General features: G+C 34.5%; 7 protein-coding genes and 10 long non-coding RNA genes across 25 annotated transcripts; 7 read left to right on the top strand and 10 right to left on the bottom strand.

Annotated features, from left to right (window-relative positions):
• Nucleotides 1-16,849: 16,849 nt before the first annotated feature.
• On the bottom strand, nucleotides 16,850-22,952 carry LOC126734026 (uncharacterized). The gene is made up of 6 exons (XR_007659930.1): nucleotides 18,346-22,952; nucleotides 18,159-18,286; nucleotides 17,739-17,961; nucleotides 17,498-17,680; nucleotides 17,230-17,445; nucleotides 16,850-17,163 (listed from the first exon to the last, which is right to left on the bottom strand). It is a non-coding gene; the product is annotated as an uncharacterized LOC126734026 (long non-coding RNA).
• Nucleotides 22,953-29,452: 6,500 nt separating this feature from the next.
• On the bottom strand, nucleotides 29,453-140,891 carry LOC126734022 (vang-like protein 2). The gene is made up of 2 exons (XM_050437532.1): nucleotides 140,762-140,891; nucleotides 29,453-55,933 (listed from the first exon to the last, which is right to left on the bottom strand). Exons 1-2 carry the CDS (start codon nucleotides 140,887-140,889, stop codon nucleotides 54,391-54,393), a joined length of 1,671 nt encoding a protein of 556 aa, XP_050293489.1. The 5' UTR covers nucleotides 140,890-140,891; the 3' UTR covers nucleotides 29,453-54,390.
• Nucleotides 60,275-140,909, bottom strand: LOC126734024 (guanine nucleotide-binding protein G(q) subunit alpha). Of its 2 annotated transcripts, none has more exons than XM_050437535.1 (2): nucleotides 140,762-140,909; nucleotides 60,275-66,346 (listed from the first exon to the last, which is right to left on the bottom strand). In XM_050437535.1, the coding sequence occupies exon 2, from the start codon at nucleotides 66,247-66,249 to the stop codon at nucleotides 65,179-65,181; it is 1,071 nt and encodes a 356-aa protein (XP_050293492.1). In that variant the 5' UTR covers nucleotides 66,250-66,346; nucleotides 140,762-140,909; the 3' UTR covers nucleotides 60,275-65,178. The 2 variants fall into 2 exon arrangements, with proteins under 2 accessions (XP_050293492.1, XP_050293493.1); XM_050437536.1 differs by lacking the exon at nucleotides 140,762-140,909 and adding an exon at nucleotides 67,960-67,981.
• LOC126734025 (uncharacterized) lies at nucleotides 91,270-97,777 on the top strand. Of its 3 annotated transcripts, none has more exons than XR_007659929.1 (4): nucleotides 91,270-92,850; nucleotides 92,905-93,110; nucleotides 93,176-93,386; nucleotides 97,473-97,777. It is a non-coding gene; the product is annotated as an uncharacterized LOC126734025 (long non-coding RNA). The 3 variants fall into 3 exon arrangements; XR_007659928.1 differs by lacking the exon at nucleotides 97,473-97,777 and adding an exon at nucleotides 93,387-93,558 and having other exon boundaries at nucleotides 91,275-92,850; nucleotides 92,900-93,110; nucleotides 93,176-93,321; XR_007659927.1 differs by lacking the exon at nucleotides 97,473-97,777 and adding an exon at nucleotides 93,387-93,558 and having other exon boundaries at nucleotides 91,282-92,850; nucleotides 93,176-93,321.
• Nucleotides 121,466-132,485, bottom strand: LOC126734023 (uncharacterized). Its single transcript, XM_050437534.1, has 2 exons — nucleotides 131,528-132,485; nucleotides 121,466-131,463 (listed from the first exon to the last, which is right to left on the bottom strand). Exon 2 carries the CDS (start codon nucleotides 131,372-131,374, stop codon nucleotides 130,220-130,222), a length of 1,155 nt encoding a protein of 384 aa, XP_050293491.1. The 5' UTR covers nucleotides 131,375-131,463; nucleotides 131,528-132,485; the 3' UTR covers nucleotides 121,466-130,219.
• Nucleotides 140,910-157,392: 16,483 nt separating the features above from the next.
• On the bottom strand, nucleotides 157,393-161,556 carry LOC126734663 (uncharacterized). The gene is made up of 3 exons (XM_050438364.1): nucleotides 161,469-161,556; nucleotides 157,448-158,040; nucleotides 157,393-157,401 (listed from the first exon to the last, which is right to left on the bottom strand). Exons 1-3 carry the CDS (start codon nucleotides 161,554-161,556, stop codon nucleotides 157,393-157,395), a joined length of 690 nt encoding a protein of 229 aa, XP_050294321.1.
• A 54,801-nt stretch (nucleotides 161,557-216,357) lies between these two features.
• Nucleotides 216,358-656,151, bottom strand: LOC126734717 (rootletin). 3 transcript variants are annotated; one of them, XM_050438438.1, is made up of 32 exons: nucleotides 656,008-656,151; nucleotides 507,495-507,575; nucleotides 496,880-497,086; nucleotides 488,658-488,878; nucleotides 486,410-486,595; nucleotides 484,273-484,462; nucleotides 484,051-484,203; nucleotides 474,708-474,895; nucleotides 435,159-435,273; nucleotides 428,644-428,899; nucleotides 419,677-419,824; nucleotides 419,350-419,611; nucleotides 408,557-408,724; nucleotides 408,298-408,492; nucleotides 407,979-408,173; nucleotides 407,561-407,918; nucleotides 376,336-376,499; nucleotides 356,744-356,939; nucleotides 354,556-354,741; nucleotides 342,687-342,931; nucleotides 337,311-337,526; nucleotides 328,471-328,672; nucleotides 328,145-328,245; nucleotides 310,558-310,842; nucleotides 310,321-310,500; nucleotides 290,693-290,905; nucleotides 283,709-283,893; nucleotides 261,223-261,349; nucleotides 258,984-259,197; nucleotides 243,461-243,636; nucleotides 229,525-229,708; nucleotides 216,358-217,124 (listed from the first exon to the last, which is right to left on the bottom strand). In XM_050438438.1, the coding sequence occupies exons 2-32, from the start codon at nucleotides 507,540-507,542 to the stop codon at nucleotides 217,015-217,017; spliced, it is 5,874 nt and encodes a 1,957-aa protein (XP_050294395.1). In that variant the 5' UTR covers nucleotides 507,543-507,575; nucleotides 656,008-656,151; the 3' UTR covers nucleotides 216,358-217,014. The 3 variants fall into 3 exon arrangements, with proteins under 3 accessions (XP_050294395.1, XP_050294394.1, XP_050294396.1); XM_050438437.1 differs by lacking the exon at nucleotides 656,008-656,151 and adding an exon at nucleotides 548,444-548,591; XM_050438439.1 differs by lacking the exon at nucleotides 656,008-656,151 and adding an exon at nucleotides 503,133-503,265 and having other exon boundaries at nucleotides 507,495-507,558.
• On the bottom strand, nucleotides 227,787-229,000 carry LOC126734728 (uncharacterized). The gene is made up of 2 exons (XR_007660158.1): nucleotides 228,905-229,000; nucleotides 227,787-228,846 (listed from the first exon to the last, which is right to left on the bottom strand). It is a non-coding gene; the product is annotated as an uncharacterized LOC126734728 (long non-coding RNA).
• On the top strand, nucleotides 501,460-508,264 carry LOC126734724 (uncharacterized). Its single transcript, XR_007660154.1, has 2 exons — nucleotides 501,460-501,665; nucleotides 508,072-508,264. It is a non-coding gene; the product is annotated as an uncharacterized LOC126734724 (long non-coding RNA).
• Nucleotides 617,949-620,320, bottom strand: LOC126734720 (uncharacterized). The gene has a single exon (XM_050438445.1). The coding sequence runs from the start codon at nucleotides 620,133-620,135 to the stop codon at nucleotides 618,429-618,431; it is 1,707 nt and encodes a 568-aa protein (XP_050294402.1). The 5' UTR covers nucleotides 620,136-620,320; the 3' UTR covers nucleotides 617,949-618,428.
• On the top strand, nucleotides 637,061-638,551 carry LOC126734723 (uncharacterized). The gene is made up of 2 exons (XR_007660153.1): nucleotides 637,061-637,564; nucleotides 637,624-638,551. It is a non-coding gene; the product is annotated as an uncharacterized LOC126734723 (long non-coding RNA).
• LOC126734719 (TELO2-interacting protein 1 homolog) lies at nucleotides 655,789-817,512 on the top strand. 3 transcript variants are annotated; one of them, XM_050438444.1, is made up of 16 exons: nucleotides 655,789-655,969; nucleotides 656,035-656,157; nucleotides 656,332-656,542; nucleotides 685,169-685,308; nucleotides 692,656-692,833; nucleotides 692,895-693,072; nucleotides 708,160-708,476; nucleotides 727,484-727,689; nucleotides 727,831-728,013; nucleotides 740,900-741,103; nucleotides 741,195-741,443; nucleotides 741,666-741,904; nucleotides 767,228-767,531; nucleotides 781,012-781,327; nucleotides 795,678-795,906; nucleotides 817,234-817,512. In XM_050438444.1, the coding sequence occupies exons 3-16, from the start codon at nucleotides 656,358-656,360 to the stop codon at nucleotides 817,381-817,383; spliced, it is 3,078 nt and encodes a 1,025-aa protein (XP_050294401.1). In that variant the 5' UTR covers nucleotides 655,789-655,969; nucleotides 656,035-656,157; nucleotides 656,332-656,357; the 3' UTR covers nucleotides 817,384-817,512. The 3 variants fall into 3 exon arrangements, with proteins under 3 accessions (XP_050294401.1, XP_050294399.1, XP_050294398.1); XM_050438442.1 differs by lacking the exon at nucleotides 656,035-656,157; XM_050438441.1 differs by lacking the exons at nucleotides 655,789-655,969; nucleotides 656,035-656,157 and having other exon boundaries at nucleotides 656,181-656,542.
• Nucleotides 686,616-687,479, bottom strand: LOC126734727 (uncharacterized). Its single transcript, XR_007660157.1, has 2 exons — nucleotides 687,180-687,479; nucleotides 686,616-687,117 (listed from the first exon to the last, which is right to left on the bottom strand). It is a non-coding gene; the product is annotated as an uncharacterized LOC126734727 (long non-coding RNA).
• Nucleotides 817,513-837,148: 19,636 nt separating the features above from the next.
• On the top strand, nucleotides 837,149-838,441 carry LOC126734726 (uncharacterized). Its single transcript, XR_007660156.1, has 3 exons — nucleotides 837,149-837,254; nucleotides 838,116-838,277; nucleotides 838,336-838,441. It is a non-coding gene; the product is annotated as an uncharacterized LOC126734726 (long non-coding RNA).
• Nucleotides 838,442-856,593: 18,152 nt separating this feature from the next.
• Nucleotides 856,594-858,659, bottom strand: LOC126734725 (uncharacterized). Its single transcript, XR_007660155.1, has 2 exons — nucleotides 857,498-858,659; nucleotides 856,594-856,690 (listed from the first exon to the last, which is right to left on the bottom strand). It is a non-coding gene; the product is annotated as an uncharacterized LOC126734725 (long non-coding RNA).
• Nucleotides 857,179-879,330, top strand: LOC126734722 (uncharacterized). 2 transcript variants are annotated; one of them, XR_007660152.1, is made up of 3 exons: nucleotides 857,179-857,348; nucleotides 875,629-875,797; nucleotides 878,996-879,330. It is a non-coding gene; the product is annotated as an uncharacterized LOC126734722 (long non-coding RNA). The 2 variants fall into 2 exon arrangements; XR_007660151.1 differs by lacking the exon at nucleotides 857,179-857,348 and having other exon boundaries at nucleotides 875,503-875,797.
• Nucleotides 868,333-869,194, top strand: LOC126734721 (uncharacterized). Its single transcript, XR_007660150.1, has 3 exons — nucleotides 868,333-868,742; nucleotides 868,802-868,978; nucleotides 869,141-869,194. It is a non-coding gene; the product is annotated as an uncharacterized LOC126734721 (long non-coding RNA).
• Nucleotides 879,331-1,144,015: the final 264,685 nt, after the last annotated feature.

Below are 1,144,015 nucleotides of genomic sequence, written 5' to 3'. Positions count from 1 at the left end.
AAAAAATATGTTTCCAGAAATACATCCTGTCCTGCCAAATTGACAATTATTTTGGCTTACATACCCAAAAAGAAAACAAGATCCAAATCCCCAGATGTTTTGGCAAAAGATTGGCCCTGTATAATACAATTTTCTGGAGAACATAATCACACTATTCTTAGCGCTGCTGCACTCATCCGACGTCGTATAGGTGAAAGCACTAAACAAGAAATATTGCAATATTTTGAAAGGGGCCACTCAGTATCTTCGGCATACCACAGTTTTTGTTTCAAAAAAAATGGAGGAATGGGAAGATGAATACAATACGTTATCGGCCGATCGTTATTATTTTCCAAATAAAACAGACTTTCAAAACTTATGGGTAAAGCATTTTAAAGAGAATTACGGTGAGAGAACAGGTTCTGATATGTTTAAAAAATTAGAAGAAAATCTAACAAACAATAAAGTGTCATACAAAATATGTCACATCGACGATCATTATGTTGATATATCTTTATGCACTTCTATAATAAAACGGGCTGCAACTTTATTAATTCAAGCATCGGAAATTCTTTTTGTAGATGCATCAAGCAATTGTGATGTTCAAAATCACAAGATATATTTTTTCGCAACACAATCTGCTATTGGTGGCATTCCATTGGGGTGTATAATTTCAACAAGTCAAAAGGAGGAATTGTTCGACTTGGCAGTTAGGAACTTATTAGATGTTCATTTAGAGAATGTCTCCCCGAAAATTATTCTTACAGATGATGACATGACTGAGAGAAAGGTTCTTCAAAAGCACTGGCCCGAATCCAAAATGCTTCTCTGTACTTTTCACGTCTTAAAAGCCGTTTGGAAGTGGCTTAACATTGCGCGTAATAATATACCAAAAGACGAAAGACCATATCATTATAAGCTATTCAAAAATGTCCTATATGCTCAAACTAAGGAAAAACTTGACTTAAATATTGAAGCTTTGCAGTCCAAAAATAAATTCGAGAATTATAAGAAATATTTAGATAAAAAAATTAAGAACATACAGTCATGGGCTTTGTATTATAAAAAAAATCTTTTAACCAGAGGTTGCGATACAAACAATACTGTAGAAATAATGTTTTGTTTATTTAAGGACATCCCTCTAGAACGAACAAAAGCATATAATCTATCCCAGCTAACTGATTTTGTTACATCTAACTTCGAAAGTTACTACAAACAAAGAATTTTGGATGTATGTTTTAATAAAGTTACAAAAAATACTATTAACCGACTGTCTACAAATGCGAAAGATGTTTCGTTTAGCATATTAAAGACATGGAGTTTTCTGTTCTTGATAGTAAAATGGAAGATAAATATTTTGTGGATTTAAGTATTGGTGTTTGTAGTTGCCCTATAGGAACCTCCGGAAAAGTTTGCAAACATCAATCATGTATTATGTTAAATAATGGGGAACACAACAACAGTTTTAACACTTTAACAAACAAAAATAGAACTTTATTTTTCAAAATCGCTACTGGATTGGAACCTCCAGAAGAACTTTTAATGCCATTAAAGGCAGTTATTGAAACAGTAAATCACGGAAAGTCTATAATTCACCCTACAAAGGATTTATGTAACAGTCAAGCATCCACTTCGAAAAAAACTAACGATGAAGTTTTGGATTGTACCACCATTCGCGGAGCTTCCGATATTTTTAACGACATCTCAGCAACAGAAACCTTATGGGAAGATTTTATGAGAAATCTTAATGAGAAAGTGGTTACAGGATTAAGAGATGATCCGCTTGGGTTTTCACCAGCAATTCAGACTTGTATAACGTCCTTCCAAAAAAACATAAATTCTAGTTCCAGTTTAATAAGTAGCCTTTATACCTTATTTAAATCAAATGATTCTGAACGTCGCACCACTAAACGAAGTTTTACAAACACAATTAGGAAAGGTAAAAAGATAGGAGTTCAGCCAACATCAATTGCAAGGTAAAAAACTCTCATAACTGGACGAAGAAAAGTACAAGCAGGTCGACATACAACAAGCTTAGTTAAGAAAAAACAAAAAGCTGTGTATTCATTATCAGAATGCGTGGAAAAAAACATAAGTTAGACATAAAAACATAGTTTTATTAAATAGTAATAATAAACACGGTGTCGATTAAATAATAACATATTTGATATTTTTTTTACCTAATATTTAATTTAAAAAACCTGACTGTAATAATCCTATCTACACAAATTATGCAGGATTTTGATCTTTTTATTTACAAAATATTCGGCATGCGATATCGCAAATGTACTGCGACCACGGACGTTATTTATAAAATTTTATTCGGCTTAACTCGAATTGCGATACGCTACCTTAAATATGAAAATGCGTCCGAGGGACTTGTCATTTCTGTGTTTCAGGGCATGTGTAAGTTCATTCATGGTAATAGGGATGTTGTATGTAAAGGAATTGTTTGGTAAAAGATTGAATTGGCAAAATGTTCTACATAGATCTGTGACATTTGTTGTTTGTCTGTAATCCAGGAGTTATTTTCTATAAGGCCAGGAATATTTCGAGTTGGTATTCTTTTGAGTCTACGCATTTTATCCTATATCTCCTTGGTTGTAGTATTAGAATTAATTGAAGAGGTAAATTCATTCCATGAGTCTAATTTGGCTTTGCTTATGATTTTTCTGGATTTTGCTCTTAGTTTTTTTTAATTTATAAAATTTTTAGTTGTGGAGTAACGTTTAAATAGATTGAGTGCTTTTTTCCTTTCTGAGACTGCTGTTTTGCATTCTAAGTTCCTCCATGGAACTGAGGGTTTTTTTGTAAATGGATGAGTGGGAGGTGTATTTTTAATGTATGTTTCTAGAATGAAATTGGTTATTTTTTTTTATAGCTGTATCTATGTCGAGGTTTTCAATATCTGGTGGCGTAAATTCGTAATTGATATCGACATTTGCATCACTGGAAAAATGATCTTCATAAAAGATGATGTAAAAGTATTGCCTAAAGTAACATCTGATGGCAGCAAGTCAACGCTTACCTGATTTAGATCATTATTAATTGATAAATCATTATCAATTATTTGCAAGTCAGGTTTACTTGAGCAAGAAGGTTTTATTTCTACTTCATGAGGCGTAGCTTCTTGACTAGAGGGTTGAGAATCATCTAGAGCTTTTGGTGCTTCTATCACAGGATTTTTCGTAATACTATTGCGGTTTTTTGGACTTTGTTTTTCAATATTCTCTTGCAGAAGTTGTATTTCATTTAGAATTACATCAGGGTTAATTCCATAAGATTGTAAATTTTCTTTAATTGTTAGAATTACTTTTTTTGCTGATGATAAGTCTCTTTGTGAGATCCTTCTCTCACTTGATCACCTTTGCCTGGGTTATTTGGTTGTTGAAAGAACTTCAGCTATATCCTTGACACATTTTTATCTTAGAAACAGCTACTCTTATTCATAAATGTCCTAAACCTCCCTATAACACTGGTCATATGACTCACCAGGTTAACGATTTTCCCTTACCAATCCCTACATCCTCCCTCACCAAGAACTCACTTATATACCTTAGCAAAAAAATTTACAACCATGTTCCTCTATGTATCAGACAAATTTTAGAAGTTAAGAGATTCAAAAAGGAATTAAAATCACTTTTATTATCCAGGGCATATTATAGCCTTGACGATTTTTTTAATGATACCTTTTAACCTGCGCTCTGACATCATTTTAGTGTTTTAGTTTTGTTTCCTGTTAAATAATTTAATTTATTTCTTCTAAATTCTGTTTTATTGACAGCTTTACTTATTTTTTAATGAAATTTATCAAAAAGATGCTTTTTTTTTCTCAATATGTTTTGTTATGATTAATTTTGGTAATGTGTGTAAATTTTATGGTAAAGTGTTTTAGATGTTATGTTTGAAATTTAAAGTGAATTTGGAATTTTTTAGTTTTTAGGATGCTTGTACACAAGATTTTGTTGTCTTACGTAATATAGCACATTTTCTTTCTTTCTTTGTATAATCAACAGAATCAGCATCTAATGGAAACAACCCACATTTCCGAAACCCATTTTTGATACTGGAATTCTTCTACATTGTTCAACATTTATTTTACTTATTTTCTTACTCGATAGCAATCACAACATAAATACATAAGGGAAAAAGAAAAAAAATCTCAGTATGGACATTTATTCAATTATTTATTTTGTTTCAAATATTATAGGTTTTAGGTACCAAAGACTAGAAAATTCTGTAAAATACTATATAATAGCTTTGTAGGTAAAATGTATATGTGTATATAGTATATGAATCTTTTTTTTTTTTTTTTCCTCTTTTTCTCATTTTTATTGTCTGGTTTTTGATTTTTGTTATGTAGTTTTGGGTAAACTTATTTAAAATGTTAAATATAGTGAACTAATTTATATAACGGCTAGTCTGCTAAGGGTAACAACATTGATATATTAGAATTTTTGAATTGTCTCTACCATAGCACATACAGATACTCTGGTATCTAGGTGCTTTATATTCTTAGAATTGTAATATTTTATATTGAAGTTGAATATATTGAATTGAATATTGAATACTTTATTGAAAATACTGCAGAAATTTATTTTGCTTACCGGACAATTAATATTCTCTGGTCTACTTTGCCAGTTGTGAACCGTTTTTTTTCAATCGGTTTTCATTGGTTTGAACAAACTTACATATATGGGTTGTCTTGGGGGGTAGCGCATATAAAATAACTTAGTTTTCATCACACCATTTACTTAGCGACATAGTCATGTGCAATTTATGCCCATCAATAAAAAAAATTAGTGGTTTAGGAATATTGTTTTCCAATGTCCATTTCTAAAAATCATTCACGATGTATTCAAAAAAAACATCTGAAGTCATCCATCCTTTCTCAGATTCCCCTAACCCCATCCTTGTGGCATATTTTCAAGACTGAAGTTTGCCCAATTTGTTTTTTATGGTTGTATTTAATAGTATTGATAGGAGCATAACTCCAATTTAAAATGCTGAGTAAAGTGGAAAAGTAATCGCTATTATGGTTGTCATCCAGGACTCTCCATTCATATTTTGTGGAGAGATTAAAGCTACAAATAGTTTGATGTAGGCTAGAAAAGGATGAATTGCTAGAAGAGATAAAGGTTGGAGATCCATCATTGTATAAAAATAGTTGTTCATTCTCTTAGATATTTTCAATCATTTTTCCACGGGCATCGGTGTGATTTGATCCCCAGATAGAATTGTGGGCATTAAGGTCCCCTACTAGAATAAAGGGTGTAGGAAGTTGTTCTAATAACTTATTTATGTCTGCTTGTGAGACTTTTTGTGATGATGTATAAACTACATATAGTAGTTTTAGTATGTATGTATGTTGATATAACTATAGCTTCTAAGGTAGTGCCTATATTTCTTCTTACTTGGGGAAAGTTTTCTCTAATTAGTAGAGCTACTCCTCCAGATACTCTATCGCATTCTATACGGTCTAATCTTTCTATATTGTAGCCTAATAGTCTAAATTTATGAGTTTCTTGGAGATTCGTTTCTTGTAAGGATAAAACTTGAGGCTGGTGACTTTTTATTAGAAGTTTCAATTCTTCCTTATGAGTGTTAATACTATTTATATTCCAATGTATAATACTATTTTGCATTGATACGTTATTTGGATTTACGATGGTGTTTTTCTTTGGTTTTTGAAGAGGTAGTACTCTCTGTAGAGAGTGAGGAAGAGGAGTTTTGCCTTTTTTTGTTTGGGATGGGATTAGTTGATTTTTTTTCGTTATGTGGTATTTTTGTTGTTGTTTTCTTGTAGTTTGATTTGAATGGTGTTGTAAGTGTTCTTGTGTGAAAGTTTTGGAGTTTAAAGGAAGGGGAGTGTTTAATGTGAGGGGAGGTATTTTTGAAGAGTTAGTGGTTTGAGAGAGTAGAGGAATGGAGCAATTTATGGTGGCATGCGGTTAAGAGAGGTGGAGATAAGAGAGTGGGGGAGGGATCATTTCGAAAGTGTTGATTTTATTCTGTTTTCTGGCTTTGAACAATTTTAAAAAAGGAGCCTGTAAAAGTTGGATTTTGTGCATCGTATTTTTTCCTAGCTTCAAAAAAGGAGATTTTTTCCGTTACCCTAATTGTTTGTATGCCTTGTTCTTTTTTGTAAATTTTACAGCCCTTCTATCTAGAAGAATTCTGTTCTTCGCAGTTTATAGAGATAGATGGGGGATTACATGGATGTATTTCTTTTCTGCATCTGGGACAAATTTCTTTGATTATAAACTTTTCTGATCTATGACCAAATTTCTGACATTTAAAGCATTTTAAACACTGACATAATAGAATAGACCAACGTCGCGCGACGACATCGATGCCATTGCAGTGCGAGAGAGAGAGAGCATGTAAAGGATGGAGCTAATTTGAGCAAATTTTTATTCCTCCTTATTATTGCTCCCCATAGACATTCAGAAAATAAAAGAAATTTAAAAAGTGATATAAGAAGATGACCAATAATGATGAAAATGTAATCAAAAATTATTTGTTAAGAAGATAAAGATGTGTTAGATTTAATTTATTCGTAATAATTATTTGCATCAATATTTTATGACGAATTACGCTCCTTGTTGATTTTTGCTGTGATTTCAGGGGCGGTAAGAAGTCTATTGCGTTTGCTTGTAATAACAATATTTAATCCTCTTGATCGAGGTTTGTTGGTAATAGTCCCTTCTCTGGAGGTCCGGTAGCCCAAGAAGAATAATTTAGTGGTGCCGCAGGTGTTGTTCTCATAGGTCCAGTAATTCCCAAGCAGACCAGTCTTTGCAATCTAGTCAGCTTTTGGGCGTTGATACCTTCAATACGACTGGCCACCATACCACGGATCCGTATGAGATCCTCGGTCGTATGTCTGCAATATAAAGCCACTGGAGAACGTGGGGACCTCTTTTAGACTCCATCTTATAATAATAATACATTTAACAAACCCTGCAAATTACAGTATTTGCCTGAAGAAACGAAGATTAGCTAAAAGCTACTCTTTATCTCTTAACCTATCCAGTTAAAAAAAAAATAAACTAAAATTAATACTACTTTAAAGTAAAACATATGTTCCATCAGCTAAGTAACAATTAAATAAATTAACCAAGAACAACCAATCATTGCTGTTCCAAGAATAGATCCTTATAGAATCTTCGATAAAAATAAATGGTAAAATGAAAATTTGGCCTGAAATGATTAAATAGAATGACAACTTCATCGGTGAAAGAACGTTCAAACATTGATGTAGTATGACGTGGCATTGAAAGTATATTATACGTTATATTACGACAATGAACCTCAGTTCTGTAAATCATCTTTTCACACAAAGACACAGGTGTGCGTGTTTTAAATAGGCGATATAAAAATACTAATAAATACAACTTAAATATATTCACAATTTTTAGCCATTTAAGTTGTAGTATAGCTTGTGATACATGGTCGTATTTCCTAAGATTATTAATAAAACGACAACATGTGTTTTGAATACGCTGCAAGCGATTTTGCGTTATTCTATCTAGACATGGGTAATACACAATTATACAATAATTAATGATAGACATAACCAAGGATTCAGAAAGCTTTTTTCTTGTTTTGTAATTTAAATTTTTTTCTTTTATTTGCATAAAGCATTCGCAAGCGTAAATAACATTTTTGTAATAACATATTGCAGTGATCCCTAAATCTGAGAGATGTGTCAACAATGAGACCCAAAATTTTTAGGTGATTTGAAAAAGTGAGAGTAGTATTATTAAGTGTATTTTCTATGTTATGCCGTTGATTGCGACCCGTAAACAATAGAACTTTAGTTTTAATAGGGTTAATCTGCAAATTATGTTCACTGGAGAAATTCATTATCTGCTCCAAATCAAAATTAATGGAGTCTGCTGCAAGCTGAACATTATGTGGATTAAATAGGTGAAGAACCTGAGTATCGTCCGCATACAGGTAGACGTCCGAGTTTAAGGCTACGTTAGGTAGGTCAGAGGTATAGATTAGGAACAAAAGTGGCCCCAATATAGATCCCTGCGGTATCCCGGAAACTATTACTTTTGAGCAATTATGCCAATGTTATAACCTCAGATATTAGTCCGATTGAGTATTATTCTGATGAAAATGATCTACTGAACTTCATTCATATAAACATTCGCAGCGCTGGTAGAAACTTTGAAGAGTTTTTGGTATTTGTTGAAAGCCTGGGTTGCACCTTTGATATCATTTTATTAACCGAAACTTGGAAAATTACCTGCTTGGATATTTTTAAAATTTTAAATTATGAGGTATTTTATTCTGAAGGAAGGTTTAATCAAAACGATGGAGTGCTTGTCTATGTCAGAAAGGGTATATTGGTGGAAAATGTTGTTAATATCAAATATAATGAAGTAACCTTTACACATCTTAATTTTAAATTTAAGGAAAACAAATATCAAATATTTGCTCTATATAAATCACCTGCATCGGATACCACTGCTTTTTTAAATGACCTAAACCATTTATTATTGCAATACAAAAATAATGAAGCCATTTGTATTTTTGGGGGAGATATAAACTTAAATTTGCTTAGCGAAAATGTAACAATAAATAACTATAAAAATATTTTAACTGAAAATGGTTTTCTTAGTTATATAAATAGACCTACTAGAGTAACATCAGATTGTGAATCCTGTATTGACCACTTTTTTATCTACTGTCCCAACAAAATAAAAAATAAATTGACCTTTTTACCATTTATACTAAAGAGTGATGTAACGGATCATTTTCCTATTGCACTGAAACTACAAAAAATTGATAACAATTCAAAAAAATCATGCGATAAAACTTTTGTTATATCTATAGACTATAATAAATTAAATAAAACTCTGGAAGAGGCAAACTGGGAAGTTGTTTACGATAAAGACCAAAGCGAGGAGACATATGAACTTTTTCAAAATATAATAAAAAATGCTATACAATTGGCAAGTACAAAGGTAAATTTTACATCAAAAAATAAAAAACTAAAACCCTGGATCACATCTGGTTTAATTAATTCCATCCGACACCGAGACAAATTAAAAATATCTTATCTAAAAAATAAAAATAATATAACTCTGTTGAATGAGTATAAGAGTTACCGTAATATTTTAAATATGCTAATAAAACAAACAAAAAACTCGTACTTTCAAAAAAAGTTTAATGAAACTAAACAAAATCCTAAAAAAATGTGGAAAATTATAAATGAGGAACTGAATACTAATCAAAATATGAATAAAAACAAAATATCACTTAGATGTGAAAATAACACGATTCAATCTGATAAAAAAGATGTAGCAAATATTTTTAATACATTTTTTATAAACGTAGGAAAAACAATGTCAAGTAAATTAAATTGTAATAAAAAAAATAAGTTTTCCCGCTTAAATTGTACCACTATGTTTTTAACGCCTATTACTGAGGATGAAGTTCTAAAAAATATAAATGCTCTAAAAAACTATTCTGCACCGGGGTTAGATGGATTAAAGAGTACCTTACTTAAGCAAATACGGAATAATATTGCAAAACCCTTGACCCATGTTTTTAATTGTATTATTTTAACAGGAATAATTCCGAATGAATTGAAGAAGTCAGTGGTTGTTCCGATATATAAGGGAAATGACGTGTGTTCTCCAGGCAACTATCGCCCAATATCACTTATTAGTAATATAGCAAAAATACTTGAAGCTTGTATACGCATTAGGTTTTCAAAACACTTACAGAAAAACAACATTTTATCTCCCAATCAATATGGTTTTAGAGAGGGTAAGTCAACTGAAGAGGCACTATTTGAGGTAACAAATCATATTTGTAAAACTATTGAAAAAAATCAAAAACCGTTAGCTATATTTTTAGATTTGGCTAAAGCCTTCGACTCGGTATCACACGATATTCTACTTGATAAATTAGACGACTACGGGATAAGGGGATTAAGCTGGACTCTTATAAAAAATTATCTTACTGAAAGAAAGCAATGTGTTAGGGTGGAGGATGAGTATAGTGTTTTTGAAACAATAAATTGTGGTGTTCCACAAGGTACTGTACTGGGGCCTCTTCTATTCACCCTCTACATCAATGAACTTCTTTTTCTTAGTACATCTGGAAAACTTGTATCATACGCGGACGACACTGTTTTGTTGGTAAAGGGTGATAACTGGGCGAATGCTGTGGAGAGAGCAACTTCAGATTTTGCAATGGTTCGTCGGTGGCTGGAAGAAAATCGTTTAGCAGTAAATATTGAAAAAACAAAATTTATGAGTTTTAGCATTCTCGATAACCATCAAATTAATACAGATGTACTAAAAATACACACATATCAGTGCATATTAAAGGAGAAGCCATGTGCTTGCATGGAAACCTTAAGTAGGACTCCATGTATAAAGTATTTGGGTATTTTTATCGATCAAAATATTAAATGGGAAAAACATATAGAAAGTATTAATATAAAAATTCGTAAACTAATTTTTAAATTTTATCATCTTAGAAATTGTATGCCTCTCCACATTTTAAAAATGTTATATACATCCTTGGCTGAATCAGTCATTAGATATGGAATATCAATATGGGGAGGATCATTTGCCAGTACCATAAATATTTTAAACATTACTCAAAAATACCTTTTACGAGTAATTTTAAGAAAACATCCCAGATACTCCTCAAACCGTTTATACCAAGAAGCGCGCGTTTTTACAATACAGCAAATGTATGCTAAGTCAGTGCTAATGTTTGTCTATAAATATCCTGATTTGCGGCGACCGATAGAGAACTTGGGTTGCTATACTAGAAGCCAAGCAGTGCATTCTGTTAGTGTGCCTTTTCTGACAAGAGCGACTACTCAAAGGTTTTTAACATACCTTGGCCCAAAATTTTTTAACCTTCTTCCAAGTAGTATTAGAGAAGTTCGAAATATTCATATGTTTAGTAGAGAAATAAATAGGTTGCTTCATGAAAACTTTGAAGTTTTTGCTACGGTGTTGCGTAGATAATTATTTGTTTGCAAATTAAATATAGGGTATATGCAGCTTTATCAGTATATTTGTGGTTAAGGTCTGTTATTCTGACTAGGGCGATTTAAATCATTAGTTCATTTAATCATTATTTTGGTTTATTCTTTGGTTTTAATATAGTTAGTATATAGTATAATATAGTATATAGTATATTGGTATATTTGGTATATAGTATATAACTTCAAGTGAATTGTGAATTATATATATTATCTTCTTAATTACTTTTGTTTTGTACACACACAGATTCTAATCTAGGTGTACATCTATTTATACTTTTGTGAGTTTTGTAAAATTATTGTAAATTATTGTAAATAAATTTGATTTGATTTGATTTGATTTGATTCAGAATATTCATTTTGTACCCGTACTCGCTGCGACTGTCTCCATAAATACGATTTAAAAAACGATAAGACGGAGTCATCACAACCAAAATAAGACAACTTGGCAACGAGCAAGTCATGATCAATCAAGTCAAATGCCTTTGAATAATCCAGTGCAACCAAAATCACAGCCAACTTTTTGTCTAAGGCTGTAATGATATTATCTGTAATATTTAGAAGAGCACTAGTAGTGCTATGACCTTTTCTAAATCCGGATTATTGAGCTGGCAGAATATTAGTCTCACAAAGGTGATCCATTAGTTGACTATGTACTATTCTTTCCAAGATTTTAGAGACAAGAGGCAAGAGACTTATGGGCCGTAGGTCTTGAACATTTTTGGGATTAGGAACTTTGGAAACTGGGCAGACTATAGATTCGCGCCATGGTCTACGAAAATAACCAGTTTCCAGGCAAGTGTTTACAATGTGAGTAATATGATTAATAAGATGTGGCAAGCATAGACGCAACATATGAAGAGAAATTCCATCATTTCCAGCTGCATTGGATTTAATATCATCAATGACTTTAGAAACAGTAATCTGGTCCACCAGGGCAAAATTAAAGGTGTGATCTGCGCAAAACTTATGGTTCTGGTAATAGTTAATTTTGTTAAGACAAGCATTTGACTTATTGAAAATGCTTATGAAATAGTCATTAATTGTATTGGGCTGACCTAGCCCAATTGGTAAACCTCTCCAAAGTCCCTTACCAGATTTGACAGCTTCCAACTGGTGTAGATATGCCGCTTTTTCACGCCTGATGGATGCAAGGGCAAAATTACGTCTATCCTTAAATATTAAATAAAATTACGTAAAGACTCCAATTTTCAGGTGTTTTACATTGTTTATATTTCGTAAGTGCTCTATCCCTTTCATTAAGAATTAATTTTAAGTTATCTGTTAGCCATGGGGCTGGCTTCTTACTAACTCTAATTTGTTTAAGTGGGGCATGTATGTTAAATAAGAAAGTTATGTTATTTTGCAAGAATAAAACCTTTTCGTTTATATCTTTAATGTAAAATAAGTGGTCCCAAGCAATATTTTGCAAATCAGTTTCGAAATTAATTAAATTAAATATGAATTTGATTTAAAACAACGGAGACTAATAATTTTTTGCTTCGGTTTTTCCATTTATATATCTAAAGTACAGAATGACATATAGTTATGGTCACTTATATTTGAAATTATCGTGACATGTAGCTGATGAGTTAGTTATACGTGTAGGCTCATTTATAAGTTGATTGAATCCGTGAGCATCTAGAACATTGAATAATGAATTTGGCTTAAGCATGTCAATATTAAAGTCACCCATTATAATTGAAAAGTCATAAAAAGTAAGCAAATTAGGAATGTATTCATCAAAAAATTCAAGAATGTTAGTAACCCTTGTGTGAGGAGGACGATAAATCATAATCAATGCTACACTAGAGATATTTAGTTTTAGTTTTAGAAAAATAAACTCAAAACTTACATCGATCTCGATGTTGACAATCTCACAGGGAATGACGGACCTCACATAAACCCCCACACTACCACCTCTCCTGTTAACTCTATCTTTCCTATAAAATGAATAGACGGGTAAAGATACATTATTGGATGAGATAGCTGGATTTAACCAAGTCTCTGATACTCCTATAATATCATATACATCAGTTACTAAGTTATTAAGCTCTGCAATGCTAGGCAAAATAGATCTAACATTTGTATTGGCAATATTTAACAAAGAAGGCGCATTTTGAACCATTTAAGAAAAAATAAACAGAAATCAACAGTTATAATTAGTTTTAGATCTTAGTTTCGAAAGATAACCTACATATACCGGACAATTCTTGTTATAAGCATAATGATCGATTGGTGATTTATGCCTATTTTGCTTGTTTAGTCTAACACAATTTATACAACTCTTCTCACTGGACTTACACTCTTTCAGATTATGGTCCTTACTACATTTGGGACAGATATCCTTGCGCTCCCTACAGTCCCTACTTGTGTGGCCGTATCCACAGCAACGGTAGCACTTAATAACACGTAAATAGTCCTCAATTTTATATTTCCTCCATCCAATAAAAATAAATTCCTTTTTGAGAAGCATTTCCCGAACCGTAGGGGAGACTTCAATTACCAAGTCATATATGTTATTCGAGTGCTTTAGCTTGGTAATAAACCTGATTTTAGAGGAAACAGCCTCCAAGTTATCATTTAAAACAGTGATGTTATTGATTATCTGCTCAGGTGTTTCCAATCTCTCCAATCGCACATCCCTTACAAGTAACCTTGGATTGTATTTTAGAGCTTCATCAATTTTGTATTTGTCGCCTACTGTAGCACTTAGAGAGGTTTTTAAAGCCTGTAACGATTTATCATCCTGACAATGGACAGCAACACCCCCACGTATTTTCCTGGTGTTATTAATACAAGCCTTTATATCCCCTGGATTGATTGAATGTGCTATTTCAGCCAAGATATTGTCTTGACCGTTTCCGCGATTGTTTTTGATAAGAAGAACAGAACTCGATTTTAATACATTACTATATGAGTTAGTAGCTGCTGTAGAGATATAGTTACTACTATTTGGAGGTGAGACGTCCCTTGATTTGGAATCATGTAAATTATGAGAATTAAGCACTGTTTTTTGCAACTCTATAGTATATTCAGAGCTTATAAGCAACTTTTTGGTTAATTCAAGTTCTCTCTTCAGACAATCCACCTCCTTTGCTAGCAAGACATTATCACAGCTGGTGGCGGTTAAATTAAGAATGTACTTTTTGTTACAATCATCACATAACCAGTGCAAGTTAGGACAATCAACGATTATTTTAAGCCATGAATCTCTAATAGCCACGCAAGAAGCATGAAATGTCAGCAAGCAGCCACTGCACCTAACAGACTTATTTACAACAATGAAATTGTCCTTGCATTCACCACATGTATCTACTGTGATATCAGAATATTCTCATCCCCAAATTACCATGCTATCAAATACCAACAGACTCCAATTACGATGCAAAGATTGCGTCAGGAATATCTGCACAATCCGGCAGCAGGGACAAGACCAAGACAACACCAGAGTTACTGCCCCACTTGAGCATTGATATTTTACTATCTCTCAGCGTAGCAGGAACGTTGAATAAAAACAATCTTAGGTTAGGTTAGGCCAGTAAAATGCTTACCAGATTAATGTTGTTTTTAGGTTCCGAATGCCAAAATTCGCTGTTTTATAAGCGGATACTAGAAAACCATTAAAGATTAGTCACTCAGCAGATGTAACATACTTTGATTGCACTTAAAAACTTATAATTTTACGAAAATCAACGGAGATCAAAACAGATCGATATATTTGATACAGTGTTGTCGATATTTCGAGTACTGTTCGCCGTAATTGCCATATTAGGGCTGTTGCCTTATTTACTGCCTGCTCTACGTGAGATTTAGACGTGAGCTTGCTGTCTAATGTAACTCCCAAGTATTTGACTTGCTGCCTCAAAGTTAGGCAAGTCTAATACATAATGGGAGGTTTAAAGCCTGTCAAATTCCGCTTCTTAAAGAAGTAAAGAGAATGAGCTTGGTCTTTTCTGGATTGACCGGCAGCCCTATCTCTCGACACCACTGTTCCACTATACTTATACCGCACGCGACTTGCATCCTCTCACAGACTGTGTTCACGAATTTACCCGTGACCATCACTAGTCCGTCGTCCGCGTATGCCTGTGCATAGAATCCTTCAAGTTCTAGCTTCCTGAGGAGACTGTCCATCACCAGGCACCAAAGGTGTGGCAAAGGTAACTGCCTTGCGGGCTGCCGCCCTTCACCCTGGTCTCGACACGACAGTCTCCTAGTGTAGCACTGATCTTCCGGTCTTGCAGCGCCGATTTGACCGACCTGACCAGATGAGCCGGAGTGCCTCTGGTCAGGAGGTCTTGGCTAATAGTATCTGTTTTTTCCTTATCAAATGCTCTTTCCACGTCAAAGAAAAGTGCAAGTGTCATTTCCTTGTTCTCAATGGCTTTTTCAGATTTGCTCGCTACAGAGTGCCGTTTCCGTCGACTTCCCTTTCATGTAGGCATGCGGATTCCTATGTAGTGGCGATTCTATTAGAATCTCCTCTGTTATATACCTGTCTATAAGCCTTTCTATAGTTTTTAGTAGAAATGAAGTCAGGCTTATTGCCCTAAAGGACTTTGGTTAACGGTAGTCTTTCTTGTCCGGTTTTGCGAAAAACATTACATTTGCCGCCCTCTATGTTAGTGGACTACACCCCATTGCAATGCTGGCCTCAAAAACTTTCTTTTAGTATGGCAGTGTAATTTCGAGATCTACTTGCAAAATAATTGCGGTATGATTGCATCAGGTCGCGCAGCCTACTACTAAACTCACCCACTGCTAAAGCTATGGCTTCGTTTGTTACTATGTTTCTGGCGAGGTTCCAGTCCGGCTCCGGATCTGGTTCCTCGCCCCAAGGTGCAGCGTTTCCTTTTCCAGGAAAGTGAGTTTTTTAAAAAGACGCCCGATGGTCTCTTCTTTATTTGAGGTCCATAGTTCACCTTTCTTCAGGCATCCTATCACGGTTTTCCTGTCAGAGCCTAGTAGCTTCAGAAGACGAGCTGTGTTTGAGAGAGATTCCATCTCTCCACAGAACTTGCGCCAGCAGTCTCTTTTACATCGTCGGACTTCGTTTTTGAATTTCCTTCTATCTGTTAAGTATAAATCCCAGTTCTCTTGAGTTTCCCCCTTGAGAAAAAGGAAGGTGGTGCAACCTTCTTACGTCTTTTTTGAGACTGTCCAAAGTGTCATTCCACCAGGACAATCTCTTGTTGCCAACTCTCCTGGGAGGTCATATTGCCTCGTAAGAACTGATGATTATACTGTTTAGCCGTACTACCTTTGTATCTAGTTCCTCTTTGGAGGATATCACTCCACCTAGAGTACCCATGGACTGAACAAAGCCCTCTTTAAATTTGGTCCAGTTTGGAGCTCGTTTTCCTTTATCCGAACCGATTTCGAATCGGATCATTCTATGGTCGGACATCGTTATGTCCTATGATACCCTCCAGTTTTTAACCCTATCCGCAAATGACCGTGTTACCAGCGTTATGTCGATAAACTCTTGTCTAATTCGATTGACAAAAGTCGGTTCCGCTTTTACGTTTGTTACCTCAAGGTTTTCCGATACTACATATTCTAAAAATGCCGTAGCCCTCGCGTTGGTGTCTGTACTTCCCCATACAATGCTGTGCGCGTTTGCGTCCTAAAGGCGTAAATTAAAAATAATCTCGGTGCCAAAGCAGAACCTTAAGCCACGCCTATTGTTATTTTTAATTGTTTTTTAATGTTTAAATATGACAAAATTAAATCATGGTCACCCCACCTTCATTTAGCACCTCAACTCTTGAGACTAGATGATGATTGTTTGTTATAAAGTAATCCAATACTGTGAATGAGTCTTGTGATGGTCATGAGTGGGTTGGTTGACTAATTGATCCTAAAGTCCGAGCTCCTCAAAAAAAACTGAATAAAAAAACTTTGATTTGTACTCATTTACTTTAAGAAGATCCACATTGTAATCAATTACGCAAAAAGATACTGTTGAACGTCGGTAATAAATGCAATTGTTGTTCGTGTAAAACCTCCAATACCCGAAAATGGTTTATTCGCAATGAGTGCGCTACAGCTCGGGTACTTATGGAAGGAGATTCGTTAATTTGCGTTAAAATTTTCTCTTCTATGCCTGGTACATGCACTGATGTGCGTGGTCTTTCACCCACATTATGAGACTTCTGCAAATTAAATGTTTCGCTGTAAAAAACAATCCGGATAAATAACATTTTATTAACAAATCTTACCCGTAATGATCCGGACTTGGTAAGCGCCGCTGGTGAAAGCGTTCTTGGTAAATCCGCAACGCGCATCTTCCCTTACCATCAGCAGCGCCATAAGCCAGTTGTAGGTCTGCTAATTCAGCGAATGTCAAATTTTCCATTTTAACTTGTGTTAACAGAGTAAAAACTTTAATATTGCTAGTCGATTAAATCCTATAGTTCGTCCAATTGAAGTTCCTTCTGGAATTTTTAATCGAAGATTTGGACAAAAAAGAATAAAGCCAACACTTACCGACCATTTTCTTTTCTGTATTGAAATTGTAATTGATGTTGTTCTGTATGGCTAGTTCGTAAGCAAGAATTCTTCATTCAGATAAAGTAAATACGAATAGTCTGCTTTCCATTTATAAGATATGCAAAACTAGCCCATCCTCTTGGGCAGCGCTAAACGCATCAGCCTTGTATCGACCCAGACCTAAAATTATTTTTACTCAAAATAAGAAAAACATAAATAAATGAAAGGTAATTCCTACCGTTCTTACTAGTTTCTTTAACAAAGTTATCTGTTATTTCTCACTTTTGTCATACGATTTTCTAAGGTGGATTGCGGAACATTAAAGCTTTGATTGGCTTTTTTGTATCCTACCCTATGTTCCAGCACTTTAACTATTGCATTTTGCATGCTTTCTTGATCCCATGACTGACAAGTAGTTTTTATTTTATGCATCTTTGTATAATGCGACATGTTGTAGTTAACTAAAAGCAAAAGAACCGCTGCAGAAACTGGAATGATAAAATCGGATACCCGGTTTTGTAAATATTATTTAATCTCTTTGGTTATCATATAATATTCAAAATTGTTGAACAAATTAATTTAGTTTATTAGGTTACATGTTTTAAATTTTGAAATGATCATTAGTTATTCAGAAGAGGAAAAAACACTATAAGCTTACCTTAAAAATCGAGTTTGCAACCCCAAAAAACCGACGAGGTCTTACTGATCTGGCACAGATTCCTCAAATGATGCAGTAATGAATACACGCGACTGTTGGCAGTTTAGGAACACTAATTTTAACATTGTCTAATAAATGGCAGCAGACAGTTAGCAAAATTAAGGGGTATCCGATTTTATCAACCTACCAAGTTTTGTCAAACAATCATCCACTGCGAGTGAGTCCACAAAGCTCTCAATAAAGATCCTAATCGGGAAGTAGCCAAGCAACGCAGAGAGGATGGCATATTTAGTTCCAACTTCCAAGAAAGTACGGAGTTGCACGGTTTTCTGATTCCACTTCTACTACTTACCCTCGGATGCGGATTGGCAGTTCTTGCATCGCATTTTACGTCAGAACTACTCCAAGGATGCTATCGCACCCTAGTGGAAGCTTCTTCCAACAACAGAGGGTGGGAGTCTTTGTTGTTGGATCAAGAGGCACAACCACAGCAGGGAAATCGGAACGCCAATTCCCTTGCCAAGAGGTCCGCTGTTCTTCAATCCAGTGCCGGAGTCTTGAAGGCGACATTCGACTCCTGTTATTCTAAACAGGAGCAAGGCAGAACAAGGAGCTGGCAAAAATAGTTGTAGCCTACGAGAAAGTTAAATGGACGATAGACACCTTCAAACCATTTAAGTCTCCCGGAATAGATGGTATTATACCCAGCATGCTACAGCAGTACAAAGAACTACTGCTGCCCGCGTTATGAAAAACAATACCGGCCAGGCTAGCCACGTCATATACAAGAGAGTTGGACGGAAGCGAAAGTAGTATTCCTACCAAAAGTGGGACGCGAAACCTGAATCCTTCCGACCGATCTGCATTACATCATTTCTCCTGAAACCAGAGGAAAAGCTTATAGAAAGGTATATTAGGGACGATGTACTAGTGCTAGCCCTCGACATCGACACCAATATGCCTACTAAGACACCAATATGCCTACAGGTAAATCTTCTAAATCATGCGATCCACGAAATAACTCAGAGGGTGGAGTAATGTTTCAACAGCAAATAAATCACCCTAGGAACCTTCTTAGACGTTGAAAGAGCCGTTGATAGCATGTCATGACACAATCAACCATGTCATAGCTGGACGAGATATACATCCTATGCTAGGTGGCTGGGTCAACCAAATCTAAAATGTGAAGGTGACAGCGAATCTCAACAGCACCAAGATAAAACAAAAAGGCTTCATCCAGTTTCTCAAGGAGACCAGGTACAACATAAACAAAAGAAGAAAAATAACCAAGAGTGAGACCGTGACTTGGTCGTTTTTCTTCGTTTCTTTATGTTGTACCTGGTCTCTTTGAGAAATTGGATGAAGCCTTTTTGTTGGAAAATGCTAATCAGGCAAAGCTCATCCGACACTACCAGAAGAACCTTTTTACACGGAGAAATATGTTGCTAAAAGTTTGGTTCCTTCAACGATGCCTTCTTTTTAATTTAACACCGAAATTTATACACCTAAGATGCAAAACAAGAAATAAATCTGCTAACACCGCCTTGTATGTTGCTAGAAACACATGGCTGCGTGAAGAAGTTAAATGCCACTACAAAACCTTAAACAAGGCGATTTATCTGGCGTGAAGTTTACACAATATGAAGAAAGGTTGCTTAATTTAAACTTGAAATATAATTTCTCCAAAAAGGTGAATTTGCGCACACGAGAGATGTTAGCTGTAGAGGCTGAAAACATACTACAGACATACACGATAAAATATTTTGAGAGCCAAAATAATAAGTTTTTTAAATTTTAAGAATTTTAATAGTAGTGCGTTAAATTTCCATCATGAACATCTGCTTTCTTTAAAAAACAAAATTCGGGATAATGATTTAACCCTTTCGAAAGCAGACAAGGATAATTGTCTGGTCATAATGAGAAGAGTCGACTATGTTGAGAAAGTTATGAATTTCCTAGACTCGGACGATTTTATAAGTTTAACCCATTTTGCCCCAGTGATGCATTTACGCAACACCAAATTTTTTTTTTGTCGCAGCTAATTATTTTCTGTTTGAATTATCTAATTTATTTTAAGAGAACTACAATGCAACTTTAAGAAAAACTTGGAAATGTTTGTTCTTTTACCAAATCAATGTATGCAAGACGAATTGTAGTAAAAAATTTTCTTTTTTTCTCGCTGTATATTAAATTCTAAAAAAAATTGTTTCGGGTTTCTTTTTTTAAAGCAAACACTGTTTTCTTCAAATATGAACATAAATCCTTACAGTACATATGTTATTACCAATCAGTTATCTTTTTTGGCGATAAAAAAAATGCAACAAAATCTGCTGTTGCGAAAACGCATCACTGGTATAAACCATAAATTAACATGTGACTTTTTCACGTCTGAGCCTGTCAAGAAAGGAATAATAGTCGGGAACTAAAGTGCTTAGATTTGCAGTCTAGCGAAAGAATTTGTGTTTTACGGTTCGTGTCGTCGTGAAACAGGTTTAAAATGGCTTATAGGCGGTTTCTTACTCAAAAAGAATTAGTAGAAGCTATGGAGGAGATTGTTTTAGAACAAGAGAAGGTAAGTTATAAACTTAGTGATATTTATTTATTATGTTCCACAAAATTTAAATTTGTTTTATACATTCGATTGTTCCTGTCAAAAATTGTTTTAGGGTATATCGATGGGGTTTTTTATCCCACCAGACCCTGATGTCCTTACCGACGAAGAGACCTTTGATGATGAGGCCAATTTATGCGAAGTAGGGGAGCCGAAAGATATAGCAGGGACATTTGAGTTACAGGGTCCCTCAGACAAGGATTTTCAGGCTAAAGCTGAGACAGTGGGCAGTGACAAAAGGTCTGAGAAGGATCTGCCAAATTCGCCAGGTACTTCAAACTCGCCGGACTTTCAACAGAATTTGATTGACGATTCGTCCGACGATGAAACGCTTGGTGCCTTCTGTTTTTGAAGGTGGTAGAAGGTTTTTCGCTTGGTGCCTTATTTCGGTAGGCACTCTTGTAAGATGTTTTTGAAGAGCAAGCCCGTTCGATTTGGGTTTAAAATTTGGTGCCTTTGTTCACCTGGGGGGTATCTTTTTTATTCTTTGCCATATGCACGACAGGACCCCAATAAATAGTACTCTTCACTTGGACTTGGTGGCGATGTTGTTCTAAGTCTGCTGTCGGTAGTAGAAAAGCCTATAAACCACCAAATATTTTTTGATAACTTTTTTTCCTCATTTAAATTATTTGTACACTTGAAAAATAATGGCTTTTTTGCTACTGGTACCATCAGGGACAACAGAAATAACAAATGTCCAGTTGAAGATCCTAAGTCGATAGGAAAGAAGGACCTTGGGACCTACTCAGCGGCATATGACAAATTATCAAACGTCTCAATAGTTCGTTGGAACGACAATTCGGTGGTGACTGTTGCTAGTAATACTTTTGGCGTTGAACCTATTAGTCGTGTGAAAAGATTTGATAGGAAAAAAAGAGTTGATAAGTCTGTTCCTCAACCCAATGTTATATCTCAATATAACAAGTATATGGCGGGAGTGGATTTGCACGATAATGGCATCGCCAATTATAGGTGTAATGTACTGGGAAAAAAGTGGTGGTGGCCTATATTCATCAATGCCATTGACAGCCTAACTGTCAATGCATGGAATTTTATAACATTTTCAATGATACATCAATGTCGCAACTTGATTTCAAATCCTATATAGCACTTCGTCTTATAAAAACAGAGAAAATCACGGTAATTAGAAATCTTGCAACAGGAATCAACGAATTACGTTTCGACAATATAGGCCATGTGCTGACCCATAGTCCTGACAAGGCACGAAGGAGGTGTCGAATATGTCACAGTCAAACTGTATACATGTGCCAAAAGTAGTGTTGTAAAAATCCGGATTAATTCAATATCCGGACAGCATTGATTCGGATGAATTGAAAATTCGGTTTTTTCATCCGGATGAATTCATCCGCTCGATGTCTCGCCCGTTCGGCAAATTATGCCATGTTTCGGGCTCGATGCTCGACCGTCCGATAAACGTTTTTTATAGCTGTTTTTCGAATATAAGGTATGCATTATGCAACCCATTAGACATTTCGTTTTTACGCATTTCTACATGATGTTAAAACTAAAATAGTTAATTATGTATGTAATAAATCAAGTGTATTTTAAACGATGCAAAATATCACTACAAAAATGCTTTATTTACAAAAAAGTTTGGGCGTTCTCATATTGTCTCTTATGTTTCTAAATGAGTACAATAAGGATAAATAAAGCAATAGGTTTACACAAGGTGACGCGACGATATTGCCGATTGCCGGGTTATTTGTCCGGACGATTTAATTCGGATTCTCTTAGCCGGTGGAACGTGGAACTTCGTGTCACTTCGCGCAAGCTTTTATTTCATTGTCGGTCGAACGAACGGGCGGCGTGTATCCGGACGATTTAGATATCCGGATTGATTCGGAATAATTTGATATTCGGATTGAACGGACGATTAATCCGGACTCTTCGCATCACTAGCCAAAAGTGTCAAGCGCACCTACATACTACTTGCTTTGCTGAGTATCATTAAACCCTGAGTATTATTAAACCCCTTTTATCTATGCTGAGTATCACACGGCGCCATAAAACGTAGTACCAAATATTATATCGTATCGTCCCACTGATGCGTTTTCGCAATATTATGAAATGTAAAATATGTTTTGTTCTACACTTTTTTTGTGAAATATTTGTATATTTTTAATACAATCAGTTAATACTAGACTATTTGTAGTTGATTTTTTTTTACCAATAAATTTTTTTTAATGCAAATAGAATAATAGTTTTGATTAATTATCCCAGTGATGCGTTTTCGCAACAGAATTTTTTTCAAAAATATTGAAAAAAAATATTTTTTTGTTTCGAAATATTGTTTTTAGGGGTAAATAAATAAAAAATTTCTATATAAGTGTTAAATTTTCTTATTATTTTTACCCTTGGGCATAAATGGGTTAAACAAAGACCTTACCAAGTCTTTCTTTGACAGGTGCCACTTAAATTTAGAATTTTTTCAGACCAAGAAAGACAGACTGTACCCCACGAATCCCCGAACCCCAATCCTTTACGGCCTTACCAAAAAAAAAAAACCAAACTCTCCTATAAGACCTGTTGTTTCCTTTATTAATTCCCCCTGTTATAATTTATCAGCTTGGTTGAATTATGTTCTAAGAGAGGTCACTGACTTTAATAGTGAATGCTCTACTAAAAATTCTATAGAACGAACCAATTTTCTAAGAACAGTTAAGATTCAGCCAAGCTCTAAATTAATTTCCTTGGATATGAAAAACCTGTTCCCCATCATTCCACCTGATGACTGGCTTCAGTTGGTTAGAGGGTGGTTGCTAAAAACCTCTTTGACTCGCCTCATTATTGATGATATTTTGGGCCTACTCAGATTAGTTTTAGATCAGAATTTTTTCCTTTTTAATAACAAAATTTTCAAGCAAGTTATCGGTCTAGCAATGGGTTCTTGTCTTTACCCATTTTTGAGTGAGGTTTTCATGCACAACCTAGAGAAGAAAATTGTTAAGGGTCCTTTTGGCCAGTTTTTAAGAGTCTATAGGAGGTACGTAGATAACATTTTGGAATGGTAGCGATCAACAAATGACAGACTTTCTTCTTTTTGTCAATTCTTTCCATTCTAATATCTCCTTTACTATAGAGGAGGAAAGAGACAAGCAGCTGCCTTTTTTAGATATTCTAGTTACCAGAAATAAGACTGTTTTATGCTTCAAATTTTTACGTAAGCCCACCACTACGGACAATATTATTCAGTACTCGTCAAACTCTTCATACTCACACGAGTTTGCTGCATTCAACTCACTTCTCTATACTTTTTAATATTCCATTATCAAAGGAATCTTTCGACAAAGAACTAAACATTATTAGGCACATTGCTTTAATAATGGGCCGCAGTAACCAACTCTATTTTAAATTCTTAAATAAACATACATTGACTTTTAATCTAATTCACAAAGAAAGTACTAAACAGATTTTTAGAGGCATGACATTTGTTGGTACTATATCACTACATTTGGCAAAATTTTTTTATCACATTAATCTTTCAATTGCCTTTAAAACAGCCAATAACGTGAAAAAACATTTGATTAGTGTTATAGATAAAAAGGGCCCTCTCTTAAAGTCGGAAGTATACTCCCTAAAGTGCGATGACTGTAGCGGTGTGTACATCAGTCAATCTAGTAGAAAAATGTCTACCCGTATAAAAGAACAAATTGCTTCGGTTAAAAAATACAAGCACACCGAAACAAACTCAGCCTTCGCCAACCACTTGTTATCTTCCCTAGCCGAAGTCCTTCATGTTTGTCCCGAAAGCAAAAAACTCGACCTTTTAGAAAGAATGGAGCTCTTGTTATAGCTAAAAAGAGCCTGATTCTTGTGTGCGTAAACGATGTCTTTAATTTTGAACCTCACTTCATTTTCAATAACCTTGTGAAATAAAGTATTTCAACCCTTCTCGAATTTATTTCAAACACCACCTCACATAAGTTGTTACGTATCTGAACTAAAATTATATCTGAGTAACAAGGATTAGCAGACCTGTTGGTAGCGAGTATTTCTCACACGCTAGGGGTCCTTTTTATTTTCATTTTAACGGCATGTTTTTGTATAGTTTAGACTTGATGATGCTCTAATAGAGCGAAACACGTGTCGTCGATAATAAATGTTTGTGAGACCGTGACTTGGTTGTTTTTCTTCGTTTATTTACCAAAATAAAAGCCACGGTCTGCAGGGAAACACCCGAGAGCGAAGTACTCTCACCGCTGCTGTAGAACCTTGTATCGGACAGTCTGCTGACACGACTGGAGGGACAGTATATCTTCGCAGTGGCATACGCAGACGACATCGTTCTACTAGCATAAGGGGGAAGCAGGCTCACATATTTGAAAAAAAAGCAAAGAGCTCTGATAACTAAAGGTAAACCCTGCAAAAAACCACCCTAATTGCTTTCATAAAAAGAAGGAAAATAGAGCCTATAAGGAGGGCCGCCAAGAGAAAAACCGGGCCCGGTCTAAAAATTTACGGGCCCCTATCATACGTAACATCAGCATTCAAAAAAGTGTGAAGATTGACATTTTTTCAATCCATCGGTAAAGCAAGTCATCATTAAAAAAAAAACAATAAAAATCACCTCAAATTTCCCCTCTAAAAACGCAGGGCCCGGGGAAAAACCCCCATTCTTCCCCCGCTTTCGGCGGGCCTGCCCATAAAAGACCTACTAGTAGTTGCCTTTGGCGGATATCTGCGACTCGACGATGAGGTCAAATATCTAGGAATGATTCTGGATAAAAAAATCAGTTACAAGAAGCATATAATAAATAATACAAATAAGGCCACGAAAACTCTTATGTACTGTAAGAGAATGTTTGGCATGAGGCCTCTCACCAAAAATTATACACTGGGTGTATACAACAAAGGTGCTCACACAGCCAAACAAACCCTTTGTAATTAAGGAGGGAAAGGGACCATTGAGCACAGAAGATAAAACCTGCAAAAGGGATATCAGACACTGGTAGGAACTTGGGTACTACTTGGAACAACTGCCAAAGCTAGAACTCTCCAAACAACTTCTGGGCAGCCCGCCCTTTAGGAAGGGTAAAAACATACTGGGCCTCCAGGCAGCAACTGCAAAAGGTACTAGGGCTGCTCACAGGCAATGCACTCTGCAGGAAACTCCTACATAGACTTGGGAAAGTAGATAAGCCGCTATGTAGAAGTTGTGAGGAAGATGAAGGAACTACTCTTCACATTCTATGATTCTGCCAAGCATTCCACCAGACCAAGGCGATAGTCTTGCGCGAAGCCCAATCTTCTCCAGATAAGAACTACTTGACTTTCTAGAAGCAAGAGAAATTAACATGTGAGAGTAAATCCATGGGTCAGAATAGAACTGCAACAGAGTTATTTGCGATTTCCCTGCTCTCTCGTCAATACACAGCAGAATTCTCGGAGCATCCCACCCATCCGTTGGAGAGAAGTCCTTGGGTGACGTTGTCGCTCACGCTCTTGTAGATTCGTTGGGCTGGATGACGAGCTGAGGGAGAGGTCTCCTGCTCTTACAAGCGCACAATGGGCCTAAGTCCAGTGGTGTTCGCATTACCCTCTGCAGTTACAAATGTAGTTCTTTGTGTTTTTTAATAGACATATTGCTTATGTAAGTATTTTAAAAATATGGCATTGGACTTGTGCAATCTACTCTCCAGTATGGTAAAATCTTTTAGAGCTCAGCACAAGTCAATAGTCTTTCTAATTTAAAAAAAGACTACGATGTTTGGACGATATAAGGCCAATTATATACACCTTGTCCATTAGATATCGCGGTGCTCGATTGCGGCTATACCGTGAAACGGAAAAAAACTTTAATAGTGGAAATGTTAATTGAGTTAGAGAGACCACTTTTTAAAATTAGTTTGGTTGATACAGCTTTTTTTAAATGGAACTACCTAAATTTTTTTTCCTGAAATGGGAGTCTCATTTGACTTTTTCTTTAACCCTAAAATTGTTTTGCTCTAAAATGCGACATTGCCTAGTTATTAATATTTTAAAGAAAATTTCACGAAAATCTTAGTTTCACTAAAATATTAATATTTACCACCGACGTTGTTTATCTTTTTGAAAACTCTATGCAGAGTCCTTGGCTAAGTTCATTTTATCTTATGAAATTCCAAAATTTATTTATTTTTATACAGGGTGATCAAAATCGTTACTCAAATAATGAGTTTGATTTTTGATTTTCAATTAAATTTTGCGCTATTTTTTAAATGGAACACCCTATATCTAGTAACGCATTTTAATAGAGCATTCTTTTATCTTCAATTTGATACCAACAAGTTTCCGTTTATCTCTCACCGTTTTCTTAAAATTTGTTCTTAAAGGAAGAGTGACACTTATTTTTCATAGGCATTACGACACTTACGATGGAAAACAATTAATAGATAATTTATGGAATCAGATCTCTGTTCAATTCTATTTCGAACACTTTTTAGTAAGAAAAAAAGTAAATAGTTAGTAATAACCATAATAAAATAATAGTAGTTAGAGACAAATAATATTAACCCCTGATGCTATCTCATTTAAAAATAAGAAATTTTGTCTTACAAGTAAAAAGTTGGCCATAATTAATTTATTCTTTATTGTGTGACGTCAAATATAATCTTTACTTATTAGTCATGTTAAGTAGATTTGTGTCACAATGAATTACTCTCAGCGATAATAAGTAAATTATTTACGTTATCGGTGAACGCCTTGGAAAGTTTTTTTTGGCTTCAAGAATTTATTAGAAAAAATTTCCTAATAATTTCCAACATCCTGTACAAAAGCAAACTAGAACGAAAACGGTTTTAAATGAAGAAAACCAATTGGTAATCACCATGTCGGTTGTTGCAACACTGGAATTTAGTTTGTAGAGAACGAATAAGTAAGAACTTTGAAATATCGAAATCGTCCGTGGGAAAATATCCCAAGAAAAACAAATATGATCCCTATCATGCACAGCTACATTAAGGCACAAAATAAAGCAGCAGATTTTTTTTAAATGTATGCCCTTCACTAATGAATGTACGTTCCACAGAAATGATTTTGTGAATCTCCATCGAGTTTTTATGAATAATTTTCAACAATGATGGAGCATCAATGTTTGGGGGTGCAATATTACATGATTTTGTTATTGTTCCATCCTTTTTGAAAATCGTTTAACAGGAAAAGTTTTTCTAAGTTTCTTAAGAGAGAATTTTCCCCGCACTTCCCGACTTTCTAAGGCATCAGTTGAAGGGTGCACAAGCTCACATTTGTACTGATCTCAGGGAACATATCACACACCAATTTGGTAATAGATGGATTGGAAGGCTAGGTTAGGTATTCAAATTAATTTTTGTATACATATTTATTAAACTTTCTACTGGATAGGCCCCACTGAATGGCCTCCTATGTCACCGGAATTAATGCTTATGGAGTTCTTCTTGTGGGGAACTCTGTAAATCTAGGCAAGATATGGTGGAGCGCATACAAGAGTCTTTCAGACGTCTACTACGCTTCGTGCAGTTAAAAAAATTTCGCAAGGCTGATTTGTGTTTAGAGCAAAACTTATTTATAATGTTTTTGATGAATCCTTGATGTAACTGAAATTAATGGCGGTGATATTAATCTTTCTTGTGGGATTTTCCAACCGACCTATTTGTAAGTCATTTTTTGTCTTACTGTAATTTTCGGATTTTCTCCAACCGACTTGGTGAATGCCAATTTGATTTCTTCATTTAAAACTGTTTCTGTTCTAGTTTGTTTTTTGTACTCAACACTTACAGTATACTTTAATAATTCTTAAGTAAAATTAAACGTTGTAGTGCCTATAAAAAAATAAGTGTCACTCTTCCTTTAAGAATAAATTTTGAGAAAACGGTTAGAAATAAACGCAGACTTGTTGGTATCAAACTGAAGATGAAAGAATGCTCTATCAAAATGCGTTACTAGATATAGAGTGTTCCAATTAAAAAAATAGCGCAAAATTTAATTGAAAATATTTTCGTGAAAATTTATTTAAATTGTTAATAACTAGGCAACGTCGCATTTTAGGGCAAAATAATTTGAGGGTTAAAGAGAGAGTCAAGTGAGACTCCTATTTCAGAAAAAAAAAAATAGGTAGTTTCATTAAAATCCTATTAAAGTTTTTTTCTGTTTCACGGTTTAGCCGCAATCGAGAACCGCGATATTAAATGGACACCCTGTATATTATGTAGAGATTTTAAAATTTATAACTTCTCATCCCAAAAAGAGGGGCCCAGAATCTAGTTGCTACCTTACTGTGGAGTATTTGTAAGTCAGAATTCACCTTCATGCATTGGGATATGGTGTTTAAACCGAATGAACTTCATTAACAGGGCCACATTAAATCTCCACTGTATATCATTGTAATAATATATTATTTCTGAACATATTAATAATTATTATTAATATATTCATTACACCAATCATATAAATTGCTGTAGTTTAATACTGTAATTTAATTAAGATTTTTGACTTTGACAGTTTTGTGATGGCGTTTATCGAAATACGCATCATATTTTTTATGATTCATAAGTCGACTTATAGTAGCTAAGCTATAGCAATTGGTAGTAAATTTGTTTATTTTATAGGACTGCAACAAAATTTATCTCTCATGAAAAGTAGCCCTTTAAATCAGGATGGAAGACCGGATATTCAATGGATCAAATAAAAAAGACTACAAAGAGATATTTTATAATTTTATTTGCACAAAAAAATCAGGATTTGCTAAATGAGCTTGCTAAAAGTAAAAACGATATTAAATTTGCTAACTAATATGCTTCAATTAAAAAATTCCACATAATGGTCAACTGGCATAAATACAGGGATATTGTAATAGACTAATTGTTCTAAAGGCTGTATATGCATTGTGCACGATCAATTATTTGAGATCAGCATTTAAAATTATTGGAACTTTTTACTATCGCTTAAGAAAAACAATGGAATTGAGTTAAAAAGGATTGGCAACAAACAAATTTGAGGCAAGAGGATGAAAATTTAGTGGTCATGGTTACCTTAGATATAAAATATAATTCAATAATTTACAAACAAAAGGAATGTCATTTTTGTTTAATTAATGCAGACAAGACTTAAAAATGATTTTATCATTATTTCCTAATGATTATTGCATTAGTTTCTAATTTAACGAATACAAGTTTAATAGTACAAAACTTACTTATTTTATTTATTAATACAAGGTTATACAAAAACAACGCTTAATTTTGGGCTAGTCGAAAAAGATCATTTGAAGGGTACTGTAAACATTCTTTTCATTATTTCAGACTGAAATCTACCATGTAGAAATTAAAAATTGTAGATAACAAATTTAAATCCCATGTAAGTACGTAAGATATTTTCGCGTAGGCTATGTTATCGTTTAAAGTTTACTAATAAAAAAATTTATACGCTGTAAAATGTTGTGAGAATTAATTAGCAAAAACGCCAATACGAGTCTTTAACAATTTAAATGCTTTAATTTAAACCAGTAAAATAATGGATTTTTTGTTCATTTTTAGTATCCTAGACATGTAATTCTTTTTGCCGACCCATGATTAAGTACCAGGCCGATCTGATCAATCACCTCGAAAGTACAGTGAAACTTCCCAAAATCTAATATTTTATGTAAAAAAATAATTTTTTTGGTCCAGTTCATGTAAAATTTTCTAACTCTAACTCGAAAGCCTACAGGATGAGAAAACAATTATAATTTTTTCACATTCTAAGAAAATGGGTGTAGTGGGAGTAATGCGAATAGCACTATCGTATTCAACAGGCGACTGAATCGGTACGTGCTGAATCCGAGAACGCATGATTCTTCTTCCCAGACTTTATTTTTCCAAGGCTACTGTTCAGGCCGCAATTGCAAATTACTGGATTATTCATTACTGTAAATTCGAAACGCTACACAGTCATGTTATTAATTGTTTGCCTCAGATCTTCAAATCTCGCTGGACTATAAACTAAACAATATTTCAGCAGGATGGAGCCACCTGCCATACTTTCATCGAGAGTACTAAGTGTTAAGAGAAATCTTCCGTACAATTGATTTCTCGCAGAGCCGATATTTGTTTGCCAGCGAGAACAATTATGGCGACTTCTGGACCTGATTCTAGACAATTTTTTTATGGGATTTATAGTTAAAAGTAATAATCCTGCAACTATACGTCAACTCAAAGAAAATATTCGACAAGAAATAGAACTAATACTCTAAAAAATACTCACCAATGTATTGGGGTATGGATTTGATTTTTAACATATAAATTCCCATATACAGGTCTGACTCAGATCTTGGGTGCGTGTATTAATTTTAAATAAAAATTCACAAGGTAAAACGTTCACAAAAAAAAACAATCGCGTTTCCGAAAAGAAGCAAGAAAGAAGTGCCGGGAATATAATCAAATCGTTCAGGCGTTTTACTAGAGTCCCATAATGTCATACGATGTAAAGGATACTTCAGATTTTTTTGTTGCACTACAACGCCACTGTCGCTATCGTGAATCTAAAAAAAATCTTGTCAGCTACAGAAAAGGTCCCAAATAGTTCTTTAACTTTTATCACAAATTACTCTAATTCTCATGCGAAAGTTCTGATTCAATATGTATTTCAATTCTCTGTCGCGTCCACACTATAACAATTTTATTATTTCTATAATTTGAAGTTTTACACACGTTAAATTAATTAAGTTATATATAAAAAGAATATATAGATACTTATTAACACTAAAATGAAACTCCCAATATAAAACTAAAATTTTTATAAAATGTATGCAACGCATGTTTTAAATACACACTAAAATGATATAAAAAATACGATTAAGGAATTCAGAATAAGAATTTGATCAACAGACTTTTTTTTATACAGGGTGTTGCATCGCCAGGCGGGACATAGGAAATTCCATGTAATTTTTAATAGGGCCAAATATGTCTTTTTTTATTGCCTAGTATTCACAGGTATGCCAGCCAAAATTTTTTACCTTGATTGGTGATGAACATCACATAATTTGTCGTAATAAGTTCACTGCATTAAAATTCTACATTAAAAAAATCTAAAAATACTCAGCTACGAGTTACACTACTGAAGAAAAAGTACTAACCCCTTACCGCATAGTGGGTCATATATGGCACAATTACTGTTCCTAAGCCACACCCTTATAAACCAAACCTCAATCCAAAGTATTTATGCATGATAATGTTCATATACTTAATTATAGCACAAAATTCATATTCAACCGTTCATGTGACGCCATCTCAATACAGCAAGTTGAAGTTTTATGAAATTTTGCAAATGGCCGTTTTATTGCCAGGTGCTTCTAAGCATAGTGAAATTTGATCTTCGATCATCGGAGTTTCTATTGAATAATTTCATTCAAAAAAAATATCCACATAAAGGTGAGGCCTTCAAGAAAGTGACCCTATGAGTATTCTTAAGTATTTCCTTATATTTTGTTTATGCCATATAAGGTAAATGTACCTATCTTCGGCACTTATTACAAATTATCCCCTTTAATATTGGTTATGTGCCTTATAGTGCATTTAGGTCGATTTTACGTTGAATTATTAACTTACCATGGGAAGTGATTGATCTTTAAATGCAGTATAAAACAAAGAAATTCCACACCAATTTTCGGCACTCTATATTTTGTACTAGAGTTAGCCTTATTTGACGCATAATATATCTGCCGATAATACATACACTATTATATAAGTTATATTATATTATTATAAGTGCCGATAATTGGATACGTTTGTTTTAGATCCGAATTACTTTAATAACAATGGAAAAGAAAAAACGAATTTAATATTCTACCGAAGCTATAAAGAATGCTGTTGGCGCCATTCAGGCAGGAATGCCTTTTAAAACAGCTAGCAAGTTATATCGGGTACCAAGATCGACCCTTCAGGACAAAGTAAAAGGTAGAACGAATTTAGATAAGAAATGTGGACCAGGAACTATACTAACAAGTGATGAAGAAAACTTACTGGTAGCATGATTATTCCGGATAGCAGCTTGTGGATTTCCAGCAACAAAAACGCATTTGTTAGATAGTGTTCAACTATTACTCAAAGAACTGAATAGGCCTAATAATTTCACAGACGGTAGGCCTGGACGGAAATGGTATGAACTATTTCTAAAGAGGCATCCAGAACTGGCAGCAAGAATTTCCCAAAACCTCACTTCTGCTAGAAACATTCTAACAGAAAATCGCATTCCTCAGTGGTTCATAGAAGTACGGGCCTACTTACAAGACACAAAAAACCTTAACATTACCTATGACCCCAGCCGTGTGTTCAGTTGTGATGAAACGGCTTTCTTCCTCACTCCGAAGGGAGACAAAGTTTTAGTTCGAAAGGGGGATAGAACAGTTTACTCATTTATAAACAATAATGACAAAGAATGCTTGACGACTTTGGTGACATGTAGTGCCTCTGATCAAATTTTATCGCTAATGATCGTTTACAACTACAAAAGAATTCCCAAATCAGTTGTCGAAAAAGTTCCAAAACATTGGGGTATCGGCAAGTCGGAAAATGGGTGAATGACTGGTGAAAGCTTTTTTGAGTATCGCCAATATATTTCACCCTTGGTTAGTTGCTCAGAAAGTCCAGTTTCCCGTTATATTATTCTTGGATGGACACACATCTCACCTGACGATGTCCCTTAGCGAATTTTGCAGTAAAAATAATATCATCCTAATAGCTCTTTGTCTCAACGCAACACATATTTTGCAGCCACTCGACGTGGCTGTGCTCCGACCGTTGAAACTTGAGTGGAAAAAGAGCGTACACCGATGGAGAATGGAAAACCAAGGCCAAAAGATTACCAAAGACTTATTTGCGCCTATTTTGGAATCTACTTTTCAAAAAATGACCAATATCCCAGATATAATTAAAAACGGGTTTCGAACCTGCGGGCTTGTTCCCTTCAATGTTGAGAATATAAAACTTTCCAAATATTTCAAAACGGAAACCGGAGCACAAAATCATCGAGAAAACCCTGAACAGCCTACAAAATCACAAGCAGCTTTAAGAAGCGTGGAACAATATATTCCACCAGAGACCCTTAGATTATTTCAGCTTTCCGGGCCAGTCTGGGCAGGACCAATAGAACATACTAGCCTGTTTCACTCTGGATGAAAATGAAGACCGAAGGAGCCAATAAACATACCAATGCAATAGTAAAGTTTGTTGATGAAGCACAAGGTGAAAATGAACTCCAAGAAGACTTTGCCGCGGGTGATTCTTCTACAGAGGCAGAATTTTACAACAAAATGGATGTTACAGGTGTCAATGAAAATGACAAATTAATGAATGACGAGTCACAAGTGGATAATCAACTTCAAGAAGACACTGAAATTGATGTTACAGAAATAATTGACTGTACAAATTCATCTCTTCCAGTAGGTGTTGCTGAAGATATTTCCATCATAATTGAATAGCCTAGACGAAAAAGGGCCCATCTGTGCAGTTTGTCGAAAACCCGTTTTTTATGAATTCTGATTCCTTGTCAAAGTTGGCATATACCGAGTAGAAGAAAGGCCCACTAAACGTACTCTAAAACGGATTGAATCAGCTGTTTTTCTCTGCTGAGAAGAATAAGGGCCCATCTGCTACATTTGGGCCTTTCTTTCGCCAAGTTAAATACCCATAATTTGTGTTGATATTTGTAAACATAACCTTCAAATCATAATAATAACAATAAAATATCAGTGTGGTTTTTGGATTTTTGTTTCTTGATTCATATAATCATGGATGTCTTAGAAAATGAGGAAGCAAGTGTTATAAAATTGAAAAGAAAGAGGAAAATTGAAGAGTGGAAAAGTGTCAAAAATAAAAAGTTAAAGGCAAAAGGGGAGGAGTAAATTGGTAAATCAGGAAGAAAAGCTGCTAGACAAACAGGTCAAAAATGCAGGTAAGTTAGGATTGTAAAGAATGTTGTATATAGTTTAAAATATATCTTATTTTTGTGTAGATGTAAACGAAAATGTCTTACATCATTATCAAAAGAAGAGATGGCTCGTATATTGAAAAATTTTAATGAGATTGGAGATCACGGGGCCCGGAATGTTCACTTACAACCTCTTATCACAGTATCGTCAGTAAACCTAAAAAGAAAGGGAGTGTTCAAGAAGAAGTTTAATTTTTCGTATAAAGTGCATATCGGTGAAAGGGTGTTATCTGTATGTCGTGAAGGCTTTGCCAGTTTGCATGGAATTGGAGTCAAGAGGGTGCGAAATATTGGAGCAGGCAAGACTTTAGCCGCTGTGCCAACCGATAATCGTGGCAAGCACACTAACCGAAAAAACAAATTATCTGGTATTGTTGTTCAAAATATTGATGCACATATACAAAGTTTTCCATATTATATTGTGCACTATGGACCAAGCGGTGAGCGAAGAAGGTATCTGTCACCACAGCTGAGTGTTTTGAAAATGTATGAAATGTTTCTGGAAAAACATTACCCAGAAGTCCTACTCGACGCCAAACAAAATGATCTGAATTTCCAAAAATTGAAATGTGAAGTGAAATATTCTTTTTATCTACAGTATTTTCGTGACAACTACAACTACACGTTTGGTCGCCCTCGTTCAGATGTTTGTACTACGTGTTCAGAAATAGAGGCCAAAATTTCCCGCGAAAAAAATGGCGCATTAAGAAGAGGTTATGAAATAGATCTTAAGTTACATAAGAAAAAAGCAAAGCTATTTTACACAAAGATGCAAGAATTTTTGATGAAAGCTAAAGAAAATGAAGATACAGAAGTTCTCTGCTTCGACTTTAAACAAAATATTCCCTGTCCACATATGTGTACTAGTGATGTCTTTTATAAAAGACAACTTTGGTTGTACTGTATGTCCATTTACTCTGGCAAAAAAGCAAAGAGCATTATGTATACTTGGCCTGAAAATATTGCAAAGCGGGGCTGTAACGAAGTTCTCTCTGTACTTAACCATTACGTAGAAGCATTCCTACCTAGCACTGTTAAAAAGTTATATATATTTACTGACGGTTGCAGGGGCCAGAATCATAACCAAAACATGCTAAAATTTTGGCAGTCATTGGTACTTAATGAAAGTTTAAAAATTTTCAGCATTTTTTTCCACAACGGGGTCACAGTTTCCTGCCTTGTGACAGGCATTTTGCTGTTATAGAAAAAATGCAAAGAAAAAGGGAAGTAGTTGAATCGCCTTCAAATTGGAACAGCATCATAAGTACCAAATTTACCGTTGTTGAGCTTAAAAGCAATATGGTAAAGGACTTTGTAGCCGGATTGTCTGAACCGTTTTTTAAAAAAACCTTCACCACAAATAAGTTAAAGTTTCAAATAACCAAATACAAGTTCTTTGACTTTAAAGCTGAATCAAAGTACTTCATGTTTGGCAGCTTTTCTTTGAATGGTGTGTGTCCCGATGTATTTCGTCTTCTGAAACCTGGCGTTGAACGTGTCCCTATACCCGAAAAGCTTGCTTATTCTGGTGATATACCAATAAATGCCCTAAAACTACAAAACATCAAGGAGCTTTGCAAGTTTTTGAAAGATGAAAATGCTATCGCATTTTATGATACCTTGTCAGGTGCTACATGTACACACGAGGATGATCGGGAAGACCCTTAGCTCATGGAAAACATATTTCTGTATAAAAAAACGTAATTAGATTTTCAAATAAATATTTTTCATTTCCTGTTTTTCATTTTATTTTCTAGTAGTTCTTTTGTAATCTTCAATAGATTATCACTTGGAAGAAAAAGGGCCCATTTTTAGAATTTTTGTAACCCTGTATATCCTGTAGACATATATTTTCAGAAAAAAATTTGGTGTAAAAACATTTTGAAATATGTCACAAATACATAGGTCAATTTCATATATTACATTTTTACTTTCTTTATCCGAAATACAATTTTTTGCATTTCCTGAAAAATCCACTTTTTCAAAGATGGGCCCTTTTTCATCTAGGTCATTCAATTGCAAATACTTTCGATGAATCTCAACATGACGTACATGTAGAAAACTCTTGGCATAATATTTCTTCTCCTGTAAAACAAAACTTTCAACAAATTGGCTCTGATCAAATTACGACAATGCCCAGCAATAAAACAGATTCTATAAGTGAGAAAAACTCGAACTTAGAAACAAAAATGTCGCCTTTGCAACAAAATGTTGCTTTAGATGAATCTGTTCCGACTCCATTCAAAAAATTTTTATTTTGGCCTACACCTAAGGAAAACAGTGCTAAGCCTAAACCAGTTAAGGATAGGATACCTGCTCTAGCAACTTCATCTCAGTGGCAACAATATTATCAAAAAAAAAAGAAGAAAATAAGAAACAAGAAGAACAGCTAAAGCTAGAAAGAAAGATAAAGCGTAGCCAAAAGAAAGAAGTGGGAAACGAAAAGAAGAAGGTTAAGACTAAGACTGCTGTTCCACAAAAGGTTTCAAGAAGAATTTCTAACCGAAGACAAATAAAGTACAAAATGTTAAGAGGGACCTGTTTTCTACAAAAGAAAATATTGCAGTCAATGGGCATTTAACCACTGAAGCTTCAACATCTAAACCTTTAGAAGAATCTTGGTATTGTACATTGTGCGATACTGACGAACAGCTCGACATGCGTCTGTGTACTTTCTGTCTGAAATACTACCATAAGGCTTGTCTTGGTTTAACAGAGAGTGATAAAGACGAACTTCAGTGTCCCTTTTGTCAGTGATCAGAAATTAATCGATACCTATGTTTAATAAATTTTTGGCAATTAAATAAATGGTGCTTTTATTTTAATTTTAGCTTTAATATTTAATATAATTATTAATATAATATTTGAAAATGAACTCTTAACAAATTTCGTTTTCTACCTACATAATATTATTTATTGACTACTTAGCTACCTAAGTAGTAATATTCTATGCCGATAAAAGGATCTTATATATGCCGAAAACTAGAGCATGCTTTTATTTAGGTGTGCCAATAATCTGGGCAGAGGAGGCTTCTTATTTATTTCCTTTTGTGAGTAGCATATGTTAATTTTAGGTTAAAATAAACAGTCCGTCTAAAATATGACACATTTTACTAGCCAAATAAATACTCAGAATATAGGTTGGGCAAATATTGTATTTACTAAATGAATTAAAATGATGCCCAAAGGCATTGCAAAAGCTAAAGGTGCCGATAATAGGAACGTTTACCTTATATGCCACAATATGTAGTTTTGTGCAAAACTGTCATGGACATAAATGACACAACATGCTTTCTGAACAAGGTATTATTTTATTTTTTCTGGTATTTTAGAAAAATGGATCCGAAAAACTTCTATGGCTCAAAAACACTTGTGGTTATGGATATACCTGATAGTAGTGAAGGCGAAGGATATCAGATGATGATATTCCTCCTATTATATTAGCCCCAGAGTCAGACGCTGAAGACGATACAATAGAAAATAATGAATCAAAAATAATTATCCCAGAAACAGATTCAGACAGCGAAGATGATATTTCCTTTAACGAATTACGGCGTAGTCTAATAGAGTAAAGAATAGAGGTAAAAATCATCCAACCTGCGCCGTCATTTGGTAACATGAGATAAAGATATAAAATTTCTCAGTTCTACTAACATGCCACCTGAATTGCAGCAAGCAGATTCCCCTTACGCATTTTTCAAATTTTTTCGAACAGATGAAATCATCAATATATAGTTTATCAAATTATATTATATTCAGTAGAAAAAAGACCTCAAAAACCTTTAGATCTTACTGAAAATGAGCTAGAACAGTTCATAGGAACCTGTATTTATATGTCAATAGTGCAATTGCCAAATGCTAGGAGTTAATGGAACTCCAGCCTGAGTCACCAATTCATATCAGATGTTATGTCGTGTAACAGAAGGGAGGAAATAAAACGTTTTTTACATTTCGCGAACAATAACGATGCTATTGCTGCCTGTAATCCTGGTCATGATAAACTTTTCAAAATCCGACCGCTTCTAAGGACTTTTTAGCTATAGATGAGCAGATGATTCCTACAAAAGTGCGTTCGTCCATAAAACAATATAATCCGCAAAACCCCCACAAATGGGGACATAAGGCGTTTGTTCTTAGTGGAGTCAGCGGATTTTTCTACGATTATGAAATTTTTGCTGGAAGTCAAACCAATATTTTACCCGATGGTTTTCCTGATCTGGGGATGAGTTCAAACGTGGTTCTGCGGCTAACACAAACAGTACCCAGACATATAAATCATAAGATATTTTTCGATAATTGGTTCAATAGCGTTACATTGCAAATTTATCTTACGAAACAGGGTCTAATACCACTAGGAATAGTTAGAATAAATAGAGTGCCAAAGAATAATATGCCAAAAGAGTCTGAATTAAAAAAGAACGGCCGAGGAGCTATGGTAGAGAAAGTTGCCACAATTGATGGTACCAAAATATCTCTTGTTGCATGGTATGACAACAAATTAGTCAACCTTTTATCAACATATGCTGGAAGTATGCCAACAGTCAAGGTGAAACAATTTTCAAATGTCCAAGAGCCGTAACGATCTACAATCAGTATATGGGAGGTGTCGACCTCCTGGATTCGATGTTAATATACTATAGGATCAAATTCAGATCCAAGAAATGGTACATGAGTATGTTCTTTCATAATATTGATCTAATGACTGTCAATGCATGGATTCTTTGGAGAAGAGGTTGCAATGAGCATAATTTAGCTCTGGCAGATTTCAAAATGGAAGTTGCAGAGTGTTTGTGCAAAGTTAATAAAGCCGGTTCTACTAGAAAGCGAGGTCGTCCAAGGGGAGCTATAAAAAATTTGCAAAATAAGAAAAGATGGGATCCAGCAACCGATTTTCCAATGCAAGATGTTAGAACAGATAGATATGATCATCTTCCATTATGGTGTAATGAAAGGCAAAGATGCAAATATCCCTGTGGCGCAAAAAGCTTCATAAAATGCGAGAAATGTAATGTTTTTCTCTGTTTAAACAAAGATAGGAACTGTTTTTATAAGTTTCACACTGAATAAATTTAACTATAAAATAATAAAGGTATTTTTTATAGTTTTAAATGTTGTTTTAATGCATAATGTGCCATATATGAACCACAAAAAAATAAGAAAAAATAGAAAAAACAAAGAAGGAATTTTTTAAATATTTTTGACGTAATCTTGAGGTCAAGTTTGTACTAGTACATTTTTTTTAATAAAAAACAAAATGGTTAAAATAGTATTACCAAGGCAATAGTTACCGAGAAATTTCAGACTTGTTTGTAGCTTGTTTTCCAAATAGGCCGATACCAGGAAAATTAACAGTTATGAAAATGATAGACTTGCAGGTTTTTTTACATGTGGAAGACAATGAAGGAAAAATTAGTACATATCTAAAATTATTAATCTAAAAAATTAAAATATTGTTAAATAAAATTTATTAATAAATCTAGTTAATTTAAGAAATTTTAATATTGTATTGTTTAATCTATAATTTGTTATATTATATGAAATTTTAGAGTTGATGTTAAGTAGCTGACCTTAAAGTCGTGATCCAGAGTGACCCCGCAGAAACCTGTATTCTGTATCTACAGACTCTACTTGCCTCAACTTCCTCAATATAAAAACTATTTTAAGTGTTTTATCTGCATTTATCAGAATCTTGTTAGTGCAAAAACAGCTCTCTACACTCTTTGCTCGTTTTAGAAGTTTGCAGAGAGAAGACTTTGCTTCTTTAGAAGTCCCTCCAAAGAAGCATCCAAAGTATCAGCTCAGATGGACATCGTAGTGTTATTTGCAAGGATTTCAAAGACTGTTTCGTACTAACAACCCTGAAAAGCTCCAAAAATAACGCAAACCAAAATCCCAAGAACAGTAGTTCGATTCTTACGAAAACTACATTAACACTAGAAGTGAACTTTCAGTTTCAATGAAAGTTCAGAGAACACTCTCACTGGACAAACTCAAAAAATCCAAAATCTGTTTATCTAGCCACTTTTCTAGGATTGACACGATTATTAATAAAGATATAGGCCGGCAGGTCTCAGGCTTATTAGTCTTCTTTCTTAAACAAAGGAACACTAAGTGCCTTCTTCAAAATGAAAAGAAAACATATTTTTCTTGTGATTGAACAATTTCATTTGTGATGGATTTTAATATTTTTACGTTAAGATCAAAAATAACCCTACTATTCTTGTTTTCAAAAGTTCATTTTAACTCATTCCTATGATAGTCATGTTCATTTTCACATTTTCCTTTCACTTCTTCCAGAAAATTAAGATGCTCTCGCATAGTCTTATACAGGGTCCACCAAAGAACCTGGCGTTTTTATAATGAATAGTACAAAGTTGTTTTATGATATAGAATATTGGTAGACGATCATTTCAGCAATCATGGAGCCGTGGACGAGTCAACATCGCGCATTCGTTGTCGAGGCGTATTTTAAAAGTCACGATTCGGTAGTCAGTACACAACGTCTATTTTGAGTGCTTTTCAATATTGAGTGTTACGCTATGGGTTCAACATTTTTGTCGTTCGGTTTGTAGTTCGGACTCCAGCAAATATAGAGAGGGTGCGAACAGCGGTTCAGCAAAATCCTCATCGAAAGTTTCATAGGCGACAAGCGATTGCTTTAAGACTTTTTAAAACAGTACGGTGTATTTTGCATTAGGATTTACATTTCACCTTACAAATTAGCAAATATTTAAGAAGTGACAGCTAAAGACTTTTTAAACCGTTTGAATGGTTGCAAACTTGGCTTAATTATGTTCGACGAGGCGCATTTCGAGTTATCAGCATACGTAAATAAGCAGAATTTTTGATACTGGTGTTCAGAATCCTAATGAACTCCACCAACGATCTTCATAGTCGCAAGGTTACTGTTTGGTGCGGAGTGTCGCGATTCGGTATAACTGGCAACAATTTTTTTGAGGACGACGCAGGCAATCCCGTCATGGTCAATTCGCAACGTTATGTGGAAATGTTGAACACGAGCCTCATTGGCTCGACTGTTTTCGAAAACAGTCATTTCGCGGAATGAAGATGTTCCTTGGCCGGGAGGTCTCCCGATCTCACGGCTTGTGACTATTGGCAATGGGTTATCTTAAGAATAAGGTGTATTTAACGAGATCAAGGACCATTAAAGAGTTGAAAGAAAACAGTTGCAATGAAATTAGCACAATTCTGCTGGGTATGCTAAAGCGCATAATGGTCTATTTGCCAAACAGTTTGGAACAATGTGTCCACAGTAAAGGACGTTATTAAAGCTAAATTATTTTCCATAAATAAAATGTCATGCAATACTTTCGATTACTTCTAAGTGAAAAAAAGGATGTTGAAAGATATATTTCTAGTCACAGATTAAAACTGCTTTGGCGCACCCTGTATAAACGCAGCAGTGATCCAAGCATCATTGTTATATTGACCTGATTACAATCTGTTTTATTCTATTTTGTTTTACAGCTATTAAGGAGAGTACCTGAATACTAGGACTTATAAAGATATATATTCCAAGCTGACCCCCTATCTAGTTGCAGTCCAAAAGTGTACATCGAAGTCTCTTGCAACCACACGTTTGGAAACATGTCTGGAAACGCTCAGTCTATTAAATACTACATCCTCTGCAGATAAAAAGGTGTCAAAACTTCCTGAGGGAGATCTGTAAATAGTCAAGATATAGAGATCACATTTTTCAATAAAAACTTTAGAATATTCAAAAGCCATTTCAATGCTAAATTAAAATTGGAATTAATTTATAAGGAATATTGGTTTTTAACAAACATAGCTCTACCTCAGCTTGTGTCTTTCTTTCTAGAAGAAGGGCATTAATGTAAATCCTTCTATATGTACGTTAACCAATATTTTTGTCATTGACAAAGGCTTCCTCAGAGTTCTTTATTCTTACTGGACTTTTGGTTTGACATTCTGATTTCTTGCAAAAAGGAAAATAATCACTATACCTCTAGGCCAAAAATCTGGCACCATGTAGAGATTTTTTCTATTATAAGATACCAGAGCATCCCAAATAAAATCAATTAGTCAACATGCATGCCTTTTTTCCCGGGCCAAAATACTTGTCAACCATGCAGTTTATCTGAGAACACGAGGATCTCGGCATCCGAGAGACTTGAGGTCTCAAAAATCGAGTGGTCTTTTTGTCAGACTTTCGCACCTGTTAGAACAATTTGTGATTTAATAGTAGATTCCGTATATAAAGAAAAATGCTTCAATTTAAGGTAAAAAAAATATTTAAAAAAAACATTAATGTAGGTCTAGTTTTTTAAACTAAAATTTCAGGTGACTTCATTCATAGTGTTTCTTCATTACCTAAATTTAAATAATAATTAGTAAATTTGTATTATTCTATATTTCGAATTTTATTTGCTAACCCTTAGAAATTCGTTTCAGGGAAGTTTCACTGTACTAATGAATTTATGTGCGTCAGACTGTATGAAAATGATTGTTGAAGTGTTACCTATACATAAATATATGTATATGTCTTAAAAGTCTTGTTTTAAAAATAGTATATTCGCCTATATTCGTACGTGTATTTGTGCTTGGTTACCTTATAAACTAACTACATAAATTTATTTAAAAATGTAGTATTATATTAATTTATGTACAACTTCACAAACACTTTTATTTTGTAGTAAAAACTCACTATATCGACTTAAATATTATAAATAGTAGCACTATATTAAGTAGTATTACAGTTTTAGAAAGCTATTTTTGTAAAATTACAAAAATATTGCTTTTATTAATTAAAAAAATATATTATAGAATACCATTACAAATAAACAAATAAAAATAACAGATCAAGATATCTAGAAAATAAGATAGTACTTACTGAAAAATATCACAATAAATTGATTTGAATAAAAATAAATACCGCCAACGGCAAAAGTTAAAATACTAAGTACTGCAGTTTCTATTAATGCTAAAGGCTAATTGTCAGTCCCCATGTCTTTAAAAACACTAACTCTATATACCGTATTTACCTTTTAATATGCGAGTATTTACTTTACTTTTTTTTTCATGTGGCTAACTTTCTACTTTTTAGATCCTATAAGAAAAACCTGTTACGTTAAAACCATTTTATCCTAGGATGTCCTGAATAACTGGAATGAGTGATAAAATCCCGACACAAATACTATTTCACTATCTTACATAGTAAAACTTACATGCCTCTTACTGAGGTAAAATTAATACCAGAATAGGGTAAAGATATATTAAAAATTATACAGGAAAATATGCATGTCTTCCTATCTAATTTTTATAGTTCCGTTAACCACAAAGTCAGGGAATTCCATTTTTCTAATTGTAAATTAACACACTTTAAGGGAGTTAAGTAACACTTTATTCGAAAATTTACTTTACACCATAGCGACACTGAGGATTTGAACACGTGAAGACAAGTTCGGCAAGAAGACTATTTTTTGAGTTTCAATATTATAGGTTCAGAATATTTCCACTGTACAAGAGAAACTTGTCAATAAAAATGCCAATTTGCTTGCATCTATATTAATAATAGTTTCATAGGCATAACTAGGGACTATATATAATTTTTAGATCTCATGTTTATCCTCATAGCTTTTCTTTGAGTAACAAAAATCTTGTAGGGCAGATTTGGTGAAATTCGTTCAAATGAAAACTGATTAAACGCACACAATATCACTATTTTTTGGTATAAACCCTATTTTCGAACTAGATTTCCAACACCAAATGACACGCATATGGGAATTGTGCTTAGGATGGCGTACCGGATAAAGATGACACCTTTTAAATATTCGTGCCACAAGCCGTAAAACGTCATCTACACCTCTCCCAGATGGCGTTATCGCTCAAAATTTCTATCACCGCCAGCTCGCGTTTTTTGGCTGTTGTGTGGAAAGTGTTTGCGCCGAACAATTTGCATCAGGTAAGTTTTTTCTTGTGTTTCAAGTTATTTGACATGAGCTGTGATTATTGTACTTTATAAATACTGAACATAACCATAAAGTTTGAAGGCCGCAAAGGCTATTAATATTTTGTAGCTCGAAGGGTAAGATGACATAGTAACGTCACCTGAAGTCGACGTCATCTTACCCAGCTGTTCTTTACGATGATATTTGAAAATCCTAATTATTTTTCATGATGCCTATCCATGAAAGTCTATGCGTCATTGTTGGTCAAAGCAAAATATGGCGAAGGCCATTGAAAGCGTCAAAGAAAACAAGATGGGGTGGCTAAAGGCCTCTAAGGCATTCAACGTGCCGCAGGTCACAGTTTGTCGTCACTTCACGAATATTCCTGTAAATCTCGGTCGTTTCAAGACTACTTTTAATGTAGCCATAGAAAAACAATTAGTGGAGCATATACTTTTTTGAACAGAGATTCAAAAAAGTATATTTTGAACAGAAATGGATCTTTGGATATCTTTGATCTATGGATGTCTTTGGATTTATCACCACTGATATTAGAAAATTGCCATATCAATTTGTCATCAAATTGTGATTAGCTGATAGATTTGACGAAGATGATTTGACTTTAAATAAGCCCCAAGTGATGAAGTTCTTCGATCTTTTAGGACGGTTAATAACTGATAATGATATTACACCGAAAAAAATTTACAACATGGACGAAACGAGCCTTAACATCGCCCAAAATCCACCGAAAATATTTGCACAAAAGGAAAAAAAACAAGTTGGTGCTTTCACAATTGCGGAACTAGGCCTGCATATCGCTGTATGTGCCAATGCTGCTGGAAATTTTGTTCCACCTGCCATGATTATCCCAAGAAAGAACTATAAACCCGAATACTTTGATGCTGCACTGCCAGGAACTTTGCAGCTATCTACGATAATGGTTACGTGGTTGGATGGATCATAATCCTCGTTACGATGAATCCTATACGGGTTCAGCGTGATTGCCAAGTCATTACTAGATCCACTATCACCCAGGAGAGGCTAAATTATATTTCTCCACTTCCGAAAACGGGACGAGCAAGAAGCACGAAGAGAAAAATAACCGGCTCTCATATTCTGACAAATTCTTCTTATATGGACGAGGTTAAAGCCCGGGCCCCAAACAAACAAGAGAAAGAAACTCGCAAGAGCGTTAAAGTTCAAGATCAGGCAAAGCGAACAATCGTTCAGAATGATTCCGATTCCAAGGAAGGTTTTACATAGGACGCTGATAATGCTACGAATTATATAGTAAATCGAAATCAGGAGAGCGTTGAGAATGTTGCCAAGAATGTAAGCAATGGTGCCATAATCTTTGTGCTGGCGTTTCATCAATAGCTAAGATGTTCAACTGTGGATCTGTCAACTTAAACTGTTGTGTGTCATCTTATCCACCATGCATATGATGATGTTTTCGTTTTGTTTCCAGTCATTGAATTTTCTTTAGGATCAGGATTCTTTTTGTTAGTCGTTAAATAAACGTTTTCAAAACCTACAGTTAGATTAAATTGCAATTAGATTTAATATGCTAGCTTAGGATTTTCAAATATTTGCCTTAAAACAAAAATGTCATCTAAAGCACAATTCCCCTCTAGGGTGTCCTGCGAGGTAAGGGACAAAATTTATCTGCGAATTTTTTTCGAGTCGAATGTCCTATAAATCCATTCTTTGAATATATCCCGTTGATTGTTAACAGAATTCATTATTAATCTCTGCCGAACAACGTCTAAAAACAACACCAACACAAAGTAGTCGTAATTTCGACAATTTTATAAGACGCGGCATATAATGAATGGGTGACTCATTTAGACCTTTTATTTCATATATTTTTTTCTTCGCATTCCTCGTGACTGGTGTCATATTGTCATCCTTCAGTATTGGTTGACAATTTTTCATGAAACGACTTACACCGCAACATCATCTCCAAACTGCGCAGCTTTATTACGAAAATCAGCGTTCTGTGAGAAATGTTTTTCGTGCACCATCGACCTTTCCAGACCACTATTGCGAATACCATCCGCAAATTCGAGAGTCAGTATACGTTACTTGATGACAGGCGACCGAAAAAATTACATCCAGTTCGTAATGAGGAAAATATTGCGGCTGTAGCGGACTGTGTGACTGAAGACCGTCAGCAATCAATTAGCCGCCGATCTCAACATTTGTGCCTATCGTATACAACAAACACCAGCTCGTTCAAGAATTAACCCTCAAGTACTATGCGTGGGTCCTAGGAACCCATGTAAATAAGTTTTCATGCAGATTTTGGCAACGCCGCGCGCCACTGGCGTTTCCGCTTGTGTAATCTCCAGTAACATTAAACACTTCTCAGTCGTGAATCTGTTGTTAAAGTGGACGTATCGAATTTCGAGTTATTAGTGTCGACGGGTCTGTGGGACCCACGCATAGTAATTACTTTACAATTTCTGGTTTGGTAAGTTTTAATTTTTTTTGTTTTTTGTTTAATTTTTATGTTTTTTTTTTTTTAATTTTAGAAAGAAATATGGCTTTAAAAAATAATGCTTTGACTGATAAAGACATAGAAGACTTATTTGAAGATGAAAATTTTTGGAATGACCAAGACATTACAACCCAAGCTGCACTGCTTCCATCAGAGTTCAATGATATTGTAGTTTCAAATGATCAAAGTGATCAAGAGGAAGAAGATAATGAGGTTTTAAGCGATCATGACACAGAAAGTGAATTTTCATGGAGCTCCGGAGACGACTCAGACTTCGACCAGGATGAAGAAAAATATTGAAGTCCCTCCAAGTATATCCACATCGGAAAAAGAGAAGAGATCGGGCTCATGGCATGGAAAAGATAAGACGATTTGGTCAAAACAAGAGCCTACAAGAAGCAGAACAACATCGGAAAATATAATAAAAATATTACCTGGATTGGCTGGAGAGGCAAGGCAAAATCCACAAAAAAATGTTTTGGAAGCATGGAATTTGCTTTTCACAGACAATATGATTCAAAAAATTATTGAATTTACCAATCAAAAAATAAAAATCATGGCTGCCAACTATACTGTTTCTGCAAAAAATCGTCTATCCTTTTTATCTACCACAACTAGCGAAGAAATTAGGGCTTTTATTGGTTTGTTGTATTTACAGGGGATCTTCAAATCAAATAAAAAAAAACTTACGATCTATGTGGGCAACAGATGGCACCGGTAGAGATATTTTTAATTGCACTATGACTCTTGCACGCTTTAATTTTTTACTATCCACTCTACGTTTTGATGATGAAACCACAAGGGCTGAAAGGCGAGCTATGACAAAATTAGCGCCTATTAAAGATCTTTTTGAAGAGTTTGTCGAAAGATCGAAAACAAACTACATACTAGGTGAATTCTTGACTGTGGACGAAATGCTTGTGGCATTTAGAGGTAGATGTGGCTTTCGCATGTATATGCCAAATAAGCCAGCAAAATATGGCATTAAATTACAAATTCTGGCTGATAGTAAAACACATTATATGTGGAATGCTGAAGTATATCTTGGTAGAGATAATGGGCCCGTGCAAAAATCTGTTTTTTTGCAGCCAACTCAAGTAGTCCTTCGTCTAATTACTTCTTTGCCTAAAAAATCAAACCGAAATATCACTGGTGATAATTGGTACTCTTCGTAGAATTGGTCAATGAACTCCTAAAGAATAACTTAACTTACGTCGGCACAATGAAAAAAAAAAAAGAGACAAATACCACCTGAATTTCAAGCAATTCGAAGCCGACCTGAATCGTCAAGCCTCTTTGGATTCCAGAGCAAAACTACCTTGGTAAGTCATGTGCCTAAAAAGGGGAAATCTGTGATTCTAATATCTAGCATGCATCATGACGCAAAAATTGATAAAAGCACTCTCAAACCTGATATAATTTTGTTTTATAATGATACAAAATCTGGAGTAGACGCCTTGGATCAAAAATGTGTTCATTTTTCAACCTCCCGCAGAACAAGACGCTGGCCAATGGTACTATTTTTTCAAATGCTTAACATAGCTGGTGTAAATTCTCGGGTACTTTACCAATGTTCTCCCAAGGGAATTGAAATTGAAAGGTATTCCTTTTTGAAGAAACTTGGAATGGCACTTTGCAAGGACTATATGGAAATCCGTATGAACAACCAACATATTCGCCGACAGCTACGTGAATCGATTGTGCTGAGACTTAGAACGTCGTTAACTGTTTATCCAACCCCTATACCAGAGCAATCAAGGTCCAAAAGAAAAAGATGCGCCTTTTGTCCCCCAAAGAAGGATAGAAAAACAAGTGCTTTTTGCAAAAAGTGCAATAAACCCATATGCTTTTCTTGTTGCAATATTTTGTGTGAACCATGTTTAAATAAATAAATTTTGCACTAATTGTTAAAATATCTATATGAATAAACTATTTTGACATTAAAAACATTTTTTTTTTATTTAAAAAGTGGTTTCATTTTCAAGTTAAAAAAATGGGTCACTGGGACCCACGCATAGTAAATATGTGTTTTATTTGGGGCATAGTACTTAAGGGTTTAAGTCAGTCTACGCTTTAATTTTAGTCAATGGGCTTTGGAACACCTCAATGAAAATCTGCTGTTTTCACGTCGAATTTTGTTTAGTGATGAAGCACATTTTTGGCTGAATGGATATGTCAATAAATAAAATTACCGTATTTGGGCTGATGAGCAACCCGAAGATATTCTCTAACTACCGTTGCAGCCACAGAAATGCACTGTTGTGGTTTATAGGCCGGTGGAATCATCGGAACCTATTTTTTTTTTTAAATGAGGCCGGACCGTCAATGGCGAGCGTTATCGCACCATGATAACAGACTTTTTGTTGCCTGTAATTTCAGCAGCCCGGAATGTCGGCGAAATTTGGTTTCAGCAAGATGGAGCTACGGCCCACGACAGAATGGCTTTGTTGTTGTTCTTCTGTTCAATTGAACTGCTACGAGCCAATTTGCGAGCACGATTTGGAGATTCAGGAAAACCGTCAGGTATGTACCCTATTCCCCGAATCGACACTTTTACTATATTAAATTATCAATCACAATCTAAACTGTTCAATGCACGATGTCGCCCTCACGATGCATCCGGCATCATCCGGCCTGGTTACCGGCGTGAATAGGATCAGCTACCACCGGCAAGGGGTAGGAAGGGGTCAAGAAAAGGAAACCGAAGGATAGGATAAGACGAGAACAACCATGTGTTGACTGGGTGAAGGATGACGCGGAAGTCATTACAGAATAGCTTTATTGAGAAATCATTTTGGCGAACAGATAATTTCGCGTTTCGGACCTGTCAACTAGTCGCGTAGATCGTGTTATATCACACCCTTAGATTTTTTTCTCTGGTATTGTTAAATAAAAGTTCTTTGTCGATAAGCCAGCCACGATTCAAGACCTAAAAGCCAACATTACTGGAGTAATTCGGCAGACACCGGTAACAATGCTAGAGGGAGTGCTCGAAAACTGGACCTACCGAATCGACCACGTACGGCGTAACCAGCATTTAAATAAAATTATTCTCAACAAATAAATGTCAAAAATTCTTCTTTCAACTTATAATAAAAATTCTGCCATCCAATTCCTTTTTATGGATTTTATTTAGAATGAAAAAAAAAGGTTTAAATGAATCACCCATTATAAACTGAGAGAACGTGGCCGCCGGAAAGCCGTGCCGTAATTGCCCTTATAGAATCGGGATGGAATTGACAATGTTTAATGAATATTAGAAATAATTAAAGAAAAATAAATTGGTGCGTAAAACACTCTTTGGAAGAGCCGGGCGTTCCGGGCGTTCTGAAAAAGGAAATGCCGCAGTATGCTTTTTAAAATTTGCGGTTTAACGAGAATCTGCCCTTACCAGGGGAGCATCGGTATCAGCTTTAGAGCCTAGGTAGTAGAAATCTTTTGGAATTTTTCAAAGACAATTGAATGCTCAATGATTCATTAGCAAAGTTGCGGTGCAGTTTGTTATACCGTATAGTTAAGGACCGGATAATGTTAGATTTCAACAAGATAACGCCTAGCCCTATACATCAGCAATTACATTATAGTTTCTTTGCTTTGAGTGTTAGAATGCTTCCAAAATATGCAATGAAGTTACAATAGCTGCGTGATGCTCTACATGTTTCCTGGGATTACTCAAATATTCATATGTAAACCAGTATTTGGAAAGAACCCTTTTGCAGATATGCCCAGAAAAATAGTAAAATGTCTTGGAGCATCTTTGCCCAAAAAAGTTACATCATTCCCTCATTCTATTAAGTAATAATGGGATCAGTATTCTAGATGCATACCTTCGCCGATAATCTTTCAGTATAATCGGAAATTGTTATAGGATTAATAAACGCCTCTCAAAGTGGCGGATAGAGGAATTCTTCTTAGATACGTAGTACCGCAGAAATCAAATAGCCGGAACGAACCAAAACTGGCACAGGACACGTCGGATCTCCAGATCAAGAGCGATACTCCATAGCGTCTGATCTCCAGGTTAGAAGCGGCTGAAAATTTCAATTTTCCAACTAGTCTGGCCAGCGCGGAAGACTTAAGGCTAAATTATCCTCCTATGGCAAATTACAAAAAAAAAACGGAACGGGTGGATAAACAAAAATCTCACATCTCAAAAGGTCAGCCTCTTGGAATCTGGAGGGGGCAAAAATTCGTTAGCATGAAAACCCCTTTCTTTAAATCTGTAAATTGACTTTATAATAACGAATACAGAGTAAAGGGTTTTCCATTTTTAATCGATGTTTGAAAACAGCGCATAACCAAGGCAAGAATGATACAGCCGTTAAATTTCGGCAGAGTATTCAGTTAGTAGCGACATTTTACATTATGGAACATTTTACTATGGCACGATTGAACAACGCGTAGAAGTTGTTAAAACTTATTATCAAAATCAGTGTTCAGTTCTGTTCTGTTCTGCTTCCAACTTTGCACTGCGTTTAATTTATGGTATTCACGATCGTCCTGCAGAGTCAACAATTCTTACAGTCATCTAATAACGAAATTCGAAAAAACCGGATCGGTGGTAGACCAAGCAATACATAATCGGAACACAAGACCACTAGAAAATATTTGGATCTTCACCCGTACAAAGTGCAATTGACTCAAGAACTGAAACCCAATGACCACAGACAATTCCACATATTTGCTGACTGTATTCTAGCGCAGTTAAACGCGGATCCTGCATTTGGGCAAAAAAATCATCTTTTCTGACGAGTGACCCATTTTGGTTAACTGGTTTTGTTAATAAGCAAAATTGTCGGATATTGGACGATGAAAACCCACGGGACATTCATCAGGTTCCATTGCACTCTATCCCGTGCGCCTTTTTGGCCCGGCGGAATAATCAGTCCTTATTTTTTTGAAAACGCAGAAGAGGTCGAACTTACTGTAAACGGTGATCGATATCGGTGCCTGATAATAACTAATTTTTTTTTTACCAAAATTGGATGGGATGAATCTGCAAAACAGGTGGTTTCAACAGGATGGCGCTACGTGCCATACTGCACGCGAGATAATAAATTTAGTACGTGAAATATTCGGATGATTCCGTTATATCGCGAGGTGCCGAAATCAACTGGCCACCTAGGTCCTGAGATTTAACTCGCTTGGATTTCTTTTTGTGGGGCTAGGTCAAATCTTGAGTATATGCCGAAAAACCTCAGCAGTCATTTGGCTAATATAATTTTTAAAACTTAATGTCATCAAATATGCTTTAAAATAAAAAGAAAGGCATTGTAAAGTCCAGTACAACGATATATTAGAATGGTCACCCGTCAAAACACCAGCATTTTACTTCTCAAACAATGTAAATAGAAGGTGGATGACATTGTTTGGCAGGTGGAATGCTGGTGTTTTGACGGGTGACCATTCTAATATATCGTTGCACTGGACTTTAATATCATTTTCATAATTTGTTTTATTTTCATTCAAAGATAGAGCGCTGAAAATGGAAAACCCTTTACATAATAACCGCTGTTTCAGCATTAAATAGACTCAATACAGGCAGTGACCATACAGTGGTAAGAGCAAAAATCGAAATTACCTTGGAACGGAAAGAAAAAAAAATTCTGGAACTTTAACAAAATGTTGACACTTATCAAAGGAAAATTACAAGCAAAATCAAGGGAAAAACCAAATCAATAGAAGTGACCCCAGTTATCGAAACTTAACATAAAAGTTAAAAGGAAGGAGTATAAAAAGAGACCTAAGGGATCACAACAACATAATATTACTCCGTAATAGAAAACAATAAAAATATAAGAGTAAGCATCAATTTATCAAATCAAAAAGAAAGACAGCGACGTAAAATATTAAAGTGACGAAATAGTCAAAAAACATGGTAAAATGCCCAAGTCATCTTGTTACACAAAAAGGGAGAAAAATTAAATCTCAGCAACTTTCGCCCAATAAACTTATTGCCCCATCTATTTAAAAAACATATACAAGGAGGCGATCATCACAGTTAAAGTGCAAGAAGATGTAACAACCAATCGAATAGCAATTAACAAAGGCGTCCCAAAAGGAGACATATCCCTTAAGTTATTTACTTTTGAATTGGAGGACGTATTCAGAGGACTAGATTGGGACAAAAAGGGCCTGCGCGTGGACGATAGCTATCTGAACAATTTACATTTCGCCGACGACATAGTTTTAATCAGCAGTACAAAGGAAGAACTAATCGAAATGTCGTCAGACTTAATAAGAAAGTCGGAAAAAACATCGGTAAAACCAAACATGAGATCCCTACGATGGACACTTAAAAGGACAACAAATAGAGAAAGTCAACAAATAAACGGGTTAAAGAAAATCAAACAGCCAAAATACCAAGGCGTATATCTGTAGTTTTTTTTACTGTATTATGAAATATTTCGGAGAAAATGTCCTTTTAGGTTTTTAAATACCCCTTTTGTAACACTGTATACAAGATAGTACAATAGTAATTTGCTGTGAGTTTACACTATATGGTAGTTTAGATCAAGTAAGAAAAAGCTTGTTCGAATTTACAGGGGTTTGACATACAACTAGTGAAATACAACATAATTACTAAAAAACCGTTTCTTGAAAATTTGATACGCATTAGCTACTCTAAAATGTATATTCTTAGACGTGCCTAAAAACACTATATTGTACTCCTTGACCAAAGTTCAAAATAAGCTATTTGAAACAAGTTTGGATCATAGGTCATATCTATACTTTTTATACTGCGTCAAACGCCATTAATCAATTTACTACCTACACAGCTACCAATTTTCTGGTTTCTTATTAATACCTTATTCTTAGTGCTATCGAGTATGTACGTACCAAGACCTATTTTTCTTACCATTAAGATATGACTCTGATATAGATATGATATATTCATATCTACCGTTCTATGAAACCAAACTTCCAGTATAATAATATGATACATATAAAATTAAAAATATATATCTAGAATCTACAATTAAACAAGATAATAAACTCATAATCTCACTGGGAACTATACAACTTAAACTAAATTAAACCTCAGTTAATAAAAATAAGAAATTATCGAATTTTCCATATTTCTTTCCAGGCACATACGATATCTTTAATATTGCATACTGCAGCATATTTAGTTGACCTAATTACAAATATTTTAAAATAATCAGAATCAGTTCAACCAGATTCCCTGCAGAGCCCGAGAAACGCGATATGTGAAAATTAAATCAGTCGGTCAAGGGATGTATACAAAGGTCATACAGATGTCTCCGAGTTCAACCTCAATACAAACTTATTACTCTTTGGATCGACAACTTCTTCCGTGATATTAAAATGAGGCAACTTTTTAATGACACATAATAAGGACACATCGTTTTGACGGAGTTGAAATAGAACACCGTCAGCTATGGGTCTTGTAAGCAGCTCTTCACAAATCAAAGCCCATGTCTGAACAGCTTTTTGTTCCTTGTCGTTTTGAAGCACTGGGTCGCTGACTAAAAATGGTTCCAAAAAGGCTTTAGGTGTTAAATCGTTGCTTAAACATGTGGCCAAATGAGTTAAAATTGAATCGACTGAATGGCGTGGCTGTTGTCTAGTAATGCGCAAATATTTTTGCAAGGCTCTTGCCATAGATGGGAAAATTGCTTGAGCTGCTTCGTGAGGATCCATAGGTATTGAAGAAATCTGATCATGGTGGAGTCTCTTGATGTGCGTAAAAGCTTCTTCCGCAGCGGTAACCAAACGTGCTCTCCGCTTCTTAACTCGTCGTTCGTATTCATGCTCTTCATAAAATCTTTCATTATGGCTAGAATCTCTTCTTCGAGCATGCGCTGCAAGCATAGCGCGCGATTGCGACTGCTGAATTTGTGTATTATTCGTACCATCTACATCGTAAAATTTAAAGCTTGTCGATGTTTTACGAGATTTTGACACGGGGATCCGTTCCAAGTAGGGGTTGTAGATGGGAAATTCTGTATAATACTTCTCGAGTACCCAAACAGCGGCTCTTTGAATGCTAAGTTGTCCTATTCCGTATGCTTTGCTTGCTCCATCTGGACTGCGAACTACTTTAATATAGTAGAACGGTTGTAGATGCCGTATTTCTACTAACACAACCGCCAAGTAATGTATGAATAGTAACGTATCTGTTAAATTTGACGCGTACGCTACAAGAGCCTTGTAATCGACAGTTTCCTCGGGAGTAGTAGCAGCTCTAGCGGTCTCAGTAACTTGCACGATATAAAATAGCCAATAGGCAAATAAACAGATAAGGACAAATAGCATAACTCCAGCTCGAAAGAGGAAAAATCTTGGTAAAGTCGCTTGGGGTTTTCTAAGGAATACGGCCCAAGCACCTATAGCCAAAATAATCAACTTAAATGCTAAAGAAACTAGCTGACCTTTGCATTCAGCACCACAAGCAAGTAAGCGGTCTCCTTCTGCTAGACCTAAACGATTTGACAGAGCAGGAAAGAAACCCAGCTTGGGAAAAACCACCATACCCAGAGGACTTAAAAAAGCCACAGTAGAAAGAATGTACATTATTAAAGCACCCACATAGCGTTGACACATGAATCCTATCCCTGTATCTGGCTCCCCGGGCCAATTGCTTACATCTTCCGTAGACTGGGATTGTTCTGATGTATTTCCTGTTATTGCAGTTGTATTTTCTCCCCAGTTATCATCCTGCGGTAGGATCTGTACCTCGATAACTTCCTGACCGTCTCTATTGTCAGGTGTTAAAGTGACTGCTGTCTGAAATGGAGCCATGTCTTCGTTCTTTCGCGATTTACTGCTTCTGCAACAAAAAGGGTTCGCATATAGGTAGTTACAAATAAATTTTATTTGCTTTGTCAGCTTGCCACTTTCAATAATTTTATCACCATCACATCATACAACTAGGGTTACTGGGACAGGGATGCATTTGGAAAAATTATTACTCCCTTCAAATTCCATTAGCCTGGTGGGCACCTTCATGTGAATAGGGAAAACAGGAATTAACTACCAAAAATGCATATTAGACTACAATGAATAGAAAGAACAAATTAATAAAGGATTGCTCTGTCAGAGAAGGGTTAATGAAAATATTAATAAACGAGTCCTAAAATGCCTTAACCTTTAAATATCAGTGATAGTTAGAAAAACTAAAGAAAGTTAAGAAGAAGACTAAAATAATAAAACTCTAATATGTAGATAATATAATGTGCATATTTGTATAAATACCGCTTAGTGCGTTATCTTATCGGTAATCCGTTAACCCACAAACTCGCCAATAACCAGATAGTATATTAAAAAAATATTCTTTGAAATACAAAATTATTTTCAATGTATCTTACGTCGTTATGACAAAACACTTGAGTTATGTCCAGAGAAATATGGATGAGTAACTTTAGAATACCTTCATATAGTATAGGCAACATACAGGGTGTTCATTTGAAAACTTCCCACCACAGATTAGATAATAGCTTGTTTAAAAGGTTTTTCGAAGTCTTTTATTTTGAAGTTTGATTTTTTAAATCGGTTGATTCGTTTTCGAGAAAATTAGACATCAATCCGCTTGTCACTGAATCCATTGAAAACCAAATCGATGATGATGGAAACCCTATACTTGGTGAGGCTGAAATATATTTCCAGCAAGACAGCGCTCCTCCACACTATGTTCTTCCCGTTCGGCAATGGCTAGACGACGAGTTTCCAGATAAATGGATAGGGCAAAGCGGGCCTATAGAATGGCCTGCTAGATCTCCTGATATAACGCCGTTAGACTTTTTTCTATGGGGTCATTTGAAATCTATTGTGTTTACTCCCCAACCTGAACGTTTGGATCAACTTCGTCAACGCATCATCGACAGCTGCGATGATATCCCACATGTTTTTGAAAATGTCCGTCAGGAATTTGAACATCGCCTATATCATTGTTTGGCCAAAAACGGGCAACATTTTGAACACTTATTGAATATCCCTTGCCATTTAAAATTTTTAAAATTACTTCACCCTCTGCCCCCAGAGTAAGTAATTTTAGGCTAGAAAGTTGTCCCCCTTGACAAACCTTTTGACGTATTTCGGCGTTTTTTTTTTAAACAGTGGTTTTCGATAAATCCGTGGTGGGAAGTTTTCAAATGAACACCCTGTATATAGCAATATAGTAGGCACATACTATATTACCTGCAACTATATTAACTACAAACTGACAATTACTATTAAAACCAATATTATCTACTTCCAATTTCTCTTTAAAAAATTTAAGGAAACACAAGTCTGTTACCTTTTTTTTAATATTAGGTTCTGGTAGGTAAGTTTGGTATGGTATGGTAGGTATTAAGTTCCTCATGTTACACTAATATGAAGCTTTTTATTCAAATATGTAAAGAAACTATCATTAGTATATTAATTTTTGCTTATAAACAATATATATGTGATAGAACATTGAATAGACTTAAGGTTTTGTTGTTATAAAAAAATATATTGTGCCAAGCACTAAAAATATCACGTATAGTGCTCCTGTTTTGTCTAAATTACCACCATACGGTAAGGTAGCATATAAAGATTGAAATAAATAAATAAATGCATTTATCGGATACGGGTCACCAAAAAAATAGAGTTTAAAAAGAAGGAACTTTTAAAATTAAAGTAAACTGAAATTTTTAAAAGTTTGGTCACATGCCAACGTTAAACCCACGTCTCAATTTCTACATATATGGTTCATCGCATAGGTTCATTATCGCTAATATAGGTTTCGTCCAACTGTATTAAAATTTCTAGTACGTGAAGCATAAGTAGATCCAATGCTTAATTTTATCATTGTCTTTACTTGACTTCACATACTGCGAATTTTAACCCACATGGAGAAAACCTACGTTAGAAATAAGTACCTTATTCGAACTAGGATCGATGCTACAGCAGGGTGACTGAAAACTTAAAGAGATTTTGCAGTAACGGCGATTGAGGGAACCACATGATTTCCGTTGATTAACTAGAATTCTATGGCAGGGTTTCAATAGCTTAGGTCGTTAAGCGAAGTACCGGTACAAATATAAAATACAGTAGTATTATTAGGAAAATCATTGAGGAAAATAATATACTCCTTACAATTTCTTCCCACAAGCGAATTACTTTGATATAATTTGTTTGAGACGCGTCCAAGGACTTAGTGTATGGTCTGGGTATCAGCCGAGCGTCAGCGTCTATTTGAAATAAGTTTATATTTCTGCCGCGTTCCCTCTATGAAAACAGTCAAGGCAGAAAACTGGGAATTCTGCTATTTCATGCTTCTTTTATTTAGACACAGACAGCTGCATCATAGTTCTGATATTGAGCATTGTTTCATATAGCGTCGAGTTGTTTAAAATGTCCTTGACCTTTCGTAAACCTCGTTTAAATAAGTTTTTACTGAATACATATCGTGTGAAACATGATTGTAAATTAAAATAAGCCTGTCTCGACTCATGCGAAAGTCATCTGAAACTCACTTGGAGGCCATAGAAAAAACGCTAAGTTGAACGCAGCACGCTCCCCAAAATGCATTTTACTTAACATTATTACTTTTACATTATAAGTAAGTTTCCAGTTTTAGTCTGTACTCCTAAACTAAAACATTATTAAACAATCATTTGTATATCACAAACATTTCTATTAAGATATATTTTGCCCACTATTTACAGCATTTTACTTGTACTTGATCAGAAAAAGCAATTTTTCCTAAGCCTTTTCTTTTGTAGTGGCAATAAAATAGATCCTGATGCATATGGATGTTTAGCAGCAAGTTTAATGCGTCTTGATATTATGACATTACTAATACTTTTTCTTCTGGAGCGAAAGCAAATTTCGACTCCGCCAATTGATTTCTATTAAAGTATAGAAATTGTCATTAAATAGTATATGACTAACCGAGGGAGGAAAAACGGAAGGATGCTCAAGATTGCATGTAACTTGGCATTTCATGGCAAAGGCAAGTGTATGTACGATGGTGGGGTGGAAAGTTTCCAGCCTAACCTGAAGATAATTGTTTGCTTGTATTCTGTAATACGATATCTCACTAGATTGTATATAATTTATCAAGTCGATTGTTCTGTTAATATACTTTTGAGAGTGGAATAAGACATTTCAATTGTTTACGTGAAAATAGACAAATCAGGGAAGTGCATGGTCATTAAATACTTAAAAAGCCATGACTCTTTCAGCCGGATTCCCACTGAAAAAATGTTCCCCATCATATAAGACGGTTAAAGAGTGGATTTTTGAATTTAAGAAAGGTTGTACAAGAGCTTCCAACGAACCACGTTCAGAACGTCCTGTTGAAGTCAGGACTCCCGTTAGGCCGACCGTGTTTTGGAATGCGAAAGGAATTAACTTCATTGATTTTCTGGAAAAGGGTGATTCACTGGTGGCTTTGAAGTACGAAGGCAAAAATAAACAACTTCACCAGTTATGGTGAGGTTATTATGCATTGTTAAATGCACCTGCCCATTGATCTCTCGCTTCGATGGCTAAAATCAACAAATTAAAGTTCGAACAGCTCAACCAGCTTATTTGCCAAATTTAGCCTCCAGTGACTACCATTATTTTGTAATCTTAAAACGGGCAACGGGGGAATCATCAATGCTAAAATGAGTACTTTGCGGAACTTAACTAATCGAATTATAAAAATGGTATTGAGGAGATTATGTTAATAAATAAAGTAAAAATAAAATTTTTGTTGTTTTTCTTTATCAGGCCTAAATTTTTCTGCCTACCCTCATATTCTTGTATTTACCAACAAAAAATATGGCGTATTAGTTTTTCAAAACAGCTCAAAAAGCCCAGATTCTTCATGTAAAGTATATTTTTCATATAACAAATTCTTGTTAGAAAGAAATGACAATTGATCATACTCACACAATGTTTGCATGCTTTGTATCGGGCTTTTGCCCTGTAAGTACCTCATTTTCCTTATCAACTTGTATGTATTTTCAAACTCATCATTTGATGAATAAAAAAAGTATTTATATATGTATATACCTTTACTAGAATATAATAGTAACCGTAGGTTTTAGACTTAAAATGCACTTACTAAAACAACACCAGTGGTCTGCACTTTCATTATTATTTTTTACCGTTAGTCTTACAAGCTAGACTACAAACTAAAATAAAAATCACAAAGTGAAGATTAGACATAATGTATTGTCTTTAGTACAAACGTTTACATGTTCATAAAATTCTGATTTTTTGGAATTCTCTATGATTACTTACAAGACGTACAGACTTGGGGTTATGAAGAATAGAAAAAGCCTTAGTTCATCTATGTTACGATAAATATGAATTGTGCCTGTGGTTATTCAAGTAGTTAAATGGGTCACATTCAAAAAACCAACCCACACAAATGTTTTACCTCTAAAAGAAAATTTTGCAAAATTTATAAAAATTATTATTCCTACTATAACAATATTAGTATGGGTAATAAATTCAACATAAACATAAACCATTGGAACGTGTATCGTTAATTCCATGGAAAATAAAATTCCTGACAAAAACCTGATTATGAAAAATAGGTTGGGGTAAATAGTTCAATAACATTAAACGGGAAACTTGTGTGAGTCAAGTGTTTTATTAGAAGAAGACACGTTAGCAAAATTAAAAGCAGTCATTTGCGCTAGCTGAAACAGCACAACAAATTGTTTCACAAACATATTCACCATAATAAATACGTGAATATAAAATCTTATTAGAGCTTAATAAAAATACAAAGAATACTTAATTTTTAAAGCTCTAAAGAACTTAGTGCTAGTAGGCCGGGGTAGGTAGGAATAAAGTGAAGCTATGAATGACAGAAATGTTTTGGAGAATTTAATACTCATTTACGGACAATAAAACAGTTTTTCTTCCAGCCATTGTTAAAAATAACTTGCAAATAATTACAAGAAAGGCAAGATATGGCTCTTAGATGTGTTAAAATCAAGAAATTTAATAGGATATAACAGGATATATTCAAATATTAGATTTTTCAGTAATTCTAAAAAATAATAGATAAGGGTAATTCTCATGAAATGTTGTAATGTAAGTTCATACCATAATACTTTTTAAAAAGAGACCTTTTTTGCAGTTTATTTCAATAAGGAATGAACTAGTGTTATACAGGGTGTCTCATACGAAATTTAAGATTTGAAATTATTCTGACGTCGGGACTGCGCTAACGAGATGGTTTAGATAGATAGCGCCTACATGCGGATTTTGGTTACGATGATACCGTTGCCAGCAGGGCAACGGGCGTGTATGCTTAAATTGTTCTTTAGGTCGAACGTTTCTTACACCCTGGTACGCCAACGTTTTTGTGCATATTTCAAGATACCGTTGGCAGCATTAATGAACTGTTGGATGAATAGATTTCGAGCAACAGCTTCTACCATAAATCACTAACTAGCAGGTAAACCCAGAACGCCAGCCAATATTGACAGTGTACGGCGTGCCGTTCTGTGGTGTTCGCCTAACGTGGACGTCTGGTCTGCACAACTAGGGCTATTCTAACGAAGTTCTTCTCCTCCCTGGCGTTTGTACTCCAATGGCGGTTTTCCTTTCCTCTTCTTTTGTTTTAAAACTCCTTTTCTTTGTCTGCTCCCTTCCAAATCGCCACGTGGAGATCTTTCCAGGAGACTTTCTATTTCTTTATACTGTGTCCTCACGCCCTCGCTATGTAGGGTGATGTGAGGCTCTTCTGTTTCGGGGCAGAGTTGTATTGAAGTTTCCTCTGCATACTGCTACTGAGGTCTCTTTCAGCTCCAAATTCTTAAGATTTCAGACAAACTTCACTAAGTAAATATGACCGCCAAGAGCTGAAGAACTCTGGAATAATAGGAATCTTCGCTTACAGGACCTAGTTCCGGTTGCAGCAACGACTTTTCCGACTGGCTAGTGGAATTCGATTTCCACAGTCGGGGTTTCAACGCCTTTTCCCGCCAAAAGGGAGCTACCCAAGCCGCGATGCGAATACCACGACTATTAAAACCGACTTTCAAAAAAATTGATACGGCGTGCTGTAAATCGTCATTCCACGCGGTCGGTTCATAAACATGTGCAATCATAGCAATTGATGCGCTAGTGTTCACGAATATTGCAGAAGGAATTACACTTTCACCCCTATAAGCTTCAACTTTGTCAATTTCTGAAACCGGGAGACCATTTAAAATGAAAAGCTTTGGCCGAGACAATGATGAACAATTTTTGGAATGAAGGTGGTATCGAAAGTACTATTTTTAGTGATGAGGCATAGTTCCATATTAAAGGATATGTGGACAAACACAATTGCCGATATTGGGCCCAAAATAATCCGTTAAAAAAAAATCAGTGAAAATTACACTCCAAAAAAGCGACCGTATGATGTGCCATGTCCGTCTTGGGGATAATTGAGTCATAGTTGTTTGAAGATGGTACAGGTCGTACGGTTACTGTGAACAGCCTCGTTATTATACGCCAATCGTTATTTCAGTTCCCTGGCTATGACGACAACGGTGGATAGTATCAACAAGACGGTGCCACGCCACATACTGCCGCAATATCTGTTTCCTGGCACGATTATTTCCATTAATGAAAATATTCCGTTTTTTCCAGGATCCCAGGCCTGACCAGGCTTGGTTTTTTTTCTATAAGGATATCTGAATAATGTCGTCTATACCTATTTTATAATGTGTAGGATCTTTTCACTCATTTGATACCACTGGGAGAGTCCTACAACTAATATTTTTCAATAATTTTTAGTGTTCTCAAATTCCTCATCCGTCGAAGGGCAATCTGACTACCAGTAGTCTATCTAAAAGATGGGTGTGTGTGGTCGCTATCAAAAGCTTTTTTGAGGTCTGCATGGATTATTCTTTAAAAAGATTATTAGAACAATATGAGAATAAATTGCACTACTTTTGGCATAACTGACAGAACTAGAAATTGATTAAAGATCTGGTAAGAGTGTAGGTCTGTTATTTTTCAGCTGTCAAAAAAGTCTACTAGACACTACAAGAATCTTACTGAACTGAATTTACTTGCTAATACTCGTTTGCAGTTATTGTCAATAATAATGTCCATTTTTTTGTAGCGTCTGTTTTACCTATTCTTTTTTATCTTCCTTTTTTTTCCCTATAATGCTGCAATAATCTTGAGTCTATGATAATAGCGTAAGTCCCCAATACATTTAGGTTAATGGATTTATTTATGTTTAGCCAGAAGCTATTCATCGATATTGATTACCAAACAACATCCAGCAACTGAAAGACAGTATTTCTAATGCTTTACGTAACATACCCGTACAGATGTGATACCCTTTTACGAAGAAAACGGATCAGCAATTAATTTACTTTTATTACGATGTTTTTTTTTAAACAATAAATCTGCATATTTAACTTATCTAGCAAGTATCTTAATATTGATCTAGAATAATTTGAGTATTCATTTTATTCCTTTAAAACCTTAAATCCATTATGAGACACCCTGTAGAGCATTCCAGATTTTTTGCACTAAACATTTAAAAAAATCACATTCGTGATTGTTCACTTCCGTGTTAATTTCAAGTGGAATAAAATTGTTCAGTTTGGTGATTGTCCTAACATTATGCTAGATTCACTAAGAAATTGTTAAGAGTACAAAGAAGTGTATGTCAGTTCAGATGAAGAAGACTTGGTCTAAAAATATTAAATTGGATTTGAGAAACATCCATGTATATGCTAAGAGGCAGCCTGTATCAGAATTTTCATTTAATCAGAAAGATGTTAGCCTAAAGTCTAAGCAAAATAACTTTTTTGTTGTTCAACTTTATACGCTAAAACATATTAAACATTACATAGGCATTGTACAGACAACTGAAATGGATGACTACCCTGATTATTATCTTATTCGCTTTTTTAAAGAAAGCTAATAAGCTATTTGGCTACCCAATGATATTTCTTTAATTTAGAAAGGGGTTATTGTGTTTATACTCTCTTTGACACCTAAAACCTCGTAATTGTAAATTGTCCGTTTTTTATGACAAAAAATAAATACTGCCTTCACTGATTTATAGCAATATTTTTTAACTAAATACAAAAAAACTATAAAGCTCACATTCTCTCTTACTTTGCATAAAACCATAGATACATTTCTTAACACTTGTCGAGAATTACCCTTAAACGTTTAAGAAATACTGATATAAAGGATAGAATTATTAATACTCCAAAACAATGTCAAACATAAAAAGTGTGATTCCAGTACCTACCCTGGACTAAATATCAAGTACAGCACAAAAAGCTATACATCTCATAAGCATATAACACAAATCAATCATGTCATCTTCCAATATGACCCATATTGCATTTTCATATACAGTTGCTATCAAACTTTTTACCGGTCCCTTTTATTTATTATCATCAAGATTTTTATAACATTTACAACATAGAGCACTGGTTGTCTATTTGGTAACTGTTTAGTTCCATATAATTTACTTTTAAGTTCCTAGTTACAGCGGAAATCTATTTTAGTATATATAACACGTAGTATCAAAAAACTATAAGAAAACTCGTGCTTCATGATTACATCAAAAGATAAATTATATAAAACCGTTCCTACTTTTAACTGCAAATAAACTTTACAAAAATAAATGATTAACTGATAATTATTGTATAATATATACACGCAGTAAAGGTAAGATTAAACGTTTTTTTGTGCAAGCCCATCAAGTTTGAGGGTTTTAAAAAAAATTTGTACCTATTCCACTTGCGCGCTAATTTCATCAAAAATGGTATTTTCATAGCAGTAACAATAAATAAAAATGTTTTCCATTTATCAACTCTATGGACCAACATTTATACAGTATTAATATTTTATAGTCAAGCCTTTCGCACAATCAGACTAAAGTTCATAATATTCTATCTGTATAAAAATGGCACATTAAGTGAAGCACACACTTGACACTGATTACATAAAATAAAACAGTTATTTAATTCATCACAATATAAGTTCATTTTTCCTCTGCCAGCCCACAGAATGGTGGGAGAAGGGGGACGTGTATTTAACGGAGCAATCACCTGTCAACTGTTATTTAATAGTAACTTAAACCAGATTATACTCTCGCAAGTTCGACTGTAGGATTGTATCTTTGACAGCTGCAAATACGAACTTTATATTTTCAGTGTCTGTAGCACAAGTAAAATGCGAGTAGATAATCTTTTCACTATCTGGATTCAATTCGACAAACATTCTAAGGATAAACTCTCTAGCTGCTATGGCATCCCTTTGGGCTCCGTCGTATTCGGGAAAATAGTCAACCAGATGAGAATACAAAATTTTCTCTTCTAACAGATCCTTTTTATTTAAAAATAGTATGACAGATGAATGCTGGAACCACGGGTACGTAATAATAGTTTTAAATAATGCCTTCGACTCTTCCATGCGGTTCTCATTTTCAGATTCGAAAAGGATCTGATCGTATTCACTCAAGGCCACCAAGAATATTATGGAGGTGACATTTTCGAAACAGTGAATCCACTTTCTCCTCTCTGATCTCTGGCCCCCGACGTCAACCATTCTAAATATAATGCTGTCTAAATCAAATGGATACTCAATAATTCCCGTGGTAGGAGCTCGAGCCCTCAAAATGTCCTGCTCGGTAGGCAAATAGTCTGGAGCCTTTATCCGATCTATATCACTCAAGTAGTATTTTGCCGAATCAGTTAGCTGATACTCCCTACGCCTGTCGTAGCATTCAAGAATACCGACATCATTCCAAAGATCTTTAATGGCCTCGACATAAGGACTCTCAAAAGTTGTCACAGTCTCATAGTCAATGCTCTTGATTAATTCAGCCTTTTCGCGGTTAGCAGGATCGCCATACTGAATCTTGAGCATGTGCATGGCCTTTATCATGCTTTGCATAGCCATAAATATGTTCTGGTAAACCAATTTGATAAACGACCGTTTATCATCGTCCGAATAACCTGCACCGTGAATAATACGCATCTGCTTTATAAAAGTGGACTTCCCGGACTCACCAGTACCAAGCAGGAGGAGCTTGAGCTCGCGACGTGCGTCCCTTTTGTCTCGGCGCAGCTGCTTTTCAATCTCTGCATTAATACGCTCCTGCTCACGTGCCTCGTCGGATTGAAAACACTGTGGGCACTGCATGGTTAAACGATAATCGACGCCCTCAAAAGAAATCTTCTCTAGTTGGGGAGGCGCTGCTTAGTAGTGCACTTTTGGGACGGTCCAGACGACCTTTTTTCTTGAACAAAAGAGAAGTGTGTGTTAATTATGGATCCACTGGATAGGTGACTGGACAGTTAAAAGTAAAACGGAAAATGAAGAAAGGGCTGATACCTAAATGCATCTGGGAGGTATGAGGGGCGGGGATACAAGTAGCGGCGCCGAAAGCAGTGGCTAATCCAGGACGGTCTGTACATTTCTGGTTGAACATGTGATTGAATTAAAGTTTAACAAAACACAAAGATGTAAAACACAAAAAAAGCATTTAAAGCAAGTTCATGGTGATGGTGATAGTGATAAGATTATTGTGTTATGGAAGTCTAACCAATAAATACTAAAACACTTAACGACGTCTAACAACACGACACTAAAAGTAAATTACAATTTTAAATCATACAACCAAAATTTTACAAATTAACCCATATTTAATAGAAGACATAAAAACCTCAAGGCAAACATACTCATAAGGGATAACAAAAGTAAACACAACTAAAAATATATGTTTTAACGAAATATAATAATTGATGTGGTATTGAACACCAGACTTAAGGTAAAATACAACATAATATTTAAATAAATAGTGTTATGCAGAACTTAGTATTATTCTTATGTAATTTTATTTACCGGTAAAGTTAAGCATAAAAACTTCTAGATGCCACCTGTTTGGTCCATCCATTAATAGTACCAAAAATGTTTGGTCTCTAATAAAGGGTGTTTCAATAAGAACGCAAGATGTAAATTGCGTGTCAACCATGTCACATGGTTATGACGTGACACATCGAAAGTTGACAGATGGAGTTAGAAAAGAGCCAATTTTCAGCGTGGAATTGCTAAGAATCGCGATTACCCTTTTGGTTGACAGCTTTAACAGGTAAGGTAAGAGTATAAGTATAAGGGTATTGAAATGAGGTCAAATTTTTTGTTCCTCCAGAGCTTGTGCCACTCTTTTCTCGTGAATAAACTGTCGTGCCTTAATAATATCTAAAATAAATAATAAATACTGCCCTGTTAATTTGCATGGGTGAAGCTTTTTTCCAGAAATAACTTTAAATTTTCTCTCCTTCAATTTAACTTTTCTTTAGTAAGTAACGTACCTTTATTATTATTTTCATATGCGATAATTAAAAAGAATATAATATATGTATGTGTAACAAATATGACATAACATAAAATTTTGAACCTAGGTACCATCAAGCAAATTGCTTGCCGTTTTCATGTTCTTAAATACTACCTGCTTTTTATTGTATGTTTTTTTTTTAGACTAAGGTTTTTGACAATTTTATACATATAATTGTGTGTATATTTGTATATAAAAATTATTTTATTTATGTATTTCGACCAAATTGTACAATTTGATAATTTGTACAGTATTTTTGTTTTGTTATGTACCTATTTACTTTGTGTCTATTTTGTCTGAGTATTTTTTTTATGTTTATTTGTTTATATTTGTATTTTTTTTTCCTTTAGCTTTGTCGATAAAATGCAAATTTTCTGACAATTAAGCATTTTGATTTGATTTGACTACTTCTTCTTGATAATTTTAAGCTAATTGGTATTTAATAACACATAATTAAAAAAATGATAAAGTTAAAACATAAAGATTTTAAAAAATATCTAAAGGCTGATGATTACCTCGATCTTAGGAATTGTGTGAATGTGGCAGTAAAGGCAGAAAAAAGGCATATTATTAATATGCCTTTCTTCAACACTTGTTAATAATCATTTTCTGGATAGTGTGCCTCAATTACAGATTGATCCAGATAATTTGGATACTTTTCTTAATTCCTCAATCGATGGGGAGCCGTTTCATTTTAAACTAGTCTCTGAAAATGAAGTTTATAAAATCATAAACAGTATTAGAAGTAATGCTATTGGGGTAGATGAGATCTCTATAAAAATGTTAAAAGCTTGCATTTCTATTTGCCTAAAACCTCTAGTGAACATTATTAATAATTCTTTATCTTCTAGGTGTGTTCCTGACATCTGGAAAAAAGCCCTTGTTACTCCAGTACCTAAAGTGAACAATCCAACCAATATTAATGAACTAAGACCAATTAGTATTTTGCCAACTTTATTTAAACTAATTGAGAAAATTGTAAAAGGTCAATGGCTGGATTATTTATTAAGCAGAAACATTATCCCAAAATATCAATCTGGCTTTAGACCAAATTATAGCTGTACAACAACTCTTCTAAAAGTAACAACAGATATTGCTCTATCTCTGGATAATGGACAATGTTGTCCCTCTGTGTTGATAGATATGACAAAAGCCTTTGATACTCTCACTATAGAACTTTTAATGGCAAAACTAAGGCACTACAATATTTAGGCAAATGGGTGGTTTAAAAGCTACCTTCAAAACAGGCAACAGGCAGTAAAGCTGACTAATGACGAGGGTGTGGTAACTTCTGGGCGGAGAAATGTAACTCAGGGAGTCCCGCAAGGGTCGGTGTTGGGACCACTTCTCTTTATAATATTTGTGGCTGACTTAATTCATAAAATAATTTACTGCACGTATCACAAGTATGCAGATGATTGGCAAATTTATCTGCCATCATTAGTTGGTTGCCTACCTGAAGCTTTGGATTTAATTAATGCTGACTTACAGAGGATCTCTGATTGGGCTGACAAACACTCACAGGCAATCCTGTTCTCAAGAAATTAAAGTGCCTTGAATAATGGAGCACCAAGTAAATTAAATATTAATGGTGTTGAATTGGAATGGGTAGATCAAGTAAAAAACCTGGGCCTTTGTATGGATAATCGAATGTCAGTTAATGCGCATGTAAATAAGATCTGTCAACAGTCATATTATAAATTAAAGTCATTATATGAATTTAAGGATATTTTGCCTGCTAGTACAAAAAAATCCTTACAGAGAGTTTAGTGCTTAGTATTGCTGGATACTTAAATATTGTATATCGTCCTTTTTTAACTGAACAAAATAAATATAAAAATTTAAAATTCCTGTGTAAGATTTATTAGAAATTTGCCTCGGAGGGTTCATTGGTTGTGAGTGAGCATGTAAAGCAGGTCTATAGTCTTAATATGGCCCAAAGAAGATTTTTTGGTATAAGCTGCACTGTACATAAATTACTTAATTTTCATGAACCAGAATATCTGTCAGAATTCTTTATTCAAAGGGAAGATACACATAATGTAAATATTCGCTATAAAAGCACACTGGCAATCGTATCGTATTAATATATATTTCTGCCTGTATTTACAATTGCCCACCTGCAGAAATTAAAGATTTAGGCATGGCCTCTTTTAAGTCTAAATTAAAAATTTTTTTGGAGACTGCTGATATTTTAATACGAGTGTAACTTTGATTCTGGTATGGTTCTCTGAATGATTTTTGTTCAAATTTTTATTTCTAAGAAAATTGTACTATGTCCTTTTGTTATTTATTGTGGTGGTTATTAAAACACGCCTAGCGGTACTTTCCACCTTGTATGTATATAGAATAGATGTAATTTATTTGTTGCATACAATAAAGATTATTTTATTTTTATTTTATTTTATTTAATCTTCTATAACCTTCTTCTGGAATGTATAATCGAAAGAGGAACCCAAATCCAAAGCCGGGTAATAATTGGTAAATATCAAAATGACAAACAGCTGATTCATGACGTCACGTTTTCCCTTACTCTGGTTAACCTTTAATTTGATAATGTATCTTATATGATACGCTAAAAATATAAATATAATATTTTCTGCAGGTGATAAAATTAAAGGCCACTACCTAGCGTACTATTCGAATGCACTCTATTTTATTTAGTTTTACTACTAGTTTCGCCCTCTATACAAATTTGATGGAACTACGAAATGTTTACTTAGTCGTGGTGGCTGTGTGCAACATCTGATCGTGTCGCATGGTAATTTTATTATATTTTTGACTAATATGTCTAGGATACTCATGTAAAATGTTATTAGATGTGCATTCTATGTTGTCATATATTTGCCGGGGTAATTTTAGACATAATTTCCAAAAAAGTAGCATTTTTATGTCTCCTATAGTCGAATTCCCAAAAATTGCAGTCATTTTTGTTTAGTCTCCTATTATCCACATTACCAAGGTTATAAAAAAAGGGATCGTGAGTACTATGTATCCTCTTATCGTCATTGCTATTTTTTCAGAAAGGTATATCCAGCTATTTTTTATATATTTTTGGCTGTATAATTTTAAAATCTAAATAAAAAAATTAGTTTTTTCAATTCTAGTCGAATAAAGCTAAATTCTATGATAAAACAACTTTTTTTTCAGAAAATAATTGAAAAAAAATGAATATAAGCCATAAAGATAAGATTACGGCCCTTCTTCCTCCTATTACATCAGATATTGACGATGAGGAAGAAAAAATACTCCACATAAGTAATCAAGATAGATTTTCAGAATCTTAATTTGAACAATTCAGATACCGACATTGCTTCTGAATAGGGTGTTGAACCGAAAACACCCTTTAAACACATTCCAAAAGATGATTCAATACCACAGCAATCATATGTTTTTTAAACCAAATCACATTCAAAGACAAAGGATCAGAAAATAAAAGAAACAGAACAACAAAAAGAAGGAAGAACCAACTGAAAAATAAAAAAACCAAAATCAAGCCAAGGAATGCAAAAAAGCAAACGAACATTACATATACATGGTCAAATGAAGAATTTGGGTATCCAGTTAATATACCTGATATCTTTTCTTCTGATCTTATTCAGCTTATTAAGGAGAATACTAATTGATATTCTTGTCACAAAGTAGGAAAATCTATAAATATTGTTGAAAACGAAATTCGATATTTTATAGCTATACATCTCTTGATAGATGTGGTAGATATGTCATCATATTTAGATTATTGGAACAAAGAATGAAGGTTTAGTGATATTGCAGATGTAACGTCTTTGAAACGGTATCAACAAGTTAGAAGGTACATTCATTTTGTCAATAATAGAGATCAGAATAACGATCCTTTTTTCAAATTTCAAAATTCGACTGTGTGAGGATATGAGGTGTGAGGAAGAACTGTGTGCAAATTGAAAATGAAAAACGTCAAAGCATTGACGAAAATGGTCCTATATAAAAAGGAAAAAAGCAGTGCCAAATGCAATACATAAAATCCAAACCAAAAGAATGGGGATACTAAATATTTGTCGTTAAGTTTTGGTGTTGGATAAATGTGTTTTACATATGTAGCTGGTCTTTGCCAGTCGATGAAAAATCCTGCTTGTACAACTATCTATTTTAATTTTTTTTTTCCGAACTTGAATATAAGAAAGAACACCTTTTACGAAATATTTATGGGATATTTGCGCTAGGAACTATAAAAAGCAACAGGTTACAAAACTGTAATTTGGAAGAGGATAGTGGAAGTGTTGAAACAAATAGGTCGAGGTAATAAGACAATGAAAATAAATTACATGTGTAAAATGGTATGATAACAAACCTGTCACATTAGTTAGTATAGTTGTGTCTACTGACCCAGTCAAAGTGCTAAAAGATACGAAAAATCTCAAAAAGCCAAATTCGATGTTCCCTATCCGAATATCGTGAAACAATCTAATGCTCATGGGGGAAGCGTGGATCTTATGGACATGCTCGATTCTCTATATATGAATCCACTAAAAACACGTTGTTGGTATCTATCAATTTTCTCGCAAATGATAAATATATATGTAAATAATGCATGGCTAATGTATCGACGGGAGAGCGAATTAGATAGACAGTCTTTGAAAGATTTTAGATAATCAGTTGCTCAATCCGCTCAATCCTTGAAGCTCGAAGACAGAGTAATTAGTATAGGGAAAAAACTTAGAATCAAATGTTAATAATGCAGCAAAAATTAAGCGAATGGTAGCTCCTAGACCACCACCTGATGTAGGATCTAATAAAGTGAATCATTTTCCAGTTTATTCAACAAAAGATCGAAGTCGATTGTGCAAGTTCGGAGAAACTCGCTGTGTTCGGTAAAAACTCGTAACTGCTTTTGTGGCTTTCATGGCAATTATGTTTTATATTATTTTGACTGTATCTATAAGTAGGTAGTTTATTTTGTAAGAATGTGTTAGTTTAAGTTGAATATTCATTGAAAATAACAATTTTTGAAATATGTGAGTTTTTAGTTATTTGTAGTGTGTCTTATAAGATACAAAATATATTAGAAATAGATCTGTCGTTAATTCGCTGTGAGTCCTATAAGAAACAGCTCGTTTTTTTGACGTTATATTTAAAAAAATGGTTTGCATAAATTTTAATGTGCTTTAAGAGACTTAAACAAACCAAATATACAACTTTTATAATATTTTTTGTAGTGGATGACCCAAATCGACTATTGCCAAATTAAGGGTTAAAACCAGAATGGCAGAAACGCATTGGTAAATGCCAATTAAGAATCACACTATTCGTAAGGGGCGTCCAATGTTCCGAGTTCCTAATTCATCTAGTGTAAAAAAATCAATCAAAAAATTCGAGTACTACAAGTACTGGTTCAGTTAGTGATTTGAAACACACGATACGAGCTCGGAGAGGACGTTCAGAACAAAACATCACAGCAGTTAGCGAGAGTGTGACAGAAAGTCAATTCCTAATCGGCCACAAGAATTGGACATTTCAACAGTTCTCAATAAAGATTTACAGTTGCATGCCTACAAAATCAAACTGACTTAACAACTTGTGCCAGTCCATGAACAGCGAACAGAATTCACCAATTGGATCCTTGAGCAACCTGCTAATTTTTCAAACGAAATCATTTTCAGCATTTTCACCTCGATGGCTTTGTTAGGCAAAACTGCCGCATTTGGAGCTTAAAAAATCTACAAATGATTCATCAGAAAGCTATGCATCCACAACGTATCACTGTATTCTGTGCATTATGGTCTGGAGGCATAATTCGACCGTCTTTCTTCGAAAACAAAGAAGATAGCGCAATAATGGTGAATGGTAAACGTTATCGTTGAGTACTTAGCAGATCATCTAGCTATAAGGTCTCATGATGCTTTATTGCGAAACATGTAACCTGATTGACACATAAAAAGATATTTTGAGACTGAGACTGAGTTTTTATTTTTTTCTCTAGTTATGTAGGTCTCTTTGAGATAATGGACAAGTTCCTTCAATCAAACGTTATCGTGCTACGATAACACAGTTTCTCGTGCCTCATTTGGAAACAATTGATCTTGATGATAAGTGGTTTCAGCAGCATGGTGCCACATATCATACTGCCCGTGAAACATTAAAGATCTTGCACCAGTTTGCTTCTGATCGTGTTATTGCCAGATTTGGTGACCAGTATTGGCCTCCACGCTCTTGCGATTTAACGCCTTTAGACTTCTGGTTGTGGGGTTATCTGAAGTCATACTTTTATTCCTATAAGCCTGCAACCATCGAAGCATTGAAAGCCGAAATTAGACGCTGTATTAATGAAATGCTGTATACAATACAGCATTTTATTACATCACACCACCACATGTATTCAATAACGTTATTGAAAATTTCGTCAAAGGGGTACCCCTATGCCAACAAAGCCATTTACTTAATATTTGGGTTCAGTACTTTGCTACATATAACGATGTTTTATTGAACACTGAAATCTTGCGCTCTTATTGAAATAATATATAATTCAATTTAAGGCCCACATATGGGAATGAGAAACGATTTTAATCGGTTATTTCTTATTGATATACATAAATATAAAAATGGAACAAAACTGAATATAAAAAATGCACAGCATCTCGCAATATATAAACTAGTCAAATAGAAATAGAGAATACAAAAATCTCAAAACATTCGATTCAAAATAAAAATATGCTTTACAAAGATGCAAAATGTTTTATAAACAAAGCTTTAAGAATCTAAAAACGGTGACATTAAAATATAAAATAAACTATTTGTTCTTGAACACAAGTGGTCAAGTAGATATTTTTGTTTTAGTTAGTCACTTTAGATTCAAAGGTAAGACGCTGATCTTGTAATTATTGTTTTGTTTTTTAGTATCCAGTATTATATTAGTTATGTGTTTTATGAGGATGTTCATCAGTATGATACCAAGCAAAGAAGAAACCAGTTTTCCAAACTACTATTTTCTTGTTTTCTCAAAAGGTGACAGAATGGTCAAAGTTTTTTAATGCCCCTTCCTATTTCTCTGAGAAAGCTACCAAGCAATTTTTTTTTAAATATGTTGTAAGTGTACTAATAAAAAATCCGTTATATACTTAGTTTGGAGGAAGTTTTATTTTAAATATTTGTATTGTCTAAGTTGATATTTCCTTTGTATTTTTGTTTTATAATTGACCTATGTAAACACAATTGTGTATTAACATTAATAACACTATTGACATCACTCAGTTACACTTAAAATTATATACAGAATACTTGATGGAGTATAACCACTGATAATGAAATGTAGACCTTCCCTCACTGACAATAGTGACAATGAAATTATTAATACATAACCTACAAAAATAGCTGACCAGTAGTGAATGAGGATATTGTGGATGTTTCAAGAGAAATTACTAATGGGAACTCTGCAGGTTCGGATGGCATTTCAATTAGAGTTCTAGCTAATTTACCTCAACCTGCTTTATCTGCCCTGGCACATCAGTTTGAAGAGGTGAATTTCCAGACCTGTTAAAACAAGCAGTAGTGAGTCCAATTTTTAAACAAGGGAATGATATTGCAACTATTTATAGACCAATATCTTTGCTACCTTTATTACCTAAAGTTAGAGAAAAAAACTACTTAACAAAAGGATTAATGATTTTTTGCAATCTAATAATGTAATAAATAGATGTCAGTTTAATTTTCAATTTTCAAAAAATACTGATGATGCTCTTTTTCGTATGCCGGAAAGACTCTACTTGAGTCTTAGCAATGGTGAGCGGACTGCAGCGATGTTTTGTAATCTTTCAAAAGCCTTTGATTGTATCTCACACAAAATACTACTGCGGAAATTTGAATTTTATGGCTTCAGGGGCCCATTTTTGTCATTTAGATGTCAGAGGGTTCGTTTTGCTCATTCTGAGTCAGAGGAGATCAGTGTTGCAGCAGGTATGCCTCAGACCTCGTACTGGTCCTACTTTTATTTCTTATGTATGTAAATGCCTTCAGGGTTGAGGTATGGCCAGTATAGATCTGGAGTGGTCTGATTCCCATTATCTCGGCCGAATAATTAGCCTTGATTTGGCCAGGGTTAAAACATGGTGTGACAGTAATTCTTTATCAGTTAATGTTTCAAATGTGATATAAATCATGTCTGCATAGATGACCAGAATATAACAGTGACTGATTTTAATAAATTTTTAGGTTTGGTTATTGAGAATAGGTTAAGGTTTGATAAACACATTAAGCAGCTATGCTCTAGGTTGGCATCAGGCTGCTATACAATCAGAACAGTTGGGAGTAATTTAAATAAGACAGTAGCCAGAGAGGCTTATTATTCACTTATTGACTCACAGATGAGATGTAGTATTTCTTTTTGGGACAATTATTAATATGCGCTATAAATGCTGTACTGATAATAAAGCTTATTTTGAATTTGAATTTAGCCAAGCCTCACAATAAACACTATTCATACTGACAACATTAAGACTGGCTTAACTAATTCATTAATTTTAGTTCATAAATCACTGACATTAAAACAAAATACTTTTATTGGGGCTAATTTGTTTGTTTGATTGATTCTAGGCCTGTCAATACAATATACTGCCGATAACTTTTAAATTTAATTACTATTTAACATTTGTTCTTCACCCCTTGTTTCCTTCTATTGAGCTCCATTACCGCTTTTTCATACAGTCCCTCTGAATCACAGTCAAATCATTTTTTATTTTAAAAACATGATTCATGGGAGTTTTACCTCTAGCTTTCAGTATCTTACCATACATTTAAATTAGGATATGGATTCGGGGGGTATGTTTTATTTACTGGTCCAGGTCTAGACTAACCCACAATGATGCTCGTGTGTCAGCACGGAAACCAGGAGAAGGAAGATATTTGGATCGGATGACTCTCTTATTTATTTATTTATTCATTTATTGTCCAACAGGAAAATCCCAATACAAAAGACAATTATGAGTAATATGGTAACAAAAAATACAACTCAACTAATAAATTTAAACAAACTATGCATATAACAAGAGTAAACCCACCCAAAAGCAATTATGAGTAGTACAATAGAAAGAAAAAACTGACCCTGAAACTGACCCAAAACACCTCCAGCCCACCTAATACTGATCGAATCAAGAATTTTAATGGATTAACTGTAATCAATTGAGAACCAATAATTTATGCTGCAGAAGATAATGCTTACATCACCTTTTGTTTAAAAGCAGTTGTAGAGCCATTAAGAAGGTCAATGTTATTCTCACTATTTAGTGTGTTAAACCATGAACAGGCTCGGTATTAAGGAGCATTTCTGCTTAAGTTGGTATGGGTATTCTCAAGATAAAATTGAACTGGCCTTCTTGTGTGTACAGGAGGTACAAAAAAATTTAATTTACCCAAAAGGTCTGGAGCATCAATTTTATTGCAGCAGAGTTTAAATAGAAAAAGTTGGCTGCTTAGTATGACACAATGTTTAAGGGATAAAAAGTTAAATCTCTGAAGAAGCAAGCTATGATCACAGCCTCTTGGGGGGTAAAAACCATCAGCTTTGAAGCTTAAATACTTTAAAAATTTACGTTGTACATACTCGAGCCTGTCAATATGTACCTCATAGTTAGGGAACCATACTACTGCAGCATAAAGCAATTTAGATTTTATCAAGCTATTATATAAAGCAATAAGGCTTTCTAAATTCAGAAAATCTTTTGTGGACCTAATGATAAAACCAAGAGTTTTTAATGATGATTTTACAACTTCATCTATGTATGTGTTTACTGAATATGAGTCTGTTGTCAATTTCCACCCCCAAGTCCCTGGTAGAGCTAACTCGTTGAAGAACAAAATTACTCAGTTTGCAGTTAAAATTAAATTCATTGTGAAGGTTGGAGATTGACATAATTTTGCACTTTTTAATGTTAAGAGGCAGTTTATTTATTTAGCACCGGGATGAGACTTTTTGCAGTTGAACGCAGTGGTTGTTGTTTTCTATAGTGCAAAATAATTTTAGGTCATCTGCAAATAAAAGACAATCAAATGTTAAACTAGATATGATGTCGTTAACAAAAATTGCAAAAATTAAGGGGGCAAGGTTACTCCCTTGAGGAGCACCACTCAGAGCTGGATATGAATTGGACTTGTATCCACCAAATTCAACATATTGCGATCGATCATTCAAGTAGGAGATAAAGAATTTGAGAAGATCATGATGAAATCCCATCAAAGAAATTTTTTCAATAATCAGACCATGGTCCAATCTGTCAAAAGCCTTCGAAAAATTAGAATAATAAACATCTAGTTGTCTCCTCTTTCCAATAGCCTTGTACGCCTTTTGTAAAAAGCATGTAAGATTAGTTACTGTAGACCTTCTAGAGAAGAAACCATGCTGCTTAATAGATATTTGATTTTTTAATAAGTGAAATAGTTCATTATATATACACAGTTCAAAGACCTTTGAAAAGTTGTTTAAGATGGCCACTGGTCTATAGTTTTCTATATTGTTTGTAGGACCACCCTTGTGTAAAGGAGAGATTCTTGCAATCTTCCAAATGTCCGGAAAAGTACATGATTCATAAAAATATGACAGAGAGGTGTTGCGAAGCATTGTGCGCAATCTCAAAGAATGAAAGAGGGTATCTCATCAAGGCCAGCTGTGTTTCTTCTTCATCTTTTTAAGTGCAATACTCACTTCCTGTTCTGTGAAGGGTTTAATTTTTATGTTTTGATAGGCTGCATTATTAAGATCTTCATATTTTAGGTTTGGGGCAGAGGACATTACATAAACTCCCCGAAAAAAAAAAGCAAAAGCATATAGCAACTATATTTTAAATATCATTGAGCCAGGTATACAAGAAATATTTCTTTTTTGACTAATATATTTCCAAAACTGTTTATGATCATTCTTCAAGGATGACTCAGTTTGTTTTAAGTAGGTTCCATAGGCAGCATCAATCTTACCCTTAATAATCTTCCTATGCTTGGAGCATGCTATATAATCTATATAATTTGACCTTTTTTTTAAATCTCTAATAATTTCCCCTGTATACCAGATAGGATGGCTTGATAGTGATATATTTCTTAAATGGGTCGCACCAATTTAAAAGTGATTCTTTGTGTAAGAGGCCAATAATTAAATTTGCAACACGATAATGCGAGGCCCAACACAGCCATCAGGAATTCATTCAGGCGTAAAATATTCCAGTTTTGGAGTGTCCAGCAAGACCTCTGGAATCACCTTAAATAGATGATATTAAAAAGTTTTAAAATCTATTTATTTTAATTTTATTTGTTAATGGTAATATAGATTATTTAATAGGGCTTTTTTACATTATTCTGAATTTATTTCATTTTGACTAGTTTATATTTGCCATTATAAGGCCTGTAATGATGTTTTTTTCAACACATGCGATAAAAATAAAATGGTGTATTCTTCTGTAACTTCTAAGATACTAAAAGAAAACACACGAGCTGTTTTAAATTATCTTAAGTAGTTAAAAAATATAATATTCACAATATGAATTATAAAGAAAAAGGTTTGTATGCATCTAAGTCTTTTAGTTATTTACATTAATCCTGCTGATTTATAAGCTATAGGGTATCAACTGGACAAAACAATTATTGATTTTTATTATTTTCTTTATATTTTTTTTTCAAATGGGATGTAATCTATGGATCGCTTTTGACACATAATTTTAAACTGATAAGCATAAATTACAGACAACATATCTTAATTTATATGAATTACATGTTGTTAATTTATATGTTGTCTGTAATGTATGTGATCCATATATTATCCAGTTTGCAAAAAAATTCATGTAAATATTAAATATCAAAAAAGGAAAAAATATCAACCAAACACCGACCCAAGCATTCAAGAAAATAGTTGCTTCATAAAAAAACTTTTGAGTTATTGAACAAAAAAACTGTTTCACATATTTAATAGAATTTCATATTTTATTTCATTTCATCTGAAAACAATAGTTTACTTGAAGAATTTTTAAAATACCCAAGAGCAAAACAAGATAACTAAACATTAAGCTCTATCAGTAGCAATAGTCAAAATACTTTAATATACAAATTTCTGTTTGTGGGAGGATCCTCCAGAAATTTCCTAGGAATTTTTAAATACAATCCATACCACAGAGAAACAAACTGTTGGAACTAATATACACATTTCCATGAAATAGCTCAAAAAGTTGTTAAAATTCAAACTTTACCAATTCTTGGGGCATTTATATGTTAATCATGTTATTTTATGTTTTCCTTGGATAAATTGGTAAATTGACAGTTCAGTCTTGGCAATTTATTGTGGGTATAAATAAATTTGTTTCTTAAACCCTGTGATACAAAAAATAACAAATCTCTTAGTGGTATCTAAGTGTGCATACTAAAACAAAATAAAGAAAATATTGTATGTATTAAAAAATGTCTTAAAATAACTTTCACATTACTTTTAACATTGATCTAACTACTTATAGACTGATTTAGTATAATTTCAGTTTTCCACATAATACTGATACAAAAATGACTTAACTTTTCTAAGAATAGTGAAAATGTAGGTAGCGGGATTAGGGCCAACAAATCAAACCTCAAGTTTTTAATTGGCCGACTTTTCGACCATATATATTTTTCGTCTTTATCAAGGCTAAAAATAAATTTCCTTTGATAGTTTCATTAAAAATAAGTTATTTTCATTCTTTTTGCCTTTCTTTCCTTTCTTTAATAAATACATAGTCAGCAAAGACACAAAAAAAAACACAATGAAACAAAAAAATATATAAATAATAATAAATTATCCCACAACACATACCCTTTGTACATTATAAAACACAAATTTTAAAATTTCTGTAGAATAAATTTGAAATATAATTACTGTACCAACATATTTGGGTTGTAAAACTTCAATAATCTGGTCATTATCTATTACTATAGTTGAAAAAAGTGGTCTATTAGCTTCAATCAATGAAAACGCTATTTAATTGGTCTTAAAAAGATTTAACGATGAACTATACATATAGAGCAAATTTTTCATTCAGTCTTTCTAAAAGTACTTCCACTGAAAATTAATGAAGTATCAGCTGAATATGAAATTGCAATTTCATTTATATTTATGTTTAGAATTGAATTAATGTAAATTAATTCACTAATAAGTGTTTTATTGATTTGAAACCTCCGTCTGATATCAGAGTTTTAAAAAATTAATTATTAACATTCCACTAAAGACTTTTGTTCTGGGTTTTTAAGTTCACATTGGATAAAAAAGAGTTTTTATTATATATATTTTCGTTATAATTTAATATTTTAATTAGAAACGTCATCCATTTTTCACTAAGAGACCAAACGAAAACAGAACAAAGGTAAAAACACAAAGTCACGGTCTCATTAAATCCATATAATTTTTTAAAGCTACACGTGTTTCGCTCCTATCGGAGCATCATCAGGCCTAGACCTACACAGATCACATTACAACTTGTTGAGTTGTAATGGAGTTGGAGTTGAGAGCTCCATTTCGTGTCTTTCTGTGTTTATCCAGTTTAGTAGATGTCAGTTGATTAGGATCTGTTTTTATAAAAAAAAAATGTAATTGTTTAGCCCAAAAGCCCAATATAAATAAATTTAAAATATTAAAACAAAAAAGGTAAAAACACAAAGTCACGGTCTCATCAAATCCATATAATTTTTTTTTTTTTAAAGCTACACGTGTTTCGCTCCTATCGGAGCATCATCAGGCCTAGACCTACACAGATCACATTACAACTTGTTGAGTTGTAATGGAGTTGGAGTTGAGAGCTCCATTTCGTGTCTTTCTGTGTTTATCCAGTTTAGTAGATGTCAGTTGATTAGGATCTGTTTTTATAAAAAAAAAAAAGTAATTGTTTAGCCCAAAAGCCCAATATTAATAAATTTAAAATATTAAAACAAAAAAGGTAAAAACACAAAGTCACGGTCTCATCAAATCCATATAATTTTTTTTTTTTTAAAGCTACACGTGTTTCGCTCCTATCGGAGCATCATCAGGCCTAGACCTACACAGATCACATTACAACTTGTTGAGTTGTAATGGAGTTGGAGTTGACAATAATATCCTGATGCTGCACTACAGATATTGTACGGTTGTTGTTATATTACGGCGATTGAGTGGACTGTATTACTTATATAGGCAAGGGTTCATTTTCCGAAATTTAACATTAATTTCCAAAATAAAATTTTCAACCGAACCATACAGCACCAAGATTAAAAATGGCACCTACCTTGATCTCTTGGAGCACTTGGATGGAATAAATGAGTTTCTTCTGGCGGGCCCGCACTTATATTCGGCACAAACACATTAGACTTGGTATTAGTGGTGTGTAATGAAAATTAGATTATATTGTAGAAACTTTTCCCATATTTTTGGGGAAATTATAGAAGCACTTTCCAAAGACCATTCGACGTCGGCGCCAAGCTTGACTTTGTATGGTTAATGTAAATTTGAAATTACGTAGTTAAAAGACGAAAAATAATTCAATATGTTCAAAAGTTGCGTATACATTTTCCGCCCACTAAAACGCATGTTTTAAGAAGAAATACTATTCCTACAGAAATTTCCAAAATTCACAGAAAATAAGTGTGAGAAAAAAATATATACTTGAAAGGAAAAAATGTACTAGCGGAGCAAAAAAAACAAACAAAACTATTCGATTCTCGCAAATGTAATCCTAATTATTTCCCAGTTCCCTTAAGACGCAAACAAGCTTAATTCTGCTACGTACTAATAATGCTATGAACTCCGTATCGGTAGAGGACATATTTAACAACTGGTCTCTTATAGAGCCCATTTGCAGTTTTTACTGTGACAACCCTTACATGGCGGTCTGGGCCAGGGTGTAACATTACAATTCGTCCCAATAACCAATGAATAGGAGAATGATTTTCATTTTTAATTATGACTAACGTATTTAGCTCAATCTTAGTGGTGGGATTAGTCCACTTTGACCTTTGTTGCAAGGTATTAAGATACTCTAATTGCCATCTTTTCCAAAAATCAACATTTAATCTTTATATCAATTGCCAGCGGGACAAAGTATTGAGCTTTAAATGGGACAGATCAGGATCAGGAACCGTATTTAGCGGTTCTAGTGTCAAAAAATGACCAGGAGTAAGTGGGGCTAAATCGTTCGGATCGGAACTTTGTGCCCACATAGGCCTGCTATTCAGCAGAGCTTCAATTTGGGTAAGTAAAGTGTAGAGCTCTTCATAAGTTAAAACTTGGTCTCCTACCACTCGAACTAAGTGCGCCTTGACAGATTTGACGCCAGCCCCTGCTAGACCATTAAGGTGAGGCCCAGCAGGTACATTAAAAAACCACGATATTTTTAAATGCTCCGATGCATGCTTCGAGAGTTCACGAATTTGTTTCTAGGCACCCACATAAGTGGTGGCCGAATCGGAGTAAATATTGAGACAGCTTCCGCGTCTGGATACAAAACGCCGAAAAGCGGCTATGAAACTTTCAGAAGTTAGGTCGGAGACTAGTTCGATGTGAATAGCTCGAGAAACAACACACACTATAATTAAAATATATGCCTTGAATATTTTTGCACCGCGATATTTACCCATTGAGATGTTTAAAGGGCCTGCATAGTCGATGCAAACATGCGAAAAGCACTTAAGTTGCGAGATGCGAAATGACGGTAAGTCTCCCATATACGGGGTATAGGGTTTTGGGTTCACGCGAAAGCATTTTAGGCATTTTGAAAGGACCCTTTGTATCACTCTACGAGCGGAAAGTATCCAAAATTGTTGGCGAACAAAATATAAAACTGTATTTAAACCAGGATGCAAGTTAATTTTGTGTATATGGTCAATAATAAGTTCGGTTAGTCTATTATCTTTTGGCAACAGAAGAGGGTGTTTCACATCATACGGAAGTGATGAATTTCTTAGTCGTCCGCCCACTCTGACAAAACCCTGTTCGTCCAGAAATGGAGCTAGTTTACGAAATGGTTTAGATAAAAGTTCATTTGACCTTATTTGAGCAATTATCTCTGAAAAATAAAATTGCTGAATGTGTTTCACAAGAATTAGCAAAGATTTTTGTAGTTCAAAATTCATTATTGGGCCGACTCGTTTTACATGTTTTGTTTGAGTGTTATTTGAAAATCGAATTAGGTAGGCAATTATCCTTTGAATTTTTGGGAGGAAGGAATAATGGTTCAGAATTTGGTCTAAGACATTTGGTGAAATGGTAGCAGCTAGAGTTTCAACTTTTTGCTCTCGAAAAACATCTTGGCTTTTTATATCGGTATCTGAAACAGTCGACAATGCCCAGTCAGAACGAGGCAAATAAATCCATGGAGGACCTGTAAACCATAGGTGTCTAAACGACATTTTTTAAATATTTTACATTTTTTGGTAGTTTTAAATATTCATACATAATTATATAAAATTGTTTATATTAGCCGGTCAAGGTGTTGGCGATGGATTTTAAGCTCACGTTTGCTATAAGTTCGCAAGGTCGAAATTAGTAAATAGTTAAAATTACAAGCCAGGAGTAACCGCCAAAAAGAGCCGTCTCCATCGTCAAGTCAAGTCAGGAGCAACCGCCAAAAAGGGCCGACTCCATCTTCAAATCAAAGCAGCCAAAGCAGACAAGTCAGTCAAAGCAAAGCAGCCAAAGCAATCAAGCCAATCGAAGCAGTCGAGCCAATCAAAGCAGTGAAGCAGTCGAGCCAATCAAAGCAGTGAAGCAGTCGAGCCAATCAAAGCAGTTAAAGCAGTCAAGCCAGTCAAAGCAGACAAGTCAAGTTAAGACAGTCAAGCCAATCAAAGCAGTCAAGTCAGTCAAAACAGACAAGTCAGTCAAGCCAAAACAGCCGCGCCCATCATCGAGAAAGCAATGGAAGAAACGAATAAAATTGCCCTCCGCCAGCAGGAGCTAGCGGGAGAATTAGAACAACTTCTAACCAATATTAGACAATACAAGCAACGACCCAGACATAAGACCAGAGAGACCGAGATGGTAGAACTCCGACCCTTAAACATTCCTCCAGCAGAAAGCAGAGAGAGCGGGGAATATGTCTAAACGACATTTTTTAAATATTTTACATTTTTTGGTAGTTTTAAATATTCATACATAATTATATAAAATTGTTTATATTAGCCGGTCAAGGTGTTTGCGATGGATTTTAAGCTCACGTTTGCTATAAGTTCGCAAGGTCGAAATTAGTAAATAGTTAAAATTATGATTACGATGCTCACCTTGATTTGTATAATTACCTCGAATTGTTATCTTAAGACTGATATAAATAGTTGTTAATCTTTGTGAATAAACCAGTATTGAATTCTACAATCAAGTGGTTCTCTACTCAACCTATTACGGCCAAGCCACCCTTGCCTGTAAACCTATAGTGAGGCTGCTATAGGGTAATAGGGAATAAAAAAGGTTTAGGGAAAAGCCCTAGATCTTTTCAATAGGGGATGATTTACCAGATTCTCAGGAGTGAGACCTCGGCTGGCACAATCTGCTGGATTTTCTAGTGAAGGTATATAATACCATAAAACTTGTGGAATGGTTTCTTGAATGTGACTCACCCGATTTGCCACGAACGTTTTCCATCGGTGTGGAGAGTCAGCAATCCAACTTAGAACCACCTTTGAATCAGAAAAGGCCAAAACTTCATCAATAATGATTAATGGCGAATAAGTATCGAGAACAAATTTCAATAAATCTGCAAGAAGTGTAGCACCAAGTAACTCCATTCGAGGTATTGAGACGGGTTTTAAGGGTGCCACCTTTCCTTTTGCAATAATAAGTGAAGATTTAATTGCGTCCGGCAACTCAATTCGTAAATATATGGCACATGCATAACCACGCTCAGAAGCGTCACAGAATGCAAAAATTTGACAACGTTGTATATTGGGAGCAAAAACGCATCTCGGAAGAGATAGCTTAGAGAGCTCTGAGAAACTAGATTTAAAATAAAACCACTTCTCACAAATATGTTGAGGAGGCTCTGAATCGCAATCTAACTTTTCCTTCCATAACTCCTGCATAAGAGATTTTGCCTTTAGAGTTACCGGAGATAAAAACCCACATGGGTCCCATATTTTGGCAATCATTGAAAGTATTTTTCGTTTGGTAAATTTACAATTTTCATCAGGGTTGCAACAATATGAAAAAGTATCTGATAAAGGAAACCACTGCAAGCCCAAAATTTTAATACTAGCGGGAGTTTCTTTATCGAAGGATATAGGAATCTGACAGTCTTCTGGAGATAACGTGGAAAGAAGTGCGGGGTCATTGCTTGCCCACTTCCGAAGTTCAAACCCGCCTGATTTTAGCAGTAAGATCAGTTCCTTTTGAAGAGCTAGTGCTGACTCTAAATCGCAACTTCCCGAGCAGATATCATCCATAAAGGAATCTTCCAAAATAACCTGTGCAGCTCTGGGAAACTTATTTTTCTCTTGTACAGCTAATTCCCTTAATGTTCTTATAGCCAAGTATGGACTAGAAGTTACCCCAAAAGTGACTGTATTCAAGCGATATTCCTGAAGACGCTCCTCTGGGCTGAAACGCCATAATAAACGTTGGTAATCTCTATGCTCATGAATTAGATTTATTTGTAAAAACATCTTTTGTATATCACTAATCATTGCGATGGCGTGGAAACGAAATCGCAGTAGAATAGTGACTATGTCAGCACGAAGTTTTGGACCAGGTAGAAGAGTGGAGTTGAGACTGTGGTTTTTTGAATCCTTTGCAGAAGCATTGAACACAACTCTCACCTTGGTAGTGCTGCTGTCTGGTTTAATGACTCCGTGATGGGGAAGATAGCAAACACTCTCTGGCCTGGGTTCAGTGCTTAATACAAGGCTCATATGTTTATTGGAAATATATTCGCGCATGAAATCGGAATAAAGTTTATAAAGTTCAGGATTTTTAAGAAGTCTAGCTTCTAAAGACATAAAACAACGATAAGCCAATGAAAAGGTGTCACCAAATATAGGCGAATTTTGTTTTAACGGTAGATCAACCGTAAAGCGCCCTGTGCAATCACGAGATACTGTGTTTTGATAAATTTCTTCAGCCCGCTTCTCATCAGGAGACAAGAATTTCCTTTGAGGTACGGACTCTAGTTCCCAGAATTTCCGCAAGGTTACATCTAATGGGTTATCAAAGGCAGTAAAGTAGCTTCCGAGTTTCGGAGATGACATTGAAAAAGTCGAATTTTGTTGAATTCTTCCTAATAAGACCCAGCCAAATTCTGTATCTAATGCAACTGGTTGACCTGGATCTCCGTAAATTCGACCCGATTTCAAAACCTGTGCATAGATTTCTGCGCCAAGAAGCTAAGGGGCAAATTTGAAATATGGCTCCAAGTACTGGGATTAATTTGTATAGAGGGCATATTCAAACAAAGGTTTTTCACAACTAACCCATTAAATAAAAATGTAGGTTGTATTTTTCCCACGGGTCGTACAACACAACTGGTTATGCCCTTGGTATAGGAAGAAGACTGATTAACCCCAAAGATTGGAATTGAATAATGTTTACGTGCTAAGCCCAATCTCTGTAAGCAAGATTGACTGATCAAGCAGGCTTCACTTGCAGAGTCCAAAAGTGCTCTGACAGTTTGGAAATTCCCTCTTGAATCTAAGATCTCCACCTTCGCTGTAGACAATAGGACTGTGGACTGAAGTTGAAAAGAATGTTCAGTTGAAAAGGGCGTACAACAATTTAGCCCTGGATTTTCATTTATAAGGTTTTGATGAACGCTAGTGTTCAAGGAAGTGGTAGGATTGGAGGAAACTAAATTAGAGGGATTTTGCTGGTTTGTAGAGGCAATGATGCGCTATTCTGGATTAAATTAGTTTGCAATGAGTGTTGTTGAAGATTTGATGAAGATGTTTGTAACTGTGTGTGAGAACTGATGACGTCACACAGCAGTGTGTGGTGTCGATTACCGCAGGATCGGCAGTTATGAGGGGATAAACAGTCCTTTAGCAGATAATGATTGGTGCGTAAGCAATTGATACAAACATAATTTTGCTTGACGTATGCAAGGCGTTCGAGGATGACTTTTGAAGAAAAATGTTACATTGTGAAAGGGGATGTAGTGAAAAATTACATAGTTTGCAATGTCTTGAATTTAAATTAGTAAATTCAAGACATTGCAATTTGCAACCTACAATCTACAAACCATTGTAGGTTGCGGAGAAAAAGTTTTAAAAGTTTTATTGTTGTTTTTTGTTTGAATTGAAGTATTAGCCATAAAAGAATTTGTGTGAAGGGATTTAGAGCCGCTATTTGAATAATTATTTGGTCTGGTAGTAGCATTAAATCCTGCTCCAGAATTTTTTGAAGATTTGTTTAAATTTAAACTTTGTGTTGGCATTAATTGCATTGATTCCAGGCCTCTGCACTGATTCTCTAGGAATGCTACTAGGTCTGAAAATAAGGGTATTTCCTTCTCAGTATGTTTAATTTCAAAGGCTGATCTGGTAGATATATCAATTTTTTGCAACAATATATTAAACAAGGGAAACGACCAATCAGTAGTATTAAATCCTAGAGCATCTAATGCATCAAGGTTTTCATTAAAAGTGTCCAGAATACATCTTAAATCTTTTGAATTATGGTTTGATTTCATACTTGGAACCTGGTCTATTAAATTCCAATAAGTTGTGGCTAATAATCTTTTATTTTGATACCTTTTTACTGAATTTTGAAAAGCGATTGTATAATTGCTATCGGTTACTGGCAGAGATTTTATAAGATTTAATGGTTCCCCTTGCAACAAAGTTAATAAGTGTCGAAATTTAGATGCATTGGAAATTGAAGTACTGTTATGTACAAGTGATAAGTATAAATCGTAAAATGTGGGCCATTTAAGCATATTTCCATTAAAAATAGGAACATTTGGTTTTGGAATATCTGAGAATTGATTTACATGAGGGGTTACATAATTTGAAGGCCACTGAATACTATTGGGTTCTGGAAAAAGTTGAAAATAAATATCTTTTGAAGCAAAATAAAATTCTTCACATCCCTTTCTAATAGCATCCTCGCGTCCAAATTCCTCATCTGTAGTAGTTAGGCCGATAATTTCATTATGAAGATGCTTAAAATCATTATAACATTCTTCCAATGTCTCATATTTAACTTTAAAAAGCGACTTATGCTCCGATCTCTCCACTGCCTTTTTTGCAAGAGTGTATATTTCGGTAATTCTAGCTATAGCTACTTTTCGTTGTTGACTTAATTTATTCATTGTTAAAAAAAATAAATCTATCCACTGGTTTCTAAGAAAACCAAAATATTAACTATTTTCCTTTTAAATTTTTTCAAAACAAATTATTGATTTAAGTCCAATAACCATTTAAATAAGCAGTTACTTTGTTTTAATTTTTGCAGATATTTAAATGAGAAAATGTTTAAAATATCTGAATTTATTTAAGTATTGTTTTTATTGGCAAAATGAATTAAATTTACCTTTTTCATTCGTTTATTCCTGAATAACCATCAAAACTAAATTGCACTAGTACTACTATAATTACTAACACTGCAATATTCTTAAAGACACAAACCACCCTGTAAATTTGCAAAAAAAGTAGAAATTTCGATATAAATAAGGAAAAAACTACACCGCATTGTTCACGTACCGCACAATAACAATCTTTCGTATTGCTTGTAGTTTTAGAAGAATCTCAACTTAAGAAAAAATTATAAGTAGTTTATTAAAATTTCCCTTTAATATAAATATACGTAAAAATGCAAAAATGAAGAATGTAAACAAGGTTAACAGTCGATGGACTGGTTTATTTTTAAATAGCAATTCGGTGAATCGCTGCGCTCTGATGGATGGCAGGGAATCCTGCGCTGCTGCTAATATGCATGCGCCAAGTAATGTCGCTTATGATTTGCTGAAATACACGGTACTATGGCGGCTGAAAATGGCGAAGAATCGAAGGATTTTATTTTTTAATATAATTTACTATAAATTTTGGAAACTTAAAATTTATTATCCGCGAAGAATGACCAAAAAATGTACGGTTGTTGTTATATTACGGCGATTGAGTGGACTGTATTACTTATATAGCAAGGGTTCATTTTCCTAAATTTAACATTAATTTCCAAAATAAAATTTTCAACCGAACCATACAGCACCAAGATTAAAAATGGCACCTACCTTGATCTCTTGGAGCACTTGGATGGAATAAATGAGTTTCTTCTGGCGGGCCCGCACTTATATTCGGCACAAACACATTAGACTTGGTATTAGTGGTGTGTAATGAAAATTAGATTATATTGTAGAAACTTTTCCCATATTTTTGGGGAAATTATAGAAGCACTTTTTAGACAAAGTCTGGAGCCTCGATCATGGCAACGGCAAAAGCTGAAGTTGCCGGTTTGCTTTTTTGTACGCAAACTCTTGATAGACCATTCGACGTCGGCGCCAAGCTTGACTTTGTATGGTTAATGTAAATTTGAAATTGCGTAGTTAAAAGAAGAAAAATAATTCGATATGTTCAAAAGTTGAGTATACAGATATGAAAAATATAGACAGATTAACCCAGTTTAAGTTCCTTGGATGTTATATCATCGAACATCTAAATCCAGATAGAGAAATAAGGTGTAGAATAGAGGCAGTCTGAACAACATTGTAAAAAAATGAAACCACTATTATGCAATGATAATCTGAACCTAAAATTACTACATATGGTCAGTATTGCTGATCTGGACAATTAAGTCGCTACAGTTATTCGGTTAAATGCGTTCGAATGTTTGTTACACCAACAAAGGCTGAGAATACCCTGGACAAATATGCAGACCAACGAAATGATACTAAATAGGGCCGCTGCAACACGTATGCTACTAAATACTATTAAGATCAGAAAAATTTAATATCTTGGATATGTCTTCAGAGGAGGGTGAAACAGAGCCCTACAACTGATCATGATGAGAAGAGTCGAAAAATTTAGAAAAAATAGGAAAGACGAACATCCTTGAACGGACCAATATACGCCGCCCAGAAGAATTATTCGTATTGGCGCCCGAGAAAAACTTGCTCAAGTAATTGCAACTAAAACACTTCTGTAGATGAACACTACTGAATTGGAGGAAGACCTATCTACAAGTAAGTGTACTAAACACAGCTTTTGTATGATTCACTTCTCGCTTATTTAATGTTAAGTATTACGACATTCTTTCTGCCATAATTTATTAAAAAAGAGTCCAATTGTTACCCAAACACTTCAAGGTTTGTAAGCTTTTTCATAGAGGAGCTTAGATTTGAAAGAAAAGTTTTGTAAAATGGATATTAAATCATCCTTATAAGTTGCTCATTTCATTTATACTACAAATTTTTAAAACTCTAGTTAAACTCTATTATAAGAAATAAATATCTCCATAAATATGTAAATTTTGTTAGCAGGTTTTTTGCTATGTTTAAATGAGTCATTTGGATGAAATTACTTGGACTCCTGGAATTTTAAGTAAAATTTGTATTTATTATTCCTCAATTTTAGCAAAGGAACCAATTTCAAAATTACGTAAGCTAAAGGAAAGTGCATTTATAATGTTAAATGAAGAGAAATGCTTAGCTACTTGTTCAGTTGATTTTCATAATACATGGATTCCTTTGCTAAAGAGAGAAGTAGATCAGGGTATTCTCAAAATTAATTAATGATTTCAAATATTTGATATTCATGTATTTTCTATGATTAATTTACATTAAGATCACACCCCTTTAATTTTAAAAAAGTAACCTTTGAAATTTTTGTTATCCTTCAAAATAGTTTGTCAAACTATTAATAAACCGTCAAATCATATAAAAAAGTATATAAAGTATTTTCGAATTAGGAAGAAATTTTGATGAGACTGCATTGCTGAAAATTTGAAAGATAAGTATATTTTATTTTTAATTTAATTTAATTTTACTTTAATTACCTTGATAACGGTAGTAGATATAACTATCGAAACGTTGGTTCAAATTAGGTATTTTAAAAAAAAGTAGGTCTTCTTGTTGTTTTTTATCGTTTTTTTTTTTTAATTGTAATATTCATAACAAAGTTAGGTAGGATATTGAAAAGAAGAAACGAGCTCAGAGATTAATAGATTGAACCTCAGCTCCTAGGTATATAAAAAATCTATTATACCTCAAGTAAATTATTGTATTTAAAACTTATTGAACTTAAATTAAATTAAGTATATCGAACGGTATCGTTACAGATTTAAGTCCATATTTCTTTTAAATACGTGAATAAGTCTATTTTATTCTTCTTTTCAATTGTTGAGCGTGTGAGATAAAAATTTCTAAATTGATTTTTGCTATAAGTGACGTAATACCCAATATAATAAGTAACTCATTGGAATTTTAGTGGTTTGTAAAAGACCAGTGTGGGGTATCCAATGTACAAATCAATTTGAATGTTTATTTATCTACCAAACATTGTCTAACAAGCTTAATATATAGGTGGATTTCTTGCTAAGTTAGTAGTCTATTTTCTAAATAAAAGCAAAGGTGTTTTCTATTGTGTATAGGAGAAACAAACAAGTTTAAGTCTCCTGAAGGATGAGGTTCATCAATTTTGATAGGTGCAGATAAAAAATTAAATAAAAAAGCTGGCTGCTTAGAATAGCACAATGCCTTAGAGATAAAAAATTAAATCTTTGTAGAAGAAACTTATGGTCCTACCCCCTAGGCGGTATATTCCATGAATTTTGAAGCATAGAATTTTCAAAAAAATGCACTGCATATATTTGAATCTGCCTATATTGACATCAAATTAAATCAAATGCTTTATTGTATATAGAGCTAAAAGCTCTTATTTAAAAAAAACTTTAAAAAATAATAAAAAGTATATTTCTATGTAAATAAAGAATACATTGTTACAAACAGGTAGGTTACAAACTTCTAAAATGTAAATAATTTTCAATAACTTGTAACATTGTAGACATTAAAATACTCATCATAGGTACATAGATAAAAATATGATAACTCTAAACTTAACAGAAATTAAAAATAACAGATACATTAGTGTGAGTCTTAACTATAAAACTTTATTATCAGTATAAAATTAATCTAAGCAGTAGTATGCTTTGGTCAATAAAAATTTGTTGACACTACGTGTAAATTGCCTATTGCTCTCTATATTTTTGCATTCAAGAGGCAAGCAATTATATATTTTTTTACTTTCATATATTATAAAGTACTTTGTAAGAGATGATTTTGGAATGCACAGAAGCAAATTCTCACTATGGTCCTATAAGCATTGTGACCATGATCATAAGGTCCCTTGTATTTCTTGTGGACCAAGTCAACTGTCATCAAAATAAATAAGCAAGTCAAAGTGAGAATGCTCTCCCCAACAAACAGAGGGCGACAATGATCCCTAAAGCCTGCTCCACACAGATATCTCACCTCTTGCTTCTGCTATACAAAAAGGTATTGTAGGAGCTGAAAGCTTCCATAACCTCAAAATTGAATTCCGTAGCGTAGTTGAGACTCCACCAGGGCAAAATAAACATTTTTTGCTGTCGAGTTCACAGTGGATCAATCAAATATGGGTTTCAAATTTCAGTTTTGAGTCAATAAAAATGCCCGAAAACTTAGAGCAGCCTGTTTTACTTATGGATACTCCACTTAGTGCCACGTTTGAAGTATCTCCATTGAATGTTATGAGATTGGTTTAGCTTATATTAATAGTAAGCTTGTTGGCATCACACTATTTTTTTACTGTTTGAATATCTGCATTTATTGTCTGTTCCAGATCTGGGTTGCCTGTTCCCCGCCAAAGTATTGTGGTGTCATCAGCAAATATTGTGAAAGATCCGTTAATGTCGATCAAAGCAAGATCATTAATGTAGATAAGAAAGAGTACTGGGCCAAGCATCGATCCTTGGGGAAAACCACACTGTACGGTTTGAGCTGATGACACAGTACTAACCATCCATACTAACCACCTGTCTCCTATTTGCCAGGTACGACTCAAGCCAAGTCAAAGCACAACCTTTGAACCCATAGCAAGACAGCTTTTGCAGCAGTATTCTGCAATCAACACAATCAAATGCCTTGGAAAAGTCACAGAACACCGCTACCGCAATCTCACCTCTATTTAGACCCAAATAAAGCTCCTCTAGTAAATTGAACACAGCATCTGTAGTATTCTTCTGACTCTAAAATCCAAACTGTTTTTTATTCAATAATTTATATTTTTCGAGGAAAGATGATATCATGTCTTTGAAGTGTCGGAAGTGAGAAAATTGGTCTAAAACAAGACAGATCATTAGAATTCCCACCCTTAAATAGAGGTCTCACCACAGCTGTACCCAAGTTGTTGAAAAAAATTTCCTTCGTCAAAGAAGGTATTTATGAGGTCAGCAAGCTCCTCAAGTGTAGAGTTGGCACAGCTACATGAGCTAGATAATCCATAGGGTCAATATCTGTACATATATTTTTTCCCATTTTTCTGCTATTATACAATAGGAAGTATTAAAGCTGTCAGACTACAGAGAAGTTTGACAATCATTAGCCTTGTGATGTTTTCTCTCAAATCGTTTACTGTATTCCAAACCTCTTGCGATTTGCATGTTGCATTATTAATTTTGGTGATGTAATAATTTTGTTTTGCATTTTTTATAACCTTACAATAGATTGATTTATACTTATTGAAGAAATCTATTACAAATTGGGAGGGAAAGAATTTTCTTATGTTTTTACATCTCAGATTTTTTGAAGAAATCTTGATCCCATTTGTTACCCATGATTTTTTTTCCTTTCCTTTATTGTTCGTAGTGGAAAATGTGTATTGAAAAGAACAATCAATATAAGATTAAATTCGTGCGGATCTGGATGTCCTAATCTTGTCCCAATCTATCTTTAGACAATTATTTCTAAATCTAAACTTGTTTTTCCTATATATACTGCCTTTTCTTTTATTTCTGATAGTACTAGTTTTTAAGTTAATCTCAGCCATAATAATTTTTGATTTAAAAGGCAATAACGAAAGTAAAATATTCAATCTATTAAAAAATTCTGCCACATTATTCTTGGGGAAGGACACCATTTCTGCATGAAGTAATTTAGACTTATTTAGGCTATTATATAAGGTAATAAGACTATCCAACATTTTAAAATTTTTTGTTGACCTGATTATGATAACCAAGAATTTTTGAAGGAAAATTTAACAACTTCATCATTATGTCTTTTGTAATATGAGAGTTTATTGTTAATTATGACCGCTAGATCCCTCATAGAGCTGACATGTTCTAGGGGAATATTACTTAACCCAAATTTTACTTTAGTTCACTGAGAGTACTTATTGTACTTACGAGATTCACATACACTTGCACTTGTTAATATTCTGAGGTATTTTATTTATTGTACACCAGTGTGCTAAAGCATCAATGTCTCTTTGCAGTAGAACACAGTTCTCATTAATTTTTTATTATGTGAAATATTAGTCATCTGCATATAAAAGATATTCAGACATAACAGTACGAGTGGTGACAGTAGTACAGTACAGTTCTATCATTGACAAATATAATAAAGATCAATGATAATAAAAAAGATCAATGGTCAAGATTGCTTCCTGGAGGGGCACCAGTCAGTGTTGGATAACAATTTGACTTAAAGCCATTGAATTCAACAAAGTAGGAACGATCTTAGGAGACAAAGAGTTGTATAAGGCTATAATGGAAACCCCCAGATATAATTTTATGAATGATTCAATGTCCCGAAGATTCATTCCAGTGGCTGGTATATCACTCATATAGGTTACACAAGTCAGTATGAGTTATACTATAAGCAGTCAGAAATTCCACTTTATGTTCAAGTATTAGATAAAAATTTTATTATCTCAATGCTTTTTGAGGAACAGTAAATGCTAATTGGGAAAGAGCTGAACAGGATATAGGATACCATTATATATTTTATATATAAAACAAATGTCAAACATGGTTCTTCATTTGTCCAAGGATAATATTTGAGAATAGTCATGCTTAGTAATGAGATCCAGATTAAAAACAGAATTGAAGCATCTCAAGAATTTGTACACTCTCCAATAATGAATTAAAAACACCATACTGGGGTGCCCAAATAATCAAACCATATTCCAGCTGTGAACGCACCAATCCAACATATAATGATTTTGTTGCTTCCAAAAAGTAAACATGCTATTAGCTTTTAGTGATTGGTCTATATGAAGTTGTTAAATAGAAAAAAAAATTAATAATTATTAATTATTATAATTAATAACAATTTAATACTTTAATTTTACTTTAATACTTTATCCTATTTACCTGGAATAAATGAAATTTGAATGGACAGATGGGTAATAACAGGAAGGAAAAAGGGAGAGTAAAGGTATGGGAAGTGAGGGTTAGAAAATGGGTACAAGGGAACCAATGGAAGGAGGGAGACTTACTATAGACTATAGAGACAGCTCAGGGGATCTTCTCAAAGGGGAGCCGACTAGCACTAACCACTTTGGTAGAATGGCGTGGATTCCACAAGAGTTCAATAAAATATAAGCGCCACCTGTTTTATCCCAGATGGATAAGAAAATCCCGATGACCAAGAAAACAGGAAATTACTAAAAGCACTATACCTATAAACCTGAAAGAAAATCTCACAAGGAAGAACAGACAGGGAAATTTATAAATACCATTAATTATATTGACCCTTAATATTATGTACAAGTGTTATGGTGTAATTAATAAATCAACAATAAAATAAATATTAACCCTTTACTTTGGCTATTAAATTATATGCTATTAAATTACAGCTTCAGTGTGAAAGCACCTTAAAACTCATGGACTCACACCAAAAGTCCCTTGTCTAACTTATCTTTCAAAAATCAAAATACACATAAAAGAAAAGCTTTAGTTAGGTTAGTATTCAGTATAATATACTACAGTAAAGCTAATAAATGTTGATAGGACTTTGGTCTAAAGTTTATAGAAGCAATTTATAAAAGACAAATCAAACAATAACAACCGGCGGTTTATGGTTAAATAAATATGGTACAACTTATACTATACCTCGCATATACGTATATACTCAGTTCCCAACAAAGATTATAGCAACAAGGTGCCTCAAAAATTAAAGTAAACTAGTAAATATATATGCGATAAATTACTCAAATAGTACTAACTATGGCAAAAGTAATGTGTGTGGCCTTTGTTTCACACTTCTAAATGGTTATATTATTCTGTGATACCTGTGGTCCTTGTTCTCACCCTGTTGATGATTAGATGGCCATGGGGCTCATCTGGTGTGTCTCAGGAAGGACAGTGTCTTCGGTGGTAGTTGGACAAAGTGATTCAGCCAGTGCTACACTCTGTGATGGATTTCAGGATATCCAGAAGAAGCTCAAGTGTGTTTGATGGGGCTCAGACCATCAAATCCTTCACAATATCAGTGATGAATTAAACAAATAGATGAGGAAGTCCAAGTGGTAGTGATAAGGGGACAAATAGGAAAAGAAGAAGAAAGAAAACAAAAAGAGAAAAAGAAGGGAAAAAGGCCTAGGTTGGCATGTGGCCTTTCTTTGGAATTTTTATGACAAAATAACACAGGAAACCTTAAAAACTCTCTAGTCTGTTTCTTTAAAACTGCCCTCGGCAAAACTTTAATTTAACTCACAAAAAAAAATCAGACCTAGATAAGGTATTTCCTTTGTAAATCCGCTCAAAGCGAAACCAGCTGAAGTCTTCAACTCTCAGCTGAAAAAATGACCCATTAACCCAAACCTGTCGAAATGGATCCCCTCCAGATTTTACCATGTTTAAGTCATCTGTCAACCTTGGAATCTTACTGAAAATATAGACAATTCCTGCATGAAATAAATAGTACTGTAAGTATGTACTAGCCACAATAAAACTTAAAGAGATCTTGAGAAGAAAATCAATATTTGGGTTTGACAGTTACTTCGTTTACTATTTTATTGAAATGAACATTCACTACACTTTTCCTACAATAAATTATGTGAAAAGAAAGAGCAGCAAATTCTGCTTAACTGACTATTGCAGACCTCACACATAATAAAGTCTCTTTCTAATTTTCAGATCGACATTGGCCAAGGCAACCGAAAGAAATCAGACACCTGTACAACCTCACAATGTAAGATCAAGGTACCAACAATATCAACCTAGTCAAGATTATGCTTTAATATGAACTTGATTTCTAATAAGTAGTTACTGCTATAAAACAAAAATATATCTGTCCATTAATGTCTACATTCCATTCTGATATATTTATACATATATTTGCCATTTAAATACATTTGCAATTAATTGTACAATTATGGTTGATTTTTCTATGGAGACTACCCTTTCTTATAAGCCCAAACCCTGTTTGCTTTCGACTTTCATAACTACTAATTTAAGACTTTGATAAATGAAAGAAGCTTTATTAAATTATATTAAAATATTTCAAATTTGAATACATTGAGTTAATGTGTTATGCTCACAAAAAAAACTGTAACAAAGTGAACTTTAATTTAGAGACAAATAGTAAATCTTGGTTTTTAGCCACTTCATTCAATATTAACTGAATCACTGACCGAACATTTACAGAAAATGAAAAAGAAATAACATGTCATCAAATTCTTAATAAAAAAAATAAAACTAAACAGCATCAGGTCAATCACAAAACAGGTCACAAATATATAACAGTCCTAACACTATTAAATACAAAGAAGTTTACAGAAAGTTTGAATATATTTATGTATGTTATGAAAAATTAAATCCACTGTCTCAAGAATGACAACTTGTGAACTAAGACTATTCCTTGAAAGCCTATGAAATGTTTGCATGAAAACCAAGCACAATTTTTCTGTCATGCCTAGTGTTTACAACATCCCAGGTTTCAAATTGGCAGTTTTCTTTTCTAGAAGATAAGTTTTGGGAAGTAGTACTTAATTATTTTTTAATATTTATTAAAAAATCATTAGAAAATAGCTGAGATTTTAATAAGAATTAGGGTTTATTTAATACAAATAAACTTCAAATAATAGTTATAATTTTATGGCAACTTTTGGATTGAAACAAATAAACCATGAATCAACCAAATTGGAGTCTTATTTGGATAATGTTTTCTTGAATACTGATATAGCTTTCTGTTCTATTAGTGTTATTTGCCATAAAGGGCGAATTGTAGAATGTATTGATAGCCAAAAACAGATTTACTCTAAAATCTAAGGCAGAAGAGGACCCAGGAGTCGAAGAATATCGTTGCTAAAGAATTTGCGACAATAGTATCGTGAGCCTACGACAAGTCTCTTTAGAAAAGCGGTCGACAAAGTACAGACAGCGCTAATGATTGCCAACATTCATAGAGAACAAGGCACTTAAGGAAGAAGAAATATAAGATTTTCATCTTTTTAAAATATTTGTTAAAAATTAAATTGCTTAGTGTTAAAAAATAGAAAAATTCACTGATGTCAAAAAATGCAGGGTAGTCAACAAGTTCTATGCAAAAATATCAATCAAAAGCAGTTTTAACTTTTTTTCATTTATTTAATATTATACAGGATGTGAATTATGACAGCACAGTACAAGGTAAAATTTTTTATTTACTCACATATTTCATGTATCTCAGTCACAAAATGAGTTAACTTAGTCTGAAAAACCTAGCTCTGTAATTTAAATCTACATGGTCTTACAAAAAAAGAGAACATAGAAAATAACACCCCATTTAAGAAAATACTGAATGGCACCAAAAATATGTTAAATAGAAGTTATAAGACGCTTAATTGTTTTGAGTATGTTTCCTCGTTGTTGCAGTGAAAGTAAATTATCACAAAACAACGACAATGGCACCAGACCATACATTAACAAAATCCCAGAATAAATAAATTTAGATATAAAATATTGGTTGTATGCAATGCTTTCTATGGAAATGCATAATTTTACAGTTATCTAAATTGTAAAAATTTATCATAGGTATAAAGTACCAACATGATTGTTAAGAAAAATTTAGTGACATAAAATGATATTAGATTTTTCGCTGTGAAATATTTTTTTGTAATAGATACATACATACATATATAAAAAAAAATTCGTTTAACAAATAGAAGTCCGGACAGATCTATCAAAAAGGATCTGAGGGACTAGGGGGAAAACAAAAACAAAACAAGTGATTAATTTTAGTAAACTTTTAGAGGTTTATTCAGAGATAAATGAAAGGTGAATTTCACAAAAATGTATAGAAACGAAAGATTGAGTAGTTAAGAAGTAATACATGTAGATTGGTGTAACAAAAATGAACAATTGAAAAACCTTAATATAAACACTTGTTGACATTTTATCAAAAATGTTATTTAGCAGTAGCTATGAATTTTAAAAATGTTTTTATGACTTTAGGGTTTGAAACAATTTTACTGTAATTGAAAACATATGAATATTTGTACCTTTTTTTTCCATGTAGGTGTAATTGAGTTTTCTAAGAATGATTATGATAATTGTATGTTTTTCCACTTAGCTAACCTATTAATGTATATAGTTATTACCCAGATTATTACTAATGGTACTTTAAAAATATAAATGTTGCTCTACATTTATAAAAGCGCTTTTTTCTCCAAATTAATTAATTATTGCCATAGACATAGAATACATGGGTATTGATATTGGTATTAATATTTAACAAATAAAGAAAAACAAAAGACAATTTTTTATTTAAAATTATTTCAAATTTTTAGATTCACAGGTCTATCATGCACCTGAGATAGACACTCTAAAGGAATATACATGTATTTGCATTTCTAAAATAGTTAACAATTGCATATTTCATAACCTTACTAGAACTTTTAAAGGCTTCAGAAGCACATTGCAAAATATTAATATTAATGATGTTTGGGAAGGTTCCAGGGCATGAGGCGCTAAGTGAAAACCTAAATATGGAATAACTAATGTATTTTTGACATATCAGTACACACTCATTATTGAGAGAGTTTCCCAAGGAGATAAACCATAGAAGAGGATAGAATAAACTGCAGTAGAATAAAGGATTCACACAATCTCTCTGCTGCAATATGTCAAAAGTGCATCAACACTGGTCTGGTTTGGACATGAAAATGTCTTGTTCTAAATATAATTCTATGCTTTCAGAAAAGGAAATTAAATATAAAATCATTTGTGATTTTTGCGATAATGCTCATTGCTTGGCCTGCGCCAAACTTTCAAGATCTGAAGCACAAGTTACTGAGATGAAGTCTAGAACTGTGCTTTTTGCCTGTGAGTCCTGCCTTCGCAATGTAAAGAAGCAACAAACAGGTTGTGTTTCCAAATTAGTTGAATGGTGCAGAATTTCAACTAAAAAACATATGTGAGACCTTTTGTGAAACCATCTCCAACTCTCTTTCTTCTAAGCTTGATACTCTCAGTCTTCCAATGCAGGATAATGTAAGTCTCATTAATAATCCACATGAAAAAAGGATTTATGAACTCGAAATTAGGAACATACAACTTGAATCTCAGAAATCAAGGTTAGAGAAAAGACTGCAGTAGCTTCTTATATCTGATAGTAAAGCTAAGGAGCCCGTGTCTGTGCAGAATTTTTCACATGCATCACTACAGACTTCTACCCAGGAAACACTCAACAAATACATAAATCTTGCTCAACCTAAAACTAGCATTAAGTTGTTAGCAATGATTCTAACATATGACATGTCAATGTTACGTTAGAATAATTAAATATATAACAATCTCAATAAATGGTGAATCTTAAAAATCGATAGTACCATTCCCTTGCTAAGAGTATGCATAGATGGCATTGGGTACTGGTTATCTAACAATGGTTTTAGGCAACCATATACGCCGCATCTGCGCATGTTTAAGGTCTTTGCTTCTAATGTACTAGATCTATTGTTAAGATAACTATGTATTTTGTTATTTAGATAAGATTTTATTTATTATTAATATTAATTTTGTATTATGTATCATCTGAATTTTATGATCTTATTCTTAAGCATCATGAGTCTTGCAAAGCTCACTTTATTATCCAGAAAATGTTGACTCTTTCATCTTTATTTATACTGGAGACTGTTTGTTTGATGCATAAGAAGTATTCTTTTGGTAACCAATCGGAAAATGTAAATAATACTTGGTCCTCACATAATATAAATTTACCAATCCCTACATCTTTGTTGACCAAAAAATCAATTTTTTACGAAAGTAAAAAAATATTTAATCATCTTCCATGACCTCGTAAGACAGACAGTTTCTTATAAGCTATTTAGGAGACAGATAAGAAACATCTTAGTTATAAAAGACTACTACACTATAGAAGAAAAAAATGTCCCAAGAAGTAGGAACATTTTTAGTTGACTTAGACTTTATTGACTTACTATTGGAGGTTCAGATTTAGTGCAAAAAAAAAAGTTGATTGAAGGTGGTTTTTACAGTATTGCATGATGAATAATTACAATACAGATTTTGACCAATCTGAGTTGAGTTACTACTATTTTATAGGTTTTTATTATGTGATATTTAAATGTTTTATAAATTCTGATATTTTAATTATATTGTTCAATTTATTTTTTATGTGTTCCCATTTGTTTCTTTTATTGTATGTTTGTTTACTCTATTGGAGTCAGCTTTGTTAACAATTTTTTATTTTATGTGAAAATAAAGCATACTTGATTTGATTTTACGATAAGTTATTTTGTAGATTTTGTTATCGTCTGTTTATAGGAACTTACTTGGAATTTTATTAAATTCACCGTTATACTATCGTTAATAATATTATTTGTAATTTTATAAATAACTATATTAAGGTTTTCTCTCTTTAACTTGGCAGAGTGCAGGTTGCCCATGCTTCGGAATATCTCTCTGAACATTTCACTACACGTTTATATTTCAAGTCAGTGGTGCTCATTGCCTGTGACCTTATCGGCCTGCATGTCAATGACGGATTTAAAATATGCTTTAATGTAAAAAAAAATATGCATTGTTGTTAACAAAACCTAAGAAATACAGTTGTAACTAAAATAAAATAAAATAAAGGTGTTACAAAAATTGTTCTATTTAATATATACAACAAAAAATCAAGCTAAAAATAGCCAGTCATAAAAAAACACAAGTAAAACCATCACCAGAGTCAAGGGTCATAAAATATACATTATAAAAATTTTAGTTCCATATAACAATAAAATTATAATGTTATACTAAAAAAATAATACATGAATACATTGAAATAAAGATAATAAAATTAAATTTGAAAGATGTGAATTGCAAAGTTACTTAATAATTTGTATTGAAATACTTCAGAAAAATATTCCGTGACTAAAAAAGCTTTCATAGAGCGTCTAAATTCCAAGCTGTTGTTACTTTGGTGTATGGATAAGGGTAGATGATTGAACATTTTCTTTCCATTATACACCACTGATTTTTTTACTTGTTCAGACCGAGGGATTGGCAATCTGATGTAAGAGGCAGGCCAAGTATTATAACCTATATTCTCTACATTTAGTTCACCCGAGAGTTCACCATTATGTTTTTTAAAAATCAGGCAGACTGTTTCCAAAAAAAAAATACAGCGCAAAGTAAGAAACAAATACCATAACAAAGATGGGATTCATTTAAAGAAAAATATGAAGCTCTAGCCCACAATGCGCACAATGACAAGAAGAGCATAAGAGCCAAAGGAAATTTTATTACATAATGTGCTTATATGATTTTCAAATTTTAACCCAGAATCAATATACAACCCAAGAAATTTGCTCACATTAGCAGACAATACTATATTATTACTTAAACAGACATCATTAATTGCACATATTTGTTTTAGAAATATTAAAGAATAGCTTATAAGCATCACACCATCTTTTTACCTTACATAAATCTGTTCGAATGTTTGTCTCAAGCTGCTCACAATTCTTATTTGTGGTGGTATCATCTGCAAAGATGGTAAAATCCCCATTTATTGAAATATGAGGCAAATCATTAACATAGATTAAGAATAAGAGAGGTCCTAAAACTAATCCTTGAGGGACACCTATGCTAGTCTTTATTTCATTGGATCTTTGACCCTGAAAGTTAATAGTCTGCACTCTTCCCATCAAATATGAGTGGAACCACTCCAAGACCATTTCCCTGAATCTATAAGCCTCCAATTTACACAACAGTATACTGTGGCTGACGCGGTCAAAGGCTTTAGACAAGTCACCGAAAACTCCAAGTCACCGTCCAAGATATAACTTTTCCAAAAAATTGAAAATAGTATCAGTCCTGCTTAGGGATGCCTGAAAGCCAAACTGCTGTACATTTATAAGGTTGTTATACATATTTAAAAATGAAAAGACCCTATTTTTAATAAGTTTTTCCACAATTTTTGACAAAGTTGGTAGAAGAGTTGTTGGTTGAAAGCTTGAAGGATTATTTGCATCTCCCTCTTTGTATAAAGGGATAGCACAAGTTTTTTTTAAACAAGAAGGAAAGGTACCTGTTAAAAATGCCAAAACCTCCAAGGCCGTGTCTGGGAGAGCTAATAGCACTCCTCCCAATACCCAGAAGAATTTTTATTTTTAATTTGTCCAAATAATTTCTGAATTTCTAATGATGAAACCAGAGCAAGAAAGAAAACATCTGAAACAAACAAATGATCCAAGTATTCCCGAAAATCCACATGATCAGTGCAAGCATCATGGCTTGCATCAAGGATTGAAGTGCGAGATGATGAGTTGGTTTTGCCTCTTAATTTGTTGACTATTCTCCAGGACTCCATTGATCTTTTTTTTTTATTTTGATTGCGGGCAGATAGTCAGATCAGATGGAATTACTATATTTTTAATAAGCTTTGATTTCACAACAATCTAGATTCGCCGGACTTATTTAATTATTTTATGATTTTTCAATATCAATATTTGTATTTAATTTCAAATTATTCATTGTCTGGAAGCATCACGCTTAAGTGGGAAGCTTCCGGGCAATCCTTCATTTTTTTTTAATAAAATCTATTTTATTAATTTAAACTGTAAATTTTTGAGTTCTGGTGAACCATAGACTACATTTAGCTTTCTTTCTGATTTGAACAGCCAATCAAGTTGGCTTAAGCCATATTTTGCACCAGCCCATATTTTTGAGCTTCTTTTAAATTAAGAAGGGGTTATCATAGAATTAATAAGAGGCACGGTGAGTACCACAGATAACACTTCAAATTTAATCCTTTCGTTGTTTTTTTAACTTGATTTAACCTTCCTTAAAATTTCTTATGTGTAATGTAAAAACATTTATTGATTCTAAAGCATCAGATAATTTGCATTTTGTTTCAGCTGCTATGTTATGAATGTAACCAAGACTACTATAGAATAAGACACAACACCAAATCACAAGTTTAAAACTATAAATACTATTATTATGGGTTCAGAGGAACGCCCCTTGAGTGGTTTAAATCGTATCTCAGTTACAGAAATCAGCTTGTAAAGGTTGATACGACAAAGTCTTCTTGCAAACCAATAGAATGTGGGGTACCTCAAGGTTCAGTTTTCTTTCTGATCTTTATAAATGACATGGCCAATCTTAACATCAGTGGCAAATTCAAATTCAAATTCAAATTTATTAATCATTTTGGTTATATTATAACAATTTTTAACTTAATTATATTCAATAATAATAGTTAACAGTCATTGTTTTTAACATACACCTAGATGTTGTAACATCTGTTTGTGTATGCTGAGAAATCACAAAATTTTAGTAATAATATAACTAACCATAATCTACAACTAAACAAAAATTCTCCAATAAAATTTCCCTTCCCAAAACTATTTAAAAAAATTAAATTTATCTATATTTGAATAAATAAATTTTCTACAGACCTTACTAAAGTTTTTAATATTATTTATATTTTTTAAGCTGTTTGGTAAGATGTTATAAAATTTCGGGGACAAGTATCCTAAAAATCGTTGCCCTATAGTTTTTTTTATGTTTGGTATTTTTAGGTGTCTGTTTATATTATTTCGGGTTGTGTAGGAATGACTAACATAATTCTTGATTTTTTCTGATTTATGTGTATAAATGCATGTTGACAATATGTAAATTGAGCGTATATTAAAAATTTCTTCAGAATATAATTGTTGTGTAGGAAATCTTTTTTGTTTTTTGTATATAACTTTTAAAATAAAGTTTTGTACTACATTAAGTTGTTTTAAACAATTCTTATATAGACCTCCCCAGACAATCACCCCATACCTTAACAAGGACTCAACCAAGGATTTATAAATTAAAATTAGTAGTTTTTCATTTAAGATATTTCTCAAAATATGAAATCGATAAATAAGTTTACGGATGTTTTGTGTTAATTTTAGAATGTGTTGGTCCCATTTTAAATGTTTATCCACAATGATACCCAGATATTTAGTAAATGAAACTTCCTTGATATCAATTAATTCAAGTTTAATTTGTTGAAAGCTGGGGCGATTAGCAGCTGTTATAGAAAATGCAATATAGTTTGTTTTTTGACTATTGAGACTTAATTTAAAAGAATCCAGCCAGTTCTTGACTGTTGCTAGACCAAGTTCTGCAGTTTTTTTTGTGTCTCCCCAAGAAATTCCGTGAAACACCGCAACCGTGTCATCTGCATATGATATCAGTGACCCGTCATGAATTTTAAGATTGGTAAGAGCATTAATATAAGTTATAAAGAGTATAGGTCCAATAACTGTTCCTTGTGGAATTCCAATTTTTATATAAGATGGTTCACTAATCTCATTATTTATTTTTAAAGACTGTTTTCTGTCCCCCAAGTAACTTTCAAAGACCTTTGACACTGGACCTCTAATACCATAAGATCTTAAAGTATCTAGCAAAAGCTCATGCGGTACAGTGTCAAAGGCCCTTGCTAGGTCCAGAAACACTGCCAAACACTTTCTATCACCATCAAAAGCCTGATTCACTCGCTTTGTTAATTCGCAGACAGCATCGGATGCGCTGAGCCCCCCAATGAAACCAAACTGATTTTGTGTTAATATGTTATTTTTTTGTAAATAGTCAATAAGTCTATCTTTCAAACATTTCTCGAAGAGCTTGGAAAAATGATTGATCACACTTATAGGACGATAGTTACCTATTTCACATTTATCACCTGATTTATATATTGGAGTGATTATTGATACTTTAAATTGAGTAGGTACTGTTACTGTTTTAAATATTAGGTTGATAATGTGAACCAATGGTTCAATAAGGTAAATATGAAATTTTTTTATAAATTTTGAGCTAATAGTATCTATCCCAGGCGCTGAATTGTTTTTTAACGAAAAAATATGTTTAATTATTTCATTCCTATTAGTTGGTTTTACAAACATTGAAGATACACTGTTATGATTAATTTTGAATTGTTTTTTTGGTTTTTTTATTTGGTTTTGCATATTTACTCCTACGTTTATAAAATACTGATTACAAAAGTTTGCCATGTCTTTGTTATTTGAAAATTCTTTGTTATTATTTTTTATTTTTATTATGTCATTTCCTTTAGTAGTAATTTGATTTGTAACCTCATTTATAACCTTATACATTTTGCTCATATTATTCTTAGATTCCTCAATTTTTGTTTTGTAATAGTCATTTTTACATTTATTTATTATTTTACCCAATGAGTTTCTGTATGTTTTATATTGTTGTTCTTTTTCCAAACTATAATTTTTATTCAATTTTCTTTTCATTTTGTCCCTATTTTTTATTGAACATATAATAGCAGCAGTTATCCAAGGTTTTATTTTTTTAATTATTTTTTGTTTTAATATTTTTGTCTCTTCACAGCTTTGTATAATATGTTCGACAACATTATAAAAAATTTTGGTTGCAATTTCGACATCATTAATATTTAAGATAGTGTTTTCCCAATTTTGTTTTATAAGTAAATCTTTTGCCTTCTCATTGTTTAATATTTTTATAGTTTTAATTTTTATATTATTGGAAACATTACCTGCCCGAACCTCGTCTCTAGCAAAATTAAGCAACACAGGATAGTGATCGGTAACGTCAGTTTCCAAAATAAAAGAAAGATGTTTATTTTTGTTTTCCAAAAAATTTTTTTTTTAAGGAAAATGTGGTCAATACAGGTCCTTGATGTTAATGTGACCCGTGTAGGACCAGTTATAAGGGAGTAGAATCCGTAAGACATCAAGAGAGCTAGGTAGTTATTTGTATCAGCTGAATTTTCAGATAGAGTATTTATGTTTATATCTCCCAGAAGTATTTCTGTTTGCTGATTACATTCACGTAATAAATAATTTTCCAGGTCATCGAGAAAAGACGATACTACCGTCGAGGGAGGTCTATATATACACGTTATGCCATATTGTATATCAGTTATAGCTAAAGTTATCCTAATCAAAGTAATTCCCGACCTAATTAGTTTTATATTTTCTACTTTGTTTATGTTTAAATTATTTTTTATATAAACAACCACCCCATCATTCTGGTTACAGTCTCCCCCATTATAATACATTTTAAAGCCCTCTATATTAAATTCATTACCAACCAATTGCCATGTTTCACCCAAAACAATAATGTCGCAGGATATTAAATTATATGTTTGTAGAAAAACTATCATTTGATCAAAGTTTTTTTTTTAAACTTCTTATGTTAAAATGAATGATATTTAAGAGTTTGGAACCTATGTTAATTTTTTTGCTTACATAATCACAGTCCGTACTTTGTTGATCCGCATTATCTAAATCTGTCTTTTTCAAATCTGTCTGCAAAATCTGTCTTTTTGCTGACGCTACTAGCTTTACATGGAGCAATCCGGATGCTAGGGTACTACATGCTACTATTTCTAATGACTTAATTACCATTAAATCGTGGTGCGATTCAAATCTTCTGTGCCTAAATGTCTCAAAAACTAAAGTCTTATCATATAAAACTACTATTCAACCCTTTGTACTTAACAACACCAGTTTGGACGTCGTTGAATCTGTGAAGTTCTTGGGACTTAATGTTGACTACTCCCTAAAATGGGACATGCATATTAATGCCTTATATAAAAAATTAAGTTCAGCATGTTTAGCCTTAAGATGAGTTTTCAGGGAATTAAGTTTTCAAACATCAACAGTTTATTATGCCCTTTTTGAGTCACATCTACGTTACGCCCTTCCATTCTGGGGCATATGCGGTGTGACTCAATTTGAGCGCATCTTTAAAATCCAAAAGAGAGCAGTTCGGTATCTGCTTGGACTTAATAGCAGAGCTCACTGTCAAGAAATCTTTAAAAAATATAAGATACTTACTCTTCCCTCTTTATTCATATTTGAATCTATTTGCTTAGTACGCAAACATAAGTCAGAAATGCCAATAGTCTCTAATTATTCACTTCGCAACGCAGTGCATGATCTTTATCTGCAAACCCCTCGGTCCGAGTTAGTAAAAAAGCTGTATTCTATACAGAGTCAAAAAGATGCATAATCATTTGCCTTTGGAAATTAAATCAATTACTTCTTTTCCTCGATTTCATAATGCTTTGAAGGCATACTTTCTGGAAAAAGCCTTGTACGCAGTGGAGGATTTTTTTCTAGGATTACTTTTTGGGTATCACACACACACTGGCTCTTTTTATATCTTAAAATAGAGAATATATTAGTTTTTTTTTATTAAATAAATTGCACTTTCATTCTGTATTTAATTAATTTACTGTTATTGACTATTGTGTTTATTTTTATTGACATTTTATACATCATGATGTATATTGACCAGGTACATTGTTTTTGTACAGTTTTGCATGTATTTATTTTGTTTGTATATTTATTTTTATTTTTTTATTTTGTCTGTTTTGTTTTTATTAGCTTTGTCTACAAAAATTTTGTAATTTTTTGACAATAAAGCATATGATAAACACTGGACAATTGACTTAAAATCTAGACATTCTCAGAGAATGGCCCTCTGAAGTGAAGAAATGTAATTGTTTTAATTCAACATCATCATCATTAATCACCCTATATTTGTATTTGCCCATTGTTGAACATAGCTTCCCTTGATTACTTTCACATTCTCCTATTTTGCCCCTCCTGGCACCAATTTGTCTGGATCCCTTTAATATCATCGGATCATCTAGTTGGCGTAGTTTCCCTTCTTCTGTATGGGTACTGTATAGACCTCCTCTCTATGATCCTCTTGGTCTATCTGTTATCGCGCATTCTCGCAAAGTGTCGCTAGGATCGCTATTCTTTCTACTGCGTCAATCCCTCTGATTCTTCTACAAAGCTCAGCGTTTGTGATGTGATCTGGGAGGGTCAGTCCCAACATTGACCTTTTCATTGCATGCTCTGCCACTTTGATTTTTTTGATAATGTGAAAGTCTTAGCACTATAAGTTTGGACAAGCAGCACACAGGTTGGAAACCTTTTCCTTCAGACAAATGGGTAAATCTGATTTTAAAATGTGCTTTAAATTCCCAAATGCGGCCCAAGTTAATCCTATGCTTAAGCAGATCAGCAAGTCTGTTTATACAGATTTCATGGCCAAGATACATGTATGAGGTAGTTTCTTTTACTTAAATGCCAGCTATACCGAGTGACACACGAAAAAAGGTCATTAAAAATCATTTTTATACATTTTAGAATAAGGTGTCATAAATGCATTGAAAATCTTAATTTTTTATCAAGTAATCATGGGAAAATAATAATTTACATTTTGTTTTATTACTTAAATCAGTTTTTCAGAAATACAGTCAGCAAACATTTCAAATATTAGTAAACATTAAAATTCTTTCAAAAACTACTGCCAATTTATTTGAATAACAAATAATAATTAAAGTTGACAAGATGTCATTGAAAAATAACTTAAGAATGCGTCAAAATGCAGCCTCCTAATCAAGAAATCAAATCCTTCTATGGTATTTCTATTAATTAAACTCGTTTATTAATTTTTTTAGCTCATAAATGGTAATATTTATTCATTTATTAATTCAAAAAACTTTACAAACACTATATATCGCGTAATAGTAATTACATGTAAACCCTATAACAAGAGAAAAAAAAAGATAAGAAGAAAAAAGTAAAACATGAGTCCTAAACTATGTCCCGATGCTCATGCAACCTCCTAATTTCCTTAATCCTGATATTAAATATATCTACATCTTCAAAGCCATTTCAGACATTGTTACAAATCCTTAACATATTATTGATTGGAGATGTAGTATTAAAATTATTTATATAAAAAAGCTCTTTATTAGTTATTCATAATCTAGTCTTAGGTATCTTAAAAGAAATGTATTCAATTAGATCACAGCTTAAGTATTTAACATTATTTACAATGAAATATATAAAAATGACTGCCCGATTCTGCCTTCCGGTACATAGCATCTGGAAGTCAAACGTTTTTAACATTGCCCTGTATGACACCATATATGGGTATTCTTTGTTCTTTCTGACATACAGAAATCTTAAAAATCTTTTCTGTACCTTCTCAATAATGTCTGAATGTGATGATGCTTCAGGTGACCATATAGTAGAGGCATACTCCATATGTGGCCCAACAAGGGCATTAGAAAGTCTAATGATAGTGCTGCTAAAATTTCTACTGTTTCTTGTTACAAAACCCAAAGAACAGTAAGCCTTATTAACTATTTCACTATATTGACAATTCAATTTCATATTGGTCTGAAAAGTTACTCCCAAATCTCTAATAAAGTTTTTTCTAAGAATTTTGGTACTATCAATATAGTAGTCTTCAAGAAAATAGTTAACTTTACGAGTGAAAGTGACCACAGCACATTTTTGAACATTAAGGGACATATTATTAATCTTGAACCAATCAACCACAGAACATAGGTCATTTTTTAATTTTACAGCATCTTCCTTGACAGCAATAGTTTTAAATAGTTTAAAATCATCAGCATACATCAGACTTACAGATGAGAAGACACAATCAGGCAGGTCATTAATAAAAAGAACAAAAAGCAAGGGACCAAGCTACCCTGGGGAACACCTGAGATTGACATATATTGATCTGATAGACAATTACCAATCTTAACCACTTTATTTCTCCCAGATAAATAAGATTTCATGAAATTACAAGCTTTTTTAGAAAAACCAAAGCCAACCAATTTATTTAAAAGCACACAGTGATCTACCTTGTCAAATGCCTTCTCACAATCGGTATATAGCACATCTAACTGCTCCTTAGACTCAATTGCCTTAGGGATTTGTTCTTAGAGAATACACAGATTTGTCACTGTGGATTTATCATTAACAAAACCATGCTGACACTTGTTGATTTTATGTTTACCATGTTCATGTAAATTATCATAGAGAATATTTTCAAAAATTTTAGATAAACAATTTAAGAGATGAATATAATTTGATATATAATTTTTCTTGTCTTTTTTATGAATTGGTGAGAGCATTGATAACTTCAAAATATCTGGAAAGGATTCCTGTTCAATTGACATGTTGAAAAGATACACTAGGGGTTTTGTTAAAAGCTCAGCACGACCTTTATAGATATAAGAAGGAATTTCATCTGGGCCGGTAGATTTTTTAGGTTTAAGTTTCTTAATAGCATTTATTACATCACTCTCATAATTTTTTTTGAAAACAAAAGTGCCTCATTCTTTATTATTTATGTGATGATCGGAACAGCCAGCTGTGCTATATGCAGACTCAAAATATTGGGCAAAAGCATTTGCAATATCAAGGGGTTTATTGAAATTGATATCATTTAAGGTCATGGCCACTGGTATACCTGCACTCCTAGCTTTAGATTTAAAGAAAGCCCAAAATGCGTTTGGATCAGCAGCTAAATTTTTTCAATTGAAGTTTTGTACAAATTATATTCATATTTTGTTTGATTTTTTATTTCAGCTCTAAGGTGCTGATATTCAACGCATTCTGGGCTCACTTGCTTACTCAACTGACAGTGAAGCTTATTTTGCTTTTTAATTTTATGTTTTAAATCAAGAGAGAACCATATTGGAAATTTCCCTGCAGTGTTGGATTTTATCTTTGTTTTTGGAATTGAAATGTCCAGAAATTGATATATTAGCTTATAAAATGTATTAAACCCCATACAAACATCATAGCATTTAAACACCATAGACCAGTTGCAATCAGAAAGTAATCTATAAAGTGTAAAGAAGTTACCTTTTGCATAGTTATATGTATAAGTCTTCTTATTAATTGTTTTATTTTGTACAATCCTCAGATTAAATTGTAAATTAAGAGCAGGGTGGTAAGCATCTTCAGGTAATAAAGGTCACTTGGTCTCAATACTGTGCATTTTTCTATATTAGTTAGTGAAAGATCTAAAGATCTGTTCATAAAATTAGGAATATTATTTACTTGGCATAGATTATACATATTAATAAATTGCTGCATCAAGACATTTTTATCACAATCTGTATAATTACAATTATTAAAATAAGGCAAATTAACTTCTCCTCCAAAAGGTTAAAATATTTTTCATACATTAAAACAGTGGAATTTGATATAAAATAAACAACAGACAAATAAACAGATATATTTTTAACACTTACTTTAAGTATCAGACAGTCACTATCACAGTCAGCATTTACAATTTCATAAGGCAGTTCCTTCTTGAGTGCAATAAGGACTCCTCCTCCCCTTTGGACAATTCTGTCCTTACAAAGCATTGTATATCTCTCATCTAGGAGCTCTGAGTTAAATATGTTCTCATTTAACCATGTCTCGCCAAATGCAATTACATCATAACATTCCGATAAAGTTGCTGTATATAATGCATTTGTTTTGGTTCTTAATCCGCGTACATTCTGATAGTAGATTGACAACTGCCTTGATGTAGTTAGGATACTTTCAGAGAGTCCTCCTATTGTTCTGGTGGCACCCTCCTCTTGGTGAAAAACCGAGATATGACAGCTCCGTTTGGCCAAACTTCTTTGTTCCAGGCTTTCCGAAAGTCCTCTTGATTGATTAATATGACTTATTTTTTTTCTTATGGGTTATTTATCAACCGATTTAAAAAATTATATCAAAATATGGGGAAAAAGAAACCTCGTTTTAAAAGTGGTTGTTCCCAATAACGTGCTATTTAAAAAAATTAAGTAAATGCCAAAATTAATGGTTTGGTCATTTTAAATAGACGTGTAAAAGAGTTAAATCATAATATGTAACAAAAACTATTTTTCCGTGATTACTTGATTAAAAATTGAAACTGTCAATGCATCCATGGCACCCTATTTTAAAATTAAAAAAAAATGATTTTTTCTATGAGTATAAAACAGAAAGTAGCAAATGCAGTATTCTTATTCTCAGAATATTATTTTTTTATCGAAATACAAAATAATAAACCAAGTCTCCCATTTAAAATAAGAAAGTTAGTCCGATTAAACTGGAAGTGACGGAAAACAACTGAATATGTCAAAAGATGCTCTTATAATAATTCTATTGATATACCAAATTTCATTTATTTATCTTGAGTAGTAAAATAGTTATTAAGTGTTCCCTTTTTCCTGTGTCACCCGGTATATACTGCTTCACCAAGTAAAAGATTAGTTAGAAGTTGGGTTTTTGTCACATTAATTTTTAGTCTGGCCTTAGCATGTTCAGAGCATGGTCAAAGCAATTTGGTATTAGGACTATGTCATCTGCATATCTTAAATGTGTTAGTTCTTCACCGCTTATTTTTAACCAGAGATTTGCCACAATTACAGATTTAAAAATATACTTACTTAAGTACCTATACTTACTTATAAACCTACTTAAGTTCATAAACAGCCTCAGCGAAATAGTACCCCCTTGCCAAACTCTGATGATTTATTTTGAATTTATTTGTTGTCTTCTGCAGTTTTACGTTAGCTGTAGCACTAGTACTAAGGTATGTTGATGGTCTGTTCTACAGTTAAAGAGTCACTTATACAATATAAACATCCGATACTGATTTATAGTATTAAAGGGGTTTTCATAGACCACAAATATCAGGACAAGTGGTTTATTGTATTCAATGGACTTGTTATCAGATTCTTTAGGATGTAACCTGGTCGAAACCCAGTTTGTTTCCTTGACTCCGTAATAAAGGTTTACTTTCGCTTTTAATATATTTGCGATGATTCAAGTGAAAAAGTACACTGATAATTTGTGAGATTGTTTATATCACCTTTTTTAGGTATTAGGGAAATGGTTGCATTATTTTATTGTCGTGGCGTGTGTTTTGCCTTGTGTAAGACTTCTCCAGGAGATTTGTTGCTTTTCATTTCAAAAATTGGCTTGTGCATTTCATAAATTGTGTGTTCTGGGATTTCTTCTGATCCCTTATTTAGATTTTTGGGAGTGGGATCATAGATTCTTGATTTAATTTCTCTTTTATCTGTAGCGTGGAGCTCTTTATAGAATTGCTTTAATACTATATACTAAATACTATTCAGTGACAAAAAAGAAATTCTAAATATAAGTTTTAAATAAAGTTCGAAAAATCTAGTCTTGGAGAATGACCCAACTGCAATCCTACTGAATAGTAATATGGTTATTGAACAATGCAAATTTGACAAACAAGAGATTTTAGGATTCCACTTGTCTAATTCTTGTATCTATTAATAATAAGATTTAATAACACATAAAAACACCACTAAAAAGCTGCACGCACACTGCGATATAAAATAGAATTTACTACTGAGTGAAAATGAAGACTTATGATTTCAAGAGTAAAAATTAAAGGAATAATCAACTGACTATAATTGTAACAAAAACATCACTTAGGTTTACCTGACCAAACTATAAAGAAAGTCTTATAAGAGCTGTTAAAAAATAATATATATAATATACAGATGACAAAAACATTTTTACTTGCAAAACTCAAACAAATTATTTTTTTTTACTAACTTGTTTGGGTTATAACATAAAAAATATGCATAAAATGATAATGTTGATTCTAATTACTCCTACATGATAAGATAGCATCCTTGACTCTTAATTATTTGATAAGTTTCTTAATACTTAATAATGTTGAAATGTACATAAGAAAAAGTTTGGTAATGATTCACACATACAGGATGACAATTTAAAAACTGGAAATGGCCACATATTAGGAATGAAAAACCAAATAAAAAAACGCTGAAAACAGTTTCTATAAAAAAAAGGGCAAACAAAAACAAGCCTACATCTCACCTGTATCTGCAACCCCTTGGACAGGGTGAGATACACCCCTAAAATCTTAAATAAAACGGAGGGTGAGTGATATATCATCTCGAAGGTATTGAAAAACACTTTTCCATAGAAAGTCACATTTCAGAAAATTCTTCTTACCAAGGAAAACAAGAAATAAAAACACTATTTTTAAATTTTCGTTATTATTTAAGTAAATGTCGAAAATATTTCTTTTTTTTTTTTTGAAGACAATAATAAACTCTAGTTTTAAAGTTTTAAATAAATGTTTTTCTGGATATAGCACGACATTTCTGAACTATTCTATGCTGTACTTGCTCTAGTGACTCAGGTTGTGTTTTAAAAATCACAGATTTTAGGTGACCCAACTCAAAGAAGTCAAAAGGTGTTAGGTCGGGGGATCTAGGTGGCCTTTCAATAGAACCTCTTCTTCCAATCCACTGGTTAGGATAATGATCATCCAACCATGGCCTAATGGGAACCAGATTAGAAGGTTTTTATCCTTTATGCAAATTACGCTTTTTTTTAATATCTAGATACATCTAATTTATAGGACGGTTCTTAGCTACATTATGCTATCTGAAGACAGTGAGACAGACTTCACGCCGCTGGGGTCTGTCAGGGCGACTTAATACAATACAAGAGATATTGGCCACAGAAACATAAGAGAATGAGACTTGGAACTAGGATAACTATTCTAATTAGAAATCTAAACTAAATACTCTAAATAAGTCTAACATATCTAAGGAAGGTAATTAGATAATTAAATATTTTTGGATTTTCTAGTTCTAGTGCCAATAAATGCATAATATTAAATGGACTAGCCGCTTGATATTCCACGCGTAAATTAACCACTAGCATCTTGATTTCTTGAGTATATTTTTTACATTAAAAAAAAATGTGATTTAGGTCACCTGTAACATCACAATTTGTGCACAGATCAGTAGGTAATACTTTAGTTTTGTTGAGGTGTGCTGGGTAGCAAGCATGTCCTAATTTCATAAGAATTATAGTTGTTTTAAAACACCGTGGCACGTTTGGTTCGCTATGCCAGTATGCAGAAGGTAGTTTTGGAACTAATTTGCAATAACTTGTTGGAGATTCTTTGTAAATATTTTCCCAAATATCATTCCACTTAACATTTGTATTTTTCCTAATTATTGTGTTTATATCAGTGAGACAAGGAAGATCGGGTATGTAGTCGCCAACGGCAATACTATTTTTGGCTAACAAATCTACCAGCTTTACTAAAAATGTTACTTTTTTTTTTCAAAAAAGGATAAACGACGTATAAGTTTTTTTAATTTCCCATATTATGGGGTTAACTTTATAAGACTAAGCAGACCTCCTTTCAATGCCTTGAAGAACAGACATGAGTCCGATAGTATAACATATTTTTTGTTACTGTCTTAAAAGGCAAGATTAAGTGCCTCTCTAATGGAAATTGCCTCAAGTAAATATGCTACAATTTTTGTCAGATATTGAATGTCTAAGTCAGGGATGTATATTGGTGCTCCATTACCTTCTTCACTCTTTGATGCATCTGTATATATATGTATACTCGTATCATGCTGTGATAATTCTAATTTAAGTATAATTTTATTTAATATGGAGTTATCAGTAAACAAAGGATATTTAACCACACATGTTTCAGCAGCGCTGAAAAAATCAAATTTTGTTAATTCAAAGGGTACAATTAGATCTAACATTGGTTGTATCTCCCAAAAAACTTCACAAAATGGAGGGAAGTTTTTATGTAGCCAATACTTATTTGTTAAATCTTGAATGTTTAATTTGTTTACCTCATATAGAAGATCTGTATTTAAGAATTTGTGTTTAGTAAGGAACTTAGCACTAAGCATGCTTCGGCACAAATAAAGAGGAGGTTCCAATGCTTCAACTAAAAGTGCCCGTATAGGGGTAGAACGCATAGCACCTAAACTAATTCGCAGAGCTTTATATTGTATGATATCTACTTTCTGTAACAAATGTGATCCATAGTCAATAATTGATCTTATGTAACTCTTATAGAAAACTAAGGCTGTTGATACATCACAGCCCCGCCCCACCAAATTTTAGTGACATATCATAGAAAATGTAATCCTCGTTCACATTTAGAAATGATGCTGTTGATTTGACCTCTCCAATTAAGTTTTTTGTCTAAAATTATGCCTAGATATTTTACTGCTTTTACGTAAGGTAATCTACTATCATTTGTTAAGTTAATATAACTTATGTTAGGAGTGTTGTGACATGTAAAGATACATACACTTGATTTTTTAATAGATATTTCAAAACCATTTATGACTGACCAGTTCCTAATAATATTAAACATGTCACACAAACTGTTCAAACATTGGTCATATTTTTTATCAATACTGTATATACAAAAATCATCAGCATACTGTACTAAACTATATTTACATAATAAGGTGTGTAAGTCCCTAGTGTACATGTTAAAGAGAAGAGGGCTTAAAACTGAGCCTTGGGGTAAACCCATATGTACAGATCTAGAGCCAACTATTTCATTCTGAGCATTTCTTATGAAACTTTCTCTTATGCAATATAATAAAATAATAGATTGTGCAATATTTTCTGGTATAAGAAATAATGTTATTAATTTGTGTTTTAGTATAATAATGTCTACAGAGTCATATGCACCCTCTATATCAAAAAACAAGGCAGTTAGATATTCATTTGTTGAGAAACAATTTTGAATATCAGTGGTTATATGTGCTACCTCATCTAGAGAACCAAATCCTTTTTTATATTCATACTTTATTAGGTAAGAATTGTCTATTTTTTAACCAATATTCTAACCAATTTTTAATAAGTCTTTTTAATGTCTTTAAAATACAAGAGAGAAGGGATATTGGCCTATAAGAGCTACCAACATTGGGGTTATTGCCTGGCTTTTGAGTAGGAACAACAATTACCTTTTGAAAATGCTCGATTTCATAGCTATTTAAATAAATATCATTAAGTATGTCTAACATAACTTGTTTTGCATTCTTAGGTAGGTATAAGAGCATTATATATTGAATGTTGTTAATTCCGGGAGCTGTGTTTCGAGTGTTTTTTATCGAACTTTCAAGTTCATTCATGCTAAAAGGTTTGCACAGGAAATAGTTTTTTGGGTACTCAAAATAGGTTTTTTTGCACCTCTCAGCTGACTGTTGAGGAGGTAACTTTGTCAAAAAATTCTTCAAACCATTTATTATCGGTGGATTTTAAATTATGCACATTAGGAGGTGCTCCAACCTGTTGAAATTGTAGTAAGCGTTCTTCTAAAGATAAATTTCCGTGTATGTCCCTCTGATTTTCTAATTCCAGCATTATTAGTGGTTCGTGTGGTTTACACCTCTGTATCATTTCAGCATACATGTTTTCTATGTTTTTTTTTCTGAAATCTAGTGCAACATTGTTTATATTAGTAAAGATTTTAAATTTAAATGTCGCCATTTAAATTTCCTGATGTAAATATTGGGCCGATAATACCACCTCCCAATATACCAGCCCAAACATCGATTTTCTGGGGGTACTAGGTATGCCCCTCTCTAAATACGTGTTAGTTTCTGTGGGACAAGTAATGACAGTTTTGCTTATTAACCTACGAGTACTGTACATACAAGTCAGCTGTATTGTTGAACAACCAATTGTATTGCAAAATTAATAGCTTGTGAATAAAACCATGCCTATAACCTTCAGAGGGTAAAAACTAATAACTGTGCAAATTTGCACGCGATTCTGTATTGTGATTCTTAAGTTTTAGGCGAACATAGCCACAGACACTATATCACATTTACTTTGTTTTATCTATTTTAAATTACTGCCTTATAGTTTATTATCCTTGCTTAGACCAAATAAATCGTTACCGCCTGCAACGCGTGCAGAATACTTGCTGTAGACTTGTATCAGACTCTATATTTCAGTTGAGGTGGTTAAGGTAAGGTAGCGACCTTACCTATTCAGATTCTACTTTTCTTTATTGATTATATGTTAGTCAAAGTCCTGAATCATTTGTTATTAATTGAAAAATTGAGAAATATAGGTTTTTCTGATAGATTGCTAAAATGGTTGCTTAGCTTTCTTAGTGATAGAAAGCAAGTGATTAAACTTGGTAATTTTATATCTAAGGTGATTGAAGTTTGTTCTGGAGTGCCACAAGGCAGACACTGCTCTCCTTTGCTATTTAGTTTGTTTGTTAATGACCTTAGGGATGTCTTGGAGTATTGAGAATTTTTAATGTTTGCTGATGACCTCAAACTTTTCTTGGTTATTATGAATGAACTTGATATCAGCCTCTTACAGAAAGATCTTGATAGCCTTTCTCTGTGGTGCCAAAATAATTTGTTAGATTTGAATATTAATAAATGCTTCCAAATTTCATTTCATAAGAAAAAAAGTAGGATACCATCATTTTACACAATTAACGGCCAGAAACTTCAATTAAAGGATGTTGCTAAGGATTTAGGAATACTGTTTGACACGAAATTAAACTTCTGCAATCATATAGACCAAATAGTAGTAAAAGCTAATAGAATGTTGGGTTTTACGCTTAGAAATTGTAAGGGGTTATTATTGCAAGCTGTCAAATCTGTATATGTGGGATTGGTACGATCCCAGCTTGAGTATGGCTCAATTATCTGGACTCCCCAGTATGTCTATAAGTCATTACTGGAGAGTGTGCAAAACAAATTTTTAAGATATTATAACTACATGTTTAATTTGGATCTTATTGCTAATCATGATTATTCCCAAATATTGAATTATGTTAAAGTTTTGTCTTTGGATAAAAGAAGAACAATGTTTGACATCTGTTTTATCTATAAGTTGTTGAATGGTATTACATCCTGTCCGGATTTACTTTCCCAGGTTAAATTTTCTATTCCTCAGAGAACACTTAGACAAAATAATTTATTTCATATTGGGTTCCATAGAACCAAGTATGGTAAAAACTCTTTTTTGGTGAGATCTCTAGATTTTTTGCATCGGGAGGAGAGGCTAGATGTTTTTAGCAATTCATATGGGTCTTTTAAGGGTAGTTTAATGGAAATTTTGAATACTTAGTATTGTTTAATTAATATTTTTAATTAATATGTTGTTTGATGGGTAAACCAAGTGAGAATTTATGTTTCTAATCTATTAGTTAACACAAAGATATTTTTTTTTTGTTTAGTTACTTTAGAGTCTTTCTTTTTTAGTTAAGTACTTTAACTCTTAATAGTTTAAGCAAGGATTATTAATTATTGACATAACTGTATTTTATAATTTTTTTTTTGTAATGGGGGTTTCCCGTTTAATGAATAAATAAAAAAAAAAAAAAAAAAGTTAATACCAAAAAACCAGGTTCACACTCGAAATATTAGATACAATATCTTGACCATGCCGCAAAATTCCACGGCTCTGTTCGAGCGATCTTTTACTTATAATGCCGTTAAGTTCTTTAATACTTATAAACCAATATTTAATACTTCATTAAATGTGTATAGGAAATATTATAGACTTTTGTTTTTAAATCAATCCAAAATATAGTCTAGTTTTCTGGAAGATAAATGCTTTATATATACTTGTTTCTTTTTTTGTTTTTTTTTTTCGTTTTCTCCATTTAAACTGTGATTGTTAGGAAGGTGAAGAGTTAAAGAGTAGCTTTAAGCTAATCTTCGCCTTCTTTGGCAATGTAGTATTAAGTAATATTGTAAGATTAATATTGCTTTTTTTTATAATAAAGACATATTATTATTATTATTATTATTATTTTTATAAATATCAATATAAATATCGATCACTAAATAGCAGAACAATGCCATTAATGGTAACAAGATTCAGAAAGAATAATTTTTTATTACCCATTCCAAAAACTTCCTTGAGTAAAAGTTCAATCACATATGAAGGAATAAAAATATGTAACCATCTAAATGAAAAATGTAGATAGTGAGAGACTTTTTTAATAAACAGAAAGTATTGTTAAGCAAGATTCTTTATTTTCTTAAAGAATTTTATCATGAAGCATTGTTAATTGCAAGTATTGTAAACCTACAAGAGGGTTTACAATACTTGCAATGCAACTTGGGTTAACTTTATTCTTGTTTGTTTGCTTTTTGTTGTTGTCTCTGCAGCCAACAAATAAAAAGACAGACAAAGATAAAATATTTAGGTGTTACTTTAGATGAAGATCTAGTGTTGCACTATATTGAATAAATTTTTACTAGTAAACTTATAAATTTTGTCAGTTAAGACAATAACCGTAATGACGATCTATGAAGCCTTGGTAGAATCAATTTTAAATTACTGCATAACAAAATGGAGCAGAACCATTCTGAAGCCCTTGTGATTACCCAGAAATACAATATCTTAAAGGTAATTTTTACCAAACCAAAGTTATCTACAGTGCCGGCCAAAAGTAGAGAAACTTTTAATTTATTTTCTAATATAATAATCTATTCAAAATTTTTGTGACACCATGTATTAAAAATGTTTATCTTAGCCTAAGCCATAAATTCATACCAAAACAGTTTGAATATTTATCACAGGAATGTAAATAGTCATCAATGTTTTTTTTACTTGAGGACATAAATAGAGAAACTTTTTGTATTAAATATTTTAAATTAAATAGGTCTCGTTTGAAGCAGTTCGTTTTCGATTGTGAAGAAGCCTATTTAGTATTAAAATGCCTTGAGGTATACATTTATCTGAACAAATAAAAAAACTTATAATTGAGAAGCACAATGCGGGAGTGAAACAAGTAACAATCGCTAGAGCACTTGATCTTCATAAAAGTGTCATTTGTAAACAAATCAAATTGTGGCAAACTAGAGGCACTACTGCCAGCATCTCCAAGCCAGGTAGACCCAAAAAAACAACATCTGCAAATGACAAGCTAATTAGACGATGTTCTAACGATGATAAGAAATCCATTTTTCTCCGCCGAAGATATAAAAAAGGCATATCACAGCATTTCCCTTTCAGGTCGATCTATTCGAAGACGCCATTTATTATATATTATTATGTGACGCCAACTTAAAAGCCAGGAGACCGGTAAAAAAACCTTTCATTTCAACGAAAAATAGACGAATTCGTTTAAGATTGGCAAAAGAACACTTACATTGGACCTATAATCAATGGAAAAACGTTTTATGGTCAGATGAAAGTAAGTTCAATTTATTTGGGTCAGATGGTATGAGATGGGTTAGACGTCCGGAGAATGACAAATTCAACCCAAAGTACACTATTCCCACAATCAAACATGGAGGCGGTAATGTGTTGGTGTGGGAATGTTTTTCCGGGCATGGCGTTGGCCCACTGGTGAGAATAGATGGGATCATGAATAGCCAATATTATCTAAACATCTTAAGGAATACAAGTGTTATGCAATTGTTGAGAGACGTAGGTGTTTAGGACTAAAAGGACAAAAATATTTCATTTAAAACTAGGACAAAAAAATATAAAATCGAGAGCAGGATTTATCACAATAGTTTTAAGGTTAGTTAAGCAAGTTTATTATAATTCGAAAAATAGAACCAACTTTTTTTTGAAACAACAGCGCACACAGGTGTGTTATGAACACCTAGGCGTTAATTTAAGATAGATACAGTGTAATAATATATATATTTTTTTTTGTTCGTACATAATTTTTCTTTTTATAAAATTACTGTAAATAAATGTGGCAGGGAGTCAGGGTGTACTGATCCCTCCAAATAAATAAAAAAAAAAATAAAAAATAAAAATAATATGCTTCCCTACGCCGAGGATAATTTGCCGTTAATTTGGAAATTCCAGCATGATAACGACCCCAAGCACACTTCTAAAATTGTAAAAAATTTCCTAACCTCTCAACAAATTCAAGTTCTGAAGTGGCCAGCTCAAAGTCCAGATTTAAATCCCATCAAGAACTTGTGGGAGCACCTAGACAAAAAGTTCGACAAAAAAATCCGAATAAGTTCCAAAGTAAAGACGAAATTATTCCAAGTCCTAAAAGAAACATGGAGTGAAATTTCCGGAGATATTATACACAATCTTCTTGAATCTATGCCAAGATGGTGTAGTGAAGTTGTGAAGAATAACGGTTATGCCACAAAGTATTAGTGTGCTTTTATCCACATTTTGTATTATAACATAATTATGTCATAAAAATGAAAAGTTTCTCCATTTTTGTCCTTAGAGAAAATAAATTTTGTTTGCATATTTTGTAATAAATTATTTGTTTTCAATTTTTTTTTCTAATTATTTTCGTCACTACTAGATATAACTATAAACATTACTTACAATTACTTCGAATTAGTTTTAATAAAAAAAAAATAAAAATATTAAAAGTTTCTCCACTTTTGGCCGGCACTGTATATAGAGGCTAACTTGTTGAAACTTATTTATTTATTTATACTCTTACAAACACATTTGAAATGTAATTATATGTGGGAGTGCTTACTGGCTTGCAGAAAGAAAAAGGAAAACCAATAATAATGATGAAACTAAACCGACACTAAAACTAACAACATTTAATAAAATACACCTACTTACAATTAAAAATCAAAAACAAAAAGAACAGATTAACAAGTAAATGATTAATCAGATAAGGATACAAAATCAGTCTTAATTTGGCGAATACTAATATTAAAGAGATCTATATCATATTTTTGTATATAATTATTACATTCTTGCATCATTCTATTAAATGGCGAACAACTTGAGGGTGAACACTGGAAAAGATTGTTATTTCTTATTCTCAAATTGATTTTAGGAACAGCAAATGATAGATGATTAATTAAAGAACAGTTCTTATATTTTAAGTTGTTAGTTATGTAGTAAATAAATAAGACATCATTCATATTACGCCTAACACTCAATCGTACCATTTTAAATTCAATTAGCATACTATTATAGGAGATCATATAAGGATATGCATTATGTGTTCTTAAGTACAAGTATCTTAAAAATATATTTTTTTGGACCCTTTCAATCATATTAATATGCACCATTGCTTTAGGTGCCCAGATAACTGAGGCATACTCCAAGATCGGTCTGACCAGTGAGTTGTACAGAATTATTATTAATTTTATTTCTTTAAAATGTTTTGTATTTCTTATTACAAAACCAAGAAGCTTATATGCTTTGTTTACAATAGTTTCATAGTGTTGCTTAAATTTGAGATTTGTTTGAAAACAGACTCCAAGATCCCTAAATTTACTTTTCCTAGTTAAAGATAAATTATCAATTTTGTAATCAAAATTTATAAATTGCATTTTTCTTGTGAAGGTTAGAATTTTACATTTATCTATGTTTAATGACATTTTATTTTCTCTGAACCACTGGGCCACCAAGTTCAAATCAATTTGCAGCTCAAGACAATCAATAAGAGATGTTATGTGCATAAATAATTTAAAATCATCAGCAAACACGAGACATGCTTATACAGTTTGGCAAATCGTTCAGAAAAATTAGAAATAAGAGAGGCCCAAGGTTACTGCCCTGAGGCACCCCAGATGTTACTATATATATATATTTGACAATTTTTTACCAACTTTAACTTGCTGAGGCCTTCCGGTAAGATAAGATACCATAAACCTACATGCTTTCAGCGAGAAACCAAATTTACCCAACTTATTCACCAACAGCACATGGTCAACCCGATCAAAAGCCTTTGCACAATCTGTCAAGACAACATCTAGCTGCTCTTGGCTATCTACTGCATTGGCAGCTGCCTCAGTCAAAGTGCTGAGGTTGGTGACAGTTGAGGCATCTGGTAGAAATCCATGTTGTTGCTGAGAGAATTTATTCATGAAAGAGCTCAAAATATCTTGGTATAAAATGTTTTCAAAAATTTTTGCGAGAGAATTAAGAACGCTAATTGGTCTGTAGTTGTCAACCAAAGAATTATCTCCTGATTTGAGGATTGGAGTAACCAAAGCATATTTAAGCACTTCTGGAAATGTGTTTGTTTTTAGACACAAATTAAAAATGGTTTTTAATGGAGTGCACAAGATATCAGAACAGCTTTATAAACGTATGAGGGGATACTATCATTGCCAGTGACCTTTTTTGATTTTAATCTCTTAATGGCTGCTTGAATTTGCATTTCAGAGATATACTATAGAATCTATAGAATAGATATATCATAGAATACCGAGCAGAAATGTTTGTTCTGCAACCTGAGTTCACACCCCCTTGTAAAGTGTACCAAGTTTATTGAAGCAGAGGTTTCAGTAAGATATTCCTTTGTTAAACAGCAGCATATGTGTTTCAATTGTTTCTCCAGGACTCATAGTGTTCCTAGATGTCTTGGAACCAAGGTTTGTAGTGCCTTGCTTGACAAGTGTGCTTTCCCATGAAGAACCTACTTTGTTTGCTACAGCTGAAATATCAGTGTACAATATTTCTCAAGATTTGTTTCCTTGTCGTGCTATGCTTGACTGTGCTAGTGTGGCTAATTTTGTGACCTTATCTTGTGTACAGCAACTTGCTCTACCCATTACACCTAGCCAAATTCCTATTCAAGGCATAAACAATATGTCTACAGCTTCGTCATTAGGTACAGTTAAGCTAAAGGTTTTGTCCACAACTGGCCCATGTTTGGAATTTGAAGCAATTGTTGTGCATTCCATTTGTGAAAATACCCCAACCTTTCCAATTAATCCCTCCAAGTGGAAACATTTGAGAGGTCTTGAATTAGCCGACAAGAATTTTGCTGTACCCCATGGTATAGATTTGCTCCTAGGTGTTCCTTTGTTTTCTGAGATTATTCTCCCAGGTTTTAGGAAAAGTATCAATGGTAGTCCATGTGCTATTAAAACCATATTTGGATGGATTTTAATAGGTGGCAATAATACTCCCACTAATGAATTTGTGTCATTGTGTACCTATGTGCCAAGTACCATCCCAGTTGAAAGTCCTCTTGATATCAATTTGCATAAATTTTGGGAGCTTGAGGATGTTCCAGATAAGGTTCTCTTGAGTCCTGAGGAACAGAAATGTGAAGATTTCTTTGTTTCCACTTGTTCTCAAAAACCTGATGGACGCTATGTAGTGCGTCTTCCCTTTAAGCAACCAGACATTGACTTGGGTGATACCAGACATCAAGCCTTGAGACGTTTCAATTTGTTGGAGAACAGATTGATTAGAAATCCAAGTCTTCGAAGCTTGTATTACGATTTTATGCAAGATTATTTGGATCAAAACCACATGATACCCTGTACTTCCGCTGACAATCTTTCATATTATTTTCCTCACCATTGTGTTGTCAAAGATGACAGTGGAACTACTAAAATTAGAGTTGTATTTGACGGATCCTCAAAAGGCTCTAATAACCTTAGCTTAAATGATGTTTTATTGCCAGGTCCAAAACTCCAAAACGATATTGTTACCATTTTGTTAACCTTTAGATTTTTCCCCATTGTGTTTAGCACCGATATTCGCCAAATGTATAGAATGATCGGCATCCATGAACAAGATTTAAAATACCAAAAGATTTTATGGAGGTTTGATCCTTCAAACCCTATTCAAGAATATACCTTGTGTACTGTCACTTATGGTCTAAATTGTAGTCCATATTTGGCAATCCGAACCTTACACCAATTAGCCAAGGATTATGGAAAAGAATTCCCCCTTGCTCGTGACATTCTTTTAAAGTCAACTTACGTGGATGATATAATTGGTCTTGGTCATTCAGTTAAAGGAATCTTAGAACTTCAGAAGCAATTAACAGATTTACTCTTTTGCGGTGGGTTTGAGCTTCGAAAGTGGACCTCTAATTGTAAGAAGTTGTTATCCCTAGTGCCTGAATCACATCAACACAATATCTCCTTTAATGACAATGCCAATTGTACCTTAAAAATTCTGGGGTTACAGTGGAACCCAGTGTTAGATGTATTTTCCTATTCGGTAAAACCAATCGCGCGTGAGTGCACCAAAAGAGTTATCTTGTCCGAAATAGCCAAGATTTATGATCCATTAGGGTTTGTAGCTTCAGTTGTATTAGTTGCCAAGTGCCTTATTCAGCGTCTTTGGATTCAAGGCGTTGGATGGGATGAAGTTCCTACTTCAGATGTCATTAGCCAATGGCAAGTGTATGTCTCCCAACTTCCTTTATTATCCTCATTTGCGATTCCACGTCACGTAACTATTTCTGATGCTGTTTGCACTGAATTACATGGTTATTGTGATGCATCTTTGTTAGCCTATGGTGGTGTCTTATACATGAGACAAATTGATTCTGAAGGTAACGTACATGTAAATTTACTATGCGCAAAAAGTAAGGTGTGTCCTTTAAAGGTTCTATCCGTTCCCCGATTGGAGACATGTGCAGCCTTGCTTCTTTCCAATTTGATGCATTTTGTGATTACCAATTCTCCCATTAAATTTGACAGAATCTATGCTTGGTCTGACTCCAGTGTAGCCTTGTATTGGATTAAAAGTCATCCTTCCCGGCTTAAGACTTTCGTAGCCAATCGTGTTCAGCAGATCCAAGATAGAATTCCTCCCAATAGGTGGTTTCACATCAGTGGTGTAGGAAACCCTGCTGATTGCCTTTCTCGTAGTTTGTTGCCCAAGCAATTGCTTGACCATCCGTTATGGTTCAATGGCCCCCCATGGTTAAAGTTGTCTCACGAACTCTGGCCAACCCCTTTAGAGTTCGATCCAAAGGATAATCCGATTGCGCTTCAAGAAGAACGCAAAGTTACTTGTAATTTAACCATACCAGAAAATTCATGTGTTGTAATTAGGCTGCTTGAGCGGTTTTCTTCCTTAAAAACTGTTCAACACATCGTAGCATATTGTATACGGTTCCGGGATAAAGGTCTAAAGAAAAGATCACTTCCCTTATCCCAAAGTTTAAGTGCTGATGAGATATATCAAGCTACTTGTATCATTGTTAAATCTGTCCAAGACAAAGTCTTTGTTGAGGAAATTAAATGCCTAAAAACCAATTTAGCTACCCCTAAACCCTTTAGAAAACTTGCCCCGTTTTTGGACTCCCATGGAGTCGTCAGGGTGGGCGGACGTCTGCGCCATTCTGATTTACCATTTGATGCCAAGCATCCCATGCTTCTTCCCAGAGATCATCGATTGACCTCGTTAATTATTGAAATGTTTCATAAAGATCATGGCCATCCTGGTCCACGTCTTTTACAATATCTTTTAAGACGGCAATTTTGGATCTTATCTATTGGTAGAGCCGTAAATTCTGTCCTATCCCAATGTTTTAGATGTCATAGAGTGAAACCAATTCCGTTTTCCCCCTTCATGAGTGATATACCCAAAGTTCGTATTTCCCAAGTTAAACCATTTTCACAGTGTGGAGTGGATTATATGGGCCCCATACCACTTACCATGTCTAGGCGTAGAGGTGTTCAAAGCCAAAAGGGCTATATATGTCTGTTTGTGTGCATGGTTACCAAAGCCCTACACCTAGAAGTAGCGTCCGATTTGTCCTCTGAATGCTTTTTAGCGGCATTTAGACGCTTTGTTTCACGTCGTGGCAGATGCTCTGATATGTACAGTGACCAAGGCACCAATTTTATAGGTGCTTCCCGAATGCTTTTGTCCTATCTGCAGGGTTCGGCGGAAACGTTGCATATTCAATGGCACTTTAATCCGCCTTCCGCACCACACTTCGGAGGCCTGTGGGAGGCAGGTGTTAAATCGGTTAAAGCGCATCTTGCGAGAGTGATAGGTCAACAAGTATTATCCTTTGAGGAAATGTCCACTGTTTTGGCGCAATGTGAAGCCATTTTGAATTCCAGACCACTCTGTGAGATGAGTTCCAACCCCAATGATTTAGAGTGTCTGACTCCTGGTCATTTCCTGACCATGGAAGCTCTTACCGCCCCTCCTGATGAGGCACTAATCGATATCCCTTTTCATCGACTGAAACGTTGGCAATTGATTCAGCAATTGCACCAAAGCTTCTGGAAACGTTGGTCTTTGGAATACCTAAATCGATTGCAACAACGCAATAAATGGACTCTCCCTGACCGTTGTCCAAAAGTTGGCTCTCTTGTCGTAATCAAAGACAATAACCAACCCCCTCTTAATTGGCTTATTGGTAGGCTGGAAAGGATTTACTCCAGTCCCGATAACGTTCCCAGAGTTGTGCAAATTCGTACAACGAAAGGACTATTGGACCGACCCCTGGATCCTTTGCCATCTCAATAAGTTTGAGACCATTCTTTGTTTATTTTATTATTTCCTTTTTTTTTCCTTTTTTCATTATTTTCTCGGTTGTGTGTTGTTCTACCAATGGATGAAATTATAATTTGAATTAGCTAACCATTTTTATTTTGTTGTTTATTGAGGAGTTTTGCTATGGAAATCCTTATCAGGTGTGATTACACACTTGACCTTTTAAGTTGCCTAAGAGAAAAAAATCTATTTTTTGGTGGGCGGAATGTTTGGAATTGGCAAATTTAAAGGGTATTTGAATGCACCGCCAATTTTGTTAGAAGTATTGATTATTTTAATTGACCAATAACAATCCATATCCGCGTGCATGCGTCAATGATGGCTTGGACAGGTGCACGCTTCCTCCCGCGAGAGACGGGCTTTTTGATCGGTACCATCGTACGATACGCATCGAAACATAGAATAGCGTGTGTGATGAGAAAACTGGCCGGCCAACCATAATCTACAGTTCTACAGTATACCAATTAATCGAGTGTCAGGTAAGTCGTTATTGACGCCGTAAATTTGTAATTGTTTTCTTTTTCTTATTTTCTTTTGCGTGTGAAGTTCACGCTGGTCCTTCAATACCTATTATTTGTCCTTTCCAAAAGGAGCCCCCCAAACAGAGATCTTGGAGAATGAAAAGTTGCCACTAGATTTATCAAAGTTAGGTTTTTCAGACTGTTGAAATACTGAGCTAAAATATAATGCAAATGTGTCAGCTATTTCCTGAGCACCTCTAACAGTACACTCTCCATAGCATACCTCAGCCGGAACACCAGGTCTTGAACGCCCAGACCTGACAAAATCCCAAAAGCTATTTGGGTTAGTTTTGACATTTCTCTCGATATTCTCATGATAAGTTCGAAGCTCATGTGCAGTTTGATATTTCACTGTACTTCTAATTTTGCTATATTCATTCCTAATTTGAAAATTGGCAGTGCCTTTTTTAATTTGTCTATGCAGATGTGTCTTTAACTTAATATTTTTCTTTAGTTTTTGAGAGAAGTATTTTGGAAAACTTTTGAGTTTTCGAGTGCCTATTTTAACTTTTTTTCTGGGTATTGCCAGGTCTAAGCATTCATAAACCTTTTGATAGAACACATGAGTGCACATGTCAACATTGTCAGCCCTTTCAAGTTCTGCCCAATTAAGTTCCCTCAATAATGTATACAACCTATAAAAGTCGCCTATTGAATAGTCATAAATATATTCATAGTTAATGTAATGATGATTTTTTATGTGATTCAAAGATATCGGCAAAACCATACTTAAAGCAGGATGGTATTGATCTTCATCAAGAATTGGATTACCACAGTGTTCTAAATTAGTTAATTGCATATTAGATAGTACAAGATCCAGTTTTCTTTTCATTTTGTTAAAGACATTAATATCCTGGTCTAAATTATAAAAATTTAAAAACTTATTTATCAACTTACTTTTCTCACAGCCTTCTGTTACATAGAATGGTAGGTTAAAATCTCCTAAGATAATTATATTTACATCCTTATCTAAGATACATTCAAAGAGGTTAAAAAGTTGCACATATATATCAACATTTGCATTTGGTGGAATATAGACTGCACATAAATAAAAATATTTCTTTTTAATTGTAATTTTTACCAGTAAGCACTCAAGACTAGAATCCTCAGGGATATTAATGGGGACGAGCTTCATGTCCAAGTTCTTCTTAGCTCCTACAAGAATCCCACCTCCCCTTTGACCATCTTTCCTGTCACTTCTCATTATACTATATCTGTTGTCTAACAGCTCTGCATCATGGAAACCATCTGTGAGCCAGGTTTCGGTTAAAGTGATTATATCATATTCTTCAGCTAAAAAGTTAGTATAGAGTTCACTAACCTTAGTTCTGAGGCCACGAACATTTTGATAGTATACTTGTAAATGTAGAGTGGTAACCTGATGTTTCGTCTGATCTAAGGATCCGCCTGAGTTGGTAACACCCTTTTCTTTACAAAAAACGGCAACACAAAACAACAAAAAGAAGGAAGGCCTGCAGCTCCTCTGGCTTCGTACCAGGGGCTAATCTGGTTACATACAGCGATGAGAATTTTGGGACTGCTTGTATTTGGTTTTGCTCATCATTGCGCCCCACAACAAACCGTCGAGATTTTCGTGGTCGGGATACTTGCCACTCTCCATCTCTGGACTCTTGTCTTCCCAGTTGTTGTAGCTGCTTCATCTTATTGATTGTTTGGGCCTCAATTATGCCTGCATTAACCGATTTGAGGGAGATTATAGGATGATTTGCTTGTTTTAAGCCATTGTTGTTTTCTTTATTTGACGTCAACGCCGATGATGTGACTTGACGATGACTTGATTAAATTTACTGGAAAGCTGTAGTTAGGCTCTTGTGTAAAAACGTGCAATACCTACATTTTATATCTCATTGTCAACAGCTCTGAATGGAAATTTTATTATCCCCAAAATCTCAAAAACTAAATGTCAAAGAACCTATTCCTCAGCAAAAGTCTATGTCCCATTGAACTCCAGAACAAAACATGTAATAAAATTAAACATAAAATTTATAATTGGATATTAGATAGTAATGTTACTTGGTTGGTATAATAAACATATTTTTATTAGGGTACTTTTTTCTTTTTTCTCCTTCAATTATTCTTAAGCTTTTATTTGAGTATTGGTTAATTGTATTAGAAGTAAATTGCAAATGTGTTATAATCTTAAACAATAATTAAATTTTATGAATAAGTGGTGTATCAACTATAATGTATTTTCCCTTTTTTGCATATGCTTGAATATACTCACAGATTTATTTCTATTGTACACCTACTTAACTTTGCATGATATATTTGCATGATATTATTCCGTAGTTGAATAAAATATATTAAAATTTTTTGTTACATTGAAACTTACTAAAATATTGAATGTATTAGAATTTAAAGTTTACTTCTAAATTATTCATATCATGACAGATAATTTAAGGGATAAAACCACTTCAGAATTGTGAAAGATTCAACTTTTATTTTGTTTTTTAATGATACCTTAGGGTCATGAAAACAAGACCAAAATGTTCAAATATCCAAAAAAAATATCAACTTTAATTTTCAATTTTAACGCCTCATCATAATAAATGAATAAGAATGGCAATGTAAAAGAGCATAAGTGTTGCATTTTTTAAATGGAATACTACTATCTACACATTTTTATGCATTTATACTATTTATCAATTTTTGGATTCTATAGTCAATTATAAATTATATATCTTAGTTTTTGAGTTATCACATTATAAAAAAAAATGTTTGCTGTGTTCCATCTTAAATGTATAACCTATGTAGAGTATATACCCAAATGTTTTTATTCCAATAGCAAATTTTAGAAGTACCATTATTTCTTTGTTTTTTAAGGGTTTTCAAAAATATAATAGTCTTCCTCAAGAAATAAAGGAATCACAATCTCTTGATCGGTTTAAAACTGTTCTAAAGAATTATATGAATAATATAAATTATACTCTATTTCAGAAGTGTGTAGAGCAATAAAACCTCATTAGGTATGCAAAAGTGGTACCTGGTGATGCACCAATATTTTATGCCACTACCTTAGTTGGGTATTAGTTTCAATGTAAAATTCTTTCTTTTCGTTGATTGCAGGTAGTGCCACCCGGTTTTGGGTCAATTTATGAGTTTTGCCTATTGTTACCCACTGATAAACAATGAAAACGGTTCGCCAAAGGCGTGCAACTGGGACTTGTTTTTTACCTTATAATTAATGTACTTAAATGCTATTTTATTTTAGAAAGTTACTTTTGTTTAAATGGAATAATATATTTTTTTCACAAATTTATTGAACATAATATGTAGAGTAAAACAGTTGAAAATGTCACTTTTGGATCTGGCACTTTTTGAACAGTGTATAACAATTTTAAATTATAATAGATTGTAGTCTTCTTCGTCATCTGACGAACTGTCATCACCTCTTGACATTATAATTAAAGGATCGACTGTCTGATCGATGAGGTTGTCAAGATCCCACATTTTGTCCTCTTGCTTAATTACATGCTGGACTGCTTTTCGCCAATTCTCTGGTGTCGCTTCCGTAATGGCTTGATCAAACAGTAGCTTAACATCTTTTATTTTAAAAGACGTGTTTTATCTTGCTACAAATCCTTTTACCTGCGCCCATATTAGTTCTATAGGATTTAGTTCGCAATGATATGGCGGTAAGCGCAGTACAGTTATATTATATTTTTCGGCTATATCTTCCACGGCGTATTTCATGAAACGAGTTTTGTGTAAGTTTGCTATTGCCAGCAGTTCTTTTTTTATCAAATTTGCTTCAAACGCAATACCTTTTGCAGTCAGCCAATCGATAATTTCTTGCTTTCTCCAACTTGAAGTTGGCGTCTTCTCTATTCGCCGTGAATATAACCACCACCGAATTAGCCGGAAGAAATTTTATCATTTCACCAAAATAGTCCTCGAAAACGTCTGAGTTCATGTCTTCATGGTAATCTCCTGTGCGAGTCGACTCAAAGGTTAGCAGACCTTCTTTTAAAAATTCCTCTTCGCTTCCAATATGTGTGATTATAAGTCTTTTTCCTTTTCCCGAAGGTACTTTAATACCCGTAGACAGGCCTTCTATGAAAGCTTGGCGAGCACTGGTTATATTTTTGTCTTGCCACATTTTTTGGACTATATAACCTTCGTTAATCCACGTCTCATCAAGATAAAAAACTTTCTTTTGCTCCCTGCGGTACTGCTTGATACTTCTCAAGTATTGTCGTCTCCAACAAACACTTTCGTCGCTCTCCAGTAAAAGTGCTTTGCGGTTATGCTTTTCCCAGGCAAAATCCATATTTTTTAAAGTTTTCTACTTCAACGAAATCATCTCGGCCAAGCTCCATTAAAATTTTGTCTAGGGTGGGTATTTCCTTTTTAAAATAAAAAGAGTGAACTTTTCTTCGAATTATACATTTAGCATTTTCATCAAGGACTTTTGTAGGTCGTCCTGGCTTTTGCTTGGGAGATTCCACTTGACCTGCTACTTTTCTTTCCCGCAACAATTTGAAAATGGTGGACTTTCCAATTCCACTCATTCGAGAACATTTTTCAACAATTTCTTGCACAGTAAAACTAGGGTAATCGTGTTTTATGCAATCATGTACATTTAAAATAATAACTTTTTCACTCAGCGATAGTGGAGAATTTTTAGTACATCTTTTCGTTAGACTGAATACCTCCATTTTTTAAATATTGGGATAATAATATTGTGATTACACTACAGCGTAGCAGTGACTACTAACGTTTAAAATATGATTTAAAAGTATTTATAGTCTGTATATATTACCTGACCCCATTTTTGCATGTTACAAAGCGTTAAAAGATAGGTACCTATACAAAAGGATTAAAAGTATTTATTTAGTATTTAATCTCTTTCAAAATAAAGGCATTTATCCGTGAAAATTAAATTCATAAATATTATAAGTACCTGTGCCTATGAACTACCACGAAATGTAGCCAAACAGAACGGAATTCCCCAGTTTATTGCTCTATACACTTCTGAAATAGAGTATAGTTTGAATAATATAAATTAATTTGGAAATTGGCGAATTAGGGCAATAAACTAATGTGGTTGGTGGAAATTCATTTATTTGTTTGTTTTTCTTTCAAGAGGGTGAAATTGTGCTTATTATTATTTTTTATTTATTTTTTTTTTGTTGTTACGTAGTTAAGTTACTTATTTAGTATAGTTTTGTTTTTATGTATATTACTACATACTAATATGTATACTACTTAATAAAGATATATTTCATTTTCATTTCAATGTAGAACCCTATATCCGTAGGTTCCAACAGTTAGTTATTATATCTTGTAGGTAAGATATGTAGGTATTAAATACATCTATAGGCAAAATTATATTATATTTACACAGGAATATAGTAAATGAAAAAGTAAGTTTACAAACTTGTACAAAAACCTTCTCCTAAATCCTAGAATTTACAAAGTAGTAGTTTTTGGTTACACCTAAAACAAAATGCAGAATCCATTTTGATTATACAAAGGTATTATTTAATAATAATAATAATAATAATAATAATTTCTTTATTGCTTTCAAGATCTAATTTAAATAGACAAAAGCAATGTCACAAAACGAATAAAATTAAAATTTGATAACATCTACACAGTACATACTGCTAATAAAAATAGTAAGAACAAAAAGATAATGTTGGACATAATATTGGGTGCATTACCTTACCACATATATCTCAAGTATGATACATTATGAAAATAAATAAATTAATAAACAAACCCTTAATATTAATCATAATACACATTTAAAATTGTAAATCGAAACTATAGATACACTTGCCCAACAGATATGTTGCAGTGTCTTTCCTAAACTTCATGATATTTTTCTCTTGCCTTAGGGCGAGAGGTAATCTATTATATGTTTTAATAGCAGCAAAGGCAGGAGATCTTTGAAAAAAAAAAGGCAGAGTGATGAGTTGGGACACTCAGTTCAGCTCTCCCCCTTGTCACAATAGACATACCCTCAGCATAATGATCTTCATTAGTTTGAAAAAGATGCAGGTGTTTCTTTGCAAAAATACAAAAATAGCTAACATAAGAATGTACAGAGCTGGAACAGTGAGTAGACCAAGCTTAGTAAAATAAGTCCTACAAGACGTTTGTGGTGTGAGTCTGAGCATGCATCTTATGATCCGTTTTTGTGCTATAAAGACTGACACGGCGTCAGTTGAAGATCCCCAAAACATCACACTATAAGTGATTAGAGATTGGACCGATGCATAGTAAATTTGCTTCAGACAATTTAGGGAAAGCTCTTCTCGTAGACGCCTTATTAACGCGCAGAAACTATTTAGTTTTTTGCCAAGAGTGTCTATGTGTGGGACCCATGTGAGACAGGAGTCAATTTGTATACCAAGGAATTTTAAGGAAGCTACCTCTTGAAAAGACTTTTTTTTAAACTTTACAAGTAGGGAATTTTGAGGTAAAGTTTTGGAGAATGTCACTAGCCCGGTTTTATCAGCATTTAGCTTCAGAGCATGATTGTCACACCACTCCTGCATCCTCTCTACCACCTGAGAAGCTCTGACAGATAGTTCTTCAATCAGATGTTCTGACAAGATTATGGAAGTGTCATCAGCATATTGGTTGATAAAACACCCTGGAAAACACTCACTGAGACCATTTACATATAATATGAATAGTACTGGGCCTAGGATTGAACCCTGAGGCACTCCCTGTACCACCAAGGATGACGCTGAGTAAACATATGTACCATTACCAGAGCCAAGGCAAACTGTTTGTTCCCTCTGATCTAAATAAGAGGCTATAAGTCTGGCACAGTTTCCCTTTAGTCCACAATTTTCAAGGATTGACAGCAGTAGACCATGGTTGATTGTGTCGAATGCTTTCAATAAATCGAAAAAGAGTCTGGCAACTTTTTCTTTTTTGTCAACAAGGATATAAGCTTGTAAACTGCCAACTGGGTTGAATGATTGGGCCTAAAACCAAACTGGCTATCTGAAAGAATAGTTTGCCTTTTTAAAAAGTTCATAATACGGATATAAATGACTCGCTCAAAGATTTTTGATATTGAAGAAAGGAGAGATATTGGTCGATAGTTTTCTACATCCTGCTCATCACCCTTATTTTTAAAAATTGGAAGAACTTTCGCCTTTTTTAGTTTAGATGGAAAGAGTCCCATGTGCAGACAGGCATTTATTATGTGAGCTAGAGGCACATCTATATGGTGACTAACTTTTTTCAGTATGTTTATTGGTATTTCATCAAGACCAGCAGAGTATTTATTTGGCAAGGCTGATAGAATATGCTGAACTTCCTTTGAATCTGTGGGAAAGAGGAAAATAGTGGGAATGTGGCTTCCTTTAGGCAATTGACCAGAAATTGAAGGAGTAAGAGATGAAGCATTAAATTTCTTCAAAAATATGTTGGCTATCTCATCCAAATTTTCAATAATTTCATTATTGCTAGAATTTAGGGTGACAGGTTTAGATGACTTTGACTTATTTGAGCATTGATTGAAAATAGTCCAAGCAGTTTTAGTTTTGTTATTTGAACAGATAATCTTGTTTTCATTTAAAGAAGTTTTATAGTTAGAAATAAATTTTTTATATTCTTTTTTTTCTTTTTTATATTGATTATAAACTGCCTCACTATTTGTTTCCTTGTACCATACATACAGATCTTTAATATGACTAGAATAATTTTTAATTTCAGAGTTTACCCATTTTTTATCAGGATCCTTTATTCTGTGGCTACTTAGAGGAAATGTTACATTAAAATAGTAATAGAAAATATTATAAAAGCAATCATATTTTAGATCGACTTCAGTGCAGTTATATACATCTTCCCAGGATTTATGTGTTAAAAGATCATTAAACTTCTTAATGTTGTTTTCTGTGTATGAACGTTTCTTTATAAATACTGGCTTTTTACTCTCTTTAGGCATTTCTATATGGAGTTTCTAACCATAATGATCTGATATATCTGAGAATAATGTATTACTTGTTACCTGACATTTAGCCAAGTTGCTGAAAATATTATCAATTTGAGAGCCAAATTGTCCTACCACCCTAGTTTTACCCTTTATGTGTGGTGCTAAACCATAGCTAGCTAATAATTGTTTGGTAAGAGAGGAGTTCTGATCGTTTACTAAAAAGTTAATGTTAAAATCTCCACAGACTACCAGATACCTGTTGGCCATGTATATAGAATACACTCTATATATTTGAATACACTCTATTAAATTATAATAGATTTATGTAAATTTATATTGGCACATACAGCTGTTCATTCAGCTAGGTGCTTTACAAAAAATATGTATTTATGGGTATATGTTTCTATGACTGTAATGCTATTTATTGCTAATAAATTTACTATTATTAAAAAAAAATATATTTTATAATCATCAAACAAAAAACTAAAAAGAGAAGAAAAGGCAAGAACTAACATAAAACAAGAATAGAAAAAAATATGACAGATACATATTCAATTTTAGATATCAAAACGAGTTGTTAAAATACTCTTTAATGCTGTAGTAAGCTTTTGGTAAGATAAATTTTTTTAGTTCCATCCTAAACTTTTTAGGGCCAAGAATGACTGACAGTAATCCGATTAAGATACTGCAATGGATCACCGTCACTGGTCAAATTAAAACTTACATATAATAAAACTTTACTCTAACTCAGAATGTATAGATAGTACTAAACTTTTAAATACTGTAATCTCATATAATTTCTGTACTTTTTTATTTTATTTATTTACAGGCTTTATATAAGGGTATTCCGAAAATAATGGGACATAGAACAACAGTAGATTCCTTACATCAAAATAATGTAATTGAGGTCAATTTGCTTTATCCTAACTACTAACTGAAATACAGGATGTCAAAGTATTATTTGATTTATTATTTTTTTCTCATAGGTCCTGAACCAACTGACATACTGACATGAAATTTAAAACAAATGAGTCTTTTAGAAAGAAGAAAAATACGATTTCGTACACAGTTTTCAGTAGAAGGCTCTTGTTGCATTATTTTTTACCTTTTTAGAACCCCTAACTTTTTTGCAGCTCTGTGTATTGGTTTGAAATGTAAGGAAATAATTTGGTAATTAATAATAATAATAATGATATAATAATTATTAATTTTTATTAATAATTGGTTCTGATGAGCCTGTAATTATTAATGCAAGTTTTGGAACCTGATTTATGAATGGGTGTTATTACTGATGTTTTAAATTTGATGGGTATTTTACCAGGTTCTAATATAAGGTTTAGTATATGTTATAGTGGATTAATAATTTCTAAATGTGTCTGTTTAATGATATCAGTTTGAATACCATCATAACCTGGTAAACTATTATTTGTATAATTATGTTGAGATTTGCTATATTAATTCATTTTTTGTTATGGAGTTAAAATAAATTGATTTTGTTACTGGGGCATATAATTCCTGTTCAAATTGTGGTGCTGGAATTGCTGTTTTCATTTCTAAGCCAACATTGATGTAATAGCTATTAGAATAGTTTAATGCTTCAAATGGACTATTAAAATTTGCTCCATAGTTATTTTTATATGAATAAAACCATCTATTTTATTTTTATTGTATGTGGCATCTTTGATTATTTAATACATCTTTCTCATATTACCCTTGTTATTTTCAATTTTGTTCCTATAATATTCATTTTTCTGTTTATGTATGAGTTTGTTTAATTTATTTCTATATTCGCTGTATTCTTTATCTAATTGGGTATCAAATTTTTTCAATAATTTTTTCTTTCTTCCTTACACTGGTTATAAAAAAGAAATAAGTGAAAATTATATTTTAGGCAGTTACCATTCCCTTTAAAAGTATTCTTTAGTGATATGGTGTGTTAAGTGATATGTCAAAACAGAAAGATAAGTGCACTTTTGATAATTTATTAAATAACCATTATGAAAAACAAAATAAAAATGATTACTCAAAAGGTCAAAAAAGTATCCTAGGGATTTTCCAAACAAAATAAATATATATGTGATAAATGAAAGAGAGTTATCAGAGGACAATAAATGGAACTAGATCATATAAGAATATATAAAAACAATTCATGCATATGACTTCTTAAGCCTAATAATGCAGACAAATAATAAAAATAGGAAATAATTGTTTCATTTATCAGGTATCAGTAAATGTTAAGGTGAATTATTTAAAATATACCTCAATAAAATATAAGTTAAATTAAAATTTAATATCTCTTTGAACTTCTCAAATACTATTAAAATGTTAACTTTTTAAATAATGATGAGGTTAAATTTCAGATTACTTTTGACCATCTTTGGTGATTACCTACTGAGATCTGAGACCTTTCATTATAAAAAGTATCAAATATTGGCAGAAATTTTGATATAATTCATTTATTTTTGACAAAGTAAGACCTTTGTAGTGGAAATTCTACAAAACTTATGACTAATGCTTGATAGAGCTTAGTTTACAATAAGTTACAATGTTTTGATTTGGGTGGATCCCTTGGTATCCAAGTTATAAAATATTTTCATATAAAAACCCTGTTTGCCATAACTATGTATGTGTATTCAAGTATACATAAATAATATCTACAGAAATATTTACCTTGTGCTTCGATGGGAGTGTTGTCTGAAGTTATTCCTATCCCTATGACTCCTAGAGCGCCTAGATCTTGAACTATTCTCAGACTTTATAGACTCAGTTTCCATGATACTAACAGTCTCATTACCCATATAATAGCTCCAGGATGGGGATGAACCAATTCGCTCATCGATTATTTCGACCAATTTGTAGAAATACCTGTTTTTTAACAAATTATGGGGAGTTCATTGACTGGCTTGATGAGGTGTTGACGTTATGTAAACATTGCTAAAATTTTCAATGATAAACTGTTTAGTACGACACTTCACTGGCTTCCTCGGTTTTCCCAATATTTTTAACATAAATTTCAATGAAAATAATACAATTTTATGACATTTTCAGTGCAAAATGACGGAAAATTATTCTTCACGTAAAAGTTAACATGGCTACCGAAAAGCGCAGCCGGTTGACAGAGGGATCGATGATGGATGTCACGCTGGGGCTCGCGGCTTTCAGTAAAGATCGACGCGCGCATACGTCAACTGTATGTCAACAACTCCGCCCAATTCGCGAACACTATTGGCCGGAAGATGGCGCTGATGCAAAGAGAAATGGTAAGGTCAGTGCAAGAAGAATATAATATACTTCTACGCCTACAGATGTCTACAGGGCACAGAATAAACGATCTCACAGAAGCGAAGGCTAGCTCTTTTTACCGAACCGGTTTTTCGTTCAGGCTCCTCCCATTTACCCCGATTCTAACGGGTACAACTGTCGTCGCCCACGTGGATCGGGTCATAATTAGTGTATTAGTACGAGCGTTAGTGTGTATATTTGCGATATTTTGTAATTTGCCGTTTTTTATTTTATTTTTGTTAAGTAGGTATTACACATTACCTTGTTTTGGAGTTTAACTCTGTGCTCTGTGACTTTGTTTTTTCTTTCATTTGTGTTGTGCTAAAAACTTAAAAAAAAAACACTAAAATGCCAACTTTTTGTGCGTATAGGGGTTGTTTTGCCAAAAGCGTCGCTGGAAAGAGTTTATTTTCGTTTCCTAGGGATATTAGAAGTGTGGTGAGCAATAACAATAATAAAAGAAAGTAGGTATAGAAAATTTAAATTATTATGTTATATTTATTATTATTATGGTTGTTTAAAAGCTTTGAGAAGTTCAGAATATTCCCTAATTAATTTATCGTGCCATGCAAATAAATACAGAATAAACATTATTTAATTTTTTTTTTGAAACAATTTATTTAACCACAATAATACAATGTATAACGAGTTTTAACAATTTCTCCAATCAGTGTTTGAAAACACTGGCCCCGAGAATAACAAAACAGTAATTAATTATCTATAGTAAACAAATGTTGCAATGTTGCTTATAATTTTTTATACATAAATTAATTAACATTTTTTAAATCTTTTAATTTTTTAACAAAAAATCTATAGTTATTTATATCTTTTATACAATGAGGTAAACTATTAAATGTTTTAATTGCATCTGTAATTGGATTTCTTAAACCTATGTTAGTTCTTGTAGAAACTTGATAAACATTATTTAGTGATCTTGTTTGATGATTATGTACATTATGGTAAAACATAATATTTATGTTACTTTTTTGTCTGTTGTTTATAATTTTATATACAAGTTTACATTGTTCTATCTCCAATATCACTTTTAATTTGTTTAAACTTAAATTTGAATAAATTGTATTAGAACTTGTAAGCCAATCAAAATTAAACAAAATTTTCAAAATTTTATTTTGCAAAATTTGAGCCTTATTAAAATTAACTTCACCGCACATACCCCATACTGGCAAGAGGTACTTAAAATGTGTGAGAAAGAAGGCATTATAAATTTGAAATTTACTTTTTTCAGACAAATAATCTCTACTCCTATATAAGGCAGATAGCATTGGAACTGTTTTATCAAAAATTTTGTTTAAGTGTAGTGACCAATTTAAATTTTCATCTATTTGCAAACCTAAATATTTAATATTCGACACTTTTTCTAATACTACAGTATTAATATTAATATTTAGATTATTGCTGACTGACTTATTTTTTTGTTTGAATATCATGTATTTGGTTTTCTCAATGTTAATTTTTAATTTATTTGAAAACAGCCATTTAAGATAACATTTTAGGTCATTATTAATAAGTTGTGTTAAAGAAGTTTCATCTGTTCCAGCATATACCAGTACAGTGTCATCTGCAAAGGTAAAATATCTTGCTTTTAGCTTGGCTAACTTGAGATTCAGTACATAAAGAATATATAAGAGAGGTCCAAGAACGGATCCCTGTGGTACCCCGTAGGTGTTAGATAACCATTCACTAATAATATTGTCAAGCTTTACGTACTGTTTTCTGTCATACAAATATGTTTTAATTAAGCTGTACAATACATTTTTAAATCCCATTTTAAATAATTTGTCTAAAAGAATGTCTATGCTTACTACATCAAAGGCTTTTTTTAGATCTATGAAGACAGCTATAACTATTTGTTGTTTATCTAATGCCATTGAAATACAGTCTACAAAATCCACAACCGCACCAAGTGTACTACTGTTCTTTATAAAGCCATATTGATATTTATCATTCAATAGATTGCAAGAGTTAATGAAAGATAACATTCTATTTTTTATTATTTTTTCAAGAATCTTGGAGAATACACTAACGACTGAAATGGGCCTGTAATTATTCATATATCTTTTATTACCTGACTTAAAAAGAGGTGTAATTTTACTTATTTTTAACTCTGATGGGAAAATCCCTTTTTGTATAGTTTTATTAATTAACCGTACTAAAACAGGTATCATGTATTCTCCAAGATTATGTATGTCCCTAACCGTAATATCGTCATATCCAGGTGCTGAGTTTATTTTTAGTTCTTTTAAAATTTCTGATATTTCCTCTTTATTAGTTAATGTTATAGAAATAGAACTATCATTGTAAACTTCATCAATAGAAAAAATCTCGTTTGATAGTTGAATCTCCGTTTCCAAATCTTTAACTATTGATTCACCGACCTGAGAAAAATATGTATTTAAATTATTTGCAATGTCAAGCTGAGAATTAATAATGTTATTTTCATTATTAATTCATTAATTATTACTTTAGATTTATTATTTTTTATTAAGCTGTTGATAAATGCCCATTGCTTTTTAACATTATCTCCAGCTAAATTCCATTGGGTTTGAAAATACCTATTTTTTAAAGCACGTATTTTATTATTAATTTTATTTTTTATGTTTTTAAATTCAGAGACAATAGTTAGGTTTTCGGGTTGGTTAATTTTCTTTTTGTATATTTTATCTCTTTTTTTGATAAGCTCAAGAAGTTCAATATTTATCCAGGTGTTATTTTTTCGTATTCTTAATTTTTTTGTATATTGAGATTTATTTTTACATTCATTAATTAAATTAATTAATTCTTGAAAAGTTGTTACGTTAATGCTTAATATTTTTTGTATAAATAAGTTTACAAATTTTTTATAATCTACAGATTTGACTTCATAATCTACTTTTGGTTTATAAAATTGCACAGGTGTTTTAATATCAAGCAATAGAAGTTTGTGATCTGAAATTGCATTTTCTTTAACATTAACTTTACAACTTAAATTACTACTATAATCGCTAAGAACATGGTCTATAAGAGATTTTGATAAACTGGTAACTCTAGTAGCGCATTCCTCATTTATCGAGTTATTAATTTTAAAATTGTTTAATGCTATTAAATCTTTGTACTCTTTGGTTACTTGCGAAACATCAAGCAAATTAATATTCATATCTCCAACAACTAAATGATTTTTAGGGTGAGTACGCATAATAGATTCTAAATATGGGAAAAAATTACCACTATAACAGTGGGTGGTTTATATATAACACTTATTTTTAAGTTTTGTTCCCCTAAGCTAATACATATCCAGTTTATTAACTCACCCTTCCTTGATTTCTCAATTTCACGAAACTTAATAGATTTTTTCACATAAATTGACACACCACCCCCCTACCAGCTCTGCAGGAATGAACAGCATTAAAACCATCCAACTCAAACAGAAATGTTTCACTTTCTTCTAACCATGTTTCAGCTGCCAATAGTACATCCCAATTTTCACTCACAACCAAACACTGCACCAGATCCAGTTTATTTCTTATACTTTGTAAGTTCATGTAAGCAATTTTTAGTTGTTCACGAGGCCTCGCTAGTTTTCCAACTGACTTTTATTATTGATAAGGAGAACTTTTGAACTTTCGTCTTTCCTCAAAAAGATATTACCATCGCCAATCCATAGGAACTTAAAATTTTGATCTTTCTTAAAAGCCTTAGCTGCCATGTATAAATCAAGATTAGTTTTTATAAGTTCATGGTTGAGAAAGATTTTATTATCCGTAGTATATCCCAAATCTGAACTTTTTAGGCCAAATTTCTTTTTTGATTTTAAAATTTTTGTTTTAGTTGATTCATCCTCAAAGATGACTTTAACAGGGTTATTTTTATTCTTATCCCTGCCCAATCTATAAACAGTAAATTTGTTTACGTTTGGGACATCAAGATAATTGGCAATTTTATTTACAATTTCTCGTTCTCTTTGTATGGGATTCCTTGCACCAACAAATTTAAGTTCCTTTTGTTCATTTTTATTTAACTGTTGCTTAATTTGACCAAGTTCATCCTGTAATTCCTTATTTATTTTAAGTTGATCATCATATTTAGTTAATAAAGATCTGTACTCATTTTCCATCTTTTCCAATTTTGCCATAATATCGGCCAGAGTGTAATCCCTCTTTCCACGTAAAGCAGAACCAGGTCCATCTTTGGTGTTACATTTGCCACAGAGCCACTCGTCCTTGGATTTGCTTAATTTGACATAAGTTTTATTTGACATAGACAAGCATTCTCTATGCTTCCATATGTTGCATCTGTCACATAGTAGTGCTTGATGATACTAAATTTGAAAAATCTTTGTAGAACGATTTATAAACAGAACTTGAATTTATTTAATTTAATAAACATATATGTATATACCTAAACCATATGTATCTATGTATGTGTACATACGTGCAGGTACATAACATTGTACATAGATAAAAATATTAAGGTTGATTTAGGTATACAGTATTTTTATGTGATAAAGAATAATGACTTTAATTTTTAATTAACTATCTTTTTATGGACTAGTTTACCCATGCAAGTGCATAATATAGTAGTAGTAAAACCCTTAAAAATCTTATATTTTGTTCCAGACTATCATAATGGGCGGCGACTATACAACGTATAATACCTTTATAACATATGGACATATGTGTGGTACCTACATATGTTTATAATAATACATACATATATATTTTTATATATTAATATATAAAAGCCGATGATACCTACTCTTAAATGTGTTGTGTTTAAAACATACGAGAAAACATACCTGCGTATAAACCTTCCAGCTAAAATTTAATTTAAAAATACCTACCTATGTACATATGTATATGTATATTGTTAACATATTAACATCACACAAATAGCAGACTTTTTCTCAGCTAGTGCCTTACTAAAGGCAAATATTATTTACCATTATCATAAAACAACTAACACAAAAATTCCATTCCAAAACAAATTAAAAGTATACTCACCTACACCTCTATCGTGTATCAAAATTATCAAATAACAATTTTTATAAAAATAATAATTATTATAATTATTCTAAAAAGCAAGGACCAATATAAGCCTTAACAAAAAAAAATCCTATTTGAAATGTAACTAAATTTTGTAGTTTGCTCCCGTATTATATGAATATAACCATTTTGATTTTAAAAATAAAAGCACTTCGTTCGGTGTATGCGTTTACTACAACTTTACGAGATATCTCAGTGTATTTGCGCCGGGTGCATCTGTCAGTTGGGCTTATAAAAAACTGGTTCACGGATATCAAAGGAGCCGACGCAAGCCTTCGCTTCTGTGAGATCGTTTATTCTGTGTACAGGGTGCCTCCGATTAAAGGTCGGGGCACACATATCCGTACCGAGACCGCACCGTGCCCGCAGCGTAGCTCGGCCGTGTCTCGGTGCGTTATCTCCCAAAACACACATCTCCGACACACGGCCGCATCCCGCATCGCATTGGACGGTCACCACGCACTTCAAAGTATTTAGTTTGGATCGAAACTTAATTGGGTTGGTACATTAAATTTATTTCAAAGAAAAATGTACTTGAAATTTGGTAATGATCAACAAATACAGCATTCGCAATATGAGAACAACTAAAAGATTTCTTTAGTTCTGTAGAGGGCAGCGTAGATTGGCAGGAAAATACAGCCCTGGCAATTTAAATAATTTAATTAATGGATCATATTTGCCAGTTTTTTTAGATGTTGCATCTTTTTGGCTAAAATATAGTAAATAAAATCTAGATCGTATCAAATTCATGTTTTTTTACTAGGTATTTGGTTTCTTCGCCGTAAACAAATATTTTCTAAGACGAAAATCCCAAACAACTAATATATAATCTAGTGGTAAAAATATTGGTAATTAAACTTTATAACCTTTTCTTATGTAAATTTAAAAACTTAATAAAAACCTAGTATATTGAGTAATTAGAATTTGCGTATACAACTATCGTTACGAGTTATTTAAGTAAAAATTAAATTAAAATTTTTGAATAAAAACTTGAAGGAGTTTTATTTCGAAAAATTAATTAATATTTTTTTATGCATATAGAAGTACCAACCTTAGTTAATTTTAGTACTAAATAGTACTATATTTCATTGTCTCCGGAATTACGTATATGTTCCAAATTTCACCAAAATCGGACAACTAGAAGTTGGTCAAATTTGAGTTTCAAGATTTGCACCGAACATACATAGTTAGTTACATATGTACATACATACATACATACATACATACATTGCAAGTTAAATAAAAGCTTTTCAAAAAACTGCATGTTTCCTATCCTAAAATATGAATTAGAGCATTTTCTAGGTCGTTTTTTTACACCTGATCTTACACACCACTTCAAATATCAAGCTCAATCTTCGTTTGATTTTTGTAAAATGGGCTGTAATGCATTTTAGAAAAAAGAATCAATTTCACGGTGTATAAAATAATTACAACTGGAACAAATTATAATAGCCGCTTACTAAAACAAATTCGCTCATCTAGACAACCGGATGTTGCCAAAATCTACCTAATATACGACAAATTATTTAACAATTTTTCGAATTAAATTTATTAAAAATATGTTTTATAAATTTGGACCCACTTTTTTTGTTCAATTCCAAAGAAATTTTCTTCCACACTCTGTCTTTATAATCTGTATTCCTATATTTTTCATTTTTTTAATCATACAGTGATAGAAACTTCCTTACTTCCTCTATTAACCTTTCAATTTCCATTTTGAATAGCTAAATTTTATTGCCCGTTCGAGACCGTACAACGCACCGTCACCGTTGAAAATTAAACAAAACTATTCTAGCTCGTTGCGGAGTCGGCGCACGGGCACGGTGCGGTCATGTTAAGACTACTTCATATGATTACGAACGACAATTCACAACCGAGACGGCCGTGCTACGGTGCGGACTCGTTGCGGGCATGTGTGTCCCGACCATAAGTCGGCACTATTGGCAAAGTTTACTGAATAAAATACAAATAAATAATAAAATAAAGTATTTTATTTAGTAAACTTTGCTATTGGTATCTTAGTTAGTATTTAAGATACAGGGTCGGTTAAATTAGCAAACTAACAGGATTTTTTCTGTTGATGAAAATGTTGAAAACAGAAAAGAAATTGAAGATTGCGTTTTTGAAAAACTGTGAAAAATGTAAATACATACTTTTGTTAACCTTCTACTAGTCGCGAAGGGTCCGGTAAAGTTAAAGAAACGTCTAAAATCCGATTTTTTTTTTAATTTTTTGAAATTTTCCACATTCAACATTCTATGTAAGCAGGCCCGGATTTACAAAAAATGCCGCCCTGGGCACTGTGAAAAAGGCCGCCCTTATTTTTGAGGTGATTTTAGCTTGCGAAGTTAGGGTAGGTAAAATCGTATGCTGAGGTTTGTTATTTGTTGCTGGTCAACTGATTTATTTTTACATTTACGTTTATCATAGGCTAACGAGAGAATAGACGCGTAATCTTACCAAGGGACGTGGCGCACGCCGCACTTGGCGCTGTCGTCGGCCGGCCTTATTAAATTGGAAATTTTTAAAATCGCGCCGGTTTGTTTCGACGGAGCGATGAAGCGGGTTGCCGGATTGTGCTAAATTGTGATAATCGGATGTGAATAAGTGGCTCTAGAATTTCTATGTGTGTTTGTTTAATCAGATTAGCCGATATACCATCAAAACCTGGAGAACTTTTATTTTTAAGGTTGTTAATGTGTTTTATTAGTTCATTATGGGTAATAGGTGTCAAATATATAGATTGTGTAATAGGGTTCTCAAGGCTATGTGGGTTGTGAGGTTGTGGGATTTTTTCTGCCATCTGAATACCAATATTTGTATAATATTGATTACAAAAGTCAGCCATTTGATGTTCATCTTGGAAGTTTTCCCCATTTTCATTTTTTATTTTAATGTGAAGTTTTTCTGTCTGTTTTTGATTCGTTGCATCTCTTATTACTTCATACATTTTCTTCATATTATCTTTATTTTTATTAATCTCATTTCTATAATAATTTCTTTTTTGAATTGATATAATTTTATTTAAATGGTTTCTATAATTTTTATATTCATTTTCTAGTTCTACATTATAATTTTTTAATAGTTTTCGTTTTAGTTTGTCCCTATGTTTGATTGAGGCTATTATTGCGGCTATTATTAAGAGTGGCTTTCGGAGCTTTTTATATGCTTTGTATAGATTTCAAAAAAAGTGCTCATTGCTTGGTCAGGATTGTCTATTTCTTTTATTAACGTCCAGTCTTGTTCATTTAACAGTCTTTTAAGATTATGTATGTCTATTGATTTTTTATTAGATTCTGTTTTTTGGGTGACAGCTCGGAAACTTTTATCTTTAAAGGCAACATTTATCATTACTGGAAAATGATCTGTTAGACAGCTATCTAAAACAAATGATTTAAACTCTGCGGAAGAAATATTTTTACATTTTAAGAAAATGTGATCTAAATTAGTTGTGTCTGGTCGTGTAATTGAATTTATATAAGATAAATAGCCCGATTGTGCATTACAGTTGAATACTTAATAACATTATTATCTTCAAGATTTAATAGATCTATATTAACGTCCCCAGTAAATATTTCTAGTTGTTGATTATTGTTATTTAAACTTAAGAATTCTTCCAAATCCTGAATAAAAAGATCTTTTGAAATAGGAGGTGGCTTATACACGGCTGTAACTCCCACAGTAATATCCTTGATATGACATACTACTCTAGCCAAAGTGACTTGAGATTTCGGCAATATTACTGTGGAGAACACCGGGTCCAATTCAGGTTTTATCAGAATTATGATTCCATCATTTTTATTGTATTTGCCTTCATTATAGAATGTTTCATAACCCCTTATATTAAAGTCATCCTTCGAGGATACTTGAAAAGTTTCACTTAATACAATTATGTCTGTAAAGCCTAAATTAAAATTTTCTAACAATAGAATTAAATTGTCGAAATTTTTTCTTACACTTCTAATATTTACATGTACCAAATTAAAAATGCTTGCATTTAGATTTACTTCATTATACAACATACTGCTATCCACCGTCTTAGTTAAGATATTGTCATCTCCATCCATTTTGTTCAGAAGGTCTTCTTGATTAATTACAACCATTATTCTCCATACTCAATCTTTTTCTTTGTGCTTTCAAGAAAATATTTTGTTGATGGACAATTGCTATCTAGGGCTGTATGTTCAACATTGTAGTTTAAATTGTATTTTCTGTTTGCTGAGATGCAGTTATAACATTTGTGTTGAACACTTTTACATGTTTTTGTTTCGTGCTCACCCGCGCAGGTTCCACATGCTGTATTATTATTACAAACATTGCTTTTGTGATTGTATCCTTGGCATTGATAACATCTTGTAAATGGAACATCGTCATACACAGCACAACGATTCCATCCAATACAGGCCATTCCTGAGCCAATAAACTTCCATTAGGCCTCCGGTTCACACTCCAGGAAAATAATTGAGAACTTTTTTTGTTCGTTCCTTTTGATGTAAGTTACTGTAAATTCATCATTTTGCATTATCCAATGGTTTTGACGTCTTATTTTGTCTTCAATGATTTCTGGTGTTCCGTCCCCTGTGTATCCAACAATTTTAACTCGTGGCCTTTTCTTCTTCGGTATGTTAGCCTCCACTGTGTGTCCTAATTTTGTTTGAATTGCTTTTTTCAGTGATCCTATTTCCTCTTTTGTGTTGCATTTAACAATTATATTTCCATTTTTTGTGCTATTAATATTTTTCACTCCTATTTTCAGATTATTAGGATTTATTTTTTCTTGGATTAGTTTTAGCGTTTTTTCAGAGTCTAAACCACTTTTGGATTTCATAATTAATGTAGGAAATTGAGATGGTTTATTTCCCATTATTGTTTGGCCCCTTTTTGCAATATCAGAATAGGTATTTTGTTGTTTCTTGTTAATATTGATTTCTTTTCTAAGTTCAGTTACTTCACTTTTTAGGTTTACTAGTTCATTTTTCATTTCTTTCATCAAATTAAACATTTCTGGAGTTTTTCCTAAAACTTCCTTGCACTTAAAGCATAACAGCACTAAAACTCTTCTTTGCAATGGCATACATTTTATTTCCGATAAGTTCGTACATTTTTTGTGTATTTTTGCCGCACAAAGATCGCAAATATACACTTGATCATTGTCCACTACTTTATCGCAGTTATTGCATATTTCCGTACTCTGATTTCCAACCATATTTATTTGTTTTTTTTGCCTAACCTTGCTAAGTTTTATTATCTATCCATTAAAATCTTGGGCATCCTGCACCAGAATTATGAAATAAACAGTTCCCTAAAGGAACAAGATTAAGGACTATAAATTATAAACCATATTGGCCACTTCCTGCTTCACAAATTTCGGAAATAAAAAACTGGCCTTTTACGTGTGCTTCTACCTGCGACACGGGAACTCGGGAACAAGTCCTCGAAAAATGGATGCAGTCGTAGCCGATCGAGAGTTCTAGCCGTGACACTGGTTTCGAGGCGTCAAAATTGAAGCCGAGATTTGGTGGCGCACGCCGTACAGTGGAACGAAGTGGAGATACCGCGGGACCTAATATTTTACATTTTACAAGATAATATATTTTTTTTATTATTATGTATTTTTAGGTATATGATAAATGTTTTAAATATTTATTATTATTTATTTTATTGGAAAAATATACATATAAAACGGTGTTTCAAATTCGTCTTACAATACTTAAAGTACGAAAATGGATCATTTACCCCAAAGTTGCACATTATTTATTTATAAAAGAATATGCCATATATATATATATTATGTGGTTTTGAAAATTATTGAAAAAAAAAACAAATTTTCAAAAATTTATTCTTGACACTTTTGTGGGTTGGGTTGGGTTCTTGCGTTTTCGTATTAATCTTGGTTGCTATGGGAAAGTTTTTGCATTGCTGTATTACTTTTTCGTAAAAATGCCGAAAACAAAATTAGGTAGGTACCTACGCCAAATTTTGGTTGCTTTTTTAAAAAATCGAAAATTTGAATGATTCCGAAGATAATCAAAAAAAATTAAAAATCCATTTAAATTTTTTCTGAGCTTAAACAGTAGCACAGTAATGAGAAATTCGCACAGCTCTATCTCCCACAAGATACATACATACATATTAATATTATTTTTAATTATTTTAGAGTATTTTCTTTAAATGGTTGGATAAGGTTAAAAACAAGGAATAAATTAATTATTATTCAATAAATGCTATAAATTGGTTTTATTTTATCTAATACATAATGGTATATAAAACCATAACCAAAATATTCTTAATAGTTATGGTAAAATAAAATATGTAAAAAAAGAAAAACAAAACATACATATGGTATATGAAACTAAGCGCATTGGTTACACTGTTAATATTTTAAGTTTTCTACAGCCATTTAGTTTTTATTATTTAACCTATAGTCAATATTTTAATTATTCTTACTCTTATAGCAGATAATTACAAAAATATTTATTAACAACAATCAAAACATTTCTATACTACTTGAACACCATATTTAAGACAATATCTAAACAATAATAAAGACAAGATATATATATTTTATACAAAAATAAATAATGTATTTAAATCCATACTGTCATACCGTTACTTACTTTTAAGTTTTTTTACAGCCCTTTGTTTTTTATTTACCTGACTAGATTAAAAAGTTGAATTTTTACTTTTACAGTAATTATTTAAAAGAATGTTTGCCATATGAACAATACATTGTTTGAATATTTGATTCCTATCATCTCCGCAAGAAAAACAAGAAATTGGAAAAATGGTTTTATATTTTAACATTTCTATGGACAAGCTTTGTAAAATACCCCTTTAAGACTTGAATTTTAAGAAAAGCGATTCGCATGTATCACTAATTAAAATTTTAAATAGTAAAAATATATTGGATATTATTTCTACAATTATGTCTTTTGGCCACTTTAAGCCTCCCCGATCCAATTTATCAATGTAGGAAAAATCTGAACTTTCTGGATAATCAATATCTAATTGATTTTGAAAGCAAATAAATAAAGTGCAATCTTCACACTTTATTTTTTTATTAATACTTCTAGCAATATATCCTGCTATATAAATTAAAACCCGTTTTTTATTTTAATTTATAGTTTCGTCATTTGTCAACAATAAAGCATCAAGAAGAAAATCGTCAAGTTCTGTTAATTCTTTAATATTAAAATTGTCTTGAGTATTAAGATCAAAGTTTTTCAAAGAAAAATCGCCATTGAGTGAAGATTTTAATTTTAAAACGCTTATTAATTTTAATTTTCTCTCGGATTCCAAAACTTGAATTACTGAAATATGGTAATTAGTCCCCGACATTAATCTGTACTGTCCAAATCTACCCTCTAAATCATCGGTTTGAAACTTTTCCAGTAAGACATACTCAAATTTTAAATCGTTTATCAGGTATTTACACATGTCTGACAAGACCTTACAAGTACATATGTGTTAATGAAAAGTGTGTTTAATTTGAAAGTTTTCCATTTCTTGTACTCTCTGGTTTACCCTGAATAGTTAATTCGTTCCATAGTTCTAACCATTTAATCAAATTTCTTAAAAATATAATATTTTTGTCAAATTCTGGATCTCTTATACAATCATAATGCGAGTCTCGAAAACGTATACCTTTAAATTGAGATTTACAATTTACGATTTTCCACCATTTTGAAATTAAATCTAAAAATTTAATGGTTCCACTCACTGTAGTTGGATTGTCTTTATTATATTCTTATAATGCAGCCATATTTTTATTATCAAAAAGCCTGACGCATAAGTTAACATTTTGTCTTTCTATTGACGAAGGATATAACACTTTTCTTGAGAGCGACGGTGCTAATTTAACAACCCGATTTTCTTCATAAGAAAAAATTTTTTTTTAAACTATTTACACATGCCGTTATTTTAGTTATATTGGCAACTTCTGGAAATGTTTGTAAACTTTGCATATCATTGGAAATATCGGGCAAAAAAAAAGTTTGTAGATTATCCTTTTGATTATTCCAATTGTTTCTGATGGATTTTAAAATGTGAACCGTGTCAAAAAAAATAAATACTTTTTGAGAGACATTTGTATAGGGATTTAAAAAATAGGTTTGTATTGTACCACCGCAAAGTAAACTGAACATTTTTTTATTAACCGCATTATTGTCCGAAATAATGGCAATTACATGGTAGTCCATATCTGTCAGAAGTTTTAAAATTTTCTTAGTTAATTCATGTAGAATGTCGCATTTAAGAGTTGAAATAGGAAATAAGCCAACCATATCTTTATGGTCCGAAAATAAAGATGATATCATAAATGCTTGAATTGTCGTTGCTGGTATCATTTTTTTATCATCACCTAAATTTGTATATATAATTGTAAGTATTGTTCGAGGCAAAACTCTCTATTTTCCCACTTTTATATGATATGTCAGACCGAATATAAATTTCGTCTAACATTAAAACGACATATTTTTCTCTGTCAGTTAGGTTCTTTTTTTTCTCTGACAAATATTTAAGATGACATTCATCTACACCTGAACTATTAGACCCTAATTTTAATAATAGTCTTTTTAAATGGCGGGGACTGGGAAGTATTAATGTATTACTATCCCTTAGTAAAAAAAATGCCCCTGGAAAGGTTAAAAAAATAGTGCTGGCCCAAATTAATGTTTCCGGAGAATACACCACTTTACTACTTTTCATTAAGGTTATTTGCTCCCTAACAAACTTCAATTTTCTTATAATATTATGCTCTTTAGAATTTTGTTTTATTAAAATATCTTGTAATATTTTTTCAATGTAAGTAAAATTATCCTCAAATTCATTCTCTGGCAAAACCTGAATAGAAAATTTTTGTACAAAATTTAAAAGATTTAATAAAATAGACCACCTATTACATATTTTCGATTTCCCTAAAATGCTATTTAATTCACTATTGGCTACCTCCCTATCTTTATAAAAAAAAGTAGTTTTAAAATTTTTATTTATTACTACCCCCTTAAGAATAACTGGCAAACTGGTTAAGTCACTTTCAGTAACATAAAAAATATTGATATGATCAGTAGATATTTTAAAATTAAAATAATTGCTAAAATTTTTTTGAACTATATGCAAAATACTACCTGTTAGTTCTTCAAATGTATTTATACAATCTTTTTGTTCCTTATTTTCTTGATTTATCATTTGTGGCTCAAGTTCTAACTCTTGTAAGACCCGTGATTTTTTTTTTGTAGGGGTATGGGTTGTGAATGGCTGATTCTCAAATATTGTAGGGCAGGCATCTTCTGACAGCTTTACTCTTTTTCGAGAAACCTTTAAAATTGTTCCATCCTTCCTAGCCACTATATCCTCACGAATAATGACACGTTCAGAAAAATGTTTTATGCAGATCCTTGATGATTCTTTTATCACTACGTCGTCTCTTTCAATGCATTCTAACCATCTTTTCTTTTGATCCGGGTCATTGGGAAAACGAAAAATGGTAACTCTCTCGGTATCTTTATAATTGCTTTTGCACCCAGGAATGCAGCAAGAGGTAGGCATTATTCTAAATAAATTTAAGATTGTAAAATGTAAGTTAAAAATAAAATTGTTAATTTACCCACCTAATTTAAATACCGAATTTTTATTCTTTTTAAAACTCAAAGCGAGTATCAAAATAGTTTGGTAGTTTAAAATTTTAAATGCGTAAGCTTACTATAAACTACAATAATAACTGCAGTAAAATATTATTTCGAATCAACGTAAAATATGTGCCCCAGCGCGAAAATTTTGCCATCGCGATGCGGTCGTCGCCTCGCATGATTTCGGCTTCTGTTGTGAGGTATCGATGGAAGCGGGGATAAGTGTCCAGGCTAGAACTATCGATCGGCTACGATGCAGTACCGACTAAATAAGTTACGACCCCACCTCTCGCCTGAGCTGTCAATGTCAATCCAATCAGAGAAAACATCAATCAAGACCAACCAGAAGAGTGATGCGTTACAGTAGTAATGTGTCATTGACAGTGTGAATTTAAAGAAATATCGATAAAAGAAGTTGACTGAAATTATTAATATAATTATTGAAATTAATGGAATATCAATGGAGTGAAAATAAAAGTAGAAAAATAAAACGCTACAAAATAAGCCGGTAAACCCCCGAAGAATTTGTGTTCGGCTACAGTACGCAGTAGTAAGGTGGAAAACTATCGATGTGGCCATTTGACAGTTAGTAAATCGCGATTGCGGTTAATAAAAATGCTTTAAAAAAATTGGGTTTATTGTTTGCTAGAAATATAGGAGTATGTAATGATATACACATTTTTTTAAAAATATTACATGAATGTTAGAATCTCCCACGAATATGGTGTTTTTGGTTAAAAATTACCTTTTCCCTTTGAACCTCGAAATTTCCCATGAATCGGGAAATTTCCCATGAGTTGGCAACATTGTGCGCAAGTACTAAATCCAGTGGTTTACATGCTGCAAGTAGCTAAATTTAGCTGCTTGATTTAGTACCCTGCTTTAGCTACTTTACACGTGTAAAGCCCGCATAACGGTAACCAGCAACAAAATGTTCCTCTGTGTTTCTTTGGTGTGGACAAGGCCTTATGAGTTTAACTGTAGGTTTTGTAGTCACCAGACGAGAGATCCTATACTCTTAAACACCAAAATAATACACTTGTTAACGGATAACAATACTTTATTGTACCAATCGTACAAGAAAACAGCTACATAGCTTAGACACGTGGAAGTCAACGACTTTTACAACCAGTCTCTGTCACGACTCAGGTGCAACCTAATCCGCCATAATGGATCGAATCCATCCTGACAATTGACAGCCTCCACTCCACTCTCGGAGTGAGTGAGAGGGCGATACAAGTCCCCACACACTCCCCTCCTAGTGTGAACGTTACAATTCAACAAAGTCACAAACATTATATAATATGCACAGATTAATCAAATTATGCATTAGCAACATTAGAATAACACAAAGTTACAAACACTATAATATGCAAAGATTAATAAAATTATATATTTGAAAATCTCACTTGCTTTTTACGAGCGTAAGTTTTTAAAACCTTTTCAACCATTGGTACTGGCAAATCGCCAGGACCGTCCAAGTCGTGGGTTCCAGCCAAACTGGATGAGGTGACTGGCGAATTGCCAGCACCATTCGAGTCCTGGGTTCCAGCTAGACTCGAAGGGGTGGTTAAAGGAGGGTCGCTGTCAAGTGTATCAGCTATTAAGTCTTCAGACATGAGATATGCCGGCTTAAGTAGCTCAACCGAGACGCTTTTCGTTTTCCCGTTGATATCGATATCAAACACCCTATCGGACAGTCTTTTAACAACCTTGTAAGGTCCGGAATAGGTTCGTTCGAGTGCCTTCGCAACAACATTGCGTAAGAAAATATGGGAGCATTCGTATAAATTTTTAAAAACAAACGCGCGCCTCTTGTGGTGATGTGTGACTGGAACAGGCCTGACGAGTCGCATAAACTCACGAAACTCCTCAATGAATGTGCGAGGATCAGGAGTAAAATCCCCTTCAAGAAAGAATTCGCCAGGCATGCGAAGTGTCGTGCCAAACAAGAATTCGGCAGGCGATGCCTCGGTGTCAGCACGAACATGAGAGCGCAACCCTAAAAGAACCGTGGATAAGGTCCGCGTCCAATTCTTGTCATTGTGACACTTCAAAGCGGCTTTAAGGCAACGATGCCAACGCTCGATCATTCCGTTTGCCGCAGGGTGGTAAGCAGTCGTATGGATGTGTTGAGTGCCAATAAGGCTAAGTAAGGCTTTAAATAAGGTGGCTTCAAACTCAAGACCCTGGTCAGAGGTAATAACTTTGGGAGACCCATAACGAGAGACCCATGTATCATAAAAGGCCCGCGAAACAGTTTGGGCAGATTTATCCGGGATTGGAATGGCCTCTACCCAACGGGAGAACCGATCAATCATTGTCAAAATATAATGGAAGCCGTTGCTTGGAGGCAGAGGGCCCACCAGATCGATATGTACGTGGTCGAAACGACCATCAGGGGTTACAAAATGTTCAGGAATAAATTTGACATGCCTAGAAACCTTGGCATGCTGGCAATCTAAGCAGGTTTTGCACCATAGTGCAACATCACGGTGCAGACCGGGCCAAATGTACTTCATGCGAATTTGCCTGTCAGTTGATTTGGTTCCACAATGGGCAGCGTTATGTATACGATCAAAGATCACGCGCCGTAATGGCAAAGGGATAAAGGGGCGAATGGAGTCGCCAGAGACATCACAATATAAAGATGTCTTGTCAGGACCAAAGTCGAAGGTTTTAAAACAGAAGTCTTTATGGGGTGTCTTAATAAGCTCTGCCAGTTCTTCATCTTTGCTCTGCAAATCAGAAATTTGTTTTAGAGAGATGTCTATGGGTAGAGAGAGAGACTCAATACGTGACAAACAGTCAGCCACCACATTATCTGAACCTTTAATGTATTCAATGCACGTAGTAAATTGGGAAATGTATGAAAGTTGGCGAGATTGCCGGGGAGAAGCTTTGTCTGGACGCTGAAGAAAAGCGTAGATCAAGAGCTTATGGTCGGTCACAACCTTGAACTCCTGACCTTCAAGATAATGCTCAAAGTATTTAATTGCCTCGTAAATGGCTAGCAGTTCTCTATCGTAAGGACTGTATCGAGTCTGCCGAGGGGACAATTTCTGAGAATAGAATGCCAAAGGCTCCCAGGACTGCTTCGTCCCATCAATCGGTTCAGACAGTTGTTCGAGGGAAGCACCAATCGCAATGTCAGAGGCGTCGGATACCACACGGAGTTCCGCACCAGCGCGGGGATGGACTAGTAAGACTGCACTAGCCAGCTCCTGTTTAACTTTTTCAAAAGCTCGTTCAGACTGATCCGTCCAGATGATAGGACTTTGATCATTTTTACGCGAGTCCTTGAAATATGCATTTAAAGGAGCTTGAGAGGAGGCCGCGGTAGGAATATTGCGATGGTAAAAATTTACCATGCCTAAGAAGCGGCGAAGCTGAGAGACCGTAGAAGGCTTGGGGAAACTTAAAATGGCTTCAACCTTAGTAGGAATAGGAGATATACCACGATGGTTAATGCGATAACCCAGAAAGTCAATTTCATTAACGGCAAGAACACATTTGGCGGGATTTAAGCGAAGACCAAATTCTCTAAGTCTTTCGAAGACTGCTCGTAAATGAGTGTGATGGTCTTCAATGGTTTTGGAGAATACCAAAATATCGTCCTGATAAGCAAAGGTAAAATCAAGATTGCTCAAGGCTTGGTTGAGATATCTCTGAAAGGTCTGGCTAGCATTACGCAAGCCGAAAGTCATGAACATGAATTCGAACAAACCGAAGGGAGTTATTACAGCAGTCTTTTCGATGTCCTCAGGATGAACTGGAATCTGCTGATAAGCACGAATAAGATCAAGCTTGCTGAAGATTTTTTTACCATGTAATTCACTGGAGCAGTCATATAAATGGGGAATGGGATATTTATCCAGTTTGGTAACAGCATTCAACGGTCTATAGTCACCACAGACCCGCCACTCGGTGTCACCCTTTTTGACCATATGAATGGGACTTGCCCAAGAGCTAGAAGAGGGTCTACACCTACCAGTGTTTATCCAATGCTGGAACTCCATTTTTGCATACTTAAGCTTATCAGGCGGTAGCCGACGAGCCCGAGCTGACAAGGGAGGTCCTGAGGTAACTATATGATGGAAAACTCTAGGAATTTTTGGAGGAATATTGCAGGAGCTGCCTGTAATTTCTGGGAATTCTGAAAGAATTTTTTTGCACTCACTATCTATCAGCACACAATGTATGGAGTGTACAGGAGCCTCTTTGACAATTCCTTTAGAGCATAGCTCAGTTGAAGTGTCTATTAAACATTTCCTGCGTAGATCAACCGCCAAATTATACTGAAAAAGTAAATCGGCGCCAATAATGGCATATGGAACCTCCGCGATACAAAAGTTCCAGGATATATCGCGCCGCAGCCCCAAATTCAGAGTACGAAGCGCCTCACCATAAGTATTTATGAAGCTATTATTAGCGGCATAAAGTTTTAGCCGAGCCGGTCTGTCGCGAAACCTAGGATCGACTGGCACTAGCGAAATGTCCGCACCGGTATCGACAAGATAAATTTGACCTGTCGTCCTGTCACGGATATGAAGACGTCGAGAAGGTCCAATCACACCTTTACCTACCGCCTCCAAACAGGAAGGTGTAGAACTTAGTTTTTTGGCTTAGCTGAAAATTCCGCGAACATTTTACACCACTCTTTGCACGAAAGAGCGTTATTCGGGTATTTCTGATGCGCATAACATAACTCGGATTTCGCAGAATTACTCCTGCGACCCTGATTGGACCCAGACCGTGACCGACCGCGACTGCGTAAGCGTTTAAATTCCATTTGCATTTGCTTAAATGATTCCATCATGGTGTCAAATTTAGCCTCGAGCTTTTGAAATTCAGAGCGGTCTACTGGCAATGATGGCTCGGGTTTTTTAAACACCCCGAAAGCTTGGGGAAATTCAGCGTTCGAACCCGGTTGACACGAAATTTTGTCGGCGATAGTGGCTAAAGTTTCAAGGTCCTTGTCTGATACAATCGTTAGAATGTCGCGCTGTTGTTGCGAAAGACAATCGAGAAAGATTGTTTTAAGAACTTGATCCGAGAGGTTACTTTCATTCAAATCACGAAGTTGACTCAATACTATAGAAGGTTTGCAATTAACATCGACACGACCCTTTAATAACTTTTTTAAACTGTCCTCCTTAGATAAGGAAAAACGTGAAACAAGCTTGGCTTTTGCTTGTTCGAACGCATCACCCGGAAGCGGACTCGATTTAATAATTGAGCTGATACATTTGAAGGCTTCCGCATCGTCAATAGCCATAACTAAATAATCGAATTTTGTAGGATCTACAGTTATATTGGCACGGCGGAAAGCGGCATCGACCTGAAAAAGCCAGCACTGAATGTCAGAAGTTATAATTTTGGGAATTTTAGGCGAGACAGCGTCGATGCGGCCTTCATTACGGCCATTACCGGCAATAACGTTAGCCAGGGCGTCCCTGACATCACGTAGTTGAGCATTAGTTTGATCTAATTGCACTTGTAGCTCTTCAGCCGACATTATGGCAACAAAATGAATAATATATGTGAAATAAATGAATAAAAAAATAAAAAAGTATGATCGTATTTTAAATTAAAAATAGTTTCCAACACAATATTTAATACAGTAAAAACAGTGACGATAATTAATCAAAAGGGATGATTATCACACATCCATAATAAAAAACTAAATTTAAACGTTTGTACCTTTACGCACTGCACTGAAGTATCATGAAGTATCAAATCAGCTGATCCCTCAATCACAAGTTTGAAGTTTGAAATCAGCTGATCTTGCTGTCAGACGGCGAGATGCAAGAGTCAAGTGGCGAAACGTCGCGCTCCAAAGTACAGCAACCAGCCAAACATCCGGCAACCGGTAAACAGCACCCGTACGAACACTACCAACAAGTGCGGCCAATAGTCGAACTGCAAAAAGCCGGCTGCACACAGCACAATTTCAACCGACAGCAACTGCGTGCCAGAATTCTGCCTAGCAATACGAACAATCACAAAGCCGGACGCACACGATGGCAGATGGGAAAAATTGGCGGTAAGGATACTGAAGACGGCACAATTTTTCAATAAAATTCATTAACAACACAACTGAGCGATCACATCACCGTTCCAGGGTAAAATTACCAAATAGCGTACTAGTTCACTGCTAAATTACAGCACACGCACAACCGTTACTATATGAACGTCGGGGTCACCACTGTAGGTTTTGTAGTCACCAGACGAGAGATCCTATACTCTTAAACACCAAAATAATACACTTGTTAACGGATAACAATACTTTATTGTACCAATCGTACAAGAAAACAGCTACATAGCTTAGACACGTGGAAGTCAACGACTTTTACAACCAGTCTCTGTCACGACTCAGGTGCAACCTAATCCGCCATAATGGATCGAATCCATCCTGACAATTGACAGCCTCCACTCCACTCTCGGAGTGAGTGAGAGGGCGATACAAGTCCCCACATAACAATGTTAGGTGGCGCCACTGTTTTTTACCACTAAGAACTAATGGTAGTGTCAAGTGTCAAATCAATGAGTCGTAAATGAGCAAAAATCATTTGACTTCACCATTCTCTGTTTTTTTGTTACTCTATGATCTGAACTTTGATAATAATTTAGAATAATTGTGTATATTTAATTATTTTGTTATTTACCTGTTCAATAGTATTTTTAGGTAAGTTTTGTATATTTTATTTTATGGGCGTGTTGTATATAAAAATTAAAATTTTTTTCCTAGATAGTTTTTTTCTACAAAATTTATATATTTTATACTATTTCTGAAAAACAGGAAATAAATTTCTAGAAAAGATGTTAACACAGTCTCATTAATAGTTTTACATGTTTTTAAAAGATACGAATTTTTTCACCTCATTTTTATGATCTTTAATGTATGGCTCCCTGTTTTTGTCACATGAAAGGTTTACAGATATTTATAAAAATTTTATTTAAACACATGACCTAATACTGAGCCTGCTCCCAAAATGTCCATGACATCCTTATTCAACACATAGTCTATTTTTTTAGGTATGTAGAATCACTTTCTTTTAAGAAAATGCTTTTAAAAATCTACTACTACTTTTCAAATTCTTCAAATTCTTCCTCATCAAATTCTTCTGTCAAAACTGATCTCCGTAGGGTTTCATGTTGATTTTGTGAGTTGGATTAAGAATTCTTTAACTGGCCGTATTCAAAGGGTCAGGGTAGGTGGACATCTTTCTGATCCTATCAGCGTAACATCAGGTCTCCCTCAGGGAGGGCATACATCACCCTTATTATTTAATTTATATATTAATGATATAATTAACTATTTCCTGTATAGTCAGTGTTTGATGTTTGCAGACGACTTAAAATTTTGGAGGGTGGTTGGTAGTATTGTGGATCAAGAATTACTACAAGCAGATATGGATCGCCTAAATAATTGGTGTGAACAAAACAATCTTCATTTAAATGCTAGGAAATGTTGTGTTATTAGTTTCACTCGCAGGATCAACCGGTTTCAATCCAACTACTTCATTAATAATGAGCCACTGAATTATGTTGCATCTATTAGAAAGAAAGAAAGAAGAAAGAAAATGTGCTATATTACGTAAGACAACAAAATCTTGTGTACAAGCATCCTAAAAACTAAAAAATTCCAAATTCACTTTAAATTTCAAACAAACATAACTTCTAAAACACTTTACATAAAATTTACACACATTACCAAAATTAATCATAACAAAACAGATTGAGAAAAAAAAGCATCTTTTTGATAAATTTCATTAAAAAATAAGTAAAGCTGTCAATAAAACAGAATTTAGAAGAAGTAAATTACATTATTTAACAGGAAACAAAACTAAAACACTAAAATGATGTCAGAGCACAGGTTAAAAGGTATCATTAAAAAAATCGTCAAGGCTATAATATGCCCTGGATAATAAAAGTGATTTTAATTCCTTTTTGAATTAGGGATTTAGGAGTTATTTTTGATGAGAAACTCACATTTATTGATCATATTAATTCAATTTCTATAAAAGCATCAAAATTGCTAAGGTTTGTTATGAGAAACTGTTCATATTTCTCAGTCTCTTCAACAAGAAGGGTTTATTGCTCCCTAGTAAGAACTATATTGGAGTACTGCTCTGTAGTTTGGTCTCCATATCACCAGATTCATATCGATGCTTTAGAAAGAGTTCAACATAAATTCCTGAGATATTGTGCTCATAGAACTTTAACTGTTATTGGGAACCATGACTATTCTTATATTGAAAGTCAATTATCTATTCCGACACTGTCGCAACGCCGTAATATTTCTGGTGCTAGTTTTATATATAAGATCGTTAATAGGCTTATTAATTACCCTGATCTGTTGGGTCGCATATGATTTAATGTTCCTCATCATGGGTTGCGCCATAATGTAACCTTTAACATTCCAATCCACAGAACATCCTATGGAATTAACAATCCTATGGATAGGTATATGAATTTGTTAAACAATTCGAATATTGATGTGTTTAACATAAGTTCCTTAATGCATCTAAAGAGGTCACTTACTTCATAATTGTGCATAAAGTTTTGTATTTACATTCTTGCATATAAATTATTAAGGTTGTTTCTAGTATATGTAGTATAGGTGTTTTTTACTTTAGTATTAATTTTTTAAGTAGGTTTAGATTATGAAAGTTGTTTATGTAAATATTATTGCTTTGTAAAATTTACAGTTAATGGGGTTTTCCCGTATTATGAATAAATAAATAAATAAATTGTAGAATATGAATAAAATCAAGTTAATAAAAAAATAATAAAATAAAGAAGAGCAAAATGTATTTAAACATAAAGAATTGTATAATATGACCTAGTATTGGACATAGAAACACAAAAAATTTGCTAGCACAAACTATTAACCATTAAAAAGGAGTAATTTCATCTAATCTCTCTAATCATTAAAATATTCATCTATGATATAATAAACATTTTCAGACAACCAATCCCCTACTGATTTTCTGAAAGTTTAATTTTTTTTTATGTTTTTAAGTTTACAAACAGCTTATGTATATTAAACTTTGTGTCAAACTCAATCTTATTATCTTGAATAGGTAAAGTAAGATCCACTTCCTATTTCACTATCCACTAGGTAGGATGGTTATGGTTCCTAGTTTCTTAAGGATGTGTATGTGTAACATTTTTATACTTTCTATGTCGACGCCGTCACGACAAAAAGGCATAAGTGCCAACCAGCAAATTTTACAAGAGATCCGAAAAATTAATACTGCTTGTTCTAAATGCTTGGATAAAATGAAGAATTTTATTTAAAAAGTCATTTTAGTTTTCCATTATAATTATTGTTTTGTCGTTTACGCCTTTTCTAATAAAATCTTTTCTATCATTACAGTCTTTACGCCTTTCTAATTGGACTTACGCCTTCTCTAAAAAATGTGTATAGTTTAAAAATGGTAGTTAGACAGTAGATACGCCCTTGCCCATTTTATTAAAAAAATTCATGGCGCTTAGATGAAAATTTAAAAAAATAAAAAACAATAACAAATAATCGTTTTTATTAAAAATATAAAAAAAAAATTACAAATAAGTAACATAAACATTTATAAAACAAAAATAAAATCAAATTCTTTCTAAAAGGAAGTGAAATATCTAAATAGAAAATAGCAAAACATTAAAAAATTATAATTTTTTCATAAAAAAATATTTTATTAAAAAAAAACAAAACATTCTTTGGAAAGAAAACTTTTTCACTTTTAAACTTAAAAAAAGCGAAATAGAAAAAGTATGTAAATCTGAATAAGCTATTAATCTTTGCTGTTATCTTCCATATCGGTTTCAGGTAGCACATCAGGTACTTTGTTATTACAAGTAAGGGAAAAGTATTCGGAATGATAATGCTTTTTAATAGACAATTTTTTACATAAATTTGTCAGATCTTGATATTTTGATTTATTAAGAAAGAAAGAAAGAAAGAAAATGTGCTATATTATGTAAGACAACAAAATCTTGTGTACAAGCATCCTAAAAACTAAAAAATTCCAAATTCACTTTAAATTTCAAACAAACATAACATCTAAAACACTTTACCATAAAATTTACACACATTACCAAAATTAATCATAACAAAACAGATTGAAAAAAAAAAGCATCTTTTTGATAAATTTCATTAAAAAATAAGTAAAGCTGTCAATAAAACAGAATTTAGAAGAAGTAAATTAAATTATTCAACAGGAAACAAAAGTAAAACACTAAAATGATGTCAGAGCACAGATTAACAGGTATCATTAAAAAAATCATCAAGGCTATAATATGCCCTGGATAATAAAAGTGATTTTAATTCCTTTTTGAATCTCTTAACTTCTAAAATTTGTCTGATACATAGAGGAACATGGTTGTAAATTTTTTTGCTAAGGTATATAAGTGAGTTCTTGGTGAGGGAGGATGTAGGGTTTGGTAAGGGAAAGTCGTTAACCTGGCGAGTCATAAGACCAGTGTTAGAGGGAGGTTTAGGACATTTATGAATAAGAGTAGCTGTTTCTAAGATAAAAAGAGAAAAAAGAGTTAGGATTTTTTGAGATATAAAGAGAGGTTTACAAGAATCTCTTAACCCAGAGGAACATAGGTATCTAACTGCCTTTTTTTGAATCACAAAAATTATGTTTAATAATCCCTTGTTGCTTAAACCCCAAAAAGGCAAGCCATAACGAAGGTGGGACTCAATAAGAGAAAAGTACACTGAATGTGCAACTACCCCTCCCAGCTCATGCCCCTCCATTCTTACTGCAAAGCATCCAGTGGATAATTTTGATGCAAGATTTAGGATATGATCTTTGAAGCGAAGGCGACCATCAATGGTAATACCAAGGAACTTACAGCTTTCTTTGTTTTGCAAGGGGGAGTTTTCACTAAACATAAGGCCCTGAACGTCACACTTAAATCCCATAATAAAGGTTTTGCCCACATTAAATACAAGCCTGTTTGCAGCACACCATTCCGATAAAATCTTAAGATCCTTAAAAACCTGGGCTCTAACATTATCAGAATCTCTATGATTCCATAAAATAGTGGTAACATCAGCAAACTGAACCACTTTGCCCTGCAGTTTTAATGAACCCAAATCATTTACATAGAGCAAAAATAATAGTGGTCCTAACACTGAACCCTGAGGTACTCCAGTTTTAAGGGATCTGGAATCGGATAAACATCCAGATACTGTAACTCTTTGGGTACAATTAGATAGATAGGATTCCAGCCATTGCAATGTCACACCTCTAAAGCCATAATTATTGAGCTTAGACAGCAGTATTCCATGATCTACACAATCAAATGCCTTGGATAAATCGCAAAACACTGCCGCCGCGGACTCTCCAGAATTTAAGGACACATAGACACTCTCCAAAAAGCCGAAAACAGCGTCATGAGTCCCTTTTCCCGTTTGAAATCCAAACTGATTTGCAGATAAAATGCAATTATGTTGCAAAAAAGATAAAATTCTGATTTTTGTAAGTTTTTCAACTATCTTGGAGAGGGTAGATAATATAGAAATTGGACGGAAATTACAAGGCTCACTCACATCTCCACCCTTATAAAGAGGGATAACCACTGCCTCCTTCAAACATGCTGGAAAGATGCCATTATGAAAGGAATTGTTTATGGCAGAAGCTAAGGCATTCAATGCTAAGTCAGGCAAAAGGAGTAGTAATTTTGATGATATTCCATCAGCTCCAGCTGATTTATGGTTTTTTAAGCTTTTAATTGCATTTCTAACATCAGTAAGGCTAACAGAATAAAAGAAAAAAGAATTTTGAACTGACACTTGTTGAATATAATGCAAAGGATCAATATTAGTATTCACATCCTTGAGCAATAAATGAGGAATATTACAGTAATAATCATTTAAACTATTTGGTCTTACTTCTGGTTCTGAAACTTTCTTGTGAGAATGCCTGAAGTCATTTATATTTGACCAACATTTTCTCTGCCTATTTGAGGACATATCAAGCGGTCACTATAATATTTAACCTTAGCTTTTATCGTCTTTCTATATAGACTACGATATTTCTGATGATAAAGAATAATGTTTGCATTAGTTGTAAACTTGCACAGCTTAGCCAAAAAACGGAGGTTTTTAGCTGAAGTTCTGAGGCCTGCTGTGACCCATGGTTTTCTATTTTTCATTTTAAGCCTCTTTTTAGGAAAACACTGATTGATCTTGTCACATAGCACATGAAATAACAAAGTAAACGGGTCAGGAGCCATTTCAACTGCATTCCAATTAACCAAAGCTGTAGTAGAAGAAAAAGCATTAAAATTTGCTCTGCTGAAAATTCTTCCCATATAATGAGATGAAGGAAATACAGTTATTTTAATTTCGGTACCATCTGTTGCCTTAATCTTTTTTAAAGAAGTTACTGCTTCCCAATCCAAAAAGTCAGAAAAATTCATTTGAACTACCTCATATGGCTTAGACTGCTTTCTAGCATTCTGCGGGTGCTTGAATGTTCATGGATGCAGTATATTTTTCAATAACGGCGTGAACACTATCTACTGGCATATAGGTATGCCCCGCTACTAAATAAGTTATTGAAATATCGGTTACATGCAGTGAATTTTGTAAAAAGTATGACAACGTATTTAGCGTGAATTTGTTTTTGTTTTGCCCTGGGCAATTATCGCAAAATAAGGACAGTGATTGAAACTTACCACCTCGATCAACTTGAAGTAAGTAGGTGTATAAATTAGTGCAAATCTCATTAACACCGCGCTTTCCTTTTCCCCCATAGGGAACATATTCCGTCTTTTGATTTACTTTCATAAACTGTAAAATTGTAAACGGCATACTTCCTTGAAAAACCGAAAATCATACTTGGGCCATGTGGTGTAGAAAGAACTTTTTGTAGGTCAAACGACACGACAAGAAACCCGTCTTTCGAAGATTTTTCCTGCTCTGCAAGAAAAATCCATTTTGCTTCATATTTTTCTTTGGTGTTTTAAGTAGTCATCTATTACAGAATCCGTTTTTTTCTGACATCTGGAATATTTTTGTATTTTTCACGTTTCAGACACTTATCTTTTTTAGGTCTGTGTATTCCAATATTATATTTTTCTTTAAAAATTTTTCTAAATGCTGAGAGTTTAATTGGTTTATTTCCATGACTCTTTACTACCGATTCGTACATTTTAAACAGATTTTGTACATTTCTAATTTCGCTTGAAAGATACAACCTATTACTTGAGGCATGGCAATAATGTGAGGGTACTCTCAGCAGACTTTTTATAAAATTGTCGAACTCATTTATTTGATCTTCATTCATTTTGTGCTTGGGCGTATGTTTTCCTCTATGGTCCCTATTTTCTTTTAGTTTTCCTTGAATGGAGTTTCTAATTATTTTTTATGTAATGTTTAAAGTGTTAATTACAAACTGTTGACAAACTCGAACTTGCATCCCTTCCTTCATGAAATAATATTGGTATGTAAGGCCCCTCCTTTACGATTCCTTTTTAGTCCTTTTGCGTTTTATTGGTACTACATTAACACATCCATTCAAAAAAATTTTTTTTTCCACTGAACTCTCCATACTTCAATAAAGCGAGAAAAGTTCTAATCTCTCCTCCTCCGTCAAAGCATTGCAGTTGTTTACACATTTTTTATACAAACAGGGATTTGGTAAAATAGACTTGGTCTTTACTGCTTCATTTTTATAATTTAAATGAGATAAACCTGAATTTCGCAGTCTTTTGTTTCTAAGGCACTTACTTTCTGCCTTCTTTTTCTTCCTTGCTATGTGGGCAAAACCTTTATTATGGGATTTAAGTGTGACGTTCAGGGCCTTATGTTTAGTGAAAACTCCCCCTTGCAAAACAAAGAAAGCTGTAAGTTCCTTGGTATTACCATTGATGGTCGCCTTCGCTTCGAAGATCATATCCTAAATCTTGCAGCAAAATTATCCTCTGGATGCTTTGCAGTAAGAATGGCGGGGCATGAGCTGGGAGGGGTAGTTGCACGTTCAGTGTACTTTTCTCTTATTGAGTCCCACCTTCGTTATGGCTTGCCTTTTTGGGGTTTAAGCAACAAGGGATTATTAAATATAATTTTTGTGATTCAAAAAAAGGCAGTTAGATACCTATGTTCCGCTGGGTTAAGAGATTCTTGTAAACCTCTCTTTATATCTCAAAAAATCCTAACTCTTTTTTCTCTTTTTATCTTAGAAACAGCTACTCTTATTCATAAATGTCCAACCTGTGCTTTGACATCATTTTAGTGTTTTAGTTTTGTTTCCTGATAAATAATTTAATTTACTTCTTCTAAATTCTGTTTTATTGACAGCTTTACTTATTTTTTAATGAAATTTATCAAAAAGATGTTTTTTTTTTCTTAATCTGTTTTGTTATGATTAATTTTGGTAATGTGTGTAAATTTTATGGTAAAGTATTTTAGATGTTATGTTTGTTTGACATTTGAAATTTAAAGTGAATTTGGATTTTTTTAGTTTTTAGGATGCTTGTACACAAGATTTTGTTGTCTTACGTAATATAGCACATTTTCTTTCTTTCTTTCTTTCTTTCTTTCTTTCTTTCTTTCTTTCTTTCTTTCTTTCTTTCTTTCTTTCTTTCTTTCTTTCTTTCTTTCTTTCTTTCTTTCTTTCTTTCTTTCTTTCTTTCTTTCTTAAATAATTGCTGCTAGAGGTAGATTCGGCACTAGATTGGTTACTGTCATCAGAAAAAGACATGCTAGTAGAAGATAATACGTCAGAGTCACAAGGACTGTTGTTTTCGGTTGATGGTCCTGCTGCATCCTTTTTTTTTTCTTGATTATTTTCATCTTCCGGTATTTTGTCACTAAATTGCTCTGGATACAACGCATCTTCATCGTTTGAGTCCGAATAGTCTACTAAACGTACACTACTACAAGTTTTAGTCACAGTTTTGTCAGTTTCAAGTAAAACATCAGTCTCACATTTTTCAGTCTTATCGGAAATACATTGTAACGAAGTGAAAGAAATATCTTGATCACCTAAGATATAGTTAACAACATTTACAGGACCTTCTCCTTGTTCCCCAAAGAGAATGTCATGTTGCAAAGCTTCATTAAATATGATAATATTGGTTCTTGTATCATCTAAAGCCTTATTATTTGGTGATTCTGGTGCAATTACTACTTGTTCTTGCGCCATTTTAACCATTTTTCGACTTCGAGACATCTGAAAAAAAAACTTATTATTATAACATAGGGGGGTTATTAGTATTTTTTTTTTTCTTAAATAACACAAAAAAACACTATACTGTATAAAACTCTTTTAAAAAATCTTTTATGACACAAGTGTAACTAAATAAAAATTATTTATTTTTTATAGCTACTTTGTTTTTAAAACAATCAACTGTTTATTATTTAAATTAAGTAGATTTTTTTAATACTTTTAATTATAATTAATAATAATTATTATACACAATAGTACTATTATTTTTTTATTACTAAATTTAATGATTTTACATTTTAGTTTCTTAAGGCGTAAGCGACACATCTTCACTTAATTTTAAAGTTAAATTATGTACTTATTTTTTGCTCAACATTAGCGTGTATTATGTAATTATTAAAATTAATTTTGCATTAATTAAAATAAGCAATAATTTACAACGGAAGTTTAACTTTTGTAGCAGATAGACTAATCTAAACTTTGTGTTACTTGCTTATGGGAGAATGGCGGTTAAGCCTTTTAAAAATTATAGTTTCAAAAGGCGTAACCGCCAAAAACACAATTAAGGGCTTTTTTACCTATATTAAAAACAAATGTTAAAGTTAAATCCAGTCAAAATAAGCCATAAATACTAATTATTTATACTTACCATGGTATAAAATTTGCGCCGGGCGTAAGAGCACCTTTCACTGTGGGAGTTAAACGATCACTAATCAGCATAAAGTGGCACTTACAAATCTTTAGGGTCAAATTAGAGCGAATATAATTTTTTGTCGCTTGCGTTCAATACACCAAAAGATGAGTCGTTTAAAGAGGAATTCGATTCAATTAAAATCTCAATTTTGATTTTTTTGCACTTACGCCTTTTTGTCGTGACGGCGTCGATGTATTAAAGAAACTGGCTCTAAAATAAATAAACAAGTTAATGTCAAAATTTTCTCTTTCATACAAGTATATCACAGATCATTTTTAAATGACAAACATCCAAACAGAACAAAGGTGAGATTCCACCAGTGGACACAGTAAGTTGCTTTTGCCATAGATGTACCGAATTCCCAGTTTTATGGTTTAAAGCATATCCACCCATAGTAATCTTTTTATTTAAATTTAAAGTGTGACTCTTAAACTTTATAATCTCAATTCCTAAAAACTTTGTATTCAGACCATGGGCAATAGAATGTTGATCTATGCAGAGATCGTCAAAAGAAAACCTAAAACTAAGAATTTTGGTCTTATCAACATTAAAGCATAAGAAATTTGCATCACGCCAGATTTTGATCAAATTTAAATCAAAGAAAGAAAGAAAAAAGAAAGAAAATGTGCTATATTACGTAAGACAACAAAATCTTGTGTACAAGCATCCTAAAAACTAAAAAATTCCAAATTCACTTTAAATTTCAAATTTCAAACAAACATAACATCTAAAACACTTTATCGTAAAATTTACACACATTACCAAAATTAATCATAACAAATCAGATTGAGAAAAAAAAGCATCTTTTTGATAAATTTGATTAAAAAATAAGTTGTTGGGGGTAAAATTAGAATAGTGGACTGTATTTTTATAGGTGGAATGAAATATTACGACGGTTAAGACAACCCTATTAAAGTGGTGGCCTACCTTGCTGTCGCTTCTTTTTCTATCCAATTCAAACTGCTTGTCCCACAGGTTCACCTCCGGAGGGTTATTTTGCTTAAAGACGTGCCGGCACTTAATGTCTTTGGAATTCACTCGCGAAAAATATGTGTGTATATTGAGAGCAACCTATTTTGTTCAAGGTTTATGCGCTTCTGTTGACTGCATCAAAATTCGGTGCAGTACTACCTGGTGATGCGTGCGACTCTTCTCGGTCAAAGAATAAGGCTGTCTTACTATGACGCGATAAAAGGCCGCAAAAGTAATTAGAATAAGATTAGAATTTAAAACCAATAAAGCTCATGTTAATTATATTTAAACACAAGACCCAATAAAGAAAAAAATATATATATAAATAAGTAACCATTCCGCTTTGACGGAACATACCGCCCACCTAAAATGTCCCACATTTTAAGTAAAAAAAAAAAGAGCAAAAATAAAAAAAAACATGAATTCTAACGCGAAATATAAATTTTCCGCAGGAAAAACTAATTGTTCGGTAATGAACATAACTTCGAGACAGGACGGCGCAGTATCCCCTTATGCGTTTTTACCGCTACAACACGCGTAATGCCATCCCTGCCTGGAAAACATTCTATTACACGACCCAACAACCACGAAAGGGGTGGAGCATTATCCTCCTTTATTAATACCAACGAATCAACTTCAATGGCTTTACTTGTATCATACCACTTCGACCTTTGATTAAGGGTGTGTAAATATTCATTATGCCACCTCTTCCAAAAATCCTGGTGGATACGTTGAATAAGTTGCCAGCGCGAAAGACGACCCAATTTAATCTCTGTTAGGTCGGATTCAACGAAGGTATTTAAGGGTTCAAAATTCAAAAAATGACTAGGGGTCAAAGGGTTTAAATCATTAGGGTCGCTACTTAATGAACAGAGAGGACGAGAATTTAGGATTGCCTCTATTGAGGTCAAGACAGTATTAAACTCCTCATAGGTGAGGATGTGCGAACCAACTACGCGATGTAGATGGCCCTTTACGGCCTTAATTCCAGCTTCCCAAATTCCACCAAAATTTGGGGCTGAAGGGGGGTTGAAATGCCACACTATGCCTTCGTGGATCGATGCATTACGCATATTTTGCATCAACTCTTTTGACGCACCCACAAAATTCGTCCCACAATCGCTAAACATGTCTGTGACACGACCTCGGCGAGAAACAAAGCGCCTTAATGCGGCCAGAAAGGCATCGCTTGATAGCTCTGTAACCAGTTCCAGGTGAAGAGCCCTTGTGCACAAGCAGACAAAAAGGCAAATATAAGCCTTACAAGTTTTGCTGCCACGATGCTTGCCCATAGTGATTAAGTATGGCCCTCCAAAATCCACACCACTTTTGGTGAAACATTTTACTGGATTTACTCTGAAGGACGGTAAATCACCCATAAGAGGAATTTGTGATGAAGGGTTACACCTAAAGCAACGCATGCAGGAAGACAAAACCTTTTTAATAATTCTTCTTGAAGAAGGAATCCAAAAGCGTTGACTGAGTAGGAATTGGGTAGTTTGTAAACCAGGGTGCATATATTTAATGTGAGTTTGTTCAATGATGAGAGAGGTAATTCGATGATCACTGGGCAATAGACAAGGGTGTTTATGATTATAAGAAAGCGAAGCGTGTTTCAATCGTCCGCCCACCCTGAGGACACCATCCTTATCTAAAAAGGGAGATAGCTTTCGAATATATTTCGGTAATACTCTTAGATTAGGATTGGATTTCGAAAGTTCTGCCATTTCTTGAGCAAATGAAATTTTCTGAACTTCTCGGATTAAAAGTAAGAGAGCTCTATCCAATTCTGCCAATGTTACATGACCTTTATTGTTAAAGAGTTTTGGAGCTTTCACATATGCACAAAAGCGTAAAACATATGCAAAAACACGAATAATTTTGGATAAAGAGGAGAATCTTGAGATAAAATTATTCCATAAGTCAACCACTGGAGTTGAGGCTAATAATACAATCTTCCTTTTTTCAAGGTCCATATTATCGTCAGACGTGTAAGGATCGTTAACCCATTTAGTGAGACAGGATGTTAGAAAACCGGGTCCGGTCCACCATTTTTTGAGGTGAAGTAACTCGGAGGGAAGAAGACCTCTGGTTGCAGAGTCAGCAGGATTATTTTCCGACCTAACATGAGCCCAGCAATCCGCAGATAATTTTTCCTGAATATACGATACGCGGTTACTTACAAAAGTAGTCCATTTATGGGGAGAAGACTTTATCCAGCTTAAAGCTACGGTGGAATCAGTCCATGCAAACAATGACGAAATATTTATAGAATCGGCAAACGCTTCTTTAACTGAAGACATTAAATCTGCCAATAAGACAGCCGAGCACAACTCTAGCCTTGGAATCGAGATTGTCTTAAGAGGAGCTACTCTACTCTTAGAACATAGCAAATACGTCTGAACGTTATCATCATAAGTAATTATGCGAAAATAGACCACAGCTGCATACGCCTTTTCCGAACTATCGCAGAAGCCGTGCATCTCACACAATTTCATCTGGGAAGGGATAATCTTTCGAGGTAATAAAAGGCTCGATAGGGTAGAAATACCTTCTTTAAATAAAGACCAGTATTCTTTAATAGAGTTAGGAGCAGGTTGGTCCCAGTCTAGTCCAGATGACCATAATTGTTGAATAATTATTTTCAAAGAGACAGTAACAGGGGAAAGAAATCCTAAAGGGTCGAAAATACGAGCCAAATCAGATAAAATGTTTCTTTTTGTACATGGTTTTACTATAGATTCTATTTTAAAGACAAAAGAATCACTAAGAGGATTCCATTGCAAACCTAAAATCTTGACTATGGAATCAGTCTCTTTATCAAAGGAAAGGGGGTTTAACTGTGTCAAAGAGGTGTCTAAATGAGATATTAATAAAGGCGTATTACTCGCCCATTTTCGCAATTCAAAGCCACCAAGAGAAAGCAACGAAATTAGTTCTTGCTGAAGGGCAAGAGCTGAGTCGATAGAATCAGTACCGCTAACTACGTCATCCACGAATATTTCATTCTCTAAGATTTCAGATGCCCTAGGAAATTTAAACTTATAATCCCTAGCAAGTTGAGTGGGAGTTCTAATAGCTTGGTATGGTGAAGAAGCTACACCGTAGGTTACGGTATTTAGTTGATAGTCTCTCACAGGATCAGACTTTGAAAACCTCCATAAAATTCTTTGAAAATTTCTACAGGGTTGATCTATGAGAATTTGTCGAAACATCTGCTTAATATCAGCAGTGAATGCAACAGCATGGATGCGAAACTTTAACAGCAAGTGAAATATATCCTGTTGAAGCTTGGGGCCGACTAACAAAGTGTCATTGAGAGAAATATTATTTGCAGCCTTCGCGGAGGCGTCGAAAACAACACGAAGTTTTGTGGTTGAACTTTCCGGACGAAGAATACAGTGATGGGGTATATAATAAGAGTTTTTTATATCTATATTTGAGGGTAGGACTTCCATATGTCCAGTGTCAAGAAAATCCTGCATAAAAGCGCGATATTCATCATGGAGCTCGGGATTAGACTCCAGACGCCGCTCAAGAGAATAAAATCTGCGCAGAGCAATATCTCGAGTATTTTCAAAAACTGGCAGTTCTAAATGTTTGAAAGGAAGTTGAAGAACATATCTCCCTGAGAAATTTCGAGTATGAGTCCTCTGAAAAAACTCCTCTGCAGCAACTTCATCAGGGGAATGAACATGGTAATTAGGGACTTGTTCCAGCTGCCAAAACCTTTTAACAATATCTAGAAGAGTGGAGCTGACAGTAGCGCAAAGGCTATTAGGGGTTGAACGAGAAATAGAGTCCTGGTAAGACACACGACCCATAATTATCCACCCTAGTTGAGTATTTAGAGCAACAGGTTTATTAATCGATTGCGATATTTGACCTTCTTTAACAAGAAAACCAAAAACATCACCTCCAACCAACATGTCAATAGGACCCGAAACATTAAAACTTTCATCTGCCAGCTCGAGATGAGAAAACTGAGTGAAGCAATCTGTGGGTAAATCTGAAGAGGGAAGGTTTTCGCATATTTTTGGAATTATGGCAAAATCTAGAGAAAATTTGGGGTTTGTAAAACCTTTAGGCGTGAAGGTGCATGTGACTTCATGAGAGACATTTGAGACAGTGTCACCTAAACCTTTAACAAACAGGGAAAGAGGTCGTTTGACTAGGCCCAAACGTTTACATAATTTGTTTGTAATAAAATTCACTTGACTTGCGCTGTCCAATAAGATTCGCGCATTGATAAATTGACCCTGGGAATCCAGAACCCGAATCTGTGCCGTGGCCAATAAAACAGAGCTTTCAGTATTTTTGTGTGGTTTGATATTGGTCAAGGCAACAGGTTGAGATCTGTACTCACAGTTTGTAGAAGATTCCTGCTCAACGGCAGGTGGCTGAGAAGCTTCAAAGGAGTCATGGTGCAAAAGGGTATGATGAGGCTTGGAGCATTTTTCGCAGCGGCGACGAGATGAGCAATTAAACGAGTTATGTTTTAAACCTAAGCAATTGGTGCACCATTTATTAGTTTTTGCAATTTTATATCTTTCGTGGGAATTTTTACTTAAGAATTCTGAACATTTATAAATTGAGTGATTATTTTTGTGGCAAAAGTAACATGACGCAGCACTAACAACAAAAGTTCTCTTTGGCATTGCTGTTTGTTTTATATATTTAGAAGTACTAGGCTTTACATCTTTAAAAGAGCTTGAGACGGTATCTAATGCGATACACTGCTTCTTAAGAAAGTCTAATAAAATTTCAAAATGCTTGTGTTTATTTTGAATTTCGTCTAGAGATTTACCACACTCAAGTTCGAACCTCGTGGCTGTGCTTGAATCAAGGCGATCAAATAGCATGTAAAATAAAACGAAATCCCATTGTGAGACAGGGTGACCCATATTTTCAATTGCAGTTAAGTGTTCAGTAAATGTATCTAATAGAGTTTGAAGAGATTTTGCATCATGCTCATCAGAAAGCTTCACAGTCTTTTCAATCTCACGCCAGTGACTAACCGAAATTAATCGATTATTTTCATATCTACCCTTCAATGTATTATAAGCTATGTTATAATTATTATCAGTTAAAGGAGTACACTGAACAATGCTTAGTGGGGGTCCTTCTAAGGAATTTAAAAGATATGTAAATTTTTCTACATTGGAAAGACTTGAATTATTGTGAATAATAGAATCATAGAGGTCAATAAACGTCTTCCAATTTTTTATAGTGCCATTAAATTTTTTAAGTTCCAGCTTAGGTAATTTAACATGACTGGGGGTTGCCCTTTCTGCCCCTTGCTCAGTATTATCAAACAATTTAGCGCAAGTTGCTTGGATTGAATAAAAATTTTCATCAAAATGTTTTCGAATAGCCTGTTGATTCGCCAAATCATCATCATCACCCTGAGCGACAATATTTAAAATGGAGGCGTGATGATTATTGAATTCAGTAACAATCCCTTCAAGGTGTTTGACCCGAATTTTTAACTGTGTATGAAGACGTACATTATTAATGGCATTATCAGCAACTACTTTGATTTCTTCTAAGCGGCTAACAGCACTATCGCGTTGAGCAATAAGGCCTCTTAGCTTTTTATCAGCCATATTAACGTGAGCGAAAGAAGAAGAATTAAATTTGGATTTAAATATTTTAATCCGAGATAAAGCAATACTGAGCAAAAAACAAAGTTTTAGACAAAATGAGAAAGGGGTTTTATTATTTTTCTTATTATGATTAAACAGTAAAAAATGCTTAATGAGGTGAAATTAACCAAGCTACTTATACCTATTGATATAGAGCTATAAACTCAGAGATTCAAAAAAAATGGATTTATTTTTGTATATTTATTTTATACGTTAAGCGTGAAGGGTATAGTTGATTAAATTAGTTATAAAATTGTTCACGCAAGAGCAGAGATATAGAGAGATCAAGAGATATTAAGAGCATTAAAGAGAAGGAGAAATGGATGAGACCATATAAATGAAATAGTTTTGATACACTAAATTGCAACAAATTTCTGAGAAGGTATAGCAAATAGAGAGAAACTGTCACAATATATAATCAAAACAATTGAGGGAGTTATGCGAGATATTATGAGTAATATTACAAATAATACCATATATAAGAAGAGAGAGGCAAATATCGCCTATGAGTATCACAAAGAGAGAAAGAGAGAGAGAGAAGATTTGGCAAACCAGGGGGCTTAATATTTGGGGGTAATAAGATTAATTACCAAATCTTTCACCGAAAAGTCATAAAATATTAATATAAATATAATAAAGGGTGATGTATAACTAACTATAAAGTAAGAGTACTATAAGAGGCAACAATGAAAACCAAATTATAAGTCCGCGCGAAGAGTATGAAAATGAATAAGTAAAGCCAACGAAACCGACTTGATTTCACTCTGTATAAAAATCGTGACACTAGCAATATAAAAGACGGACGATCGACAGCGGCGCTACAGCGGACGTCACCGTGCGTGGTGTACTTGACGCGCAACGCGACGCGAAACGTCGAGACGCTAGATGTGAGGAGAGAGACAGGTAGACGGTATGATCAGATTGACCCGAGAACGGAATTTCTATCTTTTACCAAAAAAAGTTCTAACATGAGGTTTACCGATAAGATAGCAGTTTGACCATGAGTTTTTTATGCATTAGTTATTTATTGACGACACGTTTTGGATGTAATTTTTAGCTAAATATATGCAATAAATCTAAAATCCAAATCCGCGATCGAAGTGACCAAAAATGTTGGGGGTAAAATTAGAATAGTGGACTGTATTTTTATAGGTGGAATGAAATATTACGACGGTTAAGACAACCCTATTAAAGTGGTGGCCTACCTTGCTGTCGCTTCTTTTTCTATCCAATTCAAACTGCTTGTCCCACAGGTTCACCTCCGGAGGGTTATTTTGCTTAAAGACGTGCCGGCACTTAATGTCTTTGGAATTCACTCGCGAAAAATATGTGTGTATATTGAGAGCAACCTATTTTGTTCAAGGTTTATGCGCTTCTGTTGACTGCATCAAAATTCGGTGCAGTACTACCTGGTGATGCGTGCGACTCTTCTCGGTCAAAGAATAAGGCTGTCTTACTATGACGCGATAAAAGGCCGCAAAAGTAATTAGAATAAGATTAGAATTTAAAACCAATAAAGCTCATGTTAATTATATTTAAACACAAGACCCAATAAAGAAAAAAATATATATATAAATAAGTAACCATTCCGCTTTGACGGAACATAAGTAAAGCTGTCAATAAAACAGAATTTAGAGGAAGTAAATTAAATTATTCAATATGAAACAAAACTAAAACACTAAAATGATGTCAGAGCACAGGTTAAAAGGTATCGTTAAAAAAATCGTCAAGGCTATACTATGCCCTGGATAATAAAAGTGATTTTAATTCCTTTTTGAATTTCTTAACTTCTAAAATTTGTCTGATACATAGAGGAACATGGTTGTAAATTTTTTTGCTAAGGTATATAAGTGAGTTCTTGGTGAGGGAGGATGTAGGGATTGGTAAGGGAAAGTCGTTAACCTGGTGATTCATATGACCAGTGTTGGAGGGAGGTTTAGGACATTTATGAATAAGAGTAGCTGTTTCTAAGATAAAAAGAGAAAAAAGAGTTATGCTCTTTTTAAGAGAATAATTAAGAATAATTTTGATGCAAGATTTAGGATATCTTGCATCATCGAAGATCTTCGAAGCGAAGGCGACCATCAATGGTAATACCAAGGAACTTACAGCTTTCTTTGTTTTGCAAGGGGGAGTTTTCACTAAACATAAGGCCCTGAACGTCACACTTAAATCCCATAATAAAGGTTTTTTGGAGCCTGTTTGCAGCACACCACTCCGATAAAATCTTAAGATCCTTAAAAACCTGGGCTCTAACATTATCAAAATCTCTATGATTCCATAAAATGGTGGTATCATCAGCAAACTGAACCACTTTGCCCTGCAGTTTTAATGAACCCAAATCATTTACATAGAGCAAAAATAATAGCGGTCCCAACACTGAACCCTGAGGTACTCCAGTTTTAAGGGATCTGGAATCGGATAAACATCCAGATACTGCAACTCTTTGGGTACGATTAGACAGATAGGATTCCAACCATTGCAATGCCACACCTCTAAAGCCATAATTATTAAGCTTAGACAGCAGTGTTCCATGATCTCCACAATCAAAAGTATTTTATTTTAAAATGCTCTTATCCTTGTGACTTTAAGTGATGGTATTATCATCAGCAAAAATTATAAATTTGCCATTAATATTTAATCCTAACAAGTTTTCAAGATATATTAAAAACAATATTGGGCCCAGAATGGACCCTGCCTCACTCCTATGTTTTACTGGAATTGTTTGTAACTTAACATATATGCAGCAAATATCCAAAAAACGTAACCTATACAAGCAACAATGCACCTAGGTGACTCGAATGTGCCCCAGTTGCTAAAAAAACAAAAAGCCCTAAAAGTGTAACAAGAGATCTTAATTTATAAAAGACCAAGTTCCAAAATAATGTGTACACCCAAAAAAAATAGAAATGCATGTTATTCCCCTAGCAGTGCAGTGCCAAAATATATTTATTAATTTATATATTTATCACAAAAAGTACAAAGTTTACAGAGTCAAAACACTCCAAATAGTACTGTAAAAAAAACATTCATGGCGCATCTTTAATTACAATTATCGCAGAACCAATTATGGTCAGCAAAGCTTTCTTGATTGACTTAAAAAAAATTATAACTCTAACTTTAATAGAATTGATTTATTTGGTGACAGTTTAATTAGTTTTAATTAAAATGTTGTTGATTTTATATACCTTTCGATTTGCTCTTGTGTACTTTGTAAGTTAGTACCATTTAGAATTTTATTTCTGTAGTCAACTTATACAATAAAATAGAAAAAATATGGTAATTAGAACCTTCATCAATCAGAAATTAATAGAAATACCAAAATCAATTGTTCAAAAATGTTTATTGTACTACCTACCAAAATGGACAAATAATAGGATTCCATCAGTGGGTAATTCTCCAAGAAGAGATTTATCTGACCTTTACTTAATTTTTTTTTAATTCTGACGGATCTTTGTCTGAGAAGTGATTTTATTGAACACACTGTCAGTGGTTTTTTCCTGGAGTGGAATCTTTGGAATTCTCCATTTGCAGCAACATGAGCAAGTGTCAAACATGTGATGTGGGAACTACCCAGGAAGAAATACTTTTTATTTCTTTAGGGTAAAGAAAGTATCAGAATGATTGTTTCTATAAGACTATTTTTTATTAAAATCAGTTTATATTGATATATTATCAGTAATCATAACCACTAATAGTTACTTACAAGTGCAGACTAAATATTTTTCATGCTGCATCATATCTTTCTCTTTTTAAAAGAATAAAATATATCCAAATGATGAATTTTTTTCTCAAAACATGCCTGGCTAGGATTTAGAAAAATGTAATACATATAACTGAAAATCTATAAATAAACTTAATAAAATCCAAAACAACTAAAAAATTTATATGTAAACTGTAAATACCTATATACATATGCATGCAAAGAAATCTGAGAAGATTTAGGGAGGGTTCCCTTAAACCTTTTTTATTCCCTATTACCGTATAGCAGTCTCACTATAGGTTTACAGGCAAGGGTGGCTTGGCCGTAATAGGTTGAGTAAAGAACCACTTGATTGTAGAATTCAATACTGATTTATTCACCCAAAACTACAACTATTTATATCAGTCTTAAACTAACAATTTGTGGTAATTTTCAAAACTAAGATGTTTTCTCTTTACAATACTTCCTACATTCCCAATGATGAAACCTTGCAAATTGTTTAAAAAAACTAAACAGTTCGTGATTCAGGTGACAGACCTATGTTTTTATAAACTATACTACGCACCTTGACAGACTAACATAAACAGTTTTATATACTTAAGTAAAAAATAGAATTTTTAAATTAATAAATTTAAAAATTAAAAATGTCGATTAGACAAATCATTGCACATTATTAAATTTTACAACCTTTTAATAATTTTAAAAAGTTTTTATATACTATAAATTCTTTTCCTTTATGATTTTTGACACAGTTTACGCGATCCACTTGAAACAAAAGGACCTTTATACCAAGAGTCAAGTTTTGTTTTGTTTTCTCCAAGTGTCCTGGATTTACATCAAGATTTTGAGATTGCAAATCATACTTAGCCTTATGGTTCTGTTTTATAAAAAATCACTAGCTTTTTGATGTGAAATCTATAATCTAGGCCTAACTATTTGGTAATGAGTGAATATTCTATATCTAATTTTTTCACGATTGTGCATAAAGCAACAAACAAATTATATTTATACAGAATCAAGTTTCTATATTTATAAAGGTTTCATTAAAAATCTCTTGAGTAGGGTATAAATATGGTTTTTTTAAAATAATTTTTAGGATTTTATACTGCGTTATTTGAAGAGTTGTAAAACATACTGCCCCAAATTAATATTCCATATCCTAGGATTGTTTGCAAGCAATTGATAATAAACTTAGGTTTGATAATAGGCAAAAACACAAAATCTACAGCATCACAGAAACATTTAATAAAATGATGAAGGTTACATGTTTCACCTGACTGATGATGTTCTTATCAGACCTATAATAATTAAGATGATATAACCTGAAGAAAAGAAATTCAACAAAAACTTTTGTGTTAGATCAAAAAATGTCTTCCAACACTTCAATTTAACAACTGTTTTTTAAACAAAAAGACGGATTAGTAATGGATTCTTGTTTATCACCATTTCTTAGTGAAGTATTTCTTAGTAACTTATTAACTAACAACCAGAAAGAAAAATAATGAGCAGTAATTTTAAAAATAACATCATCTTTTTAAATGCTATGTGGATGATATCTTTATAATTTGGAATGGAAGTCAAAGTCAAAATATACTTTATTTCCTAAGTTTACAAACTTGTGATAAAAGCTTCCTAATCTTAGAATTCACAATACTAGTAGTTATTTGGTTAAACTTAAAACAGGATACAGAATCCATTTTAATAGTATATAGGAGCATATTTCATATCATCAAAGAAAAAACTAAAAAAAATGAACAGAAAACGCAAGAACTAACATAAAACAAGAATAAAAAAGAAAATCTGATCAACAGATATATAAATAATTTTAAATATTAAAACGAGTCGTTAAAATACTCTTAAATGTTGTAGTAAGCTTTTGGTAAGATTCATTTCTTTGGTTCCGTCCTAAACTTTTTAAGGTTTGTAACAGTCCTAATCGAAAAAGGAACATGATTAAATATTTTACGACTAATAAAGTCAAGTAGAGCTTACAAATTTCCTTAATTATGTCAACTATCTTCACTCCAAAATTGAGTTTACAATCGAACGGGAACAGAACAATGCCTTACCATTCTTAGATTTACTACTTAAAAGGGGAAAAAAATAAGATATCCTTTGAAATATTTCGTAAACAAGCAACAACAGATAATATTATACAATATAATTCAACATCACAACATTAAAAGGCCACTAAAGATAAACTACCCCAGCTATTTTCTCTGAGAGTTTATGAGATTAGGTGTGAAGAGTGCCCTGCAGTTTACGTCGGCCACGGCCAGTCTGGTAGGAAGATTTGTACTAGGACTAGTGAACACAAGGCCCAATATAATAAATTTAAAAATACCGATATGACAGTGACTAGATCAGCTTTTGCTAATCACTTCCTTGACTCCAAATATAATTTTCCCAACAGCCAAAATATAAAACTACTTCATCAGTGTAATAAAAGTTAGAAACTAGACTTGCTGGAGACAATGGAAATTAGTACAGCTTTTAAAAGCCCAGATCTGTCCTGTGTTAATGAAAGGTTTGAATTTGATGGCCACCTAGTTTTTAATAACCTTAAATAATTTTAGACTCTCAAATGACTTGAAATGATTTATAAGGTGATTTGATTGTTCAGTTAAGTTCTGTAAGCTTTGTTTATTTATATGTTAGGTGTTTTGTCTATGTTATGATAAGTTTTTGTTGAATTTCCTTTCTTTGGGTTACATCATCTTTTCAATTATTATAGGTCTGATGATGCTCTAGCCTGACGAATATTTTGAGTATAACTTAGGTTTGAGGCTCACATAGTTGATCTTGCTAGCAAAATATCAGCTAGCTGTTTTGCTGTTACGGCTGTGACTGAGGAGCTTGGTGAAGCTGTGGGCAGATCAGTATATTTTGCTTTTGTTAAGTCCCGAGTAAGTTATGGCATCTGTTTTTGAGGTAATGCCGGTGGGTGCCTTGTTCAGTCTTTTTGTGCTACAAAGGCAAACTGTTATATATGCAAGGTGATTCGTATCGCTCGTTATTTAGGAATGAGAACATCTTTAGTCACTGGTATTTACATAATGGAAGTTAGTAGCTTTTTATTCAAGAACCAACATAGATTTCAATCAAAAACATGTGTCCAAATTTGTACCATTCTAAATGCTTGCTAAATTTTATGTTTAGTGTCCGGAATATTCAGTTGGGTCGGAATATTCTGCGTAATGGAGCAAATATCTCTATGATCTGTCCAACATCCTTCAATAACATATCATTTCAAACCCTTTTCTTCTCTTGCGGCATGTTGCGTTTAAGATTCTGACCCATAGGTTTGTCCCGATGCTTTGAGCAGTCTCATCTTAGTCATTTTCTGGGTATTGTGATATTTTCAGATTTTAACTAGTCTGCAAGGCTTCTTTTGCCATTCTAATCCTTCTCCTGATTTCTGGTTCGGAGCCTCCTTTGTTGATAATTTTTACGACAAGATAAGTGACAGTATCATTGGTTTCTATATCGTGGATGAGTCGTAGTGGCATTGGAATTGTCTGAGGTCTGTCCACAATCAGCAGACAGCATTTGGTCCTGTTTAATCATAGGCCTGATTCCAAATTGGCAACTTCTACTTGTTGAAGTATTTCAAACATTTCCTGTTCGTTTTGTGCCAGAACTATCGTGTCATCCGTATATCGTAGGTTTGATTTTTTTTTCCATCAGTAGTGACTCCACTCTCCCAGTTTTCTAGAGCTTTTTTAATAATTCATTCTCTGTATATGTTGAAGAGAATTGGGAGACAATGCAGAATGGAAGATCATATTGCCTGCCAAATACGAGTTTAAATGTTGTATGATCGTGATAAACTCCTGCAGCGGAACTCTAACACGATAGACAAATAGACAAGAAAAAATATCGAAAGAAAATATCTTTCTACACGCGATTAGCACTCGCTAACTTTTTCTCTATGACATTCGGCATCGTTCGGCTCTATACCCAATCTACAAACATTATGGCCTATTTTAATGGGATTTTTCACAGCCAACAATGTCAATTACTGAAATGTCATTCAACATTATCGATCATTTAAGTTAAATATGCTTTGTTGTTATTTCTGTTTTTATCTGATGTCCACGTTTTACGAAGGGAAAAGATTTCTTATAGTTTTATTATTGGTTTTTGAAGTAGATTTTCTTACAAAGGATATCAATAAGACGGCGAAATTTATTTGTATTAAAATATAAATTTAATATAATATTATTATTAGTTTCTTAGATTCTGGCTTAGAAATGAAAGAAGAATAACAAACAATTGAATTAATAATAGAAAGATTATATATAGAGTATTTTTAAAATTTGTATAGAGTAATAAAACATATTTTATTCCGTTTAGTAGAATCACTGAGAATTTCCCAATTTCGGGGCGTACATCAGTGGCGGCTCGTGACTTTAGGAAGAGGTGAAGCGCAAAACCCAAAATATACCATAAGCAGCAAAAACAAAATTTTATTATGCAAATTCGGTCATATAACGGCAACATTTTATAAAAAAAATTAATAATAATTGTGCTGCATTGACACATGCGGTGGCGGTCGCCGCTGCCTGCTCTTATGAGAATATGTTTAGCGCGCTCGGGTTTCTGAATACTTTTACAAATATATTCTTTATAGGATTACACTAATTTTGATAAATCAGATAAAATAAAGAATTAATTTGTTATAAAATATAAAACAAACTAAATTGTAAACGTAAAGATGTCGATTTTAAAACTCTTCAATTTTTTAAAATTTGTGGTGAAGCGGCGCATCACCCGCGTCCCCTGACGAGCCGCTACTGGCGTACATAAGCGTGGATAAACTATATGTCCTTATAAACTTAATGATCGTTTTAAACCTGAAACAAATTAGTTAACAAGTTAAAAGAATTTGTTGATTTTCAGATCTGTTACAAAAACGTCCCATCCCCATAACAAAGATAAATATATCTTTTTTTCAATATACTAAAAAGAGACGAAAATAATAGCAAGACCATCATACAACCTCTTTCTATTCCGAAGGCTGTCGACGGCAACCCGAACATTACCCGATCGGAATCACTTGCGATCGAGAGTAGGGTTTAGACATTTTTTTCTATAAGAGAAAGAAATTTTCTTTCTATCGAGTTAGAGAGTTCGCTCTTCGCATTTATCTCAGTCGGGCGGAACTAACGGCGAGGGCTTCTTAGAACATTATTTCGGAAGATTCGCTAACCTTCCACCTGTCTTCAGAGATACTGCATGATGTGCCACCGCGATGATTCCTGAATGATGAAGAATAGCTGGTATATTGGCGGCGGTTAAGATCGTTACAATAATGTTCCTCCTCCCTAAGCTCATTTCGTCCGGAAATGATTCCAAATGACGCACCATATGTCGCTATCCGCAGGAGATATTCTTATTAAAATAACAATGAACGCTTTTCTCCAGAGAACGACATTGAAAAGTGTAACAGCACACCAAAACTTGCACGCCTGTAAACCTGAACACCACTTCTAACATGCTGCGATTTGAAAATTGGCGAAATTGCCAGGCATCTTAGGTGGTCAGTAAGCAATTCCTTCTTTAGAGATCTCAAAGCGTCCCAAACATCCCTATAGGTTGGCTTAGTCTCTTCGTCAGTTATTGCCCGACTCTGGGGTTAGACCGACGCAGTTCTTGAATTTGTCCGTCTCCAGAGATCCAAATCCTTAGCCACACAATGTGCCAGAGCCTACTCTGCTGGAGCAATAAATAGATCTTACTACAGAAGCTACATACCGGCTCAGCCACTGTTTTGGCAATTAGAATGATTCTCTGGTTGCATTTGCTTAAAGTAAATTGCTTAAGTGTTACCACATAGCGGCTTTTATCCTGTAAAGGACATCGTTGTTGAATTCCAGACATTTGTATGGCCCATCCCAGGGTATTTGAAGTTTCGCTAACACCTTTACGCTGACACCACTTTCGCTGACCTTTTCTTCTCTTAGGGTCAAAAAACCAAAACCACATCGCCGTTGAATTTTTTGTTGTTTTTTATTGACATCATATGCGACTTTTCCAGCCCTTTGTTACAGTTCAAAATGACTTGTTGAAAAAGTTTTTTTTTTTAAATTGTCGGATCACCGTAAATAAACTGCTTACTTTTATTTATTTTTGAATATGGTTGTAGTACCGCCATCTGTGGGTAGCCCTTGAACTAGTGAATTAAAACCACTTAACAATTTACAGTTCTCTATTTCGGATTCATATCGATCAGCACCAAATAGTAAGAACCTAACATGGATACTTCTACTGCACAATTGTACTGCTTTATGTTTTATTGTACTGGTTCTTCACCCTGTATATTTAATTTCCACGTAGAAAAACTCTAAACCAAATATTAAAATCGACGAGCGGGCATTTTTTTCAGAAAGGGTCCATTTCATTTTTATTGAATTTATCCGCTAGTTTATGGATGACTGTATATTGATTTATGTTATGGTTATTTATATACAGTCTTTTATTTTGACGTTTGATTTTTTTAAACAGGTCGATTCGTTTTAGAGAAAATTAGAAAAATCTTTGTTTATCTTAATTTGTTCAGATAGAAAACAAAAACATGAAAATATCAGTTTTTATTTCAGTAAGTGTTCAAAATGTTGCCCGTTTTTGGCCAAACAATGATATAGCCGATGTTCAAATTCCTGACGGACATTTTCAAAAACATATTGTGGGATATCATGGCAGCTGTCGATGATGCGTTGACGAAGTTCATCCAAACTTTCAGGTTCGGGAGTAAACACAATAGATTTCAAATGACCCCATAGAAAAAAGTCTAACGGCGTTATATCAGGAGATCTAGCAGGTCATTCTATAGGACCCCTTCGCCCTATCCATTTATCTGGAAACTCGTCGTCTAGCCATTGCCGAACGGGAAGAACATAGTGAGGAGGAGCGCCGTCTTGCTGGAAATATATTTCAGCCTCATCAAGTATAGAGTTTCCATCTTCATCGATTTGGTTTTCAATGGATTCAGTGACAAGCGGATTGATGGTATTTTCCAACATATCCAAATAAATGTCTCCATTTAAATTTCCATTACTAAAATAATGGTCCAATCGCTTTATTTCCTAAAATGCCTGCCCATACAATAATTTTTTGAGGGTACTGGGTATGCCCTTTTACAAATGCATGAGGATTTTCATTGCTCCAATATCAATACTCCTGCTCCAATTTATCACTGCTTCAATATACCAGTTATGCCTATTAACAAATCCATTTAGATAAAATGTACATTCATCGCTGAAGCAGATATTCTTTACATGAATAGTATTATCATTAATCGCTTCAGTCATTTTTTCACAAAACTCAACTCGCCTATCGAAATCGTCTTTGGTTAACTCTTGCAAAATTTTCATTTTGAATGGATGAAATTTATAAAGTTTGGTAACTGTGTTGACAGAGCCTAATGAAATACCAGTGGCAGCAACAATTTTGCGTAATGAAGTATTAGGATTTATTCCAAAATGACCCAAAACTTCAACTTGAGTGGCTTCATCCAAAATTCGCCGATGATCACGTTTTTTATTTGCAACAGATCTGGTTTCAGTAAACTTAGGAACAAGGTCCAAAACATACCTATGCGAAGTTATCTTCTCCGGATGTCTGGCGTTAAACGTGACGGCAGTTTGCCGAGCACATTGATTTTGGGCACCATAAATTAGAATAATTTCTACTCTTTCGGATAGTTTATAAACCATTTTGGAAGTAAAATCTTCAATTCAACAAATACATTTTCACTATTCCAAGACTGTCACAAATGTAACTAACGGCAAAATAAATTCTTTATTTTCCTTAGCAACTATAAATAACTAAGCAGATATAACAATAAATACACTTCGCCCAGGATATCTGTGTTGATGAAAAGAATGCGGAAAAAAATTCAGGTTGTTATTTAGTTTTTTCCACGTCTAATCTTCGGAATTGCTGTTTATGTTGGTAGTTTCCGTTTTAAATTATAAACGAATTATAGATTCGGCATACCCTAACGGGCAACATTTTGAACACTTATTGAAATAAAAACTGATATTTTCATGTTTTTGTTTTCTATCTGAACAAATTAAGATAAACAAAGATTTTTCTAATTTTCTCGAAAACGAATCGATCGATTTAAAAAATTAAACGTCAAAATAAAAGACTTCGAAAGACCTTTTAAACAAGCTATTACTCGATACTAGGGTTGCCAAGTTTTCCACAAGCCAAAGGAGGACTTTTCTGGAAAGAGGGGGGGAGGGGGTGTGCATGCCTGCATGGAAGAACGAGAGGTTTTCGTAGGGCGGGAAGCATGATTAAACATAAATTATAGTTCTTATATTGCAATTTGCAAACATAACGTAAATAAATTTTGTAACGCAAATAAATTAATTCTAACGAACAAATAATAAAAATTAACAACACAAAAAAAAAGGAAAATATTATATGCAAACTTAATCTAATAACGCAAAACGAATCAGTCTAAAAGAAGTGCCTATTGTGGCAATACAAATAAAAAACGAAATTTAAGAAAAACTTGACAGAAATTAAACAGATACTGATAAAACGACATACAAAAATTTATATTTCTGCTCAGATTTTGCGGCAGATAATAAAGAATTATTTGATTTTAATTTTTTGTAAAAATTCAACACACTTTTCGGGCTGATTAAAAAAATTATAATTTCGCTTTTAATTAGCTCTTTTGAAGCTTTGTTTCTTTCATCTTGCCACTTCGTGTTCATAACAGAGAAAACCCTTTCGGGAAAAGCGGAACTAGGCATGCTTAAAATATATGATATCACTCTAAAAATATTAATAATATTGGGAATTTCGATTGAATTAAAAATTTTTACATATTTGGCTACCGTATCACAATTTATAAAATTAGGATCTACTGTTTTCAGCCTATCAAAAACTTTTTCAAATACCTGGCACTCGTCAAATAATTTATCACAGTCTAATCCTATTATGTCCTGCAAACGCAACCGCGTAATAACATTAATAATGTCATCATAATTAAAGCATTTTTCACTTAGTGATATTTTGCTGAATAAATGTGAAGTTGAATTTTGGTCCAGTTCACATCTATCTTTACAATATTTTATGGCAATCTCTAGAAATGAAGCAAAATCTGCCTCAATACTTTTCTTTTCGCTTTCAGTTATTTTTTTCAAAAGCTCCATAACCTTAAATCCAAAAAATTTCTTATTGACGACCCTATCAGATAATTTAGTTAAAAATGTCTCTATTATTTGAAAGATGTTTAAAACTGTTGTGTAATTTGATTCTAGTTTTAATACCGTGTCTTGAAAAATTTTTAGAATGTGGGATAAAAAGTTTAAATATATTAAAACCTTGTCTGGAATTTCATTATCAGTAGAGATTAACAAGGCTGATTTAACTACCTTTGGTAAATCTTCTGCCGATAGAAAATAAGATTTTAGAGCATCCCATAACAACACAACTCTATCAATAGCCGGTGCCATTGATAGCCATCGGGTTGTTACATGACGTAAAATTTCTTTTAATTCTGTATCAGTAAAATCGCAAAATTCACTGAATTTATCTCTTCTTTTTGCCGAGTTGGAAAAGTGAGCATACATTTTTAGAATGATATTCTCCACATCTAGATTTAAATTTCCCAAAGATTTTTTTAAACTGTTATGGATTAAATGAGCATGACAGTTAGCTTTAAAAACATTCTTATTTTTGTCACATATTAATTTGTATAAAGAATTGTGTTTTCCATAGTTGGAATTTGTATTATCCGCGTTAAAGGCTGTAATATGGGTAAAATCTAAGTGTAGTTTTTTTAATGAGGTTTCTAGCATTTTAAACATACTCTCGCTACTTTCATCATTACTCTCAACAAAATCTCGAACTACGTTTTGAATACCGCTTTTATCAAAATATTGTATACAAATTGGAAAAAACTTTCTATTTTTTTTATTTGATGCGTCGGTCTGTATAGCAAAAAAAATATCTTGTGACTTTAAATTACAAACAATATTTTCCAAAATAAAAGGTGCTAAAACATTTTGAACTATAGCAGTAGCTTTTGTTCTTCCACAAGATATTTTTTTTGCTATTTTAGAATCTGAAAACGTTTCTGAGTCTAGTTTTAAACCGCAGTCCAATGAATTGTATGACATGCTATGTTTCACACAATGATAAATATTGGCAACTTCTACAGCAATGACTGTTAATTCCTCATCAGTGTTTGATTTAACATAAAAATTTGTTATTGATTTGCTCGTTGAAGCAGCTTCACTTGTTGAACGATGACTGGCAGTTTTTTCGTGGTTAGAAAGAGCTGTATATCCCTTATATTTTACACTAAAATGCGATCTACATATTACACAATATGCCTGAGTTGTTTTTTTTATTTTCTTCTATATTAAAAGGATATTTTTTCACCCAGGAAAACTCTTTAAGCCAGGTGTCATTGAAATAGCTGGAACGCTTCACTTTCTTACTTTTTGGAGTCGAAGTTAATGATTGATCCATAATTCAATATATAGGGCCTGTAGTAGCCCAAATTGCGATAAATCGCTCAATCTGGCCACACTGCTGATAGATATTATTAAAACAGAGACAAGACAACACTAAAATCTAAAATCACCAAAAAAATCAGCCGTACCTACACCGCCGCCGCCGGCGCCGTCTGTTACAAACATAGACGTATAACCAAGGACATATCCTTGTTTATACGTCTATGGTTATTGGTTACAAAATACCGCCGTCCGCCGTACGGTACCTACGCTACAAAAATAAAACAACTATACGGGCGAAGGGCGAGACATCTATCGACTGCTATATGAAATGTTAGCGTAAGAAACTCTTAAATAAAAGAAAATAATAGCGATAAATATAGTAAAATAAAGATAGTCGCTAAATAGCCGCTAAATTGACTTAAAAATTAAAAGCAGGATTTAGTGTAAAAGCAGTTCAAAAGGAGGACATTTGGGTAGAAAAGGAGAAAGGAGAGCTCACAGCAAGAAAGGAGGACTGTCCTCCCGAAAGGAGGACACTTGGCAACCCTACTCGATACCCCTTGCCATTTAAAATTTTTAAGGGGATGACCCTGGGGGGCAGAGGGTAAAAGGGGGTGAAGTAATGTTAGGTTAGAAAGTTGTCCCCCTTGACAAACCTTTTGACGTATTTCGGCGTTTTTTTTTAAACAGTGGTTTTCGATAAATCCGTGGTGGGTTCCGTAAGTTCTCAAATGAACACCCTGTATATATATTTTTTTTGTAACACCTTTCCTTTAGCTTCCTTCCTCTCTTTCCAGCAGATAACTTTTTAATTCATCAGCTTTATAGTAGTATTAATATTCTGATATTAATAGTCCGATTTATTTTAGTTCACTATTATTTATTTTTCACCTTTGTCCTGCTAACTGATGTCCAATTATACCCCAGCGCAATGTCGCGTTTTTACCATTCGTTTAGGTGTGAATTAAAACACTCGATACACAAAAATGTCAGCTGATTAATTACACACGTTAACACTACTATAAATATTTATTTGCACTCTATTTTTTTACTATTATTTATTTCGGTTTAAAAGTCGCGTAATATTCTGACTTAAACTGACCTCTTAGCGGCGAGGGACTTTTATATACTAGCTAGACCATTGTTCCAGGAGATTTGTTAACCTCCCACGTGTCGCCAGAGATGCCGCGGTGTGCACCGAGATGATTTCCTAATGACGGAGAATATCTGATATATTCGCGATTAAGATCGTTACAATAATGTCTTCAAATTGCCTAGAGTGTAACTCCAAGTATTATCATTCTAGATGTTTGTCCAACTTACATTTAGGGAAATGCTGCGGCTTCCGTCTTTGTGTTGTAACATACAAAGCTGAAACTGATTGTTTCTTTATTAAGAACTGATAGGTCGCTGTTAAATGGTCTACTATAAAACATGTTGCTAGGGGACGAGATTTGGGTTTACGTACAAAATGGGCTACATGTTTGGATGTCGCTAAATACGTTTACTATACTATAAACATTTTTCGGTGGTATTTTGGTTGTGTTCTTCGTAGCTTCTGCCAGCTTCTGCTTCTATGCCTTACCACTAATTAAATTCCTAATATTACATGAAGTTTTTATGTTTAGCTGTTATAAATACTTATTGTTGAATAAATATGTCCAACATCAGCTTGTTTTCTATTGCAGATAGTACAGCAAACGGACTAGCTTTATCACTTCCAAAGATACACAAAACATGGCAGCAGAGGCAGCAGAAGACGCGAAGAACGCAGTTACCAGGTTCTTTAACAACGTCGGAAGGTCTGACACCACAAAACACATTTTGATTGGTGCCGCTTCAGGTTTTGCGACCGGATTTCTTTCCATGAAGGCTGGCAAAGCTGTTGCCGTCTCAGTTGGTGGCGGTATTATTTTATTACAACTTGCCAACGACCAAGGCGTTATCAAAATTAACTATAACAAAATGAATCGGAAAATAGATAAAGCTCTCGACAAAGCAGAGGAATTTATATCTGGACGCCAAGCTACATGGATGGATAAAGTAGTCAATTTTACTAAGCGAAATACTCCTTTTACTGTAGGGTTTGTTGGAGGTGTATTAATCGGTGTAGGAGTAGCGTCCTAATTAAAGTCAGGTTTTACGTGTAATGATAGTCGCATATATACGCCAAGCCAAGATGTAGCTAGCTTGAATGTAAAAAAAATGTATATTAATCTTCGAGTCAGTTAACATAAGTATTATTATTATTATTAGTATTACTGTTATCAGTGTTTTATAGATTTGAGTCTTGAGATTTTCAATAACATAAATTAGGAATCAGCTATCATTAATCAACCTATACAAGGTGGTTTAAACGAACTCTCAACTACTATTTTTTGTGCTTAATGCTTTGAAGTTAGTTAAATCAGGGCAAAGATATATGAGATTTTACACTGCAATAGTAAGGAGTTCATTTGAAACCCCCTGTATATATAATTTTTTACTTTAAGAAAATAACAGAATTATAAGAGAAGATATGCGCAAATATCTTATAGAATATAAATAAATCTTATAATCGAATTTATTCTTGAATCTCATGAAAAGCTGTTTATATTAGTGCTGTATTTACATTCAAATGACTTTTTAAAATTATTTATACATGTTTTCAATAAAATTTCACTATAAAGTATCACAGACAGGCACTTGAAATAATGAAATAGGCAAATGCAAATAAGTCGAAATGTTTTATTCTTATGTTGATCTTATTCATATCTATACCCTAGTTTAGTTACAGTTGTAGATAACCAAGCAATAATAGTACCACTTCAATTAAACGCTGTAAATTTACTTCATGTTTGCTTTAAATTATTAAAGTTTGTAGAGCAATTTATCTGTCTCTTTATTTAACGCATTTAAATGCAGCACGCAGCATTTTATCATTTATCGTCCAAAATCTCAGGAATGAATCCATCACACGTGTGAAAAAAATGTATTTTAATAAAGTTGACATTTTTGACACTACTTTTAAAACAAGAAGTTTACATTTTATTGTTGGTCAACTTCAAAGTTGGGCAATAGTATTTGTTTGCTTTGATACTTCAAGGATCTGGGGGGACGTATTTTATTTATTTATCATCGGTAGTACTTTTGCAAGTCAGGGTTCTACAGTTATAACAATTCAAATTCACTATAAAATGAATATCAAAAATTATACTATAAAATGAAAAAATATAAAACAACACTACCATGTAAATTAAAATAACATATCAGTAACCTGCTAACTTACCAATAAAATGATTCATACAAGTCATTTAAAACAGCAATCCAGCAGGATACTATCTCACCGAAGATCAGTAATCGAAGTCCTACCTGTTCTAAGGTAAAGTCATTTGTTCACGAACTCATCTCTTGAGAAAAATGCTTTTTTAATAAGATATTTTTTTACTTTGTTTTTAACACAAAGGGTCGATCTCGAACGGATTTGCAAATATAGTACTCGGACGGTTTCTGAATCGCCCACATAGGGCTGTTAGGAGCTGGAGTGTATCGTAGAGATACCGATCGAGGACAAGCTTCCCGCTTGGAAGATATGTAACGGTGTTTAAAGTATTCGCCCGTCTGGAAGTTCCCTGAAAAAGAGCCCGGAAACTAAAATAATCATTTATTCTGACAGTCAGACTATCTTAAAGGTCATGCAAGAACCCAGGACCACTTCCAAGCCGGTTCAAGAGTGCAGAGATAAGCTGGTAGGAGGAAGACAGTCCGAATATGTTGGGTTTCGGGACGCCGCGAAGTGGAGGGCAATGAACGGGCGAACGAGCCCATGCTGGAATCATCTCTCCCACTGATCAGCCGCAAATCCTACTTTGGGCAAAGTAAAAGACACATTTCCCAGATCCTAGCAAGGGGAAAGACGAGAAAATTGAAGTAGGAACAGCGGTTGCCGACAAGCCAAAGAACTGCTATCAAATCCAACTAAAGCTAGGATAGCGTGGCATATCAGTAACCCACGGTGCACGAAACTGAACGGCAATCCGATAGTCGACCGGGTACAGTTTTTAACACAGGATTGCGTATCTTCCCAAATATTCAATCAACGCTATTATTATTTATATTAGCCGTCATTTATTGCAATATGATAAACATACAAATAATTTTGTTAATATAATTTTTAACATTACAATATACACATAGCCACAAGAGAAAACTCGCGCGTGGAAGAATATACATATAATAGGTATCTATCCCAATGATGAAAGTTTCTCACACTATAATAGAACGCTAACAAACTAACTCTAAAAAATAAACCCAACCAACACCAAAAAACAAATTAAAATCAGGATCAATTTTGACGTATTCTTTTCGTCTAAAAGGGAATATACTTCATTCCTAGTAATTTCATTTGTTAAAAAGAATTGAGTTGCCTTTTTAAAAATAAAAATTTGCTGTGCAGTTCTAATGATATGACCGATTTTTTTATAAACATTAGTGCTTAAATATTCAAAGCATCTTTGTCCAATTGTTTTTGAATTCGGGGCTTCAACACTGCATTTTGTTTATATCTAGTATTCTGATGTTGACTTATACCTCGTAATACATTTTTTCTTTCAAAAATTCGTATAGCCATTGATTTAAAAAATAACAATTTTACATTAAAAACATCCATCTCAGCAAACAAGTCTGAGGGTTAGATCTAAAGCTATCCTTTCTTAAAATAATCTTTAGGAGCCATTTTTGTGTAACTGCTATAAATTTTAAGTGTTACTGTAGGTCTCCTCCACATGCAATAAGACCATAGGTTAAATGTGGCTGAGCTAAAGCATATTTTGCTTATCATAAGTTGTTGCAAATTAAACTCACTACGATAGAATTTAAATAAAGGTAATAAAGACCGAAGCTTTCCATTTACGTACTCTATATGATTCTAATTCATTCAAAAAGGCATCATTTAAGATGACTATCAATAAAAATTCCCAAATATTTTTTAAATTTTGTGCATCCACTTATTTTAATTTCTTGAAAATAATTAGAAAATTCCAGTGTATTGAAGCAAGGTAGATCGCTAGAAAAGCTCCAAAAAGGCTTAAAAAATTTTTTGATAAATTTAATACTCAACAAATAATCATTAAACCAATGAATATATTTTGAGAAAACTTGTTGAATTAGGTTTTTAATTGTTTCCCATGATTCAGCCGTATAGCGAATGCTCATATCGTCAGCGAAGCTAGTCAATTTGGCCCTATTTCCAACTTTGTATAGATCTTTTATAAAAGGTAAAAAACACGAAATCTACAGCATCACAAATACATTTAATAAAATAACGAAGGTTACATGTTTCGCTCGACTAGAGCATCATCAGACCTAAACAATAATTAAAATTATGTAACCCGAAAAAAGGAGAATTCAACAAAAACTTACCATAACATACACAAAACACCTAATATTTAAGTAAACAAAGATTACAATAAAGTGGCACTATCTATGTACAAAGAACTCAACTAAACAATCAAATCCTTTATACATTTTAGAAATCTAACCATCATTTAAGAGTCTAGAACTACTTAAGGTTATTAAAAACTAGGTGGCCATCAAAATCAAACGTTAAAATCAAACGCAGTATAAAAAAGAAAATGAGGGACAACGATATAGTTTTCACAAAAGCCGATAAGGGATCATGCTTACTTGCCTTAAAAAGAGACGATTACATAAATAAAGTAATGGATTTTCTAAACACAGAAGACTTTGAAAAGGTCGACAGAGATCCCACAGGTCCATTCTTTAATAAATTAAAAAAAGTCTTAGACATGACCTTGGTAACCTTAGAATATTTTAATTCCACAAAACAAAAACTATATCCCATGAACCCTAAAACACCTCTAATATATGGGTTGCCAAAAGTCCTTAAAACTAGCATGCCAATTAGACCTGTGGTTTCCTTTGTTGACTCCCCTTGTTACCAGTTATCATCTTGGCTTAACAACGTTCTTAGAAATGTCTCAAACTTCAAAGCGCCATATTCCGTAACTAATTTAGTGAATTTTGCCAAAAGCATTCAGAATGTTCACGTTCCAGATTCAGCCCAGCTTATATCGCTAGACGTGAAAAACTTATTTCCAAGCATTCCACCCGCTGATTGTCTGGTCTTAGTCAAAGATCTTCTCAGGGGGAAACTTGATTCACTTTTGGTGGAAAATCTACTTTTGCTTCTTTCTACTGTGTTAGATCAAATTTTTTTCCAATTTAACAACCGTTTTTTCAAACAAAAAGAAGGACTAGCAATGGGCTCTTGTTTATCGCCATTTCTTAGTGAAGTATTTCTTAGCAACTTAGAAACAAAAATAATGAGCAGTAATTTTAAAAATAACATCATCTTTTATAAACGGTATGTGGATGATATATGTTTGATTTGGAATGGAAGTGAGGTAGAGCTTACAATTTTCCATAATTATGTCAACTCTCTTCACTCTAAAATTGAGTTCACAATCGAACGGGAACAGAACAACACCTTACCATTCTTAGATTTATTACTTAAGAGGGAAAGAAATAAGATATCCTTTGAAATATTTCGTAAACAAGCAACAACAGATAATATTATACAATATAATTCAACATCACCGTCCTCACATAAATTTGCTGCTTTCCATTCTTTATTTTACAGACTTTTTAACATCCCACTTTCTCGTGAAGCTTTTAAAAAAAAATTCCTTACCATTAAACAACTAGCATTCAGTAACTTTTCCCTCTTAAACCTATATATAAAATGTATTTTCAGTATGTGAACAAGTATAAATTATCATTTAATTTTATCAGACAACAAACAAACAAAATCAAAACTTTTAGGTCGTTTACTTATTTTGGACCAATTTCGTCACAATTATCCCGCTTTTTTTCTCCCTTTGGCATAACCCCAGCTTTTAAAACCAATAATACCTTAAATAGACATCTAATTAAAACTAAAGATAAACTACCCCCGCTATCTTCTCCAGGAGTTTATGAGATTAGGTGTAAAGAGTGCCCTGCAGTGTACGTAGGCCAGTCTGGTAGGAAGATTTCTACTAGGATTAGCGAACACAAGGCCCAATACAATAAATTTAAAAATGCCGAAATCACAGTGACCAGATCAGCTTTTGCTAATCACCTTCTCGACTCCAAACATGATTTTCCTGACAGCCAAAATATAAAAATACTGCATCAATGCAACAAAAGTAAAAAACTAGACTTGTTGGAGACAATGGAGATTAGTAAAGCTTTTAAAAGCCCAGATCTGTCCTGTGTTAATGAAAGGTTTGATTTTGATGGCCACCTAGTTTTTAATAACCTCAAGTAGTTCTAGACTCTTAAATGATGGTTAGATTTCTAAAATGTATAAAGGATTTGATTGTTTAGTTGAGTTCTTTGTACATAGATAGTGCCACTTTATTGTAATCTTTGTTTACTTAAATATTAGGTGATGCTGTAGATTTCGTGTTTTTTACCTTTTATAAAAATGTATGACCAGCATCTTTGGGATAATGGATGAGTTTTTCGAGTTTTGTATAGATCGTTTACATACATGTTAAACAAAATTGAACCTAATAGTGTTCCCTAAGGAACACCATGCGCAACTACCACAGGATCACTAAGAGCATCATTAACTTCAACCCATTGTAATCTTTTTTTAAATAACATCATATTAAATTTAAGGAATTATCATAAAAACCTACATTTTGTAATTTTTCCAGGAAAATTTTATGTGATAAAGTGTCGAAAGCCTTAGAGATGTCAACAAACATGCAGATGGTTGGGTTGATTTTATTTACTGAATAATATTTTTGTGACACCAAATCCGCAAAATAGCATTCTCCGTTGATCTCCCCTTTCGAAATCCATATTGGCTATCCGACAAGATGTTATTGCTTTTTATATGATTAGCAATGCGTTCTTTGATTATTTTTTCAAAAACTTTTAACACATTGTTATTTTTTTTTTTAATTTTTAGTCTTAATGTTACTTTTCATTTTTTTTTTTAATTTGTTTATGTAAATTTGTTTCTTGTTTATTTAAATGATAATACAGTTTAATTAATAATTTTATGTCGTACCTTACTTTATTGTTTTTATGTATCCTTTATGATATTAAAAAAATATTTGATTCTATAAATTTGTTCAAATTAAGCTGTTTTTAAAATTTAGATGATGCTCACTTAGATATAACGATCTAATATCCTCAATTACATTTTGCAGATTCAACAAACTAGAGGATTTAGAAATAATGGCAGAAGAGGCCAAAAATGCAATATCGCGCTTTCTAGGAGACATTGGCAAGTCTAATACCACGAAGCAGGTATTAATGGGGGCTGGATCTGGATGGATATCTGGATATCTTACTATGCGCGTCGCAAAAACTACGGCAATCGCAGTAGGAGGAGGTATTATATTACTTCAATTAGCCAACGATAAAGGCTTTGTTAAAGTTAACTGGAAAGCACTCAATAAGAAGTTGGAAAAGGTTGCTGATAAAGTTGAGAAGGAAATAAATTCTCAGGATTTGACTTGGTCAGAAAAAGCGGTGGATTTTCTGAAGAAAAACACACCATTTACATCTGGCTTTGTTGGAGGGTTTTTGATCGGAATGGCTACATAGTTAATGTAATAAACATACCTATTTTATTTTAGTTTTGTAATGTATTTACTTTAGATTATTGTTAATATGAAATAAAAAATATACATTTATTTATTTACATATTTACTATAAATTCAGGATGCATACAGTACAGAAGTACCAATAAAGCATCCACTATGCATATACAGTGTGTCCAAGATAAGGATGTCATGGGGATCTCGGCATCCATAGGAGATATGAGGCTGATTAAATTAGAGAAAAGTTGCGCATTTTAGAGCCTAACAATACGCCGTTTAGAAAGTTTTAAAATGTTCAGTAGTTCCGAAGATATTTGAGAAAAACCGAAATTTGCCGATTTTGTTTTTATTTTTTTCTGGCGTTATTTAAAGAGATATGGAAAAACAAAAGACACTTTCTCATGGCCACTTTTTAAGCTCTAAAAAATAACATTGCGAGATTTTTCGTACGACGTTTCGTTTCGAAGGAACCATCATCAACTTAATTCTTTTATATGGCTCGTAAAAAAAGTACACTCTGTATAAAATAGCATATTTTTTTACGATTACAACGATGTATGACACAATATGTTTCTACAATATTTAAATTGTAAAAAATGATTTTTTATTAAAGTCCGATAGTTTTGATGTAGTAGGCGATGTGAAATAATGACGTTGAGAAAATTTCAAAATTAAATAAAAATTAAATGTCAAAGTAGTTTTTATTATAACCATTATTTTTATTCTTTTTATCTTAAGTGAAGTAAATAGTTTTAATTATTTGATAAATTTAGCTGACATTGTGTTTTTGAACTCTGTTTTTGCGTCTTGTTGCTAGTTTTTTTTGTTACAAAATGGAAGACGCTTTTTTACCTGAGGAAAAGTTTGATATGTTGAAATGTTATATCCTATGCTATAGCAACGCCGTTGAAGCTGGTCGTATGTATTTAAATAACTATCCAGACAGGAAACAACCTAGTACAAAAATTTTCGGACGATTGGTTTTCAATCTTAAGTAGTATGGTGCGTTTAAGATGCCAGTATTGTGAAGAAATAAGCCCTGCAATGAAGAAAAAGAAAATAATGTGGTATTAGCTGTAACTGAAAATCCGGAAATATCTGTTAGAAAAATTGAAAATACCACTGGAATACCAAAATCTACTGCCCATTTCATTTTGAAAAAAACATAAATACTACCCGTTTAAATTCAGAATCTGTCAAGACAGAATATTTTGTGGATGGTACACCAGGAAATGTCAAAAGGATGAAACATTTCCCCCATAGGATTATCTGGTCCTACGAGAGCATGGTTACAAATAATGGAACTTTTAACCGGAAGAACACTATAATTGGTCAAGAGATAATCCCGGAGTACACCGAATGGCTAGACATCAGCACCGTTTCGGTTTTAATATGTGGGTTGGCATTTTTGGAACAGATTTAATAGGCCCCTTTTTTTACAACAATTCCCTTACCTCGGAGCGGTATCGCAACTTATTGGAACGCGATTTGGAAGAATCCTTGGACAACTTACCGCTTGCCAAGGTTAGAAACTGTTGGTTCCATTTAATCGTGCGAGAGTATCTATCGAACAGATTTCCGGAAAAATGGATAGGAACACATTCAACAGTTCCGTGGCCTTCTCGTTCCCCAGACATTTGTAGCAATTAGCAAGTTGTTGGGTTGCTTTGTGTTGTGTAGTAATATTTTCTTATCTGATCCACTGATTTCTAATAATGCGAATTCATTGGATTAGAACTATAAGTATATGCTTGTTTCTTGAAGTTTGAGCTAGATTTATTTTGTAGAGAGAGAAACTTAAAGAGAAGATTTCAGAAAATGTTTGTTCTCTTATAAAATATGTTTGTATGATTAATTACTGATTTTTTTCTGTCTTAGTAAATAAATATTAATTAAGGTTCTGGTGTGTTATTAATTGTGTCTTGGAAATACCAAATAATACTTTGCTCCACCACACCATTATATGTCAATAATAAACATTTAAAATACAATTTTCGTGTTGACCTCCACTTTGCTATATGTTTGTATATCAAATTGTAAAACACAACTCTCTATCTTATCCTACAGAATATTTGACTGCAAGGGCTACTTTAAATAACCTTAACCTTAGAAATGTGGCTTATTTTAATGTTCCGTTTTATCGCACAACAAAATTTGAAAACTGTTTTGCCTACCGTGCGGTGGAATTTCTCAATTCAAATTATTTGCTGGTGGCTGGCTCTGGTCATTATTCTTTTAAAAATCAATATACCAAGTTTTTACAACAGATGATACATTTTTTTCTTGCTCTTCTCAATACTCTACGTCTGGGTTGTGTTAGTAGGCTTAAGTTGTCTGTATATTTATTTTTATTTAACTGTTTGCTTCTTATTATTGTTTTTAACAGTACCATAATTGTATGTATAATGTATGGTGTTATGTGAGATCGTTTTACGCGAATAACCCCTTTTATGTATATGTCGGTAGAATTATATTATTTACTTTGTTTTATTAATTTAACGCATCTAGTTATAAGAAGTTTAAGAATTTTGAATGAGTAATGCATAAATGCCCTTTTTTATGCAAACGTAGTCACAAGCCCGGCATTTTTGACCTGAGAGAAGAACACGACAAGTGTAGTTTAGTTGGTACGGTCGAGGCGTTCGGAGAATGGGCTTGTGAAATCGTTCTGCTCATTACGGATTTGTTTATTAAATTTAATTTGTTCTTTCTTGTGAATTTATTTAATAGAAATAAATCATAATATCTGAAAGTGAAAGTGAGTTTATTCCGACATCAGAAGTGGGATCTAATTCACACCCACAAGACGAAGGACAATGGACTAAAATTTTGGAGGTGCAAAATCGTAATTTACTTGAGTTAATTAAAGCCGTTTAAACACCAGGACCAAGCAATAAAAATGTTACACCTCTTTTCCTCCCTAAGTTTAATCCGGATGACGATACTGATCCCATTTCCTGGTGTTCTACAGTTAAGCTTTGTCTGGCAGATAATCCATTAGAAGGTAGTGCCCTTATAATTGCACTAAGCAAAGCTTTAGAAGGAAGTGCCTCCCAGTGGCTGTCGCAAGTGTGCTTCCCTGGAATAACATGGAACCAATTTAAGGACTTGCTTATTGAACGTTTTCGTGGTGTTGAAAAAACAGCTGGTATGTTAATTAACTTACAGAATGATTCTCCAAAAAACGGCGAATGCCTTAGTACATATGGCAGTAGGCTAATGACATCCATAATGTCAAGGTGGAAACAAATAAACATTGAAGAAATTGCTGTTTCAACTGTTTTAGCTCGTTTAGCAAAGTTTGACAGTAGATTACATCGTTTATCTTTTATCACGAAAATCACAACAAGGGCTGAATTTCAGCAAGAATTAAAGGCCATATCATACAGTAAACGAAAAGTTGAATCTTCTCTTGAGATAACAGAGAAAAAAAAAGATGAAATTTATGACTAGCATCAAATGTAATTTTTGTGGAAAAATGGGACACAAGGCCATTGATTGTCGATTGAAACGGGAAAAGAAGCAGCTATTTTTTAAAGGAAAACGTTCAGTGGTATGTTTTAAATGTGGGGAATACGGGCACTTCGCCTCAGTATGTCTAAAGAACAACGGCGACGACGACGGGACTCGAGAACAAGGATTCCGAAAGGCGAATTAATATGTGTGAGGTTGCGGCTCCATCCGCAGTGCTGATTCAATCCGGTGAGTCATATTCATTTTGTTTTGATTCTGGTGCCAAGTGTTCTTTGATAAAAGAAATTATATCTGTAAAATTTTCTGGGAAACGAATAAATAAACTTGTTGTTTTAAAAGGCGTTGGAAATAGTACGGTAAATTGTACCTTGCAGATATTATCTGAAGTTAAAATAAATAATTATTCGTCGTTGGTGGGCCTTTCTACAATCTTTTGATTTCGATATCCAGTATAGAGAAGGCAAGCGAATGGCCCATGTGGATTTCTTTTCCCGAAATTTATAAACTCCTAAATCAAAAACTTGTCCAAATAAAATAGAAGAAAAGCATGTAAACCTTGCAGAAATTTCTAGCGATTGGCTTCTTGCTGAGCAACGACGTGATGATGAGATCTCTACTATCATGAAAAAACTTCTTGAAAATGAACTTCCAGATGATATCGTTAAAACATATGAGTCACGAGCAGGTACCCTGTATCGAAAATTCCAAAGAAATGGTAGAACTCGGAGCTTACCTGTGGTTCCTCGCGCTTTTAGGTGGTCGATAATAAATCAAGTTCACGAATCTGTTATGCATTTGGGGTATGATAAAACACTGGATAAGCTCTATGATTATTACTGGTTTGAGGGAATGTCAAAATATGTTCGTAAGTTCGTTGATAACTGCATTACTTGTAAATTGTCAAAATCTCATTCAGGTAAAATTCAAGCCGAACTTCATCCTATTCCAAAAATCAGCATACCTTGGCATACCATTCACGTTGATATAAAAGGGAAATTAAGTGGAAAAAGCGACTGCAAGGAGTATATTATAGTTATGATCGATGCTTTTACAAAGTTTGTGTCCTTGTATCGTACTTTTAATATCGATACTATTAGTTGTCTTAAAGCATTGAAATCGATTATTTCATTATTTGGCAATCCATCTCGTTTAATTTGTGATCAAGGAAGGTGCTTTGCAAGTAAAGATTTTCGTGAATTCTGTATGTCACAAAATATAGCTTTACACTTAATAGCTACGGGTTCATGTCGGGCAAATGGTCAAGTTGAACGTGTCATGAGTACTTTGAAAAATATGTTAACCGCAGTAGAAAGTAGCCAAAGATCATGACAAGATGCTATTGGCGAGATCCAGCTGGCATTGAATTGCACGACCAATCGCGTTACTAAGTCTAGTCTATTAGAATTATTAATCAGTAGGGTGGCACGTCCGCTAGGGTTAGTATCTGTTAATAATGATGATGAAGTTATAATAGATATTTAGGGAGCTCGAGACCGTGCTTCGGAAAACATGAAAAAAGTATCAATTTATGATAAGGTTAGATTTGATCATGGAAAGGCTAAAGTAGTTCGTTATAAAATAGGAGATCATGTGCTACTTAAGAATGAAGAGAGACATCAAACAAAATTAGATCCTAAATTTAAAGGTCCATTCGAAATAACAGAAGTTCTTGAGGGTGATCGATACACTTTAAAGTCATTAACTAATAAAAGATCTTATAAGTATTCTCATGATAATTTAAGAAGTATGCCGGGAAGTCAAGTTCCCGTGGAATTAGATATGTGTGATGATATTGAGGATGAGAATAATGAGTTGAAGGGTTCTCCTAGGATAGTTGACGTAAGTGGAAATGTAGAGTAATGGCAGAAGTAAATCAGGGCTAGTGGTTGCACCACATACGTTGTGCTGAAGTCGCAAATGCACACTTGAATGTGTGATCATGGTGCGATGTGCGGTACAAGTTGTGGCGGGGACCTGGTCACCCGATGGTGATAGTGTTGCTCTAGAGCTAAAACGAGCATGTAATCGCTGTGGTATACAGCAAGAGCCTTGTGTATTTTTATAATTTGGGCCTGATAACTTCCTCATACGTCTACTATATAGTTTTATTGTTGATTTCGAGCTATATACTTCTTGACTTCATTATTCGAATGCACCTGTTGATGCTAAAGTTGATGTAATATAACAGAATCTCTTCATTCTAGGATCACCCGAGGACGTGTGTAAGTCAGGATAGCCGTGTCGGTAGAATTATAGTATTTACTTTGTTTTATTAATTTAACGCATCTAGTTATAAGAAGTTTAAGAATTTTGAATGAATTTTTGAAATCCCTTTTTTATGCAAACGTAGTCACAAGCCCGGCATTTTTGACCTGAGAGAAGAACACGACAAGTGTAGTTTAGTTGGTATGGCCGAGCGCGTTCGGAGAATGGGCTTGTGAATTCGTTCTGCTCATTACGGATTTGTTTATTAAATTTAATTTGTTCTTTCTTGTGAATTTATATAATAGAAATAAATCATAATATCTGAAAGTGAAAGTGAGTTTATTCTGACATATATATGCTATATTAATGCACAATAAACTTGATTTTGACTCGTATCATAGGTCTGATGAACTGTGTGTATAATCACTGCATCTGTTTTGGGTTCATTCCCAAGGTTTTGTTGCATATCATGCGACAGTTTTGCTTTCTTGATTGTTTTGTCAAGATGAGAGTTCCAATTAAGCGTCCTATCTAAGGTTATCCCAACATATTTCGCCTCCGTTGCAAATTGGATGATTACACCTCTCAAGATTAGTGATTCTGGTGAATGGCACTATTACTATTTTATGCGGTATAAACATGATACCCAGACGATTTAACTTGGCCCACACAGGGCTGTCAGCAGCTGGAGTGTATCGTCGCGACATCGATCGAAGGTAAGTTTTCTCGCTTGGAAGATTCGACGGTCTTTCAAACGGAAGTGTTCGCAATTGGGCTATAAGAGCAGATTAATAAGCTTCCTCTCATTATTGAAAAGTTAAAAAAAAATTCAATGTCTTTGCTAAAAAATTAAATTAGCTTCGACTATACATGAAATGGTACAATTCTTTCAAACTGTGATTATGTTCGTGATTTGGGTGTCACTATTGACAAGAAGCTTAGTTTTTACAATCATATAAATAACATCATGGTCATCGCTAAAATCTCTTGGTTTTATTATCAGAGCTACATCAGACTTCACTAATATATCAAGTAGAATCATCTTATTTAATTCCTTTCTTCTATTTTTTTCTTGAACATATTTTATTATTACTTATTAGTTATGTTTTTATATATGATAATTATTATATTTCATGATATATGAATTGTTATTACTTATATTTTGATATATTGTCTTAGTGATTAGGATTAGATTCCTGTTAGACAATAAATATATTTGAATTTGAAGTTAAAGAGGGACCGGAAACGGAAATAATCATTTACTCCGACAGCCAGGTTGCGTTAAAACCCATCCAAGCATCCAGGACCAGTTCCAAATTGGTCCAAAAGTGCAGGGATCTACTGGACACGTTGGGTCGGAGAAAGACAGTCTGATTGTATTGGGTTCCGGGACGCGTATTTCCAGAATATACTTAACCACAGCGCTGGACACCATAGCATGCTGCCCCATTGGCCAGACGAAAATATACTCACGCAGAACACCTCCGCCTAAAACATATTTGGCTACAACGCGCCATTGTTGCAAAGGCGCCACTAGTGAAAACCTACTCTAGTAGAACACCTCCGTCAAAAACATATAAGGTGACAACGCGCCGCACGAGGCGCTATATTGGGTTGCTCTAATGTTATGTGAAAATTAGTAGTTAGCGACTTTTCGCGTTTGTGTAGTGCGATAGTGGTCATGGAAAGCCTAAAAGTATTACTCCAAACTCTAGTCGGTGACGCAGGCAATGTGAATATAACAGAATATAATGGAAACAAAAATTATGAAGCTGTGTTGCGTTTAAAACTCGCTAACGAGGAAGATAAGGACTTCAGTCGCCATTGTACTGAATGGATGAAAAAATTTTGTATTGCTACAAAAACTCAGTGGATAGTGAGGAATTCGTGGCCTAACTTGAAGAAGTTAATTTACCGGAAGTTTTATGTTTGCCACCATAGTAATTTCTATAAGGTACTGGAATCTGTTTTTAGTTTTATGTTTTTTATTTAGTTGCATAAGTATTTTTGTAGTTAGTTATCCAATAAATAAATAATAAGATTGTCCTTGTATCTAAACAAACACTTAAATAAGTTTCTTCTTTTTATCATAATTATTAATAGTTAATACATCTATTAAATATGTTTTTATTTTAAAATAATATTCTAATCTTGAGCAGCCCAATTCTAATTCCTGACTATATTATAAATGCAAAAGTAACTCTGTCGTTCTGTCTTTCTCTCTGTTAAATTTTTACGCCTTAGCCGTCGATTTTGATAACATAGACTACTTTTTCATTTACGGAATTTTCTATATATATAATAAAAAAATTATTGCTAGTTTTTGATGTTGTTGATCTTCGGTTTGTTTTTTAAAGTATTTAAACAGTACGGTAAAATTAAATCGATTTTTATATATGTATATTTTAACATATGGGTCAGGAATTTTTTAATGAAAAAGACTAAAAACATACGAAACGTCGGCGAATTTTTAATAGAAAAAAAGAAAGAAAATGTGCTATAGCATCCTAAAAACTAAAAAATGCCAAATTCACTTTAAATTTCAAATTTCAAACAAACATAACATCTAAAACACTTTACCATAAAATTTACACACATTACCAAAATTAATCATAACAAAGCAGATTTAGAAAAAAAAAGCATCTTTTTGATAAATTTTATTAAAAAATAAGTAAAACTGTCAATAAAACAGAATTTAGAAGAAGTAAATTAAATTATTCAACAGGAAACAAAACTAAAACACTAAAATGATGTCAAAGCACAGGTTAAAAGGTATCATTAAAAAAAGGCTATAATATGCCCTGGATAATAAAAGTGATTTTAATTCCTTTTTGAATCTCTTAACTTCTAAAATTTGTCTGATACATGGAGGAACACGGTTGTAAATTTTTTTGCGAAGGTATATAAGTGAGTTCTTGGTGAGGGAGGATGTAGGGATTGGTAAGGGAAAATCGTTAACCTGGCGAGTCATATGACCAGTGTTAGAGGGAGGTTTAGAACATTTATGAATAAGAGTAGCTGTTTCTAAGATAAAAAGAGAAAAAAGAGTTAGGATTTTTTGAGATATAAAGAGAGGTTTACAAAAATCTTTTAACCCAGCGGAACATAGGTATCTAACTGCCTTTTTTTGAATCACAAAAATTATGTTTAATAATCCGTTGTTGCTTAAACCCCAAAAAGGCAAGCCATAACGAAGGTGGGACTCAATAAGAGAAAAGTACACTGGACGTGCAACTACCCCTTCCAGCTCATGCCCCGCCATTCTTACTGCAAAGCATCCAGAGGATAATTTTGATGCAAGATTTATGATATGATCTTCGAAGCGAAGGCGACCATCAATGGTAATACCAAGGAACTTACAGCTTTCTTTGTTTTGCAAGGGGGAGTTTTAACTAAACATAAGGCCCTGAACGTCACACTTAAATCCCATAATAAAGGTTTTGCCCACATTAAATACAAGCCTGTTTGCAGCACACCACTCCGATAAAATCTTAAGATCCTTAAAAACCTGGGCTCTAACATTATCAGAATCTCTATGATTCCATAAAATGGTGGTATCATCAGCAAACTGAACCACTTTGCCCTGCAGTTTTAATGAACCCAAATCATTTACATAGAGCAAAAATAATAGTGGTCCTAACACTGAACCCTGAGGTACTCCAGTTTTAAGGGATCTGGAATCGGATAAACATCCAGATACTGTAACTCTTTGGGTAGGATTAGACAGATAGGATTCCAGCCATTGCAATGCCACACCTCTAAAGCCATAATTATTGAGCTTAGACAGCAGTATTCCATGATCTACACAATCAAATGCCTTGGATAGATCAGAAAACACTGCCGCCGCGGACTCTCCAGAATTCAAGGATACATAGACACTCTCCAAAAAGCCGAAAACAGCGTCATGAGTCCCTTTTCCCGTTTGAAATCCAAACTGATTTGCAGATAAAATGCAATTATGTTGCAAAAAAGATAAAATTCTGATTTTTGCAAGTTTTTCAACTATCTTGGAGAGGGTAGATAATATAGAAATTGGACGGAAATTACAAGGCTCACTCACATCTCCACCCTTATAAAGAGGGATAACCACTGCCTCCTTCAAACATGCTGGAAAGATGCCATTATGAAAGGAATTGTTTATGGCAGAAGCTAAGGCATTCAGTGCTGAGTCAGGCAAAAGGAGTAGTAATTTTGATGATATTCCATCAGCTCCAGCTGATTTATGGTTTTTTAAGCTTTTAATTGCATCTCTAACATCAGTAAGGCTAACAGGATAAAAGAAAAAAGAATTTTGAACTGACACTTGTTGAATATAATGCAAAGAATCAATATTAGTATTCACATCCTTGAGCAATAAATGAGGAATATTACAGTAATAATCATTTAAACTATTTGGTCTTACTTCTGCTTCTGAAACTTTCTTATGAGAATGCCTGAAGTCATTTATAATTGACCAACATTCTCTCTGCCTATTTGAGGACATATTCAAGCGGTCACTATAATATTTAACCTTAGCTGCTTTTATCGTCTTTCTATATAGACTACGATATTTCTGATGATAAAGAATAATGTTTGCATTAGTTGTAAACTTGCACAGCTTAGCCAAATAACGGAGGTTTTTAGCTGAAGTTCTGAGGCCTGCTGTGACCCATGGTTTTCTATTTTTCATTTTAAGCCTCTTTTTAGGAAAACACTGATTGATCTTGTCACATAGCACATGAAATAACAAAGTAAACGGGTCAGGAGCCATTTCAACTGCATTCCAATTAACCAAAGCTGTAGTAGAAGAAAAAGCATTAAAATTTGCTCTGCTGAAAATTCTTCCTATATAATGAGATGAAGGAAATACAGTGTTGCATGGAATCCTAGCGAGAATGGCTTCATGGTCAGAAATACCAGATGAAAGTACTCTACATGACACATCATTTAAATTTGTACACAAATAATCAATAGTAGTTGCAGATGAGGATGTTATACGTGTGGGTGAAAGAACATGCATCTTTAAGTCATAAGATTCCAATATACTTAAAAGGGATGTATGATGTGATGGCAAGCTTACATCAGTGAACTTAATATTAAAGTCACCAGCCAATAAACCTATGGAGTGTAGAGACGATTAGGATAATAGAGAATCAAGTTTGTTCAGGAACATACCAATATCTCCTGTGGGTGGTCTATAAACACAAAGAACATATAAATTAAATCGCTTACAAAAACAAAGGGATAATTCAAAAACCTTCTCCAACAGAAAGCTATCATACTTATTAATTTTACAGAAAAAAGCTTCAATTGTTTGTTTAACTAAAATAGCTGTTCCTCCATGTATGGAGTGTTGCCGACAAAAAATTGATATAGGAATATAATCAGATATTAAGAAACATTCGTTAGGCTTTAACCAGTGCTCAGTTAGTAATACAATATCAGGAAAATCACATGAATCAAGTAAAAGATGAAGCTCGTCCATTTTATTTCTTAGAGACTGTATATTTAAAATAAAACTACTGAAACTTTTCGCATGCTTATTTTCAATGTTATTTATAGAATGTGAGTGAGCTTCATCTTCTGTGTATTTATCTATAAAAAAGAATCCCTATCACAGTCAGTATCTAGAAGTCCAGATTGATTACTTGGTTTTATTGTGGACACATTTTTTGATGAAATGCTACTTTTGAAATGTTTTAAAATATGGGTATACAGTAATGATGCCAAATCTGATCCAAAGTTGCTGGCATGATTAGACTCTAAAATTCTATTTAGATTAATATTATTTGCGTGAAATATTCTATAGAGAGCCTTATTGCTATTATAAATTACATTATGGTTTGGATACATGTAAGGGCTTGTCATCACTAAACTATTGCTGTGTAAATGTATAAATTTTTTTTAAATATCGAATGATGAGCAAATACCATTTAACATTAAAATCAACATATCATTTTCTGTAAATTCCTTAACCATAGATGATGCAGTATAAATCAGTTCATTGTTTGTACTTCCTGGCTTCAGGAAACACTGGACTTTGTAGTTAGCTTCAGACTTCAGACGCAATTTCTTCAGGAACACTCTACTACAGTTTCCACCCACAAAAAGAAGCCTAGGTCGATTATCAACGGGTGAAAACTGGCCTTTTATTTTGTCCGATACCCGCTGACTACTCTATTAATTTTTTAAATTTAATTACAAAATTTCATAACCGTCCAGCTTCCACCCAAAAAAAAATGGTCACGTTATATATGTATACCCACCTACGAACTCTCACGCAGGAGTGATGGCGCGTGCTATTTTCAAGGGTGTCTTATTTTCCATTGTGTATTTTATGTTTTCAGGCATCAAAGGAAAAGAGAAAACGTAAGCTTTGCCGTCAGAAGGGAAATGATTGTAAAGCATCAGTTGACATAAAAATTAAAAAAATTAATAAGGATATTATAAGGAATGACCCTTTCTTAAAAAAAGGTCTTTCAGCTCTTGTATTTGTAAGTAAATCCCTTCATCGTTCATGTCTACTAGTAGTTGACTACCTATATACTGATTATTTGCAGATATCTTTTAAACATAAACATCATATTTACGTCGCAGAAGCTTATAGTTTTCTTAAGATTTCCACAGAACCAAAATCAATGTTTTTTCAATATTTTGATAATGGGCTGGGACCAACAGCGGCGAAGAATATGCATGAAATGAAGCTCCTAAGCATTTACAGTAATTATTCGGATGTAACAAGTCAGAAAACTGTTGAAATATTAGCCGATTGTCAACAAAATCCGAAAGACAAAGAAATTAATTATTTGTATGATGTCTTGAGGTGAGTACCATTCGTGACCACGGCTAAAGGAATAATTTTTTAAATATATAATTTTATTTCTATTTCTAGACGTAAACATTTTGGTAATAGAAAACTAGAAAACATAGTTTCTAAATTGGCGCAGAAACAAAAGGAATATGCCCAAAATGGTTTCGAAGTGTATATTGTTGAAGATCCCTTCGTGGTCTTGATAATATCTCCTATAATGAAAAGAGCGCCTAGTCGATTTTGCGGGAGAGATATGTTTCGTGGATTTCACTGGATCATGTGACCAGACATCGACCGTTGTTACTTTTATTATAGGTGGTAGTAAAGTTGGAGGCATTCCATTAGCATGCTTATTGCATACTTCTCAAACAGAATTGAATTATACATCGTGTTTTCAGCTTCTGAAAAAATTCACTCCAAATGATTTTGGTGGTAATGGCTCGCCTAATATTATTATGACCGATGATTCACATGCCGAGCGAAATGCGCAGGGTGAATGGCGTTTACATTATAGAAAAGCTTTAATTACCAGAGGACATAATACAAATAATTTAGTTGAATCTTCCATAAGAGTTCTAAAAGATATAGTTTTGGAGCGGTGCAAGACATCCAATGCCGTAGCTTTGTTAGAATTCATTATTAACGTTCTTGAAAAGTACCATTTCAGGCGACTAATTGCTTATGCCAATTACCGGCATAATACAAATGAAATATTGCTCAGTGAATTATAGGGAAGAGCTGAAAATTTACTGGTGCAAAAAAAACAATCAAACATACTTAGTTGCTTCATCAGATCCGAAAATGTTCTATACAGTACTTCTGGATTTAGCTCTTTGCGACTGCATAAGCGGTGTAGGAAGAGCCTACTGCAAACATATTTGTGCAGTTGAAAAGCAAATCGGTAAAAACATGTTTACAAGTCCGTCTTTAAGCACTGATGATAGAGCAGACTTGGCCTTCTTAGCAACTGGCGAATTCCACCAACATTTCTTTAAAAGAATGATGACAGAGGCAGAGGAAACAGAAGAAAACATTCCAGCAGCAGTGTTTCCACATTGTTCAGAACAAAAAGTGGGTTGTTCCAAAGAATTAGACGAAAAAAATGATGCTGAAGGTATATACTCAATACAAATATTTTGAATAAAAAATTGAAGTGTACTGCCAAGAAAAGAATATTTTATTTTTCATAGAAAACAATGGGAAGGAGGTGGAATGGAATGGTTGGAGGACTCGTTTTACTTTGGCTGTAGTATTTTTTTTTTGTTATAAAGATATTCATTTCCTTTTTCGTTATTAACAAGCAGTCATTCTTGATCCAAAATATATTTTATCTGTAGGTAGTTATAATTTGTAATGTTAATTTTTAGATCAAAAAATCATAATTTTACAATATGATAGCTGAACATAACCGAATTTTGTTATTAGCTCAAAATGAGAATTGCAGTTTACATCTTTTAAAGAAATACGCAACGCACTTAAATCAGATTCGAACAGGAAGTCAAATGAATAGTTTCCTTATGAGCAGTTACAAAGGACATGGATGAAAAATAAAAGTTCAACCGAGCGCTTTAAGTCGAAGGAGTCAAGGGGTAAAACGAGGTTCGCAAAGGATGCAAAGTGGGCATCCTACAAAGAAAAGGTCACATTCCCTAGCAAGTAATATTAATGAAAATAAGCCAAGTGCAAAAATTCACTAGCAAACAATATATTTCGTTTATAATTTGGAAATGCGATATTTAAAATTTAAAGTTAATATTAATAATGTGCGCATTCCAAATCACTAATTATCTAGCGTTTTATTTATTTTGTTAAAATGGATTGCAGGCGACAGCGTTAAAGTTTCCGTAGATCAATTATTATACAAATACTTTGTGGCGCGCTCGTTGTCGCCGTGTGTGTTTTCGACGGAGGTGTTCTACTCAAGTACCTTTTCGACTAGCGTTATAGGCGTGTATGCTTTCGACGGGGATGTTCTGCGTAAATATATTTTCGCCTAGCCAATGGAGGGCGTCTAGCGTTGTAGTTAAGTATATTTTGGAATTACGCTTCCGGGACACAGCAGATTGAAGCCAGGCATAAATCATGTCTCCCACCAATCATCCCCGAGCCCTACCTTGGACTAAGTAAGTGACACATTTCCCATATCTTGGACCACTGGACATGGAGCCTTAACAGGTCACTGTAGTTCAGACCAGATTCATTATACACTCAGATCACATTACAACTAACAACAAACCTTTGGTTGTTAGTTGTAATGTGATCTGTATAGGTCTAGGCCTGATGATGCTCCGATAGGAGCGAAACACGTGTAGCTTTTAAAAAATTATATGGATTTGATGAGATCGTGACTTTGCGTTCTTACCTTTGTTTTGTTTTCGTTTGGTCTCTTAGAGAAAAATGGATGATACGTTTCTATAATGCAAAGGATGGGCTAAAATCAGGAAGAAAGATTCTTTGGTTTCTGTCCTCCCACCATTACTTTTATTACTAGGCTACGTACTGTCCACCGAAATAATTTCAATTCAAGCTTCGAATTAACAGGAAAATAAAATTACGAATCATACTGTCAAATTATTTTTATTAATCTCAAAAGCATGCTTAAAAAATTGAAAACTGGACGGAATCTACCTTATTTGAATTAAGTACGTTTGTTGTGATATACCCTGAATAAACCTTAATTAATAGCATGGCAAATAACATAACCCTGAATTGGCAAGAATTGAGATGGTTCTTTATAATTTTTTTAAAGAGTAATTCTTTCACACCTTATGAAATTGAAATAATCTGTGATAAAGAAAATACCATAAGATAGAACAAATTGATTTAGTAAATCTATGTGAGTTCTCGTGTTTACTATGCCACTTTTGAAAAAATTACGTATAAATTGACGCGATTTTCTAAAATATGCAGCTAAAAACTAATCGCTACTAGATAAATAAATTAAAACCTATATTACTAACTTTTTATGAGCACAATTTCTCGGTAACCGAAAATATGAAGCAGTGGTATTGTTTATTTTGTAAGTAACCTTTTAGCAAACAAATAGTAAAACTGGAGTATGCCGGGTGTTTAATATATTTTAATTTGTTATCTAATGCACACATTATATTTACTAACTATAATTAACAACGTGAGAAGGTCAGTAAACCTTTAATGGCCGTATTACAATTTTTATATTTTTTAACTCAGAATCTTCGACTCTTTGTAATTTATTTTATTCACAGCCTCTTACTCATTTGCGGTTGTGGAGTCATTGAACGTCTGTAAGTTGAGGCCGAAGGCAAATTGAGGGCTGGCGGGAGGCTTGCTGTAGATGACACTGTGTTATCTGCAAAAAATAGAAAGAAAGGCTTTTTTAAACCAAATATTTCGTAAAGAAAATTGTACTTGATTGCAGAAACAATCATCAACATAAAGATATCGTACGCAAGAATTAAAACATAAGTACAATTTATATTTTTCAAGAAAGTAAGTTAGCACGGAAAGTTAAATGATAAAACGATTATCGGGAAGTATCCCGATGTAGTCACGTAAGACGAAAAGACGAAAAAAACTCTGCTTTTTGGCTTCTTCGGGACAGGGCAACTACAAAACCAAAGGATAACAGAGAAAAAAACATAAGGGATTACGAACAAGAGCAAATAACCAATTTCAGTAAAAATCATCTATGGTCCTTTCTTTACCCGAAAATAATAAACTAGTAACCTTTTCTGAGTTACGACCTATAAGTTTGTTGTCTGCGTGTTAAAGCTAAGATCCTGCTAAATAACTACTTATCTCAGGAATCATTCTCTCTTTAGTTCTACTTAATCAGGCTTTCGTAAAGACTAGGTACAACCTCTATTTTATTACGCGTCCTAGATGATATACCGGGTGGTGCGTCGCCGAGCGGAACATAGGAAATCCCATGTAAATTTTAAGGGGGTCAATTATTGGCTTCCCTATACATTTTACAGAAAAAATGTAAGAAAACTTTTTGAAGAGACCAATCTAGCAAACCCTTGTGCAAAGTTGCAAAAAATTTTAATAAGCGAATCTTGAATTATTCAATTAAATGTAATTGCAAAATTACCAAATTTTCGGTTCAGGTAAAACCAGACACCAGCTACCAGCAAACTATTTGTTCTAAGGCTTTAACAATTATTATTATCGATTATTAAAAAAATATTCAATTTATTTTCCCATTCAGCCTATCTGGTCCATTTCAACTATTAAATCTATTGTTAGTAAATTCGAGTCCAAAGACATTGCAATAAATAATTGTAAATGTTTAACTCAAAAGATCGAAAATAGATCCGAAAAAAGAGAGAACAGAACTCTTAATATTTTACTAAGTGTGGAAAAATAAAATAAAATAACTTTTTTAAAAATAATAGAGAATTACATAAAAACATCAATTAATCAAATGTTTAAACAACCCTCCATTAACAGCTAAACAATATCCTAACCGATCATAAAATTCGTTAGGTACTAAGTTGATTTGGAAAATTTTATTACATTCTAACGAAATAGCGTTTTCTAAGTGGTTTAGATTCTCAAATTTTACACTTTTATAAATGACACGTTTTAATTGACCCCACAAAAAGAAGTCATTCGGTGAAAGATCAGGTGACCTGGCTGGACAAAGTATCCGGTACCGTGGACCAATAATATTGCCGTTAAAAGCATTTTCCAAGCACTCTCTAACCATACGGGCATTATGGGCCGGGCAACCATCCATTTGGTACCAGATCATTTGATCTTCCTGAACAACTTCTTCCAAGGCGGGTCCAATTTGATTTTGAAATAAGTCCAAATAGGTTTCAGCTCTTAGGTTATAGTTCATAAAAAAGGGTCCAATGATATGGTGTCCGATAATTCCCACGAATACATTTGTTTTTTGGGGATATTGTGTCCGAGTATGAACAAAGCGATGTTCATTTTCTTGACTCCAATATCAGCAATTCTGAACATTTAATTCATTGTTGAAGGTAAATGTACATTCATCGATAAAACAAATATTTAAAAAAAAAATCCCATCATTATTTGCTCTTTCCATTATTTTAAAACAAAATGCCATTCTTCGCTCTTCATCTCCTTCCTGCAGCTCTAGATGTTTTTCGAATTTATACGAATAATATTTGTGTTTTTTTAAAGTGCGCAATACCGTTGAATGATGTTTATTTACCTCTTGCCCAAGAACCCTCGTACTAACCATCTTGTTTTCCTCCACACTCAGTAGAATATTAAGATCTCTGTTCTCTCTTTCTTCGGCTCTATTTTCGATATCCTGAGTTGAACATTTACAATTATTTATTACGGTACCTTTGGACTTGAACTTATTGACAATACGTTTAATAGTTAATAGTTTGGTTTTACCTGAACCGAAAATTTGCTAATTTTGCAATCACATTTAATTGAATAATTCAATATTGGCTTATTGAAATTTTTTGCACTTTGCACAAGGGTTTGCCAGATTGGTCTCTTCAAAAAGTTATCTTACATTTTTTCTATAAAATATGCAGGGAAGTCAATAATTGACCTATTGTTTTGTTTCCTATGTTGTTGTATTGTATTGTTTTCCTATGTTCCGCTCGGCAACGCACCACCCGGTATATAAATGAGCTGATAAGGGTAATATTACCTCACAGATTCTGCTTGATTATAGCAAGGCAATCGACAGGACAGATACGAACTTCAATGCACTAAATTAAGTTTTTTTGGAATTTCTTTTTCGCCCGTTCGTGTTTTCAACAGCTATCTATCTCTTGGGTAAAACATAGTTTTTGCGTTTAAAGAGAGAGGATCCCTCTTAAAAGTCTTAGGACGATTGTCAACGATTGTATAATTTAACGATACGCGAATGAAATCCAAATCTATACCAGTTTTTCTAAGAGAAATACGAACGAAGTTATTCTTCGATTTACTAAGTATTTAGAGTCAGTAGGTGAATTTTTTGTATTGGGTTACGACTGAACCCGTCAAATTCAGTCGAATTTTCTCCTGTAGTCCGGATTTTAAGTCGGCATCTGCCTATTCATGTTTCCCAAATTCTAATTTCGATCGGGGGTGAAAGATATACTCGGACTATAGTTAAGAAAGATCTAAACCATGGTTTTCTCACATACTGCATATTGTAATTTTTGTATGATTATTACCAAATTCCTGCCGAGCGCGCACCTCGCAGAAAGGTTCAAATACAATCGCACGATACTGCCGCAGTCAGTCCGTCTACCGACACCAACCAGCGAAGACCCAGGGCCACTCCGACCATTGAAAGCCATTACCGATCCCGGTTTAAAAGTAAGTTTTAAAGTGATGCGGTAAGAATGCGGTTCTCTCGATCCGGCATTTCCTATAATAACCTACCATACAGGGTGACTCTCTTAGTCAAACATTTCCGTCTACACCGCTTTTCATCCTTTACCCTAACCAATACTATTTCCGTTAGACCTGAATTATTATATGGATTATTCCGTACTTGTTAAAAACGTTAACCATATCCGTGCGCGCGCGCCTGATTTTCCGGGTCTGGTTGGAGCTTTCTACCTGGATATCCGAATTTACCGACCGTTTCCGATAAATGGACAACTGGACTCGACAATTCGTATTACCGTCCGACTAAATTCTACACGATCCTTTTCCGACCGATAAATCTATCATAGACACCGCCATGTCTCTGCGTAGTGCATTGCTATTTCGTTGACACACCTCTCGACACTCCTCTTGTTTGTTAGAAAGCAGGTAAGAAAGAATGTTGTAATGCAGATGCAGACCTTTGTAACGAAGACCAATAGACACGCCATATTATTAATTCAACATTGCGAGTTTTATTTCGATGCGCACTGACCCCTGGAGTTACTTTCTCCACTGTCTCAATGCTACCTGTGTGCACGTGGGCCCTCAACCACATAAATCCTGAGGGTGGTGCCCGAGAGACCGTTCTGAAAGTGAAACTGATTGGCTTATTAATCCAGGAAAAAGCGGCACCATCATCATAAGATTGAAAACTCTCGGGGAGCATCAGTTATAGCATGCATAGCGCATGCAGGATCATCCAAAGATGGTGCGTAAAAACGGGCATCTCTGTCTGACAAAACAGACCTTCTACTTTTTACGAAAAGGAGAAATCTTGCAGGACTAAGGTCTCTACTAATAGAAGCCATCAGGCAAGAGGTCAAGTACCTAGGCGTGTACCTGAACAGCAAGCTAACGAGGCAGTCGACAAAGGAATTTCCATCTTGTGGCAACTTCAAGAGTAATTGGGAGAAAGTGAAGTATAAAGCTCAACATCCTGCACTGGCTACATACTGCTGTAATCAGACCTAGAATAGTGTACGACTCGGTGATCTAAAGATTATTAAATGCTCAAAAACTAGCTAGACTGCAAAGGCTGGCTGGTCTCAGCATTACAGGTGCAATGAGAACCATACCAGGTGCAGCGCTTAACATCCTCCTGGGTTCGTCGGACTATTGCTGTGACATTGCTGCCAGACGACATTGTATAGTTAGGAGATTCCTTTAAGGTTGACATAGCAAGCAGGGAAGAATGACTAGAATGACGGGGTTTCAGGGGTTGGCGGAAAGGGACTCTTGGGCCTACCCGCCGGACACTGTCCCCCCACCATTACTACTACTATGTAAATGCAGACCGCAACTTATTTAATAAGAGACATAATTTCTAACCAACAAAATAGAAAAGCACCAGGCGTTGATGGCATAAATAATAAAATGCTTAAAATGCTACCTGATAACATAATATAGGAATTAATGATAACATTCAATCAATGCCTCACTTCCCAATCGCATGGAAAAGGGCTATAGTAAGACTATTACCAAAACCGGGAAAAAACCTTGCAAAACCGGAAAGCTATCATCCCATTAGTCTACCACTATCTATTGGAAAGATATTTGAAAAAGCGGTGCTCAGTAGACTAAAAGAGAAACTAGAAATACTGAAAATAATCCCGGTAGAACAGTGAGGTTTCGTGAAGGGCCTATCGACAGAAATTCAGCTTGCAAGGTTCACTCGGCAAAGCCTAGTGGACTCGTTCAATGCTAAGTATTCAACCGATATGATCACACTCGATATCGAGAAAGCGTTCGATAGGGTGTGGCATGGCGGATTGATTCATTAAATGGCAGTATTCGGTGTGTCTCCTGGTATAATTAAATTCACGCAAAGCTATTTAAAAGATAGAGAATTTACCACGCAAATTAATAATAGTATACTTCCTTATAAATAAATGAGAGCGGGGGCCCTCCAAGGCTCTCACCCACCCTCTTTAATATATACCAGGCTGACATACCGAAGAAGGATCACTACTCCAAATTGGCATTATTCGCCAATGATACCTGTATCTTTGACAGCTGTAAATACCTGGACCAAATAACTGCTTATATACAAAGCCGCATTGATAAATTATCCACTTTGGTCAGGAGATGGAAAATCAAGATCAACGAAAATAAAACTGAGGCAATACTAATAACTAAAAAATGGAACCGTGACATTCCCAACTTGGTGGTGCACAGAGATCCCTTGAAAACGCGAAGTTCGGTACCTAGGTGTTCATTTTGACAACAAAAACACTTTTGTGTATCGTATCAAAAAACAAATTAATCAATGTAACGGTTTAGTTCAAAGCCTCTACCCCTTCGTAAACCGCAAGAGCAAGATGTGCTCGACAATAAACTCCTCTTGTATAGGCAAGTAATCAGACCTAAGCTCTTGTATGAATCTTGTGTTTTTTCCAAAATCCCTGAATCAACAATGAGCTATCTAGAGTCCTTCCAAAACAAGACGCTTAGACTGAGGAATACAGACATAAGGAACTGTAAAACTAACACTGTAAAATCGATACTATAGACGAGTTTATTGTCACCAAACACACTAAATTCAAAGAACGCATCAAAGCACCGAACCAGCCAGAAATTCGCAAATTTCTCCTTAAATGGCGCGAAAACAAGCCCTGGAAGGGAATTTTCCAGCCAACAACAACCATCATTCCATTGCTATAGTGAGGTCGCTCCGCGCCATAAACACTAAACGGGTCAAAAATCAATGTTTCACAATTTACGCTCCGTTTGTAAGTCAACCGTAATAGTTCTCGTTTGCATCGTAGCCCAACCGCTTCTCGGTGGGCCTCATTATCACCGTGCTGAGGGGCGGGGCCTGTCATTAGACTCGTGACCAATACCAGCCCACCTCCTACCTTATAAATATAAGTCAATCCGATTCCCGCTTAGGCGCTTAGTATACAGAGTTCGTCCTCCGTTGTGTGCAGACCACCTGCACTCAACGTTGAAGTGTTCTCTGAACTAGTTCCACGCAGTGCCGTGTGTACTAGTGCAACGATCTATAGTGTTTCCCTGTCTGCTAAGTGAGTCAGTACCATGACTCTCAAGTCGACCTTTCCTTCCTGTACGAAGACTGAGATTTCTCCGAAGGAGGAGAGCACAACCCCCAAGACGAGGCCGAGAGCCAAGACTTGGCCTTACTTCGAACCAAGAGGAATTAACGCAATACTATATAGTCCTCATAAGGAATGCCAAAACGGAGGCATGATGAAGAGATGGACGCTCTCCGTCGGGTGTTCCATAAGACTACCAAGGCACTTAAGAGCCGGATAAAGACTCTTTAGTCCGCCTTGCCCTCCCCTGCCGCTGCGGTACAGGCCAGTCCCATAGTGCAAGCTGCCTCTGGAAGCGCCTGCTGTCGAGTCCATCGAGATAGCCAACCCTCCACCGCTGGAGCCCTGTCTCCTGCCCTAGGACGTCGGCAAGCCCCCAGGACAAACACGACAGATTCCAACCCGTCGTCAGCAGGAGGAAAAGGAAGAAGACATCCGACCCTGAAACGGTACCCAGGAAGACGCCAGCCATTACCCAGCCTCAGCCGGCCAAGCAACCCTCCAAAGCCCAGACTCTCTCCACTTCAAGGGCTGGGTTCAGGAACACTCCTCCAGACCCGAGCCCGTTCCGCCACCACCTAAGGCCAAAATACCCCCGATTATCATCTGGGAGAAGCAGAGATACGAGGAGGTAACTGCTGCCCTAAATGCCAAGGAGTGAACCACGGCCACGTCGTCAACACGCACGATGGCGTCAAAATCAGCCCACAGTCAATCGAAGACTACAGGAAAGCTCAGGACCATCTAGAAAAAACAAAGTGCCATTCCACTTCTTCTCCCTGCCTGAGGGAGGAGATTGTACATCGTCCTTTGAGGACCGCTCGAGCACTGGCCAGCCGAGACCATCCTGGAGGACCTAAAGAAGCTGGGATTCCACCCCCATACAGCAGCCCGGTATTACAACAGAAATAGACAACCAACGCCGCTAGTCCTGGTCCAGTTCCCGAGGGACGAGAAATCGATCTTCTCAATCACGGAGCTGAGAGGCATGAAGATCAGGGTGGAAGCCTAGCGAAACAAGTTCAGAAGAATCCAGTGCCACAGGTGCCCGCTATCTGGACATGCCCAGGCTAGGTGCACGGCGGTACACAAATGCGTGAAGTGTGGCCAACTTCACGTAACTGCCGAGTGCACAAAACCCCGAGACCCGTCAGCCACATGCGCCAACTGTGAAGGGCCGCACACTGCGAACTACCTGGATATGTATAATGGATATGTATATCTTAACCTGAATATGTATATGTTACGGGTAAAGTTAGAATAATGGTTAAACTTAGGTTTACCCGGATAAACTGCACAATACCCAGAAAACATGGGTAAAGTCTGAAATAATATTGAAATTACACATATTTCGGATTTTACCCGGGTAAACCGCGCTTCTATCCGCTTTTGCGTGGGTAAAGTTGGATGTAGGAATTATTATTGCATCATCTTTCACCACATTCAGTTCAGTTCTAAAATGGCAACCGAAGAGAGTGGACGTGCGCGTTTAGCACAGCGTTTTTATGAAGTTTTTAACGAGTTGGTGTCTACGAAAAGTACAAATAGTTTTTATTTTAATAATGAACAATACCAAGAAATGTTAGAATCAGTCAAGTTGGCAAAAAACTCTAAGACTACGCTACAATATCGGCGGTTAAAGAGGTTTGACATATGTTCTGTTAGAGGCGTTGAAAAGCTTATTGCTCGAGTATCGTCAGGTGAATCTAGCATTAAATATTACGTTACAAACGACGAAATGTTTGACATTTTGCATGATGCACATTTAGCTATAGGACATGGCGGTAAGCACCGTATGGAAAGCGAATGTAAAAAAAAGTACAAGAATATAACTCGAGATGTTATTAAGTTATATCTGTGCTTGTGTGAAGGGTGCCAGAAGAAACTGAAATCTACCAAAAAAGGACTTGTGGTTAAACCAATGGTTTTTTCGGAGATGAACAGCCGTTGTCAAGTGGATCTAATTGACATGCAATCCCATCCGGATAGAGAATACAAATTTATTATGGTGTATCAGGACCACTTAACTAAGTTTGTTCAAATACGTCCATTAACGTCAAAAAAGGGCTGAGGAAGTAGCTAAGAGCCTGGTAGACATATTTTGTAATTTCGGCGCCCCATCTATACTACAATCGGACAACGGCCGGGAGTTCGCCAACGCATGTCATTGAAGAGTTATGTACGATGTGGAGTGGCCTTAAAATAGTCCATGGGAAACTACGTCACAGTCAGTCACAAGGCAGCGTGGAAAGAGCAAATCAAGATATACAGAACATGCTTATGACGTGGATGGACGATGAAAACTGCATGCGATGGTCAGAAGGTCTAAGATTTGTTCAGTTAATGAAAAATAGGGCATACCATGATGGGATAAAACAAGCTCCTTATGCCGCCATGTTTGGGCATGATATTAAAGTCGGCCTATCCACATCAGCTTTTCCAAAAGAAGCTATTGAAAATCTACGAACCGAAGAAGAGCTCGAGAAAGTGGTAAGGGAATTTGGTTTAGGTGAACAGCCTCAACAAGAAATAAATATAAACCAGTCTATGGATAGTGACCCAGAACCAGATAATTTGCAAGAAGATATTACTGAAGGTGGCAATACGGAAAATGGCAACAATAATTATACAGAAACTTGAGAAAATCAGAGCAAGTGTGTAGAGTGAGACAATTTAAATAAATCAGGGAATATAAGGTGTGAACTTTGCTTGTACCAAAGGAATATACAGTCAAACAGACTGGACGCAAAAAGAAATTTAGAAAATCAAGCAAAGAAGATGAAAGCTTCATCTAATTCAAAGTTTCCCCCATGTTCTGTTGGAGATCCAGTGAGAGTAAAAATTCCAGACGTTGATCGAGGAAGGGGTGACTTTAGAAACGTTCTCATGACAGTTATCGAGAAAACTGACGACGATTCGTATAAGCTAGCGAACAAGAGAGGAACTATCGAAGAAATGTTTTCCAGGAACCAATTTTCTGTGTGCAGTGAGAAGCTTATTGAGATGGAAAAGAAACCGGAAAAGAAAAATTTAAGACAACTTGCAAACGAACAGTCACTTTTAGGAGGTCAAGGTTATAAACGATGCAACTGTAAAACTAAATGCATGACCAATAAATGTAAATGTAAAGCTATTGGAAATCTTTGTAACTCGAAATGTCACAGCAGCTTGTCTTGTTTGAACAAATAGATTATATTATCTTTTACTTTGTTAGGATACAGTTTTAGTGTAACCTTTGATTTGTAAAATCTGTTTTTTTTATTAAATTAATTTCTCCAAACATTTATGGCGTTATTTTTTAACATTAACCACGCCAAGGCGGATAGAACGCGGTTTACCCGGGTAAAGCCCGAAACGTGTACAATTTTATTAATATTTTGGAATTTACCCATGTTTTCTGGGTATTGCGCAGTTTATCCGGGTAAACCTAAGTTTAACCGTTATTCTATCTTTACCCGTAACATATTTATTAAATAAATGTCAGTTTCAAAGTAAAAAATTCCCGCTTGGTCAATCCTTTCGATCCGAGCCATAAACTTCGATGCACTCTGATGCGACCCAGTAATAAAAAGATAAAAACCAATAAACTAGCAATCAGAAGATCGGCAAGAGCCTCGATGCTAGTCCGGAGAGAAGTCAGTGCAGAGATGAAGTTATTAAATTTTGTACTCTCGGTTTCTACAGCACACGTAGTCTTTCATTCTTTCGTTTACGCATCCAGAAGTCATCTCTAAATGTTTGAGTAGTATAGTACTTATGGTCGTGTATATAACAGTATAACCATAATTAAATTATTTCGACTAGCCAATCAAAATATAATACAATAGTACAGGGTGTCCTATTTTGGGTACTTTTGAGGGATATCTCCGCTCAACTCTCTATCTCTATTTTTAGAGATAAAGAGTTGCGGTTTTCGCGACACTATGCTACTTTTTCGTAAGACTAAATGTGCCGTGAACAAAATTTTCATAGCCCTTTTACTTTTTAAGATACAGGGCATTTTTGCATTGATGCCCCTAATGCAAAATTTTGCATTTTGGGATCCTCCTCGTATCTCCGTTATCTTGTAAAGCTTTATGGTTTTTGTAAAAGTAAAAACTTATTCTTATAGATTTTTTTTTCCGTAGAATCCACTGGTGTAGATATTGTTTTTTTTGATTAATAGTTTTTGAATTATAACCCAAACTTATGTTTTTTTAAACGGAACACCCTGTATATTTATAGTTCATAAAGTTGGCATTTTCTTATCTTTTCAAAAATATATAACAGTATGGACTTTCAAAAATACGCAAATAAATAACATTTTTCTAAATTAAATGCATTTAATAGTAAATAGTAACCAATAATAAATAAATGTAAGCGGATTAATGTAAACCACCAGCAAACCAGTAAACCACCACCAGATCCGAGACCAGGGCCACGTTTCTTGCAAGCTCAGCAAAGCAGAGTTTGCGTCGAGGGGAACACGGGGGCCTGGTACGGCGGGATTTGAGAGTTGTCAGGTTGGCTAATGAATTGCGGGTGTTTTTGGGAACTTTGTTTTATTTAGGGTTAAAGTAGCACTTCCGTTTACATAAATAAAAAGTTAATAACGACGAATGGGGAATAGCATCATTTTTATTTATTTTGTAATAAAAGAACATAAAAAACAAATATATAAATCTAATAAACACTATAAGAAAACAACCATATAACAAAACAACAATGTAACAAAACAAAATTTTTACAAGAGATGTTCAAAATGACCACTCTCTTATCTGATACAAAATTGGCACATCTTTGTAACGCTTTGAATAGCATTCAAAATAATAATTTGTTTCCTTCTCAGATATTGAAATGCTAAATGAATTGCGTCTTGAAGTTCTATTAGATTGTAGTATTGTCTTCTATACACTTGATTTTGTATATATCCCCATAAAAAATTCTAAAATCGAGAGATCGGGGGACCGTGGAGGTTCGTTGCTACCTATCCATCTTTGAGGAGATATTTTTAAGAAATGCCCTTAATAGCCGAAAGCCATGACTTCAGGCACCATGTTGTTGTAAATGGACATCGTTATATTGGGCTAGAGGGATATTTTCCTGAAGTTCTGGAATAACTTCCTCAAGTATGTCTAGGTACCTACATGCTCGAAAACTCCCTGTAAAAATTCGGTATACTATTTATTTTCCCAAAATAAAACACTCCAACTCCGATGCGTCCTTGTTGTGCCCTTTCAAATATTAAATGTCTATTTTCTAATGCCAGTTTAGAGTATTATGTCGGTTAAAAATGCTCGCACTTGAAAAAAAGTATTCAATGGTAGATAACGAGTCTGCCAAATAAGTTTTTTGCATCAATTCGCTGCAAATACTATTGGCAAAATAGAATCCGGCATTCGGCATCGCCACGATGTAAATCTTGAACTATGTTAAATTTGTATAAATAATACTTATATTTTTTTATGTTGTGCGTCAGTTTTTAGCATTCCAATGTCTTTTTCGATTTTTCTACATGAGCTCGAGGGTGTTGCGCGGTTCTATATACCCTAAAACATCTATTTCTTTTTCTTCCCTATTTTTTTTTTATTATATGCTTTAGGACGCACTGGCACAAAAGATCCGTGCTCAAGTAAATTGTCCTTTAAACGAGCAAATATACCAAAAACGGTTGGCTTCTCGCTGGATATATTATAACATTAGAAATTTGTAGGTAGTAATAAAAAGGCTTCTAAGTTACCTATGGAAATAGCGTTCCGAAGCTTGTATAAACATATCATATTTTTCATAATTTTCAAATGCTGCTATTTTTTTGGCAAAATTCACAAATAACAAAAATAAATGGGTTTTGGAGCATAAACTCAATCAAAAACAGAGAAATGTCAATCAAAACCAGATAAGATAGTTGACATTTATTTATTTATTTGTCATTTTTTTGTTTCTTGTTATAAACAGCCATGGCCTCTCCATTAAATTATGCATTTTATCATTTAAATTTAGAAAATTGTTATTTATTTGCGTGTTTTGGAAAATAAGTCCATACTGGGTTCTACGGAAAAAAAATCTATAGGAATGAGTTTTTACTTTTACAAAAACTTTAAAGATAACGGAAATACGAGGGGGGTCCCAAAATGCAAGATTTTCAAAAATGCCCTGTATCTTAAAAACTAAAAGGGCTATGAAAACTTCGTTGCCGGCATCTTTAGTTTTACGAAAACGTAGTAGAAGAGTGTCACGAAAACCAAAACTCTCTATCTCTAAAAATAACGGAGATATCCCGCAAAAGTACCCAAAGTGGGACATCTTGTAAAGTTTTCAAATAGAATAAAAAATTAGTCAGAATATAGTGTGATTTCTTACCTAACTTTCTAGCCTCGTGCTCCAAAAGCAGCGCGTCAATGGCTGGGTCCTGTGAAACAGTGCGCAACGAATCGCCCAATGCTTGGCGAAGCTGCTGCATTTCTCTTCCTGCTTTTGTACTGCGTAGTACATACTGCTGTCTTCGTTTAATTTCCTCATTTAGTTGTTCTCGCAACAATTTAATCTGAAAAATAAGTATTGTTCGAGTTAGTAGTGGAATGTATTTCATTTGGTAGGCAGCATATCTGCTGGATGTGATATTGGCATTTCGAACAACTTTTAGTACAACTTTGGGTTAAGATTTTATGAACTATGTGTGTCATATAAAAAATATCAAATTAGGGCTCCAGGATTTTAAAGTAGGATGCAGTAGAAAAACCAGTGCTGTATAATGAAGACTTCCTTCCTTGTTGTGACTATTTTTCCAGTCTGGGACAGATTCTTAGGTGTATTCCCGGAGTATCACCGATGACTTCCTGTAGACCTTTTTTTTAGGGAATATAGAATTTTGACTATCCCGTATATATTTGAAGTTTGTCAATATGTTTTTAAAAATTTTAATTCCTTCACTGTTAATAGTAGTTTTTAGAATTACCCAACTCATTCAAATGACTTCGTAAAAATGACTTGTCCATGCCTCATAGCAGGCTACTGATTTCTAAAAAAATTGTATTAAGAATAGGTGCAAAACTATACAACAAATTACCGAATGATAAAAAGATTAGCAAAGCCGTTTCGATATTTAAAACAAAGTTAAAGGACTTCCTAGCCAATAAATGTTTTTATGATGTAAATAGCTATGTAGCCGATGAGGCGGTTAAGTATTATAACTCTTTTAACAATGTAATGTCATTTTACTTTTGACTATTTTAACTTTTTTTGTAATTATATAGTATAGGTGGATATTTTTAAATTTTAGTTATCTAGGTAGTTAGCAATATTTTTTTTAGGCCGAGATTATAACATGTAAAACTGTGACGAAATCCATACACTTTGTGTCTATTTTTTTTGTAATTAAAGTTTTGATTTAGATTTTTTTTATTGCCCTAACGGATTTTTGAATGCGCCGGTGCTTGAGCAATTTAAGATCCAACGATTATGCAAAAAAAATCTTTTTGCTTAGTAGAAAGGGTACGGTCTATAGACCATTTTAAGACAAAAAAATATTTGGATGAACCATATTTTACCTTAAAAAACCAAAAAAACTTCTTACTAAATAACTTCACCAATTTTTGAATTGGTATGTAAAAATTCTCCAATATGTCAATTTTGCACGAGGATATGCGGCAGTGTTGCAATACTGTACAAAAGTCCATAAAGTTTAGGTAAAAGTCGGCAGTTATTAACAAAGTTAATGGAAGGAATAAATTTAGGTTTTTACTTGGAATTTCTTGGAAAACTTACAAGTTGTAAGTAAATTTCCTATTGTTCAATGTTTATATTTTAGCATGTAACTATATAATATATATATATATATATATATATATATATATATATATATATATATATTTTTTTAAATTAATTGGTAAGCCTCCCTCATTTGATAATAATATATAAAATTTAAGAGTGTAAGGGCTGGTAAGTGTTTAACCCAACTCAAGCGATCCCATCCAACCCAACCCAACCAATCCCATGCTGTCGCATTCACCTACGGCTCATGAGACAATAATTAAAATATAAGATGGTGACACAAATTATTATAAAGTCCTTGTATAAAAAAATCGACATGGAAATAAAACTGTAAACAAAGTAAACGAACTGACCTTTATGTAATAAGTTAATATATAAGGAATGAAAGCTAAGAAAATAACTTCACAATCCGGCAACGCTGTAGTGATTCGTTTGATTCTCCTGAATAGTTTGTATGTCAAATGTCAATAATTTGACAGTTATTTATAAACGTCAACGTTCCTAAATTAAAGGAGCCAAGGAGGCAATTTGGTAAACAACTTTAAAAAGTTGTGTTTTTTTTTAATCGTTATATTTTTTTATTTACTATACGAATAAAGTAAAAATATTTTCATCAGTCCGCGATAATACTCTAGTATACTTTTAATATTTCTGTCTATAAGTAAATAGAAGCATAGGAAAATCGTGCTCCATATACAACATAAATTTTCGTTTTTTTTGTTAATAAATGGCTCATCCAATTTTTTTTGTCTTAATTTAATGGATTTAAGGTAAGCTTTTTAAACATACCAAAAAAAATCTAAAAATCGTTGTGTCTTAAATTGCTCAATCACTGAATGCACCTTGTGTGCAAGCTTATGCCTATTATCTAGAGCGGAAAAATGCAATGAAGCATGGCCGAACAAATCTTAAACATTAACTGTATAATTGACTATAAGAGATTGGACCTTTATCCCTCTTAAGAATGTTTTTTTTGGTTTTTGAATATTGCTAAACTTTCGTATGCATCTAATCGTTAGCGAGACACGTGTCGAGAGTAAAAATTAAGAGTTTTGGTTAGTGGTAAAACTGTATTTTCTCAGGGCCCTTGACTCTGATAATCTAGTACTTGCTGTATTTTTGAACTTTAAGAAAGCGTTTGAAACCGTGAGTAATTTTAATTACGAAATTAGAACAGTTAGGCCTTGTACATAATGTATTGAAGTGTTTTCAGTCTTACTTAAGTGGTAGAGTTTAGCGTGTCATGTACAAAAATAGTTCATCTGACTGTGTTAACGTAAAGCATGGTGTGCCGCAGGGAATGGTCTTGGGTTCCTTACTATTTTTATTGTATATCAACGATATGGTGGAGATAGTGTGGGGGTGTAATATGGTGTTGTTTACAGACAATACAATGTTGCATGTGGTGAGTAAAGACATTCGTCAACTGCAACAGGTTATGAACGTTGAACTCAATAACTTATTCATCTGGGTTTGTAGTAATATGCTCCCTGATTATATTTGTAATAAGTGTACTTACATAAGTAGATTTTTTGGAGATATGCATAACTATAATACTAGAAATCGTATAGACTTCATACTGGTTGACAGATATAACACAATTAAAACAACGTAATTTACCTGAATTTAGACAGAACTTGGGTGGTAATTCATATTTTAATTTTTACAAAAGATTTTTGAATTTATCTGATGTTTAATTTTCAGCCCATGAAGAAAATATTTTAAGTCATAACTTAAAATTTAATTTTTCGCATAAAGTTGATTTAAAAATTAGAGAAACGCTAGCCGTCGAGGCTGAAAATATCCTACAAACTACAGATATTACCAACAAAAATATCCTTAGAGCAAATATTATTTCTCTCTTAAATTCTAAATTAGACAAAAACAAAACTTTTAATTATAATGGTAAGCACTTAAGATCCTTAAAAACTAAAATTGAACAACATAACTTGATTGTCACTAAGGCCGATAAAGGATCCTGCTTAGTCGTTATGAAACGCACAGATTATGTGAATAGGGTTGTGGATTTTCTTGATACCGATGAGTTTCAACCTTTGACTAGGGATCCCATAACTTCATTTTTTACAAAAATGAAAGGTGTTCTCGATAGATCTTTATTAACCTTGGAGTTTTTTAATATTAGAAAGGAGGCTCTTTATCCTATGAACCCTAGAACTCCTCTCCTTTACGGGCTACCTAAAGTTCATAAAGGACAGCCAATTAGACCGGTGGTATCTTTTGTGGATTCTCCTTGCTATAAACTTTCTTCATGGTTGAATGGGGTTTTGAGAGAGGTAACAGGCTTCCGAACTTGTTTTTCCACTAAGAATTGCGTCGAATTTGCTAATTTTTTAAAAGGCATATATATACCAGACAATGCAATGGTAATTTCCTTAGATGTGAAAAATCTTTTTCCTAGTGTACCACCCACTGACTACATTGAACTAATGGAATCTTTACTAGCAAATTTTAATCTACCCAGGATGATTTCTTCAGACTTAATTTGCCTACTAAAAACTGTTTTAGATCAAAACTTTTTTAAATTCAATGGCAAAATGTATACACAGAAGGGCTTAGCCATGGGATCATGCCTTTCCCCTTTTTTAAGTGAAGTTTTTATGAACAACTTGGAGTGCAAAATTATGAACAGTTCTTTCGCCGATCATATAATAGCGTATAAACGATATGTGGACGACATTTGTATTGTTTGGGGAGGCAATGACGATGAATTGTCCACCTTCTTAAATTTTACAAACAGTCTACATAGTAGAATTTCATTTACCTTAGAAAAGGAGCACAACGAAAGTTTGCCTTTCTTAGACCTCTTGTTAACTAGGAATAATAATAAAATCGAATTCGGTATATACAGGAAACCATCCACAACTGACAACATCATACAATTCACTTCTAACTCACCACATACCCACAAGTTTGCTTCATTTAACTCTTTGTTATATAGGATGTTCACCCTTCCTCTATGCAAGGAATCTTTTTATAAAGAATTTAACATAATAAAGCAGATTGCAGTCAATAATGGTTTTCCACTTTCTACCATAAATAAACTTTTTTTCGCATACATGAATAAATATAAATTCTCCTACCACATCTTACACTCCAATTCTTTAAATCCTAACAAATTCAGATCTTTAACATTTTTTGGTTCAATATCTCTCCAACTTGCAAAACTATTTAAAAATAATCTTAATCTTTCAATAGCTTTTAAAACTGCAAACACTTTGAAAAAGCACTTGATAAACACAAAGGATAAAATGCAGCAAACTTTAAAATCTGGGGTGTATTCTTTGAATTGTGGTGAGTGTTCTGCTGTGTATGTTGGTCAGTCTGGTAGAAGAATTTCCACTAGGGTGAAAGAACATATAAGTCTTTTCAACAATTGTAAGGACACCGATATTAAAGAAACAAAGTCAGCCTTTGCAAATCATCTTTTATCGACTGGTCATAACTTTTCGGTGTCGGATGATGTAACTATATTACATGAGTGTGGAAAAGGTAAAAAACTAGATCTCCTCGAAAAGCTGGAGATTACAAGAGCTAAGAGAAGCCCAATATTAAATTGTGTCAATGATATCTTTAATTTCGAACCTAATCTCATTTTCAATAATCTCCAATAAAAAATGTTAATCTTGTCTCATATAACGTAATTACTCGCATTCTACATCATTACCCCGGTTTGGCGACAAGGTATATGCTTCGGACTTCAGATCCAATGGTCTCTGGTTCGATCCCTGTGTTTTTTGAAAAATTTTTTTTTGTATATTTTTTTCATTTCATAATTGTACTTGTTTTCATTTTTTATAAAATAATATGTAAAAAATTTACTGGATGTGATATTTGGCGTTTTGCAATTCATATTTTAGTCAATAACGATACACGCGATGGTGTAAACTTATTTTATTTTATTTTTATTTATCTTAGTTTGAGTCAGTGTGCAGTTTTTTGTATTTAGATAGGTATGTCTTTTCTGTTAATTAGCGTTCCGTATTATTTAATTTTGTTAATTTTACTTTTTCGCCGCATTAGGGCATCATCAGACATGCCCTAATGCGGCGAAACGCGTAACCTTTAAATAGACGTTTGATTTATGAGACTTGGACTTTGAGTTTACTTTCTCCCCCCCATTTGTTCATATACTTAAGTCTCTTTGAGAATAATGGATGATTATTTTGAATTAGATATAACACAACCCAAATGCATAATTCAGTTCTATACAAAGACTTAATTCTATTTAACAACTTGCCTGTTAACATAAAAAATTGTATCACTGTATAAAGAGGTCTCTTCAGAGAATTTACCATAAATAAGTAATAGTGTGTTATGTGTATGTAACGTTATTTTAAATATGTAGTTTTTTAAGTTTTATTATAGTGTGCATTGTTTCTGCTCCAATAGTACCTTGGTTGTGGGTTTATCAGTTAACTGGGTATTTCTGAGACAACCGGGATACAGGTTACAGCTTTTTGGAACTTCCGAATCGTTTCTAAGTATTTCAGGGAGAGATTGGCCTGGTCGGCAAGGTCAACCAAGCTCCAAATCTGTGTCGTCGACTGTTTGCAACTGACTCGATCAACTTGAGTCGACATTATTTTTAATATTATAAGGCAGGTAACATCAATTAACTGTGCTTTTAATAAGTGAGGCAAGGAACTATTGTTTCGATTAAGTCTAGTGTTAATTTATAATGTAACATGTCAATAACTTATAAATCCATTCCCTTGAGTGTGCATAGATGGCATTGAGTACTGAGCTATTTAACAATGGTTTTAGGCAACCTTCTACGAATAGTGTTTAAGGTGTTTACTTCTATTGTTAAGATAACTATGGATTTTGTTATTTAGATAAGATTTAATTTATCATTTATATTAACAGGTTGATTGCCGTAATGCTGAATAAAACTCAGTCCCTCCGGCCAAATATTTTTTTTCTTTCAAAAGTTAATTGTGGTGTTCTAAAACACTCATGAATATTTTGTTTTACAAAAATAAAATGTAATTAGAAACTTTTTGGTAATTTTTTTATGAGACTCTTCGTATGGTCACGCGGCCTCAACACATAAAACTTAAATCAATGGCCGTGTGCAACAAATGTTGCGTCTCACTTCCACCTGCCCGAGCCTGTCATTTCGTGAAGCAGAGTCGTACGTATTAGGCATCCTTTTTCCTCCGAATGCACAAGTTCGGAATAAAACTTTATAAGCTGTGCATCGAAAAGCGATATACTTACAGTATGTTGATTTATTGTGAGCAAGATCGGGTAGAGGGCCAATCTTCATCACAAAAAGTAGTACCCCCTCTTGCAAATGACTTACTTGATAAAGGACGTATTATTTTTACAGATAATTATTATACAAGTGTGGTTTTAGCAGATGCTCTACTTGCCAAGAACACTCACTCAGTTGGCACTCTTCGATCAAATTGAAAAATGCATCCTAAGCAAATTGTTAACAAAAAGCTCAGGAAAGGAGAAACCTAGGCAGCTAAAAGCACCTCAGGTTTAATTGTCGAAAAGTGGAAGGACCAAAGAGATGCGCTTACCTTATCCACAGAACACACTGATGAGTTAGTAACCATGATAAAGAATTTCGAAAACCTGCTGGGATTGTTGACTACAACAAACATAAAGCCTACATTGATCTTTCGGATCAAATAAAGTCTTTTACCACTTCATTACGCAGAGGGGTGAAGTGGTACCGTAAGCTTGCTATTGAGCTTCTTATTGGCAGTGCTTTGGTAAATGCACATATTTTGCATCAAGAAGTAGTGAATGAAAAACTGTCCATTACAAAGTTCAAGCAGGAGATCGTAAACAGTCTCTTAGATCTTGATATTGAGCAACCCAGGCAAAATGTTGCTTTGGAAGAGCGTCAACCTTAAAACATTGAAAGCCTTTTAACTTTTTAAGGCGTCAACATTCCTTGGAAGATGTTAGTAGCAGACGTCGATGCGCTATTTGTTATCAAAAGCTTCAAAGAGAATCTGGACGCCTTTTTCAGGTACATAACTGTACCAAATAATTTTTAAATGTTTGAATTTGGATGTATTTCATTTATTTTTTATCTTTCTTGCTTTTATCCTGTATTTTAATCAATAAAAATGTTTATTTTCTATATATTTTGATTTTATGAATGACTTATTTTTGAAACCATTAAGATCCACTTTCGAGTCAAATTCAATGCAAATTCAAAAACCAATACTAGTGTCAGCGCCGCGCTCTTTCCGTTCCATATAATTTATATAGGACTGAGACGCTGATCAAGGCTCACACGGCTATAGTACACAATTACCTCTGAGACAAGGGTGACTCTAAATTACAATCGTCGGCTAAACTTGTTTTATTCGATTTGATTTAGGTTTCTTGGTATATATTTGTTATTTTCCCTAATATTTGACAGATGGAAACGTCAATTGTCTTTTCTATTGATAAACAGTAAACACTAAGAATTTTCATTTATTTTGTTAATTTTTTTCGCCTTCGTGTTTTTTTATTTAAATATATGTCTATATTATTTCTTTAAAATAAAAAAATGTCGTTTAAATCTACCACTATCCATTGGAAAATAATAATTCAATTCATGAAAAATCACAAAAACTTGTTGTGTTCATCCACTTTTGGATTTAATATGGCAACATGGGTGCAATCAATAGGACCTATAACACAAGGGAAATTGGATCTCTCTATGAATGTTAATTTATTAATTTCTCCCATCTCTTATGTTTGAAAAATTAATCGGTCAGCAAGGTGATTGTCAATAATTTTAGTAATTTTATGGATTCAACGACTTGCAGTAGTTTCGCTAATTCCAAATTTAAAATCTTGTCCAATGCTTCTTTGGTAATAATCTGTGGCATAAAATCTTGACACTAAAACTGCCCATTCAATGATAACTCTACTTCCTCTGCCTCTATTATTAACAGAAGGTTGGGGAAAATAGGGTCGAATTAAATCTATTAGTTGTTGTGTTTAAGAAAGCTTCTTGATAAACTAATGAAAACTTGGTATGACTTTTGGTAAACAATAAATGAAACAAATATGTTTAAAAAAGGATGCTGTCACATGCACGTATTAAAAAAGGAAGAAGCTATATCGTCTGGTGTATACGATATACCCAAGCGTGTCGTCGACAAATCGTTAAAAAATAGGCAATCCGCAAGACACTCACGACTGAAAATTTTATTTAGAATCAGTCATATCGAGTAATCGTGTCGAATCGTGATTTTAGAATCCCAGCCCTTATTATGGTAACCTTATCGACCGGTATGACATTGACGGCTTACGGGCAGGTAGTCAGATCAGACCACGAACTTAATAAATATGTCTGGACTGCAGCGTCGAATTTTTCTCCGTCTCCATGGTGAATCTGAATCTTGGCACCATGTTGTTCAGGTGGTGTAAGAAGTTTTCTTCCCCTTTATCCCAGATGATAAATGTATCATCAACGTATCGCAGCCACATCTTTGGCTTTTGTCGTGAGGTGCTGATTGCCTGTTCCTCAAACCATTCCATATACAGTGCTTTTCTTTGAAGTCCCCCCCCATTTATTTTTTGAACGGGTCAAAAAAAATTTTTGAAACTTGGCATAAGTAAATTGGTCTATAGATACTATTTTTCACTGTAAACTAGGTAGTTGTAAATTCCAAGATGGCGGCTGGGCGACATCTTGAGAAAAAATTTTAAATAGAAAGGGGGGTCGTGTGGTACCTCATTTTAAAGGTCTCAATGAGTACTTTATAACCCTGAAATATTAGACCCATATCTTAACTCGTTTCAAAATGGCGGCCTAATAAAAAAGTATTTTTTTTTATTTTAACGTTTTACATTTTTATGATTTTTGAATAGGTAAAAATCAGTGTACGAAAATAAATGCGTCACTATTTGACATAAAAATTTTGACATAAAAACGACAGTTCTAAATGTCAAAATAACACATAAGCGCCATCTTGAATAAATGCATTAAATAGAAATCTTGTGTTACCTCATTTAAAAGGTTTTATTGAGTACTTTTAATATTTATTACATGGGCTCGGTGGACTCCGTTTTGACCTGTCTAAAAGTAACAGCCAAAAAAATACATTGTTGCGATTTTATTAACGTTTTTAATAGAATACAATGAAATACTAATTTACAATTAGCAAATAAACAATTTATCAAAAGAAAAACAATATTTAATTTAAAAGATGCTGGAAATGATTTCCTTGTACCTCTTGACACATAAATAACCTATCTGAAAATTCACGTCGAACATTTTCAAATACATCTGCCTCAATATTTTGACAAATGTTAGTGATTCTTTGTCGTAGCTCAAAAATTGAGGCAGGTTCTGTTTCGTATACCTTTTGCTTTAGGTATCCCCACAAAAAAAAGTCTAGCGGCGTTAAATCTGGTGACCGAGCTGGCCATTCAATAGGACCCCGACGACCTATCCAACGACCAAAATAATTATCATTTAAATAATTTCTCACATTCCTGGCAAAATGCGGAGGAGCACCATCTTGTTGAAATGTAATTTCCATGTCAAATTCATGTACATTAGCCTCAACAATTTCTGTTATGAGAGGATCGATAGCATTTTCCAGCATATTTAAGTACAATTCACCTGTTAAATTTTCTTCTAAAAACAGCGGCCCTACGATATGATTCCCTAATATTCCTGCCCATACATTGATTTTTTGCGGATACTGAGATCGGGTTTCACGAAAAATGTGTGGATTCGTATCACTCCAATATCGACAATTTTGTCTGTGGACATTACCATTTAAAAAAAAAGTACATTCGTCGCTAAAACAAATGTTGCGCACGTACGTAGGTTGCCTTTCTACTCTCTCTGCCATAATTTCACAGAATTGCACTCTTCGTTCAGGATCATCTTCAGTCAGTTGATGGACCATTTGGATCTTGTATGGGCGAAACTTATTTTTTTTTTAAACTCTCCATGCCGTCGAAGTTGAAACTTCACAGATATCAGCAACAGTTGGAGTAGAATGTTGGGGATTTTGCTTTTCTTCTGAAATAGACATATGGCCTGGGCGTTTTTTATCCTGGACAGTACCAGTAGTTGTAAATTTATTTACAAGTTCCCTTAAATATTTACGGCAAATAGGACGGAAAACGTTCGTTGAAAACCCTTTCAGTCTCATGAAAATTACGCGTTGCTCCATAAATAAAAATTGCTTCTACTTTTTCCTCCAATGGACGAGAATTAACCATTTTGAAAAAAACAATAAATTCAAACTACCAAACACACTAAACAATATCTAACAATGACCGATACAAGAGTAATTTACCGGTTAAGGAAAAATATCTTAAATTTTTTTTTCGAGTTTTTTTAATAGCTATTTGGTTTTTGGAATGTCTAAATAATGTTCAATAACCTTTAACGTGAAATGTGACATACGAGGGCGGTTCAGTAAGTCTTTAGAAACCAAAAAGTTAATCTTTAAATCCAAAATTCAAAAATTATAAATTATTTGTATATTATTATTAAAAATGTTAATAAAATCGCAACAGTGTATTTTTTTGGCTGTTACTTTTAGACAGGTCAAAACGGAGTCCACCGAGCCCATGTAATAAATATTAAAAGTACTCAATAAAACCTTTTAAATGAGGTAACACAAGATTTCTATTTAATGTATTTATTCAAGATGGCGCTTATGTGTTATTTTGACATTTAGAACTGTCGTTTTTATGTCAAAATAAAATAGTGACGCATTTATTTTCGTACACTGATTTTTACCTATTCAAAAATCATAAAAATGTAAAACGTTAAAATAAAAAAAAATACTTTTTTATTAGGCCGCCATTTTGAAACGAGTTAAGATATGGGTCTAATATTTCAGGGTTATAAAGTACTCATTGAGACCTTTAAAATGAGGTAAGCCATCTTGGAATTTACAACTACCTAGTTTACAGTGAAAAATAGTATCTATAGACCAATTTACTTATGCCAAGTTTCAAAATTTTTTTTTGACCCGTTCAAAAAATAAATGGGGGGGGGGACTTCAAAGAAAAGCACTGTATATGTTGGCTACCACCGGAGACAGCAATGATCCCATAGGCAGACCCTCATCCTGAGCGTAAAACCTATCTTTCACTTGAAAATAGGAATTACGTAGGCAGACCTCCAAAAGTTCCATCACTCCTCCGAACGGAAGCTTGGTTCGAGACGGAAGTGACGTGTCGTTGCTCAGTTTATCCTGGATAATCTTCAGGATAATGAATTTGACGTTTGACCTGTGACTATAGCGGATTGCCTAGTTTTTGGCGATTTATAAACGACGCTTGCATATGCTTCCTCCTTATTTAATACGTGGATAATGTATCACCATCCTTATTTAAACGTATTTAGTTTACTGTTTCTCAAAACCGAATCATTGTGAATTGTCAGCCTGTGTTGTTTATGATAGATAAACTGAGTTGTTTATTTTTACTATATAAACCCTTGCTAATTAAAAACCCTCATAAAATCATCTATATTTTGATTTTTATAGATGGTTTTACCTATTAATGTAAAAATACTGTGCATAGAAGGAAAGTAAAAGTCGTAATAGTAAAAATAGAAAGAAAATAAGTGTTTTTAACTAAATTTGTTGAGTAAATACAAGTAAACATTTAAATGAAGATGATAATTTTTATGGTATTAGGATCGATAAGACTTAAGTTTAAGTTTAGATTAATAAGATTATTAGAATTATAAAACAAATATTCTAAAGTGCATGCATCTATCCCAAGTTAATTGAAACTTTGTCATTTTAGGGGAGGATTACTTACTTTCATAAATTTTAACGAAATTCTTAAAGAAGTACAAGAAAAATTACAGATCTAACGCAAATATCTTAAATTCCTAACTAAATGTAACTTTCTATTTTGTATTTGTAAACATAGCCTCTCAAAAACAAAACTTTGTCGTCGTTTGTTTCCCTACGATTCGTTTTGTTTCCCTACGATTGGCACAACTGAAATTTGTCAGAGTGACCAACATCGAAAGGACACAATCACACAAAATGGCGGCCTCCTAGTAGTGGTCATTTACTTTTCATTGAATTGGCAGTCCAGGTATATTTATAAGTTCGTGGATCAGACGGAATTACTGTAATTTTAATAAGTTTTGGTTTCACAACAATGTAGATTCGCCGGACTTTAGTTAGATATCTCTTTGGTTTTGATAATTTGTGCCATTTAAGAAAAAGACAGTAATTTGATTATTTGGTCATCAGGCTTAGGTGGGCCAAAACTTAATTTTTTTTACATTAAATTTGTTTTATTATTTATTTATATTTGTCATTTTTTGAGTTCCGGTGAATCGACATGTGTCTTTGTTAAAGTCTTTGTCGACTTTGTTAAAGAGACTACGTCTAGCTTTCTTTCTGATCTGAACAGCCGAACGTTCAAGCCATATTTTGTGCCGGCCCATATTTTTGAGCTTCTTTTTAATTAAGAAGGGGTCATCCACAGGCAAATTCATCGGCTGCTATCTATTCTGTAATACTAGTATATATTCTGCAGTAGCTATATACTCAAGCAATATCTATTCTACTATATATTCATGCTATCCTAGGATACCAAGTAGGTTCCAGACCACCAGGAAACGAAGGTACCAAATAAATTGAAATATCTCTTTATTGTTAAGCAAACTTATTTATCCCACTGTCCCTACACACGGGGGTATGTTGGTAGGTCAGTGGATTTATCTTGTAAATCGTGTGTAGCGTCCAATTTACTACCTTTTTAGACCCACACCCTACCAGCCCAATCTTGGTATATAGGGAGCCAACCGTAAACCCCCCAAGCCAACCCGTACAAGCTAGCCAGAGGGCATCAGCGAAGCTGAGTATTTATATGGTGTAACCAAAGGTTACATCATATTGGTCTACCTCTGACATGATATTTCTGGGACCGGGATGCTGTTTCTGGATTACCGAGACCATCCATGGACGAACCGAAGTGTCCTGATAAGGTTATGGCCAACTTTTACTTTGGTTTTTTATTTTTTTGGTTGGGCACGGACTACAGCACTCTAGGTATTTTGAAGCAGGAGTCATCAGATTAATGTGAGCCAGCTTCCTGCTCTTCTATTTGGAGCTACTTTATAGTTAAAATTTTTGTTGCATATATTCTTTTTTTCATTTTGGAATCTTCTTTGTATCCCTCCGCAACGGTGGTAGATTTCCACCCGCACAATCTCTTGGTATTTGTAATTTCTTTTCCACAATCAGCTATAAATATCGCATAAAAGCCCCTGAGACTATGACCACTGAAGATTAGGACGCTTTAGGTAGGCTGCCACTTCAAGAGACATTTTGCAAAGTGAATTGATTCCCACACATTTAGTAGTGCAAATGCCATATTTAAATTGTAGAAAAATCCGGCGAGTAGGTGTTTTTGAAAAAATTCAATTAAATGTATTTTTTTCTAACAAGCATACAATATCTAGCATTGTTCACTTCTTCTGATATCACAAATCAAACCAATCATTCAACCAAATCAAACTAATAGATATTTTCTATAATCTTACCTGGCTTTCAAGCCGAGACACTTGCTGTCTATGGCTCTGCTCCCGAGCCTCCAAAAGTCTTTCTGCTTGCAGTTGGGCAGCTCTGTATCTTTCGAGTTCAGCTCTATCGAATTTGGCATCTAAATTTGGTCTTAGAGTTCGGAGTCGAGCTAATTCCGCCTCTTTATCAGCTAAATCTAGAATTTTAAGTAAAGATTTCATAATATACTACTGGCCTTTAAGTCATAGTTTTAGCGAGTAAGATGTTGTAAGAACCTTTAAGATATTTTATTTTAGCGATCTAGTTCAGCGAGCTTAGCAGTGACATTTAGGACATCGAACACAGCAAAAGTAGTTGTAGGCAGAGCGGACTTTAATAATAATAATAAATGTATTTTATTTACAGATGTAGTTAACAATAATAACATTCTATAATTAAGTACCCGAGAAGCAGGGCGCAGTCTAGCTAAGACAGCTACCCTACTCAAGGGTAATAAACTTAAGCTATAATATATATATATATATATATATATATATATATATATATATATATATAGGGTGACAATTTCAAGAGTAGCCATGGCTTATAATTTTTAAACCGTAAAAGATATAAAAAAATGCTTAAAACCGTTTCTATAGTAACAAGGGGGAACCAAAATGATGAATTTTTTAGGGATATACTATCATCCCAGAGCCACCCCCTTAAAAATTTTAAATTGGAAGGGTAGTCGAGTGATACCTTGTTTGAAAGGTCTATTAATTCCCTATATTTTGCCGTCTTACTCATTAAAATCAATGCAACCATTTCCGAGATATGTATGTCCTTTTAAATGTTAGTCAATTCATTTTACTATCAGAATAAAAATATTTATTCTGATACTAAAATGAATTGTTAAAAGCCAAAACAAAACTCCAATAAATAGTACACTTATACTGAAATTATTGAATTGTCGGAATGGTATTTGGCGATGTAAAAAAAAGGAAAATTTTCGATGCCTGCCATTCTCGAAATATTTGTTGTTTTTTGTTTATTTAAATTTTGCCTTAAAATGTTCAATTTTTCGTTTGGTTAGTAATATCGTGGTTCTTTTTGTGATTTAAAGTTCTCTCACTGCTCTAGTTTTATTTTTACAATGGTTTATACGATCGCCGAAAGAGTTGAAATGATATTTATTTATGGTTCTCAAAATCGCTGTTTTCGTAGAAGTGCCACAATATTTAATGAGAGGCACCCAGACAAGCAGGTTGGGCATTATTACATCCAGAAGTTGGTAAGAAAATTTGAAGAAACTGGGTTTGTAGGTGATATAAAGAAAAATCAGCCAAGAATACTGGATGAAGCAACTCAGATTGAGGTTCTTGGGCATTTTGCTATGGATCCTGGTATGTCGACTCGTCAAGCAGCAGCTGCCACAGGAGTGTCTCGTGAATCAGTACGAAAGATATTAAAAATTAATAAATTCCATCCTTACAAGCTACAGATTGTTCACGAACTTGGTGATGACGATCCAGACAGGCGGATCGAATTTTGTGAATTAATGACCCAAAAAATAATAAATGAGCCACGTTTTATAAAAAACATTTGTTTCAGTGACGAGTGCACTTTTTATTTAAATGGTAACGTTAATAAGCAAAACTGCCGTTTCTGGAGTGATGAGAATCCCCATATTTTTAGGGAAGGGCACACCCAATATCCCCAAAAAATAAATGTGTGGGCCGGAATTCTAGGGAATAATATAATTGGGCCATTGTTTATTGATGATAATCTAAATGGAGAAATTTATGCTGAAATGTTAGAAACAACTGTTGAGCCTTTAGTTGGAATTGGAAAACCAAAGGGATGAAAATGGAGATCTTGTTCTTGATGAAAATTTATTGCATTTTCAACAAGATGGGGCCCCACCACATTATGTATTGCCTGTTAGAGAGTGGCCAGATAATCATTATCCAGACCAATGGATTGGTAGAAGAGGACCTATTGAGTGGCCGCCAAGATCGCCAGATCTCACCCCTCTCGATTTTTTTCTTTGGGGTCACCTAAAATCGGTCGTTTTCAAAACGCAGCCTGCCACCATTGAGGAGCTAAAACAAAGAATTACACAAGAGTGCCGATTATTAACAACTGAAGTTTTTAGAAATGTTCGTCAAGAGTTTGAAAACAGATTATACTTTTGCTTGCAAAATAATGGATGCCACTTTGAGCATTTAATAAAATAATTAAAGTTCAATGCAGATTTTTATTGTTTTAAAAATAGAATAAACGCAATATTGCAGAGTGTTTTCCTAGTTCTTAACCATTTGTACTAATGTTCAAATGTTAAATATTTTATGACATTTTCAAAATATGTTAATTTTATAAGAAATTAAAAAACACTTAAATAACCTTTAATAAAATATTAAAATTGGCATAACTCTAAAATAAATGCATTGATTATTATAAGTAGGGTCGCATAATATAGGGAATTAATAGACCTTTCAAACAAGGTATCACTCGACTACCCTTCCAATTTAAAATTTTTAAGGGGGTGGCTCTGGGGGTTAGGGGGATGATAGTATATCCCTAAAAAATTCATCATTTTGGTTCCCCCTTGTTACTATAGAAACGGTTTTAAGCATTTTTTTATATCTTTTACGGTTTAAAAATTATAAGCCATGGCTACTCTTGAAATTGTCACCCTGTATATATATATATATATATATATATATATATATATATAAAATAGCTAAATATAAAATTTAAAAAATGGCCAAAAATAAAATAAATAATTAAAGGCCGAAATTACGGGTTGAAGGTTAAATGTAAAAGATATTTCTTAAACTTTGATTTAAATGACTTCTGATCTAAAGTTGACAATTCAGTTGTTAGGTTATTGTAGAGTTTAATAGCATTGTATGTAAAAGAACGTTGAAACATTGCAGTCAAATGACGAGGAGGTGTCATCCTCTCAGGAAATCGGATCACTCTTGTGTGAATGTTTGAACGAGGAAAAAAATGTATTCCGTAAAGTGGAGGGAAGGGAGGGGCTTAATACAACTTTAAATAAAAAAGTACCTAAGTGTAACTCTCTGCGCCTGTCCATCCTCAACCAGTTAAGCTCTTTAAATGTGTGTGAAATGTGATCTTATTTTCGTAATCCAAATATTAGCCGTGAGCAAGTATTTTGAACATTCTGAATACGATTTTTATCTGGAATGTCTAAGCAAGGACCATATATAAAATCACAGTAGTTGAAGTTGGACAGGTCTCACAAAACATTTTCCTCAAATGAAAACTAAGAACCTGACGACTATTATATAAAATTTTCAACAATAAAAATGACTTCTGAATTAACAATTTAACATATTCGCGAGACCCAAGCTCAGTATCCAAGACAATGCCTAAATTTTTTGCGCGATCCATCTTGGGAAGAGAAACATCAATAAATAAGATATTTAAATTATTTTTAAGAAAATCTTTATTAGGTCCAAAAATCATAACATTTGATTTAAGAGGGTTAAGTTTTAGATTATGGCAAGAAGTAGCCTGGTTAAGTAAATTCAGGTCCTGGTTTATTAAAGAAGATACATGCAAATAATCCTGACGATTGAAGTGAAGATAAACCTGGGTATCATCGGCAAAAGCTCTCAGTTTCCAGTACTTTAATGATTATGCATAATAATGGTCCCAGGATTGTCCCTTGAGGTACGCCTGAAAAAAATCTAGCTTCTTTGGAAAAAAAATTATTAGAAAATATTTTTTGAAATCTGTTATAAATATATGATTTAATCAACAACACCGAACCATCCAAAAGCCCATAAAATTTCAGTTTCGGTGGTTGATCGTGTCAAAAGCTTTCGAAAAGTCTAACAGAATCAAAGCAGTAGACAACTTTTTATCGATTGACGTTATTATGTCATCAGTAACTCAAATTAGGGCAACATCAGTACTAAAATCCTCTCTAAAGCCACAATGAGTCTCCGGGATAATTTTATTCACACCGCAGTACTTAATCAACTAATTGTACAGAACCCTTTCGAAAACCTTTGACAAAGCCGGTAATATACTAATTATTCTTAGATCACCATAGTTGGATTTTTTACTTTGGGAAGTGGCTTACCTATTGATAATTTCCACTGATTAGGAAAATAATTTTGTTCTATACAACAATTGACTATGTGTGCAATGTAAACATCCAAGAAGGGACTGCAATATTTAAGTAATTTGGCACTAATTCCATCTACCCCCGAAGCATTTGTTTTTGTACCATTTAGTATTTTATTAATTTGAGTAACACTAGGTAAATTAAAATTAAGCTGAGTATTGTCGTTGAAAATATTTTGATTGTAAAAATTAATTTTAGAAGAACAGGCTGACGTATTCTACAAAAATTCACAGAAAAATGAGTTTATATCGTTAGGATTAAGTAAATTATCCGGAATATTCAAATCATTATGTGAACAAACATTAAAAGATTTAAGAGTCCTCCAGGTAGTGATGTAAAAAAACACGTTTTTTTTTAATTAAAAAAAACCGTTAAAAAAAAAACCAATTAAAAACGCGTTTTTTTTGTTTTTTATTGTTTTTTATTAGCTTCCGTTAGTAATATGCAGAGGATTAATATTTTGAAATTGTTTATGGTTAAAAACGCCCATTCCAATATTATTTTGACAAAATATTAAAAAACTAGCAGTTTTACGTAGTTTTTAGCAAAAATTTAAAAATAAAACTTTTACTGCCTTACCAAAAGGGATGTCAATAAAATAAATAATAAAGGTTAAAACCGATTATTTTTTAACTCCGATTATAACCGGTTATTTTTTCACTTTGTTTATAACCGGGTATACGGTTATAGACCCGAGATATCACTATTTCCATTATAATCCATTCAAATCCGACCAATTAAAAAAAAATTGCTAAAAAAAATCGCATTCGCCTCTGTCTGAACGTAACCTTTGGCCATTTCCACCAAACAGATTTTAAGTTTACTTAAAAGTTAAGTATCGAATGCAATGTAAATTTTCTATCTTTAAGCTCGGCTTAGCTTAAGTCACACTTAACTTAAGTATACAATGTGCCTGATGGAAATGGCCATTAATCCACAACAAAAAAGAGCAGAAGAGAAAAAAAAAATCACCATATATATTACCAAGTAAACCATAGAGAAAATAATATTTTTTTAAGAACCGGATATTTGCAATAACCGGTGTTTTATGTCAGTTATAACCGGATAGTTTTATTTCATAATAAAATAACCGGTTACTAAAAAACCGGTGTTTCACCAAAAAATGACATCCCTACTTACTAATTTTTTTTTATTTAACGTTAGCATCATTGCCTTGCCTTCGGGAAATCACCGAAATTTCGCTCGTCATTCGTCGTTCGTCTTCGTTGAAAATTAAAAACCGGGGGAATTACCGATCTGCTTTTGCAGGTGTTCTGGTTTTATTTTGTGATTTACCAGTCTTACTGCAAAACTGTTTGCGTTTCGTGCTTATTTAAGTAAGTCTGATTTAGTAAATAGGTTTACAATCAAAAGCATTTTTCCTGCGTCTTATGTTATTTAATTATTTAATACCTGCTGTATATTGACAAACATTAAATATTTACAATGTCTTCGAGTTCTTCGCGTGATTCCCGGGGAAGGAAAAATTGTAAAGTGTATTCCCTCTTTAAAACGATAAAAACTCAGAGCAAAACTCCTCAAGTAGAGTGCATGTTTTGTGCTCTTCAATTGTCTAAAAATGGGACACGTATGGTAGGGCACATTAAAAAGTGCCAAAAATGCCCAGAAGAAATTAAATTAAAATATGGACTGACTGACGGAAAGCACCAAAAAATTGGACCATTACAAACAATACAAGAAAAAATCGAGGCAAAAGGTATGTATTAGTTACTTAGTTAGTATTAAAACTCTGAAAACTCAAGAAAGAATATAAATTATAATAAAGAAAATATACAGGGTGTCCCGAATTGCATTGAAATAGGCTCACCAACAACAGAGCCTCAAAAATCGTATATATAGCGCATAACCTAAAATTAATGAGTCAACTTGAGGAATCATCCAGTTCAGAGCCTACTGCTGGCTCTAGCTTAACAATCAATCCTGCAGTAGTTTCTGAACCAGAAGCAATGATCATATCCAGTTCTGAGGCAGAAATGGATTCAGAAATAAATAATGAAGAGGGTGAACCTTCAGAGCTTGAAGATATGGATAGCGAATCCAGTGATGATTCATTTAAAGGCTTTGAATAAAAATAAATGTTTTTAATTAATAATAGGTTGTTTTTTTAAATAAATTATTTAAGAAACAAAGAAACTAAATAAGACTAACTTTGATATATAAATATTTGATATTATACCTACCTTTTATAATATTTTTGGCAATAAGTAAACAGTTCCGACATAAAAACCCAGATTTAAAAAAAAAAACAATTAAAACAAAAAAAACCGAAGGCTTCGTTTTTTTTACAATAAAAAACGTTTTTTTTTTTTTAAAAAAACCGTTCTGTTTTTTTTTGGTTACATGACTACCTCCATATAAGGTACCTGCGGCAAATAAAGCCCGGCGGTCAACAAGGCCCACAGACCATATCTTTAATATTTAAAACTATAACCCAAATCTGACAACGTCGAATTACTCCCCTCCTTAGATATACTACATATTACTATAACGAACAGGAATAGTAATATGTGGTATATCTATAGGAAGCAGCACGCAGGAAGTTCTCGCGTGTTTTTTAACACATTTCTTTTCTTCTTTTCATTTTTCGTTTCCCAGCGGGAACGGTGTTAAATTGTCTACGGAGTTGATGTGTCGCGATTGTCCGTTTTATAATTCTCGTGTGCCACATTTTCGTAATTTTTTTTGACTTAACGAACTTTTTGGTTCTACTGTTTGAGTTTCTTACATTCTCTGTTTCACAGAGCATCTTTTGATGTAAAAATCTAGTCAAAAAGGTAAATAAGTTTTTAATTATTTAGATTTTAAATAAAAATTGCCAATTCGGAAATAAAGGCCCACCGAATAAATTGTAGGTCTTATTAAACGACAAGGTTTCTATCTTTAATTTCTCTCCAGAAGGATACCTAAAATGCCAGGAGAAAGAACAAAACGTGCAATATGGACGTCAGAGCAACTTCAGTCTGCCATAAATTGTGGCGTTAACTTTACAGTGTTACTATTTTGCCAAGAGTTTGCAGACGGTAGCTCAGAATTATTGGAGGCTTGGGATTGTTCGAAGGTTCACTTATGACTGGCTATTAAAGTATCTAAACTTGATTATAACTATTAAATAAGAGGGCGCCACTTATTTTTTTTATAAATGAAAGAAAACTAAGAAAAAGATTTGGTATATAGGTTTCAATTAACAATTAAATGACCCTGGATAAAGTAGCTTTAAAGAGGCAAAAAAAAATATCTTAACAATACAACCAAATTATATTTACATCAAAGACATGTATACACCTCATGTTCTAATCTGTTAAATGTTAATAATTTATTATGAATTAAAATATGAATAATGTTGATATGATTAAAATAAGTTTGACAAAAGTAACATTTAAATTATGATTTCGCTATTAGGTAGATTTCAGCACTTGAAAAATAAATTGCAATTATTAAAGTTTTTTTGTATATATTTGTAGTACGCAGGGGAAAGTTCATGAACCTTTTTACCTAAGGCATATCAGCCTTAACCGAGTTATATCTACTTAACTACCAAAAAAGGTACTGAAAAATACTGAACAAAAATCACTAAAATTATAGATAAGAAATTGATGTATTAAATTATGATATTCATTAAATATTTGTAACGTTAAGTTCAAATAAAAGGTATATTAATAAAAATTTAGATAAGTGAGACAAATCTATGGTTAGTAATATTTAAATGAATGGAATAAACTGGCCTGTAAATTCCTCCAAGAAATGAAGGGCTAGCCTTCAAAATCGAGGCTGTGAATGTATGCCATTTGTAGCTCAGCTATCTGGACTGGGAATCTCTAATACTAGCTCTAACTCTAGCTCCAGCTCCACCGCTTTCAGCAATTTCCCGGGGAAATCAAAAGCCTGCAGCCATCAACAATTGAAGAAGAATAAAGAGGAAAACGGAAAAGTAAAACCCTTGCTAAGTTTCATTCTCTATCCATCAAAATCTTGGGCATCCTGCACCAGAATTATGAATTAAACGGTTCCCTAAAGGAACAAGATTAAGGACTATAAATTACAAACCATATTGGCCACTTCCTACTTCACAAACTTCGGAAATAAAAAACTGGCCTTTTACGTGCGCTCCTACCTGCGACACGGGAACAAGTCCTCGAAGGCTCCAAAAATGGACCCAGTACCAACTAAATCAGTAACGACCCCACCTCTCGCCTGAGCTGTCAATATCAGCCAATCAGAGAAAACATTAATTAAGACCAATCAGAAAAGTGACGGACCGTCAACAGAAAGCATGGATAATTAAACCAGGAGAGTGATGCGTTACAGTAGTAATGTGTCATTGACAGTGTGAATTTAAAGAAATATGAATAAAAGAAGTTAACTGAAATTATTAATGTAATTATTGAAATTAATGAAATATCAATGGAGCGTTAGTGAACATAAGGAGTAGAAAAATAAAACGCTACAAAATGCCATACAAACTCAAACCATGTCACAAAGACAAGCCGCAGAACATTACAAAATTCCGAGAAGAATCCTACGGAACCACATACAATCTGGAAACGCTATAAAAAAGATGGGTAGATCTAGCATTTTAACGGCAAATCAGGAAAATCAATTTTCGGAAAGAATCATTCGTTTGTGTGAAATTGGCATGCCTTTAACTCCCCTGTTAGTGAGACGATCGGCTTTTAAATTCTGTGTTGACAATAACATTAAACACCCGTTTCGCACGTCTAAAGGTGTAGCTGGAAAAGTTTGGCTTTACGGGTTCTTGAAGCGCAACCCACATCTTGCTAGACGGAAAGCTCAAAAGCTCAATAAATTCATAGTAAATGATTATTTTGCCAAGCTCTCTGATATTTACAGAGAAATAAATATTCAACAGAATCCCCAAAATCTCTTTAATATGGATGAAAAAGGTTGCAGGTTGACCATCCACCACCAGCAACAAATTATTGCGAACAGAGGTGCCAAGCGCATCCATATCGTAGCACCTGAACATGCCGAGAACGTGACCATTGCAGGATGCTGCAATGCTTTGGGGAATTCCATACCTTCTATGATCATATTTAACCGGCTGTACTTATCTTTGACGGAGCTTCTAGCCACCTAGATATTTCAATCGTTGATGCTGCAGACCAAGTGGGATTTAGACTGTTTTGTTTGCCGTCGAATACCACCCACGAGCTCCAACCGTTGGACAAAGCTGTATATCGCTCGTTCGAGTATAGCTTCTTCGATACTGGGATATGCATCCAGACCGACGTCTTAATAAAAGTCGCTTTGATTATTCAAATTCAAATTCAAATTCAAAAGACTTTTATTACCACTTAAACATTGTACATAGAAAATTACATTTTTTTATTACAAGAATTTACACAATGCTAAGAGTAATGCGGACTGAACTGCGATTATAAAAACAACCGATAACACATACACGAGCTAGCGCGCATGTGCTGCTCAGACCGTTAAAACATACTAACCTAATTACAACTAAAAGAAGAATAAAGACTTTCCCAATTATAATTATTAAGAAAATAAGTCATTAAACCCTAAAAACATATAAAAGCTAAAAACAAAAAAAAATATAGTGTAATAATTTACTATATCATATACATTAATATAGGTACCATCTGTGCAATAGACAGAGAGGAGGAAGGGCGGCAAAAAACACGAGCCGAGGCTGGAAAACCAGGGCAACACGACGCAAAAATGAATAGATATTCCAAAATGAACCATTTAAAATTTTATTTTTATGCCTGCAAGATCAACAAGACCAGTGTTGATTTAAAAAGTAAGAACTCAAAAATAATATGGTTGCAATTAAATAAAAATAATTAAATTATATTTTTAATAAACATTTGGTGGTGTGAATTTGTTAAAATGCCTATGTTAGTTGAGAATTAAGAAGGATTTCTTTAACATATGCAATAAATTTCTTTGGTGAACTATTTTTAATGTAATCCGGTAACTTGTTCCACATATGAATGCCTACATACTGGAATGATTTTTTAAAACCTCATGTTCGATGAAATGGAATTCTAATTAAGTTTGGATTTCTTATATTGTGTATATAATCATGGTGAAAAAATAAGTCTCTTAAATATGGCGGCTGACCTGATTTAATTATTTTGTAAATTAAATTATACATATGACACTTTCTTCTATTTCTCATATTTAATATAAAATGTGAATTTAGATAAGGAGTAATGTGGTCTCTATACGATATATTAAAGGAAAAACGCATACAACTATTTTGCAGTTTCTGCACCGTCCTTGACAGAGATACGGTTAGTGAGTCGCCATACACAATGTCCGCATAATCCACCAAAGACAGTACAAGCGAATTGCAAAGCAAATATTTGGTGTTTGATGGTAACTGATTTTTGTATTGATATAAGTTTTTTAAACGACCGTAAGCAATTTTAATTTTGTTCTTAATGTGGGAGGCAAAGCTGAGATTTGAATCGAATATAACCCCTAGATTACGTTTTTCCGCAACGGTTGGTATAGCTGTTCCATTAATATTAATTTTAAAATTTTCCATGCAATCTAGAAGATGACTTTTATTTTGTGAAAAAAACATTGCACATGACTTTGAAGCATTTAATTTGAGGTTATGGTTTTCAGCAAACAAAGCAATCTGATTTAAGTCGGCGTTAATTTTATTCTGTGCCACCTGAGCATCTGATATTTTAAAAGAATTATAAATTTGGGAGTCGTCAGCAAATTGGTGCAGCTTAGAATTTTCGATGCACTGATTCATATCAGCAACATATAAAGAGAAAAGTAAGGGGCCTAATATGGAACCCTGAGGCACCCCTTTTTTAAATGACAAAAACCTTGAAAATTTAAATTCACCATCATTCACCGTTCGGACACAATGTAACCGATCTTTAAGATAAGAGCTAAAAAAATTTATGGCATTTGCCGAAAAACCATAATAGTGCAGTTTTGCCAAAAGCATTTGGTGATCTATGGTATCAAATGCTTTACTTAGATCTAAAAGAGTTAGGCAAGTTATTTCCTTTGAATCCTCTTTAAACCTAATATCATTAACAATACTGATTATATTTTCTCCACAGTCTTGAGCAAATGTATGACTCCCGAAAATATAGTCAATGGATTTAGAGCCACTAGTACGTTTCCACTGGATCCAAGTGTCATACCTGAATCAGCGTTTGCCCCATCGTTAGCCACTCAACGTCCTCCAGAAAATATTGAACAGCCTCAGCAGGAAATTAACATAATTCCGGAACCAACAAATGTTACCGTTGTGAGCAGTATCAATAATCTGCCACGTGACTAAGACTCAGATGACCCTGAACATCACATGCCTTTATCCACGTTAAAGGAGATGATGAGAAATTCCAAAATAAACAAAACCCCCAAGCTACTACTACCTCTAAGTAACCTCTACTAACACTACCTCTACTCAAAACATGTGACCATCTTAATAAATCTGTTAAAGAATCACTACCAACCCCTGAACTTTTAAAAAGAAAAACTAACATAGCAAGGAAAAAATCACTTAACTATAGAGCACAAGCAATGACTAAAGATCTTTTTGCATCAGTTACCGAACCCACCACGAAACCATCCAAAATATCTGCTTCTAAGGAGCCGATACCGTCATCTTCAAAAGGTATTGGAAGAAGGACTTTAGAAGTAATCCTTCAATTACTCTTCGTTTTGTTTTGTTTTGTTTGACACAAAGACACAAGATAAAATCGACATAAGACAGTGCATAGCCTGCGGGACCTGGTGTCACGAGGCGTGTGTTGGCTTCTCACAAGATGATGATGACGACTTTATCTGCCCAAACTGCTCTTAGATTTTATTGGTCAAATTTGTTTCTTGGTTAGAAATGTATTTTTAACGTTTATATTTTTATTATTTGATGGGCCTTTTTAACCGACATCATTAATTTAATGGGGCCTTCTTTACCGAACATTCGGATAGTAAGGCCCACTTTCATATTTTTTTACAAAGCTTGTCAAAAGCCTAATCAAAACAATACTTTTTAATTAATATATTATTTTGTTAAAAGGGCTTTATATTTTCAATATTTGGATTGTCCTGTTTTTCTTTAAATTTAGCAATATAAAATAACAATACACAATATTAAACAATAAAGCATTTTTTCCTTAACTGGGCCTTATTTGCCGCAGGTACCTTATTAGATAAATATAGTTTTTTCTCCTTCGTAGCATAGACAACGTAAGATTTCGCAACCTTTTATAGTTTCCCAGTCGTGTACATTCCGGGTTCTCTTGAATTCTCGAAACGCAATCTCGAATGAAGATGATTTCGATCGGCGATCACAGTTTAGTGAAATTATGAGTGAACGAATTATTAATGACCCAAATTTTTTGTTTAATACGCGTTTCTCTGATGAAAGCTCTTTTTTCCTGAATGGCTTGGTCAATTGTCATAACTGCCTATATTGGTCCGACAATAATCCTAGAGTGTATCGTGAGGTACACACCCAATACCCATAAAAGTTAAATGTCTGGGCAGGTATCTTTGGTGATAATATAGTTGCTCCATTTTTTTTACCTGGAAATCTGACAGGTGAAATGTACTTAGAGCTATTACAATAGGCCATTGATCCAGCATTGACAGCTATAATTGAAACTCAAAATGACAGATACGATGAGGATAGAATGATGTTTCAGCAGGATGGTGCCCCACCACATTATACGTTATTCGTGCGAGAATATTTGGATCGGACGTTTCCAGGACGATGGATTGGAAGAAGAGGTGCTATTGAATGGCCTCCACGATCGCCAGATTTATCACCTCTAGACTTTTTTCCTTGGGGTCACTTAAAAAGCAAAGTTTATGAGACTGAACCCACTTCGTTAGAAGATTTACAAGGCAGAATTGTAAATGAGTGTCTTCAAATCACGCCTGAAGTATTGCAGAACGTGCGACAACGCTTTGAGCAAAATCTTTTTTATTGTATGGAGAATGGAGGTAGCCATTTTGAACATTTATTATAAGCTAACACTTAAGCAAATTCTTTTTAAATCTATTTTTGCGATAATTTTTTGAATGACTAGACTTAAAGTCAAAATATTCTGTAATATGATAGAGCTGTCTCATAATTTAATAATACTTGATGGCTTTGTCCTACTGCCTGGCATTGTTTTTCTTAAAAGTACCTTTAGTAGTCTATGATAAAGTAAAAATATTGAAAATTACCTTTTAAGGTTTAAATGCGAAAATTTTAAAAAGTACTTACTTAAATTGCGTCAAACCACAAGTACCCTTGTAAAGAGAATTAAAGGACCTTTCCAATGAGGTATCACTCGACCCCCCTTTCCATTTAAGATTTTAGGGGTAGTGCCACCCCCGCTTAGGGGGTTGTAGGTGGGAAAGTGATTTTGTGATTATTAAGTGTCCCCCTCGAAAATAAAATCGACGGGTCCGAGCGTTTTTTTAAAAAGTTAATGGACTGCCTGTAATTGGCTCTGTTTCGTTTTCGATGCGCCACCCGGTAGATCCATCTTAGCTAAGAACTTAAGCCAGGAGGCAGCGCAAGAAGGCTTGAATTTTGCAATTGGCTTAATGCAATGTTCTGTAATGTCTTAATGTAATGCCATATGCAATAAGTCATTTAAAAAAAAAAGACTGAAAGCCGCCTAAAGAGGGCATATATTATTCCGATGCATAAAGGAGGTGAAGAATATTTTCAATTTTCGTCTAATTGCACTACACGTTATCCAAGATAAGAGAAATATCTAAGATCCCATAAATATTGATTAGAAAAAGGCTGCAGAGTACCAAAAACAAATAATGCAGCACTACCGGTTCAGAGAAAAGACTTGAATGGTTTAGATCAAATCTTAATAACAAAAGTCAGCTTTTAGTCGAAGTCCTTAACATACCATGCATAACATACCATGTCCTTAAATCGAACATCTTAACATACCGGAATATTAAGCAAAATAATAAATTGCATAAAAAAACAAAAAAGTTAATCGGAATAATATAGAAGTGAAACATTTTCAGTGCATCAGGTGTTCAAAATAACCATAGTTTTGTGTTAGGCAGAGCACCAGTCGATCCCTGGACCCAAATCCCGTAACATGAGGGGTTGGGTTGGATTGGGCTATGCTGGATTGGGTTGGGATAAATTGCTTTGTGTTAGGACCTCGAGCAGGGGCTTACGGGTTTGCGCCCCTCAATGTGCTCGACATTTACGAGCCCTCTATATACCCTCTATATACGAATAGAATTTCAAAATGTTACAAAAAATATAGAGGCTACGAAACTCTGCATAAAATATGAATGTTTTAACTCTGATTATTAGCTTGTGTACAAATAATGAAACCCGTTCACTATTATAATGTGAAAACACTGCTCTATTTTGGCTAGACCTCTTCCGTGTTTTCTCTTTTTATTTAGGATACACTTTTTAGACGTGTTTGTTTCTTATTACTTACGTTGAGATTTAACATCATAATTCTGTTTATTATAGAAAATATACACAAATTGGCAACTGCGAGTGTATATGTCAAAAGTTTGACAACGGATCTATTAATGGCAACGAGTTTCGATCATCAAATAGACTAGAATAGACACCTATTTCAGCATATTTTAAAGGAAATTAATATTATTATTTAGCGTTCTATGTGAATAATCTTTTCAAAGTACTCTTTCTGCTAAAATTTTAAAATATTGCAAAATCGGAGATAGTTAAATCGGAGATAGATAAGTCGACAAGACCCCACTTAGACTCCAAAATACGAACAAATTAGTACAAAAACTAGGAGAATAATTAACGTATTTACATTTTCATAACCTTCTATTGTCTAATGCTTTTATGAAATCAGTCTCCATAAAGCTAGAATATATAAGGTAATTCAGGACTTCCTTTAAAGTAATGACCATCAAATCTACTTTCCCTGTTATCAATTCGACATCATCAATAAAAGTTCACCTTCGTTTAGGAGCCCTATATGCATAACATCCCCTTGGGCTTCCCATTGCCTTAAAATTCAACAATTCAGCATCTTGTACAACGATGATGAATATGGAAGGTGTCCCCAAAATACATAAAAAGTTATTTAAAAAATATATAACTTAAACAAGGATGTCATTCTTCCCATAATAATTAATAATACTGTTATACCCTTTTATTGCGGGGAGAACGACAACCTTGCGTAACTTATTTAGTTCCATATTAAAAAATATTTTCGCCACTTTGACTGTTATCTTACTATTAATATTTTAAAGGAATATAATTATGGCTTACACCTGATCAGAGTCAGCTGTAAGCCATGACATAACAAGAGTATTGAGAAAATTGACGTAAATCCTAATATTGCTAAGATATGTCTTTAAATAGTATGGTTTATAGACTATGTCATAATTTTGGAAATACAACTTACCTGCTTCTAGTCTAGAAATCTTAATCTTTAACTCTCTGTTTTCGCTTTCGTATTTTTCAACCTCAGGTACTGAAGAATCCGATTCATACTTTTCCACACGATCTACTCGATCATACGATTTTTCCAATCGATCGAAGGCTTTGCTTTTGGTAGAGCCGAAGGGTTTAGCGGTCTGTCGTTCTAAGTTTCTATTTTCTATTTCTAACTGCCGCAACTATAAAAATATAAATAATCCATATAGTAACCTTTAAGATATTAAGCAGGTTTTTTTTAATAGTTAATAAGAAAATTTGTTTTATTTTAGCTTTCTTGACCATAGAGAAATAGAAACGCCATTTTAAAGCAAATCTGATTCCTTTTCAAGAGGTATGTAACAAAATATCCCTTATAGTGATGGAATAGTGATTTTATGTGTAAATATGTATCCCTTAAGATAAAAGTATATCCCTTATAATAAAATACTTTGTTGGATGCTTGATAAAATTAAATCAAATATCTATCATCGTTCAAACCTTTTTAAAAATACGCATAGTTACTGCCCCTTATTTTAAGTTCATGCTGTTCATTCATGCCGATGTCTGGCCAATTCTTTATTATTACAGCCTCTATTGTGGGAGAGTACAGGTAAACAAAAGTTACACTGGATTAGGGGATCTCATAAGGGTTCTCAGAATTAGACCTTTATTGTCGAACAGCATGTAAACTGAAGTTACCTAAGCTAGTATAGTTTAGGTGAAGTTACTTGGTCAAGCTCCAAAATTGAGTATGTACAAAATGCAATCCACATACTACATATGCGTATTAAAATAAACTGCAAAATATTTTATGATATTTAGTGATTGATCCCCGAATATAAGTATAATACAAGTTAATATTTTACTTATATTCGTTTATTTGAAGAAAAATTTAAAATAATAATAATAATAAATCGTATAAAATAATTGCATTTCCTATTTTTGACCGCACGACTCTGGCTAATATTCCCGGCCCGTTCACAATTCAACCCCAACAGCTAAATATCGTAATATATTTTGCAGTTTATTTTAATGCGTATATGTAGTATGTTGCGTGTATTTTGTACATACTCAATTTTGGAGCTTGATCAAGTAAACCATACCTAAACCTAAACTATACCTGATCTGGAGTTTCGGTAGTCTTCTAATTAATTTGTCCAAAGTTTCCTGAGGTATCTTGTGCCACTCTTTACCACCGTGTTTAACTGAGGCGACCGCACAGTTCTCAGCGACCCTTTCATTGGCATAACGGCGAACAAAAACTCGCCTCTTCGTTCCAAAAACCTCGAATTTCGACTCGTCACTCCAGAGAACTTTCTTCCAGTCATCAATGGTCCATTCTTTGTGTGATTGGGCCCACTCAAGTCTTTACTTCTTATTAACATCCTTCAGTAGCGGTTTTGATACAGCTAAACGTCCTTTAAGACCAGCATTATAAAGTCGCCGTTTTACTGTCGAAACACTGACCGCTTTTTTACGCCTTGTTGATTTTTGCTGTGATTTCAGGGGCGGTAAGGCGTCTATTGCGTTTGCTTGTAATTATAATATCTAAATCCTCCTTTGAACTTGTTGCCTTTGGCCTTCCCGATCGAGGTTTGTTGCTAATAGTCCCTTCTCTGATGAATTTCCTAACATTATAATCGACAGTCCGCCTTGGAATTCCCAAATCCGTCGAAATTTGACGGTTAGTCTTTCCAGCCTTACGAAGTCCAATGATAATACCTTTTGTTTCTACCGATAACTCTTTTGTTTTAGCCATTTTAAAACCAGCAAAGAAACGGTGACAATCGTCAATAAGCAAGCGAAATTATTTACCAATGTTACACAAAATCAATTTTTGAAGACTAAACAACTTTAAATATTTCAAATTTCACCGGAAACTAGCTGTAAACAGATTAGTTTTTTAGAAGAAGTGCATATTTTCACTACATTGTTTATAATATATTTGCAAGACTATTTTTAAATACTCAGTGTTTTTCAACGAACCATAGTTGATAGGTATGCTGTTTAAGCATATATGCAATTTACAAAAGAGATACAATCTAAATATAGGTATAAAGATAAGATTTTTGTATCTAATTTAAAATATTAAAAAGACATGGTGGCAAATACTTTTGAGCGGTAGTGTACCTTTTGGACAATGTGTATATTCACATATTTGTTTTTATCCTGGTGTTTCTATTTCGTTAGCCATAATTGTAATATTAAATAATAGGGTCTCTTACCTTATTGGTCATTGATTCCACCTTTGCCTTTAATTCATTTCGTTCCTTTTGTAGTGAATGCATTTGAGTTTTGAGTTCTTCTTCATGATGTGTGGTCATTTGGTTATCTTGGGGCCACTGCGCTAATCTAAAGATTTGTTTGTTAAATATTTCAAAATAGCCTAAATAAAAAAATAAGTGTCCATATTAATTTGTATTCAATTGAAAATATTATATTATATTCATATTAATATTATATTCACTTATTTTAAGGTTTTCTAAATTTGTCAAAATAATTAAAAATTGGAGTTAAATAGACGATTTATTATTAATATCAAAGATAACAAATGTTTTTGTCGAACTATTTAAGCAAATTCGAAGCAAACAGAAGAATTTGCAAGCCTAAATTGATTAAGGAAAATAAATATCTTTTTGTAACACTTAAACTATGTATATTGTATATACTTATTTTGGCATCTACCAAAATAAACAGAATATTCCATTTAAGAGGAAAAACGAAATGTTTCTAGAATTTTCTGTATTTTTAACAAAATTTAATCGATGCATTTTAGCTCGGGGAATTTGAAAATCGTAATAAAAACAAAGGCTTAGGTCATAAATGTTGCGTTTTTTAAATGAAACAGCCTATTTAGTATTACATTTTTGGACTCTACGGTCAATTCCTTAGAACATTGAACATTTCTTGTGGTTTCACGTATTAATTTTAGGGTCTTATGCCGGGTCCTAAACCAAGTCTTGAGTGAGATCTTAGTTTTAAGGGCCATCCCAAGACCATTCCGAGCCATCTCAGGTGTTGTTCCCATTTCCCATCATAAATTAGAGCTTTATCAAGATTTATTGCTTCTTCATGACGTTATTGATTGGACCTTAGTCAGCTGCTGTCCTTGATTTGCACAATGGGTTACCAGGTCAACAAAGATAAAAGAAACGTGTAAAGTCGGGCTCAAACGACTCGTATACTTGACGAATATGCAAATAATTGAATATTTGGCAAGTATACGAGTAAGCAGGTAATTGTAATTCACACGACTTGGTAATTGAAGAAATATCAGAGCCAAGGTTACTCGTCAATTTTCAGTTAAAAGTACAAAACGAGCGGGTTTAATTCGTCTGCAGTCATCATGGAAAGTGATACTGACAAAGTTGTTGCTTGTGCTGCGTATGTGGTAATAAGTGGTGCTTATTTAAAATTACAACAAAAAATAAAACAAAAAAATAAGAGGCGATGGTGGATGGTGTCTTTAAATAAAAGTAGAAACAGGTACAAAAATAACTTACTTCTTTATACTTTAAAATAATGAAACTCTACTGTGTGTTTTTTTAGATACAACGCTTCTGACATTTTGCAAGATTTAATCCGCGAACCTTCTGGACAGTTTGAAAATTTTTGTAGAATGTCCGCAGATGACTTCAACTTTTTTTTGAATAAAATTGGTCCACTGATAGTGAAAAAAGATACGAATATGAGGAAAGCAATCCCCGTCCAAGAAAGATTTGCTGTTGCTCTTAGGTTTCTAGCTTCTGGAGAAAGTTTCAAAAGCCTTTCCTATCTCTTCAAGTTCTCAGCACAAACAGTTTCAACGTGCGTATTTGACGTATGTAATGCTTTGATAACTGTTCTATAGGATGAGATAAAGGTAAGTAATTTTTTTTCGTAATAATTATAAACTATTTTTTTACAAAAAAAATTATATGAATCTTTAATGTCAAACGACAGGGAAAATCTTCACTTTAAATCAAATAAATCACACTGAGTCTGATAAGATTGTGTCGGAGCTGGTAACAACCCTGTTGATTGTGTAGTACACTGTTTTGTTTCTGTATGTATTCCTCCTAGTGGAGATGGCTGAGGATCATGAGACATTGCCGGTGAAATTGGTTGTGAGAATGAAGTTGACTGTAAACCAGAATTCGGTCTGGTCACTGACATAAGCATTTGATCCTGAAGTGGCTGAGAATAGGTGCTTGGTGAAGTATAACTTAGAGGGGATGATTGTGGAGGAGATATCATTTAATGTGACTGTTGACGTAACTGGTTAATCTTGGCCCGAAATAAAATATTGCCAATATCATGCATGATAGTAACGCGTGTAAATTCATCAAAGCCTTCCAACTTCTCAGCTACTAGTTGTCCAAACAGCAGACACTGATTTGGTTTTGACTTCTTAGCATTACTGACATTTTTCATAATTTTGTATGCCTCATCCATACGTTGCTCTACTATATCCAAGGGCCTCTTCTTTGAATTTTTGCCTTTAAATGGTTCCTTGAAGGTTTCCTTCTGCAAAATGGAGCATTTTCTTGAGTTTCTGAATGAACTTGACTTTGTTTATTAGAAGATTCAGCTTCCTCATAATCATTCGTTGAGTTTTCTCCATCTTCAGTAGTAATAACAATCGCCTCTATTTCCTGAAAAAAAATTATATATTTAAAATTGATATGTTTTTTTTTTAAGTTTTACTATTAATGTAAAAATCGCAATTATTAATGTAAACATCGCAAGAATGGAAAGCAATAGCTCTCGAGTTTAATAAAAAATGGAACTTTCCCCACTGCTTGGGCGCCTTGGATGGGAAACATATAGTTATCCAGTCTCCTATGAATAGTGCATCTGAATTTTATAATTATAAACACAATTTTAGTATAGTTTTAATGGCCTTAGTAGATGCTAATTACTGCTTTACATTTGCTAACATCGGGTGCCAAGGACGAATTAGTGACAGCGGTGTTTTCAGAAATACGATTTTATTTAAGAAATAAGATCGGAAATCTAATGATTCCCGAAGATGAGCCACTGCCTATTACAGATATAGTCAAAATCGCTCTTATCGTGCGGGTGTATCGGATTATCAACGACAAACTTTTGTAGTTACGTTTCATTTCAATTTGCGCAACAACGTTTTTTAACTACAACGCGTCAGATAAACGAAACAGATATATGCAGCGTTAATGTATCAAAAGAAGATAAAATGATAAATGTCAGTGGTTCTAAAACAATTACTTTCATAACAAACATGCCTGTCTCGTTTCGATTGACGGATGACATTATTTGTCACAAGATAATTTAAATTTCAAATTATAGAAAAGAAAAAGCCTTTTTGTGGATTTCTAAATCCTCAAGCCAAAAAAATGGTACTTAATATTATTAATTACTTCGAGAACGAAAAAGAAAATAAAGGGTTGCCTAAGAATGTACAAGAAGAAGTAGCTAAAGCGCTTGGAATTAGTTTAAGAATAGTGCAAAAGGTTGTATATGAAAACAAGAACAATCTTATTTACAAGAGGGAAAAAAAGTGTAAAAGGAAGAACCCCCAAAACTGAAGATTTAAGTGAATGTGTAAAAATGGAAGTAAGGGATAGGATTTATGAACTATATAGGCTAAAAACAAATATAACGCTGCCATTTCTGAGGGATGTTTTAAAGCAACGCGGCACTTTGGAAATTGGACTGTCTGCTTTATCAAAATTAATTAAAAGCATAGGTTTTCGCTATAAAAAAGACTGCAATAGAAGATATTTGTGTGAACTACCAAATATTGTGAGCCAACGAATAGGATTTTTAAGACAATATACACAAAATGAAAAATCAAAGTTAAGGAAAGTGGTATTCTTAGATGAAACTTGGATATTTTCAAACGGGAGTGGAATAAAATCTTGGCAAGATGAATCTGTGAAAAGCGTGAAAAGAAAAAAAGGATGTGGTCAGGGAAAACGATTTATTATTTTACATGCCGGGTCTTCAACGGGATTCGTTCCAGGTGCAACTTTAATTTTTTCTTCTAATAAAAACGTATCATCCATTTTTATCTAAGAGACCAAACGAAAACAAAAACAAAAGTAAGGACACAAAGTCACGGTCTCATCCAATCTATATAATTTCTCAAAAAAGCTTAAAAGCTACACGTGTTTCGCTTCTGTCGGAGCATCATCAGGCCTAAAAAATACATTAAGATATTTTTCAAAAAGAACGCTTATAAAACTCATTACCTAGACCTACACAGATCACATTACAACTAACAACAAAAGAAAAGCTAGGTTAAGTTAACAATTCCCACCATAGTTAAAAATGTATGCTTAAAAAATAAAAAAGTAAAAATTTAAAATGTCATCAGTGGGGAACGATCCCGCAACCTTTAGATTCACAGGCGCGCGTCTAACCCATAGGCCACCAAGTAACATGATAAAACATGGGGAACACTCCGAACTATACTATTAAGTGTGAATATAAGTAAACATCTTAACAATAAAAACTAAAAATATCTAAAATCGAAAAAGAAAAGACTTTTTTTTTAAGACAGGTTGTTATAAATGAGGTGAGGTTCAAACGTGAAAATATCGTTCACACACACAAGGACAGGGCTCCTCTTAGCTTTAGTTATTTCCATCTTTTCTAACAAGTCCAGCTTTTTGCCCTTGGAGCACTCATGCAAAACATCCGCTCCCTGAGCCAAAGAAAAACCATGTGAGGAGGCCAATAAATGATTCGCAAACGCCGATTTAGTTTCGATCATGTCAGCATCCCTATACCTGTCCACCAAACTTGTATGTTCCTTTATTCTGGTGGAAATTTTTCTCCCCGATTGCCCTATGTAAATGGCATTACAGTCACTACATCTTAATGAATATACCCCTGATTTTGAAAAGAAATCTGCCTTATCTATTGTACTAACTAGCTGACTTTTTAAACTGTTTGTAGTTTTAAAAGCAATTGTAAGATTTGTAGACTTAAAAAACTTTGCAAGCTGCAAAGAAATATTACCAAAAAAGGACATTGATCTAAAAAGGTGACTATTTTCATTATTAAGATGGATTAAGTTGTAAGTAAGTTTGTATTTATTAAAGAATTTAGAATAAAGGCGATTAATTATATCAAGTGGAAAACCATTGTTAAAAGCAATATGTTTAATTATATTTAGTTCATCAAGAAAAGCTTCTCTAGAAAGGGGGATGTTGAAAAGGCGATAGAAAAGGGAATTAAAAGAGGCAAATTTGTAGGAATAAGGGGAGTTTGAGGAGTATTGGATGACATTATCCGTAGTGGTGGGTTTGCGGTAGATCTGAAATTCAAGTTTGTTGGTATTTTTTGAAATAAGAACATCAAGAAAAGGTAACTTTCCATCTCTTTCTTCTTCAATGGTAAACGAGATATTTGCGTGAAGAGAGTTTATAGAAATGAGGAAATCCGCTAATTCCAGATCATTTCCATTCCATACCACAAAAATATCATCCACGTATCTCCTATATACAGTGAGAAAAGCACCAAACTTTCCATTGACAATCTTTTTCTCCAAATGGTGCATAAAAATCTCACTGAGAAGAGGAGAGAGGCAAGACCCCATTGCTAGTCCAGTAACTTGTCTAAAAAACTTGTTGTTGAAAACGAAAAAATTCTGATCAAGTACTAGCTTAAGGAGTGTTAAAAGATCATCAACAATAAATCTGTCAAGCAGTGACTTAAGCAAAAGGGACCTGACTAGATCAAGGCAATCACCAGGTGGAATGCTTGGAAATAAGTTCTTAACGTCGAGAGAAATTAGTTTTGAACCCTCTGGTATGCAGATATTTTTTAAAAAATTTGTCAACTCTACTGAATTTTTTGTGGAATAAGTACTTCCATATCCATAATCCATAAACCCAATCTCCCTATTAGGCCAGTAGTATCGTTTGTAAACTCACCTTGTTACAACTTGTCAGCCTGGTTAAATACCACACTCAGAGATATAACTGGTTTCAGAAGTACTTATTCCACAAAAAATTCAGTAGAGTTGACAAATTTTTTAAAAAATATCTGCATACCAGAGGGTTCAAAACTAATTTCTCTCGACGTTAAGAACTTATTTCCAAGCATTCCACCTGGTGATTGCCTTGATCTAGTCAGGTCCCTTTTGCTTAAGTCACTGCTTGACAGATTTATTGTTGATGATCTTTTAACACTCCTTAAGCTAGTACTTGATCAGAATTTTTTCGTTTTCAACAACAAGTTTTTTAGACAAGTTACTGGACTAGCAATGGGGTCTTGCCTCTCTCCTCTTCTCAGTGAGATTTTTATGCACCATTTGGAGAAAAAGATTGTCAATGGAAAGTTTGGTGCTTTTCTCACTGTATATAGGAGATACGTGGATGATATTTTTGTGGTATGGAATGGAAATGATCTGGAATTGGCGGATTTCCTCATTTCTATAAACTCTCTTCACGCAAATATCTCGTTTACCATTGAAGAAGAAAGAGATGGAAAGTTACCTTTTCTTGATGTTCTTATTTCAAAAAATACCAACAAACTTGAATTTCAGATCTACCGCAAACCCACCACTACGGATAATGTCATCCAATACTCCTCAAACTCCCCTTATTCCTACAAATTTGCCTCTTTTAATTCCCTTTTCTATCGCCTTTTCAACATCCCCCTTTCTAGAGAAGCTTTTCTTGGTGAACTAAATATAATTAAACATATTGCTTTTAACAATGGTTTTCCACTTGATATAATTAATCGCCTTTATTCTAAATTCTTTAATAAATACAAACTTACTTACAACTTAATCCATCTTAATAATGAAAATAGTCACCTTTTTAGATCAATGTCCTTTTTTGGTAATATTTCTTTGCAGCTTGCAAAGTTTTTTAAGTCTACAAATCTTACAATTGCTTTTAAAACTACAAACAGTTTAAAAAGTCAGCTAGTTAGTACAATAGATAAGGCAGATTTCTTTTCAAAATCAGGGCTATATTCATTAAGATGTAGTGACTGTAATGCCATTTACATAGGGCAATCGGGGAGAAAAATTTCCACCAGAATAAAGGAACATACAAGTTTGGTGGACAGGTATAGGGATGCTGACATGATCGAAACTAAATCGGCGTTTGCGAATCATTTATTGGCCTCCTCACATGGTTTTTCTTTGGCTCAGGGAGCGGATGTTTTGCATGAGTGCTCCAAGGGCAAAAAGCTGGACTTGTTAGAAAAGATGGAAATAACTAAAGCTAAGAGGAGCCCTGTCCTTGTGTGTGTGAACGATATTTTCACGTTTGAACCTCACCTCATTTATAACAACCTGTCTTAAAAAAAAAGTCTTTTCTTTTTCGATTTTAGATATTTTTAGTTTTTATTGTTAAGATGTTTACTTATATTCACACTTAATAGTATAGTTCGGAGTGTTCCCAATGTTTTATCATGTTACTTGGTGGCCTATGGGTTAGACGCGCGCCTGTGAATCTAAAGGTTGCGGGATCGTTCCCCACTGGTGACATTTTAAATTTTTACTTTTTTATTTTTTAAGCATACATTTTTAACTATGGTGGGAATTGTTAACTTAACCTAGCTTTTCTTTTGTTGTTAGTTGTAATGTGATCTGTGTAGGTCTAGGTAATGAGTTTTATAAGCGTTCTTTTTGAAAAATATCTTAATGTATTTTTTAGGCCTGATGATGCTCCGACAGGAGCGAAACACGTGTAGCTTTTAAGCTTTTTTGAGAAATTATATAGATTGGATGAGACCGTGACTTTGTGTCCTTACTTTTGTTTTTGTTTTTCTTCTAAGTCTAATGCGTCGTATCATTCAAGAATTTTAAATAAACAACCAAATGGAAGTTGGAGAAAAAGCGAAATTTATGAATGGTTAGTAAAAGAAAATAAGAATCCCTTGCCATATATGCTAAAATCCGAACTTCTTTCAATTGCAAAATCGCTGAAAAGACCAAAAATATATGCTGTTGACGAAATAGTACGTAAATATGGCCATGAAGTTTTAAGATTGCCACAATACCATTGTCAGTTTAATGCCATTGAGCTTATATGGGCAGGGTCAAAATCTTATTATGAGTTTTCCGACTCTGTTAGTGATAATGATAGTTATAATTAGTTTCTTTTTTTAGTCAAATTTGTTACTTCATTTTTTCACATTCACTTAAATCTTCAGTCTTCGGCTTCTTCCTTTTACACTTTGTTTCCTGCTTGGAAATAAGATTGCTCTTGTTTTCATATACAACCTTTTGCACCATTCTTAAACTAATTCCAAGCGCTGTAGCTACTTCTTCTTGTACATTCTAAGCAATCCCTTATTTTCTCTTTCGTTATTAAAATAATAAGTTTTCTTTTTGCATTTCGTTTTTTATTATTTAGGTGTGATTAAAAAGTACAAAATTTTTTTTTAAACAAAGCTAAGTAAATAAATTAGTGAATGCGCTGGGAGATAAATATGCCCGGCGCATTCTCCATTTTTTTAATAGTTAGTTTCAATCTTTTTGTGTAATGTGTAAATAAATAAATATTCATAAGAAAACGACATTTTAAAGTACTGTCGTAGCTCCCCTCGTATTTATCTTTTTAAACAAAGTTAAATAAATGAATTGGTGAATGCGCTGGGAGATAGAAATGCCCGCCGCATTGACTTTTAACTGATATTAAAGAAAACATAACACAACTTTTTTAATTTTTTGTGCATCAACGTATAGATTGGGTCGAACGCAAATAATAAATCATAAAATTAAAATGTCATTTTAAAAGTGAGATTGTAACATGAACTTGCCTTGAAACAAAGAAAGTAGTTTTTGGTCTCTGACTGCACTGCATCACACACAATACAAATTAATTGTTTGTCATTATACCAAAATGTATAGTTTCCCAATAATTATTACAAAAAAACACAATCACACATAAACAAAGAAGACAAGATCAAATAATCGTTAAAAATTAGACGCTGTGCCCTGAAATCGACAAATTAGTATGGTATGCACATACATAGGGTCATGCTAAATCGTATACTAATTTCTCAAAAATTTAGGTAACAACCATTTTTAAATGAAATATGTACAATTTTAATGAAAGGCTAGGGAGGCATTTTTGCTCTCATAAAAAAATATAAAATGCTTATATTTAGATATTATTGCGTAAAGAAAAATTGTTATTGAGAATTCCGTCTATTTCGAACAATTTTTCAAAAAAGAAAAGTAAATATTATGTCTGGCAACTTAGCAGAATATCGGGGATTCTAGGCATATACCGATGAGGCGTATACCCAACGGGCTTTATACTCATGGGCTTTTTCACGTCATGAAAGGAAATAACCAACGTATGTTTTACATGTCGAATCTCGGATACGTAGTATTCCGCAGACATTTTTACGGCATTAAAGGCATCACGTCAGGTAATAATTATAATCTAAGGTGTATACGCGGCTTTAATATGTCACATGACGGCGTTCAATGTATTGTCAAACTCTCAAGGAAATAACATTTTGGCAGCCACTGATTTTTCAATTTGATTCATATTACGTGGTGACCTTTGAACCCGCACGATAAGAGCGAAGGCGACTATATACCCATTCCATATATATTTGTTGCAGATGATGTGTTTGCATTAGGACCTCATTTAATGAAACCATTTGCAGGAATTTACGAAAAAGGCACCAAAGAAAGGATTTTCAATTATCGTTTGTCGCGAGCTAGGCGAATAGTTGAAAACGTTTTTGGGATAATGGCAGCGATATTTAGAGTTTTTAGAAAATCAATGCAACTCGAACCCGAAAAAGCTTCAAAAATAGTTTTTACTTGTGTTTTGTTAAATATTTTTTTAAGAAGAAGCAGATCCTCCACACACGTATATACTCCACCAGGAACTTTTGATACGGAAAAGGATGGACATACTGTTCCAAGATCATGGAGGCAATACCAAAGGCTGGATTCATCTTTTTTGTCACTTAAAAAAATACCAAGAAAAGCTGGCCGCCAAGCGCAAGACATACGAAATTCATTTTCTGATTATTTTAAGTGTTGGAAAAATACCATGGCAAGACAATTACTTATAAATATAAATAAAAAAATCTACTTACCTCTGTATTTTCTGTAGTCCTAGGCTTATAAATTCCATGTAAAAAACTTTCCATTTTTTCATAGGCAAACCATACTGGCTTAAAAACTTAAGAAGCTCCACTACCCGTTCCTGAAGTAGCTCTTATTTTACTGAATAGGGGCCGAAACGTGGCCATTAGTGAATCTATCTTTTTTTTTTAATCTTTTACTAAACACTCAATACTAATTTTTTCCTCAATTCTTTTCCATGCGTCCTGTACTGCGTTGCGATTTTTATGTTGTGGGTGTTTGGAAGACTATATAACTGGTTCTTGCTCATAAAGATCAAGAAATTCCATTATTACTTCGTTTGGCCACTCCATTACTGAATTCGTATCTATTCGTATCCGCAAAAAGACTAAATAGTAAATAATACCAAAACTAACGTAACCACTTGTCGAAGCGTGCAAAATTATACGGCTTAACAAGCCCGGATTCGTCAAAAGCCGAAAAAATACTAAATAGTAAATAATACCAAAACTAACGTAGCCACTTGTCGAAGCGTGTGAGTGCTTAACTAGTGCGGACTCGTCAAATAAGCAATTAATCGCGTTTCTTTTGACTCGTAGTATTTTTACCGATAGGCAGTGGAAAAAACACGAGTGCCGAATAATTGTCCACGTAAACTACTCACACGACTTGGCAAGTATTCGCAAGTGACAAATAATTGCCAAATACGCGAGTCGTTTGAGCCCAGCTTAAGCAATGATTTAATTTCATGATTTCTGATTTGTTATTGTTATTTTGATTTTGGGACTAGTCATATTGGCTAATTTATACCATTTGATGGCTCCTTAATTTATTAATTATTGTCTAGTGTCTAAAGTTCTTCCTGGTAATTTACATTATAATGTAATTTACATATCTACCTAAATAATAATTTATTCAATACCTTTTAATCTCACTATCCTGATTTTCATACAGTATTATATGTAAGCAACCGCACTGAAAGGTATTTTAATTTTTTATTTAATTTAGTATATGTTGTACAGTGTAATGTGCGGTTACTGACTTTGGCCAAAGCGTAGTTAGATACTATAATATAGTGAGATATTGATTTTTTTAATGCTTTAGAACTTTGGTGCACAAAATTTTGATTTCAGGGATTGTGCTTTTAACAAGAAACTCTTATAATTTTTACAACAACGATTTATTTAAGTGAAAGTTTAAACAATGAACATTGACCAGAAACAGCATATTTTGATAATAAAATGTTAATAATTGAAGCGTATTTTGTGTTTTACTATGTGTTATATTTCTTTACATCCTTTTGTTTATGTGAGAACCAATTCGCCAGTTAAAGGTTCTTACAACTGCACTTTAAATCAACACATTAAACTGGATGGCGCCCACAATTTAAAAGATAAGCATTTCTAGAATAATTCATGCCAACCCACCACGAATTAATGTTCTCCAGACAGATAAGCTGCCGTTAGCATATGTGCCACTTTATTAAAGACTTTCAACATCAGTCAATTTTTATTAAAAAAAAAACCGAAATCTACATAAAAGGTGGTTACAATGGCAACACTTGGAGATATTGTGCTGCTTCAAAAAGTTTGTAGCGGTTCTTGTAATATGCGGACGTGCATCGTCGTGTAAAGTACGAAATTTTCACCAAATTCTGTAGCGCGTAGATGAACAATGAGTTCCAAAATTTGATCCCGATATTCGTTCGCTGTTAAAAACCCTTTAATGGGAAACAGAATAGTCTAAAAGCTTATCGAAACTCCAGCCAAAACCATCAAACCTCTGCCTGATACCTGTCAACTTTTTAAATGTTTGTAAGTGAGACGCGTGTTCAGGTGTTCATTTGTTTGTTTGTAGCCATAAGGTTGATCATGTATAGGTTCTGTTGCTCTTATTGAAACAGTATGTCCTACTCTCACATCATCAGTCACTTAAAAAAAATCTCTGCCACAACCTTCCTATAGTGTAACGTAAATCCCTAGAATTAACAGCTACATTGCAGTTTCTGCGATGTGGCGGACGTTCATACCACCTTGTATCATACCCACAGCTCGTAACTGTGTTTCACAACCAATACGTTGCTTTTGTATATTGACTATGTTGCACGCACATTTAAAACGAATTCTCACTACACCGGCAGCAAACATTATACGTCTTAAAAAAATTTAACCTATTTATTTATTATCAATAAGAATCACTTAATATGATGAATGTGATAGGTTATGTTCAAAGGAATTTATAACAAATAATAAAAACAATTTATATTGAAAACTAATTTTCTTGTCTAAAAATAAAACGGCTTTTTTGCCTTGTCCCGTAGACCATTTTGACAAATCGAATAATTGAATCGCTCGGGGCAACAAGGTACATAAGCCACATTTTCACCTGAAAATAAGCTTTTGGTCAATACAGGTTCCTATATCACGTCCCCACACTATAAAACTGAAATTTTGACTATTTAATAGCTGTGTAAGTGTCCTAGTTTATAAAATTTGCCAAGCGACCAATCTTTAAGAAAGTTATAAACCTCATAAAAACCATCACGGCCGGATTTAACGATAAGTTAATATTATTAGTGGCTTATGCCCTTATTAGCCAATTGCATGGTGGCTTATGCCTTTTTTAAAAATGTTACGTTTTTTTTAATATATTTATGTATCTATACATTTATTTATGCATTTTCAGAGTTATATATTATTGATGTATATAAATTTAACCAAATCTGTTAAAAATAATAAGTTTCAAGGAAAAAATGCGCTTTTAAACTGTAGGTGGCTTGTGTCCTTTCTGCATAAAATTAATTGGATTAATTTTTTGTTCTAGGAGGAGCCGTGCAATCAAGAATTACAATCAAGGGGTACAATCAGAAGTCCAGAAAAAGCAGGCCTTTCTAGGTGGAGTTTGTCAATCCAATGAAAATTGCCGAAAGAAGTACAAATCACATATGAAAAGAAATTAAGGATATTCATATACATCTTCATGAGGAAAGACCGTGGGACCAAGAACTTTGGGAGCCCCATGTTTGTGCCAAAAGAACAGTAGGACTAAATTGGAAGGCAGAGAAGAGTCGATTTTTCATTCATTTTGGAAATTAGGAATTAGGAGATACAATAGAATAAATTATAGAATGGATATAGAATTAATTCCTATGAAAAAGAAAATACATACAAACAGCCCAAATATCTGACGGACGATCTACAGCAAAAGTAGATATACACGGAAAACACAACAACCGTTCTTATAAAATTTCGGAGGAGCGAATTTGGTCTTTGAGCACATAGAGTCTATTCCAAAATATGTGAGCCATTATAACCGAGAAAAGAATCCTGATAAAGTATATCTTAACCATGACATAAATATTTCGATTCTTTACAAAGATTTTTATGTGCCTTGGTGTCAAGAAAAGAAGATAAAACCAGTCAGATATAAAAGGTATATAAAAAGACAGATACAGGCGCATATTTTGCTCAAAGTATATTATTGAATTTAAATTACCCAAAGTAGATACGTGTGCTACGTGTGATGATTTTAATGTCATTGAAGCAAATCAGGCGATTTACCAAGACAAAAAGTTGCAACTTGAACTTCATCAGAAAAGAGCTGCTATAATGCAGGAAGATTTAAAACAGGAAACGGAAAATGCGAAACTAAACGATAACAAGTTAGTCATTTGTTTTGATTTGCAGAAAACTTTACCCACTCCTTTACTTACGGTTGGTCAAACATTTTATTTGCGCAAGGCTTGGATGTATAATCTTGGTGTGCACAAATGTGGTAATGGTCGACAACGATGTATATGTGGATTGAGGACATTGCCAAGCGTGGCAGTGAGGAAGCTGCAAATTGCATTTTAAAACATTTAACATTTCGAGTTATGTGCATGAACCGATTCCAATAAGTGTGCATATAAGCATTTATTCGTAGAATAAGCAGAATAGGCATTTATTATTTTACATTGTTTCTAGGTGGTTTTTAGATTATATAGGATCAGTTCTAGCATAGATTTTGAACGATAATGTTATAATTATTAAGTCTAGTTAAATAAAACTTTTTTTAAAAAGCATACTGCTGGTTTCAGTTTATAATTGGCGCAGCCGGTAGGATTGTGCTACAAGTCTCGCTATCGTGTAACGTTGAGATTTGGTGTATTTTAATACCTTAAGCACAATTGAAGTTTTAGTAAACTTCAAGAAGTCAAACTCAAGCTCCCTGCCGTTTGGTCTCTCTATTATTCAACATTGAGATCAACTGAGTAAGAAGCACAGGAAAAAGAAAGAAACTCCCTGGGATGAAACTCTGGCAGTCATTCAATCTAAGAAGTAGGTCGTTGAACCCTAAGATTTCAAGTAATTTTCCTGCAACCAGTAGGCTGACTTTGTAGAAGAAAAGTTGTGGAAGTTAGTGCAAGTTTTGTGAAGGTGATTTGTGAGAAAATTTGAAATGATGCTAGAATGGTTCGTCATATCCCTTATGTAAGTAATCACTAAAATTGCCATTAATTTAATTTTATTTATGTCTGTTAATCCTGAAAATTTATTTAAAAGTGTTTTATTATCGAATAGGAGAAGACTTAAAAGCTAAGAAAAATAAAAATACTTCCCTTGCACAAAAGCTAGAATCATATAAAGACAGATCTGATTTAAATTTAACCGAATTATTTGCAGATTTTATTCTTGACTCTTCTAACTCTAGTGAGACTAGAGAAAATAATCTTGTTTTAAGTAGTTTATCTTCTATTGAAGAAGAGGAATCTGTAGAACATTTTTCTTTAATACAAAGTTATAAAACCACAAGCGAAATGGACGTTCTGCGATCCTTTGCTAACATTTTACCATTTTTCTCTGGAAATCCAGAACATTTAGAATCTTTTATTTTTTCAATTAACGAATTTCATGAACTTTACTACAATGGAGAAGAAATTCAGAAAAAAATCGTGTTGAATGTTATACGCTCTAAGTTAATTGATAATTCTAGAGATTTTTTGATAAGTAGGCCTGATCTCAAGACATGGGAAGAAATTAAGGTAGCTCTAAGAGAAAAATATGGTGATCCAAAAGGTTATCAAACTTTGCTTTAACAACTTAATTATATTAATAAGGATAGAAACTAACATTTACTAGATTTTGTACAAAGACTTAAACTGTTTGTGCAAAGAATTAACTGTAAGATTCAAAGTCAAAATATTGACAATAATTCTAAGTTAATCCTCTCCACACAAGCCGAAAAAACTGCTGTAATAGTTTTAATGTCCAATGTTCACGAGTTGTTAAAAACGATGTTACTCATTCAAAACCCCGATAATTTAGATGCCGCACTTGTACATGTTACAAACTATAATTTAATCGAATCACAGATTAATTTAAAAAACCAAACTACACATAGACACCAAAACCCACAGCAAAACACGAACTCTTACCACAATCCACATTTTAACCAAAAACACCATAACCATAAGAATCAGCAACATCCACAACAAACTAATTTTAAAAATCAACCCTTTCCGTCTCAACCCGTTAATGTACAGCCTAGACCCCTAAAACAGCATTTTCCGACAAACGCCGAAGTTTTTGGTCAACAAAAAAATGTTTTTGCCCCTCAAAGAGACTTTAATCCAAAGCACTTGCCGAAACCAACCCCAATGTCGGTACAATCTGCAGGACCCTCTCGAATGTATCAACAAGCGCAACAAAGGCCCTATAGAAGTCATTTTCAACCCGCCGGTGCTAGAAACTTTGCTTCCCAAGAACTAAATAATTTAGAATGTAATTATGATCCATCGCAGGTCAATATTTTAATGAATATTATGATGAATCCTTGTCGCATGATTGTGAGCAACAGAAAACGCCCGTCATGCAAGAAGCAAACCTTATTCCCCCTAATTGCACGGGTGGGTCAAATCTTGAAAATTTTCAAGAAATAGCCTCTGTAGACCCATCAACTTAAATAATATTACCCAGAAAGTCGAATTGCCGTATTTCTTTTTGCCAAAAATGCAAATTACTGTTCTGATTGACTCAGGAGCGTCTGAATCAATAATGAACCCCAATGTTGCAAATTTGTACCCTGATTTATTATTTCATGAACCCTTTGAAGTAACCGCGTGCAAAAAGACTTACCGTGAAAATTGCAATATTAACATTCCCCTTTTAAAAGAAATTGGAATTAGTACACCCCTAAAAATGCGTGTTCTTAATTGGCACAACGATTTTGACGCACTAATATCCACTAAAGATTTAAAAAATTTAAATGCCATTTTAGATTATCAAAATAAACGTCTTACGCTTCATAACAACAAGAAAATTCAATTTTCACTTGCGTATAATAAGCCTCTCAGTCAACCAATTGTATTTAAAGACTCTGTTCCAGAAAAAAGCCATGTAATTAGCACTTCTGTTTTATTCCTAATTATTGTAATAGCTATTATAGTTACAACTTATTTGTGACAAAGAAAACATAAGGCGATTCGTCTGAAGACCTTCCAGGACATTCTCAACTAGGACATTGAAGAATCTTAAGGGAGGAGGTGTTATGTGCATGAACCGATTCCAATAAGTGTGAAATCATCGTAGAATAAGCAGAATAGGCATTTATTATTTTACATTATTTCTAGGTGGTTTTTAGATTATATAGGATCAGTTCTAGCATAGATTTTGAACGATAATGTTATAATTATTAAGTTTAGTTAAATAAAACTTTTTTTAAAAAGCATACTGCTGGTTTGAGTTTATAATTCCCGATCCTTTACAGGTCAAGAAGATCTAATAGTATATACAGACAACTATGGAGGACAGAATAAAAATTGGCTACTTATTATGCTATGGCTACCGTTGGTACGAGAAAAAAAACCATAGAACACCGATTTTTGGTATCAGGCCATACATACCTACCATGTGATTGAGATTTCGTTGTAATTAAGAAGCACAAAAAGTATTTAAGGTAGGTTTATTGTCCAGAACATTGGTACAAAGCTATTTCTAGAAGTAGAAAACTCAAATCTTTTAAAGTGAATACTATAACACAGGAAGATTTATTCTCTTTTAAAAATATCCCATTTTCGAAAAAAATTTTAATAGACCATAGAGCCCACATAAAATTTAACCAAATAAGGTGCTTTAATTTTGATTGCAATTTTCCCAATGCTATGTTTATAAAGCATTTACTAAATGAACCACCTTTTCAAACAGTTAATATTGAAAAACGGGGAATATACACCAGCGAAATGATTAATATCACTCAGAATCTACCAAGAAAATATGAGCAACGTCTTAAATTGACCGCAGAAAAAATTGGTGATAGAAAGAAAGAGAAAGAAAGAAATTGTGCTATATTACGTAAGAATAATCTTGTGTACAAGCATCCTACAAGCTAAAAAAAAAACACAAAAATGCAATTTCAAAAATTGACAAAACAATGAACAAAATTAAATAACAGAAGACAAAACTTTTTGAACATACTTGAATTAAAGATAACTGAATAAAACAATCAATTACTGAATAAAGGTAAACTTGTTGACAAAACTAGAGAAGAAAAAGGAAAAAAAACTTTCCAACATGTCCAAGGTTAAAACCTATCATTAAAAAAGTCATTCGGGTTATAACATGCCTTAGCCAATAAAAGCGACTTTAATTCTCTTTTAAATTTCTTAACATCCGATATATGTCTAACACATAAAGGAACATGATTGTAAATTTTTTTACTTATGTAAATTAATGAGTTTTTGGTAAGGGAAGACGTAGGAATAGGTAGGGGAACATCATTTACACGACGAGTCAAATGGCCAGTGTCAGAGGGTAGTTTGGGAATTTTGTGAATAAGAGCAGCTGTTTCTAAGATAAAGAGTGAAAAAAGAGTTAGGATTTTTTCAGAAATGAAGAGGGGTTTGCAAGAATCTCTTAACTTAGCAGAACACAGGTATCTAACTGCTTTTTTTTGAATAACAAAGACAATTTTAAGTAGCCCCTTTTTGGTTAAACCCCAAAAAGGCAAGCCATACCGAATATGAGATTCAATAAGTGAAAAGTACACTGAACGTGCAACCACCCCTCCCAACTCTTGTTTTGCCATTCTTACTGCAAAACATCCAGAAGATAATTTTCCAGCTAAATGTAAAATATAATCTTCAAACCGAAGGCGACCCATCAATGGTAATTCCTAGGAACTTGCAGCACTCTTTATTCTGCAAGAGGGAATTTTCGTCAAACATCAGACCATGAACATCGCACTTAAACCCCATAATAGACGTCTTTCTTACATTAAACACGAGCTTTGTTTAATGTAAGATTTGTAAGTAATTATTATTGTAATGTAAGATTTAATGCCAGGGTGGTGTGCTTCCAACAGGAAGCACACCACCCTGATAAAATCTGAAGGTCTTCAAGGATACAAGTCTTAATATAGTCAGAATTTTTATGGCTCCATAGTATGGTGGTATCATCAGCAAACTGAACCACCTTGCCCTGCAGTTTCAATGAACTCAAGTCATCCACATACAGTAAAAATAACAGTGGTCCCAACACTGAACCCTGGGGAACGTCGCATTTTAGGGATCTAAAAGCAGACAAACACCCAGACACTGTAACCTTCTGAGTGCGGTTTGATAGATAGGACTCAAGCCATCGCAATGCTATGCCCCTAAAACCATATTTATCGAGCTTAGATAACAGTATTCCATGATCCACACAGTCAAATGCTTTGGATAGATCACAAAACACTGCCGTCGATGACTCTCCAGAATTCAAGGACACATAGACGCTCTCCAAAAAGCTAAAAACAGCATCATGAGTCTCTTTACCGGCTTGGAATCCAAACTGATTTGCAGACAAAATGCCATTATGATGTAAAAAGGACAAAATTCTGCTTTTTGCAAGTTTTTCAACTATCTTAGAGAGGGTAGACAAAATAGAAATGGGACGGAAATTACAAGGCTGATCCAAATCTCCACCCTTATGAAGAGGGATAACCACTGCCTCTTTTAAACATGAAGGAAAAATGCCAATATGTAAAGAATTGTTTATGGCAGAAACTAAAGCATTTAAGGCTGAATCAGGCAAAAAGAGTAACAACCTCGAAGATATCCCATCAGCTCCAGATGATTTATGGTTTTTTAGGGGTTTGATTTCATTTTTTACTTTGGTAAGTTCGACAGGATGAAAGAAAAATGAATGCTCAACCGACACTTGTTAAAGATAGTGCAGGGGATCAATGTTACTACGAATGCCCTTGAGCAAGATATTAGGTATATCACAATAATAGTCGTTTAAAATGTCAGGTCTTAACTCCGGTTCAGATACTTTTCTATGGCAATGTCTAAAATCATTAATAATCTACCAACACTCTCTTTGCCCATTTGATGACATATTTAAGCGATCCCTATAATAATTAGATTTTGCTGCTTTAATTGTCTTTCTGTACAGACTACGGTATTTCTGATGATATACAAGGATATTCTCATTTGTGGTATATTTGCACAATTTAGTCAACGGAGGTTTTTAGCTGAAATTCTAAGGCCTCTTGTACTCCATGGTTTTCGTTTCTTAGTTTTAAGCCTCATTTTAGGAAAGCACTGATTGATCTTATCACACAGAACTTGAAAAAATAAAGTAAGTGGGTCAGAAGCCGTTTCAAGTGCATTCCAATTTACCGAAGCTGTAGCAGCAGAAAAAGCATTGAAATTTCTCCTGCTGAAAATTCTTCCCATATAATGAGATGAAGATAATACAGTATTATATGGCATTTTAGCAGGAATAGCTTCATGGTCGGAAATACCAGATGGGAGTACTGTGCATAAAATGTCATCAAAATTTGTACAGAAATAGTCAATTGTAGTTGCAGATGAAGAAGTTATTCGTGTGGGTGAAAGAACGTGCATTTTCAAGTCGTAAGAATTTAAAATACTTAAAAGAGAAGTACGTGGCAAGGTTTCATCAGTGTAGTTGATATTAAAGTCACCAGCCAATATAACCTTAGAGTGTAGGGACAACTGGGATAAAAGAGAATTAAGTTTGTCCAGAAACATAGCAATATCTCCTGTAGGTGGCCTATAAACACAAAGAATATATAAATTAAAATGCTTACAAAAAGAAAGAGAGAATTCAAAAACATTCTCTAACAGAAGATTATCATACTTATCAATATTACAAAAAATCGTTTCAATTGTTTGCCTAGCCAAGATCATGGTTCCTCCATGTATAGATTGTTGACGACAAAAATTTGATATAGAAACATAATCAGATATTAAAAAACATTCACTAGACCTCAACCAGTGCTCAGTCAGAAGTACAATATCAGGAAAATTACATGTGTCCAGCAAAAGATGAAGCTCATCCATCTTGTTTCTTAGGGATTGTATATTAAGAATAAAGATACTTAAGCTTTTCGAAGCTAATTTCAATTTTACTAGTAGAATATGAACATGAATGAGATTCAACCTTCGTGGACATGTCTATAAAAAAAGAAGAATTTAATTCAGGATCAGTAATCAGTTCAGACTCATTAATTTGATGATTCAAAGACAATTTATTTGATAAAATATTAATTTTAAAATATTTGAAAATATGTGTATGTAATAATGATGCCAAGTCTGAACCAAAGTTATTGGCGTGATTAGACTCTAAAATCCCATACAGATTAACATTATTTGCATGAAAAGTACGATAAAGGGCCTTATTACTATTATAGATAACATTATGGTTTAAATAAGTATAAGGGCTTGTCATCACTAAAGTGTTTGTATCAACATGATTTTGAATAAAATTTTTTAAAACATCAGATGAAGAACAAATTCCATTTAACATAACTATTAAAAAATCTTCTTTCGTAAAGTCCTTAACTAAATTTGATGCTGTCCTAATCACTTCACTGCTTGAACTGCCCGGCTTCAGGAAACACTGAACCTTGTAGTAAGCTTCAAACTTTAAACGTAAATGTTTTAGGAACACTCTGCTACAATTTCCACCAACAAAGAGAAGCCGAGGTCGACTATCGTCAGGTGTATTTGTCCTAGTTCAATCTATCCTTCTCTTTCAATTCTGTCAACAAATCATAAATCTTTTCAGTGGCGAAGCGTGAACTTTTTTTTCGGGTAGACAAACAATAAAAATCGTTAATTAGAAAAAAATATGTCTTCAATATTATTCACTTTAATGAAATACAGAATGAAAGCGCATGAAATATTTACTCAAAGAGAAAAATTATGTAGTGATATAAAAAAGAAATAAATAATTACTACTAGCATAAAAAGATAGATAGATAAAAATAAATACTACTTACAAAAAAACACAACTAAAATACAATTGCCAATATCAAACAGTCGTTCATAAATAACAACTAAAAAGCCGTTTCTATACACCCAAAAATAAAAATACTAATTATTAAATTACTATAGCACGCGCCCCCACCAAATGCAGACAAAACTGAAGATGTATTGCGGCTGACCAGATCAAGCGTGTCCATAAACAATAACCCTCAACAGCATAATAAAATAGCTGGTCGACTTCGATAGACAAAAGCTCGAATGTCTTCCCCGCGAATAATTTTTGCATACGTAATAGGCTGAATGCGGCCGGACCTCTGTAGCCTGCTTGATGCGTATTTGGTTCGATATGCTCCAAATTTCGGAAGACAAATATCAATGTGTCTTTCTGGGGCTCGTATACATTAATTGGGTGTCAGCACTGTATTTTTATCTTAATCGGTGCGGCAGGCGGGGTGCGCCTTCGGATTAATCATGTTTAGATACTATATAATAATAGTAAGGATAGCAACTACGTTCTGTGTTATTTTTTTAAAATTTTAATTCAACAATTACATGAAATAATTACGTGATAAATTAATGACAAATAACTGGATAATTTTGGGTAGACAGTGTCTACCTTGTCTACTCGTACGCTTCGCCACTGAATCTTTTGCTCATTAACCTTTCCTTCCTGATCTCTTTCATTAAAATCTTCTTGACATCTTTGTGAGCATAAAATCCTGTAGCCTTAAATACATACCTCCCGTATATTCGCAGTATTACCTAGATATTACTGAAAACATAGGAGATCATGACGTATGAGTAACAAAAAGATGAGAACTAGAAAATATTAATGGAGAACTGGAAGACCTTTTAATAGATGATGAGCTGTTGGACAACTAAGTGTGTTTTCCCTTTCTCATACGAAATATTTCATCTAATACTCTTTTAAAGATTGTTTTTATGTTTTATAATAGTACTTATTAAGAAAAATTATATTCAGTTTTTATTTATATGCATAAAGGTCACAAGCCACATTTTTTTTTAAATATATGTTTTTCCGATTTTTTTTTATCCCAAAATTATCTTACTCTATTATATCTAATTATCTTATTAAGTCCTTATTTTAATCCAAAAAATACCCAATCACTATTATCGAAACGCAATATTTCTGATTTCAGGATTTGACTAAAATATTAAAATTGCATTTTCTTGAAATAGTTTAAATGAGGCATATGCCCCTTGTTGCCCCAAGATCTTCAATTATTAAAAAAATTGTTTATATTGGATATTAAAAAGATTTTATATTCAAAAAAGAATAATCACGTTTGTCTTAAAATTTAACACATTCTTTAAAGCGATCTGCAGACAGGAATATTGTAAATTATTTTTTTCACATATATATATCACAGAAAGCAGAAAAGTAAAAAAAACTGCTTACCTAAGTTGGGATTCTAAGGCAGACTTTTGTACTTCATTATTCGCGAGTTCATTGTTCAACCTGGTCACCTGATCCTGTAGGATCTGGTTATTGCGTCGAAGTTCCGCTAAGTTATTCTGAGTCGTTTCGAGTCTCTCGCTGAGAACGCGTCTTTCATTTTCACAGTTCGCCAAGGCTTTCTGCATCTAAATTGATATAATTATTAGTAAATAACCTAATATATCTATATATATTGTCTATTCTAAAAGAATGGTTAAACAAAAATTCTTCATAAGAAGGTTTGAATTGCGTTTTTAAACCAGCTGATTTCGATATTGCCACCACTATTTTTGTTTCAAGCTTAAAGCAATATCTATCACAATTTTCTTCTGTTATGTATCGGTTCTCAAATTGCTCACAAAGGACATATCAGAGTTAAATATCGTCGGCCTCATATGAAAATTGCGTAAGTCCACTTTTTAACAAAAATTGGGTTTTGCATCAAAAATTGGCCATCTTGTTACGCAGTCCAAACTTCACAAAACTGCAAATAAAGTTTAGCAATTAATCACCAGATGGCGCTACTAACCACGAAATTGAGGGTTGCCTAAATCCGACTTTACTTGTCGCAACGGGAATTTGGCGTAAGTCCCACATATTCTATGCTTTGAACGTGGTGTACCCCTTGTGTGTTACAGTTTTTGCTTTTAAACATTAAAAAAAAGGTGTTTAAATGAAAGAATTGTTATAATTTGCTCTAAAAAAGTCCAGGTAAGTGTCCTTTGATAAAATGATTGTATAGAAAATGTTATAATTTATAAAATACTGATTTTTAATTAGGTGTAGGACTTAGGCAATTTTCATTTTTAATTCGAATTTGAGTTACGCCACTTTCATAGGTAGTTTTTTATGTCTGTAAAATGCTTTTTATAAGAATTAAAAAAAGACCCATTAAATTTATTTAAAAAAGATAAGTCAATCGCGTGTGTCTAAGAGGAACTTTTTGGTTTGGATTGGTGTGTTTAAGAAGGCCAAAAAAAAGTTTAATTCTATGATAGTTTATGAGTCCTAGAAAGTATATTTTATGTTCAAATTTTTATTCTAAATATTTTTAATTATTTTAGAACTAAAATAAATTTTTTAGGTTTTTGCAGAGCCTTTTTAATAGCCTAAAATATTTTACTTACATTAAGAAAGAATTTCGATTTATTCTTAAAACAACAAATTTCTTATGATAAGAAAATAGGTAAAAAATAAAATTCTTTAACTAAGCAAATTACAGTTCTTAATTTAATAAAATCTGTTTTAAATAAAAATAATATATTTTTTTGGTGTTTGGTTTTTAAAATTAAGTTAATTTTTACCATGTAAAGTTATAATACGTGTTAAATCGCAGTATTTTTTTCAGAATGAATAAGAGTTCAAAAAGCTATAAAATACTTTATAAAGCGAGGCTTAAAAGTATGGATGAAATGAGTTGCTCCCCAATGCAACCTAAAAACTGCCCAACGATTAGTGATGTTAATCAACAGTTTCAAAAATCCGAACCAAAAATTATCGTTTTAAGTGACGTTACAATTTCTTCTAATCCTGAGTATTCGGATGCATTAGCACATTTAAAAGAAGAATGTATGTTGGCCCAAAACTTGCTTAATGTATCTACAGAAGAATATTGACTCCAACTTCACCGGCAAGGAGGATTTTGTCAAGAAAATTATATCACTGGATAATACTGATACTTTAGATGCTTTTATTGACTTGGATACCATAAACAACGTCGATATAACTTTCGAAGAGGCTAGTTATACGGGCACAAATCTGACCAATAATAATAATGTTCGATAGTACTATCGACCAAAAAAATCTGTTTTGAAAATATAATAATATAAATTTAAGTGATTTTGACAATATTGACACAGTCGATGATGAGAACAAAGAAAATTCCAGATTAAATAAAGATGAAGACCTAAGTGAAAGGGAGAGTATTGCAGAAAATGGAGACAAAAAGCGTAAGAGGAAGAAAAACAGGTTGAGCGACAGTCAAGGATGGGAGTACCATATTAACAAAAAGAAGAGACAAGAAGGGGATTCGTATATGGGCAGAAAGGATAACAAATTTTCTGTTCAGAGAACTGAAAGAAAATTAAAAATGAGATGTTCATGTAAAGAGGGGTCAAAGAAAATTATTTTTAAATATTATCTCTTAAATGACGAACAAAGACAAAAAATATTTCAAAAATTCTGGAAGTATACATAGGAGAAAAAAATTGTAGTAAATGGAAGAGCGGTCTCTTCAAATATCAAAAGGGCAAGGAACCGAAAAACCGAAGGAGAAAGTAGAAGAAAATGCTCTTATTCTTTCTTTCTTGACATAAAAAAAGAGAGAGTTAGAGTATGCAAAATGATGTTTTGCAACACACTTGGTGTATCCATGAGAACTATTACTCACTGGTTAAATAAAAGCTTTAATTCACTCAAAAATAAAAAATTTAATAGTGTATAAACTGAAACTAAAGACTGCGACCAAAAACACCAAATAAGAAATATTGAGCAAAAAAAATCAGTTAAAGATTTTCTTAATAATTTACCAAAGCTAGAATCTCATTACTGCCGCAAATCGTCTTCAAAGCTATACCTAGAACCCCGCTGGAAAAAAAAATTGAACTCTATAATTTTTATAAAAATGTTTGGTTAACAGATAAAAAAATAGAACCAGTTGGATTAACCCTATTTAAATATATTTTTGAAGAACTAAATTTATCTCTCTTCAGTACCAAAAAGGACGAATGTGATATTTGTGTAGGGCACGGAACACAAAATGTTTCCGATCTACTTCATAAAGCACATATAAAAAAAGGAGGCGGCAAGAAATGAAAAAGAAAAGGACAAGCAGTCGCTCCATGAAGTGTTTACCATGGATCTCCAATCTGTTTTACTATGTCTACAGTCAAATGTGTCTGCCCTTTACTACAAAACTAAATTGATTCTGCACAATTTTATTATTTTTAATCTACATACAAAGGATGGTTACTGTTTTCTGTGGCACGAAGGGGAAGGGGAGTTAAAAGCAAACTGTTTTGCCTCGATTATTTGTACCTTCTTAGATACCATGGTTTTACCAACTATGGATCCAAATACCAAAACTTTTATTCTTTACAGTGACGGTTGTGGTGCACAGAATCGCAATTCCACTTTGTCTAATGCCCTATTAAATTTTTCAATGGAAAAAAAGTATGTGTTATTCAAAAATACTTAGAGAAGGGTCATACACAAATGGAATGCGATTCTATGCATTCTACAATTGAAAGAAAGATTACAGGCAGGGTAATAAACGTACCTGCCGATTATGTAAATTTGATAAAAGTTGCGAGAAAAAACCCAAGACCTTATTATGTTCAATATTTGAATTATGATTATTTTAAAGATTTTTCTGTAATTAACTTTTTTAATTCAATTCGGCCTGGACGTAAAACTAGTGACCCTACTGTACAAGATATTAGAGCTCTAAAATATAATTTAAACGGATCCATTGAATATAAGAATAGGCATTCTGGTGAATTTTAAATCCTTCCAGTCAGATTTAATAAAAAATGCTTGAGTATACCCATGGAAACGCTACCAAAACTCTATCAAGGTAAATTAAAAATTAAAAGGGAAAAGATTGAACACTTTCTATGACAATCTTGAACATGAATCCTAAGGGTTCGTATAACATGTAATGTTACTCTAAGAATGTAAGTACTTAATGTTTTTAATTTTTAATGTTTTTTAAAAGCAATTAATAAACAATAAAATAATAATTAACAATTACAATAGTTGTATTTTTAATATGAAATATGCGTATGTCCAAAATGCGATGAGTTTTTATATGATTCCTGCCTAAGTCCTTGTAACTTGTTTAAATAAAAAAGAAAATTCTTTTTCTGACATTTCCGATATTAGTTTTTATAAAACAAAACATAATTTAAAAGAAGTCTTTGAAGTTACATTACTGTTAGTCAATAACAATTTTTTTCGCCTACTGTAAAATTTACATTTTTGGACGCAAAATTCATATGAGGCCGACGATATAGACTTTTTATAGAATATCAATCATATAGACCTTAAAGTTTTCTTTTTTTGACATATCCTTTAATTAAAGGGATATTATAAGGGATAAAGAGCCTAAAAACCAAAAACAGCTGTGATATGTATGGATTGAATATGAGCCTTCTTAAGATGGTCAAGAATAATATCATAAATCCTCCTACTAATTTAACAAATCAATGCTTTAAGAAAAACGTATTTCCCTCATTTCTTAAAAAGACATTTTAATGCCAATATTTAAAAAAGAGAAAATCGACAACCCAAAGAGCTATATGTCGACCATTAACGCGAAGAGGTATGACTGTATTCTTTGATAGAGTCTCTTCGTGTGATTGGGGTTTTGTGTCGGATGTTGGTGAGTGTATTAGGGAATTTATGGAAAATTTGGAGGAGGCCTAGATTCAGTCCTTTCCAGAAAAAAACATAAAATTAGATCTGATCAAACTTGCGGTATGGCCTGGTTTGATGCTAACCTAAAATCAATGCGGGAACATCTACATCTCTTAAGTGAGGTTTCTCGACAATATAATTCTCCAGCTGCTAACAGAGAACTTAAAAACTTCAGAATAAATTACAGATCAGCCATACCACAAGCAAAGATCAAGGCTAACGATCATTTTAATAATTCATCTGAAAATACATCGAAAGCACTCTAGCAGGTTATTAAATCTAATATGGGCATTTTTAAGTCAAAAGAAAACGTTAATTGTAACATAACTGCCGATGAATTTAACAATTTTTTTTCAAGTATTGCTCGTAACTGCTCTTTTTGTCCTTCAGTGATACAATAAAGACTGCTTCTTCCTCCATTCTCTGGAGAAAAGTCCCTTTTTTGCCATAGTAAGAAAACCCTATTTTTATTAATTAAACAAGTTTACAGTTTTGTTTTTTTCAGCTTACTGCCCCTGTTTGTTCTTCAGCGACTTCTTACTTCTCTTCAATAAAGTATATATAATGTAATGCTTTAGTATCCATATGTTGATGTGCGATATGAAGTTGGAATCCATAGCGGCAACCGAGAAACTGTTTCCTTCCTTAATGGAAGAAACTGCTAAAGAACAAAGGCAAAAAACAGAATTTAGAAAATTGTATTAACTCTTTGGGCCAGATTCAAATGAGTGGTTTAATTTATAAAAGTATTTAGTATCCTCACTGTAGTTTTAGGATCCACTATACTTGTAAATGTAGTGTTTTGTATAAGATTTTTAGTTTTTAGTATAAGCATTTATTTTTGTTAATTTTCATCTAATCTCTCCTAATATGCACAATAACTAAATATGAGGCAAACAAAATAATAAATATTACATTCAGGATGTAAAGTGTGTGTTTTCTTATAAGTAAAACTTGTGTCTTTTACATGCATAAGATATAGACAGCTAGATGATTTGTAATGTAAAAGTTTATTTTAAAAAATATACTTCCACTTTTCTGACTACATAATTACTTTTTATCAAAAGAAGTTGGTACTAAATATAACCAAAAAAAGGAAATGTATAAAATTTGAAGACAAACCAAAACATTTTACACTTTTGTGTCAAAAAGTAAATCTTTAATGCCTTAATCCACAGAATAAATGGGCCTAAGTAATTCGTACCACCTATTCTCTCTCCACCTATCACTTGTTATAAACACCCCACTGATGGCGCTCAAAACTAAACTTATTAAATTAAAATTTTTGGTTAAACTCATTTTACGTACTTAAATCTTATAGTTACATTAAATATTATCTTGCTATCAACTATCTTCAATTTCTAACTTAATAAAACTCAGCCCAAAAATCCCAAATAATAAAGTTTTAAATACACATATATATTAAGGACGGACCTGTGCAACTTTTCACGGTTGAGTGGCTGTGACTGAGGTCAGACGTTTAACAAAATAGTACGTGGGCGCATGTAGTCAAATTTTATTAATCAAATGTATACATTCTTAAAAAAATGCTTAAAACATTTATTTAATTAATGGAATGATTAAATATCGCTTAGAATATTACTTTATGACTCTTTCCACATAAAATTTTGCGATTTAAACATGCATGTCATGTGGCAATACAAGCAACACCGGCACACGGACTATTCGCGGCACATCAAAGATTCTAATAGATCTTTGAACTGAACTATACGCTTGGTTTGTGGCTCTGGTGATGTGTTTACGGGTGTGTAGTAGGGTATATACTATATGTACTATATAGTATCTTTCTAATAAGGGCAACTAGGTAATTATTTTTAATTAAAAATTGCTGAATAAGATTAATATTTTTTTCATGAAATTGTTGGCTTGAGAGAGATATTGCGCGACTTTTTAAGTTTCAAATGATGTTAATTTTTTGTTTGTGTTGACAGTTTGAAAAATAGTTTATGAATCTCTCTGAAAATGTGAGTTTGTAATAGCATTGTTATTATTTATGACTCTAGTGCTTAAAAATGAGATAGAGTGATGATTTTCAAGTTCTATAGTAAACTGTAGTCTTGGATGAAACGAATTAAAGACTTTAAGAATCTCGCCCTCACAACTACAGACAAAGAACTATGACTTCGGTAAGTATTTTTGAAAGTTTTCCTTCCCTCCTAAAAGCTTGAAGAAAAAAAACTCCTTTTTCTTGAAGCTCTATGATATGCATACTGTCATTGTATGTTATCTTATATTTTTTATAATTTTTTAACACGTATTAAAAATGTTCAACGCCATTTTTTTCTATCTCTTTTAGAGCCGTGAAGATGAATAAATACAATTCGAAACGTTGGCGAGAAACAAATAGTTTTTTTTCAACAATTGACCAATACACCCACAAAACACTTCAATACAAAATCTCTGGTCACAAATTCACAAGAATTCAATTTTATGGTCTAAACAAGAAACAATAAAAAAAGATACTGATTTTTGATGTTTTCGATTAAGGCGGGTAATAAACATACATACCTGTTTTAGTCTTTCGGATTCAGTTTGTTGGGAAGATACGGATTCCATTAAATTTCGTTGCAATCTCTGCAGCTCTGATTTTAATTCCGTTTCACTATTCGACGCTTTTTCTAAAGAGCAGTTTAGTTGATCTATTGTTGACTTTAGTGAGACACAGCGTTCTTCTAAACTAGCTACTGCTCTGCTCTGGTGATCACACTTTTCTTGAAGTTTCTTGAAAAAATAATACAAGCATTATTTAAAAGTTATCTGGGATATTGAAGTTCAATGATTTTTTAAAAGATATCTTACAATAGCTTTTTTTACAATTTAGTGTTAACGTTATGCGGAAAGACAGAGACAGAGATTAATTATTATTACTATTATTATTACTACGTATTAACACTATTTTTCTGACTCTATAAATTCTGACAAAACGTCAGAACTTTTAAGCCTTGGATAATATTGAATGCAATTATTTCTTGCCTTTATCACAGTTGTTAAGCTCAGAACAGGTGGAACATCGAATTCCTTTAAGATCGTTGTACCTAACGAATATCTCAGCGTAATTACTAAAGCTGAGAATTGGCCTAAGGAAGTATATGTGAAGAAGTATATATGAAGAAGTGGAGGTATATGCAACATCCATCTCGTCGCTTCTCAAACACAATTCAACAAAAAGATAAAAATTTTCGCCTAACAAGGGGATCCAGAAACCACTCGTAGATTCATCTGAACAGCTACACCTGATTTCCCATCCGGACGCTATAGATTTTTATTATCAAAATGTTCGCGGTTTAAATTCAAAAGTGATTCCGTTTTACAATGAAGTTTGCTTAGCGGAAATGGACATTATCGGCTTGACAGAGACGAATTTACAAAATAATGTCGTGAACTTAGGGCTGGGATTCTAAAATCACGACTCGATCTCGATACGATTACGACTTCGAATTCGATCGCGACTCAGTCGTGACGAGAAGGGTGATTCTAAATTTCAATCGTCGGCTAAACTCGTTTTATTCGATTTGATTTAGGTTTCTTGGTATATATTTGTTATTTTCCCTAATATTTGACAGATGGAAACGTCAATTGTCTCTTCTATTGATAAACACTAAGAATTTTCATTTATTTTGTTAATTTTTTTCGCCTTCGTGTTTTTTTATTTAAATATATGCCTATATTATTTCTTTAAAATAAAAAATTGTCGTTTAAAACCACCACTATCCATTGGAAAATCATAATTGAATTCATGGAAAATCACAAAAACTTGTTGTGTTTATCCACTTTTGGTTTTAATATGGCAACATGTGTGCAATCAATAGGACCTAGAACACCAGGGAAATTGGATCTCTCTATAAATGTTAATTTATTATTTTCTCTAATCTCTTATATTTGAAAAAATGAATGAATCAGTCAGCAAGGTGATTGTCAATAATTTCAGTAATTTTATGGATCCAACTACTTGTAGTAGTTTCGCTAATTTCAAATTTAAAATCTTGTCCAATGCTTCTTTGGTAACAATATGTGGCATAAAATCTTGATATATGTACTAAAAGTGTCCATTCAACTCTACTTCCTGTGCCTCTCTTATTAACTGAAGGTTGTGGAAAATAGGGTCGAATTAAATCTATTAGTTGTTGTGTTTAAGAAAGCTTCTTAATATACTAATGAAAACCTGGTATGACTATTGGTAAACAATAAATGAAACAAATACGTTTAAAAAAGGATGCTGTCACATTATGCAAGTATTAAAAAAGGAAGAAGATATATCGTCTGGTGTATACGATATACCCAAGCGTGTCGTCGACAAATCGTTAAAAACTAGGCAATCCGCAAGACACTCACGACGAAAATTTTATTTAGAATCAGTCATATCGAGTCGAAATCGAATCGTGTCGAATCGTGATTTTAGAATCCCAGCCCTGAACTGTTTCCAAACATTTACGATGTACACCGATGTGACCGAAGTCTAGACAGAACTGGATTGTCGAAGGGTGGAGGTGTACTGTTAGCTGTTAAAGGCGAGTTTAAAATGTTACTTCTAAATTTATCTGATTTACTTCAAATTGTATCATTATTCTATCGAGATTGTAGGTGCGCAATTGTCCTTTGACCATTTTACATGCTTTGTATTTATTTTCTATATACCTCCTGCTAGTAACAAATGGGTTTATGATATGGTGTACGATTACTTTGAAACAATGCAATATTTGTGTGACAAGAAAATAATTATATTGGGTGATTTTAATATCCCCAATTTTCTTAGTCACCACGATGACTCTATTGTGAGATCAACTTTGGCTTTTATGAATATAATGGAATTCGTACAATGTAACGACGTCCTTAACGTCAATGGAAGAATTCTGGATTTATTTATTTATTTATTTACGGAATCCATTTACAAAAGTGTTACATAGCATACCCATACAAACATATACAGGGTGACAATTTCAAGAGTAGCCATGGCTTATAATTTTTAAACCGTAAAAGATATAAAAAAATGCTTAAAACCGTTTCTATAGTAACAAGGGGGAACCAAAATGATGAATTTTTTAGGGATATACTATCATCCCCCTAACCCCCAGAGCCACCCCCTTAAAAATTTTAAATTGGAAGGGTAGTCGAGTGATACCTTGTTTGAAAGGTGTATTAATTCCCTATATTTTGCCGTCTTACTCATTAAAATCAATGCAACCATTTCCGAGATATGTATGTCCTTTTAAATGTTAGTCAATTCATTTTACTATCAGAATAAAAATATTTATTCTGATACTAAAATGAATTGTTAAAAGCCAAAACAAAACTCCAATAAATAGTACACTTATACTGAAATTATTGAATTGTCGGAATGGTATTTGGCGATGTAAAAAAAAGGAAAATTTTCGATGCCTGCCATTCTCGAAATATTTGTTGTTTTTTGTTTATTTAAATTTTGCCTTAAAATGTTCAATTTTTGGTTTGGTTAGTAATATCGTGGTTCTTTTTGTGATTTAAAGTTCTCTCACTTCGGATCGAATTTTGTGAATTAATGACCCAAAAAATAATAAATGAGCCACGTTTTATAAAAAACATTTGTTTCAGTGACGAGTGCACTTTTTATTTAAACCATAATGTTAATAAGCAAAACTGCCGTTACTGGAGTGATGAGAATCCCCATATTTTTAGGGAAGGGCACACCCAATATCCCCAAAAAATAAATGTGTGGGCCGGAATTCTAGGGAATAATATAATTGGGCCATTGTTTATTGATGATAATCTAAATGGAGAAATTTATGCTGAAATGTTAGAAACAACTGTTGAGCCTTTAGTAATAACGGAATTGGAAAACCAAAGGGATGAAAATGGAGATCTTGTTCTTGATGAAAATTTATTGCATTTTCAACAAGATGGGGCCCCACCACATTATGTATTGCCTGTTAGAGAGTGGCTAGATAATCATTATCCAGACCAATGGATTGGTAGAAGAGGACCTATTGAGTGGCCGCCAAGATCGCCAGATCTCACCCCTCTCGATTTTTTTCTTTGGGGTCACCTAAATCGGTCGTTTTCAAAACGCAGCCTGCCACCATTGAGGAGCTAAAACAAAGAATTACACAAGAGTGCCGATTATTAACAACTGAAGTTTTTAGAAATATTCGTCAAGAGTTTGAAAACAGATTGTACTTTTGCTTGCAAAATAATGGAAGCCACTTTGAGCATTTAATAAAATAATTAAAGTTCAATGCAGATTTTTATTGTTTTAAAAATAGAATAAACGCAATATTGCAGAGTGTTTTCCTAGTTCTTAACCATTTGTACTAATGTTCAAATGTTAAATATTTTATGACATTTTCAAAATATGTTAATTTTATAAGAAATTAAAAAACACTTAAATAACCTTTAATAAAATATTAAAATTGGCATAACTCTAAAACAAATGCATTGATTATTATAAGTAGGGTCGCATAATATAGGGAATTAATAGACCTTTCAAACAAGGTATCACTCGACTACCCTTCCAATTTAAAATTTTTAAGGGGGGGCTCTGGGGGTTAGGGGGATGATAGTATATCCCTAAAAAATTCATCATTTTGGTTCCCCCTTGTTACTATAGAAACGGTTTTAAGCATTTTTTTATATCTTTTACGGTTTAAAAATTATAAGCCATGGCTACTCTTGAAATTGTCACCCTGTATATTCAGATACAAAACTATCTATAAATCAATGAAAGGTATAGATGAGTTAATTAATCAAAGCCCCTATGAAAGGATTTAGTGATAACCAATTTGTCTGAGTGTGAAGTTCATTTGAGTAGTTTTTCGTTTGTTGAATGTGATTCTTATCATCCCTCATTAATTATGAATTTTAAGGGTAAATTACCTCAAACTATTAATTTCACCCACAATTTACTGGTACATAATTGTTTCAATTTTAGACGTGCTAATTATCCCATGTTATATAGCTTAATTGAAGCTGCTGACTGGCAGGAGGTGTTTGCCACTTTAGATCCTAATGTATCTTGCGACAGCTTTTACAGTACACTTAATGAAATATTTCATAGAGCAGTTCCGCTTAAAATCGTTAAAAAATATAAATTTTCAGTCTGGCTTAATTCTGATATCATAAAAAATATCAAACTAAAGAATTTAATTCGAAAAAAACTCAAGAAATACAGAACTCATTATTATGAAAGTCAGTTTAAAATAGTTCGAAGCAATATTAAAGAACAAATTAGGATTGCTTTTTTAGAATTTTCTCGAACAGCTGAAAATCGAATTAATGTAGACTCCTCCGATTTTTAGAACTATGTGCAGAATAAGAAAGGAATTTCGCGTATTCCCGGAGTAATGCTGCTTCAGGATCGTACAATAAAAGATCCACAGCAAATTGTTGATGCATTTGGAACTTTCTTTCAAAGCGTATATATTGAGTCGGACCCATCTAGTATTAATGTTGGTATTGAATCGAGCCAGACTATTAACAACTCTCTAAATTGCTCTTATAATTTTTCAGAAGATGAAATTGTCACCGCCTCTCATAAACTAAAAAGTAAGTTGACCTCCGGTACCGATGGAGTACCAAGTCTTGTCGTTAAAGATTGTATTCGCGTTTTGTCAGGGCCTATTGCCCACATATTTAATCTTATCTTGTCTTCAACAGTATTTCCCGATAAATGGTAGACTGCACAAATATCCCCGATACTCAAAAAGGGACCGAAGAACGACATTCAAAATTACAAAGCTATATCGATCTTAGGTAATTTCTCCAAACTTTTTGAAATAGTTCTTTATAATAGAATATATGCCCATGTTAAATTAGACATAGCACCTAATTAATTTGGTTCCATCAAAAATCGCTCCTGTACAGTAAACCTGGCTTGCCTAAATGAGTATTTGTGTCAGCATTTGGATAATAGAAGTCAGGTTGATATAATATACCTTGATTTCTGCAAAGCTTTTGACCAAATTGACCACTTTGTACTTCTTCATAAGCTAACATTTTTTGGTTTTTCTACGGATTTAGTTGCTTTAATAAAATCTTACTTACGAGGTCGTAAACAGTTTGTTGAATATGAAGGCTTTAAGTCTCCTATATATGAAGTGTGCTTCGGGAGTGCCCGCAAGGATCTAATTTGGGCCCGCTTCTCTTTTTATTATTTATAAACGATCTTGCCAAATTACTGTCTTGTCAGAGTTTACTGTTTGCGGATGATATAAAATTGTTCATAAAAATAGATACTGAAGACGATTGCGAATTCCTTCAGGTAAAGCTTAATAAAGTAGAGAACTGGTGCAATGTCAATAGACTATATTTAAATGTTAATAAATGCTCTATTCTTTTATTTTCTAGAAAACTGTTGCTAATCAATTTTGACTATAGAGCAAATAATGTTGTGTTAGCCAGAGTGGATGAGGCGATTGATCTGGGAATTACTTATGATGCGAAATTAAGTTTCGCCAAGCATGTAGCAAAAATAGTTTCTGACTCTGCCAAATGGTTGAATTTTATTTATCGAAACTGTCGGCACTTTGAAAATATTAATACTATAAAACTACTTTTCTTCACTTACATACGCTCAAAAATAGAATACGGATCTGTTATTTGGTACCCAATTTATAGCTACCTGATAAATGATATTAAGCGCATTCAGCGTAAGTTTATGAAGTATCTCTGGTTTAGAGAGGAGGGTGACTTTCCAGTCAGAGGTTTGGATAGTCAATTATACTTAACTAAATTTAATTTTATACCCTTAGCAAAAAGAAGAGAAATTATTGACTGTCCCATCCTTTTAGCTGGTTTAAATTTTCGGGTACCAAGAATAAACTCTAGGCATTTTAGATTATTTTATGTAAATCCCGCTAGGACTAATATTTTGTTTCAATCCCCTATTAATACATATAATGTGTCAGAATTATATTAATAATAATTTAGATGAACGGTTCGATATTTTTGTTGACAGTTTAAGGTCCATTATAGAAGGTATAAAGTAAATAGGTGATGCAGAGTCTTTCTAGTATGTATATAGATAGTCTGCTTAAGTACATAGAATGTTAAGCATTTTGATTTTTCATTTTTATACATATTTTGGTAATTTTTTTTTTATTCTTTCCTGTAATATAGCTTAATTGAAGCTGCTGACTGGCAGGAGGTGTTTGCCTCTTTAGATCCTAATGTATCTTGCGACAGCTTTTACAGTACACTTAATGAAATATTTCATAGAGCAGTTCCGCTTAAAATCGTTAAAAAATATAAATTTTCAGTCTGGCTTAATTCTGATATCATAAAAAATATCAAACTAAAGAATTTAATTCGAAAAAAACTCAAGAAATACAGAACTCATTATTATGAAAGTCAGTTTAAAATAGTTCGAAGCAATATTAAAGAACAAATTAGGATTACTTTTTTAGAATTTTCTCGAACAGCTGAAAATCGAATTAATGTAGACTCCTCCGATTTTTAGAACTATGTGCAGAATGTTTTCTGTAATTGGGTAACAAACCTGTTCGAAATAAATGCCTTTTTTTTATAATTAATTCATCCTCGGAACTATATAAGGAATAGAAAGCTGTAATATTTTTTTAACTAGGTTTTTATCAAAGAATCAACTTCTACAAATCCTACCTTTTTCTGCCAAAATGCTCCTGTCAATAAAAAATGTTAGGTTGATCTCATATATACGAATAACCAGAAGGCTTTTGATGGCGAAAAATACTGCTTAATTTTGAAATTGTTATCAGACCTTGATGTCTCGACATACATTGTTAATTCAATCTTATTTGAAACACAGGTTTCAGTATCTTGAAATTAAGGGATCTAAGTCATTTGTCTTTAAAAGTATCTCACAGCAGGTTTTCCACAATGTTCCAATCTTCGCTGTGTCTTGTTTCAGACAGCCTTCAATGGTATAACGTGCAACATGAAAAATGTAAAAGATCTCTTACTTGCTGACGATTTTAAATGTTTTTTACAGATTGATTTAATTGAAGATTAAGTTTTATCAAATTTTGCAAAATGATTTATGTGAAGTTGCAACATCAACAGATTTAAATTGAATGTTGTTAAGTGTGCGTGTATGTCATATATCATCATATCATGTGGAGTTTTTTTTCCAATTATCTCTTTCTCTCAATTCATAGTGTAACGGTCTTAGCTACCGCGAATATATCTGCTATCCGTCGCCGCGACATCTGTGAAGACACGTGGAAAGTTAACGAATCTTGTGGAATAATTATCTAGCTAGTATACAGTGTGTTCAAGGTAAGGATGTCTATCATGGGAATCTTCTAAAATAAGAGATACGAATATGATTAAATTAGAGAAAAGTTGCGCATTTTCAAGCTTAACAATGTGCCGTTTAGAAAGTTTTAAAATTCCAAGTAGTTCCGGAGATATGACTAAAAAACCGAAATTTGCCGAAATCGTTTTTTTTTTCTGAAGAACACAAGATGCTTTCTCAAGGCCGCCTTTTAAGCTCTACAAAACAGCGTTGAGAGATTTTCCGTACGACGTTTCGTTTCGAAAAAACCATCATCAACTTTACTTTTTTATATGGCGCATAGAAAAAGTATAACCTGTGTTAAGCGTTTTTTATTACGATGTATGACACAATATGATTTTGCAATATTTAAATTGGCAAAAAAAGGTTTTTATTCAATTCCTAATGATTTGGTGTAGTAGGCGGTGAAATGATGGCACTGAGTATGGAGTAGTAGGCTAATATTACTATTGTTTTAAAATATTTAATTAAAATCAGGCTATTGACGATTTAGAAACTTTATTTATATACGTAGATATGCTATATGTTGGTTAATTAAACAAATTAGTTAAAAACTACTTACTAGAAACCCAAAAAAACTAATTCTGAAATAAATAATTTTAAAACTATTCTCCAAACACCGATAACGCCATCTAACTGTCAAAGTTAAAACACTTCTTAACATATCAGGTGTAATACTCTTGAACGTTTCAAAAACTATTTTCCTCATTGTAAACATAGTTTTTGCAATACCCTCAGAGAAAAAATCGAGAGGAGTTATGTCCGATAAACAAGGGGCCCACGAAACTGTTGAATGTATACCTAAACTCTGGAAATCTGTTCGATAGATACTCGCGCACGATTAGGGCATTGTGCGCAGGAGCACCATCCTGTTGAAATCAACAGTTTCTAACCTTTGCAAGCAGTAAGTTATTCGAAGATTCTTTTAAATCGCGTTCCAATAAGTTGCGATAATGCTCCGGAAAAAAAATATTGCAAAAAAGGGTTTTATTAAATCTGTTCCAAAAATGTCCACCCACATACCTAAATGGTAAACGGTACTGATGTCTAGCCATTAGGTTTATTGAGGAATTGTTCCTTGACCAATAATGGATATTTCTCCGGTCTCTAAAATTCCATTATTTGTAACCACACTCTAGTCGTACCAGATAATTTTATGGGGAAATATTTCATCTTCCTGACACTTCCTGGTGTACCATTCATAACATATTCTTCGCCGTTCCTCGTCACCTGGTCTAAGTCCTTAACAGTTTCTGAATTTAAACGGGTGAAATTTCTGTTTCCTCAAAATGAAATGGGCAGTAGATTTCGCTATTCCAGTGGGATTGAAAAATTGATCTAACAGATATTTCCGGATTTTCAGTTTTTTTTTCTTCAATGTAGGGCTTATTATCTCTTGACAATACTGGTTTCTTGAATGCATCGTACTGCTTAAGATTCAAAGCGTATTGTGATTCATCATTATATTTGTAATAAAATATGATATTTACTATAGGTTATACTTTTTTTACGCCCATATAAAACACTAAAATTGATGATGGTTTCTCCGAAATGAAACGTCGAAAAAAAATAAAAACGAAATCAGCATATTTCGGTTTTTAGGCATATCTCCGGAACTACTCCGAATTTAAAAATTTTCTAAACGGCATATTGTTAGGCTTGTTTTCGAAGATACCCATGATAGACATCCTTATCTTGAACACACTGTACAGGGTGTTTCAGAACTATAGGATCAAACTTCTAGGTGTTGTTCAGTGCAACAGTAGAATCCATTTGAGTATAGGAACCCATGTCCGGAAATGTGTCACTACGCCACTACGGCCCTAAGACGCGTTTAAATTTAGAAAAAATATTAATTACCTAAATAGGATCTGATGCATTTATTTTTACCTTTTGTATATGATACCATCACAACAATTGTTCAAAATGTCTTCCTCCAACCTCAATACACCGATTTAAAAGCCGCACATGATTTCGGCGGACTACACTAAAAATTTGATCCTCGTTTTAAATGATTTCAAATGCTGCTGTTATTCGTCCAATTAAGTCTAGCTCTAATTCTACTGGAGTTTCGTAGACTAAAGACATTACATGTCCCCACAAGAAAAAATGAAACGACGTTAAATCTTGTGACCTAGGAGGCTAAGAAACTGCTCCACCTCTGGCAATCCAACAGTGCCCAAACCGCTGAGCCAAATACTCGCGTACTTGTACAGCAAAGTGAGCCGGCGCTCCATCATGCTGAAACCACATTTGCGGTCTAACGTTTAGTGGAACATTTTCAAGGAGTTCTGGGAGAACTTCCTCCAAGAAACGCAGATAAATAGGTCCTGTTAACCGTTCCGGTAGAAGGTATGGCCCAATTAAATAATCATCAACAATGCCTCCCCATACGTTGACAGACCAACGATTCTGATGTTTTTTTGGAAAAATTGCATAAGGCTTTTCTTCGTCCCAAACATGGCTATTCCTGCTATTAAAAATACCGTCTCTTGTGAAAGAGGCTTCATCGGTCCACAAAACATATCGTAAAAATTTGGTTGTGCAATGATGTGATCCAGAAGCCATCGACAAAACTGAACTCTAGGATGATAATCGGCTGCAGTCATACCTTGAACCCGCCAGACAGAAGCGTTACTCGTATTCATATTCTTAGCGAATTCACGTGTGCTATTTGATGGTTCATCGGCAACTTGCTGAAGCACCTCTTCTTCAAATTCGATTGTTCTTACGGTTCGAGCAACACCAGTATCATGTATCTTGGTCCTAAACATGCCTGTCTCAGCGAGCCGCCGATGAACCGCAATAAACTTTTTGTTTGTAGGATGCTGTCGTTCGGGATAACGTTCATGATACAACCGCAATGCTGCTCGTGCATTGCAGTTTGTTGCTCCGTATGCCAAATGCATATCCGCCAATTCCTGATTGGTAAAGTTTTCAATTAGCAATAAATGTTTAAAAATTGTAAGCTATAAAATGTTTAAACATGACATTGAGAATTGACATTGATAAGCGTTGATTTTAAACAATTGTTGTTATGGTATCATGTACAAAAGGTAAAAATAAATGTAGCAGATCCTATTTAGGTAATTAATGTTTTTTATAAATTTTAACGTGTCTTAGGGCCGTAGTGGCGTAGTGACACATTTCCGAACATGGGTTCCTATACTCAAATGGATTCTACTGTTGCACTGAACAACCCCTAGAAGTTTGATCCCATAGTTCTGAAACATCCTGTATAAGGAATCCTCGCCGTTAGAAGGCCAGTTCAAATCGAAATATTGGCGCGTCTTTTAAATCGAAATAAATAGTAATATTTCCTTCTACATCATCCTACTCATTATCATTTGTAGCTCTAGAACCCCTGGTGAGTATTGGCTGACTGCACGATCATTCTCCATCTTACTCTATCTTGCACCAATTCAGAATTGCAACGGTCTTGGTGCTATTGCAACGGTGTTGTCTGCATGGTCTAAAGATTAAAGAATATCGAGGAAGAGAATCACCTTGCTTCAGGCCACCCGATACAAACAAAACACTTTTGCTTTACTTCTGAAGCCGTTGACACATATATTTCATTAGGGTTTGGGAATTCCTATAACGCAATGGTAGTCGTTCATTAGCTAAACTCTTAGAATATTACTATCGTATGCTTGTCTAAAGTGGATCAACAGTTGATGAATTACTCCTCTACATGTGGATAAATCCACACTGCTGGTCCCCCGGTCCTGACTCTACAATGGGTTTAGGGTGTTCCAACAATACGTTTGCAAGGATCTTGTATGCCAGGTTGATTAAGGATATCCCTCTGTAGTTTCTGCATTTTGTTCTTTTTTTATGGATAGGAATGATCTGAATGGCTTTCTGTCCACTCTTATGGTATTTTCTCCTGACTCCATATAAGGGATTCTATGCAGCTTCATATGCAGCGCTTCTTCTCCATACTGAAGCAGCTCTGCTGCTGTTGTCTTTTCCTGGAGCTTTGTTATTTTTGAGCTTTTTGATAAATTTAATAATTTATTCGTATGTAGGTTATTCTACCTGTGGTTCTGCAGTACTCGGTTATAGTTTGTTCATTTTGTTGACTTATGTTTGAAAGCTTGTCAAATTACTGCTTCCACTCATTCACTATTTAATTTTTGTTGGTCGTTATGTTACCATCTTCCCTCTTAAATATGGTTTCCGCTCTAGGCTAGGTCTGAAGCCTTTTACAAAAAAATATAGTGAAAATAAATGTAGTTAGACTTAAGTGATTGTATTTAGTGTATACGTACATAATAACCCCAGTTCACTATTTTGTGCGCCCGTGCGTTTTAATTCACAGCGATATAAACGGTAAAAACGCTACAATAGTTTCAAAGGTCGAGAGTGCCCAGAGAGTTTTAGGGTTTAGCGTTAAGATTAGTCTTAACCTTTTTTGTTCCTTGGTGTTATTCACTTTCTCATTTGGTCTCTTTAACACAATATCTGGGTGACAGTAATTGAATTGTGGCAGAATAACCTTTTCTATTTTGGAAGGCCTAGAAGCCGCTAGCTTTTTGCCGAGGATGGGACGAAGGTTCAGCACTAGCCAGCATATCGAATTATGGCTGTACTGTTACTGTTTGTCATCGGGAATTTCGGCTATAAATGACGATAGACCCATAAACTATTAATTTTTTGGAATTTCCTATATAACGTCTATTGGCTTTTCCAATGAAACAATCTGTATACAGAGCTATTTGGCTAATAAATTTTTATACAGGCTGACCCATCGAAAACAGTTCAGCAAGGTTTGGGGACCTTTTTTAAAAAAATGTAAAAAATGCTCGGATTTTTGATTTTCTTTAATACTTTCAACCCCTTAACATTAATCCCTTGGCAAGGGTTGCAATCACCCTTAAAATCTTAAATGGGAGTGGGGGTCAAGTGATACCGTATTTTAAAGGCCCTTTTATTCTAGTTACAACTGCCAAGTTTGAGATTGCTAACTTGACTTTTCGCTGTATGACAGCTTGCCAAGGATTTTGAAACAATGTCATTGTTTAATACTTTTAGTGCTAGTGTTTACAGGTTCTTGATTTAAAAAAACGAAAACGCTCGCACCCGTCGATTTTTGATTTCAGAAAAACGATTTTCAATCCCTTAGCGGGGGCGATGGATATTTTGGGTGTGTGAGTAAAAAATTGTTTTTGAACTATCAAAAATCAGTCAACAATCTGACTTTATTTTTAGTAAACAAGTTGATGTGAATTAGTTATTTTTGTGCTTTTCTTTCGATTCGACAAAAATGGTTTATTCTATTGCGGAGAGAGTGGAAATTATTGAATTATACTTTATAAACAATCAATGTGCAAGACTAACGGCAACTTTGTTTAATGAGAGACATGCAAATAAACATGCACATCATGGTTACATCCTAGAGTTAGTGGCAAAATTTCGGAAAACTGGTTCGGTGGCAAACAAAAAAGGAATATTAAAAATTCTAGAGAATTCTAAATCATAATAAATGGCACCCATATAAAATTCAACTTCTTCAAGAATTGAGTGAAAATGATAACGACCGCCGTTTACAGTTTTGTGAAATAATGTCCGAACTAATTTCAAATAATCCCAACAATTTTTTAAATTAAGGTAAAATGGAAATCTTGCAGTCTACTTCCACTTATTTATTAAACATTTAGTGATTTAAAATTCCCTACATGTTTCGGACACAGTGGTGTCGATCATCAAGGGATACTAAAAGCAAATAGTTTCGAACAAAAGACAAACAGACACAGAAAAAAACTTAAAAATTTGCAATTGGATATACTCCCAAGGGCTCGATTCCATGTCAAAATTATTTTTAATTTTATTTATTTACATTCTGTTGTTGACAAGGACCGAACAGTATGCTAAAAAATATATATTTTGAACTCAAATGTACGTGACATCTGTGGGAGAAGTTCTAAAAGTAGCATGGTACCTGATGATGTGTTACTACCATTTTTTTGGTGAAAGCATAAGGTTCATAGAGAACATATTAGATAACGCGGTTAACATAATGATTCGCACGTTGTAAAGAACGAAAGCAATGGATTAGTACTATATAAAAGAAATTGTAAAGGGCAAGAACGATGTATAAAGAGACTATGAAGAGTTAAGACACAGTGAGTTGAAAAAGTGAGTTGAAAGAATGATGTACTTGATCATTAACACAGTAATTCTGGTTGTTTTGTGGAGCTTTATTTATTTCGAGTATTTCCAACAGATCAAGTTTATTGCTTTTCCGGCAGAAATGTAAAAGCTTTAAGTCAGTAGCTGGTTTAAAACTGTGGTTGTTAGTATAAACATGTTTTGCAAAGTTCGATTTAATGCTTTTAGGACAAATATTTCGGTTCTTGCTCTTCTCAATATCTCTACAATGTTTATTGATACGTGTAGAAAACCTTCTACCGGTTTGTCCAATGTAAAATGCATTGCAATTCTCACTCGAGCACCCCATCTGATAGACTTATGATTTTTGTTCTGACGGGATTTAGTTGATAACACAAGATCTTAGTGTACGTTTAGTTTTAAAGGTAGTTAGGTGTTAAGTAGGAGTCTATCAGATAGGCTGCTCGAGTGAGAATTGCAAAGCATTTTACATTGGAAACTAAATGTTTAATAAATAAGCGGAGGGAGATTGCATGATTTTCATTTTTCCTTAAACTACGACTCTACTGCAAGTATGGAGTATTTCTTCACAAGCTTTTAAATATTTGCTTCTCAGACGAATGTTCATTTTTTCTGAATGGCACTGTCAATCGTTATAATTGTCGGGTACTAGTCCGACACGAATCCAAGGATCTACCATGAGGTTCATACTCAACACGCTCAAAAATTAAACGTTTGAGTTGGTATTTTTGGTGATCACATAATTGGACCATTTTTCTTACCGGGACATTTAAATGGAGATTATTTGAAGAATGCCGTTAACCCAGCATTGATTGAAATTATGGAAAATGACCAACGCTACCATGAAGGAAATACGATATTTCAGCAAGATGGGGCTCGTTCCCATTATGCATTACCAGTACGGCAGTTTCTGGATGAAACGTTTTCTGGTAAAGGATTGGAAGAAGGGAGTACTAACGAATGGCCCGTGAGATCACCCGATTTATCTCCTCTCGATTTCTTTTTATGGGGACTTCTGAAATCGAAAATTTATGCCACTCAGCCTGAATCGTTAAAAGATTTACGGAGCCGCATCATTCATGAATGCCAACAAATAACACCCGATATTCTTCACAATGTCCGGAAAGCATATTTGTAAACGACGTCCGTGATCGCGATTCGGTTTTCGCCCGAACTTCTTTTGTAAACAGCATATGTTGTCGCAAATCCGTCTCGTAAATAGCATCCGTGATTACAAATTTTAAGGCTCTGGTAAACGGCGGACGATATAGCGAAATTTGTTGATGGGCTGCTCGTAATCTGCATTCAGGATCGCAAAATTTGCAAGTAATGCATTTATATTCGTTATCCTCGCTCCATAAGTACATACATTAAAGGTGTTGTGTCATCGTTTTCAATATTGTAATTTTACAAAAAATAATGAATTTGCCCCAAACTACAAGTATAAATTAATAGATGAAGATGGAAAAAATATTAGAACACCATTCAGTAAAAAGGAAGAAATTAAAGTAAGTTATTAACAAGTTATAATATTTGAGACACACAAAATAGGGTTATGTTTACAAAAATATTAGGATAGGGAAGTACATATGTACGTACTATGGTCGATAGTAAGACACCCCTTTAGACAAATATTATAATTAGACAAAAATTATAATTATCTTGACTTAAAACATTTGTTATTTTAGGTTTTGCAATGTATGATGCATGTACAAAAAGTGATGTTTAAACATTCCTGAGGGGGCTAATTACGCCCATTAGCCCCCTCCCCGTATTTGCCCCCTGTTAAAGAAGTAAATTTATTTTTTGAAATTGTAGGCAAAGTATAGAGATTCGAAAATTAAATAAATTTTAGAAAAAAACTAGCATTGCACAAATTTTGTAAAAAATCAAATGGTGGTATTATTTGTTAAATCGGGGTTGGTTTTTCCATATCTTAGGTATATTTTTCGAAAACACAAGTTCGGAAACTCTTGTTGTAAGTCGTGTTGTAGAGCAAGGGTTTTCAAAAAAATTGGAAAGGGATGACCCGATTGAACTCCTAGAAGGGGTGAAAAAGGTAGTTTTTGCATCTCGAAAACGGTAATATCTAGAGACATATAGTTTTCAGTGTTAGATAGCTAAGGAAAATCTAAAATAATTTGCCAAAAAAATATCATCCCTTAAGCAGGAGAAATGGGTAGTTTCTGTATTTTGAAGACCCTGTACCAAACGACCATTAAACATCAATTATAGTAAAGCAATTTTTATTTAAGACTAGCCTTAGGAAATTTCACATGCTAAGGAATTTAGAAAAAAAATTATCAAAAACATTTTAAAAGCCATTTTTTTCTTGTATTTAAATAAATATTTTTTTACAGAATTGGATGTCAGATTATCAAATACTTACCAAAACGGCTTGGAGCATACAAAAAACCATTCAAAATCCATTAAAGACAGCAAAGAAGAATTTGCTTAAGCGGTATTATTATTGCTGCTTTAACACCTGAGAAACCAAACTCTCCGAAACTGATCGAAAGAAGGCTCATGCATCGCGAAACACAAATTGTCCTGCTAAAATTATTGTTTCTGTTAATCGTGTTCCTCCCCAATATTCTCAAGCAAATCAGCCCAACACCATTGCAGAATCCTGGCCATGTTCAATTGTGTTTACAAATGATCACAATCATACAATTGATAGCGCGGCTGCTTTATCAAAGAGACCTATTGCAAATGAAACCATTCAAGAAATTCTTCAGTATTTTGACAGAGGCCACTCGGTGTCGTCGGCTTACACAGTTTCTGTTTCTCAAAAATGGAAATATTTGGCAATGACTATCACGAAATGATGCCCGACAGGCATTATTTTCCAACGAAAAGTGATTTTTCCAATATATGGAAAAAGTATTTCAAAGAATCATTTGGTGCTCGATCTGGAAAAGACATGCTTGATACGTTGAATAAAAATTTATCCTCTACTGAAACTTTGTTTAAAACCCAAGAAGTTTCACAGCACTACACGGTTTCTCTATGTACACCCATGATGCAAAGAGCAGCCAACTTATTAACTCAAACCTATGAAATATTATTTGTGGATGCCACCGGAAATTGCGATGTGGAAAATCACAAGATATTTTTTTTTGTAACGCAGTCTTCGGTAGGAGGTATTCCGGTTGGGTGTGTCATTACGACTTCTGAAAAAACTGAGGTGTTTGATGTAGCAGTAAAGAATTTAATAGAAATCATGCCAACGGAAATAAGTCCCTCTGTTATTATAACTGACGATGATTTAAAAGAGCGTAAAGTACTTCAGATATATTGGTCAAATGCAACGTTGCTACTCTGCACATTTCATGTGTTAAAATGGGTTTGGAAATGGATTTGTACAGCTAGCAACAACATTACGCTTGAAGATAGGCAAGATGCATACAGATATTTCAGAAATATTTTAATGTCAAATCAAAGCAAGGGTCAAGTTGAATCCAATATCTCAGAATTCTTCGAGAAAACATCCAAGTATCCCAAATATCAAAATTATGTTAAGAAAATACTTGTTAGAAAAGCTACTTGGTGTCTTTTCTATAGAAAAAAGTTTCTTACGCGGGACTCTAATACGAATAATATAGTTGAAGTGATGTTTAGACTGTTTAAGGACATTCCTTTAGAAAGAACCAAGGCTTATAATCTTGTTCAATTAGTAGATTTTATTACAAGCAATTTTAACGCCTATTATAAACAAAGATTATTAGATGTAGTGATGAAAAAGGTAGATATTAGAAAATATTTAGCAAATGATAAGGATGTAAACCCCGACAACATAAATGAATTAAATAATTTCCAGTATTCAATGTTAAGTTCGTCTACCAGTACAGAATATTATGTTGATATGCAAATTTGTATGTGCTCTTGTCCTGAAGGCCATACAGAGAAAATCTGTAAACACCAATCGGCTGTTATTAAAAAATACCACATTACTCCAGCATGCAATACATTATCGGATATTCAAAAAACCATTTTATATAAAATAGCTACTGGAATCAGCCCTCCTGAACAACTACTACAACCATTGCTACTAAAGGACGGGGAAACTTTCAAGAAGGAATAAATGCCTTTATGAACAATTATAATAAGAATATTAAAAGTTCTTCTTCACTTTTAAGTGGTTTACATACTGCCTTTAAATCTGTTAGCACAAAAATAAAACGACTAATTCACACTTCTCGTAAAGGTATAAAAATATCGGTTCAACCGACTGCTATTGTGCGTAGAAAAACAAAATTCACAGGAAGGCGTCGATTCCAGTCAGGAAAAAAATCAAATAGCACTCTTAAACGATACTTGGCTCCTCATAATTTGCAAGAATGCGTTAAAGACAATAAGCCCTTAGGTACAAGAAAAATTGAAAAATAAAACAAATGTTATTATTTTTATGTTATTTAAGCATGTAGTTCTAGTATTGAAAATTATAAATATTATTTCTGTAAAAAAAGTTTTAGCTCCCAATCATGTGATCAGTTTTACAGTAAACTTTAAAAATATATTTTTCTGTAGTTTTGTGTGTAGTTTTTTGCAATTTTTTTAGTTTTGGTTAACGCTATGATTTCTTTGTTCGTATCACCACAAATTGTTCACGAGATATTTCTTTAATACCTATAAAATCTAGAGATATAATGACGCAATACGTTAAACGTGTTCCGTCATGCCATAAAAATGTACTTAACGTATTTATTTATATTTTTTTCTAATTTTTTTTCTATTAAGTATAAACTATCTAATACCTAGGATTCATTTCCTTATTAAATTTACAATAAAAAGGCCAATAATCTATCGAATTTGTTTACTTATAAAACGAATTAATACAAGCTTCGAATTTGCAATCACGAATGCTATATACCAGACGGATTTTGCAATATTGTATGCTATTTACGGAAGAGGACACGCCAGCGTTCGGGCTAAAACCGAATCGCGATCATGGACGTCGTTTACAAATATGCGTCCGGGAACACTTTGAACAGTTACTTACTGTACTATTGTATGGAGGCAAACGGCGAACATTTTCAACATTTAATAAGATAATGCATAACTACTAATTAATAAAATTAAATTAGATTTCGCTGGAACCCGCAGCTCAAATTTAAAAAAAACAAAGCGCTATTGTAAAGAAAATTAAATGCCTTTTCAAAAGATGTATCACAACATAACCCTTCCCACTTAAAAAATAAGGGTGAATGTCGTCGCCCTCACTAAGGGGTTGAGGTTGTGGGGTTAAAAATTTAAACAAAAAATCGTTTTTCTAAAATTAAAAATCGATGGGTCTGTGAAATGAATAAACGTTGCACGCGACCAGATATTTGCAAAAAGATTTTGCATTCATCACGAAACGCTAAAATAAAAATTGCAAATAGAGAAATATGACTTGTCACCTTTGTTTGCATCTTTGTATACACAATTACTTACTTCTATTTCGCGCTTCGTTGAATGAAACCTAGGAAACTGGAACTGTATGTACATATGTAGTCTCTTTGAGAAAACTTTAGCTACGCTATTATTTATATCTTTTCCTTAATAAATTTAGTTTATAATTTTGAGATCAAAAATCATACTTTTGGCTCCTATATCATATTTCTATTAAGATAAAAAATAGGCAAATAAATAATAAAAGTTGAAAAACTCGAGCATTTTTCAAAAATATATAGGGAGCGAAGAAAATTGGAATTTTCTTTCGAAAAAAAACCTTATATGTTTAATTTAGAATATTGAGATTTTTTTTAGCATTTACCTGTATAGTGCCTTCCTTTTCTTGCAACATCATCTGTAATCTTTGTAAATCACCTTCAGCTGACATGCGTTGCAACTCCAATTTTGTGGCTCTGCTTTCTGTTCTGGCTAATTCTTCTTGTAAATTTCGTTTTTCAGCTTCCGATCTATTAAGGACCATTTTAAGTTTTTCGATTTTATCCTAGAAATAAAAATAAATAAATTGAACCTAATACCATAAATATTTAAGTAGACAAACCTCATATTGATGCTTTTGATCACTTTCCCCACTTAAACACAATTCGAGGGACACAACTTTTTCTCTCATTATTTTAACTTCTTCATTTTTCTTGTGTAGAGCTTCGCTCTGCGATTTGAGCTCAACATTTTTTTGGCCGAGTGTTGCCTCTAGGGATCCCTTCTCCTCTTGTAGCGTTCTTAAACTTTGCATTATTTTCGTTATTTTGTGGTCCCCTTTATTTTGGTTATCACTAGCTTCTTGAAGTTGTTTTTTAACTGTTTGAACTTGCGTTTTATAGTCATCCTTAAAGACGAAATATACGTTTATAGATTGAAAAAAATAGGGCGAATGGAAAAGTTTAATATTGTACTCCAAAAAGAAAGGATATACCTAATTATTAATATTTATAAGACGGTCTACCTACACAGGCCGTGTAGGTAAAGCCTGGTTCATAAATACCGTACGGTAAGCAGTAAGAAGTAACACGTATGTCGCAAGGAAAATAAACTACTAATATTCAAATGGAGCTATTCATATTTTGCCGTATGCCGCAAGCCGTAAGAAGTAAGGCAATAAATGGTTATATATAACAAAGAAGTAAGTAATAAATGGTTTAATTTCATTTCTTGCGTCATACTTCTTACGGAATCGTAAGTGATCGCCAATGTTCGCTAATGAAACCAATCAAAAGGGGTAGGCTAGTAGGGATTTCAGAGAGGAAAATATTCAGAAAGAGAGACAGGATGAATTTTGCTACGTTTTTTTACTCCTTACGTTTTTATATTATGAATTCGCACGATCCTTACGACATGTAGCTTACTTCATACTTCTTATGTGTTACTTCTTACAGCATACCGTACGGAATTTATGAACCCACCTTAACTCTTGGAAATTTAGAAATGAAAAATGATTTTTTGTATTTAGTTTCTTCAGTGCCTATTGGCAATGGACACTAAAGTTTTTTTCCTCGTCGTTTGAGCTATAACAATGCTGAGCATTAATCTATATACAGGGTGATTCATTAATATTGCACGAAAATGAAATGCCGGTTTTTTTGGGTTAAATTATGACGAAAAGTTCCTATAAACATATGTCCGAAAGTGCTTCGTTTCCGAGATACAGGGTGTTCAAATTTTCTTAAAAAATCGATTTTTTATTAATATCTAAGAAATGCCTTTGAAAGAAAGAAAGAAAGAAAGAAAATGTGCTATATTACGTAAGAATAATCTTGTGTACAAGCATCCTACAAGCTAAAAAAACAAAACACAAATACAATTTCAAAAATTGACAAAACAATGAACAAAATTAAACACAAGAAGACAAAACTTTTTGAACATACTTAAATTAAAGATAACTAAATAAAACAATCAATTACTAAATAAAGGTAAACTTGTTGACAAAACTAGAAAAGAAAAAAGGAAAAAAAGAAAACTTTCCAACATGTCCAAGGTTAAAACCTATCATTAAAAAAGTCATCCAGGTTATAATATGCCTTAGCCAATAAAAGCGACTTTAATTCTCTCTTAAATTTCTTAACATCTGATATATGTCTAACACACAGAGGAACATGATTGTAAATTTTTTTACTTATGTAAATTAATGAGTTTTTGGTAAGGGAAGACGTAGGAATAGGTAGAAGAACATCATTTACACGACGAGTCAAATGGCCAGTGTCAGAGGGTAGTTTGGGAATTTTGTGAATAAGAGCAGCTGTTTCTAAGATAAAGAGTGAAAAAAGAGTTAGGATTTTTTCAGAAATGAAGAGGGGTTTGCAAGAATCTCTTAACTTAGCAGAACACAGGTATCTAACTGCTTTTTTTTGAATAACAAAGATAATGTTAAGTAGCCCCTTATTGGTTAAACCCCAAAAAGGCAAGCCATACCGAATATGAGATTCAATAAGTGAAAAGTACACTGAACGTGCAACCACCCCTCCCAGCTCTTGTTTTGCCATTCTTACTGCGAAACATCCAGAAGATAATTTCCCAGCTAAATGTAAAATATGATCTTCAAACCGAAGGCTACCATCAATGGTAATTCCTAGGAACTTGCAGCACTCTTTATTCTGCAAGATTTGCTGTTTGCAATGTCATTCACACCATTTCTGGATATCTTAATGATGTTTTTTTTTGACATATGACAGTTGATTTGTTATTCCAGAGACGTGCCCACGGGGTAAGCGGGTTAGGTTTTTTGTACAAAAAATAGCACCTAGTAGATTTTTTGAACCTCCTGTACATTTTTTGGATGACGCAACTAAAGATGGAATTGTTTCAACTCTTGGGTGTTTTTCGTATCTCCCTCCGTTTTCGATAAAAAAATTAGTTTAATGCAAACGTTTGAAAAAACTTGAATAAACATAATAAAATGCCTACTTATCGATTTACAGGGTGAAGAATAGTAAATACGGTAATTTGGAATTTTGACATGACATTAACTGTACTACCTGTTGAAAAATAGTTTTAATTAAACTTAGGTACATTAATTAAATTCTTAGAATAAACATTAGTAAATTGATGAAGGTAATGAAAAGCTATGGACTAAGAAACGTACGCTATAAGAGTTGTTCAAAATGAGTTCCTCCAACTGCAATGCATGCGTCTGTCCTGCGACGCATTGACTGGCGAACACGTTCAAAGATCCCTGGCGTGTTTCGAATAATATCGCAATTTGCAATAATACGATTTCTTAATTCTTCAACATTTTCGATGGGGGTGGTATAAACTAATTGCTTGAGGTGGCCCCAGAGGAAAAAGTCTATTGGATTTAGATCGGGAGATCGCGCAGGCCAGGGTTGTATACCTCCACGACCTATCCAACGATTGGTACATACTCTATCTAAATACTGTCGAGCAATTAAGCTGAAATGCGCCGGAGCGCCATCATGCATGAAAAACATTTGGTACCTTAAGTCAAGCGGGACGTTTTCTAATAGTGTTGGCAACTCCTCTTGAAGAAAACGCCGATACACTTCTCCACTTAACCTTTGTTGCAAAAAGAAAGGACCAATTAAGTGGTCTTCAATGATTCCAACCCAAACATTCAGTGAAAATTGGTGTTGATGGCGACTTTCACTTATTCCATGTGGATTTTCATCTGCCCAAATGTGATTATTATGGAAATTCATTATCGAATTCCTGGAGAAATTAGCTTCGTCCGTGAAAAGTATTTTTGATAAAAAAGGAGGATTTTCTACAATGTTTTGTTGTAACCATCGACAGAAAGCCACTCTATGAGGATAGTCGTCTGGCAAAAGTGCTTGTACCCGCTGGATGTGATACGGGTACAAAAGCTGATTTTTCAGTATTCTAAACACTGTTGGCTGACTAATGTTTAAAGTGGCAGCAATCTGTCTTGTACTCGTTGAAGGATTATCCTCGATTACGTGGAGCACTGCTTCTTCAGCTTCTGCGGTTGCAACTGTGCGGGGTCGTCCATTGTCGACTGTAAGTTTTTTAAAACTTCCACTTTCTCTGAGACGTTGATGGAGGCGAGTAAACATTTGACTATGAGGAAGTACTCGGTTAGGGTATTTGTCCGCGTAAATACGCCTCGCTGCTTGTGAATTACCATTAGCAAGACCATACACAAAGTGCATATCGCACATTTCACTATAAGTGGACTCCATTTTAGACAAAAATGAGGAAATTGTCTACTTGACAGGAAAAAAACAACACCTTATCACTGAGCCACACCTAGTAATGTTAAATGAACTGGTATTTTATTTATTGCATTTTCAAAGCAACGAAAAGAATGCGACAAAAACTAAAACGATAATAGTATTTACTAAATTTTGTTTAATACGTATTTACAATTTCAACATTCCGCAGTATTTTTTAGATCAGCAGTTGTTAATGCTCTACTTGATATTCGACACTATGAATAGGTAAGTATTACATTTTAGGAAGAAAATTATTTCTTTGCTTTCGCGTGATTTAAAAGCATTTACTTGTATTTTTACAGAGGGATGCAAAAAAGCAATTCTTAATTTTTTTATCGAAAACGGAGGGAGATACGAAAAACACCCAAGAGTTGAAACAATTCCATCTTTAGTTGCGTCATCCAAAAAATGTACAGGAGGTTCAAAAAATCTACTAGGTGCTATTTTTTGTACAAAAAACCTAACCCGCTTACCCCGTGGGCACGTCCCTGGAATAACAAATCAACTGTCATATGTCAAAAAGATACATCATTAAGATATCCAGAAATGGTGTGAATGACATTGCAAACAGCAAAGGCATTTCTTAGATATTAATAAAAAATCGATTTTTTAAGAAAATTTGAACACCCTGTATCTCGGAAACGAAGCACTTTCGGACATATGTTTATAGGAACTTTTCGTCATAATTTAACCCAAAAAAACCGGCATTTCATTTTCGTGCAATATTAATGAATCACCCTGTATATAAAAGAGTTTGTCCTGACTGACTGACTCATCATCGCAGAGCCCAAAATACAATAGCTAGAAACGTGAAATTTTGCCAACGGGTTCCTTTTATAATGTAGGCACCGAATAAGAACGGATTTTTCGAAATTCCACCGATAAGGGGTAAAAAATGGGAAAATAGTTACCCGTGACCTCGAGAATTAAGGGGGCGTGGCTTCGGAGTTTGAACGAAGACTGCCTGCACCAACGAGTCGCAGGCATCAACTTAAGAAAAAAAAATTAACTGCAACAATGTTTTTTTATAATGTAGGCCCCGGATACGAACGAACTTTTTGAAATTCCACCGATAAGGGGTGTTAGCGATATGATAAATATCGCATAGCGGCATAAAACTGATTAATAAATACGATTGAAAAAGTACCTCTGTATTATTTATATTTTCGTAGACATAACAACAAGGCGGGTCCATGCGAGACTGATACCCGAGAGGTGACTCGACTCAGTCTTACCGCTCGCTCTGCATCTAACGAATCATTTTTAAGATTATTTGTGTCTTGGTTTTATAATAATTATATTATATTATATTAATCGCGCCCCTTGACCTCAAGAAAAACAGCGTGGCAATTGTGGGTTGCATGTACTATCAATGAGGCGACGCTTCGGATTTTTTTTTGTGTATTGTGGGTTGTATTTACTATTATTGGAGGCCTTCTTCGACTTTTCTTCTATTTTCACGCGAGCAACGCCGCGGGCATTTAGCTATTTTTAACATATTTCTTAATGGAAATCCAACTTTACAAAAAAGAAATAACAGTAAAATTATTATATTTAACAAAAATATTAAAAGCTAACGTGTCTGTTAGATTGGAACACTGCTGACTATATATTGTAACGAAATTCGGGAACACACTTTTATTGTCAACGTCAAAAACACTAACCTAACTCGCCTTGACTGTCGTTTAATTGTTTCCAAGGTAAAAACTGACTAAACAATTAAAACTGAATGATTTGTCACGAAGCGCGTCCTTTTTAAAACCCGATGGAACAGTTTCGAAATATTTAGAATTATCTTCATTGTTTTTGCTCAAAGAGACCAATAATTTTAGGAGAATACTGACAGTCAAAGCAAGCAAGTATACAAATTCCATAAAATTAGAACTACAGGGATTTACAATAATATAACCCAAATAACCTAAATTGGGGACAAAATGGGGCTCTCAAACAAGACGAACTACTTAAAAACTAAACACTATAGATAAAAATAATATACCAAACGAAAGTAGAACCCTAAAGAACCCTACGAATCAACTTCAACTACCGAATACTAATAAAATTGTACAAAAACTAGGAGAATAATCAACGTATTTACATTTTCATAATACTGCTCTCCTCTCAAGTTTGGTCGTCATGGGACCACCTGAGTCATGATAGGGCGCTAGCCGGACGATCTTTACAATTTTCATCTTCGTTGTCGGATGTCGCTGGATACGGTACATCACGTCGTTGATTCTGGTGACCACATTGAATGGACCTTCCCAATCCTTCTGGAGCTTTGGTGACTTGCCCTTCGTCCTCCGTGGATTGAATAACCAGACTTTATCCCCACGATTAAAACCGGTAGAATTTGCCTTTATGTCATAACGTGATTTCATTCTGTTACTTTCTAGATGAAGTTTTTGTCCGTGCTTGTTCGTGAAAAATTTGTAAACGCTCTTGTAAATGGTCGACGTACTCCTCAAGGGTTTCAGACTTATAGGGTCTTCCAGTAATAATGTCCAAAGGTAAACGAAGTTCATCACCGTAGACAACTTTTGCCGGGCTTTTTCCAGTTGACTTGTGGATAGAAGAACGATATGCCAATAGGAATGGTTGTATACAGGTATCCCAGTCGGTTTGCTTAGAGTTTACCACCATCCTCAAATAGATTTCAAATGTGCGGTTAAATCTTTCAACCATTCCATCAGGCTGAGGGTGTAGTGGGGTTGTACGGGTCTTATTGATTCCCAGCAAATGGCACTTACTAAAGTAATCCATAGCAACAAGAGCATATCGATTTCCGGAGCTACTAGTAGGAAAGGGTCCTGCTACGTCTATGGCAATTCGTTCAAAGGGTGCACCAACAAGATACTGCATCATCTTTCCTCTTGTCCGGGTTCTTGGGCCCTTGCTTGACGAACACTGCTCACACTGTCGGCACCAGCGTTCAACATCTTGATGACTGTTCAGCCAGTAAAACCGTTCTCTAACTTTTGCCAAGGTCTTACTAACTCAAAAATGTCCTCCGCTGACACCGCCATGAACAGCTTCAAGAACTTCCGGAATCCGTTTTCGAGGAAGGCCTGTCAGATATGTCTTTTCATTTCCATCTACGCTCTCCCAGATTCTTTTTAACAATCCATCTTTTATATATAACCAATGAATTCCATTGAGACCAATAAGCTTTTAGTTCTGGAGATTTGTCAGAAATATCTTTCCATTCTGGTTTTGCAATTTCTCGAGATTTTAATTCGTAAATAAGACCAAATACTGGGTCATCACACTGATCTTGGATTAAACTAGCTACATCCGATTCTTTAGATCTGTGAAGGCCAATACGATTACAAGTAAATATCTCTGAATGCTGTTTTGATTCCTTTTTGTTAGTTAACCTAACTGTTAGCTGATCTACCTCATGTTAAAATCCCATGGGTCATGACTGAGTGAAACATGCCATAGTAGATTTAGTATTATACTCTGAGGTACGCAGTCATATAGGTTTCTTAGGAAGAATAGACTGCTCCTCAATTTTCCCAATTACCTGTATGAATATCACAAGTGAGTTTTGGATCCAGATATAATCCCAGAAACTTTAACTCAGATGGATTACTAAAATCTTGAGTGGCTCTCATTAAAAGCCACATTTTTTGAGTCTTATTTTTTGGAAACCCTCCCAAACCTCACTATTTGTGTGCGTTCTTTGAGATACGTTTCTGAAGTTGTATACTACTATCTAACAATTATAAAACTTAAGTTTTTTTAAAAGCATATCATGCGAAACACAATCAAAAGCCTTACTCAGGTCATAAAAATGGGCTAGAAGATGCCCATGTTTCTCAAAAGATACATTATGTAACTGTACATCGGGTTTGACAATGGCAGGCCTGTCATCACCACAAAAAACTAAATCCTTCCAGCACTTCACACTACCTACGTCTTTGTTATCAAAATGTACGTGGGCTCCGCACCAAGACTGATAAGCTTTATACAGAGATCTCCGTGTGCGACTTTGACATCATTGCCTTCACCGAAACGTGGCCAGATATTCTCGACCCTGAATTGTGTCCAGAAACATTTAGAGTGTTCAGATCTGACAGACAGCTGGATAAACTGGCCGCTACTCGTGGTGGTGGCTGCTTGGTCGCAGCTTCTCACAACATCCACTTAGAGAGGGTTAACTTGGAAGACATCCTTAACTCCACACCACTTATAGATATTTTAGGTTGTAAGCTCACTTATGGTTATTTTGTATTTTATTTATTTGTAATCTATGTGCCTCCTTGCACAACCGAGAGACACTTTGAGATCTTGTGTGAAACAATTATGTCACTGGATCTGGTCCACACAAAACGCGTTATGATTGTTGGAGATTTTAATGTTCAACCGAAGCTAGCAGTGTCAAGTGCAAGCTTTTGACCAACCTATGCGAGATCATTGGTTTAGCAGTTTAACAATATTCCAAATGTTAATAATAGGCTTCTTGACTTGGTTTTTTCAAATTTCGACGTCAGTGTCATCAAAAGTATATCACCGCTTATTGACGAAGATTTGCATCATCCTGCATTGACAATTTCTTTTAAATCGGCTTCCCCTCATAAATATAATCCTTCTATAAGTTCAAATAATCTACAGCAGTTTAACTTGTAAAAGCAGACTTTCCACTCATGTATAATTTGTTGCTTGATGCAGACTGGTTGTCCGTCTCGCAGTCAACGAAGTTACAAAAGATTTGATTCAGCTTTTGCTGCTTCAGCACCTTTAAAACAACGAAGATTGATTGATGATGATTGATGAAGACGGCGATTTCCAGTATGGTTTTCAAAACAAATTATTTCTAATATCTTTAAGAAGGAAAAAACATATCGTGATTATAGATCCTCTCCAACTGAATTTAATATTTCCAGATACAACAAGCTTCGTCAGACAGTAAAATCTCAAGCCCGTGAGGCCTATAACTCATTTGTGACCCAAGCCGAGGAGAACATTGTTGAACTGATCCCTCATCGTTTTGGTCTTTCGTTAGAGTTAAGAAAGGTCACTCTTCACTTCCGTCTATCATGTGCGATGCCAATGGTAATTCTTTTCAAGGAACAGAAAACATTGTGCCAGCTTTTGCCAAACTTTTTCAGAATGCGTATGAAGATCCAATCAACCTCGCAGAAACCTATCCTCCTTCTAATTCCTCAGACATTCTTCCATCAATTACCACTGAGGAAATTATTGCTGCTAGTCGGAGGCTAAAAAACAAGTTGACAGCCGGTCCAGATGGTGTTCCAAGTTTTGTGGCTAAAGACTGCATGTTTGTCCTTTGTCAGCCTTTATGTCATATTTTTAACTTTATTTTGAAAACTGGCAAATTTCCAGGCGTCTGGAAATGTGCTAAAGTAATACCAATTCACAAAAAAGACGATATAAACAGAATCGACAACTACCGACCTGTCTCCATACTTTGCAATTTTTCCAAAACTTTTGAAACTATTGTTTATAACAGAATTCTTCCCCAAGTTCAATCACTACTCTCTATAGACCAGCACGGTTTTATTCCTAAAAGGTCGTGCATCACTAACCTCTGTAATGTGACTCATTTTATTTCTTCAGCCCTCGATAAAAAAAGTCAGGTTGATGTGGTGTATACTGATTTTAGTAAGGCTTTTGATCAGATAAATCATGGCATTCTGCTGGAAAAATTGAAAAAGCAATTCAACTTCTCAGAAAGGCTTATTTCGTTGCTTTCGTCATACCTTATTGACCGTCTACAGTTTGTTGAGGTGGAAGGTTGCAGATCTAATACCTTTGTTTCAACTTCTGGAGTCCCACAGGGATCCAATCTCGGCCCACTTCTTTTTATCTTTTATATTAATGATCTTATAGAACTGATTTCCTGCCTTAGACTAGCTTATGCTGATAATCTGAAAATATTCTGGTGTATCAATAGTATCTTGGACTGTTTGTTCTTACAGAGTAACTTGGACCTAATTAGGGGGTGGTGCAGTCGAAATCAGTTATGTCTTAATATCTCGAAATGCTTTGTGATTTCCTTTCACCGACCAAGGATCCTGTTTTGTTTAATTACAATATAGACAATCCTCTGTAGAAGTACTTCTATTAAAGATCTAGGGGTTGTATTCGATGATAGGCTCACATTTGTGCCACATATTGAACAGACAGTGACCTCCTCGTTGAAACTTCTGGGTTTTGTCATTCGAAATAGCCGACTCTTTAACAACTCAAACTCAATAAAACTATTGTACTTTTCCTTTGTTAGATCAAGACTGGAATACGGTTCCTTGGTGTGGTGTCCTTTCTATGAATGCCATGTTGGCTACATCAAGAGTGTTCAGAGAAGAGTTTTAAAGTTTCTTATGTTTCGTGAGGATGGAATATATCCTGTTAGGGGACATGATCATTATCTGATGTTAGGTAGATTTAATCTGCAATCTCTGGCCATGAGGAGAACAATTCATTTTGTAACATTCTTATGGAAGTTGGTCAATAATCAAATAAATTCTCCTCCTCTCTTGAACGATATTCTATTTCCTGTACCACGATTTGCTTCTAGAGCAAATATCACTTTTGCTTTAGATCGCGCCAGAACTAACATTAGGTTTCAGGATCCCGTATATCAAATGTGCAGAATTTTTAATTCAGTATCATCAACCTGTGACATATTTGTATGCTCCATAAAGGATCTAGTTTTGTCTCTGACAAACCAACAGTTACCATAATTCCTTTTCTCTTTCTTTTTTCCGTTGTCTCATGCATCCCTTTCTTTGTTCATTCTAATGATAATTTACATCTCCTTTAATTTTGATATATACATGATTTTACTATAGTAATTTAAGTTTTCCTTATTTTTCTTTATTTTCCTTTCTTTTTGTTATTTAATTTATAGTAATTTAATACTTGTTTACACTTTCAAAACATTAATTGTAGATTTTCCTGTAACTGGGCTTTGCCTGTTGGAAATAAACTGCTAAATAAATTATTTCAGAGAGTGCATTAAGAACACCAAGAACAGTGCTCTTCCCCTACTAAAACCCCAAATTAGCTATTAGTAAATAGGTTATTGATTTTAAAAAAGTTAGTCAAAGTTTGTATGCAGTTTTCTATCACTTTTGATAGGATTGGCATTGGATGGACACTGAAATGGGACGGTAGTTTGAAATGACACTTTTGTCTTTTTTTTTAATTGGAGTCATCTACATCTTTCTAAGGGAATTTGGGAATGTATTTTCCCTACAACATAAACCTATCATTGTCTTAAAAATAAATTAATTTTTTTAAGATAAAATGGCAGATTAGGGCCAAAGAATTGTTGATTCTTTCGCGCGAGACTTTTTTAAAATAGAACTAGAACTTTCAGAACACAATGGTTATAGAACCTTTTCTTTTGACATATAAATCTTAAAATGTAACTCAGTTTACCAAAAAGGCTGCCCAGGTGAGACTTATTCTTCTGTTAATTTTAATTCAAATTTATTTGTCTTCAACTTTAACTTCTTTGAATGCTAGTTCTAGTAGAGCCGCATAGGGCATTTCGCGTGCCAAACTGTGATGAAAGCAAACAACCTATATAGGTTAGATGGTATTAAGTTACTGATTACGAAAATCGATATTGCCCCCCCCACCCCCGCGTCAGTCACCCCCAATCCCTCTTTAAAGAGTAAAATTTTTAAATCGCTTTATCTCGAAAACTAATAATGCTAGCGGTCCACTTTTTTTACTGTTATATTCACAAGTACTTGTAGAAAGAAAAAGTCATTAGAAATATTTTCATATCTTAAAAACTAAAGGAGCTATATTCAAATTTGTATGTTTTTTTGTTGAAAACTTTAGTTTTTTTCAAATATTTTTTAACATTTCATCCTACAAAAAAAACTTCAACTATTTTATTATGCAAATTTCTTAAGCTTTTTAGAAAGGTGCATATTGTTTGGATTACGTTAACTCCTCCCCTCAAAAAAAAAATAAAAGCGATCATAAAACCAAAAAAAAATATATTCACATACTATATTTAACAAAATACTTAGTATAATGTACCGACCTTTTTATAGAAATTTTGTTTATTTATTATTTAGGATAGTAAAAATATAATAATTAATACAAATTTTCCCCTCCATCCACGTTTGAGTCACTTCCACTCCCCCCTAAGGGGTAAACTTTTTAAATCTCGGAAACTATTGATGTTAGCGATTTAATTTTTTTGTGGTTGAATTAGAAACCGAGAAACCTAACTCCCCTTTAACCCAAACTAATACCACCTCCCCCCGACTCTTTTTTTTAATTAAAAAAAAAACACATTTATTTATTACTTTAATAAGTACAGATTGGTATAATAAATTGCACATAAAAAACTAAAAATTACTTTACAGGTAAAAAAAAAATTATTCATCATCAGAACTCTCATTTTCAAAAGAGTTGTGGTTCTCACAGAGTTCGTCCACACACATACAACTCTCCGTGCATTGAAGTTTATTTTGAACACCCTTGCACTGTTTTGTGGTGCATCTATTTTTTTTGCAGGCACATGAGATTAAATTTAAAATTTCATTTGGCGCAACATTTGGTAGATCAGAGAGAACTGGTAGAAACACATTCTCTTCTTTTCGCCAGCCATACTCGGTTGGTTCTAATTCTACTTGAGTTTTTTTTATGAGCATTTATCCAAATGACGACAGGCCACCTATTTGAGAGACCACCCTGTACGAGCTAGACATCCGAAGCGCGCGTGGGCTGGGAAACAACGACTCAGCATAGTGTGTTATTGTAATTGCATAGCTAATAAAATGTACTAATAGTTAGTTGTCACGTAGACACCAGAATTATAACATCTAGGCAACTCAATATACCATCTGTTCATTAAAGGCCAACACGGTATTTTTATAAATATCTACAGTTACATTAGAGGTGTTTGTTATGCAAATTATCGTCTTCTTTTCGTCAAAATTGATAATTTTACAAGCTCGATTAAAAAAATAGTTAGTGGACGGTGAAAAAAAATAGTTTCTTGCTAACGCTCTATTGAAATGCACTGAAACTTTTACTGAACTTTTAGGAGGTATTTTAACAAAACAGAGACTGCGTACAACACTATCTTGCGATGGAGTTTCGTAATCTAATTTACCGAATTTAATAATACGCGAGTCTTTTCCTACTTGCAGTTTTATGGATTTTAGAAGAAAATTAATATCAGCTCTAAATTTGTCATTAAAATCATTTCCTAAAATTATTTTTTTTCCAAAATTTTTAACAACGATGAAGTCAAATGACAACTCTACACCATTTAAAGCAAAATTCAACTTAATCCTACCTAAAACCCACAATAAATGTCCACTAGCTGATTTAATTATCACGCTTCCTACCTTTTCTATTTTACAGTGTCTAACCCAAGAGTAATCAATTAAACTTATTCCTGACCCGGTATCTATAATAAATTTTACATTATTTTGACCTATACGTCCGTTAATAATTACTGGCTCTATAAATGTCGTTATGTCAGATACAGTATAAGTACATGATTTTAACTGCCTTTTCTTAAACCTACAATTATTTTTCTTATGGCTATCTAATTTACAGAAATAACAATTCAGCATTAAATTTGATTGAATTTGTTTTGTAGATTGACCGTCGCTTATCGACGGGTATTGCCGTTTTTTGCAAAGCAGTTTTTTGCATAGTGGCCAATTTTTCCACAGCTATAACACCTTATTTTTCCTTCTGGCGTTCGTACCTCTCTTTTAATGCTAGGATTGTTAAATCCGTTATTTCTTGAATTATGATTAAAATAACGTGGATTATTAAAATTTGACTGTTGCCTACCTGATTGTCTTTCCAGTTGCTGGATTCTCTGCACCAGATCATTCATTTGGTGATGGTTTCCTCTAGCTGTTTCAGGGTAAGGTCCTCTGCTAGTACTTGGCATGGCTCCATCAGGGTACGACTCTCCCGCCAAAAACTCGGTAGTTTCTACTTTCTGCAAGTTCCTTCGAAGAGCCTCTACTGTCGGGTTGTCCATTAAATTTACTTTCTGTAGAATTTTCGGTTGCAGACCTCTTATGATGAAACCAACTTGCTCTCGTTCTTCCATACCTGGATCTACATCATGGCACAATTTCAACATCTCATGATAATAGGACCACAGTTCATCGAGATCCTGCTGCTTTCTAGTTAATAGCCGAACATACACCTACTCTTGGTCTTTTGTTTTTGTAAAGTTGGCTCTTAAAGACTCTATTGCTTCGTCGTACGTCTATATCTTCCTCTATCGTTTCAAAGCATTCTAGAGCTGCACCTTCCAAATAGCATGGTAGTTGGAGAAGTTTAGTCTCCTCAGACCAACGGTTTGCTCTTGCGGCTCTATTAAAATTTTTTATAAATGATGCCACGTTCTCACCCTCTTTTCCTGCGAATACTTTTGGATTTACGGAAGTCTAAACTTCCCTTGCGTTTCGGTCTTGGCCTCTGGGATTTTCTTCTACTTGGTCATTATCTTGGTTGTTAGGCATGTTAACTGTATGATTACTTCTAACTGGTAGAAGTGATGAGCGGCGTCTATTGGCTCTAGCGTGACTTCTCAAGAACATTCACTACACTCGCACTACACTTTCTAACCATTAACACGTACTCTACACTTTCTACGACCGACGTTACGTTACGAGTGATCAACCACGCGAACTAGTACTTTAACTGAAGATGTAGATCAGTTTTCGCGGAAGTTACTCTGTACGATAGGATTACGCGGCGCCTCCATCAGTTGTAACACCAGTACTTTCTTTGGGGGTTGTAGCTTGTTATTAATACTACTGTGTTGGGCTTTAATGAACAGATGGTATATTGAGTTGCCTAGATGTTATAATTCTGGTGTCTACGTGACAACTAACTATTAGTACATTTTATTAGCTATGCAATTACAATAACACACTATGCTGAGTCGTTGTTTCCCAGCCCACGCGCACTTCGGATGTCTAGCTCGTACAGGGTGGTCTCTCAAATAGGTGGCCTGTCGTCACAATATGCCTGTAATCGGGCTCTTCGTAAAGCTGACAAGCGAGGGATCGATTAAACGACCGGCGCGTACCGGCAAATTTATGCCGAAGCGATGTGTCGACCGCGCTTTGATGTGAAAAATGTAATGTGTTTCGGAAAAATGAAACTACTATGAGTTATTTGTACGGTGCCTAGATTTTCTAATAATTATTTTTCTTTGATCATATATTTATTATGAAATTAAAAATAGAGACCTGCTCGTATTCGCGAAATACGAGCTTTTTTCTTTGTTCTTATTTGCAAAAAAATTCAAGTTGGGGCTGGGAGTTGGGGGTTGGAGCGAGGGGTGGGGTTAAAAAAGGTTTTTAATTTGTTAGCCATTATATAATTAGGCAGGTATAATATATTGTTTGTGCCACCTTTATGTAACACCCCTTTTACCGACCAACAGCGCGAATTTATATTTTTAAAATTTTTAGGGGAGCAAGTGATTTTACCCCCATTAATACCCTACACCAACAATTTTCTGTGATTTTTCTAAAGCCTTTGATTGTGTTAATCATGACATCTTATTAAAAAAGTTACAATATTACGGGTTCAGAGGAGCGCCTTTTGAATGGTTTAAGTCGTATCTCAGTAACAGAAGTCAAGCTGTGAGAATTGATTCGACTATGTCTTCTTGCAAGCCAATACAAAGTGGAGTGCCTCAAGGTTCCGTACTTGGCCCTATTTTGTTTCTTATCTTCATCAATGACATTGCTAATCTAAATATTAACGGTAAAGTCTGTCTATTTGCTGATGATACTAGTTTTACCTGGAGTGATCCGGATATTTCTAAACTTCATAGAACCGTATCAAGTGACTTAACTACTATCAAATCATGGTGCGACTCTAATCTCCTTTGTCTCAACATTTCCAAAACTAAAATGTTGTCCTATAAAAATACCTTGCAATCTTTTGTACTTGGTAATGCAACAATTGACGAAGTTGATTCTGTAAAGTTTTTAGGGCTAACTATTGACAACTCGTTAAAATGGGACACACATATTGACTTTTTATCAAGAAAATTAAGTTCCGCTTGTTTTGCGTTAAGATCAATTTCTAAGGAGCTTAGCCTGTCTACTTCTAGAACAGTTTTTTTTGCCCTTTTTGAATCGCACCTTCGATACGCTCTTCCATTCTGGGGTACATGTAGTGCAACTCAATTTGACCGTATTTTTAGACTACAAAAGAGAGCTTTACGTTATACATTGAGACTTAAATACAGAAGTCATTGCCAGCATTTCTTCAAAAAATTTCAAATATTAACTTTTCCATCTTTATTCATATTTGAGTCCCTTTGTCTAATACGCAAACACGGTTCAGCATCTGATAGGCCTTCCCATAGTTATCTACTTAGATACACGGAACATGATCTATACCTGCCTACCCCACATTCAGAGTTGGTCAAAAGTTCCATATTATATAATGCAAAAAAAATGCACAATCATGTGCCATTGGAAATTAAATCCATCACATCTTTTTTTGCATTTCGTAAAGCATTAAAAGCATTCTTACTGGAGAGAGCTTTTTACACAGTTAACGATTTTTTTTTTGTAATCATTGATTTGAAATTTCGCACTAGCAGATTATGTATTTTTACTATCTGTACATGTTTAGGTATACTGCTTTTTGTAGCTATTTTAGGATATTTTATAATTTTTTACTTTTTTAAACATTTTTTACATTTTTTTTAACGTAGAGAGAATTTTTAATGATCTTTTTTTTTGACATTGTATACATTAAATTGTATATTTTATAATACTATTTTTGACTACTTACAATTTCTAAATTGTATTAATCTGTATATATTGTAGATAATCTATTCTAATTATTTATTTATATATATTTTTTTTTTTTTTGAATTTTGTTTTGTTTTTCTTTTTTTTAATTGTGTTTTGTTTGCATCTTTGTGTCTTTTTTGTTTTACAGCTTTGTCTACAAATTGTAACAATTTCTTGACAATAAAGCATTGATTGATTGATTGATTGATTGATAAAAATGAAATTTGAAAAAAACTTTTATTTTAACCTTTTTTCCGAGAAGGTCACTTGTTTTCAAAATATTTAGAAAAGAAAAATGTGTAATAAATAATCATACACTATATTTTTATACATCTCATTTAGTTTTCGAGATATTGATTTAGTCAATATAACATTTGTTATGCCCCTCGCAATTGTGAAAATAACAGAGAATTTTTTTATTCTATATCTATTGATATCCGAGATATTAACAATTAAACAAAATACATTTTAGGGGTTGGGGGATGAGAGACGCGGGGGTGGAGGAGGGCAACAATTTTTTTTGTAATCAGTAACTTAATACTAACTAACCTCTATATGTTGTTTGCTTTCATCACCGTTTGGCACGTGAACCACTTTTTTTCGCCCTATGCGGCTCTACTATTCTAGTTCATTTAGCATCTATTTTGTTTTATCGAATTTGTTGGTAATGAATACCATAGACAATGTCTATGGTACAGATGTCTCTGGTAGACAACAGACATTGTCAATAGTCAGTGTGTTCGGTCTTCTAATATTCATCGATGAGGTCCATTTCTGGGTTAATGGGTATTCAACAAACAAAATTGTCGAATTTGCAACGATATCAATTATCAATCCACCACAGATCAAAGAGCGTGTGGAGTCATTGCCGAGATCAAGCAATTTGACCTTAAAGCCAATATATCCCATGTCTTCTACTCAGTGTTATATTATATACATAATCGCATAGATAAGCCTTTTATGTAAAAAAATCAATGATAAGTCACACATTGTTTTATTTAAATTTAAATATAGTAAGCGTTAATGAAAAACCCTTTAAAAATAATTCACGTTTCTTATCCGAGAATGCCAATCATTAACAGTAGAGAATTGAAATAAAACAAACCATAGAATTTCTGATCTGATATTTTAGGAAATATTCATAGATTCTTACCCGCTCTCTTTCAATTTGAGCAACCTGTTGCATCAAGTTCCTTACTCCTTTTCTCACTGCTTCCGGATCTACATCAACGGACCCATCCTTCTCTTCATGACCTAAAATAATGGTATTAGGTATAAAATTAATTGAGCAATTATTGGAGGAAAGTAAAACCAGTTTCCATAAGATGACACAATGGTTCACTGAAAATGCCCTAGTACTGCATACAGAAAAAAACAAATATTATTTAATACAAAAAAAGTGCTGACACTTGAATTTTGATACTGCAAAATGCCTTTAAGTTCTTCAAAATTAAAACACTATATATTTTATAAATTTACCTCTAGCAGGACTCCATCTCCTAGACGGACTTAAGAGTCGATAAGGCAATGAAACTGATCCATCCAATTGAATTCCAGCAATTCGTCGTAAAGTTGATATCACACTGAATAATTTCTGCTCGATTTCCCTCTTTGAGGATTCCAGCTGGGCTAAATGAGTTTCCAAGGCTCGTACTCTGCCTTCTGCGCCTCCAAGTTTAGCCTGTTAAAAAATTCATTAGTAATGCAAAGTTGTGAAATTTGGTGCTCATTAAAACAAATAGTAGAAAAATACAAATACAAAAAAAGAATACTGCCGTCACCGACCTATTAAATAAATTGTTTCCTAATGAATGAATTAAAAATCAAGTACCCGTACGTTGGGCCGGTAGAGACCCCGATCCAAGCACTCTAGATTACTTTCTTTGGGGATTTCTTCAATACAAAAACCGCTTTATTAAGACTTAATAAGAGAGTGACTATCCCCGCAAGGACTATTCAGCGTGCGATCCATAAATCCCACAGACTGACATAAAAATTGATCCAAGCAAATAATTATATATAAAATTTATCATTAATCTCTTTTTATGCTTTTATGTTTTTAATTTTTTCTTTTATTTATTACTTCTTATAGAAAAATCCATTAATATAATTTTTTTAAAGTATGATACATCGTTGCATAAGAGGCTCTTAAAATCCGTAATTAAAAATCCAATTTCAAAAAACAAAGTTAATAATGGCAGCTGAAATACGAAACGTCGGTTCTAAAATCTGACAATACTATTTTGTACAACAAAGAAAGGCGCAATAATATAATGAAGTCGCGAATATTTAGTTTTTACAAAAATCCTCGGAAGTATTCGATTTTTAAATTTCAAAAAGGCATTGTAATGGGCCAATATAGGTATTACCACAGATGTAAATAGCTCCGCAGCGGAGGATCATCGTGCATCGTGCGGAGCTATTTACATCTGTGGTATTACCCATAAATATTTTGTATAAGCCAAACTTTCGCCTAACCAGACCGCACGCCAGTAAACGTAGCCGATCGAGAGTTCTAGCCGTGACACTGGTTTCGTGGCGTCAAAATTGAAGCCGAGATTTGGTGGCGCACGCCGTACAGTGGAACGACTAAGTGGAGATACCGCGGGACCTAATATTTTACATTTTACAAGATAATATATTTTTTTTATTATTACGTATTTTTAGGTATATGATAAATGTTTTAAATATTTTTTATTATTTATTTTATTGGAAAAATATACATCAACGGTGTTTCAAATTCGTCTACCCTCGAAATACGAAATTGGATAATTTACCCCAAAGTTGCACATTAGTTACTTGTAAAAGAATATGCCATATAAAAAAATATATATTATATTTTATGTGGTTTTGAAGATTATTGAAAAAAAAACAAATTTTCAAAAACTTATTCTTGACACTTTTGTGGGTTATCTTAGTTGCTATGGGAAAGTTTTTGCATTGCTGTATTACTTTTTCGTAAAAATGTTAATGCCGAAAACAAAATTAGGTAGGTACCTACGCCAAATTTTTGTTGCTTATTTAAAAAATCGAAAATTTGAATGATTCCGAAGATAATCAAAAAAAAACAAAAAAAAAAATTTAAATCCATTTTAATTTTTTCTGAGCTTAAACAGGAATGCAACAAGAGGTAGGCATTATTCTAAATAAAATTAAGATTGTAAAATGTAAGTTAAAAATAAAATAGTTAATTTACCCACCTAATTTAAATACCGAATTTTTATTCTTTTTAAAACTCAAAGCGAGTATCAAAATAGTTTGGTAGTTTAAAATTTTAAATGCATAATCTTACTATAAACTACAATAATAACTGCAGTAAGATATTATTTCGAATCAACGCAGAATACGTGCCCCAGCGCGGAATTTTTGCCATCGCGATGCGGTCGTCGCCTCGCATGATTTTGGCTTCTGTTGTGAGGTATCGATGGAAGCGGGAATAAGTGTCCAGGCTAGAACCACCGAACAATAACAAGACTAGAAGGTTCACTTAACGCTCCGCCTCTTCTTATGCCTATCTCACTCGAATATCGGACGCTACTCTTTTTAAGTCTCTCGAGGTCGCTCCCGGGCGAAATGCATATACCGGCTGTCTGATATAGCATATTTAAAGTAGTATAACAGTTGTCTCACAGAGTAGTAATCGTATATAATCGTATAGTTTTGACTGATAATTTTTTTAATATTTATATTTTATGCATAATAGAGGGTAATAATACTATTAAAATGAGAGACAATAATAATAATAATAATAATAATAATAATAATAATAATAATAATAATAATAATCAGATCACCCAGATAAGCAATACCCCACGAAAGAACAAATTCAAGATTTTTGGGCCAAACAACTTGCAACTCAAACAACATGCAATATCAACGCAAGCTGGGTTACTGAAGAGAAACAAAATAGTAATAAATATAACCAGATGGAACATCGACCATTCACTATCGAGGAAGTCAACCAGATTATCCAATCACCTGGCCCAGATGGAGTTCATAACTTTTGGCTAAAGAAACTACGGAGTGTGCATCCTAAACTCTCAGAATTAATTAACCACGTTATTCTTAACCCACAGGAAATGCCAGCGTTCCTAACGCAAGGAGTAACCTATCTACTGCCTAAAGATCAGAACAACACACAAGATCCGTCTAAGTACCGACCGGTAACGTGCCTACCTACTTTGTATAAAATTATCACTTCATGTTTAACACAGCGCATTTATCAACACTGTGAGAAAAACAACATCATAGCCGCACAACAAAAAGGATGCGCTAAAGGGTCTATGGGCTGTAAAGAACAACTTATTATCGACTCTGTCATCAACAACCAGGCATATCACAACAAGAGAAATATTTTTACTGCCTACGTCGATTATAAGAAAGCCTTCGACTCAGTACCACACGAATGGCTTATAAACATATTAAAAGTGTATAAAGTTGATGGTAATACTTTGTCTTTTCTAGAGAGCGCTATGACAAGTTTGAGAACAACGATCCAGCTCGAAGTACAGGGTAAAAGCACAGTAAGTACAAACAACATTCCAATTCGAACAGGAATCTTCCAAGGGGACTCACTGAGCCCATTATGGTTCTGCCTTGGTATAAATCCTCTTTCGAACCGTCTTAACTCTACCAACTATGGGTTTAGCATCCGAGATAATAACACCGAGATTGCAAAGTTAAATCACTTACTGTATATGGATGATTTAAAAATAATGGCTGCAACTAGGAACCAACTAAACCAAATGTTGCATATAGTAGAAGAGTTCTCCAATGACATCGGCATGCAATTTGGACTAGATAAATGCCGTACTCTCAATATAATCCGAGGAAAAATTCAGCCAGGAGAATATCAGATGCAGAATGTCCAGACCATCGAGGCCATGGGCGAACACGAAATTTACAAATACTTGGGGATGAAACAATCACAAACGATTGAACAACAAACAATGAAATGCGAACTGACTAACGAGTTTGTGAAAAGGGTAAGACAAGTTTTGAGAACCAATCTCAACAGCAAAAATATGTTTAAGGCACTTAACTCCTACGCATGTTCAGCTCTTAGTTATTCTTTTGGGGTAATTAATTGGAGTAGGACAGACATAGAAAGGCTACAAAGAAAAGTGAGGACCCTACTTACTAAAACGCACAACCACCACCCTCGAAGTGCCACTGAAAGAACAATGCTTCCCCGCCACCTTGGAGGAAGAGGATTAATAGATCTGGGTAAACAACTTGAAAAACAAATCACTAACTTAAAATCCTATTTTTACAGGCAAGGAGAAAATTCCACGCTGCATCGCGCAATAAATCAAATAGACGATTCCACTCCTCTACAACTTAAGAGCGAGGAAGCGCGCAGCTACCATCATACGGACCAGGAAAAACTCCGCATCTGGATGGAGAAGCCCCTTCATGGGCGGCATCCTAATGAGATCAGCCAAAATCATGTCGACACTGCTTCGTCGAACTATTGGTTGGTATCAGGCAAGATGTTTCCAGAAACCGAAGGCTTTCTACTCGCCATCCAAGATCAGGTTATACCAACAAGAAATTATCTCAAGCACATCGTCAGAGATCCGTCTGTACAAAACGACAAATGCCGGTATGGATGCCAAACATCAGAGACAATCCAGCACATAATAGGAGGATGTCAGGCCTTTGCAGCGACAGAATACAAAGAACGGCACGACTCAGCTGGGAAAATTTTACATCAAGAGCTGGCAATGAAGTTGGAACTTATTACAACAGAGAAGGTTCCGTATTATAAATATACTCCAGAACCCGTAGTGGAAAATGACCGATATAAGTTATATTGGGACCGCAGTGTACTTACCGATCAACATGTAAGGCATAATAGACCAGATCTTATTTTAATAGATAAAATTTCCAGGAAAACAACTCTAATTGACGTAGCCATACCGAACAACAATAATCTGCAAGAGAAACACACTGAGAAAATCGCCAAATACAGAGATCTAGAAATTCAAATCGGAAGGCAATGGAGAATGGATAATGTTCAGACCATCCCAATTGTTATATCGACAACGGGTGTAATACCGAAGAGTCTACTGGAATACCTTAAACAACTAAGAACTGGCGAACATCTATATAAGCACATGCAAAAGGCAGTACTACTGGCAACTGCTCGCAGCACCCGGAAATTTCTAGGGGATAACTCTACATTTCAGGTCACTTAAGGACACCGAAAAGGCCCCCACAGACCACAGAGCTTAATCCTTTTGATATCGCAGGTATCTGGGATAAGTAAATGATCCCCCCCCCCCGAGTGCGAGTTAAGGCTCGCACTCCCCTTAGAGGGAGTGCGAGCCTTAACTGGCTGTAAATAATAATAATAATATTTTTTTTCCATATTCATCAGTATAAAAGAAATTGTCAATGATATTTTTAGATGTCAACTTTGGAAGCAGGCTTTGGGATTTGTTAATAATCATAGGTTTACCAATATGACTCCAGAAGAATGTAGTAATAAATTAAGAGTCTGCGAATTACATTTTCCTCAAGAAACCTTAATGCGTAATACCGTAAGAACAAATCTGCTGTTTAACGCTGTCCCGTCAAAAAATGTATGGCAAAATAGCGGAGAAACTAGTAAGTGTGTTCCTTTTTTATACAAATAAATTTACCTTGATTTATTTGATGAATTGTAACAATTTGTTATAAAACATTATTGTTAAGATAAAATAAGAAAATTAATATTGCAGGTGAGGCTAGAAGATTAAAATAAATAAAAGCAACACAAACAAGTGTAGAACAAGTATTATTCAGCAATGAAACAGATTAAGATTACTGTTAATGTCGTTTTTCTTATTTTTTAGTTATATGATTGTATGCATGTAATGTATAATATAATAATTTAGGATATGTTATAATTATGATCTTCAATCAATTAAACAGTTTAAAATATTTTCTTTTTTATTTAAATACCTACAACTAAAACAGAATGGGTCGCAATAATATTATTTACATAGTTTGATTGTTTTGAAACACCCCGGTAAGTGAACCTTTATTTTATTTTGATGGCCAACGCACTGTTAACTGTCTGCATTACCCTTGTACAAGCCGACACAGCTGAACACTTGCGTGGTTTTTTTGCGATCGGCGGCTCGTATTTGAGAGCGCTACTTCAAACACCCGACCGAGAGTGGGACTTCTAGTCTTGTTATTGTTCGGTGCTAGAACTATCGATCGGCTACGCAGTAAAGGCTTCCTAGAAATCCAAAAGTAGCCTGTTGACTCAGTCAGCCAACGCGCAACGGTGATGAACCAGTGGGAGAGAGGCAGTCGAGCTCAAGTAATCGAGGGATGAAGGCCGGTTGGTGTGATTTGAAGTTTTTGGTGGCCGATTGTGTGAGTGTTCACCATCGGCAAATTATTTAAAGTTAAAAGTGAATTCTGATGAAGCAGTGTTCAGTAAGTCTCTGCATATGTTTGGATAATTCCTGTTGTGGAGTGAATAAAGTCGAATAACGGGGAAAGCGCTATTGGAACATTTTTAAAAGGGAGGGTTTTTGAATAGGGACTCTTGTTGGGTTTTATTGGGCGGCTGGAACTAGTTTTTAATGTGAACTGTTGTTGTTATCGGCATATATCTGTAGGTTGGTTTTTGACATCTTTTTTGGGCCCATTGCATGATAAATTTAAAGTTAAATTAACGGTGTTTTATTGAATCGTTTTACACCTTTCTTAGATTTTCCGACCGAACCACAATTAATTAAGTATTTTATTTTATTATTTACACCTGAAATAAAGGTAAGTTTACAGCATTTTAATTAGAACCAAATTGCATAACTTGGCCTCCATTTAACTGGCCTCGAATCTCTTCTAATTTCCGACATCCCAACGATGAAGCTCGAATTTAAGACACCCTGTACAGCTCTAATATTTGAGAGTTGCAATCAAGAATCATTGTTTGTATTCGGCAAAGTAAAAATGACAGAAGTAGGTGAATAGCTGCGCCAGAAACTAATAACTGGTATTTACACCGGAAAGGATCATGAAAAAGGCCAAAAATCGGTTTTGCCAGTGTATATATATTATGCGTGGTGCACACGGATATTATTTTTAGAACCACGTAAGATAAAGTTTAATGCATTCCAAAAAAAAACGATGCATTTCCTCGTAAGCGATAAGAAAGATCAGCTGTCCTGTTTTTTCTTATAAATACGTGAGCGTTTTTAGAGAAACTCTTGAACACGTTGGTAGTCGCTTAATAGTCCTACAAGATAATCTGCTATCGGTACTCGATTTTGTCATGTAGGGAAATTTAAAAAATATTATATGATACGAGACATTATAGATACGGGTTTATCGACGATTTTCTTGCTGCCATAGACAGAGAAATAAGTTTTTAGAAATACCACCGCTAATAACTATAAAAATGCCTTTTTAAACTAAATTATTTTTGTAGCATTTGTCCCGTTCGTTAGGTGTGAGTTAAAACAATCCAAAATAGTCAACTAATTTATTTAGACACTTCACAACGAAAACACGACCACTAAAGATATTTATTTTTACTGTACAAATATTACTTCACTGAATTGACAACTGATTACTATCAGCGATGCAGCTCCTTATATACTCGGCAGAACGCTGTTCCGAAAGTTTCTCACCAACACGAATGTCGTGCTGTGTGCGACTTGTGTCATTCTAGAATGACGGAGAATCAGCTGTTTTCTCGGTGTTTACAATATCGTTACGAGAGAAGGGGCAGTCTTCTCTAAGGTCATTTCGTCTCAAAATGATTCCAAAGATGGTGGATGGGAGCACTCGCCGAGTATTCTGCCGCGTTTGACGAATGAGCAGGAGAATCGCAAAGTATGTTCTTCATTGTTTCGTTTTCGTCGTTCTATGCCCTGCAGTGGCCTCATACTTAGTTCAATTTGAATAAGTGGCCATTTAATTAACAGTGACTAGCTAGGATACCTGTTGTCAGGCGTAGTGTTCTGATAGTCTAGTATTACTTTCGATATAGCCAATTTGTTTCCGATTAGCTAAGAGCCTACTCCGATCTGTTTTTGGTGGAAGCTTCCACAAGGATTTGGTGACATTGCTGTACTAGCGTAAATCTATACAGCGAAAAACTACTAATTTAAAAAACTAACTAATTTAAACATCCTCGCATCTTTAAGAACTTATTTTAAGATTATTTTTATTAAAAACTTAATTTAAAAGAGAACTAATTAAGACTTAAGTTAAAGAGTGGCGAACAATACTTGTTGTTTAATTGTTTTCCCACTTACGCAAGCCCCGGAGCGAATAAATGCAATACGCCGCACGACTCGATCATGGTCTTGGTCTTGCTAGTTTAATGGCTCTGCTACGAGGCAATCTGCCAGCACCATTTAGAGATTCGGAAAAACCGTCGGATATGTACCCTGTTCAGTTTTCTTAAATTTTACAACAGTTTGAATCAAGTAGTTCATTCTTCATTCTATTTCAAATTTTCATTAAAACTTTAAACTTTAACTCAATTTCGCTTGGCTCACTGTGTAGAAACAGTTAGTTAAAGTATTTCTATTCAAATGCACCCAAAAGAATGTTTTGAGGCCTTATAAAAAGGTGCGCGTCTAACATACTGAGCCAGTTCGTTGAAACCCATTATCAGAAGAAGTAAATCGCTAAACCGCATCGCTCACGCATCTAGTACCACCCGATACGATCCCGTGTTTATGGGATAAACCTCATTTCGTACTGAGAAAAAGCTGGCCAGCTAACGCGAGTGAAAAACTGTAATCGAGAGAAAACCAGGTAAGGTCTCACGACAATTAATTGTCAAAAAACAATAAATACAGTCCACTTTTCTCAACAGTGAGCTTCGATACGGTACTTTCTTGACAAAAATAAAAATCAAATAGACATTTTCCGACCGAATCAATAACTTGTACAATTCTGAAATGCACGGTGACGCTTCTCCCACGATGCCTCTGGCATCATCCTGATCGTGAATAGGTTTAGCTAGCACTGACAAGGGGTAGGAAAGAGTCTAGGAAAGGAAAACCAAAGGATAGGAAAGAACAAAGAACAACCATGTGTTCACTGGGCGAAGGATGACGCGGAAGGGGGCTGGGCTATATCTATATTCAATTTGGGTCGGACTGTAGCTAGTAAAAGGACAGTAATAGAAATAAGAAACACTATTTTAACTTGTGACTTAGACTTGTTATTGCAAGTAGGCATTAAGTCCCAATTGTACCGCTAAGAGCAATAATTTTAGAGAATTAATTAAAAAAATATGTGGTATAAAATAAGGGAAATGATTGTAAAAATTATAATGTTTAATTTGAAAATAATTTTACCTTTAGTTCTTGAATTTGTTGTGTAGCATCCACCAAACACACTTCCAAGTTGTGTTTTTGATCTTCCAGTCGTTTCTCTTTTACTCTTGCATCTTCTAGATGAATTAGTAAGTCCTGTTCTCTAGCATGCCATTGTTCTTCTAGTTGTCCACTATGGCAACGCGTTCTATTTAGCTCCTGTCTTGTTTGCTCCAGATTTCTTTCTAACTCTGACATCTGCAAACAATTAGTTTTATCTTATAGAGAAATTTTATTATTTATTTCTGCATTTATAATTTATTAGTAAATTCAAAAAATCTGTCTTATATCTTAGTCTGTCTTATGAAAAGTATAAAAATCTTTTTGTAAAACAATTGGATTTATGAATCAAAAACTCCAAGATCTGATTTATTATTATAAAGACACGAATGTTACAAACGAAGCAAAACTACACTACGTCAATCTTATATATTTGAAAATAAGGAATTTGATTTATAAGAAAAGCTCATATGGTTAACATATAAAATCAGTACATGTACAAATAAACCCAGCTTATAAGTAACTGATTTTATTTTGATAAAATTATTTCTTATGTATCTTAGCTGATCAGTAGTAAATCTACTGATGAGGTACGCAACTTCTTTATAAATATGTCTAGCTGCTATCTTCTCTCGCGATACAATGCTCAACAAGAATCCCGACCATTTATTGAGCCACTTATTTTTGAAGAATTGCTGGTGTTACCCGTAACTCCAAAAACAGATAGCACCAAAAACAGATAGGTGCCACTTTTCTAAATTTAAAAAATTAATCTTGAAAATTTCCAAACCCTAAAAGCAAAGCAACCAGATGAAATTGTATTTTCTATATAAGTTATTCGATCTTCGTACCTTAAATATTTATCGACAATTCTCAACTAAGATGCTACCACTTACAGAAATATCATCCGTGGTAAACCGAAAAAAATTTTTTGATCACCATTTGATCTTCTTGTTTGTTGAGAGTTTCTTTGTTCAGACAATGCTAAAAAAGTAAGATTTTTAAAATTTTAATCCCCCTTCTCTCCAACTCTAAAATTTTTCAATATTCTTTGATGGAATTGTTTGAGGTCTGTTATCTGAAGTTTAAGGTCAAGTTTAGCTCTTAGTTAAGCAACAAAGACAACAAGCATCCATAGAGTCTAATTTTGAAAGAGGGCAAACCCTTTGGCACTCGAGTATCACGAGTAGCCCCAGTGCTACGAAGGTGTCTGTGGATATATGTACTTCGTAAAGTTTTGCAATTTCTAATGTTCGGGAAAAACGCACTTTGGGAGTTGATTCCACAGACTTACACTTCTCTATGAAAAGAAGTCCCGATATAGCGACGTTCTAGGCATCTGCAGATGCACTCGGTATTCATGAGTCGCATCTGCCTGTCGTGTAGATCTTGCATGTATAGCTCTAGGTGGAATGATATGAGCCAGTTCGGAAGAGGATTTTTCGTGATGATATCGATAAAACATATTAAGGTCCGCTACCTTCCTTCTATACGCCAAACTGTCTCCTATAAGACGTATGACCCTCTTCTGGATGGCCATACGTCTTAAATTAACTTTAATGTATTAGTAATTATTATCTAACGACATCTATGGCACTGGGTATCGGTTGATGTTGTCTGGTTAAGCGATTTAAAAGAAGGCATCAATGTACTGTCATTAGCAAAGCTGTAAATTGCATTAGAAGTCTTGTCGAGTAGGTCGTTGATATATAACAGGAAGTGGGTAGGATGCAAAATGCATCCCTGAGAGATAGCAACCATAAGAGGTTTTTATGACAGAGCCATTATACGGGATTCGCCATATTTCTCGATAGCCTCGGTCCAAAAACGCGTAACATAGGCCAACAGATCGCCGGTAGACCTGTTATTTCCAAAACCATACTGACGATCGCTAATAATGTTGATAGACTCCAGGTATTTCAAGATTTGTTGGTTGACAAGTTTCTTCAATACCTTGGCGATTGCCGTGACTAAAGCAATCGGACGGTAATTGATGGGCACCGTCTTCTTCCCTTGTCTGGGTATCGGTTGAATCCGCGCAAGTTTTCAGTATTCAGGGAACAGATCTCTTATGTATGAGCCAGAAAACAGTCTGCACAACGGTGATATTCCATCAGGACCTGTGGCCTCATTAGTGATTAAACCTTTGAAAACTTTTTCAGGATCTCCGTGACGTAAGACTATCTCTGGCAGCGAAGAAGACTTTCTTGGTAAAGTTGGTGGTATTTTACCTTGTGGTACAGTTTAATGCAAACATCTGACCCAGCAAGTCTGCTTTTTCCATTGCGGTCACTGCAAGAGAACAACCTTCCCTAATCAATAGTGGAATTTTTGATTTACAGAAACCTTGCCCAACTGCTTTTGCTACAGGTCGGCACGATTTTGATCCATTTGGACAATTAAGAAGTTTGTTCTTCACTCTCTCATTATATTTTTCTTTGCAGGTATTGATCGTCTGCTTGCACGCATTTCTCAAGGTAACAAAGTTGATATTGTGATAAGCAGCATATTTGTTGTTTGCCTTGGTGCAGCCTTTATCGAACCACAGTTTGTTGTCCGAGGAGGATTTTCAAGGTATTTGGAATATAAGCCGCCGTACCCGCCAATTGGTCCGATCATTGGTCCTGAAACAGACATCATTCCAACGAAAGGAAGAGAGAAACTGTTTTAAATGTCTCCAGTTGGCTGATTTATAATGCCAAACTTCTCGCGGTATGGGTGGATCCTGAATTTTCCTTTCTTGTTCACATGTTGCGGTTATTAATTTGTAATCTGATGTTGATATATGTCTAGTGGTGCATGTACGGTAATATTGTACGAGTCAGGATCCGTTGCGAGAAACAGATTTAGCAGGCTAGCAAAGTCAAGAAGACTCTATCAGGAATTCTGGTTGGCTTCCGTAGAAGCGTTAGTTCGTTCGAATCGCAAAGTCTTCTGCGTGGCACCCCTTATTATCAGTCCTATTAGAATATGTCAACCAATTCATATTGAAGACGTTAAAAGCACCCGCAATATTAATTTGTGCACTTGGATGGTTTGCTTCCAGATCGTCGGTCTTATCAGCAATCTCTCGATTATTATTTTAAAACACATACCATCGAAACCTGGTGGTTCCAGAGTTCCCTCCAAATCAGTCTTCATCTGGATGAACATCTTTATGTTCGAAACGTGTAGGGTATAACAATATATTTATAAATATATTTATAAGTGAACGATGACTTTGAAGTGCGTTTCATTGTCTTACCGTAGAATTCCACTGTAAGAATGGACTATTTCTGCAACATACAAGGTCTGGTAGAAAAGTACAGACAATGACACAATTGTAAGTTGACTGAAAACGCTGCGCTGTCGTCCTTGCTAGAGAAAATGGTCCTACCATCGCTCACTGCTGGTTTCAACATCTTTCGTTAATTACGTGGTTTTTTTCGGCTCGTATTATTGAAGTTGTGTTTTGTTTGTCCGTTACGGAAATTGGAAAAGCGGAATTTCGAGCCATTAAATTTTGTGTTAAGCTTGGAGAATGGTGAGCAATTTAAAAAGTTAAAGCAAGCCTATTTTTTTCTGGCTTAAAACATTTTTAGAAAGTACAAAAAACCTTGAAGATAAACCGCACGAGGAGGCCTTTAACCCCGAAAACCGACAAAAACATCCAAACGCTTGAAGACTTTTGTGAGATCAGACCGCCGTTAAACATTAAGAATGTTGTACAATTAATTTTAAGCAGGTGCAAAAGGTCTGTGCCAAAATAGGGTCGAAAAATCTCACAATTGAGCAGGATAATCGAAAAAATTAATGTCTTGATCTTCTTGATAAAATCATGAATTTCTGAATACCATTGTAGAGAAATGTATGAATATTCCATTATGTTGCACTGCCCTCTTTGTCACAGAATTTTTGACCTCCTGTATTTTTTTCCTAAACTGAAAAAATATTCTAAAAGAACGTCACTTGGGGAGAAAAAAATTGAAAGTATGTGATCTGCCTCCAGTATCCTTATTGCACTAAATGGCTTCTTTTGCACTATAAGAGAGAACCTTTCTTCTAAGATCCATTGCGGTTACTGTCCAATGATTTTTTTGCAAAATACATTCTTCTTGCCTCCAATTAACATAAATGATTAAGCCTGTGTTTCCCCAAATGAAAAACAAAAAAGCAGCAGCATGGGAAGATATGTCTGTCAGGATATTTCAGGAGTTGAATTATTCTGGCCTGAATTCGTTGGCGACTGCCGTGATGAATGTCTGATTTTCTAGTGGGTATGTTGCGGATTTGCTAAAGAGGGCTGTTACTGTTCCGCTGTATAAGGGTGGTGGCGACTGCTGTCCTTTAAACTATAACTTCTTCCCATCCTTGCTAAGATCATAAAAAACTAGTATAAGTTAGGGTCTGTAGTTTTTTGAATAAGCACAGCCTACTGAGTTCTAACCAATTTGGCTTTCGAGACTCTTCTTTTTGGATGGGCTGTATATCAGTCTAAAGTGAGTTTTATAGGGCGGTGTTCGGTGACTTTAAAAAAGAATTTGGCTCTGTCAGTCATAATATAATACTGCTTTAGAAGAGTGAAACATATGGTTTTAGAAGTGTATTAATTAAGTTGGCAAAGATCGTATCTTTTCAAGAGTGTCTCTTTTGCGGGTTGTGTCAGACGGTAAGACTATGGATTGTGGTATTCCAGAAGGGTCAGTACTTAGACCGTTGTTGTTTCTATTGTATTTATTGGTAGTCATTTGACACTCTTTGCTGATGGTACAATAAGAAATAAGTGGCATCATTATTACCCTCAGGCATTGCAAAATAATATCAATGCTGATTTATATGAATAAAGAGTTGATTTTATAGCAGGGTGCTCGTATCTAATGCTAAATTTTGGAAATCACTTTAATGTATTGTCAAACATTATCCCCTGGTTATCATGCTTTGAGGGTTATATCTAACACAAATTGGTGTAGGTTTAGCGAAGTTTGCCTTCAACTCATGTATATCTCTAGACAGAAATAGAAGTGACATAGGAAAGTAAATATTTCGTAGAAAAACCAGAGTTCCATCACTTATTGGTCCATTAATTAATATCCAGCTTTCTAAGCTTCTATTTGAGGCTAACGCTATTCATCTCTCGCTAAAACTAACTCACTTTCTTTGAAATATCAGTGTACAATACATCCCTATCTATTAGACTAAGAAAATACTATCTAAAGTAAACTGATTCTTGGAGGCCAGGAGTAATCCATTGTATAAAATTCTTATACGCCTGAATTGGCATCGAGAAAATGCAATTTTTTCTATTAGACATAAAAATTCAAAAATTTAGTTTTATTTAATTGATTCTTTATAAGAAAAAATAGACTAACAAAATTGTACCTGTTTTCTTAGCTGATGTATTTCTTGGTGAGATCTTTCTCTTTCTTCGACTTCATTTAGCAGTCTGGCCTGAAGCTCTTTCTCCTCTTGCTGTTGTTGACTACCAGCCGTTTGAGCTTTTTGAAGCTCTTCCTGGATGCTCTGCACTTTATGCTGACTTTGCATGTGTTCTTTTTCTATCTCTCGAATTTGAGCTTGAAGGCGGGCACGTTCATGTTCGGTAGCAGATTTTGCTTCTTCCAGGCCTAAAAATAGAAAAATTTATGTTGGAGACAAAGGAGAGAGTATATAAGAAGATGGGGTGAAGGTACGAAACAGTTATCTACCTCAAAAGAAAGAAGCTTAAAGTTTAACAATAAGGTAGTGGATTAATAAGTTCGTTAACTCATAATAACTACTCTTGAAATACACCAACTGTATATGCTAGAAAGAAGCCGCCAACGTGAAAATGTGCCGCATCGCTAAATAAAATTTTCATTGAAGAATCTTTTATTCTTTCGGCAAAAATACAGCACTATTGATGCACCCAAGATTTCCATGTTCAAATCAAATCAAAATCAAAACTTTTATTATCCAAAAAAAAATAGACACAAAGTGTATGGATTTCGTCACAGTTTTACATGTTATATTCTTGGCCCAAAAAAAATATTACTAACAACCTAGATAACTAAAATTCAAAAATATCCACCTACACTATATATTACAAAAAAAGTTAAAATAGTCAAAAGTAAAGTGACCTTACATCGTTAAAAAAGTTATAATACTCTATACACTGCCTAATCAGCTATACTCAGTTATAGATAGCTATCTACATCATAAAAACATTTATTGGCTAGGAATTCCTTTAACTTTCTTTTAAATATCGAAACGGTTTTGCTAATCTTTATATCATTCGGTAATTTGTTGTATAGTTTTGGACCTATTCTTAATACAAATTTTTTAGAAATAAGTAGCCTGCTATGAGGCATGGACAAGTCATTTCTAGAACGAGTTGGGTAATTATGAAAACTACCATTAACAGTAAAGGAATTAAAATTCTTAAAAACATATAAGCAAACTTCAAATATATACACACACGGGACCGTCAAAATTCTATATTCCCTAAAAAGAGGTCTACAGAAAGTCATCGGTGATACTCCGGCAATACACCTAAGAATCTGTTTTTGGCTAATAAACACTCGACGTGCATGTGACGTACAGCCCCAGAGCTGAATACCGTACAAAATTCGTGAGTGCATAATAGCGTGGTATAGACAAATTAGTTGATTAATTTCCATTACCACCCTAAGGTTCCTAATGGCATAACATAAGCTACCGAGCTTCATCGACAACTCAGCACAATGAGATTCCCAAGAAAGTGAATCATCCAATGTTAAGCCAAGAAACCTAACTGATTTTTGGCGTTTCAAACAATCGTTATCGTTGGTTACACATAAATCAATATCACCATTTATCTGACTATGACATGCATGAAAAACCATGTAATTAGTCTTTTTATTGTTCAAGTAAAGTTGATTTAAAATAAACCAATTGCTAAGTTCCTCTAAGGCTTTTCCAGCAGATACGTCAATTGTTTCCATGTTCTGTCTTCGGACCAGCGCAGATGCATCATCAGCATACATGGTGATGATGCATCACATGCACACTATGTGTTATTGCCAGAGGCAAGGGATTAATAAATAAAAGAAACAATACCGGGCCCAATACGGAACCTTGTGAGACCCCAATGTCCACTTTAAGGTTTTCAGACCGCATACTAGATCCGGAGCTATCCTCACTGCTACATATTGTGAGCGATCCGCCAATAGGATTCCATTCTATCCAAGAGCAAAGTGTGATCTACGCAGTCAAACGCCCTGCTAAGATCACAAAATATCCCAACAGGGCGCTCACCCGCCTCAAGAGCCTCAATTACCCTCGACAAAAATGCCAAAACAGCAGACGTCGGGGACTTACCAAATACAAAGCCATGCTGGCCTGTCGAAATAATTTGATTTTTTTTCAAATAAGACATAAGCCGATCGAGCATTGCATATTCAAAAATTTAAAAAAAACAAGAAGTTAAGGCTATGGGTCTGTAATTGTCAGGCATAAGTAAGCAGGTATAACTTTAGATATTTTTAACGAATTTGGAAAAATTCCCTTTTCAAAGGATAAATTTATAAGATCAGTTAATGGTTTAAGGCAAGCCCCAGCAGTATTCTTAAAAATATATAAAGGAATGGCATCAGATCAACTTGACTTTTTGTTTTTAATTTTGGTTTTAATAATATGTAAAATTTCATTTTCATTAAATGGAATAATGCTCATGCTTTGCATGTAAAATAACTGACCTGTTTATGTCTTTAGCCATATTTTTATTCTTAGCAATATTGCTTAGAATGCTTTTTGGTTCTTTTATAAAAAAATCATTACAGTAAGTAGCCACTTCTTTAGGATTATTAATTAAAACTCAATTATCATTAATTTTAATATTAAATACCTTTTTTTTGTTGCCATTTAGCTCCGACACAACAGACCACATGGTTCTACTCGGATTTTCGGAATCAATAATTTTTTGCTGGTAAAATTGTTTTTAACAATTATTTATCAAAGTTTTATGTTGGGCGCTTTCAATTCTGTACACTGCATTGAGCGCCGGAATCGCACGTCGACGCTGATGCAGCTCCTTTACCAGCCTACTAGATTTACGAACTTCGTCAGTTACTACCGGAGCCCGATGGTTTAGTGGGAAGGTTTACGTTAAAATGCCACACATATGATGAATAGAATATGTGAAACTGCAAATTAAAATTACTTTCTCTGTAGACCTCCTGCCAGCTGTAATTCATAAGAGCATGCCTAAAATTGTCCACACTGTTCCGGGTAAAATTTCTGTTGAACATAGTAACCCGTTTAGTGTTGTTTTTAAATAGACCGGTATTAAAAAATGTGGTTTCATGATCTGATATTGTATTACTTTGAACAACCGCATCAGCACAGTCAGACAAATTTGTAAAAATTAAATCCAATACAGTAGCACTTTTAAAGCCAATACGAGTTGGTATATGAAACTGATTTCTTAAATTAAAACTGGCCATTACATAAATAAATTGCTGGTTTTCTAGAGAATTAAGCGAGTTCATGTTAAAATCACCTAAAAATATAATTTCGCGATTTGGTTTAAAATACTTTTCCATCATACAACACAAATTACGAATAAAAATATTAAAATCACCAGTTGGTGCCCTATAACATAAAAAAATAAACAAACACTTATTTGGTGCATAAGGATATGATACCCCATATAATTCGATATCCCTTTCTGAACAAAAATCATCCAATTCAATATTATCACAATTTTCTATCATTATGTGCCCAGATAGCTGCGCTATGAGGTGCCCATGAGTTAGATTATTGCGACAATAGTGTGCACGTAGACAATATCCCTCGATAACCATAAAATTTACATTATATGCCGGCCCACATATTGACCGAAAACTTATGTTGATAGCTCCTAAAATGAATACCATAAGGGTTTTCCTCACTCCACACATGATTATTCTTAGAATTAAAAATGCCTTCTTTTGTAAATAAAGCCTCGTCAGTAAAAAGGACATATTTTGGAAATTGAGGTTCTTCTGTACACCGGTCAAGAAACCACTGGCAAAAATTCACGCGGGGCATAAAATCATTGGGTCCTAATGATTGCATCTTTTGCAGGTGGTAGGGCCGAAGAAGCTGTTCATTAACAACGTTCCATACCCTAACATGATTTACATGCATCGCATCAGCTATTGCTCGAGTACTTACTGATGGGTTATCTTCAAATCGCTGAAGCACTTCTTCCTCAAAATCCGGGATTCGGATGTTCATTTGCGCGCCATTATCTTGACGTTTTATTTTAATGGAGCCAGTCTCCCTGAGCCGTTGATTGACCCTTTCAAAAAGTGTGTGAGCTGGGATTCGCCTTTCGGGAAACCGCTCTTCATATAGTCGAGAAGCAGCTCTACCATTACATCGAACTTCCCCATAAATTAAAAGCATATCGGTGTATTCAGCAAAAGTGTAATCTTCCATTACTTAACCGTAATAAAAAGGGAATTAATATCATGTAAAAAATACTGACAGTGACAAATTTAAAAAATACTGACAGTGGCAATGAATTAGCATTATTATTATTATTAAAATAATTAATTCAGGTGCTGTATCTTAGTTTGGTTTTAGTCAATTTCCACAAAAATGGTGATATTTACCGACTTTTACTAAGAGCACCTTTTTTATGTAAAAAGCATAGGAACATCATAATCTAATGCCCAAACGGTCAGAAATTAAAGTCTTAAAGAAATGGGCCTAAATTTACCAAATACCCCCCTGATTCTGAAGCCCCTGGTAAATTTTTTTTTTATTTAGTAGGTTTAAAAGAATAAACATACTAACAACAATTTACCTCCCAAAATTGGTTGCGGTAGCTAAAGTAGTTCCGGAGCTATTAAAAAAAACTAGTTTTTAAAGGTTATTTTCAAAGAGCTCTAGCTCCCTGAGGAAGCTTTTCCGGACCCATGTTTATATGAATTTTTGTTTTTCTTTTGACGTTTTCTATCTGCCCTAGAAGTTTGTAACATGATCAACGGAACACCCTGTATAAGGAGCCGCGCCGCCGCTGAGAGTCAGTTGACAGTTCAGTATAGTGCAGTTTGCAATATTGGCGCGATATGTAAATCGGATATAAATATAGTAAATGAATAAAGTGAAAATAAATATTTCTAATAGTCATAAGTAATCATGTATAATAATGTAAGTGTGTAAATAAATCAGTTCACTATTTTCGTCTATCGATTATTTTAATTCATACCTAAAGAAGGGTAAAAACGTTACATACAAGAACCACCATCGTCAATGATAATTGGCAGAATGGGGATCTTATAAGAGACTAAGAGGAAGGCTCGATATCCAGATAGTCCTATCCTTGATAAGGAAGAAGCCAACCTAGGAAGAAGTTGCAAAGTATTCTACTAATCTCAAGTCATAATAGGCACAATGGAAATCCCTTATTTTGGAAGATGGACTCTTGAGGCGGAAAATAGTTGACCACGACGGCAAAGAGGAAAGAAGGCAAATCGTTGTGCCTAAATATTGGAATTTGGAGTTGCTAGAGGAAATTTATGTTGTTGTACCAGGAGGATACCTTGAAGTAATAAAGATCCTGGTAAAAGTGACGGAAAGATTTTACTGGGTCAATAGCAAGGTAAGGGACTGATGCATGCTTGCGTTATAGGTGCGGCAAGTAATGGGCCCTTAGAACATAGAATGCCTAGAATAAGCCTACATGTAAACCATATGCAAGGTGTTTCAGTTCAATTTTTCATACAATATACAGTGCACCCGTAAATTAGCGGTTAAATTCAATAAAAATTAAATGAACCGTTTCTGAAAAAATGTCCGAATCCGTCGATTTTAATATTTGGTTAAGGGTTTTTCTACGTGGAAATTAAATATACAGGGTGACTCAAAAAAGATATGACGTCATCAATATGTTTTTTAAATGGAAACCACCATTTTTTAATGCAGAATCAGAAAGAACGCATTTTTTACAAAGGATATGGCACAAATGATTAGTGGTTACATAAGCAATTTTGAATAAAAAATTATGACAAAATGTAAAACTAAAGAAATACCCATCTAAATTAAATGTTGGTATTTTGGTTTTTTAGTGGTTGTCAGTGTCAAAAAGTGAATATATTTTGGGGCAACTATTTGAAGTATTTTTACATTTGCAAGTGGTGTTTATTCTTTTTGAGAGGCGGAAGCAGTGTCATCCTGCGTTTTATTAGTAACTACACTTTATTACCTACTGTTATTGCGTAGCTAGTTTAATCTGTGGTAAGACGCTCTGCTAACAATAAGACGCAACGAATTAAAGGTGTGATGTAATGATTGAATATTTGAAATATTCAATCAACGGTTAATTGATGAACAAATAGCCGTGTTGTTTATCTAAAAGACGTAAAGGCGAGTTAGTCAAGTTTGTTGTCAAGTTGTTAAGAAGTTAAAGTTATTGTATTAAAGACGTGTGTTGGTTCAAGACGTTAAACAATTAAGTTGTAAAGTTCTTATTAGAAGTTCTGTTTTTAGTCAAGTAATATTTAAGACGTATTTGTAACGGGTAACTGTTATTAAGTGCCGAAGTTGTATTGTCGTGAACTGCTATGTTGTTTATGGCACAGCTGTAGAAGTCCATCCATTAATTTGTATTCTATCAAAATTTTTACCATCATATCCGTATATTTATTTCATTATATCTATTCATGTACTCTCAAATATTTTTAAAAAAATTGTGTTTTTATTGTGTTGTTACAGCTAAAAAATGTACTTTTTAAAATTTTCTTTTATTTGCTGACTAATAATATTATATACTTTGGGACTAATTAACAAACTTTTCAGGATAAAAAAATAGTCTTAAGAAAAAGTTAATGAAAAAAAATCAATTTGAAAATGTAGAATACTTAATAAGTTTACAATGCAAGTATACAATGTTGCCACTTTGTGTCTTTTTTCTAGATATTCTTCCATGTGTGTGAAGCTAGAGTCCGAACTAAATCCAGCCACCAAAATCGAGAACGCAGCATATGTCGTTTGCCAACAACTCAATCAAAAATGCTTTATTGTCAAAAAAATTAAAAAAATGTGTAGATAAATCTATACATAAAAAGCAAAACACACAAATATAGAAACCCAAATACAAGTACTAAATACATATATACAAAACTGGGTACAAAAGACATAAATGTACCTGGTCAAATTTCTTATACTAAATGTAAAAAGTAAGAAAATAGGAAAGTAAATTAAAATAGTAACAGGAAAGTAAAATAAAAAAAGTAAAAAAAAGTAACAAAAACAATCAAAAACATTAATACAATGTTTAAAAAGTCATAAAAAATTCATAAAAAATTTTATAGAAATTTAGCAATACAAACTTAATTAATTTAACAAACTTATTTATAGTCCGCGCCCGCTGTTATTTAATCGCTTTAATGCCCGTGTCTAAAGCTTGTGTCTAAATCCCTAAGCCACCTTTCAGCGTGGAATGGTTCTTAGTTGGTTTTACCAATGCGTTTCTGCGATTCTGGTTTTAACCAAAATAGGGGAAAACGTGACGTCACGCATCAGCTGTTTGGCGTTTGGTATTTACCAATTATTACCCAGTTTTGGACCGGGGTTAAACTTTCGGTTATACAGTCCAGAAGAAGGCTATGCTTAGATTGTAAAAAATTGATTGAGAATTGCCATATGATGTGCGCCCTTTATAAATTAAAAAAAATAAATACAAATTAGTTTTAAATGATCAAGAAGAACAAGTAAAAAAAGTTAAATTAAAGGAGAGAAAATTAAAAGTTAAGAGTATACGCAGTCGCTGTCTCAATATATTCATTGCCGTTGCCTCTTTAATGTTGCATGGTAGGTGATTAAATATCTTTATGCCTTAATAGATGATAGATTTCTGCCTCAAGGTAGATGTAGGAATAGGCAGATGCAAGTTGTTTACTTGACGTGTCACGTACCTGGGATTTTCTGCCATGAATTAATGACGATGTTTGAACGAGGTGCTAACCACATCCAGTATATTCGTGACGGTAAGAACACTCTCTTTGATGAAAAGAGGTCTACAAGACTCTCTGCGTTTTGCCCTGGAAATGTACTCGAGAGCCCGTTTTTGCAGAATTAGCATTAACTGGCTAAGATAGTGGCTAGCATTTCCCCAGAAACAAATACCATAGCTATTACGCGACTCAATATTTCTTTCTTTACCGCAAACCAGCCTGAAGACATCGCTTTAGGAAAACCAACAATATGCTCTCCAGAAGCAAGATTCTCATCTATGGTCCATCCAAGGAACCTGCTGGTGCTGTGTTGTTTAATGGTAATCCCCCAAGAGATATTTGTTCAAATTCTCTCACCCTGTATAAATTACTACTCGTTTCCTCTAAATTATAATACTTAGAATTTAATATTTATGGCCCCGCGGCTCTTCACAAATGACATACGTTTAGTCCTATTGGTCGGTTTCGAGGCCGCTCCACCACTTGATCGGCAAGTCTTGGAAAAAAAACACCGAAAATAAGATTGCGTATGTCTCGTCAATTCGGGCAGGGAGTGGCCGTCAAGATTTTAATAGGGCAAGTCACGCGCGCCCTCATCGTTCACCTGCTAAATTGGCACAAGTATGCCTCTAAATCTCCACTTTTTGTGAAAGAATCTTTCTCTAAAAATCTCTCTTTAAGTAAAATAACTCCCAATCGATCTCTAAAACCCTATTTCACTAAATTAAATAAGTAGTGACCTAAAACGTTTATGGATGTAAACTTTAAGAATTTATTTAGTTTAAGAGTATTTGCCCGAGTGTCCGCCGAAGTAAGAGCTGTGTTTTTTTCGGATATTATTATTTCATTAAACTAGTCGAATTTATCAGAACAAATTGTGTATTGTGATTTCTTCCCCATCCTTTAAATCACCGGATAAATTAAAATAAAAACAGAATCAGTCCCTTTGGAAATACATATAAAGTTTTAAATTCTCTATATACAACCTATTATGTTGGGAAAGGACTTAGAGCCCCCGACAATATTCCTCTTCAAGGAGCCTTTAAAGCACAGGAGATTCGAATCAAACCAAATCTTTAGTTGCTGTAAATCTGTTTGCAGAGGCTAGTGTAGAGACTTGCTGTCTAAAATATGCCATAAAATCACGGTGTCATCAACAAATACAGTAACTTTCCCCTAAATGTCAAGGTTTGCTAGATCATTAACATACAGAAGGAAAAGCACTGGACCTAAGACAGATCTCTTTGGGACTCTCCAATTTAAAAAGATACCCTAAAAAAACAGAACCGATAAATACATGCTGACGCCGATTTTTTAAGTAGGAGGCAAACCAAGGTTGCACTATACCCCTGAAGCCATAGAGTTGGAGCTTTCGCCACAGAACCTCAAGACTAACAGAATCAAATGCTTTGGATAAATCGGAAAAGACTGCTGCGGAAACTCCACCACCATTCATTTGGCTATAATGATCGAAAAGTTATAGGATGCTATCTATGTGCTTACCTTTTCTTGGTATCTGAACTGATACATGCTATGAATGCTATTTAGCTTTAAAAAGTTTATCTTGGCTTTTGATCAGCTTTTCCACCAACCTGGACATAGAAAATAAAGAAATGGGTCTAAAATTTGCAGGATCATCAGGATTTCCATTGTAGATAAGGATTAGCTTTGCAGATTTTAGGTAACCTGGCAATATTCCTGATGTCCAAGATGCATCTATTGAGTCGACTAGTGTGACAGGTCAGTTGAGAACAATTTTTGCTGATAGCCCATCTCCCCCAGAAGAATTTTTGTTTCTAATTGAGTATAGAGTTTCTCTTACTTCCGCTATATAAGTTTACAGGAAAAAAAAAGAGTTATTAACATAAGCAGCTCTCAAATAACTAAGTGGGTCTCGTGATGTGTTTAGACTCTTATGAAGATTTTAAGCTATGCTACAAAAGACGGTATTAAGCTGGTCAGGAGATACCTCTGTTCTTACAACTGATTAATAGTTTCCCTTAAGGCTAATGTGGTTGACTATCTTCATACGACCTGAATAATGGGCTTGTTTGGAGAGTCTAATTAGACGTCGGTATAATGAGCGGTAGAAATTAAGATATTGATGAAATTCGGGACATTCGCTATACTTTTTTATTATATGTAGTGAACGCAAATTTTTAGATGACTTTTCCAACCCGTGAGTAAACCATGAGCAGTCGAAGAAGTGCTTTTGGCCTTTTTTTTAAAGATGCCTTTAGTCTTAACGTAACTACTGGATAAGCTACAATAGGTGCACGACTTTGTCATACAAGTTTGATACGAATAGTGGATCGGGCAGTTGAAATAAATTATTCCAGTCCGATATAGTGCATATATCTTGAAACCGTTTGAACTTTACCTTACTGAAAATTCATCCGAAACGTGGTTCTTTTGGACGAATAGTGTTTAATTTTTTTAAAACTGTTATCAGAGTTTATATTTTGTTTTTATAAGAATAAGGCTTTAATTTCATTAGGCAATAAACAGCATGATAAACATTTTGAGATTACGATTTTATGTGGGTTTGTACACTGATTTATGTAAGGCCTGCATCAGAAACGTTTTTTAGAAAACTTTTGCGTAATATTTTGCGAAATTTTATTGTAACTAATACTGGTCCGTCCACATTTAGTTTGTGAACGTCCAAATAGTTTAGATTTTTTCTCTTTATAATATTTATTTGTTTTTCTCTCCAAATTAAAACTACCATTTCATTTTAATTTAATTTTCTCCTTTTATTATAACCAATTTAATTAATATTTTCTAAGTCTTAACAACAATAAATCCGCGCGTGTACGATAGCCTTTAAATTTCCAAATTCCTTTGGTTTGTGCTGAACGGAGACCAGAGAGAAGATTTCCTTGTTAGCACTTCATCATCGCGCATTGATTCCAATGTCGTGATCTATACGTTTATTTCCGCAACTGTTGTCTTAATCTTACCGCATCACAGATCGTGATTTACTTATCAAACCCGCAACCACTCTTAGTGATTAAACCCGAATTAGAAGACCCAAGAAGTCCAGAGCAGGCCTGCTGAAGCCGGATACAGACACCTTAAGGTAAGGATTTTTAAAGTCTGGTTTTTCGACCTTTTCACATTTACTTTTAATTACATAAATACAGTCCACTTTAAAACTTTCACTGAATTGTCTAAATCCACCTTGTGCTTAACTAAAGATATAAGTACTAAAGTACTAAAAAAAAAGTAAACAAAAGAAAAAGTTTGGTTTTCTAACCAGATCAACCAAATACAGTTAGCCCCTCAAAGTCAGACGCTTATTAATATCATACTGAAAAACAACGACGTAGCAGGTGAGTTCGCCTTTAAGCTCCTCTATATGAGTAATGATCGATTGCCTATTCTGTATAGTCAGTTAGCCGCACCCAAAATTTAGCCAGTTGTCAACTAAATTATGTCCACCCACGCGTCTAATCTATTTCTAATTGGTGTGAACTAAGGAGACTAGAGATAAGGAGACTGATCTGTATGATAAACGTGTGTACCCAAAAATGAACGACAACTAGCTTCCGAAAGTTACCACATCGGCGCTGTTAGTCAGAAGTGTTCCTTACTCTGATTAGTGGGACCCACCTTTTGATAATGTTAATGATAATGATATTGAAAATTTTTCGGCATTTTCAAAGTATTTTATACTCCCATCAGGATCAATTACTTTACGATATATCCTGAGAACATCTCTTTTAGGAAAGTGCAATTCGCATATAGGTTTACTTTTTTTAATGTAATTAAATACCTCTCGTCACTTTCAAAATCTATTTTCATCCTGCACAACCGAAAAAAAAACGTAATTTATGCGAAACAGTTTTTGATGTATTATAAAATTTAAAAAATATATGAAGAATTAAAAAAAAATTATAATATACCTATAATATAATAATATACCTATGGAGTCTTAAAAAAGAGGTAAAACCCTTTTTTTCTCTTTTTTTCTTATTTCCCGATCAGAATGAGAGCCGATCGTGCAACAACACGAACGTTACTAACGACTTATTCCCATTGAAAATTAATTTAAAACGATTATTTATAAGAAATTCTCTTTTGAAAACGTCAAACTGACGTGAGTGAAAATAAAAACAACGCGAGGTGGCTACTCTGCGAACCCAGTTATCGTTCAATTTTGTGTACGCGTCACCTCATTTAGGAAGTGCGGAGATCAGCCTCCTTTTATCCAGTCTCCTTGGTGTGAAGTATTTATGATAAATTGATTACATGGTTATTTCAGATATAACAAGATAAAAACTTACTTGATATTTTTTGATAAGCATCTTCTAGTTGCCTAGCTTGCTCCCGTTTTTCGCTTTCAGTCCTCTTAACGTGGTCCCTGAGTTCTTTATTAGTATTGTGATACTTTTCTTTTTCGAAATTGCTGTCTGCAAGTAGTCTTCGAACATCCGTAAGTTCCTTTCTAAGACACTCCGAATTGTTTTCAACTAAAATTGGCCAATAAAGAAAATTAAAGTAGGGTTTGGTATTTATTTATAAAAAATTAATCTTTTCATTTTCGATTTGCGCAGCGGCAAGAAGGCAGAAAGTAAAATTTTCTTCTCCTAAAGCGGAAAACATTTTTTCAGAAAAGATTTTTGTATCTAATTTAAAATATTAAAAAGAATACACGGTGGGTAAATACTTTTGAGCGGTAGTGTAACTCAATCGACCATGCCATAGTTGCACGAGATATACATCTTATGATACGCGGTTCGGTCAATCAAATGCTAAACCATAGGACGGTGATAGCGAGTCTCAACAGCACCACAGTGAAAGCCAAGGTAAGCACGGGAACACCGCAAGAGGGAGTACTCTCACCACTGCTGTGGGACCTTCTATCGGACAGTCTGCTGATACAACTGGAGAGACAGCATATCTTCGGGATACCCAGATGCCATCATTCTCCTAGCAGGGGGAGACAACCAGGCACATGTATTTGAAAAAATGCAAAGAGCTTTGAACGTTGTCGAGCACTGGTGCATGAAAGAACAACTAAAGATAAACCCCCAAAAAGCACCTAATTGCCTTCACAAATAGAAAGAAACTAGAGCCCATAAGAGACTTAGGGCTCTTGGGCAGATAGCTCCGACTCGAAGATACAAGAAGCATGTAATAAATCATACGTAAGAGAATGTTCGGCAGATCTTGACTCTCACCAAAAATGATTTACTGGGTATATATAACAATGGTGAGACGTAAATTACATATGAAGTACCCATATGGTGGCATGCGGCAAAAAAAGAGAACTGTTATTCAGATACTCAAGAAAATACAAAGAATAGCGGGTCTGGATATAACAGGAGCTATGTCAGCGACTTTGACTGTTGCCCTTAAAAATCTGACAGGGCTAAGCCCATTATACCTAAGTAGTACTGGCTGAAGTAACATTAGGAGCAAAAAGCTTACTGTTGAATGGCGCAATAATCCTAATGAAAGTTGGAGGCATACGTTAAGGAGGGAAAGGGATCACTGAGCACAGAAGTTACCTGGCTTAGGCAAGGCGGGGTAGCAGTGGACGTACTAGAAGATAATAAGGCAGACAACTCACGCTGAATCTGGGCCTGCAAGCTATAGACTAACAGACAAAAATAATAGGTATAATCCTATCACAGAATATGGGCAATTATGGCGCTGCAAGAAGGGTAATCTAACTTGCATTGCAGGGGGCCAGCAACAGACTCATAGGCCCAGAACTAACATGCTGTGTTAGTGATAAAACCTGGAAAAGAAATACCAGGTTTGAATAGCTGGGAACAACTTTCAAAGCTGGAACTCTCCAAACAACTTTTCGGCAGCCCGCCCTTCAGAAAGGGTGAGAACATACTAGACCACTTCAGGCAACAACTGCTAAAGGTTGCAGAGTTGCTCACAGGCCATGCACCCTGCAGGAAACACCTGCATAGACTCGGGAAAGTAGCTCAATGCTATGTAGAGGTTGTGTGGAAGAGGAAGAAACACATTCACTCTTTCATTTCACTTCATATTTCACTCCTCACACATTCTATGCCTCTGTGAAGCATTCAACCAGATCAGGGCGACAGTTCTGGACGAAGCCAAACCTTAACCAGAGAGGATAAGAACTACACTACTGGGCAAAATACTGAACATGTGAGAGTAAATCTATGGGGCAGCAGACCGCAGTGCAGGGAACCAACCAGGTACCATCCACCGGGGAAGTTTTAAGGAGTAACCGGTCATGGAGTTCCATACTATCCAAGGGTTCACGAACTACTGGTGTTCATAAAAAAATTTCTTCGCCGACAAAAAGAATAATAATTTACTTTGAGAACTTCATATACATTAGGAAATTTTAATAAATACTTTAAATACGGAAAATATTTTACAAGAGAAATTAGTAGCAAATCCTATCAAATTTTTGAACGAATTGACGGAAGACAATGCTAGTTTAAAAGATAAAAGAAAATAATAAAGTTATTATTATATTACCTTCTTTTAATTTTCTAGTAGTTTCGTGCAATAAATTACTAACACTTTCACTTTTATCTTCAGCTAAATGTAATTGTACTTTTAAGTTTTCAACCTCATTTTGTACGTTGTCTCTCTCAATACGTATTTCATCAATTTTTTGCTGTAGTGCAAGTTTTTCCTCCTCGTTTCGGGTTTTTGATTCTTCTAATTTGGCCTGAAAAAGTAATAATACAGTTCTTAAATTTATTTTTTCGTATTAGTTTTGAACATGTGTCAATAAACAAGTCGGATTACTATTCAGGTTAAATAAAATAGTAACCGTATATTGCGTAATTTCAGTATAAATAAGAACTCTATTCAAAGCTCATTGCCTTTACAATTAAGCGTTGCAATAAGCAACTAAACAAATCAATTAAAATGTATGTACTTATACAAGGTGTCCAACTTAAAATGATCTACGTACATGGGGATATTGAAAGCCGTTAAAAATATAGCATGTAGTGTATATGTTACGGGTAAAGTTAGAATAACGGTTAAACTTAGGTTTACCCGGATAAACTGCACAATACCCAGAAAACATGGGTAAAGTCCAAAATATTAATAAAATTATACACGTTTCGGGCTTTACCCGGGTAAACCGCGTTCTATCTGCCTTGGCGTGGTTAATGTTAAAAAATAACGCCATAAATATTTGGAGAAATTTATTTAATTAAAAAAACAGATTTTACAAATCAAAGGTTACACTAAAACTGTATCCTAACAAAGTAAAAGATAATATAATCTATTTGTTCAAACAAGACAAGCTGCTGTGACATTTCGAGTTACAAAGATTTCCAATAGATTTACATTTATATTTATTGGTCATGCATTTAGTTTTATAGTTGCATCGTTTATAACCTTGACCTCCTAAAAGTGACTGTTCGTTTGCAAGTTGTCTTAAATTTTTCTTTTCCGGTGATACACTTTCCATCTCAATAAGCTTCTCACTGCACACAGAAAATTGGTTCCTGGAAAACCTTTCCTCTTTAGTTCCTCTTTTGTTCGCTAGCTTATACAAATCGTCGTCAGTTTTCTCGATAATTGTCATGAGAATGTTTCTAAAATCACCCCTTCCTCGATCAACGTCTGGAATTTTTACTCTCACTGTATCTCCAACAGAACATGGGGGAAACTTTGAATTAGATAAAGCTTTCATCTTCTTTGCTTGATTTTCTAAATTTCTTTTTGCGTCTAGTCTGTTTGACTGTATATTCCTTTGGTACAAGCAAAGTTCACACCTTATATTCCCTGATGTATTTAACTTGTCACACTCTACACACTTGCTCTGATTTTCTGAAGTTTCTGTATTACTAGCGTTTTCTCGATAATTATTGTTGCCATTTGCCGTACTGCCATCTTCAGTAATATCTTCTTGCAAATTGTCTGGTTCTGGGTCACTATCCATAGACTGGTTTATATTTATTTCTTGTTGAGGCTGTTCACCTAAACCAAATTCCCTTAGCACTTTCTCGAGCTCTTCTTCGGTTCGTAGATTTTCAATAGCTTCTTTTGGAAAAGCTGATGTGGATAGGCCGACTTTAATATCATGCCCAAACATGGCGGCATAAGAAGCTTGTTTTATCCCATCATGGTATGCCCTATTTTTCATTAACTGAACAAATCTTAGACCTTCTGACCATCGCGTGCAGTTTTCATCGTCCATCCACGTCATAAGCATGTTCTGTATATCTTGATTTGCTCTTTCCACGCTGCCTTGTGACTGACTGTGACGTGGTTTCCCATGGACTATTTTAAGGCCACTCCACATCGTACATAACTCTTCAATGACATGGTTGGCGAACTCCCGGCCGTTGTCCGATTGTAGTATACAGGGTGTCCCAGCGAAAACGAAACAGAGCTATTTTCGGTATTTTTTTTTCAAAAATCTCGAACACGTCGATTTTATTTTCGAGGGGGACAACTTTTCCTTACCAAGGCACCCTCATACCAGTAACCCTCTTCGAGGGGGTGGGATCACCCCTAAAATCTTAAATAGAAAGAGGGGTCGTGTGAGACCTTATTTTAAAGGTCTTTTAATTCTGAATATAACTGCCAAATTTGAAGTGGCTAAAATTATTTCTCTGGATAAAACAGCTTGTCAAAATTGCGGAAACAGCGAAAATGAAAAAGGTATTATGGACTGTTTTTTAGGTAATATTTTTAAAAGAACAAGGAAATCCTATTTTCGAAGGGGTCACTTATTAATTAAGAGGCCACCTAATACCTGGAATCCTTTACGAGGGGTTGAAAGCACCCCTTAAATCTTAAACAGAAAGAGGGATCGTGTTATACCTTATGTTGAAAACGTTTTCACTTTAAATTTAAATGGTGACTTTTGATTGACTGATGGATTTCTTCTGGATATGAAAGCCAAATAAAATTCTGGAAAAAATGCTTTAAATAAACCTTTATGCCTGAAACCCTTTCTTACAATTTTTTTTATTGGATCATTAAAACATGATTAAAAATTTATTAGTATTGTTAATATTATTGTTATTACACCTTATCAGCATATCATAAATAAAAACAAAATACCAAATAAAATGCAAGCACAAGTATCTGAAGAATTTATTTAGTTTGCTAAATATCATTGGTACTTTTTTCATAAAGCAGCATTTATTTAAATAGTTTTAAATTATTACCCAGTCTTTTACGTGTTGAAACACTGTTAGCAATGGTTTATTTTACTGCAGAGAGAGTTGAGATGATAGAGTTTTTCTTTCGGCATAACAATTGTGCCAACAGAACGGTACAAGAATTTAATGACCTTCATCCAGAAAAACGAGTCAACAGAAAATACGTTCTAGAAATAGTTGCTAAATTTAGGGAATCTGGCAGTGTCTTAAATAAAAAGCGTGAGGTTCAAAATGCTGTTTTTGTCAATGAAGCAATGCAAATAACTGTCCTAGGTCAACTTTATGCCGAGCCAAGAATAAGTGTCAGAAAATTGGCGACGAGTACAGGAGTAAGCAAAAGTAGTGTTCATAGGATACTAAGCATAATAAATTCTATGCTTACAAAAATCTGGTGCAAGAACTGAATGAGGACGATTTTGACAGACGAGGGCAATTTTGTGAATCGCTTAGTGATATGATAACTGTTAATCCGCGTCTTATTTACAACATTTGCTTTTCAGATGAATGTACTTTTTTTCTAAATGGCAACGTAAATCGTCATAACTGCCGCTACTGGTCAAATGCAAATCCGGGCCAGTTTCGTGAAGTTCATACACAGTTCCCTGAGAAGTTAAATGTTTGGGCGGGAATCTTGGGCGGCTCCATTGTTGGTCCGTTTTTTCTGCCCGGAAATTTGAATGGAGAAATGTACCGAGACTCTCCGTCGTTTTCCAACAAGACGGAGCGCCTCCACATTATGCTGCTGGTGTGAGGCAATATCTTGATGAGATATTTCCTGATCGTTGGATTGGAAGGAGAGGACCTTTTATGGAATGGCCAGCTAGGTCACCCGATTTAACCCCATTAGATTTTTTTTATGGGGGCATTTAAAAACAAAAGTTTACGCTACCCAACCAGACACCCTAGAAGACTTACGCCAGAGAATTATAAATGAGTGTCAGATGATAACACCTGAAGTTCTACAAAACGTCATCGTTTTGAGCAAAACCTGTATTCCTGCATGGAAGTAGGCGGGGCACAATTTGAACATTTAATAAATTGACGTAATTTAAATAAACTTGTTTTATTTAAAAGACACAAAAGGAAAAGGGTAGGTATTTCTTATCTCTCCACTTTTACTGGCAGTAAAGATTGTATTTCTTGCTATTTTTAAATCCACAAGATATCCATCAGTCACTCGGAAGTCACCATTTAAATTCAGAGTAAAAAGGCCTTCAAAATAAGGAATGACACGACCCCTTTTTCTATTTAAGATTTAAGGGGTGCTTTCAACCCCTCGTAAAGGGTTCCAGGCATTAGGGTGGCCTCTTAATTAATAAGTGACCCCTTTGAAATTAGGACTTCCTTATTCTTTTAAAAATATTATCCAAAACAGAGTTCAAAATACCTTTTTCATTTTCGCTGTTTCTACAATTTTGACAAGCTGTCATATCTGGATAAAAAATTTTAGCCACTTCAAATTTGGCAGTTATATTTAGAATTAAAAGACCTTTAAAATAAGGTATCACACGACCCCTCTTTCTATTTAAGATTTTAGGGGTGATCCCACCCCCTCGAAGAGGGTTACTGGTATGAGGGTGCCTTGGTAAGGAAAAGTTGTCCCCCTCGAAAATAAAATCGACGTGTGCGAGATTTTTGTAAAAAAAATTTTTTTTCATACCAAAAATACCTCTGTTTCGTTTTCGCTGGGACACCCTGTAGATGGGGCGCCGAAAATACAAAATATGTCTACCAGGCTCTTAGCTACTTCCTCAGCCCTTTTCGACGTTAATTCTCTATCCGGATGGGATTGCATGTCAATTAGATCCACTTGACAACGGCTGTTCATCTCCGAAAAAACCATTGGTTTAACCACAAGTCCTTTTTTGGCAGATTTCAGTTTCTTTTGGCACCCTTCACACAAGCGCAGATATAACTTAATAATATCTTGAGTTATATTCTTGTACTTTTTTTTTAATTCGCTTTCCATACGGTGCTTACTGCCATGTCCTATAGCTAAATGTGCATCATGCAAAATGTCAAACATTTCGTCGTTTGTAACGTAATATTTAATGCTAGATTCACCTGACGATACACGAGCAATAAGCTTTTCAACTTTCAACGCCTCTAACAGAAAATATGTCAAACCTCTTTAACCGCCGATATTGTAGCGTAGTCTTAGTTTTTAGAGTTTTTTGCCAACTTGACTGATTCTAACATTTCTTGGTATTGTTCATTATTAAAATAAAGACTATTTGCACTTTTCGTAGACACCAACTTGTTAAAAACTTCATAAAAACGCTGTGCTAAACGCGCACGTCCACTCTCTTCGGTTGCCATTTTAGAACTGAACTGAACGTGGTGAAAGATGATGCAATAATAATTCCTACATCCAACTTTACCCACGCAAAAGCGGATACAACGCGGTTTACTCGGGTAAAATCCGAAATATGTCTAATTTCAATATTATTTCGGACTTTACCCATGTTTTCTGGGTATTGTGCAGTTTATTCGGGTAAACCTAAGTTTAACCGTTATTCTAACTTTACCCGTAATATATATAATAAATATAATCAAGTGCCTATAAATAATCAAATAGTCATCTAATTCTCTGAACTCGGACTAGCAACAAATGTACAGGGAAAAAAGAGAAAATTGTGTGTTTAATAAAAGTGCATTTAATAAAATCCTTTATATGTCGTCGTTTATTATAAAAGATATAATGAGGAAATTTTCGGGGTGAGCGTATGAAATACGCGTGAATTTATAAATGAAATAAGAAATGATCTAGACTCACTACGTTGAATTATGTGCGCCATATTGAATTTTTGCATTTTAAAATTTCCCTTTAAAAATGCTCTTCAACCATGTATAACGATGAGTAATTAAAAGGAACAAAATTTAGATTTCATGGTAGTAGGCTTTAATATTTCTATTAATTATTACTTTAAATTGTTATTGATCTTACAACAACGAACAAGTAACATTTTAGGATTAAACGTTATATGATTGGGTCATTTTAACTCGGATTGTTTTAATCTTGGTTATACCTCTTGTTTGCAGTCGTATAATTTAAGTCAAATAACTACTAAACCGACTAGAGGAACACACTACACTAGCAAACCTCTGGGTCCTATTTTTGTGACTTGTTTTGGTGTAGTTATTTTATCGTTAAAATTAATGTTAAAGATACTAAAAATACGAGATTTTAAAAATGTTAATTTACAACATTTTGAATAAGATCTAGAATGTAATGACTGGCACGGCTTTTTGAGAGTAAGATTGTAAGTAACGTAGACAAAAAAAGTGGATTTGTTAAAGAATTTAAGGGAAAGTGATAACGCTTTGCAAAAGTTTAAGAAAAGCTGATTGGAAGTGGACTGGAATAGTACAAACAGCGGCGTAATTTTGCATTAACATGCATAAAAGAGAAAAAAGGCTTTTATGGATAGTTTAGCGGAAAATAACAGTAAGTCTAAAAATCTTTGACGTTCGCTCACTGATTTGAACATAATTCAAAAAACTTACGACATTCCTATAAAACTCTCTGATCCACAAAAAAATAATGATTACTTTGATGCTTTCTTACAAACTATATCTCCCGAATATCAACAACAAATACATTTCTTTAATAACAAATTATATAATTTAAATATTTGCCTAACGCTAAAATTTGCCACCATTGAGTAGATTAGTTCTATAATAAATAAGGAATTTAATTCCAATGCATATGGGCTTGCCTGCATATCTGCCAGAATACTAAAATATGCCAGTCCATTTATTGCTAAGTATAATACACACCTCATTAAATACTGCATAGAGAAGCAATATTTTGTAATTCTATGGCGTATTGCAATTGGAAAACTACTTCCTAAAAAAAAACAAACCCCAAAAAAGTCTCTGATCTTCAAATAATAAATATTTGGCCGAGCCTTTAAAAGTATTTGTAAAATTTGTGTATAGGCAGATATACGAATTTGCATGTAAGCACAAAATAATACCAGATGCCTAAAATGAATTTGAGAAGGACTATTCTAGAGGCACGAGTGACTTAATTGAGGCCTGTGATAGAAGTGAAAATGTGACATTGACTCTTCTTGACTTTTCCAAAACATTTGACACAATTACCCATCGTTTACTGATCTAAGTTAGGATATTATGGCTTTGTAGAATCGTTTGTTAATTTACTCAATTTCTACTGAAAAGAGAGATCGCAGTGTGTCAACAAACAATCAAATTTTGAGAATCTATATCAATATTATTTGGGGTCCGCCAGGGTAGTGTATTGGGCCCTTTACTATTTTTAGTTTACACTTCGAGCATTTTAGAATCGGTGAAAAATTGTAACCTTTAAACTTACGCTGAAGACGCTTAATTATATTTCAATTTCAAATCTGAAGACGTTTTATTAGCAAATAATCTAATTAATGAGGATCTAAAAACTAATTCTAAAACTTAAGGCTTCTAAATCTTCGTTGCTATTGTTTGGGCCAAAAACGGGCATATGGTTTAAAACTGATTTAAGATTTAAAACACATGTTGAAAAAACTACTAGAAAGCGTAGGACTTTATACAGGGTGTTACAAAATTCAGTGCAAATATTTTAATAGCGTATTGTTGGAGTTGAGTTCTTGTGCTAGATTTCTGTTTGACTTGAGGAAACACGATCGTATTAGGGGGAAGATTGGGGAGAAAGGATGTTCAAGGATGAAAGATTGTAGAATTTTTCATAGGAGTAATTTTTTCCACAAAATTATTAACACATACTGATGTAAAACTAAATAGTGCAATTAGTATTTTAGTTCCCGACGAGGAGGGCGATAGTGCTGAGATACAAAATAGCATAAGTTTATTAGTGATAGTGTTTATAGATAATATAATTATATTAATATTGTAAACGAAATTCAGGTACACACTTTTACTGACAAAGTCAAAAACTCTACCCTGACTTGCGTTGATTGTCATTTAATTGTATCGAAGATAAAAGCTGAGTAAGCAATTAAAACTGAATAAAATGTCACGAAACGCGTCCCTTTCAAAACCCTATGGAACAACTTAGAAATGTTTAGCATTTTCTTTAGTGCTTTTGCTGAAAGACTCCAATAACTCCAAGAGAATACTGACAGTAAAAGCAACTTAGAACATTGAAAGGCTAGAATTAGCATTGCCGTGGAACTATGGGCAGTTTGTTTGCTTGCAACATCTCTGATGCAATGATGTCAAATGCTTATGTAGAAATGACAAAAAAACACACTTTATAATAGCTTTGTTCGCGGTGACAGTTCTGAACGCATCCCGGATCAGTCAGGAATTCTTCATCCTTTAAAGATGTGAGCATGCGTGATTCATAACCGGTTCGGAATTTCTATCAGCCGCGAACGATCCACGGACTGCCAATATCTAAAGTTGTTTGAGTTAATATAGCTTAAATTTGTGTTTTGTGTAGAATAGGTTATGTTTAGGAAGGAGTTTTTTTTTTTCTTTAAACAGTAAAGATTTAAAGCTGAGAAATGGCTCAGAAATACTATAATAAATTTTAATGAAGATATTTTTTTTGAGTCTCCTCCTTCCTGTTTTTTATAATATAGGGATGCAGCAAATCGATCTGCCAGTTCACCAGTCAGTGCTAAGCCCATTCGAAAATGTTGGAAATACAGGTTATCATCAAATTGTAGAGCAATGTTTTTCAAATATCCAATATTTTCGGGAACTTCGGTAACTTCTAAGAGGTTCTCCAAGTCCTCATCACTGGAACGTAAATGATCAGACTTGGTAATTTTATTATGGACAACTAATCTAGAACAAAATCAATTTAATTAAAAAAGGAATTGCTACTTAAGCAACAAACTATTCATAAAACAAAAAAAAACAGTAGTGCAAGCAATTATTATTTATATAGGAGCGTCAGCGACTATACCGGGTGGTGCGCCGCCGAGCGGAACATAGGAAATCCCATGTAAATTTTAAGGGGGTCAATTATTGGCTTCCCTGTACATTCTACAGAAAAAATGTAAGATAACTTTTTGAAGAGACCAATCTTGCAAACCCTCGTGCAAAGTTTCAATAATTTTTAATAAACGAATCTTGAATTAGTCAATTAAATGTAATTGCAAAATTAGCAAATTTTCGGTTCAGGTAAAACCAAACGGCCACCAGTAAAATGAATATTGTCACTGACGTGAGGAAAAGTGTCAATAAATCAGTGACAGTCGATATTTGAAAACAAGTATGAATTATTCAATCGACGAAAAAATGAGATAAAAAAAATTATTATAAAGATTAAAAAATTATGTTCATGCTTTTTTTTCATGGTACAGAATTTTGTGAGATTGATAAAACGAAAAAAAAAACATTTCTTGTATTCGGCTGTACGTCAGATTTGACAAAGCCTTATAACAAATTGTTTGCTGGTGGCTGGTGTCTGGTTTTACCTGAACCGAAAATTTGGTAATTTTGCAATTTCATTTAATTGAATAATTCAATAAAATTATATATATAATTTTATCTCTATTTTTTTATGTCACCTGTCAAGGAAAAAAATATTCGTATATATTTTTGAAGTGAAATATATTTTAGAGTCTGATGATGGCAAGAACACTTGCCGAAATGCATCACTCCTGAAATTAGAGGATCAGCGTTTTATTTGTGAAGAAAAGACTTCCCCTACTACCTTTTCAATTTTATATTGACTCCACTTCAGAATGGACTTCTTCCTTAATAAAGAATATTTGTTTTAGCGACAAATAAACATTTTTTTTAAATGTTTTTGTAAATAAACATAACTGTAGAGACTAGAGTGATACTATTATCGGGCTACTATTTATTATTGGTAACCTTAATGGCGAAACTTACTTGAAAATGTTGGAAACTACTATACAACCTAAAATTGTTAAAGAAATAGAAAATCAGTTGGATATTCATGGGGGTAGGAACCTAAACGAAGATTTATTACATTCTCAACAAGATGGAGTGCCATCCCACTATGTTCTTCCTGTGAGGCAATTTTTATATGATGCGTTTCCAGATTAGTGGATTGAGAGAAGAAATCCAATGGAATAGCCGGCGAGATCACCAGATCTAACACCCCTTAATTTTTTATCTGGGGGTCACTTAAAAACTGTTGTGTTTAAAACTCAACCAGCTTCACTCGATGATCTTCGGCAACTGATTATTACAGAATGTGCATCTATTCCAAGAGAAGTGTTTTAAAATGTGAAAATAGATTATACTTTTGTTTAGCCCAAAATGGAATGCACTTTAAGCATCTAATTAAATAAAATCACATTGTGACTTAACAGAGTGACTTACCCTATAACCAAAATATGGTGGTTGTAGTTCCCCTACCTGTATAAAATTTGTACCAAATTGCTCTTTTCAAATTGACACCCTGTATATGGGTCTACCTCAAGGATCAGTATTAAGCCCCTTCCTCTTTAATATGTATACTGCTAATTTACATAATATAAATTCCAATAGTATTACTCAATATGCTGATAATATCTCCATATATAATACTTATAAATAGAAGAATCTGAAAGTCAAAGACAACCAAGATACAGGGTGATAAAGTTAATGTAATTTTCTTGAATTTTTTCTTTGTTTTTAATAAAATTTGGACAATGGTTTTTTTATAAGAGAAATTTTAAAATATGTCATAGAGGGCCTACACCAGTAACATTTTGACTTTTTAGGCTTGACATAATTTATTTTTTTATTTAAAATATGCATTGTGCAACCAGTTTTGTTTAAAAAAGGTATACTTCAAAAATCTCGCTAATCTCATTCACTCTTTTCAAGATATTTAAAGTCTTCAATGCGCTTTTTTATAAGCTTCTGCTGAAAGTAATGGAGCACGAATTTATATTCCTACTTCAGATATTCGATACCAATTTTAAATCAATATACATTGCAGCTTATTTATATCTGAAGCTATTGCTATTAGGAAAGTACTTAATTTTTGTTTAAAATACAAATCCACTAATTTCGTCAATTTGTTAGAGTTTATGTCTGTACTTCAACCAAGTGAGAATAGATACACATGGTCAAATACAGTAAATCCTATAATATGGCAATTAATTAGACTAAATAAACATTTATATAATAAAATACAATTAAACAAAAAAAACATTTATATGGGTTAAGCAGATAGGGTTAAGTGGTAACGAGATCGTAGATACGTTAGCCAAAAATGGAGTTAGTCACGGAAACTCTTAGAGTTCCCGTGACCTTGATCCGGAGAGTCTGACTCTCCTTATGCTAGTGATATTGCCATAACATTAAAAGCACTATAGCTATTAAATGGAATCAATTCTGGGCAAAACTTTATAAGGAATCCCCAACAAATTATTGTAAGTTAATCACAAAGATACTTATATATTTATATTTACGGGAAGTTTTTTATATAATGCAATTAAACTTTACAATTCTATTTCTAACAATTTAAAGGATTTAAACATCGGTCAGTTTAAGAAAAAATGTAAACAATTTATTTTATCAGTAAACAAAAACTTTGTTTTAGTTGAACATGTGCTCAGGGGCAAGGAGGTATTTTGTTTACAAAAATATTTACCGATTCTCTGTTGTCAAGTTTACACATTTTTGAAAGAGAAAATTTTCAGCTATTTTTTGTCACATAACAATGCTAATTTAACTTATTTGTGTTGGATTTTGTATTAAAAAGAAAAGTAGAAATAGATATAACCTATTCTAAGAGCACAAATAATATCTTTAAACAAAAAAAAGAAATTATTAACATGTTTATTCCTAAAACACCTTCTAAAAAACTTGTTATGACAACACCGCAAGCAAAAGCTTCGAGATGCGGGAAATATCATCTTGTCCAACGGCTTTGTGTTTAAATTCGGCATTTGTGAAGTTCTGTGTTTTTTCTTTCGTTTTTGGTTGAAAAAGGAAAAAGGTCTCGTTTAAGCAAGTATATAGATTTCAACTCAATTTTCTTTGTTAGACTGTGGTTTAAGTGTTTTTGTAAAAAAAAGGCGATTTGAGCCGATTTTTCACAAGTAAATACCGATACTGTTATAACATCATATCAAGGGAGACCCGTCATTATAAAGGTAGAATGGGGGATCATAGAAACAAACCTAAATAAAAACGTGAAATGTGTGTTAAATACAAGAATCTTTATATTTTTAAGCTCAGATAATTTTTTTAAATACTTATACAGTGTGGCCCAAATTGGGTGTACATGTATGGGTATCTTGGAAACTATAAGATATGGAAAATTGGTTAAATGGGGAAAGTTGTAGGGCATTTAGTTACCAATTAAGTGCCGCTTTCAGAACGATTTTGTATTTTTCCGATTTTGAAATATTTGGACAAAATCAAAAAATTGCATTTTTGAAAAAAGGCTGTATTTTTTTTATTCAACGTATTTTTAAAATCTGTAAAAACATTATTAGGACAACTTTTTAAGGACAACGCATACTTGAAATCAGTTTTTGTTTTCGACGTTTTGGTTCAGAGAATCCATCCTCAACTTCTTTTTTCTTATGGCGGCCATTTTGTTTTTTTCTAAATAAAAAAGATCTTTTTTTTCCCTTTAAAATGATGTATAACACTTTATGAAAATATTTCATTCTTATGTCAAAAAGTTACAAAGTTCATTTTTCGCGGAGTTGCCCACGAATGCGGAGGCCATGACTACGGAGGCAATTTGTCGTATAAACAATTTTTAATGTTTAATAATTTAGTGTCATTTACTGACAATTCTGCAAAATATTATTTATTTGATTTAACTTTTTATCTTGTTTATTTCATGTTTCTTGTTCTTGTTAGTGTTAAATAGTTTTTTCGTATCTAGTTCTTTTTATTTGTTTTTAGTGAGTTTTGTTTAAAATTGTAATTTGCAAAAATCGCCGATATACCAGTGAAGAAAAATTTGACATATTGGAATGTTATATTACATGTAATAGGAATGCAAATCTTGCAATCGCCAGATATTTGGAACTGTATTCTGAGAGACAACTGCCAGGTCCAAGACTATTTGCTATGCTTGTCATGAACCTTAGAACTCATGGAAGTTTTGAAATACCAACGCCAGAAAATTATCAAAGGGACAATGAAGCGCGATGAAAACATTTTAGACCATTTTAATGCGAACCCGAAAACATTGACTCGAAAAGCTGCAACTTATATGAATATACCAAGGACTACCATTCAAAGAGTCCTTAAAAAAATATCGTCCATAAAAGCCTACTATTGTTCAAGGTTTAAGGGATACAGCCCCAAGACGATTAGAATTTTCAAACTGGTTTGTAAGGCAATGTCAAGAAATACCTAATTTCAGCAGGAAAATTATTTGGACCGACGAGACGTTTTTTGCAACTGCGATATTCAACAGGCATAATCGTAATTTTTGGGCTACTGAAAATCCTCATGAAGTGGCTGAACGTAGGCTACAAGTAAGATTTGGATTTGATGTATGGTGTCGTATGTATGGTAAGGTAATTACCCACTCCACGAAATTATTTTGAAGTAAAATGCTATAATTGTTTTTAGGTAATCACCTTATTGGGCCCTTTATTTATCACCAAATATTGACAGGTCAAAGATATTTAAATCTTTTGGAAGAGCAGATATTACCTGCCGTGAGAGCTATAATACCTGAAGAACAAATACGGAGTGAAGTGTGGTTTCAACAAGACGGGTGTCCCGCACATAATACTCGGGACATTCAAAACTTGTTAACGCAAGCATTTAACAATAAACTTATCGCGAACCGCGGTGCTGTAAATTGGCCAGCTAGGTCTCCAGATATTACACCCTTGGATTTTTATCTTTGGGGATATGTTACAAATGAAGTTTACGAGTTTGAACCTCCTGCGACTCTCGAACAACTAGAGGACAGGATTCAGACTGTCTTAAATAATATAAATAAAGTTAATAATAATGTGTGTACGACAAAATGCCAATAAAAACCATGGCCTACTCAGCGAAAAATAAACTATTTAATTTTTTGACGTAAACATAAAATATTTTCATAAATTGTTATACATCATTTTAAAGGGCAAAAAAGATCTTTTCAATTTAGCAAAAAAACAAAATAACCGCCATAAGAAAAAAAAGAAGTTGAGGATGGAATCTCAGAACCGAAACTTCGAAAACAAAAACTGAATTCAGGTATGCGTTGTCCTTAAAAAGTTGTCCTAATAATGTTTTTACAGATTTGAAAAACACGTTGAAATAAACAAAATACAGCCCTTTTTCAAAAATGCAACTTTTTGATTTTTTCCAAATATTTCAAAATCGGAAAAAGATAAAATCGTTCTGAAAGCGGCACTTAATTGGTAATTAAATGCCCTACAACTTTTTCCATTTAACCAATTTTCTATCTCTTATAGTTTTCAAGATACCCATACGAAAGAAGATTTTTTAATAGTAATGTTAAATGGAATTGGTTCTTCATCTGATGTTTTAAAAAATTTAATTCAAAATCATGTTGATACAAACACTTTAGTGATGACAAGCAAGCCCTTATACTTATTTAAACCATAATGTTATCTATAATAGTAATAAGGCCCTTTATCGTACTTTTCATGCAAATAATATTAATCTGTATGGAATTTTAGAGTCTAATCACGCCAGTAACTTTGGTTCAGACTTGGCATCATTATTACATACACATATTTTTAAACATTTTAAAATTAATATTTCATCGAATAAATTGTCTTTGAATCATCAAATTAATGAGTCTGAACTGATTACTGATCGTGAATTGAATTCTTCTTTTTTATAGACATGTCCACGAAGGTTGAATCTCATTCATGTTCATATTCTACTAGTAAAATTGAAATTAGCTCTTCGAAAAGCTTAAGTATCTTTATTCTTAATATACAATTCCTAAGAAACAAGATGGATGAGCTTCATCTTTTGCTGGACACATGTAATTTTCCCGATATTGTACTTCTGACTGAGCACTGGTTGAGGCCTAGTGAATGTTTTTTAATATCTGATTATGTTCCTATATCAAATTTTTGTCGTCAACAATCTATACATGGAGGAACCATGATCTTGGCTAGGCAAACAATTGAAACGATTTTTTGTAATATTGATAAGTATGATAATCTTCGGTTAGAGAATGTTTTTGAATTCTCTCTTTCTTTTTGTAAGCGTTTTAATTTATATATTCTTTGTGTTTATAGGCTACCTACAGGAGATATTGCTATGCTTCTGGACAAACTTGATTCTCTTTTATCCCAGTTGTCCCTACACTCTAAGGTTATATTGGCTGGTGACTTTAATATCAACTACACTGATGAAACCTTGCCACGTACTTCTCTTCTAAGTATTTTAAATTCTTACGACTTGAAAATGCACGTTCTTTTTCCCACACGAATAACTTCTTCATCTGCAACTACAATTGACTATTTCTGTACAAATTTTGATGACGTTTTATGCACAGTACTCCCATATGGTATTTCCGACCATGAAGCTATTCTTGCTAAAATGCCATATAATACTGTATCATCTTCATCTTATTATATGGGAAGAATTTTCAGCAGGAGAAATTTCAATGCTTTTTCTGCTGCAACAGCTTCGGTAAATTGGAATGCACTTGAAACGGCTTCTGACCCACTTACTTTATTTTTTCAAGTTCTGTGTGATAAGATCAATCAGTGCTTTCCTAAAATGAGGCTTAAAACTAAGAAACGAAAACCATGGGTTACAAGAGGCCTTAGAATTTCAGCTAAAAACCTCCGTTTTTTGACTAAATTGTGCAAATATACCACAAATGAAAATATCCTTGTATATCATAAGAAATACCGTAGTCTGTACAGAAAGACAATTAAAGCAGCAAAATCTAATTATTATAGGGATCGCTTAAATATGTCATCAAATAGGCAAAGAGACTGTTGGTCGATTATTAATGATTTTAGACATTGCCCTAGAAAAGTATCTGAACCGGAGTTAAGACCTGACATTTTAAACGACTATTATTGTGATATACCTAATATCTTGCTCAAGGGCATTCGTAGTAACATTGATCCCCTGCACTATCTTCAACAAGTGTCGGTTGAGCATTCATTTTTCTTTCATCCTGTCGAACTTACCGAAGTAAAAAATGAAATCAAACGCCTAAAAAACCATAAATCATCTGGAGCTGATGGGATATCTTCGAGGTTGTTACTCTTTTTGCCTGTTTCTGCCATAAACAATTCTTTACATATTGGCATTTTTCCTTTATGTTTAAAAGAGGCAGTGGTTATCCCTCTTCATAAGGGTGGAGATTTGGATCAGCCTTGTAATTTCCGTCCCATTTCTATTTTGTCTACCCTGTCTAAGATAGTTGAAAAACTTGCAAAAATCAGAATTTTGTCCTTTTTACATCATAATGGCATTTTGTCTGCAAATCAGTTTCGATTTCAAGCCGGCAAAGGGACTCATGATGCTGGCTTTAGCTTTTTTGAGAGCGTCTATGTGTCCTTGAATTCTGGAGAGTCATCGGCGGCAGTGTTTTGTGATCTATCCAAAGCATTTGACTGTGTGGATCATGGAATACTGTTATCTAAGCTCAATAAAAATGGTTTTAGGGGCGAAGCATTGCGATGGCTTGAGTCCTATCTATCAAATCGTACTCAGAAGGTTACAGTGTCTGGGCGTTTGTCTGCTTCTAGATCCCTAAAATGCGGCGTTCCCCAGGGTTCAGTGTTGGGACCACTGTTATTTTTACTGTATGTGGATGACTTGAGTTCATTGAAACTGCAGGGCAAGGTGGTTCAGTTTGCTGATGATACCACCATACTATGGAGCCATAAAAATTTTGATTATATTAAGACTTGTATCCTTGAGGACCTTCAGATTTTATCAGGGTGGTGTGCTTCCAACAGGCTCGTGTTTAATGTAAGAAAGACGTCTATTATGGGGTTTAAGTGCGATGTTCAGGGTCTGATGTAGGGTCTGACCGTCTGACTATCAAGGTCTGATGAAAATTCCCTCTTTCAGAATAGAGTGCTGCAAGTTCCTAGGAATTACAATTGATGGTCGCCTTCGGTTTGAAGATCATATTTTACATTTAGCTGGGAAATTATCTTCTGGATGTTTTGCAGTAAGAATGGCAAAACAAGAGCTGGGAGGGGTGGTTGCACGTTCAGTGTACTTTTCACTTATTGAATCTCATATATGGCTTGCCTTTTTGGGATTTAACCAATAAGGGGTTACTTAACATTGTCTTTGTTATTCAAAAAAAAGCAGTTATAAGTTATAGATACCTGTGTTCTGCTAAATTAAGAGATTCTTGCAAACCCTTCTTAATTTCTGAAAAAATCCTAACTCTTTTTTCACTCTTTATCTCAGAAACAGCTGCTCTTATTCACAAAATTCCCAAACTACCCTCTGACACTGGCCATTTGACTCGTCGTGTAAATGATGTTCCTCTACCTATTCCTACGTCTTCCCTTACCAAAAACTCATTAATTTACATAAGTAAAAAAATTTACAATCATGTTCCTCTATGTGTTAGACATATATCGGATATTAAGAAATTTAAAAGAGAATTAAAGTCGCTTTTATTGGCTAGTTATAAGGCATATTATAACCTCGATGACTTTTTTAATGATAGGTTTTAACCTTGGACATGTTGAAAAGTTTTTTTTTTCCTTTTTCTTCTCTAGTTTTATGACCAAGTTTACCTTTATTTAGTAATTGATTGTTTTATTTAGTTATCTTTAATTCAAGTATGTTCAAAGAGTTTTGTCTTCTGTTGTTTAATTTTGTTCATTGTTTTGTCAATTTTTGAAATTGTATTTTTGTTTTGTTTTTTTAGCTTGTAGGATGCTTGTACACAAGATTATTCTTACGTAATATAGCACATTTTCTTTCTTTCTTTCTTTCTTTCTTTCTTTCTTGATACCATACACATACACCCAATTTGAGCCACACTGTATATTAATAGGCTACAAAGAATAAAAAAACTCGAGTTTTGTTCATGGTTTTATTAACAGGACTGATTATATGTTTTTGTTGTCTTCGCAGAAAAATGGCTTATTAAATGGTAAAAAATTGCATCTTCAGACATGAATTATTAAGAAATCTATAATATTTATAAAATATTTAATTTCCATAAAAATGATTTTTTTAGATACTCTAAAAAAGTACATTAAAAAACGTATAAAGAGTTCATTAACGGGAATATTGTTTATACTTAAAGCATAATCTATTATTAATAAATATTTATCATATAAATATTTTATGACGATGCCACTGGTAAAGATTCCTTGTGTCGGTGGCATCAACAATGCGATTCAGCGGCGTTGTGATGTTCTTGCACTTTTCTCTAATATACGTTATGTACATTCATTTAACTTTGAATATTGACTTTTTTATATTCGAGTATCTTATCATATTTTATTTAAAAGAATGCTTCATAGTTTATTAAGTCTTATTTTGCCTCTCAAAATAAGTGACAACATTTTATGTTATTATAAAGTGTCTTTTTGTCATTTCTACGCAATCATTTGGCATCATTGCGTCAGAGATGTTACAAGCAAACAAACTGACCATAGTTCCACGGCAAGGCTAGTTCTAGCCTTTCAATGTTTTATCAAAATCATATTATATTTGTATTAAAGTAGTAATGTTATTTTGAAATTTGATTTATTTTAGTTTATTGTAGATAATTTTATTTTGTATACCTTGATTTAATTTTTATTTTAGTTATAAATTATAGTTTTTTGTTTTTATTATTGATTTTTTTGGATCTTATTGGGGCTAGGATCTTTTGTTATTTACTTTTTAGATCTTTTATTATTTATATTTTATGAAAACTAATTCAGATATAGATAGATTTTGTTTTCTTATAATTTAAATATAATTATTTTATAATTTTTTTTAATATAATTTAATTATTATTATTAAAGTAGGTATTTAAATAAGCCACGTTTTCCCGCACGCACAATATACATCGTCTCATCAAAGCTTTACACGATTTTCTGATCCTTTCTGGGGTAATTTAAGCCTGTCTCAGCTCCTGTTCGGTTTCGTATAAACTCCAGTATAGCACATTTTTGACGAAAAATGTAAAAAAATTCAAGCGGTGTTATGTTATAGGATCTCGCAGGCCATCTTAGGAACATCTGGTTCCAGATTGCCTATCTTATATTTCACAATTCTATGGTAATACGTCCATTCTCTGCCAAATGAGCGCCGTCTTGTTCAAAATAAAAGTTTTGCAGGGTAGCTACTGGAACTAAGTGCTTTTGCTACATTAGTTTGTAAGAGGTTCAAATATCTCTCGAAATTTAAGTAAAGTAGGTCTAAAATATATTCAGAAGTTACAGAAGAATCCAAAAATGCAATTGTAACCATCAAAATGACGTCAAGAAGAACCCTATTTTAAGTGGAGAGATAAGCACGCAGACCAGTTTTTATGACTCAAGAATGGTACACTGGGCTGTGAAAAAGGGGGCAAGTAGTCGTATTGCGACATCGAGAGCGGTCGGTTTAACTTGTTTCTTGCGTTTTTTTGTATTAAAACTAAAAACGTCGGTCATTTAAATATATCAACCATATTATTTTTCATAATTCGCTGTTTAATTAGGTCCCGTAGTTTACACAATAATATACAGGAGATTCTATTTAAGAAAAAATATGTTTTCTCTCACATTTTTTGCGACATCCTGTATATTTACATTTGATATGAAAATATGCCCGATAAAAAAATAAAATCGACGTGCCCGAGGATTTTTTTAAGAAAAAATACCCCTGTCTTTTTTTTAAAAATTAATCATTATTAAATCACAATTAAATCACAATCCTGTGTATGAATATCAATGTTCTATACTAAAAATGTTTAAAACTTACCCTATATCCTCTACGCCCAAAATAATAAACAAAGACTACGTTCAACCAGTGATAAAATAATGCTAAGCCAGCAACTTGAATTGTGATCATTTCTATATTCTACACCATGCTCAATGCAACGTCAAATCAGTAAATCACCTTAAACTTGTTCAGATCATCTTTGAGCTGATTTATCAGAACCCGATCCTGATCAATGCGACTGTTTGCATCGCGCTTTAACCGCTCGAATGATTCGCGTTCCTCATCCAGTTCCCGACGAGTCGCTTCCAGTTTATCATGAATCGCCTTCTGATCGTGATGAGCTAGAAAAAAACAATATATTTAGAAAGAGGAGAAAGAGCCCTTGGGCCACAGACCACTTTAATTGACAAGTAGGTACATCGATTATAAAATTTGCAATTTTCAACAAACGTTTCACTGTTTAGTTAGTCTATATTGATTAAACTATACAGTTATGTATATCACTAAAAAACATATAATAGAGTATTAGTCTAAGAACGTTTAATACACTAGAATAAACATTGGTTAACTTGGATTGAGCGCAACATCTACACAGGAGGCAGAGGGGATATTTTGTTGATAAACATGCTTAGTATTCCATGTAATCAGTGATAACTCAATTTTAACAAAAGAAAATAAAGTGATTAAATTATTGTAATTAGCAGAAACTGAATTGCATTCTTTATTATAAAGCAAGAAAAAAGTGATTATAAAGAAGAAAGAGTGAAATTCGCTTAATAACTAAAACTATTTTGTACTATATTTACACTAATCAATAATAATTAATATTTTGAATTTGGATTCTTTAAATTGCCAAATTTCCACACAGAACGGCAACGCTGTAAATTTTGCTTGGAAATATCTAGATCTTAGAACATTGAATGCCTAGAATAAGCGTAGTAGTAGGTAAAATATTTACTCTTTCAAAGTTTAGTTTATTTGCTAACTAATAATATATACTTTAAGAGTAATCAACAAATTATTCAGAATAAAAAAAGATTCTTAACAAAGAAGTTAATAAAAAAAAGAAATTTGGCAACGTAGAATACCTCTATGTTTACAATGCAAGTATCTAAGCTAGCGTCCGATGGATATCCAGCGACCAAAATCTAGAACGCAACATTATGTCGTTCGCCCGCAACCTATTTATAGTCCGCGACCGCTGTTATGTAACTAAATCGAACCTCTAAAAACTAAAGGCTTTTTTGTGAAATCTAATTGAGCTACTCTGCCAAAATTTGTAAAATTTTCTATTATTCGCCTAACAGCATGATAAAGTCGAAATTATACCCATTTATAATGACGTCATTTTTGTTTATCTTTGTTTAGCATATTCCAAACAGCGGCGACAACAGACATTTGAAAAAAATTGGTGTCTGATGATTATTCATCTTTTATATACTAGGTTATGTGAAATATCCGTCACTGTCAATCAAAAATATTGGTTTGTCAACTTGTTCTTGAAAGTTATTTCGAAAAGTGTTAGATAATGCATAAAAAAAGATATAATAGGTATAATGAACAATCGCAATATTGGCTTTTTTTCAACTGGAAAAGGAAAAAGTCCGAAACGGAATTGCACTTCAAATTGAGAATGTGATACAGCGAGCCGCAGATGCAACAAAATTGAGCACAACAACGATCGCAAATATAAAAAAGAATGGGATAAAATCAGATCAGGATTACGCAGCCCGTATATCTTCCAAGCAAAAGACAGCAAAAACCAAAATTACAACATATTTGAAACATAGAATTCGGAACACAATTTATTCTATGTACGCCAGAAAAGAATATGTAATATTGGCAACAATAAGAGAAAAGTTCAGGGAAGAAATTGAATATTTTGAGTTTTCCATTGACTCCTTAAGAAGATGGATCAATAGTATAGGCTTCAAGTGGAAAAAATCAAATAACAGAAAATATTTGATGGACTTGCCAAATATTGTTCATAAAAGAACCAATTTTTGTAAGGGAGTATATCAAAAATAGAAATGTAGGTCCGGAAGGTTTTACTCCAGTTTTCATTGACGAGACGTGGATTTTTAGCAAGGGATCATTTCGTAGTAGCTGGCAAGATGACACCAAGCACACGGGTTCAAGGAAAAACAGTGAAGGTAAAAATTATCTGGTTATCTTTTTAGATTTTTTTTTGAATAAAAACTATTGCCCTTGTAAGGGCCCTCTAACTTCATAATTTCATCTGTTTCATAGTTTCATATAATTTCTCTCTAAGACAATATGAGGGAATTTGACTCCATACACTACTCGTATGTGCATGGAACATTACTTATTAATTATATTAAATATATGTTCTGGAAGAATGATTTCTAAAAGAAGAGAATTGAATTATCTTTTATTTTTAAGGTCATCGTTATATCGTGGTCCACGCCGGAACCAAAGATAGCTTCATCAAGGGTGCAAATTTAATATTCAAGAATGGATTAAAGACGGGAGATTATCATGACAGTATGAACAGAAAAAACTTCGAAAACTGGTTTAAAACTCAGCTGGTTCCAAAACTTCCCCCAAAGTCATTTATAATCATGGACAATGCAAATTACCATTCTGGTTTATTAAAAGAAATCCCGAGAAAATCTTGGACAAAGCAGAGACTGACCGAATGGTTGAAGAAAAAGAATATTGGCTTTCCAAAAAAAAAGCCATGAAAGATAAAATATGGAGTATTGCACGCAGAAACTGCCCTAGTGAAAAAAAGTACTTCCTTGATGAATATGTTAAACCTTTAGGACACAAAATTTTGCGACTGCCACCATATGATTGCCAGTTTAATGCAATTGAAATGGTATGGTCGGAATGTAAACGAAAATATGATCAATATATTTCCAATTTTAAGGGGTCACCTTCAGAAGTTCTGACTATATGGGAAAGGGTAATAAACGAAATTTCTATAGATCATTGGCAAAAATATGTTTTTCATACAGAAAAGATAATTGAAAAGGCTTGGGAGGCAATACAAGTGTGTGATGCCTATGATATTCTGCCACTTGTGATTACGACTGACGAAGACGACGATGACGAAGACAATATCTCTAATTTCAGTTCTGACTCTGACAATACTGACGAAATTTATTAAGCTTTTTTTGTTCTAGCAAATTTTATTTTATGATTGTCGTTTAAGTATTCAATCATATCGTTGCAATTTCATTAACTTGGTAATGCAATATGGCGTGTTTTTTTTGAGTTTGATGATTTATTTTTTGGAATGGTACTTTCATTTTAATGTGTTAACATATTCCTTCAAGCAGCATTTTTTTCATGAACAAGTAAATTAAATTGTCAGTATTTAAATTTTTCCCAGTGAGTTTAAATAATCGTATACCATTATTCACAATTTTTGTAAGCTCGGTTTTGTTACGTTTACTGCTCGTGCCGAATTCTACTTTCAAATATGTTGTAGATTTGGTTTTTGCGGTCTTCTGCTTGGAAAATATATGAGCAGCGTAATCCTGATCTGATTTTATCCCATTCTTCTTTATATTTGTGATCGATGTGCTCAATTTTGTTGCATCTGCGGCTCGCTGTATCACATTCTCAATTTGAAGTGCAATTCCGTTTCGGACTTGTGGTTTATGTCCCATTATTTATGATTAATTATAATAATATTTGTTAATTGTTAAGTTTGTTAATAATACAATGAATACTACAAGATTTTTTTAAATTTTTTGGGAATGAAAGTATATACACGACTATAAAAATATAATAATATGCTGCTAAAATAAATCATTTGGTAATTTCTGAACGTATAAAAATACATAGCAGACTATTAATTTCTGAAGGCGATGGTAAAGTTTCTAACCTAATATTGATTGGCAAAAATATCTACGCCATACGTTTTTTCTCACCTGGATGACGTAACTACAAATGGGTATAATTTCCACTTTAGTTTCTGTTTTTCTGGGAATCTATCGGCAAATAGGTATTTGGCATGTTCTCGATAAGACCTTGTTACATTCTCCATAGATAATAAACAAATTTAGATAACTAAATTTTAAAAAATTTACGAATTTACAAGCAATACTGACATTTCTGTTATAATCCATTATCTTACAGTCGCTTTTAGCGGATACTATGACAACCATCATGGAATAACTAATCAACAATCCTTGAGCCATGTTACTATACGGCTTTTAATATTAGGCCAAATTTAAACTGCCAATATTTCGGAAACTATCAATTTTTGGACTAGATAACCTTATACAGGGTTACTGGTAATTCGATACATTCCTTTGGAGATGTGATAGGGGAGGGGGTAAGAAGTAAATTGAACCCTAATATGTATTATGCAAAAGTTGATAGTTTTCGACATATTTAATTTTTTCTGTTTTTCTTCAAAATGTAGACCTTAGTGGTTTAAAAGGCAGTTTCCAGAAAATCCGCTGTATATTTTTTAAACTTTTTAGGCAAAATACATGCTCAACACAATAGTGTTACGTTTGTAATGGCAAAAGTCCCGCAAATAGTTGTAACCATAGGTAAATTCTCGATGCAAAGTGTAATTTTTTTTTTCTTAAATAAAATACTACACTTTCTAGTGGATATTTTTTGAAAAAAAATTATGCTACATTTTTCAAAATTTACGTAAAACTTTCTTATTATCTAAGCTAACTCATAGGCTATAAATGCTACCAAAAATTTTAACAGAATTTTGTATTTTTATTATTAATAGTAAGAACGCACTTGAAAAAGTGGTATTTACTTCTATGGTATTTAAGTACTATAGCAACAATTTGTTTTTTTTAATTTTATTGTTAAAAATTTGATGTGTAGATAGTCTGACAGCAATAATTGTCGTGGAAAGTAGTTAAATTACGAGTTTCGAGTTTATTTTTCTCGTGTTTTCAAAGAAGGTATTCTATTGGTTTCTGCGCTATGGCCACGTTTACTAACGCTGAATATGCAGATATTATGTTTGTTTATGGGTTTTGCAATGGTAATGCCGCGGAGTCTCGCCGAGAATACCAACGTCGCTTTCCGAACCGCCGCATTCCAAATGTCCGTGTTTTCGCTTCGACCTACCGAGCTATCGCTGAAACTGGATCCGTAAAACCAAGAAGAGGTGACGCTGGCGCTCCTCGCGTATATCGAGCAGAAGATGAGGAGGAAATATTAAGACATTTTGAAGACGATCCAACCACATCCACTAATGCCGTAGCGCAGCAAACAGGATCATCGCAATGGAAAGTTTGGTCCACGATTCGGCAAATGGGAAGCCATCCTTACCATTATACGCCTGTCCAAGGATTGGAAGAAGGGGACCCGATAAGAAGGGTAGAATTCTGCAGATTTATTATAAATTCTGATGCAGACAATAGAACGTTTTTAACCGACATTTTGTGGACGGACGAGTCAAAGTTTAGTCATGAGGGCATTACAAATTTTCATAACCTTCATTTTTGGGCCGAAGAAAATCCCCGTTTAACAAGAGAAACCAGTTTTCAAAGAAAGTTTTCTGTAAATGTGTGGATGGGACTTATTGGCCGGGATGTAATAGGACCACATTTTTTCCCAGACCATTTAAACGGGGATATTTATGAAAATTTTTTACGACATGACCTACAAGATCTTTTTGACGATATTCCTCTCGCCGTTAGAGGACGAATGATATTTCAACATGACGGCTGTCCAGCTCATTTTCGGCGGTCAGTTCGGCAGTTCCTGGATGAACGTTTCCCGAATCGTTGGATTGGTAGGTCAGGTCCAATAGCTTGGCCCGCACGAAGCCCTGACTTAACCCCGCTTGATTATAGCATATGGGGTCAAATGAAAGCACTGGTTTATGCAACCCCAATAATTACCCGAGAAGATCTTATCCAAAGAATAACCAACGCTGCCCAGCAGATCAGGAATACCATAACAACTAGAACAACAAAGACTGAAATGAGAAGGCGCTGCCGAGCCTGTATTCGCAATAGAGGCTCTCATTTTGAACAAGATTTGTGAAGGTAAATACTGATAAATGCGTTACTTTACAATTTATAATAAAAATACAAAACCATGTCACCTAACTTTTAAGCATTTGTATCCTGTGAGCTAGCTTAGGTAATAAGAAAGTTTTACGTAAATTTTGAAGAATGTAGCATAATTTTTTTTTTTTTAAATATCCACTAGAAAGTGTAGTATTTTATTTAAGAAAAAAAAAAACACTTTGCATCGAGAATTTACCTATGGTTACAACTATTTGCGGGACTTTCGCCATTACAAACGTAACACTATTGTGTTGAGCATGTATTTTGCCTAAAAAGTTAAAAAAATATACAGCGGATTTTCTGGAAACTGCCTTTTAAACCACTAAGGTCTACATTTTGAAGAAAAACAGAAAAAATTAAATATGTCGAAAACTATCAACTTTTGCATAATACATATTAGGGTTCAATTTACTTCTTACCCCCTCCCCTATCACATCTCCAAAGGAATGTATCGAATTACCAGTAACCCTGTATAAAGTTAACCTTATTTTTAATTATCTTCATGAAAAAAATATAAAAATAAGGGGTTTCCATTAAAAAAAAAATTACTTTTAATGATTTTTAATGCTAGTTTTTGACCTCCCTGCATCTTTTTTTTGCCAAATATTAAAATAGTCTCTTAAAGTAGCCCTTTCTTTAAAATAAAATCGAAACTAACCAATAAATAAAGGCTACTAAAAGGGAGTAATCGGTAATTATGTTAGGGCTTATAAACATAATTTTTCACATTAAATTAAAAGTATGTCAAAAACGGTTACACTTAGGTATAGGACATTATACACAAAATATACCTAAAATTTCATGTGGAAGCCAAAAATGTAAAAATATACAGGGTGTTCCATTTAAAATAACGAAGTTGACAACTAGTTCCCGTATAACCGGAAACGTCACAACTGTCAAAATATTTTAGTTGTGTAGCCCCTATTGACTGTGCCATGTTGCCAAATTTTCAACATTTTTGAAATATTAGTTTCCCAGATATCGATCGCGTCTATTCGTCGTGAGACACCCTGTATAATCATCGTAACTATAACATAGTTATTTTCTGTAAAGTTTTTAGTATTTATCTACCTTATAATTGGGTCTATTACCTGTAAGGTGGTTTGACGTAAATAAGTATAAATAAAAAATAAATAAATAATCAACATTATACGTCTTCTATTTAAGTGGGATTTTTAAGGTCTAGTGTGCATATCCATGTTTTAATGTTTTAGCGTTTTGACCATTTTTTAAGAAGAAAATCAAGCACTTGTGATAACTTGAAAAAAGAACAGCATAAATATCACATTTGTGGATTAAATGTGTACCTTCTTTACTTATACAGGGTCCTGCATCAGTCTTTCATAAATCCGAAAAAAAGGGTTAACGTTTTCTAATCTTTTATATTTTTTTTTGGGGCGCATGTCATTTTATAAAATATTGTAAAATATACAGGGTGCTTTAAAAAAGGGTGGCGGTATAAGCAGCATTTTTTAAAATGGACTGGCATTTTTTTTTTTTAATTTCTTGGACTCCATTAGGCTACTTAGTATATGCGCTAAATATGGCTACTTTGTCATGCGTAGTTTGACTGTCTGAAAATCTGATGCGGAAAATGGACGGTACCTGTTGGCTAGACTGAGAGACCCCACCATCTTAAAAACTCTTAGGCTCTACTTGGCACACCCCTATGACCAGCCTTCCAACGTCTGTCTCGAAGGCCACACCAAGACCAGTGTCAAGCTAATGCTAGCTTCAGAGGGCCTACCTACTAACTTAGACTCCCTCCGACGCTTGTATATCCCTTTCCACGACGTCTATGGAATTGGTGCAGCCGAAGTGAAAGAAGACCTCTCCGCTTTTGGATCCTTCTTTTCTTCAGAAAAAATTTTAAGGCTTCAAAAAATACGAGAAAGTCAATCTAATTATTTGTCCATTTGGTTCCTCGTCTAGGAACAAATATTTTTAAATAACGTGACGCGACCAGAGGATCAAGCACCCTCTGATAAATCGGATGATAGCAAGCTTAGCGTATCTCTTCTTAACATTCAGTCCTTAAGACACAAAACTAATGAATTATTTCTTTTATTAGAAGAGCTAAATTTTCCAGAAATAGTTGCTGTAACCGAATACTGGCTAAACATTGATGAACCTGTTTTTGTTCAAAATTACACTATAATAGCAAGATTTAATAGAACTAATTTATCTCGTGGGGGCACTATGATTATATCTATAAACAACGATTTTTCACCGGTAACTAAGTTTGATAAATTATTATCAGAAAAAGTATTTGAATTTTCCATAGTTTACTATAATACATACGACCTCTATATTATTTGTGTATATAGAACACCTGACGCTGACTTACAGACTTTCCTTCAAAAACTACTAAGCTTGCTAGAATCCTTGCTCTTAAAAGGTAAATTAATTTTGTGAGGCGACCTTAATATTGATTTTTCCAGTGTGTGTGCTGGTCAAAAATCTCTTCACTCTATTTTGGTCTCAATGCATATTAACTATCCTACCAGAATAACTAGAAATAGTTCTAGTACCATCGACTATGTCGTGTCATCTTTTGCTCCTGAATTCGTAGATTGTACGGTTTTTAATTTCGGATTTTCTGATCATGAAGCTGCATTAACTAAATTTTCCATAAATTCTTAAGGCAAAAAACACGTTACGTAAATTAGGCCTTGTTTTTGGCAAAAATAATTTCTTACTATTCAAGAACTTATGCCAAACGTGAATTTTCTAGTTTTATAAAGTCTTTATCAAGTATTGCAGATAAGTCGTTTCCTCTTAGACCTATCAAAATAAAACATCATAAGACATGGACCACTAAACGTTTACATGTTTCTGCAAAAAACATGCGCTCATTATCACACCTGAAAAAAATTACAGACAGCGTATTTTTTTATAACTATGTCAAGCTTTATAGAAAAATGTACCATAAGACTATAAAAGCTGCAAAAGATATTTATTATAATAAAAGGATGATCGAATCAAGTAATGTTGCCAAAGAAACATGATCTATTGTAAATGAATTAAGAAATAAGACTTCTTCAGCTAGCACTATCCCTACTTCACCTGAGGACCTTAATCACTACTTTGTTAATGTAGCTAAAAATCTAATGGCTACCATAACACTTTCTCACGATCCTCGTTCATATCTCCCAAATGAAAATTTACACAGCTTCTTTTTTACCCCCATTGTATCAACAGAGCTTCAAACTACATTAAATGAAATAAAAAAGAAATCATCATCTGGTACAGATCGGCTCACACTCAAAATGTTTTCCAATCTGCCAAATTGCACCTTAATCCATCTAATAAACTTAATTAACAAGTCATTCCAAAATGGAGTCTTTCCTACCTGCCTTAAGACTGCAATAATTATTCCTTTGCATAAGGGTGGAGATAAACAACAAGCTTCAAACTATCCCCCAACCGCACTCCTTCCCACTTTATCAAAGATCATTGAACGATTGGTTAAAAAAAGGCTCTTATCGTTTCTGTTTAAATATAAAATTCTTATTCCTCACCAATTTGGATTCTTGAGTAACAAGTGCACAAATGATGCTATATTTTCTCTCTTTAATAGGGTTTACACCAGTATAAATAATAATCATTCAACAGCAACAATTTGTTGTGATTTCTCCAAGGCTTTTGATTGTGTAAACCATAACATCTTAATTGACAAATTGAATTACTATGTGTTCAGAGGAACGCCCCTTGAGTGGTTTAAATCGTATCTCAGTTACAGAAATTAACTTGTAAAGGTTGATACGACGAAGTCTTTTTGCAAACCAATAGAATGTGGGGTACCTCAAGGTTCAGTCCTGGGCCCTATTTTATTTCTGATCTTTATAAATGACATGGCCAATCTTAACATCAGTGGCAAAATATGTCTTTTTGCTGACGATACTAGCTTTACATAGAGCAATCCGGATGCTAGGGCACTACATGCTACTATTTCTAATGACTTAATTACCATTAAATCGTACTGCGATTCTAATCTTCTGTGCCTAAATGTCTCAAAAACTAAAGTCTTATCATATAAAACTACTATTCAACCCTTTGTACTTAACAACACCAGTTTGGACGTCGTTGAATCTGTGAAGTTCTTGGGACTTAATGTTGACTACTCCCTAATATGGGACTTGCATATTGGGAGATGCCTTATATAAAAAATTAAGTTCAGCATGTTTTGCCTTAAGATCAGTTTCCAGGGAATTAAGTTTTCAAACATCAAGAATAGTTTATTATGCCCTTTTTGAGTCACATCTACGTTACGCCCTTCCATTTTGGGGCACATGCGGTGTGACTCAATTTGAGCCCATCTTTAAAGTCCAAAAGAGAGCAGTTCGGTATCTGCTTGGACTTAATAGCAGAGCTCACTGTCAAGAAATCTTTAAAAAATATAAGATACTTACTCTTCCCTCTTTATTCATATTTGAATCTATTTGTTTAGTACGCAAACATAAGTCAGAAATGCCAAGTAGGCCGTCTCACAATTATTCACTTCGCAACGCAGTGCATGATCTTTATCTGCAAACCCCTCGGTCCGAGTTAGTAAAAAGCTCTATTCTATACAGAGTCAAAAAGATGCATAATCATTTGCCTTTGGAAATTAAATCAATTACTTCTTTTCCTCGTTTTCATAATGCTTTGAAGGCGTACTTTCTGGAAAAAGCCTTGTACGCAGTGGAGGATTTTTTTCTAGGATAACTTTTTGGGCATCACACACACACTAGCTCTTTTTATATCTTAAAATAGAGAATATATTAGTTTTTTTTTTTAGTAAATAAATTGCACTTTCATTCTGTATTTAATTAATTTACTGTTATTGACTATTGTGTTTATTTTTATTGACATTTTATACATCATGATTTATTTGGTTACATTGTTTTTGTATAGTTTTGCATGTATTTATTTTGTTAGTATATTTATTTTTATTTTTTTTTGTGTGTTTTGTTTTGTTTTGATTTTATGTTTTTTTATTAGCTTTGTCTACAAAATTTTGTAATTTCTTGACAATAAAGCATATGATTGATTGATTGATTGACTGCAAAAATATAAATTTAATGTCAATATTAGGTTAAATTCGGATTCTAGAAGAATGGAGAGTTACTTTGACTTAAGTGGCTTCTTTGTGTCATAGACAGTTCGTAGTTTCCATTCAAATTTTACGAATTTCAAAGCTTCATTTCTCGCTTTTTACACATGGAATACCCTGTATATTTTTTATGCATTTGTTCAATAATTACACATTTTTATTATGTAAACATATTAGCTATCTTTAGTCGTTTTTAAAATATTCATAATAATAATGATAATTATCTGTGGAAATAAAATTCTTAAATAAGAACCAGGAAATCTAAAAAATAGTATTTTTTGTTGCCAAGCAAAATATTGCAACTGTTTTTCTAAATCAATTTTTGACATTTTTGATGACAATAACATTTTTGTTTTGTATCAACTAAATATTCAGTTATTTGAATTTCCGTAACTTTATTTCTAAAGAAAGTTTTGTTCAAAAGAAAAGAATTGTGAAAAGATCTAGGGTGCGTTATCCTGATAGGAGATATCCAGATGAAAAATCTTTTAGAAGGTTATTAGCGAGATTCGTGGACACAGGGAATGTTTGTTACCCAAAGGTAGAAAGAATGAGCGCCATTACTGATCAGGAGCAAGAGTTAGATGTGTTATTAATAGAATCAAAGATCCTTACCTAAGTCAAGCACATATCGGAATCATTTTCATTCATACCATCCATCCATTTTTTGTTAGGGATGTACAAAATCGACTTGAATTTTGTTTTTATAAAATCAACAGCATTTTGTGTTTTTGCCTTTTATAAGAACGTATGACCAGCATCTTTGGGAAAATGAATTTTTCGAGTTGAATTTTGTACTTGAATAGAAATAAATTACAAAACATGCCCATGATTTTTAAATATGTCCTATTTACAGATGAGGTAACATTTCATAAAAACGGATCGGTAAGTAGACATAACTTTAACTATTATTCATCCGAAAATCCCCATTTTATGCGGCAGATCCACTACCAGCATAGGTGGTCATATCGGTCCCTATTTTTTAATGGCTATCATAATGGAGAAATGTACCTTAAATTCTGACAAAATGAACTGTCTAGATTAATATACAGTGCTTTCATTTCAAAACAATCCACCCTTAATAACGTTCTTAAAAAAAAAAAAAAAAAAAAAAAAACACGTCAAATTAGATATACAGGAAGACGTTTAATTATGCATTTGCTGAAATTCTGTCAATCACCTCCTCACCTCCAGCTAACCTCACTTTAATATGTCAAATAAGAACCCTCATCGTGTGATACATCATAGTAGCAGCGTAAAATTCTCTATTCAACGGTACCAAAAAAAAATGAAATCGGTAAATGTGTAAGCAAATAGTTAGCGAAAATGTCTAGAAATAATGAATATTTTATTTACGCCAAACTTTGGTATGTCAAATGGCTATGGCTAATGGCCCATGGTGTGATACATTATTTTAAAGGGCATTTACATCAGCAGTAGACATGGAGCAGAGAAGTAAAAAGAAGTTTTCAGGTATTACTACTGACTAAAGATAGCTAATATGTTTACATAACAAAAAAGGTTCATTCATTAATTCTTCATAAAATGCATAAGAGATATGCAGGGTGATCCATTTGAAAGAAGCGAAAAATGAAGCTTTGAAATTCGTAAAATGTGAATGATAACTACAAACACCCTGTATATGACAGAAAGAAACCATTTAAGTCAAAGTAATCCTCCATTTTTCTAGAATACGAATTTAAGGTAATATTGACATTAAATTAACATTTCTGATGTCAAGATGAAATTAAATAATGTAGTGGTTTTTTTTTAACAGGTATTAGACCTAATTATAAGGTAGATGAATACTAAGAATTCTACAAAAAATAACTATGTTACAGTTACGAAATAAAATAAAATAAAATACAAAATCAAACTAAATACTAAAATAGATAGCGAGATAAATACTAAATATAACTTAAAAAATAACATACTATTTTCACAATAGCAGCTATGTGTTGATTGTAAAGTAAGGAAACAATTTTTTGTATTTTTTTTTCAAATTGCAACCAATTTTTTATTGTATTTTTAGATTGCCCTTATAATTCTAAACATTTTTCATGTAGCATGTGCATACCTAAGTCCAAGCGTTTTGGAGTTATTCTCATTCAAAATTTGAAAATTGAAAAAAGGTCATGAAGAAAAGGAAAAATAAAATAATTTTTAAAACGTTTTATTCTATCGAAAACAAAGCTTCGTAAACTTAAAAATAATTTTATTTTAGCAAATGTTCGAAATGTCCTCCGTTAGTCAACTGACAATAGCCCCATAAACAAGTCTAGTGGTGTTAGATCGGGTGATCTTGGGGGCCCCTCTATAACACCGCTCCTTCCAATTCACCTGTTGGAAAAGTAACGTTCAAATAAGTTCGAATTTCCACAACAAAATGGGGAGAAGCATCTTGTTGGAACCAGATGTCATGGTGTGGCCAATCCAGACGTTCTATCTCGGGAAAGAGGAAATCCAGAGCTGGAACAAGTTCATCTTCTAGAGAAGTCAGGTATCTCTCACCTATTAAATTTTCTTCAAAGAAGAAAGGTCCGATAGTATTGTGACCAACAACGCCGGCCCATACGTTTATTTTTCCATTGAATTGTGCTTGTCCTTCCCTCATCCAGTGTGGATTTACATCGGACCAGTACCGATAGTTCTGGCTGTTTGCGCCACCAAAGCAGAAAGTGGCTTTATCAGAAAAAAGTATATTTTTCACTAAATTTGGATTCTCCAAACACATAATTTGTAAAAGCTCACAAAATTCTGCTCAATCTTGCTGTCGATTGCGATATTAGCTGACGATTAGGGTATTTTTGACTAAATAACTCACAAACGTTTTGATGCGTTCTAACTCGATTACAGTTGCCAATCATCATCAAGATTTCTACGAGCTGTGTCTCAGTGTTAAAAAGAAAAACGAAAATAGACTGAAACACTAATGAAACTTTACCAAAATACGCTCAGAACTGTCAACAATAATAACTATTGACATTAATTATTCTTCTGTTTTCCATGCATAGGTGGTCATTAAATGTTTAGGGTGAAATTATTGGAAGCACTATTATCGGTCTCTATTTTTTAATGGCCATCATAATGGAGAAATGTACCTTAAATTCTTACAAAATAAACTGCAATGAATACTTTTAGTGTGGTACCTACATCATTTTAAAATTCTTACATTTTTTATAATAGATCATCAAAAAAAAAATACAAGCAATTTAGAAGTTAAAATGTGTGGTAACAAACAGTACATTTAGTTCAAGCAAATTATTTATTTTTTTAAGTAAAGAATGTGTACCGTTATTTTCGAGAAAAGTGGATTGGCAGATGTGGTGCAATCGATTGGCCTGCGCGGTCTCCGGACCTAACCCCACTAGACTTTTTTCTTTGGGGCTACTTAAAAAGCAAAGTTTATAAAACCCCACCTGAGAGTATTGAGAATTTAAAAAATTGAATATTTCAAGAATGCAGAGAAATTAGCGGGCAGACCCTTGCCAATGTTCGTAAGGAGTTTGAAAATAGGCTTTTTTATTGTCTTGCTAATAACGCCGCACATTTTGAACATTTAATAAAATAAATTTGTTAAACTAATTAAATTTGTTTTTCTACCCTACCGATTTACACTTTAATTGCTTCTTGGTCAATCAATTTTATTTTTTTTTTACAACCATTGATAGCGTAATGAATGCCCCTTAAAATAATGTATCACACCATGGGGTAGCCTTTTGACGTACCAAAGTTTGGCGTAAATAAAATATTCATTATTTCTAGACATTTTCGCTAACTATTTGCTTACACATTTACCGATTTCATTTTTTTTTTTGGTACCGTTGAATAGAGAATTTTACGCTCCTTACTATGATGTATCACACGATGGGGGTTCCCATTTGACATATTAAAGTGAGGTTAGTTGGAGGTGAGGAGGTGATTGACAGAACTTTAGTAAATGCATAATTAAACGTCCCCCTGTATATCTAATTTGACGTGTTTACTTCTTTTTTTTTTTTTTTTTTTTTTTTTAAGAAAGTTATTAAGGGTGGATTGTTTTGAAATGAAAGCACTGTATAATGTTACTGAATATTTCAATGCGACCTTTGGAGGAAAATGGATTGGAAGGAATGACTTAAGAAGGACTTATTAATTGGCCAACCAGATCGCCTGACTTAACAAAATTAGATTTTTTCTTATGGGGTTTTATAAAAGAAGTTGTTTATAGAAATCCATTTACATCGGAAGAAGACATGGAGCAGAGAATACGAGATGCGTTTGCTCAAGTAACTACACAAATGTTACATGAAGTAAAAAGAAGTTTTGAGGAACGTATTATTTATATTTTGAACAAAACGAAGGAAATATTTAACACTTGACGTGTTAGATCAGGTTATCTTGGGGGCTCCTCAATAACACCGCTCCTTCCAATCCACCTGTTGGGAAAGTAACGTTCAAATAAGTTCGAATTTCCACAACAAAATGGGGAGGAGCACCATCTTGTTGGAACCAGATGTCATGGTGTGGCAAAACCAGACGTTCTATCTCGGGAAAAAGGGTAGCCAGAGCTGGAACAAGTTCCTTTTCTAGAGAAGTCAGGTATCTCTCACCTATTCAATTTTCTTCAATGAAGAAAGGTCCGATGATATTGTCAGCAACAACGCAGGCCCGTACGTTTATTTTTCGATTGAATTGTGTGCTATTTGCGTCACCATTCAAGCAGAAAGTGGCTTCATCAGAAAAAAGTATATTTTTCACTAAATTTGGATTCTCCAATCACAATATTTTGTAAAAGGTCACAAAATTCAAAGCGCCTCTAAAAGTCTCCTTCGAAGAGTTCTGGCTGCATGACGTGCATCTTATAAGGGTGGTATTTATCTGTATGTAGTATTTTAAGAACACTTGTTTTTCCAATATTCATGTCCTTTGCTATCTTCCTAGATGCTACAGGCTGATTATCTTAATCCGCCAATAAAACTTCTAACTGCTTATCTTTATCAACTTGAGGACGACCACATCTAGGAACATCTCTTACATGACAGAATTGACTAAACTACTGCTCAATCTTGCTAACTGTCGATTGCGATACTTGCGGACAATTAGGGTATTTTTGACTAAATAACTCACAAACGTCCTGATGCGTTCTAACTCGATTACAGTTGCCAATCATCATCAAGATTTCTATGAGCTGTGTCTCATAACCAAAATACACTCAGAACTGTCAACGATAATAAATATTGACATTAATTATTCTTTTGTTTCCCATGCATAGGTGGTCATTAAATGTTTAGGGTGGAATTACTGGAAGCACTATTATCGGTCCCTATTTTTTAATGGTCATCTTAATGGAGAAATGTACCTTAAATTCTTACAAAATAAACTGCCTAGATTAATATATAATGTTACTGAACATTTCAATGCGACCTTTGGAGGAAAATGGATTGGAAGGAATGGACTTATTAATTGGCCAACCAGATCGCCTGACCTAACAAAATTAGATTTTTTCTTATGGGGTTTTATAAATGAAGTTGTTTATAGAAATATATTTACATCAGCAGTAGACATGGAGCAGAGAATAGCAGATGTGTTTGCTCAAGTAACTTCACACAAATGATACATGAAGTAAAAAAGAAATATTCCACGAATTAATTTATGTTTTGAACAAAACGAAGGAAATATTGAACACTTGACGTAATAATAATGTAATAAATAATATTTTTAATATGCTTGTTTAATTATTATTGTGAATATTTTAAAAACGAGTAAAGATAGCTAATATGTTTACATAAAAAAAAAATCATTTATTATTTTTTTCATTAAATGCATAAAAAATATGCAGGGTGATCCATTTGAAAGAAGCGAGAAATGAAGCTTTAAAATTCGTAAAATTTACTACGAACATCTTGTATATGACAGAAAGAAACCACTTAAGTCAAAGTAATCCTCCCTTCTTCTAGAATACGAATTTAAGGTAATATTGATATTAAATTAACATTTCTGAAATTGTGAAATGAAATTAAATAATGTAAATTGTTTCTTTTTTTTTATAAAAAAAAAATATTGCAGTCAAACTGCGCATAACAAAGTAGCCATTTTTAGCGTTTTAGCTTAATTAAAAAAAAATGCCGCTTATATCGCCATACTTTCTTGAAGCACCCTGTATATTTCAAAATATTTTCCAGACATGCGCTATCATGTCTCAAAAAAATTTTAAAAGGTTAGAGAGTGTTAACCCTTCTTTTAGGATTTATGGAAGACCGATGCACTGTTGCAGGACCCTGTATAGGCTCTATCTATGCGCGAGGAGGCCTACACCTACAAAGTTGTAAGAAATGTAAATTTCCAGTGTTTTATTTATTACTGAGGAATTTTTAAAATGTTTTCTTTTTCATATATAATTAAAGCCTCCTAGTAAATTAAAAGGCTTATTAAAATGTAATGAATGAATGAATTAATAAATAATAAAATTTAATAAAATGTTAACAAATTTTGAAAGTCTGAATTCCTTAGTATATTTAGTACTTTATTCCTTCCTTATTCCAATAGTTCGAATTAGTAACTCTAAGTAAGAGTATATTATTTTGTCATTTCACATCCACATCTCTTTTATTTTTATATTATTGCAATTTTGTATTGCTGCTGTTATAGTTTTGTGGTGTATTTTGTATTGTCCCTAGTTTGTGTTTAATACCGTTTTATCTACATATATTCCTAGTATTAAGCTTTGATTAAGTGCTCCTAAAATTTATTTTGTTTATCTATCATTATTATTTTACAAGTTTTAGTGAATTGTTGTTACCACATCTTTATGTATTGTAAATAAACATTATTATTATTATTGTTATTATTATTATTATTATAATAAGGCACTATTAAAAATATATAAATAAAAAACAATGGTTTCATTGTCGTTATTACCTAACGAAATCTAGTACTTACACACTCGTAAATCAGCTTATTGGCACTAAACCACAGTGACTATCTTTCTGAAATTATTTTCCGAACAAGTTAAAATTTATGAATTAATTTTGTCATTGCATTTTACGTAAATCAAAAATCATATTTTCCAACATTGTATTAAATTTTTAAAACGACTTAAAAAATTAACTACGCAAAACGTATCACTTGCAGGCATTTGTGACGCAAATCTATAAAAAAAAACGGGATATAATAAGTAAAAAAAAAACTAAACAATGTTTTCGCGTCACTGGAGCAATAAACTATAATAATCTGAACCCGGCGCGCCATGCACAACACACATCTATTGAATTTTTAAACTTGAAACAAGCTGTTAGGCCAATTCATACCCTACCGTTTATTTTGGCAATAAACATAAGCGGTAATAAAAACAAAACAGATCTTATTAAAAAAAAACCCGCTTTTTGTTTTAACCAGAAAAATGTTCTGTTCTCACGGCGCAAATTTAGAAGCAGTCATTTGCCTAATATCAACCGATGATATCACACCGGGTTGAATTCTATTTTAATAAATGAAATCACCGAAACGAGCATAATTATATGTATATTTTTTTAAAATTAATATCGATGCAGGCGATTTACTTAATGTTGGTAAATGTCATGTAAACACTCCTTTTTAAGACAAATGTTTTGCAATTATTTATATATTTGCAGAGTTTTATCGAAATAATTATTATCTGCATAGTGTTTTTAACCTATTAAAAAAAGAAACTTACTATACACTTAATAAATTTAATTTTTCATATTATAACTAAGGATTTCTCACTTTTATTATTACCTCATTTTACAGGGTATCCCAACTAAAACTAGCCACCCCAAATAACTGCCCTCCTACAAAAAAATGCTTGAATCCGTTGATTTTTGTTTTGAGGGAAAGCATTTTGCGCCTATTTTCAGCTTCGCCCCTTCACCCAATAAGCGGGGGTCAGATTCATCCCCAAAATGTTGGGGACTAAATGGAAAGGGGTGTCGACTGATGAAGATCCTAAATGTAAAGGCGTTTGATACTGTTAGGCATAATATTCTTCTAGAAAAGCTCGAAGGTTATGGTATGAGGGTTTGGCTCAAAATTTAATAAGGAATTATCTTGAAAATCGACAGCAATGTGTAAGAATTAGAAATGAGCAAAGTACTTATAAAATATTGCAATATGGTGTACCGTAAGGTACTATTCTCGGACTGCTATTATTTTCTTTATACAGTAAGGATCTCTTATATTTAACAACAAGTAGACTAATTTCGTATGCAGATGACACTCTTCTTGTATATGGCGATTAATGGAGCGACACAGTCGAGCATATTATATGTGAATTCGGAAAAGTACATCAATGGTTGGGAGAGAATAAATTAACAATAGATATAGATAAAACTAAATTTATGTGTTTTAGTATTCTTGAAAATCATCAATATGAAGCCGATGAAATTAAAATGCACACTCTTCCTTGTTTGTTAAACGAATCTTCATGTCAATGCACCCAATATTTGAAAAAAAATTGAAAGTATAAAATATTTAGAAATTATAATGGATTAAAATATGAAATGGAATAAACACATAGAAAGCACAAACACAAAACTGCGAAAATTAATTTATAAACTTTATCATATAATTTAAAATTGCTATACTTTGCGTTGGCGAAATCAATAATTAGATACGGTTTGACAATATGGGGTGAAACTTATTGAATAACTTTAAATATTCTCAATGATACCCAAAAATATCTGTTAAAAGTCACATTTAAAAAAATTTTAGATACTCAACTAAACTCTTGTTCCAGGAAGCTCAAGTGAAGACGCTACAACAATTATATGTTAAGTCAATTCTTTTATTAGTGTACAAACATCCTGGCTTAAGATAACAATATACTACAAAATTATCAAACAAGAAGCACGTCTGCGTAGTCTGTGAAAATCCCTTTTCTGACTAAAACGAGAAATCGAAGATTTGTAACATGTTTTGAATTTTTTTTTATTTTTTTCTAAATTTTACAATATTCTCCCTACAGATATTAGACGCATCCACAACTGAAATCTATTTAATAAAAAAATTTCACTATATTTGAGTCAAAACTTATGTATATAATATGTTTGCTAACATCTTGGACAGGTCATAAAAACGCATTTCAGGTTTATACTAAACAAATTAGGTGTATAAGTCATCAATCGTTAATAAATAATTTTTATTTAGTTGTTAAAATAGAATTAGGAAAATAATATTATAAGTGATGGATAGGTGATTGCTGTAAGGTTCTCTTGTACATACACAGATACCGGGTGGTGCGTCGCCGAGCGGAACATAGGAAAATCCATGTAAATTTTAAGATCAATCATTTGCTTCCCTGTACATTTTATAGAAAAAATGTGAGATAACTTTTTGAAGAGACCAATCTGACAAACCCTTGTGCAAAGTTTCAAAAAATTTTAATACGCGCATCTTGAATTATTCAATTAAATGGGATCGCAAAATTAGCAAATTTTCGGTTCAGGTAAAACCAAACGGGCACCAGTAAAATGAATATTGTCACTGACGTGAGAAAAATTGTGTCAATAAATCAGTGGCAGTCGATATTTAAAAACAAGTATGAATTATTCAATAGAGGAAAAAATAGCCATAATTAGTGGCATTATGCGGGAAACAGTTTTAGAGCAGTATCTGAAATGTTTTCAGTTTATTTCCCCACTAAGCCCATTCCGTCCATTTCAACTATTAAACGTATTGTCAATAAGTTCGAGTCCAAAGGTACCGTAATAAATAATTGTAAATGTTCAACTCAGGATATCGAAAATAGAGCCGAAGAAAGAGAGAACAGAGATCTTAATATTCTACTGAGTGTGCAGGAAAACAAGATGGTTAGTACGAGGGTTCTTGGGCAAGAGGTAAATAAACATCATACAACGGTATTGCGCACTTTAAAAAAACACAAATATTATTCGTATAAATTCGAAAAACATCAAGAGCTGCAGGAAGGAGATGAAGAGCGAAGAATGGCATTTTGTTTTGAAATGATAGAAAGAGCAAATAATGATAGGAATTTTTTAAGAAATATTTGTTTTACCGATGAATGTACATTTACCCTCAACAATGAACCAAATGTTTAGAATTGCCGGTATTGGACCCAAGAAAATGAACATCACTTTGTTCATACTCGGACACAATATACCCAAAAAACTAATGTATTCGTGGGAATTATCGGACACCATATCATTGGACCCTTTTATATGGACAGCTGAAACCTATTTGAACTTATTTTAAAATCAAATTGGACCCGCCTTGGAAGAAGTTGTTCAGGAAGATCAAATGATCTGGTACCAAATGGATGGTTGCCCGGCCCATAATGCCCGTATGGTTAGAGAGTGCTTGGAAAATGCTTTTAACGGCAATATTATTGGTCCACGGTACCGGATACTTTGTCCAGCCAGGTCACCTGATCTTTCACCGAATGACTTCTTTTTGTGGGGTCATTTAAAAAGTGTCATTTATAAAAGTGTAAAATTTGAGAATCTAAACCAGTTACAAAACGCTATTTCGTTGGAATGTAATAAAATTTCCCAATATCAACATAGTAACGTTAGAAATGAAGTTTATGATCGGTTAGGATATTGTTTAGCTGTTAATGGGGGGTTATTTGAACATTTGATTAATTGATGTTTTTATGTAATTCTCTATTATTTTTAAAAAAGTTATTGTATTTTATTTTATTTTTCCACACTTAGTAAAATATTAACCTTCCGGTACTAACGAGGACCTACATAATAACACATACGGACATAAATACTAACGTCGGACTCACACTCCGCATATCTTTTTTTCAGTGAAAAATTATCAAAAATCGTGTATAACTATATTAGTATTGGTGGAAATATATAAATACATCAAATATAAATATATTTACATATTTTGAAGGTAAATTATCGAAATCCAAAGGCCCAGAAAATCTTTAATAAAAAATAATAATTTTTAAATTGTAAGAATCACAGAATCAAAACATATCATTATCAAAAACAAAAACAGAACTTCTAACAAACTTTCAACATAAACAAAAGATGATTACATTTCAAAAAACAAAAAAAAAACTTTTAACCTAAACTCTGACTAAAATAATATCGTCAATCTTCGTCACTTTCACCAGCCATACAGTCACTACACATGTAGTTGGCATGTTCCAAACAAATAGGTTTGTTACAGTATGCACAGCTATATCTCGTTGGTCTATTTTTCTTTCTATCACAATAAAAGCAGTGTCGTTTTATGTTTGCGGCTTCTGGTTTGGGTAACTCTTCCTGCAGTGGTAAATGTAAAATTTCTCTAAGACGAAGTCTAATCGTACGTGGTATCCGATTATTAGTAGCTCTTCGTCGTATGTGTCCGTCTAGTAACTGCATACCAAGATTCTCCAGAAATATTCTTCGAGGTGTATCATCCAATGTTTTGAATTGCTCTTGAAAATAACGAAGGAGTTTATTCCAGCTATATTAAGTTACATAAAAAATATAACCATTGGCCAGCGACGAGTAGCTCTGGCACAATCATAGGCCGCACACATCTTGTCCACTGTATCAACCCCACCTTTGGTTTGATTGTAATCAACTATTATTTATGGTTTTCCAGTTTCTTGGTCTATTTTGTCTTCATTATGGTGCATAGTTGACAACATAAGCACATTTTTATTTTTATTGGCAATATACGATACTATGGTTGCTTTGTCTTGAAATGCAAACATGCTTGTCTGGTTGGGTCGTTTAGCAGGTTGGACAAATTCAAGTGGAAGTTCTCTTTTATTCTTTCTAATAGTACCAAGAATCGTGAGTTTATGATTTGTTGAAAGGGCGTTAGCAACAGCCATGCTGGTAAAGAAATTGTCCATGGTAATGTTTCTGCTGCTTCCTGAGATGGGGTGACAAAGACGGGAAAGGAGGGAGACATTATCAGTTTGAACTTTATAAGGTCCAATCGGTTGTTGCCTAACATAAATTTCCATGTTCGCAGTGTAAAACAATTTTGCGTCCACTAAAGAATATATTTTGATACCATATCGGTTAGGTTTATTGGGCATATATACTGGAAACCTGCATCTCCCTCGGAATGCCACCAACATTTCATCCACTGTTGTGAGCTTGGAAACACAAAAATATTTAGACAAATTAGAATTGAATGAATCAAAGATCTCCCGGATCGGTGCTAATTTGTCATATTTTTGAATCTCTATTCTAGTATTTTTATTATCAAAACGTATATACTGCAACAAAAATCTGAATCTTTCCCGAGACATTGTCAAACGAAATATTTCCATGGATGTTTCATTTGTTCTAAATGAGTCGGAGGCATTTACCCGACTATTTTTTGACATCGAACATATATAAAGCAATCCTATAAGCGCTTTCAACTCAATAATGTCTGTAGGCCTTGCTGATCGGTTGTTTGAATTTAAATTGCACATTCCAATGTAGATATTTGTATTATCAACAATGACTTGCAACATTTTATTTGTGAAAAATAGACTCCAGATCTCTGCGGCAAATTTTAACCCTTTTGCATTTCCCTTTACCTATTATCAGAAAGTTGATAATATTTAGGGCGCTTGTCCGTACCTGAAAATTTTCTGGATGCTTTATCCACTTGGTTTGGCCATCTTTTCTAATGTAATATGCAGCTTTTTCATGCGCCACTTCTTCCATTATTTCATCTGGAAGATATAAGATGTTGTTTGGGTCATCAATATCTTGCTTATCATCCGTGTTATGATCTTGAGTCTCTTCATCATCATCCTGCAAACTCGAGTCGTCATCAAATGGCTCCTCATCGAAGAGTTGGCCAAGATATTGTTGTTCCCTTTCGTAATTCATATTAACCACTGTAATCGAATATTTAGGTTTATTAATTTGCAAAAAGCAGAAATTAATTAACAATTGTTACCTTAAAAAATTAGCATAAACGCTAACGTGCGGAGTGAGAGTCCGCATAAGAGCCTAACTCCAACACGAAGTACCCTACTCTGTTTACCACTTAACACTAAATTGGAGCCCCCAATCGCAACAAGTACTGAGCGATACAGCCGCCTAGTCGGAATTCTTCGGAAAATACCGGTCAATTTTCGGCGTTAGTACCGGAAGGTTAAGAGCACAGATGTAAATAGCTCCGCACGCTTCATGTAAGCCGTATATAAGCCGTATAAAGCTTTATTTAATTTGAGTGCATTAAACTTCTTATCCACTGTTAAGCCTTCAGGTATTTTAATGTAGATGTCTATATTCAGATTTCCATTTAGGAAAGCCGTGGGAATATTAAATTGCATAATATCCCAGTTTTTGCTAAAAGCATATGCCATAAACATCCTTATAGTCTGATATCTAGCAACAGGTGCATAGACATTATAGTGGTATTCTTCCTGATAACTCTTTGCTACTAGACGTGCCTTCTTAAGCCCATTTTGCTTGATTCTGAATATCCAACGTATGTCAATGGCCTTCTTGTCTTCAGGCAGGATTACTGGCTCCCATGTACAATATTCTTCATGTGCATCTAGCTCCTTTTTATAGCCTTGCTCCAACCTTGCCCATTCTTCATGGCTTCCTCGTAATCAGTTGGTTCTTCAGGCAAAAAACAATAATGCGTTAAATATAACTCATAGTCGTCGACTCGTACAGGTGGTTTGGATATTCTCCTACCAGTTGTGACTTCCCCTGGATCATTCTGATCCTCTTTCTCATTTATTTCTTTATTCCCTTCTTCTTCGTGATTATCTTCAACTTCATCTAAACTTTATTTTCCATATGGTCCTTCCAGAGTCTCGTCTACTAGGTTTTCGTTTTTGACCATTCCATATTGATATAAAGTATCATTCTCGTCAAATCTAACATCCGCACGTGCGGAGCTATTTACATCTGTGGTTAAGAGTTCTGTTCTCGCTTTTTTCGGATCTATTTTCGATCTTCTGAGTTAAACATTTACAATTATTTACTGCATTGTCTTTGGAGTCGATGGGAAAATAAATTGAAAATATTTCAGATACTGCTATTGGTTTAATTAAAAGTATGATAAAATTATTTTTTTAATAATCGATAATAATATTTGTTATTGGTTTAACTTCATCGTTATATTAAATAAAAGTTTAGATAAAAAAGTGTTACTTGGCGCTAGTTGTTACGTATGTTCCTATATAATTTTTTAATATAGATTTTCATCTTTTTCGTTAGTAAAAGAACGTGTTTTATTTTCACAAATTTTACTCAATAATCAATAGGTCATGGGCCCAGACTACGTGGAAAGTCTGCAGAATTGAGTGAAATAAGTGTAGGACAATTTTGTGTGGTAAAAAAATTGTGGAAAAGTCCGGTGAAAATAAAGTGTTGAAAAGTGAGGTTACGTATCCGGAAAATTTATTGGAAAATCCCGTGATAATATAATGGCATCATCAGGAGTAGTACCATTCCCACAATTAAGTAGTAGCAACTACAATAGCTGGAGATATAGGCTAGAAATGTTGCTAGATAAGGAAGGAGTTAGGGATGTAATAAAGGCAAGCCAGGAAGATTACAGCAACCTGGATGAAAGTCATAAGGCTAAATTTGACAAGCTAGATACTAAAGCAAAATGCCTCATTGTTCAGTGCATTACTGACAAGCATTTAGAGTATATAAAGAATGCTCAAACTGTATAGGAAATGCTCAATAGTTTACAGAATGTCTTCGAAAGAAAGAGCACTTTTTCGAAGCTCTATATTATGAAAAAGTTACTAAAACTTAGGTGCACATCTGAGGAGTTACAAGAGCATTTCATGTAGGTCGAAACACTGCTCAGAGAGCTGGAGGGAGCCGGAGCAACTCTCGATGAGAGTGATAAGGTATGCTACTTACTTTTAACTATGCCTGATAGGTACGATACCGTCATAACGGCAATTGAAACTGTTAGTACTAATATTTCATTAGAATTTGTGAAGAACAGACTTCTAGATGCTGACTTAAAATTTAAAGACTCAGAGAGGAGTGAATGTCAGCCTAATCACTCTGAGGCAGCCTTTTATGGCAAAAAGTCAACTTCTGTAAAATGTTATGGATGTGGAGGAGACCATTTCTTGAAGGAATGCCCTAAATTTTTACATAAAAGTGCAGCCCCATCAAGAGGACCGTACAGAGGCTACTCGAGGAGAAGTAGGGGGCGAAATTTTAGGGGTGCACCAAGACTTGCTAATTTAAGTAGTGGTGATAATGAGAATGCTCATAGAACTGATGCAATTTCATTTATATCAGAAGTTTTAAGTGCCGGGAACTCAAAAATTAAGTATAGTGACCGAGTTAATGACTATACAGTGAATTTTATTTTAGACAGTGGAGCGACAGATCATTTGGTGACCAGTGATATAGAGAGGTACATGACAGATGTTGTGAAACTAGAAAAGGAGATCAAGATAAGAGTGGTGAATGGAAACTCACTGATTGTTCACAAGCGGGGTAAGCTTTGTCTTGAATATTGTAATAATAAGATTGATTTCTATGCTCTTATTGTACCGAATTTGACATATAATTTACTTAGTGTTAAGAAAATAAATGAAAAAAGGTAATCAGGTAGTATTTGATAAGGAAAAGGCTGTTATAAAAACAAAAGGTGGTACTAATGTTAGGTGTAAGGCAACGGGAAATTTTTATGTGGCTATTTTTAATTTACCCGCGCAAATATGTAATGTTGCAGTTAAAGGTGATATTTGGCATAAAAGGTTAGGACATTTATCTAATGGGTACTTGAGAAACTTGCAGCTTCCAGTACCATCAACAGTATGCAGTCCATGTATGGAGGGTAAAGCAACCAGGCAACCATTTGTAAAGCTGGAACTACCTCGTACAAAACCAATAGAAGAAATTTTTGGTAGTAAAGCATGGGCACTGAAAATGCCAAACTCTGGTGACAAACTGGAACCTAGAGCAATAGCAGTCAGGATGGTAGGATACAGCATGAATGGATATCGATTATGGAATCATCAGACAGATGATATTATAGTTTCGAGGGATGTTAGATTTGACGAGAATGATACTTTATATCAATATGGAATGGTCAAAAACGAAAACCTAGTAGACGAGACTCTGGAAGGACCATATGGAAAATAAAGTTTAGATGAAGTTGAAGATAATCACGAAGAAGAAGGGAATAAAGAAATAAATGAGAAAGAGGATCAGAATGATCCAGGGGAAGTCACAACTGGTAGGAGAATATCCAAACCACCTGTACGAGTCGACGACTATGAGTTATATTTAACGCATTATTGTTTTTTGCCTGAAGAACCAACTGATTACGAGGAAGCCATGAAGAATGGGCAAGGTTGGAGCAAGGCTATAAAAAGGAGCTAGATGCACATGAAGAATATTGTACATGGGAGCCAGTAATCCTGCCTGAAGACAAGAAGGCCATTGACATACGTTGGATATTCAGAATCAAGCAAAATGGGCTTAAGAAGGCACGTCTAGTAGCAAAGAGTTATCAGGAAGAATACCACTATAATGTCTATGCACCTGTTGCTAGATATCAGACTATAAGGATGTTTATGGCATATGCTTTTAGCAAAAACTGGGATATTATGCAATTTAATATTCCCACGGCTTTCCTAAATGGAAATCTGAATATAGACATCTACATTAAAATACCTGAAGGCTTAACAGTGGATAAGAAGTTTAATGCACTCAAATTAAATAAAGCTTTATACGGCTTATATACGGCTTACATGAAGCACCCAGAATGTGGAATGAAAGGTTCAACGAATTTGCAGAAAAACATAAGCTGAAGAGGTCAGGAAATGATTTTTGCACAGGAAATGGAGTATGGCTTTTACTTTGGGTGGATGACATTATTCTTACAGGACCAAAACATATGGAAATTTTGACAGCTTTGGAGAAGGAGTTTAAAGCCAAAAACTTGGGAAAATTAAGTGATTTTCTAGGTATGGAAATTCAAACTTATAAAGATAGAATGGTTATTAATCAAACAACAATGATTAAGAAAATGATTAATAAGTTTAATCTTGAAGATTCCAAACCTGCTTTAACGCCAATGGAAGCAAATTTTCAGATATTACATGATCAAAAAATTAGGAAAAATTTACCCTATAGAGAAATTATAGGATCCTTACTCTATGTAGCTACTATCAGCAGACCTGATATATTATTTTCGGTAGTATATTAGCCGTTATTTAGATAAACCGACGCAACAAGTATGGGTGGCCGCAAAAAGAATTGTGAGATATTTGAAGCAAACAATTAACATGACTCTAATTTACATCAAGAAGTTTTCTGAGGGAACTGAAATTTTGGCGTATACCGATGCCGATTGGGGAGGAGATCAAATAGACCGAAAAAGTGTAAGCGGATGTACAGTGTTTTTTGACGGTAATTTGGTTTCGTGGATCTCAAAGAAACAAAGTGTTGGTGCCCAGTCAAGTTATCAATCTGAGTATATTGCTACTGCTTTAGCAGCTTCTGAAGTACTTTACCTGCAGGGACTGTATGAAGATTTTGAACTTAGTAATTTATCAAGTTCTTTAATGATAGACAATCAAAGTACTCTGAAATCAATCGAAAGTTTTGAAAACAGTAAGAGGTCTAAGCATATTGACATTAAAACTCATTTCATTAAGGATATTGTTGCTAAGGAATTTATTAAAATGTCATATGTTCCAACGAACGAAAATGTAGCGGACATTTTAACTAAGTCTCTTGTTAAAGACAAATTTCAATATTTTAGAAATAATCTAGGTGTAAAAGTGTTTTAGGGATACAATATGTGAGTGTAATTTTTAAGATGCTTAGATACTTAGATGTTAAGACGTTTCTTGTTTATTTTAATCGTTAGCAATTTAAAACTTGCGTAGAAGGTTTAAATTGAAGAGGGGTGTTAAATGATAATACCTATACCAATCTTTAAGTACAGCCCATTACTACTGTTAATTAGGTGCAGCCCATTACTATGTCAATCAGCTGTTTGCGCTCTGTCACAATATGTTATAAATACTAAAAATGTTACAATACAAGTGTTACTTGGCGCTAGTTGTTCCGTATGTTCCTATATAATTTTGTAATATAGATTTTCATCTTTTTCGTTAGTAAAAGAACATGTTTTATTTTCACAAAATTTACTCAATAATCAATAAATGTGTCTTACTTTGAATGTATGGTTGTGAGATTGATAAAACGAAAAAAAAAACATTTCTTGTATTCGGCTGTACGTCAGATTAAAATTTACCTGGAATTTCCTATGTCCGCTCGGCGCGCACCACCCGGTATTTATTTGTTGTAATTCATAAATATTGATTGACTAGTCTCTTAAATTAGATCTATTTCAATGCTCCATCCTATTCAGGCCCTTCGTCCCCATATAAGATACAAGATACAGAACTTTGTATGGCATTTCATTAAAGAATCCATTAGATAGATAGTTATCACTGACCAATAGTTCAAATGTAGATAAATTTACTGTTCCCTTAAAAGAATCTTGAAGAAAATGAGCTTTAGTAGGAAGTGGTGATTTTATGATCAGTATTTTATTATTGTTTTTTATTTGTTTCTTGTTTTTTATTTTACTTATTGTATATTATACTTAAGTATTTATTGTGAATACTGTTAAAACAATTAATGGAATTTTCTCCTATAATAAATAAAAATTTTTGAAATCCCGGAAAACATTTTTCTGGTTAAGACTTCTCGTATATATTACTATAATAATGAAGCATTAAAAAAATTCGCTGGCTTTTGTGACATCGCTCTCTGAAATTTTCTAGCCTCTTTTCAACTGTTTAATTAAAAAAAAACTTTTATGTAGAGCTGATATATTCTTTTGAAAGACCGAGTTATATCCGCGGCATTTTTTGCGCTCTGATTCCTCTTCTTGTATCATCTGCACTCGCCATACAGATTTTCCCAGAATATAAAAACAGGCTGCATTGCCAGGCATCTATAAAGGCATACATAAAATGCATTCCAAGAAAGTATATTTTTTATTACAGATATATGTTTTTTTCGTTTATTTAACTAATATTTCTTTTAGCTAACATATGAAATAAAGTAAAAAAAGATGAACCTTTTTTTCTATTATAATACCATCAATTTTATAAACTGATGATATATCATATTAAAGGCATTATATAATACTAGTATACCTTTTAATAATAATAATAAACCGACATGCCCAATCGTGTGACGTCGGAGTTCTCTAGAGCACTGGTGGAATTTGACGGCACCGGTCCTACCCGTAGGCCGAAACTACCAAAACTCAGAACATTAGGGACTGTCACAATCTAGAAGGACTCCACTCACTTGTGTACTGCGAAGCAACACGTGTTTCGCTAACGATGTTAGCATCTTCGGGAGAAGATTAAAGTTAATTTAAGAAGAAGTTTTAATCTTCTCCCGAAGATGCTAACATCGTTAGCGAAACACGTGTCGAGATTAAAAATAAAGAGTTTTGGTTAACGGTAAAACTGTCTCGTAATTTGTAGAGTGGGGGTCAATATATGGGAAATGGGGAAAGACTCTGTACCAAGAATAATTTATTTCCAACATTTTCGAAATGTTCGCTGTTTACTTCCATGCAGTGATGCAATCGAGTTTCTCGAACCGTCTCGAAATATTTCAGGCGTTAGCTGACGGCATTCAACTACGATTCGTTATCTAATACTCCTCAAGTGATTCTGACTGCGTATTATAAACAACTGATTTTAGGTGTCCTCAGAGAATGAAGTCCAACGGTGTTAAATCAGGTGATCGTGCCGGCCAATCTATTGGGCCTCTCCTTCCATCCATCCACAAGAAAAACTAATTCTAGAAAATCTCGTACAGGAGCGTAGTGAGGAGGTGCTCCGTCTTGTTGAAAGATTAGCAGGTCTTCGACTAAATCCGGGTAGTTTTCTAAAATGTCTGTGATCTGGAGGTTGATGGCATTTTGAAGTAAATTTAATTAAATTTTTTCCATTTAAATTGGCATATATGAATAAAGGTCCAATAATGTGCTTGCCTAGAATTCCCGCCCACCTGTTTAGTTTTAAAGAACGCTGTGTAAGTATTAAATGAGGGCTACTGTGGCTCCAGTACTTGCAGTTGTGACAATTTACTTCTTTATTTAAGCAAAACGTAGTTGTTTTTGAAATATTTTCAATTTTTTTTGAAATATTTTCATAAAATCTACTGTGCGATCAAAGTCATCTTCGTTCATTTCCTGAATGAACTGATATCGAACTGGGTCGAATCTGATGTGATGTTAAAATTCTGTGAACGCTGGTTCGGGATACGATTGAAACTGTAGCTGTTTCTATGAGGGAGTTAATTGGAGTAGTTTCAATATTACTTACCGATTAGTAATGCTTGCTGTTTATCATTTTCTGCCCGCAACATTAACTCTTCATGCTGCTGACAAAGATTATCAATGTGGTTTTGTAGAGCTTCAATCCTTTCGGAGAGTTGCTGGATTTCAGTATTCTTCTCATTTGTCAGTTGCTGCATTGATTGCTGCAACCTTTTCTCTAAAGAAGTTCGAATTTTCTCCCGTTCTTCAGTTAGTTTCTTAACGCTTTCTTCATTTTGTTGTCGGAGCTTGTCTAGATTCTGTTTGAACTCAATTTCTTTATTCCCCGCTTGATGAGCCATGGAGGTTTTTATTTCAGAGCATCTCTTTTCAGATCTTTCTAAATCTTTAGTTAACTTCGAAACCTAACAAATAAAATTAAATATTTTATTTTTAAATGTGAGGTTAATAGTTGAAAAATATACCTGAGATTTTAATTGTTCTTGCTTTACTAGTAATTCCTGTACTTCTTTTTCTAATTGCATTTTTTTATCGTCAGTGGCTTCTAAATTGGTTTGAGTATCAAATAAGACCGCTTCTAGTGCTTCTTTTTCAGAGCGAATTGCAGCCATCAATTCTTGAATTCGCTGAATTTCCTTATCCATTGCATCGATTGTACACTAAAATGAAGGTTACATTTATAAAAATTGACTTTTTAAATTATTTATCAAATTTTATCATTAAATTTATTACGCAATAGAATTCTTTATCTTGAAATATATTTTTGGATATTTATTTCCTTACTTGTTTTTCTTCGCATTCTTTCACAAGATCCTCTAGATTCCGATTGATTCTGGCATTTGTTTCATTGGCCTGTTCTAATTTTTGTCGGCATCGCATTAGCTCTTCATTTAATGCATCTCTTTTTCGTCCCATAACTGTGAGTTGATTGCTAAGATCATTTCTTTCTCTAGCTGCCTGATTAAGCTCCATTTCAACCTAAAAATCATAAACATGAACAGTAATAAATGCATACTCAGACGTCAGGGTTCATGTTACTAACCTTTCCTTTTTCAATTTCTAAGAACTTGCATTTTTCTGAAAGCGAAACTTTGTCTGACTCTAAATCTAGTCTTTGTTGTTCCGCCTGCAGTAGTTCCTTTCGGAGAGATTGAATGTCATTCTGATTATCGCTGCATTGTGCCAGCAAGGAGGCCTTTTCTTCTTCAAACTAAAAAGAAATGTATATAGCATTGTATATAGCATTTGTATTGGAGAAAATAACTACATGATTGTATCTTAGTTTTAATGTCGTGTAGCAAACCCCCTCAGGGGGGCCCCAGAGTCACGGAACACGATACCACCGAGGTACCCCAGTTAAACACACACACACACACGCACATACAGCACACTATAAAGGAATTATTAATAATATTAGGCAAATTCTTCAAAAGCAAAGTAGGTTAGTAAGATGGCTCTATAATATTTTGTTCCAAAAATTTATTGTCTTGTTTGTTTATTTTTTTTTCTGAGTATGCGGAATTCTATAATTTTTAATATACCCGGGTGACCTATCAGTTACTTGGAGTTCTTGTTGATAAAAGTTGTTAACTGTTATTTTATCTGACTTAAAGGCAAAAATATCTGAAAATTCGTTGCATAACTTAATTAATTTTTCTTTGACAAACTAAGGTACATCTTTAACATTAAGCTGCGTCATGAGATTAGAATTTCTATCGTTATATTCTGTATCGACTTTATAGATATTAAATTCTGCTAGGCTTTTCGTTTTTAGCTGAATATTATTAAGAGTAACGTTTTCGCTTGTTGTATTAATAATCTTAACAATAGAGGAATTTTTTGAGACAATAGTTCTCGCAACAAAGATACCAGACCTTAGTTTCGCATTTTCTACTACTGAATTTTCTTTAACAAATTGTAGGCTTTTTATCTTTCGTAGTACCTCACACCTAGCTGGAATAACTATAGAGTCTTCAAAAATACTATTTTGAATCGGTAGAATAATATTATTGTTATTCGGCCTAATAGTCATAGTCCAATCCGAATAGTTTAAATTACATTTGAATTTAGCAATAAAATCTCGACCCAATATTGCATCTGTCGGGATCGAAAATGAGGAATCTACTACGTAAAAAGAATGTTCGACTTTGTGTCCATTAACAGAAATGAGCGTTCTTGCAATACCTAAAGTTGTGATAACTTCATCTGTTACCTATTTAATTTGACTAGGGGTGTGTGAATTTATAATTTTGTTTGGACTAATTGTGTCATTTTTAAATATAGAAATATCTGCACCAGTATCGATCAAAAAAGTATTTTCCTGACCAGTCATTTCTGTAAAAAATACAACAAAGTTACTTATCTGTCATTATTATACTTGTATTATTATTAAAACCGCAATTATTTCTACCGCGTTCATTATTGTACCTATTGAAATGTTGGCTGCGTCGAGTGTTATTGTAATTATTATTATTATTATTGTTATTAGGTCGCCTACGTCTAATATTATAAAAAAATCTATTATTATTTCTAAAATTATTTTGACCTGAATTAACATACAAAATGTTTAAAGTTGAAGCCTGGGCATTATTATTTATATTTATAAATTTATTGACAACCTCCTGTACTGTGGTAAATGTTCCTGCCTCTATAGCTACCCTAGCCCTTTCGGAAATAGCATTTGAGCTAAGGCTCTTACTGTTTGATCAGTAGAATACTTTATTACTTTGCTGCGACATCGGCGGGGACACACTCGCTAATATATGCCGTTTTTAATTTTTCAGCTAGAGATTCAATATCCGAAACATAACTTACAGTATCTCTAGCATGTTGCCAAAAATTTAATAGCTTTGTTGTTAACAGCTGTGAACTCTCTCCTTTAATTTTTGAACGCAAAGTGTTTATAATTTCTGCAAGGGATGCTTCGGTATTATATATTATGCTTTGGTATATTATTAAACCTCGAGCCTTACTTGTAAGTCGTGTTTTAACGTAGGCTACTGCGTTTGCTCCATGATCGCCCGAATTTTCATTAAGTAATGTAAAAGCATCTAAAAATGATTGTAGCCTGTAATGTGAGCCATCAAACCCCTGAGGTACTATTTTCCCAGCTAAATTAAAAAAACTCTAAATTTGATAAAGGCATATTTATTTCCTCTTCGTCGCTCGATGCTATATAATACTCGTCCAAAATTAATGGATCAATTTTTTCTATACAACTTAATGGTATTTTATATGGAATTTTGATATACATTTTATTTATTATAAACATTAATAGTTGGTTGCAATAATTAGTCGACCTAGTATAGCAGCTATTTGCAAAATAAGCTATATCGCGGCTCGTGTCTAATTAGGTACCCGTGACGCTGTTCAATTGCTTTTTGTATGGAAATATTTTTCAATTCATTCAATAAATAGTTTTAGATGGGGAATCTTTTTTGTTTTACTTGCCCTAAATACCCGGCTATTACAACACACACAAATCTCCACACTATGATCGATTACTATATAGCAGCACAGTGAGTGCCAAAGGTATGGTAAAATGAATACCTATTAATCCTTAAGGCTGGTGTGAGCAAGCTCTGCGGAAAGGCGAGTTATGTACAAGGTCAGAAACCAGCCACTTCTGAAAAAATGCAACATTCTGAATCCTACTTTTTCACTTTTTTCAACATACAACTCTTTTTCAATTGTGCAAAAACGACCAGAAAATACTAACAGTACCAATGCACTCCAGACTCTCTAATCCTTTACTAACCTTCAGCCCACCCCAACTATTTCCTGTTCCATTTCTCTACCTTCTTCCCATCCTAATCCCTAAACCCTTAATCCTTCAAAAACTCTTTTCTTCCCCTTAAACACCCCCTCTCTTTAAACCCCAAAATCTCCATACCCAAAAAAAGGAAAAAGGCAGTCAATTTATTCAAACGCTACCCCACCACAGAAAATTTTGTAAACTTAGAGGAAAATCGAAGAAAAATATAAGCAAAGCAAAATTACATTTATAGAGAGAATTTATTTAAAGCCATGTCATTACAAGTTGATATATTTCCTGGTCTAATACAAAACAGCTCTTGGATTACAAATAAACAACAAATGTTTCAGGCCTATGAAGAACATTTTTCCAATATTTATAACCACCACAGTCCTGCAGTCTTCAAATACTCAAGTCACAACATATCAAATAATTCTTTTTCCTACAACCTCGCCATTCTTCTTCTTCTTCTTCTTCTTCAGGTATCTATCCGTTTCGAAAGTTGGCAATTATATATTTTTTTTAACAGCTCTAAATAGTTCTACTGTGCTTTTTCCAAACCAAGTCTGTAGGTTCCGCAACCATGATGTTCTTCTTCCGGGTCCTCTTTTACCCAATACCTTTCCTTGTACTATACCTTGTTTGCAGTAGGGATTTATTATTATACAGGATATTCCGAAACTATTGTGCTAAAATGTAAGAGTAGATAGATCTCGCCAAAACAAACGTTTTTTACTGATAAACCCATAGGTGCATGCGCATGCGTTTAGTGATAATAATAATAATAATAATAAGCCTTTATTTCCAACAGGCAACTTGCCCAATAACAGGAAACAGTTGCAAAACAATGAAAAATATAGTTAAAAAAAACACACACAAACAAACCTAAAAGAATGAAAAGAAAAGAAAAAAAGTAAAGTAAAGTCACAATCTCAAAAGTTATCCAAAAAATTAGAACAAATAACTATTAATATGATATAAAAACCCAATTATAAAAGTTTAACGAGATAATCACATATTCAACAAAATTAAATTAAATTAAATTAACTGCAATATACCCACTAGCTATAACTTAAACACATGGGTCTTAATCCCAAGAGTAATGATCCACCAAGATATCGACAATCACATAAACCGGAGAGAAATTTATATCGCACATGTGACAGATCGGATTAAATATAGCGCATATTGTATATAGTGGCGATTTCAACAGGATGTTGGTATGAGGCCTTGGCAGAAAGAATGTTAGGGGATGTCTAGCATTAAGCCTAGGCACCATGAAACGTACACCAGAAAGAAGTACAGGACTATCAATGAATCCATTCAGTAACCCATGCAGGAATTTTACAGAGAAGATCATTCTTCTGAGATGTAATGGATGTAGATTGAAGCGTTCCAATAGTTGCCGATGATAAAACCCTCTTACCGGATATATGCCATCCTGCCTGAAGGCCAAAAACTTAGCAAATCTACGCTGAACAGATTCAAGGAGACCAACATGATTCTGATAGAGCGGGTTCCATATAATGCAGCCAAACTCCAGTTTTGATCTCACAAAGCAACAGAAAAGCTGTCTTAATGTAGATTCCAAAGTAAAACTCTGAGAACTTCTAATTATGAACCAGCCCTGAGAAGGCTTCTCAGGGCTGACTTGAATATGTTGTTGAAGTGTGGAACAAATGTAAATTCAGAGTCAAAGGTTATACCAAGATCAGTAATTTGCTCTAATCTACTCAAACTAGTATCACTAATAAAGTAACTAAAATTTAAGTGTGTTTTTGATCTAGAGTAACTGACCACACTGCATTTAGCCGCATTCAAGCCTAACCTGTTAACAGCGCACCATACCTCCAATGTATTTAGACAGTTCTGAAGAAAAACACAATCCTCCAAATCATAAACATTTAAATGTAGCTTCAAATCATCGGCAAAAGCCAGCCTATGACAAGTGAGTGACCCAATCAAGTCATTTATAAAAAAACTAAACAGGAGCGGACCCAGGTTCGAGCCCTGTGGCACACCCGACGTTACGTTAAAAAGTTTCGATTTAAAGCCGTCATATTCAACATATTGAGATCTACCAATCAAGTAGGAATGAAATAAATTCAATATTCTCCCTGAAAAACCATACTGAGTTAATTTATGCAGCAAAATATAGTGATCTATCCGATCAAAGGCTTTTTGGAAGTCGATATAAATAACATCGATTTGAGTATTAATATCAAGTGATTCACAGATGTGGCTAGACAGACAAGATAAGTTAGTAACACAAGATCGCCCGCTAAAAAATCCATGCTGGTCTACATAGATGAGTTCTTTTGCGTGACTAAATAGCGACCGATTCAGGATAATTTCGAAAATTTTTGAGAAGTTACAGAGTAGTGAGATTGGCCTGTAGTTCACGATTTGATCAGAATCCCCAGCTTTTAAAATAGGTATTATTTTAGCAGTCTTCCAAATTTCAGGGATTTGTTCTGTTGACAGTATTAACTTGAAAATGTAGGTCAGCGGATCAGCCAGGACACCAATGCAATCTTTAACCAAGAAGCTAGGCACACCGTCTACACCAGATGTTAACTTATTTTTGAGTTTTTATTAGCCAAAATAATCTGGGAAGCATCAACGTTGGAAATGTCAAAGTGGGGCACATTATCAGACGTCGACGAATGGTTAATGAAATTTGATTGTATAAATGCCTCACCAAAGAACAGTGCAAAAGCATCAACTATGTCTTGTGGGTCTTTAATTACCACGTCATCGGGTAGCCTCATCATACCAGGAATCCTGGTGCCAGCCTTCTTAGAACCAATAAAATTCCAAAAGCTAGATGGGTCCAAAGAAATATTCCTTTCGGTGTTTGATATATACAACTTATATTCATTGCGTATTTGTAGTTTGATAAGGCGTCTAAGAGAATGGAATTTATTTTGAAAGAATGGAGAATTGTACATTTTAAAGTCCTTGAAAGCCTTTTCTTTCCTATAAATGTTCTTAATCAATTCTCGAGAATAATAATTTGGAAATCTTCTTTTACGTTGCTGCTTAAGAGGAATGTGTGCGGCAAATATGCCATTCAATATATCATATAGGGCTCCACATGCATCATTAACGTTAGAGGATAAATACACAGTAGACCAGTCAGCTTCAAGGATCGAGTCATAAAGGAGATGGAAGTTGGCCTTTCTAAAGTTAAAAGAATGAGATAGGTTTTTATTAAGCTGAAAATTATGGATACGTTGGCCTGAGACAGTAAAATCAATTTTCAGTGATGCAAATCCTCCAAGACAAAAGGCACGTCACTACGCGAAACAGTACAGGTGAAGTTAGATAAAACAAGATCCAATAGTCTGTTATTATAGTTTAGGCTGTGATTACACTGAACAAGATTAAAAGTGTTAGCAAAATTATTCACAGCAATAGACTTTTGACTAACATGATTACTAAGTAGGTGAGTTAATAGAGAAATGAGACACGTTAAAATCGCCCACTATTATTACATTATGGTAGCTTTGATATTAAAAGTGTAAACTGATCCAGAAATTGTTCGAAAATTACAGATGTGATAGATGGTGGGATGTATAAAACAATCATGTAAAATATATGTAACCTAATAGTAAATGTACAGCCAACAACATCGATAGAGGGCGCAATACTGTTGCAAAAATCAGACAAACTAATTTTTTCAGACACAATGTTTTTAGAAACTCCACAGAGAACTCCGCCACCACGTGTGGCAATAACGGATTCAAATTTTCGGTCCGACCGGTAAACATCATAAATCTTTGGAAATATTTCACCACTAGATATCTCTGGCCTCAACCATGTCTCGGTGATGCATATGGTGTGCAAATCCTGAGCAGCAAGAAAAAAAGTCTCGGTTTTAGTGTTAAGACCACGAACATTTTGATAAAAACAAGTTAAGTGGGCATCACTAGCATGTAAAAATAAAGGCGAATCTAGTTTTTTGCTACAATTCCGGGGGAACCATGATGTATCTTATATAAAGATTATTTTCTTTATATAAGATTCCTCCTCCTATTCCTCCTATTCCTTCCTCTTTGCGTCGCTTCAACTCCGATTTGGCTGCCATAAGCTCATTGCGCTGCCGAGGCGTCATGTCTGTCTCGATAAAAAATTTACCGACAGTTCTTCAAAACAAGCCTAACATCGTCTGTACTACCAAGGATTACCACTTAGGGTGATCCTTGGAACAGCCTGCCGCCCGTTACGATTCGGCTTCCCAAATTTACTACCTATAATAGCGCATTAAGGCCCGCGCAGTGGTATCTAACATCGGACACTTCGTGTTTGTACCGGAAACGGTATTAGTAAATGATATAAAAATACAAGGAATATTTGGGAGAGTTTATTAAAAAAAACATGTTTTAATTTAAAAGATGTTCAAAATTCTGATCAACCACTACAGTGCAAGCATGATAGCGTCGTACCAGTTCCTCCTGTACACGTTGAAAAACTTCTGGAATTTCTTAAATTTCAGCAGCAACTAGAACAATCCTTCCGACTAACTCTTCCGCTATTTGAACCGGCGTGTCGTACACAAGCACTTTCATGGGACCCCATAAAAAGAAATCGCATGCGGTCAGGTCTGGTGAACGTGGAGGCCATGCATTTGGTGCTCTCCTTCCAACCACTCTTCCCTGATGTGTCTGGTTCAGATGTCCTCTTACAAATGTGCTGGGGCTCCGTGGTTTGGTATCGCATGTTTTATTTGACATTCAGAGAAACATTTTCTAAACATTCGGGCAGCGTTTCTTGCAGAAATTTCAAGTAAATTTCTCGATTTAGTAGTGGTGGCAACAGATACGGGCCAACCAGAGTATTATGATCATGTCCTGCCCAAACATTTACGATCAATTTTTATTGAAAACCACGCAGGTGCATATCGTGCGGTTCTTTTTAGCCCAAACGTGGCTGTTGCGGCTGTTGAAAATCCCTTCGCGAGTAAAGGCGGCGGCTTCATCAATGAACATCACTAAAGACGGAAATTCGACGTCGAGTCTCGTTTGTTGTAAGAACGATTGAGCGAATTCTACCCGACATAGATAATCTTCAGACAAAATTGCGTGCACCTTTTGAAAATTAAATGGATGCAGTTGTTGTCCGTATAAAACCTCCCATACCTGGACATGGTTTATTCGCAATAAGTGCGCTACAGCTCTATGGTAGGAGATTCATCAATTTACGCTAAGATTTCCTCTTCCATGCCTGGTTTCCATGTCTTCCCCCCGCATTATGAAGCTTCAGCAAATTAAATGTTTCGTTGCCACAAATAATCCGGATGCATATCACTTTATAACCAAATCTTACCCGGTCTCTCGCAATCTTGAATGCAAACGTGCAAATAGTCACTGACTTGGTAAGCGCCGCTGCGAAAAGCGTTCTTGGTAAATCCACAACGCGCGTCTTTCATTACCATTAGCAGCGCCATAAGCCAGGTGTACGTCTGCTAATTCAGCGAATGTAAAATTCTACATTTTAAAGTTTTAAACGTTCACACTACAATTTATATTAAGTTAGGTTTTACACATTGCCACGACGCGGACGCAATAATAAATGAGTAGCCTACGTAATGCGAGGGTCCGGCACCCGATTATTGGTCTTGAACGTGAAAATCGGTAGAGCTGGGCACTCAATTATCGATATTATTTGTGTATGTACATATTTATGTTAACATTTTTTCTTGTGCGCATACGCCTATGGGATAATAAGTAAAAAACGTTTGTTTTGGCGAGATCTACCCACCCTTATATTTTGGCACAAAAGTTTCGGAACACCCAGTATAGTACTTTATTTCTCATAACATGCCCCATGTTTTCTAGTTTTCTTTATCTAATGGTGTACATGACAATTTTTTTTTTATTCTTCTTAGAACATACTTCTATGTTTGTAATGTGATCTCAAATATTTCCAGATTTTTAGTGGTGTCTTCCGTGAGTATCCAGGATTCTACGCCATACATTAAAACAGAAAAGACAGCATCTTAAGTGCCTTACTTTCGTTTCAAGACATATGTTATGACTTTTAAAGAGGGCACTTATTTTGTAAAATACCATTCTTGCTTTTCCTACACGACATTTTATTTCTTATGCACTGCTCCATTGTTTTTTTATGATGGTTTCAAGGTAGCAATATTATTGAACAGGTTTAATTCGAATTCCGTCGAAATATAGCTGATCTCCATTTATATTTCCTTTACTGATGATCATTTGTTTCGTTTTATTTACGTTAATATTAAGAGCATATTGCCGACCCCGATAGCACCGTGGGCAAAGTGTTCACGTGTAGTCTCAGGTTCGAATCCTGAAATGGCCATGGTTGTTTGTGTTTGTCTTACAAAAAAAAAAACAAAACACTTGTGGTTCGGAACCCTTATTAAACTTTAGGTCCATAATAAACAAATTTAGGTCAATAATAAACAAGATTGGGCGGCCGTCGAAATACGACGCGAGTCCATTGTAATTGAGGAAGAAGAAGAAGATCATATTGTTGACTGTACTACGTGATATGGTTCATAAACCTTTACAGTGCTTCCAAGCTACTTGCTATTACCATGGTATCGTCGGCGTATTGAATATTATTCAGTCTGACTCCGTTCAAAAGGATACCTTCTTCAACTTCATTAAGGGCTTCGTTGAAAATATTTTAGGAACATAAGTTGAATATCAAAAGTGACAGAATGTGTGACTCCGAGTTATGTTTTTATCTGTTCCTTTTGCTCTTCTTCAAGTCTTAAGCATTTTGCCTGATTCCAGTTGAGTTTTAAAATTAATCTGAGATTTAAGATTAATCGTCCAAGCCAGGATATTGGCCATTTTATAAAATTGACTGAAATCAAATGCTTTTTCATAATGGATTAGATATGCGTAAACATCATAGTTGACGTCTCTCCATTTCTGAACTTGAACTCGAAAGAGTGCCTTTCTAGTTTTCGGATATCTGTTCTTAGCACTTGTTTTAAATTCACCCGACGGATCTAGTATAATACATGAACAATAAATGTATATTAGGCTCAGCTTGCCTTAGAACCTAAAACAGACTACCAATAATTAGAAAGAACAAGTAGAAAACTAGGATTGGGATTTTGCGATTTTACCATTACCCGATCGCTAACATTAAAAACTATAGGTTTGATTCATTCGATATATTTTTCCGCGAGATGCTCCTTACGAGAAAACAACCGATTACGGGCGAGCAAGAGGATGGATGACTTCTAGCAAATTCGATGATCTATTATGATTATCGTAAGATGGAAAGAATACAAGATCCTCAACCACCATCTGCTAACACTTCCCAAGTTGAACCAATTTCTAAGTGAATCTTGTCTCATCAATTATAGCGTTATTCATACCATCTTCTGCAAAATCAAGCTTGATATGTTTTTAAAATAATAAGACGGCATTAAAGTCCAAAATCCTTATTATAAGATTTTGTCCTATTTACTTCTGATAAATTCTTCAGAATTATGTTATCCCTCCTTATGAAGCTGGTATAGTTGCCTCCACCAATATTCTATCTTGCGGTTTATTTCCGGTCAAAGGTGCCACTGAAAGGCGCCAGCAGCTTTATGATTAAAGAAACCTGAAAATAAATTATTCGCAAAGGGAACTATAAGAGATCTATCACATTTGGACATACGAGATCCGAGAAGAAATTTTTTTAGTACCACATTCATTTTTGAACATTTTGTTTTTTGCAATAAATCACAAGCAGCCACAATTTCACCAACATGGCGTTGCATCTTCGATTATATCCACCGCCAATATGATGCGCGAGTTTAAGATAAACTAACCTAACCCGACTGTCTTAAAAAGTAAATCCTCATGAACATAAAACCATACAAATACATTATAATTAAACATTTTATTTAGAACTAACTTATTAAGACATGTATGAAACCAGCAGCTGCAGTATCATACTAATGAAAGTTGTCATCTCGGAGGTTGAGTCTATCGTATCTACGTCTGTCGTTTTAGACCTTAACTTTTATTATTGTATCTAAATAACTTAAATTCAAATAAGAAGGGACGTCATAATCAATGCCACAAATAAACTAAACTTACTCGTTTAATGTCGTCTTGAAGTTTCTTTTTATCCATTTCGAGATTGGAAGCTATAGTTTCTTTCTTAACCAAAGAATCTTGAACATTAGAACTCTCTCCTAATATTTTGTCCAATTGGAGTTCGTAATCATTCTTGATTTTCTCTAAATTTGAGATAATGCTCTCAGCTTCTAATTTTTGCTGCTCTAGCATATCGTTAGCCAAGCACATTTTGTGCAGTTCTTCTCTTACGGTTAGCAATTCCTCCCTAATTCTACTACATCTAAAGCAATAAACATAGGTTAAAAATCGGGTTAAAAAAAGTAATATAGTTGCTGATAAACTTACCTATCCTCTTCTCCTCTTAACGTGATTTCTCGTAAATCTGCTTCTTGATTTAATCGATCAACCTCCGATTGCAAAAATATTTTTTCTTGGTATGCGGAGTCTAATTCTTTTTGTAACTTACTATTTACTTTGGCTAATTTTTCATAGTCTGAAAAATTAAATTAAATTAGAAAAAAGTCTAAAAATTATAAATTAGAAATATCATCAAAAACATCCAAACAAAAAGTGGTATCTAACAAGAACTCTTCCTTGCTAGATACTTTTAGAAGCCCTTCATCTTATAACACCATAAGTCGAAATATTTTTTAATTAAGATCAGTCAAAAATGCAGATACTATATTAATATGTAACAAATTTTGAAAAACACGTATAGTACGGGAGACGGTTGCAAAATTTTGTCGAGTCTTACTCTAAACAGCAAACTTGCCTCGTAAAATGTTGTCCAAGGTATAATTAATAAGTAAGATATGAAACTTTGGGGAATTGTTAAGAAAGACTTACTAACATCAAATAACATGGACTTGCCAGTGATAAACAAAACCAGTCAAAAACTTGCCATTGTTTTATGAGACGTGCACATGACTGGCATATTTCCAACTCTCCTTGTCGCATGGATATGACTGATTTCTTCGACTTTAACGTAAATATATTCATGTTCATACTTTAAGCGCGATGATATAATTTCATTTAACATTTAACGTGGCAAGTTTGCTGTTTAGCATCTCGTACGGATCCGTGGGATAGCGTGGCCAGGCGTATTGAAGGTCACCAACGCCCAAAAGCTGACCAGACTGCAAAGTCTACTTGGGAATTACTCTCATAGCTCATAGCTCCAGAGAATAACCCCACAGTTTTCCAAGCGGAGGTGTTTGCTATACTCGAAGTAACAAACAAACGAGAGGCATTGGAAGGTAACGGGGGGATTTGCATCTACTCCGATAGTCAAGCTGCCCTCAAGGTAATTCAGAAACCCAGGGCCAGCTCAGCGCTAGTCCAGGAACGCAGAGACGCATTGGAAAGGCTTGCAGCACACAGGGAAGTGAGACTGAGGTGTGACAAGGTTCCGTTGACCCCTTCGTAGGCCCTGAACCTTGTCTCGGTCTTAGCAAAAAACAAATCTCACAGGCACCTAATAATTGGACCTGATAATTGGAAAAAACAAGAAAGAATTGGAGAAGGACAGAAAGATGTAGACAGGCCAACGAAATGATACCAGACCATTACGGCGACAAAGTGTCAAAGACTTGGTGGGAATCCTTACCGGGCACAACAGTCTAAACAGACATCTACACCTTCTTGGTATAAGAGAAAGCCTACTCTGTCCGAATTGCGGTATAGGGGAGGAAACTTCATACTACATACTAGGTATCTGTGATAGGTGGAGTCGCCTGAGAAGGAAAACTTTCGGAGCAACGACACTCCAACGGGAAGATCTTAAAGATCTGGACTGGGACAACGTGCAAGCCTTTATTAAAAGGACTGGCCGACTCAGTGAAGACCGCGCATTGGGTGTGGTGGAGGTGTAGTGGAGGCGTAGGGGTGGGTGATTCTGGGGTTGGCGAAAAGGGACTGTTCAGGCCTAATTGCCGAGATCTAACTCCCCCACAATTACTACTACTACTATTTGCTGTTTAGCATAAGACTACGTAAAAATCGACTAGTTTTTAACAAATCATATACGTACGCGATGTAATCAAATTTTGCGGCCTTCTCCCGGACTAGTACAGTAAATTTTGGAATTATAAAATTTATTTATTATTTTAATAAGCTAAGAATAAAAATAATGAATAAATTAATTATATAAACGACAACTCGAAAAAGAATTAAATATTTTTTAAGAAGTACGATGGCTCAGGATAGACATAATTCTCTTGCTATACTTTCATTAGAAAAAAGCATGGCATCGGTTGAAAGACTCGACTTTTTCATGCAAAACCAATTTTTACTAACTGTGTTGAAAGCTTTGCTGTAATCCAACATAACCAGCTCTGCTGGCATGTTTTCATCCAAAGATCTGATAATTTCATTTATTACATCACAAACTGCGGTCGCACAGCTACAGTTCGAATGAAAATTATATAGTTTTACAAGAAGTATAGAATTATTTGTCAGAAATAAATTGACTCTAGACACTTTTCAAGAACCTTATATAAAACTGGCAAAATTTATATTTTGGGGAAGTGTATATAATCCGTAGAGTTGTTTACTTTAGTTAACGTTTACTTTTTTTATCATTTTAACTATCATTAGAATTCTTAGCCGATTGCTTATTTAACCTATCTCGGTGGCTAATAGAGTTCTGAAGGAAAGTCTCTGAGTAATCGAAGGTTATAACGTCGTCTTTGACAGTCTTGATAAAAATTTAAAAAAAAAATGGATTGCTGCATACTTATTATTGACTTGTTGACAACCCTATCAAATGTCATTGGTCAATTCGGCTAGTTAAAATAGGGAGCTTCTTTGATAGAAACTTCCCTAATGTCATTTAAACTTTTTGTTCGCCAAAGTTGGTTTAGTCTCATTGCGCTGCAATCTAAATGCAGTACTCAATCAAAGCGTAATAGAGCGATATACGATTTTGCCAGTCAATTTTTAACGATCGAGAATGACAATATAATCCAATTTGAAAGGTACATACATTGGCAAGCAATTTTGAAAGTATTTTTGTGTCTTAAATTACATGGTAGTCTAATTTTTTGGGGCTGGTAAGAGTTTATTTATACAGGGTGTCCGGAAAAAGGAGGCCAATCCGCCGGCCACATATAGGGTGGACCAAAATAATGCGACTTTCGTTATGCCATTTGTTAATTGGGCGCTCGGTATTCAAAATACAGGGCGTCAAAATGAGAAATATAAAATCGTTTTTTTTTTAAATAAGTCGAGTGTTTCATAAGAAATTAAATTAAAATTTGGTACGAGGGGGTTTTTGGAACAAGAAATTGAAATCGGTTCACGGATTTGCTATACCTTGCAGAGGGCGCCACCTGCGGTATATTGCATGTGTTAAAAATACCAAAACTTTTTTGTACCCCTGTATAATAAAGTTCTAGTAAAAAATTCTAATTATCCAATCTTTTCTTGTAAAAAAAGTATTCTTAGTAAATGTCGGCCTGAGAACCCGTTTATTAGATATCTTAATTTTAAAATCTAGATACTTCTTTCTAAACAAATTGGCTGACCTTCCGGATCCAGTAACTTTTTACGTACTCTCAAAGTAACAAATTTAAATCCTTCTGACGCTCTTTACAAGCTTCTCAATTACTCCTAAAATAAATCTACGTTTTTTAATTACATATTTGTATTTGGTGTGTTTTCTTACAACTTATAAAACCATAATGGCTCATAGACCAAGAAATGTACCTTTTTCCGAAATAGCGGATATGTTTTTGATATTAAGAGAAAATATTATTTACCAGATTTATTAATAATTTATCCGAAAATGGCTGGGCTCTTAGCGTTTTAAAAAGACACAAAAAGTTGTTTGGTCAGAGATTGGCTATAAATAATAAAAAGCAGGTGCAACAGTTTTCAGAGAGACATTAAATACTTATTTTATGAATTCAGACTAAAAAAAGATTGTTTAGGTTCTTTGGGTTTTCGATTAGACTCAACGATTTCGAAGGGCCAGCCGGACACAATAAAATGCAGGCTTGACTAATATTTATTTAATTAACGTTTAAGTGCCACATTAAAAAGAAAACAAACTTGACATAATAATTTCTATAAACTAAAAGGTTACGATTATAAATAATATATAAATGTTACATATTTAAAATTGTCTATAAAAATTGTTACAAACGTTATCGTTTATTCTTGATGTAAAAAAACCTCTTTGCCAAAAAATTTAAGCTGAAGATATTATCATAAGGGTGATGAATCATAAGAACTGTGATGAACAGGAGATTTGGATCAGCCTTGTAATTTTCGTCCCATTTCTATTTTGTCTACCCTCTCTAAGATAGTTGAAAAACTTGCAAGAGCAGAACTTTGTCCTTTTTACATCATAATGGCATTTTGTCTGCAAATCAGTTTGGATTTCAAGCCGGTAAAGGGACTCATGATGCTGTTTTTAGCTTTTTGGAGGGCGTCTATATGTCCTTGAATTCTGGAGAGTCATCGGCGGCAGTGTTTTGTGATCTATCCAAAGCATTTGACTGTGTGGATCATGGAATACTGTTATCTAAGCTCGATAAATATGGTTTTAGGGGCGTAGCGTTGCAATGGCTTGAGTCCTATCTATCAAATTGTACTCAGAAGGTTACAGTGTCTGGGCGTTTGTCTGCTTCTAGATACCTAAAATGCGGCGTTCCCCAGGGTTCAGTGTTGGGACCACTGTTATTTTTACTATATGTGGATGACTTGAGTTCATTGAAACTGCAGGGCAAGGTGGTTCAGTTTGCTGATGATACCACCATACTATGGAGCCATAAAAATTCTGATTATATTAAGACTTGTATCCTTGAAGACCTTCAGATTTTATCAGGATGGTGTGCTTCCAACAGGCTCGTGTTTAATGTAAGAAAGACGTTTATAATGGGTTATAAGTGCGATGTTCAGGGTCTGATGTTTGATGAAAATTCCCTCTTGCAGAATAAAGAGTGCTGCAAGTTCCTAGGAATTACCATTGATGGTCGCCTTCGGTTTGAAGATCATATTTTACATTTAGCTGGGAAATTATCTTCTGGATGTTTTGCAGTAAGAATGGCAAAACAAGAGCTGGGAGGGGTGGTTGCACGTTCAGTGTACTTTTCACTTATTGAATTTCATATTCGATATGGCTTGCCTTTTTGGGGTTTAACCAATAAGGGGCTACTTAACATTGTCTTTGTTATTCAAAAAAAAAGCAGTTAGATACATGTGTTCTGCTAAGTTAAGAGATTCTTGCAAACCCCTCTTTATTTCTAAAAAAATCCTATCTCTTTTTTCACTCTTTATCTTAGAAACAGCTGCTCTTATTTACAAAATGCTCAAACTACTCTCTGACACTGGCCATTTGACTCGTCGTGTAAATGATGTTCCCCTACCTATTCCTACGTCTTCCCTTACCAAAAACTCATTAATTTACATAAGTAAAAAAATTTACAATCATGTTCCTCTATGTGTTAGACATATATCGGATGTTAAGAAATTTAAAAGAGAATTAAAAACGCTTTTATTGGCTAAGGCATATTATAACCTGGATGACTTTTTTAATGATAGGTTTTAACCTTGGACATGTTGGAAAGTTTTTTTTTCCTTTTTTCTTCTCTAGTTTTGTCAACAAGTTTACCTTTATTTAGTAATTGATTGTTTTATTTAGTTATCTTTAATTCAAGTATGTTCAAAAAGTTTTTGTCTTCTTGTGTTTAATTTTGTTCATTGTTTTGTCAATTTTTGAAATTGTATTTTTGTTTTGTTTTTTTTTAGCTTGTATGGAATATAGTACATTTTCTTCCTTTCTTTCTTTCTTATTCCTTTGCATATAAGATTCCTTGGATGTAACACTTCTTATGTCAGTGAGTATGTAATAAATAAATATTCGAAAAATAAAAAACATAAAAATTTGTTGCACTAATTACAATTATCATTCTTGTTAGCATGCTGATTATACTTCCAATCTTTGCGTTCAAAAAACTTTACACAATCAATATAAAGGGCATTGGTACCAATCGGATAGCGGGTATTACTGATATTTATTTAGACAGTTCAGAGGTTCTGGCTGTGCCGTATAATCCAAAGACTTCCAATTAAACACAATGTGTTTGATTGGTATTAAGCCAAGTGTCGTCCAAACCGAAATATATGAGATAACCCTGGCGGTAGAACTAATCAGTAGCAACATGCTGATAAAATGGTGATTATCCACACAGACTGTAGGCAGGCAGTTCTTACGCTGTAGAGACCACGGCTCATGTCCGAACTAGTGCAACAATGCAATCGCACCCTCGTGGAAGCTTCTTCTAAGAACAGAGTGACAGCTGGATCAAGGGAAATCGTGCCGCCAACTCTCTTGCTAAGAGAGTTGAGAGTTTGACGAATGAGTTTGACGAATATTAAAGAACTAATAAAATTATACTGTCACACGCTTTTCAAAAAGCGGTGGGATGATACTCAAGGCTGCAATTTGTCGAAGGAACTAATTTGACTAAAGGAAAACTGCATCTTATAACAGGTATCCTTACTGATCACACTTACTGGTCAATTAAATGTTCAAAATGAAACTAAGTAGAACTTGAGTTTGTTAGGAAATACAACCATGAATATGAAATAATAGAGCATATACTTTAAGCCTGCCCTGTTCTCTCATCAATACGAAGCAAAATTCTAGACTATCCCACCCATCTCTTGAAAAAATCCGGGGATTTCCTAGCAACGTTGCCGCTCTCGTTGATTCATTGGACTGGATGACGAGCTGAGAAAAAGGTCTGCTACTCCTTCAACAGAGGTACACAATGAGCCTACTGAGAATTAAGTGTAGTGGTGTTTGCACCATTCTCTGCAGTTGCAGATAAAGGTAGAGAACTTTTAAGCAATAAAACTTATTTAAAAAAATGTTTATATAAGTTTAAAGATCTATTAAAACCGATATTATAATTGGTAACAGTTTACAAAACGGTTTTGTGCTATTTTACTATTATAAGAAAATATCTGTATATAGGCCTCTTCTAGTGTCTGTACAGAACATAAAACTGGCGGCGCTGCATTAAAAAGAGTGTTTTTTTTGTAGTTTTTTTTTACCCTAGAAGCCTTTGGGACCCCGGAGCAAATAGGGGTGGGTGGGGTAAATTAACTATAAAATAGAGTGAAACAGCATCTGTCCTACATACCTAATTACAAAAAGCACCTACAGGCGGTGTTTTTGAATAAAATAAAGGTCACAAAACTCTAAAAAAACAAAATATTCTGTACATTTTTTCAAAACATACAATGCAAAAATTCCATAACAAATGAAACTTGTTTCCTTGTTTACTGCTTATTTACTAACATAGAGCAATGTTGCCATATTGACTTACAACAGATAAGGAAAATACTGAAAATCATTCTTATATGAGAAAAACAGTTAAAGATATCCAGGTTAAATTTGCTTAAATTTTGGATAACTATTTTATTGAAATATACGTACAAGGCCGGTATTAGTTAAATCTCAACGGCCTTTTGCGCCACAATCGGATTATTGGACGCATTGAGCAATGTTTTATCATAAAATATTTTCCAAATTTTTAATTGAGTTTTTTTAACTGAATAGAGAGTTGATCTACCTTATGCCCAACCCAAACTATTACTCGGCAGAAACAACCGCACTCGGTAAAAAATATAAAGAAAAAAAACTGGGAAACGTACCGGTTAGCCAACGCTAAAAAATGAGGCCTTTACAACTGCGCTAGAGAGATTCACATTTATTTTGTGTTGTACCCTATCCATATGCGCAATACAGTGCTGAGAGAACCTTTTTTATGCAAAAGGCATAAGAGCATCATAATCTGATACTCAAATGGGCAGAAATTGAAGTCTTAGAGAAATGGGGTTAAATTTCCCAAATATCCCCCTGGTTTCCATGACCCTGGTTAAAATGATTTTTCTTTAGTAGGTTCAAAAGAATAAACGTACCTACTAACAATAATTTATGTCCCAAAATTGATTGCGGTAGCTAAAATAGTTCCGAAGCTATAAAACGAAAAATAGTTTTTAAAGGTTATCTTCAAGGAGCTTTAGTTCCCTAAGGAAACATTTTCTTTTTTGACTTTTTGTTTCTATCCTAGAAGTTTGTAACATCATCAAAGGAACATCCTGTATATAGATATTATTTTTTAATAAACAAAGAAAACTAACCCATGCATGGCCCAAACCAGCCAAAAAAAAAACATTTTATTAATTGTAATATTATTTTTATTTATTTTATTATACATCCTACCAAATTCAATAAAAAAATTGTGAATATCAGTATCATCAAAATTACTTTTCCTAAATAAAAATTCTGCCAAATATCCATCAAAATGTAATTATTTTCTTCCATATCGTGAATTCCCCCTAAAAAATTCCGCCACATTCGCTCTACATTTTGAGTGTCCACAGTGGAGTCATCAGGATCAATAAAATAATTGAATGATTAATAGTAAAATAGCTGAAATGCTTTCTGGTATAATTTTTCATCCTATTTCCAACAATTTGATATTATGGTAGTGTCAGGCAATACCCATTGTCCAATGACTCCTAATAAGGTTTCGGCAGTCCTATCCTGAACAGTTGGTTTTCCATTCGAAGCCTTCAAAATCCTACTGACCCTCTATCCTTCTTCCTTTATTGCATTTTCTTTTTCCAAATTTTGCTTTATTAATTTCTATAACTCTTCCTGGCCCTTCCAGTTCTGTAGAATTATTGGTGACCCATAATACAAACATCTCTACAAAAGGAACTCCAATCCACATATGTGCGCGAGCTACAAGCAGCTTATAAAACCACGACCCTTTCTTGGTATTCTTTTTTGAAACAAACTCTCGACGATTTTTCTGTAAAGAGTAAGTTGTTGAACAAGTGTAGGTCAAATTATTAATATTTAGGTGTATCCTGTGACCGCAGGTATTTCAGTTGGTAGATCTTATAAACACCATAATTTACTAAAAAATCCACCAGGTTTCGGCGATTGAAACTTATCACTAAAAACTCCCTGATTGTAAAAGTACAACTGTCACAAGTTTTTGTTTGAAAAGTACTCAGCAATTATATATGTCAAGATAGTCTTTCACTATTTTGAGTTGCCTTTTTTATCTAATTTGACAACAGTCAACTCCACGTTTATTGGTAAAAAAGATGAAAACCGTTTTGTAAACAATTACCTTATAGTTAATTTTTAAATATGTGGTTTATAAAATTAACGAAAATACAACTAAATATTTTTTTAATTTAATAAAAGTAGCTCAATCGGCGGTAAAATGTTAATGATTACTCTGTAAATAATTGTATCAGTAAAATATTTTATCAGCAATATACCTTGATTAAGAGAATCCAATAAAGCATTTAGATCAGCCTTGTTACGCTCGAGTTGGCTTTTGTCAGACTTGAGCGATTCAATTGTGTTGAGTAAACTATCTCGTTCTTGGATAAGCTGTGAATTTTGCGTGTGACAAGTGTCAAGTTGTGCCACCAACTCTTTAGTGCGTTTCTCAAACGCTGCCGAGTTGTCTTCACAATTTTCATATTGTTTTCGAACTAACAATAGTTGCTCCTTATTTGCTTGGAGCTTTACCTAAAAATAACAAAGGCATAATAACGAAATAAAATAGTATATATGATTCAAAATGTTTTTAAATTCACAGTAGCTAATATGCACAAGCTTGATAAAAAAGTGCTTCATGTGTTTTATAAAATGCATTATTTGTTTCATTTTGTTTATTTCTGAGTATAGAATCCCCTGGTTTCAAAACCTGACAATTCCAATCAGAGTTAAAATGAAATGCCGACAAATCCAGTTTGGCCAGTCAGAATAACCCAAGAAGGTCAAACCTAAACCCGGCTATTATCTTGACCGTTGATATTTTATTTATAATATTTGAAAGCTAGTACGTCTAAGCAAAACAAACAGCATATTATGTCTGAAAGTTGATGGTTAATTTTTAACTGTCAATAGCGCATTAAATTAATATAATAGACAGTGTTCGAAACCATTAAAAAGTATCACCGGTAACAACTAATTGACATGTATGACATTTGAAGTGTCATTTATCGTATTTCCCTACCGACACCCTCCGCCACGAACTTAAAAATATACCTGGACTGCCAATTCAATGAAATGACCACTACTAGGGGGACGCCATTTTGCGTGATTGTGTCCTTTCGATGTTGGTGACTCTGACAAATTTTAATTGTGCCAACTGTAGGGAAACAAAACAATTAAAGTTTTTGAGAGGTTATGTTTACAAAAATACAAAATAGAAAGTTACATATAGGTAAGAATTTAAGATAGTTGCGTTAGATCTGTATTTTTCTGGTACTTCTTTAAGAATTTCGTTAAAATTTATGAAAGAAAGTAATCCTCACCTAAAATGAGACAAAGTTTCAATCAACTTGGAATTTTTGTTTAGTAGGTTCAAAAGAATAAACGTACCAAAAAAAACTGCGTGCACTTTAAAATCTTTGTTTTATCATTCTGATAATCTTGAATCTTATAAATCCTAATACCATGAAAATCATGATATTCATTTAAATTTTTGCTTGTATTTACTTAACAAATTCAGTTAAAAATACTTTACTATTTTTACTATTACTAAGTATACTTTCCTTAGTTTTCTAAGTTTTACTTTCCTTCCATGTACAGTGTTTCCACATTAATAGGTACAACCATATATTATTATGAGAATCAAAATATAGTTGATTTTATGAGTTTGTAATTATAAAGGGTTTATATAGAAAAAATATATTATTCTGTCAACAACTCAATATATTATTCTATTATAAACAACACAGACGGACAATTCACAATAATTCGGTTTTGAGAAACTGAACCAAATACCTTTAAATAAAGATGGTGATACATTATTCACGTATTAAATAAGGAGAAAGATATATCGCCTGTTCCAGACGATATACCCAAGCGTCGTTTACAAATCGTCAAAAACTAGGCAATCCGCTATACTCACACGTCAAATGTCAACTTCATTACCGTTATTTAATATATTTTTTGTTGGCAACACTAACAATTTTCAGAGTGACCAACATCAAAAGGACACAACCACTATAAAAATGGCGGCCACCATGCAGTGGTCATTTTTGGGTATCGTGGCCATATGCATTAGCAGTCCAGGTATATTTTTAAGTTCGTGCCCTCCGCTATCTTACGGACGATAGGCATAGCCATAAACATAGCGAAACGCATGCGCATTAATGTTGTTCGCATTATGGTCAAATAATAATAATTAATAATGCTAAAAGGAGACTAAATAAGTTTATTTATAAATAAGTTTTTTTGTCTGAAACAGTAAAAAGATATATGTTGATCCAGCAAAATAAAACATCATACACAATAATTGTGATCTGATTCAAGAGCTGCAAAATCCTCAATCATATTGTAACTCTAGGTACTTTCAAATTTTTAAATAAGGCTACCTAACTAAATTAGCTATAATATTGTAGACCAAATATTAATAAAATATCTATAGTTTGTTTAATAACCAATAAAAATGAGGTTAGAAAATGTAAAACGAATTTCTTGCTATCGTTAGGTTAGCGGTAAACATGTCAACTATTTGGAAATCACTTTTTGGGGAGCTGTCAAACAGCGGCTGAGATAACATTTATGTCTATGTTAAGCGTCAAAACATATGCATATTCGAAAACTATCTAATAACAGCACAAAACAGTTAATTCTAATAATAGTGTGTCCTCAAAAGCGGTAAACGGATTTGGCGCGAAAACGCGTATCTCGTATACCAAACGTGTAAAAACGAGAAGTTCAAAAGAATGAGAAGTAAAAAGCATTTTTGTTTCATTTTAATAAAATATTACTCCCGTTTTAATCCCTTTCCTTAATTTTTCGGTATTAACCTAAAGAATTACCTGATTATCCAAGTTATCAGCTTGTTACTTCAAAAAAAATCCTATAGATACAGATGCCTGTTTATGCGTGATGTGAAAGAGTTTCATCGACGTTTTTACATGCATAAAGATAAGGTAGACCAGGATAAGTTTGTTATTAAGGATTGTACGACTCATAATTTAAACGGCAAGGCCGAACAGGAAATCAAAACTACAGAATTTTTTTTCCATAAAGTATAAAATTGGTCTTGCCCACTCAACTAAAATAATTCCTGTTTGCCAAAAAGCCTTTCTTTCTATTCTAAAGATAAAGAAAGTGTGTTAATGCTATTTTATGTAAAAAAAAACAAATGGCTCCCGAGAACAGAGGATCGAAAAACGCCACTATGTACTGCAAGAAAATCATCTATAATGAGATTTATTAAAAAGCATCTAGTCTTTGAAATCTTATTATTTCCAAGATGTGGCAGAACTATTGTAAGAACACAGAAGTTGATGCGTTCGATGATCATAGTTAAAAAAAGTTGTTTGCGTCATGTTTCCAATATCTGTTGCTATAATATTGGCTTTGGTTCTTCTAGAACTGACCTTTATTCGATTACTCTTCAACTAATGGAAAAAATTAAAGCCGAAAAAGATGAAAAACTTAAAGTCACTCTTAGGACTGAGCGCAGGGTTCATAAATTGTGGGCAAAACTTTTTTTTTTATTTACTTAGGGAAGAAAGGCAAGGTCTTAAAATAATATCTTTTGACTGTCAGAAAAACCAGGCAATGCCGAAGATTCCTGATCAGCCGGTCTTTTATAGAAGACAGCTTTATACTTATATTTTGCCGCCGTAACGGTATCTTCTCATTCATCGCTATCTAAGAAAAATGTTTTTTATATACGTGGGCTGAAGACCAACGCCATAAAGGCGCCAACGGAATTTCCAGTGCAGTTTTCCACAAACTTTGCAGGACAATCATGGATGATATAGGTACTGTTCGACTTATTGCAGACGACTGCGCGGGACAAAATAAAAACTGCATAATGATAATGTCATTAAATGGCCTAGCCTCGATGCTCTTCCCAGCATTAGAAAATATGGAACTTATATTTCCCGTGGCTGGACATTTATTCATCCCACCCTATAGGGTCTTCGCTCAAATCGAAAAAGCGATAAAGAAAAAAGAGACCATCGTATCGTCAGATGAGTTTCGCAATATACTTAACGACCCTGGAACTGTTTTTACACTTAGCAAGGATGTCAAAGTATACGATTGGAAAAAAGACTCTCAGCATTCAATTAAACTACCTGCACAATGGCATTTTAAATTTAATATGAGTAAAAGATTTTTACTTAGGAAAGGTAGAAACAAAGTTGTCACAATTCGAAGACAACAATCTTATAGGAGCGATCTCGGTGAATATAAGCTCGTTTTTAAAAAAGGATGGATCGTAAGCAGCTTTATACAGTCTGAAATTCCTGATGGTGTTATCCCAAATAGAGGGAAACTTAACGACGTAAAGGTATTAATAGAAAAGGACTGGCGTGCACTAGAAGATCTGCAGTATAACAGTTAAGTTCTAAACAAATATGGTGAATCCACCCCCGTTGGGAGCGCAGAAGCTGAAAATTTATGTAAACCAGTTAAAGAAATTCCTGATGTAGTGGTCTTATTATTTATTTATTATAAATTTTGAGTATATTTTTGTTTATAATAAAAATAATTTCAAAGTAATACACCATTTTTGTTTTTATTCATTTAAGAGTATTCAAGTCTGAATCAAGACAAATTCTTTAAAGTGAGTTGCAAAAAGCGATAGTTCCATATTTTAATATCAAAGTTCATTATATTTATGTAAATTCCGACTTTACTAATGTACTTTAGAAAGAAGCATTTTTTTATCTTATTAACCTAGCCCTTAATTAATGACTAAAAATGAGTAAATTTAATGACTGGATCATGAACAGTTTTTTGCGTTTTACCAAAATTCGACCTAAGTGGATTTGTTGGGTTTAGAATCTAGGAGATTCAATTTGTGTTTTAAATTTTAAAGGCATAAGCTTTTTAATTACTATAATGATAACATGATTCATGACTAGATTTGCGCAAACAGCGAACTGGCTAGGTTTCCCTTAGCTCCGGCATCTTTTGGAAGTAAATATTATTAAAATACGAAAGAAAACTTAAATCAAAAGAAAATAAAATTAGGTCTGCAAGCAAGAATCCAGGTTAAAATGAAAACTCTAAATCTACAGTATCTGTCTTTAATTTACTTATGGTAACATGTTTTGCCTTAAGAGCATCATAATTGTAAAACAATAATTTTTTCAATCTTATGTTCTTAAAAGGTCCATAAAGACGTTACTCAAAAAGGGAGACTAGCAAGAGCCCATGGCTAAAGTTTAGTTTAACAAAAGATATGTAGACGATGTTTGCATCCTTTGGGATGGAGACGATGAACAGCTGAGAGAGTTTTTAAAATTTGTGAACTGACTACACCATAAAACAGAATTTACACTAGAAGTTGACAACAATCGTCTTCCTTTTTTCAACCTTCTTTTAATAATACAAAATAACAGACTTGTGACAGTGTTTGAAATTTATAGAAAACGATCTTCTACAGTTAACCTAATACAATTTGATTCCAACAGTCCAACTAACCGAAACAACGAGTTTGCCAGCTTTAATTCGCTATTCTACGGGTTAATTAATGTCTCTTTGTCACGAGAAGTATTTAGTAAGAAATTCTCTCAAGTTCATGTCTTACTTTGGCAATATCTCGTCTCGGCTAGCAAGGATGTTTGCGCCGTTAAATGTCATTTGTGCTTTCTCAACCACAAATAATTTGAAAAAGCATTCAGTTAAGATTAAAGACAAATTACGCCCTTTATTATCTTCCGGTTTTACGACATTAAATGTTCGGAATTTTCAGCAGTCTACGTGGGTCAGTCTGGCCAGAAAATTAGGCACAAAATCAAAGAACAAACACCAGTTTTTTAAATAGCTTCATACCGACATAATTATTTTTAAATCGGCTTTTGCCAATCATTTGTTGGCCCAAAAATATTAAGTTCCACCGGAGGATGGCATGAAATTACTAAAGGCATGTGATAAGGGTAAAAAACTTGATCTTTTAGAATCCTTTGAGATAAGCCTAAAGCGCCTTGATTTTACATTGTGTAAATGATCAACAGCCGCATAGCTCGTATTATGGAAAAACGAATGCCATCTATTTTTGTTATTTTAACATAGAACTAATATTCAACCTTAGGTGAGTAATCTGTGGTTCTATCACTATCCATCCAATATATTTATATTTTAATAACTGTTAGTTTTTTGAACATCCGGTAAGAGTTTTTTTAAGCCTCATAATTTGGGGAGAAAAATTAGGTTTTTTGTTATAGGTCTGATGAGCCCTTAAGGCGAAACATGTTACCATAAGTACATTGAAGACATTAATACTGTAGTTTTGGAGTTTTTATTTTAACTTAAATTAAAAATCCAGAACAATAAATGACATTTTTGAAGTAAGCAAGAACTTGTTTGTGAAATGTTTGTGTGATTTGAAATTTTACTTGTTTTGTTATATGACATTATTTTCACATCAAATTGTCACATCAATTTCTAAATTATAAATTCTTTTAGCCCTATGAATATAGAGTAGTCGTCAATTAATAATGTTAATTGTAACCAAAATATGTTCCTATCTTTTAAATTAGCGAGTTTAATTACATTGTTTGACTATGTCTTCAATTAGCACCTTATTCCCTAGTTGTTTTTGATACAATTGAACAAACCCTCGGTTTGTATTGTTTGACTCATTTTGTCTCTTTTTTGGAAGGTACCCCCATAGAATTTGCATTCTCCCATAACCCACGATTTACGAACTTAAATAACATTAAAAAAAATAAAGTAATAAATAGTGAAATCAGTGCAAAAAATGTAGTGACTAGTAGCAACACTAATTATAATATTCTGATAATACCTGTAGTTCATGAATAATTGATTGATATTTGTGTAATGCTGCCTGAACAGCGGAAACAGTACTTTCTGCGAACGCTGCTGGAGCAGCCATTCCTCGCCCTGATCTCCTTGGTGATCTAGTTAAGATTATTATATTAGCCGATAGTATTATACATATGTGGTGTTCCAGGAAATTCATCGATAGATTATAGGAAAAATATGAATAGGAAAATATTCAAAATTTGGCAATAACGAAAATATTTTGATACTTTCAGCATTTCCAGTTATACTATTTTTCAAATTCAAAAGCTTTATTAATAGGCCGAGCTCAGCCATAGGCTGCTTAGGCCCAACCTGAAATTACATAGAATAACACTAAAGGTTAGAGAGAAATTTAAAAAAATAAATAAATATGATATACAAACCTGTAGACGATATACATTAGAAAATTAAAAGTTACATCTTAACTAACTACAAAAATATAACTCAATTCAATATTACACCTAAATTTAAAAAAAAACAACATTTCTATGATAAGTTTTTCTAAATAATCAACGATGAAAGAAAAAAAAAAATGTGGTAGATTTGGGATATAACGATGCTTTTATAAAATATATGATGTTAAGGCAATACTATAAAATACGGAAGCAAAAATTATTATACTGCACTAGGCGTGACAACGTCGCTTTTACGTATCCGAAACGAAAGGAGCGACGTCAATGCTGATCTGAAGACCATGATGTTCGGCCTTGAGCGTTGTGTTTGCTCCGTAGTTTTAACAATAAAGTTAGTGCTCAAATTAATACAGTCCACAATTATTTACACCAGCCCCCAACATGATCCTTCGCCCGGATATTTGGTGAAAAAGATGGCCCATTCATTCGACTAATTGATGAAGTAAGGAGAAGTAATTGAAAACTACACCACAATATTCCAATCGTTTGATTTTCGTTTCGTCGCTGGAGCCGTCTGATCTAAGACTCGTGTCTGATCAGTTTAACGATAAGTAAGACTGTTTTATATTATTTTTCGCTTGTTTATACAAGGTGTTTCAGAACTATGGGATCAAACTTCTGGAGGTTGTTCAGTGCAACAGAAGAATCCATTTAAGTATAGGAACCCATGTCCGGAAATGCGTCACTACGCCACTACGGCCCTAAGACGCGTTAAAATTTATAAAAAACATTAATTACCTAAATAGGATCTGCTGCATTTATTTTTACCTTTTGTCCATGATACTATAACAACAATTGTTTAAAATCAACGCTTATCAATGTCAATTCTCAATGTCATGTTTAAAAATCTTATAGCTTGCAATTTTTAAACTTTTATTGCTAATGGAAAACTTTACCAATCAAGAATTGGCGGATTTGCATTTGGCATACGGAGCAACAAACTGCAATGCACGAGCATCATCGCCGTTGTATCATGAACGTTATCCCGAACGACAGCATCCTGGATACAAAAAGTTTATTGCGGTTCATCGGCGGCTCGCTGAGACAGGCATGTTTAAGACCAAGATGCATGTTACTGGTGTTGCTCGAACCGTAAGAACGGTCGAATTTGAAGAAGAGGTGCTTCAGCGAGTTGCCGATGAACCATCAAATAGCACACGTGACGTCGCTAAGAATATGAATACTAGTAACGCTTCTGTCTGGCGGGTACTACACGAGCAACAACTCTATCCTTACCACTTCCAGAAAGTTCAAGGAATGACTGCAGCCGATTATCATCCTAGAGTTCAATTTTGTCGATGGCTTCTGGATCACATCATTGCACAACCAAATTTTTTACGATATGTTTTGTGGACCGATGAAGTCTCTTTCACAAGAGACGGTATTTTTAATAGTAGGAATAGCCATGTTTGGGACGAAGAAAAGCCTTATGCAATTTTTCCAACAAAACATCAGAATCGTTGGTCTGTCAACGTATGGGCAGGCATTGTTGATGATTATTTAATTGGGCCATACCTTCTACCGGAACGATTAACAGGGCCTATTTATCTGCGTTTCTTGGAGGAAGTTCTCCCAGAACTCCTTGAAAATGTTCCACTAAACGTTAGACAGCAAATGTGGTTTCAGCATGATGGAGCGCCGGCTCACTTTGCTGTACAAGTACGCGAGTATTTGGCTCAGCGGTTTGGGCACCGTTGGATTGCCAGAGGTGGAGCAGTTTCTTGGCCTCCTAGGTCACCCGATTTAACGTCGCTCGATTTTTTCTTGTGGAGACATGTACAGTCTTTAGTCTACGAAACTCCAGTAGAATCAGAGCTAGACTTAATTGGCCGAATAACAGCAGCATTTAAAGTCATTCAAAACGAGGATTAAATTTTTAGTGTAGTCCGTCGAAATCATGTGCGGCGTTTAAATCTATAATTAATTTTTTTTTCTAAATTTAAACGCGTCCTAGGGCCGTAGTGGCATAGTGACACATTTCCGGACATGGGTTCCTATACTCAAATGGATTCTACTGTTGCAATGAACAATCCCTAGAAGTTTGATCCCATAGTTCTGAAACACCCTGTATTTATTTGTGTCAATAAAATGCCTGGATTAGCAAAAAAGAAAATGAAATCTTAGCCAATGATGTTCTGTGCCAATTGCGAGTAAGACTGGGTAAAATTGAGCCACTCTTTAAGGAATTTAATGAGTTGCAATGCCAAATTGAGTTACTGGACACCTCCGATACTGGGGAAAATGAAAGAGAAAATTTTGAAAAAATATATTTCGGTTTAATAGGGGAAGTTAAAAATTGTTTAAATTTTCATGATGATTTGAAAATTCAAGAGGCATCAGTAGTCATCAATAGTAGTAATGCTAGTAGTAGTAATAGGTGTCAGAGGACGAAACAAAATGGAGAATTAAATTATAATCATTCTAATAGTATAACCAAAATGATTTTTTATCCTTGGTAAAACTTCCACCGATTAAAATGCCCACATTCAATGGTAAATATGATCATTGGTTAGAGTTAAGGGATACGTATTCATATAAAAATACTGTGTTTAGATGCGTTGTAGCAGGAAAATTAGCATTAGGTGATAAATACTGGCAGAAAACTATATCCATACTACGAACTAAGAAACCCTTAGAAGATATTTTAACTAAACTACGTTTTGCCTTTAGACAATATGAACTTAATACGGGGTGTGGCAGAAGAATATGATGTTTTTGAAATATTCATAAAATCATTAGTTTTTGCTTTAGGAGAACATTTTTATTGGTAGAGCAACATACACAAAGACAGCATTTGATAATACTCGGATGGATTTTCAGTTGTGGAAAAGAATATCAGGCATATGGTGAACGTTTCCATCGACGCAATTTTTAATGCGTTCGCGGAAACTAGCCTCGACTTTTTGCAATAAATCTCTATTAATTTCACTAATTTCCTGGCAGATAGCATCTTTCAATTCATCTAATGTACGAGAATTATTTCCACAGACGCGAGAGGTACCCCCATAAAAAGAAATCACACATGTCCGGGGACCGAGGAGGCCATAAAACGTCACGGAATCTTGAAATTATATGGTTGGCAAACAAAGGACGAAGAACAGCCATAGATGCTCTGGCGATGTGTGTGGTGGCTCCATCTTGCTGGAACCACAAACGGTCATGGTCAATACGTCTTCTTTCTAACTCGGGGATAAAGAAGGTGGTGACCATATGAACGTAACGTTTAGACGTTACTGAAACGGTAACCCCATTTTCTTCAAAAAAATAGAGACCTATCAAGCCGAATTTGAATTGAATTGAAATACTTTGACACAGATTTACAGAATACTTTAATATTCTGTAAATCTGTGGCTTTGAGTGAAGGCACCGAATGTAATCTGACGCACACCACTCCCTTCTCTAATGGCCAATCACTACCTGTCCTAAAAACGTTCGCTCTTTCTGCCGCACCCTGTATATTTGAAAGTAAAATTTTTAGACTTACGTTACATTTAGAATTATGAAACTGTTTATTTATAGGATGATAAAATGATATAGCTATACAATATTACCGATATTATCCTTTATGTTACGTTTGGAAAGGTAACAGAAACAAGTTTGTACGTTATTAAATTTATTTGCCAATATTAAATAATTACTTTAACTCAAAGATGTTATTGTTCTAGTTGCTCTACTTGAAGGTATCTAGTATAGAGTTATAAGATTATTTTTTGAAAATGTTATTTTTAAGTATTATGTTGAAAGTACTTGGAACTTTCAAGGCGGGCGGGTATATGTTAAGTCAATACTATAAAATACGGAAGCAAAAATTATTATATTATACTGTGCTAGACGTGGCACAATTGTATTCTTTAAAAAGAGCAATTTTTTTTGTAACATTAGTGATCTATACGCGTACAACTGTCTTGCATCAAATACAAAAACTTTCTTCGTATAATAACTCGGTTGAATATAATTTGTTTTTATTAAGTATTATTCCTAAAAATATTTTTTGGATTTTTTCTAATGCAAGCAAGTGCTCCTTATAAATACCTCCCAACCCACAATTTCATACTGTATAAGCGATTCCACCAATGAAAAATATATTATTTTTAAATGTTCAATATTAAGTATTTTTTTAAGACATTTAAACTTATACTGTAAAAATCTAAATTTTTTTTATTAAAATAGAATGTTCCTTCTATTTCATATGACAGTCAATTTCAATACCCAGATATCTGTGGTGTGTGACTTTTGGACAAGTGACTTTTGGATTCAATAGAATCATTTTTATTTTTGTGGTAATATTTAAAGTAATATGTGAGACAACGTTTACTTTATTGCAGCTAGAAGGTAAAAACTTTGTTTTTTCAAAATTTATAGTTTATTAGCCAATTTATAGACATCTCATCTAACCAGAATTTATTTTTTTTAAATCCTGCTCAGCAAAATCCTTGACTTCTAACCAATTGTGTCCAGTTACAAGAACTGCAGTGTCATCTGCGAAAGATGATATATTACTATTTAGATTCAGTTTTAAGACGCCGTTTATGTATATAGTGAATAGCACAGATCTCAAAACGGTTCCTTGGGGAACTCCGTATTCAACCAACAAATCTTCACTAGAGTTTCGATCAATAATAACTCAGCCTATTTGACAGGTACGTTAAATGGCAATGTCTATCTTAAATTTTTGGCCAATCAATTGCCGTTGTTGCTAGAAGTTGTGCCATTGGAATTGCAGTTAGATGGTTACCCCGCACATTTTGCTATTGCTGTGCGAGAATACATTAATGGCCTCCACGATCACCAGATTTAACTTATCCTTATTTTTATTTATGGGGTCGATTAAGAGAACGAAACGGTCATACAAGAGAACGAAACTATTTCCTCGAAAAAATTTTCAAAAAAAAATGTTATTTTTTTTCGCCATTAGCAATGGTTTTATCTTCCGTGGTTTCTGATCTTGGGTGTCTTATGAAGAGCAAAAGTAAATTCTTCAAAGCGATTCCAGTTTGTTCTATAAAGAAGGTGTCGAGTATGGCCAGACCCCATGATTTAGCCATATCATCTATAAGCGCAAATATATAGAAAAGAAAAATGCGCAATATACTTAACCCATAAAATTCTAAAAAGTGTGTAGTGGGCAATGAATAGCTCTGTTTGTCTATTGTTATTCGAAGGTATTTGCCTTTCTTTACCATATTCAAGTTTTGCGAGCCAAATTGAAATTTTATGGGCTTTTTTAAAATGCATTCACATGGTTTGAGTCATACTTGGCTAGTCGGAGATCGACGGTGTACACTTGATAACAAAAACTCTTAATATAGCTAGAAAGGTTACCACAGTGGTCGATTTTGGAAACTTTGCTATTTACATTGTTTACAGCTGACGTGCCTCCATTTCTTTCCGTGTTTTCATTTCTTATCATGTGTATGCGGGAAAAGCAACGAAGTAAGATTACATACTACTACTACTAATCTTAAGTTGATTCTGAAAGGTACATCGATTTCTTCCAAAAACGCCTGCAAAAATCTTTGATTGTTGATCAAGATTTGGAGCTCATATAACTATTGTCCTACATCTACGTTAAAGTACTATTATTTACATGTTCTTATTCATATTAGACATAAATACTAGGCTAAAACTTACTGAATCGTCACTTTTAGACTATTGAGATGTTGTCTTTTGTTTAGTTGGACTGGATAGGCACAGAATTCAGACATTACAGAATTCTTGTTTGCATTATTCGGAGTGTTTGAAGAGAAGAGACCACGTCATTCCTTCATTTCTAGAAAATGAGTGGCTCATATTGGAACAATGAAGAAATATGCATTTTTGAAAAACCCGCATGTACAGGGTGACAAACTAAAAATGCGAGATACTGTATCACGGAATGTACTCATCGCACGGGCTTGCGGTAAAAAATGTCATTACTAGAACGGCCAAAAGAAAAACCTGGAAAATATTTTAAAATTTCTAAAATGACCGCTAGGGGGCGTAGCTGCGATCTTGATCTAAAAAAGTAACGTTTTTGTGAATTTCGATATATTAACCTAACAAGAAAATACTTATTCTTTAAAGTAGAGGACAATCTGAAACTTTTTTGTTCGACAATTTTTGCTGTATTTCTGAAAATAAACTGATGGGGAAAGGTATTGAAAGATTTTAGTCAAAAACACTAATCGACTTTAACACAATTGTATTCTTTAAAAAGAGCCATTCTTGGGGTTTAACTTAGTTTACTTAAGTTTTAGTATTCGAAGTTTTGCTGGTTTTACATGTCGCCGTCAGATCTCGGTATCTTATTCCTAACCTAAAATTTAGGCCAAAGAAAATTTTATACGAATATTTAAATTATTTTTTTCTCGATTTTTCTGTTATATTAATTTGTGGCCCTGAAAAGGAGCGATTTAAAAGAAAAAGGTTTTTAATACCGCCGTATATCTTGACCATTATGTATTACGTTATACATTCTTGAAGTCTGTCATGGGGTAGACAGAACTGCAGCTTCAATTTCGGCTCTGGGTATATTCCTAATTGCATTGCGAATCCGGTTTTTCATATCTTTTTTGGTCGCAGGTTGACTCTGTAACACGATGTCCTTTTGCAGTAGTCCTGTACGCAGATATTAAATAAATCGTAATACAGTTTTTAGGAGTTTTTTAAATTGTTTTTTTTTATGTGCTAAGGATTGTATCTTGTTTCTACCTAATTACCAACTCGGTATTTTGTCCACTCTTTTTTCATAAAATCTGTCTACCAGCCATATAGTGGCTACACCTCCTATCTCCTATATACACATTACACACACACTAAAAACGAAGACAAAAAATTAAACTGGTAAAGGCATAACAGCTTAAACTATTCTGATCGAGGTTAACAATGACCATATGAGGATTAGTAAGTTCATTTAAACACAGCTTTAAACTGCTAGATTTAATGTTGCACTATTTTTTCCCGCCAAAATCGAAGTTACTAGATGCTCATGTTTGTGACCTCTTTAATATATTTTCTCCTTTTTGGTTTCTTGGTTACTTTTGGCTGAAGAAGCAAATAAAGCCACTCTTACTTTTTGTTGTTCTTCACTTTTTTATCTTCGACAGCCTCTCTTTTAGTAAAAAAGAAATTTCCGGAATATTCATATTAGCCTGGACGATCATCAAAGTGAAGCAGAAAAGAAGAAGTTGTTACATAGATAAATGTTTATAGTTTCCTTCCTTTTGTATTGGCTAAGAAAAAACTTGAAGACTTATTTGGAAGGGAAGAAAAATTAAGTAGCCCTTCATTTCTACACAGCATATCTGGCGTATGTACACAATATATAAACCTACATATGCATATATATATATATTTTTTTTAATAAAATCTATTAAAGTAAGTTTTTAGAAATTTAAGAAATCTAGAAATTTAGAAAATTAAGTGTAAGTAATGTGGCTGGCTTTGGGAAGTGGGTATTACGTATTGTGTATCTAACATGTATTTTTTTATTATTATTTTTTTAATAAGACTGTGCCTATATCTTATGATTTTGCGCTAATGCCACATATTCCCTTTCTGTGGGTAAATTTATTTTTTTTTTATATTAAACTATATTTTGAGATAATACTATAATGAGCTTTTTATTCAGCATATCATTTTTTTTTAATTAGTGGATCAACTTCTTTAAAGGCATATTAGTATAAATGCATGATATACATCATTTTATAACTGTGATAAAAAAATCACCTTTAAATTTTTGTGGGTTTTTAGTTTGTATTTTAATGTTAAGTATAAATAATAAAAGGCATCTATTTTGGTCCAGTATAGGGGCTCCGGCTGGTGGTTATTGGGGGAATTAAATTTTAAATGATAATGGATGACATGGGGTCGCGCGCTAGGTCTGGTCAAAATCTATTTAAAATTTCGCATTTGAATGTACGCTCTCTTAATACAGGATTCGATGAATTCTCACACTATGTACATCAACATCAGTTTGAGATATTAGGAATAACTGAGACTTGGCTGACACCTTCCCATGACGAAACTTCATTTAAACTTAATGGCTACAAATTTGTTAGAAAGGATAGAGTTGGCCGGGGTGGAGGAGTAGGTGTTTACCTAAAAAGTCATTTAAAATATGAAATACTTCAATTTCAAGTTAATTCAGAATCTTTTGAATATTTAAGCATAAAAATTAACATAGGTAAAAAATCTGTTATTTTCACCACAATATACAAACCACCATCTGCAAACATTAATAACTTTTTAGACAGCTTTGAGGACATTTTAAGTCTTACCGTACCCTTTTGTGACTATCCAATTTTTGTCGAAGACTATAACATTAATTTTCTAAACCAAACTACACCAAAAAATGATTTTATCAAATTGCTTCAAAATTATGATTTGGAGCAATATGTTAAAAACCCTACTCGGTTTAGTCACACTGGAGATAACTCGAGTTTATTAGATCTAATTATAACAAGTAAAACATTCATCCCTGAAAGTTGTGAGGTGGTACCTATTTCAGAAAGTGTATCTGATCACTGTTTAACTTTTGCATGCTTTAATTTGATTTCAAACAAGCCATTTCAAAAATTTGTTTCTTTTAGAAATTATAACGATATTACAGTGGGTGACTTTGAGAGGGACGCTCGAGCACTAAATTGGGATATTATTTATTATATAACTAATATTAATAATAAATTAAACATTTTTAATTCGTTTATCATGTTTTTACTTAACAAGCATGCTCCCTTGAAACAAAAAAGAATCCAGGATAGGCCATATACACCATGGATTACGAATAACATTAAGTTGCTAATTAAATTAAGAGATAAGGCCCACAAGAAATATCTACAGCATGGAACCGACGCCAAACTGCAATACTATAGGGAACTTCGAAATACGACTAAACATGCCATAGCCCGTGAGAAAATAGCTTACTTTCAATCTTTTTCTCCAAAGTCTGGAAGGGATTTTTGGAAATCTGCTGAAAAGTTAAATCTGACCAAAACTAAAAATACCAATGACATTTTTCAGCTATTTCCAGATCCATCTGCAATAAATAATTATTTTGTAAATTCTAATTCAAGTACATATACTACCTCAGATGAAAAGGTTAATTTTTATAAGCAAAATAGGCATCAATCATTTACCGAGGAGTTAAGGTTTGGTCTGATAGACGAAGAAGCATTAATCCAAATTTTAAATTCTATTAGAACTAATGCCACAGGCGAAGACGAGATATCAATAAGAGATATTAAATTATGCTTTTTATGCTTTCCTTATTGTAAATATGCTTTAATAAATATTATTAATACTTGTATTCTAGAAAATAGTTATCCGGACTTATGGAAAAAGTCTATTATTTTACCATTACCAAAAGTTTCAAATCCAGGAGACTTTAAAGATCTTCGACCCATAAGTATTTTGCCGGCTATATCAAAAATTTTGGAAAAGCACATTTATCAACAGATTGTTTCATTTGTCGAATCTAAAAAAATAATTCCGCCTAGCCAATCTGGATTTAGAAAAAATTTTAGCACTAGTACCTGCCTAATTAACTTGGTGAATGATGTAAGACTTGATCAGGATCGGAAAGAAATCACGTGCCTCTGCCTTTTAGACTTCAGTAAGGCCTTTGACACACTGTGTCACCGGATGTTGTTGGCTAAGCTTCACCATTTTGGTTTTTCTCAGGAAGCTGTAAAATTCTTTGAATCTTATCTAGTCGGGCGTGTTCAGAGTACACTTCTTTATAATGGGCCCAACAAAATTAAATCTGATTACATACCGGTGACAACGGGCGTCCCACAAGGGTCGATATTAGGGCCATTATTGTTTTCATTATACGTTGCAGATATGAACAAAGAGGTTATAAATTCCAAAATGCAACAGTTTGCTGATGATTCCCAACTGTACATTTCATTTAATCAAGATCTATTGCAGCATTTTCAGAAAAATCTTAATGATGACCTAAAAAAAATTCGAAGTTTTGCAAATAATCATAATCTTAAGCTAAATGCTGCAAAATCATGTGTAATATTGTTGGGAGAGAACAAAGCCAGAATAGCAAATATTAATCAACATTTAAATATTATGATAGATAATGAAAGGTTGCCTGTTGTCACAGAAGTCAAGAATTTAGGTGTTTACCTTGACACAAGATTAACTTTCGAAACGCATATAAAAAAGAAACTTTGCATTGCCTATTTAAGATTGAAGAAAATATATCAAGTAAACAGATTTTTGCCCTCAACAACAAAATACTATTTATGTAACTCTCTTGTTTTATCTTTGTTGGATTATGGTGACATCATTTATCACAGCTCTTTGACTAACAGAATTTCTAAATCTATTCAGAAGTTGCAAAATGCGTGTTTGCGATTTTCATATAATATTTTGTTCAGAGATCATATTACTCCACACTTAAATAAACACTCAATATTATCTATGGCTAATCGACGTACGCTACATTTAACCAATTTTATTTATAGAGTTTTAAAATCCAAGCAACCGCCATATTTATATCAACTTTTCATATCTAGAGATCACTATCACCAAACTCGCTATACTGGCAATTTTCTTGTACCGCAACACCGTTCTGCAAATTTCCAAAAATCCTTTGCTTTTGTTGCACCTCAAATATGGAACAATATTCCAATTGAAAAAAAAAACTTTAGCAATATCTACATTTTCAAAACACATTAAAAATAAACTTTTGCAAGAGCAACGTACAATTTAATAAAAATGTGAGAAAATGTTGAAATTATCTATTTGTGGCTAGATCTGTGCGTTCTCTGTCAGTCCGATTTATAAATAATAATGAATTATTAGTGCTATTCTCCTAGTGACCTATGGGGGGTTCTTGTGCTTGACCGGATACCAAAATTATTGTCATAAACTGAAAATTATTAACTTTATTGTTAAGTATAAATAGTGATTTTATTTTTTTCTTTAGGTTTTAGTTTTTTATAGGTTTTAGTTTTTGGGGCGCTCTACACATTTCTGAAAATAAGTTCCAGACTTGTGAATCGGTTTATTAATCGCAGGGTAGTCCTTTATTTATCATCAACCGAGATTATTGTTATATTTAAAAATGAAGTGTAATTTATTTTGGGATAAATAAAAAGTTTTTGAATTTGAATTTGAATTATAGGGAAGCAATAGAAATTCTATGAAAATTCTATATGGCTTCTAAATCTCAATCCTTATGATTTAAAACAAGAATAATCATGTTTATGGGACTTATTAGAGTTACTTAACAAAATTGATTTAAGAGCTTTTCATGAAACTAGCCTCTTAAATCGGCCTTGCCTATCTCTAGCTATTTTATTTTCAACTTATTGTCCTTCCGGATCACTGCACTTTATGGTCTATTGCACACATCTCCATATAAATAGATCTCCTAGAGGCTCAAGAAGTCATTCTATTTTTAATTATTGGGCTGTCAACAACTCCAATATGATGTACCAACTGCTTCCCTTTATAAGTGCTTGTACTGTTGCGCTGCCCGTTCTTCCCATTGAGGTTTGGTGTTTGATTTTGAGACAATTGGATCAGAAGAATTTGCTATCAGCGGTAAGAAGCTCCAATTTTTTTAGCTCAATTGCTCAAGAGGATCCTCGTTTACGGAATAAAGTGAAAGAGGGGATTAAAACGGAACGAGAGGAAATGGTTTCTAATCTAATAAAACCTGGCAAGAGTGTCGCTGTGACTAGGGAAGAACATGCTCAACTATTTGGAACCAACGGTCGGAAGAAGGTCTCAGTTCGTAAGAACCCACACATTTTTCAAGTTGCTTTCAAGGAAAAGGCAATATCAGGATCAATAGGAAAAGTGATGAAAACTAATAGTAAGGCACATAGATTTAAGCCTTATAGAATTTAAATTACATAATAAATTTTTAAATTATTTAAATGTGTTTTCATAATTAAAACCTACTCCTAGCTCAAAAGACTTTTTCATGGAAGTAATAAGTTCTTAAGTCGTGTAAATTCTGTGTCTGAGTCATCCTTTATATTTTTAAATACTGTTCCTTACAAGGAACAAATAGGAAAGTGCTCTGACATTGCAAAAAGATAAGAACTCTAATACAACTCTCGAAAGCCCATAATAACAATAAATCACTAATTTTCATTAAACCAGATACAAACTTGAGTACTGAATTTCACCAAGTTAGTGACACTCAGAACACAAATGATTCAATTATAGATCTGTCTAACTCCATAAGTCACTTAGACGCAGAAGAGGCAGTGTGTGATGTAAGCCTTACTGAACATTTTTTATCCCAAGGAACTAAGTTTGCACTGGAAGGTACTCAGTGCAAACACTTAGATTTAATAAACCGTAAGTCTGCCTTAAGCATTTTATCATTTAATATTTGTAGCATAAGAAATAAAATTACAGATTTCTCTATATTTGTCAGTGATTGCTTAAATTCTCCTGACATTATATGTTTAACAGAGCATCACCTCGCCCCTGAGGAAAATATTGTATTTGAGGGATATAGTGTAATCTCTTGTTATACCAGAGCTAATTTCAGACGTGGTGATCTGCGATTTTAGCTCAGGATGGTGTCTGATATGTGCAAAGATCGATAGATATGACTACTTAAACCAAGAAAAAGACTTTGAGTTAGTGTAATCCCTGCTAAAAACGATTGATTTGTACGTCTTAAATATATATAGATCTCCCTTGGGTAATGTAGATGTATTTTTTGAAAAGCTTTTCCAGGTCCTCAATATACCTAAAACTGTAAAATAGTGCTAGTAGGGGACTTCAATATAGACAGCTGTCAGAATTCACTACAATTTGATAACTTAAAGCATATATTTTTAGCGTTTAATTTAAGTCTGCATGTGAACTCTTTTAACCGTGTAACAAAAAATAGTGCAACAGCCATTGATTATTTTTGTTCAAATTTTAGCAAAGACAATGTATATTTAAATAGATAATTTTCTGGACTTAGTGATCATGAAGCACTTCTGGGGACTTATCTGTTTCACTAGTAAATTCTAAACAACAGTATCTAAAAGTTAGAATATTTTCTAAGAAAAATATAAACAAAATTTTCAATAAACTAAATTCCTGCTCGTGGTGTGATATTCAAAACACAACTTATTCCCTTAATGAAATATTTAACAAATTTTCTTAACAAGATTATTTACAATTATTTATTAACAATTATAGTTTTAGATTGTCATTTCCCTACAAAAGAATTACTAAAAAACGTAAACAATTTATTACCCCAGTAATAAGAGTATCCTTCAAAAATAAAAGATGCCTTTCGTATCTTGCAAAGTTTACTGAAAATAGAAATTTTTTCCTATATGTTAAGAAATATAAGGCAATTTTAAAATATAGTTATATTGACAGACAAAAATACATTTTATTCAAATTAAATATTGAATTCAAGAAACTCTAAACGTAAAACTTGGTAAATAACATTGCTGGTCGGAAAGTTAAATCAAATAAAACCCTGAGAGTCAAAGTTGATAATATGGTATTATCAGACTCTGGAATAATTGCTGAGAAACTTAGCGACTTCTATGTAAACTTGGCTGAACACACCACAAAACACCTGGCCGCTAAACCGCAACAAAATAAATTATGTGGAAGTAACAGCCCCCTTAATAGTTTCTTCTTTAAAACGACTGCTGATGAAGTAATTAAAATAATTAAAAACATAAAAAAAATCTTCTTCTGGTTTGGATTAAATTACACCAAAATTGCTAGGACAGATTCCTTTTAGGGTAATTGAGGTTTTGACCAGTCTCATAAACTGCTCATTTTCTGAAGGTATCTTTCCTGATCAAATATAATCATCAAAGGTAATTCCAATTCTTAAGGGCGGAAGTGACAATCGAAAGTTCAGAAAGTTTTCGACCTATCTCCCTACTGTCAGTTTTTTCTAAAATACTGGTGACCTTGGCCAAGACTCGCCTTAGTGAATTTTTAGATAGGAATAAAATAATAACACCTCTACAATTTGGATTCACAACAAGCACTAAAGATACCATATACCAATAACTTGAGCATGTTTATGACAAACAATTGACTGTAGCAATGTATTGCGACCTTGCCAAAGCATTTGATTGTGTTAATCATCAAATGCTTTTGGAAAAACTTAACATATATGGCTGCAGAAGTGCTGCCCTGGACTGGTTTGCATCATATCTGGAGAACAGGCAGCAGTGTGTGTACGTTAGAGGCCCTTGCGGAGCTGAGGTGTCCTCTAGATTTAAGATCATTAGGAATGGGTTTCCTCAAAGTTTTATATTGGATCCCCTCCTGTTTATACTATATATTAATGATCTAGCTGGTCTCAACCTCAAAGGGAAGCTAATCCTTTTTGCAGACGACACTTCTCTATCCTGGTCAGTGCAGGATCCATCTCTTCTGCAGAGCGTTATTAACGAGGACTTGCACAAAATAAAATGCTGGTTTATTGAAAACAGGTTAGCTTTAAATACTTCTAAAACTAAATTTATGGTTTTTCCAAATACACTCTCTCCTAGAATATCCTTACGAATTCACAATACTTTGGTTCAGAGATTGGGTGAGTATAAGTTCCTGGGACTAATGATCGACCAAAATTTAAAGTGGGATGTTCACATTAACAAGCTATTAAGTCTATCATCAGCTATTTACGCAATAAGAACAGTAGCTATGGAGATTAATAACCCAGGCATCTCAAAAGAAGTATATCATGTCCTTTTTGAATCTCACCTAAGGTCTTTGGTTTCCATCCTGTTCTTTGGTTACTGTACTGCTACTAAGTTACATTCTCTGTTTCTTCTGCAGAAGAGAGCTGTTAGGGTCCTATCATATGCAGACTATGGGGACCACTGTAAGCATCTGTTTCAACACTACAAAAACTCTATATGATCTTATTTTGTTTGAAACATTTCGTTAATGCCATTCTAATACCTTCCAACAAAGGGCTAATATACATAATTACCAAACACGTTCTAGACAAAACCTTTAGGTACCTCAGTCACAGAGCACCTTAAGTAGAAATACTATTTTCCACTATGGAAAGCTCATGTACAATTTATTGCCTTTAAGGATTCGCAACTTGAATAAACGAAAATTTGATATTGTCATTAAAAAAGTTTTATTGAGATCTGCTAATTATTCTTTCACAGAATTTGTTGACCTATCTATACCTATGTTGCAGAACCTTAATGACTTGTAAATTGCGTGCATATATGTCTAGGTTAATTTTATTTTATTTGTACTATACCTCTAAGTACACTTTGTAATTGTTTGCTATATGTTTATTGTAAATTTAGGAATTCTTGGTAAATTGTATCTAGTCTATTTCACATTCAATCTCCTCTTAAAACAATTAATTCACATAAAAAAACCCTTTTTATCTTGAATATTGAAAAAATGCAGAAATTAAGATTAAAAGCATAAATTTAAAAATTGCAACACTCGAGAAAATTGATAACTTTTGGAGCTTAAGAGCAGTGTGCAAGTACAAATCATTGAAGGCAATGTTATCAGGAGTATATTGAGACCATTGAGGTTTTTCTCAGGTCCAATTTGATGAATTTTTAGAGGTTTGTGAGATCCAATAGAAATAAGGTTCAGATTCCAAATAAAATTTCCTATAGAGGCACTACTACGTCCTCTGATTCTGAGATATACAAGTATAGCTATAATCTATTCGCCGATAGCTTTTTTGAAATGTATAGTCAGAGAGCTTATCCAATTCCCAATGAACCAGTTTTTAACCATTTACATTTAAAGAAATGATCTATTTTCATTTTTGATATCTATACCTGGTTGCCACTATTGGGTACTAGCCTTAACCTGCGGCTCCGCATTGTAGAATTTTTACAATGCTACAGGCGAAGAGTGTTAACAATAATTTTAAGAGTTGTAGTAAAGTTTTTGAACTGGCAACAGTGTAATTAGGTAAAAACGCAGCTTTAGTTTGTTTTGTTGACATATGTCATTTTTCTGCTAAAAATGATATACTTCGTACTTCATACTTGTCAGAACGTTTCCTTTTTTTAGTTGATTAAATTCTTTATGTTAAGTTTCTACCAAAAAGTCGTGTTTTTCATTAAAAAACCCTAATTCTTAATTAAAAACATAAAAACCAACAAAGAGGGCGTCGCTCGCTTTTCACCTTGCGTCAAGCAGGGTGATTTGTTATTGCAAAATTACCAATGTATTTGCAAATAGAACCATGCCCATTACGTTCCTGGGGTTAAAAGACGTTGTATGCCAAGTATGCCAAATTTCGTGCTATTCCATTCGGAAGAAATAAACAGAGTTTCACATTTATAGATTACAAGATAAGCAAAGGACCGGGTGGTGTTTCCCCTGTTTTTTTTTTTAGGCAATGCAGCTTTCTATTAGCACGGCCCCTCCTCTTCGTATTTAATTTATTCCTCCAATTAGGAATTTTTTCTTCACGCTCAAAGACCAGTTACAATTCATAAAAATGGTGATAGTTTCCCAAGTGACTAATTACAGATCTATCAGCATCCTAAGTATTATTCCTAAGATGTATGTCAGTTGCATCTGCAATGTTATGACTCTCTCTCTTCAGTCACAACTTATCGATGAACAGTTCGGCTTTGTTGCTAATCATTCAACTGAGTTAAATCTTCTAACGTTTGCTGACTTTCTGGCCAGTTCCCTGGAGAAAGGTTTTCAGGTCCATGCATTGCACACAGACTTCTCTAATGCCTTCGACAGGGTCAATCACCAAATTTTACTTTATAAAATAAAGAGAATGATTGTTGATGGTTTCTTGCTGCAGTGGATTGAATCGTATTTGATTGATAGAACTCAAGTTGGTCGAATCCAAGGTTATCAACCTAGAGAGATTCCTGTGCTATCTGGTGTGCTATAGTTCAGTTCAGAGATCTATTAGCATCTTTGATGTGCCGTGAATAGCCCGTGTGCCGGTGTTGCTTGTATTTTCACATGACATGCATGTTTAAATCGCAAAATTTTATGTGGAAAGAGTCATAAAGTAATATTCTAAGCGATATTTAATCATTTCATTAAATAAATAAATGTTTTAAGCATTTTTTAAAGAATTTATACATTTGATTCGTAAAATTTGACTACTTGCGCCCTCGTACTATTCTGTTAGACGCCTGACCTCAGTCACAGCCACTCAAGCGTAAAAAGTTGCACAGGTCCGGCCTTAAAATTATTTATAAATAATTTTAATTATATTAAAAGTACGTAAAATGAGTTTAACCAAAAATTTTAATTTAATAAGTTTAGTTTTTAGCGCCATCAGTGGGGTGTTTATAACAAGTGATGAGAGAATAGGTGGTACGAATTACTTAGGCCCATTTATTCTGTGGATTAAGGCATTAAATATTTACTTTTTGACACAAAAGGGTAAAATGTTTTGGTTTGTCTTCAAATTTTATATATTTTATTTTTTTGGGTGTTGAGATTTATTTTTACTTGGTGGTGATTATTAATGGGGATTTTGGCTGCCATATTCAATATCCTTTATCATTGTTTTTTTTTAATTAATACATATTATGATATATTATTATAATAATATACTCATTAAAATCCCCTATCTCTATATTTAGTACCAACTTCAGGTCCGGTAAAGTTAAAGGGAAGTCTAAAAACCAATTTTTTTTAAAAACATTTTATTGATAAAAAAGTGAGGATAAAGTAAAAAAATGCAAAATTTTAAAAATTATAAAGGATTTTCTACTTACGTATAATTCACAATTACACCCGGCTTAACTGCACTCTATTTGCGACTTATAGGCATCACGTTGACCATTATATATGCTATTAATTTAAATTTGAAGCCTTAAGTAACAAAATTCTGTAACTTAGAAGGATTTACATCACTTCTTTAGGTCATAAACACAAATTTCCACACGCAAATCAGGAATATCAAATATGTAAATACGGATTTATTCATAAATAAAAAAGACTGTCAAATGTCACTTACGTCAACAAATATTATTTATTGGGAGTGGCTACTGTACTAGTACGATTATCGTAATTTTCGCCTCATTATTTACCTATTAATAATTAAATATCTTAAATTATGTTTTTTTTTAATTTATACTTATATATTAAATTACATAAAATATCAAATAATTTAAATAAATAATACCTAATTTTTAACACCTGATAAATGTGTTTTGTTCATGTAATGTAAAATCTAACTATATTATTACAAAAAATACTACTGGGGACATAGTGAAGCCACTGCCATTTTTGTCAATAAGGTTGTTGTTTTATTTTTCTTGTGTGTAACTTACAACATATGTTATTAAAAGGAGTACAAGGCGATAAAAAATGCTATAAATTTACAATAATAGCTCACAAAAAGTTCCAAAATTGCCCCAATATATATATTTTTTATTTATAGCAAAATCAAGAGCTAAAAAACCTTGTGCAAGCCGGCAGTAATTACGTATTTAACGTATCTAGAAAAATCTTCATAATTTCCAAAGTTTTGTATTTTTTCCAATCATCCTCACTTTTTTATCAATTTTTGACCACACTCAACATTTTATGCAAAAATTTTCAAAAAAAAAATCGGTTTTTAGACGTCCCTTTAACTTTACCGGACCCCCAACTTCTTTTGATAAAAAGTAATTATGTAGTCAGAAAAGTGGAAGTATATTTTTTTAAATTAACATTTACATTAAAAATCATCTTATCTTATGCGTGTAAAAAACACAAGTTTTACTTATAAAAAAAACATATTTTACATTCTGAATATAATATTTATTAATTTGTTGGCCTCTTATTTAGTTATTATGCAGATTAGGAGAGATTAGATAAAAATTAACAAAAATAAATGATTATACTAAAAACTAATAATCTTATACAAAACACTACATTTTAAGTATACTGGATCCTAAAACTACAGTGAGGATACTAAATACTTTTATAAATTTAACCACTCTTTTGAATCTGGCCCAAAAAGTTAATACAATTTTCAAAATTCTGTTTTTTGCCATTGTTCTTTAGCAGTTTCTTCTATTAAGGAAGGAAACAGTTTCTCTGTTGCCGCTATGGATTCCAACTTCATCTCGCACATCAGCATCTGGATACTAAAGCATTACATTATATATACTTTATTGTGTGGCTGAAGGACAAACAGGGGCAGTAAGCTGAAAAAGCAAAACTTTAAACTTGTTTAATTAATAAAAATAGGGTTTTCTTACTATGGCAAAAAAGGGACTTTTTCCCAGAGAATGGAAATCAGACATTAATCATAAATGTATCATACCATGTTTCGGCTAAATAATATATGGATCTTTCTTGCTCCCAACATTTTTTAATTTTCCTCAAATATTCTATACACCACCTGACAATTCCATTACAGCAGCTCTTTTGTTAACCATTTTAAGCTCAAATCCAAGTTTTATCAGGTATCTCCGCAAGGTTGAGACTGAGAATTTTGTTGAAGTTTGTCCCTTGCCGATAAGGTGTCTCTATGGTCAGAACCTTATTGTTTTTGTATTTAGAATACACACCTTTCCTTAGCAATTTGGCAATATCCTTGTCAAGTCCCTTTGATTATCCTGCACCTTTCCTTTATATTCTGCCTTTAATCATTTTTTTTATAGGCATATTGTACTATAGGGAACCCCTGTTCAAAACGCTGTTTTTTGCAAAGCAATACAATCATTTGTGAACTGGAGATCATTCCTTAGATTGTTATAGATATTTAGATAAATTTGTACTTAAACAATTACGTTTTAAAACTGCTTGATTTTCCTCTGTAGCTTTTACTTCCCTTGCTTTTTTTGCTTCTTCAACACTAGAAAATGAACTATCAGAACTATGTAAGTTTAAATCACTCTTATTGTTTTCATCACAAATATTATTGTCTTTCTTGTGCGCCCACGGTCTCCATAAGCCCGCACAAACACTTTCCTCTTCATTTGCCAAATTTTCCTGCCTATTTTCCCAGGGTCGAAACATTTTAAGGTCTTTAGGTACAATACCTAAACAAATCCACAAACACAAATAAAAAAAACACACTTCCTCACAGAAAACTGCAAAAAATTTAGACGAATACAGGCCAAATTCTAAATTCTTTACTTTCATAAACGTGTAAAAAGCATAACCGGCAAAACACATCAAATAATAAACTCACATGACCCCCCTCCCAACTATTAAAGGTGATAGACCCATCCAACAACTATTTTAAAGGCGATAGACCCATCCTTAAAGATATCTTTAAAAACACGTCGAAAGTAATACAAAAACAGCCCAAAAATTTATTTGTGTACGGCCCCGTAATTCTCAAAATCAGTGGGACAGAGAGAGATACACAATCACTTGCACAGCCTAAAGTAGGAATCGCCAGAACGCAGGTGTTTTATCTTTGTTTAATAGTCTGGCTAAAAAGAGGTGAGAAGTCTGTGAGTGCTGGGAGTGTTTAAAATATTTTGTAAGATGCTTGGATTTTAGTCCGCGGTCAATTTTTTTATATTATTTTCTTGTGATATTATTTTCTTTTTAAAAATTGACATTTTCGAAAGAAAAATAAAAAATAGTATAAAATTTGGGGTTTTACGTATATTTAAAATAATTTCATAGATAAACAATATAAAATTTTGCCATTTAAACATGTATATCATGCGACAATAAATATGACATAGGCGCACGGACTAGTTAGTGCGGCATCTGCGACACATCAAACATTCTAATAGATCTCTGAACTGGACTTTACAAGAGTCACCCTTAGGACCTTTGTTATTTAATATTTATATCAACGACATCTTTTAGTGCTTTCACCACTGTTTTTTGTTTCTTTTTTGCTGATTGTTCTTGCTCTTGAAGTAGTGGCAAAAAGTAGAGAAACATTTTAAATATTAAATTATATTTTCTATTTATGATTGATTAAAAGTAAATGGTAACTTTTTATATTTAACAGTAGTTCACCATTTAAAAAAAGGTTAAAATAGGTTTTTCTTTTATTATTTTTTTTTGATATAAATAAAAATTAATTTTATGAGTGAAAAAAAGTAGAGCAACTTCGAATTTTTTTTTTAATTTAGTTTAGTATCCAATGAATATAGCGTAAATATAATATTTTGTAAAATACCCATTATTTGTTATAACTTCCGTGACTTATTTAACTTTAGTTAATCAAGTCACCATAATGGTTGAACAAATTAAGAAATTTTTTTTAAGCAAACTTACTTTATCATTAGTATTTAGTGCATAATAAATGCTTTCCCAGTCAGTTGTTAAAGGAGTTTCCTTAAATTTAGCAATATCAATATTCTTTGTAATTTAAAATATATTAAAACCAATCTGAGTTAGATATATGTTCACGAAAAAAAAAGAATGTTATGTACACGGAAAATGTAAATATATAGGCTGTCCAGTGTTTCATTTCATTTAACCAAGATGATTTCTACTGCTGGTTTAACTGGAAATGCCAAAACAATTAAAATATTTTAGTTGTTTGATACTCCACGGTACCAAATTAAATTTTTTTTTCTAATATTCCATCAATGCAGTTTCTGGAGGTCATTCCTGTATATAATTATTTCAGGATTAATTGACAATTGAGAAAAATTAGATTATTTTTTATTATTTTCGAGCATAAATTAAATTCTGCTTAGCGCTTTCGGGAGTGGTATGTGAAAAATCTATAGATAAAAGAGAAAAGCAAAGTTTAAATTAAAACCGCAATCAGAAATTAAATGAATAATACCATTAACCCTGGAATGCTACACTTATTTCCGACTCTGCATCTGCTACACAGGGGTACAACCGTACCCCAAATAAAACACGTCGTATTTTAGAAAAACGAAAAATTTATTCACTTATCGAAAAATAATAACTTAAACCGAGTCTCTAAGAACACTTTTAACGCACATCCATAATAAAATGTTTATGCGGCACACACTGAGCATTTTTTTTTGATGTTGCAAACACACGAACTTTTTGCATACAGCACAGCTTACTCTCGATTTTCGATCCTCTCTTCTGGGACAAAGCACACACCTACCCACTGTTGTTGTAAGCCTAGTAGGTACTTCTTCTGAAGTGGTTATCTTGAGGACCCTACATATAGTTTCACGGAGTTCGCGCCTCAAAGTTGGAGCTTCCAAACGACTCATCATGTGCGGTCTGACCAGGTCAAGGGCAAGCTTCTTGAGGTATTCTCTCCTGTGCTTTACAATTTCTTTATTCACTTCACCAGAGCCACGCAAAAGAATCATTGAATTATATCCCAGAATATCCAACAAATTATAGAACAGACATAATGGCCAGCAACGTGTTTTTCTACCGGTAGAATAAGTGTGGCACAACTGGTCTAAAGTATCCACTCCTCCTTTTGTAGAATTATAAAATTGAATAATTTCTGGTAACTTGGTCGTAAATGACTCATCACCTTTTTCGTGCATTGTCGAAAGCATAATTACTGCTTTTTTAGCACTCTTGGGTGGACAGTATGATAACAGTGTCAGATGTCCACTGTAGCAAAACATAGCAGAATTTTGATTCCTTTTTTTGAGTTCCAAAAACGACTCAGGAATTTCTTTTTTATTTCTTCTCACAGTACCAACAATGGTAATTTTCCTCTCCAAAAGATGTTTCGCGGTCTCAATAGAAGTAAACCAGTTATCCATGGTCAAGTTCCTATTTGTTCCTTGGACAGAACTGGTTAGCTTATTACAGTAATACTGAGCTACAGGAACATCAGTTAGTGTGGAACCTTTTCCTATATAAGTTTCAGCATCAAGTGCAAAAGCTGTTTTGGCATCATAGGACAACACACTATTTTGATTCCGTATTTATTGATCTTTGAAGGGATGTACATTTTAAAAGGACATCGCCCTCTAAAACCAACCAATTGTTCATCAATTGTAATATATTCTGAAGGAGTATATAGGTTTTCCACTTTAACGATTGACCTCTCAAATACCTCTCGAAAAGCTGCAAGCTTATCAGTTTCTTTTCTTTCAGCTCTGGACTGCTTATCATCAAAGCGAAGACAGTTTATCAAAAACCTGAAACGTGCCTCGGGCATGGTAGCACGGAACATTGGAATTCCTGTGTCTTTATCAAATAGTTCCTTGGTCAAAACTCCGGCCATTTTCATAACACCGGCATAATAAAATAGCCCGAAAAGTGCTTGGAGTTCAATGCTGTTTGTATCCTTAGTCCAAGAGGGTCTCTTACCTACTGGCGTAATAACAGGTGCATCAGTATCTTGGTCATCGTTCTTATATGAATATTTCAATCATTGAACTTGGATCTCGTTATTAGAGTATATTGGGTAATTTTATCGAGACTTTCTTGAGTGAAACATAATTTCCAAGCTTCAGTTCCCGATGTTATATGTTGTGTTGCTTCGTTTTTGTTTCCAGGTAAATGCAAAACCAGATTTCGTTTTGGTGTACGATGAATTGCGCCTTTCTTACCTGACCACATAAACCCATTTTTACCCCTTAATTTGGTAGGCACTGGTAAAATTTCCACCATATCTCTGTTGATCGCCTGTATTTCTGCCAATGGTATATTGTTATGTTCCGAATCTGTATCAGATGGAAAGGTATCCTGAGTCTCTTCTGGTGCAATAAAAGAATTAAGATTGATTTGATTGCCGCGTATTTCATCCTCTTCTGGCTCCTCTCCAAAATCAGGTAGAACGGCATCTTCCTCCTCGATGTCATCCGAAAAACTGTCTGAATCAGATTCATAGAGAATGCGATGAATTTCTCCGACATCTTCAGGCTTTGTTAGGTCGAAAAACTTTTTCTGCCCAGCCATTATTCGTGCTACGCGCTAACCCCAAATATCACAAATCTCGAAAAGAAAAAACCGTGTGCCAATGTCAATTGTCGCACGCGAACTGACAACTGACTTGTCGCGTCTTGAAACTAATAAGACGTCGGCGTTCGTTCCCCCGCCCACTTCCATTTAACTTGAGATCAGAGACAACCAAAGAGACGTGCAACTAGATAGAAATTTTTATCCTATTGTTGTTGCTCTCTTTAATCTGTATATATTGTATTTCGTGGTCTCTCTCTTCCTTTATAAAAGGTGAGCTAAGGTGGCGCCACAATACTAATCTTTCGCAATGCTAAATGTATTTAATTATCAACGGCTGATTTTAATTAAAATAATTCATTAAATGCTTAATAGCCGAGGTTTGAATTATGGCGGCAAACGCTATCTGCGCCATCTACGTTCACCTTTCACGAAGAGAGACAAAGATGGTAAATAATCGGATATTTTATTAGCTCACAGTTGCGCGTCTCTTTCGTTGTCTCTGTTGAGATATGATTAATGATTGGGTACAAATGTACCCCAAGTAGCATTCCAGGGTTAAAGCCGATTCTCAGCGTGGAATGGTTTCTTAGTTGGTATTTACCAATGCGTTTCTGCGATTCTGGTTTTAACCAAAATAAGGGAAAACGTGACGTCACGGATCAGCTGTTTGGCGTTTGGTATTTACCAATTATTACCCGGTTTTGGACTTAGCCTAAACTTTCGGTTATACAGTCCAGAAGAAGGCTATGCTTAGATTGTAAAAAATTGATTGAGAATTGCGATATGATGTGCGTCCTTTATGAATTAAGAAAAATAAATATTAAATTAATTTAAAATACCAATTTGTTTTAAATTATCAAGGGGAACAATTAGTAATACGCTACTTAGTAAAAAAAAGTTAAATTAAAGGAGAGAAAATTTAAAATTAATTCCGGCAATAAGGTATTTATAACTTGACCCATGCAAATTTACATGACCATTATACATAATTTATTTTAGATCCAATAAAACCTTTTTTGATTCGATAGAAAAGAGTGGCTAAGGCTCTGGAAAATCAAAAAATTCGCGACTTCATTTTTTAATCAAACAGAAAAGAAAAAACATAAACTCTTTAATTCCTTATAACCAATTCATTTCAGCGACTGTATCTTTAAATTAGAATTTTTAAGTGGTGGGGGAACAAGGCGTCACACTTACCTGTCAAAGTTGTCAACCAAAAGAGTAACCGCGGTTCTAACCAATTCAACGCTGAAAATCGACTTAAGTTAAGTAAGTGTTGACTTACTTGACAAAGGATTTTAAATGCATCAACATATCATCGTTTAAATTAACTGAAAATTATCGTAAATTAACTAGTTATATGGTAAGCTACATACCAAAAGAGTGGCAGAATTAGCCACGAAGGTCTTTGGTATTGATAGCCCAAGGGTTCTCCTGGCTTTCTCCGACAACATTGACGTGAATTGAAACATTGAAACACTATAATAGTAAAGGAGTAATAGTAAAGTTGAAAAACAAGCTAAAGTAATAAGTCTTAAATGTTACGCAGACAAAACGAAATACATACTATGTTGGTAAAAGAACGAGAATAGATAGCATAGAGCAAAAAGTTAAAATGGGAAAGTACAATTTTGAGAGGGTAACAAGTTTTAGGTACCTAAAGGTCTCCATCAACGAGAAAAAGACAGTATATTCTAAGAAGTCGCGACATATAGGAATCCAATGCGGCTGTAGATGCATCCACGCTCTCCAGGAATTTATTAACAGCAAAAATCTATTCCGAAGATCAAAAATTAAAACATATAAGACAGTCATATCACCGTGAAACTTGGTGTTCATGCCAGTGAAACTTTGTGCAAAAACTATTGAAAACTAAATAAAACTGTGAAACATAGTATTTCCTGTTAAACACGGCAACGCCGCACCGCGCAAGTATCCATGGCTACTGCTGCTTCATGCTCCGTGACATCACGGCGCGTCAAAAAAGACAGACAATCAAGACTCGCGTCAAGCAAATCGAGTTCTTTCTAATTTTAATTTACGCTGTTACTAAACCTAATTACCAATTTTGTATGTAGTTAATAAATACTATTTTTATTCTAACTACCGGGTTTAATTTGCGTCAACAAGAGCAAGTTACAAGAAATACAGTCCACTTCGAAGACAAAACATGATCCTTACGAGCCGCATCAAATAGACAATAAAATCCAGCCAGAAAACAAGAAATTTCCTCGATTGCACGGGCCGGTTTAAGTTCATCGCTAGCTGAAAAAGGTGGAATTAGCATCGCAAGGCCGGAGTTGAGGGCGGATATTATTTGTTGTTTTTTTGGGAGACGAGGTCAAGGCGCTAGCAAAGGAAAATTATATAGGTAAATAAACAATGGCAGAGGCTGACCTAGACAAGTTAATCCGTAAAAGGGGTTCAATTAAGGGTTCTCTTACGGTTTTTACTAAATTTATAGATCAAAAACAGGAGAGTATTTTGCGGGGACAAGTTTTAAGTGATGAAGAAATTATTCAAATTCAAGAAAGATTGTCGCGAATTGAAATTTTTTATCAAGATTATTTGACAATACAAGATGATATCGAGGCAAGTGTTGCATTGGCTCTTTTAAATGACCAATATACCGAGCGTGCGTTATTGGACGAGTCCTATTTTGCAATAATAGCTAAAGCAAAAAACATTTTAAATTCAGCGAGTAAAAATAATGATGTTGGGTCAGTGCACTCATATCATTCAAATGCTAGGTCAAGTTCAAGTCCAAAATTTGATTTAGGTGGGGTTAAATTGCCAGTGATTCCCCTACCCAAATTTAGCGGTATTTTTCATGAGTGGCTAGAGTATAAAGAAACCTTTCAATCCTTGGTTCATGAAAATGAATCCTTATCTGCCATTCAAAAATACCATTACTTAAGGGCTTCTTTAGAAGGCAGTGCAGCGCAAGTTTTAAAAGCTATCGAGTTTACCGCAAATGGTTATATCGTTGCATGGGATACCTTAAATAATCGGTTTAACAATTCAAAATTATTGATTCATAATCACATCAAAGCTTTATTTACTCTAGAAAATATTCAGAAGGAATCCTCGGGTAGAATTCGAAAAATTATTGATGATGTATCAAAGCACCTAAGGTCACTAGAACAATTAAATCAACAAGTTAGGGAATGGGATCCTTTACTTATCTATATGGTAAGTTCTAAGCTCGATCCAAATACCATTAGTGAATGGGAAAAATATTCAATTACATTAAATTCACCTACGCTAGAAAATTTAAAAATATTTTTAACTTATCGGGCTGACTTTTTAGAAACTCTCGAGTATAAAACAAACATGAAATTAGCACAGGATGATAGACAGGGTAAACGAGATAGCAAGCCACGTTTTTCCTCTAGGTCTCTAGTTACATCTACTTCTACTATTTCATGTTACCATTGCAAGAAAGATCATTCTATTTATGTCTGCGAAGATTTTCTTAAACTTTCTGTCAAAAAACGCATCGACTTTGTTAATAGGGCCAAGTTGTGTCAGAACTGCTTACGCCAGCATCCACCTGAAAGATGTCGAGGGGGCACTTGTAGGAAATGTCAGTTGTGGCACAATACTTTATTGCATGAAGATAAAGGTGAGTCTGTATCGCAGGGGCAAAATGCTGATAATAGTAGCTATGAAACACCTCAAGTCGAGCCAGTTTTAACTAGTACTGTGTCCAAATCAAGTAAGCGTGTTACATTGTTATCAACAGCTCGTGTTCAAGTTCTGGATAAGTTTGGCATTCCTCACACTGTGCGTGCTTTGCTAGATTCTGGATCCATGTCTTCCTTTATCACTAAAAACTTGTGTGATACTTTAGGACTGGACACATTCGATGCAAATTTAAATATATTTGGCATATCAAATTCACTTACCAAGGTGCGCAATAAATGTCAACTTGACTTGAGCTCGTTATATACCAATTTTAAAACTAAGCTTATGTGTTTTATTCTTCCTGAAATAACAAATGTCACCCCAGGTTTTGAGATTAATCTAGAATCCTTAAATATGCCACACAATCTACATCTTGCCGATGAAACTTTTAACAGGCCAGGAGCAGTCGAACTTTTGATTGGCTGTGATCTTTTCTGGAGTTTGTTGAAAACAGGTAGGTTGTCAGGTGGTAAATATAGCCCTACAATTCAAGAAACTGAACTTGGATGGATTGTAGCAGGACCAATGGGAGAAATTGAAACAAGAGAGCAGGAAAAAGACGTTTGTTGCAACTTAAGCACTAACCAAGAATTGCATGATTTAGTTTCAAAGTTCTGGGAAGTCGAGGAGGTAAATCAAGTCAAGCCATTATCCAACGAGGAAACCGAGTGTGAGGAAATTTTTATAGAGACTACAACTAGGAACCATGAAGGTAGGTTTATAGTCAATCTGTCATTAAAGCAGCCAGCCGATTGTCTCGGTAAATCCCGTTCGCAAGCTGAGAAAATGTTTTATAATCTGGAGAAAAGACTGCTAAAAAACGAGTCGTTAAGAGTACAATATATCAACTTTATGCAAGAGTATCTATCTTTAAATCACATGACCATTGCTGATTCTAGTTATGTGCCTGGTGGGGTACAATATTTCATGCCTCATCATGGAGTTCTACGACAAGATAGTTTGACAACAAAACTTCGCGTTGTGTTCAATGCCAGGTCACCCTTTAGCAACGGAATATCTCTTAATAATATTCAATTTATAGGTCCAGTTTTACAAGACGACCTTTTGTCAATGTTATTGATATTCCGCGAAAAGCGTTACGTCATTTCTGCTGACTGCAAAATGATGTACAGACAAGTGCTGATAAATCCCGAGCAAAGAAAGCTTCAGCAAATACTATGGCGAGAAAACCCTACGGAACAACTTAAGACATACATGCTAAATACAGTAACCTATGGACAAGCAAGTGCAAGTTATTTAGCTATTCGTTGCTTATTCCAGTTAGCCAACGAATGTGCTGACTCCCTTCCTGAGGTTGCTAATGTCATTAGGCGATCATTTTACGTTGATGATCTTCTTTTCAGCTCAGAGTCCATTGAGCATGCGCGCTATATTTGTCGAGAAATAACACGTATTTTAAGAGGTGGCTGTTTCGAGCTGCGCAAGTGGTATTCCAATGATCCAAGGGTGCTCGATGGAATTGAAACTGAGGACAAGTCATGCGGCATTTTGACATTTGGCCCACATGAGACTACGAAAACTCTAGGTTTAACTTGGTCCTGCTATAATGACCAGTTGGCATTTTGTATTGATATAATCAATTATAAAACTGATACGAAAAGATCAGTATTGTCCCTTACAGCTCGCATTTTCGATCCGTTAGGAATGCTAAGCCCCTGTACCATTCTTGCTAAGATCTTCATGCAAAAATTGTGGTCTAAGAAGCTGCCTTGGGATGAAACTCTTCCAGTAGATCTATCCGGCCAGTGGGCGAAATTCAAGAACGAGTTACCTTTTTTAAATCAATTAACCATTGAACGACATGTAGTGTGCCAGGAGCCTCAGTTAATCGAGTTACATGGCTTTGCTGACGCCTCTGAGCGAGCCTATGGAGCATGTCTATATGTACGTAGCATAGATAAAAATAACCAAGTTTTTGTAAATCTTTTATGCTCAAAATCCAAGGTTGCACCTATCAAGACTCTTACCATTCCCAGATTGGAATTATGTGCGGCATTGTTGCTTGCTCGTCTAGTAAAAAAGGTCACGACGTCTTTAACCATAAAAATCGATAAATTTGTTTATTGGTCCGATTCTTCAATAGTTTTAGCCTGGATCAAAACTAGTGCAAATCTTTTAAAGACATTTGTAGGCACTCGTATAGCGATAATTCAAAATCCCACCAATGATCAAGACTGGAGACATGTGCCCACTCAAGAAAATCCTGCCGATCACTTATCCAGAGGATTATATCCCAATCAAATTCTAGAAATGGATATGTGGTGGTATGGACCCAAGTTTCTAAAGGCACCTCCTGCTGAATGGCCTACATCTTTATCGAAATTGGATACCGTTCCGGAGTTGAAACCATTTTCAACCACAGTTCTGCCAGCAATTAAAATTGAAGAATTTCCTTTCAAGCGATTTTCACAATTTTCTCGTTTGATTCGCGTTACAGCTTACATTTTGCGATTTAAAAATAATTGTTTAAAACCAATTTTTGATAGAATTCAGGGTCCGCTTCTTATTCAAGAAATAAACCTAGCAAAGAAATATTTAATTAAAGTAGCGCAAAGACAGTCATTTCCATACGAATTTTCATGTCTTATTGAAAAGCGTTCTATCGATAGCAAGAGTAAAATTCTCAATTTAACACCATTTCTAGATTCAGATAAAATTATTCGGGTTGGGGGTCGATTAGAATTTTCTAATTTTTTACCAGATAAAAAACATCCAATACTTTTACACTCCAGTCATCCGTTTACTAAGTTATTTTTTGCTTATCAACACCTTAAGTTACTTCACGTTGGACCTCAAGCTTTGTTGTCATCAATAAGAGACGAATTTTGGCCAATTTCGGGACGTAACCTAGCTAGAAGTACTGTTAAACGTTGTATTAGATGTTTTAGATTCAAACCTGATTTTGTTCAACCAATTATGGCTAATTTACCACGCGATCGCACTGTTCCTTCGCCACCCTTTCATGTAACTGGACTTGACTATGCTGGTCCGTTTTTGGTGAGATCAGGATTTGGAAGGTCTCGATCTGGCAAGTTAGAGAAGTGTTACATCTCAGTTTTCGTGTGCTTTACTACAAAGGCATTGCACCTCGAATTGGTTTCTAGTTTAACTTCCAGTTCTTTTATTTTGGCCCTTAGGCGTTTTATTTCGCGAAGAGGAAAGCCCTCTAAAATAGTAAGTGACAACGGCACAACCTTTGTGGGAGCACACCGCGAACTTAAAAATTTTCTAAAATCGCACCAACATGAATTGAAGGGTACCGCTGTGAGTGAAGGAATAGACTGGCAATTTATCTGTCCATACTCACCGCACATGGGGGGTTTATGGGAGAGTGGGGTTAAGAGCGTTAAACATCATTTGAAACGTGTCCTTGCAAATGCTCATCTTACCTTTGAAGAGTTTTCTACTACATTGTCACAAATCGAGGCCATCTTAAACTCTCGCCCTCTTTGTCCCCTCTCATCTGAACCTAACGACCTAGTCCCGTTAACCCCTGCTCATTTCCTCATCGGAAGACCTTTGACTGTCGCTCCTGACGAGAACCCTGACGACGTTAAGCTAAATCGACTGTCCAGATTTCAATTGGTGCAGAGGATCTGCCAGCATTTCTGGCGACGTTGGCAACAGGACTACTTATCCGAGTTACAACAAAGGCAGAAGTGGAAGGTCAGCCAAGGTCAATTGTCTATTGGTTCCCTAGTATTAATCAAAGATGATCAAGCTCCGCCGACTGCCTGGAAATTGGGACGAATAGTTCAGCTTCATCCTGGTGCAGATGGAATCTCTCGCATCGCTTCTATTCATACGAGTACCGGATGCATCAAAAGGAGTTTCCAGAAGATATGTCCTTTGCCTTTAAGTGATTTGAAAGTGTAGTCCTTTCAAGGCCGGGGCCATGTTCATGCCAGTGAAACTTTGTGCAAAAACTATTGAAAACTAAATAAAACTGTGAAACATAGTATTTCCTGTTAAACACGGCAACGCCGCACCGCGCAAGTATCCATGGCTACTGCTGCTTCATGCTCCGTGACATCACGGCGCGTCAAAAAAGACAGACAATCAAGACTCGCGTCAAGCAAATCGAGTTCTTTCTAATTTTAATTTACGCTGTTACTAAACCTAATTACCAATTTTGTATGTAGTTAATAAATACTATTTTTATTCTAACTACCGGGTTTAATTTGCGTCAACAAGAGCAAGTTACAAAAATACAGTCCACTTCGAAGACAAAACACTTGGTATCACTTGAGAGTCATAGTAAGACTTGGGCAACACACACCAAGGAAAATGAGCGCAAGCTGAAGTGTTTCTAACAAAAAGTTCTATGCAAGATCTTTGGACCAGGCAAAGACCCAAGAACAGAGCAGTCGCGTCCAAAAACAAACAACGAACTGACTGATGTTTATGAGGAACCAGACATTATTAAAATAATTAAGGACGGACAGCTAAGATGGGCGGCATATGTATGTACATTGACAACCAGACTCTCGACTGATGAAAATAGTATGGGAATAAAATCAAGAGACAACATAGTTGCAGATCTGAGAGCGATAGGAATAAAATACCATTCTGAATTGATACAAGATAGAGAAGGATGGAGAATGATCATGCAGTCAGCCTTGTAGAGCTGCAAATAATGATGATGATAAACCAAAAACGTATGATCCAAACGTAAATACAAAACAATACTTTCAAACGATACTTTCATAGGGCCATATGTTTTGAAATGTAGGTAAAAAATGCAAATACTGCCCTACATATACGTTTATTTGTTATTATTAATTTCGCCGGGTAGTGTTCCCAAGCCGATTTTAAAAAGAAAAAATGTTGTAAAAAAGAAGCTGTTTTCAAAAAATGGACATTATTTTTAGACAGTTTTCACGTCAGTACTGTGCTAAAGGGTGCTCATTCGGCTTGACTATAGAAACTTTGCTTTACTCTTAGATTCAAGGTTAGGGAAAAATTGTTGGGTTGTAAGCTTATTGCTTTCTGCGACCATTCAACTTTTCGCCCCTTTCAAAATATTAACCATAGTAGTTTGGTGTTGTTTACGAATTACATAGAATAAAACAGAATTTATCATACCTCAGACTGAGATCGAGATAAATATGGTCTAAGCAAGAATGCTCCTTCGCCGTGAAGGCATTTTATCAAAGCGGTAGGTATGCAGCTGCTCAACTGCGCTTATGTGTTTATTTCTAAATTAATCATGCATTCTGTTAACTCAATAAAGTTATGGATAAAAAATTTGAAAAAATCAGTGAAAAGAAAAACAGAAGAGGTGGCAGCGCGAAGTCAGTGAGAACTCCTGCGAATTTTGAACGTTCTCGACACAGTAAGCATACTGGGCCTAGAATTTCAGACAGGAGTCTCTGAAAAATTTCAAAGTTAAATTTATACCCCCTACAAAATTCAATGGTTTAGGCTCTAAGTGAGAATGATTTCACTGTTCGAAGGCACTTTTGTGAACATGTTTGGTATGCAATGTCTTCAACGGGAATGATGAAGCCCATTCTCTTTTGAAAATGAAAGGTCAACCTGTTACCGTGAATGCGGAGGCTATTCGGATATGTTACGAAATTCGTTATTGCTCGAAAAACGTTATTTCAACAAGATGAAGCTCTAGATAGGCCCGTCTGATTATGCATTTGCTTAACGAAATTTTCCCAAATCGGGTGATATCCCGGAACAGAGTCATTTCTTGGCACGCCCGTTTACCCGATCTCACTGCATGTGATTTTTTCTTGTAGTATGCTTAAACAGCAGAGTTTTCGAAAAACCTCGACCTCGTACTCTCAAAGAACTCAAGGGGAGAATCCGTCAGGGAATTGAAATAATCCCTCAGCAGATACTCCATGGTGTAATGAAAAATTTTGGACAGCGCCTTCAAGAATGTATCGATCGAAATAGAAGACATCTAATTAATGTTATTTTTAAATGAGTATTGTTTCTTAAACACTTTTTCATGTAAATTATCATGGTGCCAATAAAATTTTTAAAAAGTAGCAGTATTTTTTTTTTACGGTTATTTCAAAAATGCAGGTTTGACTGCCTCACTCTGTAGAAATTTACAAAAAACTTTTCTGCATATTCTGCAAATTATGTTTTCTGGCGTTTACCTATTTCCTGCTTATCCTTCTTCTTTTGGTCAACTCAATCCAGTTATTTTAGTAATCCGATGTACATTTTTTTAACTACAATGTAAGACGATGTTAGAACACGACCGAAAGCGCTAGGCAGATTATGATATTTACGATAAACACAAAATGATTAATAAACTTTTCCCAATCGTGAATTAACAGACTCTGAACATATTTTATTAAACAAGTATGTTCAAAATCTAAATTTGTCACTATTTACAATCTGATAAGATCTATACGGGGTGTTTCTTAACCTATACGCATAAACTTGGGAAATTATTGCTAATGATAAATAATGACTAATAGTGAAAAAAAATTTAAGCAAAATATTTTTTCCGAAAATCGATAAGAAATAATAACATTTTTGACAACATATTTGAATATAATCAATATTTCCTCCAACTTGATTGTTCCCTGGCAACCGAAAATAACAGTAAGGAAATATTCATTTCTGTAAGGAAATGTTATTTCCATACAGTAAACTTTAGAGTATAAATGCGAACAGGTTTTTTCCTAAACAATTTTATTTTTAAAACTTTCAGCACAAACAAGGTTAACATTATATTTTAAAATTATTACTTGTTATTTGTTATATATACTGTTATTTCACAATTAGTACAAGTATTGAAAACTGGAAGAACTTGGGAGCTAATAGCATTATTTTGTTGAATATTTTCCAAACTAATAATTTTATTTGTATGACAATAACTAATATTGAGCGTTACTGCAGTATTAGAAATATTAGATTTACTTTCTTGATTTTTTTCTGCTGTGAAAATTTTATTTGCCACTTTTTTCCTTATTAGTAAGAGACTCTTCTACAGGGTGAGTTTTTTAAAGTGTTACAATGCGATATGTCAAAAACGGCTGCAAATTTTTTTTTGACATTTTGGTGACATTTCAAGTATACCGGGGGGCACTTTTTGTGATATTTTTGACATTTGTCCCTTTACCCCCCTAAGAGGGGGGGAGGGTCACTTCCTTATTTTAAATGGAATGACGTGTTTTTTATTCTTAAATACGAATCTACATAAAATATGAAGTCTGTTTACCAAAAATTTTTAAAATTGCTCTGCTGGTTACGGAATTATGATCAAAAATGTTTTGATTAAATTTAAAAATAATTAGAATATTTTACCATAATAACAGCCGGTTGCCATGGATATCCTACTGTTTATTTTACTAGTATGGATAAAAATGAAAATCCTAGTAATAGTAGGATTTCCATGGCAACATAACAAGCAGTGTCACATAAAAATGTTGACGTGTTATTAACAAGTAAATTGTGTTTAAAAAGAAAAAAATGGAAGCGAATTTCAGTGTAGAAGTAGATATGTTGTTAATTTTGGGGGAGTGCAGAAAAAATTATAGGGAGGCTGCAGTAGTGTGAGCCGAGAGGTTTCCGGATATTCCAAAATCTCATATGGCCTTTAAGAGACTGGAGACCAGAAGTCGTATGACTGGTAGTCTAAAAAGTAAACGACGAAATCGGATTAAAACGCAAACAGATGAAAATAAGGCCGTTGCTGTATTAGGAGCAGTATCTATTGATCCTCAAATCAGTACCAGGCAGCTTACTTTAGATGCTGGAATTAGTCAATCATCAATTATAACAATTCTGCACCGGTACAAGTTTTATCCTTACCACATTACACTTCATCAAGAGCTTTACGGACATGATTTTGAGAATCGCATTAATTTTTGCACTTGGATTTCAACAAAAATGCGTGAAAATAACCATTTTTTGAGAAACGTTATTTTTTCTGATGAGGCTTCTTTTAATAATTGCGGGCAGGTAAGATTTAACTTATTTAAATTAGAACATATTCAAGTTTTGGTTGTTTGTTTTTCTAAAAGGTAAACAGGCACAACATGCATTACTGGGCAGCAAATAATCCTCACTGGATGAGAACTGTACCAAATCAACATCCCTGGTCTGTGAACGTATGGTGTGGTATTTTCGAGGATAGAGTTATTGGTCCGCATTTTTTCCAAGGTCATTTAAATGGACAGGTCTACACATATTTTTTAAGAAATCAGTTACCTCGTCTACTAAACCAAAATTTAAATCCTAACGTATGGTCTCAGCAGGACGGAGCTCCACCCCATTACGCCATACAGGCCCGTACTTATTTAAATGAGATTTTTGAAAACAGGTGAATTGGTCGAGGTGGTCCTGTCAACTGGCCTGCTCGTTCGCCAGATTTGACCCCCCTTGACTTTTTTTTATGGGGATTTATAAAAGACAAAGTAATGGCTAGTGCACCTACAACTCCAGAGGACATGAAGAACAGGATTCGTTTTGCTTGTTCATTAGTGACACCAGCAATGTTACAGCGGGTACGAAACTCATGTCAAGAAAGGATAAGAAAGTGTTTGGAAGTCGAAGGCGGTCACTTCGAACAGCTCCTTAGGCATAATACATAGACGATAAATAGTTAAAAAGTAGGAAATAATTTGTTTTTATTGTAGTAGAATATTCGAATTATTTTTAAATTTAATCAAAACATTTTTGATCATAATTCCGTAACCAGCAGAGCAATTTTAAAAATTTGTTGTAAACAGACTTCATATTTTATGTAGATTCGTATTTAAGAATAAAAAACACGTCATCCCATTTAAAATAAGGAAGTGACCCTCCCCCCTCTTAGGGGGGTGAAGGGACAAATGTCAAAAATATCACAAAAAGTGCCCCCCGGTATACTTGAAATGTCACCAAAATGTCAAAAAAAAATTTGCAGCCGTTTTTGACATATCGCATTGTAACACTTTAAAAAACTCACCGTGTATATATCCTTTAGCGACGTTTTTGATTTCCATCCACCCAGTCTCCTTAAACTAGTAATATCTCCACCAGAATCAACAAGCATTGTGGCAGAAGACCGCGAAAACAGTGGCCGGTATATTCTTTCGAGTTTGGCAAATTCAAATAACTGGCCACTATTTTAGGCATGTTTCTAAATTGGTGAATTCCTACTACTTGTCTACAACCTTTTTCATTTTGGTACTTAAAAAAAACCGAGTGGTATTCATGTCTTTTGGTCTTAAAGAGACATACTTGCGGTATAGATTTGAGTACATTTCGTTTACTATAAATGATCTTGATGTATTGGTTTTTGAATCCGGTATGGTAACTAAAAGTATAGATAGTAGGTCTTGTATATCTTGTATAGTCATTTTAACCAGCTCGTCCATTCTGCAAGCTCCGGAAATTCCAAATATTACAGCTACCTACAACAATAAATAAGCATTAAAGAATCCAAATATAATTTGAAGTTTTGTAAGTTACCTTAATCATTAAATATTGCTTATCTGGAGCTTCCTGAATAAATTTGTTTATTTCTTCTTTAGTTAAAATCTTGGATTTTTTGGCTTATAGGCATGTGCTTGCCGTTTCAGGAATGCCCGAAGTTTTGAATATTTAGATATATCCACATCATGTCTAATTGCAAGGGTTGCCTTCAGCATTGAATAATTGGCCCATAAAGTTGAAGATTTCATCTTGGAACCAAGCTTCAAGAAGTATGCCATTATAACATTTTCCGAGAAATAAGTTACATTTTTATTCGTACGGTAGTCCATGAAGCGGTTGTATGCATAGTTATACTTATTTCTATATTTTACTGGTAACAATTCCAATGATGCAGCATTCACTGCCTCCGTAAGTTCTGGGGGGGTTCCAGAAATGGAACAGTCATCATCACTCATCATTTTACACGGTACTTTGGCTTTTTAAAACGTTAAAAAGTCAACACTTTGAAAAGACGCCACAAATAAACTTTTCACTGGTCAAGTTTGACAATTTAAAATTATGTACTTCGTTTCCGTAGTTACAAAACAATGTTTCATGGCTTCTTTTATTTAAGGGAAAAATAATAATGTTGATTTGAAATTTTTAACATGATTAGTAATAATTTACCGTAATTTTAATGATTCCCGATTTTCGGAAAAATAGTATGTAGACCTCGTAGGAAAAGCCACATTCCCAGACTTCGTATTGGCAGTCTCGGCTTGCGCCTCGACTGGCATTTTTTACGATCGCCCGGGAATGTTAAGTTTTTCCTACTAGGTATACAATATACTATTTAGTTTCTGAGATAATTCCTTTTTTTTTCACAAAAATGTAATAACTTTATTAGGTGGAATTTTGTTTTCAAATTAAGAAGTAAACAAGTCCGGATGATGTTTATTATGTTTAGTAGTACCTACTTTGCTATCAGTTGATACAGTTGTGGTCGTATTCCGTTTTTTATTAAAATTATGCCGCATAATTTTTCAAATGAGGAACTAATGGACATGTTACTGGCATACGGGGAATCAAGACAAAACAGTGTGGCTGCAGCTAATCTTTATGCACAAAGGTTTCCTCATAGGTATCATCCGTCGCGTGAAGCTTTTTTGCGTGTGGTTCAGCGGGGTAGAGAAACTGGAAATTTGCGGCCGAGGCCAGGGCAACATGGTGGAGCCATTAGACCTAGGCGCATTTTAAATCTGGAGAATTTGATTTTAGATATCATCGAAGAGCATCCTGATATAAGTACTAGAACAATTGCAATCACCAGTCACAGTTTGGCGAATTTTAAGGCATGAATTACTGTATCCATTTCACGTCCAAAGGGTACAAGCTTTACTTCCAAGGGATCATGCGCCACGAGTAAACTTTTGCGAGTGGTTGTTACATCAGCAGCAGTTAAACCCAAACTTTACCAGGAACATTTTAGCTACGGATGAAGCAATTTTCACACGCAATGGTATTCACAATTTTCGCAACACGCATTTTTGGGCAGTTGAAAATCCGCATGCCATTCGGCGAACAAACTTTCAACAACAATTTTCAGTAAATGTGCGGGCTGGAATTGTAAACGGAATACTTATTGGCCCTTTCATTTTGGATAATCGTCTAACTGGTGCTCTTTATTTACAATTCTTGCGACAAAATTTGCCGGTACTCCTTGAAGAAGTCCCTCTACACATTAGGCAGAATTTGTGGTTTCTTCACGATGGTGCTCCACCATATTTTGCGCGACCAGTGCGACGGCATTTGAATCGAATGTGCCCCGAACGATGGATAGGCCGAGGTGGTCCAATTGGATGGCCTCCTCGATCCCCGACCTTAATCCGCTTGACTTTTATTTTTGGGGCCACCTAAAATCTCTGGTGTATGTAACCGAAGTTGGCAATGAACAAGAATTAAGAAATCGGATATTTGCTGCCGCCGAGGAAATTCGACGACAACCTGGATTAGCTGCTGTCTGCAACTCTTGGATTAGGCGTGCTCAATTATGTATTGAAAGTCATGGAAATAACTTCGAACAGTTACTATAATAGTTAAATAAACATTTATTTTGGAGAATTTACGTTTTTTTTTTAATTTTAATTAATAAGTCGTTTATCTCCGTAACTAAAACTGTTTTACTAATTTTTTTTTCACTATTAGTTATTTATTGCCGTCAGCAATAATTTCCCAAGTTTATGCGTATAGGTTAAAAAGCACCCTGTAGATGTCAAATATGTAGAAAATAAAATATTAAAAATTACTTCTGAGGTATCGGAGTGGAGGTACTTAAATGTAGATGCGTGGCTTGGAGGAGTTCGGCATCTTTAGTTTCAGCATCCTGTATGAGAGCCTGCGCTATGTCGCGCAGGGCTCCCTCCAATATTTCCATGTCATCTTGCATTTTAATAACTTGAGATATATTTTGGTCAGAATCGACGCATCTGTCTTCCTGAAAATGAATAAAAAAAAGAAGTTATTCACTGGTGTGTGAAGGAATATTAAAAAAATATATATGACACATACTCAAAACATAAAATAAAATTCACAGAAAGTTAAATGAATAATTAATGCAATATTTGCAATTGTATTATTATCAATTCTTCTTTTTAATATTTTAAATTAGATACAAAAATCTTATCTTTATATCTATATTTAGATTGTATCTCTTTTGTAAATTGCATATATGCTTAAACAGCATACCTATCAACTATGGTTCGTTGAAAAACACTGAGTATTTAAAAATAGTCTTGCAAATAACAAAAAATGTAGTGAAAATATGCACTTCTTCTAAAAAACTAATCTGTTTACAGCTCGTTTCCGATCAAATTTGAAACATTTAAAGGTGTTTAGTCTTCAAGAATTGATTTTGTGTAACATTGGTAAATAATTTCGCTTACTTATTGACGATTGTCACCGTTTATTTGCTGGTTTTTTAACATTCTTTAAAATGGCTAAAACAAAAGAGTTATCGGTAGAAACAAAAGGTATTATCATTGGACTTCATAAGGCTGCAAAGACTAACCGTCAAATTTCGACGTATTTGGGAATTCCAAGGCGGACTGTCGATTATAATGTTAGGAAATTCACCAGAGAAGGGACTATTAGCAACAAACCTCGATCGGGAAGGCCAAAGGCAACAAGTTCAAAGGAGGATTTAAATATTATAATTACAAGCAAACGCAATAGACGCCTTGCCGCCCCTGAAATCACAGCAAAAATCAACAAGGAGCGTAAAAAAGCGGTCAGTTTTTCGACAGTAAAACGGCGACTTTATAATGCTGGTCTTAAAGGACGTTTGTATTGGACGCTGTATCAAAACCGCTACTGAAGGATGTTAATAAGAAGAAAAGACTTGAGTGGGCCCAATCACACAAAGAATGGACCATTGATGACTGGAAGAAAGTTCTCTGGAGTGACAAGTTGAAATTCGAGGTTTTTGAAACGAAGAGGCGAGTTTTTGTTCGAGAAAGGGTCACTGAGAACTGTACGGTGGCCTCAGTTAAACACGGTGGTGGTTCGGTGATGGTGTGGGGTTGTTTCGGAGGATCTGCAGTGGGCTATCTAATTAGAATAGAGGGAATTCTTCGAAAAGAGGGTTACAAAACAATTTTAAGTGACAATGTACTTCCTTCTGGCACTCGAATAATTGGGGAAAACTTCATTTTTCAACATGACAATGACCCCAAGCACACGTCGAAATTGTGCAAGCAATATTTAGGTCAATTACAAAGGCAACATCTTCTGAAAGTTATTGTATGGCCCCCACAATCACCGGACCTCAATCCTATCGAATTACTGTGGGATGAACTGGATAGACAAGTGCAAAAATCATGCCCCACATCAAAAGAAGACTTGTGGAGGATCATTCAAGAAGAGTGGCACATTATACCTCAGGAAACTTTGGACAAATTAATTAGAAGACTACCGAAACTCTGTGAAGCTGTTATTAAAAATCGAGGCGGACATGTAGATGAATCCAAAATTTGGTTCTCTTAAATTTAATTAATTGAAAAATGTATTGTTTATATTCACTTTGTTATAAATAAACCGTTTCATAAGAATAACTGACGGGTTTATTATTTTTAGTTATAACTTTAAAACAGTCATATGTGGGCAAATACTTTTGAGCGGTAGTGTATGTTCGTTTACGTTCCATTTCAGTCGACTTCACTTTCATGAAAGCATGCTGATTTCTATGTAGTGGCAATTCTGTTAGAATCTCCTCTGTGATATACCTGTCTATAAACCTTTCTATAGTTTTCATTAGAAACGGAGTTAGGGTTATTATCCTAAAGGCTCTATTCCATGCTAATGGAACCTACCCCATTACAATGCTGGCCGCAAAAACTCTCTTTAAGTAAGATAGTGTAGTTTCAAAGCCTACCTGCAGCATCAAGGAAAATTATACGTAACCAAATAGGTTATATATTTATCAATCGAAAATATCAAAATAGTATCAAAAGTGCCTCTAGACTCTTATCCTGGTGCCGCCATCAGCTCTCAGCATAATCCTCTGTTTGCAGACTTTAAATTTAAACTCAATCTGCTGTCCAGGAAAACAATAACAACATCGAAATATTATAACATTGATAAATTGAGGGAACCAGCAATAAGAGACAAAATTAAATCCGAATTAACAGAAATATGTGCAATTAATAATAAGAATCGAAAACATAATGACTATCCGGATGACATATGAAACAGCATAAAACAAACAAACATTTGACTATTTCCAACGCTTTTTTGATACCACCAATAACAAAAAAAAAACAAATCATGCAAAACCGATGAGTTATTCTGTCTTATGGAGGACCAAAGAATGACAAAAGTCAAACAACAATACCAAAGATACACCAAAATAAGTAACACTACTAAACAACAATGTAGACAAGCTAAAGAGAACTGGGTAACTTCAGAATGTCAAGACGCAGAACGCATGCATGATCTACATCACTGTACATTTTCATAGAAAAGTCAAACAAATAATGCACCACTCCCTAGAACACAATGAGAAATTGATCTTAGACCCGGTAGATCTATGCAGCATGGATGGAAAAGCTGTACCTAACTACTATTTGAAGACCAAAGAAAAGTAAGACAACCTGTTAATTGAAACAATGGTCAGCCTCAGAAATTTTGGAATCTAAAGTTCAGGACGCTCTGAAAGCAATAAAAAACCTAAAAAAATCCGGCTATGATAATGTGCATGTAGAGGTTCTTAAAAACCCAAAATATCTTACATATCTGTTCAACCGAATACACAGGTAAAATTACAACAGACTGGTTAATAATTATAACAATTCCCAAGTTAAGATTGTAGTGACTACAATTATAAATCAGTGAAAGTTTTTCTTCGAGTCATATATAGTAGAATATGGGTACTAGAATATACTGCAATGTGACGAAAAGAGGCTTCATAAAGGGGTTGGCTATGAGAGAGGTTTTTTCCAATCAAACTACTGATTCAGATGTGTTATGATAAGCGCCAAGATTATCACAAAGCTTTCGACAAAGTTAAACACGAAAGACTCCAAAGACATCAAAATAATACAAGAACTATATTGGAACTAAACCGCGCAGATAAGAGTTAATAAAAACCTATCCACAGATGACCCTGAAAGAAAAAATGGAGGAACTATGTTTAACGGAAATCCAATTACCAATAGACGATATGCAGATGATACGGCAGTTCCAGCAGCAAGTTTAGAGGATCTCCAGCAAATGATGGATAGGATAGAGACCATGGGGAAATGTTTTGGTCCTAAAATCAACGCTATCAAGACCAAGTTTATGGTAACGCTAATCGCCGCTCTATAATGTTTCCATTGACGGTCGATGGAAATATTATAGAGCAAGTAGGTATTACGGCCTAAGTATCTGGGTGCCATCTGATTAATGAACGATGAGGCTCCAAGGAAGAAGTTTAACTTATAAAGTACGAGTTATAAACCTATTAGCTCGCAATCTACCGATAGCATTTAGACTACGGCTAGTAAAGTGTTACATATAGCCCATTTTACTATATGGTGCAGAAACGTGTTCTCTCTAAATTAGAATCCTGAACTGCATTAAGGTATTTAAAATGTGGTCTCTTGGGCGTATCATGACCGCACCGAATAAATTTTAAGAACTGCAGGGTACAAACCAGTACTACTTAACATCGTTAAAGAAACAAAAGTTTCCTACCTCGGCCATATCCTTGGAGGCAAATATTACATTCCTAAACTAATTCTACAAGGAAAAATAAAGGCACATCAAGAACCAGGAATAGAGCAACATTCCTGGCTAAGAAACATACGGGCCACCATATTTTGAAGAGCCAAAAACGGCACTCCACTTGTATGAAGAGCACAGACAATCGCCAACGTGCGGCTAAGCACAAGACACAAAAGAAAAAGATTGCAAACTGATCCTTGACCCTTAGATAGGAACTAGTTATATCGTAAACTGCTGGTCTTCTCCTTGCTATGGATGGAAAACCCCTGTGAGGAGGCCATTCTGCCCTTTCGGGTGGACTGGGAGGTCGTAAGGACTTTGAGGGAAGAAGTGGTTTGGATAGCTAAGTGTTTGACCAACTTGTTTTTTAAATCTTGATTAGTAAACCGTTTGATTCGTTTGCATTCATACTTACATTCAATCTTATACTTATAAGATTGCTTCATGCTTCATTGATCTGGAGCAAAGTTTACAGATTAAATACAAAATATATATTTTATTCTGTAAACTTTTTCTGGAACAACATATAAGACGCTTAGAAGGCGTTTTCATAATTGGAATAAAATTGATTTAATACACATTAAGACCTAGTAACATTTTAAATCGTTTTAGTGTCATGGTGAATCAAGTCCCTAATGCCATAGTTCGCGATTGCACAACTTTTACTATTTCTTCTGCCAAACTCTATTCCCATTTTAAAAACCTACGAGCAGAGAAACCAACTAGGTCACAAACTGCTCTGTATAAGAAAAATTTTCCAAAATTAGATCACAATGAATCTGTCTTCAATGACGCTTGATTTAACTCTAATTGTGTTCTTTCTGTTTCTTATGTATCTTCCGTAAGAAACTAGGAGCTTTAAATCAGAATCAGAGCCAAAGTAGATCAAGTTTAGTAGATTGGATACCAACTTTAATTCCTACTTTTGAATTTTTACATGATGATATGTATTTAATTTTGCCTTGCTACCACAACTTTAAATAGAAGAATCTGATCTAATTTCGATGTTTGGAATTCGTTACCCGGAAATGTCATAACTGCTCCTTCTGTAAATTCTCTCTGGAAACAAACTTGAGTACTCTAACTTTTAATTCAATTTATCTTAAAACTGTGAATTATGAACTTAGTCCACTTAGCTTTGAACTCCTCAAATACATATTGATGCATTACTCAAACTTCAGGTATGCCACAAGGGTCTAATATTGATTCACTTACTCAATATTCCCTTCGAGAAAAAATCTTAAATCCTTAATTTGGGTATTTAATCATGTATTTAACAAGAAGCTTTATAGGTGGTTTCAAAGGCTTCGAGGACATTAGGCTTTGTAATGAGCGCGATAGTACTTTTGAGGATCTTAGATAATATTCTGATGGCTTCAGTTAGGGGAGAAATAACATCGTTGGTCATTTTTCAAGTTAAAGCTAGGTCTTTGATACTTTGGGTCACTAGTTTTTATGTACCAAGAACAATTTGGAAAAAAGATCTCAAATATTTGGAGTTCAAAAATCAGAAGTCAAAATGTTTGATAGAGGGGAAGAATGGAGTGTGCCATAAGATTCTTTAGACCCTTTTTGTTATTAATTTTATATATTTTTGTATCTAATATTGCCAGTTTTCTTCGTGGATGCAACTATCAATAATACGTATCTGACACATAGGTATATTCAAGTTTCAAAAAAATCTGGAGCCGCCATACTAATACCGATTTATTTCATGTTTACCTGGCGATTTTAAATATTCTTGTGATTATTAAAAGTTGATTTTCTTGATGTTATTTAAAGTTGAATCCTAAGTAAGTCTGGAATTATTTATTTTGGACCAGCAACAGACTCGTCAAGTCAGAATTTCTATATACTATTGAACTGAATTGTACAAATTGGAAAGCAGGAAGCAGCCAAAAGGGCTGTTATGCACATAGGTCTTTTAATGGACTCGTCGTGCCATCGAGGGTTACTTCGAAAAAACAATGAGGTACTCTGGTTTGAAAGATATAATTTCGCTTGTTAAACTATAGGTGTTAACCAAATATTTGAACCTAGCGCACGGGAATGCTGGGCACTTGCCTATATCGTGGTCTGCAGTTTTATCCTTTTTCCAACACTATATAGGTAGAGATGGCGTCTTAAATGCCAGTGTCTAGTTAAAAGACCTGTCACAAGCCTGATAAGCGGAGGGTCCTTCTATATCTGCTTTTGTTTATCTCATGCCAAGTGCGGTCTTGTCCATCTCTAGAGGGTCAACTTGTCCAGCAGACTCTATCAATGCAACAGTTTTACCAGTACCACCTTTACTACTTCTTCCAGTACATTTATGCACTTCAGTACTAGCTTGGAACTCACATTTTCGGCCTTAATAGCTTTATTTGCAGCCCTGCTTTCCGAGAAAATTGATACGACAGTTTTGCGCTATACGTAATTTATATATACGCTATTAATAATATAAAATTACCTACTGTCTCCAAATATAAAAATTTAAAATTTGACAATCACGGACTCTTATTTTTGATAATTCAAATTATTGCGATTCTGTTTATAGTCTTAATTAGAGGTCTTTTACATAAATAAGTTGCAGAAAATCTAAAATAGACGTATTTGTTTTATTTATCAGTTAAAATCTATATAATTGGATCAATGGATCTTTGCGTTTACGTCATCAAGTGTTCAAGGTTGATGTTTATATGAATCAATCAGTTGTCAAACCAGCATCAGTGGCGGCGGCATTTTTAAACTTAAAAAAAATAATAGGTTTTCATGCCCAATTTCCGTGGCCGGCGATTTTCGCCAGAGATGAAATCTGCGATTCTTTGAAATTTGTTTTTAGTATATTGTCACTTTTAGGGTAGCTAATTTATTTATAGCTATTTGCTGTCTATTTCAACCTGCTGTTCTTTATTACTGGTAGAATGTTTCTTTAAATTACTCACGTCTTTTCTACTTATAAATGCAATAGGTACTTCATACACAGTGTCTTTTAGGACCTCATAAAAGTTATCATAAGATTTGTTTTTACTTCACAATAAAATATTTATAAAAAATTTTAATAAAGAAAGATTTTCATCGAAAATAGACAGTATTCATATTATATAACAATAACTTTCCATGAACTTTATTCCTTTAAATCTCATGAAAAGCTTTGTATAAATGTTTGAGACATATTTATAATGTTTTCATGAGCGTTTTAAACAAAACCATTATTATTTACTTTATTGCAGTCCTATTTCTAAAAACAAGTTATTGACAAAAAAAAACAAAAAATGAATCATTTGTACCTCCATTTAAATTTTTCTTTTTTTTTACAAACAAGAGATTTAGTTAATAAGAGATACTTATTATGATAATATGCTAAAAGAAATGGAGCAACCCGTATATTATACCGTAACCCAAATATTCTTACACCAAAACATTTTTTTCAAAACAAGTTTTTTCTCATTGAACAAAAAAATATCAATAAGTTTAAGATAGAAAATTCAATTATGAATAATCACTGTCACTATCTTCCGAGCTAGTTTCACTATTTAAACTAATCAGAATTTGGGGTATCTCTTCAATAATAACTTCCCTATCATATCAGTCCTTGATTATTTTTTCAGTGTGGCAAACCTTAGCGTTCCATACTTCTGGTGTACATTTCTCTAATGATTTTTTCCACATATCCAGTTCATTTTCATCTTTATGAAAATGTAAAGAACTTGTGTCTTTGTGAAAGAACTGTTTGTAAAACAGAAAAAGGTTTGGCAAAAAACTATTTCAATAGAGCTTCAACCAAACACAAAACATCACAATGAACAGTGAATAAGAAAACAAAACAAATCAAATTTCTCTAAAACTCTTTGGCAAGGCAAAGCAAAGTCGAGAACATAAACAAACATGGTTGCTTGTGGTTGCAGACGAAGATCTAAGATGTACAAAGAACTTTCCACAAAATGTACTTAACATGAGGTGTTATTACAGAAAATTCTAAATTAAAACTTGTTTTATTTACAAGCCGTGGTTTCCTTTGTTCGTCCATTAGAAGAAAGTTATTTTTTTAATATCTAAACATAAAACATATAATATACCAGTATAATTCTATATAAAAAATTTATTATATTTACTACATTTTTGCGAAAACGGGCACCCTCCCAGAAGGAAATAATCGATTTTAAAACCCGACGGGGAGCCAATGATGTTGAAAGTTTATGATAGACATGCGATCGAATGTTTGTCCTTGTCTAACTCATAACTGTCGCTCCAACCGTAGGTCGAGTATTTTGAAGACTTACGTTCTGTGCTCTTTCTCATTTGATTTGTCTAAATTAGAAAGAGAGCGGATGAGAAACAATTGTGTTGAGTTGAATGATAGTTTAGTGACGTGAACGCAAAGATCCATTGATCCAACTATATATAAGCTAACACCTTGAGGAACTCGACTGGCTTAAGGTGAAGCTTCATTTTGCCTGTTTTTTACATAAAGTATTAAAAATAAAAAATAAATATTTTATCTCCTGAAAAAAATAGTCTCATGAAGTAAAAAATAATAAACAAATGCAATTTTTGGTAGATTTGATTCTAGCTCAGTATTTTCTAATCCTCATTATTTGTGCCACGTGAATTGTATGTTCTTTAGGCGAAATTTAAATAGAATAGAGAATTGATTATTGGTGTAGACCGTGAACGACCATAGGCTTTAAATATTGTCAAAATGAGAATTTTCGACCGAATAAATGTATAATACATTATACATTTTAATGGCACGTACCTGGTATTGCTTGGACTGGAACTTGGTTTGTGGGTTGATAAGGGGGCCCTCAAAATTATCTGGCAACGGCACACAAGATTTATATGGACTCCCTTTTTCGTCAACGGCAAAAGGTATTCTCTGCGCAATGCAATGTTTGTACATACACAATGGAACCATGTACCGGATGTATGGTTTTTAATTGCAAATTAAAGTAGCGCGCGAAAATTAAATAAATGCTTTATACATGATCACTCTGGAAGCGATTCAGAAACGTCTCTTTAAGTATATGGCTTATCGAAAGGATGACAGATTAAGGGTGTGCTTTTGGCTCTACGTAGAACGTTGCATTCAGTTAGTATTCTACAGACACTTCTAAACAACAAAATTGAGTCGTTTTCTTTTGTCACAGCTATCTTTACATCCATCGCTTGCAAACTAGACACAGCCTTTTGTTCTTGATTAGGCTACATCAAATATTTCTATGATCCCATCTATGCTATGTCTAGAAACTTTAACCACATTTCAATGGAGTGTGATTTAAATTATTCTATACTATCACAGGTTATTGCCTCGTGTAGCGCTCAATAGCAGTAGATATTTGATATATAGAGTTATTTATAATTTTTATTTATTTTAGTAGGTATTTTAAATATAAGAATTAAACTTACCAAAGTTTGAATATCATGCACCAGCTGTTGAATTTTATCATCCTTGAGTTGTAGGTCAGATTCAAGCTTCACTTTCTCCATTTTTAAATTTTCAATTTCCGCTTCTAAATGTATAGAAATTTGGCTATCTTGTTGTGGGCTTTTACCTTTGGCCTAGATATAATTTAGTTATTAGATTTAAAATAATTCTAAATTAAGAAATAACAATAAGATAATACTTACACCAATGACAATTTCAGTAAAAACATTTGTGTCCATTCTTGAGCAGGCCATGAGCATTTCTCTGCCCATGTCTGAAACTTCAGTTTTTATTTTGTTTAAATCTCTCTCAGTGTTTGATTGAATATCCATGAAATGTCGTTTGACTGCAACGACATCTCTCCATAGATTCAGTAGTCTATTATGTTCAGTACTAAAATCAACAGTTTAATTTTTAGAGAACTGAGAGAATCCTTAATATAAAAAATAGAGTCTCCTATGTCATGAGTTCCAAACAATTTTATCTACAAGTATTTTAAATCGATTTTCAGACAAGTTCGCTTTGCCATACTCGTTTTTAAGCCTATTAGTTAACTAAAAAACGCAGAGTGGTAATGTTGAGTTTAGTATCGGAACCATAAAAACAGCGCGAACCAAATTACTTTGAAGATGTTGGTGTAGATAGACCAAAGAGTATATTTATAAAATCGTAAAATGACGTAGAAGGTATGTAGCGACGTGATTTATAGTGTGCATTGAGAGACAGTGAGACCTATTTGCTCAAGTGTTTGTCTACATGGTGGAATTTGTGGTGGATGTGTGACATTAACCAAATTTCAATCTCACGTTTCCGTTCCAATCCCAAGAGATTATGTGATCCGTGCTGATGAGACAAGTGACCCCGGCTTAATAGGTATTTTCTACGGAGTCTCCAAAGAACAGAGCAAAACTGTGGAGTGTATAAGTCCGACACTGCAAGCATGGACCAACCTTTCCCTACTATTCGTGGGAAGTTTATGGATCTTAGAGAAGGAAAAACAAACCTTGCAAACCCTGCGAAGACCTCTTTGTCAAAGGCGATGCTTCCGGAAAAAGCAAAAATCGCGACGGGTACTTCGACAAGAAAATAATAAAAGCAGGCAATAGGTGAGAAGTACAAGAAGCCTTTCTAAGACTTGTCCTCTTTATCGCCGAGTAAACAGTCAAGTTACTTAAAGCTCTAACACTCAGACTGGGAACTACAGCGAGAAGGTGGTAGGTGTTAGAATGGCACTCGTTGATCGCAGACCCTAAGCGACGAGTAAGACAGGCTCGTTCGGGAAAAATTGGGTGAAGATCAGAACTCGGTAGCAACGTCAAGTGAGAACCCCATTCAGTTTATCGGCACCCCATTCTCCGCAGAGGTATTCTGGATGACCTGCGCATTCATGCGAACGAAAAATTGGCTGGAATAATCTGTGAAAAGCCCGAAATACGTCTTTGAGAGAATTGAGCTTTGCATCCTTGAGGCGAAAGGCCTGGCAAAGAGGTCCCGATCAGATGGAAGATGTGAGAGTCCGTTTCCGGGTGAAAGCATAAAACCCCGGCCTTAAAACCGAGAAATGCACACAGATGAAGGGCACACGCGGACCTACTAACTGGATACAGCTCTCACAAGACCTTGGGAAAGGCTGAGTATAGTACGAACTGGAAGGGACATCTCGAAGCAGCTAAATATAGAAGAGGCATGAGGCGATGAGAAGAGGCATGAGGAGATGCAAATAAATCTGCACTATACTATGCAGGATAATGAAATTTTTTGACTTAAGTGTGTCAATGGAGCGCTGATTTTATGATACACATTTACAGACTAATAAAGAAAAATATTAATGTACTGCACATCACCCTCTTTTATTGTTGAGACTCTTTTATTGTTGTAGAAATTTGGTCGGTGGGAAGTTGTAGAAGAATCACGAAGAAATAGGAACCGAAGGACTTTGTTGGATGGGTGTACCTCGCATATGATACTGTTGTTAAATTACTAGGAGCTGTAGAAACTTGAGGACCGAGCTTATCCTAGGATTTGATGCTAACACTACAATTATAACAGCTACTGTTTACAACGTAAACTAAAAATGACCAATATTTTAATATTAATTGAAGAGGTGGCGCTTTTTAAATTTGTTTTAATAACTTGATGGCAGTTTTATTATTCCAAAATTATATATAAAAAGAAAGCCCAATAGGCATATTTTTAAAAGCCTATTGAGAAATTTAGTGTACTAATTAAAAACTTGTGGTACTGTAGATATTGATAATAATAATATTTATATTTACTGTAAAAAACAAAGTGCTTTGTTACTTTGTTTTTTTTTTTTAAATATTGAAAAAACTTTTTTACCTATAATAATCATTAAAAGCTTGCTCCTCGTCTTTCCATTCGTCCTCTTTAATGAGCATTTCTTCTCTCAGTGACTCAAAATCGTTGGTGAGTTTTTGTAAATCGGCAGTGAGGTTTTCATTTGTAGTATGTGATTCTTCTAATTGCTCCCTTAATATTGTATTTAGTTGCATTATTTTTTCAGACCTATAAGCAAATTAATAATTAAATTGGCGTTCAACAATAAATGAAATGGCGCTTAAAACATCAATAAAAAGATCAAACGAACCTGTTATTTGATGTTTGGTCCTGATTTTATGAAGCATATTTCCCGAAATAAATTATTAACATCTAGTACTTGAATATGGTGTTTGGTGAAAGCTATTTTTTTTAAAAAGGAATTTGTAAATAGTTTTATGAGAAGCTATTAGTATCTTAATTCACACCTAAGATTTTTAATGAAGGCGTTTATATTTTATAATGCAATTCAATGTTCAAAAATTGGTCCTAAACTATCTGTCATTCTATAACTTAAGATGGAAGCTAGGATATAATAGTATAACTAAGACGACAATTATCCATTGCTTTTTACTTCTTTCAGACGTTATTATACGGTCGTCGATCGTGAGTTTATTTTGAAACCTCGATTCAATATTTCCAATACAATTGAGGAAGTGGAGGAACAAAAGGCTAGCAATGTGATAAATTTATACGCTATATCCCATAGCTTTAAAGAAAGATCCTAATCCGGATAAAGTTTTAAGATCATAGCGGCTACCCGAAACTATCCCAAATGCAAAAAATAGTGGGAGAGTTTTCTGGAGACTTTGGCGGTAAGTTGCAATCAGGTAATTTTTAGATGTCCATTCTCACAGATCATCGAAGGAATGCACGCCGAAGGAGCCTCTAAATACTTATATAGGAATAGAAAAAGTACAAAGAATAGATTTATCAACTAATATGGAATGAATTAACAACCATATTCATTCAATGAACGAGAGGCCTTCTAAAAACGAATTCTTTCTATCAGGAACTTGGTTAAGGTTTAACGTATCATAAGCACATATGGTATTAAACTATTCTTTTGGTATTGTGAGATAGACTAAGACATCGATAAATTGCAAAGGAAACCAAACACTAGGTTTAAACAACATTAAAAAAGACTAAAAGACATCATCCCCGAAGTGCTGTTGGGCCATGCCCCGAAATTTGGCGGAAAGAGGATAAGTAGATATAAGCAAACCACTAAATCCACACATATTTTTAACTTGCGATTAGTTTTTTTTTAAGGAAAGCTCAAATATCCGAAATACATTGTGTATGTGAAGCTGGTAACTCAACACCACTTAAACTTCGGGAGCTCCAGGTTTAAACCTATGACAGTATCGAGCAGAATGAGGCAGCAAGTTCGATTGGGAAACCACTACATGGGAGGCACGTTAGCGAGATTCGACAGGATTACATGGGCACCGCGTCAAACTATTGGTTGACCTCGAGGCAGTTTTTCCTTGAAACTGAATTTTTAGCAACTATACAAGTTTATGACATTTCGACCTGAAATTTGTTGTAGATGACCAGGCAATATAGTCTGACAGATGTTGGTACGAAAATCAATCATGGAAGTATATACAGCACGTTATGGGAGGTTATTACACATTTAAGTCCTTTTCAGTCTCGTTTACGGCTTTCTCCGAGCCGAGAATTTGCAAAACTCTTGGATCGAGTTCGGGAATTTATTCCATTATACCAAAAAGTTGAATGTAAAGATCTTTTTTCTCTTAAAAATCGAACCTTTTAGTGAGTAAATATATCTTATCATCTTCATCATCCAAGCTACCACCGATACGCATTTTCCTTACTTTAAACTAAATTTTCCATGGAAAGAAAGACCTGAAAAATAGACAAATGCTGTAATTTGACTAGCACTGAAATCAAGAAAGCTAGCTACAAGTGACAAAGGTCATATCTTGATGATAGATTGGCATAAACATTTTTACAGATTCCTTCTTTAAAAATATGATGCTTTCATTATCAGGTATTATTAACTGACCTGCTCTCGCATTTTGGAATAAGGATGAACTTAAACTATTTGATCCAAACAAAACGATTTTATCAAAACGCTAATAAATAGTATTAGCCATGGCATGGAATAGCCCTTATTACATTTTCTTACACGAACAATTAGAAAAGTGTCGAGGGTCTACCAGTATAACAGTATTTTTAAGGCAACCATACAAATGTTAAGGCAAGTGTCATTAGTAATACGTACTTTTTGCGTTCTTCTTGCAGTCTTTGAAGGGCAGTGTCTAGGTCTGTAATTCTTTCCTCGCGAATTTCTCTCAAGTGCTGTTGAGCTTGTTGCAGGGCGGAACTAGATGGCACTGTGGCAGTGATCGGTAATGAAGGATATGATTTAAGTGATGATGGTTGATCGGAGTATTCAGCCATTTGAGCCTCAAGGTCGGCACATCTCTGTTTGTACTGGAGAACCTAAAATTAAAAATAAATCATGAGTGGCGTGGTTTATAAAGGTGTTGCCAAATTTTAATTTATTTGTTTCTAAAAAGTAAAACATAAATGTTTGTAATTTTATTTTTTTGGCAAAATTATAAAATATCAAAAAAATATATTGATGTAAACTTTTGTAATTAGAGGCTTATTGATTTATAAAAAAAAACAAAACGAAGATAATAATATAAGAAAATGATTACTATTTTAAAGAGAGATACATATTTAAATTCAAGCGTTATTTTTCAAAACAAAAAATTACCAAACCAAGTATGTATGATTCGACTTAAATTATGAGGTAGTGGGTAGTTAAAGAGCATATGCACATAATATGTGTCCTGATGAACCCGTCATACACGACCGAGGGCTACCAGAGGCCAATAGCCTTGGAAAAACCAATGAGGCACTTTGGTTTGAAAGACTTAAGGTCGCGGGGTAAACTGTAGGCGTTATTTATGTTACATATAATTGTTATTAATCCCAGATATTTGAACTTAGCGTGCGCGAGTGCTGAGTACTCTGTATTTTCTATCTCCGTTGTCCACAATACCTATCGCATAAAGGTGAGGTCTTAAATGCCAGTGTCCGTTAAAAGACTTGTCACTAATCGGATTTTGCGTCTCTTTAGGCGTAGTCGTTGTCTAGTGAGAGAAGCATCATAAGTGCCTGTCTCATTCCACGTGCTTTCATCCCTCTCTACAGGATCCACTTGTCCAGCAAACTTCTCTCAGCAACACGACTTGGCTATGTCGATTATGGGTATGATGTAAGTTAAAATATCAAATAGGAATGTTTCTCGAGCATAAAAACCATTTCTCAAGAATATAGACGTATTCTCAAGGAATGCATTAAAAAAAAATACAAAAATAATTAAAAATAACGCCAAAGACTTTTATCTATCCTGTGAAAATATGTCAAAGGTGAACGCGAGGTCGATGCAAACCCAACAAACTCCCTAGAACTGCAAGGGGTGCTAGTATTATACAATAATCTGGAGGATGTCCTTGCAATAATCTTCTTATTGGTAAATAAAATCTTTTTAAAATTTTATTAATAGAATTCATCTCCTAAATATCGTCGTTTTTATCATATTTTTTCGTCCTTTACCTTTTTAAATAAAATGTTGTAAATAACTTAAATTTAAGGTACACGTTGTTAATATAATTTGAGGTGGTTATCTGTAAAAATGGCTAACCTAAAAATATTCGTTCTCTTTTACCCAGCAAAAATTATATATCAAATATCGTCAATCTGAAGTTAGATATTTTTGGAATCTCTGAGACTTGACTCAATAGAAATACTTACGAAAGAGATTTTATTCCAAATGGTTTTTAGTTTTACCGGAAAGATTATGATACGCCTGGAGGAGGAGGCGGCGTGTACGTGAGAGATGATATATCTGTCAGCAAAGTATATATAACCCAAACAGTAGATTTTCTTGAATAGATATGAATAGTACTACTTGTCGGCGGATGTAGCGTTAGGTTGGAAAATTTCTATCGTCCGCCTAACTTGTTCCATAGTCTTGATGCGTTTGAAAGGTCTGTTTCCATAATCCGTCGCAATGCGATGAGGTTGGATGTATGGGCGATATAGACATAAATCTCCTAAATTGTAATAGTTCTTCTAGGCTTTTGAATAATTTTTTTTTTGAGTTTGTGTTCTCTTTCACAGGCAGTCAAGAACCAACAAGTTTTTGTACGGATAATGTCAGCTTAATTGATTTGGTCATTTTATCCAATGTAGATTTATTTTTTGGTGAAGTTAACCACACTACGACATGCGTGATTGACTGGTCACCAACTTATCTGTTGCGACTTTCTTTGCAAGCAGGACAAAAATCGACAAAGCCGACCTGGAGACTCCTAGAACAGCTCTCTATTAGAATGCTTTTATCTGGAGGACAGCGGCACTCTGGAACGGACTTCCTGCAGACATTTTCCGAGAGCTACAACCTACAGCGATTTAAGACGAATATCCACCGACACTTCGGCGCACGACCTAAACTGATGAAGTTTATAATATTAAGAGTATTTTATCCAATAAAGTTTTATATTTACTTGATATTCATGCTCCACTTCAAAAGCTGGGTTTAACTTTCATGGTTTACATATTTTTTCAACAGTATAAAGAAGGAGCGAAATTAACTTTTATCTAAATACAAAAAAGCAATTTACCAAGTAATTTAAAAAAGCCTGATGTCATTATTAATTATTTATTTGTAGATTCTGTTATTTCTTTAGTTACTAATGTTAATATGTATTTTTAAAAATCTTCGAAAAAATAATTTAAATTCCACTACAGCTTCGATCTTGTTTAAAGACATGGACAACATTTTCCGGACTGCAGATACGGGTGAGACTACGGCACTTGTTCTGTTGCACTATAGTAACTGGAGCACCAGCTACTTGTGCTGAATTTAAATCCTTTGGTTTTTCATAGAAATACATAATTTTTTTATATAGTTAATTGCTAGATTTTAATTTGTACAGATAGAAGGCTACCAATCAGATATGTCTTACCAATCGAAGTTTTAAGCAACACACCTCTAATTTTCATAATTTATAGTTCAGATATGCTGAAACTGATTGCCAATATTCGAAGTGGATAGGTACTTAAAAAGGAAGAAGAAATATATACAAGCGTAAGGTTGAAGTATTTAAGGAGGAATTATTATGATTTAATTACATAGTTACTTTTTTAAGATTCTATGCTGTTATAAATATCTTATGTATTTTCGTGAGGTTGGGGACGGCTTGCTCAGTGCCAATCGGGGTAATACTGAACGGCATTGTAGCGGGTCCCCTGGGCAGCGACGTATTAGAAACTGGTACATCAAGATTGCAGGTCTATCTAGACTCCTACCTCTGACAGAGATCGGGATCTGCGAGCTATGCGAGCATCATTCACACAGTAACCCTGTTGAAACTGAACTTTGTGGCTCTGATCATCTAAAATCAGGTGTCTCGAACGATAACAGATGTCGAAAGAGGGCGATAACAACCGCGCTGGAAAACAACCACCTTTTTCACTGCGCAAAAGGGCTCATGCCAGATAGCAGGAAGGTAAGCAAAAAATGCCCTTCAAACCAATCAGAAGGATGCTAGGGCTGCAAGTAATGTCCGGCAAAAATATCGCTCTTATCCAAGAACCATGGAACTCCAATAAAGGTCGAGTCTGCAAACTGGGTATAACCACTGGTAAAGTAATCGAACTACCATTTAGCAATAATCCCAGAGTGTGTATGTTTATTAGGAATAACATTAACTATTTTATTCTATCAGATCTCTGTGATATCATATGATATCGCAGAGGTCTGAAAGAATCAATGAATGAGGCCGCTATGATGACATTATACTGACCCAGGTCTTCTTCCTGGGTGGTGCCGAGGCACTCATATGCTCTGCATAGTTCCCAAGCGATGCAGCAGAAGAACAACTTCCTCCAGAGGCGGTGCAAAATCCGATTGCATACTGCAAAAAGAAGAACGTGCAGTTTATCCTGAGATGTGATGCAAACTCTCATCATACAGCCTGGGGTAGCACAAACATTAATCACAGAGTTGAGTCTCTCTTCACCTATATACGTGGAGGGGTAATAAAAATTAATAATACAGGCCATGGGCCAACCTTCATCACTGAAAAGAGAAAAAGAGACACTAGATTTAACTATTAGTTCAAACTATATTGGCAGGAAGGTCAGGAACTGAGTAGTGTAATCGGAGCCATCATGATCAGATCACAGACTCATACGGTTTGATATTGCTATCGGTAACAGACCCATAGTTGAATACAGGAACGTGGAAAATACTGACTGGGACAGATAGAAATCGTTCCTACAGAGAAACTTACTGTCTTGTGACAAAACTCTAAAGAATCATGATCAGCTAAATTACATGGGTGATAAAGTCCTAAAGCTATTGTAACAGCATATCATGAAAACTGTTCATTGAAGCTGAAGCGGGACAATCGCAACATACCTTAGTGGAACAACAATCTTAACAAAATGCGGTCTGAAGTACGCAAGTTTTTCAACAGTGCAAAATCAGTAACAACTGGCTGCCATATCGTAGGACGTTAACCGACTACAATAAGGGTATACGTTCTGCGAGAACGTCAATAAAACACCTCGCAGAGCAAGAACCTATAAAATGCTCTCAAAGCAACGTGAACAGGAACACCAGGAGGGTACGGAATCTATCCAGCACTTCTTTAAGTTTGGCTAGACTTACTTCTACCCCACCTGTTAACCTTGTTGTATTCCAGCGTGCTGGAAATTTACCAACGTAATACACATACCGAAAGCCGGGAGGCCAATTGCCGAGACATCTTCGCTCAGGACAATAAGCCTGACATCCTTTCTATTGAAGATCGTGGAAAAGGTCATTGATAGAGATATCAGAAATGTCCACCAATCGCCTATTAGGCAGGTAAACTAATAGACTTAGCTCTCAACAATCTTGTAATGAATATTAGCATCTCGCTGAAACAAAAAGAAGTGGCAGCGGCAGCCTTCTTAGACATAGAAGGGGCCTTTAACAATGCACTGCCACGCTCACTCACGCTATTATATCTATGAATCGATAGCAGCAAGAGGAGTCAACTCTCTTATTTGCAACTGGATTACAGCCATGCTAACTGACAGAAGAATAACGACCACCTTACAGGGCGAACGTTTGCACTACAGGGCCGCGCGAGATTGACCACAGAGAGGACTACTATTACTTCTCTTATCTTGTCGCTATTCGTTGACGACCTGTTGGCCATAATTCGACTGTGGGAGGTCGAAATCTAAGCTTACGCGTCATCATTACTCCATCCCTGGAAGTTCACATTCGAGTATATTCAGAGGGCTCCAAAACCAATTTTGTAGTAGGAGCTGGAATATACTGCACTAACCCAATGACAGAAATATCTATCTGCCTTGGGAAACACTCATAAATCTTTTAAGTGGAGTACATGCCATTAAAATCTGTGCAAGAATTCTTAGCTAAATGCGACTAGAAAACAGAACCATCAAAATCTACAGCGATAGCCAGGCGGCTCTAAAAGCGCTGGAATCCTTTAACTGCATATCTAGAGCTTGAAACGAAGCTGCAGAAATGAGCTAATACTGCTTGTGGAAAGAAACAAAATTACCCTAACATGGATTACGCGACATGCTGAGCTTAGAGGAAATGAGGCGATTGACAAGCTAGCCAAAAAAAGAGCAGACTCCAACTGGTAGGTCCAGAACCAGCATTAGGCATTACCCACAGTACAGCAAAACACGCAATCACAACCCTGGTGCAAGTAGCAAAGCGCTACTGGGAGGGATTACCATGACACAACCATGCGAAGGTTAGGTAACAGATATCATAAGGAAACTTAACAGGAAGTACCTAAAAGCTCTAACGGGAATGTATATCGGCCACTGCAGACTGCGTCACCACATGAATAGAACTGGTTTGGCGGAAATCGCCAAATAAAGGAGGACGAGACTGCAGAGCACATCCTGTTTAGATGTTTGGCACTAGAGAAAACCAAACAGGCCAACTTCGTCAATGCCTTACCTAAGATGGATGACATTAAAAATGCTTCTCTCAATAAAATTATCGAACTCCTAAAGAGGGCGGACTTGATTGGGGAAGTATAAACACCAAGGAGTGAGCCATAATAGACCCAGGGTCGCAGTGGAGGGAGCAAGGTGCCCGATTCACAACAAACCTAATCTAACCTTTGTATTTTCGTTTGTGAAAAGGCAGGGGTAGGCGACGATTAAATCAGGGGAGCGCAGGAGACAAAAGAATATATCGTTGTCAATATCAAGAATGATATTGACAACATCGCGAATATATCAGCTCTTCTTCGTCATTTCGAAATCTTAGCAGTGTTTTAAGTGGCACAGCTTCTTTGGAACTTGGAAGGTAAGCAAACTTTCAATTCTAAAAGCCCGGGCAGTGACGGGATAGTCCCTGTATTCGCACGAAACTATGTTTTAACATTAAGCTTGCGACTGAGTTTAATATATCAAGATTCATACATTACGCAAAGCAAAATTCTTATTACCTTATTATATGGAAAAAACTACTGTAACTCCAATATTTAAGAGTGGAGATAGATCTGATGTATCAAACTACAGGCCAATATCAGAGTTGCCGTGTTTCGGTAAAATCCTAGAGTCTCTTGTAACTGCCGATTTATCGGTTTACATACACGGATTATTGACACCCAAACAGTATGGGTTTCTATCAAAGAGATCATATGAATTTAACCTATCAATCTATTGCAGTGAATTGGTGGCAACTTTTGACTTCAAAAAAGCATTTGATGCCGTGGACCATTCTATTCTAAGTTGAGCCACTATAGTATTCAAGATCTACTGCTGTCCTGGATTTAAAGTTATCTTACATCACGAATCCAAAATGTAAAATTCGGTAATGCACTGGTCCAATCAAGTCTTCGTTCATTCTAGAGTCCCACAAGGATCTCACCTATCATCTGTGTTTTGACTTTGTTTATTTTTTGCTGACGACCTCAAAACTTATAAGGCAATAAAATCTCTTGTAGATAGTGCAACTCATCAGGAATACATTCCAAAACAACAGCTCATCAACTGGTGTAAACTGAATAAAATAACTCTTAATGCACTAAAGAGTAGGGTAAAAGAATTTTTAACAAATACTTTTCCTAACCGCCGTATTAGTGGGACTGGCGATATTAAATGGCCTCCTAGATCTCCAGATTTGTGTCCAAATGACTTTTATCTGTGGGGTTACCTTAAGCAGACCATTTACAAGCATGAATTTAGTAGGCCAACAAATTTAGAGGAGTTGCGAAATAAAATTGTCGAAGGTGCCAATTCCATTTTACCTGAAACTCTTTTGGAGGTGCGAAATAGCTTTTACGATAGGTTAAGTTTTTGTTTAGCGAAAGAAGGCGGTTCATTTGAGCCTTTTATTTAAAAAATGATATGTTGTTAAGTTTGTTTATTAGAGTTTTATTTCTGATTTTTTATTATATTTTTATCAGAGTTGATATTTTATTTTTTATTAGAATAACGCTTTAATTTTTATTATGCAAAACACAGCATATTACACATTTTAAGATTACAATTCTATGCGGGTTTTACACATTGTCATGTCTGTAAAACCCGCATTAGAATAAATATTTTAAAAATGCCTGGATTTTCGCGTAATATTTTGGGACATTTTGTCGCCAAATGACGCCTCTCCCACGAAAGTCAGATGTTTACTAATCCCGTCCTCGCCTCGGGCCGGCCGGGGCGATGCTCTGTCGCAGGCATTCGTACACGCGCGACGTTGCAAAATTTCGCCTCTATGCGGTTTCCTATAAGTAACGAACGAAAACACGATCTGTATATAGAACAAATATTAAAAGCAAAACAAACATTTTAGTGCAAACTTGACCCAGTACAACCATAATAAGTATGGCACTACCTTAACGAAGAGATCGCAGAATCCCCTAAAAACCCAATTCAAGTGCCACTCAAATATTTATTTATTAGGGTTATGCTATAATTGCATATAAGTAACTAAAAGATTTTTGCAGCTGTTGAATATTGAAAAGCTTTGAAAACATTGAACTGTCTGATATTATGGAGGCGTTGCACAGGCACAATAAAAATCTTGAATATGGTGGCTTTCTTGACTTTAAAATTCTGTATATTAAACAGTACCTCTACTATTTGCGCCTATTTGTCATTGAAATAGTAAAATCATTATTAAAGTAACCATTGAAATGCTGAAATATTACTTTTGTAGCAAATATTAAAAGAAAGCCGCATACAGGAATCTGCCATAATTGCCTTATTAGAAATTACATCATCATAACCAGCAAATGAGAATATTAAAGAGTTGCACAAAAAATACTTCGCTGATGGTAAGTGACGGGTAGTTGCACTAAGTGTTAGGTTCTTTAAATGTTTTCAGTACATAAAAGCTGTGGTTTTTGCTATTTAATTGTTTCGTGGTTTTTTAATTACCTTAGCTTGTAATCTGCTGACCAATGCTGCCTGATTTTGCTGCGCCTGTTTGTAGGTTTCGAGTCTCCGTCTATAAAGGGCCGCTTCATCCTGCAAGCGCTGTCTGAGATCCTGCTGCTGACGGGTCAAATCTTCATCGCTGCTGCCGCCGCCGCCGTCACCGCGTAGACGACTGCTTTCCCCTCGGCTACCACTGGCAGTACTTGACTAAATATAAAATATTAGCCACTCAGATATTTGGCGAATAATAATGTTTATTCGATTTTATAATGATTTTTTGAAATTTTTAGATGCTATACTTGCTTGACTGTCAGCGTTTTCTGGAAATTATTATTCTCCACCAGCCAAAAATGTAAAATGTTCCAAGAAATTTAAAACTATTCCATGAGTTAGAGATTCGTGGTCTATAACTCTAAAATGGTCAATATTAATCAGTTTTGTTGTTTATCGTGGAGTATGTTTCTGAGTCCGTTATATTTTATTCAATTCAGATGCCTTTAACCAGTAGTCAGGCCAAGATGGGGACTTAGAAGATAATGAAGTTGAAGAATTTTATTTAGAAACAGAATTAAGAACAACAGGAACGAAATAAAAAATAAAGAGTAGAACAAAAAGACCGAGATAAGAAACAGCAAGAAAAATTAAAGAACAAAAGGCACGAGACAAGAAACATAAAGCACTGATCTATGATCTGAGGACTATGAGAAACAACTTGAAAAAAGACAATGGCAAAAGCCAGATAGAAAAGAAGAAAACATCATGAGGGCCATAAAAAAGGACACATTGAACTTAAAAGCAGATCTTAAAAAGTAGCAAGGAGAACGTGATAAGAGACACAGAAACAAATAAGAGGAACAAGGCCGACAATAAGAGAAAGGCAATTCATAACTTCAAGAAAATCTTGCAAGCAACACTTGAAGAAGAGTTTGGAAAAGTACGTCAAAAAAATAATAGAACTGGAAATTAATGTAAAGCGTCCCCTGTTTATCCCGATCGTGAAATGCAAACTATTATATAAATTAAGCAACCAAAGTTGGATGGCAAACAAGCATGGAGTACCTACTGGATTAGTACGAACCCGCTGCCAGGATAATGAAATCAATCTCAAGGTACGCCTGAAAGAAGAAGCTATATGAATACTAAGAGTTAAACAATCTAAAGATCAGGTTAATTTCGACGTACTGGTGTGTACCTTAGAGATGAGATACGGTAAAGCCCATCTACAATAAGTGTATCAGACCCAGTTGAAATCTAGGAGACAAAAAAGATAATGAAACCCTTTAACAGTTTGAGGCCGATGTTTCTTGATTAATAAATCTAGCTTAGTTCAACGGAGTTTCGAGAACAAATTTCTATGAAAAGTTTATTAACGTCAAGATAAATATACTAAGCATGCCCTAAGGATGGCTCACCATAAAAGTTATTTAATATGAGGCAGATTTTCAAGCAACTCAGAACTTCGGAAAGTGACCTCAAAGCCTCAAGAAGCTTACCGAGACCATTTGGCTGGCTAAATTGTAATGAGGAGAGACTCGTTAAGTGTCTATGACACAAGCCTATGACAAACCCGAAGATCCAGGAAAACTTCCACCAGTCAGCTTTAGAGGTGCAATCAGGCTGGGTACCACCAAGCTCCACTTCTAAGATTGAATCGGCTGTCACATCCTAGAAAGAGCTTGGTAATACCGGGAAAAAAGTGCGAATATACATACATACAGAATCAACTCATATCATCATGAAACTAAAAACCATAGCTGCAAAATTTCACCACCAAATTTAATTCTGGAGTCAGCGAATGGAAAAAGGATTGTACAATCATTGGACAAAATGAAGTGAAATTCACCATTGGCTTAACAATGTCCCAGCAATAAGTACTGATCGTAGAAGTTACGGACGACGTCATTTTAGAATGGCATATTATATATGTTAAAATTTTTAAAAGGAAAGATATTACCATACCAGATAATTCGTAGATGGTGGTTAATACTGCAACTGCAGGGAAAAGTGGAAAATCTGTCTTGATGGAGGCCATCAAAAGTGGTAAAGTATATGGTAAAGGCATTCTTCTAGTAAAGACTTTATATACCCGGAAGGAATCTACAGATTTGGCTCAAAGGATACTCTTAAACGGATATGAGCAACATCTGAAATAAGGGTATCAAATTAACGTGTGGAAGTAAGGCTTGGAAGTAATGGCAAAAGAATACTTATACAGTTTGTTAGGTTTAGGCTTTTGCCTGCCTGTTTAAAAAAACTTTTACATAAATCTTTTGCTAATTTGACAACGGATCAGAATATAAAGATTAAAGGATAAGATAAAATTTTTATATAGATAACTCAAGATGGACATCTTAAGTTATCTATATAAAAAAAGGATGGATCTACCAGATTTTGTGTGTAATATGGGCGACTAAATGGCGGTACCAAGAAAGTTCCTAAAATAACTTGAGACAATTCTGACTTATTCCACTTTAGGACCAATGGCAAATGAGCTAGTGCTTAAATCTAGATACATTAACTCGATTTTTTTCGTTTTTTCCTCGGTTTCTTTAAAATTCTGTACTGCTTTTTGTAATTTTTTTTATTAACGTAATAGGTTGAGTTAAAAAAACAACAAAAAAAGTCTCAATGTTTATTGTAGGCTTTATTTGGTCTCTCAAAATAACTATTAACCGGAGACGCCATTCTCTGAAATTTTAAAATAGATAATATCTGAGGGGATTAAATCAGATGAAGAGCATGAGGAAGAGCGAGAGGATGTGTGGATGAACCAATTCCAAGGGTAACTTATTAATTTTTTCCACTGCAATAACGCATGTGTGAGCCGGGGCGTTGCTATGATGAGACAACTTTATTTTTCGCCAAATGCGGAGATTATTTTTTGCCAATCCCAAAAAATTGACGCCAGCTTATGAGTTTTTTTTTGCCAGATTGAGCCAAAAATTTTTTTGACAAATTGAATCAGCGCGGAGCCGACTCTCGTATTTGTCTTCTGAGCAGTCGATTATCTCTTTCAGTTCATTTTTTTGATTGTTCCTTCATGACAGGTGTGAAATGTTGAACCCATCTTGGTTCCATGGTTATAAATGGATGCAAAAAGTTGGTCTTACTGTTGTCAAATTCCGCCAAAACATCTTCTCAGCGTAGGGATCATCTCTCGAGGCTTAAGAAACATATTTTTCTTTTACGTAGCCTGGTTCAGGTTCTTCCTTCTTCTGCTTCGCTCCAGGCCTTTAATGCTATCTACCAGTCAATGCTTGGAGAAGTTTTACTTAGAGTGCACACGGTGCCTTCGAGGGTTATTTTTGAGTGCCTTCTCTTTGCCTACAGAAATGTTGCTCGGTATACTACAAACAATCATTACCATAACTGCACCACTACGTGACGTTAGAATTGACTTCTTGAGATTTCAGAGGAGTCACTTGTCCGTAAACTATTATTGTCCACTCTTTTATAAGAAGTTGCCAGAACATGTAATGACTTTGGCACTACCAGGTTATAGCAATGCCATAAAAAGGTTCGGCTCAAAACAACTTCTGCAACAATTGTGAACAAACGCTGTTTAGAACTACGTACAGAATTGCATGTCTAAACTTTCTGTCAATAAGCAATGTACCGCACTTGTTTATATGCAAGGTAGACAAATATGGTTAACTAACGGATTTTTAGTCGAGGCTTAATCAATATCATTTTCTGGATTTTCATCACTTTTTCTGCCGTAATCCGCCAAGTTCGTCTAGGTAGCTGGTACTCTATTAAGCCACTCAATATTTTATTATTGCAAATGAGCAGACTTCTTTAGAGTAGAGTCTCAACTTTGGTGTGGGTTAGTCTTTTCAAATGAATGTATCGTATCACGCAATGATGATCAATTTTTTCTATGTTTTGAATTGTAGTGACAGCGTTTACTATTGGCTATCAAATTAATACCAGCATGGTAGTTTGTTTCACCAGACAAAAAAATAATTGCAGAAAAATTAAAATTTAGTAAAAAACCTCGATGATAATCGAGCTTTTTCACAATTTATAGAGAAAAATATAGAGGATATGATAGAAAAATAGTATGACTAAATTACTTTAACATTTTTATTGAATGAATCGGTATCAATATCTGGTAGTCTTCGAAATTTCGTTTTGACACAATACGTGTAACGCGGTATAATTTCCATTTCGTGTACATCGTCAGGAAGTAGCTGTCCGCGAACCCCCTTCAAAGATACAATCGCAGCTCTTTGGAGGCCTTTTATGTCGGTATTTTAGTGTCTCTTAAAGTTTCGCTGGATCCGAGGAAAAAGGAAGAAGTCCGACTGTGCCAGATCTCAACTAGAGGCAATGAGAACAAAACTGTTTCACCAACAGTGCGGCAAGGCGCTTAGCTTTCAGAAATTCGGTTGAGTACCTGGTACTAGCCCGAGTGTTTCGATCTTCTTCCAAGTGTGGTAACTTTGAGAGCTCAGGTCTTAGAGACTGCTGCTGCTGCTATGAGTGACAAGTAGCAGGTAACCACTTTTTTACGTTGGTGGTATAATATGATTTTTGACAGCCGTCATCCGCTTTCTTTAACGCCTCACTGTGTTATGAGGTTCTCAATTTCAGGCTACGGTAATCTGCTCTCCAATGATGCAATCTGGGTCTAGTTATCGGCGTCAATAGGTTCAGCTAACTACGGTGTAGGGCTGGAAAGGAGTAATATAAGAACGGGTTTGGGAGGAAAGCAAAGGGCAAAAAATAACCGCAAAAAGGTGACGAGGAAATCAACCTTAGACATATTATAGCAGTATTATCAGTAAGTAAAATTCTTAATTGGTTGTACAACCAATGTTAAGCTGTGACGTCAGAAGTACGTAACTCACTCGTTCGTGAAGTAGGCATCTGAAATTAGCGGAATCCATATAATTTGTCACACAAGTTTGGTGAAATATTTTGCGAAAATCAAGGTATCTCTACAGTGGGGCTCTTAATTGTCCCCTTTGTTATCTTTTGAATGCGTTTATATAAAAATTTGAAATTTCGCACACATCATAAGCAACCTAAATTCTTCTTTTTAGTCCTAGTCTTTTTAAGCACATTTTGCAAAACTTCAAAATGGCGGCGGGACGCCATTTAAAAAAATAAAATTAAATAGAAAGAGGGGTCATACGACCCATGGTTTGAAAGCTCCCACTGAATGCTTTATGGTCCTAGAGTAATAAGTAATTACTTCTACCCATAGCAAATTACTTCTACCCATAGCAAACTTCTACCCATGGCAGCGTTTCAAAATCTTATTTTTCGCATTTTTATTTTCTTTACTACACCTGTTCAGATGTAATTTGTTTGTAGGTGTGTTGCTGTTTGTAGAGTTTGTATTTTTTGTCAATAGTAATGTCATATTATTATTATAAAAGTTTCTGTTCCACACAAAAACTTATTTGATTTATCAATACCTTTAAAAGCTAATAATATGGAATTTTTGTTACCTTGATTTAATTGTTTATGCCTGATCCACCCTCCTTGCTGAAAAAATTAAAATTATTTTCATTTACGATAGAAATCGTAATAAACATGAGATGGAAAGAATTTTTAATATTCGCTTTCCTGACCGTCCAGTATCTCGAATATATATTCGCGAGCTAATTCAGAAATTTACCGAGGCGGGTAGTGTTGCCAGTAGGAAGAATCCAGGGCGTGGATATTATAACAGCTATGGTAAGAGATCCACAACAGTCTACTTCCACAGTAGGTGACACGTGTGATGTATCTTCTCCTACTGTGAAAAGGGTACTTAAAAAACATAAATTTCATTTGTATAAAATTCAAATCGTTCATCAATTGACAGAAATTTATCGTGAACGACGTATGGAATTCTTCGAAGTAATGACCGAAAGAAGGGCGCCAGCCTGCTTATGTGAAGAACATTTGTCTCAGTGATGAATGTACATTTTTTTGAATGGTAATGTTCATAGACCAAATGCCTGTTATTGGAGCAACGTACATCTCGACAAATTCGTGAAAAATCGTGAAAGACACACACAATACCCAGAAAAAATAAATGTGTGGGCTGGCATATTAGGAAATCATATTGTTGCACCTCTCTTTTTAGACTAAAATTTGGCAGGGGAGCTTTACTTAAACATGTTGGAAAATGCAGTAGAACCATTGATCCTTGAGATTATTAAAGACAATCCTTATGAATTTGAGTTGCTAACAATTTTTCAACAAGATGGCACCACCACACTTTAGAAATGTTAGAGAATATTTGACTAATACTTACCCTAATCGGTGGATTGTCGTCGAGGGTCTACCAAGTGCCCAGCCAGTTCACCCGATCTTACACCTCTGGACTTTTTTTATGGGGGTACTTGAAACAAAAGGTCTACGTCACCCAGCCAGAATCTATCTTCGACCTACGTTAAAGAATAATTGATGCATGTCACAATATTGACATTGCCATTTTGCTATGGATAGTGGTAATGACTTAATCTTCTGGGACCATAAATCATTCAGTGGGAGCTTTCAAATCTATCGCGTGACTCCCCTTTCTATTTAATTTTATTTTTTATAATGGCGTCCCGCCGCCATTTTGAAGTTTTGCAAAATGAGCTAGGAACAATAAAGTACGAGGCATGTCCAGAAAATAAGTGTACTAAATTTTTATAGGTTATAAATTTTTTTATTTGAACAAAAAAAATATCTGTTTACATTAGTACATATCTAAACTATTTTTCGACATAGTCACCATTCCTCTCAATGCAGGTGGTGTACCGGGGTATCAGTTTTTTGATGCCCTCCTCGAAGTAGTTTCTCGCCAATCCCTTCGTCCACTTCTCCACCTCCTCCTTCACCTCCTGGTCGGTTGAAAACTTTTTTCCACCCATGTGCAGCTTCAGGGAGGTAAAGAGGTAGTAATCTGACGGTGCTAGGTCAGGGGAATGCGCAGGATGGTCCAGGACATCCCATTTAAACGAGGCGAGCAGGTTTTTCGTGGCGTTAGCTGTGTGTGGTCTGGCATTGTCGTGCAGCAGGCAGACTCCCTTTGTCAGCATGCCTCTCCTCTTGTTCTGAATTGCCCTCCGTAATTTTCTTAGGGTCTGACAGTATCTTGCAGCGTTGATGGTCTCCCCTTGAGGCAAATATTCAATAAGAATTATGCCTTAACAGTCCCAAAACACGGATGCCATGATTTTCTTGGATGAAATTGTCGTTTTGAACTTTTTGGCAGAGGGTGAAGAGGTGTGACGCCATTATTGAGACTGCCTTTTGGTTTCTGGTGTGTAGTGGGCAACCCAAGTTTCATCTCCAGTAACGATGGAGCGGAGAAATTCATTCAACCGGAGTTAATCCCTTCCAAACGAGATAACGGATAACGCCGCGTATTTCACACTTGGCGGGAGATTGGATTGACATTTCTCACTAAACGCGTTGCTGCGTCTATAGTTCTCAACGTACTGACCTCGAAGCGGTCTTGTTGTGGAGGGGAGAAATCACGCTATGCGGCAGTGCAGCCAACATGTGGAAAAACAATTCCCTACCGCCGTGACAGGCTCAGTACACTTACTTTCTGGACATGCCTCGTAGTATTTAGGTTGCTAATGATGTGTGCCAAATTTCAAATTTTTATATAAACGCATTCAAAAGATATGAGGGGGAGGACAATTAAAGAGCCGCAATAATAATATATAGTGTAATAATGTTCCAATCTGCTGTCATGTTTTCCTTTGATTATTTAAATAGTTTGGGTTTAGTCAATAAATCATGGCTTTAAAGCAAGTTTCTGCTCTGTTTAAAAGAGGCTACTCTGTACGAGGTTTTTGAAAGATACACAAAAAAGAGTCTCTTGTTTAACCCAATAAAATGTGCTATCCCTTAATCAATATAGAGAATATAAGTCATCCAAAGTTACTAAGGATACCTCTTTCAGGTTCTTGTATACTGTGTCTCTAAAAGTAGCGGCAGTTGCGTTAATCTGTGTTCTGTCAGATTATCGATGTCATGGAGTACTACTGTCAAAGCTTGAGTCCTGCCTGGGCGTAGCCACTATGCCTTAGGTCATATTTTTTCCATCACAGTTTTCTAGTTTAATACTTCTAATTCTGTAGCACAATGAATATCAAAAATTTAGATTTTTCACTGTAGAGGTCATTCATAATATTGCAATATGTATATATATTCAACTTGTCTTCAAAGGCAGTTTGATAAGGCCGTCATGTTGGGCTTTAAATGTGAGGGCATGAACAGAGCCCACTATAAAGGAGGATCATTTTATAAGGTTTGTAACCGAGTTATTACTGCTATTTATACATGTTAGGATTAGGAAGTTTTCAACAGAGGTTTCTAAACCCAGTAAAAAAAGTGTATTTGACTTCTCTTGACAATGCAGATCCTATACAGTGCTTTCATTTCAAAACGATCCACCCTTAATAACTTTCTTAAAAAAAAAAAAAAAAAAAACATTCGTCAAAAAAAAACAACGTCAAATTAGATATACAAGGGGACGTTTAATTATGCATTTACTGAAGTTTTGTCAATCACCTTCTAAGGAGCGTAAAATTCTCTATTCAACGGTACCAAAAAAAATGAAATCGGTAAATGTGTAAGCAAATAGTTAGCAACAATGTCTAGAAATAATGAATATTTTGTTTACGCCAAACTTTGGTATGTCAAATGGCTACCCCATGGTGTGATACATTATTTTAAAGGGCATTCATTATGCTATCAATGGTTGTAAAAAAAAATAAAATTGATTGACCAAGAAGCAATTCTCAATACTCTCAGGTGGGGTTTTATAAACTTTGCTTTTTAAGTAGCCCCAAAGAAAGAAGTCTAGTGGGGTTAGGTCCGGAGACCGCGCAGGCCATTCGATTGCACCACGTCTGCCAATCCACTTTTCTCGAAAATTTTCATCAAGCCACTTTCGAACTACCAAAGTGTAGTGCGCGGGAGCTCCATCCTGCTGAAAATGTATATTATTTTCATTCAATAATATAGCACCATGTTGATCCACTTGATTTTCCATAGATTGGATGATGGAAGGGTATATTGCATTTTCTAAAAGGTTTAAATAAATTTCGCCAGTCAAATTTTCTTCCAAAAAAAATGGCCCGATTATTTCATTCCCATAAATTCCTGCCCAAACATTAATTTGTTGGGGATATTAGGTATGGCCTTCCCGAAAAACATGCGGATTTTCATTATCCCAGTATCTACAGTTATGTCTGTTCACCAGGCCATTTAAAAAAAAAGGTCGATTCGTCACTGAAGCAAATGTTCTTCAATAAATGGGGATCGTCGTCAGTTCGCTTCACAAAATTGAATTCTCCTATCAAAATCATCTTCTCCGAGTTCATGAAGAATATGAATTTTATAAGGAAAGAACTTATTTTTTTTTTAATTTTATGTACGGAACCAGTGGAAATATTTGTTAGTTTTGCGGCCTTTGGTATAGACAAAGTTGTATCCATAGCAAATTGTCCTAGTACTTCAACTTGCCATGCTTCATCGACAACTCTATTTTCATATTTTTTCTTATTGCAAATCGATCCCGTCTCTTCAAATTTTCCTATCAATTCTAATACGTATTTATGGCTCACGTTTTTATCTTGATACCTTTCCTTAAATGCTCTCGCGGTTCTGCGAGCACACCGATCTTGAGCTCCATAAAGGAAAATTATTTCTATTCTTTCGGCTAGCGTATACACCATTTTATTAACTCACTGTTTTAACTAAAGTTGAAAAATTGCACGCGTCAAACTGACAGTTTTAACAATAATAAATCGCTTGCTTTTTAACGCCTTAAAAATATAAGGTATTGCAGTGTTTTTTTGTACCTATTAGGTAGGTTTCGCAAAAAATATAAGTGAAATAAATACACATACAAAGTTATAAGACTGCAAAGATTTTTGCAAAAAATTTGTATACACTCTTTTTTTAACACATTTTTTACTTAAAAAAATAAATAATTTGCTTGAACAAAATGTACTATTTCTTACCACACATTTTAACTTCTAAATTGCTTGTATTTTTTTTGATGATCTATTATAAAAAATGTAAGAATTTTAACATGATGTAGGTACCACACTAAAAATATTCATTTAAAATACCAAAGTTTGGCGTAAATAAAATATTCATTATTTCTAGACATTTTCGCTAACTATCTGCTTACACATTTACCGATTTAATTTTTTTTTTGGTACCGTTGAATAGAGAATTTTACGCTGCTAACTATGATGTATCACACGATGGAGGTTCCCATTTGACATATTAAAGTGAGGTTAGCTGGAGGTGAGGAGGTGATTGACAGAACTTCAGTAAATGCATAATTAAACGTCCCTCTGTATATCTAATTTGACGTTTTTTTTTTTTTTTTTTATTTAGAAAGTTATTAAGGGTGGATTGTTTTGAAATGAAAGCACTGTATAGTATACAACTACAGTATTCTATAGGAGAAAGTGTTTCCATTATTCAGCAACTCAAGTTGTATATAAAAAAACATACGAACAATCAACTAAAGTTGGTTGCCTTAAAATGTAAGGCCTATTTAATACAAAACTACTATTTAATTATCTATGTATTTCACTATATCATCCACAACAATTAACATGATAAATGATTAGCAAGTATGAAACAAAAATCTTACATCAGTCCTGGACTTTGGCCTGTATATCGGGGGTCTTCTTCTATCCATCTTGGGAGTGGACTCGGGTTTTTTTACTGGCGGCTGTAAATAAAAATAATGATTTAATACTAGTCTGAACTTTGGCACTAGAAAACAATAAGCGGTAATTATGATTATAATATAATTACATTATTCTTTTTGGAAAAAATAGATTAAATTCTTAGAACTTAGAATAGACTTTGGACTCTGGGAGATTAATGATACAGCAAGTTTTTAAAATAAAAGCAGTGGCGTAGGAAAATGTATAAAAAGGCATCGTGTATGTATTATCCTCCTTTTAATAGATTACATATTAAATGTTTTCTATTATCTAATAATCGAAATTAAAATACATACAAAATATTATTTTTGCGATACTTTCAATAGATACTAACCGGATAACAAAACTTATTTATTTATTCAAAATGTATATCACACATCTAAAAAACCTAGATATATCCGCCTATATAGTAACAGTAATGAATTGCAAAGTCATCCACTTATATTTTATCATTTCAGAATTTTACATGCTTTAGCCATTTTATTGTTTTTTTTTTAGAATTCAGTTTAAAATAAGATAAGCACAAGGAATCACAAGACCAGGAAAAATCCACTCTGTGTATTCACTTCTCTTATCTCCAGCTTTTCAACTGAGGAAGTATTTCGCAATAAAAATCTTTTTTTTAAATTAAATTAAAGCTAAAATGTATTATAAATATTTGTTAGAAATGTATTATAAATTACTAAATACATTCAGCCTTTTGTATAGGTTTTAAAATTTTGCCACCTTGTATAAGTTTTAATTTTTTAACACCTGCATAAATAGAATTTTACTTATAAGTTATATTGGTAACAAGAAATCTTTAATTTAGAACATTGAAATGTGCAGCTGTGGCGTCACTGGATAACCTGCTGGACGAAGATGAACGGAATCATCTGGCATGCGACAGGCCCTCTACCTGCGTCATCAAACTGCGCCTAAAGAGATGCGAAATTCGACATGTACTAGTAGTACTAATAGTAACCGGTAGTAATAGTAACCGGTCTTTTAACTTAACACTGGCACTTAAGACTCTATCTCCACATCTTAGGTATTAGGTTTTAACTCATACTATAACTTATACTATTGAGATTGGAGTCCAAAAGGATCTGTGCTTGGTCCTCTTCTATTTTTGATTTTTGTCAATGATTTACCAAATATCGAATCCTCTGTTAAGTTTGCACTTTTTGGAGATACACTTTTTTCACCACCATCTCAGCTTCCGCGGTTTCTGTATCAGATGCTGTTGCAGCGTCTGAGAGATTGCGGGACAAGGTCAAACTCTGGTTCACAGTTGATAGTGTGCACTTAAACAAGAGGGAAACAACCACCATGATTTTTATAGTTAGAGACCTTAATATTATCAATCGAGCAAATAGGATGTACATTTCTGGAAATTCATATTGATGCGGAGCTGATGTGTAAGTCAATCAATAATTAATAATAAATAATAATCTTTTTATGCTGCGTGGCTTGTCAGGCAGTGTGAGGTTCTGAGAACGGCCTACTTGGGTGTTTTTCACAGCAGGCTGTACTTGTATGAGATACTCGTGTCATGCTTAGAGAATCTTTAGGCTATAATGTTGCAAACTGCACATTATAGCCTAAACTAGCCACATAATCAAGCAGTGCTCAGCAATCATGCATGCTAGATTCCAATATCTGGGTAATACTTTGGCATAATACTAGTTTGGCATAACTTAGGCATACATTTCTCAGACCATAGCACCTCATTGGCTTTTCCAAGGCCATTTTTCTCTGGTAAACTCCAGGGGCATGACGGGTCCATCAGGAGATGTACAACGATCCTCTTGGATTTCCTATACTGATACTAATCAATAAGAAACCTTCTCCTTCATTAAAACCACGCTTCTTTAATTACGAATTGTCGAATATACTGTATCAGATGCTGTTGCAGAGTCTGAGAGATTGCAGGACCATGTCAACCTCTGGTTCACAGTCAATGGTCTGCACTTAAACAAGAGCAAAACAAGTATAAAATACAAGTATAAAATTTTAAATTAAAAAAGAAATATTTAAGACACAAATATAAAATACGAACATACATACAAAAACATAACCATCGATCTTATATATATAATCAGTCACTTAAAGTATATCATTAAAAAATTCTTCAACAGAGTAATATGTTTTAGCAGCAAGCAATCTCTTTAAATGTTTTTTGAAAATCCTAGGCGAAGTTAAGTTTTTAATAATGATGATTAAAGATAGAAATACTGTCGTAAAAAATTGATTTTTTTGTTAAAGCTGAAGTAGGTCGAGAAAAGTGCAAAATCATCTGATTCCTGCTTGGGTACCGAGCACTCCTGACTATGAACCTTTCTCTGTACTTATAGATTATGCAAGCAGTCTCAAGAATATACAGACATGGGAGAGTTAGTATTTTATTTTGGTGAAATAGAGGACGACATGAATCCCGGGGGTTAGCCCCACATATATAGTGAATGGCTCGTTTTTGAATAACAAACAACATTTGAATAATGTAACTGCTTGCACTACCCCACAAAGCGATACCGTAGCGAAGGTAGGATTCAAAGAGGGAACAATAAACGGACTTGCCAATTTTTGGACCAAGTTCCTGTACACTGATCCTGACAACATAACAACCAGATGTTAGCTTTTTGGCAAGAAGATTTATATGTGTGTCAAATTTGAGATCTTTGTCTATGAAAATTCCAAGAAATTTGCTGTCAGGGTTAATCTGAATTGGATCACCATCTATCGAAACATCTTTAAGATTACATTTAAAACATAGCAAATTAGTTTTTGTTGGATTTAATGTAAGTAAATTAGAGTCACACCACCTTTTTACCATCTTAAGATCCTCCAGGATGATCTTATGGAGAGAAGTCCAGAGCCTGTCACAATCTTGTGGAATCATCTGCAAATATAGTGAAGACACCGCGAATAGACCCGCCAGATCATTTATGTAAAGCAAAAATAGAACTGGGCCTAAGACTGAGCCCCATCTAATAAAGCTATATTCTGAGTATTTTGACCCGACCAAAACCCGTTGCCGTCGACCTCGCAGGAATGAAGAAAACCATGATAGAGGAAAGCCTCTAAAACCATAGCGGTGGAGCTTCAGCAGCAGAATGTCATGACTGACACAGTCAAAAGCTTTTGACAGATCACAAAAAACAGCTGCCGAAACTCCCCCGCCATTGATATGAGAGTACAGGTCCTGAAGAAGATGGTATACAGCATCATTTGTATTGGTATTCTCGCGAAAACCGAACTGACACTTACTAAGGATGTTATTTGCATTATTAAAAGACAGCATACGAGTTTTCACCATGATTTTTGACATGGTATATAGAAGTGATATTGGCCGGAAATTAGAAGGATTCTCCATGTCTCCTTCTTTGTGGACTGGAATGACTTTGGCTGCTTTTAGACAAGAGGGAAATGTTCCTGTTTCCCATGACTGGTTAATTGCTTTTACCAGGACCGTTAAGGCTGAATGAGGAATATTGAGAAGAATGTTTGCAGATATGCTATCCTCACCTGAACTGTTTTTGTTTTTTATCGATTTTAAGACGCCTTTTAATTCTGTCAGATCAGTTGGAAAAAACAGAAAGGAGTCTGAAACGTTGACAGCTGATAAGTAAGTCATTGGATCTACTGATGGAGTCAAGCGTTGTTGGAGATTATCTGCTATACTGCAATAAAAGTTGTTAAGCGCGTTTGGGGAAACATTGGGAACGGAAGCAGGGCAATGAGAGTTTTTATTGCGTATGTCGTTTATAATATTCCAACACTCCTTTTGCGAATTTTGGGACTTGATCAGCCTGTTGGAGTAATATTGTTCCTTGGAGAGTCTTATTAAGCGACGAAATATGGAGCGATATTTAGCCAAATACTCATTGAAATAAAGGGATGACGTATATTTCCTGATGGTATGGAGCGAACGGAGATTTTTTGAAGAAATAGTTAGACCCTTAGTAAACCACTCTTTTTTCGACAGTTTTTTGCGTTTTATCTTTTTGATAGAAAAAGCTGCATTAAACAAGTCAACAATCCTATTGTGTAAAGCAGATATAGGGTCATTTGATTCAAGAATTGTGTCCCAGTTAGAAGAGGCGCATAAATTGTTTGTAATTTGTAGTGCAAAAACTCGGCCAAAATGTGGTAGAGATTTTGCTTGCTGTTTAGGTTGTAAAACGTTAAAAAAAATTGCTTTATGGTCGGACAGTGCAGCATTTTCAACGGTACATATAGTGATCTCAGAACAATAGTTAGAGCACATATAGTCAATAGTACTCGAAGAGAATCGAGCAATACGTGTCGACGATTTAACATGCATTTGCAAGCCATAACACTCAAGCAGATTACTCAAGCGAGTTGTGCATGCAGAGCTCCTATCATCAAAATTTACATTAAGATCCCCCGCTACAATCATGTTTGCAGAGCCCGAAATACCAGACAGAATCTCATCCAGATTTCTTAGGAATACCTCAATGTCAGAGGAAGGCGACCGATAGATGCATACTATATATAAATTTCGAGATCTAAAAAAAATAATGGTGAATTCAAAGACCTAGTAATAAGTAATTTAATTTCGTTATTTGTTGGAAGGAGCTCTGTTTTAAGAAGACTTCATCCATCAATATCATACAACCCCCATGTACAGATTGAGATCTACAAAATTTAGATACAGCCACGTAATGGGACACTTGAATCAGCTCATCCTGCTTCAACCAATGCTCTGTTAATAAAACAATTTCAGGAAAGTTATGGCTTAATAGGATGTACATTTCTGGAAATTCATATTGATGCGGAGCTGGTGTGGCAGGCACAGGTTGGCTGTTGGTTTGAAGAATAATCTTTTCATGCTGCGTGGCTTGTTAGGCTGTGTGAGGTTCTGAGAACTGCCTACTTAGAGTTTTTCACAGCAGCCTGTACTTGTATCAGATACTTGTGTCATGCTTAGAGAATCTTCAGGCTATAGAGAAAGGCCATAAAACTGCAACAGTTTGCTTGTTGCAGTTGGGCGCTTGTTCCACTGGGTCAGTTTAAGAGGCTGGTATCATTAAGTGCCTTAATTATGGATATCATGGACTTAGATCTTGGATTAATTTGTTTTATAAAATTAAAATTTAAAAAGTTTTATTTCTAGTGTTTGTGTACCTATATTTTTTATACCATGTAAATAAAAAACATTGTTTTATCACCAAATAAAGAATTTGAATTTGAATATTGCGGATAACTCGGAGTGCGCGAAATATTGAAAGGTCAGGAATCACTCGTGCTAGATTCCAATATCTGGGTAACACTTATAGTTTGACATAACTTAGGCATACATTTCTCAGACCATAGCACCTCATTGGCTTTTCCAAGGCTATTTTTCTCTGGCAAACCCCAGTGGGCATGACGCGACGGGTCCCTCAGGAGATCTAGATGTACAACGATTTCCTTGGCTTTCCTATACTGATACTAATCAATAAGAAATCTTCTCTTTAATTCAAACCACGCTTCTTTAATTACGAATTGTCGAATATACTATATCAGATGCTCTTGCAGCGTCTAAGAGATTGCGGGACCATGTCAACCTCTGGTTCACAGTCAATGGTCTGCACTTAAACAAGAGCAAAACAACCACCATGATCTTTATACTTAGAGATCTCAACAATATTAATCAAGCAAGTAGGATGTACATTTCTGGAAATTCATATTGATGCGGAGCTGGTGTCGCAGGCACAGGTTGACAGGTTATCTGTTGACAGGTTTGAAGAATAATCTTTTTATGCTGCGTGGCTTGTCAGGCTGTGTGAGGTTTTGAGAACTGCCTACTTATGTATTTTTCACAGCAGGCTGTACTTGTATGAGAGTGTCTGATTAGAGAATCTTCATTACATCTTACATTGTACTCTCAAATTCTCTTCTCAGACCATAGCACCTCATGGGCTTTGCCAAGGCTATTTTTCTCTGGCAAACCCTAGTGCGCGTGACGGGTCCATCAAAAGATCTAGATGTAAAATATTCCCCTTGGCTTTCCTATACTGACACTAATCAATAAAAACCTTCTCCTTTATTCAAACCACGCTTCTTTAATTACGAATTGTCGAATATATTGTATCGTTGTCTGTTGCTCCTTAAGGCACTCTAGAATATTTATTACTCCTAATACAAAATTATTGACTTTCACCAAAAGCGTCAGAAACAAAAATCTTCGCGAGTTTCTTAATGAACAGCCTATGATTTAATTTATGACATGCCTTAAAGAACTCAGTATAAATGAAGTCAATCTGACATCCCATCTCCAAGGTCTTGTCAATGTACAATAGCAAACAAGTAGATAGGCATAATTGGTGAACGACCTCTAAACATATGTTGTTGATCTATGATAATTTTCTTGCATTTTCAAATCATTATTAATGGTGGTTAAGTCGCTTTGATAATATTTTTGATATGACCTCTTGCACTAAGCTCGTATTTTATCAAAATCGAAATATTAAGCATTGGCTTTGAGATATCGCACAATTCTTATATTATTTAATGGCGCCCAAATTCGTATAGAGTCGAATATCAAACAACGAAAGGATTGCATTTCCCATATAATGGTAAAGATGATTCATCTGAAAACAGTATGAGTATTTCGTAAAAAGTTTTAATATTTATTTGCTTTTGCCTTCATGGTTTTCCGAAATTCCATATCTTCGCTAGTGATCTTCGAGAAATATCTCCTGAGTTAGGGAATATTTGAAACATTTGTACACATGTTTTTTCCAAATACTAGTTCCTCTCGAACACTTTTACTTGATCGTGTTGAAACAACTTTTAGGGCTCTGCAAACAATTTATTCTAGTCGTTCTTACTCCTGAACGCTTTCGATAAAAGGTTATTGTACTTTAGTACTCTCGAATTTCCTCCATAAAATCATTAGCCATTTAATAATTTCCACTCTTTCTGAAGGAGTATAATGAGCTATAATAAATTGAGAAATAGGAATAGCTCTTTAAAATTCAACAGTGTAGCGTACCCTCACACATCAAAACGAGGCATTCCGATATGAAGAAAATAAATAAATAAACGTTTATTTAGCACTTGGCTAGCTTAAAGCTATTACATAATAATAATACCTATACTTAATGTAATTATAATTAATAGTTAGTTCCTTAAATACACCAAAAGATTTTTATTAAAACTCTTTAGTGAATCTGCATTTTCACCCCTTCGGACAAGGAATAATTATAAGATTGAATTCCACTGTAAAACAACGATTTTTGTAAAGCTGTCGTCCTCACCCTGGGGATGTTAAATTGATTATTTGACCTCAAATTATGATCATGAAAGTTCTCTCTAGTTATTAGATATGACTTTAAATAGGCTGGTTGTAAGTTGTTCACAATTTTAAACATTGCTTAACATCTAGCCAGCCTAAAGTAGTCAACGTGCTTTGAATAGATGTATATTTATCACAATTTAATAAACTGCGCATAATTTTATTTTTTTGTAGTTGTAATCTATGAATATCTTCTAATATGCAAGAAATTAACAAAGGGCTTGCATATAAAAAATGGGGGAAAGCAATACTGTTATCAACTAACATTTTGGCCCACGGAGACAGAGATTGTGAAATACGATAGAAAACTTTAATTTTTTTGCAAATTTTTTTACGTATATAATTAACATGATTACTGAATGTTAGTTGTGGGTCTAACATTACACCTAAATACTTAATACTAGACACAAAAGCAATATCCTCTCCATTTATATTAATCTTTTGACCCGACGCACAATATTTTTGACACAATGTTTTAGACCCGATTACAATACATTTTGTTTTTAAACTATTTAATTTAAGTTTATTTTGATGCAGAGCCACTCATGTAAAATTTGCAGTTCATCGTTTGAGATTTTGTTATTTCTAAAAAATTCGTACCTGAAACTGATATCTATGGTGTCATTGGCAAACAGACTTATAAAACATTTTTTTGCCAGAGGTGAATATCATTTACATAAATAATGAATAGTAGTAGCTCTAGCACACTTCCTTGTGGGACACCTCATACACTTTCCCTTAACGATGATTTTTTATTAATAACGCTAGTACAGTGAGATCTACGCGACAAGAAATCTTTTATCCAGTTTAGAGACACACCACTTAGACCATAAAGTCTAAGCTTTTCAATACGCACATTTCTGTCTATAGTTTCGAATGCGCACTTTAAGTCTACAAAAAGAGAAGATTCACATGAATGTTATCTCCTAAATCCCGATTATTTTTCATATTATTATTGATGTGATTTGCGGTAATTTGAAGGACCAGTCAAATACTTAGCTCGACAAAACAAATGAATATATTCGATGTAAGTAAACTGTACAAAGAACATCGGCCTTAGATATAACTAATTACTTAATACTGGGTAATAGAAATAAACGTAAAATTAAAAAGAAATTTAAAATATACGCGTATGCGTCGGTGTCTTGAGTCGTTCTGTCTTACACTTTCTTTCGTCGGACCTCGCTTCCCGCCAACCCCTCTCGCTCCCGGATTGGGTGTCGTCACAAGTAAAAAAGCGAGGTTGTCGGCTTGTAATGTCTTTCCAAGTTGGAACAATTATAATAAACCGTTAGTCTCAAAATAGTCCTGTCCACAAACAACCGTCTCTGGAATTTTATCCACAACTGGTAAAAAGTTGATCGGACTGAGGTCACTCACTGTACACGGTTATGAAACCTTGGGTACAGGAACTATGACACTACTTTTTAATTTTTCTGGAAAATTTCCCGTTGTTATTGACGTATTCACTAGGTATAGAAGTGGGTAGCCCACGACACAAAACAAGTTTTATAGATTATTGTCACTAGTCCTTTTATTTTTAAGATTATATACTAGTTTTCTAAGTTGAGACAACTTTAGAGTTTTAAAGTACATTCCTCTCTATTAATGTTTGATTTCCATTGTTTGATTTCAATGCTTTCGGATATTTCTTGTAAACTGTCAGCATACAAGTTGTTTATATTCTCCTTCACACTATTAGAATATTGACCAAAATTATGTGTTGAATAATCTGCAGATTTATTCCCACTACCAGCTAGTGACTTTAAAGTAGACCACATCCTTTTAGAGTTTCCTTTGCACTCATCAATGTTTTGGTTAAAATATTTTTCCTTTTCATTTATTAAAACAGAAACCACATTATTTCTTTTTTTTTATAGTTAACCCAGTCATTTTCCAATCTAGTGATACAAATTTTTTTATATGCGTTATCTCTAATATTTTGAGCCTTTTTACTTTATCTGTTATCCATGAATATCTTTTAGATTTAATTTGTCTTTGTTAGAGTGGAGCATATTTATCTATGGCACGCTGTATGATGGTCAAAAACTCGTTATAATAATAATAATAATAATAATAAATAAATTTATTTGCCAGTAATAGTACAAGTTTAAAATGCATTATTGGTATACATTCTTCATACATGATAAATGTATTACTGCAAAATGGAGTTTAAGGCAGTAAAACTGATATTGAATAAACTCCGTGAAAATTTTGTAACTGTAACTAACAACAAGAATATTAAATTAATATATAGATTCAATGTTAGCACAATAGCAAATCATAAGTAGTATGTAGTTTTATAATTTCAACACAAGTAAATTACAACACTGTTTTTACCTAAAACATTCTAATAGTTCCTAGTTCTTATACTTATAGTAGACGTTTGTACCTACCCAAAACACAAGTACACTATACCGTATGAAAAAAAAAGATAAATAAAAAACAACAAGACTTAGTGGTGTGTTAGCAAGTTATTTTTATATAGATATTTGAATTTTGTTGGCGTGAGTATTTTCATTTCGAGAGGAATATGATTGTATAATAGGTAAACATTATAAGAGAAAGATCTTGCAAACAAGGCAGTCTTATGGAAAGGAGGAGATATTAAGCCCCTATACCTTAGGTTTAAGTTGTGAACATCTGTTCTAAACTGTATTTTGTTGTACAAATATGGTGGACTTTTATTAAATATTATTCTGTGGAATAAGACAGCGGAGTGAAATGTACGGCGATTTTCCATATCCAACCAATTGCAAGTTTTGAGTTTGTGAATTACTGGCTCAAACTTCCTTATGCCAAATGCAAACCGCAAACACGACCTCTGAACTCGCTGTATCCTGTCCCTATCCTGTTTGGTTAGGCATGGACCATACAATGCATCACAATAATTAAAGTGACTTAACACAAGAGCATCTGACAATGTTAATTTTAGTTTTTGACTTAGTGCACGCCTATGTGGATATAACAGCTTTAAATTTGCATACGCCCTCTGTACACACGCAGATACATGTTCGCTGAATCTTAAATCTGTATCTAAAATTACCCCCAAATTCCTAGATTTTTTTTCAAAGGTAAGCTCTGAGTTATTTAAATTAATTTTAAGTTGGTTTTCTAAGTCAATTTTTTGTTTTCCAAAAGCAAGTATTTTAGTTTTTAAAGGGTTTAATTTTAAGTGGTGTTTTTCTGAGTTTCGAACTAGTTGATTCAAATCTTTATTTATGTTAAGTTGAGTTTGTGCTATGCTATTAGGTGTGACAGAGTATAATAATTGTTTATCATCAGCAAAACTATAATCAATACAGTGTTCAAGGGCATGTGTGAGATAACAGGTGTATATGCAGAATAGTAACGGGGATAGCCCGGAGCCCTGTGGAACACCACAGTGAAGCGACCCTTTGTCCGAACATCCCTTATCAGTTTCTACATATTGAACCCTATTATAGATAAATAGCTTTTAATTAGATCGACAGCACTCTGTGAAAATCCAATATGCAATAGCAAAGCGAACAGAACCTGGTGGTTTACCTTATCAAACGCTCTTGTGTAGTCTAACAATATCAAAACACATAAGTTTCCAGAGTCTATATTTGACATTATTGAATCAACCACGTCCAACAATGCTGTACAGCAACTGTAACCTTTTCTAAATCCCGATTGTCTCAAGGGAAGGATATTGTGTTTATTCAGGTGTTCTATTATTCTAGCGGTTAAGATTTTTTTAAATATTTTCGAGCAGGGTGATAAAATGGATATGGGTCCTCATTCTGAAAGGTTTGTGGGCTCGGTTTTAGTTTTTGGCAACGGAAAAACCCTAGTAATTTTCCAGGAGTCTGGAAATTTAGATACGAGAATACACGAGTTATAAATATTAACTAAAATATTAAGAATCTGAGGGCAGCATAATTTTAGCATTTCACTGCTTAGACCATCCGGACCAACGGCATTTGATTTTATTGATGATAAGGCAGTGTAAACTTCCTGTTCATCCGTCAATCTAAAAGAAAAAAGCTCAATAAAGTTTTTTGCCGTACTAGTAGTATATAATAAAATCAAGTCCGGATCTGGTGGTTCAAGTTGAGAAAATTGAAGAAAAAAGTTGTTTATTTCATTCGGGTTATTAAGATTGTTGGGAATGGTATCACCGGACTTTTTGTTTAAAATATTAAGATTCTTGAGAGTTTTTCATAAAATCTTTCCGTTGCCATTGTTATTCTCTAGTAAGTGTTCTAGGTAGGCTCTTTTTTCTCTATTTATAATACTAGTAGTTTCGTTTTTAATGTATTTATAGTAATTCCAATTTAGAGGGGTTTTATTTTTTTGTTTTTATTAAATTTTATTAAATTTGTTATAAGCCTGATCCTTTCGCTTGATAAAACATTGAACAGAATAAGTACACCATGGCTGGTTTCTATGTTTATAGTTAATTGTTTTATAGGGAGCTAATTGATCAAATAAGTTAAGTATTGTATTAGTAAAAAAATCAACTTTCAACACATGATTATTTATATAATAAGTATTATTTAAAGGAGATACAGCCAGGCAGTCGAGCACGCTTTGTTTATCTATTTTACTTAAGCATCTTGACCTTATAGATTTGTAGGTGTTTACTACATTTTTAAAATAAGACTGACCAAATACTAAATAATGATCAGAGAGATTATTTACTTTATTAGTACCATAAAAATCTTGCCTGGCTTTCTGCGTAGAAACCAAAATAATATCGATTAGTGTTGAGCTATTATTTGAGATTCTAGTTGGACTATTAATTGTTTGTTTTAGATCAAAGAGTTCTATTGTTTTCCTGAAATTCTGTGATTTTGTGTCCTCTATATTTAGCAGGTCTATATTTATATCTCCACCACATATAATATCATGGCAATTTGTATAAAGTTGTGATAAACTATTCACATTTATAAATCACATTAACATATGTAAAAGAGTAATTCCAATATTGTCCCACTAAAGCCTTAATAATTTTATTTATGTTGTATTGATTTAAATTTCGGTAGCATGACATTAAAGGTCTGGTTTTAGCTAAGGTCAGATGAGCACCAATTATTTCATGGTCAGTGATCGAAGGAAATATTCGTGAGGTCTCAGATAAATTATAATCGTTAGTTATTATATGATCTATATATTCTTATTGTTATTCTGTAAACAATAAAAACAGCAATTGTCTCTCACATGACCGAAGGCGGCCGCTCATCAGAAGAAGCGATGTTTCCATTATTTGGGACAATGCAAATCCTTTTTTTGCCTGTTAAGTAATGCAAAAACAAGACTCTTGAATAACAGATTCAAGTATATAATTAATAACGAATTACCTGCGTTCGAAAGGAACTTTATTTATCTCCTAGGGCAGGACAAAAATTATCAGTAATGTTTGTTATATCAGAAAGAAATAAGAATTATCCATCCATTTTTTTTAAATTGAGTTTGCTACGAATCAAAATTTAATACATTAAATCCACTTTTCGATGCGTATGTTTACCCTATCATCATTTAAACAAATATTTAAAACACTTCACTAATATTGATATAATAAATATTTCTAACTTAAACTGGTAACGTCAATGGATGTTTTAAAATAAATCAATGAATAATTCAGAAAAACATTACATGTAGAAATTCTCCTAGACTTTGGACCTATTATTTCGGGTTGAGGGTTACCCTATTATTACATTATTTTTCTCCTACTGTTATCAACAAATTTATTAATAAAATATGATTTTTCAAATATGATATGGAAGTATTAGTAACTAGATTAGCTGTTGGCTAGACTTTGCTTATGTATATTATTAAAAAATTATTATTTATTTATAAACATGTGTTGAAAATAGCCAAATAAAAAAACGTTTATATTCACTGCCGATTAAATTGTCCAACATATTTTGATTTGATTCTCACCAACGAAGAACTGAGAAACAAAAATATAAATAGTCCTTTGTTTCGTCTAGTTCTCAAAGACCTCGTGGACGTTATGTAGTTTGTCTTCCTTTTAAACAAGCATGCCCTGATTTAGGTGATCAAACTTTGAGCCGTTTCAATCTCTGGGAAAACTTTTAAAAAGCGATTAATTAGAAATCCACCATTCTTCCATCCATTCTACCCACATTGTATGATAAATTTATGTAGGATTATTTGGACCAAAACCACATGATACCTTCTACTTCTTCTGGTAATCTTTCATATTATATTTCTCAATATTGTTTTGTCAAAGATGACAATAATAAAACTCCCAAAATTAGAGCTGTTTTTGATGGATCGTCCAAGGATGATTTTCAGATTCAGCAGGTCCCAAATACCCAAAAAAACATACTCAGAGCTTTGCACCAAACAGATTTTGTTTCTGTAAAGCAGTGTTATGATTAATAAATTCGAAGAAAGCGAAACTTGCAATAGAGGTTTACAACGAATGCCAGAAAAATTGCCTTTACTACTTTTTTTAGTGATATACAGGGAGTTTCGGGAGGAAAGGAAAATATTCTAAACATATTCAGAAGGACAAAATAAGATAAATGAACTGATATGTTTTAATACGATTCTTAACGGTTTCTGAAATAATCGGCTCTAAAGTTTTTTTTGTACATTTTTGGAATAATTACGTTCTCTGTATTTCTAACTTACGTTCCAGGTATTTCATCATTGTTTGTGAATACCTATTTTAATTGACTGGTAGCTTCGACAAGCATGGCTGTCAGTTTGATTGATTCTGAGCGTTTCAATTTAAAAAGAGCAAAGTTTCCATTACGTAATGCCTCACACATTCACCCATAGGGAGTATGCTGAAATGATATTCGTGTATGGTTTCTGTAGCGGATTACGTGCTGCTGATGAATACCGATGTGGTTTTCCAAATCGAAGAATTCCTAATCGAAAAGTTTTTTAGACAGTTTTTGCAAATTCTCAGGAAACAGGAATGTTTCCAATCGTAAGAATTACGCTGTATTTATGCTTAGAATAAATATCGGGTCTTGCCGACTTTAAGTATCTCCGATTTTGCAATATTTTAAAATTTGAGCATAAAGAGTACTTTGAAAGGAATAGATTAAGAAAAAAAAATGAGGATCATTTACATAGGACGCTAAAAAATAATATTAAATTATGTCAAAAAAGAGGTCTACTCTACTCTATTTGATGATCGAAACTCCTTGCTATTGATAATTACATTGTCAAACTTTTGACATATGATCTCGTAGTTGCCAAATTGTGTATATACAGTGTGGTGACGTTAACTGGAATAAATTCAGATAAAACTAATCAAATTTTATCTCGCAAAATTCCCGAGACCCGTCGATTTTTGTTAATTTTTTTTTCACATTTCAAGATAGTTTTTGTATTTTTTCACCTACAGGGGGGGTCCAAATTAACCCAAACTTTTTTTTTTCAAATGGAAAGCCACTTTTTTTAAACTCTCATTAAAAAGAGCCCTTTTTTCTGATTAAATTGCCCTATTTACTTTTGTGATTATCTAAAGGAGAAATACGAAAAAAAAATTAAAACCATTAAATTATTAAAAGTCTCGAAATATTTTGTGTTGGTAAATTTTTGGCGTGTTTGTTTATTTTATTGGTATCGAGACATTTCCTGACATTGTTGTAGTGTCACTGTTAAAGTGAATTTCAACCAGTTGTTAAATAAGTTAACTTATATTAAAAAAAAGCCTTATTTATCCGAATCCCACAAGATTGAAATCTTAATGATGATTGGTTATGGGGACAGAAGTCGTACTCAGCTAGAGGTTGTCCACTTATTCAGGCAGAAATATCCAGATTTGCCACCTACTAACCAAGGTACGGTTAGTAAAATCGAAAGCAGATTTCGAGAAGTTGGGCACGTGAGGGATGTTTCAAGACAAAGGTCTTCTAAAATCGATGAAAAACCCCAATTAAATGTATTGTTAGCGATGGAAGAAAATCGGTAACTGCAGCCAGAAGAGTAGCTCGCAAAAACTCTATTCATCATAAATCTGTGCTAAAAATTTTAAAAAGTGCAAACAAACGACCTTATAAAATGCAACCCGTTCAAGAGTTATTGGAAGACGATCCAGATCGCAGAGTTCAGTTCTGTGAATTAATGATGAATGCCATTGACGAAAATCGCATATCTTCGGAGTGGATCCTTTTTTCTGATGAGGCTACATTCACCCTAAATGGCCATATTAATAAGCAGAACTGTCGCTACTGGTCTGACGAGAACCCACACTGGGTAAGGGAAACTAATACACAATATCCCCAGAAAACTAATGTTTGGACTGGCATAATTGGCAGGCAAGTAATAGGGCCCATATTCTTCAATGATACTTTAACTGGGGAAAGATATCTAGAATTTCTTGAACATGAACTAATTCCAGTCTTACGTGCCTTATATCCGAGTCAGTTCGATCCAGATTTGCGTGATGAAAAAAGAATCTGGATGCAACAAGATGGTGCTCCCCCCCATTATGCCCGTAATGTACGCCAGTATTTAGATGACAATTTTCCAAACAGATAGATTGGTAGAAGGGGTGCAATCGAGTGGCCGGCACGTTCTCCCGATCTCACCCCACCTATTTTTTTCTGTGGGGACATTTGAAAAGTCAAATTTATATGAGCAAACCAGGAAACCTAGACGAACTCAAAGAACGTATTAGGCAAGAAATCCGACAAATATCTCCAGAAGTGTTAGAAAATGTCAGAAACGAATTTTATTATCGTCTTGGGCTTTGCCAACAAGTAAATGGTGCTCATTTTGAGCATCTTATACATTAAACGCAACTTTTAATAGTTTAATGGTTTTTTTTTTCGTATTTCTCCTTTAGATAATCACAAAAGTAAATAGGGCAATTTAATCAAGAAAAAGGGCTCCTTTCAATGATAGTTTAAAAAAAGTGGCTTTCCATTTGAAAAAAAAAAGTTGGGGTTAATTTGGACCCCCCTGTAGGTGAAAAAATACAAAAACTTGAAATGTGAAAAAAAATAAACAAAAATTGACGGGTCTCAGGAATTTTGCGAGATAAATTTTGATTAGTTTTAACTGAATTTATTCCAGTTAAAGTCACCACACTGTATGTAATAAGCAACAAGCACATCTAAAAAGCATATTATCTTATACATATAAGAGAAAACATGAAAGACATCTAAATCTATCTGCCAAAATGATAGCAGTGTTTTTACACTATAATAGTGAATGGGTTTTACTTTTACACACCTTTGTACACAAGCAAAAAATTCATTCCTTTATGCAAAGGTTCGTAGCCTCCATATTTTCTAACATTTTGAGATTCTATTTGTATGAAAAAATATAGAGAGGGCTCGTAAATGTCGAGCACATGGTGTGCTCAACATCCTAACTTAAAATAATTTATCCCATCCCAACCCAACCCAACCTAACCCAACCTAACCCAACCCAACCCAACCCAACCCAACACCGAGGCACACAGGGGGCTTACGCCCCCCACAGATAAACAGATAGATAAACAGAGAAACAGAGCAGATTGAATACTGTCGTATCAATCTGCTCGGATCTCGGAGGTCATTGGAGTCTTATCACTGATCTCTGTCAGCTCCTTTACAAAAGTATCACACAATCCATTATTTCAGATGCCATATAATATCACTGCCCATCAGAAAGAGAGAACATTTCTATAAGGCCTGTGACCATATTTTTGGATGACCAGTCTTACCAACCCGTATTTTATCAATAGCATGTAGCCTATGCGCAGTCCTCATTGCCTCGAATTGCACAAGGTCAAGGAAGCCTCAACAGAGCGCTTTAACGTGAGACTCTGTTGGTGGGGGTAGAAGGTATTGCTTAGTCATGAAAGGTATTGAACTCTAACCAGTTAAGCTCGAATTTTTGAGTGAAAAGATGAGTAGATCCAGTGAAGGATCAGCATCTCCTAACTCTAAATAGTAAGAAAACTACTCAAAAAAATAAATTACTCGGTTTATAACAGTAATCAAGAAGAAAAACCTTTGGAACTAACAATACATACTTATCCTTGTTTTGCAAATCAGATGGAAAATTGTACTTGTGATTCTAAGATTTCTTTAGTTTTGTACACAAAAGACCTGGGTGTTTGTATTAATAGAAACTTAGGATACAATATGCACAATGATTACATAACTAAAAAGATTTAAAAAAAAAATATAAGTTTTATCAACTACGCCAATTTATGCCTCGTGAGTTGCTGGGAGTTGTTTTTTCAGGCTCTGGTTGAATCCATTTTAAATTATGGTATAATAAATAATTTGGGGTAGTGCGTGCAGCACCACAATAATGTTTTCAAACCTGGTTATCACTTAAAAATATATACTAAAAATAAAAGACCAAAAAAATATCCAACAGTTAATTTGTTTTTGGAAAGTGGTGCTGTCACTGTACGAGAACTTACCTGAACTTTATGAAGAATAAGAACATTTCTAAGATTCTACCCCCGTAGATTTTACAATTTGTCATCGTCATATTCAGCCGAGAATCTTTAATCTTATACCACACCACACGACTATAAGGCTATAAGAAAAAAACTATTTAATTACACAAAATTTGAACACTAAATTTGTAGCAATACATTATAATTTTAAGTAATATATTTGAATATGAATCTTAGGGAATATATATTTATTATTGTTTGTAATTCTGTAGTATTCATATTTATTTTGCTATGTATCTTTACTTAAGTATTTAAGATGAATATTGTTAAAACAATTAATAGGGTTTTTTCCGTATATTAAATAAACAAATAAATATTATTATTAGCTTATTATTTACATTTTAGAAAAAAATCTATATTTGGTTGATTGACTGCATATTTATAAATGACTTATGGCTAAAGTTTTATAAAGGAAAGAATCGCATTATGTTAATGACTAAACTTGAAGAAAGCAAAAGTTCTAGCACTGGCAACCACCACGTGCCTGGTGAATATCGCATCGCGTGTCCCGTTTAAAAGGATTTCTAATCCTTAATCTGACTGATGGCATATAACTCATCTAAACTTCTTTACCTAGTAAATTGAGTTCCTTTTGAATTTACACTGAATATTCAGTTAGTTGTTAAACAAACAATTACAATTCTTAAATCTTATAGTTATAGATTTACTGGCTATTTGCTTAGAATGGTGGGATGTTATAATTTTTTGAGGTGTCTAAATGGCATATTTACATACCTATATGGTCTCAGTCAAATTTATAAAAAGAATTTATGAATGTGACATAAAGTAAAGTATATATGTATAAATTTTCTTAATTTATTTTTTTATTCTTGCTTTCAGTGATATTTGATTCTCTTAATTATCAAACAGCATGCAAAGACTAGGCAAGTTATATTTCTAATAGTTCTAATGTATAAAAATCAATCCAATTTACATAATAAAGATTTCGTAAGGGAAAAAATTTACAATATTTCCGGGACCTGCAGAGGAATTTTTGTCGGGGATGGTAGAGGACATCAAAGCAAATATTTCCAAGAAAGAAAGTTAGCACAAGAATAGGTTAGTCGGGATATTCCATAAGTCAGGAAGTAACTAAAAGGAGGGCATTTGCCAACGCGTTTTCATTTGTTTCTGTTTAATGGATTCTTGAGGGCAAGGTCGGAAAAACCAAGGACAAGGAAAAAATACATCTGCGTAATCAATACCATTGCTAGAAACTGCACCGTAAGCCAGATGCAGCCATGTGCAACAGAAAAGATGCAGCTCGCTTGTATGAAGAGATATATCAAAAATGTAAGCAATCTTTGCTACTATCCATTGCTGGCTGAGCAAAGCAAATGGTAAAGCAAGTCGCCCAAGAACAGCTCGTACAAATTGCAATCAGTATATGTATATGTCTATAGGTTAGATTCGGCTAGAACGGCTGAAGAGCGAATGCTTTAGTCATCGATTGGCTTTTTTCCTATGCTTTTTGCATCAAAACTAATCTGATTCTGAAAGATAGGGGAATATTATTTTCGATTGAGGTATGTGTTAAGATGCAGTAGTTATTTTAATAGTAGAAACAGTCATGTTTAATAGAATGAATTTCATGTAAACAAGTGTACTGGTATTCATGTAGGGAAGGACGAAGAAGAATGGAGTTTACTTGCTGTCTGGCCATTTGAGCTCAAGTATTTATCTCTTTTTTGCAAAATATTTGGCATCTATTATTACGAAATATACTCTTAGATCTTAAACACAACATGTGCTTTCAACATGAAATCTAACGGTCATCCCCACATTTCGATGTCAACGTGTGCCGGTATTTAGATGATCGATTTCCCCAACGCATTGGAAGAGACGTGGTCTAGCGCGTTTTCCGATCTCAATTCTCTTTATTTTTGGTATGAGGTTACTTAAAAAGTTATGTTTACAAAACACTTGTTCATAATGAGGACGATTTGTTAGCAAGATAGCCTTAAGTTAATGGCAAGTGAAGGGATCTGTAAGATCCAATAATAAATACGTGGGAATATTTACGATAAATAAACCTTTTATTACTTTATTTGTACTAATAATGATTTGTTTATGTAATCTTTACTTTTTTACTAATAAATAAATAAATATGTCTTTATTTGGTATCAAATGCATATTACATTACATTTGCCCAAAAAGACGAAGATTAGCTAAAGCTACTTTTATCTCTTAACCCTAATAATAATAATTACAAATGTTTTGACAAACAAGCAGTAATAGTAATATAAAAATTAACCAAAGAACAAATTGAGAAAAAAAAATTAATTAAATACATTTGCAAATCCGCTGAGAACAAAATTAATTGAATTGTGAAATTGTTCCTCCAAGAACAAAGTTTTATAATCATTTTTAAAACGAGATATTGGAATTGAAAAATTAGGTCTAAATCGATTATAAATTGTTACGGGAATGTAAGCATAACTACGTGAGAAAAGAGCTGTGCTATGGTGTGGCAATGTCAGAGTCTTATGTCTTATATCTCTATCATGAATCGCATTTCTTGGAATTCATTTCTCTAACAGATATTTTGGCTTTTAATTTTTATAGAGCCGATACATAAATGTAAGAAAATGAAACTTAAAAAGAAATGAAATTTTTAGCCACTGCAATCGATAGATGTATATGGACACATGATCAAATTTTCTTAAATTACACAAAAATCGACAACACGTATTTTGTACACGTTGCAGTTTCTGCTGGGTTATTTTATCAAGACAAGGATAGTAAACGATAAAACAGTAATTTATAATGGATAACACTAACGATACTGAGAGTTTTTCTCTTGTCTTAAAATTTAAAATAGGTTTGTTAGCACAGAGCAAACGCATACGCAAATAGCACCTCTGCAAGACAGCACTAATATCTCTTTGGAATTTTAAAGAAGTATCAATAGTTAAACTTAGAATCTTGACGCTCTTAGCAAAAGCCAAAAGGGGTTATTATCATATTGAATGTATATATTTTTTTCAACGTTAGCACGATGATTTTTATCGGCAATCTGGATCGAAATAATGAATTAACTGAGTATCGTCAGCGTACTGGTACACCTCAGAGTCTTTACGACTAAAGGAAGATCCGAAGTATATAGCAAGAATAAAAGAGGTCCTAGAATCGATCCTTGAGGAACTTCAGAAATTATGTGTTTCGAATCGGAGTAATTGTTATTGAAACGAGTACGTCGTTGAGTACGATTCCAGAAATAGGACTTAAAAAAAGAAAGAACAACTTCATTGCAACCATAAAACTTTAACTTGGCGACTAACAAGTCATGATCGATTACATCGAAAGCCTTTGAATAATCTAAGGCAACTAAAATTACGGCTAGTCTTTTATCGAGAGCCCTTATTGTCTATGATGTTCAAGAGGGTGGTAGCTGTACTGAATCCTTCTCTAAAGCCAGACTGTTTAGTTGGAAGTATGTTATTATCAGTAAGATAAAATGACAACTGTGCATAGACAACTCTTTCCAAAACCTTCGATATTATTGGCAATAAACTTATAAGGCGCAAGTCCTGTAGGGATTCGTGATTACATATTTTGGGTATGGGGCACACAACCCAAGTAACATTTTCTCAAGCAGTTGGTTTTTAAAGTTGCCTTTTAGCCGCACCAAGGTTCTGCAATAGTCATTGGCTTGCTTGATGGAACTATTTAGGTTAAATTTTGTGCTAATAGGAACTAGGAACCTTAGGTAAATTAAAAATCTAATTAGTTCTAGTCAAGTGTCAACAATAACGTAGTTATGGCCATAAACGAGGGCTTGATGGTTTTGAGATAATAAGGTTTTGGAGAGGTTATATTTCAGCATTAATTTGGTAATCAAAATTCCAATATAGAATGATTTTAGCATTAAAATTACCTATTCAGAACCGTATGGTCTTGAATCAATTGCCTAACTATTTGGCACTTTATACGGCCTATTCCGGAAAAAAAAGCATTTTTTTACACCTAAAGGACTTGCTAAAAGTCATATGGATAATAAGATAACTTTATGGGATAAGGTTTAACCAACTAGTCACAATAAAACACAGTTTGCGGACGGTCGCGACTATTAAATCCTACGTCATTTATTCTTAGAGTACAGGGATGTCTTGGCACAAAATTGTAAGAAGTGGTAATTTTAAAAGAAAAGTGAAGCGAAATTTCCAACGAATTACAACTGGTCAGGTAAATATGACAAATAAAATATTGACAATTTTGGTAGATTATAACGTAAAAAAAAATTTAGTTTGCAATAGATACACCGGAAGAAGATAATTCTCGTAATTTAACTGATGGCGGTCTTGGCATTGAACCTGATCCTCTAAAATCAGATATTCACGATGCCAGTACCAGTGGCTTAACAGAAAAACTGGCTTCAGAACAACCAAGTTCATCGATATATTGGAATGAAGATGATGAAATTGATGACTTTAAGAAATTTGATTTTAGTCAAGATTTAAAAGATTGGGCACTGAAATATAATATTAGACATGTTGCCATTAAAGATTTTAAATAAAAATACAGAGGTTTAGCAACAAGACATGGCAACATCGGTTCGCCTCGCATTAGGTTGGTTGTCGTCGATTGTTGGCAGCAAATAACATCTGACAGTGTTGATTTTCGGGGATTCACATCGTATTAATTTATTGGAAATACATACAATCTTACAATCATTATATTTCTTCAATTTTTTTGTGGTGCTAATATACTTTGAACTGAAATATTGCATGGGTGTGTTAAGAGAAAAATGATTTGGTACTCATAACCTCTAAACTTGCAACAATCTGTATTTATCTTTATTAAAATCGCTTTGCCTATCTTTATTATATGAACTAAAATGAACTTAACTTTTTATGTACCGAAATACAGCCCTGTATGCAATTTGAACAGTAACTGGAACCACCAAAACCAAACGCAAACTGAATTGCAATAAAGAAGACTCAAGAAATCCCGCGTAGTAATAAATAATGCCAATAGATCCTACTAAATGCCTAAAAGCCATTTATTGAAATTCGCCCAGACTTTGCCAGCTAATTGGTTATTAAAAGTGGCCTATAAGTCCTGGAAGATGCTAGTTAGCCCTGCTTTAGCTTTTTTTAAAACCCACTGGCATTTTTTTAAGCGTTTTGTCCTACGACATAGCTTTTGATACTCACTTAAGTTATTATAGCAGCTTAAAAGCATACCCTGCTAGGCGTCCATTTTGAAGAAAAAATGTAATTCTTCCATTTTTATAAGCTATTCAAATACAGGCAAAAATAATGTAATATGTAAACAATTTAGATAATATATAAAGACACCGGAGCATTTAAGTACATATTATCACTAAAGCATCTCAGAAATAAAAATATATTAATTTTTTGTTTTTTTTATTGGCACTGAATAATGTTTAATTTGTAAGATATCAAAGGCGCGCGTGTTTTACAGTTAAATTACACCCAACTTTTTCAAGAAACTGGTGTGCGCAGTGAAAATCGGTCATCTATTCCAGTATAATATATTTTTTTCTAAAATAAAGTCATAGATACTTACTGAAAATGTCGCCATTGCTTTTTATTTTGGCGTTGTCTTATTTTTACCCTGGCTGTATCATATTTAAAACTAAAAGGTCAGATTTTTATACTTTGGTATCTCTGAAATACCATATTTTAAACTAAATGGCAAAATTTTAATACTTCAATATGTATCTGAAATGCCAAAAGCCGGCGAACAGGCCAAACTATATAACCACCTAAAAGTCTAAAAGGATTTTGCTAAAGGGTTGTAAACAGGTAGGCGTAAAAGCTTTCAGGTTCTACACAGTTACTTTTAGGCATCTTCGGGTTCGATAAAGGTTATATAGGTTCTGTGATATGCGATCTGGTTTCAAATTGGCCAGGGCCTATTGGCAACGACAACCTTTTTAGGGCTGGGCCTTTTTTTACTACAGGAGGTTATGCGGGCTAATAAATAACGTTGTTTGTGCTTAATAGCATAATCAATAATTTTTCTTAAACAGGTTCTAGGAGTTATTTATAACCTTTTTAGAACCTAAATTGTTACTTGGGAACTGACTCACGCCAAGGCTGTGGAAAGTAGCCTGATTCTAAACAAGAATGTATGATATTTGTTATATGGTCAATAATCTGTGGCAGACAAAGGTGTAGCATTTGTAATGAAATGCCATCACAACCTGAGGTATTTGACCGAATATTTCGAATTATTTCATAGACGGTATCTTGATTATAACTAAGACAAAACTAAATGTTTGATCGGAAAATTTGTTGCTAGTATAGTAATTAATTCTATTTTGACAGTTGTTAGACTTATTAAAAATATTTATAAAGTAGTTATTTATTGCATTGGCATCACATAAGGTAGGAAGAAGTTCTGCAATTTCTTTAGACGTCTTAATATTTAAATTACGCAGGCCTTGCCAGAAGTTTTTAAAGGATTTAGTTTTTCTAAATATTCCAGATAGGCAACCTTTTCCCTTGTCATAGATGCCACTGCGAAGTTACGCATTTCCTTATAATGATTCGAACTTTCAACTGTTTTTTTTAATATTTGGACATTGCTTTATCTCGCTGTTTGATGAAATTAACTTTAAATTTTCCGTTATCCACAGAGTCGGCGTTTTACTTACTCTGACACTTTTATAGGGCGCATGTATATTAAACAATAAATTAATATGATCTCTAAGAAAACGAACCTTATCGTTAATGTTATAAGTATTCCATTGCATATTAGAAAGATCATTATATCTGAACTTACTGTACCGGAGTGAAGAATAATTTCTTTATTATTAATAAAAATTGGATCCAAACAGGTAGATGACGTATTAGAGATTCTAGTAGGCTCGTTAATCAACTGACAATAGCCGTAACAATATTGAGTGTTGAATAGTGAATTTGGTTTAAGAAGGTACACGTTTAAATCACCCGTAATTACAGAATAATCAGAACTTACTAAAACATGAGGAACGACTTCGTCCAGAAATCTCAAGATATCTGAGACTTTTGTATATGGAGGATGGTATATTACTATTAAGACTATTTTATAAATGCCAGCCTTAATATCCAGAAGCAAAAATTCAAAATTTACATTACTTGCATTAGTTTTTATGATTTTGCATGTTAGATTTACTATGACGTAAACGCCTATACCACATCCTGCTCTATTCTCTCTATCCCTCCTGTAAAATCTGTAATCTGGCAGTGATAACACATCAGAAGATACATTACTTTTTAATCATGTTTCGGTTACACAAATAATATCATAAGTGTCAATAACTAATTGAGAAAAACTTACAAAACTAGGGAGCAGCGCATCTTACATTCCATATGACCAAAAGCACAGCACTTAAAACATTTGATAATTCGAATATAATCACTTATAAGTGATTTTCTCCATCCTACAAAAACGAAACCCTTTTGCAGCAAAATTTTACGTAGTCCAGGAGAAACCTCCAAGATAATACTGTTAACATTCTGTTGTCTCAACTTGGTCACAAACTTTATGTCAGAAGATTTAAACTCGGTAATGTCATTTAGCTTCAAAATATTATTAATAATTTCTTTAATAATTTCTACCATAAACTTCAGTTCCTTCTTATAATTCCTTGTTATAATTCTTCCTTCTAATCTTAAAACATAAACTCTAGCGCTGTCAAATCTGGGAATCAGCCATGGAGATCGCCGGATCTCTATTACCCGTCACTATACCTATCCAACGGTTAAAGAACATTTTATTTTAGAAAGATGAATAGCTATCGCGTAATGAAGGAGTGCACCGTTTTGCTGAAAAAAAAACAACTGGTAATTTAGCACATCGGGTGCTTCTGGGTCAAAATAAAGAATAATAAGAACTGCTGTAAGATAAAACTGAAGAAACACAAGATATTTCTAGTTAATGAGTCTTTAAAGAAATATGGGCTAACTTATTATTTGATTAATTCATCATCCTTAAGTCCGAAACTTCATTAAATAATATCAATATTTTTATGAAACCAAAAATTCTCTACAAACATTATTTTAGATAAAAATCAACTCAAAAACAAATTTAAAAAGTATTGGAATTTTTGAGTAGTACTGTCTTACCTAAGTATTGATTTACCTAAAAATCCAAAACGTTAAAAAGTAATAGAAATATTCCTATGAAACTACAACAGAATCTTTTGTTTTACATCTAAAAATATTTCCATTTTTCAAAAAGAGATAATTGACCCACAATTTAAGAATTTTTAAAATCGCTTATTCAGGAACTACAAAATACCTTAGAATTAATTAATAAGGAATTAAAAAGATCAATGGATTTTTTTAAAATGTGAAATACGACGAGCTAAAGCGCACCAAACATTTCTAAGATCTCTAGAGGCAACTTAAAATTGAAACGTCAGCTCCAAAAAGTTTAATCGGCAATAAATGGTAATGAAGCTGTTTAAATTAAAAATATGTTTGTATAACTGGTCTTCTACCTTCTCTAAAAACTGCAAATAACAAGGTTTCTAAATTAGTTATTTCAGATCATTTGTCCAGAAGTTCGTCAGGGTGCAAATCAATTTTCATTGAGATCTCTGGATCGGAAATAGCAGGTACTTCGAGTCGGGGTATCAACAAGAAAGATGACAGCGCAGAATTCAGGAGTAATTCAGGGATTCAACAGCACGTATTTACATTGAAGAGGAGCTCACGAAGGAGAGCCGTTACCTTTATAAAAGGGCCAAGCAGCAATAAAAGGGAATATACAAATATATGTGCCATAGGAACAAAGGATTTTGGTACGAAATCGAAAATAAGCTACATATTTTGGGAGACTTGTACACCACCTGTGGGTAATCTTAATGATTTTCAAGGAATTTGAGATGAATGCTTTATAACCGAACGTGATAATTTTGCAACATGTTGCAATGTTGGAATATAATTGTTGAGTCCGAAAAAACTACCCATCTTAACCTCCTCGACCAGATTCAAAAATAAGATGCCAAATGATACAGCCTAATTTAATGGACAGACATCACTTACAAAACCGAATTAAACATTTTAACGTGATTATAAGAAATAAAACTAACGACTACTTTTTTACATCTCGAAAAAATCACGGAGTGCACCGGCACAGATGTAAATAGCTCCGCACAGTGCGGAGCCGCCATGTTTATAGTGGTTGTGTCCTTGGTTGGTCACTTGCCAACAAAAAATATATTAAATAACGGTAATGAAGTAGATGACGCTGACGTTTGGCGTGTAAGTATAGCGGATTGCCTAGTTTTTGGCGATTTATAAACGACGCGACGGTTGGTTATATCGTCTGGAACAGGCGATATATCTCCCTCCTTATTTAATACGTGAATAATGTATTACCATCTTTATTAAAAGGTATTTGGTTCACTGTTTCTCAAAACCGAATTATTGTGAATTGTCCGTGTTGTTTATTATAGAATAATATATTTTTACTATATAAACCCTTGCTAATTACAAATCGTCATAAAATCATCTATATTTTGATTTTTATAGATGATTGTACCTATTAATGCGGAAACATTGTACATGGTAGGAAAGTAAGACTCGTAATAGGGAAAATAGAAAGAAAATAAAAGTGTTTTTAACTGAATTTTTTTGAGTAAATACAATCAAAAATTTAAATGATAATCAATATTTTCATGGTATTAGGTTTTATAAGATTCAAGTTTAAGTTTAGATTTATAAGATTCAAGATTATCAGAATATTAAAACAAATATTTTAAAGTGCATGCATCTATTCCAAGTTGATTGAAACTTTATCTCATTTTAGCTGAGAATTACTTTCTTTCATACATTTTAACGAAATTCTTAAAAAAGTACAAGAAAAATCACAGATCTAACGCAACTATCTCAAATTCTTACCTATATGTAACTTTCTATTTCGTATTTTTGTAAACATAACCTCTCAAAAAATTTAATTGTTTTGTTTCTCTACAATTGGCACAACTGAAATTTGTCAGAGTGACCAACATCGAAAGGACACAAACACGCAAAATGGCGGCCCCCTAATAGTGGTCATTTACTTTTCATTGAATTGGAAGTTCAGGTATATTTATTAAGTTCGTGGCTGATATCTTTTAGAAAATTAGATTTTTGGATTACTCGTTTTGGTAAGAGAGAAATCGAAAGCTTTTCATTCCTAAGTGAGTTCCTTAGTCACCCTAGTCTTAGTGATATAGAAATATTTTAAAATGAAATATTTGTTGAATTGGTGTAATATCTCAATGATCTGCAATTGCAGAAGCCTGAAAATAAGTCAAATCAGATCCATGAATCATTTCTAGAAATGACATCGGATACAAACATGGCATCATTGTTCAAAACAATTTCACAAAATGATTTTTGGTGGCAAGTTGTGGATGAATATCCACAACTTGCCACAGAAGTTTTGAATGTTCTTCTGCCGTTCCCAACAACGTATTTGTGTGAAACGGGATTTTCAGCATATACAGCTACAAAAACAAAATACCGCAATATCTTTTTTTGTATTATTAATTATAAATTATAAATAATATTTATAATTAATAATACATTAGATGTTGACATTAATTGTTTATTAATAATTATAGATTATTAATAAACAATTCACATATAAATGCTTTTGCTTTTAGTTTAGAGTTTAGGGTTCCGTTAAAAATTTCGTTTTTTAAAAGGGTTCCGTCACGAAAAAAGTTTGAGTAATAGAAACGTATCATCCATTTTTCACTAAGAGACCAAACGAAAACAAAACAAAGGTAAAAACACAAAGTCACGGTCCCATCAAATCCATATAATTTTTTAAAGCTACACGTGTTTCACTCCTATAGGAGCATCATCAGGCCTAAAAAATACATTAAGATATTTTTCACAAAACAAAAAGAACGCTTATAAAACTCATTACCTAGACCTACACAGATCACATTACAACTAACAACAAAAGAAAAGCTAGGCTAAGTTAACAATTCCCACCATAGATAAAAATATATGCTTAAAAAAATAAAAAAGTAAAAATGTAAAATGTCACCAGTGGGGAACGATCCAGCAACCTTTAGATTCACAGGCGCGCGTCTAACCCATAGGCCACCAAGTAACATGATCAAAAATGGAAAACAATCCGAACTATACTAATAAGTGTGAATATAAATAAACAATCTTCACAATAAAAACTAAAAATATCTAAAATCGAAAAAGAAAAAAGAAGAAAAGACTTTTTAAGAGAGGTTGTTATAAATGAGGTGAGGTTCAAACGTGAAAATATCGTTCACACACACAAGGACAGGGCTCTTCTTAGCTTTAGTTATTTCCATTTTTTCTAACAAGTCCAGTTTTTTGCCTTTTGAGCACTCGTGCAAAATATCCGCTCCCTGAGTTAAAGAAAAACCATGTGAGGAGGCCAATAAATGATTTGCAAACGCCGATTTAGTTTCGGTCATGTCAGTCATCCCTATACCTGTCCACCAAACTTGTATGTTCCTTTATTCTGGTGGAAATTTTTCTTCCCGATTGCCCTATGTAAATGGCATTACAGTCATTACATCTTAATGGATATACCCCTGATTTTGAAAAGAAATCTGCCTTATCTATTGTACTAACTAGCTGACTTTTTAAACTGTTTGTAGTTTTAAAAGCAATTGTAAGATTTGTAGACTTGAAAAACTTTGCAAGCGGAAAAGAAATATTACCAAAAAATGACATTGATCTAAAAAGATGACTATTTTCATTATTAGGATGGATTAAGTTGTAAGTAAGTTTGTATTTATTATAGAATTTAGAATAAAGGCGATTAATTATATCAAGTGGAAAACCATTATTAAAAGCAATATGTTTAATTATATTTAGTTCATCAAGGAAAGCTTCTCTAGAAAGGGGGATGTTGAAAAGGCGATAGAAAAGAGAATTAAAAGAGGCAAATTTGTAGGAATAAGGGGAGTTTGAGGAGTATTGGATGACATTGTCCGTAGTGGTGGGTTTGCGGTAGATCTCAAATTCAAGTTTGTTGGTATTTTTTGAAATAAGAACATCAAGAAAAGGTAACTTTCCATCTCTTTCTTCTTCATTTCCTCATTTCTATAAACCCTCTTCACGCAAATATCTCGTTTACCATTAGCTTTAAAAAATTATATGGATTTGATGAGACCGTGACTTTGTGTTTATACCTTTGTTAAGTTTGAGTAACACTGTTTTAAAGTAATTCAGATTTAATTTTTTATTTTTTGTAAATTTGGTCTTAATTATTTTACGACCAAAGGAAAAGAAAGTATACTCAAAGTCTCACAAATCAAGCGTCTATTTAAAAGGTTACGCGTTTCGCCGCATTAGAGCATCATCATACCTAAATAAAATTATCAAAATTAAATATTAAGGAACAAAACGCTAATTAACAGAAAAGACATACCTCATCTAAATACAACAACTACACACTTACTCTTACTAACATAAATAAAAATATAAAAAAAAATATGACATTTCGATAATTGGTGGTCAAAAAAAAAGAATATATAGAATAATTTAACCGTATAAAATAACTTTTTTCTAACGGAAACGTATTATTTTTATAATTTAATCATATTAAGAAATTAATTATTTGCCTAATAAATCTTCAAAATATGTTAATATTTTTCAAGATAATCTGTCCTCGTTTATGTTTGAGACGTACGTGATGCTTAGCTCGTGTGCTAGACCTCTGTAGAAGGACTTTGATCGTCTGGGATTTCGCACCCACATTGAACGTGTTGTGAAATAAACTTGTTAACTATTGATAACGAATAATAGTTTACTTATTCGAAAAGAAAAAGAGTACAACAACCTCGTTTTTTTTTAAATTTTTTTAGTTGAATAATTTGAACATTTTTATTTGAGAAATATAGGATATCTGTAAGTATAGAATTATTATAGTAACTAATTGTCAAACTGGCATTATCTTAATCATTTTACAAAGCTTTTAATATGATTTTTTTGTTGATAAATATCTCCAACCGTCGATACCAAAAACTTTCACATTATTCAAAGAATCTTGGCTAATGGCTAATCTGCTATCTCTGATTTGAAACCTTCCCTTTCTTTAGTCGATTTCCGCTGCTCATTGATTCTCACTTCCAAGGGCCTTTTTTATCTCACATATACACGGTGTTACTAAATAAGTGCAACAAACTTCAGGGAGTGATTCTGCATGGAAAAATATGGACAGTTTGCTATATAAATGTATGTCCGCAAATGCTTCGTTTCCCGAGATACGGGGTGTAAAAGTTTTTCTTAAAAATTGACAATTTATTTATTGCTCTGAAACCAATCGAGATATGCAAATGAAATTTGGAGGATTTTAAGAGGTAGTTATCTTAGTTGGTTAATTAATCCAAGACATACATTTACCGAAAACTAGAATTTTAGAATTTTTTTATTTTTTAAAGTTAGAATTTTATTTACTAGGCTATTTAACTTTTTGTTTAGAAGCTGAAATTTGCATTTTAATCCATAGTCCTGTTTTCGCTTTAAGCTAGATTTATTTTTTTTTATTATTATTTTTATTATTATAAGTCTCGTCAAAATAAGTTTGTAAAAGGCTGGAAACTTTTAAGACTTTTATTGAGCGCGTATAAACACTTTTTTACATATTTTTTTCAATAAATTATACAATGAGCTTGTACAGTTGCTTGTTTTAATGATAAAGCTGATAATATAGAAAGTGCATCATTTATTTATTGTGTAAATCGTGGTACCCTACTTGCATATTCCTAAAACGATGGGATTCAGAAAGTGATAAGTGAGTATGGATGAATTAATTATCAGGCAGTGGCAGCCAAAGAGGCTGTTATGCATTTACAGGGTGTCCGAAACAAAACAGTCTAGCCTGAAAATCTTTAAAAAAAATTGTTTAGCCAAAAACGGCCGAATACGTCAAATCTAATATTGAGAAGGACATTTATTGACAGAAGTTTAATTTCTATGACGTCATCTTCCCTTCCCCCAGAGCGTCCATGTCAATTTTTTATTAAATAGGAATAGGGGTCGAGTGATGCCTAATAATAATGATGCCATAGTAATTTTATTTTGTACATAGCGCTATTTTTATTCTTTTATTTTATCAATGTGAATGTATCTCAAGAAATATGAATAAATGTGGCTAAAAAATAAATCTCATTTTAAATGAAAAAAATAAAACGTATCTAACACCTATTTTATTAAATGTTGAAAATGATCTCCGTTGATCTTCATACAAAAATACAATTGTCAAAACGTCTGAGCACACTAGCGAACATTTCGGGCGTTATTAACTGACATTCGTTAGCAATTCTACTTCAAAGATCTTCAAGGGAGTCAGGCTTTGTGGCGCAAAGACTTTGATTTTTGGATGACCCCATAGAAAAAATCCAAGGTATGAGATCGGTAGATGTAGCAGGCCATTCTGCGGTATCTCTCCGGTCAATTCACCAGCAAACACATCATTCAAAAAATGTGCCCCATCTTGTTAAAACATCAATTCATTTTCATCTTTTCAAGTAACTCGGTTATTGTGGGATTGATGGCATCCTGCAGAAGTAATTGTTAGCATTAAGATTTGTATTAAAAAAAGAGTCAACAATATAATCTCCCAGAATAGCAGCCCATAGATTAAGTTTTTGAGGTCACTGTGTACGTGTTTCTCCAAATAAGTGAGGATTAGTGTCGCTTCAGTATCGACGGTTGGGTATTGACTGCACGATGTAAATGCATTTGTTCGAGAAACAGACATTGTACAGCAAATTTCTCTCACGATTTAACCTATCACTAGTACTCAAAATTTTCGACTCAAAAGTACGATCAAAATTTTCTTCATTTAGCTCATGTACTAGTTTCAGGCACTTTCATTAGGGCATATTGCAACATGATCCAACACTGCAATTTCTACCACTTAATTTTCTCACGGGATGGTGAACTTTTTCTGTTTTGTACTGACCCTGTTTCTTGGAACTTCCTCATCAAATTCATACCATAAGGATGATTTACCCTTTTATCTGAAGGATTAACATTAAAAGCACGTGCTGCTACTCTATCAGGCTTATTTTGTTTATAATAAAGACCCACCAACTCAATTCTTTCTTGCAGCCTATCAACCATTGTTATCAATACTGTCAATATCACCAGGACTAAATTAAACAAATACTTTATGCTACTGTTATTGTTTCTCACCTCAACAAAACACCCAAAAGAAAATAAAAATAACTAAACCAACAAAAGCTTCGAAATATGCAGGTATTTACATTATATTTTGAGGTTTTTGTCAAAATAACTTAAATTTTCGGAATGTCTCTTCTTTCTTGATTAGAGGTAACACATGGATGACGTCAGAGAAACGCAATTACTTACAATTAATGTTCCCCTCAATATCAAATTTCACGTCTTCGGGCGTTTTTGGCTAAATAATCTATTTTTCAAGATTTTCAGGGTGGACTGTTTCATCTCGGAGACCCTGTATGTATGTACTTGTACTTGAGAAGTCAAAGTGTCTTAATTTCTGCAGTAGAAGCTTATGCCCTAACCCTGTCAAAGACTTTCTCTGCATTAGTAAATAATATATAGCATCAAATTGATGTTTGTTATCAATAGTATAATTTGTAAACAAGCCTTGATGAGAAACTGTAGATCTGCCGTTTATGTTGGTGATCTAAGATTTAATTATTGAAAGTGGTTTTGGGTGGTGGTTTTAGTTTGTCATTATTAAAAGTGACTTTAGTGGTCCTAATTAAAGTGAATATTTTTACATACAACGTACTTAAAACCCGCCAATAAAATCTACGAAAAACACCATCAATACCTAATGGAAAATTTTCATCTTTGAACTGCTTGTTTAGTGAAGTACGTCCTATAATATGATCGGAAAAGCAAGGTAGTTTAAATCCAATTGGGTACTGTTTTGATGTGTTTTAGTTCATACAATAAACTTAGGAATGCTATGTTGTTAATACTTATTACTGGTCTGTATCTGTTTTTTGAATTTGCCATTATGGCAAAAAGGTCGCTTTCTTGTGTGATTTGTAACAAAAATATTCCCAAGTTAGCTTATAAGGTCTCATGTAGTATCTGTCAAAAGTAACATCATTCTGACTGTGCAAACTCAAGTGAGCTTGAAGTACGAATCATGAGTGAACAAAATAGGTGTTGGTGTTGCAAAAATTGTAAAAGGCACTCTACTTCCATAGTTCTATTTTCCCAAACACCAAGTGCTTCTCCTGGAATGGCAAGAGTGATACTAACGAGTCCATATTATTTACCCTGGTAATGGAATTGAAAGGTGAAATAAGTAGCTGAAGAAATGAAGTTTCAATTATGAAGTAATCCCTTAAAATTTTTAACCGTTCATATGAAGAACAAAAACAAGCAAATAGAGTTTTGAGGAAGATGATGGAGAAAATAAAAAAGGAGAATACCAAACTTCGTAATGACTTGTTGCAAGTTTTCTGATATGGAAAACAAAAAATGCAAAAAGTCCCTTTTAATTAATGGTGCCTTTAAAATCGGAGAAAATCCCGATGTAAGAAAGAAAAGGCTTTTTTAAGTAATTAAATCTAGAAGTCCAGATTTTTCGGAAAGTATTGTAGAGCAGTGTCATAGACCTATCATACCCAAAGAAAAACCAGCACTAGCAAGTGTGCATTTTGAATCCAGGGCTTTATTGCAGGATAGTGCTTGTGAAAACAATCCTGGAAAGTGAGAAATAAAAGAGAGGTTAGAAATAAAAATTAGTGTAATGTACTATAATTTAATGGCTGCAAATATTTTCAGCAAAATGACAGGTAACACTAAAATTGGGAATCTAAATGTGAGATCATTGGTTGCTCATCATAATTTTGATATATTTTCTATAACTGAGATTTGATTGCAGCCCGACATACCTAGTAATCTTTATAATATCAAAAATTATAAAATGTTTCGCAAAAATCGTATGAATAGGGCGGGAGCGGCAGCGATTTACATTCGAACTGGGTATGTATCTGATTTGATATTTATAACCTTATAAATACGGATGAGGGTCCTATGGAATACTCGCTAACGTGTATAAAAGCTAAAAAATTCCACATTCTCGTTGCAGTGGTTTATCGCTCTCCCAAAACATCTGTAATAGAATCGATTGCGCAATTCCATTCAATTTTATCAGGAGATTGCTCCGGTTTTTGATGAAGTTGTGATAACAGGTGACGTGAATGTCAATCTCCTAAAAAACTTTTTTACAAAACGCTTTTAGATGTTTTAAATAATTTAACACATTTTTTTTTTTATACATGTTCCAAATTGTGCTTTTTCCTTTGAAGGACCAGTCTGCAGCAGCGTTTTTGCGTTATAATAAACCTCGGAATAACGCAAATAACACAGTTTGTCATTTCATACATTTATTAAAAATGCCCAAATAAAACACTACTACAAACACATTTTAAATGAACTGTAATAAATTTAATTCTGGTTCAAATAAAGACAAATTATAGATTGCCAGAAGCATTCGAAAAGAACCGGCCGTTAATATGTAAATAATTACGCGTATGTAAAGGTGAATTTGTAAATTTGTATCATCATAGTTCGCAGGGATGTTAACCCACGCACTTTTTTCTTTGACCCAAAAAACTCTACTGCTTAAAACCTTAAAACATAAAAATAAAAAATCTCTTCTCTCCCCAAAGGAAGTTTTTTAGAAACCTTCAAACCGGCCGCTTTCTCGGAGTTTCTTTGGCGGTATAGCACGCTTCACTTCTAAAATCTTGGGTTTTTAAATTATTAATATTCATATAAAACAGTTCGATTCACTTATTACCTAACAATACAGATATGCGACAGGTAGGTTAGAACAACATATATCAGATTCAGGACATTAATGACAAAATTACCTTTTTAACTGAAAACTTAATCAATATTTTTAATTTTTACGCTCCTGTACGAACTGCAAGACTCAGCAGACCGCCAGCTCCTTGGCTTACAGATACTTTGAAACTTATTTTAAGACAGCGTGATATAGTTTTTAATAGATTTAAACAAAACCACAACTAATTGGAATAGCTATAAAGAGCTTCGGAATTTTGCTCTAGCATCCGTAAGGTGAGAAAAAACTCCTTATTTGAAATACGTCTTTAATCGAGACACCATAATTATATGAAATCTTCGAAGATAGCTGGAGTCATGACAAGGTCAAAGCCGGAGTTGCCTGTCGAGCTGCAAGACCTTGACAAGATAATTATTTATTATCAATATTTAAATAAAATGGAGCTGATCCGGTTCCCATAGATTTTTTGACAGATAGACGTGATTCCACTGCTTTTGACTTTTCGTTACCTACTCAGGCAGAGATACGCAAAGGTATTGACGAGTTAAAGTCAAATCCGCCGGGTATTGATGAAATGACACTTTTTTATGGTAAAGGTTAGTGGTATACAGGAATATATATAGGGTATACATAGGGTATACAATATATATAGGGTATACATACGGGCCATAGAGGAATGTCCTCTCCTTCTGATGGGTAATAACTGCATGGCTCCAGTGACTGTGGACTGCGAGGGATTCGTGATGCACATTGCTGGCAGAGAGGAGTGGCAGCATTCCAACAGACCTGCATTGCTAAATAGGGGGACCATCTGGTACACAGATGGGTCCAGAATGAATAACAGAGCTAGATCAGGGCTTTGTGGTGGGGTCCCACATAACAGTAGGGCATACTCGCTGGGGGAGCAGGCCACTATCTTTCAGGCCGAAGTATTCGCTGTATTAAAATGCGGACAGAAAATCCTAAGCTGCGGACACCGCAATACAGTCGTATGAATATGTACGGATAGCAGACCTGCCGTTAAGGCTATCACGGCCGCAAAGATAAGCTCGAAGCTTGTACTAGAGTGCATAAAAGTCCTGAAAAAACTGGTGCAGGTTGGCTGCAGGGTCCAGCTCAGGTAATGAGGTAATGAGGAAGACTCTCTTGCCAGACTGGGACGCGCGCCAGGTTCATTGTTACCTACAAATTGTCAAACTGTTACCCATACTTGGGTAACAGTTTCAGTGCACTGAGTGACTTTAAGTCCTTCAGACCAGAGAGGTTCATTGGTTTTTCTAAGGCCGTTGGGCTCTGGTAACTCCCGGTGAGGCATGACGGGTCCATCAGGAGACCTATATGCACAACTGCCTTGGCAGCCCACTGTTTCGACAATTTCAAAGGTTAGCATACCTAGTCTATTGGATCATTTTACTTATATAATTAATGTATGCCTTGAGAGACTGTTGTTATCTTTTCTTTACCTAAAGTAACTTCACCATCTTGAATTATTGATGTAAGACCTGTGAGTCTCTTGCCTGTGTTAATTAACCATCGTGAGAAAGTGGTGTACAGACAAATGTTTTCTTTTCCTGATAGTATCGGTTTGCTGCCTTCCTCTCAATCAGATTTTCGTCCCGGTTTTAGTACGACAAGCACTTTGATGAATTTAAATGATTCAATAATTTCATCATGGACTGAGGAAAATACTGACAAAACCAAGACCCATTCGCTTTTTCCATCAAGCCCCGACTCAGAGCTTCTCAGGGGATACATTCATCTTGAGATAGAAGGTCAGCAACTCGTCTACTCGAATGTAGCTTATGTAGCTTATATAACATGTGGGCTCAAGAAATTTGACCACATTTCAACAAAAAGATACAACAGTTGAATTCGCTGAATGTCAAGAATTTGTTTAAGTATCTTCTTTTAATGTTTAATTATAAAATTTTAGATACCAACTTGCCTTTATATTTAATACCTAAATTCCTAATTACGGATGAGCGCTCTTTGAGAGTTAGAAACAAGTTAGTTATGCCACGACATACTACTGCACTGTTTCAGTGAAGTTTTTCGTTCATAGCTGTGTTATTATATACTAATTTTTATATTTTTTTTTAAATTTCTAATTTTATCTTAATATTCCAAAAAAAGATAAAGAATATGTTATTATTTCTTCAAAATGTATTGTTAGTTTTTTTTCGGTTAGACTAAGATAGGCTTACATTGACTAAACTGTAAAACTATGACTAAATTGTAAACTAGATGTATAGTTTAATATTGCAGATACAAAGTTCATTGTTCAACTTTTAGTGAATTGTAGTAACAATTATATGCATACGAGGACGTACTAGTATTTATTTTTTTTCTTATAGACATTTAATAACTGTGTGTATGATATACTGGTTAATTTTAGTGACTAAACAAGCTTTATTTAAAAAAAAATAATTTTAACTTATAAATTTAAGTTAACTAAAATTAAAATTAATAAATTTACTTTACTTATTTACTTCATACATCCACATACATAAATATAATGCATAACATAGACATACAAAATTACGAATTAAAAAATTTTGGTGCAAGATAGTTTAAGAAGATCTCTTGTTGTGTTTTAATTTTTTTAATATTTATGTGTTTGTTTACGCAAGTTCTGGTATTATAAGAATACATTACATAGATGTTTATTTCATTATTTTTTTTAATAAAGCACCATACCTCTAATACATAGATTAATCGAACATCAAAAATATCGCTGGAGTATAACAGATTTGTTGAGTGGAGCTTATTTTTTACAAACACAACTTTTAAAACATAGTTCTGCACTACGTTTAAGGAATTTAAAGAGTTTAGATACAGACCTCCCCATACAACAATACCATATCTGATAAGTGACTCCACCAAAGATTTATATACGGATATTAAAACTTTCTTGCATAAAATTTGCCATAAGATATCAAATGTTCGTAATAGCTTTCGAATATTCTTACTTAGATTTAAAATATGTTCCCTCCATTTTAAATGCTTTTCCACTGTAACACCGAAATATTTACTAAAAGAGCTCCTTTAATTACATCATGTTGAGTATCGTAACCTACATCTAAAGAATGGAATGTTGGGCGGTTTGCTTCAGTTAAAAAAAATGCAATATAATGTGTTTTAGAGATGGTGAGTGAGAGCTTAAATGTGTCAACCATATTTTTATTTTACGAATGCCCATAATTGTGCTTTTCCATACTTTATCCCAAGTGTTATCTGAAAAAATAACTGCTGTGTCGTTGGCATAAGATATTAAAAATCCGTTCACAATTTTTAGATCCGTTAGTGAAATAATATATAACATGAAGATTAATGGGCCCAGTGCGGTTCCTTGAGGAATCCCAATCTTTACTTTCAGGGGATCACTCAAAATATTTTCTATTTTTAAAAATTGTTGTCTACTTGTTAAATAGTTTCTCACTAGATTTAGAACCGTGCCCCTTATGCCGGACCTGGACAAAATATCAAGAAGTCGGTCATGGGGCACGGTATCAAAGGCCTTTGCCAGGTCTAAGAATACCCCAATACACTTTTTATTATCGTCGAGTGAATTTGTAATTTGTTTAGTAAGCTGACAGAGGGCGTCTGAATTAAAAAAAAAACTGAAATTTTAAATTGTTCAGGGACTTTAGGTTAATAATGTGAATCAGGGGAGGAGTTAAAGATTGATGTACTTTCTTAATAAATCTAGACCCAAAATTATCAATTTCAAGAGAACTATCATTCTAAAGACTATTTATTTGTATGATTACTTCGTTTTCATTAACTGGATTTAAAACTAATGAATCAACTACTCGGACAGGATCCTCCAATAACATATTTTTAGTTGGCTTCATTTTTCTGTGCATATCTAACCCTACGTTAATGAAATACTCATTGCAATAATTTACTAGTTCTCTGGGGTCATTAAAAAGGGCATTTCCCATCTTATTTAAAATTGTTCAAGAATTTTTTTGCTTTTTTGATTGACCATTAGTTGCTTCAGTTATAAAATTATTAATTTGTTTCAGATTGCAGCCAGAATTTTCAATGTTATTTTTTATTCTTTATTGATCAGTTTATTTAAGAAATTTCTATATGTTTTATATATATTTGAAAGTCACGTTCGTTATAATTTTGCAAAAGCTGTTGTTTCATTTCGTCTCTCTTTTTTATACTTACTATTATACCAGTTGTTATCCAATGTTTTCGTTTATCGAATTCTTTTACGTAAAATGATTTAGTGTAGGTGGCCTGATCGTAGTAGCTTGTAAGAGTTTTATAAAAAATATGAGTTGCTTTTGACACGTCTGTGAGTGAATCAAGACAGAACACCAATCTTCGTTTCTTAGGAGATCGCACCATTTATCCATAATCTACTAGTAACAGTTTTTCAATTCGGTTCAATTCAGTTCAATTTTTTCCTTATTTTTATTGACGTTGATTAAATTTAATATATATTTAACATAATCGAATAATGATCTGTTAAATCTGCCCGTAGCACATACGATTTGATTTGTAGAGCATTAATTTTTTTGTTATTTACAAAAATATGATCAAGACACGTGTTAGTATCTAATGTTACCCTTGTGGGTTGATTTATATATGATATATAAACGAAATGACCAAAAAGGGATAAATACGAATTTACCAAATTATCTTCTTTATTTAATAGATTAATATTTATATCGCCCAAAAAGATATTTAAATCAAAGTTTGTACCCTGCGATAAATATATTATTTATTTATTTATCATTTAACAAATGATAGATCCAAATAATTTAGCAACAGAATTAAGCCGACAAATGTTGGTAAAATGTTGGTAAAAATGGTTGAAAAAATAAGAAAATCGTAAAAAAATCTTATTTTTTTTTTAAATTCTGAAGTCTTTAAAAATGCATTTTTAAGGGAAGTTAAGTGGAACTTTTAATATTGTAATTCGTTATAATAATTTCAACTATTTTGTTTTTAAAGCTATAATAGATACATATATTAAAATCAAAATAAAAAAACATAAAAATCTAAGTTTAGAAGAAAGAAATTAGAATTAAAAATATGTTAGAATCTTTAAAAAGGGAAACTAAAATCAAACTTTGCACTGTATTTTTTTCAAACTAAGGACATTTTAGAACAGCAATACCAAAGTTTACTGAATAAAATACTTAGTATTTTATCCAGTAAAGTTTACTGAATAAAATACTAAGTAATAAAAAAATAAAATACTAAGTATTTTACTGAATAAAATACTAAGTATTTTATTCAGTAAACTTTGGCAATACTCTAAAAATTCTCTAGTTTGTACTCAACAAAAAATAAGCGGATACACGAGTTATAATTTCTATTTTAGGCGCGTTTATTATTATTTTGAGCTACGTGCATTAAAAAAAATGCAAAACTATGTGGCTTACCCTCAACATATTCAATTCTCCTAAAATCGCGACTTCTTGAGCGGGAAGAGGCGGACGCGGCGGCGGCACAACTTGATCGGCGTCGTCGGCGTCACCGACGTCGTTTCGCGGTAGAATGAGCTTCACTTCCGGATCCGGAAGTGTCGGTAAGTAAACAGGACGCCGGCAACCGGCTGGAAGATGGCGTATCGAGCGCATTCTTATGGAGCTTCAACGGTTTTGGTTCGTTCGTCTTAATTATGAGGCGGTTACGCAAAGATATTGGGGTTAGATAATAAAATAGTAAAGCAGTTGGAGTTTGGTAACCCAATTCCATTAACCTACTTGAAATTCCTGTATTTCTAAGTCTAATTAACTTTTACTTTAAATATACAGAATGCCTTGATAATAGATCTTTGTTAATACTTAAGATACATGGTCAGGTAAATTGACAAACTAGTAGGATATTTTCTGCTGATTAAAATGGTGAAAACGGAAAAAGAATTGAATATCGCATTGTTGAAAAAATGTATTTTTGTTAAATGGAATCCCCTTATTTTTCTATATATATTTCCATAAATCAAAAGAAAATAATTTTGTTGATAAAAAAGTTTATTTACACTAATAGCATAAACCTAAAAATAACAAAGTTATAGCATTATATTAACAGCTTTGCTAAATTTAAGCATTTAAATAAATCCTTGTTTGAATAATAAAATGTTAATAGCCATAAAGATTTAATAAAATAAACAAATACTGACAGTTATACGTTAGCAAAGTTTGTGGTTTTTGTAAAATCTAAATTAGTAAAATGCGTTGTACGCATATTGAGAAATTTGATATCTTAGAATGTTAGCTTGTATGCCGAAAATATAGTGACAGAGCGCTAGAAGAGAACCGCCAGAGAATCCAGACTCGTGTCAAACCGAAGATTTTTTTTAATTCTCTACAGAAAATTTAGAAGCAACGAAAGCGTGTTTAAAAGAACCAGACGAAGAAACCAATTTATAGTACGCGAGGATGTTGAAATTTCTATTTTGGCATATTTTGAAGCTCATATAACAACGAGAAATTTAGCAAAAGCTTACGATACCAGCTCAGTAACAAACAATATGGCGGGTACATTATTGGTCCCAAGAAAACATACACCCTAGATATTACAGACAACCCAAACTTCCGTTGGAGTCTGACCATAGACCATGTCATCAGAGAGTGGAGATTGGCTTGCTGGCTTTTTCAAAACTATTAGCCTCTAGTAACCCTTGGTGGGTTTCGACCGGTCCTCTTTCCTGTTCACTAATTTTTTAATTCGATTTAGTGCCCAGTCCCATACTGTATAGAAATATACCCATAAAAATATCCCATACTTTCTTCGTGATAAGTTGCTTAGATGACTTACTCAGGAGTCCCTTGGTGATCTCAACAGAAGCATGTAAATAAATAAATTCGGCTAAGCAATGCAAATTTGCAAAGTTATATACAGTAAGGACGCGCAACTTGCAACAAATTCATTTAAAATTCAGGAGTGTATTCGAAAAAGAACGCTCGGACAGTTAATTTTTATTTTTTGTTGCGATTTTTTTAATGATGAATTCATGGTGGACCAAAAATGAGCTACGACTATTGACTTAATTTTTAATTCTGTATAAAATTTTAAGTATGTTTTGTATACCATGTCCTATACCTAACCTCAATATTTATTAAGAAATTTGCGATTAAATTTTTTATAAATAACCATGAATTTTTGTGACAGTTTATTAAAAAAAAAAAAAAAAAATCAAAATAAATGTTCAAATCGTTGACCATTAACTCCCTGGCAGTAACCAAGTCGACATTCAAATTCTTGTAATACTTTACTTATTGTTTGAGGCCGAATTTGTTGTATTTCGGCTCTAATCCTATTTTTTAATTCTTCTAAACTTTCAGGTTTATCAAAATAAACTTTATATTTTAAATAACCTAATAAATAAAAATCCAATGGGGTTAAATCTGGTAACCTTGCTGGTTATTCAATAAAACCCCCCCTTCCAATCCATCTAATTGGGAAAATGTAAGGTAACCTCATAGTGTTCTCGAATAGTGTGGGGGGACGCCATCCTGTTAGAACCATATCGAATCTGCCGGTATAAATGGGTTTTCACCATTTGGATAAAGTGCAATTAAACTAGGTACTATCTGATTTTGAAGCAACTCTAAATATTTTTCAGCGGTAAGTGCGCTCTCAATAAAATAGGGACCCACAATTGACGGGCCTACAATTCCTGCCCATACGTTTAACTTCTTGGGAAATTGCGTGTGACTTTCCATACTCCAGTGTGGATTTTCTAGTGCCCAATAGTGACAATTTTGCCTATTTACAGAACCATTTAAAAAAAAACATAAAATATTTTGAGAACACATGATTTACTAACCGAGTGATCTGCAGCAACTTGTCGAGTTATGTGGATGTTCTTGTAAATCGAGCAAAATATCTAATTGTCTGGTTTCTGGAAGCGTGGGACAGTTTAGGTCATATTTGTCTCTAACATGACTCTAAACTTTTTTCAATTTTGCTCACTACAGAACGTGTAATAGGCCTCTCCGGGTACTTATTGTTAAACAGATCGCAAAGCTCAGCCTGTGTTCGACTCTTGTCGCCATATCCTACCATCATCAAAATTTCAATTCTTTGTTTTTCAGTTAAACGCGCCATACTTTTAAACTTTGCAACTGCACTTGATACTTACTGACATTTACGTAAAGTAACGCATACTGTTTCCATGCGATTAAATGGTGACAAGGTGTCGACAATCAAATATACCTGTTAAAAAACTATGAAAAAACATGAATATGCTCAAATGACCCAAACAGTTGCAAATTTATTAATAATGTTAGTATTACGTATAAGATATGGTATAAAAAATATAAATAAAATTCTACGCAGAATTCAAAAATGGAATAAAAAATAGGTATTTGCGTTAAAAAAATTGAAGTTGATGGTCGTTGCTTATTTTTGGATCCCTGTATACATGAATTCATAATCAAAAAAATCGCAAAAAATAAAAATGAAGATGCGTGATGCGAGTGCAGCATGGATACAGGTGTCACATCAGGTCATACAGTTTCAAATTAGTATACTAGAGAAAAAAAAATATCCGATGGAAAATCAAGAAGAAAAGCAGTGGAAGAAAAAATTGTTCGGTGGCTGGAAATTTGGACAAATGATCTCATGAGAGTATGATCGACGAAAAGGCTTAACTGCAACTACCGCAAACTATTTTTGCCTCTTTAACTACTTTTTGCTTCTTTTAGCTTTGAGTCGACACAGATTATTTAGGATACACTTACATAGTAATAAGGCAGAAGGACACGCCTCATTGTAAGGATTGTAATGATGTGAAAATGCGTATCAGAACGGTTTATCGTGGAAGTAAAACTGAGAATGACAGCTACCAACAAGATCGATTTTACGGTGGAGAATAAAAATAAACATCATCCATCCAATGGCTAAAAATCATAATGAGCAGCAAAGAAAAAGATAAAGTAGATTACGCGGAGAAAAACCGGCAAGAGAAAAGAAACGAGCAAGGTGCATCAATGGCGAATATGGAATTGAAGAGAACTCATAAGCTTTCAAGGAGCTATTCAAGACGTATTTAATGCATTTTCTCAAGGTACAAGTGTAGAGGTATTCCATTTGTAAAACAGACTAAAGTTTACTACCCTCAAGTAAGTTATAGTATAGTATATGGTTCTCTTACCTCTAATACTGAAGACAAGTTTACTATAACCTTAAGTATGAAATAAAGTTAGCTATTATCAAGCATCATTCATCACTTTAATTTAACATATGCTTAGATTAGCATAATTTCTTCTCAAGTAATTAATCGCTATCAAATAATAGTTGTGAATTGTATTGATAAAATATTTATCATCTAAAATTATACATTTAACTATGAATTTGTAATAGTTTTATTTTGCCATTAAAACTAATGTTAAAACCGCGAAGTTCAATACACAACTGATTTTATAACAGGCCGTATATGCACGTCGCCGTCGTACACCGATTGTCTTGGTTGTGACAAAAGAAATTGCGAAAAGGGTATAATTAATCCTTACTAGGCAAGAATTCATCAATTACTTACAATTTATATACCAGCTTGAAAACTAGAAACACTATCCTTATATCAACTCATCTCTATTTATCTTAAAGTAAAGAATAAAGAAAAGGAAGTTTTCTTGTAAAAGTAACATATACATTTTCTAATGTTTTAGGCATTTTTCGATAATAAGATTGGTGGAAAATGATTTAACAAATGACTGAAAAGTCGCCTTCAAAAGTACTCCCTTGTTTCCTCGTTATCTGAAAGGAAAATGGCATAGGGATAATTTGACGTGTTCAGATTGGAAAATGTTATCTTCATTTTAAAAACAATAATTTCTAGTAAAATGAACTATGGACCTGTATGGCTAGTATCACTGCATTAAACCTAAATAGAATCAACCATTTAAATAATTAACTGTTACTGCAAAAAGAACAGGAATAGTGAATTGACATGTGGTCCATGCTATTTGGAGAGAATTATCTATTCAGAATACGTAGTCAAACAAATTACAATAAGAGAAAACGAATTCAGAAAATTTTAATCATTTCTGTTCTAACTCAACACATTTTGGACAATAAACCCAATCTCACATCAATGTATTCCGCATCAAGAACGCAAGAGTTTTTGCCGATTGTCAATGTCTATTTTAAAATCAAATCAGTGAAACCGATTTCCGAATTTGTGTCTGTTATAAACCCATCACCTTCTTAATAATAAAAAAAAAAGCCGAACCCACATGAATGTTTTCCAAATCAAAAATAAAAGGGCGGACCCTTTGATTGTTGATTGTTGATTTTTGCCGGTGTCTTCTTCCTTAGAATATTGAAAGGCTAGAACTAGTAAACAACAACTTTTGTTTGAGTTCTACATGTGCAAAGGGGCAAGGGGGTGTTTTGTTTATAAACATATTCAGCGATTCTCTGTTGTCAAGTTTACACGCATTTTCAAAAAAAAAATTTTTTGCTATATATCAACATACATAATAATGTTAAGAGTAAGAGTTCATAAACGGTAATATTGTTTTTAATTTAAAGCATAATCTATTAATAATAAATATTTATCATGTAAATATTTTTTGACGACTTCACTGGTAAAGGGTATTTGTGTCGGTGGAATCAACAATGCGATCGAGCGGCGTTGCGATGCTTTTGCCTTTTTCTCTAATATAGGGACGTTATCTACATTCATTTAACTTTGAATGTTGACTTTTTTATAGAGTATCTTATCATATTTTATGAAAAAAAATGCTTCATTGCATCTGAGATGTTGCAAGCAAACAAATTGCCCATAGTTCCACGGCAATGCTAATTCTAGCCTTTCAATGTTATAAGTCTACCTCAAATCAATTAAAACGAATTTAGCAAAATCTATTACAAACATGAATTTACCTTGTTCAAAATCTGGCTTATTTGTCAGCATTTGAAGTGTAGTGTGGACTGATCTCAAAAGAACTTACCTTTGAAAATTTTATTATGGGAATAAGTTATTGCGGTCTCATTATAACTTATACCGGGTTAGTTATAGGAAAGTCATTATATGTAAAGAAACGTGGTTAATTATCAATGACATTAGATAAAGTCATGGAGTATCTCATATATCAGCAGCAAGCCCCAAAGGCACTAAGTGATTTCTTTTGTTCTATTGATGCAAGCCTCTCTTCTAAAATTGTCCCAGTGAGTGATCCACTGAAGTTTTTGTCCAATGTAAGCGTCCGGGGGACATTTTTTTTAGTTCCAACTGACTTAATCCAATTAAAATCCATATTTTCTCAAATAAAAAATAGTATGACTATCAGGATTTTCCGGGAATTTAGTGATTCTGCTTTGAATTTTTTGGTTTATGTGGTTTATGCTTCTTTTTTGAATGGTCACTTTTCCTTATAGGGAGGAGTGGGGCATGTGAATCATAGGGGGCAAGTGCGTTCCTAGAAATCGTCGAGCAACCGGCATCATAGCACGACAATGATCAGTGTAGTGTACATGTCTATTAGCGCGAATTGTGTCCTTAAGCATTTAGCTGAAAATTACTAAAATTAAGGAAAATATTAACATTTTTAAAATTTTGCGTGTTGTTTTATAATATTTTAAGTGAAATCAATAAGGATTTTCCCCAATTTAAAGACATTTTCTTAATATTGTATGAAGTGCATACCATAACCTTATATTTGCTTAATACCGCGTTATGCTTAGAATGTTGCCACATTTATCTGTCTTCTCAAGATTAAAATTTTCATATTTCATCACTTACCCCACTGTAGTATAAAAAGTTCTTATAAATATATTTTATATATTGCAGAGGAAAAATGGTGCGCAAAACCCAAAAAGGATCATCCTCAGAAGATGCCATTCGTCGTGCCTTAGAAGCGATTAAAAATAAAGAGATGTCAATTAAAAAAGCTAGTGTGGTTTTTAGTATTCCGAGAATCACCTTACAATCACATCAAAACCGTCAACAGCTCACTCCACTTGTAAACCACGGCAGGTTCAAACCCGTATTCACTGAAAAAATGGAGAAAGAATTATGTGAACACATAATTTTGTTGGAAAAACTGTTTTATGGACTTTCAACCACAGATCTTCGAAGTATTGCATTTCAATTTGCTGAAGCCAATCAAATAAGTCATCCTTTTAATAAAGATCGAAAACTTGCAGGAAAAGACTGGGTGAGCTCATTCTTAAATCGTCAGAAAATCCTCTCCATTCGAAGACCTGAAGCAACCAGCATTGCAAGAGTAACAGGATTTTCCAAATCTAGGGTTAATGATTTTTTTCAAAACTTAAACAAGACCTGGACAAGTTTAATTTTCCGCCGCATCGGATTTTTAACTGTGATGAGACGGGGATTACCTGCGTTCAAAAACCGGGAAAAATTCTAGCTAAAAAGGGAAGAAAGGTTCATTTCCTAGAGCAGTAGGATTTCCTGCTCCATCAGGCTGGATGGATGCTGACCTATTTATCAAATTTTTAAATTATTTTATAGGCTGCACCAAAACAACAACAGATTGTCCAAGTCTACTGATACTAGATGGACATTCAAGTCATAAGTCCATTAATTTAGTAAACCTGGCTAGAAATCAGGAGTTTCTATTATAACCTTACCTCCTTACACATCAAATAAGTTGCAACCGCTGGAAGTAAGTGTCTTTGGACCATTTAAAACCTATCTGGCAGGAGAAATGGATCACTGGCTTACAAATCTTCCAGGCTCTAGGATCGCAGAATATGATATGGCTCCTATTATTAAAAATGCGCTTATTAAGGCTTTTATACCAATAAATATTATTAAGGGTTTTGAAAAAAAAAGGAATCTACCCATATAATCCAGATGTGTTTCAAGACAGTGACTATGCGTCAGCTAAGAACATTCTTCAAAAGGAATGTAGGACAGAAAACATTAATTCCGTCGACGGTCCCGTAATAAGTGATGAAGTCTTGTTGAGAAAAGATGATACCCAGAGTACTTCTAAAGAATTAGTAAACAATTTTGAACAAGAGCAACCATCATGTAGTTATGTTTCAGTTTCAACTTTAAGCCCAGTTCCAAAGCCCTCTCAAAAGAAAGAAAATGCCAAATCCAAATCTGGGCGCATAGAAGGATCTAAAATAATAACCAGTTCTCCTTACAAAGATCAATTGGAAGAAAAATTGAAACCAGTGAAAGCTAAACAAGTAAAAAAGAAACTAGACGACAAAGCAGGGATAAGTACTAGTAATGGAAAAAAATTAAAAGAAGGAATTCAGCAAAAAAAAGCAAAAGAAGCAAAGTGCCACGTCAAGAGCAGAAGAGAAACAACACAACATAAAAACAATGCCGGACGAAGAGAAAAACACATTATGCATTTACTGTCATGAGACCTACAAGACACTTGTTATGAAGAATGGATAATGTGCATGCAATGTGGTGCCTGGTTACATGAGGATTGTACCGATGATGAACCAGGTACTAATAATTATGTTTGTGATAATTGTCGTTGATTAATTAGCATTCGGACTCACTTGCCCCATGTGGGTGACTCACTTACCCCTATATCTTGGGACAAGAGAGTCATTTTTCTTTTTTTGTTTTAAGTTTGATATTTTTCCAAAGAGTTAATGTTTAGTTTATTTTTAAAGTTATGTTAGTTTGAAACCAATTAAACTCTTGTTACAAACGATGAAAGTTTTTTTATTTCTAAAACTTAGTAAGTTATAAGCCGCAGAGCCTTAAGGTGTCTCACTTGCCCCATCCTCCCCTATAATAACAGGGCTAAAGTTGTTCCATTGCACAAGGGCGGTGATAATTCATGTCCCACAAACTATAGGCCCATATGCTTCCTTCCAACTCTCTCTAAGATCATAAAAAGGCTAGTTAAACTTAGAATCTTAGAAGCTTGAAATATATGGTTTTAGAGATGTGTGATTGAATTCTTTTAGATCATACCTTTTTAACAAAGTTCAGAGTGTTTCCTATACAGGATGTGATTCAGACAACACGACTATTAATTGTAGTGTTCCGCAGGAGTCAGTCCTGAGACCACTGTTGTTCCTTTTATATGTCAATGATATCTGTTCAAAAGAAATCAGTGGCCATTTGAATACCTTTGCTGATGATACCAGTATCTTATGACATGAGTCCGATTGCCTCGTCTTGCAGAAAAATATCAATAATGATTTTCAAAAAGTAAAGATTTGGTTCGATAGCAAGTTACTCACGTGTGGTATAACAAAAGCTGACACTGTTACTTTTAGATTTAAAAAAAATCATTTATTTATTACGCAAAGAAAATATACAGGGTAATAAGGGCGGGAAGACTTTTCTTCACAAATGAAAATGCCAATCTTTTTGTTAAGAGTTGTTCATTTCGATGAGTTCACTCATTATCATCAGACTACATATCATGTAAACATCACAGCTATGAGTGTATGAGTCTGATGATGATGAGTAAACTCATCGAACTTACTTAACTTGCTAAACTTGGAATACTAATAAATTATAAACTCATATAATAAATTTCATATTTTATAGTAGAGGAATATTTTAGTGATCAACTTATATCATGGTAATGCTATATTATCTGATATAAAGTTTAAGTAATTTTATGAAATATAACCTTTAGTTTGTTTTTGTTTTTGGCTTCTGATTTTGATTTAGGTTTATTCAGACTTAATTTTAATTACAGCTTTGTTAAGATTTATTTGATCTTCTGATAATAAAGTATATTTCGAGTTAAGTTGTGTTGAGAAAGGAGATAAATCCCAGTACTGGACTGTTTTATAAAACAGACCATGCTGGTACATGCATTGATGTCATATTTAAGGTCCTTTGCTATTCCGCACCTTAATTGCAGAAGTAAAGGCTTTTTGTTACCAAGTATATTGGAAATTGGACAGTTTGTGTTCACTGCGCATTCGGTAACCAGGTTCGGTAAGCCAGAAACACGCCAACATTGGTGATTTTGTGATCTCGTACATCTAGCTCCAGAAATTCTTTCCTTGTTAACTAATAGAATTCTTGTACATGTCATTGATGAACAAAGGCGAAATTTTGTCAACGAATATCAAATGAACAGATCTGATCAAAGATTTAATTGTCGACTTATGCATCGTACCGATTCTATAGATCTGATAATTTAATATTTTTAATTGGTAATATACTATATTTGATTCCAACTACCGCTGACCGTTTCTTATTAAAATTATGTAATCATAAGAAAAAAAAATATTTTAATATTTATTAGATACAATTTGTAATTTCTGTAAAAATTGGATATATTCCAATATTGTTTAAATTAATGTAAAAAAATTTCAGATTCAATTTTTTAACTATTAATATTCACTATTATTAGATTATTCGTTGAGAAGCACATCTGTAAATGCGTTTCTACCAGATGGAACCGCTGAATTAAGAGTATTCGGTCTCCACTCTTCCTGGATGAAGTATTTTTATTATGCAACGGCAGATTGTGTATTTTTTTACATATTGAGCTTTTAAATTGTTTACAATTAAAAACTTTATGGTTTGTAAAACGGCAACGGCATATGAACCAAATAGCACATGAACTTGATGTTAAGCTAGACTAATTTCAAATGATTGGACTAGATTGAAAATAACAATTGACTACCAGATAATCATTTACGTGGGGTGGTAATTAACTAACCTATAAATCGATAAGTTTTTTGACTTGGTGGAAATTAACGAAAATACATTTTAATCACTGTACTGGTATTTTTTCTACGGAGATTAGAAAAGAACGTGTTTTTTTACTCGTGCCGTTATAGTGTAAAGTTGATAACGTTTTTAGTGACACGTACACGGCAACGCATCAACCTGAAAATTTGTCGTTAAATATAATAAAAGCTATAAGTTATTGAAATCGGCCGATAGTGAGAATTCTCTAACTCGTGTGCGTGTTTTCAATGGGGTGTAAACGATGTTCTGAAGGCCAAGAGAGCACCGAAGATGACCAACATAACAACTATTTTTTTCTACATCAACGGCATTATGATTACTGGGTTCCGGAGGATAAATCAAATTTAATATTTCACAGTTTGGGTAACACTGCGAGACCAAGCCATGGATCTTGCACCGGGATAATGCTCCTGCCCATAACGCGTAGGGATGCCCAAAAAAATAAAATAAATCGATATTTCAAATCAATTCAAGATCGTGCATGGCAAGATCGATCCAAAAGTAAATCGGCAACAAAAGATCGATCTTATTAAAAATCGAAATTCGATTCTAACTTTTATCTACTTGTTTTTAATAAAAATACATACAGTGCTTTCATTTGAAAACGAACCACCCTTAATAACTTCGTCAATCTAGATATACAGGGGGACGTTTAATTTTATATTTCACAAAGTTCTGTCAATTACCTCCTCACCTCCAGCTAAGCTCACTTTGGTATATCAAATGGGAACCCCCTTCGTGTGACAGATCATTGTAAGCAGCATTAAATTGTCTATTCAACAGTGCCAAAAAAAATGAAATCGGTTCACGTAAAAACGTATTTTATATTTTAATATATTGGTTAGCTCATTTGTCTTTTGTTATCTAAACCATAAAGTACATACTTTTCAGTTACCTCATTTTATGTCGTTTATTTATCATCTGATGATCATTTTTGTTGAAATGGTTTTTAAACCATTATTCTAAATTAAAACATATTTGCCATAGATTAGAATTGTTGAAATAGGTAAAATAAAAACCAAATAATAGGGTCTCAATACCACACATAAAAATGTAAAACTTTTATTTTAAATTTGAAACATTTAAATAAAGACGTTTATTTCGTTTTCGTAAACATAATCTTCCAAACACTTTAATTGTTTTGTTTCCCTACAATTGGCATCACTGAAATTTGTCAGAGTGACCAACATCAAAAAGACACCATCACGCAAAATAGCGGCCACCTAGTAGTGGCAGTCTAGTTATCCAATTTACTACTTAATGTCCCATGATAGATGGCGCTTCCTTCCGTATATTTTTTCTGTATTTTAACAAAGAAACTTGTAAGATCATTTATGTAAATTTGTAAGATTTTAAAAAGAACTAGATCGATTATTGAAAAGATCGCCTTGAAAAAATCGATCAATTCTAATCGATTTTTTTAGGGGAATAGATCGATATTTAAATAAAATCGTTATTTGAATCGGACATCCCTAATAACGGCTCTCTGTGTAGCAGCTAGAGCCACTCCAGGGACCGTATTTTTGAAACCATTCGACTTTGATTCTTATAAGAAATTAGAGTTGAGTTATTAGTATTAAGTTATTAGAGGATTTCGCACTAAAAATCGATATTAATATTTTCGACCGCTTCGTATGCGAACTTTTTTGCATGCGGTGTCTCGAATGGCTATATACCATTCGAATTTCAAAGTTCGTGTGCGGTTTTCAATTTGATTCTGCCACGTGTGTTGTTTTGATTTTAAACTAGCTTTGTTTTTTTTTTAATTTGTGTGAGTTAGTTAAGTATTTTCGTAGTGTTTTTTTGTTGTAACAATAATCAAATGGCAAGATTAAACAATCTTGTGCAAAGAAACGTCGTCGATGCACTGGAGGAAACTGAAACTCTGGCAGATAGAGGGAATAGGATGTACTCTTCATTTCTTGATCCATTTGAAATGTATTCAGATTCTTAATTTAATAAATTATATAGATTAAGCAAGCCTATTACGATGAAATTGATGTGCTCTTTATGTGCTCCAGAGACTGTGTAATCTATCCGCTACTTTTATCCACAAGGCTTGTGCAGTTTTAGCTGAAAAATCTTGAGTGAATTAGCCCGACTTTAATTCCGGGTGCTCTTCCACGAATGAAATTAGTTCTTTCTTTTGCTCACTCGACACAAAACCGCAATATTTTTTATTTTGAACATGATTTCATCGCCAGGCTATGTCACAACTATATAAATAAGATATCGGAAGATCGAAATGGGAGCCGAAACCATATTACTGTTGTGAATAATGATATAGCATTGCAGGCTCAGAGGACGCCTGAGCCCAGATCTGTAGAAGATCCATCTCATCATCTGAATTTTTTAGGTCAATCAAATTCGGGAAAGGCCGAAAAAAAGTCACAAACGGAGTGAAGATTGTTAATCTAAACGCAAGAAGCATTCGACTTAAATCTGCTGAGATTGTCTGCATCACAGAAACTTGGTTGTCAGATATAGAGATCACATGTTTTAAACTTAATCACTATGAGGTCGCGTCGTACTACTGTAGGGACACGGGTGGTGGTGTGGCAATATTTGTCAGATCTGATTTCAGTACTTATAAACATGTAGAGAATAAAGACTTTTCACTGTCTGGTAACTTTGAATGTGCTGCTGCTCTTCTCCAGGCTGTAAATAGTGTTAAGATTTTAGTTTTTTGTATATATCGTCCTCCTAGCTCTGAGAACCTTGTGAAGAACCTCTGAGAAATTGTTAAAGCTTTTATATAAACCTAATATTTTAATGTGTTTTTGTGCTGATTTTAACTATGATTTTATTTCCAGATGTAAAGAAGTAGTACATATTGTGGACGCATTTAGCTGGTCTTAAATTAGTTTCTTCTGAACCTTCTAGAACTCAGGGATCATCCTGTGCCTTGATTGATAATATATTCACTAACGCTGCATTGTTTTCAACTGAAACCTTTGAAGTAGCGTTTTCTGATCATTGTGCTCAGATATTGAGTTTTGATTTGGGAAACCCAATCAGTCACGATTTAAGCAAATTTTCTATGAGTTCTAGATCCTTTTCTGATGAAAACATACGCTATTTTAACAACTTGTTGTCCAAAGAACATTGGCTGTCAGTTATTGAGAGTCTGGATTTTAAAAGTAAATTTTCTTACTTCTTTGACACATTTTCCAGTTTATTTAATATGAGCTTTCCTTATGTAAACAAATCGAAGCCATATCACAGAAAGTCTCATCAGTGGATAACACCATTGATAATTAATGAGGACAAGCAATTGAGGCTACTTCATACTCAACTAAAGACCGTTCATGACCATGAGTTACGGACATCCTATAGAAGGTACATAGAGAAAATATCGTAAATGCTAAAAAAGCCTATATTTCAACAAAGTTGCTTACTTCTAACAATATAACTCGAGCCTCATGGGAAATTATTAACTCAATCACGAACTTATCAAATCGCGGAACAAAGTGTGTTCCTAATTTGGTTACTGATAATGGAAAGAAAGTTACTGGCAACCTCAATATTGCTAATACATTTAATAATTTTTTTGTACAGTCAGTGCGAAAGATCACAGATAATTTTCAGGCACCCATGGGAATGAATGTGCCTTTCAACAGTTTATCCCAATCTCTTTTTCTATTCCCTCTCACTGAAGGAGAAACACTTGAGATTATAAAATCTTCCTCCAGGAAAAAGCCATCCGGTATAGACGAGGTACCTTGTTACTTATTGCTAGCATGTGCTGAGCATATTATCTCTCCACTTACCTATCTTCGAAATTTATCATTTCAGTTTGGCTATTTTCCTAAAGATCTAAAATCAGCTGTTGTCATACCTCTTCATAAAAAGCGGGAGACAGCAGAAGTGAGTAACTATAGGCCTATTGCTCTCCTCTCTGTATTCTCAAAGATCTTTGGAAAATCTTTTAAAAGAAGACTTATTGCATTTTTAGATTCTTTTGCTATATTGTCATGTCATCAGTTTGGATTCAGGTCTGGACTCTCTACATCAGATATAATATATCTATATAATAATATCTCTTTATACAAATATATTGAATTATTTTGAATTGAAATTAAAATCTGTTGGTATCTTTTTTTATGTTACTAAAGCATTTGATACCATTAATCATGCTTTACTATTAAATAATATCTTTCATTATGGTATAAGAGGTCCGGCTTATAAATGGCTTGAATCATATTTGACAGGTAGAACCCAGGCTGTTAGATTGAGAGTTAGTGGTCAGGTGACCATATCTGATTGGGCAACTGTCGTCACTGGGGTTCCACAGGGTAGTGTTCTTGGGCCCATTTTATTTTTACTTTTTATTAATGCTAGTAACAAAACAGCTACATAACACTTTTTGCCGACGATACATCAGCAGTTGTCTCGGGTACTGCCTATCAATCTAACCACTCAAAAGCCACCAAGTGTATAGCTGATATTGCGGGGTGGTGCCAGAAAAATGGCCTTTGTTTGAATAGTTTAAAAACCAATTTCATTGTTTTCACTCCGATTCGAGCTATTCAGGACCGGAGCTTACTCCTTAGAGAGCAGTCATCAAGTAGCCTCATCCAACAACACTCCACCAAGTTCTTGGGAATTGCAATTGATAGACATCTATCGTGGGATCCTCAGGAGGAATCTGTGTGCAATAGATTGTCCCGCAGCAATTATGCCATCTTGCAACTTCGAGACTATGTGGATGCATATACACTTAAAAGCTTTTAGTATGCCTCAGTGCATTCCACTCTATCCTATGTCTTATTAGCTTGGGGTAATTCCTCCAGTATTGGGAGAGTGCTAATAAATCAAAAGCGCATTGTACGTACGATGTTTAGACTTTCCTTCAGAGAAACTTGCCGTGGTACTTTTAAAAAAGAAAAAATCCTAACTATAATTAACATCTATATCTTGGAGTGCGCATGTCAAGTACATAAAAATCTTTTAAGCTACATGAGATCGGGAGATCTTAATTTTTACGAAACTCGAAATGCAGATAGGTTGTCGCAGGTACAGGATGGTCCGGAAATTACATCTCTCAAAATTTTTAATCATCACCCATGTATAGAATAAAGAGAGCTAAGACTTGTCCAACTTTTAAGAGGGCTCTTAGGACCATGTTAGCTGACTGTCCTTTTTATTCGTTAATAGAGTTCTTTAACTGTAGATTTATTGACTAAATTAAGTTAAATTTGTTTCCTTTCATATCTTTGTAATTTTATACTATTTTTATTAGCATTGTAGTTTTTTATTGACAATTCCTATACATTGTTATGATGTCGATGGAAATAAATGATTTGATTTGATTTAATTTATTTTTTAAATCCATCTTAAAAAAAAGTCAATTCGAAAAACCCAAGAAACGACATGAAAAAAACCTTAAAATTCCCTGATGTTTTTAAACTTAAATTTTAGGTTAGGTTAAAAAATTTGTATCGTCTTCATCCCGTTTGACGTGGCTTCCAATAGCACTCGACTTTGCTACGTTGCCACTACATTTCATATTCGTATGCAAATGAAATTTCGAATGCTGTTCAAAAATGCACTTTTTCATTCGTGTGTGAATTTTGCCGTTCGTCTTTGTTCGCATTCGAAGATTCTCGCATGGTTTCGAAAATACGGCCCCGAACACGTACCGTATTCGTTTGATTTAGCATCCTGTGACTTTTTCCCTTTTCTGAAGATTAAAGTCTGCCTTAAAAGGAATCCAGTTTAAGGTGATGAGAGGGGTGAAGAAGCGAAAAGCGGTGAAGATCCTTAATGCTTTTATAAAAGAATATTTTCAGTATTGCTTGAAGATTAATAGTGACTTAAAAGTCTCTCTTATTTGTGGACATATGATTAAAACATAATGAAAAATATAGAACAATATGTTGAATTTCAGATGAGATACTTTTCAATATAAATAATTAATAATATAGATGAAGTGTAACATTGTGTTCATATAAAATATTGCATAGGATTTTTCTGCCACAGGCAGAAATAGCGGTCATACAACGCTGTGCTATAACTATGTTCAAGAAATAAATACCAAAAATAAGTGACAATAAAAGCATTGATTTTCTACAAAGTCAATTCCAGATTAGTCGTAGTCTGTAACTTTGTTAACGAAAACTAAATCTAGCCTGGGTATCCTAACAGAGAAACGAAGATGGATTACTCCGAGAATAAAGATACCGCACATTAGTAATTAAACGCTGAATTAAAAAACAATCTCACAGTTGGTAGCTTTAGATACCAGCAGGGACACACGATAAAACGTGTTTTTTAACTTACAAACCTGAATTAATCATAGACCTTCTGAGCCAGAACAATGAACTTGTAAGGATATTAGTAGATTTTCTCACGGAACACTGTAAGGTAAGCAAGCACCGGAAAACAATAAACATCTCCGAGTATCTAGTAACTGAGAAATATTATACACTGATGGGTTCAAAAGTTTAGAGGACGGAAAGTCAGAAGCAAGTAGACATATGGAAGAGTGGTGCCATGCCTCTAGATTAATTAAAAAATACAGGTTTAGATAAATTCTAAATATATTATAAAGGAGTTAAAATAAAACTTCTTAAGTTCAACAGATGTGATCTAAGGTAAAGAGTAATTACTTCCTACAATGTCATTCCAATTAACTGATACGTGAACGATCTACAGTAATTTCTCGATAATAGCTTAAAATTATATCGAAATACGAACTCGGAACTGTGTGATATAAAGCCAGAAAATTGCGGAAAGTAAATACAAACCGTGTAGTTTATCGCAGGATAAATCTGCATCCGTTCGATATATTGTGTGTGTACAAGCCCATCCCCGTGATTCGGGGCAAGGACCGATCGCGATCGTGCCAGTCACAACCCTAACCCTAATAATAATATACGACGAAAAATATTGCTGAACGTGTAAATGGAGTTTGTTGAGGAAATTATGGAAAAACTTCAATAGGTTTGTATTTTTAGAAAACTAAAACTTGGATTGGATAAACTGGTTAGAATAAAATATATTCTGAAACAAGATAAAACAGTGGCGCATATGGACTATACTACATTACACTGACGGAGTACAGTCGGCTCGTTTTACCCTAACACATAATTATCTCGGGGTATAAGTGGACCGGTTAAACAATTAATTCCTTATTGCCGTATTATTGACTATTTATATTGAGTACCGGTTTGGACGACTGTTACCAGCGGTTTAAAAACATTTTTGGTTTTTAATGTAAATTTCTTTTTTGGTACTAATATTTTTTTAAAGGAAATGCTTTTTATACTTAAATAATTTGTTTTAATATTATTATTTATTAGTGTAACCTAATATTTATTATGATTTAATAAGGTAAAAAAGAGCCGACCCCGGTAGCACCGTGGGCAAAGCGTTCACGATGCAATCGTGTGGTTTTGGGTCATTGGGTTTGGGTTTTGAATCCCGGCATGGGTATGGTTGTTTGTGTTTGTCTTATAGAAAGCAAAACATTGTGGTTCGAAACCCACGTTAAACTGTAGGTCCATAAACAACAATATTGGACGGCCGTCGAAATAAGACTCGAGTCCATTGTATTTGAGGAAGAAGAAGAAGAAGGTAAAAAAGAGGTAGAATTGGGTTAAAAAACCTGAAAGGTGATAATTTGCCTGATGGACAAATAAATACTTTAGTGGTCTATACTTACATTCTATTCCTTTTGTCATTTTGAAGTGATATCATCCGGCTATTAATTAAATTTACTTTGTGATTTTTTAATTTTTGAATTATGGATTCGCAAGAAGACAAACATATTGCTAGTTATCGGTTTCTATCTTCGGGAGAACATCGTTTAGTTTTAAAAGTACAACATTATTTTAAGCAAGAAAAAAATAACATGGCGCCATTGACATCTGTTTTGGCAGTAAAGAACCGGACATGTAATGCATGCCAGATCTCAAGAAGCGCTTTACATAAGATTTGCAATATGAACGAAGAAGAACTGGACAAACCAATTAAAAGAATCCGTCGGCATCCAAAAAGTCTGGACCTACCCCAAACAATTAAGAGCGAAATTAGAATCATTATTTATAACATGTATAAAAGTAAATAATACGTGACGATGGCTGCCGTACTACAAATAATAAAGGACAAAGAACTTTACGATATTAGTTAGACAACTCATCAAAATCATCATGGTAAGATGGTAGCACGCAATGCTATCCCAGCAGCAGTTCTAGTTGTGGAAAAAGGTACATTGTACTACATGCAGGAAATGACGAGGGCTTTATCTCCGATGCTAGTTTGATTTTCTGTCGAAAAAAACAGACGACTACCACGGAAATATAGATGCCGATATTTTTGAACATTGGTTTAAAGAAAAACTCCTCAAACGGTTGGAAAATCCTTCTATTATAGTCTTGGACAACGCCTCATACCATTCTAGAGTAGAAGAGAAATTTCCCACAAGCAGAAATAAAGTGGAAATAAAACCGTGGCTAGAGAAATAAAAAATTGCTCATGACGATATATTTTTAAAGACAGATTTGCTGCAGAGATGTAAAACGTACAAGTATAATAAGAAGTACGTGATCGATGAGATGGCTCTTAAATATGCCAATATAATCCAACTGAGTTGATTTGGGGCACAGCAAAAAATTATTATGATAAGCACGCTTCCAAAACAACCGATGAAGCTAGTGTCCGTAATTCATGGAAAGAATCCTTACATCAAATAAAGGAATAAACATGCAGAAAATCTATAAATCACACAGAAAAAATTATAGCTGAAAACTATTAAACCGAGCAGGTGATAGACGAGGTACGACCCCTAATTATACGACCAGACGACTAGTTAAAAGGTAATGAATCTAATTATTCTGACACTGACATATCTTCAAAATCAGAATAAACTTAATTTAATGTATTTAATTTCAGACTAAACTTCCTTTAATGTTATAATTTTATAATGTTTAAATTTTTCTCCTCTGTTTAGATTTTTTAACGTTTTTTTCTTAATATAATAAGTTTTTTTATCCTATTTAGATGTTTTTTTTATTATTTTAGTAGAAAATAAAATATTATTACTTACACCCATAGAAATTAATACTCATACCCATCAAATTAAAAAAAAGTCTTATAAAAATATTAATTAAAAAATTGTTTGAGAGCCGCTGGTTTTATAACCGGGGAACTTTTATTACTTATGTATTAGGGTAAAGCGTCGGTAATTAGGTGGTGCGTCGCTGAGCGGAACATAGGAAAACCCATGTAAATTTTAAGGGGGTCAATTATTGGCTTCCCTGTACATTTTATAGAAAAAATGTAAAATAACTTTTTGAAGAGACCAATCTGGCAAACCCTTGTGCAAAGTTTCAAAAAATTTTAATAAGCGAATCTTGAATTATTCAATTAAATGTAATTGCAAAATTAGCAAATTTTCGGTTCAGGTAAAACCAAACGGGCACCAGTAAAATGAATATTGTCACTGACGTGAGGAAAAGTGTCAATAAATCAGTGACAGTCGATATTTAAAAACAAGTATGAATTATTCAATCGACGAAAAAATAGCCATAATTAAGTGACATTATGCGGGAAACAGTTTTAGAGCAGTATCTGAAATGTTTTCAGTTTATGTCCCCACCAAGCCCATTCCGTCCATTTCAACTATTAAACGTGTTGTCAATAAGTTCGAGTCCAAAGGTACCGTAATAAATAATTGTTGTTCAACTTAGGATATCGAAAATAGAGCCGAAGAAAGAGAGAACAGAGATCTTAATATTCTACTGAGTGTGGAGGAAAACAAGATGGTTAGTACGAGGGTTCTTGGGCAAGAGGTAAATAAACACCATACAACGGTATTACGCACTTAAAAAAAACACATATATTATTCGTACAAATTCGAAAAAGATCAAGAGCTGCAGGAAGGAGATGAAGAGCGAAGAATGGAATTTTGTTTTGAAATGATGGAAAGAGCAATATTAATGCAATGCAAAATACAATGCAAATGCAATATCAATAATAATGATAGCAATTTTTTAAGAAATATTTGTTTTACCGATGAATGTACATTTACCCTCAACAATGAGCCAAATGTTCAGAATTGCCGGTATTGGAGCCAAGAAAATAAACATCGTTTTGTTCATACTCGGACACAATATCCCCAAAAAACAAATGTATTCGTGGGAATTATCGGACACCATATCATTGAACCCTTTTTATGGACTTTAACCTAACAGCTGAAACCTATTTGGACTTATTTCAAAATCAAATTGGACCCGTCTTGGAAGAAGTTGTTCAGGAAGATCAAATGATCTGGTAACGTATGGTTAGAGAGTGCTTGGAAAATGCTTTTAACAGCAATATTATTGGTCCACGGTACCGGATACTTTGGCCAGCTAGGTCACCTGATCTTTCACCGAAATAAAATTTGAGAATCTAAACCAGTTACAAAACGCTATTTCGTTAGAATGTAATAAAATTTCCCAATATTAACTTAATAACGTTAGAAATGAATTTTATGATCGGTTAGGATATTGTTTAGCTGTTAATGGAGGGGTTGTTTGAACATTTGATTAATTGATGTTTTTATGTAATTCTCTATTATTTTGAAAAAAGTTATTGCATTTTATTTTATTTTTCCACTCTTAGTAAAATATTAAGAGTTCTGTTCTCTCTTTTTTCGGATCTATTTTCGATCTTCTGAGTTAAACATTTACAATTATTTATTGCAATATCTTTGGACTCGAATTTACTAACAATAGGTTTAATGGTTGAAAATGATTTCTCACCCTTCAAGAAGGGTGAGAACATACTGAGCCTCTCCAGACAACAACTGCGAAGGGTCGCGGGGCTATTTACAGGCCATGCACCCAGCAGGAAACACCTGCATACGCTAGGGAAATCAGTTACCTCGCTATGTAGGGGATGCAATGAGGAGGACGAAACAACTCTTCACATACTGTGCTTCTGTGAAGCATTTAATCAAACCAGGGCAACATTCCTGGGGGAAGAGAAACCCTCACCAGAGGGTATAAGAAATCTACCACTGGGCACAATCCTGGACTTCCTTGAAGCTACAGAATTGAACCTGTGGGACTAAACATATGGGACACAATAGGACTGCTTCTTAGCAGAACGCAGTGTAGGGAGCCACAAGGCACCACCCAGCGGTGGAGTTTTAGCAGAGAAAAACAAATCACCGAGAAGCGACAAAACCCGCATTTATCGTTGATTTTCTGGAGTCCAATTTTGGTGCCCTTGAGCGGGCTTAAATGACTGGCGCTACATATTAAGTAACGGAGAAAAATCGTTTTGGCAATTTAATAGTTTCGTACACGGAGAGAAATACGACAATTAATAGATTAAAAATTTTATTGGGAATTTGAAATCAAAACTATTACATTATTTTACTGTTGGTATAGTTAAGTTATAAGTATACCTAAACTATACCGGGTGACACAGGAAAAAGGGAACATGCAACAACTTTTTTATTTTTCAAAATAAACAAATGTATGACAAAATAAACTGGGTGTCCCATTTAAAATAAGAAAGTTCGTGTCATTTCCGGTTCAACCGGAAGTGATCAAAAACAATTGAATACGTCAAAATATGCTTTTATAACCATTCTATTGACATACCAAATTTCATTTGTTTATCTTGAAAAAATAAAAAAGTTATTGCGTGTTCCCTTTTTCCTGTGTCATCCGGTATAGTGCCAACTATAAAAATTACCATTTAGGATAAATAATGGAAAACAAAAAATCTTCTAAACAAACTTTTATTTTTTGAAAAAATAATATTGGCCCATTGTATAATGAAACACAAAAATACATTGACAATAATTAAATTAAACCTAGGTACATTTATACATTCCGCAAAATTTTTAGTTTTCGAACATTTTTATCTTTTTTGTTTTTAAGACCCTATTATTATATTTAATGGTATAAAATATTTTCAACCTCATAAATAATTTTAAGATAAAGGTTTTTGGAAAATGTGCACAAGGGTGTTCATAATTAATAGTTTTCCACATCCTGTCTTTGAATGATATCCACGAAAAGCACAGGTATAAGGCATATTATAAAAGTTTTTAATAAAATAAAGAGCACAATGACAACACACACAAAAAAATAAAGACAGAGAAAAATTCAGGCCACTTGACTAGACTAAACTAGGCGTCAAATATTACCGGACTAACCGACGGCTGGCAGGGGACCGGCAATAAGACAGGTATACCAAATAAGCTCGCACATGCGCAAGAAAAATCGGTCCCGGCTTTGTCCCTTCTCGGTGGTTTGTTTTTCTCTGGTTTTAGTGGGTATAGGACAAAACAGACTCGACACTGAGTCCCACACTACTGGGGGCGGCGCCGCGTAACCAGTGTTCATAAAAAATTTCTCCACCGACCCCAAAAAAAAAATAAAAAAAAAAAAGGGTTGAAATGGACCAGATAGGCTTTATGGGAAAATAAATTGAAAATATTTCAGATACTGCTATTGGTTTAACTAAATTCTAAGTATAATAAAATTTTTTTTTAATAATCTATAATAATAATTGTTATTGGTTTAACTTCATCGTTATATTAAATGAAAGTTTAGATAAAACTTACTTTGAATGTATGGTTGTGAGATTGATGAAACAAAAAAAAAACATTTCTTGTATTCGGCTGTACGTCAGATATGACAAAGCCTTATAATAAATTGCTTGCTGGTGGCTGGTGTCTGGTTTTACCTGAACCAAAAATTTGCTAATTTTGCAATTACATTTAATTGAATAATTCAAGATTCGCTTATTAAAATGTTTTGAAACTTTGCACAAGAGTTTGCCAGATTGGTCTCTTCAAAAAGTTATCTTGAATTTTTTCTGTAAAATGTACAGGGAAGCCAATAATTGACCCCCTTAAAATTTACATAGGATTTCCTATGTTCCGCTCGGCGATGCACTACCCGATATACTACATTGAGTACTTGGTTTCTGCAACAACAATATAAATTAGGTGTTAATTTTTTTATAAATTTTACATTTAAAAGACCTTAGTTTGTCTGCAAAAGGGTCAAGATTAAACCCATAGCTCTCATCATTCTTGTTAATGGTGAGAAGAAAACGTAATTTGCAACTTACTACAATTGCGCAAAACAAACCCAAGGAAACGTTTATTAGAAATTTCGTTATAATGTGGTACATTATAATGACAATTTACTAACCAATAACACTCTCACGGCAGTTACTGACTTTGGACTTCTCAATGTTGAAGAATCTCAGTTTCTATCTGTATAGAAAACTGATGCTCTGACAGATATAAAACAGACTATACAGACAGAATATTGGAACATAAAAAGTATACATTAAGTTTGATCTTTTTACAAAGAATTTATCAAGACGTTCCGGATTTGACCAGGCATGATCTGTTATCCCTGATTTAGAAACTTCATTAGTCGGAAATAGGCACAGTATTTATTGGTATGAAGATTATACTTACGGAGAAGCAGTGGAGTAAAAAAAAGTTTCTTTCTGTCTTTAAACAGTAAAATGTAAATATTGTTAACATATGGCGCCCGTTGCTACTTCTCCATTATCTACCACCTTCAAGAACAGATTTACTTGAATTGATATAAATTGAAAAACGCAATATATGTAATTCCTTTTATTTTCCTTTAATTGGAATATCAGACAACATAAGTTTTTCTACGAGTAAAATCTATCTTTCTTCTTATCTATCAATAATTGCATAAATTCTAAGTACATAAACTATAGTACTAATTACATAACTAACAAGATTATATGTACTTAAATCAAATTAAAAAATTGTAAGGGTTATTGTGACGTAAATGTCAATTATTCTTTTAAACCACTATTATCCTTTATCCTAATTAATCTATCTGTATATATAAAAAGCACTTGTATGGTTAATTAATTCATTTCACTGGCGCTTTAGTTAACGATTTATCAAGTATTACACACAAAACTGAATCGGGTCAGTTAATCACAGATATTACCTTAGAGTCACGAGCCAAATGAATGCAATTTTAGAAGGTTGTGCTTCGGAAATTTCCAAATATTATGATAAGTAGGTCCAATTAGCAATTAACTAAAGTAATAACATAAATGATTGTGTAATAAAATATAAAAAAAAAACATTTTGTTATAAAAAATACCGGTATAGATATCGTATCTATGTTATGGATGTTTTTCGAATATAATGAACCTCCTACATAAATAGAAAAGTACATTTTTTTTAAATAATTTTCTAAATTAATTAAAGAGCTAAACTCAACGTGGCAGCTAATTCCAGATCCATTTTAAAATTTTATCTGAACAATTAGTATTCGTAGCTCAAAAGTGACAATTATTAAATAACTTTCTTATGAGGATTTTAAGGTTTTCAGTAATGCCGGGTTTCCACCAAGCGGACAGGACAAAAACAAAACACAAACTAGGTCCGTTTTCAAACTGTTCTGGAACATTTTTAATGTTTTCAGAACTTTTTAGTCTGCGAATAGAGTTTTTACGAACACAAACAATGCCCCGGCGAGTGTCGGTAACATCAAAGGGTCTGCGTGTTCTAAAAATATTTGTCTGCTTGGTGTAGGCGTCTTGAGACAGTTTGTTTTTAATTTCGTTGTTGTAATTGACTGATTTAGTCTAACTTTAACGCGTAAAGAGAAAACGTCACAATGTCTATTGTAAGTATTTTAATTTATTTTTATCAAAATATTGACACGTATTAAACCGGTATATGTACTTTTAGAATACTTCTAAAAAAGTGTGGACAGGAAACCGAGGGGAAACCGCCAATTTAATTGAGGGCTACCAAAATTTTAGAAGCTTATGGGATGCTAAACACGCATACTATAAAAACAGGAGTTAAAAAAAGATGCCTTGATGCTAGGAAAAATGTGTAACGTGTCCACAGCCGAAGTTGAGCGAAAGTTGGCAAACATTAATTCGCAGTATCGTAGAGAGAGGCGTAATTATAAAAAATATAAAAAGTCACGAGCGGCTTCTTCTTTTTGTTCTAAATGGTTTGGATATAATTTGAGGGCTTTCCTCCGAGACAAAAATAAAACAAGAATTACAGAAGAAAGTGGCCTTGATAAAAACAATTCTTGACATAGATGGTACCGAAACCTAAATAAATACATACATTATAAATACATAGATAAATACATTAAACTATGGTACAAATCTCCTGTTGCTAGAAACCTCAATGTAATGGAAAAATGATCCACTGTTCGGATAGCCTCTGAAGTTGGTGTTGCTTTTGCTAATGATAGGGCCAATTAAATAAAATAAATGTTCAAAAGCTGTGCTTGACATTCTTAAAAAGTTCTTAAAACTTGACCATCAAGACAAAATCATCACAAACACCTCCTCATCTTGTCTTAACATATTTGCTGCGCGCCAAATTTTCACAAATGCCGTGTCCGATGTCTCGATGTAAACTGTATAAAACTTAAACAGGACATAAACAGTTTTTATTGATTTCAGTTGGTTGCTAGTGTAAACAGAAAGTCCGTTGAGGACACAACAGTCTTGAAACAATTTCAAAATAAAACTGTTCGAATTTTCTGTTCAAATCGACAATTCGTGTTTTGTTTTTGTCCTGTCCGCTTGGTGAAAACCCGGCATAATACGAGAGCCGCCTCATAAATACTTAGCCTCACACTTCGATTGCGCTACTATCGCAAGAGAAATTGACTATCGTCTATCGCAAAGTACATATCGCGAAATAAAAGAGTATTTGGTTGCTATGTACCGTGACACTTCTCCTTTAAATTAACCGCTAACAATTGTTTTAACGAGTAGAAACGTAATGGAACGACAAAACGGGATAACGTGCCCAAGATACCTGAGACAGAAGACATCTCAAAAGATCTCGAGCGTTATATCCTGCATGACATTTTGGGCGTGAGAAATGAATGTTTAACACTGTTAAAACACAGTCCGAAAGTTTCTTTAATGTTTCGTGACTGTCGTCACAACATGAACCGAAAATTAAAGAATAAAGAAAACAGTGGACTTTTCCCAGTAAACGTTCTCCGAAAAAGGCAATGACTATCTGCTGAAAAGGTGAAGTGGTGATCGTTTTCTGGGGTGATTTACATCCCAAAATGCAAATAGAAGGGCAAAACCGACTACACCATCAACCGTATTCTCTAGATTTGATCCCGTGCGATGTCACTGGTTGGGCAGACATTTGGCGATAAGTGAGCACCAGTACCAGGAAATAGCCACTGATAATATTTTGCTCGAAAAAAAATAGTTTAATTATCTCTACAAGCAAGTCCAAATATGTAATTGCATTAATATGTATAAAATTTGGTATAACATTAATATGTAATGCCAAATTTTTTCATTCGGATCGGACCAGTAATGATAATTAACAGTAGCATCAATAAAAAATATTAACAGAATCTAATATATAACACGGTATAATAAAATATATAATAAATATAATATAATAAAATACATCTTGTGGACCACCTCTCCTTGTTTTTTATTACACAGGGTGGAATTTTTAACTGGAATAAAATCAGTATTAGGGAGCCTATTTATTTGTTGAGAAAATAAAGGAATACGAGTCTCTTCATTTTTAGTTTGGCACATTTTTTTTGGTCTCTTTATAAAATTTACCCTCTTTTGAGGGTAGAAACCACCCCAACGTTTTTTTCCAAATGTGAAGATATGTTTTGTGATAGCTCGTTGGAAAGGGAATAAAAAAAGAAATATGATTCACTATTTACTTTTGCATTTTGGTAAGCTAGAAAGCCAGAAACATAATAAAATGTTGTCATTTTAGCAAGTAGATTTTGCCTGCGCGGAATGTCTAAATGAAAAGGGAAAATGTAATTGATAAGGTTTTTTGTTTACTTGCCTGTCGCATTACAATGGTCACTTTGTTTTTAGTTTGGCAGAAGCGAATAATTTATCTGTTGTAGTATTTTGTGCAGTTTGAACCATTACTTGAAATAAGAAGCATTTTCATACAAAAATTGGTTATTTGACTGAATCACTAAAAATTAAAATTTTAATGATGATTGGCTTTGGTAACAGCTTTATTTCACGAAAGACACCCTAACCTTCCAGCAATTTTCCAAAGCACCATCAGCAAAATTAAAAATCGTTATCATGAAGTGGTCCACTTGAAAGACATACCAAGAGTAAAGGAGCCTCGAGTAATAGATGAAGACACGTAATTAAATATTTTACTGACTCTCCAAGAAAATCTTAATACTCTAGTTCAACAGGTTGCAAGAGAACGCAATATAAGCCATACCTCTGCATTAAAGTTAGTATAAAATCATGTCAATTGCGTGCTTATAAAATGCTACGTACAAGATTTACTAGAAGATGATCTGGACCGCCGTCTTCAGTTTTGTGAAGGGATGATGAACGCACTTGATCAGCATATAGCAGATTTGGATTGAATTCTTTTTACAGATGAGTATACTTTTGCACTCAATGGTAAAGTCAATAAACAGAACTGTCGATATTGGTCCACAGAAAACCCTCACTGGATACGAGAAACACATACTTAGCGTCCGCAAAAAATTTTTGGGCAGGCATAATTGGCGACCAAGTCATTGGCATAATATACCTTCCAGCTAACTTAAATGGTACTACATATTTGAATTTTTTGCAACAAAAGTTTATGCCAGCTTTGACTGCTTTACTTCCTCATCAAGAAGAAGCAGATCTTCATGATATTCGAATATGGTTTCAGCAAGATGGTGCTCCGCCTCATTACGCCCAAAACGTGCGACACTATTTGAGTGAAGCTTTTCCAAACCGCTGGATAGGAAGAAGAAGTACCATTGAATGGGTGCTAAGATTGTCGGATCTTAATTCTCTGGATTATTTCCTTTGGGGTCATCTAAAAAGGAAAGTTTACATAACAAGACCAGAAAATTTAGATGAACTTAGGGAACGACTCACCTATGAAATTCGCCAAATAACCAAATATGATTCGTAATATCAAGAATATCATCTTAGATTAGACTTTTCCCAAGAAAAAAATAGACAACATTTCCAACAATTTTTATTTCTTTCTAAATTCCGAGCTAAAATGTATTCCTAATCAAAGTTCGAAAGTAAATAGTGGGTCATATTTCCTTTTGGTATTCCCTTTTCAACAAGCTATCACAAAACATACCTTCACATTTAAAAAAAGAAGTTGGGGGTGTTTTCTACCCTCAAAAGAGGATTTGATGGAGACCAAAATAATATGGCATATTTATATATATATATATATATATATATATATATATATATATATATATATATAAAATATGGTATGTTTATATATAAATATATATGTTATATAAAAGGAAACTAAAAATTATCATTCTCTAAAAAAAATACATGTACCACGTAACGTAGTTACCATGGTATGTATCTTCCTAATAATAATATTAAACAAACCAAAAAATTCTTCCAAATAATTAATTAACTCTAAATAAACTATAATAGATATGTATATTGTATACTTCTAATATAATATCTGCGTAAAAATTTAGCAATAAATGTTCACCCGCTCACACAGCTCAAAATTTCTGCATCAGTGAAACCGTAGAAATGAGATGAGAAGCTTTCTTCCTTACTTTGAAACTGACACTTTATTACATTACATGTACAGGTTAACCTTACGTTTACACCTACTTAACTAAGAGGACAATATCCTTAAAAAATAAGAAAATGACAAAAAACAAAGATGTAGTGGTGGCCTTTGCACGGAAGTGTGTGGGCTTATTATTGGACTCTCACTGTTGTTCATATTATGCAGTAGCATTTGAAATTGGTGCTGCAAGGAAGCAAAATGCTTGCAGCATGGCGTTTGGGTCTGTACCGGGCGGAGGACAGCTTCCTTCCCTGTGCCGCCTTATATTTATAGTGGTTTGTTACAGCATTGTCAACGTAATTTTATTTCGTAAACGCGGCCTCAGGATTAAATGTGTACCTAACTGGAAACTTGTATTTATCTTTTGCCATCATAAAACATATTTATAATCCAAATATTTTTTTTATTATATATATCAATATCATAACGTGTTTACAACGTAAATTAAAAAAATGATATTTTGGAAAAAAAACATGACAGTCATGCAGCAAATAAAATTGTTTACGTGCAACGGTCAGACCACACTGAATTTCTGGTACTCGTCCGATCACCGAAGTGGGTGACACCGAACCGGGTGACCGCTTGGAAATATTACGCCGTTGTGTTATTTTCTTTTTTTTTAGTACTTTTATGCAAAAAGGATAATTTAATACCACTTTTTAAAGTTAAAAATAAATATAGAAAATTTCCTTATAATTTTCCCCCCTTTTTTTCACCTTGCCTTTTTCTGGCAAACTTAAAAAATATGGTACGTAATATGTATGTAACATAGAAATAGTATTAAAAAATACCAGTGTTTTTGTTTCGTTTTTTAAAATAATAAGTCGTTTTTGTTACATCTTAATTAATTACTTCTTAAATAATTATAGATTTCAACCCTGTTTACCTTAATACACCCCTGGCATAAACAAAATTTAAATCACAATTTTTATTTTGAATGCACTACTTAGGTATATGTAAAAATATCAATTTTCAACGCTATAAGTTTAAAAAAATAAGAATTTTCGTAGAAGAAGTTTTCACCCCTTCAGGGTGGCGGAATTTTCGAGAATCTGTTGTTTTGAATAAAATGAAATTAAATTGATGTGTTTTGCAGTTTTTTTCCGAAAAGCAATGATTTTAAGGATAAAAAAAGATGTTAAAATCTTAAAGGGTGGTTTTAACCCCTTTAGAAAAGGAAAAAAAAATCAAATTACGTAAATAAAAAAAAAATGACGTGTTTTACCGTTTTTTAAAAAAGTACATAGTTTTGAAGCTATGATACATAAGGGGTGGTTTCAATCCTTTTCCGTCGGAATTTCAAAAAATCCCTTCTTAGTGGACGTCTACATAACCATTGGAATGTTGTCCCCAAATTTCATATTTCTAGGTTTTACCGTTTGGGCTGTTACGTTGATTATCAGTACGTTGATTATCATACGTTGATTATCAGTTAGGACAAGTCTTTATATATAAGATATATTCCATGCACTGGCTATGAGAGGAAGAGAGAAAGAGAGAAAGAAAATCTGCGTGCGCACGACTCTCTGTTGCTCCTATTGTAATATACGGACCTTAACTCTTCCTCTTCCTATCTCCACAACTCAAATCTCCTTCTCAACTACCGTTCGTCTCGCCCGATCACACTTTTCGTAACGATTTTGTAACACATTCGCAAGCTTACTCGCCAACTCAAGCGTGCGTAAAGAAGTTTTACTTCAACCTAGTCTGATAAATTGTGACCCGATCTACTTTATGGCTCCAGGCAATAGCGCGCTACGTTAGCATAGTCTTATAATATTTATGTAGATTCACATACCAAGTCTCTCAGCAGCAGGAGAGTTCAAATTTAGTTTTCTGTATCGTACCAATCAATAAGTATCATCTATAAAAGAAACTAAATTGTATGCAATATTAATAAGATCTTGACTTTGATGCGCCGTTGAGTCGCCATTTTCGAAGAGCTAGAAAAAAAATTTAATTTAAAAAGTGTATGTTTCATGCAGTAGAACTGTTTTAAATAAATAATTTATTTAATGTATAAAAAAAATCATTAAAAAATTATCTCAATTTATTACTTTTTCCTCTAATATCTACAAAGTTTTAAACTGTAGATAATTGAATTGTTTAAATTGTAAGGGAGTGCGCAGCCAAAGGGGCGGTTATGCACATGGAGCCGTCGTGCTCCACCGAGGGTTACCAGAGATCAACAGCTTTGGAAAAACGATGAGACACTCTGGGTTGAAAGACCTAATGTCGCTGGGTAAACTGTAGTGAATGCTGGGTACTCCCCGATAATGTGGTCTACAGTTTAATCCTCCTTCCAACAACACCAGAATTTTAGGTTGTCCGCAATACCTATGGTGTGACGTAGGAGTCTCTCTTCCGTTATCCTTCTAACTCTGGAGGATCCATTTGGCCATAGCGATTGTAACTTCGGAGCAGTGTTGCCAGGTCTGGTGAAATTTCACCAGATCTGGTGATTTTTAGGTTTTTCTGGTGACTGGTGAAAAACTTTTCCTAAAATCTTAAATCTGGTGATTTTCCAACTTGTGTAAACATAAATCGGTTTCCTTGATCGTATTTAACAAAATCGTAGTTAAATATTTAATTACAAGAATTATTTTTATTTTAGAGCGAATTTGCCCATTCCTACTATTGTATTTAATACATTACTAAGGTAATCTTAATATAACCGGGGATTCCCGGGATTCGCAAACGCTGTAGTCTGTACTATTCATTATGCAAACGCTGTTCATGGCTTAGCTTAGCAGGTCGCGTCTCGTACTCTCATTATTATAGCTGCAATTTTTGCATCGCTTTGTCTGTGTTGTGTTAAAATAATTTAACACTGCACGTGTTATACAAGAAGGTATGTAATTATTTATTGAATAGTGTAATATTATATAGGTAGATATTAATTAGCATTTTATAAAAATTAATGTGCCAATTTAAATTATTATTGAGCTATACGGAGTCATTTACTTTATAATAAATCTTTTAAGGTGGCAAGATGAGAAAAATTTTGAAATGTCAAGAAAAAAATCTCCATCCGACGATCCTCAACCATCGACTAGCCAGTCACCAGGTCAAACAGAACAGAAGCAAGATGAAATTCGTTGTAAGAAAAATTCTGACGACTCAGGTTCGGATTGTGATGTTGTTCCCCCTCGTGCTAAAAAGAAGCAATATGCCCACAAATACAATGCATCTTGGGAGAAAATGAACGAATTCAAATCTTGGATTTGTAGTAATAATAAGGGTGACATATATTTTTCTTGTAAGGTTTGTGATAAACATTTTATCGGCGGGATAGCGGCAGTAAAAAAACATGCAAATTCGAAAAAACATATGACAAATATGTCTGCTTTAAAAAAACAACATGTACTTTCATCCACATCTTTTCAGCTTTCTGATAGTAGAGTTGTTAAAGAAAATGAAATTTGAATTGCAAGTTTTATTGCGGAGCATAATATTCCAATAATGGTATCAGATCATTTAGTAGAACTTATTAAGACCGTCTGCAATTCTAAAATGAATAATACGCAAATTTCGAAAATGTCATGTGGAAGAACGAACTGTACTGCTATTATAAACAATGTAACGGGCAAAAGTAGTTTTGACATTTTGGTAGAAAAGCTTAGATGTAACAAATTTTCTTTATTGGTGGATGAATCTACTGATAAGTCCGCTATTAAAAACTTGGCAATGGTAGTACGTTTCAACGAACATTTTACTATAAAAGATGAATTTCTATCACTTGTTCCTGTTAAAAATGCAACTGCCGAGGGTTTGTATAATGTTATAGTAGATTTTTTCAATGAACATGATATTTCTTACAAACAGAATTTAGTCGGTTTCGCGGCAGATGGCGCAAATGCAATGATGGGCAGAAATCATTCTCTTAAAACTCTACTAATAAAAGATATTCCGAATTTATTTGTAATTAAGTGTGTTTGTCATTCTTTCGCTTTGTGTGCGTCATATGCCTGCGAAAAAATACCAAATTCCGTAGAGAGACTTGTAAGGAACATTTTTTCGTTCTTACAATATAGTTATAAAAGGCAACAAGAATTTCAAGAATTTCAAAAATTTCTTACTGTTAAGCCACATAAACTCTTACAACCCTCTCAAACAAGGTGGTTGTCATTAAATGCTGTGGTTGTAAGAGTTATTCAGCAATTTGAAGCTCTAAAGTTGTATTTTAGAATAGAAGCATTTGAATCTCAATCTTTGGGAGCAAGTGAGATCCATACAGGCCTTTCTGATCCCACGGCAAAATTATATTTATTTTTTCTAGAATATATTTTGCCAACGTTTACTAACATAAATTTAGAGTTTCAAGCTGAAACCCCAACAACTCATTTACTATATGAAAAAATAACTACCTCATATCAACTTTTACTGAGCTATTATATTAAACCGGAGTATTTAAAAAACACTGAATTATCCAAACTACAGTATAGAAATCCGGAAAATTTCTTGCCTTTAGAATCTATTTATTTAGGACCCAAAATAGTTATCGCATTTCAACAAAATGAGATAAATGATGAGGAAAAAACAACATTTTTGATCAAATGCCTGGATTTTTACGTTGAAGCAGCTCATCAAATTTACCAGAGATTCCCGTTTAATAGTAGAGAAATGAACATTCTTAAACAGATTTCATTTTTGAATCCATTAAATATTCCAAACGTGGATAGTATAGCGTCTGCTGCTATTAATTTTCCAAATGTGGTAAATGACATAAATAGTTTGGATAGAGAGTTTCGATTATTAAAAAATAGTTCCATTGACTTCACAATAGATTATTTAGATTTCTGGAAAAAAATATGTTTAATAAAAAAAGGCGACGATACATACGAATATCCGGAATTGTCCAAATTTGTTAAAATATTGCTTATCTTACCTCATAGCAGCGCGTGCGTCAAAAGGGTATTTAGTACTATCAATCTTAATAAAACAAAATTGAGAAACAAATTAGGAGAAGTAACCATAAGTGGTATTTTACATACTAAAAGACTGATTGATAAAAACTGCTATGATTATAACATACCAAAAATTGTTACATCAAAACATAATGATAATATGTATACCTAAATAAAATATATCTTTATATACATTTGAATATCTTGTTGGCCTGTTTGCAATGTTTTTTTTTAATAGAATATTATTTTTTGTTATATTTTTGAGGGAAAAAGAACCTTGCATATTATACTAAATAATAAATAAATAGAAACAAAATACTTAAAGTAGTTTTTTTATTTATTTATTTTCGTGTAAAGCGTTTCACTTATACAGGGTGTCTCACGACGAATAGACGCGATCGATATCTCGGAAACTATTTTTTTTTTAAATTTTGAAAACTTGGCAACATGGCACAGTCGATGGGGGCTACACAACTAAAATATTTTGACAGTTGTGACGTTTCCGGTTATACCGGAAGTAGGTGTCAACTTCGTTATTTTAAATGGAACACCTTGTATATTTTTACATTTTTGGTTTTTGCGTGAAATTCTAAGTATATTTTGTGTATAATATCCTATACCTAAGTGTAACCGTTTTTGACATATTTTAAATTTCATGTGAAAAACTATGTTTATAAGCCCTAACATAATTACCGATTACTCCCTTTTAGTAGCCTTTATTTATTGGTTAGTTTTGGTTTTATTTTAGAGGAAGGACCACTTTAAAAGACTATTTTAATATTTGGCTAAAAAAGAGATACAGGGGGGTCAAAAACTAGCATTAAAAATTAAAATGAAAAAATCATTAAAAGTCAATTTTTTTAAATGGAAACCTTCTATTTTTATAATTTTTTCATAAAGATAATTAAAAATAAGATTAACTTTGTATAAGGTTATCTAGTCCAAAAATTGATAGTTTCCGAAATATTGGCAGTTTAAATTTGGCCTAATATTAAAAGCCGTATAATAGTAACACGGCTCAAGGATGGTTGATTAGTTGGGCATGACGGTTGTCATAGTAACCGCTAGAAGCGGCAGTAAGACAATGGATATATGCATTAAATTTATAAGTTACTTGCTATTTAAGTTTTCTTCGTAAAAGTGTAATTTAATTAAAAAGTGTACATTTCTGTTATAATTAACCTTATTTTTAATTATCTTTATGAAAAAATTATAAAAATAGGGGGTTTCCATTTAAAAAAATTGACTTTTAATGATTTTTTTATTTTAATTTTTAATGCTAGTTTTTGACCCCCCTGTATCTTTTTTTTAGCCAAATATTATAATAGTCTTTTAAAGTGGTCTTTCCTCTAAAATAAAGCCAAAACTAACCAATAAATAAAGGCTACTAAAAGGGAGTAATCGGTAATTATGTTAGGGCTTATAAACATAGTTTTTCACATGAAATTTAAAATATGTCAAAAACGGTTACACTTAGGTATAGGACATTATACACAAAATATACTTAGAATTTCACGTAAAAACCAAAAATGTAAAAATATACAGGGTGTTCCATTTAAAATAACGAAGTTGACACCTACTTCCGGTATAACCGGAAACGTCACAACTGTCAAAATATTTTAGTTGTGTAGCCCCCATTGACTGTGCCATGTTGCCAAGTTTTCAAAATTTTTGAAAAATTAGTTTCCGAGATATCGATCGCGTCTATTCGTCGTGAGACACCCTGTATAATAATAATATGTACCACTGAATTATCTTTAAAAAAAGCGACAAATAATTTAAAACATCTTAAAAACAATTATTACTGATTGAATAAAATCTGGTGAAAAATAATGTAAATCTGGCAACTTTTTTGGCTCCGACCTGGTGATTTTTTATTTTTTGACCTAGCAACACTGCTTCGGAGCCTACCGATTGTTTCACAGATGTCAGTCTGCGATGAGGCAGTCCGCTTGCTTGTTTCCAGCATGGCCTAAGTGCCCAGGCACCCAGACAAGCTGAACCCTGCAACCCACCTTTACTAATTCCTGCAAGATCTTTATACACTCCAGTACGAGATTGGAGCTCACTTTTTCGGCCGTAACAGCCTCCACGTTTGAGCAGATTGATACGACCGTATTGCGGTATTCGCATTTTAAGAGTTTCTGTTCGAATTTCAATACAGTCATCAAATGATATATTTTAATAAAAATTTCCACTATTTTCGGACTCACTGATTTTATAGAACAGAGGAAGTTACAAAAATTTAGATAACTAACTTAAAATGCAAAACAAGTTAAAACGACTTACAAAATTTTGTCTGTCTAGTTTAAAAAACTGATATTGAAGTAAAACTTCAATATGCAAGCTTCAGTTGGGGAGTTAGCTGGTGAATGCGTTATGAAAAGTGTGATCGAGCGAGGCGAACGGCAGTTTAGAAGGAGAAAGAAAGAGAGTTACGGTTCGTATATTACTGTAGTAGTTTGTATGTACTGGACTAAGTGAGAGCCGTGCGCGCGCACATTTTCTTTCTCTCTTCCTAGTAGTTCGCTTGCGAGCTGGCTAGCGTTACGCAAACGGTTATTTCTTGATTATTTCCTAATTTCATTTCGCTATAAATTAATGTTTGTTGTTTAATCTATTAATTATTTTACGTTTAAAATGAACAAAATTATAAATTTACTTTAAAGTTCATATTTTCTGATGAATAATAAGAAATTATGGCAGGAAGTGATACAGACTCTGAATATGAAAGGTATGCTCCCATCAATTAAGACGAAATTACGTACGTAAATTGTGCATAGATATACATATGAATGGAGCTAAAGAAGTTTTATTTCAACGGTGTGGTCTTAAGCGCACTAATTTTTTTGATACTTTTTTACATCGCTTATTTCATTCGCCTTTCAATCTGAACGAAATATCTAAACATCAATATATTTATATTTTATTTCTACTATGGGTAATTTTTAGTATAAATATAGTATAATCTAACTGAAGCAATTACTTGTTAATAGGGAGGTATGAAATGAATAATAAATAAATATAAAAAAACTGTTGTTTTTCACATTTTACTGCGATTAGCTAAAATCTGGAATAAAACCAATAAGCAGAAATCAATATTGGTAGTTATTATCTATTTTTTTCCCACTTAATTGGCCATAATATGTAATGAGAAATTATGAAATTAAGAAACATATAATCTTAATGCTTAAAGTCAAACTTCTAAAAAATGTTTGACATTGTAAAATTAAAACAAAAACCACATTTTTACATAATTTCACAAATCCAGTAAAAATTTAAACAGATTTATGTGTACTTCAGTCTGATCTTTTAACCCCAAGTAAATAAATCTACGATAATTATTGATACTAACTGACTTTGAAGGTAACGCAGGCTTTTAACAAATTCGATAATAACTGTTATAATATATAATAACTATTGAAATAAAATATAAATAAATAATATATAAATCTCGCAGTTCGTTAGACAGCATTTCTACCCCCTTACCCATTTATTAGAAAACAGTTAATAAAGGTAATGCTTGTTGCTCGATTTCCTTAATGTAGATGAGTACTAAATTTATATTCTTCAACAAGTTTATCTAATAATACTCACTTAAATTTCCTGGTATAGGTTTATTGAGTATGAACCTTATGACAGGTTGTTGGACTGACCCGTGAAATCAGTAACGATAATTAGGAAAAAATTTATATTTGCCTGACAAAAATACATTAAAACAGGAGTTGGGATTATTTATATTTATTCCGAATGTTATTTCATAAAATCGCAAAGTCGTTAATATCATTTAATTCTAAAAGAACAAAAAGACATAATCCATTTTTCTCAAGAAGACTGAACAAACATTGAAAACAAAAAAAACCACAACATTTTCTGTCTCAAGAAATTAATTTTATCAAACTTAAATTTTGTAAATCAACTTTACATGTTGTTTCCAACCTGGATCAGGCTTAATCAGGCTTAACAGTTTACAATGACTAAAATATTAGGTTACAATACAAATGCTAAATTAAAAAAAATAATATATGATACGTTCACCTTTACGAACATAAACAAAAGGAAAGTAGCTCGTCAAAAAGTGCTCAATATTTGTGAAAGTAGACCCAGAAGAAAAGTAAAAAGTGGCAAATATTCCAACCTAGATTAGTAAAAACGTATGTACATAGTTATAATACATAAAAATAGCCTGATATACGTTCAATAAACAAAAATAGGATAAACAATAACAATTAGTATATTTATCATACGTATTGTTCGCTCGTCCCGCTCAAATTCTTATCATTAAATTTGCAACTGAAGCAAACCACACACCTAGCCGATTTACGGCGTTTTAAAACAAGAAAATTAATAAAATTAATATAATTTTAGAGCAATAAAGTATGGAAAAAGTCTAAAGCAGGAACTTATTACGACCGTTTCTGAGAAAGGGTGAAGAGGACCACGAAAGGGACGAGGTTTCTGATCTGCGAAGTTGCTATACTCTTTTTCAGAAGTGTATAGAGCAATAAACTGGGGAATTCCGTTCTGTTTGGCTACATTTCGTGGTAGTTCATAGGCGCAGGTACTTATAATATTTATGAATTTAATTTTCACGGATTAAATGCCTTTATTTTGAAAGAGATTAAATACTTAATAAATACTTTTAATCCTTTTGTATAGGTACCTATCTTTTAACGCTTTGTAACATGCAAAAATGGGGTCAGGTAATATATACAGACTATAAATACTTTTAAATCATATTTTAAACGTTAGTAGTCACTGCTACGCTGTAGTGTAATTACAATATTATTATCCCAATATTTAAAAAATGGAGGTATTCAGTCCAACGAAAAGATGTACTAAAAATTCTCCACTATCGCTGAGTGAAAAAGTTATTATTTTAAATGTACATTATTGCATAAAACACGATTACCCTAGTTTTACTGTGCAAGAAATTGTTGAAAAATGTTCTCGAATGAGTGGAATTGGAAAGTCCACCATTTTCAAATTGTTGCGGGAAAGAAAAGTAGCAGGTCAAGTAGAATCTCCCAAGCAAAAGCCAGGACGACCTACAAAAGTCCTTGATGAAAATGCTAAATGTATAATTCGAAGAAAAGTTCACTCTTTTTATTTTAAAAAGGAAATACCCACCCTAGACAAAATTTTAATGGAGCTTGGCCGAGATGACAGTATTCCGTTGATAAGTAGAAAACTTTTATGGAAAACTTTAAAAAATATGGATTTTGCCTGGGAAAAGCATAACCGCAAAGCACTTTTACTGGAGAGCGACGAAATTGTTTGTTGGAGACGACAATACTTGAGAAGTATCAAGCAGTACCGCAGGGAGCCAAAGAAAGTTTTGTATCTTGATGAGACGTGGATTAACGAAGGTTATATAGTCCAAAAAGTGTGGCAAGACAAAAATATAACCAGTGCTCGCCAAGCTTTCATAGAAGGCCTGTCTACGGGTATTAAAGTACCTTCGGGAAAAGGAAAAAGACTTATAATCACACATATTGGAAGCGAAGAGGGATTTTTAAAAGAAGGTCTGCTAACCTTTGAGTCGACTCGCACAGGAGATTACCATGAAGACATGAACTCAGACGTTTTCGAGGACTATTTTGGTGAAATGATAAAATTTCTTCCGGCTAATTCGGTGGTGGTTATGGATAACGCAAGCTATCATTCACGGCGAATAGAGAAGACGCCAACTTCAAGTTGGAGAAAGCAAGAAATTATCGATTGGCTGACTGCAAAAGGTATTGCGTTTGAAGCAAATTTGATAAAAAAAGAACTGCTGGCAATAGCAAACTTACACAAAACTCGTTTCATGAAATACGCCGTGGAAGATATAGCCGAAAAATATAATATAACTGTACTGCGCTTACCGCCATATCATTGCGAACTAAATCCTATAGAACTGATATGGGCGCAGGTAAAAGGATTTGTAGCAAGACAAAACACGACTTTTAAAATGAAAGATGTTAAGCTACTGTTTGATCAAGCTATTACGGAAGCGACACCAGAGAATTGGCGAAAAGCAGTCCAGCATGTAATTAAGCAAGAGGACAAAATGTGGGATCTTGACAACCTCATCGATCAGACAGTCGATCCTTTAATTATAATGTCAAGAGGTGATGACAGTTCGTCAGATGACGAAGAAGACTACAATCTATTATAATTTAAAATTGTTATACACTGTTCAAAAAGTGCCAGATCCAAAAGTGACATTTTCAACTGTTTTACTCTACATATTATGTTCAATAAATTTGTGAAAAAAATATATTATTCCATTTAAACAAAAGTAACTTTCTAAAATAAAATAGCATTTAAGTACATTAATTATAAGGTAAAAAACAAGTCCCAGTTGCACGCCTTTGGCGAACCGTTTTCAATGTTTATCAGTGGGTAACAATGGGCAAAACTCATAAATTGACCCAAAACCGGGTGGCACTACCTGCAATCAACGAAAAGAAAGAATTTTACATTGAAACTAATACCCAACTAAAGTAGTGGCATAAAATATTGGTGGATCACCAGGTACCACTTTTGCATACCTAATGAGGTTTTATTGCTCTACACACTTCTGAAATAGAGTATAGACTTAATTAATCATAAACTAGTGGTAGTGTTAGCAGTAATGAAAATAGAGGAAACCAGCACAAGTAATAAGGCCTTAACATTTAGGATTTTTAAAGATTTGGTTCTCTGTCTATCATTAACATTTTTATATATGCATATAGTGTTTTCTCTTTATTTTATTTTTTATATACTATTTTTTTTATTCAGTCATTTTATTATTTTAAACTAGTTTTTTGTAGGTATTAGAGTTATTGTTGCGTGTGTGGTTTGTTTAACATTTTGATTTACTTTCTTTTTTTTTATTATATATGTATATATATGTATATATATATATACAATATACAATATATATATATATATATATATATATATATATATATATATATTGTACATATATATATTGTACTACGACAGTACGGGTAACAATTTGGTATACAAGTTTGAGAGTTGGTCAGAAAACGTTGTTATGGACAACTTTCATGTTTCCCACATTAATTGACCTAACATTAAATTGTCAGGAAATTTACCGTTCGTTAGGGACTATATTGATAAATATAATACCGATGTTATAGGAATATCTGATACCTGGTTGACTACTAATATTTCAACAGATTCTATTAACATTGATGGGTATGCCTTTGCTACATGTGATAGAGTTTTGGCTAGGGGAGGCGGAGTGGGATTGTATATTAAGAAACACATTAGGTATGACATCATATCTTAGAGTACTGACATTTTTGAACACATTTGAATTAAACTTCACATTAAAGGAGAACATTACATAATTGGATATAGACCGCCCAATGCAAGTAGGTCTACTTTTTTAGATCAAATGGAAAGTATATTAATAGATATTTGTTCTAAGCATAAAGACATTTTGGTTATGGGTGACTTTAATATAAATATCTTTGACCAATGCCACAATATTACCTTTAACTTAATTTTTATATTTGATTTGTTTAACTTAGAGCAAAAAATTAATGAACTAACTCGAATAAGTAATAATAGTGCTACATTGATCGATTTACTTTTTGTTAATTTCTCTATCTTTGAAACTGGAGTAATTGATTTTACTGGTTCTGATCATAATTTAATACATTGCAAGTTTGCTTTTAAAAAACCTAAAGAACTACCTCCACAAAAAAAATATTCGCAATATAAAAAATATTAATTTGCAGAACTTTACTCGAGATTTGGACCTTCTTCCTTGGGATGAAATGTATAATCTAAACACAGTTGATGAAAAATTTATACACCTAAATAACCTTATTATTTCTCATATTAATGTACATGCACCTTTAAATGAAATATCATTTAGGAAAAAACTGAACCCATCATGGATCACACCAAATATTAAACTTCTACAAAAACTACGTGTTGCAGCATACCGAAAGGCAAAGAGGACAAAAGAAATCGTTCATTGGAATTATTACAAACAACTGCGCAATTTTACTTCATCTCCAATAAAGAGAGAAACCTGTATACTTTACCCAAATATTCTTAAAATGTTCACCTTGCGAAAACTGGAAAGAAATTAAAAAACTGCACATTGTAAAGGACAATAAAGCAAATATTCCTGAGCAATTAAGTGACGTTAACGATTTCAATTATTATTTTATAAATTCTTCTAAAACTAATTTTTCTCCTAATGATGCACTTTTAAATTATTACAAGAACAATATAAGAGAGGGTATAACAGATCGATTTACTTTTGCCGCTATTACAGAGTATGATGTAATTTCCATTATTCTAAAACTTAAAACTAAGTCTGTTGGCTCAGACCAACTGAACATCGATATTATTTTATTTTTTTGCCCTAAAATAATTCCCTATATCACACATATTATTAATTGTAGCATCTTAAATTCGTTTTTTCCCACAGAATGGAAACACGCATTTGTTGTACCCATTCCGAAAAACTCATCTCCTGTAGAATTTAAAGATCTTTGGTCAATCAGTATATTACCCACATTTTCAAAAATTTTGGAAAAGATTTTGGAGTCTCAAATACGTAGTCACCTCCAAAAATTTGCCATATTACCTGCAAAACAATCTGGCTTCCGATCAGGCTTTTCATGCGCCACAGCAATGACCGCAGTGACGGACGACATACTAAGATCCTTAGATCAAAGCAAAGCTTCCATTCTTGTACTGCTGGACTATACGAAGGCATTGGATCTTATCAAGCATAAAATTTTAGTTTCCATTCTTCATTTTTTTGGTTTTTCCGACAATTCAGGTAATCTAATTTTCTCGTATCTTTCAGGTAGAACACAGCAAGTCAAACTTAATAACAGCCTTTCTTTATCACTGCCGCGGTTGAGCAAGGCGGTCCTCAGGGTAGTATTTTAGGACCTCTTTTATATACTTTAGATACTGCAAGCTTTTACTCTTATCTAAATTTTTGTGATTATCACTTATACGCAGACGATACGCAGCTCTATATTTCTTTTAAAAAATCTAAGTATGCTAATGCAATTAAAAATCTTAATTCAGATTTACAAAATATTTATTTGAAATCTAAGGAGCATGCTCTAAAAATTAATCCTATGAAGTCAGCATTTTTGATCTTTGGTGAGGAGTATCTTCCATATAGGAACCATAGTATATCTATTGATGTCAATGCGATTCCTTCTAAGACAGGTTGCAAAAGTTTAGGTATTTTATTAGATAAAAAGCTGAGATTCAAAGATCACATTTCATTATTATTAAAGAAAGACTATGGATCATTAAAAATTATTTATGGACAAAGACATTGCTTAAGTAAAAAAACAAAAACCATGCCTTGCGAGTCTCTAGTCTTATCTCATTTTAATTTTTGTAGCCCTATGTAATATATAAATAAGGATATTTGGTAATTAATGTATTAGTTAATGTGGAAATTAGTATTTTAGCTGTAGTCAGTAATAATTAGTAGTTCATTGGTTTCTAAGCAAGTTTTGCTAACGTAGGTACTAATTAACTTGGGTAATTGTGTTATAGAAATATGGTGTAATCGATATAATAATAAATCAGTTCAGTTTTTCACATTACACAAAGATATGGTTGTCTTATTGGTCCTTTTAGGACGATCCCCTTGACATATTACACCTATCTTTAGCCGATGTTAAGATTATGCTGATCGAAACAGAGTACAAAAGGTTCAGAATAGCTGCCTTAGGTTAATCTTTAAAATTTCGCGTCCAAACCCGATTTCACATAAGCTTACAGAAATTAGGTGGCTAAATATGCAGAACAGGTTTATTCTACAAAAAAATTCTTCTTCTATTAAATCCTAAAGGAGAAAATTCCAGAGTATCTTTTTGATAGACTAACATTTCGAACCGACATTCACAATTTAAATTTAAGACATAGAAACACCATAACTAAACCAAGACATAGGAAAGAATTATTTAAAAGGTCTTTTACTTACAATGTGGCTGTGGCTATGGATAATGTTGTCGACTATTCGTTTTCCTTTGATTGGTATAGGAAAAGCACGTGGAATATATTGTTTTCAAGTCAGACTCAGCGAGTATGAACTACATGGTATTAACATTTTAAGTTTATTAAGTACAATTTTTATTATTATTATTTTTTTGTTAATATTTAATATGTTTTATTTTATTTCATTTTAAGAAATGGTCGCGAATGAAACTATTTTAATTATTTCTGTTTTAATCTTTGTTTTATTCTGTTCTCGAGCTATATAAATTCATTTTGTTTTTGTCTTTAAATAACAACGTTTTAAATCTATATATATGTATTATTTTGGCGTGCTACTTATAATAGTTATTCTATTTTGTCTCGATTTTTTTGCTAGTTTAGTAGGATATTGGGGAAGAATTGGCACTTAGTTGCCTACCAATACTCCTTTATTTACCAGATATTGTTTATTGATTATTGTGATATATATGTTTTTTATTGTATGCTGGTAAATAAAAACTGTTTATTATTATTATTAATAAAATAATGGTGTAATAATACTGCATTAGTCCCCTGGACCAATAATACTTACTTGAACAACCGATCAAACGAAAACTTAGAGTTTACACGTAGAAATTAGGAAGCTAATAGGGATTTCAATTGGTCAAAATAAAACCCATACATTCGCGTTCTTCGCGTAATTGTTCGTATTCCCTATTACCCAAGACGGATCTCGCTCTTTGTCTCGCTTTCCAGACTCTTGGTAACCAATGCAGTGCCAAGAGCTACAGTACACAGTAAAGGTGAGTTCTAGCAATCGGCGAAGTACAAAGTTGGTCACGAATTATCTCTACTATTAATACCCTCAAGAAAGGCACAGCGAAAAGATTAAAGATAAAGAAGAGAAACTAAGCCAAAATACGAGGAACCTAATGAGGAAGAAAAGAGAGATGCGAGAGAAATACACGGCGAAATTCCGCCATTCTGAAGTAAATCAACAAGGATATTTTAATCAGAAAAGATCTCAGAAAATATAAGAGCTATATCCCAAGTTATAAAAAAAAACTAAAGTTTGTAGGTTCTACAGAGTAAACTTAGCGAAGGTAAAATAAATATTTGTAAACTGCTTGATAAAGGTGGGACAACAAAAACCAATATAGACAATATTCTTGAGATTGCAGAAGACTTTTACAAAGAGCTTTATAAAAAAACGAGAAACGTCTGAAACCAAGGCAAATACCGAAAAATATCCCTGAAATAACAGTTGATGAAATAAAAGCTTGCCTCTTTGAAATGAAAATCAATAAAACACCTGGAGTCGAGGATATAAATATCGAATTAATTAAAGAGGAAAAACTACTCCAGCCTTCATCATCCAGCCAAGACGCGTCCATTGTTGAACATAGGCCACCTCCATAAGTCTCCATTTCCTTTTATCTTGTGCAGTTGTAACCCAGTTACTGGTAATTCTTTTGAAGTCGTCCGTCCATCGAGTTGGTGGTCTTTCCTTACTTCGTTTGTCCGATCTTGGTCTCCATTCCCAAATTCTCTTAGTCCATCTGCCGTCTCGCAATCTCGCAATTAAGTTTTGCGATGCGTGTTACAATATCGTCGACGCCAGTTCTTCTGTGTATTTCTTCGTTTCTAACCCTATCTATCAACCTCAAACCAAGCATAGACCTCTCCATTTGTGTTTTTGTAGTTTTCTCATACTTATTTTAGTGAGAGTTAGTGTTTCTGCGCCATACGTCAAAACCGGAAGTACAGATTGATTAAATAACTTTCTTTTAAGGTGAACTGAAACATCATTTTTAAATATATCACTGACTTTACCAGACGCGGCCCAACCCAATGATGTCCTTCTCAGCAGTTCGGTGGTCTGGTTATCTCTGCCAATTCTTGTTTCGTGTCCGAGGTCAACGGACTTATCCACGATCTCAATTTCGGTGTTTTCCAGTCTGATCGAAACACTAGGTACCAAGTTTGTCATCATTTTGGTCTTGTTATAGTTTATTTTTAAACCAACGTCCCGTTCTAGTTGTTCCAGCATTTCTTTAGCGAAGGTGGTTTAGTTTTTCACCATCTATGTTCACACCCTAGTCACCCCATTCCAAAGTTTTAAATGCATGTTCTAAGACTGCAGTAAACAGTTTTGGAGACATAGTATCTCCTTGTCTGATTCCCCTTTTTATTTTAATTTTCTTTGTGATAGTATATAGTTTCACTGCTGTTGTTCCATTTTCATAGATCTGTTGTATGATCTTGGATTACCTGTAATCCATTGAAATCAACAAAAATAAGGACAAGAGGTTTATTGTATTCCACCGTTTTTTCTATCATTTTATTATCTTTTATGATCTTAAGGCATCATAGATAATCATTTGTTCCATATTCCATTAAGCGGAAACCAGCTTGTTCTCTCGGCTGGCAGAAATTAAATTTCCTTTCCAGTCTGTTGGTGATAATACGAGCGAAGAGTTTGTACAGATGATTTAAAAGGCTTATGGGTTTATAGTTTTTTAAGTCTGTATTGCAACCTTTTTTATGGAGGAGGATCATTAATAAGTTGTTCCAGGACATGGGAATATCCTGGCTCTGTAAGCACAAATTAAAGAGACTTTTTATGTCATTTATTACAACGTTTCCTCCCAGTTTAATGGCGTTTATAACAACTTTATCCTCTCCAGGGGCTTTGTTATCCCTCATTTTCTTTAGAGCATGTCGTATTTCGTTGGCGGTGATATCAGGGTATGTCTTCTGTCTTGGTTAAATACTTTTGGTATTGTGTGTTCTGCTAGATCTATAGTATCTCTAAGCTTAAGGATTTCTTTTTTACCATTTGTTAATTTCCTTCTTAACACCTTCATGCTTTTGTTGTGCTCAATTGTCCTTACAACTCCACCCTTACAAGTTATTTATGAAAATCATAATAAAGAGACTTACAGAAAAACTGGACAGTTAACAGCCGCATAAAAAGCCTGGATTCCGTCAAAGTTTTGGTATAAACGATCTTATTAAAACTCTAATAGAGAGATGTGTGGAATATACCAAGCCTCTTATAATTGTATCCGTAGACTACGAGAAAGCGATTAATACTATAGACCAAACCCAAATGCTCCCTCCAATCTCTAGCTTATTATCGAATTGACCATCAATACACTGCAATAATTAGGAATATCTAAAAAACGATAAGACTGGTAGAGACCAGTCTTATCTTTTGGTGACCAATTGCCGGTTCACACATATTTGCAGGTCTAATGCCCAAAAAAGGTTCTCTCTCTTTACACTTTTCTTGACCTAGAAAAGGTCCAAAAATGTTCTTATAAACTGAAACCCAGTTGAAATTCTATTGTTAGAAACAAATAATTCTAGATAAGTCAACGTTTTCTACATCAGTGTATTTTTTAATTATAATCCGCTAAGCGATTTCGGGCTGTTAGACCATCTTTAGAGCTGCTATGTGACAACAAGCAAAATGGTTATGAAATGACCTAATTACTTATTTGTCAAAGAGTACACAGAAAAATACACCACCTAAAGAGGAACGCAAAATGTTCAAAAACAACGGAAAATTGGTACACAAATTTAAAAAATAATTAAAAACTGAGCATGACCCGTTAACAATTCACATAGGCATTGGTCGACAATGCAGAAGTAAATGCTGAATTATCTCATCTCGTCATGAATAGAAAAAACATTAACATTGTTATAAATCTTGCTAGTTTTGAGTTCGGTTGTCGTGTCTTGATGCCATAAGTTAAAATACTTAACCCATGGTTATTAGACTATAAATATAATTGCTCCTAGTTGTAACAAATTAAGTCAAATGTAATTTTCAGAAGAGAAAGTGAGTTTAAATATGCTTACAATAAAGTTAGGCTAAAACTGCCCAGCTTTTACATCTGTCAAACTGTAAGCTGTTTCAGTTTCCTTTCCTTGGAGATAGTAATTGGGCATATTTTGTATAGGCTAAGTTTGTTTTATTTATTATTAGGGTAATTGGGTAAACAGCGCCATATAGATGTGGTGTTTCGGTCAACGTAAATTAAACTAATACTCTATTTGGGGAAAAATAGTTTGAATATACATAATATACATATCTTTTCTTAGCTATTATTATAGTTTATTTTCTCCTAAAGATCTAGTTGCTTACCCTTAGTCCTAACATTTTCGCTGACATTTTCCACTACTGAAATTGTGAGGAAGAAAATAAATATTTAGCAAAACATAATATCTTCATTGTCTATGAAAGGAACTGCTCTTCTATGCAAATAGAAACCTTTTTCCCTGATTAGTGAATGTAAACTACGCTCCAGTCATCATATTTTAGAGAGTACACCTCTGATCTAGAAACGATATGAGATCAGTCGATGACACCAACTAGCTGTCTTTTTAAATTAATTACGATTTTAAACACTATAATCACATCACTTTATTCATGTCATACAACATATATATGTTAGAATTAAGAGTCCCTACTCCAGTGCCATTTCTTGGGAACCAACCAACGAAACCCGATATCCAAAATATCCGACTAATGGACAACTCAATACTGGATCAATAAATTATTAATTTATAGTGACACTTATGCACCTAAATGTCCAAGTGCCAACAACATGGGAGGGAACTGAAAACCTGGACGACGGGAAAACGGCAGACAGAGAGTTTTTGAGCCTTGTTGAGATGGTAACGCTCCGATATTTAGCCTTCGATAATTAGTTTTAGTTTTTTTCGCGGCGAGGCTAATTTTGTATTTAATCGTGAATAGATTTAATTGTTTTTAAATTAAAATATTTTATTGTCGAATCTTACATCAGAAGTGGAATAGTATTCGCGATTTTTCGCAAAGTATGTTATCAGCGGTCATCGAATCTTCAACCCATTTAAAAAAAAGTAGCAAGACTCGATTTGAACAAAACCAACCCTCAGCGCGTGTGCTGGTCGAAACCCTTATACAACAGCTATTATTTCTTTATAGGCACCATGGAAAACTGTTATGTCATTGGTGAAGAGAGATATTTGGCAATGCGCTGCTAGAAAATTAGAAATAATATGGGAGAATCCATTCTGGGTCATCCCTTGTGCCGACTGCCTCTCTGCCGATAGTACACAAGCCACCCGCTCTAACCACTTGACACATGGGTTTTATACTACTTCGTTTTATCTATAAATTGATTTATTGACGGAGTTCTAGATCCAGAAACTAAGCAAGCCTTGATAACCACTCACCATAAAAATATTTTGGGTTTGGTTATAAGTTTTGGCCCATAAATTGGAGTATAAGGAAGCACTTCACACAACTAGAAGACAGTACCAAATAAGAAAAATCAGAACTTCGTGACCTCGAAGACCGCCTTAAAAAAGTTAAGCATTTATTTAACAAACCTAGAGAAAAAGATCATTATGGTGCTAGAATTGCATCGAAGAAAAGCACCTTAAACGTCAATGCCTCAAATATTGCAATTTGGATTCAAAGAATCAGCAATACTTACAATTAGAAGAACAAAAAAATATACCAAGTTATATAAATATTAATAATAAAAACATATCAATAGATATGAAAGATTAATGCGAGATCGATGTAATCGTGCACATCTCTTCGAAAACTTAATTGTTCACGAAGGTAAGCAGGATAAAGGTACCAAGCAATCTATGCACAAAAAAACAGCCAACTGATGAAATAAAAGACTCTTACACGCAACCCAAGAGTACACAAGAGTACACATTTTGTCTAAGACTCTGTCTTATTTTGTTAAGTTCAAAATAATCCTACAGCACTGATTTTCAAGCTTTGCCTCTAAGCAATGGCAGTAGTTCATAATAGAAAATACTAAAGACTCGCATGATTTATTTCTTACTTTTTAATTAATGATACTAAACGTTTCAACGCAAAAGGATTTTTAATTTCACTAGTCAGCTTTATGGCACGCACGTCTGGCTAGGTGCTACTAAGCCACACGTATAAGATTTAACCAGCTGTCCCGTACTGGAGAAAGCACCGGGAAAAATATGCTACCGAGAATGTAAGATGGTGGATACATGAGCAAGTCAGACCATCGTGAAGCCCAATATAGTATAGCTCACTCCTAAATTTCACCACCACCAAATTTAATCCTAGAGTCATCAAATGGAAAAAGGACATCTTGATCATCATTAGCAGCATTATAGCAGTAAAATACTGGCGGTAGAAATTAAGAACGGCGCCCTATTAAGCACAGATGTTATGAAAACTCAACAGTTTAAAATGAATGTAAAGGGTGATTCAAATTGAGCTTCCACATTAAAAATATTTAAAAAAAAAGAAGAAATTGAAAATTATAGAAAAATATTTATTTTCCCCTTGAAGGTAGTTAATTACAATTATGTATGAAAGATGACATCATGTAAATGACCGCCGCGGCTCATGTGGCATGACGTAATCCGTTTGGAGAAATTTTCGACTACTCTGTGGCACAAATCAGGACCTATGTTGGTAATTTCGCGTCTAATCTCTTGTTTCAGCTCCGCAATGGTGTTCGAGTTATTCTTGTAGACTTTGCTCTTAAGATACCCCCATAGAAAATAATCTAAGGGAGTTAAATCACAGGATCGCGGCGGCCAATTGATATCACCGTTACGTGAAATAACGCGACCTGGAAACTTGCCGCGCAGTACTTGGATCGTTTCTCCTGATGTGTGACAGGTGGCACCGTCCTGTTGAAACCAGAGATCTTCGATGTCCATATCTTCCAACTGTTCCCAGAAAAATTCTGTTATGATGTTCCGATAGCGAACGCCATTAACCGTAACAGCGTTCTCCGCATGATCCTCGAAGAAAAATGGACCAATTACGCCTCCGGACCAAAAGGCACACCAAACAGTCACCTTTTGAGGATGCATTTTCACTTCAACAATCTGTCTTGGATTTTCTAATCCCCAAATACGGCAATTGTGAGTATTTACGAAGCCCTCAAGGTGAAAATGTGCCTCATCGCTAAAGATTATTTTCATTGGAAAATTTGCCCCTTGTTCTCTTATCCATTCGGCAAATACACGGCGCTGTTGATGGTCCCTAGGCTTCAATTCCTGCGTTATTTGGACTCTGTATGGGTGTAACTGCAAATCTTTTGTTAAAATCCGCTGTGTAGTGGAATATGTAAGGTCCAGTTGCTGCGATCGATGACGAATCGATGTTCTTGGATTTTCGTTCACACTTTCGGCAACAATAGCAATATTGTGTTCCGACCGACCTCTACGAGCATGCCTAGGAGTTTTGATGTTAGCGACGGATCCAGTTTGCTCGAATTTTTGTACCAAATTCCAAATTGTCTTCTCACAAGGCCGATTTTGTGCGCCAAAAAATTCACGTAAAGCACGAAATGTATTTTTCCTTGATCGGCCGTTTTCATAATAGGCTTGGATAATTTTAACACGTTGTTCGGTCGTATATTGCTCCATGACTGTTTTGTTTATATTTTGACGTTAGAAATGTCACGTTGCCGTTGACAAATTCAGTAGCGTTTCAAAAAAAAAAAAAATTGTAATGTGGAAACTCAATTTGAATCACCCTTTATAATCTGATATTAACGGCGAGAAGAGGTTCTCATGTACCATCTACGTAAAGATATTGGAAATTTCAGAGTTGTGAAGGTATTTCAGAATATTACCGTAGATACTACTCCAGAAGTTTTGATTAATGCTCCACTGGAGGAAAGGATAGAGATGTTTTCATTGAACCATTAAAAGCAGTATAGTATATGATCAAGGAATCCTTACAGCAAAGAAGTTAATAAGGAGAAGAAAGAAGTTTAAAAAAGAAGGACAGCATAGTGACATAAGCTTGTGCCTCAAAAAAGAGCCTAAAAGCCCGATGCAAAAGGAAAATGTTTCAGCATCTTATTAGTCCGCCCTTTGAATGAATTTCCATCGACGTAGCGGCACCTTTTCCTGGTAGAAGTTCCAGAACTGCTCTGAACAACCAAGGTTTATCCCATTCCAAATCGAGAAGCTACCCCAGTAGCTAAAGTGCTTTTCCAGAATTGAATATACCAGTTTGGTGCCCCAGAGAGACATTCAAACCAAGGCAGAAACTTTAAGAGACAAGTAGGCCACTTGCTGGGACCTGCACACTCTTCCTTTATCTACAGTCTGACGGAATGGTTGAATGATTCGCACTTTTGAAACCTATTTGAATGATTGTAAATTGCACATATCGCACTGGCAACATAGTCTAGTTTTATAATCTACAGCGGACGAGCAAATCAACAAAGCTCTAAAAGAATTTGGATATCAGAATCAACGACGTGGAATACCAGATCCAGCAATACTCGACAATTCTAAAGCCATTCAGATTAAGAATAAAAAGAATATGTTCCAAAGTCCGTTACAATATAATATGATCTTTCAAAAGATGATATGTGTGGTGTTGGTGTTTGATGTAGGTTTTTGTTCTTGCAAGGTTTATTTCCAAGATGGCGCTCATATGCCGATCTTAAATTTAAAACTCCTTCTTAACCTACGCCACATGATAAGTTCTCTAGTTTTTTTTTCAAAAGTCAAGAGAGAGAGAAAATCATTTATGTATGCCTTGTATATATAATTTTAATATTTAGTTGGTAAAATAAAGCAAAACAAGACCATTGTTTACAATTGTATTAGGTAATATTATACTAACATTTTGTCGATCAGATGAGCAAATAACGTTCGTGTAAAAAGCTATCAAATTACCACGCAAATCTATGCAGAACCGTTCCTACAATATCGAGGGGGTAAATATTATTACAATTTCGTTAGTCCTACGAACATGACAAAACTATCGAAAGATTTCGAATGGGCCTCATTAAACAAAGAAAAAATAAACCGCTGCCGTTTCCTTGGCACGAAATCACGCAATCACAGACCATCCACGGCGATATCTCCGCTTTCATATTTTTTCATTTTCGTCTTATAGCCTATATTTTTCTTTAATACGCGTTTTTTAGGACATTTATTTTAATATAATAAAGGCCGGAAATATTCCTATAAATGCATATTCAATATTTTCATTTTAAAAGGACACACCATAGGTATCCTAAAAAGCATGTCGGTTTAGATATAAAAGGAAAAATTTAATTAAATATTTGATAGAGATTCAATTAACCTCATTGGCCTCATAATGGCAAACTATTTGCTCTCCATTGTACCAAGAAAGGTTAAATTGCAAATGCAAATTAGAAAAAAAATATTTCAATAATGAAGAGGTTATCGAGTTCGCAATGGATGCAAGGTTCTCTATTCCAAAACTGGCTAGGCAGGGCAACATTGCGCATGGAAGTTTAAAAAAATAATAAACTTCCAAGCAGAATTGACATTGAAAGAATTGAAAAGGGCATCCTCCATTTCCAAAAAAAGGTCAATTATGAAAAGGAAAATATTGGTTCATTCTTTCTAATTGAAATTTTAACTGGATTCCTGTATTTAAACCTTATGAAAAATGTGAGATTCCCTTCTATCATCAGTTTAATAGAAAATCACATGGATTAAAATGTAATTACATTTTCAGTAATTACGTAATTTACATTTCCTCACTTTGCTTGAACAATTTGAGCAAAGAGTTGCTCAATGACGGTTTCCAGGAAAGAGAATGACTCGCCCGGTCTTCAGATTCAACAACCTTAGATTTTTTCTACTCATCCGCAAATATTTATAGAATTTCACTGGAACGCAGTGGTATTACTAGACAGACTTCGTGAAGAATCAAAAAATAAGCTTTATTATTTTCTATACCACCATCCGCGATCATTATGACCATTTAACTAAGTTAATTGTTTGGGCTCTATGAAACACACCTTTGTTCTTCAAACTCAAGTTTATGCCATTCGTAGATGTAGGAAATTAAAAAGCGGTGATTTTAAATACAAATTTATTTTTTTGAATAAAGGCAAATTTGATAATTACACAGGGCGTCTGAGACAAAACGTAGACTGTTTTCTGAAAATCTTGAAAAAGGAAAATTGTTTAGCCAAAAACGGCGGAAAACACCAAATTTAATATTGAGGAGGGCATTTAATGACAAAAATTACATTTCTCTGACGTCATCCTTTCACCCCATAGCCCTCATATCGATTTTTTTTAAATAGGAATAAGGGTCGAGTGACACCTTGAATTAAAGGTAATTTATTCTCCACACAGCCCTATTTTATTTTTTGATTTTATCAATTAGTTCTCAAGAAATATGAATGGTTGTGGATAGAGAAATAAATCTTATTTTAAATTAAAAAATAAATAAAATCTAAACCTATTTTATTAAATATTGAAAATGATCTCTGTTGACCTCCATACAAAAATACAATTGTTGATTAAAACGTCTGCTAAGCAAATTAGCGAACGTTTCGGGCGTTATTAACTGACATTCGTTAACAATTCTATTTCGAAGATCTTCAAGGGTGTCAGGCTTTATGTCAAAGACTTTGGTTTTTAGATGACTCCATAAAAAATCCAAAGGAGTAAGATCGGGAGATCCAGCAGGCCATTCTACGGCACCTCTCCAGCCAATCCATCGTCCAGGAAGTACGTCGTTCAAAACATGACGAACGGCAGCAGCATAATGTGGTGGTGCACCATCTTGTTCAAACATCAGTTCCTTTGCTAGAAGGTTATTATCTTGTTCAAGTAACTCAGTTATTTTTAGCATTAAGATTTGGATTAATAAGTAAAGGTCAAAAAATATGATTTGCCAAGGTACCAGCCCATACATTAAGTTTTTGAGGTTGCTGCATATTATGTGTTTCTTGAAATAAATGAGGATTAGTGTCGCTCCCGTATCGACAACTGTGTCTGTTGACTTCGCCATGTAAATAAAAGGAGCATTCGTTCGAGAAAGAAACATTGTACAGCAAATTTCTCTCATGATTTAACCTTTCATTAAATGCTCACAAAATTATACACGACGATCTAAATCATCTTCATTTAGTTCACGTACTATCGTGCCGAAAAAAAACTGGGACAGCAAAATTTAATAATTTAATTTTGTGACAGCCGCGTCAACAAAATCGTTCTTTCAAAATGCCTGCATTATCTCCTCAACAAAAAGCGATAATATACACTCGTCTGGTAGATAGAGTTCCTATAAGAAGGATCGCAGAAGAATTGGTCATTAGCAAAAATACTGTTTCCTTAGCTAAGGCCAAAAATTGCAGAATATGGGGCTATTGTAAGAAAGTTAGGTTTTGGTCGACCAAAAATTTCAAACGACATTCAAGATAGAGAGAACAGCAATAAAAGCGAAAGAAGGCAGGCATTTTCCTGGTTCTGCTAATACAGCTTATAGTAGGATAAGAAATTCGGAAATTAAAAGTTGCGCTGCAACAAATAAATAATTTTTGACTAAAGCAAACAAACAGAGAAAATTAGAATTTGCCTATCAATATGCATACTAAAACAACATATGGGAAACAGTAAAATTTTCGGATGAAAAAACCTTTCAATCGTACAATAATGGCAAAATCTGCGTTTACAGGCCTTCTAATACCAGATATGATAAACGATATATACATAAGAGTAATCAATTGGACGTTTTAGTATAAACGTTTGGGCCTAAATTAGTTTTAGAGGACCAGGTGTTTGTTAAATGGTGCAGGGAAGGCTTAATGCCTTAGGAAATTGCAATATCCTGAGCAATGTTATGATGCCATCGGTTGGTGTAGTTTAATTTTAAATATGCCACGACGTTTGCAAGCTGGAATTGATAACGACGGTGCACTAAGTATTAATAATTTTTTATTTTATATTATTAAAAAAGATATTAGTTATATATAGTTTTGGTTTATTTATAAAATGTGTTACAAATAAAAATAAATATCGAAAAATTAAAATGTTTTGTATCAGTATTATTATTTAAGTATGCAATTATTAAGACTCCAAAAATTCATAATGCATAAATATGCATACCATACCCAAGGAATGCGATTTACTATAATAGACTAGGAGACAATTCCCTACCTAAATTTTAATGTCCCAGTTTTTTTTCGGCACGATAATACTAGTTTTATTTTGTAGAATGATATTGGTGTAATTTAAAAATTTTGTGAATGGTACTTTCAGGCACGCTAGAGGCGGTCGATAATTTTTCGATTTTTGTATTAGGTTCCATCTCAACATGACCCAACACTGCAACTTCTACCACTTCATTTCTCACTGGATAACATCTGGATTTAAACTTTTGAAGAATGTCAACCACGTTTATTCATATTTCTTGAGAACGAATTGATACAATCAAAAATAAAAATAGGGTTATATAGAGATTAAAATTACATTTAATTCACTCGACCCCTATTCCCATTTACAAAAAAAATTAGATGGGAGCTCTGGGTGGTAAGGGAATGATGTAAGAGAAACGCAATTTCTGTCAATAAATGTCCTCAATACTTATTAAATTTAACGTTTCCGGTCCTTTTTGGCTAAACAATTTTGTGGATTGTTTTGTCTCAGACACCCTGTATAATGATTCTCGAGGGTTCGGTGCGTTGCTCACTCGATGCCACTTGGAATCTATCTGCCCTTTTATTCTTGAGATCCAAGCTTGCGCTTAGTGTTTCCATACATCTCAAATTATTGGCGCGTGTATGGTCCAGTTCAGAGATCTATTAGAATCTTTGATGTGTCGCAGATGCCGCACTAACTAGTCCGTGCGCCTATGTCATATTTATTGTTGCATGATATATATGTTTAAATGGCAAAATTTTATATTGTCTATCTATGAAATCATTTTAAATATACGTAAAACCCCATGTTTTATATTATTTTTTATTTTTCTTTCGAAAATGTCAATTTTTAGAAAGAAAATAATATCACAAGAAAATAATATCAAAAAATTGACCGCGGACTAAAATCCAAGCATCTTACAAAATATTTTAAACACTTCCAGTACTCACAGACTTGTCACCTCTTTTTAGCCAGTCTATTAAACAAAGATAAAACACCTGCGTTCTGACAATTCCTACTTTAGGCTGTGCAAGTGATTGTGTATCTCTCTCTATCCCACTGAATTTAAGAATTACGGGGTCGTACCCAAATAAATTTTTGGACCGTTTTTGTATTATTTTCGTCGTGTTTTTAAAGAGATCTTTACGGATCGGTCTATCGCCTTTAAAATAGTTGTTGGATGGGTCTATCAGCTTTAATAGTTGGGAGGGGGGCCAAGTGAGGTTATTATTTGATGTGTTTTGCCGGTTATGCTTTTTACACGTTTATGAAAGTAAAGAATTTAGAATTTGGCCTGTATTCCTGTAAATTTTTTGCAGTTTTTACTGTGAGGAACAGTGTTTTTTTATTTGTGTTTGTGGATTTGTTTTGGTATTATACATAAAGACCTTAAAATGTTTCGACCCTGGAAAAATAGGCAGGAAAATTTGGCAAATGAAGAGGAAAGTGTTTGTGCGGGCTTATGGAGACCGTGGGTGTACAAGAAAGACAATAACATTTGTGATAAAAACAATAAGAGTGATCTGGGCACTGATTTAGACTTACATAGTTCTGATAGTTCATTTTCTAGTATTGAGGAAGCAAAAAGAAGCAAGGGAAGTAGAAGCTACAGAGGAAATCAAGCAGTTTTAAAAGAACAAATTTATCTAAATATATATAATAATCTAAGGAATGATACTCAGTTCACAAATGATTGTAGTGCTTTGCAAAAAATAGTGTTTTTAACAGGAGTTCCCTATAGTACAATATGCCTGTAAAAAAAAGGATTAAAGACAGAATAAAAAGGAAAGATGCAAGACAATCAAAGAGACTTGACATGGACATTGCCAAATTGCTAAGGAAAGGTGTGTATTCTAAATACAAAAACAATGAGGTTCTGACCATATAGACACCTTATCGGCAAGGGACAAACATTTCTCAGTCTCAACCTTGCGGAGATACCTGATAAAACTTGGATTTAAGCTTAAGATGGTTAACAAAAGAGCTGCTGTAATGGAATTGTCAGGTGGTGTATAGAATATTTGAGGAAAATTAAAAAAATTTGGGAGAAAGAAAGATCCATATATTATTTAGCCGAAACATGATATGATACATTTATGATTGATGTATGATTTCCATTCTCTGGGAAAAAAGTCCCTTTTTTGCCATAGTAAGAAAACCCTATTTTTATTATTTAAACAAGTTTAAAGTTTTGTTTTTTTCAGCTTACTGCCCCTGTTTGTCCTTCAGCGACACAATAAAGTATATATAATGTAATGCTTTAGAATCCATATGCTGATGTGCGAGATGAAGTTGGAATCCATGGCGACAACAGAGAAACTGTTTCCTTCCTTAATGGAAGAAACTGCTAAAGAACAATGGCAAAAAAACAGAATTTACAAAATTTGTATTAACTTTTTGGGCTAGATTCAAAAGAGTGGTTAAATTTATAAAAGTATTTAGTATCCTCACTGTAGTTTTAGGATCCAGTATACTTAAAATGTAGTGTTTTGTATAAGATTTTTAGTTTTTAGTATAAGCATTTATTTTTGTTAATTTTTATCTAATCTCTCCTAATATGCATAATAACTAAATATGAGGCAAACAAATTAATAAATATTACACTCAGGATGTAAAGTGTGTTTTTTTTTATAGGTAAAACTTGTGTCTTTTAAAGGCATAAAGTATAGACAGCCAAATGATTTTTAATGTAAAAGTTTATTTAAAAAAATATACTTCCAATTTTCTGACTACATAATTACTTTTTATCAAAAGAAGTTGGTACTAAATATAGAGATGGGGGGTTTTCATGAGTATATTATTATAATAATATATCATAATATGTATTAATTAAAAAAAACTATAATAAAGGACATTGAATATGGCACCCACAATCCCCATTAATAATCACCACCATGTAAAAATAAATCTCAATTCCCAAAAAAAGGAAATATATAAAATTTGAAGACAAACCAAAACATTTTACACTTTTGTGTCAAAAAGTAACAATTTAATGCCTTAATCCACAGAATAAATGGGCCTAAGTAATTTGTCACCTACTCTCTCATTAAACTCAAAAATGCTTTATTGTCAATATAAACATAGAAGTTGTAGACAAAGCCAATAGACTACATTAAAGGAATAAAAACGAGAAACTAATTTAAAATAAAATAAAATTATATAGTAAAACTTTGAAAAATACTTAAATGCTAATCATTAAAAATTCATCATAGTTTAGGTGCTACATAGTTTAGTACGCTTTACTAGCAAGAAATATTTTCTTCCGTGTACGTAGGCTTTTTTCAGTCTTAAGTTGTCTTATTTCTAGTGGAAGTTTATTAAACAGCTTTCTACCTCCATATATGATAGAGCTACGGACAAGTTCAAAATGAGGAATGGGTAGCCTCAACAAATAGTTTTGTCGCGTATTATAGTGGCTTCCTAAGTGGAGTTCCTGTTTATATTTTCTAAAAACTAAGCAAACTGTTTCCAAAATAAAAATACAACACAGGGTTAAAATATTATGACTTACAAAAAGCGGGCGACATGAATCACGAGGCTTGGCCCCACATAGATATCTAATGGCCCCTTTCTGGAGTACAAACACTGAACTAGAAAGTGAATTTGAACATGAACCCCAAAAGCAAATTCCATATCGAAGGTGCGACTCGATAATCGCGAAATATGCAGATCTGGCGATGGAGAAATTAAGACTGGTGGCAATAACCCTTAGGGCGTAGCAGCATGATGAGACTTTTCTACATACATTCACAATATGGTCTTCAAATTTAAGGAACTTGTCTATGGAAAGACCCAAAAACTTACTGAACGGTGGCATGTTGATGGCTTCATTATTTAAACATATATCATTTATATTACATTTAAGGATATTTGTTTTGGAAACATTAAATGTCAAAAAATTTGCATCACACCAGTCTTTTATTTTTAACAAATCTGCACGTATATTGGCCTCCATTTGAGAAACATCAGAGTCGTGCCAGAGGATGGTGGTATCATCGGCACACCAGTTACCTGCAGTTGTGGCAGATCGTTCACATATATGAGAAAAATTAAAAGACCAAGTACTGATCCTTGCGGAACACCCACATTTATATTAAGTTCCTTAGACATACCACCATTAAATTTGACAGCCTGGACACAATTTGATAAGTAGGAACGAAACCACTCAAGGGCAGTTCCCCTGAAACCATAGAGCTCCAGTTTCATCAGCAGCACTCTGTGACTCATGCAGTCAAATGCCTTGGACAAGTCACAGAATACCGCTGCTGCAACTTCACCAACATTCAGTCGGTTGTACAGGTGCTCTAGAAAGCTGAAGATAGCATCATTTGTGCTCACAGAGTCACGAAAGCCAAACTGCTGAAGACTCAATATGCCAAATCTATTTGAAAATGAAACCATCCTCACCTTAACGAGCCGTTCCACTATCTTGGCTAAAGTAGGCAATAACGCTATAGGTCTAAAGTTAGAAGGACAGTCGCGATCGCCACCCTTGTAAAGAGGAACAATCATTGCTCTTTTTAAGCACTCTGGGAAAACTCCAGACATAAATGAAAAGTTAATTGACTCGGCCAAGACTTGCCAAGCAACAAGAGGTAAAACAGAAAATATTTTAAGAGAAAGCCCAAATCCCAACCTGATGAACTCTTATTCTTAATATTAACCATTAACTGTTTAAGCTCTTCTACACTTGTGGGGGCAAAAAAGAAAGATTCGGCTACTACCACATTGCTGAGAAAGCTCCTGCGATCTATTTTTTGTGAGAGATTGGCTGCAAAGTTACTAGCAATATCACAGTAGAAGGAATTGAGGACATTGGAATCTAAGGTACTTGGAATAACCAAGACATTATTTTTACCCCTAAGCTCATTTAAAATCTTCCAAGACTCTTTTGCTCTGTTGGAGGAATTATTTATCCTCCTTTGAAAGTAGGTCCACTTAGCCATTCTGATTGAGTTTCTGTAAATCTTGCGGTATCTGTTATAATAATTTAAAAATGTTGCATTGTTCATAGCGTATTTCCTAATGTAAAAAAGGAAGCGCATATTTTTCCCAGATACTCGTAAACCCTTAGTATATCAAGGTTTTCTATTTCGTTTCTTAATATTGACAACAGGAAAAGCAGTGTTAAAATTGTTTAATACCATTTGATGAAAGCTATGCAGTGGGTTAACAGTAGTCAATACATTATTCCAACTTGACATATTGCAAAGCAAAAAGACTTGACTTGTTATAAGGGACTGATGGCGCTAAAACTAAACTTATGAAATTACAATTTTTGGTTAAACTCATTTAACGTACTTAAATCTTATATTTAAATTAAATATTATCTTGCTATCAACTATCTTGAATTTCTAACTTAATAAAACTAAACCCAAAAATCCCGAATAATAAAGTTTTAAATACAAATAAATTTTAAGGCCGGGCCTGTGCAACTTTTCACGCTTGATTGGCTGTGACTAAGGTCAGGCGTTTAACAAAATAGTACGTGGGCACATGCAGTCACATTTTACGAATCAAATGTATAAATTCTTAAAAAAATGCTTAAAACATTTATTTATTTAATGAAATGATTAAATATCGCTTAGAATAATACTTTATGACTCTTTCCACATAAAATTTTGCGGTTTAAAGATGCATGTCATGTGACAATACAAGCAACACCGGCACACGGACTATTTGCGGTACATCAAAGATTCTAATAGATCTCTGAACTGAACTATACAGTGTGGCAGACGGATCTGAAACACTTCGGCCTGAGGTGAGGGGAATGCAGTAGTGGAGACAACATGGCCGACTTCATTCATAAAATGGACAGTGGCGTGTGGTATTATGTGAAACTATTTAAATTCGATTTAAGGAAAATAATTTTAAAATTTATCAAAATAAATTTTCCTAATTAATTATTCATTTGTATGTTTTATGGTTTTAGAAATAAGTTCTTTTTTTTTGGTATACAGGGTGTCCCTCAATCAACGTCACAGGCTATAACTTATATTTTTAACTATAAAAAAAAATAATAATAGCTAGGACCACTACCCAAAATTACTTAAAAAACTACCCCCAATAAATACATCCCCCAAAAATGAATTTGTCGGGGGTAGTTTTTTTAAGTAATTTTGGGTAGTGATCCTATAGCTATTAAAAATATATTTAAAAAAAATATACTTAAAAATAAAAAAGTTATAGCCTGTGACGTTGATTGTGGAACACCCTGTGTACAGGGTCGCACGCAAATATCTCTGTTGCTAAGCCGAATTTAAAAACAAAAGTTGCCAAGGTCACAGGGGGCCACGTCACTGCAATAGTACGTGTATTTTGAAGATTAAAAAAACAAAACAAAAGTCAAACGTCGACTAAAATGAGTCACCTGGTATAGATTATAAAAAACGAACAGCATAAGCGTTTTGACAATGATAAAAGTTCGGTTAAACTAGGAACGGGAATTTTTATGTTTTTGAAAACTGTCATCTTTTTCGACGTGGCCGTTTTTTCCCTGGACTGGTTAACATTTGATCAGGGTTATTTTGTCGCCTTTCTTCATCTTCCTTGTGAATTTTTCTCACAGATGCTACGGAGACTGACGGAGAAAGAGGCAATTTCATCGAATTATTTGCAGCTTCTTCATCGCAAATCCTAATAACAACATTTTGAATGCATAGTTGGTATACAAAAAGCAATAAAATATAATATAAACTACTGTTTTTTTAAGAGGCACAATGTATTTCATTTTTTTTTAAATAAATTATTATAACTAACTATGAAGGACCTTACCCTCAGTGAATTTATTCATTATAATAAAGGTTATTATTCGTATATATGTAGACAATAATAAAACAAACTAAAAAAATAAATATTAGGTATTTCATGTAAGTAATAAAACAGTGAAACTCCAAACCTACGAAAATTACACTACCTACTTATAGGTATACACAACACTAATATCAGTTTTTTTAATTAAAAGCCACAAATAAAACAAAATAATAAATAACATATAAAATAAACGGAATCAAAAAATCAACGATAAAACCTACGCCACTGTCCACCCTTCAATAGTAATCAATGTTTTGAAATGCAGCAAGCATTGTAAACAGGTGACAAAGACGTTGTCCAATGAACTGTCGAAATAATTCATAACAAAAACACGTGCGGCGAAGGAAACCAATCACAAGCGTTCAGGTTCATAATGGCTGACCCCTATTATACAAGAAGTAGAGGAGTAGAAGTAGGAATGTAGGTGTGGAACGTAATGTTGCTAGATTTACTAAACATGATCCATTTTTTGGACAAACATTTAATTGTACCATATTTAATGGTAAAACAATTGCGTATTAAAGCCAAAATGGAATAACTATTTAGATTATAATTCTTAACATTTTACCCTCTATATCTTGTGATTGTAAAAAATCACGTTTTTTAGAAAAATATTTAAGTTCGTTTTAAAATGAAAATACTGTATATGTTTAAATTGCGTATCAAATAAACATCGATGCACATACCGGGTGGTGCGTCGCCGAGCAGAACATAGGAAATCCCATGTAAATTTTAAGGGGGTCAAGTATTGGCTTCCCTGTACATTTTACAGAAAAAATGTAAAATAACTTTTTGAAGAGACCAATCTGGCAAACCCTCGTGCAAAGTATCAAAAAATTTTAATAAGCAAATCTTGAATTATTCAATTAAATGTAATTGCAAAATTACCAAATTTTCGGTTCAGGTAAAACCAGACACCACCAGCAAACAATTTGTTATAAGGTTTTGTCAAATCTGACGTAACCTTATAACGTTTTTTTTCGTATTATCAATCTCACAACCATACATTCAAAGTAAGACATGTTAACATTACTTTTTTATCTAAACTTTTATTTAATATAACGATGAAGTTAAACCAATAACAATTATTATTATCGATTATTAAAAAAATTATTTAATCATACTTTGTTTATTTAATTAACATATAGCAGTATCTGAAATATTTTCAATTTATTTTCCCATCAAGCCTATCTGGTCCATTTTAACCATTAGACCTATTGTTAGTAAATTCGAGTCCAAAGACATTGCAATAAATAATTGTAAATTTTTAACTCAGAAGATCGAAAATATATCCAAAAAATAAGCGAACTCTTAATAAGTAATAATTCTTAATAATAATAACTCTTAATATTTTACTAAGTGTGGAAAAATAAAATAAAATAAAATACAATAACTTTTTTAAAAATAATAGAGAATTACATAAAAACATCAATTAATCAAATGTTCAAACAACCCCCCATTAACAGCTAAACAATATCCTAACCGATCATTAAATTTATTTCTAACGTTACTAAGTTGATATTGGGAAATTTCATTACATTCTACTAAATTATATAATTTTGAGAACTACTATTCTCTTATAACGAAATAGCGTTTTGTAACTGGTTTAGATTCTCAAATTTTACACTTTTATAAATAACACTTTTTAAATGACCCCATAAAAATAAGTCATTCGGTGAAAGATCAGGTGACCTGGCTGGCCAAAGTATCCGGTACCGTGGACCAATAATATTGCCGTTAAAAGCATTTTCCAAGCACTCTCTAACCATACGGGCATTATGGGCCGGGCAACCATCTATTTGGTACCAGATCATTTGATCTTCCTGAACAACTTCTTCCAAGGCGGATCCAATTTGATTTTGAAATAAGTCCAAATAGGTTTCAGCTGTTAGGTTATAGTCCATAAAAAAGGGTCCAATGATATGGTGTCCGATAATTCCCACGAATACATTTTGTTTTTTGGGGATATTGTGTCCGAGTATGAACAAAGCGATGTTCATTTTCTTGGCTCCAATACCGACAATTCTGAACATTTGATTCATTGTCGAGGGTGAATGTACATTCATCGGTAAAACAAATATTTCTTAAAAAATTCCTATCATTATTTGCGCTTTCCATCATTTCAAAACAAAATGCCATTCTTCGCTCTTCATCTCCTTCCTGCAGCTCTTGATGTTTTTCGAATTTATACGAATAATATTTGTGTTTTTTTAAAGTGCGCAATACCGTTGTATGATGTTTATTTACCTCTTGCCCAAGAACCCTCGTACTAACCATCTTGTTTTCCTCCACACTCAGTAGAATATTAAGATCTCTGTTCTCTCTTTCTTCGGCTCTATTTTCGATATCTTGAGTTGAATATTTACAATTATTTATAACGGTACCTTTGGACTCGAACTTATTGACAATACGTTTAATAGTTGAAATGGACGGAATGGGCTTTGTGGGGATATAAACTAAAAACATTTCAGATACTGCTCTAAAACTGTTTCCCGCATAATGCCACTTAATTATGGCTATTTTTTCGTCGATTGAATAATTCATACTTGTTTTCAAATATCGACTGTCACTGATTTATTGACACTTTTCCTCACGTCAGTGACAATATTCATTTTACTGGTGCCCGTTTGGTTTTACCTGAACCAAAAATTTGCTAATTTTGCAATTACATTTAATTGAATAATTCAAGATTCGCTTATTAAAATTTTTTGAAACTTTGCACAAGGGTTTGTCAGATTGGTCTCTTCAAAAAGTTATCTCACATTTTTTCTATAAAATGTACAGGGAATCCAATGATTGACCCCCTTAAAATTTATATGGGTTTTCCTATGTTCCGCTCGGCGACGCACCACCTGGTATAGTTGCCGTCTACGATAATCTATTTTGCGGTTTCTTTTATCATCAAAGATGCCGCTGGCGGATCCTTTGACCGGTAAAACCAAAAAAAAAAATGGTCCTATAATATAGTCGCCCAAAATATCAGCCCAAACATTCAATTTTTGAGGATACTGAGTACAGAATTGAAAACTTCTATGTTAATTTTTCCGAGACTAATAGCAAACAACGGAAGGATTGTGTTTCTCATGAAATGGAAAAGAAGATTCATCTGAAAATAGAATATTTCGTATAAAAAAAACTCATTTTCATTTGCTTGTTCCATCATGCCTTCACAAAATTTCATTCATCGCCACTGGTCTTCGGGAATACCTAAGGTAGTTTTGGAGCATTTGAAACATTCGTAGCCATGTTTTTTTCAAAATACTCGTAACAGTTTTATGGTTTGGCTAATTTTAAACCGTTTGTCCCTCTGATGATGGCTACAACCGTGTCCGAAACATGTTGGGAATTTTAAGCTATATGTAGAATAAACGAGTGGAGAGAAACTATATGTTAGTCATTATACTTTACCAATAAATGTTTTAAATAAATTACATAGGATATAGAGCAAAGCAGTAAAGATTATTTCTTACTATACCCCAACTGCTTATAACTAAAATAAAATAAGAATATCTGAACGAGTTAAATTGATATACTTTATAAATAACCATTTACTGAAATCAAATTTAGTAACAAGACAAGTTAATGAGTGTCATAACTACCCTATAAAAAATTCACTAAATCTCTGAAATGAATTCCCCAGGACTAAAGTTTAGTACTCAACCCTATTACGGAATGCTAGAGAGTGTTGCTCTTTAGTCATACTTAATTTATACTTAAATTTATGTATATAATATACTTTGAATACTTATTATTATTAAAATTTCTTAGACTTGTTCATTGGTAGCCCCTGATACCAGTGAAGTCAAATTTACTATTTTTGGGTCATTTATACAGTGCGTTCCAAGAGTTAAAATTAACCGATAGGTTTTTTGCAAAAACGCGCGAACCTATCGATTTTTATTCCAAGTTGCGCTTTTTTGAAGTTTGTATATACAGGGTTGCTCTAAAATAAATTTCGATCTCCAACTTCATTTTTTCAAATGAAACACCTTTCTTATTCAATTTTTGAATTTCGCGTGGAATTCAACATATGTTTCATGCATCATGTCCTTATACCTAAAGTCAACAGTTATCGAAACAAAATACGACCGAATATTATTATTGAAGGTCGCACCTTATCTCTAAAAATTTTTATAAACTGGACAAAAATTCCATTCATTTGTATTTTCGTATTTACTTTATTAGTTATATTCTTATTACTTATTTAATACACAGAAACTGTATGATACGGCCAAACAGATATTGTCGAGGGTACAAGCAAAGATGCGGTTTTCACAATGGTGAAGTTAAAAAATATAGAAATTCTGTGAATGGTTGGGTTTGGTGATAGAACGCGTACTTAAAGAGAAGCTGCTCAGTTATTAAATGAAATACATCATGATCATCCTCCTATATGTCAAAAGGAGGTGAGTAGAGTAGAGGCAATATTTGGAGAATTCTGTCATGTTAGAGATCTGCCGAAATCTGGACGTCTTGCTCGAGATGGAAATGAACAACTTGACGTTTTGCTTTCTTTGGAAGAAAATCCATGCACTTCTCTATCGCAGATTGGGGCTAATTTACACATGATAAAATCTGATGTTAACCGAATAGTTAAAAAGCACAAATATCATCCATATAAAGTTATAGCAGTAGAAGAGTTATTTGATGACGATTTTGATAGGCGAAATGAGTTTTATGAACACTTATCTTGCAAGCGTTCATAAAACGTGCAATCTAAATAATAATTCAGTAACAATTTTTTTTTCCGATGAAGCCACCTTACGTTTGAAAGGTTTGATGAAAAGACAAAATTGTCGATATTGGGCAACAGAAAATTCGTATTGGATGAGGGAGGTGAACACCCAATACCCTTAAAAACTAAATGTGTAGTATGGAATAGTAATAGGTCCATTTTCCTTTGAACAGGCTTTAACGGAAAAAGTGTATCCCGATTTTCTCCAATTTTAATTAGTTGCAGCATTACTAGTTTTATTTCCAAACCCATTGCACCTAGACTATCCTGACAAGATGGTGCTCCTTCGCACTATGCTGCCACTGTGCATATACCAATCGGTGGATAGGATGGAGAGAACCTATCGAATGGCCTGCTAGGTCGCCTGACCTAACACCAATTTTTGTGGGAATCTCTCAGTCGAACGTATTTGTTAATAGGCCGAATAATCTAGACGACTTCAAAGGGAGGATTTGAGGATTCGCAGAGAAGTGCGCGCCGTAACTCGGGAAATGATTGCAAATGTGCAACGGGAGTTTATTGATCGCCTTGGCTGTTGCCCAGCTGTGAACTATTTTGAACATTTCATTTAATTTTTGTTCTTTTTTTATTTGTTATATGAATCGTGTTTTTTTTTTCGATAACTGTTGACTTTATGTAAGTATAGGATATGATACATGAAATTCCATGCGAAATTCAAAAATGGAATAAAAAAAGTGCTTTCCTTTGAACAATTAAGTTTATTTTTGAGCAACCCTGTATATACAAACTTACGAAAAAAACGCAACTTGAAATAAAAATTGACGTGTCCGAGCGTTTTTGCAAACAACCCATCGCTTAATTTTAACTGAATCTAGACATAACTTTGGGGACGTACTGTATATAAATTAGTTTATAAAAATTAACCGGTTATTATTATTAGTACTTGAATTTTGTAATATTAATATAGCAATAGTCTGGAGTGCCCCAGGGTTCTGTCCAGGGACCTCTGCTTTTCCTTGTATATACAGCAGACATTCTTAAAATTAAATTCCTTAAAGTCTTGTTTAATGGTTTTTGGAAATACAAATAAAATTACAAATATTAAAAGTGAAATAAATGTTCATGTGAAGGGCTCTAAGCTTTCGGCTGTTAAAACTGTTGAGATTCAGAGAGCATGTTAAAAAAATGGTTCAAAAATCGTTTGCAGCTTTAAAACTCTTATATAGTAATAGAGATATTCTTAACCTAAGTCTTAAACGCAACCTATGTGAGGCCATGATGCTCTCTAATTTTAACTACTGTGATTATGTTTACGGTTTTTGCTTAAATAATGATTGTAAAATGCGCATACAAAAAATTCAAAATGCCTGTATCAGATTGGTTTGTGGCTTACGTAAGTATGATCATATTTCGCAATATTTTAAAACAATTAACTGGCTTAAAATGGACAATCGTAGAATCCTTCACTTTTCCACTTTTTTAATAAAAATCATTAGCGGCCCAGATGCACCTGCGATCATAAGGAATAGATTGTTGGTTAGAGCAAATGTACACGGTGTAAATGTTAGAGCTAGAAATAAGTTAATCATGCCGGTCCATAGAAGCGCTATGTTTCAATGATCGATTTTCTTACAATGCTGTTCAGTGCTACAATTAAAAGACCTGCAGAATTTGTTGACCTTCGTGCAGATAAATTTAGGAGAAAATATGAAATTGTTCTTATGAATATTCAAAACAATTCTCTTACTAATAATATGTAATATGTATCAAATTTGCTGTTTTTTATAAAAGAAGAGAACTTTTTTTGTGTAACATTATAATTGGGAATCTTTCTTTACATATAACATGTTGTTATAATGTTGGTTTATATACTCGAATACACCCTGATCTGGTTCAGTGGAGTAGCTATATAAAGCTAGAGTGCGCCAGGTTCAGGTACTTTGTTTATTTTTTTGTATAAAGTTTGTAATGAATTTGAGTAATAAAAGACATTTATTATTATTATTATTGTTATTATATTATTATATATATTAATCTTCTATTGTTTGCCAATTTTTTTTAAATTTCAATATTAAATAATAAAAAAAGTTACAAGGGTAAGTAACCTTTATGATTTACGCACTACATTAAAAAAATTAGTTTTTTATTTTATTAAATGTTTGTCCAAACTATCGGAAAATTTTCTAGATATATGTGTGGAAATAATAAAAGAATTATTCAAGTATGAACGAACATAAATCATTGCATGTTGCCAGCTAAGAGATAATCCAAATTCAAAGAACATATTTTATTTTCGATCTTTAGCATTAAAGAATAATAATTCATCACAAACAATGCATCAACAGTTCAAGGGGCAGGAATTATTAAATAGCAATCAAGAAAAATATCTTTATTAATATTTTGTCAATAATTTATTTGTCTTATTATGTAGAAATTTAAAGGCATTGATACAATGAAACTTCTCGATGTACAGACATTTTTTCGATTAAGTACATCCTTAATGATTAAAAATATTTAATTATCAATAACATTTAAATAAAAATAAATAAGACCAACTGCAATATTCCATAATTAAAAAATTTGATAGTTACATAGCAACAATATCATGTTTGTTTGTCCCAAGTTGAAAATTTATTACCATTCAGATTATTATAAGAACATTATTGCTAATTACCATAAATTATGTGATAACAATATGTTTTGTCATAAAACTAAAAGTAACAATTTTTGGACATTTTCAATATACAAAAATATAAGCTAATATTTACAATTTGATCATAACCCTTCAAATCTCCTTTATATAAATAGTATTATCTTAAACGTGTCTTTATCTCTCTCCTAAGCCATATTTATTTTAACGTACCGGCGTTGTTAAAGGCCTGGGGAACTGGTCCTGTTTGCTACGCATAAATCCCAACATATTTTTCAGTGGTAACTGCATATGGTAATATGCACAATATGGTAGTGGATCCCAGTAGGTGAATAAAGCTTCCCGTTTGTCCAAAACAGTGCCGATTAGCTCCGTTACTGTCTCTAAAGAAGGGTTTTTTAAAGTGTTTAGAACTGCATCAGGCATTATATATGTCCCATTACTGTTCACCAATGGACCTGAATTCTGCCTTTTAAAATGTTTGCATGGTCTCCATACTAGACGAGGGTGGACATTTGTGTAGCAAATATAAGGCAACGAAATTCCAACCCGACTGCTTAAAGGCTTAATAGTGTTGGTATCCTTTGAGACAACAAATCTAAAACTTACATGACCCGTAACAGGCCTAAGCAGTTGTAATTTGCTAAAGAAATTGATTAACCATTGATCAATCTCATGATGATCCACAGGCATTAACCCATGGATTTTATTGTCGAGTTTACAAGTCACATTGGCAATGACTTGAGACTCTTTTACTGTGGTACAAGTAAGATAATGATCCCCTTCTAAATCTTGGACTACTACCCAAGGTCTTTGAGGAGTAATATCATTTGGAAGCACCAATTCAGCTCTAGAGAGGGGCAGAGTTACTTTAGCCATATCTCTAAGGCCACTGGGTCCAGCTGTTGACATTACATAATTTCCCAGCCTAATGGTACCGGTGTCATAAAGCCTGTAGACATCCTCCTTTGAAGTAACCACATAATAGTTTGGAGTTATTATACCATACTTTTCGCATCTCTTTAATACTTCCAAGGTATCATCCAGGACCCAAACTTCTTTTATGCCTGGACAAAAGCAACTACATCCAAGGAGTTCAAGATGAGGCTTAGCAACAGCATCATAATATGCGGGAGTTGTCGCACTCACCGGTATGTAATAAACTGCTTCTTCCTTATCAACTATTTCACATAAAGCTCTAACATAATTTTGTAGTTGATCACTGGTTGGTTTCGGAACAGTATAAAATTTACTAACAGCTGTAGAATAGCGAGTTAAAGCAAATGCTCCCTGTATTTCACAAACAACTACCCTAGCTCCAGCTGAGTAAAGGTTTCTTGCAAGATGTAAAGCTTGTATCGTGCTTCCTCCACTTATTAGTACTGTACGTTTCTTTTGTTTTCTAGGCATTTTTGAAGTAAAAATGATAGACAAGAATAAACGGAAAATATTTAGTGGTAGTTGAATCAGTTGTGTAACACACCACCACCACATGGATACCCATAGCATTGGTAAAGCGAGAATAAGCTGCTTCCAGGTTTTTGGGAGTATAGCCAAAATAATAACGTTAACCATTTTTAAAAGAAACATAGGATACCAGCCAATTATTGAAGCTAGGGAAGTATAGATTTCTTCTTCTCTAGGACTATCTTGAGGCACCGGAGTTTGACTTCTCAAGTCCCTGGCATCCGATCTTATAACAAATGGCTCCCGTATTACACTACCCAAAGACGATGTTCTTCGAATCCTTCTTCTTTTTAGTGAACTATCTGGAGAAGTTGTACCGGGTGAAAAGCATCCTGGTGAGTCTGGACTTGGTAATCCAGAACCGCTAGAACTACTACCGGCATGAATGCTTTCATTACTAGGCCACGACACTCGCGATAATATTTCGGCATTGCACGTAGGCATCGTACACTATCACTTCTGTCTGAAAATACTTATAGCATTCAAAACAATCCGACTGATCTTTAGTAAAGCACAAACGAAGTAAACAATTCCTTAAGTGATCAACCAACTTATAGACGGTAAAATTTGTACTCTGACCGCTAAAATGTTACAAATAGGATCCCCACTCTTTTACGGCTTATTATTGTGGTAGTCTTCATAGCGTGTATTTATAAACAATCGCGTTTAAACTGATAAGGTCTCATCTCTATACCAGACACAAAAATCTTGAACAAAGGTGAAACATTAATATTTAATTAATCTGATAAGGCATTCTAATACTTTTTATCTCTAAGTATAAAATTATATTATGTATTTTACTATATAGGGTGACATATTAAGACATTATTTTTTTTACAAAAACCAATTTTCTGGTGGAAGCCTATTATTTTTTAAATGGTCAAGTGATACCTCAATGGAAAGTGTTTTTGATTTCCTAATTAAATACTTGAGAATGGTTTTTGGTCAAAAGTTGGGTTTAAGAAGAATATCCTCTACATTTTTGAGAGCACTTTATGAACGTGATTTTAAGTTATTAGCATAAAAATTAAGTAAGTTTTGACTAAAGGAAAATAGTTTGTCCGTTTTCTTTTTAAACTGACATAAAAGTATAAACGGTGACCCGTTAAAAATGAAACAAGGCCTATTTTGGGCACGTCGGGTCATTTACGAAAAAACGCTCGGAGTTTTTTTTTTCGCTTTCTTAATTTTTGATTTTAGGTCAAAGTATCTTTTTGGTAGATTCAACACGTAAATGCCCTGTAGTAAGGAAGAGTCGTAACCTTATTTTTAAGGTATTTTTGCCTAAATAATAACCCTTGAGGTTTAGATCGCTATTATCTACGTTAGGGATGTACGAATCAAATCGATTTTATTCAAAGATCGATCTATTCCTCCAAAAAAAAAACGATTAAAATCTATTTATTTTTCCAGGTGATGTTTTCGGTGATCGATATATTTTTTTTAAATCGAAGATTCATTTTCTAAATTGTCTTAGCTTATTATAGTTAGCTTACAGTATTAGCTCTTCAAGCTTATTTGTTAAAATATATAGAAGAAATAAATGAAAGGAAGCGCCATCTAACAGTGGCTAATTTAGTTTCAAACTTACTATTTAGATGGCGCTTCCATTTCATTTAATATTGGAATCGCCATCTATCATCGTGTTTTATACAGTAATATATTCTAACCATGAACTTAATAAATATACCTGGACTGCTAATGCATATGGCCACGATACCCAAAAATGATCACTGCCTGGTGGCCGCCTTTTTTATAGTGGTTGTGTCCTTTTGTTGTTGGTCACTCTTGCATTTTTAGTGTTGCCAACAAAAAATATATTAAATAACGGTAATGAAGGTGACGACGCTGACGTTTGACGTGTGAGTATAACCGATTGCCTAATTTATGGAGATTTTTAAACGACGCTTGGGTATATCGTCTGCAATAGGTGATACAGCTTTCTACTTATTTAATATGTGGATAATGTATCACCATCCTTATTTAAACGTATTTGGTTGACTGTTTTTCAACACCGAATTATTGTGAATTGCCTGTCTGTGTTGTTTATGATAGAATAATATATAGAGTTGTTTATTTTTACTATATATACCCTTACTAACTACAAACCCTCATAAAATCATCTATATTTTAATTTTTATAGATAGTTATACCTATTAATGTGGAAACATTGTACATAGAAGAAAAGTAAAAGTCGTAATAGTAAAAATAGAAAGAAAATAAAAGTGTTTTTAACTGAATTTGTTAAGTAAATACAAGCAAAAATTAAATGAAGATCATCATTTTCATGGTATTAGGATTTATAAGATTCAAGAAGTTTAGATTTATAAGATTAATTATTATCAGAATAATAAAACAAATATTTAAGTGCATGCATTTATCCCAAGTTAATTGAAACTTTGTCTCATTTTAGGTTAGGATTACTTTCTTTCATAAATTTTAACAAAATTCTTAGAGTACAAGAAAAATCACAGATCTAACACAACTATGAAAACATCTTGTCGGACTTGCATTGTCTTATTTATTTATTGTAACACATATCACACAACACAACTATCTTAAATTCTTAACTAAATGTAACTTTCTATTTCGTATTTGTAAACATAACCTCTCAAAAACTTCAATTGTTTTGTTTCCCTACGATTGGCACAACTGAAATTTGTCAGAGTGACCAACATCGAAAGGATATAATCACGCAAAATGGCGGCCCCTTAGTAATGGTCATTTACTTTTCATTGTCCAGGTATATTTATTAAGTTCGTGATTCTAAAGTGTAAATAAAGGTGGAGTGTGAAGCTGCTAAAATGCGAGCTTCTGATTGGACTAAAAGTTACCAGGCAAGCCTGACCTTGGTTGACGCTGATGTTTTTTTATGAAGTTATTTACTTTTTTTTATGTGATATCCTACTAACTTCTATGTAAGTCTGGTTTAGAAACTTCTAGTCATATATTAATTTCATTATGTACTTGTAAGTTTCTTATCTTAAGCATAAGTATATCTCGGTTTGTGGTCTTTAAGAGTGAAGTGTGGAAATGTTTTTGTCAAAGATAAGTGTTAAATATCTAGAATATTATTATACTTTTATGATCTCTGAATTTAATTATTAAATATTCATAATTATCATTAGACTTTGAGCTACGCGTAACAGGTGGCGCTAGTAATGTTATAATTAAAATATTCGGGACTGTAAGTTTTCACGCTTTTACGCTTACTGTAGTAGCTCCCTCATTACTGGTAATTAGACTTTAAAGAATACTTTTGTTATGTGATCATTTATTTATTTCTGTAATCACCACTAAATAGTACTAATATACTTTAGTTTAATTGCTAACAAGGAGTTTCAATTAGTCTAACATTTTAACATGGTAGCAGAGCGTGGTTAAGTGTTTTTGTAATACGTAAAATGTAAAGTGGTTGTTTGTGCTTGTAAATAGTGAACGTATTTTTCTCGAGAAATAGTATGTGAAGCGATCACTTTTAAGATGCCCCTCGTGATCAAATGTGATGATGTTGTATACCGATATTTGATGGTGTGGATTATGGAAATTGGAAGACCCGTCTATGTAAGTTTCTGGAGTTTAAAACATGCAAGGAAGTCGTCCTTCGTGAAAAGGCTGCTACAGATAACGACGAGGAGTGGAATCTAATGGAAATTAAGGCGATCAATTACATATAGAGTGGCATTTCTCTAACAGGCAGTTGAAATATGTGTCTCACCTGGACACAGCACGAAAAATTATGTTAAAGTTTGATGAAATGCATAACATACATTCTACTGCTTTACAGATTGTCTACCGAAGTGCTCTTGAGGGAATTAAGTTGGAGAACTTTTCTGATGTAAATGCCCTTTTCAATGCCTTTGAAAGAAGTATAAATGACTTACGAGCTGCAGGTGCTTCTATTAAGGAAGTAGAGAAGTTGAGCTATATACTAAAGGCACGGCCAAGCACATACAGTTATACAGGTGACCTAATTGATGTTTTACCAGAAGCTGAAAAAACCTGTGAATTTTTAAAGCAAAAAAATAAAGCTAAAAGTTTTGGAAAATGGACCGTCAGCAGTTCAAACCAGGGTAGGTCTAATGTATTTATGGCAACCAGTCATTCCAGATCGCAGCCGCAATACCACTTAAGGGTGTGTTATTTGTGTGACAAACCTGGACTACCGAGAGACTGCAGAGTCCAAATCATGAGGTTCATGAGGTTACTTAGGTGTTTGATAGTGGATGACAGACCACATAATTAATAATGACAAATACTTTAATACATTTGTAACTTTAAAAATACCAAATAATGTCAACTTGGAGATGGTCAAATACTACAAGCAACCAAGATAGGTACTGATATTTGTAATTTCTTTATTTATGATAGGGTGTCAACTGTTACTATTAAAAATGTTTTTTTTGTAAAAGAAATTAATAATAACCTCTTAAGTATTTCAAAATCTCTGTCTCCGTGGGCCAAAATGTTAATTTATAACAGTATTTTTATTGTTTTTCCCCATTTTTTAAATATTTGTTAGAATTACTGAAGTAAAAAGAACTTTCAAATGGGATAAAAGGGCTGAATTTGGTATACTTGTTGAATATTCAGATGTAGCATACCGAGTTCTAATAGGTAATAAGATTATTGTAGCGCGACATGTGGATATAGTAGAAGATGACACTGTTTGTATTGGTTTTGAAGCGCCCAAAGAGCTTATTGATCTCAAGGTGAAGGAAGAACTTAAGACAACCCAAGAATTTAATTCTGGCGTTGAAGCAATATCTACGTACGGTAACTATACTAGAAATGCTTAGCATATTGAAATTCAATATCATTTTGTACATGCGAATTATTTAGCTTAGGTAATAGATATCATAAAATTTAAAATTAAATCTGACAAGAATTTAGCTGATATTCTTACTAAGGCACTGGGTAAAGAGGAGTTTATTTGCTTTAGAGATTTATTAAACTTAAAGTAGGTTTGTTGACTTTTTAATATTAGAATTACCTGTTATATTTTTGTAAGGAATAGGTAGAGAGCATAAAAGTAAGGAGGTGTGTTAAACATCTAGAATATTATTATACCTACTTTTATAATCTCTGTATTTGATTATTAAATATTCATAATTATTATTAGGCTTTGAGCTACGCGTAACAGATGGCACTAGTAATGTTATAATTTAATATTCGGGACTGTAAGTTTTTGACGCTTTTACGCTTCTGTACTGTAGTAGCTCCCTCATCACTGGTAATTAGAGTTTGAAGAATACTTTTGTTATGTGATCAATGTGATCATTTATTTATTTCTGTAATCATCCCCAAATGGTACTAATATACTTTAGTTTGATTGCTAACAAGGAGTTTCAATTAGTCTAATATTTTAAAAATAAGATTCATAAGAAGTCAAGCAATTGCCGAAGCAAATTAAGGCTTATGAAAGTCAGAGGCTTCTGCCAGTTCCACATTAGAAATTCCTGTGTGTGATCCAAGTGAGTAATTCTAAGGATGATACATTTCGTAATTCTAAAACAGAGAATAAAGAAAATAATGAAGCGAATAGCACTAATCTGAAGCGCAAAGTATATACCATATATTATTTTATTTGAAATTTGCGCATACAAATAGTAAAGTGGTTTTTAATTTTACAACTACATACTTTATTTTAATTTTTATTTCTAGAGATTACGTGGCAAAGTAGTAGACTCCAAGGAAAATTTCAATAGCTGTTCCAATTCGAAGTCCTTGACACTACCAATAGATTTCTCTGAGATTGAGTTCATTGTATCAAAATCTAGCGTCTGTAATGAATATGAGTACGAGATCTCTACCGAAGTTCAAGCTTTTGTCTAACAAGCAGTATATATATAATAATAATAATAATAATAAAGGTCTTTTTATTTAGGAAAAAAAATACAATTACAAAGTTAATAGTTTAAAGGCGAGATTCAGCGCACAAAGATTCAGATATCTAAATGCCTGTTCTTCCATCTAAACTAATTATCTATACTATACTAAGTTTCAAAATAGGAATAATATAAACGCTATAAATTATAAAGAGTATATCAGCCAGCAACAAAAAAAGAGAATATCTGACAGCATGTAAGTACGCCTACACAAGGAAAAAGAAACAAATTCAACCCCACAAACAAAACACATCACAAAACAAAAGATACAGTCTGTTATATCTATGTATATCATAATATATAGTATATTCATTATTGCATTAATTGTTTTTGTTATTATCATCGGAATAGAGAAAAGAAAGTAAAAAAAAACGAAACAACCACTAAATTATGCCTTATTGTTCCTGCAGTAATTTTTTAAAAATGTATTTTTTTAATGAATATAAGCTAAAAATGTTTTCGGAATTAGTTTGGCAGCTATTTATAATTTTTGAAATTTAATAAGAAAATGATCTTTTATAAGTTTCGGTTGAGTGAAGCGGCGGTATTAGCCTTCCTTTATACCGGGTGTTAATATTGTGAACATCTGTGCGAAATTTGATTTTATTATATAAGTAAGGTGGAGATCTTAAATTAATTATTTTAAAAAACATTGAAGATGCGTGAAAAATCCTTCTGTTATGCATAGTAAACCACCTAACTAGTAGTTTCCGTAAGCTTGTGTTTTATGGGGTTGCGCTTCATTATGCCATATATTAATCTAAGACACGCATTTTGGAGTTTCTGAATTCTACTCTCTTCAGCAGTTCTCAAGCATGGACCATACACTGCATCGCAATGATTAAGCTGTGAAATTTCTATTTAAAACGTAACGATGTGGATAAATATTTTTAAGGTTTAAAAATCCTTTTTGAATACAGGAATTTACGTGCTGCGTGAGTCGCAGATCACTATCCAAAATCAAACCCAAGCTCTTGCAGTGCTCGACGTGTTTTATAGGCTTGTAATTGATATGAATTAAGTCCCCATAATACTGTAAAAAATTCTTACGGCTACCCTTGCCCCCAAACAGCATAAATGCTCATTTCATAGAATTTAATTGTAAGCAATGATTTTTAGAAAACTCGTAAACGTTAGCAAGGTCATAATTAATGGCAGCCACTGCTTGGGAACTTTCACCTAGTTCAAATGAGAAATATATTTGAGTATCATCAGCATAATAGTGCTGCTTAGATGATATAAATATTTTTGCTATGTTTGATACATAGATTGAAAAAAGGATTGGCCCAAGGATCGAGCCCTGAGGCACGCCAGAAGAAATCTCTAAAAAACCAGAATCTACGCCATTATAAGAAACAGCTTTATACCTATCTCTAAGATAATTAGCAATCAATTCGCATGCCCCCTCCCCTAAACCAATAAATGACAAAATATGTATTAAAAGATCATGGTTGAGAGTATCAAAGGCCTTGCTATAGTCCAGTATTGGAATCAAATGCTGATGAAATATCATCAGTTATATAGGCCAATGCCGTACAACAGCTGTGGTTTGATCTAAACCCTGATTGTATCACTGGTAAAATTGACATCTATCTAAATTAATATTATTTGCAGGCAACTAACCCAAATAAATCTAATTTCAAAGCTTATATAACAAATTATAGAAAAAAAATACCAGCAAGTCCTCGCACAGCGTACTAGCTCCTGAGGGCTGGGGCATTATGTATTTATTGCCGATGTTTATTAAATTTACTTGTATTTCTTTTGTTATATTGCATTTGAAAATAAACATTATTATTATTATTATATAAGTGATATATAATTGTCTGTGGATATATAAGTAGTATATATCCACAGACAATTTACCCTTGGACACGACAGCATGTAATGCAAATTGTTGCTACTCTTCTAACTTTCTAAGATATTTGAAAACACCTTTCTTCAGAATTCTAGTGGGTTATGGTAATTTTAATAAATATTTACATAAATTATAAACATAAACATAATTTTTAAAAACACATATTACATAAAATAAGGAATAAATGACTCATATATATATATATATACAGGGTGTTCATTTGAAAACCACGGATTTATCGAAAACCACTGTTTAAAAAAAAAACGCCGAAATACGTCAAAAGGTTTGTCAAGGGGGACAACTTTCTAACCTAAAATTACTTCACCCTCTGCCCACCAGAGTCATCACCTTAAAAATTTTAAAGGCAAGGAGTATCGAGTAATAGCTTGTTTAAAAGGTCTTTCAAAGTCTTTTATTTTGACGTTTGATTTTTTAAAATCGGTCGATTCGTTTTCGAGAAAATTAGAAAAATCTTTGTTTATGTTAATTTGTTCAGATAGAAAACAAAAACATGAAAATATCAGTTTTTATTTCAATAAATGTTCAAAATGTTGCCCGTTAGGGTTTGCCAAATCTACAATTCGTTTATAATTTAAAACGGAAAGTACCAACATAAACAGCAATTCCGAAGATTAGACGTGGAAAAAACAAAATAACAACCTGAATTTTTTTCCGTATTCTTTTCATCAAGCTAGTAATGCTGGAACTAATTCAAATTCGAGAAAATCGAGATACACTTGTCTCGTTATAGTCTGTTCAAAGAAAAAGGGACCTATTACTCTTCCAAATCCATTATTTTCTTTATTTCCAAATCCATTGGACCCAGACTATCCTGACGAAGAACTAATTTTCCAGCAAGATGGCGCTCCTCCGCACTATGCTGCCACTGTGCGTACATTTTTGGATGAAACCTTTCCCAATCGGTGGATAGGAAGGAGAGGACCCATCGAATGGCCTGCTAGGTCACCTGACCTAACACCAATGGACTTTTTTTTGTGGGAATACCTCAAGTCGAAGGTATTTGTTATAATAGGCCAAATAATCTAGACGACTTGAAAGAGAGAATTCGCAGAGAAATACGCGCCATAACTCCGGAAATGATTGAAAATGTGCAATGAGACTTTATTGATCGCCTTGGATTTTGTCAAGCCGTGAATGACAACCATTTTGAACATTTAACTTAATTTTTGTTTTTTTTTTATTTATTACATGAATCGTCTTTTTTTCGATAACTGTTGACTTTAGGTATAGGACATGATGCATGAAACTGTAGCGGGGATACTTACGTACTCGCCGTATGTCCACCCTCTAACCTTTGACGTCGCAGGGTATCCGTCACCCCCCCCCCACTATTTCTTTGTACAGTTATAGGAGAAAAAGTTGACAAAGTGCCCCGGGCGCCACTCTAAGTAATTAAAGGAGCTTAGAGTCCCCTCTAGCCTCTCGGGTAAGCCTTTAGACAGTGAAGAAACCAGGTAAAGATTGAAAGTAGACTGTCCGGTTATAATGAGATCTTATTGCTCTTAATCTTTATTATTACAAATAGATACTAATAAGTAAGTAACAGGTTTGGTTGCTTAAAACTAAATGAACAAAAAAAAAATCCTTAAAATCTAACAATCCCCATTACCAATTTCTATGATTAAGCACAGGCAGTTATTTGGGAAAATGTACCGGAAAATTCGACACTCTGTTAATGACTCAAAATAGAATGATTTAAGGGACGGGGTTATGATGTTTTGTACAAGCAGTTACGGATGACATTCGTTAAGCAAAGCCGGAAACTCAACACCAATCAAGCGAAGCAATCTCAATCAATCGGTCGACATTTACTTCTGCTCTGTTGCTATACGGATAATAATTATGACATCACGGACTCGGTTATTACTTGTCTCTCACCACTTTGAAAAGCCAAGTAATAATTAACAAACGCGGCTACTGCCTGCCTTACAAAACACGAAGAAAGATAGTGTCCAAGCAGTAGTTTTCATCAATCAAATAATTAAACGGAATGGTACGGCCGCAGACAGAGCAGAAAATAAAAAGTCGACAATAAAAATTATCAATTAGATACAAAATAAATCCGCAGTGAGTGTTTCTCTGGTTGCAAACAAGAATGTAATTTTTCGCGAACGGAACTAATAAAACGTTGGTTTAATCACCCGTTTACTACCTGCCCTACAAAACGCGAAGAAAGATAGTGTCCAAACCACAGTTTTTAAAAGTTCATAAAGCGGAACGGAATCAATATGAATATTCTAATAATTAATCACAGATAAAAACTCACAGCGGAAAAATAAAATACCAACGTCTTCCAAGCTTGTAAAAATGGCGACTAAAATACCGTAACGCGGATAATTTTACGATTATTTTATCAATATATCCCGCTTACTACCTGCCCTCAAAACACGAAGAAAGATTGTGTCCAGGCACCAGTTATCAATCGCAGCTGTTGCTTGCCCCACAAAACACGAAGAAAGATGGGTCCAAACAACAGTTTCAAAATTAAATAAAACGGAACGATATCAATAGCAACGGATTCGATAAAAACTTTATTACGCGAGCTTGGAAGCGGCTGGTCAACTGTCAACAGGTGGCTCTTACCTAACCCAATTCACACTATCAACGTCAAAACAAAGTTTTATTGTAAATATTGAAAATTTAACGGTATTGAAATACGGAGAAAATACTGGTACTTCGCTCGAAAGGTATGTGTCACCTTGGTGGACCTGGAACCTTTTTATACCCATCGCAGGAATTTGGATGCCGACGACTCACGAACATCCTCGGAACCAATGGTTGGATAAAAATGCAATTGGGAAAACTTAATGAAAATAGAGCTTTTCCTCATGAAAACGGTACAAATTTATAGGCGATGACCTTATACGGTAAACAAACTTAGTTTCAGCTCTCAAAACCCGGTATTTTGTAACGTTAACTTTACAGTGTTACTATTTTGCCAAGAGTTTGCAGACGGTAGCTCAGAATTATTGGAGGCTTGAGATTGTTCGAAGGTTCACTTATGACTGGCTATTAAAAAATCTAAACTTGATTATAACTATTAAATAAGAGGGCGCCACTTAGTTTTTTTTATAAATGAAAGAAAACTAAGAAAAAGACTTGGTATATAGGTTTCAATTAACAATTAAATGACCCTGGATAAGGTAGATTTAAAGAGGCAAAAAAAAATATCTTTACAATACAACCAAATTATATTTACATCAAAGATATGTATAATACACCTCATGTTCTAATCTGTTAAATGCTAATAATTTATTATGAATTAAAATATGAATAATGTTGATATGATTAAAATAAGTTTGACAAAAGTAACATTTAAATTATGATTTCGCTACTAGATAGATTTCAGCACTTGAAAAATAAATTGCAATTATTAAAGTTTTTAGTATATATTTGTATTACGCAGGGGAAAATTCATGAACCTTTTTACCTAAGGCATATCAGCCTTAACCGAGTTATATCTACTTAACTACCAAAAAGGGTACTGAAAAATACTGAACAAAAAATAACTAATATTCTAGATAAGAAATTGACGTATTAAATTATAACATTGATTAAATATTTGTAACGTTAAATTGAAATAAAAGGTATATTAATAAAAATTTAAATAAGTTTAAACTGGCCTATGTATTCCTCCAAGAAATGAACAGCTAGCCTTCAAAATCGAGGCTGTGAATGTATGCCATTTGAGCTTAGCTATCCGGACTGGGAATCTCTTATTCTAGCTCTAACTCTGGCTCCAGCTCCACCGCTTTCAGCTATTTCCCGGGGAAATCAAAAGCCTGCAGCCATCAACAATTGAAGAAGAATAAAGAGGAAAATGGAAAAGTAAAACCCTAAAACAACGGTTGCTATTATATTCACTGTCGATAAAAATTGAATGGCGTTAAAAATGTGACACACTCACCTTGCTAAGTTTCATTATCTATCCATCAAAATCTTGGGCATCCTGTACCAGAATTATGAAATAAACGGTTCCCCAAAGGAACAAGATTAAGGACTATAAATTACAAACCATATTGGCCACCTCCTGCTTCACAAACTTCGGAAATAAAAAACTGGCCTTTTACGTGTGCTCCTATCAGCAACACGGGAACAAGTCCTCCAAAAATGGATGCAGTACCGACTAAATCAGTAACGACCCCACCTCTCGCCTGAGCTGTCAATATCAGCCAATCAGAGAAAATATTAATTATGACCAATCAGAGCAGTGACGGGACCGTCAACAGAAAGCATGGATAATTAAACCAGGAGAGTGATGCGTTACAGTAGTAATATGTCATTGACAGTCTGAATTTAAAGAAATATGAATAAAAGAAGTTGACTGAAATTATTAATGTAATTATTGAAATTAATGAAATATCAATAGAGCGTTAGTGAACATAAGGAATAGAACAATAAAACGCTACAATTTCTAGGTGAAAATAGCGGGACAAAAGCTGGCCACATGTGTACAAGAAAACCGGCTTTTCAGGAAAACCGCAGGAAACTGAATCATGGTTTATATTATATTTTGCCACACCGGGCATGCCCCTTCATTTAACAAAGCTTCCCAATGTAGGTAAACCTTGAAACTTACCGAAATATAACATGTAAACAATGCAACAGCATGAAAGGAAAATTTCATAAAAATAACCGGAAAACTGGAAGCATAGTGATGAAAACCCTCTCAGTTTTAGGCATTTGTGGTTCTTTATTATCCTAAGAATAACCAGGGCTGGAAACAATAAGGCCAGAGACTACAACATAGTCAACGGAGAACTAGGCATAACCTATAAGAAATCGAACCTTTCCAGGATACTATCAGGCAGAAACCTCTTTAAGTTGGTTTCTTAAAATGTATCTTTTTGTTATGTAAATTATAAATTTAGAGGTTAAAATGTTAACGGAGCAAAATTATCTAAGTTGTCTTATAAAAGACTGTTATTACTATTAAAGATAAAATCTTGTAACTTCGTTACAAAACATACGTAGAATTCCACGCGAAATTCAAAGATGAAATAAAAAAAGGTGCTTTCTTTGAAAAAATTAAGTTGATGGTCGTAATTTATTTTTAAGCAACCCTGTATATACAAACTTCACGTACAAAAATGTGCAACTTGAAATTAAAATCGACGGGTCCGAGCGTTTTTTTTCGAACACACCCCTGAATTTTAAATGAATTTAGACATAACTTTTGGGATGCACTGTATGTAATTGTGACAACCAGTTAATTGATGATTTGAACCATATTTTATTTGAATGTAAAAATAATTTTGACGCAGTGATGTTTCTGCATAATAAATTGAAAGAGCTTGGCTTGCTTCCTATGTGTCATACTTCACTTATGGCACACTTAATTGCAGACAAAATGGAGTCTATTTTCCTAAAATTTTTGAAATTGTCCAAAAGGAACATATAACTTGAAAGTATATGCACTAGTTAATAATTTTAGTTACTTGGAGATCCTTTTGTTTTTCCCTATTGTTTACCTACCTATCTAAGCCCCCTATGTTTTGTCTTTTAAAAAATGTCCTGCATTGGCTCCAGGACAAGAAGCGTGTGACCCTGTCTAAGACCCCTAGTATTAATCTTTCTTGCACTATTCCTTTTTTTATACCCTTTGTTAGAAATTAGGTACAATGAGAATGCAATGTCATACTACCGAATAGTATAATTGTTTAAATACTATATTAGCAATCTATTCTATTATGAATGAATGAATGTCAAAAAACGAAAAAAAAGATGTTTCATTAATTAGTGATGTATTTTTATTAAAAAACAAGTACAGAAACAAAATTTTAGAATCAAACGTTTCTATTTGTAATATTATTATGTAATAGTAGCTCACCAGAAGCTTAAAGCCATTCCTGAGGCCATTAATTTTTGTTATCAGATTACAATATTTAGTGGCAGTAAAGTTTGCCTAATTTCGTTGTAGAATTAAAAAGGTAGAGTGCAATTTTTTTAAAGAACTATTTATTGGTATTCGTCCACTAAAGTGTTTATACAAGTCACAGAAAAAAAATAAGAGGAACCATTAAAATACAGTTATTGCGGATAAAATAATCGTAAAACAATGAATATGCTAGTGTGCAACAAAACAATGCAAAGTAAACCAGACAGTCCTATAGGGAATAGAATGCTTTGTCAAGTATAATATTCTTAACAATTTTGATAAATAGCTTTTCATTTATCAACCTTACATATATGGGTAAATCATTGTAAAATCGAATATAATGATAATCCGTGCCTCTCCTAGTTCGCGCCAGTCTGTAGGAGGTGAGGCCTATGTTCCCACATTGTCTTGTATAGTAGTCGTGGAGATCAGTATAGCATGCGAAATTGGATAAATTTGATCTTAGATAAATCAGGCGTTGGAATATATAGCAACTGGTAAAAGTTAGTACCCTTAGGTCCCTAAAACTGTGGAGAAAATGGACCTGTGAGTCACATTTTAGTAATGGCCTTAAGGCTAAAGTTCATATTTTGTGTCTTGGAGACATTGAGTCTGAGTTTGTTAATAAGTCCAGTCTGTTATTCCATTTTGCGTTCTCTCTAACACAGTAGCCAAGGGGTTAGTGGAGTCAGCGGGATTGTACCTTATTATGTTTGTCATCTGCAAAATGTATGGGTTATCTCTAAAGTTGCTTAAGTTATTGATGTATATCAGGAAGAGCAATGGTCCCAAGACCAAGTCCTGTGGGACAACTGTGCTGCACCTCTTCAATGCAGCACTCACTATTATGCAACATACTGAGTTCGGCCAGACAGGTAAGATTGAATCAGAGCAACCCTCTGATTAATAAAATTTCATTCAGCATTTTGTTTTTTGCATTCGTTTTTTGATTAAAGTATCATGCGATACACAATCAAACGCTTTTGTGAAATTATAGAAGGATGCATAGGAATCATGGCCAGCCTCCAGACCTAAATGCTACAATTTCAACAAAAGGGTTCATTGCAATTGTTCATTCAAGGTTGTTGACTTTTTAGCTTGAAAACCGTAATGGCTTTGTAAGAAAGATTAATTTTCTTCAAAAAAGTTTGTTATTTGATCTTTTAGGATGGATTTATAGATTTTAGATAGAGTGGGCAATATGGAAACGGGGTAGTAGTTATATAAATCGTCAGCTGCTCCCTTATATTTAAAAAGGGTATATCACCTTGCCTTTTTAAGTCCCCCGAGAAAAATGCTCTAAACTGTGCAGAGATTAATAAGAATAATGCAGAGATTTGACCATTTTTGTTGATATATTAAAACAATGTTTATTAGTGCTGTTCTTAAGGCTGGAAATTTTTTGTCGAACTACACTAAAACCTGTTCAAATGAGTTATTTGGATAGAATAGTTTAGATATAACGTCTTCAACAATTTTTGTTAAAAAAGTGATTGACTTGATGAGCATTCAGACTAGATATATCTGAAAATTTTCATGGACTAGTATTTTGTTTATAATATTTCACCTGGCTATCTGTGGTTTATTGGCTTGGTTTATAAGATTATCATATACATGTCTCTTCGCTTCCCAAATCTTAGTTTGATATTTAAACTTTAAGTTTTTAAGTTAGATCGGTGGAAACAGAGCTGGGCACTGTTTGCTGAACGAGTGAAGTTCATGCAGCCTTGAGCGCATTTCCTTTAGCTCATCGTTAAACCAGTCCACCTTCTTCTCCCTCTAGTTATACTATCTAGTTTTTAATAGAAAACATTACTCAACAGTATCAGTAAACGTGTCCACAAACTTCTAAAGTCTGACACCAATATTAATATGAGATTTACCGACGAAATCCCAGTTAACCGTTTCAATATAGTTATAGAGCCTGAAAGGGCCCTTTTGAGTAACTAGCCTATAAATGGACCTTTTGGTGTATTTCTGAGCTTTACAGCTTGAATTAAATGAGAAGATTACACTCTTGTGGTCAGACAAGTGATGCAGCTTAAGAGGTTTGCATAAGAATTTATCTGGCTGCAAATTGGTAAAGACATTATCTATAACCGCCTTCACCCTAGTTGAAAAACCGACTTATGGAGGTCAAAAGATTGCAAGAGAAAACAAAGTTGCCTAGAATTGCTGTTAAAATAGAACATTAAAATCACCTGTTATGATAGTCTTGAGGGACAGATCAAGCTTGTCTAGAGCCTCAGCCAAAAGCTGGATAAACGCACTGAAATTGCCAGGGATGATCTATATAACTGGGTTGACGTCTGCATAAGGTAGATACCAGTCATTTCACATGTGATCTCTTCAGAAAATTGATATATGTCGAGGCTTTTAAAAGCACTGCCAATTTGATGTAAACTTCCACACCCCCGTGGCCAGTTGTTAATCGGTAGAAACCATAAGCAGCACAAATACCATGTATCTAAAAACTCAAAAGTTCAAGCTCGCTCAACCAATGCTCGTTCACATAAAGAAAATCAATATCATTCTCCCCATAGATATCTTATTACGTAGACTTTGAATATTAATATGCAGTACATTTATCTTAAAATTAGAAAAAAAGAATGTTTTCAACCTTGGTCACAGAGTCTACGGGCATCGTCCTGTCTGCGTTCCGGCGTTGGAGATTTCAATGGTTATTTTCAATTTGGTCAAAAAATTTCACAAAATGGTATCAGTTAATCTAGCAAAAAACGTGAAATAGAAAATGTTATAGTAAATGAAGCAACAGAAGTGGCAATTTCAGGGCACGTTATTGAAGAACTCAAAGTGACTACGCCAAGTATCATCATACAGGTATCCTTACAAAAAACGTACAAGAGCACAATTTTGATAGGCTATTAGAATTGTGTGAAATTATTATTGCACGAGTAATAAATGATCAGAAACATGCAACGAAGCCATATGGAGAAGAATTTCGCTGATGGACGTGCTAAAGAGAATAGCCCAGTTCAAGTGGTAGTGAGCTGGGCATATAGCGGGCCAAACTTAGTAAACTGACAGATGGACAAATAAAATAATAACTTAAAGAACTATTAACAAAAAGAATAAGTAGTAACGAAGACCCCAGACGAGATGGCCCTGCGATATCCAGAGGATCGCAGGGAAATGTGGCAATGAATAGAGAGACATGAAGGGACTTAAAAGAGGACTATACTCATGAATGGATCATGAATGAATACAGTCTGAGGAGAAAAAGAAGAAGATTCTCCAATATAGCAAATGTAATTTTTTTGTTGAACTGTGTAAGAATAATCCGATCATATGTTTAAACAAAAAAAAATAGATATTAAAAGTTTTTAAGAGATATTGTAATAATAACTATTAATACTTTAGACAAATTATCTAATATGACAAGGGTAACTTTATTAATAGATTCAGACAAAACATTAATAATGATTAACTTACCTATCTAAAGTGCTATTTATTTCTTAATTGTTTATTAAGTTAAATTAAATGATCTATATGTGATCGACACGTGATTTCAATTTATCCAAATATTAAGGGAAACAACATATGAACATATGCTCGCATACATACGTAAATAGTTTTGTTGTTGCTGCCATTTTTGTAATAAATGAATTTATTATGTTAACCTTCTTTTCTTTATTATGAACTGACGATAATAATACTTAAAATTAAAAGTGGTTACGGTAATGAATGCGTGGCCAAAATAGCTATTTATGTATCAAGGGCATTGTAAGGACGATAATGCCCGGAAGGTGGAAATAGTAGGTATATAGTAGGTTTCCGCCTGATGGGCATTAGAATCTAACAATGCCTGTGGTGCATACAATGCTTTATGTTTTACCTAAAAATTGATTTTTATGAACAAAAATAATTTTAATATTAATTAAAAAATAGGGTCTACCTGTACAGGTAGGTACAGATACGTACATACCTACCTACAGAAATTTATCAAGTGACTTGCAGTGATTATTTAAGTTTTACTTTGATGTTTCTGTCAGTTAGTCAGTTGGCATTTTTTTGTTTAAATATTTGCTTAAAATGGAAGAAATTCCACAAAATATAAGAGAAAAGGCCATAAAAGCGACCGAAAATCTTTTGCCAGTTAAATCAAGGCAACAGTATGATCGGGAGTATGGCATATTTGGTATTTGGAAAGATGCCAACGCAATTGTTAATAACCGAAACCGTTCTAATGGCATATTTTCAGGAACTGGTAAGTTATTGATTTTATTTTAATAGGTACATATGTTTAATACATTTTAATATTTTTAGTCGGAAAAATACAGTCCGAACTCTCTCTGGACTAAGTATTCTGCCCTAAGGTCTACGTTAATGGTCTATAAAAATATAGACATCTCGTAATACCATCGTCTCATATCTTTTTTAAAAGTTAAGTCGAAAGGATATGTCCCGAAGAAGTCTAAAGTTTTGGAAGGAGAACAAATAATAAAATTTATTAAGAAGGCTCCTGATGATATCTACTTGGTACACAAAGTCATATTGGTAATGGGTGTTTTTGGAGGTTTAAGACGAGATGAGTTGGTCAAAATGACCATTGATGATATTGAAGATAGAGGAACGGTCTTGGTTATAAAGGTACCAGAAACTAAAACTTCAACTTCAAAAAGTTTTACTATCATTGAAGAAGATTTAAGCGCTTTAAATTTAATAAAAAGGTACGCAGCATTAAGACCAGCTAGAATAAAGGAGCGAAGATTCTTTCTTACCTATAGAAAGAGTCGCTGTACAGTACAACCTGTTGGAAAAAATACTATAGGAAGCGTCCCAACATCGATCGCAAAATTTTTAAAACTGGATAATGCAGAAGCTTATACCGGCCACTGTTTGCGTCGCACATCGTCAACTTTACTTGTTGAGGCAGGTGCTTCGTTTGAAATGCTAAAACAAGATGGGAAATGGAAAAGCTCTTCAGTAGCTGAAGGATATAAAGAAGAAAGTATTTCATCCAAAAATAAAGTAGCCAAAATGATTGCCAATTCAGGTAATTCCGAGGTTAATTCCGTATCGACTATTGAAAATTTTTTAATGGACAATTTACAAACTATACAAAATAGCGTTAGTGCTGCCACCTCTACCATCACAAAAAACACCGACAATTCTATAGTGGGATCAGCTACATTTTCCGGGACATTTCAAAATTGTAATTTTGTATTTTGGAAATAAAGTTTAATTTTTAGTATTTAAAGAAACATTATTTTTTGTATAAAATGGATGTTTATTCTTTATTATGAGAGAAATAAAATTGGATAAGCAATAAAATTTCCGGGCGTTATCATAATGCCCGCTTATAATGCCCTAGGTGTGATAGCAGGTATTATTGCTACCATAACATATTCCGTTTCTAAGGTATTATAAATCAATAATAGATAGGTAAAACAAATAAATAAGTGCGACAAGCTTCAGGGGGTGATTTTGCATGAAAAAATAGTGACAGTTAGGTATACAGGATTTTCTGAATTAAACTGTTCAAACTTTATCAGCCCATTGTGTATTCAGAATAAGCCCTAATTTTACCCTAACTTTGGGTGAAGCTCTAGAAATCCATCAGGATCCTGATGTAAATTGGCCAAATTTCATTCAATAATCAGTTGTTTAAGTGAACTCTGAGTTTCGTAGCTAGCCTTTCAGGGATCTCATCCATGCCCAATATCAGCTCGAATTTCCTCCGGAAAGTTTGAATATTCTGTAAGAAAATTCAATATTTATTTCAGAGAAGTATTAATGTAAATGAGTAAAACTCAGACAGAACGGAATCTTGAGGATAGCAACACAATCAGGGACATATTGAAGAATTTTAATTTTAACAAGGATGGTGTGAGAAATTTTCGACTTGGTAAATTTGCGGCAGATAGGACTCGTCCAATTAAAGTTATTTTGGAGTCAGAGGAAGATGCAAAAAGTGTGCTAAAAAATAGGAATCATATAAACATTCCGGGTGTTCGGATAAATAGTGACCAAACAATTATGCAAAGGGACTACTATAAAAGTATCAAGGCAGAGTTACAAAAGCTTATTAAAGGTGGTCAAACTAACAAAATAATTAAATTTGTCAACAATAAACCAACTATTGTGGACAAAAAAGAAAATCAAAAAAACTCGCAGTAACATCTAATATACTTTTTTCCTCAGACATAATTTACCTTAATGCAGAGAGTATTTTAAAAAATATAGATCAAATACGACAGAGCATTGCGTCTTTTAATCCAAAAGTTATCTTGCTAAGTGAAACGCGGACAACAACAGACATTGACGATAGCGAATTGTATATTGAAAAGTATACAATTGTTAGGTGTGACGCAAACAGCAGACATACAGGTGGTGTTTTGATTTACATTAATGATAACTATACATTTTCAAACATTAAAAAAATTGAGCTAAAGGATAACTTTTGGTGTAAACTTATTAAGGTGAATTTAGGATGTCTTGTCTGGGTTATTGGCTGCATATATCATTCTCCATCAAGCTCAGATTAACAGTTCATTGAGGGATTTGAAGATATATGTGATTCTGTACTTTCTAAAAATAATAAATGTGTTTTAGTGGGTAATTTCAATGTTCATTTTCTTAATAACAGCTTTTATAGTATTAAGTTGAAAAATTTGTTTACATCCTATGGAGTGAGTCAATTAGTCACTGTACCAACTAGAATAACGGATGTTAGTGCTACCTTGGTTGATTATGTGCTCACAAATCAAAATAACTTATTGGTGGAGGTGCACGATACTCCAAAAATTACTGACCATTCTGTTATTAGTGTTAACCTCTGCAATAAATTATATGTACATGAACAGGTCAAAAAGTATAGAAGTATAAGTGAGAAAAATCTTAGCATTATAGGGTTAAAATTATTTGAATGTAATTGGAATTTGAACTCTGTCAATGTTGAAGTTATTTTTAACGAATTATTGGAAAATTGTTATAAGGTGATTAATGACATTGCTCCTATCAAGAATTGCAAATACAAATCTAATTTGCCTTGGTTTGATAATGAGGTTTTTGATAGAATTAAAATTCGTGACAAGGCATATAAAATTTTTATAAATTCAAATGATATTGAAAGACCAAATAAATGGCAGGAGTTCAAAGCTCATAGGACTAATGTTGTTAATCTTTTGAGATTGAAGAAAGAACATTACTATTTTGAGAAGATAGACATGTTTAAGGGTAATCCCAAAGAAATGTGGACGACATTGAAGAGTGTAATTAATGGAGGGGTTTCTAAAGTTCCAAATTCAATTTTCTTTAATGGTGAGGGTGAACAGAGAGTCTTTACAGATAGCTCGGAAATTGCAAAAATATTTAATTTTTATTTTGTCGCTAGTATTGAACAAATTAATGAAAGTATACCAAGCCAACAGAAATGGAATAATATTGATGCCAATTTAAATTTCGAAATGTCTAAATTTAAGTTATTGACTTTATCTGATGCTCAAAAAATAATTAATAAACTTGACAATAAATGTTCAATACATGAAATACTAAATGCAAAAATTTTAAAATCTTTATTTGAAACTATTGGTCATGTTATATTGAATTTATTGAATACATCTCTTAGCTCTGGTAAAATCCCTGAAAAACTAAAATCTATAGCACAGTTATTCCAATTCCAAAGGTCAATAATACAATAAACGCCAGTGAATTTAGACCAATAAATACTTTACCTCCTATTGAAAAAGTTATAGAAATGGCAGTATATGATCAAATCTTGGAATATAATACAAGTAATGAAATTTTGATGACTAATCAATCAGGTTTTCGTGGTGGGCATTCATGCGAATCAGCCCTTCAATTGACCTTATCTAAAATAAAAACTGATCTTGATAATAATAAATATGTGGTTGGGGTGTTCTTGGACTTAAGGAGAGCTTTTGAAACTATTGATAGGGACATATTATTGCAAAAATTAAAGAACTATGGCTTTGCTGGCATTGTTTATAACTGGTTTGTTGACTATCTAAGTAATCGAAAACAGAGAGTAAGGTTTAATGGAAATAAGTCTACTGAACTAAATAACAATATGGGACTACCTCAAGGAAGTGTTTTGCGACCTCTTCTATTTATATTGTATATGAATGATATTGGGCTTTTTGTAAATTGTAAATTTATAAACCTTTTTGCTGATAATACATTTTTGGCATGTAGTGATACAAGTCTTAGCAGAGCACTAGATAAAATGAATGGGGTATTGTCACAAATATCATTATATTTAAATATTAATAAGTTAAAGTTAAATGTGGCGAAAACTAAAGCAATAATATTTACATCTAAGTATAAATTTTTTCCCGGGGAGGGCCGGGGTAGAATAGCCCTCCGGTACGCTCGGCCTGTCGTAAAAGGCGAATAAAAGAGCAATCCCTTTGGTGGTAGATGTTGTCCACTTGCATCGCCCGGTTCAATACCACCACATAGGACTTAGGCGGCGTGAAGTGGTTCCATGGGACTCACGTTTCGCCGCCATGTCGATGTGTCCGGTTTCCAAAAGAGGAAATGGAGAAGAGAAGAAAAGTAAATGCATGATGGCGCCCTCACGATCCAAACTTTCCGAAGGTAAACTCGCCTGCCATTCGGATCTCCGGGCGGAGGCTGGTCGGGGGGGTCCATCAGGCGGATCAAAAAGCCTAAAAATCAATTTCTGCAATATCAGAGGCCTAAACACCAATATTAATGCAGTAAACCAACACCTGCAATCAAATAAGCCTCACATTCTGGCATTGGCAGAAACAAAGGTGAAACCTTCAACAACAAATGTTCACCTCATTTATCCTGGATACGATCTACACACCCGATTTCGACTAAACTTTGGATTGGCAGTATTTGTCAAGAACGACTTGAGTTGCCAGCGGGAGGAAACGCTTGAACCTGCGGACTTCGACGTCATGTGGTTCAAAATAATAGCCAGTGGTGCCACGAAATTTATCTGCTGTATCTACAGACCACTAAGCGACACCCAATATAGACGGATCTTTTTGAACCTGGCTGATTGCATTTGCAAATTGACTACCCAAGCGCAGAAATCATCGTCATGGGTGATTTTAACATTCACAATATCAACTGGCTGCGCTTCTGCAACAAGAACGACGATGAAGGACGAGAAGCTGAACTATTTGCCACCATATGCGGGCTTACGCAGCTTGTGGAGGAACCTACCAGAATCCCCGATCGAGACGGCGAGGTCGCGAGTCTCCTAGATCTGGTCTTCGCTTCAGATCCTGACTCGTACACAGGATCAGTACATGCCCCCCTAAGAACATCGGACCACAAATTGATAACAATCTCTTGCCAGTTGGAGGTTAAAACGCAGGATCCTCCGATGCCGCGGAAGGTATGGCACTATAAATCAGCAGAGTGGAACCATCTTCATGAATTTTATCATTCATTCCCTTGGAAAGAAGTCTGCTTCAGAACCAATAACATCTCAGAATGTGCAAACCAAATTACAGAGACGATCTTGGCAGGAATGGAAGCTTATATCTCTTTTTCTACTAAATGCGGATCAAACAACAAGCAATGGTTCAACCTGAATTGCAAAAAGGCAGTAAACACTAAAAACGCAGCATATCGCAAATGGCGTCAACATCCTTCCATCGAAAATCGGAGGAACTTTTTAGCCTCCAGAAATAGCTGCAAGCGAATTATTGATGAATGCAAAGAGAGTCACAACAACAGGATCAAAAACAAACTGCTAAACTGCCCAAATGGAACAAGATCTTTCTGGTCGGTATCGAAAGCCGTTAGTCAAGGATTTGCTAAGTCGGCCTTGCCACCCCTAACAGCAGATGATGGTTCTATCGCGGTAACAGCAAGGGAAAAAGCCAACTTACTGGGTAAACTCTTCGCATCCAATTCTACTCTGCACTCGCAAGGCAAAACACCGCCATATTTGCCAAGGGTGAATTCATCGATGGGAGAAATTTCGTTTCCCCAACGAATTATAAACAAAATTCTTAAAAGCGTAGACACCAACAAAGCTTCTGGACCCGATGGAATTCCAGCCCTAATACTAAAACGTTGTGCAGACAAATTGACTCCTCCCTTATGTAGACTGTTCACGGCATCGTATAAGCAGGGCCAATTTCCAACAAGCTGGAAAACTGCTCGAGTGCAAGCTGTACCCAAAAAGGGTAAGAAGACGATGCCCTCGAATTACCGCCCGATTGCACTAGTTCCAGTAATATCGAAGATTATGGAGAAAGCAGTCAACCAACAACTGTTAAGATATAAGTTAAGGAATCATCTGGACTAATCAGCGATCATCAATAAGGCTTCCGAAAGCTTAGATCCACCGGCGATCTTCTGGCCTACGTCACACACTTGTGGACGGAGGCCATGGAGAAGCACGGCGAGTCTCGCTTAGTCGCTCTTGACATTTCCAAGGCATTTGACAGAGTATGGTATGAGGGACTACTAACCAAGCTCTCCTCAATCGGCATACAAAACTCATTATTGAATTGGATCAAAAGTTTTCTTAAACAACGAACAATCCAAGTAGCCGTCGATGGATACCTCTCCGACAAATTTAACATTAACGCTGGAGTCCATCAAGGATGCATTCTATCCCCCACCCTTTTCTTGGTATATATCAACGATTTGCTAGGAACCACTGTCAATCCAATCTACAGTTTTGCGGACTATAGCACACTTATTTCCACATTTAAGGCCGCCAAACCAACGACAACCGCAAGTTCTCAGAATCTTAGGCAGCAACAAGTAGCTTCAACCAACAACTATATTAGAGTAATCTTGGAGTGGAGCGATAATAATTTGGTCAATTTTAACGCTAAAAAAACGCAGGCTGCAGTATTTACGATGAAGACTAACCTTGGTGGCCCGGAGCTGGTTATGGCAGGGAAAACATTGCCAATGAAATCATCTTTACATCTTCTAGGAGTCAAGGTCACCAACAGTGTGTCCTGGCATGACCACGTTGCCGAGGTCGCCAGGGCGGCTTCCAAAAAACTCGGAGTGCTTTTCAAAACGAAAAAACTGTATACACCAGAACAGCTGCTGACTCTTTATAAGGCTCAAATACGCCCTTCCCTTGAGTATTGCTCGCATGTCTGGAGCTCTGCACCCAAGCATAGTTTAAACCTGCTGGATTCTATACAGAAGAGAGCTATTCGTCTTATCGACAAACCAGAACTGACAAAGAGTCTAGATAGTCTGGAGCATAGGAGAAAGGTGGCTAATCTCTGTTTATTCTACCGTTATTATCACGGTAAGTGCTCCTCTGAGCTGGCAGGCCTGATTCCACCCAGGGCTGTTCCGGCAAGAAGGACGCGTCTAGCAGTTGCGGCTCATCAACATCGAGTCCACCTGCCTACCCCAAGGACGTCGCTGTATCGGGACTCATTCATCTGGAGAACATCCTCTTTGTGGAACGGGCTTCCACCTCACATATTTCCCGACGCATACAACTTACAGCGATTCAAGATAAATGCCCACAAATATCTTCGCGCAAGCACCACTCCAAGAGTGACATAGGACTCTCCTCTTGTGCTTGTGTTTACCATAAAAAAAAAATATCGGAAAATTGTGGATATTAGTCCTTAATTATTAATTAACAATGAACAAATTGAATTTGTAACATGTATGAAATATTTGGGTCTGCAACTTGAAAATTTGCTTAACTTTAAAACTCATTGTGATTACATTGAAAAGAAAATTGCAAAAAAAATGTTCATTCAACCACATTTTGACTTTTGTGCCTCAGTGCAGTATTTATTTATTATAAACCAGACTAACAGACTTCAGAAACTTCAGAATCGGGGCATGAGGGTGATATTAAATGCACACCGCCTTACACCAATATCCTTTATGCTCAACACTCTAAATTGGTTTTCTGTTGAGAGAAGGTTTTGCTTTCTTTCTATGATTTTTATATATAGGATTGTAATTTATATTATTGTATGTATTAATAATTTAGCGCCACCTTATTTCAAACAGTTCATTACTTTTAATAGAAATGTCCATGATTACCCTACAAGAAATACTGATGATATTTTTATTCCAATAGCAAATTGTAGAAGTACCATGAATTCTTTGTTTTTTAAGGGTTTTCAAAAATATAATAGTCTTCCTCGAGAAATAAAGGAATCACAATCTCTTGATCGGTTTAAAACTGTTCTAAAGAATTATATGAATAATATAAATTAGTTTGAATAATATAAATTAATTTGGAAATTGGCGAATTAGGGCAATAAACTTTGTTTGTTTTTCTTTCAAGAGGGTAAAATTGTGCTTATTATGTTATTTTCTTTTTTTTTTGTTGTTACCTAGTTAAGTTATTTATTTAGCATAGTTTTGTTTTTTATGTATATTAGATGTACCTACTTAATAAAGATATTTCATTTCATTTCATTTCATTTCATTTCATTTCATTTCAAATTCAAATTCAAAATTGTTTATTTTGCCAAAAGTAAGAAATACATGTATCATTTAGTTACACATAATATACACAGTTGACAAAAAAGGACCAATTCACGATTACAAAACCGGTAACAGTGACCGCTGAGCGGACGCCTGCGAAAGGACCCTTAACCTAATAAATAGCTACTATAATAAATACAAAAAATAAATTAAAAAAATAGTACATATAAAGTACCCAAAGAGAAATAAATAAAAAACTACTTAATAAAATAATTCCCCAAAAAAAAAACAAAAGAAAACAAAAAACAAAAAGACAAATTAAAAGTAAGAGTTCTGAAGAGAATGGGAGCGCACAGAAGGAAAACGAGTCTTGATGACAGTTAGATTTTAGGGATAAATCAAGGCGTGGCAGAATATTAGAAACAATATGAAATAAAAAAATAAAAAATCAAATAAAAAATAAAAAATCTCAACATCGAAGTTATTATAATATTGATCTTATTTAAGTACTTAAATTTATTGATGTGACTTTTAAAACTTATAACCTAGTCTGTTCTTCCAATAGGATCTTATTTATTGAATTTTTAAAAACAAAAATTTTGAATTCTTAAGGACTTGTGTCAAGCTATTCCACATTTTAACAGCAGTGTATGCAAAACTGTTTTCATAGCATGAAGTTCTATGGTGGGGTACAATATAGCTTTGGTCATTGGCGGTACGCTGTAGCCCTAAAGTAGTTCTTGGAAGCGGTTTAAATTTTTCTAAAAGGTAGGGGGGTTTGCCAGTACTTATTACTCTGTGTATGAGACAGTAAAAATGTTGTTTTCGTCTGTTGGCCATATTTAAAATTTTATATTCATTTAGATAGGGCGTTATATGCTCTCTATAAGATATATTATATGATAACCTCATACACCAGTTTTGCATCTTTTGAATGGATCTTTTAGTTACCAATGATAGCGAGTCACCATAGACAACATCACAATAGTCAAACAGGGACAGAACCAGAGAATTACATAAAAAATATTTTTGTTTTTGAGGTAGATACTTTTTATTATAATTAATATTTTTAAGTCTTAAATATGCAGTGGAAAGTTTACTATTTATGTGTTGCTGAAAAGATAGGTCTGTGTCAAAAATAACCCCCAAATTTTTTGCATTTTGAACGACTGGTATAGTATTATTATTTAAAGATACCTGAAATATTTGTTCAATTTGTTCACGAAGTTGTTTATCTTGGTTTATTATAAGAATTTTAGATTTATTTGCGTTTAATTTTAAATTATGGTTCTTTGAATATAAGAATAATTGGTCTAAGTCATTAGTAAGTTTCTCTTTAGCTTCTATCACATTACTCTTCACTACAGGTATAGTAAGTTGGGTGTCGTCGGCAAATTGATTGAATTTACAAAATTTAACACTCCTGTACATATCTGCTACATAAATGGCAAATAACAGAGGAGAAAGGACGGATCCTTGAGGTACTCCCTTTTTGACAAGTTTGAGATCCAACTTTATTATTGTAGAGTCTTTTTTTGTACTTATGTAACTATACCTAAAGGTTAAAATATTTTGTAACAAATTTAGTGCATCTGTAGAGAATCCATAATACTTTAATTTTGCTAATAACAGTTCAAGATGTACCGTATCGAAAGCTTCACTAAAATCTAAAAGTGTCATGCAAGTACTATTTGTTTGTTCATGATTTTCTCTTATATCATTGAGGATATTAGTTAGTGCTGATGTTGTGCTAAAATTCTTTCGAAAACCAGATTGACAGGTTGGGACTATATTTTGCTGTTCTATAAATGACTCAATTTGTGAGTAGATATGCTTTTCAAATATTTTTGACATAGCAAAAAGTGTACTAATTGGTCTTATATCTTTAAGGGTTTTTGGATCGTTAGTTTTAGGTAGTGGTAAAATTTTTGCAGTTTTCCAGATTGTTGGATAAGTTGAAGTTAATATGCAAGAATTAATAACATTTACAATAGCATCCGCACAAAAGGGTAGACACAATTTTATATCCCTTATTGATAAAAGGTCCTCGCCAACAGCATTAGATTTTATTTTAGAAATAATTTTAAACAAATTTTCATGGGCAATTAATTTGAATTTTAAATTAATATGAGTAATTAGTTTGTTGTTTTTATAAAAGTCAATGAGATGATTTGGTACTGTATTAGGCTCATTATCTGTTTCTAAAAAAAATCATGTATATTAGTGGCGTTATTAAGAGTTTCCGGAATGTCTATTTGATTATTTTTAGATGTAAGATGAAGTTTTTTTGCTGTACTCCAAAAAGCCCTTCCATTACTCTTCGCAAAAGTATTAAAAAATGTATTTTTTTTCCTTAGCAATTGCATGTTTTGTGAAGTTTCGAAGCTGTCTGTAATACTGTAAATGTTGATCTAATTTTGTTCTTAAAAATTTTCTGTGGGCATTATCTCTTAATTTTATTAACTTTTTAACATTATCTGTTATCCAGGGTAAGTACCGTAAACTGGGGTGACTTCGGCCTGCCGAGGTGACTATGGCCATTTTGGGAAAGATGTTTAGATTTGTTACAACATTAAAACAATTACTTACAAAAATTTTCTAGTACTTAATTTCAAAAGAAAACATTCTAAAAAATATACTAACCATGAAAAAAAATTGTTACGTTTATACTTTTTTTCTGGCGGATGATGAAAGTTCAATGACCTTTTTGCCAATTTTTTTACCTCTAAAAACTTTGTCTCCAGAAGTCTTTCTTTTCTCTTTGGGGCCAAGTAAAAGGGTGAATAAGGATCGTTGGACACTTGTGACCTTAATTCAGTATGTTTTTTTCTTAAAAAAAGAATTACTTAGGTAATAGGGGGGTGCCATATTCACCCCTTAGATTTACAAACGTTTTGGGGTCAATATGGCCACCAGGCGACCTTGAAAATATTAGTAAATTATTACCGATGCGCTGCATTTAACGGGTTGCGTTTAGTTTGTTACTTGTTTGCCGGCTTGATAGACCGTTAAGAGTTGTTTGTTTACATTCGCAGATCACGATTAAAATAAAAAAGTGTTTTTTTCAATTTTAACCATTAATTAGGATATTATTAAATGTATAGGGCTTCATATCCATTTAATTATCAGCATATATTGAACCATATTGAGTGATTCAACATTTCGAGGTTAGGTTCATGTTTTTGATCAAATTTTTTTGTGTTTCGTTTTATAAAGACTTTAAAGATAATGGTGAATGTTATAATTTAATAGGCTATGCATAAAAGGTCTTTGGTGTTGACTAATAACAAATTTTTGTTTTTAGAAAATGCCAAGCACTTACAAAAGACCATTGGGCAGCCGGTCGTATCGAGATTATACTGATAACACTCTTCAGAAAGCGTTAGCCGAAATTACAAACAAGACTATAAGTCAACGAGAGGCATCAAAAAGGTATAAAATCCCTAGAAGCACTCTTCAGCTAAATTTAAAATTAGGCTTAGCGAAAAAAAGCAGACCGCTTTGTCTGCAGAAGAAGAGAAGGTAATAGTAGCCAATATTCTTAAGTTGTCCGAGTTTGGGTTTCCTGTTGATAAATTCGAGCTAAGAATGTTAGTGAAAAATTATTTGGATAGGAAAGGGGTGACACATTCGAAATTTAAAGAAAATTTGCCGGGTGCGGATTGGACCGAGCAATTTCTTAAAAGACACAAGGAATTGACTGTTAGGTTTGCCGCTAATAACAAAAATGTCAGAGCTGCAGTTTCTTTAGCAATACTTAATAATTAATTTAATCACTTTGAAAAGGAACTTGCAGATATTCCGCCACAAAATATTTTTAACTTTGACGAAAGTAACTTGGCCGATAACCCCGGGAAAAAGAAAGTTATCGCGAAGAAAGGGACAAAATACCCTGAGAGAATTATTCATTCTTCGAAAACATCCACATCAATAATGTTTTGTGGAAATGCGGCTGGGACCATTTTACCACCGTATGTGGTCTATCGTTCCACGAACCTATATGAGTCTTGGGTCCAAGGCGGACCACCAAATGCAAGATATAATCGAACAAAATCAGGGTGGTTCGATTCCTGCACGTTTGAAGACTGGTTCGAACATCTTTTACTTCCAGTTTTAAAAAAAGAAGAGGGCGCTAAAGTTGTTATAGGTGACAACTTATCATCTCACATAAATTCTCATGTATTGGAATTATGTGAAGAAAATAATGTTAGATTTGTTTGCCTTCCTCCCAACACAACTCACTTAACTCAGCCGTTAGATGTGGCATATTTTCGACCAAGGAAGTTAGCGTGGCGAAAAATTTTGGAGGAATATAAATATAAATACGGATGCGTTGTTAACAAATCCCATTTTCCAAGCCTCCTAAAACAGTTAATGGCCAATCTAAAGGAAACTGGCAAAGAGTCTTTAATATCTGGCTTTCGAAAATGCGGAATTTATCCATGTAATAGACAGCAAGTTATAGATAGACTCCCAAAAAAAGATGTGGACGCACTTAAGAACCAATCTTTGATAAGCGACTCTGTTTTATATTTATTGGAAAAACAAAGATTTGGCAAAGGATCTGCTGAACCCAAATCAAACAGAAAGAAGATTAATATAACTCCTGGTAAAAGCCTTCTGAACGTCCCATCACCTTTGGAGGATCCCATACCGTTGGAGCATCCAACACCTTTTAAGGAACCAACACTTTTGGAGGATGACGAGGAAGATGATATAAGTGATGTTCCCGAAAATAACAATATTGCCGAGCTAGAAGAAATGCCAGGAACCAGTAGGGAAGGGGCAGAAAAGTTGAAAGGTGTGAAATCTGCGAAGAGGCAAAAAAAAACCACAAAAAGGTCTACGAATTTTAATGAAGAAAGTGATGTTTCTTCTGGAGGCTACACTTCTTTATCTGAAGCAGAAGGGGAAAATTGGGCACATCTAAGTAGTGATGATGAGGCAGTTGAAGTGGGACAGCTACCGGTTGAAAATTAATCCAATAAAATGTATCAACGTGGGGAATTTGTCATAGTAAAATATGATCAAAAATATTATCGAGGAAAAATAATTTCCACCAATAAAAATGAAGCACAAATTTCCACGATGATTGAGTTCGGGCCAAAAGGTTGGAAGTGGCCGAAAAACGAAGACGTTCTATGGTACCCCAACATAGAAATAATGGAGAAAATTAAAGAACCCGTTTCTACCACTTCAAGGGCAATTTTTGTGGTTCCCGAAATGATGAAGTACAAAAATTGTGTTTTCTTCAAATAATTTTTAGTTCCTATTTGTTTACCTACCTACCTATTTATTACCTAGAGTATTATATTTTTAAGTTCCTTTTTGTTACCAAATATTTAGTTTTAGAATGTTATTTTTTAGTTATTTCTTTAAATAGGTACATACAATGGGTATTTGTAGGTTCTTACCTTGTTTTTATGAATAATCAAAAGGTTTATTAGTTTTGTTTCTGTTTTTTTCAATAAAAAGCTATAAAAATACGATTATTTTTATTTAAAGTAAAATAAAAAACACTAAAAAACATTTTTTTTACACTTTTTGTGGCCATAGTCACCCATTTTACGCCTTCAAACAAGCCTATCCGTGTTTTTAAGCGTGAGGCCATAGACACCCCCAAAATGCGGGGTGAATATGGCCACCATGTTTTTATTTTTTTTTTTATAGATTCGAATATATATATCATATTTGACTAATAGAAATTGAAAGTAGACATAGCCTTCAAGGTTTTTCCAATATTTATCATGGTAATTAGACGTTACTGGCAAAAGTTACACTCATTTGAAGTTGAAAAGTGGCTCATAGTAACCCCGGTTTACGGTAACACTTTTCAACAATTTTTTTAGTTTTTAAGGAAGCATGTTCATTTATTATTTGTATTAAAGTGGAATTTAAAATGGAAACTTTTTCATTTACATCGTTAGCCCTATACAATCGATCCCAAGATATTAACTTCCCTTGGTTTATAAATGTGTCAATGTTAATGCTATTGTAATCTCTAAAAGTAATAGTTTTAAACTTATTATGATTTTTTGATATCTTGAGAAGAGAATATATTAAATTGTGATCCGTAATACTTTGACAAGTAGCCAGGGATCCAGATTTTGTACAATTAATATTTTGACCTGTGATTATAAAATCAATGGTCAAAATATTAATTGTACAAAATCTGGATCCCTGGCTATTTGTCAAAGTATTACGGATCACATAAAATTAAATATGATTTCTCTGGAACCCGCAGCTCAAATTTAAAAAACAAAGCGCTATTGTAAATAAAATTAAATGCCCTTTCAAAAGATGTATCACAACACACCCCTTCTTGTTTGAAAAATAAGGGTAAATGTCACGCGACAATCAATCTATGATTTCACCAAATTTTAAAAAGAGATAATTTTTATAAATAATCTTAGATGATTTTTATTTTAAATTTTCCTTCCCATTTAAAGAATAAGGATGAATGTCGCCCCCGCTAAAGGGGTTGAAGTTGTGGGGTTAAAAATTTAAACATAAAATCGTTTTTCTAAAATCAAAAATCGATGGGTACGAGCGTTTTTGTTTTGTAAATCAAGAACCTCTAAAAACTAGCGCTAAAATTATTAAACAATGGTATTGTTTCAAAATCTTTGACAAGCCGTCATATTACGAAAACTCAAGTTAACAATTTCAAACTTGACAGTTGTAACTAGAATAAAAAGACTTTTAAAATAAGCTATCAATTGACCTCAGTCCTCACTAGCGTTGCCAGGTGTACGATAATTATCGTTTTTGTACGATACTTTTGCCCTTCGTACGATGTACGATACCGCATGCACGATAATATTAAAATGTACGATAATTTTGACTTAAATATCCCTTAAAACACATAATTATGAAAAAAAATATTTTTTAGTATGTAAAAATTTAAAGTAAAAATAAACAAATAATAGTGTCTATTTTTATTTCCTCATGTTTGCGTTTTAAAGGTTGGCACGACTGTTATGTTTTTCGGGGAATCTTCATCTTTTGTTTAGTTTGGATTTTATTTTATTATTGCGGTTAGTTTAGTGGTGTGGTGTTAGTGAATTCGAATTGTGAAAAGCACAAGCTTGTAAATTTCAATAAAAAAGGTAAAATAATGTCTTCATCAGACTGAAACTTCTGAATGCGGAGAAAAAAGAAAGATGATGTAGGACACCTGAATACAAAAAAATTCGAAGAGGTGAGAGCAAAAAAGGTAAACATAGAAGCCAGAAATACCGCAGAGAATGGGAAGCAAACGAGGAATTTAAAGGGTGGTTGTTTGGTTGTTTGGTTGTTTTCGGATAGCGGTAAGTTAATATTTGGTATAATATGCACATGTTGCACGAGTTGTTGTGTTTTTGTAGATAATGGAAAAGCAAGATGTCGTGCCTGCAATGTTGTATTTACGGCGGAAATTACGGTCACAAAAAATCATTCAAAATCGGCAAAACATTTGTTAAAAATCAAAGGAATGCCAACAACATCAGTCGCAAATTTATTTAAGAAAAAAGAGGTATGTACATCCGAAGAGAAGCAAATAAAACGGGCAGAAATAAAACTTACTGGTTTTTTAGCAGAGCACAATATTGCTTTTAACTGTGTTGATCATTTAACGGATATAATCAAAGAATGTTTCCCGGATTCTAAAATAGCAAAAGAGATGGATTTGCATCGAACTAAAGCAACTCAAGTAATGAAAAATATTATTGGTCGTTGCTTTGAGAGTGAGTTAACTACCATTTTACAATTAAATAAATTTAGTCTCATTATAGACAAGTCTACTGACATAGCTGCGATTAAAACCCTACGTGTCTGCGTGAGATTTTTTGATAAAAAAAATAAAAAAATTAATACTGTTTATTGGAAACTAATACAAATATTTTCTGAAGATAATCCAGATCAGGTCAATGAAGGTGCAACAGCTATGAGATTATTTTATGAAATTAAAAAAGCTTTAGTGTTAGACAAAATTCCATTAAAAAATATTATTGGATTCGCATCTGATGGCTGCAACAGTATGTTTGGGAAAAAAAACTCGGTATCGAGCAGATTAAAAAGCGAACTGCCCGGCATTATGGTGTAAAAATGTATCTGTCACTCTTTACATTTATATGCCAGCGAGGCTTGCAAAAACTTGCCTAGAAGGTGCGAAGATATGGCGAGAAACATTTATAACTATTTTAAGCATAGCTCAAAGCGACAAGCAATGTTTAAGGAATTCCAAGATTTTTGTCAAGTTGATCCACACCAAATTCTTCGCCCATCGCAAACAAGATGGCTTTCGCTTTTATCAGTTGTAAAGAGAATACTTGAGCAATGGGAACCTTTACGACTATTTTTCACGTCTAATTATGTTGAACATCGTTTGCTAGCTAGTGAAGAAATATATCAGGATTTAAATGATAAACATATCAAATTATTTTATATATTTTTGGACTGGATTTTGCCAAAATTTATAAATTTGAATAAGTATTTTCAAAGTGATAAAGTGGTAATAACATCACTACATGATAAAATGGTTAGCACCTATAAAGATCTTCTTCTCACATATATGAATCCCCAGTACATAAGGCAAAATTCATAAAAAATATTAATCCTAGTGATGAGAGTAAATTTGTAATTTACCAAAATATGTATCTTGGGGTAGACATTGCGCAAAATGTCAACAGCGTGGATGAGCCAACGAAAATTGACTTTTATGAAAGGTGCCGAAGATTTTTAATAACATCATGCTTAGAAATAAAAAAAAGATACGACTTTAATGATCCTATCCTAAGCAAGTTAGGTATGCTTAATAAAAATCAAATAAAATTGCACTGTAGCATATTTCCCTTAATAAAAGAGGTGCCACGTATTTGTGACCAAGATGATCTACAAAAGGCTCAAAAAATCGATGACCAATTGAGGTTGTTGCAAATTACGCCTAGTGAACATCTACCTGCAACAGAAGATTTAGATACCTTTTATTTCGAACTTGGAGAAATAAAAGATATTCAAGGAACTCACTTATTTCAAGAAATAAGTAAATTTGCGTTATCAGTTTTGTCACTGCCGCATTCTAGTGCAAACTGTGAAAGACAATTTTCCAAAATTAATTTAGTTAAAACTAAAAGTCGAAATCGTTTAGTTACGACAATTAATGGTATTATGCACTCATCACAACATGTTAAAAATGTTGATAAAGGTTGCATTGGTTTAGAACCAAGTAATGACATGATAGGCTCAATGACTTCATACAAACTTTATGGTTGTAACAAAAAACCAACTAATATAGACTTGGAATACTTGGATCCTGATGACGATATTATTTTTGACGAAGCATAGTTATATAGGTGTTATAATTTAATGTTTCAATAAATTTTGAAACAGATAAGGCTTAAGTAGGTTGAAAGATGTACTACGTACCTACATTTTTGTTTTCTTTTTCGCTTGTATCTATACCTGTTTTGTTTTTGAAGGATTCTATTTATTTTCAATATATTATTATTCGTGTATATTTTGCGTTTTTTTACAAGTTTTGAATAATTGGGCGCTTCATAAAAAAATCGCACTAAAAATTCCTACTGACTCCATCCTGTATACTCACGCCATCTATCGTACGATAATTTACGATAATTTCGGTTCACCCAGACAATAATTTTTGTTGGGCCATCTGGCAACACTGGTCCTCACGCCTATTTAGGATTTTGAGAGGGTGGTTGCAACCCCTACCAAGGGGTTGAAAATATTTTTAAAATTTTCTCCCTAAAATCGAAAATCGACGGGTCCGAGCATTTTTTAATTTTATTTAAAAAAGGGCCCCAAACCTTACTGGACCGTTTTTGATGGGCCACCCTGTATATATCACGATAGTTTAAGCGTAACAAAAAATTGTTCGGCGACGATGTTACGAAAAGAAGTTTTGTGTTATGTACGCGCCTTAATTGGAATTCCCAAAGCATTTCACGAGGCGCGGACTAAGACTAATATGTAAAATGAGGAAGTGTATTGTGCTGCGTTCTCGAATTTAGCAGCTGACTTCGTAACTTCATAGGTTATTGGATATGACACTGGACTAAGTCCGAATTTAAAAATACATTTATACATTTATAGTGATTATAAATTTGTTATCCCTGACTAGACTCTATCTACATATTCTATGTATATATACGAAGGAGTTCTGAACTAATTACTGCTATACATAAAAGCGAGTATCTGAGAGTCTACCTAGGAATAGATATCAAATTAGGTATTATAAACTTCCTCATTACCTATAAGTAAACTTACCTTTACAGGATTTTATTGTTTCTTTAGGACAACAAGCTCATAGCAGCCTTGACTTTACACTTCACAGTAATCACAGTCACATATTACTCATAATGTCATTGTAATGTCCATAATTTGGTTTGTCCCCTAATAATCAAACCCTTGGATATGGTAAATACAAACACAAACATTGCACATAACCTCACTAAACATTTTTTGATTCTGTCTTGATTTTTGCATTCACAAATACCTTATTTAAGTATTTATTGTTTTCTTTCCCTGCTATTCCTGTTATTTATAATACTAGGTTCTAATTCTGTCATCATCTGTGTCCTCGGTTTTTAGGTAATCAAAGATAAAACAAATCAGATATGGATAGTTTTAAAAAATATGCAGCATTGTCAGCGCTATGCAAAGAGATAACCAACAATCCTCTCAATTTAACTCTGCTGGAGCAGTTGAAGGAAATTGTCTTGGAAAGCCCAAATTCCTTTGTTCAAGCTGCACAGAAAATGTTAGTTGTTACCTTTTTCCCTTATCTAAAAAGTGGCCAAAGGTATGTAGTAGATTTATTGGTACTGAATATTGTATTTTGATTCGCTTGCTTCATGTTTAAATAATATTTAGATAGAATTAACATTTTCATACATGGTATATTATATAGAGAAATAGTCATATACAGACTTAATAATAATAATAATAATAATAATTTCTTTATTGCTTTCAAGATCTAATTTAAATAGACAATAGCAACGTCACAAAACGAACAAAATTAAAATTTGATAACATCTACACAGTACATACTGCTAATAAAAATAGTAAGAACAAAAAGATAATGTTGGACATAATATTGGGTGCATTACCTTACCACATATATCTCAAGTATGATACATTATGAAAATAAATAAATTAATAAACAAACCCTTAATAGTAATCATAATACACATTTAAAATTGTAAATCGAAACTATAGATACACTTGCCCAACAGATACGTTGCAGTGTCTTTCCTAAACTTCATGATATTTTTCTCTTGCCTTAGGGCGAGAGGTAATCTATTATGTTTTAATAGCAGCAAAGGCAGGAGATCTTTGAAAAAAGGCAGAGTGATGAGTTGGGACACTCAGTTCAGCTCTCCCCCTTGTCACAATAGACATACCCTCAGCATAATGATCTTCATTAGTTTGAAAAAGATGCAGGTGTTTCTTTGCAAAAATAGCTAACATAAGAATGTACAGAGCTGGAACAGTGAGTAGACCAAACTTAGTAAAATAAGTCCTACAAGACGTTTGTGGTGTGAGTCTGAGCATGCATCTTATGATCCGTTTTTGTGCTATAAAGACTGACACGGCGTCAGTTGAAGATCCCCAAAACATCACACTATAAGTGATTAGAGATTGGACCGATGCATAGTAAATTTGCTTCAGACAATTTAGGGAAAGCTCTTCTCGTAGACGCCTTATTAACGCGCAGAAACTATTTAGTTTTTTGCCAAGAGTGTCTATGTGTGGGACCCATGTGAGACAGGAGTCAATTTGTATACCAAGGAATTTTAAGGAAGCTACCTCTTGAAGAGACTTTTTTTCAAACTTTACAAGTAGGGAATTTTGAGATAAAGTTTTGGAGAATGTCACTAGCCCGGTTTTATCAGCATTTAGCTTCAGAGCATGATTGTCACACCACTCCTGCATCCTCTCTACCACCTGAGAAGCTCTGACAGATAGTTCTTCAATCAGATGTTCTGACAAGATTATGGAAGTGTCATCAGCATATTGGTTGATAAAACACCCTGGAAAACACTCACTGAGACCATTTACATATAATATGAATAGTACTGGGCCTAGGATTGAACCCTGAGTTCATATGTACCATTACCAGAGCCAAGGCAAACTGTTTGTTCCCTCTGATCTAAATAAGAGGCTATAAGTCTGGCACAGTTTCCCCTCAGTCCACAATTTTCAAGGATTGACAGCAGTAGACCATGGTTGATTGTGTCGAATGCTTTCGATAAATCGAAAAAGAGTCCGGCAACTTTTTCTTTTTTGTCAACATTTTCAATCACAAAGGATATAAGCTTGTAAACTGCCAACTGGGTTGAATGATTGGGCCTAAAACCAAACTGGCTATCTGAAAGAATAGTTTGCCTTTTTAAAAAGTTCATAATACGGATATAAATGACTCGCTCAAAGATTTTTGATATTGAAGAAAGGAGAGATATTGGTCGATAGTTTTCTACATCCTGCTCATCACCCTTATTTTTAAAAATTGGAGAACTTTCGCCTTTTTTAGTTTAGATGGAAAGATTCCCATGTGCAGACAGGCATTTATTATGTGAGCTAGAGGCACATCTATATGGTGACTAACTTTTTTGAGTATGTTTATTGGTATTTCATCAAGACCAGCAGAGTATTTATTTGGCAAGGCTGATAGAATATGCTGAACTTCCTTTGAATCTGTGGGAAAGAGGAAAATAGTGGGGATGTGGCTTCCTTTAGGCAATTGACCAGAAATTGAAGGAGTAAGAGATGAAGCATTAAATTTCTTCAAAAATATGTTGGCTATCTCATCCAAATTTTCAATAATTTCATTATTGCTAGAATTTAGGGTGACAGGTTTAAATGACTTTGACTTATTTGAGCATTGATTGAAAATAGTCCAAGCAGTTTTAGTTTTGTTATTTGAACAGATAATCTTGTTTTCATTTAAAGAAGTTTTATAGTTAGAAATAAATTTTTTATTTTCTTTTTTATATTGATTATAAACTGCCTCACTATTTGTTTCCTTGTACCATACATACAGATCTTTAATATGACTAGAATAATTTTTAATTTCAGAGTTTACCCATTTTTTATCAGGATCCTTTATTCTGTGGCTACTTAGAGGAAATGTTACATTAAAATAGTAATAGAAAATATTATAAAAGCAATCATATTTTAGATCGACTTCAGTGCAGTTATATACATCTTCCCAGGATTCATGTGTTAAAAGATCATTAAACTTCTTAATGTTGTTTTCTGTGTATGAACGTTTAATTATATAATTATATTTAAATATATAATATACAAATGGTATCAAGTTAATAAAAGCAAGACAAAACTATTTAGTGTTGGGCTATAGTGACCTTTAACCCTCTGTTGGTAAGGTTTGTAATTGTCACAAGATCGGTAAGCTGGGGTATAGCATACCCCAATAAAAAAACAAATATGTTTCAAATAGAAACTAAACATTTTTGAAATATTATCAATAAATAATGTTTTTGTATTGGTCTGAAAGTAAATAAAAATAAAACACATGACAAATAACCAACCAAAAAAAAAATTAAAAGTTTATTTTCAAAAGACCTACATTTTTACAAAAATTTTAAACAAGACGCAACCAGGTATTAAAAATATATTATTATTTTGAAAATATTTACTTAAAAATTAATTTTTGATTAAGTATAAACTTCAAATAACTAAAGAAAAATATAAACTAATACATGGCTTTATGTTTTATGTACTATCTATAGAGCTACAGTTGTCGCATGTTTGCGCTGCATGACTCAGGCAAACAAATTTATTACAGGCCCTACAAGTGTAAAAAGATTTGCTATCTTTATTTCTTGGACATATACATGGTGTTTGGTGGAGGGTTAGCCAAACTTGGTGGGCATATAGATAGGCTCAGATAGAAGATATTTTCTTAATAAACTTGTGTTCTAAAAGTCTCGGGTTTTTTTATATCATTGATTTTGTGTTATTTTCAGGATTTTCAAAAAATTATGCCTTTTGACTTCTTTAAATTTTTTCAGCATATTTTTCACGTTTTTTTTTACATTTGTATTTAGTCTGTAATGTATCCTGACTCTAAAAAAATCAATATCAAGTACAAATAATACCAAAATAATTCGTTTTGAGCTCAAAAAGTTAATACAAGTAGCAAAAAAAGTTATGAAAGGTAGCTTTAACTTGATGCAAAAAAAAAAAACTAAAATCTATCAAGATGTTCAGGTAGTTTTAAAAACATCTATAGTTAATACTCTTTTCAATGATATACGATGTGTAACACAAAGCCGACTAACTTGCCACAATTCATGACTTTAAAGTAAAAAAAAAATATTTTTTAAATTTTATGTTATATTTTTTTTTTTGTAAATCCTTTATTCAGAAATCAAAACAATTAACAAGTTATAATAGGTAACAATATACAGTAAACTATAATATAAAATCCGAATTAAGGTAATCTCCATAGCAATACTTATAGTATTGGTACCGGAGATGACCATAATTTCAATCAAAAATAAAAATAACAAAACATATACTCTCTTAAGCTTAAAAAAAACAAAAAAAAACAAAAAAAAACCCTATCCTAATGTTTAATATTTAAATGTTTAAAAATAGTTATACATAGTCCCAATTAACAAGGAATAATTTTAATCTTTTTACAAACAAATTGTACGATTTTAAATTCTTTAGTTCTGATGGCAATCTGTTATAAACCTGTGTAGCTGCAGCCAGTGGGCTTTTCAGTGCCTTATCTGTTCTAGCATTGTCCACATATATTTGAACAATTCCTCAAATTATGGTTATGAATTTCATTAACATACTTTATTTCTGTATTGGATTTATATTTAAGATTTATTATCTTATATATTAATTTACATTGTTCCAAATTTAATAAATATACTATTGGTTGAACAGATAAGGATTGATAAAGGATCTTTGTTGGCGTCAAATAATCAATATTAAATAAAATTTTTAAGGTTTTTCTTTGCAGAGTTTCTATTTTAATCAAATTTGTGTTATAACATGTTCCCCATACTGGTATTTGATATCTGACCACTGAAAGAAAGAACGCATAATAAATTTTATACCTAGCATTGTCAGTTAAGAAATATTTACATTTATTAAGTGCTCCGATCAGTGATATTATTTTGCTATTAATGTGTTTAATATGTTCATTCCAACTTAGTTGCTCATCCAAAAAGAGTCCTAAATATTTTATGCTATCAACTTTTTATAAACTTTCATTATTAATTTTTATATCTATATCTGTTATTACTTTATTTTTTTGTTTAAACAATATATATTTTGTTTTGTTTGTATTAATTTTTAGGTTATTTTGTAGCAACCACTCATGATAAATTTTTAAATCATTATTGGCCAAATTTGCGGTTTCTTCTGATGTTTTTCCAGTATAAAGAAGCACTGTGCCATCTGCGAAAGTATAATACTGTCCATTTAAACCCACTAGGCGCAAGCTTAGAACAAACAATGTATAGAGCAGCGGCCCCAAAACCGAGCCCTGGGGCACTCCACAATTGTTTATTGCTATGTCACTTTTGCAAGTATCTACACATACATATTGCTTTCTATTTTCTAGATATGTTCTAATTAAATTAAGCACAGTACTCCTAAATCCCATTTGTTCAAGCTTACTAATTAATATGTTATGACTAACAACATCAAATGCCTTCCGAAGATCGATAAAAATCGCAATTACCATATTTTCTTGATCTAGTTTTTGTGAAATGAAATTGGTTAGGTCAAAAGTAGCACTAAGTGTACTACTGTTAGCTAGAAATCCATACTGAAACAAATCATACTTTACAAATCTTTCAATAAAAGAGAGCATTCTTTTTTTTATTAGTTTTTCTATTATTTTTGAAAATATGCTAAGTAATGAAATAGGTCTATAGTTATTTTTTGAAGATTTTTGCCCCGACTTATAAATTGGATAAATTTTGGAAATTTTCAACTCTTCAGGAAATTCACCAGTAATAAAAACTTGATTTATTAGTTTAGCCAATATGGGAATTATGTGCTCTTTAACACTAACCAGATCATGCACTGAGACATTGTCATGCCCAGGAGAAGCATTTCTTTTAAGGTGCAACAACGTATCATTAATTTCATTTTCATTTGTTGGACTTAAAAATAGACTTTGATTATTTACTATTTCGTTAAACACAATATTTCCATTGACATTATTTTTTTCCGTTTCAACTTCCTTAACTATTTCTAAGCCTATTTGAGAAAAATACACATTCAACGAATTTGCAATTTCTACACGGTCTGTAATTAAATTTCCATCAATTTCCAGTTCAGATATAGCTTCTTTATTTGGAGTATTTTTTATAAATGAGTTTATAATTTTCCATTGCTTTATTGAATTATTACCTGCTTCTAACCATTTATTTTTAAAATACATATTTTTTAAAGTTTTAATCTTGTTGTTTACTGAATTTTTAAGTTTTTGAAAGGTTTGTTTAAGATTTATGTTATTAGAATCCTTTTTGTAAGCCATATAAGCTTTATCTCTTATCTTAATCAATTGCAAAAGTTCGGGAGTAACCCAATTATTATTTTCATGGCATTTAATCGTTTTAGTGTACTGAGCAGCAGTTTTTGATTTATCAATAAGGTTAATTAAGTCTGAAAATGAATTTATTGTATAATCTTGATTATCAAAATTACTAATAAAATTAGTTTTATATTTCTCATTGTTAACTCCTTTATGTTGAATGTGAATCTTTATATTATTCTGTTTTATTTTAATTTTTACATTAATTGATAATTTTCTATGATCTGAGAGAAGATTATCATGTACCCTAACATTACATCTAATATTTATTTCAAAATTACAAATTTTGTTGAAACTGCGCTCCCCTGGCTCTTATACATGCCCTACATGGCCGTCGCATTTCTACTGTCGTAAGGCGAAGTCGCATCTCTTCTCTGACGGTTAGAAAAGCGGATTGATTTTTTGAATTAAGTGGTCCAGATTGTCAATTTCCACCTCGTACACGAGTTCTTTCGCACGTCCTCATACGTAAAAATCGAGAGGGGTTAAATCAGGGGACCGTGGAGGTCATGCGATGGGACCTGCTCTTCCGATCTACGAATTGGGAAAAGTATTGTCCAGAAATTCTCTAACGGCGACCCGATAGTGTGCAGGACACCCGTCATTCTAGAAGACGATTGGCCCGTCTTCATTAAATAGGGGTATATCAGCCAATAATTGTGGGAGATCATTTTGTAAAAAATGTAAGTAATGGTCCCCGTTGAGGTTTCTCAGCAAGTAGTGTGGACCGATAAGGTGTCTCCCAATCACACCTGCCCAAACATTAACACTGAATCTTGTTTGGAAAGACTTGGCTCTGGTCAAATGCGGATTTACGTTTTTGTTTTCCCAATAATATAAATTATGTTGGTTAAATATCCCCGCACGTGTAAATGTTGATTCATCTGTCTATAAGATGCTTTTTAAAAAGTGTCCATTTTCAACGTCTGCGTGAAGCAAAAAGCGGCAAAATTGTATCCGTCGCTCATAGTCGGCTTGTAGAAGACCTAGAATAGAGTATCACGATGCCAGTAAAAATTGCGGAATTAAGTTGTTGATGTAGTATGAAATTACCTTGCACTGGGGTGTAATGGAAAGAATGCCTTCCTTCTGCCTTGACAACTGATCATGCTTTCCATGTAGAAATGTTCAGATCTGTAGCTACTTTCCTTGTACTAGTGGTGGGATCCTCATCGAATGCGCGAATTACGTTTTCATCTACAGCAACATCATACTGCCTCCAATTGATCCTCGGTTCTTGAAAATTTAGATTGCCTGTTTCCCTTAATCGACGAAAAGTGTTAGCAAAAGTGTTGTGATAGGCACACGCCTATTGGGGTATTGCTCCTCATAAATTCTTTGTGCTTCTCGCGTATTACCATTTGCTCTTCCATAAGCAAAGACAATATCGGCGTATTCTTCGGTAGTGTATGCAGCCATTGTGGCGATAATGATAAGAAAATAAGGAAAGTCACAAAAACAATATAAAAACTCAATTAACAGCAACAATAACAACAGTATTAACAATAACAATAACAACTACAGAAACGATACAATACTAAATTAACGACTTGGGTACGTAAGAAAGCTAAAAAGTTACACCACAACAAATGACAAATGTCAAATGACAACAACAATCCCATAGCATGTTCCACGATCTCCTCATTTGACCATTCAAAGAATCGATGCCGCTTTTCAAACTATCAGAAAAGAGATGCGGCTTCGTCTTACGACAGTGGAAATGCGACGGCGACGTAGGGCATGTATTAGAGCCAGGGGATGCGCTCCCCTGGTTTTAATAAAATTTGTAATTTTGAAATAAATACATAAAATTAAAAAAATGTATTTTTTTACTTTATTGTCCTTTAAAGTCATGAATTGTGGCAAGTTAGTCGGCTTTGTGTTACACATCGTATATCATTGAAAAGAGTATTAACTGGAGATGTTTTTAAAACTACCTGAACATCTTGATAGATTTTAGTAATTTTTTTGCGTCAAGTTAAAGTTACCTTTCATAACTTTTTTTGCTACTTGTATTAACTTTCTGAGCTCAAAACGAATTATTTTGGTATTATTTGTACTTGATATTGATTTTTTTAGAGTCAGGATACATTAAAGACTAAATACAAATGTAAAAAAAAACGTGAAAAAACATATGCTGAAAAAATTTAAAGATGTCAAAAGGCATAATTTTTTGAAAATCCTGAAAATAACAGAAAATCAATGATATAAAAAAACCCGAGACTTTTAGAACACAAGTTTATTAAGAAAATATCTTCTATCTGAGCCTATCTATATGCCCACCAAGTTTGGCTAACCCTCCGCCAAACACCCTGTATAACACCTTCTGGAAAATCTTTGCCTTTTTGTGTCTTCTTCAACTGTTGTTGGGACAATTTCCCCCTGTATATCGGAAATCTTACGTCGCACTGCTAGACTTATTCGCGGATTTTGTAGTCTAGCCATTTGGAACGGTTTTACTAAACTCAAAGATAAATCTTTTAGAAAAAAGCGCCGTTTTAGATTTTCATTCGTATTGCAATTAAAAATTCCAAAAGCGTTTATAGCAGCTGAGTTTAGGTAAGGAAAAGAATAGAGTTAGTGGCCACCTGCGGCTATTCCTTGATACACTATAAGTGGCAGGCAATTGATCTACCATATCTACTTCTCCTTTTGTCATGTTGTAAAACATTATTATTTCTGGTTTATTTTGGTCCCTAGAATCGGGATCAATTGTGTTGTCATGATGGAGAGTTGATAAAAGAAGAACATTTCTATTTTTTTTGGAATATAAGAGACCAATGTTACATCTGATTGAAATGCAAATTTGGAACTTCTTTCTTCTCACTTTGTTGTGAGTAATTCGCTAGAAATTCCTCTTTTATTTTTTCTCAGCGTCCCTATTGAAGTAAGTTTATATTCTTTTAGTAACTTTTTTACCAAGTCATAACTTGTAAACCAATTATCAAAAGTTATGTTTCCCCTAATTGGTTCTACCAATCGCAGAACTATGTCAGCCGGTTTGTGGCTAAGGGCGTACGGACCTTCGGACTGCTGGCCTACATATGCTTCTAAGTTTAGTACATAAAATGTTTTTGAGTCTACAAGTGCAAATACCTTGAGGCCATATTTAGCTGGCTTGTTTGGTATGTACTGCCGAAATCCGCCGCACCTACCGCGAAAAGACTCAAGTTTTTCGTCTATTGTTAAATATTCCGAAGGTACATAAGCTGCTTGAGAGTTTTCCACAAACTGATCAAATATTGCCTGTATTGGAGCTAGTTTATCAATTTTAAGTCTTTCTTCCCGAGAATCTTTATTGTCGAACCTCAGGCAGCTTAGTAGGAACCTAAAACGCTTTAGGGGCATCGTTGCTCTAAACATGTCTATACCGGATCCATCGCTAGCCCAAAGCTCATCTAAATTTAACCTACTAGCCCTAAAACGACCACACATATCCAATAAGTGCTTTCATTTCTAAAGCTGTTGTTTGTTGTACGATCGATTTGTCATTATAGTTTTCAGATTTCGCTTGAATTAACCGATTAGTACATTCAACTATAGAGTCAATAATAAGTCTATAAAAATATTCCAACAATCAAAAGGGGTTTTAGCCTCTTTAGCAACACCTTTTGGTCCCAGAAGATGGATAATAATATTTTCCTGACGTGTACGCACAGCCTTACTTCCTAGATTAGCTACCCATTTAGTTTTTTTGTCAACTCCCCATAAATACCTTGACTTTACTTCAGGCGAAAACTCCTCGACAATGTCATCTTCTAATATTTCTTGCTTAGAATCAGACTCCTCAGAATGCTGGCTAACGTGATCGTCAAACTCGCCCTCAGAGCCGGATTCAATGGGCTCCTCATCAAGTATATCGGGTAGCTCTGATGAATTATCCAAAATTTCCCAAAGCCTCAACAACTTTTCTTGCTCTTTTTCATATGACCATTGAGCAGACGTAATATCTACAAATGAAATTCAAGGTAAACAAAAAATATCAATAGAGTAATAATAATTATTATTATTATATGTTTATAACAAGAAAAAAAAATTATGAGAGTGGTAAGCTGGATATGATATACCCCACCTTACTAACGGAGGGTTAAGTAGGTATTGCCTGCATCCATATTTGGAGTTTCCTTATGCAATTCGAAATATTTCTAGGATGCTAAAATAGTGATCAAATTATGTGCCATTTATTTTACCTGTGAAGAAAAATGATCTGTTGAAAGAAATAAATAAAAAGGAGCTCTGAAATGGTGTAATAAATATATGGGGTTTTGAGACAGTAGAAAATGAAACATGCTACTTTAAGAACAGCTAAAAAGTATCTATTTTCCAATATAAAAATGACAATATTGTAACGAAATTCGGGAACACACTTTTATTGTCAACGTCAAAAACACTAACCTAACTCGCTTTGACTGTCGTTTAATTGTTTCCAAGGTAAAAACTGACTAAACAATTAAAACTGAATGATTTGTCACGAAGCGCGTCCTTTTTAAAACCCGATGGAACAGTTTCGAAATATTTAGAATTATCTTCATTGTTTTTGCCCAAAGAGACCAATAATTTTAGGAGAATACTGACAGTCAAAGCAAGCAAGTATACAAATTCTAGAAAATTAGAACTACAGGGATTTACAATAATATAACCTAAATAACCTAAATTGGGGCCAAAATGGGGCTCTCAAACAAGATGAACTACCTAAAAACTAAACACTATAGATGAAAATAATAAACCAAACGTAAGTAGAACCCTAAAGAAACCCTACGAATCAACTTTAACTATACAATACTAATAAAATTGTACAAAAACTAGCAGAATAATTAACGTATTTACATTTTCATAATACTGCTCCCCTCTCAAGTTTGATCGTCCCGATCAAACATGGGACCACCTGAGTCATGATAGGGCGCTAGCCGGACGATGTTTACAATTTTCATCTTCGCTGTCGGATGTCGCTGGATACGGTACACCACGTCGTTGATTCTGGTGACCACATTGAATGGACCTTCCCAATCCTTCTGGAGCTTTGGTGACTTGCCCTTCGTCCTCCGTGGATTGTATAACCAGACTTTATCCCCAGGATTAAAACCGGTAGAATTTGCCTTTATGTCATAACGTGATTTCATTCTGTTACTTTCTAGATGAAGTTTATCCCGTGCTTGTTCGTGAACAATTTGTAAACGCTCTTGTAAATGGTCAACGTACTCCTCCAGGGTTTCAGACTTATGGGGTCTTCCAGTAATAATGTCCAAAGGTAAACGAAGTTCATCACCGTAGACAACTTTTGCCGGGCTTTTTCCAGTTGACTTGTGGATAGAAGAACGATATGCCAATAGGAATGGTTGTATACAGGTATCCCAGTCGGTTTGCTTAGAGTTTACTACCATCCTTAAATAGGTTTCAAATGTGCGGTTAAATCTTTCAACCATTCCATCAGACTGAGGGTGTAGTGGGGTTGTACGGGTCTTATTGATTCCCAGCAACTGGCATACTTGTTGGAATATTTGTGACTCAAAGTTCCTTCCTTGGTCTGAATGTATCTCTCTGGGTACACCAAATCGACAAATCCAGTTCTGGAACAGCACTTCAGCTACTGTCGTTGCTTCTTGGTTTGGAATCGGATAAACCTCGGGCCACTTACTAAAGTAATCCATAGCAACAAGAGCATATCGGTTTCCGGAGCTACTAGTAGGAAAGGGTCCTGCTACGTCTATGGCAATTCGTTCAAAAGGTGCACCAACAAGATACTGCATCATCTTTCCTCTTGTCCGGGTTTTTGGGCCCTTCCTTGACGAACACTGCTCACACTGTCGGCACCAGCGTTCAACATCTTGATGACTGTTCAGCCAGTAAAACCGTTCTCTCACTTTTGCCAAGGTCTTACTAACTCCAAAATGTCCTCCGCCGACACCGCCATGAACAGCTTCAAGGACTTCCGGAATACGTTTTCGAGGAAGGACTGTCAGATATGTCTTTTCTTTTCCATCTACGCTCTCCCAGACTCTTTTTAATAATCCATCTTTTATAACCAATGAATTCCATTGAGACCAATAAGCTTTAAGTTCTGGAGATTTGTCAGAAATGTCTTTCCATTCTGGTTTTGAAATTTCTCGAGATTTCAGTTCGTAAATAAGACCAAATACTGGGTCATCACACTGATCTTGGATTAAACTAGCTACATCCCACTCTTTAGAACTGTGAAGGCCAATACGATTACAAGTAAATATCTCTGGATGCTGTTTTGATTCCTTTTTAAAACAATGTTAACATGTTTTAATACAGGGTCTTCTCGATAAAGCATCGGCATTTTGGTGATATGCGCCTTTCCTATGTTCTATTGTAAAGTCATACTCTTGTAATCGTTGAAGCCACCTTGCTATTTGTCCTTCGGGGTTTTTAAACTGAAACAGCCATTTCAACGAAGCATGGTCGGTTCTAAGGATAAATCGTTGACCATACAAATATTTATGGAAATGTTCAATAGCTTTTACTGCTGACAATAGCTCTCGTCTAGTGACACAATAGTTTCTTTCTGGTTTTGATAATGTTTTACTGAAATAAGCTATCACTTGCTCGCCATCTTCATATTTTTGTGATAGAACGGCCCCAATTCCAACATTACTCGCATCGGTATCCAAAATAAAAGTTTGTCCAGGAATCGGATATGTTAAAATTGGAGATGTGCATAGTGCTCTCTTTAACTGTTGAAATGCTTCTTCACAGTCTGTTGACCAACTAAATACCTATTTGTCCTCCGTGAGCTTATGTAGAGGCTTTGCAAGATTAGCGAAATTTCTTACAAATCTTCTGTAATAGGTACAAAGGCCCAGAAAGCTTCTTAACTGGTGTTTGTCAGTGGGTCGTGGCCATTTTTCGATCGCCTCTACTTTATCTGGATCAGTCTTGACACCTTTTTCTGATATTACATGGCCAAGGTATCGAACTTCTTTTTGAAATAAGCAACATTTTTTAGGACTTAGCTTCAGGTTGGCCTCTCGCAGTTTAACAAATACCTTTTGAATATTCTTCAAATGATCTTCAAATGTTTTCCCCAGTATGATAACGTCATCCAGATAAACTAAACATGATTCCCAAGTCATTCCACGTAAAACTGTGTCCATAAGTCTCTCAAAGGTAGCTGGAGCATTGCAGAGTCCAAAGGGCATTACTGTAAACTGCCAAAGTCCTGTTACAGTCGAGAATGCGGTCTTTTCCTTATCTTCTGGGTGCATCTTTACCTGCCAGTATCCACTCTTTAGATCGAGTGTTGAGAACCATTGTGAACCTGATAGCGTGTCCAGGGTGTCGTCAATTCTTGGTAGGGGATAACTGTCTTTCTTGGTAATATCATTCAGTCGCCGATAGTCTACACAAAATCTAGTGGATCCATCCTTTTTCTTCACTAGCACAACTGGAGATGTCCAAGGACTCTGAGAAGGCTCTATCACTCCTTGTGTCCTCATTTCTTGAAGCATTGAGGAAACTTCTCCTTGTTTAGCTATCGGAATTCTTCGAGGTGCTTGTTTAATCGGAGTATTGTCTCCAGTGTTAATTCGATGCTGCACCAAATCAGTTCTTCCCAGGTCTTTATCGTGCAAGGAAAACACATCTTGATTTTCTTCAAGAAGACGTCGCAATTTACTACACTGGTCCATGGTTAAATTGGCAGAAGATTCTTCAAATAGGTTTTGTAAACATACAGGAAAAGGTCTGTTTAAATAACGACTTCTATCAGCATTTTTCATGACTGTCACTACTTCAGAGCATACGCCAATGTTCTCTCCTTGTTTCAGGTGTTGATCATATCCTTTTAAATTTACCATTCGAACCAAAATAGTAGATTTCTTCTGCGTAGTTAACGTCTTAGCTGGAAAAATTCCTTGACCATATAGTTTGCATTTTTCCATGGGCTCAATCAAAACAGTTTCTCCCTCTTTTCCTCCAGTTGTAGCATAAACCACCACCTCTGAATTTCCTGGTATAGTAACATCCTTGAATAACTTAACGACTCTGGTATTTACTTTATCTTCATATAGGTGGTGCATAAAAATCTCTTCATTTCTCGTCGTCAATATCCGGTTATATACATCCATTTTAAACTGCTGAGCATTCATAACATCTAATCCTAATATGACATCATCCATGATTTCTGCCACTAGTACTGGCTGTTGGAATGTTGTTAAGCCAATGGTGACTGTAGCTTCGTGCAATCCAAGAATCGGGATCCTTTTTCCATTTGCAGACTCCAGAATTAAATTGGGTGGTGCTGAGAGCCTACAGTGTGCTACGATGTTCGGCTTCACGATAGTATGACTTGATCCTGTATCCACTACCATCTCACATTCACGGCCGCATATTTTTCCCGGTACTACCAAGCTCTCTCCAGGATGTGGCAGCCGGTTTAGTCTTATACGTGGGGCTTGGTAGCACCCAGCCAGCTTGCGCCCCATAAAGCTGACTAGTTGAAGTTTTCCTGGTTCCTTGGATCTCTTAAAGGCTTGGGGCATTGACGTTTAAAGTGCCCCTCCTCATTGCAATTCCAGCATTGCAATGGTCTTTTAGGTTTCCTCGCTAATAATGATTCAAGCTTCTTTAGGCGGTCTTCGAGATCACTTTCCGAAGTTCTGATTTGTCTTATTCGTGTCTGCCTTCTAGTTGCTTGAAAAGCTGCCTCATACTCTAGTCCATGGGCCAAAGCTTCTGATATACTTTTATGATGAGCCATCCTTAGAGCGTGGTTAGTATCTGGATCTCGAACTCCGTCAATAAAACAATTTATAGAAATTTGTTCTCGGAACTCTGTTGGGGCTGAAGGGTAAGCCAGATTTACTAATCGAGCAACATCGACCTCAAACTGTTGGAGTCCTTCCTCGGGTTGTTGTCTTCTAGATTTCAATTGAGCCTGGTACACTTGTTGTAGATGGGCTTCACCGTATCTCATCTCTAAGGTACTCACCAGTACGTCGAAATTGAGCTGATCCTCAGATGGCACCATTCTTAATATTTCTGTAGCTTCTCCTCTAAGGCTTAGCTTAAGATTGATTGCCTTTTCTTCGTTATCCCAGCGATTTCCCCTAGCAGCGGCCTCAAATTGATTCAAATAGGTACTCCAAGCTTCTTTGCCGTCGAATTTTGGTGGCTTTACTTTCATCATTGTTTGCATTCCAGGATCGGGATGAAGAGGAGTCCGTTTTACTTTCATCTCTAGTTCTTGGATCTTTTTTTGTACTTGCCCCAATTCTTCTTCTACTGTTGCTTCAAAGTTAGTCATTAATTGTTTCTGATTCTTCTCCAGATCTTCTTTAAGTTGTAAAACTCGTTCCTCTTGTTTTCTGTCTCGTTCCTCCTGCTCCTTTTTAAGATTATTTTTTAAATTAAGTAAGTCATCTTTCATGGTTCGAATCAGGTCTTCATTTTCTTTCTTTAGGTCATCTTTCATGGTCCTTATCAGGTCTTCATTTTCCTTCTTCAGGTCAGATTTAATTGTCTTTAGTAAATCTTCCTGTTTCTTGTCTCGCTCTTCTTGTTTGCGGTCTCGTTCTTCTTGTTCTTCCTTCAGTTTACGGTCTCGTTCTTCTTGTTCTACCTTCTGTTTATGGTCTCGTTCTTCTTGTTCTTTCTTCTGTTTACGGTCTCGTTCTTCTTGTTTGCGGTCTCGTTCTTCTTGTTCTTCCTTCTGTTTACGGTCTCGTTGTTCTTGTTCTTCCTTCTGTTTACGGTCTCGTTCTTCTTGTTTGCGGTCTCGTTCTTCTTGTTCTTCCTTCTGTTTACGGTGTCGTTCTTCTTGTTCTACTTTTTGCTCGTCAAACTTCCTTAATAGCAGTTCCATCAATTTCTCGGTCTCCATCTTGGCCTGACTTCTTGTTAAAGGCATCCACTAAAATGAGCTTCCAAATATCCCACTTCTGACACCAATTGTAACGAAATTCGGGAACACACTTTTATTGTCAACGTCAAAAACACTAACCTAACTCGCTTTGACTGTCGTTTAATTGTTTCCAAGGTAAAAACTGACTAAACAATTAAAACTGAATGATTTGTCACGAAGCGCGTCCTTTTTAAAACCCGATGGAACAGTTTCGAAATATTTAGAATTATCTTCATTGTTTTTGCCCAAAAAGACCAATAATTTTAGGAGAATACTGATAGTCAAAGCAAGCAAGTATATAAATTCTAGAAAATTAGAACTAATAATATAACCTAAATAACCTAAATTGGGGCCAAAATGGGGCTCTCAAACAAGATGAACTACCTAAAAACTAAACACTATAGATGAAAATAATAAACCAAACGTAAGTAGAACCCTAAAGAAACCCTACGAATCAACTTTAACTATACAATACTAATAAAATTGTACAAAAACTAGCAGAATAATTAACGTATTTACATTTTCATAATAATATAATAACAATCTCACTAACCTACTTACATCAATAATTACTTGATCTAAATTTATTATAGTGTACAGTGTGATCAACTTTTAGTACCATAATTTCCCATAACAATAGTACACTTTTTAGATTTTCTCTTGCTCTACAAGTGTACAAAGCCCTATAGACTAAATGTTTGTTTTAAGATATCTTCCTGTTAGGAGACCTTATTAGCTTTTTTAAACAAATTATAGATAGACCTTATATATAAAGCAAAATAAATAAAAAATAAGCGGTACAATGTTGGGCCTGTAGTTACCCAACTATGGTCCAGAATGATTATATCATCTAAATGATGCACTGGACCAAAGTTGGTATACTAAAACACAACTATGGTTCAGAAAACCGATAATAAAAAATAAAACTCAGATTTTAAAATCGAAATTTATTTAAAAAAAAAGGTATTTTAGGGTAAATTAACATACTTTTCAATATCCGATCAATCATATCCAAGCACTTCAATTACCAAAAAAGAAAACTTATAACTCCTCATATGTAAAAGTAAAATCAAATTTTTAGCTTAAACATTTTACAGTCAAAATTAGTAGAGAACACAAGATTTATCTTTAACAAAACACACAAGATTTGTTTTTAAATTAACTAAAAAAATTTAAGTGTTCTAGCTAGCCTAATCTTTTTGCAATTCTGCAATTAAATACAGTTGTCTACTCTTTTTTCTATTTTCTTTACAATATCTTCTTTAGAGTATTTTAGTACATCCTTTTGTATTGGCCACTCATAGATTCCCAATTTGTTCCATGCAGCTGACCATGTACCCATTTTTTGTTGTTTTTTTCTCCAAGTTTTTCCACCAAAACTGGTTCAGATTTTTTTTTAAAAATTACCACATACATAAACCTAAAGCGCTCTTACTAATTTTACAATAATATTATTAATTAATTAATTATTAATATACCCTCATAATTAATCCATATACGCTTATTGTGTAAAAAATATAATATACATATGCACTTCAGGTTACTATTAACATGTGGATCTAAACAAAACAATTGATGTAATCAAAATTTGCAGTGCTCGCAAATAACCATAGAATCGTACGCCAATAAGTGAATCTCGGTCAAGAGGTTAATTATGGGCTGGTGAAATAGATCGAATACAGGGTGTCCTGGTTTTTTTGGAGAGACCATGTCAAATCCCGGCTAATCCATGAATACTTTTTCAGTATCCCGGTTGTTCCATGGATAACAAACACAGCTCTTCTGCCACCCACAAACACGTCATCATTGTTCTCACTTCACTACAATATTTATCTGCACATATATTTACTATAATAATTCAAGCCATATACTTAAATTAAACTTTAAGTGTTAAACTAAAATAGTGATCCTAAACAACATATTATAAAAAATAAACAAAATGAAAATAAAAAAACAATTAGGCAAAGGTAACAAAAATCCTAGGACAATATATGTGCCCTAACCAGCCTTTTAAAATTATTTACAGAATCACAGTCTCTTATGCTTGTTAGTAATCTATTAAAATCTTGTAAGCCTCTCTGTAGGACAGAATTTAACATCTGGTTAGAGTTACACCTATCGATTAGTATGAAATTGTTACAGTTTCGAGTTTAATAATGATGAACATCTCTAAAAAACTTCACCTTCTTACAAATATATGATGGTAACATATTATTTTTAACTTTATACAAAAAAACATAGATGCTAAACATAATTTTTTGCTTAACAGACATCATATTCAGGACGTTATGCATTATTACGATTGGTGTATATCTATTGCATTTCAAAATAGTTCTCATTGCTCTGTTCTGTACAAGCTGCAACTGTTCAATTTTAAAGTTTGGTAAATTGTATAAAATTGTTGAGCAAAATTCAAGATGCGGAGCTGCAATGCTATTATACAGTAATAGTTTTGTAGCCATTGATAATTGTTTTCCTACTCTTGCAATGAAACCAATTTTTTTGGAAAATTTTCTAGTAATGTAATCAGCGTGTGCATAAAAATTTAAGTTACAATCAAATATTACTCCCAAGTATTTAATTTGACTCTCATATTCTATCTTTTCATTATTTACCACAATGTTAATATCTTTTACATTGATGTGCATTAATTTGCTCTTTTTCCCAAATAAACAAAATTTCGATTTTGATGTATTTAAACAAAGACTATTACTGCAAAGCCATTTAAATAAATTAGATAAATCATTATTAAGAATTATTTGCATTTCATTTAGATCCCTCCCGATTAAATAAATCATAGTGTCGTTAGCAAAAAGCTCTATTTTACAACCACTTATAACATTGACGATATCATTAATATATAACAGAAATAACAGGGGACCTAAAACAGTTCCCTGAGGTACTCCATATTTGTTTATTAGTAATTCTGACACACTGTTTTTAAACTTGACTTTTTGTGACCTGTTTTGTAAGTAAGATTTAAACCACATTAAAACTTTATGTTTAATACCCATCTTTTCCATTTTTTTTAACAGATTAGCTCTATTTACAGTCTCGAATGCTCTCTTAAAATCGAGAAACACAGCCAGAACAAAGTTGCCCTTATTCAGTTCTTTCAAGAAGGTATATATCTGGAAGGTGTTCTTTTACAGCAATTTCTAACACTTTCTCATAAACCTCCACAGTATTTATTGGTCTAAACTCATTGTGGGAAATAGTATTTAGTACTTTTGGTACAGGGATTATTGTTGACACTTTCCAAGCCTCTGGAAATACTCCGCTTGAGAGTGATGTATTTACTATATTTAAAAGTCGATTTCCAGCCACACTACATACGTCACACAAAACCTTTTTTGAAATTCCATTTTCTCCGCCTCCGACATTCTTCATGTTTTTCAGAATTATCTTTAATTCAGTTAGGGATATTTCTTTAAAATTTGAGAACTCCGGATATTGAATATTAGGGGGATTGACAAAGGTGTCATAAGAGAGAGAATAGTTTGGAATACTATTGATAATATCAATTATACTATTTATAAAATATTTATTTAACTTTGTTGCAATTTGAAATTCATTTGGAATCATTTGGTCATCAAATTTAATTTCGTTTGGTAATAAAATATTTTTTCCAGGAAGTAACTTTTTGAGGTTTTTCCACATTTCACGCGGATTTTTTTTATTTTCATCAATAACTTCTCTAAAATATTTATCTTTTTCATTTTTCATTTGATTAACAACAAAGTTTTGTACTCTTTTGTATTCCCTCCATGCTCCATCATCTTTTTCTACAACAGCCCTAACATATAACTTATCTCTTACATTCATTCTCTCACGGATATCAAACGTAATCCAATCTTTTTGCAAATATTTCTGTTTTAGAACAATGGTTTTATTTGAGCACATAGAATTTAATATATTTGTGATACTATCAACAAAAATACTTGCCAAAATATTCACATCCGCACTATTATTTGTTCATTCAGTTTCATAAAGATAATCATAGAGTTGGTTTACATTGTAGCTCTTCATACACCTACGATTAATAATCACATCACGGTTTTCATTTATTTTCAGAGCAGGATGTACAGCCAGAATACAATGATCACTTATCTTGGGTGTTAAATGAACCTTAAATGACAAATTCGCATTATTGGTCACAATATAATCAATTAATGTCTGACTTCTATCTGTGATTCGAGTAGGGGAGTCAACAATTTGAGAAAAACCATTTGAGTATATGGAAGATAGAATTTTTTCACCATAAAATGAAGGTTTAAGTAAATCAAAATTAAAGTCTCCTACAATAATGTTGACACCCTCAAACGCACTAACCTGATCAAGATAATCATTAAAAAAATCCACAAACTTTGCATTTTCAGTTTGAGGTGGATGATATAAAACAGTACAAAGATATTTGACTCTTGATGTTGAAAATTCTAGCGATAGACACCATATATAACTTTGAACACACTGTATATATTTTAATTTATATTTGAGATCACTTCTTATTAATGCCATGACTCCACCAGTTCTTTTATTATCTGTCAAGCACTGTTCAATATGGTAACCATCGACATTCAACTCACACAAATCAATATCTGCACAAACATGAGTTTCAGATAAAAGCAAAAGCTGAGGCTGCCAATCACTTACAAATACATTAATATTATCCTTATTATTTAAGTATCCCTGGCAATTAAAATATATAATACTTGAACCTAAGATTTCAGAATCTAATTGCTATTTAATAAATTTACCCTTTTGAATATTTTCGATTCTTTTAAGAGTTTCACAATTAGTTCTATCCCAAACCAGATGATTAATATTAAGAGACAAGCCATATTTTTTATTCGACAACATACAATTTGAACATTTAACAAGAGTACTATTACATTCTTTACTGTCATGATTTTTACTACATTTTGGACAAACTTTGCTTTGTGTGCAGTCTTTACTAACATGACCATATTGACAACACTTGTAACACATAATAATGCCATATTCATCAAACACAGGACAGGGATTCCATCCTATATTGATTCTTTCTCTTCCTATAATCAAACTGTATGTATTTTCATCCACCTCAAATATTAAATTAAATCTATTTCTAACAATATTTGTTCGCCGTATTACCCTCATATTAAATTTTTTTGAATTATTATTTAAATCATTTTGCTTTATTACCTTTGTTATTATATCACTGTCACTATTCACATTTTCATTTTCATTTACATTACATTTTTCGGCCTTATAGTTAACATATGGAGGACATAATTCACCTGCAGCATTGCCACACATCATAATAGAAATTGCCGCTTTAGTGGAATTTTTAATTTGTTCCGGATATTTGCAGCCTCGCTTACTTAAAACAGTTTTTTTTGCCAGGATCAACTACCAGATTAGTTTCGTCGTAGTTAAATATCGCTGTTGGAGGAACCCCTTGAACTTCGGCTTCTAAATGGTCAAAATATTTGTTTATAATTTGATCATCGACAGCTGCTCGGCATCTCTTAATGTTACTACAAAGCCTCTTCGACAAATCCCCTTTTCCCGCAGTAAAAAGCCTTCCATCCAACGTTTTCCCGGAAAATTATTTTGAAACCTTGATTCATTGCGCCCGGTACTATCCAAATACAACTTAAATCAAATAGAGTCACGGGAAAGCCAAACTCACACATCACAATACAGTGTTGAACAAAATACTGTTCTTCTTCCTCAGTAAAAACGCATTTCCGTCCTGGTGGGTTTATACAGTTATTTTTTATTGCTTTTAGTTTTGAAATAATAGTGCTGCACGGAATATTTTAGGTCTCTGAGGCTTTTCTTTGAGACATTTTTCCATTTTTGATATCTCCAACGCACTGCTCCAAAACCTTTTCGGAATAGGGGATATAGGGCCTCGCCCCTACTTTTCTACGTTCCAATTTTGATCTAGGCATCTGAAAAAGAATAAAAATGCAATAATTTGTTTTTTAAAACTGGCACCTATAATAGGTTAATATTAATCTTTAAGAAACTCTATCTCAACAATTGTTATTTTCCAATAATTGTTAGGTTCCAAGTTGCCATTTTTCGTAAACAAAAATATTTAAAAAAATAAATTAAGGTTATATCAATTTCAAACATCTTTAATAAGCAGAAACATATAAATAAATATACAGGAAAAAGTATATAAGGAAAATCTTTACCGTAAGGGATGGACAGCACAAAGTTCGCAGGTTATGAAAATCACACGTAATCGCTCTGCGTCTGGGACCATGCGGACGGCAACTGGAACAGTGTTGCCAGGTGAAATAAAATGAAATCATGAAAAATGTAACCAAAAATCATGAGTTTTGAAAAAAAAACAAGAGATGGCGTTTTAAGCCTTATTTAAAAAAAAAACATACATTATTTTTATTAAAATATTTTTTTGATGAAATAAAGATACAAGTACCAAAATATCTACTTTTTTATTAACAAATTTAAATAAAAACATAAAATTATATGTTAAAGTAAACAAACGTACATAATCTTAAAGTAAATAACTGAAAAACAAAAATCCGAAATATCCGTTATTTTATTCTGACTCATCGGAATCATAAATTTGTTTATTTAATTTTTTAAGCAAATCTTTTCCTATTGGAAAATTTGAACAAATACGGTTTTCTCTGCCCACTAAACTTTTGGTGTGCAGTATAGCAGCTATCATAGGAGTTTTCAACCGATTTCTCTGTTTTGTTTTGTTTAAATTTATCTGACTAAACACCCTCTCTACGTTAGCACTGGAATGCGGCAAAGTTAATAAATTAAACACAAAATTACTTAAATTGGGAAACCGGGATTCTGTATTTTCCACACATTTAATCTTAGCAATTTTACCCCAAAAATCGCAAATACCTTTCCAGGTAAAATTAATTTCATAATTTCTAAGTAACAACCATTCATTGTCAATAACTTGCATATCAGCAGGAATTAAATTTTGAAACAACATAGAAACATTACTTATAGACCTGATTTTTCTTGATTTAACTACCTCAGGATCTAGAAATTCTAATTTCTGAAACACAGAGTTTTTAAGTGGAAATCTTGACAATATTTGCTCCACACTCTCAATATAAAAGTCTAGACATCTTAATTTTACCATGTCGAGTCGGTTTTTCTCCAGATCGGCAGAGTTTATGTGGGCAGAAAAGTACATGTCATTTAAATTTAAAAAAAGTCTAGGGTCTTTAAAATCTATATTTTCAATGTTGGCATTTAGATATTCGTCCTTAATATAATAATCTAAAATTGTTTTAACTGTTCTAGCAACCTCTTTATAAATAACGTGAATTTTGGGCGATTCGCTTTGCATTAATTTGTTTAAGCTATTAAAAATAGGTAGTATATGCGATAAAAATGATAAGTATAATTTATTTTCGGGCGTGTTTAGTTTTTCTAAAATAATATTTGCTTGACTGATTTTAAGAGACGCCTGATCTACGAAATACAACCTCAAAGCTTCATATTGATTAAGAAGCTTTAACCACGCATTCCAGAGATAACCAACGTGTCTGGCTAGGATGTAAAATCTTCGATATTGAGACATTTGCAAATTCCTGGAATTCCTTATATTCTTCCACTCTCTTCGGACTATTTGAAAAATAGTTATATACCTGTAAAAAATTATATTTTTTAATTAAGTATACATTTATTTTATTAGCGTATAGCTTACTTCTCTCGCAAATTGTTCCACTTCCTCAGGCAACTTGTGGCATGCATATGATGCACACAAATGAAAGCTATGGCATATGCATTTCATTATGAATATACCTGGAATATTCTCGCAATCGACTGACCACAGAATTATTAACGCCAACCATGTTGCTCGCTCCATCTGAAGCAAAGCCAATAAAGTTTGACTTATATGGAACACCATTTTCGGTAAGGAAGTTGATTAAAATTTCATAAAGTGCAGCCCCTGTGGTCTCTACTACTGGGATTAACGCCAAAAAGTTGTCTTCAATGTCAAAATTAATGCACATTCTTACAACTAAACATAAATGTTTGGTGCACGAGTTATCAGTAGACTCATCTATGATAATGCTAAATTTATTATCCCTCATTAGGCCAAGTAGCCAAGATTCTTGAGACAAGCCTGTAACTTTTTGTAAAACTCTTGACATCTTTGTTCGTTTACATTTCATTTGTTTGACAATATCTGAATCAGTGCCTACAGCATTGAGATAATCGATGAAATGCTGCATCAAATTCATAGGGAGATTATGTTCGGCTAGAAACCCCGCAGTTCTTATAATTCCTTCTTTCGCTTTTTCTTCAATGCTTATTTTTTTAGAACTTTCTGCAAACATTTGACTTATTTTTACTTGACTTTGCTTGCCCATTGATGCTCTCTGCAAAGCTTTAACATGCTTTTCAGTCTCAGAATGTTTTACTAGTTGGGTTTTCCCTGCAGATACCTTAATATCACATTTACAGTAATCGCACCTTAAATTTAAAAAAAAAACGTTTACCTCCATTAAAATAAAAGTTTTGTTCGCCTTAAATTATATATATCCGCATTAAAGCAAATTTTAATTAGTTACGATTCAGTAACTCATATTATCATTTAATTCTCGATTTAACATTATTATAAGTGAATTTAGATTTTGTACTCAATAAATCCAAATTGCACTTATTTTTACAGAAAGTACCTTAACTTAAAATATCATTAATACCTACCAGGCAAAGCCTGTCCCCTTTCTGCTGTTCTCGATCCATTGCAAACCCGGTATATTTTTCCATTCCTTTTTAAAATTTTGCTTATAAACCTTTCTTTTCTTGCTAGGTCCTGGAAGAGATATACTCTTGGATGTACTACTACTAGAACTACTAGAATCACTGTCACTCATATTTTTTAATTATTTTCAACTCACAAATAATGCTTTACAATACCAAATACACGAGCAAATGCATAAAACTTCGTGAAAAATATATCTTGTAGAAATATCCGAGAATCTCGGGGAATCCCCATACTCGTCAGTATTTCCCGTTTATATAGGGCTGTGCGGATATTATTTAAGGCTTTATGATATTTATATGTGTACATTTAGTTGTAGTTTTAGGTTATTTTTATTTTTACGACTAATATTCTGAGTTACGATTTTAAATCTTTGTTTTTTTTTTTAAATCATGAGATTTTTAGACAAAATCATGATATCATGAGATGTAAGTCAAAATCATGAGATCTCATGATAAATCATGAGACCTGGCAACACTGAACTGGAACAACTTCTCTATGTGGTTTCAATAGTTGTCTTTGCGCGTAGCTGCATTTTTTGTTCGTTTAAGTGGGGATAACATACACGTGATTTTTTTAAATTTACGCGGTCTTTGGACCATAGTTGCGCTTTAGGACTAAAGTTAAGGGAAACTACGGTACATAAATTATAAGTAGGCACATATACTACAATCACCTCAGAGATATCAGCAATTAATAAAAATTAATAAATGAATGTTGACTTCTTTATAAAGTATCTTATCATGTTTTATGGAAAAAAAATGTTTCATATTTTATTAAAGGGGAATAGTATTGTTTTGCGCCTGTCAAAATAAGTATAACTGTAAAATTTTTTTGATATTATAAAGTGTGGTTTTTTTGCTATTTCTACATAAGCATTTGGTATCATTGCATCAGAGATATTGCAAGCAAACAAACTGCTCATAGTTCAATGGCAATGCTAATTCTAGCCTTTTAAATACTTATTTACATATACATTGTTGAAACCGGGTGAGCTTATTGATCTACCAAATTATGTTATTTTGTCTAGTTTTTGTCAGATTTTGTCTTCTTATGGTGAATGTACGATATTATTATGTAAAAACTTTTTAGAACACAACTCTTTTCAACAGGTAGATAAATTTAACCATTTCCTAAAGGAAATGACTTTTGAATTCACTGCAATTTACTCCAAATCCATAAACTTATATGTAATTTGTATTTATAGATCTCCTCTAGGAGACTGCAGCGAATTGATTTTAAAATTAGAGGAACTTTTATTTGAAATTCCATCGTGGCTTACGTAGTTCTTACAGGAGACTTTAATATCAACTTTTAAGATAAAGATTCTGTCTTTACTCTGCGCCTCGATCATCTAATGGGGGCATTTAATATGCATATGCATGTAAAAGATTCTACTCGTATAACACAGTCAACAAGCTCCACTATTGACTATATTTGTTCTAATTTTCCATATGACTCCGTGGAGTGTACAGTCGCAAATTCTGCTTTATCATACCATGAGTTTATACTATGTAAAATAGCAAATATACAAAAGGAATGTAGTGTATCTGCACAGCGATATGGTCGAGTTTTTGGTATTAATAACTTTAATAAGTTTCGTCAACTTTCAGCTCTTGAGTCCTGGAATTCTATTTTCGATTTATCTTCCTTTCACACAAAAATTGTTAAGCTCTTTGATGCTTCCTTCCCAATGATTAAAATCAAACCGAAATCCAAACCTATAAAATGTTGGTTCACGAGGGGTTTGAAAGTATCTTCAAGAAATCTGAGATCTCTTCACACAATAAGAAAGTTCACTGACTCTCCAGTTTTTCATAACTATTTCAATTCTTACCGAGCCTTGTATCGTCGTCTGATAAGAATCTCTAAGCAAACTTACTAGTCCAACCGTTTAAATGGTTCATCTAACAAATATAAGGAGAGTTGGAAAATTATTAATGATATTCATCACAATTGTGGTAAGCAGTCAAGACAATGCCCTAAAGTCTCTCCCAATGATTTTAACAATTTTTTTTTAATATTGCTCTACAACTTCAGCAAAATTTGAACCCTTCTGTGGATCATCTTTCCTTTATGCCAGCCATTCATGTTCCAAATTCCTTCTTCTTTATACCTACAAACCTAAACGAACTCAAGGATATTCTGTATACTGAAAAAAATAAAAAATCAACTAGAGAAGACAACCTTTCAGCTAACATTTTTCTCAACCTTCCAGAAACGGCGCTAAAGGCACTAGTTGACGCAATTAACCTGTCTTGGAGCAAGGGGATATTTCCATTTTGCCTAAAATCAGCTAAAGTTATCCCAATTCACAAGGGTGGAGCTCTTGATAATCCTTCCAACTTTCGTCCCATCTCTCTCTGGACTACGCTATCAAAGGTAATCGAAAAACTGGTTAAAAATCGAATAATGTCCTTTTTAAGTCCAAAAACATCCTCACCAGACTCCAATTTGGCTTCCGGGAAAATACCAGTATCAATGATGCCATGTTTAATTTTTTTCATGAGCTTTACTCCCAGATAAATGTTGGTGGAGTTTCGGCGGCAGTTTTTTGTGATTTGTCGAAGGCTTTCGATTGTGTCTGCCATAGGATTCTGCTGCGGAAGCTTCATCATTATGGATTTCGGGGAGTTTCATCTTCTTGGTTTGCTTCCTATCTGCAAGATCGGCAACAACGAGTGCTTGTAGGATCTAAATACTCTGATTACCATCCTATCCATCACCTTGGGAGTTCCTCAGGGTTCAGTTTTGGGGCCTATACTTTTTCTCCTATACATAAATGATCTTACCAATCTTAATGTACGGGGGAAATTTACTCTATTTGCCGATGATACCACACTTCTTTGACACAGCCCAGACACAGATACTCTGCGAACTACATTAACAACTGATCTTCAGGCAGTAAATCTCTGGTTTGAATCAAACTTGCTGTCACTAAATCCTCAAAAAACCAAATTATTGTGTTTTAAGTGTGCTCTAGACCACGTGCCTTTTTCTAATTCAGTAGTTCAGCAGTTTGATAATACAACATTTTTATATTCATTGACAGAGAACTCAGATTTGAAGAGCATATCCTCGGTACTTGCAAAAAGGTGTCTGTAGGTTGTTTTGCAGTCAGAGCGGCTACCCTGGAGCTTGGCATGGAGTTTTATTTTTTCATTTTTTTTTTGGTTTTTTTTTCGGTAGTTATATCTACTACCGTTATCAAGGTAATTAAAGTAAAATTAAATTAAATTAAAAATAAAATATACTTATCTTTCAAATTTTCAGTAATGCAGTCTCATCAAAATTTCTTCCTAATTCGAAAATACTTTATATACTTTTTTATATGATTTGACGGTTTATTAATAGTTTGACAAACTGAAACTATTAATAAAAATAACTACCGAAACGTTGGTTCAAATTAGGTATTTTTTAAAAAAGTAGGCCTTCTTGTTGTTTTTTATCATTTTTTGATTATAATATTCATAACAAAGTTAGGTAGGATATTGAAAAGAAGAAACGAGCTCAGAGATTAATAGATTGAACCTCAGCTCCTAGGTATATGAAAAATCTATTATACCTCAAGTAAATTATTGTATTTAAAACTTATTGAACTTAAATTAAATTAAGTATATCGAACGGTATCGTTACAGATTTAAATTCATATTTCTTTTAAATACGTGAATAAGTCTATTTTCTTCTTCTTTTCAATTGTTGAGCGTGTGAGATAAAAATTTCTAAATTGATTTTTGCTATAAGTGACGTAATACCCAATATAATAAGTAACTCATTATGAATTCGTCACAACAATACAGATTTTACTTACAACTTCTATGTTTATATTGACAATAAAGCATTTTTGAGTTTGAGTTATATAGAAGAGAAGACTCGGATATACCTCTTTTTGTAATTGGTAATTTTAAGGTGTTGTTCTTTTTCTAATACCCGTAAAATTGCCTCTACGTCTCCGAAATTTCTAAAGCTGTAGTGGATTGCCACGCTCGTCTGATCATGATCAATTAAAAGATACGCTAAAAATTAAGAATTCTTAAATGCTAATTATTATCTTTGGACCTTTACTTCCCCATTCAATTAAAAGAGCTACCTTTGGATACGAGGATCCATATCCATATAACTATTAATCCATATTAACCTATTTTTCTATTCTCTTTCTCTAGTTAAGTGTATTATAAGAAATTGAAATTTAGTCGCGATTTTTTTTTTTAATTTGTAGGTTGAACGAGCAAGGAAAACTTCTCTTGATCGAAACAATGGCAGAGTTTTTTAGCAAAACTTCTATTGAGAACTCGAACTTGTTTTTTAATTTCTACACATTTATTTTATTGGAATTATATGACTACAAAAATCACATAGGTAAGCATTAAAAACAAAAACTTTCATTTATCTTAGGTCTAAAAAATTTATAAAACATTTGATGCTGGGATGTTTTCAATTAGAAAGAATAACTTAAGAAGGAAACAATTCAACTGTTACATATGTTATGAACTATTTATAAATAGTATAGTTACAGAACCTTATTCTGGATCTGGATTCTTGGATAATATATTTGTTCAAAATAATTTGAGAAATGAACCAACTTGAAATTAAAACTTTTATCTTAGAAACTCTCACGAGATGTGTTTATATGTCTATCTCTAATAAGAGTTAGGAAAAAAGAAACTATATATAGTCAAATAATTATTATCAGTGTTTCGTTACAAATGAAATAAATATTCATAGACTGCAACAGAATTTTTTCTTTTTTGAATTTTGAAATTTACAATAGTATATTTCCACTAAAACTTTTTTCCTTAAACCTTCGAAGAAAAAAAAAGGATTTAAAGGGAAGGTAGATCTATAAAAAAACAAAGATCGACTGAGAAGACTAAGAAAATAAAAGAATTTCTCACCAGAACTTGAATTAAATTTATTTATTTATTTTTATTATAATTAAATTAAAATTAAATCAAAATCAATTAAATATACCTACTGATTCACAAATTAATTACAATAAAAACGACATGAAAATCCTTTATAAAGTAATTTAAGTTGCAACATATGAGAAAGACACACATGAAACATAAATATTGTAACGTAATCCAGGAACACACTCATTCTGGAACACACTTTAGGAAAACAGTTTTTATTGACAACTTTTTATACGATTCGCGTTTATTGTCATTCACTTCGCGTTTACACACATCACTGAGACCAATAATTTTAAAGGAATACTAACGGTCAAAGCAAGCAAGTATACAAATTCTAGAAAGTTTTAACTACCAGGATTTACAATAATATAATTTAAATAACCTAAATTAAGTCAAACAATATGAACTACTAAAAACTAGACACTATAGATAAAAATAATAAACTAAATATAACTAGAACCCTAAGTAAACTTAAGTGATCAACTTAAACTTGAAAATTCGTGCAAAACAATTAGTCCATACGCTACGGTTTGTTACCACGCCCAAATTTGGCACATTAAGTTTTTATACAGGGTGGTCCCCCTAATTACAGTCTAAAATTTATAATATGGTTTGGCATATATAAAGTTTTTAGTTGCGATATAACTTTTAATGTGTCTTATAATTGTGAAATAAATTGGACAATAATATATAGCAAAACAAATTTAATGATACAGGGTGGCCCAAATTTTAGAAAAATAATTGCAGTTAAAATAATTTGAACACAATATACTTTTTACCTTTATTTATTTATTGTACGGATTTTTACACTGGTTTATTCCTCCTTTACAATAACAAAATGAACAACACTCTAACCCAGCAGCCCTACAACGGCAACTATTTTGCCGCGAACATTTCGTGCAATTGCAGCTTGGTAAAAGATCGTCACTCGGGGGAAAAAGGTTAGTTACTGATTTTGGTAAGAGGCAACCATTCTCGATCTTCTATCCAAAACAAAGTGGATCAAGCAAAGTGGTATGTTCCAATGTATTTAAACAAAAGTTTTGATTATAAACAATAAAAAAAGCTCTTAAAATATGAAATCTAATATTTGCACTAGTTGGGGGTAACTTTTCTAAAGAAACATTTTTTTGGTGATGGTAAATCCAATATCTCAGTTTATTAAAATTTTTACATGAACTGTCCTTGCGGTATACTTTTACCAAAAACTCTTCTGCAAGCCGAACAGAGCTTTCAATTTCACTTCTGGTTAAACCTAAAAACAAAATAAATAAGTGGTATAATTTTATGGATTATAGTGGTTATATATTATTATACCTTGTGCAAAGTTCAAAAGATACATTTCTGGTTCGGCTTGAAAAGCAGCACGTTTTGTGCCAACTTTGCTCGTATAATCCGCTCCAGTCAAGTGGTAAAGTGCAGGAAGTACCAAACAGGTTTCTGTGCCACAACGCAATGCCATAATATGTATTGCGATGTCTCGTTTTGTAGCCCCTGTTCCTGCTTTTATCCATAGTTCCTGATAAAGATTAAATTTAATATTCAAAACCAATAGTGTCGATAAATCTTTAATTAATACCTTTAATCCAACAGATTCAAATTTTGTAAAGTGATATAATGTCAGTATCAGATGACAAAATACATATTTTCTTATGATTTTTACGTGCTGCCTGAGCTATGTGAATCATTATTCTCATATCAGCTTCCTCATTCTCTCTTCTTTCCAACATATTGTTACAGGTTAGAATTGGCATTTTATACTCATTATTAAAAGTACTGATTACAGTTATATTTTCAAAATAGATATTTTACAAATATTAATGATTGGTACTAGTAATGCCCTCTCTGTAATAGCCTCCCAAGTAACCCATAGTTCTGTTCTCTAGCCATTTCAAATTACAGTATTCTTTTTTTTTTAATGACACATTTAGTCTTGTACTTTTCAGCTTCATATTGTACTGGTTGTTAATGAAATTTTATTTATACTCTTATAAAACCCGGTTCTGGACTAAAGAAATATTTTAGAATTTAAATTATATCCAATATTGATTATTCCATACTTTATTTATTTCTTTTATAATGAATAATGATTATTTGGGCATGTACAATTGTGTATGTTGTACTGTCCATAGTGCAATAACTGATTTTGGCTTGACCATACCAGATATGCTGGTTGATTTTACTCGGACTGACCTATCTAATTTTTGTCTCTTTTTATCTTATGTAAATATTAGTTTTCTTGGAAGATAGCAAGAAGTTACTGGTCTAGGGAAAATCGAAATTGAGTGTCATAGTGACACATATTTTCATTGCCAACTTCCTTGGGCCATAAATTTAGTTATTTATTTTTTTATAAAAGGTTTTATGGTACTTATAAAAAAAGTTAAGTTATTTTCGATTGGCAATACATTTTGTGCGTGATTGCTTAAATACGGGTTTGACCTCTGCGGTCGTTCCTTTTTCCAGACCGCCATCATGAAGTGAAGAGTGCTTTAGTACTTTTTGAAAGTCGTGTGAATTTTACCCATATGGGGATATAATTGACTAAATGTGGTGATAGTAAATCAACTTTTTGGGCGTAATGCTATAATTTGTTTTTTTTGTTGAATTTACTGGCCTTTATGGCGATTTAAAACCTAATAATTTTTCACGTGCCCTCGAACATCGGCAAAATGGCGGTCCTGATTGGCATTGGCAGGGGATAATTTAATTAACAAAGCTACATAACATGGATTTTGGACGGATTTTTTTTGTACGGACCTGATTTCTTCATGCCACATGGTACTTTTATTTTGGGGTTATGTACTCTACTGGCTCTAATCTAGAGGAGATTTTAAATAACTGTGAGCTATCGTCTAACCTGGACCACTACCAGAGCTTGGCATATTGTGAGGTGGAAGAGGTGAAGCTTGGAAGCCTGCAGTTTTTCTTCGACTGGGAATTGGATGTCTGGGAGAGTCTCGAATCTGAAGTAGTCTGCTGTGTGTGGAGCTAAGTGACACAACATAACATTTTTTTTTTATTCACTTATTTTGTTTTATTTTTATTATCACAACTTTTATCTTTTGAGTTGAGATACATACATATAGGACTTTATCTAAGCAGGTTGAAGCCGAATTGTGGTGGTTAGGGGATGTAATTATTTTTCTCATTCAAAGGCTGGATATATTTATATTATTTTAATAATCCAAGGCCCACCAGGTTCGACTGTACTTGTCTCAAAAGTTTATTTAAAATTTTATTGACATTATTTAATCGATGCTATTGTATTATTGAATATTACTGATAAGAGTACATATATATGTGACAAGTGACTCCTGTGAAGTAAGACGCAGCCGGCTTCGTAGTACTACGAGTATATACTTGGGTTATATTATTTATTTTCAGACTACTCCTAAGATGTCAAATTTTCTCAGATTAGCTAGTAAATATTAGAATAAAATAATAAAAGGGTAATTTTGTTTAGGGAAGCTTCAACAATTAGGATTGTCATTTTTTTTTCTTAGGTCAATGTCCGTGGTGGGATATACCGGGCCATGTAAATTGTTAGTTTAATTCGAATTGAAGTTTCATTCCCCAAAAGGTTTGGGTGTAACATAATTATTTTATTTTGACAACCACACTTTTGATTGCATATTTTTTTTTAGATATATTTTTTATAAGCATGGTCACGAATGACAGTGCACCATTTTGGAAAATTTAATTTTATGGCTTGTTATCTGTTGACAACTTTGTTTTTCTTGTAATTAGAAACTTAAATGTTGTGGTTCCTTATTACCAACTTAAATAACTATTCCTCTTAAAGATAAATAAGATAACATAACATAATTCGCTGTGATAATCAAGACTTAAATAAATTGTTATTTCCTGTTGTTATTTTGTTTTTCACTTGAGTTGAGTAGGTTAGAATATCATAGGTAATTTGGAAACAATAGTGTATACCGACTTGACTTTGATTTTGTTTTCCAAGTTTCGTTTTGAACTTGCCTAAATAAATTTTGATAAATATTGGGCGTCCATTGGGATTATATAAAATCCAAAACTTGGTGGCGCCATACTGACTTTGACATTTATTTGGGTAACTCTTGGGTAGTTACTACCTAAGAAATTTTGGTTCATTTGGTTGAGAAAGAAGCTAGAACCCACATCGGCTTGACCTAGCAGCATTGTGAAGGATTCCTTCTCTGGGCGTTTCAGGTAAGAGGGGTTAAGTTCCTCCGGGCATCAAACAACTTTTGGAGACCCTCTTAAGGCCATAAACCTTTCACTATTTTTAGTACTTTTTTATTTTGATTAACTTGGGCATTCATCGGTTCCCCATTTCATTTAAGAAAAGAAAAGTTTAACAATATTTAACAAATCAGAAGAAGATGATGTTGATTGAAACGCTTCGGTATTTGTAGCACTACAAACCAGTTGAACGCCAGGCCAGAATTGGTAACCATTTTTTTAAATAAATAAACGCAGAAAGGATTGAAGTCGAATTTTATTTTCAGTAGAGCCCCAAAACTTTTTTCCTTGGACTGTAAGTAAATGTAAATTCCAGTCTGCCATGCGTCTGCTCGAATTAAATTGCGTACCAATTCTATTAAAACTAAAATATTATTCCAGTAATTAAAAAGATTGGATTCATCGCATCTATTAAGAATAAATGTTTTAAAATCTACTAAGAATTTTTTTGTGGTCTCAATTTTTCATTAATAGCATGTGCTTCTTCCAAATTTTTTTCAAGAAATGTGTCTTGTAAGTTTTGAATAGAAATTATTTCTTCTTCGTAATTAGATGAGTCATATTCTTTAAAAAATGCTTCGAATTGTAAACGTTGCAGCACTTGTTTGCGTGTTCGGGAGTTAAAGAAACAAAAGTCAGGTCATAGGCGCAGTTAAGTTATTAGACGAAGTAAAAATTTAATGTTAAAATATATTTTAAACATAATACAGGGTGTCCAAGATAAGCATTCTAAGCATGGGGATCTCGGTACCTGTTGGAGATACAGCTTCGGTTAAATTAGGAAAAAGTTGTGCACTTTGAAGCGTATTTACATGCCGTTGAGAAACTTCAAAAATTTCCATGGCCTGCTGAGATATTTGGAAAAAACGGAAATTTGTCAATATCGATTTTATTTTTTCCTGGCTTTATTTTAAAAGATATCAAAAAACTATTGACACTTTCTCATTGACACTTTTGATGTAGTACGTGATGGCGCTTTTAAATTGTATATCCAACGTTTCGTTTCCGAGAAACCACCATCAACTTTATTTTTTTATATGGCGCGAAAAGAAAGTACACCCTGTATCTGATTTCATTTTTTATTACAAATTCAACGATGTATCACATGTCACATTTTTTTTGTTAGTTAAAAGGAAAAATACAGTTTTTCTTTTTTTTTAAACATATTATTAAGTAGGCTTTGGAAACAAATGCTTTGACACTTTGACGTAAATACCTTTTACCCTGTCACATATTTTTTATTAAATATTAATTGCCGTTGTTGTTACCGTGATTGTCGAGGTGTTGTTTGTTGAGTAACTATTGTTATTATTATTTACTGTTGTCGTTATTATTGCTAAAATTGTGTTATTATCTTCAAATATGCCTGGTGGTCATTATAATCATGAAGAGAAGTTTGACATGCTGTCGTGCTACATTTTGTGCTACAAAAATACTGTAAATACAGCAGCAATGTATCTTAATAAATTTCCAGATAGAAAGCAACCATGTAAATCCATTTTCTTAGAGTTGGTTCGACATTTAAAAGAATGTGGTTCGTCTAAAAAGCCTGTTTTATCTCGAAAAAAGGAATTTCTTGAAGAAACTCAAAATAATGTTTTACATGCAGTTATTGAAAACCCCGAGATATCAACCAGGCAAATTGAAAAAAATGTAGGAGTGGCCAAATCTACAGCTCAGTTTATTTTACGTAAAAACAGATATCACCCCTACAAATTTAGAATTTGCCAAGGACTTAAACCTGGGGATTTCGAACGACGTCGGCATTTTTGTGAATGGTATACACGTGCCTGTGAAGAGGATATAAAATTTAAAAGCGCCATCACGTACTACATCAAAAGTCTCAATAGTTTTTTGATATCTTTTAAAATAAAGCCAGGAAAAAATAAAATCGATATTGGCAAATTTCCTTTTTTTTTCAAATATCTCAGCAGGCCATGGAAATTTTTGAAGTTTCTCAACGGCATGTAAATACGCTTCAAAGTGCACAACTTTTTCCTAATTTAACCGAAGCTGTATCTCCAACAGGTACCGAGATCCCCATGCTTAGGATCCTTATCTTGGACACCCTGTATATCAATTTAACACGTTAAATAAAATTTTAGATGTTAAACTCTAAGCATAATAATATGTATAGAAATTTGGTCTGTACTTTTCGCATATTTCGGCTTACGTTTCGCATTACGCTGCACACCCTCACTTAAAATGCACAAAATGTTTTTTAAATACTATTAGGATCATTTACAAACTTATTTAGAATTTAAACTACGGCCCCAATTAAATTTAAAGCACATAACATGCAATTTTAATGCATCATATTAAAAACGTCCATATAAAATGCATTGAAAAGTTGGAAAAACCTAATGTGCCAGAATCTTGAAAGGTAACAAACCAAAACATGCTTAGAATGGACTAAAAAAACATTATCAATTGTAATATTGCGGAGAGCTCTCAAAAACACAGGATCTTAGCTAGCGGTATGTAAAAACTAGGAGAATTAAAGTATTTACATTTTCATTACAGTATTTAAATGTTAAAGAATACTTTTTAAATTTTTTTTTAGTTTTAGGAATCTCTGAAGAGTATAAGTCTGCTCTCCTAAATTGTATGATTGCCCTTGTGAAAAGTGTTTCGTCAGAAACATTAAAAGAGATCTATTCCAAGGAAAATGTTTCTAAGCTGTCCCAAATAATATACGTATGTGCCGAACTTGCAAAAAATGAAACTGCAAGACATATTAGGTAAATAATAAATAAAAAAAAACCAAAATCTGCGATGAACTGTTTTTTTTTTTAATTTCAGGAGCCTAGCAATAACTTGTATAATGGCCATTGCAAAAGTAACGGATACAGATGACCAATCAGACGTAGTACTACGCAATAAATGTGCGGACATGTTTATGTTTTTTCTACCAGCTTTATCTAGTACCCTCCCAGAAATTGCTTTAAAGGATTCAGCTGTTGGGCATAGCTTACCAGTCGTAAGTTTAATTAAATTTTATTTATTTACGGCTAAGCTATTTTACAATCTTAAAAAAGATTACTTGAACATGCATTACAATACATTGAAAGACTGGAATCAGTAAACAACAACTTTTCTTGAGTTCAACATATGCTCAGGGGCGAGGGGAGGTTTAGTTTACAACCATATTTACCGATTCACTGTTGTCAAGTTTACACATTTCGAAAAGAGCAAATTTTCAGCTATACAGGGTGTTTGGTGCATCGTGTGCCAAACTGAATTCAGTGATTGGGGAGGTCTTTGGCTACCTCTTCAGCCCTCATAAAAAATCTTGCTCAAACAGATTTTTTTATACTGGGTTTTAATGGTTTTGAGTGAACATTTATTTAAAAAACATTCAAAATTTAAAAGTTGTTAACTTTTACTAAATTTTATTTTCGACCTTTTATTTGCAATGTTTGACGCTTCTTTTGAAACTAAAATTACCCGCCAGCGACATCTAGTTTTTTTTTACAGCGCTGCAAAAATTTTTTTTCAGTAAAAAATAAGCTTAAACGTCAACTTTCGGTTTAAATAAAAAAAAAAAACTAAAAGTGATCATAATCTCCCAATTTTTTTAGAAACATCTCTAGTCTGTTTCCATTCTAATGATGTGCAATATGTCATAAAAAGTAATTGGTAACATGACTAATTTTCAAATTTACTAAACATAGTCGCAATTTTCTAATATTCAACAGGTGAATAAAAACAAGTTTTTGTCTTAATCAGCGATTCAAAGCAGGGAAAATAACATTAAAAAACAAACAAAAATAGCCTTTTAAACATTTATTTCATCATTTACAAATCCTGCTCAAATTGTTCACCTCTGTTTCGAATGCAGGCCCGACATCTTTGTCGTATTTCTACAGTTGTAGTCCGAAGTCCATTACATGGCGCAGTAGCCATGTAATCTTATTTTTTAGTTGAGACATCATTGCCTCTGCTGTCTAACGTGTGTGCTAGATTTCTGTACTCCACGATTCTTTCATTAGGTTGTATTTTCTCGTTAAGTTTTGTTGTTGCAATGGCGACATACTCTAACGAAGAATATGCGGATATCATAATGATTTATGGTGAGGCCCGTGGTGTCGCTCGTGCAGCGCAACGGCTTTACCACGAACGCTTTCCTGGTCGACGATTGCCTGGCCGCAGAGTTTTCACAGACACATACCGGCGATTACGCGAGACTGGGAGTGTCACTCTCCGTGAACCAAGGGGACATGTTGTGCGACATAATGTTGAAGTGGACGAAAGAATACTGGCATTATTTGAAGAAGAGGACACAAGAAGCATTAGAGATGTGGCGGCACAACTTAATATTTCAATATGGAAAGTGTGGAAGGTCTTTCGACAAAACGAAAAATATCCATTCCACATGACTCCTGTTCAAGGTACGTAGTTTACGTAGTTATTTGACGTTACCTTTGTTTAGCAGGTAATGAAAATTATGACGTCACTTTTAGCAATTTAATGGATATTATGTTATGACATGATACACTTGAAAATCTTTTAGTGCAATGATTTACTGCTCCAGAGGAATTAAAATGATTTTTGTTTGTTGCAGGTCTTGAGGGTGGTGACTTTGACAGACGAGTTCACTTTTGTCGGTTTTTGTTACACACAGATGTGGAAAATCCTGATTTTTTTAAAAGAATACTGTGGACGGACGAATCTAAATTTACCAGAGAAGGGATTCTTAACTTACACAACTTGCACCACTGGGCACCGAAACAGGAAAACCCACATGCCAAAAGACAAAACTCTTTTTAATATCCATTCAGTGTGAACGTTTGGGCAGGAGTGATTGGGAATCAGGTAATTGGACAACATTACCTACCCGATAACCTCAATGGCGATAATTATTTAGAGTTCCTGCAAAATGATCTGCCGGAATTATTGGCCGAGGTGCCCGTGTTTAATGAAGATGTGCCCATAGTATTTCAAAACGATGGCTGTCCCGCGCATTGGCGTTTAACTGTGAGGGAATACCTTGACAATGTGTTCCCCAATTCGTGGATTGGGCGCGATGGGCCTATTGCATGGCCGCCACGTTCCCCAGACTTAACTACATTAGATTTTTATGTCTGGGGACGTGCCAAAGAGCTGGTATACGCCACAGAAGTTCCAACGAGGGAGGTACTGATACAACGCATAGAAGCAGCCTTTAATACAATCAAAAACGAAATACGACTTCGGACTACAACTGTAGAAATACGACAAAGATGTCGGGCCTGCATTCGAAACAGAAGTGAACAATTTGAGCAGGATTTGTAAATGATGAAATAAATGTTTAAAAGGCTATTTTTGTTTGTTTTTTAATGTTATTTTCCCTGCTTTGAATCGCTGATTAAGACAAAAACTTGTTTTTATTCACCTGTTGAATATTAGAAAATTGCGACTATGTTTAGTAAATTTGAAAATTAGTCATGTTACCAATTACTTTTTATGACATATTGCACATCATTAGAATGGAAACAGACTAGAGATGTTTTTAAAAAAATTGGGAGATCATGATCACTTTTAGTTTTTTTTTTTATTTAAACCGAAAGTTGACGTTTAAGCTTATTTTTTACTGAAAAAAAATGTTTGCAGCGCTGTAAAAAAAAAAAGTAGATGTCGCTGGCGGGTAATTTTAGTTTCAAAAGAAGCGTCAAACATTGCAAATAAAAGGTCGAAAATAAAATTTAGTAAAAGTTAACAACTTTTAAATTTTGAATGTTTTTTAAATAAATGTTCACTCAAAACCATTAAAACCCAGTATAAAAAAATCTGTTTGAGCAAGATTTTTTTATGAGGGCTGAAGAGGTAGCCAAAGACCTCCCCAATCGCTGAATTCAGTTTGGCACACGATGCACCAAACACCCTGTATATTAGCACATAATATAAACTATTGTATTGGATTTTGGATTAAAAATAAAACGTAGAAATAACTATAAATTATTAAAAATATAAACATTTTTATTTCGAACGTTTCTAAAAAATGTGACATGGCAACACCGCAAGCATAAACGAAATGTCATCTTGTCAAAGTCAAACGGCTTTGGATTTACACACTGTAAAGTCCTTTTTTTTTTGTTTAGTTTCTGGTTCAAGAAAAAAACAGAATACTTACGAACCGTCTACATAAACGTCGAATAGGGGATCTTAGAAATCAGCCTAAACAAAAACTTAAATGTGAATGTATGTGTGAAACACGAATATGCGAGGTGTGACAATTAAGTTCCGGGAATTTGTCAATAAAACGCAAGACAATTAAGTTCCGAGCAAAATTTTATTATCGACCTTCACAATAGTCTCCCTCGGTAATCCTTCGACGTTAACCCATTCAGCAACATAGTTGCAGCTTCCTTGACCTCCGGTACACCGCCATGATGAGGTTACCCCTTGAGGTGCGACTTCACCTTGGGGAATACAAAGAAGTCACAGGGGGCGATATCGGGATTATAGGGTGGGTGCGGCAACGTTGGAATGCCTTTTTTTTTTGCTAAAAACTGTTGCACAATGAACGAGGAATGGGCTGACGCGTTGTCGTGGTGCAAAATCCAGTCGTTCTCGGCGAGTTCGTTGCGTACACGGAAAATGCGTGCCCGCAGTCGATCAAGGACATCAACATAGAACTGTCCAGTCACTGTTTGGCCCTTAGGAATATATTCACGATGAATGATACCTTGGCTATCGAAAAAAACAATCAACAATGGACATCCTCGCTTTCGTTGGCCGCTTTCCACCCATTGCTGACTTTGTTTACGGGTTTCAGTGTCATACTCAAATATCCAGGTCTTATCTCCATTGATGGCTACTATAATGATGACTACCCGACTCATCCAATCTCTGCCGTCGCACAGTGTTGCGTGGTATAGGGGTAATTGGACAAAATTAAAATAAGCTGTTAAAATAAAAAAGTAAACTTTGTATTTTATTTTTTTTAAACTCTTTTGAAGTTTTTTACTAAAATAATGTTAAAAATATAACAAGAAGAGTTTGCTCACAACTTTCCTCGCCCAAATTAGAAAAGCAATTAATAATAAAATAACTGAATTAATTTATATTTGTCTCATAACAAACAACAAAATAAAAGTATTTGCTCAAAAAACAAGCTTTCAATAATTATATGCTAAATATTACACACTACAAATTAAACAAAAGTATTTGCTTAAAAATATTGAAAAAAAAAACAAGTCTTCAGTGTACTAAATATTACATTACCTCTATTTTTCATAAATGACAAAAAGTTCAGAAAAATAAGTCAAAAATCTAGTCAGACTGATCATCATCACTACTTGAGGAACTAGATAGCTCTAAGCCAAAAACAGATTCTACCAGTGTGTTCTGAAAATTCTCAATAATTATATACTCTTTTATTTTATTATCATACAAAATATTTTTATTTTTTTTAGTAGATTGTCTATAAGAAGATAATTCTGGGTCAGAGGTCAGTAAAAGAGTTGAAATTATATCGGTGTTGGCATTTACCCGTGAAGTTTTTCGGCTGTTACATAATCTGATTTTTCTGAATTCTTTGTGCCTTGCTTCTAAAGCATCTTCCGCAAGTTGCCCAATAGGCAATTCAAAAAAATCAATTATGTCACAGCCATGCACAAGAACTTTGTGCACCGAACTTGGCATATAGTACCAGCTATATAAATGTAAGTATAACCTACGAGTGTCATTTAGCAAAATGCGAAAATTGGTTATATCGATGTTACAACCAGACGCCAAAATTCTTAAAATTAAATGAAATTTTTCAATTAGTTCTTTATCGATTCCGGTTATTTGAGAGCTTAAAACAGGATTTTGAAAAAAACGCCTGGCAGTATTGCCATCATTTGTGGAGCCATATCCTGGCTTTGGCTTATCAACTATAAGACCCATTTTGCTCTTAAAATTCTCCTGGATGGTCCTTTTTGTGTTTTCTGTAATTGCTTTATTTTCTGCGCCTTTCACTTGCCAAGTTTTAATTGGCAACCGGTATGCAATATGCAACAAACATTCAAAGAACCTGATCCAGCAATGGAGAGTTGATATGCCAAAACGATAGTTTTGGGTTACTGGAGATTTATCTAAAACCGTATCAGAGTTCATTTCTTTGGGAGTGGCTCCACAAATGATGCATTTTGAACATGAGTTTGTTTCGGACAAAATATTTGCTATACTTCCATCAAACATAGTCAAAATCATCTCGTAGGAAATACTTAAATCTTTATTTTCAATTGAAGTAGTATAAACTTTCAACTCGTTTACAGACATAACCATGGCATTTTCTTCTTGACGAACAACTTCAGGATTTTCTTTTATAAAAGCGAACTTGATGGGTCTGCAGTAAAACGTAGAATTTGTTTTTGGGTTAGACCAGATGACATTATTGCAGCTATCAACTAATTTTATTGGAACCAATGCTGTTAAAAACATATATTCATCTGTATTAGATGCCGATTCAAATTTTTGCTTATATAGACTGTGTCCCGAGCTGCCATCGAAACCCCACTTACAAATAAGTTTTAGATTGAACACTTGACAAATATTTAAATTTGAAATATTAAGGATACTGTCTGTTGTTTTTTGTAACAATTCTTGAAGACCAACTTCTGCAGATATTTCTGTTACGGTAATATTATTAGGTAAATATTTTTTTTTTGTTTGCAGTAAGGCACGGTAACTCGGGAAGCAATCAGGATGTAGCGCATTTACAACAGAACGTAAAGTGTTGTATTTTTTAACTGACAGATCAATATCATAAAAAAGAGCCAGTGCTTGCTTAGTACTCAAACATTTTTTTTCAGAAGAAAATTTTTCATTAGAAGAATCCATACAGTGTTCTGTAGCGAAACGCAATTCTTCAACGGTATAGTTTTTTAGCAAAGGCTCTACTCTCCGTTTCTTTGTTTTTAAAGAAGAGTCTTCGAATGATTTTCGAGGCCTTCCGACTAAGTTTCTTTCTTCTACATGACTAAGTGAAGGCCCTTGGTTAACTTCAGTTATATCAACAGTGATAGATCCACTTAGCCATTGGCTGTGATTTTTTTCTAACTGGCTGCGGGTTCGATGACTTTTCTGCCATAAATCCTTCATTTTTATACAAAACAAATGACTTTGGTCAATTAAATGGCTTTATGTTTCACTGCAGATATCTTCATCAAGATTTAATATTGATTTGATTTTCAAAAAAATATTTTTTTCCTTATCATTTTGATTGCTTACCAACCATTCTTCAAATAAAACTCTTTTTGGTATAGTGTAAGCCATATCTAAAAAAATTAAGAACTAAAAAAGGGGCAGTTTGGGGCAGGAAAACAACATAGTGTAATAAAGTACACTAGTTGAGGTACTAATATACAAAAAATTGTCGAGGACATATGCGGACATTTTTTTTAAAGTTTTCTCAAAGATAGCTTAATATTAAAATATTGCTATTTTTTCATTTATTTAGTATTTAATATATTAAATAAGTGAGTATAAATCAGTACATACCTATATGTAACTAAGCACCTTTGGTCACTATAACACAATATAATATTTTCTACTTATACGCACAGAACCGGAGAAATACTTATTTTAAAGTGTGGGTATTTTATATGGCGACAAAATAAACAAATTAAATGATAAAGTTTCGGAGCTCCGTTGCGTTGTTTACACGCATTTTATAAAAAAAAAATATTTGTGATAAGTGTCTGCAGCTATTTTGTAAATAGTACGGAGCTTAATTTTATTATCGACCGACTTTTATTTTTGGACTTTGTCCATTAGGCGCAACACTGTGCGTCGCGTCGCTCTGAATGAGGGACAACAAATCCTCGCAAATCGATTTTCGCATGTGTCTCTGCTCATGTGTCAGAAGATTTGGCACCATCTTTGCTCAAGTTTTTCGCATGTTTAAATTCTCATGTAACATTTTGCTGACAGTTTCCACAGAAAACCCCTTTTTAGAAAAGAAAGTTAAATGGAAGGAGCGTGTCGGATTGTTTTGAGGTTGTCCGCTCGATTGAAAGCTAACGCGGAATGTAATTTCGCGATATGTTGCAGAAGCTGTTTTGTTTCATTTATTCTCCGATAGATAGAGGCACTCTGTAACTTGGGTTTTTGGCGATTGGGTTTCTGTTCTGGCTGCCGTTGCCATCACAATCTTCACGTCATTCTATTTCCATATTTTCGCTGTAGACGTTTAAGTGAGAGACTAAAGTAATAAACACTATAAACTTATTATCTCCATTAATATTTAGTGTTCAGTACCTGTCAAACGAGATTAGAGCTCTTCACAAAATAGGAATTAGCTACCTATGTATAAATCCAATATTCTTTTTTTCCAGTGGCGTACTTTCTCGTGTGTTGTGTGTTGTATTGTCAGGAGTGACGGGGTAGCATATTTCAGAATCTGTATATTATGTAACATAAAGATACATGGATGTAGCCATATTTTCTAATTATTATTCTTTTGTAGTACTAAACATAATTAATTTTATGTCTAAAAAGAATATTGATGTTTTTTCTAAATTTATTATTAGATGAACAAAATATGAAGTATGATACCTCAAACTTCTTTAATTTTTGCGTAAATCCTAAAAATCAAATAACATAAATTTTAAAACATAACTTTGATATGTTTCTGCACTTCGAAACACCCTGCATAGCAAGAAACTAATTTTAAAAGATACTTCTGGAACGCCTCTTATATTCCTAATTTTTTTTACCCTGTAGTTTAGCATTAATATTTCGTTTCGTATGTCGTGAATAGCCCGTATATTTCTTAATTCACCCTGGATTAAAGTTAATTACATGCAATAATAATATTTTACCAAATCTTTAAGGTTACGTTAAATGTGTATATTTACGACATAGGTGCCTGCCTTTAAAGTAATTAAATAAATATTGTATAGTTAGAAAAGTTTACAAAGAACCGGTGACACCAACAGGCGGCAAAATCCGCGCATCTCGTTATTCTGTCGATCGGGTCAGATGACTATGTCGAGATCTGAAGACAGTGGAGGCAGCACACTTGTTGAAATTATTAATATTTATTTGTACTAGAGTTTAAATAGCCCTAGATTTTTAGTAGGTATAGCTAGCGATATTATAAGTACGTTTGATTTAGTTGAAACACTAACTAAGAATGCATATATTTGAATTTAATTGCTCCGAGATTCGTTTAAAAAAATGTAGATAAATTAAAATTATATTTTTTAGCATTGTGATGTGCCCATAAAAAATCTAATAAAAAATAGTTTTACTTACAGGAGGATGCAGTTCGCTAATTATTTTTAAAACAGGACTTCAAATAGGTAGCTGAAAATTATTCTTTATTCGCATTTTTTTTTAAGGATTAGGTATTTTAAACGACTTGTGTAAAGAAACAAATTGGTATAAGCTTAAAGTTTTATTTCATTATTTTACATATTATCTATTTTTATTCATTATCAGATAGTGTATTACAACCTAAATCAGATTCATCCGATGAAGCCTATTCGATCTCTTTATCAGACGAGCCTGTATTTACTGTAAATTTTAAAGAATCCAATGCTTCATCAAAAAGGTGATGACTTTCGAAATATTGTTTTTCTATGTTGTCTATATGGTTGCAAATATTTATCCACTCATCATTCGAAATTGCCGCAAATTTCTGCCTTGTCAAAGTTTTGACATTCGTCAATTTAAAAGTGGAATTTCTGCTTAACAGTTGCCCAAATTCTTAACAGTTGCCCACATTTTTTCTATCGGATTAAGCTCTGGGTGGTATGGAGGCAAACGTAACACAATGTGTCCATGCTTTTCCATTAGGTCGTCCAACTTGGTTTTTATAGGATACTTTTTTTTATTTTCAGACACTATTTCATATAACTCTGTCTTGGTGAGTTTTGCATCAAATGTAAAATTACGTTCCTTGAGTCAGTCAACTATTTCCTTCTTTTTATTTTACTTCCAGATGTAACATTCTTGACTACAGGCACATTGTGATAAGCTGCTTTGTCTAATGACTGAATTAGGTAGTAAATTTGGAATTAACTGATTTTCGGCCTATTTCATGAAGTTGTGATGGTTCATGTCATCATGATAGTCTCCGCTTTTTGACCCTGAAAAGAGAAGAATAAAAGATTTTAAAATAATCGTATAAAGTTGTCAGTGTGGGTATATTAATTATCAAAATATCAATATTGATAATGGTAAAAGGTTGACTAAATAGTATAGGTGAAAATATGGGTAGGGAACTGGGACTGAAAAGTATAAGTACCTGCTTATCCAATCAACGAACTAAGAGTATCATTTCTGCGTATTACATTTTAATATCATTTTTGGTATTACTTTATATACAAATAACTAAAAAATTTTACCTGAGCGAAAAATCAGTAGTCATTTATATGTCATTTTATAGGCTCTTGAATAATAGCCTGATCAAGAAACTTTTGAAGTATTACTGGAAAGAAAATAACATAACATTTTAATATTTAAAAATGTAAATAAATAAATATACTCCATATGGTTATTTTATGTCAAACCCAAAAAAATACTTAACAGGAGGTAGGGTAACTAAATTACTTGGGTTTTAGAACTGACTGAAATATACTGTACTTACATTTTAGAGTAGGTCTTCTTTTTTCAACTATGTAGAAATCATACACTATTTGTTTTATATCTTTAATTTGGGTCAAAGTAATGTTACCAATCTTCTGAGATTTTCTTGACCTTTTTTTCCTTGGACTGGTAAAGGAACAGGAAGGTATATTTCTATATCTTCTGACTCTTGGACCACTCTTCTGTAAGTTGACTGGGATACTCAAGTGGCAGCTAACGTACATGGTCTAAAATAATTATATACTATTATTGTAAGTTATCAATACAATAAAAATTAAAATTTGAAAACATCCTACAATAAAATATGAATTTATATTGTTCACTTACCTAACATTTTTCAAAGGAATAGTAATTCCTTGCTCTGCTTCTTTTCATAAAAGCTGCCTCGTTAGAAATAATCTCTCTCCCTTGGCAGTGAATTATTTGTCCTTGTTTGCCTACTTTCTTAGGTGACATCTATAAAAAAATTAATATACAAATGCACACTCTAGGCTGTTCATATATTAAGTAAAATACCTATTATTTTGTCACTTAAAATCAAAGTATATTTTAAATAATATAATTTTTAACAGTAATTAATTTTCATTTATTTTTTTAAATTATTAGACAATTTGAATAATTTAAACCAATTTTACTTACCTTTTACAATAAAAATCGGATAGTCTAACTAAAAAAACTATAGTCTATTTCACTATTATACTTTAAAAAAAACACACAACAGATTTTAAATGCCTTATAACACGATTAACTCACTTCCCGTACGAGACGACACTGAGTAAGCCTTCAGGCTACGTCAAAGGCTTTAAATCCCCGGCAGGTACAAAGAAACGAATTACGGCGGCTGCTTTGTTCTTGCGGTTTCTTTAATAAGAAGCGAGAGAAAATATATTGCGATCGTCTTTTCTCTCTGCCACCGGATTTTCTATCGATTTTGTGTTGAAAAATGGGTTTGTGCGCATATTGAGCAGCCGGTTCTTTATAAACTTTTCTACCTATAGTCTTGGTACTTCAAAAAAAAGGGGAGGGTGGTTAGAGGATAGCTTTTTTTATATATGTATGGCATAAATTCTTCAAAACATAGTAACTTTTATTGTTTTCATTGGGTTGGCAGACCAAGACTTTTTTGTTAGCTACCATAATAACACAATTTATTTAAATAATTCGATTTGCAATTAATAATGTTTTTGGGAAAATACAAAAAAAAAGCAAATTTCGGCAAGATGCAATATATAACTTTCGATTGTAAACATTTTGAAGAGTTTATAAGAAAAAAATTACAAAACAGTTTTTCACAGTTTTTTTTGAAATCCTTAGATAAAAAGAATAAAAAAGATTGCCAGTTTTTATAATTTTTTTCCATACTGCCATACCATATTCCATACTTATTAAATTTTTATTTATATTTTAAAATATTGTTTATAGTTCCTCTAATAACTTTAAAAAAATCACCTTAAAAGAACATTTACTTAAAATTACAAAAATAATTCAAAACTAAAAGCCTTAATATAAACAAAAATACTTTTATCGTCCTTTATGGGTATTTCCCTAAGCGAAACGCTATAAAACTTTAAAAAAATCTGTACTGTAAATTTTGATTTTTATTCATGGTACAAAACACTGTGGAGCGCTTCGACGAGGATAGCTCCTTATATACTCGGCTGACTATTCCGCAATATTCGCTAACCTTCGAAACGTCGTGCGGTACGCCACTTATATTCCGGAATGACGAAGAATTAGCCGGATTCTCGGTGTTTACAATATCGTTACAATACGTTGTGGAAATCAATTGGCTTCTTGGCTAGATTTTTTTTCTTGGTGTGGACTGTCGAAGTAATGTAATCGAAGTCTTGTAATCGAAGTAATGTATGGTCAATTCTAAATCTAGTTGGTTACAACGCACTACTCCAAAATTTAATACGATACAAAGTCGCTACAATACCACATGCATTCTGAAAAATAGATACTTCAGAATGCATAAAGAATTGAAAGAACTCGTCCATTATCTCAAAGAGATCTACGTAACTAGAGAAAAAAATGAAAACTCCAAGTCTCAGTCTCAAAATGTCTTTTTAATTATTCAGGTGACATGTTTCGCTAATGACCTACATCAGCATCATCAGACCTACAATAACCAGAAAAACACACGTAACTACAATAAAACCTTACACTAAAACAAAATCAAATATTAAAAATTAGATAAAATTACCTTATAGCTAGATGACCTGCTAAGTACTGACAAATATAATTTAAATATGAGAATACCCACATATTTTGTAATAAAAAACAATAACACGGCACAAACATTCAACAAAAAATATAAAAAGGGAAAAACGTGACAGATGTAGGATTTGAACCCACGCTCTAAAGTCGATCTCGGTGAAACATCAGACCGTTAACCACTCGGCCAGCCCTGCCTATGAATATTAGAGTCAAAGATATATATGCGTATCGTGAGCAGAAACAAGAGGTTAGATAAGATTATTAAAGATAAGTCCTGGCTCAAAGGTGAAAACATCATTAACGCATGTCAAATTTGGACTCTTTTTGGCTTCGGTGATTTCCATTTTCTCCAAGAGATCCAACTTTCTACTCTTAGGGCACTCGTGAACAATGGAAACATTTTCAGGGACGGAAAAACTATGACCCGTTGATAATAAATGGTTAGCAAATGCTGACTTAGTTTCTGTGGTGTTGGTGTCCCTGAACTTATTAACGAGGCTTAGGTGTTCCTGTACCCTTGTGGATACTCTCCTTTCTGATTGTCCTACATAAACGGCAGGGCAGTTTAGTAGAAGATTTTGGTGCCAATTCATACCGTAGGCTTAGTGAGAAATTGTACAACTTAAGAATTTCACAAAGACCAAAGAGTCCTGACCATTTAGAGCAGAAGCGGGAGCTGGGTAAGGGCAATAGTAACTTGTTTCACAAACGTTTTCTTAATTTATCTAAAGTTTCTTTTACCCCCGAGGAGGAAAATATCTTAAATTTAAATTTAAAATTTAATTTTTCGCAACAAATAAATCGAAACACTAGAGAGGTCCTGGCAGTGGAGGCTGAGAACATCATTCAGTCTGTTAATATTCCTAACAAAAACATTTTACGATCAAAAATAATTAATTTTCTTAACTCTGAGAGACATAACTCTGTCCTAATAATTACAACAAACAACACCTTAATTCTGTTAAAAACAAAATTGAAACGCACGATCTTCTAATTTCCAGAGCAGACAAAGGCTCTTGTTTGGTAGTCATGAATAGACTCGACTATGTGGCTAAAGTGACGAAATTTCTATCGACTGACGACTTCGTGGCTGTTACTAGGGATCCAACGATTAGTTTTTTCTCAAAACTTAAGAATTCTCTAGATCGATGTCTTATAACTCTGGAATACTAGAACACCACTAAATCTAACCTATACCCTATGAACCCACGTACTCCTGTGCTCTATGGCTTACCTAAGATTCATAAGGAGGGAAACCCGATAAGACCAGTAGTTTCCTTCGTAAACTCTCCTTGCTATAAATTATCCTCTTGGCTTAACAATACTTTAAGAGAAGTAACTGGTTTTCGGAACGAATTCTCCATTAAAAACTCAATTGAATTTGCCAATTATCTAAAGCAAATAGATGTTCCAAACAATGCCATTTTGCTTTCCTTAGATGTAAAGAACTTGTTCCCTAGCATACCCTCGTCAGATTGTTTAGCATTGGTTGAGATCCTGCTAAACAATAATAGTACTTTGCCAAAACTGGTGGTAGATAATCTTATCCACCTTTTATCATTAGTTTTGGAACAAAATTTCTTCAAATTTAATGATCAATTCTTTAGGCAAAAAACTGGTCTCGCCATGGGTTCTTGTCTTTCACCATTTTTGAGCGAGGTCTTCATGAGTCACTTGGAGGAGAAAATCATGAAAAGTCGTTTTGCGGGCTTTTTGAGAGCTTATAAGAGGTATGTGGACGATGTGTGCGTGTTGTGGGTTGGTGACGAGAATGATTTATTAGATTTCTTGTCATTCATTAACTCCCTTCATAATCAAATCTCTTTTACGCTGGAAAGAGAGACAAACAGAAAATTACCCTTTTTAGATCTTCTTTTATACCGAAATAATAACAGTATTTCTTTTGAAGTATATCGCAAACCTTCTGCAACAGATAATATAATCCAATTTAATTCCAATTCCCCTTATCAACACAAATATGCAGCCTTTAATTCAATGTTCTACCGTTTATTTAAATTACCTCTGTCCAAAGACGCTTTTCAAAAAGAACATAATATTATAAAAATAATTGCTGTAAACAATAATTTCTCACTTCACAGCTTGAACAAATTATATTACAAATTTTATAATAAATATAAACTGTCCTATCACATCGTCCACCCACCGAACAACATCACCAACAATAATAATTTTAGATGCCTTAGTTATTTCGGCGCCATTTCTCAATAACTTGCAAAATTTTTTAAGCCTTTCAGCCTTTCCATAGCTTTCAAAACGACTAACTCGCTAAGAAAGAACCTAGTAAAGACGTTGGATAAAAGTGATCCTCTATCTAAATCGGGTGTATATTGTCTTAATTGTAAGGATTGCCTTGCCGTTTATGTAGGACAATCAGGAAGGAGAGTATCCACAGGGGTATAGGAACACCTAAGCCTCGTTAATAAGTTCAGGGACACCAACACCGCAGAAACTAAGTCAGCATTTGCTAACCATTTATTATCAACGGGTCATAGTTTTTCCGTCCTTGAAAATGTTTCCATTGTTCACGAGTGCCCTAAGAGTAGAAAGTTGGATCTCTTGGAGAAAATGGAAATCACCAAAGCCAAAAAGAGTCCAAATTTGACATGCGTCAATGATGTTTTCACCTTTGAGCCAGGACTTATCTTTAATAATCTTATCTAACCTCTTGTTTCTGCTCACGATACGCATATATACCTTTGACTCTAATATTCATAGGCAGGGCTGGCCGAGTGGTTAACGGTCTGATGTTTCACCGAGATCGACTTTAGAGCGTGGGTTCAAATCCTACATCTGTCACGTTTTTCCCTTTTTATATTTTTTGTTGAATTTTTGTGCCGTGTTATTGTTTTTTATTACAAAATATGTGGGTATTCTCATATTTAAATTATATTTGTCAGTATTTAGCAGGTCATCTAGCTATAAGGTAATTTTATCTAATTTTTAATATTTGATTTTGTTTTAGTGTAAGGTTTTATTGCAGTTACGTGTGTTTTTCTGGTTATTGTAGGTCTGATAATGCTTCATTAGCGAAACATGTCACCTGAATAATTAAAAAGACATTTTGAGACTGAGACTTGGAGTTTTCATTTTTTTCTCTATGCATAAAGAAGTTGTAATACATACAAATGTATAGAGCTCCAGAAGAGTATGTTAAAAAATAAATAAAAAAAGAAACAATAATGTTCTTTACATTTTTTAAAATTTAAATTATTGAACCACCCTCGTATCTCTAAACCTAACCATATATTTAAAAACTATGTTTTAGCTAGCTACAAAAGCATACGGCAGAATAATAGCCGTGATAATGCAAGACTATAGGCCTTCAGACCAAATTCTAGATGTCGAAGAAGTCGTTATGTGGGAATCAAAAAAATCCAAAACCCTTAAGGCAAAATTTAAAGACAAAAAGGAAATTGACTTATATTTAAATTCAACAGTAAGAAATGCCTTATGGTACAAAGAAACAGATGAAAAAATAAATATAACTTTTAAACGGATGGACGCTCTTACTTATCATAGTAATGTTAATTTAAGAATGGAAATCGTAGACGCAGCTGCAATTATTATAAAAAATTGTTCCACGTAAGTCATTTATATGTACCTATGCATTTAAGTCAGAAGTATATACGGGGTGTTCATTTGAAAACTTCCCACCACGGATTTATGGAAAACCACTGTTTAAACAAAAAAACGCCGAAATACGTCAAAAGGTTTGTCAAGGGGGACAACTTTCTAACCTAAAATTACTTCACCCCCTTTCACCCTCTGCCCCCCAGGGTCATCCTCTTAAAAATTTTAAATGGCAAGGGGTATCGAGTAATAGCTTGTTTAAAAGGTCTTTCGAAGTCTTTTATTTTGACGTTTGATTTTTTTAAATCGGTCGATTCCTTTTCGAGAAAATTAGAAAAATTTTTGTTTATCTTAATTTGTTCAGATAGAAAACAAAAACATGAAAATATCAGTTTTTATTTCAATATTATTTAAATTTATCTTATACAGTGAAATTTATTGTCCTTCAAAGTTCTTTGTACTGTTGAGCGTAAAAATCCTGAAAAAATAGTCAGTCCACGAGTGTTTTGGATGCTGCCAAGTGCGAAGGGTCCCAAAACTGATATTTCTCTACCCTCATTTCTAACTGGTCGACTTTCTCGATGGCGAATATTAGACAAATCCAGTTTCTTCAAATTTTCTTATCAATATAGTCATGTACAGAGTGTCCCATTAAGAATGTTCCTCGGCTGTATCTCAAGCCCCAATAATCGTAGATCGTTGAAAAAAAAAAAATTAGTATAAAAGTAGCCCAAAAAAAATAGCTGGAAAATATTTTGAAGTTCATTGGTCAACCGCTAGAGGGCGTTCTAGCTACTTAAAAACTTGAAAGTCTATTTTTTCCAAAAAACCTTTAATAACTTGCATCCCAAAATATTATCGAAATAATCTACAAAGTATTCCTGACAAAAATGTTTTGACAACCATTTCTGTCAAATGTCAAATAAAGTGGTGGGGAGAGTTTCTATTTTAAATGAGAAAAATGGTAAGAAATAGGCTTTGGCTGCACAGATTTTTTTAAAACAACTTTTATTTAAAAGCTCTTTTATTGCTTTATTTTTCTACCAAAAAGATATTATTGGAAAATTTTCCTAAAACCCGCTAGGGGGCGTCTACTTTTAACTTACGCTATTCGACTGATTATTTTAAGAAACTGAAATGCAACCATGTGTGTTTTTTTACGGTATTAAGAGCGGAGAACAAAGCTTAATAATTTAGTAAAAACCGCATTTTGATATCACGTCTCTAACTAAAGTTACAAAAAAAATGTGTTCATTAGAAAGTGAAAACATCAAATATGGTCGTTAAGATCTATTTACCAGCCGGGTTAAAAAAACTGGTGTCTAAATGAATCTTTGTGCAGAGAAACAATCTTGGTATACCAGCTTTTTAAAAATTCCGGAAGGTGGCGTTTATTTATACACTTCTTTATACAGGAAGTTTCATTTCTTTCATTTCATTCAAGAAAACTAGGAAAACTATGCATAGGAACGTTTTAAATATTTATCAACGTCGACGCGTCATTGTAACACGACAAAAATATTTTGATAGTTTTGGCACTTGGTACCGATTAAAGTGAAAAAATAAAAAATCTTGCTTATTTTAAATGGAATAAAAAATAATATTATTTTAATTCCTACACCAATCTAATGCCTGCCGAGGTATTCGAATTGTCGTCCATCTTGTTCTATACAATTTTGAACTCTTCGTCGGGTTGATTCCACGGCTGCCTTTATTTCTGCGGCTGGTAAACTCCGAATAGCGCCCCTTATTCGCTGTTTCATATTTTCTCTATTGGTAGGAATCGAAGAAAATACAATGGCTTTTATTCTACCCCATAAATAAAAGTCAATGCAGGTTAAATCTGGCGATCTGCAAGTATATGCAATGTAATCTAGTAATGTTTCTATAACGATAAAATTACCTTGCCGGCCAAGGGAAAAAGCAACCTCTGCCAATCCACCGATCAGGGTACCGCTGATTAAGGAACGTTCGCACTTGTACCGCGAAATAAGCCGGGCACCCGTCATGTTGTAAAAACATGTTGGCTCTTATAACCAGTGGCACCTCTTCTAATAATGCTGGGAGCTCATTTCTTAAAAATCAAAGATATCGTTCTCCAGTTAGGCTCTCATCAAATAAAAATGGACCTATAACCTAAGATCCTATTACACTGCATCAGACATTAACACTCCACCTTCCCTGATGCTGGATCTCGCGCATCCAACGAGGGTTAGTTTCAGACCAATAGTGCATATTATGTCTGTTAACTCCTCCGTCTTCGTTGCTTCGTCTGTCCATAAAATTTCTGTTGAGAAAATTTGGATTTTCGACCAACAAATTCTCCATCCAATGACAATAATCTAGTCTTCTGTCATAGTCTTCTAGATTTAATGCCTGGTGGAGTACTATCCTTCCATATAGTACTCTAATAGATGAAATCTATATGCAAAAAAATTTAGTATCTAGGCTCTTATTTTTGAAAAATTGTGTTATACCTGTGTTCCTGCAAAATTCTGTGAACTACAGAACGAGATATGCCTAAATCGCCTGAAATAGTTCTGATGCTTAAGTGCGGATCAAATTCTACATAGGCCAAACAATTTATTATGTTTTCCTCCGTTCTTCTGCGACCTTGTCTATGGTAGGTTGGATGGACTACACTACCTGTTGTCCAAAAACGACGGGCCAAACGAAGAAATATGCCTCCACTCAGACGCCGGTTTTGAGGAAAACGTTGAGCATACAGCCTTGCAGCTTGATAACATTTACCGACTCTTGCAAAGACAGACGCATTTTAAATTAAAGTCAAAGAATAAACTCTGATCGAATATATAGGACAACCGAAAACTTTTAAGCAGCTGTCACAGAGTTATCACCGGCCTTTTTGTTTTTGAAACAAATGCAAAGCCAACTTATTATTAAAATTGGCACAATTTAATTACCTATTTATTTATACTCGAATAAACTGCTAATCAATAGTCTTATATAAACTTTAATTTTTAGTTCCTTTATGAACACAACTAATATGTTGCTGTATTTTTTTCAATATTATTCTTTTAACTTATTTTAGCACATCATGTGGTATTATTTGTTGCTACGTTGTCCAAAAATTTAAAACGTTCCTATGCATAGTTTTCCTATACTGAATAGATTTATTCCCATTGAAACTCCTTTATAAAGAAGTGTATAAATAAACGCCACCTTCCGGAATTTCTAAAAAGCTGGTATACCAAGATTGTTTCTCTACACAAAGATTCATTTAGACACCATTTTTTTTTTTAACCTGGCTGGTAAATAGATCTTAACGACCATATTTGATGTTTTCACTTTCTAATGAACACATTTTTTTTTGTAACTTTAGCTAGAGACGTGATATCAAAGTGCGGTTTTTACTAAATTATTAAGCTTTGTTCTCCGCTCTTAATACCGTAAAAAACACACATGGTTGCATTTGAGTTTCTTAAAATAATCAGTCGAATAGCGTAAGTTAGAAGTAGACGCCCCCTAGTGCGTTTTAGGTAAATTTTCCAATAATATCTTTTTGGTAGAAAAATAAAGCAATAAAAGAGCGTTTAAACAAAAGTTGCTTTAAAAAAATTGGGGCAGCCAAAGCCTTACTTCTTACCATTTTTCTCATTTAAGATAGAAACTCTCCCCACCACTTTATTTGACATTTGACAGAAATGGTTGTCAAAACATTTTTGTCAGGAATACTTTGTAGATTATTTCGATAATATTTTGAGATGCAAGTTATTAAAGGTTTTTTGGAAAAAATAGACTTAAAGTTTTTAAGTAGCTAGAACGCCCTCTAGAGGTTGAGCAATGAACTTGAAAATATTTTCCAGAAACTTTTTTTTGGCCACTTTTATACAATTTTTTTTTTCAACGCTCTACGATTATTGGGGCCTGAGATACAGCCGAGGAACATTCTTAATGGGACACCCTGTACTTATCGTTAATAACTTTGTAGTAATATCTTATTTTTGGATCCCTCTGTATTATACTGCTATAGATGAAAAGACGTCCCTTTAAAAATCGAAAGTGACGCCTCCGAGTATTTTTCCGAGGGAGAGTCATAAATAGGGCTGCGACCTTTTTGTTGGGCCACTCTGTATAGAAATTAGCGCTTCGTTTTTTAGTTCGGTATGTTCTGTATTGTTAGTATGTTAGCCCTTTTATATGTGTCGTATTGATTGCATTGAAAAAGTACCGTCAAGATTTTTATAAGACTGTTCAAATTAAAGTTCGTCTAAAAGCGCGTACGGGTGGACATGTCGCTCGAGTCTCTTCAGCTGTTCCAAAAGAATCTTGTTGAGTTTTTACGTCGATTAATTACTGTCGACGAAACCTGGATCCATTACCATATTCCGGAGACTAAATAACAGTCAATGCAGGGGATTGAGGTGAGAGAAGTAGCTCCGAAGAAGGCAAAGGTCGTTCTTTCTGCCTTACTGTGGTTGATTACCTTTAAAAGGGAAAACCATCAATGGACCCTATTACGCTGCATTATTGGAACGATTATAGGAACTCCAAGAAGAAACGATCACAGTTGATGAAGAAGAAGATGCTGTTTTATCAGGACAACGCGCGAGTCCACATTTGAAGTTTAAATTGCTTCAACATCCACCGTACTCACCAGACCTAGCTCCGAGTAACTTCTTTTTGTTTCTTAACTTGAAAAAAATTCTCGGAGGGAGAAATTGTTGGTCAAATACTGAGGTGGAAGAGGCACAAAAAATTATTTTTCAGGTTTACCTAAAGATTATTTTTCTAATGGCCAGAAGGGTTGGGAAAAGCGTTTGATCAAATGTATTGACTTCTGTGGAGACTATGTCGAGAAATAAATTTTTGTTCGGCTTGAATTGTGTTTTTCTTAAAAAGGCCGGAAACTTTTCAAATGACTCTCGTATAACTACACACTATTTATGGCGCCATCTAAGTGATAAAATATACAAATAAACAAATTGAAACAAAACAAAATTGATAGTCTACAGAAAGTATAGTCTATTTAATTATGTGCGAAATTCAATTCTACATTTGTAGAACCCTTCCCCTTGCCTAACGGGTCGTCAACTCGGGTTAGTGATGGGCAAATCGACACTTTTGTATGTGTCGATTCATTCGACACCATGCATCTTCTTAATGTATCGAAACAGTGTATCGACATAATGACAGAGTGACATAGTGGGATGGGTACTATAAAATGATACACTACAACCTTTGTACGGTTCTGTGTCGGAAAATTTGATGATTGGCCTCTTGGTTTACCTATACATACTCAAATAAAAATCACAATAATAAATTATATTAAGCTGCACCGTTTACGGTATGTTTTTTGTTTTTTGTGATGTCTTTGTATAGAATTTAAAATATATTATTCCATAGATTTTAATATTAATTAAACTAAAGTCAAACGTTAGAGGCGAGGCGTCAAAACAATGATCACCGCGTGATATGCGCTGACAGGCACAAATGCTCCATTGCTATTGGTCAAGTTGCCCACGAGACGGCCAACAGCTGGGTCCTCGATATTGGCTCTTTAAATCAGGGCCGCACTGGCCCTGCGGCAACATCCCGTATATTTGCTGCAACACGCACCACGCGCTTATATCGATGTCCTCTATCTTATTGTACGCTGCGGCGGATTCGTGGCGGATGCATTTTTCCGGGTAGCAGCGCGCAGATATCGTCGATATCGATAACGAATTATTATTGACGTTCGTCGTTCATATTATTTCACATTTTCGTCCTTGTGTATCTTATTGCCGTGGTCGATCTTTTGAATCGTTCTTGCGTGTGGTGTTTAAGTATTGTTAATAAATTTATATTCATTATTTTTTGATTAAAAAAATTTTGTTGAACATTTAAAATGTCCAGTACGGAGTCTGAAGCAGAGTTGGGGCCATTGGGACCGCCAGAGAAGAGACTGAAAAAGGGCCATTTCAGTGCGGACACCAAACAACTTATTTTAAATGTTTTTAAAAGGGAAACAATAGATAATCCAGCAGTGGTTTTGTGTGACATTTATAACAAAGTGATTTAAAAAAAGCCGGCGTAGTTTCAGAGCCAAAAAAACCAGGTAAAACCACCACCATATTTGAAAAGTTGTCGGATATGGAGAAAAATATAATCAGAAGAAAAGTCCATGGTTTTTTCTTCCGAAATGAACTACCGACTGTGGAAAAAGTTTTAAGGGTGGTAAATGAGGAATGATTTACCTGATTTTAAAAGGACAACGTTTTTTAAAATTTTAAAAACATTAAATTTTAAATATGCAAAAAGGGAAAGAAACAGTTTTCTAATGGACCGGGACGATATTAAATGTTGGAGAAGGGAGTATTTGACAAAAATAAAAGCGTATAGAAGGGAAAATCGCAAAATTTATTTTTTGGATGAAACGTGGTTGAATGCGAGACACACCAAATCCAAAGTGTGGACAGATACTGCAGTAACCTCTTCTCGCCAAGCCTTTCTTGAAGGTCTGTCTACAGGCTTAAAAAATCCTTCAGGTAAAAAACCTTTTGTATTTTATTTTTTTTTACATTTATTATACTTACATTACTTGTATGTGGTCCACGGAATACAAAGTAATGTTTCATTTGACCTTAGAGGGTGCATTTATTAAAAAAAAAACTTTTTAAATCAACAATTATTTTTCCGATTTATGATTCAAAGAATTTATTATTTTTTGCTATTTTTGTTTTTAAATGACCTAATCAACAATTCCTATAACATTTAAAAGATATGACTCGAAATACCTTTAAAAAAAAAACTATAAAGTACAGAGACAAGTTCATGGTACCTATTTACCTTAAAAAAAGTTTTTTTTTATTATGAAAATTCCATAAATAAATTATATGAGCAAAAAAAGTAATATGTTTTTAGGAAAAGGACAGAGGCTGATTATTTGTGGTGGTCTTTGGGTATTTCAATAAAAAAAAACTGGGGATTACCATGAAGAAATGGACGGTCCGTCTTTTGAAAAGTGGTTTGAGGGAGTACTTCCTAAGCTGGAGGAAAATGCCGTGGTCGTATTAGACAACGCTCCCTACCACTCCAGGAAGTTGGAGAAGGTGCCTACAACAGCCACAAAAAAGGGAGAAATCCAAGAGTGGCTTCGAAAATTGAGCTGAGGAGGCCATGATTAAGGCACAATTATTAAAAATTGTCAATGAAAATAAAAGTCAGTTTAACCTCCATATAATTGATGAAATGGCCAAAGCGAGCGGCAGAACTGTCTTGAGGTTTTCGCCTTATCACTGTGAGCTCAATCCAATTGAGCTCATTTGGGCAAATATTAAGGGCTATGTGGCATCCCACAATACAACTTTTAAGTTTGCCGATATGAGGAAGATATTTGAAGTGGCAGTTTCAAGGATAACTCCAGAAAATTGGCAAAAGTGTATCGAACACACAAATAAGGTTGAAAACAAAATGTGGGACCTTGATAACATTATGGATGTGCAAGTTGAAAGACTTGTTATTCCATTGAATGGCAGTGATACCTCATCCAGTGGAAGTGACACTGACTAATGTGTTTCTGCCCACACATTTTTTGGCTCCGACAACCACCAGAGTGTTTGGTTTCTCCCTTTTTCCAAGGAGAGATTGATGCTTTTTAGCATGGTAAGAAAAAGAATTAAAAGAGTTGAATCAGTTCATAATAATGATTTTTAACTTTTCAGTGTTTCTGCCCACACATTTTTTGGCTCTGACAACCACCAGAGTTGCTACTTATTAATATAGTAGCAATTTTCCATTTTTTTTTTAGTGTCTAACATTTTTCATCCAGAAAGCCAAGAGTGATTGCTTCATCAGCTTTTCCAAGAAATTTGAATTTATGTTTTAATTTCTTTATTTTATTTAAGTACCTAAATTTATTAAAATTGTGTTAATAAAATAAAAAGGAGTTTATTTTAAATAAAATAATATGTATTTTTAAAACGTTTTATTAATTTATTATCCTCCTATTTACCCACTATATTAACCAACATCTATCCATAATGTGTACATGGTTATAAACATATTAATTTAAAAAAAAATTGTTATTAATGTTCAGTCAAAAAAAAGTCTTAAAAAATATGTATATTATTTCACCTGTACGTCTTTTTGCATTATTATTAAGTATTCCTATTTTACTTCAAAAATTACATAAAGAAATCCAACATTTATTTTTAAAGGCTTTCAAGATCATTTTTATAGGACAATATTACTTAAAACACAAAATTATAAATATGAGTATAAATCAAGCCAGTTAAATCATGTTTGTTGAATCATCCTCATTAATCCATCAATATTTACTTTTAATCTATAAAAACGCTAAAATTAATAAAAAATCAATAGAATATAATATCTAAATTCAATACTAAAATAATATAAAATCAATTTTTAAATATTATTTCAAAAAAAAATTAAAAATTCATATTTATGGGCTGATTTCGACCCTGGCTAAGTCACCTGTCTGAGGCGTCCCTTTAAATATCACGTGCGGATGACGTGGTTTTGTTCTGAGGCTTCGCCTCTAACGTTTGAATATCGTTTAGATTTAAACTCCAAAATATTCAAACACCAAAACATCATTAAATAATGCAAAATGTTATATAAATAAAAATTAAAAAATATTTTTAAAAATAACAAATTTAACCCTCAAAAAAAACTAACGAAAAAGAACCAAAAAAAACAAGGCAGACATGAGATTATAATATTAAAATCATTGCACATTGCTGTGCAGAAATACCAATTTTGCGATCTTTTGAGAATTGAGGCGATTTCTTCTCATCAGTTATTATTTGCTCTGTTTTCGAAAATGTTCGTTTGCACAGGTCGGATGTCGCTGGGATGCAAAGTCTTTTTTTCATTAGCTCAAAAAGGCTAGGAAACAAATGTTTATTTTCTTTCCACCATGAAAGAGGGTCGCTATTTCTGGGTAACAGTGGCATTTTAAAATACTTGTCAACTTTAATGATCCTGGCTGCTTTAGTATTTTTTACTCTTCTCGACTAGTTTGTCGACTGTTAAATCAAAGTCAAACCAGATTCTGCTTTTGCCTGCGTCTGCGTGGATGTTGGTGCCACAGATTCGGATTGATTTTCAACGCCAAACATTCAAAAGCAATAGTCGCCGATGCCGACAGAAAATAATAAAACAAAAACAAAACAAAACATTATTTAAACGCACGTATCGGCTAGCAGAACGCTCTAAAACTATGTTCACACAGATGTCTGAATCAAGCTTTATTGGCTATATCAGTTTGGCTATGGGAATCCCAAACGGTAGACTAATGGACAAATGTTGTTTTTATAAAATTTCTATTAAAATTATTATAATATTTCTTATTAAAATCATCTATTTTAATACGCCATGCCTAGCGGCTCGCGTTCCGGTTGTTCTACTGTTATCAGTCAAACAAATCCGGGCATCGATTGTCGAGGTCAGTGCGGCCGCCTGTTTCATCTCAAGTGCGTTAGGCTTCCGGCGACCATCAATGATTTATCACCGGACTCAGGAATTAAATGGTTTTGCAGGGACTGCTCTGCTACTAACACCAAGGTCGTTGGCGCTCCTTGGCGGGGGCCAATGAAAAGGTTCTCCAGGAGCTCTTTAAAAAGGTCAACTTTATTATGTCTGATGTAGCGGCTTTAAAATCAGCTCAGTCGGGATTTACGGACTTGCTAAACTTTTTTAGTGGGAAAATAGACGATTTCACAGTCCAAATGGAGAAAGAATAAATATTTTGTCTAAGACTGTGGGGAACATGCAGCACGAATTGATCGAAGTGCGTAAGGAGTATATGTCTTTGAGGTCCCAAATTGAATTAATGCAGCAAGATAGTTGTAAATATAATGCTGAATTATGTGGCATCCCCGAGAAGAAACAGGAAAACGTCCTCACTCTCGTAAAGGAGTTAGGTTCTTTCATTGGTAGTTAATTCAAGATGACAATATCGTGTCATGTCATAGGGTTGCCAGATATACTAAGGGTACAAATAGTTCAACCCAACCCAAAAACATAGTGGTCAAATTCTCATCCGTAGCTAAAAGAAACGAATTTATTAATACCGCTAAATTGAAAAGAAATCATAGGTTAAAGGCAACAGACTTAGGATTTGAACATGGCTCAAAAATACTTGTTAACGAACACCTTTCACCCTACTATAAGCAACTTCACAAGAAAGCTAGGGAATTTTGTAAAAATTCTAACTTCAATTTTTCAAACATTCAAATTTTGCTGGGTGAAAGAAATGAAAGTTTTTATAATGAGCACACTCTGTCTTTCGTGCTAGCAGCACTATAAACAATATCTTCTTATTATTACTTGTGTAATTTCTTGTGGCAACTTACAATTCTTTTTCTTTTTTAATGACTTCTTCTCAGCAATTTTTTATTTACTACCAAAACACCAGAGGCCTTAGGACAAAGACAGTAGACTTTTATCAGTCTGCCTGCACCTGTCTATACGACTGTATCTCAATAACCGAGTCTTGGTTAAATCCCAACGTTCTGGACTCGGAGCTGTTTCCTAACAACTATAACGTTTTTAGACTTGATAGGAACGCTTAGTGGCAAAAGTGATGGTGGCGGTGTAATTCTAACACAATAATCGAAGACATATGAGTGAGCGCTACTTTAGAGGGGGGCATAAAATTATTTTTATGCACTGTTTATATTCCACCTCATGCGGCAGTAAATAACTATCTAAACTTTTTATCTAAACTAGAAAATATTATAAGCAATAATATTAATAGTTATTTTTTAATAATGGGTGACTTTAATGTACCTAATTTAATATGGTCACAAAAACTGAATGTTAAGAATTTATTGCCTATCAACGCCACTGATCCTTGCAGCAAAGCATTTTCTGATACTTTTTACTGTAATAATCTAAAGCAATTTAATCACGTCTTTAATGCTCGTGATAAAATTCTGGTTCTTATTATTTCTAATTCTACAAGAGTTATTGTAAATCCATACTTTTGTATGGATCCATTTGTTCCTGAACATAATCATCACATATCCTTGGATGTAAATGTTACTTTAATGTCGGAGAAGAACATTGTTATTAATTCATATACCAAGTTAAAATTTAATAATGCCAATTACGATACTATCAATGGAATTAATATTTCTACTCATTGAGACAAATTATTTTCAAGATGTAAATATTAACATTGCATGTTTTTATACAATTTTAGATAACATTGTTATTAACCACATCCCTAGAATTAAGATCAATAAGGGACAATACCCTATATGGTTTTCTAAACACACAATCAATCTAATTAAAAATAAATTAAAGGCACATAAAATGTGGAACCTGTACCGAAGACAATCTGATTACGACAACTTTTCAAATTTACGCAAAACAGTAAAGATTAATATACGCAATGATTACAAAGATTATATTTATAAAACAGAAATAAACATTGTCAAAGACGTTAAATATTTCCGGTCATTTTTTCACAACAAAAAAAACACTAAAAGCTTAACAATAAAAATGAAATTTAATGGTCAGGAAGCTTCGAATTGTGTTGACATTAGTGAACTCTTTTCTAAGTATTTTAGTGGAGTATTTGAACCTTCTGATACACCAACTTTAATTGAGCCTAGTCAATGTCAAGAATGTTTTGTAGTTAACAATATTGATATAAATGACATTAAATCCGCACTTATATCTATGGATCCTAAAAAGGGACCTGGCCCAGACGGTTTTCCTTGATTTTTTTTTAAGTCCTGTCCTAGCTTGTGCGAGCCTTTGCATATTTTGTATAATCAATGTTTATCCAGCGGCATTTTTTCTAATATTTGGAAAACAGCTCAAATTGTGCCAGTATTTAAATCTGGAGAAAAAAATTATGTACGGAATTACAGGCCTATTTCCCTACTTAGTCACTTTGGTAAACTTTTTGAATCTTTGCTGTTAAAACAATTATTCTTTAAGGTCAAAGAAGCTATTGATGTTAATCAACATGGCTTTTTCCAAAAAAGATCGGTAATAACCAACTTAATACCATTTATTCAGAGTATAAACGATAGTATGGATAGTGGTCTAGAAACTTGTGCCGTGTACACCGACTTTTCCAAGACTTTTGATAAGGTACATCATCCTACACTTTTCGGAGTTCTACTCAATCTTATTAAAAGTTATCTAACAAATCGCTCTCAGTACGTTGTCATAACTGGAGTAAAGTCTTCTCGTACAACCGTAACTTCAGGAGTACCGCAAGGTTCTCATTTGGGACCGATTTTGTTCTCAATTTTTTTAAATGACATTGGTCAATGTTTCTCTACCTGTAAATATCTTGCATATGCAGATGACCTAAAAATCTTTACAACAATTAAGAAGGTATCAGATTTTCGTGCCCTGCAATCTGATCTTGCAAATTTTGAAAGGTACTGTACCTTAAATAAATTATTTATTAATCCAGAAAAATGTCATTCTATACTTTTTAGCAGAAAACCATCTCAGATACAAAACAAATGTGATGTCTATCTCGGGGGCACTATCTTGAATTATGTAGAGTTTATTAAGGATTTATGTGTGACGTTGGATTCCAGACTGCTCTTCGACGTTCATATAGAAAACATTGTTCAGAAAGCTCTAAAAAAACTCGGTTTTATATAGGGGTTTTAGTAATCTAACATCATTAATATTACTATATAATGCACTCGTTAAACCTACTATAGAATATGCGACAGTGGCTTGGAATCCGATGTATCACAAATATATTGACCAAATTGAAAGAGTTCAACGCAAGTTTGTAAATATAGTAAATTTCCGCTTTAATATGATAACTTAAAGTTTTATGGTATGAAGCCCTTAGAGAGTCGTAGAAATAATTTTGATTTAATATTGATTTATAAAATTATTAATAATTTAATAGACTGCCCTTTCTGTCTGGAAAATTTACATATCAACGTTAATCCTTATTTTTTGCGTAATAGATCGACCTTTAGCATCTCAAGATATTCTTCAAACTATTTGTCTAACTCTCCATTGTTCAGATGCGCCCGTAGTTTTAATAATTTTCAAGAAACTAATTTGAATAATGATATATTTTTCTCCAGTATGGCTTCATTTAAGCGATACTTAAGAAATTCGACCTAATTTCGCAAAGAACGATAAATATTGTCTTTTTTTTCCCTATTGTCATTATTCATATGTATATAATATATATAATATATAAATGCTTCTTTATTGTTTATAAGAGATACTATTGAATAAGCTATACTCTATTTCAGAAGTGTATAGAGCAATAAACTGGGGAATTCCGTTCTGTTTGGCTACATTTCGTGGTAGTTCATAGGCGCAGGTACTTATAATATTTATGAATTTAATTTTCACGGATTAAATGCCTTTATTTTGAAAGAGATTAAATACTAAATAAATACTTTTAATCCTTTTGTATAGGTACCTATCTTTTAACGCTTTGTAACATGCAAAAATGGGGTCAGGTAATATATACAGACTATAAATACTTTTAAATCATATTTTAAACGTTAGTAGTCACTGCTACGCTGTAGTGTAATCACAATATTATTATCCCAATATTTAAAAAATGGAGGTATTCAGTCCAACGAAAAGATGTACTAAAAATTCTCCACTATCGCTGAGTGAAAAAGTTATTATTTTAAATGTACATGATTGCATAAAACACGATTACCCTAGTTTTACTGTGCAAGAAATTGTTGAAAAATGTTCTCGAATGAGTGGAATTGGAAAGTCCACCATTTTCAAATTGTTGCGAGAAAGAAAAGTAGCAGGTCAAGTGGAATCTCCCAAGCAAAAGCCAGGACGACCTACAAAAGTCCTTGATGAAAATGCTAAATGTATAATTCGAAGAAAAGTTCACTCTTTTTATTTTAAAAAGGAAATACCCACCCTAGACAAAATTTTAATGGAGCTTGGCCGAGATGACAGTATTCCGTTGATAAGTAGAAAACTTTTATGGAAAACTTTAAAAAATATGGATTTTGCCTGGGAAAAGCATAACCGCAAAGCACTTTTACTGGAGAGCGACGAAATTGTTTGTTGGAGACGACAATACTTGAGAAGTATCAAGCAGTACCGCAGGGAGCAAAAGAAAGTTTTTTATCTTGATGAGACGTGGATTAACGAAGGTTATATAGTCCAAAAAATGTGGCAAGACAAAAATATAACCAGTGCTCGCCAAGCTTTCATAGAAGGCCTGTCTACGGGTATTAAAGTACCTTCGGGAAAAGGAAAAAGACTTATAATCACACATATTGGAAGCGAAGAGGGATTTTTAAAAGAAGGTCTTCTAACCTTTGAGTCGACTCGCACAGGAGATTATCATGAAGACATGAACTCAGACGTTTTCGAGGACTATTTTGGTGAAATGATAAAATTTCTTCCGGCTAATTCGGTGGTGGTTATGGATAACGCAAGCTATCATTCACGGCGAATAGAGAAGACGCTAACTTCAAGTTGGAGAAAGCAAGAAATTATCGATTGGCTGACTGCAAAAGGTATTGTGTTTGAAGCAAATTTGATAAAAAAAGAACTGCTGGCAATAGCAAACTTACACAAAACTCGTTTCATGAAATACGCCGTGGAAGATATAGCCGAAAAATATAATATAACTGTACTGCGCTTACCGCCATATCATTGCGAACTAAATCCTATAGAACTGATATGGGCGCAGGTAAAAGGATTTGTAGCAAGACAAAACACGACTTTTAAAATGAAAGATGTTAAGCTACTGTTTGATCAAGCCATTACGGAAGCGACACCAGAGAATTGGCGAAAAGCAGTCCAGCATGTAATTAAGCAAGAGGACAAAATGTGGGATCTTGACAACCTCATCGATCAGACAGTCGATCCTTTAATTATAATGTCAAGAGGTGATGACAGTTCGTCAGATGACGAAGAAGACTACAATCTATTATAATTTAAAATTGTTATACACTGTTCAAAAAGTGCCAGATCCAAAAGTGACATTTTCAACTGTTTTACTCTACATATTATGTTCAATAAATTTGTGAAAAAAATATATTATTCCATTTAAACAAAAGTAACTTTCTAAAATAAAATAGCATTTAAGTACATTAATTATAAGGTAAAAAACAAGTCCCAGTTGCACGCCTTTGGCGAACCGTTTTCAATGTTTATCAGTGGGTAACAATGGGTAAAACTCATAAATTGACCCAAAACCGGGTGGCACTACCTGCAATCAACGAAAAGAAAGAATTTTACATTGAAACTAATACCCAACTAAGGTAGTGGCATAAAATATTGGTGGATCAACAGGTACCACTTTTTCATACCTAATGAGGTTTTATTGCTCTACACACTTCTGAAATAGAGTATAGTTAGGTTTATATTGCTTGGTATATTTGTTAGGTTTTGTGAAAATGTAATGTTTGGCAAAGCGCTTACTTGTATTTAAATTCATTCTTATGAATTTAAATATCAAACACAAAGTATCTTTACTTTGTGCTTTCCTGTTATTGGATTGCTTAGTCTATCTGTAGGAGAGCCTTGTATTTAAATAAGAAAATAAAGAGTTTTATTTTCCTTCTGTGCTTGATGCTAGAATTAATGTCTAAAATGTATTATTAACACTAACGGTTTTTTGTATTAAGTTTTGTTTGTGTCATTTAAAGTTTTGTGTCAAGTGTTGTTTGACATTTAACATCACTGTGTCAGAGTGTGTCACTGTGTCGAAATTATCGATAAGACGTGTATCGATACAGTATTAATGTGTCGATACACTGCGTCGAAACACCGACTCAGAAACCATCACTACCTCGTGTAGAATTTTACTTATTCATTTTATAATATGTTTTTTACTATATTACTTTTTATAATACGCTATACCTTACAATTTATTAGAAACCGTTGTGTCAAAAGGATTTTCGCTTTTCAATATGGCACAACTCGGCTAAAAAGAAATATATTCACTTGTAATAAATTTTACTTTACTTGCAACTAAAAAAATGGGAAATTTTTTTATGAAAAATAACATGTCTTTCTTCGCACTACTGTACCTCCTCAAGGTAGTACCGGATATATGCGGTGATTCGTTGTCAGAATTGTGGAGTGGTATTCTGAATTTCCTTCCTGATTCTTTGCTTCAACTGGTTTAAATTTCTTGGTGTCATGTTGTACACTCGTTCTTTTAGATAGCCAAACAGAAAAAAAAATACCCAGAAGTCCCAAATCGGTAAGAGAAGTAACCGTAATGGTAGCAATTTAAATAGGGTAGCCTTTGAATTTTGAAAGAATACGTACCAAGAACTTTAGTTGCACCCATTGGAGCCCATACTGTGACTTTGGAAGAGGGCAGAGGTCTTTGATGCTTCTCCCCAGGATCTTCAGAAGACCTGTGGCGGCGGTTTTGTTTTATACCAAAACCATCTAAATGAAAGTGAGCTTCGTCGCTAAATAAGATTTCGTCGAATGTTAAGTAATGCAAATGCAAGTCGAACTGGATAACCCTGTACTTTCAAGGCCTGTACCACTTACATTTTATTGGGATGGAAGGTACCGAATGTCAAGAATTGCGTCTTACAGCATTACGAACAGACTCGGTGTTTTCAGGAAGTTTTGCTGTCCTGGGCCGACCTGTATGCTCCTTAGGTTTGGTGGTGCCTTCTCTTTCAAATTTTTTAACTCAAAATCCAATTGAAGAGTGAAAATTAGAAAGGGCTTAAGTGCCAAAAAAAAGGTTTTGAGATAATAGAGAAAAACTAAATTAAAGTCAGAGAACTTTTTTAAGTAAAGCCTTATTAAGTATTATGCATTTAAACTGAAACGGAAGACCTACTTCTTAACAAAAATTTGCAAACTAAACTTCTTACTACAAAATAAAAATGTTTAAACAAGTAAAATTAGGAAAAGGTCTAAGTGCCATAACTGATTTTGAGTATAGAAATATTCATAAAATACATTTTACTTATTTTTTGTTCTAACCCATTGTCTTCAATCTGAAGTAGCTGTTTATAAAAACGTTGGTGTTCTGGATTTTGAAGATAAGGAATCATGCTTTGAAGACATACCTTTTTATTTTCCGACACCTTGCTTTCTGATGGCAGCTTCATTATATTAGCCCGTCTGAGTCCAGCTAAAGTTTTCTCTTTCTTTAAAACATTAACTTGCATCCCTTCTTCAAAATCAGAAAATGAAGTTTTTATCTTAATAAGTGTAGGATTCGTAGCTTCGATCGTTATTACTGTAGCTTTACTGATATTTAACTTGGTAGTGTTAATATACTCATTCGCCGCTTGTTTTAGGTCCCAAAAGCCGCGTGGAGTCGTGTCAACAACATTAAAAGGTGGAGCGTACCTTGCTGATTTTACTATTGCTTGGAGGTCTGAGGGTACAAATGCTTTAGATACTTTCTTCCGTTTTTCTACTAAAGCAAAATCTATCGCAGGGCATGAAACTATGGCCACTTACAAGAAACTTCTGTTCAATAGTGTGAAAAACACCATTGGCCACCAAAAAGATCAATGTAAACAATAAAATTCTATTCTTATTTTGACCCCCGCAATTATCACACCATATTACCAAATGCTCCTTAAGGGTCAATCCACGCTTAACAATGTATAAAAGACATGATGCAATTTCGTTGGCTCCACGAGAAGCTAGTCCCTCGTGCCACATACACATGTAGGCCTCATTTGTATCCCCAATATGAACTCCTAAGTTGTAGCAGAACAGCTGCTCATCCTCATACGAACCATGTTGCCTTCTTTGAACATCACAAACACTTATAAGCCCCATTAGAAAAGTGCTTTGTGTTTTCATATTTTGTGCATGGTACTTTTCAAAAAGAGAACGTCTTCTTTCGTGGGTAACACCTTTGCAGCTGAACTTACATTTGCATGTAATCTACAAAAAATAAACAAAGTTATAACCGGAAAAGAAAACAGTAGCTATTCTCGCGGAGATCATCCCGAACCGGTTCTGAACACGAAGGCCTACCCTACAAATACATTCACAAACCAACGTCAACACACGTATACCATTTTCTTAGTGTAATTCCTGCCTTAGCGTTGAGAACCGGTTCGGAATAATCTCCGCGAAAATAGCTAATAAGTTTGTATTCCATACCTGCTGTTCTGGATAGTTTTTTTCAGGTACTATCTTCTTTTTATAAGTTTCATATGACTTTCCACTTATTTTTAAACGACTCTGTTCACTTCTAAATGAACCACTGCCTTTAGTTCCCCTTTTTCTTTGGGTTTCTTCCATTATAATGTATTTCAAATCAAGAAATTATCACACACAACGTACACGTGCAAATGTCTAGACATAACTAAGGTAATAAATATATAGGACTTAGGCCTTTCTAAGGAAAATGCTTGCGCACATAAAACTATCGACATTTACGAGGGACTCTTTTAAAGGTAAAAATGTAATTTTGGCACTTAGAACCTTTCATAGGATATAAAGCATGGCACATAGAACGTTTCTATGTAAAAAAACTGAATTTCGAAAAAAAGGCACTTAGGCCCTTTCTAATTTCCACTCTTCAATTAATCTCGCATAAGGTGCTTCATTTATGTCGTGAATGGGCTCGATGCATACCTCGAATTGTTATCAAGGAATGATTGTTCTCGTAAAACGCACATCGCGCGCTGATCACCAGAAAACCTCTCCATTGTTACTAATTTCTCAGCCATTGCCCTGACTTACATGGTTATTACATATCGTCGGTTTACTGCCACAACAAGATAACTACATTTTTACCATTTTTGCATTTAGTGCATTTTCGTAACCAAATTTGTATATAAATTTACTAAACCAGATGTTGGACAATGGAAAGGTAGTAAATGATGTGCGCTTGTTTGGGCAATTATTCATTTTGCTCAAAACTGTACACGGCAAACTGCACATTTAACGCAAAATGTTACTTATCTGGCTTTATCAGTAAGCCGACGATATGCAGTACTTACTGCCACTACTTTGCGTAATATTTGATAGATAAATAGGTAAAAAAAACCTTCTGGGACAGGGTGTCCCTGAAGTCTGAAGTGTCCCCTGTATCTTTTTAATATATTTAAAATTTTTAGAACTATACCTCAGTCAGTCGGCACACTTATTGAATACCTAATTATCTTGTCGGAAGATTCGGATCCTGTAGTTGCCGAAAAAAGTCGAGATATTATTAACAACATTTCCAAAGATTTGTCAACAGCTCAATCTCTGGTATTTGAAAACGTTAAGGAAAGATTTTGTAATGCAATTAATAGCTTGCCTAGGAAATTTAACAGTATAGGTAATTATGATCAGAGTTAACAATATTTTAAACTATGGGATTCATTTTGTTGTGATCTATGAAAATTATATGTATTAAAGTGTACTACTAAGTTATAAAATGTATATTTTAATTGTAAGTATTAATATTTTGTTTTTATAGATGATGCAGAAAAAGTTGCGGCCCTTAATCTTCTTATTGGATATATACATTTATTTGGAGAACAGAATCTGAGCTGTGTTTTGCTATCTCCAAGTATTTTAGATAATTTGCTACAAGGTCTTTTATACATTTCTGAAATTAAAAAATCGAATATCAGTTTACTGGAAGAGTATTCTTTAAAAGGTAAGTTTCTATACATAATAATCTATTAGATAATAAAAGGTATTGATGAATGAGAACTGACACATCTTCGGGTTCCTGAGTTCATCAATTTATACAGGAGTCACACTAGACCCTCAGTCACATGTTATGTCATGTAAATGTTATTAGTAAAAATTAAAAAGAACGTTGACTTAAGTGTGAATTTAAGAAAAAAATTTAGCATTTTCATAATTAAAAAAATAGGGAATTGTGATATCTTTTTACGCAGTCCGGTTTTTTTACATTGTGTGCAAAAAGTATGGAACATTGTAATTTTTTCCACAACCTTTATATTTATGATGTTCAAGAAATCAAAATTTTATTTTATATTTAACTTCTGTTTCTAATGTGGAATATCTTTAATTTTGCTTTCTTTACTTTAATCTTAAGCTATATTGAAAGAATTCGTCCATTTTGCCCAAAGACCTTGATACAATTTACAACAAAACGAAAAAACGCAGCGTCGGTCTCAAAAACTATAATAATGTAACCACATAAATTATGGGTAACATATTTCGCTTAAAGAATTAAGCATCAGACCTGAAATATAAAATTTAAAAAAAAATAAAAAAGAGGCATTTATTTCCAACAGGTTTGTTATCCAATTACAGGAAAGAATAAATAAAATTACCAAAATATGTATAAAAATGAAAAATAAAAATGCTTAACATTCTATGTACTTAAACAGACTATCTATATACATACTAGAAAGACTCTGCATCACCTATTTACTTTATACTTTCTATAATGGACCTTAAACTGTCAACAAAAATATCGAACCGTCCATGTAAATAATTATTAATATAATTCTGACACATTATATTAATAGGGGATTTAAGCAAAATATTAGTCCTAGCGCGTCCTAATGCGCTCAATATCATCCATCGGGTAGCTTAAATTGGGTACCAAATTAAAGATCCGTATTCTATTTTTCAGCGTATGTAAGAGAAGAAAAGTAGTTTTAAAGTATTAATATTTTCAAAGTGCCGACAGTTTCGATAAATAAAACCCAACAATTTGGCAGAGTCAGAAACTATTTTTGCTACATGCTTGGCGAAACTAAATTTCGCATCATAAGTAATTCCCAGATCAATCGCCTCATCCACTCTGGCTAACAGAACATTATTTGCTCTATAGTCAAAATTGATTGGCAACAGTTTTCTAGAAAATGAGAGAATAGAGCATTTATTAACATTTAAATATAATCTATTGACATTGCACCAATTCTCTACTTTATTAAGATTTACCTGAAGGAATTCGCAATCGTCTTGAGTATCTATTTTTGTGAACAATTTTATATCATCCGCAAACAGTAAACTCTGACAAGACAGTAATTTGGCAAGATCGTTTATAAATAATAAAAAGAGAAGCGGGCTCAAATTAGATCCTTGCGGGCACTCCCGAAGCACATTTCATATATAGGAGACTTAAAGCCTTCATATTCAACAAACTGTTTACGACCTCGTAAGTAAGATTTTATTAAAGCAACTAAATCCTTAGAAAAACCAAAAAATGTTAGCTTATGAAGAAGTACAAAGTGGTCAATTTGGTCAAAAGCTTTGCAGAAATCAAGGTATATTACATCAACCTGACCTCTATTATCCAAATGCTGACACAAATACTCATTTAGGCAAGCCAGGTTTACTGTACAAGAGCGATTTTTGACGAAACCAAATTGATTAGGTGCTACGTCTAATTTGACATGGGCATTTATTCTATTATAAAGAACTATTTCAAAAAGTTTGGAGAAATTACATAAAATCGATATAGCTCTGTAATTTGGAATGTCGTTCTTCGGTCCCTTTTTGAGTATCGGGGATATTCTTGCAGTCTTCCATTTATCGGGAAATACTGTTGAAGACAAGATAAGATTAAATATGTGGGCAATAGGCCCTGACAAAACGCGAATACAATCTTTAACGATAAGACTTGGTACTCCATCGGTACCGGAGGTCAACTTACTTTTTAGTTTCTTAGAGGCGGTGACAATTTCATCTTCCGAAAAATTATAAGAGCAATTTAGAGAGTTGTTAATAGTCTGGCTCGATTCAATACCAACATTAATACTAGATGGGTCCGACTCAATATATACGCTTTGAAATAAAGTTCCAAATGCATCCACAATTTGCTGTGGATCTTTTATTGGACGATCCTAAAACAGCATTACTCCGGGAATAAATAAATAAATAAATAAATAAAGAAGTTTATTTAGCATAATAGCTACATACATTACAATAATCATAATTATAATATAAAGCAATACTAAAGTCTACAAAGAAAATAAACTACAGTAATAATAATAAACCAATAAAAGGTACATACAGGGCTACAATAGGTATAATAGAGTGGTGATCAGCGTAATAAAAGAAAACGTACACAACAATTATTGGTATAAATAAAACCCAATCTAGGACAAATGGTTGACATTGAAACTAACACAAATGGTATAATAAAACTTATAACTAAAATCATAAAAATAATATAATGTACAACACAAAAAAAAATAGAAATACTCTTAGCTATCCCTATTTAAAAGATGTTTTCTCAATAGCCTCCTAAACTGGTTTACATTATCACAGGCAATTTATTAAATTCTATTGAGCCTCTAAATAAAATCGAATTAAGTAACTGAACAGGGTTACACCTATCCACTATGGCGAAATCTTGACGATAGTAGAATCTAGTATTGTATGTGTGTACAGGGTGGCCAAATAAGAATGCGAGGTACTGTATCTGGGAAACTATTCATCGTAGAAGCTTGCGATAAAAAAATTTATTACTAAAATGGCCAAGAGAATGACCTGGAAAATATTTTCAAGTTTCTAAAATGGCCGCTAGGGGGCGCAACTGCAATCTTGAATCTAGAAAACTGATGTTTCTGTAAATTTTGCTGAATTAACCTAACAAAAAAATAGCTGATTATTAAAGTAGAGACTAATCCAAACCTTTTTTATTTGAATAATTTTGCTGTATCTCTAAAAATAAAGTGGTGGGGGGTGTTCAAAAGTTGGCTTAAAACACACCCTGTATACTAAAAACGCCTTAGCCGATTTTATCAAACTTGGGCTAGTTGAAAAGAGCTATTATTAAGCTACGAATATGATTATATTTCATGTTTTTTTAGTTTTACATCTCGCCGCTAGAGGGCTTTTTTCGGCTTTCTGACACAAATGACTAATTTTCTCAAAAAACTTAAATGCAATGGTATAAATTTTTTTATACAAAAAAATAGCTTAATGACGCCTAAATATGCTTGCGAAAACCGAATCTTAATATCTTTATCCTAACCTAAAATTTAGGCCAAAGAAAATTTTATATGGAAATCCCTTAATATTTATAAAAACTACAAAATAATTTATTTCGAATTTCTTTTTTAATGTAAGTTGTGGCCCTATAAAGGACCGATTTTAAAAAGAAAGGGTTTTAATGCCCCCGTAAATGCTCGAAATGCTGACCATCACGCTCTATGCATTGCTGAAGACTCTCATGGGTAGATAGAACTGCAGCTTCAATTTCGGCTCTCGGTATGGTATGTATTGCATTACGAATGCGGTTTTTCATATCTTCTCTAGTCGTAGGCTGAGTCTGAAATACAATGTCCTTTAACCGCCCCCATAAATAGAAATCAAGACAGGTTAAGTCTGGGGATCGCGGAGGCCATGGAAACAGGCTTCCTCTTCCAATCCACCATTAATACTTACCTTTTAGTGATATTAGGTAATATTTTCAAAAATGGTAAATTTTGTTTTCAAAAGTAGTGAATTTTAAAAAATTCCAAAATAATTAGTATAAAAAAATTAAAATTTAAGGGTATAAAATATTCTTTAGCCTATATTTTAGGTTAGGAACAAGATATCTAGTTGCGGTTTTCGCAAGATTATTTAGACATCATTTAGCTATATTTTTATGAAAAAAAAATCATATCAACGCATTTAAGTTTTTTGAGAAAATTAGTCATTTGTATCAGAAAGCCGAAAAAAAGCCCTCTAGCGGCGAGATGTAAAACTAAAAAAACATGAAATATAATAATATTCGTAGCTTAATAATAGCTCTTTTCAACTAGCCCAAGTTTGATAAAATCGGCTAAGGCGTTTTTAGTATACAGGGTGTGTTTTAAGCCAACTTTTGAACACCCCCCACCACTTTATTTTTAGAGAAACAGCAAAACTATTCAAATAAAAAAGGTTCGGATTAGTCTCTACTTTAATAATCAGCTATTTTTTTGTTAGGTTAATTCAGCAAAATTTACAGAAACATCAGTTTTCTAGATTCAAGATTGCAGTTGCGCCCCCTAGCGGCCATTTTAGAAACTTGAAAATATTTTCCAGGTCATTCTCTTGGCCATTTTAGTAATAAATTTTTTTCGCTCGCATTCTTATTTGGCCACCATGTACATCCTCAAAGGATTTTAACTTATCACAGACATAGCTGGGTAACAAACGATGTTTCAATTTAAATATAAACAAATATACATTAAACTTTATACGTTTAGTCACAGACATCATATTTAGGACACTTAACATACATTTAATTGGTGTATATCGATCACATTTTAAAATCAATCTCATAGCTCTATTCTGTATTACTTCCAACTGGTGTATTTTATATTGTGGCAGATTAAACAACAACGTGGAGCAATACTGCAAATGCGGAAGTGCATTGCTATTAAACAAAAGCAACTTTGTGCTCATGGAGAGGTTTCTTCCCACTCTGGTGATAAATCCAACTTTTTTGGAGAATTTTCGCATGACGTAGTCTGCATGTGCACAAAAGCTTAAATTGGCATCTAGAATAGTACCCAAATACTTAATTTCACTCTCATAAAGAATGATATCCCCATTTACAGTAATGCTCACACTATCCATGTCTATTTGATTAAGTCGTGACTTTTTGCCAAATATGCGAATACGTGAAATTCCTTTCTTATTCTGCACATAGTTCCAAAAATCGGAGGAGTCTACATTAATTCGATTTTAGGCTGTTCGAGAAAATTCTAAAAAATCAATCCTAATTTTTTCTTTAATATTGCTTCGAACCATTTTAAACTGATTTTCATAATAATGAGTTCTGTATTTCTTGAGTTTTTTCCGAATTAAATTCTTTAGTTTGATTTTTTTTATGATATCAGAATTAAACTAGACTGGAAATTTATATTTTTTAACGATTTTAAGCGGAACTGCTCTATGAAATATTTCATTAAGTGTACTGTAAAAGCTGTCGCAAGATACATTAGGATCTAAAGAGGCAAACACCTCCTGCCAGTCAGCAGCTTCAATTAAGCTATATAACATGGGATAATTAGCACGTCTTAAATTGAAACAATTCTGTACCAGTCAATGGTGGGTGAAATTATTAGTCTGAGGTAATTTACCCTTTAAATTCATAATTAATGAAGGATGATAAGAATCACATTCAACAAAAGAAAAACTACTCACATGAATTTCACACTCAGACAAATTGGTTATCACTAAATCTTGAATTCTTCCATTGGTAACATTTTAAACTCGAGTTTAACAGCTAACAATACACCTTCACTCTTCGACAATCCAGTTCTGTCTAGACTTCGGTCACATCGGTGTACATCGTAGATGTCCGGAAACAGTTCAGAGTTCGCGACATTATTTTGTAAATTCGTCTCTGTCAAGCCGATAATGTCCATTTCCGCTAAGCAAACTTCATTGTAAAACGGAATCACTTTTTAATTTAAACCGCGAACATTTTGATAATAAAAATCTATACTGTCAGGATGGGAAATCAAGTGTAGCAGATGAATCTACGAGTGGTTTCTGCATACCCTTGTTAGGCGTTTTTTGTTGAATTGTGTTTGAGAAGCGACGAGATGGATGTTGCATGTACCTCCACTTCTTCACATATACTTTCTTAGGCCAATTGTCAGCTTTAGTAATTACGCTGAGATATTCGTTAGGTACAACGATCTTAAAGGAATTCGATGTTCCACTTGTTCTGAGCTTAACAACTGTGATAAAGGCATCTTCTTCCCTAGGCACTATATCTTTAAGATGTGTTAAAGATTTATCTATAAGATAAAAAAAAGTTTATCTATAAGATTTTAAAATATTATCTGAAACAGTGTAATTTAGGTTGGATACATGAATACTGTGGGTAGTCAAATGAGCCCCAAGTTCACACCTTATATTATCCTGAGCCAAGTGATTAGTAGGATGATTGAATTTCAGACTATCTAGTTTCTGCTGAATGCCATTGACTTTTATTTCAAATTCTGAGGTATCCACTTTTAATTTCATCTGAGATTTACTATCTTTAATATCCTGCTCCAGAGATGTTAGCTTTTTGCTAACATCACTTATTATAATAAATACACCTCTTTGCAAGACAAAGTTTGTAAAAATATTAAAAATTAAAAATATTACCTGAATGGTCAAACACACACATACTATCTACTAACCACACGATAACACTTGGAGTAAAATCGCCTAATTACAACAAGATACTTTTTATAAAAAACTCAAAATATTTATATTAAACATAAAATCAGTCATGTGCTTTAAACCCATAGCCGTGGAAGCTATGGGTTCTGCTTATTATAGGCAAAAGCTTTATAACGTTGCACTATCGAGGCTTGATATATGATTTAGGAGTAAAAAAAGTAAGCGTGAGACTGAGTAAGGTTATTAAAGATAAGTCCCTGTGAAAATATCATTAAAGCAAGTTTGAATACCACCTTTCTACTCTTGTGGCACTGGTGAATAACCTACGCATTTTCAAGAACTGTAAAACTATGCCATGTCATCAGAAGATAGATAGCAAAAGCAGACTTAGTCCTGATAGTCCTACATAAACAACAGAACAACGTGCACAGTGTACGCACTCTAAACCAGACTTAGAGAGAGGTTTTGGTTTATTTAAAGTCTCTATTAAGTTTTTTTCCAGTGAATTACTTGTCTTAAAATCTATGCTAACAAAAGGGTAACAACAGTGTTATTCTTTGGAGGATAAATAACATGGTATGACCGTTTCTACCGGTTATAAAATTTAAAGTAAAGTTTATATGACACACCTAAAGGAAAATTATCATTTAAAGCTAATGTTTAATTATATTGTTCTCTTTTAAAAAAGCAGATTTAGATAAAGGTGATTTAAAAAGGCTGTAAAGTAAAGAATTAAAAGCAGCAAATTTATGTTGATGGGGAGAATTTGAGTTAAATTGAATGACGTTGTCGGTGGATGGCGGTTTTCTGTAAACATTGAAAGATATTCATATATTCAGTTTATCTGAAGAACAAATTTAAGAAGGATAGTTTCATATGTGACTGTTTTTCTAAAGTATATGTTCTATTATGATGGATAGGATTGATAAACCTTAAGAAACCAGTCATCTACACTGCCTACCCACAAAACAAAAACTTCTTCAAAAGAAGTTCTGCTGCAGAACTAAATAAAGGAGCGGAAATTAGGTTATCTATGACTACTTTGAGAGGAGTTGTGGAATTAAGGAGTTTTTTAATAATAGTAGTACATTCCCCTGATGGAATACTAGGAAAAAGATTTTTAATGTCCAAGAAAAGTAAAATGGCGTTCTCCGGAATTACAACATTTTTCAGGTGACCTGTGCATATTCCATTGAGTTCTTTATATGAGGTTAGTTCAAATATATAAGGTAGTTCAAATTTAGACAAAAGCTCTGGCACGTTTATTTGCTATCGGAAAAAATTTACTGTTTTTCTAGGTCCTTTTCCTTACTAGTTACACATTTTGTGTACCTTTTCAAAAGTTTTCTAATGCCAGTATCGAAGAATTTCTTGGGCAACTCGGACAGCCGTGTGTGCACAAACTCCTCTACCTAGTCGTGGGTGTTGAATTTTTGACCTCCGAGGGTTTCTTTCAGTGGCCCAAACATGTGGTAGTCTCTGGATGATAAATCCGGACTGTAAAGAGCGTGTTTCAGTACCTTCCACCCCAATTTCGATATTGTATTAAGCGCGTGACACGCGGTATGAGGAAGCATTGTATGGTGTATTGTATTGGTGCAAGTATGAAGATAAATCGCACTTCGTGCTAGAATGCTCCTCCGTTTCGAGCAATAAACTTGTTTCACGGGTGTTTTCAGAAGATTAGTATGCAGAGGAGTAGAGTAGTACGCAGCATTGGTGGAACGTTGGGTGCGCAGGAAGTTGTGCGCGACGAATATTGTCTGGTGTAATGATGGTTCGCGGTCGACGGTGATCTCGACGGTTTCGTCGGCATCTTTGAATGCTTTGGCCTATTTAAACGCCTTCTTACACTAAAACACGAATGACAATACGTTGCCCAATAGCGGTCGGCACTTGACATGCACATGACATGAAACATGCGCTCATGACGAAAACTATGCCACACTCGTCATTCGTAAGGGACCCAGTTGGCACATACTCTAGCCAAGCCCTTTAAAACATAAATGCGTGCCATATACAGCATTTGCCTCCATCAAATTTGAATTTCCCTCCTAGAATAAAGATTACAAAAATCAGTAGTCCTCCTTAAAATATTATTGAGCCACGCGGACAATTTATAGCCAGGTGAGTCCACAAAAGACACAACACTAACCGGGTAACTTGCCTTATATATTTTGGGAAAATCAAACAAAGGTGGTGTTCTAGGTAGGGTTCATGGGGTATGAGATAAACTTGGAAGTTTAAAAATACTCAAGTTAAAAGACATTGCTCCAAGCTATTTTTCACATTACTAAAAAAATTAAGTGTAGGATCTTTATTAACAAGAGAAAAGTCATTAGACAGAAGGAAATTCGGTGACCTTATCAACGTAATCAGATTTATTTATGACTATCAACCAATACACCTTTTTCTGTTTTCGTTAATAACAAATTGTAAGATTTGATTGAGATTGAAGTGGGTTCTATTGATATTATTTAATGGAAAAATATTTTCCTTATTAAAGAATTAAGGAATCTAATGACATTGGCCCTAAGAATATTTTTATTAAGAATTTTAGATGAGAATGATGCTCTTAGCCTCTACTGCCAGAACACCATTAACCACTTTCTAAGAAAAATTTAATTTTAAATTAAGTATATTTTTTTCTTTAGATGTAAAAGAGACATTTGACAGATTTAAAAACCTTAAAACTAAAATTATGAAGCTTCTTATTTATCCTATTAAAAGTTTTTGTCATCAAAAACTTGTATCATCTCTGAGACTGAGATTTAATATTTTTTTACAAAGGCTTCGGTACAAATAAGTAGTGGTTACAAAAGCAATTTTGAACGAAAAATGGTGATAAAATGTAAAATTAAAGAAATACCTATCTAAATTAAATGTTCGAATTGAGCACCGTTAACAACCTGACAATAACCAAGGCGATTTAAAAATTCCTTTTGAACGTTGTCAATGACATCTAGAGTAATATTTCTAATTTCCTGGCGTATTTGTTTTTTTAAATCTTCTAAACTTGCTGGTTTAGTGACATACACTTTACTTTTTAAGTATCCCCATGAAAAGTAATCGAGGGGAGTTAAATCTGGCGATCTCGTCTACCTATCCAACGATTTGGAAAAACTTCATCTAGATAATTGCGAACGGGTAAAGCATAGTGTGGCGGGGCTCCATCTTGCTGAAAAAAAAATTACGTTGGTGCATGTCGGGTTCTTCCAAACCCGGATACAAAGTTATCAGAGCGGGGATAAAATCATTTTGAAGAAAGTCCAAATACCTCTCACCAGTGAGTGTCATCAAAAAAGTAAGGTCCTAAAACTCTTCCTTCCGCTATACCGCACCACAAATTGACTTTTTGAGGGCGTTGTGAATGACATTCTGTGAACCAATTAGTGTTTTCGGTCGCCCAGGGTCGACAATTCTGTCTGTTCACATGGCCGTTTAGAGTAAACGTTGCAAGTAAGAATATTTTATAAGGGTGGAACTTTGCTTTTTTCTTCAGTTATTGAACCTCGACCAGTTTTTTGAGTGTCCCGAATTCACGAAACTTTGCTTCTGAAACTTTGCGAGCGATCAGGATGAGTTGCATTAAGCAACTGAACCACCTCCTTTTGAGTACGCGACATATCTCCGAAACCAATCACGCACAAGATTTCGACTCTTTCACGTTCGGTTAATTTTCTCATATTTCATACAATAACAGTAGGTAATAAAGTGTAGTTACTAATAAAACGCAGGATGACAGTGCTTTCTCCTCTCAAAAAGAATAAACATCACTTGCAAATGTAAAAATACTTTAAATAGTTGCACCAAAATATATTCACTTTTTGATATCGACAACAACAACTAAAAAAAACAAAATACCAACATTTAATTTAGATAGATATTTCTTTATTTTTACCTTTTGTCGTCATTTGTCGTTAAAAATTGCTTATATAACCACTATTCATTTGTACCATATCCTTTGTAAAAAAATGCGTTCTTTCTGATTCTGCATTAAGAAATGGTGGTTTTCATTTAAAAAACATATTGATGACGTCATATCTTTTTTGAGTCACCCTGTATATTTAGTTTCTACGTACAAAAAACCCTAAACCCAATATTAAAATCGAAGTTTCCGTTCATTCCATTTTTATTGAATTTATCCGCTGCTTTACGGATGCACTGTATATTCGTGAACTACCTTGGCTCTTATTACATCAAAGAGTGTGATGCACCTCTTACCAAGTAAGTTCGATCTGCATCGTCCTTCACTTTTATTAACTTTCATTCAATAAGCTATTCCAGCCATAAGAAATAGTAATCAAATGCTTGTCTACTAATATCAGCAGGCCAACTATGAGTGTATCAATATTTATTTTTTAAACACTGATTTATCATTTCTAATAACAAAGACAGTCAGTCTTGGGACTTGAGTAAAGTTCTTGTATGACATGCAAAAATGTCGCCTATCGCAAATACAAAAGATATGGTTCAGCCAATAATTATCTGATTTACTCAAATCTGCGCAGAGAATCCAAATATCATATACCTGTCTTTAGCTGAATTTATCTCAAATATAGAGCACAAAATTCCAACTAAAATCAAGCAATTTTGGATATACATAAACTCTCCGAAGAAGGACGCTGGTATTCCTTTCATAATGTATCATGGTGACATTCGATTGTGTGATTTTTAATCCACTGTATTCGGACTATTCTACAAGTGCTAACGATTACATCTCCAACATTTCCGTCGGCTCCAATATCCAACGGAATTCCACCTGTATTTTTAAAGAGCTGCCTAAATTTACTTTCTCTCCCGCTATATAGGATATTCCAAGGAACCTTTAACCACAGCTTCTTGTCTTTTTGTTGGAAAAAATCTACTATTCTTAATTTTTAAGTCGGGTAGCAGGTCTTATGTAGCGAACTACAGATGAATCTATCTTCTTTCCATTTCATCAAAAATAACGCAATCAAAACTTACAGAAGCATTGTTTAATACATAAAAACATCATATCGCCCCTAATCATCATGGGTTAAATTTTTTTTAACCTAGCTATATGTCAAAACTTCTTCATTGATTTAGTAGAGCAGGTAGGTGCTGTCAGGTATACTTCCTCGACACAATATTTCAAAAGACTTTGATAGTGTCAACTATGCTCTCCTCTTGAGAATGCTGTCAGCAACTGGGTTTGGTGGTTCTCTGTGGATAGTCATATTTATACGACCGCAGCCAGTTTGTTTCTATTGGAGGAGCAGTCTCTAGTCAGAGTCACTTCTGGTGTTCTCCAGGGTTTACATATGGTTTTTACTCTTTTCATTTTTCATCAACAATGCTGTTGGCTGTTTTGAGGCCAGTTTTTGCTTGCGGTAACCTGAAATTCTTCAGTGCAGTTACTACAGATACGAGCTTGCAGGGAGACTTGCATCGTTTATTCACTTAAGGTGACAAGAATTATCTCACATTGAACGTCTCCAAGGGTAAGCGCATGAGATTCTTTAAGTGTAGTGATCTCATAAGTCACTCTTACTTCATAAAACAGTCACATGTAAGAAAAGTGGATCAAATTAATGACTTGGAAGTTCTTTAACCTGTACCTGGATAATAATTTGTCAATAACATCTAGAATGCTGGGATTCATAAAAAGTTAAATCTAATAACTGATTCGGGAGCTTTAACATGCCTTTATGATGCCTTATTATTAAAGCCTAAGAAGCATTATTGAGTATTGTAGCGTTATATGGTCTCTAGCCTATTCCTATAATATAGAAAGTATTGAGAAAATGCAGAAAAAATTTATCAAATATCTGATTTTCATTTTTTTTTCCTGTCCAAAATATTGCCTATGGACACAAGACCGTTATTATGAGGAATGCAGTCTTTGTCTATACAATGCGGTATTAATGTAAATAATCTAACCTCTTGCGACTAATTCGTTAGCAATTACCAATTTAGGATCTCGCCAAAGAGAACTATAATATATAGGCTATTTAAACCAGAGTCTTCGGACAAATTAGGGTCAAACTGCATTTATGCAAAGTATAGAGCCCTTCATTAACGTCGATATTTTCTGCATTAGACTGAACAATCTTAAAAGACAATTGCTTCTTATCAATGTGTGCCAATAAGTTTCAATTGTTTGTCATTTGTGTATTGTATAACCACTGTGCTTTGAGTTCATACATACTGATTGTTGTAACTGTTGATTGATTGTTTTTGCAGAAATTGAAAATAATGATTTGTCTAAGCGTTTAAAATATGCAGGGTGTTAAAAACAAGCGGGTTCTATTTTTTGCCTACGCTGTGTATCATAGGAATTATGCTACTGGTGCATAAAACATCAACGGATTTATTGATATTGTCAGATTTTTAGTTTAATCTTTATGTGATCGATTATACTTTGGTTGTTCTTAAATTTGGTATTTAATTCTTACGATGGTCATATTATTATCCGTCAATATTTTGGATTTCAGATTTAAATGCAGAAAGTGTCCCTAACTGGATTAATTTTCAATATTTTAACAACGATAATGTAAGAACAAAACTGAACGATTTTTGTGCAAAACTAGCGAAACATAATTGTTTTGAACTGGTCCACGACTATTTATATGACATTTATCTAAATGTACCAAGTAAAAGAAACGAAGCTGTATATTTGACTAATTTCCATATTACAGGTGAGGAATTTTAAAATCTATCTATATTTTAATATTGTTTTATAGCAACCGTAACTAACAAGTTTAATTATAATTTTTTTATTAATTTTAGGCCTGGAAGATACACAAATAAATAAATACTGGTCCCTTATTAAAAATATTATAAATATATATACAGAAGATCATATTAACGATCTAAATGCAGCTTTAGATTCTGAAGAATATTCCGTTGAAATGATTCAGTCGAATATAATTCTGATTTGTCTTTTAACTGAAGGCTTAGGCAGAATTAGCCTTACTATAGGTAGCAAGTTTCAAAATCTGCTTTTAAAAACGTTGTACGTGGTTTTGGAAAAAGCAGGTACGTATTATATTTAAAGATAGAAAATACCAAATACAAATACAAAAAGATTTATTTCGAAGTTATCACTCCTAGTTTTATTTAATTTAATGTATAGCACATGAAACCGGTAATTGAACCTGGATAAACCCGGTACTTTTTCTTGCTCGTATTGCAGTTTTTAAGCTAGTGAGAAAATCAAACTTAATGAATCAGTTGTCTAATATTGACTTTAAATTTTAGGAAGTGGGCATCCTCTCATCAAGCGTTCTGGTCTTTTTGCTTTAAAAAACATAACACAAGCATGTGGATACGTTCACGTAACCGATCTTATAAATGCAAACTTCGATTTTTTCTCATATCACGTCCAAAGAAAGCTCGGGAAGTTAGAAAACAAAGAGGGAGTTTTAAATGTGCTTTCGGTAGTTTTACAATATAGCAATGTGGACGTTTTATTGCCAATGAGAAACATATTTGAGGAGGTAAGGAGTAATATACATATTTTTATAATAATAAGTAAAGCTATAGTTTTCGTGATTAGTAGTTTGTATGTTATATAAATGTGTGTTAGTTAAGTACAACATTTTCATCAAATTCTGTAGCGCGTGGATAAACAATGGGTTTCATAGTTTGATGCCTGTAATCGCTTACTGTTAAAAACATTTTAATACGAACTAGATTAACCCGAAAGTCTATCAAAACTCCAGCTCAAACCATCAAAGTTCCGTCTTGATATCTTTCGCCGAATTACGAATTTAATTCGATAGAAAAAGTGGGCTGTATATTTGTATTATTTTAGAAAACATGTACAGGGTGGCCAGATAAGAATGCAAAGTGCTGTATTTTGGAAACTATTCGTCGTAGAGACTTGCGGTAAAAAACTTTATTACTAAAGTGGCCAAAAAAATACTGTGGAAAATATTTTCAGATTTCCAAGATGGTCGCCAGGGGGCGTAACAGCTATCTTAAACGTTTTAAGTGATTTTTCACTGAAATTTACCCAGTAAATGTTACGAAAAAATATACGCTTTTTAAAGCTCAGCTCTACTCAAATAATTTTTGTTTAACACTTTGTGACGTATCTATTAAAATAAAGTGGTGGGGGGTAATTCAATGTTTTTTAAAATAAACAGCTGTAACTCCTAAACGACTGAACGCATTTTAACAAACTTGGTCTCGTTGAAAAAAAACATTTATTGCTACATCAAATCCGTCTTATCTGTGATATATCTAGTGCTTAGTAATGCCGCTAGAGCGCGTTTTTTGATCTTTTAACAGAAAATTGCAAAATTCTCTAAAAAATTAAATGCAATAATATGACTTTTTTTTCATAAAAATGTAGTGAAATGATAGTTAAATAGGCCGTATCTCGATATCTTATTCGTAGCCTGAAATATCGAAGAAAGAATATCTAGTTATCATATAATTTTAATATTACACCAATATTTATTTGTCTTTTTTCAAGGTTCAATGATAAAATGTTTTAATTTAGTAATTTTTAAATATTCTTTGTTCAAAAAGTTTTAAAAAAATACGCGTATGGGTATAATAACAAAAATGACCGATTTTGAAATAAAAGTAATGCCTCCTTAAATGCTCGAACTGTCTTCCATCAAACTGAATGCATCATTAGCATGGAGCCGCTTATGCGTGCACATTACAGCAGCTTCAATTTCTGCTCTTGACAGGCTGTAAATGGCTTCTTATATTCCTATTTTCATGTCGTCTCTAGTTGTTGGTTGAATTTGGTAAACAATATCTTTCAACCGACCCCATAGGTATAATTCCAAACAGGTCTGGGAAGGAAATATACTTCCTCGGCCAATCCACCTTTGTTGAAATCTTAAATCTACATGTTCTTGCACATTTCTTGATAAATGTGCTGGGCAACCGTCTAGTTGCAAAAACATATTTTGTCGTAATTGCAGGGGTATATCTTCTAATAAAAGAGGCAAATGGTTCATCAGAAAATCAAGAAATACGGCACCATTTAGTGGTTGTTCAAAGAAATAGGGACCTATAATAGTTTCGCCCAGACTGCCACACCACACATTGAGACTCCAATGGTCTCGATGTTGGACCTCCCGCAACCAGTGAGGATTGTTGTCACACCAATAATGCATATTATGCAAATTAATGTTTCCATCACTCCTAAAAGTGACCTCATCTGTCCAAAGAATTTCGGATAAAAATTCTTTATTTTTCCTAATGCTGCCCAACATCCAATGACAATAATCTAACCGTCGGTCAAAGTCTCCGCGATTCAAGGTTTGATATAAAACCATATGATATGGGCGCAGTCTAAAAATTTGAAAAAACACATTGCGAAATATGTAAAGTAGCAGTTTTTGTGACATAAATATTTAGTTGTGATCCTTTAAAATGTTTAGAATAGAGTGAATGAGACATTGCTCTGATACTAACGTGGGGATTGAATTCTACGTATGCTAATACATTAATAATATTGTCTTCCCTTGTTCTAGCCGAGTTTTTTCGCAACTGAGGTCGAAAGCTGCCAGTATTACGAAAATTTCGCACTAAACGCGGAAAAATTCCCGCATCGCGTAAACGCCGATTTGGATATCGAGCTCTGTATACCAACTTTGAGCCAATGCCGCATTTTGAAGACATTCAAAATATACCGCAATCATATCGACAGCTTGATCATTAGTAAAAGGCATTTTAATAGCTTTAACGCTTTACTTATGTGTGCAACGAACACAAATTGCACTGCCTAATTTTAATATTTATTGACAAGTTAATTTTAGGCATTTCTTTTTTCCTCCATGGCCTACTCTTCAATATTCTGCCTACCTTGCACTTGCATTTTATATGCATTGATTATTATGCCCCTACGCGTTTTTTTTTTTAATTTTTTGAACAAAGAATATTTTAATTATTTAAAAATTATTAAATTAAGACATTTTATCATTGAACCTTAAAAAAAAGACAAATAAATAACAATAAATATCGGTGTAATAGCGACTTATTAAAATTATATGATAACTAAATATTCTTTCTTCGATATTTCAGGCTACGAATAAGATATCGAGATGCGGTTTTCATTGGCCTATTAAACTATCATATCACTACGTTTTTATAAAAAAAGTCATATTATTGCATTTAATTTTTTAGAGAATTTTGCAATTTTCTGTTAATAGATCAAAAAACGCGCTCTATCGGCATTACTAAGCACTAGATATATCACAGACAATACGGATTTGATGTAACAATAAATGTTTTTTCCAACGAGACCAAGTTTGTTAAAATCCGTTCAGTCATTTAGGGGTTATAGCTGTTTATTTTAAAAAACATTGAATTACCCCCCACCACTTTATTTTAATAGATACGTTACAAAGTGTTAAAAAAAATTATTTGAGTAGAGCTGAGCTTTAAAAAGCGTATATTTTTTTGTAACATTTACTGGGTAGATTTCAGTGAAAAATCACTTAAAAAGTTTAAGATGGCGATTACGCCCCCTGGCGACCATCTTGGAAATCTAAAAATATTTTCCACGGTATTATTTTTACCACTTTATTCATAAAATTTTTTACCGCAAGTCTTTACGACGAATAGTTTCCAAAATACAGCACTTTGCAGTCTTATCTAGCCACCCTGTACTTAATGTAAGAAATGGAAAGGCATTTACTTGTGGTTCCTCAATTCCATCCAGCACTGATCCCTGTCGCTGATATTATCCATTTAGCACAACCACCTTTAATTGCATAGCCTTGCACAGTACTTTATTGTATTATTAATTGAAATTTGCAACTTTAGTGTCTAAGTTAAAAACCCAAAATTCGACAGCGCCTCCATTGTTTTTGGTACTCTCTGCGTGTACAGCGTCGACGTGACGTCGTCGTGCCTTACCGGTTGCGCTGAGCGTTTAGAAGTAAAAATAATAAACAGGTTCGCAAAATCGTGTTTAGGCCATTAAATTTATAACACAAAAATATATTCATTAAAAATAAAAGAAAATTATGGTTTCCAAACAGTACCTCTCAACTTAACAGGAGTTCGCCACACCCTCATCATTCTTGAATCAAGACCAACCATCTATTAATCAAAGCTTGAGTCATTCATAAAAAGACATTCATGCATTATTGGATTACTTATTTACGCTCTTGCCAATTCAAACATTTCATATCCATGGTGGCCGATCGAAAACAGTCCACAAGTTTTGAGGCCTTTTTTTAAAAAAATGCTCGGACCCGTCAATTTTTGATTTTAGGGGGACAATTTTTTTTAACACTTTCAACCCCTTAACATCAACCCCTTGCTGGGGTTGCAACCACCCTCAAAATCTTAAATAGGAGTGGGAGTCAAGCTTATTTTAAAGGTCTTTTTATTCTAGTTACAACTGCCAAGTTTGAAATTGCTAACTTGAGTTTTCGCAGTATGACAGCTTGTAAAAGATTTTGAAACAATACCATTGTTTAATACTTTTAGCTCTAGTTTTTAGAGGTTTTTGATTCACAAAACAAAACGCTCGCACCCGTCTATTTTTGACTATTTATGTGCTTTTCTTTTGATTCGATAAAAATGGTTTAATCTATTGCGGAGATAATATTCTATATTGAGAGTGGAAATTATTGAATTATACTTTATAAACAATCAATGTGCAAGACTAACTGCAACTTTCTTTAATGAGAGACATGCAGATAAGCACGTACATACATCATGGTTACATCCTAGAGTTAGTGGCAAAATTTCGGGAAACTGGTTTGGTGGCAAATAAAAACCGGAATATTGAAAATGTGAGAAATGAGGCAATAGAAGTCGGTGTTCTCGGTGAAGTTAGTATGAACTCTACATTACCAGATCTAAGTACCAGAAAACTTTCTCATGTAACGGGAGTCTCGCGGGACACTGTACAGAGAATTCTAAAATAAATTAAAATGCAATCATATTAAAGTCAACTTCTTCAAGAAATAAGTGAAGATGAGAACGACCGCCGTATACAGTTTAGTGATATAATGTCTGAACTGATTTCAAATACTCCCAACTATATTTTAAATGATTGCTACTCAGATGAAAGCTCGTTTTTTCTCAATAGCACTGTCAATCGTCATAATTGTCGGTACTGGTCTGATACGAATCCAAGAATCTACCATGAGGTTCATACTCAACACCCTCAAAAATTAAACGTTTGCGTTGGTATTTTTGGTGATCACATAATTGGACCATTTTTCTTACCGGGAAATTTAAATGATGATACGTCCATAGACCTTTTGAAGAATGTTGTTAACCCAACATTGATTGAAATTATTGAAAACATTGAAAACGACCAACGCTACCACAAAGAAGATGCGATATTTCTGCAAGACGGGGCTCCTCCCATTATGCATTACCAGTACAGCAGTTTCTGGATGAAACGTTTCCTGGTAGATAGATTGGGAGAAGAGGTGCTATCGAATGGCCCGCGAGATCACCCGGTTTATCTCCTTTTGATTTCTTTTTGTGGGGACATCTCAAATCGAAAATTTATGCCATCTAACCTGAATTGTTAGAAGATATGCCATACGGAACCGCATCATTCATGAATGCCAACAAATAACACTCGATATTTTTCATAATATCCGGGAACACTTTGAACAGTTACTGTACTATTGTATGAAGGTACACGGCGGACATTTTCAACATTTAATAAGATAATGCGTAAGTACTAATCAATAAAATTAAATTAGATTTCTGTGGAACCCGCAGCTCAAATTTAAAAAAACACGGCGCTATTTTAAAGAACATTGAATGCAAATGCTAAAATCAAAAATCGACGGATTCGAGCATTTTTAAATTTTTTTTTAAAAGGTTCCCAAACCTTGCTGGACTGTTTTCGATGGGCCTCCCTGTATGTAGGTTTTGTTGTTCATATAACCCTGTATCATAATAACAATTCGTATTTGCTTATTGACTATGTTGCACGCACAGTAAAAACAAATTCTCACTAAACTGGAAACGTAAATTACAAATACATTTGCAAATACATTACATTACCAAATACCCCTTGAAGAATCTAAACTATTTCTTTAACCCATTAATACCTAGCGTCCCTTATAAGGGACCAGCAAATTCCTTGCAATAAAAAAAGTGGGGATACATCGAGCACTTAATTGATTCGACGTGTCAGGTGTTTTTGTTTTCTATTTCTCGCGAAATTATTTATGTGTTATTGAAAATGGATCCCTCCATGTACTCTACTATAGGGGTCAAGGGTAAGTTTTATTTTATGTATGTGTAAATAAACATTTTCCGCAGTGATTACTTATTGAATCGTTATAAATAATGTTCAAAGAAAATAGTAAAGGTCATCGAATCCCTGATTTTGTAACCGCGTGTAAAATACGTTACTACATATGTTGTGTCCCTTATAAGGGACGCTAAGTTGAAAGAACTCGTCCATTATCTCAAAGAGACCTACGTAACTAAAGAAAAAAAATGAAAACTCTAAGACTCGGTCTCAAAATATCTTTTTATATCTATTAATCAGGTAACATGTTTCGCTAATAAAGCATCATCAGACCTTAAAGCTAGATGCTTAAGATGACCTGCTGACAGTACTGACAAATAAAATTTAAGTCTGAGAATACTCACATATTTTATAATAAAAATAATAACACGACACAAAAATTCCACAAAAAATATAAGAAATATAAAAAGGAAAAAGCGTGACAGGTGTAGTATTTTATTGTTGATGCAATCAAATATGAATAGGACTTCTTAAAAAGTTGTTTTTTATGATTTGGAACTGTTAAAATGTATTGTCGTCGAATATTTAGATTATGAACATCCGTCCGAAATCTAATCTTATTATACAAGTAGGGCGGAGTGTTATTATTATAAATTTTATTATTTTATAAAATAAACACAAAAAGTTCAAAAGGTGTCTCTTAATCATGCTCAGCCACCCCAATTACTCCAATTCTTTTAGCTTATAAGGTTGTCTTCGTCGTATTCCATATATAAGACGTAAGCAAGATCTTTGCATTTTTTCAATACGGTTTATATCAACGACATCCAAAAAAGGACCATAGACCAAATCCGCAAAATTAAAATTTGATAGTATTAGAGATTCACAATGACGGTGTGCATAAATTAATTTTAGTTTGAAAATGCTTTTTTTAACAGAGACTCACACGATCCTTAAATTTAAGTCGGTTATCTAAGATGAGCCCTAGGTTCCTCGCAGAATCCGTAAAAGATATATAATCATCCCCTAATTTAATGCTCAGTCTATCCATGAGAATCGTGCGATAATTTGCAGGACAAAATAATATACCCACGCTTTTGTTGGGATTTATTTTAGGTAAATGATCATTTGACACAGTGAATAATTTGTTTAAATCATAATTGATATCAGCATTTGCATTAATAGAGTTACTAATGGGAAAAGACTTGTATATTTGCGTGTCATCAGCGTATAGATGATACTGACAGTATTGCAGGGATTTTACGATATTTGAGCTAAGGATACTATAAAACAAATATCCCAATATTGATTTTTACAAATGTCAATAAATTACAATTACTCATTAAATTACAGTTTGTCAATAAATGTGATCTCAAATGTTTCCAGATTTTTAGTGGTGTCTTCTGTGAGTATCCACGATTTTATGCCATACAATTAAACAGAAAAGACAGCATCTTAAGTGCCTTACTTTCGTCTCAAGAAATATGTTATGACTTTTAAAGATGGCACTCATTTTGTGAAATACCGTCTTTGCTTTTCCTACACGACATTTTATTTCTTATGCACTGCTCCATTGTTTTTTTATGATGGTTTCAAGGTAGCAATATTGTTGAACAGGTTAAATTCGAGTTCCGTCGAAATATAGCTGATCTTCATTTATATCTCCTTTACTGTTGATCATTTGTTTCGTTTTATTTACGTTAATATTAAGAGCATATTGTTGACTGTACTACGTGATATGATTCATAAACCTTTACAGTGGTTCCAAGCTATCTGCTATTACATGGTATCGTCGGCGTATTGAATATTATTCAGTCTGACTCCGTTCAAAAAGACCTTCTTCTACTCCATTAAGGGCTTCGTTGAAAATATTTTAGGAACATAAGTTGAATGTCAAAAGTGACAGAATGTGTGACTCCGATTTATGTTTTTATCTGTTCCTTTCGATCTCCTTCAAGTCCTAAGCATTTTGCCTGATTCGAGTTGAGATTTAAAATTAATCGAAGATTTAAGATTAATCGTCCAAGCAAGGATATTGACCATTTTTTGAAAAATTGAATGAAATCAAATGCTTTTTCAGAATGGATTAGATATGCGTATACATCATAGTTGACGTCTCTCCATCTCTGAAATTGGACTTAAACTCCAAAAAGTGCCTTTATGGTTTTCGGATATCTGCTCTTAGCACTTGTTTTAAATTCACCCGACGAATCTAGTATAATACATGAACATTAAATGTATATTAGGCTCAGCTTGCCTTAGAACCTAAAACAGACTACCAATAATTAGAAAGAACACGTAGAAAACTAAAATTGGGATTTTGCGATTTTACCATTACCCGATCGCTAACATTAAAAACTATAGGTTTGATTCATTCGTTATATTTTTCGGCGGGATGCTCCATACGAGAAAATAACCGATTACGGGCGAGCAAGAGGATGGATGACTTCTAGCAAATTCGATGATCTATTATGAATATCTTAAGATGGAAAGAATACAAGATCCTCAACCGCCATCTGCTAACACTTCCCAAGTTGAACCAATTTCTAAGTGAATCTTGTCTCATCAATTATAGCGTTATTTACACCATCTTTTGCAAAAATCAAGCTTGATATGTTTTTAAAACAATATGACGGCATTAAAGTCCAAAATAATTTTTTATAAGATTTTGTCCTATTTACTTCTGATAAATTCTTCAGAATTATGTTATCCCTCCTTATGAAGCTGGTATAGTTGCCTCACCAATATTCTATCTTGCGGTTTATTTCCGGTCAAAGGTGCCACTGAAAGGCGCCAACAGCTTTATGATTAAAGAAACCTGAAAATAAATTATTCGCAAAGGGAACTATAAGAGATCTATCACATTTGGACATACGAGATCCGAGAACAAAGAACACTGGCCGAGTGACCTTGTGATTGTCTGTAGCCCTAGTGAACCCTCACAGGATGCAAAAAATGCCACTACCCCGGTTGATTTTTTTCAAATTGCTTTTCAATGAAGAACTCTTGACGTTGATTATTACGGAAAGTAATAGGTATGCACGGCAGAAAAATGTAGAACTAAATTTTACTCTGGACGAACTGCATTTCTTTTATCGGGATATGGAAAATATCCAAACAGAAGACACTATTGGTCGAGTGAAGAAGATATCCCAAAAATATTACAAAACGGCATGCGTCGAAATCGGTTTGAGACTCTACTAAAGTATATTCACTTTAATGACAATTCAAAATTACCCCCAGACGACAGGCTTTATAAATTGGGACCCTTGATAGATCATCTAAACCTGAATTTTAGAACACACAATAGCTTTGATGAGCATTTATCCATTAACGAGAGCGCACCATGCTCTCGTCAATGAAAATATATATGGAAAACATATTATGGAAAACATTATGCCAAGCAATACATTCGGGGTAAGCCTATAAGATTTGGCTACAAAAATTGGGCTATTTGTTCGAGTAGCGGATACATGTATGGTTTTGAGATTTATACCGGAAAAAATCAAGACAAAGAAAAAGAAAAGAAATTTGGTTTGGGTGGAGATGTAATACTATCTTTACTAGAGCAAGTCGAATTACCTTCAGGTAAGGGTTATAAAATTTTTATGGATAATTACTTTACAGGCCTTCCTCTCTTTGACAATTTATCGAAAAACAATTATTGTGCCACAGGCACAATAAGAGATAATCGTTTAGACAAATGTCCGGTACAAACTAAGAAGGAATGGAATAATCAGCAAAGGAGAAGCTATAAGTATTATCGAAATGACACCAGCATGCTCGTACAATGGAAAGATAATAAAGTTGTTTCTGTTGCATCCAATTTTGAAACCACTGAAGTTACTAACACACTTGGTTGGGACAGGGTCACCCGATCTAAGAAGACCGTTCCTCAGCCGAAAATAGTAGCCAACTACAATAAATATATGGGTGTTGTGGACAAATTAGATGGTCTTGTTGCAGCTTATAGATCAAGATTTCGACAGAGGAAATGATATTGGGCACTAGTCTTATATTTATTAGATGTATCTGTTGTGAATGCTTGGTTACTTATGCGAAAATTGAAAACAAATCATCCTAACTCTGTTAGTTTATTGGCCTTTCGACGATTCATATCGCTAAGTTTTTTGAAAAGTTTTGGTACTAAACCCCTACAAGGAAAATCCAGAGTGCCTCGACCATTACATGACGTACGATTCGATAATATTGGGCATTTGATAGTCTACAATGGAACCGACCGCCGATGTGCCCTATGTGGAAAGAAAAGTCAATTCATCTGCGAAAAGTGTAAATTGAAAAACCTAAAATATCTTAGAGACAAAACTAGATAAACCTAATTTTTTTACTAAATATTTCAACATAACACTTATTTTTAAACTAATAAAATTAATAGTGGGTAGAGTATCCCTTACTGGCAATAACCTCGCGACATCGGTTTGGCATGGATTCCAAAAGTTTCATAATGGTTTCTTCGGCAATAGAATTCCAGGATTCTTGCAAAACTTTTATTAGATCATTTTTTTGCTAATCTTATGTTGTCTTATACGCCGGTGTAGTTCGTCCTAGAGGTTTTTGATAGGGTTAAGATCGGGATTTCGTGCAGAAATGTCCATAATCCTAATCTTTTTCGATAAAAACTATTATTGAATTACGTTTGATTTATATTTAGGATCGTTATCCTGCTAATATATCCAGATCAATGGTAAATTATCTTCAGCAAATGGTAGCATTACATTTTTTAGAATACCATCTAAATACACAAATTGATCCATGATTTCTCAATAACATATAATAGTCCTATATCATACCCAGAAAATCAACCCCATATCATGCAGGATCCACCACCAAGCTTTACAATAGGCTTTGTATACTTTGGATCAAATCTTTTCACTTCTGGGCGATGTACCCACGATATTCAATCAGACTCAAATAAATAAAATCTGCGTTCATCAGTAAAAAGAGCTCTTTCCATTCGTTGGTTGTCCAATGCAAATATTTTTTCGCAAAGTTGAGTTGGGCCTTCTGGTTTTTCCTGCTGATTACTGGATTTTTAGCGACTTACTAAATAATCCTGCTTCCCTTAGACATCATTGTATGGTCTTAGAACTAACATTAACACCAGGCAATGCACTTAAAATTTTATTTGCCGATTTGTGGGAATCATTTAAATTTTTTTGGTTTTTCTCGGGCGGCCATTTTTTTTTAAGCTCTTATATTTTGTGTTTTAAAATTATCTTGCTTACAACAGATTTATGCAAACTAAGCATTTTGCTTATGTGCACTTTTGTGGGAATTAACCATTTTTATATGATCTTCCGACAAATATTTTCGGCGAGGCGGAAATTAGTGAAAATACAAAGTCGTTTAAATTAGCAAACTAGTAGCATTTTTAACGCTGGTAAAAATAGAAAGAAAAAAAAACAGTTGAGAATCGTATTTTTTAGTTTTTCAGTAAAATAAAATGTAAAAAGTTAATGGAAACCCCTGTATAATATATATGTTTTTCAGTTAAAACATCAAATTTTAAACAAAAAAGTTGATAATGACTTTTCTCCTAGATTACAAATTAATGAAGTTATGACGCCCAAACGGAAACAATTAAATTGTATCGACAAACTTTACTTTTAACATCAACTTATAATCTTACAAAATAAAATAACATTTTTTTTTTAAAGAGGATGCTCGAAAACACCTTGATTTTCAATTCATTTTTGCGCACGTTTTTCAACTCCTCGAACTGTCTTAAGTATGGTCCTACCATCTATTTGAGTTATCTTTTCCCTAAGCACAGTCTTTAAAGCGTCGACTTTATCGTACCTTCGCATACTTAGAAAATAATAAGTTAAATACCTCGCAACAGACTTGTGGACCTCTTGGATGTAATAACAAAAGCTTTTCTCTTGACCAATAATGGTGGTGTTTTCTATTAAACATTACAGAATTTGAGAAATTTGATTCATCTGTCCATAAAATGTAACAAAAATTATTTACATTTTGGCGACATAAGTTAAGATACCACTGGCAAAAAACAAGTCTTCTCTTTGGATCCCCTGCCAAAAGCGTTTAAACTGGTTAGTACTTATACGGAATAAATTTGTACTTTTTTAAAATCCTTTCAATACCATAACTAAAATTAGAGTCCTTGAGAATAGCTGGTATTGAATTCTCACGATAAGCTTCGAAATATCCAATAACTGCAATTTTCGTGGCCTCGCTTATTATGAATTTTTTTTGCCCTTGTTTTAGCAAAAACATTTTCGTTGTCCCTAAATGTTCAATAGAGTCTCAGAAAATATCGTTCATACAGTTGAATGCGAGTCGGATCTAATTCCGTGTAGTATTCTCTTGCTCTTAAAGAGGATTTTCTGCACAATAAATAACATTCTAACATATCACACTACTTTTCTTCATGAGAGATTATTTTTCTTAAAATTAATAACTGACGCAATAAAGCTTATAAACGAGTATTTGACAAACACACTAATTTTTGTCATTACTTGATATTATTGATATTATTTTCTAAAGCCTTTTAGTTACGAGGATGTCCAGTTTAGCAATTTGTCGTCACTTATCTTAATATAGTATACAGGTCAAAACAAAGTCACGGTCTCATCAAATCCATATATTTTTTTTTCAAAGCTACACGTGTTTCGCTCCTATAGGAGCATCATCAGGCCTAAAAAATACATTAAGATATTTTTCACAAAAAGAACGCTCATAAATTATGATAAAACTCATTACCTTGACCTACACAGATCACATTACAACTAACAACAAAAGAAAAGCTAGGTTAAGTTAACAATTCCCACCATAGATAAAAATGTATGTTTAAAAAATAAAAAAGTAAAAATGTAAAATGTCACCAGTGGGGAACGATTTAGCAACATTTAGATTCACAGGCGGGCGTCTAACCCATAGGCCACCAAGCAACACAATGGGGAACAATCCGAACTATATTAATAAGTGTGAATATAAGTAAACAATCTTAACCATAAAAACTAAAAATATATAAAATCGAAAAGGAAAAGGCTTTTTAAATTCTTTGAGAGATGTTGTTATAAATGAGGTGAGGTTCAAACGTGAAGATATCGTTCACACACACAAGGACAGGGCTCGTCTTAGCCTTAGTTATTTCCATTTTTTCCAACAAGTCCAGTTTTTTGCTTTTTGAGCACTCATGCAAAATATCCGCTCCCTGAGTTAAAGAAAAACCATGTGAGGAGGCCAATAAATGATTTGCAAACGCCGATTTAGTTTCAATCCTGTCAGTATCCCTGTACCTGTCCACCAAACTTGTATGTTCCTTCATTCTGATGGAAATTTTCCTCCCCGATTGCCCTATGTAAATGGCATTATAGTCATTACATCTTAATGAATATACCCCTGATTTTGAAAAGAAATCTGCCTTATCTATTGTACTAACTAGCTGCCTTTTTTAACTATTTGTAGTTTTAAAAGCAATTGTGAGATTTGTAGACTTGAAAAACTTTGCAAGCTGAAAAGAAATATTACCAAAAAATGACATTGGTCTAAAAAGGTGACTATTTTCATTATTAAGATGGATTAAGTTGTAAGTGAGTTTGTATTTATTATAGAATTTAGAATAAAGGCGATTAATTATATCAAGTGGAAAACCATTATTAAAAGCAATATGTTTAATTATATTTAGATCATCAAGGAAAGCTTCTCTAGAAAGGGGGATGTTGAAAAGGCGATGGAAAAGGGAATTAAAAGAGGCAAATTTGTAGGAATAAGGGGAGTTTGAGGAGTATTGGATAACATTGTCCGTAGTGGTGGGTTTGTGGTAAATCTCAAATTCAAGTTTGTTGGTATTTTTTGAAATAAGCACATCAAGAAAAAGCAACCTTCCATCTCTTTCTTCTTCAATGGTAAACGAGATATTTGCGTGAAAAGAATTTCCAGAAATGAGGAAATCCGCCAATTCTCGATCATTTCCATTCCATACCACAAAAATATCATCCACATATCTCCTATATACAGTGAGAAAAGCACCAAACTTCCCATTGACAATCCTTTTCTCCAAATGGTGCATAAAAATCTCACTCAGAAGAGGAGAGACGCAAGATCCCATTGCTAGTCCAGTAACTTGTCTAAAAAACCTGTTGTTGAAAACGAAAAAATTATTATCAAGTTCTAGCTTGAGGAGTGTTAAAAGATCATCAACAATAAATCTGTCAAGCGGTGACTTAAGCAAAAGGGAGCTGACTAGATCAAGGCAATTACCAGGTGGAATGCTTGGAAATAAGTTCTTAAGGTCCAGAGAAATTAGTTTTAAACCAGAAATGCAGATATTTTTAAAAAAATTTGTCAACTCTACTGAATTTTTTGTGAAATTAGTACTTCTGAAACCAGTTACATCTCTGAGTGTGGTATTTAACCAGGCTGACAAGTTGTAACAAGGTGAGTTTACAAACGATACTACTGGCCTAATAGGGAGATTGGGTTTATGGATTTTAGGAAGTCCGTAGAGGAGAGGAGTTCTGGGATCATAGGGTATAATTTTTCTTTCCTAGTATGAAAAAATTCTAAAGTCAGATTACACCTATCAAGGGTTTGTTTAACCTTGGAGAAAAAAGAACTAGTAGGGTCTTTGTTTACATTAACAAAGTCACCGGAACCCAAAAAATCCAAAACCTTCTCTATGTAATCATCCCTCTTAAGTATAATCAGGCAATTACCCTTGTCAGATTTCAAAAGGATTAAATCGTGATTCTTTATTTTATTTTTAAGAGAAGTTAGATGTTTATTATTAAAATTTGATTTATTAGAATTTAAGTTAATATTAGAATTTAAAATTTATTATTTTAGCACGCAAAATATTTTTATTATGAATATCAGTAGTCTGCAAAACATTCTCAGCCTCCACAGCTAAAGTCTCTCGCGTGCGCAAGTCAGTCTTCTTAGAAAAGTTATATTTTAAATTAAGATTCAAAAAACTTTCCTTGTCCGGTGTAAAAGCCACATTTGTTAAATTCAAGTACCTTTTATGAAATAGAAAGTGACATTTTCCTAGCTGCCTACGGTATACATTATTATTATTATTTTGTCTTAAAGATTGAACTTGAGATGTCTTAAGGTGATTTAATTTGCGGTTTAAACGAAAAAAGGAGTTTTTAGAAAATATTTTAACCTCATCTCTAAGGGCTGAATCTAAAGTACAAAACTCCCAATGGGTTAAGAATAAGTTCAACGTAAAGTAAAGGTATTTTAGTACAGAATTAACATTATTCAAGCTTCTATAATGGTTTTTGACTTCCTCCCTCAGCCAAGTTCTTCGGGCCAGTTTCAAAGCTGTGTCAGAGGAGTTGTTTCGTATGTTGCAACTTAAGTTGACAAATTTCGGTGTTTATCGATGAAATAAGCACTGTTGAAGAAACCATATTTTAAGCAACAACTTTCTAGTATATAGGTTTCCATTAAAAAAAAAACGTTATTTTACTATAAAAAATACTATTCTTAAATGTTTTTTTTCTTCTCATTTTTTACTAGCATTAAAAATGCTACTACTAGTAGTTTGCTAATTTAAACAACTTTGTATTTTCACTAATAACAAAGTTACCCATGTACCAAGTTACCAAGTTACCATGTTACCAAGTTTGATGTGTGTACTACACACAGATTTGTCGGAAGTAACCTTAAAACAAAATCTTTCACATATCCCCATAAGAAAAAACCCGGTGATGTCAAATCCGGGGATCTTGGAGGCCACTCGATAGACCCCTTCCTATCCATCAGTTATGAAAATTATTATTTAAAAATTGTCTAACTCCACGGTGGAAATGTGGCAGTGCTGCATCCATTTGAAGCCACATAGTTCTTAGAAGGCGTAGATAAATATTCTTCAATAATACTGGAAAATTATTTATTTGTTCCATTAATCTTGTTCCATTTAAAAGTGCATCAAAAAAATGTGGACCTATTCCAAAGCCACACATTATTCCTCCCCATTCATTAATAAATTCATTCATTTATGTTGATTATGGTTTACTCTAAACGCATGCGGGTTGGAATCGGAGTAATGATGAAAATTATGTCTCTTCAAAGAGCCATTATTGTGAAAAGTGCATTCATCGATAAATAGAACATTATTATCAAAATCGTTATTATCTTGAATCTTATCCAAATTCAACTCTGATTTAAATTATTTTCCGAAAGTTCTTAAAAACGATAAATTTTATAGGGATGAAAGTGATTTTGCGTTGTAAAAACTGTAATAATTCAAACCTAATTTTTGAACGTCATGTATAAAATAGTTTTAAAACTTTTTTACAAAGGAAATTTCAAATTTAATAATTTAGTGCTCCTCGGTGCAAATATGGTAAAAAAAAGAAAACCCAAAACCCAAAAAAAGAAAACACCCCCAAGAAATTTATCATTTAAATCGTCTCAGTATTTTCACAAAATAATTCGTAAACTTTATTGTTGTAATTTAGGTTGAGTAAACCTCAATTAAACCTACCTTGATTTATGATGTAGAATCCAAAAATCAAATAATATACAGGGTGTATTATTAAAAAAAAAGATAACTGTGATATGTTTCTGCAATTTGAAACACTCTATATGCCATAAAAATAATTTTTAAAGCTACTTCTGGAACGCCCATTATTTTTTGTTTTTTTTTAGCCAAAATATCCCGCGTCGTATATCGTAAAGCACACTATATATCGAATAATATGAATAACAAAATATTTTATTTATACCTAACTGAGGTTACTAACATAATATTAATAAATAGATACACACTTAAATATTTACAGTAATGATCCAGTATTTCATCTCAGATATTTTAATAATTTTTAATGTTTTTAAATTAACCAAGTTACTAAATAATAATAATAATAATCATTATTTCCAAATTTTTAGAGTAGATTATTATTTCAAAATTAAAGTTCTGAGCCAAGGCTTATCTATTATTTGATTTTGTTAAAAAAAAATACTTTTCCAAAAAGTAATATACAAGAGCAATAAATTTAAATAAGTATAATATATTTCCCCGTTTTCCCCTAGCAATCAAAAACTTACCGCATTTAAACCATTTTGCACCGGTATCCCCTATATTTTTGAGGTGGCCTACTACTACTTTTTGGTATAAGCGGTAACGCTGCATCGCTAAAAATATTTTTAATCGTTTGATCACTAGCTAAAACCCATTTTTTGCCATTAATCGTACCTACTTAATATTTTGCAATGCAGGTAAATATTAAATTTCTAATCCGCCTCTGATCACAAATATGATAATTTTGGATCTTTTTATGACCCAACAGATAATTAGGGTTTTATTCCGGTCAAGAGATCAACGGTATATCTTTGAGTAGACTATATCTATCAAACGATCAATTACATTCACTAGCAATCATTGACGGACGAGTGCGGCCATGTCAAGCTCTGAAACTATTCAGACCACTTATGTATTATTTTTTTGAGAGATCCGATCAAATTGTTAGAAAAATCATTTTACAGGGTTTTCAAAGTTTATTTAAGTTTTTTTTGCACTATTGCTAACTTCGTTATTATTGGAGCTACAAAGTCGTTTAAATAGGCAAACTAGTAGTATTGTTTCCGCTGATTACGATAGTGAAAATGAAATCAAAATTGAAAAAAGCGCCTGCGAGTTATGTCAAAAATCTTTAATTGATAGTAAATTGAATTCTACACAAAAGTTGTTTTATGACCTTCCACCTTAAAATCAAAAATTAAAAAGCAATTAATGAACCTCATTTCTCAAAATCTTCAAGGTGGCTGAATTAGTTGTCATATTATATTAATACTTATCATTAAAGAGGAACATAGGAAAAATATGGAGTATGTAAAAAAGTGTCGTTTATTTAACTTTATTTAAAAAAAAATTATCACCTTGCTTCAAGCATTTTTGAGCACGCTTGTAAACGTTTCTAGTGGCTCTGGCAATGATTATGCAATCATCAATATTATTATGAAAATGTAAATACGTTAATTCTTCTGCTAGTTTTTGTACAATTTTATTAGTATTCTGTGGTTAAAGTTGATTCGTAGGGTTTCTTTAGGGTTCTACTTACGTTTGGTTTATTATTTTCATCTATAGTGTTTAGTTTTTAGGTAGTTCATCTTGTTTGAGAGCCCCATTTTGGCCCCAATTTAGGTTATTTAGGTTATATTATTGTAAATCCCTGTAGTTCTAATTTTCTAGAATTTGTATACTTGCTTGCTTTGACTGTCAGTATTCTCCTAAAATTATTGGTCTCTTTGGGCAAAAACAATGAAGATAATTCTAAATATTTCGAAACTGTTCCATCGGGTTTTAAAAAGGACGCGCTTCGTGACAAATCATTCAGTTTTAATTGTTTAGTCAGTTTTTACCTTGGAAACAATTAAACGACAGTCAAAGCGAGTTAGGTTAGTGTTTTTGACGTTGACAATAAAAGTGTGTTCCCGAATTTCGTTACAATTGGTGTCAGAAGTAAAGGATATTTGGAAGCTCATTTTAGTGGATGCCTTTAACAAGAAGTCAGGCCAAAATGGAGACCGAGAAATTGATGGAGCTGCTATTAAGGAAGTTTGAAGAGCAAAAAGTAGAACAAGAAGAACGAGACCGTAAACAGAAGGAAGAACAAGAAGAACGAGACCGTAAACAGAAGGAAGAACAAGAAGAACGAGACCGTAAACAGAAGAAAGAACAAGAAGAACGAGACCGTAAACAGAAGGAAGAACAAGAAGAACGAGACCGCAAACAAGACGAGCGAGACAAGAAACAGGAAGATTTACTAAAGACAATTAACTCTGACCTGAAGAAGGAAAATGAAGACCTGATAAGGACCATGAAAGATGACCTAAAGAAAGAAAATGAAGACCTGATTCGAACCATGAAAGATGACTTACTTAATTTAAAAGATAATCTTAAAAAGGAGCAGGAGGAACGAGACAGAAAACAAGAGGAACGAGTTTTACAACTTAAAGAAGATCTGGAGAAGAATCAGAAACAATTAATGACTAACTTTGAAGCAACGGTAGAAGAAAAATTGGGGCAAGTACAAAAAAAGATCCCAGAACTGAAGATGAAAGTAAAACGGACTCCTCTTCATCCCGATCCTGGAATGCAAACAATGATGAAAGTAAAGCCACCAAAATTCGACGGCAAAGAAGCTTGGATTACCTATTTGAATCAATTTGAGGCCGCTGCTAGGGGAAATCGCTGGGATAACGAAGAAAAGGCAATCAATCTTAAGCTAAGCCTTAGAGGAGAAGCTACAGAAATATTAAGAATGGTGCCATCTGAGGATCAGCTCAATTTTGACGTACTGGTGCGTACCTTAGAGATGAGATACGGTGAAGCCCATCTACAACAAGTGTACCAGGCTCAATTGAAATCTAGAAGACAACAACCCGAGGAAGGACTCCAACAGTTTGAGGCCGATGTTGCTCGATTAGTAAATCTGGCTTACCCTTCAGCCCCAACAGAGTTCCGAGCACAAATTTCTATAAATTGTTTTATTGACGGAGTTCGAGATCCAGATACTAACCACGCTCTAAGGATGGCTCATCATAAAAGTATATCAGAAGCTTTGGCCCATGGACTAGAGTATGAGGCAGCTTTTCAAGCAACTAGAAGGCAGACACGAATAAGACAAATCAGAACTTCGGAAAGTGATCTCGAAGACCGCCTAAAGAAGATTGAATCATTATTAGCGAGGAAACCTAAAAGACCATTGCAATGCTGGAATTGCAATGAGGAGGGGCACCTTAAACGTCAATGCCCCAAGCCTTTAAGAGATCCAAGGAACCAGGAAAACTTCAACAAGCTGGCTGGGTGCTACCAAGCCCCACGTATAAGACTAAACCGGCTGCCACATCCTGGAGAGAGCTTGGTAGTACCGGGAAAAATATGCGGCCGTGAATGTGAGATGGTAGTGGATACAGGATCAAGTCATACTATCGTGAAGCCGAACATCGTAGCACACTGTAGGCTCTCAGCACCACCCAATTTAATTCTGGAGTCTGCAAATGGAAAAAGAATCCCGATTCTTGGATTGCATGAAGCCACAGTCACCATTGGCTTAACAACATTCCAACAGCCAGTACTGGTGGCAGAAATCATGAATGATGTCATATTAGGATTAGATGTTATGAATGCTCAGCAGTTTAAAATGGATGTATATAACCGGATATTGACGACGAGAAATGAAGAGATTTTTATGCACCACCTATATAAAGATAAAGTAAATACCAGAGTCGTTAAGTTATTCAAGGATGTTACTATACCAGGAAATTCAGAGGTGGTGGTTTATGCTACAACTGGAGGAAAAGAGGGAGAAACTGTTTTGATTGAGCCCATGGAAAACTGCAAACTATATGGTCAAGGAATTTTTCCAGCCAAGACGTTATCTACGCAGAAGAAATCTACTATTTTGGTTCGAATGGTAAATTTAAAAGGATATGATCAACACCTGAAACAAGGAGAGAACATTGGCGTATGCTCTGAAGTAGTGGCAGTCATGAAAAATGCTGATAGAAGTCGTTATTCAAACAGACCTTTTCCTGTATGTTTACAAAACCTATTTGAAGAATCTTCTGCCAATTTAACCATGGACCAGTGTAGTAAATTGCGACGTCTTCTTGAAGAAAACCAAGATGTGTTTTCCTTGCACGATAAAGACCTGGGAAGAACTGATTTGGTGCAGCATCGAATTAACACTGGAGACAATGCTCTGATTAAACAAGCACCTCGAAGAATTCCAATAGCTAAACAAGGAGAAGTTTCCTCAATGCTTCAAGAAATGAGGACACAAGGAGTGATAGAACCTTCTCAGAGTCCTTGGACATCTCCAGTTGTGCTAGTGAAGAAAAAGGATGGATCCACTAGATTTTGTGTAGACTATCGGCGACTAAATGACATTACCAAGAAAGACAGTTATCAAGACCCCTATCAAGAATTGACGACACCCTGGACACGCTATCAGGTTCACAATGGTTCTCAACACTCGATCTAAAGAGTGGATACTGGCAGGTAAAGATACACCCAGAAGATAAGGAAAAAACCGCATTCTCGACTGGAACGGGACTTTGGCAGTTTACAGTAATGCCCTTTGGACTCTGCAATGCTCCAGCTACCTTTGAGAGACTTATGGACACAGTTTTACGTGGAATGACTTGGGAATCATGTTTAGTTTATCTGGATGACGTTATCATACTGGGGAAAACATTTGAAGATCATTTGAAGAATATTCAAAAGGTATTTGTTAAACTGCGAGAGGCCAACCTGAAGCTAAGTCGTAAAAAATGTTGCTTATTTCAAAAAGAAGTTCGATACCTTGGCCATGTAATATCAGAAAAAGGTGTCAAGACTGATCCAGATAAAGTAGAGGCGATCGAAAAATGGCCACGACCCACTGACAAACACCAGTTAAGAAGCTTTCTGGGCCTTTGTACCTATTACAGAAGATTTGTAAGAAATTTCGCTAATCTTGCAAAGCCTCTACATAAGCTCACGGAGGACAAAGTGGTATTTAGTTGGTCAACAGACTGTGAAGAAGCATTTCAACGGTTAAAAAGAGCACTATGCACATCTCCAATTTTGACATATCCGATTCCTGGACAACTTTTTATTTTGGATACCGATGCGAGTAATGTTGGAATTGGGGCCGTTCTATCACAAAAATATGAAGATGGCGAGCAAGTGATAGCTTATTTCAGTAAAACGTTATCAAAACCAGAAAGAAACTATTGTGTCACCAGACGAGAGCTTTTGTCAGCAGTAAAAGCTATTGAACATTTCCATAAATATTTGTATGGTCAACGATTTATCCTTAGAACCGACCATGCTTCGTTGAAATGGCTGTTTCAGTTTAAAAACCCCGAAGGACAAATAGCAAGGTGGCTTCAACGATTACAAGAGTATGACTTTACAATAGAACATAGGAAAGGCGCATATCACCAAAATGCCGATGCTTTATCGAGAAGACCCTGTATTGAAACATGTTAACATTGTTTTAAAAAGGAATCAAAACAGCATCCAGAGATATTTACTTGTAATCGTATTGGCCTTCACAGTTCTAAAGAGTGGGATGTAGCTAGTTTAATCCAAGATCAGTGTGATGACCCAGTATTTGGTCTTATTTACGAACTGAAATCTCGAGAAATTTCAAAACCAGAATGGAAAGACATTTCTGACAAATCTCCAGAACTTAAAGCTTATTGGTCTCAATGGAATTCATTAGTTATAAAAGATGGATTATTAAAAAGAGTCTGGGAGAGCGTAGATGGAAAAGAAAAGACATATCTGACAGTCCTTCCTCGAAAACGTATTCCGGAAGTCCTTGAAGCTGTTCATGGCGGTGTCGGCGGAGGACATTTTGGAGTTAGTAAGACCTTGGCAAAAGTGAGAGAACGGTTTTACTGGCTGAACAGTCATCAAGATGTTGAACGCTGGTGCCGACAGTGTGAGCAGTGTTCGTCAAGCAAGGGCCCAAAAATCCGGACAAGAGGAAAGATAATGCAGTATCTTGTTGGTGCACCCTTTGAGCGAATTGCCATAGACGTAGCAGGACCCTTTCCTACTAGTAGCTCCGGAAACCGATATGCTCTTGTTGCTATGGATTACTTTAGTAAGTGGCCCGAGGTTTATCCGATTCCAAACCAAGAAGCAACGACAGTAGCTGAAGTGCTGTTTCAGAACTGGATTTGTCGATTTGGTGTACCCAGAGAGATACATTCAGACCAAGGAAGGAACTTTGAGTCACAAATATTCCAACAAGTATGCCAGTTGCTGGGAATCAATAAGACCCGTACAACCCCACTACACCCTCAGTCTGATGGAATGGTTGAAAGATTTAACCGCACATTTGAAACCTATTTAAGGATGGTAGTAAACTCTAAGCAAACCGACTGGGATACCTGTATACAACCATTCCTATTGGCATATCGTTCTTCTATCCACAAGTCAACTGGAAAAAGCCCGGCAAAAGTTGTCTACGGTGATGAACTTCGTTTACCCTTGGACATTATTACTGGAAGGCCCCATAAGTCTGAAACCCTTGAGGAGTACGTCGACCATTTACAAGAGCGTTTACAAATTGTTCACGAACAAGCACGGGATAAACTTCATCTAGAAAGTAACAGAATGAAATCACGTTATGACATAAAGGCAAATTCTACCGGTTTTAATCCTGGGGATAAAGTCTGGTTATACAATCCACGGAGGACGAAGGGCAAGTCACCAAAGCTCCAGAAGGATTGGGAAGGTCCATTCAATGTGGTCACCAGAATCAACGACGTGGTGTACCGTATCCAGCGACATCCGACAGCGAAGATGAAAATTGTAAACATCGTCCGGCTAGCGCCCTATCATGACTCAGGTGGTCCCATGTTTGATCGGGACGATCAAACATGAGAGGGGAGCAGTATTATGAAAATGTAAATACGTTAATTATTCTGCTAGTTTTTGTACAATTTTATTAGTATTCTGTGGTTAAAGTTGATTCGTAGGGTTTCCTTAGGGTTCTACTTACGTTTGGTTTATTATTTTCATCTATAGTGTTTAGTTTTTAGGTAGTTCATCTTGTTTGAGAGCCCCATTTTGGCCCCAATTTAGTTATTTAGGTTATATTATTGTAAATCTCTGTAGTTCTAATTTTCTAGAATTTGTATACTTGCTTGCTTTGACTGTCAGTATTCTCCTAAAATTATTGGTCTCTTTGGGCAAAAACAATGAAGATAATTCTAAATATTTCGAAACTGTTCCATCGGGTTTTAAAAAGGACGCGCTTCGTGACAAATCATTCAGTTTTAATTGTTTAGTCAGTTTTTACCTTGGAAACAATTAAACGACAGTCAAAGCGAGTTAGGTTAGTGTTTTTGACGTTGACAATAAAAGTGTGTTCCCGAATTTCGTTACAATATTATTGATTAGATCAATTTTGCTTAACTCGTCAAGAGTATCATATCCTCTTTTGGACACAATATCTTTTAAATAGGCCCAAAATAGGCATTATGTCTGATGATCGAGGAGGCATACAAATAGGATAGTAGAAAAAAAAAGGGTAATCAAAAATGTCGTTTAATAGAGTATCAATCTGGCGAATATTAAATTTAAATTAAAAGATATTAGATAATTTAAGAAGAGTGAGAGTCAACATTTCGACGTACCGGTCACTAGTCAATACGCCTTGATAAAACACAAGACCTACAATTCTTGAGCCGATTAAATCAATCCATACATCCACATTAAACCGTCTCTGCAGATAACAGTCATAGAAGTTCATCGAATCTTCTTGACTCCAATAGTGGTTTTTTTTCTGTATTAAATATGCTCCTGTTGGAGAAATTTGATTCATCGTTTTAAAGAATTAAAAGCCAAAAATTAGTTTTAAGCCTGACTGGATAAGCGAACCATTCACAAAACTGAATGCGGCTTTATTGATCACCTGGCACAAGCGTCCGTCTAGGTCTGTATCTATAGGGCACAAACTTAAGCTTTTTTAGAATGCTGTGAATGGTTCCCAAACATAATAATCCACTTTCTTGCAGTAAATTATTAAATAAATTAGTCGGATGAGCTTCAAATTAAGCTAAGACATCAATTTCAGTTGCTCCACATATGAATTGTTTCTCGATTCTAGTTTTTTTAAATACATTGACATTTCATCTAAACTTACCTTAAAAGCAAAAAGTACCTTCGGTCTGGTAAGTCGCCCATGGGAAATAAGGCATTTGCGTTGCAAGCACTCGATGACTATTTTTTTGACAAATAATATAAGATTCTATCTGTTGGAGGGGTTTGAATCACTGGATTTCGAAGGACCACCTGTCCTCTCACACAACTTAATTATGATGTTGATTGTTTAATTATAGACATTGATTTGTTTGATAATTTTATTAATGCTACTAAACATAAACTTTAATCGATTATTTTGTTACTTGCTTGCTGACAGACATGTTCTAAGATAATGAATGTACTTCTCCGTCTACCACTCGCCGTCTTGGAGCTCGGTACAATGTTGTCGCGCGGTACAAAAAAAGTAAAATTTAAAGGAAATTTTATGCAGGGCTTAACACTATCATATTACATTTCTCTTCGGAAAGGCATCTTTTCTTCAAAAAACAAAAACTCTAAGTTGTTTACTTAAGAAACTTCAAATTGTCACTTTAATCTTGATGACATTTATAAAACAAATGACCATGACATTTTGAGGTGACCAAGCCACCTTGACATTTTCAAAAAACCGTCAATTTCTTAGTTATTTTTCATTTTAGGATGAAGGGTCATAACAAATTTGTTTCGAATTCAATTTACTATCGATTGAGGACTTTGCTTACTGGGTACTCCATTAAAAAAATTGAACTTTTTGACATGCGAACAACGAGCAAACGCGTTGTTCGATTTTTATTTCATTTGCACTGTCGTAATCAGCGGAAAAAATACTACTATAAACTATACTTATAGTTTGTCTAACCGATTTTGTAGCTCCAATATTAACGAATTTAGCAATAGTGCTGACTAAACTTTGAAAAACCTACAGCATACCATCAGCGATTTGTGCCTTGGTTTTTTGTGTGTGAATGATACAATTTATTTGCTGGCTTCAGTGAAATTTTCTAAGGAAAAATATTTTTGTAATTTTAGGTGTTCCTAAATTCTTGTGACATGTTTAAAGACAAATATGCCACTGCATATCTCAAAGTTTTTAGGATGTTTATCCAGAGTTTAAAAAGATGGTTTCAAATTGAAGTGGTACACACTAGTTTAAAGTCTAGGCAAGAAAAGGAACAAGAACACGAACATTTCCAAGTTTCTGGTATAAATTACGATAACAATTTTTCTGATGATATTATGGAAGGGCGTACTGCCGAGGAATTGTATAAAGAGGATATGGAAAAACAACAGAAAATTAAAGAAATATCGGAAAATGACGAAGGTCCCCTTAAAGGTACTTATATTTTCTTTTTTTTTAAACTAGTTTTAATAAAAATTACCAATATAACCTCTAATGTAATCCTTTACAGTCAATTTATCAATACGAACAATCAAAAACAAACTATAAGATATGGGTATTAGAATACTTATATAGTTAAAGACTCAGATAATGATAAGTCGAGTGGGACACCTCACCGCCCTTTTTCTGATAGGAAAATGAAATTTTTGATAAATTAGTAGATTACGTAAAAGACGTAAAAAAGTATTCATTTGTTTTGACTCGTTAACTTTTAAGTGAGATATCCTTTCTTGTTTATTTAGTGAATTTAGCAACGATTACAATGTTTCTTTTTTCAGTAGTTCAAAGCATTTTTCAAACTGTTAGTTAAAGGTCCTTAGAAATGTACATTTAATATTGTTTTTCACCTGATCCTTACGCACGTCCAAAGTAACAACATATCTATAATAATGGTATTGGCCTTTCTATTAAATCAAAATATTGTAACGGAATTATGGGACACACTTACTCCAGAACTGCATTTTTGCGTCAGGAATACACTATCTTTAATGACAACGTCAAAACTTCCACCTGCGTTTAGTGACGTTTAAAAGTTGTCGTTTAAATAAACCTGATTAAAATGTCATGAAACACGGTCCTTCTGAAAGACCCATGGAACAATTTGGAAATGCTTAGAATTTTCTACATTGTATTTGCCGATGAAGACCAATAATTTCAACAGAATGCTGACAGTCAAAGCAAGCAAGTATACATATTCTAGAAAATGTACACTGTGTCCCATTTTGGATGAGACTGCAGGGTATCTCTGTCATTTTTTAAGATAGAGCTTTGCGGTTTTCGCGACCCTGTATCAATTTTTTGTAAAACTTTTAAAGCCACAAACAGAAATATTCTAGCTACTTTTGTTCCTGAAATACAGGGCGAAAACGAAAATGTTCACTTTTGGAGATGTTATTATTTCTCAGGCCCTGTATAGGATAGAATAAAAATGAAAACCGCTTATAATAGATATTTTTACATAAAAGTCAGTGGCGTATTTAATTCTTTTTCCCAATGCACTGTTTTTAAGATTTGGCACAAACTTGGTATTTTTTGAATGGAACACCCTGTATATTTTAACGTCAAATTTTTGCATTTTTTTTTCTGAATACATTGATGTATCACAACCTAATCTTTGATAAATTTTAGCTCAAAGAATTAGAAAAATCCATATTTATGTTTATTTTTTTAATAGTAGGCCATGAATTCTTTGACACATGCATAAAAAAATGTTTTGTTTATTGCATTCATGGAAACTAAGTCACAAACAGACTCAATACATATCAATAATGATGGCTGACGGTGAAAATATGGAATTCCAAAATTTTGAAAAGTATGATATTATAAAATGTTTAAACCTTTCTAACGAAAATGTCGAAGCGGCGCAGCAATTATATTTAAATAGGTAAAGCTCTAGCTTATTTTATTTTGTTACAAAATTCAAAAAATAAAAAAGATCTTATTAGGTTTCCAGAAAGACGTCAGCCATCTCGGGCTACGGTATTCCGGTTAAAATCTAATCTTTTAAATTATGGCTGCTATTCAAAACCTAGGCAACCCCATGTTGATAGAAATGAAGCTGGCGAAATTAATGTTTTAGCGTGTGTGGAAGCAAGACCCCAAATTTCCTGTAGAAAGATAGAGGAAGAGATAGGAGTTTCCAAAACAAAAGTGCAAAAAATTTTAAAAAAGCATAAATTTAAACCGTATAAGATAAATATTATTCAAGAATTGCATCCTGACGATCCGTTTAAACGACTGGACTTTTCTAATTGGTTTTTAACCAAAACTAATGAAGATCCGGATTTTGTAAAAAAGGTAATATGGTCTGACCAATCCCATATAAGCAGTAGTGGCATATTTAATAGGCAAAATACCAGACATTGGTATCAAGAAAAGCAACATATTACTTTTGAACGACAGCAACAAGGCCCATTTGGTTTTAGTGTTTCCTGTTTTGTATTGGGCACTAAAATTGTATATACAATTTTTGAGGGTAGCTTAACTGCCCAACGATATCTAAATATATTGCAAAATAATTTGCCAGAGTTGCTGGAGGACATACCTTTAGCCCAGCGACATCAAATATATTTCCAGCAAGATGGAGCGCCCGCTCATAATTCAAGGGTAGTTAGAGAATATTTAAGTGCTCATTTTGATAGACGTTGGATTGGCACACACGGGCCAATCAGATGGCCCCCGAGGTCACCGGACTTAAGTGTTTTGGACTTTTTTGTATGGTCGTACTTAAAAAATAAAATTTATGCAAATCGGCATAATAATATAAATGAACTCCGAGCGACAACTGAAGAAGCATTCATAAACTTACAAAGGCAACCCTTTATAATTTTAAATGCCTTAAGACGAATACAGACTGTATGTGGTTTTTGTATAAGACAAAATGGACAGCAGTTTGAAGAGTTTTATTAAATTTATATTTGTTGTTTTTTTTTTTGGTTTTTGTAATTAATTTTCTAATTTGATTCTTGTAATTACTAATTAGTTTTTAATGTTAAACCTGGTCCGATATATTTTTTTTGTTTTTAACATTTTTATGTTTATATTAATATTTTAAGTTAATGTTTAAAATATAGTTAAATAAACAGGTTTAAATCACATGGCGTTTTAAAAAAGTAATAATTAAATGAATTCATGGCCTACTATTAAAAACAAAAATAAATATGGATTTTTCTGATTTTTGAAGCTAAAATTTACTAAAGAATAGGTTGTGATACATCAATGTATTCAAAAAAAAAATGCAAAAATTTGACGTTAAAATATACAGGGTGTTCCATTTAAAAAATACCAAGTTTGTGCCCAATCTTAAAAACAGTGCATTAGAAAAAAAAATTAAATACGCCACTGACTTTTATGTAAAAATATCTATTATAAGCAGTTTTCATTTTTATTCTATCTTATACAGGGCCTGAGAAATAATAACATCTCCAAAAGTGAACATTTTCATTTTCGCCCTGTATTTCAGGAACAAAAGTAGCTAGAATATTTCTGTTTGTGGCTTTAAAAGTTTTACAAAAAATTGATACAGGGTCGCGAAAACCGCAAAGCTCTATCTTAAAAAATGACAGAGATACCCTGCAGTCTCATCCAAAATGGGACACAGTGTACAGCTACCAGGATTTACAATAAAATAACCTAAATTGGAGCCCTCAAAATAGTTAACTACTAAAAACTAGATATTATAGTTGAAAATAATCAAATAAACGTAAGCAGAACATAAATAAACTTAACGAATCAACTATAAACTAACAAACTAAGAGCAAAACACGGAAAATTTTTTGCGACTTGTTGCAGAAGCTGTTTTGTTTCATTTATTCCCCGATAGATTAGGCACTCGGTATTTTTTAACTTTGGTTTTTCCCGATTGGCCTTCTGTTCTGCTTTTTGCTTTCTACTTTGATTGATGACTTTTTATTACAACATTGGATTGGTATTAAGACCATTTCACAAAATGTCTGTTTATTGGTGACCTAAAGGCAAAACATAAATATTATGTCCCAGACTGCACAGACCTATATTCTAGCATTTTTCCAAGAGGAATGCCAAATATAGACAGCAATGGATAATTAATATTAAAAATCCTTGCTTAAAAACCACTGGTGAAATAATTCAAACAGAAAACTTTGTCTATGTCAATGATTTTGCACCAGAATTCATTCTACCCAGAATTGTCAGACCAAAACACTAACTATCAAAGCACTAAGAGAGGCTAGGAATCCCCAGGTGATTCATTAAGGATCTGACGAGGTAGCATATTTCAGAATCTGTAAAATATGTACCATAATTAATGTACATGGATGTAGCCATAATTTCTAATTAGTATTCATTTGTAGTAGAAGAATATTGGTGTTTTTTTCTTAATATAATATTAAATTAAAATGCTTTTGAATGACCACACCTACGATACATTAGTAAGTTTCATTAATCCAATAATTTTTATTTATTGGATTAATAAAACTGCAGCCAGAACCGAAAGCAAATCGGGAAAACCCTTAATAAAAAATATACAGTGACCGCCTAAAGTTCCGCATAAATTCGATAAAAATTAGAGACATGATTTTTTGAGAAATATTTACATTTAAATAACAAGAGAACAAATAATTACGTCTATTTACAAATTCAGGTAAAATCGAGGATAAAAATAATGTTATTATCACTGCCAATTGGTTCTATTTCCATGGTTGCACTTGTAAAGAATCTTTATTTTCGAAAATTAATAGTTTTTATCAGAATAAATTAGGGCTAATTTAACGGAAACCCAACGAATTGAAATGTTGATGATGCTAGGGTAGGGGGATCGAGTGCGCACGCAAAAAAGTAAGTGAACTGTTTAATGCCAAATACCCAAACCATCCTATTTCTCAGTCAACAGTTAGTAGAATAGAGCACAAATTCATAACTTCAGGTCATGTTAGGGATTTGCCAAGATCAGGTCGTCCAAAAATTTCTGAAAAAACAAAATTAAACATTCTGCTCTCCGTCGAAGAAAATTCAAACAATGCAACTTCACAAATTTCAGTTGATAATAATATAGCCGGAACGTCAGTAAGACGCATCTTAAAAGCAAATGAATACCACCCTTATAAAATTAGACTAATACACGAATTAAATGAGGACGATCCGGATCGAAGAAACCAATTTTGCGAGCAAATGATGAACATTTGCAATAATAACCGTCAGTTTGTGTTACGAGTTTTGTTTTCGGATTAAGCAACTTTTTGTTTAAACGGTGTCGTAAATCGTAAAAATTGTCGGTACTGGTCAGTGTCAAATCCAAACTGGGCAACTGAGGCTCATACACAGTACCGTAAATCTATTAATGTTTAGGCTGGTATCGTAGAAAATAAAGTAATAAGGCCATACTTTTTCGAAGAAAACTTAACAGGACAACGCTATTTAAATTTTCTTCAAGAAGATCTTCTCCTGCTTTGGCTGCCCTATACCCAGACGAACAAGACCAGACAGTGTTCCCAGGAAGATGGATAGGACGAAGAGGGCCAATAAAGTGGCCGGCCAGGTCACCAGACCTAAATCCCTGTGACTATTTTCTATGGGGGGTACCTGAAAAGTAAAGTTTATATTGAGAAGCCAAACAACGTTGAAGATTTGAAAAATAGAATTAGATATGAAATTAGACGTATAACACCCGTCTTGCTTTCTGCCAAGAAGTAAATGGAGTCGAACACTTTCGATCAGTTCGAACACTTGATACATTAATAAGAGTTTTCACAGTTTATAACATTTTATCCTCGATTTTATCTTAATTTGTAAATAGACGTACTTACTTGCTTTCTTGTTGGTTAAATGTAAATATTTCTGAAACAGTTGAGTTTTGAGATAAGGTGTGTTATACGAAACTTGATTGGAATTTCGCCTATATTTCATAAATGCAATAAAAAATATAGCATTCCATTTAAAAAAATGACCGATGACGTCATATCTTTTTTTTGTTCCGCCCTGTATACAAAAATTTATGTGAAATATTGCGCAGCTTAAAATAAAAAACGACGGGTCCGAGCGTTTTCTCAAAAAATCATGTATTGAATTTATGCGGAACTTTAGGCGGTCACTGTAGTGCTTGTATCTATCGGAGAATGAATGAAACAAAACAACTTCTATAATATACGGCAAATCGATGGCATGCCGCGCCATCTTTCGATCAAGTGGACAACTTAAAACAACCCGACACATTTGTTCCATTCACTTTCATTTCTAAAGGGGGATGTCCTGTGAAGCAAAACAGTACAAAAACAATATCTACTGTTCGTCGATGGTCTCAAGCAGTTTCGGTGCATAACTTCGATTCAGGACTGTGAAATACTCCAAGAAGATTTGGGTGCTTTATAACAGTAGTTTAGTAAATCTTTACTCGAAAACAAAATCCATAAAGTTTGGATTTTCTTTATTGGGTACAAGGTTATTCACGACATACCACACAGAATATTATGGCTACAGGTTAAAAAAATATATAAAAAATGTTAATCATGAGCTTAGAAAATTGAAAGGCTAGATTTAGTTGTTGTTTACAACTTTGTTTGAGTTCAACATGTGTGCAGGAGCCAGAGGGGTGTTATGTTTACAAACATTTAAATTCAAATACATTACTTAAAATTGTACAGTATTGTTACAAAGTGACAATTATATCGGTGGTAGTTTTTAAAAAGATGTGGTCTATGCAGGTTTTTGCATTTGCTGCTACCCGAGTAAAACCATTTATTTGACTAATGTATCCCATCTGATTCAGATAGTTGAGATATTCTGTAGAGCATTGAGTTACTTTATTCTCTATAATATAAATATTTATATCGCCACAAAAAACCTCGACTGGACATGGACTTCGAAAGTTTATTTTGAATAAAAGCCTTACATTATTAATAAATTCTGTTTTGTTTAAACTAGGAGAGTTATGTAATTAGTAGTAATGTGTAATAGTAGTAGTAATGCGATTAGCCCTATTTTTACATTATTACTCTTAAAAATTTAGAGAAATTTACAGTTATAATTTCGGATTTAGGCAATAGCGAGGCTCTAGCATATACTATGGTGCCATCACATTTGTTTATTTGGCTTTAATTATAAAAAAACTTCAAACTGATCCAATCAAAAATCATTTAAATTATTTATTTTATGTGTCTCTGAGAATACTATAATATCAAATTTTTTATCAGTTGACTCAAGGTATGTCACCAGATCATCATAATGAGCATTTGGCATCATTGCATTAGGGATGTTTCAAGCAAACAAACTGCCTATAGTTCCACCGTAATACTAATTCTAGCCTTTCAATATTCTCTAAGATTGATTGATATAAAATTATTACTTTTCATACATATCCCTATACATTTATGTTGATCATTTATGATCATTATGGACTACTCTAAACGCATGCGGACTATATAGGTATTAGGGTGGGTCGAAAAAAAATGTTTTTTTGTTTATTTCCTAATAGCAAAATTATGTTGTATTATCATTTCAAGAGCAACCATTTAAAATATTATTGAAATATTTAAACTCTAAGAGCCCGCGCAAAGCCGCCACATTATCGTCAAATTTGTAAAATAAGGTAATACCTTGCAAGACTTCCTATATTCTAATTTAAGACGTTTGCTTTACAGTTAATTTATTTTATTCTTTTACAGACCTTTCATGACCTTGAATCTATTTTTAATACGCAATGCATGCTGTTTAGTCACTGCAGCCAATCGCGCCGCGGTCACTATAATGCTATATTTAGTGTGAATTAATCTCTGAACGCGTACGGTCGTGGTTATCTGTTTTGTTTATCAGAGCTTTACTTCGCGCTAATTTTTTACCAAATAGTATGGAAAGTAAAAGAATAAAGTACAAGTGTCCCATATTTGGAACTATTGGTGAACTAAATGAAAATGTGTTTTACAAGAATTTTCTTGATTGAATTCTTTTATTTGAAGTTTTACGAATGGACGAGAATACAACTTAAAATTCAACAAGGAAGTAACAAAGAACCGTTTTTTTTTTCAAATCGCAGACATAGTGGCTCAAAAAATTGAAGATATTTAGCAAAAATCATCCATTCCTATGGTCTCACACACACGAACTATTCAGATTTTAAAAACGTACCACGGAAAGTGCAAAAATCACATTAAATCTCTAAAAAGGTTGACAGAAGAAAAGAGAGCCTTGTTTTTGCGCTAAAGTGAAGTTTTGTTTGATATTTGTTCCTGTAAATGTAAGGATCTTCTTCATCTCTGTAAATGCTCGCGTGAGTCGAAGGTACCCAAAGAAGAACACGCATTTTTGCTTGACCAGAGGGGCGAAAGAAAAATGCTTATCGGTGGAGTAGATCTTGTGCGCACTTTAGAACTGAAAAAAAAATTAGAGAGAAAACGTAAGACTTTAAAGCCTTTTAATAAACTCATTCCTAGTTGTGATCAACCACAAAAAGAAGTGTCTTCCTCTGCTTTTACGGATTTTGAGGAATGTTATGTATTGCCCGTAAAACACAACGTAGAAGATTTGCCGTCCACTTCACAAACCTCCAAAAAGGAATTTTCCGACGCTATCGAAAACCGCTGACCGTTATGGTGTTTCTGATAGAGCGGCGGCTGCAATTGCTTCGGCGGTATTACATGACATATCTTCTGATGTAGAGGTAATAGATAAATCTAAATTAAGAAGGGAAAGACAAAAATTACGGGATACGCTTTTGTAAGAACAAACCAATTTGCAGCTTCCCGCGTTGTACTTTGATGGGCGCAAGGACAAAACTTTAAAATGTCATGGCAAAAGCAGGCAAAAAATACAGAAAGGTGGTAGTTGAAGAACACATTTCTGTCCTGAAAGAACCCGGTTCTATGTATGTAGGTTATACTACACCATTACATGGTACTGCCAGAAGTATTGAAAGGTCTATTAGTGCACTTCTACAATCAAAACGTATTTGTTCTGACGAATTGCTGGCTATTGGTTGCGATGGGACAGCAACTAATACTGGAAAGAACGCAGGTGTAATTAGACTGTTTGAGAAGAAGCTTCAGCGACCACTACAATGGATAATTTGCATGCTTCACTTAAATGAGTTGCCTCTGAGGCATTTGTTCAACAAGCTAGATGGTAAAACAACTGGTCTACATTCGTATAATGGTCCTATTGGAAAACAGTTGGAAAATGTGAAATAAAACCCGTTATTGAGTACGAAATAATACCAAGTCAGCTACCAGTAATTAAAACAGAAGATTTAAGCATGGACCAAAAGTATTTGTACGCGATAACCACAGCCGTAATCACTGGAAACTGCCCCACCGACTTAGCCCATAAATCGCCAGGGAAAATTTCCCATGCTCGCTGGTTGACTACAGCCAATAGAATATTGAGACTTTATGTTGCTACAATACATCCGACTGAAAATTTATGTCACCTAGCGCAATTTATCGTCAAAGTATATGCCCCTGTATGGTTTCAGATAAAAACACATCCTTTTTGTAAAGATGGGTCCCGCAATTTATGGAAATTGATACAAAATTCTCGATATCTATCAAAAGAGCTAAGAGACGTAATAGATCCAGTCATTCAACGAAATGCATATTTTTTCCATCCAGAGAATTTACTCTTAGCCATGTTAACAGATGAGCAAAAGAATATTAGGGAATTAGCTGCCAGAAGAATATTAAAAGCACGAGATTCATTTGCACTAAGAAGGCAACTTCATACGTATATTTGAAGTACCGGCAGTAAATTTTAATGCTTCGTCTTATATTGATGTAATAGACTGGCAAGAAAATAACAACTGTGATCCTCCAATCCTCCGAAGCTTCTCAAATGATGACTTAAAAAAAATTGTTGCATCAAATGGTGACGAAGATTTAATTTTCATTAAACTACCATGTCACACACAAGCGGTAGAGCGGACGGTCAAATTAGTGACAGAAGCATCAATGTCTCTGTGTGACAAGAAGTCAAGGGAAGGCCTGATTCATGCTAAACTCTCATCTAGGAAAACAATGCCCAAATTTGAAAGTAAGCAAGATTTTCATGCATAATGGCATGTTATTAACAAGACTTTAGTTGTAATTTTGTGTGTTTTTTTATATTTAGCATTAACGATATGTTTCTACCATTAAATTCCTAATGTTTATAAAACTTATTATAATTAAAATTCTGGATTCACTATCGTCATGCCCTGAAACTATTTTGTCTTTGAAAGAAAGAAAGAAAGAAAATGTGCTATATTACGTAAGAATAATCTTGTGTACAAGCATCCTACAAGCTAAAAAAACAAAACACAAATACAATTTCAAAAATTGACAAAACAATGAACAAAATTAAACACAAAAAGACAAAACTTTTTGAACATACTTAAATTAAAGATAACTAAATAAAACAATCAATTACTAAATAAAGGTAAACTTGTTGACAAAACTAGAGAAGAAAAAAGGAAAAAAAGAAAACTTTCCAACATGTCCAAGGTTAAAACCTATCATTAAAAAAGTCATCCAGGTTATAATATGCCTTAGACAATAAAAGCGACTTTAATTCTCTTTTAAATTTCTTAATATCCGATATATGTCTAACACACAGAGGAACATGATTGTAAATTTTTTTACTTATGTAAATTAATGAGTTTTTGGTAAGGGAAGACGTAGGAATAGGTAGGGGAACATCATTTACGCGACGAGTCAAATGGCCAGTGTCAGAGGGTAGTTTGGGAATTTTGTGAATAAGAGCAGCTGTTTCTAAGATAAAGAGTGAAAAAAGAGTTAGGATTTTTTCAGAAATGAAGAGGGGTTTGCAAGAATCTCTTAACTTAGCAGAACACAGGTATCTAACTGCTTTTTTTGAATAACAAAGATAATGTTAAGTAGCCCCTTATTGGTTAAACCCCAAAAAGGCAAGCCATACCGAATATGATATTTTTTATCAAAATTTCAACATTCATGCGCGGGCTAAAGACAAAAGTTAAATTAACTTTTTTTTTTCTTTTGTAACTTGTTTTTGTGCAATACAACATAATACAGCTATTAGAAATTAATAAAACGATTTTTATTGTTTCCCTATATAAAGTGACCCACCCTAATAGGTATACAGTCTCTATTTACGATTTTACAAATAACTTATCAAAGGCCTTGCTGAAATACAGTAGTACCACAAAATAAACGATCTCACAGAAGCGAAGGCTTGCGTCGGCTCCTTTGATATCCGTGAACCAGTTTTTTATAAGCCCAACTGACAGATGCACCCGGCGCAAATACACTGAGATATCTCGTAAAGTTGTAGTAAACGCATACACCGAACGAAGTGCTTTTATTTTTAAAATCAAAATGGTTATATTCATATAATATGGGAGCAAACTACAAAATTTAGTTACATTTCAAATATGATTTTTTTTTGTTAAGCCTTATATTGGTCCTTGCTTTTTAGAATAATTATAATAATTATTATTTCTATAAAAATTGTTATTTGAGAGTTTTAATACACGATAGAGGTGTAGGTTAGTATACTTTTAATTTGTTTTGGAATGGAATTTTTGTGTTGTTTTATGATAATGGTAAATAATATTTGCCTTTAGTAAGGCACTAGGTGAGAAAAAGTGTACTATTTGTGTGATGTTAATATGTTCATAATATACATATACATATGTACATAGGTAGGTATTTTTAAATTAAATTTTAGCTGGAAGGTTTATACGCAGGTATGTTTTCTGGTATGTTTTAAACACAACACATTTAAGAGTAGGTATCATCGGCTTTTATATATTTATATATAAAAAGATATATGTATGTATTATTATATACATATGTAGGTACCACACATACGTCCATATTTTATAAAGGTATTATACGTTGTATAGTCGCCGTCCATAATGATAGTCTGGAAGAAAATATAAGATTTTTAAGGGTTTTACTACTACTATATTATGCACTTGCATGGGTAAACCAGTCCATAAAAAGACAGATAATTGAAAATTAAAGTCATTATTCTTTATCACATAAAAATACTGTATTCCTAAATCAACTTTAATATTTTTATCTATGTACAATGTTATGTACCTGCATGTACGTACACATACATAGATACATATGGTTTAGGTATATACATATATGTTTATTACATTAAATAATGTTTATTCTGTATTTATTTGCATGGCACGACAAATTAATTAGGAAATATTCTGAACTTTTCAAAGCTTTTAAACAACCATAATAATAATGAATAATACATAATAATGTAACTTTTTTATACCTACTTTAATAAAAATAAAAAACGGCAAATTACAAAATATCGCAAATATACACACTAACGCTCGTACTATTACACTAATTATGACCCGATACCCCACGTGGGCGACGACAGTTGTACCCGTTAGAATGAGGGTAAATGGGAGGAGCCTGAACGAAAAACCGGTTCGGTAAAACGGGCTAGCCTTCGCTTCTGTGAGATCGTTTATTCTGTGGTAGTACTAGATTGTGTAGGCGGTAGTATATTATTTTGTGAAAGAAAATTAGAAAGTTGAGAAGCAACAATTGTTTCCAGAATCTTTGATACCGTGGGAAGCAAACTTACAGGTCTATAATAAGCAGTCTCAGTCGTAGTATTCTTTTTGGGCACCGAAATTATATTTGCCATTTTCCAGATATCTGGATATGATTTAGTGGTAAGACATAAATTAACAATATAAGTAAAATGTTCTGTCAATTCTGGAAAGACTTTTAACTTTGCTATACCCCTGTATTATATTTTAGCAGAGATCCTGGCGATTTAAGATAAACTCTACAACTTTTATATTTAAAGTTTTTTCCATTCCGTATAATAACCGAGCTAGGCTCTGTCTAAATATGTATAAAGAACAACCAATACAATAGTAAGGATGGATATAGGCTCGTGGAGCGTGTTGATTACTCTTTTTTGTGGAATGACCAATTGAGTAGCAATTCTTCGTGAGCTAGTCGTTGCCTCATTTTCTCCCAAATTTAAAAGACTCTCTGCTTTTTCTAAACCTTGTTAAGTTGCTCGTTTAGAGGTTATGTTAGTACTGGGCATGAAATTCCGGCCTCGCAAAGTATGTTCAAAACTCTGATAAATACGTTTTGGTTCGGATTTCTCCGGTGTGGAGATTGTCGAGATTGTCGAGATTATTGAAGTAGTTATAGCATTTCTATTACAAAAGCCGTCAAAAAAAACCATATTTGAATATTCCAAATTTGAATAGATGTGTAGCATTTTATACGACTTTAATCATACAGTAACACTGACACTAACATATGTCAGAACAACAAAACCGACCAAGCAATCGGTACTTATAGCATTTGTGATAAGAAGCGGTAAAATATTTAAAACATTTAAATTACGCTATATCGTAATTAAAATCGATATGATCGATTAAGATCGGATTAGAACATTTAATTTTTTTTAAATTGTTTTCACGATAACAATACTCCCATGCGTTCCTCTCGACCCACCCTGTATAGCTATCCTTGGAATTAAAGATAGCATTAAATTCGAATAGTATACAAGGCATTAGTTAAAGAATAATGTCTCTCTCTCTAGAAAATTATCCTTTATTGGTTATGCTTTGAGATTATTCTCAGAGCAGTTAGAACATCTAGTTTAGAAAACTGCATACTTATTTCTTGTGAAGTGTCTGCCTTGATACAAATACTCTCGCAGGAAGTACTGCAATTTAACTTTTTCAATAGGCAAGTGAACATTATTTTCTTCCAGTTTTCAAAAGCATTTTGGAATATTTTATTTTTTATTTAACTTTTATATAGATTATTTTATTATTTGTATTTTTTTTAAATAAGTATTTTATGTATTTTCTTATTCAATTTACCAACTCTGTCAATAACACTTAATCATTAAGACTAAATGATTTTTGAAGAGATTTTAATAGCTAATTCAGTTTTAAAGTACTCTTGTTATATTTATTAAACATTTTTAGAAGCAGAGAACGAGTATCAAAAGCCAAAACCTGAAATACACGTTGAGCTGACGCATTTAATATTAAAAAGAAGTGTACATTTTCTACCATCAAAAAATGACACAAGAAAAATACTGGTGTTGGAAATTTTGGAAAATGGACTAGAACTTCTAAGAGATTCCGAAGATGAACTTTTACCAGTGGTGCACCTGATTTGGAACCCTTTGCTACAACGATTTAAGGCAGATACGGACCCACTTATTATGAGACTGGCAACAAGATTGGTGGCAACTATGGCTAGATTAGCAAAAGAGTTCATTAGGGCAAGATTTGTAAAGTAGGTATATTTTAGAACGTATTTTAAATTTGACTAAGTAAAAATAAATAATTTTGATGATAAAGTTGTGTCGCAAAAAGCGGTTTGTTTTGGAAAAACTTATTTAAATACTTTAAATACATAAGGGCTAATATAATTTTAAAGGATGTTAATTTCCCTTAACTTTTATCAGGGGCGGCTCGTTAGGTGAAGTAGGTGAAGGTGAGCTTCACCAGCAAATATAAATAAAATAAGAAAATAAAAACAACATATGAGTATTCTTTTTTGATCTAAGACAATCAAAAAGTACCAAAATACCTAGTTTTTATTAAATAATATACAGTTTATCCAATAAACAATAAATTCTATTAATCAGTTCCGCGCCGCAACCCGCAAAACCCCAATATACTAATTATTTATGTCCAAGTGAAGATCCCGTGTTATATCCGCGATCGCCTTCACCCAACACCCACTCAAAGACAAGGCCTTACTGCTTGGCGCGTGACGTCGTCGATGTGGGCCACCGATTTTTAAAAACCAAGGGATTTCATATGCTTATATCTCAATATTTGGCTTATTTTAAAAAATGCTAGGAATAGAATAGAGTTCAGGAAACATTCAAAGGTATGTTTTAGTTCTGGTTGAATGTCAGGTTAAATATTATGGTGTAATATTTAATGCAGACTCCCAAATCCCCCACATCTGCACCAAAATTCAACATATGTATTTAGGTATTTATAATAATTTTTTTATACCATCAAGTAGTAAAAAATGTTATAATATACACATAAATACATATATTGACTTTAAAAGCTTAAAAAGCTTATCATACTCCAGTTCATGTAATTTTTTAATTGCAGAAAAAGAAGCACATTTTTTCTTCGAAGTGTCAAAATCAGGAAAATAAAATTTTTGGTCTGGTTTAGAGTTAAGCCAATTATTAAATACACATTTAAGTAAGTGAACTGTGTCAAATAGGTAAAATAATGGTCTCTGATTATCTATGGGATGAGGATAAACAATGCTAAGTTGGTCTGCAGTTGAAAAATGACTCATGGCTTTCCCGTTAATGGCATTATAATCACTTATAACACAAAAAACTATATATCCAATCTCCTCTAAATTTTCAATAATTGTCTTAAGAAAATTATGAAGTATGTCTGATGTAATTTTGGAGATGGGAGCTATGTGAACTACTTCCTTAAAGCTGGAACACACACTGGTAGTCATAAAAGTAAATGCCGAGGAAGCTAGAGACTTATTATTGACTGATGTTCCAGTGATATTACCGCCTTTATAGTCCATGTAAGGATCAATATGAATTTCATCAAAAAGTAGTGTCACAAATCTCTCATGATCCTTTAGTAAACTAAACACATTTCGGGCATAAGTTAAAAACATTTTTTTTCATCTATGTGGGGATCGGTCATGTGTTTGTTACAAATACCCATTATAGTTTGAGGATGTGGTAAAATTAGGGATCCATAATCTCTTAAATATTTGTATACATGAGGACTAATAGTATAGATTATAGAAGTCAAAATTATTGTACTACATACTTGAATATCTGTACCTTTCCTTTGCAGTTGTAAGCAAAGCTAATTGTTCACAAATAAAATCTAAAGCATGCACTATTTTGTTGTCTTCAAGGTTTTTAAAACTTTTTAGTATGTTTGACACAAAATCGAACACACATTTTATTTTATTTATGTCATCTGATGGTTTGACATGATCGAGAATAGTATTGCCAAGGGTATTGGTAAAGTCCAGTCATGTCATCCACCTTCTATTTACATTGTTTGACAAGTAAAATGCTGGTGTTTTGACGGGTGACCATTCTAATATATTGTTGCACTGGACTTTACCAGTCTCGGTAGCAGAATTTAGATTTAAGTCACAGTCAGGGTTGTCATTATTGGTAACATTTTCCTCCAAAGGCAGGGTAATAATAATAAGGTCTATTGCTTTAAGTATTGCATATAAATCATCTAAACTATGGGAAGTATATGGAGTTTTTAATTTTCATGTTAAAACACAAACTGGCTCGCTATATAAAAAAGTTTTAACATTTAAATTAAAATTAAAAACAATTGCCCAATTAATGCATGGACCAGGTGTGTATTCAATTTTAAAAATTGTTAGCTTTTTGCTGTCTTGAGTATCACTGTGAGCAGTAAACCAATCTTTCGGTAGTTTAAAAGCAGAAAATTTTTCAATAAACTCTTCAAAACTGTCAAAATTATTTTGTTTCTCATGCTTGCCAAAGTCAATTTTGCTTAATTCAAGGGCTTTTGCTAACTTCAACTTGTCAATATTTTTAAACCTTTCATCTTTACTTGGCTTTACCCATTTTCGCCTTAGATTTATATCCTTAGGAAAACCGAAGACATGCACTTTAGGTCCGTTTTTATAGTGTCCGTTACAACCCGGAACACAACACTTTTGAGGCATATTTACACTCTGGTATTAACTACAAGCCGAACTAGGAGAAACACATTAAATTAAACACGAACTAAAGTATTAAAGTCTGATATAAACAAATAAATCCGCGGCGCGCCGGAGAACCGGTTTTTCCGAGGATTTTTCTAGTCCGAAAATAGGATTTTGCGATTTAAAAGTACGCGAAGACTACATAAATATTAACATACACGTTTCGCGGAAATAAACAGTTCCGATTTTAGAAAAAAACACAATAATGAGCTAATGTTTACTGCGGATCTCGTCAGAAATACCGGCAACCACAGAACATAAATATAAACAACCTAACCTCTCGTTTCATCAGGTGGCACAACTAGTAGATGCGCCGTTGTCAGATTTATATAGAAAGAACTCCTATTGGCAAGTAACAAGGAATTAAGTAGATAAATGATAAAATTTGAAAAAATAGAAGTTTAAAATATAAAAAGAGAAATAAGGATGCACTCTTTTTTTTAACTAAATTGTAAAGTAAGAGCAGTTAAAGATATAGATTTAATTATTTTAAGATAGTAATAGAGCATCCTAACGTTCACGTCAATTTGCAAAGTCTGGCAGCGTTGCAGGCAGCCTTCCGCGGACGAACGTCAGCGTCAACAGCTGAATTCACCCGAAAAGCAACCCGAAGTGCATGGCCCAAACGCGTGACGTCACGAGCAAAATTTTTTGGAGCGCTTTGTCCTTTTGTAGAGGTGTTATTGCTTCACCGTTGCCATGTCAACGTGACTTCAGCCTCGCGCGGCATCGCATAATCGGCCATAAGAAACTGAGGCGGGTGCAGATCAATCAGTTTGATATTCACCTGTTGTTTTTCGCGGTGTCGGGCGTTCATTTGTGGTTAGTTTGGGATTTTTCGGATTTTGGATATTAGTTAGTAGTGTGTTGGGTTTTTTGCGGTTGTGGAGATTGAATTTGGAGATTGGTTCGTGTTTAAGATTTTTTTAGACAATATTTATAATAAACTAAATAAAAATGAACCCGATTAATGACGTAGATTGCAACATACTGGAAACTCCCTTCAGGCATTGGATGGATGAAGATAAAAGGGATGTGCTGTTATATGGTCAACCAACCAATATTCTAAGCATAGAATTAAAAAAGTAAGCAAAGAAAAGAGGCAAGTCTTATAATATTAATTATAAGCCTTCTTGCTTTACCAAATTTAATTGGCTGTGTAGCAGCACGGTGATGCAAAGATTATATTGCTGGCCCTGTTTACTATTTTCAAACAAACAATCTGTATGGAATAGGGATGCCTTTACAGATTTTATTAATATTAATAGGTCCTTGCATAAACATGCAGATTCTGAAGAGCATTTAAAATGCCAATTAAAGTTTAGTAACTTTGAAAAAAATCGAAACACCATTGTCTACGCCTTAAAAGAAAATGCTCGACTATATAAATTAAAATTTAATGAAAATGTTAGATTAAATAGAATTTATATGAAAACAGTTATCGACGCAGTTTTGTATCTCAGTAAACAAGAGTTGCCGTTCGCGGACATGACGGGAAAATTGACTCAATAACCAGGGGAAATTTTAAAGAGTTATTAAATTAATTAAAAGAGTTATTTAGTTAATGGATGTAAGCCCTGTCGAAACCAAAAACCACTACAACAAAATTAAAAATGTTTTTAGTGGAGAGTCAAAAACAATTCAAAATGAGATAATTTAATGTATTTCAAAGTACGTACATTAGTGACTACATTAGATCTGAAATTAGGGATACTATTTTTTTTTCCTCCAAATTGATGACACTACTGACATAACTCAGACCTCACAGTCATCAATAATATTAAGATTTGTTAATTCTCAAGGGATATTAGTAGAAAGGTTTTACGGATTTTATGATGTTAGTGCTGGGAAAACCGCTGATCATTTGTTCACTATGGCTGCAACAGTTTTAGAACCTTTAGAATACAAAGATAAGCTAATAGGACACTGTTATGATGGAGCGAGTGTGATGTCAGGGCATTTGAATGGACTTCAGCAAAAAATAAAAGAACATGCCCCACAAGCAATTATTGTGCATTGTCTAGCACACCGACTTAATCTTGTTTTACAACAGAGCTTTAGGAAGATTTCAAAATGCCGCATTTTTTTTGCAACTATTGCAGGAATTCCATCATTTTTCCATAGTTTACCAAAACGATCCTAAGCTCTGGCATCTACATCAGCTAGACGTATGCCAACAATTACAGAGACACGATGGACTTCTAATTCAAAATTAATCAACGTAATTATTGATGACTGGCAAAACCTAAAACAGACTTTTGACAATATTATGAATTCTAAAGAGTCAGATCATAAATCAGTTCAGTTGGCTAAAGGCTTTTTAAGAGAGTTTAATGACTTTGAGTTTACATTTTTAGCAACAGTGTTTAGCGATATTTTCAATTTAACAGATATTTTATATGATGTTCTTCAAAAAAAAATCTCTGGATATTAATTATTGTTTAAATTAAATAAAAGGAACGCGTCAATTGTTAAGCAATAAAAGAAATGAAGAAGTTTTTAATACAATTTTTGATAAAGCCAGCAGTCTGACTACCATAAATACATTGAAAAGATGTGAAGCTGGATTGAACAAAATAGAAATTATCAAACAATATAGAGCTTTATATTTTGAAATATATGACCATGTTTTATCAGAAATGGATGTACGTTTTCAAGATTGTGAGAAATTAAAATTTGTATGCTTAGCAGATTTAACAAAGTTTGAAACGTACAGTTTAACATTTCCTTCGGACGCTTTATAAAATTTACTGGAATTTTATGGCACAAAGTTCACAAAACAACAAAGACTAAAAAATGAACTTTGCCTTCTGTATGCCGATGAAAATTATAAAAATGTGAATTTGCAAGAACTAATAATAAAATTAAAACCAAATATAGACATTTTTACGGAAGCTTATAATTTATTTTGTCTAATTCTCACCATTCCATCGACAAGCGTGTCCGTAGAAAGGAGTTTTTCATGTTTAAAAAGGCTAAAAACATTTACAAGAAATACTGTTTCACAAGAAAGACTTTCCAGTTTGGCTATTATTTCCCTACATAAAGAACTATTAAAAGAAGTTATGCAAATGCAACATCTGTTTTACGAGGATATTATTAACCGATTCGCTTCCCTAAACTAGGTAAGTCAGCTCTAACTATAATACTGTTTTCTAGGCCATGCAGATCTTCACCTACTTTTTTTCCCACGAGCCGCCACTGACTTTTATACCTAAAAGTGAGCCTAACCGCTCTAAATCCCTATTAATACTGTTTATTTTAAACTTTTTTTTAAATTATTTTTAGTATCGTATTTTATAGTAAAATTTTGCCTTCTAGAGTATTTCTAATCTTTTTTTGTCTTTAAAATTATATATTTCTAGTTATATTAGAACATATTATATTACCCCATACTTCACTTTTACAAAGTTTTACGTATTTCGTGTAATTGTTTACTCAGTGACGTCTGAACAAATTGACTTTCTCGAAGAAATAGTAGAAATAAATATAGAAGAACATTTTTTCTCAAATAGATCGGCTTTAATTAAATAGTTATAAATTAAACTTTAAGTCACAAATATCGAATATATTGTAAAACAACACGTGTTTCGCCCGGACTAGACATCATAAGATCTGCTGTAAGAAAGAACTATTTCTTCGAGTTTAAAAATACCAGTTAGGCGAAGCTAGTCCACTCATAAAGACAAAACCTTTTTACAGAATCTCCTGTTAAAAAATTGGTTCCCTCAGCAAAGTCTCTTGTTTAAACTAACACCAAAATTTGCTAACATCTGATGTAGAACACAAAACAGATCATCTAAAACTGGTAGTGCTGTTGATGTAGATTCTACTTTTACAGATGAGGTCAAGTCTTTTCGTTGAGAAAGATTCATATAACTAAATAAGAAAACTGTAAACCTAGAATATTAAACACCACCTAATCATAATGATCACAAATCAACTTGCAATGGGTAAATGCCACTTTTCCTTTAATAATCGCTTCTTAAATCGATGAAGTTTTCTCCAGATGGGGGGAACATTTTAAATTTGTTCAATTCTTCATGAAGATTTGATATAAAGTGTCAGGAAAGTCTAGCATTGGAGGCGGAATATATCAGACAAAGTACTGGCATTTCAAGAAAGCTAATTTCCTTTCGAATTTGTTTTAGTTTACCATAAACCATAGTAAACATAACAAGTTTTATCTCAAGTCGTTAAAAGACAAAATAAAATCCAAGAACTTAATAGGCACTAAGGCTGACAAAGACTTTTGTTTGGTTCTTGGAGTTTTTGAATTCTGACGAGTTCCAACCGCTAAATAAATATCCAACTAATTCTCTCTTTACTTAGTTTAAATGATCCGCTCCGTGATTTTTTTTTGCTGATTCGTCATGTTATCCATTATCAGCTAGGCTTAATCAGGTTTAAAACATTCAGGTTTATTCAATTAAACATTCAGTTGATTGCGCTTACGATTTAAGGAATAATCCAATCACCAGGAGAAGGGTCTTGATTTCCTTAGATGTCATAAAAACCGCGTATCGCACCCAAAAGATTACATATCGCTTGTCACTGACCTTTTGAATAAAACGAACTTACCTAAAGTCGTGATGGAGAATTTGATAACCTTGTTGAATCCAACACTGGAACAAAACAGTTTTAAAATTAACGGACGAATATTCAGGCCGATCGCTTGGTTGTCTGTGGGAACATTTGAGGAGGGGGGATTGAAAATCACAAAATTTAGGCCTTATGGAAGTAATTTGTATTCAGGACAGTAATAATGGAAATTATGCTTGTTGACACTACGTCTATTCTATGAAACGTAGCCTTGTCTCGTAATAGCAGCACATGACTAAAATTTCTTTATAGGCCTAAGGTCGGAACCTTTGGTGTGACATTCAAATCTCAACAAATTTTAATGTTAGCGAAACATGTGTTAAGAGTAGAATAGGAGAGTTTTGGTGAGTCGTAAAACTGTTTTGAGATTTAAAATTTCTTTGCTGGGTTAATTTGCTTTAAATCCACAGACAAAGCTCTGAAAATCATTGAGCAACAATTCTTGCAGGATATAAATATGAGAAAAAAGAGAAACACACAATGAACATAACACAGCTAAGAAGTTTAAACAAAGACATCTTAAAGGCCATTAAGAGAGACATTCGGAACTTTAACACTAAAGAAATAAACAATACCATAGAACAAAACAAAATACTAAAAGTTGTAGCGTTTTATTTTTCTATTTCTTATGTTCACTAACGCTCCATTGATATTTCATTAATTTCAATAATTATATTAATAATTTCAGTCAACTCCTTTTATCGATATTTCTTTAAATTCACACTGTCAATAACACATTACTACTGTAACGCATCACTCTCCTGGTTTTATTATTCATGCTTTCTGTTGACGGTCCGTCACTCTTCTGGTTGGTCTTAATTAATGTTTTCTCTGATTGGATTGACATTGACAGCTCAGGCGAGAGGTGAGGTCGTAACTTATTTAGTCGGTACTGCATCCATTTTTCGAGGACTTGTTATATAGTCGCAGGTAGAAGCGCACTTCCGAAATTTGTGAAGCAGGAAGTGGCCAATATGGTTTATAATTTATAGTCCTTAATCTTGTTCCTTTAGAGAACTGTTTATTTCATAATTCTGGTGCAGGATGCCCGAGATTTTGATGGATAGATAATGAAACTTAGCAAGGTGAGTGTGTCACATTTTGAACGCCCTTCATTTTTATCGACAATGAATGCAATGGCAATCGTTGTTTTAGGGTTTTACTTTTCCGTTTTCCTCTTTATTCTTCTTCAATTGTTGATGGCTGCAGGCTTTTGATTTCTCCGGGAAATTGCTGAAAGCGGTGGAGCTGGAGCCAGAGTTAGAGCTAGTATTAAAGATTCCCAGTCCGGATAGCTAAGCTACAAATGGCATACATTCACAGCCTCGATTTTGGAGGCCAGCCGTTCATTTCTTGGAGGAATATACAGGCCAGTTCATTCCATTTATTTAAGTATTACTAACCATAGATTTGTCTCATTTATTTAAATTTTTATTAATATACCTTTTATTTCAATTTAACCTTACAAATATTTAATTAATGTCATAATTTAATATGTTAATTTCTTGTCTATAATTTTAGTTATTTTTTGTTCAGTATTTTTCAGTACCTTTTTTGGTGGTTAAGTAGATATAACTCGGTTAAGGCTGATATGCCTTAGGTAAAAAGGTTCATGAACTTTCCCCTGCGTAATACAAATATATACTAAAAACTTTAATAATTGCAATTTATTTTTCAAGTGCTGAAATCTAATCATAATAATCTTAATCATAATTTAAATTTTACTTTTGTAAACTTATTTTAATCACATCAACATTATTCATATTTTAATTCATAATAAATTATTAACATTTAACAGATTAGAACATGAGGTGTATACTTATCTTTGATGTAAATATAATTTGGTTGTATTGCTAAGATATTTTTTTTGCCTCTTTAAATCTACTTTATCCAGGGTCATTTAATTGTTAATTGAAACCTATATACCAAATCTTTTTTCTTAGTTTTCTTTCATTCATAATAAAAAAAATAAGTGGCGCCCTCTTATTTATTAATTATAATCAAGTTTATATTCTTTAATGGCCAGTCATAAGTGAACCTTCGAACAATCCCAAGCCTCCAATAATTCTGAGCTACCGTCTGCAAACTCTTGGCAAAATAGTAACACTGTAAAGTTAACGCCACAAAGTTCTAAAACGAAGGTTGAGGGCTACAAAGCACTATATAGTCGAGATTCTATTCAAGAGGTACAAATCCCAGAAACACAGTATCAAGGAGCTGAGAAACTATCAGATATAACCGATGACACGATTGAGATGGCCGACTTAAGGCATCAAGGACAACAAAGTACCTGGAAAAATGAGTGAAATGATAAAACAAGGAAGTAGACGCGTCATAAAAGCCCTAAAAGCTCTCTATAATGCACGCCTCTTTGGAAGAAATGCACCAAAACATTGGAATAATGCCGTTAGGAAAATATTACATAAAAACAAAGAGATAACAGATATTGGAAACTACCGACCTATCAGCTTGTTATCTCACTTATATAAGCGCTCTTCATGAAAATTATTAGTAGACTGGGATCTAATCTTTTTTTACCTAAGATTTTCACCAACGACTGGAGCAAGTCGGATTTAGAAATGGCTTTGGAACGAATGGCATCCTACAAGTCCCTGATAGAGAAAGTTATAGAATACAGCAGTGCAATATCGATGATGACCCATTTTTAGATTATAAGCAGTGCTTTCATTTCAAAAACAAACCACTCTTAATAACTTCTTAAAAAAAACATGTCAACTGAGATATACAGACATTTAATTTTCTCCAGCTAACCTCACTTTGATATGTCAAATGGGAACCCCTATCGTGTGACACATCATTATAAGCAGCATTAAAATGTGTATTCAACTGTGCCAAAAAAAAATTTAATCGGTAGACGTACCAGCGAATAGTGACCAAAAATGTCTGGAAATATTGGATATTTTATCGACCTCAAACTTTTGTATTTCAAATGACAACCCTAAGTATGATGACATCATTTTAAATGGCATACAATCTCCTATCTAAACAAATCGAAAAAATAAAATGGGTTGACGTATAAGCGAAAAGTAGGCAAAAATGTGTAATTAAAGACATATTATCAACTTGAACTTTGGTAGGTCAAATTGTTGCTTCATAGTGTCACACATTATTTAAAATGGCAAACAAAATATCAAAACAAAAAGTATCCTAAAAAAATGAACGCCTAGGCAGGAATTTATGGTAACGAAATCATCGTGCCATTTTTTTTTTGGAAGAAAATTTAGCTGCACAAATTTATTTAGACCTCTTCGAAAATAATCTTTCAATCGTCCAAATTTTGGAAAATCAAGTGGTTGAAAATGGTGTTGGGATACCAAACGAAAATAATTTGTATTTCCAACAAATAAACAAGATGGAGCTCCTCCGCATTATGCTTTGACAGTTCGAGAGTGGCTTAATGAACATTTGCCAGGGATGTGGATTAGCAGGCGTGGTGCAATTGAATGGCCCGCACGGTCCCCAGACTTAACACCACTAGATTTTTTTCCTTTGAGAGTAATTAAAAAGCAAAGTTTATAAAACCTTACCTGAAAATATTAGTGATTTAAAGGACCGAATTTCTCGCAAATGTAGAGATATTAGTGGACAAACACTTGCCAACGTGAGGAATTTCAAAACAGACTTTATCATTGTCTCGCGAATAAGGGACTACATTTTGAGCATATTTTTTATACACCGTTGGGTGGTAGATTGTATGGTCTTTAAAATGATGTATGACACTATAGGATAGCCATTTGACATACCAAAGAACGACGTCGATAAAATATTCATTATTACCAGACATTTTAGCTCACTATTCACTGGTATGTCAACCGATTTATTTTTTTTAGCACTGTTAAATAAACATTTTAGTGCTGCTTACAATGATGTTTCACAGGATGGAAGTTCCCATTTGACATAAAAAAACTGGTTAGCTGGAGGTGCTTGACAGAACTTTGTAAAATAAAAAAATGAAACTTCCTTCTGTATATCTATATTGATGTGTTTTGTTTGCTTTTTTAAAAAGTTATTAAAAGTAGTTCGTTTTGAAATGAAAGCATTGAATAATAACGCAACAGCCGCAGTCAAAATGTATTAAGGAGACACAGAAATTCACAAGCATCAGTAACTTGCTGAAACAAAAGAAAAAGACAGTGGCAGCCTTCTTAGATATAGAAGAGGCTTTCAACAACGCACTGCCATGCTCGCTATATGAATCGAGTACCCTCAGGGAGGGGTACTATTTTCCCTCCTGTAGCTTCGCTACTCGTTGACAATCTTTTGGCCATAATTCGACTGTGGGAGGTCGAAGTCCAAGCTTACGCAGATGATCAAATGAGCTGGTGATCCTGTTAAAAGGAAAAAATTAAAAAGCAATCTACACAGCACTACAAGAAGTGCTGAACATGGTGCGAGAGGGAGGAAATGTCCATTAATCCGCATAAAATAGTAATAGTGCCATTCACCAGAAAAAGGAATATGGGCGAACTCAAACAATACTGAGAGGTGAAACCATCCAATTTGCCATGGAGGCGAAATATCTTTGGATAACCTTAGATATGACTTAGGTTAATTGGAACCCGCATATTGACAAAACAATCAAGCAAAACGGTCCCTATGGAACTGTCGCAGGATATGCGGCAAAATATGGAGAATAAACCCAAAACAGATGCAGTGGTTATACTCACAGGTCATCAGACCGATGATATCCTATGGCTCTGTGGTGTGATGGAGCAAAGCAACACAACAACTGGCCAAAACAAAACTTACCAGCCTTCAAAGGCACGCTTGCTTGTTCATTGCGATCAGAACCACCCCAACAGGCGCCATGCAATTAGTACTTGGACTGACCCCTCTGCACATATACCTGCAGGGGGAAGTCATAAGAACTAGTTAGAGGCTGCACCATGTCATAAATGGCATCTTGGCAAACAAAGTCTGGATGGAACCAACTAAACTGGTTGAGAAGGTGTGCAATCACAGCACACTTGGTATGCTATCAGACCTAATGTCAAGAAAAACACTTAACACGAGTCAAGCGGACATCCGAGTATATTTAGACGGCTCCAAAAGCAATTTTGGAGTGGGCGCTGGCATATACCGCACTAACCCAAGGATAGAAATATCTATCTGTCTTGGGAAACACTTATCAATTTTTCATTGTGCAACAATGCTTAACCAAATGCAACTTGAAAACAGAACCATCAAAATCTACAGTGACAGTCAGGCAGCTCTAAAAGCGCTTGAATCCCCTACCTGCACATCTAGAGCAATATGGAGCTGAAACGAGCTCATACTGCTTGGGGAAGGGAACAAAATTACCCTAACATGGATTCTGGGACATGCTGGGCTTACAGGAAATTAGCCGGCTGACAAGCTAGCCAAAAAATGAGCAAAATTCAACCTGATAAGTTCAGAACCATTCGACATTGCCTACAATACGGCAAAACACACAATCTTAAACCTGGTGCACAATAAAGCGAGGCGCTACTGGAAGGGATTACCAGGACACAACCATATGAAGGCTTTCATACCAGACGTAACAAGGAAGGTAACAGATACGATAAGGGAACTCAACAGGAAGCACCTAAAAGCCCTAATGGAAATGTATACCGGCCACTGCAGACTACATCACCATATGAATAGGATTGGTGTGGTGGAAGTCGCCGAATGCCGACTATGCATGGAGGAGGGCGAGACTGCAGAGCACTACCTATGCAGATGTCCAGCACTAGAGAATCAGACAGGTCATCTTCGGCAATGCCTTACCTAAGACGGAAGACATTAAGAATGCTCTTCCCAGTTAAATTATCGAACTCTTAAAGAGGGCGGACTTGATTAGGGACGTATAAACACCTAGAAGTGAGCCACAATAGACCTATAGTCACAGTGGAGGGCCACAAGGTGCCTCACTCACAACAAACCTAACCTCGTTTTGGCTAAAAATATTTCGATGTATGGTACGCAAATAGAACCAAGGTATGCCGATAAATATTTGGGCCACGAGATTAAATTGGGCAAAAGAGGCAACTAGACCGCAGAACTAAACAGGAAAATAGGACTGACATGGGCTGCTTACGGCAAACAAAAGCAAGTCTTTCAATCAGATATTTCCACGTATCTGAAGAGGAATGTATTTAATCAGTGTGTGATCCCGGTTTTAAAATATGGAGCAGACACTGACCCTTATACGAAGGTAATAAACAAAATTTAGATAGCACAGGGAGCGACGGAAAGATCAATGTTGAGGTTGCCCCTCAGGACAGAATTCCAAATCATATTATTATTATTATTATTATTATTATATAATTAGAGAAAAATTCGGTGTTATGAACGCAGTTAAGCGAATTATGGCGGGCCATGTTGCCAGAGTCAGAGATGGACCCAGAAAATCCTATAATGGAGATCTAGACTCGAGATATACCGAAATCGGGGAGATCCTTCGTCCCCCAACGAGATGGTCGGCGACATCAAGCACATCCAGCATAACTGGATGCAAAGTGCCTTCATACCGGAAGCAATGAAAACCGTTCTTCATCGGTCATTGCATATTCTTATTGTCTATGCGGATCTTCGGTAACTCCCAAAATTCAAATTCAAATGACAAATTTACATACACGTCTAATATTTTAAATAAAAAACAAATAAGATATAAAAAAAATTATATACTTGATTATGACAACACTCAATACATTTTGTCAAAGAGTAGAACATGTAGTATTGATTCGAAAACTTTCTTAAATGCTGGTTAAAGAGTTTTAGCACTGCTGACGTGGCTAGGCATGGTAAGTAATTTTTAAAGAGGTATTCTCAAAACCATCCTGCACCTGAAAAAATCCAATAAAATATAAATAAGGTTTATGTGTATTTTTAGTACTATAATAATTAATTATTTCTACACATCATAAGGTTATTAGAATTTTTAAAACGTCACAAGCCCATTGCAATAATGATGACCTTCCCTTTAGAGAGTTTGACTCCCATCTTTTAACCTAACAGCTTGGCCACTTTAAAACCGGGCCTATTATAGGAAGAAACTTTATTTAAACGGGTAGTATAAAAACAAACATAATATATTCATATAATAGTTTATGAAAAAATCAAATTTTTTACACAAATAAAAAAGAAAATTGTATTTTAAAGATAAATCGAAAACGAATGTGTCAAATTTTATACCAAAATATGAAAAGGTTAGTATAACAGAAAAACTTCATAATTTTTTAGTTCATCACAACCTTTGAATTATTAATTTTAGTAATCCATATATACATATTTTCAGGGAACTTCTGCCCAAATTTATTGAGATTTTAAGTAACTCAGCTAAGGAAAGCCATTTAAAAGATAAAGGATCTTCCTATCGCTACAGTCAAGACTATAAGCTACAACACGAAATGTTGCAGCACATTGGACTGATTTTGTACAATTTAGACGTGGAAGAAGAAACTATAATTAAGACTGCTGACGCTGTTTGCCTTTACTTGTCAGATAAGCAGCCTCATGAACTGCAGGTAAATTTAAATTAGTGTAGCGTTTTTACCATTCGTTAACGTGTGTATTAAAACACTTGATGTACAAAAATAGTCAACTGACTTATTACACACGTTAACACTACTAGAAAAATTTATTTTCGACTATTTATTTTGATTTAAAAGTCGCGCCAATATTCAGATCAAAAAAGATATTCAGAGTCGGAGATTTTCCTGTCCTTTCATGAATGGCTGATCGATAAGCTAGTAGGAGCAAAAGAAGAATGCAAATGAAGATTCCAGTCTTTTTGGTGGCTACAGACTACTTTGGCCAAATAGTGATTAGTAGTTCAATTCGTTTGTTCCACTATGCTATCTGATTGCAAGAGTAATGCAGTGGTCCTCGTTTTCTTAATTCCAAGCGTCTTGCAGATGATCTGGAAAACGTTGGATTCAAAATTTCGCCCATGTTTCGAATGTATCTCCAAAGGCACATCAAATCGACAGATTTATTTTTTTACGAAAGCGTCGGCACTAGTACGGGTTTCCTGGTTTGGTAGAAGGTATGCCTTAACACATTTGCTAAAATAGTCTATCACGACCACGATATTCTTATCCTTGTAATTCAGAAAACGAGCCGACAACGTCAATAGCCTCCTACGGAAGCATCATAGCCTTCTGCCTTCTCTGTCCATTATTTGCTAGACATATAATCCATTTCCTGTAGCAGTTCTTTACGTCTGCCTTTCTTTTAACCCATTAAAATCTTTCCCTCACTTTTCCCAGGGTATTTGTTACTTCAAAGTGTCCTCCTGACACACCGGCATAGATTTCCTCTAGCAACTCCAACATCTGATATTTAGAGTCAACGACTTGCTCTTCTTTCCTCTTTCCCGTCGTGGTCAGCTATTTTTCGCAGCAAGAGTCCATCTTCCAAAATTAGGAAGTTGTGCTCATTAAGACAGCTTGACAGAGGGTGAGTACCGGGTGTACAACTAAGAGAGGTCGCCGACCATATCTGAGTAACTACTCATCGCAAAGCGTAGGGAAAAAAATATTTCTGATAAAAGCGGCAAAAAGAAATTGCTGGAAATTATTTACAAGTTTAAACGATGACCGCTAGGGGGCGTAATACAACATTGAAATAGAAAAAATTGGTTTTATTGAAAATATTCAAAGTGAATCTTAGAGAAGAATGATGCCATTTTGAAGTATGATATATTCTTAACATTTTTTATTTCACTTTTTTTTTTATCTATTAAATAATGGGTGGGGGAAGGGTTGAATATTTAAATTTGTTTATAATTTTATATTTATAAATATATACAGTGTGTCCCACTTAAGGGTTAGCCACCCCTCTAAAATTTTTGTTTCTTGACCAATTTTCAAAAAGTTTTTTTTGTTGGATAGATGGTCAAAAATGGCACTTATGAGCCAAGTTCGACATTTAGAGAAAGCAGGTCATGGCCTACTGTATTCAAGTTTGAAGTGCGAAAAATCGAGAAGTAGTATTAGCGATATTTATTTTTGAAAAATGGTACTGGATTATTGTTCAGGACCACTTAAAACATAAGTGTACCAAATTTGGTTATGATAGTATACAGGTTGTTGAAATAAATTGGAGTCAAATTTTTAAAAGGCGCAATAACATTCTTAATCAAATACGAATATTTTTTAAATTTTTGGTTAATTGGCATGCGTCTTGAGAACACAAAGTTTGGAAATATCCTTCAATAAACAACAATCGATCATATTATCATACTATTTTGGGCTTCACAATAATACAACTTCATTTATAAATTTTTTAGTTTTATTTCATTGTTAGCTTCCAGTTCACACTTCACTAGTTACTTAATAATGTAATGTAGGCTAAGCAGCAAAAACTGAAAATAATTATCTTAAGGAATTACCTAACACCAAAGATAATAATACTACTAGTATTATTACTAGTGTTATCTTTGCTAACACTCAAATTTAAAAATTAATGCCACAAAACTAAATATTAGTTCCTTCAATATGTCCTCCATTAATTCTTATATATTTTTCTATGCGTCTTCTGTTGTTTACTACCACCCTTCTTAACTGTACCCTGCTTATTTCATTACACTCTTGTCTAATGCGCTCACAAAGATCATGTAGAGTTTGCGGTCTTGATTTATACACTTTGTTTTTAAGGGTTCCCCAAAGAAATAAATCTAACGGAGAAAGGTCGGGGGAACGTGCTGTCTTTCGAACGTGAATTAATGGACTGTTTCGTCCTATCCATCGATTCGGATAATTCTGATTAAGCCAATTCCGCACTACCACTGCATTGTGGATAGGCGCACCGTCAAATTGTATGTGTAAGTTTCTTGTTTCGGCTAACGGCAAATCATCGATTACGTCACTAAAATCACCTTCCAGGAATCGAAGAAAATTAAGTCCATTTAGATTTTCATTAAAGAAAAACGGCCCGATTATACGTTCGTTCAAGATACCGCACCATACGTTAATTTTCTGCGAATACTGCCTTTTACATTGTATCACCCAATGGGGATTTACGTTACTCTACATTCTAATATTTTGAGATGACAAAATGCCGTTTGTAGTAAATATTGCCTCATCGGTGTATAAAATATTTTTCACAAATGTAGGGTTAGCCAAATACTCGCCTTGTAACCATAAACAATATTCCATCCTGCGTTCTTCATCCCCGTGTTCCAAAGGGTGAAGGAATATAGGCTTGAAAGGCTTCTTGTTATTTTTCTTTGCGGATTAGCATTAAAGTATTCAAGAATTATTTGGTTATTATTATTTGCTCGATTACGATGTAAATGAGGACGTACTCCGCCTACTGAACCAGACTGATCAAACCCGTAGTTTATTCTGGCTATTGTTGAATGGTGGATGTTTTTACCAGGATGTCTCCTGTTAAATTCCGCCGCAGCTTCACGAAATGTTCTAACTCCATCGCCAACTAGCCGTACTACTTCAACTCTTTCGTTTAAATTATAATCACCCATAATTGTTCGACAAGCAGTCAAAATGAACTAAATGCATGAAAACTTTGACAAACTGTCAGGAACATTTTCTTTCATAGCATACTTGGGTAAAATTCCCACAAAATAATTTTTAACCACACACAATCATATCTTCGGAATTTAACAAACAAATTCATAAAAAAAACAAACAAATTGAGCCCAAAATAGTATGATAATATGATCGATTGTTGTTTATTGAAGTATATTTCCTACCTTTGTGTTCTCAAGACGCATGCCAATTAGACAAAAATTTAAAAAATATTCGTATTTGATTAAGAATGTTATTGCGGCTTTTAAAAATTTGACTCCAATTTATTTCAACACCCTGTATACTATCATAACCAAATTTGGTACACTTATGTTTTAAGTAGTCCTGAACAATAATCCAGTACCATTTTTTAAAAATAAATATCGCTAATACTACTTCTCGATTTTTCGCACTTCAAACTTTAATACAGTAGGCCATGACCTGCTTTCTCTAAATGTCGAACTTGGCTCATAAGTGCCATTTTTGACCATCTATCCAACAAAAAAAACTTTTTGAAAATTGGTCAAGAAACAAAAATTTTAGAGGGGTGGCTAACCCTTAAGTGGGACACACTGTATATATAAATTTGTTTATAATTTTTGATTGGCCTAACCAATTTTAACGAGCTTGGTTTTGTTTTCAAGAATAATTATAAGGCTTTTATGTGGTATAATTACTTAGCCGTTTTAGTTGTTTTGTTGAGCGCTAGAGGGCGGTTTGTGTTATTTTGGACTTTTTCAGCGATTTTCTGGCAAATATTAAATACGATGTAATTTTTTTTATTTTGGCTAACAGAGCATGAAAAAACATAAAAACTGGCGCAAACCGCAACTTGATATCTTATTTTATTCCGAAATTCTAAATTAAAATGTTTTTCAACAATGAAATCTGTCGCCGCGCTGGCATTATTGCGTCACGTAGTTAATAGTAAGCTTTGGAAACAAATGAATTTGATAAACATTTTCGGGGCCATAATAAAACGTTTATGATCAATGTCCAATGTAACGTGGAAGACAATGCTTATGGCAATTTAAAAATGCTAAAAGTAATTCCAAACGACATAGCTTTTGACATGCTAGCAGTGTATTTTGAGTTAATGCAAAATGCACGCATTGCAGCCCGTATATACGCCCAAAGATATCCTGACAGAAGACACTATAATCATAGAGCATCTGAAATATTTCTAGAGAATTGGACATGTCCCTCGGTACAGTAGAAAATATTCTGAAAGAGCACATGTACCTATTTTTATTTGTTACAACACTAATAAGCATCCTAATATCTTATATTTATTGTTTTTTACTTAGACTTCATCCATATCACGTGGTTCTGCACCAAGCGCTTCTCGAAAAAGACTTTGATAACAGACTCAATTTCAATTTTCAGGCTGTTGAACATGGTTACAGAAGATACCTCGAAGATATTATGGACGGACAAGGCATAATTTAGCAGTGATGGTGGTGTAAACCTGCATAATCTGCATTATTGGGCAGAAGAAAATCTCAGTTGAATCTGCGAGACTCAACACGTCGATTTGGAAACAAGAGAGCAAATAATTTTCCAAAATGATGGTTGCCCTGCACATTTTGCAGTTCAAGTTCGTCAATACTTAACCAGGCAGTATTGTTTGTGGAAAGGAAGAGGAAGTATATTTCCTTGGCCTGCTCGATCCCCAGATCTGAATGTCCTAGATTTTTATCTGTGGGGAAGGATTAAAGATTTAGTTTTTTTCACCCCACCCAAAACACAGAACGACATGCAGGACCGAATATGCAATGCAATAAATTCCTTATCCACAGCAGAAATCCAGACAGCGGTTCTGTCAACAACAGAACAACTTCGACTGTGTATTGAAAATGAAGGAAAACAGTTTGAGCATCTAGGACACCATTAAAAATATAAAACAATTTATTTATTACAAAAATTTGAGTTCTGGAGTTTTATTTTTATTGTTCAAAAACATTTTAATTAATAATTTCGGAATAAAATAAGATATCCAGTTGCGGTTTGGGCCAGTTTTTATGTTTTTTCATGCTCTTTTAGCCTAAATGAAAAAAATTACATCGTATTTAATATTTGCCAGAAAATCGCTGAAAAAGTCCAAAATAACACAAATCGCCCTTTAGCGCTCAACAAAACAACTAAATCGGCTAAGTAATTATACCACATAAAAGCCTGATAATTATTCTTGAAAACAAAAGCAAGCTCGTTAAAATTGGTTAAGCCAATCAAAAGTTATCAACAATTTTAGATATAAATATTCAACCCTTCCCCCACCTATTTGACAGATATAAATTATATATATATATATATATATATATATAGGGTTACTGGTAATTCGATACATTCCTTTGGAGATGTGATAGGGGAGGGGGTAAGAAGTAAATTGAACCCTAATATGTATTATGCAAAAGTTGATAGTTTTCGACATATTTAATTTTTTCTGTTTTTCTTCAAAATGTAGACCTTAGTGGTTTAAAAGGCAGTTTCCAGAAAATCCGCTGTATATTTTTTTTACTTTTTAGGCAAAATACATGCTCAACACAATAGTGTTACGTTTGTAATGGCAAAAGTCCCGCAAATAGTTGTAAGCATAGGTAAATTCTCGATGCTAAGTGTAATTTTTTTTTCTTAAATAAAATACTACACTTTCTAGTGGATATTTTTTGAAAAAAAATTATGCTACATTCTTCAAAATGTAGGTAAAACTTTCTTATTATCTAAGCTAACTCATAGGCTATAAATGCTACCAAAAATTTTAACAGAATTTTGTATTTTTATTATTAATAGTAAGAACGCACTTGAAAAATGCCAAGTGGTATTTACTTCTATGGTATTTAAGTACTATAGGAACAACTTGTTTTTTTTAATTTTATTGTTAAAAATTTGATGTGTAGATAGTCTGACAGCAATAATTGTTGTGGAAAGTAGTTAAATTACGAGTTTCGAGTTTATTTTTCTCGTGTTTTCAAAGAAGGTATTCTATTGGTTTCTGCGCTATGGCCACGTTTACTAACGCTGAATATGCAGATATTATGTTTGTTTATGGGTTTTGCAATGGTAATGCCGCGGAGTCTCGCCGAGAATACCAACGTCGCTTTCCGAACCGCCGCATTCCAAATGTCCGTGTTTTCGCTTCGACCTACCGAGCTATCGCTGAAACTGGATCCGTAAAACCAAGAAGAGGTGACGCTGGCGCTCCTCGCGTATATCGAGCAGAAGATGGGGAGGAAATATTAAGACATTTTGAAGACGATCCAACCACATCCACTAATGCCGTAGCGCAGCAAACAGGATCATCGCAATGGAAAGTTTGGTCCACGATTCGGCAAATGGGAAGCCATCCTTACCATTATACGCCTGTCCAAGGATTGGAAGAAGGGGACCCGATAAGAAGGGTAGAATTCTGCAGATTTATTATAAATTCTGATGCAGACAATAGAACTTTTTTAACCGACATTTTGTGGACGGACGAGTCAAAGTTTAGTCATGAGGGCATTACAAATTTTCATAACCTTCATTTTTGGGCCGAAGAAAATCCCCGTTTAACAAGAGAAATCAGTTTTCAAAGAAAGTTTTCTGTAAATGTGTGGATGGGACTTATTGGCCGGGATGTAATAGGACCACATTTTTTCCCAGACCATTTAAACGGGGATATTTATGAAAATTTTTTACGACATAACCTACAAGATCTTTTTGACGATATTCCTCTCGCCGTTAGAGGACGAATGATATTTCAACATGACGGCTGTCCAGCTCATTTTCGGCGGTCAGTTCGGCAGTTCCTGGATGAACGTTTCCCGAATCGTTGGATTGGTAGGTCAGGTCCAATAGCTTGGCCAGCACGAAGCCCTGACTTAACCCCGCTTGATTATAGCATATGGGGTCAAATGAAAGCACTGGTTTATGCAACCCCAATAATTACCCGGGAAGATCTTATCCAAAGAATAACCAACGCTGCCCAGCAGATCAGGAATACCATAACAACTAGAACAACAAAGACTGAAATGAGAAGGCGCTGCCGAGCCTGTATTCGCAATAGAGGCTCTCATTTTGAACAAGATTTGTGAAGGTAAATACTGATAAATGCGTTACTTTACAATTTATAATAAAAATACAAAACCATGTCACCTAACTTTTAAGCATTTGTATCCTGTGAGCTAACTTAGGTAATAAGGAAGTTTTAAGGAAATTTTGAAGAATGTAGCATAATTTTTTTTCAAAAAATATCCACTAGAAAGTGTAGTATTTTATTTAAGAAAAAAAAATTACACTTTGCATCGAGAATTTACCTATGCTTACAACTATTTGCGGGACTTTTGCCATTACAAACGTAACACTATTGTGTTGAGCATGTATTTTGCCTAAAAAGTAAAAAAAATATACAGCGGATTTTCTGGAAACTGCCTTTTAAACCACTAAGGTCTACATTTTGAAGAAAAACAGAAAAAATTAAATATGTCGAAAACTATCAACTTTTGCATAATACATATTAGGGTTCAATTTACTTCTTACCCCCTCCCCTATCACATTTCCAAGGAATGTATCGAATTACCAGTAACCCTGTATATATTATTATATATAATTATATATTTGACAGATTAAAAAAAAAAGTTTGAAATAAAAAATGTTTAGAATATATCATACTTCAAAATGGCATCATTCTTCTCTAAGATTCACTTTGAATATTTTCAATAAAACTAATTTTTTCTATTTCAATGTTGTATTACGCCCCGTAGCCGTCATCGTACGAACTTAATAATAATTTCTAACAATTTCTCTTTGCCGCTTTTATAAGAAATATTTTTTTCCCTCTGCTGTGGGATGACTAGTTACTGAGATATGGCCGGCGACCTCTCTTAGTTGTACACCCGGTACTTGTCAACTTCTGTCCCAGTTGGCTTCTGCCTTTCCTTTATCCAGTTAAGAAGTGTCTGTATATCGGAATCTTCCTCTTGGCCTTTTATAAGATTCCCAGTTTGTCAAGTATCATCTACGATGATGATTAACAACTAAGCATCTTTCTCTTTTGCCGACTGACAATGACAGGATCAGAAGATCCTATTAAGTATAATACGGCTTGCTGAATACAGGTTGACGATCGCATCTTCACATTGATCTTTCTTAGTTTTGCGAGAGTGGATCTAGCGCCTTCTGCATGGATAGTGCCTTTTTATGTGATCTGCTTGACACATTTTCGGAACTCCAACTTACGGTCCTAGTGGCTACGTCCTCCCTAAACTTCCCTAATGATCCGCTTGACGAGTCCCTCAAAATTGTCCTCTCCTGGAATCACTTGCCGAACATGACTCTGACCCTTGTTCGTGTTCTTAACAGCTTCGAATTAAACGGCCCGTTTTAGTACTGCTCTACTAGCTTAGTTGGATATGCTTGTACTAAGTACTGCGTCATTTCATCAGCGCTGGAGCTCATTCCATCCAGGAATGCATGAACTGTCAAACGTTTCATGATACTTTCCCGGATATCTGGATATGCCAGTCAACCTAAACCTGTAATCTCAGCTTCAAATTTTTGCAAGATTTCAGGTATGACTGGCCATAACGCATCTTCAAATGTCTCGTTGTCGTAGACTTCTTGTTCTTCGGAAGGACACTCTTTGCAGGATGGCAACAGCATCTCTTCTAAAGACCAACATATGGGCAGTCGCCCTAAAGTAATTCTTATTCAACATTTTTTTCTTTGAAGTTGGCAGAATTCTCTCTTACCTTTTCCCCAAGCTCACTTATTAAATTGATATTGTTTTCCAAAATCTTCTCTTCCAACTTAGCATAATTCTCTCTTAGTGTGCCAGAATTTTCTAGCAATACCTTTTCCAAACCTTCCATCTTTACTTCCAAACCTTGCACCATTTGACCGATCTCGCATGCACCAGCAAAAACAAAATTGTCCGGGTCAGCGCCTTCCTCAATTAATGCATTATGAATCCTTTCCTTCAGCTCACTTTTCAGCTCTGCTACTTTTAAATCCACCACCTTTGCCATTTTCACACATTTCGCAATATCTCCGATTTATTTTAGTTCACTATTACTTATTAATCACCAATTTCCAGTTGACTGACGTCCAATTCACAGTTCACACCTGACACCAATTTAGTGTTTTTAGCATTCGTTAAGGTGTGAATTAAAAAACTCGATGCACAAAAGTAGTCAACTGATTTAATTTACACGTACAGGGTGGGCCAATTTAGACGTTTTCCTATGGGAAGTCATGTCCCTGTTAGAGATTAAAAAAATTTTGACCTCCATTCTCCGGGCTCAAATTTTAAAAGAAGTTTATTGACGCAAATGAAATTTTGCTATGGCAAACAGTTTGGCCACTAGAGGGCGTTTCTTAAATTTGGTCATTTTCGTTTTTCGGCTATGGCTGTTGTGTTTTTAAAGATAAATGATTTCTGTAAAGACTTTCTTATAGCACTTTTAAGCGCTTAACATGCTCATGATATTTAAATTTATGCAGGGTGCTTCATTATTATTTTTTTTTTTTTTTTTTTTTTTAATGGAATGCATATTATTTTTTTGCATTTTCTTGTAGCCCTTAAAATTCCCTTTTCAAATATATATAACACTTATAATCTAAATTCATTAGTTTAGGAGATATAAATAGATTTCTTAAGTATCAATAAATTATAATGCCGTGCCATTTAAAACGCCTAAAAAACAGAGTATGCGGGTGACACAATTGCGGGTGAAACAATTGCGTAAAGGGTTGAGTAGGCGGTTGTCAAACTGCTTTGAGTAATACGTCATTTTGACATAAACAAGCTTATTTTCATAATCTGTTTTACTTTGTATTTCTTTTATGTGATAATCACAGTGTATCAAAACTATGAAAAATTCGATATGATTAAATGTTTTATTGAATGTAATGAAAATGCAAGAGAGGCCTGTAATTTATATCAACGACGATATCCAGAACGGGGGCAGCCACATAGTACGCTGTTTGAGAAATTAAAAAGAAACCTTATTAATTTTGGTTCTTTTGCTAAACCGCGAAGAAATGCTAATAATAATATAAATGACGATCAAGAACTATTGGATATAACAGTTTTGGGCGCAATTGAAAATAACTCTAATCTATCCACCCGGAAATTGGAAGTAGAAACTGGTGTGCCAAGGACCTCTGCAAGACGGATTTAAAAAAAATATAGGTATAAAGCTTATCGAACCCGAAAAGTTCATCATCTCTTTCCTGCGGATCGTGATAGAAGATTGGAATTCTGTCGGTGGTATTTGCAAAAGTGTGGTCAAGATACAACATTTGGCTACAATTGTATTTGGACGGATGAAGCATCGATTAGTAGTGCAGGCATTTTTAATAGGTATAATAGGTATACCTGGGCTCGAGCAAATCCTCACGCAACGGTGGCTGTAAGAAATCAAGGCCGTTACAGTTTTAGTGTATGGGTAGGCATATTTCGTGGTAGATTTATTGGTCCCTATATTTATGATGGACAGTTAAATTCAGAGCGATATTTACAAATTCTGCAAACGCAAGTTGAGCGCTTCCTAGAGGAATTGCCTCTAGCCCAGCAGAGGCATCCTATATTTTTCCAGCAGGATGGTGCGCCACCGCACAATTCTAGAGTGGTCAGTAATTATTTAAATGAGCAGTTTGGTGAGCAGTGGATAGGAAATCAAGGTCCATTACGTTGGCCGCCTAGATCCCCTGACTTAACACCCTTAGGTTTTTATCTTTGGGGAAGAATAAAAGACTTGGTATACCAACAGCCAATTACTTCAAGAGTAATGTTGGAAGAAGCTTTACATAATGCATTTGCAACAATAACAAATATTGAATTAAGAAACGCTGTTGATAATGTTGAAAAACGTAGCCGCTGGTGCATTGATCAGGAAGGAGCTCAGTTTGAACACTTGTTATAAGTACGTAATATATAGAGTTGCAGTTTTAGTTAAAATATCAATAAAAAAATAAAATCTGGTTTTTACTTTTTGTTTGTTAGTTCATATTCTAAGTTTAAAATAAATAAATAAATAAATACTTTTATTTTTTTTTACAGTATTATTTTGTTTTTATAATTGTATTTGTCCATTAATATAATTAATATTTAATAAAACAGGAGCTATTGTTTAATTTACTTTTGATTTTTAAAAGCGCTTACTGAAGTATCACAAATAAAAAATACAGAACCTATAACGTCCTTTTTTAATCTTTGAGTGTCTTAAATAACTGCACTTATTTTTAATAAGGACGTTGATATCGCAGGTCCTTAAATTCTCATTATATTTGATAAAACATCTAATCATATGGAATTTTTTGAAAAATTGATACGTTTTTGAATTCTAATATCAAAATATAAATACAAAGGAAAACATAGATTATAAAAACAAGTTTGTTTATGTAAATATTAAGCTTCACTTATAGCAGTTTAAAACACGCCTACTCTTCCGTTTACGCGATTAAAACGGCGGGTCATTACCTACGTGTTTTTAATATTTAAGAAATTTATTTATATATCGTAAACTATTAAATTTAGATTGTTAGTGTTATATATATTTGAAAAGGGAATTTTAAGGGCTACAAGAAAATGCAAAAAAATAATATGCATTCCATTCAAAAAAAAAAAAAAAAAATTTAATAATGAAGCACCCTGTATAAATTTAAATATCATGAGCATGTTAAGCGCTTAAAAGTGCTATAAGAAAGTCTTTACAGAAATCATTTATCTTTAAAAACACAACAGCCATAGCCGAAAAACGAAAATGACCAAATTTCAGAAACGCCCTCTAGCGGCCAAACTGTTTGCCATAGCAAAATTTCATTTGCTTCAATAAACTTCTTTTAAAATTTGAGCCCGGAGAATGGATGTCAAAATTTTTTTATCTCTAACAGGGACATGACTCCCCATAAGAAAACGTCTAAATTGGCCCACCCTGTACACACTAAGCACAATAACTTCAGACTACAAGAAATATTTATTTACATTGTAATTACTGCTATTTATGTCGATTTGAAAGTCGCGCGAATATTCCGAATTGAACTAGCGTCTTGGCGGCGAGGACTCCTATATACCTCGGCAGACCATGGTTCAGGAAGATTCGCTAACCTTTCACGTGTCTTCAGAGATGTCGTGCGGTGTGCCCGCTTGCGTCACTGCGATGATTTCGAAATAAAGGAGAATAGCTGATATACAAGGTGATTGACGACCGATGCTACGTAAGCTGTATATGGAAAACGGAACATTTTTCTGAAAATTTTATAGCCATGGTAACTCTATCGGTCTAAAATAATCTCAGCACTGCAGCGTTGCCGCTTATAAAGAAAAATGGCAATACCTTTGATTTTTTAAATTTTAACACCCTACATATATTTACATATTTTGATTCCCTGTTTCGTTTTGAGTCTTTTTTAATCATATCTCCCTATACCTATCTCTATGGTTTTCGAGGAAAAAATAATTTTGCGGGTTTTTTGTTAGAAACCAGGGGATAATGAAGTGTTTAATTCTCAGCTATTAAAAAGCTCAAATTTTAAATATCACTTTAAGAGACCATCTTGAATAACTTCCCATTGCCTGATATCTGTCTGTCCTTTGTCATTGGTTACATACACCAATGCTTGCAAGCATGCTCAAGGATGAATTTTGTAGGTATTGCCATTTTCGATCATTTATTTATTTATTATTAATATACTCTACAGAGTTACTCCCTCCAAATGGTACAAATAGGTATCCTAAAAAAAGCTAACTCTTAAAAAAGACAACCTAAACTAAGCCTTAAAAAAAACAAACAATAAGCCTAAAGCTAGACATGAATTTAAGTCTTTTAAACGTTCCAATTGATGAGAAAAATAAATCGACGTTTGTGTAATTTTTGTTGTAATTTATATCAAACCGATCCAAAAAGCAATTGAAACCATAGTTTGTTCGATGTGGTCGCTCGTAAAAAAGGCTACAAGTTCGTGTTAACCTTGGTGGTATCCTGATGTGGAGTTCTGCAAAAAAGGAAAATTGCCATTGCATCTTCTCTTCGCTTTTTCAAAGTAGTTAATTCTACTAATTGTATTTTTGTGACATAGGGAATGTCTCCATATGAAAATTGGTGTTTGTATAATAAAAACTTACCTATTATGTACACTCTCGATCCTATGCTGTTGATACTGATACGCTGGTGACCATATACTGTTGTACTCCATAAAGGGTCTGACTAAAGAGTTGTAAAGACACTGGATGACTTGAGTATCGTAAATATGTTTACATGTCCTGCGTAGAAACCGCAACATTCTACAAGCCTTCAGCACAATGTTGTCCATGTGTAAGTTAAAATTCAGCTCAGGATCGAACAGCTAAATAATTGATGCAGGTGACTGACTCTAATAAGACATTATCGTCTATAAGATCTCATTATCTTACACTTAGGTATATTTAAAGACAAACAAATTTCTTTACACCATGTAATTAATCTTGAAAGATCCTCCTGGATAAGTACATAGTCGTAAATACTGTTAACGCAACAAAAAAGGTTTTAAATCATCGGCATATAAAAGACATTTACAAACTTTAAAGAGAGAACTGAACTGAGAGAACTTTGAAGAGAACTGGACCAAAGTAAGAGCCTTGTGGCACACCTGATAAGACGCTGATTTCTCTTGATACTGCTCCACACAGTTTAACACATTGACTTCGTTTGTCCAGGTATGAGGCAATCCATGCTAGATATGCTCCTGTTTAACCCATAGCCTCTAAAGCCAAAAGAAGCTCATGAGAAAGAGTCAAAAGCCTTTGAGATATCAGTATACAGGGTGATTGATGGTTGATGGTACCTTAGACGTTTACGGAGAACGAAAAATAATTTTTTTTTGAAAATTTGGCAACATGGGTTTTAGCTGATGATCTAACGATTAAAAATATTTTTAGCGATGCAGCATTGCCGCTTATACCAAAAAGTAGTAGCAACTTTGTTATTTTAAATGGAACACCCTATATATTATAACATATTCTAAAAGGAAATTAAAATCCCTGTCTAAAGAGGTATTATGTTCCTATATCGAAGTAGTTCGGTTTCGGAAATAAAAGTAATTTTCTGTAAAAAACGGAATATTTTGACATATTTGCTTTAGTTGGCCATGAAAGGTCATGATGAAACAATGCTATGCTATTGATGTTTGACAGTGACATTTAGTTGATTAATAGTAAATACGCTTGGGTGCTTTTTTTAAATAGTGACCTAAAAATTCATTAAAATGGAAAGAAATAGTAATTCAAATGAAGTTTTGATGAATCTATTTATTATTCATGGACAATGTGACAAAATTGTAGCAAGAACATGCAGAAAGTTCAATGAAATGTACCCGAATTTACAAAAAATGGATAAAAGAAAATTTGTGCGAATACAAAATAACTTTATACAATTTGGTTCACAATTTAAAAATTATACAAGTTTGCCCAAGCCTGTAACGTCTGATGAGGACAACATCGTGAATGTTTTAGCCTACTTTCACGCATATCCACAAGCTTCCATCCGGAGTGCAGCAGATGATTTAGACCTAACTTATTATTCTGTGCAAAGAATTCTGAACGACAATAATATGCATCCCTTTAAATATTCAAAAGTTCATTAGCTGAAACCGGATGATTACCAACGTTGCATTCAATATTGTGAGATACTTCTGACACGCACTCAAGAGGATCCAAACTTTCTAAAAAAAAATAATATGGACAGACAAAGCAAAGTTTTCTAGAGAAGGTATTTTTAATAGAAGAAATCAACATTTTTGGGCTAATCAAAATCCACACGCGGTTAAGGAAATGGAGTTTCAAGAAAAATTTAGTTTTAATGTTTTTTGTTTAGTAAAAGACAATCAAATAGCTTTTTTTATTTACGACGGGTCATTAAACTCCCATAAATACATTCAGATTTTGCGCTCAGTAGTAGAAGATTTTCTGGAAAATTTAACGCTTGAAGATTATCGCACTTGCTGGTTCCAATTGGAAATTCCTGCTCATTGCACTGAGGAGGTGACACGTGAGTTATTTGAGAAATTCGATGACCGCTGGTTTAGGCGTATGAGACCATGGGACTGGCCTGAGAGATCACCTGATCTTACACCACTGGATTTTTACTTTTGGAGTAATTTGCAAATGGTAAATAAGACACCGGTAAACAGTAAACAGGAACTACATCAACGAGTTATCAATTGCATTGGTCAACTAGATCCTTCTGAAATATCATTCATTATATCATATCATTTTTAAGTTGTGAACCAAATTGTATAAAGTTATTTTGTATTCGCACAAATTTTCTTTTATCCATTGTTTTTAGACAGGGACTTTAATTTCCTTTTAGAATATGTTATAATATACAGGGTGTTCCATTTAAAAAAAAATCACTTTTTACCATTTTTGTATCTAGCAGTAAAATCACTAATTTTGAGCAACCCTGTATAACGTAGAACAAATTTTTATAGTGAAAAATAATGTACAATACTTCCATAAATTACGTTTATAATTTCAAGGTTCTGCGCGTTCCAGTGCCGTAGTAATACAAATTTATTTGGATCTATGTTTTCGTCAAAAAATAAAGAAAATAATTAATTTCTCGAAAACCACTAAAGATAGGTATAGGAATACCTTATACAAAATCAATCATAAAGTGATAGCGGATCGGAAAATAAAAAAATATACAGGGTATTCCATTTAAAATAACAAAGTTTCTACTACTTTTTGGTATAAGCGGCAACGCTGCATCGCTAAAAATATTTTTAATCGTTAGACCATCAGCTAAAACCCATGTTGCCAAATTTTCAAAAAAAAATTATTTTCCGTTCTCCGTAAGCGTCTAAGGTACCATCAACCATCAATCACCCTGTATATTGCATCGACTTGCAGTCCTGATTCAGTGTTTTCCACTATATAGCTTTGATAGATGGCCAGATTAGTTGTCGTAGATCTCCCTCCGAAAAAACGATGTTGTTCCACTACAAGGGCGCCTGTATGTTTCGAAGATTTCGTCTGTTACTATTGATTCGAAAATCTTTCCAAATATTGAAAGAAGTGAAATCCCTTTGTAATTCTTTACATCGGTTTTAGAACCAAATTTATATATCGGAAATAATATCGATTTCTTCCAAATAAGCGGCAGTGTCGCTGTGTTAAATGCTGTTGATATATTCTTTGCGCTCAGTAATCACGTCGGCGCATTTTTTGAGAAATATTGGCGGTATTCCATCAGGGCCAGGACTCTTAGTAACATCAAGGTTTTGGAGTTTCCTGAAGACTTCATCGTTGTTAAAGGAATGTGAGGATAAAGTGTCAATGAATTCCTCAGATAGGGGGGCTGTTGTTGCCATTGTTTTTCCTGTAATTTGAATACTTTGCCTTTTGTGATTACATTAATTTTCGCACTCGCTGCAACTTAAATCTAAATGGGACAACGTTCTATTCTTAATTCTTGTAAAACTGGGCCTACGTGAGATTATCTATCGAAGAGGTACCCAGAAATTGCGATTTTTCCAAATGGTGTGGTCTTTAGGTTAGCAAGTTCAACTCCTCGAGGTTGGAATTCGACCTCATGGTTACCACATGGCAACACTAGCCATGCAATGTGAAAGATTACTTTAATACACTTTATAAAAGACCCTCCAACATCTTTAGGTAAGCTTTATTCCTATTCTGTGTAAAACGTTTTCTCATGGTTTCTAAGGCCTCCATTTTTGAAGTTTCACGTGTTAATTTTAGTGTCTTAAGCCAGATCTTATGCAGGGTCTTAACAGTATACTGTGCGGTAGGTTACTGACTTTGGGCAAAGAGTAGTTACATACTAGCGGGTTATGGATTGTTTTTTTTTTGTTTGTTTATAGCTTTAGTGCATAGAGTTTTGATTTCAGAGGTTGTACTTTTAACAAGAAACTGTCTTATAATTTTTACAACGAGTTATTTAAGTGAAAGGTTAAACAATAAACATTCGCCAGAAATTGCATATTTTGATAATATAGTAGCGTTAATAATTGAGGCTTATTTTGTGTTATATTTCTTAACATCCTTTTTGTTATGTGAGAACCAATTTTCCAGTTAAAGGTTCTTACAACTGCACTTTAAATAAACAAATGGATAAAAAAAGCTTGTTTATACTATAAAATACTTCGATACTTATACGTAAAAGTAACAAAAAAAAGTATTATTATAAAAAATTTTCGAAATGAGTACCATTATTCTCTAAACATTTATAAAAATCGTTTTCTGGTGAATATATTTATCGCATTTCTAATTTCGCTTTCATCTAGCTCCTCAAGCTCGGTAATAACTCGCTGACGTAGCTCTTTTTTTACTATTTACTGGTATTGCATACACCCTTTCCTTTATTTTACCAGACAAATAAAAATCAAGGGGTATTAGATCTGGCGATCTCGCTGGCCAATCCCATGGTCCCATACGCCTAAAGCATCTATCATCAAACATGTCGTACAGTTCTCTTGTTACATTATCTCCACAGTGAGGCAGACAGGGGTTTCGTCAAGTTGAAACCAACAAGTACGAAAAATCTTGCATTGTCAGATTTTCCAAAAAAATTACTTAGAATACTTCTTCTAATTTCTAAAAATTTGGGAGAATTTAGTGGTTCATCATAAATTAAAAATTTTACTTAATTATCTTTTAAAAGGCAAAATATATTGAAATTAAATTTTTCTTGTAAACTGATTTTTTTTGTCGCGTATGGATTTAAATCAGCTCTAAACTGAATATTTCTCCTATTGAAAATTCTCTCCCTGGAAAATTTCATTCGCTTCGTTCCAAATATTTTTTAAGAAAGTCAGCATCTCCTGTTTTTCCACCAAAAATTGTTTTTTTTTCGAAATCGAACTAGCAGAGCTAACTGAATGAGAGCACTTTGAAAATTCGGAAAAAGCAATTTTTCGACCTCGTTTTTGAGGTTAAGAATGGGCTCCAAAAATGCGATATCTCCGCTAATATAAGAACTACGATCTCACGGATGGTCTAGTTGAATTTAAAATGACAAAACTAAGATAAAACCGTTGGAATTTTCCCGATAGTGGTCATAGAAGCCGAGATATCGACCTCCAAAATTTGTAATTTTTCATTTTTCGGGTATACCCCCGAAATCGAATTTTTTCCCCAAAAATTGATTTTTTTTTTTGGAATCAAACTAACTATACCATCGTCTTGCTCTTATCACCCACATCACGAAAACTCCGGGTTATAATGGGATTCGAGCAGAACTAACTGAATTAGAGCACTTTGAACATTCGGAAAAAGGCAATTTTTCAGCTGAACCATATAACCAGCTGAATACATTTGGTTAAATTTTCTACATGTTTTTGATATTATCTGATCATACGAGGGTGGTCCCAGAAGTACCCGGCCTGACCTAGAGATATCGGTAGTAGTATGAAAAATATCAGTGTATTAGAAAGTATACAATCTATAAAGCATATGTTTCAAGTTTAAAGACGCCACGTTGTTTAGTATTAGTTTGGCAGCCATCAATAGTAAACATTTTCAGTGAATTTGTGAAAATGGAGAAAATTGGTCATCGTTATGTGATACAATACTTTTATTTGAAAGGCCTCAGCCCAACCAATATAAAAGCTGAACTGTATTCTACTCTGGGTGAGTCTGCTCCTTCGTTAACAACAGTAAAATATTGGGTAGCACAGTTTAAACGAGGCCGTACAAGCTGCCAAGACGAGCATCGCAGTGGTCGACCAAATGAGCTGACGACTCCAGAAATTTTATAGAAAATTCACAAAGTGGTACTGGATGATCGTCGACTGAAAGTGCGCGAGCTAGCGGACATAGTAGGCATTTCAAAAAGTGCGGTACATCGCATATTAACTGAAAATTTTGACATGAGAAAGCTGTGTGCAAGATAGGTGCCGCGTTTGCTCACACTTGAGCAAAAATAGTGTCGTGAAGATGTTTCAATTAAGTGTTTAGCGAAATTTAATAGCCACAAAGCAGAATTTTTGCCTCGTTTCATAACCATGGATGAAACATGGGTCCATCACTTCACACCTGAGACAAAAGAACATTCTTGGATTTTTTACTTGGCTACCTTTCGGTATGAAGTATTGAAGATCCTTTGTGGTTGTAAATAGCCACCCACTATGCTGTCGAAAACACCGTCAAGGCAACCCACCAACCTCCGCCTGAAGCGTGACCAGTTCCAGCGAGAAAACGCTGTCACCGTTCACGCCTCCCTAAAAATCAGCGAGGAAAGAGGGCCCGTTTTTTCTTTTTCTTTATTTCAACTTTTCCTACAGATTTACATTTCTATTTTGCTCAAAGCTCACAATAATTCTTGTTTACTTACTTACTAGTTTCTTATAATAAAGTTTGATTTATTAACAGTAATAAGCTTATTTCTACTTGCATTGTTGTTTTTATATTACTGCGTGCTGGGATCGCTGTCCCTAACTACGCTATCCGCCCAGAACTCGATCTTTTGTCTGTCTGTCAAGTTTGTTTTACCGTTGTCTTGTCCAAGTTGTATTCTTAGGTCCCCGTAGTTCTCTGTTATCGTTTGTCTTGTTTGTATACTTTGTTCGTTTTGGCAGGTGTACATTATATGTTCGCTCGTTTCTACTGCGTTAACATCGCAATCGCAGTGACCCTCTGTATCTTTTAGTTTAAATCTGGCCAGATATCCTTTAAAGTTTCCATGTCCAGTTACTAATTGTGTGGCTTTGCTGGACAGGCTGATCTGTTCGTAACCTACTGTCTTGCATAGATTGTATGTTGTTCTTCCTTTGTCGGTATCGTTCCAATATGTTTGCCAAGACGTTATTACTTGGCAAACATATTGGAACAAAAGAACAGTCAAAACAATGGACTCAAAAGGGAGAACCGGCTCCAAAGAAGGCGAAAACCGTTTCGTCTGCAGGCAAGGTCATGGCGTCGGTTTTTTGGGATGCGCGAGGGATAATTTTCATTGACATCTTGAAAAACGTAAAATTATCAACGGCGAGTATTATGCGAACTTATTGCAACGTTTGAGCAAAGAAATCAAGTAAAAACGGCCGCATTTGGTTAAGAAGAAAGTGTTGTTTCATCAAGACAATGCACCAGCTCACAAATCCGTTATTGCAATGGCCAAAATTAACGAATTAAAGTTTGAATTGCTACCTCATGCACCCTATTCGCCAGATTTAGCCTCCACAGATTATTTTCTGTTTCCAAACTTAAAAAACTGGCTTAGTGGTCAAAGATTTTCCAACGATGAAGAAGTGATGTCTGCAGTTAATGGCTATTTCGAGGCGCAAGACAGTTCTTATTATAAAAAGGGTATCGAACTTATAAAACATCGCTGGGAAAAGTGTATAGAGCTGAAAGGAGATTATATTGAAAAATAAATAATTTTTTTTCCAAAATTTTCGTGTTTTCTTTCTTGGGTCGGGTATTTCTGGGACCACCCTCGTATTGTCCATGGAAAATAAAAAGCCTCGTGAAAACCTCATTTGAGTAGTTAATATCTTCCATTTTCGACTTTTTAATTAAGTTGATCATAAAATATTATATCAACAATCATATCATAAAATATTACATCAATGATTATATGTGAACTCAATATGTCACTGTCATTTAATAAACCATTGTGACATTTTTTTCATCGCTAACTAAGTAATTTACAATATAAAAAAAATATCAAATTTCATGAAAATAAGTATTTATTTCTAAAATGCATCGTCATTTCGATATAGGCATAGGAAAATGTTATCTTAAATGAAAGGTATTTTAACTGTTAATTAGAACATAAAATAAAATATAGCGTGTTCCATTTAAAAAAAGTACTTTTTGCCATTTAGCAAATGAAAGATATTACTTTAATTTTCAACGATCCTGTATAATGCTGATTAAATCAGGCTTTGGAAACTTAATCAGATTAAAAGTTGAGCTTTTTAGGAACTTAAATAGCTGAGAAATAAACAATTAGTTATCCCCTGGTTTTTAACAAAAAACACACAAAATTATTTTTTTATCGAAAACCGCTAGAGACTGAAGGAGGTTGTGCATCTCAAATAAGTTAAATAATAAATGAGTTTTAAAAAGCGTACAAAAAACATAATCTTCTGTACGCTTTTGACAGTAATTTTTCTTTTACGCCCGTAATTATTTTCAACATAAACATTCAGATCATCAGAAATTTTGTTTCTGGAACATCAATAACCTGTGGAAGTGCTCTTTCTAAATGAAAACTCAAGATATCAAACAGTGAAATATTACTAAAACAGTTATCCAAACTAAATATCAAATCATCTTAGCTAATATTAAATTATAAATAATACAAAAAACAACTTATTGCCTAATATGAAATGTCTTAATTGCAGGTTGCTGCCGTGGACTTTTTCCAAACTATGTGGATCTACGATGCGAGGGTAGTTAACGCAAAATTGGAATGTATTGCAAATACTGAAGAATATTTGAAAAATTTAACTAGGATAAAAGCATTTATAGACCATCGTTCAGAAAACAATTAGGTTTTGCCATTATTTTATGCGAAACTTTTTTCTTATCATTATTCACTCAAACTTTGCTCACAAGGCCGAAAGTATATTACGTCGCGACCCCGAAGAGTTTAAATATTAAAGTTGCAATGTTTCCAATTATACGGTGCTTTCATTTCAAAACGAATCACCCTTAAAAACATCTTAAAAAAAACACGTCAATTTAGATATACAGGGAGACGTTTAGTTTTATATTTGACAAAGTTTTGTCAATCACCTCCTCACCTTCAGCTAACCTCACAAATGGGCACTCCCGAAGTAAAAATTAATTTTAGACTATGGCGTAAAAAGTAATTTGACGTTTATTTGACATTTAATTTATAATTTGTCAAAAAATATTTCGACGTTTTATTGAAATGAAACGCGCTTGTTGAATTATCTGCACAGGCTGACTTTATTTCAGTAGTAAAAATATAAAGAAGACAAATATGCTGATGCTTCTATAATTAGAAACAACAGTGGCGTAACTATAGATCTGAATACTTCCTTTATTTTCAACACTCCCACAGCACAAAGTATTACTCAAACTTAACCTAAGCCTTATTTTCTATACCAAGAAAACTCAAAAATTTGTTTATAAATACTCAAGCTTTACTAAGTTTTCTGCTATAATGTCCTGAATAAAATTATGACGTGTTGTTACAGTTTATTTTCGTCAGATACATAAAGAATAAGAAAATAAAATGAATCCAAAATGTTAGCGAAAGCATAGCTCGATTATAGAACTTTAAGAGGCAATTTCTAAGTTATTCTGGTGCTAAAATAAATAAAATAAACAGTTATCATTTCAGTAATTATATTTATTTTAAATAATTATATTTTTGATATCAATAATTTTCAACCCTTATGATGAAACTCAAATTATTAATCATAACATTAATTTTTTTTTTTTAATTGTTTTGATTTCACTAATGTCAGAAGTCATATCCTAGCCAATAAGATCCCAGCTCATTCTCCTATATCCCTACTAAAATCATTTCTGGCGCGAAAATCTTTGACCTCGAGGAGTCTTGAAGAACAAGCCTTTGAAGAAGGTTGTTTCTTGGTATTTTTGCCGATTTTACTCCCATGAAAAGTTGAAAACTCACCTTTTGGGAATTTTAGTTTGTGGATACTAAATGCCATACTGCAATAGTGCAGGATTATAAGTGGTGTAGTTAAATCCCAACTTTTTCAAGGTTCTTTGTTTAAGTGTCCAGTTTTGTGTTCCCGAGAAAAGGCCAATTCCATTGGTAAGTCCTAATATTTTCATTTGGCATCTTGGTTTATGATAATCTACATATTCCACATGTAATTTTATATAAGTAGACTCACGCATACCGTTAAGTTTAACCATCAATGCTTATATCTACTTACTCTATTGGCGATTCCTCAATCTGGGTATTCTTCCACTTTCAGGCTTTTTTTTTATCCCCCAGTATGGTCTTTATCCACTATTATAAGAGGTAGAAATCTCCATTCATCTACTCCAATAACGTCCACAACATCTACATTGACATTCACTATTAAACCGATCCACCCAGGTCCCCCATCGCAATCATGCAGCCCTTTTGGAGCCAGGTTTGATTAATGTTTGTGACGTTTAGTGAACCATGCAGTCAGTAAAACAACCTAACCAGTAAACCAAAGTCCTGTCAACATTCATTAGCTTTACTGTAGTATATTAGATTAAATACTAACCTCAAAATTACATTGTTACCACTCTCATCATTAGATTTTACTACCACACCATTGTTTTGAATAGTTTCATAATAACTAGGTACATATTAGTTATTTTATTGAAATAGACCGTATAGTATTGAAATAGATCTTGTAAACTGGATAAATAGGCCTATTTCGAAGGTACTCATGCGAACTTTTAGCCCCAAACAACATAATATAAGATTTTAGTCTTGATATAAACACTATATTTAGGAAAGACAACATAACTTGTTCTTAAAATAATAAGTTTGATTATTAATTTTTCTTTTAATATAGATTCACTTAAAACTGTCTGTTCTTCCTTGTGAGATTTTATTTCAGGTTTATAGGTAGGTATAGTGCTTTTAGTAATTTCCTGTTTTCTTGGTCAACGGGATTTTCTTATCCATCTGGGATAAAACAGGTGGCGCTTATATTTTATTGATCTCTTGTTGAATCCACGCCACTCTACCAAAGTGGTTAGTGTTAGTCGGCTTCCCTTTGAGAAGATCCCCTGAGCTGTCTCTATAGCCTATAGTAAGTCTCCCTCCTTCCATTGGCTTCCGTTGTACCCACTTTCTAACCCTCACTCCCTATATCTTTACTCTCCTTTTTCCTTCCTGTTATTCCCCATCCCTCCATTCAAATTTCATTTAATCCAAGTATAATTAAAGCAATATTAAAGTAATAAATTTTTATTGATTAATTATATTGATTAATTCTTTGATTATTTATTTTTTTTATTTAACAGTGTGTCAATATGCTTTGACCTCTTTTGATACATTTGATTTGCAGACAACTTAATTGCGCTTTGATTGATATTAAACAACCTAATAGAGTTACATACGCCTGTTAACTCAGCTATTAAGCTTCTCAAATAAATCGCTTTTTTTGAAGCTTCTGTAACAGCCCTGTACTCTGCCTCGGTACTTAACAAAGCGACAGTTCGTTGTTTTCTAGATTCTCATGACACTGCAGAACCACAAAGCTTAAAACAAAAGCCCGTGTATGATTTATGGTCTGTTAAATCACCAGCCTAATTGCCATCAACAAAACCTTCTAATTCTGCTTTATCATCTTTATAATATTTTAACCCATAATTCACAGTACCATTTAGATATCTTAAAACACGCTTAGCTTGCTTCCAGTGTAATTCATCGTAACAGTTATTGAACTGGCTTAGATAGCTCACTGAAAATGCAATGTCAGGTCTGGTTAAAACGGCAAGATACATTAAACAACCAATAAGTTGTTGATACGGCAATTCGGCCATACAAGGATTTTGACATTTAATAAGATTAACATTGACTTTAATAGGCGTACTCACATTTTTACCATCTAACATATTGAATCGTTTTAATACCTGATTAATATGTTGTTCCTGATCTAAAAATATTTCATTAGTATTTTTATAAATGTTAACTTTCATTCCAAGACATTACTTTACCTACCCTAAATCTTTTATTTTAAAGTGCTTCCCTAGTTCCAATTTCAAATTATTTGTCTCAATTTTATTATTCGAAAAAATAAAGAAATCATCAACGTACAGACTTATAACAGTCATTAAATTATCTTTTATTTTTGTATACAGGGTGTCCCGAAATTACATCGCAATATTTTACCAGCCGCATCTTCGTCTAAAAATAAGACAAAAAGTCCATATACAGTATGGTTCAAAAGTGCACCGTTTTTAAGTTACAGGGTGTTTTATGAATCATGTTAAAGATGGTTTTTTGTTAATATATCTGGAACGCCTACTTGTAATCTTTTGAAATTTTCAACATTTACTATTGGTTTTATTAAAAACTGATATTGCAACCATTTTTGCCAAAATGTATACAGGGTCGTGTAAAATAAGTGGTCGGTAAAGTTTAAATTGTTAAAACTTTTTTCTAGCAACTCCGTGATAATTTTGGTATTAGAATTGAAAAGAACAAACATTTTTACATAAAAAAGGTGCTCTTGTCTAATTTCGAGAGGAGCTTCCGCTTTCGAAAAAAAATTGATGTAAATGTTTTGCAAAGAGAACGCGTAAGTTATTTTGGTAACAGTTAATAAAATTAAAAAGCATCTTAAAAATCCGTTGGGGATAAACATGACCTATGTTATGTTGCCTTTGGAGAAAACTACCCGTTAAAACCTACTAACAACGGTTCGTTAAATAAAAGGCCAAAAAACTGAATTTAACCCTTTATTCTAAAAATGGTAGCAGATTATTCAATTATCACGAAAGATTACACTAGGTACGGTTACAAAGAAATAAACTATACTTATTACTTAGAATCTGATTGCATAAAAACAAAACGAACGCCCGCGGCAAACCGATCATAAAAGTAATAAAAATACCGTTCTCCAACTTAAAACTCGACTTGAACTGCTTTTTAAAACGATCCTAATACACTATTATGCCTAATAAGAGCCCCCCCCATCGCATGCCCACGCCTTGTTTTGACCATTCCGCGGAAAAATACAAATACTGAGAAACCTTATGAGAAGCATCGCGCGAGGACCCAAATTACAATAACACAAACAAAAGATATTGCGGCGGCTTTGACAACCTAAGACTATCACAAATACTTTATTTAAGATCAAAAATTGTTTTTCGAGGTCAATTGTTTTTTTTTTAATGTAATTGAATAGGTAAAAAAAGGAACAATTAATTTATTACGTAAAAAAAAAAACATAAAAACACCAAACAAAAAAGCACAAATTACAACAAATGTTCAAAGTGGTTTCCATTTTACTGAAGACACAATCTTGCCCTACGCGTTATTGCGCGATTAGCCCTTAAAACAAAAAATGGATTTCTCTTTATTTCATTAACAGTCCAATTAATCCTTTGCATCACTTGTTCACGGGTATTTATCTCCACGGCATATACCAACTCATTTAAATGTCCCCATAAATAATAATATAACGAAGTTAGATCTGGAGATCGAGGAGGCCAATTTATAGGACCACCTCGACCAATCCAACGTTCAGGAAAATGGTTATTCATCCACTCACGCACATTGCGACCAAAATGAGCAGGCGCTCCCGTCTTGTTGAAAAATCATGTTTTGGCGTAAGACAAGAGGAACTTCTTCCAGAAGCTCCACAAGATTATTTTCCAGCATATGAAGATAATTCTCCGAAGTTAGCCGATTGGGTAATTCTATCGGGCCAATAAGTTGGTCCCCGATTAATCCCGCCCACAAATTTACCGAAAACCTTCTTTGAAAATTACTACGCCTTATGGCTCTTGGATTTTGATCTGCCCAAAAATGCATATTATGCATGTTAAATGAACCATTTCGTGTGAAAGTGGCTTCGTCCGTCCATAAAATGGAAGGAATTAAGTTTGGATTATTAATTACCCATTGACAAAATTGGATCCTCAACGGAAAATCGTCTGGCTCTAAATCTTGCACCCGCTAGTAATGAAACGGATGTATCCCTTGGGATCTTAGCATTCTTCCAATCTATTAAAAATTAAATTACTATCGTAACAATAAGTATTTTTTTTAATTACTTACTATAGAGCGAGGGATATGTGTGGCTCTTGACACATTTCTTATACTTGCCCCCGGATTTTCTTCAAAAACATTTAAAACATTTTCTAAATTATAATCTTCTTGTGGTCTGCCTTGTCCACGAGCTCTTTGAAAACTTCCGTTATTGCATAAATTTCGGTGAGTGTTTATAAAAACTTGACGATCTGGAACATGTCTTAGGGGAAATAAACCATAAACAAAATGCATGTCAGCTAACTCTTGATTTGTAAATCTATCCATAATTTTTGAAAAATGAATCACAAAAAAGAACTAATTTACTTTGCCAAAGCAAATTTAAAAAATGTAAAATGTCAACAAAAGGTTAAACAAAATTTAACAAATAAACTAATTGTCAACAAACACAGCCAACTATTATTTTACAAGATGTTATTTGTAGTTACTTTTTGAAATACCAATTCATGATTTATTAATAATTGATTTTTTCGAAAACGGAAACTCCTATCGAAATTAGACAAGAGCACCTTTTTTATGTAAAAATGTTTGTTCTTTTCATTTCTAATACCAAAATTATCACGGAGTTGTTAGAAAAAAGTTTTAACGATTTAAACTTTACCGACCACTTATTTTACACGACCCTGTATACATTTTGGCAAAAATGGTTGCAATATCAGTTTTTAATAAAACCAATAGTAAATGTTGAACATTTCAAAAGATTATAACTAGGCGTTCCGGATATATTAACAAAAAATCATCTTTCACATGATTCATAAAACACCCTGTAACTTAAAAACGGTGCACTTTTGAACCATACTGTGTATGGACTTTTTGTCTTATTTTTAGACAAAGATGCAGCTGGTAAAATATTGCGATGTAATTTCGGGACACCCTATATAAACAAGGTTCTTATTCAAATTTTTTTATCCTAAATTTTTAAGACATACATCAACCCTAGTATACCAAGCTCTAGCAGACTGTTTAAGACCGTAAATGGCTTTCTTTAATTTTAAAACTTTATTCTTACATTCAGGTGTTTTAAACCCTTCAGGTAACATCATAAATACAGTTTCTTCCAAAATACTATTTAAAAACTCAGTCGTAACTTCTAGATAATTATTAGATAGATATTGTTATACCTAAATATAATTTATCAGAAAGTGCAAGCAACAATCTAAGAGTAGAGTGACGTACTTACTACAGGTGAAAAAGTTTCATCAAAATCTATACCTCTTTTTTGCGTAAAACCCTTTGCCATCAGTCTCGCTCTATATCTTACATTGTTTTCTCTATCAATTTTCTTTTTTAACACTCACTTGCACGGCACTAAAATTCCATCTTTCGGAGTGTCAACCAACTCCCAAGCTTGGTTTTCCTCAAAAGACTGCATCTCTTTTTGAATAGCCTTTCTCCAGTTTTCACCATCTAGTCTTATTAATGCCTCTTCTATAGTCACTGGATCTATGCTTAGTTCACTATTGTCTGTGCACAAGTAGCTAACAGCGTTTTGTCCTTGGTTTTGGTATTTGTTCTGATATTCTCAACACACTTGGAGCTTTATCTTCAACCATTTTAGCATTCTCCCATACTTTACCAGAACTATCGGATAAAACTTCATCGTTCTCAGATATCTCATGGTTACTTGATTCTCCCACTGAAATTGAGATTTCCTCAACTTTATCAATTGGTATATTTTCAGAACTTTCTATGGGAATGCCTATTTCTTCTCTGGTGTCTTCCATAATCACTACATCTCGGCTGGTAAAAATAGTATTTTTCTTTGGACTATATACTCGATATCCTTTTACTTCATCATTATATCCCACAAAAATACATTGCTCAACCTGTCTATCCCATTTCAAACGCTTCTCCTTGGGAACGTGAGCCATCACGGAGCTACCAAAAATCGGCCCAAAACTAATTTCCCAATTTAGTTGCACTTCGATTTTTCGATGATAGTTCTATTCATTTTCTCAGACATCCCGTTTTATTATGGACTATAGGGGCTCATTCTCTGATGTATTATCCCATTCCTATCTAGAAAATTTTTCATCTCCTTACAACAAAACTCACCACCATTGTCTGATCTAAGAATTTTTATCTCTTTCGCTTTTTGATTTTCTACTAAAGCTTTAAAATTTTTGAAACAATTGAAAACCTAGTCATTAGTTCTCAAAAAATAAACAAATGCCATTCGGCTAAAGTCATCTTCAAAAATCAAAAAATATTTTGAGTGGCCAAGAGAGGTTGTTTCCATCGGGCCACATACATCTGTGTGTATTATCTCTAAAAATTCTCTAGCTCTATGCCTCTTATTTTTATATGGTAATTTAGCTTGCTTACCTTCGCAACATATTTTACAATTTTGCTGCTCAATTTGTCTTATACCTGGATAGGTAAGTCCATCGACAATTCCATCCTTCATTGTGTTTAGGTAAGCACTGTTAATGTGCCCTCAACGACGATGCCAAATTTCGCCTGTTGCCACTGTTGACGTTAATAATAAACATTTATCTGAGTTTAAAGTATTTAATCTATAAACTCCATTTGTCAGATCAGCTCTTCCGACTTAATCACCATGTTTATTATAATTTTTGCAGCAAGTATCCATAAATTTGACAACATTACCATTTTTTATCAGCTCACTAACGGATAACAAATTTGTTGCCAATTCAGGAACACACAAAACGTTTTTAACAGTTATCTCATAACTATCACATCCTACAACAGTTGTCAACATTGCATCACCTAAACAGCTTACAGGTATATTCGTCTTGTCAGCAACCATAATTCCTTGTATGTTTTCTGAGCTAGTGATATTTTCCAACCACTTGTTTATTGGCAGTTAAATGCACTCTTGCCCCCGAATCTACATACCAATCTGATTTACTAAATGACCCACTTAAAAAATACGGCACTAAACGCTTTTTCACATTGGGACATTTGTTTTGATAATGACCAAATTGTTTACACTTATAACAGTTAATCTTTTTATCGGTATCGGCATCCGATTTCGATTGTTTCTTAGTGTTTTGTTTATTACGCCAATTTTGCTTACTCTTAAAAGCACTGCTACTACTGTCGACGTCCATTTCCATGTCCATAATATGTTCCATAATAGTTTGTTCTTTATCGAATCGGTACTGATTGTGATTCCCGAATGTTCAATTGCCATAATCATTGGCGATAATTTTTCTGGCAATCCCGCTAACAATAAAGAACCAATCCACTCACCATTTATGTTAAAACCTGTACCTCGTAATCTTTGCCCGTTCAACAACTTGATTTACATAGCTACCCATAGAGTCACAGTTTTCTAGTCGTAATGGAATTAAATTCCTGAGTAATGATATTTTTCTGACAAATCCTTTATCATCAAATAGAGCCTTTAATCTGTCCCATAAATCAACAGTTGTAGTTGCATCCCTTATGTGAACATAAAGAAGAAGAGTCGATCGTCAGGATTAATTTTGCTTTAGCCTTATCATCACAGTCTGTTCACTGTGCACAACTTCTGATATACATTTAGATAGGCCTTTTAAAATCAGAAATTTTTGCGCGGCAAACGCCCAATCATCATAGTTTTCCCGTCCTTTTAACTTCGGAACACTCACTATATAATTTCCAGCCATTCTTGTGCAATCACTCGATCACGGTAATTATACTAGCAAAAAAAAATAACACGGTATCAAATTTCGGAGGTTATTTTGGCTTTGCGACACCTGGGCCTATGACCTATTGAAATGAAACGCGCTTGTTGAATTATCTGCATAGACTAACTTTATTTCAGTACTAAAAATATAAAATATACTGATGCTGCTCTAAATAGTAACAACAATGGCGTAACTATAGATCTGAATACTTTGTGCTTTATTTTCAAAATCTTTGATACCGTAAAGTCGTTTAGATGTGGAAAGTAATTTGGTATTTTTAATTTTTTTTTATATTTTCTTCGGTAGTAGAAAAAATATTGCATGTTACATGTGTGTAAAATCCCCTTTTTTATTCATGAGAATTGTCGACAAATTTCCCATTCATAAAAGAGGATTATTTTACACACTTGTTACATAGATAACTATTATTAAATGCTCAAAATGTGCTCCGTTATTGGCGAGACAATAATAAAGTCCGTTTTGAAATTCCTTACCAACATTGGCAAGTGTTTATCCGCTAATATCTCTACATTCGTAAGTAATTCGATCCTTTACTATTTTCAGGTAGGGTTTCATAAACTTTGCTTTTTAAATGCCCCTAAAGGAAAGAAATTGAGTGGTGTTAAGTCTGGCGACCGTGCGTGCACCACATTCAATTGCATCACGCCTGCCAATCTACATCCCTGGAAACTGTTTATTGTGCCAGTCTCGAACTATCAAAGCGTAGTGGGGAGAGCTCCCTCTTGTTGGAAATACAGATTATTTTCGTTTAGTATCCCAACATCATTTTCATCCATTTGTTTTTCCAAAAATTGGACCATTGAAGGATATATTGTATTTTCGAGCCCGATAATTTTGTTCCCAGAAATTCCAGCCCATACATTAATTTTTCAAGAGACTGAGTATGATCCTCTCGAAAAATTTGTCGATTTTCATTACCCTAGTATCTATAGTAATACCGGTTTACTAGTCCATTTAGAAAAAAAGTTGACTCGTCACTGAAGCAGATGTTCTTTACTAAATGGGGGTCCTGGTCAATTCGCTAGCACATTAGTTCGTAAAATTCAATTCTATCAAAATCCTCTTCTTCTACTTTGAATTTTGTAGGAAATTTTTTTTTTTTCAAAATTTGTGTACAGAACCTGTTGAAATACACTAGGCAGCAAAATTAACGCACCACTACTATATTTTGAAAAAAAAAAATATATTTTATAATATTGATCAAATATTTTTGTGTCTAAATTAAGTATATTCTTATTCTAACGTAATAAAAGTATTAACAATAGGAAAAATATCAAAAGACGTTAAAAAAAGTATAGAAAAAAAAAAGAAAATTCAAAAATGAAAAAGAATATTAACATTAATATTTCCTCCTCTTTTTTGAATAACAGCACGGCAGCGATTTTTCATGCTTAAAATTATGGGCCTTATCTCGTTTTGATCCAAATTATTCCATATTTGGACAATATCGCCAATGAATCCATATAAAGTGTTAGGAGGAATAGGAGGTTCTTGAAAACGCCGGTACATCGTGTCCCAACATTCTCAATTGGATTAAGATCAGGACTATTTGCTGGCCAATCCATAGTTTCAATTCCAACATCATTAAAATAATTTTGGACAATCTGAGCAACATGCGGTCTAGCATTATCCTGCTGAAACAAAAAAGTTTCACCAATGTAAGGGTCAAATGGTATCACATGTTCGTCCTCTCCCTTATGTACCTATCAGCTGTTAAACTGCTGTGCTCTACGATGCTCTGGGGTCAAAGCTGGTCCTCGCGCTGGAATTCTTGGTCTCAGATTAGATTCAGCTAGGCGTCGACGAACAGTATCGGTTGAAATTCTGAGTCCATCTGCTTCCTAGGCTCTACACCTTATGAAGTGGTCTTGAACTTGTATAGTTATGCGATACCTGCCTTGATTAGGTCTTCTTAAGTGCTGACCTGTCTCCCTATAACGCTCAATCATACGGGAAACGGATGTATGCGATACACCAAGTCTCTCTCCAATTCTTCGAAAGCTCCATCCCTCTTCCAGTAAAATGACTGCCTGCGCACATTCGGCCGTCAAATTTCTTGATTGACGTTCCATAATAAACACTATACTTGTACACTGCACCTCACAAATGTAAATTTTCGGTACAAATGATAAATTTTACCAATAAAACTTACAAGCAAAAAAAGATTCTAGTCGACTTTAGGTATCTCCAATTTTTAACATTTTTGAATATGAAATAGTAAGCTATCTTTTGACTATTTTAAGCAAAAAAAAATGGAGGATGAATAATATTTTGTGTACCCAAATAAATGTAAATATATTGTAGATCTTAGGTTTGTTTTTCATTCACCTTTTTATAATATCTAATCATCAGCTTGGTATCAATGGATGATGTTTTTGTCACACTACGATTACGTTACGAGTATCATATGTAATCGGCTGGTAAGGAATCAAATCCTGGCTTCCTATGCTCCCAATGGAGGGTATGGGAGCGCAAAGAAGAGGCTAAGAACCTCAGGTTGGTGGTGGGATCGATGAGAGATCGGCCCAAACAATAATTGAGAGGGATGACTCGCTGTTTTATGGCATGACCAGGGCCTCTATCTCTCCTATAGGCAGGAGCAGGAAATTGGCTGGTAACCCTCGGGCGGCTACAGATGTCTCCAAACCAGACACCGTCAACACAGGCTACTTCCGTCGATCCAGCGGCCCCCTTGCAGCCCCGAGCCAAAGCGATCCCAAGATAATTCCCCTTTGAGGTCTAGGAATTTGGCAGCTATCCAACTCTATACTCCCTAGTAGCGGTGAACACCTGGTCAGTTATAAATCTAACTTCAACCGAATTAGCCTCTCTCCTGTTGTTTGTTTTAAAGGTTAGGAGACTCGATATTAAAAATGCCAAGAATATTGTCATTCCGGAATGACATAAGTGGCACATCGCAGGATATTTCTAAGTATAGGGTGCTGGGTTAACGGCATTCTTCAAAAGGTCAAAGTACGTTTCTCCATTTAAATTTCCCTGTAAGAAAAATGGTCCAATTATGTGATCACCAAAAATACCAACCCAAACGTTTATTTTTTGAGGGTGTTGACTATGAACCTCATGGTAGATCCTGGGATTCGTGTCGGACCAATACCGACAATTATGACGATTGACCATTGAGAAAAAACATTCGTCTAAGAAGCAAACATTTAAAAGATAGTTGGGATTATTTGAAATTAGTTCGGACATTATTTTACAAAACTGTAAACGGCGGTCGTTTACAGTACTTCTTCAAGAATTAAATGAAGATGATTCTTCATTTAATTCTTGAAGAAGTTGAATTTTATATGGGTGCCAATTATTATGTTTTACAATTATCTAGAATAGAATTTTCTGTGATCCGCAAGCCTCCCGTTACATGAGAAAGTTGTCTGGTAGTTAATGTAGAGCTCATACTAACTTCACCGAGAACTGCGACTGCCTCATTTCTCACTGGATTTTCGATATTCCGTTTTTTATTTGCCACCGAACCAGTTTCCCGAAATTTTGCCACTAACTCTAGGATATAACCATGATGTACGTGTTTATCTGCATGTCTCTCATTAAACAAAGTTACCGTTAGTCTCGCACATTGATTGTTTGTAAAATATAATTGAATAATTTCCACTCTTTCCACAATAGAATAAACCCTTTTTGTCTAATCGAAAGAAAAGCACAGAAATAACTAATTCACATCAATTTGTTTACTGAAGATAAAGTCGGATTGTTGACTGATTTTTGATAGTTTAAAAACAATTTTTTACTCATACCACAGATCTAAATAGCTACGCAATTTTGCGTAGCTATTCTGTGCTCATACACCTAAAACATCCAGTAAAATGTTTAGAATTCCATTGCTTGGCGATGCGTAGCTCAAATTTAAAAAACAAAGCGCTATTGTAAAGAAAATTGAATTCCCTTTCAAAAGATGTATCACACCCCTTTCCACCTAAAAAATAAGGTGAATGTCGCCCCCGCTAAGGGGTTTAATGGGTTAACCCCACAAGTTAAACATTTAAACAAAAAATCGTTTTTCTAAAATCAAAAATCAACGGGTGCCCGCGTTTTTGTTTTGTAAATCAAGAAAACTAGCAGGTAACCTCTAAAAACTAGCGCTAAAAGTATTAAACAATGGTATTGTTTCGAAATCTTTGACAAGTTGCCATACTGCGAAAACTCAAGTTAGCAATTTCAAGCTTGGCAGTTGTAACTAGAATAAAAAGACCTTTAAAATAAGCTATCACTTCTATTTAAGATTTTGAGGGTGGTTGCAACATCTGCCAAGAGGTTGATGTTAAGGGGTTGAAAGTATTAAAAAAAATTATCCCCCTAAAATCAAAAATCGACGGGTACGAACATTTTTTTACATTTCTTAAAAAACGGTCCCAAACCTTGCTGGACTGTGTTCGATGTGCCACCCTATAACTGCCAAAGTTGATTGGGAGGGAAAATTATGCAGATTGGGCATTTGCAGTAATGTGTTTGTCTTAGAGGGATTATCGAAGTGTATCGAATACATACCGTTGAATGATATCGTTTTAGTAAGCAAGGCCAAGGCAAAATTGATCCTAACTTCTCGCTATTTATTCACGTAAAAGATAGTAGTTCTGCCAAGGATGTATGGGACAAGTTAAAGAGACTCTGAGGATTCAGGTTTTGCACGTAAAATTGTTTTACTAAGGAAATTAATTCCATTGAGGCTTTTGCTAATTGCAATGCTAATTGCATTGAGGATTCAAGCAATGCTTTTAATGTTGTTTTTTTGTCGGGGAATTTTAACAACTCTGACTGGTATGTGGACTCGGGCTGTAGTGTTCACCTCACGTCAAGGAGTGATTGGCTCGAAAACATGAAGGAAAATTTGCCTGTGAAGGAAATCACTGTGGCAAATAATACCAGGTTGGCTATAGAGGGTTGTGGTGATGTCAACATAACAACAATAGCTAATGGGGAGTATGCTGTTAAAATTTCTGATTTTCTATATGTACCAGGATTGATGACCAATTTATTCTCGGTAAGTCAACTTATTAAAAATCAGATCAACTTTGTTCTGATTCACAACACAACTTTGTGTTTCATAATCAAGGGTGTGACATATATAACAAAAATAGTCAGCTGATAGCTAAAGCTAAATTAGTGGATAATGGATATAAGCTTGATTTTAAGAATTCCCAGATTAATCTAGCAGGTTTGGCAGTATCAAGTGAAATATGGCATAGGCGCTTTGGGCGTTTGAATTACAAAGACTTAAATTCTATGAAAAACGGTTTAGTCACAGGTTTTGAATTTAAGGGGTCAATGGTTAAGCCCAATGAATTGTGTGAAGTTTGCTGTGAAGGGAAACAAAGGAGACTACCCTTTAGTCACAGAGGCAACAGAGCAAATGGTCCATTGGAGGTAATACATGAAGATTTATGTGGTCCAATAGAAGTGACATCTCTTGGGGGCTCCAAATACTTCATGATACTTGAGGATGACTTTACAAGGATGGTTTTTGCCTATTTTCTAAGGAGCAAGGATGAGGTCTTTGATTTCAAGAGTTTAAAAATTTTGTTAAGAATCAAAAGGGTAGCAGGATTAAAATTTTCCGCACTGATCAGGGAACTGAGTTTAATAGTAACAAGTTTAAGGTTTTTTATAAGAAGTTTGGCATTTTGCATCAAGAAACTAATGTTTACATTCCACAACAAAATGGCATGAGTGAAAGGATGTGCCGTACGTTAGTTGAAAAGACTCTTTGTTTATTGTATGATGCAGACCTTGAGGAACTTTTTTGGGCAGAAGCTGTTGCTACTGCAGTTTATCTCAGGAACAGATCGGCAATGTCAGGACTTGAAATTACTTCTTTTGAAAAATGGCATGGCAGGAAACCGGATGTGAGTCAGATCCGCATATTTGGCAGCAAGGGAATGGTCTTAGTCCCCAAAGAGAAGCGTCTTAAGTGGGAGAAAAAGTCGAAGAAAATGGTCTTAGTTGGTTTTAGTGACCATATAAAAGGTTACAGGATGTATGACCCGGAGACAAAGAATATTGTAAAAATTAGAAATGTTATTATTGAAGAGATCAACACACCAGCCAAGCAATACATTTTATGTGAACCACAGGAATCCAGAGATGAAGCTAATCAGGAGAATGGGAATTTAGTGGAGTCTGACTCAGAGGAAGGCTATGACACTGTAGACTCTACCAGTGATGAGGACTTTGTGTTCCCGGGGGCTGATGACACTGTCCAACCTGATGTAGAAAACTTAGAAGTGAGAAGATCTCAAAGACCAATAAAACAAAAACACTATGATAATTATATAACTTATGCCTGTGACGATGGTGTCAATTTTAATGGTTATCCAGAGACTGTAGAGCGAGCCATGTGTAGAGTAGATGCTGAACTTTGGAAGGAAGCCATGGCCGAGGAGGTCAAGAGTTTTGAAGTCAACAACGCTTGGGAACTTGTTGATTGTGTACCAAATTCAACAACTGTGGTTCCATGCAAATGGGTTTTTAAGACTAAGGTTAGTGACACTGGAGAAGTGAAATATCGGGCACGTCTTGTGGCAAAAGGTTGTGTACAGAAGCCTGGAATTGACTATGGTGAAGTGTTTGCACCTGTAGTTAGGCATTTCACATTAAGATTGTTGGTAGGCTTAGCTGTACAATTAGATTTGAAAATTATACATCTGGATGTGAAAACAGCTTTTTTAAACGGTTTTCTTGAACAGGCTGTTTACATGAAACAGCCAGGTGGGTTTGTTATGAAAGACAATAAAAGTAGTGTGTATAAATTTAAAAAAGCTGTTTATGGACTAAAGCAATCATCAAGAGCATGGAATGCAAGGGTGAATGAAGTTTTGTCTAATCTGGGATACAGTAAATCAAAATATGAATGTTGTTTATTTATAAAGCTAGCTAGTTGTTTATTAATAAAAAAATTCATTAACCGTAGTGGCATTATATGTTGATGACTTTTTTGTTTTTTCAAATAATTTAAGGGAAATTGACAATTTAAAATTAAAATTAGGGTTGGAATTTGACATTAAAGACCTAGGCGAAGCCAAACAGTGTTTGGGGGTTAGAATTACAAGGGATTATGAAAATAATACTATTTATTTAGATCAAACAGATTATGTAAATCATGTTTTGAAAAATTTTGGTATGGAAAATTGTAAAGTAGTTAGTACTCCCATAGAAGCTAAGGTGGAAAAGGTAGAAAATAATGAAAATTCTGATTTGAATAATTTGCCCTATCAAAGACTTATTGGAAGTCTTATGTACTTAGCAGTGTTAACTAGGCCGGATATTACATTCGCAGTTAATTACTAAGTCAGTTTAATAACTGTTTTTCCGAATATCATTGGCGAATATCATTAAATACATTAAAGATAATGTATTTAATATAGAGGGATTTGTAGACTCTGATTGGGCCAATGATGCTGATCGAAAATCATATACAGGGTATGTTTTCAGGTTATCAGGGAGGCCAATATCATGGCAAAGTTCTAAACAAAGGTCAACTGCTCTGAGTAGTACAGAGGCAGAATACATAGGTCTTTGTGAGGCCTCAAAGGAAGCAGTTTATTTGAAAAATTTGCTGGGTGAACTTATTGATTTCAAGGGTGTTGTGACTATCTTCAATGATAATCAAAGTGCTCATAAATTGCCTGCAAATCCTGTATTTCATAAAAGGTGTAAGCACATTGATGTAAGGTACCATTTTGTTAGAGAGTATGTTTCAAACAATATGATCAGTATAAAGTATCAGCAGACTAATGAATTGGTGGCTGACATCTTAACAAAGGGGTTACCTAGAGCTAAACATATGTATTTTGTAGACAAGTTAGGTCTAGTATCTTAATACTATTTATTCTTTGAGATAGTGGGGGTGTTGAATATATTATCTCAAAGAATATTTAGGGACGTGGCAACATTGCACATTCCAGTAATGTACTCATTTGTTGTTATCTCGAATGTTTTCTGGTTTGTCATTGTATGACTTGTGTCATGATCAGCTGCGTGAGCTGTGTGTGTAATTTTGTTTTTTTTGCACCATCATGGTTGCTTTTACAAAAATAAATCTTGTTCGTCGGTAGTTTTTTCGCAGTAAACTAGCCTTTTATTTACTTCCTAATAAAAAGTTCTAACAATTTCTAACCTCAGATAAAAGTACTAGTGCTAAAGTATCTTTTGATTGAAAGTGCTCGAGTTATATTAGTCAATAAAATGGAATATAAGGCACTATTATGTAATTTAAGTTGCTGTAAAGACACGGGAATTTTAAAGTTTACACAAAATCCCAATAACAGTTGTTTTTTTTTCTGCTAGTTTACCATGTAATATTGTGGGCGAGATATCAAAATTGATATGTAAGCAACGGATGGCATCATTTAGTGAAGCGACCGATACAAATTGGATTATTCGTTGTACCTGCCCGAATCCGCAGGAACACGAATATCGCGTAACATACAATTGTCGACGCAGCAGTTAAACTAAAAAATAAAAAAGAATCAGCTTGCAGTCGTGATAAATAATGTAATGCTACTATAAATATTATTGTGAACAAATTTAATCGGAACACAAGAAAGAACGATCCTTTACTGAAAAGGGGATTTAATATTATTAAAAAGTTTTTTTTTCTAATATGCCGTTGTGTTTAAGAAATTATAAATTTGCGCATCAATTTATAGATTAATTTTGAACACCCGCATAACGCTGAAGTAACGGAGGTTTTTAGCTACTTAAGAATGAATAAAAGGACTAAAGACATATTTTTAAAATACTTTAAAGATGGAATGACCGCCAATGCAGCCAGAATGTTTCATCAGACATCGACATTTTGGAATCAGCAGAAGTAATTACCCATTGTACTTGCAGATGCACAAAAACATCCTCGGGAGTGGCAAATTAAATATTTGTCTGATAAATGGAAGTAAGTTTCAAATATTGGGTGACTGTAGGGCCTGAAGTCGTTCCACGGTATGGCTTGGAAGAAATGCATTATTTTAAGTACTGGTACAAAAAATATGTTACTCTCTGATTCCAGGCATACCAATAATGCAATTCACGAACCAAAACAGTAACGTCATTTTCGAAAAATGTGTTTTGTTTTTTAGGACCGAGACTACACCTTTTTTATCGCGGCTACCGTAGTATATATGTCTGAAAAAAAAACAAAACACATTTTTCGAAATTGGCGTTACTGTTTTGGTTCGTGAAAATTTCTTGATTATAACAATTATCACACCAATAATAAAAAGAGCTAATGATTGTAGATTCGGTCAGGTATTATTTCAAGTGGTATTTGTCAATTCAAGTGGATAATTTTTTTTTGCTGCAAATAAAATTGGGGCGATTCCTTTAGCTGTCGTGTTACAGTTCAGACAACAATTATACATTAGCATTTTTAGCCGCAAAAGAAGTACTTGGGGAAAAAAGTTTAAAGGTCATGGTTTTCCCAAAAATTGTTTAACTGATGAATGCCCTTAAAGCTGTTTTTCACACTCAGTCTTATTTCTATGCACATTCCATAGTTCTATATAAAAGGAAGACAGAAAAAAAATAATGTTAGAGTTTAGACAAGTGATTTTTGCAAAAACTGATGATGAATGTACGGAATATTTTCAGATTTAATAAAATATTAATATCAAGAAAATTATAAACATTTCAAAACATACCTTGGGACGCTTTGGAAACGTTGTCAAGACTGGTGCTTATATTGCCGTAGTGATTCAATCATTCGCAGAAATAATACTAATAATTACGTTGAGTCGTCAATTCGTATATTTAAACACGTTGGATTAGAATGTTGTCCATCATTTAATGCCTAATGCATTAGTTGACCTACAGCCAAGGTATTTGAAACTTACCACAAAACGCGACCTTTAGAATATGCGAATTTCCGACACACTTCAAACAAACTAGCATATTTAAAGTTTACTAAAAAAATTGATCGTTTACATATAGCTCAATTTAGAAAAAATGTTTATTTCGTGACCATTTGGCCAAGAAGGTCGGTTTTGTAAACATTTATGCGCAATTCACGAAAAATGTGGAATTGAGATTCACACGGTCCCATTATTAACAACCGAGGATATAAAAGAATAAGCTAGATTAGCGTTAGGAGAGAATATACCTGCAGATTTTTTTAAAGACATTAATGATATTTATATTGGATCTGAAGGGGTAGAAATATTAGAAGATATACAAAAGTAAGTGTAAAAAAAAGAAGAAATAAATATACCTAATATTACAGTCTTTAAAAGAGTCAATTGAGAAAAATAATTTCAAAAAAATCATCTTCAGGCTGTCAAGCATATTTCTGAATATTTTTCGAGAATAACTAAAATAGTTTCACTTGATAGTTCAGATAGAGGCACAATTCAAAAATTAAATCATGTCTTAGTCAAAATTACAAATCCAGCACAGGCAGTATGTTTTTTAGCGAAAATAAAAACACTATAAATACCTTAGAACATTGAAAGGCTAGAATTAGTAAACAACAACTTTGTTTGAGTCCAACATGTGCACAGGGGCAAGAGGGGTGTTTTGTTTACAAACATATTTGCCGATTCTCTGTTGTCAAGTCGACGCAAATTTCCAACGGAGGAAATTTTTAGCTATATTTTAACAACCATTATAACATTAATTTAATTTATTTGTGTTGTATTTTATAAGAAAATTTAAAATAAAAAGTATAAATACTACAATTAACCTATTTTAAGAATAAATATAATATCCTTAAGCAAAAAAAAAAAACAAAATTATTAACATTCTTATCCATAAAACTGCTTCTAAAAAATTTGAAGCGACAACACCGGAGCTTAAGCGCCTGAGCCATACGCGTACTGTCATCTGTCAAACGGCTTTTGTTTTTTTCGGGATTCGTGTATTTTCGGTTTCAAGAGGAAAAAGGCCACATTTTAGTGTTTTTTTAAATTGCTAGGATGGGAAAAACTTGTGTCGTTTGTGCCGCATCATGATAAAAAGGTGATTCAAGCCGATCTTTTCACAAGTAAGTACCGATACTTTCATAACATCACATCATAGGGTAACCATCATCATAAACGTAGAATAGGGGATCTTATAGATATAAACCTAATAAAAACTTGAATGTGAAAATGTGCGTAAAATACCAAAATATTTATATTTTTAAATCTAAATATTTTTTTGAACATATTCATCTATCAATAGGCTATAAAAAATATAAAACTAGAATTTTGTCCCTGGTTTTATTGCAGGATTTTATGTTTTTTTTTGTTGTTTTGGCAGAAAGAAGGCAAACCTAATACTCATGTACCTATCTATGTATAGTTATGTTTTTTTAATATAGACATTAGGTAGATAGATGAAATTACTAATTTTTTATTGCCTTTAAAGAATTTTGAAATTTATTTAGATATTGATATCTATGTATAAAGTTAATTTTGTCTTTCCCTAAAATTTGGTCGATGATTTTTTTTTGTTTTACCATATTGCAACTTACAATAATATATATAGTAATTGGCACCACATATTAATTCATAACTGTAACTTTTTTTGCTTTTTGATTAAATATCAAATACTTATTATAGACTGCCTAATATATGCCCAAAGGGAACAATGGATTTCATTAATGGAAATCAACACAATTAAACAGAACATATTTGTTTGTTCAGATCACATCCTTAGAAGTAATTTCTTATATAAGGAAGATAATATTATCAATAGCCAGGCTATAAAACAAATCAGCTCTACCTCAAAGATAATTTTTTTTAAATATATTTTCCTAGTATAAAAAAATCATCACAAAAAGGATTAGTGTTACTCATATAAGCTTTATTTATAACTAATACTAATTAAATTAGGTAAGTGTGTAAAACTATTTTTTTACTAGGATTTCTGATGCACTGGTTAAAAACACAGCAGCGGATAATTCAGTTAATTTACCAAGTGATTTATCCTTCAAAGCTGCAGAGGCAGCTTTCCTGAAGAGTGCAAAAACTTCTTTAGCTTCCAAAATGGTATATAGTACAAACAGTGAAGCTAATATAGATAAGTATGGATAATTAAAATAGATTAATATTTTTGATACACCAAATTTTGTATAATTACAGATCTGATCATTCATCATCAACAATAACTGCATCTGAGATTAATAGTTCTACAGTAATCGTGGGGTCTAGGTCAACAATTACTATTTCTCATCAAAGCCGTTTTTGTTTAACTGGTACACATTCCCTGACTCTGACAAGGAAAAGGTAAAAATACACTCAAAATAGACTATTAGTTTTTTGCCATGTATTATCCTATTCTATATATCTTATTTAAAAGTGATATAGTATTTTATTGTGTTATATTTGTTTAATATTAAAATATTTAATATTAATTAAATGTATGATATTACAAAGATTCTTTATAATAACATACATTTTATTGATCAATTGGATTATCATAATACATTTTTTTAATTTTGGTAATACTATATTTTTATGTATATTATTCTAGGGTAAAATCAAAATGATATCCTGAGGAAGCACTGATGATTTCACTGTTTTAAAAGCTAAATCACTTGTCACCAAATTATAGAAAAAAAAATAAAAAAAATTAAAATTCGAAGATTGCAACAAACAAATTTGCGCCAAAGAAATTGAATTAGATCTCAAGTCATTATTAAAATACTTAAGAAATAATAACATGATTTTCGAAAAATATTGGGCAACATACTACATATTTTATTTGACTTGTAAAAGTACTTGTTTGTATATTACTACTAATAAACTATCTAATCTATTGTACATAGTCTTTATTCTTAGGTAAGCTTTGTTTTTTAGTATAAATTAATATGATATAATAATTGGTATTAGGTATTATATAGGTCACTATTAAATGTTTCAAAACCATTATACAGGCTAAATACTCATAATAAAAATCTTATAACCTACAAAAAACCGGCAACTCCTTCACAATTTAAACATCCTTGTAGTTTTAACTTTTTCCGTTGAAGCAATACTGTCTCTTTGAAAAAGTCAGCACCATAGAAGTATATTTTATGTGATATAAGTAAGTGATGTAAAACTGCGTTTTGTCCAATATAACAATAACAATAAAATTTTGCAAAATGTTAAAAATTTGTGTCTTAAAACATGATTTATTAAGAAATCTATAATATTATATTAATAAAATATTTAATTTCCATAAAAATGCTTTGACAAAAATGCTGCCTTTTATTAGGACCTTCCTCTAATGAAGTCCGTTAAAAAAAAACACATAAATAGCTCGTAAATGGTAATATAACTTATAGTCAAACTCTTTAATAATTAATAAAAATTTATCAGGTAAATATTTGTTGACGACGTCACTGGTAAAGAGTGCTTGTATCGGTGACATCAACAATGCGATCGAGCGGCGTTGCGATGCCATTACCGTTTTCTCGTTTCTTCGTACTTTATTTTCGTACTATATTGACTTCGATATAGAGTATCTTATCAAATTTATTTCAAAAAAATGCTTGATATTTTATTAAAGGGGAGTAGTAGTATTGTTTTGTGCCTTCGGAAACAACTGAAAATTTTTATGCTATTATAAAGTGATTTTTGCCATTTCTCTATAAGCATTTGGCATCATTGCATCAGAGATGTTGCAAGCAAACAAACCTGCCCATAGTTCCACGGCATGCTACTTCTAGCCTTTCAATGTTCTAAGATAAATACCGAAAGATTACTGACCGAGAGAGTTCAATCTACTTCAGTATAAAAATATAGACCAGATTTGTATTCAGGTGCAAAAAGAATTTAAGCTGGTCGTCCAACAAATCTAGAATTATGATTAAAATCTGGAAAACGCAAAAGAAACCATGTCGCAAATATTTTAGAGTCACAACCTAATGTGAAATCACATGGTTCACAAAATTAAAAAATCATGGTACTTACAAAGTTTTCATTTTGAAATTTTTATTATGTTTATTTAATAAATAAATACGTAAATATTATTATATGATAATATTGTCTATATTTATTTATTCTTTAGTTGGTTTTCAAAATTAGTCAAATTTTTATCAATAAGTCAGATTCGGTAGATTCGAGTGCATTGCACAATGGTAGGAAGTGGGTATACGCAACCCGGACAACTTTGTTTGTAATGATTTGCTGGAAAATTCTGCTAATCTGGAAGTGAAATTGCAAGAAAATTCAACCAACTTGGAAGCCAAATTGTTAGAAAATTGTGTAAAACTGGAAAAAACTCTCGCACTCCACACTCGCCACTTTAATAAGTGAGCTAGGGGAAACGCTAACAAAAAAGAATAGAAGGAAAAAAATCTGAAAGAATCTTTGCTGAAAAAGGAGATTGATTCAATAATGGAGAACAAGAACGAAGTTTGTTTGTTTCTGCTTCCATCCTGCAAAAAATGTACCTAGAAGAACAAGAAATTTACGACCACCTAGTGAGGCATTTGGAGATGCGTTATGGCCAGTTACACCTGGAACATATCTACCATACGCAGCTGAAAAATCGGTGCCAAAACCAAGGAAATTCTTGCAAATATTTAAAGCGAACATTGTACGTTGGGTTCGACTGGCACATCCAGATGTCCAGGAAAGGATCATGGAACGGTTCGAAGTCCAAGCATTCCTAGATGGACTCTGCGATAGTAAAATGAGGCAGGCATTACTACTCCACGTAATCACATCATCCTAAGCTAGTAGATTAATAATAATAGCATTAATACGGGCTCTTGAATTATTCGAGGCTGCCAAGAAAACGAATAAGGGCCAGACTCATGTCCGGCAAGCGATTCCAAGAAAGGACAACTTTGAGAAATCAGTCAAGCGGATAATTAGGGAGGCGATTGGAGGACGTCGCCGCTAGGACCGTAAGTTGGAGTGTGGGAAACTTGAGAGGGGTTACGTAGAAAGTAGGCTACGTAAAAAGACACCTTCTAAAAGGCGTTACTATTATAGTTTCGCTCCCGTCAAACTAAGGAAGATCGATGCGAAAAGGCGATCATCGACCTGTCTTCAGTAAGCCGCGGCAAGAAGATCCTGTCCGAAGGACTTTAAGCATTGTCAGCGGACAGAGGAGAAAGATGCTAAGATATTAAGAACCGCCATCGTTGCTAATCCTTGGCAAAATAGCGATCTTATAAGAGACCAGGAGGAAAATCCCGACAGTCCTAAGCTGGATTAAGAAGAGAAGATGCCAACTTGGAAAGAAATTGTCCAGTATTCTTCCAATGTCAAGTCATATTGGACACAATGGATTTCCCTAATTTTCGAAGATAAGAGTCCATCCATAAGAGGCGAAAAATGGTTGACCACGATAGGAAAGAAGGCAAATCGTTGTGCCTAAATGTCGGATTTCGGAGCTGCTAGAGGAAATCTATGCCAGTGTGTCAGGAGGACACACCGGCAGAGGAGGTAAGAGAAAAATTTTATTGGGTCAATAGCAAGGCAAAGGTAAGAGACTGGTGCAAGAAATACGTTGTATGTGCAGCAATGGGCCGCAGGGAAAGCAGAAGGCTTTGATGCGTCAATACAACGTGGGAAGTGAAAGGATTGCTATTGACGTTGTTGGTCCGTTTCTCAAATCAGAACCAGGCAATAAGTACATCGTGGTCGTGGTGGACTACTTCAGCAAATGGGTTGAGACATATCCTCTACCAAACCAGGAAGCCTCTACTGTCACCGACGCCTTAATAAAAGAGTAAATCTGCCGATTTGGTGTCCCTTTGCAGCTACATTTAGACCAAGGGCGGAATTTTGAATCCAGCTTGTTCCAGAATATCTGTAAGACGCTTAAAATCAAGAAAACGTTAAATACTGCATTACACCCGCAATTAGATGACAATAGAGATGAAATAGGACCATTAATCGGTATTTTTCCAAAGTAGTCTCTAGCCACCAAAGATACTGGGATAGGTCTCTTCATTTGTTTCTGCTGACTTTAGGATATTGAATACACTAGAATAAACATTGGCTGTTTTGGACTGAGCGAATCTATACAGGGGGCAGAGGAGATATTTTGTTGATAAACATGCTTTGTATTCCATGTTGCCAGTGATAACTTCATTTTAATAGAAGAAAATAAAGAGCTATAATGAATTATTGTAAGCGAAAACTGAATTGCATTATTTATTATAAAGCCAAAGAAAGAGGTAAATTTGTTTAATAACCAAAATTAGTGTGTATTATATTTATTAATCACTAATAACAATTAATATTTTTAATTTGGCTTCTTTAAGTCGCCAAATTTCCACACAGAACGGCAACACTGTAAGTTTCGCTCGGAGATATTCTCCCAATAAAGGTATTCAGGGTCTTGAAAACTTGAGCGATTTACGGAACACTAAAAAGAACACTTAAATGGTGCTAAGAATGCAAGACTACTTAAACTACCGCTTTTACCGAGGCTGCAGGGATTGTCAGTATCAAATTATGGCATATAAGATGCGGCCATTTTTCATAGTTCTTTAGCTTGCACATGCGCAGCCTTTCTGTTTACTTCTGCCGAAAAGTAACTTTCAGTATTAGTAGTATTAATCTATGAAGGTATTTGGCAAGTGCGCTCGTATACGTTTGGATGATTTACCTTTCATATAGTATTAGTATTAAAAGAATATTTTGAGTGAGTGCAGTACGTCTTTTTTAATTAATAATAAAATTCAAAACTTCCTTTATGTTGAAAAATGATAAAACTTGCGTGGGACATAAAATAAAGACTGTTACTAATTACTAAACTGGTTTATTTAAAAAGAAAAGACACCAAAAAGCGCCAACACGAATCGTACATGTAAACTAAAGCCAAAAAAAGAACAGAACAGCTTAACCTCACAGTTGGTACAAAACATGTGTGTCATTAAAAATAACTCTTCAGTACTAGTAGCGTCATCTCTTAAATAGTATACTAAACTTAACACACTAGCAAACTGTAATATTATTTACCATTGTATTCTAACCCCCCCCCCCCCCCCTCAATGGTAAATATCTTATTCTAACCCTAACATATTCCTAAACTTACAATATAAATCATTCCCAAGTGGTTTTGTCATAACATCAGCTAACTGCAGATTACTAGGTATATATCTAAAGTTGATAACCACACCGTTTACCATTTCTCTAACAAAATGAAATTTAATGTCTATATTTTTTAAACGTTTATGAAATTCAGGGTTTTTAGTAAGTTTAACTAACTCTCACTTTCTGGCTACTTTTAAGTTCTCTCAGAGTCTCAAATATGCTTATATCTTTACACATATGCTCACTAGCCCCTATATCAAGATATCAATCTTCACATACATCGGTTTTGGAGTTACCAACTAAACCAACTGGCTGGTCACCATCCTTTTTGCCATTTTGATTCTTATTCTTCCGGTGCCAACAATTTTCTATCTTATGACCTGGTTTTTGACAGAAAAAACATTTTCTTGAATCACTTTTCTTTTTACTTGGGCACACTTATACCTGTCTTCCTTGACCAACAACCTTGAGGTAAGTTCTGCCAATGTTTGACTCTCTTCTGGTACAGACTCCCAAGCACTTCTAAAATGCTTAAATCGGCCCGGAAAGGACATTAACATCTTTGTAATAATCATTCTATCTGAGAAAGCTTCCCCGGCTAGTTTCAATTTAGTCTTCAGCTCTTTAATTTGTAAAACGAAATTAGAAATAGTCATACTGTCACTAAAAGACATATTGAAAAATCTTTGTTTAAGTAAATGTATGCTTACTCTCGAATACTGCCTTCAACTTTGTCCACATCTCACAAGAGGATTCACATGATGAGTTAACGGGCCTTGGTCAACCCTCAATACAATAAGCTCCGGTGCCTTGGCATCCTTGCTTAGCCAAATTTCCAGCTCATCCCCAGAGGCTGGTCTCTGTTTTTCACCACTTACAATCTCATAAAGCCCTCTGCCTTTTCACATCACCCGAATCTGGAACTCCCACAGAACCCAGTTTTCATTGCCACATAATTTGACTCTTGCACTTTGCTCTTTCTCCATTACTATTTACTTTGAACACGACACAACAACCGCCCTTGAAACCAACAGCAAAGACATACTTTTTATCGATAACTCGAAACTCCTAAACTACCAGCTCGTGCACTTTTTAACTAATTCACAACGACCAGTCTTAAGTTCCGGCGATCCGCGATACCTGGGCCCATAACCACTTGCATGGGGCATAAAATAATGACTGTTACTAATTAGGCCAGGCGCAAAATCAGACGCAGCTTGGTGATGTGAGGCAGCGTGAGTCACGGCGAGATTTTGTAAACCTAATAAAGAATAGTTGTTGCGCATATTTTTTCGCAGCGTGTCGTGACGCAGTTTTAGCTGAACGTGATCCTGCGGAACGCAGTGTCATTGCCGCAGTTTTGTACATTATTCACGGTGAGTGGTTTAAAAATATGGAAGAAAAACTAATCGAGGCCGTGCGAAATCGACAAGTTTTATACGATACAAGTCATGTAGACTACATGAGGACAAAACTAAAAACTGAAAAGTGGGAAGAAATCGAAAGTTTATTTATTTATTATAAATTGTATATCTTAGTACTTCCCTCTAGCAACACTTTCTCTTTGCCAAGGTACCGTTCCCGCAGAGTTGAAATAATTGGTAAAAGTCTGTCGAATCGTAAAAGCTTTCTGTACACTTCAAGTATTGGTTGATCGTAAAGGGCGTAGCTGATTTTGCGGCATATCTTCTTTTTCGTTGTCTTCGCTTTGAGGTACTGAATCATTCCTTAAATAATTGTGCAATACAGAAGCTGCCTTGACAACATTAATTACACTTTCTACCTTAATCTCAAAAGGAGTTCGAAAAACTCGAAAACGCGAGGCAAGTATACCGAAAGCGCATTCAACCGTTTGGCGCGCTCGCGTTAGTCTGTAATTAAAGATTTTGTTTTCATAATTATCAGTAACGCTTCGCTGCGATCCTACATCAATAGTGATGAATTTATAACTTAAGTCGACGACAGCCAATAGTACAATGGAGTACGTTTATAGTTGATATAAGAGGATTCACTTTTTTCAGGTTTTTTAATCACCACATGCTTACCGTCAATGGCACAAATGCAATGTGGGAATTGCCATTTTCTTTCAAAATCAACTTCAACTAATTTCCAGTCCTCTTCCGATGGTTCCGGCAAATATTTCGGTTGCATCATTTTCCATATTGCTTCAGATACTTCTCGCACAATATTAGAGACCGTTCGATCACCCATCCTGTAGCTGTATGCAATACTTTTGTAACTGTTTCCTGTGGCCAAGTATATGCAACAAAAAAAATTCATTGATGACAGTTAGAATTTGTGGAAACTTTTCAAAGTTTTGTAAAATTATTTGTTATTTATATTGACGAATTTTTAGATAGTTATATTAATAGAACTCTAAAGGTAAGCCATTATTGTAGGAACTGAAGCAAAGGCGTTGTGGGAGAAACTAAGACATTCATTGAGGGATGCGATTAGGAGGCAACAGAAATATTTAAAAAGCGGAGCACCTGCGGAAGTTATCAAGGAGTGGAGATTTTAGAAACAGATGGGATTCCTACAGCCTTACATGGCTAATAAATCGAGAGAAGGAAACCTCCGAGAAGACGGTGAAAATCAAAACCTAATCCAAGATTCGGAACAAGATATAATATCTGCAGATGTAGACAATGAAAATATAGAAGTAAACACTCAACAGCAAGACGAAAGCGTAGAGGATGAAATCCAACCACAGACACTTCCAGAAACGTTACCTTCGACGTCAGCTACAACTCCGATATCAAATGCAACCCCGAAATAGCTAAAAAATTTAAGAAAAATAATGTTGCCACTATGATGAAATACAGTTTGGAAAAACGTGAGGAAAGATCTAAAGCAAGAACGGAAGAGAGACATAATATGTTCCAAGAATTAAAATCTGCACAAAATGATCCCCTGTTTCACTTTTTTATGTCAATGTACCAATCTACCAAAAGAATGCCACCCTCATATCAGCACATTGTTAAAAACCGTGTGTTTAACGCAGTTTCAGACGTAGAGGCCAAGTTATTGGACATTCCTATGTATGCTATCCCTCAGCAGCCCAGTCCTGTCCACCAGCAGCCCAGTTCTATCCAGCAGCTGCCCTACCATCAGGCCCTATACCCTGCTGCCGCAACCGCTCAATCCTGCAACAGCAGTTCAATACCAACCGATTTCTATTCGGATAATTCCCTCTTAACCCCGCTGATATCCATGGGGAACAAGACAACTACTCCGCAGCCAGTTCAGAAAATCTGATTAATTATATTAATCCTTTCACAGAAAAATAATTTTGTTAATAAAGTTGGCTAATGTAAATTAATAAAATAACTTACCTTAGAAATACAGCTAGTTTCTCTTTAGTTCTAATGGGCCTTGAAGCATTGCATCCTTCTGCGTCAATTTCTTCCTTGATGATCTCGTGGACTTCTTTGAATTGATTACGGTTTAACCGAAAATAATTATTCAACTTTTTGTCACTAAATTCTGTAGTTAAACAAAATTCTCCATGAGTTTTTCTTCTTTTCATATACAAGCTTCTCCCTGACTTTTTATTTGCCACCTGGGAGATAAACGTTATCATTTCGCACTCGAACTCGTCTTCCGAATCAGATTCAGAACTAAATTGTTGCTCAATAAAAAGTGCAGCAGCAATTTCCATTGTTGTTCGTAAGGGCTACGATCCAACTGCGAAGTGAAAACTGCTATCGTATTTGCGCGGTATGCCGTCTAGCAGTTTTCTCACGCATGAAACGCGCCGTGACTTACGCTGCCTCACCTCACCAAGCTGCGTCTCATTTTGCGCGCTGGCCTTAAGGTAATTCTGCAGTTTAGCGGCTTCTGTCGAAACTAACGAAAAATGGTCGGGTTTTTTGTAAAATGGCTAGATTTCGATATATATTTTTCACTAAGAGTTGCGGAAAGCCAAATTTTATCTCGAAAAGGGTGTTATCACGCACTAAATAACTCACTATAGGACGCGATCAATCATTAGAATAACCTTGTATTCCATTAGGTTTGTCAACAAATAGGTGACAACTGAGGTGAGGTTAGGTGTGGTGTTGTCAACTGCGTTTTGTCACTCTGCAGCTGAAGCCTTGTCTCCAGTCTGGCAGACTCATGAATGCTTTCTCTAAAGTGGAGAATTCACTCTGTATTTTTTTAGTCACGTGAAATGTTAGGTATTATGCATAAAATAAAATAATTTCACAAAAATTGTTTTTACCTTTTCTTGTAACTAAGTGCGTTATTTTCGTGCAACAAAAATACCACAAAGACACCCATAATGTATTTGTATATTGGTAATTTTTAGATTTTGGTCCGAATTAAAAATAATATGATTTTGCAGTTTAGCGGCTTTCGTCAAATTTAGCGTATTTTCATCGGTTTTTTTTAATGGCTTAATTAAGTGGCGAAAGGTGTATTTTGCAAATTGTTTCTTTATAAACAATGTGAAGTACTCACAAATGAAGGTAAACTGATTTATTTAATATTTTTGCTGCTTTTTTTTGCATAAATTCAATGACAGTCGCTATCTGTCAAATGGGTTGTCGACTTTGGGCACGAACTTAAAAATATACCTGGACTGCTAATCAGTGGCGAAGCGTACGAGTAGACAAGGTAGACACTGTCTACCCAAAATTATCCAGTTATTTGTCATTATTTATCACGTAATTATTTCATGTAATTGTTAAATTAAAATTAAAAAAAAATAACACAGAATGTAGTCGCTATCCTTACTATTATTATATAGTATCTAAACATGATTAATCCGAACGCGCGCCCCGCCTGCCGCACCGATTAAGATAAAAATACAGGGCTGACACCCAATTAATGTATACGAGCCCCAGGAAGACACATTGATATTTGTCTGCCGAAATTTGGAGCATATCGAACCAAATACGCATCAAGCAGGCTACAGAGATCCGGCCGCATTCAGCCTATTACGTATGCAAAATTAACTCGCAGGGAAGAGATTCGAGCTTTTGTCTATCGAAGTCGACCAGCTATTTTATTATGCTGTTGAGGGTTATTGTTTATGGACACGCTTGATCTGGTCGGCCGCAATACATCTTCAGTTTTGTCTGTATTTGGTGGGGGCGCGTGCTATAGTAATTTAATAATTAGTATTTTTATTTTTGGGTGTATAGAAAAGGTTTTTTTAGTGGTTATTTATGAACGACTGTTCGATATTGGCAATTGTATTTTGTTTTTTTGTAAGTAGTATTCATTTTTATCTATCTATCTTTTTATGCTAGTAGTAATTATTTATTTCTGTTTTATATCACTACATAATTTTTCTCTTTGAGTTAATATTTCATGCGCTTTCATTCTGTATTTCATTAAAGTGAATAATATTAAATACACATTTTTTTCTAATTAATGATTTTTATTGTTTGTCTACCCGAAAAAAAAGTTCACGCCTCGCCACTGACAGGCATATGGCCGCGATACCCAAAAATGACCACTGCATGGTGGCCGCCATTTTTATAGTGGTTGTGTCCTTTTGATGTTGGTCACTCTGAAAATGTTTTGTGTTGCCAACAAAAAATATATTAAATACCGGTAATGAAGTTGACATTTGACGTGTGAGTATAGCGGATTGCCTAGTTTTTGACGATTTATAAACGACGCTTGGGTATATCGTCTGGAACAGGCGATGTATCTTTCTCCTTATTTAATACGTGAATAATGTATCACCATCTTTATTTAAAGGTATTTGGTTCAGTTTCTAAAAACCGAATTATTGTGAATTGTCCGTCTGTGTTGTTTATAATAGAATAATATATTGAGTTTGTTGACAGAATAATATATTTTTTCTATTACAAACCCTTATAAAATCATCTATATTTTGATTCTTATATATGGTTGTACCTATTAATGTGGATGTGGAAACACTGTACACGAAAGGAAAGTAAAACTTGTAATAGTAAAAATAGAAAGAAAATAAGTATTTTTAACTGAATTTGTTAAGTGAATACAAGCAAAAATTTAAATGAATATCATGATTTTCATAGTATTGGGATTTATAAGATTCAAGAAAACCAGAATGATAAAACAAATATTTTAAAGTGCACGCATCTATTCCAAGTTGATTGAAACTTTGTCTCATTTTGGGTGAGGGTTACTTTCTTTCATAAATTTTAACGAAATTCTTAAAGAAGTACCTACCAGAAAAATCACAGATCTAACGCAACTATCTTAAATTCTTACCTATATGTAACTTTCTATTTTGTATTTTTGTAAACATAACCTCTCAAAAACTTTAATTGTTTTGTTTCCCTACAGTTGGCATAATTAAAATTTGTCAGAGTGACCAACATCGAAAGGACACAATCACGCAAAATGTCGGCCCCCTAGTAGTGGTCATTTACTTTTCATTGAATTGGCAGTCCAGGTATATTTTTAAGTTCGTGACTTTGGGAGTATGTGTGCAGTGTTTCGGTTCGTTCCGTTCCTCTATCACTTCGCGGGGAACATACGCACGCTGCGCATAGAAGCGGCAGAGGGCAGCTCATGTCCTGTGCATTACTAAAGAATCGACCCTAACCTTCTGTCAACGTCACTTCATTTTGCGAGGAAAAGTCGGTGCGAATTTTTTAACTTTTCGCTTAATTGTTTTCGGACATTTAGTAATTATCAGCATTTCTAAGGTACTTATAATTGATTTTTTTAAAACAATACAATTTTTTTTAATACTTTTCTTATTTTGAATCTACTGTTAAAAATGATTTTTCCGAATTTCAGTACTTTGTCATGTCACAAATCGCCGAATTACCAGAATTTGTTCGGGGTGCACGATGAAATTACGTAAATTTTTGAGTATGTCTGAAGTTCAAACTTTTAAATATTTGTACAATCACGGTGTACTTCTACCATCAAAAAAAAAATGCCCGAAATGCTTGCAACAGTGTACTTTAACTAAAGATTTATTTTGGCGATGCCAGCGTAGTCAGGTTATCAAAGGGAATAAAAAAAGTAAAATTCTTAAATGTATTTTCAAAAAAAGTATCAGAGAAGGGACATTTTTTGATAAATCGCATTTGTCCATTTATGATATCACTCAATTTGCAGCCTACACCCTTGACATTAATCCTCCAAAGCATGATTTTTTAATGAATGAATTTGATTCGTCGGACCATAGTGTAGTTGATTGGAATAGTTTTTGTAGAGAAGTTTTGAGTGATTGGTCTCTTGGAATTAATGATGGGAAATTGGGCAGAGAGGGAGTAGTTGTTGAGATTGACGAGACGAAAGTAGGTAAACGCAAGTACAATTGTGGGAGAATAATCGAGGGTCAATGGCTTTTTGGCGGTTTTGAACGTGGTAGTCAGAGAATGTTTGTAGTTCCCGTTGAAAACCGGACCAAAGAAACGCTATTTGAAATCATTAAAAAAAATTTACCTGGCACCACCATAATGTCTGACTGTTGGAAAGCTTATACGGGACTTGATGCATAATATTACAAGCACCAAATTGTAAACCATTCATGCAATTTCGTGGAACCTGCAACTGGAGCGCATACACAAAATATAAAACGAACATGGCGAGAGGTGAAAGAAAAGATCCCGAACTATGGAAGAAGAGAAGACCATTTCCCGGGTTACCTTGCCGAATTTCGCTTTCGAAGACGCTTCCCAAATCACACCGAGAGGCTACATCACTTTTTTATTGCAGTGGGAAACCTATATGACCCCTCGAAAGTATAACATTATACACTAGTTTCATTACATATCACTTAAAATGTCAATTACATGTAATAAACACAAATTTGTTTGAATTGAAAATTTATTTTTAGGAGTACATCATTTTTTAAATTTCTTTTTTTTAAGTTCTATCAAAATTCAATATTCGCGGCGAATAATATCGTATCATTCCGCCACTTTTAATTTTTTTGGGTAAAATTAGGCCATTTAAAAAAAATTGTAAAAATACGCAAAATTTGATGAGCGGTGCTTGAGCAATTTAAAATCCAACCCATCCCACCCCGGTCGGGTCGGGTTGGTTTGGTTGAACGATCCAATGGAATGGAAATTGAATTTTTTTTTTTTGAATAAATATATTGAAAAATTTCTTTGGGCGGACATGGAATTATTTGATTTTGGATATTATTGAAAATTACTATAGTTTATTTTTGAGAAAGTGTTATTTGAAAAATGTCTACTACCTTATAAGAAATTTTTTAATTTAATTTCCCTGCCTAATTGAATTTTTTATTTGACTATATCTTGCTTATTACTTTTTATAAAATTAATTTTTTACATTAAATTGTGCTAATTAATAAGAATGGAAGTAGAAAAAATTATATGAATACTGTAGGAGCAGTGTCATTTCCTCACTGTGGATGTTTTTGCTGGATCAAACTTCATCCACATAAGGAAATTATGCACTTTGCTCCCTTTTGTTATACAAATAACTATTATTTTTTTAAATTTTTTATATGTGGACATATTAAAAAGAAAAGCCCAATTTAAATAACAGGGTATTGTATATTTAGAAAAAATAAATAAATGAAAAACAAAATTTATAAAATATTGTAGCATTGAACAGGGTGGCCAGATAAGAATGCAAAGTGCTGTATTTTGGAAACTATTCGTCGTAGAGACTTGCAGTAAAAAATTTTATAAAAAAAGTGGTAAAAATAATACCGTGTAAAATATTTTTAGATTTCCAAGATGGTAGCCAGGGGGCGTAATCGCCATCTTAAACTTTTTAAGTTATTTTTCACTGAAATCTACCCAGTAAATGTTACGAAAAAATATACGCTTTTTAAAGCTCAGCTCTACTTAAATAATTTTTGTTTAACACTTTGTGACGTATCTATTAAAATAAAGTGGTGGGGGGTAATTCAATGTTTTTTAAAATAAACAGCTGTAACTCCTAAACGACTGAAGGGATTTTAACAAACTTGGTCTCGTTGGAAAAAACATTTATTGCTACATCAAATCCGCCTTATCTGTGATATATCTAGTGCTTAGTAATGCCGCTAGAGCGCATTTTTTGATCTATTAACAGAAAATTGCAAAATTCTCTAAAAAATTAAATGCTATAATATGACTTTTTTTCATAAAAATGTAGTGAAATGATAGCTTAATAGGACAGACGTGCAACTAAATAGAAATTTTTATCCTATTGTTGTTGCTCTCTTTAATCTGTATATATTGTATTTCGTTGTCTCTCTCTTCCCTTATAAAAGGTGAGCTAAGGTGGCGCCACAATACTGATCTTATCGCAATGCTAAATGTATTTAATTATCAGAGCAGTCAAGAGAAAATATTCTTCTATCTCCGTCTAAATGAATGCAAAAATACAGGATAGCTAGTGTCCAATTCTCTAGTATTTCTAAAATTATAATTAAGTACGGCAACATGAACACGTGAATTTCAATATGGCTGAATAGTTGTTGTTGCTGATTAATTTTGTTTTGTTTTACATCATTAATTGAGATTTTGGACTAGTGCTTAAATTTTACGTATTTTATTACCTACCGGACTTGGGTGAACTTGGTTACAGTAGTTAGTAATTATAGTTTTTTGTAGGATACCGATTTTAGTGTTGACTTGTGTTAGGAACAGAAATATGTTCATTAAGGTAATTGTTAAGGCTGTAGTTAAAATAGGTATTCCATAGAGGTTCAAAAAGAAAAATTAAGAGATTTGCAAAAAAAAACATTAAAAAACTAACATAAATAGTCAAATGAATTTAATTTTTATAATATAACTTTTGTTTGGACTATCTGTGCTGACTATTTGCTGCTATTTTAAATTTAGCTGTAGTCTTTCCGTTTTATTCTTTTAACTAATTTTTATTGATTAAAAAAATACTGCATTTTTAATAATTAAACATGTGTATATGTATTTCATACACATACAAATTTAACAGTATATTCATTATTAATATAGAATAGAACAGACTTATCTATTCTTTACTAATTAGTTAAAAAACAGTTTTACCACTTTACTAAATCAATTTCATTTATTCTAGATATCTGTTTCGCCAACGATATTAGCATCTTCAGCAAAACATTAAACTTTTTTTATTTTAAGTGTTACACCAAAGGATATATTTTTTAGAATATTATTATATTACTGTGATAATTAAAATCTTTCTATATTTTAATTGCATTTATGTATATGCATGTTACTGTTACCGTCTTAAATTATAAAAATAATTAAGAATATGCATGCACATATTATAGTTATACCATATACTAAAAATATAATACAAAACGTTTCAGAATTATATTTAGTTCCCCAATTTAAATGTTATTAAATTGCATTGTTTTAATTAAAGTCTGCCATCGTTCTGAGCAATTAAAAACATATCAATAACTTTTTATTTGTTTTAATTAAAATCAACCGTTCTGTCTCAGAACATAATTATGATGTTCTGACTTCTGAGACATAACGGCTGATTTTAATTAAAATAAATCAGTAAATGCGTAATAGCCGAGGTTTGAATTATGGCGGCAAACGCTATCTGCGCCATCTACGTTCACCTTTCACGAAGAGAGACAAAGATGGAAAATAATCGGATATTTTATTAGCGCACAGTTGCGCGTCTCTTTGGTTGTCTCTGCAAAAATTATTTGAGTAGAGCTGAGCTTTAAAAAGCGTATATTTTTTCGTAACATTTACTGGGTAGATTTCAGTGAAAAATCACTTAAAAAGTTTAAGATGGCGGTTACGCCCCCTGGCGACCATCTTGGAAATCTGAAAATATTTGCCACGATATTCTTTTGGCCATTTTAGTAATAATTTTTTTTACTGCAAGTCTCTACGACGAATAGTTTCCAAAATATAGCACTTTGCATTCTTATCTGGCCACCCTGTACTTTAATTTTAATCTTAAATATATAAATGTAATTAATCTTTTTGAAATAAGTACCTATTTTTTTAAATAACTTTTATACCTAGGTAGAGAGGTAATTTTGGAAAGTGAAAACACAATGGATTTAATTAGTTATATAAACGTACCATATATTAAAAGTTTTATTTTATAAATGCTGCAAAGACATGTATACAGGGTGTCCCAGCGAAAACGAAACAGAGGTATTTTTGGTATGAAAAAAAATTTTTTTTACAAAAATCTCGAACACGTCGATTTTATTTTCGAGGGGGACAACTTTTCCTTACCAAGGCACCCTCATACCAGTAACCCTCTTCGAGGGTGTGGGATCACCCCTAAAATTTTAAATAGAAAGAGGGGTCGTGTGATACCTTATTTTAAAGGTCTTTTAATTCTGAATATAACTGGCAAATTTGAAGTGGCTAAAATTTTTTATCCGGATATGACAGCTTGTCAAAATTGTAGAAACAGCGAAAATGAAAAAGGTATTTTGAACTCTGTTTTGGATAATATTTTTAAAAGAATAAGGAAGTTCTAATTTTAAAGGGGTCACTTATTAATTAAGAGGCCACCCTAATACCTGGAACCCTTTACGAGGGGTTGAAAGCACCCCTTAAATCTTAAATAGAAAAAGGGGTCGTGTCATTCCTTATTTTGAAGGCCTTTTTACTCTGAATTTAAATGGTGACTTCTGAGTGACTGATGGATATCTTGTGGATATAAAAATAACAAGAAATACAATCTTTACTGCCAGTAAAAGTGGAGAGATAAGAAATACCTACCCTTTTCCTTTTGTGTCTTTTAAATAAAACAAGTTTATTTAAATTACGTCAATTTATTAAATGTTCAAATTGTGCCCCGCCTACTTCCATGCAGGAATACAGGTTTTGCTCAAAACGATGCCTGACGTTTTGTAGAACTTCAGGTGTTATCATCTGACACTCATTTATAATTCTCTGGCGTAAGTCTTCTAGGGTGTCTGGTTGGGTTTGGCTAGCGTAAACTTTTGTTTTTAAATGCCCCCATAAAAAAAAAATCTAATGGGGTTAAATCGGGTGACCTAGCTGGCCATTCCATAAAAGGTCCTCTCCTTCCAATCCAACGATCAGGAAATATCTCATCAAGATATTGCCTTACACCAGCAGCATAAGTCTGTGGAGGCGCTCCGTCTTGTTGGAAAACGACTTGATCATCATCAGAATGATTTCCGTCTTCCATTATTTCTACTATTGTTGGATATACGGCATTTTCCAAGAGATCTCGGTACATTTCTCCATTCAAATTTCCGGGCAGAAAAAACGGACCAACAATGGAGCCGCCCAAGATTCCCGCCCAAACATTTAACTTCTCAGGGAACTGGGTATGAACTTCACGAAACTGGCCCGGATTTGCATTTGACCAGTAGCGGCAGCTATGACGATTTACGTTGCCATTAAGAAAAAAGTACATTCATCTGAAAAGCAAATGTTGTAAATAAGACGCGGATTAACAGTTATCATATCACTAAGCGATTCACAAAATTGCACTCGTCCATGTTTGGAAACCTCTACAGCGCCAGTCCAAATAAATAGTACCACCTCGCCCAAATCTAAGCCTTCCCAGTTTAAGTCTCAGCCTCACTCTTCAGACAGCCATAACCTACCACATCGCTCAGTTTCATCAACATCTGCTACAATATCCAGAGAGGTTCAATCTTTAAAAATTAGTTCTGATAGGGAGGCCATTGCTGCCTCTAAATCCCTTGTAACAGAATTATTAGAGGTTGATTTTGTCATCGATAATAATTCAGTGGCGAATAAAGCAGCAAATATGGATCCGTTGACTACACCAATAGTGCGACTATCAAGAGACTCAGATGCGACTGATGGTCGCTATTTATTGGCCAGACTGAGAGACTCTTTCATCTTAAAACCTCTTAGGCTATTCCTTGCCTATCTGCATGGTCAACCCTCCAGTGTGTGTTTTGAAGGACATACCAACACCAGCATCCGATTGGCACTTGCATCAGAGGGACTTCCTGGTGGCGTGGACGCTTTGCGGAGGCTCTACTTTCGGTACCATGATGCCTATGGTATTGACATAAAACTAATGATTTATTTCTTTTACTAGAAATACTTCATTTTCCAGAAATCGTTGCCATAACTGAACATTGGTTGCATGTTGGTGAGCCTGTGGTGGTCGATAATTACACTACAGTTGCCAGATTTGATAGAACAAATTTAACTCATGGAGGTACTGTGATATTATCTACTAGCAACGACTCATGTCAACGTCAATGGTAACCAGGTTCGATAATTTAGTTTCTGAAAAAATATTTGAATTTTCCATTGTCTACAATAATAATTTTGATCTTTACGTTGTTTGTATTTACAGAACACCTGATGCTGACGTAAATGTTTTTTTCCAAAAAATTACTAAGCTTGCTTAAGTTGTTACAGGTTTAATCTCCAGCAGATATATTAATTGATTTATTAATTTTTTTTTTTACCAAGATAAAGTAAATCTCAACCATAGTTTCATAAAATAATTTATTTAAAAATCATACATAAATATACATACTACACAGATATGATACACCGTTAAGATGGTCCCTCCTAACATACCCACTCTGAAAAGCAAGGAAAACCATTATTGGATGAGGAAAGTAAATAATAATATGGGATATTGTTTCATTGTTTTGTTGATTGAATAGAATTAGGAACTGCCATTGATTTTGCATTGATTTTACCTTGCAGGTCAATTTGGCCTATTTTAGATTTTAATGAATACTGAGCACTTATTAACTAATTGTTTATTTTGTTCAAATCATAAGGATCAATAGTGATAAGAATGTTAATGTCAATCTGGTCTGTCAGTTTTTTTTTTGTAAATTATTGTTGCTAAACCATGGCCTCAAGTTATAGATATTTAGCTCCATAGTTGCAAATTACTTAAACCAATGTTGGTACCAGATAGTACCCAGTAGTTAAACCCAGCATGTCAACACCTAGGTACTTGACAGATAAATGCATTCCTTAAAATTTGGAGGGAACTGACAATCCTATTTTTAATAGATTCATTCTCTATCTGGTTCTAGAGTATGACAGATAGTTTCGCTTAATGTGGATGTGAAGAGGTAGACCCTATCTTAGCCTAATTTTTTTGTAGTTACTAGTATGTGCTAGGATAGCTTAATTGCTGATTTTCTAAGTAGGCCTAAGAGTTTATAGGGCTCCTTGTTTTTGTTGTGTTAAATAAACCCCAGAAAAGGCCACATTCCATCTTCGGTAAGTTAGCACATGTTACATGCCTAAGTCATTTTCCTATTTTTTTCATCTAATTAATTTTTTATTTGCATGCTTTTCGGTTTCACTCAAAAGAACATCAATGCATCCAACTTTTCAGAGAGCAATTTTATAAAATTTAACTTACTTACCAACACAAAAATGCCATAAAATTGACAGCCATGTCGAACCTCATGTGTGGTCCCCATTTTTAGGCCTTCCTGTACCTTCTGCTTATCCTCTGCTTCTGCTTTTGCTGCATTTTTATTGTTACTGCTTCCACATCACTTGCTACTCTTGCTACTCCACGTGTTACCACATCAAGTCTCTTGGATCATCACCTCTGGAACCTGCATTCCTCCCAATCGGCTACACCTAATACCGATTGCCTTTCACTACCTGCTAGACATTCTGGAAGCATCCTAACTGGTCGATCTGCTGCTGCCTCTTTTGACCCAAACGTATAGCTGCCAACAAAGGAGCCCCATTCAGATCAGGTGGGCCCTGCTACCAGTCGGAGAGAATCAGAATTTCGGGTAGCCCCTTTTTTTTTTGGCTTGGTTTCTTCAGGTATTGATTTATCGGCTCGTTGAAATTTATAGATTATTTTTCTTTTTTGGAATTAATATGTAGAAATGATCACAGATTTTAAACTCAATTTAGCAAAATTGTTTATATAGCCACCATCACTGATTTGATTTGAAATTGGGAACTGAGTATATACGTATATGCGAGGTATTATCAGATGTACAATTGAATAAGTATTAAGTGCTAAATTTTACTTTATTTTCTTTCTCATAATTTTAAATTTCATAATTATAACTTAAGTATTAGAGCATTACTGTCTTTGTATTTTTTTTTTTTGAATTGAGGTTATAGGTTAAATTAGTTGTCAATTATGACATTGATTTATCTTTCAATACTAAAGCTGGGTTTAACGATATAAAGCTGCGTTTTCTTTGCGTGCCCTAATAAAGGCTAATAATCATAACCCTGGAACCCACATTTAGGCATTGTGCGAGAAACAGTGCAATAAATTTGGCGCCTAACGTGTCAGTTCATGCTTTACCAATTTTTTTTTTTTCTAATAACTTTTAATTATATTAAACATTAGCAGTTAATTTTGATTAGTTGTTTTAGAAGGTTGACTTTACCATTCTTATTTTTTTTGACGTTTTCATCAGTTCAGTGTTTCTTCTCATTTAAAAAAAAAAGAGAATTATCAAATTTTATTTAGGTTGGTGACCAATTACCAAAAACCAAGGAAATATCTTCAGGTGTTGCAGGGAAGGATAAATGATTCAAGTGTTATAGGATTACAGGGTGGTGTGAAGGTGAAAAAAGAAAGGGAAAGGAAAAAGAAAGAAAAGGGAAGAAAAGGAAAAACATTTTTTTTTTAAATTCTTGAATAGAGGTATTGTCGAGAAGAAGTAGTACTTTATAAAGTATCATAGAGATATATATTTTCTTTTTCATTTTCTTTTATTATAGTTTGATTTGCTTTAGATAAATTGTTGGAACTTTGATTATGTAATTTTTTTAATGCGAACATCTATTTGTTGAAGTAATTATGAGTGATTAACATAATCGAAAAGTTTTTAAATATTTTGTTTTTTTTTTTAATATTTTTTTTCTTTGATTTTTTTTAAAATCTGTTCATGCGCAGTACTGTAGTAAGTGTGTATAATAAGCTTATTTACTGGTATTACCTTTGATTGATTTTTAAGACTTCTTTTGGTTTTTTTTTTAAATTTATTTATTTATTTTTTTTGAAGTACCTGACTATTCTTACTTCTTATTAGTAGGTCTGAATGATAAATATAACTATAGTCTTAACTGCTCTTATACGTAGTGTATTTGCTGTTGGACTTTGATTCCTTTTTTTTTTTAATTTTTTTTTCTTCGGAAAGGGTGGGGGTATCCTTTGGATACTTAATCATATTTTCCTTTTAATTTTTTTTTTAGCTTATTTATTTAATTAACGTTATTAAATTATATATAATATATCTATAAATATATATATTTTTTTTGTCCCTCTATTTTGACATTTGAAATGGATGTTAATTATCTAGGTGGTGAGGAACTAAAATATGAGTTACACATTCGAGGTCTCCCATTAACCGGTTCTTTCGCTCAAAAACGGACCAGTCTTCGTGAGTCCTTACGGTTGGAACGGGAGAAACACATTGATCCTCCTAGTTCCACTGCCTTCGACACGGATAGTGAGCTTTGCCTTTGTCGCAGTAAATTAATATCTATTGAACGGGATATTAAGACTCTCGGGAAGGATTATTGTGATGGAGAATCCAAACGGATTAATACCCTCTTGTTGCATTTGTACCAGCGTATCAATCGAGTCCATGCTGTGTCAGAAGTAGAGTCGGTTTTAAAAAATGAGACTGTAAGTTCATGCACTAAGCTTTTTGGTGATCTTAATCTTGCTTCTCAAGGTATCATGCCTTCTTGCTCTTATGCCAACAAACCACCAGCCATTACCGTAACAGGAGCCACTCCATCTTACGAATCCCATGAATCCTTAAATACAGGAGACAACTTAGTAGTTTCAAATGACTTAATTGTTTTGAGTGATGAGGAATCTACACCTGTTGAAGAACTTGAAGCGGAACGTGTTAATTCCAATGTTGCTGCCGCATCGACTTCACAATGCGAGGTTGCAGAGCAGTCGAACCATTTGAATAATTTCCAGTCTGGTACTTCTATCTCCTTTGCACATTCAGCTATTAATAGGGAGTTGCCTCAGATTGAATCTCATAGCGATGCAGTACCCTATGGGATTACTTCCAATCCGTCTTTGACACAACAGTCTAGACTTCCACTCCAGGATTTATTGGAGCTTGCTCAAAGCAGTTGTCCTTATTTTAATCCTCAGCAGAGAACGTCAAGTACATCTGAGTCAAGACCTTCCTATGGTCATTTCATGCAGCGCGACGGATCCAGAGTCTTTCAGTCTTCCGGAAATGAACTTAATGCAAAGTCCTCAATATCTTCGAATCCTATATCACAACCTCCGGTAAGTGAAATTAACTGTTATCCAATGAGTTCAGCAAATGAGTCTCAATCAATGAGTCGTCAATCACAGGTTCGTTTTGGACCCCCCGTGGTTTATCCATCTCCTCCAGCAAACTCCACTGCTCATGGAGACAACTTGTCCCAGTCCATACCAATCAACGACTTAGTTCGTCATTTGGAAGAAGTCAATTTTTCTCCGACGGACACATCGAATCGAACTTACGGGCGTGAGCCGAGACAGCTATCGCATCCCTCATACCATACACATGATGTGTTTCGATGGAATATTAAATTTAATGGACAGGCTAGTGTTAACGACTTTCTAGAGAGAGTTGAGGAAATACGTTTATCTCGAGGTGTACTTAAGGAGCAGTTACTCCGGTCTGCACCAGAGTTGTTTACTGGCGATGCCCTTCTTTGGTATCGTACCAATAAATTTGCCAGTTGGGATGATTTAGTAACTAAATTGAAAGATTCCTTTCGGCCTTATGACTATGAATATGGTTTATGGGATGAAATACGTAGACGCACCCAAGGATCACAAGAACGCGTCCTTACGTTTATTGTCGCAATGGAGAGTCTATTTCAAAAACTTTTAGAAAGTCCCTCCGAATCAGTCAAACTTAACCTTATTCGTCGAAATTTACTTCCTTATATTCAAAGTAGGCTTGCTATCCATGAAATCCATGATCTTCACGAGTTGACTAGGTTAAGTCGAGCAATTGAAGAGACCGAAGCCAGAGTGCAGAGATTTATCCCACCCCCCACAAACATTAGACAGCTATTAGAACCTGAACTTGCCTACAGAAAACCCAGTCATCACGTAGCGTCAATTGAGTCTTATTCAGAGGCTAGTGGTGTTAAGCCGATTATTCCTAATAATCATTCGGCTTATTCAACTTCTATAGATGCAGTTTCTTCTGTTGTAACCTGCTGGAATTGCGGTGACAGCGGACATCGTTTTCGTAAATGTTCTAAGCCCAAAACGTTCTTTTATTTCCGATGCGGAAAGAGAGACGTTAGTGCAAAGACTTGTCCAACATGCTCAAAAAACGAGGCATCGGCAAGAGCATAGGCCGTCCCTCTTGCCTATCTTTTGAATCGCAATCGGCTATTAGTCTATTGAAACATGTTCGTACTTCTGCCGTCCTTGATTTCGTCTTGGCACATGCCAAAGGTGATGAGCGTCCTTATCTGCACATAGACATTTTTGGAAAATCACTATTAGGTTTACTTGATAGTGGAGCATCTCGAACTATTATTGGTTCTGCCGGATGGTCTGTTTTGTCTACTTATTGCACCCTTAAACAATCTGGGGCCACTGAGTGCACTGTAGCCAATGGACAACAATGTTCAATAAAAGGAATTGTGACCTTACCTATGAGGCTTCGCACTCGCGTAGTCCTTATGGATGTTTTGGTTGTTCCCTCCCTACCCCATTCCTTGATCTTAGGTATTGATTTTTGGACTCGTATGGGGATCATACCTGACCTTAACACTGGGGAATGGCATTTCAAAGATGTTGCTCCATACTACTGTCACGAAACTGCCGCAATTCAATCCGTTGATACTCTGACTCCAACACAAAAAGAAACTCTCGATCGACTTATCGAGGATGTCTTTTCCAACATGAGTTCAACATTGGGTTGTACTAATTTGGTCAAGCTAGAAATCAGGACAAATTCAGCACCTATCAAACAGCGCTATTATCCTCTTTCCCGTGCCCTTCAAAAGGATGTCAATACTGAATTGGAACAAATGATTGCCAATGGTATTGTGGAACCATCTATTTCACCCTGGTCATCTCCAATAGTAATGGTTAAGAAAAAAACTGGCGAATGGCGTTTTTGTGTCGATTATCGCGCTTTAAATCGTGTGACCATCAAAGACAGTTATTCCATACCTTTTGTTTCTGCCACTTTAGATAAATTAAGGGATGCCAAGTTCCTTAGTACGTTGGATATTAAGTCCGCGTATTGGCAAATACCTATTGCACCAGAATCTCGCCCTCTTACTGCATTTACAGTCCCTACTAGAGGACTTTTCCAATTTACCCGTATGCCCTTTGGGTTGACTAATGCCCCTGCAGTGTGGCAAAGACTGATCGATTCTGTTATTGGTGTTGACTTGGAGCCATACGTCTTCGTCTATCTTGACGACGTAATCATTTCCACCCCGTCGTTCGAGGAACATATTTGTGTTTTACGTGAGGTCATACAGAGGATCGTTAAGGCAGGTCTAACTCTTAACAGAGAGAAGTGTACCTTTTGTAAACCCGAGTTAAAATATTTGGGGTACATTGTTAATTCTTCCGGTCTACTAGTGGACCCCGATAAGATTGAGGCTATTCTGCGTATACCAACCCCCAAGACTGTTACTGATATTAGAAGAATTGTTGGACTCGCATCTTGGTATCGGAGGTTTGTCCCTAATTTTTCCACGATAGTATCTCCCTTGACCTCATTGACCATGAAGAACGTAAAGTTTGTATGGAGTCCTGAATGTGAAAATGCTTTTAATACTATTAAGGAGAAACTGGTGAGCGCACCGGTTTTATCATGTCCAGATTTTGATCTTCCTTTTATTATCCAATGTGACGCTTCCGATTTTGGACTTGGAGCTGTCCTTTATCAGGTTCAAGGTGACGAAGAGCACGCTATTTGTTTCCTAAGTAGGTCTCTTACCAAAAACGAGCGTCGGTATAGCACAACAGAAAAGCATTGAGCAGAAGCAGAACGCATTGCTCGATGGACTGTAAGGCTACAACAGTACGATTTTGACATAGTTCATCGTAAGGGTAAAGACAACATCGTCCCCGATGCATTATCTCGTTCGGTACCAGTGGTAGATGAGGTAGCACCTCTGAATGACATGTCAACGAACGATTCTTCTTTCCTGATCGCATACTACTGTTTGCATTTACTGTTTTAGCATACGGTATTCCCGCATGCTAAAACGCGTTAAAGAGCAACCATCTAAGTACCCACTATGGTGGATTTCTAATAATAAGCTCTATAAGCGCACTAAGTCAAAATACCCCGCTTTAGATAATCCTGACGATGCTTGGTTGCAGATTGTACCACGAAATCAACGATCTGACGTCATAAAGGCACATCACGATCCTCCCACCTGTGGTCATCTTGGAGTGTTTAAGACTCTTTCCCGTATTTCACAGAAATATTACTGGCCAAATATAAAGTGTGACGTAGCTAGGTATATTGCCCGATGTCACACTTGCTTAAGGACTAAACCTCTTCAAAAAGTCTCTTCTGGCCACCTTCTTAGTCCACAACCAACCCTGACTAGACCTTGGCAAATCCTCAGTGTAGACCTTGTGGGTCCCTTGCCTCATTCTCGTTCTAGATATTCCTTCGTATTGTCAGTATATGATTTGTTCAGTAAGTATCCTCTCTTCTTTCCTTTACGAGTGGCTACCGCCAGCAGTATATTAAAATGGCTCGAGGACCATGTACTTTTGGTTTACGGAATCCCTGATAGAATCATTGCCGACAATGGACCTCAGTTTCGTAGTGGGGCTTTCCAAAATAAAATGCAAGAGTATGGTATCCAAATACGTTATACTGCTAATTACCACCCACAGGCTAACCCTGTAGAGCGTGTCCACCGTGTTCTAAAAACCATAATCTCAAGCTATGTTGATGAGGATCATAGGACGTGGGATATAATTTTGGCTAAGGCAGGTTGTGCAATCCGATCAGCAAGATACGAAGTTACGGGTCTAACCCCAAACTTCGATTTCTGTGTCCCACCCCGACTTTAATTTCTCCATCTAACCCTAATGATTCCGATCCAACTTTGCGATCGAAAACATTGGAAAAGGTATTTGTCGATGTTCAGAAAAGACTGAAAAGGGCTTGCGAGCAACGTAGTAGACGTTATAACTTACGGCATCGCGATGAGCGTTTTCAACTTGGTCAGGAGGTATGGCAGAGAAATTATGTTATCTCTAATGCTGCCAAAAACTTTACTTCAAAGTTCGCGCCTAAATATCTTGGGCCCTACAAGATCAGCAAAATTCTCTCTCCATGGTTTCGGACGAAGTTTCGGACTTGACAGGCCGTTGTCGTGGAGTTTGGCATGCTAAAGACTTAAAGGCACATCCACCTGATAATAACGTTCAAGATCAAATCTAATGTTAGTTTCTAAGTTATAAGTCAGCGTAAATTAGATATTATTATAGATTCGTTTCTTTGTAGTTATTTTGAGGGTTCTTATAATGTTGTATTATATTAAGTATTTTCAAGTTAGGATTTCTTTTATTAGTTATTTAGTTAGATTAGTTTTTCTTTATTAGGGATTGAATTTCCATTGCAAGTTTCAGGTAAACTTCCTTTTCAGGAAGGAGGGATGTGTTACAGGTTTAAATATGCGGATAATGCGGATGTGAAAAGGTAGACCCTATCTCAGCCTAATTTTTTTGTAGTTACTAGTATGTGCTAGGATAGCTTAATTGCTGATTTTCTAAGAAGGCCTAAGAGTTTATAGGGCTCCTTGTTTTTGTTGTGTTAAATAAACCCCAGAAAAGGCCACACTCCATCTTCGGTAAGTTAGCACATGTTACATGCCTAAGTCATTTTCCTATTTTTTTCATCTAATTAATTTCTTATTTGCATGCTTTTCGGTTTAACTCAAAAGAACATCAATGCATCCAACTTTTCAGAGAGCAATTTTATAAAATTTAACTTACTTACCCACACAAAAATGCCATAAAATTGACAGCCATGTCGAACCTCATGTTTGGTCCCCATTTTTAGGCCTTCCTGTACCTTCTGCTTATCCTCTGCTTCTGCTTTTGCTGCATTTTTATTGTTACTGCTTCCACCTCACTTGCTACTCCACGTGTTACCACATCAAGTCGCTTGGATCATCACCTCCGGAACCTGCATTCCTCCCAATCAGCTACACCTAATACCGATTGCCTTTCACTACCTGCTAGACATTCTGGAAGTATCCTAACTGGTCGATCTGCTGCTGCCTCTTTTGACCCAAACGTATAGCTGCCAACAAAGGAGCCCCATTCAGATCAGGTGGGCCCTGCTACCAGTCGGAGAGACTCAGAATTTCGGGTAGCCCCTTTTTTTTTTTGGCTTGGTTTCTTCAGGTATTGATTTATCGGCTCGTTGCAATTTATAGATTATTTTTCTTTTTTGGAATTAATATGTAGAAATGATCACAGATTTTAAACTCAATTTAGCAAAATTGTTTATATAGCCACCATCACTGATTTGATTTGAAATTGGGAACTGAGTATATACGTATATGCGAGGTATTATCAGATGTACAATTGAATAAGTATTAAGTGCTAAATTTTACTTTATTTTCTTTCTCATAATTTTAAATTTCATAATTATAACTTAAGTATTAGAGCACTACTGTCTTTGTATTTTTTTTTTGAATTGAGGTTATAGGTTAAATTAGTTGTCAATTATGACATTGATTTATCTTTCAATACTAAAGCTGGGTTTAACGATATAAAGCTGCGTTTTCTTTGTGTGCCCTAATAAAGGCTAATAATCATAACCCTGGAACCCACATTTAGGCATTGTGCGAGAAACAGTGCAATAAAGTCTCTGCCGTTAAAAAGCAAACTTATTTTATGTGGCGACCTAAACATTGATTTTTCCAGTATGTGTGCTGCTCAAGAATCTCTCCAGTCCATTTTCGACTCTTTTGGCTTAATCATGCATATTAAATCACCTACCAGCATAACTAAAACAGCTCTAGTTTAATAGATTATGTCGTATCTTCCTTTGAGCCAGATTTCGTCGATTGTACTGTCTTAAGCTCATGTTTCTCAGACCATGAAGCAGTGTTAACAAAGTTTTCCATAACTAAATCTAAAAGTAAAAATGTTCCACGCAAATTAGGCCGTATTTTCTTGGATAAATATTTTTTACATTTTAGGCACCTTTGTCAATCAACTGACTGGAATATTTTCTCTGACGACGTTGATTCAGAATTCTCTAGATTTGTAAAAACGCTATCTAGTCTTTCTCACAAATCCTTTCCTTTGAGACCTCTTAAAAAGAAGCAACATAACCCCTGGTCTACCCAAGGCTTGCGTACATCTGCTAAGAACATGCGCTTATTATCTCATCTTAAGAAATTTTCAGACAGCGCTTTTTTTCATGAATACGTAAGACTTTACAAAAAGATTTATCAGAGAACTTTAAAAGCAGCCAAGGATATTTACTATAATAGGAGACTGGCTAAATCTAAAAATGTGGCTAAGGAAACATGGTCGATCGTAAATGCTTTGAGAAATAAGCCTTCTTTGTCGAATACTATCTCCACTTCATCTGAGAACCTTAATGATTATTTTGTAAATGTGGCAAATAATTTAATGAGTACCATAACTCCTTCCCATGATCCACTTTCATATCTTGCCATTGCTAATGAGAATTTCCACAATTTTTTCTTTACGCCCGTAGTGTTACCAGAGCTTTGCAGTTCAATTAGGGAAATCAAAAACAAAGGCTCCTCTGGAATTGATGAACTTACTCTCAAAATGTTTTCAAATCTGCCCGAATGTACATTATGTCATCTTATTACTCTAATTAATCAGTCTTTTCAAAAAGGTGTTTTTCCTAACTGCCTTAAGATGGCGATAATAATTCCACTACATAAAGGAGAAGACAAAGATCAGTCTTCCAACTATTGCCCTATCGCTCTTCTTCCCACACTTTAAAAAATTATTGAAAGATTAGTTAAAAAAAGACTTCTATCATTTTTGCTAAAATATAAAATACTTACTTCCCTATTTTTAAATAACAAATGCACAAATGATGCTATGTTTTCTCTTTTTAATAATGTATACTCTAAAACAACCAACACACTACAGCAATAATTTTCCGTGATTTTTCTAAAGCCTTTGATTGTGTTAATCATTACATCTTATTAAAAAAGTTGCAATATTACGGGTTCAGAGGAGCGCCTTTTGAATGGTTTAAGTCGTATCTCAAAAACAGAAGTCAAGCTGTGAGAATTGATTCGACTATGTCTTCTTGCAAGCCAATACAAAGTGGAGTGCCTCAAGGTTCCGTACTTGGCCCTATTTTGTTTCTTATCTTCATCAATGACATTACTAATCTAAATATTAGGATAATAAGGATAATAAATCTCTTTATTTTAGGAAAATATACAACATAATACTTGCCTAAGACTAGACACACAATTACTTTTAAAAAGTTGTGCGTGTGTCTATATACTCATCAATTAATAAATATACATATAAGCAGAAAATGCTTTTTATTTGTCGTTAGTCGGAACAATAGAAAATGAGAAAAGAACAAGCAATTCTACGTACATACCTATTGTGATAAAATATTATAAATAATCTATATTACTGTCAGAAGTATATCTTTTTGAAGGTTTAGTAGCCATGAATTAACTTTCCGTTTAATTTTAGAGAATGGTTTATTTCTTAGTTCCTGAGGCAATTGATTGTATATTTTGGGAGCTAAGAAGACTATACTTTTCTGAACTGCGGTATAATGCACTGGAGTTGATAAGATTATTGATTTACTTTGTGCAAATCTAGTTGCAATTGAGTGGGTTGATGTATTAATGTTAATTTTCTGGTTACTAAGGAGTCTAATTATTGATTTTAAATATAATTTAGTAATGGTAAGTAATTTAGATTCCTGGAATAGTAACTCGGTATGATGCATTATATTTTTTAAAAGAGATATCTTTATAATTTTTTTTTGGGTAATTTCAAGAGGATTCAAGAAAGTTTTACTGGCGGCTCCCCAGATACAAATTCCATAGTTAATAATTGATTCTACTAAACCTTTGTAAATATTTAGTATTGTTTTACGTGACAAACATTGTCTTAATATATTTATAGAATTTATACATAAGTTTTCTAAGTTTACCACAGATATATTGCACATGTATCTCCCATTTTAGATGCCTATCAAAGTAGACACCCAAATATTTCATTTCGTCCACTGCACTAATCCGCACACAATTACAAGTTTTCATATTCCTACAATCATTGTCGTGAATTTTAATAGTCTCAAGGTCATAAGGTAATCCTGCTTTTGTCATGGAGTGACACATGAAATGAGTCTTGTCAATATTAAGAGATAATAAACTAAAATCCAGCCATTTTTTAACCTCAACAAGAGCTTGTTCGGCCTTTTGAAACACTTCATCCCACGTGCCACCCCCAACCATGAGAGCTGTATCATCAGCGTAACAGACAACTTGCACACTTGTTATTACCGAAAATATACTATCCATATAGAGAGTGAACAATATTGGACCAAGGACTGTGCCCTGTGGCACACCACACCTCACTGGAATTTTACTACTGTGAATCTCGCCTATCTTAACTTGCTGGTAACGATTTTCAAGAAATGATTTTAATAAATTTAATGGTATTCCTCTTATACCTTTAGCTTCTAAGCGTTCCATCAAGATGTGGTGCGGCACAGTATCAAAGGCCTTAGCCAGGTCCAGGAAGATTGTCATACATTTTGTATTGGTGTTAAAAGCATTTATTATGTCGTCAGCTACCCTGACTAAAGCATCCTCAGTTCCCATTCCCGTCTTAAAACCATATTGATTTGCATTAAGTAGGTTATTTTTATCAATATAATTACATAATCTCAATTTAATACATTTTTCTACAACTTTACTTATGCTGTTGGTGAGAGCTATGGGTCTGTAATTTTTTAACTCATCCCTTGGTCCTGATTTATGAAGTGGTATAACGATTGTATTTTTTAAAATTTCAGGGTAAACTCCAGACCCAAAGATAGTATTTACCAGATGTAAAAGAGGCACTATCAACTATCTGTTATAATTCTTAATAAAATTATTAGATATGCCATTATCAACATTTGAATCACTATTTCCCAAAGATCCAATTATAGTAATAAGTTCACCTTCGACAATAGGTTTAGGAAAAAAACTACTTTTACAGTTTTTTTGAAGATTAATAACATAGTTTTGAGGTTTTTTATTTTAGCGGCTAGTGTTTGCCCCACCGTACTAAAGTATTTATTAAATTCCTCTGATATTTTTTGATCTGTTGTTACCAAATCTGACTCCCCCATTACACTAGTTACTTTCGGCTTAGCTGAGTTTTGATTAGTGACATATTTTATGTTATTCCACAACTCTTTTGGGTTTTGTTTACATGTTTCAAAAATTGGCCTAAAATATACAGCTTTAGCTTTACTCAGTATTTTTGTCAACATTTTTCTGTAATTTACAAACATTTCCTTGGCATTTAAATTATTTGGGTTTAAACCTGATATCTTTTTTAACCTATCTCTTTCTCTTATACACCTTAATAAATTACCCGTCAACCAAGATTTCTTCTTTCTATATTTACATTTAATATAAGATTCTTTTGTAGATAAACTAATGTATGATTTTAATTTTTCAATAAATAAGTGGGCACATTTACTTGGTTCTTTTTCTTCAAGAATACTTCCCCAGTTTTCTGATCGAAGAAATACATTTAATTTATGATCATCAAGTTTTTTTATATATTTATTTACACTAGAGTGTAGTGAGTTTTTTTCTTTTAAAATGATATTTAGCAAAATAGGGAAGTGGTCTGAATGTCCACCTCTGAGAATACTCCCATTAGTTTTTTTTGATGTTTTTATAAAATAATGATCTAAACATAAATTATGTGGCCCATCTACTCTAGTAAAGTCATTTATTTTGCTTCTAAAGCCTAGAGATGAAAACAAATTTAAATAAAGGCACTTATGCAATATGTTTTCGTTTTTTCCCTTTATATCAATATTTGTGTCACCACAAAAGATTTCTGTCTCCAGTTTTGGAGTTAAATTATTGTAAAATATTTCAAGACTTTGAATTAAATCATATTGTCTTTGAATTAAATCATATTGAATTATAGTGACATCGATATATTCCGGTAATGCCTAATTCACACGAATTTTTATTCAAAATTGCCCGAAGAAATTTACAGTTATTAATCTCTACAGTTTCAACAGCTTTTAACAATGCCGATTAAATATAAAAAGCAAAGCCATCATTTTTATTAGTTGTACTTTCATTATAACAGAAAATATAACCCGGTATATTTAGGTTATTTTTTTTATCTTTTAAGCCAAAGGTTTCGGAAAGTGCAATTACATCAAAATTTTTGTCTAGATATGCTAAATATGCCAACAAATTATTAAAATTTTTACTTAAGCTCCTACCATTAAAGTGGATAACATTTAAATCTCTATTCTCATAATTAAAGAAATATGTCTCATCTATACTATCAATAACGTTAGTTATATATTCTTGAGCATCATCGCAGATTGTGTTAAGCGCCATTTATGAAAAAGAAATATAGACTACTGTACTTATTTTTGTCTACTCCTAATTTAAAACTATCTTATTTATTCACTTACATTTTTCACAATATCTTGCAAATGATACCTATTATGTATCTTTATTGCGTCTTCCCCCTGCTTGCGCCGTGCAAACACTTGACCATTTCTGCTCCAGACAAAATCAAACCCTATCCCTTTTAGTTTAGATGCCTCACGTAGAAGATTCAGAGTCATAAATGTTAGCTCCTCATTAATATAAATGTTTCGTATATTTGGAATGCCGCACGCTTCTCCAGTAATTTTTCCTTGTCGATCTTTTTTTGAGCAAATCAGTTTTATTCTTTTCACTAGCGAATATGGCAACCACTATTGGTTTATCTGATTTGGTGTTTTGTATTTCGATTTCAGTGATATCTGCATTTTTAATACCTTCGTCGATATGTCTTAATACGGTCAATGTTTTGGCCTCGATTTGTTCTTGCTTTTCATGTTTATCATGGCAGATACCAGAAATTACCACGTTACTTTTTATTTTTTGATACTCCATGGTATTTATTACAGCAGTGACATGGCCCATTTCTTTTTTAGGCACGTATTTTCCGCTTTCAATTCTTTAATAATTCCTTCGAAGACTCGGTTACGCACCCTCTCTGTTTCAAAAAGCTCGTTAATGTAGTCTAGCGAGCCTTTCATTTCTCGGATTTCCTGCTTCAGTTCTTTTACCATGGATATGAGTTCTGCAAGTTCTTTCCTATCCGCCTCTCCTTTTTTTTCTTGTTGATGGTCGTCTTTGTTCTTTTTATTTGTTATATTTTTTCCTGAGGTAGAAGCTGAATTTTGCACCTCCTTTTCCTTGCTGTCATTACACTGTTGACAGACCCAGTCCTTCTTCTGTGCAAGGTGTACTTTGGCTTGCACTTCGCTAACATTTGCACATTGGAGGTGAAGATAAACTTTACACAATCCACATTGTATTTTGTACACACTTTTTGAAATGCTCTTATTACATAAACTACAAGTGATAACCGGTGCCATACCTTCTATGGTTCTACTTTTTTTTTCCCCTTTTTCACAAATCCAACCCCACACTAGGTCTATATGTCATCCAATCACTATTTCAACCAAACCAACAAAACAAAAATTAGTAACTCAAACATGAATTTGGAACGCAGCAAAGACATCGGAATGTAAATAACGTGTTATCGCCACAATATTATAAACACCAATCCCCGTTTATTTTCACAATTTTTTTACTTATTTCTAAAAATTAAATTCTTCAGGTGATTTGGTGCTCCTAAGGAATATAAAGAGACTATTTTGGATAAAAAATTTGCACTGAAAATAGCGAAATTACGTAAATTCTCGCGCAGCTACTGCCGATTTGTATTGTTCCGACTACGTTCGACGATATAAACGGTAAAGTCTGTCTATTTGCTGATGATACTAGTTTTACCTGGAGTAATCCGGATATTTCTACACTTCATACAACCGTACCAAGTGATTTAACTACTATCAAATCATGATGCGACTCTAATCTCCTTTGTCTCAACATTTCCAAAACTAAAATGTTTTCCTATAAAAATACCTTGCAATCTTTTGTACTTGGTAAAGCAACAATTGACGAAGTTGATTCTGTAAAGTTTTTAGGGCTAACTGTTGACAACTCGTTAAAATGGGACACACATATTGACTTTTTATCAAGAAAATTAAGTTCCGCTTGTTTTGCGTTAAGATCAATTTCTAAGGAGCTTAGCCTGTCTACTTCTAGAACAGTTTATTTTGCCCTTTTTGAATCGCACCTTCGATACGCCCTTCCATTCTGGGGTACATGTAGTGCAACTCAATTTGACCGTATTTTTAGACTACAAAAGAGCGATCTACGTTATACACTGAGACTTAAATACAGAAGTCATTGCCAGCGTTTCTTCAAAAAATTTTAAATATCAACTCTTCCATCTTTATTCATATTTGAGTCCGTTTGTCTAATACGCAACGGTTCAGTCCACGGTTCAGCATCTGATAGGCCTTCCCATAGTTATCCACTTAGAAACACGGAACATGATCCGTGATACCCCACATTCAGAGTTGGTCAAAAGTTCCATATTATATAATGCAAAAAAAATGCACAATCATCTGCCATTCGAAATTAAATCCATCACATCTTTTTTTGCATTTCGTAAAGCATTAAAAGCATTCTTACTGGAGAGAGCTTTTTACACAGTTAACGATTTTTTTTTTGTAATCATTGATTTGAAATTTCGCACTAGCTGATTATGTATTTTTACTATCTGTACATGTTTAGGTATACTGCGTTGTGCAGCTATTTTAGGATTTTTCATAATTTTTTACTTTTTTAAGCATTTTTTACATTTTTTTTAACATAGAGAGATTTTTTAATGATTTTTTTTTGACATTATATACATTAAATTGTATATTTTATAATAATATTTTTGACTACTTACAATTTTTAAATTGTATTAATCTGTATATATTGTAGATATTCTATTCTATTCTATTTATTTATTTTTTTTTAAATTTTGTTTTGTTTTTCTTTTCTTTAATTGTGTTTTGTTTGTATTTTTGTGTCTTTTTTGTTTTACAGCTTTGTCTACAAATTGTAACAATTTCTTGACAATAAAGCATTGATTGATTGATTGCCAATCCAGACGTGTCCAGGCACACCGAATTATAGTTATTCATTTATTTTTAATTGTAAAAAAAAACGCGATATTGTGAGATTTGAAAATCACTGTCGTAATAAATATTATTGTTTTCCGACAAAAATTCCTGTCGTGTTAATTTTTAAGCTATATGCATTTTTTTTTTAAGTAAATATTATAGTTTCTCTCAAACTTGATACTGAATATTTATCACGACAGTGATCCCAAGCTGATGCGGAATAGATCTTAAAAATCACTGATGTGATAAATAATTTAGTATGCATGAACAATAGACGATTTCGTCGATAATATCCAATCTAATCACATCAATTGTTTATTTAAATTTAATTAAATTTTATATATATAATTATTTAGTGTAAAACTTGTTATTAGATTATGTATTATCAACGAAATCATTGGATGACGAAAGACGAAAAACAGTGATTTTGCAGAAAAATTTCTTACTGGTAAATTGTGTGGGGTGGGTGGGGGGCTAAGGGTAGTGCAACTGAGTAACGGTGTTTTTTGCAGTAAATAATTGTCTTTAACGAGACAATTAAATGTATTAAATAATTTGCTTTTTTAGGTTACAGAAAATTAACAATAACTTGTTTATTTTTTATTCACACTACCCTTGCCCCCCCCACCCACCCACATCTTTAACCAGTGAGAAATTCTTGTGAAAAATCACTGTTTTACGAAATAGTGTGCATGAACAATAAATGAGTTCGTCGAATCCAATTTTAGTAACACTGTTTGTTTATTTAAATTTGATACTGATTTTTGATGATTTTATATATATTATTTATAAATTTTTAGTGCAGAAACAGTGTTCCTAGATTGGATATTATAGACGAAATTATCTTTTGTTCATGCGTACTATGAACGAAAAACAGTGATTTTGCAAAACAATGTTTCACTGGAAAATTGTCCGGGGTGGGTGGGGAGGGGGCAAGGGTAATGTTATAAAAAAAAACAGTTATTTTCTGCAAAAACACCATTTTTCAGTAGTACTACCCTTAGCCCCCCACCCACCCCACACATGTATCCAGTAAGAAATTCTTCTGCAAAATCGATGTTTTTCGTCCATAGTATCCGATCTAATAACACTATTTATTAATTAAAATTTGATATATATATATATATATATATATATCAAATTTTAATTAATAAATAGTGTTATTAGATCGGATATATATATATATATTATTTATACATTTTTAGTGCTAAAACAGTGTTCTTAAATTGGATATTATGGACAAACTTATCTTTTGTTCATGCGTACTATGGACGACAAACAGTGATTTTGCAGAAGAATTTTTTACTGGTAAATTGTGTGGGGTGGGTGGGGGGCTAAGGGTAGTGTTACTGAAAAACGGTGTTTCTTACAGAAAATAACTGTTTTTTTATAACATTACCCTTGCCTCCCCACCCACCCCGCACAATTTTCCAGTGAAACATTCTTCTGCAAAAACACTGTTTTTGGTCAACAATTCTTAATTTATTAACACTTTTTTGTATTAAATATTTCTGTATAATATTATTATCGAATTGAAAAACTATATATTGGATCATGGTCTTTGTTCTATTTTAAAAAACAATGATTTTGCAGAAGAATTTCTCACTGGTAAGGTGTGTGGGGTGGGTGGGGGTAAGAGTAATTTTATTAAAAAACAGTTATTTTCTGCAAGAAACACCGTTTTTCAGTAACATTACCCTTAGCCCCCCACCCACCCCACACACGTTACCAGTGAGAAATTCTTCTGCAAAATCACAGTTTTTCGTCCATAATACTTAATTAATTAACACTGTTTTTGTATTAATTATTTATATACAAAATAATTAACAAATTCAAATAGTATATATTGGGTCAGGGCCTTTGTTCTTCTGAGGCTATTTTCTTTATTTAAATTTTAACTACTAAATAAATATCATAATATAATAAGAGAAAAAGAGGGCACCTTTTTAACAGCTCCTTAGCTTAATTTAACAAACCCTGATTCAACTTTAAATAAGCAAATGTAAAAAGTAGTAATTCTAATCTTTTCTTCGTTTCACAATAACTTAACCTCAAACCCTCTTTAGATGATTCTCAATTAATAAAAACTAAACTCGAAACTGAACTGGGTCGAATTTTGGACGATCTAAATGAGATTTTGAACGGCAAATTTAAGGTACATACGGTAATTTTCATAAAATATAAATAGTATACATGTTATATCCAACGTCTAATTTCATACATTTTATTTTGGTCGTTTTTAGATGGTAAATCAGGTGAGACATATGGGTAAGGAACTGTAGCACATTTCCGGGGAAATCGAGAAGGGATTCACCGATTTGGAGCGGAAGTGTTGTCAGAATAAAGCGGAAGTGGTGAACAAGGATGACGCGAAACCGGGAACAAGCGGGTCTAGTGGGTTTCATGAAAATGGTGAGTATTTACTTCCGATTTTACTGTTTTATTGTAAAAATTTGCCCTTTTTACGACTGTACCTTGGTTTTTTGTATTTTTTTTGTTTAATCCTAAAGTGCGCTTTTATCAACAATTAAACAAATATAAGAAATCTATTCTCCATTGATTTTTATTCTGTTGTTTTAGCCTTTGTAAGTGTGAATCCGCGGTCCTTAATGCACTGTAAATAACGTAAAAATCAAGCGGTCAAAGGGTTTTATGAGACTTTTTTAAAGGTTTTTGAGCGATTTTGATGATTTTTTCTAAAAAAAAATTTTTTCGCACAAAATTTTTCTTAAAAACTTCTTTATTTTTGGATTTAGGGCAAAATGTTATTCTATATGGTTTATTCTATTTTCGATTGTGAATCTAATGCTAAAAGAAAATTTTATATTTTCCCACTAGTTTTTGAGAAAATGAGGAAAAACTGTCTAGAGGTTTTTATCAATTTTCTGGAAAACTGTTGGATATAAAAATTATTTTTGTATTGCATCTAATGCGTATTAAAATTCCCAACAACTTTTGTTTTAACAGTTTCTTTCTACGACCAACAGTTTTCCAGAAAAAAAATAAAAACCGAAATCATGAACATTTTTCCAGGGGCCCTTTGGATTTTTTGACGAAGACTTTTGGGGTATAACTTTTTTCAGGTATATTTTTCAAAAAAGTTTTATAAGACTTTTTTGACGCATTTCGAGTGAGTTATCGATTTGCCCAAAAAAAATTAAAATTTTTCGAAAAAATTTTTGTTTCAATTTTGCACTTAAAATTTTTCATTTTCTCTAAAATCCTCCATAACTTCTTTATTTTTCGATTTAGGGCAAAATGTTATTTTATATGTTTTGTTCTATTTTGGATTGTGAATTTAATGCTGAAAGAAAAATTTCCATTTTCCTACTAGTTTTCGAGAAAATGAGGAAAAACCTGTTGAGAGATTCCAAATTTTCCAGGCGTATTTTTATACAGGTAAATTCGTTCCAAACGTATTTTTAGCCATGTAGTTATATGTTGTTACACGTAAAATTAAAAAATTGGTGCAAGTGAGTTTGACCTCGCGGATAATTTTCAAGTTCACTAGAAAGTCGACACAAGGTGAGAGGTTCGAAGAAAAATTAGTGCAAGTGAGTTTGACCTCGCGGTTAATTCTCAAGGTCGACACAAGGTGAGAGGTTCGAAGACAAATTGGTGCATGTAAGTTTGACCTCGCGGTTAATTCTCAAGGTCACTAAAAGGTCGACACAAGGTGACAGGGTCGAAGAAAAATTGGTGCAAGTGAGTTTGACCTCGCGAATAATTTTCAAGGTCACTAGAAGGTCGAGACAAGGTGACGAATCGAAGAAAAATTGGTGCAAGTGCAAGACACAATGTGTCGACCTTGTAGTGACCTTGAAAATTTATCCGCGAGATCATATTCACTTGCACTTATTTTCTGCGATCTACTTACCTTGTCACGACCTTCTAGTGACCTTGAAAATTATCCGCGTGGTCAAACTCACTTGCACCAATTTTTCTAAGAGCTACTAACCTTGTGTCGACCTTCTAGTGACCTTGAAAATTAACCGCGAGGTCATATTCACTTGCACTTATAATCTACAAACTACTCACCTTGTGTAGACCTTATAGTGACCTTGAAAATTATCCGCGAGGTCATATTCACTTGCACTTATTTTCTAACAACTATTCACCTTGTGTCGACCTTCTAGTGACCTTGAAAATTAACCGCGAGTTCATATTCACTTGCACTTATTTTCTACGAACCACTTAACTTGTGTAGACCTTCTAATGACCTTGAAAATTATCCGCAAGGTCAAACTCCCTTGAATCAATTTTTCTAACAACTATTCACCTTGTGTCGACCTTCTAATAACCTTGAAAATTTTTCGCGAGGTCATATTCACTTGCACTTATTTTCTACGAACTACTTACCTTGTGTCGACCTTCTAGTGACCTTGAAAATTAACCGCGAGTTCATATTCACTTGTACTTATTTTCTACGAACCACTTAACTTGTGTAGACCTTCTAGTGACCTTGAAAATTATCCGCAAGGTCAAACTCCCTTGAATCAATTTTTCTAACAACTATTCACCTTGTGTCGACCTTCTAATAACCTTGAAAATTTTTCGCGAGGTCATATTCACTTGCACTTATTTTCTACGAACTACTTACCTTGTGTCGACCTTCTAGTGACCTTGAAAATTAACCGCGAGTTCATATTCACTTGTACTTATTTTCTACGAACCACTTAACTTGTGTAGACCTTCTAGTGACCTTGAAAATTATCCGCAAGGTCAAACTTCCTTGAATCAATTTTTCTAACAACTATTCACCTTGTGTCGACCTTCTAATGACCTTGAAAATTAACCGCGAGGTCATATTCACTTGCACTTATTTTCTACGAACTACTTACCTTATCTCGACTTTCTAGTGACCTTATCCGCGAGGTCAAACTCACTTGCACCAATTTTTTTAACAACTACTCACCTTGTGTCGACCTTGTAGTGACCTTAAAAATTAACCGCGAGATCATATTCATTTGCACTTATTTTCTATGAACTACTTACCTTGTCTCGACCTTCTAGTGACCTTGAAAATTATCCGCGAGGTCAAACTCACTTGCACCAATTTTTCTAACAAATACTCACCTTGTGTCGACCTTGTAGTGACCTTAAAAATTAACCGCGAGATCATATTCACTTGCACTTATTTTCTGCGATCTACTTACCTTGTCACGACCTTCTAGTGACCTTGAAAATTATCCGCGAGGTCAAACTCACTTGCACCAATTTTTCTAAGAGCTACTTACCTTGTGTCGACCTTCTAGTGACCTTGAAAATTATTCGCGATATCAAACTCACTTGCACCAATTTTTCTAACATCTACTTACCTTGATTCGACCTTCAAGTGACCTTGAAAATACCTTTCAAGGTCAAATTTTCTTAGTACATTAAACTGTCTTCTTTTGTCCCAACTTAGGCTTCTATTTGGTGGTACTTCTAGAGTACCATCATTATTTGACTTCTTCTTCTTCTTCTTCTTCTTCTTCTTCTTCTTCTTCTTCTTCTTCTGCTTCTTCTTCTTCTTCTTCTTCTTCTTCTTCTTCTTCTTCTTCTTCTTCTTCTTCTTCTTCTTCTTCTTCTTCTTCTTCTTCTTCTTCTTTAATATTGTAAAATTTGCAGATGACCACTCGACCACCGAGGACGAGAGAAAGAAGAAGAAGAATCAGAAACGTAACGAACAAAGACAACACAAAACCGAGATAGAGAAACGCAAGGGTTACGCCGAAGACGCCTCAAAGGAGAACTACAGCATGTGGGGACCACCAACCGATCAAACCGGAGACGGTCGTACCAGTTTGAATGAAAAATTCGGTTATTAATTAAAGAAACAACAAAATCAAGTTTATTAATATTTTATTATTATTATTATTTAATGTCCACTTAACTATAAAGATTCAAAGCGTTCTATTCCTAACAGTCTATTGGATACAATAAATGGTACTTACTAAATATCACATAGGAAAATTTTAATTATCCCGTTTCCTCCTCCTCCTGCTTACAAAACTATATGGGGTAAGTATACTTAATAATAATATCTTTGTCTAACTCATTATAGTACCTAGGGAACTTGTACTAATAAAAAAGTAATAATTTAATACAAAAAAAGTTATGCAAAATTTTCGATCTAATAAAGTACATGTTAATGGTAAAAAACAGAAATTTGGATTTTTCTCAAAAACTATAATTTTTTCAGTTTTTGGTAATTATGTACAAGGTGCCCCTTTGCAAGGAGTACTTGACAGTTTTTAAATGAAAGCCCTATCTTTAATAAGAAAAAAGTTATGCAAAATTTACGATCTAATAAAGTACATGTTAATGGTAAAAAACCGAAATTTCGATTTTTTTTAAAAACTACAATTTTTTTAGTTTTTGATTATTACGTACAAGGTGCCCCTTTGCAAGGAGTACTTGAAAGTTTTTAAATGAAAGCTCTATCTTTAATTACAAATAAGTTATGCAAAATTTACTATCTAATAAAGTACTTGTTAATGGTAAAAAACAGAAATTTCTATTTTTCTCAAAAACTATATTTTTTTCAGTTTTTAGTAATTACGTACAAGGTGTCCCTTTGCAAGGAGTACTTGACAGTTTTTAAATGAAAGCCCTATCTTTAATAAGAAAAAAATTATGCAAAATTTACGATCTAATAAAGTACATGTTAATTGTAAAAAACCGAAATTTCGATTTTTCTCAAAAAATATATTTTTTTCAGTTCATAATAATTACGTACAAGGTGTCCGTTTATAAGGAGTACTTGACAGTTTTTAAATGAAAGCTCTATCTTTAATAACAAAAAAGTTATGCAAAATTTTCGATATAATTAAGTACATGTTAATGGTAAAAAACCAAAATTTTGATTTTTCTCAAAAACTATAATTTTTCCAGTTTTTAGTAATTACGTACAAGGTGTCCCTTTGCAAGGAGTACTTGACAGCTTTTAAATGAAAGCTCTATCTTTAATAACAAAAAAGTACTGCAAAATTTACCATCTTATAAAGTACATGTTAATGGTAAAAAACCGAAATTTCGATTTTTCTCAAAAACTATATTTTTTCAGTTCTTAATAATTACGTACAAGGTGCCACTTTACTATGAGTACTTGACAAATTTTAAATGAAAGCTCTATCTTTAATAGCAAAAAAGTAATGCAAAATTTACGATCTAATAAAGTACATGTTAATTGTAAAAAACCGAAATTTCGATTTTTCTCAAAAACCATATTTTTTTCAGTTCTTAATAATTACGTACAAGGTGCCCCTTTGCAAGGAGTACTTGACAGTTTTTAAACGAAAGCTCTATCTTTAATACCAAAAAAGTTATGCAAAATTTACGATCTTATAAAGTACATGTTAATGGTAAAAAACCGAAATTTCGATTTTTCTCAAAAACTATACATTTTTTAGTTTTTGATAATTATGTACAAGGTGCCCCTTTGCAAGAAGTACTTGACAGTTTTTAAACGAAAGCTCTATCTTTAATTACAAAAAAGTTATGCAAAATTTACGATCTAATAAAGTACATGTTAATTTTTCTCAAAAACTACAATTTTTTTAGTTTTTGTTTATTACGCACAAGGTGCCCCTTTGTAAGAAGTACTTGACAGTTTTTAAATGAAAGCTTTATCTTTAACACCAAAAAAATTATGCAAAATTTACGATCTAATAAAGTACATGTTAATTGTAAAAAACCGAAATTTCGATTTTTCTCAAAAACTATATTTTTTTCAGTTCTTAATAATTACGTACAAGGTGCCCCTTTACTATGAGTACTTGACAAATTTTAAATGAAAGCTCTATCTTTAATAACAAAAAAGTAATGCAAAATTTACGATCTAATAAAGTACATGTTAATTGTAAAAAACCGAAATTTCAATAATTATAATTAACTCAAAAATTATAATTTTTTCAGTTTTTGATTATTACGTACAAGGTGCCCCTTTGCAAGAAGTACTTGACAGTTTTTAAATGAAAGCTGTATCCTTAATAACAAAAAAGTTATTCAAAATTTTCGATCTAATAAAGTACATGTTAATGGTAAAAAACTGAAATTTGTATTTTTCTCAAAAACTACAATTTTTTTAGTTTTTGTTTATTACGCACAAGGTGCCTCTTTGCAAGGAGTATTTGACAGTTTTTAAATGAAAGCTTTATCTTTAACACCAAAAAAGTTATGCAAAATCTACGATCTAATAAAGTACATGTTATTGGTAAAAAACCGAAATTTCGATTTTTCTCAAAAACTATATTTTTTTCAGTTCTTAATAATTACGTACAAGGTGCCCCTTTACTATGAGTACTTGACAAATTTTAAATGAAAGCTCTATCTTTAATAACAAAAAAGTAATGCAAAATTTACGATCTAATAAAGTACATGTTAATTGTAAAAAACCGAAATTTCAATTTTTCTCAAAAATTATAATTTTTTCAGTTTTTGATTATTACGTACAAGGTGCCCCTTTGCAAGAAGTACTTGACAGTTTTTAAATGAAAGCTGTATCCTTAATAACAAAAAAGTTATTCAAAATTTTCGATCTAATAAAGTACATGTTAATGGTAAAAAACTAAAATTTGCATTTTTCTCAAAAACTACAATTTTTTTAGTTTTTGTTTATTACGCACAAGGTGCCCCTTTGCAAGGAGTATTTGACAGTTTTTAAATGAAAGCTTTATCTTTAACACCAAAAAAGTTATGCAAAATCTACGATCTAATAAAGTACATGTTAATTGTAAAAAACCAAAATTTCGATTTTTCTCAAAAATTATAATTTTTTCAGTTTTTCATTATTACGTACAAGGTGCCCCTTTGCAAGAAGTACTTGACAGTTTTAAATGAAAGCTCTATCCTTAATAACAAAAAAGTTATTCAAAATTTTCGATCTAATAAAGTACATGTTAATGGTAGAAAACCGAAATTTCGATTTTTCTCAAAAACTATATTTTTTTCAGTTCTTAATAATTACGTACAAGGTGCCCCTTTACTATGAGTACTTGACAGATTTTAAATAAAAGCTCTATCTTTAATAACAAAAAAGTAATGCAAAATTTACGATCTTATAAAGTACATGTTAATTGTAAAAACCAAAAATTTCGATTTTTCTCAAAAACTATAATTTTTTCAGTTCTTAATAATTACGTACGAGGTGCCTCTTTGCAAGAAGTACTTAACAGTTTTTAAATGAAAGCTCTATCTTTAATAACAAAAAAGTTATGCAAAATTTACGATCTAATAAAGTACATGTTATTGGTAAAAAACCGAAATTTCGATTTTTCTCAAAAACTACAATTTTTTTAGGTTTTGATTATTACGTACAAGGTGTCCCTTGCAAGGAGTACTTGACAGTTTTTAAATGAAAGCTCTATCTTTTATAAGAAAAAAGTTATGCAAAATTTACGATCTAAATCCTAAATAAATAATTTACGAAATTTACGATCTAAATCTAAATCCTACCTAAATCCGAAATTATAACTGTAAATTTCTCTAAATTTTTAAGAGTAACTTTGATTAAAAATAATGTAAAAATAGGGCTAATCGCATTATATAACTCTTCTAGTTTAAACAAAACAGAATTTATCAATAATGTAAGGCTTTTATTCGTAATAAACTTTCGGAGATGTCCAGTCGAGGTTTTTTGTGGAGATATAAATATTGATATTATAGAGAATAAAGTCACTCAATGCTCTACAGAATATCTCTAATAACTATCTAAATCACATGGGATACATTAGTCAAATAAATGGTTTTACTCGGGTAGCAGGAAATGCAAAAACCTGCATAGACGACATCTTTCTAAAAACTACCGTCAACGATATAATTGTCAGTTCTTATATTATAATGAGTGGTTTGACGGACCATTTCCCAACACTATTGAGCATGTAGTTTTTAAACAAAAGTAATAACCCGGAAAAGGTACAAATTAATACTAAAAAAATTGTTAACTTTCAAAAAATAGCAGACAGTCTGATGAATTTTGATTGGGGCGATATATTGCAATGTAATGACCCAAATATTTGCATGAATAATTTTGCTAAAACCATGAGAACTATAATTGAAAATTGTACCACCTTTAAAACTATAAAATACACTCGTAAAAAAAAAAGGATGGATTACCTCTGGGATCATCAATTCCATTAAAAATCGCGATAAACTAAGGAGGCTGACCCTGAAACATCCTTTAAATTTTCAAACACAAAAAACATACAGACTCTACAGAAATGTCCTCACTAAATTAATTAAAAGAGCTAAATATTTATTTTTTAAAAACAAATTAAATACAAACATAAACGATACAAAAAAAATATGGGAAACCAGCAGGGAAGTAACCAACGAAACCGTAAATAAAAATGTAATTATAAACTCTATAATTGAAAATGGTAATGAAGTAACTGAAAAGGACAAAATATCTCGAAAATTTCTGAACTATTACTGTAATATCGGGAAAAACCTTAGTGAAAAAATACCTAAAAATAAATATGTGTTTAGTAAGCCTACTCCTTGTAATCCAGCGAGTTTCTCGGAAATCACGGTAAATGAATTGATAATGGAAATAAATTCTCTTAAAAGCAAGGTTTCATGTACAAACGATGGTATTTCTGCATTGATAATTAAAGACAATCATATAGCGTTAATGAAGCCCTTACTACACATGATAAATCTAGTACTAAAAACAGGCATTTACCCAAATATTCTGAAAAACTCCATAATAACTCCCATATTTAAGTCTGGTGACAGCCAGTGCATTGAGAACTATCGGCCTATTGCAATAACGAGTACCCTGAATAAATTACTTGAAAAGTGCATTAAAATTAAATTGGAAAAACATTTAGAAAATAATAATTTATTGTCAGATTCTCAATTTGGCTTTCGAAGTAAAATGAGCACTAAAGATGCAATTCAACAATTAACAGAGCGAATATTGAATGGTTTTAATGAGGGTTATAAGACCTTAGGCATTTTTATTGATCTCGCAAGAGCCTTTGACACTGTGGCACATCACATTCTCTTGCAAATACTGGGTGACGTAGGTTTAAGAGGTACTGAGTTAGCACTCTTTGAATCATATATTAGTGATCGAACACAACAAGTAAAAATTAATAATCTTGTTGGAGAAATGGGTACAGTTAAATGTGGTATGCCACAGGGTACAGTCCTGGGGCCACCCTTATTTTTGATCTATATAAACAACCTTACAAGAATTTTACCTGAAATAAATTGTTCTATTATTTGTTACGCTGATGATACAGTAATTCTAGTAAAAGCAAAATCATGGTCAGAAGTGCAAAAGCTAGATGAAAAATATATCACATTAATTAAACTTTGGACGGATCAGCATCTTCTAACTCTAAATAGTAATAAAACCCACTTTATAAATTTCTCGATTTATAACACTAATCAACAAGAAGAACCTGTGGAACTAACTATACATACTTATCCTTGTTTTGCAAATCAGATGGAAAATTGTACTTGCGATTCTAAGATTTCTTCAGTTTCGTACACAAAATACCTCGGCATCTATATTGATAGAAATTTAAGATACAATATGCACATTGATTACATAACTAAAAAGATAAGGAAAACAATTTATAAGTTTTATCAACTACGCGAATTTATGCCTCGTGAGTTATTGGAGATGGTCTATCAGGCTCTGGTTGAATCCATTCTAAATTATGGTATAAGAATTTGGGGTAGTGCGTGTAGCACAATGTTAACAAACCTGGTTATCACTCAAAAATATATACTAAAAATAATAAATAAAAAACCAAAAAGATACCCAACAGTTTATTTGTTTTTGGAAAGTGGTGCTCTCACTGTAAGAGAACTTTACCTGAAGAGCACCCTTAACTTTATGAAGAATAAAAACATTTATAAGATTCTTCCCCAACGCCTTAATATTACTAGATCTGTCACGAGAGAACATGTTTATTTGACTAAGGTAGATTTTACAATTTGTCAACATCATATATCTTATGTGGGGCCAAGAATCTTTAATTTTATACCACACGCTTTTAAGGCTATAAGAAAAAAACTGTTTAATATACGCATAACCGAATGGATCAGGTGTAACTATGAAAATATTTTATTAAAGCTACCTTTTCTAATGTAAACAAATGTTATAATTACAGGTATATTTGCAAATATTATTTAATGATAGAATAAAAGAATGAATTAATTTAAATATTACTTTTACAAATTTAATCTAAGTTAATTTAATTTGGTTTTTATAACAAGCTCTCAAATTTATTGTTAAATTATTATTGTATTCTGAAATACTGTGTCCCGACAAGTCACTTGTGACTTAGGGCACAAACACTAACTTTGTAACAATACTGTACAATTTTAAGTAATATATTTGAATTTGAATTTGAATTTGAATTTGAATTTGAATTTGAATTTGAATTTGAATTTGAATTTGAATTTGAATTTGAATTTGAATTTGAATTTGAATTTGAATTTGAATTTGAATTTGAATTTGAATTTGAATTTGAATTTGAATTTGAATTTGAATTTGAATTTGAATTTGAATTTGAATTTGAATTTGAATTTGAATTTGAATTTGAATTTGAATTTGAATTTGAATTTGAATTTGAATTTGAATTTGAATTTGAATTTGAATTTGAATTTGAATTTGAATTTGAATTTGAATTTGAATTTGAATTTGAATTTGAATTTGAATTTGAATTTGAATTTGAATTTGAATTTGAATTTGAATTTGAATTTGAATTTGAATTTGAATTTGAATTTGAATTTGAATTTGAATTTGAATTTGAATTTGAATTTGAATTTGAATTTGAATTTGAATTTGAATTTGAATTTGAATTTGAATTTGAATTTGAATTTGAATTTGAATTTGAATTTGAATTTGAATTTGAATTTGAATTTGAATTTGAATTTGAATTTGAATTTGAATTTGAATTTGAATTTGAATTTGAATTTGAATTTGAATTTGAATTTGAATTTGAATTTGAATTTGAATTTGAATTTGAATTTGAATTTGAATTTGAATTTGAATTTGAATTTGAATTTGAATTTGAATTTGAATTTGAATTTGAATTTGAATTTGAATTTGAATTTGAATTTGAATTTGAATTTGAATTTGAATTTGAATTTGAATTTGAATTTGAATTTGAATTTGAATTTGAATTTGAATTTGAATTTGAATTTGAATTTGAATTTGAATTTGAATTTGAATTTGAATTTGAATTTGAATTTGAATTTGAATTTGAATTTGAATTTGAATTTGAATTTGAATTTGAATTTGAATTTGAATTTGAATTTGAATTTGAATTTGAATTTGAATTTGAATTTGAATTTGAATTTGAATTTGAATTTGAATTTGAATTTGAATTTGAATTTGAATTTGAATTTGAATTTGAATTTGAATTTGAATTTGAATTTGAATTTGAATTTGAATTTGAATTTGAATTTGAATTTGAATTTGAATTTGAATTTGAATTTGAATTTGAATTTGAATTTGAATTTGAATTTGAATTTGAATTTGAATTTGAATTTGAATTTGAATTTGAATTTGAATTTGAATTTGAATTTGAATTTGAATTTGAATTTGAATTTGAATTTGAATTTGAATTTGAATTTGAATTTGAATTTGAATTTGAATTTGAATTTGAATTTGAATTTGAATTTGAATTTGAATTTGAATTTGAATTTGAATTTGAATTTGAATTTGAATTTGAATTTGAATTTGAATTTGAATTTGAATTTGAATTTGAATTTGAATTTGAATTTGAATTTGAATTTGAATTTGAATTTGAATTTGAATTTGAATTTGAATTTGAATTTGAATTTGAATTTGAATTTGAATTTGAATTTGAATTTGAATTTGAATTTGAATTTGAATTTGAATTTGAATTTGAATTTGAATTTGAATTTGAATTTGAATTTGAATTTGAATTTGAATTTGAATTTGAATTTGAATTTGAATTTGAATTTGAATTTGAATTTGAATTTGAATTTGAATTTGAATTTGAATTTGAATTTGAATTTGAATTTGAATTTGAATTTGAATTTGAATTTGAATTTGAATTTGAATTTGAATTTGAATTTGAATTTGAATTTGAATTTGAATTTGAATTTGAATTTGAATTTGAATTTGAATTTGAATTTGAATTTGAATTTGAATTTGAATTTGAATTTGAATTTGAATTTGAATTTGAATTTGAATTTGAATTTGAATTTGAATTTGAATTTGAATTTGAATTTGAATTTGAATTTGAATTTGAATTTGAATTTGAATTTGAATTTGAATTTGAATTTGAATTTGAATTTGAATTTGAATTTGAATTTGAATTTGAATTTGAATTTGAATTTGAATTTGAATTTGAATTTGAATTTGAATTTGAATTTGAATTTGAATTTGAATTTGAATTTGAATTTGAATTTGAATTTGAATTTGAATTTGAATTTGAATTTGAATTTGAATTTGAATTTGAATTTGAATTAATAAAGTACATGTTAATTGTAAAAAACCGAAGATTCGATTTTTCTCAAAAACTATAATTTTTTCAGTTTTTAGTTATTACGTACAAAGTGCCCCTTTGCAAGGAGTACTTGACAGTTTTTAAATTAAAGCTCTATCTTTAATAACAAAAAAGTTATGCAAAATTTTCGATCTAATAAAGTACATGTTAATTGTAAAAAACCGAAATTTCGATTTTTCTCAAAAACTATAAATTTTTCAGTTTTTGAAAATTATGTGCAAGGTGGCCCTTTACTAGTAGTACTTGACAGTTTTTAAATGAAAGCTCTATCTCTATTACCAAAAAAGTTATGCAGAATTTACCATCTTATAAAGTACATGTTAATGGTAAAAAACCGAAATTTCGATTTTTTTCAAAAACTACAATATTTTTAGTTTTTGATTATTACGTACAAGGTGCCCCTTTGCAAGGAGTATTTGACAGTTTTTAAATGAAAGCTTTATCATTAATTACAAAAAAGTAATGCAAAATTTACGATCTTATAAAGTACATGTTAATTGTAAAAAACCGAAATTTCGATTTTTCTCAAAAACTACAATTTTTTTAGGTTTTGATTATTTTGTACAAGGTGCCCCTTTGCAAGGAGTACTTGACAGTTTTTAAATTAAAGCTCTATCTTTAATAACAAAAAAGTTATGCAAAATTTACGATCTTATAAAGTACATGTTAATTGTAAAAAACCGAAATTTCGATTTTTCTCAAAAACTATAAATTTTTCAGTTTTTGAAAATTATGTGCAAGGTGGCCCTTTACTAGTAGTACTTGACAGTTTTTAAATGAAAGCTCTATCTCTATTACCAAAAAAGTTATGCAGAATTTACCATCTTATAAAGTACATGTTAATGGTAAAAAACCGAAATTTCGATTTTTTTCAAAAACTACAATATTTTTAGTTTTTGATTATTACGTACAAGGTGCCCCTTTGCAAGGAGTATTTGACAGTTTTTAAATGAAAGCTTTACCATTAATTACAAAAAAGTAATGCAAAATTTACGATCTTATAAAGTACATGTTAATTGTAAAAAACCGAAATTTCGATTTTTCTCAAAAACTACAATTTTTTTAGGTTTTGATTATTTTGTACAAGGTGCCTCTTTGCAAGGAGTACTTGACACTTTTTAAATGAAAGCTCTATCTTTAATAACAAAAAAGTAATGCAAAATTTACGATCTTATAAAGTACATGTAAATTGTAAAAAACCGAAATTTCGATTTTTCTCAAAAACTATAAATTTTTCAGTTTTTGAAAATTATGTGCAAGGTGGCCCTTTACTAGTAGTACTTGACAGTTTTTAAATGAAAGCTCTATCTCTATTACCAAAAAAGTTATGCAGAATTTACCATCTTATAAAGTACATGTTAATGGTAAAAAACCGAAATTTCGATTTTTTTCAAAAACTACAATATTTTTAGTTTTTGATTATTACGTACAAGGTGCCCCTTTGCAAGGAGTATTTGACAGTTTTTAAATGAAAGCTTTACCATTAATTACAAAAAAGTAATGCAAAATTTACGATCTTATAAAGTACATGTTAATTGTAAAAAACCGAAATTTCGATTTTTCTCAAAAACTACAATTTTTTTAGGTTTTGATTATTTTGTACAAGGTGCCTCTTTGCAAGGAGTACTTGACACTTTTTAAATGAAAGCTCTATCTTTAATAACAAAAAAGTAATGCAAAATTTACGATCTTATAAAGTACATGTAAATTGTAAAAAACCGAAATTTCGATTTTTCTCAAAAACTATAAATTTTTCAGTTTTTGAAAATTATGTGCAAGGTGGCCCTTTACTAGTAGTACTTGACAGTTTTTAAATGAAAGCTCTATCTCTATTACCAAAAAAGTTATGCAGAATTTACCATCTTATAAAGTACATGTTAATGGTAAAAAACCGAAATTTCGATTTTTTTCAAAAACTACAATTTTTTTAGTTTTTGATTATTACGTACAAGGTGCCCCTTTGCAAGGAGTATTTGACAGTTTTTAAATGAAAGCTTTATCATTAATTACAAAAAAGTAATGCAAAATTTACGATCTTATAAAGTACATGTTAATTGTAAAAAACCGAAATTTCGATTTTTCTCAAAAACTACAATTTTTTTAGGTTTTGATTATTTTGTACAAGGTGCCTCTTTGCAAGGAGTACTTGACACTTTTTAAATGAAAGCTCTATCTTTAATAACAAAAAAGTAATGCAAAATTTACGATCTTATAAAGTACATGTTAATTGTAAAAAACCGAAATTTCGATTTTTCTCAAAAACTATAAATTTTTCAGTTTTTGAAAATTATGTGCAAGGTGGCCCTTTACTAGTAGTACTTGACAGTTTTTAAATGAAAGCTCTATCTCTATTACCAAAAAAGTTATGCAGAATTTACCATCTTATAAAGTACATGTTAATGGTAAAAAACCGAAATTTCGATTTTTTTCAAAAACTACAATTTTTTTAGTTTTTGATTATTACATACAAGGTGCCCCTTTGCAAGGAGTATTTGACAGTTTTTAAATGAAAGCTTTATCATTAATTACAAAAAAGTAATGCAAAATTTACGATCTTATAAAGTACATGTTAATTGTAAAAAACCGAAATTTCGATTTTTCTCAAAAATTACAATTTTTTTAGGTTTTGATTATTTTGTACAAGGTGCCTCTTTGCAAGGAGTACTTGACACTTTTTAAATGAAAGCTCTATCTTTAATAACAAAAAAGTTATGCAAAATTTACAATCTAATAAAGTACATGTTTAATTGTAAAAAACCGGAATTTTGATTTTTCTCAAAAACTATAATTTTTTTAGTTTTTGATAATTACGTACAAGGTGCCCCTTTGCAAGGAGTACTTGACAGTTTTTAAATGAAAGCTCTATCTTTAATAACAATAAAGTTATGCAAAATTTTTTTTCAAAACAAACACGATATAGCTTGACTTGCCTTAATCCTAACTTCTTCTGACTCGTCTTGCATCAGTCTGATCAGTTTATCGCAGACAGTTTCCAGTGAAACTTTCGGTTTATTCTCGGGTAGTAGTTCAGCGTAGAACAAACCGGTGACAAGGGCGGGATTGGCCCTTATTTACCACCTTTTAAACCAATTTGTCCTCGATTTGACCCCCAAATAACCTTGATATCATTGATTCCATGAATCCCTAATTAAATTTAAAATATATCACAGACAAACTGCATGAATATTACATTTAAGTAATATAAGAATATTACATTAAGGTGCTGCCATTTACTTACCATGCGTTTAATTAACTCCTTAATAATATCCGTGAACATCAGGTCGGCCCAAACACTCGTGGATCATGCGGTTTACCTTCGGACAATCCAGATAAGGGCCGACCTTCTGGATCGTACTTTTACAGGCCTAAATGGGGTCCATGCAGGAGTTAAGTGAGTAAAATGATCCAAAAAGGTCATACCTTGACAACGTACACGTCTGGATCGCATAGATGCAAGAGTAAAGTGATGAGGTTCCCTTGGATCTGCTCCTTGAATGCCTCCAAATTGGTCTCCTGGCCAAGGGATGTTGCCAGATCTTTTAATAACTGGATCGAGTATCTCCTTAGACGTGGATCCTCTTGACTGAATAGCAACTTGATCCTCACTGCTGCGGTAACTTGAAAGGGATGGATTTTGTACCCTGGCAAACTGTTCAGGAGTTTCGAGAAGGATTGCAAGGATTCCAGGATCAGCTCGCTTTCATTCCTAGATAAGGAAGAATAGGTCGATCATTTTGTAAATGACTAAATTAAGAGTAGAACCTTTCAAGGAACCTACGGTTGAGTAGCTCGTTGTCGGGTTATTTCTTCGGGTCCTATTTATTTATTAAGAAATAAATCCTGGAATTTTCACTGAATTGACTTAGAAAATGGACAATATTGATAATGTGGACTAAAAACTCATTAAAATCCATATCGAGATTTGATCACCAGAAACAAAGTCAGTGATAATCACAGGAAAGCTTGCCGGTCAATAAAATCAATCAATTAATAAATTGTCACTGCCAAAATTAGATGTTTTATTTGTAATTCTCATGGTAGAGATTTATTCAAAGTAAGCATATGTAAACAGAATCCAGGTATTTGAGGTTTTTAAAGAAGAAGAGGGAGAAGAAGAAGAAGAAAAAGAAGAAGCAGAAGAAACTTTGGGATCAACTGCCTGTAAAAATTCAATAATTTTGTCCAGGAATTTAAAAAATAGGAAGAAGAAGAAGAAGAGAAGTTGCAGTAGCCAAAGTGCGAGAGAAATGAGGGAGGGAAAGGGACAGACAATGAGACTTCTACAGGAGTGGAGGAAACCAGAGGGTAGTCTGTCCATTTTCCTCCCTCGTTTCCCTCTCACTCTCGTTACTGCTACTTCTCTTCTTCTTCTTCTTTTTCACCTCAGTTATGGGCTTAGTTTTAACACCTTTTAATAACAAAATAGATAACATAAATTGCTAGCCAAGAAACAGGACAGTTGTAACCTTACCTTTTAATAATAAAAGCACTGACCCGGATTAAAACCTTTTAACGGAATCACGGAGTCAAAGGCGCCATACTTCTTTATTAAATGGTCATAAACGAAGTAATAATCATAAGAATACTCCTAGCAGAAATGTAGGGTTTAAAGAATGTCATACATTTCCACAAATATATAAAATATTTAAGACGCCCGATATTCTAATAGAACAAACTATAGCAAAGGTAGAGTTCGTTCCGCTACATTATATATTTAAGAAAGAACTACGGGTTTGATAAATTTTTTTAATTTTCAAAATTCTTATAAACACTTTTTGTTTCAAATTAAAAATAGAACAAAGTATAAAGAATAACATTTAACCGTAAAACGAAAAATAAAGGAATTATGGGAGGTTTTTGAAAATTTTGAAATTTTTGAAAAATTGAAAAAAAAAATTTTTTTTTGGCAAATCGATAGACCATTTAAAACACTTAAAAAAAATCTTATAAAACTTTTTGAAAAATTTACCAGTAAAAAGTTACAACCAATTTTTTCAAAAAGTCGTCTGCAAAAAATCCAAAGAGGTACTTAATTTCACATAAAAATTTCGGTTTTTATTTTTTTTTTGGGAAAACTATTATTTGCAGAAAAAAATTGTTTAAATAAAAGTTGTCTTGAATCTGAATGCGCAAAGGATGCAATAGAAAAATAATTATTAAGTGCAGCACTTTTCCAGAAAATTGGGAAGAACCTTTAAATAGTTTTTGCTCATTTTCTCGAAAACCAATGCAAATATGGAAAATTTTATTTTAGCGTTCGATTCCTATTCAAGAAAAGAACAAATCGTAAAATATAACATTTAGTCGAAAAATAAAAAATAAAGGAGTTATGAGAGATTTTTGAAAAATTTGAAAATTTTTCGATGAAAAAATTGAAAAAAAAATTTTTTTTTAATTTAATTTTGATTGGGCAAATCGATAAATCACTCAAAACACTTCAAAAAAGTCTCATAAAACTTTTTTGAAAAATGTACCAAAAAAAAGTTATACGCAAAAAGTCTTCCTCAAAAACGCAAAGGGGTACCCCTGGAAAATTGCTCATAAAATCGGTTTTTATTTTTTTTCGGGAAACTATTGTTTAAACAAAAGTTGTTTGGAATCTCAATGCCCATCATATTCAATAAAAAAAAAGATTTTTAGGTCCAACAGTTTTCCAGAAAAAAAACCTTTAAACTGTTTATCTTCATTTTCTCGAAAACTAGATGTAATATTAAAAAAAATTTTTTTGCACCGACTTCCCGATCAAAAACAGAACAAATCATAAAAAACGACATTTATTCGTAAAACAAAAAATACCAGAGTTATAAAAGATTTTTGAGAAAAGTTAAGAAACTTACCCCAAATTGTGATAATCCAAACAGTTCATTAAAATGCCAAGTATTTGATTGCAGTACCGCACTACGAGCTCCTTATTCCAATTCTCCGGGGCATACCCCAATCTTCCGCACCCAGCAGCTCTGGTCCAGATGGACATCCAGAATCATCTCCAGTAGATTTTCTATTAAAACCGCCTGTTTGCTCTCTACATTGTCCTTGATCAAGTAGGTAAAGAAAGCGACCACTAACGTCCTCTGGAGTATCAGGTCCGACCGAATAATGGGCCCATTAAGGAGACGATCCATGACAAAGTGTGCTACATGTCTGCACATACGTCCCCCACCACTGTTTCGGTCATTTTTAGAAAGAGAAGTTGGTCCTGGTCGGTGCAGAGAGAGCTGGAGGATAAAAGGTACGGTCAGATGTGAACGAGTGAGTCAACCCATATCCCCCCACCCGCCCTACACTGTTTATCAGTAAGAAATTATATACCCCCACCTTTCGATTTTTTTCAGAAAAATTTTTTTTTCGAATTCAAACTAACTATACCAGCGGATTGTTCTCATCAAGTAGATCACGAAAATACCGGGTTATAAGGGAATTCGAGCAGAACTAAAAAATCGAGTATTTTTTCGACCTCGTTTTTGAGGCCAAAAATGGGCATCAAAATGTCATATCTCGGCTATCGTAAAAGCTACGATCTTGCGGATGGTCTCGTTGGATTCAGAATGACGAAACTAAGACAAAGCCGTTGGAATTTTCACGATAGTTCCCATAGAAGCCGAGATATCGACCTTCAAAGTTTGGGTTTTTTCATTTTTCGGGTATACCCCCCCGTATCGAATTTTTTCACCAAAAATTGATTTTTTTCGAAATCAAACTAAGTATACCAGCGTCTTATTCTGATCGCCTAGATTACGAAAACACCGGGTTATAATAGGATCCGAGCAGAACTAAGGGAATGAGAGCACTTTGAAAATCTTGAAAAAGTCGTTTTCGATGTCCGTTTTTGAGGCCAAAAATGGGCAACAAAAATGTCATATCTCGGCTATCGTAAAAGCTACGACCTTGCCGATGGTCTCGTTGGATTCAGAATGACGAAACTAAAACAAAACCGTTGGAATTTTCCCGATAGCTCCCATAGAAGCCGAGATGTCGACCTTCAAAATTTAGGTTTTTTCATTTTTCGGGTATACCCCCCCGTATCGAAATTTTTCACCAAAAATTGATTTTTTTTTAATTCAAACTAACTATACCAGCGGATTGTTCCCATCAAGTAGATCACGAAAATACCGGGTTATAAGGGAATTCGAGCAGAACTAAAAAATCGAGTATTTTTTCGACCTCGTTTTTGAGGCCAAAAATGGGCATCAAAATGTCATATCTCGGCTATCGTAAAAGCTACGATCTTGCGGATGGTCTCGTTGGATTCAGAATGACGAAACTAAGAAAAAACCGTTGGAATTTTCCCGATAGCTCCTATAGAAGCGGAAATATCGACCTTCAAAGTTTGGGTTTTTTCATTTTTCGGGTATACCCCCCCGTATCGAATTTTTTCACCAAAAATTGATTTTTTTCGAAATCAAACTTAGTATACCAGCGTCTTAATCTGATCACCTAGATTACGAGAACACCGGGTTATAACAGGATCCGAGCAGAACTAAGAGCGTGAGAGCACTTTGAAAATCCTAAAAAAGTCGTGTTCGACGTCCGATTTTGAGGCCAAAAATGGGCATCAAAAATGTCATATCTCAGCTATCGTAAAAGCTACGACCTTGCGGATGGTCTCGTTGAATTTAGAATGACGAAACTAAGACAAAACCGGTGGAATTTTCCCGATAGCTCCTATAGAAGCAAAGATATCGACCTTCAAAGTTTGGGTTTTTTCATTTTTCGGGTATACCCCCCCGTATCGAATTTTTTCACTAAAAATTGATTTTTTTCGAAATCAAACTAAGTATACCAGCGTCTTATTCTGATTACCTAGATTACGAAAACACCGGATTATACCAGGATCCGAGCAGAACTAAGGGAATGAGAGCACTTTGAAAATCCTGAAAAAGTCGTTTTCGACGTCCGTTTTTGAGGCCAAAAATGGGCATCAAAAATGTCATATCTCAGCTATCGTAAAAGCTACGACCTTGCGGATGGTCTCGTTGGATTTAGAATGACAAAACTAAGACAAAACCGTTGGAATTTTCCCGATAGCTCCCATAGAAACCAAGATATCGACCTTCAAAGTTTGGGTTTTTTCATTTTTCGGGTATACCCCCCCGTATCAAATTTTTTCAAAAATTGATTTTTTTCGAAATCAAACTAAGTATACCAGCGTCTTATTCTGATCACCTAGATTACGAAAACACCGGGATATAACAGGATCCGAGCAGAAATAAAGGAATGAGAGCACTTTGAAAATCCTAAAAAAGACTTTTTTGACGTCCGTTTTTGAGGCCAAAATTGGGCATCAAAAATGTCATATCTCAGCTATCGTAAAAGCTACGACCTTGCGGATGGTCTCGTTGGATTTAGAATGACGAAACTAAAAAAAACCGTTGGAATTTTCCCGATAGCTCCTATAGAAGCGGAGATATCGACCTTCAAAGTTTGGGTTTTTTCATTTTTCGGGTATACCCCCCCGTATCGAATTTTTTCACCAAAAATTGATTTTTTTCGAAATCAAACTTAGTATACCAGCGTCTTATTCTGATCACCTAGATTACGAAAACACCGGGTTATAACAGGATCCTAGCAGAACTAAGAGAATGAGAGCACTTTGAAAATCCTGACAAAGTCGTTTTCGACGTCCGTTTTTGAGGCCAAAAATGGGCATCAAAAATGTCATATCTCAGCTATCGTAAAAGCTACGACCTTGCGGATGGTCTTGTTGGATTTAGAATGACGAAACTAAGACAAAACCGTTGGAATTTTCCCGATAGCTCCTATAGAAGCTGAGATATCAACCTTCAAAATTTGGGTTTTTTCATTTTTCGGGTATACCCCCCCGTATCAAATTTTTTCAAAAATTGATTTTTTTCGAAATCAAACTAAGTATACCAGCGTCTTATTCTGATCACCTAGATTACGAAAACACCGGGATATAACAGGATCCGAGCAGAAATAAAGGAATGAGAGCACTTTGAAAATCCTAAAAAAGACTTTTTTGACGTCCGTTTTTGAGGCCAAAATTGGGCATCAAAAATGTCATATCTCAGCTATCGTAAAAGCTACGACCTTGCGGATGGTCTCGTTGGATTTAGAATGACGAAACTAAAAAAAACCGTTGGAATTTTCCCGATAGCTCCTATAGAAGCTGAGATATCAACCTTCAAAGTTTGGGTTTTTTCATTTTTCGGGTATACCCCCCCGTATCGAATTTTTTTACCAAAAATTGATATTTTTCAAAATCAAACTTAGTATACCAGCGTCTTAATCTGATCACCTAGATTACGAAAACACCGGGTTATAACAGGATCCGAGCAGAACTAAGGGAATGAGAGCACTTTGAAAATCCTGAAAAAGTCGTTTTCGACGTCCGTTTTTGAGGCCAAAAATGGGCATCAAAAATGTCATATCTCAGCTATCGTAAAAGCTACGACCTTGCGGATAGTCTCGTTGGATTTAGAATGACGAAACTAAGACAAAACCGTTGGAATTTTCCCGATAGCTCCTAGAGAAGCGGAGATATCGACCTTCAAAATTTGGGTTTTTTCATTTTTAGGGTATACCCCCCCGTATCGAATTTTTTCACCAAAAATTGATTTATTTCGAAATCAAACTTAGTATACCAGCGTCCTATTCTGATCACCTAGATTACGAAAACACCGGGTTATAACAGGATCCGAGCAGAACTAAGGGAATGAGAGCACTTTCAAAATCCTGAAAAAGTCGTTTTCGACGTCCGTTTTTGAGGCCAAAAATGGGCATCAAAAATGTCATATCTCAGCTATCGTAAAAGCTACGACCTTGCGGATGGTCTCGTTGGATTTAGAATGACAAAACTAAGACAAAACCGTTGGAATTTTCCCGATAGCTCCCATAGAAACCAAGATATCGACCTTCAAAGTTTGGGTTTTTTCATTTTTCGGGTATACCCCCCCGTATCGAATTTTTTCAAAAATTGATTTTTTTCGAAATCAAACTAAGTATACCAGCGTCTTATTCTGATCACCTAGATTACGAAAACACCGGGTTATAACAGGATCCGAGCAGAAATAAAGGAATGAGAGCACTTTGAAAATCCTGAAAAAGTCGTTTTTGACGTCCGTTTTTGAGGCCAAAAATGGGCATCAAAAATGTCATATCTCAGCTATCGTAAAAGCTACGACCTTGCGGATGGTCTTGTTGGATTTAGAATGACGAAACTAAGACAAAACCGTTGGAATTATCCCCATAGCTCCTATTGAAGCGGAGATATCGACCTTCAAAATTTGGGTTTTTTCATTTTTAGGGTATACCACCCCGTATCGAATTTTTTCACCAAAAATTGATTTTTTTCGAAATCAAACTTAGTATACCAGCGTCTTATTCTGATCACCTAGATTACGAAAACACCGGGTTATAACAGGATCCGAGCAGAAATAAAGGAATGAGAGCACTTTGAAAATCCTGAAAAAGTCGTTTTTGACGTCCGTTTTTGAGGCCAAAAATGGGCATCAAAAATGTCATATCTCAGCTATCGTAGAAGCTACGACCTTGCGGATGGTCTCGTTGGATTTAGAATGACAAAACTAAGACAAAATCATTGGAGTTTTCCCGATAGCTCCCTTAGAAACCAAGATATCGACCTTCAAAGTTTGGGTTTTTTCATTTTTAGGGTATACCCCCCGTATCGAATTTTTTCACCAAAAATTGATTTTTTTCGAAATCAAACTTAGTATACCAGCGTCTTATTCTGATCACCTAGATTACGAAAACACCGGGTTATAACAGGATCCGAGCAGAACTAAGGGAATGAGAGCACTTTGAAAATCCTGAAAAAGTCGTTTTCGACGTCCGTTTTTGAGGCCAAAAATGGGCATCAAAAATGTCATATCTCAGCTATCGTAGAAGCTACAACCTTGCGGATGGTCTCGTTGGATTTAGAATGACAAAACTAAGACAAAACCATTGGAGTTTTCCCGATAGCTCCCATAGAAAACAAGATATCGACCTTCAAAGTTTGGGTTTTTTCATTTTTAGGGTATACCCCCCCGTATCGAATTTTTTCACCAAAAATTGATTTTTTTCGAAATCAAACTTAGTATACCAGCGTCTTATTCTGATCACCTAGATTACGAAAACACCGGGTATCGAATTTTTTCACCGTTTTTGAGGCCAAAATTGGGCATCAAAAATGTCATATCTCAGCTATCGTAGAAGCTACGACCTTGCGGATGGTCTCGTTGGATTCAGAATGACGAAACTAAGAAAAAACCGTTGGAATTTTCCCGATAGCTCCTATAGAAGCTGAGATATCAACCTTCAAAGTTTGGGTTTTTTCATTTTTCGTATCGAATTTTTTAATAAAAAATTGATTTTTTTCGAAATAAAACTAAGTATACCAGCGTCTTATTCTGATCACCTAGATTACGAAAACACCGGGTTATAACAGGATCCGAGCAGAACTAAGGGAATGAGAGCACTTTGAAAATCCTGAAAAAGTCGTTTTCGACGTCCGTTTTTGAGGCCAAAATTGGGCATCAAAAATGTCATATCTCAGCTATCGTAAAAGCTACGACCTTGCGGATGGTCTCGTTGGATTTAGAATGACGAAACTAAGAAAAAACCGTTGGAATTTTCCCGATAGCTCCTATAGAAGCTGAGATATCAACCTGCAAAATTTGGGTTTTTTCATTTTTCGTATCGAATTTTTTCACCAAAAATTGATTTTTTTCGAAATAAAACTAAGTATACCATCGTCTTATTCTGATCACCTAGATTACGAAAACACCGGGTTATAACAGGATCCGAGCAGAACTAAGGGAATGAGAGCACTTTGAAAATCCTGAAAAAGTCGTTTTCGACGTCCGTTTTTGAGGCCAAAAATGGGCATCAAAAATGTCATATCTCAGCTATCGTAGAAGCTACAACCTTGCGGATGGTCTCGTTGGATTTAGAAAGACGAAACTAAGACAAAACCGTTGGAATTTTCCCGATAGCTCCTATAGAAGCAAAGATATCGACCTTCAAAATTTGGGTTTTTTCATTTTTCGGGTATACCCCCCCGTATCGAATTTTTTCAAAAATTGATTTTTTTTGAAATCGGCATCAAAAATGTAATATCTCAGCTATCGTAAAAGCTACGACCTTGCGGATGGTCTCGTTGGATTTAGAATGACGAAACTAAGACAAAACCGTTGGAATTTTCCCGATAGCTAACACAGAAGCCGAGATATCGACCTTCAAAGTTTGGGTTTTTTCATTTTTCGGGTATACCCCCCCGTATCGAATTTTTTCACCAAAAATTGATTTTTTTCGAAATCAAACTTAGTATACCAGCGTCATAATCTGATCACCTAGATTACGAAAACACCGGGTTATAACAGGATCCGAGCAGAACTAAGGGAATGAGAGCACTTTGAAAATCCTGAAAAAGTCGTTTTCGACGTCCGTTTTTGAGGCCAAAAATGGGCATCAAAAATGTCATATCTCAGCTATCGTAAAAGCTACGACTTTGCGGATGGTCTCGTTGGATTTAGAATGACGAAACTAAGACAAAACCGTTGGAATTTTCCCGATAGCTCCCATAGAAACCAAGATATCGACCTTCAAAGTTTGGGTTTTTTCATTTTTCGGGTATACCCCCCCGTATCGAATTTTTTCACCAAAAATTGATTTTTTTCGAAATCAAACTAAGTATACCAGCGTCTTATTCTGATCACCTAGATTACGAAAACACCGGGTTATAACAGGATCCGAGCAGAAATAAAGGAATGAGAGCACTTTGAAAATCCTGAAAAAGTCGTTTTTGACGTCCGTTTTTGAGGCCAAAATTGGGCATCAAAAATGTCATATCTCAGCTATCGTAAAAGCTACGACCTTGCGGATAATCTCGTTGGATTTAGAATGACGAAACTAAGACAAAACCTTTGGAATTTTCCCGATAGCTCCTATAGAAGCGGAGATATCGACCTTCAAAGTTTGGGTTTTTTCATTTTTCGGGTATACCCCCCCGTATCGAATTTTTTCACCAAAAATTGATTTTTTTCGAAATCAAACTTAGTATACCAGCGTCATAATCTGATCACCTAGATTACGAAAACACCGGGTTATAACAGGATCCGAGCAGAACTAAGGGAATGAGAGCTCTTTGAAAATCCTGAAAAAGTCGTTTTCGACTTCCGTTTTTGAGGCCAAAAATGGGCATCAAAAATGTCATATCTCAGCTATCGTAAAAGCTACGACCTTGCGGATGGTCTCGTTGGATTTAGAAAGACGAAACTAAGACAAAATTGTTGGAATTTTCCCGATAGCTCCTATAGAAGCAAAGATATCGACCTTCAAAGTTTGGGTTTTTTCATTTTTCGGGTATACCCCCCCGTATCGAATTTTTTCAAAAATTGATTTTTTTCGAAATCAAACTAAGTATACCAGCGTCTTATTCTGATCACCTAGATTACGAAAACACCGGGTTATAACAGGATCCAAGCAGAACTAACGGAATGAGAGCACTTTGAAAATCCTGAAAAAGTCGTTTTCGAAGTCCGTTTTTGAGGCCAAAAATGGGCATCAAAAATGTCATATCTCAGCTATCGTAAAAGCTACGACCTTGCGGATGGTCTCGCTATATTTAGAATGACGAAACTAAGACAAAACCGTTGGAATTTTCCCGATAGCTCCTTTAGAAGCGGAAATATCGACCTTCAAAATTTGGGTTTTTTCATTTTTCGGGTATACCCCCCCGTATCGAATTTTTTCACCAAAAATTGATTTTTTTCGAAATCAAACTTAGTATACCAGCGTCTTATTCTGATCACCTAGATTACGAAAACACCGGGTTATAACAGGATCCAAGCAGAACTAACGGAATGATAGCACTTTGAAAATCCTGAAAAAGTCGTTTTTGACGTCCGTTTTTGAGGCCAAAATTGGGCATCAAAAATGTCATATCTCAGCTATCGTAAAAGCTACGACCTTGCGGATGGTCTCGTTGGATTTAAAATAACGAAACTAAGAAAAAACCGTTAGAATTTTCCCGATAGCTCCTATAGAAGCGGAAATATCGACCTTCAAAATTTGGGTTTTTTCATTTTTAGGGTATACCCCCCCGTATCGAATTTTTTCACCAAAAATTGATTTTTTTCGAAATCAAACTAAGTATACCAGCGTCTTATTCTGATCACCTAGATTACGAAAACACCGGGTTATAACAGGATCCGAGCAGAAATAAAGGAATGAGAGCACTTTGAAAATCCTGAAAAAGTCGTTTTTGACGTCCGTTTTTGAGGCCAAAAATGGGCATCAAAAATGTCATATCTCAGCTATGGTAAAAGCTACGACCTTGCGGATGGTCTCGCTATATTTAGAATGACGAAACTAAGACAAAACCGTTGGAATTTTCCCGATAGCTCCTTTAGAAGCGGAAATATCGACCTTCAAAATTTGGGTTTTTTCATTTTTCGGGTATACCCCCCCGTATCGAATTTTTTCACCAAAAATTGATTTTTTTCGAAATCAAACTTAGTATACCAGCGTCTTATTCTGATCACCTAGATTACGAAAACACCGGGTTATAACAGGATCCAAGCAGAACTAACGGAATGATAGCACTTTGAAAATCCTGAAAAAGTCGTTTTTGACGTCCGTTTTTGAGGCCAAAATTGGGCATCAAAAATGTCATATCTCAGCTATCGTAAAAGCTACGACCTTGCGGATGGTCTCGTTGGATTTAAAATAACGAAACTAAGAAAAAACCGTTGGAATTTTCCCGATAGCTCCTATAGAAGCTGAGATATCAACCTTCAAAGTTTGGGTTTTTTCATTTTTCGGGTATACCCCCCCGTATCGAATTTTTTCACCAAAAATTGATTTTTTTCGAAATCAAACTTAGTAAACCAGCGTCATAATCTGATCACCTAGATTACGAAAACACCGGGTTATAACAGGATCCTAGCAGAACTAAGGAAATGAGAGCAATTTGAAAATCCTGAAAAAGTCGTTTTCGACGTCCGTTTTTGAGGCCAAAAATGGGCATCAAAAATGTCATATCTCAGCTATTGTAAAAGCTACGACCTTGCGGATGGTCTCGTTGGATTTAGAAAGACGAAACTAAGACAAGACCGTTGGAATTTTCCCGATAGCTCCTATAGAAGCAAAGATATCGACCTTCAAAATTTGGGTTTTTTCATTTTTCGGGTATACCCCCCCGTATCGAATTTTTTCAAAAATTGATTTTTTTCGAAATCAAACTAAGTATACCAGCGTCTTATTCTGATCACCTAGATTACGAAAACACCGGGTTATAACAGGATCCTAGCAGAACTAAGGAAATGAGAGCACTTTGAAAATCCTGAAAAAGTCGTTTTCGACGTCCGTTTTTGAGGCTAAAAATGGGCATCAAAAATGTCATATCTCAGCTATGGTAAAAGCTACGACCTTGCGGATGGTCTCGTTGGATTTAGAAAGACGAAACTAAGACAAAATTGTTGGAATTCTCCCGATAGCTCCTATAGAAGCAAAGATATCGACCTTCAAAGTTTGGGTTTTTTCATTTTTCGGGTATACCCCCCCGTATCGAATTTTTTCAAAAATTGATTTTTTTCGAAATCAAACTAAGTATACCAGCGTCTTATTCTGATCACCTAGATCACGAAAACAACGGGTTATAACAGGATCCGAGCAGAACTAAAGGAATGAGAGCACTTTGAAAATCCTGAAAAAGTCGTTTTCGACGTCCGTTTTTGAGGCCAAAATTGGGCATCAAAAATGTCATATCTCAGCTATTGTAAAAGCTACGACTTTGCGGATGGTCTCGTTGGATTTAGAAAGACGAAACTAAGACAAAATTGTTGGAATTCTCCCGATAGCTTCTATAGAAGCAAAGATATCGACCTTCAAAGTTTGGGTTTTTTTATTTTTCGGGTATACCCCCCCGTATCGAATTTTTTCAAAAATTGATTTTTTTCGAAATTGAACTAAGTATACCAGCGTCTTATTCTGATCACCTAGATCACGAAAACAACGGGTTATAACAAGATCCGAGCAGAACTAAAGGAATGAGAGCACTTTGAAAATCCTGAAAAAGTCGTTTTCGACGTCCGTTTTTGAGGCCAAAATTGGGCATCAAAAATGTCATATCTCAGCTATTGTAAAAGCTACGACCTTGCGGATGGTCTCGTTGGATTTAGAATGACGAAACTAAGACAAAACCGTTGGAATTTTCCCGATAGCTCCTATAAAAGCTGAGATATCAACCTTCAAAGTTTGGGTTTTTTCATTTTTCGGGTATACCCCCCCGTATCGAATTTTTTCACCAAAAATTGATTCTTTTCGAAATCAAACTAGGTATACCAGCGTCTTATTCTGATCACCTAGATTACGAAAACACCGGGTTATAACAGGATCCTAGCAGAACTAAGGAAATGAGAGCAGTTTGAAAATCCTGAAAAAGTCGTTTTCGACGTCCGTTTTTGAGGCCAAAAATGGGCATCAAAAATGTCATATCTCAGCTATTGTAAAAGCTACGACCTTGCGGATGGTCTCGTTGGATTTAGAAAGACGAAACTAAGACAAGACCGTTGGAATTTTCCCGATAGCTCCTATAGAAGCAAAGATATCGACCTTCAAAATTTGGGTTTTTTCATTTTTCGGGTATACCCCCCCGTATCGAATTTTTTCAAAAATTGATTTTTTTCGAAATCAAACTAAGTATACCAGCGTCTTATTCTGATCACCTAGATTACGAAAACACCGGGTTATAACAGGATCCTAGCAGAACTAAGGAAATGAGAGCACTTTGAAAATCCTGAAAAAGTCGTTTTCGACGTCCGTTTTTGAGGCTAAAAATGGGCATCAAAAATGTCATATCTCAGCTATGGTAAAAGCTACGACCTTGCGGATGGTCTCGTTGGATTTAGAAAGACGAAACTAAGACAAAATTGTTGGAATTCTCCCGATAGCTCCTATAGAAGCAAAGATATCGACCTTCAAAGTTTGGGTTTTTTCATTTTTCGGGTATACCCCCCCGTATCGAATTTTTTCAAAAATTGATTTTTTTCGAAATCAAACTAAGTATACCAGCGTCTTATTCTGATCACCTAGATCACGAAAACAACGGGTTATAACAGGATCCGAGCAGAACTAAAGGAATGAGAGCACTTTGAAAATCCTGAAAAAGTCGTTTTCGACGTCCGTTTTTGAGGCCAAAATTGGGCATCAAAAATGTCATATCTCAGCTATTGTAAAAGCTACGACTTTGCGGATGGTCTCGTTGGATTTAGAATGACGAAACTAAGACAAAGCCGTTGGAATTTTCCCGATAGCTCCTATAAAAGCTGAGATATCAACCTTCAAAGTTTGGGTTTTTTCATTTTTCGGGTATACCCCCCCGTATCGAATTTTTTCACCAAAAATTGATTTTTTTCGAAATCAAACTAAGTATACCAGCGTCTTATTCTGATCACCTAGATTACGAAAACACCGGGTTATAACAGGATCCGAGCAGAACTAACGGAATGAGAGCACTTTGAAAATCCTGAAAAAGTCGTTTTCGAAGTCCGTTTTTGAGGCCAAAAATGGGCATCAAAAATGTCATATCTCAGCTATTGTAAAAGCTACGACCTTGCGGATGGTCTCGTTGGATTTAGAAAGACGAAACTAAGACAAGACCGTTGGAATTTTCCCGATAGCTCCTATAGAAGCAAAGATATCGACCTTCAAAATTTGGGTTTTTTCATTTTTCGGGTATACCCCCCCGTATCGAATTTTTTCAAAAATTGATTTTTTTCGAAATCAAACTAAGTATACCAGCGTCTTAATCTGATCACCTAGATTACGAAAACACCGGGTTATAACAGGATCCGAGCAGAACTTAGGGAATGAGAGCACTTTGAAAATCCTGAAAAAGTCGTTTTTGACGTCCGTTTTTGAGGCCAAAATTGGGCATCAAAAATGTCATATCTCAGCTATTGTAAAAGCTATGATCTTGCGGATGGTCTCGTTGGATTTAGAATGACGAAACTAAGACAAAACCGTTGGAATTTTCCCGATAGCTCCTATAGAAGCTGAGATATCAACCTTCAAAGTTTGGGTTTTTTCATTTTTCGGGTATACCCCCCCGTATCGAATTTTTTCACCAAAAATTGATTTTTTTCGAAATCAAACTAAGTATACCAGCGTCTTATTCTGATCACCTAGATCACGAAAACACCGGGTTATAACAGGATCCGAGCAGAAATAAAGGAATGAGAGCACTTTGAAAATCCTGAAAAAGTCGTTTTTGACGTCCGTTTTTGCGGCCAAAAATGGGCATCAAAAATGTCATATCTCAGCTATCGTAAAAGCTACGACCTTGCGGATGGTCTCGTTGGATTTAGAATGACGAAACTAAGAAAAAACCGTTGGCATTTTCCCGATAGTTCCTATAGAAGCGGAAATATCGACCTTCAAAATTTGGGTTTTTTCATTTTTAGGGTATACCCCCCCGTATCGAATTTTTTCACCAAAAATTGATTTTTTTCGAAATCAAACTAAGTATACCAGCGTCTTATTCTGATCACCTAGATTACGAAAACACCGGGATATAACAGGATCCGAGCATAAATAAAGGAATGAGAGCACTTTGAAAATCCTAAAAAAGTCTTTTTTGACGTCCGTTTTTGAGGCCAAAATTGGGCATCAAAAATGTCATATCTCAGCTATCGTAAAAGCTACGACCTTGCGGATGGTCTCGTTGGATTTAGAATGACGAAACTAAGAAAAAACCGTTGGCATTTTCCCGATAGTTCCTATAGAAGCTGAGATATCAACCTTCAAAGTTTGGGTTTTTTCATTTTTCGGGTATACCCCCCCGTATCGAATTTTTTCACCAAAAATTGATTTTTTTCGAAATCAAACTAAGTATACCAGCGTCTTATTCTGATCACCTAGATCACGAAAACACCGGGTTATAACAGGATCCGAGCAGAAATAAAGGAATGAGAGCACTTTGAAAATCCTGAAAAAGTCGTTTTTGACGTCCGTTTTTGCGGCCAAAAATGGGCATCAAAAATGTCATATCTCAGCTATCGTAAAAGCTACGACCTTGCGGATGGTCTCGTTGGATTTAGAATGACGAAACTAAGAAAAAACCGTTGGAATTTTCCCGATAGTTCCTATAGAAGCGGAAATATCGACCTTCAAAATTTGGGTTTTTTCATTTTTAGGGTATACCCCCCCGTATCGAATTTTTTCACCAAAAATTGATTTTTTTCGAAATCAAACTTAGTATACCAGCGTCTTATTCTGATCACCTAGATTACGAAAACACCGGGTTATAACAGGATCCGAGCAGAACTAAGGGAATGAGAGCACTTTGAAAATCCTGAAAAAGTCGTTTTCGACGGCCGTTTTTGAGGCCAAAAGTGGGCATCAAAAATGTCATATCTCAGCTATCGTAAAAGCTACCATTTTGCGGATAGTCTCGTTGGATTTAGAATGACGAAACTAAGACAAAACCGTTAGAATTTTCCCGATAGCTCCTATAGAAGCGGAGATATCGATCTTCAAAATTTGGGTTTTTTCATTTTTAGGGTATACCCCCCCGTATCGAATTTTTTCACCAAAAATTGATTTTTTTCGAAATCAAACTTTGTATATCAGCGTCTTATTCTGATCACCTAGATTACGAAAACACCGGGTTATAACAGGATCCGAGCAGAACTAAGGGAATGAGAGCACTTTGAAAATCCTGAAAAAGTCGTTTTCGACGTCCGTTTTTGAGGCCAAAAATGTCATATCTCAGCTATCGTAAAAGCTATGATCTTGCGGATGGTCTCGTTGGATTTAGAATGACGAAACTAAGACAAAACCGTTAGAATTTTCCCGATAGCTCCTATAGAAGCGGAGATATCGACCTTCAAAATTTGGGTTTTTTCATTTTTAGGGTATACCCCCCGTATCGAATTTTTTCAAAAATTGATTTTTTTCGAAATCAAACTAAGTATACCAGCGTCTTATTCTGATCACCTAGATTACGAAAACACCGGGTTATAACAGGATCCGAGCAGAACTAAGGGAATGAGAGCACTTTCAAAATCCTGAAAAAGTCGTTTTCGACGTCCGTTTTTGAGGCCAAAAATGGGCATCAAAAATGTCATATCTCAGCTATCGTAAAAGCTACGACCTTGCGGATGGTCTCGTTGGATTTAGAATGACAAAACTAAGACAAAACCGTTGGAATTTTCCCGATAGCTCCCATAGAAACCAAGATATCGACCTTCAAAGTTTGGGTTTTTTCATTTTTCGGGTATACCCCCCCGTATCGAATTTTTTCAAAAATTGATTTTTTTCGAAATCAAACTAAGTATACCAGCGTCTTATTCTGATCACCTAGATCACGAAAACACCGGGTTATAACAGGATCCGAGCAGAACTAAGGGAATGAGAGCACTTTCAAGATCCTGAAAAAGTCGTTTTCGACGTCCGTTTTTGAGGCCAAAAATGGGCATCAAAAATGTCATATCTCAGCTATTGTAAAAGCTACGACCTTGCGGATGGTCTCGTTGGATTTAGAATGACAAAACTAAGACAAAACCGTTGGAATTTTCCCGATAGCTCCCATAGAAACCAAGATATCGACCTTCAAAGTTTGGGTTTTTTCATTTTTCGGGTATACCCCCCCGTATCGAATTTTTTCAAAAATTGATTTTTTTCGAAATCAAACTAAGTATACCAGCGTCTTATTCTGATCACCTAGATTACGAAAACACCGGGTTATAACAGGATCCGAGCAGAAATAAAGGAATGAGAGCACTTTGAAAATCCTGAAAAAGTCGTTTTTGACGTCCGTTTTTGAGGCCAAAAATGGGCATCAAAAATGTCATATCTCAGCTATCGTAAAAGCTACGACCTTGCGGATGGTCTTGTTGGATTTAGAATGACGAAACTAAGACAAAACCGTTGGAATTATCCCCATAGCTCCTATTGAAGCGGAGATATCGACCTTCAAAATTTGGGTTTTTTCATTTTTAGGGTATACCACCCCGTATCGAATTTTTTCACCAAAAATTGATTTTTTTCGAAATCAAACTTAGTATACCAGCGTCTTATTCTGATCACCTAGATTACGAAAACACCGGGTTATAACAGGATCCGAGCAGAAATAAAGGAATGAGAGCACTTTGAAAATCCTGAAAAAGTCGTTTTTGACGTCCGTTTTTGAGACCAAAAATGGGCATCAAAAATGTCATATCTCAGCTATCGTAGAAGCTACGACCTTGCGGATGGTCTCGTTGGATTTAGAATGACAAAACTAAGACAAAATCATTGGAGTTTTCCCGATAGCTCCCATAGAAACCAAGATATCGACCTTCAAAGTTTGGGTTTTTTCATTTTTAGGGTATACCCCCCGTATCGAATTTTTTCACCAAAAATTGATTTTTTTCGAAATCAAACTTAGTATACCAGCGTCTTATTCTGATCACCTAGATTACGAAAACACCGGGTTATAACAGGATCCGAGCAGAACTAAGGGAATGAGAGCACTTTGAAAATCCTGAAAAAGTCGTTTTCGACGTCCGTTTTTGAGGCCAAAAATGGGCATCAAAAATGTCATATCTCAGCTATCGTAGAAGCTACAACCTTGCGGATGGTCTCGTTGGATTTAGAATGACAAAACTAAGACAAAACCATTGGAGTTTTCCCGATAGCTCCCATAGAAACCAAGATATCGACCTTCAAAGTTTGGGTTTTTTCATTTTTAGGGTATACCCCCCCGTATCGAATTTTTTCACCAAAAATTGATTTTTTTCGAAATCAAACTTAGTATACCAGCGTCTTATTCTGATCACCTAGATTACGAAAACACCGGGTATCGAATTTTTTCACCGTTTTTGAGGCCAAAATTGGGCATCAAAAATGTCATATCTCAGCTATCGTAGAAGCTACGACCTTGCGGATGGTCTCGTTGGATTCAGAATGACGAAACTAAGAAAAAACCGTTGGAATTTTCCCGATAGCTCCTATAGAAGCTGAGATATCAACCTTCAAAGTTTGGGTTTTTTCATTTTTCGTATCGAATTTTTTAATAAAAAATTGATTTTTTTCGAAATAAAACTAAGTATACCAGCGTCTTATTCTGATCACCTAGATTACGAAAACACCGGGTTATAACAGGATCCGAGCAGAACTAAGGGAAGGAGAGCACTTTGAAAATCCTGAAAAAGTCGTTTTCGACGTCCGTTTTTGAGGCCAAAATTGGGCATCAAAAATGTCATATCTCAGCTATCGTAAAAGCTACGACCTTGCGGATGGTCTCGTTGGATTTAGAATGACGAAACTAAGAAAAAACCGTTGGAATTTTCCCGATAGCTCCTATAGAAGCTGAGATATCAACCTTCAAAATTTGGGTTTTTTCATTTTTCGTATCGAATTTTTTCACCAAAAATTGATTTTTTTCGAAATAAAACTAAGTATACCAGCGTCTTATTCTGATCACCTAGATTACGAAAACACCGGGTTATAACAGGATCCTGGCAGAACTAAGGAAATGAGAGCACTTTGAAAATCCTGAAAAAGTCGTTTTCGACGTCCGTTTTTGAGGCCAAAAATGGGCATCAAAAATGTCATATCTCAGCTATCGTAGAAGCTACAACCTTGCGGATGGTCTCGTTGGATTTAGAAAGACGAAACTAAGACAAAACCGTTGGAATTTTCCCGATAGCTCCTATAGAAGCAAAGATATCGACCTTCAAAATTTGGGTTTTTTCATTTTTCGGGTATACCCCCCCGTATCGAATTTTTTCAAAAATTGATTTTTTTTGAAATCGGCATCAAAAATGTAATATCTCAGCTATCGTAAAAGCTACGACCTTGCGGATGGTCTCGTTGGATTTAGAATGACGAAACTAAGACAAAACCGTTGGAATTTTCCCGATAGCTAACACAGAAGCCGAGATATCGACCTTCAAAGTTTGGGTTTTTTCATTTTTCGGGTATACCCCCCCGTATCGAATTTTTTCACCAAAAATTGATTTTTTTCGAAATCAAACTTAGTATACCAGCGTCATAATCTGATCACCTAGATTACGAAAACACCGGGTTATAACAGGATCCGAGCAGAACTAAGGGAATGAGAGCACTTTGAAAATCCTGAAAAAGTCGTTTTCGACGTCCGTTTTTGAGGCCAAAAATGGGCATCAAAAATGTCATATCTCAGCTATCGTAAAAGCTACGACTTTGCGGATGGTCTCGTTGGATTTAGAATGACGAAACTAAGACAAAACCGTTGGAATTTTCCCGATAGCTCCCATAGAAACCAAGATATCGACCTTCAAAGTTTGGGTTTTTTCATTTTTCGGGTATACCCCCCCGTATCGAATTTTTTCACCAAAAATTGATTTTTTTCGAAATCAAACTAAGTATACCAGCGTCTTATTCTGATCACCTAGATTACGAAAACACCGGGTTATAACAGGATCCGAGCAGAAATAAAGGAATGAGAGCACTTTGAAAATCCTGAAAAAGTCGTTTTTGACGTCCGTTTTTGAGGCCAAAATTGGGCATCAAAAATGTCATATCTCAGCTATCGTAAAAGCTATGACCTTGCGGATAATCTCGTTGGATTTAGAATGACGAAACTAAGACAAAACCTTTGGAATTTTCCCGATAGCTCCTATAGAAGCGGAGATATCGACCTTCAAAGTTTGGGTTTTTTCATTTTTCGGGTATACCCCCCCGTATCGAATTTTTTCACCAAAAATTGATTTTTTTCGAAATCAAACTTAGTATACCAGCGTCATAATCTGATCACCTAGATTACGAAAACACCGGGTTATAACAGGATCCGAGCAGAACTAAGGGAATGAGAGCTCTTTGAAAATCCTGAAAAAGTCGTTTTCGACTTCCGTTTTTGAGGCCAAAAATGGGCATCAAAAATGTCATATCTCAGCTATCGTAAAAGCTACGACCTTGCGGATGGTCTCGTTGGATTTAGAAAGACGAAACTAAGACAAAATTGTTGGAATTTTCCCGATAGCTCCTATAGAAGCAAAGATATCGACCTTCAAAGTTTGGGTTTTTTCATTTTTCGGGTATACCCCCCCGTATCGAATTTTTTCAAAAATTGATTTTTTTCGAAATCAAACTAAGTATACCAGCGTCTTATTCTGATCACCTAGATTACGAAAACACCGGGTTATAACAGGATCCAAGCAGAACTAACGGAATGAGAGCACTTTGAAAATCCTGAAAAAGTCGTTTTCGAAGTCCGTTTTTGAGGCCAAAAATGGGCATCAAAAATGTCATATCTCAGCTATCGTAAAAGCTACGACCTTGCGGATGGTCTCGCTATATTTAGAATGACGAAACTAAGACAAAACCGTTGGAATTTTCCCGATAGCTCCTTTAGAAGCGGAAATATCGACCTTCAAAATTTGGGTTTTTTCATTTTTCGGGTATACCCCCCCGTATCGAATTTTTTCACCAAAAATTGATTTTTTTCGAAATCAAACTTAGTATACCAGCGTCTTATTCTGATCACCTAGATTACGAAAACACCGGGTTATAACAGGATCCAAGCAGAACTAACGGAATGATAGCACTTTGAAAATCCTGAAAAAGTCGTTTTTGACGTCCGTTTTTGAGGCCAAAATTGGGCATCAAAAATGTCATATCTCAGCTATCGTAAAAGCTACGACCTTGCGGATGGTCTCGTTGGATTTAAAATAACGAAACTAAGAAAAAACCGTTAGAATTTTCCCGATAGCTCCTATAGAAGCGGAAATATCGACCTTCAAAATTTGGGTTTTTTCATTTTTAGGGTATACCCCCCCGTATCGAATTTTTTCACCAAAAATTGATTTTTTTCGAAATCAAACTAAGTATACCAGCGTCTTATTCTGATCACCTAGATTACGAAAACACCGGGTTATAACAGGATCCGAGCAGAAATAAAGGAATGAGAGCACTTTGAAAATCCTGAAAAAGTCGTTTTTGACGTCCGTTTTTGAGGCCAAAAATGGGCATCAAAAATGTCATATCTCAGCTATGGTAAAAGCTACGACCTTGCGGATGGTCTCGCTATATTTAGAATGACGAAACTAAGACAAAACCGTTGGAATTTTCCCGATAGCTCCTTTAGAAGCGGAAATATCGACCTTCAAAATTTGGGTTTTTTCATTTTTCGGGTATACCCCCCCGTATCGAATTTTTTCACCAAAAATTGATTTTTTTCGAAATCAAACTTAGTATACCAGCGTCTTATTCTGATCACCTAGATTACGAAAACACCGGGTTATAACAGGATCCAAGCAGAACTAACGGAATGATAGCACTTTGAAAATCCTGAAAAAGTCGTTTTTGACGTCCGTTTTTGAGGCCAAAATTGGGCATCAAAAATGTCATATCTCAGCTATCGTAAAAGCTACGACCTTGCGGATGGTCTCGTTGGATTTAAAATAACGAAACTAAGAAAAAACCGTTGGAATTTTCCCGATAGCTCCTATAGAAGCTGAGATATCAACCTTCAAAGTTTGGGTTTTTTCATTTTTCGGGTATACCCCCCCGTATCGAATTTTTTCACCAAAAATTGATTTTTTTCGAAATCAAACTTAGTAAACCAGCGTCATAATCTGATCACCTAGATTACGAAAACACCGGGTTATAACAGGATCCTAGCAGAACTAAGGAAATGAGAGCAATTTGAAAATCCTGAAAAAGTCGTTTTCGACGTCCGTTTTTGAGGCCAAAAATGGGCATCAAAAATGTCATATCTCAGCTATGGTAAAAGCTACGACCTTGCGGATGGTCTCGTTGGATTTAGAAAGACGAAACTAAGACAAAATTGTTGGAATTCTCCCGATAGCTTCTATAGAAGCAAAGATATCGACCTTTAAAGTTTGGGTTTTTTTATTTTTCGGGTATACCCCCCCGTATCGAATTTTTTCAAAAATTGATTTTTTTCGAAATTGAACTAAGTATACCAGCGTCTTATTCTGATCACCTAGATCACGAAAACAACGGGTTATAACAAGATCCGAGCAGAACTAAAGGAATGAGAGCACTTTGAAAATCCTGAAAAAGTCGTTTTCGACGTCCGTTTTTGAGGCCAAAATTGGGCATCAAAAATGTCATATCTCAGCTATTGTAAAAGCTACGACCTTGCGGATGGTCTCGTTGGATTTAGAATGACGAAACTAAGACAAAACCGTTGGAATTTTCCCGATAGCTCCTATAAAAGCTGAGATATCAACCTTCAAAGTTTGGGTTTTTTCATTTTTCGGGTATACCCCCCCGTATCGAATTTTTTCACCAAAAATTGATTCTTTTCGAAATCAAACTAGGTAAACCAGCGTCTTATTCTGATCACCTAGATTACGAAAACACCGGGTTATAACAGGATCCTAGCAGAACTAAGGAAATGAGAGCAGTTTGAAAATCCTGAAAAAGTCGTTTTCGACGTCCGTTTTTGAGGCCAAAAATGGGCATCAAAAATGTCATATCTCAGCTATTGTAAAAGCTACGACCTTGCGGATGGTCTCGTTGGATTTAGAAAGACGAAACTAAGACAAGACCGTTGGAATTTTCCCGATAGCTCCTATAGAAGCAAAGATATCGACCTTCAAAATTTGGGTTTTTTCATTTTTCGGGTATACCCCACCGTATCGAATTTTTTCAAAAATTGATTTTTTTCGAAATCAAACTAAGTATACCAGCGTCTTATTCTGATCACCTAGATTACGAAAACACCGGGTTATAACAGGATCCTAGCAGAACTAAGGAAATGAGAGCACTTTGAAAATCCTGAAAAAGTCGTTTTCGACGTCCGTTTTTGAGGCTAAAAATGGGCATCAAAAATGTCATATCTCAGCTATGGTAAAAGCTACGACCTTGCGGATGGTCTCGTTGGATTTAGAAAGACGAAACTAAGACAAAATTGTTGGAATTCTCCCGATAGCTCCTATAGAAGCAAAGATATCGACCTTCAAAGTTTGGGTTTTTTCATTTTTCGGGTATACCCCCCCGTATCGAATTTTTTCAAAAATTGATTTTTTTCGAAATCAAACTAAGTATACCAGCGTCTTATTCTGATCACCTAGATCACGAAAACAACGGGTTATAACAGGATCCGAGCAGAACTAAAGGAATGAGAGCACTTTGAAAATCCTGAAAAAGTCGTTTTCGACGTCCGTTTTTGAGGCCAAAATTGGGCATCAAAAATGTCATATCTCAGCTATTGTAAAAGCTACGACTTTGCGGATGGTCTCGTTGGATTTAGAATGACGAAACTAAGACAAAGCCGTTGGAATTTTCCCGATAGCTCCTATAAAAGCTGAGATATCAACCTTCAAAGTTTGGGTTTTTTCATTTTTCGGGTATACCCCCCCGTATCGAATTTTTTCACCAAAAATTGATTTTTTTCGAAATCAAACTAAGTATACCAGCGTCTTATTCTGATCACCTAGATTACGAAAACACCGGGTTATAACAGGATCCGAGCAGAACTAACGGAATGAGAGCACTTTGAAAATCCTGAAAAAGTCGTTTTCGAAGTCCGTTTTTGAGGCCAAAAATGGGCATCAAAAATGTCATATCTCAGCTATTGTAAAAGCTACGACCTTGCGGATGGTCTCGTTGGATTTAGAAAGACGAAACTAAGACAAGACCGTTGGAATTTTCCCGATAGCTCCTATAGAAGCAAAGATATCGACCTTCAAAATTTGGGTTTTTTCATTTTTCGGGTATACCCCCCCGTATCGAATTTTTTCAAAAATTGATTTTTTTCGAAATCAAACTAAGTATACCAGCGTCTTAATCTGATCACCTAGATTACGAAAACACCGGGTTATAACAGGATCCGAGCAGAACTTAGGGAATGAGAGCACTTTGAAAATCCTGAAAAAGTCGTTTTTGACGTCCGTTTTTGAGGCCAAAATTGGGCATCAAAAATGTTATATCTCAGCTATCGTAAAAGCTACGACCTTGCGGATGGTCTCGTTGGATTTAGAATGACGAAACTAAGAAAAAACCGTTGGAATTTTCCCGATAGCTCGTATAGAAGCGGAAATATCGACCTTCAAAATTTGGGTTTTTTCATTTTTAGGGTATACCCCCCCGTATCGAATTTTTTCACCAAAAATTGATTTTTTTCGAAATCAAACTTAGTATACCAGCGTCTTATTCTGATCACCTAGATTACGAAAACACCGGGTTATAACAGGATCCAAGCAGAAATAAAGGAATGAGAGAACTTTGAAAATCCTGAAAAAGTCGTTTTTGACGTCCGTTTTTGAGGCCAAAATTGGGCATCAAAAATGTCATATCTCAGCTATCGTAAAAGCTACCATTTTGCGGATAGTCTCGTTGGATTTAGAATGACGAAACTAAGACAAAACCATTGGAATTTTTCCGATAGCTCCTACAGAAGCCGAGATATCGACCTTCAAAATTTGGGTTTTTTCATTTTTAGGGTATACCCTCCCGTATCGAATTTTTTCACCAAAAATTGATTTTTTTCGAAATCAAACTAAGTATACCAGCGTCTTATTCTGATCACCTAGAACACGAAAATACCGGGTTATAACAGGATCCGAGCAGAACTAAGGGAATGAGAGCACTTTGAAAATCCAGAAAAAGTCGTTTTCGACGTCCGTTTTTGAGGCCAAAAATGTCATATCTCAGCTATCGTAAAAGCTACGACCATGCGGATGGTCTTGTTGGATTTAGAATGACGAAACTAAGACAAAACCGTTGAAATTTTCCCGATAGCTCCTATAGAAGCTGAGATATCGACCTTCAAAATTTGGGTTTTTTCATTTTTAGGGTATACCCCGACGTATCGAATTTTTTCACCAAAAATTGATTTTTTTCGAAATCAAACTTAGTATACCAGCGTCTTATTGTGATCACCTAGATTACGAAAACACCGGGTTATAACAGGATCCGAGCAGAACTAAGGGAATGAGAGCACTTTAAAAATCCTGAAAAAGTCGTTTTCGACGTCCGTTTTTGAGGCCAAAAATGGGCATCAAAAATGTCATATCTCAGCTATCGTAAAAGCTACGACCTTGCGGATAGTCTCGTTGGATTTAGAATGACGAAACTAAGACAAAACCGTTAGAATTTTCCCGATAGCTCCTATAGAAGCGGAGATATCGACCTTCAAAATTTGGGTTTTTTTCATTTTAAGGGTATACCCCCCGTATCGAATTTTTTCACCAAAAATTGATTTTTTTCGAAATCTAACTAAGTATACCAGCGTCTTATTCTGATCACCTAGATTACGAAAACACCGGGTTATAACAGGATCCGAGCAGAACTAAGGGAATGAGAGCACTTTGAAAATCCTGAAAAAGTCGTTTTCGACGTCCGTTTTTGAGGCCAAAAATGTCATATCTCAGCTATCGTAAAAGCTACGACCTTGCGGATGGTCTCGTTGGATTTAAAATGACAAAACTAAGACAAAACCGTTGGAATTTTCCCGATAGCTCCCATAGAAACCAAGATATCGGCCTTCAAAATTTGGGTTTTTTCATTTTTCGGGTATACCCCCCCGTATCGAATTTTTTCAAAAATTGATTTTTTTCGAAATCAAACTAAGTATACCAGCGTCTTATTCTGATCACCTAGATCACGAAAACAACGGGTTATAACAGGATCCGAGCAGAACTAAAGGAATGAGAGCACTTTGAAAATCCTGAAAAAGTCGTTTTCGACGTCCGTTTTTGAGGCCAAAATTGGGCATCAAAAATGTCATATCTCAGCTATTGTAAAAGCTACGACTTTGCGGATGGTCTCGTTGGATTTAGAATGACGAAACTAAGACAAAGCCGTTGGAATTTTCCCGATAGCTCCTATAAAAGCTGAGATATCAACCTTCAAAGTTTGGGTTTTTTCATTTTTCGGGTATACCCCCCCGTATCGAATTTTTTCACCAAAAATTGATTTTTTTCGAAATCAAACTAAGTATACCAGCGTCTTATTCTGATCACCTAGATTACGAAAACACCGGGTTATAACAGGATCCGAGCAGAACTAACGGAATGAGAGCACTTTGAAAATCCTGAAAAAGTCGTTTTCGAAGTCCGTTTTTGAGGCCAAAAATGGGCATCAAAAATGTCATATCTCAGCTATTGTAAAAGCTACGACCTTGCGGATGGTCTCGTTGGATTTAGAAAGACGAAACTAAGACAAGACCGTTGGAATTTTCCCGATAGCTCCTATAGAAGCAAAGATATCGACCTTCAAAATTTGGGTTTTTTCATTTTTCGGGTATACCCCCCCGTATCGAATTTTTTCAAAAATTGATTTTTTTCGAAATCAAACTAAGTATACCAGCGTCTTAATCTGATCACCTAGATTACGAAAACACCGGGTTATAACAGGATCCGAGCAGAACTTAGGGAATGAGAGCACTTTGAAAATCCTGAAAAAGTCGTTTTTGACGTCCGTTATTGAGGCCAAAATTGGGCATCAAAAATGTTATATCTCAGCTATCGTAAAAGCTACGACCTTGCGGATGGTCTCGTTGGATTTAGAATGACGAAACTAAGAAAAAACCGTTGGAATTTTCCCGATAGCTCGTATAGAAGCGGAAATATCGACCTTCAAAATTTGGGTTTTTTCATTTTTAGGGTATACCCCCCCGTATCGAATTTTTTCACCAAAAATTGATTTTTTTCGAAATCAAACTTAGTATACCAGCGTCTTATTCTGATCACCTAGATTACGAAAACACCGGGTTATAAAAGGATCCAAGCAGAAATAAAGGAATGAGAGAACTTTGAAAATCCTGAAAAAGTCGTTTTTGACGTCCGTTTTTGAGGCCAAAATTGGGCATCAAAAATGTCATATCTCAGCTATCGTAAAAGCTACCATTTTGCGGATAGTCTCGTTGGATTTAGAATGACGAAACTAAGACAAAACCATTGGAATTTTTCCGATAGCTCCTACAGAAGCCGAGATATCGACCTTCAAAATTTGGGTTTTTTCATTTTTAGGGTATACCCTCCCGTATCGAATTTTTTCACCAAAAATTGATTTTTTTCGAAATCAAACTAAGTATACCAGCGTCTTATTCTGATCACCTAGAACACGAAAATACCGGGTTATAACAGGATCCGAGCAGAACTAAGGGAATGAGAGCACTTTGAAAATCCAGAAAAAGTCGTTTTCGACGTCCGTTTTTGAGGCCAAAAATGTCATATCTCAGCTATCGTAAAAGCTATGATCTTGCGGATGGTGTCGTTGGATTTAGAATGACGAAACTAAGACAAAACCGTTGGAACTTTCCCGATAGCTCCTATAGAAGCTGAGATATCAACCTTCAAAGTTTGGGTTTTTTCATTTTTCGGGTATACCCCCCCGTATCGAATTTTTTCACCAAAAATTGATTTTTTTCGAAATCAAACTAAGTATACCAGCGTCTTATTCTGATCACCTAGATCACGAAAACACCGGGTTATAACAGGATCCGAGCAGAAATAAAGGAATGAGAGCACTTTGAAAATCCTGAAAAAGTTGTTTTTGACGTCCGTTTTTGAGGCCAAAATTGGGCATCAAAAATGTTATATCTCAGCTATCGTAAAAGCTACGACCTTGCGGATGGTCTCGTTGGATTTAGAATGACGAAACTAAGAAAAAACCGTTGGAAAATGAAAACCGAATGAAAATCCTGAAAAAGTCGTTTTCGAAGTCCGTTTTTGAGGCCAAAAATGGGCATCAAAAATGTCATATCTCAGCTATTGTAAAAGCTACGACCTTGCGGATGGTCTCGTTGGATTTAGAAAGACGAAACTAAGACAAGACCGTTGGAATTTTCCCGATAGCTCCTATAGAAGCAAAGATATCGACCTTCAAAATTTGGGTTTTTTCATTTTTCGGGTATACCCCCCCGTATCGAATTTTTTCAAAAATTGATTTTTTTCGAAATCAAACTAAGTATACCAGCGTCTTATTCTGATCACCTAGATCACGAAAACAACGGGTTATAACAGGATCCGAGCAGAACTAAAGGAATGAGAGCACTTTGAAAATCCTGAAAAAGTCGTTTTCGACGTCCGTTTTTGAGGCCAAAATTGGGCATCAAAAATGTCATATCTCAGCTATTGTAAAAGCTACAACTTTGCGGATGGTCTCGTTGGATTTAGAATGACGAAACTAAGACAAAACCGTTGGAATTTTCCCGATAGCTCCTATAGAAGCTGAGATATCAACCTTCAAAGTTTGGGTTTTTTCATTTTTCGGGTATACCCCCCCGTATCAAATTTTTTCACCAAAAATTGATTTTTTTCGAAATCAAACTAAGTATACCAGCGTCTTATTTTGATCACCTAGATTACGAAAACACCGGGTTATAACAGGATCCGAGCAGAAATAAAGGAATGAGAGCACTTTGAAAATCCTGAAAAAGTCGTTTTTGACGTCCGTTTTTGAGGCCAAAATTGGGCATCAAAAATGTCATATCTCAGCTATCGTAAAAGCCTCGACCTTGCGGATGGTCTCGTTGGATTTAGAAAGACGAAACTAAGACAAGACCGTTGGAATTTTCCCGATAGCTCCTATAGAAGCAAAGATATCGACCTTCAAAATTTGGGTTTTTTCATTTTTCGGGTATACCCCCCCGTATCGAATTTTTTCAAAAATTGATTTTTTTCGAAATCAAACTAAGTATACCAGCGTCTTAATCTGATCACCTAGATTACGAAAACACCGGGTTATAACAGGATCCGAGCAGAACTTAGGGAATGAGAGCGCTTTGAAAATCCTGAAAAAGTCGTTTTCGACGTCCGTTTTTGAGGCCAAAAATGGGCATCAAAAATGTCATATCTCAGCTATCGTAAAAGCTACCATCTTGCGGATAGTCTCGTTGGATTTAGAATGACGAAACTAAAAAAAAACCGTTGGAATTTTCCCGATAGCTCCTACAGAAGCCGAGATATCGACCTTCAAAGTTTGGGTTTTTTCATTTTTCGGGTATACCCCCCCGTATCGAATTTTTTCACCAAAAATTGATTTTTTTCGAAATCAAACTTAGTATACCAGCGTCTTATTCTGATCACCTAGATTACGAAAACACCGGGTTATAACAGGATCCGAGCAGAACTAAGGGAATGAGAGCACTTTGAAAATCCTGAAAAAGTCGTTTTCGACGGCCGTTTTTGAGGCCAAAAATGGGCATCAAAAATGTCATATCTCAGCTATCGTAAAAGCTACCATTTTGCGGATAGTCTCGTTGGATTTAGAATGACGAAACTAAGACAAAACCGTTAGAATTTTCCCGATAGCTCCTATAGAAGCGGAGATATCGACCTTCAAAATTTGGGTTTTTTCATTTTTAGGGTATACCCCCCCGTATCGAATTTTTTCACCAAAAATTGATTTTTTTCGAAATCAAACTTTGTATATCAGCGTCTTATTCTGATCACCTAGATTACGAAAACACCGGGTTATAACAGGATCCGAGCAGAACTAAGGGAATGAGAGCACTTTGAAAATCCTGAAAAAGTCGTTTTCGACGTCCGTTTTTGAGGCCAAAAATGTCATATCTCAGCTATCGTAAAAGCTATGATCTTGCGGATGGTCTCGTTGGATTTAGAATGACGAAACTAAGACAAAACCGTTGGAATTTTCCCGATAGCTCCTATAGAAGCTGAGATATCAACCTTCAAAGTTTGGGTTTTTTCATTTTTCGGGTATACCCCCCCGTATCGAATTTTTTCACCAAAAATTGATTTTTTTCGAAATCAAACTAAGTATACCAGCGTCTTATTCTGATCACCTAGATCACGAAAACACCGGGTTATAACAGGATCCGAGCAGAAATAAAGGAATGAGAGCACTTTGAAAATCCTGAAAAAGTCGTTTTTGACGTCCGTTTTTGCGGCCAAAAATGGGCATCAAAAATGTCATATCTCAGCTATCGTAAAAGCTACGACCTTGCGGATGGTCTCGTTGGATTTAGAATGACGAAACTAAGAAAAAACCGTTGGAATTTTCCCGATAGTTCCTATAGAAGCGGAAATATCGACCTTCAAAATTTGGGTTTTTTCATTTTTAGGGTATACCCCCCCGTATCGAATTTTTTCACCAAAAATTGATTTTTTTCGAAATCAAACTTAGTATACCAGCGTCTTATTCTGATCACCTAGATTACGAAAACACCGGGTTATAACAGGATCCGAGCAGAACTAAGGGAATGAGAGCACTTTGAAAATCCTGAAAAAGTCGTTTTCGACGGCCGTTTTTGAGGCCAAAAATGGGCATCAAAAATGTCATATCTCAGCTATCGTAAAAGCTACCATTTTGCGGATAGTCTCGTTGGATTTAGAATGACGAAACTAAGACAAAACCGTTAGAATTTTCCCGATAGCTCCTATAGAAGCGGAGATATCGACCTTCAAAATTTGGGTTTTTTCATTTTTAGGGTATACCCCCCCGTATCGAATTTTTTCACCAAAAATTGATTTTTTTCAAAATCAAACTTTGTATATCAGCGTCTTATTCTGATCACCTAGATTACGAAAACACCGGATTATAACAGGATCCGAGCAGAACTAAGGGAATGAGAGCACTTTGAAAATCCTGAAAAAGTCGTTTTCGACGTCCGTTTTTGAGGCCAAAAATGTCATATCTCAGCTATCGTAAAAGCTATGATCTTGCGGATGGTCTCGTTGGATTTAGAATGACGAAACTAAGACAAAACCGTTGGAATTTTCCCGATAGCTCCTATAGAAGCTGAGATATCAACCTTCAAAGTTTGGGTTTTTTCATTTTTCGGGTATACCCCCCCGTATCGAATTTTTTCACCAAAAATTGATTTTTTTCGAAATCAAACTAAGTATACCAGCGTCTTATTCTGATCACCTAGATCACGAAAACACCGGGTTATAACAGGATCCGAGCAGAAATAAAGGAATGAGAGCACTTTGAAAATCCTGAAAAAGTCGTTTTTGACGTCCGTTTTTGCGGCCAAAAATGGGCATCAAAAATGTCATATCTCAGCTATCGTAAAAGCTACGACCTTGCGGATGGTCTCGTTGGATTTAGAATGACGAAACTAAGAAAAAACCGTTGGCATTTTCCCGATAGTTCCTATAGAAGCGGAAATATCGACCTTCAAAATTTGGGTTTTTTCATTTTTAGGGTATACCCCCCCGTATCGAATTTTTTCACCAAAAATTGATTTTTTTCGAAATCAAACTAAGTATACCAGCGTCTTATTCTGATCACCTAGATTACGAAAACACCGGGATATAACAGGATCCGAGCAGAAATAAAGGAATGAGAGCACTTTGAAAATCCTAAAAAAGTCTTTTTTGACGTCCGTTTTTGAGGCCAAAATTGGGCATCAAAAATGTCATATCTCAGCTATCGTAAAAGCTACGACCTTGCGGATGGTCTCGTTGGATTTAGAATGACGAAACTAAGACAAAACCGTTGGAATTTTCCCGATAGCTCCTATAGAAGCTGAGATATCGACCTTCAAAATTTGGGTTTTTTCATTTTTAGGGTATACCCCCCCGTATCGAATTTTTTCACCAAAAATTGAATTTTTTTCGAAATCAAACTTAGTATACCAGCGTCTTATTCTGATCACCTAGATTACGAAAACACCGGGTTATAACAGGATCCGAGCAGAACTAAGGGAATGAGAGCACTTTGAAAATCCTAAAAAAGTCGTTTTCGACGTCCGTTTTTGAGGCCAAAATTGGGCATCAAAAATGTCATATCTCAGCTATCGTAAAAGCTACAACCTTGCGAATGGTCTCGTTGGATTTAGAATGACAAAATTAAGACAAAACCGTTGGAATTTTCCCGATAGCTCCTATAGAAGCGGAGATATCGACCTTCAAAATTTGGGTTTTTCCATTTTTCGGGTATACCCCCCCATATCGAATTTTTTCACCAAAAATTGATTTTTTTCGAAATCAAACTAAGTATACCAGCGTCTTATTCTGATCACCTAGAACACGAAAATACCGGGTTATAACAGGATCCGAGCAGAACTAAGGGAATGAGAGCACTTTGAAAATCCAGAAAAACTCGTTACGACGTCCGTTTTTGAGGCCAAAAATGGGCATCAAAAATGTCATATCTCAGCTATCGTAAAAGCTACGACCTTGCGCATGGTCTTGTTGCATTTAGAATGACGAAACTAAGACAAAACCGTTGGAATTTTCCCCATAGCTCCTATAGAAGCTGAGATATCGACCTTCAAAATTTGGGTTTTTTCATTTTTAGGGTATACCCCCCCGTATCGAATTTTTTCACCAAAAATTGATTTTTTTCGAAATCAAACTTAGTATACCAGCGTCTTATTCTGATCACCTAGAACACGAAAACACCGGGTTATAACAGGATCCGAGCAGAACTAAAGGAATGAGAGCACTTTGAAAATCCTGAAAAAGTCGTTTTCGACGTCCGTTTTTGAGGCCAAAATTGGGCATCAAAAATGTCATATCTCAGCTATCGTAAAAGCTACAACCTTGCGAATGGTCTCGTTGGATTTAGAATGACAAAATTAAGACAAAACCGTTGGAATTTTCCCGATAGCTCCTATAGAAGCTGAGATATCAACCTTCAAAATTTGGGTTTTTTCATTTTTCGGGTATACCCCCCCGTATCGAATTTTTTCACCAAAAATTGATTTTTTTCGAAATCAAACTAAGTATACCAGCGTCTTATTCTGATCACCTAGATTACGAAAACACCGGGTTATAACAGGATCCGAGCAGAAATAAAGGAATGAGAGCACTTTGAAAATCCTGAAAAAGTCGTTTTTGACGTCCGTTTTTGCGGCCAAAAATGGGCATCAAAAATGTCATATCTCAGCTATCGTAAAAGCTACGACCTTGCGGATGGTCTCGTTGGATTTAGAATGACGAAACTAAGAAAAAACCGTTGGAATTTTCCCGATAGCTCCTATAGAAGCGGAAATATCGACCTTCAAAATTTGGGTTTTTTCATTTTTAGGGTATACCCCCCCGTATCGAATTTTTTCACCAAAAATTGATTTTTTTCGAAATCAAACTAAGTATACCAGCGTCTTATTCTGATCACCTAGATTACGAAAACACCAGGTTATAACAGGATCCGAGCAAAAATAAAGGAATGAGAGCACTTTGAAAATCCTGAAAAAGTCGTTTTTGACGTCCGTTTTTGAGGCCAAAATTGGGCATCAAAAATGTCATATTGTGACACCAGTACTTTCTTTGGGGGTTGTAGCTTAATTAATACTACTGTGTTGGGCTTTAATGAACAGATGGTATATTGAGTTGCCTAGATGTTACAATTCTGGTGTCTACGTGACAACTAATTATTAGTACATTTTATTAGCTATGCAATTACAATAACACATTATGCTGAGTCGTTGTTTCCCAGCCCACGTGCGCTTCGGATGTCTAGCTCGTACAGGGTGGTCTCTCAAATAGGTGGCCTGTCGCCACACACCCCCTTCTTGAAAGAAAAACGTCGACCTCGACGTTTGATGAGCATCGACCTCTCGTCAGCGTTTGTGTTCTGGACTGCAACGATCAACATCTATAACAAAAAGAAAAAAAAACAGCAGTATACTTCTTTAAAACACACAAAATAAAAAAAAAGAAACAATAAACTTATTTCATAACTTAAACCTAGTTTGACTTTTCCCTAACGTCTGGGTAGCCACGGACGACTGAGAAGCGCTCAATGAAATCCCGGTCATTTCATTAATCGTATCAATTTCCTCCATGTTACCTTTCGTTTCTCTTAAACGTCTATCTTTCACATACTTAAAGCAAGCCCAAAAAATAAAAACAATTACCAATAAAATTAGAACGGCAGCGTTTACATCATTTAAAATTACACTTACTTCGCTCATTGCCGTTGCTACTGGAGTATACCCTAAACCTAATAAATATGGATTTCTTATAATTACTACAAAAAACAAAGCGGTTGTTATAACATTTATAATTGTAAGCAAATTCCCAGTATAATGATACCTAAAACTATACATTTTATCACTACCTATATACTTAGCTTCCAGCATATCTGGCATTATTTTGCTTATATTTGGATTTTCAAAAATTGGTAAAGATTGCTTCCAATTATTGTTTAAACATTCAGAAAAATTTTCAAAAACTAAATTGGTATGTGTTGTTACAGGTTTCATTTTAAAAGTTTTAAACTTCGACCAAATAGCTGGTAAAACATGCCTATACTTAAAACTATCGACTGTTCTAGCATCACACGGATACGATTTATGTATCAATTGTTTTTTATTAGTATTTAATGAGCAAAAACAAGGAACTTCAATTTCTAATGCCCCTAACGGAGTTTCGTGATCTATCTTAACTTGTTGTGTATCATTTTCGCATTCAAGTAATAAATCTTTAGGTGGATACGTAACGATAAATTTTTCTGGTTCGATTTGAGTGACTAATGTTTGATTATTTTTTAGACACGATGGTTTACAATACTTTATTAAGTCAGATATTTGTATGTCTTCCGCCATTTTAGCATAACATGCTGCATTTATTATTGTTGAAAAGCTAGCTCGTGGTAACATACATAGTTTGTTATCAACTTTACATTTTTTTAGCGCAGCGCCCACTAGTACTCTAATTTCAGTTTCATACTTAGCAACCAACGTATCGTGTTCTGAGAAAATGCATACTTCATTCTGCCAAGCAAACGGAATAGGTACGACGCGATATAATTTCCAAGAATACCCACGCTGTTTTATAGGGATCTTTAAGGTTATAACTACGGATTTTTCTGTCGCGATGCACGATGCTATGTTAAGTCGCAAGTATTTTGATACATCTTGAGGTTTAATGACAAGCTCATGGTCACTAGATAACAATACGTTTTCTAACTGAGTAAGATCCTTTTTAAGAGTCTCCATGTTTATTATTTCATTTGGAATTTTATTGTCCCTACATTGATTTATCACCTCGTACTTATTAAAAGCTTCTAAAAACCTTAGACTTTGAAAATAAATTTTAGTTACATACTGAAACAACAAATTAAACTCTTCACTATCATTTTTTGCCTTCAAATTAAAATTACTTTCAAACTGACTTAGTTTCGAAACTATTTCCTTAGAAAACTTTTTTGTATTCCAAAAAACTGAATTAACCTGCGCGCTAAAATTTTTTATTGAATTTATGACTTTTACTAAATTTTCATGATTAAGATTTACTGCTATACCTAGTTTATCTATAGTTTTCTCCATGGTTTTCTCATCTGCAAATAACGGTTCCATCGATCTTTCCGTCAAAACTCCACAGCACCAGTTTAAAGCTTCTCCCAAAAACTCAATAGATCGAGAGCTGCGTCTACTCGTCTTTGTTTCAGCATTTGTACTATGTCCAATACTGTCATAAATTAATCGCAGATGCCTCGTTAGTATTTGATCCAGGTGTTCCAGAAAATTTCCATTTTGACAAAGCGGTGAACTAGAGTTCTTGCAGTGTTCTGTCTTATTTATAGATTGTATGTAATAACTCGGCTGCATCGACATTTCAGTTACGTAAACTAAAGGCACCGAAGATTGATAAACCATCACGTCCGAAAGTTCTGACCAATAAACTCCCGATACCAAACTTATTTCCGTTGCACCAAAGTTGCAAATTACTAATATTACAAAAACTTTACTATAAAAAACCATTTTATTACGTTTTGGTTTTCGCTATACTGCCAAACTTAAATTACACGACTAAATACAACGTTTAAAATTCCTCCAGTCGTCTTACTAAGCAGCTTTGATAAATTTATTTGTATTATTTTAAATATAAATTACAAAACTCACTAATAATTACCTTATTGTTATTCCAATCATTGCTACCAATCAGCATAAATAAAACCTACTTATAACACGCCATAATTATGATTTCAACATAACTAAAATAAAATTTTATGCTTACTTTTAACGTAAATGACCTGTACTATATTTACACCTAATTATGATCGATCTACATATTTCTTCATACGCTCCACGTGGATGGTATCTTGTACATTTTTATTATTCTTTTTAATTTTAATCTGATAATTGACGTCACTTATTTTGTTTATCACTTCGTAGGGTCCAAACCACCGATGTAATAATTTTTCAGATTTGCCCTTTTTTCTTATTGGGGTATATACCATAACCATATCCCCTTTTTGATAAACAACTTGTCTTTTGCCTTTATCAAATCTTTCTTTTTGTCTTTGTTGTTCTGTTGCTATTCGCCTAAGGGTTTCCTCCCTCGTACTCTGAATTCTTCGTAATAACTCTTGAACATCCTCATCCCTACTATTTTCGACTCCTAATGCAACGTCAATTGGCAACCTCGCTTCTCTTCCATAAACTAAAAGAAATGGCGAGCATTTCGTTGTTTCCTGAGGTGCGGTGTTATACGCAAAAGTTACCAAATTTACATATGTGTCCCAGTCTTTTTGGTTCGTACTCACATACATTGCAAGCATGTTCGCTAACGTACCATTGTAGTGTTCACATAACCCATTGGTACGTGGGTGGTAGGCCGTGGTTGTGGAGGGATAACTGCCTATTCCTCGTAGCAGTTCGGTTACTAATTGGGATGTAAAACATTTTCCTCGATCTGTTATAATTTGATCCGGGCATCCATGCTGACAGATGATGTTGTCTAACATAAAATTTGCTACCAATTTTGCTGTACCATTTTGCATTGGTTTTGCTATAGCCCATTTTGTTGCGTAACAAATTGCAGTTATAATAACCGTATTGCCCAAATTACTTTTTGGAAACGGTCCCAAGATGTCAATACCTATTTTAGAGAATGGTAATCCTACTTTTATAGGTTGCATTAACCCTTGAGCCGCTTTAGGAGGACTTTTACGATGTTGACATTGAAGACATGATTTTACATACTTTTCAACCTCCTCATACATTCCAGGCCAAAAATAGCGACTTTTTATTTTACCAAATGTTTTCGCAAAACCTAAATTCAAACAATCATCGTGACACGATGTTAAAATATCAAGTTTCATTTTCTCAGGTATCACTAAAAGTTTGGTGGAGCCGGTTTTGCAATTAAATTCTTTTTTATACAGCAAATCCTCCTGTATTAAATAACTTCGTGCCATTTTACGTATTTTGCTTTCTGCGGCGTCAGGATTTTCAAGTGCACACCTTATTTGATTTAGCAACGAATCTTCCTGCTGTAATTGTTTAACATTTATCGAGTTCAATGACCTCACGGGTAATTCTTCTAACAAAATTAGTAGTTCTCTGTAATTATTCTCTTCTAAATTTTTATTTAAATCTATAAGCAACGTTATGGCTTTTAATGAGTTATTTTTACTACTTTCTAATAGAACAACAGAATTTTTTATGTTACATAAATTAACATCACATACTACATTGTCTTCCTGTAAAAATACAGGGTAACTCCCGAAAAGTGTATCCTTATGATACTCACTAAAATCATTCCTTATTTAATTCGCCCAACACGGTATTTTTATAAATGTCTACAGTTACATGTCTACAGTCTTCTTTTCGTCAAAATTGATAATTTTACAAGCTCGATTAAAAAAATAGTTAGTGGACGGTGAAAAAAAAAAATAGTTTCTTGCTAACGCTCTATTGAAATGCACTGAAACTTTTACTGAACTTTTAGGAGGTATTTTAACAAAACAGAGACTGCGTACAACACTATCTTGCGATGGAGTTTCGTAATCTAATTTACCGAATTCAATAATACGCGAGTCTTTTCCTACTTGCAGTTTTATGGATTTTAGAAGAAAATTAATATCAGCTCTAAATTTGTCATTAAAATCATTTCCTAAAATAATTTTTTCTCCAAAATTTTTAACAACGATGAAGTCAAATGACAACTCTACACCATTTAAAGCAAAATTCAACTTAATCCTACCTAAAACCCACAATAAATGTCCACTAGCTGATTTAATTATCACGCTTCCTACCTTTTCTATTTTACAGTGTCTAACCCAAGAGTAATCAATTAAACTTATTCCTGACCCGGTATCTATAATAAATTTTACATTATTTTGACCTATACGTCCGTTAATAATTACTGGCTCTATAAATGTCGTTATGTCAGATACAGTATAAGTACATGATTTTAACTGCCTTTTCTTAAACCTACAATTATTTTTCTTATGGCTATCTAATTTACAGAAATAACAATTCAGCATTAAATTTGATTGAATTTGTTTTGTAGATTGACCGTCGCTTATCGACGGGTATTGCCGTTTTTTGCATAGTGGCCAATTTTTCCACAGCTATAACACCTTATTTTTCCTTCTGGCGTTCGTACCTCTCTTTTAATGCTAGGATTGTTAAATCCGTTATTTCTTGAATTATGATTAAAATAACGTGGATTATTAAAATTTGACTGTTGCCTACCTGATTGTCTTTCCAGTTGCTGGATTCTCTGCACCAGATCATTCATTTGGTGATGGTTTCCTCTGGCTGTTTCAGGGTAAGGTCCTCTGCTAGTACTTGGCATGGCTCCATCAGGGTACGACTCTCTCGCCAAAAACTCGGTAGTTTCTACTTTCTGCAAGTTCCTTCGAAGAGCTTCTACTGTCGGGTTGTCCATTAAATTTACTTTCTGTAGAATTTTCGGTTGCAGACCTCTTATGATGAAACCAACTTGCTCTCGTTCTTCCATATCTGGATCTACATCATGGAACAATTTCAACATCTCTTGATAATAGGACCACAGTTCATCGAGATCCTGCTGCTTTCTAGTTAATAGCCGAACATACACCTGCTCTTGGTCTTTTGTTGTTTTTGTAAAGTTGGCTCTTAAAGACTCTATTGCTTCGTCGTACGTCTCTATAATTTCCTCTATCGTTTCAAAGCATTCTAGAGCTGCACCTTCCAAATAGCATGGTAGTTGGAGAAGTTTCGTCTCCTCAAACCAACGGTTTGCTCTTGCGGCTCTATTAAAATTTTTTATAAATGATGCCACATTCTCACCCTCTTTTCCTGCGAATACTTTTGGATTTACGGAAGTCTAAACTTCCCTTGCGTTTCGGTCTTGACCTCTGGGATTTTCTCCTACTTCGTCATTATCTTGGTTATTAGGCATATTAACTGTTTGATTACTTCTAACTGGTAGAAGTGATGAGCGGCGTCTATTGGCTCTAGCGTGACTTCTCAAGAACATTCACTACACTCGCACTACACTTTCTAACCATTAACACGTACTCTAGACTTTCTACGACCGACGTTACGTTACGAGTGATCAACCACGCGAACTAGTACTTTAACTGTAGATGTAGATCAGTTTTCGCGAAAGTTACTCTGTACGATAGGATTACGCGGCGCCTCCATCAGTTGTGACACCAGTACTTTCTTTGGGGGTTGTAGCTTAATTAATACTACTGTGTTGGGCTTTAATGAACAGATGGTATATTGAGTTGCCTAGATGTTACAATTCTGGTGTCTACGTGACAACTAATTATTAGTACATTTTATTAGCTATGCAATTACAATAACACATTATGCTGAGTCGTTGTTTCCCAGCCCACGTGCGCTTCGGATGTCTAGCTCGTACAGGGTGGTCTCTCAAATAGGTGGCCTGTCGCCACAATATCTCAGCTATCGTAAAAGCTACGACCTTGCGGATGATCTCGTTGGATTTAGAATGACGAAACTAAGAAAAAACCGTTGGAATTTTCCCGATAGCTCCTATAGAAGCTGAGATATCAACCTTCAAAGTTTGGGTTTTTTCATTTTTAGGGTATACCCCCCCGTATCGAATTTTTTCACCAAAAATTGATTTTTTTCGAAATAAAACTAAGTATACCAGCGTCTTATTCTGATCACCTAGATTACGAAAACACCGGGTTATAACAGGATCCGAGCAGAACTAAGGGAATGAGAGCACTTTGAAAATCCTGAAAAAGTCGTTTTCGACGTCCGTTTTTGAGGCCAAAAATGGGCATCAAAAATGTCATATCTCAGCTATCGTAAAAGCTACGACCTTGCGGATAGTCTCGTTGGATTTAGAATGACGAAACTAAGACAAAACCGTTGGAATTTTCCCGATAGCTCCTAGAGAAGCGGAGATATCGACCTTCAAAATTTGGGTTTTTTCATTTTTAGGGTATACCCCCCCGTATCGAATTTTTTCACCAAAAATTGATTTTTTTCGAAATCAAACTTAGTATACCAGCGTCTTATTCTGATCACCTAGATTACGAAAACACCGGGTTATAACAGGATCCGAGCAGAACTAAGGGAATGAGAGCACTTTGAAAATCCTGAAAAAGTCGTTTTCGACGTCCGTTTTTGAGGCCAAAAATGGGCATCAAAAATGTCATATCTCAGCTATCGTAAAAGCTACGACCTTGCGGATGGTCTCGTTGGATTTAGAAAGACGAAACTAAGACAAAATTGTTGGAATTTTCCCGATAGCTCCTATAGAAGCTGAGATATCAACCTTCAAAGTTTGGGTTTTTTCATTTTTCGGGTATACCCCCCCGTATCGAATTTTTTCACCAAAAATTGATTTTTTTCGAAATCAAACTAAGTATACCAGCGTCTTATTCTGATCACCTAGATCACGAAGACAACGGGTTATAACAGGATCCGAGCAGAAATAAAGGAATGAGAGCACTTTGAAAATCCTGAAAAAGTCGTTTTTGACGTCCGTTTTTGAGGCCAAAATTGGGCATCAAAAATGTCATATCTCAGCTATGGTAAAAGCTACGACCTTGCGAATGGTCTCTTTGGATTTAGAAAGACGAAACTAAGACAAAATTGTTGGAATTTTCCCGATAGCTCCTATAGAAGCAAAGATATCGACCTTCAAAGTTTGGGTTTTTTCATTTTTCGGGTATACCCCCCCGTATCGAATTTTTCAAAAATTGATTTTTTTCGAAATCAAACTAAGTATACCAGCGTCTTATTCTGATCACCTAGATTACGAAAACACCGGGTTATAACAGGATCCAAGCAGAACTAACGGAATGAGAGCACTTTGAAAATCCTGAAAAAGTCGTTTTCGAAGTCCGTTTTTGAGGCCAAAAATGGGCATCAAAAATGTCATATCTCAGCTATCGTAAAAGCTACGACCTTGCGGATGGTCTCGTTGGATTTAGAATAACGAAACTAAGAAAAAACCGTTAGAATTTTCCCGATAGCTCCTATAGAAGCGGAAATATCGACCTTCAAAATTTGGGTTTTTTCATTTTTAGGGTATACCCCCCCGTATCGAATTTTTTCACCAAAAATTGATTTTTTTCGAAATCAAACTTAGTATACCAGCGTCTTATTCTGATCACCTAGATTACGAAAACACCGGGTTATAACAGGATCCAAGCAGAACTAACGGAATGAGAGCACTTTGAAAATCCTGAAAAAGTCGTTTTCGAAGTCCGTTTTTGAGGCCAAAAATGGGCATCAAAAATGTCATATCTCAGCTATCGTAAAAGCTACGACCTTGCGGATGGTCTCGTTGGATTTAGAATGACGAAACTAAGACAAAACCGTTGGAATTTTCCCGATAGCTCCTATAGAAGCGGAGATATCGACATTCAAAATTTGGGTTTTTTCATTTTTAGGGTATACCCCCCCGTATCGAATTTTTTCACCAAAAATTGATTTTTTTCGAAATCAAACTAGGTATACCAGCGTCTTATTCTGATCACCTAGATTACGAAAACACCGGGTTATAACAGGATCCGAGCAGAAATAAAGGAATGAGAGCACTTTGAAAATCCTGAAAAAGTCGTTTTTGACGTCCGTTTTTGAGGCCAAAATTGGGCATCAAAAATGTCATATCTCAGCTATGGTAAAAGCTACGACCTTGCGGATGGTCTCGTTGGATTTAGAATGACGAAACTAAGACAAAACCGTTGGAATTTTCCCGATAGCTCCTATAGAAGCTGAGATATCAACCTTCAAAGTTTGGGTTTTTTCATTTTTCGGGTATACCCCCCCGTATCGAATTTTTCACCAAAAATTGATTTTTTTCGAAATCAAACTTAGTATACCAGCGTCATAATCTGATCACCTAGATTACGAAAACACCGGGTTATAACAGGATCCGAGCAGAACTAAGGGAATGAGAGCACTTTGAAAATCCTGAAAAAGTCGTTTTCGACGTCCGTTTTTGAGGCCAAAAATGGGCATCAAAAATGTCATATCTCAGCTATCGTAAAAGCTACGACCTTGCGGATGGTCTCGTTGGATTTAGAATGACGAAACTAAGACAAAACCGTTGGAATTTTCCCGATAGCTCCTATAAAAGCGGAGATATCGACTTTCAAAATTTGGGTTTTTTCATTTTTAGGGTATACCCCCCCGTATCGAATTTTTTCACCAAAAATTGATTTTTTTCGAAATCAAACTTAGTATACCAGCGTCTTATTCTGATCACCTAGATTACGAAAACACCGGGTTATAACAGGATCCGAGCAGAACTAAGGGAATGAGAGCACGTTGAAAATCCTGAAAAAGTCGTTTTCGACGTCCGTTTTTGAGGCCAAAATTGGGCATCAAAAATGTCATATCTCAGCTATCGTAAAAGCTACGACCTTGCGGATGGTCTCGTTGGATTTAGAATGACGAAACTAAGACAAAACCGTTGGAATTTTCCCGATAGCTCCCATAGAAACCAAGATATCGACCTTCAAAGTTTGGGTTTTTTCATTTTTCGTATCGAATTTTTTCACCAAAAATTGATTTTTTTCGAAATAAAACTAAGTATACCAGCGTCTTATTCTGATCACCTAGATTACGAAAACACCGGGTTATAACAGGATCCGAGCAGAACTAAGGGAATGAGAGCACGTTGAAAATCCTGAAAAAGTCGTTTTCGACGTCCGTTTTTGAGGCCAAAAATGGGCATCAAAAATGTCATATCTCAGCTATGGTAAAAGCTACGACCTTGCGGATGGTCTCGTTGGATTTAGAAAGACGAAACTAAGACAAAATTGTTGGAATTTTCCCGATAGCTCCTATAGAAGCAAAGATATCGACCTTCAAAGTTTGGGTTTTTTCATTTTTCGGGTATACCCCCCCGTATCGAATTTTTTCACCAAAAATTGATTTTTTTCGAAATCAAACTAAGTATACCAGCGTCTTATTCTGATCACCTAGATTACGAAAACACCGGGTTATAACAGGATCCGAGCAGAAATAAAGGAATGAGAGCACTTTGAAAATCCTGAAAAAGTCGTTTTTGACGTCCGTTTTTGAGGCCAAAATTGGGCATCAAAAATGTCATATCTCAGCTATCGTAAAAGCTACGACCTTGCGAATGGTCTCTTTGGATTTAGAAAGACGAAACTAAGACAAAATTGTTGGAATTTTCCCGATAGCTCCTATAGAAGCAAAGATATCGACCTTCAAAGTTTGGGTTTTCTCATTTTTCGGGTATACCCCCCCGTATCGAATTTTTCAAAAATTGATTTTTTTCGAAATCAAACTAAGTATACCAGCGTCTTATTCTGATCACCTAGATTACGAAAACACCGGGTTATAACAGGATCCAAGCAGAACTAACGGAATGAGAGCACTTTGAAAATCCTGAAAAAGTCGTTTTCGAAGTCCGTTTTTGAGGCCAAAAATGGGCATCAAAAATGTCATATCTCAGCTATCGTAAAAGCTACGACCTTGCGGATGGTCTCGTTGGATTTAGAATAACGAAACTAAGAAAAAACCGTTAGAATTTTCCCGATAGCTCCTATAGAAGCGGAAATATCGACCTTCAAAATTTGGGTTTTTTCATTTTTAGGGTATACCCCCCCGTATCGAATTTTTTCACCAAAAATTGATTTTTTTCGAAATCAAACTTAGTATACCAGCGTCTTATTCTGATCACCTAGATTACGAAAACACCGGGTTATAACAGGATCCAAGCAGAACTAACGGAATGAGAGCACTTTGAAAATCCTGAAAAAGTCGTTTTCGAAGTCCGTTTTTGAGGCCAAAAATGGGCATCAAAAATGTCATATCTCAGCTATCGTAAAAGCTACGACCTTGCGGATGGTCTCGTTGGATTTAGAATGACGAAACTAAGACAAAACCGTTGGAATTTTCCCGATAGCTCCTATAGAAGCGGAGATATCGACCTTCAAAATTTGGGTTTTTTCATTTTTAGGGTATACCCCCCCGTATCGAATTTTTTCACCAAAAATTGATTTTTTTCGAAATCAAACTTAGTATACCAGCGTCATAATCTGATCACCTAGATTACGAAAACATCGGGTTATAACAGGATCCGAGCAGAACCAAGGGAATGAGAGCACTTTGAAAATCCTGAAAAAGTCGTTTTCGACGTCCGTTTTTGAGGCCAAAAATGGGCATCAAAAATGTCATATCTCAGCTATGGTAAAAGCTACGACCTTGCGGATGGTCTCGTTGGATTTAGAATGACGAAACTAAGACAAAACCGTTGGAATTTTCCCGATAGCTCCCATAGAAACCAAGATATCGACCTTCAAAGTTTGGGTTTTTTCATTTTTCGGGTATACCCCCCCGTATCGAATTTTTCAAAAATTGATTTTTTTCGAAATCAAACTAGGTATACCAGCGTCTTATTCTGATCACCTAGATTACGAAAACACCGGGTTATAACAGGATCCGAGCAGAAATAAAGGAATGAGAGCATTTTGAAAATCCTGAAAAAGTCGTTTTTGACGTCCGTTTTTGAGGTCAAAATTGGGCATCAAAAATGTCATATCTCAGCTATCGTAAAAGCTACGACCTTGCGGATGGTCTCGTTGGATTTAGAATAACGAAACTAAGAAAAAACCGTTAGAATTTTCCCGATAGCTCCTATAGAAGCGGAAATATCGACCTTCAAAGTTTGGGTTTTTTCATTTTTCGGGTATACCCCCCCGTATAGAATTTTTCAAAAATTGATTTTTTTCGAAATCAAACTAAGTATACCAGCGTCTTATTCTGATCACCTAGATTACGAAAACACCGGGTTATAACAGGATCCGAGCAGAAATAAAGGAATGAGAGCATTTTGAAAATCCTGAAAAAGTCGTTTTTGACGTCCGTTTTTGAGGTCAAAATTGGGCATCAAAAATGTCATATCTCAGCTATCGTAAAAGCTACGACCTTGCGGATGGTCTCGTTGGATTTAGAATAACGAAACTAAGAAAAAACCGTTAGAATTTTCCCGATAGCTCCTATAGAAGCGGAAATATCGACCTTCAAAGTTTGGGTTTTTTCATTTTTCGGGTATACCCCCCCGTATCGAATTTTTTCACCAAAAATTGATTTTTTTCGAAATCAAATTTAGTATACCAGCGTCTTATTCTGATCACCTAGATTACGAAAACACCGGGTTATAACAGGATCCTAGCAGAACTAAGGAAATGAGAGCACTTTGAAAATCCTGAAAAAGTCGTTTTCGACGTCCGTTTTTGAGGCCAAAAATGGGCATCAAAAATGTCATATCTCAGCTATGGTAAAAGCTACGACCTTGCGGATGGTCTCGTTGGATTTAGAAAGACGAAACTAAGACAAAATTGTTGGAATTTTCCTGATAGCTCCTATAGAAGCAAAGATATCGACCTTCAAAGTTTGGGTTTTTTCATTTTTCGGGTATACCCCCCCGTATCGAATTTTTTCACCAAAAATTGATTTTTTTCGAAATCAAACTAAGTATACCAGCGTCTTATTCTGATCGCCTAGATCACGAAAACAACGGGTTATAACAGGATCCGAGCAGAAATAAAGGAATGAGAGCACTTTGAAAATCCTGAAAAAGTCGTTTTTGACGTCCGTTTTTGAGGTCAAAATTGGGCATCAAAAATGTCATATCTCAGCTATCGTAAAAGCTACGACCTTGCGGATGGTCTCGTTGGATTTAGAATGACAAAACTAAGACAAAACCGTTGGAATTTTCCCGATAGCTCCCATAGAAACCAAGATATCGACCTTCAAAATTTGGGTTTTTTCATTTTTCGGGTATACCCTCCCGTATCGAATTATTTCACCAAAAATTGATTTTTTTCGAAATCAAACTAAGTATACCAGCGTCTTATTCTGATCACCTAGATTACGAAAACACCGGGTTATAACAGGATCCGAGCAGAACTAAGGGAATGAAAGCACTTTGAAAATCCTGAAAAAGTCGTTTTCGACGTCCGTTTTTGAGGCCAAAATTGGGCATCAAAAATGTCATATCTCAGCTATCGTAAAAGCTACGACCTTGCGGATGGTCTCGTTGGATTTAGAATGACGAAACTAAGAAAAAACCGTTGGAATTTTCCCGATAACTCCTATAGAAGCTGAGATATCAACCTTCAAAATTTGGGTTTTTTCATTTTTCGTATCGAATTTTTTCACCAAAATTTGATTTTTTTCGAAATAAAACTAAGTATACCAGCGTCTTATTCTGATCACCTAGATTACGAAAACACCGGGTTATAACAAGATCCGAGCAGAACTAAGGGAATGAGAGCACTTTGAAAATCCTGAAAAAGTCGTTTTCGACGTCCGTTTTTGAGGCCAAAATTGGGCATCAAAAATGTCATATCTCAGCTATGGTAAAAGCTACGACCTTGCGGATGGTCTCGTTGGATTTAGAATGACGAAACTAAGACAAAACCGTTGGAATTTTCCCGATAGCTCCTATAGAAGCTGAGATATCAACCTTCAAAGTTTGGGTTTTTTCATTTTTCGTATCGAATTTTTTAATAAAAAATTGATTTTTTTCGAAATAAAACTAAGTATACCAGCGTCTTATTCTGATCACCTAGATTACGAAAACACCGGGTTATAACAGGATCCGAGCAGAAATAAAGGAATGGGAGCACTTTGAAAATCCTGAAAAAGTCGTTTTCGACGTCCGTTTTTGAGGCCAAAAATGGGCATCAAAAATGTCATATCTCAGCTATGGTAAAAGCTACGACCTTGCGGATGGTCTCGTTGGATTTAGAATGACGAAACTAAGACAAAACCGTTGGAATTTTCCCGATAGCTCCTATAGAAGCTGAGATATCAACCTTCAAAATTTGGGTTTTTTCATTTTTCGTATCGAATTTTTTAATAAAAAATTGATTTTTTTCGAAATAAAACTAAGTATACCAGCGTCTTATTCTGATCACCTAGATTACGAAAACACCGGGTTATAACAGGATCCGAGCAGAAATAAAGGAATGAGAGCACTTTGAAATTCCTGAAAAAGTCGTTTTTGACGTCCGTTTTTGAGGCCAAAAATGGGCATCAAAAATGTCATATCTCAGCTATCGTAAAAGCTACGACCTTGCGGATGGTCTCGTTGGATTTAGAATGACGAAACTAAGAAAAAACCGTTGGAATTTTCCCGATAGCTCCTATAGAAGCTGAGATATCAACCTTCAAAGTTTGGGTTTTTTCATTTTTCGTATCGAATTTTTTAATAAAAAATTGATTTTTTTCGAAATAAAACTAAGTATACCAGCGTCTTATTCTGATCACCTAGATTACGAAAACACCGGGTTATAACAGGATCCGAGCAGAAATAAAGGAATGAGAGCACTTTGAAATTCCTGAAAAAGTCGTTTTTGACGTCCGTTTTTGAGGCCAAAAATGGGCATCAAAAATGTTATATCTCAGCTATCGTAAAAGCTACGACCTTGCGGATGGTTTCGTTGGATTTAGAATGACGAAACTAAGACAAAACCGTTGGAATTTTCCCGATAGCTCCTATAGAAGCTGAGATATCAACCTTCAAAGTTTGGGTTTTTTCATTTTTCGTATCGAATTTTTTAATAAAAAATTGATTTTTTTCGAAATAAAACTAAGTATACCAGCGTCTTATTCTGATCACCTAGATTACGAAAACACCGGGTTATAACAAGATCCGAGCAGAACTAAGGGAATGAGAGCACTTTGAAAATCCTGAAAAAGTCGTTTTTGACGTCCGTTTTTGAGGCCAAAATTGGGCATCAAAAATGTCATATCTCAGCTATTGTAAAAGCTACGACTTTGCGGATGGTCTCGTTGGATTTAGAATGACGAAACTAAGACAAAACCGTTGGAATTTTCCCGATAGCTCCCATAGAAACCAAGATATCGACCTTCAAAGTTTGGGTTTTTTCATTTTTCAGGTATACCCCCCCCGTATCGAATTTTTTCACCAAAAATTGATTTTTTTCGAAATAAAACTAAGTATACCAGCGTCTTAATTTGATCACCTAGATTACGAAAACACCGGGTTATAACAGGATCCGAGCAGAACTAAGGGAATGAGAGCACTTTGAAAATCCTGAAAAAGTCGTTTTTGACGTCCGTTTTTGAGGCCAAAATTGGGCATCAAAAATGTTATATCTCAGCTATCGTAAAAGCTACGACCTTGCGGATGGTCTCGTTGGATTTAGAATGACGAAACTAAGAAAAAACCGTTGGAATTTTCCCGATAGCTCGTATAGAAGCGGAAATATCGACCTTCAAAATTTGGGTTTTTTCATTTTTAGGGTATACCCCCCCGTATCGAATTTTTTCACCAAAAATTGATTTTTTTCGAAATAAAACTAAGTATACCAGCGTCTTATTCTGATCACCTAGATTACGAAAACACCGGGTTATAACAAGATCCGAGCAGAACTAAGGGAATGAGAGCACTTTGAAAATCCTGAAAAAGTCGTTTTCGACGTCCGTTTTTGAGGCCAAAAATGGGCATCAAAAATGTCATATCTCAGCTATGGTAAGAGCTACGACCTTGCGGATGGTCTCGTTGGATTTAGAATGACGAAACTAAGACAAAACCGTTGGAATTTTCCCGATAGCTCCCATAGAAACCAAGATATCGACCTTCAAAGTTTGGGTTTTTTCATTTTTCGGGTATACCCCCCCGTATCGAATTTTTTCACCAAAAAATGATTTTTTTCGAAATAAAACTAAGTATACCAGCGTCTTATTCTGATCATCTAGATTACGAAAACACCGGGTTATAACAGGATCCGAGCAGAACTAAGGGAATGAGAGCACTTTGAAAATCCTGAAAAAGTCGTTTTTGACGTCCGTTTTTGAGGCCAAAATTGGGCATCAAAAATGTCATATCTCAGCTATGGTAAGAGCTACGACCTTGCGGATGGTCTCGTTGGATTTAGAAAGACGAAACTAAGACAAAATTGTTGGAATTTTCCCGATAGCTCCTATAGAAGCAAAGATATCGACCTTCAAAGTTTGGGTTTTTTCATTTTTAGGGTATACCCCCCCGTATCGAATTTTTTCACCAAAAATTGATTTTTTTCGAAATCAAACTTAGTATACCAGCGTCTTATTCTGATCACCTAGATTACGAAAACACCGGGTTATAACAGGATCCGAGCAAAACTAAGGAAATGAGAGCACTTTGAAAATCCTGAAAAAGTCGTTTTCGACGTCCGTTTTTGAGGCCAAAAATGGGCATCAAAAATGTCATATCTCAGCTATGGTAAAAGCTACGACCTTGCGGATGGTCTCGTTGGATTTAGAATGACGAAACTAAGACAAAACCGTTGGAATTTTCCCGATAGCTCCTATAGAAGCTGAGATATCAACCTTCAAAGTTTGGGTTTTTTCATTTTTCGGGTATACCCCCCCGTATCGAATTTTTCACCAAAAATTGATTTTTTTCGAAATCAAACTTAGTATACCAGCGTCTTATTCTGATCACCTAGATTACGAAAACACCGGGTTATAACAGGATCCGAGCAGAACTAAGGGAATGAAAGCACTTTGAAAATCCTGAAAAAGTCGTTTTCGACGTCCGTTTTTGAGGCCAAAATTGGGCATCAAAAATGTCATATCTCAGCTATCGTAAAAGCTACGACCTTGCGGATGGTCTCGTTGGATTTAGAATGACGAAACTAAGAAAAAACCGTTGGAATTTTCCCGATAACTCCTATAGAAGCTGAGATATCAACCTTCAAAATTTGGGTTTTTTCATTTTTCGTATCGAATTTTTTCACCAAAATTTGATTTTTTTCGAAATAAAACTAAGTATACCAGCGTCTTATTCTGATCACCTAGATTACGAAAACACCGGGTTATAACAAGATCCGAGCAGAACTAAGGGAATGAGAGCACTTTGAAAATCCTGAAAAAGTCGTTTTCGACGTCCGTTTTTGAGGCCAAAATTGGGCATCAAAAATGTCATATCTCAGCTATGGTAAAAGCTACGACCTTGCGGATGGTCTCGTTGGATTTAGAATGACGAAACTAAGACAAAACCGTTGGAATTTTCCCGATAGCTCCTATAGAAGCTGAGATATCAACCTTCAAAGTTTGGGTTTTTTCATTTTTCGTATCGAATTTTTTAATAAAAAATTGATTTTTTTCGAAATAAAACTAAGTATACCAGCGTCTTATTCTGATCACCTAGATTACGAAAACACCGGGTTATAACAGGATCCGAGCAGAAATAAAGGAATGGGAGCACTTTGAAAATCCTGAAAAAGTCGTTTTCGACGTCCGTTTTTGAGGCCAAAAATGGGCATCAAAAATGTCATATCTCAGCTATGGTAAAAGCTACGACCTTGCGGATGGTCTCGTTGGATTTAGAATGACGAAACTAAGACAAAACCGTTGGAATTTTCCCGATAGCTCCTATAGAAGCTGAGATATCAACCTTCAAAATTTGGGTTTTTTCATTTTTCGTATCGAATTTTTTAATAAAAAATTGATTTTTTTCGAAATAAAACTAAGTATACCAGCGTCTTATTCTGATCACCTAGATTACGAAAACACCGGGTTATAACAGGATCCGAGCAGAAATAAAGGAATGAGAGCACTTTGAAATTCCTGAAAAAGTCGTTTTTGACGTCCGTTTTTGAGGCCAAAAATGGGCATCAAAAATGTCATATCTCAGCTATCGTAAAAGCTACGACCTTGCGGATGGTCTCGTTGGATTTAGAATGACGAAACTAAGAAAAAACCGTTGGAATTTTCCCGATAGCTCCTATAGAAGCTGAGATATCAACCTTCAAAGTTTGGGTTTTTTCATTTTTCGTATCGAATTTTTTAATAAAAAATTGATTTTTTTCGAAATAAAACTAAGTATACCAGCGTCTTATTCTGATCACCTAGATTACGAAAACACCGGGTTATAACAGGATCCGAGCAGAAATAAAGGAATGAGAGCACTTTGAAATTCCTGAAAAAGTCGTTTTTGACGTCCGTTTTTGAGGCCAAAAATGGGCATCAAAAATGTTATATCTCAGCTATCGTAAAAGCTACGACCTTGCGGATGGTTTCGTTACTCTCACGAGATGTGTACTAAGACAAAACCGTTGGAATTTTCCCGATAGCTCCTATAGAAGCTGAGATATCAACCTTCAAAGTTTGGGTTTTTTCATTTTTCGTATCGAATTTTTTAATAAAAAATTGATTTTTTTCGAAATAAAACTAAGTATACCAGCGTCTTATTCTGATCACCTAGATTACGAAAACACCGGGTTATAACAAGATCCGAGCAGAACTAAGGGAATGAGAGCACTTTGAAAATCCTGAAAAAGTCGTTTTTGACGTCCGTTTTTGAGGCCAAAATTGGGCATCAAAAATGTCATATCTCAGCTATTGTAAAAGCTACGACTTTGCGGATGGTCTCGTTGGATTTAGAATGACGAAACTAAGACAAAACCGTTGGAATTTTCCCGATAGCTCCCATAGAAACCAAGATATCGACCTTCAAAGTTTGGGTTTTTTCATTTTTCAGGTATACCCCCCCGTATCGAATTTTTTCACCAAAAATTGATTTTTTTCGAAATAAAACTAAGTATACCAGCGTCTTAATTTGATCACCTAGATTACGAAAACACCGGGTTATAACAGGATCCGAGCAGAACTAAGGGAATGAGAGCACTTTGAAAATCCTGAAAAAGTCGTTTTTGACGTCCGTTTTTGAGGCCAAAATTGGGCATCAAAAATGTTATATCTCAGCTATCGTAAAAGCTACGACCTTGCGGATGGTCTCGTTGGATTTAGAATGACGAAACTAAGAAAAAACCGTTGGAATTTTCCCGATAGCTCGTATAGAAGCGGAAATATCGACCTTCAAAATTTGGGTTTTTTCATTTTTAGGGTATACCCCCCCGTATCGAATTTTTTCACCAAAAATTGATTTTTTTCGAAATAAAACTAAGTATACCAGCGTCTTATTCTGATCACCTAGATTACGAAAACACCGGGTTATAACAAGATCCGAGCAGAACTAAGGGAATGAGAGCACTTTGAAAATCCTGAAAAAGTCGTTTTCGACGTCCGTTTTTGAGGCCAAAAATGGGCATCAAAAATGTCATATCTCAGCTATGGTAAGAGCTACGACCTTGCGGATGGTCTCGTTGGATTTAGAATGACGAAACTAAGACAAAACCGTTGGAATTTTCCCGATAGCTCCCATAGAAACCAAGATATCGACCTTCAAAGTTTGGGTTTTTTCATTTTTCGGGTATACCCCCCCGTATCGAATTTTTTCACCAAAAAATGATTTTTTTCGAAATAAAACTAAGTATACCAGCGTCTTATTCTGATCATCTAGATTACGAAAACACCGGGTTATAACAGGATCCGAGCAGAACTAAGGGAATGAGAGCACTTTGAAAATCCTGAAAAAGTCGTTTTTGACGTCCGTTTTTGAGGCCAAAATTGGGCATCAAAAATGTCATATCTCAGCTATGGTAAGAGCTACGACCTTGCGGATGGTCTCGTTGGATTTAGAAAGACGAAACTAAGACAAAATTGTTGGAATTTTCCCGATAGCTCCTATAGAAGCAAAGATATCGACCTTCAAAGTTTGGGTTTTTTCATTTTTAGGGTATACCCCCCCGTATCGAATTTTTTCACCAAAAATTGATTTTTTTCGAAATCAAACTTAGTATACCAGCGTCTTATTCTGATCACCTAGATTACGAAAACACCGGGTTATAACAGGATCCGAGCAAAACTAAGGAAATGAGAGCACTTTGAAAATCCTGAAAAAGTCGTTTTCGACGTCCGTTTTTGAGGCCAAAAATGGGCATCAAAAATGTCATATCTCAGCTATGGTAAAAGCTACGACCTTGCGGATGGTCTCGTTGGATTTAGAATGACGAAACTAAGACAAAACCGTTGGAATTTTCCCGATAGCTCCTATAGAAGCTGAGATATCAACCTTCAAAGTTTGGGTTTTTTCATTTTTCGGGTATACCCCCCCGTATCGAATTTTTCACCAAAAATTGATTTTTTTCGAAATCAAACTTAGTATACCAGCGTCTTATTCTGATCACCTAGATTACGAAAACACCGGGTTATAACAGGATCCGAGCAGAAATAAAGGAATGAGAGCACTTTGAAAATCCTGAAAAAGTCGTTTTTGACGTCCGTTTTTGAGGCCAAAAATGGGCATTAAAAATGTCATATCTCAGCTATCGTAAAAGCTACGACCTTGCGGATGGTCTTGTTGGATTTAGAAAGACGAAACTAAGACAAAACCGTTGGAATTTTCCCGATAGCTCCTATAGAAGCGGAGATATCGACCTTCAAAGTTTGGGTTTTTTCATTTTTCGGGTATACCCCCCCGTATCGAATTTTTTCAAAAATATTTTTTTTTCGAAATCAAACTAAGTATACCAGCGTCTTATTCTGATCACCTAGATTACGAAAACACCGGGTTATAACAGGATCCGAGCAGAAATAAAGGAATGGGAGCACTTTGAAAATCCTGAAAAAGTCGTTTTCGACGTCCGTTTTTGAGGCCAAAAATTGGCATCAAAAATGTCATATCTCAGCTATGGTAAAAGCTACGACCTTGCGGATGGTCTCGTTGGATTTAGAATGACGAAACTAAAAAAAAACCGTTGGAATTTTCCCGATAGCTCCTACAGAAGCCGAGATATCGACCTTCAAATTTTGGGTTTTTTCATTTTTCGTATCGAATTTTTTAATAAAAAATTGATTTTTTTCGAAATAAAACTAAGTATACCAGCGTCTTATTCTGATCACCTAGATTACGAAAACACCGGGTTATAACAGGATCCGAGCAGAAATAAAGGAATGAGAGCACTTTGAAAATCCTGAAAAAGTCGTTTTTTACGTCCGTTTTTGAGGCCAAAATTGGGCATCAAAAATGTCATATCTCAGCTATGGTAAAAGCTACGACCTTGCGGATGGTCTCGTTGGATTTAGAATGACGAAACTAAGACAAAACCGTTGGAATTTTCCCGATAGCTCCTATAGAAGCTGAGATATCAACCTTCAAAGTTTGGGTTTTTTCATTTTTCGGGTATACCCCCCCGTATCGAATTTTTTCACCAAAAATTGATTTTTTTCGAAATCAAACTTAGTATACCAGCGTCATAATCTGATCACCTAGATTACGAAAACACCGGGTTATAACAGGATCCGAGCAGAACCAAGGGAATGAGAGCACTTTGAAAATCCTGAAAAAGTCGTTTTCGACGTCCGTTTTTGAGGCCGAAAATGGGCATCAAAAATGTCATATCTCAGCTATCGTAGAAGCTACAACCTTGCGGATGGTCTCGTTGGATTTAGAATGACAAAACTAAGACAAAACCATTGGAGTTTTCCCGATAGCTCCCATAGAAACCAAGATATCGACCTTCAAAGTTTGGGTTTTTTCATTTTTAGGGTATACCCCCCCGTATCGAATTTTTTCACCAAAAATTGATTTTTTTCGAAATCAAACTTAGTATACCAGCGTCTTATTCTGATCACCTAGATTACGAAAACACCGGGTATCGAATTTTTTCACCGTTTTTGAGGCCAAAATTGGGCATCAAAAATGTCATATCTCAGCTATCGTAAAAGCTACGACCTTGCGGATGGTCTCGTTGGATTTAGAATGACGAAACTAAGAAAAAACCGTTGGAATTTTCCCGATAACTCCTATAGAAGCTGAGATATCAACCTTCAAAATTTGGGTTTTTTCATTTTTCGTATCGAATTTTTTCACCAAAAATTGATTTTTTTCGAAATAAAACTAAGTATACCAGCGTCTTATTCTGATCACCTAGATTACGAAAACACCGGGTTATAACAAGATCCGAGCAGAACTAAGGGAATGAGAGCACTTTGAAAATCCTGAAAAAGTCGTTTTCGACGTCCGTTTTTGAGGCCAAAAATGGGCATCAAAAATGTCATATCTCAGCTATGGTAAGAGCTACGACCTTGCGGATGGTCTCGTTGGATTTAGAATGACGAAACTAAGACAAAACCGTTGGAATTTTCCCGATAGCTCCCATAGAAACCAAGATATCGACCTTCAAAGTTTGGGTTTTTTCATTTTTCGGGTATACCCCCCCGTATCGAATTTTTTCACCAAAAAATGATTTTTTTCGAAATAAAACTAAGTATACCAGCGTCTTATTCTGATCACCTAGATTACGAAAACACCGGGTTATAACAGGATCCGAGCAGAACTAAGGGAATGAGAGCACTTTGAAAATCCTGAAAAAGTCGTTTTTGACGTCCGTTTTTGAGGTCAAAATTATGCATCAAAAATGTCATATCTCAGCAATCGTAAAAGCTACGACCTTGCGGATGGTCTCGTTGGATTTAGAATAACGAAACTAAGAAAAAACCGTTAGAATTTTCCCGATAGCTCCTATAGAAGCGGAAATATCGACCTTCAAAGTTTGGGTTTTTTCATTTTTCGGGTATACCCCCCCGTATCGAATTTTTCAAAAATTGATTTTTTTCGAAATCAAACTAAGTATACCAGCGTCTTATTCTGATCACCTAGATTACGAAAACACCGGGTTATAACAGGATCCGAGCAGAAATAAAGGAATGAGAGCATTTTGAAAATCCTGAAAAAGTCGTTTTTGACGTCCGTGTTTGAGGTCAAAATTGGGCATCAAAAATGTCATATCTCAGCTATCGTAAAAGCTACGACCTTGCGGATGGTCTCGTTGGATTTAGAATAACGAAACTAAGACAAAACCGTTGGAATTTTCCCGATAGCTCCTATAGAAGCGGAGATATCGACCTTCAAAATTTGGGTTTTTTCATTTTTAGGGTATACCCCCCCGTATCGAATTTTTTCACCAAAAATTGATTTTTTTCGAAATCAAACTAGGTATACCAGCGTCTTATTCTGATCACCTAGATTACGAAAACACTGGGTTATAACAGGATCCAAGCAGAAATAAAGGAATGAGAGAACTTTGAAAATCCTGAAAAAGTCGTTTTTGACGTCCGTTTTTGAGGCCAAAATTGGGCATCAAAAATGTCATATCTCAGCTATCGTAAAAGCTACGACCTTGCGGATGGTCTCGTTGGATTTAGAATGACGAAACTAAAAAAAAACCGTTGGAATTTTCCCGATAGCTCCTACAGAAGCCGAGATATCGACCTTCAAAGTTTGGGTTTTTTCATTTTTCGTATCGAATTTTTTAATAAAAAATTGATTTTTTTCGAAATAAAACTAAGTATACCAGCGTCTTATTCTGATCACCTAGATTACGAAAACACCGGGTTATAACAGGATCCGAGCAGAAATAAAGGAATGAGAGCACTTTGAAAATCCTGAAAAAGTCGTTTTTTACGTCCGTTTTTGAGGCCAAAATTGGGCATCAAAAATGTCATATCTCAGCTATGGTAAAAGCTACGACCTTGCGGATGGTCTCGTTGGATTTAGAATGACGAAACTAAGACAAAACCGTTGGAATTTTCCCGATAGCTCCTATAGAAGCTGAGATATCAACCTTCAAAGTTTGGGTTTTTTCATTTTTCGGGTATACCCCCCCGTATCGAATTTTTTCACCAAAAATTGATTTTTTTCGAAATCAAACTTAGTATACCAGCGTCATAATCTGATCACCTAGATTACGAAAACACCGGGTTATAACAGGATCCGAGCAGAACCAAGGGAATGAGAGCACTTTGAAAATCCTGAAAAAGTCGTTTTCGACGTCCGTTTTTGAGGCCGAAAATGGGCATCAAAAATGTCATATCTCAGCTATCGTAGAAGCTACAACCTTGCGGATGGTCTCGTTGGATTTAGAATGACAAAACTAAGACAAAACCATTGGAGTTTTCCCGATAGCTCCCATAGAAACCAAGATATCGACCTTCAAAGTTTGGGTTTTTTCATTTTTAGGGTATACCCCCCCGTATCGAATTTTTTCACCAAAAATTGATTTTTTTCGAAATCAAACTTAGTATACCAGCGTCTTATTCTGATCACCTAGATTACGAAAACACCGGGTATCGAATTTTTTCACCGTTTTTGAGGCCAAAATTGGGCATCAAAAATGTCATATCTCAGCTATCGTAAAAGCTACGACCTTGCGGATGGTCTTGTTGCATTTAGAATGACGAAACTAAGACAAAACCGTTGGAATTTTCTCGATAGCTCCTATAGAAGCGGAGATATCGACTTTCAAAATTTGGGTTTTTTCATTTTTAGGGTATACCCCCCCGTATCGAATTTTTTCACCAAAAATTGATTTTTTTCGAAATCAAACTTAGTATACCAGCGTCTTATTCTGATCACCTAGATTACGAAAACACCGGGTTATAACAGGATCCGAGCAGAACTAAGGGAATGAGAGCACGTTGAAAATCCTGAAAAAGTCGTTTTCGACGTCCGTTTTTGAGGCCAAAATTGGGCATCAAAAATGTCATATCTCAGCTATCGTAAAAGCTACGACCTTGCGGACGGTCTCGTTGGATTTAGAATGACGAAACTAAGAAAAAACCGTTGGAATTTTCCCGATAACTCCTATAGAAGCTGAGATATCAACCTTCAAAATTTGGGTTTTTTCATTTTTCGTATCGAATTTTTTCACCAAAAATTGATTTTTTTCGAAATAAAACTAAGTATACCAGCGTCTTATTCTGATCACCTAGATTACAAAAACACCGGGTTATAACAGGATCCGAGCAGAAATAAAGGAATGAGAGCACTTTGAAAATCCTGAAAAAGTCGTTTTTTACGTCCGTTTTTGAGGCCAAAATTGGGCATCAAAAATGTCATATCTCAGCTATGGTAAAAGCTACGACCTTGCGGATGGTCTCGTTGGATTTAGAATGACGAAACTAAGACAAAACCGTTGGAATTTTCCCGATAGCTCCTATAGAAGCTGAGATATCAACCTTCAAAGTTTGGGTTTTTTCATTTTTCGGGTATACCCCCCCGTATCGAATTTTTTCACCAAAAATTGATTTTTTTCGAAATCAAACTTAGTATACCAGCGTCATAATCTGATCACCTAGATTACGAAAACACCGGGTTATAACAGGATCCGAGCAGAACCAAGGGAATGAGAGCACTTTGAAAATCCTGAAAAAGTCGTTTTCGACGTCCGTTTTTGAGGCCGAAAATGGGCATCAAAAATGTCATATCTCAGCTATCGTAGAAGCTACAACCTTGCGGATGGTCTCGTTGGATTTAGAATGACAAAACTAAGACAAAACCATTGGAGTTTTCCCGATAGCTCCCATAGAAACCAAGATATCGACCTTCAAAGTTTGGGTTTTTTCATTTTTAGGGTATACCCCCCCGTATCGAATTTTTTCACCAAAAATTGATTTTTTTCGAAATCAAACTTAGTATACCAGCGTCTTATTCTGATCACCTAGATTACGAAAACACCGGGTATCGAATTTTTTCACCGTTTTTGAGGCCAAAATTGGGCATCAAAAATGTCATATCTCAGCTATCGTAAAAGCTACGACCTTGCGGATGGTCTCGTTGGATTTAGAATGACGAAACTAAGAAAAAACCGTTGGAATTTTCCCGATAACTCCTATAGAAGCTGAGATATCAACCTTCAAAATTTGGGTTTTTTCATTTTTCGTATCGAATTTTTTCACCAAAAATTGATTTTTTTCGAAATAAAACTAAGTATACCAGCGTCTTATTCTGATCACCTAGATTACGAAAACACCGGGTTATAACAAGATCCGAGCAGAACTAAGGGAATGAGAGCACTTTGAAAATCCTGAAAAAGTCGTTTTCGACGTCCGTTTTTGAGGCCAAAAATGGGCATCAAAAATGTCATATCTCAGCTATGGTAAGAGCTACGACCTTGCGGATGGTCTCGTTGGATTTAGAATGACGAAACTAAGACAAAACCGTTGGAATTTTCCCGATAGCTCCCATAGAAACCAAGATATCGACCTTCAAAGTTTGGGTTTTTTTCATTTTTCGGGTATACCCCCCCGTATCGAATTTTTTCACCAAAAAATGATTTTTTTCGAAATAAAACTAAGTATACCAGCGTCTTATTCTGATCATCTAGATTACGAAAACACCGGGTTATAACAGGATCCGAGCAGAACTAAGGGAATGAGAGCACTTTGAAAATCCTGAAAAAGTCGTTTTTGACGTCCGTTTTTGAGGCCAAAATTGGGCATCAAAAATGTCATATCTCAGCTATGGTAAAAGCTACGACCTTGCGGATGGTCTCGTTGGATTTAGAAAGACGAAACTAAGACAAAATTGTTGGAATTTTCCCGATAGCTCCTATAGAAGCAAAGATATCGACCTTCAAAGTTTGGGTTTTTTCATTTTTCGGGTATACCCCCCCGTATCGAATTTTTCAAAAATTGATTTTTTTCGAAATCAAACTAAGTATACCAGCGTCTTATTCTGATCACCTAGATTACGAAAACACCGGGTTATAACAGGATCCGAGCAGAAATAAAGGAATGAGAGCATTTTGAAAATCCTGAAAAAGTCGTTTTTGACGTCCGTTTTTGAGGTCAAAATTATGCATCAAAAATGTCATATCTCAGCAATCGTAAAAGCTACGACCTTGCGGATGGTCTCGTTGGATTTAGAATAACGAGACTAAGAAAAAACCGTTAGAATTTTCCCGATAGCTCCTATAGAAGCGGAAATATCGACCTTCAAAGTTTGGGTTTTTTCATTTTTCGGGTATACCCCCCCGTATCGAATTTTTCAAAAATTGATTTTTTTCGAAATCAAACTAAGTATACCAGCGTCTTATTCTGATCACCTAGATTACGAAAACACCGGGTTATAACAGGATCCGAGCAGAAATAAAGGAATGAGAGCATTTTGAAAATCCTGAAAAAGTCGTTTTTGACGTCCGTGTTTGAGGTCAAAATTGGGCATCAAAAATGTCATATCTCAGCTATCGTAAAAGCTACGACCTTGCGGATGGTCTCGTTGGATTTAGAATAACGAAACTAAGACAAAACCGTTGGAATTTTCCCGATAGCTCCTATAGAAGCGGAGATATCGACCTTCAAAATTTGGGTTTTTTCATTTTTAGGGTATACCCCCCCGTATCGAATTTTTTCACCAAAAATTGATTTTTTTCGAAATCAAACTAGGTATACCAGCGTCTTATTCTGATCACCTAGATTACGAAAACACTGGGTTATAACAGGATCCAAGCAGAAATAAAGGAATGAGAGAACTTTGAAAATCCTGAAAAAGTCGTTTTTGACGTCCGTTTTTGAGGCCAAAATTGGGCATCAAAAATGTCATATCTCAGCTATCGTAAAAGCTACGACCTTGCGGATGGTCTTGTTGGATTTAGAATGACGAAACTAAGACAAAACCGTTGGAATTTTCCCGATAGCTCCTACAGAAGCCGAGATATCGACCTTCAAAGTTTGGGTTTTTTCATTTTTCGGGTATACCCCCCCGTATCGAATTTTTTCACCAAAAATTGATTTTTTTCGAAATCAAATTTAGTATACCAGCGTCTTATTCTGATCACCTAGATTACGAAAACACCGGGTTACAACAGGATCCTAGCAGAACTAAGGAAATGAGAGCACTTTGAAAATCCTGAAAAAGTCGTTTTTGACGTCCGTTTTTGAGGCCAAGATTGGGCATCAAAAATGTCATATCTCAGCTATCGTAAAAGCTACGACCTTGCGGATGGTCTCGTTGGATTTAGAAAGACGAAACTAAGACAAAACCGTTGGAATTTTCCCGATAGCTCCTATAGAAGCTGAGATATCAACCTTCAAAGTTTGGGTTTTTTCATTTTTCGGGTATACCCCCCCGTATCGAATTTTTTCACCAAAAATTGATTTTTTTCGAAATCAAACTTAGTATACCAGCGTCATAATCTGATCACCTAGATTACGAAAACACCGGGTTATAACAGGATCCGAGCAGAACTAACGGAATGAGAGCACTTTGAAAATCCTGAAAAAGTCGTTTTCGACGTCCGTTTTTGAGGCCAAATATGGGCATCAAAAATGTCATATCTCAACTATGGTAAAAGCTACGACCTTGCGGATGGTCTCGTTGGATTTAGAAAGACGAAACTAAGACAAAATTGTTGGAATTCTCCCGATAGCTCCTATAGAAGCTGAGATATCGACCTTCAAAGTTTGGGTTTTTTCATTTTTCGGGTATACCCCCCGTATCGAATTTTTTCACCAAAAATTGATTTTTTTCGAAATCAAACTTAGTATACCAGCGTCTTATTCTGATCACCTAGATTACGAAAACACCGGGTTATAACAGGATCCGAGCAGAAATAAAGGAATGAGAGCACTTTGAAAATCCTGAAAAAGTCGTTTTTGACGTCCGTTTTTGAGGCCAAAAATGGGCATCAAAAATGTCATATCTCAGCTATCGTAAAAGCTACGACCTTGCGGATGGTCTTGTTGAATTTAGAAAGACGAAACTAAAAAAAAACCGTTGGAATTTTCCCGATAGCTCCTACAGAAGCCGAGATATCGACCTTCAAAGTTTGGGTTTTTTCATTTTTCGTATCGAATTTTTTAATAAAAAATTGATTTTTTTCGAAATAAAACTAAGTATACCAGCGTCTTATTCTGATCACCAAGATTACGAAAACACCGGGTTATAACAGGATCCGAGCAGAAATAAAGGAATGAGAGCACTTTGAAAATCCTGAAAAAGTCGTTTTTTACGTCCGTTTTTGAGGCCAAAATTGGGCATCAAAAATGTCATATCTCAGCTATGGTAAAAGCTACGACCTTGCGGATGGTCTCGTTGGATTTAGAATGACGAAACTAAGACAAAACCGTTGGAATTTTCCCGATAGCTCCTATAGAAGCTGAGATATCAACCTTCAAAGTTTGGGTTTTTTCATTTTTCGGGTATACCCCCCCGTATCGAATTTTTTCACCAAAAATTGATTTTTTTCGAAATCAAACTTAGTATACCAGCGTCATAATCTGATCACCTAGATTACGAAAACACCGGGTTATAACAGGATCCGAGCAGAACCAAGGGAATGAGAGCACTTTGAAAATCCTGAAAAAGTCGTTTTCGACGTCCGTTTTTGAGGCCGAAAATGGGCATCAAAAATGTCATATCTCAGCTATCGTAGAAGCTACAACCTTGCGGATGGTCTCGTTGGATTTAGAATGACAAAACTAAGACAAAACCATTGGAGTTTTCCCGATAGCTCCCATAGAAACCAAGATATCGACCTTCAAAGTTTGGGTTTTTTCATTTTTAGGGTATACCCCCCCGTATCGAATTTTTTCACCAAAAATTGATTTTTTTCGAAATCAAACTTAGTATACCAGCGTCTTATTCTGATCACCTAGATTACGAAAACACCGGGTATCGAATTTTTTCACCGTTTTTGAGGCCAAAATTGGGCATCAAAAATGTCATATCTCAGCTATCGTAAAAGCTACGACCTTGCGGATGGTCTTGTTGCATTTAGAATGACGAAACTAAGACAAAACCGTTGAAATTTTCTCGATAGCTCCTAAAGAAGCGGAGATATCGACTTTCAAAATTTGGGTTTTTTCATTTTTAGGGTATACCCCCCCGTATCGAATTTTTTCACCAAAAATTGATTTTTTTCGAAATCAAACTTAGTATACCAGCGTCTTATTCTGATCACCTAGATTACGAAAACACCGGGTTATAATAGGATCCGAGCAGAACTAAGGGAATGAGAGCACTTTGAAAATCCTGAAAAAGTCGTTTTCGACGTCCGTTTTTGAGGCCAAAAATGGGCATCAAAAATGTCATATCTCAGCTATCGTAAAAGCTACGACCTTGCGGATGGTCTCGTTGGATTTAGAATGACAAACCTAAGACAAAACCGTTGGAATTTTCCCGATAGCTCCCATAGAAACCAAGATATCGACCTTCAAAGTTTGGGTTTTTTCATTTTTCAGGTATACCCCCCCGTATCGAATTTTTTCAAAAATTGATTTTTTTCGAAATCAAACTAAGTATACCAGCGTCTTATTCTGATCACCTAGATCACGAAAACACCGGGTTATAACAGGATCCGAGCAGAACTAAGGGAATGAGAGCACTTTGAAAATCCAGAAAAAGTCTTTACGACGTCCGTTTTTGAGGCCAAAAATGGGCATCAAAAATGTCATATCTCAGCTATCGTAAAAGCTACGACCTTGCGGATGGTCTTGTTGGATTTAGAATGACGAAACTAAGACAAAACCGTTGGAATTATCCCCATAGCTCCTATAGAAGCGGAGATATCGACCTTCAAAATTTGGGTTTTTTCATTTTTAGGGTATACCCCCCCGTATCGAATTTTTTCACCAAAAATTGATTTTTTTCGAAATCAAACTTAGTATACCAGCGTCTTATTCTGATCACCTAGATTACGAAAACACCGGGTTATAACAGGATCCGAGCAGAACTAAGGGAATGAGAGCACTTTGAAAATCCAGAAAAAGTCGTTACGACATCCGTTTTTGAGGCCAAAATGGGCATCAAAAATGTCATATCTCAGCTATCGTAGAAGCTACGACCTTGCGGATGGTCTTGTTGAATTTAGAAAGACGAAACTAAAAAAAAACCGTTGGAATTTTCCCGATAGCTCCTACAGAAGCCGAGATATCGACCTTCAAAGTTTGGGTTTTTTCATTTTTCGTATCGAATTTTTTAATAAAAAATTGATTTTTTTCGAAATAAAACTAAGTATACCAGCGTCTTATTCTGATCACCAAGATTACGAAAACACCGGGTTATAACAGGATCCGAGCAGAAATAAAGGAATGAGAGCACTTTGAAAATCCTGAAAAAGTCGTTTTTTACGTCCGTTTTTGAGGCCAAAATTGGGCATCAAAAATGTCATATCTCAGCTATGGTAAAAGCTACGACCTTGCGGATGGTCTCGTTGGATTTAGAATGACGAAACTAAGACAAAATTGTTGGAATTTTCCCGATAGCTCCTATAGAAGCTGAGATATCAACCTTCAAGGTTTGGGTTTTTTCATTTTTCGGGTATACCCCCCCGTATCGAATTTTTTCACCAAAATTGATTTTTTTCGAAATCAAACTAAGTATACCAGCGTCTTATTCTGATCACCTAGATTACGAAAACACCGGGTTATAATAGGATCCGAGCAGAACTAAGGGAATGAGAGCACTTTGAAAATCCTGAAAAAGTCGTTTTTGACGTCCGTTTTTGAGGCCAAAATTGGGCATCAAAAATGTTATATCTCAGCTATCGTAAAAGCTACGACCTTGCGGATGGTCTCGTTGGATTTAAAATGACGAAACTAAGAAAAAACCGTTGGAATTTTCCCGATAGCTCGTATAGAAGCGGAAATATCGACCTTCAAAATTTGGGTTTTTTCATTTTTAGGGTATACCCCCCCGTATCGAATTTTTTCACCAAAAATTGATTTTTTTCGAAATAAAACTAAGTATACCAGCGTCTTATTCTGATCACCTAGATTACGAAAACACCGGGATATAACAGGATCCGAGCAGAACTAAGGGAATGAGAGCACTTTGAAAATCCTGAAAAAGTCGTTTTCGACGTCCGTTTTTGAGGCCAAAAATGGGCATCAAAAATGTCATATCTCAGCTATCGTAAAAGCTACGACCTTGCGGATAGTCTCGTTGGATTTAGAATGACGAAACTAAGACAAAACCGTTGGAATTTTCCCGATAGCTCCTAGAGAAGCGGAGATATCGACCTTCAAAATTTGGGTTTTTTCATTTTTAGGGTATACCCCCCCGTATCGAATTCTTTCACCAAAAATTGATTTTTTTCGAAATAAAACTAAGTATACCAGCGTCTTATTCTGATCACCTAGATTACGAAAACACCGGGATATAACAGGATCCGAGCAGAACTAAGGGAATGAGAGCACTTTGAAAATCCAGAAAAAGTCTTTACGACGTCCGTTTTTGAGGCCAAAAATGGGCATCAAAAATGTCATATCTCAGCTATCGTAAAAGCTACGACCTTGCGGATGGTCTTGTTGGATTTAGAATGACGAAACTAAGACAAAACCGTTGGAATTATCCCCATAGCTCCTATAGAAGCGGAGATATCGACCTTCAAAATTTGGGTTTTTTCATTTTTAGGGTATACCCCCCCGTATCGAATTTTTTCACCAAAAATTGATTTTTTTCGAAATCAAACTTAGTATACCAGCGTCTTATTCTGATCACCTAGATTACGAAAACACCGGGTTATAACAGGATCCGAGCAGAACTAAGGGAATGAGAGCACTTTGAAAATCCAGAAAAAGTCGTTACGACATCCGTTTTTGAGGCCAAAAATGGGCATCAAAAATGTCATATCTCAGCTATCGTAGAAGCTACGACCTTGCGGATGGTCTCGTTGGATTTAGAATGACAAAACTAAGACAAAACCGTTGGAATTTTCCCGATAGCTCCTATAGAAGCGGAGATATCGACCTTCAAAATTTGGGTTTTTTCATTTTTAGGGTATACCCCCCCGTATCGAATTTTTTCACCAAAAATTGATTTTTTTCGAAATCAAACTTAGTATACCAGCGTCTTATTCTGATCACCTAGATTACGAAAACACCGGGTATCGAATTTTTTCACCGTTTTTGAGGCCAAAATTGGGCATCAAAAATGTCATATCTCAGCTATGGTAAAAGCTACGACCTTGCGGATGGTCTCGTTGGATTTAGAATGACGAAACTAAGACAAAACCGTTGGAATTTTCCCGATAGCTCCTATAGAAGCTGAGATATCAACCTTCAAAGTTTGGGTTTTTTCATTTTTCGGGTATACCCCCCCGTATCGAATTTTTCACCAAAAATTGATTTTTTTCGAAATCAAACTTAGTATACCAGCGTCATAATCTGATCACCTAGATTACGAAAACACCGGGTTATAACAGGATCCGAGCAGAACTATAGGGAATGAGAGCACTTTGAAAATCCTGAAAAAGTCGTTTTCGACGTCCGTTTTTGAGGCCAAAATTGGGCATCAAAAATGTTATATCTCAGCTATCGTAAAAGCTACGACCTTGCGGATGGTCTCGTTGGATTTAGAATGACGAAACTAAGAAAAAACCGTTGGAATTTTCCCGATAGCTCGTATAGAAGCGAAAATATCGACCTTCAAAATTTGGGTTTTTTCATTTTTCGTATCGAATTTTTTAATAAAAAATTGATTTTTTTCGAAATAAAACTAAGTATACCAGCGTCTTATTCTGATCACCTAGATTACGAAAACACCGGGTTATAACAGGATCCGAGCAGAAATAAAGGAATGAGAGCACTTTGAAATTCCTGAAAAAGTCGTTTTTGACGTCCGTTTTTGAGGCCAAAAATGGGCATCAAAAATGTCATATCTCAGCTATCGTAAAAGCTACGACCTTGCGGATGGTCTTGTTGGATTTAGAATGACGAAACTAAGACAAAACCGTTGGAATTATCCCCATAGCTCCTATAGAAGCGGAGATATCGACCTTCAAAATTTGGGTTTTTTCATTTTTAGGGTATACCCCCCCGTATCGAATTTTTTCACCAAAAATTGATTTTTTTCGAAATCAAACTTAGTATACCAGCGTCTTATTCTGATCACCTAGATTACGAAAACACCGGGTTATAACAGGATCCGAGCAGAACTAAGGGAATGAGAGCACTTTGAAAATCCAGAAAAAGTCGTTACGACATCCGTTTTTGAGGCCAAAAATGGGCATCAAAAATGTCATATCTCAGCTATCGTAGAAGCTACGACCTTGCGGATGGTCTCGTTGGATTTAGAATGACAAAACTAAGACAAAACCGTTGGAATTTTCCCGATAGCTCCTATAGAAGCGGAGATATCGACCTTCAAAATTTGGGTTTTTTCATTTTTAGGGTATACCCCCCCGTATCGAATTTTTTCACCAAAAATTGATTTTTTTCGAAATCAAACTTAGTATACCAGCGTCTTATTCTGATCACCTAGATTACGAAAACACCGGGTATCGAATTTTTTCACCGTTTTTGAGGCCAAAATTGGGCATCAAAAATGTCATATCTCAGCTATGGTAAAAGCTACGACCTTGCGGATGGTCTCGTTGGATTTAGAATGACGAAACTAAGACAAAACCGTTGGAATTTTCCCGATAGCTCCTATAGAAGCTGAGATATCAACCTTCAAAGTTTGGGTTTTTTCATTTTTCGGGTATACCCCCCCGTATCGAATTTTTCACCAAAAATTGATTTTTTTCGAAATCAAACTTAGTATACCAGCGTCATAATCTGATCACCTAGATTACGAAAACACCGGGTTATAACAGGATCCGAGCAGAACTATAGGGAATGAGAGCACTTTGAAAATCCTGAAAAAGTCGTTTTCGACGTCAGTTTTTGAGGCCAAAATTGGGCATCAAAAATGTTATATCTCAGCTATCGTAAAAGCTACGACCTTGCGGATGGTCTCGTTGGATTTAGAATGACGAAACTAAGAAAAAACCGTTGGAATTTTCCCGATAGCTCGTATAGAAGCGAAAATATCGACCTTCAAAATTTGGGTTTTTTCATTTTTCGTATCGAATTTTTTAATAAAAAATTGATTTTTTTCGAAATAAAACTAAGTATACCAGCGTCTTATTCTGATCACCTAGATTACGAAAACACCGGGTTATAACAGGATCCGAGCAGAAATAAAGGAATGAGAGCACTTTGAAATTCCTGAAAAAGTCGTTTTTGACGTCCGTTTTTGAGGCCAAAAATGGGCATCAAAAATGTTATATCTCAGCTATCGTAAAAGCTACGACCTTGCGGATGGTCTCGTTGGATTTAGAATGACGAAACTAAGACAAAACCGTTGGAATTTTCCCGATAGCTCCTATAGAAGCTGAGATATCAACCTTCAAAGTTTGGGTTTTTTCATTTTTCGTATCGAATTTTTTAATAAAAAATTGATTTTTTTCGAAATAAAACTAAGTATACCATCGTCTTATTCTGATCACCTAGATTACGAAAACACCGGGTTATAACAGGATCCGAGCAGAAATAAAGGAATGAGAGCACTTTGAAATTCCTGAAAAAGTCGTTTTTGACGTCCGTTTTTTGAGGCCAAAAATGGGCATCAAAAATGTTATATCTCAGCTATCGTAAAAGCTACGACCTTGCGGATGGTCTCGTTGGATTTAGAATGACGAAACTAAGACAAAACCGTTGGAATTTTCCCGATAGCTCCTATAGAAGCTGAGATATCAACCTTCAAAGTTTGGGTTTTTTCATTTTTCGGGTATACCCCCCCGTATCGAATTTTTTCACCAAAAATTGATTTTTTTCGAAATCAAACTAAGTATACCAGCGTCTTATTCTGATCACCTAGATTACGAAAACACCGGGTTATAACAGGATCCGAGCAGAAATAAAGGAATGAGAGCACTTTGAAAATCCTGAAAAAGTCGTTTTCGACGTCCGTTTTTGAGGCCAAAATTGGGCATCAAAAATGTCATATCTCAGCTATTGTAAAAGCTACGACTTTGCGGATGGTCTCGTTGGATTTAGAATGACGAAACTAAGACAAAACCGTTGGAATTTTCCCGATAGCTCCTATAGAAGCTGAGATATCAACCTTCAAAGTTTGGGTTTTTTCATTTTTCGGGTATACCCCCCGTATCGAATTTTTTCACCAAAAATTGATTTTTTTCGAAATCAAACTTAGTACACCAGCGTCATAATCTGATCACCTAGATTACGAAAACACCGGGTTATAACAGGATCCGAGCAGAACTAAGGGAATGAGAGCACTTTGAAAATCCTGAAAAAGTCGTTTTTGACGTCCGTTTTTGAGGCCAAAAATGGGTATCAAAAATGTCATATCTCAGCTATCGTTAAAGCTACGACCTTGCGGATGGTCTCGTTGGATTTAGAAAGACGAAACTAAGACAAAATTGTTGGAATTTTCCCGATAGCTCCTATAGAAGCAAAGATATCGACCTTCAAAGTTTGGGTTTTTTCATTTTTCGTATCGAATTTTTTAATAAAAAATTGATTTTTTTCGAAATAAAACTAAGTATACCAGCGTCTTATTCTGATCACCTAGATTACGAAAACACCGGGTTATAACAAGATCCGAGCAGAACTAAGGGAATGAGAGCACTTTGAAAATCCTGAAAAAGTCGTTTTTGACGTCCGTTTTTGAGGCCAAAATTGGGCATCAAAAATGTCATATCTCAGCTATTGTAAAAGCTACGACTTTGCGGATGGTCTCGTTGGATTTAGAATGACGAAACTAAGACAAAACCGTTGGAATTTTCCCGATAGCTCCCATAGAAACCAAGATATCGACCTTCAAAGTTTGGGTTTTTTCATTTTTCAGGTATACCCCCCCGTATCGAATTTTTTCACCAAAAATTGATTTTTTTCGAAATCAAACTTAGTATACCAGCGTCTTAATCTGATCACCTAGATTACGAAAACACCGGGTTATAACAGGATCCGAGCAGAACTAAGGGAATGAGAGCACTTTGAAAATCCTGAAAAAGTCGTTTTTGACGTCCGTTTTTGAGGCCAAAATTGGGCATCAAAAATGTTATATCTCAGCTATCGTAAAAGCTACGACCTTGCGGATGGTCTCGTTGGATTTAGAATGACGAAACTAAGAAAAAACCGTTGGAATTTTCCCGATAGCTCGTATAGAAGCGGAAATATCGACCTTCAAAATTTGAGTTTTTTCATTTTTAGGGTATACCCCCCCGTATCGAATTTTTTCACCAAAAATTGATTTTTTTCGAAATCAAACTTAGTATACCAGCGTCTTAATCTGATCACCTAGATTACGAAAACACCGGGTTATAACAGGATCCGAGCAGAACTAAGGGAATGAGAGCACTTTGAAAATCCTGAAAAAGTCGTTTTCGACGTCCGTTTTTGAGGCCAAAATTGGGCATCAAAAATGTCATATCTCAGCTATCGTAAAAGCTACGACCTTGCGGATGGTCTCGTTGGATTTAGAATGACGAAACTAAGAAAAAACCGTTGGAATTTTCCCGATAACTCCTATAGAAGCTGAGATATCAACCTTCAAAATTTGGGTTTTTTCATTTTTCGTATCGAATTTTTTCACCAAAAATTGATTTTTTTCGAAATAAAACTAAGTATACCAGCGTCTTATTCTGATCACCTAGATTACGAAAACACCGGGTTATAACAAGATCCGAGCAGAACTAAGGGAATGAGAGCACTTTGAAAATCCTGAAAAAGTCGTTTTCGACGTCCGTTTTTGAGGCCAAAAATGGGCATCAAAAATGTCATATCTCAGCTATGGTAAGAGCTACGACCTTGCGGATGGTCTCGTTGGATTTAGAATGACGAAACTAAGACAAAACCGTTAGAATTTTCCCGATAGCTCCTATAGAAGCGGAAATATCGACCTTCAAAATTTGGGTTTTTTCATTTTTCGGGTATACCCCCCCGTATCGAATTTTTTCACCAAAAAATGATTTTTTTCGAAATAAAACTAAGTATACCAGCGTCTTATTCTGATCATCTAGATTACGAAAACACCGGGTTATAACAGGATCCGAGCAGAACTAAGGGAATGAGAGCACTTTGAAAATCCTGAAAAAGTCGTTTTTGACGTCCGTTTTTGAGGCCAAAATTGGGCATCAAAAATGTCATATCTCAGCTATGGTAAGAGCTACGACCTTGCGGATGGTCTCGTTGGATTTAGAAAGACGAAACTAAGACAAACTTGTTGGAATTTTCCCGATAGCTCCTATAGAAGCAAAGATATCGACCTTCAAAGTTTGGGTTTTTTCATTTTTCGGGTATACCCCCCCGTATCGAATTTTTCAAAAATTGATTTTTTTCGAAATCAAACTAAGTATACCAGCGTCTTATTCTGATCATCTAGATTACGAAAACACCGGGTTATAACAGGATCCGAGCAGAACTAAGGGAATGAGAGCACTTTGAAAATCCTGAAAAAGTCGTTTTTGACGTCCGTTTTTGAGGCCAAAATTGGGCATCAAAAATGTCATATCTCAGCTATCGTAAAAGCTACGACCTTGCGGATGGTCTCGTTGGATTTAGAATAACGAAACTAAGAAAAAACCGTTAGAATTTTCCCGATAGCTCCTATAGAAGCGGAAATATCGACCTTCAAAGTTTGGGTTTTTTCATTTTTCGGGTATACCCCCCCGTATCGAATTTTTCAAAAATTGATTTTTTTCGAAATCAAACTAAGTATACCAGCGTCTTATTCTGATCACCTAGATTACGAAAACACCGGGTTATAACAGGATCCGAGCAGAAATAAAGGAATGAGAGCATTTTGAAAATCCTGAAAAAGTCGTTTTTGACGTCCGTGTTTGAGGTCAAAATTGGGCATCAAAAATGTCATATCTCAGCTATCGTAAAAGCTACGACCTTGCGGATGGTCTCGTTAGATTTAGAATAACGAAACTAAGAAAAAACCGTTAGAATTTTCCCGATAGCTCCTATAGAAGCGGAAATATCGACCTTCAAAGTTTGGGTTTTTTCATTTTTCGGGTATACCCCCCCGTATCGAATTTTTTCACCAAAAATTGATTTTTTTCGAAATCAAACTTAGTATACCAGCGTCTTATTCTGATCACCTAGATTACGAAAACACCGGGTTATAACAAGATCCAAGCAGAACTAACGGAATGAGAGCACTTTGAAAATCCTGAAAAAGTCGTTTTCGAAGTCCGTTTTTGAGGCCAAAAATGGGCATCAAAAATGTCATATCTCAGCTATCGTAAAAGCTACGACCTTGCGGATGGTCTCGTTGGATTTAGAATGACGAAACTAAGACAAAACCGTTGGAATTTTCCCGATAGCTCCTATAGAAGCGGAGATATCGACCTTCAAAATTTGGGTTTTTTCATTTTTAGGGTATACCCCCCCCGTATCGAATTTTTTCACCAAAAATTGATTTTTTTCGAAATCAAACTAGGTATACCAGCGTCTTATTCTGATCACCTAGATTACAAAAACACTGGGTTATAACAGGATCCAAGCAGAAATAAAGGAATGAGAGAACTTTGAAAATCCTGAAAAAGTCGTTTTTGACGTCCGTTTTTGAGGCCAAAATTGGGCATCAAAAATGTCATATCTCAGCTATCGTAAAAGCTACGACCTTGCCGATGGTCTCGTTGGATTTAGAATGACGAAACTAAGACAAAACCGTTGGAATTTTCCCGATAGCTCCTACAGAAGCATAGATATCGACCTTCAAAGTTTGGGTTTTTTCATTTTTCGGGTATACCCCCCCGTATCGAATTTTTTCACCAAAAATTGATTTTTTTCGAAATCAAATTTAGTATACCAGCGTCTTATTCTGATCACCTAGATTACGAAAACACCGGGTTATAACAGGATCCTAGCAGAACTAAGGAAATAAGAGCACTTTGAAAATCCTGAAAAAGTCGTTTTTGACGTCCGTTTTTGAGGCCAAAATTGGGCATCAAAAATTTCATATCTCAGCTATCGTAAAAGCTACGACCTTGCGGATGGTCTCGTTGGATTTAGAAAGACGAAACTAAGACAAAACCGTTGGAATTTTCCCGATAGCTCCTATAGAAGCTGAGATATCAACCTTCAAAGTTTGGGTTTTTTCATTTTTCGGGTATACCCCCCCGTATCGAATTTTTTCACCAAAATTGATTTTTTTCGAAATCAAACTAAGTATACCAGCGTCTTATTCTGATCACCTAGATTACGAAAACACCGGGTTATAATAGGATCCGAGCAGAACTAAGGGAATGAGAGCACTTTGAAAATCCTGAAAAAGTCGTTTTTGACGTCCGTTTTTGAGGCCAAAATTGGGCATCAAAAATGTTATATCTCAGCTATCGTAAAAGCTACGACCTTGCGGATGGTCTCGTTGGATTTAGAATGACGAAACTAAGAAAAAACCGTTGGAATTTTCCCGATAGCTCGTATAGAAGCGGAAATATCGACCTTCAAAATTTGGGTTTTTTCATTTTTAGGGTATACCCCCCCGTATCGAATTTTTTCACCAAAAATTGATTTTTTTCGAAATAAAACTAAGTATACCAGCGTCTTATTCTGATCACCTAGATTACGAAAACACCGGGATATAACAGGATCCGAGCAGAACTAAGGGAATGAGAGCACTTTAAAAATCCTGAAAAAGTCGTTTTCGACGTCCGTTTTTGAGGCCAAAAATGGGCATCAAAAATGTCATATCTCAGCTATCGTAAAAGCTACGACCTTGCGGATGGTCTCGTTGGATTTAGAATGACAAAACTAAGACAAAACCGTTGGAATTTTCCCGATAGCTCCTAGAGAAGCGGAGATATCGACGTTCAAAATTTGGGTTTTTTCATTTTTAGGGTATACCCCCCCGTATCGAATTTTTTCAAAAATTTTTTTTTTTCGAAATCAAACTAAGTATACCAGCGTCTTATTCTGATCACCTAGATTACGAAAACACCGGGTTATAACAGGATCCGAGCAGAAATAAAGGAATGGGAGCACTTTGAAAATCCTGAAAAAGTCGTTTTCGACGTCCGTTTTTGAGGCCAAAAATGGGCATCAAAAATGTCATATCTCAGCTATGGTAAAAGCTACGACCTTGCGGATGGTCTCGTTGGATTTAGAATGACGAAACTAAAAAAAAACCGTTGGAATTTTCCCGATAGCTCCTACAGAAGCCGAGATATCGACCTTCAAAGTTTGGGTTTTTTCATTTTTCGTATCGAATTTTTTAATAAAAAATTGATTTTTTTCGAAATAAAACTAAGTATACCAGCGTCTTATTCTGATCACCTAGATTACGAAAACACCGGGTTATAACAGGATCCGAGCAGAAATAAAGGAATGAGAGCACTTTGAAAATCCTGAAAAAGTCGTTTTTTACGTCCGTTTTTGAGGCCAAAATTGGGCATCAAAAATGTCATATCTCAGCTATGGTAAAAGCTACGACCTTGCGGATGGTCTCGTTGGATTTAGAATGACGAAACTAAGACAAAACCGTTGGAATTTTCCCGATAGCTCCTATAGAAGCTGAGATATCAACCTTCAAAGTTTGGGTTTTTTCATTTTTCGGGTATACCCCCCCGTATCGAATTTTTTCACCAAAAATTGATTTTTTTCGAAATCAAACTTAGTATACCAGCGTCATAATCTGATCACCTAGATTACGAAAACACCGGGTTATAACAGGATCCGAGCAGAACCAAGGGAATGAGAGCACTTTGAAAATCCTGAAAAAGTCGTTTTCGACGTCCGTTTTTGAGGCCGAAAATGGGCATCAAAAATGTCATATCTCAGCTATCGTAGAAGCTACAACCTTGCAGATGGTCTCGTTGGATTTAGAATGACAAAACTAAGACAAAACCATTGGAGTTTTCCCGATAGCTCCCATAGAAACCAAGATATCGACCTTCAAAGTTTGGGTTTTTTCATTTTTAGGGTATACCCCCCCGTATCGAATTTTTTCACCAAAAATTGATTTTTTTCGAAATCAAACTTAGTATACCAGCGTCTTATTCTGATCACCTAGAATACGAAAACACCGGGTTATAATAGGATCCGAGCAGAACTAAGGGAATGAGAGCACTTTGAAAATCCTGAAAAAGTCGTTTTTGACGTCCGTTTTTGAGGCCAAAATTGGGCATCAAAAATGTTATATCTCAGCTATCGTAAAAGCTACGACCTTGCGGATGGTCTCGTTGGATTTAGAATGACGAAACTAAGAAAAAACCGTTGGAATTTTCCCGATAGCTCGTATAGAAGCGGAAATATCGACCTTCAAAATTTGGGTTTTTTCATTTTTAGGGTATACCCCCCCGTATCGAATTTTTTCACCAAAAATTGATTTTTTTCGAAATAAAACTAAGTATACCAGCGTCTTATTCTGATCACCTAGATTACGAAAACACCGGGATATAACAGGATCCGAGCAGAACTAAGGGAATGAGAGCACTTTGAAAATCCTGAAAAAGTCGTTTTCGACGTCCGTTTTTGAGGCCAAAAATGGGCATCAAAAATGTCATATCTCAGCTATCGTAAAAGCTACGACCTTGCGGATAGTCTCGTTGGATTTAGAATGACGAAACTAAGACAAAACCGTTGGAATTTTCCCGATAGCTCCTAGAGAAGCGGAGATATCGACCTTCAAAATTTGGGTATTTTCATTTTTAGGGTATACCCCCCCGTATCGAATTTTTTCACCAAAAATTGATTTTTTTCGAAATAAAACTAAGTATACCAGCGTCTTATTCTGATCACCTAGATTACGAAAACACCGGGATATAACAGGATCCGAGCAGAACTAAGGGAATGAGAGCACTTTGAAAATCCTGAAAAAGTCGTTTTCGACGTCCGTTTTTGAGGCCAAAAATGGGCATCAAAAATGTCATATCTCAGCTATCGTAAAAGCTACGACCTTGCGGATGGTCTCGTTGGATTTAGAATGACAAACCTAAGACAAAACCGTTGGAATTTTCCCGATAGCTCCCATAGAAACCAAGATATCGACCTTCAAAGTTTGGGTTTTTTCATTTTTCAGGTATACCCCCCCGTATCGAATTTTTTCAAAAATTGATTTTTTTCGAAATCAAACTAAGTATACCAGCGTCTTATTCTGATCACCTAGATCACGAAAACACCGGGTTATAACAGGATCCGAGCAGAACTAAGGGAATGAGAGCACTTTGAAAATCCAGAAAAAGTCTTTACGACGTCCGTTTTTGAGGCCAAAAATGGGCATCAAAAATGTCATATCTCAGCTATCGTAAAAGCTACGACCTTGCGGATGGTCTTGTTGGATTTAGAATGACGAATCTAAGACAAAACCGTTGGAATTATCCCCATAGCTCCTATAGAAGCGGAGATATCGACCTTCAAAATTTGGGTTTTTTCATTTTTAGGGTATACCCCCCCGTATCGAATTTTTTCACCAAAAATTGATTTTTTTCGAAATCAAACTTAGTATACCAGCGTCTTATTCTGATCACCTAGATTACGAAAACACCGGGTTATAACAGGATCCGAGCAGAACTAAGGGAATGAGAGCACTTTGAAAATCCAGAAAAAGTCGTTACGACATCCGTTTTTGAGGCCAAAAATGGGCATCAAAAATGTCATATCTCAGCTATCGTAGAAGCTACGACCTTGCGGATGGTCTCGTTGGATTTAGAATGACAAAACTAAGACAAAACCGTTGGAATTTTCCCGATAGCTCCTATAGAAGCGGAGATATCGACCTTCAAAATTTGGGTTTTTTCATTTTTAGGGTATACCCCCCCGTATCGAATTTTTTCACCAAAAATTGATTTTTTTCGAAATCAAACTTAGTATACCAGCGTCTTATTCTGATCACCTAGATTACGAAAACACCGGGTTATAACAGGATCCGAGCAGAACTAAGGGAATGAGAGCACTTTGAAAATCCAGAAAAAGTCGTTACGACGTCCGTTTTTGAGGCCAAAAATGGGCATCAAAAATGTCATATCTCAGCTATCGTAAAAGCTACGACCTTGCGGATGGTCTTGTTGGATTTAGAATGACGAAACTAAGACAAAACCGTTGGAATTATCCCCATAGCTCCTATAGAAGCGGAGATATCGACCTTCAAAATTTGGGTTTTTTCATTTTTAGGGTATACCCCCCCGTATCGAATTTTTTCACCAAAAATTGATTTTTTTCGAAATCAAACTTAGTATACCAGCGTCTTATTCTAATCACCTAGATTACGAAAACACCGGGTTATAACAGGATCCGAGCAGAACTAAGGAAATGAGAGCACTTTGAAAATCCTGAAAAAGTCGTTTTCGACGTCCGTTTTTGAGGCCAAAAATGGGCATCAAAAATGTCATATCTCAGCTATCGTAGAAGCTACGACCTTGCGGATGGTCTCGTTGGATTTAAAATGACAAAACTAAGACAAAACCGTTGGAATTTTCCCGATAGCTCCCATAGAAACCAAGATATCGACCTTCAAAATTTGGGTTTTTTCATTTTTAGGGTATACCCCCCCGTATCGAATTTTTTCACCAAAAATTGATTTTTTTCGAAATCAAACTTAGTATACCAGCGTCTTATTCTGATCACCTAGATTACGAAAACATCGGGTATCGAATTTTTTCACCGTTTTTGAGGCCAAAATTGGGCATCAAAAATGTCATATCTCATCTATCGTAAAAGCTACGACCTTGCGGATGGTCTCGTTGGATTTAGAATGACGAAACTAAGACAAAACCGTTGGAATTTTCCCGATAGCTCCTATAGAAGCGGAGATATCGACTTTCAAAATTTGGGTTTTTTCATTTTTAGGGTATACCCCCCCGTATCGAATTTTTTCATCAAAAATTGATTTTTTTCGAAATCAAACTTAGTATACCAGCGTCTTATTCTGATCACCTAGATTACGAAAACACCGGGTTATAACAAGATCCGAGCAGAACTAAGGGAATGAGAGCACTTTGAAAATCCTGAAAAAGTCGTTTTCGACGTCCGTTTTTGAGGCCAAAAATGGGCATCAAAAATGTCATATCTCAGCTATCGTAAAAGCTACGACCTTGCGGATGGTCTCGTTGGATTTAGAATGACGAAACTAAGAAAAAACCGTTGGAATTTTCCCGATAGCTCCTATAGAAGCTGAGATATCAACCTTCAAAGTTTGGGTTTTTTCATTTTTCGTATCGAATTTTTTAATAAAAAATTGATTTTTTTCGAAATAAAACTAAGTATACCAGCGTCTTATTCTGATCACCTAGATTACGAAAACACCGGGTTATAACAGGATCCGAGCAGAAATAAAGGAATGAGAGCACTTTGAAATTCCTGAAAAAGTCGTTTTTGACGTCCGTTTTTGAGGCCAAAAATGGGCATCAAAAATGTTATATCTCAGCTATCGTAAAAGCTACGACCTTGCGGATGGTCTCGTTGGATTTAGAATGACGAAACTAAGACAAAACCGTTGAAATTTTCCCGATAGCTCCTATAGAAGCTGAGATATCAACCTTCAAAGTTTGGGTTTTTTCATTTTTCGGGTATACCCCCCCGTATCGAATTTTTTCACCAAAAATTGATTTTTTTCGAAATCAAACTAAGTATACCAGCGTCTTATTCTGATCACCTAGATTACGAAAACACCGGGTTATAACAGGATCCGAGCAGAAATAAAGGAATGAGAGCACTTTGAAAATCCTGAAAAAGTCGTTTTCGACGTCCGTTTTTGAGGCCAAAATTGGGCATCAAAAATGTCATATCTCAGCTATTGTAAAAGCTACGACTTTGCGGATGGTCTCGTTGGATTTAGAATGACGAAACTAAGACAAAACCGTTGGAATTTTCCCGATAGCTCCTATAGAAGCTGAGATATCAACCTTCAAAGTTTGGGTTTTTTCATTTTTTGGGTATACCCCCCCGTATCGAATTTTTTCACCAAAAATTGATTTTTTTCGAAATCAAACTTAGTACACCAGCGTCATAATCTGATCACCTAGATTACGAAAACACCGGGTTATAACAGGATCCGAGCAGAACTAAGGGAATGAGAGCACTTTGAAAATCCTGAAAAAGTCGTTTTCGACGTCCGTTTTTGAGGCCAAAAATGGGTATCAAAAATGTCATATCTCAGCTATCGTTAAAGCTACGACCTTGCGGATGGTCTCGTTGGATTTAGAAAGACGAAACTAAGACAAAATTGTTGGAATTTTCCCGATAGCTCCTATAGAAGCCGAGATATCGACCTTCAAAGTTTGGGTTTTTTCATTTTTCGTATCGAATTTTTTAATAAAAAATTGATTTTTTTCGAAATAAAACTAAGTATACCAGCGTCTTATTCTGATCACCTAGATTACGAAAACACCGGGTTATAACAGGATCCGAGCAGAAATAAAGGAATGAGAGCACTTTGAAAATCCTGAAAAAGTCGTTTTTTACGTCCGTTTTTGAGGCCAAAATTGGGCATCAAAAATGTCATATCTCAGCTATGGTAAAAGCTACGACCTTGCGGATGGTCTCGTTGGATTTAGAATGACGAAACTAAGACAAAACCGTTGGAATTTTCCCGATAGCTCCTATAGAAGCTGAGATATCAACCTTCAAAGTTTGGGTTTTTTCATTTTTCGGGTATACCCCCCCGTATCGAATTTTTTCACCAAAAATTGATTTTTTTCGAAATCAAACTTAGTATACCAGCGTCATAATCTGATCACCTAGATTACGAAAACACCGGGTTATAACAGGATCCGAGCAGAACCAAGGGAATGAGAGCACTTTGAAAATCCTGAAAAAGTCGTTTTCGACGTCCGTTTTTGAGGCCGAAAATGGGCATCAAAAATGTCATATCTCAGCTATCGTAGAAGCTACAACCTTGCAGATGGTCTCGTTGGATTTAGAATGACAAAACTAAGACAAAACCATTGGAGTTTTCCCGATAGCTCCCATAGAAACCAAGATATCGACCTTCAAAGTTTGGGTTTTTTCATTTTTAGGGTATACCCCCCCGTATCGAATTTTTTCACCAAAAATTGATTTTTTTCGAAATCAAACTTAGTATACCAGCGTCTTATTCTGATCACCTAGAATACGAAAACACCGGGTTATAATAGGATCCGAGCAGAACTAAGGGAATGAGAGCACTTTGAAAATCCTGAAAAAGTCGTTTTTGACGTCCGTTTTTGAGGCCAAAATTGGGCATCAAAAATGTTATATCTCAGCTATCGTAAAAGCTACGACCTTGCGGATGGTCTCGTTGGATTTAGAATGACGAAACTAAGAAAAAACCGTTGGAATTTTCCCGATAGCTCGTATAGAAGCGGAAATATCGACCTTCAAAATTTGGGTTTTTTCATTTTTAGGGTATACCCCCCCGTATCGAATTTTTTCACCAAAAATTGATTTTTTTCGAAATAAAACTAAGTATACCAGCGTCTTATTCTGATCACCTAGATTACGAAAACACCGGGATATAACAGGATCCGAGCAGAACTAAGGGAATGAGAGCACTTTGAAAATCCTGAAAAAGTCGTTTTCGACGTCCGTTTTTGAGGCCAAAAATGGGCATCAAAAATGTCATATCTCAGCTATCGTAAAAGCTACGACCTTGCGGATAGTCTCGTTGGATTTAGAATGACGAAACTAAGACAAAACCGTTGGAATTTTCCCGATAGCTCCTAGAGAAGCGGAGATATCGACCTTCAAAATTTGGGTATTTTCATTTTTAGGGTATACCCCCCCGTATCGAATTTTTTCACCAAAAATTGATTTTTTTCGAAATAAAACTAAGTATACCAGCGTCTTATTCTGATCACCTAGATTACGAAAACACCGGGATATAACAGGATCCGAGCAGAACTAAGGGAATGAGAGCACTTTGAAAATCCTGAAAAAGTCGTTTTCGACGTCCGTTTTTGAGGCCAAAAATGGGCATCAAAAATGTCATATCTCAGCTATCGTAAAAGCTACGACCTTGCGGATGGTCTCGTTGGATTTAGAATGACAAACCTAAGACAAAACCGTTGGAATTTTCCCGATAGCTCCCATAGAAACCAAGATATCGACCTTCAAAGTTTGGGTTTTTTCATTTTTCAGGTATACCCCCCCGTATCGAATTTTTTCAAAAATTGATTTTTTTCGAAATCAAACTAAGTATACCAGCGTCTTATTCTGATCACCTAGATCACGAAAACACCGGGTTATAACAGGATCCGAGCAGAACTAAGGGAATGAGAGCACTTTGAAAATCCAGAAAAAGTCTTTACGACGTCCGTTTTTGAGGCCAAAAATGGGCATCAAAAATGTCATATCTCAGCTATCGTAAAAGCTACGACCTTGCGGATGGTCTTGTTGGATTTAGAATGACGAATCTAAGACAAAACCGTTGGAATTATCCCCATAGCTCCTATAGAAGCGGAGATATCGACCTTCAAAATTTGGGTTTTTTCATTTTTAGGGTATACCCCCCCGTATCGAATTTTTTCACCAAAAATTGATTTTTTTCGAAATCAAACTTAGTATACCAGCGTCTTATTCTGATCACCTAGATTACGAAAACACCGGGTTATAACAGGATCCGAGCAGAACTAAGGGAATGAGAGCACTTTGAAAATCCAGAAAAAGTCGTTACGACATCCGTTTTTGAGGCCAAAAATGGGCATCAAAAATGTCATATCTCAGCTATCGTAGAAGCTACGACCTTGCGGATGGTCTCGTTGGATTTAGAATGACAAAACTAAGACAAAACCGTTGGAATTTTCCCGATAGCTCCTATAGAAGCGGAGATATCGACCTTCAAAATTTGGGTTTTTTCATTTTTAGGGTATACCCCCCCGTATCGAATTTTTTCACCAAAAATTGATTTTTTTCGAAATCAAACTTAGTATACCAGCGTCTTATTCTGATCACCTAGATTACGAAAACACCGGGTTATAACAGGATCCGAGCAGAACTAAGGGAATGAGAGCACTTTGAAAATCCAGAAAAAGTCGTTACGACGTCCGTTTTTGAGGCCAAAAATGGGCATCAAAAATGTCATATCTCAGCTATCGTAAAAGCTACGACCTTGCGGATGGTCTTGTTGGATTTAGAATGACGAAACTAAGACAAAACCGTTGGAATTATCCCCATAGCTCCTATAGAAGCGGAGATATCGACCTTCAAAATTTGGGTTTTTTCATTTTTAGGGTATACCCCCCCGTATCGAATTTTTTCACCAAAAATTGATTTTTTTCGAAATCAAACTTAGTATACCAGCGTCTTATTCTAATCACCTAGATTACGAAAACACCGGGTTATAACAGGATCCGAGCAGAACTAAGGAAATGAGAGCACTTTGAAAATCCTGAAAAAGTCGTTTTCGACGTCCGTTTTTGAGGCCAAAAATGGGCATCAAAAATGTCATATCTCAGCTATCGTAGAAGCTACGACCTTGCGGATGGTCTCGTTGGATTTAAAATGACAAAACTAAGACAAAACCGTTGGAATTTTCCCGATAGCTCCCATAGAAACCAAGATATCGACCTTCAAAATTTGGGTTTTTTCATTTTTAGGGTATACCCCCCCGTATCGAATTTTTTCACCAAAAATTGATTTTTTTCGAAATCAAACTTAGTATACCAGCGTCTTATTCTGATCACCTAGATTACGAAAACATCGGGTATCGAATTTTTTCACCGTTTTTGAGGCCAAAATTGGGCATCAAAAATGTCATATCTCATCTATCGTAAAAGCTACGACCTTGCGGATGGTCTCGTTGGATTTAGAATGACGAAACTAAGACAAAACCGTTGGAATTTTCCCGATAGCTCCTATAGAAGCGGAGATATCGACTTTCAAAATTTGGGTTTTTTCATTTTTAGGGTATACCCCCCCGTATCGAATTTTTTCATCAAAAATTGATTTTTTTCGAAATCAAACTTAGTATACCAGCGTCTTATTCTGATCACCTAGATTACGAAAACACCGGGTTATAACAAGATCCGAGCAGAACTAAGGGAATGAGAGCACTTTGAAAATCCTGAAAAAGTCGTTTTCGACGTCCGTTTTTGAGGCCAAAAATGGGCATCAAAAATGTCATATCTCAGCTATCGTAAAAGCTACGACCTTGCGGATGGTCTCGTTGGATTTAGAATGACGAAACTAAGAAAAAACCGTTGGAATTTTCCCGATAGCTCCTATAGAAGCTGAGATATCAACCTTCAAAGTTTGGGTTTTTTCATTTTTCGTATCGAATTTTTTAATAAAAAATTGATTTTTTTCGAAATAAAACTAAGTATACCAGCGTCTTATTCTGATCACCTAGATTACGAAAACACCGGGTTATAACAGGATCCGAGCAGAAATAAAGGAATGAGAGCACTTTGAAATTCCTGAAAAAGTCGTTTTTGACGTCCGTTTTTGAGGCCAAAATTGGGCATCAAAAATGGCATATCTCAGCTATCGTAAAAGCTACGACCTTGCGGATGGTCTCGTTGGATTTAGAATGACGAAACTAAGACAAAACCGTTGAAATTTTCCCGATAGCTCCTATAGAAGCTGAGATATCAACCTTCAAAGTTTGGGTTTTTTCATTTTTCGGGTATACCCCCCCGTATCGAATTTTTTCACCAAAAATTGATTTTTTTCGAAATCAAACTAAGTATACCAGCGTCTTATTCTGATCACCTAGATTACGAAAACACCGGGTTATAACAGGATCCGAGCAGAAATAAAGGAATGAGAGCACTTTGAAAATCCTGAAAAAGTCGTTTTCGACGTCCGTTTTTGAGGCCAAAATTGGGCATCAAAAATGTCATATCTCAGCTATTGTAAAAGCTACGACTTTGCGGATGGTCTCGTTGGATTTAGAATGACGAAACTAAGACAAAACCGTTGGAATTTTCCCGATAGCTCCTATAGAAGCTGAGATATCAACCTTCAAAGTTTGGGTTTTTTCATTTTTTGGGTATACCCCCCCGTATCGAATTTTTTCACCAAAAATTGATTTTTTTCGAAATCAAACTTAGTACACCAGCGTCATAATCTGATCACCTAGATTACGAAAACACCGGGTTATAACAGGATCCGAGCAGAACTAAGGGAATGAGAGCACTTTGAAAATCCTGAAAAAGTCGTTTTCGACGTCCGTTTTTGAGGCCAAAAATGGGTATCAAAAATGTCATATCTCAGCTATCGTTAAAGCTACGACCTTGCGGATGGTCTCGTTGGATTTAGAAAGACGAAACTAAGACAAAATTGTTGGAATTTTCCCGATAGCTCCTATAGAAGCAAAGATATCGACCTTCAAAGTTTGGGTTTTTTCATTTTTCGTATCGAATTTTTTAATAAAAAATTGATTTTTTTCGAAATAAAACTAAGTATACCAGCGTCTTATTCTGATCACCTAGATTACGAAAACACCGGGTTATAACAAGATCCGAGCAGAACTAAGGGAATGAGAGCACTTTGAAAATCCTGAAAAAGTCGTTTTCGACGTCCGTTTTTGAGGCCAAAAATGGGCATCAAAAATGTCATATCTCAGCTATGGTAAAAGCTACGACCTTGCGGATGGTCTCGTTGGATTTAGAATGACGAAACTAAGACAAAACCGTTGGAATTTTCCCGATAGCTCCTAGAGAAGCGGAGATATCGACCTTCAAAATTTGGGTTTTTTCATTTTTAGGGTATACCCCCCCGTATCGAATTTTTTCACCAAAAATTGATTTTTTTCGAAATAAAACTAAGTATACCAGCGTCTTATTCTGATCACCTAGATTACGAAAACACCGGGATATAACAGGATCCGAGCAGAACTAAGGGAATGAGAGCACTTTGAAAATCCTGAAAAAGTCGTTTTCGACGTCCGTTTTTGAGGCCAAAAATGGGCATCAAAAATGTCATATCTCAGCTATCGTAAAAGCTACGACCTTGCGGATGGTCTCGTTGGATTTAGAATGACAAACCTAAGACAAAACCGTTGGAATTTTCCCGATAGCTCCCATAGAAACCAAGATATCGACCTTCAAAGTTTGGGTTTTTTCATTTTTCAGGTATACCCCCCCGTATCGAATTTTTTCAAAAATTGATTTTTTTCGAAATCAAACTAAGTATACCAGCGTCTTATTCTGATCACCTAGATCACGAAAACACCGGGTTATAACAGGATCCGAGCAGAACTAAGGGAATGAGAGCACTTTGAAAATCCAGAAAAAGTCTTTACGACGTCCGTTTTTGAGGCCAAAAATGGGCATCAAAAATGTCATATCTCAGCTATCGTAAAAGCTACGACCTTGCGGATGGTCTTGTTGGATTTAGAATGACGAAACTAAGACAAAACCGTTGGAATTATCCCCATAGCTCCTATAGAAGCGGAGATATCGACCTTCAAAATTTGGGTTTTTTCATTTTTAGGGTATACCCCCCCGTATCGAATTTTTTCACCAAAAATTGATTTTTTTTGAAATCAAACTTAGTATACCAGCGTCTTATTCTGATCACCTAGATTACGAAAACACCGGGTTATAACAGGATCCGAGCAGAACTAAGGGAATGAGAGCACTTTGAAAATCCAGAAAAAGTCGTTACGACATCCGTTTTTGAGGCCAAAAATGGGCATCAAAAATGTCATATCTCAGCTATCGTAGAAGCTACGACCTTGCGGATGGTCTCGTTGGATTTAGAATGACAAAACTAAGACAAAACCGTTGGAATTTTCCCGATAGCTCCTATAGAAGCGGAGATATCGACCTTCAAAATTTGGGTTTTTTCATTTTTAGGGTATACCCCCCCGTATCGAATTTTTTCACCAAAAATTGATTTTTTTCGAAATCAAACTTAGTATACCAGCGTCTTATTCTGATCACCTAGATTACGAAAACACCGGGTTATAACAGGATCCGAGCAGAACTAAGGGAATGAGAGCACTTTGAAAATCCAGAAAAAGTCGTTACGACGTCCGTTTTTGAGGCCAAAAATGGGCATCAAAAATGTCATATCTCAGCTATCGTAAAAGCTACGACCTTGCGGATGGTCTTGTTGGATTTAGAATGACGAAACTAAGACAAAACCGTTGGAATTATCCCCATAGCTCCTATAGAAGCGGAGATATCGACCTTCAAAATTTGGGTTTTTTCATTTTTAGGGTATACCCCCCCGTATCGAATTTTTACACCAAAAATTGATTTTTTTCGAAATCAAACTTAGTATACCAGCGTCTTATTCTAATCACCTAGATTACGAAAACACCGGGTTATAACAGGATCCGAGCAGAACTAAGGAAATGAGAGCACTTTGAAAATCCTGAAAAAGTCGTTTTCGACGTCCGTTTTTGAGGCCAAAAATGGGCATCAAAAATGTCATATCTCAGCTATCGTAAAAGCTACGACCTTGCGGATAGTCTCGTTGGATTTAGAATGACGAAACTAAGACAAAACCGTTGGAATTATCCCCATAGCTCCTATAGAAGCGGAGATATCGACCTTCAAAATTTGGGTTTTTTCATTTTTAGGGTATACCCCCCCGTATCGAATTTTTTCACCAAAAATTGATTTTTTTCGAAATCAAACTTAGTATACCAGCGTCTTATTCTGATCACCTAGATTACGAAAACACCGGGTTATAACAGGATCCGAGCAGAAATAAAGGAATGAGAGCACTTTGAAAATCCTGAAAAAGTCGTTTTTGACGTCCGTTTTTGAGGCCAAAAATGGGCATCAAAAATGTCATATCTCAGCTATCGTAAAAGCTACGACCTTGCGGATGGTCTTGTTGGATTTAGAAAGACGAAACTAAGACAAAACCATTGGAGTTTTCCCGATAGCTCCCATAGAAACCAAGATATCGACCTTCAAAGTTTGGGTTTTTTCATTTTTAGGGTATACCCCCCCGTATCGAATTTTTTCACCAAAAATTGATTTTTTTCGAAATCAAACTTAGTATACCAGCGTCTTATTCTGATCACCTAGATTACGAAAACACCGGGTATCGAATTTTTTCACCGTTTTTGAGGCCAAAATTGGGCATCAAAAATGTCATATCTCAGCTATCGTAAAAGCTACGACCTTGCGGATGGTCTTGTTGGATTTAGAATGACGAAACTAAGACAAAACCGTTGGAATTTTCCCGATAGCTCCTATAGAAGCGGAGATATCGACTTTCAAAATTTGGGTTTTTTCATTTTTAGGGTATACCCCCCCGTATCGAATTTTTTCACCAAAAATTGATTTTTTTCGAAATCAAACTTAGTATACCAGCGTCTTATTCTGATCACCTAGATTACGAAAACACCGGGTTATAACAGGATCCGAGCAGAACTAAGGGAATGAGAGCACGTTGAAAATCCTGAAAAAGTCGTTTTCGACGTCCGTTTTTGAGGCCAAAATTGGGCATCAAAAATGTCATATCTCAGCTATCGTAAAAGCTACGACCTTGCGGATGGTCTCGTTGGATTTAGAATGACGAAACTAAGAAAAAACCGTTGGAATTTTCCCGATAGCTCCCATTGAAACCAAGATATCGACCTTCAAAGTTTGGGTTTTTTCATTTTTCGTATCGAATTTTTTCACCAAAAATTGATTTTTTTCGAAATAAAACTAAGTATACCAGCGTCTTATTCTGATCACCTAGATTACGAAAACACCGGGTTATAACAAGATCCGAGCAGAACTAAGGGAATGAGAGCACTTTGAAAATCCTGAAAAAGTCGTTTTCGACGTCCGTTTTTGAGGCCAAAAATGGGCATCAAAAATGTCATATCTCAGCTATGGTAAGAGCTACGACCTTGCGGATGGTCTCGTTGGATTTAGAATGACGAAACTAAGACAAAACCGTTGGAATTTTCCCGATAGCTCCCATAGAAACCAAGATATCGACCTTCAAAGTTTGGGTTTTTTCATTTTTCGGGTATACCCCCCCGTATCGAATTTTTTCACCAAAAAATGATTTTTTTCGAAATAAAACTAAGTATACCAGCGTCTTATTCTGATCATCTAGATTACGAAAACACCGGGTTATAACAGGATCCGAGCAGAACTAAGGGAATGAGAGCACTTTGAAAATCCTGAAAAAGTCGTTTTTGACGTCCGTTTTTGAGGCCAAAATTGGGCATCAAAAATGTCATATCTCAGCTATGGTAAAAGCTACGACCTTGCGGATGGTCTCGTTGGATTTAGAAAGACGAAACTAAGACAAAATTGTTGGAATTTTCCCGATAGCTCCTATAGAAGCAAAGATATCGACCTTCAAAGTTTGGGTTTTTTCATTTTTCGGGTATACCCCCCCGTATCGAATTTTTCGAAAATTGATTTTTTTCGAAATCAAACTAAGTATACCAGCGTCTTATTCTGATCACCTAGATTACGAAAACACCGGGTTATAACAGGATCCGAGCAGAAATAAAGGAATGAGAGCATTTTGAAAATCCTGAAAAAGTCGTTTTTGACGTCCGTGTTTGAGGTCAAAATTGGGCATCAAAAATGTCATATCTCAGCTATCGTAAAAGCTACGACCTTGCGGATGGTCTCGTTGGATTTAGAATAACGAAACTAAGAAAAAACCGTTAGAATTTTCCCGATAGCTCCTATAGAAGCGGAAATATCGACCTTCAAAGTTTGGGTTTTTTCATTTTTAGGGTATACCCCCCCGTATCGAATTTTTTCACCAAAAATTGATTTTTTTCGAAATCAAACTAGGTATACCAGCGTCTTATTCTGATCACCTAGATTACGAAAACACTGGGTTATAACAGGATCCAAGCAGAAATAAAGGAATGAGAGAACTTGAAAAATCCTGAAAAAGTCGTTTTTGACGTCCGTTTTTGAGGCCAAAATTGGGCATCAAAAATGTCATATCTCAGCTATGGTAAAAGCTACGACCTTGCGGATGGTCTCGTTGGATTTAGAATGACGAAACTAAGACAAAACCGTTGGAATTTTCCCGATAGCTCCTATAGAAGCTGAGATATCAACCTTCAAAGTTTGAGTTTTTTCATTTTTCGGGTATACCCCCCCGTATCGAATTTTTTCACCAAAAATTGATTTTTTTCGAAATCAAACTTAGTATACCAGCGTCATAATCTGATCACCTAGATTACGAAAACACCGGGTTATAACAGGATCCGAGCAGAACCAAGGGAATGAGAGCACTTTGAAAATCCTGAAAAAGTCGTTTTCGACGTCCGTTTTTGAGGCCGAAAATGGGCATCAAAAATGTCATATCTCAGCTATCGTAGAAGCTACAACCTTGCAGATGGTCTCGTTGGATTTAGAATGACAAAACTAAGACAAAACCATTGGAGTTTTCCCGATAGCTCCCATAGAAACCAAGATATCGACCTTCAAAGTTTGGGTTTTTTCATTTTTCGTATCGAATTTTTTCACCAAAAATTGATTTTTTTCGAAATAAAACTAAGTATACCAGCGTCTTATTCTGATCACCTAGATTACGAAAACACCGGGTTATAACAAGATCCGAGCAGAACTAAGGGAATGAGAGCACTTTGAAAATCCTGAAAAAGTCGTTTTCGACGTCCGTTTTTGAGGCCAAAAATGGGCATCAAAAATGTCATATCTCAGCTATCGTAAAAGCTACGACCTTGCGGATAGTCTCGTTGGATTTAGAATGACGAAACTAAGACAAAACCGTTAGAATTTTTCCGATAGCTCCTATAGAAGCGGAAATATCGACCTTCAAAGTTTGGGTTTTTTAATTTTTCGGGTATACCCCCCCGTATCGAATTTTTCAAAAATTGATTTTTTTCGAAATCAAACTAAGTATACCAGCGTCTTATTCTGATCACCTAGATTACGAAAACACCGGGTTATAACAGGATCCGAGCAGAAATAAAGGAATGAGAGCATTTTGAAAATCCTGAAAAAGTCGTTTTTGACGTCCGTGTTTGAGGTCAAAATTGGGCATCAAAAATGTCATATCTCAGCTTTCGTAAAAGCTACGACCTTGCGGATGGTCTCGTTGGATTTAGAAAGACGAAACTAAGACAAAACCGTTGGAATTTTCCCGATAGCTCCTATAGAAGCGGAGATATCGACCTTCAAAATTTGGGTTTTTTCATTTTTAGGGTATACCCCCCCGTATCGAATTTTTTCACCAAAAATTGATTTTTTTCGAAATCAAACTAGGTATACCAGTGTCTTATTCTGATCACCTAGATTACGAAAACACTGGGTTATAACAGGATTCAAGCAGAAATAAAGGAATGAGAGAACTTGAAAAATCCTGAAAAAGTCGTTTTTGACGTCCGTTTTTGAGGCCAAAATTGGGCATCAAAAATGTCATATCTCAGCTATCGTAAAAGCTATGACCTTGCGGATGGTCTCGTTGGATTTAGAAAGACGAAACTAAGACAAAACCGTTGGAATTTTCCCGATAGCTCCTATAGAAGCTGAGATATCAACCTTCAAAGTTTGGGTTTTTTCATTTTTCGGGTATACCCCCCCGTATCGAATTTTTTCACCAAAAATTGATTTTTTTCGAAATCAAACTTAGTATACCAGCGTCATAATCTGATCACCTAGATTACGAAAACACCGGGTTATAACAGGATCCGAGCAGAAATAAAGGAATGAGAGCACTTTGAAAATCCTGAAAAAGTCGTTTTTTACGTCCGTTTTTGAGGCCAAAATTGGGCATCAAAAATGTCATATCTCAGCTATGGTAAAAGCTACGACCTTGCGGATGGTCTCGTTGGATTTAGAATGACGAAACTAAGACAAAATTGTTGGAATTTTCCCGATAGCTCCTATAGAAGCTGAGATATCAACCTTCAAAGTTTGGGTTTTTTCATTTTTCGGGTATACCCCCCCGTATCGAATTTTTTCACCAAAAATTGATTTTTTTCGAAATCAAACTTAGTATACCAGCGTCATAATCTGATCACCTAGATTACGAAAACACCGGGTTATAATAGGATCCGAGCAGAACTAAGGGAATGAGAGCACTTTGAAAATCCTGAAAAAGTCGTTTTTGACGTCCGTTTTTGAGGCCAAAATTGGGCATCAAAAATGTTATATCTCAGCTATCGTAAAAGCTACGACCTTGCGGATGGTCTCGTTGGATTTAGAATGACGAAACTAAGAAAAAACCGTTGGAATTTTCCCGATAGCTCGTATAGAAGCGGAAATATCGACCTTCAAAATTTGGGTTTTTTCATTTTTAGGGTATACCCCCCCGTATCGAATTTTTTCACCAAAAATTGATTTTTTTCGAAATAAAACTAAGTATACCAGCGTCTTATTCTGATCACCTAGATTACGAAAACACCGGGATATAACAGGATCCGAGCAGAACTAAGGGAATGAGAGCACTTTGAAAATCCTGAAAAAGTCGTTTTCGACGTCCGTTTTTGAGGCCAAAAATGGGCATCAAAAATGTCATATCTCAGCTATCGTAAAAGCTACGACCTTGCGGATAGTCTCGTTGGATTTAGAATGACGAAACTAAGACAAAACCGTTGGAATTTTCCCGATAGCTCCTAGAGAAGCGGAGATATCGACCTTCAAAATTTGGGTTTTTTCATTTTTAGGGTATACCCCCCCGTATCGAATTTTTTCACCAAAAATTGATTTTTTTCGAAATAAAACTAAGTATACCAGCGTCTTATTCTGATCACCTAGATTACGAAAACACCGGGATATAACAGGATCCGAGCAGAACTAAGGGAATGAGAGCACTTTGAAAATCCTGAAAAAGTCGTTTTCGACGTCCGTTTTTGAGGCCAAAAATGGGCATCAAAAATGTCATATCTGAGCTATCGTAAAAGCTACGACCTTGCGGATGGTCTCGTTGGATTTAGAATGACAAAACTAAGACAAAACCGTTGGAATTTTCCCGATAGCTCCCATAGAAACCAAGATATCGCCCTTCAAAGTTTGGGTTTTTTCATTTTTCGGGTATACCCCCCCGTATCGAATTTTTTCACCAAAAATTGAGTTTTTTCGAAATCAAACTAAGTATACCAGCGTCTTATTCTGATCACCTAGATTACGAAAACACCGGGTTATAACAGGATCCGAGCAGAACTAAGGGAATGAGAGCACTTTGAAAATCCTGAAAAAGTCGTTACGACGTCCGTTTTTGAGGCCAAAAATGGGCATCAAAAATGTCATATCTTAGCTATCGTAAAAGCTACGACCTTGCGGATGGTCTCGTTGGATTTAGAATGACAAAACTAAGACAAAACCGTTGGAATTTTCCCGATAGCTCCTATAGAAGCGGAGATATCGACCTTCAAAATTTGGGTTTTTTCATTTTTAGGGTATACCCCCCCGTATCGAATTTTTTCACCAAAAATTGATTTTTTTCGAAATCAAACTTAGTATACCAGCGTCTTATTCTGATCACCTAGATTACGAAAACACCGGGTTATAACAGGATCCGAGCAGAACTAAGGGAATGAGAGCACTTTGAAAATCCAGAAAAAGTCGTTACGACATCCGTTTTTGAGGCCAAAAATGGGCATCAAAAATGTCATATCTCAGCTATCGTAAAAGCTACGACCTTGCGGATGGTCTTGTTGGATTTAGAATGACGAAACTAAGACAAAACCGTTGGAATTATCCCCATAGCTCCTATAGAAGCGGAGATATCGACCTTCAAAATTTGGGTTTTTTCATTTTTAGGGTATACCCCCCCGTATCGAATTTTTTCACCAAAAATTGATTTTTTTCGAAATCAAACTTAGTATACCAGCGTCTTATTCTAATCACCTAGATTACGAAAACACCGGGTTATAACAGGATCCGAGCAGAACTAAGGAAATGAGAGCACTTTGAAAATCCTGAAAAAGTCGTTTTCGACGTCCGTTTTTGAGGCCAAAAATGGGCATCAAAAATGTCATATCTCAGCTATCGTAAAAGCTACGACCTTGCGGATAGTCTCGTTGGATTTAGAATGACGAAACTAAGACAAAACCGTTGGAATTTTCCCGATAGCTCCCATTGAAACCAAGATATCGACCTTCAAAGTTTGGGTTTTTTCATTTTTCGTATCGAATTTTTTCACCAAAAATTGATTTTTTTCGAAATCAAACTAAGTATACCAGCGTCTTATTCTGATCACCTAGATTACGAAAACACCGGGTTATAACAGGATCCGAGCAGAAATAAAGGAATGAGAGCACTTTGAAAATCCTGAAAAAGTCGTTTTTGACGTCCGTTTTTGAGGCCAAAATTGGGCATCAAAAATGTCATATCTCAGCTATCGTAAAAGCTACGACCTTGCGGATGGTCTTGTTGGATTTAGAATGACGAAACTAAGACAAAACCGTTGGAATTTTCCCGATAGCTCCTATAGAAGCGGAGATATCGACCTTCAAAATTTGGGTTTTTTTCATTTTAAGGGTATACCCCCCGTATCGAATTTTTTCACCAAAAATTCATTTTTTTCGAAATCAAACTAAGTATACCAGCGTCTTATTCTGATCACCTAGGTTACGAAAACACCGGGTTATAACAGGATCCGAGCAGAAATAAAGGAATGAGAGCACTTTGAAAATCCTGAAAAAGTCGTTTTTGACGTCCGTTTTTGAGGCCAAAATTGGGCATCAAAAATGTCATATCTCAGCTATCGTAAAAGCTACAACCTTGCGGATGGTCTCGTTGGATTTAGAATGACAAAACTAAGACAAAACCATTGGAGTTTTCCCGATAGCTCCCATAGAAACCAAGATATCGACCTTCAAAGTTTGGGTTTTTTCATTTTTAGGGTATACCCCCCCGTATCGAATTTTTTCACCAAAAATTGATTTTTTTCGAAATCAAACTTAGTATACCAGCGTCTTATTCTGATCACCTAGATTACGAAAACACCGGGTATCGAATTTTTTCACCGTTTTTGAGGCCAAAATTGGGCATCAAAAATGTCATATCTCAGCTATCGTAAAAGCTACGACCTTGCGGATGGTCTCGTTGGATTTAGAATGACGAAACTAAGACAAAACCGTTGGAATTTTCCCGATAGCTCCTATAGAAGCGGAGATATCGACTTTCAAAATTTGGGTTTTTTCATTTTTAGGGTATACCCCCCCGTATCGAATTTTTTCATCAAAAATTGATTTTTTTCGAAATCAAACTTAGTATACCAGCGTCTTATTCTGATCACCTAGATTACGAAAACACCGGGTTATAACAAGATCCGAGCAGAACTAAGGGAATGAGAGCACTTTGAAAATCCTGAAAAAGTCGTTTTCGACGTCCGTTTTTGAGGCCAAAAATGGGCATCAAAAATGTCATATCTCAGCTATGGTAAAAGCTACGACCTTGCGGATGGTCTCGTTGGATTTAGAATGATGAAACTAAGACAAAACCGTTGGAATTTTCCCGATAGCTCCCATAGAAACCAAGATATCGACCTTCAAAGTTTGGGTTTTTTAATTTTTCGGGTATACCCCCCCGTATCGAATTTTTTCACCAAAAAATGATTTTTTTCGAAATAAAACTAAGTATACCAGCGTCTTATTCTGATCATCTAGATTACGAAAACACCGGGTTATAACAGGATCCGAGCAGAACTAAGGGAATGAGAGCACTTTGAAAATCCTGAAAAAGTCGTTATTGACGTCCGTTTTTGAGGCCAAAATTGGGCATCAAAAATGTCATATCTCAGCTATGGTAAAAGCTACGACCTTGCGGATGGTCTCGTTGGATTTAGAATGACGAAACTAAGACAAAACCGTTGGAATTTTCCCGATAGCTCCTATAGAAACCAAGATATCGACCTTCAAAGTTTGGGTTTTTTCATTTTTCGGGTATACCCCCCCGTATCGAATTTTTTCACCAAAACATGATTTTTTTCGAAATAAAACTAAGTATACCAGCGTCTTATTCTGATCATCTAGATTACGAAAACACCGGGTTATAACAGGATCCGAGCAGAACTAAGGGAATGAGAGCACTTTGAAAATCCTGAAAAAGTCGTTTTTGACGTCCGTTTTTGAGGCCAAAAATGGGCATCAAAAATGTCATATCTCAGCTATCGTAAAAGCTACGACCTTGCGGATGGTCTCGTTGGATTTAGAATGACGAAACTAAAAAAAAACCGTTGGAATTTTCCCGATAGCTCCTACAGAAGCCGAGATATCGACCTTCAAAGTTTGGGTTTTTTCATTTTTCGTATCGAATTTTTTAATAAAAAATTGATTTTTTTCGAAATAAAACTAAGTATACCAGCGTCTTATTCTGATCACCTAGATTACGAAAACACCGGGTTATAACAGGATCCGAGCAGAAATAAAGGAATGAGAGCACTTTGAAAATCCTGAAAAAGTCGTTTTTGACGTCCGTTTTTGAGGCCAAAAATGGGCATCAAAAATGTCATATCTCAGCTATCGTAAAAGCTACGACCTTGCGGATGGTCTCGTTGGATTTAGAATGACGAAACTAAGACAAAACCGTTGGAATTTTCCCGATAGCTTCTATAGAAGCTGAGATATCAACCTTCAAAGTTTGGGTTTTTTCATTTTTCGGGTATACCCCCCCGTATCGAATTTTTTCACCAAAAATTGATTTTTTTCGAAATCAAACTAAGTATACCAGCGTCTTATTCTGATCACCTAGATTACGAAAACACCGGGTTATAACAGGATCCGAGCAGAAATAAAGGAATGAGAGCACTTTGAAAATCCTGAAAAAGTCGTTTTTTACGTCCGTTTTTGAGGCCAAAATTGGGCATCAAAAATGTCATATCTTAGCTATCGTAAAAGCTACGACTTTGCGGATGGTCTCGTTGGATTTAGAATGACGAAACTAAGACAAAACCGTTGGAATTTTCCCGATAGCTTCTATAGAAGCTGAGATATCAACCTTCAAAGTTTGGGTTTTTTCATTTTTCGGGTATACCCCCCCGTATCGAATTTTTTCACCAAAAATTGATTTTTTTCGAAATCAAACTAAGTATACCAGCGTCTTATTCTGATCACCTAGATTACGAAAACACCGGGTTATAACAGGATCCGAGCAGAAATAAAGGAATGAGAGCACTTTGAAAATCCTGAAAAAGTCGTTTTTTACGTCCGTTTTTGAGGCCAAAATTGGGCATCAAAAATGTCATATCTTAGCTATGGTAAAAGCTACGACCTTGCGGATGGTCTCGTTGGATTTAGAATGACGAAACTAAGACAAAACCGTTGGAATTTTCCCGATAGCTCCTATAGAAGCTGAGATATCAACCTTCAAAGTTTGGGTTTTTTCATTTTTCGGGTATACCCCCCCGTATCGAATTTTTTCACCAAAAATTGATTTTTTTCGAAATCAAACTTAGTATACCAGCGTCATAATCTGATCACCTAGATTACGAAAACACCGGGTTATAACAGGATCCGAGCAGAACTAAGGGAATGAGAGCACTTTGAAAATCCTGAAAAAGTCGTTTTCGACGTCCGTTTTTGAGGCCAAAAATGGGCATCAAAAATGTCATATCTCAGCTATCGTAAAAGCTACGACCTTGCGGATGGTCTCGTTGGATTTAGAAAGACGAAACTAAGACAAAATTGTTGGAATTTTCCTGATAGCTCCTATAGAAGCAAAGATATCGACCTTCAAAGTTTGGGTTTTTTCATTTTTCGGGTATACCCCCCCGTATCGAATTTTTTCACCAAAAATTGATTTTTTTTGAAATCAAACTAAGTATACCAGCGAATTATTCTGATCACCTAGATCACGAAAACAACGGGTTATAACAGGATCCGAGCAGAAATAAAGGAATGAGAGCACTTTGAAAATCCTGAAAAAGTCGTTTTTGACGTCCGTTTTTGAGGCCAAAATTGGGCATCAAAAATGTCATATCTCAGCTATGGTAAAAGCTACGACCTTGCGGATGGTCTCGTTGGATTTAGAATGACAAAACTAAGACAAAACCGTTGGAATTTTCCCGATAGCTCCTATAGAAGCTGAGATATCAACCTTCAAAGTTTGGGTTTTTTCATTTTTCGTATCGAATTTTTTAATAAAAAATTGATTTTTTTCGAAATAAAACTAAGTATACCAGCGTCTTATTCTGATCACCTAGATTACGAAAACACCGGGTTATAACAGGATCCGAGCAGAACTAAGGGAATGAGAGCACTTTGAAAATCCTGAAAAAGTCGTTTTCGACGTCCGTTTTTGAGGCCAAAAATGGGCATCAAAAAATGTCATATCTCAGCTATCGTAAAAGCTACGACCTTGCGGATGGTCTCGTTGGATTTAGAAAGACGAAACTAAGACAAAATTGTTGGAATTTTCCCGATAGCTCCTATAGAAGCAAAGATATCGACCTTCAAAGTTTGGGTTTTTTCATTTTTCGGGTGTACCCCCCCGTATCGAATTTTTTCAAAAATTGATTTTTTTCGAAATCAAACTAAGTATACCAGCGTCTTATTCTGATCACCTAGATCACGAAAACAACGGGTTATAACAGGATCCGAGCAGAACTAAAGGAATGAGAGCACTTTGAATATCCTGAAAAAGTCGTTTTCGACGTCCGTTTTTGAGGCCAAAATTGGGCATCAAAAATGTCATATCTCAGCTATTGTAAAAGCTACGACTTTGCGGATGGTCTCGTTGGATTTAGAATGACGAAACTAAGACAAAATTGTTGGAATTTTCCCGATAGCTCCTATAGAAGCAAAGATATCGACCTTCAAAGTTTGGGTTTTTTCATTTTTCGGGTGTACCCCCCCGTATCGAATTTTTTCAAAAATTGATTTTTTTCGAAATCAAACTAAGTATACCAGCGTCTTATTCTGATCACCTAGATCACGAAAACAACGGGTTATAACAGGATCCGAGCAGAACTAAAGGAATGAGAGCACTTTGAATATCCTGAAAAAGTCGTTTTCGACGTCCGTTTTTGAGGCCAAAATTGGGCATCAAAAATGTCATATCTCAGCTATTGTAAAAGCTACGACTTTGCGGATGGTCTCGTTGGATTTAGAATGACGAAACTAAGACAAAACCGTTGGAATTTTCCCGATAGCTCCTATAGAAGCTGAGATATCAACCTTCAAAGTTTGGGTTTTTTCATTTTTCGGGTATACCCCCCCGTATCGAATTTTTTCACCAAAAATTGATTTTTTTCGAAATCAAACTAAGTATACCAGCGTCTTATTCTGATCACCTAGATTACGAAAACACCGGGTTATAACAGGATCCGAGCAGAAATAAAGGAATGAGAGCACTTTAAAAATTCTGAAAAAGTCGTTTTCGAAGTCCGTTTTTGAGGCCAAAAATGGGCATCAAAAATGTCATATCTCAGCTATCGTAAAAGCTACGACCTTGCGGATGGTCTCGTTGGATTTAGAAAGACGAAACTAAGACAAAATTGTTGGAATTTTCCCGATAGCTCCTATAGAAGCAAAGATATCGACCTTCAAAGTTTGGGTTTTTTCATTTTTCGGGTATACCGTATCGAATTTTTTCAAAAATTGATTTTTTTCGAAATCAAACTAAGTATACCAGCGTCTTATTCTGATCACCTAGATCACGAAAACAACGGGTTATAACAGGATCCGAGCAGAAATAAAGGAATGAGAGCACTTTGAAAATCCTGAAAAAGTCGTTTTTGACGTCCGTTTTTGAGGCCAAAATTGGGCATCAAAAATGTCATATCTCAGCTATTGTAAAAGCTACGACTTTGCGGATGGTCTCGTTGGATTCAGAATGACGAAACTAAGACAAAACCGTTGGAATTTTCCCGATAGCTCCTATAGAAGCTGAGATATCAACCTTCAAAGTTTGGGTTTTTTCATTTTTCGGGTATACCCCCCCGTATCGAATTTTTTCACCAAAAATTGATTTTTTTCGAAATCAAACTTAGTATACCAGCGTCATAATCTGATCACCTAGATTACGAAAACACCGGGTTATAACAGGATCCGACCAGAACTAAGGGAATGAGAGCACTTTGAAAATCCTGAAAAAGTCGTTTTCGACGTCCGTTTTTGAGGCCAAAATTGGGCATCAAAAATGTCATATCTCAGCTATCGTAAAAGCTACGACCTTGCGGATGGTCTCGTTGGATTTAGAAAGACGAAACTAAGACAAAATTGTTGGAATTCTCCCGATAGCTCCTATAGAAGCGGAAATATCGACCTTCAAAGTTTGGGTTTTTTCATTTTTCGGGTATACCCCCCGTATCGAATTTTTTCAAAAATTGATTTTTTTCGAAATCAAACTAAGTATACCAGCGTCTTATTCTGATCACCTAGATCACGAAAACACCGGGTTATAACAGGATCCGAGCAGAACTAAGGGAATGAGAGCACTTTGAAAATCCTGAAAAAGTCGTTTTCGACGTCCGTTTTTGAGGCCAAAATTGGGCATCAAAAATGTCATATCTCAGCTATCGTAAAAGCTACGACCTTGCGGATGGTCTCGTTGGATTTAGAATAACGAAACTAAGCAAAAACCGTTAGAATTTTCCCGATAGCTCCTATAGAAGCGGAAATATCGACCTTCAAAATTTGGGTTTTTTCATTTTTAGGGTATACCCCCCCCCGTATCGAATTTTTTCACCAAAAATTGATTTTTTTCGAAATCAAACTTAGTATACCAGCGTCTTATTCTGATCACCTAGATTACGAAAACACCGGGTTATAACAGGATCCAAGCAGAACTAACGGAATGAGAGCACTTTGAAAATCCTGAAAAAGTCGTTTTCGAAGTCCGTTTTTGAGGCCAAAAATGGGCATCAAAAATGTCATATCTCAGCTATTGTAAAAGCTACGACCTTGCGGATGGTCTCGTTGGATTTAGAATGACGAAACTAAGACAAAACCGTTGGAATTTTCCCGATAGCTCCTATAGAAGCTGAGATATCAACCTTCAAAGTTTGGGTTTTTTCATTTTTCGGGTATACCCCCCCGTATCGAATTTTTTCACCAATAATTGATTTTTTTCGAAATCAAACTTAGTATACCAGCGTCATAATCTGATCACCTAGATTACGAAAACACCGGGTTATAACAGGATCCGAGCAGAAATAAAGGAATGAGAGCACTTTAAAAATCCTGAAAAAGTCGTTTTTGACGTCCGTTTTTGAGGCCAAAATTGGGCATCAAAAATGTCATATCTCAGCTATCGTAAAAGCTACGACCTTGCGGATGGTCTCGTTGGATTTAGAATGACAAAATTAAGACAAAACCGTTGGAATTTTCCCGATAGCTCCTATAGAAGCGGAGATATCGACCTTCAAAGTTTGGGTTTTTTCATTTTTCGGGTATACCCCCCCGTATCGAATTTTTTCACCAAAAATTGATTTTTTTCGAAATCAAACTTAGTATACCAGCGTCTTATTCTGATCACCTAGATTACGAAAACACCGGGTTATAACAGGATCCGAGCAGAACTAAGGGAATGAGAGCACTTTGAAAATCCTGAAAAAGTCGTTTTCGACGTCCGTTTTTGAGGCCAAAAATGGGCATCAAAAATGTCATATCTCAGCTATCGTAAAAGCTACGACCTTGCGGATGGTCTCGTTGGATTTAGAATGACAAAATTAAGACAAAACAGTTGGAATTTTCCCGATAGCTCCTATAGAAGCGGAGATATCGACCTTCAAAATTTGGGTTTTTTCATTTTTCGGGTATACACCCCGTATCGAATTTTTTCAAAAATTGATTATTTTCGAAATCAAACTAAGTATACCAGCGTCTTATTCTGATCACCTAGATTACGAAAACACCGGGCTATAACAGGATCCGAGCAGAACTAAGGGAATGAGAGCACTTTGAAAATCCTGAAAAAGTCGTTTTCGACGTCCGTTTTTGAGGCCAAAATTGGGCATCAAAAATGTCATATCTCAGCTATCGTAAAAGCTACGACCTTGCGAATGGTCTCGTTGGATTTAGAATGACAAAACTAAGACAAAACCGTTGGAATTTTCCCGATAGCTCCTATAGAAGCGGAGATATCGACCTTCAAAATTTGGGTTTTTTCATTTTTAGGGTATACCCCCCCGTATCGAATTTTTTCACCAAAAATTGATTTTTTTCGAAATCAAACTAAGTATACCAGCGTCTTATTCTGATCACCTAGATTACGAAAACACCGGGTTATAACAGGATCCGAGCAGAAATAAAGGAATGAGAGAACTTTGAAAATCCTGAAAAAGTCGTTTTTGACGTCCGTTTTTGATGCCAAAATTGGGCATCAAAAATGGCATATCTCAGCTATCGTAAAAGCTACGACCTTGCGGATGGTCTCGTTGGATTTAGAATGACAAAATTAAGACAAAACCGTTGGAATTTTCCCGATAGCTCCTATAGAAGCCGAGATATCGACCTTCAAAGTTTGCGTTTTTTCATTTTTCGGGTATACCCCTCCGTATCGAATTTTTTCACCAAAAATTGATTTTTTTCGAAATCAAACTTAGTATACCAGCGTCTTATTCTGATCACCTAGATTACGAAAACACCGGGTTATAACAGGATCCGAGCAGAACTAAGGGAATGAGAGCACGTTGAAAATCCTGAAAAAGTCGTTTTTGACGTCCGTTTTTGAGGCCAAAATTGGGCATCAAAAATGTCATATCTCAGCTATCGTAAAAGCTACGACCTTGCGGATGTTCTCGTTGGATTTAGAATGACGAAACTAAGACAAAACCGTTGGAATTTTCCCGATAGCTCCTATAGAAGCGGAGATATCGACATTCAAAGTTTGGGTTTTTTCATTTTTCGGGTATACCCCCCCGTATCGAATTTTTTCAAAAATTGATTTTTTTCGAAATCAAACTAAGTATACCAGCGTCTTATTCTGATCACCTAGATCACGAAAACACTGGGTTATAACAGGATCCGAGCAGAACTAAGGGAATGAGAGCACTTTGAAAATCCAGAAAAAGTCGTTACGACGTCCGTTTTTGAGGCCAAAAATGGGCATCAAAAATGTCATATCTCAGCTATCGTAAAAGCTACGACCTTGCGGATGGTCTCGTTGGATTAAGAAAGACGAAACTAAGACAAAATTGTTGGAATTTTCCCGATAGCTCCTATAGAAGCAAAGATATCGACCTTCAAAGTTTGGGTTTTTTCATTTTTCGGGTATACCCCCCCGTATCGAATTTTTTCACCAAAAATTGATTTTTTTCGAAATCAAACTAAGTATACCAGCGTCTTATTCTGATCACCTAGATCACGAAAACAACGGGTTATAACAGGATCCGAGCAGAAATAAAGGAATGAGAGCACTTTGAAAATCCTGAAAAAGTCGTTTTTGACGTCCGTTTTTGAGGCCAAAATTGGGCATCAAAAATGTCATATCTCAGCTATCGTAAAAGCTACGACCTTGCGGATGGTCTTGTTGGATTTAGAATGACGAAACTAAGACAAAACCGTTGGAATTTTCCCGATAGCTCCTACAGAAGCCGAGATATCGACCTTCAAAATTTGGGTTTTTTCATTTTTCGGGTATACCCCCCCGTATCGAATTTTTTCACCAAAAATTGATTTTTTTCGAAATCAAACTTAGTATACCAGCGTCTTATTCTGATCACCTAGATTACGAAAACACCGGGTTATAACAGGATCCGAGCAGAACTAAGGGAGTGAGAGCACTTTAAAAATCCTAAAAAAGTCGTTTTCGACGTCCGTTTTTGAGGCCAAAATTGGGCATCAAAAATGTCATATCTCAGCTATTGTAAAAGCTACGACTTTGCGGATGGTCTCGTTGGATTTAGAATGACGAAACTAAGACAAAACCGTTGGAATTTTCCCGATAGCTCCTATAGAAGCTGAGATATCAACCTTCAAAATTTGGTTTTTTTCATTTTTCGGGTATACCCCCCCGTATCGAATTTTTTCACCAAAAATTGATTTTTTTCGAAATCAAACTTAGTATACCAGCGTCATAATCTGATCACCTAGATTACGAAAACACCGGGTTATAACAGGATCCGAGCAGAACTAAGGGAATGAGAGCACTTTGAAAATCCTGAAAAAGTCGTTTTCGACGTCCGTTTTTGAGGCCAAAAATGGGCATCAAAAATGTCATATCTCAGCTATCGTAAAAGCTACGACCTTGCGGATGGTCTCGTTGGATTAAGAAAGACGAAACTAAGACAAAATTGTTGGAATTTTCCCGATAGCTCCTATAGAAGCAAAGATATCGACCTTCAAAGTTTGGGTTTTTTCATTTTTCGGGTATACCCCCCCGTATCGAATTTTTTCACCAAAAATTGATTTTTTTCGAAATCAAACTAAGTATACCAGCGTCTTATTCTGATCACCTAGATCACGAAAACAACGGGTTATAACAGGATCCGAGCAGAAATAAAGGAATGAGAGCACTTTGAAAATCCTGAAAAAGTCGTTTTTGACGTCCGTTTTTGAGGCCAAAATTGGGCATCAAAAATGTCATATCTCAGCTATGGTAAAAGCTACGACCTTGCGGATGGTCTCGTTGGATTTAGAATGACGAAACTAAGACAAAACCGTTGGAATTTTCCCGATAGCTCTTATAGAAGCTGAGATATCAACCTTCAAAATTTGGGTTTTTTCATTTTTCGGGTATACCCCCCCGTATCGAATTTTTTCACCAAAAATTGATTTTTTTCGAAATCAAACTTAGTATACCAGCGTCATAATCTGATCACCTAGATTACGAAAACACCGGGTTATAACAGGATCCGAGCAGAACTAAGGGAATGAGAGCACTTCGAAAATCCTGAAAAAGTCGTTTTCGACGTCCGTTTTTGAGGCCAAAAATGGGCATCAAAAATGTCATATCTCAGCTATCGTAAAAGCTACGACCTTGCGGATGGTCTCGTTGGATTTAGAAAGACGAAACTAAGACAAAATTGTTGGAATTTTCCCGATAGCTCCTATAGAAGCAAAGATATCGACCTTCAAAGTTTGGGTTTTTTCATTTTTCGGGTATACCGTATCGAATTTTTTCAAAAATTGATTTTTTTCGAAATCAAACTAAGTATACCAGCGTCTTATTCTGATCACCTAGATCACGAAAACAACGGGTTATAACAGGATCCGAGCAGAACTAAAGGAATGAGAGCACTTTGAAAATCCTGAAAAAGTCGTTTTCGACGTCCGTTTTTGAGGCCAAAATTGGGCATCAAAAATGTCATATCTCAGCTATTGTAAAAGCTACGACTTTGCGGATGGTCTCGTTGGATTCAGAATGACGAAACTAAGACAAAACCGTTGGAATTTTCCCGATAGCTCCTATAGAAGCTAAGATATCAACCTACAAAGTTTGGGTTTTTTCGTTTTTCGGGTATACCCCCCCGTATCGAATTTTTTCACCAAAAATTGATTTTTTTCGAAATCAAACTTAGTATACCAGCGTCATAATCTGATCACCTAGATTACGAAAACACCGGGTTATAACAGGATCCGAGCAGAACTAAGGGAATGAGAGCACTTTGAAAATCCTGAAAAAGTCGTTTTCGACGTCCGTTTTTGAGGCCAAAAATGGGCATCAAAAATGTCATATCTCAGCTATCGTAAAAGCTACGACCTTGCGGATGGTCTCGTTGGATTTAGAAAGACGAAACTAAGACAAAATTGTTGGAATTTTCCCGATAGCTCTTATAGAAGCAAAGATATCGACCTTCAAAGTTTGGGTTTTTTCATTTTTCGGGTATACCCCCCCGTATCGAATTTTTTCACCAAAAATTTATTTTTTTCGAAATCAAACTAAGTATACCAGCGTCTTATTCTGATCACCTAGATCACGAAAACAACGGGTTATAACAGGATCCGAGCAGAAATAAAGGAATGAGAGCACTTTGAAAATCCTGAAAAAGTCGTTTTCGAAGTCCGTTTTTGAGGCCAAAAATGGGCATCAAAAATGTCATATCTCAGCTATTGTAAAAGCTACGACCTTGCGGATGGTCTCGTTGGATTTAGAATGACGAAACTAAGACAAAACCGTTGGAATTTTCCCGATAGCTCCTATAGAAGCGGAGATATCGACCTTCAAAATTTGGGTTTTTTCATTTTTAGGGTATACCCCCCCGTATCGAATTTTTTCACCAAAAATTGATTTTTTTCGAAATCAAACTAAGTATACCAGCGTCTTATTCTGATCACCTAGATTACGAAAACACCGGGTTATAACAGGATCCGAGCAGAACTAAGGGAATGAGAGCACTTTGAAAATCCTGAAAAAGTCGTTTTCGACGTCCGTTTTTGAGGCCAAAATTGGGCATCAAAAATGTCATATCTCAGCTATCGTAAAAGCTACGACCTTGCGGATGGTCTCGTTGGATTTAGAATGACAAAATTAAGACAAAACAGTTGGAATTTTCCCGATAGCTCCTATAGAAGCGGAGATATCGACCTTCAAAATTTGGGTTTTTTCATTTTTCGGGTATACACCCCGTATCGAATTTTTTCAAAAAGTGATTTTTTTCGAAATCAAACTAAGTATACCAGCGTCTTATTCTGATCACCTAGATTACGAAAACACCGGGCTATAACAGGATCCGAGCAGAACTAAGGGAATGAGAGCACTTTGAAAATCTTGAAAAAGTCGTTACGACGTCCGTTTTTGAGGCCAAAATTGGGCATCAAAAATGTCATATCTCAGCTATCGTAAAAGCTACGACCTTGCGAATGGTCTCGTTGGATTTAGAATGACAAAACTAAGACAAAACCGTTGGAATTTTCCCGATAGCTCCTATAGAAGCGGAGATATCGACCTTCAAAATTTGGGTTTTTTCATTTTTAGGGTATACCCCCCCGTATCGAATTTTTTCACCAAAAATTGATTTTTTTCGAAATCAAACTAAGTATACCAGCGTCTTATTCTGATCACCTAGATTACGAAAACACCGGGTTATAACAGGATCCGAGCAGAAATAAAGGAATGAGAGAACTTTGAAAATCCTGAAAAAGTCGTTTTTGACGTCCGTTTTTGATGCCAAAATTGGGCATCAAAAATGGCATATCTCAGCTATCGTAAAAGCTACGACCTTGCGGATGGTCTCGTTGGATTTAGAATGACAAAATTAAGACAAAACCGTTGGAATTTTCCCGATAGCTCCTATAGAAGCCGAGATATCGACCTTCAAAGTTTGCGTTTTTTCATTTTTCGGGTATACCCCCCCGTATCGAATTTTTTCACCAAAAATTGATTTTTTTCGAAATCAAACTTAGTATACCAGCGTCTTATTCTGATCACCTAGATTACGAAAACACCGGGTTATAACAGGATCCGAGCAGAACTAAGGGAATGAGAGCACTTTGAAAATCCTGAAAAAGTCGTTTTTGACGTCCGTTTTTGAGGCCAAAATTGGGCATCAAAAATGTCATATCTCAGCTATCGTAAAAGCTACAATCTTGCGGATGGTCTCGTTGGATTTAGAATGACGAAACTAAGACAAAACCGTTGGAATTTTTCCGATAGCTCCTATAGAAGCGGAGATATCGACCTTCAAAGTTTGGGTTTTTTCATTTTTCGGGTATACCCCCCCGTATCGAATTTTTTCAAAAATTGATTTTTTTCGAAATCAAACTAAGTATACCAGCGTCTTATTCTGATCACCTAGATCACGAAAACACTGGGTTATAACAGGATCCGAGCAGAACTAAGGGAATGAGAGCACTTTGAAAATCCAGAAAAAGTCGTTACGACGTCCGTTTTTGAGGCCAAAAATGGGCATCAAAAATGTCATATCTCAGCTATCGTAAAAGCTACGACCTTGCGGATGGTCTTGTTGGATTTAGAATGACGAAACTAAGACAAAACCGTTGGAATTTTCCCGATAGCTCCTACAGAAGCCGAGATATCGACCTTCAAAATTTGGGTTTTTTCATTTTTCGGGTATACCCCCCCGTATCGAATTTTTTCACCAAAAATTGATTTTTTTCGAAATCAAACTTAGTATACCAGCGTCTTATTCTGATCACCTAGATTACGAAAACACCGGGTTATAACAGGATCCGAGCAGAACTAAGGGAGTGAGAGCACTTTAAAAATCCTAAAAAAGTCGTTTTCGACGTCCGTTTTTGAGGCCAAAATTGGGCATCAAAAATGTCATATCTCAGCTATTGTAAAAGCTACGACTTTGCGGATGGTCTCGTTGGATTTAGAATGACGAAACTAAGACAAAACCGTTGGAATTTTCCCGATAGCTCCTATAGAAGCTGAGATATCAACCTTCAAAATTTGGGTTTTTTCATTTTTCGGGTATACCCCCCCGTATCGAATTTTTTCACCAAAAATTGATTTTTTTCGAAATCAAACTTAGTATACCAGCGTCATAATCTGATCACCTAGATTACGAAAACACCGGGTTATAACAGGATCCGAGCAGAACTAAGGGAATGAGAGCACTTTGAAAATCCTGAAAAAGTCGTTTTCGACGTCCGTTTTTGAGGCCAAAAATGGGCATCAAAAATGTCATATCTCAGCTATCGTAAAAGCTACGACCTTGCGGATGGTCTCGTTGGATTAAGAAAGACGAAACTAAGACAAAATTGTTGGAATTTTCCCGATAGCTCCTATAGAAGCAAAGATATCGACCTTCAAAGTTTGGGTTTTTTCATTTTTCGGGTATACCCCCCCGTATCGAATTTTTTCACCAAAAATTGATTTTTTTCGAAATCAAACTAAGTATACCAGCGTCTTATTCTGATCACCTAGATTACGAAAACAACGGGTTATAACAGGATCCGAGCAGAAATAAAGGAATGAGAGCACTTTGAAAATCCTGAAAAAGTCGTTTTTGACGTCCGTTTTTGAGGCCAAAATTGGGCATCAAAAATGTCATATCTCAGCTATCGTAAAAGCTACGACCTTGCGGATGGTCTCGTTGGATTTAGAAAGACGAAACTAAGACAAAATTGTTGGAATTTTCCCGATAGCTCCTATAGAAGCAAAGATATCGACCTTCAAAGTTTGGGTTTTTTCATTTTTCGGGTATACCGTATCGAATTTTTTCAAAAATTGATTTTTTTCGAAATCAAACTAAGTATACCAGCGTCTTATTCTGATCACCTAGTTCACGAAAACAACGGGTTATAACAGGATCCGAGCAGAACTAAAGGAATGAGAGCACTTTGAAAATCCTGAAAAAGTCGTTTTCGACGTCCGTTTTTGAGGCCAAAATTGGGCATCAAAAATGTCATATCTCAGCTATGGTAAAAGCTACGACCTTGCGGATGGTCTCGTTGGATTTAGAATGACGAAACTAAGACAAAACCGTTGGAATTTTCCCGATAGCTCCTATAGAAGCTGAGATATCAACCTTCAAAGTTTGGGTTTTTTCATTTTTCGGGTATACCCCCCCGTATCGAATTTTTTCACCAAAAATTGATTTTTTTCGAAATCAAACTTAGTATACCAGCGTCATAATCTGATCACCTAGATTACGAAAACACCGGGTTATAACAGGATCCGAGCAGAACTAAGGGAATGAGAGCACTTTGAAAATCCTGAAAAAGTCGTTTTTGACGTCCGTTTTTGAGGCCAAAATTGGGCATCAAAAATGTCATATCTCAGCTATCGTAAAAGCTACGACCTTGCGGATGGTCTCGTTGGATTCAGAATGACGAAACTAAGACAAAACCGTTGGAATTTTCCCGATAGCTCCTATAGAAGCTGAGATATCAACCTTCAAAGTTTGGGTTTTTTCATTTTTCGGGTATACCCACCCGTATCGAATTTTTTCACCAAAAATTGATTTTTTTCGAAATCAAACTAAGTATACCAGCGTCTTATTCTGATCACCTAGATTACGAAAACACCGGGTTATAACAGGATCCGAGCAGAAATAAAGGAATGAGAGCACTTTGAAAATCCTGAAAAAGTCGTTTTCGAAGTCCGTTTTTGAGGCCAAAAATGGGCATCAAAAATGTCATATCTCAGCTATTGTAAAAGCTACGACCTTGCGGATGGTCTCGTTGGATTTAGAATGACGAAACTAAGACAAAACCGTTGGAATTTTCCCGATAGCTCCTATAGAAGCGGAGATATCGACCTTCAAAATTTGGGTTTTTTCATTTTTAGGGTATACCCCCCCGTATCGAATTTTTTCACCAAAAATTGATTTTTTTCGAAATCAAACTAAGTATACCAGCGTCTTATTCTGATCACCTAGATTACGAAAACACCGGGTTATAACAGGATCCGAGCAGAACTAAGGGAATGAGAGCACTTTAAAAATCCTGAAAAAGTCGTTTTCGACGTCCGTTTTTGAGGCCAAAAATGGGCATCAAAAATGTCATATCTCAGCTATCGTAAAAGCTACGACCTTGCGGGTAGTCTCGTTGGATTTAGAATGACGAAACTAAGACAAAACCGTTAGAATTTTCCCGATAGCTCCTATAGAAGCGGAGATATCGACCTTCAAAATTTGGGTTTTTTTCATTTTAAGGGTATACCCCCCGTATCGAATTTTTTCACCAAAAATTGATTTTTTTCGAAATCTAACTAAGTATACCAGCGTCTTATTCTGATCACCTAGATTACGAAAACACCGGGTTATAACAGGATCCGAGCAGAACTAAGGGAATGAGAGCACTTTGAAAATCCTGAAAAAGTCGTTTTCGACGTCCGTTTTTGAGGCCAAAATTGGGCATCAAAAATGTAATATCTCAGCTATCGTAGAAGCTACGACCTTGCGGATGGTCTCGTTGGATTTAAAATGATAAAACTAAGACAAAACCGTTGGAATTTTCCCGATAGCTCCCATAGAAACCAAGATATCGACCTTCAAAGTTTGGGTTTTTTCATTTTTCGGGTATACCCCCCCGTATCGAATTTTTTCAAAAATTGATTTTTTTCGAAATCAAACTAAGCATACCAGCATCTTATTCTGATCACCTAGATTACGAAAACACCGGGTTATAACAGGATCCGAGCAGAACTAAGGGAATGAGAGCACTTTGAAAATCCTGAAAAAGTCGTTTTCGACGTCCGTTTTTGAGGCTAAAAATGGGCATCAAAAATGCCATATCTCAGCTATCGTAAAAGCTACGACCTTGCGGATGGTCTCGTTGGATTTAGAATGACAAAACTAAGACAAAACCGTTGGAATTTTCCCGATAGCTCCCATAGAAACCAAGATATCGACCTTCAAAGTTTGGGTTTTTTCATTTTTCGGGTATACCCCCCCGTATCGAATTTTTTCACCAAAAATTGATTTTTTTCGAAATCAAACTAAGTATACCAGCGTCTTATTCTGATCACCTAGATTACGAAAACAACGGGTTATAACAGGATCCGAGCAGAAATAAAGGAATGAGAGCACTTTGAAAATCCTGAAAAAGTCGTTTTTGACGTCCGTTTTTGAGGCCAAAATTGGGCATCAAAAATGTCATATCTCAGCTATCGTAAAAGCTACGACCTTGCGGATGGTCTCGTTGGATTTAGAAAGACGAAACTAAGACAAAATTGTTGGAATTTTCCCGATAGCTCCTATAGAAGCAAAGATATCGACCTTCAAAGTTTGGGTTTTTTCATTTTTCGGGTATACCGTATCGAATTTTTTCAAAAATTGATTTTTTTCGAAATCAAACTAAGTATACCAGCGTCTTATTCTGATCACCTAGTTCACGAAAACAACGGGTTATAACAGGATCCGAGCAGAACTAAAGGAATGAGAGCACTTTGAAAATCCTGAAAAAGTCGTTTTCGACGTCCGTTTTTGAGGCCAAAATTGGGCATCAAAAATGTCATATCTCAGCTATGGTAAAAGCTACGACCTTGCGGATGGTCTCGTTGGATTTAGAATGACGAAACTAAGACAAAACCGTTGGAATTTTCCCGATAGCTCCTATAGAAGCTGAGATATCAACCTTCAAAGTTTGGGTTTTTTCATTTTTCGGGTATACCCCCCCGTATCGAATTTTTTCACCAAAAATTGATTTTTTTCGAAATCAAACTTAGTATACCAGCGTCATAATCTGATCACCTAGATTACGAAAACACCGGGTTATAACAGGATCCGAGCAGAACTAAGGGAATGAGAGCACTTTGAAAATCCTGAAAAAGTCGTTTTTGACGTCCGTTTTTGAGGCCAAAATTGGGCATCAAAAATGTCATATCTCAGCTATCGTAAAAGCTACGACCTTGCGGATGGTCTCGTTGGATTCAGAATGACGAAACTAAGACAAAACCGTTGGAATTTTCCCGATAGCTCCTATAGAAGCTGAGATATCAACCTTCAAAGTTTGGGTTTTTTCATTTTTCGGGTATACCCACCCGTATCGAATTTTTTCACCAAAAATTGATTTTTTTCGAAATCAAACTAAGTATACCAGCGTCTTATTCTGATCACCTAGATTACGAAAACACCGGGTTATAACAGGATCCGAGCAGAAATAAAGGAATGAGAGCACTTTGAAAATCCTGAAAAAGTCGTTTTCGAAGTCCGTTTTTGAGGCCAAAAATGGGCATCAAAAATGTCATATCTCAGCTATTGTAAAAGCTACGACCTTGCGGATGGTCTCGTTGGATTTAGAATGACGAAACTAAGACAAAACCGTTGGAATTTTCCCGATAGCTCCTATAGAAGCGGAGATATCGACCTTCAAAATTTGGGTTTTTTCATTTTTAGGGTATACCCCCCCGTATCGAATTTTTTCACCAAAAATTGATTTTTTTCGAAATCAAACTAAGTATACCAGCGTCTTATTCTGATCACCTAGATTACGAAAACACCGGGTTATAACAGGATCCGAGCAGAACTAAGGGAATGAGAGCACTTTAAAAATCCTGAAAAAGTCGTTTTCGACGTCCGTTTTTGAGGCCAAAAATGGGCATCAAAAATGTCATATCTCAGCTATCGTAAAAGCTACGACCTTGCGGGTAGTCTCGTTGGATTTAGAATGACGAAACTAAGACAAAACCGTTAGAATTTTCCCGATAGCTCCTATAGAAGCGGAGATATCGACCTTCAAAATTTGGGTTTTTTTCATTTTAAGGGTATACCCCCCGTATCGAATTTTTTCACCAAAAATTGATTTTTTTCGAAATCTAACTAAGTATACCAGCGTCTTATTCTGATCACCTAGATTACGAAAACACCGGGTTATAACAGGATCCGAGCAGAACTAAGGGAATGAGAGCACTTTGAAAATCCTGAAAAAGTCGTTTTCGACGTCCGTTTTTGAGGCCAAAATTGGGCATCAAAAATGTAATATCTCAGCTATCGTAGAAGCTACGACCTTGCGGATGGTCTCGTTGGATTTAAAATGATAAAACTAAGACAAAACCGTTGGAATTTTCCCGATAGCTCCCATAGAAACCAAGATATCGACCTTCAAAGTTTGGGTTTTTTCATTTTTCGGGTATACCCCCCCGTATCGAATTTTTTCAAAAATTGATTTTTTTCGAAATCAAACTAAGCATACCAGCATCTTATTCTGATCACCTAGATTACGAAAACACCGGGTTATAACAGGATCCGAGCAGAACTAAGGGAATGAGAGCACTTTGAAAATCCTGAAAAAGTCGTTTTCGACGTCCGTTTTTGAGGCTAAAAATGGGCATCAAAAATGCCATATCTCAGCTATCGTAAAAGCTACGACCTTGCGGATGGTCTCGTTGGATTTAGAATGACAAAACTAAGACAAAACCGTTGGAATTTTCCCGATAGCTCCCATAGAAACCAAGATATCGACCTTCAAAATTTGGGTTTTTTCATTTTTAGGGTATACCCCCCCGTATCGAATTTTTTCATCAAAAATTGATTTTTTTCGAAATCAAACTTAGTATACCAGCGTCTTATTCTGATCACCTAGATTACGAAAACACCGGGTTATAACAGGATCCGAGCAGAAATAAAGGAATGAGAGAACTTTGAAAATCCTGAAAAAGTCGTTTTTGACGTCCGTTTTTGAGGCCAAAATTGGGCATCAAAAATGTCATATCTCAGCTATCGTAAAAGCTACGACCTTGCGGATGGTCTTGTTGGATTTAGAATGACGAAACTAAGACAAAACCGTTGGAATATTCCCGATAGCTCCTATAGAAGCGGAGATATCGACCTTCAAAATTTGGGTTTTTTCATTTTTAGGGTATACCCCCCCGTATTGAATTTTTTCACCAAAAATTGATTTTTTTCGAAATCAAACCAAGTATACCAGCGTCTTATTCTGATCACCTAGATTACGAAAACACCGGGTTATAACAGGATCCGAGCAGAAATAAAGAAATGAGAGAACTTTGAAAATCCTGAAAAAGTCGTTTTTGACGTCCGTTTTTGAGGCCCAAATTGGGCATCAAAAATGTCATATCTCAGCTATCGTAAAAGCTACGATCTTGCGAATGGTCTCGTTGGATTCAGAATGACAAAAATAAGAATAAACCGTTGGAATTTTCCCGATAGCTCCCATAGAAACCCAGATATCGACCTTCAAAGTTTGGGTTTTTTCATTTTTCGGGTATACCCCCCCGTATCGAATTATTTCACCAAAAATTGATTTTTTCGAAATCAAACTAAGTATACCAGCGTCTTATTCTGATCACCTAGATTACGAAAACAACGGGTTATAACAGGATCCGAGCAGAAATAAAGGAATGAGAGCACTTTGAAAATCCTGAAAAAGTCGTTTATGACGTCCGTTTTTGAGGCCAAAATTGGGCATCAAAAATGTCATATCTCAGCTATGGTAAAAGCTACGACCTTGCGGATGGTCTCGTTGGATTTAGAATGACGAAACTAAGACAAAATTGTTGGAATTTTCCCGATAGCTCTTATAGAAGCAAAGATATCGACCTTCAAAGTTTGGGTTTTTTCATTTTTCGGGTATACCCCCCCGTATCGAATTTTTTCACCAAAAATTTATTTTTTTCGAAATCAAACTAAGTATACCAGCGTCTTATTCTGATCACCTAGATCACGAAAACAACGGGTTATAACAGGATCCGAGCAGAAATAAAGGAATGAGAGCACTTTGAAAATCCTGAAAAAGTCGTTTATGACGTCCGTTTTTGAGGCCAAAATTGGGCATCAAAAATGTCATATCTCAGCTATGGTAAAAGCTACGACCTTGCGGATGGTCTCGTTGGATTTAGAATGACGAAACTAAGACAAAACCGTTGGAATTTTCCCGATAGCTCCTATAGAAGCTGAGATATCAACCTTCAAAGTTTGGGTTTTTTCATTTTTCGGGTATACCCCCCGTATCGAATTTTTTCACCAAAAATTGATTTTTTTCGAAATCAAACTTAGTATACCAGCGTCATAATCTGATCACCTAGATTACGAAAACACCGGGTTATAACAGGATCCGAGCAGAACTAAGGGAATGAGAGCACTTTGAAAATCCTGAAAAAGTCGTTTTCGACGTCCGTTTTTGAGGCCAAAAATGGGCATCAAAAATGTCATATCTCAGCTATCGTAAAAGCTACGACCTTGCGGATGGTCTCGTTGGATTTAGAAAGACGAAACTAAGACAAAATTGTTGGAATTCTCCCGATAGCTCCTATAGAAGCAAAGATATCGACCTTCAAAGTTTGGGTTTTTTCATTTTTCGGGTATACCCCCCCGGATCGAATTTTTTCAAAAATTGATTTTTTTCGAAATCAAACTAAGTATACCAGCGTCTTATTCTGATCACCTAGATCACGAAAACAACGGGTTATAACAGGATCCGAGCAGAACTAAAGGAATGAGAGCACTTTGAAAATCCTGAAAAAGTCGTTTTCGAAGTCCGTTTTTGAGGCCAAAAATGGGCATCAAAAATGTCATATCTCAGCTATCGTAAAAGCTACGACCTTGCGGATGGTCTCGTTGGATTTAGAATAACGAAACTAAGAAAAAACCGTTAGAATTTTCCCGATAGCTCCTATAGAAGCGGAAATATTGACCTTCAAAATTTGGGTTTTTTCATTTTTAGGGTATACCCCCCCGTATCGAATTTTTTCACCAAAAATTGATTTTTTTCGAAATAAAACTAAGTATACCAGCGTCTTATTCTGATCACCTAGATTACGAAAACACCGGGATATAACAGGATCCGAGCAGAACTAAAGGAATGAGAGCACTTTGAAAATCCTGAAAAAGTCGTTTTTGACGTCCGTTTTTGAGGCCAAAAATGGGCATCAAAAATGTCATATCTCAGCTATCGTAGAAGCTACGACCTTGCGGATGGTCTCGTTGGATTTAGAATGACAAAACTAAGACAAAACCGTTGGAATTTTCCCGATAGCTCCCATAGAAACCAAGATATCGACCTTCAAAATTTGGGTTTTTTCATTTTTAGGGTATACCCCCCCGTATCGAATTTTTTCACCAAAAATTGATTTTTTTCGAAATCAAACTTAGTATACCAGCGTCTTATTCTGATCACCTAGATTACGAAAACACCGGGTATCGAATTTTTTCACCGTTTTTGAGGCCAAAATTGGGCATCAAAAATGTCATATCTCAGCTATCGTAAAAGCTACGACCTTGCGGATGGTCTCGTTGGATTTAGAATGACGAAACTAAGAAAAAACCGTTGGAATTTTCCCGATAGCTCGTATAGAAGCTGAGATATCAACCTTCAAAGTTTGGGTTTTTTCATTTTTCGTATCGAATTTTTTAATAAAAAATTGATTTTTTTCGAAATAAAACTAAGTATACCAGCGTCTTATTCTGATCACCTAGATTACGAAAACACCGGGCTATAACAGGATCCGAGCAGAAATAAAGGAATGAGAGCACTTTGAAATTCCTGAAAAAGTCGTTTTTGACGTCCGTTTTTGAGGCCAAAAATGGGCATCAAAAATGTTATATCTCAGCTATCGTAAAAGCTACGACCTTGCGGATGGTCTCGTTGGATTTAGAATGACGAAACTAAGACAAAACCGTTGGAATTTTCCCGATAGCTCGTATAGAAGCGGAAATATCGACCTTCAAAATTTGGGTTTTTTCATTTTTAGGGTATACCCCCCCGTATCGAATTTTTTCACCAAAAATTGATTTTTTTCGAAATAAAACTAAGTATACCAGCGTCTTATTCTGATCACCTAGATTACGAAAACACCGGGTTATAACAGGATCCGAGCAGAACTAAGGGAATGGGAGCACTTTGAAAATCCTGAAAAAGTCGTTTTCGACGTCCGTTTTTGAGGCCAAAAATGGGCATCAAAAATGTCATATCTCAGCTATCGTAAAAGCTACGACCTTGCGGATGGTCTCGTTGGATTTAGAAAGACGAAACTAAGACAAAATTGTTGGAATTTTCCCGATAGCTCTTATAGAAGCAAAGATATCGACCTTCAAAGTTTGGGTTTTTTCATTTTTCGGGTATACCCCCCCGTATCGAATTTTTTCACCAAAAATTTATTTTTTTCGAAATCAAACTAAGTATACCAGCGTCTTATTCTGATCACCTAGATCACGAAAACAACGGGTTATAACAGGATCCGAGCAGAAATAAAGGAATGAGAGCACTTTGAAAATCCTGAAAAAGTCGTTTATGACGTCCGTTTTTGAGGCCAAAATTGGGCATCAAAAATGTCATATCTCAGCTATGGTAAAAGCTACGACCTTGCGGATGGTCTCGTTGGATTTAGAATGACGAAACTAAGACAAAACCGTTGGAATTTTCCCGATAGCTCCTATAGAAGCTGAGATATCAACCTTCAAAGTTTGGGTTTTTTCATTTTTCGGGTATACCCCCCGTATCGAATTTTTTCACCAAAAATTGATTTTTTTCGAAATCAAACTTAGTATACCAGCGTCATAATCTGATCACCTAGATTACGAAAACACCGGGTTATAACAGGATCCGAGCAGAACTAAGGGAATGAGAGCACTTTGAAAATCCTGAAAAAGTCGTTTTCGACGTCCGTTTTTGAGGCCAAAAATGGGCATCAAAAATGTCATATCTCAGCTATCGTAAAAGCTACGACCTTGCGGATGGTCTCGTTGGATTTAGAAAGACGAAACTAAGACAAAATTGTTGGAATTCTCCCGATAGCTCCTATAGAAGCAAAGATATCGACCTTCAAAGTTTGGGTTTTTTCATTTTTCGGGTATACCCCCCCGGATCGAATTTTTTCAAAAATTGATTTTTTTCGAAATCAAACTAAGTATACCAGCGTCTTATTCTGATCACCTAGATCACGAAAACAACGGGTTATAACAGGATCCGAGCAGAACTAAAGGAATGAGAGCACTTTGAAAATCCTGAAAAAGTCGTTTTCGAAGTCCGTTTTTGAGGCCAAAAATGGGCATCAAAAATGTCATATCTCAGCTATCGTAAAAGCTACGACCTTGCGGATGGTCTCGTTGGATTTAGAATAACGAAACTAAGAAAAAACCGTTAGAATTTTCCCGATAGCTCCTATAGAAGCGGAAATATTGACCTTCAAAATTTGGGTTTTTTCATTTTTAGGGTATACCCCCCCGTATCGAATTTTTTCACCAAAAATTGATTTTTTTCGAAATAAAACTAAGTATACCAGCGTCTTATTCTGATCACCTAGATTACGAAAACACCGGGATATAACAGGATCCGAGCAGAACTAAAGGAATGAGAGCACTTTGAAAATCCTGAAAAAGTCGTTTTTGACGTCCGTTTTTGAGGCCAAAAATGGGCATCAAAAATGTCATATCTCAGCTATCGTAGAAGCTACGACCTTGCGGATGGTCTCGTTGGATTTAGAATGACAAAACTAAGACAAAACCGTTGGAATTTTCCCGATAGCTCCCATAGAAACCAAGATATCGACCTTCAAAATTTGGGTTTTTTCATTTTTAGGGTATACCCCCCCGTATCGAATTTTTTCACCAAAAATTGATTTTTTTCGAAATCAAACTTAGTATACCAGCGTCTTATTCTGATCACCTAGATTACGAAAACACCGGGTATCGAATTTTTTCACCGTTTTTGAGGCCAAAATTGGGCATCAAAAATGTCATATCTCAGCTATCGTAAAAGCTACGACCTTGCGGATGGTCTCGTTGGATTTAGAATGACGAAACTAAGAAAAAACCGTTGGAATTTTCCCGATAGCTCGTATAGAAGCTGAGATATCAACCTTCAAAGTTTGGGTTTTTTCATTTTTCGTATCGAATTTTTTAATAAAAAATTGATTTTTTTCGAAATAAAACTAAGTATACCAGCGTCTTATTCTGATCACCTAGATTACGAAAACACCGGGCTATAACAGGATCCGAGCAGAAATAAAGGAATGAGAGCACTTTGAAATTCCTGAAAAAGTCGTTTTTGACGTCCGTTTTTGAGGCCAAAAATGGGCATCAAAAATGTTATATCTCAGCTATCGTAAAAGCTACGACCTTGCGGATGGTCTCGTTGGATTTAGAATGACGAAACTAAGACAAAACCGTTGGAATTTTCCCGATAGCTCGTATAGAAGCGGAAATATCGACCTTCAAAATTTGGGTTTTTTCATTTTTAGGGTATACCCCCCCGTATCGAATTTTTTCACCAAAAATTGATTTTTTTCGAAATAAAACTAAGTATACCAGCGTCTTATTCTGATCACCTAGATTACGAAAACACCGGGTTATAACAGGATCCGAGCAGAACTAAGGGAATGGGAGCACTTTGAAAATCCTGAAAAAGTCGTTTTCGACGTCCGTTTTTGAGGCCAAAAATGGGCATCAAAAATGTCATATCTCAGCTATCGTAAAAGCTACGACCTTGCGGATGGTCTCGTTGGATTTAGAATGACGAAACTAAGAAAAAACCGTTGGAATTTTCCCGATAGCTCGTATAGAAGCTGAGATATCAACCTTCAAAGTTTGGGTTTTTTCATTTTTCGTATCGAATTTTTTAATAAAAAATTGATTTTTTTCGAAATAAAACTAAGTATACCAGCGTCTTATTCTGATCACCTAGATTACGAAAACACCGGGCTATAACAGGATCCGAGCAGAAATAAAGGAATGAGAGCACTTTGAAATTCCTGAAAAAGTCGTTTTTGACGTCCGTTTTTGAGGCCAAAAATGGGCATCAAAAATGTTATATCTCAGCTATCGTAAAAGCTACGACCTTGCGGATGGTCTCGTTGGATTTAGAATGACGAAACTAAGACAAAACCGTTGGAATTTTCCCGATAGCTCGTATAGAAGCGGAAATATCGACCTTCAAAATTTGGGTTTTTTCATTTTTAGGGTATACCCCCCCGTATCGAATTTTTTCACCAAAAATTGATTTTTTTCGAAATCAAACTAAGTATACCAGCGTCTTATTCTGATCACCTAGATCACGAAAACAACGGGTTATAACAGGATCCGAGCAGAAATAAAGGAATGAGAGCACTTTGAAAATCCTGAAAAAGTCGTTTTTGACGTCCGTTTTTGAGGCCAAAATTGGGCATCAAAAATGTCATATCTCAGCTATGGTAAAAGCTACGACCTTGCGGATGGTCTCGTTGGATTTAGAATGACGAAACTAAGACAAAACCGTTGGAATTTTCCCGATAGCTCCTATAGAAGCTGAGATATCAACCTTCAAAGTTTGGGTTTTTTCATTTTTCGGGTATACCCCCCCGTATCGAATTTTTCACCAAAAATTGATTTTTTTCGAAATCCAACTTAGTATACCAGCGTCATAATCTGATCACCTAGATCACGAAAACAACGGGTTATAACAGGATCCGAGCAGAAATAAAGGAATGAGAGCACTTTGAAAATCCTGAAAAAGTCGTTTTTGACGTCCGTTTTTGAGGCCAAAATTGGGCATCAAAAATGTCATATCTCAGCTATGGTAAAAGCTACGACCTTGCGGATGGTCTCGTTGGATTTAGAATGACGAAACTAAGACAAAACCGTTGGAATTTTCCCGATAGCTCCTATAGAAGCTGAGATATCAACCTTCAAAGTTTGGGTTTTTTCATTTTTCGGGTATACCCCCCCGTATCGAATTTTTCACCAAAAATTGATTTTTTTCGAAATCAAACTTAGTATACCAGCGTCATAATCTGATCACCTAGATTACGAAAACACCGGGTTATAACAGGATCCGAGCAGAACTAAGGGAATGAGAGCACTTTGAAAATCCTGAAAAAGTCGTTTTCGACGTCCGTTTTTGAGGCCAAAAATGGGCATCAAAAATGTCATATCTCAGCTATCGTAAAAGCTACGACCTTGCGGATGGTCTCGTTGGATTTAGAATGACGAAACTAAGACAAAACCGTTGGAATTTTCCCGATAGCTCCTATAGAAGCTGAGATATCAACCTTCAAAGTTTGGGTTTTTTCATTTTTCGGGTATACCCCCCCGTATCGAATTTTTTCAAAAATTTTTTTTTTTCGAAATCAAACTAAGTATACCAGCGTCTTATTCTGATCACCTAGATTACGAAAACACCGGGTTATAACAGGATCCGAGCAGAAATAAAGGAATGGGAGCACTTTGAAAATCCTGAAAAAGTCGTTTTCGACGTCCGTTTTTGAGGCCAAAAATGGGCATCAAAAATGTCATATCTCAGCTATGGTAAAAGCTACGACCTTGCGGATGGTCTCGTTGGATTTAGAATGACGAAACTAAAAAAAAACCGTTGGAATTTTCCCGATAGCTCCTACAGAAGCCGAGATATCGACCTTCAAAGTTTGGGTTTTTTCATTTTTCGTATCGAATTTTTTAATAAAAAATTGATTTTTTTCGAAATAAAACTAAGTATACCAGCGTCTTATTCTGATCACCTAGATTACGAAAACACCGGGTTATAACAGGATCCGAGCAGAAATAAAGGAATGAGAGCACTTTGAAAATCCTGAAAAAGTCGTTTTTTACGTCCGTTTTTGAGGCCAAAATTGGGCATCAAAAATGTCATATCTCAGCTATGGTAAAAGCTACGACCTTGCGGATGGTCTCGTTGGATTTAGAATGACGAAACTAAGACAAAACCGTTGGAATTTTCCCGATAGCTCCTATAGAAGCTGAGATATCAACCTTCAAAGTTTGGGTTTTTTCATTTTTCGGGTATACCCCCCCGTATCGAATTTTTCACCAAAAATTGATTTTTTTCGAAATCAAACTTAGTATACCAGCGTCATAATCTGATCACCTAGATTACGAAAACACCGGGTTATAACAGGATCCGAGCAGAACTAAGGGAATGAGAGCACTTTGAAAATCCTGAAAAAGTCGTTTTCGACGTCCGTTTTTGAGGCCAAAAATGGGCATCAAAAATGTCATATCTCAGCTATCGTAAAAGCTACGACCTTGCGGATGGTCTCGTTGGATTTAGAATGACGAAACTAAGACAAAACCGTTGGAATTTTCCCGATAGCTCCTATAGAAGCTGAGATATCAACCTTCAAAGTTTGGGTTTTTTCATTTTTCGGGTATACCCCCCCGTATCGAATTTTTTCAAAAATTTTTTTTTTTCGAAATCAAACTAAGTATACCAGCGTCTTATTCTGATCACCTAGATTACGAAAACACCGGGTTATAACAGGATCCGAGCAGAAATAAAGGAATGGGAGCACTTTGAAAATCCTGAAAAAGTCGTTTTCGACGTCCGTTTTTGAGGCCAAAAATGGGCATCAAAAATGTCATATCTCAGCTATGGTAAAAGCTACGACCTTGCGGATGGTCTCGTTGGATTTAGAATGACGAAACTAAAAAAAAACCGTTGGAATTTTCCCGATAGCTCCTACAGAAGCCGAGATATCGACCTTCAAAGTTTGGGTTTTTTCATTTTTCGTATCGAATTTTTTAATAAAAAATTGATTTTTTTCGAAATAAAACTAAGTATACCAGCGTCTTATTCTGATCACCTAGATTACGAAAACACCGGGTTATAACAGGATCCGAGCAGAAATAAAGGAATGAGAGCACTTTGAAAATCCTGAAAAAGTCGTTTTTTACGTCCGTTTTTGAGGCCAAAATTGGGCATCAAAAATGTCATATCTCAGCTATGGTAAAAGCTACGACCTTGCGGATGGTCTCGTTGGATTTAGAATGACGAAACTAAGACAAAACCGTTGGAATTTTCCCGATAGCTCCTATAGAAGCTGAGATATCAACCTTCAAAGTTTGGGTTTTTTCATTTTTCGGGTATACCCCCCCGTATCGAATTTTTTCACCAAAAATTGATTTTTTTCGAAATCAAACTTAGTATACCAGCGTCATAATCTGATCACCTAGATTACGAAAACACCGGGTTATAACAGGATCCGAGCAGAACCAAGGGAATGAGAGCACTTTGAAAATCCTGAAAAAGTCGTTTTCGACGTCCGTTTTTGAGGCCGAAAATGGGCATCAAAAATGTCATATCTCAGCTATCGTAGAAGCTACAACCTTGCAGATGGTCTCGTTGGATTTAGAATGACAAAACTAAGACAAAACCATTGGAGTTTTCCCGATAGCTCCCATAGAAACCAAGATATCGACCTTCAAAGTTTGGGTTTTTTCATTTTTAGGGTATACCCCCCCGTATCGAATTTTTTCACCAAAAATTGATTTTTTTCGAAATCAAACTTAGTATACCAGCGTCTTATTCTGATCACCTAGAATACGAAAACACCGGGTTATAATAGGATCCGAGCAGAACTAAGGGAATGAGAGCACTTTGAAAATCCTGAAAAAGTCGTTTTTGACGTCCGTTTTTGAGGCCAAAAATGGGCATCAAAAATGTCATATCTCAGCTATCGTAAAAGCTACGACCTTGCGGATAGTCTCGTTGGATTTAGAATGACGAAACTAAGACAAAACCGTTGGAATTTTCCCGATAGCTCCTAGAGAAGCGGAGATATCGACCTTCAAAATTTGGGTATTTTCATTTTTAGGGTATACCCCCCCGTATCGAATTTTTTCACCAAAAATTGATTTTTTTCGAAATAAAACTAAGTATACCAGCGTCTTATTCTGATCACCTAGATTACGAAAACACCGGGATATAACAGGATCCGAGCAGAACTAAGGGAATGAGAGCACTTTGAAAATCCTGAAAAAGTCGTTTTCGACGTCCGTTTTTGAGGCCAAAAATGGGCATCAAAAATGTCATATCTCAGCTATCGTAAAAGCTACGACCTTGCGGATGGTCTCGTTGGATTTAGAATGACAAACCTAAGACAAAACCGTTGGAATTTTCCCGATAGCTCCCATAGAAACCAAGATATCGACCTTCAAAGTTTGGGTTTTTTCATTTTTCAGGTATACCCCCCCGTATCGAATTTTTTCAAAAATTGATTTTTTTCGAAATCAAACTAAGTATACCAGCGTCTTATTCTGATCACCTAGATCACGAAAACACCGGGTTATAACAGGATCCGAGCAGAACTAAGGGAATGAGAGCACTTTGAAAATCCAGAAAAAGTCTTTACGACGTCCGTTTTTGAGGCCAAAAATGGGCATCAAAAATGTCATATCTCAGCTATCGTAAAAGCTATGACCTTGCGGATGGTCTTGTTGGATTTAGAATGACGAAACTAAGACAAAACCGTTGGAATTATCCCCATAGCTCCTATAGAAGCGGAGATATCGACCTTCAAAATTTGGGTTTTTTCATTTTTAGGGTATACCCCCCCGTATCGAATTTTTTCACCAAAAATTGATTTTTTTCGAAATCAAACTTAGTATACCAGCGTCTTATTCTGATCACCTAGATTACGAAAACACCGGGTTATAACAGGATCCGAGCAGAACTAAGGGAATGAGAGCACTTTGAAAATCCAGAAAAAGTCGTTACGACATCCGTTTTTGAGGCCAAAAATGGGCATCAAAAATGTCATATCTCAGCTATCGTAGAAGCTACGACCTTGCGGATGGTCTCGTTGGATTTAGAATGACAAAACTAAGACAAAACCGTTGGAATTTTCCCGATAGCTCCTATAGAAGCGGAGATATCGACCTTCAAAATTTGGGTTTTTTCATTTTTAGGGTATACCCCCCCGTATCGAATTTTTTCACCAAAAATTGATTTTTTTCGAAATCAAACTTAGTATACCAGCGTCTTATTCTGATCACCTAGATTACGAAAACACCGGGTTATAACAGGATCCGAGCAGAACTAAGGGAATGAGAGCACTTTGAAAATCCAGAAAAAGTCGTTACGACGTCCGTTTTTGAGGCCAAAAATGGGCATCAAAAATGTCATATCTCAGCTATCGTAAAAGCTACGACCTTGCGGATGATCTTGTTGGATTTAGAATGACGAAACTAAGACAAAACCGTTGGAATTATCCCCATAGCTCCTATAGAAGCGGAGATATCGACCTTCAAAATTTGGGTTTTTTCATTTTTAGGGTATACCCCCCCGTATCGAATTTTTTCACCAAAAATTGATTTTTTTCGAAATCAAACTTAGTATACCAGCGTCTTATTCTAATCACCTAGATTACGAAAACACCGGGTTATAACAGGATCCGAGCAGAACTAAGGAAATGAGAGCACTTTGAAAATCCTGAAAAAGTCGTTTTCGACGTCCGTTTTTGAGGCCAAAAATGGGCATCAAAAATGTCATATCTCAGCTATCGTAGAAGCTACGACCTTGCGGATGGTCTCGTTGGATTTAAAATGACAAAACTAAGACAAAACCGTTGGAATTTTCCCGATAGCTCCCATAGAAACCAAGATATCGACCTTCAAAATTTGGGTTTTTTCATTTTTAGGGTATACCCCCCCGTATCGAATTTTTTCACCAAAAATTGATTTTTTTCGAAATCAAACTTAGTATACCAGCGTCTTATTCTGATCACCTAGATTACGAAAACACCGGGTATCGAATTTTTTCACCGTTTTTGAGGCCAAAATTGGGCATCAAAAATGTCATATCTCATCTATCGTAAAAGCTACGACCTTGCGGATGGTCTCGTTGGATTTAGAATGACGAAACTAAGACAAAACCGTTGGAATTTTCCCGATAGCTCCTATAGAAGCGGAGATATCGACTTTCAAAATTTGGGTTTTTTCATTTTTAGGGTATACCCCCCCGTATCGAATTTTTTCATCAAAAATTGATTTTTTTCGAAATCAAACTTAGTATACCAGCGTCTTATTCTGATCACCTAGATTACGAAAACACCGGGTTATAACAAGATCCGAGCAGAACTAAGGGAATGAGAGCACTTTGAAAATCCTGAAAAAGTCGTTTTCGACGTCCGTTTTTGAGGCCAAAAATGGGCATCAAAAATGTCATATCTCAGCTATCGTAAAAGCTACGACCTTGCGGATGGTCTCGTTGGATTTAGAATGACGAAACTAAGAAAAAACCGTTGGAATTTTCCCGATAGCTCCTATAGAAGCTGAGATATCAACCTTCAAAGTTTGGGTTTTTTCATTTTTCGTATCGAATTTTTTAATAAAAAATTGATTTTTTTCGAAATAAAACTAAGTATACCAGCGTCTTATTCTGATCACCTAGATTACGAAAACACCGGGTTATAACAGGATCCGAGCAGAAATAAAGGAATGAGAGCACTTTGAAATTCCTGAAAAAGTCGTTTTTGACGTCCGTTTTTGAGGCCAAAAATGGGCATCAAAAATGTTATATCTCAGCTATCGTAAAAGCTACGACCTTGCGGATGGTCTCGTTGGATTTAGAATGACGAAACTAAGACAAAACCGTTGAAATTTTCCCGATAGCTCCTATAGAAGCTGAGATATCAACCTTCAAAGTTTGGGTTTTTTCATTTTTCGGGTATACCCCCCCGTATCGAATTTTTTCACCAAAAATTGATTTTTTTCGAAATCAAACTAAGTATACCAGCGTCTTATTCTGATCACCTAGATTACGAAAACACCGGGTTATAACAGGATCCGAGCAGAAATAAAGGAATGAGAGCACTTTGAAAATCCTGAAAAAGTCGTTTTCGACGTCCGTTTTTGAGGCCAAAAATGGGTATCAAAAATGTCATATCTCAGCTATCGTTAAAGCTACGACCTTGCGGATGGTCTCGTTGGATTTAGAAAGACGAAACTAAGACAAAATTGTTGGAATTTTCCCGATAGCTCCTATAGAAGCAAAGATATCGACCTTCAAAGTTTGGGTTTTTTCATTTTTCGTATCGAATTTTTTAATAAAAAATTGATTTTTTTCAAAATAAAACTAAGTATACCAGCGTCTTATTCTGATCACCTAGATTACGAAAACACCGGGTTATAACAAGATCCGAGCAGAACTAAGGGAATGAGAGCACTTTGAAAATCCTGAAAAAGTCGTTTTCGACGTCCGTTTTTGAGGCCAAAAATGGGCATCAAAAATGTCATATCTCAGCTATGGTAAAAGCTACGACCTTGCGGATGGTCTCGTTGGATTTAGAATGACGAAACTAAGACAAAACCGTTGGAATTTTCCCGATAGCTCCTAGAGAAGCGGAGATATCGACCTTCAAAATTTGGGTTTTTTCATTTTTAGGGTATACCCCCCCGTATCGAATTTTTTCACCAAAAATTGATTTTTTTCGAAATAAAACTAAGTATACCAGCGTCTTATTCTGATCACCTAGATTACGAAAACACCGGGATATAACAGGATCCGAGCAGAACTAAGGGAATGAGAGCACTTTGAAAATCCTGAAAAAGTCGTTTTCGACGTCCGTTTTTGAGGCCAAAAATGGGCATCAAAAATGTCATATCTCAGCTATCGTAAAAGCTACGACCTTGCGGATGGTCTCGTTGGATTTAGAATGACAAACCTAAGACAAAACCGTTGGAATTTTCCCGATAGCTCCCATAGAAACCAAGATATCGACCTTCAAAGTTTGGGTTTTTTCATTTTTCAGGTATACCCCCCCGTATCGAATTTTTTCACCAAAAATTGATTTTTTTCGAAATCAAACTTAGTACACCAGCGTCATAATCTGATCACCTAGATTACGAAAACACCGGGTTATAACAGGATCCGAGCAGAACTAAGGGAATGAGAGCACTTTGAAAATCCTGAAAAAGTCGTTTTCGACGTCCGTTTTTGAGGCCAAAAATGGGTATCAAAAATGTCATATCTCAGCTATCGTTAAAGCTACGACCTTGCGGATGGTCTCGTTGGATTTAGAAAGACGAAACTAAGACAAAATTGTTGGAATTTTCCCGATAGCTCCTATAGAAGCAAAGATATCGACCTTCAAAGTTTGGGTTTTTTCATTTTTCGTATCGAATTTTTCAATAAAAAATTGATTTTTTTCGAAATAAAACTAAGTATACCAGCGTCTTATTCTGATCACCTAGATTACGAAAACACCGGGTTATAACAAGATCCGAGCAGAACTAAGGGAATGAGAGCACTTTGAAAATCCTGAAAAAGTCGTTTTCGACGTCCGTTTTTGAGGCCAAAAATGGGCATCAAAAATGTCATATCTCAGCTATGGTAAAAGCTACGACCTTGCGGATGGTCTCGTTGGATTTAGAATGACGAAACTAAGACAAAACCGTTGGAATTTTCCCGATAGCTCCTAGAGAAGCGGAGATATCGACCTTCAAAATTTGGGTTTTTTCATTTTTAGGGTATACCCCCCCGTATCGAATTTTTTCACCAAAAATTGATTTTTTTCGAAATAAAACTAAGTATACCAGCGTCTTATTCTGATCACCTAGATTACGAAAACACCGGGATATAACAGGATCCGAGCAGAACTAAGGGAATGAGAGCACTTTGAAAATCCTGAAAAAGTCGTTTTCGACGTCCGTTTTTGAGGCCAAAAATGGGCATCAAAAATGTCATATCTCAGCTATCGTAAAAGCTACGACCTTGCGGATGGTCTCGTTGGATTTAGAATGACAAACCTAAGACAAAACCGTTGGAATTTTCCCGATAGCTCCCATAGAAACCAAGATATCGACCTTCAAAGTTTGGGTTTTTTCATTTTTCAGGTATACCCCCCCGTATCGAATTTTTTCAAAAATTGATTTTTTTCGAAATCAAACTAAGTATACCAGCGTCTTATTCTGATCACCTAGATCACGAAAACACCGGGTTATAACAGGATCCGAGCAGAACTAAGGGAATGAGAGCACTTTGAAAATCCAGAAAAAGTCTTTACGACGTCCGTTTTTGAGGCCAAAAATGGGCATCAAAAATGTCATATCTCAGCTATCGTAAAAGCTACGACCTTGCGGATGGTCTTGTTGGATTTAGAATGACGAAACTAAGACAAAACCGTTGGAATTATCCCCATAGCTCCTATAGAAGCGGAGATATCGACCTTCAAAATTTGGGTTTTTTCATTTTTAGGGTATACCCCCCCGTATCGAATTTTTTCACCAAAAATTGATTTTTTTTGAAATCAAACTTAGTATACCAGCGTCTTATTCTGATCACCTAGATTACGAAAACACCGGGTTATAACAGGATCCGAGCAGAACTAAGGGAATGAGAGCACTTTGAAAATCCAGAAAAAGTCGTTACGACATCCGTTTTTGAGGCCAAAAATGGGCATCAAAAATGTCATATCTCAGCTATCGTAGAAGCTACGACCTTGCGGATGGTCTCGTTGGATTTAGAATGACAAAACTAAGACAAAACCGTTGGAATTTTCCCGATAGCTCCTATAGAAGCGGAGATATCGACCTTCAAAATTTGGGTTTTTTCATTTTTAGGGTATACCCCCCCGTATCGAATTTTTACACCAAAAATTGATTTTTTTCGAAATCAAACTTAGTATACCAGCGTCTTATTCTAATCACCTAGATTACGAAAACACCGGGTTATAACAGGATCCGAGCAGAACTAAGGAAATGAGAGCACTTTGAAAATCCTGAAAAAGTCGTTTTCGACGTCCGTTTTTGAGGCCAAAAATGGGCATCAAAAATGTCATATCTCAGCTATCGTAAAAGCTACGACCTTGCGGATAGTCTCGTTGGATTTAGAATGACGAAACTAAGACAAAACCGTTGGAATTATCCCCATAGCTCCTATAGAAGCGGAGATATCGACCTTCAAAATTTGGGTTTTTTCATTTTTAGGGTATACCCCCCCGTATCGAATTTTTTCACCAAAAATTGATTTTTTTCGAAATCAAACTTAGTATACCAGCGTCTTATTCTGATCACCTAGATTACGAAAACACCGGGTTATAACAGGATCCGAGCAGAAATAAAGGAATGAGAGCACTTTGAAAATCCTGAAAAAGTCGTTTTTGACGTCCGTTTTTGAGGCCAAAAATGGGCATCAAAAATGTCATATCTCAGCTATCGTAAAAGCTACGACCTTGCGGATGGTCTTGTTGGATTTAGAAAGACGAAACTAAGACAAAACCATTGGAGTTTTCCCGATAGCTCCCATAGAAACCAAGATATCGACCTTCAAAGTTTGGGTTTTTTCATTTTTAGGGTATACCCCCCCGTATCGAATTTTTTCACCAAAAATTGATTTTTTTCGAAATCAAACTTAGTATACCAGCGTCTTATTCTGATCACCTAGATTACGAAAACACCGGGTATCGAATTTTTTCACCGTTTTTGAGGCCAAAATTGGGCATCAAAAATGTCATATCTCAGCTATCGTAAAAGCTACGACCTTGCGGATGGTCTTGTTGGATTTAGAATGACGAAACTAAGACAAAACCGTTGGAATTTTCCCGATAGCTCCTATAGAAGCGGAGATATCGACTTTCAAAATTTGGGTTTTTTCATTTTTAGGGTATACCCCCCCGTATCGAATTTTTTCACCAAAAATTGATTTTTTTCGAAATCAAACTTAGTATACCAGCGTCTTATTCTGATCACCTAGATTACGAAAACACCGGGTTATAACAGGATCCGAGCAGAACTAAGGGAATGAGAGCACGTTGAAAATCCTGAAAAAGTCGTTTTCGACGTCCGTTTTTGAGGCCAAAATTGGGCATCAAAAATGTCATATCTCAGCTATCGTAAAAGCTACGACCTTGCGGATGGTCTCGTTGGATTTAGAATGACGAAACTAAGAAAAAACCGTTGGAATTTTCCCGATAGCTCCCATTGAAACCAAGATATCGACCTTCAAAGTTTGGGTTTTTTCATTTTTCGTATCGAATTTTTTCACCAAAAATTGATTTTTTTCGAAATAAAACTAAGTATACCAGCGTCTTATTCTGATCACCTAGATTACGAAAACACCGGGTTATAACAAGATCCGAGCAGAACTAAGGGAATGAGAGCACTTTGAAAATCCTGAAAAAGTCGTTTTCGACGTCCGTTTTTGAGGCCAAAAATGGGCATCAAAAATGTCATATCTCAGCTATGGTAAGAGCTACGACCTTGCGGATGGTCTCGTTGGATTTAGAATGACGAAACTAAGACAAAACCGTTGGAATTTTCCCGATAGCTCCCATAGAAACCAAGATATCGACCTTCAAAGTTTGGGTTTTTTCATTTTTCGGGTATACCCCCCCGTATCGAATTTTTTCACCAAAAAATGATTTTTTTCGAAATAAAACTAAGTATACCAGCGTCTTATTCTGATCATCTAGATTACGAAAACACCGGGTTATAACAGGATCCGAGCAGAACTAAGGGAATGAGAGCACTTTGAAAATCCAGAAAAAGTCGTTACGACATCCGTTTTTGAGGCCAAAAATGGGCATCAAAAATGTCATATCTCAGCTATCGTAGAAGCTACGACCTTGCGGATGGTCTCGTTGGATTTAGAATGACAAAACTAAGACAAAACCGTTGGAATTTTCCCGATAGCTCCTATAGAAGCGGAGATATCGACCTTCAAAATTTGGGTTTTTTCATTTTTAGGGTATACCCCCCCGTATCGAATTTTTACACCAAAAATTGATTTTTTTCGAAATCAAACTTAGTATACCAGCGTCTTATTCTAATCACCTAGATTACGAAAACACCGGGTTATAACAGGATCCGAGCAGAACTAAGGAAATGAGAGCACTTTGAAAATCCTGAAAAAGTCGTTTTCGACGTCCGTTTTTGAGGCCAAAAATGGGCATCAAAAATGTCATATCTCAGCTATCGTAAAAGCTACGACCTTGCGGATAGTCTCGTTGGATTTAGAATGACGAAACTAAGACAAAACCGTTGGAATTATCCCCATAGCTCCTATAGAAGCGGAGATATCGACCTTCAAAATTTGGGTTTTTTCATTTTTAGGGTATACCCCCCCGTATCGAATTTTTTCACCAAAAATTGATTTTTTTCGAAATCAAACTTAGTATACCAGCGTCTTATTCTGATCACCTAGATTACGAAAACACCGGGTTATAACAGGATCCGAGCAGAAATAAAGGAATGAGAGCACTTTGAAAATCCTGAAAAAGTCGTTTTTGACGTCCGTTTTTGAGGCCAAAAATGGGCATCAAAAATGTCATATCTCAGCTATCGTAAAAGCTACGACCTTGCGGATGGTCTTGTTGGATTTAGAAAGACGAAACTAAGACAAAACCATTGGAGTTTTCCCGATAGCTCCCATAGAAACCAAGATATCGACCTTCAAAGTTTGGGTTTTTTCATTTTTAGGGTATACCCCCCCGTATCGAATTTTTTCACCAAAAATTGATTTTTTTCGAAATCAAACTTAGTATACCAGCGTCTTATTCTGATCACCTAGATTACGAAAACACCGGGTATCGAATTTTTTCACCGTTTTTGAGGCCAAAATTGGGCATCAAAAATGTCATATCTCAGCTATCGTAAAAGCTACGACCTTGCGGATGGTCTTGTTGGATTTAGAATGACGAAACTAAGACAAAACCGTTGGAATTTTCCCGATAGCTCCTATAGAAGCGGAGATATCGACTTTCAAAATTTGGGTTTTTTCATTTTTAGGGTATACCCCCCCGTATCGAATTTTTTCACCAAAAATTGATTTTTTTCGAAATCAAACTTAGTATACCAGCGTCTTATTCTGATCACCTAGATTACGAAAACACCGGGTTATAACAGGATCCGAGCAGAACTAAGGGAATGAGAGCACGTTGAAAATCCTGAAAAAGTCGTTTTCGACGTCCGTTTTTGAGGCCAAAATTGGGCATCAAAAATGTCATATCTCAGCTATCGTAAAAGCTACGACCTTGCGGATGGTCTCGTTGGATTTAGAATGACGAAACTAAGAAAAAACCGTTGGAATTTTCCCGATAGCTCCCATTGAAACCAAGATATCGACCTTCAAAGTTTGGGTTTTTTCATTTTTCGTATCGAATTTTTTCACCAAAAATTGATTTTTTTCGAAATAAAACTAAGTATACCAGCGTCTTATTCTGATCACCTAGATTACGAAAACACCGGGTTATAACAAGATCCGAGCAGAACTAAGGGAATGAGAGCACTTTGAAAATCCTGAAAAAGTCGTTTTCGACGTCCGTTTTTGAGGCCAAAAATGGGCATCAAAAATGTCATATCTCAGCTATGGTAAGAGCTACGACCTTGCGGATGGTCTCGTTGGATTTAGAATGACGAAACTAAGACAAAACCGTTGGAATTTTCCCGATAGCTCCCATAGAAACCAAGATATCGACCTTCAAAGTTTGGGTTTTTTCATTTTTCGGGTATACCCCCCCGTATCGAATTTTTTCACCAAAAAATGATTTTTTTCGAAATAAAACTAAGTATACCAGTGTCTTATTCTGATCATCTAGATTACGAAAACACCGGGTTATAACAGGATCCGAGCAGAACTAAGGGAATGAGAGCACTTTGAAAATCCTGAAAAAGTCGTTTTTGACGTCCGTTTTTGAGGCCAAAATTGGGCATCAAAAATGTCATATCTCAGCTATCGTAAAAGCTACGACCTTGCGGATGGTCTCGTTGGATTTAGAATAACGAAACTAAGAAAAAACCGTTAGAATTTTCCCGATAGCTCCTATAGAAGCGGAAATATCGACCTTCAAAGTTTGGGTTTTTTCATTTTTAGGGTATACCCCCCCGTATCGAATTTTTTCACCAAAAATTGATTTTTTTCGAAATCAAACTAGGTATACCAGCGTCTTATTCTGATCACCTAGATTACGAAAACACTGGGTTATAACAGGATCCAAGCAGAAATAAAGGAATGAGAGAACTTGAAAAATCCTGAAAAAGTCGTTTTTGACGTCCGTTTTTGAGGCCAAAATTGGGCATCAAAAATGTCATATCTCAGCTATGGTAAAAGCTACGACCTTGCGGATGGTCTCGTTGGATTTAGAAAGACGAAACTAAGACAAAATTGTTGGAATTTTCCCGATAGCTCCTATAGAAGCAAAGATATCGACCTTCAAAGTTTGGGTTTTTTCATTTTTCGGGTATACCCCCCCGTATCGAATTTTTCGAAAATTGATTTTTTTCGAAATCAAACTAAGTATACCAGCGTCTTATTCTGATCACCTAGATTACGAAAACACCGGGTTATAACAGGATCCGAGCAGAAATAAAGGAATGAGAGCATTTTGAAAATCCTGAAAAAGTCGTTTTTGACGTCCGTGTTTGAGGTCAAAATTGGGCATCAAAAATGTCATATCTCAGCTATCGTAAAAGCTACGACCTTGCGGATGGTCTCGTTGGATTTAGAATAACGAAACTAAGAAAAAACCGTTAGAATTTTCCCGATAGCTCCTATAGAAGCGGAAATATCGACCTTCAAAGTTTGGGTTTTTTCATTTTTAGGGTATACCCCCCCGTATCGAATTTTTTCACCAAAAATTGATTTTTTTCGAAATCAAACTAGGTATACCAGCGTCTTATTCTGATCACCTAGATTACGAAAACACTGGGTTATAACAGGATCCAAGCAGAAATAAAGGAATGAGAGAACTTGAAAAATCCTGAAAAAGTCGTTTTTGACGTCCGTTTTTGAGGCCAAAATTGGGCATCAAAAATGTCATATCTCAGCTATGGTAAAAGCTACGACCTTGCGGATGGTCTCGTTGGATTTAGAATGACGAAACTAAGACAAAACCGTTGGAATTTTCCCGATAGTTCCTATAGAAGCTGAGATATCAACCTTCAAAGTTTGAGTTTTTTCATTTTTCGGGTATACCCCCCCGTATCGAATTTTTTCACCAAAAATTGATTTTTTTCGAAATCAAACTTAGTATACCAGCGTCATAATCTGATCACCTAGATTACGAAAACACCGGGTTATAACAGGATCCGAGCAGAACCAAGGGAATGAGAGCACTTTGAAAATCCTGAAAAAGTCGTTTTCGACGTCCGTTTTTGAGGCCGAAAATGGGCATCAAAAATGTCATATCTCAGCTATCGTAGAAGCTACAACCTTGCAGATGGTCTCGTTGGATTTAGAATGACAAAACTAAGACAAAACCATTGGAGTTTTCCCGATAGCTCCCATAGAAACCAAGATATCGACCTTCAAAGTTTGGGTTTTTTCATTTTTCGTATCGAATTTTTTCACCAAAAATTGATTTTTTTCGAAATAAAACTAAGTATACCAGCGTCTTATTCTGATCACCTAGATTACGAAAACACCGGGTTATAACAAGATCCGAGCAGAACTAAGGGAATGAGAGCACTTTGAAAATCCTGAAAAAGTCGTTTTCGACGTCCGTTTTTGAGGCCAAAAATGGGCATCAAAAATGTCATATCTCAGCTATGGTAAGAGCTACGACCTTGCGGATGGTCTCGTTGGATTTAGAATGACGAAACTAAGACAAAACCGTTGGAATTTTCCCGATAGCTCCCATAGAAACCAAGATATCGACCTTCAAAGTTTGGGTTTTTTCATTTTTCGGGTATACCCCCCCGTATCGAATTTTTTCACCAAAAAATGATTTTTTTCGAAATAAAACTAAGTATACCAGCGTCTTATTCTGATCATCTAGATTACGAAAACACCGGGTTATAACAGGATCCGAGCAGAACTAAGGGAATGAGAGCACTTTGAAAATCCTGAAAAAGTCGTTTTTGACGTCCGTTTTTGAGGCCAAAATTGGGCATCAAAAATGTCATATCTCAGCTATCGTAAAAGCTACGACCTTGCGGATGGTCTCGTTGGATTTAGAATAACGAAACTAAGAAAAAACCGTTAGAATTTTCCCGATAGCTCCTATAGAAGCGGAAATATCGACCTTCAAAGTTTGGGTTTTTTCATTTTTAGGGTATACCCCCCCGTATCGAATTTTTTCACCAAAAATTGATTTTTTTCGAAATCAAACTAGGTATACCAGCGTCTTATTCTGATCACCTAGATTACGAAAACACTGGGTTATAACAGGATCCAAGCAGAAATAAAGGAATGAGAGAACTTGAAAAATCCTGAAAAAGTCGTTTTTGACGTCCGTTTTTGAGGCCAAAATTGGGCATCAAAAATGTCATATCTCAGCTATGGTAAAAGCTACGACCTTGCGGATGGTCTCGTTGGATTTAGAAAGACGAAACTAAGACAAAATTGTTGGAATTTTCCCGATAGCTCCTATAGAAGCAAAGATATCGACCTTCAAAGTTTGGGTTTTTTCATTTTTCGGGTATACCCCCCCGTATCGAATTTTTCGAAAATTGATTTTTTTCGAAATCAAACTAAGTATACCAGCGTCTTATTCTGATCACCTAGATTACGAAAACACCGGGTTATAACAGGATCCGAGCAGAAATAAAGGAATGAGAGCATTTTGAAAATCCTGAAAAAGTCGTTTTTGACGTCCGTGTTTGAGGTCAAAATTGGGCATCAAAAATGTCATATCTCAGCTATCGTAAAAGCTACGACCTTGCGGATGGTCTCGTTGGATTTAGAATAACGAAACTAAGAAAAAACCGTTAGAATTTTCCCGATAGCTCCTATAGAAGCGGAAATATCGACCTTCAAAGTTTGGGTTTTTTCATTTTTAGGGTATACCCCCCCGTATCGAATTTTTTCACCAAAAATTGATTTTTTTCGAAATCAAACTAGGTATACCAGCGTCTTATTCTGATCACCTAGATTACGAAAACACTGGGTTATAACAGGATCCAAGCAGAAATAAAGGAATGAGAGAACTTGAAAAATCCTGAAAAAGTCGTTTTTGACGTCCGTTTTTGAGGCCAAAATTGGGCATCAAAAATGTCATATCTCAGCTATGGTAAAAGCTACGACCTTGCGGATGGTCTCGTTGGATTTAGAATGACGAAACTAAGACAAAACCGTTGGAATTTTCCCGATAGTTCCTATAGAAGCTGAGATATCAACCTTCAAAGTTTGAGTTTTTTCATTTTTCGGGTATACCCCCCCGTATCGAATTTTTTCACCAAAAATTGATTTTTTTCGAAATCAAACTTAGTATACCAGCGTCATAATCTGATCACCTAGATTACGAAAACACCGGGTTATAACAGGATCCGAGCAGAACCAAGGGAATGAGAGCACTTTGAAAATCCTGAAAAAGTCGTTTTCGACGTCCGTTTTTGAGGCCGAAAATGGGCATCAAAAATGTCATATCTCAGCTATCGTAGAAGCTACAACCTTGCAGATGGTCTCGTTGGATTTAGAATGACAAAACTAAGACAAAACCATTGGAGTTTTCCCGATAGCTCCCATAGAAACCAAGATATCGACCTTCAAAGTTTGGGTTTTTTCATTTTTCGTATCGAATTTTTTCACCAAAAATTGATTTTTTTCGAAATAAAACTAAGTATACCAGCGTCTTATTCTGATCACCTAGATTACGAAAACACCGGGTTATAACAAGATCCGAGCAGAACTAAGGGAATGAGAGCACTTTGAAAATCCTGAAAAAGTCGTTTTCGACGTCCGTTTTTGAGGCCAAAAATGGGCATCAAAAATGTCATATCTCAGCTATCGTAAAAGCTACGACCTTGCGGATAGTCTCGTTGGATTTAGAATGACGAAACTAAGACAAAACCGTTAGAATTTTTCCGATAGCTCCTATAGAAGCGGAAATATCGACCTTCAAAGTTTGGGTTTTTTAATTTTTCGGGTATACCCCCCCGTATCGAATTTTTCAAAAATTGATTTTTTTCGAAATCAAACTAAGTATACCAGCGTCTTATTCTGATCACCTAGATTACGAAAACACCGGGTTATAACAGGATCCGAGCAGAAATAAAGGAATGAGAGCATTTTGAAAATCCTGAAAAAGTCGTTTTTGACGTCCGTGTCTGAGGTCAAAATTGGGCATCAAAAATGTCATATCTCAGCTTTCGTAAAAGCTACGACCTTGCGGATGGTCTCGTTGGATTTAGAAAGACGAAACTAAGACAAAACCGTTGGAATTTTCCCGATAGCTCCTATAGAAGCGGAGATATCGACCTTCAAAATTTGGGTTTTTTCATTTTTAGGGTATACCCCCCCGTATCGAATTTTTTCACCAAAAATTGATTTTTTTCGAAATCAAACTAGGTATACCAGCGTCTTATTCTGATCACCTAGATTACGAAAACACTGGGTTATAACAGGATTCAAGCAGAAATAAAGGAATGAGAGAACTTGAAAAATCCTGAAAAAGTCGTTTTTGACGTCCGTTTTTGAGGCCAAAATTGGGCATCAAAAATGTCATATCTCAGCTATCGTAAAAGCTATGACCTTGCGGATGGTCTCGTTGGATTTAGAAAGACGAAACTAAGACAAAACCGTTGGAATTTTCCCGATAGCTCCTATAGAAGCTGAGATATCAACCTTCAAAGTTTGGGTTTTTTCATTTTTCGGGTATACCCCCCCGTATCGAATTTTTTCACCAAAAATTGATTTTTTTCGAAATCAAACTTAGTATACCAGCGTCATAATCTGATCACCTAGATTACGAAAACACCGGGTTATAACAGGATCCGAGCAGAAATAAAGGAATGAGAGCACTTTGAAAATCCTGAAAAAGTCGTTTTTTACGTCCGTTTTTGAGGCCAAAATTGGGCATCAAAAATGTCATATCTCAGCTATGGTAAAAGCTACGACCTTGCGGATGGTCTCGTTGGATTTAGAATGACGAAACTAAGACAAAATTGTTGGAATTTTCCCGATAGCTCCTATAGAAGCTGAGATATCAACCTTCAAAGTTTGGGTTTTTTCATTTTTCGGGTATACCCCCCCGTATCGAATTTTTTCACCAAAATTGATTTTTTTCGAAATCAAACTAAGTATACCAGCGTCTTATTCTGATCACCTAGATTACGAAAACACCGGGTTATAATAGGATCCGAGCAGAACTAAGGGAATGAGAGCACTTTGAAAATCCTGAAAAAGTCGTTTTTGACGTCCGTTTTTGAGGCCAAAATTGGGCATCAAAAATGTTATATCTCAGCTATCGTAAAAGCTACGACCTTGCGGATGGTCTCGTTGGATTTAGAATGACGAAACTAAGAAAAAACCGTTGGAATTTTCCCGATAGCTCGTATAGAAGCGGAAATATCGACCTTCAAAATTTGGGTTTTTTCATTTTTAGGGTATACCCCCCCGTATCGAATTTTTTCACCAAAAATTGATTTTTTTCGAAATAAAACTAAGTATACCAGCGTCTTATTCTGATCACCTAGATTACGAAAACACCGGGATATAACAGGATCCGAGCAGAACTAAGGGAATGAGAGCACTTTGAAAATCCTGAAAAAGTCGTTTTCGACGTCCGTTTTTGAGGCCAAAAATGGGCATCAAAAATGTCATATCTCAGCTATCGTAAAAGCTACGACCTTGCGGATAGTCTCGTTGGATTTAGAATGACGAAACTAAGACAAAACCGTTGGAATTTTCCCGATAGCTCCTAGAGAAGCGGAGATATCGACCTTCAAAATTTGGGTTTTTTCATTTTTAGGGTATACCCCCCCGTATCGAATTTTTTCACCAAAAATTGATTTTTTTCGAAATAAAACTAAGTATACCAGCGTCTTATTCTGATCACCTAGATTACGAAAACACCGGGATATAACAGGATCCGAGCAGAACTAAGGGAATGAGAGCACTTTGAAAATCCTGAAAAAGTCGTTTTCGACGTCCGTTTTTGAGGCCAAAAATGGGCATCAAAAATGTCATATCTCAGCTATCGTAAAAGCTACGACCTTGCGGATGGTCTCGTTGGATTTAGAATGACAAAACTAAGACAAAACCGTTGGAATTTTCCCGATAGCTCCCATAGAAACCAAGATATCGCCCTTCAAAGTTTGGGTTTTTTCATTTTTCGGGTATACCCCCCCGTATCGAATTTTTTCACCAAAAATTGAGTTTTTTCGAAATCAAACTAAGTATACCAGCGTCTTATTCTGATCACCTAGATTACGAAAACACCGGGTTATAACAGGATCCGAGCAGAACTAAGGGAATGAGAGCACTTTGAAAATCCTGAAAAAGTCGTTACGACGTCCGTTTTTGAGGCCAAAAATGGGCATCAAAAATGTCATATCTTAGCTATCGTAAAAGCTACGACCTTGCGGATGGTCTCGTTGGATTTAGAATGACAAAACTAAGACAAAACCGTTGGAATTTTCCCGATAGCTCCTATAGAAGCGGAGATATCGACCTTCAAAATTTGGGTTTTTTCATTTTTAGGGTATACCCCCCCGTATCGAATTTTTTCACCAAAAATTGATTTTTTTCGAAATCAAACTTAGTATACCAGCGTCTTATTCTGATCACCTAGATTACGAAAACACCGGGTTATAACAGGATCCGAGCAGAACTAAGGGAATGAGAGCACTTTGAAAATCCAGAAAAAGTCGTTACGACATCCGTTTTTGAGGCCAAAAATGGGCATCAAAAATGTCATATCTCAGCTATCGTAAAAGCTACGACCTTGCGGATGGTCTTGTTGGATTTAGAATGACGAAACTAAGACAAAACCGTTGGAATTATCCCCATAGCTCCTATAGAAGCGGAGATATCGACCTTCAAAATTTGGGTTTTTTCATTTTTAGGGTATACCCCCCCGTATCGAATTTTTTCACCAAAAATTGATTTTTTTCGAAATCAAACTTAGTATACCAGCGTCATAATCTGATCACCTAGATTACGAAAACACCGGGTTATAACAGGATCCGAGCAGAAATAAAGGAATGAGAGCACTTTGAAAATCCTGAAAAAGTCGTTTTTTACGTCCGTTTTTGAGGCCAAAATTGGGCATCAAAAATGTCATATCTCAGCTATGGTAAAAGCTACGACCTTGCGGATGGTCTCGTTGGATTTAGAATGACGAAACTAAGACAAAATTGTTGGAATTTTCCCGATAGCTCCTATAGAAGCTGAGATATCAACCTTCAAAGTTTGGGTTTTTTCATTTTTCGGGTATACCCCCCCGTATCGAATTTTTTCACCAAAATTGATTTTTTTCGAAATCAAACTAAGTATACCAGCGTCTTATTCTGATCACCTAGATTACGAAAACACCGGGTTATAATAGGATCCGAGCAGAACTAAGGGAATGAGAGCACTTTGAAAATCCTGAAAAAGTCGTTTTTGACGTCCGTTTTTGAGGCCAAAATTGGGCATCAAAAATGTTATATCTCAGCTATCGTAAAAGCTACGACCTTGCGGATGGTCTCGTTGGATTTAGAATGACGAAACTAAGAAAAAACCGTTGGAATTTTCCCGATAGCTCGTATAGAAGCGGAAATATCGACCTTCAAAATTTGGGTTTTTTCATTTTTAGGGTATACCCCCCCGTATCGAATTTTTTCACCAAAAATTGATTTTTTTCGAAATAAAACTAAGTATACCAGCGTCTTATTCTGATCACCTAGATTACGAAAACACCGGGATATAACAGGATCCGAGCAGAACTAAGGGAATGAGAGCACTTTGAAAATCCTGAAAAAGTCGTTTTCGACGTCCGTTTTTGAGGCCAAAAATGGGCATCAAAAATGTCATATCTCAGCTATCGTAAAAGCTACGACCTTGCGGATAGTCTCGTTGGATTTAGAATGACGAAACTAAGACAAAACCGTTGGAATTTTCCCGATAGCTCCTAGAGAAGCGGAGATATCGACCTTCAAAATTTGGGTTTTTTCATTTTTAGGGTATACCCCCCCGTATCGAATTTTTTCACCAAAAATTGATTTTTTTCGAAATAAAACTAAGTATACCAGCGTCTTATTCTGATCACCTAGATTACGAAAACACCGGGATATAACAGGATCCGAGCAGAACTAAGGGAATGAGAGCACTTTGAAAATCCTGAAAAAGTCGTTTTCGACGTCCGTTTTTGAGGCCAAAAATGGGCATCAAAAATGTCATATCTCAGCTATCGTAAAAGCTACGACCTTGCGGATGGTCTCGTTGGATTTAGAATGACAAAACTAAGACAAAACCGTTGGAATTTTCCCGATAGCTCCCATAGAAACCAAGATATCGCCCTTCAAAGTTTGGGTTTTTTCATTTTTCGGGTATACCCCCCCGTATCGAATTTTTTCACCAAAAATTGAGTTTTTTCGAAATCAAACTAAGTATACCAGCGTCTTATTCTGATCACCTAGATTACGAAAACACCGGGTTATAACAGGATCCGAGCAGAACTAAGGGAATGAGAGCACTTTGAAAATCCTGAAAAAGTCGTTACGACGTCCGTTTTTGAGGCCAAAAATGGGCATCAAAAATGTCATATCTTAGCTATCGTAAAAGCTACGACCTTGCGGATGGTCTCGTTGGATTTAGAATGACAAAACTAAGACAAAACCGTTGGAATTTTCCCGATAGCTCCTATAGAAGCGGAGATATCGACCTTCAAAATTTGGGTTTTTTCATTTTTAGGGTATACCCCCCCGTATCGAATTTTTTCACCAAAAATTGATTTTTTTCGAAATCAAACTTAGTATACCAGCGTCTTATTCTGATCACCTAGATTACGAAAACACCGGGTTATAACAGGATCCGAGCAGAACTAAGGGAATGAGAGCACTTTGAAAATCCAGAAAAAGTCGTTACGACATCCGTTTTTGAGGCCAAAAATGGGCATCAAAAATGTCATATCTCAGCTATCGTAAAAGCTACGACCTTGCGGATGGTCTTGTTGGATTTAGAATGACGAAACTAAGACAAAACCGTTGGAATTATCCCCATAGCTCCTATAGAAGCGGAGATATCGACCTTCAAAATTTGGGTTTTTTCATTTTTAGGGTATACCCCCCCGTATCGAATTTTTTCACCAAAAATTGATTTTTTTCGAAATCAAACTTAGTATACCAGCGTCTTATTCTAATCACCTAGATTACGAAAACACAGGGTTATAACAGGATCCGAGCAGAACTAAGGAAATGAGAGCACTTTGAAAATCCTGAAAAAGTCGTTTTCGACGTCCGTTTTTGAGGCCAAAAATGGGCATCAAAAATGTCATATCTCAGCTATCGTAAAAGCTACGACCTTGCGGATGGTCTCGTTGGATTTAGAATGACAAAACTAAGACAAAACCGTTGGAATTTTCCCGATAGCTCCCATAGAAACCAAGATATCGACCTTCAAAGTTTGGGTTTTTTCATTTTTCGGGTATACCCCCCCGTATCGAATTATTTCACCAAAAATTGAATTTTTTCGAAATCAAACTAAGTATACCAGCGTCTTATTCTGATCACCTAGATTACGAAAACACCGGGTTATAACAGGATCCGAGCAGAACTAAGGGAATGAGAGCACTTTGAAAATCCTGAAAAAGTCGTTACGGCGTCCGTTTTTGAGGCCAAAAATGGGCATCAAAAATGTCATATCTTAGCTATCGTAAAAGCTACGACCTTGCGGATGGTCTCGTTGGATTTAGAATGACAAAACTAAGACAAAACCGTTGGAATTTTCCCGATAGCTCCTATAGAAGCGGAGATATCGACCTTCAAAATTTGGGTTTTTTCATTTTTAGGGTATACCCCCCCGTATCGAATTTTTTCACCAAAAATTGATTTTTTTCGAAATCAAACTTAGTATACCAGCGTCTTATTCTGATCACCTAGATTACGAAAACACCGGGTTATAACAGGATCCGAGCAGAACTAAGGGAATGAGAGCACGTTGAAAATCCTGAAAAAGTCGTTTTCGACTTCCTTTTTGGAGGCCAAAATTGGGCATCAAAAATGTCATATCTCAGCTATCGTAAAAGCTACGACCTTGCGGATGGTCTCGTTGGATTTAGAATGACGAAACTAAGAAAAAACCGTTGGAATTTTCCCGATAGCTCCCATTGAAACCAAGATATCGACCTTCAAAGTTTGGGTTTTTTCATTTTTCGTATCGAATTTTTTCACCAAAAATTGATTTTTTTCGAAATCAAACTAAGTATACCAGCGTCTTATTCTGATCACCTAGATTACGAAAACACCGGGTTATAACAGGATCCGAGCAGAACTAAGAGAATGAGAGCACTTTGAAAATCCAGAAAAAGTCGTTACGACATCCGTTTTTGAGGCCAAAAATGGGCATCAAAAATGTCATATCTCAGCTATCGTAGAAGCTACGACCTTGCGGATGGTCTCGTTGGATTTAAAATGACAAAACTAAGACAAAACCGTTGGAATTTTCCCGATAGCTCCCATAGAAACCAAGATATCGACCTTCAAAGTTTGGGTTTTTTCATTTTTCGGGTATACCCCCCCGTATCGAATTATTTCACCAAAAATTGATTTTTTTCGAAATCAAACTAAGTATACCAGCGTCTTATTCTGATCACCTAGATTACGAAAACACCGGGTTATAACAGGATCCGAGCAGAAATAAAGGAATGAGAGCACTTTGAAAATCCTGAAAAAGTCGTTTTTGACGTCCGTTTTTGAGGCCAAAATTGGGCATCAAAAATGTCATATCTCAGCTATCGTAGAAGCTACAACCTTGCGGATGGTCTCGTTGGATTTAGAATGACAAAACTAAGACAAAACCATTGGAGTTTTCCCGATAGCTCCCATAGAAACCAAGATATCGACCTTCAAAGTTTGGGTTTTTTCATTTTTAGGGTATACCCCCCCGTATCGAATTTTTTCACCAAAAATTGATTTTTTTCGAAATCAAACTTAGTATACCAGCGTCTTATTCTGATCACCTAGATTACGAAAACACCGGGTATCGAATTTTTTCACCGTTTTTGAGGCCAAAATTGGGCATCAAAAATGTCATATCTCAGCTATCGTAAAAGCTACGACCTTGCGGATGGTCTTGTTGGATTTAGAATGACGAAACTAAGACAAAACCGTTGGAATTTTCCCGATAGCTCCTATAGAAGCGGAGATATCGACCTTCAAAATTTGGGTTTTTTTCATTTTAAGGGTATACCCCCCGTATCGAATTTTTTCACCAAAAATTCATTTTTTTCGAAATCAAACTAAGTATACCAGCGTCTTATTCTGATCACCTAGGTTACGAAAACACCGGGTTATAACAGGATCCGAGCAGAAATAAAGGAATGAGAGCACTTTGAAAATCCTGAAAAAGTCGTTTTTGACGTCCGTTTTTGAGGCCAAAATTGGGCATCAAAAATGTCATATCTCAGCTATCGTAGAAGCTACAACCTTGCGGATGGTCTCGTTGGATTTAGAATGACAAAACTAAGACAAAACCATTGGAGTTTTCCCGATAGCTCCCATAGAAACCAAGATATCGACCTTCAAAGTTTGGGTTTTTTCATTTTTAGGGTATACCCCCCCGTATCGAATTTTTTCACCAAAAATTGATTTTTTTCGAAATCAAACTTAGTATACCAGCGTCTTATTCTGATCACCTAGATTACGAAAACACCGGGTATCGAATTTTTTCACCGTTTTTGAGGCCAAAATTGGGCATCAAAAATGTCATATCTCAGCTATCGTAAAAGCTACGACCTTGCGGATGGTCTCGTTGGATTTAGAATGACGAAACTAAGACAAAACCGTTGGAATTTTCCCGATAGCTCCTATAGAAGCGGAGATATCGACTTTCAAAATTTGGGTTTTTTCATTTTTAGGGTATACCCCCCCGTATCGAATTTTTTCATCAAAAATTGATTTTTTTCGAAATCAAACTTAGTATACCAGCGTCTTATTCTGATCACCTAGATTACGAAAACACCGGGTTATAACAAGATCCGAGCAGAACTAAGGGAATGAGAGCACTTTGAAAATCCTGAAAAAGTCGTTTTCGACGTCCGTTTTTGAGGCCAAAAATGGGCATCAAAAATGTCATATCTCAGCTATGGTAAAAGCTACGACCTTGCGGATGGTCTCGTTGGATTTAGAATGACGAAACTAAGACAAAACCGTTGGAATTTTCCCGATAGCTCCCATAGAAACCAAGATATCGACCTTCAAAGTTTGGGTTTTTTCATTTTTCGGGTATACCCCCCCGTATCGAATTTTTTCACCAAAAAATGATTTTTTTCGAAATAAAACTAAGTATACCAGCGTCTTATTCTGATCATCTAGATTACGAAAACACCGGGTTATAACAGGATCCGAGCAGAACTAAGGGAATGAGAGCACTTTGAAAATCCTGAAAAAGTCGTTTTTGACGTCCGTTTTTGAGGCCAAAATTGGGCATCAAAAATGTCATATCTCAGCTATGGTAAAAGCTACGACCTTGCGGATGGTCTCGTTGGATTTAGAATGACGAAACTAAGACAAAACCGTTGGAATTTTCCCGATAGCTCCTATAGAAACCAAGATATCGACCTTCAAAGTTTGGGTTTTTTCATTTTTCGGGTATACCCCCCCGTATCGAATTTTTTCACCAAAAAATGATTTTTTTCGAAATAAAACTAAGTATACCAGCGTCTTATTCTGATCATCTAGATTACGAAAACACCGGGTTATAACAGGATCCGAGCAGAACTAAGGGAATGAGAGCACTTTGAAAATCCTGAAAAAGTCGTTTTTGACGTCCGTTTTTGAGGCCAAAATTGGGCATCAAAAATGTCATATCTCAGCTATGGTAAAAGCTACGACCTTGCGGATGGTCTCGCTGGATTTAGAATAACGAAACTAAGAAAAAACCGTTAGAATTTTCCCGATAGCTCCTATAGAAGCGGAAATATCGACCTTCAAAATTTGGGTTTTTTCATTTTTAGGGTATACCCCCCCGTATCGAATTTTTTCAAAAATGGGCATCAAAAATGTCATATCTCAGCTATCGTAAAAGCTACGACCTTGCGGATGGTCTCGTTGGATTTAGAATGACGAAACTAAAAAAAAACCGTTGGAATTTTCCCGATAGCTCCTACAGAAGCCGAGATATCGACCTTCAAAGTTTGGGTTTTTTCATTTTTCGTATCGAATTTTTTAATAAAAAATTGATTTTTTTCGAAATAAAACTAAGTATACCAGCGTCTTATTCTGATCACCTAGATTACGAAAACACCGGGTTATAACAGGATCCGAGCAGAAATAAAGGAATGAGAGCACTTTGAAAATCCTGAAAAAGTCGTTTTTGACGTCCGTTTTTGAGGCCAAAAATGGGCATCAAAAATGTCATATCTCAGCTATCGTAAAAGCTACGACCTTGCGGATGGTCTCGTTGGATTTAGAATGACGAAACTAAGACAAAACCGTTGGAATTTTCCCGATAGCTTCTATAGAAGCTGAGATATCAACCTTCAAAGTTTGGGTTTTTTCATTTTTCGGGTATACCCCCCCGTATCGAATTTTTTCACCAAAAATTGATTTTTTTCGAAATCAAACTAAGTATACCAGCGTCTTATTCTGATCACCTAGATCACGAAAACAACGGGTTATAACAGGATCCGAGCAGAACTAAAGGAATGAGAGCACTTTGAAAATCCTGAAAAAGTCGTTTTCGACGTCCGTTTGTGAGGCCAAAATTGGGCATCAAAAATGTCATATCTCAGCTATTGTAAAAGCTACGACTTTGCGGATGGTCTCGTTGGATTTAGAATGACGAAACTAAGACAAAACCGTTGGAATTTTCCCGATAGCTCCTATAGAAGCTGAGATATCAACCTTCAAAGTTTGGGATTTTTCATTTTTCGGGTATACCCCCCCGTATCGAATTTTTTCACCAAAAATTGATTTTTTTCGAAATCAAACTAAGTATACCAGCGTCTTATTCTGATCACCTAGATTACGAAAACACCGGGTTATAACAGGATCCGAGCAGAAATAAAGGAATGAGAGCACTTTGAAAATCCTGAAAAAGTCGTTTTCGACGTCCGTTTGTGAGGCCAAAATTGGGCATCAAAAATGTCATATCTCAGCTATTGTAAAAGCTACGACTTTGCGGATGGTCTCGTTGGATTTAGAAAGACGAAACTAAGACAAAATTGTTGGAATTTTCCCGATAGCTCCTATAGAAGCAAAGATATCGACCTTCAAAGTTTGGGTTTTTTCATTTTTCGGGTGTACCCCCCCGTATCGAATTTTTTCAAAAATTGATTTTTTTCGAAATCAAACTAAGTATACCAGCGTCTTATTCTGATCACCTAGATCACGAAAACAACGGGTTATAACAGGATCCGAGCAGAACTAAAGGAATGAGAGCACTTTGAATATCCTGAAAAAGTCGTTTTCGACGTCCGTTTTTGAGGCCAAAATTGGGCATCAAAAATGTCATATCTCAGCTATTGTAAAAGCTACGACTTTGCGGATGGTCTCGTTGGATTTAGAATGACGAAACTAAGACAAAATTGTTGGAATTTTCCCGATAGCTCCTATAGAAGCAAAGATATCGACCTTCAAAGTTTGGGTTTTTTCATTTTTCGGGTGTACCCCCCCGTATCGAATTTTTTCAAAAATTGATTTTTTTCGAAATCAAACTAAGTATACCAGCGTCTTATTCTGATCACCTAGATCACGAAAACAACGGGTTATAACAGGATCCGAGCAGAACTAAAGGAATGAGAGCACTTTGAATATCCTGAAAAAGTCGTTTTCGACGTCCGTTTTTGAGGCCAAAATTGGGCATCAAAAATGTCATATCTCAGCTATTGTAAAAGCTACGACTTTGCGGATGGTCTCGTTGGATTTAGAATGACGAAACTAAGACAAAACCGTTGGAATTTTCCCGATAGCTCCTATAGAAGCTGAGATATCAACCTTCAAAGTTTGGGTTTTTTCATTTTTCGGGTATACCCCCCCGTATCGAATTTTTTCACCAAAAATTGATTTTTTTCGAAATCAAACTAAGTATACCAGCGTCTTATTCTGATCACCTAGATTACGAAAACACCGGGTTATAACAGGATCCGACCAGAACTAAGGGAATGAGAGCACTTTGAAAATCCTGAAAAAGTCGTTTTCGACGTCCGTTTTTGAGGCCAAAATTGGGCATCAAAAATGTCATATCTCAGCTATCGTAAAAGCTACGACCTTGCGGATGGTCTCGTTGGATTTAGAAAGACGAAACTAAGACAAAATTGTTGGAATTCTCCCGATAGCTCCTATAGAAGCGGAAATATCGACCTTCAAAGTTTGGGTTTTTTCATTTTTCGGGTATACCCCCCCCGTATCGAATTTTTTCAAAAATTGATTTTTTTCGAAATCAAACTAAGTATACCAGCGTCTTATTCTGATCACCTAGATCACGAAAACACCGGGTTATAACAGGATCCGAGCAGAACTAAGGGAATGAGAGCACTTTGAAAATCCTGAAAAAGTCGTTTTCGACGTCCGTTTTTGAGGCCAAAATTGGGCATCAAAAATGTCATATCTCAGCTATCGTAAAAGCTACGACCTTGCGGATGGTCTCGTTGGATTTAGAATAACGAAACTAAGCAAAAACCGTTAGAATTTTCCCGATAGCTCCTATAGAAGCGGAAATATCGACCTTCAAAATTTGGGTTTTTTCATTTTTAGGGTATACCCCCCCCCGTATCGAATTTTTTCACCAAAAATTGATTTTTTTCGAAATCAAACTTAGTATACCAGCGTCTTATTCTGATCACCTAGATTACGAAAACACCGGGTTATAACAGGATCCAAGCAGAACTAACGGAATGAGAGCACTTTGAAAATCCTGAAAAAGTCGTTTTCGAAGTCCGTTTTTGAGGCCAAAAATGGGCATCAAAAATGTCATATCTCAGCTATTGTAAAAGCTACGACCTTGCGGATGGTCTCGTTGGATTTAGAATGACGAAACTAAGACAAAACCGTTGGAATTTTCCCGATAGCTCCTATAGAAGCTGAGATATCAACCTTCAAAGTTTGGGTTTTTTCATTTTTCGGGTATACCCCCCCGTATCGAATTTTTTCACCAATAATTGATTTTTTTCGAAATCAAACTTAGTATACCAGCGTCATAATCTGATCACCTAGATTACGAAAACACCGGGTTATAACAGGATCCGAGCAGAAATAAAGGAATGAGAGCACTTTAAAAATCCTGAAAAAGTCGTTTTTGACGTCCGTTTTTGAGGCCAAAATTGGGCATCAAAAATGTCATATCTCAGCTATCGTAAAAGCTACGACCTTGCGGATGGTCTCGTTGGATTTAGAATGACAAAATTAAGACAAAACCGTTGGAATTTTCCCGATAGCTCCTATAGAAGCGGAGATATCGACCTTCAAAGTTTGGGTTTTTTCATTTTTCGGGTATACCCCCCCGTATCGAATTTTTTCACCAAAAATTGATTTTTTTCGAAATCAAACTTAGTATACCAGCGTCTTATTCTGATCACCTAGATTACGAAAACACCGGGTTATAACAGGATCCGAGCAGAACTAAGGGAATGAGAGCACTTTGAAAATCCTGAAAAAGTCGTTTTCGACGTCCGTTTTTGAGGCCAAAATTGGGCATCAAAAATGTCATATCTCAGCTATCGTAAAAGCTACGACCTTGCGGATGGTCTCGTTGGATTTAGAATGACAAAATTAAGACAAAACAGTTGGAATTTTCCCGATAGCTCCTATAGAAGCGGAGATATCGACCTTCAAAATTTGGGTTTTTTCATTTTTCGGGTATACACCCCGTATCGAATTTTTTCAAAAATTGATTTTTTTCGAAATCAAACTAAGTATACCAGCGTCTTATTCTGATCACCTAGATTACGAAAACACCGGGCTATAACAGGATCCGAGCAGAACTAAGGGAATGAGAGCACTTTGAAAATCTTGAAAAAGTCGTTACGACGTCCGTTTTTGAGGCCAAAATTGGGCATCAAAAATGTCATATCTCAGCTATCGTAAAAGCTACGACCTTGCGGATGTTCTCGTTGGATTTAGAATGACGAAACTAAGACAAAACCGTTGGAATTTTCCCGATAGCTCCTATAGAAGCGGAGATATCGACATTCAAAATTTGGATTTTTTCATTTTTAGGGTATACCCCCCCGTATCGAATTTTTTCACCAAAAATTGATTTTTTTCGAAATCAAACTAAGTATACCAGCGTCTTATTCTGATCACCTAGATTACGAAAACACCGGGTTATAACAGGATCCGAGCAGAACTAAGGGAATGAGAGCACTTTGAAAATCCTGAAAAAGTCGTTTTCGACGTCCGTTTTTGAGGCCAAAATTGGGCATCAAAAATGTCATATCTCAGCTATCGTAAAAGCTACGACCTTGCGGATGGTCTCGTTGGATTTAGAATGACAAAACTAAGACAAAACCGTTGGAATTTTCCCGATAGCTCCTATAGAAGCGGAGATATCGACCTTCAAAATTTGGGTTTTTTCATTTTTAGGGTATACCCCCCCGTATCGAATTTTTTCACCAAAAATTGATTTTTTTCGAAATCAAACTAAGTATACCAGCGTCTTATTCTGATCACCTAGATTACGAAAACACCGGGTTATAACAGGATCCGAGCAGAACTAAGGGAATGAGAGCACTTTGAAAATCCTGAAAAAGTCGTTTTTGACGTCCGTTTTTGAGGCCAAAATTGGGCATCAAAAATGTCATATCTCAGCTATCGTAAAAGCTACAATCTTGCGGATGGTCTCGTTGGATTTAGAATGACGAAACTAAGACAAAACCGTTGGAATTTTTCCGATAGCTCCTATAGAAGCGGAGATATCGACCTTCAAAGTTTGGGTTTTTTCATTTTTCGGGTATACCCCCCCGTATCGAATTTTTTCAAAAATTGATTTTTTTCGAAATCAAACTAAGTATACCAGCGTCTTATTCTGATCACCTAGATCACGAAAACACTGGGTTATAACAGGATCCGAGCAGAACTAAGGGAATGAGAGCACTTTGAAAATCCAGAAAAAGTCGTTACGACGTCCGTTTTTGAGGCCAAAAATGGGCATCAAAAATGTCATATCTCAGCTATCGTAAAAGCTACGACCTTGCGGATGGTCTTGTTGGATTTAGAATAACGAAACTAAGACAAAACCGTTGGAATTTTCCCGATAGCTCCTACAGAAGCCGAGATATCGACCTTCAAAATTTGGGTTTTTTCATTTTTCGGGTATACCCCCCCGTATCGAATTTTTTCACCAAAAATTGATTTTTTTCGAAATCAAACTTAGTATACCAGCGTCTTATTCTGATCACCTAGATTACGAAAACACCGGGTTATAACAGGATCCGAGCAGAACTAAGGGAATGAGAGCACTTCGAAAATCCTGAAAAAGTCGTTTTCGACGTCCGTTTTTGAGGCCAAAATTGGGCATCAAAAATGTCATATCTCAGCTATTGTAAAAGCTACGACTTTGCGGATGGTCTCGTTGGATTTAGAATGACGAAACTAAGACAAAACCGTTGGAATTTTCCCGATAGCTCCTATAGAAGCTGAGATATCAACCTTCAAAATTTGGTTTTTTTCATTTTTCGGGTATCGAATTTTTTCACCAAAAATTGATTTTTTTCGAAATCAAACTTAGTATACCAGCGTCATAATCTGATCACCTAGATTACGAAAACACCGGGTTATAACAGGATCCGAGCAGAACTAAGGGAATGAGAGCACTTTGAAAATCCTGAAAAAGTCGTTTTCGACGTCCGTTTTTGAGGCCAAAAATGGGCATCAAAAATGTCATATCTCAGCTATCGTAAAAGCTACGACCTTGCGGATGGTCTCGTTGGATTAAGAAAGACGAAACTAAGACAAAATTGTTGGAATTTTCCCGATAGCTCCTATAGAAGCAAAGATATCGACCTTCAAAGTTTGGGTTTTTTCATTTTTCGGGTATACCCCCCGGTATCGAATTTTTTCACCAAAAATTGATTTTTTTCGAAATCAAACTAAGTATACCAGCGTCTTATTCTGATCACCTAGATCACGAAAACAACGGGTTATAACAGGATCCGAGCAGAAATAAAGGAATGAGAGCACTTTGAAAATCCTGAAAAAGTCGTTTTTGACGTCCGTTTTTGAGGCCAAAATTGGGCATCAAAAATGTCATATCTCAGCTATGGTAAAAGCTACGACCTTGCGGATGGTCTCGTTGGATTTAGAATGACGAAACTAAGACAAAACCGTTGGAATTTTCCCGATAGCTCTTATAGAAGCTGAGATATCAACCTTCAAAATTTGGGTTTTTTCATTTTTCGGGTATACCCCCCCGTATCGAATTTTTTCACCAAAAATTGATTTTTTTCGAAATCAAACTTAGTATACCAGCGTCATAATCTGATCACCTAGATTACGAAAACACCGGGTTATAACAGGATCCGAGCAGAACTAAGGGAATGAGAGCACTTCGAAAATCCTAAAAAAGTCGTTTTCGACGTCCGTTTTTGAGGCCAAAAATGGGCATCAAAAATGTCATATCTCAGCTATCGTAAAAGCTACGACCTTGCGGATGGTCTCGTTGGATTTAGAAAGACGAAACTAAGACAAAATTGTTGGAATTTTCCCGATAGCTCCTATAGAAGCAAAGATATCGACCTTCAAAGTTTGGGTTTTTTCATTTTTCGGGTATACCGTATCGAATTTTTTCAAAAATTGATTTTTTTCGAAATCAAACTAAGTATACCAGCGTCTTATTCTGATCACCTAGATCACGAAAACAACGGGTTATAACAGGATCCGAGCAGAACTAAAGGAATGAGAGCACTTTGAAAATCCTGAAAAAGTCGTTTTCGACGTCCGTTTTTGAGGCCAAAATTGGGCATCAAAAATGTCATATCTCAGCTATTGTAAAAGCTACGACTTTGCGGATGGTCTCGTTGGATTCAGAATGACGAAACTAAGACAAAACCGTTGGAATTTTCCCGATAGCTCCTATAGAAGCTAAGATATCAACCTACAAAGTTTGGGTTTTTTCGTTTTTCGGGTATACCCCCCCGTATCGAATTTTTTCACCAAAAATTGATTTTTTTCGAAATCAAACTTAGTATACCAGCGTCATAATCTGATCACCTAGATTACGAAAACACCGGGTTATAACAGGATCCGAGCAGAACTAAGGGAATGAGAGCACTTTGAAAATCCTGAAAAAGTCGTTTTCGACGTCCGTTTTTGAGGCCAAAAATGGGCATCAAAAATGTCATATCTCAGCTATCGTAAAAGCTACGACCTTGCGGATGGTCTCGTTGGATTTAGAAAGACGAAACTAAGACAAAATTGTTGGAATTTTCCCGATAGCTCTTATAGAAGCAAAGATATCGACCTTCAAAGTTTGGGTTTTTTCATTTTTCGGGTATACCCCCCCGTATCGAATTTTTTCACCAAAAATTTATTTTTTTCGAAATCAAACTAAGTATACCAGCGTCTTATTCTGATCACCTAGATCACGAAAACAACGGGTTATAACAGGATCCGAGCAGAAATAAAGGAATGAGAGCACTTTGAAAATCCTGAAAAAGTCGTTTTCGAAGTCCGTTTTTGAGGCCAAAAATGGGCATCAAAAATGTCATATCTCAGCTATTGTAAAAGCTACGACCTTGCGGATGGTCTCGTTGGATTTAGAATGACGAAACTAAGACAAAACCGTTGGAATTTTCCCGATAGCTCCTATAGAAGCGGAGATATCGACCTTCAAAATTTGGGTTTTTTCATTTTTAGGGTATACCCCCCCGTATCGAATTTTTTCACCAAAAATTGATTTTTTTCGAAATCAAACTAAGTATACCAGCGTCTTATTCTGATCACCTAGATTACGAAAACACCGGGTTATAACAGGATCCGAGCAGAACTAAGGGAATGAGAGCACTTTGAAAATCCTGAAAAAGTCGTTTTCGACGTCCGTTTTTGAGGCCAAAATTGGGCATCAAAAATGTCATATCTCAGCTATCGTAAAAGCTACGACCTTGCGGATGGTCTCGTTGGATTTAGAATGACAAAATTAAGACAAAACAGTTGGAATTTTCCCGATAGCTCCTATAGAAGCGGAGATATCGACCTTCAAAATTTGGGTTTTTTCATTTTTCGGGTATACACCCCGTATCGAATTTTTTCAAAAAGTGATTTTTTTCGAAATCAAACTAAGTATACCAGCGTCTTATTCTGATCACCTAGATTACGAAAACACCGGGCTATAACAGGATCCGAGCAGAACTAAGGGAATGAGAGCACTTTGAAAATCTTGAAAAAGTCGTTACGACGTCCGTTTTTGAGGCCAAAATTGGGCATCAAAAATGTCATATCTCAGCTATCGTAAAAGCTACGACCTTGCGAATGGTCTCGTTGGATTTAGAATGACAAAACTAAGACAAAACCGTTGGAATTTTCCCGATAGCTCCTATAGAAGCGGAGATATCGACCTTCAAAATTTGGGTTTTTTCATTTTTAGGGTATACCCCCCCGTATCGAATTTTTTCACCAAAAATTGATTTTTTTCGAAATCAAACTAAGTATACCAGCGTCTTATTCTGATCACCTAGATTACGAAAACACCGGGTTATAACAGGATCCGAGCAGAAATAAAGGAATGAGAGAACTTTGAAAATCCTGAAAAAGTCGTTTTTGACGTCCGTTTTTGATGCCAAAATTGGGCATCAAAAATGGCATATCTCAGCTATCGTAAAAGCTACGACCTTGCGGATGGTCTCGTTGGATTTAGAATGACAAAATTAAGACAAAACCGTTGGAATTTTCCCGATAGCTCCTATAGAAGCCGAGATATCGACCTTCAAAGTTTGCGTTTTTTCATTTTTCGGGTATACCCCCCCGTATCGAATTTTTTCACCAAAAATTGATTTTTTTCGAAATCAAACTTAGTATACCAGCGTCTTATTCTGATCACCTAGATTACGAAAACACCGGGTTATAACAGGATCCGAGCAGAACTAAGGGAATGAGAGCACTTTGAAAATCCTGAAAAAGTCGTTTTTGACGTCCGTTTTTGAGGCCAAAATTGGGCATCAAAAATGTCATATCTCAGCTATCGTAAAAGCTACAATCTTGCGGATGGTCTCGTTGGATTTAGAATGACGAAACTAAGACAAAACCGTTGGAATTTTTCCGATAGCTCCTATAGAAGCGGAGATATCGACCTTCAAAGTTTGGGTTTTTTCATTTTTCGGGTATACCCCCCCGTATCGAATTTTTTCAAAAATTGATTTTTTTCGAAATCAAACTAAGTATACCAGCGTCTTATTCTGATCACCTAGATCACGAAAACACTGGGTTATAACAGGATCCGAGCAGAACTAAGGGAATGAGAGCACTTTGAAAATCCAGAAAAAGTCGTTACGACGTCCGTTTTTGAGGCCAAAAATGGGCATCAAAAATGTCATATCTCAGCTATCGTAAAAGCTACGACCTTGCGGATGGTCTCGTTGGATTTAGAATGACAAAATTAAGACAAAACAGTTGGAATTTTCCCGATAGCTCCTATAGAAGCGGAGATATCGACCTTCAAAATTTGGGTTTTTTCATTTTTCGGGTATACACCCCGTATCGAATTTTTTCAAAAAGTGATTTTTTTCGAAATCAAACTAAGTATACCAGCGTCTTATTCTGATCACCTAGATTACGAAAACACCGGGCTATAACAGGATCCGAGCAGAACTAAGGGAATGAGAGCACTTTGAAAATCTTGAAAAAGTCGTTACGACGTCCGTTTTTGAGGCCAAAATTGGGCATCAAAAATGTCATATCTCAGCTATCGTAAAAGCTACGACCTTGCGAATGGTCTCGTTGGATTTAGAATGACAAAACTAAGACAAAACCGTTGGAATTTTCCCGATAGCTCCTATAGAAGCGGAGATATCGACCTTCAAAATTTGGGTTTTTTCATTTTTAGGGTATACCCCCCCGTATCGAATTTTTTCACCAAAAATTGATTTTTTTCGAAATCAAACTAAGTATACCAGCGTCTTATTCTGATCACCTAGATTACGAAAACACCGGGTTATAACAGGATCCGAGCAGAAATAAAGGAATGAGAGAACTTTGAAAATCCTGAAAAAGTCGTTTTTGACGTCCGTTTTTGATGCCAAAATTGGGCATCAAAAATGGCATAACTCAGCTATCGTAAAAGCTACGACCTTGCGGATGGTCTCGTTGGATTTAGAATGACAAAATTAAGACAAAACCGTTGGAATTTTCCCGATAGCTCCTATAGAAGCCGAGATATCGACCTTCAAAGTTTGCGTTTTTTCATTTTTCGGGTATACCCCCCCGTATCGAATTTTTTCACCAAAAATTGATTTTTTTCGAAATCAAACTTAGTATACCAGCGTCTTATTCTGATCACCTAGATTACGAAAACACCGGGTTATAACAGGATCCGAGCAGAACTAAGGGAATGAGAGCACTTTGAAAATCCTGAAAAAGTCGTTTTTGACGTCCGTTTTTGAGGCCAAAATTGGGCATCAAAAATGTCATATCTCAGCTATCGTAAAAGCTACAATCTTGCGGATGGTCTCGTTGGATTTAGAATGACGAAACTAAGACAAAACCGTTGGAATTTTTCCGATAGCTCCTATAGAAGCGGAGATATCGACCTTCAAAGTTTGGGTTTTTTCATTTTTCGGGTATACCCCCCCGTATCGAATTTTTTCAAAAATTGATTTTTTTCGAAATCAAACTAAGTATACCAGCGTCTTATTCTGATCACCTAGATCACGAAAACACTGGGTTATAACAGGATCCGAGCAGAACTAAGGGAATGAGAGCACTTTGAAAATCCAGAAAAAGTCGTTACGACGTCCGTTTTTGAGGCCAAAAATGGGCATCAAAAATGTCATATCTCAGCTATCGTAAAAGCTACGACCTTGCGGATGGTCTTGTTGGATTTAGAATGACGAAACTAAGACAAAACCGTTGGAATTTTCCCGATAGCTCCTACAGAAGCCGAGATATCGACCTTCAAAATTTGGGTTTTTTCATTTTTCGGGTATACCCCCCCGTATCGAATTTTTTCACCAAAAATTGATTTTTTTCGAAATCAAACTTAGTATACCAGCGTCTTATTCTGATCACCTAGATTACGAAAACACCGGGTTATAACAGGATCCGAGCAGAACTAAGGGAGTGAGAGCACTTTAAAAATCCTAAAAAAGTCGTTTTCGACGTCCGTTTTTGAGGCCAAAATTGGGCATCAAAAATGTCATATCTCAGCTATTGTAAAAGCTACGACTTTGCGGATGGTCTCGTTGGATTTAGAATGACGAAACTAAGACAAAACCGTTGGAATTTTCCCGATAGCTCCTATAGAAGCTGAGATATCAACCTTCAAAATTTGGGTTTTTTCATTTTTCGGGTATACCCCCCCGTATCGAATTTTTTCACCAAAAATTGATTTTTTTCGAAATCAAACTTAGTATACCAGCGTCATAATCTGATCACCTAGATTACGAAAACACCGGGTTATAACAGGATCCGAGCAGAACTAAGGGAATGAGAGCACTTTGAAAATCCTGAAAAAGTCGTTTTCGACGTCCGTTTTTGAGGCCAAAAATGGGCATCAAAAATGTCATATCTCAGCTATCGTAAAAGCTACGACCTTGCGGATGGTCTCGTTGGATTAAGAAAGACGAAACTAAGACAAAATTGTTGGAATTTTCCCGATAGCTCCTATAGAAGCAAAGATATCGACCTTCAAAGTTTGGGTTTTTTCATTTTTCGGGTATACCCCCCCGTATCGAATTTTTTCACCAAAAATTGATTTTTTTCGAAATCAAACTAAGTATACCAGCGTCTTATTCTGATCACCTAGATTACGAAAACAACGGGTTATAACAGGATCCGAGCAGAAATAAAGGAATGAGAGCACTTTGAAAATCCTGAAAAAGTCGTTTTTGACGTCCGTTTTTGAGGCCAAAATTGGGCATCAAAAATGTCATATCTCAGCTATGGTAAAAGCTACGACCTTGCGGATGGTCTCGTTGGATTTAGAATGACGAAACTAAGACAAAACCGTTGGAATTTTCCCGATAGCTCTTATAGAAGCTGAGATATCAACCTTCAAAATTTGGGTTTTTTCATTTTTCGGGTATACCCCCCCGTATCGAATTTTTTCACCAAAAATTGATTTTTTTCGAAATCAAACTTAGTATACCAGCGTCATAATCTGATCACCTAGATTACGAAAACACCGGGTTATAACAGGATCCGAGCAGAACTAAGGGAATGAGAGCACTTTGAAAATCCTGAAAAAGTCGTTTTCGACGTCCGTTTATGAGGCCAAAAATGGGCATCAAAAATGTCATATCTCAGCTATCGTAAAAGCTACGACCTTGCGGATGGTCTCGTTGGATTTAGAAAGACGAAACTAAGACAAAATTGTTGGAATTTTCCCGATAGCTCCTATAGAAGCAAAGATATCGACCTTCAAAGTTTGGGTTTTTTCATTTTTCGGGTATACCGTATCGAATTTTTTCAAAAATTGATTTTTTTCGAAATCAAACTAAGTATACCAGCGTCTTATTCTGATCACCTAGATCACGAAAACAACGGGTTATAACAGGATCCGAGCAGAACTAAAGGAATGAGAGCACTTTGAAAATCCTGAAAAAGTCGTTTTCGACGTCCGTTTTTGAGGCCAAAATTGGGCATCAAAAATGTCATATCTCAGCTATGGTAAAAGCTACGACCTTGCGGATGGTCTCGTTGGATTTAGAATGACGAAACTAAGACAAAACCGTTGGAATTTTCCCGATAGCTCCTATAGAAGCTGAGATATCAACCTTCAAAGTTTGGGTTTTTTCATTTTTCGGGTATACCCACCCGTATCGAATTTTTTCACCAAAAATTGATTTTTTTCGAAATCAAACTTAGTATACCAGCGTCATAATCTGATCACCTAGATTACGAAAACACCGGGTTATAACAGGATCCGAGCAGAACTAAGGGAATGAGAGCACTTTGAAAATCCTGAAAAAGTCGTTTTTGACGTCCGTTTTTGAGGCCAAAATTGGGCATCAAAAATGTCATATCTCAGCTATCGTAAAAGCTACGACCTTGCGGATGGTCTCGTTGGATTCAGAATGACGAAACTAAGACAAAACCGTTGGAATTTTCCCGATAGCTCCTATAGAAGCTGAGATATCAACCTTCAAAGTTTGGGTTTTTTCATTTTTCGGGTATACCCACCCGTATCGAATTTTTTCACCAAAAATTGATTTTTTTCGAAATCAAACTAAGTATACCAGCGTCTTATTCTGATCACCTAGATTACGAAAACACCGGGTTATAACAGGATCCGAGCAGAAATAAAGGAATGAGAGCACTTTGAAAATCCTGAAAAAGTCGTTTTCGAAGTCCGTTTTTGAGGCCAAAAATGGGCATCAAAAATGTCATATCTCAGCTATTGTAAAAGCTACGACCTTGCGGATGGTCTCGTTGGATTTAGAATGACGAAACTAAGACAAAACCGTTGGAATTTTCCCGATAGCTCCTATAGAAGCGGAGATATCGACCTTCAAAATTTGGGTTTTTTCATTTTTAGGGTATACCCCCCCGTATCGAATTTTTTCACCAAAAATTGATTTTTTTCGAAATCAAACTAAGTATACCAGCGTCTTATTCTGATCACCTAGATTACGAAAACACCGGGTTATAACAGGATCCGAGCAGAACTAAGGGAATGAGAGCACTTTAAAAATCCTGAAAAAGTCGTTTTCGACGTCCGTTTTTGAGGCCAAAAATGGGCATCAAAAATGTCATATCTCAGCTATCGTAAAAGCTACGACCTTGCGGGTAGTCTCGTTGGATTTAGAATGACGAAACTAAGACAAAACCGTTAGAATTTTCCCGATAGCTCCTATAGAAGCGGAGATATCGACCTTCAAAATTTGGGTTTTTTTCATTTTAAGGGTATACCCCCCGTATCGAATTTTTTCACCAAAAATTGATTTTTTTCGAAATCTAACTAAGTATACCAGCGTCTTATTCTGATCACCTAGATTACGAAAACACCGGGTTATAACAGGATCCGAGCAGAACTAAGGGAATGAGAGCACTTTGAAAATCCTGAAAAAGTCGTTTTCGACGTCCGTTTTTGAGGCCAAAATTGGGCATCAAAAATGTAATATCTCAGCTATCGTAGAAGCTACGACCTTGCGGATGGTCTCGTTGGATTTAAAATGATAAAACTAAGACAAAACCATTGGAATTTTCCCGATAGCTCCCATAGAAACCAAGATATCGACCTTCAAAGTTTGGGTTTTTTCATTTTTCGGGTATACCCCCCCGTATCGAATTTTTTCAAAAATTGATTTTTTTCGAAATCAAACTAAGCATACCAGCATCTTATTCTGATCACCTAGATTACGAAAACACCGGGTTATAACAGGATCCGAGCAGAAATAAAGGAATGAGAGAACTTTGAAAATCCTGAAAAAGTCGTTTTCGACGTCCGTTTTTGAGGCTAAAAATGGGCATCAAAAATGCCATATCTCAGCTATCGTAAAAGCTACGACCTTGCGGATGGTCTCGTTGGATTTAGAATGACAAAACTAAGACAAAACCGTTAGAATTTTCCCGATAGCTCCCATAGAAACCAAGATATCGACCTTCAAAATTTGGGTTTTTTCATTTTTAGGGTATACCCCCCCGTATCGAATTTTTTCATCAAAAATTGATTTTTTTCGAAATCAAACTTAGTATACCAGCGTCTTATTCTGATCACCTAGATTACGAAAACACCGGGTTATAACAGGATCCGAGCAGAACTAAGGGAATGAGAGCACTTTGAAAATCCTGAAAAAGTCGTTACGACGTCCGTTTTTGAGGCCAAAAATGGGCATCAAAAATGTCATATCTCAGCTATCGTAAAAGCTACGACCTTGCGGATGGTCTTGTTGGATTTAGAAAGACGAAACTAAGACAAAACCATTGGAGTTTTCCCGATAGCTCCCATAGAAACCAAGATATCGACCTTCAAAGTTTGGGTTTTTTCATTTTTAGGGTATACCCCCCCGTATCGAATTTTTTCACCAAAAATTGATTTTTTTCGAAATCAAACTTAGTATACCAGCGTCTTATTCTGATCACCTAGATTACGAAAACACCGGGTATCGAATTTTTTCACCGTTTTTGAGGCCAAAATTGGGCATCAAAAATGTCATATCTCAGCTATCGTAAAAGCTACGACCTTGCGGATGGTCTTGTTGGATTTAGAATGACGAAACTAAGACAAAACCGTTGGAATTTTCCCGATAGCTCCTATAGAAGCGGAGATATCGACTTTCAAAATTTGGGTTTTTTCATTTTTAGGGTATACCCCCCCGTATCGAATTTTTTCACCAAAAATTGATTTTTTTCGATATCAAACTTAGTATACCAGCGTCTTATTCTGATCACCTAGATTACGAAAACACCGGGTTATAACAGGATCCGAGCAGAACTAAGGGAATGAGAGCACGTTGAAAATCCTGAAAAAGTCGTTTTCGACGTCCGTTTTTGAGGCCAAAATTGGGCATCAAAAATGTCATATCTCAGCTATCGTAAAAGCTACGACCTTGCGGATGGTCTCGTTGGATTTAGAATGACGAAACTAAGAAAAAACCGTTGGAATTTTCCCGATAGCTCCCATTGAAACCAAGATATCGACCTTCAAAGTTTGGGTTTTTTCATTTTTCGTATCGAATTTTTTCACCAAAAATTGATTTTTTTCGAAATAAAACTAAGTATACCAGCGTCTTATTCTGATCACCTAGATTACGAAAACACCGGGTTATAACAAGATCCGAGCAGAACTAAGGGAATGAGAGCACTTTGAAAATCCTGAAAAAGTCGTTTTCGACGTCCGTTTTTGAGGCCAAAAATGGGCATCAAAAATGTCATATCTCAGCTATGGTAAGAGCTACGACCTTGCGGATGGTCTCGTTGGATTTAGAATGACGAAACTAAGACAAAACCGTTGGAATTTTCCCGATAGCTCCCATAGAAACCAAGATATCGACCTTCAAAGTTTGGGTTTTTTCATTTTTCGGGTATACCCCCCCGTATCGAATTTTTTCACCAAAAAATGATTTTTTTCGAAATAAAACTAAGTATACCAGTGTCTTATTCTGATCATCTAGATTACGAAAACACCGGGTTATAACAGGATCCGAGCAGAACTAAGGGAATGAGAGCACTTTGAAAATCCTGAAAAAGTCGTTTTTGACGTCCGTTTTTGAGGCCAAAATTGGGCATCAAAAATGTCATATCTCAGCTATCGTAAAAGCTACGACCTTGCGGATGGTCTCGTTGGATTTAGAATAACGAAACTAAGAAAAAACCGTTAGAATTTTCCCGATAGCTCCTATAGAAGCGGAAATATCGACCTTCAAAGTTTGGGTTTTTTCATTTTTCGGGTATACCCCCCCGTATCGAATTTTTCGAAAATTGATTTTTTTCGAAATCAAACTAAGTATACCAGCGTCTTATTCTGATCACCTAGATTACGAAAACACCGGGTTATAACAAGATCCGAGCAGAACTAAGGGAATGAGAGCACTTTGAAAATCCTGAAAAAGTCGTTTTCGACGTCCGTTTTTGAGGCCAAAAATGGGCATCAAAAATGTCATATCTCAGCTATCGTAAAAGCTACGACCTTGCGGATAGTCTCGTTGGATTTAGAATGACGAAACTAAGACAAAACCGTTAGAATTTTTCCGATAGCTCCTATAGAAGCGGAAATATCGACCTTCAAAGTTTGGGTTTTTTAATTTTTCGGGTATACCCCCCCGTATCGAATTTTTCAAAAATTGATTTTTTTCGAAATCAAACTAAGTATACCAGCGTCTTATTCTGATCACCTAGATTACGAAAACACCGGGTTATAACAGGATCCGAGCAGAAATAAAGGAATGAGAGCATTTTGAAAATCCTGAAAAAGTCGTTTTTGACGTCCGTGTCTGAGGTCAAAATTGGGCATCAAAAATGTCATATCTCAGCTTTCGTAAAAGCTACGACCTTGCGGATGGTCTCGTTGGATTTAGAAAGACGAAACTAAGACAAAACCGTTGGAATTTTCCCGATAGCTCCTATAGAAGCGGAGATATCGACCTTCAAAATTTGGGTTTTTTCATTTTTAGGGTATACCCCCCCGTATCGAATTTTTTCACCAAAAATTGATTTTTTTCGAAATCAAACTAGGTATACCAGCGTCTTATTCTGATCACCTAGATTACGAAAACACTGGGTTATAACAGGATTCAAGCAGAAATAAAGGAATGAGAGAACTTGAAAAATCCTGAAAAAGTCGTTTTTGACGTCCGTTTTTGAGGCCAAAATTGGGCATCAAAAATGTCATATCTCAGCTATCGTAAAAGCTATGACCTTGCGGATGGTCTCGTTGGATTTAGAAAGACGAAACTAAGACAAAACCGTTGGAATTTTCCCGATAGCTCCTATAGAAGCTGAGATATCAACCTTCAAAGTTTGGGTTTTTTCATTTTTCGGGTATACCCCCCCGTATCGAATTTTTTCACCAAAAATTGATTTTTTTCGAAATCAAACTTAGTATACCAGCGTCATAATCTGATCACCTAGATTACGAAAACACCGGGTTATAACAGGATCCGAGCAGAAATAAAGGAATGAGAGCACTTTGAAAATCCTGAAAAAGTCGTTTTTTACGTCCGTTTTTGAGGCCAAAATTGGGCATCAAAAATGTCATATCTCAGCTATGGTAAAAGCTACGACCTTGCGGATGGTCTCGTTGGATTTAGAATGACGAAACTAAGACAAAATTGTTGGAATTTTCCCGATAGCTCCTATAGAAGCTGAGATATCAACCTTCAAAGTTTGGGTTTTTTCATTTTTCGGGTATACCCCCCCGTATCGAATTTTTTCACCAAAATTGATTTTTTTCGAAATCAAACTAAGTATACCAGCGTCTTATTCTGATCACCTAGATTACGAAAACACCGGGTTATAATAGGATCCGAGCAGAACTAAGGGAATGAGAGCACTTTGAAAATCCTGAAAAAGTCGTTTTTGACGTCCGTTTTTGAGGCCAAAATTGGGCATCAAAAATGTTATATCTCAGCTATCGTAAAAGCTACGACCTTGCGGATGGTCTCGTTGGATTTAGAATGACGAAACTAAGAAAAAACCGTTGGAATTTTCCCGATAGCTCGTATAGAAGCGGAAATATCGACCTTCAAAATTTGGGTTTTTTCATTTTTAGGGTATACCCCCCCGTATCGAATTTTTTCACCAAAAATTGATTTTTTTCGAAATAAAACTAAGTATACCAGCGTCTTATTCTGATCACCTAGATTACGAAAACACCGGGATATAACAGGATCCGAGCAGAACTAAGGGAATGAGAGCACTTTGAAAATCCTGAAAAAGTCGTTTTCGACGTCCGTTTTTGAGGCCAAAAATGGGCATCAAAAATGTCATATCTCAGCTATCGTAAAAGCTACGACCTTGCGGATAGTCTCGTTGGATTTAGAATGACGAAACTAAGACAAAACCGTTGGAATTTTCCCGATAGCTCCTAGAGAAGCGGAGATATCGACCTTCAAAATTTGGGTTTTTTCATTTTTAGGGTATACCCCCCCGTATCGAATTTTTTCACCAAAAATTGATTTTTTTCGAAATAAAACTAAGTATACCAGCGTCTTATTCTGATCACCTAGATTACGAAAACACCGGGATATAACAGGATCCGAGCAGAACTAAGGGAATGAGAGCACTTTGAAAATCCTGAAAAAGTCGTTTTCGACGTCCGTTTTTGAGGCCAAAAATGGGCATCAAAAATGTCATATCTCAGCTATCGTAAAAGCTACGACCTTGCGGATGGTCTCGTTGGATTTAGAATGACAAAACTAAGACAAAACCGTTGGAATTTTCCCGATAGCTCCCATAGAAACCAAGATATCGCCCTTCAAAGTTTGGGTTTTTTCATTTTTCGGGTATACCCCCCCGTATCGAATTTTTTCACCAAAAATTGAGTTTTTTCGAAATCAAACTAAGTATACCAGCGTCTTATTCTGATCACCTAGATTACGAAAACACCGGGTTATAACAGGATCCGAGCAGAACTAAGGGAATGAGAGCACTTTGAAAATCCTGAAAAAGTCGTTACGACGTCCGTTTTTGAGGCCAAAAATGGGCATCAAAAATGTCATATCTTAGCTATCGTAAAAGCTACGACCTTGCGGATGGTCTCGTTGGATTTAGAATGACAAAACTAAGACAAAACCGTTGGAATTTTCCCGATAGCTCCTATAGAAGCGGAGATATCGACCTTCAAAATTTGGGTTTTTTCATTTTTAGGGTATACCCCCCCGTATCGAATTTTTTCACCAAAAATTGATTTTTTTCGAAATCAAACTTAGTATACCAGCGTCTTATTCTGATCACCTAGATTACGAAAACACCGGGTTATAACAGGATCCGAGCAGAACTAAGGGAATGAGAGCACTTTGAAAATCCAGAAAAAGTCGTTACGACATCCGTTTTTGAGGCCAAAAATGGGCATCAAAAATGTCATATCTCAGCTATCGTAAAAGCTACGACCTTGCGGATGGTCTTGTTGGATTTAGAATGACGAAACTAAGACAAAACCGTTGGAATTATCCCCATAGCTCCTATAGAAGCGGAGATATCGACCTTCAAAATTTGGGTTTTTTCATTTTTAGGGTATACCCCCCCGTATCGAATTTTTTCACCAAAAATTGATTTTTTTCGAAATCAAACTTAGTATACCAGCGTCTTATTCTAATCACCTAGATTACGAAAACACAGGGTTATAACAGGATCCGAGCAGAACTAAGGAAATGAGAGCACTTTGAAAATCCTGAAAAAGTCGTTTTCGACGTCCGTTTTTGAGGCCAAAAATGGGCATCAAAAATGTCATATCTCAGCTATCGTAAAAGCTACGACCTTGCGGATGGTCTCGTTGGATTTAGAATGACAAAACTAAGACAAAACCGTTGGAATTTTCCCGATAGCTCCCATAGAAACCAAGATATCGACCTTCAAAGTTTGGGTTTTTTCATTTTTCGGGTATACCCCCCCGTATCGAATTATTTCACCAAAAATTGAATTTTTTCGAAATCAAACTAAGTATACCAGCGTCTTATTCTGATCACCTAGATTACGAAAACACCGGGTTATAACAGGATCCGAGCAGAACTAAGGGAATGAGAGCACTTTGAAAATCCTGAAAAAGTCGTTACGGCGTCCGTTTTTGAGGCCAAAAATGGGCATCAAAAATGTCATATCTTAGCTATCGTAAAAGCTACGACCTTGCGGATGGTCTCGTTGGATTTAGAATGACAAAACTAAGACAAAACCGTTGGAATTTTCCCGATAGCTCCTATAGAAGCGGAGATATCGACCTTCAAAATTTGGGTTTTTTCATTTTTAGGGTATACCCCCCCGTATCGAATTTTTTCACCAAAAATTGATTTTTTTCGAAATCAAACTTAGTATACCAGCGTCTTATTCTGATCACCTAGATTACGAAAACACCGGGTTATAACAGGATCCGAGCAGAACTAAGGGAATGAGAGCACGTTGAAAATCCTGAAAAAGTCGTTTTCGACTTCCTTTTTGGAGGCCAAAATTGGGCATCAAAAATGTCATATCTCAGCTATCGTAAAAGCTACGACCTTGCGGATGGTCTCGTTGGATTTAGAATGACGAAACTAAGAAAAAACCGTTGGAATTTTCCCGATAGCTCCCATTGAAACCAAGATATCGACCTTCAAAGTTTGGGTTTTTTCATTTTTCGTATCGAATTTTTTCACCAAAAATTGATTTTTTTCGAAATCAAACTAAGTATACCAGCGTCTTATTCTGATCACCTAGATTACGAAAACACCGGGTTATAACAGGATCCGAGCAGAACTAAGAGAATGAGAGCACTTTGAAAATCCAGAAAAAGTCGTTACGACATCCGTTTTTGAGGCCAAAAATGGGCATCAAAAATGTCATATCTCAGCTATCGTAGAAGCTACGACCTTGCGGATGGTCTCGTTGGATTTAAAATGACAAAACTAAGACAAAACCGTTGGAATTTTCCCGATAGCTCCCATAGAAACCAAGATATCGACCTTCAAAGTTTGGGTTTTTTCATTTTTCGGGTATACCCCCCCGTATCGAATTATTTCACCAAAAATTGATTTTTTTCGAAATCAAACTAAGTATACCAGCGTCTTATTCTGATCACCTAGATTACGAAAACACCGGGTTATAACAGGATCCGAGCAGAAATAAAGGAATGAGAGCACTTTGAAAATCCTGAAAAAGTCGTTTTTGACGTCCGTTTTTGAGGCCAAAATTGGGCATCAAAAATGTCATATCTCAGCTATCGTAGAAGCTACAACCTTGCGGATGGTCTCGTTGGATTTAGAATGACAAAACTAAGACAAAACCATTGGAGTTTTCCCGATAGCTCCCATAGAAACCAAGATATCGACCTTCAAAGTTTGGGTTTTTTCATTTTTAGGGTATACCCCCCCGTATCGAATTTTTTCACCAAAAATTGATTTTTTTCGAAATCAAACTTAGTATACCAGCGTCTTATTCTGATCACCTAGATTACGAAAACACCGGGTATCGAATTTTTTCACCGTTTTTGAGGCCAAAATTGGGCATCAAAAATGTCATATCTCAGCTATCGTAAAAGCTACGACCTTGCGGATGGTCTTGTTGGATTTAGAATGACGAAACTAAGACAAAACCGTTGGAATTTTCCCGATAGCTCCTATAGAAGCGGAGATATCGACCTTCAAAATTTGGGTTTTTTTCATTTTAAGGGTATACCCCCCGTATCGAATTTTTTCACCAAAAATTCATTTTTTTCGAAATCAAACTAAGTATACCAGCGTCTTATTCTGATCACCTAGGTTACGAAAACACCGGGTTATAACAGGATCCGAGCAGAAATAAAGGAATGAGAGCACTTTGAAAATCCTGAAAAAGTCGTTTTTGACGTCCGTTTTTGAGGCCAAAATTGGGCATCAAAAATGTCATATCTCAGCTATCGTAGAAGCTACAACCTTGCGGATGGTCTCGTTGGATTTAGAATGACAAAACTAAGACAAAACCATTGGAGTTTTCCCGATAGCTCCCATAGAAACCAAGATATCGACCTTCAAAGTTTGGGTTTTTTCATTTTTAGGGTATACCCCCCCGTATCGAATTTTTTCACCAAAAATTGATTTTTTTCGAAATCAAACTTAGTATACCAGCGTCTTATTCTGATCACCTAGATTACGAAAACACCGGGTATCGAATTTTTTCACCGTTTTTGAGGCCAAAATTGGGCATCAAAAATGTCATATCTCAGCTATCGTAAAAGCTACGACCTTGCGGATGGTCTCGTTGGATTTAGAATGACGAAACTAAGACAAAACCGTTGGAATTTTCCCGATAGCTCCTATAGAAGCGGAGATATCGACTTTCAAAATTTGGGTTTTTTCATTTTTAGGGTATACCCCCCCGTATCGAATTTTTTCATCAAAAATTGATTTTTTTCGAAATCAAACTTAGTATACCAGCGTCTTATTCTGATCACCTAGATTACGAAAACACCGGGTTATAACAAGATCCGAGCAGAACTAAGGGAATGAGAGCACTTTGAAAATCCTGAAAAAGTCGTTTTCGACGTCCGTTTTTGAGGCCAAAAATGGGCATCAAAAATGTCATATCTCAGCTATGGTAAAAGCTACGACCTTGCGGATGGTCTCGTTGGATTTAGAATGACGAAACTAAGACAAAACCGTTGGAATTTTCCCGATAGCTCCCATAGAAACCAAGATATCGACCTTCAAAGTTTGGGTTTTTTCATTTTTCGGGTATACCCCCCCGTATCGAATTTTTTCACCAAAAAATGATTTTTTTCGAAATAAAACTAAGTATACCAGCGTCTTATTCTGATCATCTAGATTACGAAAACACCGGGTTATAACAGGATCCGAGCAGAACTAAGGGAATGAGAGCACTTTGAAAATCCTGAAAAAGTCGTTTTTGACGTCCGTTTTTGAGGCCAAAATTGGGCATCAAAAATGTCATATCTCAGCTATGGTAAAAGCTACGACCTTGCGGATGGTCTCGTTGGATTTAGAATGACGAAACTAAGACAAAACCGTTGGAATTTTCCCGATAGCTCCTATAGAAACCAAGATATCGACCTTCAAAGTTTGGGTTTTTTCATTTTTCGGGTATACCCCCCCGTATCGAATTTTTTCACCAAAAAATGATTTTTTTCGAAATAAAACTAAGTATACCAGCGTCTTATTCTGATCATCTAGATTACGAAAACACCGGGTTATAACAGGATCCGAGCAGAACTAAGGGAATGAGAGCACTTTGAAAATCCTGAAAAAGTCGTTTTTGACGTCCGTTTTTGAGGCCAAAATTGGGCATCAAAAATGTCATATCTCAGCTATGGTAAAAGCTACGACCTTGCGGATGGTCTCGCTGGATTTAGAATAACGAAACTAAGAAAAAACCGTTAGAATTTTCCCGATAGCTCCTATAGAAGCGGAAATATCGACCTTCAAAATTTGGGTTTTTTCATTTTTAGGGTATACCCCCCCGTATCGAATTTTTTCAAAAATGGGCATCAAAAATGTCATATCTCAGCTATCGTAAAAGCTACGACCTTGCGGATGGTCTCGTTGGATTTAGAATGACGAAACTAAAAAAAAACCGTTGGAATTTTCCCGATAGCTCCTACAGAAGCCGAGATATCGACCTTCAAAGTTTGGGTTTTTTCATTTTTCGTATCGAATTTTTTAATAAAAAATTGATTTTTTTCGAAATAAAACTAAGTATACCAGCGTCTTATTCTGATCACCTAGATTACGAAAACACCGGGTTATAACAGGATCCGAGCAGAAATAAAGGAATGAGAGCACTTTGAAAATCCTGAAAAAGTCGTTTTTGACGTCCGTTTTTGAGGCCAAAAATGGGCATCAAAAATGTCATATCTCAGCTATCGTAAAAGCTACGACCTTGCGGATGGTCTCGTTGGATTTAGAATGACGAAACTAAGACAAAACCGTTGGAATTTTCCCGATAGCTTCTATAGAAGCTGAGATATCAACCTTCAAAGTTTGGGTTTTTTCATTTTTCGGGTATACCCCCCCGTATCGAATTTTTTCACCAAAAATTGATTTTTTTCGAAATCAAACTAAGTATACCAGCGTCTTATTCTGATCACCTAGATCACGAAAACAACGGGTTATAACAGGATCCGAGCAGAACTAAAGGAATGAGAGCACTTTGAAAATCCTGAAAAAGTCGTTTTCGACGTCCGTTTGTGAGGCCAAAATTGGGCATCAAAAATGTCATATCTCAGCTATTGTAAAAGCTACGACTTTGCGGATGGTCTCGTTGGATTTAGAATGACGAAACTAAGACAAAACCGTTGGAATTTTCCCGATAGCTCCTATAGAAGCTGAGATATCAACCTTCAAAGTTTGGGATTTTTCATTTTTCGGGTATACCCCCCCGTATCGAATTTTTTCACCAAAAATTGATTTTTTTCGAAATCAAACTAAGTATACCAGCGTCTTATTCTGATCACCTAGATTACGAAAACACCGGGTTATAACAGGATCCGAGCAGAAATAAAGGAATGAGAGCACTTTGAAAATCCTGAAAAAGTCGTTTTCGACGTCCGTTTGTGAGGCCAAAATTGGGCATCAAAAATGTCATATCTCAGCTATTGTAAAAGCTACGACTTTGCGGATGGTCTCGTTGGATTTAGAAAGACGAAACTAAGACAAAATTGTTGGAATTTTCCCGATAGCTCCTATAGAAGCAAAGATATCGACCTTCAAAGTTTGGGTTTTTTCATTTTTCGGGTGTACCCCCCCGTATCGAATTTTTTCAAAAATTGATTTTTTTCGAAATCAAACTAAGTATACCAGCGTCTTATTCTGATCACCTAGATCACGAAAACAACGGGTTATAACAGGATCCGAGCAGAACTAAAGGAATGAGAGCACTTTGAATATCCTGAAAAAGTCGTTTTCGACGTCCGTTTTTGAGGCCAAAATTGGGCATCAAAAATGTCATATCTCAGCTATTGTAAAAGCTACGACTTTGCGGATGGTCTCGTTGGATTTAGAATGACGAAACTAAGACAAAATTGTTGGAATTTTCCCGATAGCTCCTATAGAAGCAAAGATATCGACCTTCAAAGTTTGGGTTTTTTCATTTTTCGGGTGTACCCCCCCGTATCGAATTTTTTCAAAAATTGATTTTTTTCGAAATCAAACTAAGTATACCAGCGTCTTATTCTGATCACCTAGATCACGAAAACAACGGGTTATAACAGGATCCGAGCAGAACTAAAGGAATGAGAGCACTTTGAATATCCTGAAAAAGTCGTTTTCGACGTCCGTTTTTGAGGCCAAAATTGGGCATCAAAAATGTCATATCTCAGCTATTGTAAAAGCTACGACTTTGCGGATGGTCTCGTTGGATTTAGAATGACGAAACTAAGACAAAACCGTTGGAATTTTCCCGATAGCTCCTATAGAAGCTGAGATATCAACCTTCAAAGTTTGGGTTTTTTCATTTTTCGGGTATACCCCCCCGTATCGAATTTTTTCACCAAAAATTGATTTTTTTCGAAATCAAACTAAGTATACCAGCGTCTTATTCTGATCACCTAGATTACGAAAACACCGGGTTATAACAGGATCCGACCAGAACTAAGGGAATGAGAGCACTTTGAAAATCCTGAAAAAGTCGTTTTCGACGTCCGTTTTTGAGGCCAAAATTGGGCATCAAAAATGTCATATCTCAGCTATCGTAAAAGCTACGACCTTGCGGATGGTCTCGTTGGATTTAGAAAGACGAAACTAAGACAAAATTGTTGGAATTCTCCCGATAGCTCCTATAGAAGCGGAAATATCGACCTTCAAAGTTTGGGTTTTTTCATTTTTCGGGTATACCCCCCCCGTATCGAATTTTTTCAAAAATTGATTTTTTTCGAAATCAAACTAAGTATACCAGCGTCTTATTCTGATCACCTAGATCACGAAAACACCGGGTTATAACAGGATCCGAGCAGAACTAAGGGAATGAGAGCACTTTGAAAATCCTGAAAAAGTCGTTTTCGACGTCCGTTTTTGAGGCCAAAATTGGGCATCAAAAATGTCATATCTCAGCTATCGTAAAAGCTACGACCTTGCGGATGGTCTCGTTGGATTTAGAATAACGAAACTAAGCAAAAACCGTTAGAATTTTCCCGATAGCTCCTATAGAAGCGGAAATATCGACCTTCAAAATTTGGGTTTTTTCATTTTTAGGGTATACCCCCCCCCGTATCGAATTTTTTCACCAAAAATTGATTTTTTTCGAAATCAAACTTAGTATACCAGCGTCTTATTCTGATCACCTAGATTACGAAAACACCGGGTTATAACAGGATCCAAGCAGAACTAACGGAATGAGAGCACTTTGAAAATCCTGAAAAAGTCGTTTTCGAAGTCCGTTTTTGAGGCCAAAAATGGGCATCAAAAATGTCATATCTCAGCTATTGTAAAAGCTACGACCTTGCGGATGGTCTCGTTGGATTTAGAATGACGAAACTAAGACAAAACCGTTGGAATTTTCCCGATAGCTCCTATAGAAGCTGAGATATCAACCTTCAAAGTTTGGGTTTTTTCATTTTTCGGGTATACCCCCCCGTATCGAATTTTTTCACCAATAATTGATTTTTTTCGAAATCAAACTTAGTATACCAGCGTCATAATCTGATCACCTAGATTACGAAAACACCGGGTTATAACAGGATCCGAGCAGAAATAAAGGAATGAGAGCACTTTAAAAATCCTGAAAAAGTCGTTTTTGACGTCCGTTTTTGAGGCCAAAATTGGGCATCAAAAATGTCATATCTCAGCTATCGTAAAAGCTACGACCTTGCGGATGGTCTCGTTGGATTTAGAATGACAAAATTAAGACAAAACCGTTGGAATTTTCCCGATAGCTCCTATAGAAGCGGAGATATCGACCTTCAAAGTTTGGGTTTTTTCATTTTTCGGGTATACCCCCCCGTATCGAATTTTTTCACCAAAAATTGATTTTTTTCGAAATCAAACTTAGTATACCAGCGTCTTATTCTGATCACCTAGATTACGAAAACACCGGGTTATAACAGGATCCGAGCAGAACTAAGGGAATGAGAGCACTTTGAAAATCCTGAAAAAGTCGTTTTCGACGTCCGTTTTTGAGGCCAAAATTGGGCATCAAAAATGTCATATCTCAGCTATCGTAAAAGCTACGACCTTGCGGATGGTCTCGTTGGATTTAGAATGACAAAATTAAGACAAAACAGTTGGAATTTTCCCGATAGCTCCTATAGAAGCGGAGATATCGACCTTCAAAATTTGGGTTTTTTCATTTTTCGGGTATACACCCCGTATCGAATTTTTTCAAAAATTGATTTTTTTCGAAATCAAACTAAGTATACCAGCGTCTTATTCTGATCACCTAGATTACGAAAACACCGGGCTATAACAGGATCCGAGCAGAACTAAGGGAATGAGAGCACTTTGAAAATCTTGAAAAAGTCGTTACGACGTCCGTTTTTGAGGCCAAAATTGGGCATCAAAAATGTCATATCTCAGCTATCGTAAAAGCTACGACCTTGCGGATGTTCTCGTTGGATTTAGAATGACGAAACTAAGACAAAACCGTTGGAATTTTCCCGATAGCTCCTATAGAAGCGGAGATATCGACATTCAAAATTTGGATTTTTTCATTTTTAGGGTATACCCCCCCGTATCGAATTTTTTCACCAAAAATTGATTTTTTTCGAAATCAAACTAAGTATACCAGCGTCTTATTCTGATCACCTAGATTACGAAAACACCGGGTTATAACAGGATCCGAGCAGAACTAAGGGAATGAGAGCACTTTGAAAATCCTGAAAAAGTCGTTTTCGACGTCCGTTTTTGAGGCCAAAATTGGGCATCAAAAATGTCATATCTCAGCTATCGTAAAAGCTACGACCTTGCGGATGGTCTCGTTGGATTTAGAATGACAAAACTAAGACAAAACCGTTGGAATTTTCCCGATAGCTCCTATAGAAGCGGAGATATCGACCTTCAAAATTTGGGTTTTTTCATTTTTAGGGTATACCCCCCCGTATCGAATTTTTTCACCAAAAATTGATTTTTTTCGAAATCAAACTAAGTATACCAGCGTCTTATTCTGATCACCTAGATTACGAAAACACCGGGTTATAACAGGATCCGAGCAGAACTAAGGGAATGAGAGCACTTTGAAAATCCTGAAAAAGTCGTTTTTGACGTCCGTTTTTGAGGCCAAAATTGGGCATCAAAAATGTCATATCTCAGCTATCGTAAAAGCTACAATCTTGCGGATGGTCTCGTTGGATTTAGAATGACGAAACTAAGACAAAACCGTTGGAATTTTTCCGATAGCTCCTATAGAAGCGGAGATATCGACCTTCAAAGTTTGGGTTTTTTCATTTTTCGGGTATACCCCCCCGTATCGAATTTTTTCAAAAATTGATTTTTTTCGAAATCAAACTAAGTATACCAGCGTCTTATTCTGATCACCTAGATCACGAAAACACTGGGTTATAACAGGATCCGAGCAGAACTAAGGGAATGAGAGCACTTTGAAAATCCAGAAAAAGTCGTTACGACGTCCGTTTTTGAGGCCAAAAATGGGCATCAAAAATGTCATATCTCAGCTATCGTAAAAGCTACGACCTTGCGGATGGTCTTGTTGGATTTAGAATAACGAAACTAAGACAAAACCGTTGGAATTTTCCCGATAGCTCCTACAGAAGCCGAGATATCGACCTTCAAAATTTGGGTTTTTTCATTTTTCGGGTATACCCCCCCGTATCGAATTTTTTCACCAAAAATTGATTTTTTTCGAAATCAAACTTAGTATACCAGCGTCTTATTCTGATCACCTAGATTACGAAAACACCGGGTTATAACAGGATCCGAGCAGAACTAAGGGAATGAGAGCACTTCGAAAATCCTGAAAAAGTCGTTTTCGACGTCCGTTTTTGAGGCCAAAATTGGGCATCAAAAATGTCATATCTCAGCTATTGTAAAAGCTACGACTTTGCGGATGGTCTCGTTGGATTTAGAATGACGAAACTAAGACAAAACCGTTGGAATTTTCCCGATAGCTCCTATAGAAGCTGAGATATCAACCTTCAAAATTTGGTTTTTTTCATTTTTCGGGTATCGAATTTTTTCACCAAAAATTGATTTTTTTCGAAATCAAACTTAGTATACCAGCGTCATAATCTGATCACCTAGATTACGAAAACACCGGGTTATAACAGGATCCGAGCAGAACTAAGGGAATGAGAGCACTTTGAAAATCCTGAAAAAGTCGTTTTCGACGTCCGTTTTTGAGGCCAAAAATGGGCATCAAAAATGTCATATCTCAGCTATCGTAAAAGCTACGACCTTGCGGATGGTCTCGTTGGATTAAGAAAGACGAAACTAAGACAAAATTGTTGGAATTTTCCCGATAGCTCCTATAGAAGCAAAGATATCGACCTTCAAAGTTTGGGTTTTTTCATTTTTCGGGTATACCCCCCGGTATCGAATTTTTTCACCAAAAATTGATTTTTTTCGAAATCAAACTAAGTATACCAGCGTCTTATTCTGATCACCTAGATCACGAAAACAACGGGTTATAACAGGATCCGAGCAGAAATAAAGGAATGAGAGCACTTTGAAAATCCTGAAAAAGTCGTTTTTGACGTCCGTTTTTGAGGCCAAAATTGGGCATCAAAAATGTCATATCTCAGCTATGGTAAAAGCTACGACCTTGCGGATGGTCTCGTTGGATTTAGAATGACGAAACTAAGACAAAACCGTTGGAATTTTCCCGATAGCTCTTATAGAAGCTGAGATATCAACCTTCAAAATTTGGGTTTTTTCATTTTTCGGGTATACCCCCCCGTATCGAATTTTTTCACCAAAAATTGATTTTTTTCGAAATCAAACTTAGTATACCAGCGTCATAATCTGATCACCTAGATTACGAAAACACCGGGTTATAACAGGATCCGAGCAGAACTAAGGGAATGAGAGCACTTCGAAAATCCTAAAAAAGTCGTTTTCGACGTCCGTTTTTGAGGCCAAAAATGGGCATCAAAAATGTCATATCTCAGCTATCGTAAAAGCTACGACCTTGCGGATGGTCTCGTTGGATTTAGAAAGACGAAACTAAGACAAAATTGTTGGAATTTTCCCGATAGCTCCTATAGAAGCAAAGATATCGACCTTCAAAGTTTGGGTTTTTTCATTTTTCGGGTATACCGTATCGAATTTTTTCAAAAATTGATTTTTTTCGAAATCAAACTAAGTATACCAGCGTCTTATTCTGATCACCTAGATCACGAAAACAACGGGTTATAACAGGATCCGAGCAGAACTAAAGGAATGAGAGCACTTTGAAAATCCTGAAAAAGTCGTTTTCGACGTCCGTTTTTGAGGCCAAAATTGGGCATCAAAAATGTCATATCTCAGCTATTGTAAAAGCTACGACTTTGCGGATGGTCTCGTTGGATTCAGAATGACGAAACTAAGACAAAACCGTTGGAATTTTCCCGATAGCTCCTATAGAAGCTAAGATATCAACCTACAAAGTTTGGGTTTTTTCGTTTTTCGGGTATACCCCCCCGTATCGAATTTTTTCACCAAAAATTGATTTTTTTCGAAATCAAACTTAGTATACCAGCGTCATAATCTGATCACCTAGATTACGAAAACACCGGGTTATAACAGGATCCGAGCAGAACTAAGGGAATGAGAGCACTTTGAAAATCCTGAAAAAGTCGTTTTCGACGTCCGTTTTTGAGGCCAAAAATGGGCATCAAAAATGTCATATCTCAGCTATCGTAAAAGCTACGACCTTGCGGATGGTCTCGTTGGATTTAGAAAGACGAAACTAAGACAAAATTGTTGGAATTTTCCCGATAGCTCTTATAGAAGCAAAGATATCGACCTTCAAAGTTTGGGTTTTTTCATTTTTCGGGTATACCCCCCCGTATCGAATTTTTTCACCAAAAATTTATTTTTTTCGAAATCAAACTAAGTATACCAGCGTCTTATTCTGATCACCTAGATCACGAAAACAACGGGTTATAACAGGATCCGAGCAGAAATAAAGGAATGAGAGCACTTTGAAAATCCTGAAAAAGTCGTTTTCGAAGTCCGTTTTTGAGGCCAAAAATGGGCATCAAAAATGTCATATCTCAGCTATTGTAAAAGCTACGACCTTGCGGATGGTCTCGTTGGATTTAGAATGACGAAACTAAGACAAAACCGTTGGAATTTTCCCGATAGCTCCTATAGAAGCGGAGATATCGACCTTCAAAATTTGGGTTTTTTCATTTTTAGGGTATACCCCCCCGTATCGAATTTTTTCACCAAAAATTGATTTTTTTCGAAATCAAACTAAGTATACCAGCGTCTTATTCTGATCACCTAGATTACGAAAACACCGGGTTATAACAGGATCCGAGCAGAACTAAGGGAATGAGAGCACTTTGAAAATCCTGAAAAAGTCGTTTTCGACGTCCGTTTTTGAGGCCAAAATTGGGCATCAAAAATGTCATATCTCAGCTATCGTAAAAGCTACGACCTTGCGGATGGTCTCGTTGGATTTAGAATGACAAAATTAAGACAAAACAGTTGGAATTTTCCCGATAGCTCCTATAGAAGCGGAGATATCGACCTTCAAAATTTGGGTTTTTTCATTTTTCGGGTATACACCCCGTATCGAATTTTTTCAAAAAGTGATTTTTTTCGAAATCAAACTAAGTATACCAGCGTCTTATTCTGATCACCTAGATTACGAAAACACCGGGCTATAACAGGATCCGAGCAGAACTAAGGGAATGAGAGCACTTTGAAAATCTTGAAAAAGTCGTTACGACGTCCGTTTTTGAGGCCAAAATTGGGCATCAAAAATGTCATATCTCAGCTATCGTAAAAGCTACGACCTTGCGAATGGTCTCGTTGGATTTAGAATGACAAAACTAAGACAAAACCGTTGGAATTTTCCCGATAGCTCCTATAGAAGCGGAGATATCGACCTTCAAAATTTGGGTTTTTTCATTTTTAGGGTATACCCCCCCGTATCGAATTTTTTCACCAAAAATTGATTTTTTTCGAAATCAAACTAAGTATACCAGCGTCTTATTCTGATCACCTAGATTACGAAAACACCGGGTTATAACAGGATCCGAGCAGAAATAAAGGAATGAGAGAACTTTGAAAATCCTGAAAAAGTCGTTTTTGACGTCCGTTTTTGATGCCAAAATTGGGCATCAAAAATGGCATATCTCAGCTATCGTAAAAGCTACGACCTTGCGGATGGTCTCGTTGGATTTAGAATGACAAAATTAAGACAAAACCGTTGGAATTTTCCCGATAGCTCCTATAGAAGCCGAGATATCGACCTTCAAAGTTTGCGTTTTTTCATTTTTCGGGTATACCCCCCCGTATCGAATTTTTTCACCAAAAATTGATTTTTTTCGAAATCAAACTTAGTATACCAGCGTCTTATTCTGATCACCTAGATTACGAAAACACCGGGTTATAACAGGATCCGAGCAGAACTAAGGGAATGAGAGCACTTTGAAAATCCTGAAAAAGTCGTTTTTGACGTCCGTTTTTGAGGCCAAAATTGGGCATCAAAAATGTCATATCTCAGCTATCGTAAAAGCTACAATCTTGCGGATGGTCTCGTTGGATTTAGAATGACGAAACTAAGACAAAACCGTTGGAATTTTTCCGATAGCTCCTATAGAAGCGGAGATATCGACCTTCAAAGTTTGGGTTTTTTCATTTTTCGGGTATACCCCCCCGTATCGAATTTTTTCAAAAATTGATTTTTTTCGAAATCAAACTAAGTATACCAGCGTCTTATTCTGATCACCTAGATCACGAAAACACTGGGTTATAACAGGATCCGAGCAGAACTAAGGGAATGAGAGCACTTTGAAAATCCAGAAAAAGTCGTTACGACGTCCGTTTTTGAGGCCAAAAATGGGCATCAAAAATGTCATATCTCAGCTATCGTAAAAGCTACGACCTTGCGGATGGTCTCGTTGGATTTAGAATGACAAAATTAAGACAAAACAGTTGGAATTTTCCCGATAGCTCCTATAGAAGCGGAGATATCGACCTTCAAAATTTGGGTTTTTTCATTTTTCGGGTATACACCCCGTATCGAATTTTTTCAAAAAGTGATTTTTTTCGAAATCAAACTAAGTATACCAGCGTCTTATTCTGATCACCTAGATTACGAAAACACCGGGCTATAACAGGATCCGAGCAGAACTAAGGGAATGAGAGCACTTTGAAAATCTTGAAAAAGTCGTTACGACGTCCGTTTTTGAGGCCAAAATTGGGCATCAAAAATGTCATATCTCAGCTATCGTAAAAGCTACGACCTTGCGAATGGTCTCGTTGGATTTAGAATGACAAAACTAAGACAAAACCGTTGGAATTTTCCCGATAGCTCCTATAGAAGCGGAGATATCGACCTTCAAAATTTGGGTTTTTTCATTTTTAGGGTATACCCCCCCGTATCGAATTTTTTCACCAAAAATTGATTTTTTTCGAAATCAAACTAAGTATACCAGCGTCTTATTCTGATCACCTAGATTACGAAAACACCGGGTTATAACAGGATCCGAGCAGAAATAAAGGAATGAGAGAACTTTGAAAATCCTGAAAAAGTCGTTTTTGACGTCCGTTTTTGATGCCAAAATTGGGCATCAAAAATGGCATAACTCAGCTATCGTAAAAGCTACGACCTTGCGGATGGTCTCGTTGGATTTAGAATGACAAAATTAAGACAAAACCGTTGGAATTTTCCCGATAGCTCCTATAGAAGCCGAGATATCGACCTTCAAAGTTTGCGTTTTTTCATTTTTCGGGTATACCCCCCCGTATCGAATTTTTTCACCAAAAATTGATTTTTTTCGAAATCAAACTTAGTATACCAGCGTCTTATTCTGATCACCTAGATTACGAAAACACCGGGTTATAACAGGATCCGAGCAGAACTAAGGGAATGAGAGCACTTTGAAAATCCTGAAAAAGTCGTTTTTGACGTCCGTTTTTGAGGCCAAAATTGGGCATCAAAAATGTCATATCTCAGCTATCGTAAAAGCTACAATCTTGCGGATGGTCTCGTTGGATTTAGAATGACGAAACTAAGACAAAACCGTTGGAATTTTTCCGATAGCTCCTATAGAAGCGGAGATATCGACCTTCAAAGTTTGGGTTTTTTCATTTTTCGGGTATACCCCCCCGTATCGAATTTTTTCAAAAATTGATTTTTTTCGAAATCAAACTAAGTATACCAGCGTCTTATTCTGATCACCTAGATCACGAAAACACTGGGTTATAACAGGATCCGAGCAGAACTAAGGGAATGAGAGCACTTTGAAAATCCAGAAAAAGTCGTTACGACGTCCGTTTTTGAGGCCAAAAATGGGCATCAAAAATGTCATATCTCAGCTATCGTAAAAGCTACGACCTTGCGGATGGTCTTGTTGGATTTAGAATGACGAAACTAAGACAAAACCGTTGGAATTTTCCCGATAGCTCCTACAGAAGCCGAGATATCGACCTTCAAAATTTGGGTTTTTTCATTTTTCGGGTATACCCCCCCGTATCGAATTTTTTCACCAAAAATTGATTTTTTTCGAAATCAAACTTAGTATACCAGCGTCTTATTCTGATCACCTAGATTACGAAAACACCGGGTTATAACAGGATCCGAGCAGAACTAAGGGAGTGAGAGCACTTTAAAAATCCTAAAAAAGTCGTTTTCGACGTCCGTTTTTGAGGCCAAAATTGGGCATCAAAAATGTCATATCTCAGCTATTGTAAAAGCTACGACTTTGCGGATGGTCTCGTTGGATTTAGAATGACGAAACTAAGACAAAACCGTTGGAATTTTCCCGATAGCTCCTATAGAAGCTGAGATATCAACCTTCAAAATTTGGGTTTTTTCATTTTTCGGGTATACCCCCCCGTATCGAATTTTTTCACCAAAAATTGATTTTTTTCGAAATCAAACTTAGTATACCAGCGTCATAATCTGATCACCTAGATTACGAAAACACCGGGTTATAACAGGATCCGAGCAGAACTAAGGGAATGAGAGCACTTTGAAAATCCTGAAAAAGTCGTTTTCGACGTCCGTTTTTGAGGCCAAAAATGGGCATCAAAAATGTCATATCTCAGCTATCGTAAAAGCTACGACCTTGCGGATGGTCTCGTTGGATTAAGAAAGACGAAACTAAGACAAAATTGTTGGAATTTTCCCGATAGCTCCTATAGAAGCAAAGATATCGACCTTCAAAGTTTGGGTTTTTTCATTTTTCGGGTATACCCCCCCGTATCGAATTTTTTCACCAAAAATTGATTTTTTTCGAAATCAAACTAAGTATACCAGCGTCTTATTCTGATCACCTAGATTACGAAAACAACGGGTTATAACAGGATCCGAGCAGAAATAAAGGAATGAGAGCACTTTGAAAATCCTGAAAAAGTCGTTTTTGACGTCCGTTTTTGAGGCCAAAATTGGGCATCAAAAATGTCATATCTCAGCTATGGTAAAAGCTACGACCTTGCGGATGGTCTCGTTGGATTTAGAATGACGAAACTAAGACAAAACCGTTGGAATTTTCCCGATAGCTCTTATAGAAGCTGAGATATCAACCTTCAAAATTTGGGTTTTTTCATTTTTCGGGTATACCCCCCCGTATCGAATTTTTTCACCAAAAATTGATTTTTTTCGAAATCAAACTTAGTATACCAGCGTCATAATCTGATCACCTAGATTACGAAAACACCGGGTTATAACAGGATCCGAGCAGAACTAAGGGAATGAGAGCACTTTGAAAATCCTGAAAAAGTCGTTTTCGACGTCCGTTTATGAGGCCAAAAATGGGCATCAAAAATGTCATATCTCAGCTATCGTAAAAGCTACGACCTTGCGGATGGTCTCGTTGGATTTAGAAAGACGAAACTAAGACAAAATTGTTGGAATTTTCCCGATAGCTCCTATAGAAGCAAAGATATCGACCTTCAAAGTTTGGGTTTTTTCATTTTTCGGGTATACCGTATCGAATTTTTTCAAAAATTGATTTTTTTCGAAATCAAACTAAGTATACCAGCGTCTTATTCTGATCACCTAGATCACGAAAACAACGGGTTATAACAGGATCCGAGCAGAACTAAAGGAATGAGAGCACTTTGAAAATCCTGAAAAAGTCGTTTTCGACGTCCGTTTTTGAGGCCAAAATTGGGCATCAAAAATGTCATATCTCAGCTATGGTAAAAGCTACGACCTTGCGGATGGTCTCGTTGGATTTAGAATGACGAAACTAAGACAAAACCGTTGGAATTTTCCCGATAGCTCCTATAGAAGCTGAGATATCAACCTTCAAAGTTTGGGTTTTTTCATTTTTCGGGTATACCCACCCGTATCGAATTTTTTCACCAAAAATTGATTTTTTTCGAAATCAAACTTAGTATACCAGCGTCATAATCTGATCACCTAGATTACGAAAACACCGGGTTATAACAGGATCCGAGCAGAACTAAGGGAATGAGAGCACTTTGAAAATCCTGAAAAAGTCGTTTTTGACGTCCGTTTTTGAGGCCAAAATTGGGCATCAAAAATGTCATATCTCAGCTATCGTAAAAGCTACGACCTTGCGGATGGTCTCGTTGGATTCAGAATGACGAAACTAAGACAAAACCGTTGGAATTTTCCCGATAGCTCCTATAGAAGCTGAGATATCAACCTTCAAAGTTTGGGTTTTTTCATTTTTCGGGTATACCCACCCGTATCGAATTTTTTCACCAAAAATTGATTTTTTTCGAAATCAAACTAAGTATACCAGCGTCTTATTCTGATCACCTAGATTACGAAAACACCGGGTTATAACAGGATCCGAGCAGAAATAAAGGAATGAGAGCACTTTGAAAATCCTGAAAAAGTCGTTTTCGAAGTCCGTTTTTGAGGCCAAAAATGGGCATCAAAAATGTCATATCTCAGCTATTGTAAAAGCTACGACCTTGCGGATGGTCTCGTTGGATTTAGAATGACGAAACTAAGACAAAACCGTTGGAATTTTCCCGATAGCTCCTATAGAAGCGGAGATATCGACCTTCAAAATTTGGGTTTTTTCATTTTTAGGGTATACCCCCCCGTATCGAATTTTTTCACCAAAAATTGATTTTTTTCGAAATCAAACTAAGTATACCAGCGTCTTATTCTGATCACCTAGATTACGAAAACACCGGGTTATAACAGGATCCGAGCAGAACTAAGGGAATGAGAGCACTTTAAAAATCCTGAAAAAGTCGTTTTCGACGTCCGTTTTTGAGGCCAAAAATGGGCATCAAAAATGTCATATCTCAGCTATCGTAAAAGCTACGACCTTGCGGGTAGTCTCGTTGGATTTAGAATGACGAAACTAAGACAAAACCGTTAGAATTTTCCCGATAGCTCCTATAGAAGCGGAGATATCGACCTTCAAAATTTGGGTTTTTTTCATTTTAAGGGTATACCCCCCGTATCGAATTTTTTCACCAAAAATTGATTTTTTTCGAAATCTAACTAAGTATACCAGCGTCTTATTCTGATCACCTAGATTACGAAAACACCGGGTTATAACAGGATCCGAGCAGAACTAAGGGAATGAGAGCACTTTGAAAATCCTGAAAAAGTCGTTTTCGACGTCCGTTTTTGAGGCCAAAATTGGGCATCAAAAATGTAATATCTCAGCTATCGTAGAAGCTACGACCTTGCGGATGGTCTCGTTGGATTTAAAATGATAAAACTAAGACAAAACCATTGGAATTTTCCCGATAGCTCCCATAGAAACCAAGATATCGACCTTCAAAGTTTGGGTTTTTTCATTTTTCGGGTATACCCCCCCGTATCGAATTTTTTCAAAAATTGATTTTTTTCGAAATCAAACTAAGCATACCAGCATCTTATTCTGATCACCTAGATTACGAAAACACCGGGTTATAACAGGATCCGAGCAGAAATAAAGGAATGAGAGAACTTTGAAAATCCTGAAAAAGTCGTTTTCGACGTCCGTTTTTGAGGCTAAAAATGGGCATCAAAAATGCCATATCTCAGCTATCGTAAAAGCTACGACCTTGCGGATGGTCTCGTTGGATTTAGAATGACAAAACTAAGACAAAACCGTTAGAATTTTCCCGATAGCTCCCATAGAAACCAAGATATCGACCTTCAAAATTTGGGTTTTTTCATTTTTAGGGTATACCCCCCCGTATCGAATTTTTTCATCAAAAATTGATTTTTTTCGAAATCAAACTTAGTATACCAGCGTCTTATTCTGATCACCTAGATTACGAAAACACCGGGTTATAACAGGATCCGAGCAGAACTAAGGGAATGAGAGCACTTTGAAAATCCTGAAAAAGTCGTTACGACGTCCGTTTTTGAGGCCAAAAATGGGCATCAAAAATGTCATATCTCAGCTATCGTAAAAGCTACGACCTTGCGGATGGTCTTGTTGGATTTAGAAAGACGAAACTAAGACAAAACCATTGGAGTTTTCCCGATAGCTCCCATAGAAACCAAGATATCGACCTTCAAAGTTTGGGTTTTTTCATTTTTAGGGTATACCCCCCCGTATCGAATTTTTTCACCAAAAATTGATTTTTTTCGAAATCAAACTTAGTATACCAGCGTCTTATTCTGATCACCTAGATTACGAAAACACCGGGTATCGAATTTTTTCACCGTTTTTGAGGCCAAAATTGGGCATCAAAAATGTCATATCTCAGCTATCGTAAAAGCTACGACCTTGCGGATGGTCTTGTTGGATTTAGAATGACGAAACTAAGACAAAACCGTTGGAATTTTCCCGATAGCTCCTATAGAAGCGGAGATATCGACTTTCAAAATTTGGGTTTTTTCATTTTTAGGGTATACCCCCCCGTATCGAATTTTTTCACCAAAAATTGATTTTTTTCGATATCAAACTTAGTATACCAGCGTCTTATTCTGATCACCTAGATTACGAAAACACCGGGTTATAACAGGATCCGAGCAGAACTAAGGGAATGAGAGCACGTTGAAAATCCTGAAAAAGTCGTTTTCGACGTCCGTTTTTGAGGCCAAAATTGGGCATCAAAAATGTCATATCTCAGCTATCGTAAAAGCTACGACCTTGCGGATGGTCTCGTTGGATTTAGAATGACGAAACTAAGAAAAAACCGTTGGAATTTTCCCGATAGCTCCCATTGAAACCAAGATATCGACCTTCAAAGTTTGGGTTTTTTCATTTTTCGTATCGAATTTTTTCACCAAAAATTGATTTTTTTCGAAATAAAACTAAGTATACCAGCGTCTTATTCTGATCACCTAGATTACGAAAACACCGGGTTATAACAAGATCCGAGCAGAACTAAGGGAATGAGAGCACTTTGAAAATCCTGAAAAAGTCGTTTTCGACGTCCGTTTTTGAGGCCAAAAATGGGCATCAAAAATGTCATATCTCAGCTATGGTAAGAGCTACGACCTTGCGGATGGTCTCGTTGGATTTAGAATGACGAAACTAAGACAAAACCGTTGGAATTTTCCCGATAGCTCCCATAGAAACCAAGATATCGACCTTCAAAGTTTGGGTTTTTTCATTTTTCGGGTATACCCCCCCGTATCGAATTTTTTCACCAAAAAATGATTTTTTTCGAAATAAAACTAAGTATACCAGTGTCTTATTCTGATCATCTAGATTACGAAAACACCGGGTTATAACAGGATCCGAGCAGAACTAAGGGAATGAGAGCACTTTGAAAATCCTGAAAAAGTCGTTTTTGACGTCCGTTTTTGAGGCCAAAATTGGGCATCAAAAATGTCATATCTCAGCTATCGTAAAAGCTACGACCTTGCGGATGGTCTCGTTGGATTTAGAATAACGAAACTAAGAAAAAACCGTTAGAATTTTCCCGATAGCTCCTATAGAAGCGGAAATATCGACCTTCAAAGTTTGGGTTTTTTCATTTTTAGGGTATACCCCCCCGTATCGAATTTTTTCACCAAAAATTGATTTTTTTCGAAATCAAACTAGGTATACCAGCGTCTTATTCTGATCACCTAGATTACGAAAACACTGGGTTATAACAGGATCCAAGCAGAAATAAAGGAATGAGAGAACTTGAAAAATCCTGAAAAAGTCGTTTTTGACGTCCGTTTTTGAGGCCAAAATTGGGCATCAAAAATGTCATATCTCAGCTATGGTAAAAGCTACGACCTTGCGGATGGTCTCGTTGGATTTAGAAAGACGAAACTAAGACAAAATTGTTGGAATTTTCCCGATAGCTCCTATAGAAGCAAAGATATCGACCTTCAAAGTTTGGGTTTTTTCATTTTTCGGGTATACCCCCCCGTATCGAATTTTTCGAAAATTGATTTTTTTCGAAATCAAACTAAGTATACCAGCGTCTTATTCTGATCACCTAGATTACGAAAACACCGGGTTATAACAAGATCCGAGCAGAACTAAGGGAATGAGAGCACTTTGAAAATCCTGAAAAAGTCGTTTTCGACGTCCGTTTTTGAGGCCAAAAATGGGCATCAAAAATGTCATATCTCAGCTATCGTAAAAGCTACGACCTTGCGGATAGTCTCGTTGGATTTAGAATGACGAAACTAAGACAAAACCGTTAGAATTTTTCCGATAGCTCCTATAGAAGCGGAAATATCGACCTTCAAAGTTTGGGTTTTTTAATTTTTCGGGTATACCCCCCCGTATCGAATTTTTCAAAAATTGATTTTTTTCGAAATCAAACTAAGTATACCAGCGTCTTATTCTGATCACCTAGATTACGAAAACACCGGGTTATAACAGGATCCGAGCAGAAATAAAGGAATGAGAGCATTTTGAAAATCCTGAAAAAGTCGTTTTTGACGTCCGTGTCTGAGGTCAAAATTGGGCATCAAAAATGTCATATCTCAGCTTTCGTAAAAGCTACGACCTTGCGGATGGTCTCGTTGGATTTAGAAAGACGAAACTAAGACAAAACCGTTGGAATTTTCCCGATAGCTCCTATAGAAGCGGAGATATCGACCTTCAAAATTTGGGTTTTTTCATTTTTAGGGTATACCCCCCCGTATCGAATTTTTTCACCAAAAATTGATTTTTTTCGAAATCAAACTAGGTATACCAGCGTCTTATTCTGATCACCTAGATTACGAAAACACTGGGTTATAACAGGATTCAAGCAGAAATAAAGGAATGAGAGAACTTGAAAAATCCTGAAAAAGTCGTTTTTGACGTCCGTTTTTGAGGCCAAAATTGGGCATCAAAAATGTCATATCTCAGCTATCGTAAAAGCTATGACCTTGCGGATGGTCTCGTTGGATTTAGAAAGACGAAACTAAGACAAAACCGTTGGAATTTTCCCGATAGCTCCTATAGAAGCTGAGATATCAACCTTCAAAGTTTGGGTTTTTTCATTTTTCGGGTATACCCCCCCGTATCGAATTTTTTCACCAAAAATTGATTTTTTTCGAAATCAAACTTAGTATACCAGCGTCATAATCTGATCACCTAGATTACGAAAACACCGGGTTATAACAGGATCCGAGCAGAAATAAAGGAATGAGAGCACTTTGAAAATCCTGAAAAAGTCGTTTTTTACGTCCGTTTTTGAGGCCAAAATTGGGCATCAAAAATGTCATATCTCAGCTATGGTAAAAGCTACGACCTTGCGGATGGTCTCGTTGGATTTAGAATGACGAAACTAAGACAAAATTGTTGGAATTTTCCCGATAGCTCCTATAGAAGCTGAGATATCAACCTTCAAAGTTTGGGTTTTTTCATTTTTCGGGTATACCCCCCCGTATCGAATTTTTTCACCAAAATTGATTTTTTTCGAAATCAAACTAAGTATACCAGCGTCTTATTCTGATCACCTAGATTACGAAAACACCGGGTTATAATAGGATCCGAGCAGAACTAAGGGAATGAGAGCACTTTGAAAATCCTGAAAAAGTCGTTTTTGACGTCCGTTTTTGAGGCCAAAATTGGGCATCAAAAATGTTATATCTCAGCTATCGTAAAAGCTACGACCTTGCGGATGGTCTCGTTGGATTTAGAATGACGAAACTAAGAAAAAACCGTTGGAATTTTCCCGATAGCTCGTATAGAAGCGGAAATATCGACCTTCAAAATTTGGGTTTTTTCATTTTTAGGGTATACCCCCCCGTATCGAATTTTTTCACCAAAAATTGATTTTTTTCGAAATAAAACTAAGTATACCAGCGTCTTATTCTGATCACCTAGATTACGAAAACACCGGGATATAACAGGATCCGAGCAGAACTAAGGGAATGAGAGCACTTTGAAAATCCTGAAAAAGTCGTTTTCGACGTCCGTTTTTGAGGCCAAAAATGGGCATCAAAAATGTCATATCTCAGCTATCGTAAAAGCTACGACCTTGCGGATAGTCTCGTTGGATTTAGAATGACGAAACTAAGACAAAACCGTTGGAATTTTCCCGATAGCTCCTAGAGAAGCGGAGATATCGACCTTCAAAATTTGGGTTTTTTCATTTTTAGGGTATACCCCCCCGTATCGAATTTTTTCACCAAAAATTGATTTTTTTCGAAATAAAACTAAGTATACCAGCGTCTTATTCTGATCACCTAGATTACGAAAACACCGGGATATAACAGGATCCGAGCAGAACTAAGGGAATGAGAGCACTTTGAAAATCCTGAAAAAGTCGTTTTCGACGTCCGTTTTTGAGGCCAAAAATGGGCATCAAAAATGTCATATCTCAGCTATCGTAAAAGCTACGACCTTGCGGATGGTCTCGTTGGATTTAGAATGACAAAACTAAGACAAAACCGTTGGAATTTTCCCGATAGCTCCCATAGAAACCAAGATATCGCCCTTCAAAGTTTGGGTTTTTTCATTTTTCGGGTATACCCCCCCGTATCGAATTTTTTCACCAAAAATTGAGTTTTTTCGAAATCAAACTAAGTATACCAGCGTCTTATTCTGATCACCTAGATTACGAAAACACCGGGTTATAACAGGATCCGAGCAGAACTAAGGGAATGAGAGCACTTTGAAAATCCTGAAAAAGTCGTTACGACGTCCGTTTTTGAGGCCAAAAATGGGCATCAAAAATGTCATATCTTAGCTATCGTAAAAGCTACGACCTTGCGGATGGTCTCGTTGGATTTAGAATGACAAAACTAAGACAAAACCGTTGGAATTTTCCCGATAGCTCCTATAGAAGCGGAGATATCGACCTTCAAAATTTGGGTTTTTTCATTTTTAGGGTATACCCCCCCGTATCGAATTTTTTCACCAAAAATTGATTTTTTTCGAAATCAAACTTAGTATACCAGCGTCTTATTCTGATCACCTAGATTACGAAAACACCGGGTTATAACAGGATCCGAGCAGAACTAAGGGAATGAGAGCACTTTGAAAATCCAGAAAAAGTCGTTACGACATCCGTTTTTGAGGCCAAAAATGGGCATCAAAAATGTCATATCTCAGCTATCGTAAAAGCTACGACCTTGCGGATGGTCTTGTTGGATTTAGAATGACGAAACTAAGACAAAACCGTTGGAATTATCCCCATAGCTCCTATAGAAGCGGAGATATCGACCTTCAAAATTTGGGTTTTTTCATTTTTAGGGTATACCCCCCCGTATCGAATTTTTTCACCAAAAATTGATTTTTTTCGAAATCAAACTTAGTATACCAGCGTCTTATTCTAATCACCTAGATTACGAAAACACAGGGTTATAACAGGATCCGAGCAGAACTAAGGAAATGAGAGCACTTTGAAAATCCTGAAAAAGTCGTTTTCGACGTCCGTTTTTGAGGCCAAAAATGGGCATCAAAAATGTCATATCTCAGCTATCGTAAAAGCTACGACCTTGCGGATAGTCTCGTTGGATTTAGAATGACGAAACTAAGACAAAACCGTTGGAATTTTCCCGATAGCTCCTAGAGAAGCGGAGATATCGACCTTCAAAATTTGGGTTTTTTCATTTTTAGGGTATACCCCCCCGTATCGAATTTTTTCACCAAAAATTGATTTTTTTCGAAATAAAACTAAGTATACCAGCGTCTTATTCTGATCACCTAGATTACGAAAACACCGGGATATAACAGGATCCGAGCAGAACTAAGGGAATGAGAGCACTTTGAAAATCCTGAAAAAGTCGTTTTCGACGTCCGTTTTTGAGGCCAAAAATGGGCATCAAAAATGTCATATCTCAGCTATCGTAAAAGCTACGACCTTGCGGATGGTCTCGTTGGATTTAGAATGACAAAACTAAGACAAAACCGTTGGAATTTTCCCGATAGCTCCCATAGAAACCAAGATATCGACCTTCAAAGTTTGGGTTTTTTCATTTTTCGGGTATACCCCCCCGTATCGAATTATTTCACCAAAAATTGAATTTTTTCGAAATCAAACTAAGTATACCAGCGTCTTATTCTGATCACCTAGATTACGAAAACACCGGGTTATAACAGGATCCGAGCAGAACTAAGGGAATGAGAGCACTTTGAAAATCCTGAAAAAGTCGTTACGGCGTCCGTTTTTGAGGCCAAAAATGGGCATCAAAAATGTCATATCTTAGCTATCGTAAAAGCTACGACCTTGCGGATGGTCTCGTTGGATTTAGAATGACAAAACTAAGACAAAACCGTTGGAATTTTCCCGATAGCTCCTATAGAAGCGGAGATATCGACCTTCAAAATTTGGGTTTTTTCATTTTTAGGGTATACCCCCCCGTATCGAATTTTTTCACCAAAAATTGATTTTTTTCGAAATCAAACTTAGTATACCAGCGTCTTATTCTGATCACCTAGATTACGAAAACACCGGGTTATAACAGGATCCGAGCAGAACTAAGGGAATGAGAGCACGTTGAAAATCCTGAAAAAGTCGTTTTCGACTTCCTTTTTGGAGGCCAAAATTGGGCATCAAAAATGTCATATCTCAGCTATCGTAAAAGCTACGACCTTGCGGATGGTCTCGTTGGATTTAGAATGACGAAACTAAGAAAAAACCGTTGGAATTTTCCCGATAGCTCCCATTGAAACCAAGATATCGACCTTCAAAGTTTGGGTTTTTTCATTTTTCGTATCGAATTTTTTCACCAAAAATTGATTTTTTTCGAAATCAAACTAAGTATACCAGCGTCTTATTCTGATCACCTAGATTACGAAAACACCGGGTTATAACAGGATCCGAGCAGAACTAAGAGAATGAGAGCACTTTGAAAATCCAGAAAAAGTCGTTACGACATCCGTTTTTGAGGCCAAAAATGGGCATCAAAAATGTCATATCTCAGCTATCGTAGAAGCTACGACCTTGCGGATGGTCTCGTTGGATTTAAAATGACAAAACTAAGACAAAACCGTTGGAATTTTCCCGATAGCTCCCATAGAAACCAAGATATCGACCTTCAAAGTTTGGGTTTTTTCATTTTTCGGGTATACCCCCCCGTATCGAATTATTTCACCAAAAATTGATTTTTTTCGAAATCAAACTAAGTATACCAGCGTCTTATTCTGATCACCTAGATTACGAAAACACCGGGTTATAACAGGATCCGAGCAGAAATAAAGGAATGAGAGCACTTTGAAAATCCTGAAAAAGTCGTTTTTGACGTCCGTTTTTGAGGCCAAAATTGGGCATCAAAAATGTCATATCTCAGCTATCGTAGAAGCTACAACCTTGCGGATGGTCTCGTTGGATTTAGAATGACAAAACTAAGACAAAACCATTGGAGTTTTCCCGATAGCTCCCATAGAAACCAAGATATCGACCTTCAAAGTTTGGGTTTTTTCATTTTTAGGGTATACCCCCCCGTATCGAATTTTTTCACCAAAAATTGATTTTTTTCGAAATCAAACTTAGTATACCAGCGTCTTATTCTGATCACCTAGATTACGAAAACACCGGGTATCGAATTTTTTCACCGTTTTTGAGGCCAAAATTGGGCATCAAAAATGTCATATCTCAGCTATCGTAAAAGCTACGACCTTGCGGATGGTCTTGTTGGATTTAGAATGACGAAACTAAGACAAAACCGTTGGAATTTTCCCGATAGCTCCTATAGAAGCGGAGATATCGACCTTCAAAATTTGGGTTTTTTTCATTTTAAGGGTATACCCCCCGTATCGAATTTTTTCACCAAAAATTCATTTTTTTCGAAATCAAACTAAGTATACCAGCGTCTTATTCTGATCACCTAGGTTACGAAAACACCGGGTTATAACAGGATCCGAGCAGAAATAAAGGAATGAGAGCACTTTGAAAATCCTGAAAAAGTCGTTTTTGACGTCCGTTTTTGAGGCCAAAATTGGGCATCAAAAATGTCATATCTCAGCTATCGTAGAAGCTACAACCTTGCGGATGGTCTCGTTGGATTTAGAATGACAAAACTAAGACAAAACCATTGGAGTTTTCCCGATAGCTCCCATAGAAACCAAGATATCGACCTTCAAAGTTTGGGTTTTTTCATTTTTAGGGTATACCCCCCCGTATCGAATTTTTTCACCAAAAATTGATTTTTTTCGAAATCAAACTTAGTATACCAGCGTCTTATTCTGATCACCTAGATTACGAAAACACCGGGTATCGAATTTTTTCACCGTTTTTGAGGCCAAAATTGGGCATCAAAAATGTCATATCTCAGCTATCGTAAAAGCTACGACCTTGCGGATGGTCTCGTTGGATTTAGAATGACGAAACTAAGACAAAACCGTTGGAATTTTCCCGATAGCTCCTATAGAAGCGGAGATATCGACTTTCAAAATTTGGGTTTTTTCATTTTTAGGGTATACCCCCCCGTATCGAATTTTTTCATCAAAAATTGATTTTTTTCGAAATCAAACTTAGTATACCAGCGTCTTATTCTGATCACCTAGATTACGAAAACACCGGGTTATAACAAGATCCGAGCAGAACTAAGGGAATGAGAGCACTTTGAAAATCCTGAAAAAGTCGTTTTCGACGTCCGTTTTTGAGGCCAAAAATGGGCATCAAAAATGTCATATCTCAGCTATGGTAAAAGCTACGACCTTGCGGATGGTCTCGTTGGATTTAGAATGACGAAACTAAGACAAAACCGTTGGAATTTTCCCGATAGCTCCCATAGAAACCAAGATATCGACCTTCAAAGTTTGGGTTTTTTCATTTTTCGGGTATACCCCCCCGTATCGAATTTTTTCACCAAAAAATGATTTTTTTCGAAATAAAACTAAGTATACCAGCGTCTTATTCTGATCATCTAGATTACGAAAACACCGGGTTATAACAGGATCCGAGCAGAACTAAGGGAATGAGAGCACTTTGAAAATCCTGAAAAAGTCGTTTTTGACGTCCGTTTTTGAGGCCAAAATTGGGCATCAAAAATGTCATATCTCAGCTATGGTAAAAGCTACGACCTTGCGGATGGTCTCGTTGGATTTAGAATGACGAAACTAAGACAAAACCGTTGGAATTTTCCCGATAGCTCCTATAGAAACCAAGATATCGACCTTCAAAGTTTGGGTTTTTTCATTTTTCGGGTATACCCCCCCGTATCGAATTTTTTCACCAAAAAATGATTTTTTTCGAAATAAAACTAAGTATACCAGCGTCTTATTCTGATCATCTAGATTACGAAAACACCGGGTTATAACAGGATCCGAGCAGAACTAAGGGAATGAGAGCACTTTGAAAATCCTGAAAAAGTCGTTTTTGACGTCCGTTTTTGAGGCCAAAATTGGGCATCAAAAATGTCATATCTCAGCTATGGTAAAAGCTACGACCTTGCGGATGGTCTCGCTGGATTTAGAATAACGAAACTAAGAAAAAACCGTTAGAATTTTCCCGATAGCTCCTATAGAAGCGGAAATATCGACCTTCAAAATTTGGGTTTTTTCATTTTTAGGGTATACCCCCCCGTATCGAATTTTTTCAAAAATGGGCATCAAAAATGTCATATCTCAGCTATCGTAAAAGCTACGACCTTGCGGATGGTCTCGTTGGATTTAGAATGACGAAACTAAAAAAAAACCGTTGGAATTTTCCCGATAGCTCCTACAGAAGCCGAGATATCGACCTTCAAAGTTTGGGTTTTTTCATTTTTCGTATCGAATTTTTTAATAAAAAATTGATTTTTTTCGAAATAAAACTAAGTATACCAGCGTCTTATTCTGATCACCTAGATTACGAAAACACCGGGTTATAACAGGATCCGAGCAGAAATAAAGGAATGAGAGCACTTTGAAAATCCTGAAAAAGTCGTTTTTGACGTCCGTTTTTGAGGCCAAAAATGGGCATCAAAAATGTCATATCTCAGCTATCGTAAAAGCTACGACCTTGCGGATGGTCTCGTTGGATTTAGAATGACGAAACTAAGACAAAACCGTTGGAATTTTCCCGATAGCTTCTATAGAAGCTGAGATATCAACCTTCAAAGTTTGGGTTTTTTCATTTTTCGGGTATACCCCCCCGTATCGAATTTTTTCACCAAAAATTGATTTTTTTCGAAATCAAACTAAGTATACCAGCGTCTTATTCTGATCACCTAGATCACGAAAACAACGGGTTATAACAGGATCCGAGCAGAACTAAAGGAATGAGAGCACTTTGAAAATCCTGAAAAAGTCGTTTTCGACGTCCGTTTGTGAGGCCAAAATTGGGCATCAAAAATGTCATATCTCAGCTATTGTAAAAGCTACGACTTTGCGGATGGTCTCGTTGGATTTAGAATGACGAAACTAAGACAAAACCGTTGGAATTTTCCCGATAGCTCCTATAGAAGCTGAGATATCAACCTTCAAAGTTTGGGATTTTTCATTTTTCGGGTATACCCCCCCGTATCGAATTTTTTCACCAAAAATTGATTTTTTTCGAAATCAAACTAAGTATACCAGCGTCTTATTCTGATCACCTAGATTACGAAAACACCGGGTTATAACAGGATCCGAGCAGAAATAAAGGAATGAGAGCACTTTGAAAATCCTGAAAAAGTCGTTTTTGACGTCCGTTTTTGAGGCCAAAATTGGGCATCAAAAATGTCATATCTCAGCTATGGTAAAAGCTAGAACCTTGCGGATGGTCTCGTTGGATTTAGAATGACGAAACTAAGACAAAACCGTTGGAATTTTCCCGATAGCTCCTATAGAAGCTGAGATATCAACCTTCAAAGTTTGGGTTTTTTCATTTTTCGGGTATACCCCTCCGTATCGAATTTTTTCACCAAAAATTGATTTTTTTCGAAATCAAACTTAGTATACCAGCGTCATAATCTGATCACCTAGATTACGAAAACACCGGGTTATAACAGGATCCGAGCAGAACTAAGGGAATGAGAGCACTTTGAAAATCCTGAAAAAGTCGTTTTCGACGTCCGTTTTTGAGGCCAAAAATGGGCATCAAAAATGTCATATCTCAGCTATCGTAAAAGCTACGACCTTGCGGATGGTCTCGTTGGATTTAGAAAGACGAAACTAAGACAAAATTGTTGGAATTTTCCCGATAGCTCCTATAGAAGCAAAGATATCGACCTTCAAAGTTTGGGTTTTTTCATTTTTCGGGTGTACCCCCCCGTATCGAATTTTTTCAAAAATTGATTTTTTTCGAAATCAAACTAAGTATACCAGCGTCTTATTCTGATCACCTAGATCACGAAAACAACGGGTTATAACAGGATCCGAGCAGAACTAAAGGAATGAGAGCACTTTGAATATCCTGAAAAAGTCGTTTTCGACGTCCGTTTTTGAGGCCAAAATTGGGCATCAAAAATGTCATATCTCAGCTATTGTAAAAGCTACGACTTTGCGGATGGTCTCGTTGGATTTAGAATGACGAAACTAAGACAAAATTGTTGGAATTTTCCCGATAGCTCCTATAGAAGCAAAGATATCGACCTTCAAAGTTTGGGTTTTTTCATTTTTCGGGTGTACCCCCCCGTATCGAATTTTTTCAAAAATTGATTTTTTTCGAAATCAAACTAAGTATACCAGCGTCTTATTCTGATCACCTAGATCACGAAAACAACGGGTTATAACAGGATCCGAGCAGAACTAAAGGAATGAGAGCACTTTGAATATCCTGAAAAAGTCGTTTTCGACGTCCGTTTTTGAGGCCAAAATTGGGCATCAAAAATGTCATATCTCAGCTATTGTAAAAGCTACGACTTTGCGGATGGTCTCGTTGGATTTAGAATGACGAAACTAAGACAAAACCGTTGGAATTTTCCCGATAGCTCCTATAGAAGCTGAGATATCAACCTTCAAAGTTTGGGTTTTTTCATTTTTCGGGTATACCCCCCCGTATCGAATTTTTTCACCAAAAATTGATTTTTTTCGAAATCAAACTAAGTATACCAGCGTCTTATTCTGATCACCTAGATTACGAAAACACCGGGTTATAACAGGATCCGACCAGAACTAAGGGAATGAGAGCACTTTGAAAATCCTGAAAAAGTCGTTTTCGACGTCCGTTTTTGAGGCCAAAATTGGGCATCAAAAATGTCATATCTCAGCTATCGTAAAAGCTACGACCTTGCGGATGGTCTCGTTGGATTTAGAAAGACGAAACTAAGACAAAATTGTTGGAATTCTCCCGATAGCTCCTATAGAAGCGGAAATATCGACCTTCAAAGTTTGGGTTTTTTCATTTTTCGGGTATACCCCCCCGTATCGAATTTTTTCACCAAAAATTGATTCTTTTCGAAATCAAACTAGGTATACCAGCGTCATAATCTGATCACCTAGATTACGAAAACACCGGGTTATAACAGGATCCGACCAGAACTAAGGGAATGAGAGCACTTTGAAAATCCTGAAAAAGTCGTTTTCGACGTCCGTTTTTGAGGCCAAAATTGGGCATCAAAAATGTCATATCTCAGCTATCGTAAAAGCTACGACCTTGCGGATGGTCTCGTTGGATTTAGAAAGACGAAATTAAGACAAAATTGTTGGAATTCTCCCGATAGCTCCTATAGAAGCGGAAATATCGACCTTCAAAGTTTGGGTTTTTTCATTTTTCGGGTATACCCCCCCCGTATCGAATTTTTTCAAAAATTGATTTTTTTCGAAATCAAACTAAGTATACCAGCGTCTTATTCTGATCACCTAGATCACGAAAACACCGGGCTATAACAGGATCCGAGCAGAACTAAGGGAATGAGAGCACTTTGAAAATCCTGAAAAAGTCGTTTTCGACGTCCGTTTTTGAGGCCAAAATTGGGCATCAAAAATGTCATATCTCAGCTATCGTAAAAGCTACGACCTTGCGGATGGTCTCGTTGGATTTAGAATAACGAAACTAAGCAAAAACCGTTAGAATTTTCCCGATAGCTCCTATAGAAGCGGAAATATCGACCTTCAAAATTTGGGTTTTTTCATTTTTAGGGTATACCCCCCCCCGTATCGAATTTTTTCACCAAAAATTGATTTTTTTCGAAATCAAACTTAGTATACCAGCGTCTTATTCTGATCACCTAGATTACGAAAACACCGGGTTATAACAGGATCCAAGCAGAACTAACGGAATGAGAGCACTTTGAAAATCCTGAAAAAGTCGTTTTCGAAGTCCGTTTTTGAGGCCAAAAATGGGCATCAAAAATGTCATATCTCAGCTATTGTAAAAGCTACGACCTTGCGGATGGTCTCGTTGGATTTAGAATGACGAAACTAAGACAAAACCGTTGGAATTTTCCCGATAGCTCCTATAGAAGCTGAGATATCAACCTTCAAAGTTTGGGTTTTTTCATTTTTCGGGTATACCCCCCCGTATCGAATTTTTTCACCAATAATTGATTTTTTTCGAAATCAAACTTAGTATACCAGCGTCATAATCTGATCACCTAGATTACGAAAACACCGGGTTATAACAGGATCCGAGCAGAAATAAAGGAATGAGAGCACTTTAAAAATCCTGAAAAAGTCGTTTTTGACGTCCGTTTTTGAGGCCAAAATTGGGCATCAAAAATGTCATATCTCAGCTATCGTAAAAGCTACGACCTTGCGGATGGTCTCGTTGGATTTAGAATGACAAAATTAAGACAAAACCGTTGGAATTTTCCCGATAGCTCCTATAGAAGCGGAGATATCGACCTTCAAAGTTTGGGTTTTTTCATTTTTCGGGTATACCCCCCCGTATCGAATTTTTTCACCAAAAATTGATTTTTTTCGAAATCAAACTTAGTATACCAGCGTCTTATTCTGATCACCTAGATTACGAAAACACCGGGTTATAACAGGATCCGAGCAGAACTAAGGGAATGAGAGCACTTTGAAAATCCTGAAAAAGTCGTTTTCGACGTCCGTTTTTGAGGCCAAAATTGGGCATCAAAAATGTCATATCTCAGCTATCGTAAAAGCTACGACCTTGCGGATGGTCTCGTTGGATTTAGAATGACAAAATTAAGACAAAACAGTTGGAATTTTCCCGATAGCTCCTATAGAAGCGGAGATATCGACCTCCAAAATTTGGGTTTTTTCATTTTTCGGGTATACACCCCGTATCGAATTTTTTCAAAAACTGATTTTTTTCGAAATCAAACTAAGTATACCAGCGTCTTATTCTGATCACCTAGATTACGAAAACACCGGGCTATAACAGGATCCGAGCAGAACTAAGGGAATGAGAGCACTTTGAAAATCTTGAAAAAGTAGTTACGACGACCGTTTTTGAGGCCAAAATTGGGCATCAAAAATGTCATATCTCAGCTATCGTAAAAGCTACGACCTTGCGGATGTTCTCGTTGGATTTAGAATGACGAAACTAAGACAAAACCGTTGGAATTTTCCCGATAGCTCCTATAGAAGCGGAGATATCGACATTCAAAATTTGGATTTTTTCATTTTTAGGGTATACCCCCCCGTATCGAATTTTTTCACCAAAAATTGATTTTTTTCGAAATCAAACTAAGTATACCAGCGTCTTATTCTGATCACCTAGATTACGAAAACACCGGGTTATAACAGGATCCGAGCAGAACTAAGGGAATGAGAGCACTTTGAAAATCCTGAAAAAGTCGTTTTCGACGTCCGTTTTTGAGGCCAAAATTGGGCATCAAAAATGTCATATCTCAGCTATCGTAAAAGCTACAATCTTGCGGATGGTCTCGTTGGATTTAGAATGACGAAACTAAGACAAAACCGTTGGAATTTTTCCGATAGCTCCTATAGAAGCGGAGATATCGACCTTCAAAGTTTGGGTTTTTTCATTTTTCGGGTATACCCCCCCGTATCGAATTTTTTCAAAAATTGATTTTTTTCGAAATCAAACTAAGTATACCAGCGTCTTATTCTGATCACCTAGATCACGAAAACACTGGGTTATAACAGGATCCGAGCAGAACTAAGGGAATGAGAGCACTTTGAAAATCCAGAAAAAGTCGTTACGACGTCCGTTTTTGAGGCCAAAAATGGGCATCAAAAATGTCATATCTCAGCTATCGTAAAAGCTACGACCTTGCGGATGGTCTTGTTGGATTTAGAATAACGAAACTAAGACAAAACCGTTGGAATTTTCCCGATAGCTCCTACAGAAGCCGAGATATCGACCTTCAAAATTTGGGTTTTTTCATTTTTCGGGTATACCCCCCCGTATCGAATTTTTTCACCAAAAATTGATTTTTTTCGAAATCAAACTTAGTATACCAGCGTCTTATTCTGATCACCTAGATTACGAAAACACCGGGTTATAACAGGATCCGAGCAGAACTAAGGGAATGAGAGCACTTCGAAAATCCTGAAAAAGTCGTTTTCGACGTCCGTTTTTGAGGCCAAAATTGGGCATCAAAAATGTCATATCTCAGCTATTGTAAAAGCTACGACTTTGCGGATGGTCTCGTTGGATTTAGAATGACGAAACTAAGACAAAACCGTTGGAATTTTCCCGATAGCTCCTATAGAAGCTGAGATATCAACCTTCAAAATTTGGTTTTTTTCATTTTTCGGGTATCGAATTTTTTCACCAAAAATTGATTTTTTTCGAAATCAAACTTAGTATACCAGCGTCATAATCTGATCACCTAGATTACGAAAACACCGGGTTATAACAGGATCCGAGCAGAACTAAGGGAATGAGAGCACTTTGAAAATCCTGAAAAAGTCGTTTTCGACGTCCGTTTTTGAGGCCAAAAATGGGCATCAAAAATGTCATATCTCAGCTATCGTAAAAGCTACGACCTTGCGGATGGTCTCGTTGGATTAAGAAAGACGAAACTAAGACAAAATTGTTGGAATTTTCCCGATAGCTCCTATAGAAGCAAAGATATCGACCTTCAAAGTTTGGGTTTTTTCATTTTTCGGGTATACCCCCCGGTATCGAATTTTTTCACCAAAAATTGATTTTTTTCGAAATCAAACTAAGTATACCAGCGTCTTATTCTGATCACCTAGATCACGAAAACAACGGGTTATAACAGGATCCGAGCAGAAATAAAGGAATGAGAGCACTTTGAAAATCCTGAAAAAGTCGTTTTTGACGTCCGTTTTTGAGGCCAAAATTGGGCATCAAAAATGTCATATCTCAGCTATGGTAAAAGCTACGACCTTGCGGATGGTCTCGTTGGATTTAGAATGACGAAACTAAGACAAAACCGTTGGAATTTTCCCGATAGCTCTTATAGAAGCTGAGATATCAACCTTCAAAATTTGGGTTTTTTCATTTTTCGGGTATACCCCCCCGTATCGAATTTTTTCACCAAAAATTGATTTTTTTCGAAATCAAACTTAGTATACCAGCGTCATAATCTGATCACCTAGATTACGAAAACACCGGGTTATAACAGGATCCGAGCAGAACTAAGGGAATGAGAGCACTTCGAAAATCCTGAAAAAGTCGTTTTCGACGTCCGTTTTTGAGGCCAAAAATGGGCATCAAAAATGTCATATCTCAGCTATCGTAAAAGCTACGACCTTGCGGATGGTCTCGTTGGATTTAGAAAGACGAAACTAAGACAAAATTGTTGGAATTTTCCCGATAGCTCCTATAGAAGCAAAGATATCGACCTTCAAAGTTTGGGTTTTTTCATTTTTCGGGTATACCGTATCGAATTTTTTCAAAAATTGATTTTTTTCGAAATCAAACTAAGTATACCAGCGTCTTATTCTGATCACCTAGATCACGAAAACAACGGGTTATAACAGGATCCGAGCAGAACTAAAGGAATGAGAGCACTTTGAAAATCCTGAAAAAGTCGTTTTCGACGTCCGTTTTTGAGGCCAAAATTGGGCATCAAAAATGTCATATCTCAGCTATTGTAAAAGCTACGACTTTGCGGATGGTCTCGTTGGATTCAGAATGACGAAACTAAGACAAAACCGTTGGAATTTTCCCGATAGCTCCTATAGAAGCTAAGATATCAACCTACAAAGTTTGGGTTTTTTCGTTTTTCGGGTATACCCCCCCGTATCGAATTTTTTCACCAAAAATTGATTTTTTTCGAAATCAAACTTAGTATACCAGCGTCATAATCTGATCACCTAGATTACGAAAACACCGGGTTATAACAGGATCCGAGCAGAACTAAGGGAATGAGAGCACTTTGAAAATCCTGAAAAAGTCGTTTTCGACGTCCGTTTTTGAGGCCAAAAATGGGCATCAAAAATGTCATATCTCAGCTATCGTAAAAGCTACGACCTTGCGGATGGTCTCGTTGGATTTAGAAAGACGAAACTAAGACAAAATTGTTGGAATTTTCCCGATAGCTCTTATAGAAGCAAAGATATCGACCTTCAAAGTTTGGGTTTTTTCATTTTTCGGGTATACCCCCCCGTATCGAATTTTTTCACCAAAAATTTATTTTTTTCGAAATCAAACTAAGTATACCAGCGTCTTATTCTGATCACCTAGATCACGAAAACAACGGGTTATAACAGGATCCGAGCAGAAATAAAGGAATGAGAGCACTTTGAAAATCCTGAAAAAGTCGTTTTCGAAGTCCGTTTTTGAGGCCAAAAATGGGCATCAAAAATGTCATATCTCAGCTATCGTAAAAGCTACGACCTTGCGAATGGTCTCGTTGGATTTAGAATGACAAAACTAAGACAAAACCGTTGGAATTTTCCCGATAGCTCCTATAGAAGCGGAGATATCGACCTTCAAAATTTGGGTTTTTTCATTTTTCGGGTATACACCCCGTATCGAATTTTTTCAAAAAGTGATTTTTTTCGAAATCAAACTAAGTATACCAGCGTCTTATTCTGATCACCTAGATTACGAAAACACCGGGCTATAACAGGATCCGAGCAGAACTAAGGGAATGAGAGCACTTTGAAAATCTTGAAAAAGTCGTTACGACGTCCGTTTTTGAGGCCAAAATTGGGCATCAAAAATGTCATATCTCAGCTATCGTAAAAGCTACGACCTTGCGAATGGTCTCGTTGGATTTAGAATGACAAAACTAAGACAAAACCGTTGGAATTTTCCCGATAGCTCCTATAGAAGCGGAGATATCGACCTTCAAAATTTGGGTTTTTTCATTTTTAGGGTATACCCCCCCGTATCGAATTTTTTCACCAAAAATTGATTTTTTTCGAAATCAAACTAAGTATACCAGCGTCTTATTCTGATCACCTAGATTACGAAAACACCGGGTTATAACAGGATCCGAGCAGAAATAAAGGAATGAGAGAACTTTGAAAATCCTGAAAAAGTCGTTTTTGACGTCCGTTTTTGATGCCAAAATTGGGCATCAAAAATGGCATATCTCAGCTATCGTAAAAGCTACGACCTTGCGGATGGTCTCGTTGGATTTAGAATGACAAAATTAAGACAAAACCGTTGGAATTTTCCCGATAGCTCCTATAGAAGCCGAGATATCGACCTTCAAAGTTTGCGTTTTTTCATTTTTCGGGTATACCCCCCCGTATCGAATTTTTTCACCAAAAATTGATTTTTTTCGAAATCAAACTTAGTATACCAGCGTCTTATTCTGATCACCTAGATTACGAAAACACCGGGTTATAACAGGATCCGAGCAGAACTAAGGGAATGAGAGCACTTTGAAAATCCTGAAAAAGTCGTTTTTGACGTCCGTTTTTGAGGCCAAAATTGGGCATCAAAAATGTCATATCTCAGCTATCGTAAAAGCTACAATCTTGCGGATGGTCTCGTTGGATTTAGAATGACGAAACTAAGACAAAACCGTTGGAATTTTTCCGATAGCTCCTATAGAAGCGGAGATATCGACCTTCAAAGTTTGGGTTTTTTCATTTTTCGGGTATACCCCCCCGTATCGAATTTTTTCAAAAATTGATTTTTTTCGAAATCAAACTAAGTATACCAGCGTCTTATTCTGATCACCTAGATCACGAAAACACTGGGTTATAACAGGATCCGAGCAGAACTAAGGGAATGAGAGCACTTTGAAAATCCAGAAAAAGTCGTTACGACGTCCGTTTTTGAGGCCAAAAATGGGCATCAAAAATGTCATATCTCAGCTATCGTAAAAGCTACGACCTTGCGGATGGTCTCGTTGGATTTAGAATGACAAAATTAAGACAAAACAGTTGGAATTTTCCCGATAGCTCCTATAGAAGCGGAGATATCGACCTTCAAAATTTGGGTTTTTTCATTTTTCGGGTATACACCCCGTATCGAATTTTTTCAAAAAGTGATTTTTTTCGAAATCAAACTAAGTATACCAGCGTCTTATTCTGATCACCTAGATTACGAAAACACCGGGCTATAACAGGATCCGAGCAGAACTAAGGGAATGAGAGCACTTTGAAAATCTTGAAAAAGTCGTTACGACGTCCGTTTTTGAGGCCAAAATTGGGCATCAAAAATGTCATATCTCAGCTATCGTAAAAGCTACGACCTTGCGAATGGTCTCGTTGGATTTAGAATGACAAAACTAAGACAAAACCGTTGGAATTTTCCCGATAGCTCCTATAGAAGCGGAGATATCGACCTTCAAAATTTGGGTTTTTTCATTTTTAGGGTATACCCCCCCGTATCGAATTTTTTCACCAAAAATTGATTTTTTTCGAAATCAAACTAAGTATACCAGCGTCTTATTCTGATCACCTAGATTACGAAAACACCGGGTTATAACAGGATCCGAGCAGAAATAAAGGAATGAGAGAACTTTGAAAATCCTGAAAAAGTCGTTTTTGACGTCCGTTTTTGATGCCAAAATTGGGCATCAAAAATGGCATAACTCAGCTATCGTAAAAGCTACGACCTTGCGGATGGTCTCGTTGGATTTAGAATGACAAAATTAAGACAAAACCGTTGGAATTTTCCCGATAGCTCCTATAGAAGCCGAGATATCGACCTTCAAAGTTTGCGTTTTTTCATTTTTCGGGTATACCCCCCCGTATCGAATTTTTTCACCAAAAATTGATTTTTTTCGAAATCAAACTTAGTATACCAGCGTCTTATTCTGATCACCTAGATTACGAAAACACCGGGTTATAACAGGATCCGAGCAGAACTAAGGGAATGAGAGCACTTTGAAAATCCTGAAAAAGTCGTTTTTGACGTCCGTTTTTGAGGCCAAAATTGGGCATCAAAAATGTCATATCTCAGCTATCGTAAAAGCTACAATCTTGCGGATGGTCTCGTTGGATTTAGAATGACGAAACTAAGACAAAACCGTTGGAATTTTTCCGATAGCTCCTATAGAAGCGGAGATATCGACCTTCAAAGTTTGGGTTTTTTCATTTTTCGGGTATACCCCCCCGTATCGAATTTTTTCAAAAATTGATTTTTTTCGAAATCAAACTAAGTATACCAGCGTCTTATTCTGATCACCTAGATCACGAAAACACTGGGTTATAACAGGATCCGAGCAGAACTAAGGGAATGAGAGCACTTTGAAAATCCAGAAAAAGTCGTTACGACGTCCGTTTTTGAGGCCAAAAATGGGCATCAAAAATGTCATATCTCAGCTATCGTAAAAGCTACGACCTTGCGGATGGTCTTGTTGGATTTAGAATGACGAAACTAAGACAAAACCGTTGGAATTTTCCCGATAGCTCCTACAGAAGCCGAGATATCGACCTTCAAAATTTGGGTTTTTTCATTTTTCGGGTATACCCCCCCGTATCGAATTTTTTCACCAAAAATTGATTTTTTTCGAAATCAAACTTAGTATACCAGCGTCTTATTCTGATCACCTAGATTACGAAAACACCGGGTTATAACAGGATCCGAGCAGAACTAAGGGAGTGAGAGCACTTTAAAAATCCTAAAAAAGTCGTTTTCGACGTCCGTTTTTGAGGCCAAAATTGGGCATCAAAAATGTCATATCTCAGCTATTGTAAAAGCTACGACTTTGCGGATGGTCTCGTTGGATTTAGAATGACGAAACTAAGACAAAACCGTTGGAATTTTCCCGATAGCTCCTATAGAAGCTGAGATATCAACCTTCAAAATTTGGGTTTTTTCATTTTTCGGGTATACCCCCCCGTATCGAATTTTTTCACCAAAAATTGATTTTTTTCGAAATCAAACTTAGTATACCAGCGTCATAATCTGATCACCTAGATTACGAAAACACCGGGTTATAACAGGATCCGAGCAGAACTAAGGGAATGAGAGCACTTTGAAAATCCTGAAAAAGTCGTTTTCGACGTCCGTTTTTGAGGCCAAAAATGGGCATCAAAAATGTCATATCTCAGCTATCGTAAAAGCTACGACCTTGCGAATGGTCTCGTTGGATTTAGAATGACAAAACTAAGACAAAACCGTTGGAATTTTCCCGATAGCTCCTATAGAAGCGGAGATATCGACCTTCAAAATTTGGGTTTTTTCATTTTTCGGGTATACACCCCGTATCGAATTTTTTCAAAAAGTGATTTTTTTCGAAATCAAACTAAGTATACCAGCGTCTTATTCTGATCACCTAGATTACGAAAACACCGGGCTATAACAGGATCCGAGCAGAACTAAGGGAATGAGAGCACTTTGAAAATCTTGAAAAAGTCGTTACGACGTCCGTTTTTGAGGCCAAAATTGGGCATCAAAAATGTCATATCTCAGCTATCGTAAAAGCTACGACCTTGCGAATGGTCTCGTTGGATTTAGAATGACAAAACTAAGACAAAACCGTTGGAATTTTCCCGATAGCTCCTATAGAAGCGGAGATATCGACCTTCAAAATTTGGGTTTTTTCATTTTTAGGGTATACCCCCCCGTATCGAATTTTTTCACCAAAAATTGATTTTTTTCGAAATCAAACTAAGTATACCAGCGTCTTATTCTGATCACCTAGATTACGAAAACACCGGGTTATAACAGGATCCGAGCAGAAATAAAGGAATGAGAGAACTTTGAAAATCCTGAAAAAGTCGTTTTTGACGTCCGTTTTTGATGCCAAAATTGGGCATCAAAAATGGCATATCTCAGCTATCGTAAAAGCTACGACCTTGCGGATGGTCTCGTTGGATTTAGAATGACAAAATTAAGACAAAACCGTTGGAATTTTCCCGATAGCTCCTATAGAAGCCGAGATATCGACCTTCAAAGTTTGCGTTTTTTCATTTTTCGGGTATACCCCCCCGTATCGAATTTTTTCACCAAAAATTGATTTTTTTCGAAATCAAACTTAGTATACCAGCGTCTTATTCTGATCACCTAGATTACGAAAACACCGGGTTATAACAGGATCCGAGCAGAACTAAGGGAATGAGAGCACTTTGAAAATCCTGAAAAAGTCGTTTTTGACGTCCGTTTTTGAGGCCAAAATTGGGCATCAAAAATGTCATATCTCAGCTATCGTAAAAGCTACAATCTTGCGGATGGTCTCGTTGGATTTAGAATGACGAAACTAAGACAAAACCGTTGGAATTTTTCCGATAGCTCCTATAGAAGCGGAGATATCGACCTTCAAAGTTTGGGTTTTTTCATTTTTCGGGTATACCCCCCCGTATCGAATTTTTTCAAAAATTGATTTTTTTCGAAATCAAACTAAGTATACCAGCGTCTTATTCTGATCACCTAGATCACGAAAACACTGGGTTATAACAGGATCCGAGCAGAACTAAGGGAATGAGAGCACTTTGAAAATCCAGAAAAAGTCGTTACGACGTCCGTTTTTGAGGCCAAAAATGGGCATCAAAAATGTCATATCTCAGCTATCGTAAAAGCTACGACCTTGCGGATGGTCTCGTTGGATTTAGAATGACAAAATTAAGACAAAACAGTTGGAATTTTCCCGATAGCTCCTATAGAAGCGGAGATATCGACCTTCAAAATTTGGGTTTTTTCATTTTTCGGGTATACACCCCGTATCGAATTTTTTCAAAAAGTGATTTTTTTCGAAATCAAACTAAGTATACCAGCGTCTTATTCTGATCACCTAGATTACGAAAACACCGGGCTATAACAGGATCCGAGCAGAACTAAGGGAATGAGAGCACTTTGAAAATCTTGAAAAAGTCGTTACGACGTCCGTTTTTGAGGCCAAAATTGGGCATCAAAAATGTCATATCTCAGCTATCGTAAAAGCTACGACCTTGCGAATGGTCTCGTTGGATTTAGAATGACAAAACTAAGACAAAACCGTTGGAATTTTCCCGATAGCTCCTATAGAAGCGGAGATATCGACCTTCAAAATTTGGGTTTTTTCATTTTTAGGGTATACCCCCCCGTATCGAATTTTTTCACCAAAAATTGATTTTTTTCGAAATCAAACTAAGTATACCAGCGTCTTATTCTGATCACCTAGATTACGAAAACACCGGGTTATAACAGGATCCGAGCAGAAATAAAGGAATGAGAGAACTTTGAAAATCCTGAAAAAGTCGTTTTTGACGTCCGTTTTTGATGCCAAAATTGGGCATCAAAAATGGCATAACTCAGCTATCGTAAAAGCTACGACCTTGCGGATGGTCTCGTTGGATTTAGAATGACAAAATTAAGACAAAACCGTTGGAATTTTCCCGATAGCTCCTATAGAAGCCGAGATATCGACCTTCAAAGTTTGCGTTTTTTCATTTTTCGGGTATACCCCCCCGTATCGAATTTTTTCACCAAAAATTGATTTTTTTCGAAATCAAACTTAGTATACCAGCGTCTTATTCTGATCACCTAGATTACGAAAACACCGGGTTATAACAGGATCCGAGCAGAACTAAGGGAATGAGAGCACTTTGAAAATCCTGAAAAAGTCGTTTTTGACGTCCGTTTTTGAGGCCAAAATTGGGCATCAAAAATGTCATATCTCAGCTATCGTAAAAGCTACAATCTTGCGGATGGTCTCGTTGGATTTAGAATGACGAAACTAAGACAAAACCGTTGGAATTTTTCCGATAGCTCCTATAGAAGCGGAGATATCGACCTTCAAAGTTTGGGTTTTTTCATTTTTCGGGTATACCCCCCCGTATCGAATTTTTTCAAAAATTGATTTTTTTCGAAATCAAACTAAGTATACCAGCGTCTTATTCTGATCACCTAGATCACGAAAACACTGGGTTATAACAGGATCCGAGCAGAACTAAGGGAATGAGAGCACTTTGAAAATCCAGAAAAAGTCGTTACGACGTCCGTTTTTGAGGCCAAAAATGGGCATCAAAAATGTCATATCTCAGCTATCGTAAAAGCTACGACCTTGCGGATGGTCTTGTTGGATTTAGAATGACGAAACTAAGACAAAACCGTTGGAATTTTCCCGATAGCTCCTACAGAAGCCGAGATATCGACCTTCAAAATTTGGGTTTTTTCATTTTTCGGGTATACCCCCCCGTATCGAATTTTTTCACCAAAAATTGATTTTTTTCGAAATCAAACTTAGTATACCAGCGTCTTATTCTGATCACCTAGATTACGAAAACACCGGGTTATAACAGGATCCGAGCAGAACTAAGGGAGTGAGAGCACTTTAAAAATCCTAAAAAAGTCGTTTTCGACGTCCGTTTTTGAGGCCAAAATTGGGCATCAAAAATGTCATATCTCAGCTATTGTAAAAGCTACGACTTTGCGGATGGTCTCGTTGGATTTAGAATGACGAAACTAAGACAAAACCGTTGGAATTTTCCCGATAGCTCCTATAGAAGCTGAGATATCAACCTTCAAAATTTGGGTTTTTTCATTTTTCGGGTATACCCCCCCGTATCGAATTTTTTCACCAAAAATTGATTTTTTTCGAAATCAAACTTAGTATACCAGCGTCATAATCTGATCACCTAGATTACGAAAACACCGGGTTATAACAGGATCCGAGCAGAACTAAGGGAATGAGAGCACTTTGAAAATCCTGAAAAAGTCGTTTTCGACGTCCGTTTTTGAGGCCAAAAATGGGCATCAAAAATGTCATATCTCAGCTATCGTAAAAGCTACGACCTTGCGGATGGTCTCGTTGGATTAAGAAAGACGAAACTAAGACAAAATTGTTGGAATTTTCCCGATAGCTCCTATAGAAGCAAAGATATCGACCTTCAAAGTTTGGGTTTTTTCATTTTTCGGGTATACCCCCCCGTATCGAATTTTTTCACCAAAAATTGATTTTTTTCGAAATCAAACTAAGTATACCAGCGTCTTATTCTGATCACCTAGATTACGAAAACAACGGGTTATAACAGGATCCGAGCAGAAATAAAGGAATGAGAGCACTTTGAAAATCCTGAAAAAGTCGTTTTTGACGTCCGTTTTTGAGGCCAAAATTGGGCATCAAAAATGTCATATCTCAGCTATGGTAAAAGCTACGACCTTGCGGATGGTCTCGTTGGATTTAGAATGACGAAACTAAGACAAAACCGTTGGAATTTTCCCGATAGCTCTTATAGAAGCTGAGATATCAACCTTCAAAATTTGGGTTTTTTCATTTTTCGGGTATACCCCCCCGTATCGAATTTTTTCACCAAAAATTGATTTTTTTCGAAATCAAACTTAGTATACCAGCGTCATAATCTGATCACCTAGATTACGAAAACACCGGGTTATAACAGGATCCGAGCAGAACTAAGGGAATGAGAGCACTTTGAAAATCCTGAAAAAGTCGTTTTCGACGTCCGTTTATGAGGCCAAAAATGGGCATCAAAAATGTCATATCTCAGCTATCGTAAAAGCTACGACCTTGCGGATGGTCTCGTTGGATTTAGAAAGACGAAACTAAGACAAAATTGTTGGAATTTTCCCGATAGCTCCTATAGAAGCAAAGATATCGACCTTCAAAGTTTGGGTTTTTTCATTTTTCGGGTATACCGTATCGAATTTTTTCAAAAATTGATTTTTTTCGAAATCAAACTAAGTATACCAGCGTCTTATTCTGATCACCTAGATCACGAAAACAACGGGTTATAACAGGATCCGAGCAGAACTAAAGGAATGAGAGCACTTTGAAAATCCTGAAAAAGTCGTTTTCGACGTCCGTTTTTGAGGCCAAAATTGGGCATCAAAAATGTCATATCTCAGCTATGGTAAAAGCTACGACCTTGCGGATGGTCTCGTTGGATTTAGAATGACGAAACTAAGACAAAACCGTTGGAATTTTCCCGATAGCTCCTATAGAAGCTGAGATATCAACCTTCAAAGTTTGGGTTTTTTCATTTTTCGGGTATACCCCCCCGTATCGAATTTTTTCACCAAAAATTGATTTTTTTCGAAATCAAACTTAGTATACCAGCGTCATAATCTGATCACCTAGATTACGAAAACACCGGGTTATAACAGGATCCGAGCAGAACTAAGGGAATGAGAGCACTTTGAAAATCCTGAAAAAGTCGTTTTTGACGTCCGTTTTTGAGGCCAAAATTGGGCATCAAAAATGTCATATCTCAGCTATCGTAAAAGCTACGACCTTGCGGATGGTCTCGTTGGATTCAGAATGACGAAACTAAGACAAAACCGTTGGAATTTTCCCGATAGCTCCTATAGAAGCTGAGATATCAACCTTCAAAGTTTGGGTTTTTTCATTTTTCGGGTATACCCACCCGTATCGAATTTTTTCACCAAAAATTGATTTTTTTCGAAATCAAACTAAGTATACCAGCGTCTTATTCTGATCACCTAGATTACGAAAACACCGGGTTATAACAGGATCCGAGCAGAAATAAAGGAATGAGAGCACTTTGAAAATCCTGAAAAAGTCGTTTTCGAAGTCCGTTTTTGAGGCCAAAAATGGGCATCAAAAATGTCATATCTCAGCTATTGTAAAAGCTACGACCTTGCGGATGGTCTCGTTGGATTTAGAATGACGAAACTAAGACAAAACCGTTGGAATTTTCCCGATAGCTCCTATAGAAGCGGAGATATCGACCTTCAAAATTTGGGTTTTTTCATTTTTAGGGTATACCCCCCCGTATCGAATTTTTTCACCAAAAATTGATTTTTTTCGAAATCAAACTAAGTATACCAGCGTCTTATTCTGATCACCTAGATTACGAAAACACCGGGTTATAACAGGATCCGAGCAGAACTAAGGGAATGAGAGCACTTTAAAAATCCTGAAAAAGTCGTTTTCGACGTCCGTTTTTGAGGCCAAAAATGGGCATCAAAAATGTCATATCTCAGCTATCGTAAAAGCTACGACCTTGCGGGTAGTCTCGTTGGATTTAGAATGACGAAACTAAGACAAAACCGTTAGAATTTTCCCGATAGCTCCTATAGAAGCGGAGATATCGACCTTCAAAATTTGGGTTTTTTTCATTTTAAGGGTATACCCCCCGTATCGAATTTTTTCACCAAAAATTGATTTTTTTCGAAATCTAACTAAGTATACCAGCGTCTTATTCTGATCACCTAGATTACGAAAACACCGGGTTATAACAGGATCCGAGCAGAACTAAGGGAATGAGAGCACTTTGAAAATCCTGAAAAAGTCGTTTTCGACGTCCGTTTTTGAGGCCAAAATTGGGCATCAAAAATGTAATATCTCAGCTATCGTAGAAGCTACGACCTTGCGGATGGTCTCGTTGGATTTAAAATGATAAAACTAAGACAAAACCATTGGAATTTTCCCGATAGCTCCCATAGAAACCAAGATATCGACCTTCAAAGTTTGGGTTTTTTCATTTTTCGGGTATACCCCCCCGTATCGAATTTTTTCAAAAATTGATTTTTTTCGAAATCAAACTAAGCATACCAGCATCTTATTCTGATCACCTAGATTACGAAAACACCGGGTTATAACAGGATCCGAGCAGAAATAAAGGAATGAGAGAACTTTGAAAATCCTGAAAAAGTCGTTTTCGACGTCCGTTTTTGAGGCTAAAAATGGGCATCAAAAATGCCATATCTCAGCTATCGTAAAAGCTACGACCTTGCGGATGGTCTCGTTGGATTTAGAATGACAAAACTAAGACAAAACCGTTAGAATTTTCCCGATAGCTCCCATAGAAACCAAGATATCGACCTTCAAAATTTGGGTTTTTTCATTTTTAGGGTATACCCCCCCGTATCGAATTTTTTCATCAAAAATTGATTTTTTTCGAAATCAAACTTAGTATACCAGCGTCTTATTCTGATCACCTAGATTACGAAAACACCGGGTTATAACAGGATCCGAGCAGAACTAAGGGAATGAGAGCACTTTGAAAATCCTGAAAAAGTCGTTACGACGTCCGTTTTTGAGGCCAAAAATGGGCATCAAAAACGTCATATCTCAGCTATCGTAAAAGCTACGACCTTGCGGATGGTCTTGTTGGATTTAGAATGACGAAACTAAGACAAAACCGTTGGAATTTTCCCGATAGCTCCTATAGAAGCGGAGATATCGACCTTCAAAATTTGGGTTTTTTCATTTTTAGGGTATACCCCCCCGTATCGAATTTTTTCACCAAAAATTGATTTTTTTCGAAATCAAACCAAGTATACCAGCGTCTTATTCTGATCACCTAGATTACGAAAACACCGGGTTATAACAGGATCCGAGCAGAAATAAAGGAATGAGAGAACTTTGAAAATCCTGAAAAAGTCGTTTTTGACGTCCGTTTTTGAGGCCAAAATTGGGCATCAAAAATGTCATATCTCAGCTATCGTAAAAGCTACGACCTTGCGGATGGTCTTGTTGGATTTAGAATGACGAAACTAAGACAAAACCGTTGGAATATTCCCGATAGCTCCTATAGAAGCGGAGATATCGACCTTCAAAATTTGGGTTTTTTCATTTTTAGGGTATACCCCCCCGTATTGAATTTTTTCACCAAAAATTGATTTTTTTCGAAATCAAACCAAGTATACCAGCGTCTTATTCTGATCACCTAGATTACGAAAACACCGGGTTATAACAGGATCCGAGCAGAAATAAAGAAATGAGAGAACTTTGAAAATCCTGAAAAAGTCGTTTTTGACGTCCGTTTTTGAGGCCCAAATTGGGCATCAAAAATGTCATATCTCAGCTATCGTAAAAGCTACGATCTTGCGAATGGTCTCGTTGGATTCAGAATGACAAAAATAAGAATAAACCGTTGGAATTTTCCCGATAGCTCCCATAGAAACCCAGATATCGACCTTCAAAGTTTGGGTTTTTTCATTTTTCGGGTATACCCCCCCGTATCGAATTATTTCACCAAAAATTGATTTTTTCGAAATCAAACTAAGTATACCAGCGTCTTATTCTGATCACCTAGATTACGAAAACACCGGGTTATAACAGGATCCGAGCAGAACTAAGGGAATGAGAGCACTTTGAAAATCCTGAAAAAGTCGTTACGACGTCCGTTTTTGAGGCCAAAAATGGGCATCAAAAACGTCATATCTCAGCTATCGTAAAAGCTACGACCTTGCGGATGGTCTTGTTGGATTTAGAATGACGAAACTAAGACAAAAGCGTTGGAATTTTCCCGATAGCTCTTATAGAAGTTGAGATATCAACCTTCAAAATTTGGGTTTTTTCATTTTTCGGGTATACCCCCCCGTATCGAATTTTTTCACCAAAAATTGATTTTTTTCGAAATCAAACTTAGTATACCAGCGTCATAATCTGATCACCTAGATTACGAAAACACCGGGTTATAACAGGATCCGAGCAGAACTAAGGGAATGAGAGCACTTTGAAAATCCTGAAAAAGTCGTTTTCGACGTCCGTTTTTGAGGCCAAAAATGGGCATCAAAAATGTCATATCTCAGCTATCGTAAAAGCTACGACCTTGCGGATGGTCTCGTTGGATTTAGAAAGACGAAACTAAGACAAAATTGTTGGAATTCTCCCGATAGCTCCTATAGAAGCAAAGATATCGACCTTCAAAGTTTGGGTTTTTTCATTTTTCGGGTATACCCCCCCGTATCGAATTTTTTCAAAAATTGATTTTTTTCGAAATCAAACTAAGTATACCAGCGTCTTATTCTGATCACCTAGATCACGAAAACACCGGGTTATAACAGGATCCGAGCAGAAATAAAGGAATGAGAGCACTTTGAAAATCCTGAAAAAGTCGTTTTTGACGTCCGTTTTTGAGGCCAAAATTGGGCATCAAAAATGTCATATCTCAGCTATCGTAAAAGCTACGACCTTGCGGATGGTCTCGTTGGATTTAGAATAACGAAACTAAGAAAAAACCGTTAGAATTTTCCCGATAGCTCCTATAGAAGCGGAAATATCGACCTTCAAAATTTGGGTTTTTTCATTTTTAGGGTATACCCCCCCCGTATCGAATTTTTTCACCAAAAATTGATTTTTTTCGAAATCAAACTTAGTATACCAGCGTCTTATTCTGATCACCTAGATTACGAAAACACCGGGTTATAACAGGATCCTAGCAGAACTAAGGAAATGAGAGCACTTTGAAAATCCTGAAAAAATCGTTTTCGACGTCCGTTTTTGAGGCCAAAAATGGGCATCAAAAATGTCATATCTCAGCTATCGTAAAAGCTACGACCTTGCGAATGGTCTCGTTGGATTTAGAATGACGAAACTAAGAAAAAACCGTTGGAATTTTCCCGATAGCTCCTATAGAAGCTGAGATATCAACCTTCAAAATTTGGGTTTTTTCATTTTTCGGGTATACCCCCCCGTATCGAATTTTTTCACCAAAAATTGATTTTTTTCGAAATCAAACTTAATATACCAGCGTCTTATTCTGATCACCTAGATTACGAAAACACCGGGTTATAACAGGATTCAAGCAGAAATAAAGGAATGAGAGAACTTTGAAAATCCTGAAAAAGTCGTTTTTGACGTCCGTTTTTGAGGCCAAAATTGGGCATCAAAAATGTCATATCTCAGCTATCGTAAAAGCTACGACCTTGCGGATGGTCTCGTTGGATTTAGAATGACGAAACTAAGAAAAAACCGTTGGAATTTTCCCGATAGCTCCTATAGAAGCTGAGATATCAACCTTCAAAGTTTGGGTTTTTTCATTTTTCGGGTATACCCCCCCGTATCGAATTTTTTCACCAATAATTGATTTTTTTCGAAATCAAACTAAGTATACCAGCGTCTTATTCTGATCACCTAGATTACGAAAACACCGGGTTATAACAGGATCCGAGCAGAAATAAAGGAATGAGAGCACTTTAAAAATCCTGAAAAAGTCGTTTTTGACGTCCGTTTTTGAGGCCAAAATTGGGCATCAAAAATGTCATATCTCAGCTATCGTAAAAGCTATGACCTTGCGGATGGTCTCGTTGGATTTAGAATGACGAAACTAAGACAAAACCGTTGGAATTTTCCCGATAGCTCCTATAGAAGCGGAGATATCGACCTTCAAAATTTGGGTTTTTTCATTTTTAGGGTATACCCCCCCGTATCGAATTTTTTCACCAAAAATTGATTTTTTTCGAAATCAAACTAAGTATACCAGCGTCTTATTCTGATCACCTAGATTACGAAAACACCGGGTTATAACAGGATCCGAGCAGAAATAAAGGAATGAGAGAACTTTGAAAATCCTGAAAAAGTCGTTTTTGACGTCCGTTTTTGAGGCCAAAATTGGGCATCAAAAATGGCATATCTCAGCTATCGTAAAAGCTACGACCTTGCGGATGGTCTCGTTGGATTTAGAATGACGAAACTAAAAAAAAACCGTTGGAATTTTCCCGATAGCTCCTACAGAAGCCGAGATATCGACCTTCAAAGTTTGCGTTTTTTCATTTTTCGGGTATACCCCCCCGTATCGAATTTTTTCACCAAAAATTGATTTTTTTCGAAATCAAACTTAGTATACCAGCGTCTTATTCTGATCACCTAGATTACGAAAACACCGGGTTATAACAGGATCCTAGCAGAACTAAGAGAATGAGAGCACTTTGAAAATCCTGACAAAGTCGTTTTCGACGTCCGTTTTTGAGGCCAAAATTGGGCATCAAAAATGTCATATCTCAGCTATCGTAAAAGCTACGACCTTGCGGATGGTCTCGTTGGATTTAGAATGACGAAACTAAGACAAAACCGTTGGAATTTTCCCGATAGCTCCTATAGAAGCGGAGATATCGACCTTCAAAATTTGGGTTTTTTCATTTTTAGGGTATACCCCCCCGTATCGAATTTTTTCACCAAAAATTGATTTTTTTCGAAATCAAACTTAGTATACCAGCGTCTTATTCTGATCACCTAGATTACGAAAACACCGGGTTATAACAGGATCCGAGCAGAACTAAGGGAATGAGAGCACTTTGAAAATCCTGAAAAAGTCGTTTTCGACGACCGTTTTTGAGGCCAAAAATGGGCATCAAAAATGTCATATCTCAGCTATCGTAAAACCGTTAAAATTTTCCTGATAGCTCCCATAGAAACCAAGATATCGACCTTCAAAGTTTGGGTTTTTTCATTTTTCGGGTATACATCCCCGTATCGAATTTTTTCACCAAAAATTGATTTTTTTCGAAATTAAACTAAGTATACCAGCGTCTTATTCTGATCACCTAGATTACGAAAACACCGGGTTATAACAGGATCCGAGCAGAACTAAGGGAATGAGAGCACTTTGAAAATCCTGAAAAAGTCGTTTTCGACGTCCGTTTTTGAGACCAAAAATGGGCATCAAAAATGTCATATCTCAGCTATTGTAGAAGCTACGACCTTGCGGATGGTCTCAATGGATTCAGAATGATGAAACTAAGACAAAACCGTTGGAATTTTCCCGATAGCTCCCATAGAAACCAAGATATCGACCTTCAAAGTTTGGGTTTTTTCATTTTTCGGGTATACATCCCCGTATCGAATTTTTTCACCAAAAATTGATTTTTTTCGAAATTAAACTAAGTATACCAGCGTCTTATTCTGATCACCTAGATTACGAAAACACCGGGTTATAACAGGATCCGAGCAGAACTAAGGGAATGAGAGCACTTTGAAAATCCTGAAAAAGTCGTTTTCGACGTCCGTTTTTGAGACCAAAAATGGGCATCAAAAATGTCATATCTCAGCTATCGTAAAAGCTACGACCTTGCGGATGGTCTCGTTGGATTCAGAATGATGAAACTTAGACACAACCGTTGGAATTTTCCCGATAGCTCCTATAGAAGCCGAGATATCGACCTTCAAATTTGGGGTTTTTCATTTTTCGGGTATAGCCCCCGTATCGAATTTTTTCACCAAAAATTGATTTTTTTCGAAATCAAACTTAGTATACCAGCGTCTTATTCTGATCACCTAGATTACGAAAACACCGGGTTATAATAGGATCCGAGCAGAACTAAGGGAATGAGAGCACTTTGAAAATCCTGAAAAAGTCGTTTTCGACGTCCGTTTTTGAGGCCAAAAATGGGCATCAAAAATGTTATATCTCAGCTATCGTAAAAGCTACGACCTTGCGGATGGTCTCGTTGGATTCAGAATGACGAAACTAAGACAAAACCGTTGGAATTTTCCCGATAGCTCCTATAGAAGCCGAGATATCGACCTTCAAAGTTTGGGTTTTTTTATTTTTCGGGTATACCTCCCCGTATCGATTTTTTTCACCAAAAATTGATTTTTTTCGAAATCAAACTAGTCTGATCAGTTTGTCGCAGACAGTTTCCAGTGAAACTTTCGGTTTATTCTCGGGTAGTAGTTCGGCGTAGAACAAACCGGTGACAAGGGCGGGATTGGCCCTTAGATACGACCTTTAAACCAATTCGTCCTCGATTTGACCCCCAAATAACTTTGATATCATTGATTCTATAAATCCCTAATTAAATTCAAAATATATCACAGACAAGCTGCATGAATATTACAATTAAGGTGCTGCCATTTACTTACCATGCGTTTAATTAACTCCTTAATAAAATCCGTGAACATCAAGTCGGTGTCGTCGCCCAAACACTCCTGGATCATGCGGTTTACCTTCGGATAATCCAGATTAGGGCCGACCTTCTGGATCGTACTTTTACAGGCCTAAATGGGGTCCATGCAGGAGTTAAGTGAGTAAAATGATCCAAAAAAGTCATACCTTGACAACATACACGTCTGGATCGCATAGATGCAAGAGTTGGCAAAAGTCCCTGGGATCTGCTCCTTGAATGCCTCCAAATTGGTCTTCTGGCCAAGGGATGTTGCCAGATCTCCTAATAATTGGATCGAGGGTCTCCTTAGACGTGGATCCTCTTGACTGAATAGCAACTTGATCCTCACGGCTGCGGTATCTTAAATTTTTAAAAAATTGAAAAAAAACTTCTTTTTGCAAATCGATAGACCACTAAAAATACTTTAAAAAAGTCCTATAAAACTTTATTGAAAAATTTACCAGTAAAAAGTTACAACAAATTTTCCCAAAAACTCGTCTGCAAAAAAGGGGTACCCATGGAAAAATGTTCATAATTTCTTTTTTTGATTTTTAATCTGAATTATCCACGAACTTAAAAATATACCTGGACTGCCAATTCAATGAAAAGTAAATGACCACTACTAGGGGGCCGCCATTTTGCGTGATTGTGTCCTTTCGATGTTGGTCACTCTGACAAATGTTAATTGTGCTTAAAGGTACTTCTTTAATAATTTCGTTAAAATTTATGAAAGAAAGTAACCCTCACCTAAAATGAGACAAAGTTTCAATCCACTTGGAATAGATGCGTGCACTTTAAAATATTTGTTTTATCATTCTGATAATCTTGAATCTTATAAATCCTAATACCATGAAAATCATGATATTCATTTAAATTTTTGCTTGTATTTACTTAACAAATTCAGTTAAAAACACTTATTTTCTTTCTATTTTTACTATTACTTTTTTTAAGTTTTACTTTCCTTCCATGTACAGTGTTTCCACATCCACATTAATAGATACAACCATATATAAGAATCAAAATATAGATGATTTTATGAGGGTTTGTAATTATAAAGGGTTTATATAGAAAAAATCTATTATTCTGTCAACAACTCAATATATTATTCTATTATAAACAACACAGACGGACAATTCACAATAATTCGGTTTTGAGAAACTGAACCAAATACCTTTAAATAAAGATGGTGATACATTATTCACGTATTAAATAAAGAGAAAGATACATCGCCTGTTCCAGACGATATACCCTAGCGTCGTTTACAAATCGTCAAAAACTAGGCAATCCGCTATACTCACACGTCAAATGTCAACTTCATTACCGTTATTTAAAATATTTTTTGTTGGCAACACAAAACATTTTCAGAGTGACCAACATCAAAAGGACACAACCACTATTAAAATGGCGGCCACCATGCAGTGGTCATTTTTGGGTATCGCGGCCATATGCATTAGCAGTCCAGGCATAGTTTTAAGTTCGTGGAATTATCCCATCACTATATTTAGTACCAGTTCCTACCACAGCGTTATCCTCCGACGTCGATGAGTCATCGGACGAATCAGTTTCAGGCGCTTTGTGACGCGGCATTTTTATTTTATTAAATATTTTAAACTTACTTTCCTAATGAGTTTATCCGTTAACTCAATACAAATTACTAAATTTTACTTTGTATAGCAACTTATACCTAACCAGAAATATGCTATTTAGCTTTCCTTTCACTAAATGCATAAACAAGAAGAGTTTAGTTTATACGTTAACTTGTCAAAACAATACGGAATTTAAAAAAACTATTATAAAGAACTATTTTCTTTAAACCAACACCGTATACCGTACTTATAAGGCTAATGTATACGGTAATTAGCTAAATTAAACACCCTTATACTTTAAATATCTAAGAAACCCAATTTATACGTTAATTGGTACTTACTAAACTTTTTTTTTCAAACAAATATTATAAAATCTGTGTACAATAAAAACACTTCACTAGTTTTAATTATTTTAGGATCACAATAAGCACTACTACTACTACACTAGTTTCAAAGGTGAATCCAACCGCTGCTTCTATGAACTATCGGGACACACTTTTAATTAAATCAAACAACTTGATTCGCAAAACAAATTATAATAAATAATTTAGGAACCAATCTAGACGCGAATGCACAGGCGAACATATGGGTCTAACTCTTCAGACTTCAGCCGCTGCAACTTACTTACACGAGAATTCCAAATAGCGCTAAGGAATTTCGTAGTTCGACGTTTTGCATTGATAACTTTTTATAGGGTCGGAATGTGAACGAGTTACGTGCATAAGCTTATAAAGCAAAGTGCTCTCCAAAATCGAATTTTACTCTTATTTTTTGTTCAATTTCTCTCTTTTGACCGTCGTGTACATACCTGTAAGAAAAACACCCGGTAGGTTGAATAAAATTATATAGTTCAGTTCAGAGATCTATTAGAATCTTTGATGTTCCGCGAATAGTACGTGTGCCGGTGTTGCTTGAATTGTCACACGACATGCATGTTTAAATTGCAAAATTTTATGTGGAAAGAGTCATAAAGTAATATTCTAAGCGATATTTAATCATTCCAAAATAAATAAATGTTTTAAGCATTTTTTTAAGAATTTATACACTTGATTCCTAAAATTTGACTAAAGTCTGCCCAACCAATCTGTAGCTAAGCGGTATCGGTGCGGGGAACGTGGTTGTAGACTAGACCCGCCTCATTTCATTCATGAAATGGCCAGTGACGTGCGAAATTTTATAAACCGATTACACAGATTTGAATGTATTAAATATTAAAAAATATGATTTGGTTTTAATTTTAAAATAGGTATTTGTAGGTAAGATATTAATTTGGAAATTAAGGTCTTCTAAAATATTTTATTTGTAAATATGTAATAAAAAAATGACAGACAAGATTAGGGAAGTTTGAGATAAAAGTAAAGTAAAGAAAACACAAAATTTGTAATACACCTACTTAGTTTATTCACTTAAAATAAGAGTGCCATACTCGATGCCTGGATATCGCGAGGGAAAGAGCACGACAGATAATCCGAATTATGCTGTTTAAACATTGAATTTACTACATAATATGTATAATTTAAATTATTATTTAAATAAGTATAATCAATTTGTACCTGTTGAAGAATATATTGCTAACCACTCCAGTAACAGTCTCACTCTGCCAGCATTTTTTAAACATTAGGTCATTGTCTATCCAAGTTTCATCTAAATAGACAATATTGCGACCTTCGGCTCGGTGTTTTTTTATTTCTCTTAGGTATTTATACCTTAAAGATGTTATTTTTGGAAAATTTTTTTCTTCTGGCAATTTTTGCAACAGCTTTCTGCTAGTAGGCACAACTTTAAACCCATATAAATTCGATTTATTAGGTGTTTAACTATTTGAAAATGAAAGTTGTCGTCTTGTTCCACCTTCGTCATTCGCGGTCTTTTTTTGCCGGGACTAAAAAGCATTTTGTTGGGGTCCGTCCGCATTCTTTCTTCATCTTCTTTGTGAATTTTTTTCACCATTGAAATGCTTACGCCAGTATATTGAGATACTCTTTCAAGTTTGCGCTTTACTGGTAGATTAACGAAGTTATTAGTAGCTTCTTCATTGCAAACCCTAAAATTTGTACAAGAAGTATATAATCCTGATATTCGATTTTTTTTAGTCGTCGTTCCAATTCATATTACTTATGTTTATAGACATTTTATATTCAAAATAACCAACATTAACTTTAAATCTTTTTTGTTTGTAAAGCAATCGAGCTTGGTTTTATTTCATTGAATATGGTTTTTATTTATTACAACATTAGGTACATAATTTTTGAAATTTAGTGTCGCATAAATTATGATTTTATTTTAATGTTTTTTTTCATAACTGTGCTTAGGCTTTATAATTCTCTTATTATCATTTTACTTACCTATAAACATTCTCAATCACTTCCCTTGCCTGGCTATGAATAAAGTTATTCATTTTAACGTAAATAACACAAAAACTGTTAAAAATTATGAACTTTAACAACAAAGAAACAAATAACACAAAACAACAACAAAACAGCAACAACAATAATAGCAAATAAACTAAACTATGCTACACTACTCAAAAGTCATAGGTCAGAAATTAAGTACTAGGTACCTAAAAATACAGCAATAAAAACAGTTTAATAGCTCAAAAGTATTAACATACGCCGCCGCCACTGAATCCGCAAGAAATCCATATTATTCCGAAAATTACACAAAACCTGGTAGGATGCGATCCAATAAGATAGAGAAAGACAGAGAGCTGCATAAAAATAATAAATTAATGGCCGCGATGTCATCAACCAATCACCTGTCCCCAAACAGCGAGATGCTTCCGCGAAAGCACGACGTTGCCAGCTTTGTAAGTTTTATTAGGAATTTCGGATAAATGTTAGTCAATATTGGATTTTATAATATGCAAAACATTAGCAAATAGAACTAAAAAATATGGTTTAAACTGCATTACATTATTTATTATCTTTTTTATGATTAAATAGCTTAATTTTACCATTATATTTACTTTTTATTCAATACTATTTCATTTTTGCAGTAAGACGTGACAACGCTTCAAAATTTCGCCCGCATTCTTTTCGTAGACACAGATCCGATGGTCAAACTGTACATGCGCCCACGTACTATTTTGTTAGACGTCTGACCTCAATCACAGTCATTCAAGCGTGAAAAGTTGCACAGGTCCGGCCTTAAAATTTATTTGTATTTAAAACTTTATTATTGGGGATTTTTCGGTTTAGTTTTATTTAGTTAGAAATTCAGGATAGTTGATAGCAAGATAATATTTTATTTAAATATAAGATTTAAGCACGTAAAATGAGTCTAACCAAAAATTTTAATTTAATAAATTTAGTTTTTAGCGCCATCAGTGGGATGTTTATAACAAGTGATGAGAGAATAAATAGGTGGTACGAATTACTTAGACCCATTTATTCTGTGGATTAAGGCATTAAAGATTTACTTTTTGACACAAAAGGGTAAAATGTTTTGGTTTATCTTCAAATTTTATAATTTCCTTTTTTTGGGTATTGAGATTTATTTTTATTTGGTGGTTATTATTAACGGGGATTTTGGCTGCCACATTCAATGTCCTTTATTATTGGTTTTTTTTAATTAATATATATTATGATATATTATTATAATAATATACTCATGAAAACCCTCATCTCTATATTTAGTACCAACTTCTTTTTATAAAAAGTAATTATGTAGTCAGAAAAGTGGAAGTATATTTTTTTAAATAAACTTTTACATTAAAAATCATCTAGCTATCTATATCTTATGTGTGTAAAAGACACAAGTTTTACTTATAAAAAAAACACACTTTGCATCCTGAATGTAATATTTATTAATTTGTTTGCCTCATATATAGTTATTGTGCATAATAGGAGAGATTAGATGAAAATTAACAAAAATAAATGCTTGTACTAAAAACTAAAATTCTTATACAAAATCTTAAAATCACTCATTTGAATCTGGCCCAAAGAGTTAATACAATTTTCTAAACTCAATTTTTCCTTTTTTTCTTTAGCAGTTTCTTCCATTAAGGAAAGAACCAGTTTCTTTGTTGCCGCTATGGATTCCAACTTCATCTCGCACAGTCGCAATAAAGCATTTGGATACTAAAACAGATTTAAAAAGTGTATACGAGTAGCAGAAATAATTTTTAAATTAAAATAATAATAAATTTACATTTTTTTTTAAATAATTACAACTCAGATGTAAAATAGGCTTTTTTCTTCCAGTGAATTATGAAAGAAGTAGTCTTGCCTCTCTGAGACAGAACAAGTGTGGCAGTAACTGTAAAAAAAATTAAACTGGTTTTATAATGTCTCTATAAGACAAATCATGGACAAAAAACTGTAAAAAAAATTTAAACTTGTTTAATTAATAAAAAAAGGGTTTTCTTACTATGGCAAAAAAGGGACTTTTTCCCAGAGAATGCAGGAAGAAGCAGTCGTTATTGTATCGCTGAAGGACAAACCGAGGTAGTAAACTGTAAAAAAAAATATGTTAACTGGTTTAATTAGTAAAAAAAGGGTTTTCTTACTATGGCAAAAAAGGGACTTTTTCCCGGAGAATGCAGGAAGAAGCAGTCTTTATTGTATCGCTGAAGGACAAACAGAGGCACTAAACTGTAAAAAAAAAATATGTTAACTGGTTTAATTAGTAAAAAAAGGGTTTTCTTACTATAGCAAAAAAGGGACTTTTTCCCAGAGAATGCAGGAAGAAGCAGTCTTTATTGTATCGCTGAAGGACAAACAAAGGCAGTAAACTGTAAAAAAAAAAATTAACTTGTTTAATTAATAAAAAAAGGGTCGTCTTACCATATGCAACAATAACTAGTTTAGCCACTGATCTTCAATTTCTGCATCAGATTCATCATTATCCCAATTTATAATGAAACGGTCGCCTCCATTCAAAATAATCTGATGAAAATTCCTCTTTATATCTTATAATTTTTTCCTCAGACTTTCTCCACTCTTCCTCTCCTAAATTCATAACTTCCTCCTTAATCAAATTTATAACTTTTTTATCAAATTTTGGATACTTATTTTTCCTGCGAATTCTCCTTTTTAGTTGTCCCCAAATCAACTCGATAGGATTAAATACACAATAATATGGAGGAAGTCTGAGGACAGTATGACCATACTTTTTAGCTATGTTATCTACTACATACTGCTTTTCCCATGATTTGGTATTTACAACTTCCAATAATTGTTTCTTTGTATAAGATTCATGAAAATAGAGATCATGTTTTAATAAAAATGTCTCAATTTCCAATTTATGTGAAGTTGTGTTTGGGATTTTTTCAGAAAGCCTTGAATGGTATGATGCATTATCCATAACAATGACACTGTTTTCCTTTAAATTTGGAATTAATGTTTTCTCAAACGAGGTTTCAAATATATCTGTATGCATGTTTCTATGATAGTCCACATTGCACTCTTCTATTTTTTTGCCACACAATTTCAGTCCATCTTTCACCCAACCTTCTTTTGAATCACAATGAATATTGATCATCCGAGATCCTCTGTTCGGTGGAACATCTTTTAGGACACATTTGTTAGAACTATCAGTCCAACCCTTTTTTGCCATGTCATGTGTATCATACCAGGTTTCATCTAAATAATATATGGATCTTTCTTCCTCCCGAAATTTTTTAATATTTTCCAAATATTCTATACGCCACCTGATAATTCGAGTGATAATTCGAGACTTTCCATTACAGCAGCCCTTTTGTTAACCACCTTAAATTTAAATCCGAGTCTTATTAGGTATCTCCGCAAGGTTGAGACTGTGAAATGTTTGTCCCTTGCCGATAAGGTGTCCTTAACCATCTCTATAGTTGGAACCTCGTTGTTTTTATATTTAGAATACACAACTTCCCTTAGCAATTTGGCAATGTCCATGTCAAGTCCCTTTGATTGTCCTGCATCTTTCCTTTTTTTTCTGTCTTTAATCCCTTTTTTTACAAAATAGGATACTGTACTATATGGAACCCCTGTTAAAAACGCTGTTTTTTGCAAGTTTTAAGACCTGCTAAAAAGAGGTGACAGTCTGGGAGTACTGCAAGTGTTTAAAATGATTTGTAAAATGCTTGGATTTTAGTCCGCGGTCAATTTTTTGATATTATTTTCTTGTGATATTATTTTCTTTTTAAAAATTGACATTTTCGAAAGACAAATAAAAAATAGTGTACAACATGGGGTTTTATGTATATTTAAAATGATTTCATAGATAAATTATATAAAATTTTGCCATTTAAACATGTATATCATGCGACAATAAATACGACATAGACGCACGGACTAGTTAGTGCGGCATCTGTGACACATCAAAGATTCTAATAGATCTCTGAACTGGACTTTATAAGCATATTAAATATATGTCTTTGCATATTGTTGTTTTAATGCAATATTGTGGACACTCACATGTGTAGCGATGAAAACAGATCTTACGTAATTTACAATACAATGTTTTGCAACCAACCTCGCTGACTTCATTTAGGCAAACATTATAAAATTCTTCTTTTGCATTTTTTACCTGAAACCGTCCAAATCCAATTTCAGTTACCATATTTGCCATATCCATTTTTTCCGCCATTTTATGAGCTTTTACTATCACTTTATCTTGGTAGTTATCTGGTCTTTCCAACTTCAAAACTCTCTGCCACATCTTTGCGTCCACCAAATCTTTAATTACATCCATCAACCTATAATTTATATTAATATTAACTTTAAAGCCCTTAGATTCGTGCATAATCAAATTTCGATGCAAATTTAGGAAACAGATCAAACAGAGAATGATCTGTAACGTAAATTATTCAATAACAAATAAAATATGTAAGAATTTGTAATTTATAAAATACATATAAGTTATATATTATATCCCTATTTAACTTATAAGAAACTGTACAATACCAACCAGCTTGCCGAATCATCATTTTGCCTTTTCCTATTTTCAGCATTTTATAAACTTCAGCTTTTATTGTACGTAAATTTATTATTTAGTCTAGAATTAACTCTGTACTGTATAAGACATATCTAATTTGAATAAAGTTTTTTTAAAAACAGAGTTCCGTAGTATCGTTACATAATTGGCGCAGTCGGGCTTTTAGGACTCTCTCACGTTCTTAGCATAAAGTACGGTTCGTTTTAACGATTTATTGGGAGGTGAACCTTTGTTTTCGGGAGTGCGGTTTCGGACTTTTACGTCGTTTTCGCGCTTCTAACCAGTTGGGTGAATTGAGTAGCTCAACGAGAAGATCCGGAACAGTACTACGTCGTTGACGGAATATCAACGTCGGAAGCAGCCAGATCCAGAGACGAGACTTCAAAGGGACATTGAAGGGCTACGTATGGACAAGATACTGGTTTTGCTGTAAGTACATTTAATGTCATTTAGAGTGTCTAATACTGATAGTGATAGCTCATACGAAAGTTCATCATCTTCAGATACAGAGAATATTAATTCTGGCTCACCAAGTTCTTTTAATTTTAAGTATCGTTCAAGATCTCCTTTAAAAGTAAAAGCGAAGGCACATCGCAAAAACTTTAATAAGGAAAAAAGAATTCAAGAGAGTAACTTTAACAATTTTAATATGCCTAACGAAGGTGCAGGAGCTTCGACTCCAATCTTTCCTTCTTTAAAAAAGGAATACTTAGACATGGTTCCCGAGTTTCATGGCGAAACGGAACTACTTCCTAGATTTTTAAATATTTCGGAAAAACTTGTAAATAAATTTTACAATACTTTAGATTTAACTGATTTTCAAAATGAATATTTAATGTCAAGTTTAATTTCCAAAATAAAAGGTGAAGCCGCAATAAATATTTCATCTAGTTTAATAACAAATTGGCAAGAATTAAAAGATGCATTACTAAATGCTTATGCTGATAAGCGTGATATTTATACGTTAAATATCGAAATGGCAGAAATAAAACAAGAAAATGAGACACCATTCGAGTTTTATAATAAAATACAAAATTTATTAAATTTGCAAATATCGTTTATTTCAACACATTCAAGTGTGATAGAATCTCCAGTGCTGTCTCAATACTGCCGAAATTTAGCTTTAAGGGTTTTATTAAGAGGGTTAAAAGATCCAATTGGTTCATTAATGAGAACCAAAAATCCACAGGATTTAAATACAGCTTTAAATATGTTAGTTAACGATTTTCAAATTCAGTCAGCGGAACAAAAAAGTTTAAAAACGTTTAATAAATCTAATAATAATAGGCCTAAATATCCAAATATGCTAAGGAATTTTAATTTACCGATAACAAACTATAGCCATAATAATTATACACATTTACAAAATCAAAATCAAGCCAGTAATTTTAGGCAACATTTTCAAACTCAGAATTTACAAAGTCCAAGCAATATTGGTCAGAATTTTAAAAACACTCAAAACCCAACACAAACAAATTTAAACACACAAAACACCACAAACGTTTTTAGACCTAACCAAAATAGATCTTTCCCAGCACCCACACCAATGTCAATTTCAACGAGGAATACTTTTAAGCCACCCTTAGCAATAATTATTTTAAAAATCAGCGAAATAACCCAAATATTATTGTTGAGGAATTACATAACATTGACGAACAAAGTAATGATAATATATTTTACGAGATTGATGATGAAAACAATCAATCCGATTGTATTATTGAACAGCCCTGTGAAAGTGACGAGTTTTTTCGGTCACAAGCCTCGGTAGCACTGACACCATTACAAGATTGCCAAAATTCCAACTGATGAATTTTACTTATAACGAAAGCAAATTACCATATATCATATTTCCTGAATTTAATTTAAGTCCTTATTGATACAGGTAGCACAAGATCTTTCGTCAAACCTGATATCGCTATGAAATATTTTAAAAATTGTAGAAAACATGATCCGTTTCAAATTTCCACTGCCCATGGTACATCAGTTGAAAATTTTAGCACTCCAATTCCCTGCTCTAAAATATTTAAAACAAAAAAGTCTCTTGATTTAAAATATTATATTTTTGATTTTCATAATTACTTTGATTGTTTACTTGGAATTGATAATTTAAAAAAATTAAAGGCTATGATCGATTTAAATAAAAATATTCTTTGTACTCCAGAAACTGAAATAAAACTTTTATATTATAATGTGATGACCCATAATACAAATTTCATAGTACTGCAACCAAGGTCAGAGCAAGTTATCAAACTCAAAGTAAAAAATATAAAAGACGGTAACGCAATAATACCCCACTTGAAATCGGATAATCTTGAAATTCCCGAGTGCATTGTGAAGGTTGAAAATAATCACGCCATTTGCTCTATATTAAATTCGTCAGAACAGCAGAAAACCGTTGATTTTTCCAACCCAATAGAGGTCATAGACTTTTGTGATTATGAAATATCAAGTAACTTTAATAAAAATGAAAATTTAAATAACGTTAATTTAAAAAAACTTAAATTCGATTTTTCGAGAATTCGGCATGAACATATTAATTCTGAAGAACGTGACGCAATTTTTAAACTTTTAAGGGAATATTCAGATATTTTTTATCAAGAAGGCGATAAACTAACATTTACCAATAAAATTAAGCACCATATCAGGACAAAAGATAATATTCCCGTACACACCAGAACATACAGGTACCCAGAAATACACAAAAAGGAGGTACAACGTCAAATCAAGGACATGCTGGACCAAAATATAATTAGGCCATCCCATTCGGCTTGGTCTTCACCAATTTGAAATAACTTGAGAGAATGTGAAAGTATTAACAGCATCTTTTTGTGTCCACATTTAATGCCACTTTTTGCTAAGTTTAAATTAACCAATATAATCTATTTTTGTTATAGTATATATGAGTGATGTTAGCAACCTAGTAGTTCATCAGGACACCTTGTAGAACCTTTAATTATTGAATAAACAGTGATTTACTTTGAACAATAGCCTCTATTGTATACACAACAATAGATAAAAAGTATTGCATGCGACAGCTGTAGAACTAGAATCCACCTAGTAGAAAAATGCTCTGGTTTGTCTTCTTCTGAAATTCGAGCTGTTGTGTTGCAGAAAAGACTGCTTATGTATTTTTGTGACACATGCCGTGATGCTTTTAAAAGTGTTCCTATATTTGTCCGTAAATTTGCTCAGATGGAAGAAGAAATAAACTATCTTAAAAATAAGATTGTTACTTTGGAGAATAGTAAATCCCAGGACATTCCCAATTCAGTTTGTTATGAGGTCCAACAGCGTTTGGAAAGAGCAAATAATCTTATGATTTACAATGTTCCAGAATCTACATCGACTAATTTGAACGATCGTATATTACACGACAAAAATCTGGCTCAAGAGGTATTCCAGAAGCTAGGTCTGCAGCAAGAAGTTGCAACCATAAGTCGTGTACTTAGGGTAGGTAAAGTTTCTAATCGCACTAGACCGGTTAAACTGATATGCACTGCTACTACTGTTAAGACGGCCCTTAAATGTAAGGGTAAGCTTCGTGGGATGCCATACAAACTGTCTAATGACCAGACTAAGATGGAACAGGATGCATATAAGGAATCTAAGAAGTCTTTATTAGATAGAAAATCTGCTGGTGAGGAAAACCTGATTATTCAGTATCGTAGAGGTGTTCCAGTGGTTGTTGAGTCCAAACAAAAAAACTTGCTTCAACCCCATTAACTGTGTTTTACCAAAATGTTGGAGGTCTTCGTACGAAGATTCAACCATTACTCAGTAGTATTATGTCCTGTTCTTATGATATAATTATATTGGTGGAGAGCAATTTGAATGACAGTATTGTAGATGCTGAACTGACGTGCAAGGGTTTCAGGGTCTTCAGATGTGACAGAAGCTGTCGAACTAGCAGTAAGTTGAGTGGAGGTGGTATTCTGATATTTGTCAGTGATAGTATACAATCACAGTGCATTTCTATTCAAGAGAACCGTATTGAGCAAATTCTGATTCTATGCCAGTGTAATGGGACTAAGTTCATTATTGGTGGTGTTTATATACCTCCACAATCACCTCGGGATACTTATATCTGCCATTGTCAAACCATGGAGTGTGTTACTACTCAATATGCCAACCTAAATGTATATCTGTTTGGAGATTACAACCTACCAAGGGCTGCATGGGGCAATGATGAGCATGGTCTCCTGGTTCAATGCCCAAGAGGTGACCCAGCTTTAGATGTTGCACAAAGATTTGGTTATTTAAAATTTTATCAATGTAACTTGATTCCTAATGATAGAAATGTATTTTTAGATTTGGTTTTTTCTAATGTTAAGGATTTAAATGTTCTTAAAGCTTCTGACCCTCTTTTCGAAGCTAATTTTCATCATATTGGATATGAGTGTCATTTGGATATTTCAACAGCAAATAACTCAATTTCTTCAAATCTAGCTTATGAAGAATTTTTTTATGATTTCCGAAGCGGTAACTACAATGAGCTTAATATCTTTCTCTCCTCAATTAATTGGAACGAGTGTTTATCTCATAGTGATCTTAACTTATCAATCAGCGTTTTTTATGAATATCTCTCTATGGGGATTGCATATTTTATTCCTTTAAAGAAATATAGAACTTCCTCATTTCCTAAGTGGTTCTCCCCTGAACTTAGAAAGTTAACTAGGAACAAAAGGAGTGCTCATTCATTATATATGAGAGATAATACAGACGAAAAGTATATAAAATTTTCTCGCCTTAGGTCTGAATGCAAACGTATGTCTGATTTGTGCTTCCGACAATATATTGAAGGGATAGATTCTGGCTTACAGAATGACCCTAAATCATTTTGGAAGTATATCAATGATAAGAGGTCCAATTATACCCTTCCCAATACGCTCTTTTATGGTGACAAGCAAGCGTCCAGTGGTTTGGATATTGCAAACATGTTTAAAGAATTTTTCCAAATTGTTTATTCTCCTGGTATTGATAATAATCAGCTGCAAAATGCTCCCGCTAATGGTTTAAATTTAAACATTACTAAGATCTTAACATATGATATATTTGAAGGTATTAGCTCACTCCCTAACAAGATTACTGCAGGCCCAGATGGGATTCCGAATTTTCTCTTGAGGAAGTGTGTATGTACTCTTGCCATTCCTTTATCTTTGTTATTTAATGCTTCCTTACAAACATCCACATTTCCAATTGCCTGGAGGGAAAGTTTTATTGTGCCGTTGTTTAAAGCTGGCCGTCGGGATGTCATAGATAATTATAGAAGTATTTGCATTCAATCTTCAATACCTAAACTTTTTGATAGCCTCATAGCTAATCAACTTTCTTGGTTATGCAAAGGCTTAATATCAGATTCACAGCATGGGTTTTGCAAGAATAAGTCTACTGCCACTAACTTGATCTGTTACCAATCTGATCTTATGAGTAAATTAGAGGATCATAAACAAATTGATTCTATATACACCGATTTTAGTAAGGCGTTTGATCGTATTGATCATCAAATTCTTCTGTCAAAACTGATCTCCGTAGGGTTTCATGTTGATTTTGTGAGTTGGATTAAGAATTCTTTAACTGGCCGTATTCAAAGGGTCAGGGTAGGTGGACATTTTTCTGATCCTATCAGCGTAACATCAGGTCTCCCTCAGGGAGGGCATACATCACCCTTATTATTTAATTTATTTATTAATGATATAGTTAACTGTTTCCTGTATAGTCAGTGTTTGATGTTTGCAGACGACTTAAAATTTTGGAGGGTGGTTGGTAGTATTGTGGATCAAGATTTACTACAAGCAGATATGGATCGCCTAAATAATTGGTGTGAACAAAACAATCTTCATTTAAATGCTAGGAAATGTTGTGTTATTAGTTTCACTCGCAGGATCAACCGGTTTCAATCCAACTACTTCATTAATAATGAGCCACTGAATTATGTTGCATCTATTAGGGATTTAGGAGTTATTTTTGATGAGAAACTCACATTTATTGATCATATTAATTCAATTTCTATAAAAGCATCAAAATTGCTAGGGTTTGTTATGAGAAACTGTTCATATTTCTCAGTCTCTTCAACAAGAAGGGTTTATTGCTCCCTAGTAAGAACTATATTGGAGTACTGCTCTGTAGTTTGGTCTCCATACCACCAGATTCATATCGATGCTTTAGAAAGAGTTCAACATAAATTCCTGAGATATTGTGCTCATAGAACTTTAACTGTCATTGAGAACCATGACTATTCTTATATTGAAAGTCAATTATCTATTCCGACACTGTCGCAACGCCGTAATATTTCTGGTGCTAGTTTTATATATAAGATCGTTAATAGGCTTATTGATTGCCCTGATCTGTTGGGTCGCATACGATTTAATGTTCCTCATCACGGGTTGCGCCATAATGTAACCTTTAACATTCCAATCCACAGAACATCCTATGGAATTAACAATCCTATGGATAGGTATATGAATTTGTTAAACAATTCGAATATTGATGTGTTTAACATAAGTTCCTTAATGCATCTAAAGAGGTCACTTACTTCATAATTGTGCATAAAGTTTTGTATTTACATTCATGCATATAAATTATTAAGGTTGTTTCTAGTATATGTAGTATAGGTGTTTTTTACTTTAGTATTAATTTTTTAAGTAGGTTTAGATTATGAAAGTTGTTTATGTAAATATTATTGCTTTGTAAAATTTACAGTTAATGGGGTTTTCCCGTATTATGAATAAATAAATTTGGATTGTCCCCAAGAAAGCTGACTCATCTGGACGCCAAAAATGGAGAATTGTCGTCGATTTTAGAAACATTAATTCAAAAAGCATAGGCGACTCCTATCCACTACCAAATATAACCAACCTGCTGGATAAATTAGGGCGCTGTCAGTATTTTACTACATTAGATTTAGCCTCTGGATTTCACCCTATCGAAATCGCAGAAGAAGATATCCAGAAAACGGCATTTAATACAGAAAACGGACACTACGAATTTCTTCGAATGCCGTTTGGGCTAAAAAATGCTCCGGCGACATTCCAGAGGGTCATGGACAATGTACTCCGAGGATATCAAAATGAAATATGCGCCGTATATTTAGATAACATTATCATTTTTAGCACCAGCATCCAGGAGCATATAACCAGACTAAAGAAAGAATTCGATCGACTTAGAGAAGCCAATTTAAAAGTCCAACTAGACAAATCGGAATTTTTGCAAAAAGAAGTGTCATATTTGGGCCATATAGTCACACCCGATGGTGTAAAGCCCAATCCTGACAAGATCCGAGCGATAAAAGAATTCCCAATACCAAAAAATCAAAAAGAGATCAAAGGATTTCTTGGGTTACTAGGGTACTACCGTAAATTTATTAGAGATTTTGCGAAACTAACTAAACCTCTAACAAAAAGACTAAAAAAAGACGCCATTGTAAACATTTCGGATCCAGACTATATCAACTGCTTTGAATTTTGTAAAAACCTTCTAACAAACGAACCCCTTTTACAGTATCCAAATTTTGCCGAACCGTTTATTTTAACCTGTGATGCATCGAACTTTGCTCTAGGAGCGATACTTTCACAAGGAAAAATTGGATGTGACTTGCCAATAGCATACGCTAGCCGTACCTTAAGTGAATCAGAAATCAACTACTCAACAATAGAAAAAGAACTCTTGGCAATAATCTGGGCAACCAAATATTTTAGGCCATATTTGTTTGGGCGTAAATTTAAAATCGTCACCGATCATAAGCCCCTCGAATGGCTATTTTCATTAAAGGAACCAAACTCAAAGTTAATAAGATGGCGCCTCAAATTAGAGGAATTTGATTATGAAATCGTTTACAAAAAGGGCATTTTAAATAAAAATGCCGATGCCCTTTCTCGTATGGAACTAAACGCTAATAAAACATCAGAACAACAGCAAAATTTTTCTTTACATGACTACATAGATCAATTTAACCAAGAACTTGAACAAAACAATAGAGAAAATGAATCTGTAATAGTTGAAACGGGAGATCTGGATAACACAGAAAACGTAGCTGAAGACGATAGTAACGAAACCGTACACTCAAATCACGAGAATCCAGTGATAGGAATACCAATCGTAGATTGCCCCGTAAATTATGGAAAAAATCAAATAATTATCTCAGAAGTCAATTTCTCTCCTGCAGATACTAATAGGGTCAATCTTTTGTATAGAACAAAGAAAAAAATCCATGTACAATTTTCAAAAAATAACTATGAACAAGAAATGGTTAAATTCATTAAAGAAAATATTGCTCCAAAAATTAAATATTATTTATATTTTGAGGATCCCTTATATGAAAAATTTAGCAGTGTTTTACAGAAATATTTTAATAAAAACTCCCAAATATCCATGATAAAATGCACTAAAAAATTAATAGATGTTACCACCGAAGACGAAATTAAGAATATAATCCAAAATCACCATGAAGGAAAGACAAACCACGGAGGCATAGAAGAAACGGAAAAACGTATAAAAAATATTTATTATTGGCCAAATCAACAAAAATTAATTCAAACATATATAAATGAATGTGAACTCTGCCAAATTACCAAATATGACAGACGACCTCTTAAATTAAATTTTAACATTACCCCAACAGCCACAAAACCATTCGAAATTTTACATATAGACAGCATCACTTTGGAAAAATGTAAATTCCTTACTATCATAGACTCTTTTTCTAAGTATGCACAAGCATACAAATTAAGGTCATCACAAGGAATTGAAGTAGCAAATAATTTAATAAAATATTTCAGTCACCATTGTATACCAGATCAAATCATTTCTGATAATGGCTCAGAATTTAAAAACTCTATTATTTCTGAACTTTTGACAACGCATAAAATTAAAGTCCATTTTGTTAGCTCGCAACACCCTGAGTCAAACGGGCTTATAGAACGTTTTCACTCTACCCTTATTGAACACATTAGACTATTAAATAATCAAAATGAATATAAAAATGAACCTATAGAAATAAAAATTAATTACGCTATTCTTGCCTATAATAATACAATTCATTCTGTAACCAACTTAAAACCCTATGAAATTATTACTGGGCATTTAGACACAAATTCTCCACTTGATATAAATATTGATAGTCAACTGTTAAATAATTATATTTCTAACCACCGAGATAAAATTAAAATTTTATACAAAAAAATTAATAATGATATTCAGAAGAAAAAACAAGTGGATATAAATAAAGCTAATGAACACCGTGAAGAATTGCCGATAATACCCGATACCGTGTACGTCAAAAATAAACAAAAACAAAGCAAAACTCTAAATAAATATAAAAACGAACAACTTAAAACAATCGACCCCACTTTAAAAACTGCAAAATTAAAAACAACACACGGTAATACGGCTGAAAAAATACATCTTTCCAATGTAAAAAGGCCTAAAAAGAAACCCTACAAGTTTCAAAATATTTCAGGTTCCTTTCGCTTGGACAAGGAACAGAAATAAGGGACATCACCAGCAACCTAGGCATCCTGCCTATAAATCTAGGACCTGCAAAACTACAACGTACAGATCACACTTTTGTACACTATTTTAGTCTAGAGCCCCTTTATAATGAATTTATTAATCTAAATGATCAATACAGTAGACTTAAGTCGTCCCTCTCGAACGGCACGTATAATTTCGATTTAGACAATTATTACAAAATTGTAAATTTTTCCCAATATTGCATTTTTGAAAAAATTGAAAATATACAATTTTATAAACATAACCGCACAAGAAGAGGTATAATTAATGGCTTGGGTTCTATTGTTAAAAGCATAACTGGAAATTTAGACGCTCGAGACGGTGAAAAAATTTACACAATTTTACAACATCTTCAGAAAAATGACCAAAATCTAGAAAATCAAATTAAAATGCAATACTCCGTTAATAAACAAATTATCGAAAATTTTAATAATACTGTCCAGAGTATTATGCACAATGAAAATCTTTTAAAATCAAGAATATTGCAGCTTAACCAATTAATTAAAGAAAATGCTAGTTTCAAAGATATGCTTTTTGCCAAGGACTTGTTTAATCAACTAATAGCCTTATATAACTCCATACTTAATACTTTGCAAGATATCGAAAATTCAATTACCTTTTGCAAACTGGGCGTAATGCACCCTAGCATAATTAAATCTAAAGATTTGTTTTATGAATTGCAAAAAATTGCCACACACTATAAGAACCAACTTCCTTTCGATGTGAAACTCGAGAACATAATAAATTTCGAAAACATTATAAAAATCTCTTGCAAAATCGATTCTAACAAAATATCGTATTTTTTATCACTTCCCATAGAATATAAAGACAATTTTAATTTATATTATTTACTTCCAACTCCAACAAAAATTAATTCAAAATGTTTTGCAATAATTCCAAAAATAAAATATTGTCTGAAATCAGAAAACGATGAACTTATTAGGCCTCTTAGTGACAAATGTACCGGAGGTAAACCGTATCACTGCCCAAGCACGTTGCAGTCAAAAATAATTAACGCAACTTGCGAAAGTAAAATTTTGTTTGAGCAAAAAACCAGTACTTGCCGCTTCCTCAAACTTCATGTTTTGGAAAACCACATAGAAATTATTTCTGAATTAAACCAATATTTGGCAGTATTTCCCAAAGCCGAAAAACTAGAAATTCACTGCCAGTCGCAAATAGATGTAAAAGAACTTAAAGGCATTTACCTAATTAAAGAAGGAGCTTGCAAAATCTTTTACAGGAAACAAATACTAATTTTTCAAGAGACGAGCTATGGAAGCCCTTTGGTCATTGATGCCCCTAAGCTTGAGTTCACACCTAAAAGTTTCCCGAAGTTTCACATACAGTTGGAAAATCTGCGGCTAGATACTCCAGCGCTAAACCCAATTATCTCATTAGAAAACAGCACATCAGCCGACCAATATTATATACCAAGCCTGTGGACAACCACTCTGTATATTGGTCTAATAGCCGCAGTGCTCTTTTACCTTGTTTACAAGAGAAATATCTGTTGGAAACGGACCAGAATTAATGTCGAAGATCCTACCCTGCAAGATATTCCCCTACAGCCAAGATGCCCAAGAGTAAATCTTCCAGGGGATGCTTCGTTCTAAGAGGGGAGGAGTTATATATTATATCCCTATTTAACTTATAAGAAACTGTACAATACCAACCAGCTTGCCGAATCATCATTTTGCCTTTTCCTATTTTCAGCATTTTATAAACTTCAGCTTTTATTGTACGTAAATTTATTATTTAGTCTAGAATTAACTCTGTACTGTATAAGACATATCTAATTTGAATAAAGTTTTTTTAAAAACAGAGTTCCGTAGTATCGTTACATAATTTATATACAAATCCTAGGCTCAACCCGACCCAACTACAGTACGTTACTTATTATTAGCATTCACTAATTTCCAGCTCTCACTCTTTGTCTATGGTAATATTATAGTGTTTAAAAATAAACTTATTTGTATTATTTTAAAACACTATAAACAACAATATGGTCAATATTTCACAAAGAAATAAAGGAAAGTTCAGTATAATCGCGATAATCGCAATAATCGATCAAATTAGTTGGAGCTTTTTTACGAAAGTAAACAACCAGCCAACAAACGCAAAAAAAGCGGGAAAATTCGTGTCGTTATTCTTGTCATTCACGTCAATGACGTCAAAGGAACGGAATCGGGTGCTTTTTAGTGCCGTCTCTTAACCTCACATTTGGTACAAAAACATGTGCGTCATTAAAAATAACTTTTCAGTGCTAGTAGCGTCACCTCTTGAATGGTATAGTAAACTTAACACACTAGCAAACTGTAATATTATTTACCATCGTATTTTAACAATAAAGAAGTCTGAAAAACGGGTCACATAATAGAGAGTTTAAATGCAGCAAATCCTACGTGCGTAAGGATGCTAGGATGCATTTCATTCATTTTCACGTTTCGCTTGAAATTCGGGCTACGGGTGTACGTTATTCTGCGTTGCTCCACGGGACTAATTTACTGCACGTACTGCGGCACGTCCCGAGCATAGAGAAATGAATATTAAAAGAGTGTCAAAAGGTAGCCTAAATTGATCATCAAGTTCTAAAACTTAACCTAACAAATTTAGTTTCATTGCTTATTCCTTTTTATTTTGGCGTCCATTGGGTGTGTCCTTTTGTTTTTTTTTCTCAACAAAAAATAGTTCAAAATGTAGCTTTGAAAGTGATTACAGTGTAATTTCATCATAGAAGCTTTTTTGTTGTTTTATTGTGTGGTTTCAGATCCCTAGGATGGGGTAAGTGCAATTTTTTTTATCAAATAGTTTTCACCATGTTGTAGGTCACCTAAAATTGTTGTTTACCATTTTAAAACTGCCCTAATAATGTTATCAACAGGAAAATTCATTTTTAAATGCAAGGCACCTACTTCTTCTAATACATACTATTGGCCTATTGAGGATTCATACAAAAATAAAATTTTCTTTAAATTTCCAGAAAGTGACATTATTAGGAGGTCCGAATGGTTTAAAATACTTGGTTTAAGCCCAACCTCAACGAGGTGTTATTTGTGTCAAGACCATTTTGATGATATTTCATTTACTAGTACTATACATACTCATTTAAGAAAGTGTGCTTTCCCAATTGCTGGCCCAAGTATTATTCAAAATGCCCCAGTACTGGTTGAGGCACAAGTACCTTGGGAAGATACATTGACTTTATTACCTGCTATCATAATCCAGCAACCTCAATATAATTTTCAGAATGAACATAATTATGCTAGACCACTTTTTACTAGGTCTGACGAAAGGTATCATCAGTGCTTTGCTGCTAGGAAGTACCAAAAGCACAATAAGTGAAACAACTTCCATTCTACCAGGTCACTACTCAAAGAGGTACCTCACCTCGATAAGGTGGGAGTAAGATCCAGGGATTCTCCTTGAATATTTAAGAAAAAGGACCAATGACATCTAGAATTTAGGGTATACATCAGTGTTAACTAATTTTTAATATCATACTCTCCATAATGAATATTTTAATTACAGGGTTAGTTTTTATATATTACCACTCCCCTAACATTGTAATTTTTGTATTATATCCTCAAAATGTAGAAAAAGCAAAATACATACCATGGACAGTGTTGTGCTAAAGCAGCACAAAAACAAATTGTATCAGGATCCCTTTTAAGACAATAAATTATAAACTTACTTTACAATTGACTTTAATTCTACCCCTACCCTTGTTAATTTGTTGATAACAGTGAAATTAACATTGTTAGTATCAAGCATTTAATTCTCAAAATAGGACTTAATATATTATACTTAAATCTCTAAAATATTGTCTTACATAATTGACCCATTAAATATTTTTTTGATAGCGTATTGGGCTGTAAAATCTCTTTCACATTCTCTAAAAATCAATGAAAAAGTGCATTATTAACAATTTATTTTTTTGAAGGGTAACTAACTTAACAGCTTAAAAGCAAATTTGATGAATTTAATGTCAAAAAACTAACGAATTCAATTAGAAAATGTAAAAAATAAACTTAAATTACATACATTATCACTCTTATAGCCTCTTCAAAAATTAAATTAATACACTTGCATTATTTCATAATTTTTTAGAGTTTGTGATCGAGATTCACAGCCTTTACGCTGTTAAAAATTGATTTAATGGGTCAATAGTTTTAAATTTCGCGCCATTCTAAAATTTTGAATAGCAGGCCTTTCATTTCTATGACGGATCGCTATTACAGTATACTATTTTACCGACTGTGACAAATGTCAATTATTTTAGTTCGGTTAGACCGCACCCGTACGCTGCAATCGAGTTTAGGGTAAAGATGGTGCCTACTTGTCACTATAGGATTGAACCCTCTCATACTTTTAATTACTCTATGGGATTAACGAAAAGTTTGGCAAACTTTAAGAGACCTCAATGTTTATATTCCTACAAATACAGTTATTCAGATTCCTCCTGAATTGGTAAATGTGGAAGAGATAAATACATATTTCTGCAGCGTTTTTAAAAAATCAAACAACTGTGTTAATAAAGTAGCATATTATAATAATAATAAAATAAGGGAAGGCATACAATTTACTTTCAAATTGGTCGATCCCTCTGATGTGTTTAAGTACGTGCAGAGTATTGGGTCAAATGCTGCAGGTATTGATGGCATAACACTTCAGATGGTGAAACTGTGTTTGCATGTGATAATATTACATATAAATCATATTGTCAATAGTTGTCTCGAACATGCTCATTTCCCAAATTGCTGGAAAGAATCTCGTGTTACCCCACTACCTAAAAAACATGATCCTGTCAGTTTTACGGATTTGAGGCCTGTTAGTCTGCTTCCTGTAATATCAAAGGTTCTGGAAAGAGTGGTCCATGTTCAGATCACTGATTACTTTAATACAAATGGCTTTTTTCCTGTGCATCAATCGAGCTTTAGAGCTAGTCATAGTAGAACAGCTGCACTTCTAAATATTACTGATGACATTGTAAAAATTCAAGATAGGCAAATAGCTGGTATATTGATTTTGATAGACTACTCTAAAGCCGTTGATGTTATTGATCATGAGTTGTGTGCCAAGCTATCATATTATGGTTTTGGGGAGGTTGAAATACTGTTCTTTAGGTCATATTTAACAGGTCGAAGGCAGGTAGTTAGGATAGGTGGTATGATATCGCAGAGTAGAAACATTATTTCGGGAGTGCCACAAGGCTCGATACTTGGCCCTTTGTTGTATGTTATTTATACTGCAGATATGTTTTCTATTGTATCAACGCACATGCAAGCATATGCGGATAATACACAATTATTATTTCAGTTTAATCCAGACTGTCCTGATAATGTTGCTGAGATTTTAAATTCAGATTTATCTAATATTTTGCAATACTCAATGGAACATAATCTGACAATTAATCCTGTAAAAACTACAATGTTTTGTTCTGAAAAGAAAAGGGGCATACTCATGAATCAATTTAATATTCAGATTGAAAATACTCGGTTGACTTTTGCTAACTGCGGTAAAAATTTGGGTTTGTGTATAGATGTACAGCTTAATTTTGAACAACATTTAAAATCTTTACTAAAAAGAAGTTATGTGAGAATGAAGCTTTTATATGCTAGCCGACACCCTTTAAATTTTAAAACCAGAAAAAAATTGTGTAAGTCACTTATTATGTCTATTTATTCGTATTGTTTCATAGTATATTATCCATTCTTACATGTTGTAAATAAAAAACGGATACAATACGTTCAGAATGCATGCTATAGATTTGTTTATAAATTAAGAAAATTTGATCATGTCTCAGAAAATATAAAAGAGTTGGGTTGGCTTAAGTCAAAGTCAAAAAAGTTTATTACCGAAAAAAAATAGTTATAAATATAATTAACGACATGAGAAAAAAAATTGACAATTTTTGGTAAAGGGAACTGCTTCGCGATTATATAAAACCGATAGCGCAATTTGCGTGAAACAGGCCTTGACAACATTATAAATAAACACAAAAAAAAATCCTAATTAACCTAAAAAAAGAACAAAACTAAAACTAAAAAGGGCAGAAACAAAAAATGGCAAAGCAACTTGGCTGGCATGCGACGGAAGGCAAGAAGAATAGACAAAAGAGAACCACAAAAGAAAGATTGAACAGGCCAGCTTATCTTTGGTCTTAGTTGATTTTGCAGCTTATACTACTAGGTATCTACTACTAGGCATTTCGTTGGGAGTCGAGAAGAATTTGCTTAACCTTGGTGTAAAATTTATTAAGTGACAAATCTTTAATATTATTTGGCAAGTTATTCCACATTGTAACTCCGACAACCGAAAATGACTTATGGAAGTTACTTGTTCTATGTTGAGGTATCCTAAAATTTCCAATATTACGAGTATTGTGTAAATGCAAGAGAGTAGTAAATAACTTATTTAAATAAGGGGGTTGACCCAACTTTATTATTTTATATATAAAGGCATATATGTGTAATTTTCTTCTCCTTTCCATATTTAAAATAGAATTTATGTTTAAATAAGGTGTGATATGCTCCCGATAGGCAGCGCTATAAGAAAATCTTATACAGCTATTTTGCAATTTTTGTATAGATCTAGAAAGCTCAGATGTTATAGAATTAGAATATACAATATCACCGTAGTCGAGTAAGGAGAGAATAAGGCTATTGCAGAGATAATATTTGGTTTTACTCTTTAAGACATTTTTAAATCTATACAGATTTCTAAGACGCATATAGCCTATATTTAATTTGTTCTTAATGTGTGTCTCAAAACAAAAGTTAGAATCTAAAGTCAATCCTAATATTTTCACTTCATTGACAACTGGAATTTTTTCTCCATTAATCTCAATATTTATACTCTCATATAAGTGTCTCAGAATTCCTGACTTACAGCCATATAAAATTATGTTAGATTTAGCAGGGTTAATTTTTAAGTTATGCTCATTGGAATAATTAACTATGTTTAGTATATCTGATTTAATTTTTTGCTCTGAAATATTAAAATTTAAAAAATTTAATGGCATGTATATCTGAGAATCATCAGCATATTGTTTTCATTTACAATATTTAATTCAGCATGCATAGCTGCATCCGCATTCTTCTATTGTTGGTTTTTAACAACACTGAATGTGATCTATTTTTAAGATAGGAATCAAAAAAAAGAAACTGTAGATTCGGAACAACCAAAATATCCCAACTTTGCAAGGAGCATTCTGTGATTTATAGTATCAAATGCTTTGCTAAAATCAAGCACCGCCATGCAAGTACTTTGTTTATGTTCTTCGTTCAGTCTTATATTATCTAACATTCCCACCAGACTAGTAGTTGTACTATAATTCCTCCTAAATCCCGATTGCGTATCTGGAAGTATACCAAATAAGTTAACAAAAATATAAAGTTGTTGGTGAATATGCTTTTCTAGAACTTTAGAAACTACTGATAAAATACTTATAGGCCTTATGTCTTTGAGTTCTTTTGGATTAGAGATTTTTGAAATAGGTCTTATAAGTGCTTTTTTCCAGATATCAGGATAGACATTTGTAAGAATGCAAGTATTTAAAATGTTTAGAAGTGATTTTTTACAAAAAGGTAGACAAAGCTTGATATCATTTATACAAAGTCCGTCAGCTCCTATAGCATTTGATTTTATGGTCTTAATTATACTGTTAACCCATTCTTCGTCAAGAAGACTTAAATTTAATTCTTGAATACTATTATTCCATTTATTTTCATTGTAAAAATTTAATTTGGTTTGTGATATATTATTGTTAATTTGGTTAACACATTGAGAAAAATAATTATTTAGGGCTTCTGGGTTACTAAAATTACAAGTCAAATCGGTATTCTTTGATTTAGTTAGATGTAGTTTATTAGCATTTATCCAAAAATCACGATTTTTTTTTTGTAGAAAGTGTGTTAAAATATGATATTTTTTCCCGCTGAATAGCATGTTTTGTATAGTTTCGCAATTGCCTATAATAGTTTAAATTTAACTCAGTTTTATTTTTTTTATATTTTCGCAGTGCTTTATCTCGGAGCTTCATAAGCAATTTAATATTGTCCGTTATCCAGGGAGTAAATGGTTTATTTTTAATAGTTTTAGTCTTAATTGGCGCATGTTTGTCAACTAAACAAAGTATATTGTTGTTAAAAGCCACAAGTTTATCGTTAACGGAATTTAGGTAATAGATACTATCCCAATTAAGTCTTAAAGCGTCATGCTCAAATAAATCCGTATTAATAACACTATAATTCCTACATTTCATTTTAAAATGTCCCTCTTTACTTTTAGGAAACTCAAGACAACAGAATACTAAGTTGTGATCAGTAATGGTTTCTGGCAAAGACAACGAACCGACACCATTTATTGGGAAATGTTTATCTATAATAATGACATCAAGTAGGGTACTTGTATTGTTAGATATATTTCATCTTGTAGGTTCGGTTATTACTTGATTTAAATCAAATGTTTTTAAGAGCTCTAAAAATCTGTCAGAAAGTCTACACTTCTTTAGTAAATTAATATTAATATCCCCCATAAAAAACACATGATCAAATAAAGGAACAATATTTGTAAATAGATCCTCAAGGGAATCAAGAAAACTGTTAATATCTGATGAAGGAGGACGATATATCACGGTAAACAAAATATTACTACTAGAAATCTGAGTTTTAATGGTTAAGAATTCGAAGTTCTGTGGCGGGTTGTGAATATGATAAACTTCAAACTTAACATATTTTTTAACATAAAAACCGACACCACCGCCACGCCCTAGTCGATCTTTCCTGACGAAATTATAACCCTCAATTTGATGTGCCAAGTTATCAGTATAAGCCGTCAACCAGGTCTCAGTCAATCCCAAAATGTCAAAATTATTATCAGTTATATAATTTACAAATTCATCGAATCCAGTATTAAGGGACCGAATATTGAGATGACCACATAAAAACTTATTATTGGATTTTAATAATTGATGCGTATTAAGACCAAACTGGCCATTTCCGCCATTATCATCCATTACAAAAAACAAGATTGTTCCTATTACCCTCCGTCAGCACCCCACGCCAATGCCATGCCCCCGAAAAATAACTAGCTAACCTAGCCATATCCATAAAAAATAAAACTAATGTAAAGGATCAATAACCTTCAAAATATTTTATAAGCAAATTATATTATATTCTAGTTATAGGAAATGGTGCAATCTAAATAATATCTGGTATTGTTACCATGGGTACATTAACCTTAAATAGCTTAGTAAGCATTAGGTATTATTCCATATATTATAATATACCAGTCCAATGACATTATGTATTTTGCTGAATAATTAATTAGGACGTGAATTAAACAATATATGTAATATAATGGGGTATTAATAAAATGTGATTGATAGCAGCAACAAGGGACGTCTTATTTCACATGGCGACCCTGCCAGACAAAAAAAAAATTAACTTTTAGTTAAAAAAGTAACGTTTACGTTTTAAAAAGTAAGTGCCTAAAAAGTGAAAAACCGAAATTCAGCAAGGTAAAATGGGCACTTCACAGTCAACGGATCAAAAAGTGGAAGAAAATGGAGTAGTTAATTCTAACTTCATAGTCCAAGAGGCAGAATATAATATCACAAAGGATGTTAAGGTTGTGTTATACCTTATCCTGTGCATATTGGTAGCCGTGTTTGCTTCGATGATATACAAGAAGTGCAGAAGAAACATGAAAAAACGACTCCGAAGAGATTTAGCCGCTTCAGTAGCGAGCGTTGCTGCTGTTTAGAAAAGATACAGTTGTGTCCTATAGTATTTTCGGCAGTATTTGCAGTGTTAGTCCCAGTAAAAGTAAACAATAAGGTGTGTTAAAGGTGTTAAAAGTGCTGTGAAATGTCAAAGGGTTCAGCAAAGAAATGTTTACTAGAAATAAGTACGTAATAATAATAATAATAATAATATGTCTTTATTAAAAAAAAGCAATATTAATCTTACAATATTACTTAATACTACATTGCCAAGAAGGCGAAGATTAGCTTAAAGCTACTCTTTAACTCTTAACCTTCCTAACATTCACAGTTTAAATGGAGAAAACGAGAAAAAAAAAACAAAAAAAGAAACAAGTATATATAAAGTATTTATCTTCTAGAACACTAGACTATATTTTGGATTGATTTAAAAACAAAAGTTTATAATATTTCCTATACACATTTAACGAAGTATTAAATATTGGTTTATAAGTATTAAAGAACTTAACGGCATTATAAGTAAAAGATCGCTCGAATAGAGCCGTGGAATGGTGCGGCATGGTCAAGATATTGTATCTAATATTTCGAGTGTGAACATGGTTTCTTGGTATTAACTTTTCAAAAAGATATTCAGGTCTTTGACTAACATATAATCGATAAAGAAAAGTAGAAGTGAAGAATTTGAATAGGTAAGGTAGCGTTAACCACCTCAACTGAAGTATAGAGTCTGATACATGATCAAACTTTCCGAGGTTAAAAATAAATCTACAGCAAGTATTCTGCACGCGTTGCAGGCGGTAACGATTTATTTGGTCTAAGCAAGGATAATAAACTATAAGGCAGTAATTTAGAATAGATAAAACAAGAGCCACTACAAGTTTTTTCCTAGTTTTAAAATTTAAAATGTGTTTATTGGTATAAAGCATACGCATGCGTAAATAACACCTCTGCAAAAGAGTATTAACATGTTCCTTAAACCTTAAAGAATTGTCTATTGTAAGTCCCAGAACCTTCACAGTATCAGAGAACAAAATAGTTTCGTTATCCAATTGAATGTGAACAGTTTCCATTATATTTTTATGTGATCCTCGGTTTGAAAACAAAACCATTTTTGTTTTATTAGGATTAATGACAAGGTTATGCTCTTTTGAAAATTGATTTATTACGTTCAGATCAGCGTTAATAGTATCAGCCACGTTATCAAAATTAGCAGAGTCAAAATAATGTATGTATTGAGTATCATCAGCATACTGATGTATTTCAGAATCTTCAACTAGACCGGGTAAATCTGAAGTATATATAAGAAATAATAATGGGCCTAGGATCGACCCTTGTGGGACACCAGAAATAATGTTTTTCGAAGCAGAATATTCATTATTCACCCTCACTTTCTGGGTTCTACGCCATAAGTAAGTTTTAAAAAAGGACAAAACGACCTCACTACAGCCATAATATTTCAGTTTCGCTACAAGCAAATCATGATCGATGACATCAAATGCTTTCGAGAAATCAAGGGCTATCATAATGGCTGAAATCTTTTTGTCAAGAGCTCGCATGATATTATCGGTGACGTTTAGAAGTGAACTAGCTGTACTATGATGTTTTCTAAAACCAGATTGATGGGAAGGGAGGATATTATTTGACATTAAAAATGATGACAGCTGCATATAGACTATTCTTTCGAGAACTTTGGAGATTACGGGAAGCAAACTTATCGGACGCAAATCTTGAATACTTTCAGGACTGGAGGATTTGGGAATCGGACATACCACTGATTCACGCCAGGCCGTAGGAAAATATCCTACCTCCAAACAACAATTTATAATATGAGTGACATGATCCAGTATATCAGGGAGACATAAGTGTAACATACGTCGAGTTATGTTATCCACACCAGAGGCATTGGACCTAATATTTTTTATAGTTTTTTCGACAGTACTTTGGTCTACTAACGAAAAATGAAAATTATCCTCGGTAAATTTATTACTGGAGTAGAAGTTAATTTTGTTTACACATTTATCAGATTTATTAAAAACACTTACAAAAAAATCATTTATTTGATTTGGATCAGATATATTAAACGGCAGCTCGTTATTATTCTTGGTTGTTTTAATATTTAAAGTTTCTAGACCTTTCCAAAGTTTTTTACCAGTTTTGTCACTCTCCAAGCTTGCAAGATATGCAGCTTTTTCTCGTCTTATTGATGCCAACGCAAAATTACGACACTCCGTGTAATATCTCCAATTTTCTAAACACTTGTGATTTTTGTATTTAGTCAAAGCCTTATCGCGTTCCTTTAAAATAAGTCTTAATGTGTCTGTCAACCAGGGAGCTGGCTTTTTACTGACTCTTATAGTTCTGTAGGGTGCATGAATATTAAATAAATAATTAATATTTTGTTCTAAATATTGAACTTTTTTATTTATGTCCTCAAGATAATAAATATTATCCCAGTAAATCTGTGATAAATCGATCCTAAAATATATCTCATTGAAATGTTTAAAATTGCGGATGGTTATAAATTTTTGTTTTTGTCTTTTAACTACTAATTTTAAAGTGCAGAAAGGTATTTGATTGTGATCACTTAAACCTGAAACAACGGTGCCACTTTTATGACAAATATCTTTAGTATTGATAAAAATGGGATCTAAGCATGTTGCAGTAGTATTTGTTATACGAGTTGGTTCATTTATTAATTGTACGTACCCAAAAGAGTTAAGCATAGAATATAATGAATTAGGTTTTAACATATCAATATTTAGATCTCCGAGAATTACTGAATAATCATAGGTCACTAAAAGATGTGGAACAACTTCTTCCAGGAAATTTATAATTTCAAACGCTTTCGATTTAGGGGGCCTGTATATTATAAGTATTGCAATATTGTGAATACCAATTTTAACATTTAGGAGCATAAATTCAAAGTTTACATTATTAACATTAATATTTACAATTTCGCACTGAAACATTGACCTGACATAGATGCCAACACCACCCCCAACTCTGTCTAATCTATCCTTTCTAAAAAAATTATAACCTGGCATAGAAACCGCACTGCTTAATATATTTTCATTCAGCCACGTTTCACTTATACCCAAAATATCATATTTATTGTTTACAAAATTGAGAAAATCCGGAAAACTTGGCAATAAAGATCTAATATTTAAATTGGCTACATTTAAATAAGAATTTAATTGTTTGTTAGCCATTTCTTATAAACTATAAATATAAATTAAACTATAAAAATAGCTATTTATCCCAGTAAAAAAAGTTATTCGTAATTAATTTGAGATCCAAGCTTTAAAAGATATTTCTGATAGGAAAGACAATCTTTATCAAAGCTATAGTGGTTAGTAGAGATAGACTTTACATTATGTTTGTTATGAGAACCTAATTTAACACAATTAATACACATTTTTTCTTCAGAAATACATTCTTTCAATTTATGATTTTTTCCGCATTTGGGACAAGTGTCTTTTTGTTCGCGACAGTCTTTTACGGTGTGACCATATGCACAACATCGAAAACATTTAATAACACGCAGATAGTCCTCCACAACTGACTTGCTCCATCCCACAAAAACCGATCCTATTCCTAGAAGGCGCTTACGAAGTGCCGGGCAAACTTCAATCACAAGGTCAATTTTGTTATTGCGTTGCTTTAACTTGGTAATATATTTGATTTCAGATGCTAAATCTGAGATATCATTTAAAGACGTTATGTTGCCTATTATTTGGTCCGGTGTATCTAACCCTTCTAAACGCACTCCCTTTATGATTAATCTTGGATTAAATTTTTTAGCTTGATCAATATTATATTTTTTGCCCATTTTTGCAATTAAACTAGTTTTTAATGTTTGCAGCGATCTATTGTCTTGACAGTGTACTGCAACTCCGCCACGAATTTTCGTTGTATTGTTTATGCAAGCTTTAATCTGACCCGGATTAACGGAATGTGTAATGTCATTTAAAACATCATCATGCTTGGTATTCTCGTTGTTACTTTTAACAATTAAGACAGAAGAATTTGCTTTAACGATATCGCTATATTTGTTGTTAGGTGGTTTGTTAGAAGTGCTACTATTATTAGGTAATAATTTAGTTTTCAAGCTATTATATTCATTACTCTCAAGGGAATCTAAAATTGTTTTCTGCAAATTAATGGTATATTCAGAGTTTTTTAATAATCTATTCGTTAACTCAAGCTCCTGCTGCAAACAGGAAACCTTCATTTCCAAAATAGTATTTTGAGTATCGACTTCGTTGCCCTTAAAAGCCTTTGTAACATTTTCATTACATTTTTTGCACAGCCAATGCAGGTTTGGTGTATCAACAACAATTTTTAACCATGAATCCTTAATACCAGAGCATTGCACGTGAGACTTAGCCGAACAACCGCTGCATTTAATCTGCTTGTTATTAACAATGAAATTGTCGCTACACTCGCAGCATGTATCCACATATACATCCGGAGCCATGTTGAGCTCTCTCTAATGCAAGGAAATTGAGCACAATCTGGCAACGTTGCAAGGCGATCACCAAAAGTTTCGCTGCACAGTAAGCAGTGGAAATCGGAATCCCAGATAATTGTTATTACAAATATGCATGAACACCGCCAAAAAAAAAAAGTAAACATGCAAATAAGCACTTAATGTTTTACAAGTAAAAACATAAAAATGGAACTTGCCTTCAATAGCCGGTAAAGACTGCACTATAATTATTAACAGAATATCCTTTTTACTTATTAAACTTTGCAAAAAACTCTGCTTTTAAACATTTTCAAGGAGTAAATAATATTTTGATGTTTTACGATCACCAGCGTTGCCGGACGTAAGTTTATATTTAGATCTATCTTATGTTCTTTAGTCGTTAGTTTAATAATTTTAGGAATTTGTCATTATATTTTATTTAAATATTTGAGTTAGTCTTTAAATGGAATCTGACTATCAAGTAGTCCTAAAACTTTGGCCATTATTAACGTTAAATGCTACACGAAGATTTAAATTTACAGTTAGCAGCAATTAAGGCTGATGAAATTAAAGAATCAAAAAGGGTTTTAAAGAAAAATATTCCTAGTAGTGAAATAGTTCGAGTTGAAGTCAGGGATCAACTTATAATACTATATAATCAATTTACAAGCATAGTCAGGGAGTCATGGGAGTCTTTGGATCTTTTGGAGAAAAATATTTGTAGACAACATTTTAATTATATTAGGGATAAAATAATAAAATCTTTTCTAGCATTAAAACTGAGGATTATAATACCACAGTAATTTTTTTCAAAAATAGATATTAACGTCTTAGACAGTGAAGACGAAAGCGACGCCGACGAGGAAACTGAGACTAATATTTTAACAATGGTGACTGCAACAGATTTCTTTAATCTTGCAATTAAACTAGTTCCCACTCAATTTGATGGAACATTTGCAAATTTTCAATCGTTTTTAGATTGTTTAACGACGATTACGTTACGTTACGTTAAACGATTTGTAGCATTTTGCAATTACTACCGCAGATTTATACCAAATTTTGCTGAAATTACACATCCTCTAAATAAATTAACAAGGAAAAATATCGAATTTGTGTGGTCAATGGATTGTCAAAATTCTTTTTCTTTACTAAAAAATTTCTTAATAAGTCCCCAAATTATACAGTATCCCGATTTTAGTAAACAATTTATTCTTACGACTGACGCATCAAATATCGCGTGTGGAGCAGTTCTATCGCAAAACAGTAATGGTAATGACCTACCTATTGCATATGCTTCTCGTACGTTTACTAAAGGAGAATCACACAAACCAACTATCTTAAAGGAATTAACGGCAATCCATTGGGCAATTAAATATTTTCGTTGTTATTTATATGGACAAAAATTTTTAGGATAATCGGATCATCCTTGGTTTATTTGTTCTCAATGAAATATCCTTCTTCTAAACTCACCAGAATGCGTTTAGATTTAGAGGCTTTTGACTTTGAGATAGAATATATTAAGGGTAGTGAAAATGTTGCTGCTGACGCGTTGTCAAGAATTGACTTTGAAAATGTAAAAAGTATTACAGCATATAAAGTATAACAAGCTCACAAATTTTTGTTTTAACTAGGTCACGAACAAAACAACTAGTTAGTAACGCAGCAAAAAATCCAACTAAAATCCCAAATTCAATAACAGAACCTAAAATTTACGAGACATTAAATAATCATGATATATTAAAAATGCCCTTATTAAAATTCGAGCTCGAACGCAATTATGTAAAAATATTAGTCTATTTCAGAAATAAAATAAATGTAAATGTTAATATGCCTGTCATTAATGATGATTTTGCGTTAGCGCAATTATTATCTAAGCTTGAAAAAATAGCTGATGACTGCAATTTTAAAAATATGAGACTAAGTATAAGTGATAAAATTTTTACGAGGTGCACCGTAAATAATTTTAAATATAAAGGGCAAGAAATATAGAAAACTTAAAAATTGTACTATTTTCTCCCCCAAAGGAAATAAACGATAAAAAAGAACAGCTTAAACTTATTGAAAGATTTCATAATGACCCTTTACTAGGAGGTCATTGTGGACAAAAAAGAGTCTTAAAGAAGTTAAAATCATTTTATCGTTGGAAAAATATGTCTCGCGATGTCGCTCATTATGTTAAGAAATGTCATAAGTGTCAAGTTAATAAGCCTGGTTATAAACACATTGAACCATTAACATTGACACCTACACCCCAAAAAGCTTTCGATATTGTTTGCATTGACACAATTGGTCCTTTTCAAAAATCAAATCAGGGTAATTCTTATGCTGTTACGATCCAGTGTGAACTAACAAAATATGTCGTGATAATTCCAATCCCCAATAAAGAAGCGTCAACAGTGGCTAAGGCTATTTTTGAGAATTTTATCCTTATATACGGTTCCATGACAGAAGTCAGAACGGACATGGGAACTGAATATAAGAATGAACTTTTTAAAAACCTTACAAATTTAATAAAAATTACCCATAAAACGTCTACTCCTTATCATAGCCAAACAATAGGTGGTTGCGAACGTAATC

This window comes from Anthonomus grandis, chromosome 3 (genome assembly GCF_022605725.1).
Source record: "Anthonomus grandis grandis chromosome 3, icAntGran1.3, whole genome shotgun sequence".
Classification (NCBI taxonomy): domain Eukaryota; kingdom Metazoa; phylum Arthropoda; class Insecta; order Coleoptera; family Curculionidae; genus Anthonomus; species Anthonomus grandis.
Note: the sequence above shows the minus strand (reverse complement) of the source record. Positions and strands in the feature narration are given on the sequence as shown.

Excerpts from the sequence above, each read along its gene's own strand:
- LOC126734023 (XM_050437534.1), bottom strand. The coding sequence starts at position 131,374 with ATGAGAAGTGACAGGAAAGATGGTCAAAGGGGAGGTGGGATTCTTGTA.
- LOC126734022 (XM_050437532.1), bottom strand. The coding sequence starts at position 140,889 with ATGGGTAATGAGACTGTTAGTATCATGGAAACTGAGTCTATAAAGTCT. Across the intron at positions 55,934-140,761 it reads CACTCCCATCGAAGCACAAG|AAGCAGTAAATCGCGAAAGA; the intron begins GTAAATATTTCT and ends TTTTTGTTGCAG.
- LOC126734024 (XM_050437535.1), bottom strand. The coding sequence starts at position 66,249 with ATGCAGTGCCCACAGTGTTTTCAATCCGACGAGGCACGTGAGCAGGAG.
- LOC126734717 (XM_050438437.1), bottom strand. Across the intron at positions 408,174-408,297 it reads AAGAATGCGAAGAAAAACAA|TGTACAATCGATGCAATGGA; the intron begins GTAAGGAAATAA and ends CCTTCATTTTAG. Across the intron at positions 354,742-356,743 it reads TACTAGAAAATTAAAAGAAG|TTGAAAACAATTCGGAGTGT; the intron begins GTAATATAATAA and ends GGCCAATTTTAG.
- LOC126734719 (XM_050438442.1), top strand. The coding sequence starts at position 656,358 with ATGGATAGTTTTAAAAAATATGCAGCATTGTCAGCGCTATGCAAAGAG. Across the intron at positions 693,073-708,159 it reads TTGGGCATAGCTTACCAGTC|CTAGCTACAAAAGCATACGG; the intron begins GTAAGTTTAATT and ends ACTATGTTTTAG. Across the intron at positions 795,907-817,233 it reads AGCAGCCTCATGAACTGCAG|GTTGCTGCCGTGGACTTTTT; the intron begins GTAAATTTAAAT and ends TCTTAATTGCAG.
- LOC126734663 (XM_050438364.1), bottom strand. The coding sequence starts at position 161,556 with ATGTCGGCTGAAGAGCTACAAGTGCAATTAGATCAAACTAATGCTCAA. Across the intron at positions 158,041-161,468 it reads CCTGGCTAACGTTATTGCCG|GGTTGCGCTCTCATGTTCGT; the intron begins GTAATGGCCGTA and ends CGGTTCTTTTAG.
- LOC126734720 (XM_050438445.1), bottom strand. The coding sequence starts at position 620,135 with ATGCCTACGTGCAATGCCGAAATATTATCGCGAGTGTCGTGGCCTAGT.